This window comes from Prionailurus viverrinus, chromosome A3 (assembly GCF_022837055.1).
Source record: "Prionailurus viverrinus isolate Anna chromosome A3, UM_Priviv_1.0, whole genome shotgun sequence".
NCBI classification, from domain to species: Eukaryota; Metazoa; Chordata; class Mammalia; order Carnivora; family Felidae; genus Prionailurus; species Prionailurus viverrinus.
Genome location: NC_062563.1, coordinates 89,212,549 through 90,300,745, shown reverse-complemented (window position 1 = coordinate 90,300,745; position 1,088,197 = coordinate 89,212,549). Strand labels below are relative to the sequence as shown.

General features: G+C 41.9%; 11 protein-coding genes, 1 long non-coding RNA gene and 2 pseudogenes across 31 annotated transcripts; 8 read left to right on the top strand and 6 right to left on the bottom strand.

Annotated features, from left to right (window-relative positions):
- The first annotated feature begins 57,631 nt into the window (after positions 1-57,631).
- On the top strand, positions 57,632-59,659 carry EGR4 (early growth response 4). Of its 2 annotated transcripts, none has more exons than XM_047853841.1 (2): positions 57,632-57,782; positions 58,187-59,659. In XM_047853841.1, exons 1-2 carry the CDS (start codon positions 57,647-57,649, stop codon positions 59,500-59,502), a joined length of 1,452 nt encoding a protein of 483 aa, XP_047709797.1. In that variant the 5' UTR covers positions 57,632-57,646; the 3' UTR covers positions 59,503-59,659. The 2 variants fall into 2 exon arrangements, with proteins under 2 accessions (XP_047709797.1, XP_047709798.1); XM_047853842.1 differs by having other exon boundaries at positions 58,184-59,659.
- Positions 59,660-80,267: 20,608 nt separating this feature from the next.
- Positions 80,268-89,564, top strand: FBXO41 (F-box protein 41). Its single transcript, XM_047854119.1, has 12 exons — positions 80,268-81,160; positions 82,644-82,869; positions 83,357-83,430; positions 83,701-84,059; positions 84,891-85,132; positions 85,347-85,462; positions 85,585-85,737; positions 85,918-86,013; positions 87,358-87,476; positions 87,655-87,813; positions 89,254-89,369; positions 89,502-89,564. The coding sequence occupies exons 1-12, from the start codon at positions 80,268-80,270 to the stop codon at positions 89,562-89,564; spliced, it is 2,616 nt and encodes an 871-aa protein (XP_047710075.1).
- Positions 89,565-95,287: 5,723 nt separating this feature from the next.
- CCT7 (chaperonin containing TCP1 subunit 7) lies at positions 95,288-113,277 on the bottom strand. The gene is made up of 12 exons (XM_047853897.1): positions 113,151-113,277; positions 107,820-107,973; positions 107,088-107,194; positions 105,003-105,128; positions 104,164-104,216; positions 103,639-103,810; positions 99,538-99,702; positions 98,505-98,693; positions 97,773-97,870; positions 97,259-97,391; positions 96,596-96,802; positions 95,288-95,660 (listed from the first exon to the last, which is right to left on the bottom strand). The coding sequence occupies exons 1-12, from the start codon at positions 113,154-113,156 to the stop codon at positions 95,439-95,441; spliced, it is 1,632 nt and encodes a 543-aa protein (XP_047709853.1). The 5' UTR covers positions 113,157-113,277; the 3' UTR covers positions 95,288-95,438.
- Positions 113,278-113,815: 538 nt separating this feature from the next.
- Positions 113,816-118,349, top strand: PRADC1 (protease associated domain containing 1). Its single transcript, XM_047853858.1, has 5 exons — positions 113,816-114,471; positions 116,386-116,486; positions 117,013-117,122; positions 117,404-117,571; positions 117,822-118,349. Exons 1-5 carry the CDS (start codon positions 114,405-114,407, stop codon positions 117,940-117,942), a joined length of 567 nt encoding a protein of 188 aa, XP_047709814.1. The 5' UTR covers positions 113,816-114,404; the 3' UTR covers positions 117,943-118,349.
- Positions 118,350-119,362: 1,013 nt separating this feature from the next.
- SMYD5 (SMYD family member 5) lies at positions 119,363-130,673 on the bottom strand. Its single transcript, XM_047853856.1, has 13 exons — positions 130,559-130,673; positions 126,649-126,757; positions 125,784-125,923; positions 125,194-125,315; positions 124,736-124,805; positions 124,019-124,123; positions 123,180-123,242; positions 122,892-122,962; positions 122,482-122,588; positions 122,035-122,091; positions 121,099-121,193; positions 120,380-120,450; positions 119,363-120,283 (listed from the first exon to the last, which is right to left on the bottom strand). The coding sequence occupies exons 1-13, from the start codon at positions 130,652-130,654 to the stop codon at positions 120,139-120,141; spliced, it is 1,251 nt and encodes a 416-aa protein (XP_047709812.1). The 5' UTR covers positions 130,655-130,673; the 3' UTR covers positions 119,363-120,138.
- Positions 130,674-132,530: 1,857 nt separating this feature from the next.
- Positions 132,531-137,355, bottom strand: NOTO (notochord homeobox). The gene is made up of 3 exons (XM_047853857.1): positions 137,004-137,355; positions 135,264-135,478; positions 132,531-132,866 (listed from the first exon to the last, which is right to left on the bottom strand). The coding sequence occupies exons 1-3, from the start codon at positions 137,353-137,355 to the stop codon at positions 132,708-132,710; spliced, it is 726 nt and encodes a 241-aa protein (XP_047709813.1). The 3' UTR covers positions 132,531-132,707.
- A 13,460-nt stretch (positions 137,356-150,815) lies between these two features.
- On the top strand, positions 150,816-152,198 carry LOC125162951 (peptidyl-prolyl cis-trans isomerase D-like; annotated as a pseudogene).
- A 57,325-nt stretch (positions 152,199-209,523) lies between these two features.
- On the top strand, positions 209,524-247,509 carry RAB11FIP5 (RAB11 family interacting protein 5). Of its 3 annotated transcripts, none has more exons than XM_047853299.1 (6): positions 209,524-210,264; positions 230,812-231,248; positions 231,380-232,079; positions 239,479-241,461; positions 244,788-244,977; positions 245,255-247,509. In XM_047853299.1, the coding sequence occupies exons 1-6, from the start codon at positions 209,834-209,836 to the stop codon at positions 245,456-245,458; spliced, it is 3,945 nt and encodes a 1,314-aa protein (XP_047709255.1). In that variant the 5' UTR covers positions 209,524-209,833; the 3' UTR covers positions 245,459-247,509. The 3 variants fall into 3 exon arrangements, with proteins under 3 accessions (XP_047709255.1, XP_047709256.1, XP_047709257.1); XM_047853300.1 differs by having other exon boundaries at positions 209,527-210,264; positions 239,791-241,461; XM_047853301.1 differs by lacking the exon at positions 239,479-241,461 and having other exon boundaries at positions 209,535-210,264.
- A 1,625-nt stretch (positions 247,510-249,134) lies between these two features.
- SFXN5 (sideroflexin 5) lies at positions 249,135-366,649 on the top strand. 6 transcript variants are annotated; one of them, XM_047854226.1, is made up of 15 exons: positions 249,145-249,252; positions 258,311-258,421; positions 262,056-262,124; positions 275,775-275,852; positions 288,856-288,882; positions 289,356-289,410; positions 291,388-291,413; positions 310,618-310,671; positions 311,681-311,737; positions 313,106-313,171; positions 324,367-324,457; positions 339,079-339,194; positions 341,193-341,278; positions 347,422-347,539; positions 363,581-366,649. In XM_047854226.1, exons 2-15 carry the CDS (start codon positions 258,374-258,376, stop codon positions 363,656-363,658), a joined length of 969 nt encoding a protein of 322 aa, XP_047710182.1. In that variant the 5' UTR covers positions 249,145-249,252; positions 258,311-258,373; the 3' UTR covers positions 363,659-366,649. The 6 variants fall into 6 exon arrangements, with proteins under 6 accessions (XP_047710181.1, XP_047710186.1, XP_047710187.1 ...); XM_047854228.1 differs by lacking the exon at positions 249,145-249,252 and adding an exon at positions 249,554-250,408; XM_047854225.1 differs by lacking the exon at positions 258,311-258,421 and having other exon boundaries at positions 249,135-249,252.
- An 8,001-nt stretch (positions 366,650-374,650) lies between these two features.
- On the bottom strand, positions 374,651-390,604 carry EMX1 (empty spiracles homeobox 1). 2 transcript variants are annotated; one of them, XM_047854019.1, is made up of 3 exons: positions 390,073-390,604; positions 384,125-384,309; positions 374,651-374,818 (listed from the first exon to the last, which is right to left on the bottom strand). In XM_047854019.1, exons 1-3 carry the CDS (start codon positions 390,602-390,604, stop codon positions 374,651-374,653), a joined length of 885 nt encoding a protein of 294 aa, XP_047709975.1. The 2 variants fall into 2 exon arrangements, with proteins under 2 accessions (XP_047709975.1, XP_047709976.1); XM_047854020.1 differs by having other exon boundaries at positions 384,125-384,305; positions 390,069-390,505.
- Positions 390,605-415,760: 25,156 nt separating this feature from the next.
- Positions 415,761-418,721, bottom strand: SPR (sepiapterin reductase). Its single transcript, XM_047854580.1, has 3 exons — positions 418,268-418,721; positions 417,381-417,671; positions 415,761-416,552 (listed from the first exon to the last, which is right to left on the bottom strand). Exons 1-3 carry the CDS (start codon positions 418,587-418,589, stop codon positions 416,362-416,364), a joined length of 804 nt encoding a protein of 267 aa, XP_047710536.1. The 5' UTR covers positions 418,590-418,721; the 3' UTR covers positions 415,761-416,361.
- A 7-nt stretch (positions 418,722-418,728) lies between these two features.
- Positions 418,729-445,748, top strand: LOC125163037 (uncharacterized). Of its 4 annotated transcripts, none has more exons than XR_007151243.1 (8): positions 418,729-419,057; positions 419,130-419,197; positions 419,794-419,867; positions 421,297-421,427; positions 440,748-440,890; positions 441,563-441,675; positions 444,132-444,235; positions 445,472-445,748. It is a non-coding gene; the product is annotated as an uncharacterized LOC125163037 (long non-coding RNA). The 4 variants fall into 4 exon arrangements; XR_007151244.1 differs by having other exon boundaries at positions 418,731-419,057; positions 444,181-444,235; XR_007151242.1 differs by lacking the exon at positions 444,132-444,235 and having other exon boundaries at positions 418,735-419,057; positions 419,797-419,867.
- Positions 445,749-458,710: 12,962 nt separating this feature from the next.
- EXOC6B (exocyst complex component 6B) lies at positions 458,711-1,074,853 on the top strand. Of its 8 annotated transcripts, none has more exons than XM_047852188.1 (23): positions 458,711-458,914; positions 473,094-473,149; positions 548,477-548,642; positions 556,622-556,669; positions 558,566-558,656; positions 558,768-558,813; positions 571,200-571,404; positions 711,151-711,327; positions 728,356-728,424; positions 771,627-771,710; positions 772,111-772,157; positions 773,423-773,543; positions 783,220-783,291; positions 784,073-784,170; positions 785,631-785,736; positions 786,882-786,991; positions 799,373-799,484; positions 811,171-811,305; positions 819,750-819,929; positions 889,161-889,302; positions 916,078-916,151; positions 1,067,175-1,067,287; positions 1,071,381-1,074,853. In XM_047852188.1, the coding sequence occupies exons 2-23, from the start codon at positions 473,130-473,132 to the stop codon at positions 1,071,505-1,071,507; spliced, it is 2,343 nt and encodes a 780-aa protein (XP_047708144.1). In that variant the 5' UTR covers positions 458,711-458,914; positions 473,094-473,129; the 3' UTR covers positions 1,071,508-1,074,853. The 8 variants fall into 8 exon arrangements, 7 of the variants coding, with proteins under 7 accessions (XP_047708144.1, XP_047708146.1, XP_047708150.1 ...); XM_047852189.1 differs by lacking the exon at positions 458,711-458,914 and adding an exon at positions 464,275-464,375; XM_047852190.1 differs by lacking the exon at positions 473,094-473,149.
- On the bottom strand, positions 962,925-963,062 carry LOC125163188 (uncharacterized; annotated as a pseudogene).
- Positions 1,074,854-1,088,197: the final 13,344 nt, after the last annotated feature.

The following is a 1,088,197-nucleotide window of genomic DNA, read 5'->3' as shown; positions in this document are numbered from 1 at the left end:
GTTTGAATCCTGACATCGCCACTTACATTGGTGTGACTGAGCCTCTATAAAATGATAAGAGGCCTTCACATAGGATGGTTGTGATAATCAAAGCAGATAACCAACGTAAAGGACTTAGTGGTAGGTATTATTCATTGATTATTGTGCGGTAACTCATTAAATGCCTGCAGTTCTGTGAGATTAGTATTAATACCATTTCATATTTGAAGAATCTAAGGCTCAGAAAAATAACGTGCCCAAAGCCTCTTACCTAGTAATTGGCTGGCTGTGCAATCCCAAGTCTTCTGTAAATCCAGTAAATTGCCCTGGCCCAGACCTATAAGCTAATAAAGAATAAAGAGTAAGTATTTGTGCTGATAGTACATACATTTTTAGTCTAGTCAATGACTTTGAAATGCTTTGGAAACAAAGCTTTCCAGATTAATTCAAGAACCCCTATAAAAGAAATAGCAAATTAAAGAATCTTGAGATGCTTTGCTATTACCTAAGGAGACAGCCATAATTAGAATCCAGCAAAAGTTCTTCATGGTACCTATCCACAATAGCAGAGATAAATTGGTAGTGATATCAAACCAACATTGGCAAGGTAATTTTTAGGAGTACTGTCAAGGATGTATGTCCTATCTCTCTATGACCCAATTCTAGCAAAACTATAAAGATAGAACATGGACTGGAGCCCAAAGCCTCAGGGCTCCTGTGAACATCTCTAAATGGACTATGAGTATATTCAAACACCACTCTTCTTATGACAAGTTGAGGCTTTTCCTTGCTAGAGAGCTATGGATATAATGATAGAAAAAGAAAGTTGCTTGATTTTGTATTCCTGACTGGAGAAACCCAGTAACAGGGACACACATTTCATTGATACTGTTATTAAATAATTCTGTAAACCTTTACCATTTACTTAGAAACTCCACTATGCTTATCATCCACAAATTTCAGGAAAAATGAAGGGAACTAATGGAATTCTAAAACTTAAGTATCGAAGTTCTCAGAAACTCTCCAACCTCCAAGGCCCAAAGTACTTCCATTTGCCTTGATAGCAAGGACATCATTCTACTGTAGGATCCACAAGTTATCTCCTTCTGAGTTCATAACAGGCTGCCTCATGTACTTGGGAATTATTTCCAATATAGATTCTACCTTAAAACAAGCTGATATGACTAATTGCTGCAGGGGACCCACACTATAACTCCTGCTTTACCAACAATAGGTGGAAGCTGCATTTCCAAAGCACCTACCTAAGCAGTTTCTGCAGGATCTGAAATCCAGAGATTTCTGAAAAAAGCATCAGAAAAAAAATTTTTTTTCCTTGATCCTCAATGGAAAAATCTCATCAGGCACCGTTAAGGACAACCCAACAGTAAAACTACAAGGCTTTGATCCTTGGATTCATGTTACTCAACAAAAAAATACATGCATCATTTTTTCTGGGATATTGGATGTCTAATCCATTCATTGCAAGACCTCAAACCAAAGATTCTCAGGAATTCTCCAGAGCTGCTGACTACAGAAATGGATAGCGTATGCCCATTACAACAGAACAAGATTGATTTTCTGATTCTTCAGTATCCTTCACCCTACCACTAATCTTGCCTATTATTGTTCTTTGACAACCCTTGTAACTAACAAAATGATGTCTCTATATGATCCCCTTGATCTTCATACTGTTACTTTTGACTCCCTGTGCTCTTCTGCCACTTAACGAAAAAGCAATTTTAAAAAAGAAAGAAAAGAATAGAAAAACAATATGCTCTGACGTGTTTTTCTCAAGCCATAGCCACTGCTCTTAATTTAATGGATGAAATGTTTCAGTCTTTTCAGCAGCTTCCACATTCCAAGTCAGTAGTCTGAAAGATAAGCTGATGTCCCCTGAGTCTGAACCTTCCAGAGAACAAATTGGAGTCCTCCTTCAACTTCATCAGCCTTTAAACAAATGGCTGTACCTTTGAGTTCCACCAATATATCCCTATATCTTTTCACCCATTTTCCTTAGGAACCCAAACACAAGATGATGTGGAGGACGGCACTGGTAGAGAAAAGGAGATCGATAAGGAAGTAATAACAGTACTTCAGATAATGAATGCAGGTGCAGATAGTGGGAGGGAGGGAGGAGAGTACAGATGCAAAAGCTACATGGAGGTGACATCATAGGACCTGGTGACTGGGTATGGGGAGGAGAGGTAGAAGGAAGGAATAAGATCAATCCCACATTTTGGTTTGGGCAGCCCAGATGATGATGGAAATACAGAAGTAGGAACATGCAGGTCTTTAGGGAAAGGTCATGAGTTCGGTTTGGAGCATATTGAGTTTTAGTAGCCTAAGACATATCAAGTTAAGGATGTTCAGTTAGGACTTGTAGATACAAGACTGGGACTCGGGGAAGAGGGAGGGGTGGGTTGCTGACAACAAGCACATAGGTGTTGGAGAAAGTCACAACTCAGTGTAAAACAGAAGTGGGCCACGAATGGAACCCTGAATAACATGCACATTCCAAAAGAGGAAGAGGAGAACACAGACTGAGAAGAAACTACCAGAGATAGGAAGAGAACACAAAAATAGCAGTAATATAAAATATGGGAAATCAAATACAGTTGGCAAACAACACAGGTTTGAACTGCACAGGCACTTCTACATGGACTTTGGGGGGCGGGGGGGTAAATACAGTACAGTACTACAGAAGTAGTTTCTCTTCCTTATGATTTTTTTTGTTAACACTTTCTATTCTCCAGCTTACTTCATTGTAAGAACACAATACATAATACACATAATGTACAAAATATGTGTTGGGGCACCTGGGTGGCTCAGTTGATTGAGTCTCACTTTGGCTCAGGTCATGATTTTGCAGTTCGTGAGTTCAAGCCTTCTGTGTCGGGGGGGGAGGGGAGAAGGGGGGTCAGGGCTGAGAGCATGGAGCCTGTTTGGATCCTTTGTCTCCCTCTTTCTCTACCCCTTCCCCCTTCTTTCTCCTCAAAAAATAAACATTTAAAAATATGTGTGTGTGCATGTTAATTGACTAGGTGATCAGTAAGTCTTCTTCTGATCAATAGTTGGCTATTAGCAGTTAAGTTTTTGAGAAGTCAAGTTACATATGGATTTTCAACTGCATTGGGGGTAGACTCCCCTAACCCCCACATTTTTCAAGGGCCAACTATATTTTCAATATGGGAGAGGTCAAAACCATCAAATGCAACAGAAAGACAAAATAAGAACTGAAAAGCGTCTAATGAATTTGGCCTTATGAAATTATTGGTAACTTGCACAAGAAATTATTTTGATGGAATGGTGGGAGCAGACTACAGATGAAACAGTTGGGAAATGATTGAAGGTGAGGAAGGTGAGATGTTGAATGTAGAAAGGAGGATTTTGGCCATGAAAAGGGGAAAGAAGAATAAGGGGGTAACTAGAACAGGAAAGGAACCATGGGAGTTTGTTGTTGTTTTCAAAATGGAAGACATTTGAGTTTATTAGTATGCGAAGATTGACCCAAAGGAAAGAAAGACATAGAAAGACAAAAAGACAATTGATAAAAGCAGAGAGGATGACAGGGGGTTCAGGTGGAAGGATTATCCTCAGAAGTACATGGATTTCTCACAGAAAAGACGGGTATTGATAAAAATCTTTTATTCAGGTGAGTGGAGCAAGAAGTTGATTGAATTCATGTTTCTTGGGTTTTATCCATGTGGTCTGCAGACCACGTTGATCAGAATCACCTGAGGTATCTATTTTATGAAGAATCCCAGCTGCCATCACCCAGAGAATAAGATTTAGGAAGTCTGGGTTGGCACCCAGGAATCTGATCTTTAAACTAGCACAAGTACCACCCCCAAGTAATGCTGATCCATCATAATGGTTGAGAACCACTCCTTTTTTTTTCTGTGAAATATCAAGGACAATACAGTGTTTCCCCACCCCCTATAGAAAGTCATCCCTCTACCTGCCACCTAGCAGCCAAGGCATGGACATGTGACCTAGATTTACACCTTTGGATGCTCCCATTTGTGACTTCGTTTCTTAAGGGAGTGAAGCAGAAACAATTCAGAACTTACCACACAAAGCATAGTATGGGACTGGTAGCATCACCTGAGAGCTTCTTAGGAATGCAAACTCTCAGGCCCCATCCAAACCTACTAAATCTGCACTTTAACAAGATATCCAGATGGCTCCAAGCCACATTGAAGTTTGAAAAGCACTGGCTTAGAACATATCTGTAGTGGTAGAGTCAAGAGTGCTGCAGCAGCAATGGCCAATGGAACACGTAGCATGACCTCAGCCCTGGGTTCTGTTCCCCAGCCTTCCTTGATTCTTGCCTTTCTTGGTCAGCTACTCTACTTAGTGCAGGTAACAAACAATCACAAAATCTCAGCAATTGATAATAAATAATGCTGTTTCTTGCTCATGCTCCAGCTGGCTGCCTGGGAATATCTGTTTCAGGCTGCAGTGGATGAGTTGGCTGGGGTGACTTTAGTACATATGGCTTTCATTCTTTTGGGACCAGTGGCTTACTCAAAGAATGCTTCTTCCATGAGGGAGTTTGGAAGCTCTCAAAAGTGAGTGGAAATACAAATGCCTCTTAAGGCCGCAGTCACCCTGTCACTTTCCCCACACATCATTGCCCAAAGCACATCACATGCATAAATCCAACATCATATTCCTCCTATGGAGGTTGATGGAAGAGAGGAAATTAATATTTACCGAATGATGAACCTAACATACAATGTCACCCCTTTTCCAAGCCTGGTTTCTAGCTTTCCCGCTGGTTCTAAGGGCCCCACAATAACCTTCTAGTAGATTCCTTTTCTGTTGAAGTTAGCCAGCACTAGCTTCTGCTGCTTGAAACTAAAACCTGCCACTGATCCATGGAAGGAAGTCTAGGCCAAATGCAGGAGAAGGTAAAACCCCAGGATGTGGCTGTCAGACTTGGAGAAAAAGCATGTAGAGACTATATGCACAAGATGATTAGACAAATAAAGGGATGAATGGAAAAATAGGAGGTCTTGGCTGGAAACCAAAATATTGGAGTTTTAAAGGTCCAAGATGTGGCTACAGGAGTTTAAAAGGCCCAAGGTGTGGCCACAGGATTAAGTTCCTGAAACAAGTCTCCCCTTGTAGTTATTAAAAACCCCTGGGATGAAGACATAGCTGAATGTAAAAGAAGGTGAGTCAAGTGCCACATTCTTCCTGCACACTAACCAGATAAGTCACAAAGAGGGCCATGTGGGCATCAAAGGGACAGGAGGGAAGGGAAGACCAAGGCTTTTTGAATGCCAGGGACTACGATGGGTATATTATAATTATTGCCTCTTCTAATCTTCACAACAATTCAGCAAAGCATTTTACAGATGAGGACATGAGGTTCAGATAAGTTAAATCATTTTCCCAATATAATCCAGCCACTAAGAGGGGGTGCAAGGTAGCTTCAAGCCCAGTATGTTTGACTACATGGTCTATGCTTCTTCCTGTTGAACCATACAGTGTAGAAGCCACACAGCAAGCCCTGTTGTAAGAGGAACATAGGGAACTGTCAATCTCCCTTGCAGAAGCTGCAAGGACAGCTGTATCCTCAGGAGCAAGCTGGGTGTCAGTTAAGGATGGGATGATGTGAGAGGCTGTGGGGGAGGGGAAGCTTGTCTACCATTATAGCACAGGTTTGGAGGAAGGAGGTCAGCATAGAGGACAAACCAAAGACTTGCAGAACTATGCATATGAAAGCCCTGTATCAAGGAGAAATCAAAAGAGCTTGCATTCCTGTATGTGGCTGAGGATGAAATTTAAAGGTATGGATCTAGTTTCTGTGATAGACCATTCTCAACGGGGGAACAGGAGTGATCCAATTAAATAATTAATTGGAGGAGCGCCTGGGTGGCTCAGTCGGTTAAGCTGCCAACTTTGGCTCAGGTCATAATACCGCGGTTCATGAGTTTGAGCCCTGCATCAGGCTCTGCGCTGACAGCTCAGAGACTGGAGCTGCTTCAAATTCTGTGTTTCTGTCTCTCTCTCTCTGCCCCTCCCCTGCTCACACTCTGTCTCTCTCTCTCTCTCTCTCTCTCTCTCTCTGTCAAAAATAAGTAAATAAATAAAAACATTAAAAATGCTTTTTAAAAAAATAAAAAATAAATTTAATCGAGCATTTCATGTCTTTATTCAAAGTCCTGCAAGGACTTTCAGTCTAACTCAGAATAAAATCCAAAGTCCTAACCATGGTCTACAAGAGCCTGCATGATCTGGCTCCTACCTACATACCTCCAGATCTAAACTCCTGCCCGTCCCTCCTGCTCACCCACTAGAGTCACACTGGCCTCCTCACTGTTCCTCAATATGCAAGCCAACTCCCACCTCAGAAGCCTTGCATCTGTTGTTCCCATGGCCTGGAACACACTTCCACAGAGTCTGATAACTTTATCAGAGGGCTCTTCTCTGATAACCCAGTACACTCACCAATGCTTTATTTTATTTCTTAGAACTTATCACCACCCAACATGTATGCGTTTGTTTATTGTTTCCCCTGACTAGGAGGGACAAGCTCCATGATGTAATGGATTTTATCTGTTTTGCACACCACTCTGTGCCTAGTGCCTAAAACACTATCTGGCCTATAAGGTGGTGCTTGGTAAACATTGTTGAATGAAATCAATGGAGATTGCGTTGAATTGGCTGGTCAAAAGATTCTAAACAGAATTTCAGAAAAAATTTGGTTTTACTGATGCTGATAAAGATGTCTGCCTACTGGAGAACCTTTAATTTCCTTTCCCAGCTGGCTTCTGGAAGCTGACTATAACCTGTAGTTGACTCCTCATGGCAAGCTCTTCCTTAGGATGAGTCATTTCCACTGATGGGTAAGTTAATCCATTAATAGGCTCATTTTCATGATGTTTTTATAATCAGAAAAAGAAATTACAAAAGTTAATATGTGGCATATGGATACAGAAACTTTGTTTTATATATGCATCTGCTTGTCTGTGTGTGTATCCAAATAAAATAAATTTATATATGATAAACCAGAGAGGACAACATAGAATATGCAATTCGTTTCTATTCCTGTGAGTACAAAATTACTATCTCACCTTACTGATCCCCTAGAGGGTTGCTGCACTGTGACTCTTCTATCTAGGTTTTTCACAAACTGTATATTGCATCTCAATCTGCCACAGAACTTCAAGTACCACTGGATACTTCGGGTTATAAGGGCTAGATGCCAGAGCAGTTTCAACAAGCTGAAGGTTTTTTTCTTATCCTGGACTTGACTCAAATTATGTAACCTTTCCAGATTATTTTGTCAATGGGTTGGAGCACAGGTAACTCAGTAAATGTGGCATATGTTGCCTCAAGAACCCAGAATGATCTGCTATTTATTGTACCTTTTTCTTAAAGGTATTGATGCAAGGTGTTTTGGTTTGGTTTCGTTTGGTTTTGGGGGTTTTTTGGCTACTTATTTTTTATTTTGAAGGTAACATCTCAACATTCCCAGGCCACTATATCCCTGGACACTTCCTTGATGTGACACCTTGGAATCTTTGTGGGATTTACCAGCCACTCTGTAGTACATAATCAGAGAATTGAGGATAACTGCAACCTCCTGCTCTCTAGTCCTGTCAGAAAGAATGTCATCAATTTATCAGGTCAAAGCAATAGCCAGCAGGATGGTGAGTAATCATAATGACCAAATTATGATCCAATGCCACTGAAGTAGTCCTGAAAGAAGAAAATATACAACTGACCTTCCAGGTGAAAGCAATTGCCTCTCCTAGTCTCTACTTACTGGGAGATGGAAAAAAAGATCTATAGCAGCCTACCAGGTACCAGGGCTGGGTTGATTTTTCCTCCAGTAAAGAAATCACATTTGAATCAGCAGCTACAATTGAAGTTACCACTTGTTTAAGCTTATAGTTATCCAATAACATTATCCAAGACCCACTTCAAATAGGTGAGCGAAATGGAGATGTGATAAGAATCACCACTTATAAATATTTCAAGTCTTTGATGGTGCTTAATTACAAAAATGTCCCCAAATCTTTTGCAATATTGTCTTCAGCTTGTAATTTGGGTAGGGAAGGCAATCTCCAGGAACTTCCATTTGGTCTTTTCTACCATAATCGATAGGATCTCATGGGTAAGAGAGCAATGCATATGTATATTTTTATACCGTAACTGAATATTTCTACTCCAATTATACACTCAAGAACTAGGAAAATAAATGCAGGATGAATTTGAAGATCCATTGGGCCCCTATGAGAAGAATGGTAGCCAAAATTTCATCCCCTCGCTCTTATAAGTCCACCCTTACTGGTGGACCACAATGGAATTCAGGTTCCTTAGAGATTAACTCTGACTCAGATCCCAGTAACTATTAACTCCTGAGAGATCTGGATATGTTTCTCTTTCCCCAGGCTAAGTTACCATGGCAAATAGGCATGAGTCTCTTTGGGGGAGTCTAGGAATGAGAGTTTTCACAGGGTCCTTCCTCAAGGGCTCCTGATCTCTCCTTCCTTCCAGGGGCCCTGGGACATTGAACTGACTCAGAAATGGAAAAAGGGAAAGAGGCCATGGCTCTTCATTGTGATGGCTTAAGTCAGGATTCTCTTTAAAGTACACCTAAGGTTGTTGGGGTTTTCCCCCCATTTACACAGTTTAAGGAGAACCCTATTGGGCTGTCTGTTTTGGCCCTGAGTATCCCCTGTTAGCCACCATCAAAATTTCCTACAGGTCAAAATATTCTGATTATCACTCTAGCCCTGCTGCCTTTTATGGTAGCCATACTCACTTTTCTCTGTTGAGTAAGTGCCATTCCATGGCCTCTACCACTCTGGGATATGATTATCACCATTGAAATCAAGGAGTACATTTCAATAGCGAATATCCACCCCTGCCCCCATCCTCAGTATACAGAAGACAGTGTCTTGTTCCTTGTGAAAACACAAGCCTCTTCTCACCATTTTATTTTTCTACGCCATAATGAAGGGGAATGTTCTCTGAGCCTTCTCAACTCAGGAAAGGGGTGAGTGAATGATAAATCCACATTTAATAAATCTACTCAAAGCTTTCAAACTACTAAAGTCTTTGGATTTTTCTATATCCTATCAAAGAGTTTCTGGTATCTCAACTTCATACAGCATATGCCACATCAGGTTTCAATCAGCTGATCGGGCAGTTAGATCTCTAAAACTAAGCAAATTTAGGCCAAAGAAAAATTGTGTCCCTTATCTCTTGAACTCCATGACCACATATATTATCCATGTCTTATTTAAATAAATTAGCAAAATGTTACAATTTTTTTTGCTCAGTACCATCTGACTTTAATTGGTCCCCTGGGACATGGGACAATATGACTCTTCTCATATGTCCGGATGTAATGAGAGGGGGTAGGAGGGGTATGAGAATTGGCTTCTGCTTGCAAGGAAATTATCTCAGGGGAGGTCATTCATTAGACGGGCTTCAAGTAGAGGAAGAATAAGTACAGCAGACAAAGGCAAGGAGAAGGTATTCTTTTGCTATCAAGATAGGTTCAGTGAGGTTCCAGACACCTGGTATCAACCAGATCCCAAATTTCCCCATTCGGATTTTCATGTTGCCACTGTTTCCTAATCTATGCCCTAACTTGTACCTAAAAGATTAGACAAGACTATGGGTTCAATTTATGTTAATCCAGCAACCCAGTTAACCTCAGCCACATGGGACTACAGGAAGAGATTCTTTTAGGGCAGTCACAGGAACTCCCTGGTTCTCTAACCGTGCCTTGAAGCAAGACTTTAAAACCCTAAGACTTTCATTTTCTTTCTTTAAGCACATTTGAAAATAGCCAGACTAAGCCACAGCCTTTGTATTCCGTAGGCCCTTCACATGGCCTATCACAGTAGCCACTTTGATCACTAAGGCATTGTCTTCAATATAGACTTCACTCCAGGTACCACAGATGATATTTAAAGTCATTGCTCACCACTGGGCACCATGCACCATGACAGCAAACCATCTTCTGATAGTAAACAGATTGTCACAGCTTTCAACTACAACCGCGTCAGGTAACCAATCCCACCTTTTCATTTCATTAAGGTAGTATTGCCTGCAGTCACAGCTGGTATTGGTCAGAGTTATTTGTTTTAGCCAACAGAATATATTCTAGCATGTTTCAATGGAGAGAGATCAATTGTAGAATATTATCGATAAGAATAGACAAGGAATTTGGGGTGATAATGCGGCCAGGAGAAACACCCGACCTCATCATGGAAGGTCCCAATGGAAATTCTACAGCTATCGCTACAGCTTTTATAGACATATATGAGGCTACGGACAAGATAGCAGGAAGAATCTCCAATACAGCTTCTCCCAAAAGAAACAAATGCTTCCACCACCTGCTTTGTATGGCTACTTCCCATATAGCTCACTCCTAGCATCTAATTCTGCACAAGTATGTTTACTTGAATGAACTAACCAAAGCCTGGGATTTTGGTTTTTTTTTTTAATTTTCCATCTTCTCCTTTATGGGAAAGCATGCTGGAAGTGGGATGCAATGAATATTGGATGACCCAATCTTCATTCCTGCAACAATCAGGAACACTTTTTGCCCAGTAAATATATTCCTGGAAGTCTCTCTCACAGACACAAAAGCACTCCTATGTAAAGACCTATGTAAGAATGTTTATTACAGATGCATTTATAAGCAACAAAAATCCATAAACAAGGTGAAGGCCCAACACTAAGAACATGGTAGAGTTCATTACAGTCCATATATATCTCTAAGTATTGTCATTATAATAATACTACATATAATTATAATAATTTATAATACTATAAATTATATTATTATATTATAAATATTATATTAATATAACAATATATTATTATAAAGAAGAAAATAGAGTTCTATAAGGTGACTAGGAGGGATTTCCTCAGGATGATGTAGACTGAGAAAAGCAAGATAAAGACAAATGTATATTATGTGATCTTGTTTATGTTTAGAAAATTAAAAGAAAAAAGTATATATAATGCATATGTGTATATTATTATATGAATATAATAAAAACTATAGAAGAAATATACGCTAGGTTTGGAACATGAGTTATCTGAGTAGATATGAAATAATATATGTGTAAGAGAAAGGGAAATGTAGAAGACTACATTTGAAAATTACAGGATGGATTCTGGGAAGGTGGCAACAGCAGCACGAACATGATTATTCAGTCTCTACAAATCTCCAGATAAAATAGAGGAACAACTAGATAGCAAAACCAAAGCACATGGAAAATATTCATAACTAAGGTTGCCAGATTTAGCAAATAAATGCAGAATGCCCAGTTAAATTTGAATTTCAGATACACATTGAATAATTTTTCGGTATAAGTATGTCCCAAATATTGCATAAAAATAGAAAGACGAGACCTAAATGGGGGAGGGTAACCGTGCCAGAAAAAAATCCCAGAAAGCAAGCCACCATATTTTTCAACACTACACAAAAACAACAGAAGAGGGAGCTCTATGAAATCAGAAAAGCTTTCCTGAACTCCATCTTTTTTTTAAGTCCAGGAAAACTAATTTCACACACAAAAAAAGAAAGAGAGGGGTATCAAGGTGAAACCCCACACAAAATTACTATAAGAAAAAAGAGAATAAGGAGGACAATAACATCCCCAAAGACAATGAAAGCATGCCAAAAAGACCTGCCCATAAAACAGGTAAAAATCATAACCTACTACTTCAGAATGGATATCATTAAGAAAATGATAGAAAACACACACACAGAAAGCCTGGTTCAAATCAGAATTAGAAAAACTCAGATATGTTAAGAAAAAAAGAAAAAAAAGGAAAAACTCAGAAATGAGGGTTGCCTGGGTGCTCAGTCGGTTGAGCATCTGACTCTTGATTTCGGCTCAGGTCACGATCCCAGGGTCATGGGATTGAACCCTGCATTGGGCTCCACACTGAGCATGGAGCCTGCTTAAGATTCTCTCTATCGCTCCCTCTGCCCCTCTCCCTTGCTCTCTCTCTCCCTCTGAAAGAAAGAAAGAAAGAAAGAAAGAAAGAGAGAAAGGAAAATCTCAGAAGTGAGGTAACAGAGAGGCACCTGGGTGGTTCAGTCTGTTAAGCATCCGACTTCAGCTCAAGTCATGATCTTGAGGTTTGAGAGTTCAAGCCCCCTAAGCCCCCTATTGGGTTCTGTGCTGACAGCTCAAAGCCTGGAGCCTGCTTCAGATTATGTGTTTCCCTCTCTCTCTGCCTTTCCCCCGGCTCACATTCTGTCTCTCTCTCTCTCAAAAATAAATAAGCTTTAGAAAAAAAAATTTTTAAAGAAATGAGATGACAGAATTCAATAAAGAACATGAATCAAAAGGAAAAATCATTTCAGAAATGAAGGCTGAACTAGAAAGAACACACAAGAAAGTTAATGCTGCTGAAGAAAAATAGCAAATAAAAAAGAAGTAAAAATTTTAAATCAACAACAAATGAGAAATAAAAAGAACAAAAGAAAGGTAAAGGAGATCAAACACACAGGTTGTAGGAATCCTTAAAGGAGAAAACCAAAGCAAAGACAAAGAACAAATGCTACACCCTACAGATTAAAAATGAAACAAAACAAACAGCAACAACAAAAATTTTCAATAAAAAAAGATTTAAAACTTCATATTGAAAGAGCATACCACATAGCTGAGATTACTGACCCAGAACAATAAATATCCAACATATTCTAGTAAAATTATTGGACTTTAAAGAAAAATTAAAATTCTCTGACATCTAGGAAAAAAAAGAATATGTGACTTTTTTAAGGAAAAGAAAATTAGATTTGATTCAGGATTTTTTACAATAATGCTTTAGGCCAGGAAAAAGAGATAAAAGGAATAACATAAGAGACACTCAAGGAAAAACAAGTATGAAAGGATCTTTATATCCAGAAAGGTAACTTTCATATATAAAGGACACTGACAAACTATTAACAACATATAAAAACTGGGGAATATTGTTCTCATGAGCCCTTACTGAAAAATCTATCAGAGATATATCAGTGTCAGGCCACCAAAATAATTAGAGAGGCATTGATACAAGGACAGAAGTTGAGGATTCAATATATAATTATCTGTAAAACTACAAATAAATGAGAGCTAGGAGATAGAACATTAACATATAACAGATGTGTACTCTGGCAATGTAAATGTGATACAACTATCTTCTTTATTTTTATTTTTCAAAAACAGCTTTGTTGAGATATAATTCACAGGCCATATAGTTCACCCATTTAAAGTGTACAATTCAGTGCCTTTTGGTATATTTACAGAGCTGTGCGTCTCTCACTACCCTCAATTTTGGAACATTTTCATTACCCCCAAGGAAAATCCCATACTTTTTAGTTGTCATTTCCAACCTCCCCACCCCCAGCCCTACGTATCCAAGGATCTGCTTTCTGACTCTATAGATTTGCCTATTCTATATTTCACATAAATGGAATTACACAATATGTGATCCCACTAACATATAGGAGGGTTCTGATTTGTCCACTTCCTCTTTGGTAACAGCCATCCTAATGGCACAATCTCACTGTGATTTTCATTTATATTTCTCTGACAGCTAATGATGTTGAACATTTTTCAGGTGCTTATTCTTCATTTATAGATCTTCTATGGAGAAATGTCTATTCATATATTTTGCTTATCTTTAAATTGGATTATTTGTCTTTTTATCATTGAGTTATAATTGCTCTTCATATATTCTAGATACAAGTCCCTTATCAAATATTTGATTTGCATATATTTTCTCCCATCCTGTGGGTTGTCTTTTTACTTTTTTGATGGTATTCTTTGAAACGCAGACATTTTCAATTTTTATGACCTCCAGTTTATATATTTTTTTCTTTTGTTGCTTGTGCTCTCGATGGCATATCTAAGAAATTATTGCCCAATCCAAGGTCACAAAGATTTGTACCTATATTTCCTTCTAAGAGTTTTAGTATTTTAGCTTTTATGCTTTGGTCTTTGATTCATGTTGAGTTCATTTGTATCTATGGTGTCTAGTAAGGGTCCAACTTCATTTTTTTGTATGTGGTATCCAGTTGTCCTGGTACTACAACTCTTGTTTTACATGGTAAGAGAGAACAGAGAAAACATGGGCAAATTTTTACATGTTCTCAGCAATCATATTGGTGGTAGTATTAGAAGAGCTATTCTGACACTCTTGATGTGTAATATGGGATAAAACAAATGAGTCATTTTCATCCCCTGTATCCTTGAGAATCAGAATTCTCAACATAAAATAAAGAAGGCAGTCTTAATAGAAAAGAGGTTAAGTAAATGTGCTATAGTCCTGGATTAGAGTTATAAATATTAGTATGAATTCATGAATTATTTAGCTCTAGCCACTGAGAAAAATCTAAAGACAATGACCAACTACATAGCACTGAGTATCCCTTAACACCCAGAGTGTAGTCTTGAAATATCCTTTCTCGCTGAAAAAAACAAAACAAAACAAAACAAAACAAAACAAAACAAAACAAAACAAAAAAACACAGTACTTTTGAAGAAATGGCTGATCCCAAATCTGGGGCAAAAAATGTACAAGATGGACCCAGAGCATCTCATAATACCAGATTGCAAGGAAGCTAGTGAAGACTGCTAGGATTCTGTCAAAAGGATGCTGGAGCTAACTTGTGGAGGTTCACCACTGGCCATAGGACGATTTGAGCTTCAATAATAATAGTTATTACAAGGATTTGAAACTCGTCAAATATGTCTAAATCTAGGAGTTCATAATGATACTTTAAAAAAAAAAGAGTTGGTTGGGGCACCTGGGTGGCTCAGCCGGTTAAGCGTCTGACTTCGGCTCAGGTCATGATCTCCTGGTTTGTGAGTTCGAGCCCCGAGTCGGGCTCTGTGCTGACAGCTCAGAGCCTGGAGCCTGCTTCAGATTCTGTGTCTCCCTCCCTCTCTCTCTGCCTCTTCCCCACTCACACTCTGTCTCTCTCTCTCTCTCTCAAAAATAAATAAACATTAAAAAAGAATTAAAAAAAAAAGAATTGGTCACCTTCAGAGGATGATAGGGAACCAATTTATTATCTTGAAATTAATAAATAAAAGAAATAAATATAACCTTTATCCTGCTTTTTATAGGAACTTCACTACAGGATAACAAAACAGTGGATGAGGGAAAATGTGTTTTTATAAATGCATTCCCACTAAAAAATGAAAGAGGAATGGTAGAATATCATGGCAGAATATCAACTTTGGTAGCCCCTCCCAGTGAATAATACAGTTGTCAGGCAGCTGTTAAGAACACAAAAAATGACAACCAGACAATGCACACTTCCTGTAGTCTTGCCATGTAATACTTAGAGTTTTGCCAAGGAGATTATACCTGTTATTTATTTTGTTTTGCTTTTTAAGTTTATTTATTTATTTTTTGAGTGAGAGAGACAGAAAGCAAGGGAGGGGCAAGGAGAGGGGGAGAGAGAGAGAGAGAATCCCAGGCAGGCTCTGCACTATGAACACAGAGCCTGACACGGGGCTCAAACTCACAAACTGTGAGAACATGACCTGAGCCGAAACCAAGAGCCAGACACTTAACCTACTGAGCCTCCCAGGCACCCCTGTACCTGTTATTTGATTCATCACCGGGATCAGCTGTCTGTTTGTAAGAACTACAGAAAAGAGAGGAACACACTGAACTGCACCAATAATATTTAAGTAACAAAATCCAAACTCTGGGTCAAAAAACCTGCAAGCAAAAGGAAGGTCGGAGGAGGAGTTCACAGATTGAAAGATACTTACATGATATATGTTTAAATGGGCAAGAGTAAACTACAGTGTCTAGGAAAGCATATTTGGGTAATAAAACTATAAAAAAGAAAAATGCAAGGAAGTGGTCACTATCAAAGTCAGGTCTAACCAGTGGTTACTTATGTTGGTTACTTAGGAGAGGAGGGTTGTGTGCCTGGGATGGGGTACATGGAAAGGGCTTCTAGAATGACTGGAAAAGTTCTATTTTTGTTTATCTGGATGGTGCTTACCTTTAAATAATTCATTAAGTTATGCATCTTATTTGTGTGGTGTTCTGCAATGATGTTTTATTTTACAATAAAAATATATATTTTAAAAGTTTCCTATACCCCAGTCACACCTCAGACCAATTAAATCAAGTTCTCTGGAGGTGAGACCTAGGCATCAGTATTCTTTAAAGCTCCCTGGTGATTCCAGGGGTGCCTGGGTAGCTCAGGTTGTTAAGCGTCCGACTTCGGCTCAGGTCATGATCACACTGTTTGTGGGTTCGAGACCCACATCAGGCTCTGTGCTGACAGCTCAGAGCCTGCAGCCTGCTTCAGATTCTGTATCTCCCTCTCTCTGCCCCTCCCCTGCTAATGCTCTTGCTCTCTCTCTCTCTTTCTCAAAAATAAAATAAACGTTTAAAAAATTTTTTTAAAAATAAAGCTCCTTGGTGATTTTAAAGTGCTCCCAAGTTTGAGAACCAGTATGTAAGAGGAATGGCATTTCGCTGTGCTCAGTACCAGGGACCGGGGTTCCAGTCTTCACATAGTCACACTTCATAGCAGTGGAGCAGGCATTTTAACCTGTAACCACAAGAGCTGACCTATGTGTTATATGGTGAAAACAGTTTACTTACCAGAAATCAGGATTGGACAGGCTGATTTTTTAAGTCCCTCTGAGTTCTAGAGCCTGATAATCTAAATAAAAAGAAACAAATCATATATAAACAATATAATTGTATAAAACTTTTAACAGTTGCATACATGATATGATCTCAGTTGTGCATCTATGTGAAAAATTTGTGTATGTGTATGTTGTTTAGAGTCCCGGCATGGAAAAGAATTCAATACATATGGTTTAATGAAGAGATTTAATGAAGGAGCGATACACAGAGGTGTGGGCAGGATTACTGTATTCACAGATTTGCAACAGTGAAAAGCTGTTACTCCAACGCTCCAAACCTGAAGAACAAGAAGAATAAATGTTTACTGGAGCCCAGTAAGAGCTGGAGCTGTGGAGGAGCCATCTGACAGGAGCTGTAGTTGTCAGAGGATATAGCCATTTACACTGGATCCATTCTCTTGTACAGCTGTGTAGATGACTAGACCACAACGCATGTGTCCATTCTATTGTTATTGGCAAGTTTTTGTTCTCATAAATAATGTTGCTAAGAATATTCTCAGACACGCTTCTTGATGAACATATACACACATTTCTGTTTGATATATACGTATGAGTGAAATTTCTGGGTCATAACATATATCAATCTTCAGCATGGGCTGCCAAACTGTTTTTCAAAGCACATGTACCAATTTAGATTCTTACTAACAGTACATAAGAATTCCTTTTGTTCATGAATATCTGCTGAAGAAGGAAGACAAAATGGGAGTATCTACACAATCAGATATAAACATTTATTATAAAATTGGTAATTGAGACAGTGTGGTCTGGGTGACTAGAGAGATAAATAAACCAATGAGAAGAATAGAAACTCCAGAAACAGTCCCATACATGTATTAAAGACACTGAATTAATGATTAAGATGGCATTGTAGAGCAGTAGAAAAGAGGCCATCTTTTCAGGAGATAATGTTGAACCAGTTGAATATACTTACCCAAGAAAAGAAACTTTACCGTACCTCTCACCATACCCGGAAAGAATCATTTCCGGGTGGATTGCAGATGGAAATGTGAAAGGTGAAACAATAAAGACTGAGAAGACAGCCTGGGAGAATATCTTCATGACCTTGGGCAAATTCTTAAATGGAATACAAAAAGCACTTTAGCTAAGAAGGAAAAGATTAATGAATTGGATTCCATTAAAATTAAGACCATTGTTCATTAAAAGACATCATAAAAATACAATAGTATAAGGCACATATTGGCAACGATATTTGTAACACATTTTCTTAGTTCAGACTTCTAGAACAAAAGTACCATAGACCGGATGGCATAAATAATAAACACTTATTTCTCACAGTTTTGGAGAATGGGTAGTCCAAGATCAAGGTACCTGCAGATTTGCTGTCTGGTGAGACTCTGCTTCCTGCTTAACACACGGTGCTGAGGGAAACAAAGGCAAGAGAAATGAAGCTTAAATTAAATCTCCTTACAGCTAGCAGCCCACTGATAAACACCTGGAACATGCAGACTGTGACTCACGGCTCAAGCAACTCATGGCTGCCTTCGTGTTTTTGTTTTATTGAAGATTAAAAGTAACCTTATCTTAACAGTAGTTAGCCCCTCAAGGTCCTGAAAGCCTTGCTTTAAAATTCCTTAGAGGGGCGCCTGGGTGGCGCAGTCGGTTAAGCGTCCGACTTCAGCCAGGTCACGATCTCGCGGTCCGTGAGTTCGAGCCCCGCGGCGGGCTCTGGGCTGATGGCTCAGAGCCTGGAGCTGTTTCCGATTCTGTGTCTCCCTCTCATTCTGCCCCTCCCCCGTTCATGCTCTGTCTCTCTCTGTCCCAAAAATAAATAAACGTTGAAAAAAAAATTTTAAATTCCTTAGAGACTTATACTATCCCTAACCCCCACTAACTTAAAAGTGTATAATCAGTTACTCCTCACAACCTCAGTCCACTCCTCCGCCCACAGGTCCTGTTCCTGTGCCTTAATAAAATCATCTTTTTTGCACCAAAGACGTCCCAAGAATTCTTTCTTAGCCATTTGCTGAGAATCCCATCACACGGCATGTCTTCTTGCTGTGTCCTCACATGCATGGCAGAAATGTGGAGAGAGCTCCCTGGGGCCTCTTTCATAAGTAGTTTACTCCTATTCATGACAGCTCCCCACTCATGACCTAATCACCTCCAGAGGTCCCACGATCACATTTGCGATCACATGGGCGGTTAGGATTTCAACATACAAAGGACACAAACCTTCAGGCCATAACACACATTAAACTGACAAAGGACACTTATCCAGATTACAGAAAGAACTCTTAGAATGGAAAAGATAGCAACCTAGTGGGACATTGATCAAGAGACTTGAATAAGCACTTCACAAAAGAAAACATCCAAATGTTAAAAAGGGCACAATCTCATGCAAAATATAACAATGAGATATTACCTCACACCCACTAACATGGATCAAATTAAAATGACTGACAATATAGTGTTGGAGAGAATATGGAGCAATGAGAACTCTCATGCATATAAATTGATACAATCCCTTTGGAAGTGAAAATAAATTGGAAATCGAAAATACACCATGACTCAACAATTTTACTCCTATGCCTGTATTCCAGAAATGTATACATATGTGCTCCAAAAGACATGTAGAAGAATGTTCATGAACAATGATATTTTTCTTAATAGACAAGAATGGAAACAGCTATATGACCACTAATAAACTCAATAAATAAGTTATGGTATACTCATACAATGGAATAGTACACTGCAATTAATATGAGCAAACCAATGCTACAACAACATGAATCAATCTCATAATGTTGAATGAAAGAAGTCATACACAAAATAATACATACTGTAGGATTCCATGTATATAAAGTGCAAAAACAGGCAATAATAATCTATGGTGCCAGACATTAGAACAGCTGTTAAGAAAGGGGGAGGGGGGAGGGGCGCCTGGGTGGCTCAGTCAGTTAAGTGTCTGACTTCGGCTCAAGTCATGATCTCGTAGTTCGTGGGTTCGAGCCCCACATCGGGCTCTGTGCTGACAGCTCAGAGCCTGCAGCCTGCTTCAGATTCTGTGTCTCCCTCTCTCTCTGCCCTCCCCTGCTCATGCTCTGTCTATCTCTCTCTCAAAAATGAATAAATATTAATTTTTTTTAAAAAAAGGATGGGGAAGAGGGAAAGGGTAGTGATTGGAGGGACAAAAAGGGCTTCTGGGATGCTAGTTTTGTTCTATTTCTTGAGGTAGGAGGTATTTCCTGGGTATGTCAATTTTTTGATGTTTTATCAAGCTACACATTTATAATTTCTGCATTTTGTATCTATGTTATACCTCAATTACAATTTTATTAATGAAAAATATGTATGTACAACAATGTTAATCATTGCATTGTCAATAATGTTATTGGATTAACCAGTTATGGCATTAGTTAAATACATTGTGGTACATCCATGAAATAAAATACTTTGTTGTCATTTAAAATAATTTCTATGGGCAGGGTGCCTGGGTGGCTCAGTCGGTTGAGCATACGACTTCGCTCAGGTCATGATCTCGTGGTTTGTGAGTTTAAGCCCCGCATTGGGCTCTGTGCTGACAGCTCAAAGCCTGGAGCCTGCTTCAGATTCCCTCCCTCTCTCCGCCCCACCCCTGCTTGTGCTCTGTCTCTCTCTGTCTTTCAAAAATGAATAAACATAAAAAAAAAGAAAGAAATTTAAAAAAATAATAATAATTTCTATGGGCGTGCCTGAATGGCTCAGTCAGTTAAGCATCCAACTCTTGATTTTGGCTCAGGTCATGGTCTCATGGTTCGTGCGTTCAAGCCCCGAGTCCTGCTCTGTGCTAACAGTGTAGAGCCTGCTTGGGATTCTCATTCTCTCCTTCTCTCTGCCCCTCCTGCTCTCTCTCTCCCTCAAAAATAAATAAACTTTTAAAAATCTTTAAAAAATTAATAAAATAATGTCTATGGAAAACTTTCAGAACATTTTGCCAAGTGGAAAAAGCAGGTTACAAAAAAAGTATATTAAGTACATATCTATTTATTTTTTTATTTTTTTTTATTAAAAAAAATTTTTTTTTCAACGTTTTTATTTATTTTTGGGACAGAGAGAGACAGAGCATGAACGGGGGAGGGGCAGAGAGAGAGGGAGACACAGAATCGGAAACAGGCTCCAGGCTCTGAGCCATCAGCCCAGAGCCTGTCGCGGGGCTCGAACTCCCGGACCGCGAGATCGTGACCTGGCTGAAGGACCGCGAGATCGTGACCTGGCTGAAGTCGGACGCTTAACCGACTGCGCCACCCAGGCGCCCCTTTATCTATTTATTTTTTAAGAAAACGTATGTGTATGTGTTTCTGGTGTGTGTGTGTGTGTGTGTGTGTGTGTGTGTGTATGCACTCACATAAACCAGATCCTGGAAGGATTCGCTCCAAAATATTAATAACAGTTGTTTCTGAGTGGTATTATAGGTTGTTTTTTTTTAACTTTCTGAATTCTTTGACTTTTCTACAATAAACATGTTCTACTTATGTTTTAAAAATGCTTTTTTAAAAAAGAAAAAATCTATTCAGAGCTTTGTTTGCATTTCATTAAATATTCTTTTATACATTCCCTGATTCTATCAAAGTAATCTTTTATTCTCCCCATGGTATCTGAATCAGGCAGAATGGCAAAATCAATCTGCTATGTAAAACATTAAACTAAAAATCTGAAACGGCTTTGGTTAGAGCCTTCCTGTTGTGTGGTCCTGTTTCTCCCACCTAATCTTTCTGAACTCGATATTCTCTTCCCCCATGTACTGCCGAAACTTGGATTTAAAATTGTTCTGTTTCTCCATATATTTTCTCGGTGCTTGGATTTTTGCTTTTATTTTTCTGTCTACTAAAGACACAGCCACAAAATCTCCAGACATAAACCAAGGTAGGTGGCCTATTTTTAAAAGGTAACAATAGGGGTACCTGGATGGCTCAGTCAGTTAAGCATCCGACTTCAGCTCAGGTCATGATCTCATGGTTTGTGAGTTCAAGCCCCACCCCAGGCTCTGTGCTGACAGCTCGGAGCCTGGAGCCTGCTTCGGATTCTGTGTCTCCCTCTCTCTCTCTACCCCTCCCCCACTCATGCTCTGTCTCTCTCTCTCTCAAAGATAAATAAACATTAAAAAAATTTTTTTAAGGTAACCATAATCATACTAGACCTCATATATGAAGTACCTACTATTTGTCAGACACAGTGCTGAATGCTTAACATTAATGAATCAATGACTCCTCACAACCCTAAGAAGTGGGTGTCTTTATATCTGTTTTACAGACAAAGAAACTGAAGCTCAAAAACGTTAGGTAACTTGGCCAAGGTCACCTGTTTAGCAAGGGGCAAAGCCAAGATCCAAAAGGGTAAGGGGCCATGGAGAAGGGTTGACCTGTAAAACTATCCAGGATAGAGACTCATATAGTGAGGACCTTGGCTGTACAAATCTTTTGCACCTACCTGATAGTCCCTTCCCATGGAAATCCAACATTGGGACAATGAGGCTAAAAATGTCAGGAATGAATCATGGGGAGAATCTGGAATCTCCAGGAGTCTTTGGTTGTCTTTGACACCAGAGGCCTCACTCCACATCAAAGGCCTCTTTTTTTGTAAGTGTGCCCACCTCTTGGTTGGACAGAATGAGACCTTGAAAACTCTGCCTTGAACTACCAGATCTCCCCCTCCCCCCCGCTCTGTGTTGGTCCAGAGGAAGCATTTAGCAGGCAGTGAGGGCTGCCTGAAATAATACGACTATTGAGATGTCAGTTTAGATGACTGCATTGGGCTATCATCCAGAGTAGCAAGGACATTGAAGATCCTGACCAGTAAGTGCCAGGAACTTTCCAAGACTTTGCTGAAACATTTAGGCACCATGGCAGAGTCATCCAAATATGAGTTGGAAGTACCCTCAGAGATGTAACCACATATTAACTGGTTACTGTAATTGGAAAGCTAGAAGTCAGAGGCCTAAGGTAATGGTTCTCAAACTCAAGCTTGCACCAGAAGCATCTGGAGAACTTGTTAGAACACAGTTTGCTGAACTCCATACCCACAGTTTCTGATTCAGTAGGTCTGAGATGGGACCCAGTGTTGTGCATTTTAAATAAGTTCCCAGCTTATACCAAGGCAGCCAGTCCAGGACCTCGCTCTGAGAACCATTGGCCTAAGGAATTAGTACAATAGTCACAGCTGTATGGATTTCTTAGACTGTACTGGCAGCCCTTTCCTTCATGGCCAGAGTGAAGAGGGAGATTTTAGGAGTGCTAAACTGTTTCAGACAGGGCAGAGAAAAGCCAGGACAGTTCCACCAGGAGGTGGACATCATGGGAGCCACCTTACAGTCTGTCCACCACACAGAGTAGGTGATAGCTATTCCTTTTCATCTTCCTGATGTCCAACAGGTAACTACTGATCAAACACACACACACACACACACACACACACACACACATTTACCAAGGATAAATGCTAATTTCTTAGAAATAGCACAGTCTGAATTTATATTGCAGAAGGAAAAATTTTTCCATACTGCCACATACATTTAATGACAGCCATTTGCTTGAGAGTACCTGAAATTACACAGAACAGTGTGAGTTTCCCTTATTCATCTTACTCCCTCAACCTTTCCTCACTCCCTGCAAAATGCTGGTGTTCTGGGCCCAGGATTAGGGCCCATTATTAAACTATACGCCTCCTCCTAACCACTGATTAGCTACACAAAGAACTGTCTTTGGACTTGCCCTTTCTCTTAACCTTCAACCAAATCAAATTATTAGCCAAAGCCTATCTTCCCTCTCTCTCTGACAGTGCAAGAGGGTGAGAGAGTGCGTTTTCTCTTCACATTACATAACCAATTTCTTCTTGATTGACGTTTTAAATAATTTTTGTTTCCTTTACTAAATCTGTACCCTGTTCTGTGATAAGTGTTTTGCTCTTTCAATCCATCTCAAACTGGTTTTGAAGTAGGTGAACTGTTAGGAAACAATTCAAAATAAATAAACATCTAGATGCATAACTTCCTGTGTCTTATATGCTTATAGACTGGGTAAGAACTACAGTGAGGTCATGAAGGGGATGATCAATAGTAAGAATCACTATATTCAGTCTCAGTGTGGTTAAGAAGTGCTGCAATGGGTTACTAGAGCGGACACACTGAAAGGATAAGAGGCAGTAGTCAAAGAAAGGGGTGCTTGAAATCGAGATATTGGAGGGACACAGAAGCCAACAATAACTGGTATTTAGACATTTGTACTTCAACCTGCCATTGGTTACTGACCTTGATCATTCTTGTAACAAAGGAAGTTTCCCAAGGCCTGCTCAGTTCACGTTTGATTTTACTGATTACCAGTCCTCTTTATGGATACTCTGGTGACTAAAGCAAACCTTGTCTAGGATGGGCGCTTCAAAGGAAAATGTCTTCGAAGAAAGCGTTCCTGGGTGATCTGTAGGTCTCCCCAGCTAACCTTTCCAAGAGGGGAGAATTTGGATGCAAGCCTTATGGTCATGCAGTTACTTTTCTACTATAGCATAATGCAACTCCCAACTTCCCACGCATCGGCTCTGTAGTGGTGCGGGCACTGAAAATGTTTAGAACCATTATCATACTTTCATAGGCACCTCTCCTTGGGTCCATTGGACAATTCAGGAGAAAGTGCCTGGTGGAAAATTAGAGCTCTAATTACGGATTGGCCTGCTGAGATAATGTTTGTAGGCACACTTTTCCATGCTTAAATCAGAGGCACTCCGTGGAAAGGATATATTTCTGTTCTTGCCTCTTTGAAAGTGCCTTTTCTGTCTGCAAATTATCTGTCCCAAGAGATTCTCTGTGAGTTCAGTAAATTGTATCATGAGGAGTTGTTGTGTTTTTTTTATCTGAAAATTACTCAGCTTAAGAGAACATAAAAGTGAAGTCGTGTTAGTAATTGTAATCACGCTAAGGAAGTTTGCATTTCTTCAGCAAGCGTAGGCACAGCAGGTAAGAGCCACTGGAAACAAGATTTTTCCAAAACTGCTCCTCTTACTGCTGAACTTCCATTAGTTTTGAGATCACTACAGTCTGGATTCATTTACCCCATAATTTCTTTGAAAGCAATGATTTATTTTTATAAAAATGAATTAATGTTCCTTATTTCTAAATCCAATATGTAAAAGCAACAAATCACCCTAAATTGCACACATTTGGTGAACACCATTTGATGCATTTCTATGCATATATGCAGGTTTCATATTTAATTCGCAGGCCATACAATTCAATTCACCCTTTCAAAGTGTACACATTGTTATTTTTAGTATTTTGACGGAGTTGTGCACTCATCACCGCTATCTAATTTGAGAACATTTTCATCACCCCAAAAAGAAACCTAATACCCATTAGCAGTCACTGCCCATTTCCTTCTACCTCCACCCCCTGGAAACCATAAATCTACTTTCTGTCTCTATGGATTTGCCTCTTCTGGACATATATACATGGAATCAATTGTTAGATTCTTACACCACCACTTACTAGCTATGAGACCTTGGCCAAATTACTTGGTTTATCTGAACCTTAGTTTCTCTATCTGCAAAATGGGATTATACTGCCTACTTTAAAGACTTGTAAGGATTACTTGAAATAACACATATATATTGAGCACTGGGTGAAGTATAGAATTGTTGAACCCCTATATTGTACACCTGGAACTAATATAACACTGTATGTTAAGTGTACTTAAAAACTTAAAAAAAAAAAAAGGACTTGTATAGGACTTACCTTATGGTATTTGCCCTATAAACATGATATCCCTTCCCTGAGACTGGAATAGCTAGTAAGTTCAACTCTTGAGCCAAACCTATTTTTAAAGAATTCTCAAGAACAATTTTATTTGCTACAAATGGATTTCAAGGTCTTTAATAGGAGCTTATGTATTTTTAGTCATCAAGTACATCAAAAGCAAACAAGTACAATAAGTTTTAAAAGTAGAATTCAAGAGGGGCACCTGGATGGCTTAGTCAGTTAAGTGTCCGACTTCAGCTCAGGTCATGATCTCACACTCCATGAGTTCAAGCCCTGCATCAGGCTCTGTGCTGACAGCTCAGAGCCTGGAGTCTGCTTTGGATTCTGTGTCTCCCTCTCTCTGCCCCTCCCCTGCTCATGCTCTGCCTCAATCTGTCTCAAAAATAAAAATAAAAATAAAGAATTCAAGATTGATGATAAGACTTTATCAAGTCTTTTTTTCAGATTTATTGAGGTATATTTGACAAAATTTTAACATATTTAAAGTGTGAATCCAAGTTTTAAAATTTGAACATTTTTGTGTCATATTGTTCATTGGGTTATGCGTATTTGGGCAAAATTTTCTTGATTGCAATGTAACATGAGAAGCCATTCAATTGGATCAACTGATTATGTAGTTCTACCCAGATACCATTCCTAGACAAAAAACTAGCTATACCAAAAAATTATCAAAAGATAAATCACAATATTAGAAACTATTTAAACTGTGATGATCAAACTATAATTGCTGAATGGGCAGAGAGTGAAACATCAATGTACTCATAAAGACATGAGTTCCTGTATACACTCTACAGGAACTGGTCTGCAACATCCTGGACCTCAGATGCAGAATTAATCGTTTTCATCACTTCATGTCTATTTGCTTGTCCAGACAAGGCTTTTCTCTAGTTTGTTCTTTTTTTTTATCTTCATTCCCCAAAGCCTATCTATCCCCTACACCCCAGACACACACACATAGAGGCAATTATTCTAATGAATTTGTATCATATCCTTTATATATATATAGGAATATACATACATATCATACATATATGTATTATAGCACATGCATAACATGTTTAATATATACATATATAACATATACATGTCTCACAAAACATGTATTTTTTTGCGTGTTTTAAAAATTATTACTATTATGCTTTAGACCTTATCCTATTTCTCATGTTTTATCATATTTCTCAATATTACTCAGCATATTGATAACTAATAATAATAACATTTGTATTGCTTGGGCACATCTAGTTTCTTGCTTCTATATGCTACATAGTCTTCCCTGGCATTTATCCAGTGCATTTTACTATGCAATCCCCAGAGATCAACATGTAGATTGCCCCCCGAATCCCTGCAAAGAGCATTGAAATCTTATTCTTGTCAAGGAATTTATTTCATCAGATAGAAAGATTGCTACTCAACTTTCTTTTTGTTCATATCTTTTTCTATTGTTTAATGTTCAACCTATGATTTTACTTTGCTTTCAGTGTGTCTAATGTACTTACACATTGTTGGATCTTGTTTTATTTTGTTTTTTATCCTAGTTGAGAGCTTCTAGATTTTATTTTTTATTTATTTTATTTATTTGGGGGGGTAAGAGTGGGGGAGAGGGGCTGAGGGAGAGGGAGAGAGAGAGAGAGAGAGAGAGAGAGAGAGAGAATCCCAAGTAGGCTCCACACTCAGCAGACAGCCAGATGCAGGGCTTGATCCCACAACCCTGGGATCATGACCTGAGCTGACATCAAGAGTTGTGTGTTCAAGTGACTGAGCCACCCAGGTGACCCAAGAGCTTCTAGATTTTAATTGATAAATTTTACTCATTTATATTTATTGAACTTTCTGGGACTTTTCTTATATTTTCTTTTTAAACATTTTTTTCTTTATTTTTTATTTAATTACCTTGTATTTTCTTTGTACTACATTTTTATCCTTTGCTCATTTCTAATGGAGGGATAAAATTTAATGCTTTTTTTTGTTATATGATTACCCTTAAGTTTGATATATTTGTTTACCCCTATTTATTTAACTTATTAACATATTATCTTCCAAATAAAACAATGACTTTAGCATACTCCTTTAAAAAAAAAAAGTTTATTTGTTTTTGAGAGAAAGAGAGCACACAAGTCAAGGAGGGGCAGAGAGAGAGGGAGACAGAGGATCCAAAGCAGGCTCTGCATTGACAGCAGACAGCCCAATGTGGGGCTCAAACTCAGAAACTGTGAGATCATGACCTGAGCCAAAGTCAGACACTTTACCAACTGAGCCACAAGGTGCCCTGGCTTTAACATACTTTTATGTCCCTTAGGACCATGACCAATTTGATATTGTCCAGAAAATTTGTTCCAGGTTGTTATAGATATACTTTTTCTCTTTTTTTCCTTTGGTAATTTAGGTTTCAGACAAAGATAACACTTGCTAAGTTATTTAACTGCCCTTGTATGTCCCATACACCTGGTAGCATTCTCTTGGTTTATTTCTCTTATTTTAAAACTTCTCCTAAGAGCATTTCCAGTGCTCTTTATGTGTAACCTCTAAGGCCTTTTGTGCCAGAGAATATCTTATTATAGTCTCACACTTAGATTATAACATGGATCCATAAAAAATTCTGGAATTGAAGTTCTTTTTATTTAATACTCTAAAATTATTATCCCATTGACTTGGATCCACTTTTTCTGTGGGAAAAAATGATGTCAATATTATTCTTCTTCCTTTGTAGCTCATTTACTCTGGAGATTCTTTGTCTTTATTTTTTTATGTTTATTTATTTATGGGGGGGGGCAGGAAGAGAGGGAGAGAGAGAATCCCAACCAGGTTTGGAGCCTGATGCGGGAGGGTTGATCTCACAAACCCTGAGATCATGACCTGAGCTGAAATCATGTGATCATGAACTGAAATCAAGAGTCAGATGCTTAACCGATTGAGCCACCCAGGCACCCCTGGATATCGTTTGTCTTTAATGTTTTGGGGAAGATTTTAGAATTTTGTCTTTTTCTTTGATGTTCTTATATTTCACTATAAAGTGTACAAATGTGATTTTGATTTTCTCACCTACCAGATTGATATATAATAAAACTTTTCAATCCCGGGAACTTTATCATCATTATTATTTCAAACATAACTTAACAATAATTTTATTCTTCTATGGGGCTCCTGGGTGGGTCAGTTGGTTGGGCGTCCGACTTCGGCCCAGGTCATGATCTCATGGTTCGTGGTTTTGAGCCTCATGTTGGGCTCTGTGCTGAACAGCTCAGAGCCTGGAGCCTGCTTTGAATTCTGTGTCTCCCTCTCTCTCTGCCCCTTCCCTACTCATGCTCTGTCTCTCTCTGTCTCTCAAAAATAAATAAACATTGAAAAAATTAAAAAAAAAACAATGATTTTATTCTTCTCTTATTCTGGGACTCCCGCTATCTGGATGTTAACATTTCTACTTCAATGCTTCATATCTTTTTAGCTTGCATTTTATATGTTACATTTTCTGCTACCTCCTGGGAGTCTTTAATGTGATCTTCTGACTCACTAATTTGTTCTTTGGGTGAATCCATCTATTTTAATATATAATATACACATATAAAATCCAACTATAAATTATATACATTGTATCCCATCTGTTATATCAACTATGCTTTTATAGTTTTTTCATTGTATTCTTTTTAATGAATCTTCTTTCTTTATTCATATTATTAAATAATCTCTTCTATTTTTCTTAGTCTTTCTTTCCTCATCTCTTCTCCCTCTCTCCTTGAAAATAATAACTTCATTGCCATCAAAAAATAATTACTTCACTGCAACTTTATAAGTGCTCTAGGATACTGAAGAAAGAATCACAAAAACCTCCAGGAAAATAAATGTGACATTTTATTCCAAGCCAAACTGTCACTCAAATCCATAGCCAACAGATAAGCAGCTTTGAACATAAAATATTTCTGAGAGTTCCTGTGAGTTCAAATGGAGGATTCTATTAGAAGATAAATTTAGGTCTACCTGAAGAATTGGCAAGAGAGTATTGGATGTATGTTACTGTGGACCAGGACGGGACACATGCAGCGACTATGGTGGAAGAACAGATTAGAAATGATCTAGAAATGATATAACTGACAAAACTTCAGAGGGGAAGGGGGCACAAAGATAGGATAAGGTATAAACACATTGTGGCATAAATGTGTTTCTTCATCTTTAATAGCTTGGACTACATAGCTGCCAAATCAAGTGAAAGAAGTATACTTAATAATACCAAGGTTAGGGGCGCCCTAGCGGCTCAGTCGGTTAAAAGTCTGACTCTTGGTTTCAGCTCAGGCCATGATCTCACAGTTTGTGAGTTTGAGCCCCTTGTCGAGCTCTGCGTTGACACTGAGGAACAGGCTTAGGATTCTCTCTCTCCCTCTCTTTCTGCCCTTCCCTCCCTCTCTCTCTCCTAAAGTAAATAAATAAACCGTTTTCAAAAAAAGTACAAAGTTTAACTCTAAGAAAATGAAAGTATCAATTAAAATTAAGTGGGGGTAAAGGAAAGGGGAAAGAAGTAGAAATATTCCAATTTTACCATTGTTCATAGTGGAAAATTAATAGACTCTACCTAAAGAAATAGAAGATTAAGATAGTTACATAAATATAAAAAAAGACAAGAAATAACAAGTGTTAGTCTGGATATGGAGAAAAAGAAACCCTTTTGTGTTGTCGGTGGCAATGTAAACTGATATAATCATTACGGAAAACAGTATGAGAGACAGAGCGTGAGCAGGGGAGGGCAGAGAGAGGGGGAGACACAGAATCTGAAGCAGGCTCCGAGCTCTCAGTTATCAGCACAGAGCCCAATGCAGGGCTCAAACTCATAAACTGTGAACTGTGAGATCATGACCTGAGCCCAAGTCGGAGGCTTAACCGACTGAGCTACCCAGGTCCCCCAGTGCAAAAATATTTTAAAGCTAAAAAACAGTAAAAAAACAAAATATTACAGGGGCGTTCGTGAGTTTGAGCCCCACATTGGGCTCTGTGCTGACAACTCAGAGCCTGGAGCTTGCTTGGGATTCTGTGTCTCCCTCTCTCTCTGCCCCTCCTTCCCGCCCCTCTCTTTCAAAAATAAATAAACATTAAAAAATTATTAAAAAACAAAAACAAAATATTATAAAAACAGAGCTGAAGCCTCCTATTAATTAATGTAAATGAGCCAGATTTCAATTTTAAGACAAAAAGACTTTCAGATTGGCTCACAAAACAAAAGCCAACTGTGTTATAGTCTTGAGACAAACCTAAAACAAATTAGCACTGTTATACTTCCTCCAATTTCCTGACTTTTTAGTAGATGCTATTTTATTTTCCATTGTGAAGGTTTATAACATAGACATTTCATTCTATAACCTGAGTTTCTTTAGTGTTTATTCCTAGCTCTATGTTTAAATTGGTATTGCAAATAACACTTCCAAACATCATTTCTAGTTCTTTATTTTGATTCTCTTCTTGATTCTATTTCTATCATTAAAATATTTTTTTCAAGAAAGGCTTATATAACAACAGCAACAACAACAACAAAAATGACAGCAGTACAAAACATTTTAACATTGGTTCAGCCCTCGCTATGTGCTGAGAACTGTGCCCAGGTACTTTACATTATCTCATTTAGCCCTCAAAACAACCCTGTCTTGAAACTATTATTATCTCTATTTTATGGTTACTCACTCCTTAAACACAGTAATTTTGCTCTCTTCTAGCTTCTGTATCTAAAATTGCTTATCAGTCACCCCTCCCCCCCCCCCCGCATTTAAATTTTACCTTCAAGAATGTAGAAGGTTTGAGACACCTGGGGGGGCTCAGTCAGTTAAGCGTCTGACTTTGGCTCAGGTCATGATCTCCCGGTTTGTGGAGTCGAGCCCCACCTCAGGCTCCGTGCTGACAGCTCAGAGCCTGGAGCCTGCTTCGAATTCTGTATCTCTCTCTCTCTCTCTCTCTCTCTCTGCTCCTCCCCTGCTCATGCTCGGTCTGTCTTTCTCTCAAAAAATAAATAATAAGACATTAAAAAATTTTAAAAAAAGAATGTAGAAGGCTATTATACGACGGGCAATGTCTTCATTTGAACTTAGCCAACAAAAGGTCCCACCATCCTTAGAGGGCAGTGGGAGATTAAAGATAATAGCATTTTTTTTTCATAACAGCAAAATTTTGTTCTAGCACATTTGAGAGTTGCACCAAATAAGCCCTGAAAAATTGACTTTAGAGACCCTCCATTTACTGAAGCATGAAAGAGGGCTGAAAGGAAGGTGTTTTCTTTCATGGGTAGGATATAAGTGTAGCGAAAGGAAGATCATACCAGAACTTTAAAGTACTCGAGTCTGTGTGAGCCATGAACAAGGAATGCTTTATCTGAAGTCACAGTTCTGAAGGCAAATGCTGCAAACATATTGCTTTACAAATTATTGGTAATTGGAATCATCCCCCAATCCTGGAGCTTACATACTTCCTGAGTTGTGGTAGTAAAGAAAAAGGCACAAAATTCATTTGTATGGATTACCATATTCTTAACTGTATCTTTCTCTACTGCTCCCGGGGTATATGAAGAGTGAATCATTACTTCTCCTTTTACTTTTCTTTAAAATACTAGTTACGGCAAAGTTCTTCCTCCTACCCATTCCCGCCTCTCACTATTGTAAGTGGGTGTGGAGGTGGTAGTTAAATTTATCATTCATTCCATAGGTCAAAGAATACTGGAATTATGATAGACTAGATGAGGAATGGCCAATCTCCAAGATTAACGATTCTAAAATGAAAACAGCAGAGAATAAGAACAATGGATTTGGGAGCCACAAGCTCGGGTTCAAATGCCATACAACCTATGTGCCCCTGTGAGGATGAACTGAGTAAATACATCTAAAGTACTTAGAAAAATGCCTGCCACACAGTAGGTGCTAAAGAAAAAACATAATGGTCCCAAGCTTTTATCTCAAGGGGCTGAAGATGACTTTATATTGGTTCCTGGGAAGCATTTCGTGTTTTCCAATTAGTGGCATGGAGCAGACCCTCAAATATAAGCATTATAAGACTGCCTCCAACATTCACAGGTGTCCTTGAAACATTGGTTTTCTTCTTAGTGATGAGGCACCAGGCGAAACAACTTGCCTTTCATTCTGGATGGAGTATCCCAACATACCCCAGATCTTTTCACACTCCATCCATCCAAGAATTTCTGTAAAATGGCAGACTCCTGTATTTCACAGGACAACCTCTTTGCTTTGCTCCCTTCCCATGAAATTTCACAAAATACCCTATGTACTTGTGGCTTTCAGTTCTCCAGAGCCTTTGGTATGATGCCACCATTCTTGCAAAGTAGCATGCTGTCCTTTGGAATGGAGATAGAGTCAGGGACACTGCAGAGTTCCGGAGCCCCATTTGGTGGTGGGGGCTCCCAGGCTCTGTTCCTGATTCATCAGTCACCTGACTTACTAGCCTCTGGTTTAGTTTTTTTCTGTTCGTGAAGTTTGCTCAAGGCTGGTTTGTGGAAGGGGCCAGGAAAAAGGTGGGGAAAAGACCCAGAATGGGATATCCAGTGGTGGCAAAGAATGACAAAAGTCTTGGGTGACAGGTGCAGCACAATCAGGGTCCACGCTGTACATAAAACCCGGCGTTCCCGGAAGATTGGATCTGTTTATATTCAGTTTTAAAAAGTGGCAATGGGGGTGGGGGTGGTAAGGAACAAGCAAACAGACTAGAAACAAAACAATCTTATTCCCTTTTTTATGCAGCTTCTGGAACCCACTTAAGTGGTAAGACATCCTATTCCAAGGAAGAGAAATGCTTTTCATTACTTGGCAATAAGCTGGATTGGCGATTTATTAGCATCTATTTCAACATCGCAGGCATCTCATGTAATGTTGATCAACATTTATGGAAAAACATTTAGGAACTTCCATAAATTTGTGTTTCCTGTACAGAGCACTGACAATCCGGAGATGTAATGACGATTTTGAAATCTGGGTTTAGGAATTCCTTTGAAATCGGTCCAGGCTTGTCAGTGCCTTTGAAAAGCATATGGCTAAAGGCAGCAATGATAATAAAAACCCAAGGAGGCACAGCTCAATCACTCGGTTGCTTTTTCCCCCCCAGCTGCCTTTGCAATCCGTCCATTATATGCTCTCCGGGCCATTGGCAGGAAATCTGTAAATGTCAATGTGAGGAGTTTCTGGTGCATTATTATAGCAGGCAACATTATTGTTTTTTTCTCCTTTAAAAAATATTTTGGCAAGATACCTGAGACTCTGGAATGGGCCGCCAAATCACAGTAGGATTCCAGATGGTTGAGATTCCGGCTCCTGATGCCCTGATGTCTCCCCCTCCCTCCCCTCTTAGATATTTTCATTTGTGTTCTCCTCAGAGATAAATATTTTTATGTCAAGCAGCCTCAATAGTGGTCATTATTGAACATTTCTGGGTTAACCTGGAGGTGAATGAGTTCAATCATGTACACTCGTGAGGTTCAGCCTTCATCTCTCCCCTTTCCAGGCTCCTCTTGCCCCTTTCAGTAGCCTCCCCCACTCTCTCTCCCACTGAGGTGTCCTGTGAGGACCTGACCTACTAATGCTCCCTCTTTCTTCCCCCATTTATCTGGCTGGCCCCTAATATGTGCTCAAGCATTGGCAGAGTGGTGTGTGAGCTTCTTTGTGATCCTGCCCTGACCTCTACAGTGTGGGTGACTGCCCTTCTCGAGGCTTGTGTGGCAAACCATGCTGTACTCCATTGCAGGAATAGAATGTAGTGATCACTCATGGAGGCTTCGGTCAGACTTGGTGCAGCTCCGGGCTCTGCCTCTTGCTCTGTGTGACCTTGGGCCAGGCACTTAACCTCTCTAAGCCTCAGTCCCCTCATCTGAAAACTAATAATACTAAAATTATCTTAGATTGGCTGTTGGAAGGACTAAAGATAAAACTTGTAACATGGTTGGGATAACACCTGTACACAGTAATTGTCCTGTGGACATTTAGCCATTGTCATTGCTATTCTGACAGAACTTTATTTCAACCATTGGGTGGATGTCTGACTCCCATTCTGGATGGTAAGCTCCTTGAAAGCAGGGACTACAGCTTTGACATCTCTGACTCCCAGTTCCTAAGTCAGTAGGTATTAATACATCCTGCTCAAAGGGTATTTGTATGTTTCAGTGAGGCTGTTGGAAGGACTGTGCCCTAAACAAAAGGTATGACTTAAATCAGGGATACCTCAGTTATATGGAAGGCAGGGATATTTCCACTACTTTGCTCCTATGTCCATTTTTGCCCCCAAGGAAGGAAATACCACATTATTAGTCCTTTCTGAGAGTGTACGAGTTGCTCAAAGCCTAGGACATTCCTGAGCCATGTTTCACTGGTGGACAAAACTTGCAACAGGTGAGAGTTTGAGTTCCACTCTTTTACTCCCTGCCTCCAAGCAGTGAGCAGAGCAGGCTTGGCTGTCCTTCTGGTCAACCCCCCTGTCCTATATTCTCTACCCGGACCTGTGGGAGGGAGGGGTGTGTGTAGACTCTGCAGTGTAGACTCTCAGTTATCCTCACTTCAGAAGAGACAGTGTAGGAAGCACCTCCCAGGCTTTCAGAACTAAGCCACACACTCCAGCCCAGAGAAGCCCTGCTTTTGGTAGGTGACTTCTACTTGTGCACTATTAATAATGTGATGCTCTATTAACATAGATGCCCACCTCTATGTATAGCTGAGGGAACCCCAAAATAGATAAGGGACACATGGTATAATCCAGACACCAAAATCCCACCCCAAATTGAAATAGGGGATATGTGGGACAGAACTTGTTACGCTCATGAGAATTTTAAGAGTACATGACCCCTCCCAGGGACTACAGAAAAGATGGCAACACTAATCCAGGCACTTCTGAGACATTCAGAGAAAGTTTTGAGATGGGCCAGAGCAGGGGAGTTTTGCATGTAACTATCCTTCTGTTCCGATTAAATCATTTATGATGAGCCTATGTGGCTTCGACAATAAAAAGGAGGTGATTGAAAGAAAGGAGGCATTTTCTGGATGGGCAGCAGTGAATAGGAGCCGGCACAGGGAAATCACCTCTTCTCTCCTTCTGAGTTGTACTTCAAAAGTCCTTCCTTCCACATTCTGCTTCTTTCTTTGAATCACACTACCTTCTCTCCCAAAACCCTCTCCGTTTGTAAATAAATAGCCCTTGACTGGAAGTCAAGTGCCTGGACTCTTGCCCAGCTCTGCTCCTAATTCACCAGCCAGGGGGCCTTGAATCATTAACTTCTTTCAGAGTCAATTTCTCATCTGGAAATCAGATATAAATACTTAGCTCTCTGGGCGCCTGGGTGGCTCAGTCAGTTAAACAACTGACTTTTGATTTCAGCTCAGGTCATGATCTCACGTTTCTCACATTGGGCTCTGTGCTGACAGCATGGAGCCTGCTCGGGATTCTCTCTCACCCTCTCTCTCTACTGCTCCCCTGCTCACTCGCTCTCTCTCTTAAATTAAATAAACATATTTAAAAAAATACTTAGCTCTTAGGAGACTGTCAGGTCATCAGTGTGAGCCTTAATCCAATTTGACTGTTGTCCTTATAAAAAGGGAAAATTTGGACAGACATGTGTACAGAGGTAAGACAATATGAAGAGACACAGGGAGAATACAGCCACCTACAAGCCAAGGGATGCCTGAGGCTACCAGAAGTGAGGAGAGACACCTGGACAGATTCTTCCCTACTTCCTTCAGAAGGCATTGCCCCGCTGACACCTTGTTTTCAGACTCTGGCTTTTGTTATGGCAGCTCTAGGAAGCTAATACGGCATTAAATGTCCTCAAGATTTGCCACTGTGGCCAGGTGTTCTGTTACTGCCAAACACATTGCTAATTGATACACACGAGATACATATACATTAGTGTAATTTACTACTATATAAGAAAAAAAAAAAACTCCCAAAACATGCAACTTAAAACAACAACAAAAAAATATTTATCTCATACAGTTTCTATGGATCAGGAATTCAGGCTCTGGTGAAAATTTCATGAGGTTAAAGTCAAGATGTTGGCCTGAACGCCTGACTGAGGTTAGAGGATCCACTTCCCTCTAGAACATCATCATTGATTTGACTCCACTCTAGGGACTCCCAGTCCATTGTCTTTTTGTTCCATCTTCTAGATCCTCCTAGAAGACAGGATACAACTGGCCCAACCTGGGCCAGGTCTCCTCCTCTAGACTTAATCAGTCTTAGTTGAAAAGCCCGAAGTCCTTCTTCCTCTGGCCCCCTTCTTCTCATCTTTTCTACTCTTCTGCTCACACTTACCCGCCCCCCCCCCTCATCCATGCCCTCACCCTACCCCAGGCTTCAGACTCTGGGTTCCATTGTGACAGAGGCCCTGGTGGTCATTATCTTAGAGAATATGTTGTCTTGCCGGCCAGTGGAGCCTTCTTATAGCACCTGAAGTGTAAATAACTTTAGGTCTTGCAGATTCTTCAGAGTAAAATACTTACAAGACAAACAGACCTTTGTTCTACCAATTCATATCACCTCCCACAAGTCATTTTGATTCTAAGGACCCACTCCCCAACAAGGGTAAAGATGTAGTAAGGGGTTTCCACAGCACATATCACTCTTTTTATCCCCAAGTCTGGGCGAGTGTCTTATGACTCCGACTTGCTATCTATAACTGGGAAACACAGGTACAAACTCTTCTGGGAGGAGGGACTAATGGCAGCATGTGTCACTCCATGAAGCAATCTCTAAATTGTGAGCCTAGAAGGAGAATGTCACTCAGCAGCCATTCTGCCCCATGGCAAAGGCTGAGGGAAAAACACTAATCAGTATTGGAGAGGAAGTGGGTCGGGAGTGTGGGGTGGGGATCTCTTAGTCAGCTGCCCTGATCCTATCCTAGAAGAAAGAATTTCTGGAATGTGACAAAGGAAGTTATATCCAAATTGGTGGGTGATGGCTTCAAGATGAATAATATCTCAGCTATATTTGAGCTCCTCTCAAACATAGAAAATTATGCTGCAAGAAATAGCATTTAATCTGAGCTTTAGTCCCTGCCAAGTGAGGCCATTTAAGGATTTTTAAAAAAATGTTAAGCCCGCCAGAGCAGATTTGTCCTATCAGTGACAATGAGGGCAGAGGAGAAAGTGAAATAACACGATGGGCTTCTAACGCCAAACCTGATTTGGGTACAGCATGGAAAGTCACCTTGGGTGTGTCAAGATGAGGAGGTGGGGCGGAGGACCACATAATTGGATTTGGGTTATTGCCAAGGGCCTCGTTTTATTTGAGTTCTGAGTTTGTGGGTGTTTATGACACTACTAAAAGCAACTAAATAAAAGTAAGTTATAAATGAGGATGAGGAATGGGATGGAAGAGTCACTAAGCCCTCAGCAACTCCGTGTCCCTATCTTTCAAATGGGATTGTCTTTCATGCCTAGAAAATACTAGACTTACAAAAGAGTAAATATCTCCATAATGCCATCATGTTTTGGGCATGGAGATTATAAATGTCTCCCTGCTATCTCTGCAAATCCAGGAGGTCTCAGTTTGGGACAGGCACTTCCTCAATTATAAAACAGCAATATAACAGGGAAACCTTCAGCTTCCTCAACTCTATTGATCCACTTGGTAAAAATATCCCTTTAAAATCTGTACCCAAAGTGGGGCTCAAACCCTCAACCCTGAGATCAAGAGTTGCACGCTCCACTGACTGAGCCAGCCAGGTGCCCTCCCTTTAAAGTCTTCAAAAATGTTTACACATATGTAGTTGCCATGGTATGAGTTTAAGTGATGATCAAAGTGAGGTGAATCTGGAACTCCCATGAGCTTGCAATTTAGGAATGATTGGGAAAGACTGGACCCCAGTTATCAAATAAATACACAAAGAAGTTCACTTTCATTTGGTTCAAGCAAAAAACAAAACAAAACACAAACAGGTAAAGGACATTTAATGGGTGGTGAGTAAACTGTGGAGCCAGACATAATCTGTACCCCACTGGCAGGTCATCCGGACAGACGGACAGACGTGGATTGTGTCTGATGTGCACCGAACCCCAGACTGGGTGCTGAAATGGCTGCAAAGTGAGTAAGTGTCAGTGCCTGCCCTCAAGGAGATTGAGTCTCATAGGGGAGACAGATGTCTATGCCAATAGCTATTTTATGCAAAAACACAAAACCTGATTTAGACATCAAAAAAGGCAGAGGAAAGGGGTGGGCCAAGAACGTAGATTAGAAACGGAGGATTTGAATAGTGTGAGAATTTGTATCACCTTGTGCTGGGGCCTTGAGGAAGAGCCAGGCAGAGTGTCACTGGAGAAGTCGCTGAGTGACCCGCTTAGAGAAGACACAGGGACCCTGTAGGCTTGAAGGCTTAGGAAGGGTGGGTGAGAAGGAGCAAGGACAAGGGGCATGAGGAAGGGCAGACTCTACATCTGAGTCACACTCCTGGGCTTTCCAGAAAGATGAAGCTCACGTGGCCAAAGTGATAGAAAGACCGGGCATGGACGCTCAGTCAGATGCTCCTAAGGAGAAAAGGAAAGGCTGCAGGAGCCCTGGGACCCGCCACCTGGGGAGGCTGTGTCTGGAGAGGCAGGTCTGGTGTAGGCAGGAGATTCTCTGGTTTGAGAACCAAATCGGGGGCTGGGTCAGGAAACCGTAGGAAGGCGCTGCACGGGATGTGAGAAAGTATAGACAGTAGTGTGCGGTGCTTAGGGACAAAGATCTGGAACCCAACTTTTGCATTCACGTCCCAGATTTCCCACTTCCTATCTCTCTGATCTTGGATGAAAATGCAAACTCTGTTCCTCAGATTGCTCATCTTTAAAGTGTGCAGAGTAAAATCACCCACCGCTTAGAACTGTGATGGGCAGGAAATGAGCTGACAAGTATAAAAGAATAGCACACAGCTGGTAGTCATCGGTGTTAGCTAGGATTATTCCCTAGTCATTTGATGTGAGTGCCCATCCTATCTTCTCTATCCCCACTGATATTTTCAAAAATCCATTCCATTTTTTTAAAGTGTTTTTGTTTGTTTTATTTTGAGAGAGCACATGAGCGGGGAAGGGGCAGAGAGAGGGGGTGGAGAGAGAATCCCAAGCAGGCTCCACGCTGACAGTGTGGAGCCCGATGTGGGGCTAGAACTCACGAAACTGTGAGATCATGACCTGAGCCGGAACCAAGAGTCAGACACTTAACTGATTGAGCCATCTGGGCGCCTCCAAAAATCCATTCCATTTTAATTCAGGGTCAAGTCATTCAATTGGTCAATATGTGGACCCCTGGGATGCCATGGTGGCTCAGTTAAGTGTCTGACTATTGATTTTGGCTCAGGTCATGATCTCACAGTCATGGGATCAAGCTCTGCATTGGGCCCCGTGCTGACAGCGTGAAACTTGCTTGGGATTCTCTCTCTCAACCTCTCTCTCTGCCCCTCCTCCAATTGTGTGTGCATGCGCGCTCTCTCTCTCTCTCAAAATAAATAAATAAACATTAAAAAAAAAAGTGGACTCCTGAGGCCAGTGGACTGGGGCTCAGGCTCTCCATGGATCCATTACTGTTTCCTCTTTCTTCGTCAAAGATGAAGCACACCGCAGGACAGACCCATGGGGGGTGGGGGGGGGCGGTCAGCTATTGGAAAGCAGGTGCCACCCTTGGTCACGAGAGGCCCTGTAGGAAAAGCAGGAGTGGGCAGGGACCTTATCGCCCCATTGAACAATCACTTTGGACCCCACCACTCCCACCATTCTTAAATTCTCTAAAATAGGAAGAGTCATGAAATACGTTCAATCACAGGTTTGAGTCCCTCTTCTTTCCACCCACCTTCCCATCTCCTCCAGCCCCTCCCTCAAAGCTGACACTCCAAAGAAGAGAGTCTTGACACTCCTACTGCTCTGGAGAAGGCTCGGCCTCTGATAACACAAGAGACACGTGGCTCTTCTTGAAGGCAGCAGACCCACCAGGCAGCTCGGGAGCTCCGAGGCGAAGGGGCTGGCAGCAGGCAGCGCACAGCCTATATATGGAGCTGCCAGGGAAGTGACTGTTTCCAGGGTGAACTGACACAGCCGTTCAGGAAACGAGCAACTCAGAACTTAGCAACGTAATTGAAGCCTGCCAGGCTCACCTCTCACACCTCCACCCCCAGCTCCTGCTCTGCGTGGGGCTGCTTTGGAGGATTTGCTGCCGGCACCCAATAGCTGGGTGAATTCTGCTCACATGTGTTTCCCAAACAGCCCTGGGGGAAGCCTGGGTCTTGCACAGGGGTGGGACTTGGGGGCTCAACAAGAGGGCTTCCGTGGTGGAAGTAAAAGCTGCCAAGCGAAGACAGGGACATACGAGCAGAAGGAGACAGCACAAAGGCACCGTCCAGGGAAGGGAATCGGCCCAGATTGTCCCATTTAGAAATGGAAAATGTGTGCTTGGGGTGATGACTGGTTCTTCACTTAATCACTGTCATTAAAACAAAGCAACCATAAGAGAAATGGCAGATTCGACAAGAGAAATGAAGGAAGAGAAATGAACTAACAGCATACATTTATGAAGATACAGTGGACTCCTGGGTCCTCATGAAAACTTGCCCACATCAATTCCCAGAATACTTTCTACCTTAATCTGCCTGATGGCAAAATGGCCCCCACATGAGGTAGCTCAATGGGGCTCTGTTCTCTTCTCTCCAGGATGATGAGCCAGTGGCGATGGCCACAAGAACCAGGAAAGATCTGGATATAGGCAGCCAAGTCGAAAAAGATTTGCTTGGACAGAAGTCTAAAATTAGCATGGAGAAGAAATGGTCAAGAGAGGCCTATCCAGAGAGAAAGAGAGAGAGAGAGAGAGAGAGAGAGAGAGAGAGAGAGAGAGATTGGCCAAAGAGATGGGACCTCCAAAGCCAGGATGTATGGCAGAGTTCCCAGCACCAGCCCTGAAAGCCAATCCCGGCCACTCAGGGCCTTTGAAGAGAGACTCCTTCTGTCTAGGGCCAGAAGCCACATTGAACTGACCTCTAGTCCACCCCTTTCTTCTCTCCTTGTTATAACAAAGATATATTTGATTTAGTAGACTTTTGTGTCAGTGCTATTTAAACATTTCGTTGTCTTGATGTGGCCTATTTTAATTCTTCTTTTTCTATCCTTATCCTTAGTTTATTGTTTCTTTTTCTGATTTTCAGTCTTCTCATTCTACCTTCTATTATTTTCCCTCAACTTCACACCTTAGGTATTAATTTTTTTTAACGTTTATTTATTTTTGAGAGAGAGAGACAGAGCATGAACAGGGGAGGGGCAGAGAGAGAGGGAGACACAGAATCTGAAACAGGCTCCAGGCTCTGAGCGGTCAGCACAGAGCCCGACGCGGGGCTCGAACTCAGGGACTGTGAGATCATGACCTGAGCCGAAGTCGGACGCTTAACCAACCATGCCACCCAGGCGCCCCAAGTATTAAACTTTATTCTTTAGAAAACTATTTGCTTCTATATGGTAGCCTTTCTATTTACACTTTTAAATCTTTTAAAAATCTGACTTTTCTTTAATTTTCCTGTACATTCCTTTAAAAGATTACTTGTTTAGATATTTACAGATTTAATTTCTATTGCATTTAGTTTTAGCTCAATGTTTTATTCTTAAAGGGTTTTTTTTTTACAAAAAGTTATTATTAACTGTATCAATTATGTTTCAGAGCAGGAATGTGGCAGATTGTACTTCCTAAAAAAGGCCACAATATTTTCATCCCACATGCTCTTCCAGAACTTTGCTGCTCCTCCATCAAGAGGAGGCATCTAAGTCCCCTTGCCTTGAACCTGGGTGAGTCTTTGTGACTGTCTCAACTACTACAGTATGGTAGAAGTAATGCTATGGCACTCCTGAAGGTAAATGATAAAGATGATCACACACACACACACACACACACACACACACACACACACTCCACCTTGGATTGCAGCCACTATGCAGTGAGGAGAGGCCCACGTGACTAGGAAGCAAGCAACTCAGCTGACAGCCAGCACCACTTTGCCCTCCTGGAAGTAGATGGTCCAGCCTTCAGGAGAGCCCCTTCAATTTACAAGGTATGGAACAGAGCTGAGCTTTCCCCGACAAGCAAGCCCTGCCCAAGTCACAGGTTTGTGAGCAAAAGAAATAATTGTGGCTGTTAAAAAAATTTTTTTTAATGTTTATTTATTTTTGAGAGACAAAGAGAGATAGAGCACGAGTAGGGAGGGAGACACAGAATCCAAAGCAGGCTCCAGGCTCTGGGATGTCAGCACAGAGCCCAGTGCAGGGCTCAAACTCACAAACCTCGAGATCATGACCTGAGCCAAAGTCTAACGCTTAACCAACTGAGCCACTCAGGGGCCTCACTTGTTGCTGTTTTAAACCACTAAGTGTTGGGTGCTGTATTATGTAGCAATAAAATAACCAAAACAAAGAAATAGAAACTACCTTAGGTATTTTAAAGAGGAAGAGGTTTACTAGAGGAGATTGGGTACTTACAAAATGTTTGGAAGGGCTGGAATGAACCCCAGAATGTAAATCATTGAGCTCAAAAACACTACAGAAGATATAATCTAGGAGTGAACTAGAAAGTTCCTACTGGCCAACACAACCGCCTTTCAATGACTAAGAAGCCAGGGATTGGACACTGGCCACTGTTGTGGGAAAACCTTGTGTCTCCTTGACGTGACTTGGCAGCAGAAAAACAACCCAAAGAGGCACGAAGATGACTTTGGCCCCACGCCCGCCTTCCGAATCTCACAACACTACTTGGCATTACCTAATTTGCATTCTGAATTCTAGCTGCAAAGGAGTCTGAGACCCATCAATTTCGGCTTCCGGGCCTCTGCCATACAGGGAAGCCCTTAAAGGCAGGGTGAAATAGAGATTGAGCGATCAGCCGAAAGTAGCCACAAACATAAAAACTATGCTTTTATTTCATTTTACATCTCCTTTTCTTCTCTTCTCCATCTCTATTACTTTGCTCTTCATGATTTGTTTTTATACGGGGCAGCAGCATTAATGGATGTAATCACGATCGCGCTGAGGAGAGTGAATCCTCCACACAGGGGCGATCAGAGTCTTCTGCACCCAGGGGCACCTGCAGGACCCATCTGGTCTCTCCTAACTAATAACATCAATATTTTTATACTCACAAAAATTTAATAGGCTGGACATCCATATTGTTCTGCAATTTTGTTATGATGTATCAAAACACCTTTCTAACAGTATATATGAGATACGTATTACATGTAACAGTATATATATGAGATATACTATCTCATTTTTAACAGCTACAAGTTTCTCAATGCCAAGAATTACTGTAATTATGTAATCTTCTGGTTGATATATAGCTTGCTTCAAATGTTTTTCTGCTACTATCAATGCTATCAGGAATCTTTATTCACGTCTACATTGCGGGAAGTTTGGTTTGGAATAGATTCTGGAAGTGTAGCTATGTTTTTCTTTATGTTTAAATGCCCTCTTACTGTTTAAAAATTCTAACAAGGAGTTACATAAAGTGAAATACAGAAATCCCTCCATATATACTTCCCCAGAATTATACACTCAACAGTTTAATGTATGTCCTTCAAGATCTTGGTCTGTACAGAGACAAACACACACTCCAGAAACATGTAAATATAATTGTTTGTTTTTCAAAAAATGGGATCATTTTATATTTATTTCTAGGTTGCCTTTAAACCTAACAGTATAATAAAATTAAATGTATAATAATAAACATTATCATAAATAACTTTCTGTTTAGATACACCTCACTCTTTTAATGCCAAATGCTGATTATTATTAACCTTTTCAACTCTTGCTTATCTGGAGGGTAAAAATATTTATCTTGTATATCTTGTTGTTTGATTTGCATTTATTTTATTAGTAATGAGGTTGAACATCATTTTATCTCTTTATTATTTGTATTTTTCCTTCTTTAAGTTGCCTATCATAACTTCTGGCTATCTCTCTATGATTTGCCTTTTTAAGTTATTTGTAAGCACTCTTTCAATATTAAGCCATGTCTACTATATGCAGAGAGATTTTTTTTCCTCCAAAAGTGTACTTGGTTTTAGATTTTATTATGGCTTTTGTCAAAAAACATTAAAAATTTTCACATAGACAAAGTTGCCAATCTTTCTAATGTGGCTTCTGAGTCTTATGCTTGCTAAGACCTTCCTCATGCCAAGATTATAAAAATATTCTCCTATACATGTTTTGCTATTTTATAGCTTTAGGTTCATTATTACATTTTTATTCTTATTTTATTTTTATTTTTTAAAATGTTTATTTTTGTGAGAGACAAAGCGAGAGAGCGTGTGCACACACAAGCTGGAAAGGGGCAGAGAGAGGGACAGAGGATCCGAAGCGGGCTCCGTGCTGACAGCAGAGAGCCCGATGTGGAGCTTGAACTCATGAACCGGGAGATCATGACCTGAACTGAAGTTGGATGCTTAACCAACTGACCCACCCAGGTGCCCTTATTTTTCTTTTTTTAATGTTTATTATTTATTTTTGAGATAGAGAGAGGTGGGGAGGGAGGGGCAGAAAGAGAGGGAGACAGAGAATCTGAAGCAGGCTTGGAGCAGTCAGCACAGAGCCCAACACAGGGCATGAACCCACAAACCATGAGATCATGACTTCAGCCAAAGTCAGACAGTCAACCCACCGAGCCACCCAAGTGCACCTGTTATTACATTTTTAATACATCTTGAATTTACTTTTGAATATCTTACAAAATATGTACTCTACTTTTTCTTACAGGTCTACCCATTCTCTCAATGCCACTCGTTCAGTAATCAAAATGTTGCCATTCATGTGAAATTCTACTTTTATCACACTAAATTCCTTATATATGTGGGTTGGTTTCTTGACTATTCCATTAATCCATCTGAGTATCCCTCGCTCTAGCACTACATTATTTTAATAGATTTTTATGTTTAAAAAGCATTAGTCATAATAATAAAAATTATCTTGGGGCGCCTGGGTGGCTCAGTCGGTTGAGCGGCCGACTTCAGCTCAGGTCACGATCTTGCGGTCCGTGAGTTCGAGCCCCGCATCAGGCTCTGGGCTGATGGCTCAGAGCCTGGAGCCTGTTTCAGATTCTGTGTCTCCCTCTCTCTGACCCTCTCCCGTTCATGCTCTGTCTCTGTCTCAAAAATAAATAAACGTTAAAAAAAAAAAATTTTTTTTAAAAAATAAAAATTATCTTATTATTCGTTCGTGTTCTTCCAAACATACTTCAGAACTAATTTGTCAAATTGCACCCCAATTCCTAAAAAATCCCACACCTTATTGGCTTTTTTCTTACATTCATGGGTACACTTTCAGACTCCCTGTTCTATTTCTCTAATACTTGTGATAATACACTATTTACTCTACATTTATAAGTTGTCTTGATATTTAACAGCATGATTCCCTCCCCAACCTTATTATTTTCAAAAAGCATATTAACTGCTCTTTGTTCTTTGCGCTTTCATAAATATCTCATAATCAACTTGTCAAGAACCACCATTAATTTGTTTACACTATCAATAAATTTGTGTGGGTCAGTTCTCACAATTTCTTAATTTTCAGTACATGAAAATGATAGATCTCTCCATTTAATTAAAGCTTCATATAGTATCTTTCAATAAAATGTTATCAATTTATTTTTTAAAAATATTTTTTTTTATTTGAGAGAGAGAGAGAGAGTGCTAGTAGAGGAGGGGGCGGAAGGAGAAAGAGAGAAATTCTCAAGCAGACTCCATGCTCAGCACGGAGCCCCATAATGGGGCTTCGATCCCACGACCCAGGGATCATGACCTGAGCCAGAATCAAGAGTTGGATACTCAACCGACTGAGCCACCCAGGCGCCCCAGATATCAATTTCTTTATACAGATATTACTTTTTTGTTATGTTATGTGTCAGTATTTCATATTTTTGTTGTTCTTATGATAGAATTTTTAAAATTCTGCTTCATTTTCTTTTCCTTTTACATTTCAATTTCTGGTTCATTGCTGCTGATATATAGAAAGAATAGATCTAAAAAAAAATTTTTTTTTAATGTTTATATTTGAAAGAGAGACAGACAGAGCATGAACCGGGGAGGGGCAGAGAGACAGGGAGACACAGAATCTGAAGCAGGCTCCAGGCTCTGAGCTATCAGCACAGAGCCTGACTTGGGGCTCGAACCCACAAACTGTGAGATCATGACCTGAGCCAAAGTCAGATGCTTCACCTACTGAGCCACCCAGATGCCCCAGAAAGAATAGTCAACATGACTTCGCACCAAGAGACTTACAAACTCTCATATGATTTCTCATAATTCATCTGTTTGTTCCTTTAGATTGTTTGCTGTATATAATCATATCATATGTGTGTTGTTACTGAAGTTGCAGTAAATGTACAGATTACTCTGGAGAGACCTGACTAGCAGCTGTGGAGTCCCCCTTCAGGAAAGGACATGAGACCCAGCTGCAAGGAGCAGAGGTGTAGCTGAGCTCCCAGCTGTTAGCACCTTTCAGGTTCACCTCAGCTTTCAAGCCAAGGCCATGCTTTTTCCAGGAAGGCCCTCCCCACTGACTGAGTACAGAGTGCGAACTACGGGAACAGGCCGATTCTTCTCAGTGCAAGGCTTTACTAACGGGCAAGTTTTGCTCTGAAATTCATCACTGGGTTTCCTGAGACTTTGCCAGATATGCAATGCGGCTAAGGCTCTCCTCCCTGTGTATCACTCCCAAATAAGCCCCTTGTACTCCTGACTCCATCTCATTGTCTGCTTCACAGAGAACCCACTGACTTTGACACATTGACATATTTATAATGAGTCTTTCCATCCAAGAAAATATATCTCCCCACTTATTCTATTCTTAAATGCCCTTCAGGAAGATTTTATAGTTTTCTTCTTATTCATCTTGCACATTCTTCAGTTCATTACTAAATTTTTAAGTTTTTTTTTTTTTGCTTAAGTAAATGCTATCTCTCATTCATACCTTTTATTTACATATTTTACTTTATTTGAAGTTTATTTATTATGAAAGAGCATGCACACATGTGTGAGTGGGGGGAGGAGCAGAGAGAAAGGGAGAGAGAATCCCAAGCAGGCTAGTGTGGGGCTCAACCCCACAAATCATGAGACTATGACCCAAGCCAAAATCAAGAGTCGATTGCTTAACTGACTGAGCCACCCAGGCATCCCTTATTTATATATTTTAAAGCTACATTGTAGGTCGTAAGGGTTTAAAACTGTTATATCTTTTCATTATCATTCATTTCTAAATCATTTTTCTTTTGGTTTCTTCAAACAAACAAACAAACATAAAGGCCAACAACAACAACAAAAACCTGCCTCCATCGGTAGGAGAATGGATAAGCAAACTGTGATATATTCAAACAATAGAATATTAGTCTGTGATTTAAAAACGAAAACAAAAACAAAGCACAAACTACTGATACACGCAAAACATGGAATGGATAAACTCACAGACTTTGTGTTGAGCAAAAGAAGCCAGATGCAATACAACACATACTAAATTATTCCATGTATATGAAGTTCAAAAACAGGCAAAACTAACCAATAGGGATAGCATGGAAAAAAGCAGTTACCTCAGAGAGGGATGTCTGTTAACTTGAAAAGGGCACAAGGGAACTTTCTGGGGTAAGTCACTGTTCTGTATCTTGATTTGGGTAAAAAGTCCTCAAACTGTACACTTAAGATTTGCTCCTTTCGCTGTATGTAAGTTATAATTCCATAAATAAAACCCAGTGCGTTTGGTTGGAGGAGTCTCCTTTTCCTGTTGGTTCTCCACGTAAATAAATGACTACCCCATTGTCAATTCCAGAACCTGAGATTCCCTCCTCTCCCTTCTGCCCCATAGAGTGGCTAATCACCCATGTATGTCCATTATATTCTAGCTCCTAAATGACCATTGACGCTTCTCCTTTCCTGTTACTATCACCATGGCTCAGGCCTCAAGACCTCTGTCACCTGATTTGCTGCAGTGTCCTCCTAAGTGATTTCCCCTCCAGATCACCTTCCATACAGTAGGCACACTGGTCTTTCTAAAATAAAAACTACATGTCCTACACAGCTTAACCCCCTTCAAAGGCATCTTATTGCCCCAAGGATACAGTCTTGATGCATAAATATGCTTTAAAAGATCCTCCGTGACCCTGAGCTTGCCCCTGTCTCCCACCTGGCCCCACTTCTCCTTTCTGGCTTTTTTTTACTCCTTGTGGTCCAGCCATTACAGACTTCCTTCAGTTTCCTGAATCCTCTCTCTCTGTCCTTCAATCCTCTCTCTCTCTCTCTCTCTCTCTCACTCACTCACTTTTTGATCTTTTGCTTGGAACATTCTCCCCACTCAACCTGTCCTTTTCCCATGGCTAACTTTTACTCAACCTTCTGGTCTCAAATGAAATGTTGCTTCCTCAAGGGAAGCCTCCCCTGAAAGTCTTAACTAGATTATTATCTCCTGCCTCATGGTATGATCCCAAACCACCCTGTCACATGCATCACACCTTTCTGTAATAATTTGTTAAAGCAGCTGATACAGTAACTCCTCAATAAGTATTTAGATGAATAAGTGAATGAATGAGAGCAAGGATTGGGTGGGGGGAAGCTAGTCACAAAATCCTGGTCATGGTGACCAATCCCACCCCCATATGAGATGGTACCCAGGAAACCGGAAGCACATTTGGGGTGAGCAGGGTTATCTACTGTTTCTTAACTGGATATATTGCATCTCATCGCCTCTCAATTTTATAGCATGTGCTTGTCCTTCAACTGCCTGATTGGTTGATTCTTGATCGTCAGACTGTAGGTGAGCAAATAACGCATATTCCCATTATGCAGGTGAGAAAAATGCAAGCACAGAAAGCACTGGTAATTTGTTCAAAGCCACAGAACAAGTTAACAGTAGAGCTGGTTTGGAATGAGTTCCCTAGGCTCCCAGGCTGGGGGTCACTTCTCCATAATGGGGTTCTCTGTGACCCTGTATGCCATGTGTCCCTAGACTGGCCTTTATGGGAACTGGTGTTTAGAAATCCTATTGAAGCTCCTTTCATTCCCTACGTACCCTGTACCAGAAACCCGCTGTACATCATTGACAAAGCCAGTTCTGTTCTGGGCCCCTGCTTGCTGCTGCCCGGGCAGGGGACCCCGGCAGCCCTGCCCCTCATACCCTCACTGAGTATAAGCCTCTGCTGGAGTCTTCACATGGCACCCCGCATGAATGTGTGGGACCCACTGGTTGCCAAGCTGAATATGGCTCCAGATTATTCTAGGAAATAAATACATTGTTTTGCTCTGGATTGCAGGAATTGCTAATTAGGGATTTTTATTTTGGGCAGTGTTCCTTGGAGCTGGCAGACAGAGGGAGTAGGCGACTTGCTCCAGGGGCACTGTTAAAGCAAAAGGAACTATCCATTTCTGCCCCTGTTATGAGAACATGCCAGAGCCATTGCTGCCTAGCTCCTGCCTGCAGAGCCCAAGGCAGAGGCCTCTTGGAAGTTTTCCTGGCTCCCAGTGGTTTCCTTTTCTTTGGGAAGGCCCTTGAAACACAAGCACAAGCCCCTTGTGGTCTCATCAGCTGTATATTACCCTCCCCCTAGCCAGATAATTGTCCTCAGGAGGATAGCACAGGTCTTTCTTGGTATTTCCTACCTGGAACTGAGAATGAGAATCCATTTATCACAGCAGGCTGATATGGAGAGCATCAGCCAGGTTTTCAGTCATCAGTGAGAGAAAAGAGGAAGAGCTGAGAGCATTTGAAAAACTCTTAGCCCCTGGTTCCACTAGCTCATGACACGCAGCTGTGTCCCTCCCCTCCCCTGTAGGTTGGTTGGTTGGTTGACACGCCTTTGGATTCTGTGAGCTGATAAATTCCGTTTGGGGTGGTGGGGTGTGGGGGGAGGTGTAATTAATTTGTTTGGCCTAAACTAGTTCAGGCTGCATTTCTGCCACTTTCAACCAGAAGCCTGACCTTCTGATGGTTGTCAGGGTTTGAGGACACACAGAGGACTCAGGCTATGGCTCAGTGGCCCATCTGTGGATAAACTGCCTGGGTATTTTGGAGTTACGCTGTCTGGTTCTAGTACATTGGCCAATCTACTTTAAAGCAGTAGGGCACCTGGATGGCTTGCACTGACTCCTCTGTCTCCCCCTCTCACTGCCCCTCCCCTGCTAGTGCTCTCTCCCTCTCTCAAAAATAAATAAACATTTAAAGCAGTTTAAAGAGAACTATTGTGGGGCGCCTGGGTGGCGCAGTCGGTTAAGCGTCCGACTTCAGCCAGGTCACGATCTCGCGGTCCGTGAGTTCGAGCCCGCGTCAGGCTCTGGGCTGATGGCTCAGAGCCTGGAGCCTGTTTCCGATTCTGTGTCTCCCTCTCTCTCTGCCCCTCCCCCGTTCATGCTCTGTTTCTCTCTGTCCCAAAAATAAATAAAAAACGTTGAAAAGAAAATTTAAAAAAAATAAAATAAAATAAAGAGAACTATTGTGAGACAGGGCGGGGGAGGATAGAGGATAGAAGACAGTGAGATGAAGTCAGGTCAGTGGAAGCAGGAGAGGCCAGGGGGGAGAGGAATACACCGGGGAGGAGAGGCATAGCAGGCTTATTTCTGATTCTAATTCTGTTCCAAAGCTAAAGCCTCTCAGGCCACTCTGTCAGCCTCTTTTTCACCTTCTCAACTCAAGAACTGAAACGCAATGCTCTGAACACCATTACCTAATCAAATAAAAACGTATATCAAGGTTCAAGTCCATTATTACCGACAAAGGAGGAACCAGACTTAGACACAAAGGGGTGGAAGAAGGCTGATTCCAAATCCCAGGGTGGGTAGCAGTGTGGAGAAGTCACTAAGTCCATCCCCCCAACACTGCCTCTGACCCTTCTGGAACCCATCCCAGTCACAGCTCTCCTGTGATCATCTACCTCTCAGTTCTGTCCAGTGTTGACTTTGCCCATGGGAGTTGAATGGAAGACGGGAGAAGGAATAACCTCCCTCTGTCCTGTGACAGAACAACTAGAAGCTGCCTTGGAAGAGTCTAGGAAGCTTTTTCTAAATGGTTCACAGCCACCTTGTTCTCTTCTCTGCCTCCCCCATGACCCGGAACTAAAAATCACAAAAGGAAGAAGGGTACAGAAGCCCCCCACACCCCACAACCCACTCTAGTCAATGCCAGAACAGCCTGATCTCCAGTGTCCCTTGTGGGAATGTGAAGAGCATTAGGAAGGTTCCCCTGGATCACAGAAAAGGAAATACTAAGGCCCTGTGGAGAGATTCCTATAATGTTTACAATGCAAATTAAATTTACAATGCAAATTAAAATATCACCAGGATACCTCTTGGTGCTTACCAGTTGACTCTCACATGCTGCTGTCTGGCTCCAAAATTGAAACAATTTTCTTAGGGGAACATTTGACATTATATATTATAATTCTGAATGTTTGCACCTTTGACCTAGGAATTCCACTCTTTGGAATCTAGCCTATAGTTTTACTGTAGGTTCAGATGCTGGCACCATCGTTTACTAACCCCGTAAGCTTGGGCAAGCTTCTTAACCTCCCCATGCCTCGATTTCCCCTTCTATGAAATAGAGATAATAATAGTACTCAACACATTGTGAGAATTAAATGGTGAGTGTATGTAAAACTCTCAATACCTGGTGAATAGTGCCCATAGTAAGTGGTATACAAATGTTAACTAGCATACTTAGTATTATTACCTCCATCAGTGAACCAAGTACACCAAAAAGACTATGCACAGCCAGATTCATTATATAATACTGAAAAACAGAAAACAATTGAGTTAAAAACTTATGTACATCTACATGATGGAATACGCTGGAGCGGTTGTTAACAGCACTATCGATTAATCTGTATCATGATGGGGAAAAGAAAAACCGTTTAAGGTACAATGTCTTATAACTAACAAGAGTATGTATAGTGTGACACCATTGGTATAAATAATGATGATGATGGTAGTGTTACAGTTGGATAGAGGAATGTTGAATGAATATGCATGAAGAAAAGGCTATAGGAATCAACTTGAAACTATTGAAATGTATTTATCTGGGTATAGAATTGGGGAAAATATTTTCATTTTAACATGTTTATCTTGGGGTGCCTGGGCGGCTCAGTTGGTTAAGAGTCTGACTCTTGGTTTTGGCTCAGGTCACAATCTCATGGTTTGTGAGTTCGAGTCCCACATCGGCTCCGTGCTGACAATGCAGAGCCTGCTTGGGATTCTCTCTCTCCTTCTCTCTTCCCCTCCCCCACTCACTCCCTCTGTCTCTTTCTTTAAAATAAATAAACTTAAACATAAAAAAATATTTAAAAAAACATGTTTATCATTTTCCAATGAGCATTAAAAATGGTAAAGACAGAAATTATAAACCAATGACTGGCCATGGCCAGGGGAGGGGACAGAGAAGGACCCTGGCAGTGGGTCCCTTGCCTCAGGACAGATGATCAGACTGCATCCATCACAGTGGTCAGTGCAGCCTAAGGGGCGCTGCAGGGGTCTCCGGGATGGGACTTGTGTTCTGCAGAGGTGGCAGTTGGAGACATACTTCATCCCTGCTGTAGTCTCACTGGCCTTGTTCCTTGTTAGGCTGATGGCTGGATCCTGCCTCTGTCCCTGCTTTTAACTAAATCTTTTAAGAAGGGAAAAAGAGAGGAAGTGGAGAGGGAAGGTGGGGAGAGAAGAAAGGAGAGGAAGGAGGGAGAGGGGAGGGGCAGAGAGGAAAGAGAAGGGTGAGAGATGCTGTGTCCCTGCATCTCCATGGCCCCAGGAAGTGGGCCGAGAAGCTGCTCCTCAGCTCTGTCAGGAGTCGCCATGGAGACTGAGTGCTGGCCTCTTCATGATTAATACTCTGAGGCAGCTGTCTTCTTGGAGTCTTTTTAAATATATACACTATTATTTGAACACAATGATATTTAGAGCAGAAAGATCAAGGTGGGGGGTGGAGGAGGGGGCAGTAGCATTACCAGAATGATGACAGGGGCTGGGGCCTTCTTAGAAGAGAGAAGAGGGAGGCTCACTCCTCCCCATTCTCCTCCTCCTCCCTCCTCCCACCCTGGATCCAGAGCTTCCAGTCTTATCCACCGCAGCATCAGTAACAGTGTCCCAGGAGCCTGCGCAGTGCCTGGCACAAGGCTGTACTCAATGAACATTTGATGAATGAATTTTTTCATTCATTAATTCATTCAGTAATTGTCTGTTCCATGCTTGTCCAGAAGGTAAACTCTGCTTCCCCAACCTTTTCCCATGGAAATCCCATGGAAATTTCCTCTCACCCTCCCCAAGGCCACACACACACACACACACACACACACACACACACACACTACCACCAATGACAACTTCCACACTGGTTCCCAAGGACCTTGCGCTGCTTCTCCTCAGCACATGTCTGATGTGACCCACAGTGCTCCTATCCATCCTATCCATGGCAGTCACTCCATGGAACCTTTGCAGGGATGGACACCAGCCAGATCAAGTTTGTACATCATACCCTACTTGAAAAGCTAGAGGGATGTCATCCATCTAGGCAATCCTAGAGTGAATCCTTTTGTAAAATGAATAATCTTTTCCTAAATTATCTTGTGGAGTAGGCTAGCTAGTCCATCCTATCACTGAATAGAAGTGTGGTCTTGAGCAAGTTATTTAACCTTATCTAGTCTGTTCCTTTTTTTAAAAAAATGTTTATTTATTTATTTTGAGAGAGAGAGAGAGAGAGAGAAAGAGAAAGCACACCCAGGAGAGAGTGGGGGAGGGGCAGAGAGAAAGAGAGAGGGAGAGAGGGAGAGAGAGAGAGAGAGAGAGAGAGAGAGAGAGAGAGAGAGAGAGAGAATCTCAAGCAGGTTCTGGACTGTCAGTGCAGAGCCCACACAGGGCTCGATCTCATGAACCATGAGATCATGACCTGAGCTGAAATCAAGAGTCAGATGCTTAACCAACTGAGCCATCCAGGCACGCCTAGTCTGTTTCTTCATCTGTGAAATAGGTCTCCAATTCCTTATTCCATAGAGCTTTGGGATGATTAAATGATATGTTTATAAGATGCTCAAAGTGTGTGATTTCCCTTTTTCCCTTCCAGTTTGTGTTTTTATATTTAAAGTGGTGAATTAAAGTAGAACTCATAGGTCTAAGCTCCTCTTTCTTCCCCTCTCAAAGACTTTATTCTATCTAGGCCCAGAATCTCTTTTAGAGCTGTTAAAATTTAGAGGTAAGTGGGGCTGAGCTAGGAAGGGCTATAAAATGCCCATTCTCTTTATAGTCCCCCCTTCTCCTCCTCAAGGAACCAAATGCAGATGCAATTACCCTCCAGAGGTAACCATCCCATATGTGAGAGTGTGTGTATGCGTGTCCACTGAAGGTGAGTGGGTCAGAGATGGGTGTGTGGGCCAGCCCACACCCAGAGTGCAAGCTGTGTTCCTCATTTCCTCTCCTATTCAGTCTTCCCTCCACAGCCCTACTCCCAGGCCTGACCTGTAACAAGAAGTTGGGGTGACTTGGACCCTTATCAACACAGACCTAGCCCAACAGCCCTTGGCAGAGAGCAGCAAAGGTCTGGAAACTTGCCAAAGGAGTAGGGGAATTATCCATGACTAAGAAGGAGGAGGAATGCTGTGGCAGAGGGAAGAACAACAGAAGGGACGGGGAACCTGGGGCTGGCCAATCTGGCCCGACGGGGCAGCCTGGGGAGCCCTGGACACCGGCCTAGCCAAACCCCTCCATTCCTCCTCCCTCCCAGGCAGTAAGATGCCAGAATGGATTTGAGACATGTGTGCCCTGTGTGTCTGGTGTGGGCTCACCTGGCCTTGGCAATGCATTTGGATTACAATCAATCCCCCGGTCTGAAATAGTGTATAATGGAAGTAGTGATCTGTGTGTTTCATCCTTACAGATCTGTGCTGGGTTTCTGCATTTCCGACATGCAAACATGTGTGTAGCTAACATAGAATTATATCTGTGGCGTTTGTTAGGACATGCTGCTCATACATGACTCTTGAAAACCTTTGTATGATTTCCAGACATGGGGAGAAGGTGAGTGCAAGTGTGTCAGCATAGATTTTGCAAGTGATTATGTGATGGCATATTCTGTGACCATACTTGTGGGGTCATAGTAGAGTGGGGTTAGGGCACTTAGGGATGGAGAAGGGTCTCAGGGTCCTGGTGGACTCAAAACCAAAATCTACCTCTGGCCCTTAGTAAGCACTTAAGGAAGGAATACTGTGTGAATGAACATTGAGAAAATGAACGCATGAATGAATGTTTGGATGATGGACATAGGGTGAAAGGCCTGAGAATTTGGTGAGGTTGGGGCATTTTTGGCATTCTCTCAAAAATGAGAATACCAGTGGGCGAGAGAGGCTGGGAGATACACTGCAAACCATTCTGTAGCCCATCACCCCTGAATGGCTTTGTTCCTATTCCTAGGAAAGCAGAGAAAGAAGAGGGAACCCCAGCCCTGCCCTCCCCACTTCCAACTCCTAGAGTCCCAAGAATAGATGCTCTTTGTAAAGAAAAACATGCTATCCTGTGTATTGATTTAATCTCCTAATTTGGTTCCAGAAAGGAGTTAAGTGAACTATACAACAAAATAAAACCACAACTATTTAAAGAAAATAAGACAGAGGGAAAACCCAGCGGAAGATAGAAGAGATCAGGAGAGTAGGCAGGCTTCTTTGCTGGAACTGACTGACCTTCTGCAGCCAAGATTCACAGCCACCTTAAGATAAGGGTTTTTTTTTTTTTTTTTTTTTTTTTTCCCAGAAGAAAAAAATTCTTCTGGAAACAAAATCTTCCAATTAGTCCAGGTGCTGATTTCAGGGAAATATATCCTGTGGATTATCGGTGTGTTGCTGGGAACAGCATCCTTAGAGTAAAAGTCAAGGCAGAAAAAAAGTCTACAAAAGCATTTCATACCCTGTAGGTGAAGGAGGAGGGAGCAGGAATAGGCCCTACTTCTTTGGAGGACAATTTGCCAATTGTCTATCAAAATTCCACATACCCTTGACCCAGAATTACATTCATTGGAATTTATCCCACAGATATCTTCGCATTTATATAGTCAAGAACGTTTAGTACAACAAGGTTGGTAAAAACCAAAGGTTGTAAGCTTCTACGTGCTCATGGATAGGGGACAAACTGATTTCCCTCATAATGGAGTACTAAGCAGCCTTAGAAAAGAATGACAAAGCTCTTTATGTTCAGACATGGAGCAATCTCTCAACTATTATAAATGGAAAAAAATTATATTGCAAGACAGTGAGTATGCCAGCATATGCATATTTTTTTCTGAAAGAATACACAAGACATTTAGATGTTGCTACCTCAGGAGGTATATGGGGAGGGAAGAGACTTTTACTTTTCAATTTAGAATATACCCTTTTGTACTAATTGATTTTTCCTCTCATCGGTAGCAAGCGTTATGGTCCTTTTTAATTGAATTGTTATTTTTCCTGGAACAAACTAAAGGAAAAAAAAACTATTAAGAAAATGAAAAAACACACAGGTGGAAGCAAATAATGAATAATGGCAAACATCTCTGTAGTTTACTGTGTGCCCATGCGTAGCATTTAATATGCTCTAACCCAATTACTGTTTACAGTAAATTTATGAAGTAGGTACACATAGCTCCATTTCACAGGTGAGGAAACTGACATTCAGGTAGATTAAGTGACACAGGTTGTACAGACTGAAATCCCCAACTGTGGAATCCAAAGCCCAGGCAGCTTTTCCTCGCCAACCCCCGGCCTCTGCCTGCAGGCGGGAAGTGCACTAACTGAACGCCGGGCCCCACGTGGCGCAGTGCCCCAGTCAGGCGCACCCGCGGCCCCGGCGCGCACGGGGCTCCACGCTCGGGGAGCGCGCGCGCACACAGCGGCGCGGGCTCGGCGGCGGCGGCGGCGGCGGCGGCGGCGGCGGCGACGTCACAGCCCGAGCTTTCCTTTTCGGGAGTCCCCGGCACACATCCTGTGTCCATGTTTGGGCATTTACGTCACGGCGGCAGGGCCGGGGCCTCCCGAAATGGCAGTGGCCCGGGGAGTCGGAAGCCCGGAGCCAGCGCGGCCGCTGCTATATAAGTGGGGGGGCCGCGGATCGGGGGAGCCCGGCTGCGCTTTGGAGAGGCGAGGAGCCGCCGCCCGAGGCGGGTCCCGGCGAGCAAGGGAGCCTCGACCCCGGGACCTCTTTCCCAGAGGTGAGCGCCTGGAGCCAGGAGCCCGGCCGCCTGGGTCTGTGAGGCGCAGGGCACCCCAACTACTGGCCTCCCCGTCACCCGCGCGCCAAGCCCAGCGGGCGAGGCCCCCGGCGCCCCGCAGCCGCTGCCGCGCCATGCTCCACCTTAGCGAGTTTTCCGGCCCCGACGCGCTCCTGGTCAAGTCCACCGAGGGCTGTTGCGCGGAACCCAGTACCGACGTGTCCCGGTTGCCCGGCAGAGCCGCGCCGGCGGCAGCCGGCTACCCCGGAGGTAAGGAGAACGGCCGAGGGTGCTCAGACGGCGGCGCAGCGCGGGGGCGCATGGTGCCTGAAAACGGGCAGGGACGGAAACGCTAGAGCCGTGGGGGTAGGGGTGATAGGAGGCTCAGGGGTCCTGGGGTGCTCACCCCCATTCCCTGCCCCACTGTGCCTCCAGCGCCTCCGCAGGAACCTGTGGGTGTATCAAGGCGTCCTTTTGCCCGTGCACGTGTGTTTTGCGTGTGCATGTTTGTGTGTGCGTCTTGGGGCGTATGCGGGCTCAGGCTGGATCAGAATGTGGAAAAGGCACCTTTTATGTGTCCGTGCGCCCCAAGGGCCTAGTGGGTGGGGGCTTGCAGACTCCGGAGGCGCACCCTTTGATGTGCCCGAAGCTGATTCCTGCTCCCTCCTCAGCAGGCGACTTCTTGAGCTGGGCTTTGAGCAGCTGCGGCGCCGGGGGGGACTTAGCCGATTCCTGCTTCCTGGAGGGGCCTGCACCCACGCCCCCTCCTGGCCTCAGCTACAGCGGTAGCTTCTTCATCCAAGCAGTACCCGAACACCCGCACGACCCGGAGGCACTCTTCAACCTCATGTCGGGCATCCTAGGTCTGGCACCTTTCCCCGGCCCTGAGGCGGCAGCATCTCGGTCTCCGCTGGACGCCTCTTTTCCCGCAGGCCCCGACGCCTTGCTGCCGGGTCCAGCGGACCTTTACTCCCCGGATCTGGGCGCTGCCACCTTCCCAGAGGCGTTCTGGGAGGTCTCTCCCTCAGCAGGCGCCCCCTCACAGTGCCTGTATGAGCCTCAGCTCTCCCCACCCGACGTCAAGCCAGGCCTTCGGGCGCCTCCGGCCTCTCCAGCGCTGGACACTGCCTCGGCCTTCAAAGGCCCCTATGCTCCCTGGGAGCTACTTTCAGCTGGAGCCCCAGGGAGCTGTGGGTCACAAGGAGGTTACCAGGCGGCCCCCGACGCCCGCTTCCCCTCGATGGGGGCCAAGATTGAAGACCTGCTATCGATCAGCTGCCCGGCGGAGCTGCCAGCCGGCCCCGCCAACAGACTCTACCCCACGGGGGCTTACGACGCTTTCCCGCTGGCCCCGGGTGACTTAGGGGAGGTGGCCGAAGGCCTCCCAGGTCTCCTGACCCCTCCTAGCGGGGAGGGAGGGAGTAGCGGTGACAGTGGAGAGTTTCTGACCGCTACTCAGCCTCAGGTTTCCCCCCTAGGCCTCCGCAGCGCCGTGGCGGACTTCCCGAAACCTCTGGTGGCAGACATCCCTGGGAGCAGTGGGGTGCCTGAGCCTCCTGGGCCACCGCCGTCGGTCCCATTCCCCCCTACCAAGGCGCGGCGTAAGGGGCGCAGGGGCGGCAAGTGCAGCGCGCGCTGCTTCTGCCCGCGGCCGCATGCCAAGGCCTTTGCTTGCCCAGTGGAGAGCTGTGTGCGCAGCTTTGCGCGCTCCGACGAGCTCAACCGCCACCTGCGCATTCACACGGGCCACAAGCCCTTCCAGTGCCGCATCTGCCTACGCAACTTCAGCAGAAGCGACCACCTTACCACACACGTGCGCACTCACACGGGTGAGAAGCCTTTCGCCTGTGACGTGTGCGGCCGCCGCTTCGCGCGCAGTGATGAGAAGAAACGGCACAGCAAGGTGCACCTCAAGCAGAAGGCGCGCGCCGAGGAACGGCTCAAGGGCCTTGGCTTTTACTCTTTGGGCCTCTCTTTCGCCGCCCTGTGAGGGAGAAATGGGTTTGTAGATTGGGGCGCCGCCTCCTGGCACGAAAGAGGCGACCTGGTCTGCCCCCCTCCCCTCTCCTCTTTCCGGCACGTCCCGGGGCCGGCCTCTGGTCCCCCTTCCAGTTCCCTTGAAGCGCCCGTCGTTCACGCCTCGTTCAGCACCAGCTCCGTGGACAGCTCCTGCGGTCCGGGCTCCAACTCCCGCGTTAGCCGCGCTACGAGGGAAGCCCTCTCATGCACTGAGCGGGCACTTCCTTGGGACTTAAGACAGTGTTTTGTAACTGGCTTGGCGCACGCCCCACGCCCCCCATTAGACACCCCCCCCCCAGAGGCAGGCTGGGGCAGCGCCGAGCCGGTCTCGCGCGGGATTTTGTACAGCAATGTCGTTTCCAGCAGCCATTGGATGTAACGTTTTGCTTTGGGGTTATTTCCTTTTGTTGTTGTTAATTTTTGTAAAGCAGACGCTACTCTCGAGCAGTTGACAAAACTGTTTATTTTTGCAATTAAAATTATTGTGCTAAAAGCTTACCGAATCTGCCATCCAAGCTTCTGACCCATTCCCCAACCACTCCCCCAGGAGAATATGTGCCAGAAGAGAAGGGAGATATGACGCCAATGGAATCATTATGCAGCTTCTGTCAGGCACTGTGGAACACAGTAGGCATTCAATAAATATGTATTGAATTAACAGATGCATTTAATCACAACTGACCTAAGGGCTCAAGGTGTTTCTGAAACTTGAGAGTGATTGAGAGGCTTAGGTGTTAAACATTGATCATATATTATCCTTAATCCTCACAATCCTGAAATTCCATTTCAAAGATGAGGCAGGAAAGTAGGTAACTTGCTGGGTAACCCAGCTAGGAACAAACAAGGTCAAACTCAGATCTATCTGGCTCCAGAGCCAGTGCTTTTTTTACCAACCCCAGAATGGTGGCACCTCAGCTTAAGAGCACTGTTTGGAAAGGCTTCCTGCCAAGAAGTGAAATAGGTTCCGCAACTAGAGGGAGCCCCAAGCAGTAGCGACAGCAACAGAAGACTGCAATATGTCAGTGCTGTTTGTGAACACCCAGAGTCTTGGGTATCACAGAGGCTCCAGCCAGTGCCTGTGCATCTGTATGAGAAGCACATGCTGTCATGGCCAAAAGGGATTCAGCGTTCAGCTAGACCATGGATGGGCAGAGCCAAGCCCAGCAAAGAGAGGGTGCTTTCCAGATTCTCACAGGCTAGTTGCTCACAAAGGATCTTTTCCAGGTGGCAGCAGCCCATTTACCATCCAGCCATGCACCTGCCACAGTCCCTTTTCCCTAGCTCTTCTTCCAGGTGAATCCTTCATGGCTTGAGGAGGGGGTTTGGAGCAAGAAGAGAGGAAAACATGATTTTGTGATGGAGAAGATGGGGAATGGATGCAACTTGCTCCCCCTTTACTCCCTGAGCTTACAACTCAAAAGCTTTTATACTCTTTCTGGACACCTTGGGCACAACCTGGAACATTAAAAGCCTGCTCTGCCACCCCATCTCTCCTCCCCAGTAACTCCTCTCTGCTAAGGAAAGGATAGGGCCTGTCTTCAGGCTTTATTCTTTTCTCTTTTGCACTGAGCTATTCCTGAGTTAAGAATGCCTTACAGCCCTCTGATGCCAGATCAAGCCGGCTTCTGATCCTTTGGCTTCTTTGTCTCTTCACTGTCAGACATGCTCACCTTCCACCCCACAGTCAAGTGGACCAGAGACAAAATGATCAAGTCCGAGAATTCCACCCATTTGTTTCCCCAGGTATTAAGTACTTCCACATGGTTGAATATCTTGTATCGAATAGACCAATTTGTGGTAAAGGACTCCACTCCACATTACCTCTTCTAGAAGAGTTAGCATTTTTAAAAGTAGCCTGCAGAGGGCAATGTTTAACCCTGTAGAGAGGCTCAAATGGTGGACCATCAGGTATTGTAATAGGTAAGTGGCAGATTTGCAAAGATGTAAGATGATGATTTTCATTAGCTTACTATTGAAGTGACGATACCTTTCACTTATAGGTATGGACCACCTGACTTCATTTCCCATGCAATGTAAGGAAGAGCACAGAGGCTCAGATTTCAAGTAACTGATTGCAAACCATACAACCTAAGCAAAGAGAGAAGGGCAGACAGACTGTGGGTGGGTAGTGTCTAACCACCCCACCCTTACCCCCTTTATAGCATTCTGTCAGGTACCGTCAGCTCTTTCGTGCCCCTCTCTTGTCCTCACGCACACCTAGGCCTAAATACCACGGATGAGAAAATTGAACCCCCACAGAAGTAGTGGTGCTGGTATCAGAGCCCTGCCTGACTCTAGAACTCCCAGCTGAAAAGCCCCTCCTGTCACTCCCAAGAGAAATTGTTCCATTTACTGGACCTTCCTCTAGGGATTCTGAGGGAAGAGAATATTAGGCCAGGCCCACACAGAACTAGGGACTAACAGAGAGCTCTTTCCTTACTTGAGCCTCTTTTTCATCTGGCCCTCAAAATATGGGTGTTTTTCCAGACTTGGTTCCTAGCTCTCACCTTCCCTATTTCAACAGTGTTTTTGGAAAGCACATTCACTTCAAGGCCTTTAGCTATCACTGCTGCATAAATGACTTCTAAGCCAGCCAGCCCTGGTCTCTACCCCAGCTGTAGCCACTTGGTTGGACTAATGAACACCTCCATATGGGTGTCCCACTGCCATTTCAAATACTATCTGTCTAAAACCAAATCATTCTTCCATATACCCAATTTCTGATAATGGTGACTATCATTTGTTTGGGTCCCTGGTCTCATCCAAATAACTTAACAGTTCTGTGGGATTCACCTTTGATCCCTCCTCCTGTATCCAGGCTGTCACTCAGACCTGTTGGACCTTCCTGGAGTTCTTCAGGGTCTTATCTACTCTCATTTATGGTACATATTTCCTTTTGTCTATTGTAATTTTTAGCTTGTGAGTTCATCTTCAGTGGGGATTTACCTGGGCAAAAATACTCCGTGGCCTGGCTTGAGGGTATGTTTTTCCTGAGAAGTTTTGTGTGTGCTTGTGCCATGCACCCTAAGAGTACCAACTGGTGGACATCAGTCTTTATGTTAATTTTCAGCCCACGGTTCCTATATCACACAGGAGTTGTGAGTTCAAAGTCTAACCCATATTGTTATACATTCTCATAGGCAACTCCCCCAGTCAGAGCCCAGGTCAGAGCACATAAGCAATAAGCCTCCCTCCCCATATCTCCTGGGGTTAGTCATAGCACATCCCTTGCTTACATTTCTTGGTCTCATTTCTCTTCCCAGTTTTGGCCCATATAGATTTTCTTTCCTTTACTGCAATCTTGGTTAAGCGTTTCAGAGGTCTGTTATGTTTTGTGAATCAGTCCACATATTCTGTAGCAGGAGGGTCTTTGGCTTATCCATTCGACAATATTGATTAACACTGAAGCCAGAAATATTGGTTCCTCTATTAAAATGTTTCCCATGTTTATCTTCTCTTTGCCTGTTGCCAGTACCTCAGTCCATGCCACTCCCTGCACATACACAAATACTGTGGCTATGACAAGCACATAGAAGCACATGATAATAACATGTAGTTGGACGGAATTTAGAAGAACAGAATTTCTGACCTCTCAATGTGTAGAGAAAGAAACTGAGGCCCAAGAGATTTAGGGATTTTCTTCAGGGCACACAGATGGTGGGAGACTGAAATGGGCCTTGAACCTGGGCCATCCAGTTCCAAGACCAGTGTATATCCCTGTATCTACTCGTTCCACAAGTATTATTGAGTGCCTACCATAGGCCAGGCCAGTGGCCCCTAACCTGTTTCCTTTCCAGTATACTTGAAGAACTCAACACAGACATTAGTAACAGTGGTCACTCTAATCCCCATTTTCACCATGGAGAGACAGGGAAGAGTAATGAGAATCTTGATGAGGTGGGATATGGGGGAAGAGAGTGACAAAGGAACCTAGAATGCCTGCTATTTCTTCCCTCATCCCCCCACCCCCTGTGCCCTGTTTGAGACAAGCCTGCACTGTACCAAACTACTCCCTGTGGTCTCTCTTCCTCCATTCCACATTGCACATCACTACTGATATAATTTCCCTAAACCATTGTTCATGGTGTTTTATCCCAACTGACCACAACTTCCCCCTTCCTACAAAAAATACACTTCAGTTAAAGCCTTACATGTCTGATCCAAATTCATCTTTACCCTCCTCTGTCATCCCTACTTTTGCTCTTTCCTACCACCCCCCCGACCATGAATTATCCAAATCCTCCCACCCTGAGCTCCTTCAAGAGCAGAGACCATGTCTGATCCACATGTGTGGGCTCCATATCACCATGCCTACTGCCCAGCACATTCAAGGGCCTAACTATTGTGTGGATTGGTTGGCCAAAAAAAGGCCTAAAGTGCTAAAAGGGGAAAGGAAAAGAGAAGGGGGAAAGAGCAAGGAAGGAAGGTGGTTGGAGAGCATGAAGCTGAGAAAAGATCAGGAGGGAGGGAGAGTTGGGCAGAAGCAGGACTGAGGTCCTGATCCAAGTCATGGGGGTCTTATGAGTGGGACCACACTTTTGGCTGCTCTGTGCCTGTCCAGGTCTTGCTAAGCCCGTGATTCTCTACCTTAGCTCTGGGCCCCAGATATGTCTGTCACTCAGCTCTTTCTCTTTTGGTTTTTCTGGCCCACATGGAGTGGGATTCAGTTTAACATTTTTAGAACTGTGGTTCCCATAACAACCAAGCAGGAATTGTTGTCTGTGAAATGTAGCACGAGCACACATGCGCACATGCACACATGCATACACACATATGCGCATGTGCACATACACGTGCACGGCCCCCCCATATATTCAAATGCATGCACACCCACATACATCCACATGAGCATTCACTAATAGACATTCACAACATGCAATGTACACCCACATGTATGCACATGCACACACTCACCTGTGCACGTACACACATGCACACATGTGCATATGCACAGATATATACCTGTATGCATACATATATGCACAAAAGCACATGCATACATACACAAGCATGTCCTGTATTATTTTTGCATATTCATAAGAAACATAGAATGAGGACAAACAAACATTACGAGAACAAAGATAGAACCAGACAATATATGGACATTTTTGGTTCTCTGCAAAAGCAGGTGGATTTAGGGAATCTGTACTTTAGAAGAGGAGGGTTCAGTAAGCCTAATACAGCAAAAGGGTTGCAGGAGGGCACCGTGTTTAAGCACAGACATTGGAGTTTATTGACTTGAGTTCAAATCCTGACTCTGCCATTTGTTGGGCTCTGAATTTTAGCTCCCCTGTCTGTAAAGTAGGAATAATAATATGCACTTGATAGATTTGTTAGGACAATTGAATGATATGCATAAAAATGCTTAGTATGATGCTTGGCACTTGGCCAAGAGGAGCTGTTATCATTTAGGTCTTAGAGGAAGTGATTTCCCACTCCCACTAAGAAGACTTTCCGAAGGAGGAAAAAAATTCAGCCAGGGGAAGGAAGAGAAAAGTGGGGAGGGGTGGGGGGGGTGGTAGTTTGACCTGATTGGCCACTATTCAGCCTGTCTTTCTTAAATTTGCCTATCCCCAAAAGCCACCAGGCAAGTTTACAAATTATCTTTCCTGATACTAAATGCCCAATGCCTTTGCCAGAGCAGGAGTAGGAGGGGGTCAAGGAAAGTCCCCATCAGCCTCTATTGGAGAATCCTGTGGCTATGCTGGATTCCTAGGCTGTTGCAGCCAGACTGCCCCTCTTAGCCCTGGTGCTCAACCCTGCCCAAGCTTGGCTCTGTGCCTTTGCCCAAGTACTGCCCCTAGCCTGAAATTCCATCTGTCCTTCTCCTCTTCTAAAGCCCAGCTCGCCCTGGGCTCGATAGCCCCAACACCATGTCTGATTTCTCAGGCCCCACTGCAGCCCTGTGGACTTCCTCCAAGCCTGGAACAGCCAGATTGTTTCTACTTCGGCTGGATAGGCCTTAAGCCAAGGGCCAGGCCCTCCAGATGCTCCAGGCCTAGGGAGTTAGGCTTCTCTCCTAACCAAGTTCGAAGCGGGGGTGGGAAGTGGGGGGGGGGGGGGGTAGGGAGATGGGGTGGAGTGGGTGGGAAGGAACCAGGGCTACAGACCACCGCCTCTTTTTTCCTCCTCTAGGTCCGGGATGGGATTTGTGATGGGGACAGGTGCTCCTCGATGGCATCCTCAAGGGCAAAATTGGGTCCTGGGAAAGCAGCCACTCGAAGCTTTCCTGGTTCCCTAGGGATGCCCAGAGGAGATTGACTCAAGCAATCGCCGCCGAGACCACGCATCTGGCCGGAGGTCGCCGGGTGCACAACCTAGGGCGCGGCCCACGAGGCTGCTTAGTGACCGTGGCGCATATCCCAGGAGCATTGCAGCGCACCCGCCCTCTTCCTGACCCACAGAACCGCCCCCCTACGCCCGGGATCTGCCCCGGGTGGGAGCAGGCCCAAGCCGGAGTGGTAGAGCTAGGGCGGAGCGGTTTGAATTAAAGGTGGGCAGAAGAGGTGCCTGGGGCAGGGAGAGTGCACTGGGCGGTGCCGGGAGCCTGGAAGACCGGGACCAAGGAAGGGCTCGGCCAAGCGGCCCCTGCACCCCCAGGGCGGCGCCGCGGACCCCTCCCCCATCGAAGCCACCTTCAGCGGAAAACGTGGGGTCCCGGCGCAGCCGCTTCTGGCGGCATCTGCCGCTCCCCATCTAGCAGGAGAGCCCGCCCCGAAGGAGGGGCCGACTCCGCCCCACCTCCTCGCTGCCTCCCTCCCCCTTCTGTTCCTTTCCTCCGGCCGCGAGCCCCCTCCTCCTCCCACCTCCTCCTCCATCCTTCCCCCACCCGGTTTGTGTGCCCCTCCCGCTGCGACTGGCTGGGAGGCTCGGCCGCCCCCGCCCCGGGAGGGAGGCGGGGGCGCAAGCCGCGGCGGCCACCCGAGGCTGCGGAGGGGAACGAGATCCGAGGCCCCAGGGCGGCCCTGCATCTGGACACGGCACGCGGGGGCTGCCTGTGCACCCCCAGCCGAGGGCCGCGGGGCCTGGCCTCGCCGCGGGGTGGAGGAGGTAAGGGCGAGTCATGGGCGCGCTGCGGGACCGCTCCTGGAGAGAGAAGGCAGGGAGGACCCCAGCCCCTGCGTCCTCCTCCTCTTCCTTCTCCCCCACAGCCCTCGGGAGGCCCCCGAGGCTGCCGGACAGGGAGGGATTCTGGGCAGGCCAGGCCAGAGGCAAGGAAGGGGTTAATTTAAGGAATTAAAATCAGAACGTTTTGAGACCAGGCTTCCCATCCCCCCGGCTTCTCTCCAGTTGCTCCCCGCGCCAGGTTGGGGGGCGGGGGCGGGCTCCAGACCCCTCTGGGACTCTGGACCTTGGAGAGCAGGGCCAGAGGGAGGGAGGAAGGGGAGCGCCCTCAAACCCAGCCCTCTTCACCTGCTTCTGAAAAAGGGTGGGGGAGGGGCTTGGTGTTGAGGCCTGGCTGGGCACCTGTGCGGGTGTCTGAGGGTGGGAGGCTTTGGGTGTCTGTGTGCGTGCCGGCGTGCACGTGTGATAGTCAGGATGATCTGGAGGTGTGCATGTGTGTGCATGCATGTTTCTGTCTCCTCATATCCCAGTGCCTCCGCTGGTGACTACCCACAGTGATCTGGATGTGCGCGCCCCACTGCATTGCTTTGCATGTGAGTGTGTGGCACGGCGCCTGTGTGCACTTGCCATGGTGTGCCTGGGAGCGGGAGTGGGGCCTGCTCTCCTTAGGTAGAGTGTGCTGTGAGGGGCCCGATGATTTTCCGGGTGTGGGATCCAGGTGCTGGAGCCATGTGTGTGTGACCTTGGGAGGTGTGTGCATGTTTGCAGGAGCACAAGAGGGAAGGGGAGCTTAGAACAGAAAAGGCAGTGTCAGGGCTGCCAGGAAGCAGGGGACTGGATGCATTGACCCCTGTGGGTCTTCACTAGACTATAGTGATTGCCCTGGGAGGTACACAAGTGGGGACCACAGCCCCAGGTGTGGAGAGCCACAACCCCCTCCTTCTTGGGGATTTGGAGGGCTTTGAAGGGGGGGGCATTCCTTTATTCTCCATCCACAGGGACACTTCCAGCTGCCTCCCCATCCTTAGAACACCTCCTCCACCTGCTGGCAGATGTCTCCTGAAAGCACTGAACTTAGGGCTTCATTTCTTTGGCCTGTAAAGCCATCTATTAACATCCAAATCCTCTTCCCCTCCTCTGCATGTGGATTTTAGATGGAAAGAGGGAGAAAGAGCTCTTGGGCCTAGAGGGCCAAGTGAGAGGGTAGAGGAGGTGCCAGAGACATGTTGGGGATGTCGAGGGCAGGGTGGGTGACCATCAAAAACCAAACTCTGCTAACTTCTCGATTTTGCCTGATCTGAATTTAACAGAAAAAGAGACAGAGAGGAAGTTTGGTGATGACCACACAAATGTTTCTAGATTTAGGGATGACTAGTATATTTTTGATTTTGGAATATTTATAGCTGGAAGGGGGTGGTAGTTGTTGAAAGGTAATTGCTATCCTGCCTTTGAATTCCATGGACTTTCCTGTCTGTATGGAAGTGCCCCACTCCCTTCATTCAATCAACGAATATTTACTGTGAATATTGTAGAGTTGGTGCCACATTCCCCTCCCAATTAGAAGTAACATACGTTGATATACTCTTAGTATGGGTTTTGAAATCAGGTAGTACTTGATCAGGTAGACTTACAAGTCAAATCCTGACTTGTAACTGTTTCAATTATTCAGTGGTGCAACAAACCACCTCAGAATGTAGGGGCTTAAAACAATAATGCTTTATTATTTTTCATGGTCTGTGTGTTGGCCATGACTATGGCCGTGGCTGTGGGTTCACTTGGCACCTCTCAGCAGCATTCAGTTGAGGGACTGGCTGGAAAGGAACATCAAGGTGGTCTTTCATCCTTCAGGGTCTCTCTACATACAATATCTAATCATTCAGTAATTCAGCCGGAGGTTGTTTTTTTTTGTTTTGTTTTTTTGTTTTGTTTTGTTTTGTTTTTTTTTTTTATGGCAGCTGTATCCCTAGAGAAATACTGTAAGAGGTTATAAGCTCTAAGGTACAATTGCTTCTCAAACCTCTGCTACTACATGGCCAACTTTTGAGTCAGTGTGGGAGGGCACAACATAAGGGCAAGAATCCTGGAAGCATGGTTCCAGGGAGGCCATCAGAGCAAAGTCTATTACAGTCACTTCCTGGCCTTGGGCAAGTGATTTGGCCACTCTGAGCCTCATTTTCCTCCTAAAATAGAGATAATACCACCTATGTGGCAGCACTGTCATGAAGACTAAATGAGAAGCATGGTATCTGATCAGAATAATTAGTAGTTAAGTGTTCACTGTTTAGATTATTAGACTGTAAGCATCTTGAGGGCTGTCTTATTCATCCCTGTGTCTCCCAGTGGCTGGCATGGCCCTTGTGTTTGATATCTTTTTGTCGGGCGGATAAAACAGAATGAAGCACAGAAGCCCTAAGCCTTGGAGCTCTGTTAGAGTGACAGAGGCAAGAAGACACAGCAAGTTCTTACTTCCCAGTGGGTGGGACGTAAGCCGAACCAGGGAAGCACTTGTAATTCCAGGTGATTCTTAGATGGACTTAATTATAACCAGATTCATCCAGTTCCATGATCATGAGTGATAGAAATCACTTTGGTTACATGAAATCAATCAGTTCATCCATTATTCAGTGTGATTCCTCCAAGAATGATATACTGATGTCTGCTGTGGGTGAGAAAGGTGTGAGGGTGAATCATTTGCATTGTCCTTGCCTTCCAGTGTACGAATAGGGTGGGATCTGATGTGCAAACAAGTCCATGACCATCCAGCATGTGACACCTGTTACCGTATGTGAAGAGCTGTGGTAAGGAGTGATTCACGCTGTGATGTGATTTGAGCTGAAGGAGGGGGTCAAGGAAGGCTTCACGGAAAGGGTAGCATTTGAGGTGGCCCTGCAGAATTCACCATTTGGTGCAGGGAGTCCCAGGAAGAGGGACCAGCATGAGCCAAGATTTGAGGGTGTGACAGCACATGGCACTTCTCAGTGAAGCTGAGCCCTGCAGGGCTCATTAAGGATGCACATGGGAAGCAGGACACAAAAGCTAGGCTGGCAAGGCTGTCTGGTGGTCTGGTCCTGGCCAGGCTTGAGGGCAGTCAAAGCAGGGTGGACTTTACCTCCCAGAAAATGGCCTTCCCTCAGAGATTTATTTTGGAAGAAGAGTGACATGACTGGATTGGTATTTTCAGAAAAAGCAGGAGGAGTTAGAGACTTCAGTTAGAAACAGTATCAACAGACCAGATAGAAGCGGATAATTATGGTCTGGGAGAGGGACTAGAGGAAATAAGAATCAAATATCTAGAAGGCAGTAGAACAAAAACCGGTGATTGATGAGGTCTGAAGAGGACTTTGAGAATGCAGAGGTGCCTTGGGGGTTGCATCCAGGGTGCTGAGTAGATAATGAAGATGTTGGTCAAGATGGGAAACAGGAGAAAGATGCGGGCTTGAAGGAATCATGTATTATGAGTACACTATTAGCCACATTAAGCTCTGAGCCACCTACATTAAAATACCACCTTTTCATGGTCTCCCTCTCTACAGGCTGCTTCTAAGGAGCACTTAAAAAAAAAAAAAAGATTGCTATAAATGTCAGGTCTAAGGCATGGGTTATGTATGCCTCATGCTAGTGGAAGTGATAGTAGAGATTAGAATTAGGTTATCTCTAAGAAGCATTTAAATATGTTCTGGTGTCTCTCATCTTAAAAATTCCTTCTGGAATCTCCCATGCTGCCTCTTCCCCTTCATAGTTGAGCTTCCTGTATGTACTCACTGTCTCCACCTCACTCTCCCCTCAGCCCCCATCAGCTGGGCTCATCAAAGAGGTCTTCCCTGAAGTCCCCAGTGGACCCTTGCCACCTCTGCTATGACTTGTGTCATCAACTCCTGTTGTTTACACTGTCATTTACACTACTGCCCACTTCTTCCCTCCTTGACATCCTCTCTTCCAAAAGGTTTCCTACCAGAATTCCCATTGCTGCTTCTGGTTCTTAGAAACTTCTTGGTTCTTCTCCCTCCCCTGCTTTTCTGAGGGTCCACCTTTATTACTCTGCTCTCCTCTCTCTGCACCCTCTCCCTGGTCCTACTCATCCACTTTTATGCTTAAGTTGCCAGACCTATATTTTTGGCTCCATATTGCAAACTATGTATCAACGACTATCTCTATTTCCAAGGCCCTCTGGAACCTCAAACTCATGGAATTTACAACCAGGCTCGTCTCTCCCCCAAACCTGCTTTCCTTCACTTTCCCTCCTACCTAACCACAGCCCCATTTATCTACATGCTCAAAACCCAAACCTGAGCTTGATCTTCGACTCTTCCCTTTAGTATGAGCCACAATCATTCTGTCACCAAGCCTTCTTGACTCTCCTTCCTTTTTTTTTTTTTTTTAACGTTTATTTATTATTGAGACAGAGAGAGACAGAGCATGAACGGGGGAGGGTCAGAGAGAGGGAGACACAGAATCGGAAACAGGCTCCAGGCTCTGAGCCATCAGCACAGAGCCTGACGCGGGGCTCGAACTCACGGACCGCGAGATCATGACCTGAGCCGAAGTTGGCTGCTTAACCGACTGAGCCACCCAGGCGCCCCATGACTCTCCTTCCTATGTTGCGCCCGTATCCATCCTTGTCCTCATTGCACTCCTGCTACCTTGGCTAACAATTTCTGCCTCCAACAGCCTTCTGCTTGACCTTGGCCCTCAGTAGTCCATTTTCTAAACTGTATATCTGATTAAGTCCTTGCCCTTCCTTCATTCCACAAACACTTACCAAAGCACCTGCCCCATGCCAGGCAGTGTTGGAAGTGCTGGGGAAGTGGCAGTGGTTGAGACAGAGCTTAGGGTTTAGTTCCCAGAGAGAGATGTTTTTTTTTTTTTTTGCCTTTGCACATCCTGTTTCCACTACTCAGAATGCCTTCCTTCTCCTGCCCCAGTCTCATAATTATACTTTCTCACCTGACTCGACTCTTCCAGTCATTTAGATGCTACTGCCTCTGGGGGTTCCCCAATTCCTCAAGCTAAGTTGAGTGTAGAATCCCATGCTAGCCTCTTGCCCAGCATTTATTTTATTGCTGTATCATCTAATACCTTACTTAGTCTGTCCCAGGGAACCCCAAGCTGTTTGAAGGCAAGATCTCAAGATGTCCTCAGCATACCTAGCACAGCACCTGATAAAATTCATGGCCCAGAGCAGGTATTCAGTAAACATACACTGAATGAATTCATGTTTTAATAGAGCTCAGGAGAGAATGCTAGGCTAGAAATACAGATTTGCGAGATTATTAGGACTTTTGATTACAAGTGACAGAAATCCCACTCAAATTATTTTTTTGCAAAAAGGGATATGTACCAACTCATGTAACTGGAAAGAAGGGGGATGGGTGTGTTTGGGGTATGACTGTACCTGGGTTCTCAAAAATGTGGTGAGGACTCTTTCTAGCTTTTAGCTCAGCTGCGCTCTGAGTGTGGCCATATTTTTCCCCCGCCATGCATGGGCTTTCTCCATGTAGTAGGTGGGGGTTACACAAGGCCATAGATAGCTTTAGCATCCTAATATGTAATTCCAGAGGAATAAGAGACTCCTCAGTCTTTCATTTATATTCCCACTGAATGGCTCTGTTGGCTCAGCTTGAGGAATGTGTCCATTCCTGGGTCGTTCATTGTGGCCAAGGAGATGGGGGCACCATGGTTGACATGATTGGCTAGGCCTGGGTCATGCAGCCCTGTCAGAACCACATGGAATGGGGAGGGCCAGCTTACCAAAGAAAGAATGAGATGTATTACCGGAAGGTGAAGAAGACTTGCTGAGCAGATAAAAATACTAATATCCACTGCAGGAATTCTCAATGATTACATGGTAGTGGAAGCCATGAAAATGCAAGATAATCTGTGTTTCTGTCAGAGTCAGTGAGAACGTGACAGTAGACAGGAGCCAGAGAAGACACACATCTTGAAATGGTTGGTCTTGTTTGAGGAGATGAGATTCACACACCTGAAAGCCTTAAAAAAAAAAAAAAAAAAAAAAAAAGATCCTGTGGTTCATCCTGTAGAATCCTTCTACCTAATGCAAACCTTCAGCTGGATTTGCAAGAAAGTAGACTTGAGATAGGCGTTTCAGAAAGATGGCAGGAGCATAACAGGTCCTGGGGATGGGGGCAAGGGGCAGGGCCAGGCTGAAAAAGGAGGCAGGTCTTAGGAATGCAGAGGTTGCTGATTTGAAGAGACTAGAATGCAAAGGAAAATCTCCAACTGTTCTGTCATGATACTCCTAATACAGGACTGTGATAGAATTTGAACAGGCAATACTTCTATTTTTCTTTTTCTTCCTCTTCTACCTCCCCCTGCCTCCATCACCTTCTTGCCTGCATCCAGGCAAAGCTTATGCTCATGCTGAGGGAGTACATACATCTAGGCAAAAATATTCCTAAGAATGATTCATAGTCCTTCCTCAGCTCCAGCATATGGAGGGAAACTGTGGGGCAGGCTGGCCTCAGGGGAAGAGCCACCTGGACCCAAGAAGTCCCTTCCTACTTCTACCTTGCACGTCCACACATAGGCCTGCACCCCCAGACTTTCCCCTTTGTCAGAGCCTGGCTAGCAGGGTGCTGTGTAGGAAAAGGATGCTTCAAAAGTATATGGGGAGGGGACGGAACAGGTTGGCCAGTTCTGATCCCTGAAAGTGCCCCCACTGGAGGGCTCAGCACTTAGTTGGGATGGGCAGGTACCCACGGGTGCCCTGATACCAAGCTGACCATACATCACAGAATAACCCTGTTCCTGAACAGTTGTGTGTGTGTGTGAACTGAATTCTGTTTATAACATCTCTGGTCACTTTGCCAACTTCTTCAATTTTATCTATACTTATTAATCCATTCAGGTTTTCTACTTCTTCTTGAGTCAATTTTGATAATTTATATTTTCCTAGAAAAATATTCAGTTCATCCAGATTTTCAACAATTTGGGCCAAGAATTGTACCTGGTGGCATTTTAGTAATTAAAAAAAAAATCTCTGTGTCAGTGGTTATATCCCTTTTCTCATTCACAGTGTTATGTATTTGTTTTCTTTCTTTCTTTTTTGCACTTTGAATAGATTTGCCACAAGACTATTTATTTTGTTGGTCTGTTCAGAGAACTCTCTTCTGGATTTCCCTCCCAAGGCTACTTTTTTGGTGTTAATATACCTAATGATAACGGTGATGGATGATAATGATTTTGATGTTAATATACCTAAACGATGGTGATGTTAGAACAGTGACTAAGTATTTAAAAAAAAATTTTTTTTTAATGTTTATTTATTTTTAAGAGAGAGAGAGAGAGACAGAGCATGAGTGGGCGGGGGTGCAGAGAGAGAGAGGGAGACACAGAATCTGAAGCAGGCTCCAGGCTTTGAGCCGTCAGCACAGAGCCTGATGCAGGGCTCGAACCTGTGAACCATAAGATCATGACCTGAGCCGAAGTAGGATGCTTAACTGACTGAGCCACCCAGGCACCTGCTAAGTTTTTTTTTTGTTTTTTTTTTTGTTTGTTTTGTTTTTTTTAATTTAAGTCCTTGGCTTATAGATAACTAAGTTGTTTTTGGGTAAAATAAAACTTGGATTTGCTCAAAATTATCTAGTGGTGGGGGTGGGGGAAGTACAAAGCAGGGGAGCAGGTATACAGATAAAACAAAAGCGTCATGAGTTGGTAACTGTTGAAGTTGGTTGATGGGTATATAACATAGTTTATCCTCATATTGTATTTTTGAATATATGTGAAGATGTCCATAACAAAAAGTTGTGTCTTTTTAAGATTTTTTAATGTTTTATTGAGTTGTTGAGAGAAAGACAGAGTACAAGCTGGGGAGGGGCAGAGAGAGAGGGAGTGTTTTGTTTTGTTTTGTTTTAATCCTTGTCTCACCATGCATACCAAAAATTTTTAGATGGATTTAAAACTCCATTGTATAAAAGGAAACCATACAGCCTGAAGTATGTGTATGCTACCAAGTCATTGTCAGTTTATGGATGATTATTTGTTTAAGGCCCTTAATTAAAAACAATTTTTTTTAAACATTTTTTATTTATTTTTGAGAGAGACAGAGACAGAGTGTGAGCAGGGGAGGGGCAGAGAGTGAGGGAGTCACAGAATCTGAAGCAGGCTCCAGGTTCCAAGCTGTCAGCACAGAGCCCGATGTGGGGCTCGAACTCATGAGCCGTGAGATCGTGACCTGAGCTGAAGTCGGACGCTTAACTGACAGAGCCACCCAGGCGCCCCTAAGGCCCTTAATTTAAAAAAATTGTTCTAGACTTTTAAAAAAAAGGTAATCACACAAAGTATGAAAGGAAAACATATATAACTGTTTATAAAATCTTCGGTAAGGCTGGACTTCCTAAGCATGATAACAAAATCAGAAATGCTAAAGATTTTTACTGAAGCCAACTATAAGCTTTGTTATATCAGTAAAGACTGTAAACGAGCCAATTGACAGACTTGAGTAAAACATTCGTAGTATATAAATGACAAGGGATCAACATTATAAAAAGCCTTTGCAAATCAGTAAGAAAATGTGAACGTTCAGTATAAAAATGAGCAAAGAATAGTACATAAGCAAGTCACCAAAGAAATATAAATGACTGCTCAATATGTGGGAAAAAAAATATCCAGCCATAATAATCAGAGAAATGCAAGCAAAAGAGCCAGGCCACTTTTCGCTCTCAAATTGGCAAGAGTAAAGTGAGGCCAGGGGGCACCTGGGTGGCTCAGTAGGTTAAACCTCTGACTCTTGATTTCTGCTCAGGTCACGATCTCGTGGTTCGTGAGTTCGAACCCCATATCGGGCTCCGCAGTGCGGAGCCTGCTTTGGATTCTCTCTCTCCCCCTCTCTCCCTCAAAATGAATAAATAAACTTAAAAAAGAGAGAGTACAGCGAGGCCAAAGGTGAAGCTGAGTTTGGCTGCAGTTGGTAGATGCTGGGAGCCATTGAAGGAGCATGAGTTCTCGGTAGACAGAGGAATCTGGTGCCTAATATGGGACGAGATAGAGCTCTGAGCTGAAGCCTGGGCCAGCAGTCTGGGTGTGAGGAAGAGCACAGAGCAGAAGAGAACTGATGGAGAAAATGAGCAGGTCTTGATGGTTAGCAGAGAGCAAAGCCAAGATGGCCAGTGGTGTGGTATGACTGGGAGGACAGTGGCACTGTTGAAGAGAACAGGGATGGACGCTGGGGAGTGGGTGAGGGGAAGTCCAAGGTTTGCTTTTTACACTGTGGGTCACTGTGTTAGTCTAGAGCTTCATCACTAGTGACTGGCCACTGACTCAGATGATTTAGGCTACAAAAAGAATTTGTTGCCTCACACAATTGACAAGTCCTGGCTTAAAGTTTTAGGCAGATCTGGATCTGGATGCTCAAGGGAGGTCATCAGGAGCCTTGTTGTTCATCTTGCCCAAGGAGGATAGAAGTGGCCACAAGCAGGGGCACCTGGGTGGCTCAGTCAGTTAAGCATCCAAGTTCGGCTCAGGTCATGATCTCACAGTGTGTGGGTTTGAGCCTCGTGTCAGGCTCTGTGCTGACAGCTCGCACAGCTTTGAATTCTGTGTGTGTCTCTCTCTCTGCCCCTTCCCCCGCTCACACTCTCTCTCTAAAAATAAATAAACATTAAAAAATTAAAAAAAAAAAAAAAAAAAAAAAAAGAAGTGGCCACAAGCAGCTCCAGGCTCACATTCTACCAGCTGAGCACAGGTCCTGGAGTGGCTATATTGGCCTGGAGTTGGCGCTGTGACTGACGAACAGGCTAAGGTCATATGTGCTCCCCCAGAGCCCCACCCAAAGTGGGGGCAATGGTTCTCAAGGGAAAACTGGGGGTCCATCCACAAAGCAGGGCTGGAGCTGAACAGCAAAAACAATAAATGTCCTCTACATTCCATGTCTGAACAAGATCTACACAGACCCCCCCCCCACTTGTACAATTTTTTAAAATGTTTCTGTTTATGATAATGCAACTATCCCTCACAAAACGTCAAACACACTTGTCCCATCTCCAGAAGGAGATGTTCCAAGTTCTCATCCACTTACCACATCTAGACCCAATTCAAGATCTTGGTAATGGGCTGTTTGGCAAGGTACTCAGCTAGCCACTCATGGTCTTTTAATTTACGGCCAGACTATGATGGAGGAAAGATCGGATCGCTGAAAGAACAAAACCCTCCCAGCTCAAGAGGGGAGATGAGGAAAAATGCTCAGTGGTCACAGACCCATAGCATGGTCCACATGCTTAACCAGTTGGCAAGGATGAGGTTCCCTGGCTCATCTATTTGGCTGCTATGGTTCTGCCATCTCGAGGAGCCTTCGTTGTTCTTCATGCTCTGTGCCACACACAAAGAGGGGCATTGCGGCGGGGCGGGGTGGGGGGAGTCACCTCCCACTGACGGCAAGTTTAAGGGGTGAGGAACTTTAGTAGCTGAGTAATCCCTGGCCTTTGTTTTCCAGGTTTGTGGGTTTTTCTGGCAATACAATCCCCTTAATCATTAGGAAGCTTTCAGTCAGTTTGCATTCAGTTGTCCCCAGAGCCATTAACCAAACTAGAGACCTCATTGGAAGTTGTAATTCGTGAATCAAGTCCCTGGTGATAGTGTTGGGGGAGGAGCAGGAGTTGTCTCTTAGCAACAGTTCTTGGTGCTCTGCCCTTCCCAGGAGCCATGGCTCTGTTGCCTCTAGCTAGGCCTCTGCAAAGGGCAATGCAAACCCCTAGTCTAGAGTTCATTTGTCCTCTCTCACTCAAGCTGTATCCCAGTGGAAGGCTCTTTTGATGAAAGCAATGATAACCTCTGTTGAGCTGGGAGGGTACAGCAGGAGGGGTTCTTGGAGAGCCTGAGGAGTCAGGAGCCTGTGAGGGCCCAGGTTTGTCTCTGTCTGTGTTTCCAGCCTCCCTGTCTTTGCTTGAGTTGACTTTAGCTAGAAGCAGAGAACTGGCTCTTAATTATCTGACTCTCAGCCATATTGGATTACTGGCCTCAGGCAGAAAGGGCCTCTCTAGGCAAAGCAGCATTTTCTTCCTGTCTGCTTTCAGATGTGCCCCTTTCAGCCAGAGTGTGTCTCTTTCTTGTCGGACCTTACTGAGGCCATGGGAAAGGCCACACCCCATATGGTGACATTTTTCTACAGGTCCCCTAAAGTTCCAGGTAGGAACATCAGCTGAGCTCGGGAGATAGTGCAAGAGTTTAATTAGCTGCTTTGCTGCTATGTAGTAGGGCTCACCAGCTTCTGAGGAGGGATCTGGTACTATCTTACTTCCCCACTTAATTCAGCTAATTCTTCCTTAGGGCCTATTCCTTTAAAACATTCAATTTCTCACTCTAATTTCTGGCTTCGGACTTCTTTCTAGTGCAAGTGCCACAGACCCAACTCCAAATGGTCAAGAAAAAAGGGGAACTGATTGGCTCACCCAACTGAACAGACCAGAATCTCAAACAGTATCTGTGAGAAATCTGTCCATCTCAGCTCTGCTTCTCTGTATTGGCTTCATTCCCAGGAGGTTCCTCCCGAAAGAGACAAAGATAGCCCTTGCAGCTCTAGCCTTCCCCATCAGCTTAGAAACCTGAATGCAAAGAGGATGCTTTTCCCCAGTAGTTGCAGAAAAGTCCTGGAGGAATGACTCATTGACTCAACTTGGGCGATCTCTGCCCAACCCAGGACTCTTGTTTGGCCAGGTCTATATTACTTTCTTACCCCTGGAGTCGGGGGTGGACCATCAACCCCCACTCAGACCACAGGGACTGAGAAAGTGGGGAAGGAAGGATGGTTCCCCAAGGGCAAAGCAGAATGATTTTACCAGGAGGACTGGGTTCTGGGCTGGTAAAGGGAACAGATGTTCACCCATATATCCATGTGGAAATGCCTGAAGGCAAAGGGAAGTCAAGAGCAAGTCAGGATAGAGAGGCAGAGCTGAGAGTTAGTGGCTTAAAGCTGGGAGTGAATGGGAGCAAACCAGACTGCTGGGGAGAGGGTAGATATGAAGGTGGACTTCCCATCAGGAGACAGGAAGATTCAGAAGGCAGTAAGAAGAGGAGGTCAGAGAACCCAAATGGGGCAGCTTCATGGCAGCCTGTAAAGACAGACTGGTCATTAGTATGAGTGGTGGGACCAGTGGGGGAAGATCCTTGATGACAACTGGATTGATAAGCAGTGGTCTGTGACCCGGAGGAGCACAGGGACAGCAGAGGGTGGTTGAAGGCAGTTAGGAAGAAGAGAGCAGTGACGAATAGGGTAGAGATTCCACAAGGCAGGAGTGGTGTGACCAGAAGCCAGAGATGAGGGAGGATGGGCAGCAGGAGTTGAGAGTGAGCAGGGTTAGGATGCCAGGAAGGGTGGTGTCTTGTGCTAGAAGCCTGAAGAGGACAAATACGGTGGCCCTTGGAGTAAAGGGCAGGGCAGGGGCACTTACTGGAGACCAACCTAGCAAAGAAATTTGAAAAAGGAGCTACGTGCCTAGCAGGGCAGGGATGGGAGTATGTGGTACAGAAACAGGACAGGAACAAACAGGGACACACACACAGGTATCATCAGGTGAGGTGACAATTTGGTCACTGCAACATGGTACCAATAGTTTGTCTTGATGGGTATTTCCATCAAGGTGGAAATAACACCTTCTTTTAAGGATTTCTTAAAGTATATTTATTTATTTGGAGAGACAGAGAGCGAGAGAGCAGTGTGTGTGCGTGAGCAGGGGAGGAACAGAGAGAGAGAGGGAAGGGAGAGAGAGAATCCCAAGCAGGCTGTGTGCTGTCAGCACTGAGCCCGATGTGGGGTTTGATCTCAAGAACCAGGAGATCATGACCTGAGCTGAAATCAAGAGTTGGGATGCTCAACCAACTGAGCCACCCAGACGCCCCAAAGATTTGTTTTCAGAGGTAACATACATACAGCCAAATACACATAGTACACTAACCTTATGTATACAGCTTGATTGTTTACGTATACACGTACTCACATGTAAAACCACCACTCATATCAAGATCTAGAGCATTTTCAGCATCACATGTGGTTCCCTCCAGCCCCTTCTCAGTTTATCATCCCCAGGAGTAACTTCTATTCTGACTTCTGTCATGATCAATTTAGTCTGTTCTTGAATTCCATATGTATGGAATCCTCTAGTATGCACGCCCTCTGGCTCCTTTCATGCAACATAATATTGAATGGATTCATCCACGTTGTTGATGTACCAGTGCTTCCTTTTCTTATCGCTGGATAAAATTCCATTATGAATATATTACAAATTATCCATTCTACCGGTGTTGGGCATTTGGGTTGTTTAAGTTGGAATATAGCTTGGAAGTGTTATACATAATATTAATGCCTTTCTCTCCCCCCTCTCCCCCCTTAAAGAATCCTCATTCTTTCTCACTCTCATACACGTACAGGCCCTCCCACCAGTACCAGAGCAGGCCAGCCTCCTCCAGGAGGTCAAGCCATTGGTATCCCCTCACCCCTCTATTATGGGCATGGGTTTCCTGGGGAAGTACATTTCCTCACGGGTGGGGATACCACCCTCCTAAGTCTTACTCCCTCTCTTCTAGCCTCCTCGCCCCTGGCCGTGAGCGCCCTGGGCCTTCCTGACCCCGCAGGGGGGCTTGCCCGCAGCCCCCCATGAGCGCGCCCGGCTGACCGGCTGGCCGGCCGCGGTGGAGCCCAGGCGCCGCGGGGGCGGCGGGGCCATGGCCTCGCTGGACCTGCCGTACCGCTGCCCCCGCTGCGGGGAGCACAAGCGCTTCCGGAGCCTGTCGTCGCTGCGCGCGCACCTGGAGTACAGCCACACGTACGAGACGCTCTACATCCTCTCCAAGACCAACAGCATCTGCGACGGCGCCGCAGCCGCTGCAGCCGCCGCTGCCGCCGCCTCGGGCTTCCCGCTGACGCCCGAGCCCGCCGCCCTGCTGGCAGTGCCGGGCGCCCGGCGCGAGGTCTTCGAGAGCACGTCCTTCCAGGGCAAGGAGCAGGCGGCCGGGCCGTCGCCCGCTACGCCGCACCTGCTGCACCACCATCACCACCACGCGCCCCTCGCCCACTTTGCCGGCGACCTGGTTCCCGCCAGCCTGCCCTGCGAGGAGCTGGCTGAGCCCGGCCTCGTGCCCGCAGCCGCCGCGCGCTACGCGCTGAGAGAGATCGAAATCCCGCTGGGGGAGCTGTTCGCCCGCAAGTCCGTGGCCTCCTCGGCTTGCTCGACGCCGCCGCCCGGGCCGGGACCCGGGCCCGCCTCCGCCTCCCCCGCGTCCCCGTCACCCGCTGATGTGGCTTACGAGGAGGGCCTGGCGCGCCTCAAGATCCGTGCGCTGGAGAAGCTGGAGGTCGACCGGCGGCTGGAGCGGCTGAGCGAAGAGGTGGAGCAGAAGATCGCAGGCCAGGTGGGTCGGCTGCAAGCCGAGCTGGAACGCAAGGCTGCAGAGCTGGAGACGGCGCGACAGGAGAGTGCGCGGCTGGGGCGCGAGAAGGAGGAGCTGGAGGAGCGTGCTTCCGAGCTCTCGCGCCAGGTGGACGTGAGTGTGGAGCTGCTCGCCTCACTCAAGCAGGACCTGGTGCACAAGGAACAGGAGCTGAGCCGCAAGCAGCAGTGAGTGGCCCGCAGGGCCCTGTGGGCGGGTGTGCCCGTGTGTGTCACTGCCGCTGCCACCACTGTGACTGGGCCTGAGTGTGTCTGTTTGTGTCTGTGTGGCCATGGCTTTGTAATATGGCATCAATAGCCACAAGCCTGTAATGACGGTGTGGGTGGGGCCAAGAGTGTCATGAAGGTATGTGTTTGGGACTGTGAGTACATGCAAGTGTGACCACGGGCCTGCTGTGAAAATTGTTTCTCTCCCTTTCTGTCTCTCTAGCGAAGGCCAGCTCCTACATTGTGGCACCAGACCCTCTTCCTACTTTTGCCTACTCAAAGACATAGCGCAGTTCTGCTCTCCCCCTTTGCCATCACCAGACTTTCCTCGTCAACTGTATCATTCCTAAAAGCATCCAGACATAAGATCATTACTCCCATCTGCCCTAACCCCACTGCCCCCCTTAGGCTACAGCCCCTTTTCTCTCCTTCCAGAACAACTCCTTGAAAGTATTGTTTATATTCCTTGTCTCCAGTTTCCTTCCCCACTTTCCGTCTTCAATGCACTCTGATCAGATGTCCACCTCCACCACTGTCCTCTGTGTCACCAACGACCTTCACGTTGCCAAGGCCACTAGTCATCATCTCAGCGTCTCACATCGTTGACACAGCGATAACCTTGAAACCCCTTTTTCACTTGGCATCCAGGACATTCTCCTGGAATGTCCTTCTTTTTTCCTGTCTGCTCCTCCTCGGTTTTCTTTGCTGGCTTCTCCTTATTTCCCTGGTCTTTAAATGTAGAATTTCGAAGTAGATGGATGTTATTTATCTGTCCCCCTTGTGACGTAAGCTCCACACGGGCAGGGATTTTTCTCAGGCTTGTCCACTGCTGTGTCCCTAATACAGTGCCAGACACCTAGAAGGTGCCCAGTAAATGTTGAGTGGATGCATGACCAACTGTGAATCCTGAAGTCACTCTGAAGCATGCTGTGTGTACATGCACTTCCCGGAGGCTTCTGCGTCTGAGAATGGTTCTGAAAATGTGTGTGTGTGTGTGTGTGTGTGTGTGTGTGTGTGTGTGTTGGAATGTGTCGTTGGGACTGTGCCTGCCTCAGACTGCGTGTGTGCCTGCGGGTGAACTTGACACGAGCATGACACGAACTTGACACGTACATGAGTGTGCGTGGCTGTGTGCCTGTGAGCATTGCTGGAGGGAGGGGGTGGCTCTGAGTGTCACTGAGTATGACTGTTTCGGTGGGGAGGAGGGGTGTCTGGCAGGAGTGTTGGGGCTGGGTCAGCGGGGTGTGAGTGTGTGACTCGGGGTGGATGTTCGCATTTCTGTGTGTGCTGTCCTATGGGGCATTGTGCCTGGGCCTGTTCCGCGTGCACCCACGTGACCACAGGCAGCTGTGCCCGTGTCTCTCCCCACTGCTCGGGGTCCCCTCCGGAGGGTGGGTGGGCGGCCAGGCCAAGGCACGGGGGTAAGAGACTGCTCTGGGCCCAGGGAGGTGGTACAGATCGACCAGTTCCTGAAGGAGACGGCGGCACGGGAGGCCAGCGCCAAGCTGCGGCTGCAGCAGTTCATCGAGGAGCTGCTCGAGCGGGCTGACCGGGCCGAGCGGCAGCTGCAGGTCATCAGCAGCAGCTGTGGCAGCACGCCCAGCGCCAGCCTGGGCCGTGGAGCCGGGGGAAGCGGTGCCGGGCCCGGCCCCCGGGGTCCAGGCAGAATGGTGAGTGCCTGCCTGCCTTCCCCCCTCTGCTTGCGCCCCTGCCCCGTGCAGCCTCACCTCACACACTGCCTGGCATCCCCCCCCCACCCCCGTCATGCTCCGTGCTTCCCTTTGGCTCTTCCCCACGAGCAGACTCGAGGCCTGAAGTAGGGGCCCCTCTGATTGGGCAGACGTGCCGGCCCCTGAGGCTGTGATCCAGTGAGGTGTGATCCAGCTGCTCCGGTTCTCAGGGGCCTGTCTCCACTCAAATGAGAGCCCGGGAGCCACAAGTCGGGGTCTGGGGTGCTGGGTGGGTGTGGGGAGGGGGCCGGGGAGCCTGCCTCTCTGGGCTGTCTGTCTGTCTATTTGTCCATCTTTCCCAACTTTTTTCCTTCTCTCTCCTCTCCCTCCTCTCTTCTCTCCATCTTGTGCCCTGTTTCTCCCGTTCCTTCTCACCCTTTGGCCTCCTCTGCCCCCTGCCTCTCCCTCCCGCTCTGGGGGCCCACAGCGAGAACACCACGCGGGCCCGGCCATGCCTAGCACATACGCCGTGTCAAGGCATGGCTCCTCTCCCAGCACAGGGTAAGCCTCGGGCCTGGCCCGCCCCACAGCCCACCCTCTCCCTGGAAAGATCCACTGGCCCACTGGATGGCTGGCCCATCTGAGGCCTTGGCTCCTTGTCCTTTCCCCATATTCCTTGGGTCACCTATGTCTGCCTTTCCACACTGTTGGAAGGGGGCTCTTGGAAAGTAGGGGGAGTGGGTTGCCCTTGGCCGGTGGTAGGGGTGGCATGGGGAGTTCGGGCAGTCCTGGTGCCCCTCGCTCCTCACCGTCTGGTCCACCCCACCCCAGGGCCTCCAGCCGTGTCCCTGCTGCATCCCAGAGCTCAGGCTGCTATGACAGTGACAGTCTGGAGCTACCCCGGCCAGAAGAGGGGGCCCCCGAGGACAGTGGCCCTGGGGGCTTGAGCACACGGGCCCAGGCTGCCAACGGCGGCTCGGAGCGTACCCAGCCCCCTCGCAGCTCAGGCCTGCGGCGCCAGGCCATCCAGAACTGGCAGCGCAGACCCCGCCGACACAGCACGGAGGGGGAGGAGGGTGATGTCTCGGACGTGGGCTCCCGAACCACGGAGTCAGAGGCTGAGGGCCCCTCAGATGCCCCCCGCTCTGGGCCTGCTATGGCCGGGCCACTGAGCAGCTGCCGGCTCTCAGGTGAGTCCTGGGGAGGGTAGGCCAGAGAGGCCAGTCTTTCCTTGGTGCTGGGCCCTCTCAGGGGACACAGGGCTGAGGCGGTAAATCCCTTGGGCTCCCACACCTGTTTTCCCCCCTGTCCCAGACTCCCCACAGTGAGAATGACAAACTGTCCTACAAGTGCCCTGTGAGCTTGGGCAAGGAACTCACATGACAGAGCAGGGCTGCAGCACAGGGGCGCTCAGGTTGGGTATTGCACAAGGATGCCACATCTCAGGGGTCCATTCACATGGTGGGCTCGTTGACATTTACAGGAGAGTAGTTGAATGTTAACTGCAGGCTGAAGTCCCGGAGCAGCAGGGAGAGCCCCCTTCTGTATACGGACAAGGCCATGTGCATATGTGGGTGGGTCAGGGTCAGGAGGTTAGAGGGCTGAGATCAGGTGCGTGACTGCTGTAGAGTGAGTGCTCTGGGCAGCCTCACCCTGGCCTTCTGTTCACAGAGGCTGGGTTTCTAACCATCTGTACCCTTACCCTCCAAACCCTTCCCACTCTTGACTCAGTTGATTCATCTAAGGGGTGAGTTTGGACTCTGTGATGATATATGATCTTAAAAAGACAGTTTGCTTGAGGAAGGGTCACCTTTTTCTAATTTGTATAGAGATAGAGTGTGGCAGAGGAGGGGGAAGCAGAGGCCCCTTGTCCTTCCTCCCAAGTCACTGGCCCTCCAGCATGAGTCTTTCGTGACTATTCCTTTGGCAGCTCCTAGCCCCCCCCCCCCATCTCCCCACCCGCACCTCCACACTGGCCTTTGACCCTCCACACTGACTTTTGACCCTCTGGTACTGTGCAGCCCGCCCCGAGGGAGGCAGTGGGCGGGGTCGGCGAGCTGAGAGGGGCAGCCCCTCACGCTCCAACGAGGTCATCAGCCCAGAGATCCTCAAGATGCGAGCCGCCCTGTTCTGCATCTTCACCTATCTGGACACACGCACGCTGCTGCACGCTGCCGAGGTCTGCCGGGACTGGCGCTTTGTGGCTCGTCACCCCGCGGTCTGGACACGGGTGCTGCTGGAGAATGCCCGCGTCTGTTCCAAGGTGCTGTCCCTGTCCACTGCCCCTGCTGTGAACCCACCTTTCTCCCAGCAGAATCTGGCCCCTCAAGGTCAGGTCTTTGAAATGCTTACAATACCCCAGCTTCAGCCTGACTCCCCACAATGCTCTCATGGGGCCTCCTGTCTAGGGGCTGGTCTGCCTCTAGGCAGGCAAGCACAGACCCCTTCATCCCCAGGTAACCCTTGTCTCCCTGCAGTTCCTGGCGATGCTGGCTCAGTGGTGCACCCAGGCCCACTCGCTGACGCTGCAGAACCTGAAGCCCCGGCAGCGGGGCAAGAAGGAGAGCAAGGAAGAATATGCCAGGAGCACCCGGTGAGCCCATGGCGGGTGGGCGGGTGGGTGTTGCAGGCTGCAGACCCAGAATTCCATTGGGGGTTGCTTCCCAGAGGGGGAGGTGGCCACAGGCAATGCCCTGACCTCTTGGCCATCCCCAGAGGCTGCCTGGAAGCAGGGCTGGAGTCCCTGTTGAAGGCCGCTGGGGGGAACCTGCTGATCCTGCGCATCTCCCACTGTCCCAACATCCTCACTGACCGCTCACTCTGGCTGGCCAGCTGCTACTGCCGTGCCCTGCAGGCCGTCACCTACAGGTAGGTGCACACCACTAGACTCAAGGTCCACACCCTCTTGGCCTCGGGCCAAAGGGATCCCTCGGGTCTGCATACTCTTTCCCCAGGGGTCTTAGGCAAAGGGACTCAAGAGTTCTATGGTCCAAGGGAAGGGAGCAAAGGCCACTAGGGTGGGTGGTCTCACCTTTGTCTTTTCAACAGGAGTGCCACAGACCCCGTGGGCCACGAGGTCATTTGGGCTCTGGGTGCAGGCTGCAGAGAGATTGTCTCCCTCCAGGTGGCGCCACTTCACCCTTGGTGAGCCCTGGCAGGGGTCAGGTGGGGACAGGGTGGGGCTGGGGCTGGGGCTGAGGACTGAGCAGATCTGAGCCATTCCAAAAGCTGACTGGGGAGACAGATTCGCATTCATTAGTCGGTGTAAGTAAGTGTTGGGAGCAGGGCTTCCAAATCAGACAGGGGGTGATGCCCTGGCTTACTGGCAGTGAGACTTTGGGCAATCCAGTCATGTCTTAGTTTCTCAAGTGCAGAGTGAAGATGGTATTAGAGATCTTTCAGTTTTGGGAGGACTGTAGCTGGCTCCAGTGAGATGTGTACATAAAGCCTGCAGGGGCCACAGTAGGTGTTCAGGCAACGCTAGCTAGAAATAGCCACATTTGTTTGAGCTGGTTTTTAGAGAATCCAGATCATTCACCGCTCTACTTGGAGTTCCTCAGACCAGGCGTTTTTGTCCCTGCGCTTTGTCCCCCAAGCCCTCTCTCCACAGAACAACTCCTCCCAGGGCATCCAGTGTCCTTTGTGAACACCTGGTAGAACTTGGCACTGCTCCCCGCCTCCAGTCCTACTGCACCCTGTCCCAACCCCTGTTGTCATTTGTTTTGCAATAATTTCTCTATGTTTCAGTCCACGGTGTACTCGCAGTTCTCAGAGTAGGGGCTATGAATGCCCATTTCCATATCTCTGCTTCCAAGTGCAAGCAGACGCCAGAGAACCTGCTGCCAGGGTGAATATTGAGGGATGAAGTGTTCAGGGAAATAGAGAGTTTGATGTGGGTGGTGGGCAGAGGAGAGCAATGAGTGTGGAAAGGAAGGTTGGGGCAAGGTTAGGCAGGTCTGGCCTAAGGGGTTTAGATTTTTGCATTTCATCTAGAGAGTGCTTGGGAAGCCACTGGGGTATCTTAGATCTTAAAAACAGGATTATATCAGATTGGTTACCTTCTGTGTCCCTCCCTCCCCCAACTCCTTGAGGGAAGGGACCATGTTTATATTGTCACTGATGTATCCCCAGGGGCTAGTTCAGTTGTTGGCTGGAGTGGACACTTGAGGCCCATTTGTTGAATGACTGAGAGAATGTAGGAATGAATGACTCACTGTCAGCAGTGTGTAGGATTCTTCTAGATGAATCCAGATGAATATGCATGGTGGCCTGAATTGAGAGGTCGAAGAGTTATCCAGGAATCAAAATCTGTAGGTCTTGGCAGGAGGTGAGGGAGGAAGAGTCAGGGATGATTCCAGGTTTCTAACTGGAGCAGCTGGGTGGTTGGCGGGGGCCCCAGCCTAAGGCAGGGCATGAAAGAGGAGCTGGCTTGGGGCGTCATGCAACCAGAAACTTCCTTGACAGCCTTCTCTCCGCCCCATTCTCCAGCCAGCAGCCCACGCGCTTCAGTAACCGCTGCCTGCAGATGATCGGCCGCTGTTGGCCCCACCTTCGGGCCCTGGGGGTTGGGGGCGCTGGCTGTGGGGTGCAGGGCCTGGCATCACTCGGTGAGTCCTTCCTTGGGACTGGGGTGGAGGGTGGTGGGAAGCAGGTGTGGGTGCAACACTGAAATCCCAGGGGGTTTGGGGCTGCAGCCTGGGTGGTGGCAGGAGCACCAAGGCACTGGGCGGGAGGCAGCCTGGGGAGTTTGTCAGCAGGACCTCCCCTCTTCCTCCCCCTTCCTAGCAAGAAACTGCATGCGGCTGCAGGTCCTGGAGCTGGACCATGTGTCGGAGATCACCCAGGAGGTGGCAGCTGAGGTCTGCCGGGAAGGCCTGAAGGGACTGGAGATGTTGGTGCTCACGGCCACCCCCGTCACCCCCAAGGCCCTGCTGCATTTCAACAGTGAGCGATGGGAATGCAGGAGGGGGGCTACCACTGTCACCACTTACTGTGCCACGTCAGCAAGTAGCATAGCCAGCTCCCTGTCTGTCGCTCCTAGTCAGCAAGCCAGCACTGGGGGCAGACCAACGAGACGCTAATCCTGGCTTTGCCACAAGTGTCTTCTGCGGGCAGTGTGGTGTTCAAGTCTTGCCAGCATCTGGTCCAAACGGTTCGGTTCAACATTTATTGCCCTATGCTCTACGTACGTTGGAGACACGAGCTGTACAATGCCATCTGCCCCACATGAGCCTCTGGCCAAGGGCAGAGGCAGAACAGACAGGTTAGGAGCACAGGTTCTGGAGCTGGACTGACCTAGGTCTCAATTTTGGCTCTACTGCTTATTAGCTGTGTGACTGGGCAAGTTACTGTACTTCTCTGGATTCTGTATCCCCTTCTTCTAAGCTGACCCTCTGGAGTGGGTGGGAGGGTGAGGACCATTCTCAGGGTGAAGACTCCTTTCTCCATGGTGTAGACTCCATGCCTCCTCTGAGCCCACCTCCCTCTAGCCACCTACTTCACTCCTGGCCACTCCTCCACCTTCACTGAGGACATGGGTGTCCAGCTCAGGCTGCTCACACTCCTTCAGGGCAATGTCTTGGACAGGAGCTGCCTCCGACCCACCCCCCACCCCCAACTGGAGCAGCCTTCTGGGCACAGCCAGCACAGTTGAGTCACCACCGGCACCCAGTGTCATCGCCCCGAGGATCTGCAGTAACCACCGAGTGGCTCCTCAGCTCCTCAGGCTGCTGGGGCAGGCCTCCCCTTCCTGAGGCCCTGGTCACACCTACATCGTCAGCACTGAAGGCTCCCTGACTTTCTTATTATTTCTAGGATCCTCTTCTTCCTTCCCCATCAGCCTCATGGCCTGGCCCTGGACTGACCACCAGAACTGCTCAACCTCTAAAATTATGACCTCCAGAACCTTCTCAGCCACCTGATTTTCTTCTTCCTCCTCCACTGACTTCATGGCAACATCTAGTCCCTTAAGCCCTCTGCTCCCAACTTGTTTGCTGCCTGTCCCCTCCTCCATGCTCCAGAGAAGAGCCATCAGCCTCACCTCAGCCACTCTGTCCTTTTAATTCATTTCCAGATGCCCAGGCCATGGCACAGCTGTCCTCTCTGCCAGGGAAGTTCCTAGAGCCCCTGCACAATTGGCTGCTTCCCACTCATCCTCCCAGAGTTCACTGCAGCCTCTGCTCTATGACCTTGCCCTCCTCCTCCCCTGCATTCCCATGTGGTTGATCCCCTGGGTGCCACCAGTGTGCTCTCCTCTAGGTGGTTCCCAACGCCTGGCACGTGACCATCTCCGTAGGGTTCTGATTTCATGAATTAGCGATAGAAGAGCAGCCCCATTGTCCAAGCCAAACATGAGCCATCACCTTATTACCCACCTTTTCCCAGGCATTTGCCGGAACCTCAAGTCCATCGTGGTCCAGATTGGGATTGCTGATTATTTCAAAGAGCCCAGCAGTCCTGAGGCCCAGAAGCTGTTTGAGGACATGGTGACAAAACTCCAGGTAAGGAGTTGGCTCTTAGGCCAACCAAAACCCCAGGTGGCATCCCTGGGCTGGGGTTGGTGACCTGGGTGTGTGATGGGAGGGCCCCACTTGCCTTGACCTGAGGGGAACTAACCAGGGTTCGGTCTACAGGCCCTACGACGGAGGCCCGGCTTCTCTAAGATCCTGCACATCAAGGTGGACGGCGGCTGCTAACCCGGGGTGGGGGGCGGCAGGGCCCCTGCCGGCCCCACACCAGGGCACTCTCTTTGGACCTCCAGAGGGACCCTGATTTGGACTAGACCTTCGGAGGCCTTGTGTTATCCCTAGCTTCGAGGGAGGGGTTGACAGTTTCCTGTCCTCCTCTTGGGACAGCGGAGCAACGGGCCTGACGTCGGGCACTGGCTCTTCAGGGCAAGGGCTTGGACAGAAGCTGCCCTCCGACCCCCACTCCACCCCCAACTGGAGCAGCCTTCTGGGCACAGCCAGGAAGGAGCTGAGTCACCACCAGCACCCGGTGTCATCGCCCCGAGGACGTGCCATAATCACTGAGTGGCTCCTCGGCTGCTTGGGTTGCTGGGGCAGGCCTCCCCTTGTCAGGGGCCTCTGCTAGTCCCCAGGCCAGACGGGGCTCCCCAAAGCAGCTCAGACTTGGCAAGAAGGGCTCTTTTCCTCCCCCTGCCCTGTTCCAGCCCTCTGTGGGGCACCCCCATCAGACAGCCTGCCGAGGCTCTGGGTCCACATTCTCCAGGGATAACACAGACAGGCCTTGGGGGTCTGGGAATGTGGTCAGCCAAAAGTGGGGGGTAGGGGGCAGTGAGGTAGTGGAATGGGCTTGGAATGGCAAAACATTCATCTAGAACTTTTCCCCAGGATACTGAAACTACCACTCCCAAAGTGGGGAAATTGCCAAGTAGAGAAAACTTAGTTTTTATTGCTGTAGAAACAAGACCCCTCCTCCCAACAACCACATACCCCCATGGCACACCAGAGCTAAATTCAGAGCTAAAAGGTGCATGTTTCTATACCTTCCACCAATCCTGAGCCTCTGGTGAGGCAAGGAACTAGCTCTGGAAATTTTATCAGCAGTGAGAAGCAGTTCCTGTCCTCAAGAAACAACTTCTATTCCAGGTGCTTGGGCAGCAATGTAATGGCCTCTGGATCTCCAGTGCTGTGGTGGGAGGGAGTCACTGGGCTGCCTTCTGTGCTGGGGTCTGGAGGAGGCCAGGAGGGTGGTTTGGGCTGCTTCCTTGTCTGGCTAGCTTGCTTGAAGATGTAGCCTTGGTAGGGAACCAGACGCATGAGGCCAAGAATGAGGAAGAGCACCCTCATCAGACTTGCCTCCCTCCCCAGTCTCCACTGGCCCTATGGATTGGGGGCTATGCTGGAGTTCTTTAGCCTAGGGGCAGTGCTGGGGCCTGAGCCACAGCCATTTGGCTTAGAAGTCACAGAACGCAAGCAGGTTTTCACAGACTTGCACGGTTCCAGCAAGACCAGGTTCTGGCACTAAGGCTCCAAAGACTCAGGTCTCCCCAGTTCCCACTCTCAGAACCCTCACAGTGGTGTAGAGGCCACGGGTCCTGCCAACATTCATTTGGAAAGTTCTTTCAAACAGCCTCAATCCATCTTAGGGTTTCCTTCTCTCCTATACAGGACCAGCTTTGCCCTAACCATTAGGTTGCTGGTCCTGGCTGGGGCTGGACTCCTCTAGTTTCTCAGCCCTTTGCAGTGACCCAACTTTCTGCCACAGCCTGGCTTAGACATCAAGACCCAGCCTGGGTTACCCTGTAATGAGTCCTCCAGAGCAGGGACCCCACAGGCTCAGCATCCAGCTCCCCTGGCTCCACACCCAGCTCTGTCCCAACTCTTGTTGATGACTTTTCCTCCCGTGGCTTATTCTGGCCTTGCCCTTTGAAGACCCCAAATACCAAGGGTGTCATGTCGGCAATTCCCTGTCCAGTCGTGCACAAAGCCTTGGCTGTGTGGCATCCCCCACTCCAGAGCGGCTGGCTCCACTGGCTCCCACCTCCCCGGCCTTGTCCCCCGGAGTCACAGGAAGAAGCACAACTTTTCTCTGTCCTCCAGGGACCTGGAAAAGATATGAGGGTACCCTGGGTGCATCTGTCCTGCCTTGCCAACTGCACCCTTTACAGCTCCCGCTTGAGACCTTAGGACCGGAGGTGCTGCCCACCCATGCCCCCGTCGCCCCCCCCCCCCCCCCATCTCCTGGACAAAGCACAAAGGGATGCCCTGCTTGGCCTGAGCCTGCCTTACTGAGGGACTCTTTTGCCCCAGGAAGCTTCCATCCCTGAATAGGCGGCTTTGGGTAATTTCTCCCGGGGTGGGCAGCCACTGGAATGTCAGGAAAGGAGGTCAGGGTGCATGGGCAGTGAGCTAGAGTGGGAGAAAGTGCTGAAAGAACTGATTCCAGGAGTAGGTTCATTCACCCACTCCACCCACCCATCCACACATCCTTGCAACAGCCCTGACCACCACCAGCACTGGGGGCAGAAGAGTGAACAGGGCCTCCCCTCTCCTGGCTGGCAGGAAGTTTGGCCAGCAAGTCCCCACCTTGTATTTGCCAGCTTAGTGTGTGTGTAAAGGATGTATGGGAGTACGTATTGCACAGGCTCCTGCCGACAGGAACGATGGGTCACAGCGTGTTCTACCGCACAGCTGCCCCTGGGGCTGACAGACTCCTGCACCCTGGACTTCAGGTGTGCTGAGAACCGGAAAGTTGCAGGCCCCCTGTCCCCCAACTCAAAGCTATTTTTTGACTCTCAGCGGGATGAGCCCTGCTGCTGTGCGGGGAGCTCGTCTGCAGGCCTGTTCCATTTGTTCACTTCTTTGGCAACCACACAGCAGGCTGAGGATGGAAAACAGGGACGGAGGGCCTGGCCATCCCTGAGGCACCTTATCCCTCACTCACTCAAAGGAGAATCCTCCTCCTCCATCTCACACCTAGTAAGATGCAAGGGAGGGGAGTACCTGAGAGACCCAATCAAGGCAGGCCCTGCTCGGGGGTCCCGGGCACATGCAGAGGTCCCATGCGCCCCAGCACTTGGTGTCCCTACCACCTCTCCCTGTTATATAGCCTGCAATGGTAGGCTGACTCATCAGGCTTTGCTTGGGCTGTCTCCCCATGGCACCAGCAGGGAACAAAGGAGATGCTGTGTATGTCTGACCCCCCGGGGAGAGGAAATGTGCTGCCCAGAACCATGGCTTTTCACTGGCTGAGAAACCACCTAAGGAGCAAGGCAGTCCAGGATTTCCTGGTCCTGTGAGTGGTTTGAGCCGGCCTCTCATGGGAAGTCCTTCAACAACGAAAAAGCCACCTCCTTCCCAACGCCTGCTGCTCCAAGGTTTGGCTCCATCCTTTCCCTTTGGGTTCTGCTTGTTCCCCTGGTCCTTTGGGCCATGGATGGGAAGCTGCCCAGTCCCTAAGTCCCTCTAAGGCACTAAGCTGAAGACCTCTCCAGAGTGACTATTGGTGCCAAAGACCCAATTCCTGGTGGACTTGGGTTGAAGACGGGAGATGGTGAGCGGGTGCAGGGCCCACGTGCCCAGAGGAGTTAACTCAAACTGATGGGATCTGTCTAGCCCATCAGTCCTTGAGGAGTAGAATTCCCTCCCCCAGGGGCCTGGAGGCACTTCTCCTTAACCCTGGTGGTCATGCTTTCTCACCCAGCCTTGTTCCAGGCCCGCATTTCTGTATATACTGCTGTGTATCGTGTGTATGTATTTATTCCTGGACAAGTGTATTCATCTGCAGCCTTTGCCTGAGGATAAGGTTTAGGACTGGGTGAAGACCAGAATACCAGGGCCGACTAAGGCAACCAGCTCCTATTTCTTCCCCAACCCCCCGGGACCCTGGCCAGTCCCAAGACTGCCCTGACAATCAGGCAGGCTTCCCCACCATGAGCCCAAGCCTTGTCTGCCATTGCTGGCATGGCTCCAGGAGGCTTGGCCTCGGGCTCCCTGGCCTCAGCCCTGCCCTAGCAGGGTTCCTGCTTTTCGGTGCAGAGGCCTGAGGTGACCTAGGCTTGCCTCATGACTGGCACCAGTAGGCCTGGCTCTAGTGGGCACCGCTAGCGGGGACCTCCACAAGTGGCCCCCGGGCCTGCCTTCCCCGCACAGCCAGGCTCCAATGCGCCTGAGCCGTGAGAGGGTAGCTCCCCCCACCCCCAGCAAATGAGGTGGAGGGGTGGAGAGCATTTTTTGGTTTTGTTTCTGAAGTGGTGCCTGTACCTCCAGCCCCCAGGGGGCCTTCCCTGGCCCCACTTCTCTGCCCCACCCAGGCATCACCATCCCAGCACTTTGCTCCACATTATCCACAGATGCCCTGTGCCGAATGTACCTGAGTGTATGTATTTAAAAGGACTCACATGGGCATCAGAGAATTTATGACTTTGTATCCAATAAAAAGGTGGTGAAACTGGAATATCTGCCAGGGAAGTAAATGGTAGGTGGCCGTATTTGTCCATCTGCGTCACCAAGCCTTTCTGCAGCAAAACTGCACTGAGGCAGGAAGTGGCTGGATGACCTGAATGGCATCAACAGAGTGAATAAAGCATTAAGAAGACCTGTCAGGACTGCAGTCGTCGCTGAAAGCCATGCAGGTCACTATCCCTGTCCCAGTTCACTTTCTCAGCGTCTGCATGCAGACAAAAAACCTTGGGGTGTCGTTTCTGATTCAGCTGGGAGACGCCATCTTTAAGGACAATCCCTGCACAAGGACGAAAGGAGCAGTGGGCACCGTCCAGTCCCTCAATGGCTTGGCCACCTCTGCCGGAAGTTCTAGCCAGCCAATAGGCTTTAGCCTGGGAGAGACCAAACTGCCCGTCACTGGCCTTGACTACCCCAGCTTGCAAAATGAAGTCGCGCCACTGATTATTACTCAGGTCTTGAAAGATTTAAAGCCAGTAAAAAGCCCAGGTGCTTAGGCTTAAATTGTGAGTGGCTCTAGCATCAAACAGGTAGATGAGCATAACTCTGAGCCAGCTACTTTTATGTTCATAACAAAGGTAGAGCAGCTGAGGCTCAGAAAAATTAGTTTACCCAGAGACTATCAAGTTAGAAGGGAGGTCAGACTCCACAGTCGGGACCTGATCACCACCCCATCCCTGCTTTTGAGTCCATCTAACCAAGAGGGGATCAGACTCAAGAGACTTTCTTTCTAATCAACTTCCAGTTGCAGGCAGCAAAAGCTTCCATGGCTCAAAGTGACATAGTTACTCACCTCTACCTTCAACAGTTACTAACTACAGCTAGCTGCAGGCCAGCTCTGAGGACTAGTATAAACGAGAACGCAGTCAAACCCTGCCGGTTTCTAGTTGATCTGTGGTGGCCACTGCAAACCTCCATTGGTCAGAAGAAAGCAAAAGGAACCCCCAAGACCACTGGTGGTCAAACAGAGAAGACCATGTGGGTGCTCCTTCAGCCACCTCTCCTCAATGGACTTTCAAGATAATCACTACAGAATTTAAAGGGAATGTGGCCTCTTTATACATTCCTCCGAGAGATCTCGAGTAAGAGAGACCAGGACACTGAGCCAAAAAGAATATACAAGTGGAAGGAACAAGCAAGGTAATAGAATACATTGATTCAAACCCACAGAAGTCCTCGGAGCACTGCCTGGCAAGGCCAGGGCTAAACAAGATGACGTCAGAAGAAAAGGAAGGGACTCCACATCCCCTAACTACTTCTGGGACTAAGAGAGCGCTCAGAGTGAAACTTCTGGACGGAGGCCCCTCAGGTGGAGCTCTGCTGGCAGAGTGGACCCTCTGCCTTAAAAACCAGATGCTGTTGAGGACTCAGTCTGATAGGAGAGAAGAAAACTTTTCCATCTGTCAGGTGAGTACATACAAAAGTAAAATCCTGAGCTGGAGTCAAGACATTTAGCAGTAAAAGTCCGGTGCCCAAATAATTTGCAAAGTGAATTCTAAGTCTTAAGCTTTATTTAAATAACCTCAGTGAGAACAGAGTGGGCCAATTATGACCCCTTCCTTGTAATACCAACTAACCAAGACGGGGAGAGTAAGCATACCCTGCAGCCAGCCCGCCGGCCACTCATGAGGGACCGGGTGCCTCTCAGTGGGGGCGGCCCCGGCCCCGGCCCCGGCCCGCAGCTGGGGGAGCGTCCACCGTTGAGCGAGGGTTTTTGATGGTTTCATCTACCGACACGATAAGGCAGGCAGCCTCAGAGGCTGCGGTCAGGGCATTGATGCGCACCATAGCTGGCTCCCACACAAAGGCCTCAAAGTTGTCAGCAATGTCCTCGTTGTTGATGTCCACTCCATACCACATGCCCCCCTGAAATAGCAGGAGAGGAGGGGAGGTTAATAAGGAACTACTCTCAAGTTTCTTCTTGCAAATCCTCCCAAAGACAAGGTCGTTAGGAAACCTCATACTCTGAACTTGCCAGCATTTCCCTAAGAAAGACGGCATCTGTCTGGCATCACACAAAGAACCTGAAAGTGCAGGTCTTCTCTTCCCACTCATGCCCCCAACGACCACCCCCTTCAAACCCTAGACATGCTGCTCACACAAGAGCTCTGGGCCCTCCTCTAGGCAACATGCCGTGTTTGGGGGAGGTCCAGTCCTCAGGTCACCCGAGGACCGTGTATATCACACCACAGTTCTCAAGAGGAACACTTTCCAATCCCTTATCTCGCTGCTTCCATCAGTCCCCACTTCGGATGAGGGAATGGAGATGCAAAGAAGTGAAGGGACTCTCTTTTAAAATTCTAACAAAGGCAGAAGCAAGGTCACGGAGCGCTGCTGTCACAGTACTGAGCACTTAACAAATATCTCTAAACAAATGTTTGCTAAATAGCAAACGAACACATTTAAGTTCTCACAGAGATCACAACTTAAGAGATGGTACCGCCGTGGCTGGACTGCCCAGCAGCAGGGCTCTGGCATGCCTCGCCACCACTGGGAAACCCAGTAACGTGCTCAGCGTGTGCTTCCAGGGAGGAGGCTGCAGGGTCCCCCTGGTTCCTCTGATGGCACCACAAGGAGCTATGATTATACTCTTGGTAGAAGCACTGAAGAAACCCTGGAGGCTCCAGTCCTGGCACTGTGGCTTTCCCTCTGCCCTCAGAGGAGACACAGTTGAGTCGGTACTAGGTTTAGTTCCAGCCCTGTCATGGGCCTGAACACTCTATGGAGCTTGAGTAAGCATAGCACACACTCAAAATTTAGCCCCATGCACCCAATCCCTGGACTCAAGGAGAAGGACCCACCTGAGCATGCCGAGCTCGCAGCTTGTTGAGGATGTTTGTGGCATCAAAGCCAGCATTGTCACACAGCTGGCGTGGGATAATTTCCAAGGCCTTGGCATATGCCCCAATTAACAGCTGCTGTTTTCCTGGAACGGTCCTTGAGTAATCCCGCAGGTACTTGGAGAGCTCCATCTCAATGGCCCCGCCACCAGCCACCACTGAATCGTTCTGCAGAGACCAGACCCACCTCTTAATGCTAACAGGCCCCTGGCTCAAGGTCCAGCCACAGCAGAGTTGGACCAGCCAGTCAAAAGGTCCTCCCAGCACAGAAAGGGAGTAGTTCCTCATTCCTCCCTCATCCCAAACCCCAGGAAGCCTAGATGTGGCTCTTGTCTAGCACATTCCAACCTCCATCTGGTGGACCTTATGGTTTCTGACTATCTCCAAGGTCACCTTGGTCCTCAAGGGCATTGGTACAATCACTGAGATGGCTAAGGACAGTAGCTCCACTGTTTGTGCACGAGAACAAGTCTTAGCCTTTAAGGCAGCATGACCTATTTTGAGAGACTGAGGCTGTCTGTCTATGATTTGTGAGGCAATCAGGGCTAACAGGCCACCCAGGGAAGGATAAGTTATATATGGCAGAAATCACCACAAAGATCCAGGAAACCCCCTGTCTACTACCTTGATGGCCCTCCTGACAATCATGATGGCGTCGTGCAGGGACCGCTCCGTCTCCTCCATGAATTGCTCAGCACCACCACGGAGGATGATAGTACAAGTCTTGGCCTTGGGGCAGCCAGTGAAGAAATTATACCTACACCCAGGATCAAATCATACATGTAAACTTCTTTCTGCTGCCAACCTGCTGTGTATGACCTCACCACGTTCGCCCAACACTCAAGAGCTGCTCTTTTATTCCTCACTAGGGTTTCCAATCCTACTCTTGAAGAGTTTTGGGGAAGGTCTGGGGCTGTAACCCTAGGGCAGAAGATACTGTAGAGTCAGACTTTAGACCCAACTTGATCTTCTGCTCTCCTGAAATAGTTTATATCTGAGTTCTTTATGTCCCAAAAGGTGAGACCTTAAAAAAGAGCGGCACATGTTGTATACCACACCCAAAAGATGGCAGAAGGCCAGACCCAGGCAGGTCTCATGAGCTCTGCAAGCAGGCAGCCCAGGCCTATGGCTTGCTTACCTCTCGCCCCCAATCTGGGTCTCTTCAAAGACCTGGCAGCGGCCCAGCACATCTGCTGACAGAGCATTCACACTGGTCTGGATGGAGCCTCCACAGGCCTGAGGAGCACAAGAAGATAAGATCACCTTCACGTGAAGCCAGAAGAGAGCTTCCTGCCACCTAGTCTCAAAAGCCAATTCCCATGCTAGACCCTGCCACAGTGCCCCAGGACTCCCTGCACTGGACAACCTCCCATTTACCTCCCTAAAAGAGGAGAAAACAAAACAGAACAAAGACCTACAAAGGGCAAGCAGGCCTGGTCAAAAGGAGATGGAGACCTTTTACTTCACCCAACACCCACGCCCCCAAACTAGTGTGCCTTGGGCCCAACAACTAAAGTTATGATCAGTGCTTTAGACCTAACATATCTTGTGGAGATGCTCAAAAAGAAAAAGGAGAAATGTGGCCAAAAACATCAGTACTTGAACTGATCTAGCTGATCAGAGCATCACTGCTAGGTTCCCTCACCAATCAGATTTCCTGACTTGCTCTGGTTACAACGAGCACATGCACATGGGATTGGAGTGCTTCACAGCAAAAAAAAGAAAGAAAAGAAAAGAAAAGAAAAGAGAAAAAGGTTTAGACAGGCCTAGTCACAGGCCAACCTGACAGTGCACTCCAGTATACCCGTAGTAAATTAAAACCCCTCCAGGGCCACAAAAGCCAAGAAGCAGCCTGTGAATGTTTAGTTACCATCATTGTCCTCTTCAGATCCTCCTCTGGCACTCGGCCAGCACAGAACATGTCCCTGTCGGCAAAGTACTGGGTGGCCACATCCCCGATGGGGAGTTTGGACAAGACGACTTTGGCTCCAGAGTGATGGATCCTCTCTAACTTGTCATAGAGAATGTTCCACTCAGCATCAACAATTGCCTGATAATCCTGAAGAGAGACCCAGAAAAGGATAAGGATGCTTGGAGAGGGGAGGGGCGTGAAGGGCAGGGGGGAGATTAGCATATATGGTAGGCTAAAATATACTCCCCAAAATAAAACGTGCTGATGTATTTGGGAATTAAAAAGGGTAAACAAAATAGCCTCTCCTCAGTCCAAGTAACAAGAACCCTACATGAGAACTCAGGAATCACCTAAAACTTTCAGACACCAAAGTAGAAAGAAACCCCAGGACTGGGAGTTACTCCACAGCTGGTATGCCAAGGTGTGAGAAATAGTTTAGCTTGGCAGAGTTGTAGATTCCTCTAAGATGCTGTACCCATGGAGTTCCAATAACAAGATCCATTTCCTCCAGAGGCCACTGTGTTTTGGCGACACATTACCCAACAGCACCTAATTATAGCTGGATGACACTGCTACTCGAGATAGCCTTGGTATTATCAGTGATGGGAGCTCACCTAACCCTACAGTGTGGGACCCAGTGTAGGAGGAGAGGGGCCCTCAACTGCCCAGGTAAGAGGAATCAAAACACTGGGCTCAGTGTATGGGTGGAGGGCAGCTGCCAGCCCCTTCCCTGGGGCCAGAGAATATTTCAGCAGGTCTCCCCTATCCAAGTCTCCTCAGGTCCCTATCCAAGTCTCTTCACTCACAGAGAGAAGAGTGAGAAAAGAAGTGGGCCTAGTATTTGGACATCAACATATTCAGGGGGACAGGAGGAGAATGGGGCTCATAAGGAGCCTGAGAAACAGCTGGGCCCAAGAGAGCCACAAAGACCCAAGACTTTGGCCCAGAATGCTGACCAGCTCCATGCCTCTAGCCAGCTGGTGGGACCTACCTCAACTGTGTGGACTCTGATTTCAGCATTATCTTTCTCAGCTTTCAGCTCAAGCTCAACATTTAAAAGGGCAATCATTGGATTATTGTACTTTTTGGGTTGCATTTCAAACCCAGCGTAAGAGAAAGTCTTCTTGAATGCGACGCCAGCTACTAGCTGGGACTCCTGTTTAAAAAAACAAACAGTTAACAGTTCAGTCACTAATGGCATGAAATGAAATCAAGCTAGTGCTATGCTAGACTAACGTGTCCATTTCTGCACACATGAAAGAGTTAACCACGTCTTTATTTCACTGTTACAACAAAGCCTTTCCACTTTCATAAAAGCTAGGAAAAATACAAAACATATTTTGGTTATCCCTTCAGTATAAAGAAAATCAATCATTCAGCTTACAGGGACTAAGCATGGGAAAGGCCTGTTTGGGCTATTTTCTAAGACTGGCCTTCAAAGCAGGAGCCAAGGGCTAACACTGAATGTATTTACCGACAGTGCCAGGCAAGGAACCAGGCATTTATGAATAAGGCACAGGCCTCTTCAATCCCAACTCACCCCCCAGTCTTCTACTGGACACACCTACACACGCTCCTATTGCACGCGCACACACACAGTCCTGTGTGCAGCATCCTAGGTCTTTCCTCTTCCCAGGAGATGAAGCCAAAAGATCTTAAGAGTCAGAAATTCCCTGTACAGTTCCCAAGCCACCACTGTGGCTTCCCGTGGGTTGGATTTAACAGCAGGGCATACATAGTAAGAAAGCATGTTGCACTTGGGACTGACTTTAGGACTATCTAAAGACCTGGGTTCAAATCTCAGATCTCTTTCTTGCTAAATGACCAAGTCATTTCCCACACGATAAAAAAGGGTATTTCCGTTCAATACCTCTATGTTCTCTGCCAGTGCTAATCTAGAATACTGTCGTCTATCAGTGAACACATACGTGCATCATTCAAATTCACAGCCTCCTACAGGGGGTGATGCCTGAGACAAATCTAGAGGAGCAGAAATCAGTCAAATAGAAAATGGAAAGGATGTTCCCAAGAGGCAGAGGCAGTGTGGTGGCATCAAACAGTGCATTTGCCGTTGTGGGAATGTAAGGTAGAAGGCAGAGGCCAGTTTAGGAGAATCTTACAGGCTCTGCTAAGGACTACCTCTTATCCTGTACGCAATGTGGAATCCCAAAAGGCTTTACACAGGACAGAGTAAATTGTGGAGCTTCGCCTTTCAACAGAAAATAGGATTGATTTAGGGGACATAAGACTGGAGGAAGGGTGACCACTGCCAGGACAATGGTCTTGGGAATAAGTAAAAAGACAGCTTGAAGAAATAAAGAGTAAACTGGTAGACAAAATAAGACAATGGTGACTGAAAGGTTGTGGGAGTTGGGAAAGATTTTCAAAGATAATCCTGGATTTCTGGTGAGTGACTGAGTCAATGGTGGCGATACCAACTCGTCAAGAAACACAAAAAACGGTTTCAGGTTTGGAGAATGAAATAATGAGTTCAGTAGCAGATACAAGAGCATGAGGTTCAAGGGAAAGTTAAGGGCTGAAGATACACATCAGGAAGTTCTGTTAATCCTCAGAATAAGTCAATAATCACTACTACCATTTATCGAATTCTGTGTGTCAGGTTTTGTGTTAAAGGTTTTACATGCATTTAAGGAATGGGGAATAGTCTGAGGAAAGTGGGTTGGAGCCCCTGGCCTTCTCACTAGATAAATTAGTTTTATTTGTTTATTTTATGAGAGAAAGGGAGAGGGAAGGGGGTGGGAGAGAGAGACAGCGCACGCGAGCCCAGGTGTGAATGAGAGGGGCAGAGTGCAAGAGAATGTTAAAAAGCCTCCATGCTCAGTGCAGAGCCTGACACGGGATTTGATCCGATGATCCTGGGATCATGACCTGACTGAAATCAAGAGTCAGATGCTCTACTGACTGAGCCACCCAGATGCCCCAAATTATTGTTTTAAAAAAAAAAAAAATTTTTTTAATTCATTTTTGAGAAAGAGAGAGCGCAAGTGGGAGAGGGGCAGAGAGGGGGAGAGAGAGAGAGAGAGAGAGAGAGAGAGAGAGAGAGAGAGAGAGAGAGAGAGAGGGAATCTGAAGCCAGGCTCCAGGCTCTGAGCGGTCAGCACAGAGCCCGATGCAGGGCTTGAACTCATGAACCTCAAGATTATGACCTGAGCCGAAGTCGGATGCTTAACCAACTCAGCCACCCAGGCGCCCCCACCAAATTATTATTTTTGATCCCTAGTTGAGTGAACTGGCCAATCTAATCTCAAGAGTCCAGGGAAATAGGAAGGCCCAGGAGAAGATGGATGACTGTTACCAAAGTAGTGGGTAAAGACAAAGTCAGTAAGCCATGATGGGCCAAGAAAGCACTGGTACCTGGGGCCAAAGACAGGGGAGTAACTCAGATGACCTCCAAACTCCTCACAAGTTTTATTACAGAAAGAGAACCTCAGTCCACTGACATGTGCCATGACAGGAGGAAGGACAACAGAGTGGGAATGCAACTCAGAAGGGTAAAAGTCAAAGAACAGAAAAGTGAAGGGCCAGGCCAGGCTATAATATTTGAAGCAGGTCTTGCCCCATCCAAATCCCTTCAAGCTGGGTCACGAAGATAGAGAAAATTAAGTAGGGCAGGCCAGAGTGGAGAAAGGCCAAAGCAGCATAGAGATACCAACAGAATGCTTCCGGATAGATACTACTGTGTTAAAAAAGAACAAGTTACAGTTAGGTTGTGCAATGCAGTAGCCATGAACCACATGTTGCTATTTAAATTTAAATAAATAAAAATTAAATTAAAAATTTAGTTCTTCAGTTGTACTAACTGCATTTCAAGTGCTTGGTAGCCACACATGGCCAGTGGCTACCATAAAATGGACAGCACAGACATGTAACAGTTCTACCGTGACAGGAAGTTCTATTGGACAGCAATGAATTAAAAGCCCCACATGCTGATATGGATCAAATTCTAAAATAAGTTGTTAATGGCGCCTGGGTGGCTCTGTCAGTTGAGTGTCCAATATTGGCTAAGGTCATGATCTCATGGTTCACGAGTTTGAGCCCCATGTGGGCTCTGTGCTGTCAGCTCAGAGCCTGGAGCCTGTTTCAGATTTTGTGTGTGTCTCTCTCTCTGGCCCTCCACTGCTTATCCTCTGTCTAAAACAAACAAACATTGGGGCGCCTGGGTGGCGCAGTCGGTTAAGCGTCCGACTTCAGCCAGGTCATGATCTCGCGGTCTGCAAGTTCGAGCCCCGCGTCAGGCTCTGGGCTGATGGCTCAGAGCCTGGAGCCTGTTTCCGATTCTGTGTCTCCCTCTCTCTCTGCCCCTCCCCCGTTCATGCTCTGTCTCTCTCTGTCCCAAAAATAAATAAACGTTGAAAAAAAAAAAATTTAAAATAAACAAATATTAAAAAAATTAAGTTGTTACATGGACAAAAGTGAGTTACAGAACACTATGTATTATAAATAAGCACTTGTTTTTAGGAAAGCAGTATTTACATATGTATTTACAGATGCGTAAAACAATTCTGGAAGCACCTACTCATACACACACATACACACACACACACACACACACACACACACACACACACACTCACTTATTAGTGGTTGTATCTGGGGCAGGAGTGGTGAATGGGATGTTTATTTTTTTCCTTTAGGATTCTTTTTACATTTAGAACTATGTATCATCTATCCAAAATAAATGAATAAAAGAAGGGACATGGTCATAACAGCTTGGGCATGTCACTTGGAGAATGGACTGAGAAGTACTTCTCAGGCTTATTAACTGAGAGGGTCATAGATAATTTATCAGATGGAGCTAGTCCCATCCCCTCCCACATTACACTAAGATTCTAACAATCAACTAGTTCAAACTGCTGTTCTGCTGACAAGTAAATATAGGTCCACAGAAATTACAAAATATATCTACAGTCACAGCCTGCAGAGACAGTATGGGGAATACAACTCCAGTCTGACTTCCAGCTCAACACGCATTCTCTCTATTCCTGTAACATGTGTTCATCTCCTGTACCAACCTGTGTGAAGGGTCAATATGAAAGCATAAGGCCTCCTAGGGAGGATGTAGCAGGCTTACCTCTAGGGCACCACCCTGCACCTTTTTGATTCCAATCATTTTAAGCTGCAACAGATCATCGAGCATCATCACTGCATCCACCACCATCTTAGCGAAGAAGGCTTTCTGCTGGGAAATCAGCTTGGAGCTCAGAGCGGTCATGGCACACTTCTCCAGCAGCTTCCTCTGCTCCCTGGGACACAAGGATAGGTGGGACTTGTGTCAGGTCTGGAAAGCCCCTTGTCTGAGTCTATTGCAATGTGTAGGGGGCTTCTGTTCTAGCCTCTAAACTCAGCCCACATCAACTTCATCTTCTACAATCTTTAGGGCAAATTATCATTGACAGATGGTGACTGCAGTCAAAGACCTTGTATGTGACAGCTTTAAAATTACAGTCTACAGCCTCTTTTGTGCTGTGAGCTGGGGCACAGCCAAGGGTCTAGCAAGAGCCAAATAGCCCCAGGCCCATATAGGGTGGCAACACGCTTCTACATCCAATTTGGCCACAAAAAGTCAAGGCTCTGACAAAGCCCACTGCAAACTTACACTTTGTCTTCCTTCTTCACGGTCACAGCAATCTCTTTGATCTTGTTAACTGCCTGCCAAGAACAGAAGCTGAGTGAGTCCCTGGTGCCAAAGGCAAACTGGAGAGGTGGGTCCCAGTCTCTCTTGCCACTCTCTAATCTGTTTACTCCCAAATTGTAAGCATTTCCACTCTGCAGCTGAAACACACTTCTGAGTCTTGTTGCTGCCCGGAAACACACAGCTCTATGGTTTAGAAAACTCCCAGCGACAAATATACAGTAGGTATAGTTCTGAAGAATCATCAGGATATTTCCAGGACTTAATTCTGAATATGCAAGGAACACTAAAACAGATGAGTGGAAACAAGCTAGGACACTCGATTGGGCCAAACCTTCTGGCTTAAGAAAAACACTCATGACAACTGCTAGCACTATATATTATTAGACACGTTATGTATGGCATACATATCTGTATGTTAAACTTAGTATCTTTTCAAAAGCACTTCTCATATGTGATCTCATGTTACCACCCTGAACCAGAGATATTTAAGGGAGAAAGTAAAGCCTAGAGGGACCGACTTGCCTAAGATCACACAATGAAGGTCAAAGGTCAATAAAAGCAGGGTCTCAAGATATGTGTCACGAGGAACTTTAGATAAAACAAAAAACCTCTCACTGAGTCAGGAAACCTGAGGCTTAAAGAGATTAAGGAAATATCTAGTCAAATAGCTACCGAATGGCAGAACAGAGATTCATAGGGAGAATTGAGAAATGTCCAGGGAACCCTGTTACCTCTCTCTATACTCCGCTAAAGGTATTATCCTGAGAAACACAAGGCTAAGGTAGCCAGTATTCCCATACCAACTGGGTGGCAGTGCGGAAAGCTCGGATGATGATCTGTGGGTGCAAACCTTCCTCCACATAGGGTTTCACCTGCTTCAGAAACTCTGCAGCCAGCAGGGTCACTGAGGTGGTGCCGTCACCGACCTGGAAGAGGATGACAGGAAATTCACATTTCTCAGAGTGAGGAATAAGGCCTGAGACCCCATTTTTAGGCAACCTACCCATTTAAACTAGGGACTGTTTAAATGGGTGTGAAATGTTTTTTCTGGAAGCGTAGGTGATTGCGATGAGTACAAGGAAGGTGACAATAGTTAGGTATCTATCCCATCAAATGGCTCTGAGCTACAAAATGAATTCCTCAGCCAGGCCCATTCTCCAAAAAGGGCTGATTTTGACAAAGTTCTTCAGGATATGAAATCATATACACAGACTAACCAACAATTTATTTATTACATACAGGCACTATGATGATTAAGACAATCCCAGTCATGCTTATAATACAATACTTATGTGTCTGGTAACAAGAGGCATGAGACAAATATTCTTCAAGGAGCACAAAGTACTATAGGAGTTTACATAAAGATAATTTACAGCCAAATCCTACTAAAACAAACCTTCCAGGACCAGCCAAAGTCCTTTATATTTTAAATACTGTTTGGAATTGACAGATCACTAGTCTGCTAACCTTTCTAATGTAGTAATATTCCACAATGGGATCTAAACCCTTTATTTATTTATTTAAGCATTTTATTTATTTCTGAGAAAGGGAGACAGAATGCGAACTGGGGAGGGGCAGAGAGAAAGAGGCACAGAATCCAAAGGAGGCTTCAGGCTCCGAGCTGTTAGCATAGAGCCGGATGCGGGGCTTGAACTCACAAACCGTGAGATCAGGACCTGAGCCAGAGTCCGACACTTAACCGACTAAACCAATCAGGCACCCCTCTAAACCCTATTTTTAATGAGGGAGAAGAAGAACTAAAACTAGCTTACCTCTGATTTGGCAGAAATTTATGTTCAGCTCACTTTATGTCCATTGTGTAATGTGAGGGACTCTCAAAGGGGGAGAAAGTGTTACTGTGGTAAAGGGTATAAGCTGCCAAATTCCTGGCCAGAAAGGTTTTAGTCAGTAACAGGTCAAATTCAGACTCTTCCCACTTTAATTTCATATAAGCCATACTGTTTTGTAGGCTACTGGGTCCTAATACACCTTTTTATATAACTTCAGAACCTATCTGTAATACTGTAAAATGCAAATCCGTTTCTGTCAACATTTAGTATCAAGACTCCAGTGTTAGAAATGTTTTAAAAGATAGACTGGTCAATGCCACAGTATTGTACACTTAAAAATGGCTAAAGTGAGGGACGCCTGGGTGGCTCAGAAGGTTAAGCAGCCGACTCTTGATCTCAGCTCAGGTCTTGGTATCAGGGTTGTGAGTTCAAGCCCTGCACTGGGTTCCACACTGGATGTGAAGCCTACTAAAAAAAAAAAACAAACAAAAAAACCCCAAAAAAACCTGAAGTGGTAAATTTTATGTTATCTATATTTTACCAATATTAAAAAAAAAAAAAAAAAAAAAGATAAACTGGAAACCTTAAAGTTTCCAGCCCCATCTTAAAAGGTGACTAACACATGAGAGCTTAAACTATTTACCAGGTAACTGAAAGGAGCCTGGTCCTAAGATCTCAGCTACATGTAGGGAAAGAGTATGAATTAAAAAAAAATTTTTTTTAACATTTATTTATTTTTGAGAGACAGAGTATGAGCAGGGGAGGGGCAGAGAGAGAGGGAGACACAGAATTCAAAGCAGGCTGCAGGCCCTGAGCTGTCAGCACAGAGCCCAACGTGGGGCCCGAACTCACAAACCGCGAGATCGTGACCTGAGCCACAGTCGGATGCTTAACCAACTGAGCCACCCAGGCGCCCCAAGAGTATGAATTTAGGAGATTAACTTCATCTAAATACTTTATAATTTATAAGCACGTACTACTTATGACATCATAACTTTAGATATATAATCAAAAAACTTTTAAGACAGAAGAGCAAAGGAGCAAGCAGACATGTGTTTCAACCTTCACTTAAACACATATGCTTGATCTTCCCACCTCAGCATCTTGGGACTTGGCAATGTCCACTAACGTCTTTGCTGCAGGATGGACAACATCAAGGAGTTTCAGAATTGTGGCCCCATCATTAGAAATCGTTGCTTTGCCTTAAAAGGAACAAACACAAAGTAAAAATTTAAAGACCTTTTCTCCAGTTGGACTTGGAGCCCAAGCACACTTTACTGGGATGGGGTAGAGGAGATCATGGCATAAACTGATCTTTTTATAGATTTAGCTCTGTGCACAAAGGGCCACCTAAAATCACAAACTTCTGAAGACCATGAGCTACCGATTTTCTCTGAACAGCATTTAGCATACATTGAACTGGATGTAGAAAATACTAAATGAGAATGAGAAACCATTTAGATATTCTTGACATAGCTGATACCTACTATTGTCTCACATGTCAGTTAATATACTAAAACATGAGGGGGAATTCTGTCTTGGTAATATGATACAATGGGAATGACCAAAGTTAACTTAGATAGTTCTCTTTCATGTTTCCAGGCTGCATCTCTCTATGAGGCAACATGTTCCTGAGCCCAAGTTCTTCCGTATATCCCTGTAGGGTTCAGCATTCAGGACAATGTATGAAATGGAACCATCTCCTAGCGAGCAATCCCTCAGAGACCTTACAAGCAGTGGAATTTCTGATACCAACTTCTGCTAGCCCCAGCACTCCCCAGGAGTCTCCTCTTCTGCACACTGGCCTGAGGAACCCTGCAGACTTACCTCGGCCATCTACGATCAGCTTGTCCATGCCACGAGGGCCCAGGGTGGTTCTTACAGCTTCTGCAATCACCTGGCAGGCACTGATGTTACTTACAAGCTGGGGGATGCCTTGGGAGCTATCAGTCCCCTCTTTCAACAGGATAACTGGTGTGGGCTACAGAAGAAAGCAATTGACTGCTTTTAATAATCATCTACTACAATGAAATTCAAGGAGGGAAGGGAAAAGAAAAATGTTCTCATCTCTCTCATAACAGAAATACCTGGAGGCCTTTTGTTATTTTTTTATTTGAGAGAGAAAGCACATGCACGCACAAGTGCAGGAGCAGGCTCCACGCTCAGCGCAGAGCCTGACTCAGGATTTGATCCCACAGCCCTGGGACCATGACCTGAGCCGAAATCGAGAGTCGGACGCTCAACCAACTGAGCCACCCAGGCACCCCTCTGGAGGCCTTTAAAACCATATTCCCACTGTCCACCACATAGATTTCTTAACCAGCCTCTACATCCATAGATAATGCCAGGACTACAACATACCCTACAGGCGTGCTAGAAAATGGTCATGAGAAGCATGATTTAGTCTAAAAGAACAAATCAAATACTGTTCTCCAGCGCTCGGCTGGACGAGCATAGCCTTTTCAACTTCTGACACTATTCCCTGTGTTGAAGAATTAGGTCAGAGCACAGGAGGAAGAAGCCCAATGTTCACCCTCTGGCAAAGCAACCACTTATCTGCATTACAGCTTAATCCTAGGGAAGCTGATGGGGCACTGATGCAAAACACGAGGCGCCAGCAGCTTCAGGTGGTGTCCTGGAGATGCCCAGGCAGGCAGCTTTACCACAACGCTCAGCTGGAGAGCAGGGAAGCAGCATGTTGTCCCGCCTCACAAAACAAGTCTAATTCATACAGCAGTGTTTCCATTCCCGTGCTGGTTCCACAGAGCTTCCTTGTGACCAATCTCCAACCAAATGTCCCACAGAAGTTTTTCTCTATTTTGCATGCCAGTCTTTGTTTTGTTTATTTATTTTTGAGACAGAGAGAGACAGAACATGAACGGGGGAGGGTCAGAGAGAGGGAGGGAGACACAGAATCTGAAACAGGCTCCACGCTCTGAGCTGTCAGCACAGAGTCTGACACGGGGCTTGAACTCACGAACTGCAAGATCATGATCTGAGCCGAAGTCGGACGCTTAACTGACTGAGCCACCCAGGCGCCCCTGCATGCCAGTCTTGAGAACAATCACTATCCCCAAAGGGGCTTAATTGGCAGACCTGCAGAAACTCTGGGAAGACAGGGATACCCGCGTAAAGGCCTGCTTAGCTGCCTCTGTTCCAGTGACCATTAGCCTGACAGTAATTCCTCAGCTTAGCAAACTAGAGTCTGTATCAAAACCTGTGCCTTCAGAGATGAGCTCATAAACCAGACTCAGTCTTCCCTGTGTTTGTGACTAATTTTGTATGTGTGAAACAAAACAGTAAAGATAAAAACTGTTTTAAAACTTGTTATGCTATGTGTGTGCTATAGGCTGCAACTTAAAATTTACTTCTTACCACAAATTACCATAACAAGTTTGAAAGCCACTGCCCAGGCCCACCCCTGTGGGTGCTTCAGATGAGCAGGAAAGGAAAGCACAAGGTTGTGTCAACTCAACAATAAGGAGTCAGGGATTCACACACCAGAAAGTCTAGTGACCCATGAGGCTGACTCCATATTCACTGGCCAATTCCTGAAAAAGTTCAACTCCTCTGGCTAGTGTAGCAGGAGGGCAGTGGGTAGACAGAAGACTGGAAAAGGGCTGAAGAGGCAGGTGAGAACCAGATGGCATACTCAATTGTAGATCATGGTAAGGAGTGTAGATTTTATTCCTACAAAACGAAGGCCTGGAAAACCTTTTAGCAGAGGAATGGCATGTTCTTTTTTTAATGTTAATTTTGAGACAGAAGAGAAAGCGGAAGCACATGCGCCTGAGTGAGCAGGGTAGGGGCAGAGAAAGAGAGAGAGAGATTCCCAAGCAGGCTCAGCTCTGTTAGCGAAGAGACCCTGTGCTGATGCGGGGATTCACCTCACATACAGAGAGATCATGACCTGAGCCAAAACCAAGAATTGGACACTTAACCAACCAAGCCACCCAAGGTGCCCCACGAATGGCATGTTCTGATTTACATTTATCTACATAAAATACAAAGAGAGAGAAAGCAGGAGGCAAGATGTAATATGTAAGTGCATAAAAGGGGGCTGGAAAGATGTGCATCGAATGCTAACGAGTAAGAGTGGAGGTAAAGAGGGTTCTGACACTGTATTATATGTTTTAATTTTTTTCTAATGAACAAACTTTTTTTTAAGGAACGCCTGAGACAGGATGCCTAGGTGGCTTGGTTGGTTAAGTGTCCAACTCTAGATTTTGGCTCACTCAGGTCATGATCTCACAGTTTGTGAGATAAAGCCCCACATCAGGCTCCACTCTGACAGCACAGAGCCTGCCTGCTTGGGATTCTCTCTGCCCCTCCCCTGCTAATGGGCGCGTTCTCTCTCTCAAAATACTAAACTTAAAAAAAAAAAAAAAAAAAAAAAAAAGCAACTTTAGTAAGAATGCCTGTCAGATAATCCCCTAAATCTGGGGTCAGGCATGGGCTGGAGGGAAAATTCCTTCCCTTTCACCAGTGTCCCAGGTCTGGAGGCAAGAAATGGCTTCTTTGGCCAAACTTCTTTCAAGCCTCTTCCACCTTTTGTAAGGAAAAAGGTGTCCCCACCTTCTCCTAGTCCTGCTAAATTATTCCTCATGGCAGCCCCCAAGCTTCCTTGCTTCATCCTTGCCCCAGATAGTCTTACATTTCAAAACAAAAACTAACTTGGGTCTCAAGTTCATCTTATTGCCTTCAACAAATTTTCACCTCTCCAGCAGGCTAACATCAATGCATGTAAAGATTTTTTTCTCACCCCCCCTAAACTGTACCCCTATTTATAAGAGCTACCCTGGCACCTTCTGCCAAAACCACTTTCTTGGGGCACCTGGCTGGCTTGGTTGGTAGAGCATGTGACTCTTGATCTCGAGGTAATGAGTTTGAGCCCCATGTTGGCTGTAGAGTTTACTTACTTAAAAAAAAAAAAAATATATATATATATATGTGTATATATATACACACACGTATATATACATATGTGTGTGTACATACACATGCGTGTGTGTATATATATATATATGTATATATATATATATAAAGACATTTTAAAAAACAAAAGTTTCTTATCAACAGGCCAGCGATTCACCAGAGCCCCAATTCTTCTAACATATTTTCTCAACAGCAGCCAATAGGGGCACCCCGAACAGAGGATCCCGTAATTCCCTCTTTGCTTCCTCGTGGCGTAATTTTTATATCACCATCAATCCCAAAGGTAAGGACTATAGGAATCTCAATTTGTGGAGCGCCTAGATTTGGCCACACAGAAAGCAATATACAGCAGCTTATGGTGTTAAAAATTCAACTTTACATATACTTGCACATGTTTCATTCAAACCATGAACTAAGATAGCACCAGCTTCTAATTTTTGGAAAAGCACTGGCAGTGTGGTGACACCAAATCCACAGAGAGTTCTTAAATACAAAGCAAGGAGCAGCTGCCCACAGTCCCTTTGTTCCCTATGCTTTGTAGGCCCTACAGAAGTCTCACATTCCAAAAGGAGAGATATAAACAGCTAATACCACAAGGAAAAAGAGCAGGGGTCAGTTCAGGAAAAACCCAAGTGTGGTGGAGCATCCCAGTAAAGGGTTTTATCACCAGATAGAAGAACCTTGGTCCTGATCCTCAGTTCTTTCAATGCCAACCAAAACTCTTATGGTAGCCTTGTCAGCAGGATAGATTACAGGGAGGAAAGGAAGCAAACCACTACCTAGCAGAATAGCTAACATTTGCCAATTGCTTATTGATGCTGGGCACTTCATATGTATTAGCTCAATGAATCCCTTCTAACACACTGAAGGCCACAAATTTAACATGCTCAAAGTCACACACATAGTAGGTGGCCCACCCTAAGTTACAAAACTAGGCATTCAGTGCGGCTCCAGAGCCCTTACTCTCAAGGGCTCTGCTGACTCTGCACAGAAGATGAAGCCGACTTCAAAAAAAGGTAATGCTGAAGAGGGACTGAAAAAGGGCAGTACTGGAGGTATAAAGGGGAGAAAGTACAGATAAATCCTAGGTTCCTTCTCTGTGGGTGCAACTGGATTCACAGGACATTCCCTAACAGAACGCTTCATATGTATCAGCTTGACATCTACCAGGACAGGAAAAAGCAGCAGAAGCCCAGAAAAGAACAGAGAACTTCCTCTGACTGATAGAAATGAGTTAATTGCCAAGTGCACTACAGGGAGCAGTAAGTATCCCAGTCAGCGTTTTGCCTCAAACACCTTCTTAAACGCTGGCCCTGTTCAACAGCAACTCAAGAGATAGCAGGAGGCTTGGGAATCCAATGGAAGTTATCTACAACTGAGATGGCACAAAAAGATGATGCAGAAGTGGGGCGGGGGGCGGCCCTGCAGGATTCATCAAGACCCCCAATTCAAGAAAACGAAACCCAGAGTTAGATGGCCAACTAAGAAAAGCCTGGCCCGAGGCCAAATCCGGAAGGACAAGACAGGGTTGGAGTCAAAGCCCGGGTCCTTCCATCTCTGATGTGCTGTCCCCATCTGCCCTCTCCATTCTCCCGGCTGAGGAGCTGCACCCGCAACAACCAGCTAGGTACAGTATATTCAGCAGGCGCTCAATACGCGTTTACTTAAGCAATGAACGAGTGTTAAAGTACAAACCAAGTCTGTTTCCATTTATGTGGCAGCAGGCGGGCTGACCGACCGGCAAGCAACCCTAGGTGAGCCCTTCCGCTCAGCCCAACACAAGGTCCCCACGCTGCCTCTGCCCTGTTCTAGGAAGCACACGTTTTTACATCCTACATTTCCCCAGGCACCAGTGCTTCCCAGCCGACCCGCCGACCGCGTATGCACGCTCAAGTCGGGACTCATTTAACACGGGTTACAATTGCGGGGGGCTCCAAAAACCGGGTCCCCTCAGCCGGCTTGCGGCCCCGAAGCAGCTTGGGACTTGTAGTCCCCAGTCGGCCACACCAGAACCTTCCCTCCAGCCCCACGAAGTCCTCGCCCATGCTCCGTGCTCCGGCCGAAACAGGCCGCGGAGAGCCGGGGTCGCCCACAGACAAGGGGTGGGGGCAAAGACAGAGTTAGTAGGCAGTGGAGGGCTCTATGGAACTGACCCCGGCCGGGCGGTGCCACCCAGGGGCTAGATGGCAGCGGATGGCGACAGATAGGCGAAACGCCACTCACCATCATTTTGGAAGTTCGTTTAGTGGCCCGCTACACCTCTCTCTTCTCCGCGTCTGGGCCGCCCAGCAACCCCACAATCCCCCGCGCCAGAGAAATCCCCAGAAGCTTCGCCGAGCCGTTGGCTCGGGAGAGGAAGGGGACGGGCCACTTCCGCTACTCTATGGTTTGCTACCACAGAGTCAGTACGGCTAGAAAGGCCAGAGGCCTGGGCCTCGGAGGGAGAGGCGTTGGTTACCGAGGGGTCGCAGGATTGTGGTTATGCATTTCTCTTTGAGTATGTAGACTCCTTGCTCGGCTCGCATTACCCACTAAACCCTCATTCCTTCGCCCACCTCCGAAAGCCAGACCAAGGAACACAGTAAGCACATTTATTGAACGCTATGGGACAGGCTTATGGTAAATAAGCAAATAAGCACCTGGTGAGAGATCTCATAAGCCCTTCCAATCCTATGACGTTGGTACTGTTATGTCTATTTTGTAGATGAAGGAACTGAAGCTGAGAGGTTATGAAAGGTGTCCACGGTCACAGTTGTACACTAAATGGTAGAGAAGCAGGCGTGGGCACCAGGCACCTGGCCCCAAATCCCGTTTTCTGGCTCTTCACTGACCAGAGCCTCCTCGAGGGTGGGGATCATCAAGCCGCGACCCCAGCGCGCAAGCGCTGGTGGAACTTGTCAGAGGACGAGCGGAGGGGAGGTCGCGGGAGACCACCTGGGCGCTAGACGAATGCCTTCCCAAGGAGGGAGGTGAGGAGGAGGAAAGCATAGCTGGGAGAAGCAAATCGTCATCTTGCGAGGCGGCCGCAGGGAGGATCCAGCCAAGACCGCAAAGCTGACGGCCACGACTTTCCTGGGCTGTAGTGAGTCCAGCGGGGCGCCCACCTCCAGTGCTCTTTCCTCCCCGCCCGCCCGCCAGCCAGCCCACCAGCCCGCGCAATCCTGCAGTGGAATCCAAACTAAGAAACGCTGGGGCGCGGGTTGGGAGGGGTGGCAGTTGCTGTTAAGAGTTTAGGCCAATCGGTCCTAGGCCCCACTTCTCTCGACCAATAGGAAGTGGGCTAAGGCGCAGAGGCGGAAAGTGTAGCTACAGGAACAGGCATCAGAGCCAATCAGCCGTCGGCCCCGTTCCTGTCCGCCAACCAGCGGCAAGAGCGGGTCTGGGGGCGGGAGGCCGGAGCAGCTGTCAGGCTGAAGTCCAGCGAGCTAGCACGGTGGGGCGGCTGGAAGAAGCGCGGCGCCGGGCCGGGCCCTGGAGATGGTCCCCGGCGCCGCGGGCTGGTGTTGTCTCGTGCTCTGGCTCCCCGCATACGTCGCGGCCCACGGTGAGCGGAACGGGCGGGGCTGCGGGGCGGGGCTGGCCGTCTAGCTTGCTCGCGTCTCGGGCCGGGAGTGACGGGTCACCTTGGGACCCCGCGAGTTCGAGGCAGGGCAGATCTAGGGACGGGCGACTGGAGTGGTGGGTGCTGGCCCCCAGGGACGTGAGTAGGGCGCGGCCTGAGGCTGGGCTCTGAGTCCTCAGCTCCCCACGTCGAAGCAAGACTCCTCTCCACGCCCCCAGTAGTGCCGGCCCAGATGGCTGAAGGGGCGACCAGGAGAAGGAACAAGGGACAGTTAGAGGTATTCCAAGCTGGAGATAGTATGTGAGCCCTCACATACATATACAGGAACACACATTCTTACACGTGGGCCCCCACGTACAAGCACACACGTACACACACAACCTGTTTGCACCTAAAGGAGCACATAAGTATATACACCCATACACATACGTGAGCACATACATATACCACACTTGATTTACACAGATCAGCAGATGCAAAGGCCAGGCAAGATGTGTGTGGTAAGGAGGAGGGGTTTAGTGTTAAAGGCGGCTCATTGGAAATATATCTGTATCTCATGGGAAGTCCCCACTCTCAGGATGAAAGGCTGTAAAGCCCAATGCCAAGCCAATGGAACTCTATCTGGTCTCTGTGATTTGGGCAGTAGAGGACAGCTAAAGCCACAATCAGTCCTAACCCCCTGACACACAGTAGTGGCTTCATAGTTTGTTGACTATTTGACCAGCTTCCACACTTCCACATTCCTCTATCTCTCTGGGCTAAGGCAACCAAGGATTCAAGTCCAGGCAAAACATCAAACTTTAGTGCTGTAGAGAGGATCCCACACCCCAGAAAAATCTGGTTGTTCTGGAAATTCTCTCCCTCAGTGCCACTGAGCTGAAAATAGTTGTTCACTCCTTCAACAACCTTTATTGAGCACCCACATATCCTAGCCACTGTTACATAATGTGGATACAGCATTGAACTAAGCTACAAAACTGTGGGTTTTGCCTTAGTGGAAGAGACAGACATTAAACAATTCTGAATAGTGTATAATTACAAATTATGTTGAAAGTGTCAATGGAGAAAAAGTACATTTTGAATGGGCACAGGGAAAGGGCAGTGATAGGGCAGAGGGGTTTCTCTAGAAAGTGACATTTAAGCTATGACCTAACCAAAGAGCAGAAGTGAGCCAGGTGAAGAGGTAGAACTGGGTTGGGGGCAAGGGTAGGAAGGCTCCATATAGAGGGAACAGTTGCGAGAAGATGCAGAGGTGAAGAAATTGAAAGGAGGCCAGAAAGGAGTAGATAAGGTTGTAGTAGTAGCCAAGGGCAGATGGAACAGGACCCTGCAAAGGGTAGTCGTTGAAGGGTACTGAAGCCATAAGAGTGGTGACTTGATCATATTTGCTTTAAGATATTTCAAGAAGACCCCTGGCTGTTGTTTGGGGAATGGATGGTAGAGAGCAAGAATGGAGGCAGATAAACCAATTAAGAAGCTGGACCAGTCAGGACAAGAAATGATAGTGGCTGGACTAAGAGAATGGCAATGGAACCAGAGTCAACTTTTAAGTTTTAGTACAAATTGTTTTATACCTAGGCTACCACATCGCCACCTTGAAACTCTCAGGTCCACTTCAGAACAAAGAGGGATGGATCCTCGGAACACAAGAGCTCTCACTCTTCCTGGCTCATCAGTGCAGCAGCAGCAGCTGTTATCTCTGGGGTTACTAACACTATCTGCATCAGTTCTATCCTCCCCAGGACAGAGATCATCTATCTCACCCACCTGGAGGACTCACTTGGCTGAAGCTGGGTCCCTGAGCCCAGATTATAGCCAGCCCAGTTGTACACAAGTGGTCCATGACCTGAACCAGCTTGTTCCCTGGAAGTTTCTTACCTGTACTCTATCTTTCAGGCTTACGCATCCATGATTATTTGTACTTCCAAGTGCTGAGTCCTGGAGACATTCGATACATCTTCACGGCCACACCTGCCAAGGACTTTGGTGGTATCTTTGTAAGTTCAGGGAGACCCTTTTGTCTCTGCTCCTGTCTCCACCCCACTAAGTCAAGGTGACCGTCTCATCCCTTCAACCAATACCTGACTGCTAGGACAGGGAAGGGTGCACAATCCAGGCCTGCTCTCCAGGGGCTGCTGTGCAGGAGGGAAGGGCTTCCAGCTAGCTATTCCCTGGGGTGTAATACAGACTTGGGCACCAGACAGGGAGAAGCTGTCTTCTCTGGGGACATGAAATCGTAAAAAACCAAGGGCTCTGCTAGCTGTCTCTGCACTATGTGGCTTACGGCAAATTACTTCCCCTTTCTGGATCCTACCAACTCCCCTACATATCTCATGAAAAGGCACCGTGGAGTAGGACAACTAGATAAGCCTTTGTGAGAATTTAGTAACAATACTCTAGTGCCCAGCACACAGAAACCACTCTATGTTTCCTTCAACTTTGTGAGGAACCGGTAGAATGGGATGGTCAGCCTGGTCCTACAACAGGTATGTCTCCTCACGCTCTGACCTAAATGTCTTTCAGCACACAAGGTATGAGCAGATTCATCTTGTCCCTGCGGAACCTTCAGAGGCCTGTGGAGAACTCAGCAACGGTTTCTTCATCCAGGACCAGATCGCTCTGGTGGAGAGAGGGTAAGGAGCGGACAGACACAGGCACAAGAGGAGGGCAGGTGTAGGTTAGATTCTGAGATCAGTGTTGGGAGTGGTGCTTTGAAATAGCGGTTCTTAAATAATTCATGTTTTTAATGGTCTTTAAGAGATGTCTTAAGATTACCCATGCCTTTTGGCCATTTACGTATGAGCCTTTACAAAAAATTCTCCACGGTCCTTCTCTCATCCTTCCGGTGTGACAGTCTGGAGGAGGGGTAGCTAGGACCCTGCCTTTCCTTTGGTCTCATCACCACCTCTTCCAGGGGCTGCTCCTTCCTCTCCAAGACACGGGTGGTGCAGGAGCACGGCGGGCGGGCAGTGATCATCTCTGACAACGCGGTTGATAATGACAGCTTCTACGTGGAGATGATCCAGGACAGTACCCAGCGCACAGCTGACATCCCTGCCCTCTTCCTGCTCGGCCGAGATGGGTGAGGGCTCCTTGTCTCTGGCTGTATCAGCACCAGGCTGGGTGCCATGACTTGGGGAGGTCAAGGGCAATCACCAGTCCCTTCCCACAAGCCTCTGTTGGAGGGCCGAGTCCTTGGGCCAAAAATGTTGGAGGGCCCCAGTTGAAGGGCCAAGTCCTTGGGCTCTGGAACTCCCAGAGTGATGGGGACAATGGGGCATGATGGGGTGCTGAGAAAGTGACCATCGCCACCTTTCTTCATGCCCTCCCAGCTACATGATCCGCCGTTCCCTGGAACAGCATGGGCTGCCATGGGCCATCATTTCCATCCCAGTCAATGTCACCAGCATCCCCACCTTTGAGCTGCTGCAACCGCCCTGGACCTTCTGGTAGAAGAGTTGGTCCCACACACCAGCCATAAACAACTCTGGGCTGGGAAGGGGAAATCCAGGAATTCTGCTATTTGGGATTTGGGGATAGCATTTGAGGACAGGTGGAGCCGGGTAGGGGAAAAAGGCTTTGGCCTTGGCTATGCTAAGAAAAGCTGTGCCACTGGCCTTCCCTTCCTCGGGGTCCCCAAATGTCTCATGCTATGGGAATAGACAAGAGCCAGGCCCCAGAGCTTCTGGACTAGAATCTGGAACACAGGGGCTAAGGGCAGGTGGCCTGAGAGCCATCTGTGACCTGTCACATCCCACCTGGTTCTCGCCTCCCCTTCCCAGGGTCTCTTCAGTGTACTTCATAGCAGCTGCTGGAGTGGTGTTTGAGGAATTAATAAACCCTCACTGACTTTTTAGCAATAAAGCCTCTCATCAGGGTTGCAACTGTGTCCTAGAATAAGAGCATACAGGGGTGGGAGGGGCCTTCACTCTCTCATCTGGTCCCATGCCCCTGCTTTGAAGGGAGGAAACTGAGGCCCACAGAGGGTAAATGACTTGCTCAAGGTCCTTTAGAACCAGTGCTTAGGCTGCTAATCTTGGATCCCAGCACACTCTACCTCCTGCTCAAGAACTCAGGAAGCTGTAGTTCAGTTCCCTGAGAAGACTCCTCTGATAGCCTGGTCCTGGGGATCCACGCTGGACCTCAGAGGAGGTCCTTGCTCTTGGCATTTGCACAGCATTGTAGATATGACCAGGGAGGAGCCTGCTGGGGGGCTGCAGCTCCCATCTCTTGCCATTGCCTGGTCTAAAACTATGTGCCTCTGTGCCACCTATGTGATTGCTGCATGCCTCAGACAGCTTGTCAAGTCATTCTACACAAAGCATTCCTGCAGAGGCCTGTCACCACTCACACTTTATTGAGAACAGTGGGCAGGCGGGGGCATGAGGGGTGCTGGCTGCTGTGAAGAACCCAATAGGCCAGACAGGTGAGCTCCACCTGGCTCATGATCTAGGATAGAGCCTATGGGGTGGGCACCTGCCCTCTCAGAGATCCCTCAGCAGGGGGTTGTGGCAGCCCCTGCCCAGGGAAAGTAGGCAAAGAAATCGCAAGTGATAGGCTATAGTTCCCACAGCATCCAACCCAAGAGTGAGGGGTAGTACTAATCTGGGGGTGGAGCGGCAGGTGACACAGACAGGGCTTATCTCAGAATATCTAGCCTAGCTCCTCTAGGTTTCTGGAAGACTTCAGTGTTCTTCTGTGGAGACCCTAACGATGGAGATTGAGGCCGGGAGAGCTCCTCACTGACCCATGTTAAACTGATCCCAGGGAAGCCTCTTGAGCATCTGAAATTAAGGAGCACAGGCCTGTCATCACTCAGTCTCAGCCATGCTGCTAGAGTCCTCAGTGGGAAAGGAGTGTGAGGAAGGGGTCATCTCCCCACATGCCCCTCTTGAGAGAGGCAGAGGCCTCTTACACACCCCACGTGGCCAGCTACTGTGCCAGGGCCTGAGAGGCAAGGCACAAGGTACAGAGATTCTGGAATCTGGGGAAGGGGTTATACTCTCCACTCCCCTGGATGTCCAAATAGTGGGGGTGGGGAGAGGAAGGTATCCCCCTGGTTCAGTGTCCCCAGCACAGAGCCTTAGGGAAGGTGCTCTGGAGGCCCTGTTGCTCCTTCCTGCCTCTCCTAGCTGTGCCAGCAGGAGGCAGTTGCCTTAGCAGCCACAAAGGTGGGAGTGGGGAAGAAGGTGAAGGCATCTCACCCCTCCCCTTTCTTCTTCAGTGCCGTCAGGCCGATCTCTTGTTACCCCCGTCTGTAGTAGGTAGAAATAGGTGAAGCCTCAGGTGGACAGGGAAGCATGGCCATGGGGCCAAGTGGAAGAAACACTGTTTCTGACCTCTGTTGGAGTTGCTCGCCGACTGGAGTGGATACCTCAGTGTGTGTGTGTTTTGAGGGGGCAGCACTGAGAGGCTCAGTGACCACGCAGAGCCTGAGCCACTCAGCAGCAGTGTCCAGGGCATGAGGTCTAGTGGGGGGTGGCGTGCCTAAGGTCCAGCTTCTGTACTACTCTCTGGCAGAAACAGAGCTGGAATGGAGTGGGGGAAGCAGGCAATGGGAGTGGGGGAGTTCCTTCCAAGCCTCCTCTCTGGGGGAAGTCCCCCTTTTCCTGCAGGGTCTGGGGCAGGCCCCTTCCAGGCAGGGTGACATCACACATCGGTCATCTCATCCCCCAGCTCTGCATCCTCTGGCTCTCCTTCCTCCTCTTCATCCTCCTCCTCCTCCGAGGTCACGTTGGGTTCATCGGCCTCTGCCAGGCATTTGGGGCAGGAACAGACAAACAGATAGTTCTCCCTGCAGGAGATGGGGGGTGGTGGTGAGGGTGAAGTCAGGCAGGAACCAGGATGGAGCCTCCCAGAGCCCAGCCACCCACCACATCCCAGCTGGCACCTGAGGATCTTGTGGCGGCTGTGGCGGCTGCGCTCCCGCTGACAGCAGTCTAAGTAGCTGATACAGATTTCCTGGAGGGCAGAAAAGAGGTAGAATCTGACAGTCTGTGCTGTCTCTTAGATGGGATCAGGGCCTCCCCAACCACTGTCCCATCTCCCAGGAGCTAGGCCCTCATTCATTTCCCTGTGCTCTCAGAAGGCCACCAAGAGGCTCAAACAACCTGTGTCTGAGACAGAGAGGGGACAGTGGTTAGCCTCAGGCCACGACTATAGGCAGCCAATGGCTAAGGTCTGTGGCCATTGTCAGAGGTTATCTTGACATGGTGCTACTAGCTCTGGAAGAAGATTCAACCAGGCTCTGCGCACTGTGCTAACAGCCAGGACTCCAAACTCCAAACCCACACGTGCACCCATAGCCCACGCTACGAAGAGCCATCTCTTGTTTTCTTGGAAGCTGTGGATTTGTTGATCAAAAGGTGGCTGGGGACAAGAACCTGGGCATGCACTTGTCTCTGAATCACTGCTCTGAGGTTTTCTGGTTATTTTTTTGAAGAATTGGGGGTACTGTGGGTTTGAGCATAACCATGGGTAAAAAGACTCCTGCCCTGGGTCATGTGGGGATCAGCTGAACAGCCTGAACTTGGGGCTCTAGCCACTGTTGCTTCCAATCCCTGGAGAGAACTTGCAAGGCCCACCCCCCACAGCTCCTAGCCCTCTCACCTCTCCTGGCTTGATATCCTCCAAGGCCGTGACATGCAAAAGGAAGTTGTTTTCTGGGAAGGAGGTCTCTGCATTGGGGACACAGCTGTGGTTACCTGGGTCACAAGAGGCAAGAAATAAGGACTGCTGACTAATAAAAATAATAGCCTCAACTTGCAAAGAACTGGGTCCCATCCTTCTTTTCTGATCCCTGCTAGGGCTACATAGGTCCTGGAACCCAAATTTCCTGACTCCCTCCGTCCAGTGCTCTTTCCTAAAGACCACAGAGCACAGGCACAAATGCACTTCCTCTTGCCACCCCCTCCCACCTGCCATCACTGCCCTTGCTGTCCTCAGCACTGGGCAACTTGTTCTCAATTGTGTTCCTAGTGTCCCACAAAGGGAAGGACAGGGCCGTGAAAGGGACCCCATGCCAGACACTTAGTTGGCAACTGGATGTCTGGTAACAGCTGAGCCAGTCCCCCTGTGAGCCTAGTTTGGGAGGGGTAGCATGCCCCAGACCTTGGGAGGGCTGACAATGAGGAAACCAGAGGGGGGAGGCTGAGATCTGGAAAAGACAGTTGCGTGATTGGCTCTGCTCCTCCCTGTTAGGTGCTGATGAGACCAGCCTTCTAGCCTAAACTCCCTCTTCCCAGGAGCCTGAGGGCAGTGGTTGTGCAAGGCCAATGCTTCTCTTTGCAAGGAACAGAGCTCTGTGTCCTGCCTTAGCACAGGGCCTGGCCCACTGGAAGGTTTTATATATAAACATATATTAAGGCACAAGCAATCCAATGAATGAATGAATGAATGAATGAATGAATGAATGAAAAACTGATGCAACAAAAAGTCCCAGGAGAATCCCCAAGGAAGCCCAGACCTAATCCTGCTCCCAGACTCCTCCCCACCAGCCTAAAAGGGGCTGTGAGAGATGTACCCCTCCTCAGTGCCGGGACTCACAGCAGCTCTGAAGCACAAAGAGGCCAGATCCTTCACAGTTAAGAAACTCTCCAGTTGCTGTAAGACAGTAACATTGTAGATGTTATTCTATCCATTTTACAGGTGGAAAAAGAAAACTAGACTTACAAGGATAGGCACTGGTTCCACTGTCTTGCCACCCAGTCACTACCATTTCATCTAAACTTGCTTCCAGGAGGCATAAACCTTGCTTTTCTATAAATGACATCACCTTACTTGTCCAGCACCCCCCTCCCCCAGCATCCAGACTCTATATGGACCTCAGGGTCATGTCTTATCTTATTTGTCCTGTGGATAGATGTGAAGCTTCCTATAGGCACATAGGGATTACCTTCCCCAACCATTAGCTCAGAACCCCCTCGGGGAGACTGTGTGTCTGGCTAGGGGGTCATTCAAGGTTGGGTGAGACCAAGGCTCCATCTCACCAACCTGCCTCGATGTCCTTGTACAGCTGGTCAATGAAGGCGTCCAGCTGCTCTCGGTCCTGAGGCTTCAACTCCAGAGCGTCACAGGCATGGACCCACTGGCTCAGGGAGCTGGGGGTCCCAGGCATCCATGGTTGGAGAGAAGGAGGCCCAGCTCCCAGGGCTCTCCACCTCCAGACAGGTTAAGCCCATTTCTTTCTCCAGGGCAGGGGCCCATCTTCCCCAAAAGACCAAGGCTCCCAGGAGCAAACTACCACCTCAGTCTTTCTGACTCCCACCACTACATCCAGTCCAGCTCTCCTGCCACAGAATCAAACCCTAATCTTGAAAGGAAGTGTGGCTACCTTCCTCTGTCAATCTCCCGCCCAAGCCCTGACAGACAAGTGCAATAGCTTTGGAACATTCTCTCCTAACCTGGTCCCAATTCCTTGGCCATTGGTCCCAACAAGAGCAAAGAGAGACCGGAATCCATCTGGTGTGAACCACTGTGGGGAGAAAGAAAAATGGGTGCTCAGATTACAGCCACTCGCTTTTCCTCCTGAAACAACTCTCTGTTCAGGAAGTCTTCTGTGAGTCAATCCCATCCCAACTTCACACCAAGTCAGTCTTGGCTTAACTCTCTGAGTAGGAGATGCTGACCCGGTTGCTCCTGGAGAGCTGGAATGACCAGGAGGCCGCTGGTCCCACCTTCCCCATGCTCACCTGGCTGAGCGCCTCCTCATAAAGGGCCTCTGTGAAGAGTCTCCGCAGAAGTTCCAGCTGGCCCTGGTTTAGGGGAAGCAGGGAGAGACCTGTATCCTGGGGATTTCCCACTAGCACCCAGGCAGGGCCCAGAAGACCAGGTAAGGAAAAGAAAAGGGGCCAGCTCTGTAGAATGAACTTTCCCTGAAGGCAAAGGAAGGCCACAGAGTTCTTACTTCCAAAGAACCTTGGCAGTCTGTTGGCCTGTTCCAAGCCAGAGTGGGGAACCCCAAATTCCTATTTTCCAGGAGGGCTGAGGCAACCTGGCTTCAGATGACTGTCCTCGCGACCACCTTCCAGGCTCCCTGACCTGGCCTCCAGACAAGCTTGACGACCCCCTCCCTCTCCTCAGAATAAATGCAGGAAGGCCCACCCCAGCTGCCCTTGAAACCCTGCCTGCACCTTCAGGCAGCTCCTGCGTGGAAGTCTGCTGTCCTCAGTGAGAATGTGTAATCTTTGGGTGGGAGTGGGCACTCAGCACATTGGCAGCGAAAATGGTATTTCACGCCTGCTCCCTGACCCTCCACTTTCCATTATACTGACTTACCCGCCACTATCCTATCATGAGATTCTGCCTTACCATGTCAGGGCACCCGACCCCTCCTTCCTGTTCACCCCACTTCTCAACTTTCGGTCCCTGTTAGGTCACAAAGTTAAATAGTGGCAAGAAGATAGGTTCTCTGAATAGATTTTTGGCTCCAGGCTCTGTGGCTGGCAAAGGACCAAATGTGGAGCTCCCCTCAGGTAGCCACAGAACATCCAAGGCTATTGGGATGAGGGGATCATGGGGGAAGACTGACCTTGAATTTGTCCCCCAGGAGTTTGTGGACAATCTCCTCCTCCTCATTGGCTGTTTTATTACAGAACTGGGAAAAGAGCCTGATCCAACGATCTTTATCCTTCGCCTGCAGGGAACAAATATACTTCAGGATCACATTCACATATGCCTGGGCGTGCAAGCGTGTGCACGCACGGACTCAGGGACACCCATCTCCTTGCTGTGCCTCATACCCAGGCGGGAGAGTAGCCTGTGATTCTAAAGCCTCTGCCATCAGCGAAACACCATCACACATGAGATTCTAGGTAGACCCTTCCTTGGCCTGGGGACTTCCTTCCCATCCTGCCCACACCCAACCATCTCCCCAACTGGGCCAGGCTGGCCAGTTCAACAACACTTGGAAAAAGAGGAGAATGGGGTTGTGGAGCTCCAATACTAACAGAATGGGTTGGAGTGGCTTCTCTCACTTTACATAAGAGGCAATCCTGAGAAAGTGGCACCTGTAAATTGCATGTGTGAACTGTTGCTGCACAGGAGGTCCTCTCCTAGATCAGAGGCTGCAGGAAAGATGAGTCTCCTGCCAGATTTTTGGTTAGCTGCTCCTGAGTTTACACAGCAAGCAGCTCTCCTTTGGAAAGCGCAGAGGGAACTCTGCATCCAAGCAGAGTGAGGAGGAGACTGAGGCCAAGGGGCACATGAGGCCAGAAGGGGCTTCCGTGGGAGGTCTGGGTGGGCTTACCTGCTTCACTGTGGCCACCATCCGCGCCATCAACATGATGCTTGCAGTCTCGGGGGGGTAGTGAACACTCCTGGGGAGAAAGAAAAAGATTTGGTCTGGAAATCCCCTCCCCAGTAGCTGTGTTCAGGGAAGCCCAGTCTGATCACTACAGAGAATCCTTCCTATCAACTCTATTTATAACCAAAGAGAGATGTCATTGGCAAGGATGAGGGCAGGCCTTTACCGCCCCATGGGCTTAATGGGGCTCTTCCTGGGAGTGTGTAAAATGCTGAGGGTAGTGGGACTGGCGGCTCACACTGAAGGCAGGGGGTTGGGTGATATGACTTCTGTTTAACCCTAAGACTGGAGGAAAGATCTGGGGATGGCAGTTTAAGAAAGATGACTGCATCTGCTGATCTCAGGCGGGCAGGCAGGTCGAGAGGGAGGATAAAGGGAAGAAGAGATGAAATGCTACCCACCTCCAGGCCTCCTGTAGCTTATTGAGAGGATGCAGGGGGTCGTCCTGGGAGGGCCCTGGGCACAGGACCTGATGGTACTGCTCGGCGGCCGCCAGCCGACACTCCGCACTGCAGTACATCACCTGGTGGAGTGGGTGGAGGTCAACACCCTAGGATCTGGCCATGGGGTGAGGCACAGACCTTCCTTAGTGGTACTCACCTCCTCTGACTGCACTCCTTCTACGAACAGCCCCTGAGCAGTAGCTCAGTGACATCGTAAGATGAGAAAGCACATACCGCCCGGGGGCATGTAAGAGGGGCACCCAGGCTTGTCGAACTATGGGAAGGAGAGAGCTTTCAAGTAGAGGGAAGAGCCCCTGCCAGGCTCCTGGGAAGAGGGCAAGTTCCCACTGAACCAATTTTCTAGATAGCGGGACCAGGACAGGGAGAACACAACTGGAATAGTTACAGCCTTTTGAATGTCTTACCCTACATTATGGCTCTCAGGGGCCACGAGCAGGTCTGTTGTCATTCCTGTCTCCCCAAAGAGGACTTCGGCTAAGGCTTCTCCCACCAGCTCCCTTTCAGGTGCACTCCGCAGGGATGCTCACCTGGCAGTGGGGACAGTGCTGGTGGAGGTCCTTGCGCACGGCACACAGCTCAGGGTGAGGCAGAACCTGGCCCGGTTTTCCAGTCAGCCTCTGGGCATTCTCCTCTGCCTTCTCCAGTGCCCGAAGGCAGTGGTCACAGGCTGAGGGAGAGAGCCCCATGTGACAATGTAAGTGTCTTTAGAGCAGGGGCCACATTTTGTCTTTTTCACAGAAGCATCCCTAGGGCTAAAGATAGTGCCTGACACTTGGTAGGTGCTCAACAAATGTTTGGGAAGTAAGTGAATGAACAACTGTGTTAAAGAACAGAATGGGTGCATGATTTCACATGCATTCAAAAGCAGATTGGGATTTAGTCTATAGGGCTCCCCTCCTAACCCCCAGACTGAGCTTTCCCCACATTCTGGAGCCAACTGACCCTCCTTTCATGTTTGTCTCTAGCCTAAGAAAAGTGTGAAAAAAGCACGTGTCTGGAAAAGCTAAGGGCATCCTACTTGTTTCTGACCCCTAACTCAGCCTGTTTTGACCAAGGGGCGAGTGGCCTCCTCTTGGTGGAGAGCTGCCCTTTGGCACAGAGCCCTTCCACATGATATCCAGTCCCTGATACTGCAGGTCACACTGAGTTCTGCCTGCCTGACAGTCCTCCCCCAGGAAGCAGGCTGGAAGAGCCCATCCCTTGCTTACTCCCAGCCCCAAATGGCCTAAGACTAAAGACAAGCATGATTCTCAGGCACAGTTCTCCAAGATGAGCTTTTCTCCCAACACCTGAATTCCCAGAGACATCAGCTAGTGGGAATGTATGTAGCTCTCTTCCATGCATACAGGCAGCTGGCCCAGCAGCCATGAGGAGTGGACGAGATGTGCTCACCTCGGTAGCGATAAAGTGCATTCCAGAGAAACTGTGCAGCCACCAGGGGCTGTTCTACAAAGATGGTCTCCCCTTTCCGGATCAGCTGTGTGGCAAATAGGCCCTTTCCCTAACAGGGAGAGAAGGAATAGGATGGCCATAAGGAGAGAAAGAGGACATAGCTCCCAGAGGGCTTCCCAGCATCACCCCCCGCCATGCCTCCCTCTCAGGAGAGGCCTCTGCCTTGGGAGGGTTCATGGAACATGGTCACCTCCCCTCCCCCCCCTCCCGCCGACCAACTACCTCCTCTGGAAATGTAGCTCTGACCTACTTTCAGTCACACCTCTTTCAGCCTGCTCAGAGCAGAGGGCCTGGGATGGGGAGGGAGCCACACTGTCAGCCAGAGGAGAATTTTTGGAATGGCCAAAGCAGGGCCAAGTCTCACGGCAGGCTGGAGCCTCCTGTACTAGCAGTCGGTAACGACAGGGCAGTTTTCTTCGAGTTACCCATCTGTCCCTCCAGGATCCTGGCAGTGACACCGCTGCTCAGGGTTGCAAAGGACTCCTATGCCACAGGAGAGAGGGAGGCCTCGCCTGGGGAAGAATGTGCCCTATTTCCCTGGTCGATGGGGAACTCACCAAGTTCTCAGCATTATGCTGAAAGGAAGGGTGAATCCTAGCACCAACCCTAACACTACTTGCTGTGAACCTTGGAGCCAACTGCTTCACTTCTTTTTCTTTTTTCTTTTTTTTTAAGTTCATTTATTTAAGTAACCTCTACACCCAACGTGGAGCTCAAACCCATGACCCCGAGACCATGAGCCACACACACTCCACCGACTGAGCCAGCCAGGCACCCCAGTTGCTTCACTTCTTGGCAATGGTTTCATATATGAAAAGCATCATAATGATACCTCCCAGGTAGTTTCCAGGATGCCATGATATAGCACAGGTGAATGTACCTTATGAGCTTTAGCTCCTTATAAGTGAGATGATAAGTGGGCAGCATGGGCATCATTTGGACACCTGTTAGAAATGCAGAATCTCAGGCCATGCCCTAGACCTGCTGCATGAGAATGTGCATTTTAACAAGATGCCCAGGTGATTCAAATGCACGTTAAAGTCTGAGGAACTCTGGTCTAAAGCACTGTAAACATCATGTAAGGCATGAAGGATGAGAAAACAACTGCTGAATTGCTATTTCTCAGATGTGCAAAGGGACTCAGGAGACAGCTTCAGAACCCTGGCAGTTGCTGGCTCTGCCGGGCACTTGTTCCCACTATTCACTTAGAGGAGAGGGGTGGTGCCCCTGCCAGCACTGAACTGTCACAAGAAGAGAAAGAAATTTAAAAAAAGATTTGACATAGCAGTAAAACGTCCTGTCATGTGGCCTCTCAGGTAGCTCCCTGTTTCCTTCTAGCATTGGCACTGTGGCTAGATAGCAGCACCTCCCAAAGTCAGAGAGGCAGGGATGTGTAGACCAGGAGAGCCCTGAGCAGAGGGGGACAGCTGGAACAAAACCTCTGGCCAAAGCCGTTGATGCAGCTTTGGTTGTCTTCTTAGAACCCCACCTCCATGCCTTTTAGCCCTGGACCCAATCTGGCAAAATGAAAACATGGCCTTATTTTATGGGACAAAGGAGTATGAACATGGACCCACATTATCGCTGACAATCTCAAATCTCAACATTGGGCAAATATCAATGTCTTTCCCTCTCTTTCTGGAGGATCAAATGCAGAAAATATTTGGTAATCAAAATAAAGGGAACAGAATCAGAGCTGTTCCTTTATGAAACTACTCATCCCCCAAACATAAGGCAGGGTTCCAAGAAAGCCACTCTCATTAAATATTAATTACCAAGAGGCTTGGAGAAAGCTTATGCCTTGAGTGGAAAGGGCATAAACTTGAAAAGATATTTCCAATTTGAAAAATAAATTTTAGAAAAAAGATTGTGCAAAACTCTAAGACCATGTAGTAAACTTTAAGAGCTTTACTAAATGGATAATTTTCTAGAAAAATACAAATTACCAGAACTGAATTCAAAAGGAAGGAAAGCTAGAGAAAGAAGCAGTGCTGGTATCTGGCTGACCCACACCAGTATGGCATTCTGGTTGGCATCCACTGTCTTTGGTCAGACAGTATCATGTTCTGTCCCTGGCAGAGTAGTTGGTAAATCTTTGAAAGATCATTCCTGCCCATATCGATAGAAGCAATACAGAAAATAGTCAAAAACAACCCCCATGTGAGGCCCCTAGTCCATATGGTTCATGAGCCAGCTCCCTCAAACCAAAGAATAAGTAATTCTCATGCTATTTAAAAACTATTTAGTAACAGAGAAAAAATGGAAAGCTTCTCCATTTTACCAAAAAACAAGCATAACTGTGATGCAGTAACCTGAGGAAGATAGCACAAAGAAAAAAACGTCACAAACCAATCTCTCTTGATGAACATAGATGCAAAAAGCCTGGAGTAAACCACCTTGTCAGCATGTCTGGGTGTGTATGTGATTTTCTCCAGCAGAAGATCGTGTGTGGGAATAGAGAGAGCAGCCAGCTCATTCTTCCAGAGGTGGGGTTTGACAGAAGGCTGGGACAGGACAGCTGGGCAAGCAGAGTGTCTGAAGTGATGAGGTCAGAGGAAGAAATAAAGAAGAGAGGGGCTGAGAGATAGGGGACTTAGTGAAGGGAAAGGTCAGTGTCTCTGCTTGCAAGGAGTGATGGAACTGGGATACCATCAAATTGAGCCAATCAAGAACAGAGGTGGAGACAGAGATGTGAGCAGCTGAAGAGGCCAAGGATATTGGGGAGCTGCTTTACCACAGAAGGAAAGGAATGCTCCAGATGCACTGGAGAGGAAAGAAGGCAATGGAAGGTTGGGGTGGGGAGAGCAGGAGGCAGATGACTAGAAGGCTGACATCTTATATGCACTGCTGGTATACATGATAAATTATTCAACCTCATCAGTACACAGACTTGTAAATTAAAACAAAGTGATACCATTTTGCACGTATCAACTGGCAAAGTTAACTAGTAAAGAAAATACTCCGATGAAGAGAACAAAAGGATGTGTGCACAGAAACTGAGCTCCAGGACCTTTGCCCTCAGGGATGAAAAATAAAATACAACGCAAAAGTGCATAAATAAGTAGGTGGCTGAATGAACTGTGGCAATCCCTTGAAACAGACTATTCCTCAGCTCTTAAAAATATGTATAAATAGGTTTATTGATGTTGATTTACTGCTGCATCAAACAGAGGTTCCTAAAATTGTGACTTTAGTATCCACATATTTGCACAAGTATAGGATTACGAGTGATTTTTATCTTCTCTTTCCTTACATGCATTTAGAGTATTTTTCTACAATTAACTTTTAAAACACGATAATATAACCACAAAACCATATTGCTTTCCTGTTTCAATGCTTCAAATGCTCCCACGGGCTTCGAGCTCTAGTCCAAATTCCTTAGCATCCCAAGGCCTTTGTGAAGCGTCCTGGGCTCTCTCCCCACCCCATTCCTAAATCTCACTCAGAAAGTTCCCCGAGGGCCCACTCTTTTTCATACCTCAGTACCCTCTGCTCAGCCAGTCCCCGCCCACTACCCCCACTGCCCAGCAGCAGAGTACTCCAGCCTGGACCAAAAGGCCCGGCGCCCACCCGGCCCCGCCTGGAGCAGCAGGAGCAGGGCAGCCGGAGGGCGCACCGGGTCCCGTAGGGAGGGGGCGCGCACGGAGACTTCGGAGCCCCCCGATTCACTGCGTGACCGCCCCGGAAGCCTGCGCGCGGGGACAGACGGGGAGCCCCGGGCCGCGAGGAGGGGCTGAGCCGCAGAGTCGGAACGGCTCAGGAGCTTCTAGGCTCAGGGCCTAGGGTCCCGCGGGGCTCTCTCCAAGGCCGGACACGGTAGGTGCCCCTGGCGGGTCTGCCTCGGCCTCACCTTAGCGCTGCTTACGAATCGGACTTCCACGGCGACCGGAGCCCGACCCGACACGCCCACGCAGAAGGAGAACACGTCGCACATGGAGGCCGCCATCTTGGGCGCGCCTCCGCCTTCTGACCCTTGACCTCGCCTCGACCCGGGGGGCCCCGCCCCTCTCTGGCCCCGCCCCCGGCGAGTGTGTCTCCAGGCTGCTAGGGTTTGCGCGCTAGCAAGTACGAATTGGGAAATTGGGATCCTTTAATCTGTGTTTAGGTCGATTGGTTCGATGGCTGGATGTCGCTGGGTCCGCGTTTTTTACATCTGTGCAGTTTTGCGTCTGTGTCTTCGTACGTACCTATGTATCATAGCCGGTGCGTGTGTGTATAGTTTTGATGTATCTGTGTCCAGTTCGTGTTTTGGTGTCTGTTGTCTCTGTCCACCCAGTGTCCCGTCTAGAGTCAGGCACTCTGGATCCAGCCATGGGGTGGGACAGCGGCCGGCCAACTTATACCCTCTCTGACCTTCTACCTGAAAGGAAGGACTAGCTTGCCCTACCTCCCCATCTACAAAGTCGGGCGCAAGAATTCCCTTCTCCTTGGGCCTTCTGGCAGCGGGGCAGACAGCCCTTCGACAGATCAAGCTGGACTTGTGCTTCTCTCAGACCCTTCAGGGGCTTAAGGGACTTTGCAGCCTAGGGGTGGTAGAAGGGGGTAGATGGTGGAGCTCAGGTCTGAGGACCCCTGAAATTGTGTGCAGAAGTGAGTGTACATATACATATTGTCCTGGGAACAGCAGAAGGCCCTGTTCTCATTCAGGACCCCAAAAAGCTGGAACCACTGACTTACAGCATCTGTCCCCACAGCCAAGTCTGACAACCATGCGTCGTTTCCTTGTCCTCCAATTGATTCTGTGCTCCTTGAAAAAGGATGTGTCTGCTTCTGTTATGGTCTCATGGTCATACTGGGGGATTGGGTAGGCCCTAGTAACTGTTGAATAGGTTAACTGTTGATTTTTTTTTTTTAATTATTTTTAAAAGGTGAGTCAATTGAGGAGGCAGGTGCTGGAAGTGGTAGATGCAGGTAGATTCCTTTGATTAACAGAGTGGACTTTGGGTCCAGCATTAGGAAGGATTTCCCTGAAGACAGGGGGAGAGAAGAGTTCTTGAAGCTGGACCCTGGCCTCAAGCCTGTGGCCTAGTGTCTAGGAGAAGATGGTCTACCACCACTTGGAGGCATGTGGTTTTTCACCTCTGCTCCCTGCCCTTCCTGTCTCCCTCAGAACGCTGCAGACAGCAGTGGGGACCGTGCCTTCTGTCACCGGCAGGTGGCAGGGCAGGCCTCCTTTCACCAGCTCCCCTCTACCCAGAAGCCATTGGAGATTCTAAATCAATACTCTGAACAGAGGCCTGCCCAGGAATGTAGAGCACTAGAGAAATGAGCTCTGGAATTGCTGGTGACTGGCCTCACAGGGGTAGGCTATCAGCAGGCTTCTTAGAAACGGAGCAGATTCCTGGGAAGGAAAGGGAACCATGAGTTAGGGGCTTGAAGGGGAAAAATTATAACTGTCTCATGGAAATACAGCAGAGTTTGTGAAAAAATGCCTGCTTTGGCAAAGGCAGAGCCAAATTTCTCTGTACAATGATGGAGAGGGGTCAAAGTGGGTAGCTAGAGGGAAAAAGATGGGGTCAGGGAAGCATGTCTGTACCTAAGCAGACAATTGGGGTTGAACTCCTAAAAGTGGTAGCAGTTCAGACAAAACAAGAAAACTTTGGGAAACTCTGAAGTAGGCTAAATGGTTTACCTTTCCCTCCTCTTTACTCTCATATCCACCATCTCTGGTGGGGAAGAGGCTTCTAGGCCCAAATACTGATTCAAGGAAGCCCCTTCTCCACAGGCAAGCCAGGAAAAGATTAATCCCTGGAGGGGCCAGTTCAGTTGCAAGCACCACACCCCCAGGTGAAGGGAACTTATAAACCTTAACACTTGCTGAACACTTAGCCCTGGGCCTGGCACCCCGTAACAGCTTTACAGACATCCTGTCAGCTCTGGGAAGAGTAAATTGTCAATGCACCCATTATACAGATGAAGAAAAAAGGCTCAGAAGTTCCCGTGGGTGTCCCCAGGAAGAACTAGCCCAGACAGCCTGGGTTGAGCCTTTGTCCCAGTCCTCAGCTGGCCACTCCTGACTCAGTGTCTTCTCTCTGGATGCTGCTGTCAGAGCTGCTGGAGGGCTCATCCTGGGAGGCAGCCATGGCAGACACAGCTGGTAGCTTCAGCCTTTGCTGCTTCTGATACTTGACCCTGCGGTTTTGGAACCAGACCCTCACCTATAATTGGAGGCAATGGTCAGAAATTAGAATGTGACCAGCAGTTCCCACTGCTTCCCCCATTCCCACAGTGGCCCCTGATCTCTGGTCCGCATTTGATCTTCCTTCTAAAGGAAGCATCTCCTTCAAAACACCCTTCCCTATAATTTTAGACACATTCATTCATCCAACAAGTATTTATGGAGCTTCTACTATGTACTAGGCACCATCCTAGGTGATAGTGATACAGTGGTGAGCAAGAGAGGTATGGTCCCTGACCTCATGGAACTCACAGTCCAGAGAGAGAGAGAGAGAGAGAGAGAGAGAAATATGGAAACAAAGAAATCCATAAACACAAATGCGAGTATGAACAGGGGTCTGGCCCTCCCTGAGGAAGCAGCACTTAAACTAAGGTTCACCAGATCAGAGGCCAGTTTAATGGGAACAGAAAAAGCAGGCTGGGGCAGGGGACAACCTGTAGGAAGGCTCTGTGGTAGAACCAAGCTTGGTGTGTTGGAGGACCAAAAAGAAAGAGAGTGTGGCTGAAATAGCTGAGAGTGAGATGGGGAAGTGAAGGAAGGGAAAATGGAGAGGTCAGCAGAGCCCAGATTACCTAGGACTATGGAGGCTATGGATAAGGAGTGTCAGCTTTCAGGCTACTAAATGGGATGTGACATAGTCCTGTTTGGATCTCAAGTGAATTGCACATCTGGCTGCTCTGTGAAGAAAGGATGAAAGGAGATGCAGGGAGACAGCTGGGGGCTATTGCAATGATCCAGAAAGAGCTGGGACTGGTGAGAACTACGGGCAATGAAAAAAAAAATGAAGCGATTCCAGCTATACTTTGGGGGTAGAGGTGACAAAGCTTGCCGATGCAATGGGAGTGGGAGAGAAGGAAGAATGTAGGATGACTTGGTATTTTGAGCAACTGGATGGATGGTGGGACCATGAGTAGGGAAAGGAACAGATCTGGAGAGAAAAAGGTCACAAACTGAAGTTTAGACTTAAGTTGAAATGCATACCCAGGAAACATCCAAGTGGAGACCTCAAGAGGGTAGATAGAGGGATGCCTGGGTGGCTCAGTTGGTTAAGCGTCTGACTCTTGATCTCATCTCGGGTCATGATCTCACAGTTGGTGGGATCAAACCTGCGTATGCTGTATACTGACAGTGTGGAGCCTGCTTGGGAGTCTCTGTCTCCGCCCCTCCCCCACAAACGTGTATGTGTGCTCTCTCAAAATAAACAAACTTAAAAAAAAAAAGAAGGTAGGGGTGCCTGGCTGACTCAGAAGAGCATGCAACTCATGATTTGGGGTTGTGAGTTTGAGCCCCATGTTGGGTGTAGAGATTACTTAAATAAAACAAAATTTAAAAAAAGAAGGTAGATAAATGTACAAGTTAGGAAAAAAAGGAGTGAGCTAAGATACAAATCTGGGAGTCGTTGGCTTATAGATGGTATTTAAAAGCGTGGGAATACATGATGGGGCACCTGGGTGGCTCAGTTGGTTGAGCATCCAACTTCAGCTCAGGTCATGATCTCACCATTCGTGAGTTCAAGCCCCGCGTCCGGCTCAGCCTGGAGTCTGCTTTGGATTCTGTGTCTCCCTCTCTCTGCCCCTCCCCTGCTCATGCTCAGTTTCTCTCTCTCTCTCTCTCTCTCAAAAATGAATAAACATTAAAAAAATAATAAAATAAAATAAAATAAAATAAAATAAAATCATGGGAATAAATGAGATCAGCTACAGAGACAATTTGAGGTCACAAAGGGTACCCTACAAAGTTGACACAGAGGAAGTGGCCAGAGAGCTGGAAAACCAAGAATGTGGTGTCCAAAAGCCAAGAGAAGAATGTGTTTACATAAGAGGTCAACTGTACTGAGTGGGGAGTAAGACAAGGAAAGCATGTGTTGACTTTGGGAACATGGAGGTCATTAAGAGACCTGGAGGAGAAGTTTTGGGAATGGTAGGGAAAGAATTCATATCAGAATGAGTTAAGTAGATGGGAAGTGAGGACATGGAGTGACTGTAACAAATTCATGGGAAGTTTGCCTATGAAAAGAGCAGAAAAGTGGTATAGTAGCTCAAGTGAAGTATAGGGTTCTAGTGAATATTTATTATTATTTTTAATATTTAGTCCCTTGAACACACTTAACTTCATGGTCAGCTCCCTTTTTAACATGGAAACATAAGTTCTAGGTTAATATCTAGATTAACATAGTTGTTCCCATTATGTGATTTCAAACGGGACTACTTTCCTCATTCATGTAGGAAGTGTGCCAGTGATTAGGGCCTGTCTCCCTCAGTGACCTGGCACAGAGGAAGAAGGCCCATGTCTTCCCCTCAACCTCACCCAGGGCCTTCTGGGGAGCAGTGTCTGCCCCCAGGCACAGCCCTGACCCCACAGGGGTCCCTGCTCCCACCTGGTTCTCCGTAAGGTTGAGCTGGGCTGCCAGCTGGGCTCTCTTCTTCCCCACTAGATTGTGCTGTTTTGTAAACACTTTCTCCAACTCTTCCAGCTGCTTCAAGTTAAACATGGTCCGAACCCTCTTTTGAGGTCTCTCAGTGTCCTGAAGTTCCTCGGCTGGAGCCCAGTCTGGAGTGCCCCAGAGGCCTGAGCAGTGAGCCAACTCTAAGCCTAAAAAGCAGATACACACACACACACACACACACACACACACGTATTTAGGTATTAAATATGCATAAAATACCGCTGGAAGAATAAAGAGACTGGTGTCATTGGCTGCTTGTGGGGTGGAGTTAACCAGGTGACTGGGGGACAGGAATATAAGGGGAAACTCTTCTCCATCTGTCTTAGGAAACATTGTGGAGTTTGAACTGTAGGAATGGATTACCTATGCAAAAACTAACTTGAAAATGAGGGGCACCTGGGTGGCTCAGTCAGTTGCGCATCCAACTCTTGGTTTTGGCTCAGGTCACGATCTCATGGTTTGTGGGATTTGTGCTGAGTCAGGCTCTGCGCTGACAGCCTGGAACCTGCTTGGGATTCTCTCCTTCCCTCCTTCCCTCCCTCTCTCTCTGCCCCATACCTGCTCAAGCACACACTCTCAAACAAACAAACAAACAAACAAACATACATTAAAAAAAAAAACTAATTTGAAAATGAGATTAACTGTAATACAAAGCAGTAAGCTGCAATTCAGACCTCAGCTGTGTGAGGCAGTTAGGGAAAGTTGTTTTGGGAACTTGGGCATGTAGCTCAGATGCAGTGGCACGAATCTGGATGGGGTTGAGAGCCTAGGCTTTCTCTGAAGGGAAGGGTGGAGAAATGCTCAGCTGAAAGGGGTGGAAATGCAGAATGGAAAGAACCCAGGGAGTAGGCACCAGGTAAGATTGTGTTACATGGATCTTGGTATGGGTTGACAAGGCTTGCGTTAATCTTGCTCCTGTTTTCCTCAAGGGGAGGTGGGGGACCGTGAATCAGATTGCCAAAAATGGCAAAAGCTCCTGTGGGTGGATGTAAATGCTAGAGGAGAACGTTAGGTACACAGTTAAATTCTCGTTGGGGTTTAAGTGCCTGAGCCCCAGAGCCCGAGGTTCCTCTTTTAAGAGCGCGATACGCAAGCAGGCTCAGAGAGCAGTTAAGTGTGGGGCTTTATGCTCACCCGGACTGGGCGTGAGCGGTGGAGGCGGTACTGGGGTCCCGCCATTTGCCAGCTAACAGCTCCTCGATGAACCTCACCACCGCAGCAGCCGCTTCCCCCAGCTAACTGGGCCGCGCGTTCCAGAAGAGAGCTACTTTGGGGAAGAGTCTAAGCTAACAGTCATTATTCAAAGGGGCTGTGGAAGGAGCGAGAGACTAATTCTCCAGAAGAGACGCTCTGCAGCCCCAGGGCTGGTCTTGTCCCAGTCTTCCGGGGCTCCCTCTGACCTTCCCCGCACCTTCTGCTCTGCACCCGCGCGCTCACACACATCTCCTCCCACCTCAGCAGCGTGCGTGCGGGGGAAGCCTCGTGCAGTGGTCTGTTCTCGGCCAGTCCCTCTCTTGGGCTTCGGGTTCAACGGCAAGGTGAAGGGTCATTGGGCCCCTTCCCACCGTGCGTGGTTCTCAAAACTCAGGGACGTCTCTATCCTGTGCCCGCTGTCGCGGCTGCCACGCTTCGGCCGCCCGCCCGGTTCCCGGGCGCCCGAGCAGCTCGTACCTGTGACGCCGAGGCCCTGGAGGCCGTAGAGGTGAGCCACGCGGAGCCCCGTCCGGGGCAGCTGGGGGCACGGCTGGTAGAGACTCACGCTCAGGTAGGCCGGCAGCCACGTCGCGGGAAACGGGGAGGGAGCCGAGCCGAGGTCCGCGGCGACGCCGGACATTGGGGCGGCGGCGGGGGGCGCGCGGCGGGCAGGCCTGGCCAGGATGGCCTCGACGGAGAAGGAAGACTCGAGGCGCCCGGGAGCGCGGGGCCTGCCTGGACCCGCGGGGCGGCGCTGGAGCTCCGAGGTCTCGTCTCCTGCGCCTGGGGGAGCGGGCGGCCGGCTGCCTCGCGGCACTGGGCTGGGCATGGCGCGGCCCCTGCCCTGTCGGGCACAGGGAGTGAAGCCACGGCCTGTGGGCAGCCGTGCAGGGAGCGCGAGGGACGAGGGGGAGCACCACGCAAAAGGGAGAGAGACTTGTTGGCCGGGAGCATTCCCGGCGGTGGACGAGGGCTCTTAAATTTGGCGAGGCGGGGCGGGGCCGGGGTCGGCCTTTTCTTCCAGCCGCCTAGGCGGGGCCACCAGCGCGCTGCGAAGCCCCCACCCTCCAAAGCCGGTCAAGCCGCCAAGTCAAGGTGGGCACTCCCTCCCTTAACTCCGTATTTAAAAATGCCCTCCTTGGTGCGGTCGGAAAAGGACCCTAGCTCGCTGCAGCTTCACCTGAGGCTAAAAAGACTTTAAATACATACATACATACATAAAATCTAATTTAAATATATTGATAAATACAGTGAAAAGTAAATTTCCTGTCCCCCAGCCACTCAGTTTCCTTGAGTGGAGACACCTCCATGGTCACCACTTTCTTTTGGATTTTTCCAGGAACTTTCCTCTGTCTAAAAAGGTGGAAGGGGAAAAAACTGTAACAGTTCCAGTTTAAGAAATACTCTTTATTACCAGTACATAGGAGTTACTACAAAACTCCTTGAGTTCTGTAGGTGTAGGGCCGGCATTTGTATCCCTGGTTTACAGATGAATAATGAGTACTTCTAGCTGTTGTCCTTGGGCAAATTACAAGTTACTGTTTGTGTTTCCTTACCTGTAACGTGGATGGTAATAGTAGCTATCTCATGGAGTTGCTGTGCGGATTACCTGAGCTAATGCATATAAAGCATTTAGAACTGGCCTGGTGCTTGGTGATCGTCTTGCTGGGATTGTGGAGCTCCCAGGGCTTCTTGCTTCCCAGGCTCCTACTGCATTCTGCCTCCTCAAATTAATGCCTAACATTGAAACTACTCAATCGAAGGCAGTTCCATGTCATTGTCAACAGGCATCAGCTATTTAGGACACAAATATGCCTCTGTCTGCTCTGCCATGTGGGGGACCAGGGGAACCTTGCTGGAGTGAGCAGCTACCTGTCCTCTGTCGTTCCCACTCGGCAAATACCGGCCCCACCTTCTGGACAGTACCCCAAGCAGCCTGGAAGCTGAGATTGTGGGTGAAATCATCAGTGGGTGGTCCAGATAGTCCCAGTGTAGCCTTACTGTGGAGGGTGGCGGGGGGGGGGGGGAGCTAAGTCAGAGATGAGGGAACACAGTGACAGCTCTGGGGAAGGATGGGTGAGATGCAAACTCAGAAGATAGGGTCTCACTTACCTGAGGTCAGACTTACTGGGGCAATCAAGTGTAAGTTCTGGAGGACCCCTTCCCCCCATAACTCCCAAATCCTACACACACCACTCCATTTCTCAACATATTTGCTTTTAAGGAGATTTTTCTCTAAGAGGAAGGGGCTATGTCACCCCCCCAGGACTCCCCCCCGCCACACGCCAATGGCAGTATCAAGGTGCCAACAGCATGCCTATGAGGAGGGACATGGGCACCCACTTCTTCAGACCCATAAAGACAATAACAGCTCATGCTGTTAGGGGTCAGTGGAGCACAGGGATAGAAAATGTGGATTTGGGGCTTCTTTCTCTCCTGTGTGTGCGCACTCTCTCTCTCTTAAATAGATAAACTTTAAAAAAAATGTGGATTTTGGGGTTGGATAAACCTATATTTACATCTCCATCATTTCTATTATTGGCATAGTGGAGACTGGTTTCTAGCAAATCTTTGTTTTGATCCATACTCTCAAGTCACCTCCTAAATTTCCTCACCTGGGAGACTGGAGTGATGATTTAGGGCAGTGCTTCTCATGCATCAGGATCACCTACAACATTCATAACACAGATTACTGGGCACCATCCTGAGAGTTTCTGATTCAGTAATGTAGGTGCTGCTTAAAAATATTAATTTTAGGGGCGCCTGGGTGGCGCAGTCGGTTAAGCGTCCGACTTCAGCCAGGTCACGATCTCACGGTCCGTGTGCTCGAGGGCCGCGTCAGGCTCTGGGCTGATGGCTCAGAACCTGGAGCCTGTTTCCAATTCTGTGTCTCCCTCTCTCTCTGCCCCTCCCCCATTCATGCTGTGTCTCTCTCTGTCCCAAAAATAAATAAACGTTGAAAAAAAAATTAAAAATATTAATTTTAAACAGTTTCTTAGGTGATGCTGATGCTGTTGATCTCGGAACTGTACATTGAGAACCAATGACCAAGGTGATGGTATTTATGAAGTCTTATCTTGGTATCTTTGGTAGCTGGCATAGTGACTAAAAAATAATAAGTGAAAAATTGCGTTTTTTTTAAATATTAAAAAATCTATCTAATGGTCAATAAATCTTAGCTTTTCTCTAGGTCTAGATTACAATTATAAATTCCATTCTTCATCCTAATTAAAAATTTACTGTTGTCTACATCCCCTGATTGTGTATATACTAAAAAATAATGTAACATTAATTTTTTTAAAAATCTGTCATTTCTGTGACTTTGGATAAGTGGATTATTCACTCCAAGCCTCTAATTTCTTGTAAAATGGGAATGATTTATTAAGTGAGAAAATAATACTCACCTGGTGGGATTGGTACATGAATTAAATGAGATGGTGTTTTTAGTTAAATGGTAACTATTATGGGGAGGAGAGAGGCCATTTACATTGGTAGATGTGTTGGGCTAAACTTCTTAAAAGTGTTCAGAGAGAGATAGGATGAGGACAGATTTATAGGGCCAAGGGTCTGGTTTGTGTCACTTTATGCACTGAGACTCTCAATGGGCTAATCTGCAGCAGCAGGCATCCTGGAATTAGGGGGAGTTGACAAAGAACAAGAAAAAACTTGTTGGAAGAAGATGGAAGGCTTAAGAACATTTTAAGTCTATTTGTGCTGATTTTTTGGTAAAGAATGTACTCACTGTGTCTCTAGCTCTGGAGTTAGTACACAATTCACTGTTCAGTACATAGTTATCTGTTTTCTGTTATTTCACTTAGGCTATAAATTCCTCTAAGGACAGGTATTAATATTCTCAATTTAAATATTACTAAAAAGAGCAAGAGAGGTTAACAGACTGTCTACATTTAAATCTCTTAGCTATGTGTCATTTAGCAAAATGTGGTTTTAATTTGCAATTATTTCCCTGAAGACGTTTATGTTCAGCATCTTTTCATAAGTTTATCAACCACTTGGATATCCTTTTTTGTGTGAAGTGCCTGTTAAGTGCTTTGCTTATTTTTACATTGGGTTACTATCTTTTCTTTATTCATTTGTAAGATGGTTTACATATAGATAGATATTTTGGGATCAAGTTCTTTGTTGCACTGTAAAGAGAAGAAAATATCTTCTCCCATTCTGGGGTCTGCCTTTTCATTCTTTTATTGTTGGTCTTTTTATGAACAAAAATTACCAATTTTAATAAAGTTTAATTATCTGCTTTTGTGTCCTTTAAAAGAAACCTTTCCCTGCCCCTAGTCATGAAGATACTCTCCTGTTATTTTTTTTTCCTTGTTATTTTAAAATTTTCTTTTTTTGAACGTTTATTTATTTTTGGGACAGAGAGAGACAGAGCATGAACGGGGGAGGGGCAGAGAGAGAGGGAGACACAGAATCCGAAACAGGCTCCAGGCTCTGAGCCATCAGCCCAGAGCCTGACGCGGGGCTCGAACTCACCGACCGCGAGATCGTGACCTGGCTGAAGCCAGACGCTTAACCGACTGCACCACCCAGGCGCCCCTTCCTTGTTATTTTAGCTTTTACATTTAGGTCTGGAATTGATTTTTGTGTAGCTGTTAGGGAAAAGATTTTTAAAGGATGAGTCAAAGGGTGCCTGGGTGGCTCAGTCAGTTGAGCGTCCAACTCTTGGTTTCGGCTCAGAAACCACATTCGATCTCACATTTTGTGGGTTGGAGCCCTGCATCGGGCTCTACACTGACAGTGCTGAGTCTGCTTGGGATTCTCCTCTCTCTCACTCTGCCCCTCCCCCCCCCCCCCCCCCCCCCCCCCCGTCTCTCTCAAAGTGAATAAATAAACTTAAAAAAAATTAAAGGATGAGTCAAAATCTGAAGCTATAAATGAAAGTATTGATTGATTCAAATACACAAAAATTTAAAAATTAATTGTAATGATGGCTTGTAACTGTACTTTTTGTTTTCTACATGATAAGAGATTAATACATTTAAAGAAAAAACAATTTCTATGTAAAAGCTAGTATTATTCTAACTTTGGTTTGTAACTGCAAATCTTGCTTTCTACATAATTTAAGAAACTAGCACATTTAAAATATTTATTTATGTTTTTTGGCATACAATATATAAAGATGTAATTTTGTGGCAAAAACAACTGAAAAGAGATGGAGACAAAGCTGTAAAGGAGCAGAGTTTTTGTAATATTATTGACGTTAAGCTGGTATAAATTCAAATTAGAGTGTTATAACTTTAGGATGTTTAATGTAATCCTGATGGTAACCATAAAGAAAATAGTTATAGAGTATACAGAAAAGGAAATGAGAAATGAATTTAAACAATTCACTACAAAAAAAAATCAACCAGACACAAAATAAGACAGTAATGCTGGAAATGAGGGACAAAATAGCTATTATAAGGCATATAGAAAATGAATAGCACAATGACAGATGTAAGGCCCTCCTTATTGGTAATTACTTTAAATGTAAATGGATTAAACTTCCCAATCAAAAAACAGAGATTATACCCCATCCAATGAGAAAAGAACTTCTTTGATTTTTCCCAAGGGTCGTCAGACATACTCCACTAAATATGGTCTACCGTGTCCAACTGGACAAAAGCAGTGCTTTTTTTTTTTTTTTTTAAGGGGGTGGGTACTGCATAGGGAGAAAAGCTCTACATGTGCATTTCTTCTTGTTTGAGATTCACAAATTCCCTTTATATAATGGTCTATCAATGTGCTGTACTTCGTGTATGAACATAAAAATATCAAAGGTGAACTTTGGAATTAATCTAGTTATGTCCTCCAGAGAGAACAGAAATAGGTTAAAGAGAGATAATTACATAGAAGTGGTTTAATAAACAGTTTAGTGTCATACCTGATTCACTCTTACTCAGGTCACGGAAGTGACTTTCTGAAGATGGGGCTGAATGAAATATGGCCAATCAATTTATTCACAGACCTTGACCTTGGTTTAGTTGAAGTCATATGCATATGTCCATCCATATTGTATACCAATGGAGTTGAATCTTAGTTTTAACATGACTTAAATGTAAGCCTTGAAACAGTGCAGCCTTGGAAAGGGCAGTACATCAACCAATAGTCAAGACACCTGGGTTCCAGTACCAGCTCTGCCAACAGGTTTTGTGACTTTGGGTAAGATCATAATAATTATTGGGCAGTTGTTAGGCTTTGAGAAACTGAACTAGGTATTTTATCATATTAAATCTTAATAGCCACTTTGTAAATCAAATAATACCTTTACTTTGTACAGGTGAGGAAATTAAAACTCTGAGAAGCTGATTAACAATAGCCAAGATCACTCAGCTGGTAAATGACAAAACTAGGGTTTGACACAAGCTTTTCTCTACACTAAAGTATTTCCATCATTTAATCTTTTGAGTCTTAGTTTATTTCTTTGTAGATGTGAAGCTCTGTATTCTTTGTAAATTTGATGTTTTTTGATTTCAGTGTAAATATTTAAATGTAATATTCTGTTCTTTTTTTTATTAGTAGTATCCATTTTATGACTGTTGGTAGATCTTTTTCTTAGTTTGTATTATCTCTATTGAAAATTTACTTCAGTCAGATTTATCAAATTATGAAATCCTTATTTGGATTGGCTTAACATTCCGTAGCATCATGGTTTAATTTTACATTTGTTATATTTGTAAAAGAAAGTTAAATATTACAGAATTTGGCTCCTGCAGTCAAAAACTACAAGTACCTTTTGCTGAAAGTAGAGATGAAAGCAACTTCTATCCCCTCCAGCAGGAGATACCTAGTTATGTCCTCCAGAGAGGATGTTCCTCAGAAGGATGTTCCTCATATTTGTTCGCCCAAAGGGTAGGGGAATAGAAGCACCTACAATCATTTGCCAAACTCCTCCTCACTTTCGCTATCACTTTGGTCTGGTGCCTAAAGATAAAATTGTTATTGTGTATATGGGGACAAAAAGGGCATATTTATAGATAGATAAAAACAAATGATCCAAATCTATTATATCAACACTATATCTCACTGGAGATCCAAAGACACAAGGAAATTGAAAGTGGGACAATAGAATAAGATATTACATGCAAATAGTAACCAAAAAAGAGCAGGTGTGGATATACTAATATCAGGCAAAATAGATTATAAACCAAAAAAGGTTATAAGAGACAAATAAGGACATTATATGTTACACAAAGTTCAACATAGCAAGAAGTTTAATGCAAATAGTTACGTACTTTGTGACGGACCAAAATATATGAAGCAAAAACTGATAGAACTGAAGGGAGAAATGCACAGTTTTACAGTAAAAGCTGGAGGCTTCTATAACCTACTCACAATAATGTATAGAACAACCAGACAGAAGATAAGTAGGGAAATAGAAGACTTAACACAATAAAACTATTAAATCTAACAGACATATATAGACCACTCTACCTAACAACAGAATTCACATTTTTTTCTCAAGTGCACATGGAACATTTTCTAGGATAGACTATATATTAGGTCACAAATTAAGTCTCAATAGATTTTAAAATATAGATTTTAAAAGTATCTCCTCCAACAGCAATGAGATGAAGTTAGAAGTGAATAAAAAAAGGAAAGCTGGAAAATTCACAAAAAAACTAAGCCACACACTTTTAAACAAACAATAAATAAAAACAAAAATCATGAGGGATATGAGAAAATCTTAGAGATGAACAAAAATGAAACATAACATACCAAAACTCATAGGGTTCAATGGAAGTGCTACCAAGGGGGGAATTTATAATTATAAATGCTTACATTCAAAAGAGAGATCTCAGATCAACAACATAATTTTCAACTTAAGGAAATAGAAAAAGAAGAATAAACTAAAACCAAAGATAACAGAAGGAAGGAAATAATAAAGATTAAAACAGAGATAAATGAAATAGAGGATAGAAAAGCAATAGAGAAGATTAATGAAACCAAAAGTTGGTTCTTCAAAATATCAACAAAATTGCCAAACCTTTAGCTAGATGGACTAAGAAGAAAAGTCAAGACTCAAATTACTAAATGAGAAATGAAGATGGGACATTATTACCAATTTTATAGAAATAAAAGGATTATGAGAAAATACTATGAACAATTGTATGCCAAAGTTGGATAACCTATATGAAATGGACAAGTTCCTAGAAACACACAACCTACCAAGACTAAATCACAAAGAAATAGAAAATTGGAACAGACCTATAACTAGTAAGAAGATTGAATCAGTATTCAGAGATCTTCAAACAAAGAAAACCTCTGGACCTGATGGCTTCACAGGGGAATTCTACCAAGAAGTACTAATACAATCCTTCTCAAACTTTTCTAAAAAACTGAAGAGGAGGGAACACTTCCTCATTTTTGTGATGTCAGCATTACCTGATACAGGATAGCCAAACAAAGACACTACAAGAAAACTACAGTCTAATATCCCTGATGAACATAGGTGCAAAAACCTCAACAAAATATTAGCAAACAGAATTCTGTAGCATATTAAAAGGTTATACACCATGACTAAGTGGGATTTATTACTGGAATGCAAAGATGGTTCAACATATGAAAATTGATGAATATAATTCACTACATCAACATACAGGGGGTAAAACACATTATCATCTCAACTGATGCAGAAAAAGTATTTGATAAAATTTAGCACATTTCACACTTTCATGATAAACACTCAACAAACTAGGGATAGAAGGAAACTATCTCAACCTAGTAAGAATCATAGAATAAAAATGCATAGTAAACATTATATTCAATGATGAAAGACTTTTCCTCTAAAATCAGGATCAAGGCTTTCACCACTTGTATTCAGAACACGACTGGAAGGGGCGCCTGGGTGGCTCTGTCAGTTAAGTGTTGGACTTGGGCTCAGGTTATGATCTCATGGTATATGGGTTCGAGCCCTGTGTCCAGCTCTGTGCTGACAACATGGAGGCCACTTGGGATTCTCTCTCTCTGCTTCTCTCTCTCTGCCGTTCCCCTATTCACGCTCTTTCTCTCTCAAAATAAATAAATAAACTTAAAAATTTTAAAAACAAAAACAGAATACAACTGTTGGGGCACCTGGCTGGTTCAGTTGGAAGAACATATAGCTCTTGATCTCAGAGTCATGAGTTTGAGCCCCCATTGGTGTAGAGATTACTAAAAAATTTCCAACAAGGAATAAGGGGTGCCTGGGTGGCTCAGTTGGTTAAGCATCCAACTCTTAGTTTTGGCTGGGGTCATGATCTCATGGTTCATGTGATCAAGCCCCACATCAGGCTGCTGCATGCTGACAGCACAGAACCTGCTTGGGATTCTCTCCCTCTCTCTTTGCCCTTCCCCTGCTTGTGTTATCTCTCTCTCTCTCAAAAATAAATAAACTTAAAAAAAAAAGAAATAAAAGGCATCCAAAGTGAAAAAGAAGTAAAATATCTCTGTTTGCAGATAATATGACTTTATATGTAGAAAACTCTAAAGATTCCACACAAAAAAAACCTGTTAGAATAAATCATGAATTCAACAAAGTAGCAGAATCAAAGTCAACACATGAAAATAATTTGCATTTCTATACACAAACAATGAACAATCTGAAAACAAATTATAAAAACAATTCCATTTACAGTAGCATCAAAATGAATAAAATACTTAGGAATTAACTTAACCAAGGAGGTGAAAGACTTGTACAATGAAAACTAGAAAGCATTGCTGAAAGAATTGGAGAAGACACAAATGGAAATAAGATTCTATGTTCATGGATTGGAAGGCAATATTGTTAAAATGTCAATGCTACCCAAAGTGATCTGTAGATTCAATGCCTATTAAAATCCCAATGATGTTTTTCACAGAAATAGGAAAACCCATCTTAAAATGTGTATGGAATTTCAAGTGACCCTGTATAGCCAAATCGATACTGAAAAAGAAGAAAAACACTGGAGGACTTCTACTTCCTGATTTCAAAACTTAGTTCAAAGATACAGTAATAAAAACAGAGTGGTATTGGCATAAAGCAGACATATAGACCCATAGAATAGAATAGAGAGCCCAGAATTAAACCCTTATGTATATGGCCAAATGATTCTTGACAAGGACTCCAAGACCATTAAATGGGTAAAAAACAGTCTTTTCAACAAATGGTACTGGGAAAACTGTATATCCACATGCAAAATAATGAAGGTGGACCCTTACCCAACACCACATACAAAAATTAACTAAAAATTGCTCAAAGACCTAAATGTAAGACCTAAAACAATAAAACTCTTAGAAGAAAACATAAGACAACAGCTTCACAACATTGTATTTGGCAATGATTTCCTGACTATAACACAAAAGGAAAAATAGACAAATTGGACTTCGTGAAAATTTTTAGTAATTTGTGCATCAAAACACAACTATCAACATGCCCTTGTTGTGATGAGTACTGGGTGTTGGACGAAAGTGTTGAATCACTATATTGTACACCTGAAACTAATATTACACTGTATGTTAACTGGAATTTAAATAAAAACTTAAAAAAAAGACACTATCAACACAGTAAAAAGACAACCCACAGAATGGGAGAAAATATTGGTAAGTCATATATCTGATAAGACAATTATAGCTAAGATATATAAAGAACTATTACAATTCAATAATAAAAAAGCAATCCAATTAAAAAATAGGCAAAGGATCTGAATAGATGTTTCACCAACGATGTGCAAATGGCCAATGACCATGTGAAAAGATGTTCGACATCGCTAAACATTAGGGAAATGCAAATCAAAACTGCAGTGAGATACCACCTCATACCCAGTAGGATGGCCACTACCCAAAAGACGGGAAACAATAAGTGCTGGTGAGGATGTAGAGACATTGGAAACCTCATGCACTGTTGATGGGAATGTAAAAGGTAAAGCTGCTATGGAAAACAGTATGACAGTTCCTCAAAAAATTAAAAATAGAATTACCATATGGCCCAGCAATTCCACTTCTTGGTTTTTACCCAGAAGAATTGACAGCAGGGTCTGGAAGAGATATTTGTACACCCATGTTCACAGAAGCATTATTCACAATAGCTAAAACATGGAAGCAACCTGTGTCCATCAGTGGTTGAATGGATTAGCAAAATGTGGTATACACACACAATGGAATATTATTGAGCCTTAAAAAGGAAAGAAATTCTGCCATACACTATAACATGGATGAAACTTGAGGACAATATACTCAGTAAAGTAAGCACAGAATGACAAATACTATATGATTCCGTTTATATGAAGTACATGTTCAAAATCATAAAGACAATGTATAATGGTGGTTTCCAGGAGAGGGTGAAGGGGAGTACAGGGAGTTACCATCTAATGGGTAAAGAGTTTCAGTTATACAAGATGAAGAGTCATGGGGATTGATAGGGATGATGGTTCTACAACCATGTGAATGAATTTAATACCTCTGGACTTCACACTTAAACTTAAAGATGGTAATACAACAACAGAAAAAAGTGGGAAAAAAGACAATGGAGACATCTCTTCAATGTATTGAGAGAGATTATCCACCTAGAAGTTTATATCCTATAATTTGGATAACTATAATTATATATCATAATACTAAACATAAATATAAAGTGACAATTTTATGTCATTTAACATATTAAACTATTATTCAAGAGAGAGGTAAAAATGGAAGCATTTTCAGACATACAAAGACCGAGAGAGTTTGCTACCCAAAGACGCTTCTTTATAAGAGACATGTTAAAGAGTAGATTAGCAAGAAAAAACAAAACTCAAAAGGTACACACAAAAAAGCATAGAGGATTTTTAACCTGTCAATAAATTTTCATGAACTATTAATTATTAAGAATAATGTTTTTAAATTACAAAATTAAAATTTCAACAGCAATAATAAAATTGGGCATATTAAACAATGGGCCTGTTAAAAGGTTATTGTCATGATCAGGAGAAGAATTAAAAATATTGACTAATTTTATTTCTTAGTAGCAAAAATAATAGTTAAGATTGTATATTAAAAATTCATGGACAAAGACTAAAAGAACAGAAATACAATACATGCTTTGAAACCAGCAAAGGGTTTATTTTATTTTTTAAAGATTAGAAATTGATTTTTATTTTTTTTAAAGTTCATTTATTTATTTTGAGAGAGAGAGAGAGAAGGGGAGGGGCAGAAAGGGAGGAAGAGAGAATCCCAAACACTGTCAGTGCAGAGCCCCAAGCAGGACTCGAACTCACAAACTGTGAGATCATGACCTGAGCGGAGATCAAGAGTCAGACGTTTAACTGACTGAGCCACCCAGGTGCCCCCAAAACCTTTAAGCAAAAGGTCTTAAAAGGGGAGCAGTGTGGATGTGGAAATTTTTATCATTTTTCTAGAAGGTAATAAAGGAGACACATTTTTTAAAAAAAGAATTGTAAACAGAAAATACAAAGAAATTGGAGAAAAAAGTCCAAATCAAATAGCATTCACACAACATGAAAGAGAACCTTACCCTATGTTTAACTGAGATGAGTGTTTCTAAACCAGAAAGAGATGGTAGGTCAGGATAGCTTTCCTAACTCATGGTTCTTGAATTTGCTCTTTAAGATGTTTTAGTGAAGAGCTATATATATATATGAAAATACTATTCTCACGATCTCTGCCTGAAGAATCTACTGGAAAAAAAACTTCAGACAACCAAAAATGACAGGACAGAAAACAGCATAAAGGATAGTGGCAACGATCATCAGTGGTCCTTATTATCACAAACCTGAATCTGATCAAGTCTTTAGATCTAACTGCCAAGTCACAGGAAATACAGTGACCAGAGCAACATGTTTAAACACCACAGGGATGCAATCACAAAATCCAGAGTACAGAGAGAGAGAGGGAGAGGGAGGGGGCATAGAGGGAGGGAGAGAGAGAATCCCACACCTAACAGTGCAGAGCCTGACGTGTGGCTCGATCCCTCAAACCATGAGATCATGACCTGAGCTGACCCAAGAGTCAGATGCTTAACCGACTGAGCCACCTAGGCGCCCCACTATCTATCTTCATCAATAAATAAATCGTAAGAAAAAAAAAGATGAAGAGAGAACCTATAAGTTAACAGTCATAAGAGACATATTAACCAATTGCAATTATTAGACCTTATTAGGAGTCAAAGAAACTGTATAAATATTTATGAGGTAATTGAGGAAATTTGAATACTGGAAATTGAATGACATGAAAGATTATTGTTTTATTTTTTTAGGGATCGTAATGGTATATTTAAAAAAATTTTTTTAATGTTTATTTAAAGAGACAGAAAGAGACAAAGCATGAGCATGGGAGGGGCAGAGAGAGGGGGAGACACAGAATCTGAAGCAGCTCCAGGCTCTGAGCTGTCAGCACAGAGCTGGACGTGGGGCTGGAACTCATAAACCGCGAGATCGTGACCGGAGCCAAAGTTGGACACTTAACCCACTGAGCCACCCAGGCGCCCCTGGAACGGTATATTTTTAAGGTATGTTAGTGATATTTCTTTAGGTTGTATATAATAAGTCCTTATGTTTTAGAAAAACCTGCTGCACTATTTACACATGAAAATATATGGCATCAGAATTTGCTTCAAAGCAATCTGGGATGGGTGATTGGCCAACACATGGTTGGCAATGAGTTGAAAATTGTTGAAACTGGCTGTTGAGTGTATGGAGTTTCATTATAGTAGTTTTTCTGCTTTTGTTTATATTTAAAAATTTCTGTAACAAAAAGCTACAATAAAAATAAAGACTAGCAATAAATGAATTGTGTTCAACATAAGTATGTAGGAAAAAACCAATAGAGGAAAAAGCTAAAGAAAATAGAGGGAAAATTCAGATAAGAACAAAAAGTAATGAAATAGAAAAAAAAGATACAGTTAATAGAAAAAGATGGTACAGTTGAGAAGACCAACAAAATCCAAAATGGTTCTTTGGAAGAGATAATAAAATAAACAAACCACTATGAAGATTTATCAAGAGTAAAAACAGAAAAGGTATAATAGAAATTATTTGGAATGATGACAGAGTAGGCTGGAAATAAAATAGAGATTATTCCATTCAAGACAAAAATCATAAACCAATTATCCTATGATGCTAAAGTGCTAAGATGTTAAGTCAAATCTTAGCAATTTGAATTTGGTCATTTATATAAAAATAATCATAATCAAGTAGGGTTTGTCCTGAAAAGGTAAGGAATTTCAACATCATAAAATCTCTTAAGGAATATACCATATTAACAGGCTTTCGGGTTGCGCTGCCAGGTGTCCAAGAGGTTCTCTGAGTTCCCACTCAAGTGCATCTGCAATTAAAAATGCCGCACCCATCCCCCCAAACTCAGCCCTCCAACCCTAGTAACTCCCAAGTCTTTTCTGAGGTGGACGTTGGAGGGGAACAAGTTGGTTGAATTGTCTTAGAATTGCTAGCAGATATTGTACCCAAAACTGCAGAAAAATTTTGTGCATGTGTACAGGAGACAAAGGTATTGGACCCACCCTGGGAAACCTCTCCATTTTGAAGGATGCCCTTTCCATCAGATTATTAAGAAATTTATGATTCAGGGTGGAGACTTCTCAAATCAAAATGTGACAGGTTGAGAAAGTATTTACGGTGAAAAATTTGAGGATGAAAATTTTTATTATAAGCATGATCAGGAAGATTTATTGAGCATGGCAAATGCAGGTTGCAAATACAAATGGTTCTCAGTTCTTTATCACAACAGTTTCCCTCTCCTCATTTGGATGGGAAACATGTGATACTTGGCCAAGTAATTAAAGGAATGGGTGTGGCAAGGATACTGGAAAATGTAGAAGTGAAAGGTGTAAAACCTGCCAAATTGTGTGTTATTGCAGAATGCAAATAATTGAAGGAAGGGGATGATTGGAGCATATCTCCAAAAGATGGTTCTAATGACAGTCATCCATGTTTCCCTGAGGATGCAGATATAGATTTAAAAGATATAGATAAAATGTTACTAATAACAGAAGACTTAAAAATATTGGAAATACTTTTCTTCAAATCCAAGAACTGGGAGATGGCCATTAAAAAAATATATGAAAGTTTTAAGATATGTGGAAGGTTCAAAGACTTATTGAGAAAGCAGATAGATTGAAGCTGCACCGACAGCTTTAAGCTGCGAGCTGAATATTGGTGCTTGTAAACTGAAGATGTCAAGTTGGCAGGGAGCAATTGGCAGTTGTTTGGAGGCTCTTGAAATAGACCCATCAAATACCAAATCATGGTACTATAGAGCTCAGGGATGGCAAGGATTAAAAGAATAGATCAAGCATTGGCTGACCTTTTTGTTTTTAATATTTATTTATTTTTGAGAGAGGGAGAGAGACAGACCACGAGCAAGGTAGGGGCAGAGAGAGAGGAAGATACAGAACCCATGTGAAGCAGGCTCCAGGCTCTGAGCTATCAGCACAGTGCCTGATGTGGGGCTTGAACTCATGGACCATGAGATTTTACCTGAGCTGAAGTTGGATGCTTAATCGATTGAGCCACCCAGGTGCCCCAAGCATTGACTGATCTTAAGAAAGCTCAGGAAATAGCACTGGAAAATAAAGCTATCCAGGCAGAACTGTTGAAAGCCAAAGAAAAGATAAAGGCACAGAAAGATAGGGAGAAGGCAGCATATGCAAAAATGCCTAATAAGGAATTCAGCTTACTTAAATATTATGCATTGATTGTATAAAGACAATAAGAAATTTTAAGATTTTTCTCTGTTACAGATGATCCTTGATGTGTTTCCTTTGATACTTCAGTTTCCCAATGTTTACAGCTTAGGAATACTGAAAAGGGTTCAATCTTACTAAAACAGAGTTTCACACACACATACACACAAAAGGAATACACCATATTAACAGATTAAAGAAAAATATATAACATTCTTAATAGATGCAGAAGGAGCATTTGATCAATTTTCTACAATCATTTAAAAATGTAAAGTTTTAGTAAACTTAAGGGTAAAAGGTTGTCATCAAAGTGGTATTGCATATAAACAGGTTGAAGAAAAAACTATAATGATCTTATAGGTCTAGAAAATTTTTTTTATAAAATTCAACATAAATTCATTTAAAAATTATACCTTTTACCAAACTAACGGGTAAAAACCTACTGCAAAGATCATATTTAGAAATGAGACTGCAGAAGCAGTGCCAATTAAAGTCAGGAATAAGACATATATATCCACTACCATAGAGTCTATTTATCATTGTACTGGCAATCTTAGCCAATGCAATAAGACGCAAAAAGAAAGATACAAGAATTAGAAAGGGAGAGACCAAACTACTCTTATTTGTAGACAATATGATTATCTACAGAGAAAGTTGATGCAAATCCACAGAGAAAGTTTTCTGGAAACATGATCAGTATATAAGAATTGGTAAAGGTAAATATTATTAGCGAATGTAGCTGAAAATATATCTCACTTGTAACTGCCTCATAAACTATAAGATAGATAGGAATAAACTTAAGAGATGTGCAAAATGTTTAAAGAGAAAGTTAGTATTGAGGGACATGAAATAAGACTTGAATATATGGAGAGGAAGACTCAAAGTCAAAAGATGACAATTCTTCTCCAAATTATCTTAAAATGAAATGAAATGAGAATTTTTAAAATTTATGGAATTGTACAACTTGACAAATTGATTCAAAAAACTGTATAAGGAAGCACCAAGAATATCTAAGACAGTATGAATAAAATGAACAAGATGAAAGAACTCGCCTTACCCAATAGCAACACTTCTTATAAAGCTGGAGTGATAAACACGGTGTGATATCGGTATAGGGATAGATGAATGGGCCAGTGGAACAGAATGGAGAGCCCTGACCCTATAACAACCTTCCAAGTATAAACATGGCTGCTTCACTTATACTTTTCACATCTCATGCAAATTTCTCCCATGGCCAACTCCAGCCCAGTACCATACAGGAAAGGGAATTCTAGGAAGTAGGATTCCAACTTAGCTAAGTTGGCACAGTACAAAGCCACCGCAGCCCACCCTTTGTCAACTTGGCATCCATAAATACCCGTTTTCACTACACTTAACTTTGAAATGAAGTTTAAAAGCCAATGATAGCCAAATTGTGCCTCTACTTAACATGATGCATCTATCCCTTGCACAATGAAAGCCTATCAGATAATTGGTTAACCATATGGAGAAATAAAAAGTACATTCTTAATGCTCCCCGCCAAAAGAGGATATAAAGTCTCTTTATTCATAGTTCAGTGTTGTTCATTTCTCTTATAGCTGAGTCACATTTCTCCTGTGATATCCTGTAAATTAATTACTGACAAATAATGTTAAAAACTTATTCAGACAGTAGAGGAATGGGGAGGGGAAAGAAATTTTTTTATTAAAACACAAAAATATTTACATTGAAATAAGAAGAAAAGTTTCATCCTCATTTCTGCAGCTGATTGTGTTGTTTTAGCTGGTATTTATAAATCCTCTTCCACTTCCCATTTCATATTCTCTTCTCGGTGAGGTGACCTTTGTTTCTGGTCTGGACTATTAACACTTCTTCCTGTATTGGGTTGTAGCAGTTTTTCCATTGACATTAATCACAGGAAATGGGAATGCCAAGAGGCTCCCCATTCTCCCCTTTGGAAGTCAAGACTAGTCACCCCAGACAATACAATAAACTTCTTTTTTGCCTGTTGATTCACTGGCAAGAGAAGTTCAAAGTAGCCGGGGCCAGACTCAACATCCAGTTTAGTGCAACCACTGCTGTGTTCTCTGTGGGAATATTTCTCTTTTGGGAACTAATACTTTTATTTTTTTTTTAATTTTTTTTAATGTTTATTTTTGAGACAGAGAGAGACAGAGCATGAATGGGGGAGGGTCAGAGAGGGAGACACGGAATCTGAAGCAGGCTCCAGGCTCCGAGCTGTCAGCACAAAGCCCAACGCGGGGCTCGAACTCACAGACCGTGAGATCATGACCTGAGGCGGAGTCGGAAGCTCAACCGACTGAGCCACTCAGGGGCCCCGGGAACTAATACTTTTAGGTCAGCAGAACTCAATGTTTCAGAGACAGAAAACAACATTTTTACTAGAGAAGCACTGTGTGTTTTATTGAGGGAAGCTGTTCTCATTTCTAACCTCTGCTTCTTGATCCACGAACCACTGCTTTGGGAGAAACAGCAGTATACATCAGTTGCTGATTTAGAGAACATCTTGCATCCTGAAGGACATTACCTAAGCCCTGCAAGGTGTTGCCACACAGGTAGTTCCGTAACTGAGTCTTGAAAAGGCCATTCTATTGTTCTCTCAGGCCAGCTGCTTCAGGATACATGGTAAGACCAGTAGATTCCATAAGCTTGAGCCTGTTGCCACTCTTCTTGAATGTAAAAGAAATTCTTCCGTCAGCTGTAGAAAATTTCAGGCCCCTTACATTGACCTTGAGATGGGAATTTAGAGCCCCAACTCATCATATTCTTTCCCCAAGTTCTTCAGGGCATTTTAACAATCCACCAATCTTATTCTAATTATATTCAAGCAACTACTTGGTCAATCAAAGCACTGACTTCTATAGGCACTAAACTACAATTGTCTACAGGTGATCATTTTTCTCCCATTCTGTGACATGGAGTACTAGTGATCCCTATACCCCTGGTAGCCCTTGGTAATCCTTGGCAAGGGTCATCTATGCCTTTAAATCTAATTAGATCACAGAATCAATGGATAATCTGGCAGGCAGTGGGGAAGGAAAGATGGATGTGAAATGGGGGAGCAAGGACAAATTGGAACCCAGGAAGAAGAGCAAGAATGAGCTAGAAACTGCTTCAGTCTCACACCGCCTCTAAGCCTCTAACTTTTTTAATTCAGGTGACCTGCAGAAGAATCTGGTCCTTTGTTTTAGAACTAAATCCACAACTAGCCCAGGAGTTGGGGGAAACTGTAGAGGCTCTGATGGGAAATAAAGGAGCTTTGTGCCCATCTGCTTTCTCCCATTTCCCCCACCAGCAAGGTGAGCCAGCAAATCTGTCATAATGCATGAGCCACCACAGGGCCTGCCTTCCACAGTGTAAACATGACAGCTGCTACTTCACTTCTGTTGCCAATCTGTAGCATGCAGATTTCTCCTGTGGCCAGCCCTAGCCCAGAACCATGCAGGGAAGGAAATTCTGGGAAACGTAGTCCTAGCTTAGCCAAGTTGACACAATATAAAGCCACTACACTATTTATAAAGAGGTTTAAAACATGTATAACTTAAGTCATAAATATGTGGTATGAGTATAAAGACATTCTTGAGCATGAAAAATATGGTAACTAAGGGTGAGCTCTGGGGAGGAGGAAGGGAACAGGAGTAAGGAGGGCACACAGGCCATCAATTTTCTGTAATCTTTTATCTCTTAAAACAAAACAACTGTAGTAAAAATGTTTGATACAGTACGTGGTGGTGGACATAATGATATTCTTTTTTTAAATCTATACTTGCCTATAGGTGTGAAACGTAGAGAGGAGGAAAAGGAGGGGGGGAAATGGTAATAATAATGAATGCTGATAGTTACTGATCACTTAGGCTTTGCACTTGGGTTATGCCACTTAAGTAGAGAATGGGTTTCTTTCTCTGGATTGAGGGAAGAAGCACAGCTGTAGACACGAACATTTTGACCCCTTGTCAGGATCCCAGAGCTCCTGGGGACCTGGAAAGATGGAGATGTGTTATGGGGGAGCCCCTCTCCTGCCCTTACTCCCAACATCCTTGAGAATTCTTGTCCCTTTTCTCCTTTTGCCCTCCCTTGTGCAGGGTCTCTCCATCTCTCTTGCTCTCTCAACTTTCCAAAGTTTTTGCGTCCAGAAGAAAGGTGCTAAGTGGGGGCAAGTGCAGGTCTTGGGAGCTACAATGCAGGGCACACACACATCAGGCCTTAAGTCAAGCCCAGCCCACAGGATGAGAGGGCCCGAGGCTACTGTGGGGAAGCCACACACCTCCTCCCCCCTGCCCGGCTGTCTCAGCTCCAACCCACACCTGTTCCTCCCCTCATCTACTCCTCCCGCCTCCCCTTGCACCTGACAGGCCAAGAGCAAACAAGGTTGTTGTTTGTTCCTCTCTTCGTGCAATGCACAGTCACACAGGGAGGCACCATATATGCTGGCAACACACATTGCACTTCGCAGTTACCTACTGTTTCCTAACTTTTTTGTGTGTGTACGCTGCTTTTAAGACTTTCTCTGAAATCCTATGCTTTTCAATTAGACTGAAGTCAACAAACATCTGTTTGTTTGAGGCCTGTTTTATGTGCGGGGTTAATGAGGGGTACCAAGGAATGAAGAACACAGTTTCTTCCCATTGGGAACTCACAATCTCATGACGGGGGAGATTCTATGGGAGTATGAAGTGCAGAGAGTATAACTTCAGAGAATCAGGAAGGCTCCTTAGAGGAAGCTCTCCTCTGCAGACAACCTTCAAAGAGAGGAAAGCCTATGAAGGGGAGGAGTGGGTGAGATTAGGCAGAAAGAAAATGCTGTGAGAGAAGAGAGAGGGGCTAGTCAGTATGGGCCCCTTGGCGGACTGTCAGCTGTAAGGATGGGCAAGGACAGAGGGAAGAAGGGGGAATGATCAGAGAAGAACAACCCTCGTGCAATGACGGTAGTTTGTGTTCTACCCACTTAGAGTACTTTAGAGCTGATTGGGCCGTTGGCAAACTAGCCAAAGCCCTTTCTTGTACTAAAAAGGAAGGACATTGAGGCCCAACTAAATGGGGAGTGATTTGCACAAAAGGCAAAACTGGGTCCAGGATTCAGCTTCCAGATCACTCTATCAGCTTCCAGATAAAATCAGCACTTTATTTGTCTTTTTATCCATCAGCCGTGCCTGCCACAGTGCCTAGCACGTAGTAGGCACAAACCTAATTTGCTGAAGTGAATTCTGTTTCTCTAGTTTCAGAATTCTGTTTCTCCAGAAACTTATTCCTTCAGTTTCTGAAGAAATGGACAAGAAAGAGGGATGGTCCTCTACCCAACCCTGTTATACCACAGGCACCGTGCAGGGTGCATGTTGATGCTATCTTCTTGATCCCCACAGTCTTGCTGTTATTCCCACTTCACAGACAAGGAAACTGGATCTGGAGAGCTAGGTGGTTTGTTTACAGGTAGTCAAGTATCTGAATTCAAATCCAGGTCCATCTGACTCTAAATTCCATGACGAGGGTGTCAGAGGAAATGGTTGGAATTGAGTTTCATTGAATTGATTTCTACTCCATGCCCACAGCTCTTGGGGCAGGATTTTTTTCCTTTGGGGTAAATGGGGGAATAGCATTGTAGTAGAAGAGTATGTGTGAGAGAGGGTGAACCCTTTTAGGGACTACCTTGCTTTAACTGCTCATAACTGACAACACCAAACAAAGGTGTTGGTTCTTTTTTTAAGGCTGCTGCCCTTCAGTCTTTAGTTCCTCTCTGCATCAGGGGCATTCAAACCCCATCTGAGGATCCAGAAACTCAGAGATATTGACAAAATGGAAAGACATAAAAAGAATTGGATTATGGCATATGTGACCTCTCCAAGTGTCTTATAATCAGATGGAGTTGGAGAGGGGAGAGGATGGGAGAACCATCTAGAAAGAGGTTTCTGTGTTTAGAAGAAAGGAAAATAGAGATAGTGGTGGTGATGGTGTGTGTGTGTGTGTGTGTGTGTTGCAGGTAAGTGTTGGGTGGTGTTGGGCAGGGGGAGAACAGATCTGTCACAGGCTCTGCGTACCAGCCCAGACTTCCCCTCATCCCCCAGGCAGGTTTCTGGGGTTCTCACCAAGCCTTTGGCACTCCCTACTAAAGCTAGGGATGTTGAGTCAAGGGTTGGGGAAAGGTTGGAAGAGAACTGAGTGGGAAGGAGCACTGAAAGTCCCAGGGAAGCTCATTTTCCAGGCCAGGTGCAGAAGCTGGGCCTTGCTGCCAGCTGGAGGTCTAGGAGTGGGGCGGGGGCTCTGGCTGCCTGTTTGTTCAGCACTGAACTGAGATTCCTGTTAGGAAATGCCCTTGTTTGTGCCCAGACTGATTTGTTTGCTGTTCACACTTACATGGAGAGCTGCTCCTTGGAGTCCTGGCTTCAAACATAGAGGTAGGCGTGGGAAGGGGGAACATGGTTGGAACCCAGAGCCTACAGGGTCCAGAGAATAAACCTGGGAAAACAAATGTCTACAGCTTCTGGTGAGGAGAGGGAGGGCTGGACCTCACTGGAAGCTCAGCCCTGACTTCTTTCTTTCCAGAGAAGAGCCATGTGGGGCTTGCCCAAAGAGGAGTCCCGACTCAGGAATCATTTGGAGTTTGGCTTCCTCACTCCCCGTGGGAACTGTCTGGTGGGAAGCAAAACATCATAATGCAAGTTCCACCTTGGGATGCTGATTTAGTTGGTCTGAGGTGTGGCTAGGGCATCAGGACTTATAAAACCTTCCCAGGTGATTCCAACTGTGCAGCCAAGGTGAGAACCACTCTTCCAGAGTCTACATGCTTCTCAAACCTTCACATGCATATGAATCGCCGTGGGATCTTGTTAAATTGTAGATCTGCATCAGTAGGCCTGGGTTGGCTCCTTAGCATCTACGTTTCTAACAGACTCCAGGGTGATGCTAGTGCTGCTGGCCTAGGGACCATACTTTGAATGGCAAGGCTCTCTACCCGCTTTGGACTTCTCATTCCGATTGCCCTCATTGCTCAGAAGGAAGGAGGTAGAACCATGAACCCCAAAGCTTCCTGCACCTGTTCACCTGGCCCACTCTTTTCCCACTACCTTACTTGGTAAGTAAGCAACAGACCTCACAGACACTGGCCAAGGCCAGTCATTCTCAGAGTCTCTGTGGACCAAACAGATCCCTGACCCTACCTGAGACAAACCAATTCAACTAGCTCCAGTTGGGAATATAGCAGAGGGCAGGAGGAAAAGCAACAGGAACAGCCTTCTCTGTCCTCTTGGGAAAGTAGGCCTGATGGGCATACAGGACACAAACATTCTGTGGTAGGGTATGGTTCTAAGGATGGCTGTAATAATATTTTCCTCCCATATAATCTGTTACAAAGAGGCCTTGTCACTTCCCCAGCCACTCTTCTTGGATCTAGGCTAGACCTATGACTTGTTTTAGTCTGTAGAATGTAGAGAAAGTGACACTGTGTAACTTCTAAGGCTGGGCCTAATGATCTGAAGTTTTCCCTTTGCCATTCAGGATGCTCACTCTCAGGATCCAGTTTCCATTTAAGAAGCCCAAGCTAGTCACGTGGAGAGTTTGAGAGAGGTCCCAGCCTTCCAGCCAACCCTTCACCAGAAGATGCTGACCTGGGGGAAGGCAGAGGAGGCAAGGATAGGACCCCGTTTGCTTTCCCTTTTCCCTGGGAAGGCAGTGTGGTGGAGCAAAAGAAGAATGGTCTCAGAAGTCAGACAGACCTAGGCTTACATTAGGCGTGTGCACAGTCACATAGTGAGAGTTTGGGGAGACTCACACCTCCTCATCTGTCCCCATCTAGCTCCCCTTGCAGCTTTTCCCATCCCAGAAAATGGCAACTTCATCCCTTTAGCTGTTAAGGCCAAAAAACTCAGCCTTCCTTGGATCCAGCCTTTCTCTCATCCTCATATCCAGTCCATCAGCATAATTCTTATAAAGCCCTACCTTCCAAATATAGCCAGAATCAGACTTCATCCAGCCACTTCCACTGCTACCATAGGGGGGCTGAGCCTCTTGTCTTTTGTTGGGATCACTACAAGAGCTACCTATCTGTGTCTTTGCTCCCATCCTTGCCCCTTTCCAGTCTCCAGCCCAGCAGCCAGGGTAGTTTTGGGAAATGGGCTTAGAGCAGGTCACTTCTTTGCTAAATATCCTCCAATGACTTCCCAAGTCATCCCAGGTAGAGACTGACAAGGCCCTCGAGAGCTCTTCTCTCTCTAATCTCATCCACTACTATTCAGCACCCCTCACCCCATATGTACGCACACACTCTGCTCTAGCCACACTGGCCTTCTGGCTTTCCCTTGACCAAATCAATACTTCTTTACAAATAAGGAACACAAGACTCAGAAAAGAGGGTAAGCCACCTATCAAGGTGATACAGCTAGTACATGGCTGAAGAGAGGGACACTCCTTCCTGCCTCCAAGCTCCTCTGGCTCTGACCTTACATTGTCCACCCTTCCTCAGGGAACTCATAGCCTCAGCCTGGGGGGTGGGGATGCTTCTGGAGCTTTTCTGGGCTGGTGTTTCTCTGCTGGCTGGGATGACATTTGAACTTGGTGCTGAGGAGGATCCTGTGTGCTCACTGCTTGGGTAGGCTCTGCCCAGAAACAGAACAGGTGGGCTCATGATGCTGGCCACTGGCCTGTGTGTGCAGAACCCAGAATCAGGCCTATACCTGCTCTGGGGCTCAAGGTTCCTGGGAGGCAGGACCCGGTTTTCTCAAGTCTCTGGAAAGCTCCTCGTACAATGCCCTGGAGAATTTAAGCCCTCTGTTTCAGCAGTGGTTTGTAGAGTTCTCGACTTGCTGTCAGGAAACCTAGGCTCTGGTCTGGCCCTGTATCTAACTTGCTGTGTGACAAGATGCAGGAAAGTCACTTAGGCCCCTTGCAAAGTGAGGTGATAGCCTCAAGGGGGTGCTGATTCCATTTATGGAGGCACCATTTTGCTTTTTAAATGCCTATCCCTTCTGGGCACGGTCCCAGCGAGGCCACGAGAATGCTCCTGGACGCGAGAGGTGGAGGGTGCCTAGAACGGGCAGATTGAAGGGCAGGGCCTACGGCAAGTGTCTCTCGCGGCAGGCAGCAGGGGGCGCGCGCAGACCGTGTGATGCGGCAGGCGGCAAGGCCCCTTACGAAGGAGCCTAAGAGGATCAGTTTGGCCTGTAGACCCCTCAGAAGCTCCAGGACATGAAGCCTGAGTCGAGGAGGAGGGGCGCAGCGCTGTGTCCGGAGGGCAGTGGAGCACAGGCGGGAGAAAGGATGCGGTGAGGGCGCCGACCACCGCTGCTCTCACTGCTCTTGGGCTGGTTGTGGTCAACACTTTCTCACTGCGGGGGGAGAAACAAGCACCCCCCACCTCCCAGGCTAGAGAATGTAACTGCAGGAGATACCCAAATGTCAAAACGAAAAATATCTCATTTTTCATCTGATTCCTCTCCGGACCCTGGAGGGGTGAGGAGCAAGGGAAGCGACCCTCCTTCCTACGCAGTCCCAGCTGGGAGGTGGCAGCGTGTACTACATAGGGGACCCATTTTCCTGCTCCCACACCACAATCCTGGCCAGCCTCAAATGTCCAAGGCCCTTCTGTCCTGGCAGTATAGGTTCTTTTCTGATTCCAAAACTAATATATACATGTTGCATAAAAATAAAGAGATACTGAAATTACCATTAAAATGAAAGACTTCCCATAATCCCCTAGCAAAATAACCACCGTGAGCGTCATTTTTCAGGTTTATTTCTATTCTGTACATACACTAACATAAATACTTATTACAATGATTTTTACAAAAATCATTGACTCAAACTGTAACTCAAACTGTTCTTTAACTTGCTTCATTTTTCACTTAGCGTTCACTTATGTCGGTATATATGTAGTTGCACCTCACTTTTAATAAGTGGTTGTGCAGCATGCTTGATATACCTGAGGCAGCCAGCCGCTGATAGGCCTTACTTTGGTTTTCCATGTCCCCTCAGGACAAGCATCCCTACTGGCACTGTGTTCCCTGCAAGTTACTATTTAGGAGAGATGCTTTTTTTTTTTTTAATTAAAATTTTTTTTTAAATTTTTTTTTCAACGTTTATTTATTTTTGGGACAGAGAGAGACAGAGCATGAACGGGGGAGGGGCAGAGAGAGAGGGAGACACAGAATCGGAAACAGGCTCCAGGCTCTGAGCCATCAGCCCAGAGCCTGACGCGGGCCTCGAACTCACGGACCGCGAGATCGTGACCTGGCTGAAGTCGGACACTTAACCGACTGCGCCACCCAGGCGCCCCTTAAAATTTTTTTTTTAAGTTTATTTATTTTGAGAGAGACACAGAGCGAGCAGGGAAGGGGCAGAGAGAGAGAGGAAGAGAGAGAATCTCAAGTGGGTTCCACAGTGTCAGTGCGGAGCCCGATGTGGGGCTTGAACTCACCAACCGTGAGATCATGACCTGAGCCGAAACCACAAGTTGGAGGCTTCACCAACTGAGTCACCCAGGCACCCCCTATTTAGGAGAAATTCTTAAAAGTTCACTTTCTGGGTTAAGAGATCGGCTCATTTGAATATTGGCTGATGTTGCTATGCTGCACTCCACGAGCTGAATGCCTGGCCAGTATGTTCACCCACAGCGAGGGCAAGTTCCTGGTGGGTTTAGCCACAACCTCTCTGTAGGTGAGGCTGGAATCCCTCCACTCGTGGAACTGGTAGTTGCCTGACCTGGTCACTTCTGGAGGTTCCAGCAGCTCACTAAGGAACTTAGGGGAGGGTGAAAAGGAAGGGGGCACACAGGTCAGGGAACTGGATTTGTTTGTTCAATTCAGAAATGTCAATGTATGGGAAAGGATTTCATTACCTACAAAAAGAGCAGTGATAAAGCACTGGTTTTATCTCCCAAGGTGGAGGCTGGGGGGGTGGGTGGGGGGGCGGGGCAGAGGAGCCAGTCCTCTGTGTGAGGCACCAGTGAGGGTCCCTGGGAGGGAAACTGTATCACTCTTGAGGGAAAGGCACAGGTGCCTTAGGGACCAGCCCACTACTTTTTCAAGCTCCAGCATCTGTCTGGAGGTGGAGGGAAAGTCTATCCCTGGCCAAACCTCCCAGCTCCAACAGAACATATAGCCTGTCTTTAAAGAAGACAGATGGCTAAGGTCCCTCCCAGAGGGATCCCAAGACCAAATCAGGTGCTAAACTGGTTCAAAAAGCCTCTGAGCTGCAGAAATCCTGGAGGGCTTTCTGGAGGAAAAGGTTGGCAGCTATTTGTGCCTTCGTGAACAGGCAAGATTTGGAACCGCTGAGAATCCTGAGCAAAGGCGTTTGTAGAAGCGATCAGTCTGTTCAGGGAACAGGAAGGAGCAGGGATTGAGGGTAAGTTGGGTGGGCAGGGCAGAGGAGCTCTAGCTAGGGATGTGGGAGAGGCTGGAGTGGGGCTATCCCACAGAAGCAAGAAGAGGATTTGCTCAGGAGTTTTAGATTGTCCTTCCAACCTCTGGGGCCCTGGAAGATCTGGCTTAAGACTCTGGACATGTCCCCTGGGGCTGCTGGAAGCCTGTCAAAGGCTTGCTTCCCTGAGCAGCCCAGGACTCAGAGCCTGGGCAGCGGTCAACGCCAAGCAGCGCAGTCCCCTGGACACCAGGAGGCGCCATGCCCCGCTGGGCTGGCTCGGGGCTGCTCCGCCCCGGGGACCGCTGGTGCGGCCGAAAATCTGCGGCCTACCACTCTCGTCTTCATATCTCCACCCTTGGCTCTTTTTTCTTCCCCAAACCCAACTAGGGGTTCCTCGCGCCAGCCGGCAGACGGTGAACTAGGGGTGCGGGGAGAGGGGAGGTTTAGAACCAGCCCTGGAAGGCGAGTCAACGACGGTCCGAGGGACTAGAGGAGACCATGCCTGGGTTTCCCCCACTCGCCTTCCCTCTTCCCGTTCCTTCCCCCTTTCCCTGCCTCGTAACCCCTCTCCAGCCCTGCTCTCTCTCCCGCCCCCCCCCTCCTTCTCGCACCTTGACCTTTTGTACCAAGCCAATTTTTATGGGAGTTCGTCCTCCACGTGTAAGCTTATTAAGGAAAGGGTGCAAAATTCTTAACATTGGAAGGGAGAAAAAATTGCTTTGCTCCTCCGCCTGGTGCCTGTCTCCTTGGAGCGGCCCCCACCTGCTGGCGGGCCCGGGCGGCCAAGCCTCCCCAGGGGCGCGCGCAGAGCCCCACCACCCCGGCGGGGGAGGGGGCCCCGGCCTCCCCCGCCACCCAGCCTCTCGCAGCAGAGTCGCGGCCTGGTCGGCACTGCCGCGGGCAGAATCGAGGACGGGGGATTGAGACGGCCGCTGCGTGTTTGCCCAGTGTCCGCCCCCGCCGCCGCCGGCCCTAATCTCCGATACACTTGCGAGTTGGTTTCCTGCCCCCGGGCCCCGGCTTCCCGAGCAAACAGGCCGAGCGCGGCGCTGCATCCGAAATGTGGCATTTGAGCCGCACCGCGGGAGGAAAGCCGGAGCGCGGCCCGTGGGGGTAATTGCCCTTCTCCGCCCCTAATCCTCCCGCCCTGCCCCTCCCGCCGGCTGCGGCCCATTGATTAGCGCGGAAGGCCAGGGCTCAGCCCAGCCCCGGGAGGGGAGACCCGCTCCACATCCTGCGCCTAGAATGCAGTCACGACCCTCTCCCCGTCCCTCACTCCTCTGATCTCCCGGCACCTCTCCAGCCGGACTTGGAGGCGGAGAATGTCCCTGGAAAGGGCATTGAGGTTGCCTGGGGAAAGATGGGTGGAGGGAGGAGGGGAACACTTGTCCAGGCACACCCCAGGCCGAGGGAAGTGAGACCCTCAGACCACGCTGTACTAAGCAAGGTCAGGGAGGGGTTGCAGAGGATCCACAGGGGCCCGGCTGGACTTGACATCCTGAGAGCCCCGGTATGGAGCTGGGGGTTAGGAGGTCCCCCGTGTACTCAAACCACCAGTGCTTCTGCAGTGGCCAGGGCCTGCTTCCTATGGTCTGCCCAGAGGGCCCTAGGCCTCGTGGAGGCCTCATTCAGTCCTTCATTCACTGAGGGAGGTGGAGTGCAGAGCCCCAAGTGCTTCCAGTGGGAAATAGACATGGCCCGTTCTACAAGTCCTTAATGAGAGAGGTCAGTGCCGGGGAAGAGAGAAATAGAGTAATATGAGAGCCTTTGTGGGCAGAGGAACTGAGCGATGGCCTCACAGGGACAAGACTTACCAGCTGGGGTGAGTTTTCTTCCCTCTCACTTCCAGACCTCCAGCATGCACCCTTTCCTCTCCCAGAACAGCCACCCTAGGCCAAGAAAAATGAGGCTTGACCTTCTGAGCGACCTCCCTGGGCCTAAGCTGACAGCTCAAAGCTTGGCTTCTCTGTGTAGGGGCAAGTCTTGTTGCTGCAGTCCTTAAGGGTGCCGGGAGCAGGACCTTGGAGCAGAGGCCTCCTCCAACACCCTGAGGCCCAGGGAAGGAAAGCTAGGGCTGGGGGCAGAGGGGTAGGGTAAGCATAGGGCTGCAGAAATAGAACGTACAAGCAGAGATGTAGGAGAGAAAACAGGCTAAAAGGACTGGACAGAGACCTAGAACCTCATGCCTAGGTGCCTCCCCTCCCCACACCCTTGCACAGGGCCAGGACTAGGGTGAGGTAAGAAGGGCACAAATTTAAGGAGGCACTCCCTCTCAAGGTCATTGCCAATGCAGGGTCAGCACCTGAGAGAGAGTGCCTCCTTGCCTCACCTTGGTCTCATGCCTGCCCTCATTGTCCTAAGTGAGCCCTCCCCTGGCCAAAAGGAGCTCCAGTTACTGCCCATGACCTGCTGATTTGCCTCATAGCCTGAGGCACATCAGGCACATCACCCTGACGTTATCTTCACTATTCACTTGGTTGGTACTGACTGTCTCCCAGCTGGGATGGTGCTGCCCAAGGCAGTGACCACATCCCTCGAAGTCCGTGCCTACGTAGACAGTGAGTGCTAAATGTAGCTGATGAATGAATAAATGCCCCAGAATCTTCCACCCTCCTCACCCCAAGTGTGAATTTTTCCCTCTAGACATGGCCAGCTGTAGCGGCCACCCTGGGGTTGCTTGCTTTACCTTGAACTCCATTTAATCCTCAGGGCTTCTGCCTGAGCGTGAATTTGCACATCTGGTATGTGTTTGTTCTCACATCGTCTGATATTAAGCGCTGCTTCTCTCTCCAGTCAGACACTGACTCCCCAAGGACAGAGCCCAAGTCTGGCCTGGAATTCCTTATCTGGCCTGCAGCACTCAGCCCAGGGTGACACTCAGTATGTGCTATATGCTGAACCCCGGGGCATCTGAAGCCTGGACAAGTCCTAACCCCTTATTTGCGGTTGAGGAGAGGGTGATCCGGGTCACATGTCTCTGCAGTGACAGAGCTGACCTAAAGCCAGAGTCCCGCGTCTCAGAAGCAGTGGAATCTCCTCCTCACGTTTAGTAATTGCATCAGGCAAATTATGAGGGCACAACACCGCCTTATGCATGTGGGCGTGGGCTGGTGGGGGCTTCTCAGCTTTCTCATATCGTACCAGGTGCATGGCCACCAGCTCCAGTGAATGTGACAGAGCACGTGCGAATGGGTGGGCGTGTATGCGATGTCTGCTGGGGGTGTGTGTGTGTGTCTGGTGTCTGCTGTGAATGGATGTGTGTGTGCCTGGGGAGGTGTGTGTATGTGGTGTCAGTGGAGGGTGTGTGTGGATTCCGTTGGGCATGAGTGTAGGTTGGTGGGGGGGGGGGGTGTTGGCTGTGTGTGTCTGCTGAGTGTGGGCGTGTAATGTAGTATCTCTTGGGTTCTGTCTGTGTGTTTGTAGTGTTTGCTGAGGGTGAGGGTGAGTGGTATCTGTGGGGTGTGTGTGCAGTGCTGGCTGGGATGTATGTGTGTAATGTCTGCTCTGTGTGCATGTAGGTGGCTGTCGTGCCTGCAGGCTGTATTATGATGCTGCCTTCCGGAAACTTCTGTGTAAAATGCCTAATGACATCCCCAGATCAGTTACCCTATGCCTGGGCTGGCTAGGGAGACATGCACAGAGGGTCTGGGAGTCCAGTGTCTCAGGAGGTCAGGAAGCTGAAAGACAGCAGTAACTATTGTGACCAGGGTGCATGGAAACCCAGACGGGGACAGGTGCTGGCTGCAGTAAGTGGACAGAGGCAGTGCCAGGAGGCCTCAAATCTGATTGAATACAGATGGCAAGGCCCCACGCAGCACACAGATCCCAGGGCAGGGAAGGGGACTGGACATGTCAAGTCTGGATCTGAATCCAGGCAACACTTTCAGTCTCAGGATGATTTAGAAGGAGAGGAGTGCTGGGGGAAGGCTGAGCTGAGATGGTTGGGGCAGGTGGGTTAGAAAAGTAAGCCAGCTCTTGGGGCGCCTGGGTGGCTCAGTCAGTTAAGCGGCCGACTTTGGCTCAGGTCATGATCTCACGGTTCGTGAGTTTGAGCCCCGCGTCGGGCTCTGTGCTGACAGCTCAGAGCCTGGAGCCTGTTTCAGATTCTGTGTCTCCGTCTCTCTCTCTGACCCTCCCCCATTCGTGCTCTGTCTCTCTCTGTCTCAAAAGTAAATAAACGTTAAAAAAAAATTAAAAAAAAAAAAAAGAAAGAAAAGTAAGCCAGCTCTGGATGGCTAGCCCCATTGGCATCTTTCTGGGTAGAGGCAGCTCCATATTCTACAGGGCACAGGACTCAGTGAAGAAAGAAAGAGTTGGATTTCAGCCCCACTGCCCACCTGGCCCTTGTGCAGTGTACAACCTGGCAGACTGTACACAGTGGCCCTGGGTCTTGGCCTGCGAACCTGCAAGTTCTGCTTCTTCTGAAGCAGAAAAGAGGATGTCCTCCTCAGGCTTTGGAGGAGAGGAAGGCCTGACTGACTGGGGTGGGGGTAGCTTTGGAGCAGAATAGCTGGAGGCCTATTGGCTGGGCATCCTCTCTCCTGGGCTGGCCTTCACAGTGAAGGCAGGGCAGAAGGGACTAGCAGTCTAGAAGCTTATTGTTCCACAGAAGAGCTATGACAGGGAAGAGACTACAAAAAAAAAAATAGAAAGAGGGCGGACCGAAAAGAGCAAGGAGTCTGATGGAGGAGAGGAGAGAAGCCTCCAAACAGTAACCTGAGTCACTAAGATGACCCAGAACTAGATTTATAACCTCCTTTCTGGTCTCAGTTTTGTCATCTGATTCTGGGAATTGGAATAAAATGATTTTAAGGTTCTTTCTCCCATGACTTTAACCACAGACAGAACTGGCCCAGCCTTGGGCTGCCCCAGATGAAGGTCACGCTAGTTCCTGTCCCCATTCACAGGGACATGGCGCAGGGGTGGGGTGGCGGTGGGAGTGGGGAGTAAGGATGGCTCAGTGCAGTCCATCCCCAGGCTGAAAACCCAGCCCAGAGTCCCATCTTGCTGTCTGAAACACCATGTTCATGTGTGAGCAAAGACTTGAAAGGACTGTTACAGACTTTTAGCTCCAAGGAAGGCCGTGTCTTTCTAACTCAATCCTAGAATTAAATTTAGAGGTCACATCTGTAGACTTTCAAGGCTGAGATTCTGGGAAATTCCAGCCAGACTCCAGAGCTGATGTGAGTGGCTTATGACCATTTTTTTGGTTCCTGGGGCCTAGAGGACAGAGAAGGACAAGAGGCAGAGAGTTTGGGCCTTTGGAGGTCATGAGAAGGTGGAGGTGGAGGTGGAGGACCATCCGGCTGCTTCAGTGCTGAGGAGGGAGGAGGGGGTGATGAGCAAGATTTTTCACCCCTTCAGTAAAACAAACAAAAAAATTATTTCTCCTATTTCCTTCTCTGAGATTAATGATAAACTGTCTGTCCCCTAAAAGAAAATGATAAAGACTCTAATTTTACTTGGAGGCTTAGAAATGCCATTTCTACGCAAAACAGGGAGCCCATAATCAGACTTGAGCGGGGCAGAGCTTTGATAGAAAATGTTTTCCTCTCTCCCTCTATTTCTTCCCCTCCTTTCCCTCGCAAAGCAAGATGCCCGACAGCTAAGAACAATGCTCAATAAAGTGAAATAATATTTTAGTCAAAATAGGCCGAGACTGCTCCCAGCCAACTGTAAATTAGCATTTTGAGGGCAAATATGCAGACAATTTGAGATAATGAAGCCTGATTATTCAATCCAATGAATGTTAACTAGGGAGCAGAGGCTCCAGTGCCTTATCTCACTCTCTTCGATTTATTTTTTTTAATCGTTTCACATTTGAACTCTTTATTTGTTTCTGTTTTATGCGCCCCCTCCTTCACACACACACACACATGCGCGTGCACACACACACTCCCTCCCTTCTTCCTCTCCTGCGCTTCTGCCTAGGCTGCTGAAGAGGACCATGGGAAATGGTCAGTCTGTCCACCTAGGTTCCCCGCCTGGCCTTCTGATCAGCTCAGCAAGCCCCACGGAGCACCCATTATATGCATGACCATTTGTGGAGTCAGAGGGGGTGGAGAGGAGGCAGAGGGAGTCAGATGTGCACTAAACAGATGGATGACACAGGCCCTGCTTTTCAGAGCTTACAGCAGGGCTGGGTACAGAATGTGGGGAAGTCACAGAGGTTTATAAAGGAATATTCCTGGTGTGTGTGAGGTGTGGGAATCGAGGAGGCAGGGGGTAGACATGAAATCGGAAACAACAGGAGGAATTCCTTTTAAGGCCTTCAACCCACCTTCCCTGAAAGGTCCCAAGGGAGCTTCGTACACTACCCCCCCCTCCCCCTCCCCAGGAGTTATGTGTGGAAATCTTTCTTAAATTATTCTTCATTCCAGGCAGGACTAAATTCATAGTTTGCAGGGACCAGTGCAAAATGAAAATGCAGGGCCCCTGGTTAAAAAATTATTGAGGGGCACCTGGGTGGCTCAGTCAGTTAAGCATCTGACTTCAGCTCAGGTCATGGTCTCATGATTCATGAGATTGAGTCCTGCATCAGATCCTCTGATGTCTTTGGATCCTCTATCTCCCTCTCTCTTTTCCCCTCCCCTGTGCTCTCTCTCTCTCTCTCTCTCTCTCTCAGAAATAAATCAACATTAAAAAAAAATTATTGAGAATTCCCAGACGGTGATGGCAGAGCACTAAACCAAGCATGGGGGGCTTCTTCTGACCATGGGGCCTGGGCAACCATGCAGGACAGACACCATGCTGCTGGCCCTGGCTCTAGGAGCAATGGGTGGATGTAATCTAAGAAGGCTTTCTGGAGGAGGAATAAGGCAGGACCCCCCCCCCCCCCCCCCGCCAGCTGTCAGCACAGCTATGTTTCCACCTGGCAGTGGCTGTTCTCCAGCCCAGAAGTGATGTTTACTTGGTGGTGGAGAGAACAGCTTCCAACTGGGTGAGGGACCCCCCATGCTCTGGTGCTCACCTGAGCCTCAGCTTCCTCTTTTGGCCTTGGCCCTGCTCTTTGCCTAATCAGTGCCTGCCTCCCATTCCTGCCCCTTTTCCCATGGGCTCTTGCCCCCGTGCCAGGCCTGTAGCTCTCCTTCCCTATGTGCCCATTGAGTACGTATGGTGTATGCAGCAGGAAAGCTCCTTCCAATCATGGCTTCACCCCTTCTCTGCCCTCCTTCTCAGCATGCCCACTCCTCACCACACCCCCAGCTCGCAGCAGGCCATGTTCACCATGCCCAAACCCCTCAGTGTGTCTGCTTGTGCCAGGATCCTCACCTGGAAGCTCTTCCTTCAGCCCCCTCCCACCCACGCCCATCTACTCTGTTCCCATGCCTCTCTTCACACCCAGCCAAAAGGGCTTTGGTGTCAAGCAGCCTGCTTCTGTGCCCCGCTCTGCCCTTTACCTGCATGTGCTCTTGGGCGCATTATTTCTGAGCCTTGGTTCCCTGTGAGTAAGTGGGGACGTACTAAATAAACCCTGTATCCTGAGGTAGGTGGAACAATGGAATGAGCCAGTACAGGGCGCAGCCCTCTTAAACGTACATATGTTAGCTTACCACTCTGGGAAGCCAGAGGGGGAGCTGCCCTCTCAGAACTGCTGTGCTGTTTGGCGTCCCCAACATGTATTGAGTCCCACGGTCTTGCACCGTTTCTTCCACCTGGTGGAGCTTTCCCCAAATGGGGTGGTGGACACTGAGGGCGGGCTCCTTCAACCTCCCTGCCATCTCCTTTTTGCCTGGAGGTGTTGTAAAATGAAAAACTACATTTCCCAGAACCCCTTGCAGCCAGGGTTCTGGAAGTGAATAGGATTCCACCAGTCGGTTATACCTTGAAATCTGGAAGGTAGACATGAGCCTGAGGCTGTTTCCTGCCTCTGGTTGTTTCTGGCCTTTTGTTTGTTTGTTTTCTGCAGATTCATTCTCTAGCTTCTCTGTGTCATGAGGCAATGACAGTGATGACAATGTCAGTAGTCACTCAATTCTGATTTTGTGATCTCTGTATTGCAGACACAATGGTTTTAAACCCATAGTTCAAGGGATGGTTTCAGAGGTGGTGGTGCCGCTGAGGTCAGTTCAGAATTCTTCTGGAAATTATTCCTGGATGTTCAGGTTAGAAACCTCTATACTGGCCCCTCCAACAATTTTGAAAGTACTTGATTCTCTGTATTAAATATCTCCTTGGTTAACATGCCTGAGGGGTTTTCTCTGCAGAGCCTTGCACAGGTGCAAGCAAACCAGGGCTTCTCTTTCTTCTAGACACCTGCAGCACAGCACCTAACATAGGTCTCCTTCTCCTAACGAAAGCTTCTTCATACCAGCAGACCTGGCACCGCGATCGGCCTCTGAGCTGCCCAGCTCATGTGCTGGTCACCGCCTGTTTGCACTGGCATTCATTTCCTGCCCTTCCCCTGCACTGTTCTGCATGCAGGGAGCCACTCCTGCAAATTACATTTCTCGGGCCACTCTGTCCACTGGTTTCCTGTTGCATTCAACTAATGTAAGGCACTGGAAGGCAGAAAGAGGGAACAGGCCAGAATATTTCTTGTCTTCTCTCTCCCTCTGCTAACAGTGGCATCTATTCTGTGCTTCCAACTTCCGTCAGACACTCCCGGCAAAGGCCTCCGGCTCCCAGCTGTTGGCCCCTCCAGAGTTGTAGCTCTGACCTGGCAGTCTCAGCTCTGGGCTCCGGGGGACGCCCTCTCCTCCACTGTCCAGCTCCAGGGGCAGTAGCAGCTTCTTGCAATTATTAATCTTGAAGTTGCCTCACCTTCCCATTTTCAGCTCTTCCAACACTCCTGTTACTGGGTTCTCAAATTAAATTCCCTCCGGAGTGAGCCACCTGGTGTGAGTGGGTTTCCTGACGCCGCATTCCTCAAACTGGCAGGTAGCAGGGCCCTGAGCCACATCTTCCATCTTCACGGACACAGTCCGTCTACGAGGCCTGCCCGGCCAGCCTGCCCTCCCTGGCCCAGCCAGGGGAAATGTCTGGGCAGAGTCCTTCGGGGTCCCGTTCCCCCGCTGAGGAGTGGGGGGCTGGGGAGGAGCCAGGGTGAATGGCAGCTTTCGCCAACACCTCACTCTTCTCTTCTCGACATGTTTACTCACAGGCTGTCTGGAAAGTGAGAATCCTCCCTAATGGATGTTTCACCCAATTAAATAATTAACTCAGAGTGTTGCTAAGCATCCTCAGCAAATGTCTTCCCGTCCTGGAGGCTTCCTCATGCCAGGCCGTGGCTGCTGCCAGCCAGGGCCTGGCCTGTACTGACAAAGAAAAGGCTGGTGGGAGGAGCCAGGAAGCTGGGGGTGGGGGTGCGGTGCCCCCAAAGTTTCCAGGCAGAGATGAGGGAGATGAGTGCCCTGGGGAGAGAAGGCCAGGAGGGGCGCTTAGAATAGGGAGGCTGAGGCTCATAGGAGGGGCAGTAGACCACGGACTAAGGTGCCTACAGGGGAGAGGCTAAGGTTCGTTCATACTGTGGAATATCACTCAGTCCTTAAAAGAAATGAAATAAGTTTACATGGCATGGACATCAAAAGATCTCCAAGATATCATAAATTTAAAAAAAAATGCAGGCACCATGCATTAAATGCAGTTTAATTTAGTATAAGTAACAACTAATGTGCACTTGAATGCATGTACCTGCACATCTATGAAAGAGGGCCAGAAGGAGGCACGCCCAACTGCCCCCGGGGGAGACCCTCGTGCCTGCGAGTGGGGTGAGGAGAGGTGACTGTTCTCCTGTGGCTCTCTGCACGTCTGGAATGCTCGACTCTTACAACTGGAATGTGTTCTATCACTTCTATAATTAAAACAAAAAAATATATAGTGAAGAATACTGTTAGAAATTAAAAAAAAATAGCTGTGTTAAAAAACTGGCACAGAGCAGGATGTAGGAGTTATGATAAATGAAGAAAATAGATTCTTAACCCCAGGGAATCTAGATTCTTGAATCAGTATTTTCCAATCATTTTGGCCTCATGTCATAGCAAGAAGTAGATTTTCGGCAGATCCCAGCACACGTATATATTTGAAACAGAAATTCCACAAAATGATGTTTCTATTTGGTACATATCCTGCACCCTAGTATTTTCTATTCTTTTCTAATTTTCCTTTAAAAATGCTAGTTGTGATCCTCCAAATAGGTTTCATGAGTATTAATGGGTCCCAAGCTACAGTTTGGAAGACACTGCCTAAACTGGGGGGTCTCTTAGGAAAGTCTTGGCCACCAGGCACCTCTTCCCCTCATGGAGAGATTTTCTTACTTGGCATGACCACAGGATGGCAGCGCTGGCTGCATCTGCTACCAGCCCACAGGTCTGTCTTTGAACCATTATGAACCAGAATCAATCCTTTATGAACCAGAACTGAACCATCGCCTACTAATCATGAAAGAAAGAAAGAAAGAAAGAAAGAAAGAGGAAGGAGGGAGGGAAGAAGAGAGAGAGAGAGAGAGAGAACCAAAAACATTCCACAAGAGTGAGACCTCCTCCCCTGAGGTAGGCTACTCTTTTTTTTTTTTTTTTTTTAAAGATTTAACATTTATTTATTTTTGAGAGACAGAGACAGAGCGTGAGCAGGGGAGGGGCAGAGACACAGGGAGACACAGAATCCGAAGCAGGCTCCAGGCTCTGAGCTGTCAGCCCAGAGCCCTACGCAGGGCTCAAACCCATGAACCATGAGGTCATGACCTGAGCTGAAGTCAGACTTAACAAACTGGTGCCCTCAGGTGCCCTGAGGTAGCCCAGTCCTAAAGGTGGAAACCAAATTCTACCCAAATTCAAAACGCAGGTCCTTACCGCTAGCTGTGTGGCCTTGGGCAAGTTTCTTAACCTCTGTGCATCTCAGTGTTTCTTCATCTGTAAAACGGGCATAGATAAAAATACTTCCTTCCCTCAAGGAGTTGTAAAGATCACCACAGTGCCAATGGTCAGTAAGTGTAAGCTATTACTATTATACTGCTTTCCCTCCTGATTGCTCCTGCTGTGAAGGTGGGGCGGGTGGGCCAGGGGGAAGTGCTTTAGAGGTCAATTGACTGCAGAAATGAATGAAATCCGGGAGAGCCCATTTCCACCCTCTCCCCTCGGCCAGCTCTGCGGGCTGAAGCAGTGGGGGTGAGGGGAGATGGAGTGTGGCGGGCTCTGATGGGGCTGATAAGCCATGACTCCCGTTCCCTTGTGACCGCGCCCTGGGGCTTGACCACTGCCCCTGACTCCCCGCTCCCACACCCGCCCAGAACCAAGCCTATCTCGGCGATCACGGGCACCCAAGCCAGGACTCGCCCCTCCCCCTTCCTCCCCCCCCCCCCCCCCCCCCCGCACTCTGACCCCGGGCGGCGGGGGGGGGGGGGGGGGGGGTGGGGGTGAGGGACAGACACCCAAGATCTACCTCTAAACGGCTCACTTCACCCTTTTCCTGGCTGTCCAAACACCCCAGCGAAGGTGGGGCGCCGCCTCTGGCCCCCCTGTGCACCTCGGTTCCTCCCCTCCATCAGGTGCGTGGCTCAGGTCAGCCTCCCTCCTCCCCTCTCCAGCCCAGCGAAAGGCTCCTTAATACCCCGCTCCTGAAAGCCCTTTCCCTGGCCTGGCTCCTGTGCACACCCCCAGCCAGGCCTAGCTCAACCATCACTGGACCCTGAAGCCTTCAACTGGGTTGTCTTCTGAATATTAGGGCATGGTGTTTTCAACTTAGAAACTTGAAAACAGCATCCGAAAGTCTTAAAAGTAACCTTAAGGACGGCTATGTTTCTTCTTTTGGAATTACCTCATATGAGACAAAGAACAAAAGGGTAGAACAAATCCAGTGTAAGGTAAATTGACACTTCTGGGTATGCGGTTTCGAGGTTTGACAAATGCAGAGAGCCTGAAACCACCACCGAAGCCAAGATGTAGAATATTCCCATCACCCTCCAAAATGTCCTCCTTCTGTCTCCTTTTACTCAGCCTCCCCTTTACCCAACCCAACAACCACTCCTTTGTACTTCTTCCCTGTAGTTTTCCCTTTTCCAGAAATGTCTGGAAATAGAATGCTAGAGCATGTAGCCTTTTAAGTCTGTCTTCTTTCACTCAGCACAATGCGTTGGAGGTTCACTCATGTTGTTGCATGTATTAATAGTTTGTTCCTTTTCACTGCTAAGCAGTATTCTCCTGTGTGGGTGTACCACAGTTTGCATATCCCTTACAAGTTAACAGATATTTGGACAGTTTCTGGGTTGGGGCTATGATTTAAAAAGCTGCTATTTGTACATTGGTACAGGTTTTTGCAAGAGCATAAGTTTTCACATGTCCTGGGTAAATACCTAAGAGTGGGATTGCTAGGTCATATGCAAATTATTTAAAAGGAAAGAAAGAGAGCAAATCTCCTTCCCAGGCTTTTGGCTCTCCAGGCAACTGCCATTACCTTTTTCTTTGTATTTTTCCAAAGATGTGTGTGTTTGGGGGGGGGAGAGGGAAAGAGAGAGAGAACATATAATGTTAAAAAAATGGGGTGCCTGGGTGGCTCAGTTGGTTGAGCATCAACTTCAGATCAGGTCATGATCCATAGTTGTGAGTTCGAGTCCCACATTTGGCTCACTGCTGTTGACATGGAGCCTGCTTCGGATCCTCTGTCCCCCCCCCCTCTCTGCACCTCCCAGCCCATGCTCTGTCTCTCAAAAATAAATAAACATTTAAACACACACACACACACACACAACAAAAAAAAAACCCCACAAATATCAGATTATGCACATATTTTGCTTTTGTTGCCTTTTTCATTCAATGGATCTTGAAGGTTATTCCCTCTTAATTCATATACTTCTGTCTCACTCTTTCCCATAGCTCCATGGTAGTCCATATATGGAGGTACCATGCCTTATTTAGCAACCACATATTGATTTCTAATTTTTTTGAACTTGTTGTAATGAACATCCCTGTATATGTTTCATGTGCCAGTGTTGAGCACAACTATGGGATAAGTCACAGGTGGAGTTCCTACGAGAATAATATACACCCTCATCACTGGTTGCTCCCTTCCTTCCCTCCTCCTCTGACCATAGCCCCCACCACACCAGTGAAACTGCCCTCACCAAGGCCACCACTGGCCCTACATCCCTCATCCTCCTGGATTCTCTGAGGCAGGCAATGTTGCAGACCCTGCCCTTCCATTTGAAATATTCCTTTCAGGGGCTTCTGGTCTCTCTTGGTTCCCCACATCCCTCATAGTCTCTTCTCCCTTTCCCCTTCCCCCCAGCCGTTCTGCAGACCCTCAGCAGGATCCACTCAGCTCTCTCCTGTCCTCCACATCTTGCTTTCAGGTAGCTCTCATTTTATGTCCATAGTTCTGACCTTTGTTCTCAGCTATAGTCAACTTCCTGCCCACCCTGTGAGACTGACACCCTAAACCTAACACTGCATCTCTCTACCCTCCAAAGCTTGTCCTCACCTGCTTGCTCTGGCTTTATTTATGGGTCTGCTATGCTGCCAGGAAACTGGGAGACTTTGTGCCCCCCTCTCATGCACAGACATGTACTGTATCCGCTCACTCTCCCATTAATCAGTCACCAAAAGTTGCCTTTCTCATGGTTCTTCCTCTTCTAATCCTAGGATCAATCACTCTGGGGCTCTGCTTCCCATAACAATGTGCCAGGCCCTGTGAAAGAATTACCAATCAAATGTACACCTCACACAGCCTTATAAGAAAGATTCTTGGGGCGCCTAGGTGGCTCAGTTGGTTAAGTATCCAGCTCTTGATTTTGGCTCAGGTCATGATCTCAAGGTCGTGGGATCAAGCCCCACATCAGGCTTTCCTCTGAGCATGGAGCCTGCTTAAGATTCTCTCTCCCTCGCCCTCTGCCCCCTCCCCTGCTCACACACTGTCTCTCAAAATACATAAATAAACTTAAAAAAAAAAAAAGATTGTTTGTCGTTTAAAGCTCAGATTCAGTAACACATCTAGGAAGTGGTGGACCCAGGGTCCCAAGCAGTCCAGAGCCTGTGCTTGTGACTACACTGTTGTACCCCCTTACTCAGTGAGATTGTCTTAGTCTAGATCAGCTGGCCTCCAGACTTACCAAGTCCAACTGACACTTAACTCACAGATCGATCTTCCCAAGATATTGCTCTAATTACACCACAGCTCTGATCAAATGCCTTCCCTGCCTCCAAATAGAGCCCTGATGTCAGGCTTGCCATTCAAGGCCCTCCATGCACTGGGCCCAACCTGTGCGTCTCACCCACCATGTGCACCTGAATCTCCAGCTGTTCTGATGTGTCTTCTCATTCCCACATGTCCTTCTTGGCTCACACATTCCTTGCTGGGGGTGCCATCACCCTCATCTCAACCAGAGCAAATCTATCCCCTCCTTTATGGCTTAGCTAAATGCCACTTCCCCCAAAGTTCCCCACATCACAGAGAAAGTACTGCCTTAGAAAGGGAATACCTCAACTCTTGACCCCAGACTTCTCTCCTCTTCACCATAAATCCAACCTCTGCTCCTGCTCCAACTGGTCCTGTCTTCCCAGAGATCTCATTTTAGAAATTAAGCTGGACTAAAACCAGTTTGGCCCAAATCAAGCTGAACAGCATAGCTATTTGGTCAAAATAATAATATTCTAGAGTCATTTAAAATTCAATTTATTTATTTTTGGATAAAGAATAGACTTACATTGTTAAAAATTTTAAAGATAAAAACGGGGCACCTGGGTGGCTCGTTGGTTGAGCGTCCGACTTCGGCTCAGGTCATGATCTCACAGTCTGTGGGTTCGAGCCCCGCATCGGGCTCTGTGCTGACAGCTCAGAGCCTGGAGCCTGCTTCCAATTCTGTGTCTCCCTCTCTCTCTGGCCCTCCCCTGCTCATGTTCTGTCTCTCTCTGTCACAAAAATAAATAAAAACATTAAAAAAAATTTAAAAAAATTTTAAAGATAAAAGGGATACAAAGTAAAATCTTTCCCCTTTCCGTCTCCCAGCCACCTAGTTCTTTTCCTCACAGGAAACAAGTATTATTAGTATCTTGTGTATTTTCTCAGACATATTGTATGGTGGGCTTTTAAAAATGTCCAAAAATTCTCTGATTATCCCTCCTTTGAGCATGGGCTGGGCTTAGTGAGTTGCTTGTGGTGTTGTAGACTTCTAAGACTAGGGCATCAAAGGCATTGCAGCCTCCCCCTTCCTGTGCTGTCCTACAGGACATTCAAGCAGCCCTCTGGGGAGACAAGGAACTGGGCCCCCCTGCCAACAGCCACGAGAGGAAGCCATCCTGGAAGCAGAGCCTCCAGCCTCAGACAAGCCTTCAGATAATCACAGTGCCCACTGACATTTGACCACAGTCTCGTAAGACACCATGAGCCAAAACCTCCCCGCTGAGCTGCTCCCAAATTTCTGGCCCACAGAAAGTGTGACATAACACAATTGAGTCTTGTTGTTCACAGCAGTTGGTTCTATAAAGTCACCAAGAACACTGACTTCTCGAATACTGAACCGTTGCTCTTAGGGTAAATACGTGGTTAGGTTCCTGTTAGCTTCTGGTCACATTTCCAACTGATCAATATGTAGCCTTGTTTCATGTGTATTTCTGTTTAAGAATACTGTATTTAATATATATTGTTGATTCATTAACATTGAACTCATGGCCAACTGCACCAGAACTCATGTCTGAACAAAGGTTATGTAATGCACGTTTTCTCCGTAAGCTTTCTTGTGCTAAAGAACACTAGACAGCACGGAAGCCCTGCACTGGGGGGCCATTTTAAGCTGTGAAATCACCAACAGAAAGTATAGAAAAACATGGCACTACACAGACATGAGAGCTGAAACAAGAAGGCGGAGCATCACCTTGTTCAGTCTCAGCTGGGAATGTGTGTATAGGGCAACCTAAAATTTTCCTTGCTCTGCGCCTGTCTGCAAATGACCATGAAAGCACTTCAAGTATTGATTTTGGGCTTACAAATTAATTTTAGCGAGTAAGTTCGCAAATACAGAATACATGAATAATGAGGATTCACTGTAAATATCTGTTGTTTTAGACCACTAAGAATTGGGGTAATTTGCTCTGCAGCAGGAGCTATAAAGAACACATATCCTAATATGCATGCTATGATCCCACTTCTTGCAGAATAATGATACATGCACAGGAAAGGATTGGGGACCAAGAGTACCAGTATAAGTGACTTTGGGTGCGTGGAATTATGGGTGTTTTCTAAAGTGCCTTTGTTTGATGGTGTATTCTGATTTTTCCTGAAATAACTGTGTATTGTTTTATGATAAGAAACCATAACAAAACATTTAAATATATATTGTTAGAGGTTGTGTTTGTTCCAATTAGTTGCCTATCATTGGGCAATTATTTTTGCAGTAAATCCCATATTGGGAGACATTTATTTGACCTAACCAATCCCTTTTTGGATATTTAAGTACTATCATCCCTTCTCAAAACGGATTACCTCTGGTCACATTGTTTGGGGCCACACGTTATACTACCTCGTCTTTCACCCCTGTTGTCCTTTATCTTCAACCTCCACCCCTTGATCCCTTTCCAGACCTTGCTTTGGTCTTTTCCATGAAAACAAGCAACCCTCTTATTTCCTCAGTAATGTGTACATTCACAGCTTCTTCCCCTTCCTCATCCCCAAACCCTCGGTCCACTGTAGGACTCCTCTTCCTGGCACCATTCAGCAAAACCGTTCCCCCAGTCTCCTTGTAGCTAAGTCTAACAGACCCTTCTTGGGGCCTTTATTACCCTAGGACTTCCTGCTGCTGGCCCCTGCCTCCTTCTTCTGGGTTTCCACACACTTTCTCCCTTTTTCCCTGTCTGCCTGCTCCTCTGTGGCCCCTTCAGAGCCAATGCTCTTGGGCCTGCTCTCTCCTTGGCCCTCTTCCCTCCTCGTTCTACACCCCCTGTCTGGGGAACACACTCACCCCTTGGCTTCAGTTATGTCTGTATGTGAGGGGCTCCCACCAGGTCCCATCAGCTGTCTGATGTTGGGCCTGAGCTCCGGCCTGTATGTCAGCTGTCCTCTGGGCCTCTCACTTGGAGGTCTCAGCTTCACTACACTGGGCTTGTCCGCACAGGGCCCATCATCTCCCTCCCCTAGTCTCTCCAGTCTCTTCTTCTCTGTCCCCATTTCAGTTTCTCATGTGAGGACTTAGGAGTCACTTCCCCCTCTTCCTCAACCTCCACACAGTGCCTGGCACTCAGGACACTCAATTAGTATTAATGACTTTAATCAACCCCAAGCCTAGTTGATTCCACCTTCTGAATGACGGGAGAAGCTGTTGGCCTCCCTCCACCATCTTCTTTTGTCTGTTGTTTCTCTGTTTCTCCCTGACGCTATGGGACCTATCTCAGAGGCAGCAGAGCTGTGATCCCAGGGCACCTTACTTAACAAGATGCTATGGGAGAATGAAATCCAGCCTGCTCTCAGGGCACCAAGCTGTGGGACCTGGCAAGGGTTTACCCTCACACTTCCCTAGCCCCGCCCTCCTCCATCCAGGGAGAAGGGGTGCCTTTTAAGCTGCATATCCTCAGGGCTGCATCAGAAGGGACACTTCTTTCTACACGCTGAAAAGCGAGATGACATCCGTCCATGCCTAGCGTCTAGTCCAGCAGGCTGCATGCCCACCTTACATTTGCTTGGCACCGGCACCGCTGGCTGAGCCCAGGAGAAAAGGGGCTTCTGCCTTCCGGGAGGTCCCATCGGGCTGCGAGCCAGGACAGGAGGGAGGAACTGCGAGGAAAAGGGGTGGAGGGGGGGTGTGCATGGTGGAAATGTGGGGGCAGTGGGATGGCCAGGGTCTAGAAGAGGAGGGGATGACTAATTTCCTCGCCGCTTGCTGACTTCCTGAAAGGGCAGCCTTGTTGATAGGGGCAAAACGACCTTATTCAGCGGAAACACTGGAGTCCAAGCCCTGTTCAGGCCAGCCACTGTGGGAGCGCGGCCACAGGAAGGAACTGTAGTTCTTCAAATCGCCAGCAGAGGGAGACCTGAGTTCGCCTCTGCTCCGTGCGGGGCGGGGTTTGTGTGGTAGGCTCCGATGGGAAGGTTCGCCTATGGTACAGAATGTGGGGAGCAAGTATGAGGGAGAAATGAGCTGCCTTTCACGCTTCTCTCCTGTATGCCACCCCAAACTCAGGAATACAGGAGGGGAGAGGTGTGGTGGTACTCAGAGAAAGTGAGTGGGGTTTGAATCTGTGGAATGTGAGGTCCTGACGGATATCCGATGAGAGACGCGTACTGGGCAACTAGTATACAGTTCTGGAGCTATGGGGAAGACGGGAGGGGGGGCGGTTAAACATGCAGATTTGGGGTCATGTTGCAATAGTGCAATGTCTGAAGTAGCTGAGATTGCATAGGGAACATGAGCACGAGGCAAGCCAAAGGCAGAGGACTGGGGAGCATCAGTATCTTTTTAAGGGGCTGGGAAGAGAGAGGGTGGGCATATCAGTGAAGTTGTAGAATAACCAAGGGAGAGTGTGGTGGATGACAAGGGATGAGAGAATTTTAAAGTAGATGAGTGTCCCCATTGCCAGCCCTCTAAAGAAGAGACTTTGGGGACCCCTGGGTGGCTCAGTCAGTTGAGCATCCAACTTCGGCTCAGGTCATGATCTCAGAGTTCATGAGTTCGAACCCTGCATTGGGCTCACTATGGTCAGTGCAGAGCCTGCTTTGGATCCTGTCTCCCCTCTCTCTGCCCTTTCCCCACTCATGAGTGCATGTGCGCTCTCTCTCTCTCTCTCTCTCTCTCCCAAAAATAAGTAAAACATTAAAAAAGGGCGGGGGGCACCTGAGTGGCTCAGTCTGTTAAGCGTCTGACTCTGATTTTGGCTCAGGTCATGATCTCACAGTTTGTGGGTTTGAGCCCTGCATCAGGCTCTGTGCTGACAGTGCAGAGCCTGCTTGGGATTCTCTCTCTGCCTCTCTCTCTCTCTCTCTCTCTCTCTCTCTCTCTCTCTCTCTCACACACACACACACACACACAATAAATACACTTAAAAAAATAAAATAAATAAAAGAGACTTTGCCAGCCTGGTCCCAGGATCTGTATAATGTATGGTCCAGAGGGTGGGAAAAGAGAGAGAAAATCAAGAGGCTGGAGAGAAGATGGGGCCCTTAGCTAGAGAGGTAAGTACTTAATAGACACAATACATTAAAAAACAAACACACAAACACAAAAAAACACAAAAAACCTTCCTTAACAAAAGGAAACTCCCAGGAATCAAGAACAAACTTCATGGTAAAATATTGAAGTCATTCCTATAACATGTAAGACCAAAACAAAAATGTGCTTTATTGCTGTCATTATTCAACATTGCAGTGTAGATCCTACTTTGACAAGAAGACACAAAAAAAGTACAATTTTTGGAAAGGAAGAAACCAGAATATCATTATTTGCAGATGTTGTTATGTACCCAGAAAAGAGGGATACCTGAAAAATTATGATAACTAGCAAGAGAATTAAGTGGGCAATACAAGATCAACATACAAGAATCAACAGTTCTTTTACATACCGATAGTAAGTGATTAAAAAACATAAAGGTTGGGGTGCCTGGGTGGCTCAGTCAGTTAAGCATCTGACATGATTTCATGAGTTTGTGAGTTCAAGCCCTGCTTTGGGCTCTCTGCTGTCAGCACAGAGACCACTTTGGATCCTCTGTCCCCTTCTGTCTCTGCCTCTCCCCTGCTTGGACTCTCTCTTTCTCTCTCTCTCTCTCTCTCTCTCTCTCTCAAAAATAAACATTCAAAAACAAAAAACAAACCATGAAGATCAAAACATACCATTTCTAGTAGCGACTAGAAACTATAAAATACTGTACCTATACACTTAACAGTAGTTAAAATGGTAAATTTTATGTTATGTATATTTTGCACAATAAAAACAAAAAAAAATACAATACTTAGGATTTACTTTTTTTAAAAAGTGCACCACCCATATAAAGAAAACTCTAAAGCATTGCTTAAAAGAAAAGAAGAGGGGCGCCTGGGTGGCTCGTCGGTTAAGCATCAGACTTTGGCTCAGGTCATGATCTCACAGTTCATGGGTTTGAGTCCTGCATTGGGCTCTGTGCTAACGGCTCAGAGCCTGGAGCCTGCTTCAGATTCTGTGTCTTCCTCTCTCTGTCCCTCCCCCACTCACACTCTGTCTCTCGCTCTCAAAAATAAACATTAAAAAAAAAGTTTAAAAAAATAAATAAAAAAAGAAAAGAAATGCGAAATAAATGGAGAGACATACCATGTTCCCAGATGCCATTATTGTTTGTTATTTTAATTCTGTTTTTACATGAATTAGACATTACTAGAATCATTTTATACAGGCAACAATACCTGCTTGTTTACCGATTTCTTTGCTCACCATTCCTTCTTGAATCTCCGATTTTCCTTCTAGGATTTTTCCCCTTCTTCCTGAAAGAACATTCTTTAGCAGTCCCTTAATACAGGTTTATTAGTGCTAAACGTCAGTTTTTGTTTATTTAGATACGTCCCTAATTCACATCATTCTTCAAAGACAGTTTTGCTGAATATATAATTCAATCCTGGCAGTTACTTCCTTTTAATCCTTTAGTACATTATTTTGCTATTTTCTGTATTCCATTCTCGCTGTTGAGAAATCTTTGTCAGCTTAATCGTTGTTTACTTGTAGGTGATATGACTTTTCTTTCTGATTGCCTTAGAAAATTTTTTTATGGAAAATTTCAAACATACCCCAAAGTAGAGAGAAGAGTTTAATGAACTTCCACATTCCCAACACCTGGCATCAACAGTTAAGGATATTTTGTCAATAGTGTTTCCTCTATTCTGCCTCCCCTTCCCTGAGGCATTTTGTTTTGTTTTTGCTGGAGTATTTAAAGCAAATTCCATGGGTGCCTGGCTGGCTCAGTCAGTAGAACATGTGACTCTTGATCTCAGGGCCTTGAGTTCAAGCACCTTGTTAGGTGTAGAGCTTACTTAAAAAAAAAAAAAAAAAAAAAGTTAAAAAAGAGCAAATTCCAGATATACATAAGGATTAGATTGTGTTGTTGATAACTCAGGATTTTTTGCTTTATTTTATTTTTGCTAATCTCTTAATATCATCTAATTCCTCATGCATGTTCAAATTTCTCTGATTGTCTCAAAAAGGTCTTTTTACAGTTGGTTGGTTTGACTCAGCATCCAGAGTCCACATCATGCATTTGGTTGATATGGCTATTAAGTCTCTTTTCATCTATCACAGCCCCACTCCACCTCCTTTTTTATGCCATTCATGTCTTGATTAAAAATAGGCCATTTGTCTTGTGGAATATCCACAATCAGGATTTGTCTGATTGCTTCCTCATGGTGTCATCTCACTTGTTGCTCTAGCTCCTGTATTTCCCATAAATTGGTAGTTCACTCTAGAGAGTTGATTAGATTTAGGTTATTTTGGCAAAATGCTGTCGTAGATGGCATTCCAGTTGCATTATGCTAAGAAGCATAATTGTGGTTGGTTATTGCACTTTGATGTTAAATGCATCCATTACTGAATTAGAGGGCACAAAATGGTTATTTCCTCCTAATTCTATCATTCCTTCTCCATTTATTAGTTGGAATTAATCTATTAGAAAATTTTCGTCAACTACTTGATTGAAATGCACTTGATGTCATATCAAGGTAACTAATGAAGGGTATGTGTGTGAGATTATCAAATTATGGAAGTTTGTGTATTTAATGTGCTCAATAAAATACAGTCATTATTATTTTAGATGCTGAGATTATCCCATCTTTAGTCCTTTCAGTTTGGCTCCTGTAATCTTTTGGCATTACTTTGGTAGTCATTGACAACTTTATTACTTTATGAGTCAATGAAATCTCCTAGGTCCGTCTTGTATATTTCCTGCCTCAGATACGGAATCAGCCATTTTTCCAGGGAACGCTGGTTCCTTTTAGTGAGAATGATATTTAGAGAGCAAACTTTGGTTGTTAAGGGTGCTTATTGCTACCAGGTTGTCATTTCTACAGAGGACAGAGCTGGAAAATACCTATTATTTAGAAAGAAAAGGAAATAGTGAGTTCATATCTATGTTTCCAATTCAATTGTAAGATTACAAAGGTTTTCAACTGAACTTTTAAAAACGTTAACCTCTGGCTGCTTTTACAACTCTGTCTTTAGTATTCTTCAGTTTCCTTATAAGCATCTGGGGTGGATTTATTTTTATTTATTCTGCTTACTATCATATGGTGCATCCTGTGTTGTGAGTTCATATATTTAATCAGTTCTGGAATACTCTTCCTTTTCCTCTTCACATATTGCTTCTCCTACATTCTTTCCATAATGCCTTCCTGTGATTACTCTCTTTTTTTAATGCTCATTTATTTAATTTATTTTTGAGAGAGAGAGAGAGAGAGAGAGAGAGAGAGAAAACGTGCAAGCAGGGAAGGGGCAGAGAGAGAGGGAGAATCCAAAGCAGGTTCCAGGCTCCAAGCTGTCAGAGGAGAGCCCAATGACTTGGGGCTCTAACACAAGAACTGTGTGAATATGACCTGAGCTTAAGTCAGACACTTAACTGACTGAGCCACTCAGGTGACCCCGTCTTATGATTTCTTTCTTTTTTTTAATGTTTATTTTTGAGAGAGAGAGACAGAGCATGAGCAGGGGAGGGGCAGAGAGAGAGGAAGACACAGAATCTGAAGCAGGCTCCAGGCTCTGAGCTGTCAGCACAGAGCCCAACATGGGGCTCGAACTCATGAACCATCAGTTCATGACCTGAGCTGAAGTCTGATACTTAACCAACTGAGCTACCCAGGCACGCCCTGCGATTTCAATTAGACAAATGACAGGTCCTTTCATTCTGTACACCATAACTCTTATATCCTCTGTCACAATATTCTTCTCCTGTTTCTCTTTGCTGTGTTTTAAGTAATTCCTTCAACAATTTCTTCATGATTTCTCTTTTCAGCTGTGTCTAATCTGTGTTTTTTAATATTCAGTGTACTCAGTGAGGTGCTTTTTTATTGTGGTATTGTTTATCGAAAAACGGGGGTAAGATTACGTTTCATCATTAGCTGAACACCTAAGTAAATTATTCTATATACATAAAATGAATACTACGAAGTCACTTACATGATATTTATAAAATTTCAAAATGCATAAACAAAAAACAACAAAAGAGGGATTGCTCTAGACTAAGAGAAATTTAAGAAACACAATTACCAAATGCAGTATGTGAGTCCTAATGCAAATAGACCAACTATAAAAAAAGACATTTTGAGACAACTGGGGAAATTTGAATATGACCTACTATTACAGAAATCCAAGGAATTATTGTTAAATGTGATAATGACATTACATCTTTGTAAGAAAACATTGACGTATTTTAGAGATGCATTAAGTGTAGAATTTATTTAAAATACTTCAGTAGCAGCGCGCACACACACGCACGCACACACACACACACACACACACACACACACACACACAAGGAAAAGATGAAGTAAGTTTGACAAAGGTTTGATAATTGTTGAATGTGGGTAATACTCATATGGGAATTCATTAAACTGTTCTCCCCACTCTTTGGGTGTATTTGAAATTGTCCAAGAAAAAGTCCTAGTCAATATATATGGAGGCAAATAAACAGAAACAGGCCTTGAAGAGCTCCAGGCAATCTGTTAATAATAGTTACCTATGGTGCAGGAGAAAGCTAGGTAGGGTGGGGGCTAAGGCGGAGTTTTACTCTTTATATACATCAGTATGGTTTGATTTCTTCTTTTTTTCTGGTACAATGAGAATATACTTACATGTTACTTCCGTAAATTCCCTGTTAAGAAGGAAGTTGTCTGCATTGTCAATTGCCTCGGAGAGGCCAAGGCAGGACTGCAGAGTCCACTCAATCTGGCAACCAGAGGCTATTGATGACTTTAAGAAGAGCTGCTGGTGGGGTGGATGGCAGGCTGCAGGGATGAGGGGACGCCAGCATCGAGGTGGGAAGCTCACCTATGAAAAGCGTCAGAAGGGCAAGGAAGACAGCAGATAGGAGCAGGTGAGTAAAGTTTCCAGTAAGACGGAGTTTGGGAGCCAAGACATCTGCCTGAGCCAGGTGTGAGGGATGAGATATGGTCCTGAACAGGAAAACAGGAAACTAGAAACAGAGTCTGAAGGATCAGAAACAGGTTGAGAAAGGTAGATGGGTCAGGGTGATTTGTTCAGGGAGCATCCTGTGAATATCATTCCAGGGCATTAGTGGCTCATTTCTCTGAGTGTGTGTGATGGCTGGGGTGGGGGCTGAAAGCATTGGGGCCTGACTACGGAGCAGGGTCATTGACATTGAATGGTGACCCTTGTTTAGGACAGGTGCAGGGGAGATTCAGGGGTCAGGTTGAGAGGGCTGTCAGAAATGGGTGAAGTGATGCCTCTTAGAATCCAGTTGAACAAGGAAGGGAATGATGAAGGAAGTCACCTGATACCATACCTGGCACATAGTAGATGCTCAACCAATACTTGCTGACTGTTTTCAAGGGATTAGAAGCCTCAATAAGATTGAAGAGCAAGTGTTGTGAGACTAAGCGTGTAGGGGCTGGAGGAACAGGAGGTTGTGGTCACAAAGTGGTGTATTGAGAGGTTATGGTATCAACACTGGGATGGTTTTGGTCATGACCAAAGCTCGGCTATGGCTTGATGGAGTGGGTTGGGGGACAAGGTCTGTTTAGGAAATCACAGAACAGTGAGGATTTATGAGTGTTAGAAGATCTTAAGAACTGAAGTGCCCTCCCTTTTCTACCAGGTCTCAGCTTTTCTACACTTCTGTCTCTGGCTTTCCTATGTGTTGTCTTTGATCGCATGTTCTCCTTTGTCTGTGCTTTCACTCACCCTTCAGTTAACTTCCTGGCTGAGTCGGAGCCCATCTGAGCTTCTGGGCACCCCTCAGGCAGTTACAACACATCAGTAGTGCTCTTCCATCCGCCTCAGGATCTGCTGTTGCCTGACTCCTAGATCTCGTGCCTGTGCACAGGCTATTCCTCACGTCCTGGAGTTTCCTGTGATCATGTGAACACCTGTTTGCCTGCTCATAGAGAAAGAGGCCATTTACAGTTAGAATGATTCGGTGTTTTATGGTTGTTCACACCCTGTGACTTGCCAAAACATTTTCATAAGCACCATTTTTTCTGCTGCTCACATTATCTCAGGAAGTTAAAATGATAAAGGAAATATTAACAGAGGGAGTCTGGTGGTGGGGCTTGGCACAGAACTATGGAGACCCTGTAGGTCAGAGTCTGAGCTTTAGATTTGCTGGGCCAGACACTTGAATTTTGTGGGGTCCCCAAAGTGAGCAGTCTCACCAGGACCGATTCACACCGGCCAAACTGATAAGAGATTGATATACAAGCCAGATCTAAACTTTTATTTACAGTAAGGGATATATTTTTCTTTTTTAAAAAATGTCTATTTATTTATTTTGAGAGAGAGAGAGAGAGCCCGTGCGTGAGAGAGAGTTGGGAGGGACACAGAGAGAGGGAGACAGAGAATCCCAAGTAGGCTTCATGCTGCAAGCGAAGAGCCCAATGCAAGGCTTGATCCCACAAATTGTGAGATCTTGACCTGTGCTGAAATCAAGAGCCAGATGCTTAAGCGACTGAGCCACCCATGCACCACCAGAGTATATTCTTCAAAAGGTGCCTCCTATATCTATAATCCTTCCCCAAGAGATCTCATCCAGGTTCGTGGCTTGAAAAGCCACATATGCCCTGATGACTCCCAAATATGTATCTCTAGGCCCAGTCTATTCTTTTCCTTACCTATCCAATGGTCTAGTTTACCTCTCCTTTGACTAATAGACATCTCTTGACTTTTCCAATTCTGCCAAGATGAGAATTCACTTGGGCTGCTGGCCTCCTCCCCAAACTAAACATAGGAGGAATTATAGAGAGCAGTATGAAATCCAGGAAATAGCAACAACAAAGAAGAAACGCCTGGGGAGCTAAAAGCCTCTTTAGAACAAAATTGCACGTGCGTGCATGCGTGCGTGCGTGTGTGTGTGTGTGTGTGTGTGTGTGTGTAGAGTAGTTGCAGCCTGAGGCAGAGGTGACAGTAATCATAAGGATAAAAGAAAAGTAATGGACTTTCTGTTCTTGCCTCTCCCACACCTTTGCATCAGACAGACATTGCCTCTCTCTGTAGAACTGCAGAGGCAGTGGCTCAGGCCACTGGTCAGCGTGTCCATGGGAATGAACTCAGAACAGCATGAAAGCCCTGTCAGGGTCAAGAGTAGATAAATTAGGGGAACAACTGTCTTTGAGTGTATCCTCACTCCTTTACTCTTTGCCCTCCAAATCCCCAGGCTGGCCCTTCCAATCGGGAAAAGCAGCTTCCTTCCAGCCCGGGGGGGAGGGGAGGAATAAAACCAAGACCCCAAGGAGTTTGGGGCCAGGTGAAGACAAGCAGACGTGATGCCATGTGATTGTGTGGTGCTTGGGGTGCCCCACTAGAGATCGGAGTCCCTGTTCTCTCCTTGAACTTAATAGGCTAACAGACACTAAGTGGCCTTCTGTCCCTCCCCAAAAGGCTGTATGGAGCAGAGTAGGGAATACCCTCAGGGAATATAGTCCCACAAGCCTAAGTAGTGGTACACTCAAGGCATAAAATTAAACCAAAAGAAAAGCAAAATGCATCACATGTAACATCAGAAGAAACAGGAGGACAGAAGCAGGAGAATTAGTACAGATGGACCAGGGATTTCAAAGCAGCTCTACAAATATACAAAAGTAATATTAGCACTATAAAGCAAAAACCAGAAAAAGTTTAGAAGAGCCAAATGAAAATATTAGGTAAGAAAAAGATAGTAGTTGAAATAAAGAGCACAATAAGTGAGATATATAACCGATGAAAAATAAATTAATTAGAGAATATCATTTTGAGAAACACTCCAAAAAGGACTCATTAAAGAATGAGGAGATAGGGGCACCTGGGTGGCTCAGTCGGTTAAGTGTCCGACTTCAGCTCAGGTCATGATCTCATGGTTCATGGGTTTGAGCCTCGCATTGGGCTCTGTGCTGACAACTCAGAGCCTGGAGCCTGCTTCAGATTCTGTGTCTCCCTCTCTCTGCCCCTCTCCTGCTTATACTCTGTCCCTTTCTAAAATAAATAAAAAATAAAAAATAATTTAAAAAAAAGAATGAGGAAACAAAAAAAAAATAAAATTGGGAGATCAGGATGGTAGAAGTAAATGCCCACATCTATAACAGGAATTCAGAAGGAAAAAATGAAAATGCATAGAAGAATATATTTGAAGAAATAATAGACACACATTTTCCAGGTTTGAAAAGAATGAATGGCTTCAGATTGGAAGGGCTACAGAGTGGAAAATAAAAGAGAGAAGGGAAAACCCACACAAGATACCAGATGGTGAAATCTAAAAATACCAAAGAGAAAACTTGAAAAGTATTAGATCGACATTAGATCTCTCTGTTGCAACACTGGGTGTAAGAAGATAGTGGAATAATATTTCTTAAGTACCAGAAGAAAACAATTTTGAACTTGGAGTTTTATATCCAGCCAGGTTGTCATTCAAACGTGAAAAAAATTCTCAGGCAACAAGGTTTCAAAATGCTTCTCATAAAAAGAGCCACATGAGAAAACATCTCTGGAGTGCCAGAAAGCAAGGCTGCATGAAAAGGTAAATGGAATGATTCCAAATGGTTTATCCTAATATATAAAGCAAGTTGTTTACAAAATGTTAACAATTATTAAATATAGGTGGAGGGATATATTGATGTTTATTGAATTTACTTTTCTAGAAGTTTGGAAATTTTCATAACAAAAAATGTTTAAAACATTTTGGAGGCAATACGCAAATATGAAGAGATACAAATCCAGGAGACTTTGCAAGAAATAGAGTAAGAGTGATTTGATACATTGGTGAAATTTCTGTTGTCTAAACAACAACAGCAAGAACAACAAACTTAAGACTGAAAAAAGGAAAAAGAGGAAGTATACCCATAATAGTCCCAAATTAATATTCTAGACAATACTAAATTGATAGTAGATTGGAAGTAGATAGAAATTTGGGAAATGCCTAAGTACTTGGAAATTAAACAATACATTCTTTAAAAAATTTTTATTTATTTGTTCATTCATTCATTCATTCATTCATTCATTTATTTTACATCCAAGTTAGTTAGCATATAGTGCAACAATTTCAGGAGTAGATTCCTTAATGCCCCTTATTCTTTTAGCCCATCCCCCTCCACAACCCTCTGTTCTGTATATTTAGGAGTGTCTTATAAACAACACATTTTGATATAACCCATGGTTCAAAGAAAAAATCACAAGGAAAATTATTTTTGAACTGAATAAAAAAGAAAACTTGTGGTGCCTAGATGGCTCTGTCGGCTAGGCATCCAACTCTTGATTTCAGCTCAGGTCATGATCTCAGGGTTCATGGGTTCAGGCTCTGTGTTGGGCTCCATGCTGACAGTGCAAAACCTGCTTGGAATTCTCTCTCCTCCTCTCTCTCTGACTCTCCCCTGCTTGCTCTCTCTCTATCTCAAAAATAATAAAAACATTAAAAAAAAAGAAAATTCGACGTATCAAAATTTATGGGATGCAGCAAAAGCAGCGCTTTTAGGGAAAGGTATAGCTTTAAACACCTATATTAGAAAAGAAAAAATGGTCTCATATCAATAACTTAAGCTTCCACATTAATAACCTGGAGAAAAGTAGCCAACTGAGTCCAAAGCAAGCAGAAGGTAGAAAATAATATAGATTAAAGTGTAAACAAATGAAATAGAAAACTGAAAAACAACAGAGACAAAAATCAATAAAAAAAAGTTAGGTTTTTTGGAAAAGATTAACAAAATTGACATATCTTTAGTTAGGCTGACCAAAATTTAAAAAAAAAAGGAAAAAGAAAAAGAAAAAGTAAAAATATGAATTGCAAAATCACGACTGATCCTACAGAAATAAAAAGAATATAAAGGAATACTACAAATTCAATAACCTGGTTGAAATGGACAAGTTCCTAGCAAGATATGGATTATGAAAATTGATTCAAGAATATAAAATCTGAATAGTAAGTAAAAAGTAAAAAAGTAAACAAGTAAAAAAAAAGATATCCACATTGGAAAGGAAGTAAAAGTGTATTCACAGATGACATGGTCCTGTATATACAAATTCCTAAGAAATTCCCAAAAACCTATTCTTAACATGGCAACACTGCCCAAATTGATGTACAAATTTAATGTAATCCCTATCCAAGTCCCAGCTGCCTTCTTTGTAGATATTGACAAACTAATTCTATCATCAAAGTGGAAATGCAAAGGATCCAGAATAGCCAAAAAATTTTTGAAAAAGAATAAAGTTGAAGGACTCAGACTTTCTGATTGCAAAACTTACTACAAAACTATAGTAATCAAAACAATGTGGTACCGATAGTAAGATGGACATATAGACCGATGGCCTAGAATTGAGAGTCAGAAATAAGACTTCACATGTAAGGTCAATTTACTTTTGGCGAAGGTGCCAAGGAAATTCAATGGGAAAAAGATATTCTATACAACTGTTGGCAAGGATGTGGAGAAACTGGATCCCTCATACATTCCCAACAGGAGTGTAAAATGGTACAGCCACTTTGGAGAGCAGTTTGGCAGTTTCTTAAAAAGTTAAAAATAAACCTACCCTTCAACCCAGAAATTCCATTCCTAACTATCTACTGAGAGAAATGAAAACATGTCCACACAAAGATTTGTACATGAATATTCGTAGCAGCATTATGCATAATAGCTAAAACTAGGAAACAATCCAAACGCCTATCAACAGGTTAATGGATAAACCAAATGTGGTGTATTCACACTGGAAGACTGCTCAGCAATTAAAAGGAATAATTACTGATAACTGATACACACATGACATAGATGAACCTCAAAAACATTATAGACACAAAAGACTGTATCTTGTATGATCCCATTTATGTGAACTATACAGAAAAGGCAAATTTATACACATAGAAGTAGGTCAGTGGTTGCCTGGGCTAGATCTGTGAATAGGGACTGACTGCAAATGAGCACTGCAAGGGAACTTTTTGGGGTGATGAAAATGTTCCAAATTTGGATCGTTGCGATAGTTGCACAGCTCTATACATTTACTAAAAATAATTGAATTGTACACTTACAATGGATGAATATGTTATTTTATGGTATTTACATTAAACTTCAATAAAGCTGTTAAAAAAAAGAATCATAGGTTCAGGGACCAAAGTATTGGGGTAATTGAGGGGATATTTTATTCTAGCTGGAGGAAAATCTCTGATAGGCTCAAATCTGAGGGCTATATCCAACTACATACCTGTGATGGGATGAATAATGGCTCCAAAGATATTCAGGTCCTAATCCCTGGAACCTGTGAGTATAATCTCAAATGGCAGAAGGGACTTTGCAGATGTGATTCAGTTAAGGGTCTTGAAATGGGAAGGTTATTCTGGATTATCCAGTTAGTCGGGCCCTGCAGTTAATCACAGATGCCCTTGTAAGTAGGAGACAGCGGGAGATTTGACACAGTGATAAGAGATGAGAATGTGGACTCGAGGAGCGAGGAGCGGAGGAAGGGGTCATGAGCCACAGAATGCAGACTGCCTCCAGAAGCTAGGAAATGAGAAGAAGCAGATTCTCCCCCAGAGCCTCCAAAAGGAATGCGGACCTGGTGACCCCCTGACTTCAGCCCAGTAAAATTGATGTCAGACTTCTGGCCTCCAGAACAGTAAGGGAATACACCTGTGCTGCTTCAGGTCACCAAGTTGGTGGCAATTTGTTACAGTGCCATAGGAAATGAATATAATATCCAACCTCAAACAGATTTGGTATGCATTTTATAAATTTTGAATTAGTTGCAAATACATAAAAACTTGTAAATTTCACATTATAATCTAGATTTATGTGGGCTTTTTTTAAATGGGAAAATTAGGCAGCATAGGTCTTCCCCATCAATATGATAATAATTGGCCAGAACTGAGTCATGCTCCATCAGCTTTGTGGTCTTCCTGTGGCCTGCTTATTCTCTACGTATGCCTGCATCCTGTAGCCAGATGGGAGTTTGTGCCTCCTACTTTACTTTATTTACTTATTTATTTTAGAGAGAAAGGGGGTGTGTGAGCAGGGGAAAGGGGCACAGGGAGACAGAATCTTAATCAGGCTCCATGCCCAGCGCGGAGGGTGACATAGGACTCGATCTCACAACTGTGAGATCATGATCTGAGCCCAAATCAAGAGTCAGAGGCTTAACCCACTGAGCCACCCAGGCTCCCCTGTGTCTCCTACTTTAGAATGGTTACTTGGGCACCTGGGTGGCTCAGTCAGTTAAGTGTCCGACTTCTGCAGAGGTCATGATCTCGAGGTTCGTGAGTTTGAGCCCTGTCTGGGGCTCTGTGCTGACAGCTCAGAGCCTGGAGCCTGCTTCGGATTCTGTGTCTCCTCTTTCTGCCCCTGCCCCACTCGTACTGTCTCTCCTTCCCTCTCTCAAAAATAAAAATGAACATTAAAAAAATTAATATAGAATGGTTGCCATAGCTTTCTGCATCTGAAGACACGGCCCTGAATGTGGCATCTTCCTCACTAGCATGGATTATAACTATTTTCTTTTTGAGAGGGTCAAAGAGGAAAGAGGGGTCACTCATAAAGCTGCCTAATTAGTTCATCCTGTGTCATGTAAGGGTTCTGCTGACTAAAGAGCTCTTGCTCGCGTTATCAGATTTGTCTGTCAAGCTTCTGGCCTTTGTAGAATATTTGGGGGCGGGGAGTCTCTCATGTTCACACTTTGCTTGTTTTTTCCATTTTACCGTGTTCTGATCCATTACCTCCTGGGGTTCCAGGACCACTACCTTCTCTTGAAAGGTGCTGTCAGCATCTTGGAGGCCTCAGAAGAGAGGCAGGAGGGGGCCATTGGGAAAGCCATCCTTGAGTCTGAGGTGTGAACACAGACCGTGCAATGATTTGCATCAGCACAGGTGAAAGGTCCGCAGACTTCGCCAAAATCTGGGGTGAACTATGAGGCACAAAAGAGAAGTCTTAAAAAAGTAGGTATGAGAAAATGCTCCAGCATTCAAGATCAAGTGCCTCCACTTCAGTTCCTGTCTGGGCACTCCCTCTCTCCTATCCCTCAACTCCCTACACCCGGAAGCCTGGGCTCCCGAAGCCCTTTTTCAGGTCAGATGCCACCATGGTTGGTCTTTCCACACTCTGACCAATCCCCTTGTGGAAAGACTCACAGTTTTGTTTTTTTTGCTTTTTATTGATTTTATGTTTTAAATTTACATCCAAATTAGTTAGCATATAGTGCAACAATGATTTCAGGAGTAGATTCCTTAGTGCCCCTTACCCATTTAGCTCATCCACCCTCCCACAACCCCTCCAGCAACCCTCTGTTTGTTCTCTATATTTAAGAGTCTCTTATGTTTTGTGCCCCTCCCCGTTTTTATACTCTTTTTGCTTCCCATCCCTTATGTTCATCTGTTCTGTGTCTTAAAGTCCTCATATGAGTGAAGTCATATGATATTTGTCTTTCTCTGACTGACTAATTTCGTTTAGCATAATACCCTCTAGTTCCATCCACATAGTTGCAAATGGCAAGATTTCTTTCTGATTGTTGAGTAATAGTCCATTGTATATATATACCACATCTTCTTTATCCATTCATCCATAGATGGACATTTGGGCTCTTTCCATATTTTGGCTATTGTTGATAGTGCTGCTATAAACGTGGGGGTGCATGTGTCCCTTCGAAACAACATACCTGTATCCCTTGGATAAATACCTACCTAGTAGTGCAATTGCTGGGTCGTAGGGTAGTTCTATTTTTAATTTTTTGAGGAACCGCCATACTGTTTTCCAGAGTGGCTGCACCAGTTTGCATTCCCACCAGCAGTGCAAAAGAGATCCTCTTTCTCCGCATCCTTGCCAACATCTGTTGTTGCCTGCGTTGTTATGTTAGCCATTCTGACAGGTGTGAGGTGGTATCTCCTTGTGGTTTTGATTTGTATTTCCCTGATGATGAATGATGCTGAGCATTTTTTCATGTGATGGTTGGCCATCTGGATGTCTTCTTTGGAGAAGTGTCTATTCATGTCTTTTGCCCATGTCTTCACTGGATTATTTGTTTTTTGGGTGTTGAGTTTGCTAAGTTCTTTATAGATTTTGGATACTGACCCTTTATCTGATATGTCATTTGCAAATATCTTCTCCTGTTTTGTCGGTTGCCTTTTAGTTTTGCTGATTGTTTCCTTTGCTGTGCAGAAGAAGACACACACACACACACACACACACACACACACAAATATTCCATGCAACTGGATAGGAAGAGCAAATATTGTTAAAATGTTGATACTACCCAAAGCAACCTACATATTCAATTCAGTCCCTATCAAAATAACACCAGCATTCTTCACAGAGCTAGAACAAACAATCCTAAAATTTGTATGGAACCAGAAAAGACCCCGGATAGCCAAAGCAATCTTGAAAAAGAAAACCAAAGCAGGAGGCATCACAATCCCAGACATCAAGCTATTCTACAAAGCTGTAATCATCAAGACAGTATGATACTGGCACAAGAACAGACACTCAGATCAATGGAACAGAATAGAGAACCCAGAAATGGACCCACAAACATATGGCCAACTAACCTTTGACAAAGCAGGAAAGAATATCCAGTGGAATAAAGACAGTCTCTTTAGCAAGTGGTGCTGGGAAAACTGGATGGCGACATGCAGAAGAGTGAACCTGGACCTCTTTCTTACACCATACACAGAAATAAACTCAGAACGGATGAAAGACCAAAATGTGAGATAGGAAGCCATCAAAATCCTCAAGGAGAAAGCAGGCAAAAACCTCTTTTACCTTGGCTGCAGCAACTTCTTACTCAACACGTCTCCAGGGGCCAGGGAAACAAAAGCAAAAATGAACTATTGGTACCTCATCAAAATAGAAAGACTCACAGTTTTCCAGACACCCGCTCACTTGCTGCCCCCGCCCCCGCTGGAGGACACCACCTCTCTGGCCAGTGCACCTCCCAGAGTCTGGATTCTTCAGTCTGGATTGGAGCCTATGCACAGCCTCATGAAACAGTTTCACGGAAGTGCTTCAGCAATGCCTGTGGAGGCCTCTCAGTGGTCTCCATTCTCAAGAGGAAATTCGTCTCAGGTTCTTTTGGCTACTTTTCTGGCCTTCCTCCCAATTTCCTGTGGGTAATGGCTTTGACCAGGGTATACCCACCCCCTTGCCCAAAATAGGACTGTAGGGACTGCCCACTCTGAATATTATTCGTTAAAAAGAAACATTTTCCTCACCCATAAATAGGTTTGCAATGCCCTTAGTAGAAAATTACAGATCTTTAGAGTGGCCCACAGATCCTGAATCGGTAGCTTCTTTCCATCTTGCCATCCCACTCAGTGCTCAGGCCACACCAGCGTTAAAACTCATAATGGCATAAATCTCCCAGCTATTCCCTGTCTTGGACCTTTGTACAAACCCTTCCCTCTTTTTTTTTTTTTTTCAACGTTTATTTATTTCTGGGACAGAGAGAGACAGAGCATGAACGGGGGAGGGGCAGAGAGAGAGGGAGACACAGAATCGGAAACAGGCTCCAGGCTCTGAGCCATCAGCCCAGAGCCGGATGCGGGGCTCGAACTCCCGGACCGCGAGATCGTGACCTGGCTGAAGTCGGACGCTTAACCGACTGCGCCACCCAGGCGCCCCAAACCCTTCCCTCTTTATGCAAACTGTTCTGGGCTCCTTTTCCACTCCTCATCTTTCTGTGGTCTCACCTAAAGTAATTTCCTCAGGGAAACCTTCCCTGACCTCCTAACTGGAAGGAAGTTCCTCTATATTCCCTGTAGAACCCCAAACACAGACACCAGTAATCCTTTGCTCTCCCCTCACAGCACTTACTGTCACTTGAAGTTTTATATTTTTGGGGTTTTGTATTTACTGTCTCCCTCATGAGAGTTCCTCTCATGAGAGGAGCTTCTTGAGAGGCTGTGTCTGTTGGTCCCACATTTGTTGAATCCATAAATGAATGAAAGGGAACCATTTACAAAGACACTCTCAACCTCAGCCATCCCCAACAATTTAAAATATGCAGAGCTTCTCACTCTTTTGAACCTTTGTATTTAAAATAAGATACACCCAATGATGTATCTTGATAGTTTGCCTAACCAAAAGGCCCAAGACTTAAGTGTTTTTCTCAAAATAAATGTGAAATCAGCAAAGATGATGACTAAGAACATAAACTCTCATGCATGGAGACCATAGCTCCTTCTGGATGGGAAGGTCCAAATCCTCTGGGATTCTGAGACCATGGTCCCTGCAGAGGAAAGCTTTCCTCAGTACAAGGCCCAATGTGGGGAGGCTGGCTCTGAGAGGGGAGAAGCCAAGCCCATAGCTCCCCTTTCCTCAGTGGCCCACACAGCTCCTGGCCTTCTCTGATGTGCTATGACCTCTTCATCTCTGTTAATGGAAATTTAGGCTCCACCCCAAGTGGTTTGCTGTTTTAAATCCCCTGGAACTGAACATCCTTCTACAAACTGTGTGAAGATTTCCACAGGGTAAACTTGTAGAAATGGGATTGCCAGATTAAAGGGATGACCCATTTAAAATTGTTGGTATATACTGCTGAATTGATCTTCAAAAAGGCTGTGCCAATTCATATTCACACCAAGGGTGTCCCCTTTGCCCAGCACCCCCCCACCCTGCATACCACTGTTGTGCTAATTTGCAATTTTAAACTAGTAGTGAGGTTAAACATTTTTTCATGTTTAATTGCCCTTTGTATTTGCCGGGAACTGTTTATTCAAATTCTTTGAGCAATTCAGGTAGAGCCCTAATATAAAAAATATACTCCTATATTTTATTCTGTTACTTGAGTGAGGTTTTTATGTCCATATCTGTAATCTATCGGGAATGATTTTTTTATGCGTTGGAACTCTAACTCTGTGTTTAATATTTATTGCTGTTATTATTGTTATTAATTTTAGAGAGAGAGCATGTGCGTGAGTCAGGGAGAAGAGCAGAGGGAGAGAGAATCTTAAGCAGGCTCCACACTCAGTGTGGAACTCCAGGGGGCTTGATCCAACGACCCTGGGATCATGACCTGAGCTGAAATCAAGAGTTGGATGTTCTACCAACTGAGCCATCCAGGTGCCCCACTATTTTTTTTTTAAGTGTTTTGTTTGTTTGTTTATAAGTAACTTCTACACCCAACGTGGGGCTTGAACTCACAACCCTGAGATCAAGAGTTGCATGCTCTCCTGACTGCAACCTGCACTCCAGCCAGGTGCCCCTATTACTGTTCTTTTTTAAAGATGGAGGTTAAAGTTGCCTTTTCCCTACATATTTGAAATACCATCTTTATCATAGGTTAAATTCTTATGCAAGTGAAAGACTGTTTCCAGACTCCACTCTGTTTCTGCTGACTGTTTGCCGAATTCTGGCTTCACCCCACATTGTCTGAATCATTGCAGCTTTGTAACACATGCCTGGTACCCAGTAGGCACTCAACAAATATTTGTCACTCTGTATTCTACTCTTTCGAATATACTTGAGAATCAATGATGTCAAGTTATTTTAAAACCCACTGAGATTTGCCTTTCACAAACTCCTTGAGCAACTTTGTTTTAGGTGTATCTTTTATTGCTATCATATTTTTGCATTTTTAAAGCATATCTGAAAGTATTTTCTTTGAGTTGGCAAGTTTCCACCATTCAGTTATTGTTATACAGATTGATAGATTTACTCTTATCATCTTTTATAATTTCAGATTGTTTTTTAATACTCCCTTGCTGCTTTCCATCATTTGTTTCCTGGTCTATTTTCTTCATTGTTTCTCCCCACTTCCAGCAATTTGAAAAATGTTTAACTTTTAAATATTAATCTTCATCTTTTTACTTTTAAATAAATATCCTACAGCCTGTATTACTGCAAAGTCACTCCTCTCAGAAACCAAGAGAGCAAGCAGACAAAAAACAGAGATAGTGAAGATCTAAAAAAGCAACTAATATGTTTGCTGTATTAGATATAATGGAACTCCACACCCAAGAGAGAATTCGTATTCTTTTTGAGCACAGGAGGAACATTTGCATTGGCTATAAAAGGAGCTATAATAAATTTCACAGAATCAATAACACACAGATCATGTCATCTGCCCACAATGCACTAAAATCATGAATTAATAACAAAGGTAAGGCTTAAAAGCACATGCCTCTTGTAATTTTGCTTGCTCCACAACTCCCTCAGAACTCTTGCACCTGCCCCTCCCTCCTGGATTACTAGATGACTCTGGGAAACGAAATCCTCACTCTATACAGCAATTCAGGTTCAGTTCTCTTTGAAAACTCAGCTCCCAGACCAACGTTCTTCATCTGGAACTCCTCAGGTATCCGACAGAAACAAAAGGGTCATCTTCCGATTTACCAGGCAGGATTTGCCTTCCTAACCGTCTGATTTGGGCTCAGGTCATGATCTCATGGTTCCTGGATTCAAGCCCCATGTCAGGCTCTCTGCTGTCAGCACAGAGCCCTTTTCAGATCCTCTGTCCTCCTCTCTCTCTGCCCTTCCCCTCCCTCTCAAAAATAAATAAACATTTAAAAATAATTATGAAGTCATGGATTTAAGTGTATTTAATATATTTCAATCTATTGATTATTATCCTTGGCCATGCTCTATTTGTTGCACCTTTGGCCCGTGGAAGCCTCTCAAGTTGGCTTCTGAGTCCTTTCTGACAATCCTAGTAGGTCTTTGATGGCTTTCTTCCAATATGGCATCTGGGAAGCAGGCAAGAGGCAGATGCCCTCTGTAGCCTGCAGGTTTGGTGAGAGTACCTCTGCTTAGTCCCATCTTTGAAGAGGAAACACTGTACCCTCTAGGTTTCTGGTTAGAGCCTTGAGGGGTTCAGCAAGAGAGGGACTACAGAAGAGGGAGCCGCTGGAGGTGGGGAAAATGATGAGTACAACTTTTTGTTTTTAAGTTTATTCATTTATCTTGAGATAGAGAGAACCAGTGGGAGTGGGGCCAAGAGAGAGATGGGAACGGAGGATCCAAAACAGGCCCTATGCTGACAGCAAAAAGCCCGATGTGTGCAGGGCTTGAACTCACGAACCGTGAGATCATGACCTGAGCCGAAGTTGAATGCTTAACTGACTGAGCCACCCAGGCACCTCGATGAGCACAGCTTTTAACTTTGTTGTGGGCTGAATTGTGTTCCTCACAAATTCCTATGTTGAAAACCTTATTCCCAGTACCTCAGATTGTATTTGGAGATAGGGCCTTACATAGGTAAGTAAGGTGAAATGCAAGCATATGGATGGGTCCGTCCTCCATAATCCAAAGTGACTGATGTTCTTTATAAGAATAAAAGATTATGGACATCTGAGTGGCTCAGTCGGTTAAGTGTCCCATTTCAGCTCAGGTCATGATCTAATGGCTCCTGCATTCGAGCCCCACATCAAGCCTATACTGTCAGTGCAGAGCTTGCTTGGGATTCTCTCTCTCTCTCTCTCTCTCTCTCTCTCTCTCTCTCTCTCTCTCTCTGCCCCTCTCCCACTTGTGCTCACTGTCTTTCTCTCTCTTTCTCTCAAAATAAATAAACTTAAAAAAAAAAAAGAAGAACAGAAGATTAAGGCACAGACAACACAGAGACCAAGGGACAGTCATGTGAGAATTCAGCAAGAAGACGGCCACCTGCAAGGCAAGAAGAGAGGCCTCAGAAGAAACCAACTTAACAGCACCTTGATCTTGGACTTCTAGCCTCCAGAACTGTGAAAAAATAGATTTGTGTGGTTTGAGCCACCCAGTCAGTGGTATTTTGTTATGGCAGCCTTAGCAAACTCCTAAGAACCTGTTGAGTTTGAAGCATCCACGGATGTTGCTTCGCAGTTGTAAGTGTGGATCTGGGGTTCAGGAAAGAAGACAGCTGGAAGCAGACCTGTGGGAATTGGGAACATATACAGGGTGGATCAAACCACGTATATAAGGGTGAATCTCCAGGGAGAATCTGACGAGTGAAATGAGGAGAGGGCTCAGAAATAAACCAATGTTAAGGGGGCGCCTGGGTGGTGCAGTCGGTTAAGCGTCCGACTTCAGCCAGGTCACGATCTCGCGGTCTGTGAGTTCGAGCCCCGTGTCGGGCTCTGGGCTGATGGCTCAGAGCCTGGAGCCTGTTTCCGATTCTGTGTCTCCCTCTCTCTCTGCCCCTCCCCCGTTCATGCTCTGTCTCTCTCTGTCCCAAAAATAAAAATAAACGTTGAAAAAAAAAAAAAGAAATAAACCAATGTTAAGAAATGGGGGAAGAGAAGCCCTTGAAGGAGACCCAGAGATAGTGGGTCGAGGGATAGGCAGGAGCAAAAGTGTGGAAGAATGGAGTCTGAGGCAGAGAGTGGAGTTGAGGGAGTTTGGAGAAGGCAGTGGTTAACTACTCAATGCCAAAGAGAGGTCAAGTAAGATAAAGACTGAAGAAAGGCCTTGGGGTTTTACAATTATGAGTGGGTGGGGGCATGGAGAGCCCAGGCTGCAGTGGTTTGGGGTGTGACTGGAGAAGGGGATAAGGACTAGGAGGATAAATCATCTTCAGCAAATCTGATGGAAAGCAGGACATGGTGTAGGCTGACAGCGAGAAGCAGCTTGATATTTTCTCTGTTTTTCTTGGGAGGCACTTGAACACATTCATATTATGACAGGAAGGAGCCAGTGGATGAGAAATACCAAAATGAAGGAGGAGATGGAAACCTGGAGTGCCCCAAAGCAAAGAGAGGGAAATTAAGCACATAGGAATACCTCTTCCTCTGAGATGGGAGAAATGTAAGTGGTGATTAGTTTGTAGGTTTTAGGGTGGGAATCTGGGAATCAATATTCATGCACAACTTTTTATGTAGACACATGTTTTCATTTCTTTTGGATATATTTCTGTGTATTTCTATTCCAATGAAATTGCTGGGTCATATGGTAACTGCCATATTTAACAATTTGAGGAACTGCCAAACTGTTTTGAAAAGCGGCTGCACCCTTTAACATTCCCACCAGCAATGTATGAATGAGGGCTTCAATGTTTCCACACCCAGTGGGTTTCAGGTGGTGTCTCATTGTGGTTTTGATTTACATTTCCTAATGACTAATGTTTTTTATTTCTTTTCATGTGCATATTGGCCATTTGTCTATCTTCTTTAGGGAATATCTATTCAAATCATTTGAAAAAATGTTTTTAAAATGATTTTTTTAAATGTTTATTTTTGAGAGAGAGAGAGAGAGAGAGAGAGACAAAACTTGAGTGGGGGAGGGGCAGAAAGAGAGAGAGAGAGAGAGAAAGAGAGAGAGAAAGACAGAATCTGAAGCAGGCTCCAGGCAATCAGGCTCTATATGGGGCTCTAACCCACGGACTGCAAGATCATGACCTGAGCCAAAGTTGGACGCTCAATCGACTGAGCCACCCAGGCCCCTCTCATTTGCCCCTTTTAGAGTTGGATTATCTTTCTATTGTTGAATTGTAAGAGTTCTTTATATATTCTGCATACCAGTCTCTTATCAGATGTATGATTTACAAATATTTTCTCCCATCCTGCAAGTTGTCTTTTCACTTTCTTAAGGGTGTTCTTTGAAGCACAAAAACTTTTAGCTTTGATGAAGTCTAGTTTATCTATTTTTTCTTTGGTTGCTTGTGCTTTTGGTGTTCTAAGAAAGCTTTGCCTAATCCAAGTCATGAAGATTTATTTACTCCCTTTTCATCTGAGAGTTTTATTGTTTTAGCACTTCCATTTAGTCTATGATCTATTTTGAGTTAATTTTTGTGTATGGTGTAAGGAAGGGGTACAATTAATTCTTTTGCATGTGAATATCTAGCTGTTCCAACACATTTGTTGAAAAGGTTCACTGAATGCTCTTGGCACCTCTGTTGAAAAATCAATTGGCCATAAATATATGGGTTTCTTTCTGGATTCTCAATTCTTCCACTGATCTATATGTCTATCCTTATGCCAGTATCATACTGTCCTGATTTGTAGATAAGTTTTGAAGTTGGGAAGTAGGAGTCCCCTAAATTTGTCCTTTTTCAAGATTTATTTGGCTCTTCTGGGTCCCTCCCATTTCCATATGATTTTAAAGACCAGCTTGTCAATTTCTGCAAAAATAACGGGATTTTGTTGGAAAATGTGTTGAGTCTATAGATCAATTTGAGGAGTATTGCCATCTTAACTATCTTCTATCCAAGAACATGGAACATCTTTCCATTTATTTAGGTCTTTGTTAATTTCTTTCAGTGATGTTTTGTAGTTTCCAGTGTACAACTTTTATACTTCATTAAGTTCATTTCTTGGTATTTTGTTTAATTTTTTGAAGGCTTTTCTAAATGACATTGACCATAACAACTTCTTAAAAAAATTTTTTTAGCGTTTATTCATTTTTGAGAGAAAGAAAAATAGAGTGGGAGCAGGGGAGGGACAGAGAGAGAGGGAGACACAGAATCCAAAGCAGGCTCCAGGGTCTGAGCTGTCAGCACAGAGCCCAATGCGGGGCTCAAACCCATGAACCGCGAGATCATGACCTGAGCCAAAGTTGGATGCTCAACCGACTAAGCCACCCAGGCAACCCTATATTTTATTTTTTGATGCTTTTACAAATGGAATTGTTCTTCATTTTCCTTTTTAATTGTTTATTACTAGTGTGCAGAAATACAATTGATTTTAGTATTTTGAACCTGTATCCTGTAACCTTGCTGAACCCATTTGTTAGTTCTAATAGTCTCTTAGTGGATTCCTTTGGATTTTCTATTTATAAGATCACGTCATCTGCAAACAGAGATAATTTTACCCTTCCTTTCCAATCTGGATTACTTTTATTTATTTTTCTTGCCAAGTTGCCCTCGCTCGAACCTCCAGCACAATGTTGAATAGAAGTGGAGAGAGGACATCCTTGTCTTACTCCAAATTTTAGGGAGTATACCATGATTTTAAATAGCTATTGCTTGTAATGATACTAATTTTTCTCATAACAATTTCTCTTACAATTCCAAAAAGAATTAGCGCTTATGTGGATGAATACACAGGTGAGAATAGCAATAAAATCTTTGAAAAAAAGTAATGAGTGAAGATTTGCTCTTCTGTTGTAGTAAGGCTTTAAAAAGGCAACAATAATTAAAATAGAATGGCACTGGCAACAAGATAGAAACCTCAGCAGAATAGAAAACAAAGTTCAGGCTCTGTCTACAGTATATATAAGAATGTATACTAGAAAACCAATGGCAAGGGGATAGTGTTTTGCAATAAGTACTGGGAAGAACGGACGGCTGTTGGGGGAGAGAGAGTTAGATTTCCAAACCTTTCACTAAAATAGTATATAGAATTTAAAGATGATGAAAGAACAAAGAAAAAGCCAAACAACTTAAAAGCTAGAAAAAATATGAGTGGATATTATTGGACCTGTGAGTGTGGAAGAACTTAACCTTGAGACAATGGAAGAAATTCAAGGATTTGACAACATAACCTCTTTGGTCAAACTGATTTGCAAAATATATAAAAGACAAAGTGTTATTCTTAATAAAGTGCTAACACAAATTAATAAGAAATTAAGGCTTCAAAGAAAAATGAGCATGGAAAATAGACAATTCAGAGAATAGACAACTCAGTAAAAGAGGAAATATAAATGACTGATAATGAAAAATAAAGTTCAATCTCATTGGCAATCGAAGAAATGCAAATGAAACAAGGAAATACAAACGTTTGCTTTCAGCAAAGATTTCTAAGATGATAATACTTATCACTGCTTAGTGTGTGTTAAGATGGCTCTCTTATTAACCCTTTGAGGTGACTTCTATTATCAAGCTCATTTAATAGATGTGGAAACTGAGACTCAGTGGGGTTTAGTAACTTTCCCAAGCTTATAATGCCACTGACTGGTGGCACTAGAATTTGAACCTGGGCTGTGTGACTCTACTATGGTGAGGGGCCTGGAAAACAGATGCAGGAAAGGGGAGGTGAAGAACAAGGGGAAATGTAGACTGAAGAGCCAGGCAAAGATATTTGAAGTACCTATGTGGAAGGGCGAATGGGCTTTTATGGTATTGCAGAACGAAGCAACAAGTTGAAATTACACAAAGGACCACTTTTTTATAGCAAGAACTATCCCCTAACGGACTAGAGAGGCCCAGGAAGGCATGAGCACACCCGGCCCCAGGGGAGGTAGGGGAAGCCAGAGGGTCCTTGGTCTAACCCTCATGGCAGGCTGCAGGGGATGGGGATGTTGGTGGCCTCATTTTGTAGAGGAGGACACATATCTCTAGGTGGTGGAGACCTCAGTGTCTTCAGAGTTTCTGCTCTTTTCTCACCCACAGATAGCTAAAAGACCCAGCCCTTTCCTCCTAGGGCCAAGTGACCTGCAGGGGAGCCCTGCCTGGCTTCACTGCCCTCCTATAGCTGCAGTCCCAGGCCAACAGGAAGCCTGAGCTTGCCAAACTGCGTGGGCCAGGGCAGGAGGAAGGAGAGAGGGAGTAGTCCATCTGAGTTCTGTTTTGTCCTTTCCTGCAGCCTTGCTACTCCATGGGGGGGGGGGGGCAGTCTAGTTGTGTTAGAGAACTAGGAAACAGGTTAAACAGAACCATTAAAGAAGGGTGACTAATGTATGTTAGTTGCAGTTTGGTAAAGATGTCTTCATTTGCAAAGCCCTTGGGGAATCCATTCTTAAAGCTGGGGCTTCGTCCTGAGTGCAACCTTGGTTAAGTCTCTTAACGTTTTTATACCTCGATTTCTTCATCTGTAAAATGGGTATGACAACACTTCCTGCTTTATCAACTCCGAATTATGTAGTGCTTATATGACCAACAAGCTAGTGTGAGAGCAGAGTGCCACAGGCAGTAGTCCCTCAGACCTGAGTTCAAGCCCATTCTCTGCAATTTTCCAGTTAGAAACGTGGAGAAAATTACCCAAGCTCTCTCTCCGCTTTGGTTTCTTCATCAGTGAAAATGAAGGTGGCAACAGCACCTGCCTTAAACGGTTGTCTTCAGGGGTAAATGAGATAATACATGTAAAGTAAATGGTAGAACCGGGGCTCCAACGCCCACTCCAAAGCTACACTACAGCTGCCTCACAGGCGTAATGCAAACACAGCAACAACAGAGTGTAGAGAAAAGCTTGGATAGAAACACAACAAATGGTTAACAATGTTTACTTCTGGGTGGGGAGATTATGACCTATTTGTATTTCCTTTATTTTCTTCTGCATTTTCCAAGTTATGTTTATAATCGGAAGAAAAGCTGTATATGATTTTCAGATGCCTTGAGATCATCTGTGATGGTCTCCACTGCATTAAAATCTTTCACAATATTTTCTCACGCAATCTTCTCTGCAACTGCTTGAAGTAGGCATCATTATCCTCATTTTCTAGATGAGTAAATGAGGCTGATAGAGGTTAGAGAGCTGGTTTAATCTTCAGATCTTATTGCTGTGAAGTGGCAGAAAGCCAAGACCCACAGGCAGATCTGGCTGCCTCAAAGATAGGTGCTATCCACAGGGATGTTGGACCATGGGGCTCAGTGCCCAGGACTCCTCCACCCCAGTCTTCAGAATGCAGGGATAAGGTGGCAGGCTGTCAGGATCAGGCCTGTGGTGTGTGTGTTCCCATGGATCCCCAGTGCCTGGTGTACTGGTTCTCTGTATCTATATTGTGGTGGAGAACATGGCCGGCAGAGTTGGGATTTTTGGCATCCTTCTCTCATAGCACAGGATGTCAAGGGGTACTGTGGAGAGTCTTCCCAAGGAGAAATACAGGTTTCCATCATAAAAGTAGCCAGCCAGAGGAACTAAAAATAATAGGTTATCACATAAGATTGAGGGAGGGAAATGGTTGTGAGATACATTATCTGTCACAGCAGGAAGACAATAGATAATGGCCCTGATAAATCCATCTATGTAAGCATTTTATGTAGAGAGATGGAGGTACCCACCAGGCTTGAAAACACAAATGGCTGTAAGTGAGTTTTCTTTGGATCCAGCCGTGGAGAGGGAATCTTTCGCTTTTCATCATAAGCGCTTCTGTCCTATTTGATTTTCTTTAGGTGTATGTGTTACATTTTATTTAAAAATTAGGATTTTAAAAAGTACAGGCTGTGGGGTCATCTGTGTGGATTCAAATTCCACCTTTGCCAGTTATGGATCGTGGGCAGTTTAGCCTCTCTAAGCTGAAATTTTACCTTCTGGAAAATAGGAATAAAACTCATACTCATCCAGAAGGTTGCTCTGAGGATAAAATGAGGTAATGCATATAAAGTACATGGACCGGCACTGGCCAAAATGCAGCATCTATAATTACTAACCATTGTTATCATTATTAATAATAAGCCAAGCATTCAAATCATACCCCTGGGCTTTACACACAGGCACGTAGTAGGCACTTAATGGGTGGAAGTAATTGTTTAAAACTCCCATTAGAGCCTATAATTTCCGCCAACCAGTGACGCAGGAGCTCCAGCTGAAATATTGATGTCGTTACTTATTTATTCATCACGCTGCTCCCCACCGCAGTGTCCGCTAAGGGCGAGCCCAGCTCTCCCGCCTTCCGCGGCGCGGTCTCGTTTCATCAGTAGGTCCCCGAAGCGCGCGGAGGTCCGAAGCCGGGGCAGCTCACCGGCTTCCAGCTCGCTGTCGCGGGACAGTCACGTGCCAGAGCGGGACTCACTTCTGGTTTCACGCAGCATCTTCCCTGGCAGGGACCGGCTGGAGGAGGGTTGGAGCGCGGCTCGAGACGGAGGGGGCAGCGGGGTCCCGCCCCACCCCCACTTGCCCGCGCCAAGAGGATGGCCATTCCAGGAGGGGCGGGCCGGGGCAGTTGCAGGGCAGGGCTTTCGGAGCAGGGACATCTTGAAGAAAGATTTGGGATTGGCCGGGAGACGCGGAGCGGGCTTTTCATACCGGGCAGAGGGTGCCGCGCTCCCGCAAGCGAGGCGGGGTTCCGCGGGTGCCCCCAGGCCGGGGCGGGGCCAATGCCGGAGCCCCGCCCACCCCTCTGCAGTGGCCGCACGCCCCACCCCTTGGTCCTCGTCGGCCCCTCCAGCTCCGGTCGGGTCTGCGGAGGCCAGCGCCGGGGCGCGACAGCCAGTGCCCCCGCTGCACTGCCGCACCGCCGCGCGGGTCTGGGTCGCGGGGCGGGGCAGGGCGAGAGGCGGGGCGCTGACGTCGTGGCGCGGCCGGCGGCCGGGGAGGCGGGGAGGCGGCTGCCGGCTCGGCCCAGCCCAGCCCGCAGCTGCGGCGGCCCGGTGGTGGCGGCGGCGGGGCTCGGAGCCGGCTCCTGACAGCCCTCCGCCCGCTGCCTGGTTCCTCTCACGGTCTCCGTGTCTGCTCCCGCTTTTGCCGGCCCTCGTCCGCTGTCGCCTGCCCCGCCATGGCCCTGGTGCGGGACGCCGAGCCGGCGGCTGGGCCCTCCCGCTGGCTACCCACGCACGTCCAGGTGACTGTGCTGCGGGCCCGCGGGCTGCGGGGCAAGAGCTCGGGAGCGGGCAGTACTAGCGACGCGTACACGGTGATCCAGGTGGGCCGTGAGAAGTACAGCACGTCGGTGGTGGAGAAGACGCCGGGCTGCCCGGAGTGGCGCGAGGAGTGCTCCTTCGAGCTGCCGCCTGGTGCCCTGGACGGCCTGCTGCGGGCGCAGGAGGCCGACGCGGGCCCGGCGCCCTGGGCCGCGGGCTCCGCTGCCGCCTGTGAGCTGGTGCTCACCACCATGCACCGCTCCCTCATCGGCGTCGACAAGTTCCTGGGCCAGGCCACGGTGGCGCTGGACGAGGTCTTCGGCGCAGGCCGCGCCCAGCACACGCAGTGAGTGAGGGGCGCCGAGAGCGCGGAAACGGTTAAAGGCCTCGCTGGGCGGGGCTGGCGGGGGAGCGGGACCCCGAACCTCGGCCAGGGCTGTGCGCCCTTTGCCGCGCGCTCAAGGGCATAAACCGCTTCTTTGCATTTTGGGTCCCCTTCCGATCGATCCCCTTCCTTGCGACGTTCAATGCTTGGCTGCTGGTGTGTCCTTGGGTAGCCTAGGGGGGAGGTATGATTGGTGGCCTAGCCTTAGGAGTAGATTGCCCGGTAAAGTTCGGGGTGGGATCCAGAGGCCCTTGCACCATGGGAACCTCAAGAAGGAAAATCTTGGGGCCATTCTTAGGGCCTCTGGGCCTGTCTCCCTTTCCTGGAAGGGGAGGGGCACTGCAGGCGCTTGCCCCAAGCCAGGCCCGCAGGGTAGTGGAGAGGCCCACGGCCTCGCCCTGTGGGGGAAGGAAAGGTGCAGTGTTCTACTTGACGGCTAGATTGACCCGAGATGCCCCACCAAATCTGGAAAATGCAGAGGGCATCTGCTTCTTGCCTGGTATTTGGATGGCCTCTGGAACCCTGCCCCTCTGTGTCCCTGTTCTGAAAACAGGAGAACCTCTTAATTAAAGGAAGGAAACCCTTCAGGCAGCCTTCAAGTGTCCTGCCTGTCCTGCTTGAGGTGAAGGCAGCGTCACAGTTAGTGCACAGCAGGAGATCATCTCCCAGCCACTTCCACCTAGAAGGGCCTGTGTGTTTTTTAATCATTTATTTTGGCAGTGTTTAACCTTCCCTGTGTTAAGATCAAGGCTTCAGACTTGGAGCCCCATTTCCTGTTTGGACTTGGGCAGGATCTGAAAGCCAGTCCCTAGGGCTGAGCACCTGCTGTGGATCATTCAAGGGGTTAACTGGGGTGACACCTCCCCTGGACCCCAGGGACCCTGGATGAAGAGGGTAAAGGGATGGGGGCAGGGGTGTGCCCTAGGTGGGGACAGGTGCTGAAAAGGTTTGCCCACCTGGAATGGCATCTAACTGAGTAAATCTAGGAAACCTTGTTGGAGCAGGTGCAGACCCATATGAGAGCAGGATTTGGTTAGAAAGGATCTGACCTTGAATGTTTTTCAAAACGTGTGGAGGAAAGGGCCTTCATGGCTCTGTGGCCTGGAATGGGAAGCTGGGTAGCATAGGGCAGGTTCAGGGCAGGGCTGTGACCTGACTCCCCCTCCCCCCTCCCCTGGCCTTCTCCTCTCCTTTTCTCTGAGTTGCTGCTGTTTGGTTGCTGGGTGTGGAATCATGTGGTATAGTTTGGCCCTTGTTTTGTTTTTTTCCTCCGCTTTTCTGTCCTCTCCTTCCTTTCTGGCTGAGGGAGGCCGTGGGGGTGGGGCAGAAAGCTCTCCTCTGGATCTCTTAGCCCTTTTTTTTCCTGAAGAGGCTTCTGTCCCCAAATTCATTCCACCCCTTTCTTTCCTGGTCCTTCAGCCTCCACCACTCAGCTAATCTGACCAGACTAGTACATGATACCCCTGGTATACAGGGGGAGACAGAAAGTCTCTAGGCTTGTGGGGAGAAGCCTCTGTGAAGTCCGTGACTTGGGGTGGGGGCAGCTTTGATCTTTTTCAATTTCTGCTCTTGATTTCTTCTTGGTCTTTGGTTCTTCCTGAGCTGTCTGTGCTTGTAGGCCCAGGTGGGCCTGCCTGTTTGCAGCCAAGGACAGTCCCTCTTGGTGAATTTGACTTGCCACCCCTTGATCTGAAGGGAGCCTTAATTTATTTTATAGAAGTCCTCTTTCTCACCAGGATCTTTCTGCACCTACCAGCTGCTTTTCCTCTGTTGCATTGACCTGGGTTATTTATAGAACCTGGAGGGGGCAGAAAGGAGAGGGGCCCTCCTGGTGGGACGAGGAAAAGTCTGTGAAATCTGCCTGATCTTCCAGAAGCTGGATCTAACAGCATGCCTACTGACAGAGGGTGAGAGCTGCTGCTCCCAACTCTGGTCCCCACCTCCCACCTCTGACTTTAATGGCCACTCCTGGTTGCATATCCTGGGAGCACCCTGGCGTGAGCTGTTAAGACAGTGAGTCTGCACATTTCCCAATGGAGAGAGGGCAAGATGGAGAGGACCAGGGTGTAGCCTCCTCAGCTTTGAATAATGGTGGAGAACACCATCCACTCTAACTCCAGGAGCCAGTCAGTTGTGGTGGTCTCGTGGAAGGTAGATAGCAGCCCTGTGTCACCAAGACAGAACCTGACTGGGGAAGGGCAGCCTCATGGTTATGATGATGGGGCTGTGGAGTTGCAAGAAACAGATTCTAGTCTCAAACTTGCCACCTTGTGGCAAGTCAAATAAACTCTTGGTGCCTCAGTTTTCTCATCCGTCCAATGGGGCTATTACAAGATTGATGTGAGGCATGAAATGAGAGTGCAGGTAAAGCATCTAGATGTGGTTGTTGGTCAGTGAAGAGCAATGATAGTGGAGGGAGGTTGTTGGTAACAGTGTCTGGGTGATGTCCCTGACCTGTAAAAAAACTTTCTCACGTGATGGGGGGAAACAATACAGAACTTAGAAGAGCCTGAGCCTGGGAAAACCCTAGGACCGTGGGTGGCAGAGTGCATCCAGGAGTATGAGAGTGCCTGATGAAATAGGCTGACCCCTTGCAGTCCTTCATTCTCTTTGCTGCTCCAGGTTTGAAAACTAGGGCTGGGGTTGGGAGGCCTCTTGCAGTGCTGTAGCCCGGCTCGGATCAGCTTGTAGCACCCCCCAGCAGCCTGGGCTGGAGCTGCCCCTGCCCTGTCGGGGAGGCTGGACAGCCCAGTGTTTAAGAACCTGGAGACTGGGGTTTCACTCCTAGGTCTGTGACTTCCTAGCAGGCGAGTTTCTTAACCCGTCTCCTCATTTCTGCAAAGGTCAGAAAAATAATTATGGAATCGCAACGTTAAATAAGACAGTGTCTGTAAAAGCTTTGGTATAGTTGCAGACCTAGAGCAAGGCTTCAAAGTATGGGTGTTGTGGTTACGCTGAGGACCCTGCCTTGTGGGATGATGGTGATGATGGTGACTGGTGCGAGGTGCCTTCATGGCTCCTGAAGCTCCTTTGTCAAGGGGTGCTCTTTGAGGTGAGGGATTTCACTGGAGGCTCCAAATAATTGAAGAGGAAGTCCTCAAAACATAATTTAACGTAATACAGGAGGAAACTGATTATAGCTGTCTCCCCCCAGTAAAGCCATATATGCATCATCACAAGTCTGAAAATCCTGAGATGTTTCTCCACTATTTCCTCTCTGGTTTTTATCTCTGTACCCTTCCTGGTACTACTCTCCAGTGGGTGCTGTGTGTGGAGTAAAAGAGTCCCTGCTGTAAAGAACCCCTCCCCACCCATCCTGGGCCTATTAGATTGATGGTTAGAGCCTGGCCCCTTGGGAAGGCTGAGTCTGGGTTTAATTTGGGTCGGGACCAGTTTGGTTTTTTTTATCCCAAAGAATAGAACTGTTGGGACCATGGACAGGCTGCTAACTGTGGCACCCTGATAGGTTCTGCTGCATCTGGTCAGACCCGTGCCACTGATTTTATGGAGGGCCTTGTGGAGGCCTGTGGCCCAGGACAGCTTAGGTTTGAGACTACAGTATTCTGCCTGGCTGGGCATGGAGACCTGAGATCCCCTTGAGAGTGGTGGGGTTGGGGGCACTGCGAGATGCACCTGAGGGAAAATGCAGCCTGCTGGCCTAGGTTGGGCTGGTGTTTGAGGGCTTCCATTCATCTCTTAGCCTCCAGACAGCCTGTGCCCGTGACCCCGCAGCCTTCTCTCCACCAGGTTCCAGATGTGACTGCTCCTCAGGAAGTAGCTGAGGCCATGAGGGTCCTTGGTTTTGGCTCCTGCTCCAACCCCAGACCTGTGGAGCTGCTGGGGAAGTCTGCTTTGGCTGTGGGGGGTGGAGGGGTAGGGTCTGACTCCCACTCCCTGAGTTACGGGTAGTTTTTATTTGGGGTTGCTTGAGCAGCGGTGCTGGGGCAGAGGGGAGGGGTAGGAAGTGACTCCTCCGTCCGACTGGGCGGTTCCTGACTGGCACAGCAGCTTCCCCTTCCCTCTGCATCTGGCCCTGGGTGGGAACCCCGTCTCTGCCCTGTTCTCCTCTCCGAAGCCAGCCGGGGACAGGCATAACTCAGCAGCTCCTCCACTCCAGGCAACCGGAGGGCTCTCCCTTTCCACTGATGGGAGCCGCCGGCTGCACTTGTTACTGTTGGTCCCCTGGTGCCACGACGCTCTTGCCGAAGCTAGATGACTAGCCTGGCCTTGTCCACATTTTCCCTGCCCTTCCTATCCTGTGCCGGGACAGATCATTAACACAATGACAGGAGCTCTCCGGGCTCTCTGCAAGTCAGTTTGCTATGTTTTTCCTTGTACAGGTCCAGTCCTCTTTAAAATTGTGTAGTCATGAAGAAGCGTTGGCTCTTTTCACAGCCAAGTGATAAAAATCAGTCTACAATGTGGGTCCTTTATATAGCTGGCTGTGCTGCCAGTGAAGGGTCTAACGGCTTTGCTTTTGGTGAGCTGCCCGAGGACCCCTTAGGTTATTTCTTCCCTCAGGAAGGATGGCAGCCAGTGAGAAGAGCCGCACTTGGACAGCCCAGTGTTGGTCGGTTGGTGGGGCTGAGGCCTGGGTGTGGGGCTGGGCCCAGGCCTCTCCTTAGTGAAGGGCAAGCCAGCAGGGACTCCGAAGGTCCCATTCCCAGGAGGCAGCACTTCTAGGAGCTGCACAAGGGAAGGGCTTTATCACGGACCACCTCAACCTTCAGCTGACCCAGGGGTTGGGGTGCGGCGGGGAGGGGAAGCACAGCCCTTGATCATGGAGTTGCAATGTCAGAGCTCGAAGAGTGCTTCGATGAGGGGGCTGAGGCTGGGGAGGGGACCGACTCAGCTAGTCAGCCGTCAGTGGAGGGTGGGGCTCTGCTGGTCTCTGTTAGGCCCTGGCAGCCCGTAGGATTTCAGGCCAACGAAGAGAAGGCATTTGGGGCCCTGTGTGCATCCCAGGGGGTTTTAGTGTGAGACGGACATTGCTGCTAGGATAGGGTAGGGGGCCTTGGGGCTTATCTATGGGCCTGGAGGAGCAGTCTCATCCACAGGCTTTTCTGGAGTGTCTGGACACTGGGTGGGGTGGAGGGGCTCAGAGGAGGGGAGGGCATGGATATCCCAGCCTGAATGCCGGGAAGGTAATGGCTTTGTTAGGAGGATGAACCGCATATTTTTGGAGAAAGGGCCATAGGCAAGTGCTGTGTTTTCAGGCCTTGCCAGGGAGAACTGGAGATGTTCAGAGCATACAGAGCTGCTGGGCTCGGCTGTGGTCAGGGACACCTCCTTGAGGAAGAGACGAACACTGAAGACCTGTGAGGTCCACCTTGGCAGCATGTAGCAGTCTGTTTCAGGGGGCTGTTATTGCCTTGTTAGGGAGGCATATCATTTACTAAGCCATTTCTTTGTGCTGCCACTGTCCTATGGGCTTGACTTACTGTAGCTCAGAGGAGCCCCTTGAGGTATAGGTATTGTTACTCTGTTTAACAAATGGAGAAACTGAGGCACAGAGAGGTGAAGTAACTTCTTTTTTTTCGCTTAAAATTTTTTTTAATGTTTATTTTTATTTTTTATTTTCTTTAAAAAAATTTTTAACGTTTTTTATTTATTTTTGAGACAGAGAGAGACAGAGCATGAACGGGGGAGGGGCAGATAGAGAGGGAGACACAGAATCAGAAGCAGGCTCCAGGCTCTGAGCCATCAGCCCAGAGCCTGACGCAGGGCTCGAACTCATGGACCGCGAGATCATGACCTGAGCTGAAGTCGGACACTTAACCGACTGAGCCACCCAGGCACCTCTTTAGTGTTTATTTTTGAGAGAGCTCATGAGCTTGCATGAGCGGGGGAGGGGCAGGGAGAGAGAGAGGGAGATAGAGGATTTGAAGACTTTTGTGCTGACAGCTCAATGCAGGGCTTGAACTGATGAACCGTGAGATCATGACCTGAGCCAACGTTGGACGCTTAGCCAACTAAGCCACCCAGGCACCCTGAAATGACTTTTCTAAAGGCATACATACATGGCAGGGTCAGGATTTGCACCCAGGGACCCTAGCTTCAGATTCTGTGCTCTTCATCACCACTCTATACTGTCCCCCTCAGTTTTCCCCCATTTCTTTCATGATTTGGTTCTGCATAGGACGGGGGTTCTGCTGCTGCCCTCCTGAAGGTTTCTCTCTCCTCCACAGGGCCAGTCTCTGGGGCTCTGTAAGCATGGCCTGCTTCTCTTGTGTGAGGCCTTGGCTGATTGGGGCGTGTGTGATCTGCAGCTCCAAATCCAGTCATGTCTGTCTCAGGGGCTGGAGGTGTTGTGTGGGACTTTGGGAGGGAGGATATCAGTGTCACCAGAGTGTCTCTCAGGAGCTTGGGGGAGCCTGGGAAGCTCTGCCTTGGCCCTGGACACCCCAGCCCTGGAGAGATTTGCTCCCATTGGCTTGTGCAGTAGAGCAGAGCTTGGGAGCATCACCAGATATAAGACTTCCTGACCTTTCTCAAGAATCACGTGCTTGTTTTGCTGTGACAGAACACTCTGAGCCATCCAGTGCCTCACAGTGATGCAGTCGTTTGCTTTTTTTTTTTTTTTCCTTTTGTTCAATATTTAGGAAGCAATTACTAGGCAACCGCTGTGCCTAGGTCAGGGCTTTGGAGAAAACAAGAGAAAGAAATGTATAGCCCTTTCCCTAGAAGGGCAAAAATGTGTTTGAAACAAGACTTACCCAGGAAGGATAATTAACCTACAAAGCAGCATACACACATGTGAGAGAAGGAAGGGGTCAGGAGAAGGGTGAATTCAGCAGGGTTGGAGTGATCAGGGTGGCTTTCTGGGGGAGGCAGGTCCTTGAATGATAGCTGAGGCTGTGATGGAGGCTGGGTGAGTTTTTGGGAGGGAGACTTCCCTTCCTGAAGGGAAAATGAGTGTTCTGGGGCTGGGCCAGGAGAGGGGAGCCAATCTTAGTTTCCTCCGTGCCTCTCTTAGCAAAACAGCTTGACTTTATATTTATTTATTTATTATTATTTTAATATAGTGGTAGTATTTAACATTTTGTTTTATTTTGTGTTTTTTTTTTAAAGTTTATTTATTTTGAGAGAGAGAGACCACACGTGCTCATGTGGGTGGGGGGCAGAGAGAGAGGGTGAGAGAGAATCCCAAGCCGGCTCCATGCTGTGCCTGCCGTGGGGCTCGTCTCACAAATCATGACCTGAACCGAAATCAATTGTCGATGCTTAACTGACTAAGGCACCCAGGTGCCCCATTATTATCATTTCTTTGAGTAGTTTACTTGGTTCAAATTCTGAAGGTACAGAAGGTATGCCATGAAAAAATCTCCTTTGCCCTGACCTTAAATCATCCAGCTCCTGTCTTCAGAGGCATGAGTACTGCCAGTTCTTGGGTAACTTTTCAAAGTTATTCTATGCATTTAATGTTTGTCTGCACAAATACAGCGTTCTCCACACACAGGTTTTACCTATGCTCAGACTGACCATCCCACACAGGATGTTTATTTGTCATCTCCACCTATGGTGCGTCTGAACTGGGACCCTGGCAGAGGGGACAGACACTGCTTAGCTTTGTCCCCTATGACCCAACACTCCTATGTTGGGTGAATATGGGGTTAGGATCAAACTGGAGAGGGGGTGTGGTTACGTAGAATTTCTTCCTAGTCCCCAACCCCCATTTGACCAAGACCGTCTGAGAGAGGTCATCTTGCTGGTTCTCTCCTTCCTCCTGGACAGAGTCATCACTGGGGGGGTCCTGGGCCACCTTGCTCGTAGGGGCTGATGACGGCTTATAAAAGGCCCTTGATAGACAGTGAACCCAAATCTTTATGTGTGGTTTGGCCTACTTTTCAGAGTGCTTTCCTGGCATCATCTCATTTCATTCTTTCCTGTGGGCAGACAAGGTGACCCCCATTTTTACAGATGTGGAGACTGCCGTCTCAGGAGGTGAAATGACTTGTCCAAGGTCACATGACTTGTTAGTGGCAGCCAGATCTCTGACTTGCAAGCCCAGTGCTTTTTCCCCTACCTCGTGCTTTTGGCTGTACACACTTCCTGCTGCTGTGGGGGTGGTTAGACTCGTCTCTGGGCATTTTTATGGCTTTTCCTCTGCCAAGTGAGCATAGTCGCTGGCCAGTCTGAGGCAAGCTGACAGTGACAGGCCTCTGGAGCCTGCAGCAGTAGGGGGCACTAGCTGAGATGTTTGTGTCTAGGAGGGAAGCTGGACCTGGCTGGGCTCTGAGGTGAGTTGAGCAAGCCATGTCCACGGAGGCTGGGGCGGCTCTTGAAGTGACGCTTCTGGGCTCTGAGGACTATTGGTTCTAGAGTGGGTGATAAGAATCATCCTGTGGCCGATAAGAGGCAATATCCTGCCCCAGGACTGCGTCTGGCTTACAGTCTTGCTGTAGATACCAAATCAAAGGGTGGGTTTGATTGTGGGCGTGGGGAGCCAGAAGATGGGCCTGAGGGCCCTGCACACGTCATTGTATCTGTTAGTATGTGAGGAAGAATGCTTGTGTGGGGTTTTGGAGAGGAGGAAGGGCATCCCATGCAGGAGACTGTGGGGAGGAGGTTTTCCAGCTTCCCTCCGGCTCCCTGAGTAATGACAGTCTTAGTTGGCACCCCTCCCGCCCCTAACTGGCTTTTCTTATTGCTCCCTTTTACAGAGGTGAAATGATTGGTTTAAAGCCACTTAGTAGATCCAGAACTAGAACCTGGATCTCCTTCCTGTCTTCCTGCTATGACCTTAAAATAATTTTTTTTCAACTTATTTTTGGGACTAGCTGAGTCCTTGCCAATTCCATCTCATTTATCCAGCAAGTATTAGAAAGTGTTCCAAATATCAGGCCCCATCCCTGGGTTTGGGGGTAAAAGGTAAGTAGCAGTCCCTGCTGTCATTAAGTACTGAGAGTGCAGGGTGGAGGCACCCTACTGCTAGGGGAGGAAAGGAGGCCCTAGAGGGAGGGCACTCCTAGCCCCTCCCATTGCTCCTGTCCTAGTTTAGGAAATTATTATTATTTTTTTTTTACTTCTGTTCTGGACTGTTAGCATAGCTGCTGCTGCCTTTTTATAAACCAGAATGGCAGTTTATTAATTTACGATGAGAAGTAACCGCTGAGGCGTACGGAGTTGCTTGGGTCAGCCCAGCCATGGGACCTGCCTTGGGTTGTGTCAGCTTCCTGCCTGTCGCCCCTGCCTTGTCTCTGTGCTGTCCTTGTCCCTGCTGTCCCACGCTCTTCCTACAGCACAGCATCCATCAGGCTGGGTCCTTGTTTTGTACCCCATAGCGCTCTTCAGGGCCCGGAATAAAGTCACAGCCCTTAAGTGCAGTGTTGGAGGCAGTCTCCTACGTGCCCCAAAGCCCCTTTCTGCCTGTCTTTACCTGTCACCACCCTCCCGAAATGATCGTAGTACTCCCCTTTAACTTTCCTATGCAGCTTGTGCACTTTCGTGGTGTTGACCACGTTCCTGATTTATGTGGCTATCTTATTTCCCCACCAAGATGTGAGCTGCTTGAGGACTCTCCCTTCTTGTTCCTGGCACATACTTGGGAAATGTTGGGAGGTCTAGCTGAGGCCTCCTATGTCTGGGTGAGAGCCCTGTGCCTCTAAGAGGGATGGTGTTGGGGGCACCTGGGTGGCTCAGTCAGTTAAGTGTCCAGCTTCAGCTAAGGTCATGATCTTGCAGTTCATGAGTTCAAGCCCCATACCGGGCTCTGTGCTGACAGTGCAGAGCCTGGAGCCTGCTTTGGATTCTGTGTCTCCCTCTTTCTCTCTGCCCTTCCCCCACTCTCTCTCTCAAAAATAAATAAACATTAAAAAAAATTAAGAGGGACAGTGTTGGCATTGAGTGCCGGGATCCCACATGCCAGGCCCTGTGCTGAGGTTTGGCCATGAGTGGGCAGGGCTGAGCTCATAGGTCCACACAAGGCTCAGAGACCAGGAGCAGGGCTCAGTCATAGCATAAGGAAAAAAAGCCTGTGTCCTGGCCTCTGGGGTTTAATGGAAACGCACTGTTAGTCCCAAGTGGGACCAGAAGGACAGTGTAAATGAATCCGTGCTCCCTAACATAACCACGATGCCCTTATCACACACAAAATCAACAGTTCCTTAATAATCATCTAGTATCAGAGTCCATATTCAAATTTCTCTGATATCAGAACTTTTTCTTCCTAGGTGGTTTGCTGAGTCAGGATCAGATAGGGCTCCCATCCTATGCCTGGTTAGACCTCCCAGTGTGACTGTCCCTCCGCCTCTATCTCAGACCCTTGCCTGATAGAACTGAGTCACTTGTCCTTGAGGCTGACACTGTGGCGCTGGCTGAGGAGCTCCTCATGTTGCCCTTCACCTCGGTTCTCCAGCACCTGAGCACTAGTTGTTGGGTCTGGAAGGCCTGGTCCCCATGCCCTGCCTGCTGAAAGGAGTCCTTCCACGTGGGGTGGCTGAGGCGGGTGCCTGGCCTCGCTGTCAGGGTCTCTCTGTCAGTGAGGCCCAGCTTGAGCAGTGGGTCCTGTTAGTCCGACCCAGCCACCATGGTTCCCCATCACCGTGTCACCCAGTGGGTTTAGGATTCGTGGATGAGCACCACCTCTGTCCCCAGTTTTGCCTTTTCTTCTGCACCTTTCAGGAATCTGGCATAAGGAAGAGCTTTCCCTCTCAACTCTGGGGTCACTCTCCATAGGAATAGCAGGAATGGCAATTCTTTGCCATTATTTTTCAAGTATTGATGGCTTTCAAATTAAAAATCCACCCTGCCCCATGATATTGTGCATGATCCTAGTTATTTACACATCAGGGGGTTCCTGACAAAGCAGAGATGACAGGGCCTCATGAACCTGGGGATGGTGGAGACAAGGCGACTCGTGTCTGGGGCTGCAACTCTCTCTAGGGCAAATGATTTACTCTGTACGACATGGCTCGAAATGGCTGATGGCTGGCTTGGAGTAGGAATACGGGGGCAGATAATGTTAAGGATAGATATTTTTGTGTTTTCTCCTGCAGTTTTCTCCAACATTTACTTTCTGGGTTGCAAATCCTCTCCACTCAGAGCCCGGTAGCCCCCATTTGTACTAACTCTCTACATGGGGAGAGTGAAGTCAGGAAAGGAGAGCTGGCTCAGTATATCTTTCTCTCCTTTGTGCTGGCTCCTCACTTTCCCTTCTGGAAGATTCTCCAGCCAGTACATCAGGCCTTTTCGCTTCATTTGCCTCAGAGGGTGGGGTTCGATTCCTGCCACTGTCAGCTTTGCAAGACCCCTCATTCCCAGCCTGGTGGTAGCTGTTCGGTAGCCTGAAGTGAGGCCTGTCTCTGCTGAGGTGGCATCCATAGTCACAAGAGAGAAACTGCATACCTGGTGGGTTATAGCTGTAGCAAAGAAAGGTCAGGTGAGGAGCAACCCTCCAGGAAGTTAGAGATTGTGGTATTGGGGCATGATCAAAACAAGCTTGCCTGCTCCCTAGCTAGCAGGTGCATTTGGCTGTTTTTGTTTTTCTGGAGTCACCTTCATCGGCATGCAGGGTATTGAGGGTTAGGCTGAGCACTGTAGCGTGACGCTGGAAAGACTCAAGGCCTTGAGCCAGCTTCTGGCCCCTGGCCAGGCCCTCCCATACCCCTGGGTGGGAAATGGGGAGCAGTGCCTGTCCTCTGCTTTGAGATCTCAGCCTGGGTGTTGTGTAGTGGGGCAGGAGGGAAAGACCTGCTTTTTTGCTGCCTTTGCTCCCTCCCTACTCTAGAGCAGATGTTCTGAGTCCTTTTGGTCCCATGGACCCCTTTGGTATCTGGTGAAGCCTGTAGACCCCTTTTCAGAACAACCCCTTCAACTGGATAGAATATAAAGTACACCAATGATATTGAAGTACATTTATCAATATGTGGAAACATTTGTTAAAGTAACATGTCTGTTATCACTATATTAAGTGATGCAGTCCAGTGGTTGTCTAATAGCTTTAAAGTTCAGGGGGCACTTGGGTGGCTCAGTCGGTTAAGCGTCCGACTTTGGCTCAGGTCGTGATCTTGCAGTCCATGGGTTCGAGCCTCGCATCGGGCTCTGTGCTGACAGCTCGGAGTCTGGAGCCTGCTTCGGATTCTGTGTCTCCCTCTCTCTCTGCCCCTCCCCCACTTGCACTGTCTCTCGATCTCTCAAAAAATAAATAAACTTTAAAAAAGTTAAAGTTCAGAGTAGTGATGGATATCAACCATATTTTGTAACATCTGCCACAACTGTCATGGGATGTAAAAATGTCTGGTTTCTCTTGGTAACACTCTTATGGGTACTGACTTCTACTGTATACCATTACTGTTGGCAAAAACTCATCATTGGTGGAAATACTAAATTTCAGTTAGAGGTTAGGGGAAAGAAAGATGTAACTTGTCTTCCATCTAACACATAACCCTGCCCTAGAGAAATAAGGGGGTGACTTTGGATTCCTTGGTTGGGCAGGGACATGGGGACATGGGTCTCTGTGTGTTGGTTGTACTTGCAGACGGGGGCAGTCTAGTGCAGTGATCAAGGTCAGGGTCTCTGGAGTCAGGGAGCTTGAGTTCACGTCCTGGCTCTCCTACTTACTGAAAAGAACCGTGTGACTTAACTCATTGGACTTCTCTGTGCCTCCGTGTCTGCGTCTGCAGAAACACGTGAGCTGACGCTCGTCTGGCATTTCTCCTGTGCCAGGCCCCATTCTCTGAGTGCTCCACAGATAGCCCACTTAATGTTCCTAGTTGTCTTGTGAGGAGAGCAGATTGGATATCCGTTACCCCCACATTATAGGTAGGTATGGAAACTGAGGTGTAGAAAGATTAAGTGACCTGTCCTGGGTGGTGGGGCTGGGGCTTAAACCAGGTAGCCTGGCTCCACAGGCCGTGCTTGTAGCCACCCTCGAGGTCTGCCCCCCACACCCACCTCACAGGGCTGTTAAGAGGATTAGTAAGGTATCATGGGAGGGTTGAGTGCATAGTATGGTGCCCAGCACACAATAAGTGATAAAGGAGAGGTGTAGCTATCAATGGTGATAAGATTAGTGTCCTAATGATGGGCTAGAATGTGGTCAACACCCAACCTCCCTCACCTTCACCCACCTCCATTCACTGGGTTGGGCACTTCCCAGATCTAGCCCAGTGCCTTCTCTCCCAAGGAAGTGAATGAGATTCTTCACTCAGAAATGGGGGGTAAGGCTGTCAGGATTAAAGAAGGCCCCTTTTTGGAACTGTCCCCTTTAAGCCTGGCACCTGTGGCTCCTGCCCTCGGAGGGCTCCTATTGGGGATGGGAGGCAGGGAGCACTCCCTTGCTTTCCAGGAGCTCCTGGTCTTATGGGTAAGACCCATGGGTTTGTGATGAGAGAAACGTTACACAATTATTCAATTGTGAATGGGGACAGATAAGTTCCAAAGTCAAATCCTAGATTAATTTGTTCATTCACTGAACAAATATTTAGATGTCTGCTGTTTTTAAGTGCGGGGGATGCAGAGATGAATGGAATACAGTTGCTGCGTATAGAGCAGGGGAGGACAGACGTCTCATCATTGTACTGTGTAGGACACACACACACACACACACACACACACACACACACCCGCACGTGGGATGTCCAGTAGTACTAAGTACACTGAAGAAACAGAATAAGGCATGTACCCTGGGGGTACTAGGGAAGACTGAGGAGGTGCCGATGAACGGATACCTGATGTGAGTGAGTGAGGGAACCGTGGCCTGACGATCTGGGAGGATCAAGTGCAGTGGCCTTGGGCTCAGGGACATCAAGAAGGTGAGTGTGGGATGAGTGGTGCAGAGCGTCAGAGGAGCCAGGACCCAAAGATGGGACCTTTCTACCATTCTGAGGAGCAGGGTGTTTTGTGCCTATTTGCCGGTGGAGCAGGGATAGTAGGGAGTTGTCCTGTCCAGCGGGGAGATCGTGGTGGACTGGACTGCAGGGTGACAGTGGTGACCCGGGTAGAATTCTGGATATAATTTGCACATAGAACCAGCAGAGTTCAAAGTTCAGATGTGGGGTGCGAGGTGGGGGAGAAGAGACAAAGATGGTCCTGGGTTTGGGGACTGAACAAATGATATGTGGGGCTAACTGGAGCACCATTATTTGGGTCATAAGCTGCATTTGGGGCTGATAAGAACTGACGATGAGTCAGGTGTGCCTGGGCCTGTGTGTCACAGCCCTTACTGCCCCCGGTCTCTGGCAGGACCTGCCCTGACCTGGGCATGTGTGAGTTGGACATCAGCCCTAGGTTGGCTCACTGGGTGCTGGGCATTTCCAGTTATGGTGTGTGGCAGCTGTTAGCCCAGCAGCATTCCCTGATAAATAGGTGGAGAGCTGGGTACCGCGGGCCGGGAAGCCCCACCGACAGGAGTAACTAAGGTCGTAATCTTGGGAACAGGTGAGGCAACTAGCCCCCTACCCCTTCCATCCCACCTTTGTCCTCTGTCCCTGGGGTGTGGGGGGAGGTAGGGCAAGAGGCTGAGCGCCAAGTTCTAAGTCCAAGCTGGCCCTGCTGAACTTTTGTCAGCCTGAGGGAGCTTGTGGGAGGTCTGGCTGATGAGCAAGGGGCCTTGAAGGCTTCTCCATGGTTCTGTCCTCCCAGGAATTCTGGACTCTGATGGCCATTGGGGGAGGCTGGGCTGCCCTCAGATAGGGTTTTAATGGCCTGCAGACAGGACAAAGCCCCAAGGTTCCCTCAGTGACCATTCCAGGGTGTCGGAATCCCGACATCCTCCTGGGATTGTGCCAGCATCTGTGGTATACGTCCAGGAATTTTCCAGCCTCTGTCGCTGGACAAGGTGTCCAGAGGCCTGAGTGTTTGCATTCAGCTTTATGAGAAATGTTATATCTTAAAGGTCAAGGGCATGGGCTGAGAGTTCAGCATCCTCATGTTCAGGTTCCAATCCATTGCTTACCCGCTGTGTGACTCAGGCAAGTGACAAACCTTCTCTGTGGGTTAGTTTCCTCATCTACAGAATGGAGAAAATGGACCCCGCTTCCTGGACTGTGTGGGTAGTAAAGGAGGTACAGAACCTTGGACATGAGCGTGCCGCACGTCTCCCCCTCTCACGTGTGGTCCACAGCAGCATGGGCATCCCCCGGAAGCTGGGTGGAAATGGAACCTCTCATGGGACGTCCATGGCCTCAGATCTGCATTTTAACCAGACCCAGTGATCCTTTTGCACTTTGCAGTTCGGGAAGCGCTGATGTATGTTACTCCTGAAGCGCAGCATCGTAGCTGTGCATCTCTCTTCAGGGACAAGGAGTTTCCTCTTACTCTTCCTTCTTGTTGGTGCCCATCATGGGTTGGCTGCAGACACACCCGGGGACAAGTCCCAGATAATGATCGTCACTGTCAAACCCTCGTCTCCTGCGTGTGTGCTGCCTGGGCCTTGGAGGCTTCAGATGCCCCACCTACCTTGACCCTCACACTGTCTGAGAGTAAATGGGAAGCATTGGCTCCGCACTGACCAGGGGTCCAAGAGGGTGGCTCCCACTGGATGGCTGAGGACACGGAGGTTTAGGGAAGTAACCTGGTAAGTGATGGGGGCCAGGGTGTGCACTCAGGATGCAGAGCCCAGCTCTTAGCCACCATGCTTTGCTGCCATGGGCATCCAGATGAGAGCTCCAAGCAAGGGGTGGGTGGAGCAAGAGGGAAAAGAGAGGGAGTGGAGGCAGGGAATCACTGAGAGCTTGTAACATCTCAGAATTTACTGCCATGCGCTATTTATTTACTTTGTAGCTGTGTACCCGGGGGGTTACTCAGTAAGTATCTGCAGGGAACCCAGTCCTGCTAGGGAGACCTTGAGCACCCAGAATATGACAGGACTAGGTAGCTGTGGAGCAGACTGCAAACAGATCTGGTTGTGGAGTGAGTTTGGTTCAGAGTGCCTGTGCCTGGTCAGAAAGAGGAAGAATTGGGCTGGCCCAGGATGGTGGCAGCTGCGAGATCTTCCTAGAGGAGGTGGGACTGGAGTTGGGCCACAGGACCCTGTAGGCACATTCCCTGTGGGAACCCCGCTTTGTGGGGATGAGATGCCCAGTGGGATCTGCTGCATGTGGGGCTCTGTAAAGAGAGTCTCCACCGTTTCACTGAGGGATCATCAGCCCATGTCGGCAATGTCTGTGGCCTTCTAGCCTCCAGTGGACCGTGTGCCACAGGGCCTGGCAGGTCTGGGATTTTCTAGGGGCCATCTGGATAGGCAGGAGGAGGAAGCAGAAGCAAGGGGTCGAGGAGAGGGATGTGGGCTTTGTCTGGGAGCTGGTGGTTATGTGGCCTTGCCATCCCAGCTGGTGTGGGTCATACTCTTTGGAGAAGGCCTGCTCTGGTTGAGTCCCAGGACACCCAAGGTGCCTGGCAGGGTCCAGTTCAGTCCTGCCCTGGACTGGTAGGGAGGTAGATGGGTGACAGTGGCTGGGGTCCAGAAGCAGCCTCACTCTGCTCTGGATGGGGGAGTCTCAGAAAATGGTAAGGAAAGTCTTTCCCCTTCACTCCTGGCCTTCCTGAAAAGCAGGTCGGAGACAGACAGACACAGACCCAAATTCCCTGGGGAAGAGCAGGAGAAGCAGAGGTGACCTTATGTGGGGGTAGGGAAGGGCAGGGAACAAGGATCCTTTAGGCAGAGGACCTAAGCCTCCCTGTGGTCTAATGATGCAAGCTCCCTTCATCTGAGGGGTGGGAGGGGAGAGGCCAGCAGCCTGTTCTGTGGCTCAAGCAACTGAGGAGATAAGATAGGAACAAGCGTTTTCTTTGGTCTCTTTTTCCTATTGTGACAGTAACATATATATATATATATTCCTTATAAAAAATTCAAACCGGACAAAAATACTCAATGGAGGCGGTCATTGTTCCCTGCAGCCTCACCCCCCACAGATAGCTACTGTTCATCCTGCGATGTATGGAGTGTGACCAGCTGGGACTGAGGGCCCCTGACCTTTATGCCCCAGCAAAGGATGTCTGTACTTGCCGATTCCAGTTACTCAGAGCTAGTGGGTTTGGGGTGGAGTCCACACAGTTCTCTTTTTCTCCACCTCCCAGGATCTTCTGTGCTAGATAGGGCCTGGTCTAGGTTTGGAGAAAGTGACTAGGGCCCGGCCTTTAAAGAGTCGGAGTGTCAGGCCCAGGGTGGGCACTGGCTTGAGAAAGTAGGGGTGTGAGGATGTCGATGCAAGCTGGTTTGTTTTTCTAGTAACCCTCCCCTCTTGCCCCCAGACACATCCTCTCACACATGCCTTTGATCTCTCAGCTCTCTCTCTTCTCCCCACACTTCTCCCTCCTCCTCCTGCCCCTGCATACTGTGAGAGCATGGAGACGTGCACGCACACTTTGAGCAGGGTCCTCTGTCCTGCCTGCCTGTGCCACCGTCTGCCCTGACGCAGCCTGCCCGGTGGATGGTTTAGGAGGGAAAACCAGCGGCCCTGGCTCAGTGCACTCGGGCCATCGCGTGGGTCACCTAGGACAGGACAGGCGTGTAGCTCATAATGGGCACACAAGGGTGCAGTCATGATGGACTCTCCCAAAGGGGTGCAACTGCACGTGGCCTGGGAAGACGTTTTTTCATACAGAAGATGCCCCACTCCCAACCCGTTTCTGTCTGTGAGAAGCTGAGAAGCTCGGGGAGCTGGTGCCGTGGGGTAGGCAGATCTCAGGGTTGGGGGTGACCACCATTGCACTGACTGAGGCATGTGGGGGGGTTGTAGGGTGTGTGGTGTGTGTATGTGTGTGGTGTGGGAGGGGTGTGTGGGGTGCAGTGTTGGGGGTGGTGGTGGTGGTGGTGGGTGGGAGGGTGGGTAGTATGGGGTATATGTGGGTGTAGTATATGTATATACTGCGGGACTTTGAGCCCTTCAGTGACCAATCTGACCATCTCTACCAGGTCTCATTGTACCTTCATGCTTGATTGGCTGGGTCTAGAATCCTAGGCTGGAAAACTTTTCCCTTAGAATTCTGAAGGCATGATTCCATATGTACCCAGTGTTGGCTAGTGAAGATCCAATGTTACTCTGATTCCTGAACATATCAACCTGTCTTCCCTATTTGGAAGCTCCCAGGGTCTCCTTTATTTTATTTTATTTTATTTTATTTTATTTTATTTTATTTTATTTTATTTTTATTTTTATTTATTTTAGAGAGAGAAAACGTGTGTGTGTGCACGAGTAGGGGAGAGGGGCAGAGGGAGAGAGACAGAGAATCTTCAGCAGGCTCCACCCTCAGCACAGAGCCTGACGCAGGGCTTGATCCCACGACCCTGGGATCATGACCTGAGCTGAAATCAAGAGTCAGACTCTCAACCTACTGAGCCACCCAGCCCCTGGGCTCTCCTTTTTATACCTGGTATTCTGAAACCTCACAGTGAGACCTGTTGGCTGGGTCTTTCTTTATTCATCGTGCTACGTGCTTATGGGCCCCTGTGTGCTGATGCTCATGTCCTTCAGGTCAGAACAACTTTCTTGTGTTATTTCTCACACTTTGTGCTCTCTGTTCCCTCCCTCTCCCCCCCTCCTTTTTTAATTTTTTTTTTCAACGTTTATTTATTTTTGGGACAGAGAGAGACAGAGCATGAACGGGGGAGGGGCAGAGAGAGAGGGAGACACAGAATCGGAAACAGGCTCCAGGCTCTGAGCCATCAGCCCAGAGCCTGACGCAGGGCTCGAACTCACGGACCGCGAGATCGTGACCTGGCTGAAGTCGGACGCTTAACCGACTGCGCCACCCAGGCGCCCCTCCCCCCCTCCTTTTTTAAATGTATACAGTTTTTTTTTTTTTTAAAGAACAGTTTTTGATTTACAGAAAAACAAATGGACGGTACAGGCAGTTCACATACACTCCCTAACTCTGATCCCCATCCCGTTCCCCATTTCCTCTGTTATAACATCTCACATTAGTGTGGTACATTTGTTACAACTGATGAACCAGTACCAATATAATATTATTAACTAGAGCCTGTAGTTTACATTAGAGGTCACTCTCTGTATTTTAGATTGTGCGGGTACTGACAAATACATAATGACATGTGTTTACCATTATAGTATCACACAGAATAGTTTCACTGCCCTAAAAATTCCCTGTGAGTTGTTGATTTTCAGCTTGTTCAGCCTTTTTCCTGTCTTGTAGATTGGAGAGAGGCCTCCCAAGCCCTTCACACATGGAAGAAGACTCCCTCATCTTTCTTGACTCTCCAGTTACTTGGTGGTGAAACTCCTTGACTGACCTCCAATCATTGCCTCATCTTTGTTCTACTTTCTGGGAGATTTCCCCCAACTTGTCTGGAACACATCCTCTGAGGGTTGTGTTTAGCTCTTCTACGCTAGGGAGGTTAGACATTCTGGGGGTTGGTGTGAGAAAGGGGGCCGATTTTTAGTCACTCCTGTCTTCAGCCCTGCACCTGAACCCATCTTGGCGTCCCTATGTCCAGAACCTTTCTGGTTCAGTTTCTCTGCAGAATCTCTCTGCTCACATCTGTAGGTGATGGGACGGGGTATGGCCCGCTGAGCAGAATGGGAGAGGGACCTGGGTGGACCTCTGGGCAGACTCCTCGGAGTGCGAGTGGTCGGGAGGAGGATCTGGGCAGCAGAGGAAGAGCTCCGTGCACAGCGCTCCCCTGTAGGGCGGGCTCCACCCACCCTGTGCAGTCCTCATGTGTGGGAGGGGTCTCTCTGGGAGTGTGTGGTGGGCAGAACATGGGCTTTGGAGAGGTGAAAACCTGGCTCTCAGTCTCCTCTGTCCTTCCTGGCTGCTTGTTCTTGGACGAGTTACTTTACTGCTGAGCCTTGACCTCCTGATGTGTAAAATCAGGGTGGCGGCCCCCACCCCCCAGGCGTGTTGTAAGGTGTGAGTGAGCGTCAGACAAAAACCCTTGTACTCCATTGTGACACACACACGATGCTCAGCAGATGCGAGTGTTCCTTCCCTTCCCTGGGTCTCTTGAGGTCTCCTTGAGGCCACTTTATGCCATAGTGTGCCCCCCCCCCCCCCCGCCGTCTTGCAGAGGTATTCCTGGTGGGGCTCGGATGAGTCAGTAAGTGACTGAGGTAGGGGTGCCTGTGTACATGTGTTCCTGGCCCTGGGCCTCTGGATGAGCTGTTTTTTCCTGGGCTCACTAGTGGCTCGGAGCAGAGCTTTGGCTGGGACTAGCCAGAGGAGATGATGTAAACAGGGAAAAATGTGGGTAGGTCTGTCTATACCAGGGGCCTGGAGGGTTAAGAGACCTCTCCACACCCAGTCTCACCCCTCTGGGCCTCAGAGTTGCAGATGTAGGCAGGGAGGGGGAAGAGGGGGGATCTCTGAGCTTCAGGGAAGGGGGATGGGAGGGTGGCATGGAGTGGTAACCACTGCCCTGCCCAGTAACACCCAGGAGATTCCCCTACACAGGATGTGGTTTCCTTCATCATGGAAAAGCTGTAGATAGTTTCACAGCTCTGCCTGTGGCTGGGAAGGCTGGGCCTGGGCGTCACGGCAGGAGCCTGTGGGGGGGGGGGGGGGCTCCTTGTGCTGTGACCACAGCTGCACCCCACCCCCTTCCCGCAGGTGGTACAAGCTGCACTCCAAGGCGGGCAAGAAGGAGAAGGAACGTGGAGAGATCCAGGTCACCATCCAGTTCACTCGCAACAACTTGAGTGCCAGCATGTTTGACCTGTCCATGAAGGACAAGCCACGGTCCCCTTTCAGCAAGATCAAGGACAAGATGAAGGGCAAGAAGAAGTATGAGCTGGAATCTGCCTCTGCCATCCTCCCAAGCAGCGCCCTGGAGGACCCTGAGCTGGGCAGCCTGGGCAAGATGGGCAAAGCCAAAGGCTTCTTCCTGCGCAACAAGCTACGCAAGTCCTCCCTGACGCAGTCTAACACCTCGCTGGGCTCGGACAGCACCCTGTCCTCGGCCAGCGGGAGCCTGGCCTACCAGGGCCCGGGCGCCGAGCTCCTCACACGCTCGCCCAGCCGTAGCAGCTGGCTGTCCACCGAAGGGGGTGAGTGAGGGCTGAGCGCCCCAGGGCGGGGGGGTGGGGAACAGAGGGACAAGGGGGGGGGGGGAAGGCCTCCCGCCAGGAACCAGGGCTTCTCTTCCTGCTGGCAACCCCATGGAGTGCTTCTTTTTCAGGCAGGGACGCTACCCAGTCCCCCAAGTTGCTCACCCACAAAAGGACCTACAGTGATGAGGCCAGCCAGATGCGAGCGGCTCCACCCCGATCCCTTCTGGACCTCCAGGGCCACCTGGAAGCTGCCTCCCGCTCCTCGCTCTGTGTCAATGGGAGCCACATTTACAACGAGGAGCCCCAGGCCCCCCTGCGGCACCGCAGCTCCATCTCGGGCCCCTTCCCACCCTCCAGCTCCCTGCACAGTGTGTCTTCCCGGCCTGCTGAGGAGGGGACTCGGCCCTCAGATGACTCCGGGGGCAGAGGCAGCCGCAGCACCAGCAGCTCAGAGGTGCTGCCCGGACAGGAGGAGCTGAGCTCTCAGGCCAAAGTGTTGGCCACTGGGGCCAACCGCTCTGGAGAGGAAGAGGGGGCCCGGCTCCCAGAGGGAAAGCCAGTACAGGTGGCCACACCCATGGTGGCCTCCTCCGAGGCTGTGGCCGAGAAGGAAGGAGCCCGGAAGGAGGAGCGGAAGCCCCGGATGGGCCTCTTCCACCACCACCACCAGGGGCTGAGTCGGAGCGAGTTGGGGCGCCGTGGCTCTCTGGGGGAGAAGGGGGGTCCCACGCTGGGGGCCTCCCCCCACCACTCATCCAGCGGGGAGGAAAAGGCCAAGAGTAGCTGGTTTGGCTTCAGAGAAGCCAAGGAACCGATTCAGAAACCCAGGTACGTCCTTGGCAAAACCAGCTTTGCTCCTCGGGAAGGATGCTGGGGTATTTGCAGCCTGGACCCTGGGGCAGGGAGAATGGAGCAGATGGGGCCCTTGGGCAGGCTGCAGGGGCTCTGGCTTTGCATGGTTGAGTTGGGGGAGGGTGCTGTTTCCCTAAGCCAGGGCTCGGTGTTGGCACATGGACACAGGTGAGTTGCAAGGGCACAGCGCTTTGGGGGCCCTGTGGATTGAGGAGTCCAGTCTCCTGCTCATGGGTCTTGCTTCTGAGTTGGCACGCCTACCCCCTGAGGGAGGGGGAGAAGGGAAGAAAAGCAGGAAAGGCTATTTGTGTGAATTCTTTGCTTTCCAACTTCTACCTCTTGCCCTTTGGCCTCAAGGCCAGGAAGCCTTGGCAGGTGGAGAGGCAGGACGGGGCCTGTACCTCATACCCTCCACCTCCATCCCAGCTGTTCCCTGTTGGCTCTGTGACCTCTTCCCCCTGAGCGATGGGAGCCAAGTCATTGATGCCCCCCTCCTCTTTTCGTACACTCACCCCGCCCCCCCCCCCCCCCCCCCCCAGTTATGCTCCTGGGCTGGCAAGGGGCTGTGGACAACTCCCTTAAAATCTGTGACCTACCTTCTGTCCATGAAGACTGTTAGGGCTCTGGCCCTCACTGTCATCCTTGGTCTTGGGGTATGGCAAGTGCTGATGGCTGTTCTATTGTGAATGTGCCAAGTCCCACCCATGAGAGCTATGCGAGAGTCCTTGAGCTCAGGCTCTGGCAGAGCTCTCAGAAGGGTTCTGGTACTAATTAGGATTCTGTACCTGGTTCCACTGTGGGGACTGGTTTCCCACACATCCAAGGAATTCTCTGACACCAGCTTGATGTCCTACATTCAATTCAATTCTGACACTATTTACCCAGAGATAGCATCAGACCCCACATAGGCTCAGTCCTACAGGACTGACCTACAGGATTGACACCCCCCCCACCCCACTTCGGATGCCTGTCGCAAGTCCCGGTTATCACCTGTGCTACTGACCAACCAGCTGTAGATCAGAGGTTCCAGTGACCATCTCCCTGCCCCCTTCCTTGGGTTTGGTTATTTTGCTAGAGTGGCTCACAGAACTCGGAAACACTTTGCTTACTAGATCGCTCTTTTATTATAAATGGCTATAACTCAGGAACAGCCTGATGGAAGAGATACATAGGACAAGGTATGAGGAAAGGGCGCAGGGCTTCCATGCCCTCTCCCAGCATGCCACACCCCGAGCATCTCCACATGTTCACTGGCCCCTGAAACTCTCAAACCCCATTCTTTGGAGTTTTTATGGAGACTTCATCACACAAGCGCTTATGATTAAATCATTGGCCGCTGGTGATCAACTCAACTTCCAGCTCCTTTCTCCTCTGCAGAAATGAGGGTGAGACTGAAAGTTCCACCCTTCTGTTCATGGTTGGTTCCGCTGGCAACCAGCCCCCATCCTTAGGGGCTTTTTAAGAGTCACCTCATCCACACAAACCCAGTTATGGTAGAAAGGGACTTGTTACGAATAACAAGATGCCCATTTCACTTTTATGGCTCTGAAGCATTTCAGGAACTGCAGACAAGAGACCAAATATTAAAAGATGCTCTTATCGCTTAGGAAATTTCAAGGGTTTTGGAAGCTATGAGCCAGAAACTGTGGATGAAGACCACATATATATGAGAAATATACGATTGGTCATTCAGATGACCAAATCACCCACCCTGGCCCTTTGACTGCTCCTCACTCTGACCATCGGAGGCTGCTGCATTGTCCAACAGGGTGTAGGGAGGGCCACCAGGCCTAGGTCCTAGGAGATGTCCCCCCCTTCACAAGGGGGCAGGCCCTGGACAGGCAGTGTCTGTGGCAGCTCCAGCCAGTGTGGTCGGGCCGCTGTTTCTGCCCTCAGTGAGCCTGCCCCTCCCCTGTCCACGGGTCTGTGGGCAGGAGGTGGGGTGTGAAGGCTGGGCACAGTGAGGAAGGGTTGAGAGTGGGCCCTACAGCTGTTCCCCAGCAGAAGGGAGAGGACTCCTGCAGTCCTGGTTTTTCTCTTTCCCAGTGGAATTCAAGTCCACGGAGAAGGGCAGGGAGAGGGCTCAGGCCTGGCCGCCTGGCAGCCCCCGGGATGCCTCACACATGGACGGGCGGGGGTTGGAGCAGTCCCTGGGTGATGCTGCCCTCTGCGTTCCCTGCTATAGGTATATCAGCTTCTGTCCCCGCTGCCCAGCCCCTACTCACCAGAGCCCAGGGGAACTGCGGGCCACCTGCAGCGGAGGGAAGATAAGGAAAAAGGGGATGGGCCTGTCTCAGAAGCCCAGGCTGAGCCTATAGCCCTGTGACAACTTAGAGATATTTATGGGCGGTAGTCTGGAAGGTGGTGGCAGGAGACCTGGGCAGGGCGTTTGCTGGGAGGAGCTAGGGTGCCTGGGTCAGATGGAACACAGACCATGGGCTCAGTGCTATTGTCTGTGGGGCATCTCAGGGCCTTTTCCAGGGCAGACAATTGCTCATGAGGTCATTTCTGTTCATGTACCCAGGCTTTGGGCTCAGACCCCTGCAGGCCATGACTTTGATGTTGTCATCACTCCTGCTTATAGCCTATTTTCCTAATCCTGGGTCTCTATGTCTCCCAGTGGCCCTTCAGAGTCCAGAGAAGTTGGCTCACTTATAGACATGAGGAAGCTGAGGTTTGTGCCCTTCTCCTTGAATTCTGAGCTTGTCCTCACCAGGATGGAGGCCATCCAGGCATTTCTGCCCTTTGGAGGCTCATTTGAGGGCATAGGCCACCAGAGCTGGCCCTGTGGCCTTGCATCCAGGCTGGGTGGGGTGGGAGGGCTGTTTTTTGGGTCAAGTGGCCTAATCTGGACAGGTGTGAAACCTGGACAGTGAGTCCGTCGGCATCACCCTGGCCCTGGGCCTTGACAGAGCCAGGAAGGTGGTCTGGAAGAAATGAGTGTTGGCACTTGCCCAGAGGGCTTGCTCTGGGCTTTTGAGGAGAGAATGAGGTCAGATACCCAGAACTGGAGTGACCAAAGGTAGCTTCAGGCCCCCAGTGGGGCTCCAGAGTCTGTCTACAGGCTCAGAGGTTCGGAGCACCTGTGCCCCCTGGGGCTACCATTGCAGACTGCTGGGTGTTCCTCACTGGGAAGGGCAGCAGCGCCCTCTAGTGCTCCCACGTGGCACTGGTGCCCCAGGGAGAGGCCGGAAGCAGTAGGAGTCGGATGTGCAGTCTCCAGAAAAAAAGCTGTTGCTGTTGGAGAAGCCAGTGGCTGGAAGAAAAGGAACAAGGGTATGAAGGGCTGAGAAGATGGTCTTCCTTTTCCTCCTGGTCTGGCCTGGCCCTCGCCTGCTAGGCCCATGGCTGTCACACTAGGCCCCTACCAGTGTGTGTGCCTGGGGGGCGATGGTAGTTGAGACTCAGCCCTGCTCACCAGCCCCGTGGTCGCCGTGTGTCTTGGGCTGCAGCATGAGCTCCTTACTGTGTGTTTGAGGACTGTCGGGAGTGTTCAACACAAGCGTGTTCAACCCATCAGAGCCAAACAGGGTTGTCTTTGTGTCTATCCCTCTCTGATCATTTAGAGTATAAGCTCCCTGTGGGCAGGCCACCCCGGAGCTCGCCTGCCAGGGCCCCTTCACACTAATCGTAGAACCCTGTGTATAATAGGGGATCAAGTGCTGGATGCAGATTTTTTATTTTTATTTTTTTTTCAATATATGAAATTTATTGTCACATTGGTTTCCATACAACACCCAGTGCTCATCCCAAAAGGTGCCCTCCTCAATACCCATCACCCACCCTCCCCTGGATACAGAGTTTTTAAATTGGGGTCAGTGTGGTACAACATGGGAGCAAGTGTATTGTGGTGGCCTTTGGTGGTCTGTGCATCTGTCCCGGCCCCTCACCAGGAGTAGTGACACCGAGGTCCCGATGAGCTTAGAGTGTGCAGTGGCTGCCGAAAGCTGAGCGCCTCAGTGGCAGTCCCGGTGGGGTAAATGAGGGACATGATGTGTGTCCAGTGACCTAGAGTTAGTGTGGCCGTCCATCCTGTTTGTGGCTGTTTTCCTGGTATGGTTAATATTGCCCTTTTACTGTGTTAAAAACATTCTGGTTTGGAAGATAAATTATGTGGTCTCCCCACTTACAGCTTCCTAGGCCCCTCTTTGTCACCCCATTGTGCTCAGGTGATGGGAGAGGATACATACGCCCCATCTATTGGACACCTTTCCTGGGCATCAGGCATCAGTCTCAGGAGGGTGCCAGGAGATCGTGCCTTAGGAGGGATGGCTAAAGGGCTTGTTGGCTGGGCGTGTATGCCTCGAAGGCTGGCTTTGACCTCTTGGGGGACTGCCTGGTGGAGAGCCTTTGCAGATCCGCATGCCACCTCTGGGACCAGTGTGTGGAAATAACAAGGACACACGGCTCATCTCAGACTAAGGAAGGGCTGTCCACCAGTGAAACTGACCTCCAGCTACAGAGGTGGCCTGGTGATGCAGTAAGTTGCCCAGCAACTGTTGGGGCTGTTAGAGAGAAGGGGGATGTCAGCATTAAGGGTCGGGTTCCACCAGTTGTCCTAAGTTTCCTGCAGGCCCTAAAGCTTTATTCCCTCAGATTACTGGGGCAGAGACATTTGGACCTCTGATTTCTTTCCCCAACTTTGTTCCTAGAAGAGAAGACAAGTCAGCATATGTTGAAGTCCCTTCTGCATGGTGCGGGCTGGCACCGTGGGTTCTGGCCTCAGAGCTTAACCTGGGGAGATAACCACATGTGGGGGTGCGTCTGATCTGTGCCAGGTACAGTGGCAGGGAGAGGAAATTCTAAAGTGAGAACCCTCAGAGTGTGCATCTGGGGTGGAGCAAGGGTAAGGGAGAGGCGGGGGGGAAGGGGAGGGGGTGTTACTGGGTGGGAGGGTTGGATGGGATGTTCTCACAGGTGCCGCCAACTCTTGGGAGCCTGCTGGGCCTGGCACTAGGAGTCCCATCCTCTAGGGAGAGCCCTTTGCTGGTTCCATACCAACGGGTTTGTGTGTACCTCTGGGGAGCCAGTGGGGGAGGTGCTAGCCTAGCCTGGGGCTCTGGGCCTCCTGCTCTGCCATCTCCTGCCCTGCGGTTCTGACTGCCAGCCAGACTGCGATGAGACCACAGGGGTGAGTGGGGCCAGGCCAAAGCTGAGGGGACTGCAGAGCTAAGCTAGGTGCTATTTAATGTTGATGGAGCTCTCTTCCTTCAGACCCCTCTGGTCACTTGTCACAAAGGGGACTGGAGAGAGCCACTGAGGTGGCTCAGAGTAGCTCTGTTCCTGGGGGCTGACTCCTGCTGGCACAGTTGGACTGTGTCTGGTATGGGTGCTCCAGCTGGGGGGCAGGCTGAGGGCAGGGCCTTGACCCACGTGGTGGTACATTGCTCTCCGTGGTCCCCTAGGTAGGCACCTGCCTGGGGCCTGCTTGGAATGGAGAAGGGACATTTGTGGGGCTTGGGACTCTGGGCCCAGGATTTGCCCTCTTTTGGTATCTTCACCATGTCAGGACCACAGAGGTAGAGCAGTGCTGGGAAGCCTGGTGGGTTGGGAGTCGATGGGACTCTCTTACCCTCCACCCCACACCCAATCTCTAGGTGATAGTATGAGGCCAAGAAGCCACACTTGCATGGGGAGTTAGTATAGGGCAAAAGAATAAGGAGAGTCTCTGGAAGCTGGATTCTTAAGAGAAACCCAGAGTTTTGGACCTGGCTGTGCCCTGCCAGTGTGGCTGGGATCACAAACTCACAGACTGTCTTGCGAAGCCCACCTTTGCTGCTGGTTGAACTGGATTCTTTCCCGTTGCTTGCTCCCCGTGTTTGTGGACAAGCCGGCCCTGCCTCTGCCCAGCTCTGTCTGGGCCCTGGGTTCCCAGAAGAATCCTGGTGAACTCCAGACTAACCGGCTTCCTTCCATAGGTGCCCCTCCCACCCCAACCTGCATTCCATTCGAGCTGGCCGGTGAAACCTGGCTTCTACTCCCCAACCACACCACCCCCTGCCCCTGTGCCTGCCCCCAGTGTTTCCCTGGGGGAAACAGCAGCTTGAGTGGAAAAGATGGAGACATAGGAGTTCCCAGGATGATCACCTGAGCAGGGGCCAAGGAATGGGGGTCTTGGGGCTTCGACTGGGGGCTGGAAGATGGGACCCAGGCAGTAGGCGAAGCCACCAAGGTCTGGGCCTGTTAGGTGGGCTCAGCTGCCAGTCAGCTGTAAACCACTGTCAGAGTCCTGAAAACTGGGGTGTGGGCCCCCCCTTTTTACCTGCACTGCCTTTCTGGTTTTCTGTCTCCTGGGCTGTCCTGGAGAAGCCATGAACTCAAGTTTCGGAGTCTGCCCCAGCCCACACCCCTACCGTCATCTGTGCACCATAGGTAAGGTGCAGGTGCAGGGGATGCTCCCTCCCGGAGAGGACCCTGGAGCGGACACCCGGAGGCCAGCAAGTGTTCGCCGGTGTCCATGGGAGTGGAGGTTCACTGCCACAGGATGGATTTCCCAGGGGAGCCGGCGATCTCTCTCTGTGTGGGGGACCTCAGAGGGCCCCTGGTGACACTCAAGAGTTGCTGCTACTGCCGCCTTCCAGTCTTTGTCTCCTGAGCAGGGCTGCTCTCAAGGCTGGCCTGTGAGTGCCCTTGGTGATGGGCACCCTCTGCAGGGTGCTGGGCCATGTGGATGCCTGACAGCAGACATCCTCAGTGATGTCTTGCTGTCCATCCGGGCAGGTTATGGACCTCCCTCCCCCACCCCCCCCCCCCCAAGAAACGAGAGGGGTGGGTTCTTTTTTATTGACATCTTATCATGCCTTGATGACTGCTCCATCATTACCTCCTATTTCTGCAAGAGGTCAGCAAAACACATCTGCTTCAGCGGTCTGAATTCCAGGCGCCCTGCTGGGTTCTATTAGCACGGGCTTTACTTTACCCAGCCAGATCGCTAAGCCTGGCCTTTCTCTGGTCTCCTCATCCCCTCCAAGCACCTGGTATTTCTTTCCTCTCTCAGTCCTTAAAGGGATATAGGGTGCTTTCTGATTGGTTCTGTAGGCATAAGTCTGGTGTTGAGTAGAAACTTCAGCATATGGACCAGTGAAGAACACTTGGTTTTGGCTGGAATCCTGTCTGTAAAACGGGATTATTATTGCTCTCTGGGGTTGGCATGAGGTTTAAATGAGCTCTGTCCAGCATCTTCCTCCTTGGGCAGCACCTAATAATGTACCTGTTAGAGTCTTCCCTTTGTCCCCTGGCTCACATACCTGAACCCAGGTACCAGGCATGTGGTACCTTGCCCAAGGCAGGTGGGGGGCAGGCGCGTGGTATTCAGCAGGGGCGTTTCCAGTCTTGGCATTAACCAGGAGGCTCACGGTTTTGTCTCCCTCCACAGCCTGGACGTGTCTCCTCAGGTAGAACCTGACCCAGCTGCTCTTCCTCACCACCTCCCCTGCTCCCCCTGTGCTACGGCCCCCCCCACTCCTGCTCCCACCGCTGCTCCCATGCTAAGCACTAACCTTTTTGCAGCCGCCTCCCCCGCTGCTGCCACTGCTGCTGCCGCCTCCGCCGCCCCTGAAGCCACCCCATCTGGATTCTTGGGTCTCACCAACCCGTTCCTCACCTCCATGCAGAGCAACCCTTTCTTCGAGGAACTCATAGCCGACATAGCACTAAACTCTCCTTCACCTGCTCCCTCTCTCCCCAGTGCCTCGAGGGCCAGCCCCACCCCCCTGGCCTCCCCTGGGAAAGCCCCGCCTGAGTGGGACGACACCTTCAACGTCTTTGCTGCCAGCAGGCTGCGTCCAGAGGCCAGGAGCAAGATCCTGGCCCCTGCAGGAGTGGGGCTGGAGGTGACTGGGCTGCAAGACCAAGGCCGTGGGGCCATGACAATGAAGGCAGCTGAGCCCCGGGGGGACCCTGGGGGAGGAGGAAGAGGTGGGAGCAGCGTGTGGCTGGAGCCCAGGGTTCCTCTGGACTTGGGACTGGACCGCCAGAGCAAGAGCACGGCTGACCTGGGGCCCCTTGGGTCGATAGGGGCCGGCCTGCCCTCTACGTCAGCCCAGCTGCACCTGAGAGCCTCAGACTCTGAAGCAGACAGGGAGCCACCAGCCCCAGGAGGGGAAGCAGGGCAGAGTCCAGCAGACAGTGCAACATCTCTGTTTAGCTCCCCAGAAGTGATCAGTGTGTGGGAAAGACTGCCTGGCCCAGATGACGCCCCTGAGGGCCCGGACGAAGCCTCCCAAGGCGAAGGCCAGCTTTTGCATGAGCTCAATACAGTGGAAGATTCATGGCCTTGGGATGTGGTCACCATTTCTCCTGCAGCTGAAATGTCTTCACCGGTCCTGCGGGGAGAGTCTGATGAGCTGCCTCCTCCCCAGATGCAGCCAGAGTCACCAGAAGCTGTGAGCCCCAAGGGGAGTGAGGGGCCTCCCCCACTGGAGCTGGAGCCAGAGCCTGAGCCAGAGCCCAAACCTGAGCAGGTGTTGGACAAGGAACTGCAGCCCAGCAGGCCACCTCCCAAGCCACCACGCCTCTTCACACCCTCAGATTCTCAGGAGGAGGAGGAGGCGGCCACGGCAGCTGCTGCAGGGGGGCTGAGAAGCAGGGGGTCAGAGACTGGAGGAGAAGACGACCTCCCAAGCATGCTGGTTGCTGGGCCACAGGAGGCCAAGGAGGAGGGCGAGGCCCCTGGGTCGGAGTCTGACAGCCATTCTTCCAGAACCCTGCTGGGTGGGCCAGTCCTGGAAGACGTAGTGGAGGGTGGCAGCCCTCCTGTGTCTGGGCCCTACTTATCCCTGCCCACTAGCTGCCCTGAGGGTCCTGCCCCCATACCCCATTACTCAAAGAGCTTGGCTCCTCAGAGTCAGCAGATCCGGGAGGCTCCAGAGAAAGGAGGGAGCCCTGAGGGTCCTGAGGCCCAGAGCCAAGGACCAGTGGGAGAGGGGCTTGGGCCCTTGCCAGACAGCTCCCAACACACTGACCTCTGGGCGTCAGAGGAGGATGCCTTGAACCCCTTTTTGTCTCAGGGGAACCAAGACCCCCCCAGTCTCCCGTCCACATCCCCTCCAGGGTCCAGGGAATCTTCCATCCTCTCTGGTCCAGAAGAGCTGCCCACGCCCCCAGAGCCTGCTTTTCCACCGCCCCCTCTCCCGTCTTGGGCCGGCCACCGCCATGGGGAGCCCAGCCCTCCATGCTCTCCTCTGCCTGGAGCTCAGCCCCTGACTTCTTCCTCCCCACCCCCTGGGGAGCCAGCCTCCTCCCCTGGGGGCTCCCCTGCCCCACTTGGGGAGGACCACGCTGCAACCACCCCAGCCTCCCCGCTTGTGCTTCTGCCCTTGGAGACACGACCAGCTGAGGAGCCACAGCCCAGTGCCAGGTGAGCGGTGAGCTGCCACCCTGAGAATACACTGCAGGAGGAGATGGGTGGAGGGGGGCAAAGCAGCCCAGGGGCTAGGATGTTCACATTCCAGCCTCAGTCCTTCCAGGGGCAGATGAACAGCTCCTTTACCCTGAAGCAGGATAGGGGAGGCTTTGAAGAAAGGAGCCCTTCTGTGGTACCTGCTCTGAAGCTGTCTCCTCCTTGGATCCTCGGGCAAGCAGAGGTGCAGGGGGTGAAGAATGGAGTGGGGAGAGCCAGTGTGGGCTGGCAGGGGAAGGGGGATGAGAGTTCAGGCATTCAGCTGCAAGGGAAGCTGGGTACTTGTCAAATGGGGGCCACATCCTCTGCAGCAGGCCCAGGGGAACAGGCTGTGGGAGGCAGAGAACCAGAGGAGGGACCGATACAGAGGTCCATCGGAGAGAAAGCCCAAGAGCTATTTAGAGGACAGAAGAAAAACAAAAATACTCCCTCACTCAGAAGAAAGGGTCTGTAGCCCCTTCAGGTGCCTCATTGGTTTGCATCTGTGCCTTTTCAGGGGGTGGTCCTGATGTGCTTAGGACTGTGCTGAGTGGACACTGGATGCCTGTGTGACTGTGGTCACTGTGGCATTGGCCTGTTTGGGGAAGAATGATGAGGCTGTGACCTCACCAGGTTGACTGGTGCAGGGTGACCAGAGCTGAGGTCTGGAGACACAGATCACTTGGGGTCAATGGGGAGCAGTGAAGTCCAAAAGGATGCTAGTGCTCTAGGAGCCCTGAGTGAAGAAGTGGAGGGAGTAGAGGAGGCTGCTTTTTCTGCTGAACAGAGCAGGGTGAGAGTCTTGAGGAGCAGGACGGGCTCCTGGACTAGGGCCCCCAGCCTGCTGGCTCATACATTTAGTCTTCCGAATTCACTGAGCATCCACTGTGTGTCAGACACTAAACAGAGATCAAAGATATGCCTGGAGAGCTCCCAATCCAGTGAGCAAGACAGAAATGCACCCATGAAGAGCTGGCCTGTGGGGCCCATGCTGATGGAGGAGAAGTGGGAGGGAAGGAATCTGGGCTACCCTTGACTGCTGTTCCAGTGGTAGGTGGTGAGGGAGAGGGGGTGGTTACAGCTTCCTTGCTCTGATGACAGTGTCCTTACCTGGCCCTACTGTATTCCAGCCTCACTTCTAATTATACTCACTACCTTTAGGAAGCTTTATTCCCTTCAGGGCTGGCTTCATGTCGAACTCAGCATGTTCCTTCATCATGAAGTAGATGGGCCAAGTAGAGCTATCCCCATTTCTCAGATGAGGAAATGGGAGTCCTTGAGAGCTATGGGGTCCAGGGTCCCTCTTATGTGTGGGGGCAACCAGATTGAGAGCCCAGGACCCATTCAGGGTTTCTTTATGCCACCCCTCCCCAGGCACAGCCCATAGGTAGCATTAGAGCAGCTTTTAAGTTCCCATCCCTAATGCAAACTCTTAGGTGGGAAGAGATAGGTTGTTTACTGCTATCTGCCCCTTGCCTGGCCTCTCTACCACTCTTCCCAGGTTGTGAGACTGAATCCATGGCCCTCTCCTGAGTAGCAGAGTTGACTTCTCTGGGTCTGGGCACTCCTTCCTCCAATGGAGCTCAGGGCCTTGGGCTAAGCCATTTTGCTTCCTCCTTCTGAACAGTCCAAATTCTGGGGGCAGGTTAGTTGATTTGAGGGCCTGCTGCTTGCAGTTTGCATACCTGTCACAGGTACAGGGTGCTGGGGGATCCCAGAGCAGGGTCACTTTAGTCAGCTTGGGGTAATTGGGAAAGTTGCCCAGAGGAAGTGGCCTTGCATAGCTTTGAAACATGAATAGGAGTTAGTAGGCCAGCAGGTGAAGGGCCAGTGTTCTAGACAGAGGGACAGCTTTTATAAGAGCCTGCAGGTGAGAAAGAGCACATTTCCCGGGGTGTCGGCAGTGTGTGGGGAAGTAGAGACCCATCAGGAAAGGGCAGAGCCCATTCGTGTTAGAGATTGTGTTTTCTTATCTGATCTAGAATGGTAAAGGCTATTTAAGCATTGGAGAGGCTGAGCTAGCTCACAGTCCCATAGCAGTACAGGGCATGGTTGGAGGTGGGCAAGACTCCCTTGGAGGACATGAGTTAGCAGTTGTAGCCGGAGGAAGTTTAGCTAGCACTGGCTCGGAGAGGAGGGAATGGGGTGAGAGAAGATGAGAGGGAGCAGGGCTTGATTTTTGTTAGTCCTGGAGCTGAGTGGGGGTGGGGTGGGGGGGGAAGGAATCAGAGGGATTCCCAGGTGTCTGACTGGAGCCACCCACTGCTGGGAAGGACACAGAAAAGGATAGACAGGACAGACATGGAAGGGAGTATGATGCACCTGAACTGGCCCCGGTGTGGAGTGAGCCAGCCTCCAATTGTATGTGAGCCAGAGCTCGGGGGTGAGGTCTGGGCTGGAGCTGGACATTAGGGGTCGTGGGAGCCAAGGTGAGGAGGGGAGAGATCCAAGGGCAGACTAGCAGTTAAGACTGAGGAGGAGACCGTCAGAGGTCAGAAAACCAGATGGAGGTCTTGGAGGGAAATGAGGGAGAGCAAGCCAAAGGAAGGAGTGGTCCAAGTGTGAACTCCACAGAGAGATCAGTGAGTTGAGAACTGAGGGGTTGGTGGACTCAGCAGGAGCACTTGTGATGGGCCGGCGGGGCCAACGGCCCATTCTGATGGGTTGAGGAGTCACGAAAGGTAAGAACTTGCAGAGACAAAATGCAGTGTGCATGCTCTGGGGGGCTGGGGGAGGAGGAAGGGGAGGTGGGGCATGACTCATGCGGAAACAGAGTCAAGGGAGGCCTGTGTAAATGCTGAAGGGAAGCAACCAGTAGAGAGAGGCGGGCAGCCAAGTGTTCTAGTTTGGCCAGGTCTTTCCTGGTTTGAACACCCAAAGTCCCTCACCCTGGGAATCCTTAGTCCTGGGAAAATTGGGAAACTGGGAGAGTTGGTCAGATCCCTAGAGAAAGGTTACAGTATGGAAGAGGCGGGGAGGATGGGGAGGGGGGGGGTGGCCCTGGCAAAGACTGGCTGTAGGTGCAGAGAATGCTGTGGGCTGGCCTCTGCCATCCCTGTGAAGGGGCAGGTCTTCTGAGGGAGTAAAATGGAGAGGGCACAGGCAGTGAGGGAGGAGGAGGGGAGAGTTGCTGAGGAGTACAGGGTGCAGCTGCCCCAAGGCTCTGGCTGTGTAGGGGACAGCCACCACCACGTGGTGGTTTGTGTCCAGCAGACCCGCTGGCCCCCCAGAGAAGGTGGCCCCGTGTTTTTGCTGCACTGCCCATCCCTCCTCATAAGGCATCTATCTCCTTTCTGTGTCTGCAGCCCCCACCCTGTGAAGCCCCTCAGTGCTGCCCCTGTGGAGGGCAGCCCCGACAGGAAGCAGCCTCGCTCCAGTCTGAGCACAGCTCTGAGCAGTGGGCTGGAGAAGCTCAAGACCGTCACATCAGGCAGCGTTCAGCCTGTGGCTCCAGCCCCCCACGTTGGCCAGACTGTGGACGCCAAGCGGCTGAAGGTGAGGCCCGGCAGGATGCCAGGGTGCGTCAGACTCGATGTGTGGTGCCACGGAGAGAGATCTGGTGCCTGGAGGTCAGGAGCAGGGTGCTGGGCAGGGTGGAGCAAAGAGTGGGCCTGGTCCCCCAGGCCAGAGCCCTGAAGCCAGTTAGGCTGTCTCTCGCACTGGAGACAGAGGCCGCTCCAGGGGCCTGTAGGAGTGAAACCCGGGTGTTGGTGGGTGGACAGGCAGGTAGGCCTGAGGCTGCTGCCCTGCTCATTCTCATTCCTGGCCTCAGGACTCAGGTGTGCTGGACCAGTCGGCCAAATACTACCACCTGACCCACGACGAGCTCATCGGCCTGCTCTTGCAGCGGGAGCGGGAGCTGAGCCAGCGGGACGAGCATGTGCAGGAGCTGGAGAGCTACATTGACCGGCTGCTGGTGCGGATCATGGAGACCTCACCCACACTGCTGCAGATCCCCCCTGGCCCCCCAAAGTAGCCTTCCTCACCCCTGCCCCCGGGAGGGTCAGTGTGGACCCACTGCCCAAACAGGGCTTGCGCTGCCCTCCTTCCCGCTGAACTCACTCTCACCTGGGCAGGCTGCTGTCTGCCCTCTGTTGTCACTCCTTGCTCCTCTTCCCTTCTGCCTCCGTGGGGCTGCTGGAAGGGGGACCCTTTGGACTCCCATTGGAGGCATCAGGTTCCATGTACAACTTGTGTGTTTTGGGGAGCCCTCAGTCGTTCCCACCTGCCTATTTCCATATCCCTTAGTTTTAGGGGCTCCAGGGAATTGGAACAAAGAATTTAGTACTCGAGGGGGAGCAGGGGTGAGCTGCAATTTGATGTGGCATCTGGGACATACTTTATTACCCCACAACAATGGTCATTTTGTCCAAGGCTAAACCCTTGTCCTCCTCATCTGTCTTCAGCCCCTGGAGGGCTCCTAGCATTACTGGGGCTGGGGCTGTGGCAGGAACCAAGTTGCCCATTTTGGAGTTATGGGCACCTGGAGTCTCATGTCTGTTCCCTTGAGAGCAAGGAGCCTGTATGGTCTGGTCTCATCTCTGCTGTGTTCTGATTTTCGTGTGTTTCCAGCTGTTTGCAGAACGAGTGCCACGTGGATGGATGGGGATGATGTGTGTTCTCCAGGCCCCCTGCCCTGCCCTCCTCTTCTGATCTTTCCATTGAGTGTCATGTGTGAATGTATGGAGAGCTGGGGCAAGTGTGGGGAGAGCACCTCCTCACCTGCCTCCAAGCTGTGGGCCCCTCCAGGCCTCAGGGCTTTGGGCTGCTTGTGTTTGGGGATCAAGCCTCCATCTTTGTTTTTGTTGCCTGTCCAGATGCCAAAACTCTGTGCTGCGGCAGGGTTTGTACTTTTGGAAACCAATTAAAATGTGCCTTTTGTGGGTGGGGTCAAGAGCCTCTGGATGCAGACCTCTCTCTCTCTGTTTGGTGTCCCCCTCCCTCCCTGTTGAGCACATGGGGCTGGATCTGTCAGAGCCCTGGACATGGGAGAGGAGGATGGTGAGACTCGCTGCACTCTGTGCCCCTCCCCCAGAGTTCAGTTAAGGGTCTGGCGAAGCTGCCACTGCTCCTTTAACTTTCCTGCCACCTTCTCTTCCTCCCTCAACCCCATTTGCGGAGGGTCCTGGGATAAAAACTACATTCTGGAAGTGGGAGGTCCCACTCTGCCCATACTTAGGAAAAAAGCCTTTGTTGCTCTCCTCTCCATCACTGGCTGCTCTCCCAGCCTGTCCCTTCTGCCCCATGGCCTTGCCTGGCTTGGCTGCAGTGCACTTTGAAATGAAGTGTCTGTCTTTTGGCCCAGCCCTGGTTAGCTTGCAGAAAACATGGCCGGCTTCCCATGGCATCTACAGGGAACCTTTAGTGGCTCGTGTGCCCTGATTTAGCAAAAGTTTTGGGGTAAGGAGGTACTGAAGGAGGATACTTTTGGCCCAGGGAGGAGGTGAGAGCTCGTCTGGAATTACCTCTTCTTCCTGAGAGAGCCTATGGGATCTTTCTGACAGCCTTGGAAGGACATGTGCTCTGTGGGTGATGTCTTCTGCCAGGATGAAGCAGAGGAGCCCCGACACATGGGGGAAAACCCCTGTAATGTTATCTACCTTAACGATCACTCATCAAAGCTGAGGATGTGTCCCCAGGTGTCCAGATCTTGGGTCATGGTTTTTTTGGGGGTCAGTGGGGGTTGGGTAGGTATCTCTTCTGGGGGAAGGGGAGCACTCCTCTACTATGTATTCTTCCGGGCTCTATTCATTACCAGCCCTGACCCTGATCTTCCACTCATCCTTGATTGTGGGCCTCCAAAATGCCCAGGGCAAGGATGTCTTCAGAAGAGCTTTGAGTTGAAGCCCAAGGTTCTTGTTGGATGTTTCTGCTCCTGGCCACGACTTGGAGAGTTGCAGGTGGGGTGGGCAGAGAGCAGGCACAGTTCTGCTTTGCTGTTTGTCTTCCTAGTTGTAACTCCTGTTTATAAAGAGCTTGTTCTTCATGTTTTGAGCACTTTATGAAGAATAAAAAGTTCATATACTGCAGGTGGCTCTATTGTGTTCCTGTTTTGACAAACGTATGAAGGAGGCTTGCTGGGGGAAAAGGCGGGTAATGGGGTTTTGGATGTCACTGCCCCCATCTTAACATCAGGGGCAGCAGCACAGCATTGACAGGTGGCATGGACTCGGTCTTTTCTTTGCCGAGATACCCACATTTATTGAGCACTGTGGGGGAATACAGAGGGTAAAAGACTCGATTCTTAATGTGAAACCACGTAGTCTAGTAGCAAATGATACAAATCCAAGATACAAATGGTTCTTCATAGCTAGCTAGAATCTCTCTCTAGCTTTAGGAATCGTCTGTTTCTTGTGGGTTTTGTTGGTGGATGAGGAACTGGCTGCTACAAATCATGCATTGTCCAGAAAGACATGAGCAGGCATGAGCCAATACTGCACCTCACTTTGAGACTAGGGAGACCCAAAGTGGGATTCCCTAGGATCAAAACTATTTCTACTTCCCTCTTGGGTAGCTTCCTTCCCTTCCTGCCAGCCTGACACACTGACCAGATAATTCATCTGGGAATCTTCTACTCCGTTCTGCACAAGTGTGTTTATTATCCTTGCTTGCATCCTGTTCTACGATATGCAGCACTCCTTCTTACCTAACGTCCTTGTAGTGCTTAATAAACATTACTGAACCCCACTCCCCACTCCCACTTCTCTTCCTGCCTGGGAATTAGGCTGAGGAGGATCTTCCTTAGTTGGGCAAAGGAAGTGGAAGCCGCCAGGGCTCTGAAGCTCCCACTGTTTAATTCACACAGTCAATACGTATTTGAGTCCCTGTTGGTAGTCCTCCCAAGCCTGGCACTGAGGACTCAGCAGTGAATCAAAAGGTCATACTTCCTGTCTCATGGACCTAACTAACAGTGGGAACCACATAGGCAAAGCCGTAAATAATGAAAAGTGCGAGGGCTGCAAGGGAGAAGTGCTGGATACTAATAGGAGCATATAGCGGATTTTGTGGAAGTAGGGTGATGGATCGGGAAATGCGATGTTTAGGCTGAGGTAGGAGAGCCAGAGTCAGGCAAAGACAAAAAAGTTAAGAGTTTTCTGGGTACAGAATGTTCAAGGGTCAGAGGTGGGAAGCACCCCAGCATGTTCCTGTACTCAGTGTCAGGATGGCTGGAGAGCACAAGGGGAGGGGCAGGGTGGCGGCAGAAGAAACTGCTTGAAGACTCCGCAGTGCAAGTCTTTGCAGGAAGCCTTTCGAGATTAACCCGGAGCCTTTGCGCATCTGGTCCCGGGTCGGACCCGCGAGTAGGGCTCTTTCGGACTAGAGCTCCGGGAGCGACGCCCTCCGCAGCAAGTGAAACTTCTAGGGGCAGGTAACCAGCGAGGGGGAGCCCTGTGGCCCCCTATCGGGACCTTAGAGTCGTACACGCACGCTTTTCCCATATTGCCTAGCCCTTCAGAACCGGCAGCAGGAACGGAGATCGGGTTTGAGTCAGTTCAACTCTCCGCAGTCTAGGGTTGGCAAGCGCCGTGACTAGAATAACTACACTCCCCACAATCCCTTGCGCCCCCGGCTCGCTGCGGTTGCTTATGGCCAATCGGGAGAAGCAGCTGTGGCGGGGGCCGAGGAGGGACATTTTAAAAGGGCCGGAGATTGCAGGCGTCAGTGGTCATGGCGGATACAGCGACTACAGCATCGGCGGCGGCGGCTAGTGCCGCTAACACCTCGACCGATGCACCTCCTTTCCAGCTGGGCAAACCTCGCTTCCAGCAGGTGAGGACGGAGCTATGGTCTGAAGGTCGGCGGGTGGCACAGGGAGGGCGGCACACTCCTCTCCAAAATCCCCTTTAGTCCTGGGGTCCTCCGACCCGCGGCCACTGGGGAGCCTGCAGCTACTGCCTCGGGGACCTCGACCACAGCCATCCCTTTCCCATTGGCGAGCAGAGTGGGCGAGGACTCCCACTTTGGCTCCCTATTGGCCGCCGTTGCCGTCACTCCTCGGCTGCCCGCGCCCTCCAGCCTTTCCCGCCCGAGGCGCTCTGTGATTGGCCACTGACAGTCGCGGCCAGGAATCCGGGCGCCCCGGGTCCGAGCGGCTTCTGCAGGGTCGCTTTGAGCTGTGCAGTCAGCCACTCGCGGCGGAAAGTTCGAGCCCGGCTCTGGATGACAAGTTGGCGTGGCGGAGATGTCTTCTAACTTTCCCTGGGTGGGGATGACGTTCTTTTCGAGATGCTGGCGGAGCCCCTGGGCAGTGTCTGACCCTGCGGTCATGCTGCCAGTCCTTGACCCCAAGCCAGGTCCGCTGTGCTCGATGGTTTAGGGCCACGGGCCGAGGGGTCCCCGCGACCTGGCGACCCCTTTCCCCTCCAATGGGGGATTCGCTGATGCGAGTCGGCCGGCTGGTGCCCTGCCGGGGATGGAAGGAGGACGTGCGGGGAGAGCCGGGTGCGGAGGAAACGCTGTGTCATCCCCTGGGGCCGCGGACTGTTGGAAGAGTCCGCGTCCCTGGGAGCCCGCTTCAGCTCCTCCCCCGGAGCGACCTCCGAGGAAGGTCTCTGGAACCCGGGCCCTGGCGCCGCCGAGGGCTCGGCTCTTTGGACCCGGTCGGGCTCTTCGGAGCATGGTGACAGTGGCCTTTTTACCCGGGGACTCCCGACAGGGCGTGACTAACTCGTCCTCGGCCACGGAGTTGGGGATCGAACCCATAGCCTGGACGTGCGACCAGTGCTGAAGGCTTGGAGGGGCCGTTCCCACGCTGCGGGCCGCTTCGTACCCTCCTTCCTCCACTGCCTCCAGCCAGCGCGGAGGAAGTGGACTTTATTAGGAAAAGGGCGAAGAGGCTCGGCTGAAGTGAACTGGGTTTGCCTTGGGTGGGGGGCAGCGGAGGCGGACAGAAAGAAGTTTGCAGGAAGAAAGGAAATTGTACAAGGTCGGTGAGGTGGTGGATTTTTTGTGTGTGTTTTGTGGGTTTTTTTTTTGTTTTGTTTTGTTTTTTGGTGGTAGTGGTTGTGTGGGAGAGGGACTGGTTCCCGCAAAGTGGTGCACCGAGCTTCACTGATAAGAAATTAAGCCCCTGAGCCTTCTGAAAACAATGCCCTCACTGTTTTAAAACAGGACTTTAATTCCTTAAAAAAAATTAAGCCATCTCAGCATGTAGGTGTCAGAGCAAGACTGGCATCTTCCTGCCAGTGTAGGGTGCTGTCTAGGAGGAGACTGTCAGGGGTGCCTCTCCCAGAACTTGAATGACCCTTCTTTTGGCTGGCCCCCTTTCCCAGCCCTCCACACACTCATCCTTTAAGGATCAGCTAGGCCTCCTACTCTGGAAACATTTCCTCTCTTCTTCCATATATTACCCCTGGTGGGACCAGGTCACTGACTCTTTCCTGACCCCCCTTTTTGGCCACCCCAAGTGGGATCCTCTTAGGTTAGCCTTTAGTGACAGTCTGTCCGTGTTGCTCTAATACTTGTTCTCCTCACCCCTTGTGTGCATCTTTTGAGAGAAGGGGCTGATCTTGCCCTCCTTTGTCTCTGTCTTACCCCGAGGTGGGGCTAGACACATGGTGATGTGCCGAATAAAGACTTGTGGGTTGTCTTTTTCGGGGACCTGTTCTGGGACATTCAATCACACAACACACAGTTATTGAGAACTTCCCAGTGGCTTTAATGACTGAGCCCTTTGCTGTGATCACCGCTGGAGCCATATATGCACATTTGAGATTACTCCAGTCATTGCTGGTATCTGTTTTTGGCACCGCTCTTGAGGGCAATAAGAGTGTTTGTTGTATTTGCTTTGGCAGCAGCCCTCCTCCAGCGTAGTGACTTGCATAAAGCATAGTGCAAGTGATTGTCCATGTTAAGGAACTTCCCACCGTTGCCCATGCCCCCTCCTGCTCCTTCCACACCACATCCTGCTGTGCAAGCAGCCCAACCTGCCACCCAGTGACTCCCAAGAGACCTGCGAGTCCCCTGCATACTTCCCTTTCCCTCACCCTCTAAACACAACCAGAGGCCCAGTGTTCTCGTCTCTTGAAACAGCTCTCAAATTCACCGGATTCCCTGCTGGAATCCTGGATCAAGCTGCCATTATCTATCTCCTGAGCCACTGTGGAAGCCTAACAGGTCTCCCTGCTTGCACTCTGGCCCCCTTCCAATCCCATCCTTCTTTCACTTGGCAGCCTCAACCACGGCAGGTCTGATCAGGTGACTCCCTCCCCTCCCCCCACCACACACTTAAACACTCTCCAGTGGCTTCCCCTCCTTCTGAAATAAAGACCTCCCTTTTGAAGAGGCCCCCAAAGCCCACATGGCCCACCCATGCTGACTTCTTCTTCCTGAAATCAGACTCCCTCCTTCCCCCTCTCTCCTATCACACTGGCTGCTTTCAGCCACTTGAACTCTGAGTGGTTCATAATCCAGGGCCCAATTCCCAGAGCCCACGCCACGGGCACCACCCTCAGTCCCCAACTAGTCTCATCGCTTTCTTCAAGACTGGGTGCAGGGAGTTCTCTTCTTACTCCCTAGAGTCGCCTCAGGACCCTTCTTTCCATCCTTCAAAGTTCTCTGTGCAGGAGGGCTGGGGGATAAAGGACACTGACCAGTGTCAGAGGGTGAAGAGAGATGGCTTGCCCTGCTGGGCTTTGGTCTGTGACCATCTTTCTTCCCATAAGATGATGATAACAGCCAAGCATCGTTCCAGGCTTTTGGCATATTGGCTAATTTAATTTTCACAACAACTCCGTGAGACAGATAGGTGAGGAAGCTGCCACACACACAGATTAACTCACTTCCCAGGCAGTCTGGCTCCAGAGTCCTTGTTTGTTGGTTTATTGTTAACATTTTTTTTAGTGTTTATTTATTTTTGAAAGAAAGAGAGAGTAAGGGAGGGGCAGAGAGAGAGAGGGAGACAGAGGATCTGAAGCAGGTTCTGGGCTCTGAGCTGTCAGCACAGAGCCCGATGTGAGGCTCAAACCCACTAACTGTGAGATCATGACCTGAACCGAAGTCAGACGCTGAAGCAACTGAGCCACCCAGGTACCTCTTATTGTCAACCTTTTTATTAAGGTTTTCAGACTTTCAAAAGTGGAGACAGTCGTCAAAGAAGAGCCCACCCATCACTGAGCTTCAACAATTGCCACTGTGAGGCTAGCCTTATTTCATGTATATGCCCCCAATCCCAAACAATGAATTATTAAAAAAAAATTTTTTTTTACATTTATTTATTTTTGAGAAACAGAGTGAGACAAAGCATGAGCGGGGGAGGGGCAGAGAGAGAAGGAGACACAGAATCTGAAGCAGGCAGGCTCCAGGCTCTGAGCAAGCGGTCAGCACATAGCCTGATTCAGGGCTCGAACCCACAAACTGTGAGATCGTGACCTGAGCTAAAGTCGGACGCTCAACTGACTGAGCCACCCAGGTTCCCCCAATGAATTATTTTAAAGCAATGCCCAGACAACCCATCATTTCATTGTACCAGCTAGTAGATAGCTATAAAAAAATAAGGACTTAAAAAAATGTTTATTTATTTACTTTTGAGAGAGAGAAAGAGCAGTGAAGAGCCTGATGTGGGGTTTGATCTCATGACCATGAAATGAAGAGTCAAATGCTTAACTGACTGAGCCACCCAGCCATCCCAGGACTTTTTCTAAATAATTTTTTTTTTACTTCAGAATAATTTTTTTTTCCCGTTAAATAAAGCTTTGGGTATTTCATAATCCCAGTTTTATTTATTTTTAATTAATAATTAATTTTTAAATTTATATCCAAGTTAGTTAGCATATAGTGCAACAATGATTTCAGGAGTAGATTCCTTAATGCCCTTTACCCATTTAGCCCTTACCCCAACCCCTCCAGCAGCCCTCTGTTCTCTATATTTAAGAGTCTCTTATGTTTTGTCCCCCTCCCTGTTTTTATATTATTTTTGCTTCCCTTCCCTTATGTCCATCTGTTTTGTATCTTAAAGTCCTCATATGAATGAGGTCATATGATATTTGTCTTTCTCCAACTAATTTTGGTTAGCATAGTACCCTCTAGTTCCATCCACGTAATTGCAAATGGCAAGATTTCATTCTTGATTGCTGAGTAATACTCCATTGTATGTATGTACCACATCTTCTTTATCCATTCATCTGTCAATGGACCTTTGGGCTCTTTCCATACTTTGGCTATTGTTGGTTGATAGTGCTGCTATAAACATTGGGGTGCATGTGCCCCTTCGAAACAACACACCTGTATCCTTTGGATAAATCCCTAGTAGTGCAATTCCTGGGTTGTAGGGTAGTTCTACTTTTAATTTTTTGAGGAACCTCCATACCGTTTTCCAGAGTGGCTGCACCAGTTTCTTCAGAATATTTGTAGATTTATGGAAGTCAAAAAGCACAGAATTCCGGTATAACTCTCACCTGGTTTCCCCTAGTGTTATCATCTCATGGTACAGTTGACAACTGACCATGGTACAATTGTCAAAACTGAGTGTTGGAACATTACTATTAACTATACTCCCAGACTTTATTGGATCTCACTATTTTTTACACTAATATTCCTTTTTCTGTTCCAGGATCCAATCCATGATCCCACATTACATTTAATTTTCATGTCTCCTTAGCCTCCTCTGGTCTATGACAGCTTCTCAGACTTTCCTTGTTTTCGATGACCTTGGCAGCTTTGAGGAGTACTGGTCAGGTATTTTGTAGACTATCTCTCAATTTGCTGTCTCTCATGGCTAGACTGAAGTTATGCATTTTGGGGGAAGAATATCACAGATGTGAAGTGCTTTCTTTCTCACATGGTATCAGAGGGTTTTTTTTTTTTTTTAACATAACCACAATACCATTAACACACCTAAAATTATTGTTTCTTAACATCTTCAAACCAGTTACTATTTGTCTTAGTCTGTTTGGGCTGTTATAACAAAATACCATAGATTGGATAGCATACAAACAATATAAATGTACTTTTCACTGTTCTGGAAGCTGGAAGTTCAAGATCAAGGTGCTGGCAAACTGATGAAAGCCAGTTTTCTGGTTCATAGATAGCAGCACTTTGTAGTTGCAGCACTGCATGACATAAGGGTAGAGAGATCTTTGTGGGGTCTCTTTTATAAGGGCACTAATCTTGTTCATGAGGGTTCTGCCCTCATTACCTCAGTATCTCTCAAAGGCCCCACCACCTAATACCATCACTTAACCTCACACTGGAGGTTAAACTTCAACATATGACTTTTGAGGGGACACAATATTGCACTATTCACATTTCTGTGATTATCACATCATGTTTTAAATAATTGATTTGTCTGAATCAGGAACATACATATATGTTCCATACATTATATTACATTATATTTGGCTGATAAGCCTCTTCTAATCTATTGGTTCTCCTTCTCTCGTTTTTTTTTTTTTTTTTCCATTTGTTGAAGAAACTAGATTGTTTGCCTTGTAGAGTCCCTCATTCTGAATATGGCTGATGGCTGATCTGTGGTATTATTTAACATGTTCTTCTGTCCCCTGTTGTTCCTATAAACTTGAAGTCCGTGCTTTAACCACTGCGCCATATTGCTTGGTGAAGGGGAGAAAGATAATAGCATGGCTCCTGGGGAAGCTCTGTGACCTGACTGTGCTCTTTCCTCCTCCTTTTCTGCTCATTTCCTCTTCTGAAGTTGTTTTTTCTTTTCTTTGGGCCCAGACACCATTTTGGCAAGTCAGGTCCTAGGACAGGGAGCTAACATATGTGCTTCTTCCCATTTGCGTTTCAGTCTATCCAGAAATAAGTTGTGTTTTGTTTTTAAAGTTTCTTTTACTCTTCCTTTGCCTGAGTCATTTACCTAGCTGACTGGGGGTGTGAGTGCGCTGTGTTTGTGCATGGGAAATCCAGAAATCCACTGAGGCAGCAGAGCAGATGGGTTGCACGAGGCTCCCTCGGGGGAGGAGGAGCTGGCTGGACAGGAAAGTGCACTTTTCACTTCTAGGAAGAAAGCTGTGTGTGGGCTGAGAGTTGGAAGGCAGTAGGGAGATTTCTTATGGAGTTTGCCTGAACTCAAGTTCCAGGATGAAAATGCCTTGCAGGTAGTTATGTTTTAATTGTTTACATCCTATAGGCTGGAGAGTGACTGTTTCCGAGGCTGGTCCTGGAGCTGGTTTGTGCTGTGGACAAGGTCAACACCTTCTAGTCCAGCGGCTCTCAATCCCTGCTGCACACTTGAACCACCTGGGCAGGGTTTTAAATGGACACCAATGCCTGGAGCCCACCCCAGCCAATAGAATTTGAATCCCTGAGTGGAAGACCTTGTTTGGGGATACCCAGGTCGTGCAGCCTGGCTGAGGACTACTGAGCTGGCCCAGCCTTTTTGCCTTTGGGCTATAGGTTCAGTGCGTATTTTATTCCTGATCTGGAAGAGCCCTGACTTAGAGGTCTGGGTATAGAAGGACAGTCAGTTTCTTTCAGGCCTTGGCCCTCAGCTGCTGCTCCCTAGCCGCCTCTCCCCAGGGGGTGTAGAGGTGAGACTGTCTGTGCTGCAGGTTCTGCTGAGAACGAGATGACTCACCTCTCTTGGGAAGGGAAAGAGAAGGAATCACTGGGCTGACTCATTCTTCCGGTAAAGAAAAAGGAATTGAAAAGCTTCCACGATTGATTGGGTAAAGATGGGGGCTGAATTTTGGAGGGGAGAGGAAGCCCATACATTTAAAACTTTTGAGAAAATAAAAATTAACTCAGACAGAGAAAGTAAAACCCTTTGTTGCCATTTTTCACTCTGGGGAGGACAGACATATAAGCCCCCTCTCTACAAAGAATCAGTGTTTCTCACAAGGCTATAAAGTTTCCCAATGACTTACTTCTTTGAACACTACTCTTCCATACTCGCTGAGAAATCGCATTCTCCAAGATCATAGATGGCCAGAAACTTTGCTGTTTAAAATAATGTCAGTAGGAATGAAACATCCACCTCTTGATAGGTGGGTCAAAGTCACTTTGACTTAGAGAACTAACCCAAGTGCAATAGTTTCTGGACATAACATTCCATATTTATCTTGATTTTATAGTTTCTAAGGAAACAAGATCCAGTGCCCATTTCTCAGTATAGACCTAGATGGACCCTTTACCTCATAGCTGTGCTTTGCTTTGAGCCTATTAAAGCACCACGTCATTTAAATTTTACTCTACCTTTCTCCAGAATTCTGTACTAACCCTATTTTCCCCTTTGTTTGGTGGCATGCCCCATGGTTCCTCCGCTGTGTGGCCTCTCCCTCGTTGCAGTGAGTCAGTAGATGTGACTTTGTCAGACTATGTGTTTGTCCCTGGGGGGTCTTAGGCTGATTGCATTAGTACATTGTCATCTGTGCTTGCGATTTATAACTCAGAACTCCTTTCCTGAATCTCAGGCCTATCTTTCCAGTGTTTATTGAAATTACATCTGGAAGGCCCTTTAAGTATTTCAAACTCACATGACCAATACAGAACTTTTATCTTCCCCTCCACTAAGTCAGTATGCTTCTTGTTTTCCTTGTCCTGGTTAATAAGCATTAGTATCTAACTAGAAATCAAGGCATTATCCATATTCTGTTCTTCTTCATTCCCCCAGTCAGTCAGCCAGCCCCTTGTTCTACCCCAGGACCCAGCGCAGTGCTGGGCACATAGTAAGTCCTGAGTAGCTATTTGGTGAATGAATGAATAAAACCACAAGTCTGGTAGTTGCTTTTCTTTTAATTTTTAAAAATTTCTACTAGATGATACATTTGCTTAGGTCTTGGGATGGATCTATATCTCTGTTTGCCTTGCACTTCTCAGCTTGGTTATTTGCACATAGTAGGTATTTAATGTATATAGATTGGATAAATACAATAATATAGCTAGTTCCCCAGGTAACTAAAGTGATTATTTTTTCAAATTTAATTTTATTTATTTTGAGAGAGAGAGAGAACAAGAGAGCGCACACAGGGGAAGGGGGGAGCAGAGAGATAGCAAGAGAGAGAATCCCACGCAGTCTCTATATTGCCAGCCCAGTTTGGGGCTTGATCTCACAATCATGAGATCAGACCTGAGCTGAAAGCAAGAGTTGGATGCTCAACTGCCTGAGCCACCCAGGTGCCCCTACAGTGATTATTAAAAAAAAAATTATCAGAACATTCCGGTCAAACCCTATCTGTTCTTGGCCTTGCCCTCTTTTTTCTGAAATGTCTTTTATCACACTTCAGTCCCTCCTTTGGCTGACAGTGGTGCAGTTTCTGACTCTGGCCTTCATGCGTCAGAACTCTTGCTGATACCCTTCTCTGCTTGGTAAACTCGGCTGTCCACCCATTCCAGAGCCTCTGGGAAACCTCCTTGACTCATGTGGGAGAAATCATCTGTGTCCCCACTGTACTTATAATGCTTCATTTAAGCTCTGGTCACAGTATTTTGTATTTATTTGTTTACTTGTGTTTCTTGATGGACTCGGCTTCTTGAATGCTTATCCAAGAAGCGTTCCCTGAGCCCAACTCAGAAGAGGGTGTAGATATCTGTGGAGCAAAATGTTTTTCCTGGGACTCTCTCTTAGTGGCTGGGTGGAGAGTGACACAGGGACCAGCAGGGCTAGGACAGGGTAAAGAAAGTGCCAGACCACAGGGCAGTCAGAAGCTAGACGTCTTCACCCACCATCTTCAAGAGGTTGCTTTACTCAGGCCTATCTTCCAGGCTCTCACCTCTGCCCCTGCTGCTCCTCTTCCTTCCTTGAGCCACCATCTGCCATACATTTGTCCCTTTCAAGTCCTCTCCCTTCAGAGCCCTGCCTGGGCTCCATTCTCTCCAGGCAACCTCCAGGCCATAGACTGCTCACCTGCCCACTCATTCATTCTTGTGACAGGTGTGTTGCTGGAGCCCCTTCTAGGTATGAATCACGAGACCCAGAGCCAAGGAGGATGAGGAGATGGAAAGAACAGCCAACAGCCCACCTCCTTCAGGAGCTTATAATCAAGTAATATATTAGATAGTATTTTAAATTAAATATATTTTTTTATTTTATTATTTTTTAATTTTTTAAGGTTATTTATTTATTTTGAGAGAGACAGAGACAGCATGAATGGGGGAGAGGCAGAGAGAGAGGGAGAGAGAATCTCAAGCAGGCTCTGCACTGCCAGCATGCGCCCAGTACAGGGCTCGAACTCATGAAACCATGAGATCGCGGCCTGAGCCGAAACCGAGAGTCAGACGCTTAACCGACTGAATTAAATATATATTTTAAAAATAGAATATTACTTTTATGTATTATATATAATGCTGATTTTTTTTCATTTTAAAAAGAAATAAAAACCATCCATATTCCTATTACTCAGAGACAATCTCTGTTAACGTTTTAATGTATTTTCATCTAACTTAAAATAATTCTCTACTTTTTATTTTGAAGTAGTTTGTATTACAGAAAAGTCGCAATAAGAATAAAGAACTTTCAGGGGCACCTTGGTGGCTCAGTCGGTTGAGCTTCTGACTTCGGCTCAGGTCATGATCTCATGGTTCGTGGGTTCAACCCTTGCATCGGGGTCTGTCCTGATAGCTCGGAGCCTGGAGGCTGCTTTTGATTCTGTGTGTGTCCCTCTCTCTGCCCCTCTGCCGCACATGCTCTGTCTCTCTCTCTCTCAAAAATAAATAAACATTAAAAACATTAAAAAAAAAAGAATAAAGAACTTTCCTATACTCTTTGCCTAGATCCACCAGTTTTTAACATTTTGCCACACTTCCTTTTTTATTCTTTTTATCTGCGGATGATCATAAAGTCTGGAAACATAGCAAATATGCATGATATCACCAAAGACATTTTCAGTCTGTAAAGAAAATAAAAGTATCTACATTTCCAGATTGTATTGCCACCTTCTCTACTTACACATGCTATTGTTTCTCAGCCGCTTGAGAGTAGCTTATATTCATTTGTCTCCCTACTACTTAGTGTAACATAAGAATGAGGACATTCTCTTACATTTCTGTCTTAGTTCATTCAGTCTGCTGTAACAAAAATACCATAGACTGGGTGGCTTGTAAACAACAGAAATTAATTTCTCACAGTTCTGGAGGCTAGAAGTCTAAGCTCAAGGCACTGGCAGATTCGTCGTCTGGTGACAGCTTGAGCCCTGGTTCATAGACAGCCATCGTCTGTGTTCTTGCATGGCAGAAGGGGCAAGGGGGCCCTCTGAGGTCTCTTCTATAAGAGCACTAGTGTCATTCATGTCAAAAGGCCCCACCTCAAAATTCCATCACATTAGGTGTTAGGTTAAGATAGGAATTAGGGGAGGGACACAAACAGTGTCTAGCAATAACCTCAAGTGTAGTTATTACATTTACAAATTTAAGATGGATATAATACCTTTATTAACCTATGATCCCTGTGCCAATTTTGTCAGTTCTCTCAGTAACGTCCTTGAGGACATTTTTCTGTGATTCAGTCCAGAATCACATACTACATTTAGGTGTCTTGTCTCTTCAGTGTCCTTTCACGTGGACCAGGTCCTCAGTCTTTCTTTGTCTTTATGACATGGACATATTTGATGAACAAGCCTGGTTATTTTATGGCATGCTGCTCAGTTTGGGTTTGTCTGATGTCTCCTTATGATTAGATTCAATCCCTCCAGAATACTATTTGAGTGACACTGTGAACTTCTCAAGGTGTCACATCTAGAGGCACACAATGTCCATCTGCCCCTCATTGGTCCCTTTAACACATCCCCATCATTTTGTGGGCTGGCACTTCATTACTTTCTGACACAACAAGATGTACCAGGTTCATCTTGTGCCTTCCCTTCCCCGGCCCTGGAATCAGCCACTTCTGTAAGGAACCCTGGTTTGTTTTAGTAGATCAGGGTCTGGATGTCATTCTGTCTCTTTGTTATCCACTTACTGTCCATCTAGCTCTATTTATCTCCTTGGCTTTTTTCTTTTTAAAGTTTATTTATTCACTTAGAAAAAGCACGTGAGTGGGAGAGGGGCAGAGAGAGAGAGAGAGAGAGAGAGAGAGAATCCCAAACAAGCTCCATGCTGTCAACGCAGAGCCCGCCGGAGGGCTCAATTGCACGAACCATGAGATCATGACCTGAGCAGAAATCAACAGTCAGATGCTTATCCAATTGAGCCATTGAGATGCCCCGTATCTCCTTATTTTTTTGAGTTGGAATTATCCTGTTTGTATGCATTCCACAAAATCAGAAGCCTATTTTCATGTCATAAATGTCCAAGAACATTTCAAATGGCTGTAGAGTGTTCAATCATGCGATAGGACTGTTATTTGCTCACCATCCACCTTTGCAAATACTGCAGCGGTGAGCACCCTCAGCATTCACATCTTACCGCACCTCTGAACGTCTCTGTTTCCTGAGACTAGATACTTAGAGGGGAAATTTTGCCAGGACAACAGTGTGAGCATTATGTACAAGTGGGGAAAATGGTTGAGACCATTTGAGTTATAAGAGGTCCGAGAAGCAACTGTTTTAGTTAGGAACAGTGCCGAAGCTTGACCTGCTCTGTGAACGGCAGCGCCTCAGTGGGGGTGGATGTAGGAGGTGGAGAGGGTCCTCCATGCAGGGGGCATCACAGTGAGCAGAGAGATGGAGGCAACATGGGGCCTGGTGTGCGCAGGGGACTTTCAGGGGACTATTGCAGGACTTTATTAGGAAGGGTAAGGAGCAGGAGGTGGCTATAGGATCTGGTGTCCTAATGAGCAAAGGGAGGGAGGGAGGGAGTGTGGAGGTATCTGCTTCCTTCACCATGCAGAGGACGGTGCTGGGTGAGCGGTGAGGCTCCAGTGCAGATTTGGGGTAGAGCCTGGAGTGTAGTGAGGCACCAACCCCCCGGTATTTGTGGCTTCCCCTTTGTCTTCCAGCTTGGCATCTTCTCACCTCCCATTGAGCTTGGCTTTTTCCCTAAGGCAGAGGGCCCAGGAGCAGTGGTGCCTGTTGCCTGGTTTCCTTTCATTGTGCGCTAATGCCTGTGGCCTGCTTTGCACAAAGCCCTGCTTTTCTGGGGCCCCTGCTCTGGGGTGAGGCCAGGGCAGGCAGGCCCTGTCCTGAGCCTCACAGCAGCTCCAGGGCTATGGGTATAGGAGGGCGTGAGGGGAGTGAGCTGGGCACTGTCATGCCTGAGCTTTGCCCGTGGAGAGATTTCCTCGGGGACAGAGCCTGAGCTGGACCTTGGAGAGGGACCCTCCTTCACTGGAGACGTCCAAAGCAAGGCAGGGAGGCTGTGGTGGACAGGGAAGGCCAGGAGAGGGCTCGGCCCAGGTCTCACCTTTAGCCTGTGTGCTCATGGGTGCTTGGGAGCAGTGGGAAGCTGGGAGTGGATCTCAGGGAATTCGGGGAAGTGAGAGGAAAATGCGAGGCATTTTTGAAGAGCAGCTGAGACAGTCATTGAGTGTCTTAATGGTCCTTATGGGTTGACTTTAGAAAGACTTCAGACCTGGGAGGCCCTCAGGTCACTGAGAAGCAAGGTCTCATTGGCACTCATCACATGGGGAGTCCTGGGGACTGTGGGACCCCAATAATAAGTGTAGGCTGTGGGGTGTGGTCCATGGGGTTTAGAGGATGATCTCCAGCGGCTGACCTGCTCTCCTCTCCCACCTCCTTCCCCAGACATCCTTCTATGGCCGCTTCAGGCACTTCTTGGATATCATTGATCCTCGCACACTCTTTGTCACTGAGGTAAGTCCTGGATGTCACTCTCAGTAGAGGCCCCTGGCCCCTTTAGAAGATCCATGGGTCACTTGTGTGTATGCTTTATACACATTGTCTCATTCCGTTTGCATCTTACGACATCCCTTCAGGGTAGATATATCGCATCGTTATTATTTCCAACTCTAATAAAGTTATTACCCAGCACATAAATGACATGCTCATTAGAAAAGTTCACATGGCACAGGTGTGTTTAAATGAGAAAGTATCCTTTATGTACTCTCCCTACCCAGCCCCCTCCTGTCGTAGGTAATGTCAGGTTTGTTAAGGTATAGTTTACCTTTTGCATGTGTACCATTCTGCGTTTCAACAAACAGGTTCAGTCATGTATCTACCACCACCATGAAGCTGTAGGACGCTCCCAATCACCCTAAAATGTTCACTCATGCCCGTTTGTAAAGTTGATCTCCCTTGTTCCTGCCAGCCTCTGGCAACCACTCGTCTGTTTTCTGTCTGTATTGTTTTCTTGTTTAAAATGCCATATAAATGGAATACTACAGCACGTAGCCTTGTGTGTCTGGCTTCTTTTCCGAAGTGTAATGTTTTTGAGATTCATCCACGTTGCCGTGTGTGTATCAGTGGTTCATGACTTCTTATTGCTGAGTAGTATTCCACTGAGAGGATGTTCCAGAATGTGTGTATCCATCCACTTGTTGATGAACACCTGGGCTGTTTCCAGCTTGGAGCTATTGTAGATAATATACTATGAGCATTCTTTGTGTGGACGTATGTTTTCATTTCTCTTGAATAAGTAACTAGGAATGGAGCGCTAGTTCATATGGTAAGTGTGGTAAGTGTATGTTTCTCTTCATAGGAAGCTGCCAAACCATTGTTGAGAGTGGCTCTACATTTAACATCCCATCTGCAATGTCCCAGTGGTTCCACATCCTCACCAACATGTGGTATCATCACATTTAAATTTATCGCCAAGTCTATTTTAGCCATCATATGTCTTAATAGCCTTTGTATGTGTGTAGCAATGCATGCACATATAAAAAAGCAAATATTTGTTAAGCCCTTAACTGTGAGCAGGGCAGTGTGTTAAGCAGTTTACATGCGTTAGCTCATCAGATTAACTCAAAGCATCCCTACGAGGTAGATGTTATTCTAAGTTCCATTTTACAGATGAGGAAACAGACAGAAGTTAAATCTCATGCACATGGTGCTGGCCAGTGGTGGAGCCAGTGTATGAACCCAGGTAAGCTTGTCTCTGGAACCCTTATTCTTAGCCAGTTTGTATCCCGTTCAGGTAATAATCCCAAGATTACTCAGCTGGCAGAAGGCTTGAGCTCCCGCACCGGGACCCTACCTATCCCGAGGAAGGTCTTGAGCCTTGAGTTGTGCACTTCTCTGCACGTCTTCTCTGTGTTGAGCATTGGATTGCTTCTGCCCTGGACTTGATCCCTCTGGGAGGTAAAAGCCATGATGAAAAGAAGCACAAGGCCTTCTGGGCACCTGGGCTTAGAACCATCTCCAGTGGGGGATGCGGTCCAGTATCACTAAATGTGAGAATTACCCTGTTGTGTGCTTTCCAACAACATGTCAGTGAGAACAAAGGGCTCCAGTATTTTACTGGCTGACTTTACCTGCCCCTCTGGGTCTACCGCCTCGAAAGCACAGGGCTGCTATACTCTGGGCTCTGTCTGGATTCTCCTGAGGAGTAATCAATATGACTACACAAAAATTTGGGAAATCACCAAGCTAGAGAAACTATTTACCTAGCCTAGGTGATGTGACTTTCTATAAAGCTCCAGAATAGCACAAAACCGGATATAATTGTAACATGAATCCCAACGAAAATGCCACCTGCTTGACGGAGAAGGCTGCAGAGGCCAGTGCTTAACTCAAAGGGTAGGAGTGCTAATGATGGGTTTGAGACACATTGAGAAATGGTGGAGGACGACAGAAGGTCAGGAGGTACTTCGTGCTCCCCAGATTACCATGAGGAGGCGGGGGCTTTGGGGATAGATGGGCAGCTACAGGGCAGCATGCCAGCTGTGCCAGGGGACCCACACCCTCCTTCCTCTCCAGTCCACCCTCTTCTCGTTCCCAGACCATTTCATTTCCCACTCTCCTCCTGGTGCCACATCCTTCTTGCATTTTGAAAGGCCCCAATATTCCCATATATCACTAAACCATTTTTGACCTGTTTCCCCTGTCAGCAATTCACTTGTCAAAGCTACCTATTTACTGACTGGAAAATAACCAGTACAACAGTAATTTTGGAATAGTTTTCAAAATTCACCTGTCCTCCTCCCCTCATCAAAGATTCTGAAAGGCTTCCCAGAAAGACCCACACCTCCCTCCCTGCTACATCCCAGTTGGGGACTGTTTTCCAACACTACATGCTGGCCTTTTGGAAAGTTTTTGCCCACAGAAGATCATCTTCTAAGCCCTAAAAAGTCTGGAAGGGCCATGAGTGGGGTATCCAGGCCTTCACTGGCTCTAGTCCATGCAGGTTGCTTAGCAAGGCCATCTGCATGGAAGCAATGAGAAATTAGAAGCTGAGAGGAGAGTCTCTTACCTGATGCTCTCCCCTAGGAACTGTGGCACTACCAGAAGGGCCACTCTCCCCTCTGCCGAGCTCAGTCCACAGACCATGGTTCATGCCTACAGAGCACTGTTTCTCTCCCAGGGCTTTTTGCTGGTGTTCTGGGAGGGATTGTGGGGTGGTCCCAGCTGGAAGAGACCTAGACAAGTCTCTTTGCCTGTGAGAGTAATAGGTTTGTGGAGACATGAGGAGGTAGTTCTGGAAGCTGGAGGTTCTTGAGGTAGAAAGATCCTGGGCAGCGTGAGCTGTCTGGTGACTTGGTTCTGAGAGGCATTAGCCAGGTCAATGGATAGACTCCTCTTGAGAGAGTTTTGCAGCAATTTGTTTGACATTTATAACTGACCAACCTTTAAAAAGATCCCAATCCTTATATGTGTGATGAGGCAGAGGACATTTTATTCACCGTAGGAAGAAGGCTGTCTTTGTCATAAGAATGTCTTGAGCAAGGCTTCAGAGGAGGAAGACATTTGTCTGCTTGATGCAGGGGGAAGAATTGTCATTTTTGATCATGCCAAGAGAGGGGAGAGAGAAGGAAGAAGAGGGAGAAACAGTGGAAAGGAGAGCAAGCATCCGGGATGAGCTGAGAGGCCAGTGGCTGGGGCCCTCTTGAGACTGCTCATGCCTCCTGGGTTGTGAAATTTGTTGACATGGTGTACTTTTGTCCCTTCTGCCTGTTCCTGGAAAGTTGTCAGTAAAGTCTGCCTGGTTCATGAAATCTCTGCAGGAGTAGATTATTTGGGAAGATCTTGAGGGGCTAGGAGTCTCTTGTCAGGGTGCAGTGTGTCCAGGATCAGACCTGAGGAAACAAACCACCAGGAGTTGGCAGAAGCCCCACTGTTGGCTTTCCACCTAGGTCATGGAATTAGATTTAGACCTCTAAATCTAATAGCTGGCAAGGTTGTACCAGCTGACATCAGACTTACTTTTATTTATTTATTTTTAAGTTTATTTATTTTAAGAGAGACACAGAGAGAGAGAGTGCAGGCAGAGCTGAGGGGGCGGGTAGTGGGGGACAGAGGATCCAAAGTAAGTTCTGTGCTGACAGCAGAGAGCTGGATGCAGGGCTCGAGCCCACGAACCGTGAGATTATGACCTAAGCTGAAATCAGACTGACTGAGCCACCCAGGCGCCCCTGAAGTTACTTTTAATTTTGGACTGAAGATGAAAGGAATTTGCTATTATGAATTAAATAATTTTTTAAGGGAATGAATGGTTGACAGATTATCATCCTGAAAGACAGAGAAAACTAACTGCAATAGTGTTAGTAACACAGACTCAGGACTAGTTTTGGTGTAGTAATCTGAAACCGGGGTATATTGTGGGGTAGAATAGATAAGTAATTATATTGATGTTGGGAACCAGGGTTCTCACTGTGGAAGTAGGAGGATACAAATATGGAGCAGGGGAAAGGACAAAGAACTACGTGATGTTGCACTGAATTGGAGGTATGGATATGAACTCATGACCCCCCTCCCCCACCACACACACACACACATTTGTGTTTATATTTTCCAGTTTCCTGGCTCTTTTCGCTGAAAGGGCCTAGAAGCAATGACACCTGGTAACAGTGAACACATTTAGCACTCAGATCTTGGTTTCTAAATAACCAGTACCCACCAATAGAAATCAGGGATTCTTGGAGAGGTGGCGAAATCCACATTTGGGGCAAGAGGAGCTGCTACAGAATGTGGGAGGGTGCTCAAAGAATGGAGACACAGGAACTGGCTTGAAAGGAAACCCACCAGTCACATTTGGGAGAATTTGAACGTTAAGAAGAATACAATGGGTTATTCACCCTTCAGTTATCCACCCTTCAGTTATAACACACTGAAGAATGATAATAATGGTGATAATAATAAATGCAGGAGTCAATAATAACAACAAGAAGGAGGAGGAGAAACCCATCAGTCCACAGTCCAGTAGAAGTGTGGGAGGGGGAAGCTCATCTTCACAGAAGAATGTCAGCTGATAAATGTAGTAGGAAATAGTCATTGTGTAACCCTCAATGAAATAACTGCCTCTGACCAGGATCATTAATGGATGCTGCTCGCATAGAGTAATGAGTTGTAGGCAAACAGGATATCCGGATGTTTTCAAGTAAGTGTCACCCTGAAGATAGTTAGCAAAGAGGAAAAGTTACCTTTACTGTGAAGAGCTTAGAGGACATTGCTTTAACCAGGTGGCCAAACTTAGCATCATTAGCCATGAAAAACTGACATTATATGCCTTCTGATGTGATATGATTCTGGTAGTAATCTCTAAATACTGGAATATATGAAAGCCTAAAGAAGAAAATAAAAACAGCCCATAATCCTACCTGCCAGAAATAATCACCATTGACATTTTGGTATATGCATATGTGCAAAATTAGGATGATTTATGTAATGTGTGTATATATATATCTATCTCTTTATATAGAATATATATATAGAATCCTATATGATATATATGTTTACATAACATATATGTATACATAATATATACTCTTTTTTCCATGCAGCATATCATGAACATTCTTCCTTGTCATTAAATGTCATTACAAAATATATTTAATACCACATAGTAATCCATCCTGTGGTTATTCTATAATGCACTTGATAATTTTCTCTATTGTTGACCACTTGGGTGGTTTCAAGTCTTTTGCCATTATAAGTAGTATTGCAGTATATATCCATGTACATAAATCTCCCCATATTTCTCTTCATTTTCTTTGGATAAATTCCTACAAGTGGAATTTCTGAATGGAAGACTTTTTTTTTAATGTTTAAAAAAAATCTTTATTTATTTTGAGAGAGAGAGAGAGGGAGAGCGCATGAGCGGGGGAGGGGCAGAGAGAGAGAGAGAGAGACAGAGACAGAGACAGAGACAAAGAGAGAGAGACAGAGAGAAAATCCTAAGCAGGCCCCACACTGCCAGTGCAGAGCAGTGCAGAGCCTGACTTGGGGCTCAATCTCATGAATCGTGAGATCATGACCTGAGCCAAAATTAGGAGTCGGACGCTTAACTGACTGAGCCTCCCAGGCACCCCTCTGAATGAAAGACATTTTAAGGCTTTTCATATATATTGCCAGTTTACCCTGTAGATTATACCAAGCTGTGCCAAGATCATATCAGTTTATAGTCTCAATAATAGTGAGGATATCCATTTATATTTTATTTTTTATCAACTACTTTTTAATCATAATATTTCTCTACACTTAAAAAACTTTCAGTGTAATTAACATACAGCATTATATTAGTTTCAGGTGTACAATATAGTAATTCAACAATTCTGTTACTCAGTGCTCATCATAATAAGTATACCCTTAATCTCTTTGAGGATGCCCATTTGTTTAAATGCCTTCTAGACAGCATCTGATATTCTAATTTTAAAGTCTCTAATTGAAGTTTTAATAGTAAATATCCAAATGTCGCTTTTTTTATTCAATTTTTTATTGATTATTTATAAAAATGTAAGTGTAAACATAAAGCTCGTTTATCCCTCTTCGGGATTTTTACAGAAACTGAAAGAGTGCCAAAGTTTATAACATTATCTTCTACCTAAAACAGCTTTGTAAACACAGTTTTCATCCTGTTTATAAGATCTTTGATAGCTTCCCAGTGACAAGTTACTGTTTTGTTTTGTTTAAATCCAAGTTAGTTAACATGTAGTGTAATAATGATTTCAGGAGTAGAATTTAGTGATTCCTCACTTACATAGAACACCCAGTGCTCATCCCAACAGGTGTCCTCCTTAGTGCCCTTCACCGCTTTAGCCCTTCCCATCCAACACCCCCTCCAGCAACCTTCAGTTTGTTCTCTGTATTTAAGAGTCTCTTATGGTTTGCCTCCCTCTCTGGTTTTATATTATTTTTAGTCAGTCAGACAAAGACAAATATCATATGATTTCACTCATATGTGGAATTTAAGAAACAAAACAGATGAACATAAGGGAAGGGAACCAAACATCAGTACCTTTATACACTTTAAGTTCTTGCCTATCTGCATGCATTTTTGGCATACTATTACACTGAACAGTTTTTATTTGCCTTTTTCATTCATTTCCAAGTCTTTATAATTATTTGTATATTTTTAAATGTTTATTTTTGAGGATGCAAGCAGGGGAAGGGCAGAGAGAGGGGGACGGAGGGTCCAAAGTGGGCTCTGAGATGTCAGTCTGACAGCAGCGAGCCTGATGTGGGCTCAAACACATGAACCGGTGACATCATGACCTGAGCTGAAGTCAGATGCTCAACCAACCAAGTCACCCAAGTGTCTCCACAATTTTTTAAAATCAAGTTTTGAAGTCTAAATAACCGTCCCTGTTAGACCCTTAGATCTAACAGCATAGGCGGTGCTTTTCCAAGAAAAATAGTCTCAAACCTATCACTTTTCACTTCAGCTACATTTATTTTCTAGAATAAATTCCCAAGAGTAGGCTATCTAGGCTGGAGGCCATGATTGTTTCTAAAGCTCTTTGGGGTAGCTGGACGGGTTTCTTTTCTGAAGGGTTATACTTCCTGTCATGCTGCCAGAATTATATGGGTTTACCTCTCAAGGGCCCCTTGAAGGTGATCAGAGGTCAGCCACAGGGAAGGCAGAGCCCCTCCCCATATGTCCCCGGTTTCCCCTTCCCTGGGGCCTCCCTGAGGGTGGCCTGGGGCGGGGGAGCCAAGGACCAATCTCAGCACAGATGTTTAACCCTGGGGGTCCCAGGACTACTGGGAAGGAACAGGAGAGTATAGGAAGGCTGAAGGAAGACAAGAGAAAGGCTTGGGACCCTGTCTACCTATAAATCATTATCTTCTGCAAGTCCCAGCATTTGGGACCACGGTAAGAATGATTCAAGCAGTCTTTTGGGTGAGGGGAGAATGCGTGGCTCTCTGCCCTGGGCAGGTGCAAGACTGACCCAGGTGAGAACAATCAGACACTGAGCAATCAAGGCATGATGCGACATAAGCTGCTGCCCCCACCTCCTCCTGCTTCCCCGCCAGCCATCCCTGCTCCGTTCTCTCATGCACACCCCCCTCTGCCAGTTCATTCTCTCCTGGCATCGGATGCTGTTTTTTTAATTTTAATTTTAATTTTAATTTTAATTTTGTTTGTTTATTTACTTATTTATTTCAGTTCTGCAAACTTTGGGACTTCCAAACTCTCCACTTTGCCTGAAATGCCCATGTTTCAATGCTCCAGTTTCTCTGTGTCGGGCTGGGCATGGCTTTGAGTGAGAGTAAGGAAGGACCTTCCTACCCTTGCCTGAGGTGCCCTGCCCCAGTAGGCGTCAACTTTGGGGAATGCAGGCATTGCTGTGAACTCACTGGGAGACGACTCTTCTTTCAGTTATTGTATGAGGACAGGAGGGTCTTCCATGATGATGTCTTTTCTTTTTAATGTTTTCATTTATTTTTGAGAGAGAGAGAGAGAGCAAGGGAGGGGCAGAGAGAGAGGGTACAGAGGATTTGAAGCAGGCTCTGTGCTGACAGCAGAGAGCCTGTTGTAGGGCTCGAACTCACTAACTGTGAGATCATGACCTGAGCAGATGTCGGACGCTTAACAGACTGAGCCACCCAGGTGCCCCTTCCATGCTGATATCTTGTAGAAGTGGCCCAGAACTGGGATTGAGGGATTTGAGGCTCCTAGGTGCCTCCCACCCCTATGTAACCCTGGACATGGAAATACCCTTCCTTTTCTGGCCCCAGTTATTTCAGAGGAGGGAGGTGGCCTAGATGGTTCTATGATAGATATATGCAAAGGGGTATTCTTATCTACATCCTGTGTAAACAGTGCAGTCTCTTGTAATTCTGGGATTTTGTCAAACCAGCATCACCATCGAGGGACTTTGGTCTGTGGCTTTGGAACCTGGATTCCTAACCCTGACCATACCTTTCACCTCTCCCCCCAGCAACCTCAGTCACTCATTTTTGGTTAAATCCCTCTGATGTGTGGCCCGTGTTAAGATGGACAGGGGTGAGTGGGTCCTGTGGATCCGCAAAGTACCTAAAACCAGCTCCCTGGTCCCTGCTGTGCAATCTCTGACAGACAACAAGGACACATGGATGCTTAAGGGGTCAGGGACCTCAGAGAGGTGCAGATCAAATAAATGCACTGACTATTGAGAGGAGTGGAGAACATTTCTGGAAGATTCATGGAGAAGATGGCTCTGAGCCTGGAAGCATAGTTGGGGATGGTCATAGACTGTTGGGGAGCAAGAGTGTCCTGATAAAGCAAACACTATGGGCAAGGCCAGGAGGTGGGAACATGCAGGCACCACCCAGACAGTGATGGTCCCTTTACCAGATGTGAGGGTGAAATATTTCTGAGTGCTACTCATATCCTGATCAGTTGCTATCACTGCCACCATGTGTTTAATATATTAAATATTCTTATGATAAACATTTATGTCATTTTTGACATCCTCTCTGTTAGCCAAGCAGGGATTACATGCAGTCTGCATTTAGTTTGAGGGTGGGCTATGGTGCCCCCCCCCAAAAAAAAAAAGATTAGGGTTTTTCCCCCAATTTTTTTTTTTTTAATTTTTTTTTTTTTTAATTTTTTTTCAACGTTTATTTATTTTTGGGACAGAGAGAGACAGAGCATGAATGGGGGAGGGGCAAAGAGAGAGGGAGACACAGAATCGGAAACAGGCTCCAGGCTCTGAGCCATCAGCCCAGAGCCTGATGCGGGCTCGAACTCACGGACCGCGAGATCGTGACCCGGCTGAAGTCGGACGCTTAACCGACTGCGCCACCCAGGCGCCCTCCCCCAATTTTTTAAAGTTTATTTATTTTGAGAGAAAGAGAGAGAGCATGAGTGGAGGAGGGGCAGAAAACAAGAGAGAAAGAGAGAGAGAAAGAGAGAGAGAGAGAGAGAGAGAGAGAGAGAGAGAATCCCACACAGTCTCCATATTGTCAGCAAAACCCAATGTGGGGCCAAACTCATGAAGAGTGAAATCATGACCTGAGCCAAAACCAAGAGTCAGATGCCCAACCGACTGAGCCATCCAGGTGCCCCATGTTTTTTTTTTTTCTTTTTTTTAATGTTTATTTATTTTTGAGAGAGAGGGAGAGGACAGAGTAGGAGGGGACAGGGGATCCGAAGTGGGATCTTCGCTGACAGCAGTGAGCCCGATGTGGGTGGGGCTTGAACTTACAAATGGGAAGATCATGGCCTGAGTCAAAGTCGGATGCTCAACCGACTGAGCCACCTAGGCACCCCAAGATTAATTTTGTTTTTGATAGCTTATTCCCCAGCTTTCCTTTTTGTGTCCTTTCCTTCCTGGGTCCCTCGGTCCCCATTACTGTAGTACGGTCTCCTGCCCTCTCTGGCCACCACTCCATGCTTGCCCTCTTGCTTCCTTCTCCTTCCACTTAGGGCCTTGGGGTAGGACCCTTGGAGCCAGGATTCTCCTCTGTTTAAATTCTCTGCCCTGGAGCAGACCTCCCAGGGGCCAGCGTTTCCAGAAGGATCTTCTGGAGACCACACCCCCATCAAATACAAGGAGACAACCTCAAGGTGACACCTTCTGGCAGGTTAGCAAGAGGCAGGAAGCCAATGAGGGAGGTTGGAAAGCAACCTGGCCGTCCCTCCCCCTGGCCCAGGGCTCTAGAGAAGGGCCTGCAGCCTTACATCTGCCACTCGATGCCTTTGCATTCAGGGCCCGACTGCCTGTTCATGGTTGAAAAGACTTCCTGCAAAGTTCACCATGCCTCGGACCTTCAGCTTTCCCCTTCCCTCAAGTGCCTAGGGCTCTCCCGTCAAGCCTCGTGATGCATAGGGGTGAGAGGAGGGTTTAAAGCAGGGAGACACTCCTCCCATCCCTCAAGTCTCCCAGATAATGGCCTCCTTCTCTATAGTGAAGAGCCCAGCCCCCAGAACAGGCAGGCCTCAGGGATCTTGTAAGGTCCTCTTTGGCTGTCCCACAGCAGGGCCTGGAGCCCCAACCCCTCGGCCTCTGACTGAGGGGCCTGTCTGAGGGTTAGTAAGGCCCAGCAACAGAAAAGCATGTTCTAGCTTCCTCCAGTCCTGATTTCTCAGGCTTGTCTTCAGGAACTTGGGATTTAGTTCTCCCTCAACCCATGCCAAGATCAGGGCTCTTTGGAACTTATTCTTGTGGCAGGAGGCCTCCCTTTAATGATGGTGTCAAATGAGATGGAATGTGGCCAGGTTGTTATAGGAACTCAGGAGAATCCCTGGAGTGGGAAAATAATGAGAACACGGGGCCATTCACCATTCAGCGCTGGAAAGTAGAGCATTCATTGTCCCGTGGCAGAGGCTGTGGCGTGGGAGGAAGCCGGCCTGGCCGGGGTGGGGGGGTGGGGTGGGGGGGAGGGGGGGAGGGGGAGAGGGGGGAGAGCTCGCTGCATCACTAGGAGGCTTTCGGGGTGTTGGGGGCACAGAGCAAGGGTTTGACTAAACTCTGGGTACAAAAACTGAACTTCCCACTTTCTAGCTGTGACCTTAGGCCAGTTGAAACAGTCAGCATGATCCCATTTTGTTGAAAAACAAATGCTTTAAATCTAGAAAGAAAATCATCCTCACTTTTTTTTAAACCATCCTCACTTCTTCAGTAGTTACCTCAGTGCTATGTTTACAAGTGATTTAAAGTGATTTTTTGTGCTTATCCATTTTTTCTGACATTTTCTCTAAAAAGCATGGATTGATTGGGGCCCCCTCCAATAAAAACCCTCACAAAGCTATCTCCACTTTGGAAAGAGATTCTGGAAAGGGACTCTGGAATTTTGGTATTGATACCCATACATTTGAAAGGGGAGGGGCTGTACTTTCCAGCAGTCAGGCTGCTCCTAAGTAGTTTCCCTGGCCCCTCAATGCCCTGGGTTAGACCAGTGTTGGCCACAGAAACTTCACACATGCCTGATGGGTCAGGTGGCCTGGCTGGCTTGTCCGGGCTCCCAGTTAGTCCTGCTGGTGGCTGTTCATTTCTCATTCTATGGGACTGCCTGTCAGCTGGCTCAGCAAACACCCCACCTGCCCCACTGGGTGCTCTTCCTGATGCTACATCCTGCCTTTAGACCAAGGTACTTCTGTGGAGGTCACTCTGCATTCCTCTGCTCAGCCAGCCTTATTCATTTATCAACAGGAGAACAGAGGCACCTGGGTGACTCAGGCCCTGAGCCACAGACTCTTCATTTCAGCTCAGGTCATGATCCCAGGGTCGTGAGATCTAGCCCTATGTCAGGCTCTGGGCTGAGCATGGAACCTCCTTAAGATTCTCTCTCCCTCTGCCCCCTCCCATGCTCATACTCCCAATCAATCAATCAAACAAGCAAGCAAGCAAGCAAAATTATAAAAAGGAGAACAGAATAGCTTCACTGGGTTTCTTTGCCCACGCTAGACAACCCTGATGTCTGGGTGCCTCACCTGACCTTGACATAGGCTGCCTTCCATGAATGTTATCTGCTTCTTGTTAATTTTTTGAGGTACAGTATACATATGATAGAATGCACAAATCCTAAATTTATGGCTTAAAGCATTTTGACCTATGTTTATACCTATAGAACCACCACTTAGATGAAGACATTGAACATTTCCATTACCTCAAAGGGGTCCCTCGTGCCTTTTCCAAGTCAACACCCTGCCCCCCCCCAAAAGTAACATGACCTCCACCAGGTTGGTTAGATTAGCGTTGCCTGTTTTTGAACTTTATACATACTGTTTGGCATCTGACTTCTTTTGCTTTTCATTATGTATGTCAGCTTTCACAAATCACCCCAAAATGTAGTGGCTTCAAACAACAACACTCAATTCTTTTGCTCACTGATCTTCCATTTGGGCAGGGCTTGCAGGGGATGGTTCATCACTATTCCATGCAGCATCTGCTAGGGCAGATTGATGGGGCTCTGGAAAGTCCATTTCAAGATGGCTCATTTGCGTGGTGGGTGAGTTGATGCTGACTGTCATCTGATAGCTCAGCTGCAGCCTTGGGCCAGAGCCTCAGTTCCCATCCAGATGCGTCACTCCAGAAGCTGCTTGGGCTTCCTTACAGTACGATGGCTGAGTTCCAAGAGAATGACCATCTCAAGAGAACAAGGTCAAAGTGCAAGGCATTTTCATGACATAGCCTCAGAGGTCACATAGCCTCACCTCAGCCGTACTCTTTTTGTGGCGGCAGTCACGAAGGCCTGCCCAGGATCAGCAAGAGGAAACATGGACTCTACCTCTCAATGGGGATGTGGGAATGTTCTAAAAGAGGGTGGGGAGTGGTAGATATTGGAGTGTTCGTCTTTGGAAAATACGTTTTGAACTTTATTTCTGTGAGATTCATCCATGTTGTAACATGTATTTGTAGTTTGCTTTTTACATTGCTGAGTAATATTCCATTTACCTGTCCAGTCTACTATTGACATTTGGATTGTTTGCAATTTGGAGCTATTTGAATAGTGCTGCTATGAATATTTTTATATAAATATTTTGGTGGGTAAATGCTGCCTTCAATCACTGTTGCTGTCCCTTTAGCTTTTAAGATCTTACAAATGATACAATTCTTCTTTTTCCCCCCTCCCTCTCTCCATCAGTTACTGTAGCCGTATGTTCTTAGTATGTAAATCTCTGCTGGTGTTTTTAGGATGTTGAAAAGAAATTCTATGAGTATTATATAAATACGTTCTCTTTATAAAAACTTTCAATATTGCAATTAAGATTAAATTTCCTTCTGACACCCCTTGCCAAATTTGGACCCTTTCCTCTTACCCCACAGTAACCCCTGTCACTAGTTTGCTAAGTCTCCTTCTAGAGCTTTTTTGATGCATCTACACACATGAGTATTCTCATAGAAAAATATTGTTTTCTGTGTGTGTGTGGGCTTTGTTTGTTTGGTATAATGAATGGCATCATACGGCTCTGCAATTCACTTTCTCACTCAAAAAAATATGTTGGAGATGGAATCACATGCAGATCTACTTTGCTTTTTTTAAACTGCCAAATATTGTTCCATAGTATTATTATACCCCTGTCATTTAGCCACATCCCTTTGGAAGGACATTTAAAGTGTATCCTTTTTATTGTTTGCAAATGAAAGAGTTGCAGAAGCCTTGGATCTATGCCCCTCAATGTCTGTTTTCTTTCCCCTGCAGAGACGTCTCAGAGAGGCTGTGCAGCTGCTGGAGGACTACAAGCATGGGACCCTGCGCCCAGGGGTCACCAATGAGCAGGTAACTCTACTGGAGGTGGGAGGAGAAGGAAGGGGGCAAAGTCACAACCCTTTCTCTGCATCCTGAACCAACTCTCTTCCCTTTATTATCCACTTCCACTGTTACATAGCCATGTGGACTTCTGGTTTTTTGGAGGAGACACTCAGCTGTCTCTCATACCCTGGGTCTGGGGGGAAGCACAGAGGTGATAAGACAAGAGACGCCCAAAGGCAGTAGTTTCCTGGAGCTGATGTGTACATCTCTTCCCAATTCCACGTTCAGTGACATCACAGAAGTAACTTGAAATCACCCATGTGGGAGCATTTACACCATGGAAATTGGCAAATGCTACAAATCAGGACTTTCTTCCCCAAAGAACTAATTTTTAAATATTTACTAGCATACCACTACCCAAAAGTTCAGGTTGAAGATGGGAAAGATGGGGCAGGATAAAGGGGATTAGGCTAGGATGCTATAATTTCATTTTTTATATATCATGTAGGAATTTGAACTAGAGCTAAGTGAAATGTTATTGGTTGTGTTTGGTTTGAGGAAAGGTAGAGGGATGCAGTGCAGGGCTGCTTTAATGATTATAGAGACTGATGGTTAACATTGCCAAAGTTTTTCTTTTTGTTTATAAACTTTATTTCAAAAACTTAAAAAAATTAATTTCACACCTTTTTCCCCCAAAGTAACATGTGTGCATAGTTCAAAAAGTTAAATAGTAATAAAATACCTGGAGGAAAAGTACTATGTTGTCCCATCCCTCTTCTGTTCCCATTCTTTTTCTCCAGAAACAAATACTTTTAACTATTTCTTCACATAGAAATCTGTATGTCAAACCAGTATGCTTATCTATAGTCTTATTTTTCAACTAGTTCTTTGTATTATCTATTTACAGTAGATGAGGATTCAGCTCTCTTGTTATTTACTTTCATAAAAAACACACTTCTCTCCTCCATCCTCATTACTCTCCCAAAATAGTTATTATGGCTTTGGGGGTTTATGGATATTCAGTATTCACACTATTACAATTATACAAATACCATTTACTGTTTTTTGTTTTCTCTCTTTTGAACTTTGTATTTTACCTGGAGTTAATAATTGCCTTAGTTTTTCACATTGGCATAGTTTTCTTTATACCATCTCTACCTCTTACTACATTCTTTAGCAGCCTTTGATATTTTCAGTGCCTCCTTTCAATCTGAAGACTCCTGTCCTTCGGTTCCATTTTTTCCCCTGAAGTTTTCCTTTCTGGTATCCACCTCTTTCAGCTCCAGGCCTTTCTATTGGTGTATACTTTAGTTTTGGTGGAACACCTCTTTCAGTAGCTTCCTAATATAAGAGTAAATGGGAAGAAAATTTTGAGTCCTTTTATGTCTGGAAATTGTAATTCTTCACTCAGCCTTAATTGACAATTTTGCTGAGGAGAAAATTATAGGTTGACAGACATTTTGAAGACCTTACTCTATTGTCTTCTCACTTTCAGGACAGCTGTTGGAAATCTGATACATTTCATCTCTGATTCTTTTCAAGTAACCTGTTTTCCCTTTTTGGAAATGTTTAGGATCTTCTCTTTTAAAATTTGTTATTTTGGGTTCCTAGTGACCCTTTTCAATCTGGAGACTCCTGTCTCTCAGTTCTGGCTAATTTTCTTATGCTGTTTCCTTGATAATTTCTTCTTATTTTGGAACTCCTGTTAGCCAAATACTCGACATCTTAAATTGACACTTAAATTTTCTTATATTTTTTTCTCTTCCATTTCATCACTTTGTCCTGTGTGGCTTTGCAAGAAATTTCCTTGAGTTTATTTTCAACATATCTATTGAAATTTTAACTTCAGCTAGTATAATTTTAATTTCCAAGAGCTCTTTGACTGTTTCTTTTTAAAAATCTTCTTTTTTTTAATGTTTTTATTTATTTTGAGAGAGTACACATGCACACAAGCAGGGGAGGTAAGGAGAGAGAGAGAGACAGAGAGAGAGAGAGAGAGAGAATCCCAAGCAGGCTTCACATTATCAGTGCAGAGCCCAATGCAGGGTTTGATTTCAAGAACTGTGAGATCATGACCTGAACCAAAATAAAGAGTTGGAGGCTTAACCCACTGAACCACCTCAGTACCCCTTAAATTCTTCTTAATAGAATTCTTTTCCTGTGTTGTGAGTACAGTAGCCATCTCACGTCTCTGCATTCTGGAAGACAAATGGGGGAAGGAGGCTGGAGTCCCAATACTCACTTTGCAGACTTTTATTAATTTCCCTGCTTTGAGTCTCACTTACTCCCACCCTCTACTGTGCTGGTGTTCTCAAGTCTGGGATCACTTGGATTTAGTTTCTCCAGAAGGCTGATAAACCTCTAGCATCTGGGAAACATAGGTGAGCGTGGTGAGAGTCACCTTGCTGTATGGTGAAGGCCTTGGGATCTTATTGCTTTGAGGACAGACTTTAGACCAACTCCCTGTGTTTAGTCTTATGATTAGCCCTTTTTTCCTGTGGTACCTGGTACCTTCAAGACCTGAACTTTGCTGGTATTTTGAGAGCAATGGACTGGCTCCCTAAGCATGTCTTCCTCAGGCATTTGGGGGATGGTTTTTTCTTGTCTACTGGATAAGTTACTAAACCTCTAATTATTTTCCATCCAAAAACATGTTGCTGTCCCTCCTCTGCTGTTGTCTCTCCTTCCATTCTTTTGGTGACCCTATGAGGCACTGCCCTTGCCTTCTAACACCTTTAGGTGTAAAGCCCGTGCTGAGGCTCTGGGCTGACATCAGGACACACTAGTACCTGGCTGGATGTTCCTGGGGTGGGTGGCTCAGCCATCAGCTCTCCCCAACCTAATTCATGTAATATGTATTTATGGAGCACCTGCAGGCCAGTTTTGATGCTGGGGCCTAGGGGAGAGAGCAAGGAAGAAAGTAGATGAAGATCTTGCTTCATGGACCCCCTGAATCTAGGCAATGATTATAAAAAACCACCATACTGTGGGACAGCAGAAGAAGGAGTAACCTTCCCAGACTGTCTGGAAGAGATTCCCACCAGAGATTTGAGGGATGAGAAGGGAATGGCCAAGAGGAGTACTAGGTAAGAGCCATCTGGGTGAGGAAACACATCATGAGCGAAGATAGCAAGCCCCCCACAGCGGAAGTCTGGGAGAATGTGCTTGACTGAGGCCCGGCCACTTGAAAGGAGGGCAAATATGTGAGCTGATGCAGCACCTTGGCCAGATGTCCTTGTGCGGGGCCCCAGGGAGTGGTGGGAGATGGGGCAATGCCTGGCTAGACAGGGTCTATCTTCAGGCATCTGTGCTGCTATCAGCAGGAAGCACAGGCTGTGATCAGATCATCCCTGAGCACAGTGCTTCCCTCTGGCATGGGCACTGAGGAGCCTGGGTGGCCTCACCTGACATCTCCTCTCTAGGCCAAAGTAATCCTCAGACCCTTGCAGTTCCTCTTGGACCTGTCAGGGGTGAGTTCAGCCCCCCAACTCTTCACCCTGCATCTGCTCCCAACCCAAGCTCCCTCTGGCTGAGGTTGGCCTCTTGGGACTCCCTCCAGCATCCAGAGGTTGGGGAGTGAGGCCACATTTCTCCTCTTTACTCCCTTCAGTAGCGTAAAGTTGCCTGCCCTATTTGCTGGGCCTCTTTTGTTTTCTGCCCTGAAAGCCCCAGTGTGCCCCCAGAGAGCTGGGAGGAGGGGAGGTGGGGCGGGGGATTCTGGCACTAGCCATGCTTCCCAATTCTGGCTCACGTTAGTGATGCCTGCAGTGTCCATCTGATGGCTGGGTAGCACAGTGCTCTAGGTGTGAGCCTGCTGCTCAGCCCCATTAATAATCATATCTTCCCTCTACTTCCCTTTTCAGTCCTCCTGGCTCTCACAATTCTTCCCTCCCTGGGCCTCATCTACAAAGCCACACCTCCTCTGGCCTCCATGGACAAGAACAGAGTGGGTGGATGATGACATATTAGCCCAGGATTTGGGAAAGCCTCAGAATTCTTCAGTTAAGGATGGTCCCCTATTCCTGGTCTAGGCTGGTCCTGCTCACAAGCCATATCTAGGCCCAGGGTGGCTCTGGATCTCAGTCTGGACAGCTGCCTCATCTGCCCCTAGGCTCTGTGCTTGCTCTGACGTCCTTTTGCAGGCGTGTGGATCAGAAGCCTGTGGCTGCCTCCTAATGCCTGTGGGCCTATCCTGATGTCACAGGCAGCACAGGGTAACCTACTTACCAGCTTGTAAGCCTGGCCTCTTGTTATGACATCTCACCAGTGGGTACATACAAGTGGATTGCTAGTTTGTTCACACCTGATGGCCTTTGTTTGGTCTTCTGTTGGTGGGTGGCTGATAATTCCTGCAGAGACTGTTGTTAAAAGGTTGCTATTCCAGTGAAAAATTAGTCTTTAGGATAAAATAAAAATAAGTATGTATAAATTACCCTTTGGGCTTGATAAGTAGAAACTTGATGTGCTAGGAGCCCTATTAAGGACTGTAGTTATCAGTTAAACAACAAAGCCATAGGGGTGCCGCGGTGGCTCAGTCAGTTACGCATCTGACTTTGGCTCAGGTCATGATCTCATGGTTTGTGAGTTCGAGCCCTGCGATGGGCTGTGTGCTGACAGCTCGGAGCCTGGAGTCTGCTTTGGATTCTGTGTCTCCCCCTCTCTCTCTGCCCCTCCCTCACTTGCTCCTATCTCTCTCTCTCTCTCTCTCAAATGAATAAACATTAAAAAAATTATTTAAAAAAAAAGCCATAGATGAGAGCAAAGCTATAAGCATAGGCAGCTGGACTAGGTTTCTGGATGTTGACTCTGTTGTGGCACTTTATACACTGGGGTGTCGCTGCAGTGGTTTGCTGTGGATGGGGATGGGTGAGGTTAAATATGGAAGATGCCCTCTTGGTAATGAGCCGCCACTCACTTTGGCTTACCAAGTGCCAGGCATTGTGCTAAGTATTAGCACTTTACGCACATTTCAGTTAATGTTCACAGGAACCCTGTTTGGTAGGTACTTGTATTAATCCCATTTTACAGGTAAGAAAACTGAGTCTCAGAGAGGTTACATTACTTACCTAAGGTCACATAGCCAGTATGTGGTGGAACAGGGATCTGACGCTGGGCCTGCTAGATCCAGTGCCCATCTTTCACCCACTTCCTGAAGGTGGATTTGGCAGGGAAGGGTGTACTCTGTGGAGTGGACTGATGTGTGCAAACATGGCAGGCAGAAGAGCTTGGCATTTGTGAAGGTCTGCAGCCCAGTTACACCTGTGCAGTTCGCACACACAGTGCAGGCCCTGGGCATCTGCTGAGCATCCTGTTTGGAGCAGTTGCTCTGGGAGGTGGGCCCGAGGGGGAGATGAGCGCTCCCTAGTTCCTGCCCTCACGCAGCCGGCTCCCAGCACAGGTGAGGTGACCACACAGAAGCAGGCGCTAGAGGCCAGGCTGGAGGCAAGACTGTGGCTGAGGCAGGTAGGAGCTCAGCCAGGAGAGAGTCCTGAGAATGCAGGGAGTGAGGAAAGGCCTCACAGAGGGGACACAGTGGTTAGTGTAGAGTGTAGACAGAGACCCACCGTGTTCACAGACAAGAGGGAGAAGTGAAGTGGAGATTGAGAGAGAGAGAGAGAGAGAGAGAGAGAGAGAGAGATGGGGAGGGAGTGTGGAGGAGAGAAAGGAGTGGGGAGAGAAGATGAGACCAGAGAGAGGAAGCTGGAGAGGCAGTTGGGAAGTTACTTATTGCAAAAGTTTTTGCAACCCAGGTAGAGATGTGAGATGCGTTGTATGGGGCAAGGGGAAGCTACTGGAAGCTCTTGAGCAAAGGAGTAGCCTGAATGTGCACTGTGGTAGCATCAGTCCGAGTGCCAGGGGGAGGGTAAGTGCCCTTAGGGAAACCAGCCTGGAAGCTACTGGAGTGGGCAGGCATAAGGAGAGCAGGTCTCTGGGAGCCCCTGTGGGCTGCTCTTGCCCATCATTCCACATCCCCCAGGGCCTGGGGACCAGCTCACCTTATTAATCGCCTACTCTGCACCCAGTGTAACCTACTGGTTGCCCAGAGGCCCCACGAAAGGGTGGATTCTGCCTGCAACCTGCCAAGGAGAAAGGGCAGCTGGTGTAAGAGATCCTGCAAGTCTCCTCCTCTGGCAGTGTGGAAATGGGGTCAGCTGTGTTTGGGCTTTGCTGAAAATAGCAGAGAAAATATGAGAGAGTTAAAAATACTCGCACCCAAAATCTTCTCTGGGTGTCAGCAGGTTTGCCAGAAGGTGGCTGAAGGGAAGGCTTGGCTGACACCTCCCCTTCCTTACCAGAGCCTTCAGGACCCCTAGCCTCTGACTCCTGGTCAGGAGCCCACCCCTCTAGGCTGACCACGGTTTGTCCCTTACCATTAGCACAGGACAGGCAAGTGGCCAATCCTAGCTGAAGCATTTGCAGGATGTGCTAGGTGTGGTGCTGGGCGCTGTAGGTGCATCTCTGGGCTGGGTCACTGCGGTGGGCTCCTGGGGGGTACCCCTATTCTACCTGGGCCCCTCTGTCCATTCCCATCACAGCACGCAGAGTAATCTGTGAGCACCTACATTATTTCATTTGTTCCTTGGTTCCAGAGTTTCTCAGCCTCAGTGCTATTGGCATCTGGGGCCACATAATTCTTTGTGGTAGGGGCTGTTCTGTGCACCGTAGGATTTTTAGCAGTATCCCTGGCTTCTACCAACTAGATGCCAGTAGCCCCCCTCCCAAGTCATGACAACCAAACATTGCCGAATGTACCCTGGATGCAAAATCACACCCCCCCCTGCCCCCCGGTGAGAACCACTTCTCTACAAACTGTGTTGTGTCCCTGCTTTCCATTCAGAGTAAAAGCCATAGTATTTAGCACAGCCTGCAAAGCCCCCTTCCTTCTGTGATCTTATCTCCCAGTAGTCTCCCCTTATTCAGTCCACTCCAGTCACGCTGGCCTCCTTTGCTGTCCCTCACACGTGCTGGGCAGGCCCACTTCTGCCTCAGGGCCTTCGCTCTGGCTGTTCTGGCTGCCAGAACAATCTCCCACTAGATATCTGCATGACTTACTCCCTCCTTCAAGTATTTCCTCCCATGTCACCTGAATGTAAATGACCCCAGGGCACCTAGGTGGCTCAGTGTGTTGAGCATCCGACTCTGGATCTCAGCTCAGGTCTTGATCTCAGGATCATGAGTTCAAGCTTCACACTGGGCTCCACGCTGGGCGTGGAACCCACTTAAAAAAAAAAAAAAGAAAGAAAATGACCCTGCCCACCTTGTACTGCTGTGCCCTCCATCGCCACTGCATATAAGCTTCATGAAAGCAGAGATTTTCAGTATTTTTTTCATTGATGTGTTCTTAATGCCAGAGCTGTCTGTGGCTGACACATAGTAGGTGCTCAGTAAATATTTGCTGAATACATGAATTTTCTTTAATTTTCACAATAACCTTGAAAGTAACTATTCATATCCCCATATTGCAAAAGAGGACGTGGAAGTGCAAAAAGATTAAGTAAATTGCCTCAAATCACATGGCCAGCAAGCAGGAGATCTGGAGTAGACCAGGGTTTGATTCCAAGGTGTGTCCTCTTTGAGATGCTGCACGTATACAGAAGAAGTTACTGCTGCTAAACTACCAGGGGGATGTTTTTCTCCTTTTATGAATCTGTAGGATTGAGGGGGGGTACCTTTACCCCACATAGACTTGCATATGTACATATTACCTGGGAGTAACCATGGCAACAAAATTAATGGTAAGGAATAATGGGATTGGCCCAAGTGATAAATTAGGAAGTTTTTTTGTTTGTTTTATGGAGGCATCCTTTGCTTTACAGAAGGATCCCCTTCGGGCTCTGTTTAATTACCTTCTGGAGGTTGTTTTAAATAGGCTCTGTCTTTGCTGCCTTTAGAGGTTTGGAGAAGCAGCTTGGAAGGAGGCAGAGGGGAAGGGGAGTGAGCCAGACTGGGGGCGATTGCTCCCTTCATCTGGGTTTTGGGTGCTGGGGTGTGCCCTGCTCCACACCCAAAAGGCAAGGCTTTTCCTTCTGAAGCCCGCCCTCTGCCCCTTCCCTTGGCCTCTACACGGGGTTCTAATAGGTTCGTATGGCAGCTCGGCTGAGACACTGGCCATTTCTGAAATCAGCAAACTTCTGCATTGTTCCAGCAACCTCTTGCCCAGACTGCTTCCCCCACCCCCGCTCTGTCCTCATTGCCCAAGCTGAGAAATCAAGCAAGGTCCAAAGTCTCGCGTCCACATGAGTTCCAAGGGTGCGACTGGGGCCGCACCCTTTTATGTTCCGCCAGAGGCATGGAGTGAGATGGGCTGAGCCCAGAGAAGACAAGTCATATTAAGGATTTTATAGGTTAAAGGTTGAGGAATTCGCAGGTTAAAGTGTAGTTACTTCACAGGCTGATAAGAAGATGCCAGAGGCTCCCCATTTAAAATAAACATTAAAATTTTTTTTTCACATTTATTTTTTTTTTGAGAGACAGAGCAAGACAGAGTATGAACAGGGAAGGGGCAGAGAGAGAGGGGGGACACAGAATCTGAAGCAGGTTCCAGGCTCTGAGCTGTCGGCACAGAGCCCGATGCGGGGCTCAAACTCACGGACCGTGAGATCATGACCTGAGCTGAAGTCGGACGCTTAACCGACTAAGCTACCCAGGTGCCCCTAAAATAAACATTTAAAAAAAAATTTTTTTTTTCAACGTTTATTTATTTTTGGGATAGAGAGAGACAGAGCATGAACGGGGGAGGGGCAGAGAGAGAAGGAGACACAGAATTGGAAACAGGCTCCAGGCTCTGAGCCATCAGCCCAGAGCCTGACGCGGGGCTCGAACTCACGGACTGCGAGATCGTGACCTGGCTGAAGTCGGACGCTTAACCGACTGCGCCACCCAGGTGCCCCTAAAATAAACATTTTTAAAAAAGGATCTACTGGGTACAGAGTTTCAGTTGAGGAGGATGAAAAGGTTCTGGAGGTGGATGGTGGTGATGTCCACATAACAATGTGAATGTGCTTAATGCCACTGACCTGCCACTTAAAAGTGGTTAAAATGGTAAATTTTTAGGTTATGTATATTTTTCCACAATAAAAAAAGATGGAAAATAGCCTAAAAGTCCACTTATAGGGCACGGTTTACAATATATGCATCCAAGGTTTCTGTTAGGAAGAGTGGTGGTGACATGGAAAGATCTCTGAAATATATAGATGCCTAAAGGGAGAGAACAGTGAACGTCAGTGTGCTAACATTTAGAAACAGGTGCATGTGGTGGTTAAGACTGGAGACTTTGGAGCCAGACTGCTTGGGTTCAAATCCCAGTGCTGCTGTAAGACTTTGGGCAAGTCCCATAACCTGTCTGTGCCTCCTCCATTTGCACATCTATAAAGTGGGGAATTTACTAGTCCCTGCCCCAAGGGGCTATTGAGGAGATTACATTGGTTAATATGTACCAAGCCCTCAGAAGGGTGTCAGACTCCTAGCACTTGTTCACTAAATATGAATGAATGAGTGAGAATGAATGGAGGGACAAATCTGAGTCAGAGGTCGTGAGCTCTGCCTCTGAGGCTTTGGAGGTGGCTCTGAGCTTTGGCTTCCTCACCTGGGCTGTGAGCAGGTTTCTGAGTGTGAGAATCAAATAATTAAAGGGAGGGAAGGTGCTCAGCCCAGCGGGGAAGCATGGAATTATGTGTGAGGCTTTGTTATCGCCTCTTATCTGTGGCACTGGCCTGCGTGGTGTGGTGGTGTCATTGCAGGGTGGGGAATATGTCTGTGTGCGCTGGGTCCCTGGCCTTGCCGCTGACGCCCCCGGCTCTTGGGTGGGGCAGAGGAGGCAGTCCTTGCACCTGAGGGACATGGCCGTGGCCGTGGGTTACAAGCACTGGGCTGCGCAGCTGGACTTCTGTGGGAGGGGAGCAACAGGTGCTGGCGAGGGGCATCAGCCACCGGGCTGCAAGGAGGAGGTTCGGAGACCCCAGGATGATGTCAGTTGACTCTCCTCCTCTTCTCGTGCCTCAGGCACGGCAGTCACCCTGGCCACACCAGGCAGCGATCTGCTTCAGAGGCTCTTGGAGAGCAGGAGAACATGAGTCGAGAGGCCGAGTAGGCCCAGGGGCCCATCTCCATCCTGCCACCAACCCGGAGGACCCTGGCTGAGTCACTTATTCTCTCTGAGACGAGTTGCTTTGTCTGAAAATAATCTACCTACCTCACAGGCATGTTGTAGGAATAAAGACAATCGAGATGAAGTTACTTTGAAAAATAATTAAGTCCCTTAAAAATAGATTGCTCATTTGAATGACTTCTCCTCTACTTTAGGCATTCATTGAGCATGTTCCAGGGGCTGAGTATTTTAGATATGTACACCTCATTGAGACCTCTGTTTAGTCAGGGTGAGCCAAGCACCGGAACAAACAACCCCAGATTTCAGGGACTTACGCACAAAGGTCTATTTCTCTCTCATGTCAGAGTCCAGTGCTGCTGGGAAACAGGGCACATGCCATTGTCCAGGGCCTGGCCTCCTCTGCCTCGTGGCTTTGCTGCCACCAGCCTCCACTGGATCCTCTGTGGGAGGTTGCGGGGCCAGGCCTGGTGGAGGCGTGGTGAATGTCACTTCCACCCATAGTTCATTAGCCGGCACCCCATTACATGAGCCCACCTGCCCGTGAGGGAAGCTAGAAACACAGGCTTCGCTGTGTGCCCAAAGGGAAATGCAAACTGCTGGGAGCATCCAGCACGGTTCTGCCCTACTCTTACAACAACCCATTTCACTGATGGAGAAACTGAGGCACATAGGCAGAGTAATCACACATCCAGCAAGTGATTTGAACACAGTTCTAATACCTGTTCTTTGTACTGTCGTTTGATGTCTTAGACCAGTGTTTTCCACCCCAGCTGTTCATCAGAATCGTGGGGAATTTTTTCTTTTCTTTTCTTTTTATAAGAGTTATATAGAGAGATCTTGCACTTTTTTTTTTTTTTAATAAAATTTTGGAGCACCTGGGTGGCTCAGTCAGTTAGGCATCCAGCTTCGGCTTGGGTCATAATCTCCTGGTTCATGGGTTTGAGCCCCATGTAGGGTTCTGTGCTAGCGGTGAGGAGCCTGCTTCAGATCCTTTGTCTCCCTCTCTCAAGCTCATGCTCTCTCTCCAAGAAATAAACATTTAGAATAGGATAGAAAGGGGCGCCTGGGTGGCTCAGTTGGTTGAGCTTCCGACTTCGGCTCAGGTCATGATCTCATGGTCCGTGAGTTCAAGCCCTGCGTCGGGCTCCTTGCTGACAGCTTGGAGCCTGGAGCCTGCTTTGGATTCTGTGTCTTCCTCTCTCTCTGCCCCTCCGCCGTTCATGCTCTGCCTCTCTCTGTCTCAAAAATAAATAAACATTAAAAAAAATTAAAAAAAAAAGAATTTAAAAAAAAAGAAAAAAAGAATAGGATAGAATAGATTAGAATGGAATTTTAATTTAGAATAGCTTTAGGTTTGCTGTGTGCCCAGCACTGTGGGAGATACTGGAGGACAGCAGCAGGCATGCCCCTGCCTCTAAGAAGCTGGACCTAGAAATGGAAGATTCTGATCCTGGGTGGGGAGTATGGGGTGTCAGGAATCTGAGCACAGGGCCTGGGGTTGCACCAGAGCTGGTGCTGGGACTGGAGGCGCACTGTATGAAGGCACTTTCTGAGCAATAGAGGATCTGCCTTTTATCACTTTTTTTTTTTTTACCTCTTTGCTGTTATGCACTGACTCACCTTCTTTGGCCAACAGTGATTTTGCATTTAGTTTTTCTCTCTTCAGTCCCCTTTTTCCCTAATTATTAAAAAAAAATCTACCACTTCTAATCTTTGAGGGTCTGGAATAGCAGACAATCAAATATGTTTGAAATGTATCTAAAATAAGGATAATTAGGCTGTCGATTAAGGCTTGAGGGACTCTGCTGTGAGTAAAATGCATAAACTTTAACATATCAATCTTATGCTTCTGTTTCTGCTACCCAGTAGCCTTCTGCAGCTTAATTTATATTCCAGATGACAATGCTGCTATATAAATGAAGCGTTGTCTTGTAAAACTCAAATCAACTGCTGGCCACCTCCTCCCTCACACCCCATACCTTCTTGCTCCTTTAAAAATGCCCCGCCTTTGGTTTGCCCATAAATTTTGACTATGTTTGCTTGATTTCTTTTTGAAAGGTTTATCTTATCACATTTTAACATCTCTCAAATGGGATGAGTCTGTTAATTGATGGAGGTCTTGGCATTATGTTATACTTTTATTTCTTAGCGGGACATGCTAGTGTATCTTAGGGTCAGTGATGTCTTAGATTCAATGAAATACAGCATTTGTGTCATTTGAAGGAACTGGCAATTGTTCTGTCCCTCCAGCCTGTCTCCTATGCTGTGCTGGAGAGACCTCATTGCTCATCTGAAAGCAACTTCTCTTTATAACCTTGTTATAATAACAGCAACAATAGGAAAATAATGCCCACAGCAGTCGACAGCAATAAAGCCCTTCCTGTGTGTCCAGCACTGCGTCAGTCACTTTTCCTATCCCTCTTTAACAATGTTGGAGGCAGAGCCATTATCCGCATTCTACAGATGAGGAAATGGAGGTTCAGCCGAAGAAGTGGCAAAGCCAGGCATCCAGGCAGTCTGTCCAGCCTTGAAAAATCTGTGTTATGCTGCCTCTAGTGATTCTGGGAGACAGTTAAAGTAACTTCATTGAAATCGGGACTTCATACCTGGCCATACCTTAGAATCAACTAGAGAATTGCTGGAAGAATTTTTCAAGTAATTTTACAGCGCAGCCAGAGCAGAGGACCCTTGGTCGAAATGATCTGCATGAGAGACCCGAGCTCTGCTGTTCTGGGCTCCCTGATGCCACAGCCCCAGGGATGCTGCCAGTCCTGGGGGTGTCAGGACAGCCTGAGCTTCTCAGGCCCTCCGAACTGGATCTCTTGGTTAAAATATGGGGCTTTGAGACTTTAAATTGATATGTGCTTTGAATTTTTGTCCTTTATTTTCTTTTCCTTTTTTCTCTCCCTTCCTTCCTTGCAGCTCTGGAGTGCACAGAAAATCAAGCAGGTAATTCAATTTTGGATTCATTTCCTTCCCTCCTCTCTGCTCTCCTGGACCTTGCCCTGAGCTGTCCTGGGGAATCATGGCTGTGCTGCTCAGCCTTGCCCCTCCCATTTGCCACGTGCTGCCCTGCCGTCCCTTCTTTCCCAACACCCAGGGCCTGAGTTTCTGAATGCCAGAGCTCAGGCCCCTTGCCTTCTCCTGGGCCCCTGAGCTCCTTCCCTGTGGGCTCCTCTACAAAATCCTTCTTACATGCCCACGAAATACTAGGCACAGGGGACAGAGGACCCAGTCCCACTCACCTGCATTCAGCTTTGAGCATTAATCAGGAAAAGTCCTGTTTGCTGCCTGTGTTTTGTTTCTCTTGCCTTGAATGGTGAGAAAGGACTGGCCTTCCAGTCCTCCGGGGGGAACTCTCCTTTCCCTCCCTCCTCCTCCTCCCCACAGTCACCCTGTGCTCTGTTCCCTGCTCTTGCCAGGCTATTCTACACCCAGATACCAATGAGAAGATCTTCATGCCCTTTAGAATGTCAGGTAAGCCCCTGGGACCCTCCTGAATCTGCCCGGCCTCAGGCGCTTACCACGGTTACAGCTGCAGAAGCATCCAGATGCACCAACCTGAGGAGGGGCAGAACCCGTTACACACACGGCCAGTTTGCACCTCCGTATTCACCTTGGCTCGACCATACACGTCTCTGGCCAGGCCTTAGAATCACCTGTGGGGCTTTAAAAAAAAATGTGCCTGTCTGCCTTTTCTTCCTGAGCAGTTGGGGTGCAGTGGAGGCCTCCACAGGTGAATCTGGGGCTTCTTTTCCTGTTATACACCACCCACCTACAGCGGCAGCCTCAGGGATGATACCTGCTTCCGGCAAGCCCTATCTTCTCTCTCACCTCCCTGTGCATACTGTGCTCTTTCCTTGCAAACCACGCTCCCTTAAAGGCACTTAATCCCCAGGCTAACTCCCTGGTGTCCGATCCTGCTATTAACCTGTACTCCAGAATGCATGAACTGCATTAGCACTACTGTGCACACAGGGAGGGTGGATTCCCATTCTGTGGAGACCAGTGGTAGAGGGGCTGGGGTGGGAAAGTGGACATAAGATCCCTGCCCCCAGGAAGTCCCTGCCCCCAGGAAGTCCCTGCCCAGTGGTCACTAGAGGGAAGCTCTTTGTGCATGAGCTTAGTAGCCCAGAAAACACTTGCACGCACGGGGCCTGGCCTAGCGTGTTTGTCCTACCTGTAGTTCCGAGAGGCCACAGGCCCTGTCCAGAGTCACACAGCAGAGGTCAGACTCCCACCAGAGTGTTGATGCCTACTGCGTGGCATTTCTCAGTGCACTGGGGCACTCTTGCAGGGTGGGTGGGAGGGCTGTTGGCTGCTGCCTTGAGAAGTCCTCAGGTGGCTGGAGAAAGAGTCTCTATCAAGAGGTGTTCTCAGCTGAGTCAGTCAGGATCCCCACCCCCAGACAGCCTGACCTCATGTGAGTGAGAGAACAAACAACCACGTGACCTCATCTTGCTGAGGCATTGCGTGCCCACGGACCCTCCTTGCTTGGCCGTGAGGAACTCCCAGGTAGCAAAGGCCTCTGGCCGAGCATCTTGCAGCTACGGCTGTAGGTGCACCGGGCCACAGCACGCTCTCACCTGGGGCCTGGATCCTCTTGTAATTCTCCAGTCAAACCTGGGGCCCATCTCCAGAGGAATGCGGGCAGTAGAGTGACGGTTCATGTGCAAGCACAATTATGCACAGTCAGGATGCGAACCTTTGCTTTAGATAACCCAGATAAGTGTGGTTCTCTGCTGTCCAGCCCGCCAGCTGACTGCCTGCCATAAGCTAGAGGCCAGGGACACAGGGCCGCCCACTGACAGTGGGAGGTGGAGGGCAGCAGACGGGGCCTCCGATAGTCCAGGGAAGTGAGCGGTGAGGAGACAGTGCCTGGGGCCTGCTCTACTGAGGATGTTTAGGCAGGGTAGGAGAGATTTAAAGAGTACCCCTGGCACTTAGAGGTACACATCTCAAGTGTGTGGAGAGTTCCCCTTTCAGAACTGAAGTAAGGCTGTGTGCTAGAAAGGTAAGCTGAGAGAAGAAGGAGGACATTCTGGGGCCTTTGAAGGCAGCGTGCTGTGTGTAGTGGGCATGGGCAGGGGACACGGTGCCTCCTGGAGGAAATCATGGAAGGAACACCAACTGTAGCACGAAGTGCATGGTGTTCCCAGCGGTGGGCAGCCCTGCCCTCAGCAGAGGGCTTCTGAGTTTTGGAGTGAGAAGTATCTGGCCAAAGGGGAACAGAGAGAGGGTGGCTGGGGGACACGGGGGAGCCCTCTATCCTGGGGAGGGCTGAGCCGGGAAAAGGCCTGGGGGCTAGAGGTGCCTTCTGCCTCGCTGACCTGAGCTCCCTCATCAGGACCATTGCCAAGACCAAGTCTAGAGGTCTCTTCTGGTGCCTCTGTTGAGGGGTGGAGTGGGATGGGGTGGGACTGTAAGACCTGACCCTTTCCTCTCCCCTCTCAGGTTACATTCCTTTTGGGACGCCAATTGTAAGTACTGCCTTCAAAGGGTTTTCTTTTCTAAAAAAGTGTTAATGTATAATTCTATATCGTAATAGAGTTATGTGATAGAGTAATATCATAAATATTTGAGATGTTGATTTAAGATTCATTCCTGGAGGGGAATTAGCAGGTAAAGTAGCATGCGTGTCTTTTTAAATCTCTTGGTGTGTATTGTCGAACTTCTTTCCACAAAAGTGTGCCAACGTGCACCTAAGACAGAGCCTCCAAGTGCATTTGTCCCTGCACGTTCCCATGCTGAGTATTGCCACTAGGACATGCTCCTTACAAAAGACTTTTCCCAAAAAGCTTAGGAAGTCAGAGGATAAGCATGCCTGCTGAAACCCAAAGTTTAAAATTAACTCAGAGGGGTGCTTGGGTGGCTCAGTAGGTTAAGTATCTGACTTTGGCTCAGGTCATGATCTCACTGTTCGTGGGTTCGAGCCTCACATTGGGCTCTGTGCCGACACTCAGAGCCTGGAGCCTGCTTCGGATCCTGTGTCTCGCTCTCTCTCGGCCCCTGCCCTGCTCACGCTCTGTATCTCAAAAATAAATAAATGTTAAAAAAAATTAAAATCAACTCATAAAGGATTCAGTATTCTTTTTGTTTAGTTTTGGAATCAAGGTTAAGTTTGCTCTTTAAAAAAAAAAAAAAAATATATATATATATATATATATATAACACATGTATAGAAGGGTGCATTCATCATAAATGTACAGTGTGGTACATTTTCACAAAGCAAGTACATCCAAGTAATCCGCACTTAGATTCAGAGCCTAGCAGCATCTCAGGAACCTCTCGTGTACCCCTCAGTCACTACCCCCACAGGGAATCACTTTTCTGACTTCCTTTACTATATTCCAATTTTGCCTATTACTGAATTTTATATAAAGGATATCACCAGGATGTACTTTTTTTGGTCTGTCTTCTTTCCCTCAAAACTATCTGTGGGACTCATCCATACTGTACAGACGTCCATATTGACTCACCCATATTGGTGTATGTAGTATTAATTTGTTCTTTTTTCATTGCTTTCTGTGTCATATCGCATTGTTAGAACTATATCAAAATTTACTTATCCATCCTCCTTATTTTCTGACTTCCTAAGCTTTTTGGGAAAACTCCCCTGTAAGTAGCATGTCCTGGTGACAATACTGGGGTTTGGAGTGAACAACAAACAGTGCTGCTTTGTACAAGTCTTTTAGAGGGCATTTTCCCTCACTTCTCCTGGATTATACCTACAGTGTTAAAGAGATAGCAATGAAATGCAGCGTGTAATCCTAGAGCTGGGATCGGGACCAGGGCAGGGGTATGTGTGAGATGGTATTGTGGTCTCTTGGAAACTGAACATACATTACATATGATGTGAGTCAGTAACCATACTTGTTGGCGTTTCCTCCAAGAGAAATGAAGACATATGTCCCCACAAATTTCTGTACACAAATGTTTATAGTGGCTTTCTTCGTATTAGCCTAAAACTGAAAAAAGGTAAGAATGACCAACAGATAGTATATCTATGAGTGAAAACCTGACTGGGAACAGAGTCATTGCTTAGTCTGAAAGTTTCCTATATATCTCATAGGTCTCATTCCTTCTCTGTGTATTTGCAGACCCTCCTTCTGTAAAAAAGTGTTTTCCCATCTGCCTTTCCCTTTTAATGTTTTTTAAATTATCAGTAAGTATGGTGGGTGTATTTTTTGTATTTGGTTGATAACAAGTTACTTCTGTCATTATTCATTTTCATATGCAGATTGTCCCAAATGTGACCAGTAGGAAACCTTTAAAGCAGTTTCTCTGTCCATTTGACAAGTCCTCTTTATCCTTTGATACTTTAGTACTTTTTGGCACAATGTATAGATACTCCAGACTTATCTTGTGGTCTCTGCCCCAGTCCTGGAATCATGCATTTCTACAAACAGGTCTGATTCTCTTCAGAGAAGAATGGTATTTAGAAACCAAGATCTGAATGCTTAGGTGTGCTCACTGTTGCTGGAGCCTCATTTTTTCTAGGCCCTCTTAGCATGCATAGCTAAGAAATACCACTTCTTAAAAATGATGAGTTAATGCCAATACCTTGAATCCCAATCCAACATCTCAGAGGTCTTCCTTCCTCCCATTTCATATTTATATCCCCCTCCTCCCTGAATGAGAAGCCAACAAACATATGTGTACTCGCTTACCAAATCTTGCACACAAATGAAAGAATTTCAGAATTACTATATCAGTACTATTCCCCAAAAGTGTATTAAGTGAAGTTCAAGATTTCTTTGAAGTTCTTTTTGTCCTTGGACTCTATCCTCCTGAGGGTGTACAGTCACAGAATTGTGGTCAAAAGTTATTTGAAGTAATGTTTTTCTTCTGTGTGGTTATTTGTTTGATATACAGTGAGGTTTATGTGTTATTGTTGGCATTCAGTTTTAGTTGCTTCTCTGTTCTTATTGATTTTTTTTAGTATCTAAAATATCAACATAAGTCAAAGCTATATAAAAAGGCATGATAAACGTTCCATTCCCTGGGGCACCTGGGTGGCTCAGTTGGTTGAGCATCTATTGATTTGGGCTTAGGTGATGATCACAGGGGCGTGGGATTGAGCCCTGCATTGGGCTCTGCACTGAGCACAGAGCCTGCTTGGGATCCTCTTTCTCTCTCCCTCTGCCCCTCTCCCCTGTGTGTGCTCTCTCTCTCTCTAAAATAAAATTTTTAAAAAGTTCCACTTCCCTTTTCACCTATCCTGTGTAGGTAAACAATTTTATCCGTCCTATTTCTTTTTCTAAATAAGCAGATACAAATATAGGTCCCATTTTTTCTTATACAAAAGGTAGCATTCTATATATACTCTTTTGCATGTTGTTTTTTCCGCTTAATCACATATTCTAGAAATCACGGCCCATCAGTTTATACAGGTCTTCCTTGTTCTGTTTTTTTTCTTTTTAACATTTGTTTATTTTTGAGAGAGTGCAAGGAGGGGAGGGGCAGAGAGAGGGGGACAGAGGATCCAAAGGGGGCTCTGCTGACAGCAGCGACAGCAGTGATGTGGGGCTTGAACTCACAAACTGCATGATCATGACCTGAGCTGAAGTCGGACGCTCAACCAACTGAGCCACCCAGGTGCCCCATCATTCTTTTTTTTAAATGGCTATCTAACTGTCTACTTTGTGGAAGTGGCATAATTTATTCAGCTAATTTCCTTCAAATGGACATTGAGACTACGTCCACTATATTGCTATGATGAATTATGCCAGAATGGGTAATCTTGTGCATATTGTTTTGATATAGTTAGAGATATACCTTGAGGGTAAATTTCTAACTTCTGTGTAAGGACTAATTCAATAGACATTTCTGGAAACACTAAACAAGAAAAAAGAAGATGCAAATAAACAATATTAGGAATAAAAAGTACAATAACTGTATATACAATGGAACTTTAAAAGATCAGAATGCATTAAACGATATGGGGTAATAAATCTGAAGACCTGGAAGAAAAGGGCACATTTCTAGGAAAGCACAGCTTCCCAAAGACCACCAAGCAAGAGGAAATACGGAATATGACTAGACTATGAATAACAAGAAATTAAATCAGTTGTTTAAAATATATGCACCAGGGGCGCCTGGGTGGCTCAGTCAGTTAAGCGTCCAACTTCGGCTCAGGTCATGATCTTGCAGTCCGTGGGTTCGAGCCCCGCGTTGGGCTCTGTGCTGACAGCTCAGAGCCTGGAGCCTGTTTCAGATTCTGTGTCTCCCTCTTTCTCTGACCCTCCCCTGTTCATGCTCTCTCTCTGTCTCAAAAATAAATAAATGTTAAAATAAAAAATAAAATAAAATAAAATATATGCACCAAAGAACGAACAAAACATAACCACTAGACTCCCATGATCTTCCAGATGACTACTCTTTATTTTTATTTTTTTAATGTTTATTTATTTTTGAGAGAGAGAGACAGAGCACAAACAGGGGAGGGGCAGAGAGAGAGGGAGACAGAGAATCTGAAGCAGGCTTCAGGCTCTGAGCTGTCCGCACAGAGCCCGACGCAGGACTTGAACTCACAAACTGTGAGATCATGACCTGAGCCAAAGTTGGACCCTTAACCGACTGAGCCACCCAAGTGCCCCTCTGGATGCCTACTCTTAAAACAATAGCCAAACTCAATTTTCATTATACTCAAGAAAGAGGATAAAAAGAAGAAATGTTCCCAGTTCATTCATGAGGCACTTTGAGACCAATACCAAAGAAGTAAATGGAAGAAAGAAAAATTGTAGGCTAATATCACTTATGAAATTACAAATAGGAGTCCAAATGAAATAACAAATTAAATCCAGCAATGCATTAAGACATGTCATAACCAATTTTTACTAAGAATGATAACATTAGGAATATATTAATAGAATTCATCACATTAACAAATTAAAGGAGAAATGTGATAATCTTAGTACATTTAGAAAAATGATTTGGTAAAATGAAACATAAGTCCATTTATGACTTTTTTTTTTTTAAAGAGCAGATTAGATTCAGAAGGGAACATTGTTAATTTATAGAGGGTCTATCCAAAAAAAAAAAAAAAAATCCCAACCCCAAAGCAAGCAACATTCTTAAAGATGAAACAGATGAAGGTAAATTCTTAATGTCTGGGACAGGGTAAGAGTATCTGATATCCAACATTTTCCTGGAAAACTAGCAAATACAGTAACACATGACAAAATAAATCAGTAGTAATAGGATTGGAAAGGAAGAAACAAGAACATTCATGAGCATAGGCAAACTATTAGAACTACTATTTTTGAAGATGCCTGGATGTAAGATCAGTATATAAAACATTATTATAGGCCTTTGGACCTATAAAAAACGTCTAGAATATAATGTTTAAAAAAAGATAGTATTTACAATAGCACTTAAAACTATAAGGTACCATAGCAACATTTTTTTTTTTTTTTGGATAGGAAACAGTAAAACTGCTTTTATTTGAAGACAACATGATTGTGTACATAGAAAATCCTAAGGAATTTTCCAAAAAATGGCTAGAATTAATAAATAAACTTAACAAGGTAGCAGGCTACAAGGTCAATATACAAAAATCAATTATATCTCTATATACCAGCAGCAAAAAGCCTTATACATCATTTACAATGACATAAAAGATATAAAATCTTCAAGAATAAATGCTTCAGAGGTTATACAAGATTTCTCCGCTGAAAATTACATGCGTTGCTGAGAGAAATGAAGGAAGACCTCAGTAAAGTCAGATATATACCTTGTTTGTGGATTGAGAGTCAATATTGTTAAAATGTTAATTTTCTCCAAATTGAGCCATAGATTCAACACAATCCCATCAAAACCTCAAGATCTTTGCTGTAGAAATTTACTAGTTAGCCTAAAATTCATGTGAGAATTACAAAAGACCTAGAATAAGCAAAACAATTTTTTATTTTTTTAATTTTTTAAAAATATAATTTATTGTCAAATTGGCTGACATACAGTGTGTAAAGTGTGCTCTTGGTTTTTGGGGTTGATTCCCATGGTTTATCGCTTACATACAACACCCAGTGCTCATCCCAACAAGTGCCCTCCTCTATGCCCATTACCCATTTTCCCCTCCCCCACCCCCCTATCAACCCTCAGTTCGTTCTCTGTATTTAAGAACCTCTTATGGTTTGCCTCTCTCCCTCTCTGTTTGTAACTATTTTTTCCCCTTCCCTTTCTCCATGGTCTTCTGCTAAGTTTCTCAAGATCCACATATGAGTGAAAACATATGATATCAGTCTTTCTCTGACTAACTTATTTCACTTAGCATAATACGTTCCAGTTCCAGCTACATTGCTGCAAATGGCATGATTTCATTCTTTCTCACTGCCAAGTAGTATTCCATTGTATATATAAACCACATCTTCTTTAATTTTTTAAAAATGTTTATTTATATTTGAGAGAGAGAGACAGAGTGTGAGCAGGGCAGGGGCAGAGAGAGAGGGAGACACAGAATCCAAAGCGGGCTCCAGGCTCTGAGCTGTCAGCACAGAGCCCGATGCAGAGTTCGAACCCATGACCTGTGAGATCATAACCTGAGCCAAAGTTGGATGCTTAACCGACTGAGCCACCCAGGTGCCCCTGAATGGACATTTTTCTAAAGAAGACATACAGGTAGCTCACAGACACCTGAAAAGATGCTCAACATGATGCATCATCAGGAAAATGCAAATCAAAACCATGAGAGGGGCGTTTGGGTGGCTCAGTCAGTTAAGCATCCAACTTCGGCTCAGGTCATGATCTCACAGCTCGTGGGTTCGAGCCCCGCATTGGGCTCTGTGCTGACAGCTCAGAGCCTGGAGCCTGCTTCAGATTCTGTGTCTCCCTCTCTCTCTGCCCCTCCCCCTCTCAAAAATAAATAAACATTAAAATTTTAAAAAACATAATGAGATATCACCTTACCCCTGTCAGAATGGCTGAAACCAAAAAGATGAAATAATAAATGTTGGTGAAGATGTGGAGAGAAAGGAACCCTCATGCACTATTGTGGGAATGTAAATAGGTGCAGCCACTATAGAAAACAGCATGAAGGTTCTCAAAAAATTAAAAATAGAAATACCATATGATCCAATGATTCCATTACTGTGTATTTACCCAAAGAAAATGAAAACACTAATTCAAAAAGATACATGCACACCTATGTTTATTGCAGCATTATTTACAATAGCCAAGATATAGAAACAATTCAAGTGTCCATCCTGAATGGATAGGGAAGATGTGGTATATCTATATGTGGGACATTACTCATCGATAAAAAGGATGAGATCTTGCCATTTGTGACAACAGGGATAGACCTAGAAAGTATCATGCTAAGTGAAATAAGTTAGACAAAGAAAGACAAATACCATATGATTTCACTTATATGTGGAATCTAAAAAAAAAAAAAACAACAAACAAAACAAAAAAACAAATGAGTAACCAAAAAGCAGAAGCAGACCTATAATTACAGAGAACAAACTGTTGTTAAGCCAGAGGGAAGGGGGTGGGGAGGTGGGCAAAATGGGTAAAGGGGACTGGGAGATCAGGCTTCCAGTTATGGTATGAAAAAGTTACAGGAATAAAAGATTTAGCATAGGGAATATAGTCGATGGTACTGTAATAGCGATGCATGGTGACAGAGCTCTCTATTTCTCTCTCTCTCTCTCACATGCACACACAAAGTATCCCTGTTTCAATGAATATTGTCTTGAATTCTACTTCATCTTATATCAGTGTTTCTATTCCTGTTTTGTTTATTTGCTCTGTAAATCATTGCCCACACCTTTATATGAGTGACATTTTGTTTCTGCATTTTTTGTATTATATGTCTCTTGACAAAATGTAGCTGAGTTTTACTTCTTCACTCAGTTTGAGAAACACTGTCTTTAATTTTAATAATAAATGGAACCCATTCATATTTGTTCTGCTACTGGTTATTGTGACTACTTATCCCAGCCATCAAATAGTTTGTTGTTGGTTTATTAAGCTTTGCTATTGTTTCCACTTCCTTTCCTGATTTGTACTAGAGTGACCTTTTCAATGGTCGTTTGGTTTCTTAAGTAGTTTGGAAGGGAAACATCCTACTTTTCTCTAATTACTATTCATCTGTAATATTTTGTAGAGTGGTTCTATTATATTTACCCTATATTAATAATAAATTATTCAATTAATAATTGAATAATAAATATGACCTCCTTAACCCTCCCCACATAGGAAGAGACTTTTTTTTAATGTTTATTTATTTTTGAGAGAGAGAGAGACAGAGTGCAAGCAGTGGAGGGGAAGGGAGAGAGGAAGACACAGAATCTGAAGCAGACTCTAGGCTCCAAGCTGTGAGCATAGAGCCTGTCGTGGGGCTCGAACCCACGAACTGTGAGATCTTGAGCTGAGCCAAAGTTGGATGCTTAACTGACTGAGCCACCCAGGTGCCCTGGAAGAGACTTTTAACATACCATTTTCCTCTATTCTCTGCTTTACCATTTTACCCATACACACCTGCCAAGATTTTGGAAATAATCTGGAATCTCATCAGATTTTTTAATCTTTGCTTAATTAATACCTGTATGAAACTTCACAATTGTTTAGGCTTTGTGTGTGTGTGTGTGTGTGTGTGTGTGTGTGTGTGTGTGTGTGCATTCTATGTTTGGCTAGAGCACGTCTGTGAATAATATTCAGAGTGTGTGGGCAATATACTTTTTGAGTCCTTGCATATCTGGAAATGTATTTTTTTTCTCTCTCATACATGAACAATAGTTGGCCTGATTCTCTTTTCCTTTGTAGGTAAACCTCCCCCACTCCCCTTAGGATCCTTTGGTATTTTTTCTTTTTATCTTTGGAGTTCAGAAATATCCTCAGGATTAAAAAAAAAATCTTCTCTGTATATTTTATAAAATTATACAAGTAATACATGAATATGTTCTTTGGAATTCAAAAATACCACCAAGACTTTTTAAAGAATATTTTTAAAGTTATACAAGTAATACATGAATATGTTCTCTCAGCTCAGAATTCAAACAACACAAAAAAAGTAGAAATTCCTCTGACAAGTCTCAATCCCAAATCTGCTCCTAGAAGTAACCTCTGTTAGAACTTTGATGTGAATTTTCAGGTTTTTTTCTATGCATTTGCATATATATGAATCATGATTTAAACGTTCTTTTTTGTTTTGTATTTTTTCCATTAAAAATACAACAGTATACTTATTTTTCTACAATTAGCTTATTACATTTAGTAATTTGGCTACATAAAGATCTGCTTCATCATTCATTCATTCGTTTTTTCCTGCTGAGTAATATTCTCTCCCCCAGTGATGGACTTAGGTTGTTTCTGATTATTTGCTATTAGAAATAACAGTGCTGTGAGGCTCCTGGGTAGTTTAGTCAGTTGAATGTCCAACTCTTGATTTCAGCTCAATTCATGATCCCAGGGTTGTGGGATTGAGCCCTGCATTGGGCTCCATGCTGAGCATGGAGCCTGCTTGAGATTCTCTCTCTCTCTCTCTCTCTCTCTCTCTCTCTCTCTCTCTCTCTCCCTCTCCCTCTCCCTCTCCCTCTCCCTCTCCCTCTCCCTCTCCCTCTCCCTCTCTCCCCTCCCCTGCTTACCTGCTCTCTCTCTTTCTAAAACAAATAAACAAACAAAAAAGAAATAACAGCACTGTGAAAAATTCTTGTGAAATTCTTCTCACCCAAGTATGAAGATTTCTCAAAGGCCCATTCTAGAAAGTGAATTTGCTGTGTAAATAGGTATACACATTTACATTTTTGATAGCTATTGCCAAATTTCCCTTCAGGAAGGCTACATTTCACTACACCTTAGTAACATTGGTATTTATATTTTTAGATTTTTTTTTATGACAACCTGATGGGAGAAAGGTAGCATCTCACTATGGTTTTAGTTTTTGTTTCCCTGAATACCAAAAAGCTTGTGCTTCTTTTCATCTATGTACTTACCATTTATATTTCCTCTTCTGTGAATTACCTGTTCACATCCTTTGTCCATTCTTCCACTGGCTGTATTTTCCAAATTAATTTTAAGAGTTCTTTATATATTGGGTACTAATCCTTCGAATTATATACATTGCAGATCTCTTCTTCCAGCTATTTTCTCTTCATTCTTTGGTGTCTTTGTTGTGGAAAGTTTTAAATATTGACATTTTAAAATATAACAATCTTTCCTTGGATGGGTTTTGAGTTCTGTCCCCCCCCCCCCCCCGTCACCTTCATCTCCTTTATTAAAATTACCAGATTTGTGAGGTTCGTGTCTGGGAATCAACTCTTGGATGTATTGATCAATTCTTCTATTTTCATCTTCTAATTTATTCATTTCTGCTTTTGTTTTTATAATATCCTTTTTCCCTCTTTCCCTTGGTTTATTTGTGGTGTTTTGGTTTGGTTTGTTTTTTGTTTTTTGTTTTTTGTTTTTTTTTACTTTTTATCTCAAATACTTTATTTATGCTCACTCTTTCTTTCTAATAAAAATTCTTGGGGCTGTGAATTTGCTTCTGAGTATATCTAATACCTAGCTGTATCTAATATGTGTTTGTATACAGTGATCCATATTTTTATTTTCTAAATAAGTTTGAAATTTCTGTTTTGACTCTTCTTTAATCAGGTAGTCAGAAGAACACATTTTGAATTGCAAGTGGTTTGTTTTTTACAAGTGTGTTCTTTTCTTATTATTTTCTACTGTGTTGTATTTTCAGAGAGAATGATTCTGCCATTGGAGATGTATTGTGGTTTTCTCTGTAGCATACTATACGATTATACCAGTTAGGAATAGGACCATCTGCATATTAAAAATTTCAAAATAACAGTGGCTTAAAGAAAATAATTTATTACTCCCTCATGTCAAAGAAGTTTGGTGGTAAGTGGATCCCCATAATGCTACCAGGAACCCAGACTTCCATATTTCTGCACCATTCTCAGTGCTGGCTTCTGTCATCAGAATCCCTTCATAGCCCAATATGGTTGTCAGAGTTCTAGCCATGCATATTAAAGAGTCAGAGTTCACATCCATATTAAAGGGAAGAGTAAAAGAATGTACTTCCCAACAGAGTCAGTTCCCTTTATGGAGACGTCTTCAATCTCTCATACAACATTTCTGTTTATATTTCATGCAGAATCTCCCAACTATAGGAATTCTGTTAGTAAGCAAGAAGAGAAGAATGGTTGATATGTAGGCAAAGAAGAATCTGCCATAATAATTTTAATAAATATTCCATCAACACTTGAGAAAGAAAGATGCATCATTTAGCAATAGTTTCTTTGCAAACCAGAGAAGTTGAATTTGGGGCTCATTTCCCCATAAGAGGCCAACTGGATCCTCACACAATTAATGGGTGCCATCAACTAGGATGAACTAGATAACCCATGGGATACCAGCACTGTCTCTAGTTGACAAGGTGTTATTGAGGACACCCCATCAATTTCCACTCTCTTCTTCCTGCCCAAGACAAGTCAGTTATCTCAGGGTCCCTACAGTCTTGGAGGCATCCTGGGAACTTGGGTGCCGTCCACTCTTGTGTTATTCAGGGGTTTACTGCTAAAGCAGATGCTGTGAATGTCCTATGAGGACCAATCCTCTCCCAGCCTGGAACAAGCACCCCTGTGAATAAATGTGTAGCGTATGGGAATACGGTGCCCTGGCTCTGAGATCTGTATGAACACTTGATTGAGGTGAATGGGCAGCGAGAGCTGGGACATCTCCCAGCAGGCCTCAGTGGCAGCCAGAGCCAAAATGGCAATGCTCACCCAGTCCCCACTTCCTAGTCCCAAATATTCATATTCCAGGATTCAGAATAGCTGACCCAGAGACCAGGTCCTGAAAAGAGCCACTGGATGAGGCACACCTGTAGCCTTCTATCCTGGCACTTTAACGTGGCTAAGAATTCAGAGGGCTCACTTTCTCATTCCCTCCTGGGCCACTGCCTTGCCTTGTATGGAAGGAGCACCATGGCCGTTCCGGCCTTCTACCAGAGCCTGGCTTCCGCTAGCCACATCAGCTTCCCTAAGGCCCCCACCATCAGCTGGTAGCACTGAACATCTCAGCAAATGCCTGGTCTGAAGGGGAGTGAAGGTTCCAGTCCACACCTTAGGGAAGCCCCTGGTGTGATAGAATGCGTAAGAAATATATACATGCAGAAGCCACTAAAATGCTTACCAAAATAGAAATGGGGTGCTGGCAAATGTGCTAGGAACCGGGTCCCTGAGTTATGAAGGGAAGGGGTGATTAAGGCTGGCAGATGCCTCAACTGAGATGCTTCTGGAAGCAGCATCCACGCTTCCTGCCTAGGTGAGCATCCCCAGCCCTGACCCCCCATGTTGTTCCCGCCTTGCCTGAGAGTAACCCCGCCCCCACCCTGCTAGCTCTCCAGAGCTCAGGAGAAGCGAGCTGGTTTTCTCCCAGAGGCTGGTGCCAGTTTAGTCAGCAGATTTCACAGATCCACTGGCACCCGTGTAGCGTCTTATTTTAAGCTTAACATTTGAAGATGGGAACTTTTCCCCCTTTGGTGTGTGGCAAAGAGATCCCAATTTATACATAAGCATGGTGGCTAAGCCAGGGCACCAAGGCTGTTCCCCAGGCTAGTGCAGTTCATGCTACCTCTTCCTTGGGTACCTTCCCAGAAGAACCCCGCCAACCGTGGTTGCTTAGAAGTGGCAGTTCTGTTCCCAGGTTTCCACTAAGAGGTGTGCAGCACTGTCCTTTCCATGCACGTGCGGCTGGGGAGAGGCAGGGCCAGTGTTCCGAACCCTGTCCTATTCTCTCTGCGTTTTCCCACCTGCCAGCCTGCACCCTGCACCCTTGGCTACCAGAATGTCGCAGATGCCAGCTTTCTCTTGCGGGCCCGAGCTTCTCTCAGGGGCCATTTGTGTCTCCCTCCTCACCTCTGCACTCTCCGTGATGCTGCTGTCCTCCTCTCCCCTCCCCCTGTCATTCTCAAACCCTCAAAACTCAAGGCTCCAATCTCCCATATCCAGGTGGGAGACTGAGGGGGGCAGACCGGGAGCATATGGTCAGTGAGTCCAGTGGCCTTGGGTTACATCCAAACCAGATCTCTGTCTTGGGACATTCAGAGCTTGGATTCTATGCTCTGAACCCTGCACTGCATGTGCGCACGCGGACTTAAAAGCCTCAGAAGGTGCAGGTGTGGGTCACTTCACCTCCAGGGGGAGGAGGGGTAGACCACAGAGGGTTCGTTTCACGTGAGGATTTGGCTGTGTCCCAGAGCCTTCACGGTGTCTCCCAACCCTCCTCATCCCAGACTCTGCTTTTTCACACATTTAAATGCCAATCACAATTTCTCCCTGGCCTACCTCCATTGTAACCCGACAGCAGTCAGTTTGGCCTGGTTCGCACCAGAGGTGTTACTCAGTTAAGCTGGAATTGACCAGTCAGGGACAAACATTCACTGGATAAACGATATTCTCTTTAACTGGTTGGGATCCTTTAAATAGCACCCCTCATGCACTGAAGTGTTACTTTTCAGATCGTTAGCCACATAAATCAGAAGATGGAGACAAAGTAGAAGGAAAAAACAGGCAAATTGTTGAGTACTGGGGCCTGTGGTAGGTCTTTCAAAAATGAAGAGGGACATTTTGGAATTGAGTGAGTCAGTATGGAGGACACAGGTACGATGCCAGAGGACTGTCGCTTTGCCAGTGAGGACTCCCAGGTATGTGAGCAGTGAATGTCGATGGTTTCACCCGTCGGAAGCCTCTGGAAGTTCTCGAGGAAGACAGACTTTAAGCAGACAGATTCTTACCACGGAGAACCAATACTGCCAAGAAGGCAGGCAGGGTGCTGTGGGAGCGAATGACAGGGGACCTGACTCCTCTTGAGGGTCAGGGAAGGCTTCCCGAAGGAAGTGACAACTAGGCTGAAACCTGGAGGATGAGGAGGGATTAGCGAGTAGAGAAGGGGTGGAGATGACAGGGACAGTGCTATACCCTGTACTCATCCCCCGACTTGAGTTTCACCAGCTCATTATTTTGACACACACTGTGCTTCCTCTCTGGATTTTCTGTGCTTTTTTCTTTTAAGTTTATTTATTTATTTTGAGAGAGAGAGAGAGAGAGAGAGAGAGAGAGAGAGAGAGAAAGGTGAGGAGGGACAGAGAGAGAGGGAGAGAGAGAGAATCCCAAGCAGGCTCTGCACTGTCAGCGCAGAGCCTGATACAGGGCTTGAACTCGCGAAGCATGAAATCATGACCTGAGCTGAAACCAAGAGTCGGATGCTTAGCTTCCTGAGCCACCCAGGTGCCCCTGGATTTTCTGTACTTATAAAACATCTTTCTCCTACTGCTCGAGTCTGTTTTGCATGGCAGCAGCCTGAAAGAGTGAGGGCTGCTCAGTTCTCTCTTTCTGAGCATCGTAGGACATTGTGACCAGCGGCCTTGCTCTCCTGTCTTCATCTTCAGCCATTCGCGTCCCACCTCTGGCCAAGCAGATCAGGATATTTGGGAGTGCCCCTCTCCCACATTGAGACCTTATCTCTCTGCAGAGGTTAGAATACTCTGAAGGAGGAACCCTGAAGTAAAGGTGTGAGCCAGTTGCCATATGGGTGCCACTGGCCCCATTCTGGATTCTGTCCTGAGATGAGCCTCAGGCACAAACCCCCCATCTTCCTGGCTGGCCAGGCACCCCAGAGTTGAGCTGTTGGTCACCAGGTGGAGTGATAAGCCGGGCTGCTCAGGAACCAGTCTCACTAGTGAAGGCATAATTCAAGGGCATTAGTAATGGTATGGAATTCTGAATCAGAAAGGACATCATCTGCAGCCGTCCTATGTGGCAATCCCTGTATTTAAACAGCTATTGCTACCTCCATCCTGTGTGGCAAACATCCGCAGAGTTTCTGTGGCGACCATAAGAATTTGTTCTTAGAGGTCCGTGGTTACCTGGGGTCTAGCTGCGTTCGACTGTGCTTGACTGAGGGGATACTACGTGCCATTGCAGGTCTGGGGTCAACTGGGAGTCAGCCAACGCAGACTGTACCTTGCTTCAAACGTCTCTCCTCCTCCTTTGGTGAGGCCTCTGAGGCTTGGGCTCCGAATTGGCACACTGCCACTTCCTCCCACATGCTTTTGGCCACAGCAAGACATATATGTCCAAGCCAAGCAACGCCAAGAGCATGGAAATATATTCTTCCCGTGTCAAGGGCATGGATGCAGGGAGGAGTGAAGAATCGGGACCTAAAACTCTGATCTGCCCCTCTCTCCAAGAGCGTGCCCTCATGCCATGCAGGGTTTTAATGCAAGGAGTAAGGAGGAAATGGGTGATGGTGGTCATGGTCACAGTCCATCATAGATCTTTTGCCTGGCCAAGAATTCATGTTCTTAATAATGAATTAGTAATGTTCTTCCAGTGTGTAGTGTGGACCCAGCTTTGTGCTGAGCGCTTTGGGAGACATCAGAGAGAAAAACCCTGATTCTACCTTCAGGAGCTCACTATTGAGGGATGAGGCTTGTGTTCAAGGACAAGATGGGGGCAAGATGAAGCTCGATGGTGTCATGCAGCCTGTGGAGTTCAGAGAAAGGAGAGACCAGCAAAAACTAGAAAAGGATGAGACAGGAGGAGAGGAATGATACGGACACCTTATACCTAGTGAGCACTTGCTGCCCAGCAAACCCTGGGCCGAATTCTTTCCATGCCTTGCTTCTTCTCATGGCCGTCCAGAGAGGTGCCAGGATGGTGCTCATTTAACAGAAAAAAAAAAATGGAGGCACAAGGGCTCAAGTAACTTGTGTGTGGTCACACAGCTGGTAAATACCAGAGCCAGGATGTGAGTCCAGCTCTTCGTATGACCAGAGCCTGCATGTTAGTCACCGGGGCCTACGGCCGGCCACTTGAGGCGAAGGGGAGCAGCGAAAGTAGACAGATGTGAGAAGAAGACAGCTGCCAGGGGGCGGGAGCTGTGGAGGGGACCCCAGCCGTGTTATGAACTATAAATGGGAGCAAAGACTGGATGTGCGATTTGGCCAAGGTCCTGCAGCAAGATAGGGTGGAGGCTGGGCTGGAAATTCTGGCTGCTGGCTCTTCTTCCACTTTCCCTGGTACCAGCCGCTTTCTGGGCTCTCTCCACCCGTCTGCGCGGCCACGCCTGAAGCGCTTCCCTCTTGGAAGAGGTGCAATCCACTGGCATTGAAGCCGGGTGGACTGGCTCCCTCTCTCTATCCATCTCTTTCCTCCTTTCTCCTGCCATGTTCTGGAAAGGGCAGCGTGGGGGAATGTGGGCAGGTTGCACCAGAGATATACATCTGAGAACTGAAGGAACATTTATTTTTAATTTAGACTTAAAAAGAAAAAAGGAAGTTATAAAATATCTGCTCTTGCTCCTGGGACTGTGCAGATGGTGCTGTGTGTTGCCTAATAGGGAATGGGGCTGGCACCCATGTGCTCCCGGCCCCACCAGCCTGACTGTAGGACCTGGAAAGTGGGATCGCTATTCCCCTTGCCTCAGCCTCAGATGGTTCCCGTGGGTCCGTTTGGCCAATACAGCATGGGTTTCCACTGCCTTCTAACCTCACCCTCCCCAGGTCTGCTGATTTTTCTGCCTCTTCTAATGAGACCAGTCTCTCGGCTGTTCTGCTCCTGTGAGTGTGCACACGTGTCCCCTGCCCCACGCACGCACACACACGCACGGCTCAGCTCCATCCTACCACCTACTTCGGCAGATAGCCACAGCATGCTGACCTCTCCCTTCTTTAGGTCCTGTTCGGATGTTAGAAGTTACCGGCTTGACATGACCAAGTACCTGATTAAACCATCTGGTCATTTTCATGTCCAGATGTTATAAAGGATATTCTCATACATTTTCCTGTTTGGTCTTTGTGCTTACTGTGGTTAGGTGCCATATATTCCTCTCTTCCTGTTTGCTCCATTGGGAGCACCACGGAACATGGTGCATACAAGGTATTTGAAAATGGGCATGGAGTGTGACTCTTCCTTTGTGCTCAGGCGAATGAGCTGGGAAAGGAACCCCTAAAATCAGAGAGTTGGAGCCCTCGAGCCAAGAGTGAGGAGACCTTTCTGACGTTCTCTCTAGTTTGCTGTGAAGCCTTGGGCAAATCACTGAATTTCTCTAAGCCTCAGTTTCCCCATTTGCAAAATATAGAAAGCAATCTCTATTTTGTCTGCGCCCCAGCGTACTAATAAGAATCATGGTAAGTGACATAGGGGAAATTCTTAGCAAAATCAATCAATCATTCAATTTCTTTAAGAAAGCATGAGGGGTCAGAGGTGCCCAGCATGAATATCAGGCCCATGTTACAGCAGGGGGTTGGGACAGGAGGCTGGTCGGGTTTGGCTAATAAGGTTACAAGCTCACAGGTTACAAGCTGTGTGTGTGTGTGTGTGTGTGTGTGTGTGTGTGTGTGTGTGTTACATAGGCCTGGGTACTATTTCAGTTTCGTTTAGGACTGTGGTTTGTTCTGGAAAAGACTTGATGTCACACAAAGACAATGCCTGCCACCAGAAAAGACAAGTGAAGGTGAAAGTGAGACAAAAGTTTAGGAATGGGAAGAAGCCAGGAGTGAAGTTTGGGCACAAAATACATGTGGTGATGGTTTGTACAATTGACAAATATGAGCCGTGGAGATCTGGCCTGAGGTTCTTGACAGTCAGTGCAGAGAGAGACACAGTAAAATGCTCAACGTCTACAAGACAGATGCAGACCAGATGCTTAGAAGTGTATAAATTTCTGACCCCAAGGCCAGAAAAATTTCCCCCAGGAGGATTCATAAAGGAGATTCTGTGATGTAATGAGCAGTGAGTGTCCTGGACAATAGGTGTTTGGTAAATACAGTGAGTCCCAAGGAGCTGTACCTTATGATGCTCCTGATAGCCCAAGCTCAGTTCAGGGAGTGTAAGGGAGACTGAGGAGGGGAAGGCAACGTGGCCCATAACACACACTTGTTATGTAAACCAACAGATTAGGGGGGATGATATGCTGAGTTCTCAACAGTGAATAACAGCTTTTACTTCTTCTGGCTTTGGGAGGCAGTCAGGCATGCACGTGTGTATACACACACACACACACACACACACACACACACACACACACACTCACTAGATCACATTGTTTGTTCCCAATTTCAGGCCTCTCTAGGCTCAGCTTCCTCTCTGTGGAAGCTCTCTGGCTCCTGGCTAGAGGCTGACTAGGTTCCCCAGGGATTTTTCTCAGCCAGGCTGGGGAGGGGTGATTCCCTTTACAGGCAATGGGACTATCTCACTTGACTTCATACCTACTACTTGGAACTCAAGAGTAGAACTTTAAACCAAGGTAGGACCTCCAAGCTCAACCCCTTCACTCTATAGGTAAGAAAGCCAGAGCCCCAAAGGAGCCTGTCTTCTGCTGGAGACACTGTCGGCTGGAGATCACAGAGGCACGGGGCTGAGGTTGAGCTCCAAGCTCTCCTGATTCTCACTCCAGTGCCCTAAGCTGTTGCTGCAGAGAAAAATCAAACTGGGATCTCATTCTGGGGAGAAAAATCTCATAATTCCTCATTGGAGCTATGGAATGGCTTTACATTATATAATTTTATTCAAACTGATATGGGCCAATAAATATAAATGTGTGTGTGTGTGTGTTTGCTGTCTTAAAACATTTTAATGTTTAAAACATGATTTACAAATGCTGCTGAGGATGTCTAGAATTTGATTTACTGCATAGTATTGGATGTTTATACTTGCTCCTTACAGAAATTCTTGCCAAAGAGCCATTTTATCTACAGGAATAATAAATAAGTCAATATGTGGATGGTTGTGCACATTTTTCCCATATGCATTGGTACTTGGTAGATGTTATTTTGCTCACAGGCTCTCAAAAGGTAAACTTGAAAGAGACACATGGATCCCTGAAGTCCAAAGTTTGGCCACTTGTCAAGATGAGACCATTAATGTTGACTTAAACCAAAAAAACAAAGTCAGCAAGCCTAGCTCTTAGGTGACATTTGGGCTTTGGGAATAATGAATCCAGACCCATGTAGCGGTGCTCAGCCATATGTGTGTATTTGTTCATTCATTGATTCACTCATTTGACAAGTATTTATTAGACATCTATGTTTCCTTCAGTAGCTTAAACATGATGTAGATTTTCTTCATGGAGGCTCAGAGATAAAAGATCTAAATTCCCCCCGTTTGTATTTATAAAGTGCTTAAGGCCCTTGAAACGATTTTTCTCATCATATTTTAATCTGCACAAAAATCCTATTGGATGATGAGGGTGTGAAAGAGAGCTGGGTTAGCTGAGTGAAAGGAAAGATGTTCCTTCTGTTTGCTTGTTTTTATTGTCCCCCTGCCGTCAGTTATGGAAATAATACATGCCCAATGCTTAAAAGAATATAGGAATATTCAAGAAGAATGCGAGAAAGTACTGTATAACGTGACCTCCAGAGACATCTACTTGTGGGGCTATAGATTTGTTCACGAAGATACATATATGCTTATGTTTGTGTATATGGTTCTATGTGCGATGTGATGTCTTTTCTTTAACAAGAGTGGGATTGTGCTGTAATATAATTCTGCAACCTGGTCCACTTCCTTCGCGTGCCATCTCACATGGGCAGCGGTTTGTATGTACACATCAGCCACCTCGGTTTGTACAGATCCAGCTTTACTTTTGCTCATGCCTGTGTCATTTTTCCTTGCAAAAGTGTAGGATGGTCCTTTGGCTTTATTCAGTCTTTCCTCTCTTTTTCTCTCATAGGTAGTCGGTCTTCTCTTGCCCAACCAGACACTGGCATCCACGGTCTTCTGGCAGGTAACAGTCCCTGGCAACAGAGGGCCTATGAAAGGGGGCCCCACAAATGCTGGTTATGATTCCCCACCCCAGGGTCTCCCATAGAGGCCCCTGGGGGAAAGCCACCCCATTTCCCCCGCCCTGACCCAGAAGCCACTGGGAGAACCCCGGGACTTCAGATGCTGCTGAGCAGGTCCCAGCGGCCCATGCCTAGGCCATTTTATGTGACTAATTTTTGCACGAGGGGAGGATGGCTTATTTGTGGCCGCCCGCTGCTCCTTGGCTGCTTGTCCAGAGGCCTGTGACCTCGAGGCCCTCAGCAGCATTTTGGTATAAGCCTCACTGAGATCTGTGGGGAAGGTGAACCCACTGTCAACCCCAAGGTAGCAAGGTGGGTGGGAGAATATCATAGACCCTAGTGTCTACTCTTAGAGCCTAGGCTATGGCTCCCTTAAAACAGTTGAAGCTCTGTGTGTGTGTGTCTATGCACAGAGAGCTGGGCAGGAAGAAAGCCTGTCTGTCTTCAGGAAAAAATGTCAGAGTCTTCCCTGAATAAAACTCCTAACGGTGCCCGCATCAGGGCATGGCAGGTGGCGCAAGACACCGGGCTGGGATACTTTTGAAAGAGGTTCACGGCTGTCCGTAATTCCAGGGGTTACACGTCCGCTTTCGGCTCAGTAAGGAATATAATAAGGATTAATGTGTCAGAGGCAGTGAGGCCCTTTTGGGGCAGTGAACGCCACAGTTCCGGGAGAGGTGACAGTCTCTGGATGGGGATGAACTGCCAGCATGGGCAGGACTGGTGTCCTGGTTTGGCAGCAACTGAGGGGTGTCCCAGGTTTTCAGCGCTGATGCTGGCGCCATCCCAAGCAAACTGGAACAGTCGGTCATGCTAACTTGTGGGATGGACAGAACCACCCGTGAGCTGGACACAACATCCCATTGTCTTCTTGGAGGCTGTGGCCCCGCCGGGGTCCAGGCCTGGCCCCCACGCCTTCCCTGACTTCTCCTCTCCCCGCTTGCCTTCCAGTGGCTGAACCAGAGCCACAACGCTTGTGTCAACTATGCAAACCGGAACGCTACCAAGGTGAGCCGCGCAGAACAGGCTCGGGTGACCCTCAACCTCCCTCCAGGGTGGTGTGCCACCATCGGGGGCTGCTTCCTCTGAGTTGAGCATTGTGCTTCTCCAAGCACCTTATTGAAATGGCCAGCCCTTCAGGAAGGGCCCCACTGGGGAGGGGCTGTTCAACATGAAGTGAAGAAGGCCCATGAAATGGGAATGTGCCTGAAGCAGTGAGAGAGATGAGCTCCGTTGGCGGAATCCTCCTTGGGCAACTCTTATCCCCAGATCTTGGATTAGGATGGCAACAGCCACATGGGGACTGAATTCCCCTAAAGCTTCCTCCAAGCTTGCCTGGAAGCTGCCTTGGTGCCCCCAGACTGTGGGCTGTAAAGCTGAAGGGCTGCTCCTGAGGGGTGAGGGGTCTGAGGGGCCTGTCACCTCCTCCCCAAAGTCCCCTGCGCTCCTGGGACAAGCTCAGGGTGGAGGCCTGTCACCCTTCTCTTGTCCAGGAAGGGGCTGGGCCCCAGCTTCACTGGTAATGCTGTATTTCCTGCACTTCTGTCCAAAGGCAGTAAGAGGGGAGGAGGAGTCTAGGTCCCCTTGGGGGGGCCTGTCAGTTTGGGGAGGAGAGGCTGTGGGCATCCTCTAACCTAGGGGGGAGATGGGGGAGGGTTAGTGGCTGGGCCTTGGTGGTAGGAACTTTGGGGGCTGAAACTCTGAGGACGCCCCCCCTCCCCCGTCCAAACCTTCAGTCCACATCTCGCGTGTGTGATCCACACGTGTACATCCCTGCTTGGATGGCTCTCACGTGCCTTGCACCAAACATCTCCAAAATAACAGAGCATAGTTAAAGGCAAGTTCCTCAGCTCTTTCTTAATTTTATATGTTGCAACTTGGGTTACATTTTTCCTTAGAAACATTGAGCACCCCTCGCCTATTGGCATGGAAGCCCGGTGGCCTCAGGCCGGGAGAGCCAGCCAAGCACAGCCAGCCGGGACACTGCCATTTTCACCTAGACAGCCCTCCAGCTGCCGTCAGCCCACTTCCAGCACGCATCCTCCCTCCACTGGATATGCTTGCCCCAGACGTACATGACCCACATTGGCCCTTGCTGTTGTCTACCTCCAGCCAGCAGTGTCTGCCCCTGAGCTCTCTAGAACAGAGCAAAAGTGCAGTGGGCCCCTTTGGCATCTCCCTGGATGTTCCTGCCCTGTATTTCCTGTATGGAGCTGTGCTGAGGGAAGCCTGGCTCCCTTTGGCTTCCAGAGGGATCTTTTCCTTCTCACCTGTTGGTGGGCAGGACTGTCTCTTGCTGGCTGGGGCTGTTTGCAAGGGTGGAGTATGGCAGCTTTGGGCACCCAGGGGGCCTAGAAATCTGTCTCTGCCTTCCAGCCTTCTCCTGCGTCCAAGTTCATCCAGGGCTACCTGGGAGCTGTCATCAGCGCCGTCTCCATTGCTGTGAGTAACTCTCTCCCCACTTCTCTGTCCCACTGCTCTGCAGCTGCCCCTCTCCCCTGCAGCTCTGGCCAGACCTGTCTGAGGTCAGGGCCAGGCAAGGATGTGGGAGACAGAGGTTTGTGTGGGTGGGCCACCAGGGCAGGCTTCCTCGGCAGACAAGAGAGTAGATTCTGGTGACACTTTACTAGAGAGACACAAACTTTAACACAGAGTGCTCGAGATTTTGGAGAGCCGGCGGGGAGGTGAGGCGGTGCCCATGAGTGATGCAAAGGGCTGTACATTCCAGCTGAGGGCAGGATGTCTGTCCCTAGTAGGGCCCCTTGCCCCAGCACCCTTCTCAGAGGAGCTCACTCTCAGTAATGTGGCTGATGCAGGAAGCAAGGGGCTCAGGAACAGCTGTAAGGCTGGCCTAAATGCTGGCTCCCCTTTGCTCTCTGCCCGAGCTCCCAGGGCACTATTGTCCTCTGTGGCCTTGGTCATGTGGTTACATGTCCAGTGCATCCTGGAGGCCCTCCACAAGACAGGAATAGTTTCATTTGAATTCCTCAGGACTTTGAGAATAGAGCAGCTATTAAGTAGGGGAGGTTTGTAAACTGGCTGTGTGAGTGTAAGGCTGGATCCCAGATGAGGGCTGAAGGCAGGTGACATAGCAGGGGCCTGGGCCAGAGCCACAGTGGAAGCTCAAGTTCCCAGGACCTTGGCTACACTGGTCCCACCCTTGAGCCCACCCTTGTGTCCCCATCATACTCTCTAGATCCTGGCTGGGTGGTCTCCTATAGCTGACTCCAGAGGGTGAAAGTCACTTCACAACTTTTGTTATTTTATTCATCACACAATAAATACATGCAATTGGTGAGAAAAAACTTACAAAATGCAAATTCAAAAATTCACGTATAATGAAAGAATTCACATATAATAATCTCTTTGCAAAACCCACTTTCCTTATCTTTCCCATGTCATTAAGTGTAATAATTGTTCACAACTATGTACTCACCCACTGTACCCTACACCGTCATTCATTCCACTGCTCTGGGAAAGTAGGGATTTGGGATTGTTCTGAGATGGCTCCTTTTACTCTGCTCCCGTGTGGACCACGTCCTCTCCAAATGACCTGTTGGGGAGTGATCCCCACTTCATACCAAGATTGAGCTCCCTCCCCGACTCGTTGCCTTACCCCAAGCCAGGAGCCAGACATTGCCTAATCTATTCAGATGGCTCGCCGAGAGACTGCAAACCCCACCCTGGTGGGGTCCCCAACCCAGCAGAGACTTCATTTGGGGTCATACAAACTGGCAGACTCTGATTCTGGGGGGCTCCTGGCAAAGGTGACTGCTCTTGTGAGAGAAGGAAAGGGACTCTGTCACCTCCTCCTTGCTCTTCATGACAAGAGGAGCTGGGCTCTGCCCAGTTTAGCAGCTTGAAAATCCCATCTTCCTTCTTTGAGATTTAAGGGTGGAGTGGGGTGGAGCTGAGGGGAGGAAACCACTGAGCAGCCCTGACTGGGAAGGGCTTGAGCCCTATCCTGGTGGGATGTCCTCCTCCTATAGGCTTGGGGCTCCAGGCTCTCAGCACCCCCAGGCCTCACTGTCCCACCCAAGGGCCCTTTGAGCATTCCATCCCTCCCATTTCCTAGGATCTGAGCTAGCCCAGATTGTGGGGTCAGGCCTCTGACGCCCAAGCTGCTGTTCCTGGGGACTGGGGGCCCTCCAGGCTCTCAGAGCCAGGATCTTACCCTCAGGGACCGGAGGCCTCATACTGGGCTGTCACAGCCCCCAGGGGTTGCGCCTGTGCTTGGGACATCCCAGCTCCCTTCCCGAGCCCTCAAAGAGGCTTTTCCTGACCTTGCCAGCCCAAACTCTTCCCACAGCCCCAAGGCCTAGAAACTTCTGGCCTTCCCACACACTCACTCAGTTACACCCCATGTCCTGTCCTGTCATTGTTCTACTGGCTTATAAGTTAACCAGGGACAGGCCCTGTGTCTTCTCCCCCATGGAGGGGGAGTGAGCACTGCTCCATAAATAATTGTTAATTAGGTTGCTGATTGATTGCCGGCCTCAGGAGGCCCCTCTCCGCCTAGATCCACGAGTCTTAGCCGTGGCGGCGTCCCTCTGCCTGACGTCTTCACACAGTGAGGGTCTAACTCCGGCAGATGGAGCGGAGTTTCTGACTTGGAAAATCTGCAGCTTGCTTGCTTTTCTTTTGTGTGTGTAAATCACAAAACCTCCAAAGAAAGAGGCTTTATTTTATTTTCCTTTCCCTTGTTCTCTGGAACCCTGGGCCCGCGGCCTCATTAACTGATCTCTGCTTCAATTAGTGACAAATCCCCTCCCAGGGAGAACCTGTTAGGAGGAGAAGACCTGCAAACAAGTGTCACGGCCCCAGTGGTTGGCCCAGCTCTGGCATTAATTAAAACGAGTCCCTACAAGCAGGCGGCATGGATGGGGGTGCTGACAGGCTGAGGGCAAATCCCAGGGACTAAGGACAAGCTGGAGTGGAGGCTAGGCCCTGAGAGTCCAGTCTCCTCCCTGGACCTTTCCTCTCCCTCAGAAGAGCCAGAGCCCTGACCTTGGCCAGCACCCCCCTGAATCAAGGACCCCCAGTTTGCACGGCCCCCCGAATGAAGTCTCATGCTGGTTACAGGACCACCAGTGCAGGGGTAGCAGCCTTTTGGTGAACTCTCTAAATAGATTTGGCAATGTCTGGCTTCTTGCTCGAGAATAAAAAAGAAATTTTGTCTTAAGTTATTTTTGAAATCTAACAGTTTGCTGTCTTTTAACAAAGGAAGCCTCTGTCAGTCCTCACTGTATTTGAATTTGGGGGTTCATGTTGAGTATTTCTGTGGTCAGCCCCCCTCGGGCCCTGGCTACACAAGAGTGAGACCTACTCACTCCCTTCAGGGGAGTGTATATGGCAGGCAGTTGGAAGGTGCGAGGGGGTCACTCCGATTGGTATGTTGTCCTTCAAGACGAGGAGAGGGAAAGCTGAGGATATTCTGTGGTAGAACCAGAATTCTGATGAAGGTGACCCTTGGGTGTGGTGGTAAATAGGGAAGGGGCCCCCAAGTCACACGAGGCCGACTCTTCGGGACAGACCGGAGAGAGCCGAAGGCAGGGTTGAGGGTTCCCGGTAGAGGGCACAGCATGTGGAGAGGCATTCAGGAAAAGGAGACTGTGATGGACTCCGGAAGTGATGGGGATGAGGTGGCAATGAACTGAGGAGTAGCAGAGCCGCTTGTGAAATACTGGGAGCGCCTACTCAGGAGTTAGGGGGCCACGCCGGCAGCGCTGGCTGGACTCAGGGACCTGGGGCGTTGCGGGGAGGGCGGGCAGAGTGGGCTGGAAGAGAAGTCATGGCGGGGCAGTAGGCCCAGCAGAGGACCCCCATCATGGACATCAGGCCCTGGTGAGAATGGACCTGTGGCTGGAGAGGAAGGCTCAGGGCTGAAGTCCTCCATGCTGGTCAGGAGCTGTTTGGTACATGAGAGACACTTCACGCCTGGCTCTCAAACCCCTCACCTTCAGCTACGTCTTAGGTGGCTGAGCTCTTTCCCTCTTGGGGAATTGCTGTTCTCCATTCCCAAAGGGTCTGGGCCCTGAGGGGTTCTTTCTGAACAGGATACAGTGGTTGTCTGTTTACCTTTACTAGATATTGGAGTGCAAGGAGGTGTCCCAGGAGGTTCCTGGGCTGAACCCCTACCCCTCCCAGTTCCCATTGCCTACTGGGAGCTCCATGTCCCGGTATCAGAGTGGCAAGTAATCACAATGGTCATAATGCCTAACACTTCTGGAATGTCTTCAGTGTGCCAGGTACTGCTTAGGTGCCCTTCTCAGTTGTATTGATGAGGACACTGAAACACAGGTGAAACCAGTGACAGAACCAGGATTCAAACACAGGCTTAATCATACACTATTCTGCTAATACAAAGACGCCTTTTTCTTCCTGTTCCCAGTTGTGGGAACTGGGTGGAGGGAAGAGCCAAATAATGTTCTTGGCTTCCAGTTTAAAGGAACTGTAACCATGCCCCCTGGCAGATAAGTCTGCCCCCAGGTACCCCGAGAACAGTGGGGACTGGAAGAAAATTTTTAAAAGGCACCTTAGGTGTAATGGGGTTAGACCCACTATCCAACTTCATACTTGGTTCCTGCACCTGTGTTTTCTGGCCAAAGTTGAGCCAGCGGCATATATTTGTCCCTGGTCCAGAGGCTCCTTGTTCCGCCTCCTGCAAGAACCAAGTCTGGCTGGTTCTGTGGTGGAAGGCATACTTCAGAGTGTTCTTTGTGGTTGAGGGTGTACCTCAGGGTGTTCCCTGTGATCCAAGGTGTACCTCAGGGTGTTCTCTTGGTCCAGGGTGTACCTCAGGGTGTTCTTTGTGGTTCAGGGTGTACCTCAGGGTGTTCCCTGTGGTCCAGGGTGTACCTCAGGGTGTTCTCTTGGTCCAGGGTGTACCTCAGAGTTCTGTGGTAAAGGGTATACCTCAGGGTGTTCTCTGTGATCTAAGGTGTACCTCAGAGTGTTCCCTGTGATTCAACCTATACCTCAGAGTGTTCTCTGTGGTCAAGAATGCACCTTGAATGTTCCCTATGATCCAGGGTGTACCTTAGAGTGTTCTCTGTAGTTGAGGGTATACTTCAGGATGTTCTCTGTGATCCAGGATGTACCTCAGGGTGTTCTCTGTGATCCAGGGTGTACTTACAGCCTTGCTGTCTTTCTCTGGGCCTAATGGAGGTAGGGACCATTAGCCTGAGAATCCAAGACCAGAATGTTAACTCACTGCTTTCCTGTGATTGGCTTTCGGGTTGGAGGGCCCATTACATGGACCCTGTAGCAGAATCTGAAGTTTTCCAGAAGCCTGCAGATGGTGATATTGGCAGTGGTGAGTCCAACGTGAATATGGGTTCTGCATCTATTCTATTCTGGGGAGGACAAGTTGTGTCCCTTCCTACGTGTAAGGGGTCTGATGTAACTGGTTTTCTAGCAGGTGGCCAACAGGTCCCTACAGGACACAGTTCAGGGATCAGGATTGGTCTCTGTTGCTGGCAAACAACCCTCTCAGAAGCAGGTGGGGCTGATTGGTCTTTCAGCCTGTGTATGACTCTGTCTCAGCCACCTTGGGCCTTTGCTCCTGAGCCTGTCACCAAGCAAGAGGCTGTCTGGGGTTGCAGGACAGTTGACCTCCACAGAGGGTCATGGGGTCCGCTTGGTTGCCAAGAGTTTATCCTACAACGAGCGCCCTCTGCTGGGCATTTTTGGCACCTCAAAGATTCTTCGACCTGCCCCGGCCCTTGCTCCACCACCTCCTAACCATCTCGTTACATTATCATCCACCACCCAAGAGTAGATCTGATTTCGGAATCTCGTGCCATCTCTCCTTTCAGGCATGCCCTCTTCTCCATTGTTCTCCAGGACCCCTTGGGTCCCCTTACAGGCTCTATTAGAGTCCACAGCTGGCTACAGACAACCCGGTATTTCATGCCCCTGACGCTCTACTGAGCCTCCTCGTTCCTTATCTGGTTGCTTCCTACTTACCCTTCAGGTCTCAGTCAGGCATCCCCTTTCCCAGAAACCTTCACGGCCATGGGGCCACCCCTTCCAGGCCCCTCCTCCTGGCAGAGTGACGAGCCGTCCGCTCAGGTGGACTCGGCCCTGTGTGTGCAACGTTTAGCACTGCAGAGTTGTTTGCTAGCAGTGACTGCACAAGGCAGATCTCCCTTGCGGCTTTTTTTTTCCTGCCTCAGAAATCACTCACATGATGCATTCTAGAATATTTATTAAGCACCTACTCATTTCCCCAGGCAGCAGGAATTCAGTGAGGAGTAAGGGAGACACAGGCCCTGTACCCAGTACTTAGGGCCTACTGGGAGAGATGGATATTTAGTAAAGAGGCTACAGGTAAAAATATTTCTGTGCTATTCAGTTTTAAATAATATACATGTATCACCTTGATTCCCAACCTTTTAAGGAGGAAAATCAATATACACTTTGAGACTGTAATAGGTGCAGGGAAGGAAGAGGTCCGGGTTCTGTGAGAAACTGTAAAAGGGGAGCCCTGAGTGAAGAGGAGGGCTGTCTGACATTTAAGCTGAAAAGGGAGGAGGCCAAGGGAGGGCCGTGCTTGAAGGCCCCGAGGAGAGAGGTGGTGGGGGGAGTGAGGGAGGGAGAGGAGAGAGAGAGTTGGCTCAGGGGAGGAGCAGGGCAAAGGCAGGTGGTTGGAGCCTTGCAAGCGGGGGGCGGGGGGGGTCCTGTGGGTCTCTATCTGCAGTGAGAAGCCACTGAAAGGCTAAAGCGAATTGATACCCATTTTTAGAAGATCGTTCTGGCTGCTGTGTAGGGAGCTGATGGGAGGGAGCAAGAGCAGAAGCAGGGAGCCGAGTTAGGAGGCGGGCAGTTGTCCAAGGAGAAGAGATGGGTGCTTAAGGTAAGCGACAGGAGCAGAGAGAAGTGGTTGCATTCAGGATACCCGGGAGACAGGACAGGGAGCCCTGCATGCTGAGTTGCATGTGGGGAGGGAGAGGCTCCTATCCAGGAAGACTCCTGGGTTTGGGGCAGGAGGAACTGCTAACAGTGGGACAGAACAGGGTGTGGGTGAGGAGGAGCAAGGGAACCTTCATCCTGGGAGTGGGAAAGGGGAGCACCTGAAGCCCCTCCAGATAACGGCATCCTGCAGGGGGTTGTAGGTTTGTGGAGGACACAGCCTGCTTGCACTGCTCAAGCCCCATCCAGCGTCTCCTTGCTGGCCTCACAGAAAGGAAGCTGCTGGTGGCCTGGGGAGGACCTTGGTGCTTAGGAGACAGCTATCAGCCATACAGCTCATGACATAGGAGATCTTGTGTCACAGAGCCCCTTATCCCACCTTGGGAGATTGTCAGGAAGCCAGTCTTCTCTCTTCTGTTCCTGTCAGCTGCCCGTGGCAAATCCACTGGCCTGGGAGCCAGAGCTTGGAGAGAAGTGGCCAGAGACGGTCCGCTGCTTCCTTAGGTCATTGCTGATGTCCCACAGGGTCTCCTGGGCTCTTGCTCCTCCCAGGACCCCTGTCTGCTGACCACAAGGGGAATTCGTGTGCAAAATCCACACCCTGTTTGTTTTCCTCTCTGCCAAAATGGAGCCCCTGTTTGGTTAATTTCTATTTTGTGGCTTATTTTGAGGCTGCTAAAACAGACCCTGGGGGACCCTCAGCAGTGATTGTTCCATATCTCATTATCTTTCCCAAACCTGATTATTAGCTCAGATTTTTCTGATCGCTAGCTGCTGTTCGTGATGAGTTGTGTGCCATTAATGCCAGCTGGTTCCCTTAAACAGGACCCACCATGCCAGGGAAAATGAGCTGGCATTCAGAGCCACCAGCCACTTGGCTTTTTAATTTTAATGGGCTCCACCAAATGTTTCAGGCCAAAGGGCCCCTGAGGAATCAGAACAGACGGGCTCGTAACCCTGGTCTGCAGCCCACCCTGGTTCCTTCCCAGGCTGTGGCCATCCTAGCTGCTGGGACGGTAAGGCCTGAGTTGGGGGCTGTGGCAGGAGCGGGAATAAGTGCCTGCTTGACTCTCCTTTATTTGTACCTTCCTGCTTTCGAGCTCATCATCGGTGGGTGTGCAGGGTGACCTCACCAGCTCCTAGTCTCCCCACTTTGCTGGTCCCCGGCCCCTTCCTTGGCTCAGGCATGCTGGCCATGCTCAGGAATGAGCATGTTGGGAAGACCCCAGTGGGCTTCAGGGAAAGGGCAGGCCAGAAGAGATCTGGAACCCAGGCATTGTTGTTTCTCTTCTTTCCTCCTCCCTACCCTGGACTCCCACCCAGAGTTGGGGGGACATGCTGAAACACTCACTCTGGACTGTGCCAGTCCCAGCCAGAGGGAAAAACAGCCAGCCAGGGAGGCTTGAGGGCAAGTCTGAGTGTTTGTTACAACCAGTGACCACTATTCCTTGTCCTCTCACTGCACTCCAGCCCTGCCTGCCCCCAAGAGGCTGCCAGGGGAATGTCCCAGCTGCCTGCTGGCCTCCTGGAAGACTCCTCCAACACGTCCCACATCTTTCCAAAAGGATGTTGGGGGTGGAGCTGGAGTTTGAACCTAGACCTTCTGTTTGATAGCTGGGATGGGGGTGCAGGCAGGGCTGGATCAAGGGCCCTATCTTTGCTGACAGGAGCTGCCTTCCATTCATCTGGGCCCCGGCCCCAACCGTGGTCTTTTCAGGACAGCTTTTGCTATGCAAACAGCAAGTTTCAAATGGCACACTAGACATTAAAGCATGCCTCATTGAGATGGAAGCTACAGGGAAAGTAAATAGCATAGTTAAGAGCAAAGCTTTGGAATTAGCAGACCCCTGGGTTCAAATCCTAGCTTTACCTGCCCCGTAATAGCTGTGTGTCCCTGGGTAAAGTTACTTAACTACTCGGAACTTGTCTGAACTTTTTTGAATCTATAAAAAGGAGCAACATACCTATGTAATTTATTTTTTTAATGTTTATTTATTTTTGAGGGGGGAGGGGCAGAGAGAGAGGGGGACAGAACATCTGAAGCAGACTCTGTGCGGACAGCAGAGAGCCTGATGCAGGGCTCGAACTCAAGAAGCACAAGATCATGACCTGAGCTGAGCTGAAGTCAGAGCCACCCAGGTGCCCCATACCTATTTAATTTAGGTATTTCATGCGATGTGCTCAGCACACGGCCTGGAACTTCCCCTTTCCTCCTCTTCTCCGTCACCAACACCTGTGTCATCCTGTCTCCCTCCAGACTTTCCCACTCTGCACTCTGTAGGAACATGTTCCCTGGCATTTGGGGGCGTGGGGGCACAGAAATAGACAGTCACTCACTGCTGAGAGCTGGGGAGACCTGGACTTGGTGAGTTCCATCTGCGTGGCAGGGCAGCCTGGAAGCAGGGGAGCAGGGCCCACTGTAGGCTAGCAGCTCCCTGGCCTGCCCTGCCGTACCAGTGAAGTGTGTCCAAGCTGCCGCACATCTCCCTGCCTCCCAGCCTTCCCTTGAGCAAGTGACAGGGAAAGGACAAGGATGAGACTCTGAAGATCAGCTTGAGGCTTCAAATACAGACCAGATGCCCAAGAGCCCAAGCTAGGTTTGCCTGGGAGCATCCTGGCTCCGTGAGGTCCTGGGCTACCCAGGGGCTGACAGGTTGGCACTTCCTGTCTTCCCAGGTCACCGTGCCATTCTTGCTTTGACTGCTGCAGTCACCCTGCAGCCCTGGAGGCCTTCCCAAGGCTTTGCATCTTCTCCAACAACTCAGAAGGCTGAGGCCAGAGCCAGGGCTGTGGGGGCAGGGTGGCCTGCTAGTGACCAGGTGTGCCAGAGCTGAGCGCAGGCTCCCCAGGCCCCCTTTGGCCAGGTGTCCTGCGGCAGCCGCCGCTGCCCCTCCTCCCAGGAAAGACCTCCAGGGCAGAGTCTGGTTCTGGCCTCAGTTTGGGGCAGCAGTGGCCTCTATACATCTGCTTCTGGTCTGGCCACATGTGTCTAGCCTTTTCTCTCTCCACGCCTGTGCTTGTGCTGTTTTCCCCACCAAAATTCTCTTTCCTCTGCCCTGCCTAACCCACCTTTCCTCCCTCCAAGAAACCCCGCTTCCAGCCTTTGCTGATCTCCATCCATTCATTTGTTGGTTCATGCATTTATTCCTCAGTCACCAGTTGACTGAGCAAGAACTACATGCCATCCACTGTCCTGAATGCTGGGTACACAAACATGAAAAAGGTATGGTCCACCTCCCCTGTCCAGCTGGGACATCACATCCATGATCCATGAACGGAGTGGCAGGAAGGAGGGATCGGAGACATGTGAGGGAGCACCTTCCTGGCTGGGAGAGGCAACATTCCTACATGGCTTACATTTTTACATAGCTTCATTTATTTAGATCCCTTTATGCTCTAAGCTCATGCGAAACACTTTGCATACATTCTTTTTTTTTTAATGTATTTATTTATTTTGAGAGAGAGAGAGACAGTGCACATGTGTGTATACACGTGTAGAGGAGGGGGCAGAGAGAGGAGAGAGAGAATCCCAAACAGGCTCCATGGTCATCACAGAGCCTGATGACACAGGGCTTGATCCCACAACCGTGAGATCATGACCTGAGCTGAAATCAAGAGTCGGATGCTCAACCCCCTGAGCCACCCAGGAGGTCCTACATAAATTCTTGTAACAGCCCTGGGATGTTGTAGATATTACGGTCCCTTTTTACAGACAAGGAAACCGAGGCAGAAAAAGGTTCAGTGACTCCCACTGTTAGTGAGTCATTGGAGGTGGAGGTCAGAGGCGAGCCTTAAAGAGCAGGTGTGGACTGAGTAGAGAAGGAAGGCATTCGGGTCTCAGGGACCAGCATGGGCAAAGGCCCCAAGACCAGAAAGCTCCCATAGCATCTGGGGAGCAGTAAACTGGATTCCCGGAAGGCTAATGTGGGGTGTTGAGGGAGTGGGGAAGCTGCGTGAAGGAAATGGCACCTTTTCACACAGGTCACGGGAGGAGCTGGTCATGGTAGACATGGTGGGACCACGTGTTCTAGAAGAACAGAGGATAGCATGGGGGATGGAATAGAATGGGGAGTGCCCAAGGGGAAGGCGAGGCGGGGGCCCAGTGTCCCAGGCTGGGTGAGGGGGCTGGGGTCTACGTGAAGAGGGCAGTGAGCCCAGGATGTCACCCACTGCACCCCCATCCTGCTCTCGGCTGCTCTACTTAGTTCCACAGTCACCTGTGGGCAGGTGTGTGGATCTCCTTCTCCTGAGCTCTCGAGGTTAGGCTTGTGCCTGAGCCCATAGCAGGGCCTCAGAAAAGGGGTTCCTAGAGGCTGAGGTGGGAATGAGGGTTCCCACACTTCATTTACTTGCGGATTATGTGTTCTTCTAACAGCAATCTTTCCTTTTTCCCTCCTGAAAGAGGTTGTGGGGGGGGGGGGTACATGCATGCGTGCACGCGTGTGTGTGTGTGTGTGTGTGTGTGTGTGTGTGTGTGTGTAGCTGAGACTTTCTCCTCACCCTCTTCTTCGTGGGCTGGTTAACTGGAATGACTGGGCAGTGATGCTTTGACTAGTGACCCTGGAGCCCGGCAGCCCCAGATGACATTGAGGATTTGGGGTCTGGGGCACAACTTCAGGGGAAGACAGTGCCGTTCACTCTCTGCTCCTGCCCCAGCCTGCCCCCCCTGCCCTAGTCGGCCAGGACGCTGCAGCATCATGAACTTTCTGTTTTCTCTTTCTAAGGTGGGCCTTAATGTCCTGGTTCAGAAAGCCAACAAGTTCACCCCAGCCACCCGTCTTCTTGTCCAGAGATTTGTGCCATTCCCCGCTGTAGGTAAGACTTGAACCATGCAGAGGTGTGCAGGGGTGTGTGCAGGCGTGTGTGTGTCACACCTGGGTGTGTGGGGCTGCAGGGCTCTTGGGGAACTGGATGCCTTTCCAGACTTCTTCTGACATTGGGGGTCTCCTGGTGAGGGCAACTAGAGCAAAACATGTGTAGACAGAAGTGAGGGTGACAGGGGCGCTGCTGACGAGCTCTGTGACCAGGATTCTGCTTTTAGCTCAGGGATTCTTTAAAATTTTTTTTTCTTTTTTTTAACGTTTATTTATTTTGAGACAGAGAGAGACAGAGCATGAACGGGGGAGGGGCAGAGAGAGAGGGAGACACAGAATCAGAAACAGGCTCCAGGCTCTGAGCCATCAGCCCAGAGCCTGACGCAGGGCTTGAACTCCCGGACCGCGAGATCGTGACCTGGCTGAAGTCGGACACTTAACCGACTGCGCCATCCAGGCGCCCCTAGCTCAGGGATTCTTAACCTGGGGCCCCAGTCCCCCACAGGACCAGTAGATAGAACGCAGGGGATCCTATGAACTTGGCTGGGGAAAATACCTACACTAGCCTCTAGCTGAAATTTAACATTTCCTTCCACTGGGAGTGTAGGCAGCAAACCACAGTAACAAGCAAGAGCTGTGACTTTGTCACCAATAGAAATCACGGATACTTTCACGTCCTGTTACAGTTGTTACAGAGGTTTTAAAATACCGTTTATGTGCCACACTGACTCAAAATTATGATATTGATTCAATCCACTGGTAGGTCTTATTTTTTAATTCGTTAGTTAAAAAGCACACCTATGATTGTATCACAATTGAAAAAATATTTGGTAATGTATTCCAATATAATCCCTTTATTTTTTTTTAATGTTTATTTCTTTTTTGAGAGAGAGAGAAAGAGCATGAGTAGGGGAGGGACAGAGAGAGATGGGGGACAGAGGATCTGAAGCGGGCTCTGCGCCGACAGCAGTGCGTCCCACGTACCCGTATTATTCATATTCAGGTAATTGTGGTGCATGTGTGTGTGTAGAAGGGATTTCGCTGCCTCCAGCTAAGTCTTTGCTGGTCTTGGAGCCGCTGAGCTCACAATAGATGCCCCCGGCCAGCTCATCAAGCCCAGCCTGGCTCTTAAGAAGCCCATGCTTTGTTTGGGGAGAGGGCCCTATAGCAGAATGTTTTTAAAAACTAAAAAGAAACAACACTGAAAGAAGCACGAAGCAGTGTGTGATTAGTCGTCTAAAGAGAAGTATACGCTTGAACCATGATACGAGTTCCCCATTTGATGCCAGAGGACAAAGATAGGGGACAGCCCAGGAGTGGTGTCAGGTCCCGTCACCTCCCAGGTGCCAAGGCTCAGTCTGAACAGCCCGAGTCAGACCCAGGCTCATGGTCCCAATCTCATTATTCACCTCCAGGGTTCAGCTTCCCCATCTGTAAAATGGGGGCACTGATACCTACCTTCCTGCAGCCCAGAGCTGTGGGAGGGCCAAACGAGATTACAGACCGGATTCCATTCGCAGGAAAGTGCTTTGGAGCACCTAAAGAGCCCCGTAAGAAGGTGGAAGATCATTACCTGGCAGCCCCCACCTCCTCGTTGGCCAGAGGCTAATGAACTCCCAGGACCAACTGCCCGTCTGAGCCTCAGCTGACCCAGATAATTGCTTAGCAACTCCACACTTTTAATGAACTCCCAGCTATTTCTGGCATGGGCCACTAATGGAATAACTCTTTAGATCTGACTTTGTTAAGGGGCCTAATTGAGTGAACAAGGCTGCCGATCTTGCGTTCCTCGCTATTCTGGGCTGGAGGGTCAGATGTAGCCTCAGAAGGTGGCAGCTCTTAGCTGCACTGGACTGGATCTGGGACTCGGCCGAGATGCAATCTGTCCTTGAGCCAAGCTTTAGACAAGGACTTTGCCAGGGGCCTGTTCCAGCCTTGCTCTGCCAGTCATCTTGCTGGATGACCTTGGGGGTGGTCTTAACCTCTGGGGCTCCTTCAGGAGGAGGGTCCCTGCTTTCAGGTTTGACCCTATCTGTCATGCCCACCCGAGACTTTAGGACCTGTCCCTCTTTGGGCTCCAGCCTGATTCTCCTCCTGTCTTAATCCAAGAGGAGCCTGTGGGTCCAGCCACTGTCAAATTGTCTTGAGATCCCTCATATCCCTAGTCAGTTGCACAGGTTGCACACAATGCCGTTTGTAGTCCTGATAGTCCTAGTTTGCCAGGATCCAGAGAGCAGCAGATCCTTTCTGGCTGCTTCCTCAGACCTGCTGCCCGAGTCCTAGCTGAGTGCCTGCCTCCCTTCCACCCCGGCCCCTGTCTCTCCTTGTCCGCATTGCAGGCTTCCACTTCCCTGGCCCCGATGCCCTCCCAGGCCCATCTGCAAACGGATACCTGCTAACCCCCCGGGTAGATGTTGACACGGTGGTGTGCAAGATGAACAGGCATGCCCCTCACCTGCTTTTGAACCCCTGGTCCTCTCGGGCCATCATACAGACCCTGCACTTGGCCACCCTTCACCTTGTTCTCAGGCTTAGACATCTTCTGTAAGGCTCACTGCATGCAGGCAGGGCCTAGGTCCCTCCAGGCATTCATCCTGCTTTCCGTGGCGGGCTCGACCAGACTAGGCCAAGCCATCGTTAAGGCCACCAAGAAGCTTGCTCAGGATTTGCTTTACCTTGTAGAGGGTTCTTTGCCCCTTCCGACCCCTGGCCTGATGGGGAGACAGGACTCACAGAGCCATAAGTGCTCACAGGAAGGAGGTTGAGGCAAGTGGAAGTGATCAGATTAAGCCCTGGCTGTTGGGATGTGTGTGGGGGCTTGGGGGTGGTGTGTAGAGCAGAAGGGGGTCTTCATGGTGAGGGAGGGTCCTGAAAGGGCCTGTGTGCCCTGTGCTCAGAGGCCATATCCCTACTCCCTCCCTCAGGGAAGGAGGCTCCCAGGAGCCGGTTGCTTCTTCCCGCTGCCCTGCCCAGTGAGTTCTGCCCTGTTCCAGCCTGCAATCTGGAAGGTTGAGAGGATACCTCTCTTCACTGGGCCCTCCATGCTGCCCAAGAGAGAGGCCTGAGACTCTGGGCACAGGACACCTCATTCCCCCACCTGACTCCACTGATTTTACCCCTCTCTGGCTTTGGACCAGACCTCACTTCAGCCCCTTCCCAGTGGAACATGTGTGACAGACATTTCAGGCCTTCCCTGGGTTTGTAGGGGCTCCACAGCTCTCCACATTTCCCCCAGCATACCTCTGTGGCCTCTCACTCCCCACATTGTCTCTCTGGGAGGACCCAAGGCAGGGCGAGCCATCCCCATTTCCCAGAAGAAAAAAATTCAGACTCTCTGAGCTGGCCACCGCCCAGGCCTTGAAGGCCCAGCCCAGGCTACTTCAAGCCCACTTGGATAACCCCTCACCCAAGCAGCCGCGAAACTGAGGCATGTGGTCCAGAGGCGCCCCCCAGGAGCACCCCACCTCCAGGTTCACCCTGGTTTTTTAGCTAGGGTTGTGCGTGTGTACGTGCACGCACACGTGCTGAGCACGTGGGAAGCCCTGAGGACACTCACTGAGCCCTTCTCTCCCTCACGGTGGTTTCAGAGCCTTGCTGTGCCCCGGTCCACAGCAGCAATCATGTGGGAAATCTCGGTTTCTATTTATACATGGAGATGTTAGGAAAGACGGTGAGCCCAGGAGCATGTGTGCTGGCATCAGAATCGATTGGGGACTGGTAATTAATTTGTTTAGACCTTAATTAATTCTCCAGTTCTTTCTTATTTGTGGACTGTCACGCTTAATTGTGTTCAGGAGCTCGAGCTCGGAGCAGGCCCTCCATTAATTGATGGGTGTTGTGAGGTGGGAGTTAATGGTTTGGGGAGCTGGGCAAACAGTGTAATTAAAGGTCAGTAGAGGAGGCATTGGAAAAACAACCCCCCTCCCCCAGGTCCACCCACCAGTCTCCATGAGCAGAGTCCATTCCAGGGCAGGCAGACCCCACAAACAGCCTTCTCTTGAGGCCTTAGGCTGGGAGCTGGCAGGAGTGGCCAGTGGGAGGCATGCAAGGTCGCGGATGCCGCGAGGGGGCACTGGTGAGAGGAATGGGCACATTTCATCAGGAATGTGTGGGGCAGGGCCTTTAGCCAGGGGCCGAGAGGTGGGGATCCCCAGGTGCCACCTGGCAAGCAAATCTCTGCACCGGGCTCTGCGTATGTGTGTGCAGGAGTCAGGGAAGGAAGCCCTGAAGGTCACCCCACCCCCACCTGCTTGACTGAATCCATACCCAGCAGGGGACAAGACCCCCATGTGGGCTTTGAGCTCCCTCAGGGGAGGCCAGAACCTCAGCACCTGCCAGCTGACTCCTTGCACGGGCGGGGAATAACCTCCGCGTATGGGCCAAAATGCCAGCCTCATCATCCCTTTGCCGGGAAACGCCTTCTTCCTGCACTGTCTACAGCAGTCCCCTGCATTAAATGTCACAGCTGATTTCATCACCAGGAAAAAATCTCTGTGTTCACCGGGGAGTCCGTTCCTCAGGATGTCTGGGCAGTGTCTGGGAGGTCTTCTGTTCACATGTCTGCCCTCACCCCACCTCCTTGCTCCCCTTCATCCCCAGGCCACATGGGTCTTGGTGTCCTTGATTCCTTCTTTACTATTCTTCCCTTGGTGTTCAAGCCTCCCTGCTTGCCTCGTCCGGGAGGTGGCCACGGCAATGTGCCCGAGCCCAGAGTGTTGGTCCTGACCTCCTCAGTTCCTCATCCCCTGAGGTGCACCTGTGTCAGCTGTGGCTGGGCCTCATGACGTTTGTCCCTTCCATCCAGGTCAGTGATAATGTGGTGTCCGCAGCCCTTCAGCTCCTCTGTCCTTTCCTTGACCTAGTCCCTGCCCATACTCCTTTGGAGCTGTGGTGAATCTTCAACCTCCCGTCTGCCTCGCTCACTGGTCCCAGGCCTTTGAACATGGCCCTGTTTGCCTGGAATCTCCACTTCCCATTACCTCAGCCCCCATCCTCTGCCTTCTCTTGCCTTCATTTCTCTGCTCAGACACCACCTCCACCAAGAAGCCCTCCCTGGTAGGCCCAATCAGGGCTAGACCACAGCACCCTGTGTGTGCCTGTGTGTGACCTGGAATTGCATGTTTTTTGTTGCTATTGTTTTTTTTCTGAGTCTGCCTCCTTTATCAGACTGTGAGTTCCCCAAGACTCATTCATCCCCAACCCCCAGGCCCGCGCTATGCCTGGCACACAGTGTTCAGTGTGGGTTTGTTCAGTGATCAAATGAGTGCTTTGATAAAAAGTCTTTGAAATTGGGCACCCATAGTGGAGGCCCACCATAATGACATCGGTGACCACATTCTGTGGCTGCTTGGACATTTATTCTGTTTTGTTTTTTTTTTTCCATTTTTAAAATTGTTTCTTGAATGTTCTTTTTTGTTATATAACGTTTTCACTGTCCTCCACACGTTTAGTTGTCAGGCCTAGGGTGGATGACCAATGGGCCACGTTTCCAGGTCATCCGGGGCACGTTCTCCAACCTTTCTGGGTTGGATCTGGAAGGATAAGTGGGCTGGGCTGGGTGCCATAAGCGCGAGCCGCCCTAGAAATGACATGGGCCCCCAGTGTGTATCAGGTTTCAAGAGGACATGAGTAGTTAGCCCGAGGGAAGTCTCCAGTGGTGTGTCCTGGGGCTCTGTCTTCAGTCTTGTCCCCTTCAGTTATAACTGCTTTGGTCATACGTAACCGTGGGTTGCATTTAAGGAACAGGCACAGCAACTTGGCAGTGACTGTGAATTCATGGGCAAGAGGTGCAGGATCTAAGATTGCTCAAGGTGTGGCCCAGAACAAAGGAGTCTGTTTAGTTCTGGACTCCACACATCAAGAGATGCTCCACACATGATAAGCAGGAGCCCAACGAAAGTAGCAGGATCTTTTGAAAAACTGACAGTCTGTTGTTGCAATGAGCTGCCTGACCCCTCAGTTAGAGAAGTGTCCAAGTAGCAGCCGGGCCCAAAAAGCTGTGAGGGGCTCTCACCTGCGATCAAGTCACCTGTTTCTGGGCAGTTTGCCCAGGACCTGGCATATAGTAGGCACTCAGTGAATGCTTATTGAATGAATGGCTTTCCAGTTCAGAGATTTCATAATTACTGAAATCCAGATAGCAGAGGAATCCAGAGGCAGAGAAGGTGGGAAGCACAAGGCAGGAGAGGGGGGTTATGAATGTGGGAGGAGTAGCGATTGGCTGGGTGGGCCTGGCCTGTTGAGGAAAGGGAAAGGCAGAGGGCCATTGGGACCTTGGATGTTAGCTTAGAGTTGGACTTCATCTTATGGTTAACAGGGAACCAACCGCTGAAGAATTTCAAGCTAGGAAGCAGCTGTGATAAAAGGGAGTTTTCCAGACGAATGTGTTAGCAGGAATCTTTTATTAAGAGATCCTGAACTTGAGAGTCAGCCTACACCTATTTACAGGCTAATTTTTCAATCCCCAAATTCCCAGTCCTGAGTTTGTGACACTTTAGTATGGGTTGTGAACCTCTTCCCAAATTCTCAAGCTATTTAAAAGAAAACTGTGTCATATAGCAATGCTTTTCAGGTGGAATATTGGGGAATATTGTGAAATCAAGCAAATATTAAGGTATCCATCCCTATTTGATAATCATCCCTCCTCTAAAGGCAGGGATGGGGCTGTGTTCTGGTGTGATTCGCATGAGTGTGTGTGTATGTGTGTTTCAGGTCGTGATGTACATACGTGTCCACTAGTAAATACATAGACCGTATCTGGCAGAAACATGAGAACCTGGCTAGAGTGTTGTCTCTGGGGAGGGTCAAGAGGAAGCTAAGAGTCAAGGGTTGGAAGGAGACTGGTTTTGTTATTTACCCTTCTATGAGATTTGAATTGTTCACTGTGTGCACATAATAACCCACAAAAGAGGAAAGAGATAGAGGAAGTAGAGTGGGGAAAGCTTTGTTTGATGTCAGTCTGGACCCAAATGGGAGCTCAAGTCTCCTGGCTACCACAGTCATGCTTTTTTTTTTTTTTTTTTTTTTTTTTTTTTAAATAAAAATGGTTCTATTCTTTTCCTGATAATACATGATTGCTTTATAAAGTTAAACAACCCTACTTCTCTCTCCAAAGTAAGTTGGTGTATATCCCTCCAAATTCGAGTAAGCCTCTAAAAATGCAGGAATCTCTATTTATTCTATCTATAATATAAATATGCATATATAAATATATATTTAATACAAATGAGATCATACCATGTATACTGTTCTGTAAACTGCATTTTAACCTCAGTAAATTTTAGACACCTTTACAGGGCAGTCATAAAATCTCAACTTATCCTTTCTAACAACCATGATAGTACTGCACTGAACAACCTTATACACACATGTGTCTCTGTGCCCGTGACTGGGAGCTTCTCCAGGGCAGAGGTTTTCAAACAGCCACCTGGTGGGGGGGCAGGGGGCAGGGGCTTTTAAAAATGCACAGATCTGGACCCTACTTCAGATTTAGTTTCAGTCGTGCAACCAGTGTTGACAGTCACCAATCTAGAAATAGAATGGCCATGTCAGAGGGCGTGCACATACCTAGCTTTGCTAGATATTGCCAAATGAGCATACCGGCTCTTTTCTCCTACCTGCAAGGCTTACATTTTTGTTTCCCTACATCCTCTTCAACATTTGGTGTTATCAATCTTGAAAATTTTTTGTCCATCTGAAATGGTTCTTTTCTCACTTTAATTTGCATTTTTCCAATTCCCAGGGTGATTGAGAATATTTTCTTGACTGTATTGGGCATTTGGGTTTTCAATGTTTATTTATTTTTGGGACAGAGAGAGACACAGCACGAACGGGGGAGGGGCAGAGAGAGAGGGAGACACAGAATCGGAAACAGGCTCCAGGCTCTGAGCCATCAGCCCAGAGCCTGACGCGGGGCTCGAACTCACGGACCGCGAGATCGTGACCTGGCTGAAGTCGGACGCTTAACCGACTGTGCCACCCAGGCGCGGCATTTGAGTTTTCAAATAGAACAAAGAGAAAAAAAAGGAGATCCCTATTGCATACCATACACAAAAATAAATTCCGGATAGATTAAGACCTAAATGTGAAAAGTAAAATGTTAAGTCTTCTAGAAAAAAATATAAATGAACACTGGGGAAGGATAGAGTTTCTCAATGACACAAAAGTATACACCAGAGGGGAAAGGATTGCTTATTTGAGTACACGTTACAGTATATGCCAGAAGACTCCATCTACAAAGTAAGAAAACAAGCCACACACTATTTGTAAGCCATTTAACCAGTGAGGATTAGTCTCCAAAACATCCAAAGATCTCCTGCCAGATTGATTTTTCTTTAGATAAAAAAAAAATCTATCTTTGACTATTAATAAGATTGAGTTCGTGTTCATTGAATTTTTACTATTTCTTTTATGAACTCCTACTCGAATATTTTTGGGGTGATTTCAATGACTATCTTTCTCTTAATAACTGTTACAGCTCTTTATACATTTTATGAATGGTTTTGCCCCAAAGTACCAGATTCAAACTGGCTGAATTAATAAATGAATGTATTACTGGGGCACCTGGGTGGCTCGGTTAAGCGTCTGACTCTTGATTTCGGCTCAGGTCATGATCTTACAGGTTTCGTGAGTCGAGCCCCACATCGGGCTCTGCACTGACAGTGTGGAGCCTGCTTGGCTCTGTCTCCTTCTCTCCCTGCCCCTCCCCTACTCGTGCTGTCTCTGTGTCTCTCAAAATAAATAAGTAAACTTAAAAAAATTTTTTTTAAATTTTAATGTTTATTTTTGAGAGAGAGACAGAGTGAAAGCAGGGGAGGGGCAGAGAGAGAGGGAGACACAGAATCCGAAGCAGGCTCCAGGCTCTGAGCTGTCAGCACAGAGCCCGACATGGGGCTCGAACTCGTGAACTGTGAGATCAGGACCTGAGCCAAAGTCGGACGCTCAACCGACTGAGCCACCCAGGTGCCCCCCCAAAATTTTTTTAAATAAAAAAAATGAATGTATTACTTCACAAAGGGCGAGTGCTGAGTGAGGCACCCATGGCCCTTCCTTCCACCTCTGTGCTCTGCCAGGGGCTTCATCTGAGGGCTAGCCCCTTTCATGTCCTAAAATGGTAACAGCAACTCCAAGCACCACATTCAGACCCACCACTGCCCAGAGGACAGGAGGCTGTCCCTGCCGCCGCTTCTTGGGTGAGAGGAGACCTTTCCCAGAAGTCCCCTGCAGACATCTGTCATTGGCTAGGGTTGGCCACATGTCCCTTCCTCAATCAATCACTGGCAAGGGAAGGATTATCACAACTAGTTAAGACTAATCCTCTGGGGGTAGAATAGTTATTGGGCGTCAGTCACCATGACCTTCTATTGATGAGTAGTAGCGGCTCTTTGTCACATAGAATACATTTTCTCAGTTTCCCATTTCTTATTATGATTCATAGATATTGACTGCCGTATTTCTCAATGCTCAGATGCCTCAGTTATAGGGGCATTAATGTAATAGCCTTTCCGAAGAGGAGAGGACTGACTGTATTTTCTGTTCGTGTGGAGGAATAAACAAGCCTTCACTACACATTCAATCCAAGTCACTTTCTTCGATGTCACAGAGTTTGAGTCTGAGCCTTCCTCATTTTTTCCACTTCTCTTTTGGACATCGGTTGTTAAACACAGGGTCACGGCCACCACTGCTTTTTGTAACCCTGCTTGTAATCTTGACCCTTTTGGCCACTTTAAAACCGACAGTATGCTTTGAAAGCATGTAAAAGAATTTGCGAATTTTTTGTCTGCATTTCCTAGTTGGTTTTATACTTGTGGTTTCATTTTTTTCCTTTACTTTAAGGAGAAACTATTCCTGAAGTTAATCAGCTTCTTTAGGAAGTTAGTCACATACAGATACCGAAGTGTGGGAACGGTGAGTAGGTCACACCGATCCCTGCTGGCTGTCAAATTTTTATGATCCACTTTAGGAAGTTTGGCAATTTCTTTTCACTTTTTAGACAAGTAAAGCATGATTCTATTCTCATTGTAAAAATTCAAATGGTATTTAGAAAAACAGGGTAAAAAAAAAAGTGGAAGTCTTTCAACAACCCCTAATTCCTAAATTTAGGTCCCTTCCCAAGGAAATCACTGTGTGAGGTGTGAACCTTCTAAAACATTACCTGTGGGTTTATGGGCACACACTACGTGTGTACCAATTATGGAGTTTTACATATAGTAAATCATCCTGTACACAACTCGGTAGCATTTTTTCATAGAAGTTTGTTTTGGAGATCTTCCCATGTGAGTTCCCTAATGGTGGACATTTAGGTTGTTTCTAATTATTTGCTCTTACAAACAGTGCTATAATTAACATCCTTGTAAATGTCTCTTTGTGCATATGGGCAAGCATTTCTTTAGGGTAGCTATCTATGGTTTGGCAATTTCTGCTGCCTTTAATTGCATTGCCTGGTATCTGGCAGACGATCTTCTGCATGTACAATAACTTTTCATGTCCGTGCTCCATTATAGTGTAAGTTCTAAAAAGATGTTTTAGGCAACAATTAGGAATCTAAGTTTAAGTTCAAATTCTGTGCAGACTGCTCTGGGTAGCTGAGGTGACACTTGAACGAACCACCCCACGTGGCAAAGTTCACACACGCACAGGCAGTTGTGGTGGGGAGCAGGTAAGGGTTCCTCTCCCCCACCCCGACGTCCGTTGTAAGGCCCACTGGGATTTTTAAAACATTAAAACATGGGGGAATCCATCTTAGAACCAAGGAGTTAAGATATGTTGTTTTCCCCAAATGAATAGCCCAATAGCCCATTGCTTCACCTTCGTGTTTGAATGGTCCTTTCCTGTGAGTTGATAGAACTGCTTTCCTGCAAACTCATTTCCCCTACAGGTGGGTGTGTTTCTGGACTATTAACCCCATTGATCTATGTGTTTGTTTCTGTGCTAGATCAGAGGCACACTCCCCCGTAGTCGTCTTTTGGAGAACTTTTTTTGCACATTTGCCTTTCTGTCTACTGCTCTTCTTCCCCATGCTGTCCCTTTTACACAGGGTGCTTCATTAGCTGTTCACAATCTGCATGATTTTGCATCACGATGGGTCTGATGTGAGAACATCTGCAGCAGTCAAGCGCATATTTTCCTCGGGACTTGACACTGAGCTTGCCATCAGCGTGAAGCGATCTCTCCCCCTTTCTCTCCCTCTCTCCTCTCTCTCTCTCTCTCTCTCTCTCTCTCTCTCTCTCTCTCTAATCCCATGACATCTCTTAGCATAACTTCTCCAACGTCAGTTATGCCTGAGTCTTGAATGGTGCCAATCTGAGTTGAAAATGTGCCAGCTTTCTTAACATTATCACTAACAGACTGCTTAATTAACCTGCTGATACTGTCAATAATAGATCTTGCTGGTGTGCTAGAAAGAAGACCCATGGCCTACGGTTTGGTCTCTCTTTCTCTCTCTCTCTTTTTCATTTGCTTAGGCTCTCAGTGCTCATGACTTGGGAGCTGGACTTGCCAAGAGTGGGATGGGAGGGACCAGGGAGGCTTGAAAGGAATGCGGCAGAAATGGAAGTTCTGGACGAGATCATGGAAATGAAATCACTGAAACGGCCTGGTGTTCTCATTGCTCAAAGATGAGGATGGCTAGTCACCTGTGTATACAGCGGGTGCTCAATAAATGGACCAACTGAAGATATTACAGGGCGTGTGCCAGTTGAGTAGGCAGTGAGAAGTGTGGGCGTCCTGAGGGAGGAGCCTGGGGGTGCCACCATTTTAGGGTGGCTTTCAGGGTTTTCCCTTTTTTCCCATCCAGGCAGCTTAGATAAGGAGAGAGCTTTATTGTGCCCAAACTGTCCTGGCAGGGCTGTCTGAGGGGAGGGACGCTGGGTTTTCACTTCTTTTCCTGCTTTATGTTTCATGCCAAGTGGTTTTGTGTTTGAACCGAAGTCCTGCTCTATCTGCCGTGGCTTCATTTTACATTTGGAAAGTGCAGCGAGCAAGCAGATGCCACCATGAGCCTGGAGCTGGTTGACCACCGCCTCCAAATACTCTTGTCTTTGTCTCCTCTGCCTGGGCACACACACGGCACGGGGCTAGAGATGTCTCAGCAGTCCCTGGCTTCCCCTAACCTGGTGGGGGAGTGGGTGCAGAAGGTGACATCTATGTGAGCTCAGCCGGTGCCCAGAGATCCCATAGAGAGGCTGAGCGCAGCACCTCTTCTTATATCTGGGGAAGGCTGGTAAGGGCGGCCCCTTCCGGTTGCAGAGTGAGCCGGTGGCTCCTGACTTCAGGCAGATGCTCCTTGCCTGGACCACATTCCTTTGGCCTTGGCTTTACCGCCGTGGTGGTGGTGGTGTAGTGGTGCTGTGGCAGTGGTGTAAGGGGTTCTCAGAGGGCAGAGATAGATTCCTTTCAGGGCAGAAAACCCCAAGATCCTCTCCAGTGGTTTTGTGGGTCTCCTGGGAACTGAGGAGCCAGGTAGCCCCAGAGGTGTGAGGGGTGCAGAGTATTCCTGCCGCCACTAGAGGGCACATCACTAACACACAGGCCAGGTGTCCGCTTCCCGAGGCCACTCTGGGGACCCTTCTGGGACCTGAACCCTGGGAGGGTCCAAGGCTGGCAGGAGCTCACCTCTGGAGGTCAGGAGGGGGAGATTCAGAGCCAGGACTATAACTCAAGCCCAGCTGGCCCCAGAGCCAGGCTCCCAACTTCTCCTTTACCTCAGATTCACCTTCCTACTACTGTCAATCTCTGGACGTGTTTAAGACAAGGGTTTCCTAATGTCAACACTACTGACATTTTTGCCTGGATACTTCTGTGCTGTGGAGGCCGTGCATTGTAGGATGTTTAGCGTACCTCTGGTCAATACCCACTAGATGACAGTAGCACCCCCCAGCCCCAGGTTGCGATAATCAGAAATGTCTCCAAAGCTCGCCAAAGGTCCACAAGATCGCCCCTGGCTGTGTAAGTCAGGTGAGCGTGCCTGCTGTGACGACAGGAGGGACCCAGTGCAGAAGGGGTCTGCCTGTGGTTACCACTGTGCCTGAGAGTCGTGTGGAAACACGAGAGCTCCTCAGAGATGGCATATGTGCTGTAAATACATGTTAAAACTGTATTTGGTCTCCTGCTTTTCTTCTCCAAAGACTGCAGAGCCTCTCGGTCTTTCCCTCTGTTTATTCCACCTCCCCACTTTATTGAAACAAGAGACTGAGGCTCAGAGACCCCCAGGGTCTCAAGCCGCCCCTCACCTGCAGAACCCCGTCCCCCAGCTGCAAGCGCCCTCACCGCCGGCTCCCCAGCCTTGGCTCGGGCACCAGGAGCATCTGTGGTCCTCCTCCCACTGCACCTGCCCACTAGGCCCTGCAGCCCTGCGGCTCCCCAAACCCTAGTGCCCCCCCACTGGAGGGAGTGGGGAAGCAGCAGGTGTTGATGCTAATCAGCGTTCACAGCCCAGAACTGCAGTCGCTCCCAGGCTCACACACTCCCCAAAATTAAACACTCATTATACAAAATTAATTGACATTAATTAGCAAAAATTAAAACTTTAAACACAGCAAGGCGCTTTTGGGGGAGGAGTGAAGCAGGCGGCCTCCACATTTGTCACCCCCCACTCCCCACCCGCCCACCACCCTCAAGTCCCCCCAGTTTTATCCCGGAACAGGGTTGGAGGAGGTCAGGCAAGGTCAGCACCACACCAGCCCTGCCCCAGGCCCGGGTCCAGCTCCACGAGTTCCAGGCCAGAGGAGCAGAGGGACACTCCTAGGGCTAGTCACCAGCTGATGGGTGGCCCCCAAATGCTGGTATCCGGTGTCTAACGGAGGAGCCAGGAACCCTCCCCTCAGCCTAGGTCTGTCATGATCTCCTAGCCAAGGGAGGGAACCCAACCATGTGAAGTGAGAAGGTCGACCTTTAGCTCCCCCTGACCCACCCCTGCCCCCTATCCCCGAACCCGCCCATCTCCGGGACACCCAAAGGATTAGCTCTGTCCCACTTTGCTGTGTGACCTCAGATAAGTCGCCCCCCTCCCCTGAGTCTCACTGTTCCATCCATATGATGAGGGGGCGGCGCTGGGTGAGTGCTGAGGTTCCCGCCTGCTCTGGCACCTGCAGTCAGAGAAGCGGATCTCTGGGAACCCGATTCACTCTGAGGAGCAAAGGGCTGAAGGTGGGGGGCTGCCATTTCGAGAACATGCCCGGAAAGGCAGCCCGAGGGGTTGAGTTGCTGGTGGTGGAACATTAGGCACTGGTGAGGTGTCTTCAAGCCAGGGAGCCCTCCCAGAGGGGCACGCACTTCGCCTGCTTGCCAGGCCTACCCCCGAGGAAAGGAAAGTAGCTATCCCTTGATAGCTCTGCTCTCTAGCTCCTGAGCGCTGCCCCCTTCCTCCTCTCATGTAGGTTATTTTCCACCTTTGCTCACCAGGCCATCAAGGGCTCCCAAATCCCTCAGCAGGCTGATGGGCAGATGGGCAGCAGAACCACACCTTCACTCACCACATTTGAATGCAGACTTGGCCCTTAACTCAGGACTGTTGCTGCTTGGGACGGGGAGGCTTGGGTGCATCCCGGTGGCTTTGCCCCACCAGCTAGAATGGCATCCTCCCCTCTTACTCCTGCCCCCCTGCTCCCCTCTCTCTCTCTCCAGCCAGTGCCAACATCTGCAACGTGGTCCTGATGCGGTACGGGGAGCTGGAGGAAGGGATCGATGTCCTGGATGGTGATGGCAACCTCGTGGGCTCCTCCAAGATTGCAGCCAGACATGTGGGTCATCCGGAGGCTCAGGGGGCCAGTGGAGAGGCCAGCGACAGGGAGAGGGTTTTGTTCCTCAGGGGCTTCTGTGCATAGTGCCTTTGCTTTGTCTTCTTGGTCTGCCTTCCTTGTCCCACCCTGCCTCCCTTCTGCATGAGCCCAGGGCCTCCAGGTCTGGCCCCAGCCATGCCTGTCCCCGAACAGTCCTTCTCTCCATCCCCCCTCTCGTCACCACTGTAAGACATCCCATCTCTTGTCCCAACCCCTCAGGACCTGGCTTCTCTGATCTGTTAATTGGAAAGGGCAGAGGAGAACAACCCCCCCCCCCAGAGCTTTCTTTCCCCCACCCTGGGACCTAGAGCCCTGCTCTCTGGGCTTTCAGAGCCTCCTGGGCAAGAAGAGGAAGTATGGGAGCGGGTAGTCCGTGGTTCTGTGCTAATGGGCACTTCTGCAGGTGGCACCTCCCTGAGGACTGAATGTGGCTGAGGTGGGGCTTTGGGGAAAGAATATCTTGCTGCAAGAAGGCCATCTTTCACCTCTTATTTCATCAGCCTCACCTACTTCAGCAACTGGAATTTTTTAGAAAATTCCAGTCGGCTTGTGTATCTCCCCATGCTTTCCCAGCCTTCATCCTAGTGGTGATTAGTGGCCGGTGTTGCTCTAGCCTGAGTGATGGCATGGCGGGTCTGCTGTGAGTACCTGAGCATTCTCCTCCTCTCCAGCCACTGTCCCTTGTCAGCTTTCCCGATGGGCCCCAAGCCTCACCTCCGTCAGTGAGGCCTTCTCTATAATCCTCTGAGGTGGGAAGAACCCTTTCCTTGTCCCAGCCCTCCCCTCCCCACTGGTCTCAGAGAACATGAGTGCCCATCCAAGGCTTGTGAGGGGCAGAGGGCCTGGGGGTGCCGGTGCCGGCACTGTACCCTCGGGTTCTTGTGCAGGCGCTGGGCCCCCCCATCATTCCCACACCTGTTCAGAAGACTGGAGGAACCTTCTCCCAGGCCTTCCAGAGGCTGATCATGACAGACCTAGTTTCCTGGAAGACATTTTCAGCCCTGAACCTGTCCATCATCGAAGGGGATTTGGCCTCAGTTTCCTACCCAACCCCATCCTCCCATGCAACCCTAGTGTTTCCCCTGATGTGCCGAGAGGGAGGCCGACTACGGTAACTCTCCTCATGACGCAAACAGCAAGGAACCCCTCACCCTTGATGTCTAGGGGAAGGCTCCCAGGGCTTATGAGCTGTGAGCATTCTTCAGCACTTCTCTGAGGGCCAGGAGCCCAAGCCTTGAAGGAACTCCCCACAGTGACCATCAGAGTGCAGAATTGCCTCTGAGCTGTTGCCTTCACCATGCCCTGCCTCCCCAGGAATCCCAGGGAAGCCCTCAGAGCAAGGACCCAGTTAACCCCATATGGAGACACAGCAGACACTCAGCAGAAGCATTTCCCGCTCGCAAAGCTGACCTCTCGTCACTAAGAAAGGCTCTCATCCAGATCCAGGAGAGGCAGAATCTTTGAAATTTTTGTCTTTAGGGGGTGTCAAAAAGAAAAAAGAAGTAAATCCCAGAATTTCTGTCCTCCTTCAGCACCAAGAGCCTCACGCGGCTCAGCAGGCCCCAGCTGTTTGCTCTGGTCCTTCCAGCTCCTGCTTTGTTTTTAGAGCATCTCGAGTCCTCCATATGCTTCCTCCCCAGCCCCTGCTCCTGCCACCGAGGCACCTCCCCGGGCACAGGCCCCTTCCTGGGACCGCTTCTGTGTTGCCACCCCTCCCCCACATGTGGCAGGTGACAGGGATCTGCTCTTTTCAAATGTGTGTGGTGGGAAGATGGGGGTGGCTTTTTTCTGTTGTTTGGAATAAGGCTTTGTGAGCAATTCCATGAATTATTCCAGCCAGCCAGATGTGCTTAGCAGCAGTACACACACCTAGAGGCTCCAGGGGAGGGGTTCACCGCCAGGTGGCTCTCCCCCACCCCCTGGGAGCTCTGCTCACCACAGCCTCTGCTTGCCCCTCAGGCCCTGCTCGAGACGGCGCTGACGCGAGTGGTCCTCCCCATGCCCATCCTGGTGCTCCCCCCGATCGTCATGTCCATGCTGGAGAAGTGAGTTGGGGCAGCCAGGAGAGAGGGGCCACCACTGGGGAGGAGGGTGCGAGAGAGGAGGAACCAGCTGGCCCAGGGCAGGGGACAGAAGTGGCTGGCAGCCCACCCTGCCCGTTTGTTCAGACACTCCCGGGCAGTGTTACTGGAATCATGCCGTGAACATTCGGGGACTTCTATTCTGCAGGACCCTGCACTAGGTGCTAAGAAGGATGTCCAGATGGACAACACTGGCCCTGTCCTGAGGAGCTGACAGTTCTGGGGTGTGCGTGTGTGTGTGTGCACACGTGTGTGCGTACATGTGCTCTGTTGGTGCACAGTGCAGGACCGGTTGTGAAAAGAGTCTGAGGATTGGGTAGGAAGACTAGATTTGGGGGCAGGGCCACCCTATTCAGGCATCCACCCTGAAGCAACTCAATACCTCACTGAGCCTCAGTTTCTCGTTTAAAAAAATTTTTTTTTCAACGTTTATTTATTTTTGGGACAGAGAGAGACAGAGCATGAACGGGGGAGGGGCAGAGAGAGAGGGAGACACAGAATCGGAAACAGGCTCCAGGCTCTGAGCCATCAGCCCAGAGCCTGACGTGGGGCTCGAACTCACGGACCGCGAGATCGTGACCTGGCTGAAGTCGGACGCTTAACCGACTGTGCCACCCAGGCGCCCCAGTTTCTCGTTTTTAAAATACAGATAGTACTAACCTCCCTGCCTTCTGCAGAAGCGTGTTCTGAGAACACATATTTGCCATGACAAATCTTATAAAGACATAAGGGAACCCAGCAATATGAGCAACGATAGAGTGATCCTATAATTAATGAGCAGGACGTTGAATTGTGAAGACAGACATGCCGCCGGAAGGGCAGGCTGAGAGGACAAAGGGAGGAGCCAGAGCTGACCTTCACGCAGGCTTGGGCAGGCTCTGAGGATGAGTGTGAGTCTGGGAGGATGGCAAGGAGCAGGGAAGGGCTCTAAGTGGGGGCAGCAAGGTGAATACGAGTCTGGAGGGGCAGACCCCGAGCTCGCGCAATTACGAGGGAGGCAGTGACCACTCCCACTCTCCTGGTGGCCTAGCCTAGGAGGGGGTGCCTCAGGGCATAAAGACAGGCTTGGGGACACCTGGGGCTGTAGATCAGTTTAGGGACCTTCCTATTCCCACCATTTGAATTGTAATAACAGCTAGCATTTATTAAGCGTGTCCTGCATGCCAGTCCTCTCCCAGCCAGGTCTCTGCCCCGACTCCATCTTCTCAAAGAGTCCCTCCCTGACCACCCCATCGAGGTAACAGCACCAGTACTCCCTTTTCTGTCCATTGCCTTATTTTTATTCATAGCACCTAGAGACATCGCAGACTTTATCTCGTTGTCTATCATCTGTCTGGCCCACTAGAATGCAATCTCCTTGGAGGCGAGTAAACGCGTGTCATTTATTGCCCTGCACAGCATCCAGCACGGTTGCTGGCACGTAGTAGATGCTTAGTGTTTGTTGAATGAATGATCTCATTTAACCATCACAACAGTATGGTGAGGTAAGTGTAACATTTCCTTTTCACAGATGAAGAAAGCAAGGCGAAAAGAGGTTATACCATCTGCCTATAGTTCTCCAATAGGAAACGACAGAGGCAGGAGTGGCCCAGGAGCGCAGCCGCAATGCTGGCTCTTCCTCCCACTCAGGCTGCCTTGGGTCTTCAGATCACATCGCATAATCCGCATGTCTTTGGGCCTTGCCCTGCATGGAGACAGGAGAGAAGCAGATGTGGGGTCCTGGTCTCAGGAAGCCTGTATTTTGATAAAAGAGATGGCCATGACCCGTACACAAGTCAGCTGCAGGTGGGACTGGGCAGTATGTAAATGAGCCCAAGGTGACCTTGAGGGGGGCGGGGGGAGCACTATAGGCCCATCAGCAGGGAAAGCTGATCCATAGGAGAAAGGCTGCAGCTGACTCTGAGAGCAGGGTAGGACTTCTGTGGAAGGCAGGCTTTCTGGACAAGGTGTGGGTCTTTTGTGCGGGAAATTGAGGAGTCTAACCAGACAGAAGCAAAGTGTGCTTGTTGGGGCCATCTGATCAGGGGCCCCGTGTCCAGCCAAGGAGACGATCCCTTCCTCACCATGGAAGAGGGGGAGTCATGGGAGGCAACTGAGCAGGGGTGTGGCGTGTTGAGCACTAGGATTCAAGAAAATCAATCTTGTATGGGAGTTGCAAAAAGAAACAGATCCTGGGAGAACAATGGCTTTGGTGCCCCTGGCCCTTGTGTATGTAGCTGCCTCATGAATGGTGACCGCAAGTGCACACAAGGAGACCACCAGGCAAATGAGGAAGGCAGGGCTTCAGTCTTCAAAGCTACTGAACCCCAGGCCTGGAATTTTCTGGGGAAACATCTGTGATGCCTTTCTAGTTGGAATCTGAGCTGGGTTTGCAGAAAGTGGAGTGGAGTGGAGTGATGGTTAGTGTCCCATTGGTTTGGGGATTTAAATAGCTTTGGGAAGTTGGGTGGGATTGTTCCAGTTCTGAACCTCCCGGCCTAGGATCTGCGCAGAGGCCGTGTGCCTGGCTCAGCTCAGAGTCCAAAGAAGTCTGTCAGGGAGGCGGAGACAGGGAGGCCATTTGGTTCTGGCAGCCTTGTGTTTGGTGGGTCCTTTTCTGAAGTTCCTGAGAGGGTCCCTGGGGAGGAGAAAGAGTCCAGCCCAGGATCCGTCAGCAATATCCAGACCCAGTTTGTGCCCTCAAGGACTTACTAACCTCAGATCTGTCTGGTAACCCCAGGACTGTGTGGTAGGAGGGGCCGAGCCGCACAGCACTGGCAGCCGAGGCTCCTGGTAGGAAAATGGAATCCGGGTTCCTGCTCCAGCACTTTCAGCCTGGCTAGTGGAGAAGAGAGTCTCTCGGCTACGGTCTCCCACCCGGGGAATGCTGGCACTGCCCGCTTCGCCACCTTGTGGGCTAGGAGCCTTTGCAGGGGCTCCAGCGTGCACCCTGCAGCCTTCCACACGCAGGGGTGCTAGCAGCGGGGCCTCTGCCCAGAAGGCTGGTGGGGGAGCCCAGTTGGGTGAGAGAGTCAGGACAGCCAGGGGAAGAAGACAAAAGAACACTTACAAAGCAGCCTACTTGCAAATTAATGGAGTGCAAACTAAGACTGCTCCAAGTGCTGAGGGAGTGTGCGGCGGTGGCGGGGAGGCTGCGGGGAGACAAGCTGTCGCGGGGCGGGTGTGGTGGTGCCATGGCTGGGGCCTGCTGGCTCTGCCTCTGGCCTCAGCCCCACCTGCTTGGGAGGAGCACTCGGGGACAAGGTCCCCAGGTTTTCTGCTGGCATAAGAGAGGTGGGAGCCCAGCTTGTCCGGGTGTCCCTGTCTCTGAGACCAAAAGGGAGAGAGTCTCAAGTCTGAAGCAGAGGAGCCACCACCCCTGACCCAGAGCACGGAGGGTGTGCACCCCTCCCACACACACACCCCTTCCCCTCACTCTCCACTGCCCCCTTCCCTTGGGCTGAGGGCTCACACTCCAGCTCTACCCTCCTGAGGAGGAAGATGGTCTTAGTCCCTGGGCTGGGAGATCCATCCTCCCCATAATCCCACTAACTCAGAGGCAGGTGTAATGGCTCTCTTCCCTCAGCCCTGCATCCCTAGCCCTGGAGTTCGCCTTCCAGCCAGGTGGGGTCCCAGCCGGGTAGGGGTTCAGACTACATCCTCCCCAGTGGTTCCTGAGGCCGCTCCCCAGGCTCCCTCCTTCCCGAGGCTCCGGGTCTTTCCTTTCTCCAGGCATTCGCACACACGCACATCTCTCCATCTGCATATTTCAACTCCCCCAGCTGCCTTTCCGATCCCTCCCTGCCATTTCCCTCTCCTCCACCCCTCCCCAGAACTGCTGTGTTCACTCTCCCTGCTCAGGGCTGGGACTTCAGGGGTTCCTGTTTGGCTGAAGTCTTGGGGCTGCCTGCTTCCTGAGTCAGGAGCACAGGCTTGGGGCCTTCTGGACCCCTTTTCCAGTGCAGATTTCAGCCAGTCACCCCTGAGAGAGGAGCTGAGGTCACAGCCCCATGTGGAAGGAGGCTGTCCAGTATCCCCACCAGGAGTGCCCAGGGATTCAGCCCAGGGCCTGCCCCTCACCTGCCAGGGAGGGAGCCTCACTCTTTCTCCCTGTCACCCTCCAGGCCCTTGGTGACCCTCCAGTCTATGCCTCCAGGGACTGAGGTCCCAGTCACTGCCACAGGACAGGAAGGCAGCCCCACCCTCCACAGCCTCTTCAAGGCAAGGGGCCTCCTGTGTAAGTCTGGAGAGTGAGCCCGGGTACCCCACTTCCTTGTCCTGCTGGAGAAGTTGATCTCAGTTAAAAAGATCTCAGAGCCCATTTCAGCCTTACTCCTGGCCCTTCTCTGACTCCCATGGAAGCCAGGAGGCCTTGGGCTGAGTCCATGGAGGATATGAAGCTCACCTGACCTGCTCTTACTCCTATGAAACTGCCCTCTCTCAATTCAGTCTTAATTCAACAGCTGGACAGGTCTTGGGGTCTGGGCCAGCGGGAAGGGCTAGAGGGTAGCCCTAGGGTCCTCCCTCCTTCCTGCACTTAACAAGAACAGTAACAGCAATAATAACACAAATTCACTGAGCACTTACTGTGTCCAGGCCTTTTATTTGCATAGAATTAACAAATAAGTGGAGCTTAATTTGTGCCTTAGCAGGAACATCCTAGGCCAGGGTTTCTGTTTAGACTCATGGAAGGTTGTTTGAAATACAGATTCCCAGGTATGATACCAACTGAATGGAGATCTTATGGGGGTAAGGGGCCCTTGGGGGTCTGCATTGTTTAGCAGTTCCCGAGACACCAGAGTTTGAAAACTGTGGCTCCCAATTCTGCTGTCTGCTCAGAGCCAGGAGCTCTTGTCCCAGGAGGGGAAGGTTGGAGGCGGGGGGCGGGGGGGGGGGGGAGCAGTTGCCTCCCCCCGCAATGAAGCCTGCCTCCAGGAGAGCCTCTCACCTGCCTGTGGTCATAGCCAGCCCTGTTCCAGTAGGAGAGGGGCAAGACCCGGATTATATCCTTTTCACACCAGGAGCCAGTCAGTCATGAGGACGCTGACACAGTTACTGAAAGCAGATTTAGTGCCCACCCAACATAGTCCAGTCACCCATCCTGCTGGCGCAGGGCCCCAGGCCTCCCCAAGTAGAATGCCTGGTGGTCTCCACTAAAAGGCCTGCTGGATTATACAAAATGTGAGGTTCTGATGGGCAACAAGGTAAAGGTATATTGGCCAGCAGGCATGGCCCCGTCTCCAGACGGAGACCTTGTTTCTATCATGGAGCTGGGGCCCCAGAGCCTGGAGGGAGGGTTTTCGTACACTTCTCCTGCCCCAGAATCCCACCTCCAAAGCTTGTCATGGCAGGGGGCGGTGGGGGAGGGTGCCAGCTGTGACATGCTGCAATGAGGCTGGCAAAGTGTTCTGCGGGCAGGACTTGGGGGCAGCACGGGAGCAATAGCACTCGCAGGAAGTCAAGAGTCCAGGCAGCAGCCCCGTCTGCCTCCTGCAGACTTAGCCATGGCCTTGGGCAAGTCATTGCCCTTCTCTGTGGCTCTTGGATGGACGTGGACCAGGTGGTCGCTGGGGTGTGTTCTGTTCCCATACGCGGAAGAGGATAATCCCCTCCCGGCTGTGTGTATGTGTGTGTGCATGTGCCTGTATCCACATGTGTGTATGTGTATGTGTGCATGTGTGTGTGCGGTTTGTCTCTTTCCCTGGACCTGGCACCTACTCTGGTTTGTTCAGTGCTTCGTTATGTGCCGCCTTTGAGGACCATCTTTCTCTGCTGTGTGTCCCCCCCAGGGGCAGGGGCGGACAGCCTCCTCTATTGTCTCCCCCACATGTGGCCTTCTTTGCACAGAGCTGGACGCATGGTGGGATGGGTGCCCCACAAGTATTCATTTACGATGGATGATTGAGAGTTCCCCCAGCAATGTCCTTCAGAGCAGAGCCTGGGGAAAAGGGTGCCGTTGGGGAAGGCCCCAAAGATAGAATTCCACCATGACTATTTAGCTATGGGTTGGCACTAGCCCAGGACCGTGCTGCCTGGCCCTGGGACGCTGAGTGGGACCCCGCGTGGTGGGTAGCAGCAGCTCACCCTGTCTTCCGGTCTCATGGAGCTCCCTCCTCTCTCCCCCACAGGACGGCTCTCCTGCAGGCGCGCCCCCGGCTGCTCCTCCCTGTACAAAGCCTTGTGTGCCTGGCAGCCTTCGGCCTGGCCCTGCCGCTCGCCATCAGCCTCTTCCCGCAGATGTCAGAGGTCAGTGTGGGGAAGGTCTCGAGGGCAGGACGGGTGCCATTTATTAACAAATACTTATTCAGCACTGATTCCTTAGCCCTGAGCTAGGCACTGGGGTTAGAGCCATAAAGGAGACACATTCAGGCCCTGACCTCTCCCGAGCTGAAGGCCAAGCAGTGAGCATGACAATTAAAAAGGGACTGGCAAATGAAGGGGGAGGACTGTTAGGAGCGAAAAGTCCAGCCGGACATGGGAGGAGACAGTACGGGGCCCCAAACCCAGCCTAAGAGGGAAGTGGCATTTCATGGGGCCTTGAGGATGAGCTGGAGTTGGCCAGGTGCAAGGGGGACTGGGGTCCCTGGGGTGAAGGCTGCGGTCACCTGGGGTGAAGGTTCTGAGAGGAGGCAGCACACAGCGCATTACAGGGGCCGAGGAAAGTCTGCATCACGAGCAGAGGGTGGGCCAGGCAAGGGGGCCCAGGGCAGGTGGAGGTGGGGACTTGGGAGCCAAAGCAGAGAAGGTAGGTGTCATCAGAAGGGCCGTGCAACGCAGGACTGCAGATTCCCAATTGTGAGCCTGGGCTGGAGCTCTGGAGGAGAAGGAGCCATCAGGAGGCAGTGGGCATCCAGCAAGAGATGGTGTCGGCTTGGACCAGGCTGTTGGAAGTGGGCATCGAGAAGTGGGTCCTTTAGGAGGAAGTTAGGTCTATGAAGAACCGCATGTGGTGGGAGGGAAGGGAGCCGACGGGGTGTGCGTCCGGCTTGCTGCTTTTGAACGACCAGGCAGACGTGAGCACTATTTAACAAGATAGAGACACGAAGGGAGGTGGTTTGAGGGAAGAGGGCATGTTGAGTTGGATGGACACGTGAGGTTCCAGGATCCTGTGGAATGTGCTAATGGGGGTGCCCGGTGGGAAGTCGGCTCTGGGCCTGGAATCCAGGAGAGAGGCCTGGGCTAGAGGGACGGACCTAAGGCCACCAGCATAAAAACAATGATGGAAGCCAGGGAGTGTGTGGAGAAAAGAGGCCCTGGGGAGGAGTGGCATCCACAGACCAGCAGCCAGTTTGGTAAGTTCAGAGCTAAGTGCTGGGGGGGGGGGGGGGGGGCTGCCCGCAGGGGCAGGTATTCCTGAGAAGTTGAGCCCCATGAAGTTGAAGTGTCCCTTGGTGTCCCAGATGATGAAGGCAAACCCTCTCCCCAGGAGTGGGCCCAGCTGAGGGGTGAGGAAATAGGGTGGCAGGACTGACGGCTCTGTCGGGGGGCTTGGCACTAAGGGAAAACAGAAATAGACCTGCAGCTGGAATGAGATGTGGGATCGAGGGAGGCTTTGATTTGCTTATTTTTCCCTTTTTTAAATGAAAGAGATGGGAGCTTGTGTAAATACAAAAGGGAAGGTACCAGGAGAGAAGCAGAGGACCGAGGGAGGAGGAAGATGGGGAGAGCAAAGTCCATGGAGTGGGGGCGGGGCAGAGCACAGACCGGGATTCAAGGGATTTGCCTTGGCTGCGGAGAGCCTGCTCCCCACTTTAGGAGTGGGGATGGAGAGAGATGCAGTTGGGGATTGTGTTGGGGGGTAGGGAGGTTAAGGAAGTTGTTCTGATAGCTTCTGTGTCCTCCTGACCGAGCAGAGAGGATGGCGAAGGGTGGAGGAGGGGGAGGCCAGAGGTTTGAGGACTACGGAGACATTCGGAGGGAGAATGGGAAAGACAGCTGACCAAGGAAGTTAGAGAATCTGGGTGGGCAGTGCACCAGGTCTGCTGTGAGGATACAGGTCTGTGGGCGTGGCCAGGGCCTGTCTATCTAAAGAGCCGGGGCTGAGAGGGCCACAGGGTTCACTCCGCAGGTTTCATCTGGCTGGCTGATTCGAGGAGTCGGTAAGCCATCAGGAGGAATGGCAGGCCCCGGAATCTTAGCTGGGTAGGTGAAGATGGGCGAGTAAGCTGACCAGGGAAGGCAAGGTTTGACAGAAAGGCAGACCCAAGGGGGTCATAGAATGAATGTGGTATTTGGAGTCACTGAACTCTTGGGCAGATGGAGGCTGTGGCCCCAGACTGGCACCTACGAGTTTGCGATTACAGGCCTGATCCTGCTCAGTCCTGAGAGAGGTGGGAGTTGGAGGCAGGTGCCTGGAGGGAAGCCAGAAAGGTAAAACTGAGGGGCCTGGACTGTGGGCCCTGAAGACCCAAGGTCCTAAGTAGGAGGTAGTGAGCCAGCCCCAAGCCCTGAGGTCCCAGGAGGGTGAGGACTAGAGTCACTTCCCCACACTGAGCCCCAGAGATTTAGAAGGAAACCAGAACGGGGTGGGGCTCCTGTCCTGGAGGGCCCAAGGCACACTGGGGTGGGAAGCCTGGTGTGTGATATGTGCCAGGAACGCCCTCATGCCCGCAGGGCCCAGCCTTGCTGTGAAGCCGGGGATACCCCTTCCCCCATGAAAGCTGAAAAGCCTTTACCTGATGTTTGGAGATTCTGAATGGAGCCAACGGCTCCAGAAGTTCTGAAGGTGGGAGAGAGGGCACTTCTCGGTGGTCTTGGCATCCCCGTCCTGGAAGGGCTGTGCCCAGCACTCGCCAAAGTGACTGCATCTCTCTGTACAGTCAGGCTAAGTCTGCAGTTCTAGGTGAGGGTCAGAGACACTCGTAGGCACCACTGTGTTCAGAAGCTTCGGGTAGGTCTCCTGTCTCTGCCTGTCGCATGGGGAGTGACCTAGGGCAGAGAAGCCTCACAGGACAGAATCGGGGACTGGCCTGTTGGAAGGATTGCTCAGTTTACCATCCTTCTGGCTCTGCTGGGGAAATGGAGGCCCAGAGCAGCCCAGGGACCAGACCAACGTCACAGAAGCGAGGCGGTGATATGAGAGGAACCCCCAGAGGCCCATTCCCAGGCCATGCTGCATCTACTTGTTCTGTAGGATTTTCTCTCCTCCCTCAGCCACTTTGACTGCACTGAGGTAGTGGAGAGATGGGGGGACCGGGGGCCACCCTACTCTGGGGGTAAGAGCCTAGGAGTGGGCCTTTGGCAGGTGTTCCTCTGGGGCAGATGATGGAGAGATGGCTGCAGTCCACCCACCCAAGCCTCTGGCTCTAGCTGCAGAAGGTGGTCTCAGTGAGCAGGTCTGCCCTCACAGAGGCTCCCTGTCAAGCTTCAGGCTCCTCTCTTCCCTCATGTCTGCCTCAAACAGGCATGGAAATGGACCAAAGTCCCTCTCATTGAAACCCAAGCCTTTTTTTTTTTCTAGACTGGGAAGAATGTAATCATGGCATGAGAAGTCTGTTCTCTCGAGAAAGGAGGGTAGGGATGTGGTTTTCAGTGCCCCTTCCTCACCTGCATCAAGTCCACTAGGATGTAGGCAAGCCTGGGGGCTTTATGAGCTGTTTTGAGGCCAATCTGCGACCTGTGGCAGCAAGGCCATCAGCCAACTGGCTGAGAGGACCTCATTCCCTCCATCCATCCTTCCAATTAATTCTAATGAGGTACAGCTTCTGCCGTATGGGGATCATGTCTGACATCCCAGAAGCCAGTGGGATTTGCCATAATAAGTCTGGACTTGCTTGGGCTGACCCATCCTTGCCAAGAGTCACCAAGGTTGTCAACAGGAGTAATAGCTGGAACACCAATTAATTAATTAGGGGACTTGGAAATAGAGTTTAGGAACTTGTTTCTAGAATGGTTGGCCTGCAGTGATTGGTGTGGAGTTTCCAACCCACTAACCCCAGAGGTTGAGGAAAGAACTTCAATCCTCCCTTCAATCCCTGGGAGAGAGCTTTGCTGCTCATTTCAAATTAGTATTTCTGCCTATTAAAATGGTGCTAATTTTAAAATTAAAATTGCAAACAATAATAACAGCCACCATTTGCTAAGCATCTACTAGGCCTGTCAGCATGTTGGTAACTGTGCATCCCTTGTTGTATCAAGTCCTCCCAATGCCCTTCAAGTCTGAGGTATTATTGACTCTTAAGGGATGTTACCTAGAGCATTAGTGTTAGGTGTGCACATCTCTGACTCTGGGAAGAGATTTTCGCTGGAGATGGAACCTTTGGTGCCTGGGAGGAACTGAAGCCAAGGAAGGGGTGAGGTCATTGTGGGAGGAAGGAAAGGCATCAGGAAAAGGCAGGGGCAGCCAGGAGCAGAGGGAGGACCCTGATGGAGCACCACCATGGACCCTGAGGACAAGGTCATTTCAAGGAGGAGGGGCTCTCTGCAGAGTGAGCTACAGCAAGAGGACCTGTCAGCTGGGTGTGTAGGCAAAGCAATCTAGGAAGTGAATGATAGTCAAGTTTCTCTGTGTTCAGAGAAGCAAGCTCATGAATGGGAAACCATTCAAGAACAGTAAAGAAAGTGGCACTCCCTGGGTGTTCTATTGATGGGGGTGGGAGCCTGGAGAGGGCCAGTAGGGGGAAGGAATGTACAGGAGGGGATGCACGTAGCCCAGGGCAGAAAGGCACGGCCCTGGGTCCAGTAACTAGAGCGGCCTGCTTGGTGGGGGAGGGGAGATGGGAGACTAGGACATGACAGTCCTATGAAATAGGAGTCAATATTATTCTGTGTTTACAAAGGAGGAGACTGAGGCATGCCTTGCCCAAGGTCCAAAGGTGGTAATGGTGGCTCCATATTCACGGAAGGATTTTATGTCCCTCCTCAGCCCACATTTATATCTCTATAAAATGAGAAGGCCCAAGTCTGAGTCCCAGATGGCTCCCTGATAATGTATTATTATGAACATTCCAGCACCCTCAGCCAACCCTCCTACCCTTCATGGGGAGTCCCTGTCCATGTTCACAGGGACCCTCTGGAGTAGGTGTTTGTGCCTTTAAACTTTTTTTTTTTCTTGAGAGAGAGAGAGAGAGAGAGAGAGAGAGAAAGAGAGAGAGAGAGCCTGAGAAAGCCTGTGCTCAAGAGCAGGGGACAGGCAGAGAGAGAAGAGGGAGAGAATCTTAAGTAGGCCCCACACCCAGTGCAGAGCCCTACACGGGGCTGGATCTCAGGACTATGAGATCATGACCTGAGCTGAAATCCAGAGTTGGATGCTTAAGGCTTAACCAACTGAGCCACTCAGGTGCCACCTCTTGTGCCTTTAATCTCTACCCCAGAACTGGGGGCAGGGGGAAGGTTGTTAGTAGGCCAGCAGGTAGGGCAGGGAACCTCCTTAGGAAATTGAGTGTGAGAACAGGGGGGTAAAGTCTGGCCTTTCTTCCAGACCCCAGGCCGGTCACCGTGCAGGGAGTGAGTGACCCTGTGACCTGTAGATTAGGGCTGTGAGGCACTGGACAAGACTGTCTCAGTCAGGCTGTGCCCAGGCATGGACCCATCCACACCTAGATTCTGTTTCCCACCCCATAGATGCTGGGTTGCTTTTCCCTTCCTCTTGTAATTATGAGAATCATGTCATAGCCCCCTGGTATCAGACAGCCTCCATTCTGATGGGATGGGCAGAAACCCAGTGAACAACAAATGTCAGGTGGTGGTGTAGTAACATGAAAATAAAGCAGAGGACTGTGCTGGGGCTTTCCCAGAGGCAACTCAAGGTCACATGGATTGTGGAGGCCACCATGGCATGTGGGGCCTGATTTGTGGTGGCCTGTCTGGCCACCCTACAGTCCTCTCTGTAGATTGGGGCTCTGGGTTCCAGCAAATGTGGTCATCTCTGTCCTCCCCCAGACACACACATGCATAAACACACACACACACACACACACACACACACACACACACACACTCTGTGCCTGCGGCCTGGGTCCCTAGAGGGAGATGTCCAGGGTCCAGTCTTCATGCCCACAGCCTTTGCTGCCACAAGAGGCTGGACCAGGGGATGGTGAATGTCCCTCCAACTCTGACAGCCAGCATTTCCCACCTGGGAGAGTTTCCAATCCCATTTAATGAACCTCATGTCTCCTTGGAGCAAGAAGCAGTACCTTGGCCAAGTCCTCTCCCCGTGTCCCTGCCTATTTCTGTCTTTCTGTCTTTGTGCCTCTTTCTCCCTTCCTCAATTCCTCTCCGGCTTCCGCCACCCCCCCCCCAACCCCATTCCCCTCGCTTTTCCCCACTATTCCCTTGGGAGCTCGGGGGCTGGGGAACAGGGCTGCACATACAAGCCGGAGCCATTGTTTGACAATCTGTTTTTGTCTTCATCTTGTTGGCAGGCGGCAGGAGAGGAGCAAAAGGTTAATGAGGCACTGTGCAGCGGGATTACTGCGTGAACGGGCGGGCGGCGGGCGGGCGAGCCAGCCGTGGTAACAGGGAACTAATTAGGAGCAGTTTAACAGGAGGAAAAAGTGAAATCTCCTCTTCACCAACTGTCAATAATTAGCTGATTTGGTGAGGTTGAAATGTGTCCACAGGAAAAGGTGGGGCTTTTCTGTGGATGAGTGAGGCATTGGGGAATAGAGGCCACTAAGAGCTCTGCCCTGTCCATAGGTGGGATTGGGGCTGGCGGTCACCCCACATCCCCCAGGCCCACGCTCCTCCAGAGGCAGAGGCTGGCATCCCTCAGCCTCAACTATCCATATGACCTTGGTCTTAACCTCAAAGACCTCAGTTTCCCCAGCCATAGGGTGGTGGAACTATGTTTCTTCATGGCTCTGCCCATTAGGATTCTGGAAGCGAAACCATTAGACCAGGCCCTTGTTCTGGAGTTTGAAGAGCCGACAGCAGGCCATGCAATCTTGAGTCAGATGCTGACCCCATCTGACCCTCAGGTGTCTTGTCTGCAGCACGAGTGTGCCCTCTGAGAGCCACCTCTGAGGGCCTGGCGTGGCTCAAGAATGCTGCCAAATGGCTAATGGGCAGAGCCTGGCCTTCCTGGGAACTTGCCTTGTAGCCCCTGGACCCTCACTTGACTCTTCTGGCCTCCCAGCAGCAATAGAGACTAGAGTGGGGGCACAGAAAAGATGGGCTATGTGCCTCTGGCTGGCTGCAGGTGAAGGAGAGAACCCTGAGCTCTTCCATAGGGCTAGGGGGCTCTCTAAATGTGTGTGCATCTCTTTTCCCTGCACCACATGCCAGGTGGGAGGCAAGGAGTCAGGTTCACCAGTAGCGAGCACCTGTTTGCTCTGTTGGCATGCCCTGCAGTTGCTGGTTGGTTGGCCTTTGCTCCTTGGCCTTGCCTGACAGCTCAGCAGAGGACTTCCCACCTTCCCCTGCCCCTCCAGCTTCTGCCAAACACCTTGACTGGAAGAAAAGACATCATCAGAGGCCCTCAAGGCTTCCTGCTCAGAGCCTCCCATGTCAGCCCTGCCAACCCCACCCCCACTCAGCCTACCCTCTCCTTACCTCAGCCTTAGAGGGTCCGGGGCACTAGAAGAAGGCATGTTCTGAAGAAGGCTAAGGCCCTCGTCACATCCTTATACCACTCACAAACCACAAGTCACCCTGGCCCCAGAGGGTGGCTCTTAGAGGCCACATTCATGCTGTAGATGAGGTACCTGAGCGTCAAGTTCAGCCACCCCCTTCTCATTCCCTACCCCCTCCCTGTCTGGGAAGAGAATATGGGTGACCCCCCTGGCAGCAGAACCTCTACCACCTCTCTCCCCATCAGCAGCTCTGAGGAAAATGGTAGTTTTCACGAACCAGCTTGGCTGGAAGCTGTGACTTACCAGAAGCAAATATCTACCCCAGCTTGCCTCTCTTTCCCCTCTCTTTCTCTTTTTCTTGGGAAAGCATTTGAATGCCCAACCAAGAATGGGGAAGAATTGGGAATGAGCTCAGGTCTACACTCAGGCTGTTCTAGAAATGACCGCTCCTCCAGGAAGTCCTCTCTGATGAGCCACACTAGGATCTGTCTCACCTCACATAGGTAGACTTCGGTGACATGTGTTTCCTGTGTCCCATCTACTACCTCGAGACAATAGTCCTTTCTCCCTCTTTCAACACATAAGGATGTTCCTAGGGCTGAGAAATAGAGCTCTTTATCAACACCTAATACAGAGTGTGGCTCATCTGGGCTTACCCCGGTTCCTGCTTCTCCTGCTTTTGCAGTGCTGTTATGAGGCCAGAGGCAACGTCTAGAGGGCATTGTGTCCCTCCTGAGTCCACAGACATTCACCTTCTCCCAGAGCAGGGGCCTCTTCCCTCTAATCTCAAATCCATCTCCCACTTTCCTTGGAGTTGTTTGTTTGGGGTTTTTCTCATTTACTGGTTTAATCAGTCTCTACTGAACTCCAAAGCGGGCTATTTTTGCCGTCAGAAATCTGCCGCCTCCCCGCCCGCTGCTTTCTTGGAGTTTGCCCACAGGACCCCCCAGGAGGGACGGATGGGAATGGCAAAGCCACTCAGAGCCCAGGAACGCCAACGCCACCTGTCACGTTGCCTGTTCCCCACACCCCCAGCCCAAACCTGCATGTGCACACAGGCCCACACACAAGCACACACATGAACATGCACACACATGCCCCAGTGACATCCTCCGGCAGGGCCACCTCTCAGCCTGTCCCTCCTGGTTCTTTCTAGGACCTTCTAGAAAGCCTAGCTGAATTCAGGACAGGGAGGGAGGAAGCTTGGTTGTGCAAAGCTTCCGCTGAGAGGATTAAAAGCATCAATATGTGCGAAGCATAGAACATGCCTGGCCTGTGCACAAGCAAGGGCTCAGCCTTGTGAGCCATGAGGAGTCACCCGTGAACAAGACTGGGCCTGGGCTCTAGGATAGCCATGGAGTCCTTCCTTCCTTATGCAGCATCACATGGATTTTCCAAGTTTCCAAAGAACTCTCTCACCTGTTTCTTGATATTATCCTCATGTCAGTGCCAGGAAGTAGAAAATCTTCCTACCACACATATGGGGAAACTGAGGCCTTGAAGCTGAGAAGATGGAGGACAGAGAAGGATTCTGAGATTGATCCACCAGGGGGCACCCAGGAACAGTACAAAGCCCCAAAATGGGGAGGCGGTCTGAGCCTCCACTGGGTGCACATTGCACAGGGGAGATGGAAGAGTATAGACGGGATCCCTACACTTGGGGACCTTCAGTTCAGTTTGATTCAACTTCTGCCAAGGACCTACCGGCTTGAACTGGGGTGAGGTGGGGGACTGCTGTGTTCATAGATGATTAGTGAACAAATCGCCTGCAACTGGGGATGTGATGGAGATGGAAATAAATGCAAGGGGCAATGGATTTGGTTTGAGAAGATCAGGGGAGGCTTCCTGGAGGAGGCAGCTTTAGAGGATTAAGATATAGCTAGACTTGGGCCTCAAAGGCTAAATATACAGTGTACTAGAAATGGAGAGCAGCCAGTAGGTGAGAAACCTGGAGAAGGTCCCAGAAGGCCTTTAGCATCCAGCCAAGGAATCTGACATTCACTGGGAAAGCAGCGGGAGCCAAAAGCCAGCAAGCATAGGCCTGACCCACAGGGTCTAGGCTCAAGTCTCAGCTGCTCTCCAGCGCTGTCCTAACACCTCTGCCCTCTAGGACACTCGGGACAGCTTCACGAAAGATGGGGCCTGGACTTGTGTGCCTAAGCAGGACCTGAGGCCTGCTCAGCCCTGAAGAGAGAGCGTGGGGTGTGCTGCCCCTTACGTGCTAGACCGGAAAGAGGCGTCAGACACACAGGGTCAGTCAGGTGCCGGCCTGGGCATTGGACCCCATGTCAATGTCAGCACCACCTGCAGATGCTCAGAAGCCCAGAACCCTGGCCAGGAGCAGGAGGCAGCTTTGAGCCATGTCACAGGGTCACACTGAACACCCCACCCCCCCAGCCCCATGCCTTTGAAAAGGAGGCAGAAAAGCCACCAGAAGAAAGGCAAGGAGGAGGAAGTTCTTTGTAGTAGGTAAAAGCCCCTGAGAATGGGGCACAGGCCAGGGATCCAGTTTCCTGTTTGTGTCTGGGCACCTTAGCTCCAGGTTCAAATATGTAAACTATCCGCCGGCCTGGCTGCAGGTGTGTGTGCTCCCAGGCTGCAGAGGCAGCGGTGGCCCCAAATGCATTCCTGACTCGGGCCCCCCACCCATAATGAGCCGGGAGACAGAGGCAGATAGCTCAGGGTTAACCCTTCCTGCACCACCAAGGAAGACCCAGTCAGGCTGCTCTAGGGGACTGTGGGGCCAGCTGGGCCTTGGGGTGCTCAAGGGGGCTGGGGGTTTCTGGACATGATGATTCATGTTTTCTGCCTCCGACTTTCAATGCAACTAAAAGTTAGGGACTATCTGCTGTGAGGGGCAGCAGGGTCTGGCTGGGTGGGGCACCTGGATGAGGCTCTCTGGGAGGCAGGGTGCAGGTTGTACCTCAGGGTCAGGGAACAGTGGCTGGGCAGCACTCTCTTGGGCAGGGCGGGTGTGTGTCCAGCAGGCCCACGGCCTCCTGGCACTGCCAGTTCTGGGGCTTGTGGGGGACTATCAGACAGCTGATAACTTCAGCTCTCTCACTGGTCCCTGCAGCCCCCACCCTCCAGGGCTCTGGCTCCCCATCCCCTGCTAACTGGCTGTCAGGTACCTGGAGAGGTGTCTACCAGATGAAGAGAGGGAGCCAGGGGCTCTTGCCTGCCCCCTGAGGCCAGCCTGGAACTAGGTCACCCCTCCTCCCTATGGCCACTTCTTGCCCAGCCCCCTTTCTCCTCATCCCATTCTCCTTGTAGGAATCCCCTCAGAGCTTGTTGAGGTCAGAACCAAGCCCTGCCCTCGGCCCACTACCCTGGGCCATCAAGCCTTTACTGGGTTGGTACTGGTGACCCCTCTTGCTGCACCCATTCCCCTTACCAGGCCTTGGCAACTCCCTCACTCCACAACCCACCCATGAACCTCTGTGGCCAACACACCATTTGATCTGCTGCCCACATGGCACATAAAGCCAGCTTCTGCTTCTTATCCATCAGCCCCCCCACCCTGAGCAGCAGGGGTGCCCCCAAAACAACAGCACAGCCCTTTGTCTCTGTCTCTGGTTGGGGCAGCAGCGGGGCACTCTGTATCTGAATCACATCCATTTATCAGCAGAACCCTGGATGTGATAGCTGTGGAGGAGACCCAGGACCCCCACACCTCAGAGAGGTGATCTTCAAACGGCACAGGGGTCTTCCCTGTGGGGGCCTCCCGCTGAGCCCAGCGGTAAAGATCCCCAATGGTCCCGATGCCCGTGAGATCCGCCATTGCCCCAGCCCCAGCCAAGGCTAGAGGAGTCTTAATGGACAGCCAGTTGAAGTGGCCCAGGATGGAAGTGAGAGTCTGTGCCTGGGGTCAGCGCTGAGTTGGGGGTAGGAAATCTGGACTCCAGAGGTCACCAAATCCCGTTGTGAAGACTGAAGCCTTTCAGCCTTCATTGGGACCACTCAGAAAGCTGTGCCTGGTATCCATGCTGCCTGGTGCCTTGGCATCCCCTGTCACTGCTTCTGCTCCTTGGGCTGGTCCCTCAAGGCTACCATCATGGGCTTGTTCCCTTCAGCCGCCCCTCAAATTTGCCTGTTCTCCAGGCCTGGCGCCCTCCCCTTCCATCTGTTCTCCTGGGCAAGTTCCCCCACCCTGGGGCCTCCGGCTGTGCTTGCACATCCCAGGTTTGCTCTCCCAGCCAGACCCCTGCCCAGAGCCCCCGAACCCATGCGCTGTCTGCCTCCCTGGCCTCTCTGCCTAGGGAACTCAACATGACCAAGCCTGAGCCTGTCACCCTCCCACCCTGACCCGTCCCCCTCCCGCATTCCCTGCCTCTGAGAACGGCGTCACCAGCCACCCCAGCTCCCGAGCTAGAATTAGGAGTCATCCAACGCACAGTCATCCTCGACACCTCCCTCTCACCCCCACATGGGATTGGTCATCAACTCCTATGGGTTTCTCTTCAGAAAGGATTCAGTGCCACCCTCCTCACAGCCCCGCCGGCAGCATCATAGGGCAGGACCTGGCACCTCTCTCTTATTCCCACAGCTGCCCCCTCACTTACCCTCCGATCCATCCTCCACATCCACCGCCACCAGAGAAACATTTCTAAAATGGAGTCTGGATCATGGCCCACCCCCACTCAGAATCCTCCCGTGGCTCCCCATGGCCCACACCGACACGTTCGTGTGGCCCATAAGGGCCTGCCCGTCCCAGCCCCACCTCCACGTCCTGCCGCATTCCCTACATGCCCAACGTTGCCCGCACCAAACGGGCCGTGCTGGCCCGCCAATGCCTTTCCTGCCCTCTCTTATCAAAATCCTCCATTTTATTCCCAGCCTACCTCCTCTGAGAAGTCTTTCTTCCTTATTCCTTTCATCAATACGTGGTAACCCCCACCCCCTCCCCAGTTACCATGGCACCTTGTCTCCCTGGGATCCATGTGCTTTCATAGATGACTCCTCCCCTAGACTGTGAGCTACTCAAGGGCATGGATGAGATAGACTGTCCATCTCACCTGTCCATCTCTGTGTGCCCAGCCTTGGTGTATGGAGTTGACAGCCATAAACGTCTGACGTGAGGGCTGGTTAATGTGAGATGAGAGAAAAAGCCCCGAAGGCCACTCTGTCCCCGAGCCTCTGCTCCTGAGTACCTCAACCAGCTACCCCTCCCCAGAGCCTTTCCACTGCCCGCATCTCCCCCCTGCATCCCTTCTACCTGCTGCCCTCGGCACAGCGAGGAGCCTGGGGGACCTGAGTCAGGGACAGCCCCCGCGGGGAGGATGAGGCCTTGGTCTGCACCCAGGCCGGCACCCTCCAGGGAGCGGGTCGAGTGGGCCGTGGCCCCGGCCGTGGTCCTCCACCGCGGTGGTGAGCAGCCTCTCCGATTTTAATGCGGGCCTCGGTGCTTCAGTGAAAGCCGGCATGGGAAGTTGCTAATAATGGCACTAAAATAAAATATGCTACATCTGTTATGGGTAGCAGAACAAAATTAGCTGCTCACACCTCTGACATCCAAGATGTCTTAACTTAAAATACTCCTTGGCTTACTTTACATCATTTACTGATTATATTTAAAAGAAATACAATTTTGCAATTACTGTTCTTTCCAGTGTGATATCTGTGCATCATTTTCCTTTTATGTTTATATATTTCTCCTTCATTAGTGCAGTCTGAAGGGTGATTAGGATTCTTCAAACATTTTACAGAGGTTAAACGTTGATTAAGATTTAATTATTACTGTAAATAGCTTGGAATGACATATGGTGCAAAAGCCTGACATATGTGCATTTGAATAAATGAAGTGCTATTTCCCAGGATGCCTCAGTAGCTGTTTAACAGCTTTCCCGAAGGGTTATGTTACACCTCATGGTAAGATTGCTGGGATGTTATATTTTGTTGGTTTTTGCAGCTGAAAGCTAAGAACAGTTTTCCAGTTTTTTAAAAACATTGAATATTTTAAATACCTAAATTGTTTTGCACAAATTTTTGCTAATTTGTCTAACTAGGTTAAACATTTTCAAAAGCATTTAGATTTTTAAGCGTGGGCGCTGTGCATTGTGTCAGTGGCAGCATGGGGACGAGGGGAGCTGGTGAGGTGGAGGGGACACGGAGGCCGGCAGGGGTGGGGAGGGAAGAGGTGGCTTGAGGAGAGGGGGTGGGGAAGAGGCCTGGGCCCTGAGCCTAGCTCTTGTCTCTTTGGCCCTCTTCAGTGGCCAGAGCCTGGGTATGGGGGTACCGTGGACCACAGGGGAAGGGTTCCCCTTCCCCAGAAACTCCACTATGCCCACTGGCTCTAGTCCACACTGAACTCCCTCCTTCTTGGCCTCTGACATGCCCGGTCTGGCCATGACCGAGTTCTTTGAAGGCAGGGCTGGTCTATGGTGCCTTCTGCATACTTCTCAGGGTTGCCCTGTCTTGACATACGGCAGGTACCTGGGACCAGGTTCGGCTGAACTAAGCCACAAAGGCCCGGCACTTCCTTGACTCTGCCTAGGGTGGAGATCATGCCGAGGCCCCCCTCACTGAAGTAGCACCTCCCTTTCAGGTTCCCTCAGGCATCCTTACTGGCTAAGTCCCTGGAGCTGCAGACCAACATCTGGGCTGCTGTAGAGCCTCCAGGGGGACCTTATTTCCCAGTGCCTTCTGCCTCCCTTCTTTCCATTCATTTATTCAACACTTACTGAATACCTCCTGTGCACTGGCAGTGGGCCTTGAGGGTGCAGGGATGAACACGATCGCACATCACGTTTGCTGCCTTGTGGAGCCTGCAGTCTAAAGTGGAGAGGGGGAAGACGAGTGGACGGTCAACCTCAGAAACAAGTGATACAACTGAGATGCAAAAAGTGCCAGAAGCTGTGGGGGGTCCCAGGAAGTGGCCACACCCAGGCTGGGAGGAGGGAAGATGTCTAAAACTGAGATGTGGAAGATAAGCCCAAGGAGGAGCCCGGCAAGGGGGGTGGAGAGACGCGGTGACAGAGGGGCAGTTCAGGCAAAGAACCAGGGTGGGGAAAGCCCGGTATCTGAGGCATGGCAATAAGTAGGCGTGTGCGGTGCCTCCAGCCCCAGGCGCAGGGCGAGGCTAGGCAGGGGCTGAATAGCGCAGGAGTCGAGACTGTTCCCTGAGGACAGTGGGGTTATTGAGCCATTTTATGAGGACGAGAGGGGTGCCCAAACTTGTGGTTGGGAAGGCTCGCACTGTCTGAGGTGGGGGTAGAGGGAGACTTGAGGGGAAGAAAGGAAAGAGGAGGTGAGGTGGTGCCAGAGCATCACTGGATGACGGTGTGGGGAGCCGGGTTGGGACAGGAGCAGATGGTGACTTCAATCCCGATTTCGATTTTAGGGTTGAGTTCAAGTGCCTGTGAGACATCCATGAAAAGGTCTAGTAGACAGCCCCTGCGTGCCCAGGACTCAGGGCAGAAACATGGCTGGAGAACCCGCAGATCTGGGGAGTCCCCGGGAGGGTGGAATCACCCCAGGGCTTGTGCAGGAAAGAGGGCCCAGCCAGACGAAGCCCCCGGTGACCCTGAGAAGTGTCCAGTGGATGTCACAAAGTGCAGGGTGGCAGTGACTTGGGAGAGAAGGATTTTTGTGGATTGTGGTGGGAACAGAAACCAGATTTGCTGTGGGTTGAAAAGTCAGTGGGAGGTGAAGAGGTGGAGAAGGCCACCTGAGACAGTGCCTTAAAGAAATTTGGTTGTGGGGGAGGAGAGAGACCAGGCGGTAGCTGGAGCGTGACGTGGGGTTAACGGGACAGTTTATCAGATGAGAAGTTCTTGTCAGTGTTGAAACGCTGATGGTCGAGAGTCAGTGGACTGTGAAGGTGGGAGACAGCAGGAGAGTCTGGGAGTGGGCTCCCGGAGTGGGCATGGGGGAGATGGACCCCAGGAGGTTCTGCCTTCTGAGGGGAGGGGTGGCAGGAGAGCAGGTGCGGAGCAGCGTGGACAGGTAGTTCATGGGTTTGATGGGGGGATGCCGAGGGGCTTCTTCTGTTGTCTTCTGCTTTTTCTCTGAAGTAGGAAGAAGGCTCTTCTGCTCAGGAAGAGTGGGGGGCTGAGGGCAGAGTGACTAAGGAGGGCGGAGAAGGTTTAAGGTGTCCCCTGTGGAGAATGAGGGAAGGAGCTGACTGGGCAAAGTGGCTGGGAGGAGGCTGGTTGCTGGTCACTGTGGGGGCCCAGCAAAGTCAGGTTCAAGAGCATGGTTGAGTTCCTGTAAACCTGGGCCTCTGCCAGTCAGAGCTGGAAGGACCTTTGGGCTAGAGAGTGGCTGGAGCGACAGCCCCTGGTGTCCGGGTTGGAGTGGGTGGGTGTGAAGACTGAGCTGTAGGGAGTCTGGGGCTTGAGGTCTTCGATGTCTAAAAACAGATAGGGATAGTGAGTGGGGTGCTGGAAGGATAAGGACTGTGGAGTCCAAGAAGGTTGAGTTTGGATTTCAGGAGTGTGGGTGGAGCAGCCCTGGGTGGGGACCAGGTCCAGGGTGGGTGTGGGAGTGGGTGTGGGAGTGGGTGTGTGCCACGAAGCAGACTGGGCCCCGGGAGATGAGGAAGACACAACTCAGAGGTCAGAGTGTGGGACGTTCACCTGCACGGACACACCGTCAGAGGAAGACACAAGACCTAGCCAGGAAGGGATACTGTGGCAGGAGGGCGGTAAAGGAGGATGTGTCAGTAGGCGGCAGAGGGGGAGAACTTTGGGCACCAGGGTAGTCTTAATGCTACTCCCAGCCTCCACACTCACCCGTCCCCCCTCACCTTTCTTCTCTGTTCTCACTCTCTCCTCAGATCGAGACGTCCCAGTTAGAGCCTGAAATTGCCCGGGCCACGAGTAGTCGGACGGTGGTATACAACAAGGGGCTGTGAGTGGTGGCCGGCCGGCCTGGGGATGGAGTGCTATCCAGGCCGGGGAGCCGGGGGCGGGAAGGAATCTCCCGGCTGCACCTGCAGGGAGGGGCAAGCTGATCCCACCGGTCCTGGGCCACCTGGGGGAGCACTGGACCCACAGTGGTAGGGAGACTAATCTATTCACATGTTAACATAAGGGTGAGGAATTCTGACACATTTCCTATAAGAAATAATCAAGTGCATTTCTGGGCCTTACGTGGGGTTGTCAAAACTCTACTCAGCACAATTATCTGTGAAGCTGAAAAATTGTAGAGTGCCCACGGGATAGACTTAGGATCCTTTTATACTTTGGGGTTTTTTTTCTTTTGTTTTTTATCTGAATCAAGTCTGAGCCTTGGCTGCAGTGGCCCAGATGGCAGCAGCGGACCAGTGGTGGCAGTAGGAATAGGCCAGGGGGCTGGTTGGGTTGGCAGAAGGGCTGGTAGATTCAAGACATTATGGTGGCCGGGCCCAATGGCTCCCTGAGCTGGGCTGGGCTGGGCTGGGCTGGGCTGGGCTGGGGGTAGGGGAGGCAGTCTACACCTCACAGGAGGAAGCAGCTATGACTGAGGTCCTCAGGAGGTGGCCCAGGGAGTCAGAAGCACTGGAAGCCTCTGGAAGATTCTGTGGGCAGTTGACTCTGAGTGTGGCTGGCCTTCATCCATGCTACAACCTGCAGAACCAATCCCTCTGCACGAAGCCCAGTGCCTGGGGCTGGAATTGTGGGCCTGCACTTTGACCTCTGCAGGGTGACCCTCCTTCTAGTCACCAGGCTGGAAGCTGGGCTGTGGGGCTGAGGATGGGGCTGGAGCTGGAGCTGGACCGACCTCCATCTGGGGAGCTCTCAGGCCCCAAGGCTTCCTGCCCCATCCCACTGCTTCCCGAGTGGGAGGGTCTTATGCCTGAGTGCAGAGGCAGGTTTCTAGGTACCAATCTGAGAGTCAGCATCAAGACAGGAACTGCAGGCCCTGGCTGTGGCACCAATGGGCTGTGTGACCTTGGACAAGTCTGCTCCCCTCTCTGAGCCTCTACTCCCCATCCGGAACCAGAGGACTGGATCAGGGCGTTCCCACCGACTCTTCCAGCTAACCTCGTCTTTGCCTGTCCTGCTCAGATGCTGGTCATCCCAGGCACATCCCCAGTGTGGACACTGAACTGGGAAAGGGGCAGGCCCCTTTGGGAATGGCCTCAGGAGCTAGACCTTGACTTTCTGTATGTGAACCCACATCCTGGGAACACTTGATCTTTGCCCCTTTTCAGTTCTGAAGGAGGAGATAGTGTGGGTGGCTGGGCCTAAGTGTGGCTCCACACCCACGTGCCACCTCTCACCCTGCACCGGCCTCCGAGGCCACTTGCTGCTGGCTCCTGTCTCTTCCCATTGGCAAGCCAGGAAAAGGAGAGGCCTGCAGGGGCTCTGCAGAAGACAGCAGGACCCGAGGTGAGGGTGAACAGGGCAAACAAAGAGGACGCATGGGCCCCATTGTACCCTTCACCTGCCCCCAGCTGGAATGGAGCCCTCAACATGCAGCCGCATGGCCTCCTCACCTCCCTGGTGACTCCACCTGGGGAGAGACCCGGCTGGAGGTGAACACAGGCATGTGCAGGAAAAGACTAGTGCAGGGCAGCAAGGCTGTGGCCATGGGCGGCTCTCACCATCCTCTGTGCAGGGGTGGTTGTGGGAAGGTGGGTCTTCCACAGGCACTGGCACCATGTACCCCCTCAGAACCCCGTGCTGTCTGTGAGGACCTCCCAGCCTGGCCCTGCTATTTCTGCAGAATGCTGCCCTGAGGGCCCCCCACTCTCCTGAGGAGCAGCACCCCCCTACCAGTCAGGAAGGGGTGAACACAGAGCAGGTAGGGAGAACAGAACAGCAGAGAAAAAGGGGCAAGTATTTTTGAGCCAATCCTGCCATAATGTGACCGTGCCAATGACAGGCTGCGTGTTTCTGGGTCCCCTTTTGAAAAGCTCTCTTCAAACTCACCCTACCCCACCTCTCATTGGACCTTGTTTGTGTGCACTTTACCTTGAGACCAAAACTGCCCACCCCAGCCCCACTCGCACCCTTTCTGGAGATGTGGTAGAGATGGGGTCTCTCCAGCTCCCTCTCTGGACTGGCTGCCCTGGCCCAGCCCCACCCCAGCCCCAGCCCTGTGGCCTTGTCATCTCATAACCTACTTCCTTTGTCTCCTGGATGATTTCTGGTCATGCTCCCAAATGCAACTTCAGGTGAGCTAACGGGACTCCTCCTTGGGAAAGGGTTTGGCAAAAGATCTGTATAATACAGCTCAGGGTGATGGTGACAGAGGGTCAGTGGCCATGCAGATAAGATAAGCCCTGGCTCGGCTGTAGAAAACACCATAAGGGAAACCTTTTGGCCAATATCCATCACCCACTCTGCTGAGGCCAGAGGAAGGGAGGCCTCGTGGGCAGATTGGCTCATGACTGGGGAGGAGGCTGAGCTAGGTCCCACAGCTAGGGTGTGGCTGGTCCGGCTGCGCCAGAATCCAGGCCATACCTACAACTGGTTCTCTAGCCCTGGTGTACTGCCCCACTCCCCACCCCCACCTTCTTCTAGTCACTTCAAACATTCTCTGAGGCTCGGGGATGTCCTTCTCCCATTCCGGAGAATAATCTGATGGTGCAGGGGCCAAAAGCCCAAGATGTCTAGACGGCTGCTGGGTCAAGGTGGCTGATAGCCCCCTTTCTACTTCCTGATTGTGAGCTGGCTTGTTTTCTGTCCTGAGCCCCTGGCCTGGGAGAAGAGTGGGGTCCTGAGAGCAGAAGGGCCAGAGGACAGGGGCAAGTGCTCTTCCAGCCCTGGGCCAGGTGTGAGTGAGGCACGAGCACATATGCCTTGGCCACACCAAGGGGACTTTGCAGTGTCTTTTTAACCTTCTCAGAAAATTTCTCAATCTCTGTGATTTATGTAATACTAATGAGCTGTGGGCAATAAATGATGGATTTAAAGCATCAGGGCTTGGCTTTTTGGGTTGTGGGTGGGAGCAATAGGGGTACAGAAACACAGTGGGGACAGGCCAGGGCTGCCTGAGGATTTTGTGGGAAGCCCCCCGAGGAAGGTGCAGACCCCAGGCTCCAGGAGGCGTCAGGCCATCTGGGAGGCCCAGAGGGAAGGGGAAAGGAAAGGATGGAAGAGCATGTGAGGGCAGGAAGTTGGACAGAGGGCATGGGTTGAACTTTACAGAAGGAACCCCCCCCCCCCCTTTACAGAAAAGTTGCTGAGCACTCACTAAGACCCCACTGCAAGGCACTTGAGTAGATAGGGATGTTGGTAGATCTCATACTGTTGCTATCCGGGGGACACAGAGGGGAGTGCAGGTGGGAGGGTCATTCTGGACTGCCTGGGAGCCCAGAGAGTCTTCATAGGGAGGAAAGATGTGAGCCAAGTACAAAGGTACCAATATCCACAGTGTGTGTGGCACTAGCCCCAGGAATTCTGCCCCTTCCTAACTTCCCCACAGTCCCTCGGGGCCAGGCCTCAGCCACCTCCTAATAGTTCTGGCCCCTCTTCTTCTAGGAAGCCCCCAGAATCCCTGGGGAAGTGAGGCCTGAACTCTTTTCCTGGACCTCTAAGCATCTTCCACCCCTGCAGGGAGAAGCTGATGGCCTCCCATGGCAGGGGGACCATGTTGTAGAGGTGAGGTCCACGGCTGGGGTCACGTCAACCCAGGTGCCAGCCCCAGCTTGGCCCCAGCATGAGTGTTTGACTTCTAGCCAGTCACTTCCTTTATTCACCCATTAATTTGGTCAGGTGTTTATGGAGCATCTTCTCCAACAGAGCCTTGGTGTCTTTAGCTATAAAATGTCAAGAACAAGCATCACTCGCTGGGCTGGTGTAAGGATTGGAGAGACCAGGTGAGGAATGCACCCCGACTCTTCACTTTTGCCTGCCAGGTGTCAAGAGAACGGCTGCCTCCCCTTACCTGTGCACTGGGCCCCTCTAGGAGGCTTGGGGAGGGGGGGCAGGAAAGGGATGGGGGCGGGGTCTGTTCTCAAAGTGATACTTCTAGGTCATGGGGCTTCTGGTCTCTGGGGAATTTCTTTGCTAACAGCCCCACTGGCCACAGCCCCCATCCGGGCGGAAATCCTTGACTCTCAGGACAGACACAAATCCCTCCTGGGAGCTGTTTGTTGTTTTTAGCTGGTTTGGGGGCTCAGCTCCTGCCCAGCCCGGAGATCATTAACACTCCAGGAATGTGGCCTCCCTGGCCCCATCCCCACCCGCTGGCCCCTAGGGCCTCCCTCCTCCCACTCAGGCCATGATTAGAAGGAAAGTCAGAATGCTAGGGGATGAGGACCGTGATGAGTGACTCTTTCTCAAGGCCCTGGGGTACCTGGGATAATTTGAAGAATGGAGCTCCCTCAGTCTTCCAGAGCTGCTGCTGCTCCTGCCATCTCACCATACCCCTGCCGCTGATTAGCTCCTCAAACAGAAAAGTGTCAGACACTCCCAAAAGGCCTAACCCCCATGTGCCCTTGCTTCCCTGCAGTACCAGGAGTCTCCTGGACAGTGGCTGAAAAATGTTCATTCACTTCTCACGTCCCACTCTGAGGTAGCCGCTGGCAACCTGATCTAAGCTCAGAGCCTGACTCCTTCCTGACAAGGACATCTTCTCAACCAGAGCAAGAATCTGGGGCCCCACTTCACCCCAGTTCCCTGGGCCTTGTGGAAGGGTAACGGGAAGGAAGGAGAAAGAGAAGGAAGACAAATGAGTGACAGAGGCACCAGGTGCCCCATGCAAATTCAGCGAGGAAATGAGGGAAGGAGGCTGCCCTCAGCCCCCTGGCCCCCCGAGCCAGTTCTCCTCTCCACACGGAAGCATGGCAGAGTGAAGGGCAGTACAACAGGGCCCTCACTCAGTCCAGGGGTGAACTGCACGAAGCTCAGCGTTAGGGAATGGGGTGGAGCAAGACAAGATGCTGGAAATAGAAGTGGGCCAGCTGCTGCAGGGCAAGGGGCAGCTGGGAGCCACTGGAGGCTTTAAGTGGGGAAGTGGATTCATCTGGCAACAGAATGGAGTGTATCGTAGACACAGGCAAGACTGCTGGCGAGACCAGGGGAGAGTCAAGGTGAGAGAAGACGGAGGCTAGACCAGGGGGTGGGAAGGTGAGGGAGAGAATGAAGAGATTCAGGATTGCTCAGCTCTAGGTGATTGGTGGTGGAGAGGGTGGCCGAGAGAAGTCAGAGATGGCCCCAGGTTCCTGGCTTAGGCAGCCGAGGACATGCATGGCGGTGCCGTTTCTCAGTTAAGGAACAGAAGGAAGAACAAATCTGCAGGCCTTCTGCTTCACAAGTTATTAGAGGTCCCTGTGAGGTACTCAAGTCGAGGTGTCGGGACAACCGGATGTGCTTGTCAGGAGCTCAGGAAGCAGGTGGAGACTAGATACGTAGCTTGGCGTGTTAGCCACTTACTGAGCACCTGGAGCTAAAGGGACCGTGGCAACCACCCAGGGGGAGTATGTGGGGTGGGAACAGGAAGACCTGGGAGAGAACCTCCAGGAACCCCCACCTCTGAGGCCTGGCCCGAGACAGGAGACTGCTAAAAAGCTCAGCCATAAGAAGGGTGTTATGGACTGAACCGTGTGCCCCCAAATTCAAATGTTGAAGCCCCGATCCCCCATACCTCAGAATGCGACTGTATTCAGAGGTAGGGTCTTTAAGGAGGTTATTAAAGTAAAACGAGTTCAGGTGGGTGGGTCCTAATGCAATACGACTGGTGACCCTGTAAGAAGAGGAAGTTTGGACACAGACGAACACAAAGCCAGCCATCTTCAAGCCAAGAACAGAGGCTTCAGAAGAAACCAACCCACTTTGAGCTGGTACTCTGAGCTTAGACATCCAGCCTCCAGAACTGTGAGAAAATGTACTTCTGTTGTGTAAACTGCCTGAGCACACTAATGCCAGGGGTAAGAGGAAGATGAGGAGAGCGTGGCACCCCAGAGATGAGATGAGATGAGATGCTTCCAGTAGGAGAGGCTGTGCACATACTGAATATGTGCTGGGAGGTGAAGGAAGACGAAGACCAAGCACGTCCTTTGGAAGGACCTGGAGAGAATAGTCTCAGTGGAGGGTGGTCAGGTCAAAAGCCAGATCTCCATGGGCTGAGAAGTGAGTATGTCTCCGACTGGCTGCCAATGTACAATTAACTTGTAAAACAAAGGATTTCCAAGAGACTGGGTTGTGAGCTGGGCATTGAGACACGACAGTGGCTGCAGCATAATGTGGGGGCGAAGGGAAGGCTTCAGAAGGCACACTGGGGCTTGCAGACATTAATGGGTGAGAGGGGAGGAGCCTAGGGAGACAGGCAAGAGGAGTGAGGTCTCCGGAGGGGGGCGGGCCGGGAGGAGAGAAGGGTCTCAGGGGTAACAGGAAGCAGGTGGAGAGGATGGGTTGGATGCAGGTAGTGTGGATCTGAGGGAGGGAGGTTGAAGGGTGAGAGACTAGCTTGCCTGGCCCCTCCAGGTATACTTTGCACCATTCTCTATCTGCTCTCTGTCTGGGAGGCCTACTCGTATGGACTTGCCATTGGGCAAGTTTGGGAGTCTCCAGTAGGAAACTGAGGATTCGAGGAGGGTGACACTGGGGGGTCGATTCTGCGGGCCTCCCCTGCATCATTGGGCCTCCCACTCACGAAGGCTGCGGCTCCTATCTGGGGCTATCTCCATCCATCTGTCCTCTTGAGTTCTGGTGACTGCTCCTGCCCCTGCCTCTTCGGGCCCCAGGGCCGTGGGCCATCGTCATTAGCCTTGTGGCGCTACAACATCTCTTGTCAGGTGTCTAAAATTCATGAATTGTTCCTTTATCCAACTCTCCTCAGACTGCCCCATTTGAAGGGACTACCTCTTTCTTCCTGGCCCCTGGTTGATATGAAGGTGTTCCCTTGCAGTGTTTCTCATTTTTTTCTGGAGATGGAAATAAGGTCCTCTGTTGAGGGTAAGCAGAAGAGGTTTGGGCAGAAGGGAGACTGTGTGAGACATCCCCTGTGGAGAATGGGAGTGGATTTATCAACAGGAGTGAGGCCTCAGCTGAGACTGGGACCTTGGACTCCAAGGGGTGCCATCCAGCACACTCGTGGGATGTCCTCACAGACGCGGCTGCAAGGGCAGGTGGGGAAACAGGTTCAGGCAAGTTTGCAGGTGCCAGGCAGGTGCAACAAGGAACAGTGGGACCAGGGGATGTCAGAGAGACAACAGAGGGGCCCGTGGCCAGGAGCGCGTTATGAGGCCAAAGCATGGACATAGGCGACGACTGAACGAGTGAGCGGCAAGAACGTGTGGTTTGATAGGGAAGGACATCTGAAGGTGCGGTTTGAAAGAAGGGGTCACGTGACTGTGGCCTCTCATAAGCCCTGAGAGTGAGTGGTGATGAGGGGAGTAGGAAATGAGGGCCTGGGGTGCCGGGTGGGTTGTTCATGGAGACCCCCAGGTCTCGGGGAGACAGGAAGACCATGAGCTGGTAACCACAGTCTGACAACTGAGGGGGTACGACTGGGACAGGCAGCAACCCCGCCCACGTGCACAGCCGCACGCCCACACACACCCACACAGTCACACTCGCGCACACACGCCCACAGCCCTCCCAGACACTCCCAGACACCCTCACATGCACTCACCCTCACACACACCCCAGACAGCAGATGGGGCGCTCGGGTAATTGGTTAAACCTGTTCCCGATGTCTGGCTCCGCATTGGCAGCGCCTGTCTGACAGGAAAGCTGGCTGGGCCTGCACCACTCAGCCTGCTGGCCTCCCCGCCCCTCCCCCTACGGGGCTGCCCGAGAGCAGGGGCTCCAGGAGAGGCCTGTGGGGGGTGGGGTGGGGGTGCCGCCTGGCTCCCTCCTGAGCAGAACCCAGTTGACGAGGTGAGGGTTCCACGTAGTCCCACGGGAAGCAGTCACAGCACCCATGAGGAGGAGCTGGTGACAACTAAGTGCAGAGATGCTGAGAGCACCAGCCATGCCGCTGCGGAGCCGTGGGGACTAATCTTGGAAAGTTCCGCGGACCGGCGGAGTGTAAAGATCATTCCCCGAAGCTGAGGCGCGTGGCTTGGGCCACAAGAGCGAAGAACCTGCGTTCCCGCTACTTAAGTCACATGCAACATGGGGTTCTTACGGGCGTCATCAGTACCTCAGCCCATCTGACTCTGCAGGGCCTGGGAGGCCAGCCCAGCTGAGGCGATGTGACATAGCCAGGCTCTCTCGCGGAAAGCCTGGCCAAGCAGCCCCTGTCCACCTGTCCTCACCCCTGCAGGGCCCTGATCTCCAAGAGGAAGGAGCAGTCGAGGGAGGGCCGGGAGCATCATTCCTCGGCTTCTTCTCCCCTTCCCGGCTGCATCTGTGTCTCTTCGAGAGAAACTTTGGTTTGTTCCCTGGAGAGGGCCCAAAAACTCCCAAATTAGCAAACCTGGCAAGCCGGCAGCTCAGAAAATAGTTCATCCTGATTCCATGTTTTTCAGGCTCACAGAAGCCTTTATTAATGAAGTCACAACACCAATATTTACCGTCTGCAGGGAGAGGCACAACACGGGGGGGTGGGTGGGAGTGCAGTGGGGACTCCCGGCCCGCCCCTTGCAGGCCTGGCCTAGGAAGATTGGCAGGTTTCCTTGGGTCCTTTCCAGCCCTTTATCTGGATGACAGGGGCTGCTCTGCTGTGATCCTCGTGTACCTCCTCCCCCACCAAGTGACAGAATCTTGAGAGGAACAGCTCGCCCATTCCCCTGCCCCCACTGGTGCCAAAAGAATGCCTCCCCTTCTCACCCTCACCCCACCTGTGTGGACATGCTCCCCAGAGGTTATCCACCTGCTTGGCAGTGAGAGTGTCCACCCCAAGGTGAGGACTTTCAAGATGCCAGGAATGTGTTTCCTGGCTGATGGGGTGCAGAGGGGCACTGAGATGGGAGAAAGCCCTTTGGTTTCTAGCATTGACTGGACCCAAGTGAGATGCTGACAGCCTCAGCAAAAGGACCTTCTGTGCTTGGATCCCTGCATGGGCCCCAGGCAGCAAGTCTTCAACATTGACTTCAACATTAAGCCCCCAACACATTCCAGGAGCCTAGAGAAGCATAAGTAAAGGCACAGCACAGGCAAAACCCATGGCTCACTGGGGGACAGGGGTGACATGGATGAGACTGAAGCCAAGGGCACCAGGAGCGAGGTAGGAGAGGTCAAGCTGGGGAAGGAAGTGGGGCAGGGGAGGGGGCTTAGGAAGGATGTGACACAGTCCTGTCTGGGCTCAAGGAAGAGAACCCTAGCCACAGCATGGAGGTCCTCCTTTGAAGCGGCCTTATCCTTGGCAATCCACATAAACCTCATTATGTCTACCATCCCTTCCCTCTCCTCCCAACCCCCCCAGGATCCATGTACACTGCTTCCCAAGGTAGAAGAAACCTTGGCCGTTTGTCAAGGTGGGCAAGCCTGGAAGAGAACAGGTGGGGGGATGAGTCAGCTGTGAATGTGTTGGGTTCAAGGTGCCAAGGGGGCTGGAGTGCAGCAGACGCGAGCAGCCGGCTAGGTGGCTCTGCAGCTTGGCAGAGGTTGGCTGGAGAGAGTCCAGGGAGCCAGGAGAAGTCCCAGACATGGATGCGAAGCCCCAGGCAGAGGGCACAATCAAGAGGCAGGTGGAGCAAGGAATGACCCTGCAGAGGACAGGGGCGATGAGGCACGGATGAGACTGGGGAGGGCTTGGAGAGGCGGGAGGTAAAAGTGTCAGAGGTACTGGAATAAGGCAGGGAGGGGTACGAGAATCAAGGAGGGAATGGCTAGAAGATCAGGGCGTAGATGAGGCCAGACAGGAGGCAGCTGAGTTTGGCCCCAAGGGGTGGCAGTGATTGGTGACTGGTGATGGCATCAGCATTGGGTTAGAGAGCTCACGGGAGGTGAAGAAGTGGAGACAGGTCTGGATGTTGTAAGAGAAAGGTGTTAGGAATACAGGTCTTGCTTTTAAGGATGAAGGACACATTGATGTGTGACAGTAGGAAAGGCAAGTTGATGAGCGGAAGAGCAGGTGAACTACAGAGCTCTATTGGGTCCTTCCTTGCTGTTTCCTGGCTGGAGGCCCTGTGTCCGTGGGGACAGGTTACAGGCTCAGCCTTATGCCCCATCTCGGAAGTTTTCATCTACACAGAGGAGTTCTCCGGGGACGGGTGCGCATCCTGGTGAAGCTGGGACCCAGGGCTAGCATGGTCAACTTCTGTGAATGGTGCCCCGCCCCTCAGCTCCCAAGTCTCCCTTTTTCCTCAAGTGTCTCCTCAACTGGAGGAGCCACCAGTCTCTCAGCACGCAGAAGTATGCATGTTCTCTCTCTCCAACAACCCACATGGGCCTGTTTCCCACCGCTCAACAAACTTGGAAACTCCCAAGCATAGCCTCCCTTAAGACACAGAGTGGTCCTTCCCTATGTCTGGCCTCCATTTCTCTTGCTGTACAGTTGGGAGCTAGAGACCAGGGTAGAGACCACCAAGGCACTGCACAAGCTTGCTCTGCTGGTCCCCACTGGTCCCCAGAGCCGGAATCCGCCACCCAGGCTCGAAGGCTCTGGGGTTGGAGCTGGATGCCCATGTCATTAAGAGAGAGACTTTTATTATTCCCATAGGGAAGGGAGATACAAGGGGATCACTAAGAACTACAGCGGGTGCCTGGAAAATAAATTAAAACAGAAACGCATCAAAACAAACAGGAGATAAGAGAAATGGAGAATGGCTGGGAGGCTGCAGTGGCTGGCGGCCCACCCAGGCAGGCAGGCTCTCCGAGGAGAAGGTTGAGCAGTCCCAGGCCTCAGCCAGCCCATTTCTTGTCCCTCTGGCAGTGGTAGCCCCAGGCTCCAAGCCCTGTGAGGCCGTGACTCGAGGCCTCCCCGAAGCCTGGCGGGGGAGCGGCCAGAGTCCAGCTGGGCCCACCCGGGGGCCTGGCCAGCAGCGAGCAGACGCTCTGCCCTCATGGATCCGTGGCTGCCCCCCCTAGTCATTGGAGGTGACATCGATGTCCTCCCCGTTGGCCTGCTTCGTGGCGATGCGCCACCGGTTGATGTGGTGGGAGCCCTTCTTCTTCTGCTCAGACTCAGGCCCCTCTTCCTCCAGCTTCTGCCGCTTGTACTTTGTCCTCCGGTTCTGGAACCACACCTTCACCTGGGCCAGGGAGGGAGGGGCAGAGGTAAGAAACACCCAGGAGGCCCCCAGAACAGGTACTGGGGCCTCAGCACCCAGGCTGAGCTGGGAGCCAGTTGGGGAAACCAAGACCAGGGTCCTCTCCTCTGGCCAGGTGCCACCTGCTGGGTCCAGAAGACTACTCTTCCAGATGCGAATGAGGTGGGGCAGGGAGAGGACACAGTGGGCCACGGGGAGCCATTTTCCCATCCCTCTATCACAGAGGGAAGGGAGCAATCATGGAGCTGCCGAGCATCCTGTAGCCACAGCATGGCAGAAGGGAGGAACCCAGGCTCTGGAGCCCAGCAGACCTGGGTCCCTACCCATTTCTAGAGAAGAGAGAATAATTGCTCCTTCACGAGGCAGAGATGAACAGTAAGTGGGAAAATATATGAAAAGCCATCGCATGAGTCCTGATGAGCTCCCTGTGGGCCTGATATGGGCCCCACCTACCAGGGCCACCCTATGCTCTTTGCAGCACAAAGAGGCAGAGCGGACATGGCTACGTGACCAGGAGATGATGTCCACACCAAGAGCAGTGCTCACAACAGCCAGAGCATGCCTGGGGTCACGGACCCCGCCACTCAAAAGGCTCTGCCTCACACACCATCTAGGTCAGTCTGTCTCTCCAGGGGACCCTGTGAGCAACGTCAGGTGGAGTTACCCCCATCCCACATCAGAAGTAGAGCTGGACAGGTGGGAAGTCTGGTCCCTCATGTGGCAACTCCTCAGGGTAGTCTGAAATCCACCAATGAGGCCTCATCCTCCTTAGACATAGCAGTGTCTGCAGCCCCACCTGGGGCAGGGCTCTAAACTTCCTGCCCCCAAAGCCTTGGCCTCTGTAGCCTATCCAAATATGGGAACAGGTCACATGGGAGAAATCACAGGGGACAGAGGCGAGCTCCTCTTTAAACATAGAGGGTTCCCCACTTCTGTGTCAGGCATTGAGAGTCCTGACAAGGGGAGGGTTCAAACAGTGGACAACTATCTTCTGTGATGGGTTGCGGGGTGCTTAGAGGGAGGAGCAGGTCTGCAATGCAAAGCCTCTGCAAAGAGGCTTAGTCCCATCTCTAATCACCCCTCACTTCTCCCACCTCCCCCAGCATGTGATCAGTGTCCAGGATACAGCCTTTAACATCTTCGTGGGCGTGATCTAGGAGGGTTGTCCCAGCTTCCTGACTAGTCTTAGTGCTTGGGGACTGTAGAGAAAGTCTCGCTCAGTCTGTCAGCTCCTCCTGAGCATGCAGTTCTTTACTTGGCCTTACAGAGCCAGGCCAGCACCCCCATCCTCAGAGCTGGTAAAGGTGAGTCTGGGTGCTGATCCTTTGCTAAGTTCCTTCCCTTCTCTGGGCTTAAGTCCCTCATCCATAGGAGAGATGTTTTCGGGGCCCCTGCAGCTCCAGGGCACCTCCTGGGCTTTTGCTCCAGAGGGTCCCTGGGGAGGTGATGCAGAGATGGCAGGGTTACAAGGCATGGATGGTTTCCTGAAAATGACAGCTCATTTAAAAAGCAAGCAGGTGCTCTCACCTGCAGCTGGGTGATCTGTGGTGTCCATGACAGTGGTGACTGGTAAGTCATGTGTGTGGAATGATGGTGAGCACCTTGGTTTTGGCAGCAGCAGTTACTGCTGAGGGGAGATCCTGGAACCCTGGGTGGGGCCAGGAGCAGTCCTCAGAAGACTACCCAGTCCAACCCCTAGTCCCTGAGAATGGCTGAGAAGCACAGGTCTTAGCCATAAAGCCAGGCAGTGGCAGCCAAAAGCAAGCAGGCCTGGCATCTGGGCGTAGGGAGCAGTTTCCTGCCCAGGACATTCTACCTTCATGCTTCCCAGACACTACCCCCTATCCCCTTCGTGGAACTCACCCAGTCCAAGGCTTCCCCTAAGAGCACACCCTTCCCAGGGTCTGCCCTATCCCTTGATTTTAGAGCACTGGTTGGGGGTGGGGGCAGCCAGCCAGAGACAGGAAGAGATGAGGTGCCTGGCCTGGTGGATGGTGTAAGAGAAGGATCTTCTTCCCTCATTTCTAGGGTAAGGTGCAAACCTGTCGCCTGCATGTCTCACCCCAGGTAGACAAGGGAGAATGGTAGATGCTCTGGGTGCAAGACTTCTAGATTCCATAACTACCTTTCTTTGGGTACCAGGCTGGCTAGGCCCTGGGTGGTTCTACGTGGCAGAACTGTGTGGCAGCCAGCCTGGTCCCCACCCCCTATCGTGGAGCCCACTGACACTACACTGAGCTCCTGTGCCAGGCATTTGTGTGTGACTCAGGCCTGGATGCGGGGTTGGGGCAGCATTCCTGAGAGCCCAAGGGTCTGGCCAAGGGTTAAGTGTGCCCAGCCTAGCGATGGGGCAATCCGGGGAAGCCCTGGGCAACACCAGGACCTAGGGCCCTTCCTGCACCTTCTCCCTCCCACACAACTCCCAAGTCTCCTTCCAGGAAGGATGGATGGACCCAGCCTGCTACCCTCGCCTCACAACACTGTCCCAAAGAAGGAAAGTTTCCAGTGGTGGAACCCCAGGTGCAGGATATGTTTTCAGGCAAGGGCCAGCTTCCTGGCACACCCAAATGAAAGGTGATTCGGAATATTTACTCCATGAAAATGACTGGGGTCAAGGAGGCAGATTTTTAGAAACAGGGATGCAAACTCTCTCCCTAGGCAGACTGGCTATCTTCTGAACAGCCTTAGACTGAGTGACCAGATGCTGTTTACAAAGACTGTAATAACAGGGGGATGCTTCTGACTTCATAATATCAGTGAAAATGGCAGGATGCAGTTTGGGCACAGTGTGATCACAACCATGGAAAATAAAATCTATGCATGGGGAAAAAAAGACTAGAAGGAAATGTACCTAAAGTGAGGGTGACATTTCTTTCTTCTTTCCACTTTCTGACTTTCCTTTAATGCATTACTGACAACAGTTAATAGTTATTTTTTACTTAGAAAAAGAAGAAGAACTGGGCTCTGAGTGTAGTATGAGACAAGAGTGACATCCCATCAACCTCTCTAACCCAGCCTCTGGGGTCACCCCGGAGCCCTTTCCCTAGAGGGCAGAGGCCCTAGAAAGGCTACCAGCTCTGGGGGAGCTGTGCCTATTCTGCACCTGCCTCCCCGGAACATCTGCACATGAGCCCTCAAAGACACAGTTGGGATGTTGGCTAAAGGAATCCCTCCCCCATCTCTGAGTCTCCTGGGTTTGCAGAGAGGTTCCCTGTGGTCTCCAAAGTCCCCATCCCATTGAATATCTCTTTTTCAGGTAAGCCGGATCCTTCCAAGATTCTCCACTTTTGCCTGAGTTACCCACCTGGGGTACTCTTCCTTAGCCTTCAAATTCCTGCTCAGATGTTCCTAGGCTGGGCCTGCCCTATTGCCCATCTGTACTTCCTTAGTACTTTTCCCTGTCGCAGCAACAGTGACCCCAGCAGTGGGTTAATTTATTTGCTTGAACCTCTGTCTCCTCATCAGGCTGTGAGAACCCGGAGAATCAAAGCAGTGTATAAGTCTACTCTAGAGTCCCAGTGGGCATGTTCCAGTCTGTTCAGCAAGCTGGGCAGAGGTGAAGTGACCTGCACTCTGCTCTTGGCAAGAGGTGCCTAGGTCAGAAATGGAAAGCTGAAGAAAATCAATGGTGGAGGGAATTGAGATCTAATCAGAAAATGGGTTTGGGAAGTGCAATTGCTGGAAAGATGGGTTTAGTTCAGTGGACACTTCTACAACAGGGTCAACTTTTTTATTTTAATTTTTTTTAAGATTTTTTAAAGTTTTATTTATTTAAGTAATCTCTACACTGAACCCCAAGATCTAGAATTGCATGCTCTACTGACTGAGCCAGCCAGGCTCCCCCAAGAGGGTCAATTCTTAATTCTCCATGTTGTGAATTGGATTAACCACTTCTAGGGAGAATCTGGGGGAGGGAGAAAGACCTATTGTTGGGGGGCACAAGGGTCAGCATGAGTCAAACAGGACGAAGAAAGTGCTGTGGATAAATGAAGGAGTGCATGCATGCATTAATGTATTAAAGGACTGATTGATGTATGTATACATAGATGAATGAAGGTGTGTATGTATTAACGAACAAATGAATGGACAAAGGAACTAATGCACAAGCCAACTACAGCTCCAGCCAATTGTTTCAGATTTTACTTTCGAATGACCTATTTGAATGAACCATATTTGGACCCTTCTTTTCTACTAGTCCCCAACTTTAGTCCCTCCCAAATGGAAGAGTCTGTGGCTCCTGCCTGCATACTTTCAGACAAATACTTGTCCTCAAGGAGTTTGAACACCCAATCGAGATAATAGCCTTTTCCACTGGGGATCCATTTCCTACTATTTGATCATATGAGCTACTCTCACTCACAGGGTCAAGCCCAATGTCATGAAGCTCAGCCCTCACCCCACCAAACTGAAGCCACCTCTGACTCCCCATCAACCATAGCCCTAACTCTTCCTAAGCTTTCCTGTCTCCTCCTCTGTCCGACCATCCTGGATGCTTGCCCTCACTCTCAGAGAGACATCAAGATTCATCCGCCTCCGCAGAACCAGGCCCTGGAGAACCACTCCAGTCTGCCTTACCTCCCCTGCCCTGTCCTGCCTCCCACTGGACTCCTGGAACATGAATGATGCAGAAATTCTTGGAGAAAAGCCAAGACTTGAAGAAGGGATGAGTCCATCTCAGAACCAACAATAAGCTAGCAACAAAGGCCTCTTGACCTTTCCCTAAAATTCAAGTCATTTTGGTATTTCCTTCTCATCTGTCCCCCCCAAAACAGAGCTTTTCAGAGCAGGAAGGGGCCCCAGGAAGTCTCCTTACCATGCTCCGGGGGGAAAAACCCATAGGCGGGTAACTATACACTCCTTCCTTCTAAGACCTCCCTACCTGTTCTTGGGCCCCAAGATGGTGGCCAGACTTGTCAGCTCCCACTCCATCTTAACTCACCCACTTCAAACCCTCCCCTTCCTTCCCACCAACCTAGAATCCTATGCATCCCACTGAGCCTTCTGGGCCTGAGGTCTCCTGGGAGCCTTCCACCCATACAGGTCTCCCCTTATCTTCCTCAGTCATGGTGTGACTTCAAGGGGACTCCGGTCACTCACCCTGTGCATATCCCATAAGTGTGCACACTTTACATTTTGCTCCCACCACCAAATGAGGAATCTCCAAGGCTAAAGACTCCATTTCTACACTCCTTTCCCTCATAGCTCAAGTGAACTCAAAGCCGGAAAAGGTGAAGAAACACCTGCTGAACTGGTCAAAGCCGACAGGGCAGCTGGAAACACGGACCAATTGATCAGCCTGGAGCAAACAAATGCTTTCTCTCATTCCCCATAAAACTAACGTGTCACCCCACACATGCACATAAGCACCCGAGCTGCTGTCCGTGCCATGTGTATATATGATATCACCTGACCTTTGGGCATCATCTCACTGCTCATCTGTGCTCCACACTGTGGCACATACATGTTACACACACACACACACACACACACACACACACACACACACACTCACTTGCCCTCACAGCTCTGATCTGACCCAAATCCGGGTCTGTGCCACCAGACTGAAGCTTAAATGGGCCTCATTCAGTCATCGAGGTCAGACGCTGAGGCTGCACCACAGCAGTGAGGAGCAAGTAATTAGAGCCAGAGGGGAGAACTAGCCCTTTTCCCAGGACCACTCCCTCCACTTCCTGGATTGATCCACCGCCATCCCAGTACAAACACCCTCTCTCAACCAAACACACAAACCTGCCCCCAACAAAGAAGCCCAGGTTTCCCACCTGCCAACACTCCATACTAAAGCTTTGAGTATGCATACACCCCTGAGCTCTGGCTGGGTTAAGACCCACACGTTGATTTCCTTAACTCTCCCAGAAGTTTTATCCGTGAACTGGTGGAGAAAATGAGATCATGTAGATTAAAATGCAAGGGAAAGATAGAAAACAGAGGGACAGAAAGGAGTCAGTGACTGCAGAAAGCAAGGGAAATGACTGATAAAGTTAACACATGGATATGAGTACAATCAAGAGAAATTCGCCTATTCATTTGATACATGTTTATGAAGCCTCTATGCCTTGCTGGTCATTGAGCTGGACCCTACGGTATAGAGAGAAACAAGAAGGCTTGACCTCTGGCTCCCAGAGCTGGCCTGGTATTCATCAGAATCACCCAGAGGGCTGTTTTAAAAACATTTCCTGGATCCCATCCTGGAACTCCTAAGAGAATCTCCTGAATGGGGCCTGGGAATCTGTATTTTAAGATTTCTTGGTGCAATAGATCTAGCCAGTCCACAGAGTGACATTTGGACATGATAGATAATTAAACCACAGCAAAGTCCTATGTGTATTATGATATATGGGAGATGTACTGTGAGCTCTGAGAACTTGCAGGAAGCATTATATAGAAACACAGAGAAGTAGAATATGGATGAGCCAGAAACTCAGGTCTGGAAAGAACCACAGAGTTGGTTTCATCAAATCTTACAGATACAGCAGACTGAGGCCCAGAATGAAGACAAAGGCAGAGCTGATGACATGACAGGTAAGCACTAGCAGATATTTGAACATGCATCTGTCAGTAGCTAACTAGATCTGCAGAGATGGAAGCTTGAGATGGATGGTAGATACACAGAAGATAGAACAGATGATAAGGAAATAATCAACAGTTGAGTAAATGAGAGCTATTATTAGGAAGATTATAATTAATAGAAAATATAAATTAACTAGCTATGGAGAGGCAGTTTAATGAGAGCAGACAGAAGTGCGTGGCTAGATATAAAACAGCTATCTGTGATGGATTGGAGAGCCCTGAGAGACAAATGTAGGTACTGACAGTAGAAATAGATGGCAGGGAACTGATGAGAGAGACTGTCGCTTGACGAACAGCTGATAGCTGGAAATGACAGGTAAGTTTGCCTGATAAATACTGAAAGATGGACAATTAATTAAATATATGGCATAAGTCCAAATAATAAGTACCAGAGGGACAGAAAGCTCTGATGATGAAGGAGACTGGATGGGGCAGAAGAAACACTGGACTAAGTCAGGAAACCCAGGTTTGGGGCTTACTGTAACACTAACCTGATACACTACTTTAAACAAAGGGAAGGGAAGGACTGGGGATGAGAATTAATATTATTTGAGTTCATATTAGGTGACTTTAATCTTTAAACAATCTATCTTCTGGATGAGAACATCACAGCTCAGAGAAGTTGAGTAACTCATCCAGGGTCACACAGATAATGAAATCCAAACTGCCTGCCTAGGGAGCTCTGCCCAGTTGGTGTCTCTTTCCCAGAATCCTCACCTGAATAGATGAGCCTAAGGAGGTTTCTCAGGCTCAAACCTCCCATAGTTCTATTGTGGTTTCTTGTTCCATATGCTAAAACCAGCTCACTTATAGATAGAATATGAGTAGACATAAGAGTTTTGATAGTGATGCTGGATATATTAGTCTATCTGGGTTTTGTTTTAAATGTGTTTGGAACATAATGAAAATGAAAGAAACAATCATTACATTTACTAACTGGCATTGTTAGGAGCAAATAGGCAGCTAGATTTGGTGTGAAAGAAAGTTAATTAAAAATCCTCTCACTGAGCTAAAAAACTGAAAGTTTAAAAGCAATGACATTATTTCAACAAGTGTTAATCTGTGGGTGGGAGGATTATAAACCATTTTGTTTTCTTACACTTATGCAATTAAAATTAAATAACTAATACTTTTTAAATGATGTTAACTATAAACACCATTCTTAAATTGACACCTTGTTTTAGACAATAATTTTAAAACACTCCCAGGAGGGAACGGGGGTATTATTTTTTTAACTTGTTTTTTTAACATCTTTCTTTAAAACATTTTAAAAATTAACTCTATCATAAGCTTTATCTCTGCTGTTAGAACAGCCCAGCTAGCAAATCTGAAAAAGCGTGGGTCCTGCAGTGGAGTCCAGAGTAATGAATTGATTAAATGGGGGCATCAGACAGATGAGACAATAGATGCCAAAATGGGACGCGAGGACCGGCGGGTGATGTCCGCCAGGGGAACTGGGAGGCAGTTAGGGTCTGAGCCCCCTTCCTATCTTCACTGCTCCAAGGAGACCCCAGGCTGCCCCCTCAAGATCCGGGACCAGGGTGGTGTGTCCGGGATGCTGGCGGTGGTGTGGTAGGGGCCAGACCAGCAGGAAAGGGGAGAGGAGATAAAAAGCGGGCAAGCATACCTCTCTCATTTGCAGATCTGGGAGCTGTCAGGGACATAAGGGAGTAAGGTCTCCCGAGGCCCATTCAGACCCTGAAATCCGCCTCCAGGGCACCAGCCAGCCCCTCCAGCAAGTCTTACTCCCAGGGACCAAGAGCTTAGGCGGTGCTTCCAGGCAGCATTTATTTATGGCGAAGTCTTTACACATAACAAACCCAAGTCTGCCTCCCTATAACTCCAATCTAGTTCTTAAAATTTTTCTTTTCTTAATTATCCATTACAAAAACACTCCTGTAATGTCACCCAGTTCAAAACCCCTCCAACACCATGGAGTTTGTTCCTTTCCCCAGCTCAACGGCCCTTCCAGTGTTTGAACACAGTCCCTGACTCCCAGACTCTACTTTCGCACCATCCCCTGTCGGCGCGCCCAAACGTTTACCAGTTTTGAGAGCCCTGTCTGCGCAGAGATCAGTGCCACCCTGGGACCCCAAGCAGGGTCGGGCCCCTTCCAGGCTAATCTCCTCTGCTTCTGATGTTTACAGCCTGAGGACACGTGGGCTTTCTCCACACACCCATCCGCCTTCGCCAGCTCTGCCCATGAAAAGCCCAAGCAGCAAAGCCAGTGTGGGAAAGGTCTGGCCATCCCACAAAACTGCGAGCACCCCCGGAAGAGTGGCGGGAGAAGGGCTGCAGTAACCACAGGACTGAGACGGCTCCAGTGGACTCAGGGGCAGCTCAGGAGTGACTGGGGCGTGGGGCTCCACGCCCTGCCTCCTCCTGATAAACTGGCACCTCCTATGGGCTTGCAGAGCAGACTGGGGAAGTGATTTGATTCCAACCTCCTGGTGGTACTTAGTGCTTGACAGAAGTCCTGCGGCCTCCGCGAGGCTAAGCGCAGCGGGAGGGAAGGGGGTCTAAAGACTGGTTTAGCTGGAGGGCCGCGGGGTAGAGGCCGTGGTGGCTTTTGGAACTGGGTGGGACAGAGCTCCGGAGAGGGCGGGGATGAGAGTCGGGCTCCTCCTGCACCTGCCCGTCCTCCCCCCCCTCCACCTGGGCTGACCGGCCGAGCGCGGAGGCCCGCGGGGTGGTTATTACCTGCGTCTCGGAGAGGCTGAGGCTGCCGGCCAGCTGCTTCCGCTCGGCGCCCACCACGTAGTGGTTCTTCTCGAAGGCGCGCTCCAGCCGCAGGAGCTGCGAGGGCGAGAAGGCCGTGCGGATCCGCTTGGGCTTGCGAGCGAAGGGGCCGTGCAGAAGCAGCCCGTCCTGGGGCACGTCGCTCGCTGCGGCCGCGCCGCCGACGGCAACACAGCAGGTACAGACAGAGAGAAGGGGCGCCGTGAGCCGCAGCCGGGCCGCCGCCGGGCCGCCCGCGGGAGCCGGCCAACCCCGGCCCTCTGGCCCAGCTAGCAAACGCCCTCGGCGCTTCTCTACCCTCTCCAATCCTTGACTCCCCGCCCCCACTTCTCCCTTTCCCTCTCGCCGCCCCTTCCTAAAGTCCAATCCCCTGTCCTCCCCCGACACCTAGGGGGGAGAGTTAGGGTCAGAGTGCTACCCTGTCAGTCGCGGGAGGGGTGGAATAGCAGAGCTGCGGATCACTCCGTTGGGCCAGGAGGAGGGCCCAGGCCTAGTGAGGCGCCAGCCGGCCCAAATCCACAGCGCCTGGAGCAGCGGAAGAGGCCATGGGGTGGGAAAAGTCCCTTAGCTCTCTTTGTCCACTTTGCCCTGTCCTATTTCCCTCAGAAAGGCCAAGAGTAGAGACAGGGCTGGATGTCAGGAAAGTGACACCCTCATGCCAAACACATTTTCAAGAACTAGAAGGTAGGTACCCAAGGCACTCTCTGTTCACACCTGTTTAAACCAGCCTTGCAGCTAAATGATTAGGCTGCTAGCCCTTTGAAAATTCTTGCCAACAGGCTCAGGCTCTACCTTGCAAGTGGTAAAAATAGGCCAGCAGCTAAGTCAACGTCCAAGCAACTCCTGAAGGTCTAAGGTCAGGCTTCTTCCTCCCCCTTCCCCACCTCTTTCCCCCAGGCCTTCTGGTAAAGCCCACTCCCCACAGGAGACTCCTACTGCTCTCCGTGGGAAAAGGCCTTGCTTCATCCCTGAATAGTCCCGTGCTGAAGAAACACGTGTATAAATATCTAGATGTCATCTTTCTCTCTAATATATATAGATATAGATATATTGGTTTCTGCATGGGCGTGTGTAAATATATGCTCCAGCCTCCCTACTGTCTTTTTCTCCCATCTACCATACAGGATTTTCAAAGAGTGTGATTGTCCCTTGGCAAATGTTGGCCATCATGGGAACTCAGCTCCTACCTGCAGGAGGAGGGGCTGACACTGGGTTCAATGAGGCCGGGTGGTTAGGTCAGGAACTACAGAAGCCAAAATAAGCTTCCACCCACAGCTTCAGTCTCAATAAACCCCCCATTAGGCCTTCACACAATCTCTGGCTTGGTTGCACATGCTAACAGGCTTGAAACAGGCCCTTACCTCACCCATGGATCTCATGCAGTGGCACATAACAGTCCCCCTGACCCACTGACAATGCAGAGCCCTAGATGGAATGTTTTCACACAGTTAGCTGTTGAGATTTGACTGATCCAATTAATTTCTTCAGAAATGGCCACTGGTTTTACCCAATTTGACCTGTTGTTTTGTTTAAGATAATTGTTTGGATCTCCGTTGAGATCTCCCATCTCTGGAAACACTTCTGTAAGTGAAGTAAGGTCATATAATTGAGATGTTGTTGCTAAAACTCTCCAGGTAACTGTTCATGTCCCTCTGCTGGCGGATACTGATTGGCATTACTTTCTTTGGAGGACTTGGGTCCTTGGAGTTTGGACACCTACACAGGTGAACTTTATTGCTGAGGTTTTCTGTGGAACAAGATTGCTAGAGGGGAGATAAAGTCCCCTGACAATCACTTATCCATTTCAAGTGGCTGGATCTGTGCAGTTACAAAAGGGAGTGGGATCACATCATAGGGGGGATGGAGGGGGACAGCCTGCCCAGTGGGCCCTTCAAGGTGGCAGCAGGCCGAGGGCTGTTAGGCCTGACTGAAGGCAGTTTAACTGGTAGTGGTGGAGGGGACAGATGATCAGGGGAGATGGTCTGGAAGAGAGGAATAATGAGGAGAGAAAGGAGGAGACTGATCCAAGTAGAAATAAGAATTGAAGTCTTAAGTGGGTACCAGTGTGATTAGGCCAGGGAAAGGTGGGAGAGGTGAGTGGGAAGCAAATACTTCTTGTTGATATTAAGTTGCTTCAAAACACAGCATTGTTCTGAGCCTGGGTGAAGTCCCAACAGTGGTTTTTCCTCTGGACAAGTGATCTGGAGAGGGAAAGGCCTTGATCATCCCAGAGTTCACAGGGTTTGGCCTCAGCAGCTCAACTGACCCAGGCTAGTGAAAAGTGAGGCGGCAGCCTGGAGAGACCCTGTAGGTGGGAGCGAATGGGGTGCAGGGGTGCCTAGGGCAGTCTGTGGCTGAGAAAGCAGAACTACAGTCTGCCTCAGTGTGTGCGACTTGATGGCTGTTTTGTAATTCTGGGAGTGTGTGTGGGTCACTTGTGCGGTGAAGTTCTCTGTCTTTGTCTTTATAAACCCAAAGTTGAAGATGGAAGCAACAAGCTTCTCTCTCCTGACATACGCATGTCCCTTTGCCTCAAGTCTGGCTATTTTAGGAAAAGCTGGGTTGCTCGGTTTATTGTAATGTTCTGTTGGGGGCAGATAGCATATGTATAGTATTCTGTCTGTGCAGAAGCACGGGGGTCCTTCTGACCCAACCTTGAAGAAGCAAGGGGCAGGAAAATTACTCAAGATGCTGAAAAGTGATGACAGATTGGATTTCAAAAGAAGCCAGGCCTTTCCCTATAAGAAAGAGGTGGTTTAGTGCAAAACTAACCATCCTGAGAAACTGATCAATAGCTCTATGTTTCTGTAAGGACAGTGATGCCTTAGGTGCCTATGTGCCTGGTACCCTCTCATTATGGGTAGGGGGCCTCGACAGTCCCAACCACAGCTTCAGTTTCCCCTAACTGGACCACAAGAACAGAACAAGCTTGGGGCTGGGGTGCAGTGTGGCCTGTTTCCATGCAGTAGTTCTGGCCTGTGGGAGTGGGCTGTCAGTTTCAGACAAGGATAGGTGGAAAAGTGGAGAGGGGCTGAGTTAGCCTTCCCTGGAGCCAGGAGGAACTGAACCCCAGCCCATTTTGCTCCGGCCTCTCACTTCAGGCCCCTCCAAGGCAATGACTGGCAATAGAGACTCCCAGGAGTGAGGTGGCTGAAGGTGGGAGCTAGGGATCCGAAGTGCCCAGGCAGACGCTGCACTCTCTTCTGGAGAGGCCCGGGCCGGCCCGGGGTTCTGGGTGGCTGGCTGGGCGGAGGAGCCCGGGGCTACAAGAAGGAGAGGCCGGCCAAACTGCGGAGATAACCTCATTCCCCCTCCTCCTGCCGGAACAAAGGCGCCCTTTGATGCACCGGCCCATTGCAAACGCCGGTCCCAGTGGGTTGGGGCTTCCCAGGCCCCCTCCTGACGCTGTTCTTGGCCTGGAAAGTTCCTGAGTCCGGGTAATAACACCGAAGTGCGGCCAACTCCGCGTCTCCGCCGGCTCCTCCCCTTTAGGCCTCGAAGGCCACCGGCTTCAGGATCCTGACGCCTGATCCAGACATCCCGCGTGGGCTCTGCCTCTTCCACCTCCTGGCTCTGCCGGAAAAGCTGCTTGCCTGCGCGCGGGCCCGTGCTGCCCGAGAGCGCTGCGCACCGAGCGCAGACATGTTCCTTTTCGTTCGTGTAGGGTTTCGTTTCTTGCATTAAAACGGGGCTGAAATGAGCATCGCAGAGACCCGGTTCTCTAGAAAACGCGGCGCCGGAGGGCCTGGGACGGCTCTGCCCGCAGCCCCAAGGCCCCGTTGGGACCGCAAGGCTCACAGCCGCCGGGGCGCGCACCGGGCTGCAGCGATGAAGACCGGGCCCAAAGCCGAAACGTGTCAGCGTCCGAAAAGTCCTTCAGTGTCCAACGGATTTCCGAGTTCAAAAATTCGGCCACGCATGGCTCCATCTCCGCGTCCAGACACGGTTCTTGAGAGAAAAATCCAACCGTTTTTGCAACTCGACAACGTGCCCGCCGGGACTGATGGCTCAGGGAGCGGCGGCAATTTCTGAGAAGGTTTTTCGGAGAATTCATCTGGCCTCGCTTGGCTGGGAATGCTCAGAGCTGGATCTGTCGCGAGGTGCCCCCGGCCCTCAGCGCCCCGCGCCCGCGGGGACGAGGCTAGAGGCGGGAAAGGCAGAGCGGAGGGCGTGGGGCCCCGGGTCCGAAGCCAAGGGCACAGCTGCAGAGACCATCGGAAGAACAGAGACCACAGGGCTTAGGATCGGTTCTGCTCTCTCCTCTGAGTCCCTGTCTCTGCACCATCCTTCTAACCACGGGCCCCTTGTGCCCCGTTCCGACGGTTCAAAAGCAGCCGCGTCTCTCAGATCGGCCCATGGGTGCCAGGTTTTGAGACCCAGGCCAGGCCCCACGGAGTACCGAAGTGGTTTACTCAGTTTTGAATAAAACTTCATTTATAGCAGTAAACAATGATTGTAATTGACAAGTTTCATGCCCAAAGCGGCTGACACCATAGGCTTTTTTTTTTTTTTTTTTTGCCCCCAAGATGATTTGGGCAAATCTTTGAAATCCCAGGGGGACGAGTCTGCCCACAAAAATTCTTGTTCAAGTAATTACATTCTTTTATTTTGTGGGATCTGCTGGGTCAATATCTACTGGTCAGATGGGACTAAGCAAATTGACAAAGCAGGACCGGGAAAGCGGCTCTCGGTGAAACAGTGAAGCACCTATAGTCAAAGCTTCAAAAGATCATTTTTCTTCTGTTACCTAAATAATGGTACCAAGCATCTGGTTTACTTTGTGTAGACCGCGGCTTATCGTCAGATTAGGTTGGTAGCCGAAGCTCTCTCTAGCCATATCCTTTTCATTTGTTTCACTAAAAGCCGGGTTACCTAGCTCTGAGTCATAGAACCTCACAAGGCTGAGGTCCAGTCCCGTCCACACTAACAAAATAAAACTGGAAACTAAAGCAATTACTTCACAAATTAAGGCCATTCTTTAAAAAAAAAAAAGACAAGAAAAGAGAAACAAACTTTAACAAATTCAAGGAAGAAAACGAACTCCAACAAATGCAACTCTATTTCCTTCGGAAAAGTCAGATAATTGAAACGTGTGTGTGCGTGTGTAAGGCCAGTGGGGTATCTTCATTAGCAAACCCACTGCCCAGTGCAGAGATGGGAGAACAGCCTGCCTATGACCTTAAAAGTCCTCTGCCCCCGCCCCCTGCCTGGGAGGACTGCCGTCGGTCCCCCAGCAGCCGGGCGGGCTCCCAGAGTCCGCGCAGGGCGGACGAAGCCGGTTGCTGTTGCAAACCTTCCCGACCCTGCGTCTGAGAGGCACTTGTAACTTGGAGAAGTCGGGTCGAGGTTGCTGAGAAACACCCCAAGACAGTGGAACACTCCACACTGAACATTAACTCTCCAGTTTGCCCTCCCTGCTGCCCCTTCTTTCCACAGACCCGGGACACGCGGGTAGACTTTGCCCTGCTCCGACGCGCCAGCGAGGGCGGATATCTGGGAGTTGGTGGTGGATGTGTAAGCGAAGTATGGTCCCAGGTCCAGCTGGGGCGGAGGGAGAACCGTGAGCGCTGCGCTCACTGGACTGCGACTGGCTCGGCCGGGAGGGATTCTGGCAGGCCGCGGGAAGGATCAGGAGAGGCTCCAAGGATGCGCCCGGGCTTGGCGTCCGGACCCGCATCGTTTCTGGGAAAGCCTGGAGGTCCCAACCTGGGTCTCTGGAAGGGAACCCAACACCGCGGTAGCGCGAATGGATCCGCCGCGGCTCTTCCACATTCGGGGATCGGCCTCTGCCGACCCACAGCCTTCTTTCAACAACTTCTGAGCAGCCCCGCGCGCCCCCGAGCCTCCCCCGCGCAACCGCAGCGTGGGCGCTGGCCGGCCGCCTAAGCGGGCACAGCATGGGCACTCACCCTGGAAGCGGTGGCCGAAGAAGCGGTTCCGCAGGACCCAGGGGTAGAAGTGCAGAGGGTCCCGGTGCTGGGCGCCGAAGAAGGAGTGCGGGGGCTGCAGCGGGGAGGCGCCCAGCTGGTGCGCCGGGTGCACGGTCAGCGCGGGGTGGTTCATGGCCTCGGGGAACACAAGCTCGGGCCCACCGTAGAGCGAGCGGCCGGCGCCCGCGGCGGCGGCGGCGGCGGCGGCAGCGGGGAAGCCGCTCACGAAGGCCGCCTCGGCCGCGCCGGGGTGAGGGTAATTGAGCGCCGTGGGCCGGAGTGGCTCCTCCGAGGCGGCCGCCGCCAGGGGATGGGAGCCGGCGCCCCCGCCGCCAGTGCCCCCGCCGGTGCCGCCGTCCTTGGCTACCAAGGACTCGATGGTAAAGCCGCGTTTGGCTGTGGGCTGGAACATGGTCGCGGTCGCCAGAGCCGAGCGAGGCAGCTGGGCTCTGGGGAGCGCTCCGCGTCCTGGCGCCGCCGCCGTGCGGGGTGTGCACCCAGCCAGGCACATGCACACACACCAGCACCCCTCACCTCCCCCGCCCGCCCGCCCGCGCTCAGACCCGGCCGGCGAGCCAGGCGCGGTGAGGCGAGGGGCGTGCGAGCGAGCGAACGCGGAGTCGGGCCACGGCGCGCAGCTAGGCGCGCCGGCCTCTGGGGCCGAGCGGGCAGCTCCCGGCGCGGGTTCCGTGCGAGGCTACGAGCTGCCTCTACGGCCTGGGGGCTGAGCCCGGCCCCCTCCCTACCGAGTCCAGCCAGGACCGACCCCCGCCCCTGGTCCTCCCAGCACTGCCCAGCTCAGCCTCGGCCGCTGCTCTGCGAGGCGCGAGTTAGCCGGCACCTGCCCCGCGCTCGCCCATTGGCCACCGCTCACCTGCCCCAAGGTGGGGGGCGGGGCGGGGCGGGGCGAGGGACGGCGGGTGGGGAAGGAGCCAGCAGTCGGAGGCAAAAAGCGGACTGGAGCCTTTGCTGGGCGATCTAGGCCTCCCCCCCACCCCTCATCCGCCCCTTGCCACAAGCTTCTCCTCGCGTCTCTGCCCTTTAGCTGAGTCTGGCGACCGCTCCAACCACCTCAGCCCACGCGAGAGCCGAAGAAGGCGTCCGAGGGGCCTTGGGGCTTGGGAAAATCTCCAGCCCCACTTCCCGATGTGTAACTCAGTTGAACCCCCTCCAATTCATCCTGGGATGTCGTTTCAGTTCTCTGGCAACTTGGATCCGAGTGGAGGGTGGGTGGGTTTTGCCCAACAAATAGGTTCTCCGAGAACAAGCTCCCTGGCCTCCAGGACCCTCCCGCTCACCCACCATCTGTCTCTCGGGACGCGGGTCTGAAAGCCGCGCCCTCGTTCGTGAGGTTTCGCGTTTTCTGAGTGTTATGGGAGACGGCTCCAGAAAAGGGACGCCCAGTTCTTTTCACCCAGGGGCCAGGCCGGGGACAGCGCGAGAAGAGCCACCGGAGTGGTCACTTTGCAGACCTCAAGCAGCAAATCCGTGTTCGGAAGCACCTCCTTGGCCCAGCCACAGCCACCGCGGTCTGCTCGCACCGGGACGGCGGGCCTCAGCAGAGGACGATCTGCTTTTCTCGCCTTCGCTGGTCGTGGGGCTCAGGTGCAGGCGGGCCAGGCCAGGGCCTCGAGCCTTAACTTGAAGCTCGCCGAGCAGTCGACCCTGTCTCCAAGAATGCATCCCAGCCATCCCGGGAACGCAGCGGCCGCCTGGCCTCCCCTGACCCTCACCTTCCACCTGCGACCGCGGAGCAGCGGACGACTCTGCTCCGTCAGGTTTCCATTTCTTGCAATAATTCCCTGGGGGTGAGAGGGTGAAGAGAACCAGTACTCAGCAAACTTTTTCACCCGGGCCTTCCAGGCCGCAGGAAACACCGCACGGAGGCCTAGGAGGGCGCTGGGCGGTGGTGGGGAGGCTGGGACCCGGACCCTGCCAGAGCACTGCAAGGAGGGGACCGCAGCGCGTTTCGCTTCCTCGCCGTCGCCGGGGTCTGTCGGGGCGGCCCGGCTGTGGCCGGGTGCGCAGATCCGGCCTAGGCCTTGCCGGCGCCCCGAGGCCAGGGGTTCCGCGTGCCGCGTGACTCTGCAGGGACTCCAGGCCGGGTCTTGGGAGTGGCCCGCCTGAGCGCCGGGAGCCCCGGTCCGGGAGAGCGCTTCGGGCGCCCCTGTCGCCACAAAGCGGGTTAAAGTCTATTTTCCACTCGACTGCGCCGAAAAGCCCCCGCGCGCCGACGCCGTTCCGGCCCCCTTGGGCGAGGTGGGGAGGGGGCGGCGAGAGGGGGGAGGTGAGGCGAGGCGACCGCACCCTGCAGCCCTTCGCGTCCCGGGCAGCCCCGGGCCGAGCGCGGCGGAGCCTCATCAGAAATGCCTGCGGAAGGAATCCTTAACGAATCCGTGGCGAGCGCCAGTGCCTCTTTTGCGACCTCTCCGGATCTTTTTGGCTCTGTACAGGTCTCTCTGTCTCTCTCCCGTTTATGTCTCAGGCTGTCTATCCCCCTCCCTGTCTCGCTGCTCCACCCTCCACCCCGACTTTTCATTTATTTCTTCCCCCTCCTCCTTTGCCCCAGCTTCAGTCCTGGAAAAGGGGAAGCTCAGCCGGGCCGAGCGGCGACCTGAGCAGGCCACACCACTAAGGGGACAAGTGTGCGGAGCTGGGCAAGGGCACGGAACGAAGGGATTTTCGCTTTAGTTAGAAGGAGATGACTGGGTATTTTGTTGGAGCAAGATCCCCGCGGGGACGCGGGCTCAGTTGGATAAGCATTGCCTGGGCCTGTGCTCTGCGGCGACAGGGGGCTGCCACCGAGAAGACAGGAGCCGGAGCAAGTTTAACCCTGCTGCGGGCCTTGCGCCCCTGGCCAGAGACGAACCCCATCTGTCTAACCGCAGGCCCTCGCCTCCTACCCCAACGTGAGGCTGGATATTGGCCGCGAACTCGCTACACTGGGCAGGTAGAGGAGCTTGGAATCTACCGGGCCATTCATTTCTAGACTTGGCATCTACACTGGCCACATCTATTGTCATCTGCATGGTTCTGAGGATACCTGTTGTTATTAACTTGATAGGCCTTATAATAACACCTTCCCTTGTGGATCTGGTGCTTGCGAAGTCCTTTGACATCTAGCTGTCTGTCATGAACCCCATATTTCGGATGAAGAAACAGACTGCACAGGACCAGTGACTTGAGTCTGGTCGCAGTCTCCATTGAGCTGGGACAGGTCAGTGATCTGGCTCGGGTTTCACTCCCATTCCGTCCCCACCCTGCTGCTGCAGCTAACTCCCAAGACAGGCGTTCTCTGGGTTAGGGATGGGTTGCTGGTGTGCTGGGTGTGCTGGATGATGGCAGTTCTACCTTCACCCTCCCTCCCGTTTCCCTGTTCCAAGCCTCCTTTCTCTGGCTTTCCTCTCTGGTAATTCTCTAATTTCCCTCCATCCTTCCCCTCCCTGTGTGGATATTTATCCCTAACCTGGTTTCCTCTATTTCTGCTCCTCTTAGGGCCTCTTCCTCTACTGTCGCTTTTTCTGCAGTAGGTGAAGAGAAGAACTTGTCACCCTCAGGGGGTCTCTAAGCTTGCCTCTGTGTTCTGCCTCTGTGTTCTGGAGTAACAATGCTCTCCACCTGGCCCTGGTCTCTTGCTGTGCCTTCTCACCTGCCCAGTCTCTGCCAAGTTCTCCCACCCGCAGCTGATCATGTACATAAATGCCTCCTCTCTCCACCAGTGGACAGCAGTCCACCTTAAACCAAACCTCCTACCCCCTCTCCCACCTCTGTTCCCCAGCCCTTCCCTTCCACCTGCCTGTCGTCCCTCCCCAGTTGCTGAGTTCTGTCCAAAGACTGATCGGTGCCTTCCTCGGGCCAGAGGGCCCTGCCATCCCATATGTCTGCTTACCTTTCATTCCACACCTGCCTGCCCAGCCCCTTGGACCACCCATCCTACCTCTGGACCCTCATCAACTTGTCTCCTCCTTCCTTCCATCTCTGGAACAACCTGGGCTCCGATTCTGACTTTTCCACTTACTGATGGTGAGAACTGGGGCCAATAATCTTGCTTCGGTTTGCACATCTGCAGAATGGGAAGCACTATATGGGACCCCTGTGAGGATGAATGAGATTAGTATGTGGTGCACAGGACCAATGTGTGACTCCAGACAGCCACTCAGTAGATGTTACTATCTCTGCCCTTGGCCATGCAGGAAGCTTGGGAACTCAGATCCTCACTCTCTCATCTTTCTCGTCCAGTCACCTGGTCTTATAGTCAAGTATTTTTCAAGTCTATATCCCGTCCATTTTTTGCTGCTTTGCTGGGTAACTTTCATTCTTCACCACTCAGTTCAACTCCCCCCAGGGAAGCACCGCCTCCACTCTGTTCTGGCATTCACCTGCAGGAGGGAGTTACCAGGGTCTGCCCCCCCACCTCCCAGGCTACACTCCCACCTCCACCCTCAGCTGGGAAGCGATGGTGTCCATCACAGCCCCCCCAGCACAGGCCAGGCAGTGTTTATCCAACAGAGCCCTCACTCTTGTGGAGTACTTGGTCTAACAACATCCCCAGCCATTTCTCTTTTACCTTTCATCCTCCTCCCTCCTCTTTAGCTTAGTTTGCCTTTGGGTCTCCCTGTCCCACAAAAAGCCTTCCTTCCTCTAGTTTCTGCTAACTTTTCTTCACCACCAAACTTTTTGAGTAAGTTTTAGTCTCTCTGCATCTGCCTCAGTTCCCTTCGACTCAATAAGCCTTTGCAACCTGGCTTCCACCCCCATCCCATTAGGGAAATGGCGTGCAAAGCTCCCAAACTTTTACCACGGTGTTATGACAATAGCAACATATGCTCTCGGAGGCAATAACAATCCTAACAACCTTAAGGAGTTTTTGTGTTGTTGAACGAGTTATAATCCCCACCCAATGGGCTTACATCAGTGTTCCTAGCACATAGTAAGCACTTGATAAACGTTAGCTGTTAATTTTATACAGCTTTGCTATCTAATACGGAAGCCATGTGGCCATCGGGTGCTTAAAATGTGGATGGTCCAAATTGAAATATTCTGTAAATGTAAAATACATACCAGGTTTGGAAGGCTGAGTGTTTTGAAAAATCTAAGATATCATTAATATTTTCTGTGTTGGTTTCATGTTATAATGATGACACTGACACATTGGGGTTAAAGAAAATATATTATTATTTTATCTGTTTCTTTTTACTTTTTAAATGTAGTTACTAGGATGTTTAAAATTACATATGTGGCTCCCATTATATTTCTATTGGACAGAGTTGTTATAGTAGATATAGGTAATCCAAAGGAGGGAGGGAGGGTAAATGGGTGTGCAGAAAGGGAAAACAGAGATCTTATAATTATCATATCCTACCACCTAGAAAAAACCATCATGAAATTCTTGCAGTATATTCTTCCATATTTCTCTATATATTGCCTTCCTTTAAAAGGTGGGGAATGGGGGTGGGAGAAACATACGCAGTGTTGTAACCTGCTTCTTTATAACCAACTACAATCCTCTTTGTACCCATTAAATATCCCCCATTGTTTGTGCTGTTGACAAATTTTCAGGATTTTAAACAAAATAGTGACCAACAGCCTCATAGCTGTATCTTATTGCATCTCTAGGAGTATTCCTTTTCTATATAAATTTCTAGAAGTATAATTTCCAGATATGCGGTATTAACTCTTCTGATCCATATTGCCAATTTGGCCTCTGGTAATGTACCCATTTGTTCCCCCATGTGCAGAGTTTAAGGGTTTCTTAAACTCTGATCATTCTCTGAAATGATCATCAGGATTCCTTATTTCCAAATTCCTGTCTTTTTTAGTTATAATTGGCTGTGGGCTTTTCAGCATTTGACTTTTGGAAACTCTCTCATCTCTTCATTTTCCTAACAAGGTACCTGTCTGGATCTGCCGCCTCTGATCTGTTACTCCATGGGTTCCCCTTTCTTCTCCTAACTGTGGGTGTTCACTAGGCACCATTGTCTCTTCCTTCCTTCCTTCCTTCCTTCCTTCCTTCCTTCATCTATCTATTTATCTATCTATCTAATCATCCATCATCTATCTTTATTCTACCTTTACTCCCACTGTTGCGACTAATACCTTGGTGCAATCCCTTTACGGATTTGTAACACCAACTCTTTATTTTTTCCCAGATCAAATTGCTGATTTTCAGTGCTTGTGAGGTAACCTTCCTGGGGGTCCTTAGACATTCACTGTACCCCAAAACTGAGCTCAACATCCTCTACACCAAATCTGTCTCTCCCTGGCTCAGCCTCATCTAATAACAGACCTCCAGGACATCTAATCTTAGTAGCTAGGAGGCATCTGTGAAATCTTCTTCTCTGCCACCGCCCTGCACATTCACTCAGTATTTGCATCCATTCCTTTCTTCCCATTCCCCCACTACCGTTCTACTTCAGGCTTTTGGTACCTTTCTCTGGGGATTCTCTTACAATAACTATTTGTGGTCTCTCCTCTCTGCAATTCATCTGACTCAAGGCTGCCAGATGTCTAGGACACAACTCCATGTAAAAATGTTTTCACGCAACTGTGGGACCCAGGGAAGTTTCTTTACCTCTGTGACTCAGTTTTTCATCTGTAATCTGGAGATAATAATAGTACCTGGAGAGTTGTTGAGAGAACTAAAATGAGGCAGTTCGTGTATACCGCTTAGCGCATAGGCTAAGAACCCAATAAGCACTAACTGTTAGTGTTACTATGTCTAATAAAGTTCAAGCTTTTATCTTGGCATTCAAAGCCCTCCATGAGCACGTGCCTACCATTCTGACCTCCTGTCCTCTGCTCACCCATGGGTAGCCCCAACTGTAGCAATGTTGCCACCGCTGTGCATCCAGGGACTCCTCGCTCTCTGTGCCTCTTGTGCATGCCCTACACATTTCCCCCTCCAAACCTTGCTCAAAAACATTACAGCATGTGTCAGTCCAACTTCTGAGAGTTAGGAAATTGGCAAAAGTGCCTGAAGTAAGGGGCGCCTGGGTGGCTCAGTCGCTTAAGCGCCTGACTCTTGATTTCGGCTCGGGTCATGACCTCACAGTTCGTGGGTTTGAAGCCCATGTTGGGCTCTGCACTGACAGTACGGAGTCTGCTTGGGAGTCTCTCTCTCCCTCTGTCTGCCTGTCCCCCACTCATGTTCTCTCTCTCTCTCAAATAAACATTTAAAAAGTACATGAAGTCAACTATATAGGGTGCTAACTTTGTGAGAATTTCATTTATTTTCTTTGCTGCTGTGTTCCCAACACCAGCACATTTGCCTGGCAATAGGTGCTCATCAAAGATTTGTTGACTGACATATGAATTTGAAAAACATAATTTAAGATTATATTTATTCTGCAACAGTACAATGATGTAAAATTTCATTACAACAGAGCACAAAAAAGAACCAGTTCATGCCCTGTGAGGTTTTGCCATGAAAGGGGAGTTAGATCTAGGCCTCACCTTGGAAGATTTCTCCTGCAGAGCCTCTGATTAATGGGAAAGGAAACCCAGACACTTTGAAGTTGAAAGCTGTCCAGTAATTGGCTAACGTCTTGAGTGGGGAGAACTATAAATGAAAACCTTCCACTGTCTCTCTATATGGTAAGATGTGTGAACTGGAGCAAATATCTCTTTCCTCTGGATCAATGGATGCCTTGTTCTTGCAAAGATGAACCAAAGACTTAATTCTTAAATGGAGCAATTAAGGAGCCCATGGCTCAGTGTCTCGGTGTTTTGCATAACAATATAAATATCTTCTCTATAATGAGATGTTATCTTTGCAGATTACTATTAATTCAAGGAAATGTTTCTTTTCAACATATGGGTCTAGGCTGCTCTGTCCCTGAAAATTCAGGCTCTTTCTTGACAGTGTGGATGTGTTCTTATTCAAATAGTTCTCCATAGAAGTGGAAAACGAAGGGGGGGGGGGGGGCTCTATCCTCACTTCCCACTGGTCAAAGGGTCTTGACCAGAATTGCCAAAGCCACCCTGAGCTATTTATTCTGCTGGATGCCCACTTACTCCTGTCAGATGGTTATGTAGTAGTGGATTGTCCTAGTGGGGATCCAGGCAAGGCCTGGAAGTTCTGGAATGGACATGGTGACTCACAGGCATCTTGCAAGGCAGCAAAAGGGGCTAGACTGGAGGCACTTAGAGAGCAGGTGAGAGTTGGGCTGGAGCTGGGAGACAGTCCCCCTTCCCCCAAACCAGGGAGGCTGGACTCTGAGAGGAGGAAGCTAGATCCTGCTATTACATGGATGGGGCTACCAACCAGCAAATAACTGAGTCATGCAATGAAAACTAAGCTCAATGACAGGACACTTTGGCAGGCCCATCCCGACTTGACTTGGTGTTCTGCCAGTATGCTCACCTTCCCACTTCCCTAATTGTCCATTCACACAAGTTTGTTCATATCTGGATCTGCACAGCTTTGCAATGTTGTACATACATTTCTTCCTTTTCTTCGGTTGTTCAACAATTTGGCCGGGTCATTGGTGGATTCTTTCTTTGTAAGTTCAATCATTCAATATGATGTCATATTTGTTTCTAATAATATGGTGGACTAGATGTCCAGAGACCCAGTACAGAATGCCTAAGAATCCTTTTATCATACTTTGATTTTGTATTATAAAAATTTCCAAGCATACTTAAAAGTACACAAAATAGTATGATGAATACCCATATGCCCTGTCACCCAGATTTTATAATCATTAACATTTTTCCATTTTGCTTTATCTCTTTCCTTCAGAAGTTGTTATTTTGTTTTTGTTTTGTGGTTTGTTTTTTGTTTTTTTATTTTATTTTATTTTTTTTTAAGAGAGATTGTGAGGGAGTGGGGCAGAGGGGGAAAGAGAGAGAGAATCCCAAGCAGGCTCCATGCTCAGTGTAGAGCCCGATGCAGGACTTAGTCCTACAACCCTGGGATCATAACCTGAGCTGAAATCAAGAGTCAGACGCTCAACTGACTGAGCCACCCAGACACCCTGTCCTTCTAAAGTATTTTAAAGTAAACTACAGCCATCCTAATATTTTACCTCTAAATATCTCACTATGAATCTCTATGGAGAATTCCTTTTTAAAAAAAGGACTTTTTATTATGTGAAATTTCAAACATGCTTCGTAGAGAATGGTATAATGAATCTCCACATGTTTATCACTCAACTTCAATTATCAATCTTTTGCCAGTCTGAAAAACATCTGTTTGAATGATGGCAGAGCTGGCACAAAAATAAGGAAAAATCCTCAAATGCCCAGAAATTATAGAAAGCTTGAATTGAGCCAAGGAAGTGGATTCTGAAGCTGGAGTCTGTGTTGGAACAAACCCCGATTCAGTGGTGGCACAGGGCTTGGGTTTTAAAGGGCCACAAGTGAGAGGGACAGGGCACAAAGTTTGAGACAGGAAGTCAGATCAGAGACCCCTGAAAAGTGACATCTTAACTGAGTGAATGAGAAAACACTCCACCCCCACAAAGGGAGGTGGTGGACACACGTGCCTGGCTTAGCTTTGGCTCTGTGTGGAAAGGAAAAAAAAGAAAACATATTTTCTTGAGAGTTCCTAACCATAGCCTCACTTTACTTGGATTTAGGGCCAGAAATTTTAGGAGGCCCTAAAAGATTCCAAGCTGAGAATTTAGTATCCACTGGCAGAGGCAAATAAGTATATTTATCCTCCTTTTTTAGAGGAATGTACTTGAAAGCCAAACTTCAAATACTCCCCCCCCAGACGAAGTTCCAAGGAAGATGAACTCACAATCAAAAATCACAAAATACACGGGGATATAAACTACCATGAGAATTAGAAGAAACTACAAACTGCAGAATCAGACCTGCAGAGACAGCATATATTAGGATTATCAGGCGTAGACTATGAAATACTTATGTTTAGTGTATTTTAAAACTAAAAAACAGTATTAAAAAGAAACTAAAAAGTACCTAGCATGGGTGTGGAAAATGGTACAACTTTGGAAAATTATTTGGCACTTTTAAATAAAGTTAAAATATACCCATTCAACCATTCTACTCCTGGGTATACACCTAAGAGAAATGAGTGCATATGTTCACACAAAGACTGTATTCATAATCACCAAACCTTGAAAGCCACCCAGGTGCCCCTAAAAAAGAATGGAATTTTGCAATATGTTACAAAATGGATGGACCTTGAGGACACTGTGCTAAACAAACCAATCCCCAAAAGACAAATGCTGTATGATTCCACTTATATGATGTCCTTAGAATAGTCAAAATCCTAAAGACAGAAAACAGAATGGTGGTTGCCAGGGGCTGTGGGGAAGGAGGGAATGGGGACTTACTGGTTAGTGGATATAGAGTTTTAGCTTTGCAAAAAGAAAAGAATTCTAGAGACGGATGGATAATGGTGATGGTTGCTTGACAATACAAATGTACTTAATCCCACTGAAATGTACATTTAAAACCCATTAAAAGGCATCTGGGTGGCTCAGTTAAGCCTCTAACTCTTGATTTTGGCTTTGGGTCCTGATTTCACAGTTGGTGAGATCAAGCCCAGTGACTGGCTCTGCACTGATAGTGCATGGCCTGCTTGGGATTCTCTTTCTCCCTCTGTCTCTCTCTCTGTCCCTCCAACCCACCCCATCTTTCTCTCTCTCAGAAAAAAGTAAAGGGGCACCTGGGTGGCTCAGTCGGTTAAGCATCCGACTTGGGCTCAGGTCATGATCTCATGGCTTGTGGATTCAAGCCCTGCATTGGGCTCTGTGCTGACAGCTCAGAGCCTGGAGGCTGCTTCAGATTCTGTGTCTCCCTCTCTCTCTGCCCCTCCCTGCCCATGCTCTCTAGCGCGCCCGTGCGCACACGCTCACATTCTCTCTCTCTCTCAAAAATAAATAAACATTAAAAGGAGCTTATATTAAAACCTAAAAAAAAAAGTACATAAATACTTAAAAAATCATTAAGATGGTAAATTTTCTGTTACGTGTATTTTACCACAATAAAAAATAAGTTGAAAAGCAAAGACATATATACATAAATAAGTAAACAAAACACTGACGAAAGCAAGTAGTGTGTGTCTCTTAAAATCTATTTGGCAAAATAAAAACAGCAACACCTCCTCTCCCAAATATAAATGTTGACTGTTTATAAAAACACTAAATAAAACACCAAATAAAACACTAAGCTTCCTGTATAATTTGTAGGACTAAATATTGAACAATAGTAGCACATAGATAGGGCAGACTGGTGACCAAGTTAAAGCACATTTGGATTATATAATTTTCCGAAGGAAGGCAAAGATAGTGATTCACTTTAGAGTTTGGAAATCAAGTAGGCCTGATAAGATGTCTAGGATCACCACCAAAGGAATAGAAACAGAGTATCACTTCAGAATTAGTAAAAGAGGAAAAAATAGAATTTTTAAAAATCTAGGATGAAGGGTGATTGAGTAACAATAAAACAGTTTCTTAATAAAAACTGTGGTCAGTGGACAGGTCTTCAACCCGTGGTATGTAGACTCTAACGGCAGCGCATCACTAGGCAGAAAGAGCCCTGCTTTGGGACATTAATCTGGTTAGAAAGTAGCTGAGAAAACATGGAAAGTGTCATAACAAGAAGTGTTAGAGAATCTGTCATTGGCATTCTCCTCCTGGAGATGGAACACAATCACTGAGCAATTCTAAATAAATACTTAAGCCACAGGAATTTAAAAACTGATGTCAAAACAAAAGTTTGAGTTTCTGTTTTTCACAAAAATTTCTGAGAGTGTCCATCAATTACAATGCCAATAGTATTGTGAGGAGGAATCAAGTATTTTCACCATCAAGAGTTAATCAGGGTTGATAGGTTGATACAGAGAGTAACACGTTTCAAAGCCGAGATTCGGTACGTGGTTTGAGATTTATGAAGGAAAGCAATAGGCCTTGTGGATCCAAAACTATCCTCAAAGTACGAAAACTTCAAGGGAATTAAAATATTCTTTTAAAACCTTTACAATCGGATTGTTGATGGATTGAACAGAGCATGATAAAAGATATTCTGTTGCCCATTCCGCTTGTTCCACTAACAAAAAATTCAGGAATGAAAGATCAATTAAAATGTGAAAAAAAAATTACTGGAAAATTTCAGAAAACCAGAAAAAGTGGGAAATGCGTTTGTATTGGTGTAGTTTTGTCATAAATAGCTACTTTTCAGTGTCATTGTCTTTTGTAAACTATTGCCTGATTACCTGAATCCTGATGAGGAAAGTAGAATTATCCAAAGTTGAAAACGTTTTATTTCTGGAAAAACTGTGTCTACCAAGGGTATAGGGAATCTCATTTGTGAGTGAGGGTAAATATTTTGAGTTGGAAATCAAAGAGAAATATAAAGAGAACTTACAACTAACTTAAATTGGTTTCTACAAATAATGCAAACTTTCTGTGAACGTTGGCCAAGTTCCTCAACTTTCAGTGCCAGTTTCCTTTTCTGAAAAATGGGAATAAATCATAGAACCTGCCGTCTAGTCAGTTGAGAGGACTCAATGAGTATATGAACGTAAAGCGCTTTGAATTGTGCCTGGAACATAGTAATCATTTAGAATTATTAATAAAATAATAAAGATGGACATTGTTCTCATAAACTACTCATGAGATACAATAAGGCAACTTATGGTGCGAGGATGCCAACTTCTTAGTCTATACGAGGTTCCTGCAGAAAATGTCCCAAACCGTCTTCATTAAGCAGACATTCATGGGCACCATGGGTATGGTTAAGATCACTGGGAGGCTCCTACACTGAATTATTATGAAAGCTGTTTTGAATAAAATTGCATTGCTATGTCTACACAGGAGCTTGACATAAGTGAAAGATGTAATGTTGTTGCTACAACGTTTACAGAGGATGAGCCAAGAGCTTTATACACACATTGTCATGCACGTCTTGGGGATTTAATGGTGTTGGGATTGTCGGGATATGAAAGAGTTCTGCAGTGATCTCAGTCTGTCAATTCTTTGTATGACACTATTCATGCATCTCTGGAAAGCTGGCAAATTTTCAAAACATTTGTAAACGGAGTGAAGTCATAACCTACAGGAAGCTCCAAGGTTGTTGGAAACACGTTGCCTTGTTTGTTGTGATCGAGAGACTTCTGCAGATTGTTCAAACGTGAGGAGTTGTTTCAAGCTATTCTTGAAATGTGCCGGTGGCTGGTCCAGTGAGGTCTTGGCTGACTTTGGCTTCCAAATTTGAATTCACCTTTTGTTTACAGATTTTAATAAATTTTCATTTTTTTAGTGTTTATTTTTGAGAGAGAGAGAGAGAGAGACAGAGAGACAGAGTGTGGCAGGGTGGGGGAGGGGGACAGAGAGAGAGGGAGACGCAGAATCTGGAGCAAGCTCAGGCTCTGAGCCGTCAGCACAGAGCCCGACGCGGGGCTCGAACTCAAACCTGCGATATTGTGACCTGAGCTGAAGTCAGATGCTTAACCTACTCAGCCACCCAGTCGCCCCAAGTTTACAAATTTTGGCTAATTTTAAACAATGGGCCAAGCATTTTTTTTTCCCCTAAAGAGCTTCTAATTGAAGCTACAGATGTTTTTCTCTTTGCCATCAAAGTTAGAAGCAAAATTTCATGGCTTATCATCTGAGAGAAGCGATAAGTATTTCAAAGCCATTTGGGACAGAACAGAGAAATGATGCCAAAAAGTAAACCCCAAAGGTTTCAAAGTAGAAACAAAATTGTTTGGAGGGGGAAAAAACGTTCACGGTAACTCAGGTAGTATATTTCCCCTACTACGTCAGATAAACAATTTATAATAAATGTTGATCTCCAATAAATTGCAGCCATATTACTAAATTTGTGTTTCCAAAAGCCAATAACAGCAGAATGAAACAAGTTTCAGAAACACTGTTTTGCGGAACAGTACATTCAATGAAGAAACAGCTAAACATGTACAGGAACTTTCGGTGCACTTGCCTGCTGGGCCTGCGTGGCCATCCTACTGACCATAGCTGATAGGACTGAGGAGGTCACCATGAGTTTGCTGATGACCTTGATTTGGGCTGGGCTCAAACAATGAGATTCTCTCTCAGGCATTTGAACTAAGTGACCCAGAGAGAAATGACACTTGGCAGTGGACAGAGGGGCAGAGAGGTGGCAACAATGCCTGGAACTCCGAGCCATCCTGGCGTCCACCCAAAGGTCTATCGTACTTGGAGTGAGGAGCACAGCCTGTATCGTGTCTGTCTCCCCCTGAGCAGCTCTTAAGTCCTTGAGAGCAGTCATTATGTTCCTTGTTTCATGTTTCCCAACAGGGCATGGTCACCGAGTTCCTTGCGAAACGGGTTAATTAGGATAAAAGGACAGTTAGGAAATCCGGCCAGATGAAGGATGTAATGAGTGTGGAAGGTAGTGCAAGAGAAGACCGTCAGCCTCTTACCGGACCCTCAGAAGGTGGCCAGAGTGTAGGTGGTATCAGCTGCTGGGGAGAGGCCTGGAGGAAGACCATGAGAAAGCCCTGAGAAGTCTCAGGAGCTTGATGTTGAGGACAGGGCCTGATAATGTAGACACTCATCCCCAGGAGGGCAGCTCACGTGAGCCCCAAATCCTCAGCCAGAGTGCCTCAAAGACATCTGTCATCTGGCCTCATTCAGTCCTCTCTAATATACCTAGTTAGTTTGTGTCCCCATCCCACACACCGTGCCCATTCTCCCCCTGGTGTTCTTGCTTACGAGACTTCCGCCACCTAGCATGACTTCTTCCTCAAGGCTTGTTCCGGTCTCACTTCTTCCCAGGCAGTCCTCCCCATCTTCCTTCCCCTAAAGATGGCCCTTTGGAGTCTTTGGACCACCACTTGCATTCATGCATTGCATTCTTGCATTCATGCACCACTTGCAGAACACTGGCATTCATGTAACTTGGGAAAGGCATAGAGCAGGAGCCTAGGACTCTCTGGGACTACGGCACGAAAAGAACAAGGCAGCTGTTGCCCTGGGTTCCCACACTAGAAATTCAGGCCCCCCTCACTTCCTTTTTGCCTCATTCCATAGCCCCAAAGAGAAAGGAGAGTCAGAAGAGGTTCCCTTCACCCACTCCTTGTCTGGTTTCCCAGTACTCCTCTGACACTCAGGGAGCCTCTGGTTTCAGCTGTCCTCTCTCCTGCCTCCGCAAAGGCACAGAGACGCTTCTCCCACACAGCAGCGCACCCACTCACCCCCACCTCATCGAGGGAGACCCCCCGTCTCTGCCCCACGCTGCAGCAGCATCCTGGCCCACCAGCCCAGCACCTGGGAGCCAACTCTCCTTTAATGAGCACATTAGTGCTCAGGTGTAGTGAGCCCAGAATTCTCCGTAAGCTGGGGCAAGCCCCTCGTTATCCTAACGAGCCGCCTGGCAGCGCTTCTGGAGATCCTCTTCTTTCTCCAGAGATCAGACTTTGTCCCCTCCGTCACACCAGTGGATTTGCTTTGCCCTTCCCACCCTGATGTCACCTGCAGCTCAGGCCTCAGTCTTGCTGCTCCCATTCCCTGTTTCCTGGGAGCCTGGCTCCAGGCCCTGACCTGATGTCCTCAGTGCCCACACTGCGATTGGCAGTTCAGACGTGAATAACAAAAAAGGCCAGAGCCTCATGCTAAGCCAGGCTTTCTCTTGCTGCGCTGGAAGCCCCATCTCACTTCCTTCAGTGCAATTTGCTTTACTTCCAGAAGGCTTCCCTGACTACTCTAAATCTAAATCACCTGGCTCTGCCAATTCTCTCCAGAGAAGTCTGAAGCTCACAAATGATTCTATAACATGTGTTCACCTTTTGAATCTCTAGAAGACCTTTATAAATATACAGAATGGCGTGATTATACGGCGTACTTTTCCAATATTCAACAGATATTTACCGAGTACTTACTAGGCGTCAAGCATCGTACTTGGTGCTGAGGACAAAGCAGTGAGCGAGACAAACATGGTTGCCCCTGTCATGGAGCTTAGCATGGGGCATGTTGGGTGGAGCAGGACAAGAAAGCAGACATCGATGGTATAGTGTGAACGGTGTTGTGTGGGTGGCAGGAGGTGTTTTGGGAGCCCATGGCAGGAGCACAGTATCAAAGATGCCAACCTTCTCTTGTTCTACGCAAACCCCCATCTTAGGAAACTCTGGCCCAAACAGACATATTTTGTACTGTGTGAACCTTCTGCCCAGTGCCCCACCACTCTACGGTTTATCAGATCAAGGATGGAAATGCAATGCACGGGGGCCAGTCCACGTCCTGGCCGGTGACCTAGAAAGGGGCTCACCCTCAGAAATGTAAATAAGAGAGGCAGAGGGAAGTTGCAATTAAACGTGGGCCTAGGCCCTGGGCACAGGGTGCGTGCACACTGAAGTCACAAGGGTGCAAAGAAGAAGTGTGCCGGGAGACAGAGAGAGGAAGGGAGCTGACCAGCAGAGACATGTGGTGGGCCCTTGAGGGGAAGGCTGGGGGCTCCCTTTCCCACTCACCAGGTACCTCGACAGTGACCCACACAACCCCCAAACAAAGGAGACCTAATGAGGCCCTGGAGCCAGGCTTGAGCAAGGAATAGGACAGGCCGAGAGAGGCTGCCAGGGATGTGAGGATAAGGAAGATTTAGCTACCCAGGAAAGGAGAAGGAGGGTGTTTCCTGCAGGTAAGGACATTTGTCATGGTGTGAGATCTCCAGGGGACATAGGCCATATAACTGCACTCACTACAGCATGAGTAAGACAGTAGAAATTTAATAGGAATTTTAAATTTAATTTTATTTTTAACTTTTTTTTCATTTTATTTATTTTAGAGAGAGAGAGAAAGTGCACAAGCAGGGGAGAGGGGCAGAGGGAGAGACAATCCCAAGCAGGCTCCGCTCTCAGCGAAGAGCCCCATGCAGAGCTTGATTCCATGACTCTGGGATCATGACCTGAGCCGAACGAAATCAAGAGTGGGACACTCAACCGACTGACTACCCAGGTACCCCCAAATTTAATAGAAATTTAAAAGAGTAGAACTACATTTGCTTGGAGCAGACTAAATACATCTATCCTTCCTTCCTTGCTTCCTTCCTTCCTTCCATCCTTCCTTCTCTGTCTTTCTTATTACTTTCTTATTACCAAGGTAATGTGCATTCACTATGGAACAATTTCAAAATACAGAAAAGGAAAAAGAGCAAAAAAAAAAAACCCCTTCTCAAAATCATACTACTCAGATATCATTGTTTAAAAATCATACTGTTATTAATAATAGCTAATATTTGTTGAGCTCTTTCTAGTCACAACACACTGTTCTAAGACTTCCCGTGCATTATTTTATTTAATCCTCTCGACCCTGTGAGATGGGTACTCTTTTTTACTTGACCTAGCAGATGAGGAAACTGAGACACAGTTTAAGCAGGTGGCAGAATTGCAACTTGAATCCAGGCAGGTGATAACTCAAGCAATAACCAGTGTCAAAATTTATGTGTATAATATTTATGATCTTTTTAAGAAGATCATAAAGTAACATGGACTCCTTTTTTCTTCTTTCTACAAATAGATTTTGGGAAAATTTCAAGTCACACATAGTCATAGTTTATACACTTAAAATTGTTCAAGTAATACATTTGTGCTAGAGAAAGTGAAAAGTACAAATTATTTTAAAGAGAAACACAAAAATCATTTGTAATGCTACCACCTAAAAGACCAGTGTTTACATTTAGGAGTCTATCCTCCATTCCTGGAGTGAATTTAGGATTAGGAACATAGCTACAGCTCTTAAATCGGGCAACATCATCCAGGGAGTGTTTTAATGAGCTGGGAAACCATACGAGCATTCGGCAGTTGGGTGCACACTGGAGGATGTGAGTTACGTTTGAAACCTTGAAGAACGCTTCTGTCTGATACGAGCAAGTATGTTCCAGATGGTTGCGTTTAACGTTGCACAGAGTCTTTATAAGCACCCTGGTTGCAGCGGAATGAGAATGGGGCCAGGGGTCAACAGAGCTGGCCTGTCCTCCTGAGTTGCATGGGTTGGGGGTCATTTCCTGTCTAGCCTCAGTTTCCTCATCTGTACAATGAGCTGCTACAATTCTAGGAAAGAGTGATTGCCAGCCGAGCCTCTCTTCTGGGTCATGTGCTGCATTTTAGACGATTCCTGACATAGTTCCCACCCAGCTCTGGCATGAAAGATGGGAGGGCTGGTATTATGAAAGGGGCTGGGGTCAGGGAACACCAAAGGCTTAGGGACGCCCCGACAAGGGTGTGAGCTCTATTTTCCTGGAGGGCTGGGCCAGCCAAGCCGATTAGGGGCCCGGAGCAGCTGTGGGCCGAGGGAGGCCGGGAGGCCGCTGGGAGTGAGGGGATTCAAACAGCTCTTTCCCACCCTCTCCCCCAGCAGCCTGCTCTGTGTAAAACTCCCAGACTCCAATCAAACCCCTTCTCTTTTCTCCTTTCATTCACCTGCCCATCTTCTCTCCTCTTCTCTCCTTTTCTATCCAAACTCATAATTAATCGCTCAAGGCAAAAGTAATGAATGTTAATTGGCCATCTGTAGGAAGACTAATTAAAATCTACCACGCTGGGGTTTCAAACATACCTATAGCAACGGAGTGAATCGGGAATGAGGCGAGGAGGGACTGAGGTAACAGCTGAAAGACTGCAAAACACCACTGGGCTTAGGTGTGAGGGAGCGAAGCCAGCGCAGGGGAGGGGCGCGAAGCCAGCGAGGGAGGGAGAGGGAGAGAGACTTGCAGATTCACCCCTACCACTTGGGGACCTGGCCTCTTGTGGCTCTTCTGTTTTGTATTTAACAAGCACATTTACACATTTTCTTCTCACTGGACGTGGCTTAAGGGGTGGCTGGAGTTTGTCAACACACAATTGTTGTCCCTCAGCCACAGGCCCGAACACACCCTTTTATCCAGGACCGCCTACACCATGTCAGAATCACCCCCAGATACGCGCACGCATCCCCGTGCCAGTGAAATCTCGCTCTCGAGAGGTAAGGTAACGCCCTGTCGTGTGTGTACCCGTGCGCACCCACGGTAAACTGAGAGCAACCCAGGGACACAACGTGTGGTTACCCACAACCACACATAATCACATGTATGCGCGCCATTGTGCGCATACATGCTTTCGACATACAAACCCACCGTTTATTCAGCTATAAATGGGGACGTGCGCTCACGGTAGTTTACAGGTACACTCACATTCATCCCATTCATCACATTCGTCATAGGTATGTGCATTCAGTCACACACACAAACCCATGTTGGCGTGTACACACTGTTATCTGGCAATTTTTACATCAAAACACTTACATAAAGGTACACACACAATTATGCAAACCCCCCTCCATGCATAAGCAAAGCCAAATGCTCCAGCACCTGTATGACTAATATTAACACCAAGGTGGCAAACAGTCACACACACACGTGGCTGGGGCCCAGAGCAGGCCCATGTGTGGTTCATATACATCCATATATGTGCACACAGACTCTGGCCCCAGGAGAGAACACACTCCCCATAATGGCCTCTTGCTTTCCTGAAAAAACAGGGTTGGAGCCACACATACAAGGGTTTAGACCTCATCTCTTCTCTCAGAACCCCCTGCTTGAGCGACATGAACACCCACAGCCTACCTAGAACTTCTGTCCAAACTTTGGGCAGAAAGGATGGTGGATCTGATGCAAGAGGGGAATATGGGCCCGGGGGGTCAGGGTGGGCTTAGATGGGGCAGGTCAACCGTACGTCTGCTAGTCTGTGGGATGAGTGGCAGGGCTGTGTACTCTCTATATATTCAAAGTGTCAGTTCTGTGTGGCTGAGAAGGCCCCCCTGACTGGGCATAGCACTGTGGTAGGCCCAGGGGCTACGCCCTCCGGCCATGGGCCCTGTTTTCTCAGACTCAGAGTAAAAAGGCTGCCCTCCCTTCTGGATCGTTTCTGGGGCCTCTTCCTCAGTGCTGTAAAATGCCTTTGTGATAAGCTTGGATTAAAGCAGGGCAGAGTGCAAATACAAAAAAGAACTTCCTGGCTCATAAGGAGTGGGGGACAAAAACCTGGAAAGTGTCCCCAGAGAGAAAGAGCACATGGTTCTACCCAAGGATCGTCACAAGAAACGGTTAAGTATCCCTGCGTCCTTGGGCTTTGTGCCAACACTCTGCTCCTGGAGGCTCCGGGTCAGAGGGTCTCAGGCCGGAGTCAGTGTTCAAGGCGCATCCTTGGTTCTGGCACGGAAAGCAGCTGGGAAAAGAGCAGGCCAGAGGAGGGCAATGTCCTCGGTGTCCCCAGAGGAACCTGTGTGCTGGGTATATCCCTGGAAGTCAGGAATCAGCCAACAGAAGGAATTCCTGGTTAAAACAAGCAGGCTGAAAAGAATCCCTGAAGTCCCAGGAGTGACTGGTGCACATGAAGCCAGGCACTCATCTCTGCCCCTCTAGGTCCAGAGGGCTCAGCTACTTGACATGCCCACTTGACAAATGAGGAGACCCAGCTTCTTCGATGGCCCAGGACCTCATGGCTGGGAGTGGCCAAGGCCGGCCACAGAAGCCAAGTCCAGTGGGCTATCTCCTAAAGCTGGGCAGCCCCTGGGCCTCTGCCTGTGCAGGATGGGAAGGAAGCACAGCCTGCTTCCTAGGGTATGGACCTTCTGGAGAGCCTCTTGGGGATCTCCCTCTGCCAGGCTAAGGGCTTAGAATTCTGTGGGAGAAACAGGCACGCACATGCTCCCTCTCTCTCTCTCTCTCTCTCTCTCTCTCTCTCTCTCTCTCACACACACACACACACACACACACATGCACACACACCCCTGTGACAGCTTCTACATTTGGAGCTGACAGATGTGCAAGGTAACAGCTCGGCACTGCCTGTGCAGCTGAGGCCCCAGCGTTGAATGTGGGATTATTTCCAGTAAGGCTCAGGGTGGCTTCGTGAGCACACGCCCGAGCGTGTGTGAGTGTGTGTATGCGTGTGTGTGAGTGTGTGACTTCTCTCAAACTCTCTCCCTCCATCTGAATCTGCCTTTACTATATTTTCAAATCTTTCTGTGTTCCTCCCTGTGTTGTTCCCTCTTGCTCTCGCTGTCCTGCTCACCCTACCTCAGTCTCGCTGTGCCTTGTGTCTGTTTTTGTGTCTTGGCCTGGATGCTCCAGTGAGGAGAGGAGACTTGCCTCCTCTCAACGTCTTCACTTTGCTTCCTGTCCTACCCAGGCTGGCCACAAGGATGGACTCTTAAAGCCCATTTTGTCCCAGATGATGTCCCTGCATTGTGCACAGGGCTCCTGCCCAGGGCAACGGGGTGGGCAGATCTGGGGCTATCCTGGGCCCAAGAAAATGGCCTCTCAACCTTGGTCTTCAGGCATGGCCTTCTTTTCCTAATGAGCCAGCTCATCCTGACACTCATCATTTATATGCAAATTAATATTTTAACCACTAATAGTGCAGACCCCTTTTGCCTTCCAAAATACTGCAAAATTTTCTCCCTCTCTGTATTCCCACCCCCCATCACAGACTGAACCTAGCCATTGCTCTGTGCTAACCCTAAATCTGGACTCACAGTGACCCTGACCTTGGCCATATCCTTAATTCTGACTTCAGACTAGCCCCCACCCTAACCCTGACTCTGTCCCCTAAACTTCCCTTTTCTGAGCAGCTGCCTTCTTTGATCTCTGCCAAATACCACCTGGGTTTACAAGGTTTACAGCTCACTTTTTAAATTAATGAATCAATTATTTTTCACAACTCACTTTTCAGTGTTTTAGTGCATGTGGGGACGCACCTAGATCCAGTGAATTGGAATCTGGGGTGAAGGAAGAGTAATGGGAAAGTGATTTTTTTAAATATATATTTTTAAGTTTATTTATCTTGAGAGAGAGCATGCACATGCAAACAGGAGGGGTCAGAAAGACAGGGAGAGAGAGAATCCCAAGCAGGGTCTGTGCTGTCAGACTCAAACTCATGAACTGTGAGATCATGACCTGAGAGCCAAAATCAAGAGTCAGATGCTTAACTGACTGAGCCACCCAGGAACCCAGAAAGTGATTTTTTTTTTTTTAACTGCCCAGGTGATTCTGACACAGGCCAGTCTCACCCACTTCCATAATACACACTTTGGGCTTTCCTTTAGGGGTTCCAGGGAGGAATTCAAGGTGTGTTTGAACCCCCATGTAGGGATACCTGGGCTGATGGGAGTTTGTCGGCAGAGACCTAACTCCCAGGCACCATCATCACACCTGAGCTACTTCAAATGCTTCACTATACACCTGGCAGTGAGCCACTCCAGCATTCACTGGCTCGCTTGCTCGCTCTCTTTACTCATTCGTTCATTCATTCATTCCTCTCTCAACAGGGCTTCAGTGGGTTAGGTCTGAGTAAGGTCTGTGGAATATATACAGCCTTTTGAGCCTTGGGCCTTGGATCCCGGGGGTCAAGCTGGGGTTTAGAAGGGCAGGGTGGGGACAGGAAAAGCCTCTGAAGAAATGGGACCAAGACCTGAACCAGAGTATGGGCCAGATAGACTCCTGCAGCTCCAAGAGGAGGCACCAGGTCTGGGAATGGGAGCCAGGGTCCTCTCTTCCCTTGCCCCTGGGTGGGGGATGGGGGACATGGGCCAGTGGGCTAAGAGACCACTAGGCAGCTTCCAGGTTAATTAGCTGAGGAATCGCGCTGAGCCTCTGGGGTCACCTGGGGGGTGGGCCTGAGAAGTGGATCCCCTCAAAGAAAAAAAGGAACTTCTTTCTCCCCCCTCCTTTCCCCCAACCTCTGCCTGAAAATAAAAGTCCAGGACTCTCCCAGTTCACAGTAAGGGCCATTAGGGCTGAGGGAGAGTACATGATGGATGAAATGGGAGACGAAAAGCAAGGTAAGGGAGTCTTGCTGGGAAGTAACAATAATTCCAGGGTGAGAGTGAGGAGCTGGGTTATACGTTAGAAGTCTGAGGGAACATCCAGCCCTCAACCCTGCCTGTCAGCCTGTAGGCAGAAAAGCTCAGGGCTAGGGTAGAGGAGCAAGGATGGCTCCTCGGCCACCCTTGAACCCTCCCCCAGGCGGCCCCAGAGGCTCAGAGTGCACCCTCAGCTACCTTCCTTGCACACTGCCTAGTGGCCGCTCCTTTAAACACCAGAGGAGAGACGCTGTGGGAGCTGGAGAGGTGTCACCCCATGACGTGTCCACTCCAGGGGCTGGAAGTGCTCTTCACCCACCTCTCTGTCGCCACACAGGACCTCGATGGTGACAGAGCAAGCTGGGCACCCTGGGACACAGGGCTGTGTACATGAGTGAGAATTACTGCAAACACACGTTGGCATAGGAGGCCACGTTCGTGGGGAGATACTGTGGGTGAAGGAGGCCATACGCAGTATCCCAGGGCCATCTCCCTGAAGTGAGACGTGGACAGATGTTAGGATGGAGCATGTCCCCAGGGAGTGGTTCTGAGTGGGGAGGGAGGGAGCAGCCAGGTCCTTCCAGGCTTGGCTGACAATGGACTCGGGCACCAGTTTGCACTGTATTCAGGGGATGAAGAACATGAATTGGGGGCTGGGGAGGATGCTCCTGAACAGCCAGGTCCCAGCTGGTCACATTCATGGACAGAGGTGCTGGATGTCCTTGGGGTGGGCCTGGAATATTCCCCTCCCCTGCCCCTCACAGGCCAGCTGCTGGCCTCCAGCTCAGGGTATTAAACACAAAACCAAAATCTGCCCAGCTCGTTCACACCAGAGACAAAGAGAAATCTTGTTTGGTTTTTGGCTAATCTGAGGCCCTGCTGAACCCTGCAGCTGGACTCTGGGCATGTGCAGACATGTATTGTGTGTGTGCTTGCATGTGCTCGTGCGTGTGGTGGCCAACACCAGGCCATGCACTCTGGGAACACAGATGGCTGCCCCCCCCCTCCGAGGCTGGCAAGACAGTCTCCCTCCCCCAGCGGTGGGAGAACTGGGGAGGCTGAGTCCGGGTCAAGGAGCAAGGTCTGGGAAATCCCTGTAGTCGGAGCCCGTGAGGACTCAAGGAGGACTTAGGCCTGCCAGGGAGAGTGACCCCAGCTCCCTGGGGAGCCCTGAGAGTTCTCAATCCTAGAGTGCAGGGAGAAAGAGAGATGGGGGTTGTTTCCAAGGCTCTTAAATCCCTGGGCTCAAAGAGGACAAGTATCAGGCATGGGAGAGCCTCGCCACCTCGTGGGGACATGTGGTACTCCTCACTAAATCCTGGCCAACCAGCCTGGTGGAAAGAGAGGGAAACAATCTCGATGGGGCAACTACACTAGCGTTGTGCTGGTGCTGACGGGTCTCACAGCCCCACAGGGGCAAGGGGCCAGGTGAGGAGATCACCCAACCCTCACCAGACAGAAGGGGCAGCCCAGGCTGGCCTGGCCCCACCTGCAGGAAGGAATCTTAGAGCTCATCTGTTCTAAGGAAAGAGAAGCTCAGAGGGAGGAGGGCCCTGTGCAGGACCCCACATCTCTGTTACAGTGGGAAGTGAGACCAAGCGTTCCTGACTTCAAGTGTCATGCATTTTCCCATAGGTCTGGTGAGTCCAGAACAAGTGGTCCAGACTGAAGTCCAGCCCCACTGAGGTCCAAAACAGTGAGTTCTTGCTGTAGGTCAGCAAGGGGGATGGCATGTGGGCTGCAAGTGGGGCTCCAGATTGATCCGGACCTTGAGATTAAAAGGCAATACATACTATCCAAATCTATGGGTACCTACTGTGATGCTAGCACTGTGATGACCATTTACAAACATTAGGTCATTCAGTGCTCACAATGACCCTTTGAGGGAGGTACCATTTTTCAGATTAGGAAACCAAAACACAAGAGAAAACAATTTGTCCTGGATTACCAGCTGGTAAATGGCAAAACAGGGATATGAATGCAGTGCTTTTGACTCCAGTGAAGGCAAATGTTCTGCTGGGCAGAGAAAGAGCATGAGTCACTAGATCCCTCCTAGGGAAACTAGCAGGGCATTGCCAGCTCCAGCCCAGAGCCTGGGCTCCAGAGATGAGCTACTCAGGGTTCTCCTGGAGGAACTGCCTCAGTGCGCCCTCTGCTGTGCATGAAAAGGAACAAAGAGAGCTCCCTCCTACACCATCAAGTCGCAGGGCTGAGTCCTGGAGTTGGCTGGCAGGGACCATGGGCTCTCCTCCTAAATATGCGCCAGGGGCGAGGGGCTGGTTGGCTGGCTGTAGACTGCCACCACTGTGGAGCTCCCAGCTGCACATCCTATATCCACCGACTGGCAGAAGGATGGGTTTGGTCACACACCTAATTTCTTAGGGCTTCCCTCTTCAAATATTGCCCACCTCCTCCAAAGGCATGTTGGTCCCAAGCCCACCCCACTGAAGATTGGGACCATGGGCCAGATGGACTCTACCAGGAGGGGCCATGACAGCACCCTGAGGAGATGGGATCCATTCAGAAAACTGTCATGTAGGCAAAGGGTAGAATTGGGAATCCAAGAGGGCCAGGGAAGCTGGGAGTCAGGCCCTGAACCCTAAATATTCTTTGAATAGGTCCAAGATGAGGAAAGGGTAGTAAAGACTAGGTCGATATAGGTAAAAGCATGATAGAGGAACAGGCATCTGGGCATGTCTGTCTCTGAACCGAGCTTGCCACTGGGTTGTGCTCAGTGACAAGAGGCAGATACTCCCAAGACAATGCCCCTGGATATAAGGGCAACTCCCCAAGTTTGGGTTAATTGCTTTAGGGAACACCCCTGAGCCCAGCAAACCAGGAGTCAGTCATGGGCCCTGTGTCAGAGAAGGCAGGCATTAATAAAGGACAATCCACATTTTATCTGTATCTGCTTTTTACACGTACATAAACTCTCAGAAGCCTCTTCCCTCCATCTGGGGGACAGATGGCAGGTTCTGGGGGGAGGAGGCATGAGAATGAAGACATGAAGTTCAACACAAGGTCCTGCTACCATGAGCACAGAGCATCCTTGTGTGCCAAACTTGCACTGTCCTCCCTCCCCTGCAGGCTGGGAATCTAACATGGACCCTCCTATTTGACATTAGCTCAGCCATGGATTGGCCATGAGACCCAACTCTTTCTCTTCAAGGCTTCGGCTTCTTGTGCTGGTTTTCCCACCCCTAAAATTCTATTCCTGGGGAGAGAGAACACCAGTAACCCTAACTTCTCTCCCCCAAGCTTCCCCTAACTCAGGGCAGTCAACACACTCCTGAGAACTAGGACTCTGGCCACCCAAGGCCCTCACGCTGGCTGGCTCTGGGGGCAGGACAGTAGACATAAGTGCTTATCTGGGTAAGGCAGGATTGGCAGTACCACTGTGGCAGGATGTGGGGGAGGCATAGGGCTCCTGGGTGTGCCTGAAAGAGGGGGAAGAAAGCCCCAGGGAGCCAAGGGCATTGGCTTATTTATCGTAGAAGTCAATGTGGGCTCCAGACTTGAATGTGTCCTTTTGCAGCAAGCTTAGCAGTTTCTCGGCTGACACCGTACAATCCACAAGCTCCCCTTTTGTCTTCAGCTCCTGCAGCCTTTTTCGCAAGTCTGGGTCCATCGAGGTCTCCCGGGCCGACTGCTGCATGTCTGTGTCCAGCGGACCTAGGGCATGAAGTGCAGGAGCTGAGGTGACACGGCTGAGGCAGGGGCCCCTGCTGTGTGTATGGAGAGTGGTGGAGTCAGGTCTGGCCACAGGCAATACCTCATCCTGGCTGACAAGGGTGGTTAGTGTCACCAAAGGGGGTCACCAAAAAGGTCAGGGTCATTCTGTCACTATTGAGTTCCAGACTCACAAATTTCAATGCCCAGCGAACATGGTATCTCCAGACCACTATGTCTACCAGTAAGCTTATCACCTCCTGTCCAACCAGCACCTCCTCCTGCCTTTTTCATTTCTATTAATGAAGTACTCTTCTCTCAGGCTCAAAACCTCCATCCCTGTCTCCTCCCTCCCCACTCTGTTCCCACAGCCAACAAGTCAGCAAACGGACCATTCTGCCCCTATATACGCTGATAATCAGGCCCTTTATACTCCCCTGGTTCTCTCCCTGTTCCAACTCCTCTGTAGCCCTCTGCTAAATGCCCTGTGAGACAGGTAGCATCTTCCCTGTTTCACATAAGGAAATGTGGTACAGGCCTGAAATTCAAACCCTAATTGTTCTCAAACTCTAGTCTCTCAGACTTTCTGCCCGCCCCCCGCCCCACTGCCCAGTCCAGGCAACTCCCAACTCTACTCCCTGTTCTGGCTAGCTCTCACCTCTCACTTGCTGGGAGTCTGTATTTCCCTTAAGGAGTGATGGTTAATGATTCAGGGACAATATACTCTGTGGATTCTTTCTTGGAGGGGATGGACTAGGCCCTTTGCCCACCCCTGAGGGGAACCACCCAGCCAGTTCTGGGTGACAGGGATGGTGGTAATGCCCCACCTACCTGGGGCATAGCTCAGCACCCTCACACTAGGCTCCTCTGTGGCTAGGACCCGGAACATCATGTCTCGGGCTGCCTTCCCGGCACAGTATAGTCCCCAGCCCTTGAAGGGCTGCAGAGCACAGAGGGACGAGATGTTAACCACAGTCCTGATGAGGCCAGGACTGTCTGGAAAGGCCTTCAAGATGCTGGAAGTCAGGCAGAGCATGGAGGTCAAGTTCAGAGCCCAGTAGTTGTTCACTTCAGCTGGGTCAGCCAGGTCCACAAGGCCTTTGGATACGTCCCCGAGAGTGCCTGAAAACCAGACCATAGGAATCACTCTGTGCAGATGGGTCTTTCTCTTCCCCCAGCCTTCTCCAAGTTCCTCCAGACACCCCCCTCCCATCCAAACCTAGAGGAATCTCCCTAGTGCTTCTGAAGACTTCTCCCTCTTTCCGGCTCTGCAGACACACCTGGGTTGTTCACTCATCCCAAGCTGGAAACTGAAAGGGTGCATGCCCCGCTCTGGGCCTGGGGGTAGAACTCAGGCGGCCATTTGGAAAAACTGGTAATTTACTTCTGCTGGAAGACCTCATGCCCTGACTCAGGCCTCCGCCAGAGGGCGCGGAACAAGGAAAAGATCAGGAATGTTCTACAGGCATTTTGGAAAATTTGCCCTGAAACGGGAAGGGGTGGGGAGGGTAAGCCTGAACCGCACCGATGGTACCGAGTCTTTCTCCATACCTTGCTGAAACAACCAGGATTTTTAGACATCTTACCTGATTCCTAACAGTCACCTTTAAAGTTCCCTGCGGTTCGGGAAAGTGAGAAGGAGCGAGAAGAGGCAGGGGCATTAAGCACTATTGCTAGGGCTCCCCTGGGGAGTCCGCCCCTGCCGGCGGGCGTCTTACCCGCATTGTTGATGAGCAGCACCCGTTGCAACCCCTCGGGCCTGGGAAGCTCGCGCACGGCGCCGAGCAGCTGCTGCAAACTGTCTTTGACGCCCAGGTCGGCGGACACCCGCACCACGCGCAGGCCCGGCCGCTCGGCAGCCAGCTCGGCCTCCAGCTGCCGCAGGGCCTCGTCGTTGCGGGCGCTCAGGACCATCAGAGAGCCGGGCGACAACAGCCGGGCCAGGAGCGGGGCCAAGGCGCGGCCGAAGCCACGGGAGGCCCCGGTCACCACGCACACGGCGCGTCCCAGGCCGCCCTCCTTGCTTCCGACACCCTCCATGCCTCCGAACTGCGCCAGCTCTCGCCAGACCCGAGACTGGCGGGGGGCGGGGCGGGGCGGGGCGGCCGCGGTAGGAGTAGACGGAGGTCCGGCCGCAGAGGGGCGGGAACCGAAGGCTTCGGCTGCGATTGCTGGGCAACACTTTCCTTGGCCGCCTGCGCGGTCCCAGGGTGTGGGAAGAGGTCAAAACGAAAGGGCCGGGAAGCACGGCCCCCGCGGGGGATCCTAGCCCAGTTCTGGGCGTGGCATCATTCTCCCACCACCACCTAGTTCCCACCCCCTCGCTGCCTCGCGTTCACTTCCCCTCAGGGACGCATCCGCCTTCCAAGTTCACATCGCACCTTTTTGCGCAAGGGACTTCCTCCAGGCCAGGCCATCCTGCTCTGTGCTGGGTGTCCCTGTGAGCGGCCAGCAGAAGCCGAGTGGAGCGCATGCCAGTTTGGACTCTGGGAACTCACCGCTCTCGGGGTAACGGAACCTACCTCTGGGAGCACCACAGTGCTTCTCGGAGTATGGTAAAAACCTCTTCTCCCTTCCTAGACTCAACAACTCTGTGCGCCAGCCAGTTTCCCGTCCTCTGAGATGTCTGACTCCTCCTGGTCTTACAGGTCTGTGTTACACCGATTTCTGCACCCACTCACGTTACACTTTTCCTAGTAGTCAATTGCACCTACTCCCAGCTTCGGAGAGAGGACAGCACTTACCTCCATTTTGACTTCAAACTTTCTAACTGATTAAATTTTTTCTAGTTTATCTTTTAACTCAGGCAGAAGACCTAAAACCTATCCCCCTCAGGCAATAGGGACTGCCCAGCTGCCAGCCACACCCCATGTGATTGACCTCAAGACAATGGTTGGTTTGAAGGTCACAGCCTATCTGCACGCACCCACAGACCTTTGTCCCACGTTTTCCTTATATAAGTCTTGAAGTATTTTTGGTACTTTGGAGACAGTCCTCGAGGGCTTAGTCTGCTGTCTTCCCAAGTGTTGGCCTCACTGAAATAAATTTATTTCTGGTTTGACCACCACCTGTTTCTCTGCCTTTGGATTTTGTCAGCAGCAAATGGCCAAACCTGGTTTGGGACCCCTGCAGCCAGGTGCCCTTGCACCCCTGTGCCTCAGCTACACTTCAAGTTTACACAATCACCTAAATGTGTACTTCGAGACCCATACTTCAGAATACCCGCTTTCTGATTTTTTTCAAGGAGAGAGGGAAGATGAGAAGGTTGGGAGACAGGTACAAATCTCCTTAACAAGACTTCAGAGTTTGGCAAGAGTGGTAAGCAAGCCTTCACAGGGCTGTTCTCTCTCTGATGATAGACAGCAAGGCTCCTGGAAAAACAAATTTTGCTTCCTTGTGTTGTGTGGGCTGTATCATGCCAACACTAAAACAATTTGGGGGGAAGGTTTCTACTGGTCACTATGGGTGCCTTTACTACAACCTTTTTGTAAAACATGCAGTTCAGGGGCGCCTGGGTGGCTCAGTCCATTAAGTGTCTGACTCTTGATTTCAGCTCCTGATCTCATGGCTCCTGAGATCCAGCCCTGAGTTGGGCTCTGTGCTGGCAGCTCGGGGATTCTCTCTGTCTCCCTCACTCTCTGTCCCAAACCCCTCCCTCAAAATGAGTAAATAAACCTGAAAATTTTTTTTTTTAAAAATGTGCAGTTCAGGGGCTCCTGGGTGGCTCAATCGGTTGAGCGTCTGACTTCAGCTCAAGTCATGATCTCATGGTTTGTGGGTTCAAGCTCCAGGTCAGGCTCTATGCTGACAGCTCAGAGCATGGAGCCTGCTTTGGATTCTGTGTCTCCGTCTCTCTCTGCCCTTCCCCACGCTCGTGCTCTGTCTCTCAAAAATAAATAAAACATTTAAAAAAAGTGCAGTTCAGACTGTATGTCACTATGGAACATACTCTAACAACAAATGAAACTTCAAAGAAACTTTAAACATCATTTAGTATATTTCTTGTTAAAATGCACAGTATTATTTTGAAACTGTTTGATGTAAATCAGGACCAAAAAAAAGTAACTATGCTAATGTTGTTAGGAGCCAAGATTTCCAGTGTTAAAGAGACCAGGTATAAATTGAAGGAAGTTAAGGGAAAATCTGTAAACTTCAATTTGAATTAGAATCCAGAAAATTGTAGAATTTATTGCAATTACTTTTACTCTTATACAATAACACTAAAACCATGTTTTTCTCTTCTGGGTATGTTGGTTCTCCAGTACCTATCATTAACCTTTTTAAGAGTTCTTCCTGCAATAATGGCAGAGATTAGAGTATGCTCTGTGAAAAGTAATAAAAGGAAATCTCCTTTAGAATGCAGTTGGGAAGCCCTCAAGGTGAGCTCTCAGGCCCTATGACTTGTCAATTACAGACCCAGGGGAAGAGAAGGACCTTGCACATGGCCACTCCTATCCCAGCAAGAAGGAAGGCCTTTCTCCTCCCCTGGCAACAGCCCAGCCAATGAGAGACTGCAACAATGCAGCCAATGAAAAGCCACTATACTTTGAACTCCCAGTTTTCACCAATGGACTTTCTGTTTATAACAGCCGAGCTTCCCCTTTCCTCTATAAAGGAACATTCCTCTCGTTGAAGGGAGTTACCTATAGTTTCTTGGGAGAGTGTGTGCTGTGGCTTGCGATTCTCCGCTGTCCCCCAATAAATCCATTTTTTGCTGTTAAAATAGCTGGCAGTTTTGTTTTGTAAGGTTAACTTACTTGGTGATCAGAAGTGGGATGCGAAGAAGACCCCCAGCAACTCTGAGGCTGGTGAACAAACCTGACAGCACCCACAGAGCCATTTGGGCTCACTGCTTTCTCGCTGACCCTGGAGTTTGCGGTAAGTTTCCTCCTGGATTTGGGGCTCTGCGCTTTGTGTTTGCACTCTCCGGGCTTTATTAGGATCTGTTTTATGCCCTGGTTGTTTGTTTTGTTTTCACTTTGAAAGTGCTCCTTTGGCCTTTGGTCGGACTTCTTTTGGGGTCTGGATTGTTCCTATTGGAACGGTGACGGTCTTCACTCTGATTCCTTCTGGAACCAAGCTGCTACTGATGAAACTGTGCTGTTTAGGAGTTTTTCCCTTTGCACGAGAGAAAAACCTAGTAATGGGATTGCAGTCATCAAAATGCTCTGAGAGTGCTGCTCCCTTCCTTGCCCTTAGTGGGACTCTGACTGGTTTTGTGTTTAAAAACTATGGTCCTTCTGCATGCACATTTATAAACTAAGTGGATTGACTTAACCAAAAGTAATTTAGAGCACCGGTGCCTGGGTGGCTCAGTTGGTTAAGTGCTGAGCCTGCTTGGGATTCTCTGTCCCTCTCTCTATGCCCCTCCCCTGCTTTCTCTGCTCTTTCTCTAAGATAAATAAACTAAAAAAGAAAAAACAAAAAAACAAAAAAACAAAAAAACAAAAGCAAACACCACCAATGGCCATTATGGGGAACTTTTGATCTCTCCGAACTTAATTTAGTCAAAGTTTTAGAAAGCTATGGGTACTTAATAGAAAAAACAAAAACAAAAACAAAACAAAACTGGGATGCCTGTTTTAAATGGTACTGATAGAGTAGACAGACATGTATTGGAGGCAAGGATGGTGATAAATAGGGTACACATTAGAAGCCTGGGGGCACAACATCCTGACTTTGTGGCTCCCAAGACCCTTCAACATCCTGGCCTTGTGGCCACCAAGACACCAAGTAACAGATCAAGAGCCACAGGTGCAGAACATGCCCTCTCCTCTTCAGCCTCTGCCCCAGAGTAACCTATAGTGTCATTGTCATGTATTTACATTGTGATTTTAACCCTGCCCCTGTGGGAGGAGATGGACAGGACAGTTCCAGCAAGAACCTTGTAGGGCCCAAAACTCGTCCTCCTAATTGGCAGGAGGAGTCCCTTAGATGGTTGGAAACGACCTCAGTTAGAGACTGACCTAGCTATGACCCATAACCTATGCAAACATAAAAAGAAAAGACACCCCTAATCCTGGTGCAGTTGCTACCTCTGGGTCTGCTCTCTGTCCCTTCTTGACAGTGTTCTGTGCTTAGTAAACTGCTTTGTGCTTGCTACCTTCCTTCAGGCTGTCGCTGAGTATGGATCCTCAAATAAATCTTTCGTGGGGAATACAAGCATTTAGGCCTCCATTCACACAATGCAGACTCTCCCACGGGTAATAATACCTTGAGACTTCCAGATATTTTCAGACCTAGCCTCTTCTAAACCTAGCTGCTTCCAGAAGGACCTGTTTGGTAACAGTCCACAGGGACAGAGTGGTTTACCTGGACTGGGAGAGAGCCTGGAAAATTCTTTTCTGAGGAAGATGATTATCTGCCTCCTCCCACTCTCCACCCCCCCTGCTCCGCCAATCTTATTTCAAGCAATATTTCAGCAGTTTGTGAATAATATTTAAATGGGCAGTACCACCCATAGAATTCCCTTAGTAATAGCACAGTGGTCCTGGGTGGCTCAGTCAGTTAAGTCTCTGACTTCGTCTCAGGTCGTGATCTCACAGTTTGTGAGTTCAAGCCCCATAATGGGCTCGGTGCTGACAGCTTAGAGCCTGGAACCTGCTTCAGATTCTATGTATCCCTCTGTCTCTACCCCTCCTGCACTAGTATTCTGTCTCTGTCTCTCTCTCTCAAAAATAAAAACATTAACAAAAAAATTTTTTTTAAATAGTGCAACGGTTCCCAAATTTGTTTGCACATTGGTCACCAGGGAACTACAAAAACACTGATGCCTGTGTCTCATAGGCCTGGACTTAGGAATTTTTTAATAAAATTTTTGTTCAGTTTACTTAAACTAAAAAAAAACCAAAAAAACAAAAAAACAATTCACCCATTTCTCCCACCCTCTATCTCTTATAATCACCATCTGTTCTCTGTATTTACACGTTTGTTTTTGTTTCTAGTTTTTGTTTTTGTTTTTTTAGATTTCACATGTAAGAGAGATCATACTGTGTTTATTTTCTGTCTGACTTATTTCCCTTAGCATAATGTCCTTGAGGTCCATCCATGTTGTTTCACATGGCAAGATTTCATTCTTTTTTAATGGTTGAATATTTATCCATTCATTCATCTATGGATGTTTAGGTTGTTACCATATCTTGGCTATTGTAAATAATGTTGCAGTGAACAGGGGGTACATGTATCTTTTCAAGTTAGTGTTTTTGTTTTCTTTAGATATTTATCTAAAGAAAATACCCAGAAGTTGAATTGTTGGACCATATGGTGGTTCTATTTTTAATTTTTTTAGGAACCCCTGTACTGTTTTCCATAGTGCCTACACCAGTTTACATTCCCATTAACAGTGCACAGGGTTTTCTTTTTTCCACATCCTCTTCTTATTAACACTTGTTATTTCTTGTCTTTTGAGTTTAGCAATTCTAACAGGTGTGAGATGATAACTCATTGTGGTTTTGATTTGCATTTCCCTGATGACTAATGATACAGAGCATCTTTTCTTGTACCTGTTGGCCATCTATATGTCTTCTTTAGAAAAATGTCTATTCAGATTCCCTGCCCATTTTTTAATCAGATTGTTTTGTTGTTGTTTTGTTTTTTGGGTGTTTTTGCTGTTGGGTTATGAGTGCTTCAGATATTTTGGATATTCACCCCTTATCAGATATATGATTTGCAACTATTTTCTCTCATTCAGTAGGTTGAGTTTTCATTTTGTTGATGACATCCTTTGCTGTGTAGAAACTTTCAGTTTGATGTAGTCCTATCTATTTTATTTTTTGTTTTTCATTTGGTTTTTAAAGTTTTTATTTTAATTCCAGTTAGTTAACATACAGTGTCATATTAGTTTCGGTGTACAATATAGTGATTCAACACTTTCATACATCACCAGGTGCTCGTCACAAGTGCACTCCATGATCCCCATCACCTATTTCAGCCAGCCCCCCACTCCCCTCCTCTCTGGTAACCATCAGTTTGTCTTCTATAATTTAGAGTCTGTTTCTTGATTTCTCTCTCTCTCTCTCTCTTTTCTTCTCTTTGCTCATTTGTTTTGTTTCTTAAATTTCACATATGAGTGAAATCATATGTTATTTGTCTTTCTCTGACTTATTTGGCTTAGCATTATACTCTCTAGCTCCATCCATGTTCTTGCAAATGGCAAGATTCATTCCATTGTGTATATATACCACATCTTCTTTATCCATTCATCAATCAATGGACATTTGGGCTGCTTTCATATGTTGGCTCTTGTGATAATGCTGTTATAAACTTAGGGGTGCATATATCCCTTTGAATTAGTGTTTTTGTATCCTTTGGGTAAATACCCAGTAGTGAGATTCCTGGATCACCGGGTAATTCTATTTTTTACTTTTTGAGGAACTTCTGTGCCATTTTCCACAGTGGCTGCACGAGTTTGCATCCCTATGAACAGTGAACGACATCCTTTTTCTTCACATCCTCAACAACACCTGTTGTTTCTTGTGTTGTTGAATTTAGCCATTCTTACTGATGTGAGCTGATAGCTCATTGTGGTTTTGATTTGCATCTCCCTGATGATGAATGATGTTGAGCATCTTTTCATGTGTCTGTTGGCCATCTATATGTCCTCTTTAGAGAAATGTCTGTTCACGTCTTCTGTCCAGTTTTTAATTGGATTATTTGTTTTTTGGGTGGTGAGTTTTAGAAGTTCTTTGTGGATTTTGGACACTAATCCTTTATCAGATATGTCATTTGCAAGTATCTTCTCCCATTCTGTAGGCTGCCTTTTAGTTTTGTTGGTTGTTTCCTTTGCTGTGTAGAAGCTTTTTAGTTTGATGTAATCCTAGTAGTTTATTTTTGCTTTTGTTTTCCCCTTGCCTCAGGAGACATCTAGAAAAAAGTTGCTATGGCCTTTGTCAAAGAGGTTACTACCTGTGTTCTCTTCTAGGATTTTTATGGTTCCAAGTCTCATATTAGGTCTTTCATCCATTTTGAATTTTTTCTCTGTATGGTGTAAGAAAGTGGTCCACTTTTATTCTTTTGCACATTGCTGTCCAGTTTTCCTAACACCATTTGTTGAAGAGACTGTCTTTTTCACATTGGATATTCTTTCCTGCTTTGTCAAAGATTAATTGACCATATAGTTGTGGGTGTAATCCTACTTGGATTGGTTTGTTTGTTTGTTTGTTTGTTTTTGCTTTTGAAAGAGGGACCTGGTTAAATACACTGTGGTACATCTACATCAATGTATAATATGCAGCCATAAAAGTGAATGAAAATTTCTGTACACACTGATGTGAAAAATTGAATGAAAAAGGCAAGGTGAAGAACAGGAAAAGAGTATATACTATGTTACTTTTTTCACAGTAAAAAGGGGGAATAAAATATATGTACTTAGGTTGTACATATTAAGTACTGTAATCCCTGATTAATTATAAAACTAGTTAACTACAGAGGATGGTGAGGGGAAGATAATCTACACATAGTGTACCTTTTGGTACACTATTCAAAATAAATAAATAAAATAGGCTATTCAAAAATAAATAAAATAGGCTCTTAAAGGAATACGTAAATGTACCAGGACAAATAGAGAAAGATTATATCAGAATTTTAATCTTTGTCGACTTGCTTGGCATTTTAACCTTCATAACATTAAACGAACTAATATTTAAGAATTTAAATATTTAAGAATTTAAATTTAAATATTAAATATTTAAGAATTTAAATTTAATTTAATTTTTGCTATTTAATTTTATTTAGATTTGAGTCTTTCAGCAAAAAGTCCCCTTTGGGAATTCTTCACATCTTGCAAGGATGACATGCAAGGAGAACATCAAGTTCGCCACCCTAAAATTTCACAAAGGAAATCTCTAAACTTATGTAAAGAACATCCATGCTGAAATGACTTTGACCCAAATGTAACAAAGAGTACAGACTATGAATAAAACAAGAAAGTTTCAGAGAAATATGAGACCTCCTAAACTCATTCTGTTGTTACTAATCAAATTGCAAAACAATAGTCTTTATAAAAATATTTCAAGAATATAGTTAGTTCCTTCTACTTTTGAGACAAAAAATTTAAACAGAAAGCTTGACAAAATTACTGCTATAGACTGCCAACTATTTTTGGTGGTAGAAGATGAGGGATTTTTGACATTTGATGAAGATATAAATTTCCTTCTATAAAATATGTTACTAGAAACAGTTTTTATAATTAAAGTCTGCTGTGTATATAAAGGTTAATGATATTATTAAATGTGCTACTTCTGTATGCTGTACCTCAGACACTTGAATATGTACAAGCGAGCATACTTTTTTTAAAAATAAGAGCATCGTACATTAAAAAAAGGGGGAGGGTTGCCTGGGTGGCTCAATTGATTAAGCGTCTGACTTCCGCTCAGGTCATTATGATTTCACAATCTGTGAGTTGGAGCCCTGCATCAGGCTCGGTGCTAACAGCTCAGAGGCTGGAGCCCACTTTAGATTCTGTGTCTCCCTCTCTCTGCTCCTCCACCACTCATTCTCTCTTTCTTTGTCTCTCTCTCTCTTTCAATCTCAAAAATAAATAAACATTAAAAAAATAAGCAATCTCTATCAAAATAACACAAGCATTCTTCACAGAGCTAGAACAAACAATCCTAAAATTTGTATGGAACCAGAAAAGACCCTGAATAGCCAAAGCTATCTTGAAAAAGAAAACCAAAGCTGGAGGCATTACAATCCCAGACTTCAAGCAGTATTATGAAGGTGTAATCATCAAGACAGTATGGTACTGGCACAAAAACAGACACTCAGATCAATGGAACAGACTAGAGAACCCAGAAATGGACCCACAAACGTATGGCCAACTAATCTTTGACAAAGCAGGAAAGAATATCCAATGGAATAAAGACAGTCTCTTCAGCAAATGGTGCTGGGAAAACTGGACAGCAACATGCAGCAAAATGAACCTGGACCACTTTCTTACACCATACATGAAAATAAACTCAAAATGCATGAAAGTCCTAAATGTAAATGCCATCAAAATTCTCGAGGAGAAAGCAGGGAAAAATCTCTTTGACCTCGGCTGCAGCAACTTCTTACTCAACGTGTCTCTGGAGGCAAGGGAAACAAAAGCAAAAATGAACTATTGGGGGGTGCCTGGGTGGCTTAGTAGGTTAAGCGTCCGATTTCGGCTCAGGTCAAGATCTCACGGTTTGTGGGTTCGAGCTCCATGTCGGGCTCTGTGCTGACACTTAGAGCCTCGAACCTGCTTCAGATTCTGTGTCTCCCTCTCTGTCTACCCCTGCCCTGCTTGCACTCTGTCTCTCTCTCAAAAATAAATAAACATTAAAAAAAAAGAACTATTGGGACCTCATCAAAATAAAAAGCTTCTGCACGGCAAAGGAAACAATCAGCAAAGCTAAAAGGCAACTGACGAAATGGGAGAAGATACTTGCAAATGACATATCAGATAAAGGGTTAGAATCCAAAACCCATAAAGAACTTATCAAATTCAACACCCAAAACACAAATAATCCAGTGAAGACACGGGCGAAATACATGAATAGACACTTCTCTAAAGAAGACATCCAGATGGCCAACCGACACATGAAAAAATGCTCAACATCACTCATCATCAGGGAGATACAAATCAAAACCATAATGAGACAACCACCTCACCCCTGTCAGAATGGCTAACATTAACAACTCGGGCAACTACAGATGTTGGTAAGGATGCAGAGAGAGGATCTCTTGCACTGCTGGTGGGAATGCAAACTGGTGCAGCCACTCTGGAAAGCAGTACGGAGGTTCCTCAAAAAAGTAAAAATAGAACTGCCCTTCAACTCAGCAACTGCACTATTAGGTATCTCTCCAAGGGATACAGGTGTACTGTTTCAAAGGGACACATGCACCCCAATGTTTATAGCAGCACTACTGACCATAGCCAAAGTATGGAAGGAACCCAAATGTCCATCGACAGATGAATGGATGAAGAAGATGTGGTATATATATATATATACAATGGAGTATTACTTGATAATCAAAAAGAATGAAATCTTGCCATTTGCAATTAAGTGGATGGAACTAGAGGGTATTATGCTAAGCAAAATTAGAGAAAGACAAATATCATATGACTTTACTTGTATGAGGAATTTAAGATACAAAACAGATGAATATAAGGAAAGGGAAGCAAAAATAATATAAAAACAGGGAGGGGGACAAAACGTAAGAAACAAATATACAGAACAGAGGGTTGCTGGAGGGGTTGTGGGAGGGGGGGATGGGCTATAAATGGGTAAGGGGCATTAAGGAGTCTAATCCTGAAATCGTCGCACTATAGGCTAACTAACTTGAATGTAAATTAAAAAATAATTAAAAACAAATAATTAAAATATGAAAAAATAAATATTGAAAAAAAAAAAAAAAAAAAAGAGCATCGAGGATTGTTGGCAATAAACAGAGTAGACCTTTTGCATATTCCAACCAAAGTAAACTATGTGATATACAAGATACTTTGGAATTGCTTTATCCTGTACTTCCACAAGATGTTCAAACAAGGTAAAATAGCAGATTTTAACATTAAGGAAGCTGTTTGACCAAAAGAAAGCCTTGACATTTTACTTTGCAGATAACAATAGCAGCAAAGCAGGACTCTAACAACTCATAGTAGTTTGAAGATAAAGGAGTTTATTTGCTGGAAACTTCTCAAGAGGAGTGCCTGGCTGGCTCAGTTGGTAGAGCATACAACTCTTAATCTTGGGGTTGTGAGTTCAAGCCCCATGTTGCTTAAAAATAAAATCTTAAAAAAAAAAAAATAAAAGAGACTGCTGAATTAGTAATCAACTGAGTCGTCATGTCCATAGGTGATACTTGCTGTTGGAGTGCAAATTTATAGATGAAAAAGTGCAGGGAGGAGGCTAGAATAATAAACCATGTGACGATGGATTAACATTGCCGACATCAGTATGAACTCATTTAGCTAAATACAGATCCAATGGGATAAAGAGACAAATATATATATATATATATATATTTTTTTTTTTTTTTTTTTTTAGTTTAAAGAGTGAGCCTGTGGGAGAGGGGGGCAGAGGGAGAGAGAGAATCTTTTTTTTTTTTTTTAATTCAAGTTAGTTAACCCAGTGATTCATTATTGCATAGTGCTCATCCCAACAAGTACCTTCCTTAATGTCCATCACATTAGTGCATCTCCCACCCACCTCCCCTCCAGCAACCCTCTGTCTGTTCTCTGTATTTAAGAGTCTCTTATGGTTTGCCTCTCTTTCTGTTTTTGTCTTATTTTTCCTTCCCTTACCCTATGTTCATCTGTTTTGGTTCTTAAATTCCACATATGAGTGAAATCATATGATATTTGCCTTTCTCTGACTCACTTATTTTGCTCAGCATAATACACTCTAGTTACATCCATGTTGTTGCAAATGGCAAGATTTCATTCTTTTTCACCACTGAGTAATATTCATTCCATTGTGTATACATACGACGTCATCTTTATCCATTCATCAGTCGGTAGACATTTGGGCTCTTTCCATAATTTGGCTATTGTTGATAGTGCTGCTATAAGTATTGGGGTGCATGTGCGCCTTTGAATGAGCATTTTTGTATCCTTTGGATAAAAACCTAGTAGTGCAATTGCTGAGTTGAAGGGTAGTTCTATTTTTACTTTTTTGAGGAACCTCCATACTGTTTTCCAGAATAGCTGTACCAGTTTGCGTTCCCACCGACAATGTGAAAGTGTTCCCTTTTTTTCTGCATCCTTGCAAACATCTGTTGTTTCCTGAGTTGTTCATTTTAGCCATTCTGACAGGTGTGAGGTGGTATCTTGTGGTTTTGATTTGTGTTTCTCTGATTGATGAGTGATGTTGTGCATCTTTTCATGTCTGTTAGCCATCTGGATGTCTTCGGAAAAGTGTCTATTCATGTTTTCTGCTCATTTCTTCACTGGATTATTTTTTGGGTGTTGAGTTTGATAAGTTCTTTATAGATTTTGAATACTAACCCTTTATCCAGCTGTCATTTGCAAATATCTTCGGCCATCCCATCGGTTGCTTTTTAGTTTTGTTGATTGTTTCTTTTGCTATATAGAAGCTTTTTTATCTTGATGAGGTCCCAACAGTTCATTTTTGCTTTTGTTTCCCTTGCCTACAGAAACATGTCTAGTAAGAAGTTGCTGCAGCTGAGGTCAAAGAGGTTGCTTCCTGTGTTCTCCTCTAGGAATTTGATGGTTTCCTGCCTCACATTTAGGTCTTTCATCCATTTTGAATTTACTTTTGTGTGTGGTGTAAGAAAGTGGTCCAGTTTCATTCTTCTACATGTTGCTGTCCAGTTTTCCCAGCACCATTTGGTGAAGTGATGGTCTTTTTTCCACTGGATCTTCTTTCCTGTTTTGTCAAAGATAGGTGGCCATACATTTGTGCATCCATCTCTGGGTTCTCTATTCTGTTCCATCAATTTATGTGTCTGTCTGTTTTTGTGCCATTATCCTATTGTCTTGATGATTACAGCTATGTACTACAGCTTGAAGTCTGGGATTGTGATGCCTCCAGCTTTGGTTTTCTTTTTCAACATTACTTTGGCTATTTGGGGTCTTTTGTGGTTCCATACATTTTTTAGAATTGTTTGTTCTAGGTCTGTAAAGAATGCTGGTGTTATTTTGATAGGGATTGCATTGAATGTGTAGATTTCTTTGGATATTATAGACATTTTAACAATATTTGTTCTTCCAATCCGTGCTTTTCCATTTCTTTGTGTCTTTAATTTCTTTCATAAGCTTTCTATAGTTTTTAGCAAACAATCCTTTACCTCTTTGATTAGGTTTATTCCTAGGTATCTTATGGTTTTTGGTGCAATTGTAAATGGGATCAATTCCTTGATTTCTCTTTCTGCTGCTTATTATTGGTGTATAGAAATGCAGCTGATTTCTGTATGTTGATTTTATATCCCCTGACTTTGCTAAATTCATGTATCAGTTCTAGAAGTTTTTTGGTGGAGTCATTCATGTTTTCCAGCAGAGCATCATGTCGTCTGTTAAGAGTGAAAGTTTGACTTCTTCCTTGCCAATTTGGATGTCTTTTATTTCTTTGTTGTTTGATTGTGGAGGCTAGGACTTCTAGTACTATGTTGAACAGCAATGGTAAGAGTGGACATCCCTGTTTTATATGTGACCTTAGGGGGAAAGTTCTCAGTTTTTCCCTATTGAGGATGATATTAGCTGTGGGTCTTTCATATATGGCCTTTATGATGTTGAGGTGTGTTGCAGACTTTGAGTCTGGAGTTCTCTCTTGTCCAGCAAGAGAGTGGATGCGGAATTGAATACAAGAGAGGCTAATGTCCAGGAGGAGACAAGACCCCTGAACAGCTTATTGAGCTCTCAAGGTTTAAAAAAAATTGTTTTTGCTTATTTATTTATTTTTGAGAGAGAGAGAGAGAGAGAATGAGCAGAGGAGGGGCAGAGAAAGAGGGAGACACAGAATCTGATGCAGGTTCCAGGCTCTGAGCTGTCAGCACAGAGCCCGATGTGGGGCTCGAACTCACGGACTGCAAGATCATGACCTGAACCGAAGTCGGACACTTAACTGCCTGAGCCACCCAGGTGCCCCTCTCAAGGTTTTACATATGTGGTGAACGTGCAGAAGAAAACAATAAGATAGTGACCATTAATTTGTGTGTGTAAGAAGCAAAGGGTTTGGTGGGCAAGTGGCATTAGAAGTTGAGATTAAAGAAAAATGATATATTGGATCCAGATGTTGGAAGGACAGTGTTTCTCTGTGGGTGATACAGCCAAGTAGCTGTTATCTCCAAAGCTTAAGATTGCTGGAACATGCTGCCTTAAGGTTAACAAGGCACTTTTCATTAACTAACCTTGGGCACTTTCGCCCCATAGTGGCTTTCCACCTCCAACTGTCCTGGGACACTTTCATCCTGTGGAGGCATCTTCCCACCGTAAGCCTTATTTTACTTAGTGACTAACTAACCTTGGGTGCTTTCACCAGATGGTGGCTTTCCGCCTCTATGTTTTGTCTTACTTAGTGACTGGCCTTGAGAGCTTTCACCCTGTGGCAGCTTTCCGCCCTAAGCCTTGTTAACCCATTGGTGTAAGCATACAGAATTCTTAAACTTATTTCCCACAGAGGTGTGTTCCTTCTATGCCTACTTTCTTGAGGGTTTTTATCAAGAAGTGTTGCTACATTTTGTCATATGCTTTTTCTGTATCTATTGAGGGGATCATGTGGTTCTTATCCTTTTACTGATGTGGTGTATCACATTGATTGATTTGCAAATATTGAACCAGCCCTGCAGCCCAGGAATAAATCCCAGTTGATCATAGTGAATAATTATTTTAATATATTGTGAATTCAATTTGCTAGTGTCTTGTTGAGAATTTTTGCATCCAGCTTCATCAGGGATATTGGCCTGTAATTCTCCTCCTTGGTGGGGTTTTTGGTTTTGGAATGAAGGTAATGCTGGCTTCAGAGAATGAGTTTGGAAGCTTTCCTCCCATTTCTATTTTTTGGAACAGTTTGAGAAGAATAAGTATTAACTCTTCCGTAAATGTCTGGTAGAATTCCCCTGGGAAGCTCTCTGGCCCAGGACTCTTGTTTTTGGGGAGATTTTGATAACTGATTCAATTTCTTTGCTGGTTTTGGGTCTGTTCAGATTTTCTGTTTCTTCCTGTTTCAGTTTTGGTTGTGCATGAGTTTCTAGGAATTTGTCAACTTCTCCCAGATTGCCCAGTTTGTTGGCATATAATTTTTCACGGTATCCTCTTTTAATTGTATTTCTATGGTGTTGGTTGTGATCACTCACTCCTCCTTCATTCGTGATTTTACCTATTTGGGTCTTCTCTCTTTTCTTTTTGATAAGTCTGGCTAGGGGGTTATCAATTTTGTTTATTCTTCCAAAGAGCCAGCATTTTTGTTTTAATCTGTTCTACTGTGGGTTTTTTGTTTGTTTGTATATTGCTTTCTTCTGCTCTAATCTTTATTATTTCCCTTCTGCTGGCTTGAGGCTTTATTTGCTGGTTCTATTCTAGCTCCTTTAGGTGTAGGGTTAGGTTGTGTATTTGGGACCTTTCTTGATTCTTGAGATTGGCCTGCATTGCAGTGTATTTTCCTCTTAGGACTGTCTTTGCTGCATCCCAAAGGGTTTGGACTGTTGTGTTTTCATTTTCATTTGCTTCCATGTGTTTTTTTTATTTCTTCTTTAATTTCATGGTTAACCCACTCATTCCTTAGTAGGATGTTCTTTAGCCTCCATGTATTTGAGGGCTTTCCAAAGTTTTTCTTGTGGTTGATTTCAAGTTTCATAGTGTTGTAATCTGAAAATATGCATGGTATGATCTTGATCTTTTTGTATCTGTTGAAGGCTGATTTGTGACCCAATATGTGATCTATTCTGGAGAATGGTCCATGTGTACTTGAGAAGAATGTGTATTCTGCTGCTTTAGGACATAATGTTCTGAATATATCTGTTAAGTCCTTCTGGTCCAGTGTGTCATTCAAAGCCATTGTTTCCATAGGGTGTCTGGGTGGCTCAGTCAGTTAGGCATCAGACTGCAGCTCAGGTCATGATCTCATGGCTCGTGGGTTCGAGCCCCACATTGGGCTCTATGCTGACAGCTTAGAGCTTGGAGCCTGCTTCCGATTCTGTGTCTCCCTCTCTCTCTGTCCCTCCCCTGCTCACACTCTGTCTCTCTAAAAAATAAACATTAAAAAATTAAAAACAACAACAGCAACAAAAACCCAAAGCCATCATTTCCTTGTTGATTTTCTGCTTAGATGATCTGTCCATTGTTGTAAGTAGGGTATTAAAGTCCCCTACTATTATGGTATTATTATCAATTAGTTTCTTTATGTTTATTATTAATTGGTTTATATATTTGGGTGCTTCTAAATTGGGGGCATAAATATTTATAATTGTTAGATCTTGATGGATAGACTCCTTAATTGTGAGATGATACTTTTCTTCATCCCATGTTAGTCTTTATTTATTTATTTTTTTAATGTTTATTTATTTAGAGAGAGCACGTGTGTGAGTGGGGGTGGGGCAGAGACAGCGAGAATCCCAAGCAGGCTCCATGCCATCAGCACAGAGCCTGACGCAGGGCTCGAACTCACGAACTGTGAGATCATGACCTGAGCCAAAACTAAGAGTTGGACGCTTAACTGACTGAGCCACCTAGGAGTCCTAGGCTTTGTTTTCAAATCTAGTTTGTCTGATATAAGCGTGGCTATTCTGGCTTTATTTTGCCATCCATTGGCATGATAGATGGTTCTCCATCCCCTCACTTTCAATCTGCAGGTGTCTTTAGGTCTAAAATGAATCTCTTGTAGGCAGCATGTAGATGGATCTTATTTTTTTTATCCATTCTGATACCTTGTGTCTTTTTCAGAGTGATTTTTGAAAGATATGAATTTAGTGCCATTGTGTTACCTGTTAGAGTTGGTGTTTCTGGTGATGTTCTCTGGTCCTTTCTAGTCGGTTGCTTTGGTCTTCTTTTCTTTTTTTTTTTTTTTTTCTTCCACTCAGTGTCCCCCTTAAAATTTCTTTCAGGGCGAGTTTAGTGATCACCAACTCCTTTCATTCTTGTTTGTCTGGGAAACTCTTTATCTCTCCTATTCTGAATGACAGCCCTGCTGGATAAAGAATGCTTGGCTGCATATTTTGCCCATTCAGCACAGTGAATATTTCCTGCCACTCCTTTCTGGCCTGCTAGGTTTCAGTGGACAGGCCTGCTGCTAACCTTATGTGTCTACCCTTGTAGGTTATGGATCTTTTGTAGGATCTAGCTCCTTTCAGAATTCTCTCTTCATCTTTGCATTTTCCAAGCTCCCCTATGATATGTCATGGTGTTGACCTGTTTTTTCATTTCTCGGGAGTTCTCTGTGCCTCTTGGGCTTGAATGCCTGTTTCCTTCCCCAGATTAAGGAAGTTCTCAGCTATAATTTGTTCAAATAAATCTTCTCCCCCTTTTTCCAGCTCTTCTTCTGGGACTCCTATGATATGAATATTGTTTTGCTTTATGGAATCACTAAGTTCTCTAATTCTCCCCCTTGTGATCTAATAATTTCCTTTTTCTCTTTTTTTCAGCTTCATTATTTTCCATAATTTTATCCTCTGTATCATCTAGTCTCTCCTCTGCTTCTTCAATCCTTATTATGACTGTGTCCACTCAGTTTTGCCTCTCAGTTACAGTATTTTTTATTTCAGTCTGATTAGTTTTTAGGTCTTTGATCTCTGCAGCAAGGGTTTCTCTGGTGTCCTCTATGCTTTTTTCAAACCCGGGTAGTAGTCTTATGACTGTTATTCTAAATTCTTGTTCAGATATGTTGCTTATGTCTGTTTTGAGCAAGTCCCTGGCTGTGATTTCCTCTTGACCTTTCTTTTAGGGACAGTTCCTCCATCTTGTCATTTTGGCTAAGTTTCTGTCTTTTGTGTGTTTAAAAAAAAATTTTTTTACGTTTATTAATTTTTGAGAGGCAGAAAGAAACAGAGTGTGAGTGGGATAGGGGCAGAGAGAGAGGGAGACACAGAACCTAAAGCAGGCTCCAGGCTCTGAGCTGTGAGCACAGAGCCCCATGCAGGTCTTGAACTCCCGAGCCATGAGATCGTGACCTGGGCCGAAGTCAGATGCTTAACTGACTGAGCCACCCAGGCATCCTTCTTTTGTGTGTTTTAAATGCTTGTTATGTTTCCTGAACCTGAGATTAGTGCTGTATTTAAAAGGGGTCATACACTGTCCAGGGCTTGGCACTTCAGAAAGTGTTTCTGGTATATGCTGTGTGCACTCTGCTGTTGCATCTTGGCCACTTTTTGTTGCTAGTTAGTCCTCTGCAGAGCTCCTCCTTGCTTCCAGTGGGGAGTGTTTGGACCTTTAACTAGGTGTGCTTGATTTGTTTGTTGAAGTAAGCCTGGAAAAAATGGGCAGTGGGGGAAAGCCTGATCCCCCAAAAAAGAGAAAAGGAAAAGGAACAACAACAAAAAACAGAGAATCAAAAAATTGTAAGTCTGATTCCAAAGAAAAAGAAAGAAAAAAAAAAAAGAAAAAAGAAAGGAAAAGGATAAAAAAATCTGATCCCCCCCCCAAAAAAAAGAGATAAAAGGAAATAAAAAAAAAAAGAAAGAAAGAAACTATGAGCCTGATTCCAAAAGAAAAACAAAGAAGAAAGAAAAAAAAGAAAAAAAAAGCAGGTCTGGTCCTATTTTCACCAGAACTGCAGGTGACGTTTTGAAGCACTTGATTTTCAGTATGCTTGGTGCATGTGGGGTGCTGTCTGTCCTGGAGGAGAGGCTCTCTGTGTTGGCTCAGAGTCAGTCTTACCCCAGTAAATAAGCATTTTCCAGGTACACAGGGGTGGGGTTTGGTGTAAGCGGGTCCTGCCTCCATTGGGGCCGCTGTGTTGCTCTCTGAAGTCCCCCTGTGTTGGTGTCAGGGGGGGAAATGGCACCATCCCAATCTCCCAACTCTGGACTGGGGATCTCACACCCTTTGCTGTTCAGGAAGCCCTCACAGAATATCGAGGGTAGTCAGTCCACACTGTACCACAACTCTCTCGCATTTTTTTCTTTGGCATGTGGCTGGTATTCAAAACCCAAAGTCTTAAAGCACCGGGCAGGGAAAGAGGGAGAATCTTAAGCAGGCTCCACATTCAGCACAAAGCCCAATGCGGGGCTCGATCCTATGATCCTGGGATCATGACCTGAGCTGAAATCAAGAGTCAGACACTCAACCAACTGAGCCACGCAGGAGCCCCAAGAGGCAAATAATCATACACAGTGTGTATATACAGATATATTTCCAAGCTCTGCCCTCTGAGAGGGTCAAGAAGCAAACACCCCAGTAGCAATGAGCATACGCAGTGCCCAGATCTTGGTTTCTCATACCATTCTCTAATAAAAGAGCCAGGGCTTCTTGGAAAAATGGCTGATTCTAAAATCAGGTGTGAGAAATAGCCTGGAGCGTCCTGTAGTGCCTGAAAGTTAAAAAAAAAAAAAAAAAAAAAAAGTACTTAAAGAATGAAAATACCTAAAATGATAGGAATATGTCAGAAAGACATGGGAGGCAACTGAAGGTGATCCCAGCAGCCAAAGCAGGACAAATTGAGCAATAAAACCAAATAGTATTGGATTATAACCTATAGTATAAAGTAATTATCCATGAGTCCACATGCTATAAATAAATAAAAGAATAAATGGGGAATAGACAAATCTCCCACACAGATTCCAGATAACTTATGTAGATACCTGAAAGGAGTGTTTATGCTCCATTGTATGCTTTACCTCAAGTTGGGGGAGCATAACTCCCCACCGCTTATGTGTGGACTGTGCATAGCGAATTCTTTCAAATTGTATCGTATGTAAAGGCATAAGAAAGTGGAGAAACATGACAAAAACTACCTCAGCCTGGAAATCAAGATCAACATCAACAGTGATGAATCATGTTGATACCATGTACCCTTGATGTGATGTGATAGGAATGTCAGTTTACTCTGTGGTCTTCCTCTCCAAAACCCATAATCCCATTATAATCATGAGAAATCACAATGGAATATTCCTCAGCAATGAAAATCAGGAACAAACTGCTAATCCATGCTACAGCATAGGTGAACTTCATGAAAGTAGCTAGACACAAATAACTATGTTTTGTATGATTTTGTTTGTATAAAATTTCTAGAAAGACCAAAATAATAGAGCAAATCAATTAGGCATAGGCATGAGGGAACTATTTAGGGGTGATAGAAGTGTTCTAAAATGATCATCGTGTTTATGCTCTTAAATTTAAGTTTTTGATCTATTTTAAATTAATTTGTGTATGGTATGAGGTAACAGTCTAACTTGTTTTGTTTTGTTTTTGCCTGTGGATATCCTATTTTCTTAAAAATACTTTGCTGAGCAAATTGGCCTTTTCCTTATTGTCAAAAATTTATTGACCAGAGATGTGGAGATTTATTTCTGGGCTTTTGATTTTATTTCATTGGTCTATATGTCTATCCTAATGCCAGTACTACACTGTTTTAGTGACTGTAGCTTTGTAGTAAGTTTTTGAAACTGGGAATTGTGAGTCCTTTAACTTTGTTCTTTTTTTCTCCAAGATTTTTTTGACTATTCAGGGCCCTTTGAAATTTCATGTGAATTTTAGGATGAGTTTTAACATTTCTGGAAAAAAAAAAAGACCAAAAAATTGCCATTGGGATTTTGATAGGGATTGCATTGAATTTGCATATTTCCAATCCATGAACATGGGATATTTTTACATTTACTTAGGTCTTCTTGAATTTCTTTTAGCAATGTTTTATAGTTTTTAGTATATAAGTCTTGTGTCTCCTTAGATGACTTTATTCCTGAACATTTTTCCTTTTTGATGATATTTTATTTTATCATTTTAAAGTTTATTTATTTTTGAGAGAGAGAGAGACAGAGACAACATGCGTGGGAGAGGGGCAGAGAGAGAGGGAGACACAGAATGCCAAGCAGGCTCTGCACTGCCATCACAGAGCCCAATGTGGGGCCCAAACTCATGAATCGTGAGATCATGACCTGAGCAGAAACCAAAAGCCCCAGGCACCCCATTTTTGATGATATTTCAAATGGAACTGTTTTCTTAACTTTCTTTTTGGACTGTTCGTTGCTAGTAAATTGAAATGCAACTGGTTTTTATGTGTTGATTTTGTATCCTGCAACTTTGCTGAAGTCAGTTATTAGTTATAACATTTGTGGGTGACTGTGTGTGTGTGTGTGTGTGTGTGTGTGTGTGTGGAGAGAGAGAGAGAAAGGATGTTTTGTATCCACAAATAGACAATACCTATTTTTTAATGACCCAAAGAACATTTATAAAAATTCATCATGCACATAATGATCTGTATAAATCTCCAAAATTCTCTTAACATAATGTAACAAAATGAAACATAAAGCAATAAAATAATTTTCTAAAAAACCACAGGAAATTCTTAAACCACATTTTTAAATAGCTCAGTTCAAAGAAGAAATATAAATCCATGCATGAAATAATACCAGTGAGAACATGACTTTAGACACCAATTGAACTCTGCTCAGGAGAAAATTTATATTACTAAATGTTTTTTATAGAAAGCAAAAAATACAAAAATGAACCAAGTGTTCACCTTATATATGGTAGGGAGTCTTTGCAAAAACCAGAAATTCATTCAGACAAAATAAAACAGAAAAAAAATTTTTTTTTATTCGATTCACAGCCCTGATAGAGAAATCCGAAAAACTGGTCCAAAGAGGATAGAAGCCCCAGGTGGCTCTCGGGTTGCTTTCTGAACCAGGTAACAGAAAGAAATGAATCAGCTACAGGATGAATCAGCTACAGCTGTTTTGAGTCTTATCATTTTGCTTAAGATTTAGTTGCCATGGAGAGAGTATAAAATTAGCCTAGGTCAGGTTTCGTGTCTATTTTTTAATCTAGAAAAGTGTAGAACCACCGTATTCACTGATGGCTTCACTAAACCCATAGCCCATAAGGAAGGGTTAGTTCCACAGGAAAAACTGGGGTAGTTTATCAGAAGGGACGATGGATACAGAGTGGTGAAAACAAGCTGTCCATTACATACCTTTAGAAGCTAGATTTTTGCGAGGCTGTTAACTATAGCATTTATCTATAGTACCCAAAATTATGAGTGCTCAATATTAACTGAATGGTTAAGTAAAACATAGCACATTTAAGATGGCCTATGATGCAGCCATTACAAACGTGTTTTGGATCAATATTTAAAGATTGAGAAATTTGCTACAGAAATATTGAATATAAACTGTGTAGAGCCTGTGAATTAAATTTATTTTATTTATTTAAAAAAATTTTTTTTAACGTTTATTTATTTTTGAGACAGGGAGAGACAGAGCATGAACAGGGGAGGGTCAGAGAGAGGGACACACAGAATCTGAAGCAGGCTCCAGGCTTTGAGCTGTCAGCACAGAGCCCAGCGCGGGGCTAGAACTCACAGACCGCGAGATCATGACATGAGCCGAAGTCGGCCGCTTAACCGACTGAGCCACCCAGGTGCCCCTAAATTTAGTTTAAAAAGTTTTATTTATCCATATAACCAACACCTGAAAAGAATGCATAAAGATGTGGTGTGTATGTATGTATATCTACATCCTAATATCTGAATTTGTAATATGACCTTATTTGGAAAGGAGATTTTTGTGGATGTAAAAGTAATTAAATTAATGATCTTGTGATGAGATCATCCTGGATTATCCTCATAGGTCCTAAATCCAACAACCGGTGTCCTTATAAGAGGCAGAAGAGGAGAAGACGCAAACTATAGAGAAGGCCATGGCCATGTGAAAACAGAGATAAAAGAAGCCACAAGCCAAGGAATGTCTAAAGCCATCAGAAGCTGGAAGGGGTAAGAAATGAATCTCTCCTAGAGCCTTTGAAGGGAATATAGTCCTCCCGACACCTTAATTTCAGACTTTTTGCTCACCATAACTACGAGGGAATAAATCTCTGTTGTTTTAAGCCATCCAGTTTGTGGTAATTTGTTACAGCAGCCCTAGGAAACTAGTAATCTCTGTATGCTTAGATAGATGGAAAGATAGAAAAAAAATATAAAATTTATTTTCCCGAAATGTCTATATTTTTCCACAACAATCCGACTTCAGCCAGGTCACGATCTCGCGGTCCGTGAGTTCGAGCCCCGCGTCAGGCTCTGGGCTGATGGCTCAGAGCCTGGAGCCTGTTTCGGATTCTGTGTCTCCCTCTCTCTCTGCCCCTCCCCCATTCATGCTCTGTCTCTCTCTGTCCCAAAAATAAATAAACGTTGAAAAAAAAAAATTTAAAATGTGACTGTAGAGGCACCTGGGTGGCTCAGTCGGTTAAGCTTCCGACTCTGACTCAGGTCACGATCTCATAGTCAGTGGGTTCCAGCCCCATATCAGGCTCTGTGCTGACATAAAAAAAGAAAGAAAGAAAGAAAGAAAAAAAGCATTACAATGTGAATATAAAGAAGGCTAGTACATTTAATGTCAGACAAAACAAAATTTAAGCAAAAAAGTTAAGTGTGCTTATATTCTTATAGGCAATTCTGCAGTTGAATGCTGGTCACCGTGATTCAGGGAACCCCCTCCAACTGTGTCTCCTGTTGGCTACTCTGAATGCCTGGCTCATGTGGGGTCTTTCCACTTCCTTCAGGTACAGGTGTCCCCTTCTCCTCCAATCTGAAAGTTTGCTTTATTTCACTTTTACAAAAGACCCGCATCAGCACCTTTTGCTAGCGGAAGGACTTTTGCTAGTGGAAGGAAATCTGAAGCTGATTTTCACCTTTAGGAACTGGTCATTGTTATTTTGCTTTATGCCGTTTCCGTTTAGGAAAGGGATTATAGGAACATTCTACTTTCAACGTTTATTTATTTTTGGGACAGAGAGAGACAGAGCATGAACGGGGGAGGGGCAGAGAGAGAGGGAGACACAGAATCGGAAACAGGCTCCAGGCTCTGAGCCATCAGCCCAGAGCCTGACGCGGGGCTCGAACTCACGGACCGCGAGATCGTGACCTGGCTGAAGTCGGACGCTTAACCGACTGCGCCACCCAGGCGCCCCAGGAACATTCTACTTTCAGAAAACAGGGAATCTATTCCCGTCTCCCACCTCCTTCCCTTTGCTTTGGTGTCCTGGTTCAGAAGGTGTCAGGAGGGTGGTTTGGGATTGGGTCTCTCTCCCTCCTCTGCTGCCGCCTAGGTTCCTGCCCTGTCTGACCACAGCATTCAGTGTGCTGGGTCCCCCACGTGTCAGGGAAGGGGGCATGAGACATTTACAGAGAGGGGTTATTACCACCTTTCAAGCGCTCATAACCCATGTGGAGGGATAATGAGTAAAACCTGACAGAAACCCACCTGCACCATCCTGTGAATTTCGCTGTCTTCCTGGTGACTATTTTCTATTCTCTAAGGGCTGAGGTGGGAATTAAAGTTATTATTTCTTGTTGGTAGGGTGGGGATAGAGGGACGGCCGGGCAGTGAAAACACAGCCTAACTTATTTTTGGAAACCGCAGAGCAGAAGCTGTTGTCTTGGTATTCTAGTTGCCCAGTATCCCCAGATTACCCAACAAAGCAGGCGCCATCTAACCAGGCGGATTCTGGAAAGAGTAGCTCATTGGGGAGTCACCGCAGCGTGGAGGATCACTAGCAACAGCACCAGGACCCTAGGCAGGGGTAACGCCCGGGCTGTCCAACCACCACCAGGTGGCACCAAAGCGCAGCCGAGACCTGGAGATTCGCGTCCTGCCGCCTCAGATAGGAGAAGTTGGGGATGTGGAGAATCAGATGCTGCGTGGGGTGTCTTGAGAAGGGCCACGGTCCTTTGTCCCCTCCCTTGCCCCCTGGGCCAGAGCTCCCCTGAAAGGATATCCCTCCCCTAGTTAGGGATGTGAGGTCCCAAAGTGGAGATTCTCTGGGAGGACAGGCAGGCACCTGGAGAGGTGTCAAGATGGTATCAGGACCAGAGGACCTGAGGACCTGAGGACCTGAGTATTCGAGGTTTCACAAACGTGGCTGGGAGGGGGCCGGCAGAGTGGAAGTGGCCATGAGGTCTCGGCCAGTAGGGCATGTGCCCAAACCGGGAAGTGAGGGAGACAGGCCACAAATCTATGTTCTGCATAGCTGTGGCAGGTGACAGGCCTGGGAGAAGACGACCATCTATCTCAAGGGATGTCACAGCAGGGGGGAAATGGCCTCAAAACATTCGGATGACCTTCCTGGAAGGCAACAAGGGTTCCCCTTACTTAGATGTGGGAAGGAGAAATCCCTAATTGACGGAAAATCCTGAAAAAACAGGAATGCCGGAGTTTGCCTGGAAGTGGCTAATATTTGTGGGTGGTTGGTGGGTTTTATTTTTTTAATGGCCATTAGGAATAATAAGCCTCAAAAAAGAGGACAAGTTTTGTAACAGAAAAATAAAGTTACATTTTGTTTTACCAAAGCTAGATCATGGCTTGTGAAATGCACATCAGCTACAAATATTCATATAAATTGCACATAAGAAACCTTAATAAATTCCAAAAAGCAGAAATTATACTTAACTATATTCTGTAGCCACATTGTAACCAATAAATATTTAACACACACACACACACACACACACACACACACACACACACACAAGAAAACCCAGCCACTTGGAAATCATAAGAGGGGGAAAAATGATTCTAAACAGCACTAGAGTCATACAGAAATGAAAATTACAATACCAGAATCTTTAGAAAAAGAATAAGCAAGAAAACACAACATATCAACACTAAGGTATATGGACAAAGCTATGTTTTCAGATATAAACTCATAGCTTTAAATACTTCTGTTAGCCAAGACAAAGAGAATTTAATCAACTGAATACATCACTTAGAATTTTAGAGAAGCAATAAATTCTTAAGAAAGGAGTAAAGAAATAACTGTGGAGGTAAATTAATTAGAAAAAAGAGAAGAGAAAAAAAAGTTCTTTTTTAAGAACTAATAGACAAATGAAAATGTACATCTTTTACTTACTTGTTCTTCGGAAAGTACTTAGCCATTTGTCCGAGCAGAGGGCCCTTCCCTCCTTCCAGTTTGACCACTGTGCTCCTCTAAGGAGAGTCACAATACACCCTCCCTCATAGGTCAGAGCCCACTCCCATAAGATCTGACACAACCTTCAAAATCTTGCAGTTCCTACACCTGCATAACTGGGACAAGATTGGGATGTTCTTGAGGATGACTGCAGGTTGGTATGAGTCATTGACCAGTTGGAAAGGGCTTACACTTATGTGTGTGTTTGTGTGTGTGTGTGTGTGTGTGTGTGTGTGTGCGCGCAAGTGTAAGGGCGTACATGGTGTGTGGGTGTGTACAAGTATGATGTACAAGTGTGGGTGTGTGCACACAAGTGTGGTGTGTACATATGTGGGTATGGGTATACAGGTGCAGGAGTATGTTTTCTTTTATTTAAGAAAAAATTAAAAAAAATTTTTTTTAACGTTTTTATTTATTTTTGAGAGGGAGAGACAGAGCATGAACAGAGGAGGGTCAGAGAGAGGGAGACACAGAATCTGAAGCAGGCTCCAGGCTCTGAGCTGTCAGCACAGAGCCCGACGCGGGGCTCGAACTCACGGACCGTGAGATCATGACCTGAGCCGGAGTCGGACGTTTAACCGACTGAGCCACCCAGGTGCCCCAAGAAAATTTTTTTAAATGTTTACTTAACTTTGAGAGAGACAGAGTGTGAGCAGCGGAGGGGCAGAAAGAGAGGGAGAATCTGAAGCAGGCTCGAGGCTCTGAGCTGTCAGCACAGAGCCCGATGTGGGGCCTGATGTCACGAACGGCGAGATCAAGACCTGGGCGAAAGTTGGATGTTTAACTGACTGAGCGACCCAGGCACCCCGGTTGCTTTCTCTCAATCCTAGAATTATTCTGAATTGTTGAAACCAGATGGTGTCCAAGCATCCAATCCCAACACAGAAGTCCATTTTTTATGTGTTCTACAACCACTGGTAGGCATGTATTATGAAACAAGGATTTCAATGGGTTCAAATTATGTACCCAAAACCAAAAAAGGAGCTACCGGAAAGGAACTATTTTGATTTTCTTGTCCACCTATATCAATCATCTCTAATAACAGCACCATATACCAGGGACTCAGTGCCAAACAATCATTATCTCAGTTAACATTTCATTGTGTAGGAAGTGCTATTATTTATTCCCAACAGATAGGGCTCACAGAAGGGTTAAAGTGATTTGCCCTGCATCACACAGCTATCCTAATGCTGACCCTCAGTGAGGTTTGGATGGCTCCCAAGATGCCACTTTTATCATCATTCTATAAAAAGTATTATAAGTATTTTTATCAGTATTTTGAAAGTATTTTAAGGATTTTTTTTCTCCGATGCTTTGAAAATTATTTTTTCTCCATTCTTGTTGTATGCATTTAAAAAATAATATGTATGTCTGCCTTGGTCTTTTTCAGCCCTAGATATGACCCCAACCAGGATTCCCAGTGTAACCAGAGCATGGGACACCATGTTGTGGTATGACCTCTGTGAGATGGCCACAGAATCTGAAGGTATTTCACTTGCATAAAGTCCAGACCCCTTCTTGCCCTGTAAGAATCTGCCCAGGTGGGAAGACCTCCTTGTTCTCATAACCCTTTGGTCTCTAGTCTGGCTTCAGAATCTACTCTTCATCATTCTGCTGTCCTGCTTCTCACAAATGAGCAAATATGGCACCGACTTGCATTAAAACACCGCTGTTGCTGGTACATAGTGAATTTTCTGTACTTGAGTCCTATTCAAGATACAACACATAACACAACTACCTTATGGCGTTAAAGAACTTCAGTTATTTTGAGGGGGCACCTAGATGACTCAGTTGGTTAAGCATCCAACTCTTGAGTTAGGCTGAGGTCATGATCTCCTGGTTGTGAGATCAAGCCCCATATTGGGCTTCTCACAGGGCATGGAGCCTGCTTAAGCCTCTCTCTCTCTCTCTCTCTCTCTCTCTCAAGAAAGAAGGAAAGAAAGAAAGAAATAATGAAAGAAATTTGGTTATTTTTTCACAAAGTGGTTTTTTTGGGGGAGGGCACAAGAGAGCAACAGGCAGAGAGAGGAGAGGGGGAGAGAGAGAAGTGGGGCTCACCCAAAGCAGGACTTGAACTCAGGAACTATGAGATCATGACGTGATCCAAAGCCAGATGTTTAACCAACGGAGTCATCCAGGCACCCAGTGTTTGTTTTAATTTGTTAATACTGTAAGGTGTTCCTGATTTGCCACTTCATCAGTTTTCCCCCCAAATTTTGTCATCTAATCATGTTTTTTTAAGGTAGTCTTCTTCTTTTTAAATGTTTGTTTATTTTTGAGAGAGAGAGAGCACAAGCAGGGGAGGGGCGGGGGGGGGCAGGATTTGAAGCGGGCTCCATGCTGACAGCAGCGAGCCAGATGTGGGACTTGAACTCATGAACCATGAGAGCATGACCTGAGTGGAAGTTAGACGCTTAACTGACTGAGCCACCCAGGTGCCCCTTGGCATCTAATCTTAAGTAAAATCTGTGGCCTCCCTACACCTTACAAAATCTGAGCATTGGGAAAGCATCCCAAACGGGCAAAGACTAAAATTCCTAAAACTGCCTTGGCGTCACTAAGGTTTGGTAGACCTGGCTCTATCTGCCTGCAATTATCATTGGTTTCTCTGAGCTCTGGCATGAGTTTGCAGTGGTTTTTGCCTTTCCTCTTTGTTCTGTGTTTTATGGGTGCTTTCCCGGGTAGTTGGGAGAAGCTGTGTTGAGGACGGTTAGCCAGAATAGCCTTTGAAAACACCATTGGGCTGAATCTCTGACAGTCCTGTGGAACAGCCAGATGCTGAATTTGAAGGTTCCTGGAGTGGCGCTGGGGCCAGTGGAAACCTCCCTTCTCCTTCCGCCCCTCACCTCCAGGCTCCCTTCCACTTCTTTGGGAAGGCTAGTGAAGCCTGGCTAGATACAAGTGTCTGTGGCCCTGGAAAAGACTCTCCTGATGGCCCCAGGAGGATAAAAGCCAGAAGGATTATCTAGACTCATTCAAAAAAAATTCTGCCCTCTTCTCTGAGTTCAGTCATGGCTGAGGGTGAGTCTCCTTGTGGCTCTTCCTCCTCCATGACACTCTTATTGACCAGGGCTCCTTGGGGTCTGTGCTCCTGACCATGGTGTCACCACAGCTGGGTGAAGTCCCCACCTCACAAATGTCTTTGTTGTCACTGCAGCTACTCTCTCATGAGGTCTCAGACAGACATTTGGGAGCATTGGCCCTTGCAGTGTGAGTGAGGCAGAGAGGATGTGACCTGCCTCAGCACCCGGAGACCCCACTCTGAAGGCTGGGGACCACCACTGTGGCGGTTTCTCCCACCACCATCATCTCCCCATCGCCAGGTGTCCCAGCCCCTGACAAGCCTTTAGGGTTTTCTTCCTCTGTATTTCGCAGTTGAGGGAAATGACACCAAAGAGTTGCATTCATTTAACAGACCCCTTATGTCTGAAGGAGGAAGAGGAATGGGAATGAAGAGATGGAGGTTTGGAGGGAGGAGGACGCAGGCCAAGGAGCTAGGGTGAAGGGCAGCATAGGTGGCTGCAGTTTGGGTAGTGAGGGGGGAGTGGCACAAGGTAAGGGAAGGAGTTGAGGGTCTTTATCATGATGGCAATGTAGAGCCATTCAAGGGTTTGAAACAGATTAGTGACATAATGTGATTTGTATTCTAAAAAAAATCTGTACAATGACTTGGAACAGGACAAGCACATCAGGAGGATATGGCTCTGATCTGAGTGAGGCAATGGTAGCATAGGTGTGGAGAGAAGACCTATTGAGAATCTGGGAGCGAGGAATGAAAGATGAGTTTACGACTCAAGGGTAAGGTCACACTCACCCTTCCATGCCCATGCATGCCTACATTCACACTTGTACTTCACCTTCCCCTGTCACTTGGTGCTTTGCAGAATGCATGGATACCAGCAGATGCCTACATCCCTGCGGTTCTTTCTCTGTCAGTATCCTTGGAGGGAAAGTTTTCTCTGTCAGTCATCTTAGAAGGAGGACTTGGACACGGTGGCTTTGGATTAGGAGGTAAACATTGGACAGGAGAGCTGAGAAGAGTGAAATCCCAAGGCGCAGGTCACAGGAGCTCAACAAATCTGTGACTTCATCTCACTAGGCCCTCCCTGAGAAACTCTGGAGAAAGGGTAGCCAGCCACTCCTCTGTAGACCTAACTCCCTGGGTCCTGGTCCCTGGAGAAGCTGCACCAGAGTGCCATGGTGACAGCGGTCACGTGAGAGATGTAGGCCCCCACCTCTGCACCCCGAGGACTCCCTGTACCACAGGTAGAAGGAGGTTTGGGAGCAGGACCCCTGGGCTTTCATGCGGGGCCTCTTAATTGTCTTGGGGACAGACACAGCTGAGGGATGGTGTTTCTGATTTCAGCCCTCCACAAAGGGCTAGTCTAGCCCAGCCTGGGGGGGAAGCTTAGGGGGAGCGGCTACAAGACCAAAGGGGAGGAAACACCAGAAGCCACAGAGGAAGGAACAGGTGCTGAGAGAGAGAAATGCTGCTGGCCTCCAGGCAACAATCAAAATTAAGGAAATGCTCAAATAAATGACAGGATGGGGGCATCTGGAAAGAACACAGGAACCAACCTGGGGGAGCCCTCAGTGGCCAAAGCTGGAACAATCTGACCAATACAATAAATAATGTAGTGTTGGGTTGTTACCCAAAACATAAAAATTGATGTTTGAATAAGTAAGTAAATGGGGGGAGGGGATCCTCCTTTCCCCAAAATTTCATTTATCTTATGTAGATATTCCTCCTGGGGGGTGGAGCTTCTTTGTTCCCTTTCCACACATGAGAATGAACTTAACTTAGTGACTGAACTCCAAAGAACAGAGTTTGGAAAGGCAAAAATAGTAATACTAGGGACGCCTGGGTGGCTCAGTCGGCTAAGTGTCTGACTTGGGCTCAGGTCATGATCTCACAGCTCTCTGCTCTCAGTGTGGAACCTGCTTCAGTTCCGTTTGTCTCCCTCTCTTTCTGTCCTTCCCCAGCTCATGCTTTCTCTCTGTCTCAAAAACAAAAAATACAAAAAATAGTAATATTACCATGGAGAAACTGTGTAACTTAGCCATGTGATCAAGGTAAACATCACCAGTGGTGTGTAGATTTACGTGCCACCTGCTATGACGCAAAGAGAAGCCACTTCACCTCTGTGGTATTCTTTCCAGAGGCTCAGAGCTCTAGTCTAGTCATGAGAAAAATGTCAGTCAAACTGAAATTGAGTGGTATCCTATGAAATACCTGACCAGTATTGCTCAAGGTATTCACACAAGGAAAGCCTGAAAAACTGTCACAGACTGGGGAAGACTCAGGGACAGGATGACTAAATGCAGTGTGATTCCCTGGATTGGATCTTGGAGGAGAAAGAGGACATTAACAGAAAAATCCAGTGAAATCCAGAGTTTATTTAGCAGAAATGTCCCAATATTTGTCTCTCAGTTTTGACAATGTATCATATATTGACCTACATAAAAAGGTAAACTGAGGTGAGCTCAAATTACCAGAAACTGGGTTTATTCGGAACGAGTGGAGGAATTGCCTTTCGGGAAATGCATGCTATAGCAAGCTACAGGCATGTCTTCTGAGAGTTTGGGCAGACTGACTTATGGGTGAGGGGTGCAAAGAGAAGGCAGTCCAGCCAGAGTCCAAGCAGTAAGTTCGTTGGCTTGAGGATGGGGAGATGATCTTTGTGGATGTTCATTGGTCAGGACATAAGTCTCAGTCTTCTGTAAATTGGGCATTTATGCGAAACAGTCTTTCAGTTCCTAAGTTCCATTCTTTTTTTTTTTTTTTAATTTTTAAGGTTTATTCATTTTTCAGAGACAGACAGAGCGTGAGTGGGGGAGGGGCAGAGGGAGAGGGAGACACAGAATCTGAAACAGGCTCCAGGCTCTGAGCTGTCAGCACAGAGCCTGATGGGAGGCCTGAACTCACAGAAGGCTTGGTCATGACCTGAGCGGAAGTTGGACGCTCAACCGACTGAGCCACCCACGCGCCCCCCTAAGTTCCATTCTTCTGAGGGTGCACACATGAGATTCGCCAATTCATATCCTCCAGTTCCATTTTAGATTGGAACCCTTTCACACATGTAATGTAACATGATAACATCAGGGGAGACCGAAACTGGGTGAGGGGTGTACAGGAGCTCTCTATACTATTTTCACAATTTTTCTCGAAATCTGAAATTATTCCAAATAACAAGCTTAATAAAAATATGTATCTAGGAGATTATTGATTCAATAGCAGGCGAGCATTCTCATTTGTTCTTTTTTTTTTTTCAATATATGAAATTTATTGTCAAATTGGTTTCCATACAACACCCAGTGCTCATCCCCAAAGGTGCCCTCCTCAATACCCACCACCCACCCTCCCCTCCCTCCCACCCCCCATCAACCCTCAGTTTGTTCTCAGTTTTTAAGAGTCTCTTATGCTTTGGCTCTCTCCCACTCTAACCTCTTTTTTTTTTTTTTTTTTTTCCTTCCCCTCCCCCATGGGTTTCTGTTAAGTTTCTCAGGATCCACATAAGAGTGAAAACATATGGTATCTGTCTTTCTCTGTATGACTTATTTCACTTACATAACACTCTCCAGTTCCATCTACGTTGCTACAAAAGGCCATATTTCATTCTTTCTCATTGCCACGTAGTACTCCATTGTGTATATAAACTACAATTTCTTTATCCATTCATCAGTTGATGGACATTTAGGCTCTTTCCATAATTTGGCTATTGTTGAAAGTGCTGCTATAAACATTGGGTACAAGTGCCCCTATGCATCAGCACTCCTGTATCCCTTGGGTAAATTCCCAGTAGTGCTATTGCTGGGTCATAGAGTAGATCTATTTTTAATTTTTTGAGGGACCTCTACACTGTTTTCCAGAGCAGCTGCACCAGTTTGCATTCCCACCAACAGTGCAAGAGGGTTCCCGTTTCTCCACATCCTCTCCAGCATCTAGTCTCCTGATGTGTTCATTTTAGCCACTCTGACTGGCGTGAGCTGATATCTGAGTGTGGTTTTGATTTGTATTTCCCTGATGAGGAGCAACGTTGAGCATCTTTTCATGTACCTGTTGGCCATCTGGATGTCTTCTTTAGAGAAGTGTCTATTCATGTTTTCTGCCCATTTCTTCACTGGATTATTTGTTTTTTTGGTGTGGAGTTTGATGAGTTCTTTATGGATTTTGGATACTAGCCCTTTGTCCGATACGCCATTTGCAAATATCTTTTCCCATTCCGTTGGTTGCCTTTTAGTTTTGTTGATTGTTTCCTTTGCAGTGCAGAAGCTTTTTATCTTGATGAGGTCCCAATAGTTCATTTTTGCTTTTAATTCTCTTGCCTTTGGAGATGTGTCAAGTAAGAAATTGCTGCGGCTTAGGTCAGAGAGGCTTTTTCCTGCTTTCTCCTCGGGTTTTGATGGTTTCCTGTCGTGAATGGTATAAGACAGTGGTCGCAATAAAGTATTTTTAAATTAAGATATAAACCTTGTTCTTTTTGACATAATTCTGTTGCACACTAATAGACTACAGTGTAGGTTAAACAACTTTTATGTGTACTGGGAAACAAAAAAAATTCATTTGACTTGCTTTATTGCAATATTTGCTTTATTGCGGTGGTCTGGAACTGAACCTACAATACCTCCAAGGTATTCCTTTAATTTATTAACCATTTCTCTACTGATGGACATTTCCAGTCTTTTTGCTATTACAAATAGTGGTACATGGATGGTACCATTTACACATATGTGGGAATATCTGTAGAATAAACTTCTACTAGTGCATCTGTTGGATTACAAAATACTGGCACTTATTTTGATCAATAGTGCCAAATTGCCTTCCCTCGAGGTTGAACTAATTTATACTTATACCAGCGATGTAGGAAATGACTCTTTCCCCATTACCCTTCCAACTTTGGTTCTAATCAAACCAGTTATAGAGCCAATGCACCCCTCCTTGGGTTTGATTAAATTGTTAGAGAGCTCGCAGAACTAAGGAAACCAGTTTGCTTCTTAGGTTACCAGTTTATACAAAGGGTATCAAAGGTGCAAATGAACAGCCAGATAAAGAGGTATATCAGGGTTTGTCCAGGAGGGATCTGAACCCAGGAGCTTACATCCCTGTGTGTTTCAGGGTGCACCACCCTCCTGGCACAGGTTGCATTCTGGTTCACTAACCTGGAAGCTCTCCAAACCCCAAAGTTCAGGGATTTTTTTGGAGCCTCATTATGTAGGTGTGGCTGATTAAATCATTGACCGCTGGTAATTGAACTCAATCTCTAGCCCCTCTTCTCTCCCTAAAGGTTGAGGGTGGAGTTTAAATTTACAAAGCAGTTTGGTTTCCCTGGCAACCAGCTTCCTTCCTTAGGTTGCCTAAGGGCTTTTCAATAGTAACCTTATTAACATAAACTCCTGTGTGGTTGAAAGAGCTTGTTATGAATAACAAGACACCCATTTCACCTTTCCCACTCAGGTACTGAGGACAAAAGACCAAATATTATAACAAAAGATGATCCCATTGCTCTAATCCCTTAGGAAATTCCAAGGGTTTTGGGAGCTCTGAGCCAGGAACCATGGGTGAAGACAAAAATATATACTTATTATAAATTACAATATCATAGGTTTATAATAGTATGTGGTAGGCAGAATAGTGGCCCCCAAGGAATTCTGTGTTCTGATTCCTAGAATCTATGAACGTGTTACCTTACATGACAAAAGGGACTTTACAGATGTTAAGGATCTTGCATTGGCAGTTTGTCCAGAATGTTCTAGGTGGGCCCAATGTGAGGTGACTTATAAGGGCCTTGATAAGTGAAAGAGGGATGCAGGAAAGTCTGGGTCAGAGAAGGAGTTGTAATGACAAAAGCAGAGGTCAGAGTGACAGGATTGGTGGTTTTGAAAGGAATGCAATTAGCAGATAGAAGCTGTGAAAGGGGAGGAAGTGGATTTTCCCCTAGATCCTTGAGAAGGAACACAGTCCAGCTGGTGTTGATTTTAGCCCAGTGAGACCCATTTCAGACTTCCAACCTATAGAACTATAAGAGGATACATTTGTATTGTTTCAGGGCACTATGTTTGTGGAAATTTGTGACAGGAGCAATAGGGAGCCAATACATGGTAGTGGTGGTATAATTTTTATATTTTAGAAAGATGGCTCCATCACCTCTCCACCACTTCAGAACACTTTCGTCTCTACCCTACTTCCTGTTGCAATGGGTGAATATCCCAGCCTCTGTCAACAGCCAGTGGTAACTCCCCAAAAGACGATCAGTAAAGTTCGTTTATCTCGTTAAGCTTGGTTTGTTAGACTCACTGCAATAAGGGAGAATTCCACTTGCTGGAATCTTAGTGGTGTCTCCAAATAGAGACATGAGGACAGGATATATATAGTTTTAGGGCCAGGGCTGTGTGATTTTAAGGTGGGTCTTGAAAGGAGGAGAGCTGGTTAGGATTGAGCACGTGTATAACCGTTTTGGAATGGTGGGCATGAGGTGAAGTCATTAGGTGAAGGTCTGAAGGAGTCTTGATGAACAAGTCATTTTAGTGGGGTCACAGCCTCATCTCCCAGGAACAGATATCTCCTGGAGCCACCAGCTAAGTTATTGTTGCTGGATTTCAGTATTGTTTAATACAAGGACAGGACAGTATGCCCAGTCCCTGTATTGTTAAATACACGACTGGGACTTAGGCCGGCATCAACTCTCACCACTAGTGGTCTGGATCTCATTCCTTCTCTTTACTCAAGGACTTTGTCCTACAACTTTGTCTCTCTCTTTAGCATGGTCATTTCTCTCTCTGCTAGATCATTCCATCTTGAGAACTAAACTAAACTAAAAATCTCCCCACAGGCCCCTTTAACATCTGTCCCATCTGTTTCCCCTTATAGAAAAAATTCTTGAGAGAGTTGTCCGTGGTTATTGTGATCACCTCTTTACCTTCCATTCCAGCCACTCTCTCTCCTCTGCCCCATACAACCCCACCACATTAGCCTTCCTTAGGTTCCCAGAACATTTCAAACATGTTTCTGGGGTGCCCGGGTGGCTCAGTCAGTTAAGCATCCGACTCTTGATTTTGGCTCGGGTTATGATCTCACAATTCCGTGAAACTGAGTCCGTGTTGGGCTCTGCACGGACAGCTGACAGGGTGGAGCCTGCTTGGGATTCTCTCTCTCTCTCTCTCTCTCTCTCTCTCTCTCTCTCTGCCCCTCTCCTGCTTGCACTGGCCTCCCTCTCAAAATAAATAAATAAACTTTAAAATAATCACCACCACCACCACCACAACAAACTGTGTTCAGAGCTCGGGTTAAATGTCATTTCCTCAGAGACACCTTCTCTGACCATCAATCTACACATTGTGTGTGCAGGCACTATTAGGCCACTCCGCTTTAAAAAAAAAATTTATGTATTTTTATGGTGGCAAGATATACATAACAACATTTACCATCTCAATAATCTTAAGTGTATAATTCAGTGGCATTAAGTACGTTCACATGGTTGGATAACCATCGCCACCAACCGTCTCCAGAACTTCTTCATCTTCCCAAATTTAGACTGCATATCCATGAAACAACAACTCTAACCCCCCCACTGCACCTCCAGCCCCTGCCAACCGTGATTTAATTTCAGACTCTATGAATTGGCCTCTTTTAGGTACCTCATGAAAGTGGAATCACCTGGTATTTGTCATTTTGTATCTAGCTTATTTTAGTTAGCATTACGTCTTCAAGGTTCAACCATGTTGTGGCAGGTGTCAGAATTCCATTCCTGGGGCCCCTGGCTGGCTCAGTCGGTGGAGCATGTGACTCTTAATCTTGGGGTTGTAGATTCGAGCCCCATGTTGGGGATAGAGATTTGGCTATTGTGAATAATGCAATTGTGAATATTAGGGTACAAGCATCTGTTCGAGTCCCTGGTTCCAGTTCTTTTGGATATATACCCAGAAGTGGAATTGCCAGATCATATGGTAATTCTGTGCTTAACTATTTGAGGAACTGCCATGCTTGTTTCTACAGTAGTGACACCATTTTATATTCACACCAATACTCATAAATGTTCCAATTTCTCCACATCCACACCAACCCTTGTTATTTCCTTTTTTTTTTTTTAAATAAATAATCTTCCTAATGGGTGTGAAGTGGTATATCACTCCATTTTAATTCGGTAAATAGCCCCTGTAAGTAGCTGAGATTTTACACACGCATGTCACACACACACACACACACACACACACACACACACATTTTTATTCTTCCCCACCTGTGCTGTAAGCTCTGTAAGAACAAGGATTTTTGTCTCTCTCGTTTACCACTGTGCCTCTAGCATCTGAGAGTACTTCGCAAGCAATAACAACAGTAATGACAAGAGCCGCAACAAATACCAGAGCCAACATTGATGCAGCACTTACTATGTGCCAGGCACTGTTTTATGACAATATAATCATGCTGTAAGAGAGGTGTTCTTATCATCCTGATTTACAGGGAGTTGAGGCACAGGGTATTTTCCCCAGGTTACACAGTTAGTGTCACTGTAGTTGCTCAAAAAATGATTTTGCGGGGCGCCTGGGTGGCGCAGTCGGTTAAGCGTCCGACTTCAGCCAGGTCACGATCTCGCGGTCCGTGAGTTCGAGCCCCGCGTCGGGCTCTGGGCTGATGGCTCAGAGCCTGGAGCCTGTTTCTGATTCTGTGTCTCCCTCTCTCTCTGCCCCTCCCCTGTTCATGCTCTGTCTCTCTCTGTCCCCAAAATAAATAAACGTTGAAAAAAAAAATGATTTTGGAATGGAAGTGCAAAGGGAATGAATGATGGGGAAGGAGGATTTTAGGGAAATGAGTTGGTGAACTATTGCAGGAGTCCTGGCAGAAGATGTTAAACCTTGCCTTCTGATGGTAGCGGTGGTGCTAGACAAAGGGTGGGGGAATCCAAGTCACCGCAGATGTAGAACCATTGATAAGACTGTGGTGTAAATGTGTATTCAGGAACATCTCTAGTGTGCACAGGATGAGCTTGTCTAAGACGGGTTGTGAGAGGGAGGTTAAGACAGACTTGTGGAGATGAAGGAAAAACTAACCACAGACACCCCTGATCACACCATACACATTTGGACTTGGTTTTTTCAGTGTAGCCCTTGATTGTATTCTGTCTTTGTGAAGTTGCCTGTTTGCTGTAGAGAGTAATGTCTTGAGCTTTTACACGGGCTCTTATTCTGCTGATTTCCTTCTCTCATTCCAAGGAGGCAGTTTGGCTTTGGATACCATGGTCTCAGAGCCATCTACATAGCAAGACACAAATGAAAGTAGTCAGAGGAAAGTCTGAGTTCCTCAGTGGCTTCATCCTAGGCTATCGAGAGGGAGCATGCTAGTGTCTGATGGGAGAAGGCTAAAGTGGAGAGGGTAGAAGGGAGGGCAGAGTTTTTTAAGATTTGTGAAGTGACTTAGGGGTTCCCAAGCATGTGGGAACTTCGGCCTGTCCCCTTGGGGTGCCCCGTGGGGTTAGTGAGACAGGACAAAAGGATGGCCATCTAGTGTACCCCAGACACCAGGGTTACTAACCCCACAAGGCTTACTTAGGGGAAGGGTGGTTTGGAGACTGTAGAGCAACTTCATAGGACCCCCGGGGCGGGGACAATGAACATGTCAGTTGAGGAGCCCCTCTGAATGTTCTGTTCCAGACAATACCCTGGGCCTCTGTCCAAGCCTGAATTGAGACTGAATTTCTACCAGCCAGAGAGTTGAGGTAGATTCAGTTTGATTGAAGGGGATTATAGTAATGCACCAATTCTTGCGTGCCCAGTTTATAAAGCAAAATTTAGACTTGCTTTGTGTGTAATAGTTGGCTTCTCTAGATGAGACGAGACACTCTCCAAATGCAGGGATCACTTTTTATCATTCATTTGGTCAATAAAGATTTGTTAAGGACCTACTGTATGCCAGGCACTGATCTAGATACTAGGTATACATTAAGCAGATCAGACATGGTCCTGCAGCCTTGGATTTATAGTGGGGGGGGAAGGAAGGAAGGAAGGACGGAAGGAAGGAAGGAAGGAAGGAAGGAATAAAAACAAGTATATAGTTAGAAGTGGGGATGAGTGCTATGAAGCAAAGGAATGGGGTCTTCATCTTGGCAGCTGAGATTCTAACTTGGGAGCTAGCCCCTAAGCCAGTGGTGTTACCGCAGAGGAACTCAGTGCACTAACTCAGCCCCCACCCGCAGCTCCTCTACAGAAACAACACCTTGACCAAGCCCCGAGATCCCTGGCTTGATTGCTGCTTCTTTAGTGGCCAGACCTGCCAGATCTTTTCAATGCGGACTTTCAGTACTTCAAACACCATGCTCAAGTTGTCAGGCACATCAGTGCCATTGTTTGTTACTGGCTCTGAGGAGGTGACTAACCTAAGTCCTACTAACTCCCACTCATCCTGCGGATCGCAACAGAAATGTAAATTGTGAACAGAGATGTAAATTGTGAAGCCCGAATGGTCCAGATTTGGGTGTGTTTGAGGGGCTGGTGCAGCTGGAGGGCGCAAACACAGGAAGAGCGGTGCAGGATGGAGCTGGGTGGTGGGGGTGGGGAGTCAGGAGGAAGGTGCACAGGACCATGGTTTAAGTTTGGGTTTTGTTCTAAGTGCAGTGGGAACGATGTGAGGATTTGAAGCTGAGGAATATCTGTCTCATTTGTGTTTTCTTTTTTTTTATTCTTTTTTCTTTTTTTTAATATGAATTTATTGTCAACTTGGTTTCCATACACCACCTCATTTGTGTTTTCAACCATATCCCATCATGCCAGGTATTTGGGTTAATGACTATTTGGTTGGTTGATGATTACTTGCCAAAATGAATTAAACTAGGGGTTGGTGGGTGGAGGGGAGAAGCCCTCTGTGGAGATGGCTTCCTTATGGCTAACAAAGACTGACAAGTTAAAAACCCAAAAGTTCAGGGTTGGAAGGCCTTACACGTTTCCAACTACTTAAAAAAATTTTTTTTAGTGTTTCTTTTTGAGAGAGAGAGACAGAGAGAGCATGAGCGGGGAGGGGCAGAGAGAGAGGGAGACACAGAATCCGAAGCAGGCTCCAGGCTCAGAGCTGTCAGCACAGAGCTGGATGCGGGGCTTGAACTCATGACTGTGAGATCATGACCTGAGCCAAAGTTGGACGCTTAACTCACTGAGCCACCCAGGCGCCCCTCCAACTGCTTTAAAGTAGAGCAGCCCCGTGACAGTCAGGTCCGGAAAAGTTGACAAGTTGTCCTAATTTACTCTTGCTTTGCTTCTCCTTTCTCCAGTCTGACAAGACCATTGGGGAAGTTTTTTTTTTTTTTTTAATTCCCTGTGTTTCCTGTGTTATGTTGGTGTGTCAGAGATTCCAGGCAGTGTATGTGTAGAGCAAAGTAGTGAGTGAAACTTACCATTTTCAGGGACAGGCAGATTAGGGTGAGAGGAAGAAAAGCTGCTCACACATGAAATGAAACCTTTGGGCAAAGGAAAGGACCCCCCAAAATCATGATGACAGAAGTTGTCTCAGGCAGGAGCATGTGGACGAGGTCGCAGTTCCTTACTAAGCCCTATGGAAACATGGGTGATGTCAGTATGATTGTGACCTCAAGGGTCTGGCAGAGCAGGAGGGTGACATCACTGCCCAGGGGACCCAGTGAGCTCAGACTCCAGGGAGGCCTCCTCACAGCCCCTAAAGAGGCGGGAGCAGCAAACATGATGATGAAGAGAGCCCTAGGGGCTGAGCTGCTTTCATCAGCTGTTCAATTATTGTTCTTTTCCTTCACCCTCCTGCCGGCATAGAATTGTACCTCAGGACTATGCAGAGAGACAGAAAGAAGGAGCACTGAGGCTCTGTACCCAAGACATGGTAGGTCGTGTGGGGTGAGCTATCAGCTGGGGCAAGCCCCTGTCCCCAAGGAGCTCATGGTACAGGTGGACAGACAGACTTGAAAACCAGTAAAACAGGGGCGCCTGGGTGGCTCAGTCAGTTGGGCGTCCGACTTCGGCTCAGGTCATGATCTCACAGTCTGTGAGTTCGAGCCCCACGTTGGGCTCTGTGCTGACAGCTCAGAGCCTGGAGCCTGTTTCAGATTCTGTGTCTCCCTCTCTCTCTGACCTTCCCCCATTCATGCTCTGTCTCTCTCTGTCTCAAAAATGAATAAACGTTAAAAAAAAATTAAAAAAAAAAACAGTAAAAACAGTAGAAGAAAGTGTATGAGCTTTGAGGTTAGGCCTGACTCCTAACCTCAGTCTGTCACTTAGTTATTTACCATCTGACCTGGGTACGTTATTTAACCACACTGGGCCTCCGTTTCTCATCATTAAAATGGAGATGGCAGGGGCGCCTGGGTGGCTCAGTTGGTTGAGCGTCCGGCTTCGGCTCAGGTCATGATCTCACGGTTCGTGAGTTCGAGCCCCATGTCGGGCTCTGTGCTGATAGCATAGAGCCTGGGCTACTTTGAATTCTGTGTCTCCCTCTGTCTCTGCTCCTGCCCCGCTCGTGCTCTGTCTCTCTCTCTCCTTCAAAAAGAAATAAAAAAACATTAAAATGGAGACGGCAATTTTTGTCTCATAGCAGGATGACTGTGAGAAGTGAATGAGAGAAATCATATCATGTTCCTAGAACCTAGCAAGTGGTTTTTTTTTTTTTTTGAGTTTATTTAGTTATTTTGAGAGAGAGAGAGACAGAGACAGAGACAGAGAGAGGGAGACAGAATTCCAAGCAGGCTCTGTGCTGTCAGCTCAGAGCCCAGTGTGGGGCTCGAACCCACAACCTGTGAGATCATGACCTGAGCCGAGATCAAGAGCCAGATGCTTAACCAACTGAGCCACCCAGGCACCCCCCCCCCCCCCCCCGAATCCGGCAGGTATTTAATGAATGGTAGCTGTTAGTATTGCCACTGCTTCAGATCACACAGTATGACAGAAACAATGTGGGGTCATGTATTCATACAGTTGTCTCGGGAACAACATGAGTTTGAACTGTGCAGGTCCACTTATGTGCGGATGTTTTTCAGTACATTTATTAGAAACAGTTTGCTGATTTGTGACAATCTGAAAAAAACTCTCAGACAAACCGTGTAACGGTTGATTTGCATTTCCCTGAAGGTAGCTCTGTGAAGAGGTCTTCAAGGTGATTTGGAAGGGGGCTGAGATATTATACGATTCATTATACTGATGTGGATGCAGATGCAGAGAGACTTTGAATGATTTGAGTAAGGTCACTCATAAACTCGTGGCAGTGGAGGGTATGGGTGAGATGGCATGGCCAAATGATCAGGAAATGGGCCTTGGAATCAGGTGCACTTAAGTATGAATACCAGTTTCAGCATTTACTAGCTGTGAGACTTGAGGTATTACCTAATCTCTCAGCTTTCTCATCTGTAAAATGGGATACATGATATCTACTGCAAAGGATTACTGTAAGAATTTAATGATGTATGGAAAGTGATTACTTTGTGTGTTGAGACTGGTGCACAGAAAGTGCTGAATACATTTTTAACTACCAGTGCTGGAACTGAATTAAAGGCCCCCCGAGTCTTAGTTGAGTGCTTTTTTGGTCATTCCATGCTGACCTGACATTCTCTCTATTTAGCAGGCATTCAGATTAGGCAGGCTGTCTTCACTGGAGCTTTTGTACACCCCTCACTCCAGACACCCTTGTTGGTAACATATGAGATCTCTGGATTCAGTGGGGCCTCAAAAAAGCTGCTGACAGTAGCAGAAGCTAGTTTAATCACTACTATACATATCCGGTCTGCATACCAGTCTTCTTCCTGTGATGGACAAAAAGTTTTTTGCTGAGCGAGATGCTAAAATGCTGAAGGGACCGTCTGTCATGTATTTTAAGGGATCTTTAGAAATATGAAAGGCTCCATACTTTCCCTGCCCCTCCTACATCTGTCTGGGGTTGTTTAAGCATGAGTAATTAAATAAAATGAGGACAGCCAGAGATTATCTAGAAACAGACAGGTTTGGCAACTTGCTCATTTCTTGGCAAACACCAGGACTTGTAACTCATTCTCCTCACTATTTGTTTATTTTTAAAATGCGTTTTCAGTTAATAACTACCATTTTTACTGAAAAAAAGCAATATATGCACAAAGGAAAGAATTCCAAGAGTGCATACATAATTAAAAATGATCTTTCTCTTACTTCAGCCCCCTTCCTTCCTATCCCTCTCCTGGCTACCACTACTGTTAACAGTTTCTTGGGTATCTTTTCAGGGATATTCTATGTCATATTTCATGTATATATGTAAGCATATATATAAATATTTATTCTTCTCAAAAAATAGCAAACATATTCTATATACTGTTTCATGCTTTGCTTTTTCCCGACATGCTTTGCTCAACCCGACAATTTGGAGATAGTTTTGTATCTATACAGAATACAGAGTGTTTTCTTTTTCTCTCTAATGATTGCATAATAAATAACTCATGGCATATGGCTGGAGCAGAAATGATTTATTTTTATTTATTTTTTATTTTTATTTATTTTTTATGTCATATAATAGTTAAGTTTTCTTTATGTTTTAATAAGTTATTTAAGTTCAACTTAGTTAACATGCAGTGTAGTATTGGTTTCAGTAGAAACCAGTGATTCATCACCTGCATGTAACACCCAGTGCTCATCCCAACAAGTGGCTTCCATAATGCCCATCACCAATTTAACCCATCCCCTCAAACACCTCCCCTCCAGCAACCCTCAGTTTGTTCTCTGTATTTAAGAGGCTCTTATGGTTTACTTCCCTCTCTGTTTTATCTTATTTTAACTTCCCTTCCCCTATGTTCATGTGTTTTGTTTCTTAAATTCCACATATGAGTGAAATCATATGATACTTGTCCTTCTCTAATACACTTAGCTTAGCATAATACACTCTAGCTCCATCCACATCATTGCAAATGGCAAGACTTCATTCTTTTTGATTGCCAAGTAATATTCCATTGTGTGTATGTGTGTGTATCTTCTTTATCCTTCATCAGTCAATGGACATTTGAGCTCTTTCCATAATTTGGCTATTGTTGAAAGCACTGCTATAAACATTGGGTGCATGTGTGGAGCAGAAATGATTTGGCCTCAACTTCCAGTTTGGTTCTTGCATGCCTTTTTTTTTGTTGTTGATGGCAAACAATTCTCCCAGTCACTTTGCTCCGAACTGTGGAGTGATACCCAAGGTCCTCTATCCCCATATCTAGTAAGTCATGCTAGTTCTACTTTTTTCTGTTTATTCTCTTTCATTCTCATTGCCACCTCCCTGGATTAGGCCTTAAAATTCTTATAGCATTCAGCTATCTCCAAATTTTCTTTTCTTTTCTTTTTTAATTTTATTTTTTATTTTTTAAAATTTACATCCAAATTTGTTAGCATATAGTGCAACAATGATTTCAGGAGTAGATTCCTTAGTGGCCCTTACCCATTTAGCCCATCCCCCCTCCCACAACCCTTCCAGCAACCCTGTGTTTGTTCTCCATATTTAAGAGTGTTTTCTGTTTTGTCCCTCTCCCTGTTTTTATATTATTTTTGTTTCCCTTCCCTTGTGTTCATCTGTTTTGTTTCTTAAAGTCCTCATATGAGTGAAGTCATATGATTTTTGTCTTTCTCTGACTAATTTCACTTAGCATAATACCCTCCAGTTCTATCTACGTAGTTGCACATGGCAAGATTTCATTTTTTTTGATTGCAGAGTAATACTCCATTGTATATATGTGCCACATCTTCTTTATCCATTCATCCATCGATGGACATTTGGGCTCTTTCCATATTTTGGCTGTTGTTAATAGTGCTGCTATAAACATTGGGGTGCAAGTGTCCCTTCGAAACAGCACACCTGTATCCCTTGGATAAATGCCTAGTAGTGTAATTGCTGGGTCGTAGGGTAGTTCTATTTTTATTTTTTTTGAGGAACCTCCATACTGTTTTCCAGAGGGGCTGCACCAGCTTGCATTCCCATTTTTTTTAATTTTATTTTTTATTTTTTAAAATTTATCTTTTTTTAAGTTTATTTGATTTGAGAGAAAGAGAAAGAGAGAGAAAGAGAGAGAAGGGGAGGGGGAGAGAATCCCAAGCAGGCTCTGTGCTGTCAGCTCAGAGCCTAACACCGGGCTGGATCCCACCAGCCATGAGATCATGACCTGAGCCCAAATCAGGAGTCCGGCACTTAACTGACTGAGTCGCCCAGGTGCCCCTTCAAGTTTTATCTCTAATCGTGTTGCACAATTGCTCTTGATCACATTTCCTAACGTCAAGGTTCTGATTGTGTCACTCTTCTTTAAAACCTCCGGTGGATTCTCATTCATTGTCTTACGTAAAAACTGAAGCAGTGATCAATAAATATGATTTTAAAATTCTAACCTGGGTAATTTATTGAATGCAAATCCCTGGATCAGGATGTTCAGAGGGTTTACACCTTTAGTCTGTATTAAAAAAAAAAAAAGTTTACAAGTGTACCAGATGCAGTTGGTTGTTTGACCAAGTGTAACCATCAGAGTAAGGTACACAATTTCTCAGCCCAGTATTTCTCTTCAGGGTGCATTTGCAACCCCATCTTTTACTACTACTTCTCTACACGCCAGTGCATATGAAGTTTTTGTTGGCTTTCTGGGCACTCCTAACACCTTCTAGTCACAACTTTTAAACTACCAGACCCAACCTTTCTATGAATCCTTCACAGCCAGAAGTAGCCCTGAACTCGATTTACACGAGTAAGCTTAACTGGCTTACAGCCACATTCTATCTTATCTTAGTTTGGGGATTCTCCAACCCCCCTCCCACCCCCTTTTAAAGCTTGTAAGATCGCTGCCTGCGGAAACCCATTTTGTCTTTTATTATTTGAGTGTCCAGAGCCTTGTGCACTTTGTAGCAAGGGCCTTAAAGAAGCTGTAGAATCAGTGTCATTTCCTAACTTGATCACCATTGCACATGCGGTATCTTTAACTGTTCCTGGCTTATAGTGGGGCTTTCAACACGTATTTGTGGATTCAAAGAATAAATGAGCGGGGCTCAGGCGATCGTTGCCTAGTGAACTACAAGTCCCAGCGGGCATTGCGTGGGACGTCGGCGGACGCGGTGATGCAAGGGGGCGTGCCGAGCCCGAGGGAGGGGTCGTCCTGCGGGTAGCCGGAGGCCGGGGAGGTTCTGGAGCCTAGGGTGAGAGAGGGAACGAAAGGTGAGCTGGGCTGAAGGAGGGGACGCACTGCCTGGCGCCCCCAATCTATGGAGAGGGGTAAGATGGCGGAGGCGGAGAGCCTGGAGACAGCGGCGGAGCACGAGCGGATCCTACGAGAGATCGAGAGCACCGACACGGCCTGCATCGGGCCCACCCTCAGGTACCCCCCGGGGACCGGGGCCACCGACGGGCGGGTACGGGCTGGACGGGGGCCAGGCTCCTTCGGGGCTGTGTGTTTGGCCGGCCGCCCGCAGGGCCAGCGCCAGCCCCCCGTTTCGGGGATCCCGGCGAGCGACCTCCACCCTGGGCAAGGCGGGTCTCCCTCCAGAGCCCGGACATGGGGTCCCTGCTCGACCGCCGACGCCCACAGCCCAGTTACTCCGGAGGCTCCTCTTGCCTTCCTCCAGGCTGGGGCAGCCTTGGTTCTGCCTCCGAGGCCGGCCCCGAGCTGGGCGACTAGAGCGCGCCCGGCAGATGGTGGCTTTTAGCAGATCTTCCCCCTGGGGACATCACCCTTCCTCTCCGACTCAGACCCCATCCTGTCCTAGACATAAGTCCTGCTTTACGGACAAAACAGAAATTCACTTACAGTCTGATGATGGGAAATTACACTCTTGCCTCCATAAAATCACAACCACTTCTCAGAAATGAGTTTCTGAAAATCTTAGGCCTGGAAGGAAGTTTCCCTCAACCCGCGCCCCTCTCTGGGTAGCGGGTACTTGTTGAACCCTGTTAGTAAGACGACCTTTTCCAAAGGTGCAGCCTCAAGGTAGTCTCATCGCTGAGAAAAAGTTGTCACCCCTTCTGCCCCCCCCCCCATACCATTACTTTGCCCTCTCACCCCCATTCTATTTGTAAATGTCAAAACAAACTCAAACCTACCTCAGCTTAGTGTATTTAACAAAACTTAGGTACCACTTACTATGTACAGTGCAAGAAATTGTATTCAGCAATTTACAAGTGAAACTTATTCAAACTGCAGAACAATCCTATTAGGTACTGTTATTATCCTCATTTTACAGATGAGGCACAGAGAGGTTAAGTGACTTGCTCATGGTCACAGAGAAAATAAAGTAGGGGAGTAGTGATTCCCACTCAGGCTCTCTGGATCCAGGGTCTGCATTCTTAATCTTTTTTGTAATGTCTCAATTGGTGATTATCGTATATTATACTTCCTGTTAATTATTCACCAGATCCAATTTGCAACCACCTTTCCCTTTCCCCTCAGTTTACTAGTGCCCTGGAACTTACTCATCTTCATCCTTCCTGTTGTACCTCCTGATCTTCATGCAGTCAGACAGATAATTCTACCCACCTTGCACAGTCTTGGGGCACTACTTCTCCCTTCAAAGCAGTTATTACTCACTGCTTGTTGTTTTTTTGGTTTTGTTTTGTTTTTTTTTTTCATAGGGAGAGTTGTCTCATGAAAGAGTGTTTGAAGGAGGGGCAGGCTGGAGACTCTACTCATCTCCACCTGCACATCTTTCTTCTCCAGGGCACAATGGTAGCCTACTTCTCTCTGTGCCATCTCTGGTCATGACCATCTTTAGTAGTTTGCCTTTGTCCTTCATTGCATTGGGATCATGACCATCATACTGCTTTCTTTTCCCATTTTCTTGAGCTCTTAAGGGTGAATGATCCTTATTTCATTATCTTTACTTTTATAAAAACTGCAGACTGCTTATCAGTATTCTAAGTGTGTTACTATCGATTATTAATATTTGGTTTTTATAACACAAAATGTTACTGGAGTTACTGAGGATGCTGTTTCAGTATTTAACTAAGATATTTGGCTACTGAGCCAAGCAAAGTTCCCACTGGAGCATCTGGGATTGCTAGAGTTTTAAAGAAGGGTTCTTTATCAGAACACCATTAATATTGTCTTGAGTTGGTTGTGGTTTTCAATTGCTGTCCTTGGTTTATATGATAAGTGACTTTAATTTAGTGTTGTCAGTATAGTTTGTTGTGATTTATTATGTTAATTCTCCACTGAATCATAATGCATATTTGTTCAGCCAAATTTTGGCCTGTAACTTTCTAGTGTATTGATTCAGGATATATGCATTAGGATTAAAATACATTACCTTTTCTCCCTAAAATTCGCTTTATTATTATTACTGAATTATTTTTCCACTGGAAAGTGGGGTTTTGTGGGGGTAGGTGGATGAAGGGATCTTTTGCCCAAAGGGGACATGGTTTAAAAAAAAAAAGGGTTTGAGGGGCTCCTGGATGGCTCAGTTGGTTGGGCATCCGACTCCGGCTTAAGTCACGATCTCGTGGTTGGTGGGTTCGAGCCCCGCATCAGGCTCTGTACTGATGGCTCAGAGCCTAGAGACTGCTTCAGAGTCTGTGTCTCCTTCTTTCTCTGCTCCTCCCCTGCTCACGCTCTTTCTCTCTTTCTCTCAAAAATAAATAAAACATTAAAAAAAAAGGGGGGGGGGTTTGAGAGTTAAGGCACTAGCCTACCAGTTTTAGTTGCTTTTCCGGACTCCCTGGATCATTAGTAGGGGCTCTTCATTTTTGGCCTCATCCTGTCTTTGGCAGATAACCCTAAATCTTACTATCATCCGCATTCAATCACTTGACATTCTGTAAATCAAGTACTAATACCCACTGTCTTTGTCTTTAGTCTACATTGTTCCTGTCCATATTCATAGAGGATGATCTCATTTTTTCCCCTTATCCCATTTACAGGCAGCAGCATGCACAGACTTGATGTTTCAGAGCCCATGCCTTACCCTGGATGCACCTCCATCATTATTACCTCCTCTCCTTTTCCATCGCAGTCATTAAATATATTTAAGGCAGTAGGCTCTCTTCCTGAACTCTACCCTCAACTGTTAATCTCATATGCCTCTTCCCCTCATCGTAGTCCTTTCTATTTCTTACATCTTTTGAAGTAGTATTTCTAAAGCACCAGATTCTTAGCTGTTCCTGAATTAGGTTTTGTTACTGAAGAGGAACTAAGGAACAGACAATAACAGTGAATTGGTAGCAGATATAAGATAATAAGGTATAAGATTATAGCCATCCCTACAGTTCCTGCTCTTCACAAAAATCCATTTAGCTACATTGCCTAACCAGACTCTTTCCTTTGCCAACTATTACTTGTGAATCATGACTTACTTCCTTTCCCTTCTGTGATACCAAATTATTCTTCCAATCTTACTCCTTTTGGTTTGCGAAGCTAGAGTAGCTTGACTTTTTCATTTTATATTTATCCTTATTTTAATCTTGAACAGTGAATCCAATGGTAGTCAATTTCCATATACCATAAGGGAGAGTGCCTCTCCTTTTTCATTGTATTCTGAAAGACCCAAGCATATATGCACATATAGAGGCTGTTGCCCAGCAAATTCTTTTGGGAAAGCAGCCATCTCTTTCTTCTCTGTCTTTATCTTAAAAATTATTTCATTAGCTGCAAGTCCTAATTTGCAGATGAGGAAAGAGGCCCATAAGATATTAGGGCCTGTTTTGCTTTTAAAATGATATTGATTCCTGCTCTGTACTGCTAATACTAAAATATTGATCAGAAATCACTCATGAACAGTAGCTCCACATTTTCATATTTCAAATCCCATCTCTATATTTCTAGTCTTCTTTCATATCACTTCATATAATATCACTTTCATATATCATTCAGGAGAAGTCATTTTCTAATTTTGCTCTTTGGATACCAGCAATTAACATTCAGTCTTTTTTTTTTTTTTTTTAAAGTAGGCTTCATGGCCAGCGACCCTGAGATCAAGACTAGAGCTCAGATCAAGTTGATGCTTAACTGACTGAGCCACTCAGGGCCCCAACTTCAGTCTTAACTGCTATTTAAGATTTTGTTTTTAAGCTTTTAAATTTAACAGTGAAACATACTGCCTGTAAAAATACAGCTCTATGGAGATATAATTAATATTCCAAACAGTTCACCCATTTAAAATATACAATTCACTGGTTTTAGTATATTCACAGAACTGTATAAACATTACCACAATTTAGTTTTAGAACATTTTCATCACTTTTTTTCTTTCTTTTTCTTTTCTTTTCTTTCTTTTTTTTTTTTTGTTTTGGTGACATAGCAAGTTTTCAGGGCACATCCATGAAGTAGCTTGTATTGGTACTTCATTTCTGTGAATATATAAAATGGATATACCACATTTTATTTATTCAGTTGATTGTCATTTAGGTTTCCTTTGGGGGCTGTTAGAACAATGCTTCTATGAACATAAGCGTACCAATTTTTGTGTGGACATATGTTTTTATTTCTCAAGGGCATATACCTAGGAGTAGAATTTCTGGGTCATACGATGCTCCATGTTTAACATTTTGAGGAACTGCCAAGCTGTTTTCCAAAATGTCAGCACCATTTTACATTCCCACCAGCAATTCATGAGGGTTCCAGTTTCTCCACATTCTTGTCGGCACTTGTTATGATTTTTTTTTTTTTTTTTTTTTTTTTTATGTTAGGATCCTAGTGGGTTTGAAGCTGCAATTCACTGTAGTTTTGATTTGCATTTCCCTAATGGCTAATCTTTTCATGTGCTTATTAGTCATTTGTTTGTATCTTCTTTGGAGAAAAGTCTATTCAGATCCTTTACTCATACTCAGTTTTTAATTGGTTTGTCTTTCTATTGTGGAATTCTAGGAGTTCGTTTATATTCTAGATATAAATCTCTTACCAGATATATGATTTGCATATATTTTCTTACATTCTGTGAGTTGTCTTTTCATTTTCTTGATGATTTCATTTCTTTTCATTTGCTGCACAGAAGTTAAATTTTTATGTAGTCCAGGGGCACATGGGTAGCTTAGTTGGTTAAGCATCTGACTCTTGATTTTGGCCCCGGTCATGATCTCACGGTTTGGGGTTTGAGCCCTGCGTCAGACTCCATGCTGATAGTGTGGTGCCTGCTTGGGATTCTTTCTCTTTCCCTCTTTTTCTGCCCCTCTCTCCCTCATGCTCTCTCTCTGAAAATAAATAAATAAGCTTAAAAAATTACCTTGTAGTCCAGTGTATCTATTTTTTATTTTTTTCTCGTGCTTTCCTTCTAGACTGTTGCTTTATATACTTTGTTAGAAATCTATACTATTGGTCTAGGAACAGTTTTTTTTTTTTTTTAATCTTGCTTATTTAACTAAGTTGTAAATTCGGTTCTTACAGGAAACAAATTGGGTGATGTTTTCAAAAACTGTTTTGCTTAAAGTCATTTGATAATTAAATATGGGGACCTGTTTTCCTCATTTGCTACTTCTGTGCCTTTGGCCACATGGCTTTGTTTTCCATTGTCTGCCCTCCCCCGTTATCTAAGTTGTACAAAACCCAGCTAATCATAATCTTTGGTTCATGACGTGTTATCATTATTGGCACATGCGTGGACCTCTGTAAGCAGTTAATTATTTTTATAAGCAACTTACCACCCAAGAGGGCACATTTTTCTCTTCTGTTAAAATGGAGATGATACCATGTACATTGCAGGGACAGTATTTAAAAAAAAAATGAGATAAAGCATTTTTCACGGTACCTGCCATGTAGTAGTCACTCACATAATATGAGTCATCTTCTGCCTGTTACCTTTGAGTTGCTATGTGGCCTTAAGTCTATTTTGGGAGTTATGTTAGTTTAGTGGCTCCTGGTCTTTTTTTTTTTTTTTTTTTTTTGCTTGGACTCACCTATTTGAGGGATATAATATTCATCAATAATCAATCAGACCTATCAAAATAATTATTTTGGGATGGAGTGGAGAATGGAGGAAAAGACAGGAAACAAAGTTATAAAAGCCCCTCAGGTGATTCTGATACACTCCCTCCTTGACAGTCAATGAGGAGAAAGAAATGATCTCTCATTGCTGATTGCTTATTTTTTAATAATAGCTCCCTTTTAAAAGTAATATATTTATATTTCAATTATAAATGTAATGTGATTTTTATTTCTTATTTTTTAAAAATGTAATATGATTTTTTTTTTCCAAAGTTTATTTTTGACAGGGAGAGAGAGACAGAGCATGAGTGGGGGAGGGCAGAGAGAGGGAGACAGAATCCGAGGCAGGCTCCAGGCTCTGAGCTGTCAGCACAGAGCCCCATGTGGGTCTTGAACCCACAGACCGCGAGATCATGGCCTGAGCCGAAGTCGGACGCTCAACCGATTGAGCCACCCAGGCGCCCCAAAATGTAATATGATTTTTAAAAATAAGAAACAGACAGTAAAAGCTTAATCCTACCACTCTGTCTAAACTCTTAGATTTGCATATTTCTTTTTGGCTTTTTCCATATATATTTTATTACATTAGGTATTAGAAGAGTACCATCATGTTTTATCTTGGTTTTCCAGTTAATAGGTTATATACAGTTTTGTGCATTGTTATACATTATATAGCTATATTGTTTTAGTGGCTTTATTCATGAATTTACTCATTCAACAAATATTAATTGAGCAACATTTATGCACTGGATATTCTTACCACCTCTGGGGTACAGCAGAGAACAAATCCAATGAGTTCCTGCCCTTATGGACCTTACATTCTAGTGGAGCACTCACAAGAATAAACAAACAAACAGATGCATAAAGTAATGCTATCTAGTGATTAGTGTTTCACATGATGGGGTATTGTTTTCAATTAGGTGTTTAGAAAAAGTTACTGTGGCAAAGCTTTGAATAGAGTGAAGGAGCAAGCCATGTGGCTCTCCAGGAGAAGTCTTTTCCAGATGGAGGGCACTGTTGTGTGAAAGCTCTCAGGAGAAGCGTAATGGAGGGAGGCGATGGTAGGAGGTTAGTCAGGGTCCAGATCATGTAGACTAAGGTATAGGAGAGTTTTGAGCGGCAGGGTGACATGCTCTGAATTAGGTTAAACAAGGAACATTCTGGATGCTGTGTGGAGATGGAGTAAGAGAGGAAACAGAAGTCAGTCAAGGGGTATTTGCAGTAATAACAGGCAGGAGGTGGCTGTGGCATGCAATAAGGTGTTGGGGAGAAGGTGATGAGAAGTAGGTGGATTTAAAATATATCTTGAAAGTAGAGCCAAAATGTTGGATTAATTTTGGGTGTTAAAAAAGAGAAGAATTAAGGATGATTCCAAGGCTCTTGCTTAAGTAACTGGGTGAATGGTGGCTGCCATTTATTGATACAGGGACTAGAAGGAGAGGAACTTTATTTTTCTTCATAGCACTTAAACTACTGCCTGACACATAGGCTTCTCCACTAGAATTTATTTTCCAGGAGGGGAGAGATTTTCTTTCTTTTGTTTGCTGCTGTATCCTGGGAATCTAAAAGGGTGCCTGGCATATAGTTGGTGCTCAATAAATATTTATTGAAAGAATAGGATACAAGAATTGTACCACAAACTGTTAATTATCCGGGGCTGATGAACTGATTTGTGGATTAACTGTCTTAAAAAACGTGTCTAGCCTTTTGAGAGAAAACAAAACTGCTGAAAATCTGGAAAACTTCAATTTATGAGATGTATTTATTTTTTGGAAGTACATATAATTAAAATTTTTAAAAATGTTACTTATTTTTGAGAGAGAGATTAGGATTAGAATTACACATATGGGAGAAAGGGGATGGGTGGCATTAAATAAATTTCATTACCATACAGAATAGGAGAATGAGTTTTTGTGGTTTCATAAAGAGAAGTTAGGTTTTATTTTAATAATGTCATTGAATTGTTAAGCAAATTAGAAAAATGAAAAACTAAAAAAGCCCTCTTGTTGTCTTGATTGTCCTCTTGATAAGACAATAGTGATTTGGTTCAGTTAGCAATGGACTCTGTGTCTGATTTTATTTGGGCTAAATAAACAAAAATTTTCATTGAAGTTCTTCCAGGGGAAGGTTATTCTGATGTGTTATCTGATTAATTAGATTCAAACTACACAACATTAGTAATCAGAGAGAGAATATAAATGGGAGGATAGTCTTTGTCAGCCATTCCTTTGTTGAATATCAAGAGTTTATTAGTTGTCAGATCTCATATATAATGCTGATGAAACTGATCTCCTGGAGATACAACTTTGGAGATAAAATACAAATAGATGAATTATCCTTATTTGTCCGGGTTTGAAATATTTTATTCAAAAAATGGAAAGAAAAGGATAAGAATCATGGACCTAATAAATATATCTTTTCTCCCATTCCCTCTGTTTCCTTATTTTACTAGTTTGTTGTTTATCCTTTTCATGTTTGTTTATTTTTTTTTTTATTTAAAAAAAAATTTTTTTTTTCAACGTTTATTTATTTTTGGGACAGAGAGAGACAGAGCATGAATGGGGGAGGGGCAGAGAGAGAGGGAGACACAGAATCGGAAACAGGCTCCAGGCTCTGAGCCATCAGCCCAGAGCCTGACGCGGGGCTCGAACTCACGGACCGCGAGATCGTGACCTGGCTGAAGCCGGACGCTCAACCGACTGCGCCACCCAGGCGCCCTTCATGTTTGTTTATTTTTGAGAGAGAGAGAGAGAGAGAGAGAGAGACAGACAGACAGACAGTGAGACAGTATCTGAAGCAGTTTCCAGGCTCTGAGCCTAAGTCAAACGCTCAACCGACTGAGCCACCTAGGCGCCCCACTTTCATTGTGTTTTTAATGCAAAACTAAGCATTTATAATTTTATTTTTCCCCCTTTTATGCAATAAGTAGTGTGCTATATATACAGTTCTGCAGCTTGTTTTTTTACTCATCAGATGGTGTATCCATACCCATATGCAGAGATTTTCCTAATTTTTTTTGTTACAGCTACATAGTATTCCATCATGTGAATATACTGTGGTTTATTCAGCCAGTCTCCTATTTCTGTTTAGTTGGGTTATTTCTAGTCTTTTGCTAGACAAAATAATGCAGCAATCATTAACCTTGAACATTGGTCATTTCTTACTGTACTTTTCATACTTTATCTATAGGGTAAATTCCCAGAAGAATGATCGTTGGGTAGACTGATGAGTATGTATGTAATTTGGTAGGTATTATACTTTTTAGAGGTTGGATCATTTTGTTCTCCCTCTAGTATTCTATGATATTACTCATTTCTCCATAGTTTTTCAACAAAGTGTGCATTCGACTTGATTTTTCACCAATGTAATAAATGATAAATGGTATTTCTGTGTAGTTATCATTTGTAGTTTATTGTGAGTGAGGCTGAACATCTCTTCATATGTTTAAAAGGCTTTTTGTATATCTGTGTGTGTGTGTGTGTGTATGTGTGTGTGTGTATTGTCTGTCTCCTTTGCTTATTTTTCTATAAAGTTGGCATTTTTCTTTGACTTAAGAGCATCAGTAAAGAACCTTTCATTGTTATGCTTTGCTTAAATACAGCAGGAGTATACAAAATGCAATGAGTTTTGGTTACTAAAACAAAGAAACCATTGTTTTTTTTTTTTCAACATTTTTTTTTTTTTAATTTTTATTTTTGGGACAGACAGAGACAGAGCATGAACGGGGGAGGGGCAGAGAGAGAGGGAGACACAGAATCGGAAACAGGCTCCAGGCTCCGAGCCATCAGCCCAGAGCCTGACGCGGGGCTCGAACTCACGGACCGCGAGATCGTGACCTGGCTGAAGTCGGACGCTTAACCGACTGCGCCACCCAGGCGCCCCTAGAAACCATTGTTTTTTAAGGAGTGAAAGCTTCAAACTTGCCTTTTCATTATTTTAAGTCATAAAGGTATATGAATAAGCAGACATTTTGAAAGAGTAAGAAAAATCTTCTATCAGGAGACTGATAATTTGAAACCAGAAGATTTTGGGGGAAATGCAGTAACATTATTAGATAAGGCGCTTTATATACAAATAAAATTCTTAGCAAATCAGAAGTTGTCAATGTTTTAATACATTATTTACCTTAAATTATGATGCATCTCTTCACATGTTTACATAATTTCCAGCATCAACACAACTAGTGTATGAATTTATTGCAAAAAGTAATTGATAAGGGCAATTATTTAGTATGGTTTTGGAAGCAGTTTAGAAATTTAATGACATCTATGACATAGTTTTAATTTGGAATATAATATATATGAATATTAATTAGGTCATTGAAGGAAGCAAAGATTTTCTGATTCTTTATGTCATTGAAGTTGGTAATTTGTAGCATTTGCCAATGATACAACAATTGTTTTAATCATGTGCCTTAGTGAAGCTTTCTGATGAAGGCAACTTGAATAAATAAAATCAGTGACTGGCTGATCTATGAAATGTGTGAATCGGGATTGAGATGCTGAGCAATGATGACAATGTAAATTTGCTTGGAGGAAATAGCAGAAAAGGCAGGGGTGGGACAGAAAGACTTAGTAAAAATAAAAACTGAGTTCATGCAGAGCTGAGCTTAAACACTTGAGACCTGAGGTGATTAATAGGTTATTTCTTAGAGATTCGTGCTATGGCTGTGGGAAAGAAGAGTAAAGCCATTTTTGTGATGTAGTAGTATTTGCTGAAGTATTTGGAAAACAAAGATGACAGTTTGCTTGAAGTCTGACCATATTGCATGGACTTTGTTCCAGTCTTCAAGTGAAGGAGGATTCAGTGACAACATTAATGAAATATTTTAATAATTTGGCTATTTAAAAAAAAAAAAGATTTGTGGTGTGTATCTATAAATTTATATTACATTTTACATTTCTAGATGTCTGCAGAATGGTAAATGCTTTCCCTTAAATTGTAGGTAACTTAATACTATTTCTGTGACATCTGACTAGTCATCTTTTATTCTGGTTAATTGACAGTCGACTATTCTTTATCTCTCTTTTTTTCTGATTCTCTCCTTGACTTGTTCTAGAAAGGAATTAAACAGTTTCTAAAAATGTACGTGATTTACAAAGTACATATAATAGATGTGGTGAGGAAATTGGGTAAGACAAAAACAAAGGTAGGAAGAAGACTATGAAGTCAAGAGTGAGAGCAATTAAAAGATTCCTATTTGGGGGCGCCTGGGTGGCCCAGTCGGTTAAGCATCCAACGTCGGCTCAGGACATGATCTCACAGTCCGTGAGTTTGAGCCCCGCATCAGGCTCTGTGCTGACAGCTCAGAGCCTGGAGCCTGCTTCAGATTCTGTGTCTCCCTCTGTCTCTGCCCCTCCCCTGCTCATGCTGTCTCTTTCTGTCTCTGAAAAATAAATAAACATTAAAAAAAAAAAGATTCCTATTTGAAGGCCTATACATTTTGTAAAGGAGGTAGGCCATCAGTTTGGCTCTGGGCTTTCCAGCAACTAGTGCGAAAAAGAGACATGCACTGTTATTTGAGTTATGGTGTTGTAAAATTAAAAAGTAGTTACTTAAGGAGAAGCACAGCTATTCTTGGTTCTGAGTAAGACCAGAGAACTGTTTCTCCCATATGTCCTCACAAAGAAGGCCCTGTATAATGTAACTTTAATATCCATATAGTAAATGCAGCAATATGTGACAGGCTGTTTCTTATATTGTCCTTTAGTGAAAGCATATGGCATAACCAAAATACAATTTAGTAAAGGCAGATCTGCAGGGAGCCAAAAGAATTCAGTTCTCTGCTGGTCTTGGCTTAATAAAGGCACAGAGTTTTAATACCTATAGTGGAAGTTGAAAGTGCATTATCCAGCCCCCCACTTTTTTTTTTTTTTGATCATTGATCACTTTCAGAAAGTTATGAGCTCTATCTCCCTTTCCTTAGTAAGATGCATATGTATCCAGTCTCCATGATTTCTGATATGGAAGAGTATATGCATCGCATGTATGTTGGTTAATTCTTCATAAATACTATTTTTAATAGTCAAGTTTTTTGATAATTAAAGAGTATCAGTAAGTACAAAGCTATGTTTTTTTTTTTTTTGCCCATTTTTCTGAATAATCACTTGCCTATATTAAGTACAGAGCTATATATGCTTTAGAAGTAAATAAACGAGGGGTGCCTGGGTGGCTCAGTCGGTTAAGGATCTGACTCTTGATCTCAGCTCAGGTCTTGAACTCAGGGTCGTGAGTTCAAGCCCTGCATTGGGCTCTGTGTTGGGCATGAAGCCTACTTCAAACAAACAAACAAACAAATAAATAAATGTAAATAAAGCAGCTGGAGGTTGGATCAGTACCTTTTTATAAAAGTTGAAGAGGCTGACGTAAGCCCCCTTATTCCTACAGAAGAAGTAGAGTGAGAGTATCCTATGATAGGGCTAAGATTCTTCCTTAGAAATAATTTAGGATGTTTTCTAGCACTGAAATAAATGCTGTTAAATCCACAATGATTTTTTACATGCTACTTTAAAAAAAATTAATGATTTTAATTAAAAAAATTTTTTTTAATGTTTATTTATTTTTGAGAGAGTGTGAGTGGGTGAGGGGCATAGAGAGAGGAAGACACAGAATTTGAAGCAGGCTCCAGGCTCTGAGCTGTCAGCACATAGCCCGACACAGGGCTTGAATTCACGAGCCTTGAGTTCATGACCTGAGCTGAAGTCAGACACTTAACTGACTGAGCCACCCAGATGCCCCTTAAGTTTATTTATTTTGAGAGAGAGAGAGAGAGAGAGAGAGAGAGAGAGAGAGCGTGCACATGCACGCACAGATGAGAGCGGAGGAAGGGCAGAGAGAGAGGGAGAGAGAGACAATCCCAAGCAGCCTCTGCACTGTCAGTGTGGAGCCTGATGCAGGGCGCAATCCCACGCCTCTGGGATCATGACTGAGCTGAAATCAAGAGTCGGACACTTAACTGACTGAGCCACCCAGGCGCCCTAAGTCCATGATGATTTTATTTAGAACAATCTTAAATTTGATGCTAAAAATAACCAACCTGCCTTGGCTATTTAAAAAATTACCAATGAATAAAGTAACCATAGATGTTTGCCTTAAGCTATATAATTTGGAATATGCTGTCTGGAAAATGTATGCATTATTAAGGAGGCTATTTACCTAGAATGTATGGAACCTACCGTTCTAGATTTATAAATTAAAAAAAATTGAGATATGTAACTCCAAGAGCACAATGATTGATAAAAAGACATTTAAGCATGTAGTATGTATTTGTATAACTGTAATTTAGAACTTTAAAACACGCATTACCCAGCGAAATATCCAAGTTGATAAGAATTCTCACAGTGCAACCAACTAGATTACCTTAATGTGATTTTTGATGATACATGTGGCTTGGAACTCTGTTAAAATACCTGCCTGCTGTTCACAGTCTTGAGGATAATCATGTTAACATATACCTTGCACTGTAGTGAAATTACCTTCAGTCACTACTGTGGTTTGATACTCAGATTGATCAATAGATAAAAACAAAAGTAAAGTAAAAACAATGACAATAATGACAATTTTTTTTAGAGCAGTTCTATCATTTTTTGAGTATTTAGATGCTTCCAGTGTTTAGTATGCTAGATAAATGTTCTATGTTAGATAAATGATAAAGACCATTTGCCAAAAATGATGATTTGGATTAAAATGCAGGCTCTTTTGCTGTATTTGTTTTTGATTAAAAAGCTGCGGAGTAGCACAGGCTTTTAATTTGATTGTGCTTTTATGTACTGGAACATGACAAACTCTGTGATGAAAGCACATCTTTTGGCACCATGATGTTGTCTAGTGGGGCACTGACATCTTGTGTGCGCAAGCCAGGTGTCTTTGCTTCTATTGTTCTCAATCTCTGTTTTCGAAACTTGCTTCCTTATGTTTTTCTCTTTGCTAATTGTACTTTTGTTTCTTTCCTCATATTTGTGCTTGCTTTTTTGTTTTTGTACCGCCCTTCTATTTCCTGTAATTTAGAACTTTGAAAACACACATTATTCAGCGCAACATCTAAGCAGGCAAGAATCGTCACAGTGCAACTAACTTTCATTTACTGGAATAGCTCTAGTGCCAATAAACAATAGAACTCTAAAGGGATTGATATGGAATGTGATCTTATCAAGTAAAATGAACAAATAAAAACAGCAGATACTGCGCTTGACTGAATCTATGTTATGAAACACTTTTAGTATGGAGTTTGATTTTGGGAAGGACATAACATATTAAAACAAAAAAAAAGGAAAGAAAGAAATAGGGAGCTAGCTAAGCAATTTGTTTTTGATGAGGTAAAAGAATTTCTTGACATGTGAAAGGAAGAAGGGTACAATGAAGGTCTTTTGGCATGAGAGTAGCAAAAGTAAGAGGAAAATGAAATGAGAAGAACTCTTGAAATCTAAAGAAAAATAGGTTATTAGAAGCATTTTATTTTATTTATTTTTAGTGTTTATTTATATTTGAGAGAGAGAGAGAGAGACAGAGCCAGAGCGTGAGTGGGGGTGGGTCAGAGAGAGACAGGGAGACACAGAATCCCAAGCAGGCTCCAGGCTGTGAGTGCAGAGCCCAACGTGGGGCTTGAACTGAAGAACTGCAAGATAATGACCTGAGCCAAAGTCAGATGCTTAACTGACTGAGCCACCCAGGTGCCCCTATTAGAAGCATTTTAAATGGTAGATGTGGATGTGACTATATACATTATTAGCTTTTTTTAAAAATTAAACTTTTGGGGCGCCTGGGTGGCGCAGTCGGTTAAGCGTCCGACTTCAGCCAGGTCACGATCTCGCGGTCTGTGAGTTCGAGCCCCGCGTCAGGCTCTGGGCTGATGGCTCAGAGCCTGGAGCCTGTTTCCGATTCTGTGTCTCCCTCTCTCTCTGCCCCTCCCCCGTTCATGCTCTGTCTCTCTCTGTCCCAAAAATGAATAAACATTGAAAAAAAAAAAAAATTTAAAAATTAAACTTTTTATTTTGAGACAATATAGATTCACATGTAGTCATTAGAAATAATACACAGATCCCTTGTACCTTTACCCAGTTTCCTGCAGTGGTAACATCTGGCAAAACTGTAGTACACTAACTATATCATGACCAAGATGTTGATATTGTGTCTTCAAGGTCAAGTTTTAGAATACTTCCATCACTATAGAGCCCTCATATTGCCTTTTTTACAGACACAACCACTTTCTGTCTCCATCCCCTCTTTAGCCCCGGACAATCACTAATCTGTCCTCCATTTTTATAATTTTGTCATTTCAAGAATGCTATATAAATGAAATCATATAGTATATAACTTTTTGGAACTGGTGCTTCTCACTCGGCATTAATTCCCTGGAGATTCATCCAAGCTGGTGTATCTGTAGTGTGTTCTTTTTTATTGCTGAGGGGTATTCCATAGTATAGCTGTCCAACAGGTTGTTTAGTCATTCACCCAGTGAAGAAGATCTGGGTGGTTTCTAGTTTTTGACTATTAAAAGTAAAGCTGTTACAAACAATTGTGTAAAGGTTTTTGTGTGCACATACGTTTTCATTTCTCTTGGGTATATACCTAGCTCTGGAATTGCTGGAGCATATGGTCACTCTATGTTTAACTTTTTGAAGAACTGTGAAACTTATTTTCCAAAGTGCCTGCACCATTTTACATTCCCACTAGCAGTGTGAGGATTTGAGTGTCTTTAGATCCTTGCTTGCATTTGGTGTTGTCACTGCTTTATTTTAGCTATTCTGATAATATGTATAGTAATATCTCATTGTGCTTTTAATTTGCATTTCCCTAATTGCTAATTATGTTGAACATCTTTTCATATGCCTGTTTGCCATGTGTATATCCACTTTGTTGAACTGCCTCTTCATTTCTTTCGCCCATCTTCGAATTAGGTATTTTTTTTTATTTTTTATTTTTTTTATTATTTACAAAACTTTTAAGCGTTTATTCATTGTTGAGAGACAGAGGGAGACAGAGCGTGAGTGGGGGAGGGGCAGAGAGACAGGGAGACACAGAATCTGAAGCAGGCTCCAGGCTTTGAGCTGTCAGCACAGAGCCTGACCGGGGGCCCGAACTCACAGAAGGCTTGATCATGGCCTGAACCCAAAGTTGGACGTTTAACTGCCTGAGCCACCCAGGCGCCCCTAGGTATTTTTTTTAATGTTGAGTTTTGAGAATTCTTGAGATACTAGTCTTTTGTTGGATATGTGGTTTGCAGGCAGTTTATTCCACTCTGTAGCTTGTCTTATCACCCTCTTAATAGGGTCTTTTGCAGATCAGAAGTTTTTAATTTTGATGAAGTCTAATTTATCAGTTTTTCCTTGTATGGATCATGCTTTTGGTGTCAATTATAACCACTCTTTGCATAGCCCTAGATCTGTTTGTTTTTTTCCCCTAAAAGTTTAATAGTTTTACTAAAATGTACAGTCTGTGATCCATTTTGAGTTAATTTTTGTAATTTTGTAATTTTTTGTATAAGGAGTGAGATTTACCTCAAAGATTTTTGTTTTTATTTTTGCCTATGGATGTCCAGTTGCTCTAGTACCATTTATTGAAAGGTTAGAACTATTTGTTGAAAAGGCTGTTTTTCCCCTACCAGGCTGCTTTTGCACCTTTGTCAAAAATTTCTCAGGTATATTGGTATGGGTCTTTTTCTAGGTTCTCTTTTTTTGTGTTGATCTTTGTGTCTTTTCAAAGAACCAGATTTTTTTCATTGATTTTTTTTTTCTATTTTTCTGTTTTTAATTTTATTGATATCTACCTTTGTTTTTATTATTTCTTTCCTGGTGCTTGTCTTTTTTTTTTTTTTTTTTTTTTTTTTTTAATGTTTATGTGTTTATTTTTGAAAGGGAGAGAACACGAAGGGGAGAGGGACACAGAATCCAAAGCAGGCTCCATGCTGTCAGCACAGAGCCCGATGCGGGGCTTGAACTCACCAACCCTGATGTCATGACTCTAGCTGAAATCAAGAGTCAGATGCTTAATTGACTGAGCCATGCAGGCGCCCATCCTTCCTGCTGCTTGTCTTATATTTATTTTTGCTCTTTAGGTTCTTGAGGCATAGGAGCTGTGAATTTCCCTCTCAGCATTACCTGTGTCCTGTAAATTTTGATATATTGTATTTTAATTTTCATTCAGGTTAGCGTATATTTCTTTTTTTTTTTAAGTTTATTTTTTGAGAGAGTGGGGGAGGGGCAGAGAAAGAGGGAGAGAGTGAATCCCAGGCAGGCTCTACACTGTCAGCATGTAGCCCGATGTGGGTCTCGAACCCATGAACCCTGAGATCATGACCTGAGATGAAGTTGGACACTAAACCAACTGAGCTACCCAGGTGCCCCAGTTTAGTGTGTTTTTCAATTACTCTTTAGACTTCCTGTTTGACCTATGAATTATTTAAAAGCGTGTTGTTTTCTTTCCAAGGGTTTGAACATTTCTTGTTATCTCATTATTGATTTCTAGGTTGATTCCATTTTGGTTGGAGAACATACTATGTTTGATTTCAGTTCTTTTGAATTTGTTGAGTTTGTTTTATGGCCCACAGTATGGTTTTTCTTGGTATATATTCTGTGTATACTTTAAGAGAATGTACATTCTGCTGCTGTTAGAGTGTTTTACAAATGTTGATTAGATCCCATTGGTTGGTGGTGGTGTTATGTTGTATATCTTTGGTGATCATCTGTTTCTGTCAGTTGTTGAGAGTGATGTTGAAGTCTCTAAGTATAATTGTGGAATTGTCTATTTCTCCTTTGAAATATGTCATTTTTTCCCTCACATATTTAGCAGCTCTGTTGTATGGTACATACACACTTAGGATTGCTATATCTTCTTAGTGGATTGAGCATTTCGTTATATAATGGTCTTCTCTGTCCCTGGTAATTTTCTTTGCTATGAAGTCTACTTTATCTAATGATAATTTAGTTAAAATTAATGTTTGTTTTTATTTAAATCAGTCTTTTTTTTTTTTTTTTTTAAATTTTTTTTTCAACGTTTATTTATTTTTGGGACAGAGAGAGACAGAGCATGAACGGGGGAGGGGCAGACAGAGAGGGAGACACAGAATCGGAAACAGGCTCCAGGCTCCGAGCCATCAGCCCAGAGCCTGACGCGGGGCTCGAACTCACGGACCGCGAGATCGTGACCTGGCTGAAGTCGGACGCTTAACCGACTGCGCCACCCAGGCGCCCCTTAAATCAGTCTTTTTAAAGAAAATTTTTTTAAGTTTTTATTTATTTTCAAGACAGAGAAAGAGAGAGAGTGCGTGCGTGCATGCTCATGCGCGGCAAGAGGGGGAGGGGCAGGGAGAGAGAGAGAGAGAGAGAGAGAGAGAGAGAGAGAGCGCGCGCGAGAGACACACACACAGAAACTGAAGCAGGCTCTAGGCTCTGAGCTGTCAGCACAGAGCCTGGCGTGGTGCTTGAATCCACAAACCGTGAGATCATGACCTGAGCCGAAAGCAGATGCTTAACTTGACTGAGCCACCCAGGTGCCCCAATATTTGGACGATATATTATTTTTCATCCTTTAACTTTTAACCTACTTCTATCATTATATTTGAAGTGAATTTCTTATTGATAGTGTATAGTTGTGTTATGTTTTTTAATTCACTCTATCAGTCTCTGTCTGGCACATTTAGAACATTTACATTTTATGTATTACTGATATGGTAAGGCTTTAATGTTTTGTTGTTTTCTGTTTATTCTCTCTTTTGTTTCTGTTTTTCGTGTCTTCCTTTGAGTTACTTGAATATTTTTATAGAATTCCATTTTAATTTATCAGTAGTGTTTTTGAGTGTACCTTTTTGTAGTTTTGTAGTTTTTTTTTGGTGGCTTCTCTAGGTGATGACATTATTGATTTGTAACTTATCACAATTTACTAGTGACATTGTGTTACTAGTTTAAGTGAAGTATAGAAATCTTACCTCCCTTTTATGTCCCTTTGTCTTTCTTTATTTATACTTCTCTTAAACATTTCCTCTGTAAACATTTAGACCCATCAGTTTTTAAATTTGCTTCAAGCAGGAAACCTAATTTAGAAAAGTTAACAGAAGTAAAGCCTATTGTTTTTACTCATATTTTTGTTTACTGTTTTATATTTTCTTTACTGATGTTCCAAGATTTTTTTTTTAAAATCATTTCCTTTCTGTTTAGAGCATTTCCTATAGACATTCTTTTGCAGTAGGCCTGCTGGCAACAAATTCTCTTTACATGAGAATGGCTTAGCTTTCCTTCACAAGAGAATGTCTTGATTTCCCCTTTAGAATATCCTGAAGGATATATCTGCTGGGTGTAGGATACTAGTTTGACAGTTCTTTTATTTCAGCAAGTGTTGTGTGTTTTTTCTGGCCTCCATGGTTTCTGATGAGAATGTGCTATCATTTAAGTTGTGTTTCCTCTATAGGAAAGGTATCATTTTTCTATGGTTAATTATAATATTTTTTCTTGGTCTTCAGTTTTCAGGAGTTTAATTATGATGTGTTTAAACTGGCATGGGTTTCTTTGGGTTTATTCTGTTTGGGATTCACTGACCTTCTTGAGTCTGTTGGTTTATGTCCCTTGCCAATTTGGACTGTTCAGTCATTATTTCTTCAAGTACTTTATTGCCCCACTTTCTTTCTATTCTCCTTCTGGGACTCTGGTGACACAGATGTTAGATCTTTTGTTACAGTCCAACAGCCCCTGAGGTTCTGTTCATTTCTTTCAGTTTTTTTTTTATGTTTATTTATTTTTGAGACAGAGAGAGATGGAGCATGAATGGGGGAGGGTCAGAGACAGAGGGAGACACAGAATCTGAAGCAGGCTCCAGGCTCTGAGCTGTCAGCACAGAGCCTGACGCGGGGCTTGAACTCACGGATTGTGAGATCATGACCTGAGCCGAAGTCAGACGCTTAACCGATTGAGCCACCCAGGCGCCCCCCAATTTTTTTTTTAACGTTTATTTATTTTTGAGACAGAGAGAGACAGAGCATGAACGGGGGAGAGGCAGAGAGAGAGGGAGACACAGAATCGGAAGCAGGCTCCAGGCTCTGAGCCATCAGCCCAGAGCCCGACGCGGGGCTCGAACTCACGGACCGTGAGATCGTGACCTGAGCTGAAGTTGGACGCCTAACCGACTGAGCCACCCAGGCTCCCCTTCAGGCTCTCATTTAAACCTACTCTTTCATCTGGCTTTCTTTGACACTACCCTGGCATGAGGGTGTGTGGGTTACTGCTTCACTACTGCTAGGTGGGGGTGGATGTCCATGTTTCCCACTTGGTCTCTGTTGACACCTGAGAGGTGCTGCTAATAATTTGCAGATGGGAGTTCTGGCTCCATACATGGTCTGTGCTGACACCATGGTGTGGGAGAGAGGGTTGTAAACATTTGGTGGTGAAGAAAGCCCCAGCTCCTTTCTTGGCCTTCTCTGACACCCTGACTGGAATGTTGAGTGCTTTCTTAATCACCTTGCAAAGGTGCAAGGCTCGACTGCCTCTCTGCCTGTGTTGGTGTGAGTGTGGCCATAGTTCTTTTCTGTGGTGTTTGTCTGGAATAGAACAGTGACTGTGAACATTTTCTGTCTTTGTAGGCTACCCCTTTTGGCTAGAGAGAGCAGGCTTTTGTTGAGACTTTTTTGTTTGTTTGTTTGCACTTGTTTGTGTTTCTGAATTGCTGCTCTCTTTAGTTTGAAGTCTGGGTTATGAGGCCAAAAAGAAAACGTAGGAAATTTACCCTTGTGTTGTTCCTTTGGTCCTGAAGTTCCAAGCCAATCTGCCTTTTTCTTTCCATCTCTCAGATTTTTTAAAAAATGCATTATTTGTTCTTTTCTTTTCTTTTCTTTTCTTTTCTTTTCTTTTCTTTTCTTTCATTTTATTTTAGAGAGAGAGTGTGAGCAGGGGAGAGGGGCAGAGGGAGAGAGAGAGAATCTTAAGTAGACTCCACGTTTAGTGTGGATCGATGTGGAGCTTGATCCCATAACCCTGGGATCATGACCTGAGTCCAAATCAAGAGTTGGAGGCTCAACTGGGTAAACCACCCTGGCACCCCCATCTTTCAAAAAAAAAATTTTTTTTTTAATGTTTATTTATTTTTGAGAGAGAGAGAAAGAGAGAGAGAGTGAGAGTGAGAGCGAGAGCGAGAGAGAGAGAGAGAGAGAAAGAGTACAAGCTGGGGAGGGGCAGAGAGAGAGGGAGACAGAGAATCTGAAGCAGGCTCCAGGCTCTGAGCTGTCAGCACAGAGCCTGATGCAGGTCTCTAACTCATGAACTTTGAGATCATCACCTGAGCCGAAGTTGGATGCTTAACCGACTGAGCCACCCAGGCGCCCCTTAAATGTTTGTTTTATATATAATGTTTGGAGTTTTTACTTATGCTTAGTAGGAGGAGTAGGAAAAACTACATTTGCTCCATCTTCTAGGAAGTGGAAGTTTCATTATATGTTTATAAATTTTATTTTATTTTTTAATTTTAATTTTAATTATATATATTTTTAAATTTTTTTTTCAACGTTTATTTATTTTTGGGACAGAGAGAGACAGAGCATGAACGGGGGAGGGGCAGAGAGAGAGGGAGACACAGAATCGGAAACAGGCTCCAGGCTCTGAGCCATCAGCCCAGAGCCCGACGCGGGGCTCGAACTCACGGACCGCGAGATCGTGACCTGGCTGAAGTCGGACGCTTAACCGACTGCGCCACCCAGGCGCCTCTATTTTTTAATTTTTAAAGTTTATTTACTTATTTTGAGAGAGAAAGAAAATGCCTGAGAATGTGCAGGAGGGGTGGGGGGGGGGGGACAGAGAATCCCAAGTAGGCCTTGCAGTGCCAACACAGAGCCCGATGAGGGGCTCGAACTACAACCTTGAGATCATGATCTGAGCTGAAATCAAGATAGGGACACTTAACCAATGGAGCCACCCATGTGCCCCTTGTCTTTAAATTTTCAAATTACTTTTCCTTTTATAAGTATCGTGTATATTTATTAGTAAAAATAAAGTCAAGCAGTGTAGAAGAGTGAAGATGTAAAGATGACATAAATACACCAGGAAAAAAATCTGTTTCTGGGAAATAACCATCATTAACTTTAGGTGATCATCATTCCAGATCAACATCATTTCACACAAACATACAAACAGGAGGGGGAGTATAAGAAAATAATTTTCATAAAAAGTGGTTATATTATAATGTTATTTCTAATAAAAAGTATTAAATGTAATCTTAATTGAAGAAGAAACTTATGCAGTTACTGAATTTCAGGTAAATGCTTTTTTTTTCATCACAAATGATGTTCATTTTTAAACATCTTTTCAATGCAAGGTAAAAAGGCAGTTTCTGTATTTGTAATGAAAAAACTCACATTCTAGGGGCACATTTCGGCTCAGGTCGTGATCTCGCAGTTTGTGGGATTGAGCCCCGTGTGGGGCTCTGTGCTGACAGTGTGGAGCCCGCTTGGGATTCTCTCTCCCCTTCTCTCTCTGCCCCTCCCCTGCTCGTGCATGCTCTTTCTCTCTCTCTCTCTCAAATAAATAAATAGACGTTCCATAAAAACCCTCACCTTTGGGGTACCTGGGTGGCTCACCTGGTTAAGCATCTTGATTTTGGCTCAGGTCACGATCCCAGGGTGGTGGGATTGAGGCTCATGTCCAGCTCCACGATGAGCATGAAGCCTTCTTGAGATTCTTTCTCTCCTTCTGCCCCTCTCTCCTGCTTGTGTGTTCTCTCTCTAAAATTAAACAAAACAAAACAATAACACAACTCATGTTCAATTTTAGGCTATATTAATTGATTTCCCACTGTGGAAGCAAAGGAAAATTAGATATAATTCACATAGCATATAATCCACCCACTTGAAGTGTACAATTCTATGGCTTTTAGTATATTCTCAGGCTACATCATTTCTCCAGAGCAAGTTCCTCTGTTACCTTGCCGAGGGTTAAGTATTTGGCTGCTGGAATGAATATCCATTCGTGGGTGCATGTGTAAGGGTTTGACTATTATGTATTTAATCTTCAACTAATCTGTTTGTTTTCAGCGCTTCCGTTATTCTTGGCATTCTGAATCCTAACCTTCTCCGTGGTTATAGCTGGTCCTTGGACTCCCTTTTGGATTTCATTCCTTTGGCAAATACTCTAGGCACTTTTCTGTACTACTCTATTTCATCCTTACTGCTGTTATCAGCTTTCATCTTCCAGAAATTTGTTCCTATTTCTTGTTAGCTGTAGGCTCTTTTATGTTCTTCTTGGAGTAATGCAGTTTATTATGCCTTTTCCTTTTATGGGGTCTCAGGAGGGAGGAAGATAAATGTACATGGTTGTCTCATTACATTGTAATGGAAGTCTGGAAGCCAGACTGCCTTGTTTACACTGTAGGGTGAAGCCAGTATACATGAAATAGTTGATATTCAATAGATTTTTTTTTTTTTAAGTGAAGGAAAAAGTAAAGATTTTTCCGTAGCTACTAACTGCACTGTCCCATCTCCCACGCCCCATTTTTTCAATACGATTCATACAGTGTGAAGTCTTATGTGACTCTAACTTTCTCCTCATTTTCTTCTCACATATTTTTTTCTTGGTCTCTCTCCCCTCCACTTTTTTTTACCCGGCCAGTCATTTCTCACCTGGACTGCTGCAGTTTTCTCTATCCATGACCCTTCTTAGCAGCAGTCTTGTAGACTTATTCATATATGTGTCCCAGTTTGCATTTTTTTCTTTCATATTTTGTAAAAAGTATGTTGATTTACATGATTTGCCTTTAAACTTTATTATTTTCTATTTTATGTGAAATTATTTTATGTCATACTTGTTAATCTGTGACAATCCCTAGCAGATTCATTTAGCATTTCCTTTTGTTAATTAAGTAATCTTTATGTACCAGGTACTTTATTTTTAAACTGTAATGGCTTTTAAATATTTCACAGTTTTTTTGGTTTATTGTAAAAAAAAAAAAAACAATTTCAAAGTATATGAGTAAAATTCCCTCTCTTCCCTGTTTCAAATTTACCTCTTCAAAGCATTATTAGTAGTTTGATGTGTAATTTTCTAGGCTTTTTTCCTGTGCTGATATAAGCATGTTTATATATGTACTCACATACAGTTTTATGGTTTTCTTTTTAAATGGGTATTACCGTATATATATATATATATACACACATAAATATATATAAACAGTCTTACATATATAATAATATATACAGTCTTCTAGTTTTCTTCTTAAATGGGTATTACAATATATATTTTGATACACATTTGTTTTTTCCTACTTAACAATATATAAGTAGTCATATCTTTATAAGTGGAAACTTGTAGCTCTACTTCATTCTTTGTAATGACTGCAGAGTATTCTGTTATATGGAATTACATGCTCCTCTGTTGATGGACATTTAGATGGTCTCCTTTTCCCTACCAACACCGTTCTTACAAACAATTCTGTATTCTGATAAATATTTTTTTACATAATGATCAATACTGGTATTTCTGTAGGGTAGATACTTAAATGTGGGATTCCTGAGAATCTTTGTAAATTTAACATTTCGATAAGTAGAGGGCCGCCAGGGTGGTTCAGTCGGTTGAATGTCCTACTCCTTGTTTAGACTCAGGTCATGATCTCACGGTTTGTGAGTTCGAGCCCAGCGTTGGGCTCTGTGCTGACAGTGTGGAGCTTGCTTGGGATTCTCCGTCTCCCTCTCTCTCTGCCCATACCCTACTCATCCTCTTTTTCTCTTTCTCACAACAAATAAACATCAAAAAACGAAAAACTTGGGGGGGGGGACCAATTAATTCCCATCCCATTCTTTTTTCTCTCCAAGTTAGTTTCCTGTGGAAAATTTAAAGCACGAAAGTTGAGAAAATAGCATACTAAACCCCTATGTTCCCATCTTACAGTCTCTTTTTTTTTTTGAGAGAGAGAGCACAAAAGGGGAGGAGCAGAGAGAGGTGGGGAGAGAGAGAATCCCAAGCAGGCTCCCCACTGTCAGTGCAGAGCGCAACGTGGGGCTTGAACTCACGAACTGTGAAATCATGACCTGAGCCGAAATCAAGAGTTGGATGCTTAACCAACTGAGCCACCTGGGCGCCCCCCTTCTTACAGTCTTAGCGGTTATCAACACATAACAAATCTTATTTCATCTAATTCTCTTACTGCCTACCCATTTCTCCCCTTGCCTACCTTGGCTAATTTTGAAGTAAGTACTAAATATCATATCATTTCATCCATAAACACTTCAGTATTACCCATATTACTTCTGGAAAATTTTGCTTTGACTTATGGATTTTTCCTTCATACATAGGCTCCCAGGAACTTAGTGAGTGAATCAAGGACTGTCTGTAGTTGGTTTGGAATTATTCATTTTGGCAATAATTAGGTAGTAAGAACAGTTTTCTAAGGTCACACCTAAAACCGTGTAATCAGCACATAGGTTATATAGCTTCTCTTTCCATTCTGTGTGGGGATGGTGGGAGGGAGGGAAAGAGGAGGGGAAGAAGGGCATACATTCAGTCAACCAAAATAGTTATCAAATCCTCAGAGTGTAAGGGTGAAAGAACAACAACAAAAATTCTTGTTTGTCTCACTGAAAATGATCATCTGATTTTTCGGAAGACTGCCTACAGTTCCCAACTGTTATGCCAAATTTAAAGAATAGGCTATAAGTATCAGGAAAGGGCTTTTTTTTTCTTTCTTTTTTTTAGGTTATAAAATGTTTACCCAGAGTCTTAAGCTGAATAATGGTCAATAAAAGCCTCATGCAATTGATACTTTTTCTAATGATTTTTTTTTTAATGTTTATTTTTGAGAGAGAGAGAGAGAGAGAGAGAGAGAGAGTGAGGGAGGGGATTAGGAGAGGGAGACACAGAACCTGAAGCAGGCTTCAGACTCTGAGCTGTCAGCACAGAGCCTGATGTGGGGCTTGAACTCAGGAACTGTGAGATCATGACCTGAGCTGAAGTCGGATCCTTAACCGACTGAGTCACCCAGGCGCCCCTCTAATGATTTCTTGTGATCAATGTTAGAATAGCTATGCCTTAAGTTTGCCAGGTCCTTATATAATGCTGACTGGAGAAGCCCAAGACAGCATTTATTGAGGATGCTGGCCTATAATTGTAATGGATTATTTAATAAGGTACTATGTTTTTTATTGAGGACGAGCAAAATGTTGTCCTTTAAGATAATGACTCAGGCTCTTCTCCAATCAGAGAACACCATTCATGTGGAGTATGTAAATTGGCAAAGTGGTTTTTGAATAGCTCTGGAGGAAAAAATCTTTCTAAGGGCTTTATTAACTTGAACTTTTAAGTCGGTTGTGTAGTATGGAAACCTGTGACCAGAACTTAGAAAGTGACCTCTTTTCAATAGACAAAGTTCTGGGAGTATATAAAGCTGGGAAAACAGTCTCCCAAAGGTATACCAGCTTTAAACTGTCATTGTCTCAATTATCAACTTTGGACAGCATGGCCCAGAATTTGCCCTTGTTAACCAGACTTACTAAAAAAAAGAAGCTTATAATAAATAAATTCTAAACACACACACACACACACACACACACACACACACACACACACCCAAAAACTCAGGTGTCCTTTTTGGGTTTTATTTCCCATGTCACTAAACAAAGTTGGTCATGAGTTTTATTTTTGGATCCCGGCAGTCTTTGACAAACTAGGAGGACAAACAAGTCCCACGTAACTTAGAATCAGTTCTAAATTACAATAGTTCATTGATAGAAGCTGAGAGAAATTTCTCAAGTTACTTGAAGCAGAGTTGTAAAGGTTTCATTTCACAACAAGAAGTTACTAGAAAGACTTTGAAATTCCTCGATCCTCCTACTTGTTTCCCTGTTTACTAGTGTACTAGAGCCAATCATACGTGGAGATTGCCTCTAGAATAGCTCTTTTCTTCTTCGTCATCATCGTCATCGTCTTCATCTTCGCCTTCATTTTCTTCTTTTTAGAACAGCTCTTTTAGGAGGTAAATGAAGGAGAAATGATTATCTGTTCCAGAAGTGAAGAGGGGCTGCAAATCTAGGTTGCTGTATACCTGAGCAGATTTATTTCTGGTGCTCCCATTTTGCACCATTAGGTTCTGTTCATCAAATACAAATTAAAAAAAATTTTTTTTTAAACATTTATTCATTTTTGAAAGGCAGAGGGACACAGAGCGTGAACGGGAGAGAGGGAGACACAGAAATAGAAGCAGGCTCCAGACTCTGAGCTATCAGCACAGAACCTGACACGGGGCTCGAACTCACGGACCGTGAGATCATGACCTGAGCCGAAGTTGGCCACTTAACTGACTGAGCCACCCAGGTGCCCCTCAAATACAAATTTTAAAGAATCTTTCATTCAGATCAGTATGTTGTCAGTAAAATGATTATTTACTAGTAATCAAACCACTCATTTCTCCATGGCTGTAGGATGGGCTGCACCAGACCCTGTGTAATGTTCTTGTCCACAGAGTTACAACACACAAAATAGACAGCCAAACCTTTTGAAAACAAGTAAATAAAGATTAAACTGACTTGGAAGCAAATGAAGAGAATGAGTCCAGCAAAATTCTCAAACTAGTTTTGGAAGCAAATGAAGAGAATGAGTCCAGAAAAATTCTCAAGTAGTTTTGTTTTCCTATATACTAGAATTGGTAGTCAAAGCAGCTTCATCCTGTTGATGGAAAGCCAGGGGTCAGAGAACAACCTGCTATTCTTTATCTACTTGAAGTTGGAACCCCAGAGCTAGATAGAGCTTTATCATTAACTACTCGGAAAGAGTAGGTTATAAGTTATGTACGTAGCTGGGAGGTTCCGGTCAGCCTAACCTCTATGAATTTGTATAGTCTGATGTCTTTTTTTTTTTTTTTTCAACGTTTTATTTGTTTTTGGGACAGAGAGAGACAGAGCATGAACAGGGGAGGGGCAGAGAGAGAGGGAGACACAGAATCGGAAACAGGCTCCAGGCTCTGAGCCATCAGCCCAGAGCCCGACGCGGGGCTCGAACTCCCGGACCGCGAGATCGTGACCTGGCTGAAGTCGGACGCTTAACCGACTGCGCCACCCAGGCGCCCCTAGTCTGATGTCTTTTTAAAGACTTCTAATTCACTATGGAGGTTCAGGTATGGTCTAAATTAGGTTTTAATTCTTAAGAATGGTTGCTTTGTACAGTTGTGCCGGTTGTATAGTGCATAGCTGGGCTACATTTAAGGTGCTGCCAGTTACAGCATAGATAGGGTAGATTTACATATTTATTAGGGACAGTTTTCCAGTAGATGGCAGGTAGGTATCTTATAGAAGGGACAGATGCAATGTGGACAAGTGTAGACCCTACAAGACTGTAAATAAGAACTCTTTTTAAAGTTGTATGTATAGATGCAATGATTTTAAGCCCACTATCCATATATTTACCCCATTTCCTCTATGTATTATTTCTCTCACATTTTCCTTACTTTAATAGTGACAGGTTTTTTTCTTTTTATCGAGAAATGAGCTCTTGAGTGGATTTGCTTTGAAAGTGTTTTAGATTTTTATTTTTGGTGTGTTCACAATTTAGCAACTCTGAGGCCTTAGTATGGATGTTCCTACCAAGTTGAGATGACCTAATACTTGGACCCAGTTAATAGCTCCATTGTATGTTGAATAAACCTCACATCTTTGCCAGAGTTTTGGGTATTACTCAGTTGTGATTCTATCAGTATGTGGTCAGCTGGGATTCCAAGTTCATTTGTTATTTCTCAGAGTTTCCAGAAGGTTGCCCTGAGTAGCACCGGGCTTTTGATAGTATTCACATGTGGTGCTTTTGTTTCTAAAGTTGGGTTTGGGAGTCTTGTTATTTGTTCTTTTTGCATCAAGATTAGTCACAGTTGCTGTTTTACTTCTGACATTTCAAATAGTTTTTGAGGTCTGTATCCTCAAAGATTATCAGCAAGCAAACTCTCCTGGTAGGGACATCACCTACATTTGTTTGGATTTATGTGGCACACAATACCAAAAGGAGTTGAAATTAGCCTGTGAGGTCACTAGGTTTTAAGTTCATCTAAAACAGTGGTTCTCAAACTGGAACGTAGATCAGAATCACCTGGATGACTTAATACAGACTTGGGTAGGTCTAAGTTTCTGATTCAGTAGGCCTGGAGTGGGGCCTGAGAATTTGCATTTCTAACTAATTTCAGTTGACATTGATACTGCTGGTTTGGGTACCACTGCCCTAAGATAAACTTGCCTTACTCTTCTCTAAATTTATAGGTTCAGGTCTTTGAGAAAACTGTCAGAGTCTTAGAATTCTTTTTTTCCTAAGATGAGAAGGTATTATTTTTCCTGACTTTAAAAATAATATATGTATAGGGTAAAAAATTCAAAACATAAAGCAAAGCTTAAAGATAAAAGTAAACGTTACTTAAAATCCCATTGTCAATACGGTAAGCCAGTTTTGGTGAACTTCATTCCAGATGTTTTTATATGCATTTATATAAATTTATAATCTCATCCCAAACGATTTCGTTTATACTTGATATTTTGTAATTATACTTGTAATTTTGTAATAATTTGTACTTCTAAAATTCAACAATATACAATAGAGATATATATCAAATTAGTATTCTGTTATATTGCACAATTTATTCAGCCAATGATAATGGTAAATATTTAGATGGTTTCCAATTTTCTAGCAGTCACAAGCTCTTATACTATATCTTTTGTATATATCTCTAATCATTTTATTGTGAATTCCAAGAAATGGTATTGCTAGGTCAAAGGAGACGTACATTTAAAATTTTGATAAATATTGCCAGATTGCCTCCAGAAAGGGAATGTTAAGTAACACTTCCACTAACAGTGCCCAAACTTTGTCTGTAAACTGCAGTGATTTTTAAGATAGCAAATTTCTTTTATCTTCTTATGTTAGAAATGTTAGAAAATGTTTTAGCTAAGATGGACGCATCAAAATTCTCTTAGTTCTGGGATAGAAACTCGTTAGCTTTACCCCCTCAAATTTTGTCAAGGTTCTGATAAGATTGTTTAGATTGGTAAGCCTCAAAACACTTTCTCAGACACATCTTTATATTCATGATGCTGAAAGGACTTCAAAAGACAACTCTGTCATTTGTCCTTCATTTAAGCTTTGTGGAAAGTGTCTGAAAAGGGCCTATCACAGGATAGAAACAGTCAACATGGTGCTTTAGGATTTAGGAATCATCTGGTGACCAGTGAAACAACTACAAATATCCTGAAACTTTAGGGTGTAAAAGGAAACCTTGAAAATAAGAGCCAAACAATCTTTTCAGTCATGTAAGTTTTTTGTTTGATTTTTGCTAGTTGTCTGTTTTTTTTTGACAATGTATTTATATCAGTAAACAGAACACTCATCCTCTTAAAGTGTATTTATTTATAAATTATAAATGCAAGTACTAAAATATTATCAAACACACACAGGAAAATAGAAATTTAAAAGGGTAAGAGTAGGATATTGATAGTAAAGATGCTAATTTTCTTTCTGTACCTCAGAAACTGCCATTCTTGCAAGGTTTCTTTGTTTTTTTTTTTTTTAATATTTTTTTAACATTATTTATTATTGAGAGACAGAGAGACAGAGCATGAGCAGGGGAGGGGCAGAGAGAGGAGACACAGAATCTGAACAGGCTTCAGGCTCCGAGCTGTTAGTACAGAGCCCGACGCGGGGCTCGAACTCAGAAACCACGGGATCATGACTGAGCTGAAGTCGGGCGCTCTACCAACTGAGCCACCCAGGCACCCCTCAAGGTTTATTTCTTAAGCATCATCTTCTATAGAGGCATATACCTGAACTGAACTTTTATACTGTGTGTAGTGTAGACACAGTATATCCCAAACACCATTTTGATAGTTTGTTCCTGAGCCTCATAATGTACGTTATGTGTATCAGCTTCAGAAAAACTAAAGTTTGTTGTAATCACCACAGTGGAGAATAAGAAGGAAGAAGATATTATTCGTTCCTTTAGGTGGTTGGTAAAATTGTACATAATGTCATTGATAGAGCATGTGTTATTTTGACTTTAGATTCAGTTCTGTTTGGAACCATATTGCAGGGGCACCTGCAAAGCTTAAAGATAAAAGTAAACAGTACTTAAAATCCCATTGTCAATACAATAAACCAGTTTTGGTGAACTTCATTCCAGATGTTTTTATATGCATTTATATAAATTCATAATCTCATCCAAAATGGTTTCATTTATACCTGATATTTTGTAACCTACTTCTAAAATCCAACAATATACAATAGACACAGATATATATCAAATTACTATTCCGTTATATAGATTGTGGTTAAGTGTCTGACTTTGGCTCGGGTCATGATCTCATGGTTCATGAGTTTGAGCCCCGTATTGGGCTTTCTGTTGTCAGTACACAGACTGCTTCAGATCCTTCTCTCTCTCTGCCCCTCTCTCTCTGCTCCCACCCTCTCTCTCAAAAATAAACATTAAAAAAAAAAAAAAGGTATAGTGGAAATCATTTTGTCTCGTTTGTCTTTATTACCTAAATTTTAGTAGTGGTTAACAGCCCAATCCCAGACTCTGGGGTTAGACTACTTGGATTCAGTTTCTGGCTCTGTTACCTATTCACTGTGTGATCTTTGGTGAGTTACTTTCCCTTTCTGTGCCTTACTTGCCTCATCTGCAGAATGGGGCTCATAAAAGCATCTGTCTTATGGGGCTCTTGTGAGAAATGATCTATGTTGTAGTCAATGCTTTTACTAAATGTTTGCTATTATTAGTACTGTTCATTATTATGAAGTTAATGTCAAAGTAATATAAAAAGGAAAATTTAAATTAAATTAGAACTTAACAAGTGTAAAATTCTCTTATACATCTACCAACAGATACTTTGATATTTTATGACAAGCAGAATGGCATATCTTTCTGGAGTCCTACTGCTTGGGTTTGAATACTGGCTTTATAGTCACCTCAGTCAAGTCAACTTAGATTTGCCTTGGGTTACTCAGCATTTAAATGAGTGATAATAACAGTACATATCCCATTAAATTGTTATGAAAATTAAATGGATTATTACATGTATAGTGCTTAGAAAAATGCCTGGGTGTTATGAGTGATCAATAAAAACTGTTTATTCTTTACAGATACTCAAAAATAAAATTCTAAATTTTACTTTTCAAATACATTTCATAAATTTTTTTTCATGTTATTTGGCTATATTAATAATTTTTTAAATTTAAGTTTATTTATTTATTTATTTAAAATCTTTATTTATTTTTGAGAGAGAGACACACACAGAGTGTGACTGGGGGAGGAACAGAGAGAGGGAGACACAGAATGCAAAGCAGGCTTCAGGCTCTGAGCTGTCAACACAGAGCCCAATGCGGGGCTCGAACTCACAAACCATGAGATCATGACCTAAGCCAAAGTCGGACGCTTAACCCACTGAGCCACCCAGGTGCCCCTAAGTTTATTTATTTTTGACACAGAGTGCGAGCATGAGCTGGGGAGGTGCAGAGAGAGGGAGACACAGAATCTGAAGCAGGCTCCAGGCTCCAAGCTGTCAGCACAGAGCCTGATGCGGGGCTCGAACTCACGAACCGTGAGATCATGACGTTGTCCGAAGTCGGACGCTTAACCGACTAAGGCACCCAGGGGTCCCAATATATTAATAATTTTTTAATGTCTATGTAATGTTCTATTGTGTTGAGATACTGTAAACCCTAAATTATAATTATCTCACTTCTCTGTTAGAAATAAGATGTTTTAGGGGCACCTGGGTGACTCAGTGGGCTAAGCGTCCAACTTCAGCCCAGGTCATGATCTCATGGTTTGTGAGTTCAAGCCCCGCATCAGGCTCTGTGCTGACAGCTCAGAGCCTGGAGCCTGCTTCAGATTCTGTGTCTCCCTCTCTCTCTGCTCCTCCTTGCTCATGCTCTGTCTCTCTCTCTCTCCTTCAAAAATAAATAAAAACATTAAAAAAAAAAGATGTTTTGCTTGTCCTTTTTTTTTTTTTTTTTTTTTGGTCCCATTTCTTCAAAAAGAAAAGTTTATTCTTTTTGTAAACATTTCAAAAATGCAATTTCTTTTGCATACATTTTGAAATTAAAATACAATTTTAAACTTTAATTTAGAACCCATTTTAAACAATATTTAACTTTAGGCCAAATGACCACATAAATTATACCTGGCAATAAATCTATCACTATTATTATCTCATACAGCTGTCAGCTTTTTCTTTTTCTTGTTTACCCAGTTGCTTTTGTGTTACTGTGCTGTTTGTGAACTTTCTAAGTACCTGTACATGCTATAGACTCGTCATCTACATGTTTTCGTGAGGATCATCATGAATCCTTATGATCATGTTGCTTTGGCCTGTGTTCTCTATTTTTTGTGGCCCAGCATTTGAAACTTAAAAATATATGTGATGGGACCTATTTTATTTGGTTACTATTTGGTGAGATACTGGGATTTGTTGTGGTTTATGGGAACCCTTGAGACCAAATATGTTAAAATGGCAAAGTGAGAAAATCTAAACTCTGCTATCATTGTATATATACTTCTTTAAATGTTAGAACCTGTTTTGGTAGATCATAAATGTGTGGTATTTAGCAGATTGGGGCTCCAGGTAGTGCATTTTGATTAGTGGTTATAAATATCTAGTATGTCACTATTTTAAGTCAACATGTTACAGGTCTTTAAAAAAAATGTATTCAATTTTTTATAGTTTTTCAATTTGAATTTGGGTAAGGTTAATATAAGTTTGTGGTAAAGCTAAAGAATTGTAAAAATCAGATGTAATTATTTTTCTTTTCTCCATAGAGTTACAAAAAATAGATTTTCATCTTTTGTGTTTATCTCATAACAAGTAAATGTTTGGGATAGAAAATGGCTAAATTTACTTTTACTGTCTCTAGAGATGTTCTTTTTCATTTAATTGTTTGGTTTATAAACATTTCTTAAATATCTACTCTGTGAATTACTGTATTAGTCTCAAGGGAATATAAAGATAAAATTAGGAGAATATAGTTCATTGAGAATTTCTTTGGCAATATACTCAGATGCTTAAATTGATAAACCATGCCTGTTTGACTAATTTCTCCATAATATCAGATGTTTTATGGGAAGTGAAATTAGTTGTATCATTCTTTTTTGTGAGTAGTTTTTTTCTCTTAGGGGTGGGGGTAGGGATGAAACAAAATTCTCCATATACTGATATAATTAAAAAAATTTTTTATTTTTTATTTTTTATTTTTGGGACAGAGAGAGACAGAGCATGAACGGGGGAGGGGCAGAGAGAGAGGGAGACACAGAATCGGAAACAGGCTCCAGGCTCTGAGCCATCAGCCCAGAGCCTGACACGGGGCTCGAACTCACGGAGCGCGAGATTGTGACCTGGCTGAAGTCGGACGCTTAACCGACTGCGCCACCCAGGCGCCCCCCAAAAAATTTTTTTTAATGTTTATTTTTGAGAGAGAGAGAGAGGAGGGGCAGAGAGAGAGAGAGGTGCGGAATCTGAGGCAGTCTCCAAGCTCTGAGCTGTCCACATAGAGCCTGACGCAGGGCTTGAACTCATGAACGGTGAGATCATGACCTGAGCCAAAGTCAGACGCTCAACCGACTGAGCCACCCAGGCGCCCTTCCATATACTGATATAATTATTGAAGCTGTATGATAGGTACACAGTAGGAGATTCAGTTTCTCTAGAACTTAAATGAAATACTATTTTGGCAGATATTTTGATCCAGTTTAGTATTTCTAGAAAACATACAGGTCTAATTTGTGGTAATTTCTTTCTTTTTGATTTAGCATTTGATTCAGTTTGTGTTTCAGTAAAATTAATATTTAGTCTAGATTCACTGCATACCAAAGTGGGAAAATCAATTACTAAGAACCGATGTAGAAATAATGTATTTCTTATAATTAAGCATGTTTTCCTTAAAAAATTTTTTTTTTCAATGTTTATTTTTGAGAGAAAGAGATACAGTGTGAGTGGCAGATGGGCAGAGAGAGAGGGAGACACAGAATCCAAAGTAGGCTCCAGGCTCCGAGCTGGCAGCACAGAGTCTGACATGGGGCTCGAACTCACGAGCCATGAGATCATGACCTGAGCTGAAGTCAGGAATTTAACTGACTGAGCCACCAAGGCGCCCCACATATTTTCTTTTTAAGACACAGAATATATTAAGATTTTTCTGCTGTTTTCTAGGTAACCAGTTTTCCATTGTGGAAAATTTTAAACATGCACAAAAGTAGAGAGACTAGTATAATAAATCCCCACCAAGTCTTTACCATCTATTTAGCTAATAAAAGAAGGGTGAAGAGGGTCTGGCTTAATTTTGCTAGACTGCAAATATTCAGGGAGGATTTAATGCAGGCCATCAACTTGATGACCTTATTGATTCATACATAAGTGGTAAGAGGACTGTCTAGAGACATTTTATTTATTTTTTTTTTATTTTTATTTTTTTTATTTTAAAAAAAAATTTTTTTTTTTTTCAACGTTTATTTATTTTTGGGACAGAGAGAGACAGAGCATGAACGGGGGAGGGGCAGAGAGAGAGGGAGACACAGAATCGGAAACAGGCTCCAGGCTCTGAGCCATCAGCCCAGAGCCTGACGCGGGGCTCGAACTCACGGACTGCGAGATCATGACCTGGCTGAAGTCTGACGCTTAACCGACTGTGCCACCCAGGCGCCCCTGTCTAGAGACATTTTAAAACTTAATAAAGGCAAAGGTGGACTGTAGTATCCTTGAAGCTCATTTCAAACTCTGCATTTCATATAAGAGTGTAAATGGAGGCCCAGAGAGGTGAAGTGAATTGCTTGAGATTATAAAATTTAATGGGAAAGTTTGGATTTAAGTTAGATTCTCTAACCCAAATGTGGTGACTTTTCTCCTTTGTTGGTAAAGTATATTGTTTTGGCTGTACTTTGTATGGCTTTGAGTTTATGATAATTTTTCCTATGGTGCTGTATTGGATTGATTCCCTGAGAGAGTCCTTAAATTGTTGTTTTTTTTTACTTAGTCTCTTCCCTCTGATCCACCTTCAGCTTAGTTGCTCCTCCTCTTAGAAAAGATCCAGATACTAGGGGCACCTGGGGGTGGCTCATTTAGTTGAGTGTCCGACTCTTGATTTTGGCTCAGGTCGTGATCCCAGGGTCCTGGGATTGAGCCCTGCATTGGGCTCTGTGCTGAGCATGGAACCTGCTTACCAGTCTCTCTCTCCCTCTGCCCCTCTCCCCCACTTGCATTCTCTGTCTCTCTCTTAAAAAAAAAAAAAAAAAAAAAAGAAAGAAACAAAGAAAGAGAAAAAAAATCCAAATTCTAGGCCATTTCATCCTTATCCTGCTTTTGTATTCTTCTATATAGAGGCTTCTTAGCTTTTTGTTAGCTCCCCCCTCCCCCCCCCCCCCCCCCCCATATTGGACTGAAAAGTAGAAATTCTTCTTTATGTCTAGCTAGAGTATCTTCCATTTCTGAGGAGTCACTGGAAAAAGGGACATTTTTGTCAGGACCAGGCAGAGGTATAACAAGAAACAGAGACATAATTTATAAATAGCTCTTCCCTTGTCCCTTCAGAACACCACCCTTGCTGAGTAAGAGTACCGAACTAATGCTCCTTGGGTAGTGTCAGAAAGGATGGTCCAAAAAAAAGATGGAGAGGTCAGTGGTGCTATTGGCCTCAGGCATCATGATCCCAGTTTTGGGATTTCTGGGGGGAGCTATTCCTTTGACTCTCACTTCACTCCTCCTGTTCCTTCTATCTAAAGTCTCTTCCCTCCATTAGAAGTCTTCCCAGAAATTTAATTTATCTACTCTGTACCTCCCCTCTTGAGAAGTATGGTAGCCTGAGGTGTATTTGCATAGAATTAATTATACTCTTTGGTAAGTTTACTTTGCAAAATAACCTTGTCCCTCTTGGCAAATTATTTCCTCTTTTATGGGTGCTCTCCTCTTGTGGTCTAAATGAAATTGCTTCTGGTTGCAAATTGAGTTAGTTGTCTCCTGTGTCAGTAGAGACCAGTGAGGATGCCTGGGAGATCTCTTCCTTCAAATCTTTTTTTTTTTTTTTTTTAAATTTATTTATTTGGAGGACCTGGGTGGCTCAGTTGGTTGAGTGTCCGACTTTGGCCCAAGTCATGATCTCACCGTTCAGGAGTTCGAGCCCCACATGGGCTCGCTGCTATCAGTGCAGAACCTGCTTTGGATCCTCTGTCCCCCTCTCTCTCTTTCTCCCCTGCTCATGCGCTCTCTCTCTCAAAAATAAACAAAAAACATAAAAAAAAAAAGACTTAAAGTTTATTTTGAGAGAGAGAGAGAGAGAGAGAGACAGCCTGTGCAAGTGAGGGCAGAGAGAGAGAGGGAGACAGAGAATCCCAAACAGGCTCCGCACTGTCAGCACAGAGCCTGATGTGGAGTTCAAGCTCATGAACTCTGAGATCATGACCTGAGCCGAAATCAAGAGTCTGATGTTTAACCGACTGAGGGATGCATGAACCTCTGTCCTTTCCCACTTTCAAAACTCTTGTGATTGCATTGGGTCCATCTAGATAATCCAGATTAATCACCCTATCTCACAGCTGAGTAGCAACTTTAATTCCACCTTTAATTAAAGTACAGCTTTAATTGCACTTTGCCATATAACCTAATATATTAATAAATTCTGGGGATTAGCACATGGGCATCTTTGGTGGGGTCATTGTTCTGCCTACCACAGGAAAGGTAGTTTTTATGCCATTCCACTGTTTAAAAACTTGGTTAGCTTATTGCTTACAAAAAGGGATTCTTATTTTTGGGGGTCGGGGAGTGGGACCAGAATCCAAATGCAATGATATGTATGATTTCTTTCACCACAATAAAGGTCACACAGAAATTCTGTAATAGTTTTGGGAGGGCCTCTTCTTCTCCTTCTTCTCTTTTTTCTTTTCCTCCTTCTTCTTCCTCCTTTTTTTTTTTTTTTTTTTTTAAATTTTATTTAAGTAGTCTCTATACCCAGTATGGGGCTCGAACTCACAACCCTGAGATCAAGAATCTTCTGTTCCTCCAACTGAGTCAGTCAGGTGCCCCTTGGCAGGGCTTCTTTTTTTTTTTTTTAATTTTTTTTCAACGTTTTTATTTATTTTTGGGACAGAGAGAGACAGAGCATGAACGGGGGAGGGGCAGAGAGAGAGGGAGACACAGAATCAGAAACAGGCTCCAGGCTCTGAGCCATCAGCCCAGAGCCCGACGCGGGGCTCGAACTCATGGACCGCGAGATCGTGACCTGGCTGAAGTCGGACGCTTAACCGACTGTGCCACCCAGGCGCCCCCCCTTGGCAGGGCTTCTTAAGGCCTATCTTTTAAGGCCTTTCAGTCTAGCCCTAGCTTAGCCTCTAGCTCTCCTCTTTCCCTGGCCCCGTCTCCCAACCCCAGTAATCTGGTTTTCTAGCTGAATGTTTCTCCAACCCTCAGAAACATCTATGAGATGGTATAAAATTATGTAATTAAGACTGCCCCTTTCCAACCAGGATTGAGAACCTCTGATGTAGCCACACTGGACTGTTATTCCTAGAGATTTTCATCTCTCTTCTCCTCCCCTCCCCTCCACTGTGTAAATTTCTTCAAGGTCCTTGTGAGATGGCATCTCTCCTGTGATGTTTTCCTGACTCAATTCCTATTAGAACTTCTCTGTTACTTCTTTTCTACTTACATCTCACACTTTTTATGTTTCTTTTATAGCAATTAGTTTATAATATATAGTTGTCCACATTTGTTTCCTGAACAGGTTATGAATTCCTTATTTCTAGCACCTACTGCAGTAAATGAGTCATGGTAGGTACTCAGTGTTCATTTTGGTCATTTATCAAATAGCAGTTACTGAAGTTATTCATATACTTATGATTAGATCATAAACTGTCAGCACTTTCTCTAGGGAGTAAACAAAGGAAGTAGAAATTTATAAAGTGGTAGGAATGCATTAAAGTGTTTTTGATTATTAGTGGAGTTTATATGAATAAACTTTCTTTTCTGGTTTTTTGCTCCACATCTCCCTAAAATGTCTGGGTGATAGTCATCAAATTTCAAGATTATCTTTATGATTATATTTAGGACATTGACTTTGGAGCGTTCTGGAGGGAGGGTCACTTCAAAACTAGTTAGTTATCTATCATTCCAGAGCAGTTGATACTGAGTTAGGTTAGGTGGTCCATGTGACTGCATGTTTGGAGAGTCATGTCATATATAAGATGCCATAGACAGAGAAACAGTGGTTTCAAATATGGGCTCCAAATCAAAAGTCAAATGGCAGGTTATCTGTGTTTGATCAAGATTGAGCTGTTTCTAACAAGGACAGCTCTCTGTAGCATGTGATTTGATATGATGGTTACTGAGTTTACTGAGGAACATGGCAGTGGTTCATGGGAGGGCAGTTAGTTCCTCATGATTTGAGTTCACCTCTCATCCCTAATGCCGAGGAAGTCTTTACCAGTGGACACCTCCCTTTTGGAATGGGGTTTCAGGCAGCTCTTGCTGGCTCCAGTGGAGGGATCGAGCCCGAGTTTTAGTTTCCCCAGCACCTTCTTCACTTCTATTTTATCAATATGTCTTATGTACTGTCTATATAAGTAGACAGTATGCCCATGTGATGTTTGTAATTATAGGTACAGATTATTCTGGCATCTTCTTATATACCTTATTCTTTCTAGTTCAAAGTTTAGCTTCTCAGTGCTAAAAGAGGCTCATCTTCCAGTTGAATTATCTTCTTTTAATAGTTTTTTTTTTCTTAAGATCTACCTAGCAGCTTCTTCTTATATCTCATTTTCCTGTTTGCAAAGATTGTCTTTTCAACCATTTTCCACCTGACAGCCATACCCACTCTCCAAGGCTTACATCATTTGTCATCTCTTTTTTCTTGACTCCTACAGGTGGCTAAGTAATTCATTTTCTTCACTTCTGAAGAACATTGTTCATACCTCTATTATAGAACTTATCACGTTGTTCTTACTTGTCAATTTTCCTTCCCCTCAAGACTAAACATTTTGCCTTCCTGTGAGTTTTGTATTTAGAACCAGTGCTTTGTAGTAATAATTTGAGATGGCGAAGGTAGGTCTTTATTTGCAAAAAATTACTGTATTATAAATGCAACCTGTTTTTAGGCAGATTGGTTTTAGGAAAGAGTCTATATCGAGGTCATGGAGCTGAATTCTTTAGATACTATATGCCTCTTTACCATTTGGAAAGGTTTTGTGTACCTTTTGTGTAGGTCTGTGTCTGTCTGACCTAGATCACTGCCCTAAAGAAATTCTTGTGCATTTACATTAGGTTACATATAAAGGAAATGGTCACCGTAACTGATATTCATAATAGCTAAAACATGGACACAATTCAGATGTCCAAAAATAATAGAATTGATAAATAAATCATTGTATGTTCATATGGTAGAATATTATACAATAATGAAAATGGATGTTAACTATACTGGGATTAAAAAACTGAATTAAAAAATGTATTAACCATAGGTAAGATAGAACAACATGGATTCATCTTTTGTTCATATACTATTGAAAGAAACAGGGCAGGTAAGAATACAGTTCTATATTTCCTTTGTATAATATTCAAGAATAGTGAAAACTAAGCAGTATTGTTTATAGATGCATACATATATTGTAAAATATAAAGAAGAGCAAGGAAATGTTATCATAAACTCAGGCTCATGGTGACCTCTGGGGGAAGGAATGAGGTAGTGATGGGGGAGGGATACTATGTAGGGCAAAAGTAATAATGATTGTGGTAACCAAGTGATTTGGGGCCAATTATCTAACCTCTTAGCTTCACTGTCTTTGGCTATCAACTCAAATAATATAATCACCTTATGAAAGTGGTAAGGATTAAATGAAATAAACTATATAAAGTAGTTAGCTCAGTGTAGCTCAGTGTTTGGCTAATAGTAGACAGTAAAAACTAAATGATAATGTTTTCTTATTATATTGTGTCTCTCACTGATTTGAGGTAGATGCTGTTGGCTTCTGGCAGGGAGGATAAAATTCAAAAGAATTGGATAAAATTCAAATAAGAAAATATAGAAATAATGATAAAGACAAGGAAGCTGTATTTGGATGCTATCACTACTTTGTGTATATACCTTGCTCGTTGGGCATACTATTTTGTTTAATCTTCAAAATAACCCTGAGACCAGATTCAATTATAATAGAGTTAACCCATGTGTCATTATTACCATCTTACAATAGGTCAGTTAATTTTTTTCAGTGTTCTATAGCTAATAAATGGTAGAGCTGAGATTTGAATCAAGATTTTTTTTCATTGTGCTGTTACTAATGACTAAATATGACTTGAAAGTTACCATAAAATAGCATTGCACATGTAAATACTCTTAGAAGTATTTAGTCAAGTTACACCCTGGGAAAGTTCTACTGAAGACCATTAGCTCATATTCATTTCCAGGGAGGGACTCCCATTTTCCATGGCTATGCAATGGAAGCTAATTGCTTAAACTAATTTAGTTTATTCCAGGCCTCCAGGATTTAAAAAAAAATATTTTTTTAACGTTTTATTTATTTTTGGGGGGGGGGGAAGGGGCAGAGAGAGAGAGAGAGCGCGCGCGCGCGCGCGTGCGAGAGAGAGAGAGCGGGGGAGGGGCAGAGAGAGAGGGAGACACAGAATCTGAAGCAGGCTCCAGGCTCTGAGCTGTCAGCACAGAGCCTGACGTGGGGCTTGAACCCACAAACAGTGAGATCATGACCTGAGCCAAAGTCAGGCGCTTAACTGACTGAGCCACCCAGGCACCCCTAGGCCTCCCAGATTAATACTAATTTTACAGGGTCTAATCTGAAAGGCTGAAGCTGGGATTTGGGAAATTATTTGGAATCTAAATTTCAGTGAATTTAAGATTGCAAGCAAAAATTTACAGGGTTGTTTGTTGTAATACATTGCATGTTGATTTATTGTGTGCTTACTGCCTTTGACGTTTACTGTGAAGCTTGCTTAGATTTACAGTATACTCCATACTCCAAGGCTTAAAAAGGTGACTTCATGAAGGATTGCTTATCCATATATATCCTTTGGGTATTGGCTCCTTCCCAGCTGTATTTGTTCTCTCATCATTATTATTTAATAAACATTTATGTAGCCCTTGGTTTTAAGTTTATTTTTAATAGGCCTATTTTCGGTTCAGAAAGTAGGGTTAGTGCTGCTTTCAGTTTAAGCGTAAGATAAAATTAAATAGCTTTTAAATATCACCCAGGGAGGTTGTAGTGGTATCGAGATGTATATTCTCAGCTCCAGATTGCTTGTTAGTGCTAATAGTAATCCTCTAGTCTAATTTGCTAGACGCTTATTTTTTCTACTGAGCAATTTTGGAGTAAAATGGACTGCTTTTGTCTTGCCTCCTACATCACTTAAGAAAGGAGCTATGAACAGTTTGTTCACTATATTTAGCTTTAAAATTTTAGGAAGCCAGAGTAAGCTGAAAGCGTAGCTTTTTGTGGGACTGCTTTAGGTCCCAGAAACTATGTGAGTGACCTTTTAATAAGCTAATTACTGAGCCTTTGAAAAGGCCCGTTTTTACATTATTATTATTTTTAAAATTTACTTTATATTATTATATATATTTTAAATGTCCACTTATTTATTTTGAGAGAGAGTGAGCACACATGAACAGGGGAAGGGCAGAGAGAGAGGGAGAGAGAATCCCAAGTACGCTCTGTGCTGTCATCACAAAGCCTGGCATGGAACTCAGTCCCACAAAATGTGAGATCATGACCTAAGCCAGAATCAAGAGTTGGACGCTTAACTGATTGAACCAATCAGGCACCCCATATTATTTTATTTTATTTTATTTTATTTTATTTTATTTTATTTTATTTGTTCTCAGTATTTAATTTTGAGAGAGAGAGAGAGAGAGACTGAGCGTGAATGGGGGAGGGGCAGAGACAGAGGGAGACACAGATTCAGAGGCAGGCTCCAGGGTCTGAGTTGTCAGCACAGAGCCCGGCACGGGGCTCAAACTCACGAACCATGAGATCATGACATGAGCTGAAGTTGGACGTTTAACCAAGTGAGCCACCCAGGCACCCCTATTTTATATCCTATATAATTATTTTCATTTTTTATTTTATTATTTTATACTATTATGTTTATTATTATATATTATGCTTATAAATTATAAGTATTTTATATTACATTTTTACATTATTGTTACATTATTACATATTAAAGACCATATTGTAGGTTAGGCCCCCCCTACAGTTGAAGTACTGATGGGATACTAAATATACAGTTCTTTTCTTATTTCTATTTCGGTGGGGAAAAAAACCCCTTTTTTGCTACTTAGATTGTAGCCTAAACTCCTTTAACTCCATTTTGTTTTTCTTAGATTTATTTGATTGTGCTCAATATTTGCCTTCTTGGGTTTAAAATTTAAAAAAACTATCTCAGTAAAGGTTTCTAATGCTCCCTTGGAATGGAGCTGTTATTCATTGAGAATACACCCATCGGGAATACACTCAACAGACCAATCCATTTCAGTTGACCATGTTAGAGAGCAAGGAGATTATGGCTATAATTTATTTGGCTAATGCCTTTTCCAAATTAGCCCAGTGCCATTCCTCTGAGTGTGGCAGCCCTAAGGGAGTCTGTGAACATCTAGGTAGTTTGGTGTAAGACCTGGTAAAATTTATAAAGAGAGGACAAAACCAGACTTTGCTTTCTATTAATTAGGTGGTGTAAATAGTAATTATTTTTACTGGCCTCTAGGAATGTTAGTATATGAGTGTGTCAAGTTCTGTCACCCAATCCTTTGCTGCCCCAACTTTTTATTAAGCAAAATTCCGGATTTACAGAAAAAGGGAAAGAAGAACCACCTAGGGTCAATAATTAATTATATACATTTGCCATATTTACTTTATATACATTTTCCCATTTAAGTATCAAATTGGCTTTTTAATATTTTTTTAAAATTTATTTTTGAGACAGAGAGAGACAGAGCATGAGCAGGGGAGGGGCAGAGAGAGAGGGAGACACAGAATCCGAAGCAGGCTCCAGGCTCTGAGCTGTCAGCACAGCTCAGAACTCATAGACTGTGAGGTCATGACCTGAGCTGAAGTCGGATGGTTAACTGACTGAGCCACCCAGGCACCCCACAAATTGGCTTTTTATTATATAGTTGAAAGAAAATTAGGTTTGGTGTCATCAGTACTGATTTTCACATTTTGACTTCTGAGTCATCAAATGAAGCTGTTTTCTTTCTGATATTAATGTTAGTTAATCATACAAACATTAAACATGCAGTCACACCCACCTTTTAGGAATTTGGGAGGCATAGCTAAAATGAAGAATTAGGACACTGATACTAATTCCTGTTTAGCTCAGAAGACGCTGAGTTGTTGTCAAGAACCGCAGTGACTCCAAGTTGTTCCCCAACAAGCTAATCACACACCCATCCTAGTCTCTCTTCTAAACTTTTCCATCCTATATTACCTGGCAGTGGAGATGATGTAGGAAGAAAAAGGTTGGAAAGAAACTAGCATTTATTAAATTTTCTTTTAACATTTATTTTTGAGAGAGACACAGCACAAGCAGGGGAGGGGTAGAGAGAGAGTCAGCCCAGAGCCTGATGCTGGGCTTGAACTCACAAAGTGTGATATCATGACCTGAGCTGAAATTGGACACTTAACCGACTGAGCCACCCAGGCGCCCCAGGAAACTAGCATTTATTGATGGGAACTAGATGAATTACATGTTATCTCATATACTACTACTACTACTAATGCTATAGGGCCTCCAGAGTGGCTCAGTTGGTTAAGCACGCGACTGGGGACTCTTGATTTCAACTCAGGTCATGATCTCATGGTTCATGGGATTGAGCCCCTCATCAGGCTCTGTGCTGACAGGTGAAGCCTGCTTTGGATCTTCTGTCCACCTTTCTGCCCTTTCCCCCCCACCCCTCTTTTTCTCTCTCAAAAATAAATAAACGTTAAAAAAATTCTAAAAAACCCAAGTCTGTTATTTTCAGGTCACTGTGAGGACAGTACATTGGGTGCATTTGAATTAGAGATCTCTGGTGAAAAATGGTTCTTTTAACAATTTATGGTTGGGTAAACTAAGTCTCACATGATTGGCAATCTGGGTGCAACTTGTCAATACTGCTTCTTAGAGGAGAGTTGATAAAACACTTAGTTCCTTTGGAATTTCAGGGGGCTTGATAGTGCTAAGTGATAGTTAGGTTTTGTGCTTTTGCTCATCCTGGTAAAGAAACAGTGGAAAATTACAAGGTAAACCAGCCTAAACACAGCTGAATTTCACCACATCAGCATTCTCAGGAGGGATTGGTGCCAAACATGGCACCACACCCAGAATCAGTCAGGCACAGGCCATAAAAGAGCCTAAATAAGGAATTCAGTGGAGAGGTTGTGACTCATCTCAGGATCCTGGAGAAAAAGCTGATATGAAGATCTAAGGAGGAAACTAAGCAAAGAATGGGGTCATCATTTCCTCAGGATTCTGCCAGTAGTAACACTGGGGATATGGGGGATTTTTTTATATTCTTGAAGGATACATGCTGTTAAGAATCTTCAATTCTAGAACATTCCCAGTTGAAATGTTGATGCATGGTAGTTTGCTAGGCACATGCACTGGCTAAATGACTAGAATTCACTTTCAACCCAGTACCTATATTTGTACCAGGTATTATTTTTGATAATATGAGCAGTTAAGATTTACTGAATACCTACTTTGTGCCAGGCCCTATTCTAAGGAGTTTTATGCATATTAACTCATTTTATATTCACAACAACCTTATGAGGTAGATGAGGAAACAAGCACAGAGAGGTTGAATAATGCTGAGGTCATGGTTAGGCAAAGGAACTAGAACTTGAAACTAGGGAGTCTGAATCTAGTGTCTCCACTCTTGACTGCTATGTTGTATCAAAACCATTATGCTATATTAGAAAAATACTGTAAGGTAGGTATTATCTCATCCCTTTTATAATTTTTTTTTTTTTTTAAAGTAGGCTTCACACCCAGTGTAGAGCCCATTGTGGGGCTTGAATTTACGACCCTGAGATTGAGACCTGAGCTGAGATTAAAGAGTTGGATGCTTGGGATGCCTTTGTGGCTCAGTCAGTTAAGTGTCCAGCTTTTGATCTCAGCTCAGGTCTTGATCTCAGGTGGTGAGTTTAAGCCCCACATGTGCTTCACGCTGGGCCTGAAACCTACTTAAAGAAAAAAGAAAAATAGAGTCCGACACTTAACTGATTGAGCCACCCAGGCACCCCTGTAAACTATTTTTTTAACATCGTGCTTCAACATGAAACAGGTGAATATCAAGTATCAGAAAACTCTTTTAGTTACGTCTCTTTTCTCTAGCTCAGATGACTTGATGGGTCTTCTTTTTAGTCTTTTGAATTTGTAGTGCCATGTGACAGAAATTAGACCAGTACTGTCTTTCTGGGTCTTAACTAGAACCTTTTTGAAGTTTGTGTTAGAATTAAAAGTAAATTATAATCTCTAACTTTCCTTAAAACTATCTCTTACAGAGAATATGAAAAAAGAGAAACCTGAAGATTGAGGCATATAGGCTTTTTAAAGATCTTCTGAGATGAATTCACACTGGTTGAAAGTCTCACTTTCTAATAATATGTAATATATTTTAGGTTGTCAGATAGTTCTGATTTAGAGGTCTTTGTGAGGTTTCTTTCTGGACCAAATTCCTTCTCTAGTCTCTATAGCTGTTTTCTCTAGCATTTTAATAAAGACTTAACTCAGTGTTGGTGTTGTCCCTACTTCCACCTGTCATTGGCCTAATTCAGGCCCTTTTGTTTTGCTTGGACAATAGTTTCCTTAATGGTGTCTCCATTTCATTCTTTTCGATTTTTTCAACAACTCTATACTCAACAAGGTCTACTGTGTGTGAGATGCTGTGCTCTGCACTAAGGGTGTCAACAGTAAACAAGACAAACATGGTGTTGCCCTAGCAAAGTGTATAGTCAGCATGTGTGTCTATTTCCCACACCACTGCCATAAACTTTTTATGAAATCCACATCACATCTTTGCCTGCTGTAGACTCTTCATAGTCAAATTACAGCACACCTTACCCATTCAAGGGACTTTTCCAATGAAGCCATCTTCGATTTCTTCTTAGCAGCAGAAGCATTTTTTTAAATACTGGTTCCCCTAATACTTTATAAAATCTTCATCAGAGTATTCATTATATTGTATTATAGTTGATTGTATTAGTCTCCTCTGAGTGTGAGTTTCTTGAAATTAGGGATAATATTTTATTCATGATTATTTTATCTTCAGTCTAATACAGGGTCTGGGATGTAAGTGCTCCATAAATGATTGAATTATGGCATAATCTTAGTACTTGCTGTCCTATCATGTATGTATATTTTGTTTCCCCAACTACCAGGTCTTATAATTTCCTTTGTATTCCTTCTGACGTGCAGGTTGGTGCAAAGGACATAATATATATTTTATTTTTTAGTTTATTGTATTTAATGTTTATTTATTTTTGAAAGAGAGAGATAGTTAGAACAAGAGCAGGGCAGGCGTAGAGAGAGAGGGAGACACAGAATCCGAAGCAGGCTCCATGCTCTGAGCTGTCAGCACAGAGCCCGACACGGGGCTCAAACTCACGAACTGTAAGATCATGACCTGAGCTGAAGTCAGATGCTCAACTGACTGAGCCATCCAGGCACCCCCCATAATATATCTTTAGATAAATATTTACTGATTATTATTGTTCTTTCAGTATCTTCTGCATGCTAGCTCTTTTGTTTAGAAAAGCATTTCTTGGTCTCTTGTTTTGCAAAATGTCTGTCTTTATTTAAAAAAAACAGTATTTTCTTTAAAGGGCCTTATTTAATTTCATGCCTATCCTAAGCAATTATTTATCTTATTGATACGGTGATTGATAAGATGGATCTTGCTTCTGTTTGGCTGCTAGAATACTTAGAGCCAAATTTGTGGCTTACCTTCAAAAAAGATGATTTCTTGATATGCAGCTTATGTAGCCTCTTCACTTTGTAGTGATTGCTCTTCTATACTTATTTAATGTTTCATCATTTGTATCTTTATATGCCGCTCTATTAAAATTTTTTTAAATGTTTTTATTTATTTTTGAGAGAGAGTGATGGGGGAGGGACAGAGAGAGAGGGAAACACAGAATCTGAAGCAGTCTCCAGGCTCTGAGCTGTCAGCACAGAGCCCAGTGCAGGGCTTGAACTTGGGAACCACCAGATCATGATCTGAGCTGAAGTCGGACACTTAACCAACTGAACCACCCAGGCTCCCCTTTGTATGCTACTTTAAATCCTTAAACTAACAAATGACAGAGAAACCAGCAGTACTTTCACTGAACCCCTTCTTAAGGCACAGTACTAAGTTCTATGGGATACACAGAGATAAATAATACAAAATATCTGTCCCAAGACGATTGAATTTGTAGTGTAGAAAACACTAACTTAGACAAGAGGGCTTTGGGAGCTGATGAGAGACATGGGCTTTGGAGACTCAGAGAACGTTTCTGTAGAAGGTGACTTTATCTATACCTACCTGCCTACCTACCTACCTACCTACCTACCTACCTACCTACCTCTCTAGAGAACATTGGAGAGGGGTAGAGAAAGAGGGAGAGAGAGAGAATCCTTAATAGGCTCTGCATTGTCAGCCCAGAGCCCGATGCGGAGCTCTAACTCATGGATCATGAGATCATGATCTGATCTGAAATCAAGAGTATCTCAGGCGTCCCTGAGGAAGGTGACATTTGAACTGAATCTTGAGAGACAGCTAGGATGTGGATTTGTAGAGAAAGGAAGGATTGGGCATTCTAGTACTTGGAAACAGTAAATGACCAACAAGATATACTTTGTGATATTCATTAGGATTATCCATTCAATATTTCTCTCTCTCCTCCCAGGCACTTGTTATGATTACTTGTCCTTGCCCCTTTGAAGTTAGGTATGTCCATGTGAATTGCTTTGATCAATGATATGTGAGCTAAAGTGGCATGAGTCATTTCAAAGCAGAAGTTTTAAAGAGTCCATGCATTCACTATACTTTTTTTCCTCTGCCACAGTGACCTGCGGTGATCTGATTGGCATGTGGGCCAAAGATGATCTGTTGCCTGTATTTGTAAATAAAGTTTTATTGGAACATAGCCTAGTCATTTCTTTCTTTTTTGGAAAGATTTTATTTTATTTTTATTTTATTTTTTAAAGTAAGATTTTATTTTTTAAAGTAATCTCTTTACCCAGCATGGGGCTTGAACTCACAACCCCAAGTTCAAGAGTCACATGCGCTTCCAACTGAGCCAGCCAAGTGCCCCTGCCATAGTCATTTCTTTATGTATTGTTTGTTGCTGCTCTCGCACTATAACGGTTAAGTTGAATAGTTGTGACAGAAACCGTATGTCCCACAAAGCTGAGAATATTTTCTATCTGGCCATTTACAAAAAACTCTTGCCGACAAGTGCTCCAGATGTTGGCTGCTTCTTAGCATCAGGACATTGTAGAGTACAGCCTCCTTTTGACCCACAGTAGATATACACCGTCAGCAAGAAATAAAATTTTGTTGTTGTAAGCCACTATAGTTTGGGGTTGTTTGTTACGGTAGCATAATCCCGTCCATCCTGACAGTCAGGCTGTTTATAGGAAAAGAAGTTTTTTCTTGGAGAGGAAGAAACCTGTTGAAGAGGAGTGGTTTGAAGAAAATATGGATAGGAATGGTCATGTAATATTGTGAAAGTAGTAGACTGTTAGGCTCAGGTGTTTAGATTTTATTTAGAATTCTCAGTATAGAATCAGGATTTGGGATTTTTTTCCAAGGGACAGAAGAAGAGTATGGCAGGAACTTAATGATAAAAAGATTAACCTGCTGAATAGTTATAGAAGGGTCGGGAGCAGTAGTTGAGTCAGGAATTTGATCTCTATAAAATAAAGCAAAAGTCCCTGAAAAACTGACAGGAATTTCACTTGAGGTTTTGTGTGTTCTTTTTAAAGTTTTTAAATGTTTTTATTTATTTTTGAGACAGAGAGAGACAGAGCATGAGCAGGGGAGGGGCAGAGAGACAGGGAGACACAGAATCCAAAGCAGGCTCCAGGCTCTGAGCTGTCAGCACAGAGCCTGATGCGGGGCTCGAACTCAGGGACTGTGAAATTATGACCTGAGCTGAAGTTGGACGCTCAACCGACTGAGCCACCCAGGTACCCCGTGTTTTTTTCTTTAATTGAAAAAGTTGCAGTGACTTAGATTCTTATCCTGTTTAAAGCTTAGTAGCAACCTCAGATTTTTGGCAATTTGAGCAGTTACACAGGTGAGGAAAATCATTGTCAAGGGAGTTGTGATAGCTGAGGGCCAGTATCTTCCTTCTTCTTTCTTTGATTTCCTCTTTAAAAAAAGTTTTTTTTTGGGGCACCTGGGTGGCACAGTCGGTTAAGCGTCCGACTTCAGCCAGGTCAAGATCTCGCGGTCCGTGAGTTTGAGCCCCGCGTCGGGCTCTGGGCTGATGGCTCAGAGCCTGGAGCCTGTTTCCGATTCTGTGTCTCCCTCTCTCTCTGCCCCTCCCCCGTTCATGCTCTGTCTCTCTCTGTCCCAAAAATAAATAAACGTTGAAAAAAAAAAATTAAAAAAAAAAAAAGTTTTTTTTTTTATTTTAAAGTTTATATATTTTAAGAGAGACAGAGACAGCACAAGTTGGGGAGGGGCAGAGAGAGAGGGAGACACAAAAATCTGAAGCAGGCTCCAGGCTCCCAGCTGTTAGCAAAGAGCCTGATGCGGGGCTCAAACCCACGAACCATGAGATTGTGACCTCAGCTGAAACCAAGAGTTGGACGCTTAAAGACTGAGCCACCTAGGCACTCCTCATTTCCTCTTTTTTAAATGAAGCAAAGAACGTCAATTATTCAGTGAAATTTGGTGTCAGATGGCTTAAGGTAGTTTAAACTGAAAAACAGTCAGAATTAGGCTTAACTCCATCCCATTGCTTAATCTGGTATATATATGTGGAAGGAAAATTTTGTCAGTTTGCCAGCTAAGAGTATACAGCTGCTCCTTAAGGTTAAAATATAGTATTTTAGCATACGGAATCCTTCAGGTTTCCTAAAGGAGCTTCATCATACATATGCTGTACTGAAGATATACAGAAGGAAAAAACATAGAATAACAACAACAAAAAATGCTATAGAAAATCCCTGTATAATCAGGTTATTTTGTAATGTGGTGGAAGAACTATGTTCTTTCAATCCTGCTTTGCTCTAGTGAAATAAATGATTTTTTTACTTGTTTTGATTATACTGGAGTAGGGGCATTTGGGAATTTAGGAAATTCAGTATATTGCTGGCATGTTTTTGTTGTTTATTAAGCTATTATTCTTTTTCTCTTAGAGTTTATATTCTAATAATACAACATGTTACATATAGACCACTTAAAAATAAATAGTTTAAAAATATTTTCTGCTTTTCTTCTGATTATGAAAATAATACGTGTTTACATTGATTGGGACTCTGGTTGTAAGTGACAGAAACTCAGCGTGAATTAACTTCGGCAAAACCATGAGCAAGCATTTGAAGACAAGGTGAAGCTGGGGTTAGGTTTAAGACTGTGACACGGGGCTCTTGTGCTGACCTGTTGGCAACGTGTTTTACATTATTAACAGCTTTTTTTCTAGGTAGTTGAAATGCACACACATATATGTAAATATGCAGTAAGATTTTTTGTGTATATGTAACATGTATATTTATAACATTATATAATGTTATGTATGTTTTATGTAGGGACAGCAAACTAAAATATCTACATTATATATTTGTGCATATACACACATACATGCACACATTTTTTATGGGCAGAAAGAAATAGATGAGTGTGGGATTCTGTGTCAGTGTACTTACTTACACCTTTAATTACAGCTCTGTGACTTGGCAAACATCTGTGGCTTAGTTTCTTTGTATGTAAAATGAAGGTAATACTGTTACACTGTATCATGGGATGGTTTCAGGTTAATTAAGGTAATACATAAAAAGTGTTTAGAATAATGTAATAAACATTATTATTTTTATTTTAAAGATCTTATTTTTTTTTAAGTAATCTCTACACCCAACATGGGGCTCCAATTTACAATCCTGAGATCAAGAGTTATGTGCTGTACTGGCTGAGCCAGCCAGGCACCCCTGAATATTTTTATTATAAATACTGTTATGTTTGTATTATACTATTTATGGACATATATACTGTATGTGTTTATATTTCATTAATATCCGTACAGGTGTCATGGATTTTGTATCCTGCTTTTTTCACTAACGTGTTTTTTGTAATATTTTGAACTTCCAACACTTTCTAGAAACCTCACAAACTTAAACTTTGGAGTTTTTTGGTGATCTTAACTTCCTTCTGAAACATGGCATTTTGGGAAAGACATTGAGTGTGATAGCCGTTAACTCAAAGGTGTGATGTGTTCTGAAGGAACATGAGATGACTAAAGGCAAATCTTAGTCATGGTTTACAGTTCTTGGCCTGAATGTTTTGGTTAGTACACTTAGTATATCCCTTTCCTGAACTGAAAAGATGACTGGCATAAACAGGCTAAAGATTAACCAGAGACTCACTATCAATATAAAAAAATGATAGTTTTTTCATTTTTAGTATGTTAATTCCTATTAAGGTACTAAAAGGTTGATTCTGTTTCTACTGTAGACAGTACATTATTGTAAAAGAACGTCTGCAGACTAGTGTTTGGATACTAGTTTTCTGAACCTGTAAAATAGAGACGACAATGCTACCACTATTACGCTGTTTATCTAAAAATTATCACATCATCTTGATGGATTGGCCATTTTACCATTATGTAATGTCTTCTTTCTTTTGCAACTGTTTTTATCTTCAGGTTTATTTTGTCTAAATTTAACTCTTTTGGTTTGTCCTGTGAATCTTTTGGTTACTCTTTGCGTGGAATATCTTTTTCTATCCATTAGTTTTCAACCTATTTGTGTCTTTGGATCTAAGATGAGTCTCTTTCTTTTTAAAAAATGTTTACTTATTTATTTTAAGAAAGAGAGAGTATGTGTGCAAGTGGGGGAGGGGCAGAGAGAGAGAGAGAGAGAGAGAGAGAGAGAGAGAGAATCCCAAGCAGGCTCTGTGCTATTAGCACAGAACCTGATGCAGGGCTCGATCCCACCAACTGTGTAATCAGAACCTGAGCTGAAATCAAGAGTCGGATGATTAACCAACTGAGACACCCTGGTGTCCCTAAAATGAGTCTCTTAAAGACAGTATATACTTGGATCATGTTTATTCTGTTTTGTTTGTTTTTGTTTCGTTTTAAATCCATTTCATCAATCTCTGCCATTTAATTTAAAAGACAAATCTGTTTTCATTTATTGTAATTATTGATATGGAAGGATTTACTTTTGCCATTTTCCTGTTTGTTTTATATATCTTATATTTTTTCTGTTCCTAAATTTCTCCATTATGTATTTTTTATATTCATATCTATTATAAATAAATAAATATTAATATTATATTATCATGTTTATATTTTTATATATTTATATTATTATATTGTATTTATATAAATATATTTCTATAAAATAAATATTTATTATATTAGGTATTTTCTAGTTTTAATACTTTGGTTTCATTCTCTTTTCTTTTACTATATATTTTACGCTTATTTTCTTAGTGGTTGTCCTTGGGGATTACAATTAACATCTTAATTTATGGCATTCTACCAATTTGAATTCAACAGTATACAAAAACTTTGCTCCTACAGAATTCCCTCTTGTTTTTCTGTTGTCATAAATTATATCTTTATACACTGTGTGCCCACCAGAACAGATTAGAGTTATCGTTTTCTACAGTTGTTTAAAAAAATGTTTATTTATTTATTCTGAGGGGGTGAGGGGCAGAAAGAGAAGGAGAGAGAAAATCCCAAGCAGGCTTTGTGCTGTCAGCGCAAAGCCCGAACCGTGAGATTATGACCTCAGCCAAAATCAAGAGTTGGACACTCAACTGACTGAGCCATCCTGGTACCCCTGTACAGTTGTTTTTAAATCAGATAGGAAAAATGAGGAGTTATAGGCCAAGAGTACATTAATACTGACTACTATATTTACCTGTGTAGTTAACCTTTATTGATGTTATTTCCTCATGTGGATTTGAGTTACTGTGTTTTCATTTCAGCCTGAAGAATTCTCTTTAGTTTTCTTATAAGACAATTTATTAATGATGGACTCTTTCCAGTTTTTATTTAGCCAAGAATGTCTTAATTTCTCCTCAATTTTGAAGGATAGTTTTGCCAGATAATTAATTCTTGGTTAACAGTTTTGTCTCTTAGCACTTGAATATGTCATCTCATTACCTTCTGGACTCCATGGTTTCTGATGAAAAATCAGCTGCTAATCTTACTGAGACTTCTCGGTACATGACAAATCATTTTTCTTGCTACTTTCAAGATTCTGTCTTTTAAAGTTTTATTATAATGTGCGTTAGTATGGATCTCTTTTAAATTTTCCATACTTGGAGTTTGTTGATCTTCTTAGATGCGTATATTCATGTCTTTCATCAAGTTTTGGAAATTTTTGTCCATTATTTCTTTCAAATATTCTTTCTGTTCCTTTTTCTCTCTCCTTTCTGCCTAGGACTTTCATAATGTGTATGTTGGTATACATTTAAAATTTTTCTTTTTTCTTTCTGCTCCTCAGAATGTTTTTGCTTTCTGTTCCTCAGACTGGATAATTTCAATTGATCTGTCATCAAGTTAGTTGATTATTTCTTTGTTTACTTAAATCTCCTAGTAAACCCATCTCATAAATTTTTTTTTTTTCCAACATTTATTTATTTTTGGGACAGAGAGAGACAGAGCATGAACGGGGGAGGGGCAGAGAGAGATGGAGACACAGAATCGGAAACAGGCTCCAGGCTCTGAGCCATCAGCCCAGAGCCCGACGCGGGGCTCGAACTCACAGACCGCGAGATCGTGACCTGGTTGAAGTCGGACGCCTAACCGACTGCGCCACCCAGGCGCCCCAAATTTTTTATTTCAGTTATTGCATCTTTCAACTCCAGAATTCCCATTTTATTTTTTTTGTAATTTTTATCTGTTTATTGACATTCTTTATTTGGTGAGACATTATTCTCATAGTTTCCTTTAAGTCTTGTCTTTCCTTTAAGTCTTTTTCCTATTTCCTTTTTTTTTTTCCTGTGTATGGTCCATACTTTATTATTTCCTTGCATGCCTCATAATTTTTTTGTTGAAAACCAGACATTTTGAATATCATAACCCTTTCCAGGGTTTGTTGTTGCTGCTTGTTGTAGTTGTTTGTTTAGTGAATTTTCTGAACTAATTTTGTTGTCTGTATTATTTGTTGGGTATGGCCATGGAAGCATATGTTCCTTTAACTTAGTGGTCAGCTAATCATTTGATGGAGATTTTCTCAAACACTGAGATTCAGCTGTTTTTTTCTTGATTAATCATTCCCTTGGTTTCAGCAAGCTTTTGATTAGTATCAAGAGTTCTGAGAGTTGATTTTGACCATTCTTGCCAATTTATTCATTATTTTTATGGACTTTTGGATGGACTTTTGGTTTCCTACCCTGACATTTTTGCCTCTGACTTTTGAGGAATCATATTAATTTCTTCACTCACTAAATATTTATTGAGTCCCTGCTATGTTCCAGACACTGCTGGACATACTTACATACTTACATGCAGCATTCAGAATACTGAGCTTCCTGGGAAGGACTGAAGGCCAGAGGGGTTGGAAGCTAACATTCACTGGTGCTGGTGAACACTATTGTATAGTATTTGATTTTTGTTTTTATTCACAATTCCTAATGATCAGAGGAGTTGAGCATCTTTTGTGTATATTGACCAGTTTTATTTCTGCTATCAGTTGGAAACTCATAAACTTTGTCCATTTTATTTTCTATTGGGTTGTTTGCTTTTATTTACTGATTTGTAGGACTCTTTATATATCATGTATATTAACCTTTTGTTACATGTTTTATAAATACATTTTCTCATTTTGTTTTTTGACCTAATTTATGTTGCAAGTTTAAAAAAAAATTTTTTTTTTTAATGTTTATTTTTGAGACAGAGAGAGACAGAACATGAGCATGGGAGGGACAGGGAAAGGGGGAGACACAGAATCTGAAGCAGGCTCCAGGCTCTGAGCTGTCAGCACAGAGCCCAACGCGGGGCTTGAACTCACGGACCGCGAGATCATGACCTGAGCCGAAGTTGGACGCTTAGCAGACTGAGCCACCCAGGCGCCCCGTTGCAAGCTTTTAAAAAATTTTTTGTTTTTAATTTATTTTTTTTATTAAAAAATGTTTTTAAACGTTTATTTATTTTTGAGAGACAGAGAGAAACAGAGTGTGAGTGGGAGAGGAGCAGAGAGGGAGACCCAGAATCTGAAGCAGGCTCCAGGCTCGGAGCTGTCAGGATAGACAACCTGACGTGGGGCTTGAACTCACAGACTGCAAGATCATGACCTGAGCTGAAGTCCGACATGTGACTTTTTTTTTTTTAAAGTAATCACTCGCAACCCTGAGATAAAGAGTTGTATGTTCCTCTGATTGAGCTAGCTAGGTGCCCCTATATTGCAAGTTTTTATAGAGAACTTTAACATATTATTGTAGTAAAATCTACCAGTCTTTTCCTTTGTGGCTTCTGAGTTTTATGTTAAATTACAAAAACAATATTCAGATTTTCTTTAGGTATAGTGATTTTTTAATTGATATTTCTGTTGAGATCATTGTAGGTTCACATACAGTTATAAGGCATAACAGAGAAATCCCAGGTACTCTTTATCCAATTTCCTGCCAGTAGTAACATTCTGTAAAATAGTAGTACAACATTAAAATTAAGATACTGACATGATACAGTCTGCAGTGTTAGTCATATTTCTATGTCTAACTTGTAGTCATCTATGTATGTGTATTTAGTTTTGTACAATTTTATTTCATGTAAGCTGGTGTATTTCCCAACACAGTCAATATACTGAACAGTTTCATCACCATAAGGATCCCTTGCATTACCCTTTTATTATCATTTTCACCTCCCTGCTGCCCCACCTCATAACTACTAACTACTGATCTCTCTCCATTTTTGAAATTTTGTAATTTCAAAATTGTTGTATAAATGGGATCATACAGTATGTATTAGTTACCTTTTGGGATTAGACTTTTCTTTTCACTCAGGGTAATTCTCTGGAGATTCATCCAAGTAGTTCTGTGTATTAATAACTTAATCTTTTGTGTTGCTGAATAGTATTCCATGATATGAATGTAGCACAATTTAACCACTTGTTGGAAGTCATCTAGCCTGTTTCCAGTTTCTTAGCTGTGGTATAATATGAAATCTATATTAGGTGTTTTTCTCTGGTTCCTGGCTCACAGCTCCTAAAACTCTTGGCATTGCTTGAGTGATAGGAGCATCTTTTGTTATTCCTAACATACCCCTTTCAACCATACCTCAGTTTATGCTAATGAAGTGACTCTTGGGGGATGCTTAGGTGGCTTTAGAATGGGGGCTAGTCAGCAGAAAGACCTCTTTGATTAGAGGGTTAGAACTTTTAGCCCCCTACCCCAGCCTCTGGGGAGGAGAAAGAGGCTGGAGATGGAATCCAGTCACCGATGACCAGTGATTTAATCAATCATAAAGTTCCCTAAAGAATGGGATTTGGAAAGATTCTAAGGTGATGAACACATCCAAGAGCTTGGGAAGATGATGTGCCTGGAGAGAGCATGGAAGCTACCCATACCCCTTTTTCCCATGTCAGCTTTATAGATCTCTTCCATTGGCTCTTCCTGATTTGTATCCTTTATAATAAACCAGTGTGGTAAGTGCTTTCCTGAGTTATGTGAGTTGTTGTTGTGACTTATTGGACCTGACCTGGAAGAGGGGCATAGGAACCCCTGAATTTGTAGTTGATCAAGCATAAATCTGAGTGGCTTGGGTACCCTGTTTGTGGCTGGTGTCTGAAGTGGGGGCATTCTTATGGAACTAAGCCCTTAACTTGTGGGGTCTGACATTAACTCCAGTAGTAAGTGTCAGAATTGGTGTCAGAGAATCAGACAATTGGTGTTGGTAAAGATGGCACATATTTGATATCAAGAAGAGAAAGAACCTTTCACTTATTATGGATAAAGCTGCTATGAATGTTTGCGTACAAATTTTTGTATTTTTTGGTCAACATAGGTGGTCATTTTTCTGGAATAAATACCCAGGAGTGAGGTTGTTGAATTTTATGATAAGCGTATGTTTAGTTTTTTAAGAAACTGCCAAACTATTTTTCTGAATGGCTGTACTGTTCTATGCCTTCCCACCAATAATGCATGAGAGATCCAGTTTCTCTGCATCCTCACCAGCATTTTGGTGTTGTCGCCACTTTTTATTTCAGCAATTCTGATGTACAGTGATACTGTAATATTGTTTACTGTGATTAAAGTCCATTTTTTGGTTTACTTATTTTTAAGTTTATTTATTTTTGAGAGAGAGAGAGAGTACGTGTGAATGGGGGAAAGGCAGATAGAGAGGAAGAGAGCGAGAATCAGAGAGCCCAATGCAGGACTTGATCTCACAAACCCAATCTCATGAACCCATGAGATCATAACCTGAGGCAAAATCAAGAATCGGGTGCTTAACTGACTGAGCCTCCCAGGTGCCCCAAGTCGATCTTTATTGCTGTGTTGTATAGAATGACCGATTTATTATTTGCACTATTTGTGTGGGATTTACTATTGTTCCAAGTTTATGTTTTCGTAGATGTGGCCTGTTGCCCTTCTAAAGGTTGACAGTACTTAGAAACTTAGGAACTTATGAGACTGGATGGTGATACTGATTAATGTGAGTTTTTGAGGGTGTATAATGAAATATGTCAACATTTGAAAGACTTAACAAAACCAAGTGAACCAGTATTTTTCAGATGACCAATGCCCTATGATACAAAATCATATGGGTAAAAGATTCATTCAAAGTGTAAGACAAATGGATTTTATTCTGAAACTCATAAAGTTTTGAGGTTGTAACATAAATTTGTGTATATGTATATATATAAAAATACATGGAAAAGCTTTAAAAATACATTGTCGTTTTTCCAACTGCATGTGTATGAGGATTTTCCTCCTATCCTTCAGCCAAAACTCTGCACTGCAGTAGATTGAATGTAGGAGTGGTTATGGAATCCAGATGTATTCTGTTAAGCCAGCCATTAAAGAGATTTGCATGACTGTAAAACAAGCTGTTCTATTTTTTGTTTTAGACTGTATAACTATTTTTCATAAAATATATTCTTTAACATTTTTTTAAAAATTTATTTCTGAGAGACAGAGACAAAGCATGAGCAGTGGATGGGCAGATAGAGGGAGACACAGAATCTGAAGCAGGCTTCAGGCTCTGAGTTGTCAGACACAGAACCCGACGCGGGGCTTGAACCCACGAACCATGAGATCTGACGTTTAACCGACTGAGCCACTCAGGCGCCCCAACATAAAACATATTCTTTAACATGTTTAATGGGTTGTTAATTTTAAATGAATTAATTTTTTACTTTCTCAGTTTTAATTTCTAATGATAATATGTATGTATATTCATATGTTCATATGAATTCATATGAAAAGTTCTTTAGAGTCCTCAATTGTTAATAATGTAAAGGTTTTTTGTTTTTTTTTAAATTTTTTTTTTTCAACGTTTATTTATTTTTGGGACAGAGAGAGACAGAGCATGAACGGGGGAGGGGCAGAGAGAGAGGGAGACACAGAATCGGAAACAGGTTCCAGGCTCTGAGCCATCAGCCCAGAGCCTGACGCGGGGCTCGAACTCACAGACCGCAAGATCGTGACCTGGCTGAAGTCGGACGCTTAACCGACTGCGCCACCCAGGCGCCCCTGTAAAGGGCTTTTGTATCTAAAAAGTCTGAGAACTGCTAGTTTAGATGAAAGGAGATTGAAGAGGCACGACAACTGAAGGGAATAGATGATCCTGGATGGGACACCCTCCAGAAAGAAATGAAAATGCTCTAACGAATATTATTGGGACGGCTGACAAAATTGGGATGTGGACTATGACTTAGCTTATGATTGTATCAATGTAAATTTCTTGAATTTGATAACTGTGCTGTCGTTAGGTAAGAGAAGAAATACACACTGCGGTTTTAAGGGCGCAGTATATGCAACATATGCTCAAATGGTTTAGGAAAATAAAAATGTATATATACATACAAGGAATGATAAAACAAATGTGGCAAACTTAGACATTGGTGAATTCTGCATAAAGGCTATTACAGGAGTTCTCAGTATTACTCATGCAGTGTGAAATTATTTAAAAATAAAAACTAAAAAATAATGAAGGAATATAATGAAGTTTTAGAAGCAGATTTTACAGGTTAATTGGTAAGTCTTTTATTGTGTTAGTGAATGAAATGTTTCCAGCAGTTGGTACTCTAGCTATGTAAGTACTTTGCCAGTTTCACCACTTTTCCGGGGACACTCCTTGTGCTCTGCTGCCCCCTAGTGACTTTTATGTTCATCAGCAATTTACTCTGCAAGTACCACCACTTGGAAATTTAGAGCACTGTAGTCCTTTAACAATAACTTAGTATTAAGTAAAAGAGGTGTTTTGGGGGGTGGGGGGGGCATGGAGGAAGTTACTACTGTAAGCCATATCTCATAGTGTCTTTTTTCTTTGAATTAAAAAAAAATTGTATTTTTGATCTTGTGGTTCCTTTGTATTGAATTTGTAGTTCAAAAATCCAAAGACCCTGAAAACATTTGTTGTCCAAGCTTGTCTAAATTCATCCGGCAACAAAACCTGACAAGCATTGACCTGAGGTAGTGATAGCCTTTTTTTTTTGAATGTTTTTTTTTGACGTTTATTTATTATTGAAAGACAGAGAGTCAGAGCGTGAGCAGGTGAGGGGCAGAGGGAGAGGGAGACACAGAATCTGAAGCAGGCTCCAGGCTCTGAGCTGTCAGCACAGAGCCTGATGCGGGCTCCAACTCGCAAACTGTGAGATCATGACCTGAGCTGAAGTTGGATGCTTAATTAACTGACTGAGCCACCCAGGTGCCCTAGTGATAGTCTTTATATTTACTGTTGTATAAATATTCCTACATTTTGCTGCAGAAATACTAATGTGATAGATGAGGGGAATGCTTCTTAAGACCTCACTGGGGATGTTATGAAATGTATGAAATATGCACCCTACTTGCTTTTTAAAATTTGGAAAATTCTGAATTCTGAAACATTTCTGTTTCAGGGATTTTTAGGTTAGGGATTGGAGATGTGTACCTGATTTGCTTAGCTTTGACTCCCAGTTATTAGGTATGAAGCAGTCTACTAGCTTATGCTGCTTTCTATTTTTTCTTTTCTCTTTTTAGTTGTATACTTTTTACATACTATATTTATATACTATATTTTGTGACTTTTAACCTGATCTTGTTTTTTGTCTTAGAGTTGCAGTTAAATATGCTCTGCCCTGTTATGGAAAGACTAGAGCCCTGCCAGTCTTTCTGGTTGAAGTTTCTCCTGTCGTTTAGTTTGGTTGGAGTTCTTTCTCTAGTAGTTGCCTTAAGAAGGACTTAGGTGAACACATTTTTCAGTTAACTGTATATTCATAATGGCTGCTCTGTAGACTTTATACCGAAAAGAGAGCTTCGTTGAACTTAAAAATCTTGGATTTTCTTTTCATGATAGTTGACTTTTTCTTTTCCTGTTCATTGGCTCTTCTTTTAATCTTTAGGAATTACTCTAAGGATTACAACATGCATCTTTGACTCATAGATTGTAGCGTAAATTATTACTTGTGTCACTTCCATGACAGTGCTAGGATCATTGAACACTTGATTTTCATTTATCCTCTCCTACCTCTTAAGCTATTGCTGTCATGAATTTTAATTTTGCATGTCATTTAATGCCCATAAGACATTATCCTTATTATTTTTTAGAGTCAGCATTCATTACTGTTTACCCTTTTGGGTTAATTTTCATTTCCTCCACCATTCTGTGCTTCTTTCTGAGATTGCTTTGCTTTTGCATGACGAACTGTCTGCAGCATTTGTTTGTTTATTTATGATTTATTCATTTATTTAAATGTTTATTCATTAATTTTTTTTAAATGTTTGTCTCTCTCTCTCTCTCTCAAAAAAAGATAGAGCACAAGTGGGGGAGGGGCAGAGAAGGAGGGAGTCAGATTCAAAGCAGGCTCCAGGCTCTGAGCTGTCAGCGCAGAGCCCGATGCGGGGCTCGAATTCATGAAACACAAAATCATGACCTGAGCCAAAGTTGGATGCCTAACCAACTGAGCCATTCCTGTTTATTCATTTTTTTTTTTTTAATTTTTTTTCAACGTTTATTTATTTTTGGGACAGAGAGAGACAGAGCATGAACGGGGGAGGGGCAGAGAGAGAGGGAGACACAGAATCAGAAACAGGCTCCAGGCTCTGAGCCATCAGCCCAGAGCCTGATGCGGAGCTCGAACTCACGGACCGCGAGATCGTGACCTGGCTGAAGTCGGACGCTTAACCGACTGCGCCACCCAGGCGCCCCTGTTTATTCATTTTTGAGAGAGAGAGAGAGAGAGAGAGAGCGAGCATGAGCACGGGAGGGCAGAGAGAGAGGGGGCAGAGGATGACAGCAGCGAACCTGCTGTGGGGAACTGTGAGATTATGACCTGAGCTGAAGTTGGACGCCCAGCCAGCTGAGTCACCCAGGCGCCCCTGCAGCATTTCTTTTAATGCAAGTCTACTACTGACCCGTTCTCTTAACCATTTGCAACTATACAGATTATTGGCATTAAGTATATTCACATTGTTGTACAGCCATGGCCATCATCCATCTCCAGAACCTTCTTAATGTTCCCAAACTGTACCTATTAAACAATGGCTCCCCATTCTCCCCTTTCCCCTGCCCCTGGCAGCCACCATTCTACTTTCTGTGTCTCTGAATCTGACTATTCTAGGTACTTTCATGTAAGTGGAATCATACAGTATTTGTTCTTTTATGACTGGTGTCTTTCACTTAGCGTAATGTCTTCAGGGTTCATTCATGTTGTAATATGTGCCAGAATTTCCTTCATTTTTAAGGCTGAATAAATAATATTTTATCTTAGGTGTACCTCCTTTTGTTTATCCATTCATCTGTCAGTGAACACTTGGGTTGCTTCTTCCTTTTGGCTTTTGTGAATAATGCTGCTATGAACATAGATGTAGAAATATTTCTTTGAGTCCCTGCTTTCAGTTGTTCTGGGTGTATACCTACAGGTGGAATTGCTGGATCACATGGTAACTTTATTTTTAATTTTTTGAGGAACTGCCAAGGTATCATTCAGTTGTTTGATATATCTTTTCTGTTTAATGTTATTGTTGTTCCTTTAATATTTTCTCCTTTCTTTTCGGTTTTCTGTAGTTTTACTCTGATGTATTTAGGTATAGTTTTCTTTGTATTCACCCTGCTCGGGGTTTGCTGGGCTTGTAACTGTGGATTGATGTCTTTTATTAGTTTTGGGTAAGAAATAGTTGACCATGGTGTCTTTAGATGTTGTTTCTGCCCTGTTACGGAAAGACTAAACCCCTTTCATGGGAGTCACAAATTCAAAATGATTTTCGTAATACTGCTAACTTCTTTTACTCACATTTCTGCAGGAGAATATATAGTATAGTATCCTAGAGACTACATGATATATGAAAACATCACTGTTTCAAAAGCTAATGTGATACATGCTTATGTTTTCTTATGCTTAAATTCTTTTGTTAGTTTAATTTTTAATGAGACAAGTGTTGATAAATATAACCATATATACAGAAGCACTTGGGGACCTTAGTATTTTTTAAAAGCATGAAGATATCTTAAGGTGAAAAAGTTCGAGAACTGCTGGGGTGGACTGCCTTTGGACTGTGTGCCATATGCTTCATATTTCGAATAGTCTTCTATATTTTACATCTTTTTGTTTTCCTTTTCATGCTTCAATCTAGACATTTTCTATTGATTTATTATCACTAATCCTCTCTTGCTGATAAACCATCTATGCAGTTCTTAACTTTAAAAATCATATTTTTTGCTTCTGATTTTTTTCTCCTCCATTTTAAAATAATATAGATTAAAAAAATTTTTTTTTAAATATTTATTTTTGAGACAGAGAAAGACAGAGCATGAACGGGGGAGGGTCAGAGAGAGGGAGACACAGAATCTGAAGCAGGCTCCAGGCTCCGAGCTGTCAGCACAGAGCCCGACGCGGGGCTCAAACTCACGGACTGTGAGATCATGACCTGAGCCAAAGTCGGATGCTTAACCAACTGAGCCACCCAGGCTCAGCCCAGCCACCTAGCCCCTAAAATAATATAGATTTTAAGGCTCTGGTGAAATTTTCTGTCTTTTCATCAATATTGTTAATCTTTCCTCCCTTTTTTTCTTGTCTTATTAATCATAACCGTTTTAAAGTCCTTTCACGATGATGTCAACATCTGGATCATCTATGGATCTTGACCTTCAGTCATGTGATCCTCTCCTTTAGCCTGCCTGGTAATTTTGGCCTGAATGGGGATAAAAATTGTGGAGATTCTGGATGACCTTATCTTCTCTAAGAAGAGGTTAACCCCTCCACCCTCTTTTTTGTAAGGCAGATAGAGTGGCAGTGATCTTTGTCCCGTCAGAACTTGCTAGATTCAGGGTTCAGCGCTGGCGAGGCTGTGGCTGTCTGTGGTGCACTACTGCCTTATGGTATCCTATCACAAAGATGTATAGCCTTGGAGTGATGATTAGGGCCCCTTCTTTGAGGTGGACACTGAATTCTAATCTTTATTTCCTCTATATCTCAAAACTTCTTAACACCCTGTTCTGCATCTTAGAGGCGTTTTGCTTGTCTTCTTAGCCTCTTGTCCATTGTAGCTTAAGAATTCAGCAAGTTGTGTTGAGGGAAGGAGAGAGCAGTATTCTGTTTCCTTCCCATTTTTCCTCTCCAGGATCTTTACTTCTTAAGTCTCTAATTTATGTCACTTCAGCTCCACAAAACTGTCAAAAACTGATTTCTCTTCCTCTTAGTCATGGCCTTCTGCTCAGTTTCTTTACTGGAAACTTAGCTTTACTTGTGCACAGATTTAGCAAATGCCTCGAGGGGAAAAAGTGACTAAAGAATGTTGGCTCAGCTCTTCTCATTTTTCCCCTGGCCTCCAGCATCTTGTTCCTTTAATTTCTGATTGCCTTAGTGGTACAAGTATATGGAGAAGAGAGGGTGAGAAGTGATATGGAATGAGGTAAGTCTGATCTAATTATAGCAGGACAGAGATGATATATGAAACTGATAAAAAGAAAGCAGCAATATTATCATATTTCTTACAGATATGGGCTTACCTCCAGAAATTAAAACCAGAAACATTTAAAAACAGTTTAAAGTGATTTTTTTTTTCTGGAAAATTAGAATAGAAATCCAAGAAGCTTAAAGATCTTCAAGCAGGATAAATGTAAGCAACAAAATTACACCAAGGCACTTCACAAAGGAATGACAACAATAGCTCAAAAGATGGGAAGGAGGAAAATGGAGGTATACTCAATTAGTTAAAAAGAAAGCAGGGAAAGGAAACCATTCACAGTAATATCATTACATATTTGATTAAATTTGAACCTATTATCTTGCTATTTAGTTTTCATTTGCCCCATTTTTTTGGGTCCCTTTTTTCTTACTTTCTTTAACTGAGTGAGATTAACTTAATATTTAGCATTCTGGTGTATTCCATTGTAGGCTTTTTAGATATACCTTTTTTTTAAAGTTATTGCTGTAAGGATTGTAATATGCATCTTTAAATTATCACAGTTGCTGTGGCCTCAATGTTTTGTGTCCCTTCAAAACTTGTATGTTAATATCGTAACCCCCAAAGTGAGCCTTTGGAAGGTAGTTAGGACAGGAAGGTGGAGCCCTCATGAATGGGATTTGTACCCTTATAAGAAGAAACATGAGAGCTTGTTCTTTCTCTCTGCTGTTTACAGTGTGAGGATACAATGAGAAGATGGCTGTCTGGTAAACCAGGAAGCGAGCCCTTACTCAACACTGGATTTGCCAGTGTTTTGATCTTGGGCTTCTTAGTTTGCTGAACTGTGAGAAACAAATGTTTGTTGTTTAAGCCATCCAGTCTATGATAATTTGTTATAGTAGCCTAAACTGATTAAGACAACAGTCTATCTTCAAATGATATCATCCCTATTCTTGTGTAACATAAGAGCCTGGGTGATTCAGTCGGTTAAGTGTCTGACTCTTGATTTCACCTCAGGTCATGATCTTGCAGTTTGTGAGTTCGAGCCCCACATCGGGGTTCTGTGCTGATGGCATGGAGCCTGCTTGGGATTCTCTCTTTCCTTTCTTTCTCTGCACCTACCATGCTCACACTCTCTCTCAAAACTAAACTAAAAAAAAAAAAAGATCCTTTCAACAGTATATTTTCATTTCCTCCAATGACCTTAAGTTATTGCTAACATATTTTTATGTCTATATATGTTACAAATTCTACAATTTGTAGCTAATTATTTTTGGTTTAACATTGTTATAGTTTAAGGAAGTTTAAAAAATAATAAAAACTTTTATGTTTACTATTTCCTGTGCTCTTTATTCCTTTGTGTAGATCCCTATTTTGACCTGATTTCACTTTCTTTCTGCCTAAATAACTTCCTCTAATGTTTCTTGTAGTGCAGGTCTGATGGTAACAAATTCTCTAAGATTTTGTTTGAAAAAAAAAAAATCTTTATTTGTCCTTAGGTTTTGAAGAATGTGTTTGCTGCATAGAGAATTCAAGGTCTACAATTTGTCCTTTGGCACTTTAAGGATATCTTTCCATTGTCTTCTTGCTTATGTAATTTGGATGACAAGTCTGTAGTCATTTTATTTTATTTCTTTGCATCTATTGTGTCCTGTTTTCCTCCTCTGCTTTTAAAGCTCCCCTAGCCCCCTTATTCCTGGTCTTCTGCAAATTCAAGAAACTTTTTCTGACTAATCCGATTCCACACCAAACAGTATTTTACATTACTATAATGCAAAGTATACAGAGTTAAAGTATACAGATTTAAGTGTATAGATTTAAACATTATATTAATTTCTGTACAGGTTTATAATTGCCTTTCATTGTCTTTCATTCTGTCTTTCCTTACTAATTACAGTATTAGCTCCCTCAAAGGTAAACATTCTTTTTCCTTTTAGTAAATGCTCAGTAAATATTTGTTAAATGAGCCCATGCTGGAAAAATGTCTAACCCACCTAGAATGGTAAGTTTTCTTAAATTTCTGAGAAAACAGTTTCTATTTAGCCTGCTGTGGTCATTTTATTTTATTATTTAATTTCATTTAATAGATTTCTCCTGCCTTTTAAAACTTTATTTTCTGTAGTTTAGTGTATTGTGAACATTTTAAATAATTGCCCCCATTTTTCCTCGTGAAGTAAATAATCAAGTTACTCTGTAGATTGGAGAACTGGGATGTGATATGAATAGTGATATTCATAGCTTTGGGAGAGTGACCTAAACACAACTCTTTGTTAGTAAGTAGTCTTTGTTTATTTAGTGATGTTTGGGCCTTATTAGATCATTATTTTGTTGACTTCAGAGTTAACTTGTGTAGGGTAGCAGATTTTTAAAGAAATTACAGGACCCAGACCAGATGGATTGACAATAGATGATACATAACTGATAATAGATGCATGGTGAAAATATGCACTAGACCTCAGGGAGATGTCTAACAAATTTTTAATTATAGGGTCATTTCTGATAGGAAGGCAATTTACTTTCCCCACAGTTCCTCATTATAATTCCTAATTCCTTGTATTGAACCAATCATGTAGTTTTAATATTCTCTCTTTTCAGAAACATGTCTCTTAACATGTTAAGCTAGTCTTTATTTTATCATTTGAGTTGTGGTATCATTTGTTCTGTTAAATTTTATTTTTAGGGCCATTTTTCCAAATAAATCTATACAGATCAAGGTTGTTTCAGATTTTTTTTTTTCTTTTGGAGTATTAAAAACAAAATCATTTAAGTATCGTTTATGATAGTTGAACATATATTTGATTTCATGATCTAGGTGTAAAGTAAAATCATTGACCAGAGCGGACAGGACACTAAGATGACTCAGTGTAGAGTTAATGACAGGTGAGATCTTAATCAAAGACCATGACCATCACTCAACTAACACTGTTTTGGAAAACAAAGGGCCATATGGCAAGGCTAATTGTGATATGCCAGGGCATTGTTTTGGGAGTATGCACCAGATCATTGATTCTGGATGCTAACATTTGAAAATGATTTCTTGGTGGAGAATATGTGACTTTGGAATTAAGAATTCTCTTAGAATTTCTTTGCAAGGGAAGACACATATGAGAGAAAGGGTAAACAAAATATTTTGTTTATAATTTGCTGTAAAGATGATTTATTACAGTTTAATATTAAACTGCTCAGAAGGCCTAAAATTTATCTCACTTGGTGTTCTAGTTGGTGTTTCTCTCTGACACATGGTGTGAATCAACTGTCCTTCCAACTTGAAAGAGCAGAGAGCTCTCTGACGCAACTCCTTTGTTCTGGGGAATTGTTTCCACTGTGCCTTCAAAAGGGAGGGACATTAAAAGCTTTGGCTCATGACAGTTCTCTCCAAGTTGGGCGCAGTTGGGGGGCTGAATGTTAGTTAAAGGAAGTGGGGTTGGAGACTTCTTCTATAACCTGGACTTTTTTTTTTTTTTTTTTAAAGACTGAACATTAACTTTTTCAAGCTTTCTATTTGACTTTATGAGATTGATGGTCTCTTCTTTCCCCTTAAAATGGAACCAGAAAATCACACAGTTTTATATGTTGGTGTTTTCCAGGGTTCTCTTGTCTTAGATTGTAGCGTCGCTTAGGTTTTTGCCTTCTCCATAGTAGAGTTTTCTTTTGTGAAAATACTCATGTGCCTACATGACAAAGGGAAACATGGAAATGGAAAGTTGAATGACAAAATTATTGTCTCAAAAGATCTCAGTAGACTGGAAAAATAGATTGTAATTGTGATAGGTAGTAAGTTAGAGATTAGGATATCAACTGAGTGAGTATAGAAGTATATAAAAGCAAATTAAAAGATTTTATGTGAGTTTAAGCTCAATATATGGCATGATATGACGGCCAAAACTGTTAAAGCATTATTGTAAGACTGTTTTAATAGAAGCTGAGTAAAAAAGATAAAGGAGATGTGTCTTTTTTCCCCCCTAGCTTGACCATGCTTGATTTTAAAATTGCTAATATTTATAGCGTGCGTTCTGTGTGTCAGTCATTGTTTTGATGGTTTACGGATATTATGCCGTTTAATCTTCACACAATAACTGTATGAATTGGTTGCTATTATTATCTGCGTATTACAGATGTGGAAACTTAAGTATAGAGAAGTTTAATAATTTGCCCAAGGTCACATAGTTAATAAGTAGCAGAACCAAACTTGAATCCAGGAAGCCTGGCTTTGAAGTCTGTGCTCTTGACCACTGTCCTATACTGCCTGTTTTATTATACTTTAAGAAGAATGTTGACTACTGGAATGTGTCCAGAGGGTAAAAACCTGAATTGAAAGGCTGTTTATATGTGGAATAGTTGAATAATTTGAGATTGTTTAGTCTGGAGAAAGGAAGCGGGGGAGCAAGGACTTGTTCTCAGTGGTCCTTTGAGGGCAAAAATAAGATAGATGGTGAAAATTATAGGAAGGCATATTTTATTTTTGTATAAGAACTTTGCAACAGCCATTGAAATGGGATCAGTTGCTTCATAATGAGCTTTCTTTTACTACAGATGTTTCCACAAAAGCTGGACAAGTATGTGATAGAGATACCTAGAAAAAATTGAACTAGTGTCTGTGAGTTTGGGTTGGATCATGTCTGAAGTTCCTTTTTTCTGTACATTTTTTATATTAAAGAAAAATCTTTAAAATGAGTTAGGCTGTAATATTCTTAAACAAATGCTTCTTTGAAACACACACACACACACACACACACACACACACACACACACACAGTATTGATTCCTAATGGAAGCGTGGCACTTATGGTGGAGAGGAAGGGTGTGTCCTGATGTATTTTTGTCTAAACCATGAAGGTTTTTTTGTAAATAGCCTGATGATATTAGTAGGGAGTTCTTTGTATGTCCTGTTAGTGGAATAGGAAACAACAGAAAATGGCCTACTTTTCCAATTTACAAACCAAATTACTTAGTAGTAGAACAAGGTTCCATAATAACCATTGAGGCTCCTCTGTTCCCCTCCCATTTGAAAGCCCATGAGAGAACATTAATTGGTGCACTTCATAGTTGCAATTAAAGGGCCCTAGGAAACTGTTAACATCAGTTTTCAATGAGAATTTCAGGATATCATATATATTTATGTTTTAAATACATTTTGAGATTATGATCAATAAGAAGAGAAGGTTCGAATGTAGAAAAGATAGTGAATTAAAAAAATTCTTACCAGTGGGTGATTCCTTCTTGGGTTTGTAGGAGATAGATTGTGAGAAGAAATTCTCATTCTATTTTTGACATTTATTCGATTTTTAGATAATTATTAAACATTAGACTCCAAGTAACCCTGACGTGGTTGTTTTTGTGTGGTTTTTATTTCAGTTAACATTTTAGTGAGCATTTATCTATTGTGAACCAGGTACTATTTTAGACTTTTAAAAATGCATTTCCTTTTTTTAATGATAGAACCAATACACGTTTATTTAAAGACAATGTAAAGTTACAGAAAAGTAGAAAGAAAAAAGTCACAATTGCATTATCCAAACATTTGTATTATTTTGGCGTATTTTTCCACTACCTCCCTCTTGCCCTCATCCTGTGTCTCATCTCCTCTTTGTACCCCTTCATCCTTTTCCTTTCATCTTACCCTTTATGTCATTGTAGCAACCTGGGAAAGGTAAATGTTTCTGGGTACTGACAATGTCAGAAAGGTCGCTTCATGTGTGAAATGATAGTGATTACTCCAGTAGGATTGTTTTTGAGCAATAAGTAAGGTAGTGTATATAAAATGTTCAACAGAGACCTTGGTATATATATATTTTTATTTATTTCTTTTTAGTTCATTTTTTAAGTTTATTTATTTTCAGAGAGGGAGAGGGAGAGATAGAATCCCAAGCAGGCTCCATGCTGTCAGCGTAGAGCCTGACGCAGGTCTCAATCCCACAAATCACGAGATCATGACCCGAGCCAAAATCAAGAGTTGGACGCTTAACTGACGAGCCACCCAGCTTACTTTTACTATTATAATTTTGAGCTGGATTTACCCTTTAATGTTGTGGGTGATATTGGCATAGTAAAATTTTCTAGATTCAATTGCTGGGTGGTCAAATGACTGGCCTGTAATTTTCTGTGCTTTTCTTAGGAGTTGGTACTGTAGGTAACTTCCCCCTTCTGTTCTTGAGCCATCATTACAAACTCAGATGTGTACCTCAGACATTTTTCAGAACCATGATCAGGTGTAAATCGACTTAGCTGCCCCCCATGATGCGTGGTAGGATTTCTCTGCATACTCGTATGATAATTGTTTAATAGAACACTTAATCCAGGTTGAAATGATGAAAAATTGCTAAATAACAGGACATTTAACATCGCTCTTTGTTCAGCTCTTCATGACTGTACATTACAGTGTCTAGTCTTTGTATGAGACTGATGGTTATCATTATGATACAGAGTTCTTGACTACTTTTATGTTCTCCCAAATACAAATCTTTAACAGACTGTACCCCCCCTCCCCCTTATAAAAAAGGACTTTGCCAACATATTTTTTCTCTCCTTTGAGAGTTAACTTGGTAATTTCGAGCATATAACCATGATGTTTGGGAGTTATCTAACTGTTTCCATTGTTGTAGCCTGATTGTCCATGGTTTAATCATCAGTAGTTAAGAAGGAAAGCAAGAAATGGCTCCAGGCTGCACAGTACCATAAAAAATTTCCACCTGGAAGCAATTTTTTCTAAAAGCCCTTAGGGACTGCTGTCACCCCCCCCCCCCCCCCCCCCCCGCTTCTGTTGGCAAAAAAAGGGCCAGAAACACCAGTTCTCTTCAGAGTCAGGTCTTGTTGCTGTTTAATCATCTTTCTCCTAGCTTCCAGAGAAGGTTAGAGGAGAGCTGGGGAAATAACAAATTATTCCCAGACACTTCTCTTCTTCTACAATAGATTTCCTTGAACTTTCTAAGTTCTTTTTTTCTTCCTCCGATTCCTTCTTTTTCTATTTTGCATTTTAGCTGAAGTACAAACTATTTGTGCCGCTAGAACTTGAACTTACTTTTTTTAAGTAAGAATGTTTATTATTAACTCTAGGCTTGTCTTTGGAGAAAGTTTAAATGTTGAAACATATTTCAGGCACTGCTTTAGACCCTTTGTCACTCTATAATGCCTTCTCTGTGGGATACAGGCGTTGTTCCAGGAGTAAACCCTCAAGGAACGCAAGGTCCTATAGGGAAGATAGACAGATAAATAAACCATCATGATGTAGAGTGCTCAGTGTAGTACTCTCTCAAAAATATGAACAAATAAACATTTCAGAACAGAAGAGTATTGATTCAGCTTTCCATCAGTAAATGTTATTAGTGGCGGTGCCCATTCATTTCTAGAATAATACTAAGCATTTGTTGAAGAACTTTAAGGCAAAGCAAGATGATAGTACTTCTCAAACCACACATGGTTTCATAGGTTCAAGGCCAGTTTAAATTTACAGTGTCAAAATAAGGGTGTAAATGGGGTGTTAAATGAGGATGCTGTGGCTACTAAGGAGTACTTCTTATCCTGTATCAACTGATTATCAATGATAGGGCTAGGTGCTTCAACAGATTTTGTTTCTTCATAAAAAAAACAAAACAAAACATTTTTTAATGTTTGTTTATTTTTGGGAGGGGGAGGGGCAGAGAGAGAGAGGTAGACACAGAGGCTCCAGGCTCTGAGCTGTCAGCACAGAGCCCGAAACGGGGCTCGAACTCACGGGCTGTGAGATCATGATCTGAGTCAAAGTCAGATGCTTAACTGACTGAGCCACCCAGGTGCCCCATTTCTTCATTTTTATAAATTTATTTATTTATTTATTATTTGATTTATTTTTACAATTTATATCCAAGTTAGTGAGCATATAGTACAATAATGATTTCAGGAGTAGATTCCTCAATGCCCCTTACCCATTTAGCCCATCCCCCCTCTCACAATCCCTCCAGCAACCCTCTGTTTGTTCTCCATATTTAAGAATCTCTTATATTTTGTCCTCCTCCCTGTTTTTATATTAGTTTTTGCTTTCCTTCCCTTCTGGTCATCTGTTTTGTATCTTAAAGTCCTCATATGATGAAGACAATATAAGTAGATTTTTAAATGTATTCCTTAATAAACTGGATTATTACATACTGCAATGGATTTTTATTATAGAAGAAATTGACTTCTTGTGGGAAAAGATGCCTAATGTCAGCATATCAGTAAGTAGGAGAAAAGTAAAACCTTCAGTATGAATCTTCAAAGAATGAACTCACAATTCTGTTTGGTGTAAATGCCTCCTGACAGTGCAGGCTTAAATTTTCTCTGGTTTTATGAAAAGTTAGTTAGGTTCTACCTCGTTGGGAAGGAGGGAATCTTCTATGCCAGGTTATGGTAGTTGTAGTAAGGAAGGAGGTTTTATAGAAGTGAGTTTTGAGCTGAAGCTTGAAGGATGAGTAGGAGCTTGCCAGGTAAAGTGATGATAAGATTCTGGGCAGAGCGACTGCCGAGTACACTCAAGGCACTTCGAGTGGAGTTGTAGAGAGAATGTGGAGAGTGTTCAGAGATAAGTCTACACCTGGAGAGGGCTTATATATTATGTTACGGACTTGGACTTGATTTTGAGGCAGGTCTTAATTCTAAAAGGGAGTGAGTGTGTTTCATGATCACATTTCATTTAAAGAAGATTACTGCAAAAGAAGTATCAAACAAAGATTGTTAGGGAAATAAGGAGGGAGGTCAAACGGTTGTTAAGAGAGATAATGAGGACATGAGCCGGGGCAGTAGCAGGGGGGGATAGGGAGGAAGAAAAGCATGGAAGTGATATTATGGAATCAGAATTAGTCTTGGTGATTGAGTAGTTGGAAGGAGGCGTGAGGTGGGGTGAGGAGTCCAGGTTAACTTACGTATTTCTAGTTTGGGTGGGTGGTGGTATCTTCAATTATAGATGGTGACTGTAGGAGGGAATTGGAGATTTGGGTGGCAAGCTAATGATTCCGACTTTTGACACGTGCGGTTTGAGATGTTTTTGAGGATGAATGGTGGTTGGATATTCGGGTTTACAGGATTTGACAGAGGTATGCCCTGGTGTTATTGCTTTGGGAGTCAAAGGTGTTTAATAGTGAAAACTGAAGTATTTATGATATCTCTGAGTGAGTTTGTGCGAGAGTGAGAGGAGATGAAGCCCAAGCAGGTGTTGAGGTCCAGAAGGAAGAAGAATTAGTGGAGACTGAAAAGGGAAATGTCATGGAAGCCCTGAGAGTAGATCTTTAAGAGAGAGGGAGGGGCATGTGGCTGGCCCAGTCAGTAGAGCATGTGACTGTTGATCTCAGGATTGTAGGTTTGAGCCCTTTGTTGGGTGTAGAGATTACTTAAAAATAAAATCTTCAAAAAAAAAAAAAAAACAAGGGAGAGGGAATGGTTAGCAGTAGCACATACAAAAGAGGAGTCAAGTAAATGATGAACTGAAGAATGAATATTTTATTTGACAGGCTTTTTTTTTTTTTTGATTTTAGCAAGAATCGGTTCATTAGGGTGATGTGGGTAAGAAAGAAGTTACAACTGGGTCAAAGAGCAAGTCCAGTTTGAGGAAATGGAGGCAGTGGGTATAGATTGGTCTTTTAAGAATCTTAGCTATGAGAGGAGAAAGAGTAAGAGAAAGGATGTCAGAAGGCAAATTGTCAGAACAGAAATTTTAATTTAACAGTATTTGTTTAAAAAAGAGTAAAAAGGGGGCTATGCTGTTGTTGTTGTTTTTAAGTAGGCTCCATGCCCAGTGCAGAGCCCAGTGTGGGGCTTGAACTCATGGCCTTGAAATCAAGATCTGAACTGAGACTGAATCCAATGCCTGACCAGCTGAGCCACCCAGGTGCCATGGGGCTATGTTGGTTTAAGAGGAGGGGATGTTTTAGAGAAAGAAGTCCATAGGGATGAAACATTTGAAAGTACAGAAATAAAAAGAAGTATTGATGGAGCATTCCTGGAGTGGAGGAGAAATGAGAGTTTTTAGAACAGAATTAGTCTTAGATTGAGCTGTGATATCTATTCCATTGAGATAGGAAGGTACACGTTTAAGGGTAGATAGAGATATAGATTGTCCTTAACAGTGTGGCTGTCACAGTAGCAGTTATGGCGGTCTCTGTTTCCTTGCTTTCATTAGTTTATTTTCCAATAGGCTGTTGTTGATTTGACAGATGTTTTGTGACGATTTCCCCTTCTCCACTTTGCCATGCTATTTAGCCAATACCAGGTTTTTAGTAAGCTCTTTAGCTAGGTGCTAGTTAACATTTCTCCACCCTGTTTTTATCTCTCTGAAAATACCATCAAAAAAGCCATCATGTGTGGGGTCCCCTTTCTGCCTTGAAGGAGATCTCCATCACAACATTCTTTCGGTTGCATGGACTGTTTTGGTGAAGCCAGTTGTATACCTTGGTATCTGTAGGGTGGAAGAAGGATTTAAATGTGTTTGATCTCCTGTGGCAGAGCAAGGACACTTGGGTATAGTTTTCAGTTAAGACTTCCTTAACTAGTATGTGCTTCCCCTGTCCTTGATGCTAATATACAGTGATCTACTTTCACCTTTATATACTCTGAGCATCCACATTACCACAGTAAAGGTCTGAATTAAAGTGATAGATGAACTGAAGAAGAGGAAGGAACTTTAAACTCCACTTGACCTTCTGCAGTTTCTCTTTCAACATCATGCTCAAATCTGTTTTTCCACTTTATTTTTAACTTTTGGAATAAACAAAAATACTAATGATGCTTTTATGGAGCTTAATGAGAAGAAAATGTTTCAAGACTAAAAACCATGACACAAGTTAAAAAAAAATATATGAAAAAGAAAAGACCAGAATAAATTCTGGATTTTTTTTCTTGGATTAATCAAAACAAAAAGAAAAATGTTCAGTCTTTGTGTCTTAAAGTTCTCCTTGGTTCTGAAAACATTTCAACAGCTAAACTTTGTTTGATGTGATATTATTCAACTGTCTTTGAGATAATCAGAAACCCACATCTTATGGTCAACTAATCTTTGACAAAGCAGGAAATGATATCCAATGGAAAAAAGATGGTCTCTTCAACAAATGGTATTGGGAAGACTGGACAGCAATATGCAGAAGAATGAAACTTGGCCACTTTCTTACACCATACACAAAAATAAGTTCAAAGTGGACGAAAGACCTAAATGTGAGACAGGAAACAATCAAAATCCTGGGAGAACACAGGCAGCAACTTCTTTGACCTCGGCCATAGCAACTTCTTACTAGACACATCTCCAGAAGCAAGGGGAACAAAAGCAAAAATGAACTACTGAGACTTCATCAGGATAAAAACCTTCTGCACAGTGAAGGCAATAACAAAGCTAAAAGACAGCCTTCGAAATGGGAGAAGATATTTGCAAATGGCATATCTGATAAAGGGTTAGTTAGTATCCAAAATCTATAAAGAACTTATCAAACTCAACACCCCAAAATAAACAATTCAGTTTAGAAATGGGAAGAAGACATGAACAGACATTTCTCCAAAGAAGATATCCAAATGGCTAATAGACACATGAAAAGATGCTCAACATTGCTCATCATCAGGGAAATACAAATCAAAACCATGATGAGACACCACCTTACTCACCTGTCAAAATGGCTAAAATTAAAAACGTAGGAAAAAACACATGTTGGTGAGGATGTGGAGAAAGGGGAACCCTCCTACATTTTTGATGGGAGTGCAAATTGGTGTAGCCACTGTGGGAGACAGTATGGAGGTTCCTCAAGAAGTTAAAAATAGAACTAGCCTATGACCCAGCAATTGCACTTCTAGGTATTTATCCAAAGGATACAAAAATACTGATTCAGAGGGGCACATGCACCTGATGTGTGTTGCAGGATTCTCAACAATAGCCAAATTATGGGAAGAGCCCAAATGTCCATTGACTGATAAATGGATAAAGAAGATGTGGTGTGTGTACACACACACACACACACACACACACACACACACACACACACTGAAATATTACTCAGCCATCAAAAAGAATGAAATCTTACCATTTGCAATAACATGGATGGAGCTAGAGTGTATTATGCCAAGCAAAGTAAGTTAACGAGGGAAAGACAAATACCATATGACTTCATTCATATGTGGAATTTAAGAAACAACAGATGAACATAGGGGAACAGGGAAAAAAAGAGAGGGAAGCAAACCATAGGAAACTTTATTTTTATTTATATTTTTCAAGGTTTATTTATTTATTTTTGATGGGGGCAGAGAGAGAGATTGAAAGAGAAAGAGCGAGAGCGAGAGAGAGAGAGAGAGAGAGAGAGAGAGAATCCCAAGCAGGCTCTCCACTGTCAGTGCGAAGCCTGGGGGGGTCCCTGAACCCACAAACTGCGAGATTATGCCCTGAGCCGAAATCAAGAGTCGGACGCTTAAGTGAGCCACCCAGGTGCCCCCAAACTTTTTTTTAGAGAGAACATGAGCAGGGGAGGGGGAGAGAGAGAAAGAGAAAGAGAAAGAGAAAGAGAGAATCTTAAGCAGGCTCCATGCTCAGTGTGGAGCCCAACACAGGTCTCAATTCCATGACCCTGGGATCGTGACCTGAGCTAAAATCAAGAGTCAGATGCTCAATCGACTGAGCCACCAAGGCACCCCAAGAGACTCTTAAATATATAGACCAAACTGAGGGGTGATGGAGGGAGGTGGGCTGGGGAATGGCTAAATGGGTGGTGGGTACTAAGGAGGGCACCATTTTGTAATGAGTACTGGATGTTATGTGTAGGTGATGAATCATCCTGCACGTGAAACCAATTTTACCATTTATGTTAACTAACTAGAATTTAAATAAAAACTTGAAATAATAATAAAAAAAGAAACCTACATCTTAGTCTCCTACCATTCCTTCCATTTCTCCATCTTTAGCATACATGGAGGCTCTCCTCCGGGCCAGGCTCGGTGCTAGAAGCTGGAGATAAAATGGGCAAGACACAATCTCTGCCCACAGGAAATTAATGTTCTAGTAAGAACTAGTAAGAGAAATTGACAAGTGAATGGGCAATCAGAATATAGTTTAATAAATTCTGTGATGGCATTCATAACAAAGGAGGAACACAGAGTCTCTGGAACTAGAGAAAGTTTCCTAGAAAAATTAAGGTGCAAGCTGAGATTTGAGGAGTTAACTCTTAACTGGAAGAAAATGGGGAAAGCAGTCTAGCAGTCCTGGGAACAGGATTCCTTAGCATTGTGTAGACTTTGATTCACTGTTGGCTTTTTCTTTGATTTACCTACTACCTTTGAAGACTGAACAATGTTGTGCATTTAGGATACTTTCCTTTGCAAGTAATAGAATATTGAGGGAAAGTGGAAATAAGCAATTTCCTAAAAATTGGAAATTGCCCTTAAAATAGGAAATTTATTAACTCATGTACTCTGAAGTTGGGAAATAGGACTGTTTCAGCATTGGTTCATCATCAAGGACCCAGGTGTTTTTCATGCTTTCCCCCTTGCCATCCTCAGATTGTTGGGGCTGTCTCCTCTCACCTTGGGATGTTTGCTGCATCCCCACACATTGTATTGGACAGTGTCTGAAGTAGGAAAAGCAGTTTCTTTTCCTGCATCCTTCAGGAAAGAAAACGTCTTCTTGGATCTTCACTTTGAGACTTTTCTTTATTTCTCATTGGTGCGAGTTGTGTCACCTATTAACTGGTCACTGACATGGGGAATGGAATAACCATGATTGGTTTACGGATTAGTTTGTACTTACCTCTTGGAGTAGGATGGGAAGGTGAAACACCAGAACAAATTGGGGCTCTTCCAACAGGAAGAAGAATGGAATAGCTTTTGTGTAGGCACAACTAATAGGCAACGGACTCATCCTGAAGTAGAAGTGGAAGAGAGAGAGACAGAGAGACAGAGAGAGAGAGAGAGAGAGTGCGCGTGCGCATGCATGTGTGTCTTTTTTTTTTTTTTTTAGTGTTGATCCATTTTTGAGAGGGAGAGACAGTGCAAGCAGAGGAGGGGCAGCAGAAGGGGGAGACACAGAATCCGAAGCAGGCTCTGGGCTCTGAGCTGTCAGCACAGAGCCTGTCTCTGGGTTTGAACCCACTAACCGCTAGATCATGACCTGAGCTGAAGTCAGTCGCTTAACTGGCCAAACCACCCACGAGCCCTGTGTCTTTGTTTTTAAACCCCTGAAGCATTGTGTCCAGCATGAGCTTTTCCTAATTGTGTTTTCTTTGGGAGTCAGTTCCAGATGTATCAGTAACAAGCAATGCAATTTTCATTATGGCATTTTTACTTTCCTTAGCCTCAGTTTCCTCCATTGTACAATAGTAGCTTTGTATTCCGTCTCTAAGACCTCTTTCAACTCTGAAATTTTAGAGGTTCATGGAACCATTTTACTTTCTTTACTGGACAGACCAATGTACTACAGAGGACACTTCCTAGCTGTGTGAATTTGGCAAGTTGCTTCATCTCCTTGGGTTCAAGTTCTTCATTTATAAGATGGGAATTATGTCTAATTTATAAGGAGCAAAGGATTTAAATGAGATACAATATGCTCATAACATTATTTTCCTCTTTGGACAAACAGATTAGAGCTGATACAGGCTGTAGCAAATGATATAATCCTGTAATGATTTGTTACAGAGGAATGATAAGTATTTGTTGAATAGAATTCCTGAAGTGCCATTTTAGCAGTTAAAATCTGTCTCTTAAAATGCCCATGAAATCTAGGTAGGATGTTTGAAAGTATGCATCAGGTATAGCCACTAGGATAAAACATGTTACTTTTTGCAAAAACCTGTGTGTGTGTGCACGTGTGTTTGTGTGTATGTGTTTATGTGGTTGTTTTTTGTGTATTGGGTACTTTTTTTGGTGAAATTAGACTCTACAAGGCAGCATTTATGTGGTTGACTCAAAATTTAGGCTATAAAAACTTGTTAATTCCTAAGCATTTCTTGTTTCTCTTTTACTAGGTACTAGAATATTCTTTGGCTTATGACAAATAATGCAGTGGTGCAGTTTGTTTATTTCATAGTCTTACTTAACTGTGGCACACCTGTGGCACCGATACGTTAAAAGCACATAGCTTTTCTGTAAATCCTGCTTTATATTAGAAATGGAAATTTAAATATTAGAGTGCTTTATATAAAGTATCATTTAATAACTAGTTATAAGTCATTGGCCAGGAGGTATTATAGAATACAGGTTTTAGATTTTTAAGCAGTCTCTCTTACTTGGACACAAGTCAAAAGTTTCAAGGAATATTAGAAATGGGTCATCACTAGATGGCAGTCTTTCTCTAGTTTAAGTCATTTATTTGGGGTTGGGGGGGTGGGGAAGCTACTCTTTGTTCAAGTGCACTGTTGACTGCAAATATTAGGTTAACTTTCGTAGGTCTATAATCTTTCCAGAATATAAGACTTGTTTATTTTTGCTTTTAACATTTTATATCTGATAGATAATGTTGGTTAGTACTGAGTAAGGCTCAGATACACTTGAAATGCTGGTAGAAATTGAACTGTTAAGTAGTGATCTATAATTGCCTTTTCCTGTGCTGGGCAGTTTGAAGCAAAACCTTTAAATCAGTGATTTTTAACCTCTTTGTTAACCAGATGGAAGCTATGGATCAGTTTCCCCCAAAATTACATATATGTGCTTCTCCCTATACACACATAAAATCTGGAAAATGTGGATTTCTTGAAACATACCCATTGAACACAAATTTATTAAATATAGTTCAACACCCCTGTTTTAAATATGTGGGTTTTATGTTTATTCTAACTTTTTAAACTCTCAAGATACTCAAGGGATCCACTGTAAACCTTTGATGTTATTCAGCATTATTATAATTAAAGAGAATAGTAGAATCATAAAGGCTGTAAAATAGGAGAAATAGGTAGGGGCTAAGTGATAAGGATGTAGAAAATTCATTAAATTGTTTTGAACCTGTTAACACTATTCTGGAAAATGTATGATCTTTACATTTTATTGACTTAACTTGAAAGTGGAAGTTAATTGTAGAAAGTAGGCTGATACTTAAGAGAATTTGTAATTGATTGTCTTCTGTTTCCTAAATGAGAAAGCTGAGGGTCAGAGAAATTAACTGAGTTGGCTGCTTAGTTGCATTGCTAAAACCAAGGCTACACAGTCAGGCAACGAAAATCTACCTTTCCTTCTTTGATTTATATTATTTTATAGGAAGGTCAGGGAACTAGGGAGGCATTATTGACATGTTATGAATTTCTTAATTTGGGGATTTTCTTCTCCTTGAGTTGTCTTTTGTGATATTAATATAGATACTGGAAAGGAAAAAAAGAAGAGATTGTACATAGTAGAAGGAAGTAGATGTGCTACTTAACAGTATTACTAGGTCAAGCTATAACTGAATTTGAAACCAAAGAGTTGTCTAATGTTGAATACTTTCTGCTCATGTCATTTAGACTGATACATTTTTACTGGTTATTGCTTTTCTATGAGTGGCAAGGAATATTAGTATCTTCACATGGTAACCTTTCTTTTCTTTCCCTTTGGAAGGAGAAATTTATGTTTTTTTGAAGTTAGTTGAAATGTCAATGGTAGATTATGTCTTGTGTTCATATTTCAAATAGCTCCTTCAGGCAAGTGGTTATTCTATATTGTGTCTTTTTTTTTAATGTTTATTTATTTTTGAAGGAGAGAGAGACCGAGTGTGAGTGGGGGAGGGGCAGAGAGAGAGGGAGACACAGAATCCAAAATAGGCTGTCAGCACCGAGCCTGATGCGGGGCTCGAACTCACAGACTGCGAGATCATGAACTGAGCCAAAGTTGGACGCTCAGCCAACTGAGCCACCCAGGTGCCCCTCTATATTGTGTCTTAATTGTCAGCATGGGGATTGTTTATAATTTATTTGAAGATCTCTCCTCTTTATTTCAAAAGAAGGAGAATGAATATAGGTTGCTCTGGGTTTCCTGCAGTAAGTGTTTAGAATTTTTAGTGGAAGCCAAACTTGTATATATATTATCTGTAGTTACTGCTGAGTTTTGGGCAATGGAACTGATCTGCTGAGGAGAGTATGCAAGATGAGGGTCATGATCTGGCACCCACAAATGATTCTAGAATGTGAAAATGTTGGTAATGAACACATGTGTATTTGTTAAACAAATGTCAGATGTCGAAGAGGTTTTAGAGATAGTATTACTCATTCATTTAGTCAACAATGAATGAATGTTTACTCATTGCCTACCACCTATTTGGCACTGTTTGTAGAGGTACAGTGGTGAATATGGCAGACAAAGTTCTTGCCCTGGAGCTTATAATCTAATTGGGATGGGTTTGGGGGGAGAGATAGACAACAAACCATGGATGATGAGAATGAGAGAGTTGTTTGAAGATTCAGAGAATGAGCATTACTAACATGAGAACAGCAAAAACAAAATTCTTCAGGGAAGAAAAGCCTTAAAAACAACAAAAAAGGCCATTGTAGCTAGAACATAGGGGATGGAGGGAAGCTAGGGGTGGGAACTAGAGAGGAATGAGGTTGGAGAGATAATCAGAGTCTAGATTGTGTAGGATCTTATAGGTTGTGGTAAGGATTTAAGATTTTTATTCCTTTGGTAAAGAGAAGCCATTTTCTTTTTCTTTCTACAATTAACTTCCACTTTCAAGTTAAATCAATAAAATGTAAAGACCATACATTTTCCAGACTAGTGTTAACAGGTTCAAAACAATTTAATGAATTTTCCAAATTTTTATTTCTTTGGTAAAGCAGAAGGATAACATATGAATTACTGCTTTATAAAGATCATTTTAACTGCTGTGTGGAGGGTGTCTGAATACAGGCAGGCAGATGGGGAGATGGAGACTTTTGGAAGGCTATTAGTAGTGTGCCAGTGATATAGATTTGGACTAGAGTTTTAGTGGAAATAATGGGATGCAGTCCACTATTAAGATATGTTTTGGAGGTTGGATTGTTAGGACTTCTTGATCAATTGGATAGGGTGCGTGATAGAAAGAGGTGGATTGGGAGTAATTCCTGCGTTTGGATTTTGGACTTGGGTAACTGGAGAGTGCTATTAGTTGTGGTGAGGCGGGTGAATGGTGGGAAGATTTGGGGGAGGAACAGGTTGGAGAGTGGAGATAGTTTGGTGATAGATGATTTTTAAATTTGAGATGGTTTTTAAAAGTCCAGTTGTGATTGTTAAATGGTAGCCGGGTATTTGAGTCTAGTGCTCAGTGCAGTGGTCTGATTACAGGTGTGGATTAGGAAGTCATTATTATGTACAGGGTATTTTAAAGCCATGGCATGGGATGACATTGCTTGGTAAAAGAGCATAGGTAGAAAAGATAAGTTGTTTTAGAATATTTAGAAAAAGAATAGAGAGGAGGAGTCCAAAAAGGAGATTGAGAAGGCATGTTAGTGAAAGGATAAAAAAACCACACTATTGTGGTATCACGGAATTCTAGAGAAAAGATTGTTTCAAGAAGGGTGAGTGTATCACGTTACAGCAAATGCTGCTATTAAGTGGAGCATGATGAATGCTGACTATTGGGAGGTGAGGAAGGGGAAAGGAGTTTTACTGGAAGGGGAGCAGAGAAATAAGATGGAGAGAAATGTATAGGTAAGGACAGTTTCTTAAGGTCCTGTTTATATACCCACGAGAATGGTTTAGTAGAGTGGGGAAATGTATGGTGTAAGGGATGGATAAAAGGAAATAATTAAAGGTATAAAGTTCTTGATCAACAAAGATTGACAGATAAGAGCTGGAAACAGTTTTTCCTTTGTTACGGGAAAGTGGACAGAGTGAGAGGTAAGAAGGTTCGTTCATTTTAGTGGGAAAAAGAGACATATTTCTCTCTTTTTCCTGTGAAGTGTGTGGTCAAGTCAGCAGCTGAGAGTGAGGGGGTGGACATTTGAAGAGAGGGGAAAGTAAGTTTCTTACACATAGTTATTTTGGAGAATACAAAGTGATGTTGTGGTGGTGATGGTGGTAGGGGGGAATAGTTTTAGGAGTATTATCTAGCAGCATGTATTGAGTGCCCAGTTTAGATTTGGGATTATATTGCTAACCTGAGTACCCAGCTCAGCTGTGTTTTTCTCCGGCGGCATCAGCTTCTTGGGTATAGTCGTGGAGTAATTGAATATTTGGCTTTACTCAAAATTGAGTTTTTCGAGGTAAGTTTCAGAAAGGAAAGTGCAAAGGAATTGCAATTCAGTTCTTTCACTTTATGATGATAATTATGTGATGAATACTGTCACATTTAAATATTTTTCAATGAATAGGAAGCAGAATTTCTATTTTCCTTAAAAAACCGCTCATCTAGAATTGGGTCAATATTAATATGATTGGATTACTCTGTGGTTAATGTACCTTCAGTATGAAATTTCCACATAAATTTGCTTCTGGGTTTATAATTCTGTTTCTGTTTCTTAGAAGTAAATCTGGTGTAATCTTCATACAATTTTTTTTTTAAAGGTCTGTCTATGATGGTGAAGAACATGGACGATTCATGGAGAAGCTTGAAACTCGCATCCGTAATCATGACCGAGAAATTGAGAAAATGTGCAACTTTCATTACCAGGGCTTTGTGGACTCTATAACTGAACTGTTGAAAGTGAGAGGAGAAGCCCAGAAACTCAAAGTAAGGAGACTCTAAGAGAGACTAATTTTCTGTCCTGTGCTGGGGTTTTGATTAGCGCTAAAGGAGTAGGGAGTCCATTACAGGGTCCATGTTTGTAGTCAAGATACCAAGAAAAGGAATTTGTACTGAAATGTAGATAATTGGGACTATTTTAGCTAATAAGAATACAGTTAATACAGAATAATAATACAGAATAAAGTTAAACTTTATTTTGGATAACTATATGTGGGTGAGAACCAGCAACAGAATCAGTAACTGTTTCTTTCAAATAGAAACCCAGTTGACTCTTCGTGTCCTCCATCTACTTCCTTGCTAGGTAAAAGCATCACTGTAGGATGAGAGGCTTGTGGAGTGTGGCTGCAGAAGTCTCTGCAGCATGGCAACCAAGGTCACAGGGAAAAAAAAGTCAGTGGTAGCTGTGGTGTATCTTTTACCAAAGTGTGGGAGTTCATTCTTGATATGACAGATTCAAATATAGGAAGGAGATCAGCCATATTGGTCAGGTCCCTTATCTTGGATAACTGATTTTGCTTATTGATCTTAAATCTAACCACTTCACTAAACTCTTCCATTATTTCTAATAATCTGTGTGTGGATTTCTTTTGAATTTTCTGTGTTAACACTCATATGCTCTGTAAGTATAACAGCTTTATTTCATTCTTTCCAGTCCTTATGTTTCTAATTTCCCTTCCTCCTTCCTTCCTTCCTTTCTTTCTCTTTTTTTCTTTTTTCTTTTTTCTTTTCTTTTCTTTTCTTTTCTTTTCTTTTCTTTTCTTTTTTTTCTCTCTTCTCTTCTTTTTTCTTTTCTTTTTTCTTTTCTTTCTGTCTCTTTCTTTCTCTTTCTTTCTTTCTTTCTTTCTTTCTTTCTTCTTTCCTCCCCTCCCCTCCCCTCTCAACTCCTCCCTTCTCTTTCCTTCCTTCCCTTCCCCTTCCCTTTCCCTCTCCTTTTCTTCCCCTCCCCTCTCCTTTTTCTCTTCTCCCCTGTTCTTCCTCTCCCCTCCCCTTCCTTCCCTCATTCCCTTCTTCTTTTTCTTCTTCTTCTTCTCCTCTTCCTCCTCCTCTTTCTCTTATTGGAATTTGGATTAAGATCCCAAAAAGATGAACTTGATAGTGAGTGTGAAATTCCTATAAAACAATACATTGGTAAGAAAAGCAAAGAAGCAACTTTATTGAGGGGAAAAGTGGGCTATTTAAAGCTACAGTGATTTATCAGCTAATTTGACTGTAAAACCTAACCTGCATGAAGCTGTCAAACTTTTAAATGTTTCATTTAATGTAAAATTTTGTATTTTGCTGCAGAATTATTAATGTGTTTGATGGTGGGATCTTGTCCTACTATCCATTGGGTAGAGGTTTTATGTAATGTACAATAGGTCCATATTATCTTTATAAAATCTCCAAATTTCTGGAGTCCAAAACACAGTGGGTCCCAAGGTTTCAAGTAAGAGCTTATGGAGCTGTACAACAGCTATCCAACCTTCTTAAGAAATGTATTATTTCCAACACAATTAAATCTCTTTTGTATCCTTCTCAGTTGCTCTCTTTACTCTCCCCTCCAAAAGTAACAGCTCTTCTGTTCTGTTTTTTGTTGTTGTTGTTACTGTGCTTAATGCGTAACTATTTTAGTTCAAATTAAGTTTGATCTGTTTTTCATTCAATATATCAACATTAATTTCAGATGAACAAAACAGTTAAATAGACAAGACAAAACCATAAAGAAACTAGTAGAAAGTACAGATGAATATTTATGTGATTTGGGGACTGAGGAGTACATTTCTAAACAAAATTCGTAGAGCCAGAAAGAAAATATTTGATAGAAATGACAACATTAAAGTGAAAGAATCTTTTCTACATATAAGTTAAAAATATAAATAATAAATAAAAGCTATTTAAAAATACATTTGCCAAAAAAAGAAAAAAATACATTTGCTAAGTGATTAATATCCTTAACATAGGAAAAGTCTTTATAAGTTAAAAGGAAAAATATGAACAGTCTAATAAACTGAGAAATAGACATTAATATATGGTTCATATAAGAAGAAATATAAAGGAACTCTACAATTTAGAAAATTAAAGGAATGCTGACTTAAACAATAAAATGTCACCTAATTAAATGAAAAGATGAAAAAAAATGCTATTTAAGAGTAGAGATATGATACCAGTCAAACAGGGAATGCCTGGTTGGAGTATAGATTGTTACGCTCTTCAAGGAGAGCAATTTTATTTATGAGTACTTAAAACTCCACATAGTTTTTTGTTTTGTTTTGTTTTTGTTTTTGTTTTTTTTAAGATAGAGAGTGTGAGTGGGAGAGGGGCAGAGAGGGAGAGAGAAAGAGAGAGAGAGAGAGAATATCCCAAGCAGGCTTGTACCATCAGCACAGAGCCTGATGCAGGGCTCGAACTCAGTAACTGTGAGATCATGACCTGAGCCGAAATCAAGAGTCAGACACTTAACTGACTGAGCTACCCAGGAACCCCAGACCCCACATAGTTTTAAAGACTTATTCTAAGGCTATAGGTGTATGTATAAGGATGTTCATATGATTTCTTTTTCATGTGTAAAACTTAATTTAATTTAATGTTTTTTAATGTTTATTTTTGAGAGAGGGAGACAGAGTGTGAAAGGGGAGGGCTGGGGAGTGAAGAAAGAGGGAGACACAGCATCCAAAGGAGGCTCCAGGCTCTGAGCTGTCAGCAGAGAGCCTGTCGCGGTGTTTGAATCCATGAATCACAAGATCATGACCTGAGCTGGAGTTGGACTCTTAACCGACTGAGCGACCTACACCCCCTAAATTTAATTTAACTTAATTATTTTTCCCCTGCCCTGCCCTCTAATGTGTAAAACTTAAAGTCATTAAATGTCCTTAAAGTCATTTAGTAGAAGATTAGTAAAATAAATCTTGGTACATTCATTTAAAAGAATAATAAACTACAGTGTATTTTAGAAAAATATCTTACATGAGAAGGTATTACAAATGTTTACTTAATGTAGTAAGCAATTAAAAAGTATGGACAATTTGACTATATTTGTCTTTTTTAAAGAATTTTTTTAAGTTTATTTATTTATTTTGAGAGAAAGAGAACGAAAATGCACTGGGGAGGGCAGAGACAAAGGGAGACAGAGAATCCCAAGTAGGCTCCATGCTGTCAGCTCAGAGCCTGATGTGGGACTCAAACTCACAAACCACGAGATCATGACCTTAGGAAGTTGGACATTTAACCAACTGAGCCACCTTGGCGCCCCAATTTGATTACATTTAAAATAAAAAGTTACAATGAAGTTTTGAAGGCTGAAATGGACAATTGAGGCTTCAGATGAACAGAAGTATCTGCAATGTCTAAAAACAAAGATATGGGGCTCTTGCCAGGAGCCATGTGTGCTATTTGTCCTCACTCAGGCATCCCAACTTTCCATTCTCACTTCAGGCTGTTCTTTTCTGTGTTTCTTGTATGTGTATATTCCAAACTTCTCCCTCTGCTCTCCCGGCCCCTTGTCTGTGAGGGACAGCATAAAGCTCTGCCTCTGGTCACTGAAGTAGCTATGGGGCAGAATACTTTCCTTGGCAGGACCACTGAATATTGCCCATAATGTTCACCAGTTGCTGGTATCACTGGCCGCTTGGTACTCATCTTCCCTTCCTCTTTCTTCCTCCAAATTGTTCCAGGTTGCAAATTCCTTCAGATTACTCAAGATGCCCCTGAGAGAAAGCATGACTGCCAGTTCAGGGTGTTTGACTGCTTCAGGCTCCACTCATTTCCTCTGAAACCTGAGGCTATTAAAGTCTAGCGGCACACCCGGGAGGTTTTGCTCTCGGAGGGATCCATTCAGCCTGGCTTAAGAACCTATGAAAATTTGAGATTCTTGAACTCTAGAAAAAATATTTAGAAAATGGACAAGGTTAAATGTTAACTATTGTCAGTATTATTTTAACATAACAATGAAGAGAAACTACACTTTCTAGAATACCCACTATTTCTTTTGATTCATAGTATATATATTATCTCTCTCTATGTTTATGTTTTCTACATGGAGTAGCATCCTGGATCAGCAGGATACTTTCTTCTCTCTCTCTCTCTCTCTCTCTTTTTTTTAAATAGACTCCATGCCCGGCATGGAGCCCAACGCAGGGCTCAAACTCAAGACCCTGAGATCAAGAGTTGGACGCCTAACTGACTGAGCCACCCAGGCACCCCATGTCCTTTCATTTTTATGTTATAATAGTATTGAAATAGTAATTATCTTTATTAGAAGCATTGGTTAGGCTCCTCTGAATGTGTTTAAAAATTTTTTTCTAATGTTTTTATTTTATTTTTGAGAGAGAGAGACAGAGTGCAAGTTGGGGGAGAGGCAGAGAGAGAAGGAGATACAGAATCTGAAGCAGGCTCCAGGCTCTGAGCTGTCAGCAGAGAGCCTGATGTGGGGGCTGAAACTCATGGAGTATGAGATCATGCCCTGAGCTGAAGTCGGACATCCAACCGACTGAGCCACCCAGGCACCCCACCTCTGAATGTGTTTTAGAACTATCATTTGCATGAGATCAGTTTAGGGGGCCATAATCAGTATTGTTAATAAAAATTGAAATGAAATAGAACAGAACAGAATAGAAAATAATAGCATGTATTCCATGGAATTTTGCTTCAGGCATGCATGTGTGTGCATGTGTGTGCGTGTGCGTGTGCGTGTGTGTGTGTGTGTGTGTGTGTGTGTGTGTGTGTTGCGTGTTTGCATGTATTCCTTAAACTTGTGTACGGTTTGCAATGTAAAATGTTCTTGCAAAGAGTTTGAGGTTAAAAAAAGTTTTAGAAATTGTGTCTTTATAAGGTAAATAGAGACCATGATTTTGAATTTAGGAGATTCATGGAAGGTGGAATTTCATGAGATATCTAGGATTAAAAAACAAATTACTCTTGAATAACTACTGTGAAAGGGGGGGATAGCAGTACAATTCAAGGCATCCCACCCCATTTTTATTCACATAGCTTGAAAGCTTTTTCTTATATTAAGCTGTTATTTTTCCTATGTTCTAGTAACATCCATTTATTAGTTTGAGTAAAAAGCACTATTTTTAGGGCAGCATCTTTCTTCTGATCGCCCTTCAGATACTTTAGCACCTTTATTGTGATAGCTTTTCAGATATTTGATGGATACCTGTTATTTAGGTATAGTGTATAGTGTCCAGGTATAGTATATAGTATCTCTAAATGAATATTTTACCCATCTTTGGGCTAAAATACCCTTTATTTTTCATGTGTGTAGCTTTGAGTTCTTCTCCAAACATACTCCCATCTAACCGTGTTTCAGTTGTCAGTGGCCTTGCTAAAACATGGCATCTTAATGTAATTCTTATCATGTGGTCTTAGAGTCTTACCATCTTACTGATTCCAGACGAAGGATCAGCAAACTGTGTCTTGCAGGCCAAATCCAGCTTGTCTCCTATTTTTGTAAATAAAGTTTTGTTGGAATGCAGCAATGCTCATTCATCTACGTTTTGTTTATGGCTGCATTTTTGCTATAGTGGCTGAAAGGAATAGTTACAACAGAGATTATCTACCTAGCCCTTTGCAAAAATAGTTTCTTGACCCCCGTAATTTAGACAATTTAGAAGCATTTTAGAACCATTTAGACAATGCTTCTATTAGTGTTGTCTTAGCTCTGCATTTGGGACAGCTACATTCTTAATTCTTAATTCATGTTGAGCTAATAGTCCAGTAAAACCAAGTGTTTCACATGTGGTACTATTAAATAGTAAAGAGGAGGTTTGAGGGTTTCTTCTTTTTCTGTTACTTCATAAAGACTTTCTGGAGAAGGTTGGGTTTTATTTTGTCTGTGAAAAAAGGAGGTGCTTGTGGCAATCTGCTCTGAAAATGATACTCCAGGTGTAGTATATAGTGTAGGGAAAAGTTTTCAGATGTGTATTCCTGAAAAACTAGTTTCTTAAGATGATCCTCAGTAAAAGGGTGTTATGTTAAATAAATGTGGAAAACATTCTGTATGATATCCCCCTTATTGGGCATTCATGGTACATGCAGAATATTAAAGGCTTCAAGAAGTCCTGAATAAAGTAACCTGTTTAGTGGAATTTCCCACTGAATTTTAGTGGGATATTTGGTGTGTGTGTATGTATATGTGTGTGTGTATCTATCTGTGCACTGTGTGCACCTCTGGGTGCATGTGAAGAGTGCCTATTAACATTTCTTGGTGTTCTAAGGGACATAATAGGAAACACTCAGCTAAGGGAATGTCTTAAAAGTGTAAGGAGTGGCAGTTATTGGTGGAAGGGGGTAGAAAGCCTCCATTAAAGAAAGCTTTAGAAGTTAATATTGCTCATGTTTGTTGTTGTTGCTTAGAGAGAGAGAGAGAGAGAGAGAGAGAGAGAGAGAGAGAGAAGGGCAGAGGGAGAGGGAGAGAGAGAATCTCAAACAGGAACAGGCTCCATGCTGGGCATGGAGCTTGATCTCATGACCATGAGATCATGACCTGAGCCAAAATCAAGAATTGGATGCTCAACTGATTGAGCCACCCAGGTGCCCCTGCTCATGTTTTGATAATATCGACATGGTGAGGAAATTACTGTTCTGTATACTTAATTTTTTTTATATCAGTCGAATCTCCAAAAGTGGATGTCAAAAAACTTGGTGCCAGCGCCTTTAAATTATGAACTCTAGATAAATTTTAAGGCCTGTTTACATAGTTTTGACTATCTGATGAAGAGATTGATTAATTTAAAAAAAAAATGAGAATACGGAAGTGTTAGGAACTATTTTGAATTAATGATCCAAAAGAGGCCTCTGGGTGGCTCAGTCGGTTAAGTGTTCAACTTCAGATCTGCCCATGGTCTTGCAGTTCACGAGTTCAAGCCCCACGTCAGGCTTTGTGCTGACAGCACAGAGCCTGGAGCCTGCTTCAGATTCTGTGTCTCCCTCTCTCTCTGCCTCTCCCCCAGTCGTGTTCTGTCTCTCGCTCTCTCTCTGTCAAAAATAACAACTCAGTTAAAAAATTTTCAAAAAGAATTAAGATAAAATGTTTTCTAAAATGAGGATAATAGGGGCATCTGGGTGGCTCAGTTGGTTAAGCATTCAATTCGTAATTTTGGCTCAGGTCATGAGCTTATGGTTTGTGAGACTGAGCCCCGTGTTGGGCTCTGCACTGACAGCACAGAGCCTGCTTGAGATTTTCTCTCTCCCTCTCTCTCTCTGCCCCTCCCCTGCTTGTGCTCTCTCTCTTTCTCAAAATAAATGAACTTAAAAGAAAAAAAAGAATAAAAAAAATAAAATTAGGATAACAAACAGAAAATTTGACCTGAGTTAAAAGTTCAGTTTACACCCAAGTTTTCCAGGAATACATTGGTGAAGTGAGGAATATCTATGGTAAAATTCGTTCTTTGTACATATAGTAGAGATGCGAAGGTTCTCTGGGTAATTTTTTCTATTTTCTGTTTTCTCTCTTTTCTTTCCAAAACTCAGTTGTGATCCTTAGTTGTTATGGTGTCTTAGTTTGGAATATTCTAAGCTGAACATGTCAGTCAGTAAATTTGTTTTCTTTGATTTTTAAAAATACCATGCAGTAGAAAACATTGAGTAGAAAAGTTGATAGAATTTAGACCCAAGAGAATGCCATTAAACCAAAACGTGTTGGGATCCTGAAAGTATCTGAATAACTGTTTTTAGTCTTTTCATTTAAAATGTTGATCTTGGGGTGCTTGGGTGGCTCAGTCTGTTGAGCGTCCGATTTCGGCTCAAGTCATGACCTCACGGTCCATGAGTTCGAGCCCCATGTCGGGCTCTGTGCTGTCAGCTCAGAGCCTGGAGCCTGCTTCTGATTCTGTGTCTCCCCCTCTCTCTGCCCCTCCCCCACTCATACTCTGTCTCTCTATCAAAAAATGAATAAACATTAAAAAGTTAAAAAAAAATGTTGATCTTACCCAACAATTGTCTAAATGTTTGTTTTTTTATGAGTTTAAATTGTCTTCTCTCCACAGAATCAAGTGACGGATACTAATAGAAAACTGCAACATGAGGGAAAGGAAGTAAGGCCGGTTTACCTTTTGAACAAATCTTCTCTGTTTCCTGTCATTCTCTTGTGATGACTGCATTCTTGATGGCTTAGAAGACCAAGAGCAGTGTGTTGGAGGAACTTGGACGTTATCATTGCTTCTCCTAATGTTTTTCTGAATTAAATGAATATAGCCACTAGAAAGTGTAATGAGAAAGGATGTAGCTTTTCTAGTATATGTGCTGCCAAAGTGAGCACAAGGATGTAGCTTTTCGTAGCTGTGGTTTTAAATCACTTGAGTGGCCACTGCTGTTCTCTCTGTCTGGAATGCTTTTTCCCCAATATTCTACTTCAGACTTTGCTCAGATGTTCCCTTCTTAATGATGCCTTTTATTTGAAATTGCAGACTCGTTCTCACTCCTGCATTCTTTTTAGTTTTACTTTTTGTGCTTTATTTTTCTCCACTGCACCTATCGTGCTCTACTATTACATATTTTTAGTGGTATGTTTGTTTTCTGTCTGTCTCCTTCCATTAGAAATTAAGCTCCGTGAAGTCGGGAATTTTTATTTGTTTTATTCATTGCCATATTCCCTCTGCCTGCCTAAACAGTGACTGGCACAAGGTGGGTGCTCCAGAAATATTTGTTAAAAAGTGAATCAGTGATTCTGTTAATTGATATAATTGCCATTTAAGCCATCACAGTTTACAAGATTATTTTACATCCTTTTTCTCACTTGATTCCCATGACAGACCTATGATAAATCAGGACAGGTATTATCGCCATTTTATTGGTGAGGAAACTAAAACAGATGATTTGCTAAAATTTACATAGCAATTATTTTCTGACTTGCAGACCATCACTGTTCTTTGTGTCATGTACTTTTATTACCGACTAGTACTTATTTAGTTTTAATAATTTTTTTTTTAATTTTTTTTTTCAACATTTATTGATTTTTGGGAAAGAGAGAGACAGATCATGAATGGGGGAGGGGCAGAGAGAGAGGGAGACACAGAATCGGAAACAGGCTCCAGGCTCTGAGCCATCAGCCCAGAGCCTGACGTGGGGCTTGAACTCACGGACCGTGAGATCGTGACCTGGCTGAAGTCGGATGCTTAACCGACTGCGCCACCCAGGCGCCCCTAGTTTTAATAATTTTTAAGGCTAGCTTTTGATTGTTTTATCAATGACTTAATCAGGGCTATTTCTCTCTCTCTCTCTCTCTCTCTCTCTCTCTCTCTCTCTCTTTTTTTGTATTACCTAAGCAGATAACGTTTTTTAGGTATAGGTTCGGGATGAGTACCACAAAAAGCTATGTAGATTACTGTTTTTTGAAAGTTTGTCTCACATATTTAAAATTACACAGAGAATGCAGTTTCTTCTAGTTGTAGTGTGGTATGACTTCAAATGGGAAGGAAAAGTGAGTTACTCTTCCCTAAACCGGAACTCTTGGAAAAGCCATAACTTCTAAGCATGTGGTTTATTTGTTAAAATAGAGATTTAGTTGAAGATTATGTTTAAAACCCAACTGAAGCAATATAGGGAGGACTGTTTCCCTCAAGGAGCCTCGCACTGATGAGAGAAACATAGGATCTTCTCAGAAGATTTGATGAAACCAAGCATAATGAAGGGTCTGAGTAAGGCTTGGAGAAAATCCGCAAGTTTCTTCTTTTCTTCTGGATAGCCCCTGGATTTTAGGATTCCACTTTAGCTGGCCTTTTCCAGTATAGTATGTATCTTGGGGAGAAAATGGGAAACCACGCAGGAATGTTTTACTAGTTGAGAAAGGCAGTTTCTTAGTTCACTTGGCAGGTCTTTCTATGAAACTGTCTGGGATTTTCTGATGAATTGAACACAGGGTGGAAAAATGTGACTGAAAGCTTTTTATTTACAGCTACTGGCATAATTCAGTTTTTTTTCCTCTTGCCAAGCTGGTAATAGCAATGGAAGAGCTGAAGCAGTGTCGACTACAACAGAGAAATATTTCAGCCACTGTTGATAAATTAATGCTGTGTCTTCCAGGTGAGGAGCTGGAAATGGACTAGGATTCTTGATGTAATTCCTTTAGCTTTAAGAAGTTTTTCACTTGCTCTGAATAATACTTATATGCTCTTTTCCCCCTTTTCTTTCAAGTCCTAGAGATGTATAGCAAACTGAGGGACCAGATGAAAACTAAAAGGTAAGATTGTTTTATTGAATATTTTTTATTATCTAAAGTTTCTGTTAATTAGGATAGTTTTAAGGTCCATATTTAGCCTAACCTTTCAAGAAATAATTAAGTCCGTATAACATCCTCTCTAGCCTTTTGTATATCTGTTGATTCATCCTGAGACTTACTTATATACACTGCTGGTATGCTGATGTATTTTGCCATATATCATGTTTAATAAGAAAAACACTACTCATAGTTCGGTTTTTAGAAGACCTGGTCTTTCAGGGATAAAACACGTAACTTTTAGTGGTAGTTTATTGGAGAAACATGCTTTGGTTTAGCATTGTAGTAGAAAAATGATTACTGGTTCTGGTGCAGGGGTGACTTAGGGTTCTTCCCTGAAACAGAATCAGTAGAGAGAGGGGGAGAGAGAGAGAGGGAGGAAGTCTATGTGTACAGTGAGGGAGGGAGGGAGGTGTTGACTGATTGATTTTAGGGAGCTGGTTCACATGATTATGGAGGCTGTTTTCTTCTGGTTTTTTTCCAAAGGAATGTCTATAGTGACTCTTCCGCTCTTCTTCCCAAGCTAGAGTAAGCACACTACCCTGGAGTGTGCTGCAGTATGAGGGGGTATGTGAGGCTGTCTGATAAACAGGACACATCTTTCTGGAATGTTGATTTTTACCTAGGTTTCAAGGGAAGAAGTATAGAATTAAAATGTGATATTGAAATAACAATAGAAATATTGTTAATAAAACCATTAAATCCTCAAGAATTTTAAAGCCTAAAAAGCATGAAGCATCAAAGTTTTTTGAATTTCTTAGACACCCATCTTTTTCCCAGGAGGATGTGTTCACATATGAGAATGTAGGTAAGATAATAGGAGAAGTTCTGTTCAGTGAGATATGAAAGTAGTGTTATTTTTCTGATAACCTCTTAGTAACGTTCTAAAATTACAGAAGATTACAGAGAATAAAAAAAACACTGTGTACCAGCTTCTCTGAATTAACAGATATTAATAATTTTCCAGTTTTGATTTATATATATATAAATACACATAGACGTATATAGACATATCTGGACAGAGAGAGGTAAAGATAGACATTTTTTACAATTACAGATAAGATTTATGTCCCTTTCCTCAACCCTATTCCTTTCACTACTCCCCTGAGGAAACCAGTATCATAAATTTGGTGTCTTTCTAGTCCATGTTTTTAACGTCTGCAAATCATATATTGTATTATTTTGTGTTTTTAAAAACATGTACATGAATGGTTCTCAGTCGTTTTTTTTTGAGATTCATTCATTCATTCATTCATTCCACAAAAATGAGTGGAGTACTTACTATATGCTAGGCATTGTTCTTGGGGATACAGCTCTGAAGAAAACAGACAAAAATATCTGCTGTTATGGGGCTTCCACACTAATGGAGAATTTATTTATGTATATAGATCTAGTTCACTTACTTTAATCCTTCATAATAGTCCATTATGTAAATAATTCACATTTCCCCTCTCATTTCCAGTAGTAGTTATAAGTGCTGTGCACCAATACTTCCAGCTCAGTCTTCTTCTGGCGCTATAGTAGGATTATGTTTCCTGGGCTCCATTGGGCTGTGTGACTGATAAGATGTGAGCAGAAGTGGTGAATGTTACTTTTGGGCTTAGCAGTTACTTTCTAGCACAAGGTCCTTCCAGAGGTCTGTTTTCCTTTGGGTGTGACCAATGGTAACTTTCAAGATGTTGGTTGAATCCCTTAGTAACTGCAATGAACAGAACTTCTCTGTCAACCTGGTATGGGTGTATAGTATGAGTAAGTTATAAATCTTTGCTTTAAGACACTGAGATTTTTGGGATTGTTGTTGCTACAAGATAGCTGTCCTCACATACTGTGAAGGACATTTGATGTGTCTCCAGTTGTTTGCTATGCAGACGGTGGTTCAGTAAATATTCTTGTTTGTGTCTCTTTGTTCACACATTCAGGGTTTCTTGAGAACTATGTTCTTCAAATGTTGCTATATATACAAATCACATGGGGATTTGTTAAATGTAGATTCTTAATTCAGTAGGTCTGAGGCCATTCTGGAGATTAGGCATCTTCTACCAAGCTCCCAGGTAGTACCAGTTCTGCTGGTATATGGTTTATACCTAGAAAGAGATCAGCTGGATCAAAAAAAGGATTTTCATGTATTTGTTCTTACTACATATTATTCTTCAAAGTGATTTATCAATTTAGATTCCCACTATCATTTTTTGGGGAGGTCTGTTACTCCACCTTTAGGTAACATCTGTATTGTGAGACTTTGTGTTTTTTGCCAATCTGATGATTATGAAATGATAGATCATTATTCTGCATTTTCATTTTTTTGATTACTAGTGAGATTGGTTTTTGGGCATTTGGATTTTCTTTCATTATTTTGCCCATTTTTCTCTCAGGTTTGTTCTTGTTGTTTTTTCATTTATTAGAATTCATTAATATGCTTTGGATACCTTTTCCTCTTATTAGGAATGTCCTGCAAATATTTTCTTTCAATGCATTGCTTATCTAATAACTTTGTAAAGTTAGTGCTTTTTGTTGTTATAGTGGTTGTAAATTTTGTTATTATCATTTATTTTGTGGTCTTTAAAAAATTTATTTTTAAACATTCTCAAGTACAGTATAAATTAACTGTTTTTTCTTGAATCAGTTTTAACTTGCTAATGTGACACCCTCCCCAAATACTTTAGTGTGATTTCCGAGCAATAAAGACACTCTTCTGTGCAGCCACAATGCAACAGAGAATAGACATTAACATTGATATTTTAGTAGCATCTAATCCTCATACCCAATTCAGATTTTGGTAATTATCTCAATCATGTTCTTTACAGCAAAAGAATCCAGTTTAAAATGTGTGTTGCATTTAATGGTCATGTCTCTTTATTCTTCAGCCTGGAACTGTCCTCAGTCTTTCCTTGACTTCCATGACTTTGCCACTTTTGAATATTACAGGCCAATTTTTATGTAGAATGCTCCTCAGTTTGGAGTTGTCTGATACTTTCTCATGGTTAGATTCATGTTTTATGTCTTTGGCTGGAATATCACAAAGGGGGTGCTGTGTTCTCATTGCATCTTACAGGTGGCACATAGATTTTATTTGTCCTATCAATGATGATGTCCACTTTGATTACTTGATTAAGATGGTGTCTTTCAGGCATTTGCATTGTAAAGTTGCTCTTTTTTACATTTGCAATTAAAAATTTTGTGGGGAGGTATTTTATAGTTATATAAGTTAATCATTTTTCATCAGATTTTCACTTTAATTTTTTTTATGTCAGTATGGACTCACAGTTTCTTATTTTATTTGATGAGCCATGATTTATTAGTATGATTTATCTTGTTCAAATTATCCTGAATGGCACCAGTGGTGCTTCTATGTCTGGCTTCTATGTCCTTTTAATATGTCCTCTTAATTTTTGGAGGACTTTGTTACGAAGGAGGTATTTTTCAGGTTCATCTTATACTCTGCCTGTTGCAGCCCTGGAATCAGGCAACTCTCCGAGTAACTATGGTTCTTTTGGTAGAGAATGTTATGTAGAAGCCGGGATATATGTGCTTGCTGTACTCATTAGTGAGTAACCTGGTTTTCATTGCTGTTAATACATTTACTTACTGAATCATTTCCTTGTATGAAACTAATCACGCATCATTGCTGTCACTGCAACTCTTTACCTTCTCAACACTGCACACTGAGTTGCCCTCCTCTATGGTATCCTCCTTACTCCACTTGGGCCGTAATACTGTAAGTCCTGGCTGAATGCCCTTGTCATCTCTCCTGGGCTCTGACACTCCATGCCAGGCTGCCTTCGTATATGGACATCCTCCACACTCCACTAGGTCCCTTGCACACCATGCTGGTCCATCTCAAAATTGTTCAGGATATTCTCTTATAATTTTAACATGTGTGGGCTCTGTAGTAATGCTTTCTCTTTCATTACTTAGTTGATAATTTGTGTCTTTTCTCTCTCGGTCTCTTTGATTATTCTAGCTAGAAATTTATCAGTTGCACTAATTTTTTTTCTGAAAAGCATCTTTAGGTTTTACTGTTACTTACTGATTTCTGCTATTATTTTTAGTATTTTCTTTCTCCTACTTACTTGAGGTTTAATTCCCTCTTTTCTAGCTTTATAAGGTAGATTTTGGTTCTTTATTTTCTAATGTAGCCATTTAAAGCTGTACATTTTTCTCTTAGCAGCTCTTACCTGTTTTATGATGATGTGTTTTTTCCCCCCTTTTCTCAAATGTTTTAATTCCTTTGTGATTTTAGAAATTTAATCTCATTATTTAGAAATGAATTGGTTAATTTCCAAGTAGTAGATTTTTCAGGTTTAAAAAAATTGATTTGTAATTTTAGTTCACTGTGTTCATGAATGTAAGATGTATGATTTCGACTTTTTAAATGTTTGGTGAAACTTGTTTTAATGGCCTATGGTCCGTTTTGGTGAAAATTTCATGTATACCTCAAAATTATGTATATTCTGTTGTTGAATAGGGCATTCTTTAACTATTATTTAGATACCCTTGATTAACAGTGTTGTTCAGGTTTTCTACATCCTAGTGATTTTGTATTTGTCAATTGCTGACAGTAATGTTGAGATTGTCTGTTATGATTGTGGATTTGCAAATTTCTTTTTTCTGTTCTTTCAGTTCTTGCTGTTGTATTTTGAAGCTTTCTTGTTGGGTGCATATACATTTAGCATTGTTATATCTTCGTTATATCTTCTTGATGAGATGACCAGTTTATTATTATGAAGGTTCCTCTTTATCCCTGGTAATATTCTTTTTTTTTTTTTTTAAATATATGTTGGGGTGCCTGGGTGGCTCTGTCAGGTGAGCAGCCAACTCTTGATTTTGGCTCAGGTCATGATCCCAGAGTTGTGGGATTGAGCCGTGCAGCAGGGCCCGTGCTGAGTGTTGGAGCCTGCTTGAGATTCTTTCTCTCTCCGACTCATGCTCTCTCTCTCTCTCTCTCTCTCTCTCAAATAAATAAAACAAAAAAAAAATTAAAAAATGTTGTTTCGCATTAACATAGCCACTACTGCTTTTTGTTTAGTCTTTACATGGTCTGTTTTTTAATATCCTTTTTGTTTAAAATATTTTAACAGCTTTTTTTGAGATATAGTTTCTACATTATTAATTCATCCATTTAAAATGTATAATTCAGTGGTTTTTATTGTATTCACAGAGTTGTGCAACTATCACTACAATCAATTTTAGAATGCTTTTATTCTTTTCAAAAGAAACTCTGAGTCCCTTAGTTGTTACTACCCTCCCCCCGACCCCAAACACACACACAAAACTTGCCAGCTGCTGGGAACTACTAATTTACTTTCTGTCTCTATAGGTTTGCCTATTCTGGACATTTACTATAAATGGAATTCTACAATATGTGGTTCTTTGTGATTGGCTTCTTTCGTTTAACATAATATTGTCAAAACTCATCCATGTTATGCCATATTTCAGTATTTCGTTTCTTCTTATTGCTGAATAATATTCCATTGTATAGATATAGCACATTTTATTTATCCATTCATCAGTTGATGAACATTTGGGTTGTTTCTGCTCTTTGGCTTTTATGAATAATACTGCTATGAATTTTTGTTTCAAGTTTTTGTGTGGACATATGTGTTCATTTCTCTTGGCTGTATACCTAGGAATGGCATTGCTGGATCCCGTGGTAACTCTATGTTTAACCATTTGAGGAACTGTTTTCCAAATCAGACTGTTTTCCAAATCAGTTATGCCATTTTGCCTTCCACTAGCAGCATATGAAGATTTCAATTTCTGCAAATTCAGTATGTTGGTATTTATTATTGTCTGTCTTTTTGATTATGGCCATCTTGGTGAGTGACATAATATCTTATTGTTACCCTTTGTTTTTGAAAAATTTTTTTGAAGGGCATAGAATTCTAGGTGTAAAGATTCATTAGTTAAGATGGCATTTCTTTGTCTTCTTGTTTATGTGGTTTCTGAAGGAAAGGTGTGTGAGCAGTCTTATCTTTGTCACTCTGTACTTAATGTGTCTTTCCTTAAGCTGTTTTAAAACTTTTATCTGTGTCATTTTTTCTTAGCAATTTGATTTTGATTCACTTTGGTGTCCATATGTGTGTATGCATGCATTTATGTGAATTTATCCTCCTTGTGGTTTGTCTAGCTTTTTGGATTGTAGGTTTATAATTTTCTTAAAATCTGGAAAATGTTCAGATACTGTTTTTCCAAACATTTTTTTCTGTCCTTTTCCCATCCTCATTCTAGGACTTCAGTTACATCTATGTTAGACAACTTTGAATAATCCCGTAGATGACTTGAAGATCTATCTTTTCCCCAGTCTTTTTTCTCTCTGCCTCATATGCGACAGATTTTATTGCTGTGTTCAAGTGCACTGATCTCTCTCTTTTGTATTGTCTAATCTTCTTTTAATCCTATCCAGTGATATTTTCATTTCAGATAATATGTTTTTCATCTTTAGGAGTTCCATTGTTTTTTTTTTTTATGTTTAATTTCTCATTTTTGTGTCTTTCATTAATTACATGTATATGGCTCTGATATCTCTTTTCATGTACTTCTTTGCTAGTTCTGTCACTTCTGGCATTTTGGATCTCTTTCTGCAGACTGATTTTGTTTTTCCTAGTTGGAGATCAGTTTGTTGGTTCTTACCATATCTAATAATTTTTGATTGGATGATGAACATTATATTATGTTGCTGAGTGTCTGGAGTTTTGAGAGCCTTTTTTTCCCTTAGAGAGTGTTGCTCTTTGTTTTGGCAAATAGTTGAGTTGTTTGCAGATCTATTTGATCTCCTCAAACCCATTTTTAAAGTTTATTTTTTTATTTTTGAGAGAGAAAGAGAAAGAGTGCGTGAGCATGCACATGGACAGGGGAGGGGCAGGGAGAGAGGGAGGGAGAGAATCCCAAGCAGACTCTGCGCCAGGAGTGTGGAACCTGATGCGGGGCTTGAACCCATGAACTGTGAGATCATGACCTGAGAGGAGACCAGGAGTCGGATGCTTAAGCCACTGAGCCACCCAGGCATGCCCCCTCTGCCCCCTCTTTTTAATCTTTGGAGCTGCGCCTTCGTTTCAGGGGTAGTTCAGAGTAGTATTCATGTACTCTGAATAACTCAGGAATTTCTAGGGATTCTACACCAAGGTTCCTCTGCATTGTCTGAGCTCTTTGAAGTGTTTATCATACATCTTCCTGGTGTCTTTCTGTCTCTCCCTCCCTCCCCTCTTTCCCTTCCCTGCCTACCTTTCCTTCCTTCCCTTGTTTCTGCCTGTCTGTGTGGAATCCCACTTTTTCTATGACTGACTTAGTACTCGGCAAAGACTTAAGGGAACCCCTGTGTTGATTCTGCAGATTCTGCAGTCTTTTTTTCTGCATTGCTCCCTCTCCCTCTTTTTGTTTGGATTTCTGCTATACAACCTCAAGTTGTGTCAGCTTTTCTGAACTTCTGTCTCTGACTCTAACTCTGCTAAGCTGCTGGGCTCTGTTTAGGTTTTCTTTGTGTCCATGATGTAGAAATCACATTCAAGTAGATAATCTGCATAATTATTAAACGTACCTTTTTTGTCTCCCTTTTATCAGACGCCACTGAATGTCCACTATCTGAAAACAGACTTTATATGTTAGCCAGTATTCTGCTTTTTAAGATTGGGAGTTCGTGACTGTTCCTTGTTACTCCTTCATGGCTGGAAGCCTAGTTGTTGTTTTTGTTTTTGTTTTTGTTTTAAGCTGTAAATACTGATAATACTTCTAGGTTTTATGCTTCCTAAGGAAAGATATCTGACCATCTTTCTACTTGTTAATACGTTGAAAGGATTAAATATTTGTTAATGGTGCTTTTTGATTAGGAAAGGCACTAATATTTCCTGTGGTGAGAGCTTTCATTTCATATTCTTATCATACTCTGAATTTATAAAAATTTCTCACGGATAGTTGTGATCTGCTTTAAAAGATCACTTATTAGAATTTTAAAAATCATTATTGTGAAAGAGTTCTGTACCATGGCAAGAAAGGACCAAAATTTAATTTGCCTAGAATTAACATTCCTCTTCTCACAATAGCATTCAACTATGTCTAAATTATTCTGACCTTAGTTATCCAATTTACCGGATTATTTAAATGTCTTTCCCTTCCTTCTTCTTTTATATTCCCTGCTTCTGTTTCATTTACTTTCTTTCTGCTCACATTTCTATTAGGGAGCCTAATGAGGGGGAGACAGGGAAAACTAGCACACATGCAAGTGAAACTTAGGAATTTGACTTTTGATTCCTTTTTAATAATGTTTAGAGGTTGTCAAAAGTAATGTCAAAATCTGGTTTTAGATTTCCATGGCAGCTGGAAATAGAAATTTTTTCTTTTGGTGTCTGCTATACAGGTGTTTAATTGGCTATCATTCTTTAACCTGTCACAGATATTGAAATGCACTAGAAATTTGAATAATCTTATTGGACTGTTATATTTGGAGCATGAATATGCTAGGGAAAGGACGATGGGGAAATAAGGTGACATTCTTTGTTGCCAGGAATCACTGGGTTTTGTACTAATTAGCCTTGAAAAACGTGGAGTTATTTGACAGACCAGATGTTTTCAGCACGCAGCCATGTGTCTCATCAGTGAATGTGCCTGTGTCCGCAGGCAACACTGTTAGATTTTTCTCATTCTATAAACAATGTTCCAAAATATAACTAAACCCCAAAGTGTGTTTATCTTTTTGGCTTAATTTCTGGCTTTCTATCCTTTCTAAGGTTTCTCTCTAGAGGAATTGCATTTTATTGCACATAGCTCTTCATACCTAATTGTAGTATAAACACCATTCTGTTTACGCTAAACCATGTGAATTTTACTGTTTTTGAGTCTGTAAAATTGTAATAAATAAAAGCAACCATTTCACATTAACTCTATTTGTACTTTTATTTCTAAATGTAGGGGAAATAAATCTTTCTACCCTCTATTTATTTGTACTAAGATTTTGATTTTTGGAACATATGAGGGAAAAACAATAAAAAAATCAGTAAAACGAGTCTCTAGTCCTTAGTGTTTATGGTACTAAGTACATTGGAGTGAGAAGAACTTAAGTATCTACCATGAAATTCATTCTTAAAATCTGAAACAGAGCTATCAGTTCTTTATTTATAAGATCAGAACTGAGTTCTTCCTATACTAAATATATCATGGTAAGTATGGAAATTAGGAAATGAAAAACATGAGGAAAATTGTCACCCATAATGTTGCTATCCAAAGGAAAAAAAAATCACGGCTTAACGTTTTCGTGTATATCTTTCTAGACATTTTCTGTGTACTTATGTATGTGTGTATGCATGTAGTTAGTGATACATAGCTCATACATGCACATATATTCATAATTATACATGTATACATATTTATAATTTTGTAAACATTATGATTATACCTGTAAGTTTTATTTTTGACATAACTTTTACTCAACAATACTGTAAACATCTTGCTTTTAGTCTTTGACTACATTGATATATCATGATGTGTTTAACCAACTCATTGTTATTAGACACCTAGATTAGCTTTTTATTGGCTAATATAAATGGCTACAATTCAAGAGGCTTATATATTTTTGTAAACCTAATATTTCTTTTTGGAAATGCAACTGGTTAGAATGCTTGTTATGGTAAAATTCTTCCCTGAAAACTTGTATCATTAATACAAATTTGTTTACCAGCAGGTAGTAAATTCTCATTTATTGAAATCTCTGATAATAATACCCATATCTTTTGAGAAATCTTTGGGAGTTTGCATGACAAAACTGTTTTTGATTTGTATTTTTTTACGTATCTGTTCAATTCTACAACACCCCCCCCCCCCCCCCCCCCGCCAATATATTGGCCTTTTCAATGTTTGTGACTTTTCTTTGCTCATTGCTTTTTGTTCATTGCTTTTAAAAAAAACCTTAAGTTTTTCTGTTGTCAATAATCTTTACCAAGTTTTTGTTTCTTCGTTATTCTTATTTTTTTAATGTATGACTTATTTTGATTTTACTTTGTCAACCTTATTAATTTTAGTTTTATTTGTTCTCTTATGCTTATGGAAGCTTTCCTACCTATCAGATAAATATTACTTTCTTTACTATTACATTACCAGCAATATTTACTTCTACCTAACCAGCAATATTTCTTTTCTTAAAATCTATTGTATCTGATATAAATATAGCCACTTCAGCACTTTTATGATTACTTTTCCCATGGTATATTTTATTCCATCTTTTACTTTAATAACCTACTTTTATCTCTGAATCTAAACTGTGTTTCTTGTACAGGACATATAGTTGGATCATTCTTTTTAAATCCTGTCTGACAATTTGCCTTTTATTAAAAAGTTTATTTATTTATTATTTAAGAGAGACAGAGATAGCATGAGTTGGGAAGGGGCAGAGAGAGAGAGGGTGAGAGAGGGAATCCCAAGCAAGCTTCACTCTGCCAGCACGGAGAGTCCGACACGGAGCTCAAATCCATGAAACCCCAAGATCATGACCTGAGCCGAAACCGAGTTGGATGCTCAGCTGACTGAGCCACCCAGGCGCCTCCTGTCTGACAATGTACCTTTTGACTGAAGTGTTTATTAGTCCATTTAGATTTAATGTAGTTATTGATGCGGTTGAGTTTTACTTTTTGTTTTCAGTTTTTCATGTCTTTTTGTTCTTATCCTTTTCTCTCTTTTTCTTGTATGAAATATTTTATAGTATACTATTTTAATTCCTCTGTTGATTTTTTAATGATACATTTTTTGCGTTATTTTCTTAGAGGTTGCTCTGTGGATTATAATCTGTATCTTAATGTATCATAGCCTACTTTGACTTTAGGTCAATGCTGATGTAGTTTTGCTAGAATATATAGTAGTGGTTTTGCTTCAACTTAGCTCCATTTCTTTCCTCCTTTTTTGTGCTATTATTGTCATATATATATTATGTCTCTATATTTTATAAACCCAATGATACAGTATTATAATCATTGCTTTTAAATTTTTTCTCTTAATGAAATTAAAATGAGAAAAGAAAAAATATATTATTTACTCTTTTGTATTTCACATATATTTACTATTTCCTATGCTCTTCATTTATTTCTGTGACTTAAAGTTAATTTCTGTTGTCATTTCTTTTCTGGCTTCCGTTAGTATTTTTTGTAAGGCAGATCAAGGAATTCTCTGTCTTTATTTTGGAATGTACTTCATTTTTATTGTTAAAAGATAGTCATCAACTAAGGATTAGTCCAAGGTTTTCACTCAAACAAACTTGAGCCAATAAGGTTTTCACCCTTTGTCAGTGGATTTGTGTGTAAGCAACAGAATACATCAAAATTTCAGGCAGTTTTCAAATCAGCCTGAGCTTTTAGTTTCTGCCAAGCTTTCTACATGTGTGCCTGCTGCCTCCTTGTCAGCCAGGGTTGTGTGGAGTGCTTAGGCTCTTTTGGGTGTCTTTCTGCATGTGTGCACAGCCTCAATCAGCTAGGATATACTAAGAGCTACCAGGCCCTTTCATGGGTCTCTTATTTACATACTTCTGTTAAATTTCTGGTTAGTCCTCCAATCTGCCCTTTATCCCAACCCAGACTAACTTCAGGCCAGGAGAGCGGGACCCATCCATCCTTCCTCCCTCCCTCCCTCCCTCCCTCCTGTCCGTCCTTCCTTCCTTCCTTCCTTCCTTCCTTCCTTCCTTCTATCCTCCCTTCCATTTATCCATCCATCCATCTGGAGTTTGCTACTTTTCCTAATAATGCCACTCCTTATAAAGGCAGGGAAGCTGCTGGTTTTCATGACAAGCCAATATAACCAATGGGAGGGAGGGGGAATGGGGAGTGGGTAGAGTTGGAGGGTTGATGGAGGAAGCCCCAGGAGAGAGCACCACAAAGTTCCATTGTTTTCATGAAACACTTCCAACAGTTTTCATGAAAAAACACTTTTCAATTTGTTCTCCTTTGTCAATTTCCAGAGCCCTGAAAAGGTTTGATGGTATTTGTTTTTTTGGGTAGAAGATTTTCTGAGTTCTTCCCTGTGCCATAGTTGGAAGTTTAAACTTAGGTACTTTATTTTATAGGATGATTGTTTTGGCATTGATATGATCATCTTGTATTTTCATTTATTTTTTGTATAATTTCATTGGTAGATTTTCTAAGTTTTCTATTTTCTTGGGGTAAAATCTTTTTTGATTGGAATTTATTGAGTCCTTTAGTGCATATATTAATTTTTAATCATTTGACACTTTCCCATTGATGTTTTTATTGAAACTTAATACTGTATTTGTCTTAATGTACAATCAAAACTAATTGAGGCCAGAAATTTTACCTGAGGAATATATCTGTGGCCCTAAAGAAGACTGAGTTGAGCTAAAGGTGATACAATTCCTTTTATAGGCATTATCCTGCACTGAAAACTCTGGAACATCTAGAGCATACCTATCTGCCTCAAGTAAGCCACTATCGATTCTGCAAGGTGATGGTGGACAACATCCCCAAGCTTCGAGAAGAAATTAAGGATGTTTCTATGTCTGATCTCAAAGACTTTTTGGAGAGTATCCGCAAACATTCAGACAAAATCGGAGAGACTGCCATGAAGCAAGTAGGTCTTGTGTTTATGATAGGTTGGCCAATGACTTTGCTAGTGTTCAGTTAAATACAGGTTTCTCTTTGTAAGTGTCTTAACTGTTTCTCGTCATTTTAGGGAAGTCCTTCCTCTTTATGGGGACACATGATTAAAAATGTGTTTTATTTTTTTAACAGAGCAGTGAATTATTTGCTAGTTTATTGTTTCGCTCTGTGGATGTTCAGTAAATATGGATTGATTGTGATGGTTTATATTGGGACTTTGAAGAGGTCTTTCTATTTTTTGAATATTTTCCTTCACTTTGGATATGATTTGAAGCCCAAGATTTTTAAAAGGTCTCTTTCTCGGTAATGAGCTAAATTGTGCTGCAGGTATCTTTGGTTGATTACTTACTATGTAAACAAGGTATTGTGTTGTTTATAAATATTTCTGTAATTGTTATTTCTGATATCAGTGGGTATCAATGAAACAAGGCCTTTTGGGAAATGCTGTGAATTATGATCACAGAAAGAGATTTCTTTATAGCTTATAAATTAACAAACATATTAGAATTTTCAGGTTTTTTCTTTCTTTATTTTTTTTTATTGCAGTATCTTCATCTCCAAGTCATGAAAGCCACCAAGAAACATCTTTTCTTTTGTCATTTCTCTTTTCTTTTCTTTTGTCATTGTGAATAAAAGAGCAGTAATGATTTTCAGTGTTACTTGCTCTTCTGAAATTTAAATCACATGGGTTTTATTGAAATATCTCAGTATACCTTATGATGTAGCTTACAACGATAAACAGAAGATTTGATTGTTTATGCAAAGTGTTGTTTGGTTCTACAAACAACTATGTTCTTGAATAAGTCATATATAGTTCTTATCATTCTGGGAGGAAAGAGGGAGCAGGTTATATTTTTGATCTCAACAAGTCTTGGTAATTTTTCAGATGTCTGATTTTGCAAAAGAGGTTTGCCTGTTGGAAATTCCTAAGGCAACGCTGATATTCTTTACCCCTTCTTTTAAATTTTTCAGTGCTACACTTTCTAATGTGGAAAGTTTAAAACTAGTTGATGATGATAAGCCTGATGGGAATAATACATCATGTCATTTTTTTAGTGGTGAAGAAACAGAATTAATCATTGAAAATATATCTGTGTTGCTGGGTGTATTTTTTGAGTACGGGAATGAAGGTATTCTGCAAAACAAGTCTCTGTTGTGTTTGACAGATTTTTTTCTAAACTTTCAAAATATAGGAGAGTATAGTACAAAGTCTCTGTGGAAGCATTCTTTAAAAAAATATTTTTTTAATGTTTATTTATTTTTGAGACAGAGACACACAGAGTGCGAGCAGCAGAGGGGCAGAGAGAGAGGGAGACACAGAATCTGAAGCAGGCTCCGGGCTCTGAGCTGTCAGCATAGAGCCCGATGCAGGGCTCAAACTCATGAACTGTGAGATCATGACCTGAGCTGAAGTCAGACACTTAACTGACTGAGCCACCCAGGCACCCCAGAAGCATTCTTTTTTAAACTTGCCTTTTCTTTTAGCCCTCTGCTTGAGAAATTAACTTCAATTCCTTTTTGGTGAAAGACACAATGTTATTATTTCATTTAATATAGATTATCTTGTCTCACCTCTTAATTATCTAAAGAAATTAAGGCCCAGGGCAGGGAAGTGTCTTGCTAAAGTTCATACAGCTTGTAAAGGTCAGATCCTGTAGTAGAATTTAGGTTACACTGAGGCAAAATTTGTCTGCTGTGGCACTCAGTCTGTGTAAACTATTAGCTATTTGGTATATCTGTGCCGTATAAAGAAATGGTGAAGAAAACTGTTGTAGATTCAGGACTTTTAATTAACTGATGACCCTTCATACTTCCTATAAAATTTATATCAAATATAGCTCTTACTGCATGCATGGCTATCCTATGCTATGTTAGTTAAGATCTTTGAATAAAAATATCTTAACACATTTTAAAATCTGTAGTACCTAAAAAGTAAGGAAAGTAGGAAAGAGAGAAATTACCACATACTTTGTACATAGTAGTTGTTCAATAAATATTTATTTGAATTCGTGGATGTTGGAAAAGAGGGATAGAGTGTGGTTTATTTTTCATTTATGTCAAGCCCCAAATGGTGTTTCTGACTTGTGATGGTTTTCTTCGCGTTGGTTATTTGGGGCATCTTTTCATCATGTGGCTCTGCTATTTTTAATGTGGGTTTGAAGATTGGTACAGAAGGGCCAGGGAATTTTGCACGTAGGATAATTTTTAAGGGCTAGTCATGGATGCAACATATTATTATTTCTACTCACATTTCATTGGCCAGAACCTAATTACTTGGCTTTACCGACCTGCAAAGGAGGCTGAGAAAATATAATCTCACTCTATCATTAAGAGGAGAAAGATACGTGTTTGGTGAATAGTAGCTAGTTTCTGACACAGTCTACCCTTTGGTCATCAAATAACTCTTCAGTCTTCCTCTTGTCCATAGAATACACTTAACCCTTCCCAAGGAGGGTACTCTAGTATCCCATCTAATTAGTACATCCATTTCAAAGTCTAGTATATTTCAGGGATGCTCACAACTCTTCATCAGATCCGGATATGTCTCCAGATCCAGATGGGCTGCTGACCAGGAAATCAGATGACAAGCTATCTACACCTGTGTTCTCTCCCACCTCCAATGAAGAGGCTAGAATAGAATAACTACAACAAAAACTTACATATAGAAAAGGGAATAATGGGAGACACACAGTATTCCCTGCTTCTTATGCAAATCATGTAATCTTTTTGGGCCATCATTGGGAAATCTTTCTCGCTTGGTAATAGTGGATCTTTTTTTGCTAAGACATTAACACTCTGAGAGGAATTCCTTTGCCTGTTCTTCCTGGCTCCTAGTTGCACTCTGTTTTTTCTTTGTCTGTTTTTTTCTTTTTCAAAAAGAAGCAAGTGCTGTGGAATATACCTTTCTTAGACTATCTCTCTGTCTCCTTCTCTCTTCTCTCTCTATTTCTAGATATATCCACATTAATATCTGTAAGTGTGTATATATTTAGCATATACCCCCTATATAGTTATAGGTATAAGTGTGTGTGTGTGTGTGTGTGTGTGTGTGTGTGTGTGTTTATCTTTGACTGCCTGCTTTCTGCTTCTTCAGGTGTAGGGGCCCCAAGGGTTGTTTTAAGGCTCTAAACAGTTAAAAGTTTATTTAGTCCAGATTTGTGGGCATTATAGTTACCTCAAAACTTAGTAAGCCTCTGATCTGTTTCTTTCCTAGAGGTTCTCTGTGGACACCAGACCCGGTGCTCTTTTCTAACTATAATTTTGAGGAATGATTTTTTTCTTTGCCCCTATTGGGAAGGTAGTGGAGTTGGGGGAGCATAGGCTTTGCCTTATGCCTTTCTTGCTTTAATGTCCCTACTTTGAGGCTATATGAAATAATGAGTAAGAGAACCATACCTGAATCTGATTTTGCTTTGGAATTGGGTCACTTTGTTCAACTAGAAGTATTCTTTGGATGTTATTACTCAGCCCTTTACCATTCTTTTTCTGTTGGGATTCTATATGTGTTCAGCTTTCTAACTCTCTGAGGCCCAAGTGTCTGGACTTCTTCTGTTTCCTATAATTTTATTTGCAAACCAGCAGATTCTTTTTGTGCTCATCTCTTTTATGTAATACCTTGCTAAAAGCAGAAAGTAAATGCCGATGTATGTTATAACTCTGACTCTCCGTTGACTTATCAGGCTGCAGGCCTAATAGGCATGTGGTGTGCCTTCTCATTTATTTTTAGGTTCCAGTTTTACTGGTTGTTTTGCCACAGTATTACAGGCTTCTCCAGGCTTTCAACTTGTTAAAGAGATATTTTTGCTGCCTGTTGCCTGACCTCTAAATCAATGCCATTTATTTTAGTTTTGTTGTTGTTGTCGTTGTTAAGGCAAAACCGTTCTTTCAATACTAGTTTCTGTTTTCCTTAAAAAATTCTGCTTGTTGTAATAGCTAAGCTCTAAAATCTCACCATAGAAGTTTCATTTTTTGCTCACTGGAAGTCTGAAGTGGATCCTCCTTGTAGCATAGCTCTTCTTCAGGTGACCATCAAGGGATCCAGGACTTTTCTTAACTTGTGGCTCTATCACTTCAACACATGTCTTCTAACATTGTTTCAGAAGGAAAAAGAGTAAATAAGGCCTGGGGGATTTTTATGGACCAGGCTTATAAGTGATACAAATCATGCTGCCAATATTACATTGGCTATAGCTTGCACACTGCACGTGAGGCTTGGAAATCTAGTCTATCTGTGTGACCAGGCAGAACAAGAAATAGGTTTGTTGAATAGCTAGCTAGCCTCTGATACAATCTGCTACCATATAGGTTTGAAAAAAAACGTATCTTCCATTCTCTTGCCTTTTTTCTTTGCTATTTCATCTCTTTGACATTCCCCCCTGCCCTGCATATGTGTGCCTTCTGATTTACTAATTCAGTTTTTAGTAAATTCATTTTCATCATTGTCAATGATGCTATTTAGAACTTTGTCATCATCATTATTATTTTCAGTTTAGCAACCACAGGTTTGGCTATAGAAATTTGTTCTTTTCCTTTAAAATTTTTTTTTCTAAGTAGGTTTCTTTGGAACCATATGACAAAATAGGTTTGAAAGTCTTACTTAATACTGGTTGCTGGTTTGAGCTCTTCTAGAAATTAGGTAGATGATTGTGCTTTTTCATGGTCGACATCTCCCTTTGCCTTCTACCCACCATATCCTGAGTTGCTGCATTGATCTATGGGTGAACTCTGTCCTTGGTACTGTGAAATGATGGAGGCAGCTGGTAGATTGGTTTCTTTTCGGGATATACCAGCAAAAGCAAAAGTACCTGAAGGCTCCACCCTGATTAAACTTTAATGACCAAATTAGGCTCAAAACTTTTATCTGTTATTATAATCTCAAACTGTTGTCCAATTTTATCAAAAGATACATTGCAAAAAATACTTTTTGAGGCTGATCTGAAGGATATGTGGTTTATCCATTCCTCTGTATTCAAAGTGTTATATTGTCTCTAGATAAAGCTTTATCATTAGGAAGCTTTTTGCTTTGATTGCATGTGGTAGGCAGAATTCCAAGATGGCCCCTAGATTCCTGCTCCCTTGGTACATGCGTCCTGTAAAATCCTCCTCCTTGATTATGTGGCCTGATCTAACCAGGCAAACTCCTTTAAAAGAGGGAGTGGAGATCAGATATAGAAGTTAGAGAGATTTGAAGCTGCAGCAGATGTGCTACTGTTGGTCTTGAAGAAGTAAATTGCTGTGTTTTGGAGGGGCCAGGTGGCATGGAACTGTAGGCAGCTTGAGGTGCTGAGAGCTGTTGCTAACAGCTGGCAAGGAAATGGGGTCCAGAATCCTACAACCACACGGAACTGAATTCTGCCTATAATATAAATGAGTTTAGAAGAGGACCCTGAGTTCCAGATGAGACCATAGCTCTGACTGACGCCATGATTTCAGCCTGGTGAGATCCTGAGCAGAAGACCCAGCAAATGCTGAACTTCTAACCCATGGAGACTGAGATAACTGTGTGGTTTTAAGCTGCTAAGTTTATAGGAATTTATTACAGGAGTCGAAAATTAATATACTCCATTATTTTGGTCTTGAGTAGAATTACTTTTTTACTAACCTGTATGTTTTTATTTTGCTTTGGAGCTAGGAAAGAGTGGTATAATCTAGTTTAAAATGGTGTCTAGCTAAAAGTCTCTGAGTTTTTCATCTGTCTTCCCACGTACCTAAAAAGCTGCAGAAAAGTAAGAAAATGTGAAAGTATGAAAATTAGAAGTTCAACCATTTAGTAGAATCTGAGGAGGAATTTAAAAATTGTCCATTCTGCTATTTATTCCCTTGTTGAATTTTAAGTTAAGTAGTCATGTTTTTATTTTCAAAAAATCTTCAATATTCATTCATTTCCTGTATATATGTGTGTGTGTGTGTGTGTGTGTGTGTGTGTGTGTGTGTGTATATGTGTGTATATATATATATATATATTTAACATGGTATTGGATTGATAGCATTTAGTGGACCCACCTGTGGCTTCTGCCATGGGAAATAGAGCCATCTGTAAAGTATGTAGAAAAACCCTACCTTTTATCCTGTCTTATTTTTTAAGTTGATTTTCTTCCTGTATGCTTCCAAAACACTATACATATCTTATTTTAGAACTTCATTTTGGCTTGAAGTGATTTTTTAAAAAATGTCTAAAGACTTCTTTTTTGTTAATTGTCTGCTGTCTTCTAGTTTTCCTCTTGAAATTGATTTCTGTAATTCACTTGTTATGGAACTGATTTGTACAGGAGGGAAGTTCTGTATTTCTTATTTTGATTAGTTTGCCTTAGGCGTTGTGAGGCGAAGTAACATTTGTAATATAAACATTCTTGGCTAGGTTGATTTCTATGTGAAGCTGTTTAACAAAGGGAGGGATTTATTTACTTTTAAAATTCTAACTTGGCTTTGCCAAATTATATGGGTTGTATAACTGCTGCTTAGAAGAGGAACTGGTTGCCCATAAAAGAAATTGAAGGCTCCTAAGCAGTCTTCCTTTAGTAACTGGTTTTAAAGAAACTGCTCCTTGGGTGAGGTTAGTTGTCTCCATGGTTCTTTCAACCCTTGACTTTCTTTTTTTTTTTTTTTTTTAAATTTTTTTTTTTCAACGTTTATTTATTTTTGGGACAGAGAGAGACAGAGCATGAACGGGGGAGGGGCAGAGAGAGAGGGAGACACAGAATCGGAAACAGGCTCCAGGCTCTGAGCCATCAGCCCAGAGCCTGACGCGGGGCTCGAACTCACAGACCGCGAGATCGTGACCTGGCTGAAGTCGGACGCTTAACCGACTGTGCCACCCAGGCGCCCTCAACCCTTGACTTTCTTTGGTTAAGTCTCGACTAGAGCAAAATGTGCTCTTTTATTTATTGTGTAGAACATCCTTTGACTTAGATCTGGCTCCATACTATGAACTGAGCTAACACAGGCCGTGTGATGACTGCCAAGGAAAAGCAGTAGTGCCCTTGAAACCTCTTTTGTGCTGGATTCTATGCAAAACTCCAACAGCATGTGACTTTTAGAGTCAGAGAATCTGGTGCTCAGTTGGTCTGGTATTCTTGGATTCACTTTATATTCTCTTTTCTTCTTGATTTCAGTATTTATATATTTGTACTGGTTTTTACTCCTTGGTCTTTAATGGTGTGGAAGGCCTGGGGGTGGGGTAGGGGAATATGAGAGCTGTTTTATAGGGATTATTGAAATAAGCAGCAATCAGAATGGCAATCAGAGTATGGTAGATAGTCTGATAGCAGGGATTGAGTTTACTATTATGATAGTTAACGGAATAGACTTTGGAGTTTGGGTTAGACTCCTAGATTTGCCATTTGGTAGCTATATTACAATGAGTAGGTTGCTAAGCATCCCTGTCAGTCTGCACAATTCTATAAAGTTGGAATTTTTAATTCTCTTTTAAAGATGTGAAAAATTTTGGGAAATCAGGTATCTTAGTTCAGTCCCAGGGATATAATAAATGCTAAATTAAAAAAAAAAAGAGAACTATTCTAGGTGAATAGTGACTACGAATAGACTCTTAACAGTGTGGAGGTGAAGATAATTAGAGGTTAAACTTGATGTGTTGAAATACTTTTTTTTCCTTCCTAAAATTAAATTTCTAGTGGCAGTTTTCGGCCTTGAATTAGATCTTGTTTTTAGACAGCTTTTTTCTCCTTGCCTTAAAAAAAATTATTTGTTATATATACTTCTGAAACATTTTGGACCTGATTTCAGTTAAAAATCATGTATATATTAGACGACTATGAAGTATAGAAGATCAATATCCTTGTACTGGTGTTGAGTTGGGATGAGAGAGGAAAGATTATTTTTTTTTTTATTTATTTTTTATTTTTAAGAAAAAAAAATTTTTTTCAACGTTTATTTATTTTTGGGACAGAGAGAGACAGAGCATGAACGGGGGAGGGGCAGAGAGAGAGGGAGACACAGAATCGGAAACAGGCTCCAGGCTCTGAGCCATCAGCCCAGAGCCTGACGCGGGGCTCGAACTCACGGACCGTGAGATCGTGACCTGGCTGAAGTCGGACACTTAACCGACTGCGCCACCCAGGCGCCCCGGAAAGATTATTTTTCAAATCTGATTTGAAGACAGTATCACAGTTTGGTTTTGAACTTTCTGTTTTAACAGAAAGTTAACAGAAAAAGGGAAACTATGGCATATATATATGTGTGCATTTATAATAAATATAGTATTTATTTGCTTTGGCCAAGCAAAGCATATCAGCTTATTAGGAGAAATTTTTCTTTTATTAAACTTAAGAGAAAATTACCATATGGATTCTCAGTACAGCTTATGGTTTTCTGGTGTGCTCATCCTAAAATAAAACAGTGCTTAGAGAATCTAGAGGAGGAGCAGTTATTATGATACTTATATCATTGCTCACAAATATATATACCTATAGATTGTGTGTGTGTGTGTGTGTGTGTGTATGGAATGCACACACACACACACACATATTTCACTAATTTTAAGATTAATTTTTTTTGAGAATATTTCTTTTACTGAACCTTGGCTTTTGAGCAATAATAAAACATAGTATCATAAAAATAAACTAACAAGTAGAATGGAATACAAGTATAGAAATTGACCCAAATATAAGAATTTCATAAGTGACAAAGGTGGTCTCATGCAAGAAGCATAAACACACACCAATGGGCATCACACTATACGGGTGTAAAGTAAGTATTCCCTCAGTAAACCTTATAGGCAGAAAAGTCAGCACAGTGCGTGGGAACATCATTCTACTGTCATTTTCTGGAGGGGGCTGATGGGTTCAGCTTTGCTATACAAACAGCAGGATGTGCCTCAGGAGAGGTACCCTGCCCTAGATCAGTTATAGGGAAGCTGGGAGGAAGCAGAAGACAGTCAATACATATTAGGTGGATCCTTGCTGGTCAGAGGAATGTCTTGGTAAGGGGAATTGTCATATCAATGCCACTTATATCAGCTAAAGAGACCTAGTATTCTTCAGAAGAGCTAAGTCAGTTTTACTGAACTAGCTTGTTGCTAAGCTAGGAGAATGGTGAAGGTGGAGAGCCACAAGGGCCCTCCAAGGTGACATCTCATAGCAGTGGGGAACTCCATTAATGTGATTGCTGCTTTACTTATCTGTCTTCCCAACCAGTCTGTGGTCTGTATAAGGACAGAGGTACGGTTTTATTTTTATAGCTCCAGTACCTTACTAGCATAGTACTTAGGGATTGTAGATAGTTAATAAATAGTTAATCAATTAATGTCTATTGTGTTATTTAATTAAATTTAATATACCTACACCTTAACATTTTTCAGGAAAAGACATATTTAAAAACAATGTTCTAAGGTATATGCTCTTAGTCTCCAATTACATTCTTAAGTACGTGAAAATATCTGTAATTGCTTTTTGAATGGGTTTTGACCTTTTCTGTAAGTACTATGGAGGTACTAAGAGGTTATCAAATTGACTTCTTGTTAAAAATGGTGAATTCAACATATACACTTATATTTTCTACCTCTTCAAACTTGTAAAAACAATAGCCAAGGTTTTTTTGTTTTTGTTTTTTTTTTGTTTTGTTTTTACAGCATGAGCTCTCAAACATAAAGAATATAGGAGGGTTAGATGATAACAACATAATTTGGAAGGTGGAATGTAGGAAGGTGTGTTGTGTGTGATAATTGTCCTAGCATATCCAAGAAAATTCAGTCCTAAGCCAGTAGTAGAAAAAGCTTGGGACAATCCAACTTTTAGTGTTTTGCAGAACCCCCATGTCTAAGAAATTGCTAGCATTAGGTTCCTTTGGGAAAAGAGGGGTAAACTGATGTTCAGACAGAGGGATTGGTTGACTGTCTATTTCAAAAGCAGTTAGACAACCTGATTCCTTCCCCAGCTTTTTCCACCAGGTGACTGCCCTATCCCAGCTCTAGCAGAAGACCAGAGGACAATAGACACAAGTTGGGGGTATAAAAATAGTGAAAGTTTGTATACTGAGTATTGAGATTCAACTTGCATTTTATAGCCCTCTTCTCTGATTTGGTCTCTAGGGCTCTGATAGCCAGGTTTATACCCTTCAGGTATGAGACTGGAAAGTACTGTGAATAATATGATTAGTGCAAAAGAACTGTCCTAAAGGTATGTCCACTTGGTAGTCCTCAACCAAATGGACCAGTCAGATCATTTTGAAATCCACAGTTGACTAGACTCATGCACATGCATAGACATTAGCTTTTAGTTTCCCAACTTGAAATATGAGCAGATCACTAAGGATCAGCAGACATTTGAGAAAATCCTCTAATATAACAGTTAGAGGTCAGAACAAGCACATATAAAGAAGCAACTTGGAGAAGATATTATGCAAGAACAGCAAAACGTAAAAGGCAAAACAATCAATAGAGCTAGAAGGATAAGAGAAAAAATTTTATATGTAAAAACAAGAAAGCTACACAAAAGGAGAAATTCAGAGAACAAAAAGAATGTTTGGCAATTAAAAATATGATAGCAAAAAAAACCTGAAAGGAGGGTGTGAAAATAAAGTGGAAAAAATCCCCCAAAGAGAAGAGTAAAGGGAAAAAGAGATGGAACATGGGAAATAGAAAAGATCTAAGAATATTAGGGGGTCAGTCTAGGATATCTGGCATTTGAGTACTAGGTGTTCTAGAAAAAGAAAGCAGAGAAAATGAAGGGAAGGAATTCATGGAAATAATAATGGGAAAATTTCCCAAAATTCTAAGACATGAACTTCCAGGATTAAAAGATCAATCAAATGCCTAACAAAAGGGATCAAAATAGTCTTAGATCCAGGCATGTTGTGTGATATCAGAGGTCAGAGGTCAAATAGAAAATCCTAAATGTTTCTAGAGATAAAAAACAAGATTCAGTGTCAAAATGATTTTGGTTTATAGCAATACTGGAACGTAGACTGAAACAGAGCAATATCTTTAAAGTTCTAAGGGAAAATGATTACCCATCCATATTTCCCTATCTAGCTACAATATCAAGCAAGTGTAAGGATAGGATAAAGATGTTTGCAGTAATGAAAGTCCTCAAAAATTTGCTTCCTATGACCACTCCTCCCTCCCACCCCCAAAAAGGAAAGATATAGGATGTTGAGGGCATAGATAACCCAAGAGAGGAGAGGGACAAATGGAGTTTCTAACATGATGATTAAAAGGGAGGGAGTTGGTTGACAGTGGGGAAGCAGGCAGAAAGTACAACCAGCACAGTCTGGAGTGTTTTAGAAAGTTTATTTATTTATTTATTAAAAAAAATTTTTTTTTTCAACGTTTTTTATTTATTTTTGGGACAGAGAGAGACAGAGCATGAACGGGGGAGGGGCAGAGAGAGAGGGAGACACAGAATCGGAAACAGGCTCCAGGCTCTGAGCCATCAGCCCAGAGCCCGACGCGGGGCTCGAACTCACGGACCGCGAGATCGTGACCTGGCTGAAGTCGGACACTTAACCGACTGCGCCACCCAGGCACCCCTAGAAAGTTTAAAAGAGGTATTCTGAGAAGGTGAAAGTGGCAGAATATTGGATGTATTTGTACACACTGAGAGGAAATTCAGATAGTTGGGGAGAATTTGGGAATAAAGTAATGCTAAGTACTTAAAGAACTTAAGCAAACTTAAAAACAAGAAAACTTAACTCCAGAAAACCAAAATTGTGTAAGAAAGGAAAAGTGATCATAGTATCTGACATGGCTTGGCTGTGGATTGCATTTATATAATTTGTCTAATGAATCTAATAGATTCATTTAGCACTTATAACTATATAAATATAGTTATCTATATCTATAGTTATCTATATCTATAAATTATATAAATTAGAGGATTTGTCCTGTTTTGGAGGAGTAGGTGAATGGACACTGCAGGCAGATATGTGGTGCTGGTGTGTTATGTATGTGAAAGAGACCTAAATCCTCATCTTCCATGATGGAATGTCAATAGATAATGCTTAAAACTAACACATAGCGAAAGGTAGAAGCAGCTGAAGGGTTCATTGACAGATGAATGGATAAACAAAATGTGGTACATACATATAATGGAATATTATTCAGTCTTAAAAAACAAGAGAATTTTGACACATGCTACAACATGGATGAACTTTGAAGACATTATGCTAAGTGAAATAAGCCAGGCTCAAAAGGACAAATAACGTGTGGTTCCACCTTTTTTTTTTCAAAGTAGGCTTCCCGTGCAGTGTGGAGCCCAATGTAGGGCTTGCACTCCTGACCCTGAGATCAAGACCTTAGCTGAGATCAAGAGTTGGACGCTTAACGGACTGAACCACTCAGGGGCCCCTGTATGGTTCCATTTTTATGAGGTTCCTGAAGTAGTCAAATTTATAAAGACAAATAATAGAATGATGGTTTCCAGGGGCTGAGGTAGAGGAGATGACGGATTAGTCTTGAATGGCTACACAGTTTCAGTTGGGGAAGATGAAGAAGTTCTGAAGATGGATGGTGGTGATGGTTGTACACTAGGAATGTACCTAATGTCACAGGACTTTACACTTAAAAATGGTTAACATATGAACTGCAAGCTGTATTACAAAGCTGTGATCATCAAGACAATATGGTACTGGCACGAAAACAGACACTCAGATCAATGGAACAGAATAGAGAACCCAGAAATGAACCCACAAACATATGGTCAACTAATCTTTGACAAAGCAGGAAATATCCAATGGAATAAAGACAGTCTCTTCAGCAAATAGTGCTGGGAAAACTGGACAGTGATATGCAGCAAAATGAACCTGGACCATTTTCTGACACCTTACACAAAAATAAACTCAAAACGGATGAAAGACAGGAAGCCATCAAAATCCTCGAGGAGAAAGCAGGCAAAAACCTCTTTGACCTTGGAAACAGCAACTTCTTATTCAACACGTCTCCAGAGACAAGGGAAATAAAAGCAAAAATGAACTATTGGGACCTCATCAAAGTAAAAAGCTTCTACACAGTGAAGGAAACAATCAGCAAAACTAAAAGGCAACTGACAGAATGGGAGAAGATATTTGCAAATGACCTATCAGATAAAGGGTTAGTATCCAAAATCTATAAAGAACTTCTCAAACTCAACACCCAAAAAACAAATAATCCAGTGAAGAAATGGGCAAAAGACATGAATAGACACTTCTCCAAAGAAGACATCCAGATGGCCAACCGACACATGAAAAAATGCTCAACATCAGTCATCATCAGGGAAATGCAAATCAAAACCACGATGAGACAACCACCTCACCCCTGTCAGAATGGCTAACATTAACAACTCAGGCAATGACAGATGTTGGTGAAGATAGAAAGAGGGTCTCTTTTGCACTTCTGGTAGGAATGCAAACTGGTGCGGCCAGTTTGGAAAACTGGAAAACCGTATGGGGGTTCCTCAAAAAATTAAAAATAGAACTACCCTACGACCTAGAAATTGCACTACTAGGTATTTATCCAAGGGATACAGGTATGTTGTTTCGAAGGGACACATGCACCCCAATGTTTATAGCAGCACTATCAACAATAGCCAAAGTATGGAAAGAGCCCAAATGTCCATCGATGGACGAATGGATAAAAGAAGATGTGGTATATATATACAATGGAGTATTACTCGACGATCAGAAAGAACGAAATCTTGCCATTTGCAACTATGTGGATAGAACTAGAGGGTATTATGCTAAGCAAAATTAGTCAGAGAAAGACAAATATCATATGATTTCACTCATATGAGGACTTTAAGGTACAAAACAGATGAACATAAGGGAAGGGAAGCAAAATAATATAAAAACAGGGAGGGTGACAAAACATAAGAGACTCTTAAATATGAAGAACAAACAGAGGGTTGCTGGAGGGGTTATGGGAGGGGGGATGGGCCAAATGGGTAAGGGGCACTAAGGAATCTACTGAAATAATTGTGTCACTATATGCTAACTAACTTGGATGTAAATTAAAAAACTAAACTAAAAAAAAAAAGTGACAAGTGGGAGATCAAATAAAAATAAAAATGGTTAATATGGAAAATTGTATGTTATGTAAATTTTACCACAATTTAAACAGTCAGAAAAAAAACAGGCTGTAGCACACATAAGCATGCTATGTAAAGGTAAAGAGGGTAAAATAAATAAACAGCAAAAGAGTAGTTGAGTCTGGGGAGCAGATTTAGGAGGAAAGAGGAAAGGAGGAAACTTGCTTTTCATAACAAACCCTATAGAATGATTTGACTGTGTACAACTTAATTATGTGTAGCCTTGTGTGTATAACTTAGATAAAATATATTGAAAAAAAAAGAAATATAAGTCATCACATTTGGAATACATGTAGACAGGATTTGTTGGTGGACTGGATATGAGGTGGGAAAGTTTCAACTTTCAGGGTAGAGAGAAAGAGTTCCCCTTATTTAAGGGATTATTTACCTTTATGATTATTGATTTTCTTTTCTGCTTTATGTGGGGTAATTGAGGAGTCTTTGTTTTTCAGATTTCTTGTTAGCTGTGGCAAGATGGGATCATAATTATGTGTTAGATGTAAGTTAAATTAAGGTCCATTTGGTTCTCTGTTATATTGTGTGCCTTACTAAAGAAGAGAGCAGATTAAATAATATAATGGGCAACAAAGCAAATGTTTTTTATAAATATAAAAATCTTGAAGGTGATGATAAAGATTGAAAATTTGTGATGATCAGAATGATCTCTTTCCCTTGCCTTGAATTCTTTTTTTTTTTAATTTTTTTTTTTTAACGTTCATTTTTGAGACAGAGAGAGACAGAGCATGAATGGGGGAGGGTCAGAGAGAGGGAGACACAGAATCTGAAACAGGCTCCAGGCTCTGAGCTGTCAGCACAGAGCCCGACGCGGGGCTCAAACTCATGGACCGCGAGATCATGACCTGAGCCGAAGTCGGCCGCTTAACCGACTGAGCACCCAGGTGCTCCTGCCTTGAATTCTTAAGATAAATATTTATCCCTGTTGAGAAGAGAATGTGTGTTCTTCAACACTTTCTTTTGGTTGAAAAATATCACACTCGCCACCCCTGCCACTACTGCAGCCCACAAACTCATTTCGTTTGTCCTTGGGCATGTGTTCTGATGAGTGAGTGGTGCCTGTGTAACCTCAGGAGAAGATGAGGAAGAGTGAATTAGAAGACCAGTGAAGGAAAATAGTGCTGATAGGCTGGCCTTCATATAATTAATTGGCTTGGCCTCAGAATCTTGTGGGAGAGAGCCAGTGGCCTCATTATTACTTCATTGGGAAACTAAACTTTCTGTTGAATTTAAAATAAAGGAACATGACCCACACTGTGAAGTTTTTCTTGGGTGGTTTGTACAATAACTGAACTTCATTCTATTGTCACACTCCTGGGATTTCCTACTCCCCCCAGTATCATGAATAAATGTACCACACTAATGTGGAAGTGCAGTTCAGTTCATTGAACTAACTTTTGACTTGAACTTGAGATCAGTACTGTAGATCTGTGTTATGGGGTAGAAATGAATTGAAATTATTAACAAGTAAGGTGCTATCTGGGTATGTTTTTATAATGTAATTTACCTTCTGACATATGCGGGAATATGAAAGAGGTTATTTAAAATGTAAATACAATATATAAATATACAGCCTAATTGCTATTCAACATTACTACAGAGGAGCCTGAGAACAACCACCTTATTATCAGATAAAGTTTAGACCTGGTCAGGGACAGCCTCTGTTTGCCTTTCTAAGAGATGACTGGAAGCAAGATGTATTTCTCTTGTCATCATTGGAATGGACTATTAAAGCTTATGTTTAAAGGTAGTGGTCTCACATTACAGGTCTGAATGAGCTAGTATTCTTGTGCTATATCTGTTTATGAAGTTACTATCTTACTTTGCTTGTGTATGAATGGTGTTTTTTCAAGTCAGATATAAAAACACCATGATTGAAATCTAGAATAATGGGGTGCCTGCGTGGCTCAGTCGGTTAAGTGTCTCTTAGTGTCAACTCAGATTGTGATCTCATGGTTTGTGATATGGTTCTTGGGTTCGAGCTCCATGTCAGGCTCTTCTCTGACAGCGTGGATGGAGCCCGCTTTGGATTCTCTCTCCCTCTCTCTGTGCCCCTCCCTTGCTCTCTCTCTTGCGTGCACTCTCTCTCTCTCTCAAATAAACTTAAAAAAAAAAAAAGAAATACAGAATAAATACTTAAAATATAGAATAAATATTTAACCTTACCTGGTTAGGTGCCCTGTCTCCTTTTTTTCCTGTTCTTTTCTCCCTTCTCCTTCCTCACTTCCCTTTCTTTTTCCTCTCTAGTTCTAGAAATCCTGCTTGCAGGACCTGACTATTTAGGTTCTTCCTGTGCAGGCCTACATGCTGACAACCCCAACAGAGAATCTTTTATGTTTTAAAAATCAACCATGATATAAGATTTAAAACCATATATATTTAGCTGTGTAGATAATGCTTCTTGGTCTAAAGAAGAATTCCAAGTATAATGTTTTTAGAGTGTTTAAAGTCAAGGATAAGGACTAATTAGTTCTGGTTATTCCCAGATCCCAGATTTTCCTGATATTCTGATATATGTTCACTACTAATTCTGATTAGATTAGATACATTCTAATATCTGATGCCAATACAGTGAAAAGTATACAAAGCAAACAAGGACAGCAAAGATATGTTTTAAAATGGTTGTAAATCTTGGGGCGCCTGGGTGGCTCAGTTGGTTGAGCATCTGACTTCGATTCAGGTCATGATTTCACGGCTCGTGTGTGAAAGCCCCTGTTGTTGGGCTCTGCACTGACAGCTCAGAGCCTGGAGCCTGCTTCGGATTCTACATCTCCCTCTCTCTCTGCACCTCCCCCACTCACCCTCTGTGTGTCTCTTTCTCTCAAAAATAAATAAACGTTAAAAAAATTTTTCAAAAAATGGTTGTAAATCTTGGCCATTTTTTACTTAAATGTGATTAAATTCTTGGACCCTGCTGGCAGATAGTAATTTATTCTATCTTAATTCCATGTTAAACTTGGTGAGTACTTTCTCACATTTAGTTTTTCTCTACCCTATGTTTAGATCTGTTTAATATAATTCTATAAAATAGATTTCATAGAGCATGATAGATATATTTTGTCATTTCATTTATCTTTCCTTAATACTTTCATTGGACTAGCAGGGATCATTATACCTAAGAAAATAGGTTTCTTATGTAAGTGACTATAGAAATCACTGTAACATTATATAAATAGAAGAATTATGCATTATAAAATATAATGAAGGGAATTAACACCAACCAAAGCTACTCTTACTTTAAGAAGATTGCATTTGAGGGGCACCTGGGTGGCTCAGTTGGTTAAGCAGCCGACTTCAGCTCAGGTCATGATCTCACTCTTTGTGGGTTCAAGCCCTGCATCAGGCTCTGTGCTGACAGCTCAGAGCCTGGAGCCTGCTTGGGATTCTGTGTCTCCCTCTCTCTCTCTGCCATTCCCTTGCTCATGCTCTCTCTCTCTTTCTCTCTCTCAAAAATAAATGAAACATTAAAAAAATGTAAAAAAATATTGTGTTTGGTTACAGTGGTTATAAAAACACTTTGAGGGGCGCCTGGGTGGCTCAGTTGGTTGAGCATCCGACTTCAGCTCAGGTCACGATCTCGTGGTCCGTGAGTTTGAGCCCCGCGTCAGGCTCTGGGCTGATGGCTCGGAGCCTGGAGCCTGCTTCCGATTCTGTGTCTCCCTCTCTCTCTGTCCCTTCCCCATTCATGCTCTGTCTCTCTCTGTCTCAAAAATAAATAAATGTTAAAAAAAAAAATAAAAGAAAAAAACACTTTGAGATAATGGTCTGAGAATGTAGACCCTTTAGTAGATTTAGGTTTAGGAGAAAGGAGACGGGTTCCATTGCTGACACTCTCAAGGGCAATAGGCATTTACTTTTATGAATTTGACTAGCACTATTGAAGACCAGGAGAGGTGATGCCCTTATCTTCGGCATGCAGTTTTACCGATAATACAGCCTACAGAATATCAATCAACCGTCTTTATAATAGTTTTTAGAGAAAGTAAGCTCATATCTATTCCTGATCAAGTCTTTCTTGTAGAAAAACTTTTGTAGTATCTTCAGTATTAAAGGCATAGGTTTGGAGTCGGAAAAGCTGGGTTAAAACTTGGATCTATCACTTGGAACATGACTGAGCAAAAAGTCTTAGATTCTTCTTTTATTAATAAGGGTCAAGTAAGATGATGTATATAAAGTACTTAGCACTGTTTCCAACACCCAGCACGTTCTTAATAAACATGGCATTTTGGGATGTTTGTGTTTTGAGAGCTATGTGATTTTATCAGATAATTGAAGTCTTCACTTGGGTGTAGCTTGGGTATTGATAGCCTGATACCAACTGGGTCTCCACCTCTCCATCTTCTCATTCAATGATTGCAACACCTTTTTTTCTATGTGTGTTTTTACTTTTTTATTTTATTCTTATTGTTAAAAAAATGTTTATTTATTTTGAGAGAGAGAAAGAAAGAGAAAGAGAGAATCCCAAGCAAGCTCCGTGCTATCAGTGCAGAGCCCAAATCAGGGGGGCTGGTTTCCATGAACTGTGAGATCATGATGTGAGCTGAAATCAAGAGTTGGACGCTTTACTGATTGAGCCACCCACTCATTGCGCTTCCATGAGTGTCTTTAAACAAACTGATGTAGGAAAGCATGAGCCACTACTTTTGGAGGGGAAATTTTCTTTTAACCTTAAGAGGTTTTCCTTATTATTTTCAGGCTTCAGTATTAATAAATGCAGGGTTTTATTTGCTTTTGTTTTTTACTATATTTGTAATGATCACTTTAATTTGAGAAACCAAATGCTACTCTGTTTAAATAAGCAATTCAGGCCACTAAAATTAGTGAGGCTTAAATGGATCTTTATTTTGTTGTTGGCAGTTGTCTTAGATTTTCTACAGTCTCCTCAAATAACTTCATTATGCATCTGGTGATTATATTTCTTAGTTACTAGATTGACCTGTATACTGAGCTCAAAATATTTTATCTCCTTCTGTGTTGACATTCTTGGTATGAATAGGTCAGTTTACTGGTGCGCTATACTTTCTTTTCAGTATCCCTAGATACTGTGCAGAGCACTGTGCAGAGTGCAGTGGAGCCAAGTCTGAGGTTTGGATCTAGAGCCTTTCCTAAATCCCCATGGTGTGCCCTTTGACCTGGCCCTGGAGAAACCCAGTTGAGAATTCCTGGGATTGTTGTGTTCTCAGCAAATGCTTTATTCTTGTCCTCTGCCAGATGTTTTCTTTACTGAGCACAAAAACTCCATCAAAATAATGCTAAGGGAACTGATACGTGAGGGAAAAAAAAGAAAGGAAGAAAAAGAAATATTCAAACAGCCGGTCCAGATGAATAGACCTAAGGATGTTCTAGAACAAGAGGAATCTAGCTTAGTTATATAATCTTACATCCTTCTAGATCTCCCTAAAACTCCAAAAAGTTTTAGCAGGTATGCTAAAGTAGTTTAAAAAGTTTTAAAATTTATATACAGTAATTTTTTGTGTGTACATGAATTTTTAAAACATGCATAGATTCATGTAACTCCATCACAGACAGGGTACAGAACATTTCTATCACCTCCAGATTCTCCTGGGCTGCCCCTTTGTAGTTAAACCTTCTCTACCTGTAACCTCTGGCCATTGATCATGAAATGTATCAAAAGTGTAAGATAGGAAGCACATTGAACAAGTAATGAGGACTATCAGAAACTATAATTAATTATTGCTGTGCTCCTCACTGACCGGAAATGTGGCATTTCACTTATTGCCTTTTGTTTCAGATCTCAGTAGCGCAATAAACCTCAAACCAAAACAGAGAAAAGTTAATTTTCTCAATTAAATAGTGACAGATGATCACCTAAGTTATTGCTTTTTCTAGGCATGTGCAATTGTAAACATTAGAGGCTCTGTGACCTTTGAACCTGATTTTATAGGGATGGATTCTTTCTGTCTTCATTGGAAGGTGAATAGATAAACAACAGCACCAAGATGGCCAGGGAAAGTAACACCTGGACTAGGAAGTATGAGAAGTGGTCAGATCATTAGAGTTGAATTTTTCACTCCTAGACTCTTCCTTCTTTGTGAGACACTAGTGAACAACACAATGAGCAAGAGTTTAACCCTGTGAGTTGAAAGTTTTCCATTGGCTACCTTTTGTTTTGAAAGCTTGCAAAAAAAAAAAAAAAAGTTGTTGACAAATCCAGGCTACTTTACCTTCCTGACATACTTTTCTAATTGCACATCTATAGCAAATTTAGAACAGCTTTCAATTATTAGTTGGCGTGTGTGCATGTGGAGGAGAAAATTCTCTGCAGATTAGGACATTTGTCTGGCAGGGTGGCGGGGGAAAGAAAAGACTTTGCCAGGTTGTGGTGCCTCCTTGCACGTGTGTGTGTTTGCTTAAAACTCAGAAGTCAGCCAACATTTGAGGCCTCTGAGTGTGGTTAACCATTAAAAGCGAACAGTGATAATGGATGTTTATATAAATTTGTAAGTATTTAGAAATTTCTAAAAATTGAAAAAATATTGTTTTAGAAATCAGAGTAGCCTTCCAGGGGAGATGATTTGCACTGTTTACCAATGAGATGTTAATGAGATTGGGAGAGAAGCAGGGAATTTAAGAGCCTTTATTTCTACAGCCTTGCACTGCCAGTGCCGAAGGCGTGTTCTGTCCTGAGCACACCACCTTGGGGAGAGTGGGCTGTAAACCACAGGGGGCCCACCTGCAGAATACTAGGCAATAAAAGGGATCTGAGGCCGGTGTTTGGAGGAGGGGGGACCTGGACCTATGACAGAGTTCCGGAAGTGGAACTGAGAGGAGAGTCATTTACTGGCATTTTTCGAGGGCGTATGTCTGATCTGGTTTCATCTTTTTGTCCCCAAAGAACCTAGCACACTGCTTTGTACATACCAGGCATTCGGCAAATTCTTCTTATATCATACCTACATATACTTTCCTTTCCCCTTGGCAGAGCACTTTTGCAGTTAAGGACAGGGAATTTACATGGATATTATAATAAAAGTTTTAATATTTTCCTGTCTTCTTAGGCTATTAATTTCGTGACAACACCTATGAGTATTCTATTCAGCATTGATATCTCAAGGTACAATTTCTCTTTGAAATCCTAAGTGAAGTGTTTTCGCTTAGATACCATTTTATCTGGACTCTCCTCCAGTGAGTCTTTTTCCCTTCTATATACCAGTGAAATTTTTTTTATTGTAGTAAAATATGCTTAACATAAAATTTACCTTTTTCATCATTTTAAAATGTACAGTTTAAAAATTTTTTTTTTTTCAACATTTATTTATTTTTGGGACAGAGAGAGACAGAGCATGAACGGGGGAGGGGCAGAGAGAGAGGGAGACACAGAATCGGAAGCAGGCTCCAGGCTCCGAGCCATCAGCCCAGAGCCTGACGCGGGGCTCGAACTCACGGACCGCGAGATCGTGACCTGGCTGAAGTCGGACGCTTAACCGACTGCGCCACCCAGGCGCCCCTAAAATGTACAGTTTAAATACTAAATACATCACACTGTCGTGCAATTGTCACCACCATCCATCTCCAGAACTTTTTCATCTTTCAAAAATGAAACCCTGTAACCAGTGAATTTTAAGCTTGTAATTTGTGCTCCAGTACTGATTGAGCAAATACAGTCTTTAAAAAAAATTTGTTTGAAATGTTTATTTATTTATTTTGAGAGAAAGAGATCAGGGAAGGGGCAGAGAGAGGGAGGGAGAGAGAGAATCCCAGGCAGGCTCCACACTCAGTGTGGAGCCCAATGCAAGGCTCGATCTCATGACCATGAATGAGATCATGACCTGAGCCGAAATCAAGAGTCTGATGCTTAAACCTACTGAGCCATCCAGGCGCCCTGCAAATACTCTTTCGTATATATGTTGAGGAACTCATGATTGCTTTATAGAGAAGAAAAAGAGGCAAAGAACAAAACTGGAAATCACACAACAGCCTTTTAAAAAGGTTGTAATTCTCAAATTTTATAGATAGGTTTTTCTGTTCTTCAGTTTCCTTAAAGAATTTGTTCAGAAGCAACAATTGGGAGTAGCCCTTTCTCTCTTAAAGTCTTTCCAGTCTGCGCGTGTGTATATTTCCATGGTCTTTGAATCTCACAAGATAAATAAAAATATATCTACCTTAGGTTTTATGCTTAGTGCCGTTACTGGATAGCTTGACCCATGGTGGTCTTAATCTACTTTTGAGGGCTATACTGTCCTTGAATATGGTAATTTTATCCTGGTGTCAGACAATTTAAGGATAAGGAAAGGAGCTGCTGCTGCTTCTTTTTTTTTTTTTTTCAGTACTATCATCTTATTTTTTTATTTAGGTTGAAGTCTGTTATTAATTTGTACCTTTCTTTTATTTCTAAACAAACCATTTAAGAAAACAAGCAAATGCCAAAAAATAGTATAGCCTACTTCTCAACAGAATTACTTTAGCTCATCTTAGTCAGCTAAACATATGGTCTTCCTGCTGCCCTGATGAAGAGGCCATGGCCTAACTGGGCGTGTGTTCTATTTGCCTTTTTTGGGAGGTCTTTAAGCAGAGTTGGTCTTTTAACATTGGAGAAGAGAGATATCAATAGTGATAGTTCATACATATTTTAGGGACATAAACTGTTTGAGAAACTAATGAAAGTCATGAATGCTGTTTTTAGAAAAATTGTCATGCGAATACGAATTTTTAAATAAAATTTCAAGGGATTTAGGCACTCTCTGACATGTATTCAATTATATATCCCTTGTGGGAGCCATCTGTATTATTAAGGTACAGTATCAGTGTCAGATTCAGTAATACATTCAACAATGCTTCTTTTCTAGTTTAATTATGATTTGTGAAGATTACATAGTGTAAAGGGTTGACTAGAGTTTTGGCTGTCCCAGAATTTAATTTTATATCATTAGTAAAAATGGATGCCATATTCACTAACACATTGACAAGTAGGTTCAAGGTATTGGTAAACTTTTCTGAGTAGCCCAGTTTACATAGTAGATAGCTGTCAGAGAATAAGTTGACCTATATTGTATCTTGCTGCATAAGATGGATAAGATTTTATTTCCAGATTGTGGTTTGGCTATGGCTTCTCATGTGCTTTTGTCTCTCTCTCTGTACTCTCTCTTTTTTTCCCCCATCCTTATTTCTATTGTGCAGGTAGTACAGAAGAAATAGAGAAGGGCAAAATAACAATGAAAGAATGTTCTAGTTTTGACTTGAAATAGCTAGAGATAGCATAAGATAGTAAACTTAAAATTGGTATTCATTTATTTTTTATTATTTATTTTTTTTATTTGAGAGAGAGAGAGAGTGTGCCTGTGTGTGCCGGAGGGTCAGAGGGAGAGAGAGAATCTTAAGTAGACTCCACATTGAATGCTCAGTCCAGTGTGGGACTCGATCCTATGACACTGGGATCATGACCTGAGCCGAAATTAAGAGTCAGACACTCGCATGACTGAGCCACCCAGGTCCCCCGAAATTGGTATTCATTTAAATATTTGGTATGACACAAGAAGGTGAAGACTTCATCTTTTTCTTCACAGAGTCGATAACTCTTTTCTTTGTGGGTGACCTTGCCTTTTAACCAACATCACAGAGAAACTGAAGACTGTCAGGCAAAAACTCCCTTGGCTTTCAGCACTCTTTTTCCTGAACTGTCTGTGTGTCCATCATTCTTTATTGCTTCAGCTCCAGTCTCAGAAAACAGGCTGTGCCTCTTGTTTAAGGCTATTTCTTCCATTTCTACTCAGTCTCCTTTCTTTGTTTTGTCTTTGTTCTGTCTTTTGTTCTGTTATTCCCTCTTCTCCTCTTGTTTTCAGGCTTTCGTTTTCAGTGACTGTTTCCACTTTGCACTTGACATGCTCAAGGCTCCCTTTCATTGGCCATATCACCATAGATCCTCTTCCCATCACCAAACTATCCAGTGCTTTTCATCCACATTTCCTCTGTCATTGAATGATGTCACTGTGCATCCATGCGAGGAAACTTGGAGCTTGTGTTGTGATCTCAATGTAGTGAATAGTATAACAAATAAAATATTGCGGGATGGGGAGGAATGTAGGTACTGTAAGGTATAGGCATTGTATTAGTAAAAACAAAATATTAGAACTATGGAGATCCTTACTTCCTGGGATATTTGGAATTTGTAATGTCTGGAAATAGAGGTGGACTAGGTAGTCTGATGAGGCTGTTATATCAACTTTACTAAATGAACTAGTGTACTGCAGCTCACTAGAGATTGTCAAAAAATTTTGGCACCTTTGCTTCAAAAGAAACTGAACTTGGGGCGCCTGGGTGGCTCAGTGGGTTAAGCATCCAGCTTCAGCTCAGGTCATGATCTCGTGGCTGGTGGGCTCATGTCCTGTGTGTCAGGCTCTGTGCTGACAACTCAGAGCCTGCAGCCTGCTTCGGATTCTGTGTCTTCCTCTCTCCTGACCCCTCCCCTGCTTGTGCTCTGTCTCTCTCTGTCTCTCTCTCTCTCTCTCTCTCTCTCTCTCTCTCTCTTTCTCTCTAAGATAAATAAACATTAAAAAAATTAAAATAAAAAAGAAAATGAACTTTTATACCTATATCTGTCTATTTGTATTTATAAATTATATATGTGTACTTCTTTCGTTAACTCAGTGGTTCTAAACTTTTGGGATTATGGACTGCCTTTAGAAAGCCATTTTTGTGTATAAATCTTCCAGTATGTTTATATTATTTATTTAAAATGATAGACATATGTACTACTCTCACTAGCTACTATCTTAGAGCAGGAGATATGTTTGAGGAAAGGTCCATTGTTAATAATGCATTTATATCTTATTTTCGAACAGTCTTCTAGATAATTTCAATTTGGGGGGACTTTTTTTCTTTCAGATATACTTTGATCATCCTTATATTTACCACATGATGTATTTGACACAGGGCTTTTAACAGGCTTATCAATTATCTATTGCAGTTTAACAAATCACCCAAAACTTAATGGCTTAGAATAATGCTGCCATGATTTCTTATGTTTCCATGGGTCAGCATTTGAGGCTAGGCATAGCTAGAGAGTTTGTCTGCTGGCCTCACCTGGCATCACTCATGTGGCTGGCAGTTGGTGCCAGCTGTTGTCTCGGTTCTCTGCATGGACTCTTATCCTCTAGTAGGCTGAACTGTGCTTCCTTATAGCATGGTGGTCTTAGGGTTTACACAGAGAGAGAGCTGAAGCTGCTAGGCCTCTTAGGACCCAGACTCCAGAGTTTGACAATGTTTGTTGCATTCTTTTAGCCAGAGAAAGTCACAGAGCCAGTCCAGATTCAAGAAGGTGGAGAAATGGTCCCCATCTCTTGATAGGAGAAGCAACAGGGCCACATTGCTAAGGGGCATGCCCACAAGGAGGCATGATTCATTGGAGACCAATATTGTACTGGTCTTACCACAGTAGGATGAAGACACGTATTAATTAATAATTAACCCTGCTATTTTCTTGTCATTTGCATGTACGGCATTATTTTTTTTTTTAAGTTTATTTATTTATTTTGAGAGAGAAAGAGCACGCATACAGGAAGGGCAGGGAGAGAGAGAGAGAAACTCTCCTTAACTGCCACCGTGGAGACCCATGCTGGGCTCGAACTCATAAACCATGGGATTGTGACCTGGGCTGAAATCAAGAGTTGGACACTTAACTGTCTCAGCCATCTAGGCACCACTGTACTAGCATTATTATTGTTATTATTATTATTATTTTTAAACTACAGTTTCTTTCCGGGAATATGTTAAGACCATTTGTCCATTTTCTACAAGTTTAATGAAAACTAGAGATAGAATCTAATTTTAATTAAGCACATGTAATCCACAACATATCACAAAAAACTGAAAGAGAATCAACAAATGAGAGCATTACTATCAACCACTCTGCATTGTCTTTCTTCACTACAGTGTGTTCTGAATTCCATATATGATATGTGACCGTCTGACGTATAGAGAGTGAGGATGTCGGTGTCATTTCTTAAATCAAATGCTAGTGAAGCTTAGTTATTTTCCTGTTTTGTTTTTTTTTTTTAAAGATGAAAAGAAGTGTAAGTACTGATGGATTGTGATGCATAGCCTTGGGGGTAGACCTCCTCTACTTTGGAGACCATCGTGTGGAACAGTTATGTGCCACACCTCTGTGGCACTGGTATGCCCATTAGTGTCAACGCTGACAGAAGTCAGTGATTCAGCATGGTGCTCTTATCCCTGTACTAGCTAAGCCTTAGAGTCCTTCTCAAGTGACCTAGGCCAGCCTTCACAAATAGATCATAGATGGCACAGGAGATAAAATGTGTTTGTTATTCTGGTTTTAAGACATTAAGTGTACCTGTGGAAGAGGTAGAATGTTCATATGTTTCACAGTTGGCATTTTTGGAAAGATCTCATCAGCGGTGTGTGTGTGGGTATTTAGGGTTTGTATGAGGGAGCTGTAGGGAGTTGGGGAGATCATGGCCTTCCATCTCGGCTTTAGTAGTTTTTTTAAATCATCAATGACAACTTTCTTTTGGTTTACATGATCAAAGGAAAGCTTAACAATATTTTCATATAGTTTTAACTTGTGTTTAGGTGGGAGATGAAAACAAGTGTTTTTTTTTATTTTAATTTTTTTAGAGAGAGAGGGCACAAGTGAGCGAGGGGCAGAGAGAGGGAGAGAGAGAGACAGACAGACAGAAGCGGGGCTCACCTGAAGTGGGGCACAAGCTCACCCGATGTGGGACTCGAACTTACAAACCATGAAATCATGACCTGAGCTGAAGTCACATGCTTAATGACTGAGCCACTCAGGTGCCCGGAAAACAGGTGTTTCTTTGCAGTGTATAAGGTTTTTTGTAATCCTCTTGTCTACAAAAGTCAGTTCATGATTGCAGTTTCCTGATGTATATGTGTTTACTTATATGAGTCCTTTCTTTAGTTTTTGATATATGCTTGTCTTGTTGTACTGTTGGAACATTGGGCTTTTACTAAGGGGTTTACTACTTGAAAAGCCTTGGTAAAATTCTAGTGTGCTCACTACTACTACTTCTCTGACAGCTGTGTTCTTCTGTGCCCTGAAGAATGCTTCTTCCATGCAGCCAGCAGGATTAGCACATAGCCGAGCCGAACCCCAAAGCATTCAGCCTTTTTTCCTGCTCTGACCCTATAACCTCTCCTTTGGTTGGCAGTGTGCTGGTGTTGACAGTTCTCCTGGTTCAGCCAAAGGTGAAAGATAATTGCTTGTGGAGTAGCGGCTGGGATTGTATGTGTTTTTGTAGCGAGCACCCCCACCCCCATCCTCAGGCAAAGCTTTGGATCTGGTGCACATTTCAAAGCATGTGTTAAACTTTATGTGATGCTGATTAAAATGGAGGGCTCCGGGGTGAATTGGCAGAGCCCCACAACTGCATCTGCCAAATGACATACAGAGAAATGTCTTGCTACAAATGGAAGGGCTGAATTCTATCTCAGCAATATGCAAGCCTGCAAAAGGAAAGGTGACTCTGGGCATCTGTACGTACACAGCCTGTGGAGCATCCAGGATTCTTTAGCAACTCCTTTGTTCCTCTGGCATTTTAACGGGAAAGAAAGCCTGTTCATTTTCCTTCTCCTTTAAACAACAACAACAGCAAAACCCATATGGAAATAATAGTTTGCATCCCACTGTCCTTCAGTGTGCCATTCCCGTTGAACATTTATTAAAAACCTAACTTGGACTGAAGACACAGAGATGGAAGACTTACCTACCTTCTGAACCTAGATTTATGGGTCATTGGGATGAGATCTGTGAAGCTCATTCTTGAAGGAAATGTGCTTTTACAAAGCGGATACGTTTGTGTCCAGAGCTTTTTAGGTTCAAGGTTTCTTGATTTCTAGATTTCTCTCTAAAAAGATGTATGTTTATCATAAGCATAGATCACCTCTTCCTCAAAGACAGCATAGACCACATTAGTATCTCAGGTCACATTTCCTTAGACATCTTGCCCTGCTTTTACGATAGGGTTAGGATAGATCATCTGTCAGTTCTCTAAAGGAATTCAGACATTTTAAAAGGCAATGTAAGGAATGTAGAGAAGTAGGAAGTATAAGTGGTTCGCATGTTATGGCAGGGGGAAGCAGGAGAAAGGTTGAAGAAGTTGGTGGAAAGAGGAGGGTGAGCAGAGAAAGATGAGCTAGCTTTTTAATCATGGGTAAACCAGAGGGAACAGATAAAAGTAATTACAAAATGTACAGTGGATATGAAATATTAATAAAAAGCGGCCACTATTATATTGATTTATGGATTTAAATAACCTCACCATACATTGATGTATTTCATCACACTCATTCCGTGTTGAAGAGAATGAAGAATTGTTTGATCTTTTACAGTATTCTTTTGTTTTTCAAAATGGCCCAAAGGGCCGCTTTGGGGACTCACTACAGGACTTTGTTATTACCTAGATTATACTTCCCCACTTGAGGTGGGGAAGGCATAGAAACTTCACAGGCAAAGAAAAGCACTATGTATAGCAGATCCTGGATTGGGAAAAACAAATACATTTTACTGTTCAGAACTTGCTTTTATTAACTCTATGTTTAAAAAAAAAAAAGCAAACTTTAGACATATGGATATATTCAGTTTTCCAGGTGAGACCATCAGATCTGTTCTGCTTTCAAGTGTTCTCTATGATTTTATCATATTTCTTTGTTAAGTCAGATTTCTTCCTCTCCTCCCCCTACTTCTCCATCTTTACCCTTTTGAAATGAGGGTGGAGAATGTGCAGGGAACAGAAAGAGAAAATGCTTCCTGTTTGCCTACCGTTTTGGAGTTTTTATTAAATTTCGCGGGGTTCCTCCTTGCCTTCTGGTATTAAAGCTCCAGTGTTCCAGTCATGAAGATTCTTATTTCTAAAGAGTATTTTTGACTATAAATTTCTGTTAAGAGTGGTTTGGGATGAGAGGTTGATCATCTGTTTTTCTTTCTTCTAGAGTCCTGGTTGGGTCAAAATAGGATTTGCCCTGAGGATATTAGTATTGACTTCATGCAAAAGAAGTTTGAAACCTAAGATTCCACTTAGTTTCCTCTCCTGGGCTTTTGTAGAATAGTTTGCACAGAGAGGAAAATGCAACTGGAAGGTTGTCAGCCCCTGAATCTTAGTGAATGCCACTTACTTCCCAGGACCATCTTAGAGTTTCAAATGGGTCATTTACTGAATGGAAGCTTCACCTTAATGCAAAGCAATCTTAATTGGTAAAGAATACTCTGACAAAAGAAGAGGATGATTCTCCCCCCTTCTTTGTGTAGTGAAAGTTGTAAAAGAGAGGGAAGAATAATGGAAAAGGACTTTGGAAGTGGGCAGTGAGCATGTAGCATTCTCCCTATATAACACTTCACCTTACTAATTTATTTAGCGTGTGAAAGATTATCCTTGTTGAGTAATATCTCAAAATTTGAATACAGGGTTTTAAAAATGTCAAGATTAATGTCTTGATGTTTTATACTTCATTTATTATTTCAGTCAGCAAATGCCTGTTGAGTGTGTTAAACCTAAGTCAGTATATGTCAGTGCTATTTGCTATGGAGAGAAATCAAGCAGGGGGTGGGGAGTTTTAGCTGTTTATTTGAGGTTGGGTAAGGTGTCTAATCCTTGGGTGTTCTATGGCTAGATACTTACAAATTAATTATATTTTCAAGATTTGTTGTCTTCTCACATCAGCTGAGTCTCATCATTTTGTTAGACCTTAGGGTATCTTTGGGTGGCAGCGCTTCATGCTTCTGCCTCCTCAGTAGCCCGGATTCTGACTATAAACAACTATTTATTAGGTAAATGGGCATAGAATTTTGTATCTGTCCCTGTTTTGTTTTTTTAAAGATTTTGTTTATTTTTGAGAGAGAGAGAGAGAGTGAGCAAGCAAGCACAAGCTGGAGAGGGACAGAGAGAGAGAAGGGGACAGAGGATCCGAAGCAGGCTCTGCGCTGACAGCCTGACGTGGGGTGCGAACTCACGAACTGTGAGATCATGACCTGAGCCGAAGTCAGATGCTTAAACCTCTGAGCCACCCAGGCACCCCTTGTCCCCATTTTTTATAGTAGTTCTAGTGCAGAGCCAAGTACAATAGCAGATCCCCAGATAATAGTGTCTGATTTTTTCTTTTAAAGAAGCATTTGAAACTTCAAGATTAAAGAAGGTTTTATGCATTATAAATTTATATATTAAATCAAAAACAGATTTGGATGCTTTTCCTGTTTTTGTTCCAGTCGACAGCTTTGATGAGCTAACTTTAGCCAACCTGTCAGCCAGGTTGGTAGCACATTTGTGTTCTACTATTTCAGGGCTGGAAGGGTTCAGATTCTTCAGTCTTTTAGTTGACACTTGTAATTTTACTTATTTTACTCTATAATAGGGTTTTTGAGATGGATTTGTTGAATCCCTTGAAGTGTTTTCACATTTTGTCCCTGTGTATATGTGTGTGCACTTTGTCTTGGCTCACGGCTTTCATGGCCTCTCATGGTAGTTTCTGTGTCAGTCTGGGTTCAGTCAGGGGAGCAGAACCCCTAGCAGAGTGCTTACCCACTTCCCATAGTAGCGTTTGGCCACTCTCTTAAGCAGGGCTGTCGTCTTGGTGTCTGATGCTGGAGTTTGAAGTTGAATCGGAAGGTAGTCAGGAAGGGAAAGTGGATCTAGAATAAGGGAGAGCAAAGATGAGCCGGAACCCAGGAGGATGGACTGAAGCTTTTGGTACTTCTTACTGCCTCTGATGGTAATGACGTGAGTAAGCTGCAGGAGAAACTGGCGCCCTGTATCTTGGAGCTGAATACACTCCTGGCCCAGGAGCAGCTGAAGGAGGTTCAAGGGGAAACTGGAATAACTGCAGGGCCGGCCACCGCCCCATGCCAACAAGCTTCACTAGAAGATACGTGCCACAAGTGTGAGCTGCAAGACAGCTGATGCTTCCTTGCCACTCTGTAAATCTTGCACGGGAATGTCTTTTCTGCCTCCCCCTAACTGTGCGGGGATGGTGGGATGGTGGGAAATGTAGTTTGACCTAGGCAAGCTGACATATTACAACTATGTGTCTATGATTCCAGGATGATTAAGAACCATTACTCCATAGCAGGGGTTGGAACTGTAACCTGTGGGTAGACCACCTGTTTTTGTAAGTAATGTTTAATTGGAACACAGCCATACTAGTTTGTTTTCCTGTTGTCTACTTCTGTGCTGCGAAGGCAAAGTTCACTAGTTGTAATAGGCACTATACGGCCTACAAAGCCTGAACGATTTACTGTTTGGCCCTTTTAGAGCAAGTTTACTGACCCTTAATCTGCAGGAGCTAAGAGAGTCTTTGGATCCCCAAAGATTCCTATCTAGAAACACTTTTCAGAAGCTCTAGAACATTGTGTTTATCCTTAGGAAGCCTTGCTAGTTTATGTTTTCTTCAAGCATTCCTGTTAAATTTTTGTTTTTCTTTTCCTATGTATTTTATTAAAAAGTTTTTTGTAATGTTTAGTTTTGAGAGAGAAAGAGAGAGTGCGTGCACGCGCACGAGTTGGGAAGGGCAGAGTGAGAGAGAGACACAGAATCCGAAGCAGGCTCCAGGCTCTGAGCTGTTAGCATATAGCCCGACACAGGGCTCGAACCCATGAACTGTGAGATTATGAGCCATCCAGGCTTTTCCTATATATTTTAAAGTTTTCTGAAATATTAACCTAAAATAGAGTAAAAGTTATTTATAATATATTATAGATTGACCTTTTTAGAACTCCATAAATTTCATTGCCCATTTAGCTTGGCTTTTCCTATAAGCTTTATAGCTAAGGATGTTGTGGGTTAATTTTTTTCTTTTAAATTTGGTTCCTCAGTTTATTGTTGTTTTTTTTTTTTAAGTTTATTTATTTATTTTGAGAGAGGGAGGGACAGAGCGAGAGAGGGAAAGAATCCTAAGCAGGTTCCGCACTGTCAGTACAGCGCCCGATGCTGGGCTCTAACCCACGAACTGTGAGATTATGACCTGAGCCGAAATCAAGGGTCAGATGCTCAAACGACTGAGCCACCCAGGCGCTCCCCCCCTCAGTTTATTGTTAAACTTAAAGTGGATGTATTAGCTTCCTAGGACTGCTGTACATAGTACCACAAATAAGGTAGCTTAAAAAAACAATATTCATTCTTTCGTGGTTCTGGAGGCTAGAAGTCTGAAATCAAGGTGTAGGCAGGATTGATAGCTTCTGGGGGCCCAGAGAAAGAATCTATTTCACGCCTTTCTCCTAGCTTCTAGTAGTTGCCAACAGTCCTTGGTGTTCCTGGCCTGTGGCAGCATAACTCCAATTTCTGCCTCCTTCATCACATGATATTCTCCCTGTGTATCTGTGTCCCCTCTCCTTTTCTTATAAGGACACCAGTCATATTGGATTAAAGCTCACACTGGTGATCTCATCCTAAGTTGATAATGTCTGCAAAGACACGATTTCCAAATAAGATTACATTTACAGGTTCTGGAAGTCAGAACTTTCAGGTATCTTTTTCTGATTATGGGGGGACACAATTTAACTTACTACAGTAGAATTTAAATTTAAGTTGACTGAGTGCCTGGCATGCCCTTCTTATCAACTTTCTATATTGTCATACCACAAGGAAAATGAGAAATGAGCTCTAAATGCCCCAGAAATCTTTAGCATAAAAAAACCTGTACGTTATAAAAAACGAATTAAAACTAAGTAGGTAAAATAGTCTCTATATTCAGAAACTCAGACTAATACTGTATGCACAGAGTTGCCAGCCTGATTAGGAAGACTGATCTGTGGTTGGTTATTAGTGTTTGTCAACAGGTTGTGCCTAACTGCAGTCAACAAGTCAATAGTAGTGACATTTTTTTTTTAATGTGACCATTAAGTACAAGAAATTATATTAGATACTGCTAAAGGATTCAAAAGAAAAAATTCCTTGAGAACATTTTCAGGAAAGGTGAATTGACATGTTGTCATCTGATACTATAACTATTGAAGCAACTTGGGGATAAAGGAATAATTAGGTTAGTTTAATTTAGAAAATAAGACTGTCCTCTTTATTTCTTGTTCCATGGAAATGAGATAATTGGAATATGCCTACCCATGGGGATATGAAGAAAACCATCAGTCACTTGTTAATTATAATATTGCTCTCCTTGGTTATCCTGTACTCAGGTGGTGCTTAAATGATGAAACGATGATTGATTACATGAAGCATCTGTTTAGAGGTTTTGGAGTTATTGTTGACATTTTTTTGTGACATTTTTATAGGCTAGAAAAGTAAGTGCTGTGAGAAACAACAACTTCTTTGGGCTGGCTGGGCATGGAAACTTGATGATAAACTTGTTGAAATTGAAGGTTTAATTCCTGGACTTAATACCTCTGCTCTTCTGCTGTGAAGAATTCAAACTCATGTTGCAGAATGTCTTGGTAGAGTCAAGGCTGGAATGAGAAGTTCAGTGATACTCCAGTGGATGTGTCTTACAGATGTTTTGGGCAGTCTCCTTAATTGTCCCAGGAATCTCAGGGACACTTAAGCAGCACCTAGCCGTGTCCTTCATTTGTCTGCTACATCATGGACACAGGGGAAAGAAGGTAAACACTGTGCACATTTATAAATACCTAAAAGCTGAGGTGAGGTGATCTGATTTCAAGGGCAGGCAGTGGAACCTCTAGGGGAAATTAACATGCAAGTAAGGATCCTTTGCTACAGGACCAGACTACTAGGAAGGAACATTGATCCATCCATTCTCACCTGGTCTTTTCCTCTAACCTCACTTGAGTGCCAAGCAATTGAATGCTTTAGGATAGGAAACTTTAAGATGGTATTAAGATCATTAGGAATTCTAATCCTTCTACTGTGGAGTACCCACCTTTAAACAGAGTAGGTATTAAAAAAGCAGGCATTTCTCTAAAGAAGAGAAAAACTCATACAAAGTGGACTGTAAGTGAGACTACGATGAATGGAAAATGAAGTCCAGTCATTTTGATAAATGAAGTTTTTGAGCCAATGTGTTTGGAGACATAGACTAGCCTAACTGGGTATTCAGATTGATGGGCCTAGGGGACATTCAGGATGCATTTACCTTTCAGAGATTGAATGTCGCAGCCAGGTATAACTTTTAGTTTTGGTAACTTAATCATGAAATAAAGCAATGTACCTTTCTGGCCAGCTGCTCTGGACTAAAATTCTTAGAGCTGGGAATTGGCATAATTAATATGAATGTGAATGTGAGCAGGCAGTGTATTTTGAAAGTTGAAAATGGGAACCATGAGTTTAGCTTTTTTTTTTTTTTTTTTTTACCTCAATTTACGTTTGGGCCTAATGCATCACTTCAATGCTTTGGAGTCATTTTCTCATTGGTGAAATAGGGTGGTTAGAGTTTATCTCCAATAGAGAGTGATGAGGTTAGTGCCATTAACCAAAATGATGTACAGCTTTGGCTAGTAAAAGATAGGAAAGCAAAGGATTCAAGAGTGAACCTATGAAACTGTTTTCTTACATTGGATAGGATAGTGATAAATGAGCTCAGTTATCATGATGGACATTAGTAGATGCTGTTGGTACGCTGTTTATATCCCTTCAGCTCTTAATCACTTCAGTGTATGCTGACCAAACCTCCAGTTGCCAGCATCTGCATTTTTTTGCCTAAGGGCTTTCTTTGGATGCCAGAAATGGGGAATTAATGCCGCTTTTCTGCCCATCCTCCTGTCCTAGTGGCTCTCAATCAATAACTGATGGAAGCTGGTTCGTAAATATCAGCTCCTTTGCCCATCAGGTGGGTGGGTGGTGGAGAATACTTCTGAGGTAAGCGTTCTATACTATTTCCGAGATCCCCCATGGAATTTTTAGTTGACCTAACTTACTTGATAACTTGCTTGATGCTCCTTAATGACTTCATTCTTTTTATTGTTTCACTTCCTCATGTCCCTACAAGTCCTTCTTGGGGTCCTCTCCCACATAAATTCCTCAGACTCACATCCTTTTCTCAGGTTCTCCTTCTAGGGGAACCGAAAATAAGAAAGTAGTCAATAGCAATGAAAAGTCTGGGTGGCTCAGTTGGTTGAACATCTCTGACTCTTGATTTCGGCTCAGGTCATGATCCCAGTGTCATGGGATTGAGTTCCACGTGGGCATGGAGGCTGTTTAAGATTCTTCCTCCTTCTCTCTCTCTCAATCTCTCTCTCTCCCCCTCCCCCTCCCTCACTCCCTCTGCCCCTCTCCTCTGCTTATGCTGTCTCTAAGATGAAAGAAAGAAAGAAAAAAAGAAAGAGAAAGAAAAGTCTGGACTCTATTTCTATACATACTCAGCAATAAATGTGAGTTTTTAGTGGATCCAAGATGAAGCACACATACATAGCCACTCAACTCCAGCTTCTGTTAAACTTATTCCCCATCCCCTTCTCTCACCTGTAGGATGATTTGGATGGATGATTTCCTTGGGGAGAAATGTCCTTTGTCAGTGTCTTTTGGTGATTTTTTTTTTTTTTCTGGGATGATCAAATTACTTACTCCAAGTCGGAACTTTGGGAATCCTTCTTGCCTGTCCTCATCTTAAGGAGTCTAAGTGGGAAAAAGAGATTGGTGATCTCATTGGTACACTCTCATTACTTAATTCCTCATTTGCAGGATGATTCTTATCTTCTCACTAGTGACACTTCTCCTCAAGTTGAGACCTTCTGTTTTATGTTTTCTGTAAAATAAATTCGTAGCCTTTTGCTGTGGTGAGGGAAGGATAGTGCTTATTAGAAAGGAGAATCCGAGGTCTGATTGCTTTGTAAGCAGACTCTCAGCTAAGCCCCTTCAGTCTGCATTTTCTACCTTCCCTTCCAGTTGCCTCGTTCTGCCAGTGTGATGCAGGTGAGGCTGCCACTTGGCTTTTCCTACTCCTTGCTTTGTCTGGTTACCAACTGGGCCCTCTGCTTTCCCGTTTCCATCATTTTGTTGCTGTTGGTTCTTCTGTAGTCTTTAATTTTGTGGGTTTATGCCTTTTTTAAAAAGGCCGTTTGGTTTTTATTTAAGTGGAGCTTTAAGGAGGGAGTTCAGCTCAGTGCACATGCTCAGTCTGCCATCTTTAACTTGAAATCATGTGAGTTAGTTTTCACCAAAGAAAACATAATAATAAAAGAAGCTTGGCTATCGTGTTCTGACTTCCCATCTCTCTTCCCTGGTCTAACTGGCATTTAACCAGTTTCCCACCTTCCCGTTTCCACCTGGCATTTGTCTGCTCACATTGTTCCGTGGCACAGCATTATCATCAGAACAAAATCTAAACGTCCCAGGTGGTCATTTGAATCTTGCTAGTTTGGCTCAAACCTACTTTTCCAGTGTGATCTCCAAAGCAGTCTTCTCCAAGACCCTTGTCAGATTAGTCTACCCAGTCATCCAGACACACCCTGTATGGTCTTTTTTTTCACATTAAAAAAAAAAAAAAATGGCGGCTGTACAGCCAAAGGTATTGAATAAAATGGTAGGTTGTGCATAGTGTCCTAATAAGTTAACAATTTATGTATTTTTGAGCATCGGAGAAAAAACATTTCAAACAATTATTTCTTTTCAGAGTATTCATAAAATACTGTTGAGTAAGAGAAACATAAAAGTGAAAGTTGAACTTAACGGTCAAAGAAGATCTTAACGATTTTAGTGTGCAGGGGTATGTATTCTCAATTTGTGTCGGATATTTGTGCTGAATGTCATCATGTGGGAGTATAAGTACTATTTATGTGTCTTGTGCAGGACCTCTTCTTTTATAGTGGGAAGAAATAAGAACATAGCTTATTTATTATTGCTTATTTGAGAAGTTCGAAGTCTTTGAACATAAATAATTAAGGAAGTTTGGTTAATTTTATTGATGGGTAAATGAAGAATTCACATTCTTGCCTATGGTGACACCAAAGTTTCAAAGCAGAACACTAATCCTTCATTTCTGAAGCCTGGACTTTTCCAGACACTACTCCTTGACAAAAAAATCTGTGTCTTCTATATAACTTGTTTTGCTTTAAGGAAATAAGTATTGAAAATAGTAATTTTTCTCTAACAGATTATCTTTCACCTACCACCCACAGCATTGACTGGTTTATTCTGTCTTAAACTGTATTAACTCAGTGAATTTTGTGTACGGCATCTTTGTTAAATTACAGAATTCTGTGGGTGGTTTTCTATCATGACTCTTTTGCCTCTTAAACTTAGAAGGACTGCACCTACCTAAGGAAATGCACTTTCCAAAACCCCAGACTTCATGTGTGATGGAACTTAAAAGAAAAACCCTTGGCTGAGCTTGAATGCTGAGAACCAGCTAAGTGGTTTTCTCTGTCTGGAGAAAATTGGAAAAAGGGAATTATTAAGCCCAGCAAATGTAGTTGTTGATGGAAATGCTGACAGACTGGTTCTGCTTGGTGCCACTGTTGTGAAAAGTCAATCAATATTAAATATATTATAAGAGCTGCTGCTTATGTACAAGTTGTGTCTGGTAGACCTTGTCACAGATAAATAAACCCCTTCAAAAAATGTTAAGTGATTTCCATAAAAAACATTTATTTTGTTCTCCTTCTTAAGCCAAATTCTTGTTGTTTATGGCTTCCTGTGCCCAACAGTTCCTGATTTTCTGAAAAAGCAAAACATGTCCTGTGTGGATTAAGCTGCTGAAATGCCTTTCAGGCATTGTTTATGAGTCTGCGCTCTTTATTTTCAGAGAGAAAGCGAATACTTTAATGTCTTCCATATTCCATAAATCTGTCCCATGCTACGATTCAAAGCTGTGTGTGTTTTTGTTAGAAGGTACTTCTGGTTGTACTTAGGGAAGAAAAGCTGCCTAAGAATGTTAGTGAGCATTTGGGTGGTGGTGGCAGACTCCCCTAAAGGGGATTTGTCCTGGTTGAAAATGCTGTTGGTGTTTTAGCTCAAGAAAGTAGTCACCAAAGGTGCTGTTTGTTATAGTTAGGAGTAGTCTAGTTGCTCTTCGATCGCTTTGTACCAGTGAGTTTCCTGTTTGGCTCATCCTTTGGGACCAGTTTTCCCTCCAGGCAAGCTTGTTGATTTACCACTTCTGACTCCCCTGCTAAGTAGCACACCGAGTGTGCCTGCCTAGTGGTCTCAGTAGAGGGAAATTGGACTTTGCTTGACACAAAATGAGGTTGTCTATCTCTGGAGACTGAGCAAAAAATAACTTCAGTTGGAGATCAGAGATTACTTTTTTTCTATTTGATGTTTTATTTTGAAAAATTGCACACGTTACAGAAAAGTTAACACCAGTGTTTACCCGCCACCTAGATTCTACAGTTAACATTCCATGATACTTGCTTTATTGTATTTCTCTCCATCTGTCATCCATCAACCCATCACATCCTTTTTATGCTTTTCAAAGTAAGTTTGAAACATCAGTACACTTCATCTCTAAATACTTTAGCATGCATGACATTAGTTAGAGTTTAATATTGGATTATTTTTTCTTTTGAGGAAAAGTTCAAATATGATGATATGTACAAATCCAAGTGAGTTTTTATCAAACGTATACACCTGTTTGACTTAAACACGTGTCAAGACGTAGAACACTACCGTCACCGCAGAAATTCTGTCTTGCTCCTTTCCACTCAGTCTGGTGCCTTCCCTCCCCAGAGGCAACCATTTTTTTCTACTGTAAATTAGTTTTGCCTGTTATAGAACTTCATATAAATTGAATCATATGGTAAGGCTTCTTTTACTCAGCACAGTGATTTTGGGATGCATCTATATTGTTACATGTTTCAGTAGCTCATTCCTTTTCATTGCTGAATTTTGTTCTCTTACATGAATTTACAGAGTTTGTTTATTCATTCTTCTATTGATGGACACTTGAGACATTTCACTTTTCATCTACTATGAATAAAACCACTGTAAACATCCTTGTATAAGTCTTTTTATGGATGTCTGTTTCATTTCTCTTAGGTAAATATACCTGGAGTAGAATTCAGGGTCAGAATTTTATGAAATACTGCCCAACCTTTTTGCAAAGTGGTCATACCATTTGATATTCCTGCTATTAATATATGAAAGTTGCAATTGCTCTACCTCCTTGCCAACATTAGTTGTTCTCAGTCTTTTTAATTTTAGTCATTTTGGTGGGTATGTAACGGTGTCTCATTATGGTCAACGTTAATTTTTGGCTTAGTGTGGGAAATGAAGAGTAAGAGATGGAAGGGACATCAAAGCAAATAGTAGTAGCCCAGATAGTGAATTTTCTGTCTTGTTGGATGTAGGTGAAGTGAGTGAAGAAAACACAAAGAAAAATAAGACAGAGAGGTGGAGTGAGAAGACAAGCGATGAGGGGGCTATGCCCTGAGGGATTCCAGGGCTGAAGTCACATCAGATATTTGGCAAGGAGAAGAATAGTAGTTGGCATAGAGAGTTAAATTTAGTTGACTTTTTTCCAGCATGAAAACATTTTTATTATTGTGGTATCTATGGGAGGCATTAATAGTCATTATTTAAACATTTCATGTACTATATAAAGGTGTATATAAATAGGAATGTGAGTGTTATTTAAAGATCCCAAAGCTCACAGATAATCTTTCGATGAAAAGTTTTTAGATTTTTATCTGTGGATAAATGAAAGTCATTTATGTATATATGCATGTGAGCATTACATATTTGCAAAAATGGTCTTGAGCCATACATATAAACCATAGCCTTTTCGTTCATATCTAAGACATAGTTAATGTCCCAGAGTATAAATATACCAAATCATTTTTAGTAGTGTATTATATAAATAACATATTTTAGCCATTCCTCTATCTCTGGATATTAGGTTGTTTGTAATATTTTTTCAGTCCTTTTTGTGTGTAAAGCTCTATGCTAGGCACTGGGGTCATTCAAAGATGAAAAAGATGGAGTTCTGCCTTGTAGGGACTCATAATCCAGTGAAACTGAATCAGATGCTGAAAGCTTTCAAAGTTAAGTATTTTTCTTTGCAGAATGTGCAGAGTGTGTGGTGGTTTGTGCAAAAACTCTGTCAGACTTCTAGGACTCTTTTGCTGGTCCCTCCTTTGTCAGTATACCCGGGCAGCGAGATTTGCCAAATTTTGATAGAGTTTGGTATTCTAAGAAGTATGGTAAACTAGTTGCACTTGGGAATAGAAACCTGTTCCTGCGGTTTTCAGTTGCCGTTCCACAGAACCCTAGAACTGCATGAGAACTTTATGGGGGGCTCATTGGAAGAATCATTTTCATAGGGCTGTGTCTCTTCCAGTGTTTACAATGGGATTTGAAGATCTACTTTATAAAACAATGCCATGGAATAGATTCATGGTCTTTCTATTTCATATGGAATCAAGATAGATTTCTTCCTTATAGTTTCCCCCTTAGTTACATTTGGAAAATCAGAGGCAAATCATTTCATATATTAATAGATGGTTACTTTTTCACCAATGACTTGAATCTTTTTAGATTATCAAATGAGTGAATGGTTGGTGTTCTCCTGTGCTTTCTCCTCATCTCTTATGGTTACCCAGTGGTTTGTTTGCATTCTAGCTCCTCGTCTCTCCGTTTGAGAGTTACTCTAGAACATACTCTAGAATTACTTCCAAGAAGCTTCTTACTGAGTTTTCTTACTTACCGACAGGATAGTAAATGAGGTGGAGAATATAATATAAAGAGGAACACAGTAAAATATGTCTGGGAGTTTGTACACTTTTTATCTTACAACTGTCTGAATTTTGTCTGACTTAAATTGTGATCTTCAACCCTGGGGATCTTGTTTCTTGGATGGAATAAATAATAAGTCAGTCTATCCATTTGTGGAAAGAGCTGAAGGTTGGAGCCATTGTGTTTCTTACCCAGCTGGGAAGGATACTGTTTTCAAGTGTTATTTCCATTGTGTTTAATACGGCTCAGGGGCCTGTTTCCAGCACCTTTTTTATTTGGCCATGTGTTTTGCCCAGCTCATGGTGTGAAAGGGAACTCTGGTCAGGACTTTAGCTACAGGAATTAACCAGGCACTGTGACTAGCAAGATTAAAAGCCTTCTCAGACAGATTGCATTAGTTCTTTTTTTCAGCTGCTCTGGTTAGAAATAACTTTATGAACTGAAATTAGGCCGTTCTATTTCATGGGTAGTGGAGAAAAGGACTAGAAGAGTTTTTATTTTATATGGAATGTATGGCTGCTCTGGCAGCGAAAATATTTTCAGTTATTAATATTGTGTTTAACAACTTAATGCCACAATATTGTCGTGACTGGTGTCTGTTAGGAAATCCATGAACATGTGTTCAGGGGAATCCCCTTTCTTACCAAACTGTACTGCCATCTATTTTTTCTAAACTCTGGAGGCATGGAGCTAGTTTTTCATGATTGGAACTTGCATGGCAGACATCTTACACACTTAGTTAAATCTATAGATTTGACTTATGCATAACCCCTCTGCCTTTGACAAATGCTTTTATTTGCTACTGAATAGATTATTCTCTGTGTACACATGTATTGGAACTTCTTGTCAAGAGATTCTTGTTGAGATTCATTCACTCAACAGTAGTTGAAAGCCTATGTTATGTCACGTTTTGTCCTTGGAATTCAAAGAATGATAAGATCTAGTACTTGCCTTGAAGAGGCTCAGAACCTAATAAGCACTATAGCCTAATCAGTAATTACAGTATGATCCTGTGGTAGAAGGGTGCATATAGGGTTTTATGTGGTCAAAGAGGCATCTACATCATACTAAAATAAGTTTTGAGGGTGAACATGAGTTGGCTAGATGAATGAGGGTGAAACCCTGTTCTAGGCAGAGAGAATATTCTGTTTTGGGGGTTGAAGGTTTGTATTCAGAGAACTAGGCCTGAGTGAAGGAATATTTCTAGAAATGCATTGACAGATGAGAACAAAGAGGAATGCTAAAAGCAAATCATGATGGATTTTATATAGTAAATTAAAGGAATTGGAATTTTAATTCTATAGCTAATATTAAGGTGTTAAGGAAGGCATTGACTTTTCAGAGTTGTATATGTAAAAAACCCCCTTGATCGGGGCACCTAGTTGGTTCAGTAGGTAGAGCATGTGACTCTTGATCTAGGAATTGTAGTTCAAGTCCCACGTTGGGCATGGAGACTACTAAAAAAATGAAATAAAAAATAACCCCCCACTGACAACAAACAGAATATGTTAAAGGATGACCAGCCTGGAAACAGGGTGCTGACACAGAAAATCGATAAACTCAAAGCTAAAGATGAAAAACCATGGCTTTTTTCATTGTTCATTTCTCTCCTTTTTTCTCTGTAATGGCTTGGTCTAAGACTGTTGGGATGAAAGGGAGAGGGAATAAGGATGGTATTTGGAAAGGATCAACAGTAATGACTAAGATTTGAGTGCTTATTTGTCAGCTGCTGGTCTAATAAACCCTTTACATGAATTATCATTTTTTTTTTCTTTATAACATCTTGGGGCTGTACTGTATTATTCCTATTCACAAATGAGGAGACAGAGGCAGAGAGACATCACAGAACTTACTTGCCCAAGGCCAAATGGCTAAATAGTGCCAGAGCCAGGGTTTGAACCTAGGCAGCCATGCTGCAGAGCACATGATCAAAAAAATTTTTTGAAGTCATTTCAGATTTAAGAAAAAGTTGCAGAGGTGGTACAAACCAGTCCACATACATACACTTTATCCAGATTGCCCAAGTGTTAATATTGTACCATATTGGCTTCATCCTTCTTTCTGTACATCTAATTGCTTATACCTATTATTAATTTTTTCAATTGATTTTAGGGTTAGCTGCAGATATAATGCCCCCTTTAAAAAAATGCATTCTCTTGTATAATCACATTATCAAACTCAGGAAATTAATGTTCGTATTATCCAATTTATAAACCTTGTTCATATTTTCTAAAAAAAAAAAAAAAAAAAAAATTGTTCTGGTCCAGGATCCAATCCCAGATCACTGGATTTTGTGCTCTTAATATCCATTCTGTGCAGGCTTCCTGTGGGCTGGTCCTATGGCAGGCTACCAGAATCATTGTCTTCAGCTAAACATTGGTTATATTTTATTTTAGTTTTTTGAAATCTGTTGCTATGTCTGTCAGTTTCAATGATTTAATAATTTCAAAGTTTCTTTTTTCTCTCTTTTTCAGGAATTTTTATCCAGTTATAATTGTACACTTTTTTCTGTTACTTCCTCCCAATTCATTTTATAATACCATCAGTGGAGTCCCAGAAAATCACCAGTTTTTAATATTAGAAAAGTGTTACCCTTTCTCCCAAACTTCTTTCTTCTCTCATTGAAAATACACTTCCAAAAACATAATCTGGTCAGATTGCAACTAAGAGACCCACATTTCCTTTGTTTACCTTAAAGGAATTTTTAAAAATGTTTATTTATTTTTGAGAGAGAAAGAGAGAGGCAGAGAGAAAGGGAGACAGAATCTGAAGCAGGCTCCAGGCTCTGAGCTGTCAGCATAGAGCCCGATGGACAAGGGGCTTGAACTCAGGAACCTGGAGATCATGACCTGCGGCGAAGTTGGATGCTTAACTGACTGAGCCACCCAGGGGCCCCAAGGAATTTTTTTTTTTAAACTGGAGTTCTTAATTGTGGCCCATGTTCTCTATATAGGTCCAAGAGGTCCATTAACTCTCTGAAATTAAATGCAATATGATGTGTATTTACATATATTTCTGGAGGGAGAGTCCATACCTTTTGTTAGGGTTTCAAGATTGATAGCACAGAATAATTTTAGGAATTACGCTGTTAGTTTGTTAACTTCTAGAGGAGAGAGAATGTATCTTGAAACATTTTTTTGTGTGCCTTCGGAAATCCTTGTAGGCAATAAAACAGTAAGTCCAAGCAAATTTTAATCAAATGCACTTATTGAAAATTTCCATTGCACACCAATCTGTTGTAGGCACATGTTAAGTATACCCATGTTCCTAATTTAAATAGACTCCTATCGTGTATGTTTTAGCTATTAGTCTGCTTCAGTTCCTTAATAAGCACCCCTTTCTCCTCCCCACTGCCATCTCCTTCAGGGAACCAGTGCCAGTCCAACCATGCTGTTTCACTACTGGGCAGTGAAATCAGATCATACACCAGTGGTAGCAGCACATATAGCCATTGAAACAGAAATTGGTAGTCATGTTACAAATGTTCAGCAAGCCACACATTTCATGACCAGCTTTGCAAAAAAAGTTGAAAGTGTGAACAGCTGTTGGTGCATTGCATTTGCATTTCTGAAATTTCAAGTGAAGATAAAACATTAGCAGCTGTGATAGATTCCTGCATTTGACCTAGTGCCTTAGGGTATGCAATACATCGATGTTGTCAGGCTGTCAGGGTCCTGGTGAGAACTGTCGGGAGTGGAAGAATCTGAGATGAAAATAAGTTTGTTATTCTTGTAGGTTTTGTTCTTTTTTTTTTTTTTTTAAATCTAGATAGTTTCTACTGGAATCCATTAATTCCTGTAGTCACTAAAAGAGCTTTTGATATAGGAATTCCAGTGGTTGATTGTGCTCAGACTATGCATGCTTTAAAAAATATTAAAGTGGTTATCTCTGTCATGGATTGCCCATCTTTTTATTTTGTCTATTCTGAATTGTATGCCTTTATGAGATTTTAATTCTGCCTTTGAATGTGTTTGGGTTTCCTCCTCTGTCTTCACTTAAGGCACTGTTGAACTCTTTTATGAAATCCAAATGCTTGAGGGCAGAATTAAACTTTGTTGATGAAATTATTTTAAGCCCACTTCTCATAATGTTTATTAATAAATTATATTTTCTCTCTCCTCTAGGAGTTAAGAAGTAAACTGTCAAGGAATATCTCTGTTTGACTTTTGGGCCCACTGAAGCTCAGCTATAATGCTTTGGAGAGGGTCCAGATAAAAGTATTAAATAGGATTAAAAGTGTGAAGAGTAGACTTGGAGGTGTTGAGTGCCTGAAGCTGTAGAAGAAAGCACTGGGGAGGGGCTGGAAAGGATCAGACTGTGGCATTTTGAGCAACTATTTCTTTTAAGTTTGAAGGTACTTAGTTATTCTTTATTACTGTGCACTCACTCCCCCCACACTATCCAACCGCAGGAAGAAAGGTGTAGGATTTACGTCTGACAGCTGAGAATCAGGATAGAGATTAGGGTTTGAATAGATTCTGAAACACGGAAAAATATTCCAAGAGTTAGCTGATAGATTTTTGGTCTGCTGATCTTAATAAGAAAGGTAAATTAATGTTTTGTCTGGAATGCTTTTATTTTGGAAGACCCTTGAAGACCTTTTAGTCCAAGGTTCTATATATTTCAACATTCTGGTATTAAGCCTTAGTGGAACTTATTATAAGAGTAATAAGTCATTTGAACTTTTTTGTTCATGGCTTAGTGAGGTGCGGAGTATCACTGTGCTGTGTCATAAGGTGGGTTAACCCAGAACTTCTTGTTTTGGGGGTTGTTTTTGTTTTTTGTATCACTTCCTTCCTTGTTTGAGAACCAAAATAGTTATGAGTCAGTTGTGGTATCTTGTTTAATTGCCTAGGGGGCAAGAAGATATTGTGGTCTGAGTCATTTCTCAAGAATACAATTGACATCTGATTAGATAGGCACTAATTTTTCTTGCCTTCTTTTAGTTACGGGTATTGCCTCAATTTTGGAAATAGCGTTTGGTGGTTCCCCCTCCACTCTCAACTGGTAGACCCGTTAATCTTATTGAAGACTTTGGATTTTATATGCAGTCTGTGCAGGTAGCCAGATGCCATATGCTGTTAATTTCTGATTCCATGAAGGCCAGATCATACAGCTGGAAATGATTGAAAGGAAAAGCATGTTCTTTTGTTTAACAAGACAAAGCCTATTGTGTACTCTGCTTCTGATGCTTAAAAGATGTATTTTTTTTTCTTACTGCATAGTATGTAGGGCTAAAAGTTTTGAACTCTTCACTTCAGAAATTACTTTTCCAGACAAAAGAGCAAAACAATGTTTGTTTAAATTGTTCTCTGGAACATGACTGATAGTGTTTACAACATTTCTATGACATTTTGATCCAGTGGGGAGTACTTGGAGAGGTATTTAAAGTGCTTTTCACTAAATCAGATGCTCTGTAGTGTTTGAACCTTTTAAAAAAATCATTTGAAAGGTTGAGTTGAGAGACAGAAAATGGCCAGGGCATTCTCTAAAGACTAAGAATGACTTATCGTCAGCGAACCTGACTTTTTTCTCCCTCAAAAATTGAAAAACTACTTTCTAACCAAAATAAGATGCATACACATTGGTTCAGAGCTTTGTCTATTCATGTCAGCTCTTTCATAAGGGCTGTTCTCCAGAGTCTACCTTCTATTCAATGAAGGTAGTCATTGAGGGGCTGTGTATGTGTATTTTATTTGTGCATGTTCTTTTTTTTTTTTAATTCTGTGGAGGAAGCTATGGCTTGATTTGGGTACAGTGGACACATTAATAGAACATAGAGGAAAACATAGAGGAGAACATAGAGGATTACACCCATAGTGTAATCATCGAAGAATTTGTGTTTTGTGCATTGTTTTTCTAATCCTGATGTTAGGCATGTGAATTTAAGGCATTTAGCTGCATGAAACTGCCTGAGGGAATCTTATGAGCCATAAAGATTCCTCAGTATAAGTATTTAAGTAATTGGTCCAGTTTGCAGGGTCAGTTACTTGCAGAGAATCCCATCTTTTAATGGTAGATTTTTAAAGGAGATTCTGTTTAATGACATCAGACTAATAGAATATTTTAAATGTTATGTTTAAACTGAGAGATCTTGTTCACCTTTTATGTCTGTTTTGAAAATAAGCTATGGAAAAGTTGCATTATAGAATTCCAGATATGAAAGTCAGTACAAAGTTAAAAGAACCAGTTAGTGATATGCCCTGATCACGTAGCATGTATCAATGCCTCTCCTCTCCTCTAGATTGTACTCTGTTGGGTGCAGACCTTTATAATGGTGGAGCAAGATAATTTTAGTTGTGCTTGTGTTGAGTGGTATGTAAAATACATGTCATCCTGATTTTGTAGAAGGGATATGCAACTGAGGTTGATGTTAACCTAAAGATAGGAAAACAGTATATTTAAGAAGTATTCAAGCATCATTATTAAACAAATTTATGTTGTGCACTGAGCAACTTAACACTGTTAATTGATACCATCTCTTCTCTAGGCCTTTGTAAGCTAAAATAGCTAAACATTGTTTATTGTTTTCCAGTCAGTTGCTCCACCTTTTAAAAGTATATGAATTGGGGCACCTGATTGGCTCAATCAGTTGAACATATGACTCTTGATTTTGGCTCAGATCATGCTCCCAGGGTCATGGGATTGAGCTTCAGGCTTCGCACTGAGTATGGAGCCTGGTTAAGATTCTCTCTCTCTGTCCCTTTGCCCCTCTCCCTACCTTGCGTGATCTGTTTTTCTCTAAAGTAAAAAAACAAACAAACAAAAAAAGTAAAATAAAAAAATAAAGGGTATATGAATCATTATATTGGATAGATATAAGTAGTTGAAATGGATGTATCTTGTATTATGTGTACAAAAGTGTGAAAAGTAAGTGAAGAACATTGAAAGTTGAGATAGCACTGGTTCCAAGACCATTAATTAAAAAAATACTTGTTATGAGAGATGGAACTCTGGATTTGAAAGAATACTGAAAAGTAGGGAGCTTGGTCATCTGTAAAAGATGGGACTTTCTTTAAAATTTTTTTTAAGTGTTTATTTTTGACAGAGAGAGAGAGAGAGAGAGAGAGAGAGAGAGAGAGAGAGAGAATGAGTAGGGGAGGGGCAGGGAGAAAGGGAGACACAGAATCCAATGCAGGCTCCAGGCTCTGAGCTGCCAGCACAGAACCCAACGCGGAGCTCGAACTCACAGACTGTGAGATCATGACCTGAGCTGGAGTTGGATGCTCAACCAGCTGAGCCACCCAGGCACCCCGAGATGGGACTTTCTTAATCATACAGTGAGACCTGAGAGAAATCTCAGAAGGGTGGTGTCATTGAAGGGAGGTTGAGAGTATGCTTGATTGGCAGGGGCAAAAAGGATCAAACTGAGGACATAGGGAAGTGGGATATCTAGGACTTCCTAGTATATGTCACCAAAATAAAGAAATCATAGATTCATACAATTAAAATGTTAAAGGAAATATTTAAAGTCATATAATCTAACCTTTCTGCCAATGCAAAATCCTTCTTCAGTAGTACCTATAACTGAAGGGAGGTTTTAAATGTTAAAAAAACCCTTTTGGTCTCAGTCAGTAAATATTTATTGAGTTCCTACTATGCACCAGACAGTGTACTATTAACGCTGTGGATACAGGTATGAAGGAAATAGTCTTTCTGCTCATGGGTTTTACTGTCTAGTTGGGGGTTGATGGTAGAGAAAGAATAATCTTAAGAGATTTAAAAACTGAATACATACTTACAATTGTGGTAAGAATTCTTTTCTTTTCAGTGACAGAAATCCAAGTCTAATTACCTTCTCCAAAAAAGGAGGGAATTTACTGGTGCTCATAAATGAAAGTTCCAAGAATGGATTCACAGACACATCTAATGTGCTAATTATTCTGCTTTTCTTTGTGATGATTTCAGTCTTTTTTTTAAATGTTTATTTATTTTTGAGAGAGAGGGAGAGAGAGAGAGAGAGAGGCAGAGAGAGAGGGAGACACAGAATCCGAAGCAGGCTCCAGGTTCCAAGCTGTCAGACCTGATGCGGGGCTCAAACCCATGAACTGTGAGATCATGACCTGAATCAAAGCCGGATGCTTGACTGACTGAGCCACCCAGGCGCCCCTGTGATGATTTCATTCTAAAGGAGACTTTTTCTACAGGGTGGAAAAATGGCCACTAGTGACTCTAGGCTTACATAATATTAAACATTAGCCATATATTTCTCCAGATAACATCAACAAAAGCTCAGGAAATGATTCAATTTGGGTCTTATGCTCAACCCTGAACTAAAACCAGAAGAATGGGGTACTTTGGCTAACCCGGCTTGTATGGTCATTCCCAAGGCAGAGCATGTTACTGACAGTCACTGTCATTCGTTCCGTAGATACCAATACCCTGCACTCCAGACCAGTTGAATGTGAATCACTGAGGATGAGGCTCGAGTGTTGGTAGATTTTAAAAGCTTCCCAAATGATTCCAGTATATATCCAGACTTGATGAATATTGATGTAGGCCTTGAGAGTTAGTATAGAGACTTATTTTTGAGTGAAAGGGAAGCCATTGGAGCATTTTGAATAGATCAAAAGAATAGATCACTTTTTTGACCCTATGGATACATTACTCTTATTGTTGTGTGAAATATGGACCAGAAGGGTGAAAGTGGAGTAAGAAGATCAGGTAGGAGGCAATTTTAGTGATAGAGGTATGAGAGGACTGAGTATAGCTTAGACCAGACTGTAGTGGTGGTGATGTTGACAAGGATTAGACACTGAAGTTAATAAATGTTGAGTATGGAACCAATAGGTGGATTAGTGGGTTGTAGGATAGGAGAGATCAAGAATGTCTCTGAAGGCTTTTGGTTCAAATAGCTCAAAGAATTGAATTGCTTTTCACCAAGATGGAGAAGAATGTGGGTGGAGTAGGTTTTGGTGAGGGAGAAGGGGCTACGAGAGGGAATCAAGCCAAGAAACAGACTTTTAACTATAGAGAACAAACTGATGGTTGCCAGAGGGGAGGTGGGTGGGGATGGGTTAAATAAGTGATGGAGATTAAGGAGGTCACTTGTGATGAGCACAGGCTGTTGTATGTAAGTGAAGAATCCCCAAGTTTTACACCTGAAACTAGTATTACACCGTATGTTAGCTAATTGAAATTTAAATACAAACTTGAAAAAAATAAACATATATGTAGAAGCATAAAAAAAGAAATACATAATTATTTTATATATGGAATTTTTGTGTTTATTCACGGAGAGATCTATAAACAACATGTTTTACAAATCTTGAGCAATTCTTTTACAAACATGCCCAAGATTCATAATATTTTACAAAAACAAAATACAACAGACATAAACATATTAAGAATAGCATTCAGTAACCAAGTAGGGGAAACAGAAGAGAGAGGTGTTCTCAGTTCTTCCATAGAGAGGAAAGTTTTCAGTATGACCAGAAAATAAAGATTGTTGGGCAAGTAGTAGGATCTTATTACAGAGGGCCTTGAGTGCCATTTTCCTGTCAACCCTAATAAATGCTTATGGACAGCAGAAGGGCAAGACCAGGTTTGTGTTTTAGAAAGGCTTACCGGTAAGCAGTGTGATGACCAGATTAAACAAAAAGAGATCTGACTGAGAGACTATTGCAGAATTTCAGGGAAAAGATGAAATACTTTAATGTAGTGGTGCAACCCAGTCTGACCCAACACTGCCATTTTATAAGGAATGTTTTGTAATGCCCCCCTTATAGTCCTGAAATAAAATTCATGGATAATATAATCTATGTATATGTAAAATTCAGAAGCTAATATAATACCCTAATTGTAGTAACAAGAGAAGTAAAATAAATTTATAATAAAATATTATCATGACATAAAACTTATAAGATGTTGACTTCTATAGTATTGTTATTACAACCCATTCAGGTGTGCATGAGTGAATCAGAAGCAGACACTGTTTAAGACCAGTGCTGTATAACATAATGCCTGTAAATGTGGGCCCAGAAAATACAATTGAGCCTATATCTTTTTAAAAAGTTTGTTAAGCAGCTTTCCCCAGTGGGGCTTCTACCAGACATCTCCTGATTTGGTCTCTTCTGACACTCCAGCCTTGAGGAAACAATGAGTAATTGGGAACTGAGTATACAGTGGGGGGTAGAAGGTATTATTGTGGTAGATACTGGCCATTCCTCTGTGAGGAAGTCTTTGCTTCAGGGTTAGGAGTCTTATTTTATCCCTGCAGTCTGAAGCTGCTTCTTTTTCTTAGGTCTGTAGATGCACATATGCCCCCCCACTGCCCACCTCCCCTTCAGCAACCCTTAGTTTGTTCTCTATTAAGAGTCTGTTTCTTGGTTTGCCCTTCCCCCCAACCCCCACCATGTTCATTTGTTTTGTTTCTTAAATTCCACATACGAGTGAAATCATACGATATTTGTCCTTCTCTGACTGACTTATTTCACTTAGCATAATACCCTCCAGTTCTATTCGGGTCATTGCAAGATTTCCTTCTTTTTTTATGGCTGAATAATATTCCATTGTGTGATATATATACATATATCACATCTTTATCCATTCATCAGTTGATGGGCAAAATAGAAATCACAACTACAATGAGATATCACCTCACACCAGTAAGAATGGCTAAAATTAACAACATGGGAACAACAGGAGTTGGGGAGAGACAGGAACCCTCTTACACTGTTGGTGGGAATGCAAACTGGTACAGCCACTCTGGAAAACAGTATAGAGGTTCCTCAAAAAGTTAAAAATAGCAGTACCCTACCATTCAGCAATCGCACTACTAGGTATTTACCCAAAGGATACAAAAATGCTGACTTGAAGGGATACATTCACCATGATGTTTATAGCAAAATTATCAATAATAGCCAAATAGTTATGTATTCTATTTAAAAATACTTGAAGACATAATGGAATATATCAAAGGCATAATGAAAGAGTCAGGAATTTGTTAACTTTCTATATTAGAGATGTAATACAGACTCATACCAGCATGTTGTATTTGCAATTTAAATACCATAAGCAGCATTACCATTGGTGCTTGATTTTCTGAGTTAGAGAACAGCTCTTTGTAAAGTTCTGAACAAACCGCAGAATGCAATTTCCCCTCAATTAACATAGTCATTGCATTTCTGAAAGTTCAGTGTATATTAACGCTGTGCAGACAGAAGCTTTAAGTTATGGGTTCAGAGGTTTTTGGATTACGTGAATGTGCACTGGCGTATCAGATGGTTGAGAGTGATGTGGGACATTTCTTCCTTTTGTAGGACTATCCCACACATGGCAGGATTTCTAATATCCCTAGCATTGCCCACTAACTGCCCGTAGTGCCTCACTACCTACCAGTTAATGTGATAACCAGACCTCCACAATTTCTTAATTATCTCCTTTCTGACACAGAGTACAGATCCCTAGTTTAAGGCATAATAGCACATTGATCTCTTTGTTTTTGGTGCTTCTTCTTTTAAAGAATTTTGAGGAGAAACCTATGGTGGATTATAGTGTCATGTTGGAACTTTTTATGAATCATCAGGAAATGATACTGTTTGGTGTCTCTGTAATTGGATAGGTGTGCATTCAAACAGTTTGTGGTCCTAGCCATAGTATGTTTATCTTTGTGTTAATTTCTCATATATATGTGTGTGTGTGTGTGTATATATATATATATATATATATATGTATATATATATATATATTTTTTTTTTTTTGCTCTGAAGCATATAAATGCAATTTGATGAAAATAGTACCCGCTTCCTTATAAATCAGACTCACTTTTTTGACTTTGTTTTTCCCTTCTATTTTATAAAAAATTTATAAAAAGGCTACTGGTCTTTATTAGCTTAGATTACAGTTATGTTTTGGGTGAGGGAAGCTTGTAGTGAACCTCTCACTTGTTTCTTGGGAATTGTGAAAATTTCTTGGTCGCTGGTAGTGGCTGCTGCATTGTTCCTGGCGACTAATGTTCCCAAGATTAATAGCTACTTTTCCAGATTTGAATAATGAGTGTTTTTTTTTGTCTTTTTAAAAAAATTAACAGATTTTTTAAAGAGCAGTTTCAAGTTTACTAAATTGAGAGGAAACTACAGAGAATTTCCATATACCACTTCATTCTATCTTTACATTAGTGTGGTTCATTTTTTATAATTGATGAGCCAAAATTGATATCTTATTATTAATATTACTAACAGTTTACATTACATAGGCTCACTCTTTGTGTTGTATATTCTATGGATTTTATAAGAATATAAATATCAAATATATATGATAATAAATATGTAGTGACATGTGTCTATTATTCAGTATCATACAGAATAGTTCACTGCTCTAACAATCTCTTGTGCTCCACATGTCCATTCCTCCTCCACTCCCTTGTCTGCTCCCTGGCAACCACTGATCTTTTTACTATCTCCATAATTTTGCTTTTTCCATAATGTCAGATACTTGGAATCATGTTGCTTTAAATTTCCCTGTACACACTGCTTTTTGTTCATCACACAAATTTTGATAAGTTGTACTTTCATTTAGTACCAAATATCCTTAGGGCTCCGGGGTGGCTCAGTGGTATGAGCATTGCACTCTTGATCTCGGCTCAGGTCATGATCTCTCGGTGGTGGGGTTGACCTCCGCATAGGAATTCTCTCTCTTCCTCTCTCTCTAGCCCCCCCCCCCCACTCCCACCCCTCGCTCATGCACATGCCTGCATGCTCATCTGTACACTTTCTCTCTCTCTCTCTCAAAATAAGTAAATAAACATTAAACCCCCTCCCAACCAGAATATCTTTACGTTTCTCTTGAGTTTTCTTTGATCCGTGTGTTACTTAGGTAGGTGTGTGTGTGTGTGTGTGTGTGTGTGTGTGTGTGTGTGTGTTATTCTCAAAGCATTTTGGGATTAGTAGCTATATTTATGCTATTCATTTCTAAAATTCCTTTGTGCTCTTCCCTTATAGTCCTGTCCTTATCCCTAACCCCTGACAACCACTGATATATTCTCCATCACTATAGTTTTGTCTCTTTGAGAATGTCACATAGATGGTATAAATGGTGTACATATGTACACTTTTGAGACTGGTGTATTTCATTCAGCGTAATGTCTTTGATATTCATCCAAATCATTGTATTAGTAATTCATTCCTATTTTTTGTTGAGTATTCGTCTGTTGTACGGATGTATCACAAGTTGTTTATCCAACCAACTGTCAAAGGGACTTGGGTTGTTTCAGTTTTTAATAGAGCTACTATAAACAGTTGTGTACAGGATTTTGTGTGAACCTAAGTTTTCTTTTATGTAGGATAAATATAATGGAGTGAGATTGCTGGATTATAGGGTAGGTATATGTTTAACATTTAAGGAAGTGACTAGACTGTTCTCAGCATGCTCCACTAGCCGTGCTTGCGAGTTCCAGTTGCTCTATATCCTTACCAGCACTTGGTAGTTTTTTCCCTCTGACTCTTAGATGTGTAGTGATGTTATCATGGTTTGAATTGATCCGTCTACACTGACTAATGATCTTGAGCATCTTTTTGTGCCATCCAGGTGTTCTTATTGGCGAAGTGTCTGCTTGAATATTTTGCCCATTTTTAAATTGGGCTTTTTGTTTTCTTATTTTGAATTTTGGGAGTTTTTTATATAGTCTGGATACAAGTTGTCTATCAGATATGTGATTTGCAGATATCTTTTCCTAGTCTGTAGCTTGTTAAAATTTTTTTATACAGTATCTTTTACACAGCAAAAGCATTTAATATGGATGAAGCGCAGTATATCAGATTATTAAAAAATGGATCATGGTTTTGGTGTCATGTCTGAGGACTTCATTGTCATGTCTAAGAATTCTTTGTTTCTCGGACATGTGGATGTCTGGTTGTTTGAACACCGTATGATGAAAAGACTGTCTTTTCTCATTGAATAATTTTTGCACCTTTGTCAAAGATCAAATGGCCACGTTTGTGTTGAGTCTGTTTCTGTCATTTCTGTTCTTTTGGTGTATGTGTCTATCCTTTCACCAATCGTATACTGTTTTGGCTACTGTCACATTAAAGTAAGTCTTAAAAGTATGTAGTATGTTTCTTCCCACTTTATTCTTCTTTTTCCAAATTAAAAAAAATATTCTTGTCCCATTGCTTTTCCATATAAATTTTAGAAACAGCTTGTCTATATCTACAAAAAATTGTGCTGGGATTTTACTTATAATTTCATTGAATCTATGATTCAATTTGGGGAGAATTGACATCTTTATTAGGCTTAGTCTTCTAATCCACAGTTACGGTATGTCTCTCCATTCATTTAGGTCTCCTTTGATATCTTTCATTAGCATTTTGTAATTTTCATCCTATATGTCCTGTGTATGTATGTTAGATTTCTACCAATTATTTCATATTTCGTTTGCTATTGTAAATGATACTAAATTTTTTTAGTTTTCAATTGTTATTGATAGTTTATAGAAGTACAGTTGATATTTGTATGTTGACTTTATATCTTGCAAGCTTGCCAAACTCAACTTTTCTACCGTAGGAGGATTTTTTTTATAAAAAAGATTCTTTGGTATTTTTTTAGGTAGATAATCACATTGTGGGTGAATAGTGACAATTTTATTTTTTTTTCTTTCTAATCTGTATGCCTTTACTTTTTCATTCTTGTCTTACTGCATTGACCAGGTACTTTTCAGTTCCCTAGCTTTTTTTTTTTTTTTTAAATCTTCTGACTAGAAAACTGGGGCATTTGTTACTTTGCTTTGCTTTAGACTTTTCTACCTGCCCCCTCGTCCTGAGCCACAGAGTGAGTGAGAAGATAGAAAGAAAAAAGCATGCTGTTTGGCCCCACCCTGTTAGGACCACAGCTCCATTATATAGAGGGAAAGGTTCCTGCTTTCCCTTAGAGTTTTAGCTCCTGTGGATTCCCATTAGTGACCAGTGCCACTATTGCTTAGAGATTGCTTATAGGTTGTGGTGGGATGGAGAAGAAAAAGAGAAGAAACGTGGGATATTCTTGTTCTCACTGAGCATTAGGTAGTACCTTTTCTGTTCCTTGGGCTAAAACTGAGGGATGGTCCTGAAGCTTCAAGGCCCACTTCCGGGTTTCTGGTACATTGAGTCCAAGCTTGGAGATAACAGAAGTTAAAAAAAAAAAAAAAAAGATAATTGGTTAATTTACTGTTAGCTTGGTGGTACTTCAAATCCTGGTCTTCTTCCCTAGTCAGCCTGCTACTATTTACTTTTCAAAGTCCTTAAAATAGCTGCTCTCTGCCTTCTGCCCAGATTTTATAGCTATATTCAGTGGGAGTCATAGGTTTGAGTATGCTTACTCAGTTTTACTTGAAACTGGACTCCATCAATGGAATTTTATGGAGATTGAGCTGAACCATCTCTCTTATGCATAGTCTAAGTAATCAAGAGTGAATGAGCTCATGATGTTCCATATTTATAATTGAAAATATTTTGTGATACAGCACTTAACAGGCAAGTGCACTAATGAAGACAAAGTTGTTGTTAGGGGGCACTGAATCAAGATAGTGTTTGTGCACTACTCCTGAAGGAAATTCCAAGGTACCATAGGTTAGTTCTTTGTGCCATTAGAAAGAGCTTCATGTCTATAATATAAGGTCATTACAGTTGACCTTGAAAACAGGGGTTTGGACTCATGAGTCCACTTATAAATGGATTTTTTGATAGATACAGTGCAGTAAATGTTTTTTTTTTATTTTCTCTTCCTTATGATTTTCTTAATAACATTTTCTTTTCTCTAGTTTCCTTCCTTGGAAGAATACAGTGTATAATACATATAACATATGCAATGTGTTAATCAACTGTTTATGTTATTGGTAAGGCTTCTGGCCAACAGTAGGCTATTGTAGTTAGGTTTTTGGGGATTCAAGTTATATGTGGAGTTTTGACTATAGGGGATCGGCTCCCCCTCATCCTTGCATATTTAAAGGCTCAACTGTTGGGGCGCCTGGGTGGCGCAGTCGGTTAGGCGCCCGACTTCAGCCAGGTCACGATCTCGCGGTCCGTGAGTTCGAGCCCCGCGTCGGGCTCTGGGCTGATGGCTCAGAGCCTGGAGCCTGTTTCCGATTCTGTGTCTCCCTCTCTCTCTGCCCCTCCCCCGTTCATGCTCTGTCTCTCTCTGTCCCAAAAATAAATAAACGTTGAAAAAAAAAAATTTAAAGGCTCAACTGTAACTTATTATAGGCTTTATTTCTTTCAACTTTTTGGTTAGGTGAATCATAGTTTTAAGACTTAGGGTAGAGCTGCCTATCTACAAATGGAGTTTTAATAGCCAACTCTTCACTCCTCACTAATAAAAGTTTACTAAAGCAGAGAGTGAGATAGAGTAGTAAAGGAGAATACTGTATCACTTTATGATTTGATTCCTTATTTTGGGTTTTGTCCAGATTGATCTATATGGGATAGATCTTTTGCTGTTTTCAGATTGCTTGACTCTTTTGTTAGCTAAGGCCTTTAAGAGCTTAACATTACAAATACCTTAGGTTCATTGGCATATGCAGAACAAATGTGAATCAAACACAAAATGATTCTTTCAAGAATTTTATTTATTGATGTGGTAGCGAAATACTACACTGTTTACAATAGAGACCTAAGTGGGATTTGGGGTATGCTGAGAAGTTGACAGTTTGTGGGTCCTGAAGAAAATGCTGTCTTTTGTGGGATAAAAGAAGAAAAGATGTGTTCTTGAAATGATTATTTATAAATCTTGTTCTGCTTCCAGCTCAGGAGGCATTTGCCAGCATTGTGGTCACTGCAATAGTGAAATTTTGGATGCAAACAAAACAAAACAAAACAAAAACCTCACAGGAGTCTGTTAGCATTTGACTAACAAGATAAAGAACACTTAAGTAGGCTTGAGGAAATAAAATATGGATGTGCAGACAATTCTTTCACTTCCTTTCTCAGTACTAAATAAGAAGAATTGTAGGAATTCCGTGTAACATGAAGCACAGGTAGGTGGGAAGGATTTTGCTTGTTAATACAGTTGGTAAAAGATCAGCAGTCACTTGAAGGATAGAGATCCTGTGGAGAGATTTGCTTTTGTGTGATTTTTATCTTCTTCAGTTGAGAGGATAATATCTCATTTTAGATCGTTTTTTAGGAATTTGGGCTGTGGCCAAAAGATTGCATTATTTTCATATTGTATATATTCCAATTTGTGTATTAATTTATTATATGCTTCTACCTACTTCCTAAGATAATTTGAGGTACTCCTGGGAAAAGACAGAGACCTACAAATAGTGGGGTTAAATGAACAGTAATATCATAATGAAAATGATAGTGGATAGGACGCATAACTAAAAGGAAGAGGAAATAATTATACCAGGAAATTGATCTACTGAAAGTTACTACATTTCTGTTTGTAACCTTACCCTGAATTTTCTATCACCCAAGGTTAAAAAAAGACAACATGGGTAATTTTCATCTTTGTGTGATTAAAAGAAGTGTGATTTATCCCCCCTGGCAGTTTCTAAGAGAATGTAGAGTTTTGTTTTGTTTGTTAAATTAAAGATAACTCCTGATTTTTGGGGTGGGGTGGTACAACAGTAACCACGGCTAAAAACAAAGTATATTTGCAAAAGAAGAAAAAAAAAAAGAAAATTACTATCTCTATAAAGATATATACACTTATTAGAAAATGTTTTTGTATTAGTCTGTTTTTCTCTCTTTCTTGTCAGTCAGACTTGTAACAATCAAATGGCCAGTCACTTAGGAAAAGCAAGCAAAAGCCCTTTGTTGGCTCCAGTACCACAATGTCAGGAATATGAAAGGGGCAGAATTCCATGGGGGGGGGGGGGGGAGGCAGTGGAGGGAGGGAGCATTGCTGTTGAAACTTCATGCTCTTCCCCAGGTCCATTATAATATTTGAAAAAACAATGGGGCTCAGCCACGAAACTAACAATAATTACAAATTATTTTAACAGACAGATATCTGTGGTTCACTTGTTGCCATTAAGTGGTATTTGGCCCAAGTTATTGAACTTTTATTGGTTTTGGATTTTTAAGTTAATTTTGTATTTTTTTAAAAAATATTTATTTTGAGAAAGAACGAGAGAGCTTGAGAGAGCGCATGTGTGCTAGCAGGGCAGGGGCAAAGAGAGAGAGAATGAGAGAGAGAGAGGGAGAGAGGAAGAGAGAGCATTCCAAGCAGACTTCACTCTCAGCATTGAGCCCGATGCAGGTCTTGATCTCAGGAACTGTGAGGTCATGGCCTGAGCTGAAATTGAGTCAGATGTTTAATCGACTGAGCCACTCAGGTGCCCTGATTTTGTCTTTTTTTTAAACTAGTTTTTTTCCCCACTATTTTATAAATTGCTTTTGATTTCTTCCATCTCTGTTGTTTCTCTTTGACTGTCTCAGAATACATTGATCCTTTAAAGGACCAATGTCTATATTGGTTCCTTGAGGATGTTTTTGTGTGACCTTCAGTATAGTTATAGAGAAAGTTAGAACTAAAGAGCAGGACTGGATAGTTAACCTATTCTTTGGACTTTATTTTCCAATGTCTATTGCCTTATTTCAATTATCCATATAATTTTTCAAATTTCAAAAGTAGTGCTTGCTTAGTGCAGGACAGCTGGGAAATAAATAACACGAAAATTGTGTTTTATAATTAGTACTTAGAGGTGACCACTGATAATATTTTGGTGAATGTTCTTATGATTCTAGTTTTTAAAATCTAGTACTGTAGTGAATTGTGAACAATTTTTATGTGGGAATATATTCTTCAATAATGATTATAGCTAATATTAAATGGGTACTCTATTTTTCTTTTATGTAAAAACCTAAGGTAGCCTCTCCAAGACTGATTCACTGACTATTCCACAAAATCATGAGAGACCCAGACTTTTTCTAACTTGTTGCTTTGCCATCTGTCAGTACTACCCAGGTCCAAGATGACTGAGTTCTATTTGTCCTATCCATATTTCAGCCAGGAGAATTTGGAGACAGAAAAAAAGAAGACCTAATATTGAAGAGTCATGGTTAAATAGTTAATAAAATAGATATTGATGATGTATTGTTAATTAAAAAAACCAAGTAACAGGTTATAAGATAATATGTATATATGTTTGTATATGTATATATGCAAATATGTTTGTACATGTATACATATACCCACATACACGTTAAAAATGTCCGGAAGGACATATAACAAAATGGTAGTAGTCATCTCTGAACAGTTTTACGGGTTTTTTTAAATTGTTTGAAAATAGTTCTGTGATAAACATCCTGAAACAAAGATTTTTAGTTTCACCAGTACTGAATGAGTTTGGCTTTTTATTTATAGCTGGCAGATTGATTGATTGATTGATTGATCGATTATTTTGATAGAGATATAGAGAGCAAGCAGGAGGGGCAGAAAGAGAGGGATATCGAATACCAAGTAGGCTCTGCACTGTCAACGCAGAGCTTGATGTGGGTCTTGAACTTAAGAACTGTGAGATTATGACCTGAGCCGAAATCAAGAGTTGATCGCTTAACTGACTGAGCCATGCAGGCACCCCTTGGTTTTTTAAAAATAAACATTTTCTAGTATAAAAAGCAAAAATTGATATCTTGCTGTTTTGATTTGCAATTAAAATTTTTTATTTCTTCTTTGGTGAATTGCCCTTTTTTTGGTCCTTTGTATTTATGTGTAGGAATTTTAGTTTTATGTATTCATATCTAATGAGGTTTTCCTTTGTTTTCTGTTATGAAGTGTTTGTCCATTTCAAGAATAAGTAGTTTTTAAAAAAACTTTTTAAATGTTTATTTATTTTTGAGAGAGAGAGAGAGAGAGAATGAATAGGGGAGGGATAGAGAGGGAGACACAGAATCTGAAGCAGGCTCCATGCTCTGAGCTGTCAGCACAGTGCCTGGTGCAGGGCTCGAACCCATGAACTGTGAGATCCTGACCTGAGCTGAAGTCGGACGCTTAACCGACAGCTACCCAGGCGCCCCTCCTTTATTTTCTTATAGTATAGTTGTTTAGTATGAGATAGAAACCTGGCATTTCATATTTTCACCAAAGGTTATTTATTTATCCCATTTATTAAATAATTAATCTTTTCCTCACCAATTTGAAATGCTACCTTTACAAACTTAAGCAGTTTTTGGATTTTTCCATTCTATTCATTTTCTTCTATTGCATACTACTATTTCAGCTATCATCACTTTATACTATACTCTGATCTTTAGCTTCCCTTTCACTATTCTTTAGCTGAAAATGATTTGAGATGTTTTCATTTATTCCATCATTTCTAACATTTCCTTTGAAAATATAGTTATATTTCATAAGAATTTGTTAAATTTTGGAAAAAAATTACATTATATTTCTAACTTTTGGATGAATAGACATATTTATAATAGAGGCATCATGGCTATGAGCATGGTGTGTATATTCATTTATTCTGGTCTTCTTTATGTCTGTTAAGTTTCATAGACCAAGATATGCTCAGAAAATATGTACGTTTAAACTGGGAGCCTTTCCAAAATGTCTCATCTTAGGGAAGGTTAACTAGTTTAATATTGCCAAATTAGAAAGGCACTTTCTACACATAAATGGAATTTTAAATTTTGGTCATCTTGCTTTCAACAATTATTTGAATCTGTTGTTTTGTTAAATATTTCAGTGCTCATTTCTAGGCACTGGACACTGGAGTTTCTCCATGTTTTGGTTTTTCTTTGATTCATTTTGTGTTTGACGTGCATCTTTGAATACTTTTTCGCTAAGTTTACATGCATTGGAATTTACATGAATGAAAATCTTGTGGAACTATCGTATAACTAAATAATTTTCTCCCCTCATTTTTTCTCCCACAAATAACCATTTTTTGGAATATAGAATTCTTGTGTCGTGTGCTTTCCCCCTCAGAATTATTTTCCTCCATTGTCTTCTGACATTTATGGTAGAAGTCTGATGTCTGCTTGATTTTTCTGTTTAGTTTATCTTTAAAAAAATCTACAAGTTTGGGGAATTAAAAAATATTGATCATTTTGAATAAGTTAGTATACAGTTATTTATAATGCATGCTTGTAGTTTTTTTAATTGACCTTCATATTCCCCAGCTATTGAGGTGAGTGATCATAGTTACAATTGTTTCTACATAAACTTCGCTGCTCCGAACAGACATTTGTGTGGAGTGGTTACTCAGATCTTTTACTTAATTGTTTGAATCATTCAGTAATTCTGGATACTGAGTATGTGGCCCATGTTAGTAAGAAAATCATATTTGTTCTCCTAAGGAAAATTGTTGGCAGAAGTATGGTTAACAATTGTAGAGTAGGATTTAGATTTAGACTTGGTTCTACATGGGCTAACAATTTTGAAAAGACAAGTATATGTGAATGAAAAGAATGAATTAATTCTATATTACTATTTATATATGGTATTATTTGTTTCCACTCAGTATCCTTGTGTCTTTCTTGGAACGTATTTAAGACAGTTCGTGTAGAGTAAAACCCAAGAAAACATGTTCAGCCTCTTTTCTGCTTAATTAACCTATAAAATCATACAGCCTGCTAACTTGCTGAGATATTTTTGTAGCTGGAGCATTTGTGGCAGTCTTGATGTGTGGGTGATAACAGCTGTTGAGCATTATATTTGGGGGCTTTGAATTTAAGATAACTCGGCTAGAAAGTTGTGTGGTCAAGAAATGCAAAAAAAAAAAAAAAAAAAAAAAAAGAAGAAGAAGAAGAAGAGAGAACGAGAGAAAAAGAAATTACTTACCTGCAATGTCCCGTATGTAAGCAATTCATATATTCAGAAAATATGAAAAGGCACTTTGTTTAATTTACATCTCTAGAGAAGCCAAAAATAACAAGACAAAACCAGAGTTAAACTCTATATGTCAATTTTAAAATCTAGTGTCCCCCTCAACCCAAGTGACTGTTATTAATTTCCTTCGAGTTTTTCTTAGTTAACCCAGGTAATCATAAATGTGAAAGAAATAGGAGACTTACCTCAGGATTCAATATATACACCTTTTGGGGATAAGATAAGACTTCCTACAAGACAGTTGTTAAAGACTTCTATGTAGGTTGAAAGCTGGAAGAAAATTTAATGTCTAAAAGTATGTTTTTAAAAAATTAAATGCAGGATGTTATGCAATGGTATGTTATCAAAGATTTATTGTAAACTAGTGTACTTTCACTAGCCCTATAGCCCTTTGATATTATTAATACTTAGTATCTTTAGATACTATAGATTTAGATTCTTTTCTAGCTATGCTACAATCATTACTTGTGGAAGCTTGGTATATCCCATTGAGGCATATATATGGGAATATTTATATTCGATAAAGCCTCTGCTAAATGTTACTCGTAAATGTTAGGTATTAAGTCTATAACTTTGTCCAGTCAGTTGATATTATTCCTTCTTTAGAGTATATTTCTGTATTCAGGGTTAGTGGTAAAACTAGATGATTTTTTGTTTGTTTTTTATCTTTTTGGTGCACTATTTTTTTTTTTTAAGTTTTAATTTTTAACTACAGTTAGCATACAGTGTTATATTACTTTCGGGTATACAGTGTAGTGGTTCAGTACTTCTGTACTTCAGCTGGTCCTTATCACGATAAAAAAACTAGATGATTTTTCAAAGTCTCTTTCAACTCAGTATCAATTGAAAGATATTGCTGTAATATATTGCTTTCTAGAAAAAGGCATAATGATTATAAAAGTATTTTTTTCTTTTTTCTGTGGAATTATATATATGAAATATTTTATAATTATATATGAGGTATGCATAATATATGTGCATGTATATACATATATAAAAATTTAAAATATATAAAAATATATATATAAAAATTTATATCTATTATATAGATAAGGTGTGTGTGTGTGTGTGTGTGTGTGTGTGTGTGTGTGTGTGTATGGGGGGGGTGTGTATGGCTTATTTTCATGGAAATTTTTTTTTTGCTCCAACAGGTAAGCAATAGAGACTGTAATTAGATCATTTTTAGCAACAAAGAAGAAAATCTCTGTCATTTGGTCATTGCTGATAGTTGCAAAGTTTCACTTGATTAATCACAAAAAATGATGGGAAGAATATTTTTTCTTTAGAAACGTTTACTCTGTTATTGGCTGAAAAAAGCAACATTATTTTGGTGAGTGATACGAATTATTTTTGAAGTCACTATGACATATTTTTAAGTTTATTTATATTTTGAAAGAGAGAGAAAGAGAAAGAGGGAGTGTATAGGGGAGGGGCAGAGAGAGAGTGAGAGAGAGAGATTGAGAGAGAGAGAGAGAGAGAGAGAGAATTCCAAGGAAGCTCTGAACTTTTAGCACAGAGGCCAACATGGGCTCATTCCCATGAACCATAAGATCATGAACTGAGTCAAAATTAAGAGTTGGACGCTTAACTGACTGAGCCACCCAGGAGCCCCACTATGACAGATTTTTGATGTGGTTTGTACTATGGCAGTAAAATCTGTTGAAAAGTAGTATTTCTGTGTCTTCTCAGCTCAAAAGTTAATCAGCTTTTCCTATTCATAAAGTGGTTATCACATTTAATTTCCCTTCATTTTCTGACTTTAATATTTTGCAGAACAGGCTTTACCAAAGACTTGGTAATGGTTCTGTGGTTGTTGGGTAGTTTTGTTACTGACCTGAATAAATGTAAAGAAGATGTCACATTGAAGAAGTTGGGAGATCATCACAGGATGATAGGATTTGGATTTACTATAAAGTCAGAGGAAACTAGAAAGACATGTAGATGCAAACTTAGTAAGAGTAGAGAGAAAAGAATGTGTATAAGCTAGGTATAAGCTATAAGGGAGATGGAGATTCAGTGGTTTATTAAAATACGATTTCATTATAACTAGGGCTTATTATGGAATACAAATTTTTAATATTATGAAATAAGACAGTGTACTCTTTACCATTATCACTGTTCAACATTTTGTTGTTAAAGTTTATTTTTGAGAGACATGTGCATATGTACACATGTGAGTGGGGGAGGGAGGGAGAGAGAGAGAGAGAGAGAGAGAGCGTGAATCTCAAGCAGGCTCCCACTTTCATGGTGGAACCCAACTCAGGGCTTCATCCCATGAACTGTCAGATCATGCCTGAGCTGAAATTAAGAGTTGGCCATTTGACTGACTGAGCCACCCAGGTGCCCCACTGTTCAATACTTGATAGAACTTCAATCATTGCAATGAAAGAAGAATATGAAATGAATTGTGCAAAAAATAAAGAGGAGAAGAATTATTTATTTTAACTTGCAATACACTGCCATTTATTGGATAAGCCCAAGAAAATCACTTGGAAAATGATTTGAACTAATGAGAGATTAGTGACTAGTCAATGTATATAAAAGTCAGTGCTTTACCATATGTAAGAAATTACAAGTAGAAAAAATGGGAAAAAAAACACACTATGTACAAAAGCATTGACAACAACTACACATACTCAAATATATGTATACTTCCTAGGAAAAAATAAGACAATTAAAGAACTTAATGAAACTAACAAGGAAGATGTAGGATCTGTGTGAAAAAACGAGCAATCAACATTATTAAGGGACATGAAGTAAGACTTTAATAAATGAAGAGACTATGTTGATGAATGGGAAATCATAAATTTAACATAGTTCTAATGAAGGTCACAATGAAATGAAATTCTTTTGGGTAAAATGAAAAAGTGATTCCAGAATTCACTTGGTGGAGTAGCTATAATCATAGTACCATGAATAATGGTGTGTGGCTTTTGTGGTATGTATTATTGATTTCCTGCTAACATATGAAAATATATAAAGTTACAGCATACAGTAATGATAGAACAATAGACTGGAATAGAAAGTACATAAACAAACCCTAGTACACTTAAGAAACTGATATATGATAGAGGCAGCATTTTAAATTACTAGTAAGAAGACTAACGGGTTCACTGTGGCACATAAACAGTACAGGTGGATTAAAGAATTAATGTGAGAAATCATCAAAGTACTGGACAATATGACTGACTATTATTCTTGAAGTCAAGGAGGATTTCTAAATGTGATTATTGGAAGAAGTATAATGGTGTCTGGAACAAATTTGGCAGATTTCATTTCAAATTTAAAAACCTATGTCTTATTATCAAAAGTGAAAGGTCAGTTGCAGACTGGGAGAGAATATTTCATCTGATAAAGGACCTGTATCCAAAATATACAAAGAATTTTTATAATTCAACAATAAGTTAAACAGCCCAATTATTAAAAATAGATCTACCCTATGACCCAGCAATAGCACTGCTAGGAATTTACCCAAGGGATACAGGAGTGCTGATGCATAGGGGCACTTGTACCCCAATGTTTATAGCAACACTTTCAACAATAGGCAAATTGTGGAAAGAGCCTAAATGTCCATCAACTGATGAATGGATAAAGAAATTGTGGTTTATATACACAACGGAATACTATGTGGCAATGAGAAAGAATGAAATATGACCTTTTGTAGCAACTTGTATGGAACTGGAGAGTGTATGCTAAGTGAAATAAGTCAGGCAGAGAAAGACAGATACCATATGTTTTCACTGTTATGTGGATCCTGAGAAACTTACCAGAAGACCATGGGGGAGGGGAAGGAAAAAAAAAAGGTTAGAGAGGGAGGGAGCCAAAACATAAGAGACTCTTAAAAACTGAGAACAAACTGAGGGTTGATGGGGGGTGGGAGGGAGGGGAGGGTGGGTGATGGGTATTGAGGAGGGCACCTGTTGGGATGACACTGGGTGTTGTATGGAAACCAATTTGACAATAAATTTCATATTTAAAAAAATAAAAAATTGGCAAAAGCGCTGAACACTTTGTCAGAGAAGATACTAACATTTGAAAATTAGCATATGAAAAGATGGCTGTGTGTCATATGTCAGTTGGGAATTGCAAAAGACGATGAGATACCACACTACACACCTGGTAGAATGGCTAAAAAAAATTAAAAAAAATTTTTTTTTTTTTAACGTTTATTTATTTCTGAGACAGAGAGACAGAGCATGAATGCGGGAGGGTCAGAGAGAGAGAGGGAGACACAGAATCTGAAACAGGCTCCAGGCTCTGCCCTGACAGCACAGAGCCCGCCGCGGGGCTAGAACTCATGGACGTGAGATCATGACCGAAATCGGACGCTTAACCGACTGAGCCACCCAGGTGCCCCAGAATGGCTGAAATTTAAAACACTGACAGTACCAAATGCCATTGATGATATGAAGCAACAGGAACTTTCATTCATTGCTGGTGGGAATACAGAATGGTCCAGCCACTTTGGAAGCCAGTTTGGCAGTTTCTTAAAAAGCTAAATACACTCTTACCATATGGTCCAGCAGTCATGCTTCGAGGTTTTTACCCAGAATATGCGTTTGCACACAAAAACCCGCACCTGAATGTTTATAGCAACTTTATTCATCATTGACAAAATTTGGAAACAACCAAGGTGTCCTTCAGTAGGTGAATGTATAAACTGTGTTTTCTCCCCCCAGACAATGGGATACTGTTCAGCACCAAAAAAAAAAAAAAAAAAATGGTAAGCCATGAAAAGACATGGAAGAACCTTAAGTACATATTGCTAAGGGAATGAAGCCAGTCTGAAAAGACTACATACATGTGGTATGATTCCAACTATATGACATTCTGGAAAAGGCAAAACTATGGGAGAACAGTAAAAAGATCAGTGCTAGTGTGGGGGGGGATAAGTAGGTAGATCATAGGGGATTTTTAGAAGAATGAATTATTCTGTATGATACTATGATGGTAGATATACGACATTATACATTTGTCAAAACCCACAGAACTGTAGTATTAACTGTATTAGTTAAAAATAATTTGTCATTATTGGGTCATCAGTTGTAACACATGTACCACACCAATGCAAAATGTTAGTTTAAAAAAATCATGTCTGAAAAAATCCAGATAGGCAAAACAACTGGAAAGCATTTGTATTCTGGAACATAAATAAATAGTTAACATGTTTAGTTTTAGAGAACTCTAAAGACAAGAGCCCCATAAAAAATGGGCAAAAAGTATGAACAGATTGCTTACAAAAGAAGGCAACTTCCATAAAATATACTTTAAAACTCTCATATGATGTCATTTGTCACCTATGAAACTGGCAGGGATTTTCAAAAAGTGGTAATATACTGTGACCAAGAATGTAGAGAGACAGCGATTCTCACATACTTCTGATTGGAGGAAATATTAGTCAGTGAGAGAAAATTTGAGCACACACATTAAAAGCTTTTACCTAGAATTTCAAGGTTGAGGAATTAGCCCACTTAAAATCAAGGATGTGTCCAATGATCTAGATATAAGGATGTATACTGCACTATGTCAGTAAAAATTGGAAACTACCTAAATGTCCACCATTAAATAAATTATTTCATGTTTAAACAGTGGGAGAATGTGCTGAATGGTGTTCTAGAACTGAGGCACATTCAGGTTTGAATGTTACTAGGTTGAAGGTTACTTGGTTACTAGGACCCTATTTTCAGAAATTCTGATTTGCCAGGTCTGAGGTGCCATGAAGTTGCTCTTGATCAGCACCTGGTGATGTTGATGTTGCTCGTCTAGGGACTGACCATATTTTGAGAACCACTTTTTTAGATAAATATTTAGGGAAAGAATGAAGATTATAAAACTGTTTATAATATGATTCTACTTTATAAGTGAGATGAATAAAATGGATTTAAAAAAAAAGTCGAAATAGTATTACACCAACATGTTTACTGTGGTTATTTTGTATAATGGAAATGTGGGTGATTTAAATGCTTTTTGTTAATCTGTGTTTTTAAAAACTTTCCATAATGAAAAGAGTTTTAAATGAAGGAACAAATTGAAACAACTTAAAAAACCAAATGATAAGGTAGAAGAAGTCTTAATTCTTTTCAGGTTTGGTGTGAGAACTAAAAATCTCAAGTATACATGATTCCTTTCTCCCCTATTACCTTTCACATGCAATCAGTTATAAAGATCAATTTTACTTTCTAAATATTTCTTTATCTTTCCTCAGCTTGCCATTCCTTCTGCCTTTCCTTCAACCTAGTCTGTTATAATTTCATTGTTGAGTTCCTGGAATAGACTCTTTGTCTTGTTCCCTTACCTCCAGTCTTGTTCCTTTCCAATCCATTCTTTACACAGCAGCCAGAGTAATCTTTGTAAAAATCAAATTTGAAGCATTAAGCACTTAATGTGTCTTTAGCTGTCAGGATAAAATCCAGACTCTTTCCTCTCTTGCTTGTCTTTTATAATTCGCCCCTTCTACTTTACAGACATTCTAAGCTCCTTTTGTCTTAGTTCTTGTAAAATACATTTTAGTTTCCTCATTCAGGTCTGAACACTCCCCCCCCCCCCCCCCCCCCCCCCACTGTTTGTGGGACTTACCCTGCTATTTCACCCCTGGCCTGGCTAACTCCTGGTGACTTCAACATAATATTGTTTCCTCTGGGGAAGTTTTTCCAAGATTCTTCCCTGTACTACTTTCTAATTCTGTGTTAAGTACCCTTCCTGTGTATTTCCATGGCATTCTTTACTTTTCTTAACATCGGACCTTCCACATTGCTTTTTATTTGCCTCTTTCCTTGTCTATATTAACCCATTTGACTACATCCTCATAGGGATCAGTACCTAGTATAGAGTGGGAGCTTCAGAAATAATTGTTGATGACTGAGTGAATGAATGGATGAAAAATAAAACATGAAGATGAGATGTAGAGATGTACTGATGGATGGGTCCTAAGTATAATTCATGTAATGTGTTCTGATTAGACTGGAATTCTGTTTACTCTCTGTTCTACCAGAAGACAAACTTAGAAAAGATTTGGAAGAGAATTACCCTGATGATTAAAGAGCTAGAAAGTAGAACCAGTGAGGCAAAATTAAAGGAATTGAGAGGATTATAAGTAGCCTGAAAATTAGGATGATCTAATAACTATCTTTAAGTATATGCATGCACAGTTAATTTTCTAAGAATATCGATGAGCTGTCCACCATTTAAAGAGGAAAAATAATTTGGTTGATTCTATAGCAGAATTTAAATTCAATATCTGGGGGGAAATTTTAACAACTGCCAAGAAATTCTGGAATTACTTATTGTATGAGACCATGGGAAGGGCCAATTTTTTTTTGGTTTTAATTTGCAAAAAAATCTTATAAGTAAGAAATATTGTAAAGAAATGGTGTTAATTTTGTTAGTGGATAAAATACAGATAATTGTAGTGCCTCAGATACTAAGGGGATTTGAAACTAAATTTTCTCTTCTGAAAGCGCTGTTTAGAATTGAATATTGTTGATAAGTGAATAGTTTTCTGACTAATCTCTAGGTAGCCTCACCAGTTTCCTCTCAAGATTTAAGAAACTGTAGCCTTAATTTATGGAGAAAATACTGTCAAAATCTGAGATGTTAATAATCAATATACAGAGAGCTATTTTGGGGGTAACATGAGCCTAGTAATGTTGACTTGAATGAATGATGTGTATCCTATATAATCAGCAGAATGTAAGGTTTAGCTTTCTCTGCAGCTGCAGGAGACATATTTAATTAATACTGAAGCAATTATCTTGACAAGTAAATCAAACTCAATTAGATCTCAGTTAGAACACTAACATTTTCTCAAATATTGTATGGTTGCCAGATGGTTACACTTTTTTTTTTAACCCACTGTCTTGCACACCCCCGTACCCCCTCCCCCCGCTTGTTTTTTTAAAGATTGACTTTCCAACTGCTGTGTTTATTAGGTATAATCACTCAGTTTTGTTTTCTTATTTTGGGGAGGAAATTTGAAATTTAATATGATGTATATTAGAATTCTGTTACCTGGCAATGTATGGTTTTGTTTTATAGAAATTTGGAAAAGTAACATATGGTGACTCATTTATAAAATGCATAAATTACAAAGTAGAAATTGTGGATCATTTAGAAGAGACTTTTAGAAGTTATTTAATTCATATCCTTGCCAGAGGCAGACCATATTATACCTGGATCTATATATTATTGTGTCATACTTATATTTTGTTTTCAAGTAGAATGAAAGCATTGATTTTTTTTTTAGGCTTAATAAGTGCAGGTATTCCAATTATAAACTTTAATGCTCACTAAATAAATTGTTGTAACATCTTCTAATCAATTAGTTATACTTAGAATAATTGTGTCTTCAGAGGTTTTCCTTTCAAGTGCCTTTTCAAAGGTCAATTAAATTTATATCCGTTTAGGTCTAGCTACTTCATTTTGGTATTAAATTTAATTTCCTACATCTTATTTGGTTGTTCACTCACAGATGAAGGTAGAGGATAGTGTCATAATGGCAGTGTTGCATCATGGATTAGGATTGAAGGTGGGGTGCCTGGGTGGCTCAGTGGGTTATGTATTTGGCTTTTAATTTCAGCTCAGTTCATGATCCCAGGGTTGTGAGATTGAGCCCTGTATGGTGGGGCTCAGTGTAGAGCCTGCTTAGGATTCTCTCTCTCTCTCTCTCTCTCTCTCTCTCTCTCTCTCTCTCTCTCCCCCTCTCCCCTCTCCCCTCTCCCTCTGCCTCAGCCCCTCTCCTCCTCCTCCTCTCTCTCTCAAATTAAAAAGACAAAGAACTGAAGGCTTTGTGGGTCAGACTACTTGAATTTTGAATTCCTGTTCTACACTTTCTAATAGGCTTTGGGTGAGGAATTTAACTTTTGTAATTTACAGTTTAAGGTAATAAACCTAACTCAAATGGTAGTTGAAGGTTTAAAGCAGATTAAGTATTAGATAGTCCTTAGTGTAATTCCTCGTACACAGTAGCATTCAGTAAAAATTGGCAGTTGTTTTTGTCGTTACTCATTTGCTTAGTCATTCACTGATTTTATTCAATTCACTTTTTCAGTGAATACTTGGATAATACTTATCTTTAGATGGCCATTATTCTTAAAGTTAAGGATTCAGAATTTTATTGCTTAGCATATGTATAGTATTTTCAGGAGAGATGAAATAGTCTCCGAGATTATTTTCTTGTTCCCATTTTTTTGTCAGTTTTCTCTCCAGTCCCAAATACTCTGCATCCGGTAGTGGCAAACATTTTGTATAAAGGTCAAGAGAGTAACTACAGATAGTAGATACTTTAGGCATTGGGGCTACATACAGTGTCTGTCATATGTTCTTTTTACAAAATGTTTTATTTTGAAATAATTATAGATTCACATTAAGTTGCAAAGATAATAGGTCTGATATACCCTTTATACACTTTCCCGAGTGGTTACGGCTTACATAATTATAGTACAGTATTAAGACCAGGAAATTGAAGTGTGTGTGTTTGTGTGTTTCTATGTTATTTTATCACATATGTAGATTTCTGTAACTACCACCTCAATCTACAGTCAAGGTATGCAACTATTCCATTAAGTACAAAGAGTTCCTTCATGCTACCCATTCCTAGTCACACCCACCTCCTCCTCTCACCCATCTTACCCATCCCCAGCCCCTGGAAACCATTAATCTGTTTCTGTTTATTTATTTATTTTGAGAATGTTATGTGAATAGAATCATCCAGTGTATGACTTTTTGGGATTGGTTTTTTTTCAGTCCTTGAGATACATTGCTTCATGTCATGAATGTGCTACAGTTTGATGTTTGTGTGTAGTTTTCAAGGAGTCGATCCATTTCATCTATGTTGTCAAATTTATATGAAATTTATATGTGTGGAGTTATTTGTAATGTTCCCTTATTAGTCTTTTCATGTTAGCACAGTTTGTGGTGATATCCCCTGGTTCATTCCTGACTTAATGTCTTTTTTTTTTTTTTTCATTTTATTCTTAGAAGTCTGTGGATTGATATTTTCATCAAAGAAGCACCTTTTTGTTTCACTGGTTTTTTTTTCTCTGTTATTTTCCTGTTCTCAAGTTAATTGATTTTCGCTTTTGTCCTTATTATTTTCGTTCTTCTGCTTTTTTGGGTTTATTTTGTTCTTCTTTTTGTTTCTTGAGGTGGGATTTTAGATTATCGATCTGAGATTTTTTTCTTCTTTCCTGATGTGTACAGTTAGTGCTATGAATTTCTCTACTGCTTTAGCTGTGTCCCACACATTTTGATGTACTTTATTTACATTTTCATTCAGGTCAGTGTATTTTTAAATTCCTTTGATACTTTCTCTTGATTCATGTGTTGTTTTGAAGTGTTTTGCTTAGTTTCTAAGTATGTGGGAGATACATTGTTTTCAGAGCTCACACTATATAATTTCAGTTCTTTTAAATTTGTTGACATGTGTTTTATGGCTCAGAATATGGTCTGTCTTAGTTCTGTGGATACTTGAAAGGAATGGATATTTTGCTCTTAATGAGGAATGTTCTGTAAATGTGCTCTTGTTGGTTGATGGCATGGTTGAGTTCTATATCCTTGATGATTTCCTGTTCACTTGTTCTACCAGTTGTTGAGATAAGGGTGTGGAATCTCCAGCTATAACTGTGAATTTGTCTGTCTCTTTTCCATTCTATCACATGGACATCATGCAGAGGTTCCCCGTTACTGCCTGATAGGCATTAAAGGTCTGGCTCCCTACTCTCCCTTTCCTGACAGCATCTCTTAAAGGGGAGAGGAATTAGAGCACGTGATTGTAATCTGGAGGGGGTATAAATATCGACCCCTCATTAGGCCTTTGATGAGGTGGTGGTGGATGGGGCTGCAGTCTTTTTCTGTGGTGTGTGGCTGGAGCAGAGTCAAAGTTTTCTGACTTGAGGACTGCCCCTTTCCTGGTCCTTTGGCTAGATACAGGGAAATTTTTGGTCCTTTTTTGGTCTGTTTTCGTTGACTTTTCCATGTTGCTGGCTTCCCTAGTATCCAGTGTGGTATATATGAGTCAAATAAAACTCAGGGAACTCACTTCATGTTGTTTGTTGGGTCCCAAGATCCCTGGATGATTTGCTGCCTTTTCTCCTACTCTCAGAATGTTTATGTAATGTCTAGGGTTCTTAGCTATATTTAGGAAGAGTAGGAAAAAAATACATCTATTTTTCTGGACATTGAAGTTTGCTTTTTGTTTTGTTTTTTATTGGTTTGTTTTTCTAGAACTTTTTTTTAGAGCTGTTTTAGTTTACAGCAAAATTGAGAGCAAAGTACATCCCCCACACATACATTGCCACCCCCATTATCAGCATTCCCCATGAGAGTGGTACCTTTGGTACAACTGATGAATGTATATTAACACATCATAATCACCTAACGTCCATAGTTTACAGTGTGGTTCATTCTTGGTGGTGTATAGTTTGTGGGTTTGGGCAAATGTATAATGGCATGTATCTACCGTTACAACGTATCATACAGAGTATTTTCATTGTCCTAGAAATCCTCTGTTCTCTGTTTATTTACCCCCACCCCACCCAACCCTTGGCAACCACTGATCTTTTTATTATCTCCATAGTCTACCTTTTCCAGAATGTCCTGAGGCTGTAGTCCTAGTAAAGTATGTAGTCTTTTCAGATTAGCTGCTTTAACTTAGTAATGTGCATTTAAGGTTCCTTCATGTTTTTTCATGGCTCAATAGCTCATTTCTTTTTAGTGCTGAATAATATTCCATTATCTAGAAGTACCACAGTTTGTTTACCTACTGAAGGACATCCTGGTTGCTTTCAAATCTTGGCAATGACGAATAAAGCTGCTGTAAACACTTATATGCAGGTTTTTGTGCAGACATAAATTTTCAGCTCCATTGAGTAGATACCAAGGAGCACAGTTCTGGATTGTATGGTAAAATTATGTTTCATTTATAAGAAAAGGCCAAACTGTCTTGCAAAGTGGCTGTGCCATCTTGTATTCCCATTGGTAATGAATGAAAGTTCCTGTTGCTTTACATCCTTGTAAGTATTTGGTATTGTCAGTGTTTGGGATTTTGGCCATCCTGATAGGTGCGTAGTGGTATCTTGTTTTGTAGCGGGTTTTTTTGTTTGTTTGTTTGTTTTGTTTTTGTTTTTGTACAGTCCTTACAAATGTTAAAAACCATTCTTAGCTCAAAGACTGTGCCAGAACAGGCTGTGGAGTAGATATGGGTATATCTATAGTAGATAGATATATCCTGTATATTTATAGTAGATATATACTATCTATAGTATAGTCTGCTATAGTAGACTGTAGTTTTCCAATGTGATAGCTGCCTTCATCTTTTTAATCTCATCTTGAGTCCCTTGGTTGCTCAGTGTGCTACAGCCACTGGCTTTTTTTTTTTTTTTTTTTTAAACCATCCAACTCTTTTCTGTCTTTGGAACTTCACACATGCACTTTCTTTCATTTGTATCATTCTTCTCTCTATTGTCTCCCTAGATATGCTGTTTATCCTTCAGGTTTCAGCTTATGTATTATATCTTTTCAAAGGGAACCTCCTTGGCCCTTAGCAGTCTTAGTGAGATTCTCAATGCTGCTTAATAGCACTGTCAACTTTCCTTTTATCATACTTTTAACAATGTTATTCTAAATTTATAAGTGTGATATTGGTTTAAAGTTTATTTTTATTCTCACAAAAATGACAAGTTCTTTAATGGAACAAATTCTGTTTTATTTACTAGCTTCCAAAGCCCTAGAACAACATTTCAGTGTTTAACACAGTAGTTGACATTTCGGCAGTTTTATTAAGGGGAACTTGAAACTTTAATTTGAATGAGTTCCAAGAGATTGTCTTAGGAGTTTTAACTATGTTTGCTAATTAAATATGAACATAAATCTTTAAGATGGATATTGTTCCTCCTTTTTATAGGTGAGGATGCTGAAGGTCTAAGGGCTAAAGTAATTTGTTTAAGGTTGGAGGGGTAGAAAGGACCAGACTTAGGTGACAGTCTGAATCTAAACTCATTTTGTTTTAATTATACCAGTGGTTCTCACTGAGGCCCCAGAATCTTGTTGACAGTAGGGGATTGGGAAGTGATATTAAAGTAACAACAACAACCACACATCAACACAAACACAAACACTATATGATCCTGCCTAGTTCCTTCCCCAGTTCAGGGTCGTGAAGATGAAGACAGGCAGATAGGAATATGCTCCTATGTTTAGAATCCCTGCACCTCCACCTGCTGGCAGATAGAGTACTTTTGTTAAGGGCCTTAATATTTGGTGTGAGAGGCAAATTTTGTGTTTGGCCATTTGCTATTGAGCTAATAAACTAATAAGGCAAACTAAATACATGGTGTAATATAAAATACAAAAAAGATATATCAATGGATATACTCAGGAGGGTACAGTTTATTCCAGCTGGACAGTTTAAAGAAGTTAGCTCATATCTCATTTTCATCACTGTGAAACCAATGTGTAAATTAAGAAGTTGGTATATGGGACTTAATCCTTGGGGGACAGTTATTGTAGTTTCTTATCAGATGTAATATTGGGTACTTAGAAGTTGAGGGTAAACTAAGTAGAATGTATGAGATTACCATTATTTAATTTTTGCTTATTTTTCTATAGAATTTTTCTATATTTTTTAAATATCCAAACAAAAAACAACATAGATATTCTAAAAAATTATCAATGGTGATACCTTGAAAAACATTCTTAATTGTTCTGTCTGTGCAATTGTGTATCTTATTTTATACATTTACTTATAAATATTTTCATGTTATATATTCTGTGTAAATTTCTCTTTTTAATTAATCTGTTCTTCTAGAGAGTCATTATTCTATATGTTAATCAATTATTTTTACTAAATAATGGATATTTAGATTATTTCCAGGTTTAAAAAAATATTAAAACACCAACTATGTACTCATAGTCTTGTCCATGTTAAGACAATTTAAGATAGAGTCTCTGAGAAAAGGAATTATTGAGTTAAAGGGTATAAATATGTTTAAGGCTCTTGCTACATATTAAACAATTGTTTTCCAAATTAACTTTTCACATTTTCCTGATACTTTCGGAGAATTTCTGTTTCATTGTACTCTTGCCAGTAGATCCTATTATTATTTTCTTCAGTCTCTTAAAATTTAATAGGCACTGTTTTACTTTACATTTCTCTAATCACTGGTGATACTAAAAACTTTTAACATGTGTTTATCCACTATTTACATTTTTCTTCTGTGAATTGTGTGCTCATTTCCCTTGTTCATTCTTGTATTCTTTTGGGAGGTAATGCCTAGCTTTTTTCTTTCTTGTTTTCTTGCTGTCTTGCTTTCTTGCTTTCTTGTTATCAATTTGTATCCACTCCCATAAAGTATATCTTCTGATCTTTTTTGTTTGTGATTTATTGTTGTTTTTTCTTTGGATATTTATATTTGATCTTGGTTTTTTGTTTGTTTTTATTCTTATTTTTGTTTTTCATGGCTTGAGTGTTTTTTCCCCCATAATTTAACTCTTTAATCAATCTGGAATTCATTTTGGCATATGGTGTGTTATAAAAACCTATATTGCTTTCCAAGTTGGCATCAACATGTATTGGCTAATCTGTGTATTCTGTTATGAATTTGACTCCTGTACATACTCTTGTGCTTGTACGTTATCTTTTACAGATTTGATGTCGTACTTAAACATTATGATTGGATGTAGTGATGGAATAGAATAGTCGGGGTCCTATATAGTAGTGATGTGGGATTATGGATAATTTATCTTTGACTCATTTAAGTTACATTGTTTTACACACACACACACGTGTATATACATTTATAAATACACACAAGTACAATTCTTTGCTCTAGAACTATGAAGAAGTATTAACTATGCCATGTTGCCTGTTCACACTATGATGTGTTTTCCTTTGTAAGTAAAAGTTAATTTTTGCAGGATGTTCTGATTAGTGATGGTAATGCAAAGTCATGATGAATGTGCTATTATGTAGTTTGCTATGTTAGAACATCACTTTGGGATTATTTAGTTTGGTGATTTGATACAGTGCCAGTGATTCTCCATTAGGGTTGACTACTGTAATGTTATTATTCATATTGCTACTTCCTCCTGAGATTTGCACTGGAGCGTTAGAATTTTTTTTTCCAGGGCAAAATACAGTTAATATTCTTCAGGATTGCTATTTCTCCTATTGTAATTATTTAATTAGCTAGCTTGGGAGTTCTTTTCTCTTATTTAACTTGAAAAATAATCCTATGTTTCCTAACTTCTGGTAGCATTCTTGCTTTCAAAAATATTAAAAGTTTTTTTTTTTTTCTGTTTGGAAAAATCTATACACATTTATTGTACAATATAGAAAGGTATGTAGAAGTTTGATCTCAGAATCAGATTCCAGAGGTCACCGTGGAAGGATTGGTGGAAGAGGTCATGAATATGGATAGGACTAGGTTACATTTGGACAGATGTTGCCTATTCAGTTAACTCCAGGAATTCAGGTGGTATGTAAATGAGCATAGTAAAGACTATGCAGGTCTAAGGGGATTAGCTACTATTCAACTTTAGCTGATTATTTTTATATTTTTCATTATTTCCATTATTATCAGACCTTAATTTTTTCCCTTAAGAGGTGTTGGCAACCTGGATTTTGGTATGAATTCTCCTAATTTCTTAATATTGGCAGGTCACACATTTGTGATTGCTTACTTAGGAGATCTAAAGAGTATGTGGGGATGAGTCTGGAAGGTGATGGATGATTAAAGAACGTTAGGCCCCAATCACTGATGGGAGGTATGATAGAATTAGTCCCTGAAGCTTATGAAAGGATGGTGAGTAAACAGATCTCTTGCTCTGGTTCTTGATATTTCTTTTCTGCATTTATTGTCTATTTGAGGCTTGGCGTGATGTAATGATGACCATGACTAATGATGTCTCCAAAGGCTTGCAATCTTTTGAGTATTAAAGAGAAGTAAAGAAGAAAGTATAATAAAGTACAGTGAATGCTATAATAGAGGAAGTACAGGGTTATTTTGAATCCTAGGAGAAGGTTATCTAACTCAGATTTGGGTGATTAAGGGAGGCGTCCCGTAAAAGTGGTATATCAGCTGAGTTTGAAGATGGGGTGGTAGTTGGGTTGTGTTGTGGGTAGAGAACAAAGTTTGCAAAGGTCTGAAGGCTAGAGAGGATGGTACATTTAGGAATTGGAAAATAATTTACTTCTTATAACTGTTTCTTATTTTTAACACTGTTTTATATCATTGACATCTTAGTCACTGTTTATATGTGGTGAAGGATGATGAATTGAGTAAAAAAGATGGATAAATAGATAACTGATCGAACATAAAGTGCAGTGATAAATGCATCTGTGAGAAGAGACGATTGCTGCCCTTGTGGTCTTATGTAGTAGGGTCCTTTGTGTTGAGTCTTGGCTTTTTTATCAGAATAAAGATGATTACTAGCTGGTGAATAGAATGAATGAATCAAGATTCCGAAGGGTCTCTACAGGGTAATGAATTGGCTTTATCCAATACAATTTTATCTTGAGTATATTGCACTGCTCTTAAATCTAAAATAATTGTTAAGTACAAGATGGGAAAAGTTTATAAATAGTGGTGTGTGTGTGTGTGTGTGTGTGTGTGTGTGTGTGTGTAGAAAGGCACTGCAATATGGTCACTCTGAAAAACCAAGGATGTATGAATTTAGTTTAGTACTGGATGAAGGAGTTGATCATTCCATTCCTGTTTGGAACACACCTGGAATGCTATTTTCAGCTTTTGGAGCCACAGTTTAATAGGCTATAAGTGAAGCAGAACATCTTCAGTGGAAAGGAAATAGAGTAGCTGTACAACAAAACATGACTGCTATGACGAGAGTTGAAGGACTAAAATATGTTTTTAATCTGGAAAACAGAGAACTTCTGGGGCTGTTGATATGGCTTTATAATTTAAGAGGGTTAACATGGAAAATTGGTTAGAATTGTAATGTTTTAGCCCGAGAGTAGCATTATATCAGGTGGGTAGAAGAAGCTTTGGGATTGGGTAAAGATTAGGGTGCAGGAAGAAGGAAACAAAGGGATGGGGAGCAACATTCCATATTCTACATGTGACTTTTTTTTTTTAAAAATTTTTTTTTTTCAACGTTTATTTATTTTTGGGACAGAGAGAGACAGAGCATGAACAGGGGAGGGGCAGAGAGAGAGGGAGACAAGAATCGGAAACAGGCTCCAGGCTCTGAGCCATCAGCCCAGAGCCCGACGCGGGGCTCGAACCACGGACCGCGAGATCGTGACCTGGCTGAAGTCGGACGCTTAACCGACTGCGCCACCCAGGCGCCCCTCTACATGTGACTTTATATGTATTACATCATATAATCCTATAGCATCCAATACAGTAAATATTATTTTAATAATAATTTAATTTTCTATAAAAACATGGGTTTAAAAGTAGTAATATCTAAAAAAATTTGCTAATTCCATGTTTGCTTGAAACCACATTTAAAAGCTAATCCAAGGGGCACCTGGGTGGCTCAGTTGGCTAAGTGCCTGACTTTGGCTGAGGTCATGATCGCATGGTTTGTGAGTTTGAGTCCTGCCTTGGGCTCTGTGCTGACAGCTAGGAGTCTGGAGCCTGCTTTGGATTCTGTGTCTCCCTCTTTCTCTGCCCCTTCCCCGCTCATGCTCTGTCTCTCTCAAAAATAAATAAGCATCAAAAAAAAAATTAAAAAAAATTTTTTTTAACGTTTATTTATTTTTGAGACAGAGAGAGACAGAGCATGAACGGGGGAGGGGCAGAGAGAGAGGGAGACACAGAATCGGAAGCAGGCTCCAGGCTCCGAGCCATCAGCCCAGAGCCCGACGCGGGGCTCGAACTCACGGACCGCGAGATCGTGACCTGAGTCGAAGTCGGACGCTTAACCAACTGAGCCACCCAGGCGCCCCCCCCCAAAAAATTTTTTTAAGCTAATCTGATTATCTACTTTAAATGGCTCTGCATCCTGCATGTACAAAACCAGCAAAGACTAACAAATGCATCTACAAGAATTCATATATCATAAAAATATCACAACAAAAAATGAGAAAAAAGGAACCTCAACCTTCTATATACTACTTTGTGTTTCTTGTGAGTGCATTTTCCAACCATGTTGGTTTCTGAATACAAGACCTCAAACATCAAGGATACACTATATCATCTTCTCTCCAGAGAGAGAGAGTGAGAGGGAAAGAGAAAGAAAGATTGCACGAGAAAGACAGGCTTATGCCAGGTCTCTGCAGAGTACTTGCTTCTAAGGTAGCCAAATTATGGATGACAATTGGTTAACATAAGCACAACCATACTTCATTAATTCACGTAAGAGCTTTTATTAGTAATTTTGATTATTTTCCTTGAATATAAAAATATGTTATTTTCTACTTGAAGATAACTCCGAAAACCTTTTCTGCTCAGGAACGATTTCTGTGGATGGAACGCTGGTTGCATAAGAAAGAGTGTACAGCATAGTTTGTTGAATTACAGAGGTTCTGCTCTGTGAGCAGCAAGTTATTATACAATTGGGCAGGGATCTCTGATGTGGCACCAGTAAAGGGAGCACTGCTGAAATGGAGAGTGTTTTTAATATGTACATTTGCAGGGTCTTAGACTCAATTAGAGAAGGAATTTGGTTTGCAGTTTGCCCTGACTTTCAGTAACCTGAGAAGCAGAGATGAAGAAAGGAACAATTTGCATGTAGAACAGCATTCAGACAGCTAAAGAAAAACAGTAAGACACTGATTTTCCATTTTGCTTACTAAAAGCCTGTGCATGAATTCTGCTTTCATTCCCTGTCTTCATGATAGCTCAGAGGGCAATCTTTCCTGACTTAACTTACTCAGATATTCATTTGAACCTGCTCTCCTTAAGTCTTCAACTAGTCTGCCCTCTGCAAAGGAATTCTCAGTCAGTCTTAGGAAATAGAAATTAAAATTGCTTCTGAATACTAATATCTATCCAATATGACATAGATCAGATTAATCTTTTTTTTTTTAATTTTAGAGAGAGAGCGCACACATGCACATAGCGTGAGGGGGATAAGAGGGGAGGGAGAGGAGCAGAGAGAGAGAGAGAGAGAGAGAGAGAGAGTAAATCCCAGGCAGTCTCCACGCTCAGCATGGAGCCCAATGCTGGGCAAGATCCCATGACCCTGGGATCATGACCCAAGCCGAATTCAAGAGTCAGACACTCAACTGACTGAGCCATCCAGGTGCCCCGATCAGAGTAATCTTAATTAAGATCATGCCCAGTAGGGATCAAACTTTAGCTCACAGCATAAGATTAGTACACCTTAGATTACTAATAAGCATATTTAGAAATAATATAAAAACCAAAAGGGATTTTCTCTCCCTTATGTAGATTATGGGATACTGGGGAGGGAAACTGCTTTCCTCTCTCATACTCAACAATATTTAGTAGTATATATAAAGTATTGTGCCAGTTAGATGCCAAAAATTCATCTAAAAAGTCATGATGTTGTCTTTAATATTGTTATAATCTACATGGGAAGACAAAACTATTATACATAGAAACAGTGGTTATATAAACAGCAAATATTATAGGTATTGTATAGTAAAGGTTATCAGAACAGGGAGAAATCATTGTTGGTAGGATGGTCAAGGCCAGCTAAATAAGAGAATTCACAGAGTCTCGCAGTTTGAAAGGATCTCGAAATCATCTTGTCATAACCCATTTAGGGATTGACTAGTCGGCAGTCAGTTACCTCTAAAAATTGCACATTTAACATTTTTGGATGAGACTAAATCATAAAATATTTATTAATTTAGACTTGGGAGCTTTTTTGCTAGCTATTTATTGCCTTAAGAGGAACTCTAAATACTATTAGGAATCCTTGGTATTCTTCTTTTGATAACCATTTAGTGTGTATTCTCTTCTTGATAGCTCCAGCTGGATGAATGCTGAAGGAACCATTCATTTTTATTGTTGAATGTGAGTTGTCTACAAGAATAAATATAGGATAGTTTTTTATTTCATCATTTCTTATTCAAGTAAAAAAATGTGTGTTTTGGAATTTTTTAATTATTTTTTCTGGATTCAATGAGGTATTCTGGGAGATGGGAAAGTGTAACTTTAAATTCCTTTGATTTATGCAGTAGTCCTGAAAAAGGAAAGGAAAAGCTACTGTTAAATTCTGATGGAGGGTGAATTCAGAAGGGAGGGACAGATGAGTAGAAATTTTGAAGGATAGCCAGAACATATAAGTTTAGTCTCTTTGAAACCACAGAAAAGTTATAGTTTTGTAAAAGCCACAGTAAATTCAGTTGAAAACCATTGTTTAGTGTAAATGATGACCAAATGTGAATTGGAGGTGAAGTTCCTGAAGTTAGATTTGTAACGGACCTACTGTGGTGGCCTTGTAGCAGTGGAAGGAGAATAGAAATATCCTCAGATATTTATACAATTCTGTAAAAGACCAACAATCCCCAGAGAATGCATGACATTTGGGATCTTGAAGAATAGTGCAGGAATTTGGAGGTAATTGGTATGGCCTGGAGCCTTTCTTGGCGTATGCTAGCAAATTTTGGAAAAAAAGTTCTCTTTCCAGATGTGTTACATGGGAGAATTTCTCATGAGTTGCTGGAATGAGGACAATAAGGAAAACTAGAAACTGATGTATCCTCACCATCATTATGGACAGGCAAGAGGGCCAGTTCTTCAGAGACTGGCAGTAAATTGTGTGAGAGAGAACTGAAAGCAGGGGTCCTAGCAGAGCTGTCTTGAGGGCTCTAGATGTGTGTTTGACTATATAATTACAGACAAATATGAAAAGACTGTTTCAGTCGCACTTGGAATTTTATAATTGAACAAATATTATGCAGTATCAAAAGTCTTTTTTATGTCTCTTTAAAAAATTTTTTTTTAACGTTGATTTACTTTTGAGAGAGAGAGAGAGAGAGAGAGACAGAGTTTGAGCGGGCAAGGGGCAGAGAGAGAGGGAGACACAGAATCGGAAGCAGGCTCCAGGCTCTGAGCTGTCAGCGGGGCTCAAACTCGTGAACCACGAGATCACAACCTGAGCCAAAATCAAACGCCAAACCAACTGAGCCACCCAGGTGCCCCTATGTCTCTTCTTATATAAAATAAAAAATGTATGTTCTTGAGCATGGAAAAAAGTATGGAAAGACAGACCACCAGGCTGTTACCGTTGATTAGTAGAGGAAGAGTCTAGACTGGTTCATTCCATGTGGACTCTGCAGCCAGACAGTCTGTTTCACTTATAATATGTGTGACTTTGGGGAGCTACCTAACCTCTTTGTGTCCATTTTTTCTTTCATAGAGTTGATAGGAAAATTAAATGAGGTAGTATGTGTAAAGTACATAGAATGGTGCCTGGCAAATGGCAGGTACTATATAAATGCCTTTTAGAATAAAATACAGTAAAATAAGATCCTCTAATCTTGAACTAGTGGAGAAAATATAGAAAGTTACTCTTTAAATCTTCCTTCTTCATTTCTACTGAGGACTAAAAACAGCATAGAGATTAAACTTCTCTATTAGCATTATATTTGGTTTTTGACTATAGAAGTGAAACTGGAAAGTAGTTCCTTATATATTCAGAAATAGAACAATAAAATATGAGCAATATTCCAATCAAAAATTACAATCATTCACAGTTCATTTAGTCCTGTGTAGTTAGTTAATTCTTGTTCTGCTTCATCTTGGGTTACTTGTCTCATGAACTCATCTGCTTTCAACTGGTATTCTAGAAATCCTCACTTTACTAGTTTTGCCTCAAAGTGATGTATCAGAATCCTGTGCCCAAAAGGACCTGCCAAAGTCCTTATCCAAAGTTGGGTTCCAAGATTTCTTTTTGTAGATGAAGCATTCTCGCCTGTAGCTGATTGCACGTACTTTCAGGGAAACATCAGAAAAATATATGTAAATGACAAAAGATTTAAATTTGCTATGTTTGATTTACTTTAAAAGTGGAAGATCTGGGGCTCCTGGTTGGCTCAGTCGGTTAAGCGTCCAACTTTGGCTCAGGTCATGATCTCATGGTTCATGGGTTCGAGCCCCACATCAGGCTCTCTGTGCTGTCAGCTGGAGCCTGGAGCCTGCTTCAGATTCTGTGTCTCCCTCTCTCTTTGTCCCTCTCCTGCTTGTGCTCTGTCTCTCTCCCTCTCCAAAATAAACATTAAAAACAATTTTAAAAGTGGAAGATCTAAGGAGAGTTTATTATGATAATAATATAAGTGAAATTTGGTTGTTTCTGTGGCATGGAAAATATAAAATTCAATTAAAAATTTTTAAATAAATATTTAGTCTAAAAACATAGATTAACCTTATTTCCAAAGAAGAGTATATATTACTTCTAATTCATAAAAATGGACACCATCTTTACTGATAAAAATATCTTCAGCTATAACACAATAATCCTGACATATCACAAAATATATCAAGTATATCAAGTAAAGAGATTCTATATGTCTGGAGTAGGTTCTAAACATCTGTATATGAATAAAACTTAGTGGATAAGTGATGTGGATCCCTAGTTGAAAACCACTGTTCTGGAAGATTTAACTTAAGTAAAGTTGTGGTTAACACTTTAAACACTAACAAATTATGATGACACTCTACTATTATCTAATATCAGGCAAAGCAGCACCAAGACTCTGGTGTCCATATCATTGACAGTGAGGATATTACAGTTTTCTAGGATCTTCTCATGCAGCAAACGATTTCTGAAACACCACATTTCACAAATTTAATCTAGGGAAGGCTAAGCATCTCTTCCGATTTGCTAACTCAGTAATAGTAACCTATCAACTAAACTTAAATATTTCTAGCACTTCTCTTTTTACACGGTGAAAGAACAAGTCCTTTGTGATTGTCCAGGGTCTCTCTCAGAAATCTCAAGGACAGTTTGATGTGCAAAAGATATCATTTAGGCTTTAATTTTAGGAAGGCAAAATATTGAAGATTGTTAAGAGATTTGAATATGTGGTTGAGATGGGTTCATGGTTATAGGGAAATAATACTTGGTTATCTATTTTTTTTCATGTTTATTTTGTTTATTTTTGATATGTAGAGAGAAGGTAGGAGAGGCAGAGAGGGGGAGACAGAGAGTCTGAAGCAGGCTCCCACCCTATCAGCACAGAGCCCAATGCGAGGCTTGAACTCCTGAACCATGAGGTCATGACCCGAGCTGAAGTCGGATGCTTAACCGACTGAGCCACCCAGGCACCCAATACTTGGCTATCTATTTAACCAAAGCAACAATAAACATGATTCTAAAGAAACCTCTTTCCTAGTGAGAGATTTTTTTTTAATAATCAAGGAGATAATAAAGTCAACATAAATCATAGAAGGTTTTTTGATTAAGACACAGAATCCTTACTATCTGGGCAGATAAGAGGGTACAAGAGGGTAAAGAATAATATTTTACAACCTCTTATTAAAAGCAGGCCAATATCCCCCCAAAATTTGCCATTAAAAAAATTTTTAATGCTTATTTATTTTTGAGACATAGAGTGTGAGCAGGGGAGGGGCAGAGAGAGAGGGAGACACAGAATCTGAAGCAGGCTCCAGGCTCTGAGTTGTCAGCACAAAGCCTGGTGTGGGGCTTGAACCCACAAACCCATGAGATCATGACCTGAGCTGAAGTCGGACGCTGAACCGACTAAGCCACCTAGGTGACCCAAAAAATTTGCAATTTTTAACAGAGAAAATAAATTATACTTTTGTATCAATATAATATTGTTACTAAAGTTCTTTATGAAAATCTTATAAATAAGCCCATCAAACCTTAGCTTTGACCACGACAAATACAATTTTTTTTCAAAACTTTGCCTAACATTTTTTGTCCATACATATTTCAAAGTGGCAAAACTGAATTCATTCATTAACAGATTTAAGTGTATGTGGCTTCTCTGTAGCATATTAAAATAAGCAAAAAGTGTACAAATTTAAGTTATGTTTAGTAATTAGTTGTTTCCGTATACCATCTTAGAAATGGTCCAGGTATCTAATGACTGCCCACTAACTAACTAACTTTAGTATTGGTGCAAGATTTTAAGTTACCTAAAGATGTTGGAAACTGTCTTTAAACATTTTTTTTTAAATGTTTATTTATTTTTGAGAGACAGAGCATGCATGAGATGGGAAATGGCAGAGAGAGAGAGAGAGAGAGAGAGAGAGAGAGGAGAGAGAGACAGGGGATTCAAAATGGACTTCATTCTGGCAGCAGAAAGCCCGATGTAGGGCTCAAACTCCCGGAATTGAGAGATCATGACCTGAGTGGAAATCGGACGCTTAACTGACTGAGCCACCCAAGCACCCCTGGAAGTTGTCTTGAAGCTGACATAATTACTGTTGAAATAAAATGTGTCAGAATAAGTTTTCAATTTGGATAAATACAGATTTACATTTTTCACAATTTTAAAAAGTAGATACAGCACTAGTTTATTTGATCAGTAAGGTAAAAGTTTAGGAAGAACATAGTAGAATTAAAAAATCTCTGCATATGTTATACTTAATAATGGTATTAGAGAATAAATAGCTGTTTTTAATGAACCAAAATAAATAGTCTTATTTGCCAAAGATTTACCAATATTGTGTGAACTTGAATTCATGGAATATTTTGGAGTTCCCATAAGAATACCTTTTTTTTTTTTCCACACTGAAAGCATTAGATATTTAATTTCCTTAATTGCTAGGAGTTCAAGGACTGTTCTCTTTGTAGAAGTGCTTGTTTATCTCTGAGCCAATCAGAATAGAGCTACTTTAAGAGATTTATAATCTAATTTGGTTTTACCATCTGGAGATAGGCAAATATACAGTCACACAATGAGAAGTACATTTCTAAATTACAGACATGTAAACACAGACACTTAAAGAGAGGAAGCTGGTTTAATGATGTACCTGAACAACTTATATTCAGAAGTTTTGAAGAGTTGGATGGCAAGCCTAGAATTTTATGGTAACAGCATTTGAACTGGAGTTGGTGTCCTGTGATGCTTTGTTACCGTTCTTTCTACCCTACCCTACCTGGAAGGAATTCTGTTCAGTGAGTTCTGGAACAGGACTTAAGTCAGTGGTTTCCAAATCTTTTGATAGTACATCCCTGATAGTAAAAAATATATAAATTTATTGATTTAGGTATTAACTTATATATAATATAGTAATATGTTAATATATAATTATATATTTACTATACTATAATGTAAATATTATAATATAATAAATATTTATTTAGAAATGAATGCTACTATACTAATATACTATGACATTATAAAACATGCAGACAAAGTAGAAGTTAAAAAGTTATCATATAATGAAATGAATTTTTAAAATAATTTTCATTTACTAACTGGAAAGAATTTCTTATAATTCTCATTAAGTCACTTTTTATTAGTATTTTTAAGGGAAAGCAATGGTAGAGAAAGGTGAACATTCTTTACTTTGGAAAATCTTGGTTTAACATTTTGTAATATAGCAAAGATCATATAATAGGTTTTCCTTCTGATACTTGGTTTTTATGATTTTCATAGCTGAAAAAGATAACCTCACAAATATATGCAGATGCAAATGGGAAAAGTGTGTGACTGGTTGTGCTTTTAAAATAATGACTTCCATTTTCCACCTACCAGTTATGCAGATTGTTGTTGTTTTATTCATCCTGTATCTTTTGTGCCTAGGTAAGTGCCCTGGCACACAGAATAATATCTGTTAAATGATTGTTGTTTTTTCAAACCTAGTAAAATCTTAATTCTTAGGTTGGCTCTGTCTTCCTGCCTTCTCCCCACCTTCCCTATTTGGAAAGAGCTTCCTATGGATTCATTTTTTGCATAATCAGGTATGCTTTTAAGTACTAATATAGATTGCTTACATTTTTTTATTGTAAGGAGAATACATGCTCATTTTAGAAAATATAGAAAATAACATGTAATTTCATCACATGGAATTTTGTAACCCACAGATAGCTTTGGCAATGTATATATTTTCAACATTTATTTATCTTGAGAGAGCGAGAGAGAGAGTGTGTGTGCAGAGGAGAGACAGAGAGAGGGAGAGAGAATCCCAAGCAGGCTCCTTGCTGTCAGTGCAGAGCCTGATTGTGGGGCTTGAACTCATGAATTGTGAGATCATGACCCAAACAAAATCAGGAGTCAGATGCTTAACTGACCAAGCCACCCAGGTGCCCCCAATATTGTTTTTTTTAAACAATAATTTTTAAATAAATATGGGTCATACAATGTGTATACTGTTTTGTATGTAGGTTTTTATCTTTCAAATATGTTAGAGGGGCGCCTGGGTGGCGCAGTCGGTTAAGCGTCCGACTTCAGCCAGGTCACGATCTCGCGGTCCGTGAGTTCGAGCCCTGCGTCGGGCTCTGGGCTGATGGCTCAGAGCCTGGAGCCTGTTTCTGATTCTGTGTCTCCCTCTCTCTCTGCCCCTCCCCCGTTCATGCTCTGTCTCTCTCTGTCCCAAAAATAAATAAACGTTGAAAAAAAAATTAAAAAAAAAATATGTTAGAAGTATTTCTTCACTTGACTAAATATTTTTTTGAAACCATTTTTAAGTGACTGTGTCATCATTATCTATGTGCCACAGTTTATTGAGCCATTTCTCTACTACTGGATATTTAAATTATCACCAATCCAAATATTAGGGCCAAATGGCAGCTCTTTCAAAGATCTTGTATATATTGCCTTGTTGTAAAAAACAGAATCTTAATCTCACTCTAAAGCTACGATTTTGATTTAAAATATCTCTGATGGCTCTAATTAAGATGGACTAAATAAAATCACTTTTTAAACCTTGAGACTATCTGCTTTTACTTTATTTTTATTAAAGTTTTTAAAGTTTATTTATTTATTTATTTTTTTTTTAAATTTTTTTTTCAACGTTTATTTATTTTTGGGACAGAGAGAGACAGAGCATGAACGGGGGAGGGGCAGAGAGAGAGGGAGACACAGAATCGGAAACAGGCTCCAGGCTCTGAGCCATCAGCCCAGAGCCTGACGCGGGGCTCGAACTCACGGACCGCAAGATCGTGACCTGGCTGAAGTCGGACGCTTAACCGACTGCGCCACCCAGGCGCCCCTAAAGTTTATTTTTGAGAGAGAGAGAGCGAGAGAGCGCGAGCATTGAGTTGGGGAGGGGCAGAGAGAGGGGGACAGAAGATCCTAAGCGGGCTCCATGCTGACAGCAATGAGAATGATGTGGGACTCGAACTCACAAACTGTGAGATCATGACCTGAGCCAAAGTCTGACCCTTAACCAACTGAACCACCCATGGGTCTTTGGTTTTACTTTATTATATTCTATTGAATTTATTCATAACCCAGAAATAAATCATGGGTTTTGAGAGAGCCAGTGAATTACAAACTTTGAAAAAATGGCAGTTACCTCCTGTTGAAATTTTATTTACCTTTTTCTGATTCGAACACTAATAAAGAAGATATATATGAAAATGTAATGTTGTGCCTCCTTTCTGGACTGTATCCAAATATTTAAGCAGGTCATACTTAAATAGCAAATTATCGGGCACCTGAGTGGCTCAGCTAAGGTAAGTGTCTGACTCTTGATTTCAGCTCAGTTCAAGATCCCAGGGTTTCAGTTCGTGGGATTAAAGCCCTGCAGAGGGCTCTGGGCTGACACAGTCTGCTCAGGATTTTCTCTTTCCTTCTCTCTCTCCCCCACTTGTGCGCTCTCTCTCTTTCTCAAAATAAATAAACATTTAAATAGCAAATTATTATCACTATTTACATTCCTATAATATGAGATAATAAGGTTAGAGCTTTTTCTAAAATTTTTGTTTTTCATTTATGAGCTAGAGGCAAATGAAAGGTAATTTAGCACATTAAACTCAACTCAAAGAACCTTGGTTACCCTGAATAATGCTTACTTTTTTATATTAATAAACATTTATTAAATATTGACAGGTAATGTAGTCTTTAATGATCTCTAACTTAGACCTCCTTGGACTTTTGGCTTTTTAGAAAATTTTAAAATCACTCTAATTTTCTTTGGTTAACAAAGAGCTTTCACACTTGCTTTATTTCTTTTATCCCTTAAAAAATTTATGTGGTTAATATTTATATGATATGTGATCTAATATTTATTAGTTTTTTAAACAACTAAGATATAATATATGCAGATGAAAAATATTACAAGCCACTATTTCGTTCCTTTAACTGCTCTATACACATATCATTTAACTTTTACAGTAACCTTGTGAGGTTGGTATCAACTCATTTATGTAAAGGTAAAAACTGATGCAGTGAAAGTTAAATTACTTAATCTAAGTCACATACGTAGTAAGTGGTACAGCTAGAATTCAGACCCATGTTTAACTGATTTCCTGTACTTCTTTTACTATGTACTAAGTTCTCCAAATATCTAGTATTTATTACTATTTAAAAACCTATATTGTTTGCTGATATTTCTTCTCTGTGATTCTTGTTATTTGGACACTTACGGAGACATAAGGAGAAGACACATAGGGAAAAGATTGAGGCTATCTGCTTTCCAGGGATATTACTGCTTTAATAGTTAAACAGGCACTGCTTTATCCGATTATGAACGTTTCTTATGTTTTCTCAGTGTGGAGTTTATGCTTCTGTCAATCTTTAGTGCTTTTGGAGTGTGCCTAAAATATGTGATGTTTTGTTTTCTAGCCACATTAGTTATATTTCTTAAATTTAGGGTTATTTTGCTTTACTTAATCTAAGTCTTTATACTGTTAATGAAACTTTACTCATTCAAGTTTGGACTTATTTCTGAGATTTCCATTGACTGCAGAATAGTTACAAGTTACAGAGACCTGCCATCAAGGCTTTCCCCAGCCTATTCCAGCCTATCATCTCATTTTTATAAAGGTAAAATGAGCCTATCACTCTAATCTCGCCCTCTGCTCCTTTACTCAAATACTCTCTTCCTACCAAGGTTGTCCTGTGAGCATATCAGGACCTTAGTTTACCTATATTTTTTCCTTGTACTTACAACCCAGCACTACATTTAAATCCCAGATCAACTGCCACCTTCTTTGTATAGGTTTTTGGTGTCTTCAGTTAGCTTTCTTTACAAGCTTTATTTTGAGGGGTGCCTGGGTGGCTCAGTTGGTTAAGCATCCGACTTTGGCTCAGGTCATGATCTCACAGTTTGCGGGTTTGAGCCCCACATTGGTTTCTGTGCTGACAGTTCTGAAGCCTGGAGCCTGCTTCGGATTCTGTGTCTCCCTCTCTCCACCCCTCCCCTGCTCATGTACTGTCTCTCTCAAAAATAAATATTAAAAAAAGTTTTTTTAGCTTTATTTTGAAATAATTATAGAATTAACAGAAAATTGCAAAGATAGTTTAAAGAGTCCTGTGCACCCTTCATCCCAGTTTTCCCCAGAGGCCATATCTTACACAATTATGGTAAAATATCAAAACAAGGAAACTGACATTGATACAGTGTATTTGTATGTGTATGTGTTATTTTAGCATTTGTGTAGTAGATTTCTATTAAGTATTGTCACAGTCAATATATAGAATTATTCCATCACTGCAAAGATCTATTGGTATCACAGTTTACCAATTAAAGTGTAGAAATCTTACCTCTGTTGTCTCTTTACCCTTTTCTGTTGATAATATAATTGTCTTAATTTTTCCTATGTATATTGAAATCTATGCCACACAATATTATACTTTTGCTTTAATCATATAATTTAGAAACCTCAGGAGGAGTAAGAAAGCCTATTGTATTGGCTCATACTTTTTTTCCTCTTTTTATTATTTCTTATTCCTTGCTGATGTTCTAAGATTCATTCATTTGTCATTTCCTTTCTATTTGGAGAACATCTTTTAGCCATTCTTTAGGGTAGGTCTGTGGGTGACAAATTCTTTTAGTTTTCCTTCATTTTGGATGTCTTGAGACATTCTAATGAAAATATCTAAGATATGTCTTATTTCCCCTTTAGTCCTGAAGGATAATTTTGCTGGATATAAAATTTGGGGTTGACAGTTCTTTTCTTCTAGCACTTGAAAGATATTGTATCATTTCCTTTGGTTTTCCATTGTCTCTGATGAAATAGCTACTATCACTTGAATTTATTCCCCCCTATAAGTAAGATACCATTTTCCTCTGGGTGCTTTGAACACTGTTTTCATTGTCTTTAGTTTTCAGAAGTTTAATTATGATGTGTTTTGCTGTAGATTTCTTTGGGTTTATCTTGTTTGGAGTTGACTCAGCTTCTTGAATCTGACTTCCTACTGGGCCTTCTCTGACACTACCGTGGTCTCACTGCTACTTTATGGGGGTTGGAAGCCAGGATCCCCACATGACCTCCACTGACACCCTATTGAGGGGCCTTATTAGCTTCCTGATGAGGGTGGAAATCCAGGCTTCCCACCCAGCCTTTTCTGATGGGGTAGGGGTGGGGTTTACATTTTTTCCATATGATGTTTGGCTGGAGTGGGATGGTTACTATCTAAAAGTTTGCTGTATTACTAGGTTGCCCCTTTTCAGTCTTTTGGCTGGAGAGAAGATACTTTTCTTTGACCTTGTCTGCTTTTGTTGGCTGTACCTGGGGGTTAGTCTTATACCTACTCTGGGATATAGAAAACCAAAAAGGAAAAACAAAACAAAACAAAACAACAACAACCCATCAGGCAACTCATCACCTGATGTTCCTTGGTTTCTGAGGTCCCTCTCCTCCCTTAGTAGGCTGGTGTGGTGCCCTGTCCATATCTCCATCACTGCACTTAGTCTGCAGTGCAGTGATTTGTTTTTGTTGGTCTTGCCCACCCAGTTGAGATCTTTGAGGGTAGAAACCATGTAACATTGATATTTATACAGAGCATTAATAAAGTGCCTGACACACAGTGGGTGTTTGTAGGATTGAGCTAATTGTTACCTATTCATCTTTTTATTTCTAATATTAACCAATGTATGTGTAATATACTTGTTGCTGTCTAAGTACATGTTAAATGAATTCATTTGTTAGTATGAAGCTGTGCAGTGTTTTTCATTGCATAATGAACAGAAGGACGTGGGAAAGTTCATTGCTAAACAGCCTATCTTTGAAATATTTTATTTATTCATCTAAATATCTGGAATCAGTAATTAGAAGGTAAGTAAAATGCTTTTTATAAAGTATTTCACTGGAAGCATGGTATGTTGGATGTGATGGTTCACATCTTGCTTCTGCTTTGCTGAGTGATACTGGACCAGTAATACACACACACACACACACACACACACACACAACTTTGAATTTTGGTTTTCTCACCTGAAAATACTGGCAGTTAATGCTGATAGTCTCTGTGGGCCATTGTGAATACATTGGAAATCACTGGGCTATCATCAGTACTTTTATAAATGTTTACCTTTTGTCCTGATCCATTCTTGATATATTTTCCCAAACTCTGCTTTTTCTTATTTTTATTAAAAAATTTTTTTATAATCTTTATTCATTTTTGAGAAACAGAGAGACAGAGCACAAGCAGGGGTGGGACAGAGAGAGAGGAGACACAGAATCCAAAGCAGGCTCCAGGCTCTGACCTGTCAGCACAGAGCATGACATGGAGCCTGAACTCATGAACTGTGAGATCATGACCTGAACTGAAGTTGAACGCCCAACTGACTCAGCCACCCAAGTACCCCTAAAACTGCTTGTTTTCTTTTTTTTTTAATATGAAATTTATTGTCCAGATGGTTTCCATACAACACCCAGTGCTCATCCCAGTAGGTGCCCTCCTCAATACCCCGCACCCACCCTCCACTCCCTCCCACCCCCCCATCAACCCTCAGTTTGTTCTCAATTTTTAAGAGTCTCATGTTTTGTCTCCCTCCCTCTCTAACCCTTTTTTTTTTTTCCCTTCCCCTCCCCCATGGTCTTCTGTTAAGTTTCTCAGGATCCACATAGGAGCTGCTTTTTCTTATGGTGACTGGTTCATGTTACTGGGTTTATTTACGGTCTCTTGGGAATCACTTAGCCTAGGTTTTTTGGTGATTCTTTCTGTTTTGTAAGTAGGCTAATTCTTGCCTCTGACCTTGTATTGGTTTTTGGTTTTTGGATTTGAGGTGTGTGTGTGTGTGTGTGTGTGTGTGTGTGTGTGTGTGTGTGAGAGAGAGAGAGAGAGAGAGAGAGAGAGAGAGACTTTTCTCCCTCTGGCTTTGATGATGTCAGGACTTCTTATTCTTGTAGTCTTAATAGCACCCTTGCCATCATAATAGTCCTGCCAGATTGTGCTTTCTCACTCTTTAAATCTGGTAAAAAATGTGTACTTCGTTGTTGCACCCCCTGTATTTTTGAATACTTGGCGTGAAAAACCCTGAAAAAAAATCCTTACACATTTGTTACACAGCTGTAATCTACTAGTGTTATAAGTGCTTTGCACTGACTGTTTAATCTCTGTCACATCTTTATGATTTCCATTGGGTAGGATGAAAAAATGAGAGGATTAGCTTTGCACTCCCCAAATTTCTCAGTAAGAAGGAAGAAAATGTGCTTAACTTTCCATTCTGTGCTTACTTTGTATTCTTTGCAAGTGACATTATCTAAGAGTGAATTTTTTTACCATAGTAGTTCTGTTTTTGTTGACTGTCATTTCCATTTTTATTTATACTAAAATACATATGAATCAGTTTATAATAGAGATTATGGGTAGATTCAAGCAGCTTGTTCTAGCTCTAGCACATGAAGAAGAATGTTGTGGCTGTATTTGGTTCTAGTTTTGCTCCTGATTGGTCTATGACTTTAGTGAAGTCATTTAAACTTCGTGAATGTATTTTTCCAACCATCATCTGAGATGGTTACCTCCTAGAATAAATTGAAATTAGGAGAATGACTAGCAGGATCCACAATTCTGTGAATACTTGCTAAATACTTGGTGAGGAGTTAACTGATTTTTTAGATCTTTGATGGTAGGTTCTGGTTATAAACCTTTAGGCTCAGTCTTCTACAGTTGACTTTGTATTCTATTTGCATTTTAACCTTATTCTTTACACTTGCCTGCTTTTCCTTTAGCTTTATCTCAGCCCCACTCTTCTTCCATGACACCAAAATGATTGCTTCTGTGATTTTCTCCCCTTTCACAATTGTGAGAGTATAAAAATCCAAGGGATAGAGAGAAAGAAGACAGGATGGCAACCTCTGCCTCACCTTTTATCTTTTGAGAATACTTTAGCTGACTTAAGTTGCCTGCCTGTTTGTTGACCTTTGTGGGTCTTGTATGGACATGATCAGTCTGTAGGCAGCTAATTATCAATTCACACAATATGTTTTTTGGGATCATATGTTTTTTTGTTTATCAGAAACAGAAGTAAAAGTTGAGAACATAGTTTTCTAAGTCCAATTTCAGTTGTCGGTATTTGGAATAGTTTGTTACCCACATCTTTGCTTTTGATGGTGCTCTTGGCCTGAGAACACTGTGGCCATTTCAGTATTCCACTGTTTTTTAAAGTTTCCCAAGGGCTACATTATTGGGGACTTTCCTTATGTGAAACATAAAAGTGTTGTTGTTGTTGTTTAAATTGCGACCATATTTTTTTATTAAAATCTGTTGCAATTCCAGTGAACACTAAGGCAGAGATTTTTCCAAACATTTGCCTTGAGCTGTTGTTTCTATTTTTAATTTTATGGAAACTAACTTTTTTTTTCTGATTATAAAAATAATATATGTTCATTCTAGAGAACTTAGAAAATGCTAAGAGGTACAATGAAGAAATATATATCATTAGTGATGTATCATCTAGGAAGAAGTTGTTAACATTTTAATACATATTATTTTTTAAGGATATACAAGCACATATATTTATTTATTAACAACATTTGCATCATATTTATAAATGGATTATTGGACATAGTTTAGTATTTATATTTTCATTTGTTATTAAATACTTAATGCAGTCAAATATATAATGTATGTAAATTATAAAGCATGAAAATAAGATAAACATCTTTGTACTGCTTTCCAGGTTAAGGTAGATGTCATCAACAACTTTGAAACCCTTTGAGTTGCTCTGCTTCATTATATTTCTATTTCCTCCTTCATCAGAGATAACCAGTAATGCTACATTTTGTATACATCATTTACTTCTGTTTTTTGTAGTTCTGTGTGTAACCACAGGTAATATATTATTTAGTTTTCCTTGTTATTTGGTCTTGATAAAAAAGGTAACAGATCTTGGGTTTGCATTTTACACTGAACACTATGTTACTACAAATCATCCATTTCTTGGTGGCTCTTTTATTTTCATTGCTCTAGAAAAGTAGTAGGATGTACTTCACCATTCAACTAAAGGTGGATACTGGAAGATGGCAAGTTTGGTGACCTTGAAAGTAGTATAGTATGGTTTGGTATGTAAGATTATATATATAATGGTTATGCATGTGCATATTATATTGTACATATTATCACTGTTTTACTTAAATTGAAGCTGTGTTATATTAGGTGTTTCATTCTAATTATAAGATTGTTTTTATCTCTAGTAATCTTTTGCTTGATATTTCGTGTAATATTTAAAAAAATTGTACTGGCTTTTCTTGTTGTCAGTAGTATTTTCATGGTGCAATATTTATTTTTACTTTTTTTGAAAATAAGTTTTTAGATTTGTCTCTTTAAATAGCATATCCTTTATCAGCATTTACTAATGGGCATTCAATCTACATTTCATCTGCTACTGATGGTATTTGAAATTTCATCTTCTCAACTTGAGTTTTTAAAAATTATTCCACCCCCTATCTCTCAAACCCCCTTTCCTCTTTTGAGAGTTAAATACACTTTCTGTTCTTTGTGTAGTTAGCCTAGAAACACCCTTAACTTAGACAAGTCTGAAGTTAATCAAAAACCTTTCTCTCTACCTGGATAGGGACCTTACATTATCTAAATTCCATTCATCTCCCACCTGATCTGTGATGTCATTATTTTATACTTAATTAAGAAAAATTTTTTTTTAATGTTTATTCAGTTGAGAGAGACAGAGCACTAGCGGGGGAGGGGCAGAGAGAGGGTGACACAGAATCCAAAGCAGGCTACAGGCTCTGAGCTGCCAGCACAGACCCGACTTGGGGCTTGAACCCACCAACCATGAGATCATGACCTGAGCCACAGTCAGCCTCTCAACCGACTGAGCTACCCAGACACCCCAATACTTCATTCTCTTTTTAGTTGTACCAGACATTATTATTACATACAATCAATGCTAGTTTATATTTGCCACATTTTAGCTCTTTATTCTTTCTTTCCCTTGATCTCAGACCTTCCATTTGAGATTACTTCCCTTCTGCCTGAAGTATGTCCTTTATAATTTCCATTGATAGAAGTCTGTCTTTAACATTTTCAGTTTTTCCCCTTATTTAGTTTGAAAATTTTTTTTATTTCAGTCAGTCTGGGTGCCATTTTGAATTTAATTTATCCCTTCTCCCACCATGTGATTTTAAAATTTTCTTCAAGTCTTTGGTTTTCAGCAGCTTCATTACGATTATATTTGTAAGTAGATTTTTTTTTTTACAAATTTATACTATTGGTTTGTTGTATATCTTAAATCTATGGATTGACGTCTTTAATCAATTCCAGAAAATTCTCAGTTATTCGTTCTTTAAATATTGCCTTTGCCTCAATCTCTCTGCATTCTCTTTATGGAACTTTAAACGTATATTAGATTCATTTCATACTAAACTGCTTGTTATTTTCTGCTCTATATTTTTCACCCATTTCTCTCTGGCTTCATTCTGTATAATTTCTGATCTATTTTCCACTTAACATTCTTATTTCTGTTGTGTTCCATCTATCAATTGTATTCATAAAATTTTGAATTTCAGTTTTTTTCTTTTCTAGTTTCCATTGTTTCCCTAAATCTGGAATCTCTCCCCCATCTCTCTCTCTCTCTCTCTCTCTCTCTCTCTCTCTCTCTCTCTCTTTCTCTCTCCCTCTCTGTCCATCTCTGGCTCTCTCTGTCACTTGTTTCTTATTTCTGGGAGGTATTTTCAATAATTTTATTTTTTCAAACAGTGTAAGAAGAGTTGTAATATCTGTGCTTGTTCATTATAAGACCTGAAGTCTTTATGGGTGTTTTTCTTTTTGTCCACACTCATGGATCTTGATTTTCTTTTGTGCCTGCCTTTCTTTGACTCTGACTTGGCTAGTGTCCCTTGAGGCTGGGATGAAAGTTCCTTTCTCCCAAGATATTTTGTTTATTTCTGTCAGGTACCTTAGAGCACTGCTAATAAGGGACTGTCTTAAACCAAACTCATGTGGTCCATCCAGGCCTGGGTTCCAAAGCCTTGTGAGCCTGAGACTTCTGCCCTCCTCACTCTTTCAGGTTTCCAAAATGAACCCAAGTTTGAAGTTTCTGGAATTGTAACTGGCAAATGCCCTCAGTTCACCTTTAGCTTTGGTGCTGTACGTGTTCTTACTTGTTTGGGTGTAGGTTTTCTCCAGGAATTTGTCTCCATGGTTTCACAGTAGCTTATTAGCATTTCAGTGCTTTTGACTTGACTTGATGTTTTTAATATTTTATCTAACATTTTTGTTTGTTTTAAGCAGAAATGTTGGTTTGAGTAACCTAGCTCTCCATTATTAGAATTTCTGTTGTGATTTGATGTTGTTAGTGCTGACTCAGTTTCTTTGGAACTTTATTTATGGGTTCTGTAGTCTTTCTGAGAAAAGTTGTAGTGGCTTCAGTCAGGTGCTTATAGGGTGGGGGACACTGATCACATGAGTCCAGTTTTAACTAAATTTTCAACTTGGTATTTTTTGAGTCCCAGACCCATATGCAAGCTGTTCAGTGGCCACAAATGCTCAGGGTAACTCGTCTTCTTACCCCTGTCCCCTGCCCTGCTCCCCTCTTTATGAAGAGTCATTGTGGAAGCAGGCTTGTGTCTATGCCATGTGATTTTGTGGGATATGTATTTCTCTAGTTCAGTTTTTATTATGTGTCTAGCCCTTTGTTGTTACTGCTTTTTTACTGCGTCTCTACTTTGATTCCTTGCCCTGCATGAGCCAGAGGCTTTATTTCTTGTCCCCCTTGTGTATTCATTAAAAATGAAGTTGTAGGCCAAGTATTGGCAAACTTTTTCTGTAAAGGGCCAGATAGAAAATGTTTTAGATTTTGCAGGTCATACAGTGTTCTTTGCAACTACTCAGCTCTGCTGTTGTGATATGAAAGCAGTTGTAGATAGTTCTTAAATGACGAGCATGGCTGTTCAAAAAACTTTATTGACACTACAATTTGAATTTCATATAATTCCATTTGTTAAGGTTTTTCTTTTTTCTTTTCAACCACTAAAATTTTAAAAAATGTTCTTGCTTATGACTATAAGCTGGATTTGGCGTGTGGACCAAGTTTTTCCGACTCATGTTTTAGGTTATTAAGATATCTTTCCTCCTTGCTGCTGTCATTCTTGGCCCTTTTAGAATTTTTCTCACTTCCATGCAAGCTTAAGCTTAATATTCATTTTAATACAAGATTGAAAGAATATTTTTTGTTTTATCTAGGATTTTTAGGTGTTTTGCAATGTTAGGATTTCAGGATATAATATATATATATCTCCAGACTCATATTTACTTCATCATTTCATATTAAGTAATATATAGTAAAATATAAAAGAAATGACAGAACATTTCCTTTTTCAGATTTTATGATCCTTCCTGATCCATATTATATTCTTTGTTTTTACATAACTGTAAGAGTTTATGCATGCTGTTTTGTTCTATATTCTCATTTAACGTTCCTTGGATTTTTATGCATCCCTGCAATCTCCCTATTTATTACTTAATAAATATGTAATATTCTTTGTTTTACTATTATAATTCTAGGTTAGTTTTTTCTTCACCACTTAAACATGTCATTCCATTGTTTTCTGCTTCCATTGTTTCTGATAAGAGAGATCCATTGTATTCTAATTGTTCTTTGTCTGAATGTCATGCATATCATTTTTCTAGCTGTTCTCAATATTTTTCTTTACTGTTGAGTTGTACAGTTTACAGGTGAGGGTTTGTGGGGTACTTGTGTATCAGTTTTTAGCCTTCTTGGAGTTTACTGAGCTTCTTGGTCTCTGGTTTGAAATCTTTCATTAGTTTGGGGGAATTCTTATTCATATCTCTTAAATTTTTCCCCCCTATATTGTGTCTCTTTTCCTTCTAAGAATCCAGTTATACATCTGTCGTACTGTGAGAAATGGACTCATTAATCTCTGATCCTTTTTCTGTACTTTCACAGTTTGATTTCATTAATGCTTTCCTCTGGTTTATTCAGTCTGCTTCTAAGAACATCCAATAAATCCTCATTTCAGATACTGTATTTTTCAGTACTAGAATTTCTGTTTGGTTATTTTTTGAATTTTTATTTCTCTGCTGAAATTGTCTACATGTTCTCTCTCATTTCTTCCAGTTTTATAAATTCTTTACATATTTATAGTAAGTATTTTAAAATTTTTGTCTGCTAATTTGGACAACTAGGTCATCTATGGGTCTACTTCTATTGCTGTTAAGTTCTCCTGATTCTGAGTTACATTGTTATGCTTCTTTCCATGTCTCAATTTTTGATTCCTTTGCTCTTCCAACAGAGTTTTGAGAACTAAGCACTTAAGGCTGTAGATTTCCCTTTGTTTTCCAATACCCTTTCTGTCTTCCCATATGTTGCTTACTTGGTTATGGACCTGTGAACAGAGGTGGACTATGAGGGGGTGATCGGAAAGTAGGAATAACTAGGTTTGTGTTTGGACATCTCTAGATTTCAGTCTCCCATACCAGCCCAAGGGTTGGTATTAAATATTTGACTGGTTTCTCCTTGTTCCAACATTTTTTTTTTAATTTTTTTTTCAACGTTTATTTATTTTTGGGACAGAGAGAGACAGAGCATGAACGGGGGAGGGGCAGAGAGAGAGGGAGACACAGAATCGGAAGCAGGCTCCAGGCTCTGACCCGTCAGCCCAGAGCCTGACGCGGGGCTCGAACTCACGGACCGCGAGATCGTGACCTGGCTGAAGTCGGACGCTTAACCGACTGCGCCACCCAGGCGCCCCTTTTTTTAAATCTATGGTAGGATTATTCCTTTCTCACCTGTGACCCAGACTTGACATCTGTCTCCCGTGAAGATAATGGATGTCATTTTCTGTTAACATCGAGAAGGGCTTGTTTCCTTCTGGTACTTTGTTCATTTAGATTTTTGTTCCATTCATACCTCATGTATAATAAGAAATATATTTACTTTTTGATATGTATTTTCATTGTTGTTATTGGTGTGGTGACAGCAATGGTCTACGGTGATTTTCTACAGCATAATTAGAACCAAATATCCTTTTTCTTTGAATTTAGGGTTTTTAAAATTTAAAGTTTAGTTTTTAAAAATTTCTTTCAGCTTTTACATTCATTGCTGAAATATTAGCGTGGAGGGAAAGTAGGTTGAAATCTCATGGCTACTGTGTGTGTATGGGTAGGCAATAAAAGAAATGATAAAGAATCTTTGTTTCAGTAATGCTTGTGTGCATATATGACTATTTTGGGGCAGAGGGATGGGGTTGGATATAGGAAGAATAATTAGGCTACTGATGACCATTAAGACATACATAGGTCTTTTAGTTAGTTTAATAAACTACTCACTGATTTCTTTTTTTAAATTTTTTTTTTTCAACGTTTATTTATTTTTGGGATAGAGAGAGACAGAGCATGAACGGGGGAGGGGCAGAGAGAGAGAGGGAGACACAGAATTGGAAACAGGCTCCAGGCTCCAAGCCATCAGCCCAGAGCCTGACGCGGGGCTCGAACTCCCAGACCGCGAGATCATGACCTGGCTGAAGTCGGACGCTTAACCGACTGCGCCACCCAGGCGCCCCTACTCACTGATTTCTAAGATCAGGGATTTTTCACCCCTCACAAGAAAGACTTTCTGGAATTTAATTATCTTTAGTATCTGGAAGTCTTGCTAAACTTTATTGTTTGTCCCTTAATCTCTCCTTTTTACACCTACATCCTTTTAATATCTTCTTTGTGATGGTACTGAGTACCTTATTAAGTTCTCAACGGGTTTTAAAGTTCCTTAAAGCTTTGAATCTTTATGTACTGAATATTAATACTCCATTCTGAGACCCGTAAAGCTAAGAGTTCAGGGTAGAATTGTTAGAATCTTGTATATTGTTTTCTGTTTTCATTTATTTAGCACTGTGCATTCTGGTCTAAACAGCATTGTTTAGTTCATTTAAACTTATTTTTGAAGATGACCTTTCATATTTGCTGAATTTATATGGAATGACCATTCCTTCAAACATTCCATTCATTGTGACTCATTTCCTTAATGTCTTTTTTTTTTTTCCACTTTAAAATGGGATCATGTGCTGGCTTCTTGGTTTTTTAACATATGTATCCCTCTTTTCTTTATAATGGGCACTTTTTCAGCCTTACTGAGGTATAATTGATAAATAAAACTATAAACCATTTGAGTGTACAGTGTGATGATTTGATATACGTATACTTTGCGAAATGATTTCCCCCATCGAGTTAATGAACACATCTGTCACCTCACAGATTTACCCTTTTGTTGTTGTTGGGAACATTTAAATTCTGTTTTTTGCTTAAAAGCAAATTTCAATTATACAATACACTGTATATAATCACCCTGTTATACATTAGATCCTCAAACTTTATCTTATAAATGAAGGTTTGTACCTTTTTAACAACCTCTCCCTATTTCCCTCATCCCCTACCCACCATCCTCTGGCAGCTTCTTTTCTACTCTGTTTCTTGAGTTTGACTTTCTTTGTTTTTAGATTATGCATATAAGTAATACTAACATGTGGGCATTTAATTGACTTAATGTGTTTCCCAACATCTTAGAAAAGTTATTTATATAAAAAGTTTTCTGAACTTAGAAGAAGATTTATCATGTTATTAATTGTCCAGTTACCATGTAAACCTCATAAAAAAGGGGGACTGATTTTTCCTATTTATAGATCAGGAAGTGTCTAACCGTCTGGATGCTAGAGTGTAACATTTTTCCAAACATTGACCCAAAGATTTGGGTTGAGCATTATACAGTATTTGTAAAAATGTTACTTCTTGAGAAGGAGAGAGTTTGTGAAACTTAGCTGTGTTTTAAAAATTGGGTACATACAGTTATATCTTCAATAAGTTATGAGAGGCAAGATTGTCCTAATTATTTGGGGAAAGAGCTTGAGATTTAGAGTTAGGTTTAGTTCATATCTAACCATATCTGGGAAATAGCTTTTTAAAAAAATATGACAGTCTCTGTTCACTGTCTTCCCTTAATGCTGTTTTAAGAATGGCAATATTTTTTAAATGCCCATGAAAAAATGATTTCACTGAAATAATTTTCTTGTTTGTTGTGTTATATGCATTAGCCATGAAGGTGTTTTTGTTAAGTTTGATACTTAGAATATGTGTTAGATTAAATCTTGGTAACATTAGGTTAGAAAGATTGTGAATGGACTGTATTTTATATTTCTGGGAAGTACTTATCTTCTAAAACTTATATTATAGAATCCTCATTAATATATGGTTTCTTATGGAAAGGGGATGGATAGAAAGTTTTGCTAATATGGAATAGTTTTTTAATGTTTACTTCATAGGCCTGTCCAGTAGTGTGTGTGTTTATTTATTTATGGCATATGTATATAGTAGTAGATAAATAGATCCTTTTATCTTTATAGGAAATTGAATTTAAATAAGCTTGATAAATGATCTCATTGGACCTGAGAAAGATTTTGCTTAAAGAGTTGGAAGCATGTAGAATATTTTGTCCGAAGTTTACTTGGTTGAAAATGAAAGCAATTTCTATTGACCTATCTAGAAAATAAAATTTTATTAGTGCATAATAACTGAATCTTTTGGAGAACTCTTTCTTTAGTTCTCTTTCTGATTCATTCCACTGATGGCCTGCAGAGGGCATTACATGTATGGTAAATACAGATAGCTTTGTGTTTTCAGTTTTCATCTAAAGTCCTTGTACGTGGTGAATAGTTTCTGAGTTATTATTCACATATTCTATGATATATCATAAATATGAGGATTATTATCTTTAGTGATATTGGGTTGAGGGAAAAGATAGTTACAAAACTATAAAATTAATTCAATTATAGTGAATTTTTTGTTACAATAATATTTTATTTTACTGTCGTTTCATTTTTTCTGAGGACTAAATGAAGGAACTAGGCTTAAAGGGATTTTAATAAATATAAATATAAATAAAACTTCCTAAGAATTGTTTGCCTGGGATGCATTAGTTTATGAATCATCAGGCTTTAATGTGTGTGTGCTAGTCTGATCTTACATGAAATGCCATGGAAGTGATCCTTGCCGTTGAACAACAACAACAAAAAGAATAAAGGTTTCTTCTTAATTGCAGGCATTTTGGGACCTTAAAATGCAAAGAAAGCAGCTTAGTTCTTTTTATCTTTGAGACAAGTTAACATGATATAGTGAGAACTGTAGTAAAAACTTACAAAAGGCTTTTCCTTTGGGCTAAGAGGACAGTTATATAATCAAGACAAGAATGGGAAAAGCTGGACTGGGCCTTGCGAAACCCTCAGTGATGTCTCTTCACAGTATAAACTGATGGACATGCCTTCTCATGCGGGGTTTTAGTGTTTCTGTCCCTAAGTTAGAGATTGTTAATTGTGACCTTTATAGGTACTGTTTTGCCTTCAGATTTTATGAGTTGCTTAAGTGAATGAGAGGTGCTTGTATTTTTGTGCATGCACCATTGAATTCAAGTACATCGGGCTTTCACTGTTTTTTGGGGGGGTTGTTTAGTTGTGAGTAGTCAGGAAATTGAGTAAATGAATGAGAAATAACTCTGAAGAATTAATTTGTATAAAATTTGAAAACTTTATTGATGAGAAAGCCCTTTTTTGTTTTTTTTTTTTTTGGCCAGGAATGTTTTATTTTATTTTATTTTAGTTTTTTTAAAGTTTATCTATTTATTTTGAGAGAGAGAGAGAGAGAGAGAGAGAGCGAGCGCCAGAGCACCAGCAGGTGAGGGGCAGAGAGGAGAGACAGAATCCCAAGCAGGTTCCATCCCATCAGCTCAGAGCCTGATGCAGGGCTTGAACTCATGAACTGTGAGATCATTACCCGAGCCAAGATCAAGAGTTGGACGCTTAACCCATTGAACCACCCAGGCACCCCTGGCCAGGAATGTTTTAATGCTGTCTCTCACTTTTTGGTATCACATAGACCAGACTTGGAAGTAAATAATTCAAATATAATCGGTGGTATGATATGATCAGTAAGAGAGTGTAATTATCATGCACATGAGAATACACTTGCAGTGATGGAGGGTATCGCCACTGTTGTTATTTTGGCCTTCACATCTTGGTTCTACCGCTCTCTGAGGTTTGTGACCTGTGGTCACTTAAAGCCACCCCTCTAAACTTTAGGTTCCTCTTGCCTAGAGTGGGAATAACAAAAGTAACTACTTTATAGTTGTTTGTAATGTAAATTAAAAAATTCAGATTATGTGCTTAGGATGGTACTTGGTGCATAAAGAACACACAAAAACATTTTTATTGTTATTACAGGATTCCTTTTTGTAATTGTTTTTTAGACTCAAAAAATTATATGGTTTTCCTCATTTGAAGAGCAAAGGAAAAATTTTAAAAATATTTTTGAAGGACCTGAAACCAGATTTTGTTCACACATTTTTTTTTCTATTTGGTTTAAGACTGTGAATAACACTAACTCTCAGGAGGAAATCTCCATGCATCTGTGAGATTTATTTCAATAACACTTACTTTGGGTTTGTATTCTTCTTCCTTAGGTGGTTAGAGCCACTAAATCATTTGGGGACTCCAGAAGATCAGTGTGACAGAAACTTCCATCAGCATCAAGTGACCAGGGACTAATAAATCTAAGATTTTTTGTTCCCCCTGGCATAGTTCATGATTATTCAGAAACTACTTTGCTGGAACATATAAATGAAAAAACATTCTAACAGTTGGAGATCTAGTCTTGATATTAAGAAAACAACAACAACAACAACAACAACAACAACAAACTCCAGGACCATAAAGGAAGAATGTGGTGGGTGGGGGAAGTCCTTGAAAAGTTGTTAACTTGGGTAAGGGAAATACCAGTATCTCTGTGGTCTTTCAGGAACAAAAAACATTTTTTTTTGCAGAGGGCTAGTGTTTGAGCCAAGATACAAAGTGACCTTCATGGCTGGCTGGCTCAACCTCAAGTTTTCCTAGGGAGAGTCCGTCCGCATTGCTCCAGGGCTTGACAGTGGGGAGCAAGGAAGTGATGGTTGAAGCAAGGAATGACTGTGATTTCTCACCAGCAGATAGGTACACATTACTTGCTGAAATGATTCAGCAGTTTAAAGTAGAGAGCCGTGAGACTCCGCGAGTTACACATAGGGAACAGAAGACCCAGGAGGGGCAGCTAGCTCCCTTGGAATACTTCTGGGATTGCTCTGTTCCCTTCTGCTTTGAATCACAGGCTGAGGTGTGCTTGCGCTTGTAGGCTTTTTCTTCTTTTTCTCCTCACTCCTAACCCTGCCCCCAAGGTTCCTTGATTGTTTATAATAGAGTGTTCTAGACAGCAGCAGGGAAAAATTTTCAGGGGGTGGGGGTGGTGGGCCAGGGAAGGATAGGAGGGGAAGGAAGGTGTTTCATCTATCTCATCAGTGTTTAAGGTACTACCATTTTTTAAAAAAATGACATTATTCTGTTCCACCCTCACTCCCTGGAAAAAAACAGGCCTCTTGTCTGGATCTTTTCGTTTTAATGATTTCCATGAAAAGGCTTTTACCCAGGCTCTGACATGACTGTCAGAACACACATTTAAATGCGAGACTGCTTAAAAGGCTATTGATATTCCCTGGTGGAAAAGAAAGTGCTTTAAAAAAATCCATCTGTCTGTACACAAGTTAACCCTGACTATTTTCTTTCTTCCTCCTCCTCTTCCTCCTCCTCCTCTTTTTTTTTTTTTTTTTTTCCTGGTGGAAGACTCAGGTTAAAGCCAGATCTTTGGTCTCACAAAAATTTGTGTGTCACCATCTTCCAGAAGCTGTCATTTTCATACAGTGATGGCTCTGATTAATTTAATCCAGATCCAAGGATATTGAGTGAGGAGGAAGAATGCTTAATTTTGATGTGAGGCTGCTGTTCAGTCTCAGACTGCTTCTTTTGAATCTGGGGCTCATTTCTGTTTGTATGTCTTGGATATGTTAGCAGAAGTCAATGGTCTGTGTAGGAATTACGTATGGTATTTATAATCGAAGACACATTTGGCATGAAGTTACTAAGTGTTAGGAATTAAAGTTTGTATCAGTTGCTGTACTATAGAAGCAGTCTGTTACGGCAAATGGGTTCTGAAGTAACAACCAGGTATTTGATAAGATTTTAATTAATTGTTGGGCATGTGAGTTGTCAGCATGGTTGGTCTGCTCTCATGTTGCTGAGAGAATATTCTGTTAACTGTTAGCCACTATGTTTTGTTCTCTTTCTCACATGAAGTGTGATGGTTTTACTGAACAAGCCAGAGATAGAGGCAGTAAAATCCATTAACAGGAAAAAAAAAAAAAAAATTGCTGCTATTGAGAATTCATTCCTGGAAAAAGTAATATGATTATCCACATTTTATCCATTGTAATCATGCTACCTGAACTCACCTAAGCATTCAGGGCTACCTAATTATCTCATAAGTCCTGGTTTCTATTCTCAACTCTTCTCATGTTGCTCAGTCCCACAACTTCTATTCTACATTTGAGCAGATGATTTTTTTACATAGAAAAGAAGGTCATTAGGTAGAAATCTAGGCCATTAGGATAATTTTCTCAAATTTCTTTTTTTCTATTTCAAATTTCCCCTAGGTCATCATCCTCCTTTGCCTATTTCAGAGAAAAAAAAAGGACCTGGCACCCTTAATATAAGCTTTTTTTTGATGCTGTTTCTTCCTAATTGCTTTAAAATGTTTCAAGTAATCTCTTTTTACTTACATGTTCAGTCCCTTGTTTGGTTTTCTTCTGCCCACAAACTTGGTCTTGTACTTTATAATAATAAATAATACTAATACTAATACTAATAGACTAAAAAAGAAAAAAGTATTCTTTTAGTCATACTCCCCTCTCGAATGGAACTTTAGCTTTATAGTTCTTTTTAATGCTGTAGCAGTCATACTTTTGAAGTTTTTCAGTTCAGTATTTACTGAGACCTTCTATGTGCCCAGCACAAAAATCAACCAGTTTACAGCCTCTGTCTTCTAAGAGTTTATGTGTATTTCAGTCTAGTAAAGAAGATTAGATCTAGTTATAATATTAAATGATAAATGCTCTTTTTTTTAGAGTTTATTTATTTTGAGAGAGAGAGGGAGAGAGAACAAATAGAGGAGGGTCAGAGAGAGAAGGGGAGAGAGGATATGAAGTGGGCTCTGTGCTGACAGCAGAGAGCTTGATGCAGGTCTTGAACCCATGAACCGTGAGATCATGACCTGAGCCAAAGTTGGATTCTTAACCGACTGAGCCACCCAGGCACCTCATGATAGATGCTCCAATAGAGATATGTACTCAGTGCTATGGGAGTTTACCCTGGCATTCACAGTGTGCCTTCAATTTGTCTTTTGATTCTTCATCTCTTTTTGAATGTCTGATGAGTCTCCTAATGGAGGATAAAGAAATTAATGCTTTTATATTCCTTTTCTTTTCATCTCTTTTATTCTTATCTTTTGTTGGGAGGGGTGAGATCTGGTTATAATTGTAAATGAGTTGTTCTTTTTATATAAAATGAAGTTTTTTATATGTCATAATTTTTATGTAATACCAAGCTTCTGCTAATTATAGAAGGTTCATGTTGTCTTATCAATATGTGGTAAGTTATTTAGCGCTAATTAAACTTTAAAATAATTGGTGTTCTTCCATTCATTGCCAACTTTCCCAGTCATGAGTAATTTATTTTGAATCAAGCTTAGCTGCATTTCTAACTCCTGAGTTTTCAAGAAGGTTCATAAGATGCAGTTTTACTTAGGGATTTTTTAAATATATGAATATGTCTCCCTAATATTTGTTATTTTATTTATTTATTTATTTATTTATTATTTATTTATTTATTTTAACGTTTATTTATTTTTGAGATAAGGAGAGACAGAGCATGAACTGGGGAGGGTCAGAGAGAGGGAGACACAGAGTCTGAAACAGGCTCCAGGCTCTGAGCTGTCAGCACAGAGCCCGACGCGGGGCTCGAACTCACGGACCGCGAGATCATGACCTGAGCCGAAGTCGGCTGCCCAACTGACTGAGCCACCCAGGCGCCCCGTAATATTTGTTATTTTAGAAGTTCTTCTTGGCTTTTTCTTAAATTAATAGGCTGGTTTTTTTTTTAAGGAAAGTTTTAGGTTAAAGAAAAATTGAGCAGACAGTTCCCATATGCCTTTTTTATTCCTAGCAATTTTCTTTATATTATCTTGCATTAGTGGATTATATTTGTTAGAACTGATGAACCAATACTGATATTAGTTTTAAAAATTGAGATATAATAGGGGCTTCTGGGTGGCTCAGTCAGTTGAGCATCCGACTTCGCCTCAGGTCACAATCTCACAGTTGACGAGTTCAAGCCCCGCGTCGGGCTCTGTGCTGACTGCCCAGAGCCTGGAGCCTGCTTCCGATTCTGTGTCTCCCTCTCTCTCTCTGCCTCTCCCCCGCTCATGCTCTGTCTCTCTCTCAAAAGTAAAGATAAACATTATAAAAATTAAAAAAAATTGAGATATAATTGACATATAACATCGTATAAATTTGTGCTGTACATTTAAGCTGTGTTGATTGATATATTTACATGTAGCAGTATGATTACCACCATAACATCTCTATCATGTCACATAATTATCATTTCTTTTTTCTGGTGAAAACATTTAAGATGTAGTCTCCCAGCAGCTGTGAAGTTTATAATACAGTATTTTGGGCCCTAATCACTATGCTGTGCTCGAGCACTTCTTTCTCGACTGGTGGCAAATTTGTGCTCTTAAACAACATCTCCACAATTATTCTACTGCCCAGCCCCCGCTAGCCACCATTCTACCCTCTGTTTTTATGAATTTGGTTTTTTTTAGATTCCACATATGGCATATCATACTGTATTTGTCTTTCTCTGCCCAACTTAACTTGCTTAGCATAATGCCCTCAAAGTCCATCCATGTTGTCACAAGTGGGAGGATTTATGAAAGGAAATGAAAACAGGATATCAAAAAGATATTTGCACTGTTATGGTTATTGCAGCATTATTTACAGTAGCCAAGATAGGAAAACAACCTAAGTGTCTGTCAGTGAATGACTACATAAAGAAGATCTGGGAGGTGTGTGTGTGTGTATTAGTAGCTTTATATCTGTATGTGTAGAATGAAATATTATTCAGCTATGAGAAAGAAGGAAATCCTGCTATTTGTGACAATATATTATTATTATTCTTGTCATTTTGTGACAACATAATATATCGTTAACCAAAGTTAATCATTTACACTAGGGTTTATTCTTTATGTTGTAAAGTTCTGTAAGTTTTGAGAAATGCATGATGTCATGTATTCATCATTGAAGTATCATACAGAATAATTTCACCAGGCTGAAAATCCCCTGTTCTTCACAACTGTTTACGCCTTCCCCCACCCTCAAATCTCTGACAGCCAGTGATCTTTTTATTTCCTCATTAGTCTTGCTTTTTTCAAAATGTCATGTGGTTAGAATCATACAGTGTGTAGCCTTTCAGATTGGGGTTTTTTCACTTAGCAGTATGTATTTAAGGTTCCTCTCTTTTTTATGGCATGGTAGCTCATTTTTCTTAATTTTAGAACAATATTCCATTGTATGTATGTATGTACCACAGTTTGTTCTCCATTCTGCTATCTCGGTTGCTTCCAGCTTTTGGGAATTCGGAATATAACTGCTATAATACATTTGTGTGCACATAGATTTTAAACTCATTTGGGTAAATACCTAGGAATGCACATGATGGTTCATGTGGTAAGGCTATATTTAGTTTTGTAGGAAACCACCAAACTGTCTTCCCAAGTAGCTGTGCCATTTTGCATTCCCACCATCAATAAATGAGAGTTCCTGTTGCTCCACATCCTCACCAGCATTTGGTATCGGCAGTTGTTTTATTTGTTTTTAATTTTAGCCATAATAGATCTATACTGGTATCTAGTTGTTGTTTTAATTTGCAGCTCTCTAATAAGAGATGGTGTTGAGCATCTTTTCATATGCTCATTTGCCACCTGTACATCTCCTTTGGGGAGGTGTCTATTCAGAATTTTTGCTAATTTTTAAATTGGGTTTTGTTTTTTGTTATGTTTGTTATTTTCCCAAGTATATTTTGGATACCAATTCTTTTATCAGATAAGCGTTCTGCAAAGATTTTACCACAGTCTGTGGGCTCTCTTTTTATCTTCGTAATAGTGTCTTTCACAGAACAGATGTTTTTTCATTTCAGTGAATGAACTTCAACTTAAAAATTTTTCTTTCATGGATCATACATTTGGTATGGTTGCCTAAGATGTCTTCACCAAACCCAGAGTCACCTAGGTGTTCTCTAATGTTCTCCTCTGGTAGTTTACATTTTTGCATTCTACATTTAGGTCTATGATCCATTTTTAATTACTTTTTTGTTTTGTGAGTGGTGTTAACATTTATGTCTAGCTTTATTTTATTGTATGTGATGTCCAGTTCTAGCACCATTCGTTGAAATGACTATCTTTTTTCCACTGAATTGCATTTGTTTTATTGTCAAAGATCAGCTGACTATATTGGTGTGAGTCTGTTTATGTACTCTGTGTTCTGTTCCCATTGATCTATTTGTTCTTTTGCCAATACCACACTGTCTTAATGACTGTAGCTTTATACTAAGTCATGAAGTTGGATGCTATTAGTTCTCTGATACTTTTTGCCATCAGTATTATGTTGACTATTCTGTGTCTTTTGTTTTTCCATACAAACTTTAGAATTAGCTTATCAATATCTACAAAGTAACTTGCTGGGATTTTATTGGTATTGTGTTGAATGTATAGATCAAATTGGGAAGAACTGATATCTTAATATTGAGTCTTGTTATCAATCAACATGAGATTTTTCTCCATTTATTTAGATCTTCTTTGATTTTCATTGTAAGTTTGCAGTTATCTTCCTATAGATTTTGTACATATTTTGATAGATTTATACCTATGTATTTTATTTTACTTTTTAATTTTGATTTATTATTTATTTACAGAGCCCACAAGTGGGGGAGGGGCACTTGGGGGGGGGCAGGAGGAGAGAGAGAGCGAGAGATAATCTTAAGCAGGCTCCATGCTGAGCTCCATGGAGCATGGAGCCTGACTTGCGGCTCATTCTCATGACCATGAGATCTTGACCTGAGCTGAAGTCAAGAGTGGGATGCTTAACTGACTGAGCCACCTGGGCACCCCCTAAGTATTTCTTTTGGGTGCTAATGCAATTAGTGTTATGTTATACGTTTCTAATTCTGATTGTTCATTGCAGGAATTTAGTGAAATATTTGACTTTTGTGTATTCACCTCCATCCTGTAATCTTTTCTGTAATCACTTACTAGTTCTAGGAGCTTTTTTTGTTGATTCTTTGGAAATTTCTATATAGATAATCATGTCATCTTTAAACAAAGACAGTTTTATTTCTTCATTCCCAATGTATACATGTAATTTCCTCTTTTTTGCCATATTACTTTAGCTAGGGCTTCTGATGTGATGTTGAATTGCAGTGGTGGAGCGCACATGTTACCCCCTTCCTGATCTTAGGAGGAAAGCATGTAGTTTTGCACCATTAAGGATGATTTGCTTAAGATTTTGTTATAGGTGTTCTTCATCAAGTTTAAGAAATACATAATTAAGTAACACCCTTTTTTATTCCTGATAATTTTCTTTGTTCTGAAGTCTGCTTTGTGTGAAAAGGATGTATAGTTAAGTTCATCTTTCTTTGGATTAGTGTTAGCATGGGGTAGCTTTCTTCATCCCTTTACTTTTTCAAATCTATCTGTGACTTTATATTTGAAATAGGTTTCTTGTGGGAACAGATAATTGGGTCTTGTTTTTTTTTTTTTTTTATCAACTTTCAGTTGCTTCTAATTGTTGTATTTAGACCATTCACATTTAAAGTGATTATTGCTATAGATGGATTAATATATATCATATTTGTAATTTTCTTATTCATTGCATTTATTTGTGTTTTATCTTCTCTTTTTCTGCCTTGTCTGGTTTTAATTGAGTGTTTTATGATTTCATTTTCTTTCCTCTCAACAACTGATTATGCTTTATTGAAGTTTTCTTATACTGGTTGCTTTAGCATTTGCAACATACTTTTATAATTAATCTAAGTCCACTTTTAAATAATGCTGTACCACCTCACAGGTAGAATAGATATAGCAGAGAATTCCCAGTTCCTCCTTCTGGTCCCTTATGTCATTGCTGTTATATATTTCCCTTATCCATGAACTGTTACAACTGAATGCATTTAGCTTATTATTATTAAAATTTGTAAAATTTTTTTATTGAACTGAAATTCAGATAACATAAAATTGACTATTTTAAAGTGAACATTTTAGTGGCATTTAGTACGTTTTTGTTGTTGATTTAAAAAAAATGTTTGAAGATAATTTGGTAATTACATAAGAGTTGTAAAAATAGTGTAGAGATTTCCCATATACCTTTACCAGTCTTCCTCTTAGTATCTTTCATAACTGTAGAACACTAACATTTACTAAAATTAAGAAATTAACTTGATACAGATCTATTAACTACTGTACTGAACTTATTTGAATTTCACTAGTTTTGCCACTAATATCCTTTCTTTGTTCCAGGATCCAATCTAGGATCCCTTGTTGCGTTAAGTTTCTCTGTCTCATTATTATTATTTAATCTGTGACTGTTCCTCAGTCTTTTCTTTCTTTTATGACCTTCATATTGATCAGTTATGTTGTAGACTACCCCTAAGTTTGGGTTTGTCTGATTTTTTTTTTTTTTTAAGATTAGATTGATGTTGTACATTATTAGGATGAATACCAAAGAGGTAATATGTCTTCAGTGCATCATTTTGGGAGTTACATGATACTGATATTTATTACTAACTTTGATTGGTTTGTTAATAGGATGTTTGCCAAGGTTCTCCACTGTAAAGTTACTTATTTTCCCTTTGTAATTACTAAGTGTGAGTTGGCCATAAATGTCTATTCTGTTGTATTTATCTACATAGTCTATTTTTATACCAATATATACCATTCTGTCTTACCATTGTAGTTTTATAAGACATTCTGAAATCAGGTTGTGTAGACTATGTACACTTATTTTTCTTCTGCAAAATTATTTTGGTTATTTTATATCCTTTGCATCTCTATAAATTTTCAAATCAGCCTGTCAGTGATTGGGAGTTTATTGCATTTATAGATCAACTTGGGGAGAAGTAACATCTTAACGATAATAAGTCTTATCCAGGGGAATGATGTACCTCTCCATTTATTTTAGTCTTTGTTGGTTTCTCTCAGCAATACTTGCCATTTTTTACTGTACAGGTATTATACACTATTGGTTGTTCAGTTGTTTACCATTAAGACTGATGTTATACACTTAATCCAAGTAGAAATCCTTTAATTTGAGGAGGTTTCCTTCTATTTGTAGGTTGCTGAAAGTTTTTGCTTGAAAGGGTATTACAAGTTTTCACTTTTTTTTTTAATGTTTATTTTTGAGAGAGAGAGACACACACAGAGTGTGAGTAGGGGAGGGGCAGAGAGAGAGAGAGAGAAGGAAGAGAGGGACAGAGAGAGGGGAAGACACTGAATCTGAAATGGTCTCTAGGCTCTGAGCTGTCAGCACAGAACCTGACATGGGCTCAAACTCTGGAACGGTGAGATCATGACCTAGGCCGAAGTTGGACACTTAACCGACTAAGCCACCCAGGCGCCCCAGGTATTACAAGTTTTCAGTTGTTCTTTTGTGCATCTCTTGAGGTGATCGTTGGTTTTTCATTTTATATATTTTATTTATGTATAGTGAATTACATGGTTAATTTTTTATTTTTTAAGTTTATTTATTTTTGAGAGAGAGAGAGAGGGAGACAGAGGATCTGAAGCCAGCTCTGCTCTGACAGCAGAGAGCCCGATGCAGGGCTTGAACCCATGAACTCTGAGATCATGACCTGAGCCAAAGTCGGATGTTTAACTGACTGAGCTACTCAGGTACCCATTTGTGGTTGATTTTTTAATGTGAACCGGTGTTGTACTGCAGTATAATAAAATGTACACATTTGATCTTCATCCTTGGTTCCTGGCAAAGAGCTGCTAAAATCCTTGGAATTTTTTGAGTTACAGGAGTGAGAGGAGCATCTTTTGTTATTCATAACTACCTTCTTTCAATCATAACTGAGTTTATGCTAATGAGATTACTCTATGTGGGTCCTTGTTTAGCTCCTAGATGGATGCTGGTCACCAGGGAAGCCAACCTTGTGATTAAAGGGCTGCAACTTTTTTTCTTTCTTTTTTCTTTACATTTTTTTTTTAACATTTATTCATTTTTGAGAGACAGAGACAAGAGTGTGGGTGGAGGAGGGTCAGAGAGAGAGTGAGACACAGAATCCAAAGCAAGCTCCAGGCTCCATGCTATCAGCACAGAGCCCAATGCAGGGCTCAAACTCGCGAACCATGAGATCCTGACCTGAGCCAAAGTTGAATGCTTAACCGATTGAGCACCCAGGCCCCCCAGGAGCCCCAAGAGTTGCAACTTTCGACCCTACTCCTTTACGTTTGGGAAGGGGAAAGGAGGGAGGGACTAGAGATCACGTAAATCATCAGTGTCCAATGATTTAATCAACTGCGCCTATAAAAGTGTGAGCCATGGGATTTGGAAAGCTTCCAAGTTGGTGAACACATCAAGGTGCTGGGAAGGTGCTGTACCAGGACAAGGCATGGAATCTCTGGACACCATTTCTCCTTCTGACTCCACTCCCTTATTTTACCTTATACATCTCTTTCATTTGGCTGTTCCTGAGTTTTATCCTTTATTATAAACTGGTATTAGTAAGTAAAGCACCTTCTTGAGTTCTATGAGCCACTCTAGCAAAATTTTGAACTTTTGAAAAGGGCATAGGAACTTTTCTAATTTCTGGCCAAATTGGACAGAGGGGTGGGTACCTTGGCACCCAATATTTGTGGCTGGTGTCTGAAGTGATGGCAAAATTTTGGGGCTGAGACCATACACCTGTGGAGTCTAACACTAACTCTGGGTAATGTCAGAATTGAATTGAATGGTAGGACACTCAGTTGGTTTGGGCGGAAAAAACCTGCACATTTGTGCATACAACAGATGTGTTGTATGTAAAAAAGATCTTAGCCCCAGATTGCATTCCTAACATGAACCCCATCTTGTCATGAAGTATTAGCAACACACATACCCACACATACATTTCTACAGTTTGATTAGTTTAGTTTTTAGTTTGCTAAAAGTATTACATACGTTTATGTGTCTATTTTTACAAGGGATATAAGTAGTTTCCTTGTATAGTTTTTTTTTTTTTTTAATATCAGAGTGATCCTGGCCTCTTTTTTAAAAATTAATTAATTATTTTAAAATTTACATCCAAGTCAGTTAGCATATAGTGCATCAATGATTTCAGGAGTAGATTCCTTAATGCCCCTTACCCATTTAGCCCATCCCCCCCCCCCCCCCCACAACCCCTCTAGCAACCCTCTGTTTGTTCTCTATATTTAAGAGTATCTTGTGTTTTGTCCCACTCCCTGTTTTTATATTATTTTTGCCTCCCTTCCCTTATGTTCCTCTGTTTTATATCTTAAAGTCCTCATATGAGTGAAGTCATATGATATTTGTCTTTCTCTGACTAATGTCACTTAGCATAATACCTCTAACTCCATCCACGTAGTTGAAAATGGCAAGATTTCATTCTTTTTGATTGCCGAGCAATACTCCATTGTGTATTTATATACCACATCTTCTTTATCTACTCATCTGTTGATGGACATTTGGGCTCTTTCCATACTTTGGCTATTGTTGATAGCATTGCTATAAACATTGGGGTGCACATACCCCTTTGAAACAGCACACCTGTATCCCTTGGATAGATACCTAGTAGTACAATTGCTGGGTCATAGGATAGTTCTATTTTTAACTTTTTGAGGAATCTCCATACTGTTTTCCACAGTGGCTGCACCAGTTTGGATACTGACCTCTTAAAATGAGTTTGGATATGTTCTTTTCTCTTCTATTTTCTGGAAGCATTGTGTGGAATAATTTTTATATATTTTAAAAATATGTATTTATTCCTTAAGTGTTTGATTGAATTTACTAGTGAATCATCTATGCTATTCAGATTATCTATTTATTCTTGACCTTTAGTAGTTTATGTACTTCAAGGAATTTGTCTCTTTCACCTAAATTGTTGAATATGCAGATATACAGTTGTTAACAATATTCCCTAATCTTTTGAATGTATGTTGGGTCTGTAGTGATGTCCTAATTTTGAATCTTTAAAGTCCATATCTAATAATTATGAATTTTAGATCTCTGATGTATTTCCTTCACCTCCTCTTTCCCCCACTGGTTTCTGTGCATGTTGTCTTATCTCCTTTTGTGTTTGGTTACTTTTGGTTGTTGCTGGGTACTGTGGTTTCAAAATTGTAGAAACAGTTTAACTCTAGAATGATGGTATTCTTCCTTGGAAAAGAATTGTGCTTGCTATTATGAGATACTAGTAGACAGGATTATTCTAGGGGACTTTGGGATCACTTTGATCCAATTTAATGCATACTATGAATCTCTATAAGGGCCTGTATGATTCCTGGTTTACATGTGTCACAGGGTGCAACTATTCAGCGTTCCAACCCACAACGAATGGTTCACCAAAGTCTTTCCTTCCTGATGGAACTCAACTCTTATTCTGTTTTCTAATCCTTTGGCATTGAAAAAGGTGCTATTTAGTCAGTCTGTTACCCTTTTAGTATTGGCAAATGCCCTCAAAGGAAGAATAGCTTCAAATGTTGCTATTTCTTACCCATGTCACTTCCCTTTCCTGCATTCTGGCCTAATAAGTTTCTACAATCTTGTTAGCTCTCTTGAAGCCTTTGAGCAGATGGCTTTTATATTTTATTCTGCTTTTCTTGTCTAAATTATTTAGTTCAATGTTGCCTGAAGAGAATATTCCTTTATAGTTATTTATATCCACATCTGTTTTATAAAATTTTGATCAAATTGTATATGTAAATTATATCTTAACTTTTTTTTTTTTTTTTAATTTTTTTTTTTCAACGTTTATTTATTTTTGGGACAGAGAGAGACAGAGCATGAACGGGGGAGGGGCAGAGAGAGAGGGAGACACAGAATGGGAAACAGGCTCCAGGCTCTGAGCCATCAGCCCAGAGCCCGACGCGGGGCTCGAACTCACGGACCGCGAGATCGTGACCTGGCTGAAGTCGGACGCTTAACCGACTGCGCCACCCAGGCGCCCCTATATCTTAACTTTTTTAACTTAACATAATATTAATAGCTACTTCTTAGTGTAAATAAATATTCTTGAAAGTCATCGTTATTAATAAATTGAATAATATTTCTTCACATTATGTTGTATAATTTTCTATTCTTTTTTCTGGTTTAATTCCATATTACTAGACATTTACATTTCTTCTTTGTATTTCCTACATAATGATATTTCTAGATTCAAAATTATTTGCAGACCCTCTACTTTACACATTTTATAAATGTAAACTTGATCATTTTTACTGAACTAGATGCCTGCTGTGATAACAAAATTGAATTTTATTATGAGGATGCATAGAAACCTTTAATATCTTGAGAAACACCTGGCTTTTAAGTTAAAACTGGAAACAGAAGCTTGTGTTAGTGTATAGTTTTACACCTAGCAATAAGAGAACACATGTCCATCTGATCTTAGGAAGATTTTATAAGTTTCAAATGGGTCTTTGGCCCTGAGCCATTTTTGCTGTCATTTTTTATTAACTTTGTTCTCTTTTTCTTCTTATAGAAAGCCTGCTTTTTATAATATTGTTTAAAAAAATATGATTCCATTCAAAAGGATATTGTAAAATGGTGTCTTAAAATCGTGTGTCTCAGTCCATTAAATAGACTCATAAAACATCATAACACAAAATATCCAGTAACTAGTCTGAACCACAGAGTTAGCCTTAACTCACTTTTAGTTCTGTGTCATAGTAAATCAGCTTGTAATGATCATCACAAGACAACAAATTAATTTTTCTTTTTGAAACGATCATCCCTAGCTTCTTTTGTGGATAAGAGTGAGGCATTTAAAATCACATTGTAAATAGATATTCCTGATTGGAACTGAGATTATATCTTATAGCTTAGTACTCAGTTTTTGTGTAACATTTATTATAGCCTTTTAATTTGTTTTTGTACACTAGTTCATATTTGTAATGATGGTCTTTCATAGATTGGTTAAATTGTAATTATTGGCTTTTTTTTCCCTGTGGCATTTTTGAAGGAAGTAAAGACATGCTCTTTCTATTCTATAACACTCTTCTGTCTACTATGGTTCATCAAAGGTCAGTTTTGTGGAAATTTGGTTCAGTTTTTTATTATGAACTGGATAGTGGTTGTTATGTTGTCTTTTATAGGTTGATTAAACTGCAATTATGTTGTTCCTATGGCACTTCTTTTTTCTTTTTCTTTTTTCTTTTTTTTAAAAGTTTATTTATTTTTTGAGAGAGAGAGAGGAGGAGCAGAGGGAGAGAGAGAATCCCAAGCAGGCTCTGTACTGCCAGTGCAGAGCCCGAAGTAGGGCTCGAACTCACAAACCCTGAGATCATGACCTGAACTGAAACCGAGTCAGATGCTTAACCAGTTGAGCCACCCAGGCATCCTCCTATGGCACTTCTCATAGGAGTGGGTAGTTAGAGATATGCTTTCCCTGTTCTGATACTCTTCTTATCCCTCTGGTGTGGTTCATGAAAAACATATCTTCTGTGTTGATAGGAAGCTAATGATAAAGCAAGAAAACATTAGATTATGGAAGGAAAAAAGAAACTGTCATTTTTCAAAAATTTATCCTGGGCCAATTATAGTGCTAGGCACTCTCACATAAAAGAGGAGAATGATTTGCTTAGAACTTTAATGCTTCTCAAGGTGAAAATTTCTCAAGGTGGTTGAAGTTAAGCTTTGGAAATCTTAAATATTTTAATTTTTTCTTTGTTATTTTTGCTATTTCCAGAGGATGTGAATCAAGCACAGCATAGTAACACATGCTTTTAATGTAAATACTCATATTTTTAATAGATTGGGTGTTCTGATAGCTTTTCTTCAGGCACTCTGTGTTAGGATGTGGACATAAGCTTAGTGTTTTCATAACTTTTCCATTTATATTTATAAACAACAATGTTATCCATATTATCTTTCCAGATATGCTTTGTTGTCAATAGTTTATACATTGTATGAATTTTACTAGGACCATAACCAAGTTTTTCCTTGTATGGAGATTTTCTTTGTGGGAAATTGTCTTCTATACATTTGGATTCCCCATTCTTGGTCTCATTAGCACTCTCCATAGTCAATGACTTACATCCAGTAACTTTACTGCAGTCCTAAGATCATGCCCCAAAGTCAAGGTAATTTACAGGATAGGAAAAGCATACCCTGGCTTTCCTAGTTAAACCACACTAAAGGTACTGGTTTCTCCTGCTAAAAATTGGCTTCCTTCATCAGTCTCCCCTCTTTAGAGGGCAGTTTGGAGTATTGCCCTTCACTTTGATGTGGTCTTTAAATTTCTTCTCTCTTCATTGGACTTCTTACAGAAGCCTTTATTTGAAACAGAATGTTTAAATTCAGCTGTGGCTTTCTAACACATCATTTTTTTTTTTTCATTCACTACCATGTCAAGTAAGTTATGTTGGAACTGTTATATTATTTCTTCGGTACAAAAACATAAGGAAAAGATAGTAAGATAGACATGGGGGAGTAATTGTAGTGACTCAGTGTACATATAGTAACTTGTTTTTAGATTTCTCTTAATTCTGCTAGGGGAAAATCAAATTTTAGGCAGTTAATATGTCTCAGTGATCACTTGGGTACAAAGAAATTACAAATATACATTTGATATCCTGCTCCTTTGCAAAATTTAAAACTTATTCTATTGACAAAAAATTACTTTTCTTTTTCTGGACCATATGCTTAGTGTTTTTTCAACATTCAATATACTACTGAATATTTTCCATCTTGATAACATTTAAGAAACTCAGAGCACTTTGTAACACTTTATTGAAGAAGATGGAAGAAGGAAAAGCAATTTGCTGTTTACATAGCACTAAAGTTATTATTTCCAGTCAAATTGTATGGATTTTAATTATTACAGGAATTGTAACTTTGTATCATCTGTCTAGTCAGAGTTATGGTACTTAAAAAATCAATTTTTTTTAAAATTTTCAACATCTGATGAAAATTTATCCTATATTTTAAAACTGAGTTTATGTTGTTTCATGTGTTTAAATAATACATGTATAAATTTTAATGCTCGAATTGTCTTTAGCAATTCAAAATATTTGTTTTCAGCAAACAAACTATAATTATACAAGGTTGTACAACTTACTAGTAGCAATTAGAACTACAAGTTTCATCTCATGATTCAGTGTCCAGTGTTTTTTCTTCTTAGCTCACACTGCTTTGTTGTTTTGTCACAGCCATTGCTTTAATATTAACTTCCTTGGGAAGAAGTCTGTCAGGAAAAAAGTCTTTCTGACAGACAGTTCCAAACTGAGCCCAATTGGATTCTTTTTCTTATGGTAGGTATTACAGAGAGAAAGCCTAACAGTACATTTGAGAAGAATTATACTGGATTGAAATCTTCAATACAATGTTGTTATTTTCGGAAGCATTTGCCCTTTGGGATCTATTAGTAGTGATACCTGGTTGTCATCTTCCTTGTCATCGTTTTCTCCTCCCCGTTCCTCTCTGCCTCCTCCTCTGTCCCCTTGTCCTCTTCTTTTCCTCCTTCTCTTTCTCCCCCCCCACCTCCTCCTCCTCCTCCCCGTCCTCTCAAACCAATATAATCATCAGAGTTTGGAAGGAATGAGGAAATACATTAATAATGTAATAATATTTGCCTTGGGTAAAGTAACTTGTTTCTGAGATTTTGGAAAGACGGGAATCTCCTCTGCATCTGAGATTCTTGAGACCCTGGCTTTTATTAGGAATGCACTACAGAATTTAAAGGTCTGGGCAAAAGGCAAGCCTTACCTGGTTTCCTAGAAGGAAGATAATGGATAAATAAAGATCGATATGTTAGAATTTTTATTTTGCTGAAAGGGTAAAATCAATAATTTATGTGATTATGGAATAATTCTTGTTGTTCAGAAATAGACCCCAAGATGCTATTGATTTTACTTTCTATTACTCCAGTTCTTTGTTGTGTCTTTCTGGTTTTGTTGTTGTTGTTGCTGTTATTTGTTTTTTGTTTTTTTTTTCTCAACTGCTTTTGATTGTAAATCTTGTAAATGGAATAGAAAAAAGAAGTTATTTCTCTTTGAGTTTGTTTTGTAAAGCAGAAATGGAAGGGACCCAAAGAATAATAGCTCATTATCTAGTTTGGTGATTGATACACCATGACTGTGCTGTCCAGTAATACTTTTATTATAGATTTACTTTTGAGGTGCCATTTGGGTTCTGTTGACTGAGGGAAATGACTTAAAACCTTTGTGAATTATTCAGCTGACCACAGAGTGTGTGTAGTTGGTGGATATATGCCTACTCTCTTTCTTCCCCCTAATTTTATCAGTTGTCTTCTGAAAAAGAATATGGCTTGGATAGTAGTTTAGTAAGATGTTCTGATGTTCTTTATGTAATTTTATTGTTCATTACAATGAAAACTTAGCTAAATTAGGATATTAAATTGGGATCTTTGTTGATACTGTAGTTATAGTTGAAACTATTGGTTTGAGTGAAAAATTGACTGAACTGTTTTAATTATAACTTTTTCTGGCTCTTTTTGGGTGGGATTGGGTGGTCCTTGAGTGAAGCCTTGCTTATATAGGCCTTATCTTTTCTGGGAGAGTAGGTTAAAACATAAAGTATTAAGCACTTGGGGGAATACTACTCTGAGAGTAGTAATCAATAACCCTTGATTATTTTTCCTCCCAGTTTTACCTTTCCTTTGGGTATTTTGGGGTCATTTTCACCACCACCTAAAGATGACAATGATAAAAAATGTAAAACTCAAACTAATCTGTGGTAAAAAATTGTAGACAAGAGTTGATGCTATTGTCAGAAATAATAAAGATTATATTGAAATTTAGTTCATTCATGAACCAGCCTATCTTAGAACCATGCATAAATGATTCTATGCATGAATGATCTATTAATGTGTTAGACATTAAGCATAAGCTACCATAATGCTCCTGTCTTTAGTAGTTGGCATTCATTTTGTATTTTAAAATGACTAAGAAGTTCTTGAAATGTGATCAACATGGCTGACATTGTCCTTCTAGATATTAGAATGTAATGTTTATAATAGTTTAAATTCTGTGAGAGCTCAGGATTAAAGGGTTGACCCTATGTAGTTGTCTGTCTTTTCTTAGCCTGTACCAACACTAAATAAATAAGCTGTAAGGTCTGAAACACAAATGATACTTATAAAGGAGACTCTTCTTGATTACTCTGTATTTAAAAAGCAACCTTTCTTCCCTTCTTTTCTATTTGCTCAACAATTTGCCATTTCTGATGCCATTAATTAATTAATTCATTCCTGAGGATTTGAGTTTCCATCTGGAATCATTTCCCTTCAGCTAAAGAACTTCTTTTAACATTTTTTTTTTTAATTTTTTTTTTTCCAACGTTTATTTATTTTTGGGACAGAGAGAGACAGAGCATGAACGGGGGAGGGGCAGAGAGAGAGGGAGTCACAGAATGGGAAACAGGCTCCAGGCTCTGAGCCATCAGCCCAGAGCCCGACGCGGGGCTCGAACTCACGGACCGCGAGATCGTGACCTGGCTGAAGTCGGACTCTTAACCGACTGTGCCACCCAGGCGCCCCTAACATTTTTTATAGTGCAGATGTGCTGGTCTTAAATTCCCTTAGTTTTCTTTTATCTGAAATGTTTTTCTTTTACTTTCATTACTGTATTAGTTTCCTAGGACTGCCATAACAAAGTACCACAAATTGAGTGGCTTAAAATAAATTTACCATGTCACAGTTCTGGAGGCTAGAAGTTCAAAATCCAAGTGTCATCTAGGCCATGCTTCCTCCGATACCACTAGGGGAGAATCCTCCTTTGCCTTTTCCTGCTGATTTGCCAGCACTCTTGGCTTTCCTTAACACTTGCAGTTGTAACACTTCAATCTCTGGCTTCCTCATCACCTAATATTGTTTTCTATGTCTTCTGTCTCTGTCTTGTCCTCTTCTTAGGAGGACACTAGTCATATTGCCTTAAAGGCCCACCTTGATGCAGTATGACTTCATCTTCAATACATCTGCATTGACCCTATTTCAAATAAGGTCACATTATGAGATGCCAGGGTTTCGGACTTCAATATATCTGTCTAGAAGGTGCAATTCATCACGTAATTCCTGAAGGATATTTGTTACATGTAGAATTTGGGTTGATTACATTTTTTCATTTCATTTTCTTTTCTTTGACTTGCTGGCCCTTGTAGTTCTCATGAGAGATAATAGTCATTTATCATGTATTGTTTCTCCACCATATATAATGTAGAGTTTTTTCTTAAGGCTTTCAGATTTTTCTCTTGATCTCTGATTTTCAGTGTTTTGACTCTAATGTGCATAGGCATGGTTTCTTTGCATTTATCTATGTTAGGATTCACTGAATTTCTTAACTCTGTTACTTTATGTTGTTTGTCAAATGTAGGAAATTTTCATCTATTATTTTTTCCAATATTTTTTACGAAATATTTTATTTCTCCTCTTTTTCAGGACTCTAGTTCTACTTATATTAGACCTTTTGCAGTATTATTCCCCATGTTCCTCTGGCTCTGGTTTGGTGTTTGTTTAATTTTTCATTTCTTTCCTTTATTTTCTGCTTGGATAATTTTTTTTGATCTGTCTTCAAGTTCATTGACTTTTTCTTTTGTTATCTCTATTTGGTTTATAAGCCCATTAAATGATAAATTATTTCAGACATTGTATTTTTTAGTTCTAGAATTTCCCTTTGGCTCTTTTACATAGTTTCTATTTCTTGGCTGAGATTTACTATATTTTCTTTTTTTTTTTTAATATTTGTTTTGATATATATAGAGAGAGTGTGAGTGTGCATGTGTGAGCAAGTGGGGGAGGGAAAGAGAGAGAGAAAGAGAGAGAATCCCAAGCAGGCTCAGTGCTGTCAGCACAGAGTCTGACAGGGGGCTCGATCCCACCAACTGTGAGATCATGACCTGAGCCAAAATCAAGAGTTGGTGGCTTAACCAACTGAGCCACCCAGGTGCCCCAAGATTCACTGTATTTTATTCATTGTGAGCATATTTTTCTTTATCTCCTTAAGTGTAGTTATAATAACTGTTTAAAAATTCATCCAGTGAATGAATTGAATGAAAATGATAAAAAGGGCATAATACATCTTTGGAAGAATGAAAGTAAGGAGGTATACCCAACATTGGAGTACCTAAATATATTAAGCAAATACTAACAGATCTGAAGGGAGAAATAGACAACAGTACAATAATAGTAGGGGGACTTCTGTAACTCATTTTCAACAACAGATAGGGCAGTGGGACAGAAAATCAATAAGGAAGCATTGCACTTACACTATATCTTAGACCAAATAAATTTAACAAACATATACAAATTATTCCAACCAACAGCAGCAGAATACACATTCTTCTCAAGCATACATGGAACATTCTCCCGGATAGATTATATATTAGGTCACAAAACAAGCCTTAGCAAATGTAAGAAGATCGAAGTCATACCAAGTATGTTTTCCAACCACAAAGGTAAAAAACTAGAAGTCAATAATAGGATGAAAACTAGAATATTAATAAATGTGTGGAAATTAACCAACAGACTCCTGAACAACCAGTGGGTCAAAGAAGAAATCAAAAGGGAAATCAAAAAATATCTTTAAAGAAACAAAAATGGGAATACAATATACCAAAACTCGTGGGATGTACCAAAAGCAGTTCTTTGAGGGAAGTTTATGGCAGTTAATATAAAGATGACAAACAAACAGCCTGACTTTACACCTTAAGGAACTAGGGGGAAAAAAAGGCCAAACTAAACCTAAAGTTAAGAGAAGGAAAGAAATAACAAATATCAAAGCAGAAATAAATGAAAGACCAGAAAATCAATATAAAATATCAATGAAAGTAAGACAGCTTTTTTTTTTTTTTAAGATGAACAAAATTGATACACCTTAAGCTAGACTCTAAGAAAACAATACAGGAGTCAACATCAGAAATGAAGGAGGGGACATTACAACTGACACCACAGAAATACTAAGGATCATAAGAAATCAGTAATTGCAAACAAATTGGATAACCTAGAAGAAACAGATAAATTTATAGGAACATACAACTTACCATGGCTGAATCGGGAAGAAATAAAAAATTTGAATAGACCAGTAATAAATGAGATTGAAGTAGTAATCAAAAACCTCCCAACAAAGAAAAGTCTAAGATCAGATGGTTTCACTGGTGAATTCCACCAAACATCTAAAGAAGAATTAATGCTACTCCTTCTTAAAGTCTTCCAAAAATTTGAAGAGGAGGGAACACTCCCAAACTCATTTTTGGGGCCAGCATTACCCAGGTAAGGGCACTAGAAGAAAAGGGAACTACAGATGAATATACATATAGATGCAAAAACTGTCAAGAAATACTAGCAAACAAATTCATCAGCACATTAAAGGGATCATACCATGATCAAGTATGATTTGTCCCTAGGATGCATGGATGGTTCGCATATTCAGATCAATAAGGGCGATACATCACATTAATAGAATGAAAGGTAAAAATCATATGATCATCTAAATAGATGCAGAAAAAAAGCACTTGACAAAATGAAACATCATTTCATCATAAAACTCTCCACAAATCGGATATAGAAGAAATGTACCTCGGTATAATAAAGGCCACATATGACAAACCCATAGCTAACAGCATACTCAACAGTGAAGGTTGAAAACTGTCTTGCTAAGATCAAGAAGAAGACAAGGGTGTTCACTGTCAATACTTCTGTTCAATATAGTACTGGAAATCCTAGCCAGAGAAGTTAGTCAAGAAAAGTAAATAACAGTCGTCCAAATTAAAAAGCAGTAAAATTGTCTCTGTTTACAGGTGATATGCTCTTATATGTAGAAAATCTTTATATGTTCCACCAAAAAACCGTCAAAACTAATAAATTCAGTACAGTTTTAGGATACAATATCAATACTCCAAAATCAGTTTCATTTCTGTACACTAACCATAAACTATCTTTGAAATAAATAAAGCAATTTTATTTATGGCAGCATCAAGCATCATAAAATACTTAGGAATAAATGTAACCATGGAGATGAAAGAGGTGAAATATCTATACCGGAAATTACAAGACATTGATGAAAGAAATTGAAGAAGACACAAATAAAGACACATCCCATGTTTACTGATTGGAGGAATTAATATTGTTAAAAAGACTTTAGTACCCAAAGTGATCTACAGATTCAGTGCAGTTCCTATCAAAAGTCCAATGACATTTTCCAAAGAAATAGTTTAAAAAAATAAAAAAAAAAACAGTCCTAAAATTTGTATGGAACTACAAAAGACCTTGAATAGCCAAAGCTATCCTGAGAAATAACAAAGCTGGAGACATTATTCATAATAGCCCAAACATGGAAACAACCTAAGTGTCTATCAGTGGATGAACGGATAAAGAAAATGTGGTGTATATATACTAGAGAGTATTGTTCAGCCATAAAAAGAAGGAAATCCTGCCTCTTGTGACAACATGGAATGACCTTGAGGACATTATTCTACTTTAGAAGTCAGATAGGGAAAGACCAGAACTGTATGGTGTCACTTATATGTGAAATGTAAAAAGCCAAATTTATAAAAACAGAGGATAAAATGGTGGTTTTCAGGGCCTGGGAGGTGAGTAGAATGAGGAGCTGTTGGTCAAAGGGCACAAATTTCCAACTGTAAGATGAGTATGTTCTGGGGATCTAATGTACAGCATGATCACTATAATTAACAATATTATATACTTGAAAGTTGTTAGGAGAGCAGGTCATATATGTTATTGCCATGCACAAAAACGATAATTATGTGAGTGGATGGAGATGTTAGGTAACCTGTTGTAATCATTTTGCAATATATATGCGTATCAAAACAGCACATTGTCCACCTTGAACTTATGTAAATTATATATCAATAATATCTCAGGAAAGCTGGAAGAAAAAAAAAGAAAGCAGTAGGAAGAGTGATAACTAATATAGCAGGGTGTATGAATCCACAAGTGAAAGTATAAACAGAGGTACGCGTGGAATGGAGAAGACAGTTCAGGACATATTGGTGCCTCCAGTGAAGCTGAGACTTTGGAGGTATGAGTTAATAATAGATGATGGGGTAAGATGAGGGACTTAAACATAGTGTGATTTGTTGAATGTTAGTGTGCAAAACAGTGAATTCCTTTTCTTTCTTCTGCCTCATGCATGGAATATTTGCACTTAGATTCTTAGATGGAAGACTAGAAGATTCTTTTCTAGAGAAATTCATAAAAGACTGCCATGAAGTGTCATTTGGATTTCACCAGTAAAGAGGTTATCTCCCTCCTAGAACTCCCTAAAGTGAAGCCTGCTGGTTGACAAGTCTTTTCATCCTTACAGATCTTTCTGTCAACGCTTGAGTGACTTATTGTTAAATATAAATGGCCCCCAAGGATTAACAGACATTTCAGGGAAAAAATTTCCAACTGGGAAGAGAGAGACCCAAATTTACCAGTATGAGAAAACAAGTAATAACAATAAAAATTATCAGGAGGGAGCAGATAATGCAGAAACAGAGTAATATGTTAAAAAATTAATTTGTATTCTCAAAAATTAAAACAATTTTTTCAATATAAAAGTGGTACAAAGATAATCAGGAGGTTTTATAGGAGAATTCACTGTCCATTAGGAATTCCAGACAAAGGAAGAAAATGATCAGGGCAGTAATATGAGAAAATCCCCTTTATTCTGTGGGATTCAAATATCCAGGTTCATGGATAAATTACTTACCTAGCATAATGAACAAATGACACAATGACTAACACCAAGGTATGCCATTGTGAAATTTACAACAGATAGGGTAATAAAGAGGTTTGAAAGCTTCTAGAGAGGAAATGTAATGTCTTATACAAAAGAATGAAGACCAAAATGACATTGTCTTTCTGGTTAGCAATAATGGGTACTAGAAGACAATGGAACAATGCTTTCAATAATCTGAGGAACCTTGAATTCTATACTCAGTTAAATGTTTTATCAGTTTATGTGAAGATGAGTCATTTTTTGATTGCAAGGACTCAGGAAATTTAACTCTCATATTTCATTTCTTAGGAATTACTTGAAGGTGTGCTCCAACAAAATGTGGGACTAAATTAATTGCAAGGTAGATATAGAGTTTATGAAACTATGTCTCTAACCCCAGTGAGATGTGAAAGTAAGTCCCCTCTAGAATGATACTTATGAAGCAGGGCCTATAGAACAATCAGCTCAGGTTACTTAAACCTGTAGGAAAAATAGGGTCTGGATAGGGTGCCTATTAAGATAAGCTTTTTGAAGAAATAAAGATTATTATAGTTAGAATATTAGAGAATTTTAAAAAATTAGAGAATTTGAAACTCAAGGAACAACAAAAGCTATAATCAAAACAAAAACGTATAATCAAATATATATAGTCATCGTATAGATACATCCTGTGAGACAGGATGCTTACATGACATAATTATTAACACTGATTATTGCTTTAACTTAAAATACTATGCTGGGAAGAAAATTGATGAAGCAGAAAGGTAAAAAGGTAAGGAGTCTAGATTTTTTAAAAATTCATTTTGAGAGAGAGAGAGAGAGTGAGAGAGAGCAAGCTTGCGAGCAGGGGAAGGGCAGAGAGAGAGAGAGAGAGAGAGAGAGAGAGAGAGAGAGAGAGAGACAGGAGAATCCCAAGCAGGCTCGCAGCCCAGAGCCCGAGGTGGGGCATGAACTCACTAACTGTGAGATCACAACCTGAGCTGAAACCAAGAGCTGGATGCTTAACCAACTGTCACCCAGGCACCCCTAAGTGAGCTAAGTTTTTATTCTAAAGTATAAGGGTATTATTTAGAAATGTGGGTATAAAATGTTAACTCTACAGAACAGAATTGGGGTGTAGTAAAAAGCATAAAGAGGTTCTACTTATTATCATAAAATAATATTAGTATTAATTGGATTTAAAAAAAAATCATGAACTTATATTCATTTGGCAGACATTTAAAGTGAAATAAATTAATTGGGAAAAGATGAAGTTTTTTAAAAAATGGAGTTGGTGCAAAATAACCATTTGAATGAGTGGTTTTCTGTCTCTATGTAACATTCAAGGTAAGTTGTAGGAGGATTAAGCATATTCATGTAAAATAAATGATAAAAGTACTAGAGGAAAATAAATACTGATAAAATTGTAGAGTGGACATTAAATCTTTTTACATAGCCAAATCTAATTTATTTATTTTCAACATTTATCTTTTCATCTAGATTTTCTACTTCTAGAAATTCCCCTAATAAAATAATTAACTATACACACAAACTTTTAGCTCTGGAGATAGTCTGTGCAGCATTATTAAACAGCAAAATATTGGAAGCAATATAAATCTCTTATAGTAGGTTATGTTTAAATAAATGTGTTCTTTTAGTCATTCATTCATTCATTCATTCATTCATTAAAATTTATTTATTTTGAGAGAGAGAGAGCAGAAGAGCGAGGGTGGAGCAGAGAGAGACAAGGAGAGAGAATCCCAAGCAGGCTCTGCGCTGTCAGTGCAAAGCCCGACATGGGGCTTGAACTCATGAACAGTGAGATAGTGATCTGAGCCCATATCAAATTGGACGCTTAACCAACTGAGCCACCCAGGCACCCCTAAATAAATGTGTTCTTTTAAATGCAATACAGTGCAGATATTGTAATAGATGGTTTTATTTGTAGAGAAGTAGATTTGTGATATATTTTTGAGCAAAAAGAAAATTAAAAGAACTTTATTTGGTATGGTTCTTTTTTTGGCCTACCAGTATACATGGTAATTGCTCATAAATAGAAAATGCGGATAAGCAAGAACAGTCTTTTACATGCACAGAAATCTTTATATGTGAGGTTGTCATTCATCAAAATAACTGATATTACTGAGTGGAGATTTTGATAGATTGTTTTTTCCCTTTACTTTTTTGTAATTTATTTTATAATTAATTGTAATTAACATGTTTGTGTGTTGACAAAGGAAAATGATACTGTTTAAAAAGAGCAGAGAATTCTAATTTACAAGAGAATTCTGTAATTTTACTATTGTGCCATACAAAACGTAACACCCTACATGTAGTACATCTTATTGCAGTGAATTTTGTTAATGCAAAAACATCCCCCTTGCCATTGAAATATAAAATATAGGTTTAAAAATTGTTTTTTAATGTTTATTTGTTATTGAGAGTCAGAGAGAGACAGAGAGTGAGCAGGGGAGGAGCAGAGAGAGAGGGAGACACAGAATCTATAGCAGGTTCCAGGCTCTGAGCTGTCAGTGTAGAGCCCAATGCAAGGTTTGAACTCGTGAACCGTGAGATCATGACCTGAGCTGAAGTTGGAGGCTTAACTGACTGAGCCACCCAGGCGCCCCATATAAAATATAGATTTAAATATGGACTGGAGACTTTCAAAGGGCTAAGGATCCCAGTTATAATTTAATTAATTAGAGAGAGTAAGAGACAGAGGAAGGGAAGAGAGAGAGAGTGGGAGCAAGACAGAGAGAGAGAGAGACAGAGAGAGAGAGAGACAGAGAGAGAGAGAGAATCTTAAGCAAGCTCCATTCCCAGCATGGAGCTTGATGCAGGGCTTGATCTCACAACTGTGAGATCATGACCTAAACTGAAATCAAGAGTAGGGTGCTTAACCGACTAAGCCACCCAGGCACCCCAGGATCCCGGTTATAATTTCAAAGGGAATGTAGTGAACACCTTCCTCAATTAAAAAACAAAAAGTTCCAATGGTATCATAACCCTAGATTTCTCATTTTACTGATGGAAATTTTTGGGGATCTGATTAAGTTACATGCAAAACTGTTTATCCCTCATTTATTTATGTATTTATTTATAAAAATTTTTGGAGGGCTCCTGGGTGGCTCAGTCGGTTAAGCGTCTGACCTCTGCTGGGGTCATGATCTTGTGGTACGTGGGTTCGAGCCCCACGTGGGGCTCTGTGCTGACAGTTCAGAGCATGGATCCCGCTTCGGATTCTGTGTCTCCCTCTCTCTCTGTACCTCCCCCACTCGCTCTCTGTCTCTCTGTCTCTCTCTCAACAATAAATAAAGAATAAAAAATTTTTAAAAAAAAGAGTAAAAAAATTTTTTTAATGTTTATTTATTGTTGAGAGAGAGAGAGAGAGAAAGAACATGAGCAGGGGAGGGGCAGACAGCAAAGGAGACACAGAATCTGAAGCAGGCTCCTGGCTCTGAGCTGTCAGCACAGAGCTGGATGCGGGACTCGAACCGCCAGATCACAACCCGAGCCGAACTCGATCCCTTAACAGACTGAGGCACCCAGGTGCTCGTTTATCCCTCGTTAAAAGTATTATACAAAGTACACATACATGTATACATATATACACTCCTATGGACACTAATATGCAACAATAACTTTTTAAATATGATCTTTCATATGTTGCTTTTCCTTAATTTTGAATCACTATCTTGTTTTGTTTTCTGTTTGTTTCTTTGAATTGGATATTGGAGCTGGTTGCCAGAGCTAGTGCTGGTAAATGTGCAGAAACTCTGTTCTGATATTGCAGCTTTTTTGTACTTCTCTTGTTTGGTGAGATTCAAAGAGGCAACTTTAGATTTTTTATATCTTGATCTTGACAGTTATTTTCATGGTTATTATTTGGGCCTCAGACTTAAAACAGAGGTCATAGTCCTACTTCACTTTATTATCGTATGGGATATTATTTTTGCTTTGGTTTCCCTGAGGGAACCTGGGAGGTTGTATTTGAGTGGTTTATTCAAGCACATGATCTGTCAGAGTAGGGGTCAGGAGGAGTGAGAAGAGAAGTTGGTGGAGTCCATACAATGTTACATTTGTAGGGCAGTCTGGTTCTTTAATCCATGGGGCTTTCTGAGAAGCCATATGGAACTGATGGCAGTGGGAGAGACAGAATGGGGAAGCATTTATCTGTCAGCTCTTTGGTCAAGGCTGTCTCCCTTCTGGGTTAAGACTCACGAATGCTAAGTAGTTCTGATGGTGCTCAAAGCCCCAGGGCAGGAAGGAAGCTAGAGGTATGTTATAAATGTGAGAGCTGGTTTCAGGTTCTACTGTGAGACACTGTCCAAGGCTGCCCACAACAGGTTGCTGATGCTCTACCTGGAATAAGCTGAGGCTGAGAGGATCTGAAGTGGAGCACAAGAGGTGTTTGGTACAGATATCTAGGCCTTAAAATGTAGTACGAATGCAAAATTGAGTGGCAGTGTGTAGCAATATTAGATGCCATTAATGATAATGCATCTAAATATTGCTAGCTCAAGTGCTTCCATAGCAGGTGGTAAAACAAGGCTCCTATCTCATTTTCAGAAGGATGACAGGTGGAACTTAAAATTCTCAGTGTTGTTTTTGTTTTTGTTTTTGTTCTTTGTAGATAGGGATGTTACACAGAGAAGGAAAGAACTTACCCCAAGTTGTAGAATTACTGAGTTTAAGAGCTTAGATTTAAAGATGTGCCTTGCTCCAAGAAGCCTATACACAAGCAGATACACACACACACACACACACACACACACACACACACACACACCCTATAATTGAAGTTTATATATTTATGTCAGGTCTCCAAGCCTATAAGCCTAGACCTCTCTTCTGATTCTAAAGGTCATTTGTATGTGTTTCTTTAGTCCACTAGAGGTCAGTATTGGGTTGATAAAGACTGGAGACTGCTTTATTCACAGAATTTTAATTGAGTCTTACTGCTAGGTACCATTGGAAGTGGTATTTCACAATAAAACTTAACTTCTTAGGATAGGTAGGGTACCTCACAGACACGTTTTGACAGTTTTAAAAGTGTCAAAAGATACATTTTTAGGTTAATAGTCCAGATTAAGTAATTTGTATAGGTGTTTCCTCCCTCCACCCTTCTGTCTCTTTTTTGTTCCCTCTTTCATAGGTAGGAAAACATCCAAATCATCTCTTTTATTGAACTAGATTTCATTCTTACATATATTTCTTTTGTTGTCTATTGCCTTTATATAGTAAACATTTATATAAATTTACTCTGTATATATCACTGTGTCTGGGTTTGGAGGATTCTAAGAATGGTAAGATGTGTTTCCTATCCTCAAAGAGAGAAGAGTTACATGCTCAAGGGCTGTACTGGCCTGTTTGTTTGTTTTTTTTAACCTGTCTACCTGGCACGTTTACCAAGCTCATCTTCTGTGTCTTCTTTCAACTTATTATTTTCGTGGTTTTTATGATTTGCCACCATCTAGTCGTCAAGACCAGGATCCTGGAGTTATTCTTATTTCCTTCACCTCTTCCGTGTACTTCCATGTACAACAGAAATCAGTAAGTTCTGTTACTTCTCCTAGTTATCTGTCTGCTGCCTACCTTTAATTCAAGTCCTCATCATTGTTGTTTGGACTGTTACGGTGATCTATATTAGTTTTTCTGTTTCTAGTCTTTACCTTCTCCCACTTGACCACTCTTCTGCTCCTGGAGAATTTGCCTGAATTAGAAAGCTGATGTTGTTCTTCCCTGCTTATGTTCTTTCATTGTTTCTCCATACCTACTAGTGAACCTTGAAACTGCTTTGTATGGTTTCTTTATCTCTTGGTAGTTCATTATCACTTACGCTTTTATACAAAATTACTTATTCCTTGGGTGAATAATGTTATTTCACATGCGGTGATCTTTTCTCATGCTGTTTCCTTCCTTCTGGAATGCTTATCCTTTTTACCTATCTCCCTTTGTAAAAATCATATTTATTTTTTAAAACCACAGTTTGCTACCCCTTCCTCTGTGGAGTCCATTTTTAATCCCCTCCACACATATATGGCTACTTTCTCCTATGTCCAATTATTGTACCTGTGTATCTGTTTTTCTGCTTATTACACTGAATTTCGGTCACTTATTTGACTATCTATGCTTCCTGTAACAGTATGACATGAGGTTTGTGAGTCAGGGACTCCATCTTACTCTTTGTAGACCCAGTATGTAGCACAATGCCTGGTACCAATAGATATTCAGGACCTGTTTGACTGAAAGTAGGGATGCAGAGAGGATGCTCTGGGAATTAGCACAGTGAGAGGAGGCTTCCTAAAGAAAGAAGAATTCTAGTTGGGATTCAGAGTACAGGTTGGATTCAGGTGGGGAGAGGTCATCCGCTAGAGAAATGGCATAATATTCGTAGTATATTAAGTGGTAGAGTTTGATCCAAGTGGAAGACTCATGTTGGAGAGTACTGGGTAAGTACATTGGAAAATTAGGTTCAGCTTCCATTATGGTGGAGTCGAAGGGAAGTTGGGATCGAATTGGGATTTGTACTTTTTGAAATTTTTCCTCCCACCTTCCCTTACACTCAATTTGTGTGATGAATAATGTGGTTTAAGAAGAGCCTGGCTGTAGTATGCAGGGGAATTCTAATGAGAAGGTGATGACTTCCATTTTAGGCATGTTGGAAGTGAGGTGGAGAAACTCACAAGCAATATAGGCAATGTGCTACTGGAGATGTGCTGCTGGGTCATGGGAGACTGGTAAGAGAAGAGGGCTTGAGAGAGAAATCTTGCTTAATTTGTCTATATTAGGAAATCAAAGAATATATATGAGGGAATCTTGAGGAAGAGGTAATTAATGTGTAAAAATTGGTCATGAAGAGAATGAACAATTAAGAAAAAGAAAATACCTCAATACTTTCTAATGTCTGCTTGTCTGCTTGGCACCTTCTCCCCCAACTCTAACATAGGAGGCAGAAATTGGTCAGCTGCTTCTTTGGCTCATGGTTATAAGGGTTGTCTTTGGAGGGACAGAATAAATGGTCCTGGTGAGATAGTTTAGCATGGTAGAAAAGAGCTCTGAAGGGCTTTTGTTGTTGTTTTTTTTTTTTTTTATGGACTTAGGATCCCATTTTAATTTTAGCATATATTACATGTATTTATATACTTACATCTGTATTTACTCTTTCCCACTTCATTCCAACCCCATAACATATGGTTTGGATAGATGGTAATTTTCATTTGCATTCATAATGAGTAATATCTTAGTATTTCATTGTTCTACTTGCGATTCTTTGTTTCTGACTTGGCCACTTCTGCTTAGCAGATCTGCTCTGACTGCTCTTTTATGGACTGAAGCCTTGATAATTTTGACAGGACCCCAAGTTCTGATAAAGCCTTAGAATACAACTTGCAGTGCTTTGATTTCTAGCAGAGGGTTTGCTGTCTTAATTTGCCTATTTGGCCAAAACTGCATTCCTTCAAATTGATGGGAACACCAGACACCACCTGAAAAGAACAAATCATAGAAGACCTAAAATTACTTCCATAGGATACTTTCAGATTTGTATCATTTCAAGTTTAAATGACAGTACTGAAGTGTGGCTTCTCTTGATTGCTTTTGATATGCTGATAGTATTTTATTGATTTTGAGGAAAAATAAATGACTTGGGATTGAATGGAATAAGACCACCTTATGAAAGCTTTTGGTTTTGTTGTACTGAAGAAGATAGGCTTAAAGGACAAGTGATCACTGTAGTCCAGGGCTTGCTTTTTTAACTATGAAAACTCTAGGAAGTTCTTCCTTCCTTTGTGCCTTCCCAGAGACCTGGATCCCTTTTTGTGTGGTTTGCTTGAAAGTAGAAAAGAACTTATTACTTTTGAGAGAGATAGAAAGACTATGCTATCTCATTTAGGTGTCAAATGCTTGGAGGACAGGTATGTTTTATGTACATATGTAAATTAAATGTTTTTGGATACCCTCTGTATCTCAGTTTGTTACTGAAGCCATGTATATTTTATGTAAGTCAAATCAAAATATCAGTGAGTATTATGCATAGAAACAAGCTTGTCCATTGATTCAAATCTCTGGAATGTAGATTCTTTTCATTTTCTTGGCAGAAACTAGCTCACATAGTTCAAGTTTTTCTCTGTCCTATTATAATTGCCTCATTTAACCAGTGCCTGGACTAACATCTTATACTTAATATTTATCTTGAATTTTTAAAAAGTATTTATTTATTTAGAGAGAAAACAAGCAGGGGAGAGGCAGAGAGAGAGAGAGAGGGAGAGAGAGAGAGAGAGAGGAGGACAGAGGATCTGAAGTGGGCTCCGCACTGATAGCAGAGAGCCCGATGTGGGGCTTGAACCCATGAAATATGAGTTCATGACCTGAGCTGAAGTCGGGCACTTAACTGACTGAGACACCCCAATGCCCCTTATCTTGAATTTCTTAATGTCATTCAGAATATTTGGAGACTTTTATTTTCTCCAGAACTAATTTCTACCTGTCACTGTGGAAAAATGTCATATATTGATTCAGAAATGTATATTTTAAGAGGCCATTCTTCTTCTTCTTCTTCTTCTTCTTCTTCTTCTCCTTCTCCTTCTCCTTCTTCTTCTTTCTTCTTCTTTTTGGCATTGGAATGTGAAATTTCTTTATTTTTAAAAAATTTTTTAATGTTTATTTATTTATTTTTATTTTTCCAGTTTTATTGAGGTATAAGTGACCTATAAGTTCTTAAGCTTTGTATCTTGGGATGATACCAAGTATTATGAAAAAAACTGGAAATTCCATTATGAACTTTTGGAACATGCTCAGTTAAACCAAATTAAAGAAGTTTTCTTAAAAAGGATTTCTCTTACTTTTTATTCTGTTAATGTGCATTGTGGCTCCAAGAAGGCTCCAAGACAGCAGTATTTCCCATTTATTTGACAACAGAACCTTTTGTGGGGGAAATATTTTGTCATGCTTTGAGGGACTGTGGGTAGAGTAGGAAGATCTCTGACCCGGAATTTGGGAAATCACACGTTGAACTTCTGATTTACCACCAACTAGCCTTGTGACCTCAAACGGATCCTTTGCCTTCTAGACTCAGTTTCCTGAGTAGTGACTAAGGTCATACAGCTCTAATACTGTGTGGATTACTACTTATGTTGTTGACTGCATCGTGACACTTTCCACCTCTTTGTATGTATTAAAACCACACCATCTGAATCTATTTTGTTAAGTTGAGGGGATTACGTTTCCTTTTTATGAAAGTTCAGAAGAAGAAACCCTTTAGAACTTTGTTTTCCACAGATAAAGGCCATGCAATCCTGAAGGATTAGTTAGTTCAAATTATTAAGATGTTTCATTCCCCTGATTACATTCTATTGGTCTCTTAATACCACAAAGATTATAACCACTGTTCTTAAGAGTCTGCTAAGCTGAAAAGTTCTTGTCTTTCTTCCCTCAACCACAATGATTCCAGTATGACATTTATCTCATAAGAGATACATATTTAGTCATTTGCACTAATCTCTTGGCTACTTATGTGAAAAAGGGTAGATTGTATTTTTGTGATTATTTACTGGGTATATTTGGAAAGTCTAATGATAATATTATCTTTTTTCTTTCTGGGGAAAATGAATCAAGATGGGTAACGTCAGGGTTAAAAATGTATACATTGAGGGACACCTGAGTGGCTCAGGTCTCTTTGTTTCGACTCAGGTCATGATCTCACGATTCATCAGTTCAAGCCCTTCATTGGGCTTTGCACTGCCAGCATGGGGTCTGCTTGGGATTCTCTCTCTCTGTCTCTCTCTGTCCCTACCCCATTTGCACTCCCTCTCTTTCTCTCTCAAAATAAATAAACTTAAAAAAAATTTTTTTTGATGTTTTTATTTATTTTTGAGACACAGAGAGACAGAGCATGAGCAGGGGAGGGGCAGAGAGAGAGGGAGACAGAGAATCTGAAGCAGGCTCCAGGCTCTGAATTGTTGGCACAGAGCCCAACGCGGGGCTTGAACTCATGAGCTGTGAGATCGTGACCCAAGCTGAAGTCGGATGCCCAACCGACTGAGCCACCCAGGTGCCCCAATAAATAAACTTTTAAAAAACATTTTTAAAAATATATGTTAATATGTTTGATTTTATTTCTGGGACTAAAACTATGAATTAAGACATTTTGTTGTATTTTTCTTTAAGATACCAGTTTGTTCAATATTAGAAGTTCTTTGAATGCTTAATCAAATTTTGTTTCTTTTCTCTCTTTCTTTCTTTTTGTAATGTGTGCATATGTGTTTCTATCCTAGGCTCAGCAACAGAGAAACCTGGATAACATCGTCTTGCAACAACCCAGAATAGGTAGCAAGAGAAAATCTAAGAAAGATGCATACACAATTTTTGATACAGAGATAGAAAGCACTAGCCCCAAGTCTGAACAGGACTCAGGAATTCTGGATGTTGAAGATGAGGAAGACGATGAAGAGGTAACCAACATTTGAGCTGGGGAAAGGGGACTAATTACTAGGTTTAAATGTAGTATATTTGAGACGTGATGAAGAATTTATCTATGTAATATAGCTTGTGTGATCTTCTGCATCACAATTATCCACAATTAAATTTAACCCACAATCAAATTATCATTTTAAATCCAGATGAGCCTCAATTTAAGGAAACTGAAGATGCACCATGATATCTTAGAATCTAATTTTTTAGATTTTGAATACAATCATCTACCTTTTTTTTTTTTTTTTAAGTTTCAAGGTTTTTGATTGTATACTGACTGGGCACTACATTAAGGAAAGAGTAGAGTTTATCTGACCTAGAGAAAGATCTAGATGACCTCCACTGAAACTGGAACATAGCTACTTGAGATAAAAGATATTATTTTATTTATTTTTTTAATAGTTTATTTAATTTTGAGAGAGAAAGCATAAGCACGGGAGGGGAAGGGAGAGAGGGGGACAGATGATCCGAAGCAGACTGACAGCAGAGACCCTGATGTGGAAGCTTGAACCCACAAACCATGAAATCATGACCTGAGCCAAAGTCGGATGCTCAACTGAGTCACCCAGGTGCCCCAAAAGATAGTATTTTAAACAGTGTGTGCAAATAAAGGGATCTTAGACTGAAAATATAAAGAGGCTTGAGAAAGTTGACAATACTTTTCTGGAGGAAATAAATAGGAGTGCTTATAGAGAATTTGGGAATTTTGTGACATATCTGTAACCTCTTAAATTAGTTCTGTATCACTTTCAGGTAAAGAATAAGATTGAGTGGCTTCAGTAGTACATATATTTATGTCCTGATTTGTTGTTAGAAGTACATTCAGTGGGTTTTTAAAAATAAAACTACTGGGGCGCCTGGGTGGCGCAGTCGGTTAAGCGTCCGACTTCAGCCAGGTCACGATCTCGCGGTCCGTGAGTTCGAGCCCCGCGTCGGGCTCTGGGCTGATGGCTCGGAGCCTGGAGCCTGTTTCCGATTCTGTGTCTCCCTCTCTCTCTGCCCCTCCCCTGTTCATGCTCTGTCTCTCTCTGTCCCAAAAATAAATAAAAAACGTTGAAAAAAAAATTAAAAAAAAATAAAATAAAACTACTGTGACGCTTGAGAAATCTTGTTAACCTGTTTTTCTAAATACCATTTGCATAAACTGGATCAGTTTCTTTGTGAATGTAGTGGTTAGGAGCATGAACTTTGGAGTCATACAGATTTTATTCAGATTCTGGCTTTGCCTTTTAATTCAATTTTATTTTTTAAAATTCTCATTAAAACTCGTATCATTTACTTTTTAAATGTCCACTGACATGTGTGAGGAACCATTTATGCCTGCACTCTGTAACCTGTTTGCCTTCAAGTGCTTGTCTGCTTTTCATTGTTTCATGTCTTCTGATGAAATTGGGTTCACTGTCTTCCCCACCCGTGTTCTTTGTTCTGTCCTCCTGCCCTTCTTATTCTTTATTTTCCTCTCCTCCCCAAAACTATACCCCCAAACTTGTCACTGTCTAATTTTGTAATCTTAGATAATTGTTTAACCTGTTGGAACTTTAGTCTTCATCCATCAAGTAAAGACAGTAGTCTCTGCCCCGTAGAATTGCACAAGTGTCTGCTCCGTAAAAGGTAGTCAGCAAATGTTAGTTCCTGTCCTGTTGTTACTCTTCTTTGCCGACTTCTGTTATGTTTCACTACCTCCATATTCTTCGTTGGGATATGTTTATTATGTAAATGAGGGACATTAGTAGGTAATAATGCGTGAAAGTTCCATCAAAATCCCTATTGTACGTGGATAAGAAATAGAGCGAAGAAAAGAATCAGGCGTTTGCCTATACCTGTAGAAATAAAACGGGGCAGACAAACTTGATCCCCTGAGTGTTCGGCATTGTCTCTTCTTGCCTGGAATGACTGATATGGTAGGATATGGGTCCATCCTGGAGAGCAGATTGTCAAGTATTAGGCCCATCACTGATGACAAGTTATTGTAGTACCACAATCAAGCATCAGAAGCAACAAAGACCAGCTAATGCCTTTTATTTACATTTTGGGTGCCTGTTAAGGAAATTACATTCTATCAGGCACTATGACCTAAGGAAATAGAAGTTAGACATAGTCTGTGCCTCTGCATAATACACGCCTCAAAGAGATGACTAGATGATAATATGAAAGAATAAAATATATGCATAGTGCTGACATATAGTGAGAACCTTATGGATGTAAGCCATTCTTTATTATAAACTCACTGAAGATCCTGGGCAAATCCTTTTTAATTTTTGTGCTCTATTTCTTTGTTTTGTCTTCTGAGGTCCAGAGAAGATAAAGAAAGTGGGACTAGTGAAATGTGTTGAGGGTTCCTCAGAAATGAAATATTATAAGAATGTACTTGGAAGTTAACATTTTAAAATGGTCATGTATCCCAAATCAAACAGAATCCTGTTAGACTTGCTGATTGAGCTCTTACAACAAGAATTCAGCACTTCGCTGTCATCTAATGGCATCCTATCTTAAAAAAAATCCTACCTTCTATTTATTTACTTCTCAGTTTGAATCTTCTTCAAGTGCACATTCTTAATCTCAAACCTCATGTAGAGAATTATTTATTTAGATGTCTCCAAACTGGTTTCTTGGCATAGTTCTTGCATGGTGTGAATAAATTCTTCAGATAAGGTCTTTCGTGACCCACTGTGACGTTCTGACCTTCATTCTTGTCATTCTTCAACAGACCTCATTGAGAGCAGCGTAAATAGTTTTTGAAATATTTTGACTTCTAAACTGTGGCATACAATCCTGTAGGGCAGTGATTCTTAATCTATTTGGGGTCATATATTCCTTTGAGAGATTGATAAAAAAATATATGGAGTATTTTCCCAGTGAAATATGCATATATTCACTCATGAAAGGTTCTGCATGAAATTTCAGGGGATTCGTGAAACTCATGTTGCTCTTCAGGACCCCTGTTAGAACCCGTGTTATAGGTTAAGTGCTTCTTAAATTTTAACATGCGTAGGAATCACTTTGGAGTCATATTAAAATGCAGGTTTAGATTCTGCAGGTTGGGGGTGAAATCTGAGAATCTGCATTTTTCACAAGCTCCCAGGTAAGGATGATGCTTCTCTCTGCAGAGCACATTTTGAGTTGCAAGGCTATAGAGGACCTTGAGGAAGCATTTTTAGTGCCTAAAGAAAACAAAACCTTGGGGCGCCTGGGTGGCGCAGTCGGTTAAGCGTCCGACTTCAGCCAGGTCACGATCTCGCGGTCCGTGAGTTCGAGCCCCGCGTCGGGCTCTGGGCTGATGGCTCAGAGCCTGGAGCCTGTTTCCCATTCTGTGTCTCCCTCTCTCTCTGCCCCTCCCCCATTCATGCTCTGTCTCTCTCTGTCCCAAAAATAAATAAACGTTGGAAAAAAAAAATTAAAAAAAAAAAAAAAAAAAAACAAAACCCCTGAATGTTTAGATGTCTTACTGAGTTTTCATTAAAATGTCTTAAATTTTTTCTAATAATGAATGCAGTACTTAAGAGAAAGTTATATTTTGCTTTCTAAAATCTGTTGCTTACAGATTACCAGCATTATTTTTCGTGAAATTTTATGATTCTCATTTAATGTATTTAGGTCTAGGTATTATCCTCTGAAAGTCTAGGTATTTTTCTCCTTCTTGTACTTTGAACAAAAGTGTATTTAGTGCACTTTTAGTATTCTTTGAGTCAAGTGACATTTGTAGGCTATTAACTATGTCTTTAGTGTGGTGATACTTAATGGGAGACTACAGAATGAGATGGGTAGAAAAACCCGAACACCTAGAAAGTGCTTTGAACTTAGGAAACAGATATTTAATTTATTGTTGAACTGAAGTAAAGTTTGTGCCAGAGGTAGAAAAACTGAATAGCCTGGGAAATGAAGATGAAGTCACAGCAGTAAATTGTCATGTTGGATGAAAGACCAGCTCACATGGAGAACCAACTGACAGAGTCAGTCTCTCTCTCTTTTTTTTTAATCAATTGTTTTAAACATTTATTTTATTTATTTTTGATAGAGCTTGAGCTGGGAGGGGCAGAGAGAGGGAGACAGAGAATCAGGCTCCATGCTGTCAGCACAGAGCCTGATGTGGGGCTCAAACCCACAAAGCGTGAGATCATGACGTGAGCTGAAATCCAGTTGGATGCTTAACTGACTGAGCCACCGGCGCGCCCTGACAGAGTCAGTCTCTTGATTGCTGAGAAGATGTTGTAGGAAAAGTATTCCTCTCTAAAATTCTCTATTTGTATCTAAGCTAATGAAAGAGTCACCTTAATTAATGTAAGTTTTTTTAAACTTGTCGTATATTAAAGTTGAACTATGTACACTACTGATACTTGATCATTTTTGACCTACAACTTAATTAAATTGATTTTCAGTGGAAATATGTATGATTTGGCACATACATACATATCATATGATACATAATGTATCTCATCACAGTGCTTGGCACATACAATGCTACCATTATATATTAGTTAAGATGATGGCATTATGACTGTGTCTTTTTTGGGAAATAAAGGTGAAACACAAGTTGATACAGTTCTTGATAATGTATATTTGCGTGGACTGATGGAACACTATCTACTGTAAACAAAACAATCTGCTTGAAGTAAAGCAGTATTGGGTAAGAAATAATTTGGAGAAGCAGGGCCTATGATTCTTTTTTTTGTTTCTGGGTTACTTCAGAACTTCTGCATTTTTTTTTTTTTTTTTGGTATATTTATTTTGAGAGAGAGAGAGAGAGAGAGAGAGAGAGAGAGAGAGAGAGAGCAAGTTAGGGAGGGGCAAAGAGAGAAGGAGAGAGAGAATCCCAAGCAGGCTCTACACTCAATGTGAAGCCCAACATGGGGCTAAATCCCATGAACTGTGAGATCATGACCTGAGCTGAAACCAAGAGCTAGGTGGACGGTCAACTGACTGAGCCACCCAGGCTCCCCAAAGACCTTTTGCATTTTTCCTTCTTTTTTCTTTTCTTTTCTTTTTTTTGAGAGAGAGAGAGCAAGCCAGAACATGAGCAGAGGAGGGGAAGAGAGAGAGGGAGACACAGAATCTGAAGCAGGCTCCAGGCTCTGAGCTGTCAGCAAAGAGCCTGATGTGGGGCTCAAACCCACAAACTGCGAGATCATGACCTGAAGTCAGACGCTTAACCGACTGAGCCACCCAGGCGCCCCAGAGCTTCTGCATTCTTAAAGCATTTCCTGGTACCATACATCTGGCACATCTCATATTCTAGTTTGTATCTCTCTTAGTTATTTTTGTTGTTAGAGAACAGTAGTCATTACTTTATCCATACAACTGTTCATAGAGTATGGGTCAGATAAATGTTTGTTGACCAAATCCATGTCAGGTTTTCTCTCTCAAGATTTTGGTGTCTGTTTTGAAATATGAAGTTAACAGAATGGGATTGCTAATTTAAATACAAGTATCATGTAAAATATAAATAATTTCTGCTGAGATGTCTTTATGATTGTGGTACTGTACTAATTTTGAGGTAACAAGATTATTTGTTTGCTAGGGATGCCATAACAAAATACCATAGATTGCCTGGCTTAAACAACAGAGATTTATTTTCTCACAGTTCTGGAGGCTGGAAGTCCTAAGGTCAAGGTACCATCAGGGTTGATTTCTCCTTAGGATTCTTTCCTTTGCTTGCAGACAATTACCTTCTTGCTGTGTCTTTACATGGCTTTTTCTCTGTGATTGTATGCCCCTGATGTGTCTTCCTCTTCTTATAAGGACATCAGTCCTGTTAGAGTCCCTACTTTATGACTTTACCTTAATTACCTCCTTAAGGGCCCTATTTCCAAATACAGTCACATTGGGGTTCAGGGGTTCAACATATGAACTTTGGGGTAGACACAATTCACAGAGTGATGGGAAAGAATGCAAGATTTGTATTTAAAAAATACAAGTTTTGTCAGCCTTGTGTTATTGGAGCAAATCGTGTAATTTCTCGAGCATCTCTTTGTCACCTATAAAATAGTGACAGTGATTACTTAATGCTGAATTGCTTGTGAAAAATGGTGGTTATTATGATATTTTCCCAAATTTCAAAGTGCTTATTGCAATACTTTCTATTGATAGGAAGGTAACAAAATGAGTTGTTACTTATTTCTCAGTAAGTTAAATAAAGGATGCCATTAGAACTTTGGAGTTAAAATCAGATGTTGCATATTGGCAGCCCATGGGCCAGAAATAGATTGCAAAATGGCTATTGGCTTGCACGGCACTTAAAAGTTTTTAAGTTATTTGCCAACTTTTAAGTAGCGAATTCATGTAGTAGGCTTTTTCCAAGTATGGTAGTAGTAGAATTACTGTGAGCAGCAAGATTGCCACCAGGGATATATTTTTTTCACTAATCTACAATCCCTGTTGTGTCTGCACATTGGATATTGCCATTTATTATCACATTTGTGCTGTTATTGAGGGAAATCCATTATTACTTATACCATGTCTGTATTTACAAATGGCAAACTGGAAGGTACACTGACGGGGCCACGTGTTTGGGAAAAAAATGATGAGAACAGAGTTCTTTGTAAAAATGAGTGATAGTTTTAGATATTTCACATACAAAGTATGCCTGTTAAAAGAATACAATATGAAAAGCTGGCCTGATTCACTTATTCCCAGTAGCTACCCACCACTGTAGACTTTGTTTTTCACTTCTGTTCTTAATGACAACTGTTCTATTAAGAATATAAGCAGTCAGATGAAGAATAAGTACCCATACTTAAAATCAAATAGCAATAAAAGCAATTTAGAAAGTTGAATGAAAACTAAACATGCATCAAATATTCTGTTTTGGTTTTCTTATTCGTTTGTCTTTTAGGTCTGTCTGTTCATAAAGATATATTATGCTTCACATTGATTTGAGGTCTTTAAAATCTTTTCATTGTACTGATAGTATAAAGGTCTTGTCATTTGGGAATTATTTACCTCAATTATAAACATCTACCTGCCTTTTCAGGGCTTTTAGAATTTTTCCTTTATATGCTCATTGCTTATTCAGTCACTCCCTTCACTCTGTACTTAATTGCTCGTAACCCTAATTAGGGAATATACTCCTTTTCCCCTCATCCTTGTCTAAAATACTAACTTCTACTTTTCCCTGAGGACTGGCTCAATGTGACCTCTTCTGAACACCCATCATCCACCTGTCCATCTGTCTATCTATCTATCTATCATCTTTCTATTTATCTACCTATCTATTCATACATCTATTCTTTATTTCATTTATTTTTTATTTCTGATTTTTAAAATGTTTATTTATTTTTGAGAGAGAGAGAGAAAGAGTGAGCAAGAGCCTGTGCACGCAAGTGAGGAGGGGCAGACAGAGAGGGAGACAGAGGATCTGAAACAGGCTCTGCCCTGAGAGTGGAGAGCCCCAATGTGGGGCTCGAATTGATGAGCTGAGAGATCATGACCTGAGCCGAAGTCAATGCTTAACCGACTGAGCCACCCAGGTGTCCCATCATTCTTTATTTTAAATTGAGGTATAATTGATATATAACATTATATTAATTTCAGGAGTACAGCATAATGATTCAATATTTGTATGTATTGCAAAATGGTCACCACAATAGTCTAGTTAACATCCATCAGAAAACATAGTTACAGGATTTTGTTTTCTTGTGATGAGAACTTTTAGATCTCTTAGAAACGTCCAAATATACACTGCAGTATTACTAACTGTAGTTACCATACTGTACATTACATCTCCATGACTTATTTCTATTATTACTGGAGATTTGTACCTTTTGACCCCTTTCACCTATCTCACCAACCCCCCCAAACTCCACCCTTGGAGTAGCACCTTCTTTATAAAAATTTATTAGTTTTTTGAAAAATTTTAAATCTTCAGAAAAGTTACAAGAGTAGTAAAATGAACATCCATGTACCTTCACTTAAGTACTCTGCTTATTAAAATTTGGCACTTTCTTTCTTAAAAATTTGACTTTGAAAGAATCTGTTTCATCAGTCCTCCCCTTCCCCTGCCAAAGCTGAGCCATTTAAAAGAAAGTGGTGTATTTCATGCATTGTATTTGAAATCCCAATACCACAATCTGTGGTTTCCCAGGAATGACATTCTTCTACATAACTACAATGCAATGATCACACTCAGGAATTTTAACACTGATACAACACTACCACTTAACATACAACCAATGTGTGAATTTCCCCAGTTGTCTTAATAATGTCCTTTATAGCAAATTCTTTTATCATTTTTCCTGCAGCCCCTTCTTGTCAAGTATCACACGTTGCATTTAATTCTTGTGTCTCTTTATTCTCTTTTAATATCTCTCTATTTAGGTGTATCTGATAATCCTCATGATTAAGTTCAGATTAATCATTTTTGACAGGAAAATCACAAAAGTAATACTAGGTCCTTTTTAGTGCATCATATCAGGAGGTACACCAGTAGTGAAGGTGGAGTCTACCAGATTTCTGTGCTGTAAAGGTACCCTTCTTCTTTTGTAATTAATAAGTGATCTGTGGAATGATACTTTAGATCCTGGGACTATCCTGTTCCCTGACAGTTTTTCTGATTTAGTGATTTAGAATTCATTGATGTTTTGTTCCTGAATCATGCAATTTATGGTGATTATAAAAGAGTGATTTTTCTATTTTTATCATTTCTTTCACATTGATTAGATGGCATTCTTCTATAAAGAAAAACTTCCTTTTTGTCCCATTCCCCCCTTTTTTTAGTGTCAGTATTGGCACATGAATTCTTACTTCATATACAATGGGTTATATTCTGTTCCTGTCTTTCATTTGGATTCTCTAATTGTTCCAAATTTGGCCAGTGGGAGTCTTACCCATTATCTTTCGACATGTTTCCATCAATTTTTGAGCACTTCCTTTTTTTCTGGCGCAGGATGTTCTTGGTTCACTCCAAGTTCTGCCCTATCCCCAGAATCAGCTAGTTTGTCAAAGAGCTTTCCCTTTTACTGGAGAATGATATATAGAACTGAGATATGGGCATTAGGTATGCTCCTTCTGTGGAGAGAGCTAAGAAATACACACACTACACAAACACATAGACAGTTTTATAAATCCTGAGTTAAAGGTGATGCTTCTAATTTCACCTGAATATCATAGGTCTTCCTCTTCTCCTATTCTATATTTGTATCTCTAAGAATTCTGGTTCCCAGAGTATGAATATATTTACTCATCTGTCTACTCATATAACACAAAAAAGTTTCAGAGTTGCTATGCACATGTCACTAAAAGGAGTAAACTTAACTAGGTTCAAGATTCTTTTTGCAATTCTTTTTATCCTGCAATATATCCCACTGGGGCTATAGTTCAGACTATTTTGTTCATTTTTTTTTTTTTTTTTTTTTTTTTTTTTGCTTTTTCTTCTATGTGGTTGTTACCAAGCTGATATATAATTAGGTTCGTTTGTTTCTTTTTGTATATTTTTTAGGGTTCCTCATCCTTATTAATTTAATTTTTTTGAATATGTAAAATGTAAACATGTTTCAAAAAGCAAAATTAGGGGTACTTGGGTAGCTGAGTCGGTTAAGCAACCAACTTCAGCTCAGGTCATGATCTCACAGTTTGTGATTTCAAGCCCCACATCAGGCTCTGCGCTGACAGCTCAGAGCCTGGGGCCCGTTTCGGATTCTGTGTCTCCTTCTCTCTCTGCCCCTCCCCTGCTCATGCTCTGTCTCTCTTTCCTTCAAAAATAAATAAATGTTAAAAAAAAATTAAAAAAAGAAAGCAAAATTATATAAGAAGATTTTTTTCAGTGATATCCCATTCTCCTCTTTATCCCTTCCACCCTGGTCCTATGCACTCTTCCTAAGTAATCAGTATCATGAGTATGTGTGTATGTGTGTGTTTTCACATACCCTTCCCCATACCTTATACGACATGGCTGTTAATAACGTAATACATATATATTTTTGTACCTTATTCTTCCACATGGAAATATGTCCTATAAATTATTCCATATAAATTCATAGACATGTTTCTCATTCTATTTTTACTGCTAACTAGTACTCCATTATTTGAATGTATCAGTTTATTCAGCCAATCTCCTATATGTAGGCATTTAATGATTTCCAAAATTTTCTTATTAAAATGTAGTGTTTCAGCTACACAGCTATTATAATTAGTGTTAAAAAAACCTGACCATACCAAGTACTGGCAGGGTGCCTAGCAACTGTATATATTGCTCTTAGATATTGCTGCAAAAATGCAAAATAGTTTAGTCATCTTGGAAAACACTTTGGTGTAGTAGTGTATTATACAGTTGAACACACACCATCTGACTCAGCAATTTCACTCATAGGTGTTTCCCCATCTGTTCACACAGAGACTTGCACCCGAATGTTTATAGCAACTTTATTCAGACATTGCCAGAAAGTAGAAACAACCCAACTGTCCTTCAGGGGAAGGGATAAATGACTGTGGTATATCCATAATTGGAGTTTCATTCTGAAATAAAAAGAAATGAACTACAGATACATGAAACAATACAGATGAACCGCAAATGTAGTATGCTAAATGAAAGAAGTCAGACTCAAAGGCTGCATACCGTTGGGGCTGAATAAATAATACTCCTGAAAAGGCAAAATTAGGGGCATAAACTGGGTCAGTGTTTGCCAAAGGCTGGGTGTCAGGGAATAATGGACTCCAGGGAGGCATGAGGGAATTTTGGGGGTGGTAAAGCTGTTGTGTATCTAGATTGTGATAATGATTACAGGCTTATATGGTTTTGTCCAAACTTAATGGATTGTTCACTGGAAGGGTGAATTTTACCTTATATAAAAAATCTTAAAATTTAAAAAACAGTTTAAAAATCAACCCCGAAACCTGAGAGTTATTCTTCTTATAGTCAGATATATATCTTCAGGGTAAGTTCCTAGAAGGATTGTTGATTCAAGGAGTAAATTAATGCATGTGTAGTTTTGCTAGATAATATCAAATTCTGCTTCATTGAAGTCGTACCATTTTCTATACATCCCCCCTCTAGGTGTGTGTGATGTGTCTATTTCCTTACAGTTTCTTTAAGAGGGTGTTTTGTTAAGCCCTTGAATATTTACAAGTTGCATAGATGAGAAATGGTCTCTCTGTATAGTTTTAATTTGTATTCCTATGGCTGTGGGTGAAATGTAGTATCTTGTAAGTTTGAGAGCTGTTTGTATATTTTTTTAAAGTAAACTGCTCGTGTCCCTATTTTTCTAACGATTTTGGTTTTTTTCCCCCCCTCAGTCTTAGTGAGTTGTTTCTGTATTAGGAAAATTAATTCTTCATCTGTAACATTTTTTTCTACCTACTTTGATCAGCTTAATTTTTCTTCCTCTCAAAACCTTTATATTTAATACCATATTTATGGCTAAAGGTCCTTTTTTTATGTAACAGTTTAGCATTTCTTAGCCTATAGTAGACCATTGTTAAATAAAGACCAGTTGAATTTTTACTGCCTTAGTGTTCAGCTTTAAGCAGAGAATTCTTGAGAGAGTAGCTTTTGATTTTGGCCACAAAGTTTTTTTTGTGGCGTCTCAGTATAGGGAGAATGGTGTTTTTTCTTGATTTTCTTCTGCTTAGTGAAAACACTTGAGTAAATTATGTAGTAATTTGTTTAGGGATTTCTCAGGAAGAATCCTAGTCATTCGCGAGAAGCTCTTAGTAATATTATGCAGTTTTTAGGCTAGGGCTCTCTTCAGGGTATTCTTACAGGTTCAAAGGTTTAGAAAATTCTTTTATCCTTTTGCTAATTCGAGTCACTTAGAGTCCTAGGCGTTCGAGTTTGTTGGTGCCTCCATGGTGTTCAGTCCAGCTCTGTGGAAGATTATGTCCAAATGAATTCTACCTTTCTTTTCTCTGAAGCTTTGGAAGCAGAGTAGTATAGAAAAGCACACTGGTGAAGAATGTTTGCCAGGTATTTCCTGGCTTCCAGACATAATATGGGCCGTCGAAATTGATCCTTTGAGTGCAAAGGTAGTGCTCTTTTCAGCTAATCATTTCTTGTTTTCTCCCTTCAGAAAGATGCCTGGTACATTTTAATGACTTGAGATCCAACTAATGCTCAGAAATGGGCAAGTCCCTGCATTCATTTACTAATCCCAACGAACTGTTTTGTGAAAAGTGGTAATCAAAAGTATTTTCAAGAAGGAGAATGACTCAGGTGTTCGTGAGAAGAAACATCTCTAAATTCTTTGCAAATTTTTATCATACCCTTTTTGGGTGTTTTACCGACTTTGAAAGGTTTCATAAGAGAAAAACAAGTGGCCTGTGTGGTATAGTGTATGTGTGTGTGTGTATCTCCTGGGACAGCTGTGAACAAGGCTAGAACACTAATGCATTTCTTTTTTTCAGGTACTGTCTTTATCAGCAGCATAGGTAAATATTCTTGAGTGGAAGGAGGCAAGCAGTTGTGTACTCTATTCCCTTTTCTTAATGATAATGCTTACCCGTTAGTAAAGCAGGTAGATCTATGATACTGTTACCTGCAGATTTTTTTCTTTCTTGCTTCCCTTCACTAGAAGTAGCTACTAACTTCCAACTCCCTTGTTGGGGGGAAAAGGTGGTATAAAAATGTTAAATAAATGTATCTGTTAAAGCTTGATGTCACTTATTTTAAAATAAAAATCTCCTTTTTCTTTAAGAAATACAATCATTTTTCCTTATTCTTTATGGAAAGAACTTAACCAGTAACCTTTCAATTTTCAATTCTCAGATCAAAGATGTATTAGAGAAGAAAAACATCATAAAAGTCAGATCCTGCTGTTTTGCAAGAACTTTTATAATCAGAAATGTTTATTCTTCTTTTCTTTATGACCATCTAATATGTCCATTTCTACTCTGAATCTTTACATCATCTTCTCCAATACATGGTCTGCAGAGTCTCATAAGACTTTTTTTCAGGGTGCCTTTCATTGATTCTAAGTCAGGGCGCCTTTCATTGATCCTATTCATGAATTTACTTTTCTTATTTTACAGCATCCTCTGCCTCCAGACTCTTTTTTGTCACCTATATAGTGGCACTGTGTGATAGCTAATGTATCGATAGGATATGATGCTATTTAACAAAATCTACAGACAATAAGTAACAAAAACTACAGCTTGATGGAAGCTATTAATATGTGTCCTACAAATGTAAGAAGCATACTGAAACAGACTAGCCATGTATATTGGTATCTGGTGATACATGACCTCTAATGGGTGTGTGAATGCATAATTGTAGCGTATAACAGTTGTCTTCATGATATCTACCCCTGAATGTTCTAGTCCAGTCACTCCTAAATTCTCTTGATAGCTTATTTATTTATGTTATTTTAATATCTTAACTTATATAATATTATAACACGTCCTGAGGCACAGATTTCTTAGTTACAGAATCTAAAATCTAACCTAGTATTTGCTTCTCTGATAATGAAGAGGTTTGAGTTGACAGAAGGCACTAATGCCCTCCATTCAGGAACTATATAGGGAATGAGGCAGCTGCTGTCCTTGGTGATGAAATTATTTCATGTGAATTCATAAGGAAAACAACTAGTTAAAAAGGCAGGATAATCTTGAGTATACTGTTTGTGGCTGCTGTTGGTATCTTCATAGATCTATTTGAACTAGAAAAATACAGACTCCAGTATCTTAATGTCTTGAGTTCCTGACTGCCAGGCAGAGGAAATGTTTAACTATTTTAATCATGTTTCTGTATCTCAGAAAGAAAGCCCTTATGAGAGGAAATGACAACGTCCTACCACAAAGTTATCTCTTATCAGTTATAGTCCCAGTCGATAATGATTTGTCAAACTTGGACATGTGTAAAATGCAAGGGCTGTGTTATTTACTTTGGAAAGGAAAAATTAGATGAAGCTGATAAAGACGGAGTCATGGCTTTTGTTAGGAGACAGAAACCATTAGGGACAGTCATTGTTAGCTTAGGAAAGTGTCCTTGGACTCCTCCCTCTGCCCCAGCTGAAATCTAAACCTGCTTGAATCATTCTTTGCACTTGAGGGGAGAGAAGGGCAAACAGGAGGGGAAGAAGAATGAAGACAACCTTGACAGAGATTTTGCATTTTAAATGGGGAGCAAAATGTGGACCTTAAAACAGACCCGTTTATGTGAGTCAGGAGAAACTGCCTTTTGTTCTCTTTCCCACTCCCATTTATTTAGTTTTGAAAGTTCATTTCTTATCCTTCCAAACGTATGGCATTCCTTCACGTACAGCGTATGTTGCCCTCTTCCTTTTGCCTTTCAGTAGATGTGATTCTTTTTCATTAGTGGAAGCAGAGAAAACACATCTAGCTCAAAGCAACATGAGTCAGTGCATGCTTTACATACCTTTCTCCTCACAGCACTCTTCTTGGTTCCTTGCAGTGTTCCTAGTGTTCTTCACAGAAGGGAGCATGGAGGAAAAATGATTTCTAAATAGTAGGCTATTTTGGGGGTGGAGGTAAAGTTTGTGAACCGAAGCCCCATTTTGCTCCTTTTCTTGTCTAGATTTGTGTACTGCTTTCAAAGCAGGCAGTCCTTGGCTGGGGAGGACTTAACTGGATTATGGTTGCAGGGGCTAAGAAATAGCAAAGCCAATACTTCCGGGTCAGGTCACTTCAAACTGTTTGAAGCTGAGGATGAAGATGTCAAGACAGCCTCACAGAAGATAGGTTTGGTTGTAAATATTTGCTGGAGCTGACAGGAAAATCTTTCTGTCCTCTCTAAATATATGTATTTTTTGGTTGGCCCAGATAAACCATTCTTTTTAGCCCATTAGAAAGGGGCACCATTAGCTTACTCATCACAGATTTTTAGGGGAAACTGTCCCCTAATGTGGATGTTCATTCTATAAGGATGAGCCTGACATGTGAAGGGGCCAGGCCTCTGTCTGAGGAATGGCTTGGGAGCAGTTTCCTTTTGAATGAAACTAATGGTCCTGAGTCAAAGAAAACAAAATAAATAAACTATGTAAAGATGAACCTATGAACAAAGTTGTGATTGAAATTTATTTAAATTTCCTTAAGCTTTTTGTAAGTATATAATTTATTGTAAATAATTTTATAATCATTCATTCTAAATAAAAGTTTCATTTCTTATACAGATCAAAATTATTTTACATGTGTTCTTATCTCTTTTCATATGTATGTGTAATTTTTATGTAGTTTAAATATTAATATAATTTTATTTTTCATCTTTTGAGCTTGTGTTTTGCTTAGTTGTAGTTTTCATTAGTAGGCTCTGTTTTTCTGGCAAGATAAATTTCCTTCACATCTTTACTTTGCAATTCAAGAGAGGAGACTATAAAGATATTTTGATGTTGTGGCCATTTAAAATAAGACTGCCTAAAATGATCAACTGTTGCCTCTTTTTGTTTTATTAAGATGAAAACGAGTGTCCTTAATTTTTACATGCTTTTTAATCTTTTTGTTTTTAAATACATGGTGCTTATCTGTCCATAAAATGTTTTTCTCAGTGATTTTTTAATGCTGACATTTCTAATTGCTTTTTTTTTTTTTAATAAATATATGCTTGGACCATGACGTAGATCTTATGATCAAACTTAGGATTCACAGGAGATTGTTTTGAGTGATTTCAGAGTATATAGCCCTGAGAGATTCTTAAACATAGAGATTTAGTGTGCTATCATGGGTGCAAAGCAAATGAACAAAATAGTCAATAAATCTGAACCAATAAACGTAGAGAGATGATGATTTTGGAGAGACAAGAAAGTATTGGGCTGCTGAGTTGTAGAATGAGTAGATTTCTTTGGAAAAGCATCTTGGTGAAGAAAGCTATGCCACCAAAGAAGAAATGACCCTGCTTGATGAAATGAGGAAACAGACTTTGTATTCACAAGTCCGCTCAACCCAATTTAGTGCCTGCTGCTTATATTCTGATGAATCCTACAATTAGCAGTGTTACAGTAAAACCTGCAGCTAGGTCTTTATTTTGATTATTTTTAATGCACTTTTGTCTGTTTTGTTTTTGCTTTATTTTGTTTTGCTCAGTATTTACTTTGTGTCCTTTTATTCTTATTTAATTCCCATAGGTCAACAATATAGGCAATAGTTTCCTTGTTCAGTTGAGAAATTGAGGCCAAAGTAAATTGTGAGTTACTCATTGTCAGGTCACATAACCAAACAGTTTTAGCACTGTGACTATCTCCAGTTCTTACCTAATGTTGTTTGTTTTACTTTGCCTTTTGATGTCTAGATTTAATCTGTCTACATTGTTCGTACTATAATTTTCTGATATTTTGATTGCATGCTGACGTAAATATTCACTAATTCTTATGTCCTTCAGAAGTTGGCTGGCAGGCCGTTTAATTCATCCTGTGCAGCAAGTTTTGGTTTTGACCACTGAAACTTAGTCTTTTTCTTTTTTTTTCTTTTTCTTTTTTTAATGTTTGTTTATTTTTGGGAGAGAGAGAAAGAGAGAGAGAAAGAGAGATTGAGAGAGAGCATGTGTGCGTGGGTAAGGGTATGGGCGGGAAAGGGGCAGAGAGAGATGGAGAGAGAGAATCCCAAGCAGGATCTGTGCCGTCAGCACAAAGCCCGACACGGGTCTCTAACTCACCAACCATGAGATCATGACCTGAGCCAAAATCGAGAGTCAGACGTGTAACTGACTGAGCCACTCAGGCACTCCTGAAACTTAGTCTTTCATGTAGCCTACCATGTGTCCAAGAAGATACAGTCAAGTTGTCAAAGTCATGTTACCATCTTCTCATCCCTTTTTGAGGCCCATAGCCTGAAATATATCTCTAAAAGCAGATGCAGGGCCAGTGACATCTTCTGTTACTCTTCTCTGTTTTCATCCTTCTGTTCTGTGTCCCAGCCTTGCTGCTATCTTCGGTTATTAATCTCATGGTTAAAATACCCAAACTGGGTTTATGAGAGCATGGTTTGTTTGTTTGTTTGTTTGTTTTATGTTTTTCTCCTAGAAACTAGAGCTGACTTCTATTTTTTTTACACTTGAGTAATAAAAACATAAATGCAGTTTAATGTTCCTAATAGCTTTGTTTGAATATTTTGTGACAATCTTGTTTGTTTTGCAGGTACCTGGAGCCCAAGATTTGGTGGATTTCTCTCCTGTTTATCGATGTCTACACATATATTCTGTCCTGGTGAGTCTTTATCTAGCTCTGCCTAATAAAGAGGTATATTGAGTTCAAAACTCTTCTTTCTCATTTTTTATAGTTTTTCTGTTTATTATTAAGAGTAAGAAAAAAGAAACTATTATTTAAGGAGTATTAATTACAAAAAAGAATCCTTTCTTTTCTTCTTGAATCTTTTGTTTGCCATGTAATTGAGCTAAGCAAATAACATTAATTTCTATCAGTCATCAACAAATAATAAGATTATACCTAGAAATAGTCACACACTCAGATTTCTATTCTTAATTTAATGATGTAGTTATTTAAATAACAATAACCTACTTTATATATTAAAATAATATTTGTAAAAACTGTTTATCTTTTTATTCCTGATGACACTTACTCCTATGCAAAGAGAAACCTCTCTGGGGGGGAAATTATTATGGGTGTTAATGGTATTATAAGAAATAGCCCTTTCTCTATCTTGGTAGTCACCTACGTGTAGATACACAGATATAAAGGCAATCAAAAAATTAAACTAGGAAGCCAAAGTATCATTAAAGACCAATTGATGAGAGAAGTCAATTATTGGTATTTTTTAATAACAAAGTTCTATAAAGATTCTATCAGGTTGTTTTATAATATGATGGAGTAAGTCTTACTTAAGTATGTTACACATTTTCTTTCTTCATATATCTAATATAGTGTCACTTAGTTGTTACTCCAGACAGTTTGGGACACTGGTCTATGGACTTCATGGCTGGAGTATTTTGGGGTGATTTCCATTAGTTTGGGAAGACTTGGTAATTTTTTCTCCTCTCCTTCATCCTCCCACTTCTTGCGAATTTCCTTTTCCCCTCCTCCCTTCTTTTCCCTCTCCACCCCTTGTCTCCATCTGTCATTCCTTGTTCTATAAAGATGGAGGAGGTCATAGATTGAGTTGTCTCAAGTCACCTAAAATAAGTATTTTTTTTTCAATCTCATGTACCAATAATTAAATAAATCATATTCATCTTAGTTTGTGACATAACATGCTATTATCGTTATTTCCTATCAGTCCCCCTCTTGTATTTTTTTATCTTGTTTGTTTCCATTCATCCCCTATCCATAAGCCCACAACTCTTATCTCCAAATATACAAACTCTAATATGTTTAATGTCTGGTAATGGTTGTGTTTGTATCCTTGAAAAATATAGAGTAATTTTGTATATGTAGGTGTTTTTAATTTACTCAAATGGTGTTATCTTATGGATCTAGTTTTTTCTTATATTTTTTTATTCAGCCTATTTTTAATATCTAACCTTGTTATAGTCTATATATCTTACTCATTGCGTCCCACTTCTACATGATTATTAACAAATGGTTTGCATTTGCTGTGTTTTGTCTATTACTTCAGTGATCAACTCTTAAATTGCTTCTAACATTCTGCTGTAATAAGTAGGACCCCTGTATGGACTTGGGTGTAAGTTTCCAAGATTTCTATACCTAGGTTGGAATTGCTGGGTCAGAAGGTATATATATAATTTTAATTTTAATTTTTGATAACCTGATGGATATCAAATGATGTCTCTTTGTTTTAATTTGCATCTCTTTGATTACTGATAACATTCTGCTTTTTATAGACTCCCCAATCATTTAAGATCTTTTTTCTCTGAAATGCCTATTTTTGACCTTTGTTCAGTTTTGTTTTGCCTTCCTTGTTTTGTTTTTTTCTCTTTTCTGGAAAGAGAAATTTCAGAAATTCCTTTTATGTTGTACATATTGACAATGGAGGATGTTACAAATGTCTTTTTTTTCAGTTTGCCCATAGACTTTACACTATGGCCATATTATCTTTCATTAACAGGAGTCCTTGATTTTGATATAATTAAGTCCATCAATTTAAACCTTGTACTTTGTACTTTTTAAGTCTTGTTTAAAAAAAAAAAGCCCCTCTCTATTCCAATGTCATAGGGCATTCCCTTTATGTTAACTTTAACTTTTACCCATTACATTTTGATATTGATTCATCTTGGGTTCACTGTAGTTATAGTATGAGGTGTAGGAATCCAACTTAATTTTTTTTTATTTGATGAACTCAGTTTTGCCGGTCCTATCTACTACATAATCTGTATATGGCCCACTGATTCCTGGAATACCTTGGGCATATACTAAGTATCTCTATATATATTTTGGGAAGAATTGACAACTTTCTACTGCTAATTCTTGGTATTCATGGAAGAAAAAAGTCTACTTTTAAATTATTTAGTTAAGCTTTGTATGTTAATGGTCTTGGGCATTTTTTAAGTAGTAGCAAAATATAGTGTTTTTTTGTTTTTTTGTTTTTTTGTTTTTTTTTTACAAATTTCTACCTTACTTTTTAATTAGTAATTGCTGATATTGAGGAATGCTCTCGATTTTTGTAAGTTAACTTATATCTGGCAACCTTGCTCAACTCTTTTATTAGTTACTATGGTTTGTTTTTTGGTTTTCGGTAGATTTTCTGTGTGGTTGTTCATAATGTCTACAGATACTGACTTGCTTCTTTTCTTCCTATCCATATATCACATTGTTTTTTTATTTTTGTTGTATTGACCAGGATCATCATTACTTACTCTGTTGTTCAGGAAGGTGATAATAGGCATCCTTGTCTCATTTTTGATCTCTAATAGCATGTATTTAATGTTTCTCAATTAACTGATGTTTGCAATAAGTTTTTGGTAAATATTCTTTATCTAGTTATTCCTAGGCTCCTGTAAATTTTTTATAAGAATATAAATAAATGTTGAATATTATTGGATTTTTTTCAAATATATTGCTACAGTTCTGTGGTTTTTATACTTTAGCTCATGAATGTACTAATTAAGTTTCATTGATAGATTTTTGTGATCTTAAATGATTCCTGTATTCTTTAGATAAATCCAACTTAATGAGGACATATTACTGCTTTTTTAAAAAATACTCTGTGAAATTTAACTCCTTTTATTTTTTTTATTTTAAATCTGTTTTGTATTTATATATGGTTTTTGTTAAGTCTCAGAATTGCAATGTCAAGTGTACTTTTCCTCTCAAATAGTGTAAAAGTATGAAAATCAATTTGTTTAGTTTAATGTTATATCTTCAGTACCAACAACAGTACTTGGCATATAGTAGGCACTCAATAAATATTAGTGGAATGAATAAGTGGTAGCTAAAAGAATGCAGTACATTTGTTTGAGCATATGCTAGCTCAAACTTTATTACTCATTTATTCACTAAACACTTACTGAATTTTTGTCCTGCATGAAATGGATATGGAGAGCAACGATGTATAAATAAATCAAGGACTTATGCTTTTAAAAAAATTACGATCTACCAGGAGCGAAGTTATAATCTTTGAATGACTAGAATATAACAGCACTGTATCTCATCACTGTGTATCTGTTAGTTTTTTAAACTTTGTTAAGATTTTATGGTATAGAAAATGTGACAAGTTTTCTTCAAATGAGAACTCTAATAGTGGTTAATAAGAGTACTGAAGTAATTTATTTGCACACTCACTAGCTGTGTGGTGTTAGGCAAGTTACCTAAACCGTAGCTTTCTCATATATGAGCTGTGGTAATAATGATCTGCTTAGTGCACGTAAAGGTATGTTCCAATGGTGCCTCGCTCCGTCTTTGGTACATGATTGGAATTTAATACATGGCCGTTAATCTGGCAGGAGTTATGTGTCTCTGATGCTGATTATTAGGCCCATTATTGGTATTTTTTAAAGTATATGATGTAAAGTATAGACATATAGATAGAGGTTCTAGTCTCTGCCATCAACAGAGTTTATCAATTATTCTAAATGTACACGTTCTTAAATATACAAAGTCGATGTCATCCTAAATTAGAAGTTTAAAAATTTTTAAATAAATTCCACATGCTAATATTCTGTAGTGTTGCAATATTTGGTATTCATAAAGGTTTTATAATAATTTGATAAGACATTGTTTATATGGCAGAAACAGGTTTCTTCCCTCTTTCATAGTGTTTCCTAATTTTGAAAAAGTACAACCAGTGGTAAGAGCTCAGCTCTGTTTCTGGAATACATGTTTATTTTTTGGACATTGCTGTTCCAGAGCTAGATGGACTTTAAGCACTAAAATGTCTCTTTTGTTAAAGGAAGGGCTAGACACATATGACTTCTAGAGTTGACCCTTTTCATAGCTTTTTGGGGCCGTAATTTGTTACTTCTCTATATTTGTTTCTCATTCTCACAGCACTAATATGTATTACTATATAGTGAAGGACATCTCTTCATAATAATGATGACAAAGATATTTAAAAATGAATTGCTTAATATAAAGATTTGTAACATAAATATTTTTTTCAAATTTCCGGATGTAGTTAATATTAACATTTTGGCATATTCCACAGGCAGCACAAACTCTGTATGTTTCAAAATGAACTCATTATCTCACCCCTTCCCTAAAATCTACTGTTTTGGATTTACCATGATCTCAGGAAATAACAGCATTCTATCAGTTCTCCAGGCAGAAACCCAAACCTTTTCGTTTTTCTCAGTACCATATCTAAATCGCCATACCTTGCAAATGTTACCTCCTAAATACAGTTTTACTCTCTTTCTCATCCTCCCCTATCCTAAAATGATTGTCCTAGACATCGGGATTATTGAAAACATTCTCCTAGCTGCTCTCCCTTCCTTATAGTATAAATCCCTGACTCCCTTCTCACTGTGATGATAGTGATCTGTGCATCATGCAAATCTGGGATATATGTTATCTGCTTAAGATTCTCTAATTGGTCATCTATTGAGTAAAATATAGAAGTATAGAAGAAAATATGGCATATCAAAAGACAGAAGGTTTTCCATGTCCTGTCTGCCATATTGTCTGCTGCTTACCACTTTGCTTTAATGAAACTGAAATGCTTCTAGTTCTTTGAATGTACCGTGTTGTTTCCTGCTTCTCATTCTTTCCTCATTCTGGTCCTTCTGCCTGAATGAGTATTCATTCCCACTTCTTTTTATTTTACGGACTCCTACTTATTTCATACTCGTGTCCTCCAGCAAATTTTCCTAATGTTTCACGTTGAGCTCAGTGGACCCCCTTCCCCTTTGCATTGTTATAGAACCCAGTACTGTTTCTGTTAGTGCTGACTGTATTCTATTATCTTATCCTAAATATGTGTTCTTTTTCCTCAATAGACTGTAAGCTCTTTTAGGGCAGGTATCGTGTTTTATTCATCTTTTTTAGCCTTAGCACTTAGCACTTAGTATTAACAGTATATAATACTCAATAAATGTTTGTTTTTGATTTTGAGAGATAACTGCCCTCCTTTTGACCTGCAAATGAATCCAGTTTTCTAGCCTCAGGCAGTGTTATACAATATCAGGGCTGGGACTTATACGAGGGAAAACAGTTCTATTGGTGTCCAACGGAAGGATCATAACAGAAGTAACAAAAAGTTCTAATATTTTGTCATTTACAATAGTGTTTATCTGAACTTTTGGCCTGGAGGATAACAAGGCACACTTTGAATAAACATGGCAATATTTATTATTTTTAGTGAAACCGACCTTCCATTCACCCCCCTTTTATGGCTGTGCTGCTTATAAATTCCCAAAGGATTATTTGAAAAATCCTACTTATATCTGCCAGCCTTATCAGTAGGGCAGGAGTTCACGTATTGTAACAGGAGGTCAGATTTCGGTCATGGTCTTATAGATGGGGCCAAGCACCTGTAAATTCTTCCTTTGGTGACTAAAGTGAAGTACAATATCAAACAGGCAGTGAGACTTTTCTAGGAAGTGCTGAACTTTGGCAGGAAGGGCAAACTTTGGCAGGAGGAGGGGAGGGAAGAAAGTGAACAAGGGTCAGATAGTGGTTAATTGAGACTTGGTTCTTGGTATAGTAATGCAGTAGAAGTGTGCAGGGCAAATGTAGGTGTATTTTATAGAATTGCTTTAAACAATTTATATTGTTTAAATCTTCATACACAGTTTAGAGATGGGCAGGCAAGGGGCAGGTATAAAACATCATTTTATAGTCATCAAGGCTGATGTTTTTGGAAGGGAGAAAGTAACAAACTAAAAATTTTACCGGAAGAGAAATGAATAATAATAATTTGAGATTTTTGTACATAAGTGTAGTAGTAGTTAAAAAGATGCATGGACTATCTGTCTAATGAGGACAGAAGCCAGGCTGTCTTACAGAGTTTTTGAAAACTCTACCAACCCAGCGATGTCTGCCATGTTTATGGACCCCAAGCCTTGAACCCAACTCAGTGTGGACAAAGATTTATATATACTTTTAGCTCCTCTGTGCCCTGGAACGTCTTTCTGACTCTTCTCCAAATTTTCTGCTCGCTCATCCTTCTATCACTGAAGGACTGTATATATGTCCCATATCAAGGAACTTGGATGTCATTAAGAGACTGGGGGGAGCAAACCTGTAAATACAACCATACTCCTAGTGTGGGGGTCTCGTTTATGATCTTATCTTCCTGTGGTTTCTTGTTTTCCAGTGATCTGCATTATCTGCTCATTAACAATTTAAAAAAATCCTAGGTGAAAGAATGTTGCCCAGTGTATACCTTTAATTTATGTACTTTTTCACATTTGTGTTATACTATAGTAAAAGTGCCCTTTCTAAAGATTTCTGACATCTTGGATCCAGGGATAGCGTATATAGCAATATGTGGATTTTTTAAGTAAGCAGCAACCTCTCAGTATTACATGAATCATAAGAACCTCATTTTTATTTCATTCTCTTTCAATTACTAAAGGAGACTATAAAACAGCCTGGGGTATAAGGGAATGCAGAATGTCGTTGGGCGGTGAATTCATATTACAAAGGCTCTAGCAAGTGCAGTATTTCTTTTAAACTTCCTTGGGCAAGGGGCCTCTGAGAATTTGATGAAAGCTGTGAGCCCTTTCCCCAGACAAAATGCACATATGTACAGGCGTGTGGTATTTTGCTTAGAATTTCAGAGGCTTCTTCAACTCCTGAATCTTATTAGACCTAGAAAGAATCCTTCATGTCAAGGGAACTAGAGGCTGAGTTAGGCTTCAGACATCTACTGATTACAGACCTATGTCCCAGAATGGCTTACCCCAATTCCACTTGAGTATCCCCTTTTATAAGCCTCCTAAGGACTCTCTACCACTTGTCTTTCTCTTAGAGTTGGAAGCCTTGCCAAAATCTCAATTTAAAAGCATATTTCAAAGTGAACTTACTTCTGTGCCGTAAATCTTCATTCCCTGGGCAGTCATTAGGCATGGCAAGCTGGTGACCTGTTTTTCTATTAAGAAGTTAGCCTCAGCACCTAAACTAATAGCTTTGTCCCTTGAATTCTTTTACTAAGAAGATTCAAACAGAAGTTTAAAAGTAATTATGAGGACTATAGATGATAATTTATCTCCCTGAACATAAGTAATTTTGTTAAGTTTCAGGATATTTTACCTCTTGCTTGCTTTAATAATCCTTTTTGGCTATAATTCGGAGAGATAGTCAGTAGCAGGGCGAGAATTTCCCCACAATCTCTTTACAGTTCTTTGTGATCATTGCTAGTGCCAGAAATGGCATGGGGTGGGATGGGGTAAGCAGGAATCTTACTGGAATGTATCTCTCCCTTTCTAATCTGAGGATATCTACTTGTATGGTCTGCACTGGCACCGGAGGAAACTCCAAAATCCACGGTCCTGTGACTACTGATAACAGCAAGGGAAGTATTTGGAGAGTGGAAAAAGGAATGGATATGAGCAGTTTTAAGGGACATATTTTTTGAGATGTTAAAGGAATTACTTAATGAAATTACTTAGCTGTGGTAGCAACTGGCTGTTATGTTAAAGCACTTGGGAAATACATAACATGAAGAGCCTAAGACATTACTGAGATTTTCAACTAAAAAAAAAAATGATTCGTTTTGGCATTCTAAAGTTAGACTTCAAGATACTTTCAAATAGTGGTAGTGGAAGGGTTGTTGTTTATATGTGTATTTATGATAGTATTGTCTTGGTTTTTATATAACACTTTGCGCAACAGTCTCATAGTACTTCACAAATTTGACTACATTAAATAAGTGACTTATTCACATGGCGAATATGAGAACACCTCACTTGGTAGAGACTGGCTTCACTCTGAATATGCCATTAAATGGTTCTTTTGTTGGCACCTGAGGTAAGATATTATAGTTCTTACTCCTGTACCTTTATCAGAAGGCACTGTTGCTATTTAATAATCAAGTAAATTTAACAGCAAGAATTGGAACACAGACTTGAGGCAGATCTGTCTGCAGGACTGGGTGTATTTTTGATGGCCAGATTCTTTTAATTGTTATTGACTTAAAAAAATAAGACTGCCTTAAAAAAATAGAAAAACTTTTCTGTTCCATTTAGGTATCAGGACAGTTGATTGGCAAATAAAAAGCGGATATTCAGACATCAACCTCATGTAGTTTTCCTAGTGTTTCTCGTAGACCATTGACCTAACAGCAAATGCTGACTGGTTTTTTAATTTTCATTAAAATTGATTGTACTTTGCTATAGGCTATTTTTTGAAGACCTATCCTGATTCTACTTTAAACATGGAAACTATTGACTTGTATTTATTTTATGTAAGTGTGATAAAAATCCATTATTTAAACTCTTTCAATTTTTTACACAGACACTTGAATGAACATTTAAATTTCTGGTTTGGGTGGAAGCAGAAGCAAGGTCATTTACAACTCCTGTGGTAGAAATGAAGACAAGTGAGAAAGGCCTATATGTAAAATTCTAGGGGCTTAGAGTTTGTAAGTTTTTATTCTCATTTGACATTTCCAAAGATGGTGTTACAGAGAGAGGGAAATATCACATTATTTCACTAGTCACATGAAACTGGAAATTGTGGATGTAGAATTCCAGCATTGCCAGAGACACATAGCTTAATGATCTAGATTCTCCTAAAGTTGTTTCTGGAGCTATATTTCTAGGGAACACCAGGCTCATCAGATGATCTGTTAAAAGGAGGAGGAGGAGGAGGGCTCCTGTTTCAGATGTCATCAGAACTTTGTATACTGTATTTCTCTGTCTTGGGTTTTTTACAGATCACAGTAGTATATTCAAATATGTTCTAAGAAGATCTACCAAAAAAATAAATAAATAAACATGTTAAATTTTATTTAAGCCAGTATTTCTTAATAGAATGAAAGAGGTAAGGAGGACCAGGATACTTTCTGCTCTTGAAAGTTCATAATTTAATGGGTCTAGGGAAAAGCCACTTTGTAGGAGACTCTGAAGATACCTATTTTTGTTTGTTTGTTTTTTAATCCATCATATTTATTTGGAATATATACATTGTCTTTGGGAAATAAGAAAAGAATATTGAACTTTTAATAGAAAAGCCTTCCTGAGAAGAGTAATATGAAATGAGTGGGCACCATTTTCAAATCTTTGGGATAGCAATGATATTAGCAAGGAATTCTGATGTTTCTGTACTTGACATTTATTTTTTAAGAACTTGAAGTGGCCAGCATTTCAGGCTCTGGTTTTTAGACATTATTCCTCGTGACCCTTTTGGTAAGTGTTGTTTTATTTTCACTTTAAATGGACTCTCTTTCCCATCTCAGAACTATTCATTTGCTTCCCCCCTCCTCTCTAAGACAAATGCAAGTTGTACTGTTTGAGGGGCCAACTTAACACTGTTAGAACAGAGCTGGGAGCTTTCTGGTTTGCTTCCATGGTGATCTTGAGTACTTCCAAGCAATAAGAGCACAGTTGGAGTATTTTCTTTAGAGATATTTTTTTAATGTGGAAAGTTTTGCTCTGAAATATGTGGTGACTCCTAGTCCATCTCTGACACTTCGCAGATGGTCTCGTCACTCTCCTGCCATATCTCCCCGCCCCGTAGTTGCACTGACCCACCAGTGCCTGGGGAGGTTAGATAGGCATAAACACTGCATAGATCATAGAGAAAAGCTGAGGGTGAGATTCTTTGTGTGCCGCATTGATAAGGACACAGGAAAAGCCATTTATAGCGATAACTTTCCTGTAGTATGGGCTAATGGGCCCTGGTTTGTAGTCGCTGTAATCTAACTGTTTATAATTGTCATATTGCTCTTTTCACCTGGTGACCTTATTACCCCCGAGCATATCATTTGGCTTTGAATAAAAACAAGAGGCAAAAAAAGTGATTAAAAAATTTTTTTTTCTACATATGCTCACATTTATATTTTATAATGTTTGTGTTGGGAAAGATTAAACTCAAGGTGCTTTTTTTTTTTTTAACACTAATGTCTCACTTACACAGCTTTTGATACCACAATAACATAATTAGTTTTTAAGCTTTGACAAAATGAACAAGAAATAAATCATTCTCTGTATCACACCCAGTAACACCCCTTCAAAACAGTTTAAATCATATAAAAACTGTGTTTCAAACACTTTAGTTTCTCATTGTTCTCAGAATGAAGTAAACTTCTTAACTTGGTCTAAATAGTCTTCCATGTTCTATCCTGGGCTTGACTGTCTTACCTCCTTTCTGGTCACTCTCTTTCTCCTGCTCACAATCTATGCTCCAGATGTACTGACCCCATGTTCTCTCATAATGATGCCTTCGGACCGGCAGTTCTGTTTCCTGAAATAGAGTCCATATTTCCTGTCTTCCTTTTGATATTTTTTTCTATTCCATTATGCCAAATTTCTCCCATTTCTGAGATCTCTGGATTTGGCATTTATAATCTTCTCTCCCTCGTCTCATATATCCAGCCAGATCTCTTACACCTTTTTCTTCCTTTTCCTGTTTTGGTTGTGACTGCCAGGCTTTTGTTTGTTTATTTTCAGTTTTTAAATTTAAAAATTTTGGGTTCTTTTGCTTCCCTGAAATGCCTTCTTTACTGGATGCTTAGTTTAATACATTGTCCCAATAGTTTTGGATATTATGAGGTGTGTGTGTGGGGGGGGGGCATGAATAATTGTGGCCAGAACCTCATGATTTGAACAAGAGGACATGGAGGGGAAGGGTTTCCTTTTGTTTTATAGAGGAAATTTGGTCATTCAGACAGTTATGTAAGTTGCATATACCAAAATGATCTAACCAGAAGCAAATGCCATAATTGGAGCTATGTTTTAAATATGGCTGGTTGTAGCAGGTGTAATGAAGAGTTTGTTTTTAACCTATGAATAGAACTGATTTATTTTAAATTGTGAGAGATTTGGAAAAGCCGAGGTTGGGGCTATAGTGGATTCTCTACTTTTTCAGATTTTTATAACTCAAACCACAATCTACAGGGGAAGTAATTTAGGACCTCAACATTGGAGTAGAAACTCAGACTCTTTGCCTGTAGCACTCGAGATTTCCTCAGGGAATGTTGGCAGAATTCTTCTTATTTCCTTAACTGAATGTCTTTAACTAGAGCTTCTGGAAATCTCAGACTACTGTGTTTCTCTCATGACACAGAAGGAACTTAACAAACAATTGTGAAACAAATGAATGAATGAATGTTCAGAATCCCTCCAGAAAGTGCAATGTGAAAAATCGATGGAGACCTATAAAAGGGATATTATGCCATGGTCAAAGAAGATTTTGTTGTTTCAGCTGAGGTCAATAAAGTTCATCGATCTATTATATGGGATATTGGTTTAGGTTTGGGATTTCCTTTTGCCCTGAAACAAAGCGTAAGATTTATTAACATATTTTTTAGATATGAAAATGAGGTCATTTATTATATTTAATGATGATATCTGTAGCAGTGTAGGTTGTGTTTGAGTACAGGTACCTCAGACCCAACTTTGACAGTTTAAACAAATACAGGGTTTTGGGGCACCTGGGTGGCTCAGTTGGTTAAGTGTCTGACTGTTGATTTCGGCTCAGGTCATGATCTCACGGGTCATGAGATAGAGCCCCACGTCGGGCTGGAGCCTGCTTGGAATTTCTCTCTCTATTTCTCTTTCTCTCTCTCTGTCCCTCCCCCACTTGTGTGCCCTCTCTCTCTCTCTCTCTCAAAATAAATAAACATTTAAAAATAAAACAAAAACAAATACAGAGTGTATTTTTTTTTTTTTTTATAATATGACAAGTAGTCCAGGTGTCGGCACTTCAGTGTGGTATGGTGGCGCTACACTGTCCCCAGACACCTATGTTCTTTTAGCGGTTCCAGTTGTCCATCTTTAGTATGTAGTTTTTGCCTTTGTACTTGCAACATGGATGCCAGAACTTTAGGCATCTTTCTTGTATCTCAGAAAGAAAGCAGGTGGGAAGGCCACAGTGCAAGGGCTGCATTCCATCTGAGTCTGTTTCTGTTCATCAGGAAAGCAGTAGCTTCAAAGAATACAATATTTTGTAAAAATGCTGAATCCTGTTGTAATTTTAAAAACAATTAAGATTAGAAACCAAGTGATTTCTAGTCAACATGGTGTTTACAAGAAAAATTACGGACAAACCAGATAAGCTTGAATCTATTCTAAATCTTAGGACATGTTACTTAATGTATCACAGCCTCAATTTTTTCCATTTAAAAAATTCTCACAGTGTTTCTGTGAGAATGGAATGAAAGAATGGATGTAAAAGTACCTGGCATGTTACCTTTAAATCTTAAAGAAATATTTCGCTTTCTCGCTTTTACATAGTCCTGCTCACTCCTACCCCATCCTTAAATTGTAAAAAGGACTCTTTAAGAATGCAGCGAGGAAGGAATAAGGGACTAGACTAATGCATGTGTAGATATAAATGCGCAGATACAGAAATAGTACAAGAACACCTGTGCTCTTCCTCCTACAACCCTCCCCCACTTAAGGTTACTTTTATAAAATAACTAATCTAGAAATTAAGAACTGTGAAATATCCGAGCAAGAAGGACTTTTGCCTACCCTTTCTTTTATTTACCTCTTTTCACAGAAGGGGAAACCTTGGCCTCAAGCAGTTAAATTACTCACCTAAAGTCATATAATCGGTAGGTAACCAAATTAGAACTAAAAGCTAGATATAGGGGCACCTGGGTGGCTCAGTCAGTTAAACGTCCATCTCTTGGTTTCAGCTCAGGTCATGATCTCCTGGTTCATGAATTACAGCCCGGCATCCGACTCTGTGCTGTCAGTACAGAGCCTGCTGGAGGAGCAGAAGAGAGAGAGAGAATCCCAAGTCCCCAACCCCCCTGGCCACTTGCTCTTGGTCTCTCTCTCTCTCTCTCTCTCTCAAAATAAATAAATAAATGTACAAGAAAAAAGCTACATATAAATTCTCTGCCTTGTGTTCTTTCCTCCGTCAGTTGTCAACATCATTAAAGTGGCTTATGTGTGGAGAGCTATTCTAAGCACGTTTATAAGCATTAAATTACTCATTATATTGTATTGCACCCTCATATGGTACATAATCGGTACATTAACTTTGTACACCTTATCAGCACATGGTTTTCTTTGTTCTACTATCAGTAAGAGACTGGACCTGGTTTCTTGTCCATAATGATTGGAAGTAGGGATGGAGGTGGGAAGGCCGTCTACATCTTTTTAGTCTACCTTTTCAAAACATCTTTTCTCCTTCAGCTTTGCCTTTGGTACATACTTTAACAATTCTGTGACCACGTGAGTATAACAATTTTATGTGACTGTGTTTATCAAAAAAGTTTTGGTCTGGTTTTCTAGAACTGCCTTATAGGGAGGCCTGATTTATCATAGTCATACTTGGGAAAAGAATAGGATTTTCCTTTCTTAAACAGTAAGGTCAGTTACTTTCTATGAAAATGGTCTGTCTGCCTATTTTTTTTTTTCTTGTAACATAAAAAGATGCCATTGAAACTAGTATCATTGAGATAGTGAATAGTCCAGTCCAGACCACACTTGGCTTACAACTAGTTGTGGGCTTAAATGGTCAACAGTGACTATTTGTTAAGTTTGTTTAAGCTGTTATTCAATTTTTTGGGAGGGCTTTTAGGACACTTTCTCTAGGCTTTATTTGCAATTGACTTGTTGTCTTTCTAAATTTTCCCACATTATTGAGAAATTCAGAAGAATAATTTCTTCCTCTAGATTTTTCTCCATTATTCAGAAATTCAGATGTGTAATTCCTTCCACCAAATAATGTAATAAAAAGCGGCTAGGCTTTAAAATCTTAATGGAAAACACAAAAGTGGGAAAATTTCTGAGTAAGGGTATTTTCTTTGGGGAAAAAATAGGAAACCGTAAGTTGATATTAACAATAAACAGATAGGGGTTCTTGGGTGGCTCAGTTGGTTAAACGTCCAACTTCAGTTCAGGTCATCCGATCTCACAGTTCGTGGGTTTGAGCCCCATGTCGGGCTCTGTGCTGACAGCTCAGAGCCTGGAGCCTGTTTTGGATTCAGTGTCTCCCTCTCTCTCTGCCTCTCCCCTGCTCATGCTGTCTCTCTCTCTCTCTCTCTCAAAAATAAATAATAAACATTAAAAAATTTTTAAAAAGAAAAAACAATACACAGATATATGAATGAATGAATGAATGAATGAATGAACATGTAAAAATCTAAATACATCCCTATGTTAATAGGGAAGAAGGCTGTGGTCTTATTTCTTATAGTAGAATGTTGAGTGTTGACACTTATGGGTCTCTTGCATCCCTGTACGTCTTGTGAGCAGAGGCATTGTCTGTGTTTGTTCCAGATTATCTTTTCAGGGATGTTTGTGCAGCCAACAGCTTTGTAAGGTAGGGATAATGTCTCCTGCCAGAGAAAGAAGCAGGCATGTTTCCAGCTTTGGAAGATCAAGATCGTGTTTTTCTATGGAAAAAGATACTTGGGTCCCTATGCTCAGGGTTCCTTTCCTTTAAAGCAAACCGCTATATGTGCAGGTGTCTCCTGGACTTCTTCACATTGTCCTGTAGACATTGGGATTCTGGGAACTGATGCAAGCATAAATGCTGATACCCGAGCTGCTGCTATTGATACTAGTAATAAAGTCCTTTGTCTCTGATCCAGTTTCGTACCTGCCGCTAGCATTCGTGAAAATGTGGCACACGCTGATTTGTTGGTGTGCAAGGTGATAAAATCTCAGACTCTTCGTGGTTTTTCAATTTGTAGTCATTAAAATAGAGATTTATTCAGGCACAAATCATTCATACTTACTAACTCTAGTGAAGAAATTTTGGTAAGTGGTAGTATATTTGTGTGGTCTTAAAGTGTCTCCCTAGGATTACTTATTAATAATGAGGCAAAAATATAATTGGGCACCCTCATCATTAGGTGATCAAAATTTACATCAAAACTTACATAAACATTGTGTGCCTCTGAGTGAGATTCCCTGAGAGTGATACCACATTACTTTATGTAGTGTTCTGACCTGGAGTATATAACTTGAATCTAATTCATGAGGAAAAATTACAGACTCCAGATGAGAAGCATTCTGTTTGAAAGGAAGGAAGGAAACAAATATATACAAATATACATATTTACAAATACATATTTTATACAAATATAAAAATGTCAATCATAAGAAATAAAGAAAAGCTGAGGAACTGTTTCGAATTAAAGGAAGCTAACGAAGCATGACGGCTAAGTGCAATGCATTGTCCTAGGCCAGGATTGGGAAACATTTTCTCTGAAGGGCCTGACAGTTGTATTTTAGGCTTTGTGGACCAAAGGGTCTCTGTTACAACCACTCAAGTTTACGGTTGGTTATACCTCAGAAGCATCCAGACACCATATGTACATGAATGAATGTGGTTGTATTCCAATAAAACTTTATTTACATAATAAGTAACAGGATGGATTTGACCCCGGGGGCTGTGGTTTGCTGATCCCTGTCCTAGATTGAATCTTGAGCTTGCAAGAAAATATGCTCTAAAGCACATTTTTTGGATTCATTGACAAAACTGGAATATGGACGGTAGATTAGGAAAATGTTAAATTTTCTGAAATTGGAAACTATTCTCTGGTTAAAGAAATTATTCTTATTTTCAGAAAATGCACAATGAGCTACTTAGGAGTAAAGAGATCTGATGTATGTAACAAAGTTTCAAATGGCTAAGGAAAAAATAAATATTTAGGAAGAGAGCAAATGATAAAGGATGTGGGGCAAAGTATGGATAGTAGGTGAATCTGAGTAAATAATACGTGGGTGTTTCCTCATTCTATTCGTATAGTTTTTCTGTAAATTAGAATTCTCTTGAAATAAAAGCTTAAGAGCATATGTATGTTGATATATGTGAATTTATACATATGTACCTAGCCCATAGGGAAAAATATAAAAAATTTTGTAGATCTTCTCTCTGCACTCTCTTGATAGATACCTACAAAAAAAGAGAGATTAACCAAAACGTGAATTGGAAATGAAAATCTGTGATTGATGTAACAAGGGAAGCCAGCAGACATCATCCTTGGCCTAATCTGAATGCACTTAGTTACCACGCGGCTGTAGTCCAGGGGCCAGAGGTTTTAGCGCGGTCTGAAAATGACGGTGGGAGCCACATTTTCCAGACTGCGAAACACAGGGTACCTTGTTTAGTCAGCAGAGTTTAGGTCAAATGTGGTTATGAAAAACAGATGAATTCTGGTGATCAAGTTGTACTTTGACAAATATTCCATTGTTTGAACATGCAGTAATTTCTGAAAAATGTGAAGCAGCCTGGACTGCAGAGATTGAGTTCTCTCTTCTCAACTCCCTTGCCTACTCACAAAGGTCTCCTCGTCGTGGGGAGTAGAAATAACAGGGCAGAAGAAGTATGTTAGGTCCTCCCCTCCCCCTTCTTCATCCTCTTTTTTTCCCCCCTTTGCTCTACTGACAAATCAAGCCGTTCTGGGCAGGCTGTTTTGTCAGCTGGAGGTCTTGCACTACTCTGGGCTTTAGGGAGAGTTTTTGTGTTTCAGTGTTGTGGATAGTGGTGTGTTCCAGTGAATTAGATTCTTTGAGTTTATCCTGGTAATAGAAAAATGGTACTTGAGGTTTAGTGAGACATTGTTATATTCCACTGACTCCTCTGGCTGTGACCTGGGAGTCACAGTGTCTACTCCCACCGCAAGAGGCTCATCCATAGAACTCTCTTCCTGGAATTTAAGAACTATAGTAATGGCACGGCAGGCCAGAGATGCTTGATACCAGGACTCCATAAAGAGTCAGATCCTCTCTAATGACTTATTTTTCCACTTATATACTTGCGTTGTCCTTTGTGGTGTTGCTTTAGGGTTTTGTCTCACTTTGTTCATTCATCCTTTCAGTAAATATTTATTGCATGCTTGTTGTATACAGAGGACACGGTCCATCCTTCTGCCTTTGGGTAGAATTTCTGTTCTGGATGATATAGGCGTGTGCCATTCAGTGTGATCAACACTAGCTACATGTGGCTTTTGAGCACTGGAAACATGGAGAGTCTTAAATGAGATACGCTGTAGGTATAAAATACACACCAGATTTCAAAGGCTTTGTACAAAAAAAGGAATGTAAGATATTTTACATCACCTCTTTCTTTACTTTTCTACTGTGGTTTCTGGAAAATGTTTAAATTGGGTATGTGACTCACATTTGTGGCTTGCATTATATTTCTGTAGAACATTGCTTCTTATCAAAATATGAAATAATACTTACAAACCCTGAGTATTTTCTCTCTGTCTCTTATCATGAAGCGATGGTGGTAATTTCTAGTATTACTATGTTTAATATTTTTCTGTGAATATCAGCCGTGATTATTACACTTTTTTTTTCCAGTTTTGATGGCAGTCAGTACATCTCAAAAATACCAATTCTTGTCCAATTGTTAAATTCTTGGTATACCATTGCTGAATAAATTTGGAACCTTGGTGAATGTCTCTGGGCAACCAGATTCGTTTACAAGCTGACATTTGCAAAAGTGATTAGTGTGACCCATCTTGATGGTAGTATTTTCATGGTTTTGGTACAACTTTTGTATAAGCTGCCAAAATGTTAAGGACAGGCTCTCTTGCTGCTTCTGCTTCTCCTTCTTCTTCCTCTTCCTCTTCCTCTTCCTCTTCTTCCTCTTCCTCTTCTTCTTCTTCCTCTTCCTCTTCTTCTTCTTCTTCCTCTTCCTCTTCTTCTTCCTCTTCCTCTTCCTCTTCTTCCTCTTCCTCTTCCTCTTCCTCTTCTTCCTCTTCCTCTTCTTCTTCCTCTTCCTCTTCCTCTTCCTCTTCCTCTTCCTCTTCTTCCTCTTCTTAACTATTATAGCTACAAGGAGGTAAGGTCATGATAATTGCATGCTATAATGGGTTCTTAAATATGAAGGAAAAAATTCACCTCTAATTTTAAACATTTAGTCATTTATAAAATTACAGATCAGTGATGATAATATCAGTGATGACAAAATGATATAAAAACTGTTTAATACTTATTTGTGAAGGTTCCCCTTTGTTGCTGCAGTCTACAGTGCACTCTGCTCTGAGGAGATTGGACTGTGAAAAAAGTTTTGATGGCTGCCTGGCTGTGTCTTTTGGAAATGTTGGTTCTTTCATGCCCTGGGAAGGCTGCCAAGACATAAGTATTGCAGTGCCCCTACAGATGGCTTTATTTTTTAGAAGCTTGAAGCTAAATCTTCATTGTATACATTGCAATGTGTATACACTCTGCAAATGATTGTGGCAATCTTAACATCTTTTGTATCATAGTTGCATGGTTTTGATTTAGTTTGTCTTTCATTAGGTAGGTCATATTTGGTATTAGTGGCATGTATGAATTTGGGACAGTTTTTATTCTAAGTCTCAACCATGATATAGATAATTTTCAGGGCTATAGGAGCTTCTGTGACTTGAGGCCCCAGCAGGGAGCAGTGCTGATGAGGAACAAAGCTGTAGGCAACTTTCAGGGAGGGGAACAACAGACTTCCTGCTGTAGGGCTGCTTAAGCAGGAGGTAGAAGCATGGTTTTTAGCCAAGAAGAATCTTAGGCATGTAGACAAGCCCAGCTCCATAATGGGAAATATCATCCTGTTGTCTTCTCTTTCTTCTTTACCTCCTCCTCCTCCCCGTCCTCCCCTACTCCTCCTCCTCTTCCTCCTCCTCCTCCTTTTGTTACGTAGTGTTGACTCCTTCTTCTTCTGTCGTTACTTACTGTTGACATATGTTTGCGTTGGGCTTGTTAGAGTAAAGACCAGTCAGTCTGAGAGTATTGTTTTTACTGTGTCTTATATATTGAGGAGAGACAAAGAAGTATGAGACATACTATTATATTCAAGAAAAATTGATATACCTATGAGATAACTACCAATATATATGGAAGTTTCATAATTTGGCAAAGGGCATCTATGAAAAGTCCCTAGCAAAGCTCATACATCATGAGTAAACTTTAGAAAGATTCCTAACAAATTAGGAAGAACTCAAAGACAAATACTCAAAGATGTCTACCACCACCCATTGTGTTCATTATTCCTAAGGTCCTAGGCCAAGGGAAAAAAAATGAAAAGGAGGGAAGATAGAATTTCAGAATTGTACAATAAAGCCTCTATTGTAAAAATTTCGAAATTCTATTAAAAAACATTTAGGAAGTAGTAGATAAATGAAGAGAGAGACACTCTTTGAATAGGATGTCTACACATTGTAAAACTGTCACTTTCTCCCTGACTTAATTTGTAAAATGAATGAAATTAAAATAAATCCAATAGGAAGTTTGTGGTAACCCTTTTCCGAATTTGTTCAAAAGTGCTGTAATGTAGAGGCTAGTGGCTTGCTCTGAAGACTTGAAGCCATGTTGTGATGGTGCATGCCCCACAAGAAGCTCCACTGTATTTCCACAAGAATACATGTATGAGGGTGTTAATTTTGACATTGTTTCTTGTTGAAAATAGTGGAAGCAATCTAGGTATTCATCACTGGGGGACTGATAAGTAACATTGGTGTTTACGTATGATTGATTGTAATATATGCAACATGTGCCAAGCTATTTAAAAATTTTTTTTAACATTTATTTATTTTTGAGAGAGAGAGAGGGAGAGAGAGAGAATGAGCAGGTGGGGCAGAGAGAGAGGGAGACAGAATCTGAAGCAGGCTCCAGGCTCTGAGCTGTCAGCACAGAGTCCGACGCCAGGCTCAAACTCACAAACTCCACGATTGTGACCTGAGCCGAAGTCGGATGCTCAACCTACTGAGCCACCCAGGCGCCCCTATGCCAACCTATTTTAAATGATGAACAACCTTTATATGTAATAATATATAAAGGTTTCAGAAATATAGTGCTGGGGGATCAAAGTAAGGAGCAATACAATTGATAGCTCAATATCATTTATATAAATTAACCCATGAAATAATACTATACATACTTATTTCAAAGGCACACTTATACATATATATGTATATGTGTATATATATGTGCATATGTATATATGTATGTATATAAAGAAAGAAAGAAAAATTTCATTTGAATGACATGTCTTTTTCTATATACTAGAGTGGGTGCCTGTGTTGATAAGGGGAATGGGACTGGGAATGAGGCATAAAAGAAAAAAATAAAAATGCATAATATTACATACTTCAACAGTGTTTCTTGAACTAGGGTAGTATTATAAAATCAACTCTTTGCAAGTGATGCCTTAATAAAATGCTCTGAACTGTTGCTACTTGAATGTCATGGTATCAGAGAAATCCCATTAACATTTGTCAAAGAGGCTTCTGGGAATTTTCTTTAGTACCACCTCTACCCTTAAAATCTAGGTAGAATAGTCACAAAACACAGGTGGAAGGTTTTATGTATTTCTTCTTTTTCTTCTGTGCTACTTGAAAACCTGTATTTCTTTTTAAGATCATTGATATACATGGTCGGGCCACCAACTAGTTTTCTTTATCTATTTTGGGGAACCAAAATAGAAAAGAATTTGATGTTTATGGCAAGGAGTATGTACACATCTAATATTCATAAAGTGAATTTTAGTCACCATACATTCTTTAAAATTCACTCTTTCAAAGAAAAACAGCTGTATCAAGCAACTAAATAATACTCTATTCACTTAACAAGTATTTATTGCAGATATGTTTTATCCTATATGGGTAGGTATCAAACCAGTTAGCATTCTAGACTCTGAAGAGGTGCATCAGGGATTCCTTGCTTGAAAAAAAAAAAAAAAAAGAGTTCCTTACTGCAAGTCTCAGCACCTTTGTAAACATGAAAGAAAGACATTGAGATGGTTCTTGGTGTTAAAGAGGGAAAGAAATGTAAATGATATGATTAGCAAGTGTTCTGTTTTCATTTTAAGCTTTTCATCTGTGGTCAATGAGTGAAACACATTTCCTCATTAAAGCAATTTGGATGTAAGTTTCCTGAAACCACATTAGGCTGTCCACCTCCCCTGAAGTTTAGTATGACTTAGTCTTGATTTGAGGGAGGGGAGAGATTCAGAAGGAAACCTTCACCCATTCTTGGAGAGGGGAGGGGGGGAAAGCTACTTTTGTCAGGTTGCTGGAAGGAGGCTCTTTGGAACTAGGCAGAAAAACCTGCCTAGGAAAAGGAGCGGGTAATAAAAATAACATGAGCTGGTATCAGACACATTTTTCTTGCTTTCAGTAAACTTGGTAACTTTGGCTTTCAGTTTGCTTACAGGGATAGGAAAATGTATTTTAAAAAGCTGTTGAGAAGAATACGTGAGATAATAAGAGTGTTATTATAAAGCAGATAATTAAAATATATTATTTTATAAAGCAGATAATTAAAAATATTTGTTTCCTTGTGGCTTCTGTGAAATATCCTCTATGAAAATGGCAAGCACAGAGGATCTTGTTTAATGTCTGGTGCTATATGTATCTCCTCTTCAACAGGTCTTCAAAGTATGAAAATAGAAAAGGATCAAACTATAATCCTCATTAGAAGGAAGGAGAGTTTTGTCTTTTTTCTCCACTCAGTAGTAGGTGTAGCCTGAAGCTGTGCTGTAGTCAGCATACCACATTGCTGAGTCCGTTCAAGTTTAGGGGTTTTGTGTTTCTTCCATGGCATTTTCACACACACTTCATCTTACTTGAGCCTCGAGATACCAGTCTGACATAGGCAGGTTTTGTAGTGAACATCTTATACGGACCTGGTGGTTGAGGGAATTTGAGGTTCAGTGAGATTAATTGATCTGCCTGACGGATCATAGAGCTAGTGATTGGCCAGACTGGGAGCCAAGTCTGATTTTATGAGTTGTATTTGAAAACGTCTTTTTACTTTCCTGTATTAATGTTTCTGTTGCGGAGGCAAGTGCTATAAAGTAAGTAAAGGGACTTTTTCCATGACGATACATTCTGAAAGTATCACTAAAAAGTAAACACGTTGGCATTGTTTTGCCTTAATATCTGGTCTTTGAAGTTTGAGAAGGAAGAACTGTTTATAAAATTTTTAATTAAGAAAGCAATGCTCTTGGTGGTTTCTGGAAAAAAAAGAAAGTATTTAAAAATAAGAGTCATGCCCTACCTTCTAATACTGGCAAAGACTTGGAAATCAGATATAAGGACCTGGAGAAAGACAGTCGCATAAACCACATTGGTTTTGGCTTAGAAAAATGACTGCAGTGGAGAGAGATGGGCAAACTGTATTTCATAGTTTGCTCCTTAGATTGGGAATGTTGCCTTCTGGGGAACTCTAATAATGTGTTAGTGTCGTCACACCAGGTCTCTTTGGTCCTGTCAGTGTTCTGTGACTGCTATGTAAAATTTCAGGCTTGCTGAGATAGCTCTCTATAGTTCATGCTAAAGATTTATTTTTAATTAAAACTTAGCCTGCACTCCCTCCCTGCTCTTCATTCTAGACCTGGCTTGGGAAAATCAGGAGGGGAGGGGTAGGTGCTAATAGTGCTGTTTTAAAAGGATCCCTGCCAGTGCTAAGTTAGGCAGAGCCAAACTTATTCTGGACTCGTCTTCGGGTAGATCATCCTTCCTTGGCTTGCCAAATAGCCCTTCATAATGCCAGGTTATTGTGCAGTTTGTTCCAGCATCAGGCTTCATTTGGGCCCTCCCATTCAGAAAAGAGCAAAACTTTCCCCTCTTTCCAGGCATAGCATTATTACTCTCTTAAGGGAGACTTTCAGATACTGGTCTGTTCCAAAGACCTTCTGTTAAAACTTTTCTGCTGTGCAGGGTGTCTTCTGTTGCCTGAAATCATCTCATACAATTATTGTAGAGTTGCATACTTGGCATTCATAGGGAGGAGTCCTCAGGCAGCCAGCTAGCTACCTTGTCTGTAGTCAGAAGTGGTAGATGACAGGGTCACCAAAGTAGTAGTTTTATGGTCATCTTACTGCTACCAGGAGGGTGAGTCCCCTTCTAGGGGCCAGCACTGTTACTTCTAGCCACTTCTATTCTCCCCTGTCCACTTCAGAGAGAGCACTTTTTTTTTTTTCCCTTTCCTTGTGTCCTTTATTTTGGCATCTGGTAGTTTCTATACTAATTCCACCATTGTCTGCTCTAGGCTCTTTCTGCAACTGAGCTGGTAAGATCAGTTAATGGACACTGTAATGCCTTTGATAAAAGGGAACCAAGGAAATATCTTAATTTTTTTTTCTAAATGTCATTCCCTATTTTAAAAAAATAGAAAAATATGAAGAAACCAAATTACAGTTCTACCATAGTTTTGGTCTGCTTCTTTGTAAAATATTTGATATACTTTAATAAAAATTTAATTGTACTATGTGCATTTCTTTATGATTTAGATTTGCTCCTCTCCCTATTACATATACCATATCACAAATATCTGTTCATGTCAAATGCAGACCCAACATTATTGTTTTTATTTCCCTTGTATACATTTACTTAATCCAGTATAGTTAGAATTAATCATGTAATGATGATGATGATGGCAACTATTTATTGAGTACTTACTACATACATACTAGGCATCATATTGTATGATTTACGTACGTTGTTTTATTTAAGTCTCATAGCAACCCTGAGAAGTATATATATTAATATCCTGATTTTGCAGGCAAGGCAATTGAGACTTAGTGTGTGTAAGTTGCTTAAGATCACAAAGTTAGAGGTAAACTAGGGTTCTAACCCATACTTTTCAAATCTGAATACAAGTTCTTTCATCGGTGCATATTTTAGACATTTTTTTCATCACTTATCTGATTATCACTTTAGGTAAAATTGTTAAAGTGAATTAAAGGGCATATGCATTTTAAGCTTCCTGATACCTAAACTTTGAGAAAAGTCATGCCAATTTGCATTTCTTAACATAACAGTATAGAAGTGCAATTTTACCATATTTTCAGCAATATTGGGTGCTGTCTTATTTCTTTTGCTAATTTTGTAGGTGAAAAATGGTACATTGTGAATTACATTTGCATTTTAAAAATGACTCTTGATTGTGGACATTTTTCTAATGTTTAGAAGCCACTCATTCAGTCTGACTTCAGCCAGGTCACGATCTCGCAGTCCGTGAGTTCGAGCCCCGCGTCGGGCTCTGGGCTGATGGCTCGCAGCCTGGAGCCTGTTTCCGATTCTGTGTCTCCCTCTCTCTCTGCCCCTCCCCGGTTCATGCTCTGTCTCTCTCTGTCCCAAAAATAAAATAAAATGTTGAAAAAAATTAAAAAAAAAAAAAAAGAAGCCACTCATTCCTTTTTGTGTGTGCACGGAATGTTTATATTTTATTTATTCAGATAGGTAGTTTTTTTTTCTGATGTGTATTTCTGATATTTTCTTAGTATGCTATTTACTTTTTAATTGTTTCTTTTATTTTGATTTGTAGAAAAAAATTTTTTTAATGTTTATTTAAGTTTAGGAGAAAGAGAGCAGGGGAGAAGCAGAGGGAGAGGGAGACCAAGGATCTGAAGTGAGCTCTCTGCTGACAGAAGAGAGCACAATGAAGGGCTCGAACTCACAAACTGTGAGATCATGCCTTGAGCTAAAGTTGGTCGCTTAACTGACTGAGCCACTCAGGCGCCCTTGATTTGTAGAAATTTTAAAATTTGTGAATCAATCTGTCACTGTTCCCTACATGTGTATGTGTTTTTATAAGTTTATTTATTTCTTTTGAGAGAGAGAGAGAAAGAGAGAGAGACAGCATGAGAGAGGGGTAGGGGCAGAGAAACAGAGGGTAAGAAAGTCCCAAGCAGGCTCTACACTGTCAGTGCAGAACCTGATGCAGGGCTCTAACTCATGAACTGCAAGATCATGACTTGAGCTGAAACCAAGAGTCGGATGCTCAACCAACTGAGCCACCCAGACGCCCCATTCCCTTTGTGTTTTTTTAAAGTATAAGTTGCGTACATTAAAATGTGTGCAAATTTTGAGTGTGTAACTTAATGGATTTTAACACATGTATACACTTTTGTGTCACCCAGATCTGGAAATAGAACATTTCCACCTCTCAAGGAAGTTTCCTCTTACCTCTTTTTAGTTTTGGCTGCTCTTGAACTTCATACATAGGTAATCATATAACATATGCTCTTTTGTGTCTAGCTTCTTTTCCTCAACATAATGTTATTGAGATTCATGCATGTTGTTGCATGTATTGGTAGTTTATTCATTTTTATTGTGAGGTAGTTTTTCACTTTATGGATAGTGAAGGACACTTGGGTTGTTTCTAGTTTGGGGCTTATAATGAATCAAGCTACTGTGACATTCTTATACAAGTATTTTTTTAATGGACCTAGATGCTCTTTTCTCTCGAGAAATACCTAGAACTGGAATATTATAGTTATCTTTTTGTTATCAACTTCTACTTTTCCATTGGTGTTAGGTAATATATGCTGTAGGCTTCAGCACTTTGAAATTTATGGACATTTTCCTAATGGCCCAGTATATAATGTAATTTGGTAAATGTTCAAAGTGCACTTGAAAAGGATGTATATTCTGCACTTGTTAGAGTATCTTTAAACGATAATTTGATTTGCCAATACTTGCTGACTTTGTTCTAACAGTATATAGAGAAAATATTTAAAATATTACAGGGTTGCCTGGGTTGCTCAGTTGGTTAAGTGTCCGACTTTGGCTCGGGTCATGATCTCACGGTTCGTGAGTTTGAGTCCCACATCAGGTTCTGTGCTGACAGCTCAGAGCCTGGAGCCTGCTTTGGATTCTGTATCTCCCTCTCTCTCTGCCCCTCCCTCACTCATGCTCTGTCTCTCTATCTCTCAAAAATAAATAAACATGAAAAAAATAAAAAAAAAATAACTATATTATAAATGGAGAAGGGTAAAGACATAAAGGGAAATATGGTTTCTGTAGTTCCCTGGGACTGGTAAAATGACAATGTCAGTAGCCAATGATAAGTTATGAATATATAATGTAATTCTTGGAGTAACCATTAAAAATGTCATACAAAGGGGGTGGCACCTAGATGGCTCAGTCGGTTGGGCATCCTGACTTCAGCTTGGTCATGATGTCATATGTGTATGTCTGTGTGTGTGTGTATATATATGTATATATGTATATATATATACAGACACACAGACATACACATATATATGTGTATATATATACACATATATGTGTCATATATATATGACACAAAAATGAGAGACATAGGCCATAACATATAAATAATTACATTGAATGTAAATTATCCAAATATATGAACAAAAGGCAGATATTGGCATAGTGGGTTAAGAAACATGACCCAAACATCTGCTGTCTATAAGAAAGTCACTTCAAATATAATGATATAGGCAAGATGAAATTAAAAAGGATGAGCAAAAAAGGACATCATGGAAGCATTGATCAAAGAATGGTGGAATTGGCAATATTAATATTAATGAAGTAGGGGCTCCTGGATAGCTCAGTCAGTTAAGCATCCGACTTCAGCTCAGGTCATGATCTCGCAGTTCATGAGTTTGAGCCCCATGTTGGGCTCTGTGCTGACAGCTCGGAGCCTGGAGCCTGCTTCGGATTCTGTGTTTCCCTCTCTCTGCTCCTCCCCAGCTAGCACTCCACACTCTGTCTGTCTGTCTGTCTGTCCGTCTCTCTCTCTCTCTCAAAAAATAAAATAAACATTAAAAAAAAAAATCAATGAAGTAGACATTAGAACAAAAGAAATTACCAGAGACAAAGGTACTTTATATGATAAAAGGATTGATCCATCAAGAAGACCTATAATTCTAGATGAGTATATCCTAAACAACAGAGCCATTAAATTGTGAAGCATAAACTACTAGAACTGAGAGGAGAAACTGACAGATTCACAATGGAAGTTGGGGACTTCTAACCCCTTTCACAACTATTGAGAGAACAACTAGACTGAGAATCATCAAAGATAATAGAACTCAGCAACACCATCAACCAATAAAATGATAAATGGACATTCATAGAACACAACAGTGGCAGAATACACATTCTTTTCAAGTGTCCACAAAACATGTATTAAGTTAGACTGTATCCTGGGCCATAAAATAAACCTCAACAAAATTTGGAATCATGTACAGACTTCAGTGATATCAGACTAGAAGTCACTAACAAAAATATAACAGGAAAATCTCCAAACACTTTGAAACTAAACAATATACTTCTATATAATGCTGGGTCAAAGAAGAAGTCTCAAAGTAAATAAAAATGTATATTGAGTTGAATGAAAATGAAAATTTGTGGATGCAGCTATAGCAGTGTTGAGAGGGAAATTTATAGCACTAATTTGCATACATTAGAAAAGAGGAGGGGCGCCTGGGTGGCGCAGTCGGTTAAGCGTCCGACTTCAACCAGGTCACGATCTCGCGGTCCGTGAGTTCGAGCCCCGCGTCGGGCTCTGGGCTGATGGCTCAGAGCCTGGAGCCTGTTTCCGATTCTGTGTCTCCCTCTCTCTCTGCCCCTCCCCCGTTCATGCTCTGTCTCTCTCTGTCCCAAAAATAAATAAAAAACGTTGAAAAAAAAATTTAAATAAAAAAAAGAAAAGAGGAAAAGTCTCAAACTGGTAGTATAAGCTTTCTACCTCAAAAACCTAGAAAAAAACAAAGACAAAATAAACCCAAAGCAAGCAGAATAAAGGAAATAATAATAATAATAATAATAATAATAGTAATAATAGTAGTAATGAAACCTTGAAAAGAAAAAAAAACAATTGAGAAAATCAATGAAAGTGCTGGCTTTTTTTTAAAGGACTGATAAAATGGAAAATCTCTAATAAGACTGATAAAGAAAAAAAGAAAGAAACAGATTACCAATATCAGGAATAAAACAGGGGATATCAAGAATATATTGTTATTGATACTACAGATATTGAAAGGATAATTGAGCAGCTCTACACACATAAATTTGAGAACTTATAAAACTGACCAGTTTTTTGAAAAATGCGAACTGCCACAGTTCACATAAAATGAAACCTATAATTGGAATAGCCCTGTGACTATGAAGGAAACTGAATTTGTAATTTTAAAACTCCTGTGTTAAATCTCTAGGCTCAGGCGATTTCATTGGAGAATTCATACAAATAGTTATAGAAGGATTAATACCAAGTCCACATAGTGTCTTCATTAATATGGAAATAGAAGGAGCACTTTACAGTTCATTTGATGAAGCTAGTAGGACTCTGATGCCAAAACAAGACAAAGATAACACAAAAACTGGGCTGCCTGTGTGGCTCAGTCAGTTGAGCATCTGGCTTTGGCTCAGGTCATGATCTCTCAGCTCATGGGTTTGAGTTCCACGCCAATGCAGAGCCTGCTTCTGATTCTCTGTCTTCTTCTTTCTCTGCCCCTCCCCAGCTTACGCACGCTCTCTCTCTCAAAAATATTTAAAAAATGGTATTAAAAAGATAATACAAAAACTAAAAATATAGACTGATATCCCTCAAATATAGGCATAAAATTTATTAGCAAAGTATTATTAAGCAGAATTTACTAATATATGGGGAGAATATGTGGCCAAGTAAGATTTATTTGAAGGTATGTAAGGCTGATTTAATATTTAAAAATCAGTCAATGTAATTTACCACATTAACAGTCCAAAGAAGATCACATAATTGTATCAATTGATGCAGAAGGAACATTTGACAAAATTCAAGCCCATTCATGCTTTATTTAAAAAAAAAATCCAAAAAATCAAAAAAAACAAAACCTTTCTCAAATGGATACAAAACATACGCAAAAGCCTATAGCTAAGGCTTGGGATGCCTGGGCGGCTCAGTCAGTTGAGCATCCAATTTCGGCTCAGGTCTGATCTCACTGTTCATGAGTTTGAGCCCCGCATTGGGCTCTGTGCTGATAGCTTAGAGCCTGGAGCCTGCTTCAGATTCTGTGTCTCCCTCTCTGTCTCTACCCCTCTCCCATTCACACTCTGTGTCTCTCTCAGAAATAAACATTAAAGAAAAATTTTTTTAAAAAAGGCTAAACTAAAGCTTATAGCTAAATACTTAAGGGTGAAAGACTGTTTTCCCCTTAAGATCAGGAACAAAGCAAGGATGTCTGCTCTCACCATTTATATTCAACATAGAGTTAAATGTTGAGTAGACATTCTAGTCAGTGCAGTAAGACTGGGAAAGGCAATAAAGGGCATACAGATTGGAAAAGAAGAAATGTAGCTGACGCTTTTTGTAAGTAACATGATTGTTTCTGATGAAAACCCAGAAAATCAAGGTAAGACCACATAGTACCAATAACTGAATGTAGCAAGGTGGCAGGATACAAGATCTACAAAAAACAATTGCATTCCTATACATTAGAAATGAATATATAGATACCAAAATTAAAAATACAGTACTATTTATGATCATTTAAGAAAAGATACACTTACATGTAAATTTTTTTAAAGTGTGCAGGACTTGTGTGCTGAAAACTACAAAATGCTGATGGATGAAATCAACAAAGATGTAACAAATAGAAAGACATAGTATGTATATGGATTAGAAGACAACACCATAAAAATATCAATTTTTCCCCAAGTTGATACATAGATTTAGTGAAATTCCTTTCAAAATCCCAATAAGATTTTTGTTGCTATGGACAAGATTATTCTAAAATTTAGATGGAAAGACAAAGGAACTAGAACAACTAAAACAATTTTGAAAAAAATAATAAAGCGGGAGGAACCAATATACTCCGTTTTAAGACTTATTATATGGTTACAGTAATCAAGCCTGTGCGGTATTGGCAGAAGCATAGACAGATTAGATCAGTGGGATAGAGTAGAGAATCCAGAGATAGACCCACAAAAGTATTTGAAAAAATTGCAAAAGCAATTCAACAAATGGTGCTGGAACAATTGGACATCCATAGGAAAAAAAAAAAGTGAGCCTTGAGCTATTTCTTACATTTTATACAAAAACTAACTCAAAACGGATCATTAGTTAAAGGTGAAGTGCAAAACTAAAACTTTTAGGAAAAAAACAGGAGAAAAATCCTTAGAATCTAGGAGTGGGCAGAGAGTTCTTAAACTGTACTCCAAAAGTGCTCACCATAGAAGAAAAAAGGTTGATAAAATTGGGCCATATGTAAATAGAACACTTTTGCCCTGCAAAATACCCTGTTTGGAGGATGAAAAGACAAGGGACAGAGTGGGAGAAAATATCTGTAAACCACATATCCAACAAAGGAGTAGTATCTAGAAGATACAAAGGCTTTTTAAAAACTCAACAGTTTAAAACCAAACAAGCCAGTTAGAATATGGGCAAAAGACATGAAGACACAATTCACCGAGGCAGATATACAGATGGCAAATAAACATGCGAAAAGGTGTTCAACATCGGTAGTCATTAGAGGAATTCAAATTAAAGCCACAGTGAGCGATTGCTGTATTCCCATCAGAATAGTGGTGATACCAAATGGCAGTGAGGATGCTGGTGGGAATGTAAAATAGTGCAGTCCCTCTGGAAAACAGTTTGGCAGTTTCTTAAAAAATTAAACCTGTAATTATCATGGGACCCAGCAATTGCACTCCTGGGCATTTATCTCAGAGAAATGCAAATTTAGTTCAGGTATTTGCTGTACATGAATGTCAGTAGCTTTATTCGTAGCAGCCCCAAACTGGAAGCAACCCTGATGTCCTTCAGTAGGTGAATGGTTAAACAAATGTGGTACATTTATACCTTCCCATGGAATATTACTCAGTAATATAAAGGAAAGAATTACTGATAGAGGCAACAAGCTGCAGGAATCTCTATATAGAGATTTATACTGAATGCAATAAGCTGATCTCAAAAGGTTACATACTATAAAATTCCATTTATGTAACATTCTTAAAGTGACAAAATTAAAGAAATGGAGAATAGATTAGTGTTCATGAAAAGTTAAGTAGAGGGTAGGGATGGAGGCAAGTGGAGAAAGGAAGTTTTGAGGTATCTTTGTAGTTTTGGAAATGTGTACCTTGACTGTGTCAATGTCACTATCCTGGTGGTGATAGAGTACTATACTTTCCTAAGATGTTTACCATTGGAGAAATTGGGTAAAAGCACAAGGGATCTGTCTCTATTATTTCTTGTAACTGTGTATGAATCTATAATTCTCTAATAATAAAAAGTGTAATTTGAAAAAATGGTATTGAAGCATATTTTATTCAACTCTTAGGTTCCTTTTTTCTCTTAACCTGTTTTCTTCTTGTTATTCTTTCTTTCTTTCTTTCTTTCTTTCTTTCTTTCTTTCTTTCTTTCTTTCTCTTTTTACCAGGTATCAGCTTAATATTTGTCCACTTTGTTTATAGATATTCTGCCTGTTTTCCTGAACATCTGAAGTTCAATATGATAGATTTCTGTATTCTTAGATTTTAAATTTGTCTGTTTCTTTACAGCATCTGTTAATGGGGAGGAAAGCATAGATTTATTTATACAAAATTTCCCCAGTCTTCACTTAACTATATAAAGGGCTGTTTTTTTCTGGGTGTGTGGCAAATTTGATTTTGAAATGCAGAGAGCAGCCATGTGTCTTTAATAAAACAGCCATTACATACATTTATATATCATAAAAATAATGTGTATAGCTCTTTCAATTTATAAAGTACTTCAACTGAACCTCAGAATATTTTGCTTTTCCTGGTGTTGGCTTCCTTTATGTACATGAGAAGTCACTTCAAAGCTGTACGCCTAGTTCTTTTTATGTAAAATCTTACACCATACCTTCTTTTAGGCCAGTACTTCCATCATGAGGACAATTAACAGTGTCTCATGCGTAACCACTGTGACACGATGGTACTATTTTCATTTACGGTTTTAGACACCACATTTTCTTATTAGCACTTTAGTAATCGTTCATGTGGCAGCATGACACAGATTAAGAGATTTGTCTGGAGGTTTTAAACTTCCAAATTTTGGAGCACCTTAGCAGTTTAAAAGATTGACAGGTGTGAGTTAGAAAAGACTTTCGTTAAAAATTGGCAAGTGTGAAATTGGGCAGTTGAACAGTATGTTTGGAACACTACCAACTCTGGGGATTGTTCTTGGGAGAAAATGCAGACAACCTCATTACTTCACTCTAATTAAAGGAATGGCTCTCCTTGCTAGTCGTGTGTAGGTAACCAATTCTCCAAGAATTTTTGGAGTCTCATTGTTGAGTAGTTAATTTGGTTTATGTCTTTGCTCACATATTCTTAATGGTTCCTGGTATGAAGGTACTACTCAACAAAATGATGGAACTTGGGGGGGGGGATATAGTTTAAATTACAGTGTTTTGTTACAAAAAATAGTAAAATAAGTTGCATTTCAATTATTTTATATTAGAAGCTATGTCATGTATTAAAATTTACTTGCTAATTGCCTACAATTGATTAAATCATATTATAATCTACAATAAGCACATTATGGTACAGAGTGATAGCAGGTAATTTTAGTTTGGGTTTCCCTAACAAAAAGACACTTATCTTAAAAGTGAAATCCAAATCTTTTCCTGATCAATTACCTTAATCATGGAGGAAGTCTGGGTTTTTGTTCTAACCAGGTAGGTAGGTTGTAATTTTAAGCAGTTTGGTTTACGAAGCATGATTAAGACACCGTTCCCTTTGAGGTTTACCCTTTCGCTTCTGAGGTACAACTGTTTATCATCTTGGGTCAAAGGTTATAAAAAGTAGTCATCAATTAAAGCTTTATTGGTTGTAATTGGTAATGCTATGAAAGGAGCCAGCCAAACTGAATCTGATAATAAAAGACTCTTTGTTAAAATATTTAATAAATTAACACTCTCTCTTGGAAGGGGGAAGCTAATTACAAAGCCCAAGATTGTTAATCATAATGTTTACTTTCTTCAAAAGCACAGACTCAACTACTCCATAATCATTAGACATCAGATTTCTTTCTTTTTCTTTTTTTAAATCCAGCAGACTCTGTCATTCCCGGAGGGGATGTTCTTTTCTATGGCTCAGGCTTGGGATATGGCAGAAGGAGGAAATGCCAAGACAAACATAAGTTATAAGGGCCATCTTAAAAATAAACAGGACTCTGTTATAACGTCAGACTGCCTTTGCTCTCTTCAAAAAGGGTCAAAAGTTTATGTAGATTTATTTTGTAGGCTAATGAATGATATCAAGAATTGGGGCATTTGGAAAGTAATGTTTTTGTTTTGTTTTGTGTAATAATAAATTATCTACCAGAGCTATTATCCTATCTCTGTACATGTGTTGTTGGTGTTTTTTTTTTTTTTTGAGGTGTTTTGACAGTTTTGTGGCTTTTGAATTTTAGACATTTCCAAAGCCCTAACGTAGGTAAATGGAACTGTGACACATACCACCTCTCCGACTCTTGAATGACCTTGCCGTGGGAACTCTCTGAATGGGCCTTTACATCTGGGAATCGAATGTTTCTAGATTTAAGCAATAGGGGGCATCTTGGGTTTGTTCTTTACACATGTTGCTGTAGTCTGATCTTTAGGGCAGTTCTAATGAAAGAAAATCCTGCTTTGGGCCTGCTGTGCAAATTAGCCATATGGCGAAGTGTAATATCCCGCTGAACGTCATTATGGGGCCCTATGAAAAGTGCTCCCCTTTTCACATGGAAGCAAATTAAAATGGCCCTTTCAGGTTTTTGGTTTTTTTTAAACTCTGAATAAACCTGTCTTCACTTGGATGCCGGGACAGTTGAAAGGGAGTTCTCCAGCTGCAGTCAGGGTGGTGAAATTACAGGCTTTGCCCAAGACCAAATGGAAATATTGCTTCCTGTAGGCAAAGCCGGAAGAACAATGGTGTGTGCTTCCATCCTTCCATTTCCCTCCCTTGTTCTTTGTGTACTTGCCCTTAGCTGCTTCTCAATCCAAGAGTGAGTTTTCTGTTATTGTGATGGACGAGAAGGGCTCAGCCCACTCTCCAGTAGACCCTGTATCAGTCTCTACGAGGAAAGGCCCACAGATGAAGAGCTGTTTACCCAAATAATGGCACAGTAAATATTTAATGAAGAAGATGGGCCCGTCCCATGTTGTCTGTTGTTTGGACATACTGCCCATATAAAATAATATCGTCCCAGCATAAGTTTTTATTTTTTTTCTGCAACACTAGACATGTAGGTCCCACTAATGTTTGGAGGCATGGGGTTCAGTAACTATATGAAATGTTCAGGGTGTCTGTGTGCGTGGTATACGTTGGCACCTTTTACGAAGAAAAAGAAATCCACGGAAAGGTCTTTCATCCCGTCTTCCCTTTCCCCCCTGCTCGAGGGAAAGGATCATACAGTCGTGACTTAGTTGATTACTAGTGTACATTTGTAAACTGACAGCAGCTAAAGTTTGACTTTGAGCTTTGTTAGCAATAAATTTCACCACTCTTACAGACAAAAACAAAAAAACCTCCCTCATTTGCCCACACAGAGTGGTAGTGCTGTGTGCCTCCTATGTTTATATCCAGGCAAGTGCCTAGACACATGGGGAATTCAAAGTTATCATTTGTGTATCTATTTTTGTTTTTAAGCATTTATTGAAAGCTCATGTTAGTTCCAGCATTTGTGTGATGACAATTTACAGCATGTGTTTGAAGAAAGAAAGTTGGCACAATGTTGTGCAATAAGAGTAGATCATACTAAATTACGATGTTTGAGAAAAGATTTTTGCATGCAAAATGAAAGGAATGAAAAGGGTATGTATCATATTGTCCTGTTTGTGTGTGTATGTGTACATATGTGAGTATGTGAAATACCTGTTAAGAATAGAGGAATGTTGGTAAGGGAGTACACCAAAAAGTAAACAGTAGTTATCTCCAGGTGATGGGATTATGAATGACTTTTATTTTCTCTCTTTGCCTTATCTGTATTGTCTGATTTTTCTAAAAGTCACAAATTTTACTTTTGTAGTTAGTAATTGCAAAGAGACAGTATTAAGAACACAGCTAAAAGCAAAAGATTGAAACAAAAGAAAATGAAACCAACCAAACAAACAACCTTTTTCAGCATAGCCTGAAGAGAAGTGGGTTATTTCCTGGTTAATTCTGGTGCTAGGATTAATGATTAGACTTGAGAAATTGACAATGGCTTTGGGGACATTTGACCATTAGCACCCTTCTCCACTTTTATCATAGGATGTGATGTAATATTTAAATTAAATATGAATTTAGAAGATAAAGCACCTAGTGAATTGAAGAGGTTGATAGAACCCGGAGGATATTTCTTTGTTTTAGCATTAAGTAAAAATAGAGTATGTTCTGTGATCCTTTAGCTCTTATGTAGTTGCCCTATAAGTGAATGATGAGAAATTTATTGTGAGGAATACTTTATAATAGTATAAGCTCCTGTCTTTAGGTTAAATTTCAGATGGAATATATATACTTAACAGAAAAAATTAAGCAAAGTCTTGTTTGGCTTCTAAGCCTTTCTTCCACTAAAATTCTTTAAATGCATAAGCGTCTGAAAATTTGTAACACCATTGTTAAAGAAGACTTATAATTAACATTACATTGCCTGAATTTGAATAACATTTTCTCCAACTTTAAGGCTGATTGAACGGATTGAGAAATCTAGTTGTTGAGTGATGTGTGTTTTATTGCCATAAACAGAACAAACCTTAGAAGTCAGAAGGTACTTTATGCCTTTTCTACTCTGTGCCATCTGGCTTGAGAATACAGTACTGAATTGATGAATATATTGGTTTTCTATCCCCATTCTGTTTAGATTCTCCTTTATAAGGCTGTCAGCATGTGGGGTGGGTGGGGGGGGGACAGTGGGACTTCTGGTGGCAGCACAGTTTATCTTGTGCTGGAGAGTACTTAATAGTGCTGTACAAGAACACAAATAGGAAGACCCTGTATTGTGGTTTTCATTCACTTAAGAAGTTCAGGGAGTTAAACACTGGGAACTGTATGGTAGGAGAATGTTTGACTGTATTTATGTGAACTTGGTAGGCCAGTTGTTTGCTAGACACTGGAATCAGTTTGTGGATTTACTTTGAAACAACTTTGGACCTGGGCACATCAACCTGCTGTGAATTGCAGCTTCCCTAAAGATATTAGATCTATAGCCAGATGATGGTGAGTGGGCCAAGGCAAACCACAAAACAAGCCTAGAAGCAAGCACTTGTCCAGAAAGAGCTCCTATTGTTCAAAACAGAGCAATTGGGAAAATGAAACAATACAAAACAAAATATGAGATCTGCAAAAACAGCCTGAATAAAATGGGACAAGGAACACCATCGTAAAAATTCAGAGGAAACATGATTCTAAGAATGATTTTCTGCAGGAACCAAAGGAAATTTTAGAAAATTGTTTGGCATGAAGAAGGCATAACTTCTATGAAACAGAAACAAAAATCTTCAAAAGAACAAATGGAGATAGAAAAACAGCAGGATGAGATAAGTAGGAATAATTACAAAGAAATGATTACTGCAATAGCAGATAAAGCGTAACTAGAAAAATGGAGCCTTGAAAGAAAATATTGATTAATATTCTATTTATACTTTTAATCATTTATTCAAGCCAATGTATATTGAGTGCCATTTATACCAGGCATTGTTCTAGGGGCTGGGAACATGACAGTAAATAAGACAAACAAGAACTTGTTCTTGTGGAGCTTACATTTCGAATGAGAAGAGCCAGACGATAAACAAACAGCGTAATATCAGATGGAGATATGTGCCATGCAAAGAATTAAAAGCAGGTTATGTATTTGTCAAAACTTTCCATTTTAAATTGAGTAATAGAAAAGTCTTTTCTTAGTAGGTGACATTTAAATTTATATTTTAATTATTAGAAAGAGCCAGATATTTCCTAATTTTTGGTATCAAAAATTAGGTGCTAGGTCCTTTTGTACTTTCATTCTACAGATATTCCTTACATTATCTTATTTTCTCCTAGGTTTAGATTACCATCTCTCTGCTAGTGATTCTTGATTCCAAAAACTATTGTCTTTAGCTCAGCCCTTTCTCCTGAGCTGCAGGCCCAAATACACCTGCTCCTGAACACTTAGCACTTGGAAGTCACTAATTAAACATGTTTGGTACAGAGGTCATTATCATCAGTTTCCTCAAATACAAACAACTCTAGTTACTCGTGTTAGTTATATTTTATAAAGTCACTGTAAATACTGAGTTCATGAATACTGAACCATTGCTCCTAGAGGAAATACAGGGTTAGGTTCCTGTGAGCTTCTGGTCACAACATTTCATCAGTCAGTTCACAGCCATGTTTTATGTGTGTTTCTCTTTAAAGATGTTTTATTTAATGTATTTTGTTGGCTTATTAACATTGAATTCATGGGCAACAGCATTATAACTCATGCCCAAACAAAGCTTATCTAAATGTGCTTTCTCTCAAAGGCACATTTTGTCTTCTTGAGCTTAGGTATACTAGACAGCACTTTGGCACTGTGTTTGGGGGTGTTTTTAAATAGCAAAATCACCAGGGGCACCTGGGTGGCTCAGTCAGTTAAACATCTGACTGTTGATTTCAGCTCGGGTCATGATCTCATGGTTTGTGAGATCGAGACTCTTCACTGACAGTGTGGAACCTGCCTGGGATCCTCTCACTCTCTCACTCTGCCCCTCTCCCACTTGTGTGCTCTCTCTCTCTCTCTCTCTCTCAAAATAAATAAAAAATCACCAACACGAAGCACAAAAATGCAAGACATACAGATGGCCAACAGGTACATGAAAAGGTGCTCAACATCAATGATCATCAAGGAACTGCAAATCAAAACCACAATGAGGTATCACCTACATCTGTCAGAATGACTGTTATCAAAAAGACAAGGAATAACAAGGGTTGGTGAGGATGTTGAGAAAGTAGAACCCTTGTTACTTGTTGGTGGGAATGTAAGTTGATGTAGCCACTATGGAAAACAGTGTGGAGGTTTCTCAAAAAATTAAAAAAAGAACTGCTGTATGTTCCAGCAATTTCATTTCTGGGTTTTTATCTGAAGGAAATGAAAACACTAACTGAAAAAGATATGTGCACCCCTATGTTCATTGCAGCATAATTTACAATAGCCAAGACATGGAAACAACCTAAGTGTTCATTGGTAGATGAAGAATAAAGAAGATGTAGAATCTATATATACAAAGGAGTATTATTCAGCTATAAAAAAGAATGAAATCTTGCCATTTGCGACAACATTGTTGGACCTTGAGGGAACTGCTAAGTGAAATAGATGCAGAAAGACAAATAATGTATGATCTCACTTATATGTGGCATTTACACAGACAAAAAACCCAACTGAATGCATTGACTTGTGGTTGCCAAAAGTGGGGGATGGGGAAATTCGGTGAAGGTGGTGAAAAGGAATAAACTTCCAGTTATAAAGTAAGTAAGTCCTGGGGCGCTTGGGTGGCTCAGTCGGTTAAGCATTTGACTTCGGCTCAGTGAACTTGTGGTTTGTGAGTTTGAGTCCCATGTTGGGCTCTGTGCTGCCAGATCAGAGCATGGAGCCTCTTTCAGATTCTGTGTCTCCCTTTCTCTGTCTTCCTCCCTCGCTCGGACTGTCTGTCTCTCTCTCTCAAAGATAAATAAAGATGAAAAAGAATTTAAAATAAGTCCTGGGGATGTAACGTACAGCGTGGTGACTATAACAAATAATACTTTATTGGATAATTGAAATTTTTTGAGAGAGTAGATCTTAAAAGTTCTCCTCACAAAGAAAAAACAATGCATGTGGTGATAGGTGTTACTGGACTTGTGGTGGTGGTCATTTTGCAATATGTATCGATATTGAGCCATTATGTTGTACGCCTGAACATAATATGTTTTATGTCAATTATATCTCAATTTAAAAAAATCACAAAAATGCAAAAAATGGGGCACTGGTTGACTGTGAAGAGCATAATTGTTTGTAGTATGAGAACTGAAATAAGGAAGTAGAGTTTTGCCTTGTTTGACCTCAGCCGGGAACATGTGCGTTGGGCGCAGCTCAAATTTTTCAACACTTTGTGCTCATCTGTGAATGACTATGAAAGCAGCATGAGTATTGATTTTGAGGCTACAAGTAAATTTTGGCAAGTAGGCACATTTGCAAATACAGAATTCATGAATAAGAATCGAGTATATATCCCTGCTCTTATGTTTCCTCTCTCATTAAACGACACCACCATCAGACCAGTTACCCAGGTTAGAAACCTCATGTTAGCTTTCTTTCTTTTCTATCCTTTACCACCAACATCCAATCAACCATCGGCTTTTACCTCCTAAATATAAGTCAGGTTCAGACTGATCTTTTTGTATCTGACTTTCTCTGTTTTCATTCTACTTAGTACATGACAACGTACAAATATCTGAAGTTCTTACTGTCTCTGGAGTTCAAGTCCAAATATCTTAACATAATTTACAAAGCCCTCTAACCTTATTTCTTGTCATCCCTCTCTCTTACACTGTGAAGGTACTGCCATGAAGAACTTTTTTCAATTCATGGGATGTGTAATGCCATTTTTTTCCCTTGAACCTCTGTGTCTCTATGAGGAATATTTTTTCCTTTATATTTACCTGTCTTATTCTCACTCATTTGTCAATTATGAATATAAATGGCATTTTTTTTTTCTGGGAAGCTTTCTCTGACATTCCTCCCATCCACACCGCGCACGCGCACACACGCGCACACACACACACACACACACACACACACACACACACACACATCAATCTAACCAGAGGATTCTATGGTGTTTTTTTGTTTTTTTAATTGCTAGTTTTCCACCATAGACTATAAATTCAGTGATGATGGGGACCATTCTTTATTGCATGTCAAGCACTTTATATACATTAAGTGACTTGATTTTCTGTGATGTTATATGTATTAATTAATTAATTATTACAAAGCCTTTGGGCCACTGTAATACTAATGACATAAAATGAAAACAAACTAAAGCAACTTTTCACTTGGATACTATTTTATATCTATTTGCTCTATACCTTCACTAGCTTTTGAGGTTTTTTTTTAATAAATATTAATGATTAGATGAGTTTGAAGCTGAAGTGGCTAACTTGATCTATTTGTGGAAAGACAGGCAGTCAGCTGGACTGGTCAGACATCTACTTCTGAAATTCCACCTGTAAGGATTGAGTTGACAAAATTGGCAGAGGAAATAGAATAATCAGAGGTGAATTTATTTAGCTGCCACCAGGGAAAATCTAATTTTTGTAAAGGGAGAAGCCAGAATTATTAGATAAATTGGTCTTTCCTTATGTTTTTATTTTATTGAATGAATATTTGAAAGGCAAAACTGTATCTAGTTAAGAATTAAGTATAGGTCTATGATAGGTTTTCATCTTGCTTATTTTCTACCATTTACAACAAATAATTAAATTATTATACAATGGTCTAATTTGAGAGAAGACTTTCCCTAAATTCTCAGCTAAGTGTACCTTGGCTCCAAAGCATGTTGAATGTGTAACGTCACGCAAGAATAATAAAGGGCCTTTAGGGCTGTTAACTTTAAAATGAAAAGCCCTTCAGTGTGTACAGAATGTAATTGACATTTAGTAATACCACTATGCTGTGAAATGGTGGCAAGTGGGGAATAACTTTAACAAACCAATGTGCAGTTTCCACTTCTTATTTCTTAAATAGAATCATTTGCTACCTCATTAACTTATGGATTTAGAAATAAGAAAGCCTTGAAATAGCTGCCTTAGTGTTTGATTTCATTTTATGGCAGGAAAAACGCAGGTGTGTATGGTTATAATCACTTTAGCATTTAAAAACTTTTGTTTTTAAGCTACACCAGGGGTCAACAAACTGTGGGCCAGATCCACCCTGCTGCTTGTTTCTGTGTGACCTGTGACCGAAAAACAGCTTTTACACTTTTAGATGGTTGGTAAAAAGTAAAAAGAATATTTCATGGCAGATGAAAATTTTATGAAATTCTTATTTCTGTTTCCACAAATAACGTTTTATTGGAATTTGGCCACACGCATTTATGTACCGTCTATGGCTGCTTTTGCATTTCAAACAGCATTTCAACTAGTCTCTTGACTAGTCGCAAGAGAGACTGTATGTCTCATCAAGCCTAAAATGTTTACTATCCTGCCCTTTAGAGGACATGTTTGCCAACCCCTGAGCTTACACTGTTGAATTAGTATGATTTAACACCTTAAATCAACTTCTCCTATTTAAGGACCTAGCAAAGAAGTCATGTCCAATAAAATTCTTCAGACTTTTGGGAAGGTGAAGGAAACTGAACTTAGGGATTGCATAGAGTTTATACTTTCTCCCATGGGCAAGGCTTTCATCTTCATCATTGATTTCATTGTTCTTTTTCAAAACATAAGCACTTGCATAGTGGTGATTATTTGTCAGATGCTGTTCTAAAAGCTTTCTGATTCATCTGGATCCTCGTGACTATGATGAGGGTGACCTCTCTACAAGTGAGAACACCATAGCACATCTATGAGTGAAAGTTGAATAGCTAAATGGTGGAAGTTAAATTAGTGAAAGTTCTGCAGTTGGTTGTACAGCTAGAAAGGGGCAGACTCATGATTTGAAAGAAGTCCTCTGGTTCTCAAATCAGTGCTCTTAACCACTGTGCGTGCCGTCTCTCCATTTCTACTCTTATTTATTTAGAAAAGTCTTGGATTAAGAGTAGAATTTAGTAATGGGGGGGCATGATGCTTTAAAAGCTTTGAGTTATATTGGTTTCCTAGGCTGCTGTAACAAAGTACCACACATTGGGTAGCCTACACAATAGACATTTATTCCGACCCAGTTTTGGAGACTAGAAGTCCAAAATCAAGTGTCAGAAGGCCGTCCTCCCTCTGAGACAGTTAGTGGGAGACTTGTCTCTCCCTAGCTTCTGCTGGTGGCCATCCATCCATCCATCCATCCTTGGCTTGCAGCTGCATTGCTCCAGTCTCTACCTGTGTCACGACATGATGTTCTCACTGTGTGTCTGTGTCTTTTCTGCCCCCCCCCCCTTTTTTTTCGTTTATTTATTGTGAGAGAGAGAGAGCACACATGAACCAGGGAGGGGCAGAGAGAGAGAGAGACAATCCCAAGCAGGTTCTGTGCTGTAAACACTGTGACATGGGGTTTGATCTACTGTGATACCATGACCTGAGCCAAAACTAACAGTTGGATGCTTAACCCAGTGAGCTACCCAGGAGCCCTTTTCTTTTAAGGACACCAGTTATATCAGATTAAGGGTCACCCTACTCTAGTACAACTGCATCTCAATTAAAACAATTTTTTTTGATGTTTATTCATTTTTGAGAGAGAGAGAGAGAGACTGAATGTGAGTAGAGGAGGGGCAGAGAGAGAGAGGGAGATACAGAATCTGAAGCAGGCTCCAGGCTCTGAGCTGTCAGCACAAAGCCCGACGTGGGGCTTGAACCCATAAGCTGTGAGATCATGAACTGAGCCGAAGTCAGACACTCACCGACTCAACCGACTGAGCCACCCAGGCTTCCCTAAATGCATCTTAATTTAAATACATCTGCAGTGACCCTATTTCTAAATAAAGTCCTATTGTGACATCCCAGGAAGGACATGAATTTTGAAAGGATGCTGTTCAACCCAGTTATGGAGCTCATGAACCAGCTCTTGCTCTCTAGAGCACCTTTCATTTTAAGAAACTGTGTATCAAGAATTTCTAGGGGTTTGTTTCTTCTGTTTTGCTGTTAATCCTGTACTTGATTCTATTCTAGCTGGGAAGACTGATTTACTATTCTTTGCTCCTGCCTTTTTCCTGCCTTGCTCTGGCCCTTTGCTCATGATTCATTTGAGACTGGTTTTCATTCTGAACATTTTTCTTCTGGAATGTTCTGTGAGGTTTTTAAGGCCCATTTTCTCAACTGCTTTTAGGAGAATGTTGGTTTGTCTTCATGCTTGTGAATTTATGGTAGTTGATTCAGCAACCAGCTTTGGTGTGTTGGTGGTTGAGTTCTGGTAGTGTCCTCTTAAGAATCTTTTGTATCCATTCTTATGGGATTTGTAAATAAGGTTCAATAAATGGTAATCATTCTTTTTATTTTTTCTATGATTATTATCACTGTTAAAATAGCAGATTTTGAGAAATGTGGGGTTGCCTCAATTCCAAACCTGAGAGTTTCTCTTTTCCCACGAAATACTAGAATAATTGGTCAAATCGTGTCAACCCATTTCCTTTTGTTTATTTTACAGGGTGCCCGTGAAACATTTGAGAACTACTACCGAAAACAGAGGCGAAAACAGGCCCGTTTGGTGCTCCAGCCTCCATCTAACATGGTAGGATCTCCAACTTAACTTTTCTCTCTTCTTCACTTTTCTTCTCTGGCATCTTGTCATTATTTTGCATATATGCTGGGTTTTTTTTTTGTTTTTGTTTTTTGTTTTTGTTTTTTTTTAAACTGTCACTCTGAGACCATTTTTGGTGGATGTGACTTACAGTAAGAAAATAGCAACTAACATCTATTGATTGCTATGTGTCAGGCATCGTTTTAAGTACTGGGTATAAATTATCTAATTTCATCCTCCTTATAACTCTATAATGTAGGGAGAGTACTATTGTTATATTTACCTTAGAGTCTTGGGAACTGAGCCCTAAGAAAAGAAGTAACTGATTTTAACTTTGTCTTAAGGTATCAAAAGAGAAACAATAACTTTTTTCTTCTTTGCTTTGTTGCAGCATGAAACTTTAGATGGCTACAGGAAGTATTTTAATCAAATTGTAGGGTAGGTATATGTATGTGTGTGTATTTAAATGTATACACTTTCAATACCTAGACTCGTGAGACTTGGAAAGATAATTTTTCCTTGGGAAATTATTTTTCTTTTTTTCTTTTAAATTTTTGAGATTTATTTTTGACTTTCTGATAATTTCAAAGGAATGTCTAATTGGTTTCAGCATTATATTGTTGAAGAGTAGTTTTTAAGGATGAAAGAAGAAAACTTTTGAATTGTAATTTTATTATATTTGATGTTTTGTTTCTCCATTCTCCGTACGGGGGAACCAAATAATCAGCAAAAGTTGGCAGACTTTTTCTAAAAGGGCCAGATAGTAAAGTATTTTAGGCTTCGCAGGCCATACGGTTTCCGTCACAACTATTCAGCTCTGTTGTTGCAGTGGGAAAGCAGCTATAGACAGTATATAAATGAGTGAGCGTGGCTGTGTTCCAATAAAACAATATTTATAAAAATAGGCAGTGGGCCAGATTCGTCCCACGGGCTATATAGTTTGCCACCATCATCTAGAGTATACATACTAGGATGGAATTGCATTTCCCAAATAAACACCATATAGACAGCTTATTCTAATTATGAAAGAATGACTTTGCAGTTAAAAGAAAGGGAAATGACTTAAATTGTTCTATGACATTTCTTTTTATTTCAAATTGAGATTTCTTTAAATGTAATTGATAGTTTTGATTAAAATATATCATAAAAATTCCTTATGTAAGAATTATTTTATTTAGTAGGAACATTTAGCCAAGGTAACTGAACATACATTTTAAATGTATAACAATAAAGCTACAGCAGAGTGTTAAAAAATAAGTTTGCATTTTTTTTTTTTTACCTTAAGGAGGAAGTCCACATAAAGGGAATTATTTTGGTATTTTGTATGTTGAGCTCTTAAAAAATGTGTATTGCAGCTTTCACTGTCCGTTTAAAATTGGTTAGCTTTTTAAAAAATGTCTTAATGGCCTGGTATTTTTAATATAGTGAAATTAGCTTCCCTTACCTGTAAACATTTTCTTCCCTTTTACATGGCTGACTAATATGGTTAACATTTAATAGAAATGTACCTCCGATTTCTATAAGGTGGCTGGACAAAATTCCATGTCCAAGAAATATGATTTTGTTCATGACACCAGGTAGCTTTCTTTAAGAAAAAAATGACTATTAACTTCAGATTTGATGGCAGCTCTTGTTTGCCAGACCCTGGAGATAGTCAAACTGTAATTTCTGACAGTTGTACTTTCTTTTTCCCTCAATCTTAGCTTTTTTGTGGTTGAAGATCACATTTTACATACAACCCAGGGCTTAGTAAACCGAGCCTACATTGATGAACTCTGGGAAATGGCACTTTCAAAAACCATCGCGGCACTCCGTACCCACTCGGTATGTAAGAAGCCCGTGAGAAGTTCTCACTTATTGCTGATTATCTGTATACTAGTCAGTGTTGTACTGCTTTAAAATCATTTATGTATTGCGTGGAATCACCTACCCAGAGCTATCTCTTTCAAAGACACGTGGAAGTAGCCACTTCAAATTGCCACATTCTCTAACACGGAGCCCACTTTTGTGGATGCTCTGTGCAGGAAGAAAAAACAAAAAACAGCTGACATGTATTGGAATCCTCTCTCTGTGTCAGGCATTGTTATGTGTACTTTATATGTAGTTCATAAGGTAGTTATCATTATTATGTTTACCTTATAGTCTGGGAACTGACCCTCAGAGAGGTTAAGTAACCAGCCTAGTGTTATGCAGTAAGTGGTAGAGCTTGGATTCAAATCCAGACAAGTGACTATATTCTCAGCCACTACTCAGTGTTGCCTGCTATAAGGCCATTAATATTGATGTGGCGTTCACAGTTTTATTCTTATTTTTTGAAAAAAACGTTTATAACATATCAATGTTAGTAAATACGAGTTCCCACGATTTTGATATATTTTATCAAAGCATGAATTTTTAAATATTTTTTTTAAGTTTATTTATTTATTTTGAGAAAGAGAGAACATGAGCAGGGGAAGAGCAGAGAGAGAGGGAGACAGAGGATCTGAAGTGGGCTTTGTACTGACAGCAGAGAGCCTGATGCAGGGCTCAAACCCACGAACTGTGAGATCATAACCTGAGCTGAAGTCAGATGCTTAACCAACAGAGCCACCCAGGTGCCTCTCAGGAAGTTATATTTTAATTGGGAGGGGGTCCCAATAAATAAATAAGACTATCAGATCGTCATAATACAGTTAAATTACAGTTAAATACAGTTGAGTACAATTGAAACAGTGATAGATTAGGACAACACGGTGCCTGCTTTTGGTTAGTTGATCAGAAGTGGCATTCTTTATGCAAAGGAGTCACTATGTATGCAAAGATCAATTAAAGAGAATTCTAGGTATAAGGAATGGTAGCACAAGGGCTTTGGGTGTACTTTTCTATCTGAACCGTTCGAGGAATGATAGTGAGAACTTAATAATAGAAGATAATTTAGCATTTAGAATATTTCAGTAAGTGGCTTTGATATCCATGTAGTGCCAGCTAGAAACAAGATATCCACGACCCGCCAGCTTTCTTATCTCTTCATCAGCAAGTGTTCCAGAGTAAATACCATGTGTAAAATCTGTCATCGAAGGGATTGTAGCTGTTTTTGGGAACTGAAAAATGTTCAGAGTGGGTAGAACATAGAATGTAGAACGTTAGCCAAGTGTGGTATGAAGTATAAAGAAAGAAGTAGATAGGTGTCATATTATCTAAGACCTATTTGATGCTTAAAGCCCTGGGTTGAATGGAGTGTATGTGTTCATTGTGGGGGTAGGATAAATTGGAATGAGATGGTCAATTTGGCTAAATTATGGACGAGGGATGAGAATAACGTGGGTAGAACAATTAGTAGGCTAGTCCAGTATTCAGGAAAGAGGTGATGATAGCTGAAACAAGGGGTAAGAGTATATGGAGAGATGTGGATTAATTGGAGAGATTTTTAGGAAGTAAGATTAACTGTATTTTTTGGTGGATTAGATATAAAAGGTAAGTTAAAAGCATATCAAGGTAATGCTTAGGTTTATGGTTTCTTTCCCTATGATGGTTTGAACATTTGGATATGATTACTTTGCCTTTGTGGCATCCAAGTAATAAGGTATAGGGGTTTGTTTAGTATATGTTTAGTATAGGAGTTTAGAATTTGAGGGGCATCTGGGTGGCTCAGTTGGTTAAGCGCCCAACTCTTTGATTTCAGCTCAGGTCATCATCTCATGGTTTGTGAGCCTGAGCCCCGCGTTAGGCTCTGTGCTGGCAGCCTGGAGCCTCCTTGGGATTCTCTCTCTCACTCTGTCTCTGACACCCCCCTGCTTGCTCTCTCTGTCTCTCTCAAAATAAATAAATAAATATGAATTTGAAGTCAAAGAAGGTATGTCACTGAAAGCATTGTAAAGATTTTCTCCTTTTATTTTTATTTACGGTTTCTTTTTTGGTATTTAGAAATGTTAAATGTTTGCCTGTTTATATATCTATCTTATTTTAAAATTTCCCTCATTGTTCATAAGTGGCATAGGACTTTATCTGACATTTTTACCATTTTATCTTTTTGTCATAATAAAGTTTGGCAAATTTAAACATACTTTTTAAAAGTTTCTGCCTATTCTGAGACTTAAAAAAGTCTCATAACTATGTTATGGCTTGAGTTTTACACATTTTTGTATATACTACCACTTGTTATTTACTTTTATTTAAATAATGGTTATGGGGGCGCCTGGGTGGCGCAGTCGGTTAAGCGTCTGACTTCAGCCAGGTCACGATCTCGCGGTCCGTGAGTTCGAGCCCCGCGTCAGGCTCTGGGCTGATGGCTCGGAGCCTGGAGCCTGTTTCTGATTCTGTGTCTCCCCCTCTCTCTGCCCCTCCCCTGTTCATGCTCTGTCTCTCTCTGTCCCAAAAATAAATAAAAACGTTGAAAAAAAAATTAAAAAAAATAAATAATGGTTATGGATTTCATTTTATTGTTTTGCAACAGTGTATCTGTTGTCCTAAGATAATTTTTTAAATGTCTTATCTTCTCCCTTAGCATGGTGTGTCATTATATGTAAATGTTAACTTACAAAGTAATGTTTATTCTAAGAAAATATGATTATCGATAGTAACAAATTTTGGTCATGATCCTTGGCATGATTATTATTAGCTTTCTAATATGTAAATTTAAAGATTCTTTTTCTGGGTGCTTGAGTGGCTTAGTCAGTTAAGCATCTGCTCAGGTCATGATCTCATGGTTTGTGGATTCGAGCCCTACATTGGACTCTGCACTGATAATGTGGAGCCTGCTTGGGATTCTCTCTCTCCCTCTCTCTCTCTAAAAAATAAATAAATAAATAAATAAACATTAAAAAATGAGTATCTTAAAAAAATAAAGATTCTTGTGTATGAAAATATACAATATATATTTTAAACAAAAACAAGGTGTATTTTTCACTTAATGTCTCATCAATCTATATTAATTTTAACATATACTTGCGTAATATTCCATTGTACATATGTATCTTTTTTACCTCTTATAAACATTACAGTGAATATTTTTATAAAAATATTGATTTTTTTTAATGTTTATTTATGTATTTTGAGAGACAGAGAGATAGAGAGCGAGCAGGGGAGGGGCAGAGAGAGAGGGAGACAAAGAATCCCAAGCAGGCTCTGCACTGTCAGTGCAAAGCCCAATGCGGGGCTGAGACCCACAAACCATGAGATCGTGACCTGAGCTGAAACTGAGTTGGACACTTAACCAACTTCTATAAAAACATTTTTTATATTTCTTATATTTTTATATTTCTTATATAATATATAAAATATATTATAATATATTAAAATATATTATAAAATATAAAAATATAAAATATATTTCTTATATTTTTTATATTTTAATAAATTCTTAGATGTGAAATTAGTGAGTTAAAGGATCTGTACATTTCTTAACCTCTGGATACATATTGCTAATTTGCTTTGCTAAAATATTGTACCATTTAGCACTACTCTGAGTATCATCTTTTAGAATGCCAACTTTCCTATTCTGTTTACTTCACAGAAAGTTATATTTAAAAACAAAAAATCATTCCTAATCTACTATGTCAGAAATTATATCTTTTTTTTTTTTTTTTTTTTTTTAACATTTATTTATTTTTGGGACAGAGAGAGACAGAGCATGAACGGGTGAGAGGCAGAGAGAGAGGGAGACACAGAATCGGAAACAGGCTCCAGGCTCTGAGCCATCAGCCCAGAGCCCGACACGGGGCTCGAACTCAGGGACCGCGAGATCGTGACCTGGCTGAAGTCGGACGCTTAACCGACTGCGCCACCCAGGCGCCCCCAGAAATTATATCTTAATTTAACATGTTTTTCTTTGATTAATACCGGTATTGAAAAATTTTTCAGATATTTTCTCTCTCAAAAATAATAAACATTAAAAAAAAAGGGGGGTGGGGGCGCCTGGGTGGCTCAGTAGGTTGAATCAGTTGAGTGTCCAACTTCGGCTCAGGTCATGATCTCATAGCTCATGGGTTTGAGCCTTGCATTAGGCTCTGTGCTGGCAACTCTGAGCCTGAAGCCTGCTTTGGATTCTGTGTCTCCCTCTCACTCTGACCCTCCCCTGCTTGCTCTCTGTCTCTCTGTCAAAAATAATAAACATTAAAAAAATTTTTTTTAAACTCTCTTCAGATGTTTTTAGTTATTTATATATCTTCTTAAAAATTTCCTGTTCATATGCATTGCATTTATATTTTAATAGCTTTATAATATTTTATTATGTATTATTTCTTTAAAATATGGATGCTAACCTTTAATCTGAATGTTAATCTCTAGTCTGATATATAGGTCGCAAATTTTTTTTTTTTTTTAGTTTTATGTGTCTCTAACTTTGCTTTTCTTTTCCAAGGCATTATAGAAATTTAAATTTTTGTGTAAATATATTGATTTTTAACTTTATAATTTGTCTTCCTTATTCGAAAGAATATTTAATTATTTGTTTATATTTGATCTTGGTATTTCTGTAGTTACTTTTTAAATATACGTATCATAAACAAATAAAAGTTTATTTTAATATAGAGTGTGAAGTTGGATTTTATCTTTAATTATTTTTTAAAACTACACATCACTTCCAGTAACATTACAATAACATTATCATGTTAATCTTTTACTTTATTCAGCACAGATTGCCATAATCAAATGCCATAGACTGGTACCTTACACAACAGACATGTATTTTTTCACAGTTCTGGAGGCTGGAAGTCTGAGATCAGGATGCCAGCATGCTTCTGGTTGGGTTCTGGTGAGAACTCTTGCTGATTTGCAGATGGCTGTGTTCTCATCACGTCCTCACATGGCCTTTCCTCACATGGCATCCTACTGTCGCCTACTTCTTTTCTAAGGACACTGATCCCATCAGATCAGGACCTTTCCTCATTTAACCTTAATTATCTAAGTTTTATTTCCAGATATAGCTACACTGGGCGTTACGGCCTTAACATATGAATTTTGTGGGGACATAATTGTTCCTTAATATCCTTCTTTTCCCAACATATTTCGGAGGCTACTTTTATCATATAATAATATATTTTATAGGGGTGCCTGGGTGGCTCAGTCAGTTAAGCATTCAACTCTTGATTTCAGCTCAGGTCATGATCTCATGGTTCAGGAGATGGAATCCTGAGTCAGGCTCTGTGCTGACAGCAGGGAGCCTGCTTGGGATTGTCTTCCTCCCTCTCTCTCTCTGCCCCTCCCCTGCTCCTGTTCTCTCCCTGCCCCCCCCCCCCCCAACCCATGTCAAAATAAATAAATAAACTTAAAAAATAATAGATTTTATAAATACTAAGATCTTTTGCTAGGCTCTATGATTCCCCACCCCCCTTTCCTCTCTGTCTTGAACCAATGTAACATTTTTTTGATTATTATATTTGACATAGTATGGTTTAATTTCATATAGGACATGTACATTCTCTAAAATCCTCTTTTTAGGACCTGCTAACTATTTATGTTCTCATTCTTCCAGATTAATTTGATAATCAGTTTGTCACATCCCTTTTACCACTTACAATATCCTCCCTCCCCCAAATTGAACTATAGTGTTGTTATGCAGTGAATCTGTAAATTAAAATGGAATTATTTTTTTTCAGTATTTGGTGTTTTTCACCAGGAATATATATATTTTTCTTAATTATTTGCCTTCATGTATTTTGGGAAGGTATTTTATATGCTTTCTGTAAGTCCTATTTTTGGTGTTTTATGTTTTTTTTCAAGGTAATGTTTTTAGGAAAGTTTTTTGCCCCCAATCATATTTATTAACTAATATTACTGTATTCTAGGGAGAAGAGTCCTTGATTTTGTTTGTTTATTTTGTATTTGTCCATGTCAATGATTTTACCAATTCGGTTATTTTCCTGGGAAAAGCTTTTTCTTTTAGAAAACTTAGATTCCTTGCAAGCAATTTCTTCTTTGTAAAGCAGGGGTTCCTAACTTTTTCTCTGTGACTGATACATTTGAGATGTGACGGATCTACACCACTCAGCAGGGAACTGCCCTCTCTTCTTCATGCAGTCGTATTTGGTATCATTAAGAGGAGGACACTTTCCAAGCATACTGTTTGAAATGTGTATCTCTGGAGAACATTAATCTTAATGGAGTCTTTCTTTGTAGATATGCTGTATATTCTTTTGAATGGAAGAACAAATAACAAAATACCTGTTTTCTTTCCAGTAGATCAGCATCAATCTGTAGAGGCAGAAAGTAGATTAGTGGTTGCTTTGGGCTGGGAGTAGCTAGGAGGATAATTTAAATGACATAGGTTTTCTTTTTGAGATGAAAAAATGTTTTAAAATTGACTGTGATTATGTTTGCACATGTCTGTGAATATACAAAAACTAAAAACCATTAAATTATATACTTCAAATAGGTGAGTTGTGTGGTATAGGGATTAGATCTCAACAAGGCTATTAAAACATATAAAACATTGATTAAAACATAGTACCTCTGCATCACATACATTTACAATCATTTTAATTATATATAGTTATATATCTATATATATCTTTCTAACTTTCTGTGTCATATTTCAAACTACTCTTTTTCTGATTCAATTATTAGTCAATACATAAATTGGAAACGTTTTGAAAGATACGATATTTCAGGTATTAATATGTGTAGTATTCTCAATGCTGATTTCAAAACATGATAGAGATCTGACCTGATCCATCTCACTTGGAATTCAAATTTAGCAATATATTAGAAAATTATATGCTAATACAACGGAGAGTTTGTATCAGGAATGGTTCCACATCAGATGATCTGCTAATATAGTTGTTAATAATATAAACAGATCATCTGATAATACCGAAAAGGTATTTTTTAAGATTCAAAATTATGGAACAATGTAATTAATTCCATGTGGCAAAAACCTCATGTTTCATAGATATTATATATAGTGAACATTTCAGTTTGTTATGGTAGGTTGACAAGGGTTGTACTGGGATAGTGTTTTTTTGTTTTTTGTTTTTTAGTTTATTCATTTTGAGAGAGAGGGAGAGACAGAGAATCCCAACCAGTCTCCATGCTGTCAGCCCAGGGCCTGATTTTTAAAAAGTGTAGTAAGGAGGAAAAGGAAGCACACAAGCCAGAGATAAACGTTGCTTTCTTAGGAATCTCTGATTATCTGAATACAGAAATTTAATTCATAGATTAAACAGGTAAAACTATCATTTTGTGATCAAGAAGACAAAGTCAAATGTATATCCCCAAATATGGAGCAAATAAAGAGATGGAAGATATGAAAGGAAAGTTAAGAAACATGATGGATAGCTGATGCTCATTTTTTTTTTAAATTTTTTTTAACGTTTATTTATTTTTGAGATAGAGACAGAGCATGAACGGGGGAGGAGCAGAGAGAGAGGGAGACACAGAATCGGAACCAGGCTCCAGGCTCTGGGCCATCAGCCCAGAGCCCGATGCAGGGCTCGAACTCACGGACCATGAGATCGTGACCTGAGCTGAAGTCAGACGCTTAACCGACTGAGCCACCCAGGCGCCCCTGATGCTCATTTTTTTATTGTATCTAACTGAGATTTAGAAAGGAAGGATAGACACAAAGGAGAGGACTTTAGTAATTAAATAATTAAAAGAAGGAAATTTCCAGATTCCCATAGTTTAAAGGCTGTATTGAGTATCAAGCAGGGTAAATGAAGGCAGACACTTCTTTCACATCAGAAATGCTGTATTTTAGTTTGAGGCCAAACGAAAGGCATTTTCAAACATGAGGATTCAGAGTTTATGCTTTACCTCTCATGTTTTATTGGTATTGTACAAAAAATGAAAAATCCAAAATACAAGATGGGATAGGATTAAAATAAAATGTGTGCAAAAAAATGAGTAAAACTCATAGATAAATCTAAATAGCTATTTGATTATTTGTAAAGTTTAATGCTATTAAGAATCCATATGGAAGGAGACAGACTTAATGTTTAAAAAGTTTTTTAATGAAAACTCTAGATTATTTCATATAAACAGCGGGAAGAAAGTATATAACTTATTAATAACCACTGTAAGAAAATTAAAAAGAACTAGGATCCAATGAAAAACATGGAATAAAAAAGAAGCAATCATTGTAAATGGGAAACTTAAGATGGAATAGGTTTATGGGGAACCTGGGTGGCTCAGTCAGTTAAGTGTCCGACTTAGGCTTAGGTAGTGATCTTGCGGTTCGTGAGTTCAAGCCCCGCGTCGGGCTCTGTGCTGACAGGTGAGCCTGGAGCCTGCTTCGGATTTTGTGTCTCCCTCTGTCTCTACTCCTTGTCCACTCCACTCTGTTTGTCTCTCTCAAAAATAAATAAACATTAAATTTATTTTTTTAAAAAGATGGAGTAGGTTCAGATACGTCAGCAATCACAGGAAATGTCAAAGAATTAGGAAGTTTTATAGTCTGGTTACTGAGACATACTCATACATTATGGTGAGTATGAAAAAAGTGAAAATAAGGTAAGAGGAGCAGAAATGGCAATATTCTCGAAGGCAAATAGAATTGAATTTGAAGACCACTAAATGGGAAAGGAAAGGAATATTTTGTACTATTCTAGTTTTAACCCACCAAAAAGAGAATAGCCTTTTTATAGAGGACAAGCAAGCATCAATATGTATAGAACAAAAACTGTTAGTAATAAGAGAAATTGATGAACTGTACCGTTATGGGTGAATTCAGTATGCCTCTTTCAGGAATTGAGAGTTCAGACAGGAAGTAACCAAATTGTAATTAAGAGAATTTGAATATCAAAATTACTGAACTTTCACATAGTAACATGTATACATCTTTGAATCGTGTGCACATAACCTACCTTCCATGTCATTTCAGTTTTCAGTTTTACTGATAAGAGCTTATGTATGGACTTTATTTGTAACTTTTATTTTCCTCTTTATTTAGGTTTGTTTTCTCTTTGTATTCCTTGTGTTGTTGCTTAATTTCATTTTTTTACTGTTTAATCAGACTTAACTAAGATTTGTCTGTTTTATTGATATTTTTAACGAGCTTTTGTTTTCATGGATCAAATTTTTCATGTCTCTATGTTATTTCTGCTTTTAATTTGATCAATTTTTATCTCTCTTGTACTTATGATTTATTTTGGCTTTTTGAGTTAGCTTTGTGGATTGAGTGCTTAGTTTATTTTCAGTCTTGTGTGTTTTCTGCTTGCATTTAAAAATATAAATTTTATTTTGAAATTGCTTTAACCACATTGCATAGGCTTTGATATCAAGTATTATTACATTTTGTTCATTTAAAAATAATATGCAATATCAATTTTGATTTCTGTTTTGACTGAAGAATTATTTAGAAGTATGTTTTCAAATTTCCAACTGTTAAAAATATACATCATGGCTTACTGGAGTCTCTACTCAGCTCTTTCCTGCCTAAATCTGGTGTTACCTTGAGCCAGGAAAGGGTTAGACCCTTTCTGGAGAGCCTTTACCAGGCGAATCATCAAACAATTAAATAAATTAAAAATTTAGTTTTATTTTTAATAATTACAGTGTTTTTCCTCATTGTCTTTTTTTCCTTTAGTCTTACTGCTCTGATCCAAACCTTGTGTTAGATTTGAAGAACCTCATTGTGCTTTTTGCTGACACACTTCAGGTTTGTGATTTTTGTTTACATAAACTTTTCTAGATTAGTATTCATCAGGTGTAAATCTTTTCATTGTCTACGTAAGCTAATAAATGCCTTTTAGTTTTTAGTTGTGTTTCTTCTTTTCCTAGAGCTAGATCTTTTAATCTTTTTATAGCATTTCATTGTTATCACTTTGACCAATTTATATTCTCATAAATAGTTCCAATCCCCCCCTTTTTTTGCTCAGAGCAAGTCAATTAATTGAACCACTCACTACCTTAGTTTTTTTAAAATATCCTTAATTCAGATATAGTGCCTGAGTGGTTTTGGAGTTTTTTGGTGTTTTTGTTTTTTTTTTTTAAGTTTATTTATTTATTTTTGTGTGAGAGAGAGGCAGTGTGAGCAGGGGACGGGCAGAAAGAGAGGGAGACAGAGAATCCCAGGCAGGCTCTGTGCTGTCAGCCCAGAGCCAGATGTGGGGAGATCTATCACATTTCCCTCCCTACTCCTGAAATTTGCTAAGGGTAGAGGATGAGTTGCAGGGAGGACTTAGCTGACATTGTACCAGTATATATTGATTTTAATTATCATCTGTTTATTTTTTTCTGACTAGCTTAAATATTTTGGTATGTATCTTTTGATTCTTGAGATAAACACTAGACATGAAGTGGGAATGAAACATGCTGCTGTCATGCTTTCATTTAAATCTTTGACCAGAATATGATAATATCTTTCAGTGCCTGATCTCCTTCATGTTGAAAAAAAAAATCACCTTATAAAATGAAGCTGTTTTCTTATTTTGTTTCAGGTGTATGGTTTTCCTGTGAATCAGCTTTTTGACATGCTGTTAGAAATCAGAGATCAGTATAGTGAAACTCTGCTAAAGAAGTGGGCAGGTATTTTCAGGTGAGAAATTATCTTTCTCGTGTGTGTGCACGTGCGTGTGCTAGTGTATGTACACACATGTTTATACATAAGGCTTCTCAATATTATAAGCAACAAGTATGTGTGGCTTATTTTATTATAGCTGTGATGCAGGTTATGATTCAGAATTCAAGCATATTGAAGAGATGTCCCAAATAAAGTTCCCAAGATAACTGATCTCAGTGTATCATGTCTATTATGTGGAGACTCCCCAGATCCCATTTTGGCTTCCCCCCCCCCCCCCCTTGAATACCATCCAGATCATCTTGAGTCTTCTTAATATATTTGTTGGTTTCCTCTTTGAGGATCATGCCTACTATATAGCTCATTTGTAGGGTGGTAGCTATTGAACCCCTTTGAGTAATATAGGCTTTTTTGGAACCTTTTTTGAAGACTTACTTATGTGGTTCCTCAAATTCTTCCTTCTCTACATATAGAGATGAGGTGTATTACAATCCAGTGTTTGAAACATGTTATTTAAATCGTTATTATATCATGTATACACCAATAAGACAGTTATTGCCCTGTTACACCTTGCATTCACAAATATCTCCTTAGACTATTTTCTTGGCACACAACTCATGTCATATCACTTGAGTTTCTTCTTCTTTTGAACTTTTATTCCCTTATTTAATGTGATCATCCAGCTTATTGCAATAGCCTGTCCCCAGATAAGCTTACCCCGTTTTTAAATTTTTCTAGCTATAAGATACTACATTTTTCCTTTAATATTACTAATGGTACAATTGTATTTAGGGGAGGATTATGTCTCTACGAACCTTGAAAATTCATAACATGATATATCCATGGTCTTAAAAGTGTCTGATCTGATCCCTTTAGTAAATTTGGTTTTGATTTTCGTAGTTTGGTCTATGCTTTTAGAGAAACTCCAGTCTAGTTAAGGAGTCAGTTCCTCTGGATGAAGTTCAAGTTCATCTTTAATACAGAATAAGAGATGAAGTAAATGAACATAATTTGGGTTTATCATAGACGTTACTTTTCTTCATCTGCCAGTTTTGAAAGTTAGAACAGAACTAATACAGGATTAAATAACATAATCAAATGTATTTTTTTTTTAAACAAAACAAAACAAATGAAACCTCTTTGCTTTTTTCTGGAGCACACACATCCTTTTGTTTTTACTACCCATTTGCCTTACAGCTTCTACATGTTGCTGTAAAATTTTGTCTCCTCTGTAAATCTCAAATACTGTGAGATCATGTTCATAATTGTGTTCCCTCTGTTTCAGAGTAGTTTTCTTTCTGTCTTCTGTCAAAGGTATTTTTACCTGCAATGAATAGTTTCATTGTAGAGGAATAGAATAGGAAGTAGAAAACATTCGTTTTGGTGGTTTGTATACACAACTGTTTGAGTTTACCTGAAAATTACTTGTAATCACTACAGTGATTAACCAGCCCACCCTTCCTTCATTTTATTTCTAGAAACATACTTGATTCTGACAACTACAGCCCTATACCAGTAACAAGTGAAGAGATGTATAAAAAGGTGGTAGGACAGTTCCCATTCCAAGACATAGAGCTGGAAAAGGTGAGGAATACTGTAAAATAAAATTCTCTGTTTGATTTGGCATACTCTCAAAGCTTTCATTTTATCAGCTTCATTGAAGGCATTACCTCCAACTCAGTGCATTAGAGCTCTAGAACACCCCCAGAGAACGATTTTGGGGCTTAAAAGAACAGAAGTTCCTGTTTGAAAATCAGTATATGATTTCGGGGTCGAAGTGTTAAGGGTATTGCTGGGCATGTTCCAATTTGGTTTATACTTTGAAATACTTACTGTTATCATACTCTTAGGACATTTTCTCCCCCACACATACAGTAAAAATTACCCTGTGCTATATAATATATAATTCTATTGGTATATAATTCAACAGTGCATTGAGTCATATATGTACTGCCATAATAATGATACCAAAATAGTTCCATCATCCCCCCAAATTCCCTCATGCTGCTCCTTTTTATTTTTTTATTAGATGTTTTTTTCTTAATGTTTATTTTTTGAGAGAGAGAGAGAGAAAGAAGAAAGAAAGAGGGACTGAACGCCAGCTGGGTAGGAGCAGAAAGAGGGGAGACACAGAATCTGAAGCAGGCTCTGGGCTCTGAGTTGTCAGCACAGAGGCCCATGCAGGGTTCAAACCCATGGATCGTGAGATCATGACCTGAGCCAAAGTCAGACACTTAACCCACTGAGCTACCCAGGTGTCTCGTGCTGCTCCTTTTTAAATCAGTTTCTCCCAACCCTAACCCCCAGACTTTGGCAACCAATCTGGTTGCTGTCTATCTACTTTTGCCTTTTCCAGATTGTCATATAAATGGAATCGTACAGTAGGTAACCTTTTGAGGCTGGCTTCTTTCACTCAGCGTGATGCTTTTGAGATGTGTCTAAGTTGGTATGTGTAGCAATAATTCATTCCTTTTTATTGTTGGGTATTTACCACAGTTTTTTTTTTATCCCTTCATGTGTGGAAAGACATTTGAATTATTATTTAGTTAAATTTATAGCTTATTTTTTTCGTGTCAAGAAACTTTTGGAAACACTTTCTTAAATTTGAGGTTGTTAAATAGACACTTTGCAATGTGGAAGAAAATTCCTTTTGCATTTTAATTAATTTCTAAGTATCTTCAGCATATGTTAGTTTGTGACTTACTTTCACTAATTCTTTGCATTTACAGCAGCCATTTCCAAAAAAGTTTCCTTTCTCTGAATTTGTGCCAAAAGTTTACAACCAAATTAAGGAATTTATCTATGCCTGCCTGAAGTTTTCAGAAGATCTTCACCTAAGGTATGTCTGAAACAGTGGAAATGCTGCAGATACTGAGACTGGGAGTCTTATGTGCAGAAATATTCTGAAAACCTTTGGATACTCTTTTCAGCTGATTATGAAAGTCGTAATATTAGCCCTTCACAGCACAGTACTGCTCTATTGATAAAATCATGGTAAAAGTGAAAGTTGGAAACTTGTGAATAATGTTTTGCTTATATTACTTAGCTTATTTTCTATTTTCATTATAAATTTGCATTTCAACATTTTTTATTAGTAAGAATTTACTGGAAAATAGTATATTAATTTTTACATTCTACTTGATGAAATTTTAAGGCCACTAGGGGAGTAGCAAATAAAATCCTTTGGAAATATCCTTCTTTCCAAATATCCTCTGGACTTGTTAAAGGTATCCATATCTCCTTTAAATTATTTGACTAACATGTTCTGAGCCTATTTATGTAGCAGATACATCCTGTTTACTGAGACTGCAGAAGTAAAAGACACAGTTCTTTGCCCCCAGATATTGTCAGTATCTACTGAGGATATTAGGCATGAAAATATACGATGGCGAGTGTAGAAATATGTTTAATTTACTTGCAGAACACCTAGAAGACCGCTTAATTCATCTTAAAGAATTTGAGGGAGAATAATCATCATGATTGGCTTTCAAAGGAGTCCTCTCCCCTCAGTGAATGATACCACCATTCACCCAAGCCAGAAATCTAAGAATCATTCCAACTCCTTATTTTCTATTAATAACTTTTTATTAAAAACAAAGTTTTAAGCATTGGTCTAATTTTTGTAAACACTTTACAAATGTATTAAAAATGTCTGTAATATTCAAAATAGTACTAATCTATGAGGTCCTAGAAAGTGTAACCCATTTTTCAGAGGAAGAAAGTGAGGCCGAGAGAGGTTAAATAACTTTATCAAGGTCACACAAGATTAAGTGTTTAAGCCAGGATTCAAATCTGATCAGCATCAGCCTCAACAAAACAATTACTGCAGTGTTTAGAATTCTTACACTTTGGCCTCACTGTGTTAGTATTTTACATGCATAATCTCAGATAATTGTCATAATGTTTCTTGCAGGTAAGTGTTAATTATTCCCATTTAACAAATGGCTCATTTGTAAATGAGCCTCTGGAAATCCAGTTGGTGACAAAATTATATTGATTGGTGTTTGTTTGTTTTCAGTTCTTTTTTCTTTAAAGTTCTCTCTTCCCAGTGTGGCTGCTTTCATTCACATTGTAGTTATAATTGACTTGGGCCATTTTAATAGTCTCCTAATTGTTCTTATTTGTCTGACTTTGCTTTCCCAACCATCTACCCTTTCTCCTCATTCTATTCTGTATGTTCCCTAGAGTAATTTTTCTACAATCAAATCTTATCATTTAACTTTACATGCTCACCTTTCCAAGGATTCTTCATGGCCTACAGCATAAAGTTCAAACTCTAACCTGATGTACTTCTCTATCTGCCTGCTCCCTCACCCCTTGACCTAGTCTCCCTTGTAGCCTTCCTGGCTCATATCCCATGCTAATTTCCGTGTCAGTCCGTGCTTCAGTCCTAACAACCTATTTGGTATTTTCTGATCATAAGATGCTATTTTAGACTTGACTTTTCTCCTGACTCTATCTCTACTTAAAATCACTTTTTCCGTGTTTTTGCTCCTGTCTTCTACCATCCTTCAAGGCTCATTATAAGCCTTTAATGAATGGAGGCTTTCTGACCACCTCCATCCCTAATGGAGTTGATCTACTGACTCCTTTGTGCTCTTTCTGTACCTTATGAATACTGTTGATCAAAGCTGCTCATAGATTTGATTGCTCTCCTTGTATCTGTGGTGTTTCTGTAGGCTCCTTTTATCTATGTGTTAGCCTGTAGGCTCCTTTGTTTATTTGCTGGTTTATTCACCTCACGTTATAGGTAATCTGTCATTTGTCGGATTGTACTTGGTAGTGAGGACATTAAGATGCTGAAAATACAGTTCCTGTCTTCAAGGAGTGTGTAATCTGAGGAACTGAACGATTGGTGATAAGCGCTATCACGGAGAGACAGAGCATCAACATAGGAGCCAAATGTTGAGACAAATTAAGGATGTTAGAAAAGGCCTCTTGAAGGGTAGAAACATTTAATGTTTTGTTCAGCACAACATCTCCTGCACCAGCTCAGTCAATTAAGAAACAACAACAACAAAAAAGAATGAGTGGATGGAATGTATGGCATGCCAGGGAATTCTGAAAGTAAATATAATTGGAAAATAGTTTGAGTAACTTGTTTGATAATCATTCTTACTAATTAAAAAATGAAGCGGGGCGCCTGGGTGGCGCAGTCGGTTAAGCGTCCGACTTCAGCCAGGTCACGATCTCGCGGTCCGTGAGTTCGAGCCCCGCGTCAGGCTCTGGGCTGATGGCTCAGAGCCTGGAGCCTGCTTCCGATTCTGTGTCTCCCTCTCTCTCTGCCCCTCCCCCGTTCATGCTCTGTCTCTCTCTGTCCCAAAAATAAATAAAAAAACGTTGAAAAAAAAAAAAAAAAAATTTAAAAAAAAAAAAAAAAAAAAGATAAAAAAAAATAAAAAAAAAAAAAAAAAAATGAAGCATGGTTTGTAGAGTTCATTTGTTCTTTTCTCTGAAAATGAGGTTGATTTCATGGAAATGAGATTATCTTTGGAAGTTATAAACCAAAAGTTGTTTACCCCTTAGGGCCCACCCTCTCTACCACTACCACCAAATGACTTAATAACTGAGAGTGATCTCTAGGGTACTGATACGTATGTTACCATATAAAAAATATTACAAGTTCATTGCATCATGACTCTTTCTATCCTGTTTTGGAGGAAAGGCAATATGATAAAGGGATAATGTTGAGTAAATTGTTCAAAAGTCTTTTTTCTTGCTTGAATATATCAAGTTTTTGCCTGAAAACTACCTTTGTTATGTTTAACATTGACAATTAAAAATAAATATTCAGGGGTGCCTGGGTGGTGCGGTCAGTTGAGCATTCCACTCTTGATTTTGGCTCAGGTCATGATCCCTGGGTCATGGGATTGAACCCCATGTCAGGCTCAGTGCTGAGCATGGAGCCTGTTTGGGATTCTCTCTTTCTCTCCCTCTGCCCCTCTACCCCACTTGCATTCTCTCTACCTCTAAAATAATTTAAAAAAAATTCAATTTGGGAAGATTTTACAGGTGCCTTTATTCTTTGGTTTACATTTACCTTATTTTCTAGGCTATATTTACCTTCTAACTTGGAGTGACAGAGACCACTTTGACAATCATAGCTGTCTAATATGGGATATAAGATAACATATAGGGGCACCTGGGTGGCACAGTTGGTTAAGCATCTGACTCTTGATTTCGGCTCAGGTCATGATCTCAAGGTTCATGGGGTTGAGCCCTGTGTTAGGCTCTGTGCTGACAGTGCAGAGCTACTTGGGATTCTCCCTCTCTTTCTCTGGCCCTCCCCCACTCATGCATGTGCATGCATGCTCTCTCTTTCTTTCTCTCTAAAAATAAATAAATAAATATTAAAAAAATAATATGTATAAAAACAATTAGTTCTCTTAAACACAAGACTCTTAAAATAAGAAAAACTGCTGTACTGACATTTTTATGAAGGCTTAAGGATAATTATTCTCTTACGTCAAACTCTTTTTCTTATAAGAATTTTCCCTTTTACATTGGACAGAGGATGCTGAATAACACGAGAAATATTGAATTATATGAATTCTGAGGACTCAAAACTCTGTTTGAAAGAAAATTCTTTTAAAAGTAAGCAAATAAATGGCATTTCTTTGGTAAAATAATGTTCTAGCACTTGCGCTGGACTTAAAAAGTAGAACACACACACACACACACACACACACACACACACACACAGATTCTTTTAAGTTATAAAATTAGATCTATGTAAAGAATTTAGGAGATAGAGAATAGTCCAAAGAAGAAAAAATTTGAAAGACTCAAAATTTTAACACATAGTGATAACCACTCTTTATATATGGGAAATCTTTTTCTTTTAGTCGTTCTTGCATGTGAATACATGCACATGCATAGGACTTTTTTTTTTTTAAAGCAAATTACTGTGCGATACTTCTGTTTACAATATAGAAAGCTGGAAAGAGTATTGCTTCCTCCTTAACAATGAACAAAACAAACAAAACAATTTAAACTACAAAATGAAAACTTTTTTTGGAACCCATCAGACAGCTGAAGTTTCAGGGTGACCAACTGCCCTGAAATCTAAGATGAGGCTGGCCCCTCTAAGGAGAGTAACATGATGCACAGATTCCCGTACCTATGGCAGATCAAGAAAGAAAGGTATAGATACTATACAAGTGAGAAGGAGGAAATCAATCAAAGCCTTAGGATTGCTAAAACCTTAGTTGGAACTGGCATGTTAGTAAGGAACCTCTAGTTGTGAGTCCGAGATCCAGAACATTCCATTATATGTTCTTTTCCATGGACCTCTACTGGGTGCCCTTGAGAAAGATTGGGGGTTGAATAAGAGAGCAGAAAGAACCCTCCATGATATTGCAGGTGTGTAGAAAGGGGATCAGCCATTGCTGTGAGAAAGGCATGAAGCCCCACCCCCATGGTTTGGACCCTTCACTTACACAGATCAAGAACTGCATCACGGGAGTAAGGACAGCAAACTCTGTCTCTCTGCAGGGTACAGGAAAAGACCCATTCTTTGTACAGGAAGCACTGAAGGAAAAACATCCTTTTACCCCTGGAACAAAGGCAGAAAACAGTCTGTGCCTAGGATCATACCGATACTATTAAAGGTCTTCTAACACTGGGGGAGGGCAGAAAACTGTGGTAGACCCACTGGAGATATAAAGCGGAGTTGGCTGCCACTAAAAGGATGGCAGGGATGTTGAGCAAGCTCTGCTTCTGAGAACTGGGCACACAGGGCCTACCCAAGACTGAAGCTGGCCAGGACAACAGAGAAAGTCCATTGGTCTCCATTAATAGTTTCGCAGCAACTAAATAACAAGTGGCTGCAATCTAGCACTGATTGATGGGCAAGAATGTAGAGAAAGATCCATTCTGTATCGTAGGCACACAGGTATAACTGAGAGCTGTGGGTGGTACAGAAACTTTATGAAAAACCCTTTGGGATTCCAGCACCCACACCAGTCCCATGCAATTATTAGGAGAATTTGAAATCTGTGACGCACTGAAGATAACCATGTGAACAACAAAACCCAAACCCAGCTCAACTCCTGCTTATGCAAATGGCCCAACAGGAGGAGAACATGGTCATTTCCAAGTATAAATACTGTTACCTCAGATTCTAATGTCTTACATATGAAATCCAATCTTCAATAAAAAATGTGAGACATGCAAACAAGCAATTAAAAACAAACTCTATTGTCAAGGGACAATGAAGTCAACAAACCAGACTCTGATGACCCAGATGATAGAACTTTTAAAGTTAGAGACTTTAAAATACCACATACATGACTAGATAGGGACTTTCGGTAGAGAAACAGACATTTTTAGAAAGAGTCAAATGAAAATACTTGAAATAAGAAACTGTTTTTAAGAGATGAAGACTTCCTTTGAGAGGCTCATCAGTAGACTTGCCACAGCTGAAGTAAGAAGTCAGGGAACTTGAAGATAGGTCAATGAAAGTTTCCCAAACTGACACACAAAGAGAAAAAAAGGTGAAAGAAATAAAGTGCCCAAGATCTGTGGGGCAGTTACAAACAGTATAATTGAGGGGCCAAGAAGAAGATAAAGAGAACAGGGGGAAAATATTTTAAGAGATAATAGCTAAGAGTATTCCAAAAATAATAAAAGACATCAAACCAGAGACTCCAGATTTTGAGAACCTCATTAAGATAAACAGCAAAGCAATAGCAACAAAGCAAGCAAAGAAAAATACTTAAGCACATCATTTTCAAATAAGTGAACATAAAAATTAACATAATGCCTTAAAGACATTTAGAAAAAAAAAAAGATGCTATATGTAGGTGTAATGAAAAGCATTACAGGAGACTTGTCCAAAACTATGCAAGCCAGAGACAGTGGAGCCACATGCTTGAAGTAATCAGAAAAACAAATCAAGCAAGATTTCTATAGACAACAGAACAACTTTCAGAAATAAAGTGAATTTTTTTTAGCCAAACAAAAGCTGAGATAATTAATTGCCAACAGACGTGTGTAGTCTTTCTGCAGACATAAAATAAAAGGAAATTCTTTACATAGAAGGAGTATACAGGGTAGAAACTTATACACATGAAGAGATAAATGATGAAATAAAGGGCTTTGGGAATGGTTAAAACTAATTTTTTTTCCTTTGTTTTTAGTTGCTCGTTTTTTTTTTGTTTTTTTTTTTTTTTTTAGGTTGTACAACATGATTTTTTTAAGGCAAAGAAGTGTGGTGATTTAATATACACATACATTAAGAAACAATACAATTACTTTTAATTAACATATTTACCACTTTACGTAGTAAAGTACCATTTTTTGTGTGTTTGCTTTGTTACTCCTTCTCTCCCCCCATCTGTCTCTCTCTTTCTCCCTCCTTCCCTCCCTAGTTGTTTCTCCCTCTATATGTATCTGTGTGTGTGTGTGTATAATATTATAAGTCCTATGGTTTATATTAATTTTGATTACTTGGTTAACATATTGTGTGTTCTCCCTCTATAATTATCATTTTCTTTTTATAATAAGTTATGTTTGTATTTTTGTTGAAATACTTTGAGACTATGTATTCTGTTAGTTGTCAGATGTTCTTCACCTTTCTCCCTCTTACCGTATCCATTCTTGCCTGGAGGCGTGCCTGGGTGGCTCAGTCAGCTGGGCATCTGACTTCAGTTTAGGTCACGATCTCACTGCTCCTGAGTGCAAGCCCCGCATCTGGCTCTGTGCTGACAGCTCAGAGTCTGGAGCCTGCTTCCAATTCTGTGTCTCCCTCTCTCTCTGCCCCTCTGCTACTCCCACTCTGTCTCTTTCTCTCAAAAATCAATGCTAAAAAAATTTGTTTTAATAAAAAAAATAATTCTTGTCTGAATCAGTTTTTACTCTGATAATTACTGGTTTATGATTTTTAATTAATTTTGATTTTTTCAATTCCTTGTATAAATATTACTTGGCATTCTATTTTAAGGGGTTCTTCCTTGCTATCGATCTTCTATCTGTCTGTTTGTCTGTCTGTCTACCTGTTTATCATCTATCATGAGCTAAAACACACGGATTCTTAATTCAATTGGTTCATTCCTTTACTATCTTCATTCCTTTTGATGCCAGACTGTCCCAGATGTAGGGAGTGTTAACCTTTCAGACTAGCTCCTATGCCTTGTTGGTGCATTCCTGTCACATTTTGGGACAGTTCCTTACTTAACCATGGTATCATTGATTTCTCCAAGGGCCCACTTCCCTTTAGTGTTGAGTGGTATCTTGAAAATAAGATCTGGGCATGTGTCTTTATTTTAAAATGTGTCATTTTGAATCAACAAATAGGTGCTTCTTGGCTCTTGATACAATCTGTGTAATTGGAGTGTACCTTAATGAATTTAGTGATGTGGTTGAATTTAAGCCTGCATGCTGGCTATTGTTTTTCTGTTTGTCTCCTTCATTTTTTGCTCATCTTTTCATGTTTTCCTTCCTTCTTCTTGACCGAATTTTTTTAGTATTGTGATTTATTTCCCTACTGGCTTTACTTGAGTATAGCTTTTTCCCCCCAATTGTTTGTTTGTGTGGTTGCTGTGGGGACTACAGTGTACATTGTTGATGTATCACAGTTTACCCAGAATAATATATCATTTTGTATGTAATATAAGAATCTTACCACAGCGTAAAATAGTTTATCTTCTCTCCTTTTTTTTTTTTTGATGTTGTTGCCACATATTTCACTTATACACCTGTTTTAACCCTAAAATAGTTTATTGTGTGTTTGAACATTTAATAATATTTTAAAGTTCAAGAAAAAAAATTGTATTATTTTTACCCACTACATAGTTAACCATTTTCAGGCCTTCTCATTCTTTTCTACATATCGAGGTTGCCCTTTGGCATCATCTTCCTTCAGCATGAAAAATTTTCTTTCAGCATTTCCTTAGGGTATATCTGCTGGTGTGGCATTTTCTTGGCTTTTAAAAATATTTCTAAAATACTTTAAAATAATTTTAAAATTATCCTAAAAGTATTTTTATCACCTGTGTTTTCTTTTTTTTTTTTTTTTTTATATTTTTTTCAACGTTTATTTATTTTTGGGACAGAGAGAGACAGAGCATGAACGGGGGAGGGGCAGAGAGAGAGGGAGACACAGAATCGGAAACAGGCTCCAGGCTCTGAGCCATCAGCCCAGAGCCCGACGCGGGGCTCGAACTCCCGGACCGCGAGATCGTGACCTGGCTGAAGTCGGACGCTTAACCGACTGCGCCACCCAGGCGCCCCGTATCACCTGTGTTTTCAAAATATATTTTCTAAGACATGGACTTCTAGGTTGATAGTCTAAAGATGTCATACCACTGTCTGCCTCCATTGTTTTCTGAAGAGAAATAAGCCATTATTATTCTTGTTCCTCTGAATGTATTGTCTTCTTTCCATGGTTGTTTTTAAGATGTTCTTTTTATCTTTGGACTGTACAATTTGATCTAATATTCTTTTTTTTAAACCTTATTCCTTATTATTTCTGAGAGAGAGAGAGACAGAGTCTAAGCGGGGGAGGGACAGAGAGAGAGGGAGACACAGAATATGAAGCAGACTTTAGGCTCTGAGCTGTCAGCACAGAGCCTGATGCGGGGGCCGAACTCACCAACTGTGAGAGCATGACATGAGCCAAAGTTGGACGCTTGACTGACTCAATCACCCAGGCACCCCATGACTCTGATGTTGTTAAATGTGTGTGTTCATTTTGTGTGGGAGGTACTAAAGCTCTTGGATATGTGGGTTGAAATATTTTGTCACGTTTGGAGATGATTTTGCCAGTATGTCTTTCAATATGCCTCCTTTCTCATTCTTTTTCTTCTTCTGCAACTCCTAGTTGCTTGATAGATCATTCAGATTTCTTGCGTGAGCTGAATGTGAGTCTCAGTTTTAATTAGTTTCAAATTACTTCTGATTTCAAATGATACTGCAGAATCTCTTTGTCCAGAAGACCAACTCTAAAATTCCAGAACTTTTATCCAGGAGCTTATCTCTGATCTTAACAGGATTCGAGCTGGGCTGGTTTCATCATTAGTTTCTTCTCCTTTTTGGATTGAGTTTCTGTAGCCCTGAAAACAAAACCCCTTGCAGAATTTGCAAGATCTGTCTCTGTTTTCTAGCATTGTCTTCACCGTTTCTTTCTTTCTTTCTTTCTTTCTTCCTTCCTTTCTTTCTTTCTTTCTTTCTTTCTTTTCTTTTCTTTTTATAACTGCTTATTTATTTTTTGGGGGAGGGGTGGAGATTGAGTGCAGGAGGGGCGGAGACAGAGAAGGAGAGAGAGAATCCCAAGCAGGATCCATGCTCAGTGTGAAGCCGATAGGGGCCTGGATCTCACAATTATGAGATAATGACCTGAGCTGAAATCAAGAGTCAGAAGCGCAACTGACCAAGCCACTCAGGCACCCCCCTCACCATTTCTTATGGAGCAGAATTCTTGTAGGGGAGAATTATTGCATCAGTTCATTTATTTTTGCTTCGGGGTTCTGCAGGATTCCAAACTGTCATAGCAGCCCATACTGTCAATGGTTTGGCTAATTTCTCTCCATCTCACCAAAGCCTTTCAGCCTCTGACTATTTCAGTCTTGTATCCATCTGTACCCAGAGTAGCAAATGGCCTCAGGTATGAAAGTGACTGCTACCCTTTGGTCACCTTTCAAAGGCTTGTCATGGTGTGCAATTCAGGTATACATTTATGTATGTGTGCTAATTATACTTTGTGGACATTGAAGGAAAATATAGCTTTTAGATTAGACCTGACTTTTTTGTTGTGATGAAGATAGCGGTGGTCTTTCTTAATCTTCTATATCACATCCGAATGTGGAACTTCTGCTAGATCTTCTTTTTTTTTGTAATGTTTATTTATCAGAGAGAATGACAGAGAGAGAGAGAGAGAGAGAGAGAGAGAGAGAACACAAGTGGGGGAGGGGCAGAGAGAGAGGGAGATACAGAATCTGAAGCATGCTTCAGGCTCTAAGCTGTCAGTGCAGAGCCCAACGCAAGGCTTGAACTCACTAACTATGAGATCATGACCTGAGCCGAAGTCAGGTGCTGATCTGACTGAGCCACCCAGGCGCCCCAGTCTTCTTAAACCATAATAGAGATATGTAATAAGTACAGGATATCATGAGAGTGATTAATATCAGGGGCACCAGATTCTTTAGATACCTGTGTTAATAATTTTTATAGCAACCTATACTTATTTGTAGCTCATATTACAATTGACCTGGTATAATTATTAGTTTAATATATGAAAGCAGGAGCCATGACTGTTTTGTTCATTCACCATTTTGATCTCATTATTCTACCCACATAATGCCCAGCACCTCATATATTTGTGGAATGAAGTATTTCAGTTCAGTAATAATTTTGGAAAGGTTAGCAGTGGGCCAGAGGGTATTGGTCAATTAAATGTATCCTTACGTGGACGTTGTGAAAATATTTTGATGTATCATTTCTTCCTGATTATGTCCTTGCATTCTGTAGTCATATTTAGTTTTGATATTTTTCTGTTTTCCACATAGCCTGATAATATACCTTGCCTATATATTTAGAATTGTAAGATTTTTAATCTGACTATACTAAGCCTCTGATTTTCTTCTCTAGAAAGAGAAATGGATGAGATTAAATTTGTGACCATCATCCACAAGCAATAAATTTACAAAGAACTCACAAATCTCTATTTACAGTTATTTCTTGATGTTTATAAACTAGAATTTCTATAACATTAACCTTATCATTGAAGAAATATTTGTCTTAAAAGCATATCTTTTGGGGCGCCTGGGTGGCTCAGTCGGTTAAATGGCCGACTTCGGCTCAGGTCATGATCTCTCAGTCCGTGAGTTCGAGCCCCGCGTCGGGCTCTGTGCTGACAGCCCAGAACCTGGAGCCTGTTTCAGATTCTGTGTCTCCCTCTCTCTGACCCTCCCCCGTTCATGCTCTGTCTCTCTCTTTCTCAAAAAGAAATAAACGTTAAAAAAAAAATAAAAAATAAAATAAAAAAAATAAAAGCATATCTTTTATAGAAAGTCATCTTGGGTTATACTTTCAGGGGCTCATGGAGGATGTATAGGTCTAGAATTTAGTTTATTGGTTGCAGGACTGTTTTTCTTTTTCAAACTTTGCATATAAATATAGATAGGTATTGAATCATTTTCTTTATGTTTAGTTTCCTTTACTGTATAGAAAATGCCATTATTGGGGTGCCTCGTGGCTCAATTGTTAGAGCATGCAACTCTTGATTTCGGGGTTGTGAGTTTACCTGAAAAAAAAAAAACAACACCACACAATAAGGGCTTAATAATGTTCACTGGATTAAAAATGAGGGAATAAATTCAAAAAAGGAAAATGTCTTCATTCGTCATTTTTGGGATAGTAAGGATTACAAGACATTTATGCATTATTAAACTACCAGCCTAAAACACTTATTTTGGAATCAGAGCTAAACAGACATTCTATGAAAGAAGACAATACAGAGGTAACTTTTCTTAGGGGTCGTTATCAGCAGTTAGCTGTACACAATTAGCGGTAGGAAGCCGACGGAGAGACCAGGTTGGAAAATTATTAATATTAACAATCTGTGAAGGGACTCGGAAGTATGGGAGAAATAATGGTTTCAGGATGAGGAATCATGCTGGGTAACTGTTTATGTGCTCTGAGAGACAGTTTATCATAGTGTTTAAATGCTATGGGCTTTAGCGCTGGATGGCCTTGTTCAAAGCCTTTTTTTGCTGTTTACTTACTGTATGACCTTGAAGAAGTTACTTAACTTCTCTGTGCCTTCATTTCCTCATCTGTAAAGTAGAAATAATAATAAAAGTACTTTGTATCATTGGTGTGAAGTTTAAATGAATTTTTTTTATTTTAAATGTTTGTTTATTTTTGAGAGAGAGAGAGAGAGGGAGAGAACATGAATGGGGGAGGGGCAGAGAGAGAGAATCTCAAGCAGACTCCATGCTGTCAACACAAAGCCCGACGAGGAGCTCAGTCTCATGAACTGTGAGATCATGACCTGAGCTGAAATCAAGGGTCGGATGCTTAACCGACTACGCCACCCAGGACCACTAAATGAATTTTAGTATATTAAAGTACTTAGAATAATTTCTGGCACAAAATAAATGTTATTCGCTGCTGCCATTATCATTATTATTAACATCATCAGAAGTACCACTGGTGCCTTGTTTGTTTCAAGAGTAATCCTGCTCCCTGGTATGACTCACTCTTGATAATTCTTTTTCAGCTCAACCGAAGTCGATGACATGATTCGTAAATCTACAAACCTGTTGCTAACCAGGACTCTGAGCAACTCTCTGCAGAATGTCATTAAAAGGAAGAATATTGGACTTACTGAGGTAAAGCTGCTCTTAATGGAGGCAGCCAAGGCAATATGTGAACAGATGCCCTAAGCTCTGGGGCCTGTTTGTAAGTTAATTATAACTTTCTATATGGTCCGTCATGTTCTTACTGATGGATTCCTAATGGTGAAAGTGTAAAACAAATCATTTGTTTTTTTCTTTTGTCCTCTTGGAGACATTTATTACATTTTGAAAAGTCACTTTCTTTCTCTCTCTCTCTCTCTCTCTCTCTCTCTCTCTCTCTCTCTCATTATTTTCAGTACCTAACTGGTTTTCCTTTCTGAGGTTGTTGGGATACATTTGTATTATTTGCCATCAATTATATAAAAACAAAACTGTTGGTTGGAGAATATAGTCAACATCAGGTTCCTATCCAAACGAATGACAGTTCAAATACAACATACAACATGAAACCACATGTGTGTGCGTAAATCATGGATGCCAAGGATATTGGCACTTGTAGTCCTTGGTTTGTGTTAGACTCAGCTTTTGGTTTTGAGATACCTCTTGTATGTGAATGGTGAATTACTCTTTATCAGCATGTGAGTCTGGGGATCTGGGATTGAGGAAATGTGGGAGAAAGGCGATCGTCACATTTCTGTGGAAGCTTACAGAATCTCACAAAGCAAGAAGGGATATTACACACGTGTTGCGAACAGTATCTTGGCAAACTGAAGATTTGTCACGTTGGCGTGGAGTCCTAAAATTTAGAAAGATGTGAAGTTTCCTTTCTCTTGGAAACCCAGGATTGCATGGGAGAGTCGACCTGCCATTTTATGGAAATTATATTGCCAAAAGTGAGAGCTTGGAGGAATTTTTTTTCACAGGGAAAGGGAAAGGCTGTTGGCCATATGTTTTACTTGTAGAGGTGGTGTAGTTTGGAAGTCCGTTGCTCTAGGAAAAATTGACGTTTTCAGATATACACTGTCAGAGATCATGGTGAAATTCAGCAAATGGTTAATGAATCTGACTCATAGGTAAAGACAGCTGGAAGCCAGGTGAACATCTCCTTCTGATTTTGGAGTGCTAGCTTCTTTCCCTGGGTGAAGATTTTAAACTATTATAATGTGGAACTTTGGCAGTGTTTGAGTTCTGTGTATAACAAACTTTTTTTATGATAGAAAGTTACATTTGACATTATTTAGGACAGTTCCCTCATTTTGCAGAGCTTCCTTTCTGTTGCTGGGTATAGAAATATTAGGTATTATCTTTATGTCTGAGAATAGGTTAAGTTCTTTTCATCGTCAGGAAGGCTGAGCAAAAGAAAAGTGGAATGAAGTGGGGTGAAAAGTAGGAAGTCCTCCTCCTTCTGTTACAGTGCACTGTTCTCCTTCTGTGGATCCCAGGTAGGACAGGAAGTCTGTTATTTAGTTTTTGAACTATCTCTGTATTATAACTTTTGATACAGGTTTTCTTATGCCATTTAACAGTCTCTTAAAACATTTTAAAGAGGTAGCTTAGAAGGAACATGGTGTGATAGAAACAGCTTTGGCCTCAGAAGTCTCTTGAGTTTAGTTGTGACTGTGCATGTCATTGATTTACTGTGACATCTTAAGAGAAAGACCTAACTTCTCAGTTCTTCAGTTTTCCTGACACCATTGACCTTTGCAAGGGCCCTGCACATATCAGGTCAGGACAGAAGAAGCGGTAGAAGCTTATCAAAAGAACTATATTTTAGTTCTTGGCACTATTTCAGTGAATGCTAAATATTATTCCTAAGTCATTGGATCTTTCTAGGTAATAATGTACTTTCAGTATCAATATCCTTGCATATGAATGAAGGAACATCTACACACATTTATTTATTTTGGCTTTTATGGTGGTTTGTACACATACAGACAAATACATACCCGGTGATTTTTATCGCCAACCAGTAAATCTTAGAATAATTATATTGCTCGCCTTTGGAAAGACATTATATCCTCCTTTACAGGTAACTAGCGTCAGTTCACATCTGCACGCATCATCGTACTAGGTAACATTTGTCGAACAGTTTGTATTCTTCATAGTCTATTCACAAATACCATCTCATTTAGTACAATGACATTTGAAGCTGGCTACGCATGTGTTATTATTCCTATTTTATAGAAAGCGTAATTAAAGTTCAGCGAGATGCCTGAGGTCATATAGTTAACAAAATGACAGAAACGAGACCTAAGTCTGTGTTGTTTTTTTCCCAAACTTAATTCACTTTTACTATAATGTACTGATTTCCATATTGATTTAATTATTTGATCATAACAAAGGGGCTTTTACAAGAAGTCCATAGTACTATGGAAATTGTTTAGGTAGAGATGATTTTGTGTCAGCGAGCACATATCCATTCAAGCAGTAGAAGTATTATAAAACCACAAAACTAATTGAACCCTATTTCAGGTTGTCAGACAGTTCCTTCACGTCTTAAGAGTTCCTGTAAGCTAATGTCTGTCTGCCTGTCTTGTTCGAATTTATGTTACCACATTTCTTCTTTTTTCTGTCTATATGCTCTATCCTTTTATCTTTTCCTCTCCCTACACTGGTTTTCTTGCTTTTGTCCTTGCTTCTTGGCTTCCCCACATTGACTCCGCTCAACATTACTTTTTAGTTCTTGCTTACTGTAACTTGAATGCTTCGCACTCTCAGACCTTACGTGACTGTCCCGGTTCAGTCAGCAGGTCTAGCTGGTTTCCTCAGGTTGCTTCTTCCAGGTCTGTGGGAAGAAAGTCAGCGGAGCAGTGGTTAAGAGTGTGTGTCCTTAAGCAGACTGCCTGGGTTCCAATTCTGCCTAGGTTCTCTTCCCTTAATAAATGTGTTCTTGGGAGCGTGTAGTTCATAGGGTTGTTGTGGGGATTGAATGAACATAGGAAGTACTTAGAACAGTACCCAGTATGTAGTAAATACTCCATGTATGTTACCTGGTGTTGTTGAAAAAGAGGTCTGGGTAGGTAAACAGTGACTGTCAAGTTTAGTACGGGGTGAAGTTTTTTCAACCAAGAAAAGTTAGAAGATTACAACAAATGTCCTGTTAAGATAAATAACTTGCTTGTTGACTTTATAATATTTATTGCATACCTACTGTGTTTAACAGGCACTGATCTAAGCTGTTTGGATAAATAAGTGAACAACAACAAGAATAACAACAACAGAGATCCTTGCCTACATTCTAGTGGCAGAAAACGTGATAAATAACAGCAAAATAAATAGTAAATCCTCTAGTATGATAGAAGGAAGTGAATTTGATGAAGACAAAGGAAGGAACCCACGTTAAGGAAATCAGGAGTCTGGTGGAGGTTCAAAGTTGGTCTTATTAAAAAGAGTAGCATCTTCTCAACATCGCTCCTCGTCAGGGAAATACAAATCAAAGCCACACTCAGATATCACCTCACGCCAGTCAGAGTGGCCAAAATGAACAAATCAGGAGACTATAGATGCTGGCGAGGATGTGGAGAAACGGGAACCCTCTTGCACTGTTGGTGGGAATGCAAACTGGTGCAGCCACTCTGGAAAACAGTGTGGAGGTTCCTCAAAAAATTAAAAATAGACCTACCCTATGACCCAGCTAGGAATTTACCCAAGGGATACAGGAGTACTGATGCATAGGGGCTCTTGTACCCCAATGTTTGTAGCAGCACTCTCAACAATAGCCAAATTATGGAAAGAGCCTAAATGTCCCTCAACTGATGAATGGATAAAGAAATTGTGGTTTATATACACAATGGAGTACTACGTGGCAATGAGAAAGAATGAAATATGGCCCTTTGTAGCAACATGGATGGAACTGGAGAGTGTGATGCTAAGTGAAATAAGCCATACAGAGAAAGACAGGTACCATATGTTTTCACTCTTATGTGGATCCTGAGAAACTTAACAGAAACCCATGGGGGAGGGGAAGGAAAAAAAAAAAAGAGGTTAGAGTGGGAGAGAGCCAAAGCATAAGAGACTCTTAAAAACTGAGAACAAACTCAGGGTTGATGGGGGGGTGGGAGGGAGGGGAGGGGAGGTGATGGGCATTAAAGAGGGCATCTTTTGGGATGAGCAGTGGGTGTTGTATGGAAACCAATTTGACAATAAATTTCATATATTAAAAAAAAAGAGTAGCATCTTGATGTTGAGTTATTGTTTTAAGGGCAAAGAGCATTTCTTGGCAGAGGTTAGAGCAAAGGTCTAAAGATATTTAAGTTCCTGGTTAGTTCAGGGAACAATAAGGAAGCTAGGAAGGCTAGAGTGGAGTGAGAAAGGGGGAGAGAAGCAGGAGATTAGATTACAAAAGTGCCAGGGGCTTGTGGTAGGGCCACTGTAAAGTGTTTGGTTTTTATTTTGAGTGAACAGGGAAGTCATCATTGCAGGAATTTGATTAGTGGTACTATGTGCCATATTTCAAAGGAATCACATTGTTGTATTGGGTATCCCCAATACTGCAGGGTGTAAACAGGGAGACTGGTTAGGGAGCTAGGACAGTAATGCAGCGAGATTTGATGGCCACATGGGTGGTAGCCATGGAAGTAGTAACAGGTGACCAGATTTGGAGTTTAGAGTCAGCATGTTTTTCTGATGATTGGATCTGAAGGGAGAGAGAAAGCGAGGAAGGAGTTGAAGATAACTCCATGATGTTTTGATTTGAGCAGATAGAAGGTTGTATATACTATGCACTATGATGGCAAAAACTTTAGGTAGAGCTGGTGTTGGGGTAGAGGATATTGGGAATTTGGTTTTGGAGAAATTTAATATGTAGTGTTTATTACATATACAGTTTGTGATATTGAATAAGCGGTTGTATATATGAGTTTGGCATTTGAAAAAGAGGTTTGACCTGGAGATGAAAAATTGGGAGAATATAGATAATGTTTGTAACCCCTTGATTGGATAATATTACTAAAGGAATTTGTAAAGATGGAGAAGAGAAGATGAAGGACTGAACCCTTGGGCACTCCATTATTAAGGAGTCAGGAGAAAGAGAAACTCACAGAGGAGAGTGAGAAGGAGTCACTAGAGAATTAGAGGGAAAACAAAACAATAACAGTAACAGGAGTATGGTGTCTTGGAAGCCAAATGAAAAAAGTGTATCAAGAAGGAGGGAGTGGTCAGTTATGACAAATACTGATAATAGATCAGGGTAGATGAAAATTAAGAATTACTATGGGACTTAGCAACTTGGAGTATGTCGGTGACCTCAATAAGATCATTTTTAATAGAATGATTATAGAAGGCTTCTGATGGAGCAGGTTGAAAAGAGAATGGGTCCTGTGCAGAAGAGTTTCAAATAACGTATATAGATATTACCCCTTCGAGAAGGTGAGACTTAGCTCCCACCCCTTGCATGTATGTAGGTTGTACTTATGACTTCATGTAAAAAGTAGGGTATGGAAGGAGGGAAAACGTTACTTTACAGTGAAGGAACCTGGCAGATACTACCTCAGTCAGGTGGTCAAGGTTAAAATCATCATTGATAAGTGATATTGATAGCATGTACCTTTGATAGGATGTGATGAGAAGGCACCTGTGATCTTTCTTCCAAAACCCATGACCCCAGTCTAACTGTGAAAAAAAGATTAAACAAACCCAAGCTGAAGGACATTCTACAAAATACCTGACCAGTACTTCTCAAAACTTGTAGGGTCGTCAAAAACAAGTAAAGTCTTAAGAAACTGTCACAGACCAGAAGAGGCTAAGGAGATATGACAGCTAAATGTAATGTGGTATCTTAGACGAGATCCTGAAAAAGATAAAACATTAGGGAGAAACTAGTGAAATCTGAATAAATGTGTTGCTCAGATAACAGTAATATACCAATGTTGGTTGCTTAGTTGTGGCATATATACCATAGTAATGGAAGATGTTAACAATAGGAAGAACTGGGTGTGGCACACTTGGGAACTTTTTGAAACTATTTTGTAAATATAAAACCATTTTAAAATAAGGTGTTGACTTGAATTACACAATTTAATGTATGAGAAGAGTGAGAATGACAAGAGTGACTTTGGAGACAGCAAGGAGAAGACAACTCTTTCAGGGAATTTTATTAGAAAGGTAAGCCAATGAGGTGGTAATTGGCAGATAATTGCTAATTAATTCACTTAATTAAGTGAATTAAGCAAAAGGTTTTTTTTTTAATGTTTATTTATTTTTGAGACAGAAAGAGAGAGCACGAGTGGGCGAAGGGCAGAGAGAGAGGGAGACACAGAATCGAAAGCAGGCTCCAGGCTCCAAGCTCTCAGCACAGACTCTGATGCGGGGCTTGAACCCACAAACTGTGAGATCATGACCTGAGCTGGAGTCGGACGCTTAACTGACTGAGCCACCCAGGCGCCCCTTGTTTTGTTTTTTAACAGGAGATGTAATAGCCTGTTATTTCTGATGAGAATGTTGCAATGGAAAGCAGAAAGTTGACGATGTAGGAGAAAGGGGGAATCTTTGGAGTAATGCCCTCGAGTAGGAGAGAGGATGTAGACTGCAATGCACAAACAGAGGGATTGGCTTTAGATGGTGTAAAGTTCATCTCTGGTAACAGATGAGACTCAGTGTATGTGGACGCAGATGGTGGTGGCTGGGCATATTTTGTGGTGGAATACTCCAAATGCTCTGTTTTCTCAGTGAAAGATAGATCTTCAGCTGAAAGTAGAGATCCAGAGCAAATGTTGGGGTTGAAGCAGAGAGAAAGTACATCTGGGGGTATGGAAAAGAGATTGGTTGGTGCTGGATAATGTGGTTATTTTGTAGCATTAAGTGCCCACTCTGGCTAATGGATAGGAATTAAAGTGAGACTAGTCAGAATGGTTGTAGATTTTCTTAAGCCATATTTAACGGGAGATATGTTAAGTAAGTCCAAATCAATAATAGCTTTCACGAATTTGGTATATATTACATTCAGTACTTTATCATTTATATAATATTTATATGTGATAATTTGTAATATATTGATTATTTCTTTGGTATGACATTGATGCTGTTATCTCAATTTTAAGATGATGAGAGATCTTAACTTTGCCTAAGGCCACACAACCAGTAAGTAGTTTGGAAATAAGATTTAAGACAAGTTTTGAAATACAAAATTTTCTTTTAAAAATAAGATTTGAAATAACGTTTAAAATAAGATTTCCTTTGTTCTGAACCTTTACTGTTGCACTACATTAATTTAAAAGCATCAGTACCATGGAGAGGAAGGAAATAAACCACCAGTTAATATTAATCTCAGAATATCAGAGAATTAGTTACGTTTGAAAGAAAATTTTAAGATGAATCAAAACACATCTTACTTCTTTATGAAGAATGAGTTGATAGAAAGGTTTAATGTATAAATTGGATTAAATTGTATTTATTGTAGATAATAGAAATAATATAACTTCACTTTATTTAAGTTTCCACTCAAATGTCATTTCCTTAAGGAGCCGTTCCTCGACCACCTATCTGAGCGCTACCATCAGCGTGCTTATTACTACTTGATATTATGCTGTATGTTTATATGAGTTTGTGGTTACTCTCATCTCCACAAGGCCAGGGGCCTTGTCTGTCGTGTGTGTAATTATGTACAGCTGTATTCTCATTCCTTGGCACAGAGGAGTTCTTAATTGATGAAGAGAAGAAAGAAAAAAGAAAGATAGGTAGGTGGGTTCCTATGGTTAAGTTAAAGAAATTAAGATTTCCTATTGGTGAAACCACATTGAATATTTATATATATATTTAAATTATATTTATAACAGTGCCCCAGGAGACCCAAATAAATGACCAATGCTTTGCATTCCACCTTTTATTTATTTATTTATTTATTTATTTACTTTTTTAACATTTATTTATTATTGAGAGGCAGAGAGAGACAGAGCATGAGCATGGGAGGGGCAGAGAGGTGGAGACACAGAACTGGAAGCAGGATCCAAGCTCTGAGCTGTCAGCAGAGAGCCCGACATGTGGCTCGAACTCCCAAACCTTGAGATTATGACCTGAGCCGAAGTCCGACGCTTAACCGACTGAGCCACCCAGGCGCCCCTCCACCTTTCTTTTTAATATCATTTAAATTGATGACCATGTAGCTCTATCCTGTTGTATATCTCCCACATATCACTCTTTGCCATCCCCTGTTGTTAACAGCACTGATATCGCTAATATCACTTATTTTGTAAGTAAGTCTTGTCAAATATAAGCTTTGTACTAGATTTTGAATTTGGAACCACTAGCTCCAAGTACTTCAGTATTTTAGGTATTTGCTTTGGAGATGGTAAAAAACTGGTAGTCGAACCAGCTTTTTTTATCTTTGCTGGGTGAAATGGAGAAAAAATTCCTTGAAATCTTAGGTCGAGTTTATTTTTGCGAATGAGAACCAAGGCCGCTATTTAGTTCTTCATCTTCTTGCCAATCCAACAGTTGGCAGTGTGGAGGGTGGGGTGACTTCTCATTTTCTTGCTTTGGGTCAGTCCTTGTGGAGCTTCAGTGTCCTGAATTCTCTGCTTTGGGAAACAGAGGATGTGAGAAGGTAACAGGTGACTTCCACAGTCTGCTCTGTGCTTTCCTCATCATTGTCTCTGCTACGGGAATGAGAGACAGAAATATTTTCTGCTTCTTAATGGTTTTTAACCTAAGTGACTCATGTCATTCATGTGTGAGAGGTGGTTGTTTGCTTTATAGTGTTTTCTTTCTTTTTTTTCCAGGCAATCCTCAGAGAACTCTGCTTTATATAAGCTATAACCAATACTTAATCTATTGCTAATACCATGTCCTTGAAACAATATTAAGGACAGTTTGGATTGCTAGTTACAGTGATATATTTATGGAAGAGAGTGGGAAGTGGGGGTTAAAAATATCAAAGGAGCTCAAACTCTGATGGAAGTTGATATCTGAAATTGCTTCATTTCATCCTTAAGTTCAGAATTACCCCTAAAGTATCTGGCTTCACATTTGTAAATGCCCTTGTAAAGATTTTGGTTAGCTGTCATTCAGAAGTAGAGATCATTTAGGCCTCATGAACAGACAATATTCCTTTTGAAAATGACATGGTATCTAATGTAATCGTAGAGTGTTTTAATAGTCTATTCTGTGCTAGGCAATGAAACATTTCAAAAGTGACTGACAGCCAGTTGATGTAATTCATGGTGATCTTTTGTGTTGACAGATCTTTAAAAAGTCAAGGGAAATTACTACTGTACCCAGTGAAGCCGCCTCCTTTTTTTTTTTTTAACTGCCAATATCCTGCAAAACAGGACAATTTTCTCTTTGACTGCCACTATTTTTTATTTCGATAACATGACATGATTCCTCCTTATTATTAGGATTTCTTTTGATAGATGGAATATGTTCCCTCTAGGTAATGCCGACTTTAAAATAGAAATTCTTCAGTTCTCCAAATTAGCTCTCTGACTTTCTAACTTATACATCAAGACAACCTTGCCGGTAGCCACCCTCCCACTCAGGAAGAAGAGTGATTTAATTTAGACAATTAAAAATTTTTAAACGATTTTAGCCTTTCTTTGAGGGAGAAACGTGTTGAAAGGAAGAGGGTGATGAACTGCTTATTTTGGTAGGTTTTCTTTCCTAGAGCACTCTACGCTTAAAAGTCTAATGTTTTTGGTAATTTTGTAGGAGATCATATCTGTGTCCAAGGCTCAGAGTCTCCAAATTCAAACTGTAGAATGAAGGGAAGGGTGATGAATATGAACTTGTCTGATAGGCTGTGGGGAATAATACAGAGATCAAGTCCCAATGTTGCCCTAGCATTTCATTTGTTTGGAATTGCATCTCTGGGTCTCTGCCCTTTGTCTTCATGTTTCAAAAGTAGATATTTCCCTCACATTTTCCAGCTGATCCTTGGGGAATAGATCCTTGAGTACCTTTTTCCTTAGTCCAATCCATTACGAAAGCATTGTCATTATGATTTGACATGGATTCTTTGAGAATGAACTGTGCTTTAGCCCTGTGCTGGTTGCTGTTGGGGAGATAAGAGTGTACTTTCTGATTATAATCCTATTAATATTTTTGTGTCATATTCCACAGTATAATACAATGGCTTCTACTGAGGTGTAATTCAACTTTTAAACATTGTTTTGAAGTACCATTTGATTGTAAAATGTATGTTACCCCCCCACCTTCATCTTCAGTTCTGATTTCCCTTTGTGTCATCTACCCACTCTGCCCCGGCTCACTCTCTCACTGGACTAAAAGGTACACCTAAGTTCATCCATAACCTTATACACCCAAACTTCCCCTACCTTCCACAGCCCTGCCACCACACACAGTCTTGTGGAAACAAAAAGTTAAACATGTAGAAAAGAGAGACAAAAAAAGATTCTATTCCATTTGCTTTTCAAATTTCTTTTAGACTGCGAAATGTCAATACTTTTCATAGTTAGAATAAGTGATAGGCACCTCTCCGTTTTTCAGTTTAAACTTATTTTTTACAAGAGTGGAATCAAAGCATTTCAAGGTCTAGTTGGTGACAGACCCAGAAACTATTATTTTAGCCTAATGTATGGTAAATGTGCACCTCCCCCCGCCATCTTATGCTTATGCTAAAAGGCAACATCAGAAGTCATTTCGATGAATCCATAATTTGAAGGTAGAGGACTTGGATTTGAGTCCTAATTCCATTTAGGTTATGTGAGCTGGAGAAAATCATTTCATTCTGTTTCTGTTTAGTAAAATCGAAGCAATAATTATGCCCACTTAACTTACTTTTCCAGGTCGCTGGGAATACAGTGTAAGAAAATGAATTGTGAAGTAACTTTACAAACTTTAATTCTATACAGACAGTAAGAGCCATTCTTTCTCATCCTCCTCTCAAAGTTATTTATAAATGACTTTTTATCTTACCAATACTGTCGTTTTTAAGGATCTCTCCTGCTGGAAAAGGAAAATAGTATTAACAAAAGGATACTTAATCCTCAAAGTAACTATGTGAGTTAGAAATTATTTTTGGCAGTTTACAGATAAAAAAGCAGCCATTAGAGAAGTTAAAAAACTTTCTCCAGATTATTAATTTGAAAGAAGTTAATCCACTTGTTTCTCTGACTGTAATGTCCATGTTATTTCTTCTAGAAACTAATGTAGTTTGTTAATATACTGCAGTCTATTCCAACATCTCTGTGTTCATTATGATTCATTTTGAAACTTCTTGCCATTTCAGTTATTCTTGTTCTTTCAGTGGGAGTTCATTTATTTAATTCATTTAGCAGTCATTTATTGCCAGACACTGTGCTAAACACTAGCAGTTTTTGTTCTTAGTCTAATCTCTTAAACAGAAGATATACATTTAAAATAGAATGACAAGTGCTTTTTTTAATTTTTTTTTCAACGTTTTTTTATTTATTTTTGGGACAGAGAGAGACAGAGCATGAACGGGGGAGGGGCAGAGAGAGAGGGAGACACAGAATCGGAAACAGGCTCCAGGCTCTGAGCCATCAGCCCAGAGCCCGACGCGGGGCTCGAACTCCCGGACCGCGAGATCGTGACCTGGCTGAAGTCGGACGCTTAACCGACTGAGCCACCCAGGCGCCCCTGACAAGTGCTTTTATAGTAGGGGAAATACAAGATGCTTTGGGAAGTCAAGGAAGGCTTCATAGAGGAAGTACAACCTAAGACCGTGCTCTTACAAGCCCTTTGTAGAATATAGATGGCCGCTGCCATTGTGACTTTTGTTTTTCTTCTATCAGTAGATTCCTCTTGAGTATTCATTGTGGGGTGAATAGTCAAATGACTCTTACATGTGCTTGTTATTTTCTAGCTTGTCCAGATTATTATCAATACGACACACTTGGAGAAGTCCTGTAAGTACTTGGAAGAATTCATTACCAACATCACTAATGTGCTTCCAGAGACAGTCCACACCACCAAGCTCTATGGCACCACAACTTTTAAGGTGAGAAGGCTCTATAGTACGGTAAAACTGCCTGCGAGATACAGAGTCTGGGCCATTCTACCCAAGATGGCTTTGTTTCTCCCAGGATGCCTAGTAACATGATTCATAATATGGTTTTGAGAATAAGTACTTATAATTTCCTTAGAAAAACAAATACCAATGCTAATTTCTGGATTTTTCGACTTAAAAATGTCTACATCTCTGTCCACTAAATCTTCCTTGTATTTTGTACTTGAAAATGTTTCCTCAATTGGCCCTCGTTTTAGTCAAGAATTCTTAAGGATGGTCTAGCTAATAGTCGTTGTAACTAAAATCAACATCAATTAATTTTATTTTAATAAGCTGTCCTTGCTTCTTTGTGTTCTGTGTCCAGATTTTTTTTCACTTTTTTAGTGAGGAATTTCTGCCCCTTACTATTGTAGTTAACAATTTTATAATCATTTCACAAGGCCACAGCACTAGCTTTGATCCTGAGTTTGATCAAATGAGAAGAATGACACTCTTGTAGAGCAGAAAATAGATTGATGGAGAATTTCTGGAGAGTGAATGACTTAATTTAAAAAGGCCTTAAGAAATTCCTTTATATTGCCTTGTGACCTTTAAATAAATATTAAGCAGAAAAAGTAGTCTAACATCTTAAACACTACAATGGTAGACTCTGACATAAAACCCAACCTGTTGTTTTGGGTTTTTGTTATTATTGTTATTATTTGATTATTTTAGTTTGGAATCAAATCTGTTTCATCCTTTTGAGGTTGGTATTAATTAGATACAAAGTTGTAGATTGAAATCATGATATATGTCCACTGGTGTCAACTTTTTCCTATCCTTTTATCCTCTTTCCCTATTTATTGGCACCTTCCCTTGAGAATAGATTTAAGACAAAAAAATCAAATTTGATTCATAACTGCTTATTATATTTTATGAGATGAAATTGTTAGTAAGATCTCTTTTTGTGCTATAAGAAAAGGAATGAGAAAGAACCTGAATAGCCAAAGCAATCTTGAGAAAGAAGAACAAAGCTGGAAGCATCACATGTCCTGATTTTGAATAATATTACAAAGTTTTAGTAATCAAAATAGTATGGTATTAGCATAAACACATATGCATAGATCAATGGAACAGAACAGACAGACCAGAAATAAACTCATGTATATATATGGTCAAATAATTTACAACCAAGTTGTAAACACAGGAACACACAGTGAGGAAAGAATAGTCTCTTCAATAAATGGACAGCCACATGCAAAAGAGTGAAACTGGACCCCCATGTTTACACTGTATAGAAAAATCAACTCAAACTAAGGATTTGAATGTAAGATCTGAATTTACAAAACATCTAGAAGAAAACAATGGGTTAGCTTCTTGACACTGGTCTTAGCACTGATTTTTTAAATTTAATACCAAAGCAAAGGCGACAAAAGCAAAAATAAATAAGTGGGACTACATTAATCTAAAAGGCTTCTGAGCAGCAAAGGACAGAACACAAAGGCAAAACACAAAAACACCTGATGGATTGAGAGAAAATACTTCCACATCATTAGCTGATAAGGCATTAAATATCCAAAATATGTAAATTACACCCCAATAGCAAAACCCCAAATAATCCAATTAAAAGGGGGCGGAGGAACTGAATAGACATTTTTCTAAAGAAGATATACAAATGGCTAATAATATGTACATGAAAAGATTACTGTTGGTGAGATACTACCTCATGCCTGTTAATATAGCTAGCATCAAAAAGACAAGAGAGAACAAATGCCTGCAAGGAGGTAGAGAAAAGGGAACCCTTGTGTGCTGTAGTCAGGCATGTAAACCAGTATATCCGCAATGGATAAAAGTAAGGAGATTACTCAAGAAATTAAAAATAGAACTACCATGTGATTTGGCAGTCCCACTTCTGAGTATATATCCAAAGAAATAAAAATGATTATCTTGAAGAGATATCTATACCTCCTTGTTTATTGCAGCATTATTCACAACAGTCAAGCTATGCAAACAACCTAAGTGTTTATCATTGGATGAATGAATAGGTAAAGGAAATGTGGTACATACGTATGATAGAACATTATTCAACCAAGAAAAATGAGGAAATTCTGCCATCTGTCCAACATGGATGGACCTTACGGGCATTATGCTAAATGGAATAAACCAGACAGAGAAGGACAAATGCTGCATGCTATCACTTTTATGTGGAATCTTAAAAACAAACAAACAAACAAACAAATCAAACTCACAGAAACAGAGAGGAGAAAAGTGGTTGCCAGGGCATGGGGAGGCGGGTAGAGGAAATAGAAATTGGTAAAGGGGTATAAATTTTTAGCTGTAAGATGAAAAAGATTTGAGGATCTAATGTAAAACATGGTAACTATAGTTGATAATACTGTATTGTATAATTGAAATTTTCTAAGAGAATATAGCTTAAATGTTCTCACCAAAAATAAATAAATAAATAAATAAATATTTAAGATAATGAGTGTGTTAATAACTAAATGATGGGAATCCTTTCACAGTATATACACATATTAAATCATCATAATGAACATGTTAAATATAATTTTATTTTCTGAGGCACCTGGGTGGCTCAATTGGTTAAGCATCTAACTTTGGTCCTGATCTTATGGTTCACGAATTCAAGCCCTGTGTCAGGCTGATGCTGACAGCCAGAGCATAGAGCCTTCTTCAGATTCTGTGTCTCCCTCTGTCTCTGCCCCTCCCCCGTTCATACTCTTGTCTCTGTCTCTCTCAAAAAACATTTTTTTTTTAAATTTTCAATGATACTCCAGTAAATCTGAAAAAAAAAAGAGATGTTCACAAAATATTCTTTATGTATGTATGTGACCATGGGTCATTCATTTCAAATTACCTAAAAAAAAATTCTGTTATACATTGTCTTATATTGGTATCATTACTTGCAAACTTTCAATAATGTTTCATTATATTATTGTTGAAACTCTTAAAGCGAAGAAAAGATTTATCTGATAAAGAGGACCCAAAAATGAGTATGGTAAGAGCTTTAAGAACCTTAGGATCACCTTAGACAGTGTAATAAAAATTATGATTACTGTTAAATATTAGCATTATTAAGGAGGATGGGCAATACTTTCATCAAAAATATTTCCACTTAATTTACTGTGGAAGCCAAGACTTCTTGGGAAAGAAAATGTGGGAGGGACTGTAGTTGAATGTTCACCAGAGAAGAGGGAGTTAGAGAGTTAGAGTGTGAGGTTCATTTATACTCGTCTCTCATATGGGGAATATGTAGAATGTACTGCTATTCTTCCCTTAATCCACCTCAATTTTCTTATTTCAAGGGCTTTTCAAATTATGGTCAGAAATCCTCCCAAAGGATGGCTTGTGTAGTTTGTTGTTGTTCCAGCATTAAAATTGCTGAGGGAAAATTAAGGGCAGACAGGAAGCCATAGGAGTTGAGTAGCCAGTTAAATACTTAGTAAAGGAGAAGTTCTGGAGACCACTAAAGGTCATGTTGACAAGTGCTTATTGGAAACACTGATTGCTTAAAACACATTGAAAGTTTATTTTTACCAGGACTGTTTCAGACCAACTAACCCAGAACTCAGTATAAACACAGCAATTATAGCAGCTACATGTTGTGTATTTTCCTAAGCTACTGTTTCCAGAAAACTTTCCCTTGCAGATGGAAACCTTTATGCTGAAAAAGGGGCAAAAATAATCAGAAGGTCTTCAAGGTATTTTCCTGCAGAATTGCCCCTTGTTCCTGCCATGTGTGACATAATTAAGCTGGCATTCTTAGCTTTCCTTGTTCATAAGAATTTCCTTACTCTCTTACAAAATAGAATGAGGCTATTTATTAATTTACCCCACCACAAATATTGTTCGTGTACCTACTATGTGACAATCTGGTATGCTCTTGGGTAGAAAGAGAAATAATACTTAATCCTTGGATTTAGAGTTTGTAATCTACAGGGAGCACAGACACTGTAACTTCTGTAAAGAACTATGTGAGAACTACCAGAATAATACAATAAATACATTGTCTCTTGTCAATTCTACAAGTTTTTATGAAGCATCTACTACGTACCAGGCAATTTACGGGTGTAAACATAATCGACAGGTCTCCTGACTTTAGAGAGTTTATATTGTGGTGGGGATGATAATGATAAACAAACAAACAAAAATCTCATTTGATCTCAGTTGATGACAAGAACTAAGAAGAAAAATAAATGACTTGATTGAAATGAGAAATAGAATCCTTTAGATTTCTGATAGATAAATATTGCACTCAGAGGGAACAGTACAATCGTAGATATTCAAGTAGGTGTGTTCAAGGAATAACAAGGAATTCAGTCTGGCAGTGATACATCTATCATTAGAGGTAGAGGTGGTAAGAAATGAGATGGTCGGGAGTTAGATGTTTTCTGGCCTTGTAGTAAATACCTTGGGTTTTATTCTGAAACGAAACGTGAGGCCATTAGAAAGTGGGAGTGGTGGTGATAATCTGACTTATATATTAATGGGTAACACTGGTTGCCATGTGGAAAATAAATGTGTTGTAGGTTAGGAAGAGTGGAAGAAGAAAATTCAATTTGGAAGTCCTTGCAGTGGTCTAAGTAAGAGATAATGGTGTTTTTTTGGACAATAGTGGTAGGATGAAAGTGGTAAGAAATATTTTTAAAGGTTGAGATGGCAAGTTTTACTGCTAGACTAGGTATGGGGTTATAAGAGAGAGTGGAGTCCGGATAATTCCAAGATTTTTGAATGAAGCAAACTGTATGAATAGTGGTGGTATTCACTGAGATGGGGAACAGTGAAGAATAACAGGCCAGGGGAGAGGCAGTAGAATCAAGACTTCCATTTTTGACACATTAAGCTTCAGATATCTAGTAGTCATCTGCCTAGAGATATTAAATTGACAGGGCAAAGTCAGAGCTGGGCATAAAAATTCAGAATCCTTCTGTATAAAGATGGTATTTAATGCTGTGGGGCTGGCTTTCTTCTGGGAATTGAATATAGATAGAGAAAAGGTGAGAGGATTGGGCTTCAAGGGAAATTAATAGTTACAGGTCTAGAAGAATAGGATGAGGATACTTATCTTAGGTTTGAGACCTTCAAGGAAGACTTCCCAGAAAGGGCACAAGATGGAATGGGTCTTGGGACCAGCAGGAGGTATCCAGATGGACAAAAGATGAGGAGGGAATAAGGGACATTTTTAGGAGAGGGAACTTCATGTACAAAGATGAAAGAATAAATAAAATCAGACATGTTCAGTGTAGAGTAAGGGCAGCACTGAGATAGAGAAGTAGTTAAATGCCAACTTGTGAAGCACTTTGTTTTGTATTGATACATCATTTGGATTTTATCTTACTGAGGTCTTTGAGACACTTCAAGCAAGGATATGTTGCACTTTGAAAATAATCATTTTACCTTGCCTAATTAAAAAGAAGGATGGATGGATTGAAAGGAGGGTGGGAGGAAGGAAGGGAAGGAGAAAAGAAAGAAGGAAGGAAGGAAAAAATAAATCACAATTACTTGAAATTCACAATCAGAGGAAATTAAATACCTAGACTATTTTGTGTAACTGTGCTAATAAATTTGGGGATCTATAGGAAAACATAGAATAAAAAGTGATTCAAGGTAATAACTATGAAAGAAGTGAAAAAGTTATTAAAGACTTCTTAAATTTGGGCAAGATCCATATGATTTTGTCTGTGAATTCATTTGGGTCTTCATGAAACAGATAATGAAACAGATAATTTCTGTATAATTTAAACTATTCCAGATTGGTAGAGAAAAAAGGGAAACTATCTCAATTCATTTTCACAAAGTCACCATAATAATGATTCAAAAACCAGAGAGGGGCACCTGGGTGGCTCAGTCAGTTAAGTGTCCGACTTCAACTCAGGTCATGATCTCACAGTCCGTGAGTTTGAGCCCTACGTCCGGCTCTGTGCTGACAGCTCAGAGCGTGGAGCCCGCTTCCGATTCTGTGTCTCCCTCGCTCTCTGCCCCTCCCCTGTTCATGCTCTGTCTCTCTCTGTCTCAAAAATAAATAAAAACATTTAAAAAAAATAAAATCTTCAAAAAACAAAAACAAAACCCAGAGAAACCCCAAAAATAATCTGAACAATTGAATTTCCATTTTGATGTAAAAATCATAAATAATAGACTATCAAATATCATCTAGGACATAGAAAGTAGAAATAAAAGTAACATTAAGAATCCAAGAATGATTAGTATTAGAAAATTGTTTAAAATTATCCACTTCTTTAATCAAATGAGAAAAAAATACATAAGCATTTAAAAGATACTGAAAAGGTATTTTATGTAAGTCATTCTCTTCCTGCTTACATGTCCTAGTAAACCCATCTATCAGCAATTGACAAATCCAGGGGCCAGAAATTGATAGCTTGAGGAGGAGAATATCCAAATATAGTCTAACAGAATGGTACTGTCAATCAACTGGATTAAATTGACAATTGTAGAATAGTTCATCCAACAGCAGTAGAATACACATACTTCTCAAACTCATAAGAGTATTCACCAAAACAGACCATGTTCTGGCTGGTAAACACATCTTAGCAAATTTTAAAGAACAGAGATCATACAAAACTTGCTCTCAGGCCACATAGAATTCATCTATGGAAATAAGTTAATAGAAAGATAGCTTAAAAATCCCCAAATATTTGCAGATTAACCAGCAAACTTCAAAATAACACATGGGTCAAAGAAAGAGTCTCATGAGAAATTAAAAAGTAGTTCAAATGAAATGAAAATAAAATACACCTTTTCAAAATTTGTGCCATCTAAGCAGAGCTTAGAAGGAAATTTATAGTATTAATTGTATGTGTTAGAAAATAAGAAATTTCTTAAAATAAGTAATCTAAGCTTCTATCTTAAGCTAGAAAAAGAACAGCAAATTAAATCCAAAGTAATCAGAAGAAGAGAATAAAAATTAGAGCAGAAATGAATGGTTTTGATGTAGAAAATCAAAAGAGAAAAATCAATGAAACCAAAGGCTGGTTCTTAGAAAGATCAATAAAATTATAAACTTTGAGCCAGGCTAACCAAGACCAAAAGAGGGAACACTCAAGTTGTTAATATCATAAATGAAAAAGGGTTAATTGCTGGAGGGATGGCAGTGGGGGGATGGGCTCAATGGGTGATGGGCCTTAAGGAGCGCATTTGTTGGAATGAGCACTGGGTGTTATATGTAAGTGAGGAATCAGTAAATTCTACTCCTGAAACCAATACTACACTATATGTTAACTAACTTGAATTTAAGTTTAAAAAAAAAATGAAAGAGGGATTATCACTACTGATTCCATGGACATTAAAAAAATAATAGAGGAATATTATGAACAACTCTGTACCCAGAGTTTGATAACCTACTTGAAATGGATCAATTCTTTGAAAGACATAGTTTACCAAAACTCAAACAAGGAGAAATAGATCATCTGAATAACCTTATATCCATTGAAGAAATTAAATCAGTAATTAATAGCCTTCTAAATCAGGGACAGATTTGGTGTGAGCTCTAGGAATTGATGAAATCACCCAGTGAAATTGAGAGGATTAGAGACCAGAAAAGTAAAAATAAAACCAGGAGAAAACCATTCATGAAAGCCAAAGGAGAACAGAGTTCTAGAAGAGAATGTTTGACAGAGCAAGTAAGATCAGACTGAAAAGTGAATATTGCATGTTGTGGGATGGAGGTCTTGGGTTACCGTGGACCAATCCATATTGATGGATTGTTAGCATTGGAATCCTGATTGCCCTAATGCAAGTACATCCTTTTGTCCTGAAAATATTTTTCTTGGAACATTAGTCCCATATATTTCTTAGAGCCTTTTATATGCTAGTGTACATCATGAGTCTCTTAAACATGGTTTCTCAAACTTATTTGATCTAGGAGCTCTTCTGCTGTTGTGTTAGCATTTTTCAGATCTGTCGTTCCTTAGAACACATTTCAAGAAACATTGGCGTATACCAATCTTTGAAGGAGCCTGATGACAAAGACACCAGAGAGGTAGGGTAGTAGCTACTGGGAATTTTTATAGCATGAAGCTGAAACTTATAATAAGCAATGTGAGGAGACTAGGAGATCTAGAGAGGTTGGTATTACAGGAAAGGAGGTTCTTGGAGTCCTAGAAGAGATAAATGGGAATAAGACCTGAGAGTGAGTATAGGTTTGAAGAAATGTAAGAAAGTAAAAAAAGGACGCAGATAGTTGAGGGAAGTAAAGACAGATTCTCTATCTGGTGACGCAAAACAATAGCTTGTCTTGCAGATACAGAATAAAGAGACTCTACTATACTTTTGAAAAGGAAAAATTAATGGAGACTGTGATAGTCTTGATATTCCCAATTCCGTTACTTAGTGGATATAAGTATGAGATGTCTCCAAGTAGAAATTTCTGATTATACTGGAAGTCTGAATGAGTTTTAAAATTCCATATTTCACAGGATGCCAGACATGCAGCTGAAGAAGAAATTTATACCAATTTAAACCAGAAGATTGACCAGTTTCTACAGCTGGCTGACTATGACTGGATGACTGGAGATTTGGGCAACAAAGCTAGTGATTACCTAGTAGACCTCATTGCCTTTCTACGAAGCACTTTTGCTGTATTCACACACCTTCCTGTAAGTGACAATTGCTCTTACTTTGCTCATCATATAGAAGAAAATTTTCTTAAAATCTATCTTGGTGAAAGATGTCTGTTTCTGTTTTAACTAGCCAGGAGGCTCTTCAGGATATAAAAACTCACACTATAATTATTGCCCCTTGATGAGATTTAGAGATCTCTTCCATCATTTTCTCACTGAGTTTTGCAGTTTTTTTTATTTTGTTGAAAATGGTCCCTAATATCATGTGTATTTCTGTTCCTCCCAACTTCACCTGAAGTAATTAGTGCAAACACATAGTGAATGCTATGGTAGAAATAGAAGAAAAACTTAGGAGTTAGAATTTCAGGCATGTATCTTTAATCCTAGAATATCCACTTAATTTTTTTTTATAACCTTAAATATCTGGTGAAATTCTCCATCTTTTAATCTAATTTATCTATCATTTCTCTATTTAGCATATTAATTAGTAATTTTAAAGTTATTTTTTTATGTTTATTAATGGTAATATGTAGTTTATCTACATATGGGTAGAATTATTTTTGATCCTTTTTTTGGTTCTCGGTCATATGGTCCTGTCTCTTTCTGTTAATTTTTGGTTGATGTTAGACATTGCATTTATTTAAAACATGTAGAGGTGCCAGGTGAGGACATTTCCAACTAAAATCTGTTTATCCCTTTTTTTACTAAGTAGGTAGTATGAGCAGATGGGTTATGGTTTGAGCCTCCTCACCTACTCCCTTCATGCGCAGATCTGGGTCAAGCTTGGATTGTAGATGCAGCATACCTTTCGTTTGCCCCTGTTATTAGTATGTGGTTCTTTAGAGCTTTTAATGAGAGCCTGACACATCACTGTCTCTTCAGGACCAAGAGGACTATGGATATTTCCATTTTTCAGAGGAACCTTATCTCTTTCAGCCTCTTGCCTTTTTTAATTTTAGAATTTGGCAAATGTCTTAAGAAGGAGGATTACCCAGATCAACAGTTGCCAACAGGAAAAAAGTGGTTGGAGATTGTCAGTGTCAATTTACCACTCCCTCAAGATTTTTCAGCTCCCAACTGAAATTCTCATGAATCCTCCAACTAGTGAATCTTTTTCTGTGAAACACTGTAAGACTGGGGGAAGATCTTACTTTGCTTTTCAAAAGTTTTGCCTTAGACCCTTATTTTCCTCTGCTGTGTAGCTTTAGAATTCAGAAAATGTCTTGAGGAGAAAGCTGGCCCTCAAATCTCCAATTTTGGCACTTCAGCCCCGTGGAAACAACAAAAATTCAGTGATTTTTTTTTCACCCCAGTAGTTACTCCCTGCCTGCACCTAACCCAAATTCTTGGTCTGTTCCTATGCCTACGTTTGGCAGATGCCTCCAGGGATGGCTGCAGAGCCTCAGCTCACCTTTAAAAGGTCTGCCCTCTTTGCAGCGTTATTCCCTTTAGTCCTCATTGCTTCATAGTCTTCTCGTGTGTCCATTTTTTACTGCCTTTTATACTGCTCGGTGGGAGCACTGGCCTGCAGAAAACTAGGTCATTTCATCTAGCTTCATCTTGATACTGAAGCCAGGCATAAGTAGCACAAAGGAGAACATGATGAACCAATCTCACAATTATGAATAAGAAAATAGACTGAATCAAATTTTAGCAAAGCAGTTCCACGGTGTTTGAAGAAAGTAATTTCCCACTGCTATATAGGACTTATTCTGGAAATGCAAGGATGGTTTGATATTTAAAAATCTGTGAATATAATTATCACATTACTAGGTAAAAGAGACAAAGATCATAATTGTGTATTCTAAAAAGGCATTGTACAACATCCAGCCTGCACTCCTGATTACAAAAAATACTTAGTAAAATTCAACCAATATAATATTTCAGTAACATGATAGGGAGCACCTATGTGAAATTCAGCAACCACCATGGATTTAACAGTGGAACACTAAAAACATTTATTTGCATTTATATCAGAAGTATGGTGGGGCTTCTGGGTAGCTCAGTTGGTTAAGCAACTGACTTCAGCTCAGGTCATGATCTCACAGTTCATGAGTTCCAGCCCCTCATTGGGCTTACTACTGCTTTTATTCTATCAAATAAGGTTAAAAAAAAAAGAAATAAATAATACATATTCTCATTGTTCATAGATTATTACTGTGTGGTTGGATAACCCCCTCTCCCCGCAAATAAATTAAAAAAATAATTAGGACCAGTAAGACTTTAGTTGGTTAGATGGTTCACTTAGAAAACAAATAAAAAAAAAATGCTGTATTCATTACTGGATTACAAGATCCCTGTAAATATACTTAACAAGTTATATGTAGGACCAATGTGAAGAACATTTCACAGAGTAATTTAAGAGGGACTTTATTATGTACAAATATATGCAGTATTTTAGATGGGAATATTTCATATTGCAGAGAATTTTTCCAAAATTAATCTAATTGCAGTGATATGAATTTGGTGGTGGGGGTTCATCTTAACAAAATGATTCTAGAATTTATTTGGAGACAAAAATGGACAGTATTTGCCAGAAGATATGAACAAGTAAATTGAGTGTGGTCTTTTCCTAGAAATGTTCATTATACACTGAAAATTCAATTAAATACCCTTCTCCCGTTGGAATAAACTGATAGATTAAAGAAAGAGAACATAAAATCTGGAAGTAGTTCAAAGTACATGTAAGAATTTAGTATATGGGAAAGGTGGCGTTCAGCAATGGCTGTTGCCACTACTGTCTGCTAATGTGGATAAAAAGATGTTAAGTCCAAACTTCACTTATCAAAATAAGTTCTAGATCCAATGCCTGTTTACATTTTTAAAAAGAAAGAAATTAGGGGAGAATCAATAAAAATATTAGCAAGTATTTATTTGTCTAAAATATTAGCAAATATTTCTGTAATCTGTGAGTCACCATCCTAAGGGTGACACCAGGGACACCTGGGTCTGTTACGGGCTTAGTCTGTTATGCTTCCAACTCTTGATTTCAGCTCAGGTCATGATCTTCCAGTTTGTGAGATGGAGCCTCGTGTCTGGCTCTGTGCTGAGCATGGAGCCTGCTTAGGATTCTCTCCCCCCGCCCCATCTCGCTCTTTCTGTCTCTCTCTCTCTCTCTCTGACCCTCCCCCTCCACTTGCATGTACATACTCTCTCTCTCAATAAATAAAATAAAATAAAATAAGGATGACACCAAAGAGTGAAATCATTAAGGAAAAGGTTAATAATTTGGCTGCATAGAATGTTTTGTAAGAAAACAGATGAACATAAGGGAAGGGAAACAAAAATAATACAAAACAGGGAGGGAGATGAAACATAAGAGACTCTTAAATATAGAGAAAAACTGAGGGTTCCTGGAGGGGTTCTGGGTGGAGCAGATGAGCTAAATGGGCAAGGGGCATTAAGGAGGACACTTGTTGGGATGAGCACTGGTTGTTACATGTAGGGGATGAATCACTGGATTCTACTCCTAAAATCGTTAGTGGTCTATATGATAACTAACTTGGATGTAAATGAAAAATAAAAATAAAAATAACTGTTTTGTAAGATACCTAAAAAGAATTAATAAAGAAAATAGAATGTAAACATATCAAAAAAAGCACTTAACAAGTATTCCAAAAGGTTAAAATCTGTACTATATAACAATATAACAACATTGTTTCAAATTTAGTAAGAAAATAACACACAACTTGGGAAAATTTGTAAATGTTGTATTTTAGGCAGTCAGAAAAGAAGAAAAATATAAGATAACATGAACAAAATATGCAACTCTGGTAATAAGACAAACGTATTAATGTTGTAGGATATTTTTGCCCATAAACTTGCCAAAAGTAAATAAGAAAATGATGATGTTCAATATTTATGAGAAACATTTCCAAAAATCGGTATTCTGATACATTGCTGGAAGGTGTGTAAATTGGTATATCCTTCTTGGTGGTCAGTTTTTCAATATGCCTCAAAAAACTCATAAAATTTGCTTACCTTTGACCCTGCAATCCAATCCCACTTTTAGCATTCTAACTTAATGAAATAATCATGGGTATATTATACAATTCAGATGTGAGTATGTTCAACATAGTATTTATTGTCTTTTGCATAGTGGAGTAGAGAATAAGTTAAAAGCCAGTAATAGATGTGTTAGCTCAATAAATTATTATATATTCACATAATGTGATGTCAGTTAGTCATTAAATTAATGGAGATAGATATTTATTGGTTTAAGATATGTTAATTGTTTCTTGATTAGAAAAGTGGATTGCAAAATCATTTTATATAATATGATCTCACTTTTATTAATATAGATATAGACACATTAACCATTTATACTATATACAATAAAAAATCTAGAATTATGCACTCCCTGGTTTAACTATACTAATCTCTATATAGCTTTTAATTTTTTTCTTTTTGTTTATCTGTGTTTAAAAATATTTTTTCTGTCATGAAACATTTGCTACTTTATAATTGTGGAGTGGGGGGAGGTGATTTTAGAATTTTTATTCTCTGTTTCAAGATTATTCTGTCTTTGATAATTAATTTATATTAAAAACACTTTTATTGAAGAAAGATGTTTACAAATGTGTTTCATTTTTTGAAAGGAAAATGGCTAATAGTATTTTGGCCGTAATATCTCCTCCAGCATTGTACAGGTGCTTGAATGAGAAAGATTTTGGAATGTGATGAAAAGTAAAATGTAGTAGTTCACAAAGCCATTCTAAACAGGTGTTCCCTATATTCATCTTCCTTGCTTTTTTTCTGTTCTTAAAAAAATAAAATGACACCCTCATGAGCATGACTGTTTTACACGTCATATAATACAGAGTTCCTATGTATTCAGTAGTTATCATAGGTCAGCTCCATACTTACTTGAATGTCCAAGCCATTTAGAAATAGCACTGTTAATCAGACTCATGTTTGTCTAACACAAAGTACATGCTTTTTCTATCAGTAGAGTTGTGACCTTTCTTGCAGGTCTATACTGTAAATAATTCATTGAGGAGTTTTCCTTTTATTTTGTTTATTCTGAGCTGTCATTGCTATCTAAATACTATAACCTCTCAGTGTGGATCAAGATGATCGTGCTGTTCAGAATCAAAGTGGGTGGTGACTCAGCCCTAAATCCTCAATATTCTGCAAATACCATGTTTCTGTGTAGTCTAGTATAGAGATCTTCTTTCTGAAGCCACTGTTAAAAAAAAGTATTTGCATTCACCAACCATTGTATTCTCTAGAATCAAATTAGTATGGGTTCTAAAACGATCCCTTCTTCTGGGTTTACACAGAGCAGAATAGACCACCCAGCACTTGTGTTTATGTTCACCAACGTGCTGGGTAACTTCTGCATGGAACCTTGTATTTATAAACTGTATTAGCCAAACAGAACTGTGTCTGAGATTTGCTCTTGTGCACTAATAGTGGAAGATGAGAGAGGAAAGAGCTATTTCTGAGGAAAAAACAATCATTTGTCTTTTAATTAATATGAATATTTCTTTTCATATTTTCAACTCCCTAGCAAGAGTGGCTCTCTTCTCAAAGAGTGACTGAATAATAGGAAATATGTATATGGAAAGAACTGTAAAGAAAAAGCCAAAGACTGTATTGTTCTATTACATTTTGAAATCTCCAGGTTTTCTTAGTTCTCAGGGATGTTTTGTCACTACATAAGCAACATAACCCAGAGTATAGGGCGGTGTGCAGGTTTGTGTGTGTGAGAGAAAGACAGGGAGGGAGGCAGAATGGAGAGGGAAAGAGAGTGTTTGGGTGGAAGTGGATGTCTTAGAATTTACTTCATCGAACACTGAATGGTTGGGGGCGGGTAATTGTTGAGATTTGCAACTATTTCCCTCTTGAAGTTTTCATGCCCAAGATGGCCTACCTATTTTCACGAGGCACCCAGAAATGATTGTAATAATAACGTTTTCCACGGTTAGAATTCAAAATTGTTGCCACGTCCTTAAAGAGATGAGGTAAGTACACAAGCATGTTGGCAGACTCCAGTTGTGTGATTTAGAATTTCAGGCACAGCTACCCAGTTTGCATGCTCAGCATAAGAGCATACTTTTGAGAATTTATCCTGGTTATCCTAATGATTATCTCTCAGAAATGCATGAGAGAAAGGAAATGCTGTCTCAAGTAACGGACCCAGAGGAGGGAATCCTGACTTTGTTTTCTCTGTCTGCTCTTAATGTTAATTTATATGACCCGGGTCAAGATCTCTCTTAACCCATTTTGGTTTGCCTTAGTTTCTTGGTTTCTTAGTTTTCACAGTGTTACCTCTTCTTGGCCTTTCTTCCTGGGCAGTTATTTGATGGGCCATCTTTAAGGGAAGGTCATTTTCTATATAAAGGTTCCTGACATTTTTCCTGCCTAAAGCCCTTTTAAAATGACATTTCTCTTAGTACCGCATTTAATTCTGTGAACTGCTGCCATCTGAGGACCAACCAAATGATACTGCGAGTTAGGAAACTGTCAGTGCCTCCCATTAAGTACAAAATCTCTGTGACCATCAAGACTGTCCATAATATGACCTCCAAACTACCGTTTTGTCCTTGTCTCTCTCCATTTTCTATTTGCCCAAGATACCCCCCCTTCCAAACTGAAGTAATGCTCTTTGTCAAACACATCAAACTATTTTCCATCCTTGTTGTTCATACCTTTTTGTGTACTTTAACCATGTGTATTGAAATTGAAATCTTTCCCATCCTTTAAGGCTCCTTTCAAATCCCACAGCTTCCATGAAGCCTTCTCCTGTTCTCCTAACCAGGTATGACATCTTTCTTTTTCGTTTGGCACTTATTATATGGCACTAACCTAATTCGGTCCTGGGTGGGATGTGTGTCATTGACCTATGTGCTTATTTCAGGAAAGGGGAGCGTGGTAAGTTAGAAGTACCTACTATCTTCCAGACGCTTTACGTGTGTTACATGTCATCCCAATTAATGAAGATGCAAAATGCCTTAGGCAGATGAGTATGATCCCAGTTTCAATGATGACAGTGTGAACTCAGGGAAGTTACATACTTTGTAAGAGATACCAGAAATAGGCGGCAGTGTCAGGATTTAAACAGCTGTATTTGACGTTATAACTTTTCCTCTGTACCATTGAGCCTATTAAATTGATTGCCAGCCATAGGACTGTAAACTGTGGCCACACAGAGACCTTGTTTGATTCATGTCTGTCTGTGTGTACTGTGCAGTTCCTTGCATGAAGTGGTGCACAATAAGTTTTTGTGGAGTTTTCTTATTTTGTGTAATAAATTAAGTGAATTTGTACCTAAGGATCGAAAACCATTTTGGGATCATGTGTATCATTAAAAGTACTCATTTAATTATTAAAAAGAAAAGTCACAAAGTGTTATTCTGAGACAAGGACCAAAAGTTTGGGTTAGAATTCTTTGTTTTTAAATTTTATTTTATAGAGGGAGAGAGAGCGTGTGCTGCAGTGGGCAGAGAGGCAGAGGTGGAGGAGGGGGGAAGGGGGAGAGAGAATGATAATCTCAAGCAGGCTCTATGCTCAGCCCCGAGCCTGACGAAGAGCTCCATCCCATGACCCTGGGATCATGACCAGAGCTGAAATCAAGAGTTGGATGCTGAAGGGACTGAGCCACCCAGGCACCCCTCTTTGGCTTAAAATTCTAAATTGGTCTTTCTCCTTCCATATCCCCTTAAATGTACCCAAATAAAAAAAGATCATTGTGTTTCAAGTGACAGAGTCATAATTTAAACATAACTTGCATTTATGTTTCACTTTATGATATTCAAACTTCTTTTTTTTTTCTTTTATATATTCTCATTATTTCATTTGGATTTTTAAACAAACTTTATGATATATAAACAGTTATTATTTTCCCCATTTGACAAATGTGAAAACTGAGGCCTAAAGTGGTCTTGCTCAGGGTCAGAAAATGAATCAATAGTGGGGCAGATCCTAGGTGGGTTTTTTTTGGTTTTTTTTTTGTTTGTTTTTTTTTTTTACTCTGGGTCATGCTTTCTCCACTGTATAAAACCATCTCTTCATATTTAATAATACTGTGTTTGGCTCTTTTTCTTTCTCTGCCTATCTCTGTCTCTGTCTTTGTCTCTGTCTCTGTGTGTGTGTGTGTGTGTGTGTGTGTGTGTGTGAGAGAGTGAGTGAATTTTGTTGCAAGGAATAAATGAGGAATATATATGTTAAAATTATATTCTCATATATATGTTCTCATTTATTCCTTGCAAGAAATTGGCAAAAAGGTGTTATTATCTCATTTTGCAGATAAGAAAAGTAAATCATGGAGAGGCTTACGTATCAAAAATTAATGATCTAAGAGCAGTGGAGCTGGGCTGTGAACTGCCTCCAAAGCCCATGTTCTCTTCTCTCTTGGCTCTGCTATTTCTAAACTCTGCAGGGGGTACACGAGGCTTGGTTTCATGGAGCCATCATTTAAATGTCTATCCTCTGTGAGATTCTTATTCAGTATTTTTATTAGTGTATAAAATTGTATTCATTATGAACAGAACAGTTCCCAGCAGGAGAGGTAAATTGTGATAATATGTACAGAAAGTGGAAACTCTGGTAATGGGAAGGATACTAGTTAAGTGGGTTGCCTGTTTCTAACCTAACCTAGTTCCCTTAGCTGACATCTCATGTGGAAATTCTCCTGTCTAATGGTAATAATGATTCTCTAAATCAGCTCAGTCTCTGTGGTTTTCACTTGAACAAAACGTAGGCGTGGCTTGGAGATATTGTGGGTTTGGTTCCAGACCACAGCAATAAATTGAATTTTGCAATAAAGCAAGTCAAGTGAATGTTTTTGGTTTTTCCATTCATGTAAATTATGTTTACACTATACTGTAGTCTATTAAGTATTCAGTAGCATTATGTTTAACAATCCAATATATATACCTTAGTTGAAAAATGCTTTATTGCTAAAAAATGCTAACCATCATCTCTGAGCTTTTAATGTGTTGTAGTTTTTTTTTGTGATGGAGGGTCTTTCCTTGATGTTGATGGCTGCTGACTGATCAGGGTGATGGTTACTGAAGGTTGGGGTGGCCGTGGCAATTTTCTTGAAAATAAGACAGTGAAGGGGCACCTGGGTGGCTCAGTTGGTTAAGTATCTGACTGTGGCTCAGGTCATGATCTTACAGCTCATGAGTTCGAGCCCTGCGTTGGGCTCTGTGCTGACAACTCAGAGCCTGGAGTCTGCTTCAGATTCTGTCTCCCTCTCTCTCAGCCCCTCCCCCACTTGCACTCTGCCTCTGTCTCTCTGTGTCTTTCTCTCAAATATAAATAAACTTTTAAAATATTACAAAAAAAAAAAAAAAAGACAGCAAAGTTTGTTCTATCGATCGGCTTTTCTTTCCAGGAATGATTTCTCTGTAGCATGTGATGCCATTCGATCACATTTTACTGGCAACAGAACTTCTTTCAAGATTGGAATCAATCCTCTCCAGCCGTGCCACTGTTTGTCAACTGAGTTTACGTGGTGTTCTACTAAGTCACTTGGTATCATTCCAACCGTCCTCACAGCATCTTCACCAAGAGTAGATGCCATCTCAAGAAACCCCTTTCTTTATGCATCCATAAGAAACGATTCCTCATTGGTTCAAGTTGTATCCTGAGATTGCAGCAATTCAGTCTTATCTTCAGGCTCTGCTTCTACTTCTGGTTCTCTTGCTCTTTCCACTACATCTGCAGTCATTCCCTCCGCTGCCCAGCATCTTCTATTTATAAGAAACAAAATATCTACGAAGCGAAATAGAGTGAAGTGCAATAAAATGAGGTATGCCTGTAAGGAAGTTCCAGGTGTTCTTTTTTTTTTTTTTTAATTTTTTTTTTCAACGTTTATTTATTTTTGGGACAGAGAGAGACAGAGCATGAACAGGGGAGGGGCAGAGAGAGAGGGAGACACAGAATCGGAAACAGGCTCCAGGCTCTGAGCCATCAGCCCAGAGCCTGACGCGGGGCTCGAACTCCCGGACCGGGAGATCGTGACCTGGCTGAAGTCGGACGCTTAACCGACTGCGCCACCCAGGCGCCCCTAAAGTTCCAGGTGTTCTTAAGGAACCAGAGGAATCAAAGCCTTCAGGATATCTATCAAATTCTTGTTCAGATTAATTATATAGGTAGAGACAGTGTCCAAGGAATTTTTTTCTTTTTTTGTGTTTTTCCGCCCTGTGATACAACAGATTACAGATTTGCTGATAATTTCTCTGTCTACTGAGAAATCAGTATTCCCTGATGATATGCTGTTAAGATTTTGATTATTTGAGTTACATAGAGTACATAGAAATCAGCCGGTTAGCTCCTTATTAGTGTGGTACTGAGGTTGTGAGTTTAGTTTGGGACTTACATCCTTCAGGAGTTTTGTATTTCTTTAGAGACATCTTTGTGTGTTGAGCTATTACTTGGCGCTTTTCCTCCAGAAAACTGTTACCAACGGCCATGGCCATTCTTTGGTAGTTATCAGCTGGTAGTCCTTTGCCTCTTTAATGATATCGGTCTTTACATTGTCTCCTGCTCTTATAATTGTTAAATAAAAGATTAAGAAAGTTTAAATGCTAAGAAACATTTACTTCTAATCTTGTTTTTGGTGCTGAGATAAGGTAGAAAGTAAGGAGAATCTAGTGCTTAAAGGAGCACAAAATCTACAACTCTTCATATCTAATACACTGCTTAGAGTCAGAGATACCAGTGAGAACATCTTGGACACTGCTCTGTCTGGTCACTTTAATATCTCACATACCTTTATAAAATGGGAAGGAGGCAGCTCTGAGTCTTTCTCATTGTTGCTGAGGTAGTGAGAAACTTGAAATTCTCTGAGGACAAAACAATTATTTCAACATTGCTTATGAGGAGATCAAAGAATTAAATATCCCTAACTGTGTAATAATAGGTAAATGGCTATATAAACGATAATACTATTGATCAAGGAACTATTATGCGTTTGTTAAAACTAATATTATGAATATCAAATAATAACATTGCACTGCAAAGTGTTTATAATATAATATTAGATGAAAAAAGCAGAGTGAAAATTTTACAAACATGATTACAAGTATGTGAAAACTGTAAAAGCATGTTAGTGGGAAAAATGTTCAGTGAGGAAATACGTGAATTATAAGTAATTGTGTTTGTGGTGTGGCTTCGTAATCTTATTCAAAATTGCCACTTTATAATTTCTTTGTTATTGGCATTTTTAAAATATAATTTATTGTCAAATTGGTTTCCATACAACACCCAGTGCTCATCCCAACAGGTGCACTCCTCAGTGCCCATCACCCACTTTCCCCTCTCCCCACCCCCATCAACTCTCAGTTTGTTCTCAGTATTTAAGAGTCTCTTGTGGTTTGCCTCCTCCATCTCTGTAACTTTTTTTCCCCCCGTTCCCTCCCCCATGGTCTTCTGTTAAGTTTCTCAAGATCCACATAAGAGTGAAAACGTATGGTATCTGTCTTTCTCTGCCTGACTTATTTCACTCAGCATAATACTCTTCAGTTCCATCCACGTTGCTACAAATGGCCAGATTTCATTCTTTCTCATTGCCAAGTAGTATTCCATTGTATATATAAACCACAACTTCTTTATCCATTTGTCAGTTAATGGACATTTAGGCTCTTTCCATAATTTGGCTATTGTTGAAAGTGCTGCTATAAACACTGGGGTACAAGTGCCCCTATGTATCAGCACTCCTGTATCCCTTGGGTATTGGCATTTTAAAACTATTTAAGCAGGGGTGCCTGGTGGCTCAGTTGGTTAAGCATCCAACTTCTATTCAGGTCATGATCTCGTGGTTTGTGAGTTCAAGCCCCCCTCGGGCTCTCTGCTATCAGCACAGAGCCTGTTTTGGATCCTCTGTCCCCCTCTCTCTGTCCCACCACTGCTCTCTCTCTCTCTCTCTCTCTCTCTCTCTCTCTCTCTCTCTCAAAAATAATAAATAAACATTAAAAAAAACTAAAAGTATTTAAGCATTTGCTTTATTAAAACATTTTTAGATCTTTGTGGCTTTTTCCAGGTCAGACTTGCCTTTGCTCATAAATTACAATAGTGAAAGATTTCAGTCTTCTTCATTTAGCTCATTCCATTCTTCAGAGTAACACATTTTACAGATTAAATTTAGGCAAAGGTAGGTAAATTATTGTCCAAGATCATACAAGTCAGTATATGGTAGAATAGAGATTTAGATTGAGGCATTCCATGCTGAAGCCCAAGATCTTTTTGCTATAGTAAACAAGTTGCTTTTTTCCCTAAAATTTTGAAGACTAAAGGAATAAGTTTGGTTTGGAATTTGTGGAGGTTCTGTCGAATTGAGGTGTCTAGCAAAGTTCTAGGGAAGGGGACTGAGAAACATTATCAGGATTAGATCAGGAATAATAGGTCACCATTGAGGGCAACTAAGGGTGTGTGGTCATTACAGGAAGACCATAATGCACTTTATCTTTATGCCACTTTATTTTCAGATGTGTATTTCAAAAACACCTGTGTGTCTGTCATGCCCTCTGCTTAGAAATTTTTAATGATTTGTACTTTTTCTAGTATAACTCTTAGTCACATTACCTATATTCCCTGTAATTCCTCTACATAAACCCTTGACTTCAGTCAAGTAGATCTGTTCACTGTTATCAAACATACTATGCTTATTTCTGGTTGTAAACTTTTGTGCATGGTTTTCTTTCTCCTTGGAAGGACTTATCATCTCACTTTCAAATCTTTCCTTCCTTTAAAATACAACTCAAAGCCTGTTTTCCCAGTGAAGTCTTTCTGGACTGTGCACCCCGCCCCCTGCCCCCCAGCTGAAGTCATATCCCAAGGGCTTGACTTTCTTATAAACTTATGTAGATCTTAATGATTTCATTCTCTATTTAAAACGTAAGGTATGTTATCTTAAATTACTGCTTTTTTAAAAAATATAGTCCCTTTATCATCTCTCAGGTTACAAGTTCTTTGAAGGAAAATGTCTTACACTTTTTAATATATCCTCCAACGCTAAGTAGGTATCCAGTGAATGTCATGATGAGATTGGATGTGTCTGATAGCAACCTTATGCATGGAGCAGTGACTTCTGACTCACATGACTGTTTGCTATCACATGACATCTTTTCTATTACAACTCTCTAATATAAACTTATTTTGCTTTACAATTCCATCTCTTCGAGAATGAAGTTGGGAAAACACTGCAAAGGTAATTTATCCAAGTTCCCAAGAAAGAAAATAATTGCTGCTTGGGAATATTGCAGTTAGGTCATTCTAAAGTACATTTTTACTTCTTTGACACGATGGCAAATTTGAGCCTGACATTGGTGCCAAGATACTGTAGCACGTTTAGTGCACATGTTGTGGGGTGAGGAGTTCACAGTTAAATGAACAGGAATCTGGTACATGCCACTGTTCTGCAATACTTTCATGGTGGTTTATAGCCACAGTTTTAATATGGCTTAGTAAGTGCTTGAACTTCTCTAAACAAATAACACACATTACTGGGAATCAGACACAGTGCATACTTGCCCCTGGGGACTCCTCCTACTTTGAATTAGCAACTACAGGCTTGTTGCTCTTTAGCTCCCTGGCTGTAGATGAGGTCCAGACCCTGATTAAGGAAAAACTACTTTCTTAAAAAGTGATTAGAGTCTCTCTCTCTCTCTCTCTCTCTCTCTCTCTCACACACACACACACGCAGCCAAAAAATGAATTTTCTACCTTGAAATGCTTCCCTGATATTTTTAAAAAGAGTTTGTGTTTACAACATACACTTGTTATTTTTATTTCATTTAGGGTAATTTGCCTTTACAGTGTTCCTGCAAATGAATGATTTACTCTCTTTAACTGTTCCAGGATGGAGACTTTCGTCAGTACTTACAGTGATTGTCACACTAAAGAAGCAAAGCAGCTTTAAGTTCTGTGTTTGTATATGTGTGTTTTGTTCTGTTTGGGTAGATTGCTATTTTTTGTTTTTCTTGGAAGTTTCCTTTAATCATTGTGTATCTTGGTAATTCCTTTGGGAGATAGTGTTAGGATCAAGAAAGAGGTGACAAGGACCTGAAAATGGGAGGCCGTCTTTCAGTAGACAAATGGGTCCTAACTCTGCGGTTTCAAGAAGTCTGACATGAACCCCTTGAGTTTTCTTTAGAACTCTATTTTTGGTGCCATGTTGACCATATCTGTATTTCTGCTGTTGTAAAACAGATATGGTGACCCCTATGGCTCCTTGTTTTAGTTAAGAGTCCCCTGGAAAAATGTGTTTTTTAAAAAATAGTCCATCTTTTAGAGAAGGGAATAACTTCATTTGCTATTTGTTTTTTAAACTGAAGAATAACGAACATAGAAAAGTGAACAAATCATATAGTTTGAAGAATGTTCACAAAGTAGGTCGTCCTGTGTTTTCAGCATGAAGATCAGGAAACAGAACATTACCAACTTCCCCATCAGATCTCTACCTTTCTTCCTGAGGGTAATCACTATCCATACTTTTAGTACCTGTAGCTTGGTTTTGCTTGGTTGGTAGAATGATGCAGCATGTACTCTTTTGTGTCATTTCTTAGGCTCAGCCTTACAATCATGAGGTATATCCATTGCATGTAGAAGCAATATAGGTTACTCAATGTCATCTCAAGGGTCCTTATAAAAGGGAGGTAGGAGTGTCACAGAAAAGGAGATGTAATGATGGAAACAAAGGTCAGATTGATGTAGACAGGAGCCAAGGAAGGTGGGAAGCCTCTAGAAGCTGAAAAAAAGCAAGGAACAGATTTTTGCCTTAAGCTTTTATAAGGAATGTTGCCTTAGTTTTATAAGACCTATTTTGGACTCCTAACCACCAGAACTGTAAGATAATACATCTGCATTGTTTTAAGTCACTAAATTTAGGGTAATTTGTTACAGGAGCAATAGGAAGCTCATATAACTGTACTATAACATGTTGGTCTTCAGACTCTTTACACTATTAAAAGTTATTAAGGGATTCAAAGATCTTTTGTTTATGCTATTTATAGCTGTTAATATTTAACATATTTGAAGTTGAGACTGAGAAATTTAAAAATATTTATTATTTTTTAAGTTTTTAATGTTTAGTTTTGAGAGAGAGACAGCGTGAATGGGGTAGGGCAGAGACAGAGGGAAACACAGAATCTGAAGCAGACTCCAGGCTCTGAGCTGTCTGCACAGAGCCTGACGTAGGGCTCAAACCCACGAACTGTGAGATCATGACCTGAGCCGAAGTTGGACACTTAACTGACTGAGCCACCCAGGCGCCCCATAAAAATATTTACTTATTTTAAATAATAACAATAATATACTTATTATTTGTTAACCTGAATAATATATTTTTCAAGAAAAACAACCATATTTTCCAAAACAAAAGAAATGTAGTGAAAAGAATGGCATTATTTTATGGTTTATACAGCTTTAATGTCTGGCTTAATAGAAGAAAGTCAGATATCTCAAATCTGCTTTTGTAACAGTCTGTTGTAATCAATTGTTTTGTTTAAAGTACATGATAAAATCTGGTCTCACAGGTATGTTGCATAAAGGAGGAGTACTTTAATAGTCTGTTCAGATTATTGTTGATATTCTTTGACATTACAGCAAAACTTGACGTGATAGTTTCGTAAAGGTTAGTTGTAATGTGGAATCTGAAATCTTATCAATGAATGTTTCATATTCTGTTACCTTAATGTTCATTGGTCTGTTTTGTGTTTTGAATAGATCTTTTACCCATGTGTGATTTTGTAGCATTATGCATATATCATTTAGAAAATGTTGGTTTACTCAGTTACGCAGATCTTCACAATGTTGGCATATTTTATTATATAATACCAGAAAAACACAATCCACATTCAGTAATATTACCACCAGTCCCATTCAAAAAGTCTTTTAAGGGGCGCCTGGGTGGCGCAGTCGGCTAAGCGTCCGACTTCAGCCAGGTCACGATCTCGCGGTCCGTGAGTTCGAGCCCCGCGTCGGGCTCTGGGCTGATGGCTCGGAGCCTGGAGCCTGTTTCCGATTCTGTGTCTCCCTCTCTCTCTGCCCCTCCCCCGTTCATGCTTTGTCTCTCTCTGTCCCAAAAAATAAATAAACACGTTGAAGAAAAAAAAAAAAAAAAATTAAAAAAAAAAAAAAAAAAAGTCTTTTAAGAGGGGGCCTGGGTGGTTCAGTTGGGTAAATGTCCAACTCTTGATTTCAGCTCAGGTCATGATCTCACAGTTGTAGGATTGAGCCCCACATCTGGCTCCTCACTGAGCATGAGCCTGCTTGGGATTCTCTCTCCCTCTCTCACTGCCCCTCTCCCCCTCAAGCATTCTTTCTCTATCAAAATAAATAGACATAAAAAAAAAAAAGGTCTTTTAAGTATCGGGAAACTATATCATGGTGGCAGATACTAGTTTTCCAAAATTCATATTTTTGCTTCTAGGCTTGACTTGTGTCATTGGCAACTAATACTGTCAGATGTTTTCTTTAAAGTGGCAGGATCATTTCAATCATTTTTGAGAAAATGCCTACCAAAACCCCAAGTCTGAATAACCATAATTTGTCTGTCAGCTGTTCTTTCAGGTGAAAAGGGTGTTCCATGAAAAAGAGGCTAGTTCAGCTTGCACCCAAACAATTACACAAATGTTTTCCTTGAGACGGTTATCATACTTTGCTATGCAACATAAATGTTTTATGCATATGTCCCGATTTGTCACACAGAGCCAACCCAGGGCTTGAATCCATGGAGTGCGAGATCATGACCTGAGCTGAAGTTGGACACTTAACCAACTGAGCCACCCAGGCGCCCCTGCAACATAAATGTTTTATGCATACTTCCCAATTTGTGACACAGAATATAAAAAAGTCAAACTGAAGAGTTGGGATTTAATCAAATGAATAATTTTTACTGCTTCAACAAAGACATTCTTAAATGAAACTGGCGTTTTGTTTTATTGTGAGTACATGGTGTTGAAGAATACAAAGGTTACTAGTACAGTTGGGTACCATAGGGTTAAGTCATGCTAAGGTACCAGTGGTTTTGCCAGTCATTGCTTTTGCAAATATCAGCACAAGTGAAATGTCATCAGTGTGAATGTCAACACAGTGAAAAAAGACAACGTCTTAGTGTTGTTATGAAAGTTGTTTTGACTTTGTGGACACCTTGAGGGGTGTCCAGAATACTCTTTGGCATCTGCAGACTACACTTTGAGAACTAATCTGCTGATTATGAGTTCATTATAGGATATACGTATCACGAACAATTGTTCCCTAGAAAATGGCTTGCCTTTTCACTCTCTTAATGGTGTCTTTGGTGCGTATTGCCCTTTGAGAAGTATAAATTTATTTTGTGGTACAATTTTTCAAAATTAAACCTTCCCCCCCCCCCCAAGGAATTGACATATTGGTCATGACAAGTTGGTCACATTACCATTTTTCTATTCTACTTCTCTGTGCTGCACTTCTGATTTCCAGTCCTTCTATTTTCTTCCTTAGGAGGTTGGAATTGTCCATTCTCTAGTGTTGGTGTATGTGATCTCTGCTCCTTACAAGCCTGCATTCTTTAATTACATAGCTTCAATATACTTTGTTTTATGGTTCAAACATTGCAGGTAACTTGAAGCATTCATGATATTAACTGTTAGGTTGGAGAGGAAAAGGGAAAGATTATAAAAGTGAATCTCAATTACACGAAGGTAGAATTTTCTAGATCACAGATATTTTTTCATGAACAGTTTTAAGTCTAGACGATTTTTATTTCAGGAAGTGAGTTATTCAATATTATCTTAAAATCATGAACCTTTAAATGTAATAAATAACAATATAGTCTACCATGTAGTAAGCATTTAATAAATATCAGCTACAAAATTTATAGCAGATAATATTAAATCTTATAGGTATAGTTATTATTAAAACTTGAAAATCCTTCTGTAATATATACAAGAGACATCAGTTATTTCATTATTAAAGGAAAAGTATTGATTTGTTGCCTTGTAGGTGGTAAAGGAAATATGAGATGTCAGTTCCCAAGGGGACATTTAATTGTTCTCTTTCTTTAGGGTTTCCCTTTCCTTTAACAGTGGCCCATAGGGATCCTTCCAGTGTTTTTTGTTTATCTCTTTACCTTCCTGGTGGAACCTGGCTCCCAAGTGTAGGGCACGGACTGAGTCTAATGAGCATGAGCTTTATAGCATGTTGAGTTTCAATAATAATGCTTAAAACTTCAGTCCTAGTTCAGCTCTGAAGTTAGTGCAAGGCACCAGACTACTGCAAATAATATGGCTATGATTAGACCTGATGATACCTATTTTATGGTATTGAGAGAAGCTTGCTTGCTAGACCTGGCACAATTGTATTACTGATGCTAACTGTAGAAAATCATGAGGACTGCCTGGGGACAGTTGTCTTATTCAGTGAATTCCTCTAATTATGTTATATAGCATTTGATCTGCTTTTGATGAACAGCTACTACTACCCAAGACTACCAAACTGTAATGTCTTTATGGATAACTTGTCTGTGACTCACCTTGATTCTGTTTTGCCATGAGTTAACAAGTAACCTCTTTCATTGTTTAAATCTTCTGCTATTTTTAATCATGTGGAAATCATGTGATTAATTTTTAATGGACCTATAACCTATGCAATATATGGCCTTTGCCTTTCAGGGCCCTCTGGTAAATTTGCCAGTCTGTCTCTGATGTCTCTTTGGAGATTGAGCAGATATTTGGCTTATTAAGTGCTTCTAGTCCAAAAACCTGGAAGACACTGTGAGAATGTGATCTTATCCAAATACGAGAGTTTAGCTATTTTTCCTCTTTCCTTCTTATCTTGTCTACATTAACAGGGTATGTCTGCATTAACAGGAATGCTGAGGACCCTGGCACAGTTTTCTGGAGACCTCATTTGTGTCTATTTATTTATTATTTTTCTAAAGGATAGACATCCCATCATGGAAAGGAAGCAATTTATAACTGGCTGCTCTTACCATTAATTTGCTACCTTTTATTTAGAGTAAAATCTGGATACCCAATAGCCCTCTGTCTCTTATTCTAGAAATGGGAAAGCCAAATGCTGGAAAACTTGGTTGCATAGAATATGGATTTGATCTGTTTTGAATGGATCTAACAAGTAGAAGTTAGAGAGAGGAAAATTAAATAGAGCATGAACTAGTTAATTTATGGTCAACATTAGAAGAGAGAATAGATGATTTTTAATGGAATGTTATAAAGGTTATACACACATAGATTAGACTGTTACAAAGGTAATACATACATAATGTTAGACCAGCACTGTGTCTCCAACCCTGAGATTCCTGTGCTTCTTCCTCTGTGTGCTGGAATCACATATGAAGAATAACTTGGTGTCTAATTTGATATGATTTGATACAGTATGTGTGTAATGTTTATAGGTCATCCAGCACAGTAACTATGAAAACATATTAAAAATTATACTAATAGTTAAGATAATTTTAAATCAAGGCCTTAATTTGAGGTAATTTTCACCTTATATTTCTTATTTTGCTCTTATGTAGTTATTAAATACTTGTGTTTGACCCAATATAGTTAGTTGTAGAACTTAATTGGGAGGCATCTGTTCTAAAAGTTTATCACTCTGTCTCCAATAACTGCAGTGGGGGGAAAAAAAGATAATGCTGTAAGACAGCTTAGAAAGTGGAATTAGGAACATAAATAGCAAAGGTAAAGGATTTATTTCATTTTATTTTTTATTTTAATTCCAATATAGTTAAATCCAGTATTATATTGGTTTCAGGTGTACAATACAGTGATGTAATGATTCTACACATTACTCAGTGCTTATGGTGATAAGTGTCCTCTTTAATCCCCTTCACCTATTTCACCCATCCCCCCACCCACCTTTCCTCTGGTATCTGTCAGTTTGTTCCCTATAGTTAAGAATCTGTGTTTTGATTTGTCTCCTTTTTTCTTTGTTCGTTTGTTTTGTTTCTTAAATCCCACATATGAGTGAAATCTTATCATATTTGCCTTTCTCTGACTGACTGACTTCATTTAGCATTAAACTCTCTAGACCCATCCATTTTGTTGCAGATGGCAAGATTTCATTCTTTTTTATGGCTGAGTAATATTACAGTGTGTGTGTGTGTGTGTGTGTGTGTGTGTATACACGCCACATTTATCCATTCATCTATGGATGGACACTTGGGTTGCTTCCATAATTTGTTTGTTGTAAATAATACTGCAGTAAACAAAGGGGTGCATATATCTTTTTGAATTAGTGCTTTTTGTATTCTTTGGGTAGTACTGCAAAACCCAGTAGCACAATTACTGGATTATATGGTAATTCTATTTTGAATTTTTTGAGGAACCTCCATTCTGTTTTTTGCAGTAGCTGCACCAGTTTTCATCTCTACCAATAGTGCAGGAGGGTTCCTTTTTCTCCACATCCTCGCCAACCTTCATTGTTTCTTGTATTTTTTATTTTAGCCATTCTGACAGGTGTGAGGTAGTGTCTCATTGTGGTTTTGATTTGCGTTTCCCTGATGATGAGTGATGTTGAACACCTTTTCGTGTATCTGTTGGCCATCTCTATGTCTTCTTTGGAGAAATGTCTGTTCATGTCTTCTGCCCATTTTTTAATTGGATTATTTGGTTTTTGGGGTGTTGAATTTATCAGTTCTTTACAGAGTTTGGAAACTAGCCCTTTATCAAATATGTCATTTAGAAATATCTTCTTCCATTCAGTAGGTGCCTTTTAGTTTTCTTGGTTTCCTTTGCTGTACAGAAGCTTTTTATTTTGATATAGTCTCAGTAGTTTATTTTTGCTGTTGTTTCCCTTGCCTCAGGAGACATACCTAGGAAAATGTTGCTGTGGCCGATGTCAGAGAAATTACTGCCTGTGCTCTCTTCTAGGATTTTTATAGTTTCAGGTTTCACATTTAGGTCTTTAATCCGTTTTGAGTTTATTTTTGTGTATGGCCTGAGAAAGTGGTCCAGTTTAATTCTTTTGCATGTAGCTGTCCAGTTTGCCCAGCAATCACTTGTTGAAGAGACTATCTTTTTCCTATTGCATATTCTTTCTTGCTGTGTCAAAGATTAATTGATCATATAAGCATGGGTTTATTTCTGGGCTCTCTATTCTGTTCCATTGATCTTTGGTCTGTTTTTGTGCCAGTACCATACTGTTTTGGTTACTACAGCTTTTTAGTATGTCTTGAAATCAGGGATTGTGATACCTCCAATTTTGTTCTTTTTTTTTTTTTTTTTAAGTTTGCTTTGGCTATTCTGGATCTTTTGTGGTTCCATACAAATTTTAGGATTATTTGTTCTAGTTCTATGAAATATGCTATTGGTATTTTGAGAAGGATTGCATTAAATCTGTAGGTTCCTTTGGTAGTATGGACATTTAACAATATTTGTTCTTCCAATCCATGAAATGGAATATCTTTCCATATGTTTGTGTTGTCTTCAATTTCTTTCATCATTGTTTTATACTTTTCAGAGTACCAGTCTTTCACCTTGCAAAGGTAAAGGATTAGAACATAATTTCTAGCTTAGTGCTCTGGCGTAAGACTTCCAAAGTCTACATAATATGAGCTGTGGATTATTTTCCTTATAGGCTTAAATATAAGTGAAACAACAGATTGGCAATTATGTACTTTTATTTTGCTTTCTGGCACAATGGAATCTCATATGACTGTTTTTAATTTGTGAATATATAAAAGAATGCTAGTGACACTGTATCTCTCCTCAGAGTCCTTAGCCATCTTCCCAGATGGAAACTGTGACAATTATAGTGTCCTCTCCATGACTGGACAGAGTTTCTATTGAAGTGACCTGATCCATGGCGAATCTCCTGTCCAGATGTTCTAAGACAACATTGTACTCCCTATTTATAAAGAACTCTGTCTTGAAAGTTGAATATATTATTGATTTAAGCAGATGCTCCAAACCAAGGGAGTTTTTTTTAATAGCACAACATATGGTCATTTTTGCTAATTTTTATAGTTTACTTTCATGTTCTATGTAGCCACTATTTTAGTTGTCTAGGTGGTATGTTTGGTTTATCATTTAGTTCATCTATTCAATGTTCCCGTGATAAAATCGTTTTGTTAATTGAGAGACAATGATAATGGATATCTGGACTTTCCTCCCACCTTGGATTATTATTTCAGGTACACCTTAGGTGAGAATGCATGAAGAAAAATATCAAAAAAAACCCCTTATTTTCCTCTATGTAAGCTGTTACTTAGATTATCGTTAAGTTGATTTTGTGAACAGTTGCCTAATCACGTATATCAGTCACTTAAATTAATAGAGGATGGAGTGTATTCTTTTGAGATAGACTCCTATCTAGAGTTAGATAACATAACTATGTTTTTCAAAAAGATGAGAATTCAAAAAATTATCTAACAGTTTGGTATACTACATAATCTGGTAGAAGAGAAAAGAAAAGACAACTTTAGTTTTATGCTGAGCATGGAGAATGCAGCAAACCAGTAATGTTTTCTGCTAATATGGCAGCCTGTGTCTTTTCATATTACCATATAGTGTCTACCCTGATGCCTAATATACTTCAGCCCACACAGGTTAGGGAAATGAATTTCAAAGGCCTTTAGTGACTTATCTAAGCTTATTACAACTACTTAATAGAAAAACAAAATAAAATAAAATAAAACCCAGATCCCTCGATTCCTTGTCCAACACTCTTTTCAGATACCATAGTACTTTCCAGATTCTTTCCTGCTGTACTATGTGTATGTATGTTTGTGTATGTGTGTGTGTATACATACAGATAATATATATGTAGTATATGTATATATGTATATGTATGTATATATGCATATATACACATGCATGATAGATTGATTGATTGACAGGTAGATAGTCTAGGTGGAAGAAAAATAGAGTATGGTATATGGTAATTCCCCCTGCCAGGAAACTCAGTGTGATCTTGGAGTGGTAGCTTCAAAACCTTTTATCTCCATTTCCTCATACAAAAATAGTTTTTATGTTCAGCAGTCATTCAAATGAGTTCATTGAACCCATACTATGTGAAAAGCACTAGACAGGTATTTGAATGATGACCGGTCAGTGTAAAATATGGTCAGTGCTCTGAAAGTGATACAGATAAAGCACAGTGGATGTTCAAGCAGGAGTTCTGAGAGAGAGGAAGTTTGGAATGATTTTATGAAGAAAGTAAGAAAGTTACTTTGAAGAATTTTTAGGAAAGATCTTTTAAGACAGAAGTAACCCTATTTAAGAAAAAAAAAGGCAGTAAAGCTCGAAAGCTTGGTGGGGCAGGGGTGGGGTGTGGGAAATAATGAGTAGTGTGATATTTCCTGAGCTTAAGATATTTAAAGAAAAATAGCAGGGCAAAGTAAATCGGAAAAGGCAATAGTTGGGGCCAGACTGTGGGAATCCCAACTAGCAAGTTAAGGGAAAATGGAGAATCACTGATAGATTTTGAACAAGGAAGTGTGAATGAAAATCATAGCTTTCTTTCTGGAAAATTAATTTGATTGCAGGAAATTGGATCGGGGATGGAACAAATTATAGATAGGAAAACAAATTAGCAACTGCAAAATTTGTTCTAGTACATCTAGTTCAGATTAAAAAATGTTTGAATTGACAGAATAGAGATGAAGAGAGAATTACTAAGCGAGATATTATGGAGGTAGAATCAATATAAGTGGATAATGAATGGATGTTTGGAGCAAGCGGAGAGTTACAGATGACTGAGAGCTTTGAGCCAGGAGTTGAGAGGGTGAAAATATCAAGAAGATAGATAGCCTGTAAAGCAGAGATGTTTTAGGAAGGCATGATGAATTTAAATTTGAACATGACTTTGGGGTCATTTAATGTGTACTTATTCTTAGGATTGGAGTGTTATGCATATGACATTGTATAAAATACTTGGTATAAATGGACCTCAATGGTTCCTTTTATTGATGTGATTCTGTCTTTTGACTTTGTCCTTTTATAGAAATTTTAATGGAGAAGTTATTGTCCTGTATTTAATGAAAGCATATTTCTGATATTGAAATTTCTTAAATGTGTTAACTCAGTGCATGTAGCTTCTATATTGTATGTATTGTTAGTGGTAAGTTATATAGCAAGAAATACTTAACTCTGTTATTATGATTCTGGGGATTTATTCTTTTTCACTACAAGAGATAGAAAAGGATGTTAGCTCAGAATAACACTCAAGGCTTCATTTTTACCTTAGGAAAAAAGAAATGTCTTAAAAATTTTTTTATGTTTATTTAAGTTTGAGAGAGAGAGAGAGAGAGAGAGAGAACCACAGGAGAGGGACAGAGAGAGAGGGAGATAGAATCTGAAGCAGGCACCAGGCTCCAAGTTGTCAGCACAGAGCCTGACACAGGGCTTGAACCCATGAACTGTGAGATCATGACCTGAGCTGAAGTCGGACGCTTAACCTACTGAGCCAACCCAGGCACCCTGAAAAAAGAAATGTCTTAAATATGGCCAAATGTAAAAACATAAAGAATTATGTTTAAATGTTTTAATTTATGGCTTTTACAATAATCTTTATATTTCTGTATCTGCAAAATAAGCCTGCTGAAGTTGTTTCTACCAAAATAGATCTTATTTGTTTAACAAAAACTATACACTATTAGTATACACAAACTGTTCTAAGTTACTTTACAAATATTAATTATTTAAGAATCCTGTGAGATTGGTAGTATTTTGCTCATTTAACAGGTGAGGAAACTCAAGGACCGAGAACTTAATTAAGTTGCCCAGGATCACACAGCTCATAAGTGGCAGATTTTATTGTCTCTAGATCCTGAGTAAAAGCAACATCAGCCTTTTACAGAATCAGTGTGGTGGTTTTTTGACACCTGATGTTTCTCTGGACAACGTGCCGGGAAGTAAATTAAATTAGGCTTTAGGAAAAGTTTCAAAAGGAAATTCTGGTCCAGTGCCTCAGCACGTGAGTATCTTGCTTTAGACATCCATGTAGCAAGACTCTAAACTGGGTTCTGAAGTGTTAATGAAAAGAGAATGCATTAAATGTGAGTTGAAGATGATTTCTGAAAGGGTTGGGAAAAACTGTATGCACTGGGCTGTAAGAGTGCTTCTTTATAAGATTGAGAATTATAGGCCCAAGTTTCAGAATCACTGGATTTTCTCTGTGATGTGTTCCTGATCAAGTGTCAACGTGACTTCATAGTCTAATGCCTTAGATAAATTGGTGGTGATGCACTTGTAATTCAATGACATTTCCTTCTCATTGTTCAATTTATTTTATTTTTATTTCCGTAACTTTAGAATAACTTGAGCTCCTAGAATTTGAGGTTCACTGCTTTCAATTTAATTAAGACTTATTTATTGAGTGCCTACTATGTGCTCAATGATGCATTGTGCTGCTTGGTAAGGTTATAAGGATGAAATATCCTCTCCATGAAAGAATATAGTTTAATGATTTAGTGTTGCTGATTTAACTGCGTGGGATGTGTTTGGAATCCAGCTGTCCTGAAGATGCCTTTTAAGAATAATTCATCACTGAAATAATAGATAGAGATTTACTCCAGATTTAATTCTTCATTCTCACTAAAGATCTAGATAAGAGCACATCCTGGTTCTTCTGTTCTTAATTCAGGGTCCAGTATTGGTGGAGGTAATGTGCAGTAAAATTTAAATAAATAAGCTCATCAAAATAATTGTTTAAAATTCATTATGAAGTTGTTGGTGAATTTTATTTGAAGCTATGATACCAATTCTGAAAAAGTATGTGTAGAGTGAGGTTTTCTATACTACGTAAGTATTTTCTATACTAGATATTCTATACTGCAGTACTTAAAAATGATTCTGTGGTCTTTTTAATGCTTTTAAGAAATTAAATCAGGTAGGCTGAATTATGTGATCTTTTGGTCTCTATAAATATAATAATTTATGATAGTAATAGCATACCTTTGAGAAGATAAATTTTAGTATCCACATTTTACAATGGAGGAACTCAGGATCTATATGGTTAAGCATCTTGTCTGTGTTCCCATAGCCATGAATTTTTTGGCCCCCAAATGTATGTCAAAGGTCCAGCTCCAAAGTTTGTTCTTTTTAATGTACAGAGTGTTACAGTTCTCACTGGCAGGATTGACAGTTCGGTTTCTTTGAATAGTTTCACCGAAATAGAGAAATTCAGGACTTTTTTTTCTGCCTTTTTATTTCCCTTTAATTAATTTTATCTGCTACTTTCAATGGAACTTGGTTGTGAAATGATATATTGAGTTATAAAGTTAAAATTTCCGTCTGGTATAACTTTTCAAGCTACTAGAGTTTTTATAGGTTCTGTTTTCCTTTATATCTTTTTTTCCTCAGACTATCATGATGAGTTTTTAAGACTTATAGGGAGAAACATGTATTCCATCCATATTCTTGGAAGCAAAGACCAATTTTAGAAATGAGCAGAAGATGCTGGCTACATCAGTAGTTTGTTTTTGCTTTCTTATGAAACTCTGCGGGTAATAAGATGAGGAAATGTAACTTTCTCAGTTATGTTAGGTCTTTAGTTGTATGAGTGTGTGTGTGGTTTTTAAAACAGTCCTAACACATTTCTAGATAAATTTGTCCTTTGATATTGTCTTGTTGGAAAGCAATACAGTTTTCCCCAAAGCAATGTATTTTGAGCCATTTTATGGATCTTAATTGTTTTATAATTATTATTTATTATCCCAAAGAGTGTCATTCAATTTAATTATTTCTTCGTCCAAGAAATATTTGTTAAATGCTTATAGAATGCAAGAAACCATACTTAAGCAATCTACCCTTTTATTCCTTAGTCTTGGCTATTAAGCAAGGATTCGCGGTCATGGCACTATCGACATTTGGGGCTGGATCATTCTTTGTTGTGGGGGCTGTGTACTGTAGGATGTTTAGCAACATCCCTGGCCTGTACCCATTAAATGTCAGGGAACCACTCTGCCTTCTCCCTGAATTGTGAAAACCAAAATGTTTCCAAGACATTGTCAAATGTCCCCTGGAAAACAAAATCATCACTGCTCCAATGTCTGAATTAAAAATCTAAAAAAATATTACTCAGGTGATGAGTAATTGCTTCCACTGAAAACAATATAGTAATGGTCATGAAAGCTGTTCTAAAAAAGAAGTTTCAAAAATATTCAGAGTGTGATTAGCACTACTGTATAGCCTCCCGTGGTTATCTGAGTTAGGAAATGTCTGTTTAAAAAATTAAACCACTCTATGCTTATATCTTATATCATTACTTGCCCTTGGTACTTTATTCATTTCTCCTAATATGGTCTGCTTGCTTTTAATTAGACTTTTTTAATCATATCAAATAATCATCAATTTAAAAAATGTTTCCATTAGGGGCACCTGGGTGGCTCAGTCGGTTAAACCTCCATCTTCAGCTCGGGTCATGATCTCATGGTTCGTGAGTTGAAGCCCTGCATCTGGTCTCTGCTGTCAGCACAGAGCCTGCTTGAGATACTCTGTCCCCCCTTTTTCTGCCCCTCCCCCACTCATGCACGCCCTCTCTCTGAAAAATAAATTTAAAAAATTGTTTCCATTATCTTCTAACATCTTCATCTTTTTATCTGCCTTTTCCATTTTGGGAATGTGCAAGAATAGTCTTTTGGAAACAGTTGGGTGCTCACTTGACAGAAAGTGCCAGAATATTCGTAGAGGTCAAATGCAAATATCAAGATATATGACTCCCACAGTGATTTTCAGAAAAGTTATTGGAATAGTGACCGTGTCATTGGAACCAGACAAAAGCTAACAGTAACTTTTTATTTTGTCCACTTATCTCTTAAAGGGACTAAATTAGTGAAAGTATCTTAGAATACTAAGTTCAAGGTAAAAATCAAATATAATTATTGTTAATGACAAAGGCCTATTATTTGATATCCCTAAATTTAATTTCATCAACTCTTATGTGAAATTATCTGAAATTTATGTGAAATTTTCTGGGAAAGACGGCTAATTGAGCAGATTGCCTACCTGAAATACTATCCAAAAATGGACAAAATGAAGCAAAAATAGAGTTGTAAGCTTCAGCCCTAAGTAAAACCATAGGAGTGACCCTAGCCCCATTCCAATTATCAAAGACAATTTTCTTGATATTAATAACATTTGAACCAAATCAAAGTTGAGTGTCAAAGGCTGATACATAGGTCCCCAATTTCAAGCAGGTTCTAGGTTCTGCAAAGTAAGTGAGAAAGTTCGGAAATATCTTATTGATAACGCTTAACTTAGAAGCACGGGGGATACAAATGGGGCTAATTTTCAGACTACAGAATAGAGGATGACAGAAGAGGTAGGGTTGAGAGAGGGGTGGCTTATACTCTTTATTTTTCGCAACCTGACTTCCTATTGTGGAAAAATCTTTCCAGTTGTGTTGTTGGTTCTGAAGTGGATAATTGCTAAAATCTAAAAGAATTACCCTCATGAATCTTAACATTAACTCAGGACAAGAGAATCCTCCGGTTTGATAGGAGTGTTTGCAGACAATGTATTTGAGTTTAGGTCATCTCTGCTACATTCACTATTCTCTATCATCCTCTCCCCACTTCCCAAAGCATCTGAAATAATGAACAGATGTTATATCCAGCCAATTTCTACACTTCCAGCTTAGATTATAAAGTGTGTTTTTAAAGCATACTTTGGTTAGAGGTAACCAAATTGTTCTTCTTAGCTAAATGATGGAGAAAGAACCTGTATATGAGGGCTACTAAAAAATAAGTGAAATAAATAGGAACATAAAAGGCAATGGACGAATATATTTTGAAAGAAGAATTACTTCAGGAAACTGAAGAACACGTTAAGAAAAAATAATTCTCAACACTCTCATGGAGATAAAAGTGACCACAGACTGTATGATAAGAGATCAAAGAAGAGTTTAAGAGATTAAGATATAGAGAAAAGAACTATAGTACTTTTATAGAACTAAAGTACAATTAAAAAAGAGTTGGCAGGGGTGGGGGGGGGGGGCGCATGAGTAAAACTATTAAAATAATTAAAACCACATTAGATACAGGGAGATGTGGAGTGAATGATGCCACAGATGGGACTTATGACTTAGGCGCAATTCTTTTTCAACGTTTTTTTTTTTAATTTATTTTTGGGACAGAGAGAGACAAAGCATGAACGGGGGAGGGGCAGAGAGAGAGAGAGGGAGACACAGAATCGGAAACAGGCTCCAGGCTCCGAGCCATCAGCCCAGAGCCTGACGCGGGGCTCGAACCCACGGACCGCGAGATCGTGACCTGGCTGAAGTCGGACGCTTAACCGACTGCGCCACCCAGGCGCCCCTGCTTAGGCGCAATTCTTGAGAAAAATCACATAAAATGCAGTTAAGAGAGATGAAAAACTGTTAGTGGAAATTTGTTGCTACAGAAGGAAAACACTCATCCCTGGAATAAAAGACTTTAATCTGCAGATTGAAGAGAGTTTACTAAATACTAGGAAAAAGTAATGAAGACTTAGAATTCTGGTAACTTTTAAGATTAAAAAATTTCCATAAGTATTACTAGAGTAAGAAAAAAGTCACCTACAAAGTTAAACAAAATTAAGTTGGCCCCATATTTTTTTCTCAGACCCCAGATGACACTGTAATAATGTCTATAGAATGTTGAAGGAAAACAAAATAGGTTACTTAGGTTAAAAAGTATAAAATTATTTTAAAAATTAAAAAATACTTTTTAAAAGTAAGAAATTATAGCCTCTATGAACCCTGTGTAAAAAAATGCTTAGAAAGAAGAGGAGTCAAAAGAAATCCATAAATGGTAAAATTACCATGTGAAAACATTGGTGATGAGCAGATTAAACACAGAATAAAGCAGACTAGGGAAAAAGTATGTAATCAAATTTTCAAATAGAAAATATATCATTTAGAAATAGTAATTTGATGCTAGGTAGCTAGGATAAAAAGTTAAAGAGCCAGCAAAATGTAGTGTTCTGGCGGGGGTGGGGGGGTGCGTGGGCGCGAATTTCATATTAACATGCTAATTGCTTCATCCTTCTTAAAGGAGTTTATTTTTGAAGTATATAAATGGAAAAATATGGCTTCAGCATACTAGTGTATTTCATCAGTTGCAAACGTTTCTTTTCACATTTTAACATCTCTGGACTTGGAATTTGTCTTGTAATCAACTGTGGCTTACTGATATAATTGGCACCATGTTTTCTTTCCTGATCATTTAAAAATAACAACGCATCTTATAGTTATTGGCATTTTAAAGTGCATTAAATATAGATTTTAAACATATAAGGTCATAAAATACAAGCCATAAAGCAAAAGATTGAAAACAAAAAAATGCTGAGAGAGGAGGCAATAGGAAATAGCAGTTGAGACCTCAGACTGTGGCGTCGGACTGACTTGGGTTCACATGGCAATGCCAGCAAATGTGGAGGCACAGTCAACTTATTTGTGTAACAGTAACACTGACAATTAGAAAATTTTCTATTGAACAATTCTGTGATCATAGAAGTAAAAACTCTAACTTCCGGAAAATTTTAGAATAATGGTAATAAAAGCAAAACATGTCATAACCTATAAGGTACAATTAAGAAGGATACCTAAGGAAAATTCATAACTTGGATGTTTCTAGTTTAAATCTATCAAGAATGAGAAAACAATTATATGCATTTTTTAAAAAATCAGCAACTAAAGGATAGCAACAGGAACTAAATAATAATGGCAAAGCCATTAATCAATGAATTCAGTATCAGTTGAACTGATAGATTTAAGAGCTTTTTCTTTGATAATGTAAAAGTCATTAGTCTTAAGTTGGGAAAAGGACGAAAGCCAGAAATATCCAAAATTAAAGATTTTGGAATATTAAAGGTTAAAGAATTGGGAGATGATTTAAGATACAGACAAAATTGAATGCTACAGCTTTGCACAAATCTATACTATACATTTGAAATTTTAGATGAAATATATGGTTTTCTAGGAAATTTTAAGCAGATTTTAAAGGGGTTAGAAAAATCAAAAGTTAGAATAATAGAAGAATAAAACTCTTACAAAGAGCTTATCTACCCTTACCTCTTAATTAAAATGCCTTCTGGATGGCTTCATGGATGAATTCTGCTTAACTGTTAAGGAACAAGTAATATTAATGCCATTAAAAAGGTTCTTGACATTGGAGATAGAAGGCATAATTAACAATTACATTCATGAGACAACAAAATATTGGTATGAAACCTGACATCAAAAAGTAAAAGGGGCACCTAGGTGGCTCAGTTGGTTTAGTGTCCGACTCTTGATTTCAGCTCATGACATGATCCCAGGATCGAGCCCCCAAGTTGGGTTCTGCACTGAACATGGAACCTGCTTAAGATTCTCTCTCTCTCTCTCTCTCTCTCTCTCTCTCTCTCTCTCTCTTCCCCCTCCCTTCCCCCCCCCTTCTGCCCCTCTCCTTCACTTGTGCACTCTCTCTCCCTCTCTCAAAATGAAATAACTCTTTAAAAAAAAGTTGAAAAAAATCAACAAGTCAGTCTTGTACAATATTGATGAAAATCATCTTTAAAAATTCAGCAAACACAATAGACCAATGTATTAAAAGAACATAAGCCATGATCAAATGAAATTCATCTAGGAACGCAGGGTTAGTTCAATGTAATTCTGAGATTATACTGAAATGCAAAAGATTAAATTTTGAATACCTAAAAACATTTGGTGTATAATTGAACATTCCTATAGAAAATCTTTATAAACATTAATGTATAAACATTTTCTTAAAATAAACGTGTGTGTGTGTGTGTGTGTGTCTGAGTGTATGTATTTAAAAGGTTTTCTAGCATCATTACTTAATGATTTTTCTCTGGAGGTGCTTGCTAAGGCAATTATGGAAGAGCAACAAATAATAAATGCAAACAAATAAAAGGGCAACAAATACATACATAAATAAGGTAAAAGTATTACTACTTGTCAATTATGTGGTCTAACAAATACCATCAAACCTAACTAAGGAACAATTGATTAGAAACAAAAAATATGTAATTTAATAATTACATTAATTTGTAGTTTTCCCATGTATAAACCAAAACCTGAAAAATGTAATGGATATAAAAATCCCACTCATAATAGCTAAAAAAACATTAGAACATTTAGGAATAAACATGAAATATGTGAATACTGTATTGGGAAATTTATAAAACTCTACCAAGTATCATAAAATGACCTGTTCATATGGTAAAATGTTTGTAAGATAACCTGTTCATATGGTAAAATGTTTGTCGATTATCCATTAATACAAAGCAACACAATAAAAATCCCAGTGGGATTTGCATTGGATTTATTACAATTATGTACAGTTTATCTAGAAGAAAGAATGTGAGAAAAGGAATGATCAGTAAAATTCTAAAGAAAATTAGGGAGAACTTTTTTTTTTTTAACCTAGTTTGGAAGGTTACACTCCATGGAGTAGCCAAGACTATTTGGGAATTTAATATATAATAAGTATATATCAGATCACTGGGAACCAGGATGGATTATGGGATAAATGTAACAACAGAGTTAAGATGGGGGAAAAAATAGATTCCTTTCACTGTCCTTACACTAAGATTTAAATATATGTGTTTAAAAAGTCACAAAGGTATTAGAAGAAAATGTAGCGGAGGTTTTCTTATCATGGTACAAAACACAGGGGCCATAAAGGAGTAGTCTTAAATTTGATTGTGAAAACTCTTTATTTTTTTTATTATTAAAACTCTTAATACTTCCCTCTCAAAATCACTGTAAAGGGTCCAAAATCTAGTAAGAACAGACAGGGCTAATTTCATAATAAATATTAAAAGCATATAGCATGCTCTTAGATATTGAGTTAAAATACTACCAATTAAAAATGTACATGGTCAAGGTAGACGAGGTACACATGTTCAAATATTCTTTAACTCTCCAATCCCATAAAATAATAGTGCAGATATATCTTTTAAGTGGAAATAACTTACTAGCAGTGAAAGGAAAGAGAGTGTAACTGGTGCCCTCTCTGTCTTCTCTGCACGGGAGCCACTCTCAGCCACAGCCCCTCATCCTTTGAAGCTTTATGCCTGTGCAAAGTTCCTTCCATCCCCTGCTTGATGAGGAGCACCTGTCAGCTGTTGAGCCAATCATTGTCTGCAGTGGTGCCAAAACAGTAGCTGCCCCATGTACCCTGACCTCACTTATTCCTAGCTGCTGCTTCCAAACTGGTGCCATTTAAAGTGACATCCACACAGCAGCCAAGTTCTTAGGTCTGGGGCAGCCGTTATACGGGTGGCCAGCTCTGGGGCTGGAATTGGGACTGTGTTTGGGAATTTCATCATTGGTTATGCCAGGAACCCTTCTCTGAAGCAACAGCTCTTCTCCTATGCCATTTTGGGCTATGTACTTTTGGAGACCATGGGTCTCTTTCGCCTGATGGTGGCCCTTCTTCTTCACCATGGGAAGGAGCCGTCTTCACCTCCTTTGTCTTGTCTGCCCTGTATGGTCCTTTTCTTATACCTCCCCAGACAGGCTGGGGAAAATGGTTGGGTCAGGGGGTTGACAAAGAGAAGACAAATAGGGGCACCTGGGTGGCTCCGTCGGTTGGGCGTCCGACTTCGGCTCAGGTCACAATCTCGCGGTCCGTGAGTTCGAGCCCCGCGTCGGGCTCTGGGCTGATGGCTCAGAGCCTGGAGCCTGTTTCCGATTCTGTGTCTCCCTCTCTCTTTGCCCCTCCCCAGTTCATGCTCTGTCTCTCTCTGTCCCCAAAATAAATAAACGTTAAAAAAAATTTTTTTAATAAAAAAAAAAAAGAGAAGACAAATAAATACTGTATTAATAAGGAAAAGAAAAAGAATGCCATTGGCATACAAGATAAGGGAATTTTGAAATATAAACACACGTGTGCACGCACGTGTGTGTGTGTGTGTGTGTGTGTGTGTGTGTGTGTGTGTGTGATTATTTGGGGAAAAATACCAGAGTAAACCATTCTCTAAAGGTCAAGTATGAAATCGCTCTTGTTCAAGTGTACCAAGCTGAGAGCCAGCATATTGGCTCCTCATTCTTTTATTTCCCTGCTGACTCGCTTAATTCTAGGATGATTAGGATAAGAGTACTAAGCAAAATGTAAGCAGAAGGGCTCTTGGATTTCTCCAGACTCTAGCCTACTTATATTGTACCCCAGGAGAGAAAGTCCATGATTCCTTCCCTGCAGTGAGGTCAGTGAATAGAATTGGCAAGATAACACGGTATGTAACTCCATGGTAGCACTTCCCAGAAGCTATCTTGAGTTATCAGCATAAGCTTAACTCTTTTACAGATAAGTTATATTCTTCATGCCTTATTTTTTTCAGTGGCATAACTCCCTCTCAAACTCTTCACCAATACCCAAGGTGTAGTTAACAAGAGTATATTTGGCCCAGTTTTTACTTATTATTCATTTCAGGTTTTTTTCTTATGGTCATGGTGTGGGGTCCTATTACCAAGGCAACCGAGAGTGGATTATGTGCTATGCATCTTTTACTAACACTTTTAACTCCTTTTTGTATGATTATTTCTGTTTCTTTAGCTACCCTCATGCATAATAAAAAGGTTTCAAATCATTCTAAGGTTCTGATTGTCTTTACTAGTAGCTATACTCTTGTCTTTTTCCAGGTCTGACTCTTTTCCTACAATGTTTGTCTTACTTCCATAGAGTTCTTCCAAATTTAGCAATGTTTTCTTAATGTCTTTCCCTTTTCCTATAATAAATATCTGTTCTGGTAATTCTTATTCAACACTATTGACACTAATAGAGAATTGACTCTGGGACAATTGTCAGTGTGATTTTTTTTGGAAAGAAGTTGACCCATTGACTCTCTAACCCTCTCCTACTTCTTTTCAGTGGACAACTGAGAAGTGGCTCATGTGTCTAACAAAGTGTTTGGATATCACAGCTGACTTGATAAGGCAATCTCTATGTAGATAATGCCCTTTTAAGGAGAGATGGGAGTCACTCACAGCCTGAATATAAACTGTCAGTCCACTCTCCCCAGAAACATGTCCCATCCTGTACCACAGTCACTGAGGACATACTACTGTAGATATAACCAGCATTAATAGAAAGATAAATGGATTCCTAAATACAAAGATGAATAGACAAATCAAGCCAGTAATTGAGGAAACCAACAACATGAAGGGTAGGCACTCAACGACAAAGAGAAGAACTAACATCTGACTTAAAAGAACTTTCAAAAGTAAGTTTAATTAATATCCTCAGAGAAATTCAAAAGAATGGAAATGTAAAAATTAAAAATATGCTAAATGAATTTTTTAAAACTCAATATATTAGCTAAATAGAATAGAAACAGCTGAAGGATGCTCTAGTAAGCTTGGATAAATGAGTATTAGCAGCATTGGATACTAGAAGAAAATGAGTATTGTTAAGTTTCTGAAGGGAAATCATTTTGGAATTAGACTTCTATCATGCCTGAACTGGTATTTAAAGCGGCATAGCAAAAGAAAGACATGGTAGGATGTAGAACTCAAAAACTTTCCATCATTCTGTGAAATCACTAAGGAATGTATGTTGGCAAAGTTTAACATAAATCCAGGCAAGAACAATGAGCATAGAAACTAGTAAATTCATAGTTAAAACTAAATGATATTCATGTATATTGTAAATGACAAATCTCAGATAATGTCAACATGCAGTAGATACTAGTTTGGAGAAAAGTAAGAGAAAACATCCAAGATTTTTGTCTTATCCCACTGGAGACTCTCAGTGTTGATTATCTTTAGATAATAACTGAAATACACCTTTTAAATGTTTTAAAATTTCAGGGTAGCGACTAAAAATATTAAAACAGGGGCGCGTGGGTGGCTCAGTCATTTGAGTGACTGACCTTGGCTCTGGTCAGGGTTGTGTGGTTCCTGGGTTCGAGCCCCGCGTCAGGCTCTGTGCTGACAGCTCAGAGCCTGGAGCCTGCTTCGGATTCTGTGTCTCCCTGTCTTTCTGCCCCTCCCCTGCTTGCACTCTGTCTCTCTCAAAAATGAGTAAACATTAAACAAAATTAAAATATTAAAACAAAAACGTATAGCAGCAGAGGGAGAAACATAAACAGGAAAATTTAACTGATCCAGATTAGGAGAAGTTAAAAACAAAGTGTGATTAGAGAGAAAATATGAAATAAGATGATGGTAGTAAGCCCAAATGTGTCAAAAACGACATTAATGTAAAAATAGTAAAATTGTCTTTTAAACATAGAGACTATGAGATTTGCCTTAAATAAAAATTTGACTTTGTGTTGTTTACAAGAAATACCACTCAAATAAAACAGGATAGAAGGATATAAAAGAAATGTGTGAGCAAATATTCCAGCCAGATTTAAGAAAAAGAAAGCAATATTAACATTATATAAAATAGAACTTAAGGCAAACAACCTCAAAATTAGATAAGAAAGGTATATATCACATTGTTAAAAAAAAATACACAGTACACAGGAAGATTAAAAGGGAAAAACTGTATGATCATCTCTCAAATATTGAAAACAATTTAATACCTTAACATGAAATCAACAGTTTAACATTTGATGTACTTTAACAGACATTCGTAATAGAAACTGAACAAGCTAATAATGAACAGAAACTTCATTAATTTGATAGATGCTGTTTACCAGGGATATGGAACAAACATCATGTTTAATGGTGAAACATTAGAAACATCCTATTATGCCAGAGGTAGAACAAACAAGCCCATTGTCACCACGGTCATTCAGTACTTTTCAGGAGGTCTGAGCCAGTGCAGTAAGACAGGAAAAATAATAAGCAGTGGGACTGTTGGAAAGGATGTGAGAAAGTTGTTTGTAGACCACGTGATTGTCCATTTGAAACAAGCCAAGACAACCAATTGCAAACATATTAGAATTAGTGAGAGTTTAGTAATAGTCCCCAATACAATGTTACATATCATGTTCTTCAGCTTTGTCTCTACCTTATACTATATAACAAAATGTGATGAAAATGGATTGCATTCACGACCGTAAGAAAAATGATAAAATACGTAGAAATAAATATGACAAGAAGTATGTACAACATATAAGAGGAAACACTGAAATTTTATGAGGGACCTAGAAGAAAACCAAATTATTAGCAGGAAGAAAAAACAATAATCCTGGATAGAAAGATTCAGGGTATGAAATAATCAGTTTAAAACAATAACATCTAAAATAGTGAAGTGTGGCAATTGAAAAAGATAACAATGAGGTAAAATAGACCAAAATTACACTTTTAAAGTGCTTGACCACATAAAAGTTGAAATTCATATATGATGCAAGATACTACAATTGAGAATTAAAGATAACTCTAGATAATTAAAGACAAACCAAGAGAATATTTATACATAACAAAGATTAAGATCTAGATCTTGTAAATTATTAAGAAGAAGCTCAATAGAAAAATGGGGAAAGAATATACGTGAATGTTTTACAAAAGAAGAACTAGAAATGACTGGTGAGTAGATGAAAAGATTTTCAGCCCTCATTAGTAATCAGAGAAATGAAGTTTAAAATCACAATAATATTTTTCTATCCTATGAGCATAACTGATAAAGACTGATAAAAGACAGGAAAATCAGTTCTCTCCTACATTTTCATGATGAAAAGCCCTTTTGGAACACACCCTACCAGGATCTAGTAAAACTTAAAAGTGCACGTTCATATAGTCCACAGTTTCATCTTGTACCCATTGAAAATCAATATACATAAATATTAATTGCAACATTGTTACATAAAAAATTGAAAACAATTCAGATGCCCATGAATAGGGGGCTTATAAGGTAAATTATAGTATATAGCATAGTAAGTACTTGGAATAATATTTAACCTTTTAAAAGAACACAGTGATGTGGTAAGTTCCTATTTGATAAGATTGAGTTATACAACAGGAGATTTATTATGATTTCATGTTTTAAGAAGAAATATATGCACTTGCGCATGTATGAAAATGCATACAAGCCAGACTGGAAGAATGTATTCCGTGCTGATAGGTAACCTCTGGAAGGGAGTTTGTCTGCTGAGTAAATGTGAAGAATTTTCACACTTTGCTCTATTAAATTCTTCATTATTTTGAATCTTTTATAATGACAGTGTAGTTAAAAATTAGAAGAAAAATGTGCATATCGCAAAAAGAAATACAAAGGCCAATAAGTAAGTATCCTTGTGCTCATGATTATAGAAATGCAAATGAAAGTATCAGTGAGATTTTTCATATGTCATACGAGTAATGATCGAAAATACCCAGTCTTCGCAACGTTGTGACCAAAGAAAGCACTGTTTGTTAGAATATGAATTTTTGTTAGGCAGTTGACTTCATTTATTAAAATTCTGTATCTCCACCCTTTTACTTAAAATTTCATTCTCATATATTATTTTCAAGGCATCATCACAAATAGGCAACAATATATCTGTAAGGATGTTAAGATAGCATTTTTTAAAGCGGTGATATTGAAGCAGTCAGCACTTAAATAAATATTGATACATCCAAGTAATGAAATATATAGATCAGTACAAATGCACATTAAAATTTATTTAAGATACACATTAAATTTTTTTTAAAATTTTTTTTTCAACGTTTTTTATTTATTTTTGGGACAGAGAGAGACAGAGCATGAACGGGGGAGGGTCAGAGAGAGAGGGAGACACAGAACTGGAAACAGGCTCCAGGCTCTGAGCCATCAGCCCAGAGCCTGACGCGGGGCTCGAACTCACGGACCGCGAGAGCGTGACCTGGCTGAAGTCGGACGCTTAACCGACTGCGCCACCCAGGCGCCCCACATTAAATTTTTTTAAAGTATGTCACAAGTAAGTTTATCTAGTGTGACCTCATTTTTCCAGAATCTTTGTGTGTATGTGTGTTTGTGTATCTGCATGGTATATTGGTTAGAAAAAAAATTCCAGAGGTAAATGCAAGGTTTGAAATCCATTATCTCTTCCATGTAGGATTATAAGGGACTTTGTTTTTCTTTGTTCAGTATTTCTATAATGTTTGAGGAGTTTTTTTTTTTTTACCACAGTGATGCATTGCTTTTGTCATCAATGAGCCACTAATATAACAGTTGATTTATACATTCCTTAGGAATTTTCCTTTTGTTAAAATAAAAAAATTGTTCTTTTGTGATTTAAGAGTTGAATATTGTATTTATGAAAGAATCTTCTCTTATTTTCATTGACTTTTCATCCCTTTAGTTGTTATCATTAGTAACAATAATATTTAATATTTAGTAAATGTGTACTCTGTGCCAGGCCCTGTGATTTTCAAACTGCATCTATTAAAAATGTTTTTTTAGTGTTTATTTATATTTGAGAGAGAGAGAGAGCGTACAAGCAGGGAGGGGCAGAGAGACAGGGAGACACAGAATCTGAAGCAGGCTCCAGGCTCTGAGCTGTCATCACAGAGCCCAACGCAGGTCTCCAACTCATGAGTTGTGAGACCATGATCTGAGCTGAAGTTGGACGCTTAACTGACTGAGCCATCCAGGTGCCCCATCAAACTGCATCTATTTTAATCCAACCAGTCCTTGGATTATTACTGTTGTTTGTCCTACAGAGCAGCAGTTCTTAAACTTTCTGGCTTGGGGAACTATTCATACTCCCCCATGTTACTGAGGACACTAAAGGACTTTTGTTTATTTGCATTACATCTATCGATATATGCTATATTAGGAATTGTCTTAGAAGTCTTTTAAGTATTTATTATTTTATTTTAAAGAGCAATAATAAATCCAATATGATAATGCGAAAAACATTTTAATGAAAAATGACTATTTTCTAAACAAAGTACTTTTTCAGAGCAGCATTGTTTTACATTTTTGCCAATCTCTTTCTTGTCTGGTTTAATAGAAGACAGCTGAATTCTTAAACGTGCTTCCTCATTCAATCTGTTATGATAAATTATTTTAGTAGATTGTGTCATTCACAGTTATTCAGTTCCCTGCCCTGTGTTAGGTTCAGCCATATGACTTGCTCTGGCTAGTGAATGGAAGTTTTTCATATGCTACATCTAAGAGGAAGCTTTAAGAGCCATTCTGTGCTTCTTCCAGCCTTCCCCTCTGCCATGTGCACTGAATGTCCCCAACGGTAGCTGCCCCATTTCCAACTTGGTTCTAGAATAAAAATGATAGTAAGCACAGCAGCTGATCCCTAGCCAACAATAATTTGGGTGAGGAATAAGCCTTGCTTGTAAATCACTGAGATTTAGGGGTTGTTAATGTATCGTAACAGAGTGTAAGCTGACTGACACAGAAGTTGCTAAGTAAATGGGATACTGCTATAATAAACAGACGTAGAGAAACACCTAAAATATATGACATTGACTGTGGAGCTAGGCAGAAGGTGGCTTCCATGATAGAACTTTTGGTGAAATTGTCACCTGAGGTAACTGGAAATCAGATAATATACCAGATTTAATATGTGGTATTAGGCATTAGGAGACTTTGGGAGAAAAAATGGACCAATGTTCTTTGGTTGCCACTGGCTTCATTTGTTTACAAATAGAGATAAACTCAGGAAAGAATTGGCCTGTTTATAAGCAGGGTATAAAGGGAATAGGGAGAATCTAGAAATTCCAGGAATTGAAGAGTCAACATATTTAACTCTTCCTCATTTTCAACTGATAAAATATATAACTGAAAATTATTTGGATCCGCAGAAGCCCATTATATTTCAGGTGTCTCCTAAAGACCACATCAGAGCTAACACTCGCATAGTTTTGTTAAAACTTCAGATTCAATGAAAGTGAGTAGGCAGTGAGGATCAAGAAAAACGAATGACTTCCCAGAGGGCAGAGCCAGCAGCCTCAGAGTACAGTGAGTGAGGAAGCAGCTACAGGAAAGCAGATTAAGAAATGATTAAGGAATGTTCTCCACCCTGGGGGCAAGCGGCTCTTGCATCTTCGGCCCAGCAGAGTTTCAGAATTCTCACGGATAAGAGACGGCTGTATGTTTCCTGTCTTCCCCTTTCTGAATTGAAGGTTTATTCTAGTTGTAGTATTCCCATCTACAATTATATGCTGGATGTTTGAGGGGCAGCTAACTTGTCATTTTAGTTTGTTGGTCTCCAGAGTGAAAGGTGCCAGATCTGGACTTTAAATAGAGTCTGTTACAGGATTATGGACTTTTTTGTGACTCTTTTGGCATGATTGGATAGGATTTTCAGGTTATCACCTCTGGGGAGTAGGGTGTAAGAAATCTAATTCTCCACCCAGTGATCTCAAGCTTGGCCGTGTGACTTGCTGTGTCCAATGAAATGTGAACAGAGGGATGGCTATCACCTCCAAGCAGAATCCCTAACAAACATTACATTGTTCTGCCGTGGCTGTCTTCCCTCTGCCAGGAAGCATGTGCTGCTTCCTCAGCCTGCCCTGGCTGACATGTAACGTGACATAAATCTTTGTAGTTGTAAGCCACGAAGATTTGGGAATTATTTGTTACTGCAGCATAACCTAGTGTAAGTTGTCTGATAAATCAATATTGCTCAGAGTTTTTGATTTCACCTCTAGAATCCTGAAAACGCTAAGACTCCAAAATCTCCTGGAAAAAAAAAAATCACTTTTTCTCTGCACTTTGCTGATGAAAGATACAGAGTAAAAACGATTGTTGCTGTTTGGCAGTATTGCGTATGTACCATATATAGTGTTACTGTTTTTCACATTCCGGGATCCTAATTGCTTTGTTGTAAGGTCAGCGCCAGTAGTCAGAATTTCACTTTGTGCTACCTAGTGCTCCTCATTAGTGTAATGAAGCAGTGTTCTGCAACAGTTTTATTCAATTGGTTTTTACCTTGGCATGGTTAATTCTAGAAGCTGGGATCTAAACTTGTTGGTCACACTTTGGACAGTGAGCTGTACCATCTGTCTGTGATTGAATACAGTCAAAAAATACATGGAAAGTCTTCCAGACATTTCAAACTATAGTGTCAGTACATTTTCAAGAGTTTTCAAGACACTTCAGACATAGTTTTTTGTTTTAACCTGAGAAAACTTTGCTTCTTTCCCCTACTGCCTTTTTTGTTGGTGGTGGTGGTGTTTTTTGTTTTTTTGGTTTTTTTGCAACAAGCGCAGTGATTTGGGTTTTGATCACTGTATTCTTTGCAGGACCCCAGGCTCAGCATCTTTTCCTTTGTTTGTTCTTTGATTTGTAAACTTTCAGAACTCCATAGCTAAATTTAGAAGATTGGGCAAAAGCGATAGTCTGAAGACTTGCCTTCTTTAATTGAATAGAGAGCCTTAGGGCCCATTATCTTTCCTGACTTGATAATATGAGCTAGTACCGGAAACTTAAGGATCCCTCAGGGTTGCTATAGCAGTTGATTATGTTTCAGAAAAGAAAGATACATAAAAACACAGCATGTTCATATCAATTCCAAAAAGATTTTCACCAGTTCAGTGACAGGAGAGTACTTATTACCAGTTTAATTCAGTCAAGGCCGCGGACATAGAGTCTTACATTAGGGAAAAAAAGAACTATCCTAAACGTTATATTGTAATCTAGTAATTGTCTTGACTGTTGATCCTCTGCGAAGCAAAGCATCTTGAATTGTGGTAAATGTGAGCAGAGCTGGGCAATTTCAGCAAACTGGTAAATTTTTATAGACTTGGAGATTGTATTCTTAGGATTTGTCTTAGGTCTGTCTAACTGACTTGAATTGAACTGTGGTACTGAAGAAGTTGGCACAAAAAATCCTAAGCAAAGCTAGTGAAGGTCATTAATTTCTAAAGTTTAACCGATTGACACTGAGCGCATCTGTTCTCTGATAGGCTGTTCTCTCAGCATATTAATATATCCCTACATAGAGGGCCTCTGTCCATGTCATGTGGAAATGGCAGGGTTCTTTGTCTTCTTGTCTCATTAGCTAACTGGAGTCAAGCACTCAAACTTGAAAGTGATTTTTTTTTTTCAGTTTCAGATGAGTATTTATAAAACTTTTTTTGGACAACTAGTAATTGGACAGTTAGATAAACTATTCATATAGTTGAGGAGCCAACAGTTATTTTTCAAAAGTTTTTGGAAAGCATTATGTAGTTGATTCATTGTGTTTTTGTTTTTTGTTTTATTTTTTTTACATTCTTTGCAATTCTGTTGTTATGGGATTAAAAAAAATAATTTGAAGAATACTCTGTGCGGACAGAGTCTTTGAGTTCTCTTAATGTCAGAGAAAGGACACCAAGAGATCTCAGAAACTGGCTCACTTATAAATTAGAGAAGACCACGGTCTGCAACTCTCTTTAGCTTGATGAGCTGAAGCTAAAATACGAAGAATAATATGCTGTCTTTCATAGATGAATATGTTATTAACGATCTACCATGTAGAACATGCTTTTTGTAGATGTTTTCAACACAGATAGAAAACAAGGAGTGGGAGTGTTTAGTAAGTTATTCAAATCAACAGTGCCTATAAAGACTTGAGGATTTGAGTGGACTGTGAGTTCAGGTTAAATAAGTAAGACGATAGGTCTACCAAAAAGCTCAATTGGTCTAAGGTATTGTAGAAGAATATTTCTTAACAGTTTTCAAAATGTGGTCCCTGGAAGACTGGTGGCAACATCATCATAGAACTTGTTGAAAAAATCCAAAATCTTGGGCCCCATCCCAGACATTACTGAATCAGAAACTCAAGCTTTTGCCCTAGCAATCTGTTTTAATAAGTCCTCCAGGGAATTCTGATGTATGCTGAAATTTAAGAATGTTACTGATCTAGAACTATATCCTCTTCTACTCAACTCTGGTCGGAGCAATCCTAGATCAATTATTTTGCTTTTGTGTACTTTAAATTTTTAAAAATAATTTTATTTTAAAAATACTTACTAATAATGAAAAATAATTTATTATTTTGCTTCTGGTTGTTACCTTGATCACTGTTCTCAGACTTAAGTGATGGATGAGCCCCTCTTATCTGAAAGTGTTCTTAGTCTACCTCACTTCATCTCTAGCTAGGGTTAGAACTCTGATTTAAACCTTATTTTCCTTCTGCTTTTTTTTTTTTTTTTAATGTCTATTTATTTTGAAAGAGAGAGAGAAAGTGGGGGAAGAGCAGAGAGAGGGAAAGAGAGAGAATCCCAGACAGGTTGCACGCTGTCAGCACAAAGTCTGATGTGGGGCTCAAACTCACAAACCATAAGATCATGGACTGAGCCGAAATCAAGAATCGGATGCTTAACTGACAGCCATCCAGATGAGCCTTCCTTCTGCCTTTTGAAGATATTATTCCGTTATCTTCTAGCTTCTTCTTGTTGCTGTCAGCCTTATTTATTGTTCCTTTATAGGAAACTTGTCTTTTCTTTCTTACAACTTTGAAGATTTTTGTCTTTTTATATCTCTGTCTTATATTTTAGGTAATTCATCAGATCTGTCTTGTAGTCGAATCTGTTGTTTATATAATACATTGAATTTTAAATTTCAGTGTGTATTTTTCTAGAGGTCCTATTTGGTTTTTTTCCTATATCTGTCTGTTCATAGTGTTCTATTATTTTGTGATTATTTAAATTCCTTTTCTCTTGTCATCTTAAATATATCTTTTATTTTAACTTTCAAAAAGTTCTTTTATCTCAGGTCTCTGCCTATGCTTTTTCCTCATTTTGTTGATCTTTAGACTCTACCTCATGAAAAATCATTTTTTTATGTAGTTTTAAATTTTTGATTATGAGTTTATTTTTGACAAGAATTGTTTTTCCATGGGAATGTATATTTCCTATATTAATAAAAATGCCCCCGTAGAGCTCTTTTACATTTGTTTTTCCTGATGGTCTCAGGAGTTTCACTGATCCAGGATCAGTTTTTGTTCATATTTCAGCTTAGGGATTCTTTGTAGTATGTGAGGATTATAAATTCTGACAGCACACCAATATTTGGATTTTAACTTCTTGTGGAAGAATATTTTTTCCCCAACACCAAGTGGATAACTTTATATGCACTTAAAACAAAGCTTCCATGTCACTTTAACATGATCTCTTCTCCCTGAAAAGGTAGCCTTTTGAGGTCTCAGAAGTAGGCAGGTGTTACGGACTTAATATTTGTGTCCCCCTAAAATTCACATATTGAAATCTAAATCTTAGTGCCTTTATAAGAAGAGGCTAGAGAGCTAGCTTGTTTTCTTCCCACCATGGGAGGATACTGTGTGAGGTTGTCAGTCTGCAACTCAGAAGAGTTTGCAACTCAGCAAAACCCAGTCATGCTGGCATCCTGATCTTGGGTTTCTAGTCTCCAGAAGTATGAGAAATAAATTTCTAATATTTATAAGCCACCCAGCCTATTGTACTTCGTTGTAACAGCCTGAGCTAAGACAGTGGGACAGTGTCTAGTTTATATCTCCATTCTTCTGTGGAAGCTGAGGTCTATCCCCATATTGATATTAAAGCCCAATATGTAGCTGTTAGGTAATTCTGGCCTCATGTCCTCCTGAGATCTGAGCAAAATTTAGTTAGGTTTTGGGTTTGTTGTTGTTGTTGTTTTTCCTAGTACATGGATATTTCCTTTTCTTTCAAACTCAGTTTTTTAACTAAAACATGCTATGATATGGAATCCATAATTTCTATGTTTTGTGTCAGCTCAGTCTGCCATATTGCCAGAGTTAAAATTTCTTGGTCTCTTAAATTCTTCCCATTTTTTGGATAGTGCTACCTATATGTATGTAAACAGAAAGTAGAGATAAATACCTTATCCATACAATCCTTATATAATTATCACCTAAAACAGATTTACAACTTAAATATAAAAATTTATGATGAATAAAATTAAAATTAACAATATTACCTTAATAACGTCAAGTTTATGGTTTTGCTAAAGCTAAGTCGCTACATACACCATGAATAGTACTGTCAATGCAGGATTTTCAGAGTCACGTGCAGTGTATGACTTTTCAGTTTTCTGCCAATTTTGTCTGGTTAACCTATTGTGAAACTTTTTTATACTGTGTGATAACCTAGTTTGCCTTGATACAGTTGCATAAAGGTCCATGTCTGCCCTTTTGCTCATGGAAAAAATGACCCGTTACTTGATACCAAGGTAATTGTAAATACAAATGCAAGGCCAAACACTGAAATCATATAATGGTTTTCAGTTATAAAAACAAGCATTCAGGGGCGCCTGGGTGGCGCAGTCGGTTAAGCGTCCGACTTCAGCCAGGTCACGATCTCGCGGTCCACGAGTTCGAGCCCCGCGTCAGGCTCTGGGCTGATGGCTCGGAGCCTGGAGCCTGTTTCCGATTCTGTGTCTCCCTCTCTCTCTGCCCCTCCCCTGTTCATGCTCTGTCTCTCTCTGTCCCAAAAATAAATAAACGTTGAAAAAAAAAATTAAAAAAAAAAAAAAAACAAGCATTCAGATAAAACAAACCACAATTAACTTATGTTTTTAGACAGTCACAAAAGTGTGGAAAATGTCCCATCAAGAACCATGGAACCTGTCTCTGTAAACCAGTTTGGGGAACTCTCATCTGTGACATACAGTTGTGACATGGCTGCTTGAATTAAGAAGAGTCACCTCTGGGAGGGATATCAGGAAAATGGTGGAGTAGGCAGCTCCAAACTCTCATCCCACCACAAAAACATTGACCACATGAATGCTGAGTTAAGAAAAAGGCAGTCTGATAACAGGAAATCTGTGTGGTGTTTTTACTTGCCCTTTCCCCGCTTTCCCACCAAGCAAGTTGGTTGTCTTGAAGCAGCTGCAGCCCATTTCCCGAACGTGGGTCCCTGTTTACTGACTGCAGAGGGGTCAAAGCACATCTCCTACACAAAGTATTGTGTATGTTTCTTCTAACCTGTCTAAGGGCTACCTCATGCTCAAATTATCCCAGTTTTCTCAGCGGAAACTTTGGAGAACAGAAAGCAGTAGGTTTATATATTCAAAGAGCTGAAAGAAAAAAAAGAAAAGAAAGAAAACCTTATTAACCAAGAATTCTGTATTTGACAAACTGTCCTTCAAAAATGAAGTTGAAAACATATCTAAATAAACTGACATATCTAGATAAAAGCTGAAGGAGTTCATCCCCTTTAAGAACAAGAAATGCTAAAGGGGTTCCTTTAGGTTTAAATGAAAGGGCACTAGCCAGTAACTTGAAGCTGTATAAAGAAGTGAAGATTTCCAGTAAAGGTAAATACATATAAGAGTCAGTATTATTGTATTTTTGATTTGTACCTCTACTTTGTATTACTACTTGATTTAAAACACAAATGCATAACAAGAATTACAAATCTATCTTACTGAGTACATAGTATGTATAAGTGTGTAAAAAATGTAATTTATGACAACATAAAGGTGACCTAGATGAAAAGAGCAAAATTATAGAAACACACTTTACTTAAACTGGTTCCAGAAGAAAGAAAATTATAATAGACCTATAATAAGTAAAGAGATTGAATTAGTAATCAAAAACCTCCCAAAAAAGTCCAGGACCAGGTGGTTTCACTGGTGAATTCTACCAAACATTTAAAACGAATTAATACCAATTCTTCTTAAACTCTTCCAAAAAATATAAGAGCAGGGAACACTTCCTCACTCATTCTAGGACAGCAGCATTACCCTGATACCAAAGCCAAATAAAGACATCACTAGAAAAGAAAATTACAGGCCAGTATTCTACATCAATATATAACCACAAACCCTCAACAAATTACTAGTGAAGTGAATCCAACAATATTGAAAGTATTATGCACCCTGACCAACTGGGATCTTACCTAGGAATATGATACTCGCCCACTATCACAGAAGCAGTCAGGTAATACACTACATTAATGAGTGAAGGAAGAATACCATGTTATTACAATTTTGCAGATAAATGATTTAAAAAAAATCCAACACTCTTGTGGCAAAAACACTCAGACAACTAGGAATAGAAAGGAATGTTTTCTTTTTTCCTTTAATTTTCTTTATTTGTGTTAAAATGTTTCTAGATGTGGGACTCTTCTTGTTTATTTTATTTGACGTTCATAGAGCTTCTTGGATTTGGGGCTTAATGTCCTTCATTTGTTTTGAAAAATTCCCAGCCAGTATCTCATCAACTATTTCTTCTGTCCAGTTCTCTCTTCTTTTACTTTCTTCCTAGGACTTCAGTTACACTTTATTAGCTCTTTTACTTTGTTTCATATGTTTCTTAAAACACCTTGTTTTATACATCTAGTTTTCTTTCTTTGCCCGAGTCTGAATATTTTGTTGGACCTATCTTCTAGTATATAAATCCTTTCTTCTGCCATGTCTTATAGGTCATTAAAAACATATTTTGGATTCTCAGCTTCAGAAATTGTGTTTTTCAGTTTAGAATTCTTATCAATTTTCTATTGATAGATCTCAGATCTCTAGTAAAATTCTCTTATTACCAATTTTATAAACATTATTTCATACGGTAATTACAATATCTGAATTATCCAAGGGTTTGTTTTTGTTTTCTATTTTTTATCTTGTTTTGCCCCACCGCCTCTCTTGATATATTTCTGTCTTTTGATACTTCTGATAATTTTTTTTTTAAGTTCTGAACCATGTATTCTCACTGCAAACTAGGCTATCCTTAAGGCTTTGTAAAGATTAGTCTGTTTCTGGTTTGCATGTAATCATAAGGTATGGTCCTGTTGGAATTTCAATCTGGATCTTGGCGTGTTTGCCAGTGCCCTTATTCCTTGGTGGATCTTGATCTCCAAACCTCTGTCTAGCCCCACGAGACTGCTTAAATTCTACTTAGCTTTCTCACCTCTTAGCTGATTCTTCCTGATTGTTGTGTTTCATGCCCCCTTACAGTTTAGGATCAAGTAAAAGGAAACAATAGAAGGAATGTCAATCTCTGCAGTACGCTTTCCTCCAACATCATCTTATTCCCTAATTTTGTCTGTCTTTGTGTCTGAGGACCTGAAGTAAGAGTGCTAAATCCATTATTATTTGACTCCACATCATTGAGCAACTCCGCTTTCCTTCTCAGCCTCTGAATTCTGTGTTGGGAATAAGCAAATGCCCCAAAGGGAAGAAACATGAGAGAAATTCCACCGTTTAACTTTTCTCTTTTGTTTCCTTAAATCTTTGCGTCCTTCATTGCTCTTTGATGCCTTCAAACAGCTGTTTTTATTTTGTTTTGTGTTATTTTATCAAGTTTTACAGTGGGTCTTGGTGGGAAGATTTGTTTTACATCAGCTGCGTTGTAATTGGAAGACTCCTAAGTCTCTTTTTATCTGTACACACTCTACATTTTTTAAATTCTTTGTCCATTATTTGTTAAAGAAAACCACCTACTTATTTTGCAGGATGTCCCATGGTACATCGCTGTGATGTCACTTAACATGGTCCCCTGAGCTCCGTATTTTCTTTAAACCGGTGGTTAAATATAGATGTAACTTTGTCAAAAATACTTGATAAATACATACGTATGTTTCTAATTGTGTTAAGTTGGGAAGCTCATAGTGTCTAATTTTCTCTATTTTTTTGATGTTAAGAATGAATCCATGTGTTCAGTTTTATTTTAATTTGTAATTGGTGTCAAATGGTAAATAAATGTATGGTTTTAACGTTGTTAAGAAACTGCCAAGTGGTCTTTGATGGTAACCAGACCATTTTACGTCTCTAATACCATAGTATGAGAGTTATGGTTACTCTAAATTCTTGCCAACATTTGGTATTGTCACTGGCATTTTTTGGTCTTTTATTGATCATTTCCCCATTACCTACCACTAGTGAGCCCCTTGAATTTGAATTTATCTGTTATCAATATATTACTGCCTCTTCATTTACATTTGCTTTTTCCTTATGTATATTTACCCATTATTTTTTTCAAATTGTTATTTAAATTCTAGTTAGTTAACATATAGTGTAATGCCAGTTTCAAGAGTAGATTTAGTGATTCATCACTTACATATAATGCCCAGTGCTCTATATTATAGCAAGTGCGCTCCTTAATACCCATCACCCATTTAACCCACTTCCCTCCATCAACCCTCAGTTTGTTCTCTATCACTAAGAGTCTTATGGTTTGCTGGGGCGCCTGGGTGGCTCAGTTGGTTAAGTGTCCAACTTTGGCTCAGGTCATGATCTTGCAGTTCGTGGGTTTGAGCCCCATGTCAGGCTCTGTGCTGACATCTCAGAGCCTGGAGCCTGCTTCAGATTCTGTTTCTCCCCCTCTCTCTGCCCCTTCCCTGCTAGCACTCTGTCTCTCTTTCTCTCAAAAATAAATAAACATAAAAAAAGATTAAAAAAAAAAGAGTCTCTTATGAGACTTATGCTTCCCTCTGTCTCTTTACCCATTATTTTATCTGTCAGTTTCATCAATTTTTTGGTCTTGCCTTTGTCTTTTAATAAGATAATTTAAACAATATACAATTATTGTGCTATTTATTTGGTTATGAGTGTGTTGTTTTGTTCTTTCTTTCTCTTTTTAAATTTTCTTTTGTTTGTTTTGGTACCTATGCCATATTTTATAGCTTTTGCACATCCCCAGAGCTTTGAAAAACATAAGTCCTTTCATTTTTTCCAAAATACTCTTAAATTTGTAATTCTCCAAGTGTTAGAATTAGTGTGAAAATTTTCATATGTGACATAATATAAGCGGTTTATCACACATTTGCGTTATCTCCCTCTTCCTCTGCTATAGTTTTAATATGTTGCAGTGTTTTAGATCAAGATTAGTATTATTATTCCAGCATTTAAAAATGTTTATTTATTTATTTTGACAGAGAGAGGGGGAGAGAGAACACACGTGCATGAATGCACAAATGGGGGAGGGGCAGAGAGAGAGGGAGAGAGAAAATCCCAACCAGGCTCCACACTGTCAACATGGAGCCAGACACAGGGCTCACTCCTACAAACTGCGAGATTGTGACCTGAGCCAAAATCAAGAGTCTGGTGCTTAAGTGACTGAGCCACCCTGGTGCCCCTTGATTATTCTTGATGTTTCATATTTTTTCTTGGCTCCCCGTTACAAACATCAGTTGACCTGAAGTTAACTTTATCTTCTTTGTTCAAACTGATCATCTTCTCTCTTATAATTTTTAGCTTTAGACCAGTTGTCCAAGTTCTGGGAGAGAAGGTCTCATGTTTGTTTTCCATATAACTTGGTTAATTTTCCTTAGTGCAAATCCTGCACTTATTCCCTCTCGTATGGAATTTAATTTAGTTACTGTGCTTTTGGTGTCCTTTTATCTTATCCATCTCTCTTTGTAATTCCTGCTGACTCTTGGATTTGTCATGTTATTTCACCTCACACTATTTTCTCCTTATTGCTTTATGCTCCTCTTTTATTGAAAATGATTTATTCCACCTTTTAGATGATGATATCAAAGAGTTTCTTGAAAGTTTTCTTTGTATCCTCTAATACATACTTTTCTGAGGCTTGAGAATTCTAGAAGTCTTTTGGATCCTGTATTAGTCAGGATTCTTCAGAGAAACAGAACCAATAGTGTGTGTGTGTGTGTGTGTGTGTGTGTGTATGAAAGGTTTATTGTAGGAATTGGCCCATATGATTATGGAGTCTGAAGAGTCCTGAGATCTGCAGTTGTTAAGCTGGAGACTCAGGAAGTTTGTGTAAATTCTGGATTGAAAGTCTGCAGGCTCAAGACCCAGTAAGAGCTGTTTTTTAGTTCAAGTCTGAAGTCTGGAAAAGACTGATGTCCCAGTTCAAGGCAGTTAGGCAGGAGTTCCTTCTTCCTCACAGGAGGATATGCCTTTTTGTTCTATTCAGGCCTTCTACTGATTGGATGAGGCCCATCCACATTAGGGAGAGGATTTGCTTTACTCAGTCTATTGACTTAAATGTTAATCTCATCTGAAAATACTGTCACAAATGCACCCAGTGTAATGTTTGACCATATATCTGAGCACCCCGTGGCCCAGTCAAGTTGACACATGAAATATAATTAACACGTAAAATAACCACAGATGCTATGCCCCTTTTTTTTTTTTCTCTTCATTTTGTGGCATTCTTACTTGGGCCATGTGCTGGTATTTTATTCTCCTACTTGACCCCAGATGTAGTTCTTTACACATTGAATCCTTGTCAGAAAACAAGGGTAGTAGACAGCCTTTCATCCTTTTTTCTTCCCCATTTAATGGCAGTCTCATCCCTTCCCTAAACTATTTATGTATGTAATGATATGCACATCTCTCCTCTGATTTCCTGGTTCTCCTGGCTTTTAAGTTACCAGTTATTACAGCTAATCAACTTCAATGGTTTTCATACCTAAGATTGTATTTCCTTACATAATAACAGTTCCAGAAATTATAATCACACAGAGGCTCAGGAATGTCAGGGCTAAGGTATTTGTCATTTCTTAACCTTTTTCTCAAAGTTCTAAGGTAGAATTTTAGCCATCACATATTTAGATAGCAGAAAAAAGGAAGGATCGGGCAAAAGGGCTTCTGAAGACATTTCTGCTTTCAAATCATTTGCCTCCCATATCTGACAAGAGGCTGAGAAACGTCATATTCTGTTTATGTTGCCAAGGATTATTTTGTTAATGAAGAAGGGAGCAGGGATGATGAACAGGCAACTGACATAGTCTACACATATATTCTGTTTTGAGTGGAGGTGGTGTCTTACTGTCACCATTGTCTGCATCTCTAAAAAGTTTCTAAACTTGTGGGATACAGTGCAAATGGTCAGTTTCTAGCATGTCCTGTCACAGAGATTCTTCCGTTCTTGTTCTTCCTTCACTCAAGGACTACGCCTCTGAGATTACATTATATTTCAACAGTTTGCCTTCAACTATAAGTTTAGGTCATCTCTTCAAGATGCACAGCTTCTACTTTGATTTAAGAAAGAAGCTAGGTGGCAGGAAGTAGTTGAGGGATGTACTAGGAATAGGGGAAGCCACATTCTAACTTAATGGCTCAGAGTAACAAGTATAGAGAGGAACAGCTGCCTAGTTCTGTATTATGTAATTCTCAGTGTCTCTGAGATCAAGGGATAGATTGTAGAAGACTTTTACAGAGTGTTTGATGTATTCTGAATGTAGAAAATGTAGGAACATTTTTCTTAATTCAGCTTCTGCCTTCTACTTTAAGATAACTTCATCTCTGTTTTTTCAGTCTTGGTTGTAGCATTATTGTGGCTTTTCATCTTTTTCTGGCTCTTTACTATTGAGAGTGTTTGTGAAAAACTATACTGAAGGGCTGTTAGCCAGGCAATCTTTATTCAGTGGGTATTTATTTTAATAGCCATTTGGTTTCATTACCTTTTAATGAGTTCTTTGATAGCGAGTTCCTTAATTAACAAGGCAGTCTTTCAGGTTTCCTCTTTTCTAATTGTTAACATATTTTGTTGCTTTCACACAGATACGCTGTGATGAAAAGTTTCCTCTTTACGGCTCCTGTAGGACCATTCAGAAGGGGAAAGATGGGGATGGGGAGAATATGCAGCATGTTTCCTTAGACATAAATGGTTTAAGAGTATTTGCTCTCCCAAACTGAGACCGAGTGAAATATTCCTATTTCATGCTCAATTTCCTACAACATGATGAACTCAGAGTGGATTTCTACGTGTATGAAAGTTGATTGAATCCAGCTCACGTTAGAATTTGCATGTTATAGAATTTTTCTATAACCACTTTTCAGGAAATGTGGAATATTTAATTCGGCTTGGGACCCAAACAAGTTTTCATTTAAAAGTTTCCTCGATCCATATGCAGTACTCCTCACAAAGATAAGAATATTTTATAATACACTGCCTGCCACTCATTGAGGCCCTAATATGTGCCAGATACTGTATAGGTCTCTACAGTCTGTTATCCCATTTATTGCATAAATTTCTGCAAGGTCGGTGTCATTATCTTCATTATACTGATGAACAAGCTAAGTCTAACCAAGATTAGACAACTTTCCTTAAAGGGCACAGAAGTGACAGGGCCAGGATTTGAACCTAATTTAGTATGAACCAAAGTCCTGGCTCTTTCTCTGTGTCTCACATCCCCTCTAGTCCTGTCTTGCTTTCACTACGACTTGCCATAAAATGGACATGGTGGCTCATGCACTGTTCTCCCATAGTAAGATTAAGTACAGAGCTAATTAAATTGTTGTAAAGAAGATCTTAAATGATTTCCCTCAGAGAAAACCTAAGGGTTTAAATATTCTGAAATGAAGTATTTGTATTGGCAGAAAATAATGAACCAAAGCACCTACAGGATACGTTAGCTCAAAAAAGCAAAAAAGAAACTCAGGCTAATGAGGTGTTTGGGAGGAGAAATGCTCTTATTTAGGGTATTGACCAGTTAGGAACTGAGTAATAAGTTGTATGTGGAAGTTAAAAGCGACTGGCTGGCAGACAGTCAGGCGTCTGTACCATTGTGTTTTGTAAACTTTCTCCTATGGCTGTGGTGTGTTTTTTCCAAGCCCACTTAATTTTTTATGAGGTTTGTAAAGGTCTTGAATAAACAATTGAGATTATAGAGGTTTTCCTGGAAGCTTTGGTTAATATTTTAATACACTCTGCTTTGTCACATTATTAAATAGCTTATTGGAAAGTTTGAGAGTGTTTCTTTTTTCTTCTTCCTATTTTTCTTCCTTTTTTTTTTTTTTTTTTTTTTTTTGGTTCTGGTAGTTAAATATCAAAATTGAGTATAGTTTTTAGTTGATTCTCTCTCTTCTTTTTATTTTAACTCGATACCTCTATAGATCACCCTTGGATTAGAAATCAGCATCTGGGAGGCCTCCACTTAAAATGCACTTCAAGTGAAATTACAGTTTAGAGGGTATATCTTGAAATGAAGCCAGTGATTGTAAATGTATGTAGTAAGCGAGGACTGGAGAAGGAGAGGGGGATCGGACAGGGTCAGAAAACAGGAACTAATAGAACTTTGGAGATTACCTCATCGTGACCTTTTCCTCATTAATATTTGAATCTGATTCTTTGGCATCTTGGTTGCAGTCTGGTGAAATGTCAAGCATGGCAAGGACTGAATCCCTTCAAAGACATTTCTGTGTTAATGAGATGACTTGATGAAGTTGACCTTTAACCTGAACAGGAATTGAGGAAAGAGAAAGGAAGAGTTTTTATTTCTCATTTGAGGACTTCTTATTCTATGGAGGTTTGTGTAGTAATAATTGTTATTTGTAGAGTCCTTTATATGACCTCATTTCAAATTGGAAGCCACTTGAAAACATTTCCATGTTGTTGTTATTGGGATGTAACGAAGGTCACCCCGTAAGCCTTACCACTTTTGTGAAGCTTTCTCTGACTGTTTTGGCCTCATAACCGTTTCTTCTAAAATCATATAGCACTTAGAGTTTATTCTGCTCAATTTAGCACTTAATTGCATGTTCTCCTTGATTTGCTTCAGAACGGGAAGTACACTTTCCACTTTTTGCGTGAACAGGATTTTTTGGTTAAAAAGAGGAAAATCATCTGACTCTATAAAAGGCGTAAATGGTTAGTAAAATATTATGAGCTCAAAAAATACTTACATTTTAAGCAGATATACCCAGTGTCTTTTCAGCTGTCTTCCATGCTCTGGATCAGAGGAATAAATATTATAATAATCAGAAGACATTTACTGAGTACTTACCAGTACCAGGTAGTGTGGTAAATCATAGGAATTGTTTCTATTTAACCATCATAACAATCCTACTTTACAGATGACAAAATTGAGGCAAAGGTTAAATTCAGTGTTCCATGGCACTGTATTTAATGTTTGTTTTCATTAAATCACATATTTAATATTTAATATTTACCCTGGCAATTTAATATTTAACCCTGTTGTCGTCTGTGTCAGTAGAACATACAAGTCAAGGTGTATTTGCTGGTATTTTTGTTGTTTTGTAATGGGAATGTACTGACTAACTGGCTATATATACTCTTAATCCTTTATTGTGAATTTGAGTTTATATGAATATATGAATGCCATATATGAATGCATTTTCATTATAAAGCAAAAATGTTTGCCAAACTGATAATGAAAATCAAGACAAGGGCACATAAAATTATTGGCCAGGGAAAATTCTTTAAATGGCTATTATCGTTTTTTTTCTGGTTGGTATATATTGGTAAATTAAAAAGGTTCTTTGGGTCCTGGGTATGATCTCATAGCTCAAATGAGGGAGTGAGACTTATTCTTTAGTCATAAATATTTTTTATATTTATATTTTTATATCTGTATACTTATATACAAAATATAGAAACAGAATTGTCCAAAAAAGGAAGGGATCAATTCTTGGGATGTAAATTACAACAGGTTTTGGAGGAACAGGGTACCAAAGAAAAAAGAAACACAGAGAAAGAGCCCCCCCCCCCCCAATGTCTTTATAAAATTCTCCTTCAGTCCCTGGCTAATTTCTAAGTTTCATAAATTAGGGCCTACTCTGGAGCTGTAGAAGACATCAGCTGCTGAAATATTGATAGCTGAGCAAATATTCAAAAAGTGCACAGCAGAGACATTGAGGATTGGACCCACACAGAGACCTGATGAACACATGGCCTTTGTGTTTAAACATTTGCATTTCTGTTTAAACATTCAGTAAGGCCATTTGCAGGGATTAGGGAGAAGGTCCTAAGATAAAGGATGAAATTAAAATAGATCCACTGTAACTTTAAAAACAAGCATGACAGAATGAGAGAGGATCCACTACCTGCCTGAACAAAACTCAAAACTCTGCTGAGGAAGATAACATAATCTAACCCCTCTGTAGCATCTTATCTGCAATGTGTGGTATGTGAAACAAAGTTTCTTAACATGATAATAAGCAGAAAAACTGACCTGCAATCAAAAGTTAAAACAGTCAATAGAAGCAGATCGTTAGATAATCCAGATATGCTAGTAGAGATTTCAAAATAACTGATACATATGTTAAAGAAAACAGAGGAAATAATGAACAAAACACAAAAAAGATTATTTGAACAGATATTAGGAATCAAATGTGTTTTTTTTTAATTTTTTTTTACATTTATTTATTTTTGAGAGACAGAGAGAGACAGATCATGAGCAGGGGAGGGGCAGAGAGAGAGGGAGACACAGAATCCAAAGCAGGCTCCAGGCTCTGAGCTGTCAGCACAGAGCCTGATGTGGGGCTCGAACCCACGAACCGTGAGATCATGACCTGAGCCGAAGTCGGACGCTTAACTGACTGAACCACCCAGGTGCCACTCAAATGTGTGTTTTAGAATAGCAAAATATAGGATTTGTAATGAAGAGCTCATTATGTGAGCTCTTAAAAATGGATTAAATGGGTTTAATAAGAGATTCAATGAAGCAGAAGTCAAGATAATTTAACTCAATGGTCTATAGACACCACCAAAATGTAAATGCATAGAAAAAAGAAAAAAAAATGTACTTTTAATTTAAAAAAATGAAATAGGGCTTAAAAGAGAGATGGAACACAGTTGAAAGGCATAACAAATGGGGTGCCTGGGTGGCTCAGTCGGTTGAGTGTCCAACTCTGATTTCAGCTCAGGTCATGATCTCACAGTTTTATGAGTTCCAACCCCACATCTGGCTCTGGTGGGCAGCACAGAGACTAGTTGAGATTCTCTCTCTTCTCTCTGTGCCCCTTCCCCACTCATGCTGTCTCTGTCTCTCTCAAAATAAATACATACATACACACATACATACATAAATGTATAACACTTATGTTCTTGGAGACCCAGAAGGAAAGGAGAGAATGAGCATGGTACAGAACCTTTAAAGTGTCTGCACTCAGTAACAGATCTTCAAACTGCATGAATAAAAACTGACAGAACTGGAAGGATAAATAGACAGATTCACAGGTACAGCTGATTATTTTAACACTCCTTCCATAACCAATAAAACAAGTAGACACAATGTCAATAAGGGTATAGAAGACTTGAACCACAGTAAAACAACTTGACTTAATTGGCCTTCTACCACGACCAGCTGTTTTTTAGTGTACATGGAACATTCACTAAGCTAGAGCATATTCTGGACTGTAAAACGTTGTCTCAATAAATTTAAAAGGAGTAAAATCTAACTGACTATGTTTGCCATCTGCCACAGAAATAAATTAGAAATCATAAGACATGTTTATGTAATTACCCACTTAGACATAATATATCATTGATTTGCTAACGTGTTGAAATTGTGTATGAGTGTTTATGCAGGATGTTGGTATATAGTTTTCTGTTCTTGTATTGTCTTTGCCTTTGATTTTGCCACCAGGGTAATGCTGGTCTCATAAAATGAGTTTAGAAATGTTTTCTCCCCATCTCTCTTTTGCAATAGGTTTTGTCTAGAATTGGTTTAATTTCTTCGATTAATACTTGATAGAATTCACTGGCAAAATAATCCGAGTTTGGAGTCTCTTCATTGGAAGTTTATAAAATATAAATTTAATGTCTTTATTAGAAATAAGCTTATTTGGGGCACCTGGGTGGCTCAGTCAGTTAAACGTCTGACTCTTAATTTCAACTGAGGTCATGATCTCGTGGTTCATGAGCTTGAGCCTGTGCTGGGCTCTGCACGCTGACAGCATGGAGCCTACTTCGAATTCTCTCACCTTGTGTCTCTGCCCCTCCCCTGCTCATGCTCACTCTCTCTCTTAAAAAAAAAAAAAAAAGAAACTTATTTAGTGTGTGTGTGTGTGTGTGTGTGTGTGTGTGAGTGAGAGAGAGAGAAAGAGAGAATCTCAGGAGATGTAGAGAAAGCATTTACCAAAAATGGACACCCTGTCAAAAAAAAAAAAAAAAAAACTTCTTAGCAGACCAATCTAGTCTTATTTAATCTAATAAAAGGGTATCTATGAAAACCTACAGCTAACATTTTACTTAATGGTAAAAGACTGAATGTTTGACCTCTAAGATCAGGAACAAGACAGGTATGTCTGCTCTCACCATTCCAATTCAACACGCTATTGGAGCTAGTTAATGCAAAGTGACAAGTAAAAGAAATAAAAAGAGTGCTAATTGAAAGGGGGAGTGAATGAAACGTTTTTCTTTTTATTTATTTTCTTTTTATTTTTTTTTTAACGTTTATTTATTTTTGAGACAGAGAGAGCCAGAGCATGAACAGGGGAGGGTCAGAGAGAGAGGGAGACACAGAATCGGAAGCAGGCTCCAGGCCATCATCAGCCCAGAGCCCGATGCGGGGCTCGAACCCACGGACCGTGAGATCGTGACCTGAGCTGAAGTCGGACGCTTAACCGACTGAGCCACCCAGGTGCCCCACGTTTTTCTTTTTAAAAAGATAACACAATTGCTGATCTAGAAAATCCTAAAGGATTTTTTATTTATTTTTTTTACTTTCTTCAGCACCGTATTTTCTTCTTAAATTTAAATTCAAGTTAGTTAACATATGGTTTAGTATTGATTTCAGTAGTAGAATTTAGTGATTCGTCACTTACATACAACACCCAGTGCTAATGCCAATGAGTGTCCTCCTTAATGCCCATTTAGCCCATACCCACCAACTTCCCCTCCAGCAACCCTGTTTGTTCTCTGTATTTAAGAATCATTTATAGTTTGCCTCCCTCTCTGTTTTGATCTTATTTTATTTTTCATTCCTTTCCCTATGTTCATCTGTTTTGTTTCTTAAATTACACATATGAATGAAATCAAATGATACTTGACTTTCTCTGACTGACTTATTTGTCTTAGTGTAATACACACTAGTTCCATCCACATTGTTGCAAATGGCAAGATTTGATTCTTTTTGGTCACCGAGTAATATTCCATTGTATATATATACCACATCTTCTTTATCCCTTCATCAGTCGATGGACATTTGGGCTCTTTCCATACTTTGGCTATTGTTGATAGTGCTGCTATAAACATTGGGGTGTATGTGCCCCTTCAAATCAGCATTTTTGTATCCTTTGGATAAATACCTAGTAGTGCAATTGCTGGGTGGTAGGGTAGTTCTATTTTTAACTTTTTGAGGAACTTCTGTACTGTTTTCCAGAGTGGCTGCACCAGCTTTTTATCTTGATGAGGCTCCAATAGTTCATTTTTGCTTTTGTTTCCCTTGCCTCCTATGAGATCCTTAAAAAATGGTAGTGGAACTAAGTTTGCCATATCACAAGATACAAGGTCACTATGCAAAAAATATGTCTGTTTCTTTGTGCTAATAAAGAGGGATTAGAATCTGAAATGAAAAACCAGTGTAGTATACAACATCGAAAAGCAGGAAATACTCTGTAACAAACAAAATATGTGCTAAAGTTGTGCACTCAAAACATTACCAAACAAAATTAAAGATCTAGTTAAATAGAAAAGTTTACTGTATTTATGGACTCAGTATTATTAAAATATCAATTCTCCCAAAGTTACTCTTTAGCAGCTCTTCTCTACCAGACTTCTGGGTGAGAATTAAACCTCAGTGCCCTAAGGCATCCATGATATATAATGAATTAACATTTCTTCTATGTATGTGGAATTGTAGTAGTCATACCAATCTTGAAGGAAATGAGTATCGATGTTAATAAGCTATTTTTAAAATTTATATAAAAATTCAAAAACCTAAAATAAAGCTATTTTGAAAAAGAAGAATGTTAAGAGAACTTTATACTGCCTAATTTCCATATTTACTATAAAGCTTTATTTAGTAAGGAAGAGAGTGAAGTATTGGCATAAAGTTTGACTGAAAGATCAATGGAACAGAATAGAGAGTCCCAAAATAGACTCCCACACATGTGGTCCCTTGGTTTTCAACAAAGGTGCTTATCCTGAATCACTATATTGTATACGTGTAACTAATATTACACCGTATGTTAGCTAACTGGAATTTAAATAAAAACTTTTTAAAAAAATAAATAAAAATCTATTAGCTCTTCCCCACCTGCACCCACTACCAACATGGACAATAAACTTGAACAGGTACTTTTTAGAAGAGGGTATTCATTTCACCAATATGCATATGAAAATGTTTTAATAGAATTACTCATGAAAGAATACAAATTGAAACTACAATGGTTACCTCTATAGACTGGCAAAATAGTATGAATTAAAAAGACTTACAGTACCAAGTATTGGAGAGGCTGTGGAACAACTCCCATACATTGCTCCTGAGAGTGTGAAATGGCACAATCATTCTGGAAAACTGGCAGGTTTTTTTGGGGGGGGGGGGAGGGTTGTTTTGTTTTTTGAGAGAGAGAGAGAGAAAGAGAGTGCAAACAAGCAGGGGAGAGGGGCAGAGGGAAAAAGCGAATCTTAAGCAGGCTCCACGCTCAGTTCAGAGCCCCTGAGGAGGCTTGATACCATGACCCCGGGATCATGACCTGAGCTGAAATCAAGAGTCAGACGATCAACCGACTGAGCCACCCAGGCGCCCCAAAAGTTTGGCAATTTCTAATAAAATTAAACATACAGCTACTCTGTAATCTAACAGTCTCACTCCTGAATATCTTTCCAAGGAAAATGAATTTCCACTGAAAGACTTCATTCAGAATAGCTCCCAAATAGAAACAACCCCAAATATATACTAGTAGAAAAAATTAATAAACAACTTGTGATTTATTCATACTCCTCAGCAATAAAAAAGAACAAACTATAGTTACATGCAGTCACATGAATGAATCTCAAAAACATGCTGAATTTAAAAAGCTAGGCACAAAAGAAGGCTATAGGGTTCTTTTTATATGAAGTTCAAGAACAGGCAAAACTGATCTATGTGGCTATAATCTATGTGGGTTTACTGATTTGAAAGGGCCGTGAGGAACTTTCCAGTGTATGGAAGGGTTCTCTTATCTTGATCTTGATGGCAGCTTTATAGGTTTTTATATACGTAAAGATCATCAAGCTATGTTCTTAAGATTTGCACATGTACTGTTTGTAATTATACCTCAATAAAAGCACGCATAGCAAACAGTGTTGTTGTTCTTTTTAAAGGGTTCTTATGTTTCTTGAAAGGTGACTGAGGATAAGAAAGTGAAGCAAGTGGCTAGGTCTCAGAACCAGTAAATCCCTCCTCTCCTTCCATCCACATCCTGAGTAGTATATACTCCAAGTTCTGTTTGGACTATGCTTTTTTCTTTGGACTTCTTAATTGTTTCGTGACAAGTAAGGTAGAGATTGTTTACCCTTATTTTTTTTATGTTTTTCTTATTTTTGATTACTAGGGGTAGGTAATCTTATTTTTGATTACTTATTTTTGATTACTAGGGGCTCACCATCTCATTGTAGGCTCTACTGATGGCTCAAATGACACTATATATGTTGTCCAGGATACTTTGACTACCATCCTTGGGCTTCACTTCTTTTCTTTGTTTGTTTGTTTGTTTTAGCTGTTAGGAAACTTTTGTTTGTCTAGAATGGGGATTTGTGCATGATTTTAGTGAGTGGGTATTTATACAGATTTTCTGACTTGAAGAATGTTCTTTGGGCAGGATTGTAAAGACATGAATTCAGTTGTGGGAAAATCTACTTGGAGAGGATGTGTGATTTTTTTTTAAGTCTATTTATTTTGAGAGAGAGAGAGAAAGCATGAGTCGGGGGATCAGCAGAGAGAGAGAGAGAAAGAGAGAGAGAATCCCAAGCAGGCTCCATGCTGTCAGTGCAGAGCCTGACGGGGAGCTTGATTTCAGGAACCGTGAGATCATGACCTGAGCCAAAATCAAGAGTCAGTTGCTTGACTAACTGGGCCACCCAGGCACCCAGATGTGTGACTTTTTTAGATGGTTTAAGTATAATGGTGAAGTAAAAATTTGTTCATGGAATTTCTGCAGCACATGGGAAACCAAGTTCCAGGCATGTGTCCCAGATGACAAAAACTTATGCGAAGACCCAGAGTTCTATTCCTCCAAATATAACTTAATGAATGTCCACCCTAAATAAATAGGAGACCCAGTGCTCTGGAATGAACTGGTCTTATCCATAGCTATGGGCTATTGAGGAAAAAGGAACAAGGTAGCTTTCTTATTCAATAAAGGAAAGCAAGTTAGCAATCAAAAATCAAGTTCCCTGGGGCAGGCAGAAATAAGACAAGGGTCCATATTAAAGGGGATGCCTACAGTAAAGGTCAGAATAGAAGGTTAAGGGAGCAGAGGCACCAGGTAAACAGAAAGGGAGCGCTTTATAGCGTGGCTTTACATTCTCTCTGCAGAGCTCTTACTTGCCTTGCTAGATCAGTTTCTGCATCTGAACTTTTCTCTGTTTCACAGTGAAATAACTCATTACATGACTTGAGAAAGAAAAATTTGACAAAACCAAAATGTAAGCAAGGGGGTGTTATTCAGGAAGCAAAAGCAAAAGAGAAAGTTGGTGTGAAAAAGACAGCTCTCTTTCACAGAACAGTTCCTGGCACTTTGCATTTGTCTTACTTTGAAACTTGCTAAGATTATCCAAAGAAAGAGAAATTTGGCTTTGGCCATTTGCAGTGACTAAGCCAAGATCCTTGGTGATCTTGGAGTCAGGGTCTGATCCCAGTAAGCTGACAGAGAGCTGTGGTTGGAGTCCATTCTCAGTACCTACTGTGAACTGAGCTTTCTTTTGATGCTTCCTTAATGGAGAAGGGAGAAAAAAACCTCTCGCTCAGTATCCTGGCCTTTTAGACTTGTGTGATTTTTCTTGTCCTCTCCATTCCCTTATCCCAAGTCATGGAGCAACAGAAACCCATGGCAATTACCAAAGTCCCTGTACTGGGAAGCAGAATCAAATGATTATTAAGTCTTTGGTGTCTGACAGGGCTGGGTTCACATCCCAGCTTCACCACTTGCAAGATACACTCTATAGTTTAACTCCCCTGTACTCACATGTATAAATCAAGGGTTAAATACTTCATGGGGTTCTTGCAAGAATTATGTGAGAACATGTTCAAAACATTTGGACATAGTCAATGCTTAATAAATGAAGGCAGCCAGTCTGGCGATGGTAGAGATAGTGGTGGGATTGATGATGGCGATGCTTTCTCTAAGCTCCTCACCTCTATTCATTTGTGTTCTGTGACATAGAACTTAGTATCGTGTAATTGAAGTACATGGAAATTGAAAGTAATGAATACTGGGGTGCCTGGGTGGCTCAGTTGGTTAAGCGTCTGACTTCGGCTCACGTCATGATCTCACCCTTCGTGGGTTCGAGCCCCACGATGGGCCCTATGCTGACAGCTCAGAGCCTGGAGCCTGCTTCAAATTCTGTGTCTCCCTCTCTCTCTGCCCCTCCTCCACTCACACTCTGTCTCTCTCTGAAAAATAAATAAACATTAAAATTAAAAAAAGAGAAAGTAATGAATATTAAGCTTTCTGTATGTCTTTTAAGGAGTCTGAGATTTCTAAACATTTGTCTTAATTGTGTTTGTGTCTTTGTGTAAGAAACAATAGATATCTCCCTTTTTGTAAAGAGAATTAGATACCTCCAAGACATACAGTTACGTATCAGTGTGTACCTGCTTTGCAGTTTTGATGCCATAGTTTCTTTCCTTTCAGACCATATGCTTTTCGAGAAAATGTACATGCATTATATGACAGTGCAGTATATCACTCTGTGTAAAGTATTGTGATACAAGGAAGACAGACAGTAAGTAGAGGCGGAGGTAGAGAGGATAATTTGAATTACAGAACATGAATCTGAGTATATTTTTTTAAAATTTTTTTAACGTTTACTTATTTTTGAGACAGAGCATGAACAGGGGAGGGTCAGAGAGAGAGGGAGACACAGAATCCGAAACAGGCTCCAGGCTCTGAGCTGTCAACACAGAGCCCGACGCGGGGCTCAAACCCACAGACCGCGAGATCATGACCTGAGCCGAAGTCGGACGCTTAACTGAGCCACCCAGGCACCCCAAGTCTGAGTATATTTTTGCAGTAAGTGAGTGAGTTGATTTGGTTATCAAAGAGCTACATGGTGAAAACCAAAAAAGTATTTTCTTGGGTCTTGACTCACACCCAGTGGTGATGGTTCTCTCTATGGCCATAAGCCTGATTTTGAATTAACATTATGAACTTGTCACCAGTTTACTCCTCTTCCCTTCTTAAAACTTAAAAAAAAAAATTGTAACTAGATTGAAAAATACTATGAACTAAAATGCTTTGGTAGTGGGTGGTAGTGGACTTTTAATTCATTTAGGTGATGTTTGTTGACTGTCTTGGAGTATGTAAATATTGTAGATGCATCGAGAGGCAGCATGATGTTGCCTATTGAACTAGTTCTAAGACCCTGTGACTCAAACCCGCCCTGCACCCCAGGTGTCTTGTGTGTTCAAAATATGGCAATTCTGAGCTCATTTTTCATCTTGTCTGGCATTCTACGTTTATTCTTGCAGGTTCTCCATACACGGACACTATTACAGCTTCATGAGATACAGCCTAGGTGTCATTAGGCTGATTTGAAAGTCTTCCTAGAGGTATCCAAAAGGCATTTTTATGGGCCATTTCGTCAGTTTAGGTTTTCCTAGGTCCCAAATTCTTACCCTGTCCTAGAGACGTTGGCTGTATGTTCTTGGAAAGAATCTGCTTCGTAATAAGATTACTTAATGAAGAGGGTGAAAAAATTGGTGAAACCACCAATTTTTATTGCATAGCGCGTTGCTTGTCATTGCCTGAGTCTGTGTTTATCCTTTCTTTGAACACCTATGGACAGTGTGGTGGTAATGGAAACTAGAAGTGAAAGAGAGAATGGATAGTGGACTGTGAATTAGAAAAGTCCCAAAGTGCTTTCTAGAGTTAGAAAAATATTTGACAATGAAAACATGATTTTCTGCAATTATCATTTTGTTTGGAAATAATTAGCTTGAGGGGAAGTCGGGTGAAAAGTGATTGGAGGGCAGTTAAATAACTTTGTGTGTTAGAGTAGAATAAGGCATGATCATGTATAAGTGCATTTAGCGTCATTGATTGATATATGTTGATATGGACATGAAAGCCAAATTGTGTTTCTTGGGACTATGTTAAGATTAATAAGCTATTTACTATTTTGAGTTGAATAAGGAATCAGAAGTATCAACTAATTTACCCCAAATTACACAGCTAGGGGACTTTCTGACTCAGATCTATCTTATTTTCATGTTGCCAGTCTAGTTGCGCTTCTCCCTGGCAATCTGTTTTGGCCACTGAAAGAAGCCTTTCCAATGCTATCTTCTTCAGCCTCTGGCTTAATGAGGCTTGTAGCTGTTTGATTTTCACATCTCCATGTTCAGCTTGTCGAGTCCTTTAAATATCTTGGCCTTGATAATCATGTTGGGCTACAAGTTACAAAGTATGTCCCTGCTGCTACTCAGTATTTGAAGAGTTGGCTCCTGAGCTACCACTGTCTTACCTGTTTGGGCCTAGTCTATGCCTTGGATAACCCATTAACCTTGTTAACATCTGGACCAGTTTTTGCTCAGTATTTCGGTGTAAGACAGTATAAGATTTACTACTGCTTTTTAGGTGATAGTTTAGTGGAAAGATACAGATTTAGGACTGTGTGGAAATACCCATAACTCTATGAATTTGTCTACATTTCTGAACTTCACAGAGAGCCTTAGTTTATTTATCTGAAAGAAAAAAATAATCCCAACTTCTTGCAGTAATTCTGAGAATTAGGTGAAATAGCACAAGATGCCAACTGTTTAGGCTGTAGCAAATCTTGGGCATAGAGTAATGGGCATAGAGTAATGCCCAAGAGATGACAGTTTCTTACCCTTTTTTCTGGCTTCTGATCTGCACTGCTGTCTCTGGGCATCTGCTGTAGTCTCATCTTCCTTCCTTCACTCCATTCCCGCTCTCATTGTTGAAAACCCACAGGGCTCCTCACAGCATTGATCCACCCCCTCTGATTGTTCACCCAGGGCCTGTAAGTGTGTTGAACTCCATGGCTGTCCTTGGTGTGGTGTCTGTTCCAGGTCTCCAGTGGGTTTAACTGAAAGCAAGCCTCTTATTGGGGATTTCATTCACAATATAACTCTTCTCTTTAGGATTCTGTGTACTTCCATTGCCTCTTTCTCACTCGGTCTGTGCAGTACTCCCTAACGTAGGTATTTCCATTTGTTGTCTTAAGTCATCCAGAGTGTGGATCTTCAGAACATACAAGCAGAAGCATATGCATGAGGAACACTTCTAGTATGTATACAAAATAGGGCATTGCTTATCACCCTGTTATTTTTATGCCATAAAATAATACTGTAGTCAAATAAATAAAAATTTGGAAAACATTCAATCTCACAGAGTAATCAAAAGACATAGAATCATAAAATATCTATTTAATTAGGAGAGAAAAATTTATATAGTACTCAGTGCTAGTGACTATGCAATTAGTGATACTCTCATAAATATGTGGGGACATTATAAATCAGCACATACCTTAAGCAAAGCAGTTTATAGTGAGATATTTAGGGATCTAGTTTCCACCTATGTTTTTCTTCTCATATATGTAGTACTGATACCCTAATATGGTCCAAGGAAATAATCTTAAAGGAATTATCCAAAGTATATAAAAAGGTACACAAATTTCAAAATTCATTGTGGTATTGTTTATTATATTTTTTTTTATTTAAAGCCTGCTACTTTTGAGGAAGGCCCTGGCCCAGTGAAACATAGGAGAAAAACGTTAAAGACATTGTAGTCAGAATCTGGCATTTTCATGACTTCTTACTAGACTTACATTACTCCATGACCTACTGCATTTATAATAGAATATACATATATATGTGTATATATATAGGTATACATATATACCTATATATATACACATATATATCACATTAGCAGATAAGCATATATATATATATATATATATATATATATATATATGTAAACATCCTAGATCTCTAACAACAGAAGGGTAGACATAGGCAAGTAAATTGTGGTATACTCCTAAAATGAAATACCGTGGGATAATTAAAAGAATAAATTGCAGCCACATGTATTACATTTAAAATATTTCACATTTATAATATTGAACCAAAAAAGCAAGTTGCAGAGAGACATATTGTATGATATGATAGAAAGTTTCAAAATACATAAAATTTTTTTATTATATACTTATATGTAACTTTATAATAGTATTTTAAAAATTTAGCTGGTGTACCTAGCAACAATAATGGTTGTCTCTAGGGAGAGGAAAGAAAGTGATTAAGGAGGTCATACAAGGGCTGAAACTATATTTATAATGTTTAATAGATACATAAGTATTCATCATATAATTCTGTATACCTTTCTGTATGATTGAAATATTTCATAATTTCAAAATAGAAGGATCCATTGACTAACTTGAGATCTCAGACTTTTTGAAACATTATCATCCTGTTTTTTAGAATAGATGATAAATAACAAATAAAATGGATAAGTATCTGGAAAAAAGTGGATTTCTCTTCTCTGGTTTATAGCTTAGATCTGGGACTAAGATGCAAAGTGTTTGAATCCTTTAAAGAAGATAGTAAATATTAATTTTAATATCAATATTTTAAAAATTAGCTTAGGGACTCCTGGATGGCTCAGTGGGTTAAGCATCCGACTTCAGCTCAGGTCATGATCTCATGGTTTATGGGTTCGAGCCCCACGTTGGCCTCTGTGCTGACAGTTCAGAGCCTAGAGCCTGCTTCAGATTCTGTGTCTCCCTCTCTCTCTGCCTTTTCCTTGCTTGCTCTGTTTCTGTCTCTCTCTCTCTCTCTCTCTCTCAAAAATAAACATTAAAAAATTAAAATAAAATAAAATTAGCTTACAGTTTATGTTTATAAACCTCAGTGTTCATTTTTTTTTAAAGATTTTATTTTATTTTTTTGAGTAATCTCAAAACCCAACATGGGCCTTGAACTTAGAACCCCAAGATGAAAAGTCACATGCTCCATCCAACTGAGCCAGCCAGGCACCCTTTCGTGTTCATTTTTTAAGAAAACAAAATTCATCCTCTTCATTTTTTTTTCAGGAAACCTTAATTGTTCTTTTCCTTTTTGTGTGTGTTAAATCATAAAGCAGTAAACACTTTGGTTTCTAGATAAATTAGGGCATGTTGTTTACATTTGTCTTTTAAGAATTATAGTAATTTTGAATTTTTTTTAACGTTTATTTACTTTTGAGACAGAGAGAGACAGAGCATGAACGGGGGACGGTCAGAGAGAGAGGGAGACACAGACTCTGAAACAGGCTCCAGGCTCTGAGCCGTCAGCCCAGAGCCCGACACGGGGCTCGAACTCACGGACCGCGAGCTCGTGACCTGAGCCGAATTCGGACGCTTAGCCAACTGAGCCACCCAGGCGCCCCAAGAATTATAGTAATTTTGGAAGGGACTTTTTAAAATTTATTTCTGTGGAAAAAATCCTTCTCTGTTTAATTAAAATTTTGAATATTGTTTATCTGTTGTTTAGGTAAAAGCGCTTGGATGTTAAACATCTGGGCTTTGTGAATTTTAGTTTAATGTTACAGCTGTATAACTCAGGGTGACGAAGCTAATATTTAAGATGTTGCCACCAGGTGCTATTAATCCAAGATTATTGAATGCCGAGGCTATCACGATGGAGAAAACCTTAAAGAAATCTCTAACTGAAAAATGGCTTGTCATTTTTGTTGGAATTCCATTGTAATCCATTAACATGATTTACACTCTTGTATTTCAGGGAAAAGTGGCCCAGACAGCATGTATGTCAGCTTGCAAGCATTTGGCCACATCCTTGATGCAGCTGTTGCTGGAAGCCGAAGTAAGACAGCTCACCTTGGGAGCATTGCAGCAGTTCAACTTGGATGTCAGAGAATGTGAACGTAAGATAGTGAACCACCCTTCACTTGTTTGTTTCACCTGTGTACTCACGTCTGTGAAAACCAAGAAGTTTAAGTCTGTGGGGTCTTTGTTCCCGATGGAGTCGACAAATACGGGAGACAACTTGAAGGATGTGTAGAAATGGCCTATCATCAAGCTGATTTGAGCACCCAGAGTGCCTAGGCCCACATGTAGAACAGAGATCTCTGGCCACAAACGAATTTGCAATCTAGAGTGGGAGATAAGGCAGACGTGCGTTTTATAGGCACCAAAGAAAACCTGATTAGTCTGAAGACTTCAGAAGAATGCAGTTCCCAGTCACTTTTTTTTATGTTATATTTTAAGGCTATTTTTACATCTTATCTGCAAACTCTTCTTAGTCTAAAGAACAAATGTGTGTGCATTTGTGAATCAGAAATGCTTTCTATTGCAGGTAAAAATAGAAAATGTTAGAGTGGTTTAAAAACATAGGTTTTATTTTTCTCGAGGCAGTGAGTTGCTGTGTTGATTTAGTTGCTCAGTGATGTCATCAAGGACTCAAGTTTTATTTATTTATTTGTTTGTTTGTTTGTTTGTTTGTTTTTGAGTATAGTTGACACACAATGTTATATTCGCTTTAGGTGTATATAGTGATTCAGCTTCTATATACCTTGGGCTGTTTTCACCACAAGTGCAGCTGCCATCTGTCTCCATTGAAGGCTATTACAATATTATTGACTGTGTTCCCTATGCTGTGCCTTTTATTCCCATGACTTATTCATTCCTTAACTGGAAGCCTGCATTTCTCACTCTCCTTTACCCATTTTGCCCATCCCTCCACCCCTCCTCCCTCTGGCAACCAGCCGTTTGTTCTCTGTGTTTATAGGTCTGATTCTACTGTTTGTGTGTTTATTCATTTGTTTTGGTTTTTAGATTCCACGTGTGAGTGAAATCATGTGGTATTTAGGGGACCCAAGATCTTTTGTTCCCTCTCCTCTGCCACACTTAGAGTGTGGAATTTTCCTCCTCATGCATATTATTCCTTCTCATATATGTATTGTATTATAGTCAGGAGAGATTCACATTCCCTCAAAAAAAACCCCAAATGCCATATGACCCTGTGAGTCCACTTCTGAGTATTTACCCAAAGAAAACAAAAACACTAATTTGAAAAGATACACACAGCCCTATGTTTATTGCAGCATTACTTACAATAGTCAAAATATGGAAGCACCCTAAGTATCCATAGATAGATGAGTGGATAAAGAAGATGTGGTATATATCTACAATGGAATTATACTGAATTCAGCCATAAAAAAGAATGAAATCTTTCCATTCATGACAACACAGATAGACATAGAGAGTATTATGCTAAGAGAAAAAGACAGATACCGTATGTTCACTTAAATGTGGAATCTAAACAATAAAACAAATTTAAAAAAAAGAAATAGACTCATAAATACAGAAAACAAACTGGTGGTTGCCAGAGGGAGAGTGGGAGATGGATAAATAGGTGATAGGGATTAAGAGGTACAAAATTCTAGTTATGAAATAGGGAAAGTCACAGAGGTGAAAATTAGAGCTTAGGGAGGATAGTCAATAATATTGTAATACCTTTGTATGGTGGCATGGTAACTACACTTGTGGTGAGCATTTTGCATTGCATGTAACTATTAAACCACTATGCCGTGCCATCGAGACTAATATAATATTGTATGTCAGCTATAGTTCAATAAAAAAAAGAAGAGGAGATTCACGTTCAAGACAGGAAAAAGAGCCCAGTGTCACTTATTCCTTTTATTAAGATAATTGAAACCTTTTCAGGAGATTCCTAACAGACTACTTTGTTGTATCTCATTGGTCATCATACAGTTGTACGGTCACCTCCGGCTCTAAGGGAGGCCAGAGACTGAGTATCTGGAAAAGTGATAGAGGACCATTGTAATTGGGACAGTTGGTTCATCATGAATCATGCCCTTGGAGTTGAACACAAAATTAGTTCTGGTTAGGAAGAAGAAGGAAGAAATAAAGAGCGTTCTGGTGTTCATTGTGCTGTCAGCAAGAAATGAAAATGAACAAAAATGATATGATGACTTGAAATTTTTTTTTGATTCTAAGAAAATTAAAATAGTGGAAAATACTAAAAATCTGCTAATACTTCTTCCCCACCTTTTTATTTTTACTGCCTGTTGGTTTCCCTCACTTGACTCTTGGTGGCTAGAAATTAAGGTTTTATTGGCTATGCTGTTTTTAATTACTTACTTAGTAGAGACTTCCAGTTTCAGTCACCACAGAGGAACAGGTTTCAAAGCTACCTTTCTGCTATCAATAACTGTAAAACTGGATAAACTGTATAAAGCAGTTTATTTCACGCATTGGATAGCAGACAGCACAAAGCTGTGATCTTTCAGAAAGGGGAAATGCACAAGGTAAACTTGACATTCACTCTCGTTTTCTATCAGAGGGTACTATCCAAACAGCAGCACAGGAAAGTAGAGCCAAAATAAAAAGCAGTGTTTTACATCGAAAAAAACAAAACAAAACAAAATAAAAAAGAGATCGGCATATAGGGCTGGTGAGGCAGCTGGGATTTGTGGGGCAAGATACAAGAGAGCAAGGAGCTGTTTAGAGAAGTAACTCTAGAAGTTTGCATCGGAGAGCCCTTGAGCCCTTGGTCAAAAACTAAATTGCCATGTGCAGGTTAAAATTCTGTGATTGGCAGATGAACAGCCTCTGAGGATCTGTGGGCTTAGTAGGAATGCTAGAGGTCCCACAGTGCTATGAGACATTGGAATTCTGATCAGTCAGAGTTGAGAGACCAGCTAATTATCTTGTACATTCAGTAAGACCCCCAAAAGTTAGACCTTAAGAGTGCTCAGGTTCTAGAGTAAGAGCCAATCTTGATCCACCCTAACAAAGCCTAATTAAAAGAGGCCTGACAAGATAAAGGTAATCTACCAATAAAATAATTGCCTGCCAAAACACAACTCATCTGTCTTTGAAGGAAGAGGAACACACAAAAAAATTCAGACTCTTAACCATATAGCATTGACAATTGCACAGCAAAAAGCTAAGATTGGACATGTAAAAAAACAGGAAAAAATGTGACCCATAAGAAGAAAAGACAGGCAATAGAAATAGACCCACTGATAACAGAAATGTTGAAAATAGCAGACAGAGCCTTTAAAAAACTGAATATAAACATATTCAATACTTTAATTTACAAAATTTTATATTTTGCAGAAAGAAAAACTTTTTTTTGAGGAATTTTTTAGGGAAAAAGAAAAGTAGAAAAAGAAAATAAAAGTCACCATGATCTCTCATTCAGATATAAGTACAATTCTAGGGATTATATTCAGAAATGATAATATCCAGCAGCCACAGAACTTTTTCTAGAAATAGTCCGCCAGATTCCATGCATCTACTTAGCCAAAATTGTTTTACATGCCTCTGTTTTAACCAATTAGTTACTTGGAGGATGAAAACATAATGATTGGCTAGACGAATCAAGATTGGTTTTTGCTATTTAGCATGAAGTCATCCATTTCTTAGTTTTGAGAAAAGAGTAGAACTTCACTCTCTCTATATAGAGTAGGAGTAGGCAACCAGCCAATGTCATTGGTTCAGCAACTAAGTCTGATGAATGACGGGGAAGGACTACATGACTGCATTTTGTCAGAACTAAAAGATAAAGAGGAATGGAGGTGATAAAGCTAAAATATAGGAGCCTTGAGGAAGAGGAGTGATGGTCTAGGAGAAGCACAGGGGAGGAAGGAAGATGCCTATGTTATGGCCTGATTCTGAAGTACGTTGTATGTCAAAGAAGGAGCATCTTCTACCTGAGGGAAGTAGAGGCAAATTGGTTTCCTTGGCAGAGAGCTAGCTTTCCATTAAGACTAAGAGGTGGAGAGATCACTTTATATACAGTATAATATTGTATTTATGAATGAAAGGGTGGAAACAGAGTTTGTTATCCATGCAAAAGCGGTTCCAGAGAGCCAGTACGGTATCTGAATAGCCATTTGATATATTGGTAATAGCCTTTCAGACTCAGGAATCAGCTTGAAGCCAGCATTTGTAGGGCATGACAGTACCTCCAATAACCATATTACCACTGAAATTTTTTTTGTCCATATATTGTGGAACCACTAAGTTTCATTGATTTAAGAAGTTTTAATGTTTCATTTCTGGTTGTCAGTAATTTGTCTGTCAAGAAACTTTCCACGGACATTTATTTTACTTTAAAAGAAAGAATTCTATTCTATGTCTTTTGCTATACCATCCCCCTAATTCTTTTTTTCTTTAGATGCTCAGTGGTCTATAAAAAATCTTAAAGAAATGATACATAAAATTCAAGTAACTATACAGAGGCGTATAAAAGCAGCCCCAAATGACAAGATAATTAACACTTACATCTTTCTACCCAGTGGTGTGTGCATGCGGTATTTTCTCTATTGTCTGTGAGTCCTTGGAAGAACTGTATAGGTCCTGAAAGAAATCAAACTCTGGACAAGGCAGAAAGTGAATGTACCTTGAGTGTCTGACTCTGAGGCCTGGGCTGCCATTTTCTTAGGTCCCAAGTAAAAAGAGGAATTGTATGCATTGCATGAGCCTGAGATATTCAGCTAGTGCTGTGTAGTCATTAAGAACATAGATTTCAGAGTCAGCTCAACCAAATGGATTCAAGACACCACTTATATTTAGTGTGACCGTGTGTAAATTATTTAACCTCTCACAGCCCCATTTATGAAATAGGAGTAATAATAGTAACTAATATTACAGGAATGGGATCAGATTTAAATAAGAGAATGCATGAAAGGGTTTATTTCATGGCTGGCAAAACACTATGCATTAAGTAGTGGCTTCTCCTGTTATCATTAGCAGTAGCAGCAGCCGCAGCCGCAGCAGTTAATAAATATCCAGAACTCTCAGAAGGACTTTTGCAGGTCACTCAAACCTTTGTCTATAGTGTATGAATTAGGTAGGTTTGAAGATGGCCTTTTATTTGGGTTAAGAAATTCATTTTTGTTTTTGGTAGTTGTCTGTGAAACTTCTGTGGTTGTCCTGAAATGTCTGATTCAGAACTGATCATTTTCTGATTCTCAGGTTGATGCTCTTGTGAGATATCAGTCAGTCAGCTCAGCTGTTTACTAGAAATAGTAACTATGCTTAGGGCACCATTATCTAATAGGAATGTTGTTACATAATTCTTCCTGACAGGACACTAAACCAAATACGTTTATTTTAATTAATTTATTTTTTAATGTTTTATTTATTCTTGAGAGGGAGAGAGAGACAGAGCATGAGCAAGGGAGGGGCAGAGAGAGAGTGGGACAGAGAATCTGAAGCAGGCTCCAGACTGTGAGCTGTCAGCACAGAGCCTGACGCGGGGCTCGAACTCCCAAGTGGTGAGATCATGACCTGAGCTGAAGTCCGATGCCCAACCGACTGAGCCACCCAGGCGCCCCTAAACCAAATACGTTTAAAGTGGAGGCTATTAGGAATTCAGGAGGTATGAAGAAAATATTCCTTTCCCTTTCAAAACTGGCAGTGGATATTTCTACTTTGTCTGGATTTCATCTTATACCTCCATATGTTTGTATGTCTTCTATTTGGTTTTAGATGTTGAAGCACTGGATCCTGGCAGAGAAACTGGATTTGAAATACTAGCAAGTCTTAAGAGCCTACTACTTTACCTCCTTAACCAAACTTGGGCTCTATATCATACATGTACTTCTTAGTCAGTCTGGGTCTGGATTTGGAATTTCCTAAGCTTTCTCTTTGTGCCTTCTAAATAAAGAGGTCTAGGTTCATGGCCAAGCTCAACTACTTATTTACAGCATTAATTTAGTAATATGTTCACTTATTCAACAAATACATATGGAGCCCCTTCTTTGTGCAGAGTACCATGCTGGAGACTGGAGATAAAATGGGAAACAGTGGATTTTAAATAGGACAGTGACTGATTAGATTTGTATTTGTATTATTTTTTATTTTACTTTACTTTATTTCATTTTCTTTTATTCTATTTTATTTTACTTCTATTCTATTCTATTCTATTCTATTCTATTCTATTCTATTCTACTCTATTCTTTGGGTTAGATTTATGTTTTTAAAAGGGATTCTGCAGTTTATCAGGAGCCTTCAAGACCAGTAATAGGTCTACGTCAGGATAGAGATGAGTCGAGAGCCTCAGCCTATTTCTGCACAATAATTCAAGCTATGGAAATAAATGGATCAACTCATTTAACCTCCCTGAGTCCATCAATAAACTAGAAATACTAATCCCTGCCCTATTTGTCTCACAGTATTGTTAGGAAGTGAAATGAGATAATATATATAAAATCATTTACAAACATCCATGGAAATTTTACATATTACGGAATCATTTCTTTACCCCTATACTTTTATGTGTGTTTTTTCCTTTTCTTTCTCACTTCCACTGTTATATGGTTTATGGTGTTAAATATTTTCAGTTTTTAGTTATCTACTCAGGTCCCTAAATTATTCAAAAGACTGGTATATTAAAAGTATGATATAATTAACCTAAATCTGGGGCACATTTGTTTGCAAAGAGATACAGCAGGAATTGAATCTTTTAAAATTTAGAAGAGTCCATTTCCCAGGGTCCATCAGTCTTTTGCACAGAATAAACTGGGCCTTAGAATAAGAAGGTAAGAGAGGATGCACCTTGTTGTACTCTCAGTTCTTTGGTGGTTGAGTAAATCTGTCCTTGGTTAACTGTTTGGGGAAGGGCTCCAGAGTCTTCCACTTTGCCATTCTTACCATAATAACCCTCACCACTTTACAAGTCAGGAATCCAATGTGGATCTGCCTAAACTTGGGATTTTGGAAAACAACTTCAGAGTAAATTCATGACCTCACTGAGCCTACTGTGATAGAACATAATGGCAGAACACCACTTGTCACTTACCCTCCATAAGTCCCTACTCTAACTGAAAGATCAGATAGCTTTCTGCATCCCTTAAAGAATTAGCTTTAGCTCAGAGGCGCCTGGGTGACTCAGCTTCAACTCAGGTCATGATCTCACAGTTTGTGAGTTTGAGCCCCGCATCAGGCTCTGTACTGACAGCTCAGAGCCTGGAGCCTGCTTCAGATTCTGTGTCTTCATCTCTCTTTGCCCATCCTGCCACCCCCTCTCTCAGAAATAAATAAACATTAAAAAGAATTAATTTTAGTAGTTCCTAAAAAGTTTTAACATTTTAGTGTCTTTGTATATATTCACTAAAATGAATGGCTTCGAGTCCCCTTGTGGTATAGACTCAGGTGTGTTTTAGCTAAAGGTAATCAGGCAAACCTTTATAGGCTTGCTTAGGATTTTGCCACTGGGGCTTCAGAACTAAAGAATCTTCATAAAGTGGTCTCTGTGAACCTTAAATGCAAGGCCCAAACAACTGCCAGTTGGGATAAATGTACTCACTTGTTTTGATTCTCTGTACTACGTGAGTCCACCTATCCTTGACTTCCAATTCCATATAGTTCATTATCTACCTTCGGTCACTCACATATGAGTCTCTCTTAGGGCATTAGGCATTCCTTTACCTACCCCTTCTCGATGTGAGGGAGAGAGAACAGAGTCCTCAGGACCCTGGTGAGAAACATAAGGAAAGCATATGTGACAGATCCACACTGTATCATTCTTCCTTTGCGGCCTTTGAAGTTTATATTATGCAAATGCAGTCCTGGCCCTTAAATAACATCTAAGCCAGTGTTAAACCCAAATCTGCATCAGCCGACCAACCAAACTGTTAAAATAACTGCTAGCCAGTACATTCAAGCAAGCCTCTCCAGCGAGATGCCCCATAGTAATTAGTCAGTCAAGATTATGTTTAGTTGTCCTTGAATAAGTAATGCAGAATGCATATCCATACAGTTTTCCCTGTTTTTGCAGGGATTCCCTAGAACACTCTTACATTTCCATCTGGATATAATTTTTTTCTTCTTTACCTTTATTTTGCATATCACCCTTTGAGCCCGTGTTTATTTAGATCTGAGTCACAGGACAAGATTCAATAAGGAGTGGGACATAGAGCAGGCTGCTATCTTCTCTGGCAAAGAGGATGCAATGGAAAGCCTTCTGGAGAAGGGGAGGGATCAAGGTTCCCCAATTTATTGCAGTACTCTTGCATTTACCAAAGAAATATGGTGAGATTATGAAGACAGCTGGAATATCAGTACATAACTTGAAAGATCAATTTATGCACTTCATTTTCAACTCACTCAGCTATTCTGCTGCAGATAGAGGGGTACTGCAATAGAGCCTCACGATGGCTGTTTTCTTGGATGTTTGAGCTCCACGTTCTACCAGGGATCAGAGTTTGCCCCATTTTCTTGTTTGCCCAGTGTCGTTAAAAGATTTCACATGACTCATATTCTTCAATTTCTTTAACTTGATCGGTGACAGCACAGCTTTGTCCTCCAAAGCTTCACCCGAAGTGAGAACTTGTTCCCTGATGACTTAAGATAATACCTTAATTATGAGCTTGGCTGCCACATTCCTCAGACTGTTGACTTCCTGGGAAACCATGGGAGGTCTCAGTGCCCTTTTCCCTGCCATAACCTGCTAACCAATTTCCAACAGTCTACTTTTTCTCCAAAGTCTTTGTTTGCCAGCTCGATCCCTAATAATCTGTCTTAATTAAGAGTATGTTTATTTGCAAGGAACAGAAATCTCTTCAAACCAGTTCAAGAATAAAGGAAAGCTTATTTTAAATATATGCATTTCATAGAATCCAAGAAAAAGGTAAACAGTAAATCAGTTAAGTTAGGGATCCTGTTTACCCTGATTGTTCCTGTCTCCTTAGCACCTAGCACAGTGCCTGACATATGGTGCTTGCTTAATATTTATTGAATGAATAAAAATGATTCAGTTAGCAACTGCTTCCATTTCTGGAGCTCTTCGTCAGCTCTGAGGATGGGAGGGAGTATAAGTAGGAAGTCGCTCGGATGGATGGCATAGCAAGACAGCCTGGGATATAGTTGGAATCCTAAGGAATATTCTTTTAGGAGGATGTACAACTGGCAAGGCAAAGATTAGCAACTTTAGTACACATATCCTACCACCAATTTCTATGGATTATAAAGCCATCTTGCCATCAACAATCAGTCATCAATATATAAGCTGCGTAATACGTAGTGATTAAAATTGTAGGTGATAGATTGGTCTTTGAAACCTGGATCTTCATTTTAGTGGTCTGGGTATGCTTAACTCCCTTAGTTTCTTTATTTGTAAAATGAAATTACAATTGGTGTAAATCATAGACTTGTTATGATGATTAAGTTATTACTCATAGTAAATGCTCAATAACTGTCCTCATTGTCACTGTTATCATTATCATTAGAAAGACTAGTAGGCTGGAAGTCAGGAAACTTGTATTATAACCTCACTGCTGCCACCAACTAGTTGTACGGTCTTGAAAATTCTTTAAACCTGTTTGGGCTTGAGGCTTCTCATTTATAAAATGAGAACGTTGGGCTGCATGATTTCTAAATTTCTGTTTAGTTTAAAGATAACATTATTTATTGTGGGAGGAAAGATCGTGTGGATATTTTTATGTCTGTAGAGAGTTGTTGTAAGGATTAAATGAAATAATGCGCATGAAATGATTTACAGATCCTATATACATGAATGTTTGTAAGCATTAGTAAGTATTACATGTTTATTAGAGCTTTCATTATTAGTTATGTACAATGCCATGGTCCCCAGGGGACTTATCCTCAGAGTATATGGAAGCAGAAAGCAGGCTTTGAGTGATTTCTGTCAGGGGCTCTTATAAATTCATTGACCCTTGGAATAGATCAATAATTGTTTCCTCAAAGACACTTTCTATATAATTCTTTAAGGCAGGATTGCTTCAGAGTCTGTTTTATACTATTTACCTTTGGATAACATTGGCTTAGGAAGAAGTCAAGCTGTATAGTCCAGACCTGAAGCACTACAGTCACCTGTGAAGATATTAGTGTGGTCTTGGGTCAAATCGCAATTGCAACAATGAAACATATTAGTTAAGCAGTCCTGAATTTCAGAAGACACTAAAGAGTATGAACACATCTCTTGGAGACTCGGTTATCGGGACAGGAATACTGGTAGAAATAGATTTAAAGAAGAGAAGTTGGCTCTCTACAACATTAAATGAATCTTGGAAATGTTAAATCATTGTAACAAATGGCACCATTTCATAAGGGATTCTTGTGAAAAGTTTAGAATTTTCTTCCTTTCCAATTCAAATATATTTTTTATACTTTATCGAAAGGACACTTTTCAGATTGTATCTTAAGCATTTGGTACCTCTTCAAATCTTAAAAAGAGAGCCATCCTAAGAATATAAGGTTTGAGGAGTGACAAAAGGAGGAAATTTGAGCTTAGTTAAGTTTTAAATCTGATCTCTCTGGGTTATATTAAAATAACAGATGCTTCTTTTCATATGGCCTGTATAGTGCTTGAAGATGCAAATGTCCTATGGGTAGGCTATTGAAGGACATTTTGTGTGTTTCAGTATCATTAATTTCAGATCCCTTAGCTTCTATCTTGAGCCTCATCTTTATGAATTATAATTTTAAAACAAGCTTTTGCTTTCTGCTCTCTTTCATCTGAGAAACATTAAGGTAAGAAGATTAATGATAGACTTTGGGTTCATATGCAGAAAAATAAACTTGTTTTTTTATAATTTGCAGTGCTGTGCACATGTGAAAATCTAAGGGTAATTAGTCATTAATGCTTTTAATATGATGGAGACAATAACTCATTCCATGAAGCAAACTCCGTGGCTAATGAATTTTGTCTTTTGGTTGATTGACTGGTTAATGGAATCAGAAAAATATTTTCTATCTCTTCTTTACAGTAATGCTTTCATTCTCTACTGGAAGTATATAGGAATTTGCGTAGCCAGTCTTAACAGAGTGTATTTTTGTTTATTCATTTTATCGTTTGTTTTCCCCTTTTCTCAGTTTCATTTTCTATTCCTATTTCTAATTCTCATTTTGATTCAGTATCTTCAGTGAAACTTACAGATTTGCAGGGGAAGATTCATTAAGTTGGCAATCGTGTATATATACATACACACACACGCGCGCGCGCGCGCGCACACACACACACACACACACACACACACACATACACACACACACACAGTAATCAAGAGTTCATTCTCTACATTCTTTGTTTTCTCTGCAAGACCTGGAACACTGTATATAGTTTATACAAGGAGTCAGATGTAAAACTCAAGTATTTGGGCTGAAAATAGAGGCCATAGTCTGGAATCATTTTGTCAGGTACACAGCTCCCAATCAACGTATTGTGCAAAAGTTTCTTTGGGAACTTACGGATTACATGGCTTTGTCCCTCCCCCACTCCCAGATCCCTACCAGTTCTTCTTAATGCAGGACTGAGCTTGGATTTTCAGATCTAAAATAATGTGGGAAGAGCACACACTGCAACTATCTTCCTTCTATCCAAAATAGGCAGTACAAAAGCCATGCTTTGTTTGCTGTTGTTTTCCCATGACTATAATGCTTGTCATGCTAGGTGCTATGCTATTATGATGTGCCTTTCTGCTATGGAGTACCCAAACAGAAGTCTTCCCTGCCATGAAAATGGCAATATCACTTCTCTTTGACTGTGGATGATGGGCCCTGTACCTTCTGAGAGGACTCTTGTCAGACATGGGTCAGTGAGTAGTGCCCACTCAGCAGTTATTCTGGCTTATGGGCTGAAGTTCCTTGAATTCCAGAAGAGAAGGAAGTCATTGTCTCTCTGAGCCCATTGCCAGACACCTGGTCATTTGATAGTAGGTGCTGCCAACCTGAGCAGCGAGGGCAGGCGACCTGCTCTTCCTCACCATGGCCTCAGAGACCATCCTTGTCAAGCAAATGGAGATGGATCCTTCTGCTGTAACCTTGTTATACATCACTGTCAAGCTCTGCTATTGGCTTCCAGAGATTGGCCAACACAGACAAAGTACTTTTTCTGGTAGCAAATGTTACCTTGGGTTGTTTGTGGGGCATAACAGTGATGAGGGAATACAAAAGACCTGCCACATGAGGGATCATAATTTTGAATTAAGGTTCTCTTTCTGTGGCAAACTCTCCCATACCCTAAGTTCTGTCTGACTGTTTGGAAAATGTGGTTCTTATCCCATCTCTAAATAAGGACGGTGACTGATTCCTCTTTGAAATTGGTTTGAGTTTTCTTCCTGATTTTATTTTAAGGGATATTTTGGGGGGTGTGGGGATGGTGGCCAAGAGATTTACCTTGAATAGCTGGTAGTTTCCAAAAGGCTCTTTTCCTGCTGCATGGCTTTGGAAAGGAGAATACCAGATTTTTTTGTTGAAGTGATATTCCAAACTTAGTGCTCCTCCCCTCTTTCTCTGCATTTTCCGTTTTAGCTGTTTCAGGTTTTAGCCCTTATTTTTTTCTCAACTTTAAGACCTTCTACACTTTGGAAGTTTCAGGGACCAGAAAGATTAAGAAATGCCATTTCAAAGAAGGAAAATAATAAAATTATATTGTGGTTATTACTCTTTTCCTGTCACTTGACCCTGGTTCTGGACTTGGTAAAACAGGTTTTCTTACAATAAAACGAGTATATCGTAGCAATTTCTTACTCTCCAAAGCCTTTTTACTGTTTCCTCATTAGAAAGTTAGACAATTATTTAAAATGTTCATGAATCCCCGTGATTTGCTTCAAAACACCCAGAAGCATTTCTAGGCAGAAATGAGCCAGTAGAAATAGTAGCTCATCTTAATTATTGCAAAACCAAGACCTCACCATTAGCCCCAGACCAGCGTATGGCCATCTCTTTCTGTTATATCAGCTAGCTCCAAAGAGCACCTCAGCTAAAAGCTGTTTTATTTCTTTAGCATTGCTGCCTCCTTCCCTTAAGCCGTTTGTGCATCCCTTTTACTCACATGGGCCCAAATCTTAATGCTTGCAGTAAGCCGGAATCTGTCGAGAATATCTGATGCATTCACTGCTCCTGCTTGTCACCAAGTGTTTACACTGGGGCATTTTATACATTACATATTTTCTTTGGCCCTCACTTCATGTCTTTGGGGCTGAGGCCAGTAAACTGTTGGTTTTAATTGGGCCGTTTTATAGGGTGTAAACCAGGAAGGCATATTAAATGCCATGTTTATTTAAAAATTATTTTAATTGTTGAAAGTTGACAGACTTCTACTCAGGTGTACAGGGAGTTCCCATAACATTCTAACCCATCTACTGTCTTTAGGTGGAACACACCTTATACATCTCAAAAAATTGATGAAAGTTCTAGATTTTATAAGACATTTTATAAATTTTTTTTTCAACGTTTATTTATTTTTGGGACAGAGAGAGACAGAGCATGAACGGTGGAGGGGCAGAGAGAGAGGGAGACACAGAATCGGAAACAGGCTCCAGGCTCTGAGCCATCAGACCAGAGCCCGACGCGGGGCTCGAACTTACGGACCGCGAGATCGTGACCTGGCTGAAGTCGGACTCTTAACCGACTGCGCCACCCAGGCGCCCCTATAAGACATTTTAAAAGAAAAAATCCCATGTCTTTTCAATCATTACATACTCTATCTAGCATTTCAGCATTTAAGAAATTCTGGTTTGAGTTTATCTAGTCTACTTTTAGTATTACAAATTGTAAAAATTTACCTTCTTTCTCTCTTCCTTTAGTTTATCTATTTGTTGGGGGGATGTTTGTGTGTGTGTGTGTGTGTGTGTGTGTGTGTGTGTGAATGAGAGAGAAAGGGGGAAAGAGAGGAGTTGAGGAGACCTACTACAATTTCTCCAAAAGATCACCTTAGCATTTCCAATTTTTATATTTCTAAGATTGGAATTTAGAAAATAGGAGGAAAATATCACTGCCAACACTTTCATTTAGAAAAGCGAAAAGTTTCCGGTGAGTCAATGTATGGAATTCGTAAGTTTTGCCTATAAATTTCTGTTGATCTATATTTTACTTCTATTTTCCACCCCTTTCCTGGGAAGAGAAGCTTGTATGGTAGGGTCACTGGTGGGATAACACACACCTGAATGGGTGAATCGAGACCTGTGTCTTTGTGCTTGATCACTAAGTATCTGTGAATAATACACTAATGTCTTTTAAAATCTTTTTACTCATTTGTTATATGGGAATTGTTTGGACTAGGATATCCAATTGAACTACATGGGTAGGAATTAGCCACTCAAGTGAGATGAGGTAGGTTTGGAAGGATATTCTAACTAGTAAGGCAGGTATTCGTATAAATTCTGGGCGGAAATTTAAAAAGTGTGGCATATTAGAGAACTAAAACTAGTTCATTATGACTGGAGGATAAGGTGAAACAAAGTGGGGTAACCAAGAGGCAATGGTGAAAATATAATCCTTGTTAGGTGCTGGAAGACTTATTGAGAAGTATATACTTGATTATAGGTACGTAGGGAGCTGGTCATATGTTTTATGTATGAGAATGACATGGTCATTTTCTGCTTTAGGAAAATCACTGTGGCAAAATTGTGGAAAATGCAAGCCTAAATACAGAATCTTCAGTTAGGAGTAGGGTTGCCAGATAAAAAACAGGACGCTCAGTTAAATGCGAATTTCAGATAAACAATGAATAATTTTATATAATGCTGCATGGTACATGCAAATGTCAGGTAAGAGAAGGCCTGAATAAGTGTTGCTTTAATAAGAAGGAATCCAAAGTAAATTTTAGAGAAAGTACTTTTAGGGGAAGTAGGGGTGGTAGAAACCAGATTGCAGAGAATTCAGGAATGAGTGGAAGATAAAGAAGTTGAATCCGTGCTTGTAAATAGCTCTTTCAGAAATGGAGTTTGAAAGAGAAGAAAGCAGAAGTTGTTTATTTTATTGCATCTGAGAACTTCAGTGGAGTGGTTATTTTTACGTTGCCACTGTTCAGCCTAATGATTTGGGACAGTTTAATAGCAAGTGACACCAAACATTTTCTATAATGTGACCAACAATAAAAGAAAAATAATTCTTCCTTTATTTTCTTCGTAGGTATCAGTAAAATTTGCCTCGTCATCTTTCTCTTCTTTTTGTCATTCTGAATCATGTACCTTTCTTCTGAATGATATGCCTTGCTGGAGAAATACCAAGTCTCCTCCGTTTTTCACCAAGTCCCAGCAGTCAGCCTGTTTAAGGCCTGCCCTTCCCCTCTGAGTCACTGGAATCTTTTTGTCAGCTGTCTGCCTGTCAGTGGATGGAAACAAGGTGTAGCCTAAGCCCCTGCCCAGACAGTTAACCAGGGAAAAGAGTGAGGTTCGCTATTCTTCCCTAGAAAAGCATTTCTGAGGGCTTTTCAACAAGGATCATTTTAAAGACAGGAGTGCTTTTAATACTTGAAATGTTCATTTATCTCCTATACCTTCTAGCACTTAAGATATTCCTTTAAAAGCACCAGTCTATCATGGAAAGAAGTGGCTCATGTGCCTTAAGAAACAACGATTTTCATTTCCTTTTCTTCCAGCCAACCTAAATTCTTTTTAAACACTAATCTCCCTCTCAGCAGTACCTAGGAGTTAAAATCCTTAATGCTTCCTCTAGAGCTCCTGAGTTGTGTCCGAAGTCCTTTCCTTGACCCTTTAACCAGTAAGTATCAGCCAAAGGGCTAGCGTTGCACTAACAAAGATTCTCTTCTCCTTTTGTCTTTGTTTGTTTGTTTGCTTTAGGGGAAAAGGAGAACAGGGAAAACACATCCTAAACTGAGTTCTCAGTGGCACAGTTTATATTCTCTAAGTAAGATAGATCCTAAGTTTAGGTCTTGACTTCTTAGGTCTAGCCTATGTAACCAGAATGGGAGAATGGAATTTATGTCGATATCCATCTAATGCAAACATTTAACATGGCTGTTGGATCATTGTTTTAATATTTTACAATAAATTTCCATTTTAGGGGAAAAAGTTCCCAGCTGATAACTAGAACAATTTCATGAAACAAAGAATCAAAGCTAGTAAATATAGAAAATGTTCATTTTCTCTGGGCAAGATATACAGAACTTTTACTTTGTCATGTCAAAAATGATCTCTAATATCAAAGACTTATTTTAATTCGATATCTTTAATCTTTTGATTCATTGAAGAAGTGGCCATGTCAAAGGGAAAAGCATATTATTTTATATCCAAATCCAGTAATGTTCCCATTAATTATGCTGGGACATGTATGGCTCTAGCCTAGATATTAAAATGGACCCAATATCCCGTTTTATTGCACTTGATCTGTATTGGACTTTGTGTTCCAACAACAATTCTCTGACACCAGTTGGGTGTCCTACAGTTCAATCCAATTCTACAACTAAGTTATTAGTCATAGACTAATTGCAGACTCCACAAGTTAAGGGGTCAGTCCTGTAAGACTTCCCCTCTTCAGACATCAGCTGCAAGTCTGAGGTGTCCAAGCCACTCACTCCTCTTGCTAGCTGACTACAGATTCAGAACTCCCCAAACTCCCTTGCATTAAAGAATTCGCTAGGAAACTCATAGAAATCACTGAAAGTTCTATACTTCTGATTACAGTTTTATTATAAAGGCTGTAACAGGAAGAGCCAAATGGAAGATATGTATAGGTTAAGGTCCTGGGGAAGAAGGGGACAGCACAGTTTTCATCTTGTCTCTTGGTTGTAGTCTAAGCATGTCACCATCCCAGCACATCAGAGTGTTCACTAATCTGATACTGAGTTTCAGTATCCAGAGTTTTTATATGGGCTTTCATTACATGGGCATGATTGAGTAAATAATTGGCCACATGAGTGAAATCAGCCCCCAGCCCCTTTACCCTCCCTGTAGACTGGGGGTGTGGCTGAAAATCATGAGCTTGGTCTTTCTGGCTTATCCAGCCCCTCCCTTAAAACTCTCTAAGGTCCCACTTGAGCAACCTTGTTAGCATAAACCTAGGTATGGTCAAAAGAAGCTCATTGTGAATAGCAATTCCTATTGCTCAGGAACTTTCAAGGGTATTTGAAACTATTCTAGGAGCGGGGGCAAAGACCAGACATGTTCTTTATTGTATCATAGACATCAAGAATATATTTGATTTATTCCTGTAGCTTTAATTAAGTGAAATATTATTACCTTCATTTCACAGCAGAGACATTTAGTACTAAGAACTTATCTGATTGGCCAAAGGTCACATAAGTAAATTCTAGAAAGAACTAGAATCTCAGTTACCTTATCTAATGAGATATCTATCTTTGTGGACATCAGCTTACATTATGAGACTTAGTTTTCCTAGAAAATTGTAAGAACATCATAAAATATATATGCCAAAGAAATATTAACTACTCTCAGTTTGAAAAGAATGATATTGGTGCACTTTGCTGGCTCAGTTGGTAGAGCATGTGACTCTTGATCTCGGGGTCATGAGCTTGAGCCCCACATTGGGCATGAAGCCTACTTTTAAAAAGTTGTAAAAGAAAAAAAAAAGAAAGAAAGAAAGAAAGAAAAGAATTATACTGATTTTTCTTAAAAAGTCTGTCTCCTTTAACTTAGGAAACTTCCCATGTGGAACGTACCTTAGTCATTTCACTGACTTTCAGCATTTTTCATAGTGTGGTACAATATACCTCCACCCTGTTCCAGAGTCTTGATACTTTTCCCTTTAATGAGTCAGTATTTATTTTATGTTGCACCTTAAAAAACATTTTGCAGTTATAGATCAGGATGGTTATTGTCATCACTGGCTAGGGAAACTGAGGCATAGCTCACTATGTCCCCAAATTTATATACGTATCAACTGTCATCATTTAAAAACAATTATACCCTACTGCTTTTTCCAAAAATGATTTGAGGCCACTTTCAACAGGATAAATTGAAAAAATAAATAAGTTAGGTACCAAAGCCTCCAATTTTCTGCAGTTTCACTTTCTGTGGTTCCAGTTACCCAAGATCAACTGTGATCGGGAAGCAGGTGATGCTCCTTCTGATGTATCATCAGTAGAAGACTAACACTTCATCACAATGCCTATGTAACAGGTCTCCTTTATCTTAGCACGCAGGTGTTTTATCTTCTCTCATCATCACAAGAAGGATGAGTACAGTCCAATAAATTATTTGAGAGAGAGAGACCACATTGACATTAACTTTCATTATAGTATATTGTTATAATTGTTCTATTTTATTCTTAGTTGTTGATTTCTTAGTGTGTCTAATTTATAAATTAACATAGATATGCATGTATAGGAAAAACCATGGTATGTTTGGGGTTCAGTACCCTCTGTGGCTTTAGGCATCCACTGGTGTCTTGGTACATATCTCCCTGCAGATAGATAACAGGGGACACCTGCATAAGAAAGAGAAAATGGGTTGAAGAGAAGAAGGTAAGCATACAAATATAAGGATTAATAGAGAGGTAGTATAAAAATGTATTGACGGGCATGATGAAAAATATACAAAGTATATATATAGCTCTCTGAAGGTAACATACATTTCTAATACAAGTTGAATCAAAGCCATTGTGTAGTATCATGGACATTTGCTTCAATCCTAATTTCATAGCCGATGTAAAAATAGAATTCATAATGCTGTGAATTTTAGGAATGCTCTTTCTTGGTCATTTCAAAATCTAAGATCATTCTTGGCACATTTAATTTTAACTTAAGTTCATTACAGTCAACATCATCTAAAGCTTTGCTGTCCAGTGCTATAGCTATCAGCCTCAAGTGGCCATTTGAGCATTTGAGATATAGCTAGTCAGAAATGAGAAGTGCTGTAAATGTAAAATATATACTAAACTTTGGGGAAAAAAGGCATGAATCATTTTTTTTAAAGTAGACTCCATGCCCAACATGGGGCTTGAACTCATGACCCTGAGGTCAAGAGTCACATGCTCCTGACCTGGGTGGCTCAGTCAGTTGAGTGTCTGACTCTTGATGTTGGCTCAGGTCATGATTGAGCCCCATGTTGGGCTCCATGCTGGGCATGGAACCTGCTTAAAATATTCTCTCTGTCTCTCTCTCTCTCTCTCTCCCCCTCTTTAGCCCCTCCTTTCCCACCCTCTACTCCTCCACTCCTCTCCCCACTCACGCTTGCTCTCTCTCTCTCTCAAAAAAAAATACACACACACACACACACACACACACACATATATTTTTTAAAAAAAAGAGCCACGTGTTTTACTGATGAGTCACCCATGTGCCCCCCAAATGAATAATTTTTAAAATATTAGTTTCATGTTGAAATTGAAATATTTTATGCATATTGAGTCAAACAAGATATGTTATTAATTTCAATATTAATTATTTTGTCTGTTTTTAGTGTATCTATTAGAAATTCTAAAATTACACATGGGGCTGGCATTTCTATTTGGACAGTGCTTTTCTAGAAAATTGATTTTCACTGTTATGTTAAATGACCTACAGAATCCTTCTCAAAATCCTTCTGTAAAATGTCAGATAGCCGCAACTTTGTGTATATGTTCATACAGCAGGATAATCAGTGCTGAACAAACACATGGACAAAATTAAGTCCTTAAAAGCACAGTGAAAATTTCAAGGATATAAAGTCACTGCTTCTGAGCACTAGTTTTTCTCATCTCTCAGGAAGCTCACCCCTCTCATGGTGGACCCTCAGTTTTCCTAGAGATTGTACACAGAAGTACTGATTGGGAGAAGCTTCTTTTCACCATGATTTTAAAAGATATATTATGAAACTGGCACTTACTTTGCAAAATTGTGAAGCATTTGGGAACTTCCGAGGAAAATTATGACTTTGCACAGATCTGTGTATTTTTAGGATTTTATGATTCCTAACTAAATGTAAAGGAATACTTAATATGCCTATAAAGGAACATGCAAAGTGAATATTTGTTTTTAGACATTTGAGGTGGGGGGTGCCTGTTGAAATATTAGAAGGACAGACTTAGAGGGATCAGATTCTAACTAGGTCACTGACTTCACCTTTTGGGCCTTAGTTTGCTCATCGGTAGAAGTCCTCAGTAGTTCCAAATGCTCCTTTCAGCTTTAGCAGCGTAAGTTATAGACTCAAGTCCGAGGTCATCTTTTGCTCTGTTTTTGCCTGTTATTTTTCTGTGGAATATTAAGGTAAAGTCCGCTGCCGTGCGGCATGACGTTGTTCTGCCACTCGTTATTGTCTTGACTTCCTCAACCCTTCTTCCTCTGCAAAGAATCACACAATGCAAAAGTCACTCTCTTTAGTTTAGTGAATACGGCTAAGTATTCTTACCCATCATTTAAAATATTATTTCTTCAGACAAAGATGAGCACTTTATTTCAATAAAGGCACCCACTGCCCCTTGGATTCCATGAAATGGTGGGAACTTATATTATCTGTCTTCTAAACTTAAACAGAATTGTTTCTCTAGTTTGCTTTGCTAGATTCCGCTGACTAATTTCATTAAGCTGTTTACTGATTCTTCTTATATGTTAAATAAGATGTAGAAATCGACCTCTCTGATCTGCTAGGTTTATTCCTCATAAAACAGCTTTTCTGTCCGGGAGAATGTGTGCTGTCACTGACACCAGCCACTGAATGTGCCAGGACCCTCCTTTCCTCCCGGTGGTACAGTTAGAGGGGCAACCAGGTGGAGATTGATTGTCTTGTTTACTGAGCAGCAGCATGGAACTTCCTTCATGCTGGTGTCCATTTTCTCACTTATGGGAGATTAATTCCTTATTAATTAAAATGCCGTGTCTGTCTGTCCTAGCTCTCAATGGTCTTTCAGAGCAAAAGGAGCTTGGAGAATTGAACTTAGAAAATCAAACTTTAAAAGTACTTTGCAAATCTGTGTGCAGTCCTGGCTTGGCATTTGCAATCAGATTTCAGTGTCGTCAGTTTCCATCAGATTTCAGTGTCGTCAGTTTCCATCAGCTTTCTCTCACAGAACTTTGAGAATGTGTTTGAGTTAGCCTGTGCTTCCCTCTGCCCTTTTTGGGATGGGAAATGTAGTGAGTTACATATTTAAGGTATGTAAAAACAGAGCGTGATGTGCGACAGGGAGTCATACCCTGGCTAAATAAAGGTGCCTGTTTTTTATGGTCACATGTCCATGCAAGCACACTTACACAAGTATGGTCAGTTTCATCTCCAAGGTGTTTTTTTTCTCCCTCCCCACACCCCACCGTTTTCCTGTCTCCTTGGTATCTGTCTCCTTTACTTACTCCTTATGTTCTGGCCAACCTTTCTCTGACCAGCAGAGCCCCAAGTGGATTCCCTGTGGAGTCCATCAACTCCTGTCTGTAATGAGCTTAGTGGAGCCACTGCGAAGTGATGCAAGAAGAGGCTAGCTTCCCCAGAGCCACACTTGGTAGTCTGGCACACTCCTTGTCTGTTGCTCCAGGGAGCTAGATACCAGGAAACCATTATGTTAATACAGCAACAGCAGTTCTTATTTTTTCAATCCCACAAGCACCACATGTGACCTGACATGATCTTAAGATGTAAACAAGAAGCCAACATACTTTGGGCCCCCCGGGTACTGCGTTTTCTTTCTCACCTGGCACTTTCGCCCTAGCCAAACCTCTGGTCCCTTCAGTGAGGGCTGGTGATGCTATCTTGTCCATTTTCTGACCTGGAAGTTCAGTGAGAGCAGTAGTGAATGATGGTATCTAGGGACCTCTGGTCAAAATTTTATCCACTGTCTTTTCAACTTCCTCTTATTTAAACAAATTATGGTTTTCTCCGACAATTGCTATTTTACCTATTTTCCAGAGAAGGTACTAGTTTTGCTTTTCTGAAATAAATTTTATCTTGTTGCTCATCTGCTTTTGAAAATTATTCTTGTTCCATGAACAATTTGCATAAAATAGATCTGTAATTTTGTGACTCGGTATACCCTTACAAACATGATTGTTCTCCTAGAGTCATTTCAGAAGAACTAGTTTTATTTTCTGTTTCTCACAACTTGCTTTTGATAAACTCTCAGAGGTCCTATCCAGATACACAGATTATAGACTAAGGCAGTCATTTTGATTTCTCAAAGCCCTTTCTAATCTGACTCTACCATTTTACTCTAATTAGCATTCTATGGTGTTTATAAAAATGGTTTTTTTCTTCAGCCAAATGTGAATGTACCTGATAATTTTAAAGTTTATTTAAATTTTTTTTTCCTTCCCCCTCTAAGTGATAGTGTTAGTTAATTAGAAGATCAGCCTTCAAGAAGTGTAGAAAGCATTTTGAAATTAGTGGAATCCCTTCTTTTTCTCTTTTGGTAATTTTATATCATTATAAATAAACCTACAGGTTATTTTTGAGAAATTAATATTGTTTTTAGAAATGATTGCCCAACCACATAGATTTAAGTGTATAGGAGAATATGAAAGAACGTTGGATATTCGGTAAGTAAAATACTTTTTTTGTGTGATTTTATTTCCCCGTTTATGCCTTCACTTAATAATATGCCTTGTTTTCTGTAACTTTTATACCTCCTTTTTATTTTCTTAAATGAAAATATTTCCTTCGTAAACTTTGATGAGTTGGCAGTTTCCTCATTAAAAGATTTTTCACATTTGCAAATTGGGTCTTGGAGTGAAGCCCTGATACCAGCTTCAACTCTGAAGTCCCTACAGGACTTCAAGGGCAGGAAAGGTACAAGGGCAGGAAAGAGCTGCTGGGGAGAGCCAGAGCTCTCTGGAAAATGCATCACTGGTAGGCTCTACTAATCTGAACACATTTTTGAAGAGGAAGCTTTCTTGCCAGCCTCACTGGAACCTTGACTCAGTCCCTAAGTAACACATGCTGGTCAAATGTTGGGTTTGGGTCTTTGTGAAATAGAGCAAGCACCTTATATAGTCTTGCGATGCCGTCTACACTACAGAACCCAGGCTTTGGAAACACTTGGTGTTGGAAACACTTAGAGACTGAAAACCTACTACAGATCTTGGACTCAGAGACAAGTCCAGAAAGGGTCTTGTCCATTGTGCCCCATATGTACATTGGTTCCACTCAGTCATAATTGCATACTTTTACCTCTTTTGATGATTTCCAAAGAAGGAAGGTTTCCATTTGTGATGTTAAAGAGAGGCTTCTTGTGTGTGCATCTAATGAATTTGTGTATGCATCGGCCTGTTACACAGACTGGAGCTTTTTGTAGTTTTCTTCTTCTCTTTCTGTCAAGCAACATCTGGGAATTTGGGTGTGCAGACCAATCCCGGCTGCCTGTAATGCTAAATCTTGAATAAGTCCTATCCCTTGTCACTAGAGAAAGTACTACTAAATCAGCACCACTAGGTAATTTTGGTGCACATGTGCCCATGTGTTCTATTTCCTATTTTTGATTATGAAAGTGGTCTCTACTCATTTTAAAAGTTTATAAAATATAAAAAAGAAGAAAATCCTTTTGTAATCTTTCCATCTGCAACAGCCTCAGTTAACATTATGAAATGAGTGTTTACTATGCATATTATATTTTATAGAGTTGAAATCAGACTGCTTACAAGTGTTCATTTATTTAAAATATTCACACTTTCTTATGCTGTTAACATTTTTTGTATACCTGAACAATTGACTCTAAGAGAACAACCGTGTTTTTAAGCATATATTGAATCCAAACATTGCAAGAGATCTGTTTTATGCATTTTTTGAAATTCATAAATAACACCAATAAAAATTGCTGTGGCTAACATTCTGTTAATTAGTCATCTCAGTTTCATTTAAGTGAAAGACTTAAATATTTGCCTGTAAACAAATTTGCAGTGCCAGCTCACTAACTCATCACTGAATGGTAGCTGAATAAATTCTCCTGTTTTGTCCTGGGTATGTAACAGTGTTTCTTAACTTTTGTTTGGTCACCAGCCCTCTGAGATTTCAGTGAAAGCTAGGAAGCTTCTTCCCAGAGAACTGTATATTCACACAGAAAACTAATTGTAATGATAATCAATTATGATATGCCAGGCCCTCTGCCAACTGCTCTATGTGTGTTATTTCATTTAATCCTCATGGTAGCACTATAAAGAATGCACTGTTTTCTTCATTTTTGAGAAAAAGACATTGAAGCTTTAAGGAGATTAAGTAATTTGCCTATGCCCGTAGACCTAGTATCCGAGCTCAAATTCTGATATGTATGACCTCAAAACCCATCTCTTCAATCATTGTGCACAAATTTTAGGGAGCCCATACATTCCTAAAACCTGCTTATTGGTACTCATATTAGTAAGGCCACGTTACCTATTGCAATCTAAAGGTTTTCATTGGCAGTGAAGAGGATGTATGATTAATGAATCTCGCTGTTTTTGTAACTTATTTAATTAATATATGAGTATTTGTTGAATATCTAGTATTTTAAATACTTGTTAGGTTCAGTGATATGGTTCTTATCCCTAAGGAGTTTACTATCTACACGAGAAGACAAGGATTATATATGTAAAACAATGAGAAAAAAACACAAACATGAAGTTGAATATACAGTAATGAGACATTTCCATAAACTATATGTGAAAACGAATCTCTTTACTCTGTCATACTTTGAAGCAATTATCACTCTTTGATTCCCTGATTTATAAAAGGAAAAGCAAATCTAAAAGGCCACCATGTCCTCTGGGAACCTGGAAGATTCAGTGTGTCATAAAAATGAGGTCTATAAAGTGAGACTCTCGGTTTCCTGAGTGGTTTTGTCTGTGTCATCTGTCAGCCCCAGGGAGCATGCTCAACAAGGAGAGGTGAGAATGTGTAGGCAGCTCTCAAGCATTTCAACCTTGTGTCACGGGGTAATTCTATTGAGTTGGACATGTGTAGGTAAGCAGAACACCTTGACAGTTGCTATATTTTGACTCAAGAAAGGTTCCTACTGACAGAGAGGACTTTAGTACGTCAAGTGATGAAACATAGCCTTGAGTCATGCAGGAGCAGTGGGGGGAAACTAGCAACTTTGGATGAAACCATCAGGCATGGGAAGCCTATTGAAGCCGACCACTGACAATCAAGGCAGTCAAAAAGAATGGCTGTGGCTATAATTCAAAGAACTGCTTTCTGTAGGAACACAGTATGGGCGAGTTGTACATCTGACTTGAGCAGCTGCTGTGTATACAAGGTTAGCACAGATAATGGCTGTTGTAAGATATGAAGGATGGAGTATGTCAGGCTTTCCATTAACATGGCCCTCTTCAAGTATTTGTACACTTGTAGGATTCTACTCTTTTGAAACTTGAATCATTTGGGCTATAATATGATGGAATTAATTTGCAAATAGCATTTGAGTTTTCTTTTCCTCGCAAATAGAAACCCAGTGCTGCTAATCATCCTATCTATAGTTTATCTCCTTTCACTTACAGTAGTTATTTTTTTAAATATCTAAAATAATATTTTGTGTACAGTTGTAGAATATACGTGTGCTATATTTTGTTTAACACATTTTGTTAAATTTCATTTCATGTGATGTTTCCATAATCCCTTTCAATTTTGTTTAGCATTATTGTTTTAAGTGGGGCAAGGATGTTATGAAAACCTATTCTGTCTAAGAAGCCCCAGATGGAAAATATTTTTTAAAAACAGGGATTCCCATAGTTGTTCACAAATCATCATTTAAATCTGTCCAGCTACTGGATGTTGGAAGTAATTTTCCAGGCATTTATGCAGGTATCTTGATGGATTTTATTTAATTTCAAAAAAAAGTATGATACTAAGTCTGTATAATTTCTTAAATTCGTTCCTGGAATAAAACGTAATTGAAAACATTCCTTTTCATATTTGCTTTGAGCCAATACTGGAGTTGTTTTTGAGGTAAATGGTAGATTGATGTTAAATGTCCATCACACTTTGGCTTTATAGAGAGAATTCAAGACATAGTAACTGTCCAACTCTTGAATTTTCTCATTCTCTGTGTGTGGTGTGTGTGGTGTGGGTGTGTGTGTAGGGAGCTTAAACAAGACCTTTTGATTTCATAATAAGCAGGGCTTAGGGACGATAAAACTTGACATTCTTAACTGTTACTAGTGTCTGTCCCTATAGCCCGTGCAGTTATCTTCTTGTTAACGATGTAGAAGCCAGAGTCATAAACTGAGCATGGACCCAAGGCGCTACTGTAAATTGCAAATAGCATTCATGTGGTGTCTTTGACCTAAGACTAAATTGGGGTAGAGGGAAGAGAAAAAAAAGAGTTTTCGAGAGTGGAATAGAAGTAGAAGTCAAGGACAAAGAGTACACTAGTAGGATGGATATGTGCAAATGTTCCGTAAGCTTTTGCCATGAGATTTGTTTAGGTAGGCTTTTCATATCTGCAAGTACTCCTTTGCTCAGGAGCCAAGCAGTGGGTTGGGACAGCTTCTGCTTGTGTGTGTGTGTGTGTGTGTGTGTGTGTGTGTGTGTGTGTGTTGGCAATAATGCAGTCATGAGATAATACAAATAATCAGTGAGGGAATAATTAATGATGTGGCAGGGAATATTTTTTGATAAATGCTTGGGGAATGAGGTGACAGGCGTGAAATTAGAAAATTCCTTCAGCGATCTAAAATATAAATAGCTTTCGGAACTGAAAAGAGTTTCACAGCTGAAGATTTTATTGTGTTGAGAGGAAAAACTTTTTTCTCTCCCCCACTCCCTCCTCCTTTGCAAGTTGTTTGTCCATTCACAAAACAAATACTCTGAAGCCCAGCGCGGCTCATGGGAATAAATTTCAGGTCGAATTAGTACAGTTTCCTTGCTGTCAGGATGCTGGAATTAATGGTGTTTTGATGACACGAATTTTGAAGGGCAAACAAAGAAGCTGAAGGGAGAGAGACATGACTCCTTAGAAGCTTGGTCCTCCTCTCCCCCAGCCTCTCTTGTCTTCCCTGTCATCCGTCTGCCAATCTCCCTGTCCATGGTTAGTTAAAGGCGCTTTTTATCCTCTTTTCTTTCCCACAGAGTTTGCCAGATCCGGCCCGGTGCCTGGGTTCCAGGAGGACACGCTGCAGTTGGCCTTCATCGACTTGAGACAAGTAAGTCTTTGTGTTTTTGTTTTTTGTTTTTCTTTTAAGATGTGTGACTGAAGACCATCAGGTCTTAAGGAAAAGGGGAGGGGAGGGGGATTGGCGTTGGCGATTCACACTGGAGACCTAAGGGTTTTTCCCTGTGTTTGAGGCCACCTCTTTTATTTAGCTATCTGGGATCCTTAGCTATGGTGGAGTTAAAGGTTTTGTGGGTAGAAGGGAAGGCAGGAGGTGGGAGGAGGGACCCAGAGCGTAGAGGGACTCAAGTGACCCTCAAGTGATGTGACCCATTGTGCTATAGTTGGCTTCTGCAGACACAGCAGAAAGATAACTCCGCAGACCAATGCTAAGCAGGTGCACTGATGCAGAGACAGCCTGCCTGGGGACTTTTGTTTGTAGATAATGCGGGCAGCAGCATTTAAGAAAAATGAAATATTTTACATTCTGGATGGTTGGTTTGGCTTGTTGACTTTTTCCCTGCTGCCTTCAGTCTTCCCATCCCCTCCTTTGTAGAATGTGGTCAGCCAAGAGTGACTAAGTGGTGGTTTTAGAAGATGATTAGCAAAGGCCCTGACCAGTCATGCTAACCTGACAGGCAACCCTGTTAAAGTAGTGTTGATGAAAGCCAGTCGTCAGGCATACCTGAGCTTTGCGAGCCCATCAGTTAGAAAGAGTCATTCTCTAGGGCTGTTGCTTGCAGATCAAAATGGGCAGGTTGGTAGGCCTCGGTGGTTTGGGTAGAGAGGAACAGGATGGGCGGGGGCCGAAAGAGGGAGAGAGTTAACCGGGCTCTGTCATCTCTTCACTCTGAAGATGGATGGCGTTGGATAGAAAGTGTGAATGAAGTAAGAATCAATGACTGATGCTTCTCTCCTATTAAAACAATCTTTTTTTTTTTTGTCTGTTTTAAAAAGGGGGCTGGCTTTGTTTCTCCTGCCATAATGATGCAGTGCCTCTTGTTTTCAGAGCTGACATAGTTTGCATTCTGAAAACTTTTAGATGCCCAGAGTATTTCTTAAAGCTATAGGACCCCTTGTATTGGTAGTCTCCTTACCACTGTGACTCGATTCATGCTGGAACAGCTTTTAACCCATAATGGATGGCCTGAGCTACCCCTGAATCCTTGTGGATGGGTGGTGTAATCTGTCATCTGATGACAATTCTGGAAAGCCCTGTTAAGCAGAAAACAGAAAATTGTGTCTCTATAGACCCGCCAAAGTTTGAGGATTCAAGCCGCGTCCCAGAAACGTGTGTCAACTTAATATTTGGGGGCCGAGGTGGGGGTTCTCGTACACATAAAGGCTTTCCCAGCATGGTCACAAATGGAGCTGAGTATCTCTTTCCACACTTATGACCTTCCACCTGTGGATTCAGCAACTCAACTGAGACATTCAGGTTTTAACCCCTTGGCTGATGTGAGACTGGGAGATTGGGATTTTGCCTTAGGGTTTTGTGGAGTGCTATCTGTTGGAATTTTCTCCCTTGTTTCTTCTCAGAAACTTCTGAGCCAATTGGCTTTTCTTGGAAAGCAGAAACTGAATTTCATTGGAGAGCCACATCCAAGGAAAAAATTTTTCCTTTCTCACTATTCATGAGAAGGAAGTGTGGTCATTCTCTCTAGTTTGTGGTTTTTGGTCCCTATGGAAAGCAACTGGTGTTCACAGAAAATGTTAACTAAGGGAGTAAGTTAGAAAACACAGCCAAAATAAGGTGGATCTGAGCCGGGGACGAATGCTCAAGTATTTGTGGGCTCTCAGTGAGCACTGGTGTTTATGCTTAAGTTCCTACTTGCTGTTACATTTCTGTTCTCAGACTTCCTTTTATGATATTTTAGCAGGAGAAACCAAAACTCCTAAATTTTACTAAGAAGAAGAGTATGTCTCTTCCTATTGAATCAATCACCTAATTTCTAGTTGTGTCTGTCTCTGTTAAAACAATAACTTTCCTAACCTAGACCATTTGAAAAACTTCCCCAGCTCTCAGGCTGTAGCTCTTTATTAGCAGCCCCCAGGTAGGTGGAATCATTGTGAGAAAAATTATCCCTCCCTGTTCTCTTCTGAAAATATTGATCTCTTTGCAGTCCATCTTCATTGTTCTCACAACTTGTTTAAAATGAGCATCTTTTTAAAAGGGGACTTCTTCTGAACTATGGAGATGTTCAAACTATCAGGAGAAAACCTGGGAGTATGTTTCCAAAGGAGATATCTGGACCTCAAACGAAGCATGATTAAGTGCCTTTGAGTATGTTGTCCTTCTGCATGTTTCCTTCGGAATCCCATAATAGAATTATGGAATTTGGGGGTTGGGGCTCATTTGAAAAATCATGCAGGATAACCTTTGACTTGATACTTGAAACCATGTGTAACACCCAGACTGTGCCTGTGTATCCTCCTTGAAGAAAACTCGCCACCCCAAGACAGCAAGGGCCTCCTTATGACAACCTGATTATTAGAAAGGTATTTCTTTTTTTTTTTAATTTTTTTTAATGTTTTATTTATTTTTGAGACAGTGAGAAACAGAGCATGAACAGGGGAAGGTCAGAGAGAGGGAGACACAGAATCTGAAACAGGCTCCAGGCTCTGAGCTGTCAGCACAGAGCCCGATGCGGGGCTCGAACTCACGGACCGAGAGATCATGACCTGAGCCGACGTCGGCCGCTCAACCGACTGAGCCACCCAGGCGCCCCTAGAAAGATATTTCTTAAGTTGGCTAAAATCTGTCTCGCTGAACTCTGACCCTCTGGTTCTTTATGTTTTTATTAATGCATCACAACTTCGGGGACAGGCTTCCTCTCCTGATTTATTGAGCATCCTCTCTGCTAGCAATTGAGTCTTTATCACATGTATAGCATTGAGACCCACTCCTCAAGGAGTCCTCACACATTCGATTTTATGGAACAGATTGGAGACTCTACTCTCTTCGGTCTATGTGTTTCTTTCACATTGTTAACAACACAGATTTTTATCATTCTAACCGGTCTAAACCTCATTAGATCCTGATTCAGTTTTCTAGCTTAGTGACTGACTTAATCATCATGTTCTTTCTGAGTCTGACGTAACAATATTAAGCAGGCATGGCAGAAGTTAAAGGAAGAAGTTAAAGTTAGGGCAAGTTCTGGGGTGTGCACCCATGCAAAGCACCACGGTTACAGTGCAGCAAGGGTGTTCTTTTACTGTCATTGACTGTATCTGCCTCACTGCTTTATGAGCATGTTCATTCTGATCGTACTTTTGTGTTGCCTTGCTTTAGAGTGTTTCAGACACTGTCAAGTGAATAATTTTAAAATAATCAAAACACAGAATATTTGACGAGATCATCTCTGCATAGAGTGTAATAGCACAGTGTCATTTAAAAGCTATAGAAATTCAATTAGGACTCAATTTAGATACGGATAGCAAAACGATTCATCCTTTCCCACCTGTCCTGTCTATTCTCAGTCTCCTACTTCTTAAGGAAAAGAGTGAAATGACATCTTGACTACACAAGCTTTCATGATATTTTATATGCGTACAGCACTTCATAGTTAATGTACATTTATGTGCAAATCTCATTTGTCAGACTGCTAGGCTTAGAAAACCTGCTGTTAATGATAATGTGAATTAGACAGTGCAGATCAAAATCTCCTTTGCCACTAAATGTCCCAAGTCCATAAAAGGAGGATTGCAGTATGACTTCACATTCATGTGTTCAAATATGTGTGTGAATCGCTATCAAAATCCAACTTCGGGTTAATGTTAGATCTTGACAAGGACAACTTAAAGGGCCCACTTATTAGCTATCCTGAGGTGGCATATACACTCCAAGTACTAGTAGCTGCCAGCCCTTAATGTTTCATCATTGGGAATTACCATACAAGGTCCATAGCAGATTCTCAGTAGTGACTGGATTCTCTACCAGTACTCTGGTTTGTGTTTTTCTTCTTTTGTTAAGCATTCAGTAGATAATACTAATGTATATTAGAATTTGAGCTTCCGTTGATTTTCATTTCAGCTTATTTTGTCAAACTCTGAGTGCCTACCGTGAACAGAGCACAACCCCGGTGCTGTGGGAATACAGAAGTGAATATCATACAGTCTCTGACCTCCAGGAGCAAAGAAGTGATCAGCAAATACTTAATTTTAATATAAGTCAGTCTGTAGTGAGCATTACATTGGAAGGATGAAGCTATTACATATGTTTAAATTATTTCGTTGTGTTTTGCTGCATAACAAAGCACCCAAATGCCTTGTCTTAAAAGAAGAATCATTTATTTAACTCAAGTTTCTACAGATGAGCAATTAGGATAGGTTCTGTGGGCTCACTCACACCTTGAGGTCAGGTACTAGATTCACTAGGAACTGCCTGGTCTAGGGCGTCTTAGCTAGACTGACTCTTCTCTGCTCCATGTGGTCTCTCATCCACCAGCAGCCTAACCCAGGCGTAATCACGTGGCGTATTGGTAGGTTTCAAGAGAGCAAGGGGAAATATGCAAACCCCTTAAGGTCTACACTTGGAACTGGCAAGCCATCGTTCCCACCACATCTTATGGGCTAGAGCTGGTCACAGGGCCAGCCCAAAATCAAAGAGCGGGGAAATCAACTTCAGTTTATCCTCCGGTTGGGATATAAGACCTTTATACAAACTATGCATCTATAATTGCAGAAAGAGGCCATGGAGTGGAGAGGTCTTCGGGAGCCTAAGTAGTTATAAAATATTGCATTAAAATTGTGGAAAGTTCAACTGATAGAAACCAGGCATTGGTGAGGGAGGAAAGTGTTTTAAGCATAGAGAATAGCCAGTTTTAAATTTTGTTTAAAAACATATATGGAGTTGTTTTAACTAGGATCTAGACTATCTTTCCTTTTTTTTAAGTCTTAGACTAATCTTTTTAAAACCCCATTTCTTACTTTCTCTTCTACGTTTCTTACTTTTACTATTCAGCTTCCTCATGGACCTGTTTTTTGGTTTGTTTGGTTGGTTGGTTTTGTTTATGTCTTCTCCTTCTCAGCAAACACTGCGTATTGTAGGCTACCCTGAAACATTTCACATTTCTGTTACATTCACTGTGAGGGAATCGTAACTTCCCTAGATAATTAATTATTTATATTACTCATTTAATTTCTGGCTGTTCACCATACATATTTGACCAACAGGAAAAGGTTTGAGTGGATTCTTTTCTTTAGTAGCATCACATTATTTTCTGTTCCTTGGCCCCAACTGTTGCTTACTTCTGATATACTAAGTTTTTATAGAGCTGAATGAACTAGGTTGTGACATTGCATCAGATCTCCTGAATGGAGCTTGTTGGCAACGACTCTCAAACAGCAAAGCCATCCCAAGATATCTGCGGCTTTTTTTAGATGGAGCTGGTGACATTCCCTCTAGGCCAGTTATTCCCCAATTTCTAAACGTTCTGACTAAAGTAAACACGGTGCATTTCCATTGCAGGCACTTAACTTGCCTTAACAACAACTCTAGGACCTAAGAGAAATAGTTGTATGTTTCTTTGGAGACGTTGAAAGAATTCTGATGTTCGTGTTAGAGGCGTAAAAGTGAAATCAGGACCGTCCGCTCCGTCAGGTATGAAACCTGAGAACAGCTCAGAAACTATGCAGAACTGCCCTTCCTGTTTCCCAGCCTGTCTTCATTCTGTTCAGTAAAGTTTTGGTTTTTGAATCAAATTGCCTACTTTTCTTCTTTATTCTGCCCCCAAGTCTAATGAACAACCACTCCCACTAAGAGGAACATCCCCCCTTTGCTCTACTGATCTAGGCTCATGTGGAAAAATCTTAACTTTGCTTAATAACCACTTACGTGTTAGCCTCAGTAGAATACCAATTGATAGAAAAACTGAATTTGTCTGATACCGCACCTAACAAGATGATATATAGTCAATAGAACTTCTTTTCTTAATGTTTCTCCCTAGCCAGTCTAAACAACCCCTAACTTTTAGGAAACTACAGAGGAGGCCTGCATCAGGGTAAGGCGGGCCCACATCTTAAAAAGGCCTCAGGTGGCAATCTTCTACATTTCGTCACAACGGTTAAGCCCTATTTAACAGGAAGAAAGTCATTTCCCACATGTACTTCTTAATACTGGTTTTTAACTTGCTGGGATGTAACCTGGAGGTTTTGGTGGGGGGCGGGGGATGGCCTATAGTTTTCCTAAATGTTTACTGAGCAGTTGCCAAGGAGTCATGGTGGAGAAAATGAGAGGTGTGGGGAGAGTTGGTAGGGGGATGTTTTTGTGAAAGGATGTTCTAGGTGGAGGAAAATAATCCTCAAATCCTCTGGTAGTGAAGTATATGGGCCAGTAACGCTGGAGGTAGAACTACTCTCCCAAGTGCTCACCTGAAATATTCTGTTGACCTTCGGATTGTGTATGATCTTGAATAAATAGTGGCCTGTAAAACTGGGAGTCATCTGCACCAGGGTTCAGAAATCAAATAGCTCGATAACTCATGGAATTGGAAGATGCCATTGCTATGACTAATGTGGATAGAGGGGTCAGAAGGAATGGTTTAAGCCATTAAGCACGTTATCTTAGAAAAGATCATCTGCACTACTGGTGTGGTAGCATGTATATGTGGTTAAATGTCATTTCAGAAATGAAATCCAGAGTCATCCCATCCCAAAGGCATTGGTGGTTGGAAGAAGATAAAGTAATAATAACAGACTATCTGCACAAATCTCTTTGCTGAGACAGAGGTACTAAAAGTTCCTACAGACCCTAGTCCATGTTTTAACATAGATAAAGCAAGCAAACTTTATAGACCTCCCTAAATCAGAAGTATTCATTCATTCATTAGACACTGTCCCTAGCACTATTATAGTGACTCTAGTGGTGTAGTTGGGAATAAAACAACTGCATCCAAGGGGTTGCCAGTTGGTCTCGATTTTGATTCTTTTTTATATTGATGCTGTATTGGTCAGTTTTAGGGACAGCCGCAGAGCTTTCTGCAAATCCCCAGGGCCAGCCCAAGTCTGTTGTACACCGATACACAGGCTTTCAGAAAAGAACCTGTAGCTGTGATTTGGCAGCCCGGCATACATAAGATGGCCATCTTGAAACGCTTCAGAGGGTGGTCCTTTGGTTTTTGAAAGTAGGGTTTTCTGGTTGTTTTGACAAAATTGTTGTGCCCATGTTATTTTGACAGCACCAGGGTGATACCTTTAACCTCAAAGGAATCTCTGACCGCAAATGATTCCTGTTCCCAAGCTGGGGAAAGCTTACGCCTTTGGTCTGGTTCTGTAAAAAACAGAGATAGGAACGTTTCTGAGAATAGACTCCACCGAGCTAGACTTATGACCTCATGTAAGCCAAGGCTAGATCAGCACACACAGGATGGGGCACAGGTAGATAAGGTCTTCAGCCATTGAGATAGATGCTCCTGCTGCCACTGAAAATCAGGTATCTTTCCTTATGTAACTGGGCTGCCATGGAAATTTTATAGAAGGAATTGCCAGTAATATGTAACACATTCTGAGATTTACCCAGTGCCCTTGGTTGATTGGAGGAAAGTCTATTCTAGAACTGCTGAAACTTTGTCTCACTTCATACTAACCTCTCAACTAGGGAAGGAGATGCACTCAGAAATTCTGTCTGAGGTTTTTTTGTTTGTATGTTTGTTTGTTTGTTTTGATTTAACATAGAATCCATTTTTTTTTTCCAGACCAGGATCTCATGAAATAATATCTGAGCAGGTGCGACTCTTTGGTATAGGAAATCATGTACGATGTTATTTAAATGCTAGGGAAAAAAAACCAGACATTTTAACGGTCCAAATGACATCATAGCATGTGGGGATGGCCATTTTCTATTCATTGTCCTCTCACTATGGAAATCATTTTAGCAGTTCAGAAGTCTAATTTCTTAAAGTCTCATGGAGTTGTTTCAAGAGGTTGGGAATCAGAGAAAAGGGAGCATGTATTAGTAGTGGATGCTAGCCACATTGAGATCATGATAGTTTATAAGAGGTAGATTCCTCATTGATTTTTCACAGTGGAGAATAGTTGGGGTCCATGAAAGGAAGGTGAAAAGGTCTGATGAACACCGCTTTGTATTTTCCAGGGGCTTTGCTTTTCCTCAGAGAGGAAGCTTAGCCATTTAGCATGAATGTAGGTGGGAGACACTCGGTTCTTTGCCCATTTGTACTTGGTAAAGTGGTAGCTTCTGAGCCTCTTTGAAGGCCCTCCCTCTTATAGACAGTTTGTGTGTCTGGAAATGCTGACTCGTGAATGACAGGCGCTGTGGGCCCTGTCAGGGTCCTTAAGCTGTATTAATAGCAGTTATGTGGAAAGAAGTTATGTGGAAGGAACTTTAGCTAGCTAGGAGCAGTTGTGGATAATCTTTTGGGTAGTAGGAGACAAAACACCAGACATTGGATGTGTTTTCCCATGAACAATACATTGGGTTTGGCCTTTGACTCATGGATTGTCCCAACCCCAGGTTAACATTATCCATTGTTGCCGTCAACCCGTATTGGCACAGTCTCAGGTTAGATAGGAAGTCTAATCTAAAGCTTGCTCAACAGAGCTGTCTAGCACTTCCTACTTGGCAAAGCTGGGCCACTTAGGGGTTCCACCAGAGCATACAACAGCCTTTCCAGTGTATGCTAGACATACTTTTTCCAGAAGTGTGCATCTAGTCTGCAACTATCTTTTACCCCTTTGCTCCAATAGCATGATGGCCGCTTTTAAAGTGGGTGCAATGCAAGTGTCACTCTGGATAGCCTTATAGCCAAGTCTGTCAGTTCAGAGGCTAGAGTTTTGTTCCATTTCAAGCTCTTGTGGGAGGAGCTAATAAGCATAGCGTAGTAAAAGCCACCTGGTAGTTTCTCCCTTTGCTCACGGACAGCGTTGGTGATCCTCTGACCGAGGTAACCTGTGAGGCATGCTGCCTGGGCTAGCATGAAGTTCTGCACCGCTGTCTGCATCTCCCAACACGCCAAGCCTCAGGAACTTGGGAGGCTTCTCCCGTATCTCAACACACAGCCTGACTATGCAAACCCACACACGTGGAATTGTGGATTTTCTGAGATAATCACATCTTCGGGAGAAAGGTCAAGTGAGTCATTACCAATGAATTTCCCTGGAAGTAGCAGTGGTATCAAAGTCTGTCGCAGGAGTACTGGCAGCATTAAATAAAACCTGATGGATTCTGAACACACATCTCATCTTCATTAACTGCACTGCCTTAGTGTCCTACTAGAGAACACTTACAAGCCTGGAAAGGGCAAAGAGCCAGGCCTCAATCTAACTACTGCATCTATTGACAGCCGCTGGAGGGCAGCAGAGAGTGACAACAAAGGTCCAGATTTAGGGAATTGAGGCATATTTCAATTTGCCAAGGAAGAAGCCCCCTTAACTGTAAAAGAACTCACTACCTAGGAGCCACAGTTGCAAGCCTGGGCTCCTGAAGAACAAGGACCAAAAAGAGCATCTAGCATCTACAACCCTGATCTGAAAATTAAAACCCTCCTTCTAGGCAGGTTCCTAGGAATGCATAAAGAAATGAGATAAGACTGACTGGGAAAGGGCAACCAGACAACGTCAGTAAAGTAGGAAACCAAAAGGATAGTCTAAAATGTTAAGTCTCAAGAGGGAAGCAAAGATGGAATAGGAACCAAATGAAAGAAAGCTACAGTGGAAGGCAATCCAGACTGAGCAAGTCGCAGAGGCAAAGATAGAGTCAGGAAAGACTGACTCCCTGAGACAGGTATACCTAGGAAGGAGCCTTGTGTAGGGCACATATCATGAGGCAGGGAGCTGCAAAGGGACCAATTTCAGACACAACAGTCAGATCTGTGAGAGTCTCATTTTTAAAGTAGCTCCTTCTTGATTAACCAGGATCATTTCTTTCTTAGTCTTTCTTGATTTCAAGAACAAAATGACTCATTGAGAATATGGCCAGAGAGAAGGATGATATGACTAAGGGATTCTTATGTGTGAAATGAAGTTGAACTTGGTCATGAAGCCCTTCTGGTAGCACTGGTGTAGAAGGACAGTTCACTTTCCTTGATTAGCTTCTGGTGTTCCCTTCTCACATTTTATTCTGTAATATTTGCTAAGAATATCCAGTGGAAAAGAAAAACTGGCTCTGGCAAACTAGTTACGTAGGCAAGATCCTAGTCAATCCGGGGGCTTCAGATCTGTTCCCAGTAGGTTAGCAGAGAGCTGGTTAGTCTCTTCTAAATGCTGAACACTTAGCAATTTTCCAAATCCTGTAAGTGTGGAGAAACAAAACTCTCGGTTGGCCTCTTAAACTTCTAGTGTCTCCCTTCTATGTCTCAACCCCTTAAACATTGGGAAAATTAGGACTCTCCCATATCCACAAATTCCAGGAACCCTGTACTGGGCGTTAGGACAGCGTGAAGTTTGGAATTGGACAGACCTGGGTTACTAGCTGTGACATTTGGCAAATTATTTGACCTAAGATGCAGTTTCCCGCTATCTTTGATTATATGCTTATTAAATATTAAGTAACATGATTATGTTATCTTATTTAATGCTTACTCCAGCATTTTAAGCCTTATAAATTATTATAAAGTCTTCTTTTTTTATAGCACAGGGTCTGTTTTCAGTATGTTAGTTCATAAATATAATGAATGACTAAATAAATTATGATATACCTAAGTGTCACTCATCAATAAAAAGGAACTATTTGATAATCCAATTCTAAAATTTATATAATGTTCTAGAAAATGCAAACTAATCTATAGGGACAGAGAGTAGATCAGTGCTTGGGAACAAGGGGACAGGTCTGATGAGAAAGAAAGACAAGGGAGCTCCTTGGGATGATAGAAATGTTCTTGGTGGTGGTGGTAGTTACATAGATGTATTTATCAAAACCCATGGAACTGTATGCTTAAAATAGGTTTATTTTTATTGTATATAAATTATATCATAATAAAATTGATTTTAAAAAGTAAGTCTAAAAAAATGTAAAATAACATTGTATCTATAAAATTCTAGAATTTATATTCTTATTTTCATTCCGTGTAGTATTTTGAGCTTCCTCCATGGTATTGAATGTATCAGTAGCTCATTTTTTAATTGATGAGTGAGATTTCTCTATATGGATATATAATAATTTAGTTAGTCATTCACCTGTTGTATTTATTAATATTTTGTTGTTTCTAGTCTTGGAATACTATGAACACGGCTGCTATGAGCATTCATGTACGAGTGCTTTTGTGGATAAATGTTTTTATTTCTCTTGGGTAGTACATGCAGTGGAATTGCTGAGTCCATGGTAAGTGTATGTTTAACTTTATTTTTAAAAATGTCAAACTCTTCCAAAGTGGTTGTGCCATATTCCACACCCACCAGCAGTGACCGAGAGCTCAGATGTTTACATATTCTTCAACGCTTGGTGTGACGGTCTTTTGTCTGTTGGTTTATTGAGGCCTAATTTACGTCTAGTAAAATTAATCCTTCTTAGATATACAGCTCTGTAAATTTTTACAAACTTATGCAATTATATAACCGCCACAAAAACCAAGAATATTTCCATCCTCAGAAAATTCTTTACGCCTCTGCAATGAGTCTCCTCTTCCAATTCCCAGCTCCTGGCAATGACTGCCCTGATCTCTGACACTATAGTTTTGTCATATAAATGGAGTCATACTTTTAATTTTGGCCTCTCACACTTAGCATAATGCTTTTGAGATTCATCCATATTGTTGCATTTATTAGTAGTCCATTCATTTTTATGGCAGAATGGTATTCCATTTTAGGGATTGTTTACTCATTCATCAGTTGATGAATATTTGAATTATTCCCAGTTGGAGCTTTCATGAATAAAGCCATTTGTGTAAAGGTTTTTGTGTGGACATGTGTTTTTATTTTTCTAGAGTAAATACTTAGGAGCGAGATAATTGGGTCATAGAGAAAGTATATGTTTAACTTGCAAGAAGCTATCAAGCTCTTTTCCAAAGTGCCTTTACCGTTTTCCGTTTCCATCAGGAATATATGAGAGTTGCAGTTGCTCTTTACCCTGACTAGTATTTGATATTGTCGATTTTTTTTATTTGCACCATCCTATTAGGTATGTAGTAGGATCTTGGGGTGGTTTTAATGCATATTCCCATAGTGACTATTGATGCTGAATTTCATTTTGTATACTTATTTGGCATCCATCTCTCTCCTTTTGTGAAGTGTTTGTTTGAGTCTTTTGTCCAGTTTTTAAAATAATTCTTATCATCGGGGTTCCTGGATGGCTCAGTCGGTTGAGTGTCCAACTTCGGCTCAGGTCATGATCTCACGGTTCGTGAATTCGGGCCCCGCATTGGGCTCTTTGCTGACAGCTCAGAGCCTGGAGCCTGCTTCCGATTCTGTGTCTCCCCTGTCTCTGCTCCTCCCCCACATGCACTCTGTCTCTCTCTGTCTCTCAAAAATAAAGAAAACTAATAAAAAAAATTTTTTTTTAATCTTATTATTGAGCTGTAAAAGAATTTTCTATATTCTGGTTAATGGTCCATTATCAGTTATGTGTTTGGCAGCTTTTTTCTCCCAGTCTGGCTTTTTGTTTTCTTAACAGTATCTTCTGAAAAGTTTGCATTTTTTATTTTAATAATACATAATAATGATATCATTTTTTTTTCATTGCTTAGGACACATAGACTTATGTGTCCTATCTTAAGAAATGTTTACTTAACCCAAAGTTACAAAGATATCTCCTATCTTTTCTCCAAAGATTATAGTGTTAAGTTTTACATTTAGGTCTCTGATGATAATATTTTGAATTAATTTTTCAGTATAATATAAGATATGGTTATGTTTTGAATTTTTATGTAGAACCTATGGTTGTTCCAGCCCTGCTCATTCCAAAAGACTATGCTTTCACTGGTGATTTGCCCTGACACATTTAATAAAAAGTCAATTGACCATGTATGTATTGTGCTATTTCTGGACTTTATGTTCTGTGCCATTGATCTGTGTCTGTCCTTTTACTGTGTCTTGATCTTACTTTTCTGTTAATCTTGAAATCAGATAGTATGTTATGAACTCCATCTTTTTTTTCAAAATTCTTCTGTTTATCCTAAGTCCTTTACACAGATATTTTAGAATCGACTTGTCGATTCCTACAAAAAAGCTTGCTAGAATTTTGACTAGGATTTTGCTGGATTCTTATATCAGTTTGAGAATGGACATTCTGGCACTATTGAATCTTCTAATCCACATATATAGTCTATCTCTCCATTTACTTATGTCTTTGGTTTCTCTCATCGGTGCTTTGTATTTTTCAGCAAACTTTGCGTGTGTTTTGTAAGATTTATCTCAAAGTATTTCATGTTCGTTGTAAATGGTGTTGTTCTTTTAATGCCAGTTTTTAATTGTTCATTGCTAGTGTATTGAAACAATTGGGATTGGGATTTGTATGTTGACCTTGAATTTCAAACTTGTTAAACTCACTTATTAGATCTAGTGGTATTTTATACATTTGGGGGCATTCTCTAGGTAGACATTTATGACATCTTTGAATACAGTTTTACTTCTCCCTGTCCAAACTAGATGCCTTTTATTTCTTGCCTGATTGCACTGGGACCCCCACCACAATGTCAAATAGAAGTACTGAGAACAGATATCCTTGCCTTGTTCCTGATCTTACTGGGGAAGTATTCAGTTTTCACCATTAAATATAATGATAAGTGTAAGTTTTTAATGTCCTTCATCAGTTGAGCAAGTGTCTTTTAATTCTTAATTTGCTTAGAGTCTTTCTTATGAAGGGGTCATCAGTTTTATATTCTATCATTAGCCATTATTATTTTTGAACTTAGAAGTTATGTCTAATGTTTTGTTTTTACACTGAAGTCGTAAGATATATACTCATACTTTGAGGATTTTTTTATCTGAATTACTTCTAAAAGTAATTTATTTATACAAGAGTTATAAAAACATTTGTATGGCTTTTCAATGTATTGCTGGTTCCTACAACAAAGGGTTATACCAACTTACAGACCCTAGCTGTGTGTTCGTGCACAAATTTTACATTAGCCTCACCAACATTGAGTCTATAATATGTAAATTTTAAGTGTTTTGGTTAACTTAATAGGTACTAGAGGGTACCTTATTCTTTTCTTCCACACTGTTTTCTTTTTTTGTACCCGTGAAAAATACTGAGTGGCTCATGAACATCAGTGAGGGTATGACTTTACCAGCGTCCAATTTTCAGTTCTCACTGCCATGTCCTGTGGTATGTTTTTTGCAATCTAATTTGATGTATCCATCATTTAAATTTATCTTATTACAATCTAATAAGAAAGGTGAGACTGATACTTCTAAAAAGTTAACTATCCGGAAGAAGCAGCATATGATTTAAGTGCCAAATTCAATAGCATGTAAGCATGCTATTGCATGACTTCGGAGGAGAGAGGTATGGCTGTGCCATTAGAAGTGATGATTCTTGCCTTTTTGATTATTGTTGTTATAATAAGTCAGTAGGAGCTGATTTTCTTTCTTTTATTTGGGGTATTTATTTTTTCTAAAAGCATTCTATGACAAAAGATTTGAGATTTGCTATTCATGGTGTCTATGAAAATTGTGGTCATCTGGAGAAATTTAATCCCATGCTAAGAATAAAAAGTACTCAAACTATTATTTCATCTCAGTGTTACTACAGAAAAAAGAGCAAATTAGCCTTCTGTTGGCTGGCAAAGTCAAGGTGTAACTTCTCTATTTTCTGGACAGTGCTAAAAAATACACTCTAGAGACTTAATCTGTAGATTGAAATGTTCGTCTAAGCCAAACATCAATCATAGAGAGGCCTCCCAAATTCTCCCCAGATCTCTATGCTTTGGGCCTGGTCGAGGTGAGCAGCAGGTTTTCTATGCAATGGTATGACCTCTTTATGAGCTACTACTTGTATAGTCTGTAGTGTTCAGTGATGTCAGATCACAGGAGACTTGGAGAGACTGTGAGGACAAAGTGGTTCTCGGAAGCTACTGGTACACCAAGACTATATTAAAAAGAGCTACCTCAGACCATAGTAAGTTGATGATGTCATTAAAAGTGAATACGTGTTATGAGGTAAGGGGATATGTAATGATTCACTTCAGGGCATATACTGCTTATCATTTGTCACCACAGCATTTGTGCATGTGGTGCAGTGTGGTGGTGGTCATGCTGGTGTGTGTGTCTGTGTGTATTTTTCCATGCGTGCTTGTCTGCTCTAAATCCAAGTATGGTTAGAGTTCCATATGATGCTGTTAATTTTACCTTCCCTTCTCACGTCTGATAGAAATCATTAAAAGAGAGAAGGTGGTTTTCCATGTGATTTCTCTGGGATACCAACGTCCCATATCTATCTTTCTATCTTTGTGGAGAAGCACTGCCCCCTTGATGAAGTGATAGTGAAAGGAGACAGTTAATTTCATTGGTGGGAGGTAGTGATAGGTTTGGGGGAAGCAGCACAGGAGTGGATATGTTCATGGTTCTTTCTGTTAAGTATGAAACTCTATTTTATTCTTCCTCCTTCTCTTGCTCTGTTTTATGTCTCTGCCATGGAGGATCTTTTATTTCTTTTCTTCGTTCTGCCACCTGCTATTTCTTTAAAACACAATTATGATCCTGTCATTTGCCTGCTTACAAAGCCTGAAAGCTCCCTGTTGCCTGAAGAACAAAGGACAGACCCCTAGCAAAGCAATTCTGATGCCTGCTTGTCTTTCTGGTCTCCTTTTCCTGTCACTCTTCCCCATGTGGAAACTCTTCCCCAGTTTCCACACCTCCCCGGTTCCAAAACTGGGTAAGCTTTAGGCCCCTTCTGCCTATCATACAGTGTGCTCTCTTGGTAGAGTGACAAACTCCTTCCCTTCCCTCACAGCTTGGCTCAAATGTCATCTCCTTTATAAATTCTTCCCAACCTCCTCAGACAGATTTAATTGTTCCCCCTTTGGGTCTCTGACATTTTGTATGTCCCTTCATTACTAATTCTCTTATAATTACTTGTTTAATCATCTCCCTTCTCCATTAGATTCTGTGTTCACCAAGGGCAGGAACCCTGTTTTATTTATCCTTGATTTCCCCCTCCCCCAGGGGGTAACATAGTCCTATTACATGTAATGCTTTCGTAACTGCTTGCTGAATGCGTTGACCTAATATTGTTTGTGGCATTTCAGAAGTAAATGGAATTAGATGGAGTTTCTGCATAATATTTATCCTCAAACTCCCTTAAATAAATAGTACTCATCATTTTTCTCCCACCATGTGCTCTTAATTTTAACTTTAATCTCATTAAATGAAGTGCAGGAGTCACAGCCCTGGGGAAGGCAGGACTCAATACAGGGAAAGGATAGACTCACTGGTAGTCTCCCGTACCTAGTGCGTGAGGTCTTCTCTGGTGAGAACCATGAGGAAAGGCTACCTAGGAAGAGCGTTGTGCAGCTAGATACTTCGTGCCGGGAAGGAAAATAGCTCCTCACCTGATAAATTATTCTTACTGCTTCAACAGGAGATGACTTCTCAGATGAAACACTTGATCATATTCTTCCAACGCGGGTGAGCACCCGTGTCAGGTGTCAGGTGTTGCCTTTCTATTTCTATTCCCAAATGGGGGCCATTTTCTCAATGAAAATCCATCCTTGGAGTTCATCCAGAATTTCAGTCTTGTTGTATCCCTCTGAGACATATGTGGCCTACTAGTGGAGCTCCAAAATTAGGCCAGAATGTCAATTCAAACTCTGAAACCATTTCAAGGTATTGAAATCTTTCTAGAGTTGACATCCAGAGCAGTTTACAAGTAACTTCTGGTGAGAAAGTGAGGAAGGTTGAATGAAAGTGATTAAAGTGTTCAACATGTAACATGGCCTCATTCTTCATGCCAGAAATACGCTTATCTTCATCATGGATGATAATAAAAAACTCTTAATGTGTTGTATTTTATTATAGCTTAAAATGTTCTAATTTCAAATTTATTACGATGCTATGCTAATAAAAACAGGATTGCACTGGTATCAAAACAGGCACATAGATCAATGGAACAGAATAGAGAACCCAGAAATAAGCCCCTGCATATATGGCCAATTAATTTACAACAAAGGAGCCAAGAATATACAATGGGGAAAGTATCTTTAATTAATAGTGTTGGGAAAGCTGGACAGCTACATGCACAAGAGTAAAACTGGACCACTGTCTTAACACCATACACAAAAATTAACTCAAAATGGATTAAAGACTTGAACATAAGACCTGAAACCGTAAAACACCTAGAAGAAAACATAGTTGAGTGAACTTTGACATCAGTTTTTGCAATGATTTTTTTAATTCATCGCCAAAAGCAAAGGCAATTAAAACAAAAATAAACAAGTAGGAATACCTCAAGCTACAGAGCTTCTCCACAGCAGAGGAAACCATCAACCAAGTGATAAGGCAACCTACTGAATGGGAGAAAGTATTTGCAAATTATATACCCAGTAAGGGGTTAATATCCAAAATTTATAAAGAATGTATACAACTCTATAGCAATAAAATCCCCAAACCAATTTAAAAATGGGCAGAGGAAGGGTGCCTACGTGGCTCAGTTGGTTGAGTGTCCAACTCTTGATTTTGGCTCAGGTCATGATCCCAGGGTCATGGGATCAAAGCCTGCATCAGGCTCTGCACTGAGTGTGGAGCCTGCTTAAGATTCTATCTCTCTCTCTCCTTCTGCCACTCGTGCTCTCTCTCTCTCTCTCTCTCTCTCTCTCTCTCTCTCTAAAATAGAAAAATAAAAAAAATAAAAGAAATACTTTTTAAAAAATAGGCAAAGGATCTGGATGGACATTTTTCCAAAGAAGACATACAGATGGCCAACGGATACACAAAAAGATACTCAACATCACTAATCAGGGAAATGGAAATCAAAACCACAGTGAGATATCACCTCATACGTTTTAGAATGGCTATTATCAAAAAGACAAGAAATACCAAGTGTTGTCAAGGATGTAGAAAAAAGGGAACCCTCATTTCCTGTTGGAATATAAATTGATGCAGCCACTATGGAAAGCAGTATGGAAGTTCCTCAAAAAGAATTTAAAACATAACTACCATAGGATTCAGCAGTTCTACTTCTGGGTGTTTGTCCAAAGAAAACAAAAACACTAACTCAAAAAGATATCTGCACCCCCATGTTCACTGCAGCATTATTTACAATAACCAAGATATGGAAACAATCTAAATATCTACTGACGGATGGAATGAGTAAAGAAGAACATTTTTCAGCCATTAGAAAGAATGAAATCTTACTATTTGTAACAACATGGATGGACCTTGAAAGCATTATGCTATGTAAAATAAGTCAGACAAAGACAAACACTGTATGATCTCCCTTATATGTGGAATCTAAAACAAGCAAATAACAATAAACCACAAGCTCATAGAAAGAGAGAACAGATTGGTGATTGCCAGAGGCTGAGGGTGGAGGGAGTGGGTGAAATGCATGAAGAGGAGTCAAAAGGTACAAAATTCCAGTTATAAAATAAATAAATCATAGGGATGTAGTGTACGTAATAAGAAAAAAATTCTGTAACTATGTATGGTGATGATGTTACCTAGACTTATTGTGGTGACCATTTTGTAATATATACAAATATTTTATCATTATGTTGTACACCTGAAACTAATATAATGTACATCAATGATACCTTAATTTAAGCCTTCTAAAACTAAGTCCCTGATGTCCTCATCCCCCTCCCCTCCATGAACATCTGTTCTTTCTTCAGTCCTCCATATCTCAATGAAGAGCAATTCTGATCTTCTAGAAATAGAAACCTGGGAGTCATCCTTTACTCCTTTCTTTCTCTCATATCCCACACCCAGTCTAAGCAAGCTGTGTTTTCTCTCCCTTCAAAATATATCCAGAAACCAACCATTTATAACTATCATTTCACCCTTCCGGACTCAAGTAACAGCTATTTCTCACTGTCTTCTTGCAATAGTTTCTTCATTGTTCTCCACGATTGTGCCTTTGCTCCTCTACAGACCATTCTCAATATGGCAGCAGCATGAAACAGTTAAAGCAAAAGTCAGATCATGTCACTTCTCTGTCTAAAACCTCACAGTGGTTTCCCATTTCATTCTAAGTAAAAGCCAAAGTGCTTTCAGTGACCTACAAGGTCCTATAGAATCTTTGCTCACACGTATCCCTTAACTCTCTAACCTCCTCTCGTACTGCTTTTCTTCTCACTCTGCTAGCATCTATATTCTTTCTCAAACGTGGTACACTCCCATATCAAGGCCTGTGTACCTGATGTTGTCTCTTCCTAGAAGGCTCTTTTGCAGATATTTATATTGCTTACTCCTTTATCTTCCTCAGGTCTTTATTCAAGTCATCTCAAGTTCACCTTCTCATGGAGACCTTTGCTATTTAAGATTGTTGCTTTTCTCTCCCACTGCCTCTGCAACCCCACCACCCAGTCAAAAACCAGAGTAAAACTCTCTATTCCCTGCCTTATTTTTCTCTAACAAATTTATCATCTGGTATATTTTATACCTTACATATCTTGTTTAGTTTGTTTTCTGTCCACTAGAAAATGATTCACGCAATCGTGGATTTTGCCTGTTTTGTGAGTGGTTTTTTGTTTAATTTTTTAAAACGTATTTATTTATTTATTTATTTAGAGAGAGAGAGAGAGCAGGGGGAGGGGCAGAGAGAGGGAGAGAGAATCCCAAGAAGCCTCCACACTGTCAGTGAAGAGCCTGATGTGTGGCTTGAACTCACGAACCACGAGATCGTGACACAAGCCAAAACCAAGAGTCGGACCTTAACCGACTGAGTCACCCAGGCACCCCTGTTTTGTGAATGGTTTTATTTTTAGTGTTAGAACAATTCCTAGCACATGGTAGCCTTTCATTAAAGGGAAAAAGTTTAATCTCTGTATGTTTGCCTTAGTTTTAAGTACCCAGAGGTTAATAGCCTTTTAGATATGAATTGTTCTGCAGAGTAACTGATGTACCATTAAAAGTAGAGATTTCAGAGAGTTTTTGATCCGTGGCTTAAAAATTGTGTTGTACATATTGGATATAAAGTGTATACCTTTTAACAAGATAGAGAAAGGATGTTTCCTAAAAATATTCTTGGGTGTAGGTATCTTTATAACATAGATTGATGGAGACTTGCTGATAAATGTCCCTTCCTAAAAACATGTCATCCAGGATGATGATGTTGATGGTAGTGGTGTTGATGGGATTAAGTATGGAGACGAAAACTGTGAGCCAGTTGGGAAAGTCTGATCACAAGTTGCAGTAAAACTTAAGGCAACCCAACTTACCAAGAAATGCAGAAGTCACTTGAAAATGGTCAAAGTAACCCAACAGAGCAGTTGGGGAGGAATGTTTTGGTAAACTGAAAATTGACTCCTGATTGGAAAAGTGTGTTGTGACTTTTACAGAAGATTTTTAATGTTATATATGAATGGACTCACCTCTTTTCTTCCAGGAGAGTCAGTAGGGTATGATGATATACAGAAAGTTGGGGAAATCAAGGGATACCAGGTGATATGATAATGTGATAACCTGGGATGCTGAGTTCAGTAAACAAGAAGAGAGAGGCAGGAGAAGTCTTCCCTGCAACTGTGAGAGTTTAAGTACGGTATCTTGGATTAAAAAAACAAAGATACTAAAATTGTATAACCTAAAATTAGAGTCTACAAATTCAGTAGCCCATCCTGAGAAGTGGCAGAGAAATCTGAACTAAGATATCCAGGGCTAATTAGGCACCTTTTGTTGCTTTCCTTATGCCCTTCTCCTTCATCCCCTTTCTTGGTGTGGGCATCAGGCCCACAGAAACCCAGAGAACGGAGAATGATCTGTGGAGTACACAGCCTGCTGAAATCTCCCTCTGCTTTTACAGAGGGCAGCTGGCAACTGTGCACTATCCTTAAGTAGCAAATTGTCTGGAGAGGGATCATAGGACTTAATCTCTAAATCTGCAACTGGCTAATTGCATAGATGCTAGGGTTGGAAGGCTTAGATGGGCCAAACTGACTCCTTGAAATGTGGATTTTCTTTTCTTTTTTAACTTCCCAGTCTGGAACAGCATAAACTAGTTGTGGTTTTACGTTAGTCGTATCCTGTAATGTGCTGAGTGGCATAGGCTTCAGAGATTTCTTTATTGTGGCTCCTGCTTTTTATGAGTTTATGGTAATAGAACTAAAAACGTCTTGGCAAAAAGTCAGATGTGGCAGAGGTGAAGCCATTAACCTTTTTTTCCTACTTCATCTTTCCCATTTCCTGCCCCTCCCCCCCCCAGAATCCAGTAGTAATTATAAATATGCACATACTTCTAATCTCTTATGCACATACTGCATCTTGAGTTGTGTACTGTCTTAACCATCTTTTAGGTGCACGGCCTTTGGGAGAGAAGTAGAGCTCATTGCTTTTCAGGAGCCAACCCCTATTAGTATTGAAGAGATCTTCTTTGGGCTCAGAGATGATAGAACAGAGTTTCTGGTAGAGCTGAGCCTAAAATTGCTTACAGTGGCAAAGATTGGCATTGTTTCACCCACACTTTTGTCCTCCTCTTGAGGCCCCAGAATAGAGTGCCTGACAGATTAGAATCCAATTTGGGGACTAATAGTAGAGCCACCTCCTGTTCACTACCCCAAGATGGAGAACGTTGAGGGGAAGTCAGAATATATGTGATGATGCCAGAAACTAGGTTATCCTGGGAAAGTCTCTTCCTTACATTTTAATTTCTCCAGTGTAAAATGAAAAAATTAGGTTAGATAATATTCATGTTCCCTTTGATGTCTTATGTTCTGTGATTGTGGATCATCTTTACTGGCTTTAGACTGGCCCTTTTTCAAGATGGTTTCTTCCTTAATTTCTTATAGATACTTGCTTAGAATCCCTTTATTTCAGTTTTAGAAGATAACATGTATTTAATAGGAAGAGTTTTAGCTTTCCTATCACTGATGATCCTCAGTTTATAACACAGGATCTACCCAATTCCTTTAGTTAAATTAATATTTATCAATCCACATGTCTATGTCTCATAGAATTTATTTGACTCTGTTGGAAAAAAAAAAAACAATATTGATGTCAGGAGTCTCCCTGCTTGCTTTCTTTTCTTGAAAACCTGAGGTAAGGATCTTGCTTATCCCCGTGGAACTGCCATCTAGCTGTTACAGCTTTCCACAGCTACCTTGCTTTAGGGAGTTCTAGCAATGATCTATTATTCTATTGCCTAGAGCAAGATGTTCCTGGAAAAGAAGCCTCTGAATGTTCAGCCAATTTAGCAATTCATTGGCTGAGTGTTCTGAGGTACTTCAGGATATTATGTGCAAAATTGACATTTGTGTGGTCACTGCCCAAGTAGAAGCACCATGAAAGATGACTGGATTAGGAGGATGTAAAAGACTAGGCAAAAGAGTTTTGAGAAAATTATTTCCAGGTTAAAAAGAGGAAATCAGTAAGTCATGAACAGGCAAAACTTCACATAAGCATCTTCAAGATCAGTGTCCCTTTGGATCTACCTCTTTGATTGCTTCTTCTCAGGCTCTTTTCTTCCAGGGGAAGATGGGGAGGTGAGGAGAGGTTCTTTTTTTCTATCCATTTCTTAATATCGTACTTCAAGGTTCCCTCAGTTCTGTGAGTCCTCTGTTCTTCCTACCCTCCATATTCTGCCCAGCTCAGGAAAGAAAAATGTGTGTGTGTGTGAGAGAGAGAATAATGCCCTGCTCTCCCAGAGATGGCCACATCTTAATCCCTGGCACCTGTGACTAATGTTACCTGTAGGACAAAAGAGACTTCACAAATAGGATGTTGAGGACTTTGAGAGGAGAAGATAATCCTGGATTATCTGGGTAAATGCAGTCTAATCTCATGCGTCCTTAAAAGCAGAAGGAGGCAGAAGAGTGGATCAGAGAGATGAGATGGAAGAAAAAGTGTGAGATGAGAGATGAGATTCAAAGTGTGAGAGGGGTTTGACCTACCTCGCTGGTTTTGAAGGTAGAAGGAAGCCATGAGCCAAAGAGTATGGTGGCCTCTAGAGGCTAGGAATGACCCTCAGCTGACAGCCAGCAAACAAATGGGGATCTCAGTCCTGTGCCCACAAGAAACTGAATTGTCAACAACCTACATGAACACAGAAACGAATCCTCCCCTAGAGCCTCCAGAAAGGAATGCAACCTTCCCAACACCTTGATTTTAGCCGGGTAGGGGGAGACCATGGTGTACTTCTGCTTTACAGAACTGTGAGATGATAAATGTGTGTTGCTTAAGTCACTAAATTTGTGGTGATTTGTAATGGACGCAATAGAAAACTAACACAACGTACATTACGTGTTTTGTTGCCAAAGTCAAAAACTTTGCATATGCTATTCAATAATACATTGCAGTAGAGGGAAAAAAAGCGTGTGATCTGTATGTTTAGACAAAGCTGAGTTTGAATCTTGCCTCTATCATATCCTACTGAATGACTTTGAGAAAATAATCTTCTTGAACTTTTTTTTCTTTTGGAAAATAGCTATAATACCGGCTAGCTTGGAGTAGGGGGCAGAATGAGATAGCACATGTAAAGTGCCTGGCTTACTATACAATTCAATATATGATAGTGATTACTATTGTAAAAATTAAAGCCAACACTGATATATTTTAGCTGTCAAAAGAAACACCATACTTAGCTACAACATCAAAGAAACAAGCAACAACAGAAAAAAATAGATAAATTGGACTTCCATCACAATTAAGACTTTTTTGTTTCTAAAGACTATCACGAAAGTGAAAGACAGCGGATACAATAGGAGGTATTACCTTGGACATAATACAAGGGACTAGTATTCAGAAGAATACTATAAATTTATGTCTCAAAAATAAAAAGACAAATTACCCAGTTTAAAAGTGGGCAACAGATTTAAATAGACATTTCCCCCAAAAGTGTATACAACATCTTCAGAAATGTAAATTAAAACCATAGTGCAATACCACTCTACATCCACTAGGATGGCTGTAATCAATAAAATGAAAAGAGAACAAACATTGGTGCAGATGTAGAAAAATTAAAACCTTGCACCTTGCTGGCGGAAATGTAAAGTGGTGCTGCCTCTGTGGAAAACAGTCTGGTGATTCTTCAAAAAGTTAAACAGACTATCATATGACCCAGCTTCTGGTACGTACTCAAACGAATTGAAAATAGGGATTCAAACAAAAACCTGTCCTTGAGTAGTCAAAGAATAACACTATTTACCATAGTCAAAAGGGGAAACGACCCAGATTCCATCAACTAATGAATGGATACACAAAAGGTGGTGTATACGTACAATGGAATATTGTTTGGCCCTAAAAAGGAATGGAGTAATAATACCGGGTACAACATGGATGAACTTTGACACGAAAGTAATCAGATGCAGTAGGCCACAGAGTCTGTAATTCCATTTATCTGAAATACCCAAAGTAAGTGAATTTATAGAGACAGAAAGCAGATTAGTGGTTGTCAGGGACAGGGGAATGAGGAGGGACTGCTTAATGGATGTGGGTTTTCCTTTGAGGTGACGAAAAAGTTCTATGACTAGATAGTAGTAGTTATTGTACAACATTGTGGAGGTACTTGGTACCATTAAATTGTATGCTTTAAAATAGTTGAAATGGTAAATTAAGTTTCGCTTTTGATGATCCAGAAATGCTAAGGAGTAGTCAGTGCGTGTGTGTGCGTGGAGGAGGCGGGGTGCACACACACCTACATGTGCACATGCAGATGCAGAACTAGGATCAAGGAGTGGAAGAATTTTGGAAGTCTTAGAATAAGTGATATTGTTAAAGATATTGGAATATACATGGGTGCAGATTTTATAGCATGTAGGGAAATACTCCAAGAATGGGATTTAACTTGGGTACTATCATGACATAGCATCTAGCTGCTTTTATTTAGAAGGTCGGATTAGGGAGTAAACTAGGCAGGAACCAAAAATATTTGTTAGGATGTGTGTTTAGACTAATTTTCCGTAAGTCCGCTTTAGTGAGGAGCATGTAAACAGAGATTAACTGGAAGACAAAGTGTCAGAAGAAATGAGAAGCATTTATCGTTAACTTGGCACCAAATGGTGGGAACCGAATGAATCCCCTGTAGTAGCCGGATCATTCTCTCCTCCATCCAAGTTCCCTTTCCTATCTGTTTCTTCTGTGTCTCTTTCCTTCTATAGAAAATTTTGTTGTGTGGCCGTTTGCATCAGTCACAGAAATAGAGAAAAATGAAAGCAGGAAAGCTTCAGGGCAGTTTTGTGTTGCTGTAGAATGTAAACATCACCCCTTGGTCAGAGGGAGTCTTAGTCTGTTAGGGCTGCTATCACAAAAATACCACAGACTGGATGGCTTAACCAACAAACATTTATTTCTCACAGTTCTGAAGGCTGGGAAGTTCAAGATCAAGACACTGGAAGATTTGGTGTCTAGTGAGGGCCCACTTCCTGCTCATTGATGGTCATCTTGCTGTGTCCTCACTTAGCGAAAGGGGTGAGAGAGCTCTCCCGAGTCTGCTTTATAAGGGCATTAATCCCATTCATTAGAGCTCCACCCTCATGACCCAATCACTCCCAACGGCTCCGCTTCCTAGTACTATCACATTGAGGATCAGGATTTCAACATGTGAATCTGGGAGGGACGCAATTATTCAGTTCAGAGCATAAGGCTTTCCTTTAATTTTTCATAATTCTGCTTGAGAGGACTTATTTCCTAAGGTTTTTAATTACTCTCTTTTCCATCAGATTTACCATCTTTTAATGTTAGTAGAAATTATTTTTTGCTTATGATAATAAAAAATTGTTTTCAGTAATTTCCTAATGCATTTATAGTCATCATCTTCATTTATAGAAAACACCTTTCTTTTCCCGCTAATAAAAAGAAGAACTAGATATAAAAATCTATCTGAAGTAGTTTAGATATTGTGAAGAACTGCCTGCCTAGTACAATAGAGGAAAGTAATAATGTTGGGATATTAGGAACCTCCCTAGAAATGTACATATATGGAAACTGTTATCAGCCGTGAATAAACTAGGTCTCCTCTTGGCCCAGAATACCGACCGATTGTTTTCATTTACTTAAAAACCCTTAAGTTCCAGCAGCCTAATGAGAGATAGGAAAAAGAAAGCAATAATAGTTACATGCCCTAAGAGCTTTATGTGAATTAACTCACTTAATCCTTCCAACACCTCAGTGAGGTAGACACTACTTTTATTCTCTTTTATAGATGTCCTATTAGAAGCAGACTCCGTTAGCAAGGTCATTGTACTTTAACGTGTTCCTTCTTACTTACCACTTCTGCCGCCACTCCATCACTTATTTATTGCATAGTTGTCCCTCTTCCACCTTTCTTAGGACTCTTGGCTTAGGCTCTCGGTATATCTACAGTAAACGAGTGTTGATTTTGAAAATTACTAATGCCATAAAACATGAGAAGCTAAGCCTGAGATGGCTCCAGAAGTGATCCATTATTGTAGAAAGGAGGTAGCGTTTGGGGTTGCTAGTTCTGGTTGGGCATATACAGGAGACACATGCGCATTTCCTTGAGGAAGTAAAAGGTAAAAGCAGAAGATATTTAGGTGTTGTGGTGTTTGTTGAATTTCCCTTCTTTGAGGTCTCTGCACAGGAGACTTTTTCACTTCAGAGTATTTTAAGGACTTTATGCATTCCGGTGTATAAAGCTCTCAAATGAGTCGACTATTTTAACTCAGCAGTTTTGATGAATTTCAACAATGGACTCTGGGAGTCAGGATGACTATGTCTTTATGGTGGAAGATCTTCTCCTGTAGTTTATATTCTATTTTGTAAGCATATATGTTATGTTTTATATAATGTTTTATGTTAAAACATTAAGGAGTATTTGCCAGACACAAACTTTATGAAGTGTCATTAACTTTGTATTACTCCTCTAGTGTACATGTTGATATAAATACATTGAACTTAAAAAACGAATTTTTTTTAATGTTTGTTTATTGTTGAGAGAGAGAGAGAGAGAGAGAGAGAGAGAGAGAGAGAGAGACAAAGCATGAGCAGGGTGGGGGATTTCAGAGAGAGAGGAAGACACAGTATCTGAAGAAGACTCCGGGCTCTGAGCTGTCAGCACAGAGCCCGACGCAGGGCTTGAACTCATGAACTGTGAGATCATGTCCTGAGCTGAAGTTGGACACTTAACTGAGCCACCCAGGCACCCCTAAATCCACTGAACTTTTAATTAAGCCCAAGGCACTGTGCCAAACTTTGGGTGGAAACATATAAAAGAACTGATCCTTATCCTTGGCATGTATTCTAATAGGAGAACAGTATATACAGCATCAGGCTCTTGAATTCCTAAGGTAAAGAATGCCTACTTACGTCTGGCCTGAAGAAAAAAACGGGGGTTGGGGGTTGCTCTTGCAGAGTTTTCTACACTTTGCCAGAGAGATCAGACATTGAATGAGTAATTTTGAATAAAGTGAGCCGGATAATGAGGGAGCTTTAACCTAGATGTTAGTGACATTTAAGAGTAGCTCAGTAAAATTTAGCTGGGGGAGGGAGTGGAAGTCCCATGGTGAATGCATGATGACTCCAAAGCAGAAGAGGGTGAGGCATGCATGGCCAGATGTTCCAGAACCATATAGACCAAGTTAGGGTTTTAGACTATATCGTAAAAGTAATGGGAAGCCATTAAAGATTTTAAGAAAAGGATATGATGAGACTTGAGTTTTTAAAAGGTTATTCTAATTGTAATGTGGAGGGATTGAAGGAGGGCTATCACAGACTTGGGAACATAAACTAAGAGGCTCCTTTGTTTATTATGAGAGATAACTTCAATATGGTCCTGATCCTAAAATGTGCACTAAAGTGAGCACCTAAAACATGAAGTGATAATAATCTCATTTATAAACACAGATGCAAATATCTTAAATAGAATTCAACTTTAATAGAATTATATTGAAATTCCTAGCTAGTAATTAGGAAATGTTAACATGTTTTCCCAGAATTGTAGAGATTGAGAGCAAATGGCAACTCACTACCAATTATAAGAGATAGAATTTTTGAACATGCAGGCTTAGATGTAACTGAACAAATTGCTAGTCTTTCTGGAGAAGAGTTTAGCAGTATACAACAAAGATCATAAAGCTAACCACTAAGTTTTTACCTAAAAATACTTTTTTATCTTTATAAAATTACCCAAAGGGGCTAAAGGGGAGAAGAGGGGTTAAAACTTAAAGTATTTGTAGCTACTACTTTTGATTAAAAACAAAAACAAAACAAAAAACAGTACAAATATCTAACAGTTGAGAAGAGTTAAACTGTTTGTTGGATGTTAATCATAATGTTCTAATTAAAATCACGTATTTGTGGACCACGTTCATGCATGTAAGGAGCACAATACATACAAAAAGTACAACAAAGTAATGGTAAAAAATAGAAGATCAGAGGAACTCCTGGTGGGCTCCGTCAGTAGAGCATGTGACTCTTGATCTCAGGGTCATTAGTTCAAGCCCCACGTTGGTCATGGAGCCTACTTAAAAAAAAAAAATAAAAATAAATAGAAGAGCAGAAAAATGGCTTATCCATAATGATATCATTATATACAAATGTATTCTTGAGGGTTTTTTTTTTAATCTTTATTTATTTTTGAGAGAGAAACAGAGTGTGAACAGCGGAGGGGAAAGGAGAGAGGGAGACACAGAATCTGAAGCAGGCTCCAGGCTCTGAGCTATCAGCGCAGAGCCTGATGCGGGACTCGAACTCATGAACCACAAGAACATGACCTGAGCCGAAGTCAGACACCCAACCGGCTGAGCCACCCAGGCGCCCCTATAAATGTATTTTTGTAATGGTGAAGATAACGATGCAGATGTTATGAAGCACGTGTAGAGTTTGGGGAGTTATTTCAGGTGAAGTCACGTATGACTCAGTTTTATCAACTGTGTAATGAGGATATTGGATTATAAAGGTATATATTTTCATGATACATGAATTAGTTTAAATGGGTAATATATATGAATATATCTTGGGAGCTACCTTAATCTGGATCAGCCTATTAAGGGTGAAAGAGGTTCCTCCTTTCTTTCATCTCTCCCCAGGGAGAAAAATGTGTTCAGGAGTTTTAGGACTCTGGGACCATGCTGCTTGCTCCCCCTTTTGGAACAGGAGAACAAGACAGGACAGAGGCCCTAGTCATGTGCTATCTAAACTAGAACAGAAGTTCTGAGCCCTGGAATTCTGATCCTTTTATTTCACTGGCTTCTTGGGATCGTTTGAATCAGCTAGTGTTCAGCTATTGAAAAGGCACCTATTTAATTTGGTCTATGGAAATAGTGGCACAGCTGTCCAAGGGCGTATGTACCATGGACTTTGTTACAGTGCTGTTTATAATGACGAGACTTTGGAGCAATTTGCTTAAATTTTTAATTAAATCAAATCTGAATTTGATATGTTTAATCTGATTAAGTAAATCATGATACACGGACGCCATATGGTATGCTGTGGTACGCACCCCAGATGTAATGAGGATTAAGTGAACTGGTATTTATAAAGCACCTAGAATAGTGCCTAGTACATAGTAATCACTGTGCTTTTAAAAAATGATGTATTCAAACCACAGAATATGATGAACTTGTTAAAAAATGACGATACACATTTGCGTTTATTTACAGTTCAGTTGGTCACAATGTATTGTTGACCGAAAGTAGGTCATAACACATCATCTGTGATATTACTAAAAGAAAGGTCAGGAAGGATATATTAAAAATTATTTTTTAATTAAATTTTCTTAAGAACACAGAGCCAGAAATACAGCCTAATTTTTCTAACATCTGACTTCCCTGACAGTAAGTCAGAATTGGGTTGTGTATGACCTTGAGAGATTTCTTTAATGCTAAGGATTTTCAAGGATTTGCTCAGAGCAACTCTTGGTCCACGTGGCTGTGAAAGTCAAAGTAGATTCTTATGGGCCTTGTTTTTATTTTGATTAAGAGTGAGGTTTTCGGGCTCAAACTGATTGGTCCCGCTTACTTGGAAATGAAGGAGCTTTGGGGTTAAAGGACAAGTGGCACCCTGCTGAACTTGCCATGGGTGGGGGTGTTTAGATATAACTAATAGATCACAAAGTTCCTTTGAGGGAAATCTGTCAGAATCTCTTTCCAACCAGAGTCCTATCTGGGGAGATTAATTCCAGTTATCCCTTATGAGGTTGTGAGGATTGAATAAGTCAACATATGTGTGTATATATATGTTATTTATATATATATATTATATATATATATATATATATATAATATAATTTATTGTCAAATTGGTTTCCATACAACACCCAGTGCTCATCCCAACAGGTGCCCTCTTCAATGCCCATCACCGACATTCCCCTCTCCCCCACCCCCCCATCAACCCTCAGTCTGTTCTCAGTATTTAAGAGTCTCTTATGGGGGCGCCTGGGTGGCGCAGTTGGTTAAGCGTCCGGCTTCAGCCAGGTCACGATCTCGCGGTCCGGGAGTTCAAGCCCCGCATCGGGCTCTGGGCTGATGGCTCAGAGCCTGGAGCCTGTTTCCGATTCTGTGTCTCCCTCTCTCCCTGCCCCTCCCCCGTTCATGCTCTGTCTCTCTCTGTCCCAAAAATAAATAAACGTTGAAAAAAAAAATTAAAAAAAAAAAAAAAAGAGTCTCTTATGGTTTGTCTCCCTCCCTCTCTGTAACTTTTTTTCCCCCTTCCCCTCCCCCATGGTCTTCTGTTAAGTTTCTCAGGATCCACATATGAGTGAAAACATATGAATAAGTCAATATATTTAAAGCACTTAGAAGAGTACGTAGCTGAGGTGCCTGGGTGGCTCAATCTAGGTTAAGTGTCTGACTCTTGGTTTCAGCTCAGCTCATGATCTCCACAGTGTGGAGCCTGCTTGGGATTCTCTTCCATCCCTCTCTCTCTCTGCCCCTTCCCAACACACATTCTCTCTCTCCCTTTCTCTCTCTCTCTCTCTCTCTCTCTCTCTCCCCCCTTCTCTAAACAAACAAACATAAAAAAAAGAACACCTAGCATATAGTAAGCACTATGTATGTTTCTTATTGTTGTTTTTGTGTTTTTGTCTGAGCCATGAAGTATTAAATGGAGCAGAATTCTAGTGAAGTATCCATCACCCTGTGACTATTGCCACTCAACCAAAAGACAGGGAGAAATGACATTTTTTCCTCAGTGTTTTTGACTAATACCAAAAAATATTGGAAAGGAAGAAACACAGCTGTCTTTATTAACAGATTGTATCGTCTTCAGCCTAAAAACTTCAAGTAAATTGTCCGAAAAACAATATAGGCATACATTGGAGATACTGCAGGGTCAGTTCTGGACCTCCACATAAAAGTAAATTTCTCAATAAAGCGAGTCAAATGAATTTTTTTGTTTCCCAGCACATATAAAGGTTATGTTCAGACTGTATCATAGTCTATTAAGTATGCAATAGCCTTGTCTAAAAAAAAGTATGTTAAAAGTATTTGTTAACCTTATTTAAAGAATACTTAATTGCTAAAAAAATGCTAACCATCATCTGAGCATTTAACCAGTCATAACCACTGATCACAGATCACCATAACAAATATAATAATGATGAAAAAGTTTGAAATAGTGCGAGAACTACCAAGATGAGACCTAGAGACATACAGTGAGTAAATGCTTTGGAAAATGGTGCCTGTAGACTTGCTTGACACCAGGGTTGCCAAAAACGTTCAATTTGTAGGAAACACAATGTCTCTGAAGTGCAAGAAAGTGAAGCACAATAAAACAAGATATGCCTATGTACTAATAAAACGTGGTCAGCAAGATGGCCAGACATAAAATTAATGTACTAAAACACATAGTTTTCCTACATAACAGCAAATATCAATAGAGGAAAAAATCTCATTTATAATAAGAACAAAATCAGTAGAATTCCTGGGAATAAACCTAACTAGAAATGTACAGCGTCTATAGGAAAAAATTATGAAACTTTGTGAAAGGGTATAAAAGAAGTATAAATGGAGAGCTACACCATGTTCCTGGATTGGAAGATGAAGGACTTTTGGCAATATTTTCTCCTCGAAACTAATCCATGCAGTCAGTGGGATACCAGTCAAAGACCCTGTGGAACTGTTTTTATGAAAATTAATAGGCTGATTCTCAAACTTCTGTGGAAGATATAATATGTGAGAATAAAGAAGAAGATTTTTAAGAATAGCTATCATATTAGAATCCTTACTATGTGTCGGGTAGTGGTTGAAGTACCTTACATGTGTTTACTCATCTAATACTCCAAATAGTAAAATGTAGGAACGGGTAGTATCATCATTTTTCAGATCATGTCTACTAGAACAATACAGAGCGATTAAGTAACCTGCCCAAGGTTAGTAAATAACAAGGTTAGTAACACCCAACTAGTAAATAACGCAGCTGGGATCTTACCATAGTCTGATTTCAGCCCCCGTTCTTAACCACTGCAGTCCTGCCTGTATACCAAGGGGATATTTTCACCACTCAATATCAAACATCATATAAAGCTATAAATTAAAAATTATGATTTGGGTGCAAGAATAAAGTAGCACACTAGGAAAAAATAGACCCATGGGAATTTTGCTTATTTATGATAAAGGGGCAATTTCAAATCAGTCAGGAAAATATTAGTAAGTTGTGCAGAGGCAATTTACTATCTCTTTGGGGAAAAACTTAAATTAGATCCCTGCTTTATACCGTGCCCATAAATAAATTTCAAATGTATTAAAAACCTAAACATTAAAAGTATTAAAAGAAAAATAGGAGAATATTTTTATGCTCTCAGAGTAGGAAAAGACTTACTAACTAAAATACAAAATCTAAGGCCATAAAATAAGATTGACAAGATTTAAGACTTTAATATGATAGAAGACAGCATAAACAAAGTTAAGTCACAGTCCGAGAGAATAATGGCAGTATCTGTAATGGAATAATGATTAATATCCAGAATATATAAAAAACTCTAAGGACTCAATAAGAAAAAAACTAACAACCAGCAGAAAAATGATCAAAGCGTATCATATCAACAGATAGTTGGGAAAATAAAAACTAAAATTGCCCTTCCCCAAATAAAAAGATACTTACCTTCACTATTAAGGGAAATTAAAATAATAATGAGGTATCATTTTTCAACTATCAAATTAATAAAAAAATTTTGAATGTATAATATCTAGTGTTGAAAAAAGAAGAGAAGAAACTGATACTATTTGAAGCTATCAAATGGGGTACAAATTGGTGCAGCGTGTTTGAGGACAGTTTGGCAATAACTATCAATATTTTAAAATACACCTTCCATTTTATCTCTAATAATTTTACCTCTCACCTGTGTACAAGAATACAAATATAAAATATTCATTATAGGAGTGCCTGGGTGGCTCAGTTGGTTAAGCGACCGACTTCAGCTCAGGTCATGATCTCACGGTTTGTGGGTTTGGGCCCTGCGTTGGGCTCTGTGCTGACAGCTCAGAGCCTGGAGCCTGCTTCAGATTCTGTGTCTCCCTCTCTCTGCCCTTCCCCTGCTTGTGCGCTCACTCTCTCCCTCCCTCTCTATCTCTCAAAAACAAATAAACATTGGGGTGACTGGGTGGCTCAGTCAGTTAAGCGTTCAACTTTGGCTCACATGATCTCACGGTTTGTGAGTTAGAGCCCCATGTCAGGCTCTGTGCTGACAGCTCAGAACCTGGAGCCTGCTTTGAATACTGTGTCTCCCTCTCTCTCTGCCCCTCCCCAACCTGTGTGCTCTCTCGCTCTCTCTCTCTCTCTCTGTCTCTCTCTCACACACACACACACACACAAATAGACATCAAAACAAATTTTAAAAAATTCATTATACTACTATGTGTAACAGGGAGAAAGTAGAACAAACCTAAATATCCATTGGTAGGAGAATGACTAAATTATGGGCCATTCACAGTTGGTATATTACACATCCCTTAAAAAGGGGGAGGGAGGGGTGCCTGGGTGGCTCAGTCCGTTAAGTGTCTGACTCTTGATTTTTGGCTCAGGTCTTGATCTCGCAGGTTGTGGGTTCGAGCCCCATGTTGGGCTCTGCACTCACAGTGTGGAGCCTGCTTGGGATCCTTTCTCTCTGTCCTCTCTCACTTGTGCTGTCCCTCTCTCAAAATAAATAAATAAACTTAAAAAAAGAAAAAAGGTGGAGACAGTATATATACCAGCATGTAAAGATCTCCAAGACATAGGAAGTTTAAAAAGATAAGTCACCAAACAATACTTAAAGTAAAACTTCCTATCTATATGCAGATATCTATCGATATTGTGCATGTTAACAATGAGATCACCCCTCCATCTTGAAGAAGAAAGAGTTTTCAGAAGGGAGAAACTTTTATTTGATTGCCTTCTTTCACTGAGAATGTGTTTTCGTATTATTTGCATACTTCTTCAAACTACAGTTAATTTTAGAGGATAAATTTAGAGGTAAAAAATCCCTCTTAGATAATTTGGTTCATCTCTTGTCTTTCTTTCTGCAGGTTTATCCTCTGTAGAATAGCACAAAAAGAACAGTCTCTTCACCTAACTGCAAACAGTCTTCCTGGGGGAATTTAGTTCACAAGTAGAAACTTAGGAAAAATCAGAAAAACATTCGGTTTATAGTGAATTTTCCTTTGCCTAATTTCATCCCTTTACACCTAGTTAGTTTAAGTCTCTTGAGATGTTTACCTTGCTCTCCTCCTGGAAGTCACGTTCTTTAAATATCTAGAGAATAGTCATACGATTGTATTGTGTCTTTTCTATTTCTATATAGAAAACATTATTATACACATATCCTCTATCATGAAACCCCCAAAACACTTTTCGGGAGCAGGCAAAATAGAGAGGAAATGAATCTAATGAATGATGATATATCTATCCGCTTCTCTTATCTATACTATTGAAATGTATGTTATACCTATAAGAGGCCCTTAGTAGATACTGCATGAATTATCTTCATCTAAATATTTAGGGGCTTCTTTAGAATTCCCTTTTTTCCCCCCTCTGTGTGTGCTGTGAAAAGAACAGTGGCATTGTCATTAGAAAAGCCAGGGAAATTTGACCCTCTGGATTTTGGCAACTCAGAAGACTTTTCCACTTGAAGAATCTGAAAGACTCGTGTTTTCTTCTCTCCCAAGCATGTCAGGGTATCATTTCAGCTGGCTCAAACTGTATTACATTGGAAACTTCCTGTTTTATATTAGAAACTGCCAGGGTGGATATAATCTTATATTCAGGACTTCAGGAGTACATACTAATTTCTTCAGAAGCCAATCTATTGTTTTTAATATATTATTATTTAATATCATGTAAAATATATTATTTAATATATTATTATTTAATATCATGTAAAATTGAGACATACATGTTCAGGATTCTGTTCAAATTCTCTGTGCACCCTTAGACAAATCCATAACCACTCTTAACCTTCAGTTCTTCATCTTTAAGGGGATATCTTCATATTTATTTTACAGACAATTACAAAGTATGATTATTATTTGAAAGCCTCCTTCTAAGTATTTAACTTTCACCTCTTTTGTACAGTCTCTTTCACTATATTCTGAAAAAAACAAATATAAAAGTTTTCTTTCTCTCTTCTTAACTTATTCTATGTGCAATCATCTAATCTGTTTAAAATAAATACATTAGAAGAGACTTCAAAATGTCATCTGGTCCAATAATCAGCCTCAGGGGAGCGGAAGCTTCAAGAACTTTAGGAGAGAATCAGCTTTCCTCTTCTTGAAAAATCTAGGAAAATACAAACTTCACATCTTCCTTTTTTAGTCATTCAGCATGAGACCCCTGATATTCAGGCAGTAGCGTTCCAGCTCTTACTGTGTTATTAAACACCAACTGTGGTGATCCTTGAGCACAGAGAACAGTATCTACTCGTATGAACACTCCTTAGACTTAATGAAGAATTTTCACTTGCCCATTAATCATTTGTGTTAGTTATCTGCTATTGCATAACAAAGTACTTCAAAACTTGGTATAAAATGACACATATTTATGATCTTACAGTCTCTGTGGGTCAAGAATGAGTGTGGCTTAGCTGTGTTCTCTGGCTCTGGGTCTCCCACAAAGCTGCTGTCACTTCAAGAAGGATTCATTTCCTTACTTACTCAGTGACTGTTGGAGGACCCAGTTCCTTACAGGTTGTACCCCAAGGCCTCCCTCAATTGTTCAAGAGCTACTGGCCACAGACAGACCTGTAGTTCCTTGCCTTCTGTGCCCCTCCATAGAGCGTCGCACAGCATGGTACCTTGTTTCATCAGAGCAAGCGAGTGGGAAACAGAGAGTATGATAGTAAGATGGAAGTCACAGTCTTCTGGAACTTCGTCACAGAAGTGACGTACCATCACTTTTGTCATGTTCTATTCTTTCCTTCTAGTCTGGGCTTAAGGAAGTGCTAATCCTTTCCCTGCTGACATGTTCAGACACATGCTAGCAAATATCTAATTGCTTTTATTTTTCTTTTTTTTTTTTCAATGTTTATTTATTTTTGGGACAGAGAGAGACAGAGCATGAACGGGGGAGGGGCAGAGAGAGAGGGAGACACAGAATCGGAAACAGGCTCCAGGCTCTGAGCCATCAGCCCAGAGCCCGATGCGGGGCTCGAACTCACGGACTGCGAGATCGTGACCTGGCTGAAGTCGGACGCTTAACCGACTGCGCCACCCAGGCGCCCCTAATTGTTTTTTATCAAAATAAATTTCTCCTACAGGTAGCTGTAGAGAGTGAGGATCTACACCAATTTGTGGTCAGCAGAATTTACACCAGGACCAGGATTCAAACTAGGGATTGATTCAGCAAATCACTGAATCAGAATCTTGAAACCAAATATTCTCCATGTGATGAACTTCTCTCTGAATGCCTCTAAGGTTGGAATAAAAGATAACTTGAGGCATATGTGTCTGACAAGTTCTGGCTTATATGGATGATGAAACATCTTCACTGTAAACTACATGTATACATATTTGAAGCTAGACTGACTTCTCTCCTGCAGAAGTTACGGCCTATAATGATGAATAAGGCAGTGACCATTGGAACACTACTTCCACTGGAAGATGTGCATATGAAACAAGGCAGTGATCAGTTCTGGTAAGGAAGGGGCTCTGTGAAGTAACCAAGCAAGGGAATCTCTTTCTCTCTAGGTCGTACTGAAGCTTACCCAGCTTAGGAAATTAGGGTGGCAGTTTGTTAGGTGGGCGAATGGTCATCACCGTCTTTGAGGAAAGAGGTTCTATAGTCTCCTGATAACCTCCTTCCAAAGTTTTTAACCCTTTAAACCTGTTGTTTGAAGTTATCCTGGCCTTGGTTAAACCCACAAACCATTCAAAACCATTACTGCATTAATTTTCGATCACAATAGGAAATGGACACATACCACACTGGATGTAGGCAAATAGGTATGTACAATAAGAAAATTTCCCTCTCATCCTTTCTTCTCAAAGTTCAAATCTCCCCAGTTTTGTTAACCTCTTCCAGAGCCTGTATTCCATCTCTTAAACCTTGTGGCTTATGGAATTCTTTGAAATTTTAGTAGATTTCTTTCTATCTCCATAGTTCTAATAATGTTACTTTCAAATGGTTTTTTTTAATTTTTTTATTTCATTTTGTTTTCTTTTTTAATTTTTATGAAATTTATTGTATTGGTTTCCATACAACACCCAGTGCTCCTCCCAACAGGTGCCCTCCTCAGTGCCCATCACCCACTTTCCCCTCCCTCCCACCCCCCATCAACCCTCAGTTTATTCTCAGTTTTTAAGAGTCTCTTATGGTTTGCCTCCTTCCCTCTCTGTAACTTTTTTTTCCCCCTTCTCCTCCCCCATGGTCTTCTGTTAAGTTTCTCAGGATCCACATGAGAGTGAAAACATATGGTATCTGTCTTTCTCTGTATGACTTATTTCACTTAGCATAACACTCTCCAGTTCCATCCATGTTGCTGCAAATGGCATGATTTCATTCTTTCTCATTGCCAAGTAGTATTCCATTGTATATATAAACCACATCTTCTTTATCCATTTGTCAGTTGATGGACATTTAGGCTCTTTCCATAATTTGGCTATTGTTGAAAGTCTGCTATAAACATTTGGGTACAAGTGCCCCTATGCATCAGCACTCCTGTATCCTTTGGGTAAATTCCTAGCAGTGCTATTGCTGGGTCATAGGGTAGATCTATTTTTAATTTTTTGAGGAACCTCCACGCTGGTTTCCAGAGCGGCTGCACCAGTTTGCATTCCCGCCAACAGTGCAAGAGGGTTCCCGTTTCTCCACATCCTCTCCAGCATCTATAGTCTCCTGATTTGTTCATTTTAGCCACTCTGACTGGCATGAGGTGATATCTCAGTATGGTTTTGATTTGTATTTCCCTGATGAGGAGTGATGTTGAGCATCTTTTGATGTGTCTGTTGGCCATCTGGATGTCTTCTTTAGAGAAGTGTCTATTCATGTCTTCTGCCCATTTCTTCACTGGATTATTTGTTTTTCAGGCGTGGAGTTTGGTTAGTTCTTTATAGATTTTGGATACTAGCCCTTTGTCCAATATGTCATTTGCACATATCTTTTCCCATTCCGTCGGTTGCCTTTTTTAAATGATAAATTGAAGCTCAGAGGTTTGTGAATTTGTTTTGGCTGTGCCTATAGTCGCAGTGAACACTGGTCCCACTAGATTACGCTGCATCTTTGTCTGGATTTATTAGAAGTCCCCTAGCTCTCCTTTGCTGGTAACTGACTCTTTCTCTCTCCGCCTTTCTGCTTCTACCACCTGGAAGACACACATCTGCCAATACATCTCTTACGATTGGTAAAAATGAGAGCCCTGCCCATTAGAATCATTGAAGGCTCCATCCAAATCATTATACTATGAGATGCTCACACATCTTTCAATAGTCTTCCCCAGCCAAGTTCAGGAAGTAGACAAGATTGAAGTTATTACTCTTCAATCTGTATACCAGTCTGGATTTGTCGTACTTACAAAGAGTCACAGAACCTTTAGGGTTAACGCTAAAGTGAGGTTCTGTTGATGCATTTATCAAAGCTCCATGGGACATGGAGCTTGCTTTTATATTACAGAAAAATCAGCTTTTTAATTGATAGAATGAGCGTGTCAAAAGAAATTAAGTGGATTCTCGGATTATGCTTCTTAATGAGTGTATATTTGGGTCATTCTGGTTTTCAAGTACTCATCAAAGCTCTAGTTTTACTTTTTAAGAAAACAAATTTTGTTAATGTTTATTTATTTTTGAGAGAGTCAGAGACAGAATGTGAGTGGATTGGGGGCAGAGAGAGAGGGAGACACAGAGTCCCAAACAGGCTCCAGGCTCTGAGCTGTCAGCACAGAGCCCAACGCGGGGCTCAAACTCACGAGCTGTGAGATCATGACCTGAGCCGAAGTCGGATGCTCAACCAACTGAGCCACCCAGGCACCCCTCTAGTTTCACTTTTAAAAAATCATAATAAATAATGATTGACTATCTATTAGATTTATGCCCCAATCTCTTGTAAGAGGAATATAGATAAGAGAATAGAGAGCTGTGCTTCTCATTTCATATAGTATCATCTAATATTAGAGAAGGATTTAACTCAGTTAGGCTAGCCCCAGACCTTTTCTTCACGGCAAAAGTCTGCAAACTAAGGCCTACTGTGTATGTTTATACATAAAGTTTTACGGGGACATAACCATGCCTACTCATTTGCCTGTTGTCTATGGCTGTGTTTGCACCAAAATGTCCGACCTTAGTATTTGATACGGAGAATAAATACATGGCCTACAAAGCCTAAACATTTACTACCTGCCCCTTTAGAGAAAAAGTTTGCCACCCCCTTCTCTATAGTATTAAATGCAAGAAAGTGAAAGCACTTACATACTTTGAAGAATAAAAAGCCTCTAATGTAATCCAAATGTCCATATTTTTAATCAATAGAAATGTGGGGATTTTTTTCATAAAAGGATGTGTCTGTACAAAAGGACTGGCAGATAACATTAACATTTTAAAAAATATTTTGAAGTCTGTATAGGTTTTGAGAGACATGTTTAAATACTTAAAATATTTTATTAAGATAATATTAAGATATATAAATACTTAAAAATAAAGAATTAGGGACACCTGGGTAGCTCAGTTGGTTGAGCTTCTGACTCTTGATCTGGGCTCAGGTCATGATCTTATGGTTTGTCAGTTTAGGTCCTGTGCATGGGACTCTGGGCTGGCAACATGGAACCTGCTTGGGATTCTCTCTCTCCATCTCTCTCTCTCTCTCTCTCTCTCTCTCTCTCTCTCTCTCTGCTCCTCCCCCACTCATGTGCAAGCATGCACACGCTCTCTGTCTCTCTCTTGCTCTCTCTCTCAAAATAATTAAATAAACATTTTGTTTAAAAATGAAGAATGGGGGGCGCCTGGGTGGCGCAGTCAGTTAAGCGTCCGACTTCAGCCAGGTCATGATCTCGCGGTCCGGGAGTTCGAGCCCCGCGTCAGGCTCTGGGCTGATGGCTCAGAGCCTGGAGCCTGTTTCCGATTCTGTGTCTCCCTCTCTCTCTGCCCCTCCCCCATTCATGCTCTCTCTCTCTCTGTCCCAAAAATAAATAAACGTTGAAAAAAAAAATTTTTTTTAATAAATAAATAAATAAAAATGAAGAATGAAACTAGACCACATTCTTATACCATACACAAAAATAAACTCAAAATAGATGAAAGACCTAAATGTGAGACCGGAAACCATCAAAACCCTAGAAGAGAAAGCAGGCAATAACCTCTTTGACCTCAGCCGCAGCAATTTCTTGCTTGACACGTCTCCAAAGGTAAGGGAATTAAAAACAAAAATGAACTATTGGGACCTCATCAAGATAAAAAGCCTCTGCCCTTCAAAGGAAATAATCAACAATGGCGGAATGGGAAAAGATATGTGCAAATGACATATCAGATAAAGGGTTAGTATCCAAAATCTATACAGAACTTACCAAACTCAACACCCAAAAAACAAATAATCCAGTGAAGAAATGGGCAGAAGACATGAATAGACACTTCTCTAAAGAAGACATCCAGATGGCCAACAGACACATCAAAAGATGCTCAACGTCGTTCCTCATCAGGGAAATACAAGTCAAAACCACAATGAGATACCACCTTACAGCAGTCAGAGTAGCTAAAATTAACAACTCAGGAGACTATAGATGCTGGCGAGGATGTGGAGAAACAGGAACCCTCTTGCACTGCTGGTGGGAATGCAAACTGGTGCAGCCGCTCTGGAAACCAGTGTGGAGGTTCCTCCAAAAATTAAAAATAGAACTACCCTATGACCCAGCAATCCTAGGGATTTATCCAAAGGATATAGGAGTGCTGATTCATACAGGCATATATACCCCAATGTTTATAGCAGCCCTTTCAACAATAGTCAAATTATGGAAAGAGCCTAAATGTCCATCAATTGATGAATGGATAAAGAAGATGTAGTTTATATATAAAATGGAATATTACTTGACAATGAGAAAGAATGAAATCATGCCATTTCCACCAATGTGGATGGAACTGGAAGGTATTATGTTAAGTGAAATAAGTCAGTCAGAGAAAGACAGATATCATATGTTTTCACTCATAGTTGGAACTTGAGAAACTTAACAGAAGACCATGGGAGAAGGGAAGGGGGAAAAATAGTTACAAACAGAGAGGGAGGGAGGCAAACCATAAGAGATTGTTAAATACAGAGAACAAACTGAGGGTTGGTGGGGGAAGGGGGGGAGGGGAAAATGGGTGCTGGGCATTGAGGAGGGCACTTGTTGGGATGAGCACTGGGTGTTGTATGTAAGTAATGAATCACGGGAATCTACCCCAAAAACCAAGAGCACATCTTACACACTGTATGTTAGCCAATTTGACAATAAATTATATTTTAAAAAAATGAAAAATTGGGTATGAAATCCCTAATGTCAATCACATCAGGGGATTAAAAAATGTATAGAATACATTGATGTTCTTTTATTCTTGCCACTGGTAATTATAGAAGTCCGTATTTTAAAAAATTTTTTTTCAACGTTTATTTATTTTTGCGACAGAGAGAAACAGAGCATGAACGGGGGAGGGGCAGAGAGAGAGGGAGACACAGAATCGGAAACAGGCTCCAGGCTCTGAGCCATCAGCCCAGAGCCCGACGCGGGGCTCGAACTCCCAGACCGCAAGATCGTGACCTGGCTGAAGCCGGACGCTTAACCGACTGCGCCACCCAGGCGCCCCTAGAAGTCCGTATTTTAAAAATTGAATCAAGACTGTATACATTGTAAATCATTAGCAAAAACAAAACCGAAGAAAATTCCTGCATAGTTGGGGAAACAACAAAGAAAACAAAGCAGAATTACAATAATAAATGTAAATAGATTGCGTTCCTACCAAAAAGCTCGGATTGGCTTTAAAAAAAAATCCAGACATCAAAAAGTGACTCTAGAGTGTTAAAAGATACATAAAAGACAAATGTGCAAGCAAATATAATTTAAGGGAAAGTAGAGGATATAGTATTAAAATCGGTGAGCATGGTAGGAGTTAATATACCAAATTTTAGTTGAAAAAAATTGAAGTACAACTGCATTTAATTTCACTGAACATTATTGGTAGTTGGTTAATGAGAAACAAGATCACTCAGGCCTGTCGTTACAGAAAACATGTAAATACGTGTTCTAGCCTTAGCCTGGAGGTCCTAGCCTTTAGGTGCGTGCATACATGTGTGAAAGAAGAAAATCTGGTGAAGAGCAACTGAAGAAGCCCAAGTGTCTGAGGAAAGAAAGACAGACAGAAGTGATGGTTGCCTGTCTTCAACACATGCCTTCCTGATTCTGGATGCCTTGAATTAGAACCATGTTGGTCAGAATTCTAGAGCTTGAGTGATTGTATCAGCTCGTCAATGCTTTGTTTCTGTTGTAAAGAGTCAAACTGAGGAAAGGAGAATAGAATGACTGTAATAAACGTTAACTTTGGAGAGTGAATAATAATTGTTGATTCAATTCCTAGGTTTTGTCTCCCCATACAAATCATCTTCTTTTTCTATTTGTTTTTTGTTTTAGATGTTTTTAATGTTTTATTTATTTATTTTTTTTTTTTTGGAGGTGGGGAGCGGCAGAGAGAGAGGGAGACACAGAATCTGAAGCAGGCTTCCCACTCTGAGCTGTCAGCACAGAGACAGATGCTGGGCGGGAACCCACGAGGCTGAGCCAAAGTTGGACGTTTAACCGACTGAGCCACCTGGGCGCCCCTCTATTTATCTGTTTGGTTTTCACCTCTGCACTCTTATCAAAGTCTGGCTCGTCCTTTATATCTATTATTTAATTTCCTGGCATCCTGATCATTACTACCTTTAACACATTTGTTGGAATTCTGTTGTGCTATAGGGTTTCTTTTTGCATTGTTTATGCTGTCTCCCTTATCATGACTATTCTGCTTTCTTGTATCATACTGGAAAGGCAAATCAGTTTTTAGTTTTTAATTTCCCTCTGGATTCTCTATTAAATCTTTTCCAAAAATATGTTTTCCTCTTGAACCTTAAGGATGATGGTCCCTTGCGATGATCTTAGAATATTTTACCATAGCTTTTTTCCCTCCAATTACATATCCTAGAAGGAATATTTAGATGCATTACGTATCTAAATATTAGACAGGAACTGTGGTGCACTTTGGTCCCGTTTGCCTGGGTCTGCTGTATAGTGTCCCCAGAAACATCAAAACAGAAAGCTCATGCTCTTGCATCCGTGTTAGGAGTCGGCCCAGCAGCATGTGTTATATACCTAGAGCAAGAATGTTGGCTCATAGGCTACATCACAGTATATATTTATTTCTAGGCCACAAGTTTAAATACCAGACTTTCAGTTTTAAAAAAACAGACACCTGTTAACCCTGTTCTTGAGTGTGGTTAGCCCCATCCCAGATCAATAGCCGGGGAGTACATTGATATGCACAATTCCTGACTGAGTATCCCACCTTCAACAATTATTCATCCAATGCAACATTAATGGTTTCCTGTTTATCACAAGCCTGTCCCCACTGTCTCTCTCTCTCTGACATTAACCGGTAGAATGAATGGATATTCTATTGCCCTGACATGTTCTCCTCCTGGGATCTTCTAATCTGTGCCTGCATTGTGACTCCATAATGCTTTGCATCACTCAAGCCCTCTTGCCTTCAGCCATATCATAAAAGTGTAAGTACTAGGTAGAGGCTGAGAAAAAAGGATATCCAGCTTTGTGCACCTCAGAAAGCAGCAACTGATAAACCACCTGCTGGTAAGAATGAATTTCTTGTGTATATGTTGGTGGGATTATAAAATGATACTATCACTGGAAAACAGCTTAACAGTTTCTTATGAAATTAAATATATACCTACCATGTAAACTAACAGTTACACTCCTGGGCATTTATCCTAGAGAAATGAAAACTTAGGTTTACACAAAAACCTCTACATGAACATTCATAGCAGCTTTATTTGTAGTAACCGAAATTGGAAATTTGAAGATACGTGCAATCTGTGACAGATCTATACGGTAGAATACTAACTACTTGATAATAAAAAGGATTGAGCTATTGATAATATACAAAAATGTGAATGGGGCGCCTGGGTGGCTCAATCAGTTAAGCGTCCGACTTGGGCTCAGGTCATGATCTTGCGATTTGTGAGTTTGAGCCCCGCTTCGGGCTCTATGCTGACAGCTCGGAGCCTGGAGCCTGCTTCGGATTCTGTGTCTCTCCATCTCTCGGCCCCTCCCCTGCTCATGCTCTGTGTCTCTCTGTCTCTCAGTAATAAACGTTAAAAAAAAAAAAATGTGAATGGCTCTCAAGGGCATTCTGCTGAGTGAAAAATAAAAGCCAATCTCAGATGGTTACATATTGTATGATTCCATTTATATAACATTCTCTAAGTGACAAATTATAGTGATAAAGAACAAATCAGTGGTTCCCAGAGGTTAGGGTTGGGGCTGGGGAAGGTGTGATTAGTATAAAGTAAAACAAAGGAGTTCCTTTATGGTGGTGGAACAGTTCTGCATTCTGATTGCAGAGATGATTACACAGATCTACATGTGATAAAATTTTGTACATTTTATACAACACACGCAAGTACGTATAAAACACATATAAACAAGAATGCATGTAAAAACTGGTAAAAATCCAAATAAGGTCTACACCTGAATTCGTAGTATTGTTACCAATGTCAGTTTGCTGGTTTTGACTGTGTACTCTGGTTACAAAATGTATTATTGTGGGAATCTGGCTGAATGGTTTATGGAAACTCTTTGTACAATTTTTGCAACTTCTTAGGAGTCCGTTTCAAACTACTAGGTTTCAAAAAAAAAAAAGCAGCAACTATGCAACTGAGGAACGGCCACCCAGTTTTTCTGACTGATAGAGGCCAGTAGTTTTCAAACCTGGGAGATCATCAGAGTAAGTTAATGAGCTTTATAAAAAAACAAAAACAAAAAACATAATCACTTCTCGACAGCACCTCCCACCTCCACCTCGGCCCGTTGAACCAGGATCTCTGGAAATGAATCCAAGGAGTCTGTATTTGCAGAAAACTGTCCAGTGTTGGGAAACATTGTCATAGAGCCTGGATTTTGAGCCAGGGGTGGGAGTAGGGAAGACTGTTGTGTGCGTTCTGCATGAGCCCTGGATCGTGATTCGCAATCCTTCTGAGTTCTGGCAGAAGCTTAAGTGTCCGTTTTAGATTTTAGCATTGTTGAGAGTTTTTACTTTTTTTAGAGACTGTATAGCTGTTTCCATGGGGAGTTTCTTGAGGCTGTGTCATTAGCTACTAATCAGCTGGCCACTTAAACCAGAAGCAGAGTAGTAGTACTTTAATAGACGGACCGTGTCTTTGCCTTATCCTCATGTGAATGGTGACTTGCCTCCAGCTTTCCCCAGCGAGGCTTCCGAGTTCTACTTTAGTTGATCCGATTTTCACATTGATGTGGCGTCAACATAAATCACGTTTCCCCCAAGATTGGCTAGTGAGTGGAAGACAGCCAAGGCACGCCACAGTGAAGACATCAGTTAGGAAAATTACATTCAAAACCTGAAAGCAGCTGTCACTGAAGTTTTTGTTTATGAAAATTGGAAAAGTTCTCCCCTCTCAGCCCACTGACATCCCTGATTTATTGTTTCTCTGCTGAAAATTATCCAAAGATGTTTTCAGGCATCAGTTGGTGAAAGCCAAATTTATTGAAGGTGGACGAGAATGTAAAGAGCCATTATATTTGCGAATTTCTCAGTACGACATGGCCGCCTTTTCATAGCTAGAGTTGACCAGATTCTTTCTGTGTTTGTAAAAAAATCAGTTGAGGAGCTAGTATGTGCCATCGTGCTAGAAGGGGCAGATGGTTTGTTATGCTGTGCTACAGAAAACTCTAGGCAATAATCAGGACACTTGAGTGTTTCCCCTCGCTCTGCTAACTGAAAATGTGTCGTTGGTCAAATTGTGTAACTGCTCAGAGTCTTATTTTCCTTCTCCATAAAAGTTGGAGGTAGACATTAGAGTAAATGAGCATTTTCAAACATTCATGAGTTGTAGAATTTAGACGTGATCTACATTTAAGTCATGTCTAAATTCTACATCTAGATCGCCTCCCTTTTGGAACTTAAAAGAAAAATAATATTGTCATTTGTTTCATGGCATGTGATAAAGAAGCAAATTAAAAATTCATATTTTGCATATTATTATAGACTCTGAGGTTAATTTAAATGTAATATCTGGAAATATTAATTAAATACTTGTCACCATTCCCCTTATAAAAATTATGCATAGTATTTAATTAAGCCAATTATGTAAAAGAAAGCAGAATTTATTGAGTAATCCAATTATAATATTTTATTGAATTGTTTAGAGATAAAATGTAAGAAGCTCCAGTTATTAAAATACAGATCCAAAGAGCCAAATCTATTTATAAGACTTATTCTTTGATATTTTTAATTTTGAACAGTAAAGACTAATTTGTATATATAATTTTCAAGTTGTGTTTCTACACTTGATCTTAGCCAAAAGGCCGAGAAGCGATCAAGTTGTGTTTCTAAATAAAATAAGAAAAGGTATTTTATGCTAGAAAGTGCAACTATTTATCAAAAAATAAGTGTAATCCTAAATCCTAATGAATACGAAGTCAAATTGAATACAAATATATTTCCTCTTTTTATTTTTTTTAAATGTTTATTTTTTTTATTTTTGAGAGAGAGAGAAAGAGACAAATAGAGTGAGTGGACAGGGGACTGAGAGAGAGGGAGACAGAATCCCCAGTAAGCTCCATGGCGTCAGCACAGAGTCCAATGCGGGTCTCAAACTCACGAACTGTGAGATCATGACCTGAGCCAAAATCAAGAGTCAGATGCTTAACTGAGTGAGTCACCACCCAAATGCCCCTCCTCTTTTTAAATATAAGTTTTTATGGAGTCTGATCAATGAATGTAATTACCAGTTTGTTTAAGGTCATCTTTGAACATATTTGCAAAATTATAATCATTTTTATGGTCTTCATTTCTTTTATTTTCATTAACATTCAACATTATTTTCCATTTTTGGATTTTCTAGCTATCTTTTGCTATTGATATCTAGTTTGATTTTACTGTGATCAGAGAATATATAATAAAATTATTTCTAGTCCTTTGAAATTTGTTGAGACCTGTCATCTGTCTCAGCATGTGGTCAATTTTGGTAAATATTCTAATGCCTTTCAAAAAGTGTTTTTTCTGCAGTTACTGTCTGCAGTGTTCTGTAGACACCAGTCAGATCAAGTTTGTTCGTCACAATGGGTAAATCTATATCTCTACTAACTGTTTGGTTGTTATCCTAATTGTTATATCAGTAATTAGGAGGCATGTAACTGTCCAGTTATGATTGTAGATTTGCTACTTCTCTTTTTATTCCTGTATATTTTTTTTCTCTACTTATATTGAAGCATAAATTACTAGGTGTATTTAAATTTAGGAATGTTGCATCTTCTTGGTAGATTGACTCTTTGAACATTATAATAGATCCCCTTGTATCTCTAATAATGCTTCTTCCCTTAAAGTCTACTTTGTCCAGTATTATTAGTATAGCCACATCAGCTTTCTTTTTGACCAGTATTTGCATGGTACATATTTTTTCATTTTAATTTCAAGTTTTTAAGATTGTTGTATTTAAGGTATTTTATCAGGACTTGTAGGGTGTTTGTTAGTCTTTGTTCTAACAAATTCTGCTTTTTAATGGGGGGGGTATTTAGTTAATTAGAACTTAAATTAATTACTGATATGTTGGGATATATATATATATATATATATATATATATATATATATATATCTCATTATACTTCTTCTTTTATATTTTTTCCCTGTCTTTGGTTTTGGGTTTTTGTTTGGTTTTTTTTTGGATTTTTTTTTCCATTTTTCTTCCCTCTTAAAAATTAATTGTTTTAATTTTAACTTTTTAATGTTTAACTTTTTAATCTATTAGTTTGTTTTTTAGACTGTATAACAAACATATCTTTTATTGGCTAGTATATCTTTTAGTGGTTGCCCTAAACACTGCAATAAGTTAAGCATCCTTAACTTATTAGAGTGTAGTATAACTTAACAAGTTCCATAAAAATTCTAGAACCTTATTATTATTGCCATTGTGCATTTTAACTTCACAAATATTCTAAATCCAAAGGAACACTACGATGATGATGATGATGATGATATTTATATGTATCTACATATTTACCCTTTTGTTTCTTTCCACATTCTTTTTAATATTTCTTTTGGTGTAGGTCTGCTGATAACAAATTACTGAGCTTTTGTTTGTTTTAAACTGTCTTTTTATTTTTTGCCTTCATTCCGGAAGGACATTTTCACTGAGTATTGAATTCTAAGTTTCAGTTACTTTTGTTTAGCATGTCAGTGTTTCAGTTCTATTGTTTTCTGATTTTCATCATTTTTCTTGGTGAAGTCAGGCGTCAGTCTTATTGCTGGTCCTTTGAAGGTTTGTCTTTGGTTTTGGCAGTTTTCCTCTACTGTGCCTTGTTGTGGGTTTTTCCTCCATGGAATTTAAAATTCCTTTTGAATCTGTGACTTGATATCATTCATTAGTTTTAAAAAATTGCAGCTATTACATCTTTCCTTTTCATTTCCTTCATTCTCTAGCTCTTCCTTTTTGGGACATGAACCCTAAATATTTGGCTCTTTTCACTATATCCCATATGTTTTATCTTTTTGTTCAGTCTAGGTTATTTGCCTCAGTCTAGATATTTTGTACTTACCAGTGTTCCAATTTACTAATGCTCTCTTCAGCAGTGAGCCCACCCACTGTATTCCTTTTTTTTTTTTTTTTTTTTTTTTTTTTTTTAGGTTATTTTTGAGAGGTGGTGGTGGGGCGTGCATGAGCAGGAAGGGGGCAGAGAGAGAAACAGAGAGGGAGAGAATCCCAAGCAGGCTCCTCATTAGGGCACAGGGCCCAACACGGGGCTCAAACTCACAAACCAAGAGACTGTGACCTGAGCCAAAACCAAGAGTTGGACACTTAATCAACTGGGCCACCCAGATGCCCCTATGTTCTTAAGTTTAGCTATTGTATTTTACATTGCTGGAATTTGCTGGGTTTTTCCTTTTTTTTCATTTTTCAGTTGTGTGGTGAAATTCTTCATTGTGTCCTCTGTTTTATTATACACATGAGTCACAGTTATTTTAAAGTTTATTTCTGATTTTGTTCAACTGTTGGACTGTTTTCTGTTGTCTCTTTTTTTACTCCTATTCTAATCAAGTTTGTATTTTTATTGAATCCCAGCCATTGTGCATGAAAATTTTAGCGGCCCTAGGTAATGTTCTCCCCCAGAGATTCATCTTGTCTTTTAGGTGGTATTTAGAGGGAGGAAGGACACCAGTCCCATCCTTTGAGGAATTGTGCAGACTTGTGCATGAGCTGCAGTTTGTATAAGTTTCCGTGTATGCTTTGTTTGTATCCACTGTTACCAGTATTCCTCAGTGTGTCCCAAGTAGGGGCCCAGGGTTTGTTAGTAAGCCCCCATGCTGGGAGTTGAACTCTTAATTTTTGTTTTCTCAGCACCAAGAGTCTATAGGAAACTCTGCTCTACTTCTTAGGCCCCTGCCTGTTCTGGTTTAGCATCAGCACGTGCCAGTAAGCTTGCATTTCTGTCCCTTCTTTCTCTATGCAACCTTGATTATTTAAATTCTTTGTCCCTTGGTAACACCAAACCCCGATATTTTCTCTCCAGCCCCGTGAGTTTGCCAGAAGTTCTCCTGGCTTCCTTGCCTCTCTCCTAACACCAAGAATCCAGTATGCAGAATTTTGGGTTTATCCCAAAGAACTTCTCTTTTCTCCAAGATCTTGTCTTCTCCAATCCTGGATGTCTCAGCAGCTCTCTGATGCCTTCAGGCAGCTTTTTTTTTTTTTTTTTTTTTTTAATTTTGTTTCTGGCTTTTCTAATTGTTCTTGGCAGAAGTGTTGGTCTGCTTCAAGTTACTCATCCTACCCAAAACCTGTTTGTTGATTTAAAATAGAAATTCTCACTGAGGCCATCACCACCTTTAACACTTTGAAGCCTCATAGGCTCCCAACCATGTCTGGATGAATGATCTCTAAAGATATGTTTAATTTTTAATTTCCAAGGATTCTTTCAGGTTAATATCATGGGCTTTTATACTCATATTGGTGCATGGGAAATGGTCATTTGTTTTTGCTTAATTCTAACATCTGTTTTATCTCAGGACATTTCACTAGAAACAGGGTTATGAGCACGAGGAATGTGAAAAGGAGAAAAGGGTAGTGAGTTACCATAGTTGAAACATATCTGAATTAATTTGTGAAGTAGTCAGAGGTGATACAGGCAAAGGAGAGAATCCCCAAAAAGATTATGAGGATGAAACAGGGAAAGAAAAGTACAGAAAGGAATGACAGAATATATTATTTGAATCTATCTCATAAATAAAATGCTTTGTTATAGTGCCATTTATTTAAAGTACAAAAAGGAAAAAATGGCAAAATAGAACCAGAATGATAGGAAGAGATTAATAAAGGCCAGAGGTGGTAATGACTAAGACCCTACATAGATTAAGTACTAGTACATGCTTGCTGTAAGACAGATGAAAGATGTATTTTTAGGAAGCATTACTTGATTCCATTAAGCAAGTCATTGTTGATGATAATGTTAGTCAGTCATCTGTTTCTAAATGACTCAATAGCTTTAGGAAAATTATCTGTACTTATTTTGCTAGTTCACCAATGTAGATTCAAAAGGGAGGAGCAAATTTAGCAGAAGTTCCTCTGTCGTCATAATTTACCACATACAAAAAGCAATTCTTTAACATTTGGACCCTTGATACAATTTTTGTGTGGACCAAGGTCCAAATTTCCTAAGCCACCTGATCCCTTACCGGACGTATTTTGATTCTAATCATAAAGATTGGTCAGATTATCCCTGAGGGGAATCTAAAATGTAACTATGTAACTCCAGAAAGTTTGGCAGAGGAATAATTACCTAAAGGAACAGATCTTAACACCGGTAAATAGGTTTGTGACTGTAGGATTCTACACTTCTGAGAATATCCAGTCTCTGTTCTAGTTCCAGTTCAACCCTGATTCGGGTATAAAAGAGGGAAAGAGAAAGAAAGTGATGGTAAAGATGTGGTGATTGAAATGAAAATCCTTTTCATGTCACAGAGCAACCATTAGTATGATTGTTCTACAAACGGAATATGGCTCTGGTTCTGCCTTTAATCTTAGTAGGGTTCTGAATCTAGGTCAATTTGATATATCCTGAGGCTTACTTAGGAACAAACCCAGAGCCCTGAGTTCCTCCCTTACCACCCCACAACTTTAATCCCACATAGCTAAGCTGGTACCCCAGAGCCCTATGAACATTAAAATACAAACTGCCTGGGTATTCACCTTATGGCAATTGATTTACAAAGTCACAGTACATTTCTTTTGTATCTCACCTTTAACCCTCTGTGTTCTCGGGATCTCACACAGGATCCTGAATCAAATATCCACCAGAAACTAGATAGTTTCGTAATTATCTTTTTTATCTTACAAATAATCTTGTAAGATAATTCCACTTATAATAATGAAGAAACAGGTACTCAGGGTGCTCTTGAGCAATATCTTACTGCCGTGCAGTAGCAATTGTACATTTGGGCTCCCGTGTTCTGACTTCAAGTTCATTGCTCTCTTTGGACCCCAGAGGATGTCAATGAATACTTGGTTGCTTGTTGACTGAGAAGGAACAATCCCCCTAAAATGAAAAACAGACTTCAAATGACTTCTTTGCCTCGGTTTAACACTCACCACCTCCTTTGGAATGCCAGACAAGGGAAATGATCAGTTCAATTGTTGCCGTTTATAAGTGGGGAAGTTGAGACCAAAGACGCTTTATTCAAGGCCTCAACTTCCAACTGCCATTCAACATTTCTCACTAAGGAAGTTGAGATGCATATATGTTGTCATCTTGTTTGAAGGTCAGGTGGAATGTTTCTATGATGACTCTATTCATCATGGAGTCTGATGTGATAACTGGTCTCTCACAATCCCTGTGATGACTAGGGATTTCTGGATGAATGCAGGGTAAGGGAGGAGGGCAATATCTTCCCTGCCCCCTGTAACATGACATGTTTTGCACAGAAAGTAATTTTTTCTTTCAATCTGAGGCAAGTGTAACATAACACTTACTGAACATTTAGGATGAGCTGGGTATTGTGTGGAAAGTGTATAATATGAACAAACCAAAGCTCCTGCCTCCAAGAGATGATAATTTAATGGGGGAAAAAAAGATGTTCTAACATGTTCATATAGTTCTGAGTTAATTAAGTTTGGGGAAATGATTTGCCACTTACAAATACCTACTTTCTAATTACTACCAACATCCATGTTTAAGTAGCTTTTAAGCTGTGTTGCATGGCCGCCAGTGATTCCATTGAGCTCCCGTGGGTGTGATTCTATGCTGTGGTGGTAGAAGCTGGTCGAATGGGGGAGGCAGAAGGGCTGAGCTGATAGGTCCCTGAGTGATTTATCCCAAATCTGCCTGAACAGCTTTGATATTCTATGTTTTATAAATTCGACTTCTTCATAAGATTATGTGGGGGGAGAAAGCAGCCTCTGCAACTAAGAAATTTAAGTCACTGGATGATGCAACAATAATGAAACATTCAGTCTTTATGGTGGGCACTCGACTAAATGCTCTGTGGTCCTGCAGTAACCAGAAATTACCTCCCTCATTTGAAAATCAATATTGCAATGGACCGCGGTCACATTTTGAGAGGGAAATGGTTGTTACGCCACCCGGTTGTTTGCCAAGACAAGGAACCTCTCTCTGTACAGGGAATGAGTGAACGTTATAGAAATTGTCATTTCATTTTATCATTCCAAGAGTCTCAACAAGGCAGGTCAGGCTGTAAGAAAGTAGACGCAGCCCAAGCCAGGTGGTGATCCAAGTTTTAGGGAAGAGTTCTCTTAAGCAACTTGAGGCAAAGTCCCATGCAACTCATAATTGTATCAAGGGGAATAAATTGCCAAGAATGAAATACGTTAGTGAGACTTCTTTTTGGTCCCTTCAAGTTGCTTGCAACATGAACAATACAATGAGCAGTTGAGTCATGTACATAGTTTGGAAAGAATAAAAGAATTAAAACAAACAAACAAAAAACAGCTAAGCTCTGTGATGGAAAATGAGATGTTCATACAGGATGAGTGACAAGTTATGCAGAAAGCCTTCCTGAGCAAAAACTTTGGGGCCACTTGTTTGGGTTTGGTTTTTAAGTGGGAAAATGGGTCAGTTGGTCCTACAGAACATTCCCACAAAACTTGTCATTCTGGCATGTGATACAACATGGGCAACAGGGGATTAAAAAAAAAATCACATCTGAATTGACTCCTCTCTTTGATATTACCTGGGCTCTTCCACCCTAATTGGTAAGAGAAGGAACCCTTTGCAGAAAGCATTTACCCCTCAGAGAACTTCTTTTCTGTTCCCGCTCACTGAGAAAGCAGAAGGAGATCAGCATTTTCCCCGTTGCCTTCAATGCAGCCTCAAGCTTCACCTATTATGATCACTTCAGAATGGAACACAAGACTGCTCTTGAACTAGTTCTGCTTCTGACAGTGATGCAGTCATTAAGTAAGTATCTAGAAACTCCTGTAAGGCTCCACCCCAGAAGTGCGAGGCCTTCCCCCAGGAGCCAGAGTCGGCTCACTGAGATCGCCGTTGGCACTAATCCTCTCAAAACTCCAGAAGTCAGGAGCCAGGGCTCTCCTTCCCTTTCCTATCCTCTCCCATCCCCATCCCCCATGCCCCATTTTCTTCACAGCTACTAAGTGCTCTCTCTGGAATGTTTGAAGGTGAGGATTTAGGTCTGGGCAACCTGTTAAAAATATGAATTGTTACCATGAACTCTGAGTGGCCTTTCAGCTTTGCTGACAGAAATTTACTCCATGTAGACCTCCCCCCCCCAAAAAAAAAATTAAGCAGGTAAGGTCATTTGGAGTTGAAACAAGCATGCAGTCGGTGTGTTTGAAAATGAAATTATAATTAACCTGCTGATGGCTGTGAGGTGTTACCTTGAACTCTGTGTGGCCTCTTGGCACAGCGGCTGAACTTGCTTTATTGAATACCCAGAGACCTGAACAGGTGAAATCAGGATGTGTCCGGGGCCAAGTGTACTTGTAGAAAGAAGATTATGTCTCTTTTAGTGCCGATTCTAAGAGAGTTGAGGATTAATTGAGCAGCACTAATCAGAAAATAAAAATGGGTTTTGACCATCCATGTCTACGTGAAGCATAAAATTTGTTAAAACTGCTGAGGAAAGTGACTTGCCCACTTTGTGAATCGATTCCTGAAGTGCTGAGAGGTCACCAGGCCTAATAGTGACCCAGGAAGATTATTGTAATTTGGAAATCATATATCATCTACATATTTAGGAAAACATTGTAATTACCAGCTGAGAGCTGTGGAGTGTTGCTTGAACTCCAAGTGGTCTGTTGACACATGGGCTGGACAACTTTCTGGAACTATTCAGAATGAGGTAGGTAAAATCATACAGCAGTAACTTAGCATTGTTAATGACAAGGAGGGGTGATGGGGTCATTTATGGTGTAGAGTGAATGGGTCTGAGATAAAATTTAACTCTTTGTTGTCCGGGAAATGTTATCTTAAAGTTAGTGTGTGGCTTACTGCCTTCGATCATCAACTGAATCAAATAATGGTGCTGCAGTTATTAAGTGTGTGCTATGTTAAGGGAATACCATAAACAATTGATTTATTGCCAGAATCAGTCATGAGCTACACCTCGTCACACTTGGTGCTTTAAATTGGCAAGAAATCCATTTCATCTCTTGTCACACTGAATAAAAAGAAGTGCATCGTTCTGTTGCTGCCATCTTTTTGTCCCCTCCCTGTAATTATGTAATATCATTCCATGGTAAAGTCACATTTTATTTTGGGATCCTCCTTATTTGGCAGAGAGCATCTATCGTTAGACTAAACAAACCATTTAGTTCACTTTGTGCCTTTGACAGGCTGGCTAGAATGAGTGCTCTTGTTGGTTTAATAAACAAAGAATAATAATCCAAAATGGGTTTATTACTGGGTGGAAATATTCCATTCATGGGATTGGAATGATCTAATTGTTCACATCTCTGTTTACTGTAAGTGTTAAATGTGTAAGTAACACTGAGGTCTTCCTATTTCAAAAGAGGTTTCAGCTAAGACCCAAATACACTCTTGGCCTCCTCAACTCCTCTTGTAGTGGCAGCCTGCATTATACACTCTTGCAATTCTTGTACCACACTTAAATGAAGAGGGAACTTCACAAGGCATGTTTATCTTAATTTAATGTCATTTCACTTGGCTGGTGATTTAAGTCCAACATCGCCAATAGACTAGAGGAATCCATGTCTTTTGAAAGAGAATGCCTTGTATTTGTCCAGTGTGCTCATCTCAGTCAAATGCACAAACTTAGAAATTAACTAAACCCTACTACATGCATGATCATGGCGCTCATTGTACACAGAAATTACCTCCTGTCACTTTGGGACACCATTTAGATATTGGTGGACTTTTATGTAACTTGGTCTATCTGCCTTAATGTGTAGGGCCTCAGATAATTTTATGTCTTTTGTTTCCCCGTCAGTCTGGTAGGTGTTGTCCATTTCTTGGATACATCATGTTTCTAGCCTGCGGCCAGAAGCATCACACTTCATTTGTGCTGTATCTGCAATCTGGGATGCTCCCTCTATCTTAGCCTTGGTTTCTTAGTTCCTTCCTGCTTTCTCCATGATGCCTCCCTCACCATCACATCCCAGTCTCTGAACTCTTACGGATTTTCTACAGCACTCATAATGGTGGTGGCAGCTATATGACAAAACTTATACAAGTACCCACATTAATCTCAGCACTTATCATAAACTTTGTCATAGTTATTGTGCACATTGTCTCAATATCTCTTCTGTTTCTGCATGGTAAGCCCCTTTCCCCCTGCAATTGCTGCCAAACTTTTTAAACTAAAAATCTGATCATTCTTCTGCAAAAACAAAACAAAACAAAACAAAAAAAAAAAACACACAACTCTTCAGGATCTGTCCATCACCTCCAGAGAAGGAAGAAAAAAAAAAAACAAAAGCCCTTGTATATAAAGTGCCTTCTCAGGCTAGCCCATACCTGCCTTGCCAGCTGCCTCTTCTACCATCCCCTAGGTATACCCATACAAACTTTGTTGCTATTCAACAAACATGGCATAGCAAAGTTTCCTCCTTTTAGCTAGGCACTCACTCCCCTGGCAAACATTTACTCAACTTTTAAGACTCAGGTCAGACGTTTCCTCATCTGGGAAACTTTCTCTGACTTTCTCAGGCAGGAACTGGCCAGCCCTGTGTCCTTAACACCTTACACAAAACTCTATTATAGTATATCATACCGTACTATATTTATTTTCCTATATGTCTCCTCTACTAGCTGTGAACCGTTTAAGATAGAGACTGTTGTCTCACTTATTTTTATATCCTTATCTCAGTTCCTGGCACACAGCCCCTGTTCAAAAATGTTTGTTGAATGAATGAGTGAACAAATAAACTTTTTAAAAAATGGAATTAAAAGAAAGCCAAAGGATTTCCACTGAGAAGTTAGTTCATGTCTATAGATGTCCTGCTTTCATGTTGATAAATGAGCTACTTGGCTAAGGGGGCTTGAGTGCATACCTTCTTTTTATGTCAGCAGAGAATCCAGTCCCTTGAAGTATGTCTTGACCACAGGTACCTTGATTTGGGAATGTCTTCTAGTTTGAGTGGAAGTGATTTTGCTATTGTTGTTGATCACACCTGGATTCCAAAGTAGGTCAGATGGGTGTAAATACAATTTGTAACTAGAAAAGTAGAGTCTTTGGTCTCATCTCTTACCTTCGCTTTAAAGCAATATCCGTTTCAGAAAATGAACACCTTTTCTTGGCATTTTGCAGTATTTTCAGCCAGGATTTTAATCAGAGGGAATTAGTATTCCCACCTGCTTTGTAATTACTCTTTAGTAGGACCCACGCAATGGCCAGTTCTATCCAAAATTAGCATAAAAGAACAGTGCCACTAACATTCTATTAAGGACCAGCCATAGGGCCCCCCTGTCAGCCTCAAAGTCCTGGAGCACAAACTCTTGAAATTTGATCCTGTGTTTCTTTTTCTGTCACTGAGACTTAGTTGTTCTACTCTCTGGGGCTCTCTAAACAGGTCATAGAAGTAGCTTAGACATAAATAGTGAGGACCACCATTTTATTGGAGAGTAAAACAAGGCACACCAAGGTTACGTGGTTTGTGAAATGACATGGGGTAGGTTCAGGTACAGGTCAATGCAGTGGTGAGGAAAGCACCCAGGGATCCTTGACAGTCCCCTGGCTAAACACCCAACTCCTCCACCCTGGGCAGTTTAACTTGTACCAGTGATCCCGAGAATTTTCTGAATGAATTACCATAATTGGACTTAATTCAGGAAAGGGATGTTTCCTGTACACGCCAAACAAGCTGCATACTGGATTCTTTTGCCTAGATGACAGGGAGGAAGAAACCAAACAGGAAATACATCTTTGCAAATTAGAAAAGTTGATGAGCTAAGTTCTGCAAACATTGGGCGCCGATCCAAAGTGAACTCCTAGTGACCCCCTGGCACCTTGGCTCACCTCCCTGCACTTCACAGCCAGAGCATACCAGGTGGATTCACTTTCTTACCTCCCTGATAAGGCAGCAGGACCTTGCCACACCCAGACTCACATCCAATCTCCTTTCCTGCTTCCCCTGACCCCAGGTCTGATAAAAATCCAGGGTGATAATGCTATTGAGGTACAGGCTATAAACCGTATCAGTATGTACGTAAGTAGAGGGAAGGGAAAGGGGGAGGAAAAGACCAAAAAAAAGGCCGAATGGAGAGTTCAGCCTCACCTCTAGGTGACCTTGGCAGCATGTGGAGTGGAAGGGAAATTGCCAGGAACTTGCAGCCTTTTTCTGAGCATTGTTTTGACTTGGCTTTGCTACAGAGCAACTTTGGGGGACTGGGGCAAAAAATAGGTCATTGTGAACTGCAGGTGCAGTTTTGATCTTGAACTATAATCAGTTGTGGTACATGTGCAAACCCAGAAGTATTTATCAAGATGAAAATTGAAACTTTTCCTCATAGGTACACACCCCTTTACATCATATTAGCACCAACATCACAAGGGTTTTTTCTCCCCCCCAAAAATGGAAGGATAGAGTGGAGTTCTTAACCACTCTCCCCAGCAATCCCCTTCCTCCTTCTATTCTTCCCTCCCTTCGTATCTTCCCACCTCCCTTCCTCCCTTAATCCCTCCTCTCCCGTTCTCCCATCTCCCTCTCTCTCTCCTCCCACACCTCCCACACACTCTCTCCTTCCTTCACCCCCTCCTTCAGTCTCTGTTGTGAAAAACCTCATTTGACTAACCCTGACTCTCCAGGCACCCCCTCAAGAGATACCGATTAAGGAAGGCAGACTCACTTGAGGATTCAATGACAGACAAGACATCCAAGAGGCTGGGATTTTAACTCTTACTCCCAAGCAGATGGAGCATTCACCATGATCTTCACCTACCTAATTTAAACTTGGAGAGAATGCAGACCAGAATGCAGAAAGAATATCTCACACCAAATGAAGTGGGAGGGCTTTTAAACCCTTATTCTTGGCCTCAATCATGTCACTTAATGCCTCCCACCATCTGTTTCCTCATTTTCTGAACGTAATAAGAAACACATCAAAGCACCTGGCTGCTAAAATGATAGGCACTGTCTCTGGACCGAGAGGAAAATCAGGAGCAGTTTTGTACTTGGGGCCTGCTAGAGAACCTTGTTCAAGTTGCTGATTCCTTCCTTCCAAACTATTCCATGCACATAGAGAAGATTAAGACAGCAGAGGTTTAAATTTCAGCAAGAAACATTTAAATGAGGCTAGAACTGCCCTGCCGCCTGTTTTTCTAGGGAAGGAACCATTTAGGTGAGGCTTAATACAAAGGCAAGTTAGTTTTATTCATTTTCTGATTATTGTGATTTTTGAAGATTAATAACTATAGGAAAATAGGTATCTGCGACTGATACTTTTTTGGCTGAAGTTGGCTTAGTTGACTGAAACTGTTGTTGGGAAACATAAATAGTTAAGAAAACCATTTGTATGTTTTCAGCAGCAACTTAGGATGTGTTCAGGATAGTGTGGGAAAGAAGGTGGGGAAGGGAGGGTGGGAGGGCAGGAGGCCTCCACTTGAGGGTTCTTTAGAATTTGTGATTTAATATGTCTGAGGAGTTCTTTTTTTTTTTTTAGTCTTTTATTTTGTACCTTACTGTTTTTTGGAACAAAGATACATATAGCATTGTCTCTCTTTTGGAGAGAAGTGAGACTTGGGGCAGACAGATATCTTAGGACAACCTGTTGGCCTTCATTTGGGATTCCTGGAGCCTCTTATTCAGGGTGGGATCCCTGAGACCACTTGCAGGCTGCTTAGACAAAGCAGCAGCCCTCCATGGCTTCTGGTGCCCCAGAATTTTGTCTAACCGGGGGTTTCAGCTGCCACCAGCAGGAAGCCTCACATCTCTGTGATCTCTGTATCCCAGGTTTCCAGAGTTGCTACCAGCCACACCTCTGCAATTCTAGGAGCCTAAAATACCCAGGCCTCTGTTGGTTCTGCTAAGCTAGAACAGCCATTCTCAGTGATGATGGAGGTGGTTTGGGGTACATCTAGAAGGCTTCTTGTTCCCCGTCATCACCTCACATCCTGTACTTGTTCACCTGTTCATGTCCACCCCATCTCCTATAATGAGGAGAACGTCCCATCCTCATCACATATATAGAATTAACAAAAGATTGGTTAACTTTTAAAAGCCCTCAATAAATGCTTCCTCATCCCTTTCATTTTCTTTGCCCATCTGAGTATCTCCTATGTGCTAGGCAAAAACTAAGCAGCATACTCCTACATTATCTCAAGTAATTTTCCAAAGACTATGGGAGATAAGAATTATTTCTGTTTTATAGATGAGGAAACTGGTATTCAAAGAGGGTAAGCACTTAGCCAAAGTCTCACTAAGAGGCTAAATCAGGAATTGAACTCAGGTCTGTCTGATGCCAAAGCCAGTCAACGGTGATGCTCTTCCCCCTCCTCTCTCCGTTGACCTCGTCTAGAACCAGCATAGTGGAGCAGCAGACGTTCACGCAGATAGCCATGAATTCCCCACCTTAAGTTTTAGAGGAAACACTAAACAATGCTAAGTCTTTACTTATTTTAGAATTCCGAATTTCCAATAGATATATCTTTCCATACCTCTAAGCAAATATAGTCAAGAGATTGGCCCCTTTGAGACCTAATGTTTTTCGAGAAATTTAAACATAACAAACATTATATTTCTGCTATCCAGACTTGAAAGTTCAACATTTTTGTCTGTTTCATCTTTTATTTTAGAATCTATAAATTGGCAAGAAGAAATATGAGAAGAAAGGAAAAAATTAAATGGGAATAAAAAATGCAAAACATTTGAGTATATTTTATCCCCAGGCCTAGGCAGTCCCATTCTTTTCCTTAAAAAGAAAAAAAAAAAAAACTTTTATTGTTTTTTATTTTAATTCCAGGACAGTTAACATACAGTGTTATGTTAGTTTCAGGTGTACAATATAATGATTCGGCACTTCCATACCTCACCCGGTGCTTGATCCCCTTCACCCGTTTAACCCACCCCCCTTCCACCTCCCCTCTCGGATATCTATCAGTTTGTTCTCAATAGTTATGAGTCTGTTTCTTGGTTTGCCTCTCTTCGTCTCTTTTTTTCCTTTGCTCATTGTTCCTTAAATTCCACATTTGAGTAAAATCATATGGTATTTGTCTTTCTCTGGTTTATTTCACTTAGCATTATACTGTCTAGCTTCATCCATGTTGCTGCAAGTGGCAAGATGTCATTCTTTTCTATGGCTGAATAATATTTCATTTTATATATATAAATACACACTTCTTCTTTATCCATTCGTCTATCAATGGGCACTTGGGCGGCTTTCCATAATTTGTCTATTGTAAATAGTGCTTCAATAAACATAGGGCTGCCTCTATCCCTTTGAATTAGTGTTTTTGTATTTTGGGGGTAAATACCCAGTAGTGTGATTATTGGATTTAGGGTAGTTTTATTTTTGACTTTTTGAGTAATCTCCATACTGTTTTCCACAGTGGCTCTAGGCAGGCCTATTTTTTTTTTTTTTTTTAAATTTACATCCAAGTTAGTTAGCATATAGTGCAACAATGATTTCAGGAGTAGATTCAGGAGTAGATTCCTCATTGTTGCATATAGTGCAACAATGATTTCAGGAGTAGATTCCTCAATTAGATTCCTAATTACCCATGTAGCCCATCCCCCCTCCCACAACCCCTCCAGCAACCCTCTGTTTGTTCTCCATATTTAAGAGTCTCTTATGTTTTTGTCCCCCTCTAGGCAGGCCTATTCTTGACATGAATTTGGTTAAGTATCCTTTCAAGTTTATTTTTTTTTTATGCTTTTAAGCCATATATGAGTACCTGTGAACAATATGGAATGTTACCTTGTGTGTCTTCTAACTTTATCTATGTAGATCATGCTATTCATTGTTCATTTTTCTCATCCAATAGTATTTTTAAGAATTCTCTGTGCCAATAACGAGGTCTAATCTGTTCCCTTTATCTGTTGTATAGTATTCTATTAATATGTCACATTTTATAATCCTTTATCCTACTGAAGAACATTTAAATTGTTTCCATTTTTGTTGGTATTGTTACAAGTAGCATTTCATGGAACATTCTTATGCTTCTTTCATTGTGCATGTATATGACTGTTTCTTGAGACTTTTTACCTAAAAGTATACTTAAATGTAAAATGACTGGCTCATTGAGTCTTGTCTTGATGCACATGAGATTTAAAAAAAAATTTTTTTTTTAATTTATTTAGGTGTGAGAGAGAGAGAGAAACAGAGTGCAGGTGGGAGAGGGACAGAGAGAGAGGGAGACAGAATCCGAAGCAGGCTCCAGGCTCTGAGCTGTCAGCACAGAACCCCACGCAGGGCTCAAACTCACGGACCATGAGATCATGACCTGAGCCGAAGTCGGATGCCTAACTGACTGAGCCACCCAGGCGCCCCTCATGAGATTTTTATTTGTTGAGCTGATCCCAAGTGAACCCATAGGTGTATGTTTACAGTGAGAGAAGGAAAGTGTCAATATAGAATACAGAAATGAGAGACTCTGGGTCCCCTGACTGTCTGTCTATAACATTGTTCCCATTCAACAGACAGAATGGCAGTCTTCAGCTCTATACTTGGGAGAGATTAACATGGTTTAGTTGATTATATACAGCATCTCCTCTTTAGTGGTACCTTATCCTTTTTTATTTTTATACTGAGAGATAGGCCCATTAATTCAGTAAAAGGAAATAAAAGATCTTATGCCCAGAATTCAAACATCAGCCAGCTCTGTGGTGTTCTAAGCAAACTGCTTTCATGATCTTCCTAACATTCTGACTGTCTGTCAGAATGCTTTCTTATGATTCCTGCAGCAGAGCCCAAAAGGGAGAAATTTTGCTTTGCAGGAGTGGCTGAGAACAGCGAGACTATGCATTGTTTGGGCATTCTGCTGTATGTATAAAGTATTTATTTACTTTATTTAGTGGCTATGGCTGTGACTTTATCTTCTTCTAGCTCATTTTCCAGCGTAACAGGATAAGACCACTCCTGCCATTATGATTTACCATGCAGTAAACAATGAGGGCTTTTGGATTGCATTTTATAGAACTGCTTTATTCACCCTTTCCTTCCAACTCCTTTGGGAAGGAATTGACAATTGATATTTCTCTTTTGGATTTCTCAGTGAATTCAGCATTCCTAGATTTGGTTTCTGTTTGTTATTTGGCTTGTAAAATCCATTGCTTTGGGGATAAGAATGGCTTGTGTCCAGCATAATAGTTTTTTGCTTACTAGCGTACCCAGTGACAGGAGGGGAAGGACAACGTGGCTGACCAGGGCCTTATCTCAGTTCTTTTTATATTCCACTCTGAACATAGCAGTGCTCCCCCACTCCCAAACAAACGATTGAGTATCATTTCTGACCATGGAGCAGTCTCTTCCCAGCAGCCCATCTTCAGTCATGGAAAGTTCAGATATATCGGAATCAAAGTACTGCACAGAGATGTGCAGGCCAAGTGTGGCGCCGGCGGCCATCCTGCTGTTAACCTGTTCTGGCGGTTACCCAGACCTGCTTGTGCGAGGGGCCAGTTAATTTCATTGGGCAAGTTTTATTCCATCAGCAGAAGGAGAGTTTCTGGGTCTTTTATATGGGACTTTCATTCTGGAATTTCTGTGAGGATTTCACGGAATTTTCAATCTGATGTCAAAAGTAAATTAGTCCCAATTCTAAATTTTCCCCCAACTTTGGAATTTACTTTCAGAGGAAAAGCTTCAGTCTAGGTATGTTTATATTGTGCGCATCCATTTTCTCTCATATCGGCATCTCTTGTCTGCATGCTTGTCTTTTTAACGTTAGTTGCTGAGCAACTTTAAGGCAAGCCTTGTTCTTTTTGTGTGTGAATTTCACTTTTCAGTGCCTTTTTGTCTTGTTGATTTGCAGTAAGTATATATTGAATTAATTCCATATGTATTTTGAGGGCTGAATTCAGAACTTGAGGGAGGTGGGAAAGCTACAAAGAAAGCACGTAAGCCAAATCACCAGCCACTATGCACCAGGATGCTATTTTACCCAATGCTCTGAAACAATTTTAACCACTGCTCCAGAGGTAATATACATCACTTCATTTTACACCTTTGCTACATGTATTGTGATTTCAAAATTCTGATTAAGGGGGGTGCCTCCGTGGCTCAGTCAGTTGAGAGTCCAACTTTTGATTTCAGCTCAGATCATGATCTCGTGGTTTGTGAGACCGAGCCCCATGTCAGGCTCTGCACTGACAGTGCTGAGTCTGCTTGGGATTCTTTCTCTCCCTCTCTCTCCTCCCCTTCCCCTGTTCTCTCTCTCTCTCTGTCTCAAAGTAAGTGAATAAACAATTTTTAAAAGTTTTTTTTTTTTTAAAAAAAGGCGAGGATAGCTTCTATGTCCCTACCTTCCCCACCCCACTGCCACCAGCCTGGCCAATATTTAATACTCTTGACTTTCTTTTTGATTTATTTGTAATCTGCATTTAATATCAGGGGAGACTTATTGCCTAAACAAGTAAGTGTTGGGATTTGAGTTGGAAAGGGAACCTGTCTGGACCTCTTAAACAGAGACCAGAGGTTACCCGTATGCTTTGCTCCTCTGATACTAGATACATTTACCCAAAAGGCTGCCTAAGAGTACATCTCATTTTTCTTTGCGGACAGTAGTGGAGATCCCAGTAAGGGAATTAACCTGGCCAAGGAGAAGGAAGTTCTTAATCCTAAGACTCACTGGTTTCCATTCATTCCCTTTATTAGCACAAAAACTCTGTTATCTACGTTGAAGGAGCATATTTTTCCTATCCAACAGGTTATTTTCAGTGTGATACAGGGAAAGAACACTGACCTGAGAATCAGGAGATTTATTTTCTACTTCTGTCTCTACTACTACCTGCTTGAGTAAATGTGAGCAAATAATCTAACCTTTCCTATCAACTGTAATTGGAGGCGGTGTGCAATAAAGATAAGCCCATACCTGAAGCATAGCATTTGATCTAGAGCACAGTTTAAGCAAGACACTGATAAAGTGCATTTAGAAGACAAAGTTAAGCAGGTTATCAAGAGATCACCGTTTAAAGAACTGTGAATATTTCAGCCTGGAAAAGAGAAGACTTAGGAGATTCACAATATCCAGCTTCACATTTATGAAGACTTAACTTATAGAGAACCATGAATAGATTTACTTCTCTTTTGCTAACTAGGACCCATTATTACAAGTTAAAGGGAAGCAGATTGCCTCAGTATAAGAGAAAAACTTGTCAACAACTGGAGTTCCCCCAAGTTGGAGCTGACTACATTTCCTATAACTAGGGGAATGCAAGCAGAAAACAGATTCCCATTTATACGGGATGTTTCTTATTGGGTAGCAAATTATACTAAATGATTCCCAAGGTCCCTTCCAAAGCTACAGGTCTATGATTTTGTACATAGACAAACCCAAACGCCTCCCAGCCTTCAGTTCTATGACCCTACAAGATCTTTAAGTTTTAATAAGCTTTTCTTAAAATCACAAGTATGAGAATAGATAAGGCATGTTGTTTTATTGCTTTCCAATCTGGCAGAGCTTCTCGGGCTCTGATATGATCACCAGTTCCCTGGAGGGGGTGCTCCAAGCATGTTCTTCCTCTGCTTGTTTTCCCTCCCTCCAAGCACATCTGCCACTTTTTTTCTCCTTCTCCTTAGTGATTTTTGTATTTCTTTGAATCTTTACAGGTGGTAGCAATTTTGGTTCATCTGACTTGATGGTATGAAATTCTAAATAGTTGGGGGTCATTTGGAGTGATTACTTTTTTCTTTGTGTTCTGGGAGCCTGGGGGAGTGTGTTTGGAGCTGCTTAGTTCATAGTCCTTGTCAACATAAACTCTTTATTCATCTTCCCATCGCTCTGAAGAACAGACAGAGGAGGTTCGGGATATCACAGATGTCACGCAGACACATACAGACTCAAGCAGAATTATAGGAGTCTCTAAACTGGATAAATTTAGTAACTTTTATATTTCCAAGTCTGGTTTAGGGAAAAGAAATTCCGTAGATTATCACCAGATAGAAAATAAGACCAATTTTGGTGGACAGTGTCTCTAATTGGAAATCTGTTGAAATATGCTCTTGCATGTGGGAATATCTTCACCTTACCATCCCCCCAAGGATTAAGTTACCAAGAATTGCAGCTATTACGAGGAAATTGCCAAGATCTTCTCTGTTCTCTTATCAAATTATCTAGATGGCTGGGGGTTTTTGGTTTTGTTTTTGGGTCTTCTGTTTTTTGTTTTTTTACTTCCCCCGCTCCCCTTTCTGAAATCTGCTGGAGCCCATATTTTGTATGAGATTATTTTCTATTACACTTTCAAGGTATTTGAAATCCTGTCTAGATCACTGGCCATGGGGCAGGGAAAGGGAATCTTTGAAATTGATCTGTGTGGTGACATATTTTAAAACCATGTCTTCCAACTTCACAGAAGTTGTGCTAGTGACCCCCTGTTCATAATTGTTGCCTCGCATAATCAAAACTGGTTATGACTTCTGTTATCCTATAAGCTAGTTCCTAAGCTTGAATTTTCAGAAGTAAATTGCCATTCTTTCTTAATGTTCCAATCAGCCTCATCTCAATCAGGCTCACCTTACCCGATGATATTGGTGAAAGCCCAACAGTCTCCATGGGCCACAGCATTCCCCTTAGATATGCACACAGAGTTCAGTTTCCCTTCATATATCTATATTTCTATACTGTGTAATCTAAAATACTATTTTATCATTATATATAAACTTCATTATACATAAACTTGAAGAGAGAGTTCAGCTACTGATACTCGTTCAAGGCAAAGGAACCCAGAACGACATGCTAGGGGTGACACTAGCCGGAACTAAATTACTCAGTCAAAAATGGGCTTCTTAGAGCAACCAGAACTCTCATACATTGTTGATGGGAGTGTAAAATGGTACAGCCACTTTGGAAAATGGCTTGGTGGTTTCTTTTTTTTTTTTAATTTTTTAAAATGTTTTTAATTTATTTTTGAGACAGAGAGAAACAGAGCATGAGCAGGGGAGGGGCAGAGAGAGAGGGAGACACAGAATCCGAAGCAGGCTCCTGGTTCTGAGCTGCCAGCACAGAGCCTGACGCAGGGCTCGAACTCATGAGCTGTGAGATCATGACCTGAGCTGAAGTCAGGTGCTTAGCAGACTGAGCCACCCAGGCACACCATGGTGGTTTCTTGTGAAAGTAAACAAGTTACTTACCTTGTAACCCAGCACTTTCACTCCTAGGTATTTATCCCAGATGAAAATATGTCCACAAAAAGACTTTTAAAAGGATGTTCATGGCAACTGTGTTCATAATTGTAAAAAAACTGAAATTTCCAAGTGCCCATCAGTGAGAGAATGGATAAACTGTTGTATACCTATAGAATGGAATATTATTCTTTAATGCAAAGGAAACCTGCTAACACATAGAACAGCATGGACGCATCTCCAAGACATCATACTGACTGAAAGAAATCTTATGCAAAAGAGAACAGATTTTATGCTGTTGTTTATGTAAAATTTAAGAATAGGTGACTATCTACTGTACAAGATTCATGGACCAAGCAAAACTAATATAAGGTAGAAAAAAATCAAAACAGTGGTTGCCTCCGAGGGTTAGGGACTGAATGATGGAAGTAATTTCTCTAATTGGGTTTAGGTTACATGAGTTTATACATTTGTCAAAACTGATCTAAAATGTATACTTCAGATTTGTGCATTTCATTATATGTAGATATTACCTCAAAAGAAAAAGTTGATCTGTAAACATATCAAATGCTAATTAATGACACACATGATGAATTGGTTTACTACTTACTTTGAAATGCATCAAAGAAAGAGTAATTGATGAATATATGTGTGATAAACAACTATAGTAAAATGTAAATTGTGAAATAAAATCTAAGAGGTGGTTATATGGGTGTTTACTGTTAAATTTTTTTAGCTTTCCTGTGTGTCTGAAATTTTTCATAAAATGTTGATGGGGAGTAGTTGGGAGGCAGTAACAGCTGCAGTGACAAGAAAGCCAAGCTTAAAATTTTCAGTGGGATAATTATTGTCTCAGTCTATATATATTAGGGCCTTCTAGCACTATTTCTTCTTCTTCTTCTTCTTCTTCTTCTTCTTATTATTATTATTATTAAACTCATTCATTTATTCAACAAGCATTTCTAGAGTACCTATTCTGCATCAAGCCCTAGTCTAATTGCTGGGTTGCCAGGATGAAAGAAACAAACCCTGCCCTGGGGGAGCTCACAGTCTAATGGGGTAGATAAGAGATGCTTCCATGCTGTTCACACTTGACATTCCATAAAGAAAGACAGCACTGTTTCCTTGTTGTCTGTGTCTTACTAGTCTGAGAATTTGAAAAGAAACAATTAAGAGAATGCTAGGCCATTTCGGTTTAAAGAACATTAAGAATCTAACCACATGGGCTTTTCGCTTTAAACTACTTAAAGACTCCAAATGTGAAATTTAGTGAATGAGCCAACCACCTCCTGAAAATCTCAGGAAGGAAGTTCCCAGAGGGTGTCCCTTTTACAGGACCTAACACAGAACCGTGGGAAGAGACTCAGCTGTGTGATTGAGATATTTCTGTGCCCATTTAACTTCAACTCTTCAAAGAGTCTTCAGAGGAACTGGAGTTGTAGGAATCAGAATACTGTCTGGGACCATGTGATCCCTCCCTATCAGCCTCATATCCTCCTGTGACTGCATAGGTCGTGGTGACTAGCCCAGCCCTGAGAAATGGGGTGGTTTGGAGGGAACAGCAGAAATAACTCCTGCTTTGATCTTCCTCAAGATAAAGAGGCATCAGTGTTTCACTGATCTTTGTAGGTCTTCCTAATTCAGCAGAATTCACAAATCCCGTCTTCATAAGGATCTTCTGGCAACTGACAGACATGTAATTCAGGCTCCGTGTGTTAACAGGCCTTGTTAACACTCTGTATTCTACTAATGGTAAACATCAGAATAATACATTTCCTTCAGTATTGACTTCATGACCAAAGATCGATCGTGATTTTTCATTCTGCTAACATTTGGTGTACTCAGGATCAACTAATTTTAATGATCAAATGTAGACTATAATACAAACGTGATTTTTCCAACCCTGATGCTACAATTAGAGATTAAATTCAGGAGGAAAGAAAAAAACAAAACAAAACTAGAGAGCCAAGAAGATAACCCCAGTTGGCTTTAAAAACAAACAAACAAAAACCACATTTAGTCAAACTGGGCCCTGTCTAAGAAGGAAGATATGTTTTATTTTATTTCTTTAAAGCTCTGTGACTTCTGAAAGATGGAAAAGATTTTGTGAATATTATTCTCAGATGTGATGGATCCATGTTGGCAAGACTGGCTCATATGCAGACACTTTGAACAATACCTGTTTAAGTTGGCCTGTGTCGTGTCACATATGTGCTTTCCCTTTGTGGGGAAAAAACACTTACACAGTCATTTCTGTTCCCAGAACATGATGAGATGGGACAGGAGGGAGTCAGCCTAGGGACAGTGACTGGTTATACAGAACAAAGAATATTAAGGGTGACTTTAGGCCCAGATTCCATGCCCCTGGAACCTGGAATAAATAGGTTCCAGATACTTGATTTTACATTCAGCCTCTCCATGTTCACAAATACACACAGTCAAGGCTATAACAAATACTTAAGTGCTGAAACTATGGGAATAGGCCTCTAATACAATATAAATTTTGGCACTAGAAGGGATTTATTTAAGAATCATCTAACCCTTTGATCCCCAAACTTGGTTGATCCTAAATTAGCTGGGAACTCAGTGATTCTAAGTTAGCATATGGGACTGGGGTGGTGTGGTGAGGGCTGGAAATCTATAGTTTTAAGTAAGCTTTTCATGTGATTCAACTGGTCAGCTAGTTTTGCACTATCCTCACCAGTACTTATCATCCCCACTCTCAGTCTTACAAGTGAGGCAACTCAATGCCCAGAGAAGTTGTGACTTGCCCCGAGTCACACAGCTAAAGCCAGAGCTAGAACTCCAGTCTCCCAATTTGCATTCCAGTGCCTTTTCATTTTACCTTGAAACAACGGTTGCAAAGACCATCTGTTTCATACTTTTCCTCTGAACAGAAATCACATAAATTCTTTAAACTTTAGTTACCTTAACTGCAGAAGGGTTTGGGAATATCTCAGTCACTGTATTTATTATTTTCCTATGGCTGCCGTAACAAATTGCCACTAACTTGGTGGCTTAAAACAACAATTATTTCCTAACATTTTTGGAGCCCAGAATTCCAAAATCAAAATGTCAGAAGGGTTGTGCTCCCTCCAAAGCCTAAAGGAGAGAATCCTTCCTTGCATCTTCTAGCTTCTGGAAGCTCCAGAGATTCCTTAGTTTGTGGCTGCATAGCTCCAATCTTTGCCTGTATATTAACATGGACTTCTCCTCTCTTCATGCTTTTGGATTTAAGGCTCACCTGTTTTATCTCAGAATGGTCTCATCGTAAGATCCTTAACTAAGTTACCGCTGCAAAGATTGTTTTGTTTTGTTTTGTTTTGTTTTGTTTTGTTTTAAATACAGTTACATTGGGGCGCCTGGGTGGCGCAGTCGGTTGGGCGTCCGACTTCAGCCAGGTCACGATCTCGAGGTCCGTGAGTTCGAGCCCCGCGTCAGGCTCTGGGCTGATGGCTCAGAGCCTGGAGCCTGTTTCCGATTCTGTGTCTCCCTCTCTCTCTGCCCCTCCCCCGTTCATGCTCTGTCTCTCTCTGTCTCAAAAATAAGTAAACGTTGAAAAAAAAAAAAATACAGTTACATTAACAGATACTAGAGGTTAAGACCTGGACATATCTTTTTGGTGATCATCATTCAACCCACTATATTTCACCTTTTGGCCCTCAAAAATTCACATCTTTTACCTGTGCAAAACACACAGACCTTGTCCCAACATTTTCAGATATTCAGTCCATTACATCATTTACTCTAAGTTGAAAGACTTCTCTAAGTACCATGAGCCCATAAGTCCCAAATTTAATCATCTAAATCATTTATATCAAATATGGGTAAGACTCTGGGTATGATGCATCCTAGGATAGAATTGCTCTCTTATCTATGAATCTATGAACCAAGAAAACAAGTTATCTGTTTCTAAAATACTATGGTGAGACAGGCATGGGATAGACAGTCCAAAAAGGATAAATTGAGGGAATAAAGATGTTACCAATCCTAAGCAACTCTGAAATCCAGCAAGACAAATTCCATTAGGTTTCAAGGCCTCGGCCCAATCTATGGCTCTCCAGGCCCATGGCTCTGCTCTCCAGGGCTGTGGCATCTCTAACAGCCTCTGCTTTCTGCACCAGAGTCTATGTCTTAGAAGTCATTCTTTCTTCCCCTTCAATGGTAGCACATTTGCAACTGGGTAGCTCTGTCTGCACATTTCCTGCTTGTAGAATTATGGTCCAATAGACTTCCTTCACTCCATCCTGTCTCCATCCCCTTCAGTTTGGCTGGCAGTGTCTCTCCTGATACAACATTCCTAAAAGAGTACACAGCAGCCCCTGTGTATATCACAGGGATCCATACCATTAAATAGGAGAGCCCTCCATAGAGCTTCCCTGGATAACCTCTGTTTCTGGCTTCTGCTGAGATGGTTCAGTAGATCAGTGAGTCTCACACTGAATCTCTTTCGCAAAAGGTTGTCCAGGCACACCCTTGGCTTTCTCTCCAAAGCACACTTTCCGAACAGTAAATTTCCTAATTTTGGTATCCTTTGCAATCTGATTTGGACAAGAACCTTCCAAATCATCAGGTACTGGTTCCTTTATAGTTAACAGTTCTTTCTTCCTTTTAATTTTTAATAATTTTTCTTTCTTTATTTATTGTATTTATTTATTTTTCATCATGATGGTAAGTGGACTCTTTAATCCCCATCACCTATTTCCCCCATTCCCACCTCCCTCTGGTAACCATCTACAGTTAAGAATCTGTTTCTTGGTTTATCTGTACATTTTAATAACTTTTCTTTATCTCTTTTCTCTTACCTTTTACCATAAACAGCAAGGAGAAATCAGGCTACACCTTCAACACTTTGTAAATCTCCTCAGCCAGATACCCAAATTAATGGCTTGTAAATGAGTTCTACTTTCCACCCAACTGTAGAAGACAATTCAAACAAGTTTTCTCCCACTGTATATAACAAGGATCATCTTTGCTCCAGTTTTCAAAACTGTGTTCCTTATTTTCTTCTGAAACCTCACCAAAAGCACCTGTAATGTTTGTCTTTCTACCACACACTCTTTTCATGACAATATATACATCCTCTACCACAGTAGCTTTCTATGCCATGTTCCTCCCTTCTTTCTGAGCCCTCTCCAGAATCATCTTTAATATTAATATTTCTACCACTAGTTTATTCAAGGCAATCTTAGCTTTTTCTGTTGTTTCCCTCAAAATCTTTCCAGCCCCTACCCATTACCTGGTTCCAGAGTCACTTCTACATTTTTAGATATTTTTTATAATGACACTTCTCTTCTAGGTACAAAAATCTGTACGAGTTTCCTAGGACTGTTGTAACAAAATAACCATCAATTTGGTGGCTTAAATTCTCTCACTACTCTGGAGTCCAGAAATCTGAGAACAAGGTGTTAGCATTGCTGTGCTCCCACTGAAGGTTCTATGGAAGAATTCTTCTTTGCCTCTTCCAACTTCTAGCGGATCCAGACATTCTTGGCTTGTGGCTTGTATAACTCTAGTCTCTGCTTCTGTCTTTTCCTCTTCCATCTTATAGGGGTATTTATCATAGGTTTTAGGGTTTAGCCAGTTAATTTTGGATGACCTCATCTTGAGGTCCTTAACTTAATAACATCTACAAAGACTCTTTTTCCAAATAAGGTCATATTCATAGGTATTGGAGGATAGGACCCTCTTTTTAAGGGTCACCATTCAACCCACTACAGTTACCAAATGTTAGGGGAACATATTGTTTCTAAAGCTCCCTTCTAGAACTATGATCTGTGATTTTTAAGTATTTTCATAAATGAGACTATTAATAGTATTTTTAATTGTGTCAGTATGCTTTATGTGTATTATTTAATTCTCACAATAACTTATAAAGCAAGTAATATTATTGCCATTGTACAGTTAGGAAACTTAGGCTCAGAGGTGTGAACTGATGGGGCACCTGGGTGGCTCAGTTGGTTAAGCGTCACACTCCTGGTTTTTGACTCAGGTCACGATCTCATGGTTTGTGGGTTCAAGCCCCACATCAGGCTCTGTGCTGACACTGCAGAGTCTACTTGGGATTCTCTCTCCATCTCTCTGCCCCTCCCCCACTCATGCACGTGCATGTGCTCTCTCTCAAAATGAATAAATACACTTAAAAAATGTGATTTTGCTTACAAAAACTTAAAAAAAAAAGAAGTGTGAGCTGACTTGGGCAGGGTTCCAAAGTATATCACAGAACCTAGATTTGAATCTAAATCTGTCAGATGACAAAGCTGAAGTTTTTACTCTTTATATTGCCTCCCAGTATTTTTTTCAGAATATAGCTAAGGAGCAGTATATCACTCATATGATGATTGAAGGCAGTATATATATATATATATATATATATATATATATATATATATATTTATTCATATATAAATATTCCATCAGCCCTCCAACCAGCCAACACACATACACACACACACAAAGCAAGAAGAAAGAATGTCTACATACAGGAATAATGGCAGGTTTTTGCCCTTATTTATATAAATTGGATTAAAACTGTATACTTTCCAAAAATACCTATAACCCTTTCTGTAGCTCCAATGCCCTTCTTCCTTTTCCTATTCCCTAATATCTGTCAGAAGTTATCAGATTGGGAAATAATACAACATGTTTATGGGGTAATGGGATCAATAAAGAGAGAAAAGTTGATTCTAGAGAAAAGAGGGTTAATTACAGGAACAGAGCCCTAGAGTAGACAAAAAGGAGTAGGATTAGAGTCTAAGTGAAGGATAGTTCATTCACTGTAACAGAAGAAGTAGAAGTTATGGGTACAGATGCAAGGGTGCAGATAGATTTCATGGTGATAAAGTAGTGTAAACAAGAATAGTTATCTAATGTTGGTGTTGATCAGGTATGAAGTTATTTAAACTTTACATTTGCTAAATGTTAAATGAAAAGTCTCTTAAATTTTATTTCAGCTACGTCTATGCTATACATGATTATGCTTAGTGGATTAAGTTACAAAAGAGTAGAACTGAGGAAATGCTAAATCAAATGTTGTTACACCCCGTGACCAATGTATTTGTGCATTTCTCTGTAGGAAGTATCACAATATGAGTAAATGCATATTTGCATGAGACATAGTTGTCTCAAGTACTGTTGAAGTTAGGGTTCAAACCTCATCCATGTCATTTTTCCTACTTAAAAAAATGAAAATTAAAATGTTATCCTCAAACTTACACATGTATTTCATTAACTAATTTCCTTTTAACCATCTTGCGAATGCATACCTTTAGTTTCCTTTTTTTTAAAATATAATTTATTGTCAAATTGGCTAACATACAATGTGTAAAGTGTGCTGTTGGTTTGGGGGTAGATTCCTGTGATTCATCACTTACATACAACACCCAGTGCTCATCCCAACAAGTGCCCTCCTCATTGCCCAGCACCCATTTTCCCCCTCTCACCCACTCCCTTATCAACTCTCAGTTTGTTCTCTGTATTTAAGAGTCTCTTATGATTTGGCTCCCTCCTTCTCTGTTCATAACTATTTTTTCCCCTTCCCTTCCCCCATGGCCTTCTGTTAAGTTTCTCAAGTTCCACATATGAGTGAAAACGTATGATATCTATCTTTCTCTGACTGACTTATTTCACTCAGCATAATACCCTCCAGTTCCATCCATGTTGCTGCAAATGGCATGATTTCATTCTTTCCCATTGCCAAGTAGTATTCCATTGTTATGTATAAACCACATCTTCTTTATCCATTCGTCAGTTGATGGACATTTAGGCTCTTTCCATAATTTGGCTATTGTTGAAAGCTCTACTATAAACATTGGGGTACATGTGCCCCTATGAATCAGCACCTCTGTATCCTTTGGATAAATTCCTAGTAGTGCTATTGCTGGGTTGTAGGGTAGTTCTGTTTTTAATTTTTTGAGGAACCTCCATGCTGTTTTCCAGAGCGGCTGCACCAATTTGCATTCCACCAACAGTGCAAGAGGGTTCCTATTTCTCCACATCCTCGCCAGCATCTATAGTCTCCTGATTTATTCATTGTAGTTACTCTGACGGGCATGAGGTGGTATCTCAGTGTGGTTTTGATTTGTATTTCCCTGATGATGAGTGACATTGAGCATCTTTTGATGTGTCTGTTGGCCATCTGGATGTCTTCTCTGGAAAAGTGTCTATTCATGTCTTCTGCCCATTTCTTCACTGGATTATTTGTTTTTTGGGTGTTGAGTTTGGTAAGTTCTTTATAGATTTTAGATACTAACCCTTTATTTGATATTTGCAAATATCTTCTCCCATTCCATTGGTTGCCTTTTAGTTTTGTTGAGTATTTCCTTTGCAGTGCAAAAGCTCTTTATCTTGATGAGGTCCCAACAGTTCATTTTTGCTTTTAATTTCCTTGCCTTTGGAGACGTGTCAAACAAGAAATTGCTGCAGCTGAGGTCAAAGTGGTTGCTGCTGGTTTTCTCCTCTAAGGTTTTGATGGTTTCCTGTCTCACATTTAGGTCTTTCATCCATTTTGAGTTTATTTTTGTGTATGGTGTAAAAAAGTGGTCTAGTTTCATTCTTCTACATGTTGCTGTCCAGTTCTCCCAGCACCATTTGCTAAAGAGACTGTTGTCCCTGCCCCCCTCCCCACTGGATACTCTTTCTTGTTTTGTCAAAGATGAGTTGGCCATACATTTGTGGATCCAATTCTGGGTTCTCTATTCTATTTCATTGGTCTATGTGTCTGGTTTTGTGCCAATACCATACTGTCTTGATGATTACAGCTTTGTAGTAGAGGCTAAAGTCTGCAATTGTGATGCCTCCTGCTTTGGTTTTCTTTTTCAACATTACTTTGGCTATTTGGGGTCTTTTGTGGTTCTATACAAATTTTAGGATTGTATGTTCTAGCTTTGAGAAGAATGGCAGTACAATTTTGATTGGGATTGCATTTGAATATGTAGATTGCTTTGGGTAGTATTGACATTTTTAACAATATTTATTCTTCCAATCCATAGGCATGGAATGTTTTTCCATTTCTTTGTGCCTTCTTAAATTTCCTTTATAAGTTTTCTATAGTTTTCAGCCTACAGATCTTTTACATTTTTGCATACTTTTAGTTTCAAATGAATAACAATAGGACTGGATTTGGTTCATATCTATTCCTATTCCTACACGGGAGAAATAATCCAGTTGACAATCCAGGTGTGTTGTTATTATACCCATTTTCTCCATATAAGCCATTTAAATTAATTAATTCTTTAGATTAGTAGACTCTGATAAAAAATGAATTGTTACATAAATGTAAATTCCTGTGTACAATTTGAGCCATTTTATGTGCCTAGAGAACCTATTCTAAGAGATTAGTTTCTAATCTTGGAATCCAAATAGGAAAAGTTCACCAAAGAATAAGATCAGGAACAAGCATGCTAAGGAATAAAGTAGATGGCAGGGGAAAAGCAACTATGGAGACACTGCCAATATCAAATAGAAAGTAAGCAAATGAAGTAATGAAGACCCATGCCTCTTTCATTAGCCTACAAAAATCTGACTTTTGCAGAGTATGCTAGTGTCGACACAGTGTTATCAGGATCAGAAAGATACTGATCAGTTTGGTTCAACAGAATAGAGACCATATAGGAAGAACACATTGTGACTTTGATTGCCATGCTTATATAAGAATTTGAATATTGTTTTTATCCCCAACATTATATAAAATGATTGACACCTGATCATGGATCTGCCTGCTATGTCACTCAGGCTTCATGTTCCTTTCTGGATGAAGGAGTTTCTTGAAATAGCTCAAGAAGTAAAACATCCATTAATTCAACAAAGCATTATTGAACACCCATGTGCCAGACATTAAAGATTCAGCAGTAAAAAAGCAAGGCCAAATCACTATTTTCAGGAAGTTTACATTTTAATGGACAGTTCTAAACAATATCAATCAAAATTGATCTTACCTACCCTTAATATTAAACCTAAATAACTTGATAAACCTATCATATTAGGTTGAACCATATAAAACTACCAATACTCAATAAAAACAGCAATTTCATGCCATTCAACCAGCTGTTAATTGGATGAATGCCTACCATACCAAAGAAGAGATACATTTTTTCTATGTCATTGACATAGCTTTATTTATTTAAACTTATTTAACTTTATTAATTTTTTAAAAATAGTTTTATTTCTATAAATCAGAAATAGTTATTAGAAACAAGCCTGTTGAAATTGTACAGGCTAGGTCCCCAGTCTAGTTACAAGCTGATGGAGACAGACAATAAACAAATGACCACACAAATAAATAATAATGATAAGTTTTAAGGTGAAAATAAACCATATACATTTGACTATGTGGCTGTTCATGTAAGAAATATTCATTTGGAAGAAATTTTATAAATCTTTTATAAAATTAAAAATAAAAGCCCTCTCAGAACACCTGGGTGGCTCAGTCAGTTAAGTGTCTGACTTCAGCTCAGGTCATGATCTCACAGTTCATGGGTTCCAGCCCCACATTGGGCTCTGTGCTGACAGCTTCAGAGCCTGGAGCCTGCTTCAGATTCTGTGTCTCCCTCTTTCTCTGGTCCTCCTCCATTTACTCTCTCTTTCTCTCTCTCTCTCTCTCAAAAATAAATAAACATTAAAAAAATTATAAAATAAAATAAAAGCCCTCTATATATTTTTGTTCACCATCCATTGTATAAGGATTCATGCAAAAAAAAAAAAAAAATCTCTCCTAGAATTCAGTGCCAAGAAAATGTTTGCCTTTTCAAATGAACTCTATTGAAACTAGAAATTTAGTGTGTTTCTCTTTTTGTTTGGTGGCCAGGAAGCCAAGAACTGTTTAGTGCTCTATTACAGTGATAAATTTGTCCAGATTCCGAGTTCATCTTTCTTTCTTTCTCTCCTATTTGGTGGGGGGAGGAGGGGGTGTTAATCTAATATTTTTCTATTTACCTTATATCTATTTTAAATTTTACTATGTTTTTCTATTTATATATTTTCTATATGTTTCTATTATTCTATTCTAATACATTTATTACATTAATATATATTTATAATATCTTTATCATTTCTATTTTTCTTACATATTGTTTGTTTTCTTCTATTTTTTCTAATCTTCTATTTTTTCACCTAACTTTCTTTCTAATTACCTTATTTTGTCTATGTTTTAATATTATAGGCAATTTTATGTCCTTTTTGGTAGTAGATAGGGTATAAGTAATAATTAAGTTAATAATTTAATAACACTGTTTCATTTGTTCTGCAAATATTTGTTGAAGATTTACTATGCTGGGCATAGAGAGATAGCAGTGAACGAGATAGACAGGGTCCATAGAAGGAAATTACACGTGAAAATGGACTTTTGATGTACCCAAAGAAATGAACAGTTAGAGCTGGATGTTTTCATGGAAGGCTATGGACATTTGGGAAACTGAGTCACCATTAACTTTGAATGAACCTACACTGCATATAGCACATGGTGAAATGGTGAAAATTGAGCCAAATTTAAGCTAAAATGCCTCTCCGTACAAAGAGTTTAGAGCTGAACAAATCTAGATTATAATTATTATTTCTTAAGTGTCTCTAAGTGCTATTTATGATAATATGATGATTTATCAAACCTAGTTCCTGCCTCCAAAGACTATCAGTCTGGTTGCTAAAGAAGAATAGAAATCTGGGGTGCCTGGATGGCTCAATGGTTAAGAGTCCAGCTCTTGATTTTGGCTCAAGTAAATGATCTCAGAGTCATGAGATGGAGCCCTGCACTGGGCTCCACACTGAGCATGGAGCCTGCTTAAAATTATCTCTCTTCCTTCCTCTCTGCCCCTCCCCCCTTTTAAAAAAACAATTAAGAGCAAAAGAACAGAAATCCAAGATTAAAGGAAAGAAAATATAGTACCCATACCTGGCATGGGACATGGAATTATAATAATGAAAGACTTCTAACCCATTTTTAGTTGTTATCATTGTTTTTGTGTTATCTGAGTAGTTCAGATTCTGGGAGAGGGAGTTCGGTAATGTGGAGAATTGCTTCCAAGAGACTCGAGAATAGTCGAATAGTCCAGGACCGCTGGCAAGCATAGTCATCAACAGAATCAGATGATTAGAGAATCTTTGGTGAGAGGCTTTTCAGGGACAGCTAGTTTATCTCCCATTCTTCAGACATCTCCAGACATCTTCTACCTACACCATAAAAAGATAGATGACAGCCTTTCTCACTCCCCAAGATTCTCAAGGAAGAGATCCAGGTTCAGATTCAGAGCATCTTAATATGCCTCCCAAACTTACTCATAAGATGAGTCAAAACAAATCATTAAATGACCAAAAGTATCAACTTTGAAAAAAACTACCAAATGTCCTTCCTCTCTCCCCCCAAAAAGAATCTCATCTATGAGCCAATCATCATGTTCTGATAAATTTGCAAATTTCCCATGTTTGCCTTCCAAGGCAGCTGTGGAGAAGTTGCTGGGAGTTTACATGAGTAGTTACAGTCACAAACTTCAGCCTGCCAAAAAGTGTCTTAATTCCATAGCAGATCTAAGAGGGAGGACTTCTGACATCTGGTTGGAGCTGGAAAGTCCAGAGGTACACCATCAGGTCAGCATAGTAGATTATCCTTGGGAAACCCTGGAAGATGAGCTAGAGGAAGATTAGAAGCTTTTAAAAGGCACTAAAGCAAACAACAGCATCTGTGTGATAATGACAGCATCCCCAAGTGTCCTTTTTCTCTCAGGCAGTAGAGTCTGCTGGATTTTTTCCCCTACCATTTTCGGCATCCTATTGCTGTACCTTCAGACTTCTGGCTTCTCATAGGAGGGGTCATAATTCCTGGTCTTGTACACCAAGCAGCATCAGCAGTCTAATTCTTGATTCTGTCTGTGTCTTGCCTTTCCATGTCTTCTTTTCTGAGGCAGGCATAAGATTTGACCAAATAACCACCCCCACACAACAGAACCTGCATGTCATTAAATAAAAAAAACATTTATCAGAACAATTCTCTTCACCTTCTTGATGATATCTTCTTGTTGTTTGCCTTACAGCAGAGTCCTACCTTCTGCATTTCTAAGTAGCAGATTTTATTACCCTCTTCGAGAAATGTGTGTGTGGTGCCACATGGGCCACTTTCCTCTGTAGGCAAATAACTGTTGTTAAATTTGGATCACACCACAGGGGACTTTACTGTGGAAACTCAAAAACCTCAACAAAACAGGTTCTTAGAAAGGTCATCTCTTTCAGCGTCCTGCCTTTATAGATTTACAACAGAAAATGATCTCAGAGAAACGTCATCAAACCTCTTAATCAGTATTCTGGATCTGTTTAGCTTTGTTTCCAGGAATAGGGTAATAACTGCTTCCTAAGTTAACCTATTCCAGAATGTCAATCATTCAGCCAGTCAGTCAACTAATTCTGAGTGCCTTCCATATGCCAGGCACTGCAGATACAACAATGAAAGCTATAGGCGCTCCCTTCCCAGAGCTTACATTCTAGAAAACAAAGCAGGCAGTATGTGATAAAGATGACACACACTGTGAAAAGCTAGTATAAAATATGGAAGCCTGATTTAGAGGGACTGAGCCAAATCTGGAGGAGTTAGGGATGGCCTTTGTGAAAAAGTGACATCTAAACTGAGACTTGATGATGAAGGGTGGCAAAGACTGGTGCATTTGAGACATGAAAGAGTGCAGTATCTTTAGAGCTTAGTGAGGTGGATAGATGATGGGGTTGTAGACAGGCTAGGCCATAGCTCTGTAGACCATATTACATTTTTAATATTGAAAATATTTTATTCAAAAAATAAGCCATTCATCAGTTTTAGGCAAGGCGTTAATATAACCAGGTTTTGGGTTTGTTTTTTTAATCACTCTGACTACAGATTGGGGAAGTCGAGAATCAATGGAAGAGACCAATCTGGAGATTTTTGCAATAGTTGAGGTGTTTAAAAAAAAAAAAAAAGGAGGAAGGAGGATACCTTGAACTGCTTATCATAGCAAAAGAGGAAGAAAAGTGGGTGGATTAGAAAGAAGTAGAATTGCCAATACTTGACCAAAGATTGAGATGCAAGGAAGAAAGAATCAATGATATATAGTGTGTAAACCATGAGTTCTGAGAAGGCTCTGTTTTGTTAAGATGTGTTTAGTTTTTGTTGTATCCTTAGTATATAGCATATATGAGCTATTAAAATAAGTTTTTAATGAATCAATGAATACGTGATCATACATCCACATTTCTAGCTTGAGCAATTGGATTAAGAGTGGTGCTGTTTACTTAGATATGGAACAGAAAAGGAGGAAAATATTTAAGAGGAATTGGAGTTCGGTTCCTTGATTATTCATGTCTAATTATTAAAAGAGCTATGGTAGATCTAAAGCATACATACTTCACCTTTTAAAAAATTAAGATTATTTTTTAAGAGAAGTTTTAGGTTTATAGAAAAATCCATCAGAAAATGTGGAGAGTTCCCACGTACCTCCTTCTCTCCCCTCCCTGCCATCACTTCCCCTATTACTTACATCTTGTGTTAGTACGGTACATTTGTGAAATTAAACAAATAATGATACATCATTATTAATTAAGGTTCATAGTTTAGAGTAGTGTTCTCTCTGTATTGTACGTTTTATGGGTTTTGACAATATATAGTGACATGTATGCATCATTATGTATCATACAGAATAGTTTCACTTCCTTAAAAATCCCACATGCTCCGCCTATTTTTCCTTTCCTCCCTCCACCCAAACCCCTGGCAATCACTGATCTATTAACTGTCTCCATAGTTTCGCTTTTTCTAGAATGTCAACTAGTTGGATTCATACAGCATGTGGACTTTTCAGATTGGCTTTCTTCACTAAGCAATATGCTTTCAAGGGTGCTTCATGCCTTTTTGCAGGTTGATGGTTCACTTATGTTTATCACTGAATAATATTCCACTGTATTGATATACCACCTTCTGTTTTCCATTCACCTACTGAAGGACCTCTAGGTTGCATCCAAGTTTTGGCAATTATGAATAAAGCTGTTACATATATTCATGTGCAGGTTTTTGTGTGACTATAAGTTTTCATGTTATTTGAGTAAAGCCTAAGTAGCATATTTTTGGAATCATATGTTGAGAACATGTTTAGTTTTATAAGAAAGTGACAGTCTTCTTTTCTTTTCTTAAATTTTTATTTAAATCCTAGTTAGTTAACATACAGTGCAATATTGGTTTCAGGAGTAGAATTCAGTGATTCATCACTTACATACAATACCCAGTGCTCAGCATAACAAGTGCCCTCCTTAGTACCCATCACCCATCTAGCCCATCCCCCACCCACTTCCCTCCATCAACCCTGTTTGTTCTTTATCATTTAGAGTTTCTTATGGTTTGTTTCCCTCTCTCTTTTCACCCCCCTTCCTCATGTGTTCATCTGTTTTGTTTTTTAAATTCCACATATGAATGAAGTCCTATGGTATTTGTCTTTCTCTGACTGACTTATTCTCTTAGCATAATACACTCTAGCTCCATCTACGTCATTGCAAATGGCAAAATCTTATTCTTTTTGATGGCCGAGTAAGATTCCATTGTATATATGTACCACATCTTCCTTATCCATTCACCAGTTGATAGACATTTGGGCTCTTTCCATAGTTTGGCTATTGTTGATAATGCTTCTGTAAACATTGAGGTGCATGTGCCCTTTGAATCTGTATTTGTATCCTTTGGGTGAATACCTAGTAGTGTGATTGCTGGATCATAGGGTAGTTCTATATTTAACTTTTAGAGAAACCTCCATACTATTTTCCAGAGTTGCTGCACCAATCTGCATGTCTTCTTTGGAAAAGTGTCTATTCATGTCTTCTGCCCATTCCTCACTGGGTTATTTGTTTTTTGAATGTTGAATTTGATAAGAAGATATTTGCAAATATCTTCTCTCATTCCACAGGCTGCCTTTTAGTTTTGTTGATTATTTCCTTTGCTGTGCAGAAGCTTTTTATCTTGATGAAGTCTCAGTAGTTCATTTTTGCCTTTGTTTCCCTTGCCTCCAGTGACATGTCTAGTAAGAAGTTGCTACAGCTGAGGTCAAAGAGGTTGCTGCCTGTGTTCTCCTCAAGGATTTTGATGGTTTCCTGTCTCACATTTAGGTCTTTCATCCATTTTGAGTTTATTTTTGTGGATGATGTAAGAAAGTGGTGCAGCTTTATTCTTCTGCATGTTGCTATCGAGTTTTCCCAACACCATTTGTTCAAAAGACTGTCTTTTTTCCATTGGATATTCTTTCTTGCTTTGTCAAAGATTAGTTGACCATGTAATTGTGGGTCCATTTCTGGGCTTTTCTATTCTTCTCCATTGATCTATGTGTCTTTTTGTTCCAGTACAATACTGTCTTGATAACTACAGCTTTGTAATATACCTTGAAGTCCTAAATTGTGATGCCTCCACTTTGTTTTCTTTTTCAAGATTGCTTTGGCTATTCAGGGTCTTTTGTGCTTCCATACAAATTTTAGGATTGTTTGGTCTAGCTCTGTGAAAAATGCTGGTGGCATTTTGATAGGGATTACATTAAATGTGTAGATTGCTTTGGGTAGTATAGACATTTTAACAATGTTCTTCCAGTCCATGAGCGTGGAATGTTTTTCCATTTCTTTGTGTCCTCTTCACTTTTTTTCATAAGTGTTCTATAGTTTTCAGAGTACAGTTTTTTTAGATTTTTGGTTAGGTTTATTCCTAGGTATCTAATGGGTTTTGGTGTAATTGTAAATGGGATCGATTCCTTGATTTCTTTTCCTGCTGCTTCATTATTGATGTATAGAGATGCACCAGATTTTTGCATGTTGATTTTTTATCCTACAACTTTACTGAACTCATCTATTAATTCTAGCAATTTTTTGTTGGAGTCTTTTGGGTTTTCTACATAGAGTGTCATCTGCAAATAGTGAAAGTTTGACTTCTCCTTGCTGATTTGGATGCCTTTTATTTCTTTTTGTTGCCGGATCATTGAGGCTAAGACTTCCAGTACTGTTAAATAGTAATGGTGAGAGTGGACATCCTTGTCTTATTCCTGACCGTAGAGGAAACGCTCTGTTTCTCCCCCCAACTGATGATGGTATTAGCTGTGGGTCTTTCTTATGTGACCTTTATGATGTTGCGGTATATTCCATCTAAACCTACTTTGTTGAGCATTTTTTTTTTTTTGTCAAGAATGGATGCTGTATTTGAAACTGACAGTCTTCTAAAGTGTCTGTATGATTACATTCCCACTAACCAGGAATGAGAGTTTTTGTTGCTGCATATCCTTGCCAGCATTTGATGTTGTCAGAGTTTTGGATTTAGTAATTGCAATAGGTGTATATTGATATCTCATTCTAGTTTTAATTTGCAATTCTTTGATAATAGCACCTTTGTAAGCAAATGTGATACACAGAATTTTTTTATATGTTAATTTGCTATTTATCTTCTTTGGTCAGGTGTCTGTTCATATCTTTTGCCCATTTTTAAATTAGGTTGGTTATTTTCTTATTGATGAGTTTTAATTCTTCATATATTTTCAATACAAGTCCTTTATCAGATAAGTGTTTTGTAAATATTTTCTCACAGTCTGTGGTTTATCTTTTCATTCTCTTCACAGTGTCTTTTGTGGAGCTGAAACTTTTAATTTTAATGAGGTGCAACTTACCAATCATGTTTTTGGTATTGTATCTAAAAACCCATTACAAAATCCAAGGTCACTTAGATTGTCTCCTATGTTATCTTCTAGGAGTTTTATAATTTTTTGTTTTCCACTTAGGTCTATGATCTATTCAAATTAATTTTTATACAGGGTATATAATTTTATAGAGGGTCTGGATTAATTTCTTTGCATGTGGATGTTCACTTGTTCTGGAAACATTTGTTAAAAAGGCTATCCTTTCAGAGCGCCCAGATGGCTCAGTCAGGTAAGTATCTGACTCTTGATTTCACCTCAGGTCATGATCTCACAGTTTGTGACTTTAAGCCTCACGATGGGTTCCAGGCTGACAGTGCTGAGCCTGCTTGGGATTCTCTCTCTCTCTCTCTCTCTCTCTCTCTCTCTCTCTCTCTCTCTTTCTCTCTTCCCCTCCTCTGCTCTTGCTGTCTCTCTCAAAATAAATAAAGAAACTTAAAAAAAAAAATCTACTCTTTAAGTATAAAATACAATATTAGGCACTGAGCCATACAGTAGATCCCAGAAGACATTCACATTATAACTGGAAACTTGTATCCATGACCAATTCTTCCCATTTCCCTCACTCCCCAGCATCTGGAAACCAAAATTTATTCTGTTTCTATGTGTTAGGCTTTTTAAGATTCTACATATGAGTAAGATCATACATTACTTGTCTTTCTTTGTCTTTCTCATTTCACTTAGCATAATGCCCTCAGAGTTCACCCATATTGTCACAAATGGTAAGATTTTCTTCTTTTTTATGGCTGAGTAATAATCTATTATATGTCCGACAGATTAAAAATATTTTTCTTTTTGGGGCGCTTGGGGCGTTGGCTGAGCATCCAACTTTGGCTCAGGTCATGATCTCACAGTTCGTGAATTCGAGTCCCACATCAGGCTCTGTGCTTACGGTTCAGAGCCTGGAGTCTGCTTCGGATTCTGTGTCTCCCTCTCTCTCTGCCCCTCCCCTGCTCATGCTCTGTCTCTCCCTCTCTCTCAAAAATAAATAAAAATTAAAAAATTAAAAAAATATATTTTTCTTCTTTGTCCTTTCATCCACCAACAGGCACTTGTTATTTCTGTGTCTTGGCTATAGCAAATAATGTTGCAGTGAACAGTGGAGTGCACATATCTCTTCAAGACAGTGATTTCATTTCCTTCAGATATATACCCAAAATGAAATTACTAGATTGTATGGTAGTTATATTTTTAATTTTCTAAGAAACCTCCGTACTGTTTTCCCTAAAGGCTGTACCAATTTCCATGTCTATTAGCAGTATCCACCCATTTCTCCACATCTTTGCCAGCACTTGTTATCTCTTTTTGATAATAGCCATTGTAACAGGTGTGAGATGATACCTTATTGTGGTCTTGATTTACATTTCTTTGATGATTAATGATGTTGAGCATCTTTTTATATACCTGTTGGCCATTTGTACGTCTTCTTCTTTTTTTTTAATATGAAATTTACTGTCAAATTGGTTTCCATACAACACCCAGTGCTCATCACAAAAGGTGCCCTCCTCAATACCCATCACCCACCTTCCCCTCCCTCTCACCCCCCATCAACCCTCAGTTTGTTCTCAGTTTTTAAGAGTCTCTTATGCTTTGGCTCCCTCCTGCTCTAACCTCTTTTTTTTTTTTTTCTATCCCTCCCCCATGGACTTCTGTTAAGTTTCTCAGGATCCACAGAAGAGTGAAAACATATGGTATCTGTCTTTCTCTGTATGGCTTATTTCACTTAGCATCACACTCTCCACTTCCATCCACGTTGCTACAAAAGGCCATATTTCATTCTTTCTCATTGCCACGTAGTATTCCATTGTGTAGAAAGAAGATCTATTTAGGTCTCTTGCCCATTTTTTAATGATATTGTTTGTTTTTTAGCTATTGAGTTGTATAAGTGTGTTGTATACTTTGAATATTAACCCCCGTCAGATAGATGGTATGCAGATATTTTCTCCTGTTCCATAGATTGCCTTTTCATTTTATTGATTGTTTCTTGTGCTACAGTTAGATGTTGTCTCACTTGTTTATTTAGCTTTTATTGCTTGTTGGGTTTGGTCATATCCAAAACATCATTGCCAAGATCCATTTCAAGGAGCTTTTTCCCTAGGTCCTTACTAGGAGTTTTAATGTTTCAGGTCTTACATTTAGTTCTAATCAATCACAAGTTATTTTTTGTACGAAATATAAAATAGGAGTCCAATTTCATTCTTCTGCATGTGAGTATCTAGTTTACTTAGTACCATTTATTGAAGAGATTTTCCTTCCCTAATTGAGTATTCTTGGCTCACTTTGTCAAATATTAATTGACCATATGAGTATGGGATTATTTCTAAGCTCTTAATTTTGTTCCATTAGGCTATGTATCTGTTTTAATGTCAATACCTTCCTGTTTTGATTACCATAACTTTGCAGTATAGTCTGAAATCAGGAAGTAAGAAATGCCTCCAGCTTTATTCTTCTTTCTCAAGATTGCTTTGGCCATTCAGGCCTTTTATGGTTTCCAACAAATTTTAGGATTTTTCCTTTTTCTGTGAATTGGAATTGGAATTTTGATAGGAATTTCATTGAATCTATAGATGGCTTTGGGTAGTATGGATGTTTTTGCAGTTCTTTCAATCCAGAAATACAGGGTATCTTTCCATTTATTTATATCTTCTTCAGTTTCTGTCATCAATGCTTCATAGTTTTTAGTGTATAGGTCTTTCACTTCATTGGTTATATTTATATCTAACTATGTTATTCTTTTGGATGCTATTGTAAATAGGGTTGTTTTCTTTCTTTCTTTTTCGGATACTTTGTTGGTGGTGTATGGAAACACTATTGATTTTTTATGTTGATTTTGTATCCTGCAATTTTACTGAAGTTATTTAATTGTTCTCACAATTTTTTGGTGGACTGTAGGATTTTCTTTTTTTTTTTTAACAATTTTTCTTAATGTTTATTTATCTTTGAGAGAGAGAGAAAGAGAAAGAGAAAGAGAAAAAGACAAAGAGAATGAACAGGGGAGGGGCAGAGAGACAGGGAGACACAGAATCTGAAGCAGGCTCCAGGCTCTGAGCTGTCAGCAGAGAGCCCAACGCGGGGCTCAAACTCATGAACCTCGAGATCAACTGACTGAGCCACCCAGGCACCCCATGGACTGTAGGATTTTCTATATTTAATATCACATCAACTGGAAACTGATAATTTTACTTCTTCCTTTCCAATTTGGATTGCTTTCATTTCTTTTTCCTTCCTAACTGGTCTGGCCAAGACTTCCAGTTTTATGTTGAGTAGGAGTGATGTGAGTGGGCACCTTTGACTTGTTCCTGATCTAAACAGGAAAATTTCATCCTTTCACTGTTGATACAATGTGAGCCATAGGTTTGTCACATATGGCCTTTATTCTGTTGAGCTATTTTCTTTCTAGGCCAAATTTATTGAGAGTTTTTATCATGAAAAGGTGTTAAATTTTGTCATGTTTTTCTGAATCTAATGAGATGATCATAAGATTTTTATCTTTCAGTCTATTAATGTGGTTTCTCACTCATATTGATTTACCTATGTTGAACTATCCTTGCAATCCAGGGATAAATCCCACTTGATCTTGATGTATGATGCTTTTACTATATTGCTGAATTCAATTTGCTAGTATTTTGTTTAGATTTTTTTATATTTATAATCATCAAAGATGTTGGCCTGGAGTTTTCTTTCTTTTTTTTTTTCTTTTTTTTTTTCTTTTTTTTTTTTTGTAGTGTCCTTATTTGGTTTTGGTACCAGGGTAATGCTGGCCTCATCAAATGAATTTAGGAGTATACCCTCTTCTTTAATTTTTTTGCAAGCATATGAGAAATATTAGCATTAATTCTTCTTTAAATGTTTGGTAGAATTCACCAGTGAAACCATCTGATCTTAGGCTTTCCCTTTCTAGGAGCTTTTTTTTGTTTGTTTGTTTTTTAATGTTTATGTTCTTTTTTAACAGAGAGAGAGACAGGATGAGAGAAGAGGAGGGGCAGAGAGAGAAAGAGGGAGACACAGAATCCAAAGCTGGCTCCAGGCTCTGAGCTGTTAGCACAGAGCCCGAAATGGGGCTCGAACTCATGAACTGTGAGGTCATGACCTGAGCCGAAGTCAGATGCTTAACCGACTGAGCTACCCAGGTGCCCCTCTAGGAGCTTTTGATTACTGATTCAGTCTTTTTGGTTGTCACTGGTCTGTTCAGATTTTTATTTCTTCATGATTCAGTCTTTTTAAAGTTTGTTTATTTATATATTTTGAAAGAGAGAGAGCAAGCAAGCACACATGTGCTAGCAGGGGAGGGTCAGAGAGAGAGGTAGAGAGAATCCCAAGCAGGCTCCTCTCAGCATGGGAACCCAGCACAGGGCTCAATCTCACGACCACGAGATCATGACCTGAGCCAGTGTTAAGAGTCGGATCCTTAACTGACTAGAGCACCCCTGTGTATGTGACAAGTCACTCTTCTCTTGCTACTTTCAGAACTCTTTGTCCTGTAGCATATGTTATGCTTCGAGTGTAGCATAACATATGAAGTTGTTGAATCACTGTCAGGTATGCTTGAAATTAACGTAACATTGTGTGTTAACTGTATTTCAACTAAAAAAACCAAACTCTTTGTTTTGAGTTTTGACAGTTAAATTATGTCTTATTGAAACCTTTTTCTGGTTTAACCTATTTGAGGACCTTTGGGCCTCATACATCTAGGTGTCCATTTCTTTCCCTAAGTTTGGGGGAGTTATAGCCATTGTTTCTTTAAATAGACTCTCTCTCTCTTTTTTTCTCCCCATGCTCCACTCCTGGGATTCCCATAATGCATATATTGTTTCTGTCAATGGTATTGTACAAGTCTGGTATAGCTTCGTCACTCTTTCTTATTCTTTTTTTTTTTCCCCTGACTATACAATTTCAAGTGATCTGGCTTCAAAATCACTGATTCTTTCTTTTGCTTGTTCTAGTAGTCTAATGATTGAATTCTTCAGTTATTGTATTCTTCAGTTCTAAGATTTCCATTTTGTTTCTTTTTATGGTTTTGATTTCTTTGTTGAACTTCTTATTTTGTCCTTGCGTTATTTTTCTAATTTTGTTTGTCTATCTGAATGTTCCTACGGTTAACTGAATTTCTTTAAGATTATTCTGGATTTTTTACTAGACAGGTCATAAATTTATTTAGGGTCTATTATTGGAGCTTTATTTAGTTTTTCTTTGATGGTGTCACATGTACCTTATTCTTGGTGGTCCTTGTATCTTTGTGTTGATATCTGCACATTTGAGAAAGCAGTCTCCTCTTCTAGACTTTACTGGTTTGCTTTTGCATGGAAAGACATTTTAACCAGTCAACTCAGCATAGTATTCTGGACAGATCAATGTATAGCACCCACAAGCAGACTAGTTGTTGGGGTCTCTAACTGGGTGAGGCTGCTGCCCAGACTCTCTGGTTTCAGGGAAGGGGAGCCACTGGCTGGGCTCTATGATTCAGTGGACCTGCTAGCTGTGTTCCATGTTCAGTTAGAGCCCCTATTTATGCTCGCTGTCATGTGAAGCTGTGCTCTCTGGTCAGATAGGACCAGTAGCCAGAGTCTGCAGTTACCTGTGTTTGGACAGTGAAGCATGCTGTGCTTCCGGGCAGGGCTGCAGGCTGTGCTCTTCAGTCACTCCTGGTCAGGGGTCTCAGGCTGTGCCCCATATCCAAATAGTGCCACTGGCTAGATTCTATTCAGGCAGGGCCACAGGCCGGGTTTCACATTAAAGTGCTTCAGGCTATGCTCCATGTTCAGATGGGGCTGCAGGCTGGATTCCACCATTGGATAGGCCATTGGCTGTGCTCTACTGCTGGATGAGGTTGCAGGCCTCTGTCAGGTAGGGCCTCCAGCTGTACTATGGCAGCTGGGGGTGGGGGGCAGATGGACAATGTTCTCTACAATTAGGTGGTGTCACTGTCCAGACTCTATGGTCAGGTAGGACCTATCGCAGGTTATTCACAGTTGGGTAGGGTCACTGGCTAGTCTCCCTGCCTGGGTATGGCTGCAGGCTGTGGTCATCAATTAGGTGTGTCTGTAAACTAGTCTCTAAGACTTCCCAGGGTCAGTGTTCTGGCTACCTGGTCAAGCAGGGCTGGAAGGTTTACTCAGCAGTTGGGCAGAGCTGCTGGCTTGGCTCTTTCCTCAAGAGGGGCTATAGGATTTGCTCTGTGACTTCCTGGGGTCTCTGGCCACGCTTCCTGGTCATGCAAGGCTAAGACTATGCTCAGAAGTTGATCACGCTATTGACTTGCTTCCCCGTCTGGGTAGTGCTGTCAAAAGTGCTCCACAGCTGGTATGATCTATTTACTGGGGAACCAAACCAGGCAGAACTGTTGATAGAGATCCCTGGCCACACAGGCCCACCAGAACAGCTAGGCAAATGTGCAGTGCTACTAGGTAGAATCTGTTGAGTGCTGCCACTGCCAGCAGGAACAGTTTTCCAAGATCCATCCACTAGTTGCTTAAACTCTGCCCCTTGCTTTGTCTCTAATCCCCCATGGTCCACACCCCACTTATCCTCCAAGTGATTCCTATGAGGCAAGACCCAGGTGGGCCTCCTGAGAATCATCCATCAATGTTTGGGAAAGTAGATGCCCAACTTGGACTCTCTTTTTTCCACTGAAGAAGTTGAAACCAAATGCCCAGGTGGGCCTTCTCAGTGTGGCACTGTGCCGGCCTGGGGGAGGGGCAGTACAGTCAAAGTGAAACGGCTCCTCTTTCTCTTCTAACACAATCCTTCCTGGTCTCTATGTCCAAGGAGGTGCTTCAGCCTTACCTCAGATTCCATAATTTCCACAAAGGTATCTTGTCTATGGACGGTTGCCACTTGGTCTTTATGTGATGGTGGGTGAAGTCAGGAACCACCTATTCTGCCATTTTCCTGATCTTTTATTATTCTTTTAATTTCAATGGTATCAATGATGATAGTCCTGCTTTCCTTTCTAATGTCTCCAGTCTTGTCTCGTAGCTTGGCTAGAGGTTTATCAATTTTACTGATCTTCGTAAAGAACCAAATTTTCATTGATTTCCTCTGTTGACTTCCTGTCTTCAATATTATTGGGTTTTTTTCTAATTTTTATTGTATATTTTTCTGCTTGTTTAGATTTAATCCGCTTATATTTTTCAAGATTTCTTTGCTGGAAGTTTTGGTTATTGATCTTGGGTCTTTTTTTCCCCCTAATATATTCATTCAGTGCTATAAATTTCCCTCTGAGAACTGCTTTTACTGTATCCCATAAATTTTTAGAAGTTATATTTTACTTTAGTTCAAAATACTTTTTCTCTCTTGAGACTTACTTGACTTGTGTGTTATTTACAAGTGTTTTGTTTAATCTTCAGGTATTTGAGGAGTTTTTAAGCCATCTTTCTGTTTTTAGTATCTAGTTTTTCATATTTAATGTGGTCTTAGAGCACTCCTTGTATGATTTCTATTCTTTTAAATTTGTTAAGATATGTTTTATGGCTCAGAATATGGTCAGTATTAGGGAATATTCTGTATATACGATCTCAAGAATATGTGTATTCTGCTCTTCTTGGATGAATTTTTCTATAAATGTCAATTAGATCCACTTAATGGTGCTATCCAGTTCAACTGTTTCCTTAGTGATTTTCTGGCTACTGGATCTGTCAATTACTGATAGTGTTGTGTTGAAGTCTCTGACTATAATAGTGAGTTTGTCTATTTCTCCTTGTGGTTTTAACAGTTTTTGCCAAACGTATTTTTATGCTATGTTGTTAGATGCAAGGTGTTAAAGAATTGTTATGTCTTTTTGAGAATTGACCCTTTTGTCATTGCATAATTACCTTCTTTATTCCTGTTAATTTTCCTTGCTCTGAAATCTGCTTTGTCTGAAATTAATGTATTTACTCTAGCTTTCTTTTGGCTAGTGTTGGCATATTATATCTTTCTCCATCCCTTTACTTTTAATTTATCTTTCTTTATATTTGAAGTGACTTTCTTGTAGACAACATATAATTGAGTCTTTTTAATTGATCCACATTGATAGTCTCTGTTCTTTTTATTGGTATTTAGACCATTTATGTTTGAAGTAATTATTGATATAGTTGGATTAATATCTAGCATATTTATTGGTGTTTTCTGGTCATTATTTGTTTTGTAGAGTTTTCTTTTTGTCTTCCACTCTCTTCTGTTTATAGTTTTAATTGAACTTTTTAAAGATTCTATTTTTAGCATATCAATTATATCAATTATAGTACTTTTTCTTAGTAGTTGCCCTAGAGTTTGGAATGTAAGCTTACAAGAAATCTAAGTCCATTTTCAAATAACACTGTACTATTTCATGGGTAGTGCAAGTACATCATAACATCTCAATTCTTTCCTCCTGTCCTTTATACATTGTTGTCATTCAATTCACTTACCCATAAGCTATATATACTTACCAAATACATTGTTGCTTTGAACAAACTGATCTATTAGTTCAATTAAGAATAAGAAAATACAGGGGTGCCTGGGTGGCTCAGTCAGTTGAGCGTCCGACTTTGGCTCAGGTCATGACCTCACAGCTCGTGAGTTCGAGGCCTGTGTCGGGCTCTGTGCTAACAGCTCAGAGCCTGGAGCCTGCTTTGGATTCTGTGTCTCCCTCTGTCTGTGCCCCTAACCCACTCACATTCTGTCTCTGTCTCTCTCAAAAATAAATAAACATTAAAAAAAATTAAAAAAAATTTATTACTTTTCTAACACTTATTCTTTATTTAGAACTGATTTTTTAATGTATATATTTTCTTCCTTTCTGAAGAACGTCTTTTAAAATTTCTTGCAAAGCAGGTTTATTGGCAACAAACATCCTCACTTTTTATCTTTCTGGAAAAGTATTTTGTCTTCACTTTGGGAGGTTAATTGAACTGGATGTAAGATTCTATGTTGGTGGAGTTTTTTTTCTTTCAACACTAAATATTTCATTCCACTCTCTTCTTGCTTGCATGATTTTTAAAGAGAAGTCTGAAATAGTTCTTCTCCATATTTATAGGTAAGTTGTTTTTTCTCCTCTGTCTTCTTTCAAGATTTTCTCTTATCTTTGATTTCATAAAATTTGAATATGATATGTGTAGGTGTAACTTTTTTGGTAATTACCCTGCTGGTGTTGTCTGTGCTTCCTGAATCCATGGTTTGATGTCTGCATTTAATTTTGGAAAATTCTCAGCCACTATTACTTCAAATATTTTCCTTTATTTCTCCTCCTTCTGATATTCCCAGTTACAGATATATTATACCTTTTGTAATTGTCCCACAGTTCTTGGATATTCAGTTCTGCCTTTTTCAATTTTTTCTTATTGAATTTCAGTTTTGGAAGTTTCTATTGACATTTCTTCAAGCTTACTGATTCTTTCTTTAGCCATCTCCAGTCTAATGATGAGCCCATCCAAGGCATTTATGATTTCTGGTACAGTGTGTTTTTTATTTCTACCATTTCCTTTTGATTCTTTCTTAGAGTTTTTGTATCTCTGCTTACTTTACCCATCTAGTCTTACATGTTGTCCACTTTTTCCATTAGAGCCCTTAAGGATACTAACCATAGTAGTTTTATTACTATTCTAATCATTCCAACATCCCTGTCATATATGAGTCTGGTTCTGATGCTTGTTTTGTCACTTAAAACTTTGTGTTTTCCCTGTCAGTATGCCTTGTAATTTTTTCTTGAAAGCCAGATGTAATGTATTGGGTAAAAGATACTGAGATAAATATATCTTTACTGTGAGGTTTTATGATTATCTTGATAGGAGTTAGGTTGTGTTTACCATTTGCCTTAGGTGTGTCAGAGGCTAAAATTTCCTCTGGTATCTTTGGTTTTGTGTCCCTTATTATCTTTGGATTTCCCTAAACAGTTAAGAAAAAAAAGGCCTGAGATATGCTGTTCTTTCAGTTGTATTCCCCTTGTATCATGCAGGGGCTCTGTTGATATGTCATAAGGTATGGAGAGAGGGCAAGTGTTGTATATTTTATTCTTTTGTCCTTTAGTGAGCTTTTGTCCCTGGGATATTACCTTCACAAGTACATCTCAGTCCCCACCCACTTTGTTGAGATAGGAAGGCTGGAGAGGGCTGGAGTCCAGTATTTTCCTTCCCCCAAATGGAAGTCTGGAGCTGAGTATTTCCCTTTCCCTAGTTTGTTAGGTTCTGTTAAAACCCCAGGTAGGCTCCTGTAAAATAGTTTTTGTTGAGAGCAAGTCTTGCTAAGAATAGAATGTTTTGGGGGGGGCCTGGGTGACTCAGTCGGTTGGGCGTCTGACTTCGGTTCAGGTCATGATCACTCAGTTTGTGGGTTTGAGCCCCGCGTTGGGCTCTGTGCTGACAGCTCAGAGCCTGGAGCCTGCTTCGGATTCTGTGTCTCCCTCTCTTTCTGCCCCTCCCCTGCTCTGTCTCTGTCTCTCTCTCCCAAAAATAAATAAACGTTTAAAAAATTAAAAAAATAAAAGAAAAGAACAGAATGCTCTGGGAGTATTTCAAGATGACTGCCAAAAATAGGTACAGGATTTCTTTATAAAGTGATGAAAATGTTGTAAAAGTGATTATGGTGCTGGTTGCACAATTCTGTGAACATCCTAAAGACCATTAAGTTGTACACTTTACATGGGTGAATTACATGGTATGTGAATTGTATCTTAGCTAAAACGTTAAGAGAAAAAAATACAAGTTCTTCCCCAAATCCAAAAGTGAGAGAAATTTTTGTTTCCTTCCTTCTTTGGCCTTGGCTCTTCCCTGCCTCCTCTCCACCCACACTTCAAGTCAGTAGCCTCCAAGGAGCACTCAGTTTACAGCCCCTGCTGCCACAATGTCAAATTCTGTAGAAATATGTTATACAGAGCAGAAATCAAAAAGTCATAGTATGTGAAGTTCCACACAAACTGGCAATTACACAGAGATTGAGAGGTCAGGCAGAGGGCGAGGGTAAGAAGAAGGACAAAGTTGACTCTGGAACATGTTTAAATTCTCTTTGCCATGTAGCTTGCTTTATATTGTCAGCTAGAAGCTATACTTCATTTATAGTCAGTTTTCCAGTTTTCTGTGTGTTTTGTTCATAATCTTTGTGCTGAGTTTTTTTCATGTTTTTATTAGGCACATCTCTTGATTCTTTGTTCTCTAGTAGTTCTTGCCCTTTTTTTCTACAAAAATGTATCTGATTTGAAATTTGCATGTGCACATTTTCAACTTCCTGATTATATTCTAAGAGAGAATAGCCTTTTTGGCCAGTGATAAAAATCATTGATCAGAAGTAAAGGAGATATTATCCCGATTACTAGGTAACCTGTCATACAGCACACATAACTTTCCTAGCTTAATCACATACCCACTTAGTGATGTATTAAACTTGAAGAGTTTAACTGTTTACATTCCTACTGCCTAACATACTGTCTGACCCCTCATCTGTGCTCCATAAGTATTTATGAATGAATGAATCAACAAATGGACTACCTCAATAACTTCTGCCTAGCACTGGCAGGTGCTCTTCAATTCTCTGCGGACCACTATGCCTTTTTCTTTTCCAAGTCTACCTTCCTGTCTTGAAATCTCAGGAAATATTTACTCTGAGTTTACAGCCATGTCATCTTTCTCTCCAGCAAGTAGAAGAAAAGAAAAGCATTACTACTACCCTTCTATGTTTAAATACAGGACTAGTAATGTGTTGATAGTGACCAGAGGCAGCATTAACGTTGCCAAAGAGCAGTGGAATCCCTGGAAATTGTGTAGGAGAAATTGATACTGCCCATAGTCCCCCTGAATTCTGAAGTTCCTCTTTGTTGGCATTTCCACTAATTATCTGTTTGCACTAGATCTAGCTAAATGACAATTAAGTCAAAAGTTGCCAAGAAAATAACCACATCTTTCAAGACTCTTCTGCTGAGTCACAGAAATCCCAGCCACTTTGCCTGTGGAATAGCATTGCTAATTGATTGAGTCATTATGGGCCAAACATGTCAAAACAATTCAGATACCAGGACAATGCTGGCATGAAGTTTCCAGGGAATTCTGCAGAACTTATGAATATTTTAATTTATTGGTACCTATCTTGCAGGAAGACATGTTGAAAGTTATGTTATATTTGATAACCAAATATTGAGTGATTTTGAAAGTCTGAATTCAAGGCAGTACTAACAAGTCAGTGCCAAGATGTGATTAACTTCCTTTTGCCCTTAGAATAGTGTACCCGGAAGGTTATTTTCCGAGCTCAAAGTAAACCAAGATTCTAAATATTTCAAACCATTTAATCTCTTGTGTATGCAGTGGCCTAATATTACAGCCCTATTCTCCAACTGCCATGGGCCTATAAGCACAAATCAATGCCAACTATGCTGGTAAGCCAGCCGTGTTACTGAGGGGATTATGTACTTTGATTTGCCAAGAAGCTGTCTGGTCTGGTCAGGAGAAGAACATTCTCAGTCCATTTTGGTTCAACTCAAGAATCTAAGGGAAGTACATTAACTCTTCTAGATGTCAGTTTCCATAAGATGGGGGTAGGAATCCTTTTTTCTCAGGGATGGTCAGAATGATTAACACAGCATTTATTAGATGCTTTAAGCTCTTTTATCAACTGACATCCCTTAAACACTTTTGTACAGCTGGGTTAGCCTTGAAGAGGAGGCAAAATATACCTACAAAAACATAAGCCACAATACAAGATGTTGTATGATAAATGCCAAATAAATGGTACCGTAGTGGGAAGAAAAGGTGATGGCAGACGTATGGAAAGGCAGCTGAAGAGACCAAGAGCCTTCACCATGCAGCAAGGAGGAGGGCAGGACTGTACCCCAGAAGGAGCACAGCATATCCAAAGAGCATGCTGGGAAAGAAGGCTAAAGTAAAGGCAGTTATAAACTGAAAGCCCTGTACACCTGCTAAGTGGGATTATTCTTGTATTTCACTCAATTTCTAGCCAGCACCATTTAGAAGCTATATTTATCAATTCTGCCTGAATGTCCTCATTCATGTTGCTTTAATAAAGAAAATATGGGGTTCCACAGTCGTGTGATCTTTTGAAATTCTTTGTCCTGTTGTCACTTTTTAAAAGATATCATATGTAGTAGAGTTTCTTTCCCTGATTATAAAAGTAACATATGTACATTAGAGAAAACTTTAAAAATATAGAAAATTATAAATTTTAAATAATATTGATATTTACATAGATTTGTGTCTTACAGTTTTCACTTAATAGTATCTTATAAGCATCTTCTCATGTTGTTATAAACTTCACGAACATCATTTTTCATATTCCACCATAGAGAATAGAATTTTTAACTTTTTTCCCTGTGGCTAGACATTTAGATTGTTTATGGTTTTAGCCTAGTATAGATAACACTATGATGAACATCCTGTACATATATCTTTGTTTTTTTTTTATTTAGTTCCTTAGGATCAATTCCCAGAAGTAGAATTATGAGCTTAAACGCTGTGAATGTTATGGCTCCTGATTTATATTAACAAACTGCCTTCAGGAGTAGTTTTACCAGTTTACTCCCATGTATATTACATAAGGGAGCCATTTTTAATCTCACTATGACCTGTCAGTTTTTAAAAACCTTTGCTTATTTGATAAGCAAAAGGTGTCTCATTGTTTTCATATGTATTTCTTTGATTGCTCTTAAGGCTAAATATTCTTTACTGTTTAATACCCATTTATGGTTCTTTAGAACATTATATGTTTTGTAAGAGCATTACATTCTTATCAATTATAGGTCTTCATAGTAGAGTTATTACTTCTTTATCATGTTTACTGAACATATTTTTCCTGGTTTATTTGCCTTTTATTATTGTCATGTTTATTAGCTACTGAAGCTTTAAATTTGTATGTAGTCAAATCTGTAACTTTCCTTTGTAATTTCTCTGTTATTATTCTTTAGAAGTCCTTCCACAATCAGAAAGAAGGTTAATACCTTCATTTCTTCTTTATTATTTCATTTTTAAAATTAGATTAAAATGCATCTAGGATTTATTTTGGATAAAGATCTGAAATGAGGATTTAGTTTATTTTTGTTTCATGCAGATCATTTTCCCAGCAGTGTTGTCCATTCATTTCCCCAGATTTGGCAACCAGATCTTACAAATTTACAGTGCCTTTAGTATTTAAAGAGTGTGTGTGTGTGTGTGTGTGTGTGTGTGTGTGTGTGCGCCCGCGCGCGTGGTGTGTGTGGTATGTTTTCATGGGAAATAGGAAGTTGGGAAAATCCTCCACCATGTTAAACCTGAACTAGATTCTATTTTCAGTGGGAACTTTTAAATCAAACATTCTCAGTGAGTTTGATTTTATCAAATCAATGTTAGCTACTTTGTCTTTATCTCCAGCTATACTCAAGGATGGGAAAAGCACTTTAACCATTTCTTTATTGACTCTTTTTTTTTTTAACTGCTATTTTCTGACACATGCCTCTAAGGCCTGTTTCTTCACTCTTAGGAATATGTCACTTTTATTCTTGCTTTCATCTACACTGTGGACGAAATAAATGCCCTTTTTCTAGCCATCTTTCAGCAGTACTTCAAGACCCAGATCAAATCCTAATTCTTCCAGCCAGCCTTATTTAGTCCTCTACATTCCAGTAGGACTGATAATCTATACATAACAATTGAACACTTAAATTCATTTTATCCCATGTGTAAATCCTATTTCACCAGATACTGTAAGCTTCTTGCAGAGACTGGTTCTTCTCTTCCTTGGTACCTAGCACTAAGAATTTTCAAAATCTCATGTAAGTATGCAGGTCAGGTCATTAGCTAAAATGTTAGAATGCTAAGATCCAGTGTTAGGTATTTACCACCCTCTGTGCCAGCATCTCAAGCAACTAGTATCAGGGTCTCTGTAAGACAAAGGTGAAATAAATTATTCCCATTTGACACAAGAAGGAATTGTAATACAAAAAGATAAAATGATGTGCCTTCAGTTAGTGAAAGACATCAATCAGAAGTTGGATCTCCCAAACTCAGTCTTTTTGTCTTTCTACTAGTTCTTCCCTTTTTAATTTATTTATTAATTTATATTTCTCAAAGTGTGTTTGTTCAACAGAACTGTAGTGCCATACCGTATTAATAAGTGTCTTGCAGTGAAAAGAGTTCCGTAGTTAAAAAAAAAAATGGGGACATGCTGAGTTAAATGAATTCCAATGGGTTTCTTTACAGTAGAACTTCTCAGAACCCTGACTACAGTACTTACGTTGGTGAATCAAACTTACTGCCTGGAGAACTCCTTTCCCCCCACGGATAATCTGTATATATGCTTTATTTCTTAATGTTTATTTATTTATGAGAGAGAGCACAAGTGGGAAAGGGGCAGAGAGAGAGGAAGGGAGACAGAGAATCCAAAGCAGGCTCTGTCAGCGCAAAGCCCGGACGTGGGGTTCAAACCCACGAACTGTGAGATCATGACTTGAGCCGAAGTCGGATGCTCAACCAACTGAGCCACCCAGGAGCCTCCTGTGCATATACTTTAGGAAATAGTCCTGTTCTATTCCTTTCCTTCTGCACTCATCCCTTTCTTTCCTGCTTTTATATTCTGTTTTTGGTTTTCTGTCTAGGGTACATTGTACAGGAAGGTGATCCTGCCTTTGTAAGATGCTCTGTCCTCCTCTCCTACCTGCTTTTCTTTCTTTTCCATTCCTATTCCCCATTAATAGCATCGCTACCCAATCAGGCACTGCAACTAAGAAATCTTCGACTTATTCTTGATTCCTCTCACTTGCTCATTCTCCTGGATTTCAGGTAAATTATCAAGTGATGTCAGCTCTGTGGCCTTCCCAAATCTCAAACCACTTTGTCACTCTGTATCTCCATTGCTTCCACCCTAGTTTGTGCACTGTTTCTTCAGGGCAGCATGTCCTCCGCATTTATCAATTTTGCACTTAGACACCTTTGATCATTTCCCTTTGCCTAAATGATAAATTCCAAATGTTCTTCTCATGTTCTTCTCCTGAATGAAATGTAGATTTGCTGACTCCAGTCTACCAAAACAGCCTTTATTTTCTTTTATTAAGCTTTTCATTTTAACTCCAGTATAGTCAATATACACTGTTACATTAGTTTCACGTGTGCAATGTAGTGATTCAGCAGTTCCATACATCACCTGGTGCCCATCACAGGCGCCCCCCTTAGTACTCATCACCTATTTCACCCATCGCCCCCACCCACCTCCCCTCTGGTAACCATCAGTTTGTTCTCTGTAGTTAGAGTCTTTTCTTGGTTTGTCTCTCTCCCTCACTTTTTTCCTTTGCCCTTTTGTTTTGTTTCTTAAATTCCACATGTGAGTGAAATCATATGGTATTTGTCTTTCTCTGACTGATTTATTTCACTTAGCATAATACTGTCTAGCTCCATCCATGTTGTTGCAAGTGGCAAGATTCCATTCTTTTTTATGGCTGAATAATATTCCTCTGTGTGTGTGTGTGTGTGTGTGTGTGTGTGTGTGTGTGCGCACGCGCGCATGCACATGTGTGTGTATCACATCTTTATCCATTCATCTATCTGGGTGCTTCCATAATTTGGCTGTTGTAAATAGTGCTACAATAAACATAGGGGTACATGCATTCCTTTGAAGTAGATTTTATATTTTGAGGTGTAAACACTCAGTAATACAATTACTGGATCTTAGGGTAGTTCTATTTTTAACTTTTTGAGGAACCTCCATAGCGTTTTCTACATGGCTGCACCACTTTGCATTTCTGCCAACAGTGCACAAGCGTTCCTTTTTCTCCACATTCTCTCCAACACTTGTTGTTTCTTGTGTTTGTTTTAGCCATTCTGACAGGTGTGAGGTGATATTGTGGTTTTGATTTGCATTTCCCTGGTGATGAGTGATTTGAGCATCTTTTCATTTGTCTATTGACCATCTGTATGTCTTCGTCAGATAAATATTTGTTCATCTCTTTTGCCCATTTTGATTGGATTATTTGTTTGGGGGTAGTAAGTTGTATCAGTTCTTCATATATTTTGGAAAGTAACCCTTATTGGATATGTCATTGCAAATATCTTCTCTACTTCAGTAGCTTGTCTTTTAGTTTTGTTGATTGTTTCCTTTGCTGTGCAGAACCTTTTTATTTTGATGTAGTCCCAATATTTTGCTTTTGCTTTTGTTTCCCTTGCCTCAGGAGACATATATAGAAAAATGTTGCTACAGCCGATGTCAGAAAAATTAACTGCCTGTGCTCTCTTCTAGGGTTTTTATGGTTTCAGGCCTCACATATAGGTTTTTAATCCATTTTGAGTTTACTTTTGTGTATGGTATAAGAAAATGGTCCAGTTTCATTCTTTTGTATGTAACTGTCCAGTTTTCCCAACAGTTTATTGAAGAAACTGTCATTTTCCCATTGGATATTCTTTCCTCCTTTGTTGAAGATTAATTGACCATACATTTGTGGGTTTCTTTCTGGTATTTCTATTCTGTTCCATTGATCTATATGTCTATTTTGATGCCAGTACCATACTGTTTTGATTACTACAGCTTTGTAATATGATTTGAAGTCTGGAATTGTGATACCCCAGTTCTGTTTTCTTTTTCAAGATTGCTTTGGCTATTCAAGGTCTTTTGTGGTTCCATATAAATTTTAAGATTGTTTGTGCTAGTTCTGTGAAAAACACCATTGGTATTTTGATAGGGATCACATTAAATGTGTAGATTGCTTTGGGTAGTATAGACATTTTAACAATATCTGTTCTCCCAATCCATTAGCATGAAATGTCTTAACATTTGTTGTGTTGTCTTCAATTTCTTTCATCAGTGTTTTATAGTTTTCAGAATATAGGTCTTTCACTTCATTAGTTGAGTTTATTCCTAGATATTTTATTATTCTTGGTGCAGTTGTAAATGGGATTATTTTCTTAATTTCACTTTCTGCCGCTTCATTATTAGCATATAGGAATGCAACAGATTTCTGTACATTGATTTTGTATCCTGTGACTTTACTGAATTAATTTATCAGTTCTGGGAGTTTTTTGGAGGAATCTTTAGGATTTTCTATATATAGTACCATGTTATCTGTGAATAGTGAGAGTTTGACTTCTTCCTTACCTGTTTAGATGCCTTTTATTTATTTTTGTTGTATAATCATTGTGGCAGGACTTCCAGGACTATGTTGAGTAAAAGTGGTGAGAGTGGACGTCCTTGTCTTGTTCCTGACCTTAGGGGGAAAGATCTCAATTTTCCCCTGTTGACAATGTCTTTTCTGCATTTCCTTTTCGTCCAACACTTCAATTGTACTTTCCTCCTGAAGGTCTTACTCTTTTCACACCTTTTTACCCTTACAAATGCTATTCCTCTACCAGCAAGCCTCCTCTTGTCCTGATGAATAATAGGAGTGAGCAACAGTAGTTATGTAAGGCTGAAATGAAGGTATCTCCTCCTTAGCTTTTTGCCCCACCAGGTTGCTTTTTCTAAGTTGAGTAAAATTATAAGCTTCCTGGTGAAAGACTGTCTAGTTAGAAGAAGAAGAAGAAGAAGAAGAAGAAGAAGAAGACGACACACAGATTAACTTATTTATAACTTTATTGCATTGATTCAAAGAATATGGTATTTTTCAGGTTTGCTATATAGCATATTTTTTATCAGTTTTGTGTATTTTCTAGTAAATGAATGCAATATGACATATCCAGTGAATCAAACTTAATATTGGTGCTATTTTTTAATTTATTTATTTTTGTTTGTTTTTTTAATATTGGTGCTATTTAAATCTTCTGCATTTCCTAAGGTTTTATTTTTTATTTTTTATTTTTTTATGAAATTTATTGACAAATTGGTTTCCATACAACACCCAGTGCTCATCCCAAAAGGTGCCCTCCTCAATACCCATCACCCACCGTCTCCTCCCTCCCACCCCCCATCAACCCTCAGTTTGTTCTCAGTTTTTAACAGTCTCTTATGCTTTGGCTCTCTCCCATTCTAACCTCTTTTTTTTTTTTTTCCTTCCCCTCCCCCATGGGTTCCTGATAAGTTTCTCAGGATCCACATAAGAGTGAAACCATATGGTATCTGTCCTTCTCTGTATGGCTTATTTCACTTAGCATCACACTCTCCAGTTCCATCCACGTTGCTACAAAGGGCCATATTTCATTTTTTCTCATTGCCACGTAATATTCCATTGTGTATATAAACCACAATTTCTTTATCCATTCATCAGTTGATGGACATTTAGGCTCTTTCCATAATTTGGCTATTGTTGAGAGTGCTGCTATGAACATTGGGGTACAAGTGGCCCTATGCATCAGTACTCCTGTATCCCTTGGATAAATTCCTAGCAGTGCTATTGCTGGGTCATAGGGTAGGTCTATTTTTAATTTTCTGAGGAACCTCCACACTGCTTTCCAGAGCGGCTGCACCAATTTGCATTCCCACCAACAGTGCAAGAGGGTTCCCGTTTCTCCACATCCTCTCCAGCATCTATAGTCTCCTGATTTGTTCATTTTGGCCACTCTGACTGGCGTGAGGTGATACCTGAGTGTGGTTTTGATTTGTATTTCCCTGATAAGGAGCGACGCTGAACATCTTTTCATGTGCCTGTTGGCCATCCGGATGTCTTCTTTAGAGAAGTGTCTATTCATGTTTTCTGCCCATTTCTTCACTGGGTTATTTGTTTTTCGGGTGTGGAGTTTGGTGAGCTCTTTATAGATTTTGGATACTAGTCCTTTGTCCGATATGTCATTTGCGAATCTCTTTTCCCATTCCGTTGGTTGCCTTTTAGTTTTGTTGGTTGTTTCCTTGGCTGTGCAGAAGCTTTTTATCTTCATAAGGTCCCAGTAATTCACTTTTGCTTTTAATTCCCTTGCCTTTGGGGATGTGTCGAGTAAGAGATTGCTACGGCTGAGGTCAGAGAGGTCTTTTCCTGCTTTCTCCTCTAAGGTTTTGATGGTTTCCTGTCTCACATTTAGGTCCTTTATCCATTTTGAGTTTATTTTTGTGAATGGTGTGAGAAAGTGGTCTAGTTTCAACCTTCTGCATGTTGCTGTCCAGTTCTCCCAGCACCATTTGTTAAAGAGGCTGTCTTTTTTCCATTGGATGTTCTTTCCTGCTTTGTCAAAGATGAGTTGGCCATACGTTTGTGGGTCTAGTTCTGGGGTTTCTATTCTATTCCATTGGTCTATGTGTCTGTTTTTGTGCCACTAAGGTTTTATTTTAATCTGCTTTATTAATCACTGAAAGAAGAGTGATAAAATCTCCCTCTACTTTTGTGGTGTATTAATTTATCCTTATAACAGTGTCAGTTTTTGCTTTGTATAGTTTTGTGTCTTGAGACTATGCTGTTGGGTATATAGCATTTCTATATATAGAAATTTTATGGCTTGGTGAATTATCCTTTTACCAGTATATAGTGCCCTTCTATTCCTAATGTTGTTTTGTCTTGGAGTCTATACGGCATCTACTTTCTTTATCCTTGTGTGTGTGTGTATGTGTGTGTGTGTGTGTGTGTGTGTGTGTGTGTGTTTGCTCAGTTTGTCTTTTTCCATTGCTTCACTTTAAATTTTCTGTGTTCTCAAAGTTATATTTTCAATTTATCACTCATATCTCTCTTACAGTTGGATTTGCTTATTAATAAAATTCCAGAACCTTAGTCTTTTAACTAATTAGTTTAGACCATTGCTATCATATTTTTATTTCTAACATCTTATTTGTGCTATTTACCTGCCTTTGCTTCTTTTTGTTTCTAACTTTCCCCACCTTTTATTTTTTTATTTTGGCTTTAAAATATTAGTGTTACAGATATGAAAGTAAAGAATGCAGATATTTTCTAAAAGTATCTAATACGTTAAATTACTTTTTAAAACTTTTTTTAACGTTTATTTATCATTGAGAGACAGAGCATGAGCAAAGGAGGGACAGAGAGAGGGGGAAACACAGAATCCAAAGCAGGCTCCAGGCTCTGAGTTGTCAGCACAGAACCCGACACAGGGTTCGAACTCACAAACCGTGAGATCATGACCTGAGCCGAAGCCAGACGCCCAACCAACTAAGCCACCCAGGTGCCCCAACCTTAAATTACTTTTAGTCTTTGACACACATACCAAGGATTATATCTTTTTTTTGGTTTTGGTTTTGGTTTTATAGTGGTTGTCAATTCCCCTCCTTCCTATTTACCTGACCAATATATAGACAATTTGTTGTTAAAAGGGCGCGTGGGAGAGGAAAATTGGGAACAGTGTATTTCATTTGTTATGACAAATCGATTGCCTTATTCCTGCTATACCGGAAGATAGATTTGTTTTTGGTTTGTCCTTTCACTGAAGTTCAGCCCACAAAGACTCTTGCCTTTATGCAGCAACTTCCAATTCTAACCCTGCTCCATAGACAGGTCCAAGTCATTGTCTCCAGTCCCCACGTGGGCTTGAAAATCCAAGCTTCAAACACCTCCTTGCCCTTTGGGACAACTAAGGAATGTTTCCTTTACTACCCGGTTCTGATAATGATTTTGTACCTGCCACTCTATCACCTAGGGATATGAAAATTAAAGAAAGAATAATGCAAGAACTTACCTCAATGGCTGACACATAAAGTACTCAATAAATATTAACTATTGTTGTTAGGTTGCTTTTCCTAATTTTCTGCTTGTTAGACTTGCTATTGAAATTTATCAGACTTTCTTTACTTATACCTCTTTTTAATGAACATAAACACAGCATATCCTGTTTAATATTTAAAATTATAAGATAAAGCAACTTTGTGTCTAAAAGAAAATAAAAACAATGGTAATTCTCAGTATGCTTTTATTTTAGTTTTTTAAATAAATGTTTATTTGCTTTTGAGAGAGAGAACGTGAGCAGGGAAGGACAGAGAGAAAGGGGGACGGAGGACCCAAAGCAGGCTCTGCACTGACAGCAGTGATCCCGATGTGGGGCTCCAACTCACGAACTGTGAGATCATGAAGTCAGATGCTCAACCAACTGAGCCACCCAGACGCCCCCTTGGTATGCTTTTAAAACTACACATACATTCGTTTCTTTCCTCTTTTCCCCTGGGGAGATTCTGCAATACCTCCCTCCCCTACAAAACAGTGTTTGCATCCTAGTTGAGAGCCATTCATTTAGCTGGTTTATAATTTTATGTATGTTGTCTTTCCCCCTACCCCCCTGAAAACTCTGTAATATACATCTTCATATATATAACATTTTTAGTTTAGTAAATTATTCCCTTCAGGTCAATTTCTAGGAGTGGAATCATTGTGCCAGAGGGTAGGAATAGTTTTGTGATTCTCAAAACATAAGGTAATACATCTTTCTAAACAACTCGCTGTGTTATAGTGCTATTTGCAGCTCATGATTATACTGATTTTACCAAAACCTGGGAAACATCAGGAGTTCTTACTTTTAATATATGTGCTACTTCTTAGGTATAAAATGGCAACTTCTTATTGCTTTCATGTCCCTGTCCTTGATCACTAGTGAATGTAAACTAGATGTTTATGCAGCATACATTTCAGGAGCTTTTATTATTTTAATGCATATCGCCAGGTATTAATCTCAAAAATCCTTATTTAAGCTTTTGCACTCTGAAAAGGTTTTGGAGCTTCAGCAAACTGAAAAAGGAGAGAAATTAAGCCAGAAAGTGGCTGTGTTTATAAACAAGCAGTCTTGAAACATAAGACCATTGTGGTAATTGGAATGGTCTGTATCCCAGAATGTCCTGCTTAATAGATGCCAAGCTCACCAACTAGCTGGGAAAAGGCAGAGCAGTGTGTTTACCCCCAAGGTGATCAGAGGAGGCAAATCTGAATTCCTAAGCTCCACGGTCACTCTCTGCTCCAAATCCTATCATGACCCACACCATCTGAGCGCTTATGCTAAGGATTGTATTTTCCTGAAGTGTTGTAAGATTGTTTAAAAAAAAACAACAGGCATCTACTAGGTTTGAGAACATTTTCTCTCTTTATAAATGTATTTAATAATAAAACAAAAACACATGTTCTTTTTCCAAATACCATGTTAATTCAAAAAAGGCCTTTTCATTAGATGATATATACACAAGGGGCTAAAGATTACAAAGGCAAAAAATTAAATTGTAAAGTATACAAGGATGCTTAGGACAAAACCTTAACGGGGGTCGTAATCAGAAATGCTTCCCTTCTGCTTGCCCTGTTTGCAACCTAACATTCATGGGGAACACTGCCTAGGGAGAGCCCGAAGTGGTTTCATAACCTGTAACCACAAAGGGATGACTCAGATCTTTATCTTTTGTAAACTGCGCTCATAACTTGGTGCCTTATTCACTTTCCCAAAGTCGAAATGTGTTTGGTCCAATGATTTAAAACACGTTGAAGGAGTGTGTGTGTGTGTGTGTGTGTGTGTGTGTGTGTGTTTCCCCACTCCATTTTCTGAATAGTGGTCTATCAGTGGCTATTAGCTAATGAAATCAGTTAACCCTTATAACTTTATCTGCATTTGGGGATCCTTCTACCTTCTTGCCAAATAGAGGGGGCTTGGTGACCAAGGAAAAGACAGCAATATTCTTTGGGTGGGATTGAGGGTAGGTTCAGGGCAGAGCAGATGGACCTCAGACATACTATACACAGGTGCTGTCACTGCCACACGTTTTCAGTGCTGGTGACTCACATATAAAGTTTTAGTCTCTGAAGAGAAAATGAATGAGTGCACTGTAAGCCCTCACATGAAAACAAGTGTCTCCTCTCTTTCTCTTGGTGTCTTAGCCATCAGCCTCCCCTGACTGGTTCAGTTACTGAGGAATGTTAAATACATGAGGGGACCCCTAGTGTGAACATTTCCTCTGCCCAGTTAGAGTTCAGCATAGTCTGTGATGAGTTACTTGGAGGGTTGGGGATATGTTAAGTGAGAAACATAGCTCATTGTGTAATAATATTTTCCGGGAGAATTACTCATGTAGGCCAGCCAGCCGCGTTACCTGTCTTCAGTAGAAGCCAGGATGAATATTAGATATTTCTTGAGAAAGATACCAGTGTCCACATAAGGACCCAACTCTGAAACACTGTCTCATGAGGAGAAAGACTATGCGTTCTCCCCGCTGATAAACAGCTTAGTCTCTAGTCCGGGGCTGTTTGTTTGTTTGTTTGTTTGTTTTCGAGATTCCATAACTAGGCTCAGTGACATTCAAATATACAGTAAAATTTTCTTATAAAAAATGATTCTGGAAATAATAAAAGTTAAAGTGAATTGGGGCGCCTGGGTGGCTCAGTTAGTAAAGAGTCTGACTCTTGATTTCAGCTCAAGTCCTGATCTCACGGTTCGTGAGATTGAGCCCTACGTCGGGCTCTGCACTGACAACATGGAGCCTGCTGGGGATTCTCTCTCTCCCTCTCTCTCTGCCCCTCCTGTGCACACATGCACACACACTCTCTCTCAAAGTAAATAAACCTAAAAAAAATAATAAGTTAAACTGAATTATGGTAAAACAAAATTATGTTTCTTGTTGCGAAAAAATGATTAAGAAGCTTCTTGAATGAATCGTCCAATGCCTTCAGCTCTACCTATAAAAATATAACTATTACATACTTGTTCTTATGACTACATAAAAATATTTCCTTTCATGCTTTAAGGTCTACTTTTCCTATAGAAAGTTTTCTGTGATAAATTCTGGACACATAGGTGGCCTTGTGAACCTTCCTCATACACAACATTTCCCTGCTACAGTGAGTCAGTGTTCATCATGTGGTGTGTCACCGGCTTCTTTTTTTTAGATCTGATTTGGTTTTTCAGTGGCAATCATAGTATTTGCTATATTTTATAGGGTTCATTATTCCAGGGCCTAGAATAGGCCAAGTAGTGGGGTCTAGCCAACAGAAGGATGGAGGTTGTAAATGTTTTTAAAAGTCCCCGTCTTCTCTGGCTGTTCAATTAGTGAATCTCCCAGGTTCTGTGAAGCTCTTAATGACTGATCACTATGAGTATTCTGGATCTCTGCTCAGTCTTTCTTTCGTATCCCTTGATTTTACCCAGCTTCACCTCCCTTGCTTGACCCTCTTACCTGGCTGGTTAATCATTAGGGTTTCCCCAAACCAAGGAGAAAACAGATAAAAGAAGGCAGTGACAAAGTATTGATGGTTTTCAGGTACATCCAGTCAACTGGAATGTGTTTTTAAATACCTTCTGGGCCCAGGCCCTCAGTTGTGTATAATAACTGTTCAAAAAAAAGTTCACCTCTTACCTTCAGTTATTTAAAAGTAAATTATTCTTAGAGGGTCATTCATTCATTTAATAAATATTTGCCGAGCCTCTGCTATGTACCAAGCACTTGATACACATTATTTAGGGTGGAGGAGTGAGAAAATAGATAAATAATAAGAATAATCAATAAGCTATACGGTTGTAGGTAGGTACCAAGTACTGTGAAAGAATAAGGGAGTAAAACAAGGAAAGAGGGATGAGAGTGTGGGCACGGGCGGGGGGACAGGTTACAGTATTAAATGAGTCAGGGAAGACCTCACTAAGGTGAGATTGGAACAATGCCTTGAGGGAAATGACATAGTTATTCAAGCAGACATTTGAGAGAAGAGCAGCCTTCAGGTGATGGAGGGCCACGATTTATCATTTAAAATTTGTGGGGTAGATTGTTGTATCCTTCCTTTTCAAATGAAGAAACTGGATATACCAGCTGGATATCTGTTCTGGCTTAAAGAGACTTTCAGTTGAGGCAGCTTTTAGGCAGAGGCCATTGTCTTTGTTTTAACAGATTGGGACAAGTAAGACCCAGAGAGGGAAGGGGAGCTAACTTCAGTAGAGCCATGAAACTAAGCAACGTGGGGCAGGCAGGCCACAGTTTTTCAGCCGAGCTCTGTGATAGCACATCATCACACAGCCCATCTTCCTTGGGCCTTGGAGGTTTCTTGTCTTGTAAATTGACTTCAGATATTTTCTTTGATATGATGTTAAGTTGTCACTAGTTTGCCCATGCAACATAACAAAGTTGTTATAATGCACGTTAAACGGGTTTCAGTGAAGAGAGGGAGACCATAGCATGAAGACCCTAGATATGTCCGTGTCATTTCTTAGTGGCCATGGCTACACTATACATGCTTTGAATGCCCTGGAAATTGTTTGGGATGTTTTCCCGGAGGTCAGAGTGCCCATCTGGAAGGACTGTAAGGAGTCTGCTTGTGATTATCTCGCCTGCCCCAGGGGGCATGGGGAGGGAGCCCTCCTCCAATGTTTTCTCATTGCTTTGGCCAGATAGAGAGCAACCATCTGCTTGGGTTCAAGTAGAGGAGGGCAGGCAGAGACAGGACTTGCAAGTAGCAGGGCCAGCACCTAGGAGCAGTTTAGAAAGAGCTGGGCGCATTCTCTAAACCAGCTTAATCTAGTTTATATACTTTGCAGACCCTGGAAAATAGAATAAATTCACCTCATTTCCACCCATGGGTACCTAATGCAGCCTTCACATTAAAAGCTTATTAAAACATTTATGTAACATTTGGAATCTCCAAATCCCTTGACAATTGTTTAATTGGCTAATTAATCTCTGCAGTTTCCCTGGGAAGCAAGTTGGTACTTTCATCCCCATATTAGAGATTAGACACAAATGGGGTAAGTGCCTCACCTGAGGCTGTGACATGAGTCAGGTCCCGAGTACCTTAACAGTACGTGAACCAGTATTCAACCGTGGCTCCACCTGTAGAAATCCCTTAACTTTGCTGAGCCTTAGTTTTTTTGTATATGTGTGAAACACTAGTGATCTTTGTCCTACCGATCCCAAAGAATGATTGTGACAATAAAATGAGACAAACTGGATGTGCAATAATACTAGTTGTAACTAGGCAGTAGATCGAGGCAGAAGGAATCAGCAACCTATTGAATATTTAGGGAGTGCTACTTGTTTTGGGGCCTGAGCGGAAAACGTGAGGAGAAACACCTTTGGCTGACCCTCTAGCAAAAACTAAGTCCTCTCCCTCGTTTGACTCAACTTAGAGTAGGGAAGAGAAGGAACACAAAAGTAGTAAACTAACAATTAAAAGACTGAGTAATGCTAGGAGGAGAAAAATGAAAGAGGTAAAATTGTATATAACAATTGTATATAACTGCTGATCATGGCATGAGAATCATTGTCTGAACTCCAGCAATATGGTGGCAGGCACAGAGAAACTGAAGATGCGAGGGCAGAGGATGCTTCCATAGCTGGATTCTGCCGTCCAAACCATTGGTGTGTGTTTCAGCTCTGGTAATGACCTTTGAAGATCATGTCCTATACTCTTCCCTCCACGCCACCACCCACTCCCTCCTGCCACTGCTACACCATGCTTTGGAAAATGAGACCAGTGAATTGGTTGTCAGGATGATGGTCACCATTATCACTGGTGAATGCCAGTGTCTCTTGTTGCCTACAGAAAGCAAGCCCCCCCACATACAAGCAACTGTAGGTGCAATTAAAATTGCTGTTAAAACATTGGTTCCTTTATTTTCATTCTCTTCAGTGTTTTTCTTCATTCTTTTTTTTTTTAATTGGATATGTAAGAGTAGAATGGAAATCTAAAAACTGGAGTAAGGAGTGAGGGATAAATGCAAAAGACGAGGTCCTGAGAACAAATAAAAACTCAGGAAGGTGAGGAACAGTGTTGGAAGACAGTGGACAAATAAATCATTACTAATCAGGTTAATTTGGTTAATTAACCTGATTAGTAATTATTCTAGGTATGAACACATATGAGCACATACACGTAGATACACACATGGGCACACACTTATACACACATACCGTGTTCTAAGACCTTTGCTGGGTGGCCTCCTTATTCTTGGTTGAGTCCCTAGAAATTAAGGCAGGATGAAAGAATTCATGCATATACATAAATGCTAAACTGTAAAATGCCTTTATGCTTAGGATTAAAGCTCTGTAGCTATTAGAGCAGGAAGCAACCTGAAAAATTCACATTGCTGATGTGCTGAACAGTAGGTAGCCATCACAGGCCTTGCTGTACACATTTATGAGGTATTCTCTTGGTTGACAGAAGGCAAGTGATATTTGTCCTCTGACACATTGACTTGTAAACTGGCAAAATTTCCTTTTTTTCATTGTTCCTAATACCAAACATTTTCTTTTCCCAAAGAGTCCATCAGTGATTTAGAACAAGTTGCTTAACCTCTCTAGCCTCATTCTCTTCATCTGTAAAGTGGGCTTATTATATAGTAAACCCTGCCTCATAGGGTTATTTTGAGGTAATTAAAATGATATAAAAAAGTGCTTAGCACCACATCTGGCACACAATACCCATATTAGCACTTACTGAATGCCTATTGTGTGCTAAGTCCTATTGAAGCCAGTTGAGGCACAGAGAAAATAAAGCATAATCAAGAAGTCTTCAAGGTACTCATCTCTTCAATTCCTGGAAATGTCCAACTAAAAATGCCAGATATCAGTCCCTTAAAGCAGACCCATATGTGCCTAGGCATTCAGGCAGCCATATTCTCACTGTCATTGTTTTATATCTTTTTTCCTGACCTGCACTCTTCTGCGTGACCCCTTGAAGGCAAGGTCCCTCTCTCCTACTTTGAACAAGGACTGCCCCCATAGTAAAAGACTGTGTCTTGCCCACTAGACCTGAAGCTTCCCCGTTGGGAGACTTTTACTTCCTCTGCTGGCAGGTATTTGGTGCATAATGAGTTTTATGCACAGTGAGTACTCTGAATGCACCAGCTCCTTTTTGTAGCTAAGGGACCATATGTAGCAGAGGTGGTCAGTGCCCTCATTCTGTACCACTGAGTCTAAGTCCAACTTGAGTGTCCATGCTGTGTCAACTTAGGAAATCCTACTGCTTGACCCTCCTCTGTGTTTGCTGTGTGTTCTTTCCTTACCTTAATTTGAGTAAAAGGGAAAGAAGTTAAGAGGGAAGGATAGTAAGGTTCAAGTGCCAGAAATGCATAATGGTTTTTAATCCTCAGCTTCTTCTGACCTGCAAATATTGTTATTATCCAGGGCGGGTCTCGAATGGGAAAATAAGGCATAATAGTGGGAGTCCATGGCAAGCACACAGTGTAAACCTTTAATCCACAAAACTGGCCTCTGCTGAGAGACACCTTAGCTCAGGCCACCTGTTTATCTTACCTTGATTACTACAGCTTTTCATAATTGGTCTCCCTGCTGCCAGTCTCATTGTCTGCTGGATTATTCTCCATGTTGCTGTGAGATGGAAGTCATCTCTCCCCTCTCGAAGAATCCATAACCATTGCTGTCCTTTATGGCAGGTACTGCTTTCTACCTTATATCTGGAATCACGCAAGCATGTTCTCTCTTGCCAGATTGGAAGAATACAAGGTTTCTGTCCTGCAGTACCTTCACCCTTCTGATTAGTAGACTTCATTCTTTTAGTCCAGTCAGTACTAGTCTATTAAATCAGTTGCCTATATTCAAATCCTGGCTCTACTGCTTGCTGACTGACTGTTATGGTTGTACTGTGCTCGTACGAGGGCATCGGACTGGCAATTTACTCTCAAAGGGCTTAAGAAAAAAATGTTTAAGTTCTTTGTACCGCACTTTCAACTGTTCTGTAAGTTTGTGATTATTTCAAAATCGAAAATTTGTAATTAAATCAAGAAGGGAAACAGTAAAGCAGAACCAGTAATCTCATGAAAACAAATAAATTAACCTAATTATATATTAAATTGATGACATCACCGTGAAGAACAAATAATAATATCAAGTTATTTTTGAAAACAGTTATGTTTTCTTTCCACAAAATAATTGCAAAAAAATTTTAAATTTTACTTGTAGGTTTATTATAGGTTGGTAATATTGATGCTACACTTTGAATCAATCTTATGTATATTATAGGTAAGCAACTGTATATACTAATATCATTAGGAATAAAGATTTTTACTAAAAGAGAGAAACTAAAATAAAAGAGGATTGAGGGCTGAACAGTGCTCTGGGGAGTGTTTTTTTCCCCCACATATTTAGTGAATAATTCTATTTAATTTGTTTCTGTACTCCTATTCACATTCTATCAGAACTTAAGGAAAGATAGAACATTTTCCTAGTTCACTTTATAAAGTTAGCCTAATTCTGAAAGTTGCATTTCCAAAAACACAAAAAAGCAAACGAGACATCATTTTGAATTAGGACATAGAGTTTTAAATCTCAAACAAAATATTAGTTGAATGAATTCAACAGCATATTAAAAAAACAATCTCTTTTGACCAAACAGGACTCATCTGAGAAACGCCAGGCTATCTTACATTATCAGCAGATGAAAATAGAAAAAAATCACTAAAGTAAGAAAATTAAATAAGAATACCACTGTCATCAGTATTATGATCCTATATATTCTGGTTAATGAATAAGACAAGCAGAAATAAGAAGTAAGGAAAAGAAGAAAAGTTGTTACTGATTACAAATAATTGTCTGCTAAGAAAACATATAAGAATAAATTGAACACTTACTGATATTTGATGAGAACTTATTAAACACAGGTAATTTATTAAGCACAGTTGAAATAGAAGTGACAGACTGGAAGAAAATATGTTCAATATCTATAACTGACAGAAGATTAATATCTGGAATATATATAACCTCACACTAATCAATAATCAATAGGAAAAAGCCCATAGAAAAGTGAATGACAGATGTGAACAGGAAATTCACAAAATACACACAAAAAGACAATAAATATATGGATTCCTTCATAGCTGAGAAAATGAAAATAATATTTCTATCAAATTAACAAATTTTTTTAAAGACAAATAATATGCAGTACTGGAACAAGTACAGAGATTGGCTTTCACATACCCTGCTACTTGGAACTTTTGTTGTTGATGTTGGTTTGTTGTTGCTAGTGGTTTATTATTGAGATATAATTTAAGTATTCACATACATCAAAATTTACTCTTTCTATTGTACAGTTCTAACAAGTACATGCAGTCATATAGCCATCATCATCACCAAGATATAGAACAGTTCCATCATGCTGAGGAATTCCTTCATCCCTTTGTAGTCAAACCTTCCTTCACCCCCAGCCTCTGAAAGTCACTGTTCCCATAGTGCACCGTTTCCAGAATGTTATTTATATAAATGGAATCATACAATATGGAGCTTTTTCAGTTTGGCTTCTTCCACTTTGCATTTGAGATTCATCCATGTTGTAAGCATGATTTTGCTTTTGATTACTGTGTAGTATTCCCCTGTATGGATGACGCACTCTTTGTTTACTCAGCAGTTAAAAGACATCTGGGTTGTTTACAGTTTTTTGCAATTATGAATAAAGCCATTGTAAGCATTTATGTGTATAGGTTTTGCTGTGGACATGAGTTTTCATTTAGTGTTTATAAATACCTAAGAGTGGAGTTGCTGAGTTCTATGTTAAGCCTTAATGAGAAACAGCCAAACTGTTTTCCGAAATGGATGTGCAATTCTGTTTTTAAATTTGAGCAATTCTTTGACCGCTCAGAGCCTGGAGCCTACTTCGGATTCTGTGTCTCCCTCTCTCTCTGCCCCTCCCCACTCATGCTCTGTCTCTCTCTGTCTCAGAAATGAATAAATATTAAAAAAATTTAAATTTGAGCAATTTTGATAGGTGTGTAGTGATCATAAGATCCCTGGCTTTGATTTGTATTTCCCAAATGACTGATGATCCTGAGCTGCTTTTTAGGTGCCTGTTTATCATCTATGTATCTTCTTAGGTGAAGTGTCTATCTAAATCTCTTTGCCATTTTTTTAAAATTTTTTTTTTTAACGTTTATTTATTTTTGAGACAGAGAGAGACAGAGCATGAACGGGGGAGGGGCAGAGAGACAGGGAGACACAGAATCGGAAGCAGGCTCCAGGCTCTGGGCCATCAGCCCAGAGCCCGACGCGGGGCTGGAACTCATGGACCGTGAGATCGTGACCTGAGCTGAAGTCGGCCGCTTAACCGACTGAGTCACCCAGGCGCCCCTCTTTGCCATTTTTAAAGTGAGGTTCTTTTTCATATTCCTGAGTTATAAAAGCTCTTTTTATATTCTGGGTTCAAGTTCGTTATCATACAGGTGGTTTGAAAATACTTCCTCACAGTCAGTGGCGGTTTTTCATTCTCTTTTAAAAAGCAGAAGTTCTTAATTTCAATGAGGTCTAATTTTATCAATTTTTTAATTTTATGTATTGTGCACTTTGTGATATAGCTAAAAAATCTTTGCCTAAGCCAAGATCACAAAAATTTTCTTCCATGCTTTCCTCTAGAAATTTTATAGTTTCAGGTTTCACATTTAGGTATATGATCTACTTTGAGTTAGTTTTTATATATGGTGTAATGTGTAGTTTGGAATTCTTTTTTTTTTTTTTTTGTATGTGGCTGTAGTGGGCCGAGTGGTGCCCCCCCACAAAGATATGTCCATGCCCTAATCTGCAGAACCTATACATATTACTTTATGAGGCAAAAAATGTGATTAAGAGTCTTGAGATGAAGCATGTATCCTGTATTATTCAGGTGGGCCCTAAATGCAATCCCATGTTTCCTTATAAGAAAGAGGTGGAGGGATTTTTTAAACACACAGAAGAAGAGACAGTGTGACCACAGCAGCAGAGACTGGAGTGATGTGCCCACAAGCCAGTGAATACCTGGTGCCATGAGAAGCTTGAAGAGGCAAGGAATAGTTTCTCCCCTAGAGCCTTCAGAGGGAATACAGCCCTGCCATCACCTTTATTTTTATCTTCTGGTCTATAGAACCGAGAGGGAATATATTTCCATTGTTTTAAGCCAGCCAGTTTATTTATTATTATTCATTATTTATTATTATTTTTATATTTTTATAATATTTTATAATATTTTTATAATTATTATTATTTATTATTTATTATTATTTATACTGTTACTTTGTTACGGTAGTCACAAGACACTAATATAATGGCTATCCAATTATTCTAGCACCCATTTGTTGAGAAAGCTGTCTTTTCTCTATTGAATTTCTCTCTCACCTTTGTCAAAAAACCATGATCATACATGTGTGTTATGTCTATTTCTGGACTCTCTTTCTGATTCATTGATCTATGTGACTGTAATTTCACTAACACTACTTTGTCATGATTATTGTAGCTTTTGACATAAGTTTTGAAAATAAGTAGTGTGAATTCTTCAACTTTGCTCCTCTTTTAAAATTTTTTAGTTTTTCTGGTTTCCTCGATTTTTCCATATAAACTTTAGAATCAGATCTTCAATTTATACTGAAAATATTCTGCTAGTGCTTTAATTGGGATTGTGTTTAATCTATAAATCAGTTTGGGAAACTTTGACATCTTATCAACTTAGAGTTCTCCAATCCATGAACATAGTATATCTTTCCATTTGTTCAGGTTGTTTTTGATTTCTTTCATCATTTTGTAGTTTTCATCATACAAATCTGGCACCTATGTATTTCACGAGTTTTGGTGGTGCTGTAGATGGTGTATTTTTTTTTATCTACTTCAATTTCCAATTGTTTATTGCTAGTATATTGCATTAGGATAGATTGTTTTTCATATACTGGCCCTGTATCCTATAATCTTTCTAAAATCACTTATTAGTACTAGTGGCTTTTTTGGACATTTGAGGTAGACCTTCTCTATAGACAATTTTACCATATGTGAATAGTGCTGTTTCTCTCTTTCCAATCTGTGAGCCTTTTTTTTTTTTCTGGCCTTATTGCACTGCCTGAAATCTTCACTACAATATTGAAGAGCATAAGAGTAATAATCTTCCTTGTTTTAGGTATTCATTTGGTGCTTCATGTCAGAGTGTCCCTCCTCCAGAAGTTTACTGTTGACACTGGTTATTTGTTGTTTGCTAGCTTGGTGATGAGAAGTGGAGATATTCACATTTTCTACTCTCAGTGATGATCCTGTCCCTCCTTCAGCAGTAAGGGATCTTTAATGATATGGACCCAATCATTTTTCTGTTTCTCCCTCATAGATACACTGTTGGGTTTTTTTTTTTTCTGTACCCTTTCCCCAGCTTCACTAGATTTTCCCATGTGCCCTGAGTGCTGCGCTTTTTCTGTGTGTGTAATGGAGAAAGGGTAGAAACATCTGGGGCAGGGCTTTGTTCGTTTTCTAAAGTAGCAACTATACATCTCCTCAGTCCTCCACCACGAAGGAAGCCTTTTCTCATCTCTTGTTCTTCTCCCAGTCTCTCTTGAACAGTGAGGTCTGTGAGAAAGAGTCTCCTAATGGGTACAAATTCTTCTTTTGTGTATTGCTCCCAAAAGTTCAATATTCTCATGCTGGTCCACACTCAGCCTTTAGCAATTTGTTAACATTTTAACTGACCGCTTGCCTGGTACCCAGCATCTGCCCCAGGTAAGCAAGCACTCATGTCTCATGTCTGCTTGAAAATATTTGTCTGTCTTTGAGTTTTAGGCTAGTTGGTTTTGCAACCTCAGCTGTCTGATAAGTTCATGAGCTGTTCCTTCCTGCAAAGCTTTTAGGCTGCTTTGATTTCCTTGGTCTGTGTGTGTGTGTGTGTGTGTGTGTGTGTGTGTGTAGGATAATGGTTTCTTTCCTGGAAGTTAAGTTTAGGTAATAAGCATTGTGTTAGGTAGGAGAGTGAGACATGTTGGAGAGGTCATGTGAGGCAGATGCTTCTGCTTTGGCCTTCCTTCTTGGTTACCAGGTGACAGTAGGGTGGTAAATCAAAGAGACATGCTGGAACTTGTGCCTAGCCCAGGGCAGTCCTGGAATGAAGTCAGATTTTTTTTCTCCCTAACATCTTACCTCCGAGGACACACGTAAAACAATAAGACTTATTAATTTAAATGTCCATCCCTTTTTTCTGTGGCTAGCCTGCTCAGAGAGGTGTTCTTTAGTAGCAAGTAGGCAGAAGATGAGATTACTTGGCCCTCTCTCACTATTCAGCAAGAAGAGCCATATGATGGCCTTATGAGTAGCTCTTGCTCCCCATGGGCAGTGGAAGCCAGAGTCTTATGATTAATGAGATGGGGCATTCACTAGTGCTTTTGAAAGATGGATCATCGTGAAAAGGCCCAACCCTGTTTGCTGCATTTCCTCCCTAAAAGCAGTCTTGACAGAAGCTATGCGAGTCACCCTGTCTCCCATTAACAATGACCTCAACTGTTTGCTTTAAAGAGTTCACAACCCCAAAGGAAAAGTTTCACATACAAAAGCATAGCATCAACTAAACCTTTTGAGGGAGCTTCTCCTGAGCCCTCAGCCTGTACCTCTGTTTGTTAAATCAAACTACCTACCTTTATGGCATCCCATCAATGGCATTGGTATGGTCTTAAAGGAAGAAGCCTGCAACTGGCCACCTCTCCACAAACCTGATGCGTTCTAACTGCAGATCACCAAAGAGGGGAAAGTACGACTAGCAGGAAGGAAATAGAAGACATGATTCCATGGAAGTGGGGTTGAATGGCTAGGGAACCATAGCCAGAATCAGACGCTGAAAAGGGGCTTGAGTTACCACAGCAGTGTGTGGTAACAGTCAGCAGGGAGGATACTTTTCAGCACATCCTGTGCCCCAGACACCAGTGATAATTCTTAGCAATACCAAATGATGATTGAACAGAAATGACTTTCGTTGTCCACAGAAGTAAGGGACTCTAGGGAGGTAGTGGGCAAAAGAGCATCACTGAAGCCCCTTCTTGAGCGCAAAATGAAGACTGTCTTGTTACCAGCCTACAGAGAAACACCAGTTTCCTCTTGAAGGCTTCCTATTGCCAAGTCCCATCCAGAAGTGCTAACAAGACTCACTATAGAGACTCTAAGAGAATTCATTCCTCCTCTTTCCCCGTGTTCAGTGGATTGTTAAAACCAGAAAGGTGGGTTTAAGGCCTCAAACTGTCTTTGCCTGAGTTCTCAAAACAAGTGACTGTCTAACCTGTTCCCAGAATGGAGATTTCCACCTGTTTTGATGATCTTTTGCTATATTAACAAGCTACCCCCAAGTTCAGTGCCTTTCATCAAGACCCATTTTATTTGTTCACAATTCTGTAGGTCAGGAATTTGACCAGGGCTCAGCTGGGCACTTCTTCTGCTGGCATCTTTCATGAGGTTGAGATTGGACAGCGGCTGGGGGGGTGGGGGCGGAGTACCAGCATGGCTTCACTCACACATGTGGTACCTTGGCAGGGTTGGCTAAGAGGCTTGGACCTGTCTGCTTCTCCATTTGGCTTCTTTACATGGCAGCTGGATTCCAGGAATGAGTATTCCAAGTGGTGAAGCAGAAGCTGTGATCTCTTAAGGCCCAGCCTCAGAAGGTACACACCACCACTTGTCATACTGTTTTGATGAAAACAAGTCCTGGAGCTAACGCAGATTTGAAGGGAGGGGGAAGAGACCCCACCTCTTGATGGGACAGTAGAAAGGTTCTTCACAAATGAGCACAAAGGATGGGAGATACTGTTGCAGCCATCTTTTGAAACACAATCTCCTCCACCACCTAGGGCTCCCCTTCCAGTGCCTCACATCCTGCTCCGCTATGAGCTGTGTTATATTTAGCCCAAGCATTATGCACTGCAGTTAGCACTCGTGCTTTTTTTTGTTGTTCATTTTATTGTGGAGATGGAGAATATGGGAGTTCTGACCCCCAATACATCCCTGAAAGGCTGATTGTCCAATAGGCTTGAACTTTGCTTCTCTTAAGTAAGACAGAATTTGTGAGGAAAAACCTGGAAGGAGACAAGATGCAAATTCTTGGTTCATCTCCCCCATTATTATCTAAGTCAGATGTGTTTTTATTATTATTAAGTTGAAGATGCTTTATTATCCTCACGGGGATTTTCATTTCCACTAATATGCTTGATACTTGACATTTAATTTTTTTTTATTACTCTGCTTTTTTATCCCGTCTCAGTTTCAGCAACTCCAAGTCTTCTTTTATAGGGCTATTATTTTCTAGGGCTGTTCTATTCCTGTGTGTGTTGGAAACTTGGGTTTATCTCTATGATAGGTTAGTAATTAAAGCAAATCTCTACAGCAAGCCATAAAACAGCTTGCCCTGCCCCAAGAAACTGGGACTGTCTAGAGGACTGAGAGCTGAACCAGGCAGATGCAAAAAGCTGTGTTGGTGGCTGAAAGCCACTATTACACCCTTGGAAGCACTGTTTTTGCTCCCCACCTCTAGATATGCTTCAGGTCCCCTGAGGACAAAGATGTCACCCTTCTACAAAGAGAGGCACCATCCTAAGCCAGACAGCCACCTTTGGGGCAGCACTCCTTTTGACACAGCATTCTTGAGCCAAAGGGAGAAGTGCCCTCAGCATATTCCATATTCCAAAGCAGTGGAGCCTCTTTTTTTTTTTTTTTTCCACCTCAACACACCTAAGGGATTCCACACACTCCTATCAGTGTAGAGGCTCATTAGGGCAGTGAAGGCTCTGTGGTTTGGGAAAAGTCCACCACTGAGAATCACTCGGATAAAACTTTAAACAGCTTAAGGTGACACAGGGTAGCAGAGAAAGCCAAATCAAAGGAACAAGTAAACCAGACCGATATATAACCTCCTGAATCCCTTACACAGCCTCTGGGGTTAACAAAACAAAACATACTTTTATCCAAAATCACACTGGCTTCATAATAAGCCCAGACAATGCTACCTGACCACATACTAAATTTACAGTGAGCAGTAGGGAGTTGTGTGATTAAAAATCATTCTTAAGTCTGCCCATCACCTTCTAGTAACCTCACCATTCATGGTGCCTCATTAAAGTCTCCAATAAACCTAGCCTGTGGTGGGTGTGGTGTAATGTCCCATCTTAAGCAGGGACAAAGCTTTTGTTTCTGTTATGGCTTTGGACTCTTTGGGGCACGTGGTAGGCATTCATTGTAGGCTTTCATTAATGAGCAGGTGAGAATGCATGTGGGAAAATAACTGTGCCAGCCTCAGTCCTACCCTTGCACCAGACTTCTCTGAAAGCTGGCCTTTCCTTGATAGTACAGCTCCAGCAGAAAAGGAGGGCTCCTTTGTCCACCCCAGCTTCTCACGGGAGAACAAGGCCCATTTAAAAATTAAATTTTGAGCTAGAAAAGAGCCCTGAGAAATTAATTAGCCCCCAAACTTCATTTTATAGATGGGGAAATTGAGTCCAGAAGTATGACTTTTTCCAGCCTCACCTGTCAGTGCATCTGTAACTGAATCTCTGCCAGTGGGGCAAGTAAACTGGTCCACTGAGGCATGAGTCTTAGAGGTTGCAGGTGCCCAGGTATTGGGAGGACTAAAGGCATTGCAGGTGGAGGGAGGAGCATAAAACTGCTAACCCTTTCCTGCATGGCCCTAGCAGGAGAAAGCTTTGCCACCCTGAGAGGGTGAGAGGTGGCGGGGGCGGCGGGCGGGGGGGGGGGGGGGGTTGCCTTCTACCATTTGGCTCAGCTTATGGTTCTCTGTCCTAATCGGCACCCTTCAAATCAGTGCTAAGTGGACGCTTTGAGGAGACGCATTTGTAAATAAGTGTTGCTCTCTTGGATCCCGCCTGTAATATTTCAAGGCAAATGCCCTTTCCCAGCCACAGGGGATGTGTGCACGTTATGTTGAGGAAACAGACCTCACTGCTGCAGACCTGTAGCAGCACCTTGCTGCTCCCCACCACCCACCAAAACCCCCCCAGTCTCATTAGAAGTATAAACCAAGCTCCCATGGGCACTGTCCCCAGGGAAGGAGCACACACCGATTTGTTAGATGAGGCATGACCCCCTCTGGGATGGCTGCCAGAAAACTGCACAACTTTATGGAAATTGTAACGACTCAGGGGCCCTTTGGGGAAGGTACACGTCCTGGAAAACACCTAGTCCCTTAGCTTTAAAATAGATGGCAAGTCAGGAGAGGAGAGAATTCATTCTATAAATATTTATTGGGTGTCGTGTCCATGTCAGGCACTATTCTAGGAAATGGGTCTACAGTGTGAACAAAATATTATCCAATGCTCACTCTTGTAAACCTCCTGTAGCAATCCATACCTTACTGCATATCGATACGCTCATTTTATTTAGCATTGATGGAAAGATAATATGTCATCAGTAAAAATGACAGCAGATTTATTGACTTAAATACATTAGCCTGGATCCCCAACTAAATTGTAGACTCCTTGAAGGTAGAGGTAGTATCTGTTCCTTTCTTTGTAGTCCTGATAGTGTTTCACATGATGGCAAATGCAGAGAAAATACTCAATAAAGGGTGTTTAATTAGATGCCTAAAAAATAAAATCTGGAGACAAAGTAGAGAGAATTAAGGAAGAGACAGATAGCAAGCAAAGATTTAGGACCTAAAACAACAGCACACCCTAGAGATGGCAGCTACAGATACTCATCAAAAGAAAGCCTTACAATTTACAGTAGGTTTTTTTTTTCAATTTATGCCTGCGTAATCTGTGCACAGCAGCATCGTTAGTTGTATCGTAGCTGAATACAAAGAGCAACAATATAAAAATGTCATCACTGAAGACCAAAATTAAACTCCATGTATTTTAAGGAAGAGGGACTGCCTTGATTATAGGCATTGGTAATTAGGTAAGAGCATTATTCTAATGCCCACAATTGTATTTTCAGTGCGTCCTTCTTTAAACTTTTTTTTTTTCAACGTTTATTTATTTTTGGGACAGAAAGAGACAAAGCATGAATGGGCGAGGGGCAGAGAGAGAGGGAGACACAGATTCGGAAACAGGCTCCAGGCTCTGAGCCATCTGCCCAGAGCCCGACGCGGGGCTCGAACTCACGGACCGCGAGATCGTGACCTGGCTGAAGTCGGACGCTTAACCGACTGCACCACCCAGGCGCCCCTCAGTGCGTCCTTCTTGATTTTAACATTCAAGGCAAAGGTTATAGAGACACTCTCTAATGGAGACGTAGCCCTAACTTCAGCAAATGCTGCAATGATCAGAAATGGAACTAGAGCCTAGTTTTTTAAACAAGCCATTAGTTCTTTTCTGCCACGAACATGTGTCTGCATAGGGTCTTTGGCTAAAACACATTTAATTTCCAGTAGAGTGCAATAGTCACACTTTCTATTAGGAGGGGAGGGTGCTAAAATGGAGAATTTGGGGAAGGTTCTGAACACACCAGGCCCAGCTTTGATTTCTTTAAGAAAGGTTTTTTAGGGGATTGGGGAACAGCAGGAGAGAAACAGCCAAGGAACTTGTACTTGTAAATTTCTAGTCGGTGCTCACCATTGATGAAGTGAGAAACAAGGAGTCAACTAAAATAGTTCAAGCTACTTCAGGTAACAAGATTGTATCTTTAACTCCTTGCCTATGGTTCATTTGACACAAAAGTTACCAGAAAGTAAAGAGAAATAGCTGTGGTTGCAAGGTTAAAATCCAGAGACAAGAAGCTTGTAAATGAATGCTTGGATAGTGACAATGGAAGAGAAGAGAAGAGTATGAACTTTCCATCTGGGGGTGGTGAAGTGAAGGGTGCAGGCTCCCTGGACTTATTTCATTCTGAGGTGCAGGGTCTTAGGATCTAGAAAGGGGTTAAGGTGGGAACTGGCATCCCTTTGGTTATTTTGTAACCGAATCATTAGTCAATTGTTCCAGTTGGAAAATACAAGATTTCATAGCCAGTAAGTTAGGTGGTATTTGTACCACAAAATGAGAATTTATTTGAAAACATTTTGTAAATTGTAAAGCGCCATCTAAATACAAGTTATCACTCTCCTTCCAAAGGGTTCCAGGTATTTTCAACATGTTCCCCTGATTTTTATTACATTTATAGGATTTAAGAAGAGAGCAAGAAGCATGGGATTTTATGGTGGAAAGGGATCATCGAGATCGTAAGCGTAAAGATTTTTGCTCAGTGAGATAGCCCCACTAGTATTTCTAGAAAATGTTCATCTCTGCTCTGTTCAGGTATTTCCATTCAAAAACAGTCTGATACCTGCTAATGGGAGAATAAATTGATATTCATTTCTGGAGAGCAGTTTACCAAAGAATGGTGAAAGCTGTGACCTGGAATTCTGCCTCCAGGAGTTTCCCTTCAGCCATCATCAGCATCATCATGGCTAACATTTGTCGTGCATTTACTGTGTGAAAGGCACTGTTCTAAGGGCTTTGAATGAATTAACTCATTCAAGCCACACAGCAACCCTACGTACTATTATTATCCCCATTATATAGATAATGAAACAAAATAATAGAGAAGTTAGAAAACTTCCCGTAGGTCACACAGTTAGTAAGTGGAAGAGCTAGGAATGTAACTTCATCTGTCTAGATCCAGAGTCAACACTTTGAGCCACTGTACTACATTGTATTGTTTCCCAAGGAAACAAGTGAAGAAATGCCCAAAGAGCATTTCGCCAAGGCATCTGGTAATATTGGGAAGTATTGGGAGTGACAGGAACCAAAATATCTACCCGTAAGGGATTCGTTCATCTTGGTATGATGGCATATAGCCACTAAAAGTAGACACTGTTGAGTCTTTTAAAATGATTGGGTTTATCTATAGGTGTTTACATGTAAAAGATGTCTGGGCTGTATTAGTGGAGAAGAACCAGTTTTTGCAAAGATGTCCAATATGCTCTATTTTTGGTGGAAAAAAAATAAAGTCTCGAAGGCTAGATACCAAACCATTGACAATTATTATCTCTAGGAGATGAGATTATAGATGATAGTTTGCCCATTATACTTTTTTGAGTTAAGGAAGTTTTTCCTGATTTTTTTTCCAAAAACATATATAGTTTTTATGAAGAAATTACACAATAATGCTGCATCATTTTGAAAAAACAGTATACACAAAAGAAGTAGAGGTCATTCTATTCTCACATACATATTCCTTACACCCTTTACTCCAGCACATTCCTCAGCTCTCTTCTTTAGAAAATGTTTCCTCGTTTTGTACACTGAGAGCTTGTGTCGGCTTCTGGGGGCTTAGTCGCAAGGGTGTTGCAATCCTACTGTGTGTGCCTCTCAATGGATTAAGCATTGTGAATTTCATACCTCAAAGAATTGAACTTTCCATTCGGGGATATATAAACATAAAACACTTAGGTTGCTCTCTATGTCAACATCTGGCTTACTGACATAGTCAGCTATTCAGTTGTGAGGGACAAACAGTTGCAAGAATAGAAAAACATGTGCTACAGGGCTTCCTGTGCACCATAAACAGTGAGTACAAATGGAATTCGGAGAAAGGGTAAATCTCAGAAGCCCATGGTGGTATTCAGGGTCTCCTAGAGAGGATGAAGGCTAATGCAAGACCTTGAAGGATGGTAGGAAAAGGAGGAGGATGTTCCATTCAATCTGACCCACATGAGCTTTTATAGATTTCCTTAATTCTGTGGTTCTAATATTCTACTCTCATATTTGAAGATCACTGAATCAGGTAGGCCTAGATTCAAATTCTGACTTCCTGCTTATTAGAAGTGTGCTTCTGAACAGTTGGCTTGGCTGCCCTGTGCCTCAGTTTCCTTACCTGTAAAGTGGGCACAATAGTATGTTCCTCTTAGAAGAACATTAAATGAGACGATGCCAATAAAGCATTTAATATTGTGTCTGGCTGACTTTCAGCTCTCAACAGATGTAACTTATTATGCTCCTCCCCACCACCTCTGCCCTAAATTTCCACCCCATAGTCTAATCTCATATTTTCTAGCTTTTGGCACAGATTTGCCTTTCTTCCTCTTGTGTATGCCTTCCTGGTTCCTATCTGCCCTGTTGAGTCTGTCTCACTGCTCGTGGCTGCTACCTATGTGTTAGGTGGTTATTTGCCTGCCTTCGGACTGTCAGCTTCAGTACGGCCCCTGTTTGCTCTCAGCTTTCCCCCTGAATGTCACATCCCAGCCCCATATGTTCAGCCTCCTGGACTCACTACCAAACACAGAATGTGCTCTGGGAGGCAGGAGCCCATTCTCTCTCTTCTCTAAGTCCTGATCAGAGTTTTGAACGCAGGTTCAAAACTGGGACCAGAGGCGGACTTCAGAACTCCCTTGTCAGACTTAAATACGCCCAATACTGTCCTGGCTCCCTGGCCTTTTCACTTCCCGGCTCAGTTCTGTGTGTCAGAGGCAATGCCTGAGTAGTCCCAAAGGCCGTTTTCTGATTCCTGGCTGATTCTTACAAGCAGCGAGAGATCTTGCCGAGAGCAGAAGCGGAGCTAAGCCATCAGCTGCTTTCCTCGTTTGATGGACCCTGCCTGCACTTGGCTGCTTTTATGGACAAGGCCTTGCCAACTGTAGAAACAATGAGCCTCTTTAGGACCCCTGTCACTGCCATAGGGTAACCAGAGACAGAACGAGTCCTTTCCAAAGGTGACTTTGCTGGCCAGGGCCTATCACCTCAGTCTGGGCTTCCTGACCACTTTTTACAAATCTTTTGGATCAAACAGAGCACTCCGTGGCCTTTTCTGGTCATAGAGGTCTCATTGTTTAAGGGTCAGCACAGGGCTTTTGCAGGCGTATCTTGGCTTTGGGATCCTAGAGGGTTTAGCAAACATTACTTCAGCGGAACATCCATTTTTTCTCATACTTTTGGCATAAAACAGTGAATCATAGAAAGAAATATTCTTAGGTCATCTGGTCAGTCTCCTGGGTACAGCTACAGGGTGTTTCCTTAGAATATGGGCTAGTCTCTGTCCAGTCTCCATTTCAATATCCCAGATGTTAGGGTGTCCTCATCTCTCAGAGCAGCTCAGAGAACAAAACGAACTATGTTTTCCTGCAACCTTCCCCTGCCTGCCGCCCTATCAGCCTGCTGCACACCGTGGAGCCACCCCAGGGGAGGGCACCTCTCTCGCACAGGCAGAAGTATCACTTCAAGGATACCCTTCAAGACAAGCCAGGAACGAGGGCAGAACAGGTTCGTGCTTCGCCTGCAAACTTCGAAATTGCCTGGAGATGGGCCCGGGAGCATCTCAGCCGCTCTGTTGAGTTTGGGGCTTTCGAGGTCTTCTGGAGCCTTAATTTCTCTCCCATGGCCAAATTTCTTTGCCCTTCTTTCTGGGACACCTATGCAATGTTTTCTCTTTTGTTCAGAGCTGTGAAAAGGAACTGTTTGTTTGACTACGAGTTTCCCCTTTTTGAGCTCCCCCCACCCTAAACTCATTGCTCTCTTCCTCTCCCAAAGAAGAAAGAGGAAAGCAAGCCACAATAATACTTCTGTAAATTTATGGCCACTCTGTAATGTTTAATCACAGCTACGTGACTGGGGGCTTCAGAGCAGGCGTACAAGTTCAACGCAAGGTGAATCTTGTCTGAGATAATCTGAAAGTTCATTCAGAGGTGAGGGCAGCAGCCTCTTGCAGACGAGTGAGGTTAACAGGAGGTCACCTGCTTTTTTTTTTTTTTTCCCCCTTCTGGTCTTCTCCCCTTTAATGTGTAAACAAAGGGAAAATGTAACTTCCAATGAACTTGGCATATGTTGTGCTCACGCTAATCTTGGCCTGGCCAACTGTAAACAGTCCAATATCCTGTGGCTGAGCCTTTCCACCCATTCTCTGCCTTTTGGAGAGCATGAAGAAACACCAACAGAAAGCAGAGACCAGTACCTTGTGGAGGCAGCCCTGGCACCCAGGGAGCTGCAGGGAACCCAGGGGAGGCCCGAAGGAAGACCTCAGGCAAAGGCGCTTGCTCCGATGCACTCGGGGCCCCAGGACACGGCCTCCTGTGACACTTTCTCACGAGTGTCAGTCAGCACACATTTACTGATGAACTTCTGTTGTGCTCCACTCACAGTGCTAAACACTAAGGGAGGAAACATGGACGAGCCCTTAAGGTGCTCACGGGCTGAAAGGTGGGAATACCTTTGATCTGGCCATGGAGGTAAGAGGACGAAGGAGAGGGACTCTGTTGGCATCCAGAGAAAGCTGAAGACCGCTTTGGGACGGAACTCTGTCACACGTTCCCCTCAGTTGTAGGGCTGTGCTTTGGTGCACACCCCATTTACAGAGATGCTTCCAGGCCACAGAATCCCAGAAAGTTACAGAGGCAGCATGTATGGGCAGTACCGGGAACCATAGCCTGAAGATCAACAGGTTATAGATGAGCAGTGGCCACCTGATGATTTTGACCAACTCTGACTTGCCATAAACCCACTTCCTTGGCAGTCTATAGCCTCTGGGCCAGTACAGATTCTGTCTCTAGTTCCCCTGGGAACATAACCTGTGCTGTACCTCAGCATCCCTCTTGGGAATGTGGGATATACTTAGCATTCCAGTATCCAGAGCAAGAATGATTGCTTAGTGAATTTTCTGTGGCAAGTGTTGAATCTCAAACCAGCTGCTAGCACCCCTTACTCATTTGAGGAGTATTTAGAGAATGTGGGCTTTACCCCCGTCAACCCAACACAGGGCCATTTTAATAGTGTGGGGTGGTAAAGAAAGTCCGGGGGTATTTGCAGCCAGGAAGACACAGCCTTCAGCTGTGAAATTGCCTTTATGCTGTGCTTGGTACCACTCTGGGACCAGGAAATGGAAGCCTCTGTGACTGTACTCAATACTAAGCATCTCATAGTTAACATTGGACCAGACCTGTGCTAGGTAGAAGCAGAGAAAACGATAGATCCTGCCCTGAAGGAGCTTACAGCCTCCCTGAGGAGGCAAGACAAAAGGAACGATTAGGGGCTTAAGATAAGCTATGATGCCACCAAATGAGAGACTGTGCCTGGCATGATCGGAGAAGGCTTCTTCTTAAGGGTCTCTTTAGAAAGGGAAGGGTCTGGATGGGACAAAGAGAAAAGGGGAGGTATTCCAAATCAGAGAACAGCACGAGTGGAGTTGTGAAGGCAGAAATAAGTGAGTTGGTTTGTCACTTCCTCCTCCTCCTCCTCCTCTTCCTCATCGCTGTCATCATCATCATCATCATCGTCATCACCACCACTAATGGTTCCTGAGCATTTACTTCATGCCAGGCACTATGCTGAGCACTTTCCCAGGGTAGGTATTATTATTTCCACTTTGAAGAGAGGTTGGTATGCTGCCCAGTGGCACAGAAGTAAGACAATAGAAATCCTGAACTCACTACAGCTCCCGGGCAGAACAGCTTGGAGCTGCCTCAATACCACTTATTTCTGTAACTGAAGATTTCCTAACTCACCTTCTACCCCAAGCCCAGTGTTGTTCAATGTTTGCTTTTGAGATCCACAGAGGGGACAGGGGAATGCATTGGGAATATTTAGCTGCCAAAGATAAAGCCTTCAAGTCAGGGATGGGGCTGGTCACCAGATGGAGAGGACTAGTCAAAGGGTGAGAAGACGATGGTGATTTGCCAGTACACCATGATATCTACTTTGGGGTGATTTTCTTGTAGACATGGGAGAGACCTCAGGTAAAAGAATAAATTGTTTTTCCCACAGCTCAGCCATGGTATTTAAACTGTGGGTGGTCCCCCGCAAAAAAAACCACAGCTGATAATCTGGCCCTTGTTAAGGTCCTTGAAGGAACTCTGCTCCGGGGAACAAGCCACATGGACAAATGCTAAGCTGGAGAATGTCCATGTGTCCCGGCTCACAGAGAATATGGACACGATAGCTCTGGGGTCAGGACACGGGAGCTGTAGCTTGGAGGAGAGCCAGAGGCTCCAGTCGACAACATTGAAGCAAAAGGCAGACAAGTTTTATTGCTTTAAAGTTCATGAAGGGTAATGTTTAGTTGCTTTTTAAAAATCTCTTTGAATAATAATGATACCCTGTGGTAATAGTGTTATTAACTATAATAACAATGTGAAATTTTCAAGTGCTTTCACTTACTATATCTTTTTTCGTACCCTTATATAATAAATTGGAGCAGAGTTTTAGCAAATTCACCTAACTGAGAAACTGAGTCAGAAAACTACACCGATTTGAGATCTCATGACAAGCCTTACTCTAACCCAGAGATAATAAAAACAAGGGCCTAGTGTGGGTTAAAGGCTCCCATGCCACCGCAGACGAAAGACCTTATTGCTGTGGCCAGACGAGAAATCAGAAGACTCAGCTTGTCTGTGCAGAATAAGAAAAAAAATCTTTCCATCCCAGGACCCCTGAGAAATGATACCAAGCTCCCAAAAGGAGGCTCCTTTCTTCTCATTTCTCCTTCCCACCCAACTCAAACACTAGCTAACGGGCACTTAGATGCTTCTTGTAAAATTTCAGAGGCCGTCTCTTCAAGTTCAAGGAAATAGGGGACATAGCTATGGAAGCGGAGCTGGCACTTCTCTGCCACCCCAGGTCAGCCCCAAATACCCTGGGAAATCCTGCAGAGACTCCCTGACCCATTCCCAAAGGCTCGGAAATGGGGATAGAACTTTCTGACCTTCCGATTCAGACAAGAAATATTTTGTGTTTATCTTAATTCTGGTCAGAGTGGGCTTAATGACCTCAGCTTTACTGTGCTTCTTTCTTTATTCCTGTACGTGTTCTTTCCCAAGAAGGGATAGATTTCCTTTGCTTATCTTGTTGAGAATCTTGGCCTGGACTGGTCATCTGAGTTCTCTCTGTACCGCTTGCTGTGGTATCAAATTCAGGGGTAATTTAAGTGGGCCCAGGAAGTGGCCTGACATTTTTACATCATTTCAGATACGTATGGTGGTCAAGATTGAGTGATACCCTTTCCCACTGTGCTTGCCCAGTGCGCTGCAAGCAAACCGCTCCAAAGACTCCCTTGTCTTTGGACAAGGACATACAACCGTACAAATTCCCATCAGCGACTGAGTTGACAAAATACATGGTAGTATAGCTAAGAATGCTGTTTGGCAGTTAAAGCCAACGAACTAGGCTTCCGTGGATCAACACCGACAGATCTTGAAAACGTAATACTGAACGAGAAAAAGCAACTTGCAAACATTGTGTACAATATTGTATATGTAAACTAAAAGACAAAACCTTTCCATATGTTGTTTCTCTACCAACAGCATAGGGGAACCTGGGTGGCTCAGTCAGTTGAGCATCTGTCTCTTGATTTCAGCTCAGGTCATGATCTCACGGTTCGTGGGTTCAAGCCCCACATTGGGCTCTGCACTGACTGTGCAGAGCCTGCTTGGGATTCTCTCTTTTCCTCTCTCTCTGCCCCTCCCTTGCTGGTACATGCTCTTGATCTCTCTCTCTCTCTCTCTGTCTCTCAAAATAAATACATAAACATTAAAAAAAAAACCACATAGGGGATACATAACAAAATCGGGCAGGCAAAAGGAAGGGAGGAAGGGAAGGGGGCTTTCACCTCATTTTATTCCTTTAAAACAAAAGGAAGATTGAAAGTAAATTAGACAAATCAGTAACGTCTGTTCACCAGAGGTAAAATAACTTTTATATGCTTTTTTACCTTTTTTTTTAATAGAAAAAAAGAATCTCTTTTTCCTTCTCCTTCGTCTCTTTTTGCATCTGACCTGTATTCTGGTCTCAGGAACTTTGGTTCGCCCCCCGCTAATTAAATCGCTGCCTGTAGTAGAAAGAGAAGTGAACCACAAGTCACATGCTTCTGTTCTAACCCCAGCCCCATTCATGGTAGCCTCACACATTACCATGAATCTTTCTGGACCTCAATTTCCTCCTCTGTAAGACGAAGGAATGGTGGTGCTATTTACTTCCTAATAAAGAATTCTCTAGGTTGAGAATCTTAGAACCGGAAGGGATGTTAATGTCACAGGCCGTCGGCAAAAGTTATTCTGAGAGGAGCCCTACTCAGTAAGACTGGCTGCTGGTGACAGACCCAGGGCTACAATGCTGTCTTCTGTCTTCTGTTCTGGAAATCTGAAAACCCCTCAGAAGCCAAAGGAGTACATTTAAAGCTAGCAAAGGAAAGCAGAATGAAGAAAGGTATGTTTACCAACCCAAAGACACATATATGAATATATGGGGTCCAGAGTGTTTTTAAAGATGCCAGGCAGAATTCAAGCAAAACTGTTCCTCCCTCAAACAAGAATTCTGAGAAGTAATATGGTGACAGTTTCTGACATGAGGACAATTTTAGAAGGAGATTCTGATAAAGGCAGGGTATTTGTGGTGATGGAGGTGAGGGGAATGGAGATGGAGGAGAGAGGCCCCAAGGAGTTAGATAATGTTAAGGTTTCACTCTTTCTGTGAGCCTTAACTGACTTTGGTCACATTGAACCTACCCCTGGCCCCTGGCCAGCCTTCCTCTCTGTCTACAAAATTCACAGTGAGCAAAGACAAAGGAAAAAGCAGGACACATCTCTTCACCTCCTCCAGAGCTTAAGCAAAAGGCGGTGAGAACCCAGAGACATACTGATCCATGCTTTTCTGGGGAATGAGAACAGTCATGGGGAGCACCTGCCCAATTCATTCATTTGTATTGCTTGCCTGGTCCCTGGAGGAAACGGATTTTGAAAACTCTGCCCTGCAATCATTGCTCAGTCTTCCCTGTCCCTCTGCAACACTCAGTCAGCCTCCTGTCCTTCAGTTGGACCTTAGTCCAGGTCCTCATTACCTCAGATCTTCCTACCTGAAAATTTTCTCCTCAAGTCTGTTGATCTAATAAATTGTGACCGAAATGTTACCACTCTCCGTGGTATGTAAGTTTTTTTTTTTAAATCCTTAGACTGGCAGTCAGTACTCTCCGTAGTCCAGTTCCATTACTACCTCTTCAGTCTTCCCACTGCTGCTCCTTTATACGGCACCTCTGCTCGTCCGCGTTGTATACCAATGGGCCATTGAGAGGGGCCCAGAAGGGAGTAAAGGGAAGAGCCCAGTCTTAGGAATCACACTAAGATTCCTGGGTCCAAGTCCTGACTCTATCACGTTCTGAATACGTTCCTTTCCATCCATTCTTTTAACCTTTGGCGGGGGTGGGGGGGAGGAGCCTTCATTTCTTCATCTGTGAAATGAGATACTACCTCATAGGCTGTTGATTTGCCTGAGGATTCAATGAAATAGGTGAGTAAGATGCCTAGCCCAGTGTATGTCACATAGTAAGTGTTCAAGAAATATCCAGTTTCTTCTTCCTTTAAACATGTCTTAGCTACTCCTATTTGTGCACCTTGGCGTCCACTGGTGTCTTTGTTCGAAATTCCCTTTTCTCTTTTCTCTGTTTAAATCGTGCCCATCTTTCCTTGCTGTGAACATGTAACGTTTACTTAATACAGTCTTCTGGAGGCAGAAGAACCCTTTTGAAATTTGGAGTTTCTAGAGAGGAAACAAACAGAAAGGATCCCTTGGTGGCTGAGAGTCACTTATCTAATACTTCTTTAATTGATCTATTGATTAGTTGTGTAATTTGGCAATGGAATCTGAGTAGTAATTTTATTCAGTCTCCTGTCCCTCAAACCCAGAGCAAAATAGATTTTAAAGGCATATATGACTGAGCTAAGGTCTTCAGCAGTTAGCTCTCTAGGCTGAGCCTTATGTCCAAACCCAAGCACCTTTCCCAGGCCATTGAGATTCTTGCTTATTCTAAATTTATCCAGGGTCTAAAGACATTCCCTGTTAGATGTATTTTTTATGCCCACCATAAAGTTCCTAAGTGGTCATTTGTAATGACTATAAGGCAAGAAGTAATTTTTTACAACTAGTGTTTCTTAATTTATCCATTTATAAACGAGAACCCAGACCATTTTCATTATGAATTTTGGATAGTCGATAATCTTTCCTGCAGGTGATCTAACCAGCATTTGCAAACTTTTTTGATTGGCCACCACTGTTGTCACTCCTTATATTTTTTGTATATAACAGTTTATTAACAAATTGTGATTGGATGCTGAATAGCTACGAAAGGATAGTCCCGCACATATTGGCCCCCCTCCCCCCCCCCCCCGCAACCGCACTACAGTTTAAGAGATAGCACATTATCATTACCTTTAAAAGTTGGCTTGTGTCTTTGCCCATGTGAGTCTACACACACATTGCTGTCATTAATATTTCAAGGCACAATATGTGCTTAGGCTGAGTAAAGTTCATTGTTCACAATAGTGGATACAAATCATATTCTAGATAGCCTTTTTAATAATTTCAAATTTGGACAGCTGCTTTATGAAACCTGACTAGCTCATCATTGTGTTTACTTTATCACATGGATGAGAAAGGGCTTGCACATGATACAGAGACTTGTGAGCTTTGTCATTTCCTGGATGTTTGCTTATACTTACATTGTTAATACTATCTTCAATCCATAGTATCCTTGCAAGGGGCTGGGGTTTAAACCACTTACTCATTTTGGCCAGAGGGGAAGCATATTTACTTAAAAACCCAATAGTATGGTCCCTAATCCACTTACCTAAGAACCTTGAACGAATCACGGTGTGCTGAAGGAGAATGAACACTGGCCCATGGCTCCTACCTCCTTCTCTCACATCTGCGGCACTAACCTCCATCCAAAACCCACACCTGCCTGCCTTCCCCATCCCAGCAAGGGGTCACCCTTGGGTGACACCCACGGATGTCAGCCCACGGAAGAGGCTTTCCATCCTCCCCTTGAACATGTACGTACAGTATGGCTATTCTCACCCAGCATGAAAATAGGTTTTCCCTCTGCCCCTGCAGCAGGATAGATGCTGTCATCAATGAGAAATAGCCTCACAGTCTCTGACAAAGGAATACTTGGCTGTTGGCATTTTTGTTTGGGAGTCTCCCTGCCCCAGGCACCAGCTGATGACAATGGGAAAGCCTGAAGCCTCCCTGTCTTTTTCTCTTTACCAAGGTAGTCTCAGAGGTGAAAAGTTTAGATAGCAAACCTATAAACCCACATTTATGAGGCAAATAAATATTTCTCAGAGTGACGTTCCGTTTCAGGGGAAGCTGCTGACGTGCAGTTGGTCTCTGATAAAGAGCTTAATGAAGCCTCCATCCGCCTGGCGGCTGGGCCGGAGGCAGGGCAGGGAGCTGCGCGGCCACCACTTGCCCCTTCTCCTGCCCGCACTCAACCAGGGAAAAAAGAGCAGGAGGTCAGCCCTTCCTTTCTGGAAAACCCAGGAGCCAGCCTATTGAGTGGCCGTTGCTGCAAAAGTCAAGTATAAGCCAGGTTCCTGTAACCTCTAGAGATCCAGAGAAACTTGCCACCTCTGTCCACCCCAGTTCCACAGCCTGTGGAAAATCCCATGGCCTTCCTCAGATTTCTGTGAATCCCTAGATAGATACCTCCAGTCTTCTTTCCCAGGCTCCCATTTCCACAGTGCCGATGTACAGCTTTCTAGGTGCGAAATTCAGCCTCTTTGAGTTCACCAAAAAATAAATAACTAATTCACCCAAGCAATTGAGAGCAGAGTAGATTTGTCTAAAGATTAGAATTGAGCCGCATGGATTGTTAGGGGAGATTTATACCCCGCAGTACACAGCAAACAGCTTTAGAATAGTCACTTATCAGACATCCCAGCTCATCAGAGACCTTTGGGGCCATTATACCAATAGGGATTTCCTCCTTAACCCTTGACACACATACTAGTTAAGTCTCCTCTCTTTAGATTAGCTCACTGCCTCTCAAGAAACAAAGTAACAAATTTCTTCCCTCTTCTCTACCACATGTCTTGGCACCTTGGAGATCTTACAAAGCAAGATACAGACATGTTTCTCTGCCCTAAAAGAATTCTGATGCCAGATGTTAAGATAATGAAGTTTTTGCCACCTTTTTACAATCAGAAGGATCTCCATGATCCTTCTGTCTTTAATTTAGTAGATATTAGACATCTCACATCTGAGAGAATTTCAGAGCACACTGCCCTCCCTGGCCTGGATGGATCTAAAGGCCACTTTTTCTGTAAAAGACCGGATAGAGAATATTTTAGGTTTTTCAGGCCATGTGGTCTGTCACAACTATTTAACTCAGCTATTAAAGCACTAAGCAGTCATAGATAATGTTAGCTAGTGAACAAGGCTGTGTTCCAATAAAACTTTATTTACATAAACAAATGGTGACTGTAGTTTTCCATCCCTTGATCTAGAAGAAAGCATATAGCAGCTTTGATGAAAACGAGGAGAGAAACCTCTAGGCTAAACTTCAATCTCCTTAGTTTAGCATATGAGGTCATTTATCACTTGCTCATTTGTCCTACTTGTCCTAAGGTGATCCCCACCTACCTGGCTCAGGCATAGATGCTCTTCTTCTGAACTTTCTTTGCACTCTGTTAGAGTAGCTGTGAGCATGCTCACATCATTCTGTATCTGTTACTTACCAGCGTGAGTTCCTTGAGACTCGAGATAACTTCTTCACCCTTTCAGAAGAATGCCTAATACATTGTTGATACTCAATTTATGTTTGTTAAAATAATTCCTGCTTTCTACTGCATTTGCTCAGATTTTAGTGTCATGAAGTGCTCCTGAGGATACATGGAAGGCAGGCAGACACTCTCTGAATGAGTGTGGCCCAGCCCCAGGAATAGGGAGTTGTGGGAGATCTTGGGCAGTGAACACAAATGGGTCAGTAGTCAATGCCAAGCTCTTTAGTGGACGTTTCACAGTCGTTCTCTTGATCTGCCCTTGGCTGTTGACAGCAGGTGTTATGATTCCGTATTGGAAGGAGAAAACAGATTTATTGGTTTAACTGGGGTCACATCGTCAGTCAGGGAACCCTTCCCCACCCCGCCTGAGGCTCTTTTGTGCTGTGCTAACCTTCCTCCTAAAAGGCACCTGTGCATCGGTGATTATGAAAAATACTTTATAATGATGCAACTGGTTTCATCCTGTCCAAGGCAGGGAGTAGACAAAAGAAACTTGGCCTGGTTTAGTGTCCTGTATGTTACAATTCTCTTGACTAAATGTACTGTACTTTATGTAGCAGCCATGTTCTGAAGAGGTAGCATATTTAGAATGTTGTCAGTTAGATTATATGTTAAATTTCCCAGAGGAGCATGTTATTTGGAGTCATTCGGTAGTCTCTCCTCTCATGAAGAATTCTTCCGGAATATATGTAAAGTGCAAATTCAGGGTTTTGTACATCGAGTTTACTTCAAGGACACACCTGCTTTGGGAGCACAACTCTCTAGAAGACTCAGTGCGCCTGTTTGAGAGAAAACATGTAGAGTAAAGCACCCCCAGGGGAAAGAGGTGTGGCTCTTGTCAGTGTGTTTTTGTATCTGTGTCCGTGTGTACCTTAGCTCCTATGATCCTTTACTCCCATGGAATCTTTGCAGATATTCTAGGAAGAGGAGGCTCTCTCTAATGTGAGGTAGAGCCCATGCTGCCCACTAGGAGGGACCTAGATGTCACCTTGGAGCCAAACATCTGCTGAGTTCCCATTCAGTACTCACAGGTATCTTCCTCTGGAACCTTAGAACCACATACCCACAGCTGGGTTCCCACTCACCTGTCATAGGCATCATCTCTCCTGTTTGATATTTCCTTCTTCCTCACTCAACCGCCCTTCCAAGTGCTGGTCAAGAGAACCTTAGGGTTGGTCCATTTGGAATGTTGGTTGTGAAAAACACACATCATAAGTCTGTTCCACCATCTAGCCAATATCGTTCCCATAAAATGTTAATTCACCTATTTTAATTCCATGTAACATGTCTTTGCTGACCATCTGCTGTTGATCTAACCATATGCTCGTCCACACTGTGGAGTACTGAGAAGGAGAAAACATGATCGCCATCGTTAGCAAGCTCCCCATCTACATGGGAGATGAGGCTCAGATCACAGAATTAGCAACAAAGGCAAAAGTATATAAAACACTTCTCTTCAAGAGTAGGCATGATATGAATTGGTTTGGTTGACAAGCACCAGTCCAGTAGTGAGAACAAGCAGGGCATTCTTCACCAGCCTCTTCTTTCTTTACGTTCTGAGTTCTTTGGGTAATCCTTTCTGCCTATGAGAACACAAAGGCACCATCAGAATTGTTTGCTTAAATATTAATCTATAATTCTTACTTGAAGATTTCCTTCTACCCCTTTACCACGTACAACTCATCCATTCGAATTACTTGTACATCTTCTGCTGGAGAAGCATGTATGCTCGTATGCGCTAACCAAGAAAGTGCTACTTTCTCTTAATCTCATTCCAAAAGTCTTTTGTGGAAGTTAGCATTTGTTCTGCTATTATAATGCTATCTGTTCTCTGTTGAGTTAACTTACTCTGTGGCCTTAGACTAGTTTTCACTTTGAATCATTTGGATTGTTCTAGACTTTCTCAGCTACCACTGCAAAAAAAAAAGTGTTCAGAAGTTTGACGTAGCCTCCGGCAAATACCCAACCCAGAGCCTGGATCAAAGAGGATTTTAAAAAATAAACAGCTGTGGCATCTTGGGGAGTATAAGCCATCAAGGCATCTCTACCACTTGTCTACTTCATGATTTTCAGCAACTTGCCTCTCCTTTCTGGGTCTTGGTCCTCCCTGAGTCCTATTAAACATGAGAGTGTTCTGAAATAACTAAGAAATACAGTAGAGACAGCTTTAGAACTGCTAAAGCCTTAGTTAAAAGTCACATTGAGGGACACCTGGATGGCTCAGTCGGTTAAGCGTCTGATTTTGGCTCAGGTCATGATCTCACAGTTCGTGGGTTCGAGCCCCACATCGGGCTCTGTGCTGACAGCTCAGAGCCTGGAGCCTGCTTCGGATCCTGTGTTTCCCTCTCTCTCTGCCCCTCCCCGGCTCGCACTCTCTCTCTCTCTCAAAAATAAATAAACATTAAAAAAAAATTTGTTTTTAAGTCACATTGAAAAAAAATAATAAAAGCCATACAGGAAGCAAAAAAAAAAAAAAAGAGTATACCATGATTCAAATATCTTTCCTTGTCCTGTCCTTTCCCACTTATGTATAATTTTTGTATAATAACCAGTAATGATACAATTTACAATTTTTGTTCATCTATGTAGCTTATAAAATGTCACATCAACTACTACACTACTTTAGTTGTTCTCTTCTGATAAATACCATGAACAAATAACTGTGTTTGCAGTCAAAGCATCATTAACGATTGGTCGAGTTTGCTTTTGATCTAAGTAGCCCTAACATTTATTGGTATGTCCTACTCTGTAAATATCACACGCTCTCCTGTGCCAGCAATTTAATGATAAAGTAGCCCCAAAACATAATGCCTGGCCTTTCCCTTGAAAAATGACTTACCCGGTTTACAAAAACAACATTTGTTTGACTAAATCAAGAATATGATCATTAATGAGGAATTATCATCTAGGGAAGGAGTTCTAGGACATAACAGTAAGTGAAAAAAGGAGGGCACAAAAGAGTATCCATGGTATGTTACCCTTCAAGTGAGAAAGAAAAGGCTATAGGAAAATGCTTATGTATATTCTCATTTGTACAAAAGTAATACAAGAAGGATAAACCAGAAACGAAATTGGTTGCATGCAATGCGTAGATAGGAAAGATGCAGAAAGAAGTGGAGAGACTAGGGGCGCCTGGGTGGCGCAGTCGGTTAAGCGTCCGACTTCAGCCAGGTCACGATCTCGCGGTCCGTGAGTTCGAGCCCCGCGTCGGGCTCTGGGCTGATGGCTCAGAGCCTGGAGCCTGTTTCCAATTCTGTGTCTCCCTCTCTCTCTGCCCCTCCCCCGTTCATGCTCTGTCTCGCTCTGTCCCAGAAATAAATAAAAAACGTTGAAAAAAAAATTAAAAAAAAAAAAAAAGAAGTGGAGAGACTAGAACAGGTTAGTTGGGATGAGGAGGGAGCGATACTTCTGAGTATAATTTTTATATAGCTCTGACTCATTCCCCCAAATAAATAAATAATAAAAATCAACCAGAATGTGGGAGGAATACAAAGTGGAACACAGTGGTGAAAAATAAGTCTAACTGAGTTATGAAAGAGTAATATAACCACACTGAATTGTGAAAGAGCAATATAACCACACTGAAGTTGGGGGTGGGGAGAAAAGAACTAAGCCAAGTAATTTAAAAGCCAGTATTGTGAATGGAAATTATAAGCCTGAAGACAAAAAGAACTATATACAAATACTACACTCTAGTTAGTAAATTTGTTTCTCACAGCAATTCTGAAATACTTTATAATAGAATTAAACAAATAAATAAAATGTAGATAACTAGAACCAGGCTTCTCACTGTCAGAGAAAGAAGTGATAAGGAAAAAGGGAAGGCTAGCACAAACCCCATGGTGTTGAACTGCAACCAGAGACATCAGATAGGAACTTGTGATTTTAGTATATATACATAAATAGATAAAGAAATATAGATATGTTTGTATGTGCAAGTTAGTAAACACATATATTTCTTAGCTCTGTCCATTGTGGATGACCAAGAAGCCATAACACCCCATAGAAATGAGCAGGCTAATTGCCCAGATTGTGGCTTCTAAACACCATTCTCCAGTAAAAGGAACCGTAGCTTCTTGGAAAAGTGACATTTCAGAGCAGGGGCAGGGAAGGTACAAGATGAGCTTGGAACAAACATCTTAGTGCCAGAAAGTAAGCAAGTGTTCAAAAAAGAGTAGGGCTGGTTGAAAATACACTGGAGAGCCATTCTGAAGGAGTTCCTAATGACCAAAGCTGGAATAATTTGAACAACAAAGTAAATAATGATCATATTTGATTATAACCCGTGAAATAAAATAAATATTCATGAAGTACTACTAATATAAATAATTGGACAAATAAATAAATGGAGGAGAAGGGACAGTACTTTTCCTCACAGAAGAATTCCAATTAATAATTTACATAAGGAGTGAGAGAAATAGCCAACCACCACAGTAAATATTGTTGCAGGCAAGATCCATCAATGGATATTAAAGTTGGTGGACAAAAGTTTGAGGGAAAACAGGATATTGCATAGTCTTTGTATTAATTACAAAGGTAAAAATAGTAACTTTACGGTGGAGAAGTCATCAGCCATCGCCTTAACTAAGTGATTGAGCAAGGTTAATATCGGAAATAATGAGATGTGGCCATCATGTACACCTGATATCGATGCACTGAAAAGGGTACATTATCACTTCTGTTGTATTTATGCAAAACAAAAAAATGCATAATCTTGACCCAGAGTTTCTTAACCTCAACACTAATGACATTTTGCGTTGTGTAATTCTTTATTGTGGGGGCTGTCCTGAGCATAGTAGGTTTTTTAACAGCATCCCTGACTTCTATCCTCTAGAAGCAGCATCACCACTACCCCCACCCCACCACCACCACCCCCAGATTACACCCCCTTATTACAACCAAAAATGTCTCCAAACATTACCAGATGTCCCCTGGGAGGTAAGATTCCCCTCTGGCTGAGAACTATTGCCTTAGTCTCACCATAAGAAAATATTGGGCAGACCCAAATTGAGGGATGTTCTGTAAAACAAATGACCAAAGAAACTATTCGTAAGTATCAAGATCTTTAAAGATAAGAATGAGGAACTGTAACAGATTGGAAGAGAGAAAGGAGACATGGAAAGTAAATTCAGTGTGGGATTCTGGAGTGGATCATAAAGAGGACATTAGTGGAAAATCTGCTGAAAGTAGAATAAAGTCATAGTTTAGTTAATAGTATTGTACGAATGCTAATTTCTTGGTTCTGATCATTATATTATGGCAATGTAATTAATATGTGAACATTGGAGAAGCTGGGTGAATGGTACAGAGGAACTGTCTATACTGTTTTTGCAACGTTTACATAAGCCTAAGATTATTTAAAAATAATTTTTTTAATATGCCACTGATGTTAGTAAAATGCAGACAGATTTCCATATTGAACTCTATGACATGGATATAAGCGTAGCTGGTATTTAGTATTGCTGAGATGATTCCCAACACCTCTAAGGTATTGTGTGTGTGTGTGTGTGTGTGTGTGTGTGTGTGTGTGCGTGGTTTGCACCACAATTTATATTTGCTATTTAAATTTTGTTATAAGTGAAAATTTTGTAAAATGTTCAGTTGTTAGTTCAAAAAGGAGGAATAGTCAGTATGTCATTTTATAGCATTTCACTCATTTGGCTTGGATTACAGTTATTCATGCTTTTCTTTTATTCTCCTACATGAGGGTAAACCATTTATTTTAATGACACTTGAAAGGCCCAGCCCTGTTCTTTGCACATAGAGGATGCTTTAAAAACATTTGCTGAATCCAAGGGGTTTACCTCTTCATTAAGAAAATCTGAGATAAGCTCATATGTTCTATTATTATTGTTTCAAATCTTATGAGTAACTATTAGAACAGGTTACTTCATTTGAACTTTTTAAACTTTAGAAGGTTAGTAAGTTTTATACAACACTTAAGAAACATAGAGGCTCCTGGCTAGCTCGGTCGGTAGAGCATGCAACTCTTGATCCCGGGTTTGTACATTTAAACCCAATGCTGGATGTAGAGATCACTTAAAAATAAAATCTTTAAAACATAAGGGTGCCTGGGTGGCTCAGTTGGTTAAGCATCCAACTTTGGCTCAGGTCATGATCTCACAATTCATGAGTTCAAACCCTGCGTCAGGCCCTATGCTGACAGCTCAGAGCCTGAGCCTTCTTCGGATTCTGTGTCTCCCTCTCTCTCTGCCCCTCCCCCTCCCCCCACTCACATTCTCTCTTTCTCTCAAAAGTAAATAAAACTTTAAAAAATTCCTTCTAAAAAATCTTTAAAAAATAGAAATTAAGAAAAAAGAAAAAAAAAACAAGTCTTAAGAAACATAAATAGAATGAACACAGTGCAGGCCCAAATTGTGGTTCTATAAATTCTATCAGAAGTCATCCCATACAAAATCAGGAATTTTAACAATGTTCTGATGCAGAAGAACTCATCAAAAGCCAACTACAGGAAAACACACTAACTAAGGAAGATACCTGGTTATAAGAAAAATGAACTATCCTTGTGGTTGTGTTAGCAAGTTTTCCAGCCCATCCAGGTTTGCTAGGCCTCCCCAGCCAAAGCAGACCCTTGTCTATGGACCCTCTTGACCAGCCCCAGACACAGAAGCCATGCATAAAAAAAACACCGGTCTTGGGGTGCCTGAGTGACTCAGTCGGTTGAGCACCAACTTTAGCTCCAGTCATGATCTCGCTGTTTGTGAGTTCGAGCCCTGCGTCGGGCTCTGTGCTGACAGCTCAGAGCCTAGAGCTTGCTTTGGATTCTGTGTCTCCCTCTCTCTCTGCTCCTTCCCCCCTCGTGCTCTGTCTCTCTCTGTCTCTCAAAAATAAACAAACATTTAAAAAAAATTTTTTTAAAAGAAAACACTGATCTTCCTTCATAATAAGACTGATACTTGACTGAAACTTTTGTTATAAGTGTTTCCTTGTACACACAGACCACTTCATTCTGTTCCAGGCACACAGGCATCACTGAACTCTTCGCTGAAGTCACAAACTAAACCCTAGTATGAATAGAATGCTGGAGGTACAGAAGACATCACAGTACTCAAGATACAGGTTTAGGTAGTACCCAGATGCACCATTAAAGACTAAATCATGTTGTAAGGAAACACTAAATCATGTCCCCTTTTAGTTTTTGTGATGACAAACAGAACATCTCATTGTGACACTAATATTTGAGTCATCTTCTATTTATGGCAAGAATGATTTCCCATTTATGATAGTGATGTAAAATGTTCTTTTACATTTTTCTTATGATAAAACAGGAATCAATACAAAGAAAAAATGTTAAGTAAATAATAACATATGTAGCATGAGGCTATGATAAAAATTGCAAGGTAATGTTCAAACTATAAAGACTGTGGAACACTGATCTTCCGTTCAGTCTTCCACCTCTGACCCTCCTCTTTCTTCTTCTCCATCCACCATCTACTTACAAATATCAAGAAATAAGAGTTCTTAGAATGCATTTTTAATATGCTACTTCCTGTGAAAGAGAGAAAGAAAAATTAGAAAGCGTCCATGCCTCTGCCTATCTTTACAAATAGAGGCGTAGGGAGGACAGGCCCAAAAACAATGGAGTTGGTTACCAGTGAGGCATGGGAAAAATTGGGGTAAAAGAAATACAGCAAGGGAAGGAACAATACTTCTCCGAGTTAGCTTTTTTGTAGTTTTGACTTTTGGAAGCATGTTAATGTCCTACATATTTAAAAACTAAATTATCAAGGATGGGAGAAAGGAACCTAGAACTAAAAGCAAGTGGAAACAAAAGAACCCGGTTGCATTTAGATGAATACCATAACTAGACCCAAGGGAAAATTGAGAACTAACCCAAGTGACTTAGGAACACAGTGTTTGTTTGATTGTACACCCAGTCTTGAGTTGGGATGGCAAATTGCAAATTTTTTTGGTAGTGGTATGTACAAATAATTCTGAACCTATTTTAGATATACGATAGGATGGAGCAAGTTCACAAAAGAGATGATGTTCTTGAGAGCCAAGATTCTTTTTTTTTTTTCAACGTTTATTTATTTTTGGGACAGAGAGAGACAGAGCATGAATGGGGGAGGGGCAGAGAGAGAGGGAGACACAGAATCGGAAACAGGCTCCAGGCTCTGAGCCATCAGCCCAAAGCCCGACGCGGGGCTCGAACTCACGGACCGCGAGATCGTGACCTGGCTGAAGTCGGACGCTTAACCGACTGCGCCACCCAGGCGCCCCGAGAGCCAAGATTCTTATTGTGGAAGAAAGCGCTCACGAGTACGGAATAGAGGAAGGCGAGAAAGAACTCTGCGAGAATGATTAGAACTGGAGGTATTAGTGTAAACTCGTGATTTCTACAGTATATATGTGTACATGCTTATAGAAGCACACATATGTATGTATATGTATATTTACGTGCAAGTATTTCCCGTAATAATATGTATATTACGTGCAAGTTAAACCCTCTGCTGAAAGGGTTTAACTGCCCACAGATTGCCCCCCAGCAGCAATGAACAAAGCTGCTACAGTAGCAGTAGGCATACTTAGCACCCAAATCTTGGTCTCTATAACATTCCCACTAAAAGAAACCAGGGCCTCTCAGAGAAATGGCTGATGGCTGGGGCACGGTAGATATAAGACAAGCCTGCAACAAACACCTTATTATGCCAGAAGGTAAGGAAGTATCACAGGGACACAGGCTCTAGCTCAAAGCGCTCCCACTTGCCAAATCTGGGACAGTTTGAGCACTGAAATAATGAATTAGGTATAGTGATGAATATAAGCCATTGAAAAAAATGGGAACTCATGAATCCATGCCATAAATAAATGCGTAAGTTAGTGAGGGAGAAATGCTGAGTGACAACTGATAAATGTGGAGGGAAGCATGGAGTTGGAATGCCATCATTTTGCAACCATCATAGTAAAGCTGAATCAGACAAGAATCTTCAATGGATGCTAAATCTGAGGGGAAATTTTAATCAGGAGCTGTATATCTGCATGATCTTAGATTGTCTCCTCCATTGCTGACTAGTTGGCAAAGGAAAACATAATACCTAGGCAGGGAGAAATCAGACAGCGTCTTGATAGGGTGATCAAAATTGATATCACCAATGAGAGACAGATGAACAGTGTATACCTCAAGGTGTGATCCCCTGAGGAGTAGTACACAGCATCACTTCGGTTGTATTCTGGCCAAAAATTCATGTCTTAAATCTTATTATAAGAAAGCACCAGAAAAAACCAAGTAGGGATTTGTTTTTGAGAGAGAGACAGAGAGACAGAGAGAGAGACAGAGAGAGCGCACATGCACGTGCCAGTAGGGGAGGGGTAGACACAGAATCCAAAGCAGGCTCCAGGCTCTGAGGTGTCAGCACAGAGCCCAACACTGAGCTCAAACCCATGAACCGCAAGATCGTGACCTGAGCCAAAGTCAGACGCTTAACCAACTGAGCCACCCAGGTGCCCCTCTTGATCTCTTATTCTAACACTTCCATGGGATCCAGCCAAACTGTGCCCCATGCAGCTAACTTGGTTAAGTACTCCCCAGACTCCCCAGTCTCCAGCTCTCCCAGAGGAGGCCATAAGACTGGGCACCAGCCCCCTGAAGGACTGTGGAAAGCAACACAGACCCAGAGTGTGATCAACAGCTCATACTGGTTGAGCTTAATAAAGTTGTGTAGCTTTCATGCCCAGAGTGGGATAAATTAAGTAGCTTGTCATCCCAGAGCTTTTAGGCTCAGTACTGGCATTGAGAGACTTTGGCAGGAGGATACAAATAGAAAACTGTAGAGCTAAATCATGAACCACCCTCCCCACCCCATTGGTGATTTGCCCAGGCATCATCAGCCAGAAAGACATGGCATTCTGTGCCATAAATCAGAAAATACTGATAGCGTTAATTCCATCACAGAAATTAGGAATTCATTAATAGAGAAGGTAGTTTTGTTAAATGCACATATGTATACACATCTGAAAATACCAAAAATACTTTTAAGAAATCAGGTTTTCAAATGTTTCCAGTTCAACTTGTTATTCATTCACTTTTTTTATTAGTTTATTGTATTAGTTCCCTAGGGTGCAAACAATAACAGGCTCCCCAAGGTCTTTTACATTTTTCCGAGAACAAATTTTAATTAAGAGAATGCTGTCTTTTTTCATAACTTTTTTTCCTGGTATTTAGGGGGAAAACACAATTATATTTGTAAAACACAGTACTGGGAGGACTAGAACGAGTGTCTATTGCACTCCTAGGAGCAGGTAAAGAGGAACTATCTTGCATGGTGTTTGGGTACTATAGGACAGAAATACCACAGTTAGAGTAGGAAGTCAGGGAAAATTCTCTCTAAAGCAGAGCTCTGTGAGGCCTTGGGGCAGTGAAAGGAAGTGGTAGAAGCCCTTTTACTTGCCAACTAAAATAGGCCTGACCTGAAAGAGGCCTGAGAGGGCCCTTTGGGGCCAGGCCAGCCTAGACTGACTGACTTGTCTGCTCATCTCTGTCCCCGTCTCCTCTCCTCTTTAGTATCCCTTTCTTGGCTAAGGGTGTAGGGGCTTTCCTCAGTTTTAGGCTTGGGACTTCAGCCAATTCCTGTTCTGCCTAAGGAAGTTTATAACAACTATTCTAAAAGAATGGATGGGAGAGGAGGCCTGGCCAAGCAGGGCAAGGCCCACAAGCGCCTGTTTGCCCAGTTGCATGGTGAAGACAGACAGGGGAGGAAGGTGTGCCTAGAGCCCAGGCCCTGGCATTGGATTTGACTCTAGGCCTCTCTTGGCTTTGTTCTGCACAGAGAGACAGCCATCCACTTGTCTCCATCATCAGTTACCTCTCAGAAAGGAAGACCCAGGAACATGTCTTGAGTTCAAAGGCCTTTACATGAATCCCATTGCTAGAGACTGCTTAGAAGGCCCTCCTGCTGTGCAGCAGCATGAGAACAGGACTTTGCCCCCTCTAGAAGCTTAGAGAGGGGAGGCAACAGTTTCCCTTTCGTCACTCCTACCTTTGAAATGCAATGATTTCTTTTTTGGCTTTACCTAGTTACAGCTTTTAAATATTTGTTAGGGTGATAACCTGAGGCTAAATCTGGCTGGGAAGGAAAGCCTTTGACAAAATTCATTTAAGTTTCTCTAAGTCAGAATCTCTCCCAGACTCAGAACTCCATTTACCCTCAGAGTGCTTTCATTATCTTCTTCTAGGCATCCAGTTCTTGGCACTCATGACTCTTGGTGCTCTGCCTGAACCCTCCTGACCCCAGTGCCAGATTCTGTGCCCTCAATCTTGGACTAAGCCCACTTTTCAGTCCTGACCTATCATGGCTCTGGGTTCCATCCGTCCGGCCAGTATCCACGTAGGTGCGACATGGATTGCTCCCATAATGCTACAGGATCCATTTATACCTTGGTCCAGTGTTTCCGTGTTGTCTCTGTGCCCTGTTTACACACTATAGGTATGTGTATATGTCTGTGTCTGTAAAGGAAAAACTCAGTGTTTTGCTCTCTATGTAGGGAAAAAGTCAGTTTTTTCCTACTGTGTTTCTCCTCTGAGTCTCCTTTACCACTTACACAAAACGCTTCATTTCTGACACTTCTGGTCACCAAATGCTTGGACGTTTTTCTCCACATCAAGCAATTCCCTGCAACACCAGCTACAATTTTAGTCAATTCTGACACTGTCTACCCACAGACAGCATCAGATCCCACAAGTTAAAGGCTCAGTTCCCCCAAGACCCTCCCCGCAATTCAAACAGCAACCACCTGGTTGTCAACCTGGGCTTCTGACTGACTGTTGTAGATGGCAGCTTCCCTTGACCCCCTCCTTAGGTTGAATTTGCTGGAGTGGCTCCCAGAACTTACTAGATCACAGGTATCTTAGAAAAGGCTATAACTTAGGAACATTCAGGTGGAAGAGGTGTGCTATGCTATGGTGTAGGTATAGGGAAAAGGGTGTGAAGGAACTTCCATGGTCTCTCCAGGTGTACCACTCTCCCCAAATCTCCACATGTTCACCACCTGGAAGCTCTCCAAACCCTGTACTTTTGGGATTTTATGGAAACCTCATCACATGACATGATAGCTCATTAACTCTGTTTTCAGCCTTTCTCCCTTCTCAAGAGAATGAGTGGTGGGGCTGAAAATTCCAAGCTTCTAATCATTGTTTGATCTTTCCAGTAGTGACCAGCCCTTATCCAGGAAGCCCCCCAGGGTTGCCTCATTAGAACAAAAGACACTCCTATCACCTAGGAAATTACATGGGTTTCAAGAGATCTGTGTTAAGAACAGAGGTCAAAGGCCAATATCAGGACAAGAGATGCCGGTAGTGTTCTTATCATTTAGGAAATTACACGGGTTTTAGGAGCTCTATAACAGTAACCAGGGCCAGAGACCAATGTGTATTTCCTGTTATCTCACAGTATCAGCTGAGTAACTTGGGCAAAGTCAGTTCAGGAAGTCATGCAACTGGTTCTTGAACTCATACCTTTTTAACCTCAAAGCTTATACAGTTACATATGTGGCCCTCTAAGCAGTCTCTCTAGCGATAAGATTCATGTGGAATGCCACTTGACACATGGAAAGCATTCGTTAAGTATTTATTAAATTAATGAATCGTTATTATGATAGTCTTGTGGTGTTTTTTGTTTTGTTTTGTTTTGTTTTGTTTTGTTTTTTTTGCTAAGTTTATTTATTTTGAAAGAGAGAGAAGAGAGGGAGTACACGAGTGGGTGAGGGGCACAGAGAGAGGGAGAGAGAGAATCCCAAGCAGATTCCACACTGTCAGCAGAAATCCTGTTGCAAGGCTCAGTTTCACAGACCATGAGATCATGACCTGAGCTGAAATCGAGAGCCAGATGCTTAACCGACTGAGCCACCCAGGCGCCCCTACAGTCTTGTGTTTTGATTCAGTCTCAGCCTGCCTCTGAGAGCTAAGTGCAGGCAATGTAGTCTTAGCAACATTACAGCACTTATAGTAGAGGTGACTCTGCTTTCCAATGATTACTCATTTATTTTCCTAGTTGCATTACAGTCTTTAGCCATGCTTTCTCTTATTACATTTTTATTTTTATTTTCCAGATCTACTGTTAGCTGGTAGTGAAGGATGGTAGGGGTTTCTGAGATCCTGGTTGGTCTTGTCTGATTAATCCCTGGGGTGGGGTTTGAATATTTTACAGCTTTTGGATCTCTTCATCCAGTGGGACTGGTCAACCTACCTTGCTGACTATGGTCAGCCCAACTGCAAGTACCTCCGGGTAAACCCAGTGACAGCACTGACCCTGCTTGAGAAGTGAGTACCTAGTCCAGCGGTCTCTGCTGGGAAGTGGGGGTTGGTATCGGGGATAATTTTCTCTTCGCCAGTACCTTCAAAAGACAGCAGAGAGGTCCTGTTCTCGAAGTTGCCATAAGTGCTACCAGCAGTCTCCATCATTGGATTTGGCAGGCTGGCCTTCTTGTAGCCTCTTAATTCCTGAACCCCCAATAAGCTAGGCCAAGTATGGGTCACGTGGACTCTGGCAGTACTTTGGAGCTTAAAGGGGCAACATCTCTTTAACTAGAGATGGAAAGAGAAGAAAGAACCATGCCTTAAGCTTGGTCAGAGGCCACCTGGTGAATAGAATGAGACTGGCCCCAGTCGTCTCGGGATGATGGGCAGAACAGCCCCATCGAAGAAACCCCATCCGGTTTCTAGCAGAGAAGTTCTTGGAATTACTGAAACCTTCACCAGCAACCCCTCCCACTCCCTGCCAGAGTTGAGCCTTACTGTGCTGACTGTCCCAAGAAAGCTGTGTTGGAGCAGGTGTCTCCTTCTTGCTCTGGGCAGTCACTGGCCAACAGAGGCGCTACCACTGGGATTGGGTCAGCCATCTCCAGAACATCCCATGGCTAACCAGTGTATCAACCAGATGCCGGGATCTGCTGTGCAGCCTAGTTCTGGCTTTTGCTAACCTAGTTGAGAGCTGGCAAGCCAGAGACCAAGATCCAAGGAAAGGGGAAGCTTTTTCCTGTCATCACAGTTGTTAACTCCCAGCTTCCTCGAAGCTTCTTAGAAGAGTACCCTGCATCTAAGTAGTACAGCAAGTACCTATGTGGCCGTATGTGAACTTGGATACACGGACCAGCATCTAGGAGGTCAGAATGGAGCCTTAAGCAGAAGAAAAGGTTAAGGTGTATTCTCCCTACTACGCGGTGTGGTGGGAGAGAAGGGGGGGAGTTGGAAAATAAGCAAGAGCAGGATGTAGAGGGATGTGTTTGCAGCCAAGAAACTAAGAGCCCAGAGTGCAGCTTTCTCCAGGCCAAGACAGACTGATGTTTCCATTTTAACTTTGTTTCCCATGATTCTCTCTCCCAATGACCTTCCTCCCTAGGATATCTAGAGAGTAAGTATATTATTCACTTGGGCCTTTTCCATCACTTTGAGGCAAGTCCTTCTGGTTTCCTCATTGACACTAATGACTACACTAAAATCCCTACCCTGTGAGTTGTCCCCACCCTGACACACTAATCTACTAAACTAGCCCGGTGCCAATTGGCTGGCTGCCTCCTCGATCCTTGGTCCTCAGAGTGACCCTTGGCATACCAATTCCTATGGGGCTGGAGGTCACAGCAGGGATTTTCCCCCACTGGCGCCAGGTAAAGGGCTGTTCCCACTCAGCTTCCTGGCCCACTCAATACTCTTGCTAGTGCAGGGCTTGAAACTCAGCCCTGACAGAAGCGAGCTCCTCGGCAGTCTTCCCCGCCTCCTGGTGGTTGAAGCCCATGGCGTTAAGATCTGGAGCCTATGCCTCCTGCGGAAAATTTTTTATTAGAGGCAAGGCCTAATCCCAGCTGAACTGGGGACATGTTGGCTTTTCAGTTGGTGTTTAGATGTCGTATTCACTATGTGTCCAAATGGGCTGTGGGATTCCCTTTCAGTTCCTTCTCTCAGTAGTCCTTTACTTGTCTGCTCCTGAGAATTCCTAGATCTAAGAGGTATTGCCCCATCCACTTTCTGTGGATCAATTATAGGCTAAAATCATCAGCCTGTCTGTAGCATTCTGGAGGCCTAACAGGAACAAAGCCTCGTGCTTAGCCCTAGGAGTCAGCAGGGTTTAAAAGCTTCCTTCCAAACCCAGTAGGGCCATAGGCCACGCTGATCACTAAAATCCCTATTTCCCAGCCTCATAGGAACCAGTCCCTTTCCCTGACCCTTTCCTGCTTTCTGCACAGCCAGATGTACCACCAGAGCTTGACAGTCTCCGCTTTTTAACCTGGCGCTTCTTGGCAGGGTGAGATATGAAAAGAACCAAAGACCTGCTGAGGACATTCAGGAAAGAGAAGAGGCTCCTGTGTCATTGAGAGGTGGCCGTAGCCAGAGTAGATCAGGTTCCCGAGGAGGGTTCCCCTTTGGCTTTGGAGCATTCCAGGGCATAAACCAGCATGCCACCGTCAGCCTTCAGGACACCTGAGTTTATCTTTTGAGTAATCCCAACTCCAGGCCTTAACGGCCAAGAACTCCAAGACTCTGAGGCCCAGGGTTCTTCTTCCTCCCTTCCTCCTACCTTATTGCAAGAGCTTCCTATGGGAGCTGAAAGCCAACTCTGGTTCCCCATCTCTGGGCGGCTTGGAGGAGTCCTGAAATTAATGATCACATAGGATGTTAAATTAAATATCCCATACATATAGGGAGCGTTTTTTTCTTCCTCCTTTTTTTCTTTTTTGTTTTGTGTTGTTTTTACTTAGATTTATAGCATATTCCCTGGGATATATAATCTAAAGCCAGGTCAGTTCCATAAATGTAATGGTATAATTAATGTGTAAGGGACCAAATACAGTAATCATCATAGCCTTGAGACCCGCGTGCTTTCTTTTCAACCAACCTCCATCACCTCTGCTTCTTCCTCACCTCCAAGCACAGACCTGCCCATGTGGGTGGGTGTATCTTATACTCAGTGTTCTGAGTTCGCTTGAGTAGTTCCAGCCTTAAGGCCCTTAAGCTTAGATCTGCGAGAGAAGTCTCCATTCATTTGTGGCCGTCAGTGTCAGCCAGAACCACACAGCTTTGGTGCTCGTCACAACCTCCTGACCTCACTTATATGCCCTTGTGGGATCTCTGGCCTTTTAACTCACTGGCCCCAAAGCTGCCCCTCTGCACAAGAGCCACCCCACAGGAAAAGATGGGCCAGGATTGGCGATGGGCCAAAGGCCCTTGGATGTATACCTGGGGGTTGATTACTAGGGTTGCCAGGTTCCTTCCCCCCCACTTCTTCTGACCTGTGTCCCTGCAGCCCAGGGAGCTGTGAAGTCAGAGAGCTGGTGTAGCTCCTGGGGGATGGTCATGAAGACCCAGGAGAAATTGGTCTGGGCAGTGTTCTTAATTCTCTAACACCAGAACTAGGGGTGGGCTGAAGGCCCAGTGTGCAGAGACTGAGGCCAGAGTTAACAGTCAGATGTCAGAGGTTGTGGACTCTCTGCAGGGAATAGCAGATTCCCACATTCTATCACAATGGCTTATTCAGACCTGGGCATTTCTGTGAAACCACAGCTTGGCCTTGACTTTATCCATGCTTCCCTGTTAGGTCTCTCCGTCTGACCACAACTGTTGCCCAGAGCTGCCCATGGTTTGTACTCTAAGACTATGCCACCTCTGGAGCTTTAACAGGACCCAGGAATAGAAAGCCCTGCAAAGACCAAAGGTCTGAGGATATAGACAGACATCGAGTCCTCAGGGGCTTCTCTTGCCTAAAGTTCCGGTTCATCAAGTGAAAGGATGGCCCACCTGCTCTCCTCAGCACCACACACTCAGCCACCTCACTGCCTCTGGGTCCTTAGTCTGAGACAAAAGAAAAAAGATCATTCAAGCCCTTAGTGTTGTTAAGGATGGGATAGAGTAAACAGCCTGTGAAGTTTAGAAATACATGGTGGCTTTTCATTATTCATATCCTCTTGGAATTACTAGTTGAGAGTATGTTTTTTCCCTATCTTTCAAATACCAGCTTTAAGGTCCCAGCAAGATTTCATAAGCTCATGAGATGGTAAGTGGATCCGAGATATCCTGTAAGAGTCTGTTGAGCACCAGGACTTTAGCATGCCCCAGAGACCTGTAACAGGTGCGCAGCTGGAGATAGAAGGGAAGGAAATAGGTAGGGCGGGTATGGATGATCAGGGGGTTGGCTCTCCCATATCTGGCTTTTGACTTTTGATTCCAAAGGTGACCGAAGTTGGGAGGGCTATGGACAGCTTCCTGAATAAGTAGGTAAGTATGGGCCTGACAGTGGAAACATTCTGCACTCTCTCAACTCTGGGTGGAGGGTAAGATACGCTGTGCGATCCTGCCTCCTGCCAGTTCTTTCTACCATTGTCTCCTCAAACACTTTGCTCTCTTTCTTTCCTTCTGTGTTTAGGATGAAGGACACTAGCCGCAAGAACAACATGTTTGCACAGTTTCGGAAAAATGAGCGAGACAAGCAGAAATTGATTGACACTGTGGCCAAGCAGCTCCGGGGACTCATCAGCAGCCACCATTCGTGAAGGCTGGCCTCAGGCCCACAGAGGCTGCTCACTATAGCGCCATAGCCTGGGACCCAGCCCTGGCTGGCCCTGCATTTGTGCATTCTTCTTCAAAGAGAGCAAATGTATTTTTTTAATAACCTATGTACAGTATTCGCATAACCTTTCCCTATAGTAAAAGAGGCACAAGATAAAGCAAGTACGTGAGATGTTGCTAGGCTGGGGCTCAGGAGAAGTTACACTATACTGTCTGTATCATCCTAGAGATGGTGATATCACCAATCCCAGTATGATGAACCACCTTTCATCCATGGCTCTCGAGCCTAGGTCTGGGGCTCAGGAATGACACTAACAAAATGGGTACATGGCACTGGGAGGTAAGGTGAGTAGGCGAAAAGGTAATAAAGTATATCCTGTTTACTCCCGGGTGCCCCATTCACCACATAGGTGAGGTTGATTCTTCATGATGCAAGGAGAGGACCAGGAAAACGTTACTGTTTAGCGTATGGAAACCAGCACACTGTTCCGGAGGTTCATATCTCCTCCATCCACCAACTTTCACTGGCTGGGAAACAAGCATGGCATGTGGCCAGATGACAGCTTCACTCCAGTTCCCCAAGGATGGCAGTGTCTTTAGCCCATATCTGACCCAGTCTTTTATTGCTGATTTCTCTAGGGCAAGACAGAGTTGAGTATACAGTGGTACTAATTGGACCCCATGACTAACTGCAGGTTGCTCCACACCAAAAGGAGTTTTATTGGCTCTTGAAAACCAGTGTGAATAGAATCAGAGCCTCGGTCCTTTCCCCATTCTTCTCATTTTCTTCTTTCAGGGTCAGGGAACTTGGTTCAGAACATAGATCAACAGTTATTTCCATAGATCTTCACAGAGACTTGGCCTCCTTCAGTAGTGTCATTGAGACAAGTCGGATTCCAGAAGCCTGAAAATGGCCCTTACTCTACCCTTAGGTAAAACCTGAAGATGACCTGGGAGTGTTCCTTGTGTTGTAAAACCAGCTCCCTGGCCACCAACTTTCAAAGAAATATTATCAGCTCTGCACACTGGGGGCAGCCGTAGCTGGACAGGATGCCTCTAGGGATGGAGACGTCACCATGAAGTAGACAGGGCCAAGTATGGCTAGTAGTTTGTTACCTCTGGCCCAGCTGTCCCTTACTAAGTCATACCCTAGATCTGAAGCTCTTCTTACTCAAGCCTAAGCCTTCCATCCTCTCCTGAGATCCCCCGAACCATCTTTTGGCCTCATCTGAGAAAGATTGTCTGTAATCCTATCCCACAAATTCTGGAGTTTGCAAAGCGAGCCTGGACTAGCTAGCTCGGAAGCTGTGTCCGCTGTCCCAGACAGGCTTCTGACACAAGGGCTTTGCTGTGAGGTCTGTCAGAGGAACCTGGACTTGAAGACTCTTCAGGAAGATGCTACTGTGGCTACTGGCAAGAGTATAATTATGCATCACCAAACAATGACAAATAAGCCACACAGGCCTTTCCAGCTTGGATTAGTGGGTGGAGAGACGCATCAAGCAAAATTCTTCACTACCTTTGTCAGCTACTGAGTTGCTTCTGGGGAGGGCAGTGCTTCCTTTTTCATTCCCCACCCCAGCCCCCCAACCCCCCGTATCCCATCACAACTTGAAAACCAAGGGGAAGAGATTATGCCCACAGACATGCAGGCTTCCTCAAAGCTGGAGAGACGAGTCTGCGTGTAAGCTCTGGAGAATCTTTCTGAAGCTCACCTTGAGACCTAGGTTGTTAGCCTAGGGTCTTAGGATGAGGGTCCGGGTGAATGCTGCCACCCAGAACTTCAAAAGGCAAGGGATGGCAGGGGGCCATGGGAATGAGACCCAAGATGCCATCTCCCAAGCCCTGAACTTGACTGAAAAGGAGCAAGAAATGATTACACGAATCTAAAATCCTATTGCTTAAGAAGGGCCCCAAATATACGCCTTTTATTAGTCCCCAGTTTGCAGCAAGATTCCTTCAGCTTTGTGTACTGAGACTTGGATGTGGAATGGACAGAACCTTAAGCACGTCATACTTTTTGTCTTTTTTTGAGTCATCATTGCTGGTCCGGTCTCAAACATGTACCCTGGAAAGACTGCTGTAGAGGAAAGGCGAACAAGGTGGAGCAATGGGGGTTCCTCTGCACCTTGTACACAGAAGTCCCTTTAAAGAAAACACTTACTCAAGCTCAAGACTTATTAGGGAGGACCCTTTGGTAGATCTCCTCTTCCCTCTCAGTCTGCCTTTAGTCTTCTCTAACGAAACCAACATGCCGCTACTGAGTTGTCTGTAGAGACACTCTCTTGGGGGGGCAAGAGAAGGTCAAAAAACAGGGACCCGCAGCGTCCAAGTTGTTTGAATTGGTGAAGTAGGAATTTTCAGTTTTGCCTTTTCAGTCTAGCTGGACCAGCCTTTGAGAGGACTCACGCACATGTGCCCATGCCCATCAGATTCCTAAGATCTGGCCTCAAGTGCCCAGAGATAGATAGGTAGGTGCCCCAGTGGGCCTCAGTAAGGGGGGCAAGAACACAGGTAGCTAGAAGCCTCCCGGCCTTCTAGTTAATATGACTCTTGACCAAGTTCTTGGAAAAACCTGGTCCATGCTTCTAGAGGGATGTTCTTGTTTGGGACCCTAGTGGGTTTCAGAAGTAGTAGAGGTGGCTTGTATAGTTTCAACATTCATAGGAAATCTCTTTGCGTGAACTGTAAATGAAGCTGTTGGCAGGGGGAGGGGGAGAACAGGACCCAGAGATTGGAACCAGCAGAGTCCCTGTTGACAGAAGAAATGTCCAACGGCCAGGAAGTGCTCCCCAGTGTTTCCATTGCATACCAGGCCTAACAGCCTCTCAGGCCTCAAAGCCAGCCTAGCTTCACTGCACACTTGTCAAGCGCTTGCTCAGCAAGCCCCAGACCCAGAGCCCTTTATCCCCAAGATTGGCAGTGGCCATGACCTTCCTCATAAAGCCTCTCGACACTCCCTGGGGCCTGCTAACAGAAATCCCCCCCTACCTTGGCCTCCTTTCTCCCAGGACTCTCCTCCTGGCTGCTTCGACTGCCTCTTTTTTTCTCTTCGCCTGCATCCGCAATTACTTTTCACCAACGTGTTGGAAATGGCCTTTTTATTTTGCACAAATAGTTGTACATTTATGGAGGAAATTTAGGAGAGTCCATTTTTAACTCTAAAGGGAATTTTTTTCTTTAAAACTCACTAGTAAAGCTACTGATGCAGATGGGCCTCGTGGTTAGTGGGAACCTCCCGTGTGGAAAGAGCATGTTTATTCCTCCTGTACATTTTCCTCTCTTAACTGCTATTAAACAAGAGAGCCTATGTACCTGTTTCAAAAGCCACGGTGTTGTCTCATGGTTTTTTTTTTGTTCTTCCGCCCCTTTCGCACAGTGCAGCTATGGTTGGTGATCTGGATGACAGCCAATGCACCCCCTCAACTGGACTGAGGACCAGAGCAGGCAATAGCCTGCTGGGGGGAGAAAGCCTGCCTGCCAGACAAGGGCGAGGAGCCTTTGAAACGTCCCAAACTACTGAGTTAGATCTTCCTGTCTGTGTAGTTAACGTTGGCATCATCGCCATCAAGACGAGTAACTTTTGAAATGCCTGATTTACATGGAGCACCAGGCTAGGCAACTTGAGGCCTGATGTGTCGAACACCAGCCCGGCAACAGAAAGGCTCCCAGTCAGAACGGGAAGATGGCGGATTATCCAGAACAAAGCCAGGCTGGGAAAAGGGGCGAAATGAGGCGATTTTAGAGCTCAGTGTGGGAGAGGGGCCGGCACCACGGCCTGCTATAGGAATGGGTCTGGTCAGGGAAGAGAGCAGAGAGAAAGCAGGACGTTAAGTAGCTGGGCCTTGAAGGACTCAAATTCAAATTGTATTAAGCTGTAGGAGTATCTTAGGCACAGACCACATTAGAGTAAAAAGTTGGCCTGAGCCTGGCATATGCTGGGAGTTTCCCCACGGAAGCATGGGGAATAAGGCCAGAAATGGTGTAACAGCACCAGTCTGCCTGCCCCCTCAGAAGCCATGAGAATAGGATGGGAAAAATTCCTTCAGTAAAAAGTCTGACTACTGTAGCCAGGTTTCAGTCCCTGCTGTGCCACTTACTAGCCAGCTGGCCTTGACCAGTTACCTCCCTCAGTCTCATAATCCTCATCAGTGAAACAGAAAAGAAGTCCTAATTTACAGTGTGGTTGTCAAGTGTGAAGGAGTCCTGGATGGTCAGGATGCTTCGCCAGTTCCTAGCCATAGCACGTGCACTGTTTAAGGCCTTCCCCTCCTTCCTCTCCAATTCCACAACATTCCTCATGGCTGAGCACTGGACAGAAGTGTCCAGAGCCTCTCTGCCTCCTGGCTTCTCCTCTCCAAGCCCAGCGCAGGGTGGATGGTAATGAGGCCTCCGGAGCTCCTGTACACAAAATGGGTGCAAGCCCTTCGAATCAGCCAACTGTGACTCAGGGTACAGCCAGTTCTTCAGCTAGAATCTGCCCCCTCACCACCACTTAGAACATTCTCCGCTCTCTCTTTGGTGCCAAAGTTTACACTGGTACTAGAATTCAGGAGTTCTTAACCAGGGGTTCATGAACCCGTGGAATATGTGTATGTGTGTGAGTATACACGTATGTGCACGTGTGTGGGTACCAGCTTGCGTTCACCCATTTTTTTCTGGATAGAAAGCGCGTGGTTCTCATCACTGTCAAAGAAAGATTCGGGACTAAAATACTGAATGATAACCAAATCTCCTGAGGGAAAGCCAGACGACCTGAGCCTCCTCTCCCTGCCTCATAGAATTCTGGAAGATTTTTCAAGACCTTCAGTTCTGCCTCCTACCTTTTCCAGGAGCCCCCATGTGAACCTCAGGTCATACCTAAAAACCGGTACAGCCACTCCTGGCTTTTTCTACTCAGCCAGGTTATGGTAACTGAGGTCAGCATGAGGACCTTGCACTTCTGAGAATACGGAGCCTCCCAGCTGGTTGGGGAGAGTCCAGTATAGATACATGGATCCTCAAAGCCAAACTGAACCTGACTCACCTCAGAACATTTCCTATAGCTTCCGAGCACTGACTGATGCATGGTTCCACCGCCCCAGACCTTATCCAGAGAGGGAGCAGCCCTGGTGGGGTGTCCAGGGTGGGGTGCGAGGTGGGGACCCTGGGACAGATGTGAAGCAGGCACCAGCATGCCCCTTTTCTCACAGCTAGGCTTATCTGCGGACCAGGCAGGTGAGGGTGGGGAACAGCTAGCGGGAGATAAGGGGAGGGAGAGAAAGTGCCAGACCCTTTCCCCGGAGGCCTCAGTTTTGAATTTAATGGGCAGTGTGTGCCGGGAATGAGAGAGCCTCACAGCCCAGGGGACCAGAAGACAAAAGCTCTTGAGGAAGTGCAAGGAGGAGGAGGAGAGGAGTGGGGGCCTGGGCATTGTGCGGGAGAGCCACCCCTCTATCTGTTTCAATCACTGCTGGGGTTAGGGTTACCCTGCACTTGGGGCCCCAGCTGCTTTGTGGGGTCTGTGACATCAGCCGTTGTGATGGTAATGGAGGGGCCTCTCTCACGGGGGGCTCCCCTTCACCAGCCAGCCCACATCAACTCCCAGAGAGGATTGAAGCTCCTGTTCCCTCAGGGTGGGGGCAGGATGTGGGCCCAGAACTAGACCCAAGAGAACAGGCCCCCTCCCAGTCTGAACCCACTGCTTAGTGTTATCTTCCAGGCCCAAGCTATGACCTTCCTCTCTCCAAAGCTCCAGAAAAGGAATGGAATCTGAACATTGAGACGCTTTTCTGGCCCTAAACAATCCTTCCATTCTCTAGGCTCAATGATGGGTCTATTTCCTCCTGTAAATGGGTCTCGTAATCTTCAACTTTTACCTTTGCTTCTAAGGGTAATTAATTAGATCTCCCTCTTGTTCTCCCTACACACTCCCCTCTCTGTTACAAGGCTCAGGTTAAGCCGGGTGGATGGCTTTTCTTTCTTTCTATTCCATGGAGTGCTCATTTTTAAAGCTGATGGAGTAAGTCCTTGCCCTCTCCAGTGAACCTCTTCTCCAGAGAAGCCTGCTAGGGAAACACCACTTCCTCGGGCCCAGGAAAGCGGCCTCTGCCCAGCTCAAGGCTTTTCAGGTAGCCAGTTCTGAGCAACCATTTCACTCTTTCTTCCCAGATATGTCTCCAAGGTTTTAGGGAAGGGGCTTTCGGGCTGTCAATCTCAGGAGCAAAGTGAAGGATTAAGTGATGATCTGGACCTTGGAGGTGAAGGGAGGCAAAGATGGGCACGGGAGAAGGAAGATCAAAAACTCAGATTCCTTTTTTTCCGAAGTCTGAGGAGAAACAGGCATCAGGTGCAGGGCAGCATGAAGGCATCAGGTGGGGCGGAGTGAGGATAGACCCCCATTTGAGCAGCAGGAGGAGAGGCTGCTATGGGAAGGCAGGTCATGGGGGCAGGAAGTTGAGCCCTAGGGACACCGATGATTTCTAGGAACCGTGAGCTTGTCTGATGCTCCGACTCGACAATGAGCTCTTCGGAGGCAGAAATGACTTGGCATGCCTGTCTGAATCCTCTGCAGCACCTTGCCCAGCAAATGGCACCTGGGCACTCCTGACCAAATGAGTCACACCCGCAGTGGGGACAGTTACTACGGAGGGGGGTGCGGCTGGGAAAGCAGCACTCCCTGCTGGGAGGAATATCTTGTGGCCCACACTGGTTTGGAAGGGGATTGAGAATAAAAAGCAAACTAGCTTTTGGTCAGTTTTGTTATGGTTTTAAAATTCTCTACAGCCATGTACTACCCCACTCTTGGTATGCTGTGGAGTAAGGAACAGGTTGAAAACAGACCTTGTCAGGTGAGAAACCAAAACGGCAGTTTAATTCCTGACAGGCAGGGTGTGCTCCTGGTGGTGGTGGTGGTGGTGGTGAAGGAGTGTGTCCGTGCATGTGTGGATGTGGATGTGGGTGTCTAAATACTGAGCCCTAATCCCATTTCCCACATAGAATCACTGTTAACAGTATGGTGATGTTCTCTCAGATCATCTGAATATGTAGATACTTTTTTCACCAAAAAAATTGAATCCTGGTATTTTATATTGCGGGTTTCTTTCCCACTTAACGTATCTTAAACATCTTTCATGGCAATATAATGGGATTTCTTCCTTTGTGAAGCCCATGGATACTTCCATTGCATGGATGTACCTGGGGTTTATTTAATTCTGAGTTGGTGAATATCTGGGATGTTTCCAGTGTTTCACTATTGTGAGTAATATCGCAAGACTCTTGTATACATCCTTGCCTTCTTGCATAGTATAAAATTTCAGGAGTGGAATTGATTGGTTAAAGGTCGTTAGTATTACAAATCTTAATAGAAATTGTGTATTACTCTTGAAAATCCCCAATTTACACTCCCTCCAATAGGAGAATGTGGCAGTGACCCAGCTTTCCTCCCCCCACCCCCCCAACCCCCCCCCCCAAATGGCTGACTGGCTGACCACTTGTCCCACAGAATCACTGATTAATTTGTCAATATCATCTTTATCATATATTAAATTCCCATTTATTCTTGGGCCTATTTCTGGACTTTATTTACTGTTCCATGATCATTTTTATTTCTGAGCCATTACCATATTGTTTTAGTTACCATATCTTTTTAGTCTGTTTTAATACCTACTAATCCCTTCCTACGTCATGCTTTTCTCTTTCAGATTGTTCCTGAATATTTGGATAATTATTCTTCCAGGGTAATTTTATAATTCTCTTTCTCAAGTTTTAAAAGTTCTATTGTGATTTTGATTGGAATTGCATTGAATTTATAGAATAATTTGCAGATAAATAGCATCTGTATAACATTGTCGATGCATTTGTGAAAAATATCTGTCCGTTTACTCATCACATCTAGATTCCTCTAACAGTTTTAACATTTTCTGCATTTGGAATCTTCACATTTCTTATTTAGTACAACCACGGATGTTTAGTGTTTTCATTACTGTTGTAAGTGAGATCTCTCCTTCCATATTCTACATTTTCTGGTTTGTTTTACTTAAAGAAGTAAGGTGTAAACATCTATCAGATTGCCAAAGTCCTGCAGTCTGATATTAACCAATGTTGATGAGGAGAGGGAGAAACGGTGGTGGAAAGATATATTCTTAATACAACTACTTTCTAAAGCAGTTTTGTGCTGCAGATTCAAATCCCTTATCTGCAATTCAGAAATCAAAAAACAAAAAACAAAAAACCCCTGAAAACTGGAAGCTCTTTCTTAACATATTTGGTGGCAAAACCTAACTTGATGGGAGGCTATTTATGGTCTTTATCACACTTAATGTGGATATTTTTACTTTTCAGCACAGAAAAAGTAATACATTTGCTTATGGAATACTTCTCCCAAGCCCTGCTAGGGTCTGATACACGGCACATGTACCATACTGCCCTTCTAAGATCCAAACAGTTCTTATTATGAACCACATTTGGCTCCAACAGTTTTGAACAAGGTATTGTGGGTGTGTGTGTGGTAAAGTTAAAGATGTGCATATCCTAAGACTCAGAAACTCTGCTTCTGAGAACATTCCCTAGAGAAACCTAGCCACCAGAAGACATGTTTAAGACTGTACCGTCTAGTATTGTTTATAATGATGAAAGATTAGAAATAACCGAAATGTGGGGCGCCTGGGTGGCTCAGTTGATTGAGCATCTGACTTCAGCTCAGGTCATGATCTCGCGGTTTGTGAGTTTGAGCCCTATTTCCGGTTCTGCTGTCAGCACAGAGCCTGCTTAGGATCCTTTGTTCCCCTTCTCTCTGCCCCTCTCCGCTTGCTTCCTGTCTCTCAAAATACATAAACATAAAAAAAGAAATAAGTAAGTAAAAGAAATAACCTAGATGTCCACCAATGGGAGAATACATTCATTGTGATATATTCATCTAATAGAGACCGTATAGCAGTTAAAATGAACTACAACTACATTCGCCAACACAAACTTTTTAAATTTTCTTTTTAAAAAAAATTTTTTTTTAATGTTTATTTATTTTTGAGACAAAGAGAGACAGAGCATGAACAGGGGAGGGGCAGAGAGAGAGGGAGACACAGAATCAGAAACAGGCTGCAGGTTTTGAGCAGTCAGCACAGAGCCCCACGCGGGGCTCAAACTCATGGACCCGTGAGATCATGACCTGAGTCGAAGTGGGACGCTTAACCGACCAAGCCACCCAGGCGCCCCTAATTTTCTTGAATAAAAATGCAAGTGGCGAATGGTAACAGCATGATAGAACTTCAAGTTTGAAAACATGCATGAGAATGACAGACACCAAATTCAGCGTGGTAGCCATCTCTGCAGAGTGAGCGGGGGCGGGGGGGGGGGGGGATGAGGCTCCCCCAGGATACACAGTAGCCTTTTGATTCATCTATAAAGTCTAATCTCTCTTTTTTTAAATGTTTATTTATCTGTGAGAGAACACAAGCGGGGGAGGGGCAGTGAGAGGGGGACAGAAGATCCTAAGCGGGCTCTGCTCTGACAGCAGCAAACCGGATGTGGGTCTCCAACTCACTAACCGCGAAATCATGACCTGAGCTAAAGTCAGACACTCAACCGAGCCACCCAGGTGCGCCAAAGTCTAATCTCTTTTTCTCAATCTGAAATGAATGTCTCAAAACGTTGAGATGTTTTTACAAATACATAGATTTGTACTCTACATAATATTCCCAATCCTAAGAATTCTGGATGGTGAAGCATAAGCGTACAGGACTAGAGCAGCCGAACAGCAGAGACCCAGGCATTTTTTGTCTTTCTATTCTGTCGTGCTTAGCATGCTGAGCATTTCACAGGCACAGGACAGCTGCGTCACCTGCAGGCATTACATCCACCTTCAGGCGGGAGGAAAGGAACAGGAGGAAGAAGGAAAGGCAAAGAGATAAAGGCCTGTGTGGGCCAAATCTGTTCTGTTCCTTCCTTAGGAGACCCTGATTTCTTTCCACCTTTCTGTAGATTTAGAGTTGCTTCTCTAAAATTATGTAAAATGTTCTCAAAATTATTTGAACTTGAATTACTATTTTAAATGATCTCCTTACATTACAACCTCTTACATCTTATTGGGCAGAACTGAACCACATGACCACCCCCCAAAACAATCACAGCCAAAGGGAGGAAAATGATCACATTTGGTTTAGATCAGCTATGGTTTTTTCCCTGTAAGCTCCATGAAAACAGTGTTTTGTTCGCAGTTTTATCCTGAGTGCCTAAAAGAGTTTCTCTTGCATAAAATATGCTTATTAAATTGTATGGAAAGAACCAATGGTACGTATGAATGAGAAGATAAATGGAGCTGGGTTAGGGGCAGGAGACAAGGGATCTGAGCCAATCCGAGTCCTGTCAGCTGTGAATCAGAGGGAAATGAATGTTGTCAGGGTAGTGGGTCTGTCACAATATCCCTGACCCACTGAGCCACGCGATGCAAATTATGTATTTGTTACAGATGAACAAATATTTTCTCCTAGTCTTTCACTTAATTTTTTAAATAAGCTTTTTATTTTGAAATAATGTTAGGTTTATGGAGAAGTTGCAAATTGATCCAGAGTTCTACAGCCCTCACCCAGTTTCCTCTGCTGTTAACATCTTATATCACCACATACATTTGTGAAAATGTTAAAAACCAACATCGGTACATTAGTATGAACTAAACTCAGATTTCAGTGGGATATCACCAACTTTTCTGTTCTGGGATTCAATCTAGGATACCATGGTGCACTTAGTTGCTATAGCTCCTTAGTTTCCTTTGGTCTTTGACAGTTTTTCTGTCTTTCTTTACTTTTCATGACCTTAACAGTTTTGAGGAGTCTTGGTTAGGCATTTTACGGAATGTCCTCCAATTTGCATTTATCTGATATTTTTCTCTTGAATAGACAGGGATTCTAGGTTTTTTGAAAGAATGCCACAGAGGTGAAACATCCTCATTATATATCAGAAGTTACATGACATCACTAGTGACGTGAACTTTGAATACTTGGGTGTAACAGCATCTGCCAGGTTTCTCCACTGTAAAGTGACTATCCCTTTCCCTACTCTAGCTAGTAGAAGCAAGTCACTGGGGCGCCTGGGTGGCTCTGTCAGTTAAGCGTCAGACTCTGGATTAGGTCATGATCTCATGGTTCGAGTTCGAGCCCCGCGTCAGGCTCTGTGCTGACAGCTGAGAGCCTGGAGCCTGCTTCGGATTCTGTGTCTCCCTCTCTCTCTGCCCTTCCACTGCTCGCGCTCTGTCTGCCTCTCAAAAATGAATAAAACCATTTAAAAAAAAAGAAGAAGCAAGTCACTAATTGCAGCCCACTGAGATGTGACAGGGAGGGGCGGGAGTTAAGATTTACTTCCTAGAAAATGTATCTACATAAATTATTTGGAATTCTTGTATAGGAAAGCTTTGGCTCCTCAATTTACTTAAATCATTTATTTATCTCGGTATGGACTCATGCACATGTTTTTGCACCTATTTTAGGCTATTTTCTTATTTTTTAAATGCTTTTCTTTCTTTCTTTCTTTCTTCTTTCTTTCTTCTATCTCTCTTTCTTTCTTTTTGAGAGAGAGAGCATGCAAGCAGAGGAGGTAGACAGAAAGGGAGACAGAGGATCTGGAGTAGGCTCTGTGCTGGCTCAGCACAGACAGAACTCAGGAACATGAAGTCATGACCTGAGCCGAAGTCTGACGCTTAACCGACTGAGCCACCCAGGCGCCTCTGAACTCTCAGTTTTTTATCCCACTCTCAAATCTATATGTCTATCCTTGGGACTTTTGTATTTATTTTATACTTTGGGTTATAATTCAACACCATGTTATCTATTTCTTTGCTCAGTTTTGGCCATTGTAATGCTCTTTCAGGTTGGTTCCTGGCTACCTTTGAAAAACCTCCATCGTCTCATTTATTTGAACATTTCCTTGATTTATGGAACTACAAGATGCTCCAGGCTTATCTTGTACTTTTCCTGTTCCAGTTCTAGAATTAACTAATTCTTCATGGAGCTCTAGCTCCTTTTATGGTAAAATGATATTTAGAAACCAAGATCTCGGTGCTTAGTGTGCTCATTGCTACTAGGGTGTTGTTTATGGGCTCTCAGCAGACAGAGCTAGATACTTTATTATATAATAACCCGTGTGCACACACATATCTATATTTGTTTCTGTATCTATACATCTCTCTCTGTGTGTATGGTGTGTGTGTTTGTGTGTATAATATATGATGTATGTACATTTTATATATATATATATATATATGTGAGTTTATACAGATGTTTCAAACTCTAATCCAGTACCACAGGGACAATTCTAACCTTTCCTTCTCTCCAATGATAAGAACCTGGCTCCCACCATCTACCAGCCATTTACGTATTCATTCAGGCCCACTATACAGTTTCAGAATTGCTAACCCGTAACTTCCCATTCACCTATTGTTAATTGGTTGTACTAGCTTTGATCATACAGAATTTTGAAATGTAATGCAGTTGAATTGTCAGTCCTTTCCTTTAAGCATCTGAGTTTTGTTTCTTGGTTAGAAAGGCTTTCCCAGCCATCATCAACCCCCAGATTATAAAAATATTTTAGTTTTGTTTTACATTTAGGTATTTAATCTATCTGGATTTTATTTAGGGATTATATGAGATGCAGCTTTAAACTTTTTTTCTCTCAAATGGCCATCTGAAAGTCCTAAACACCTATTATTAGTAGTCAGTCCTTTCCTCACTGATTTGCAATGCATGAGTCTCTTTCTAGACTCCATATCCTACTTGTGTATTTGTCTGTTTCTGTGCTAATAGGAGACTATTTTAATTTTTGATATCTTAAAATATGTTCTGATATCTAGTATGGAAAGTCTCCCATCATTGATCATTTTCAAAAATGTCTTGGCTATTCTTGTATGTTTATTATCACAGATGAGCTTTAGAATTAATTTGTGAAATTTCATTTATAAAATCCCATGGGATTTTGATTGTGATTACATTGAATTTATCCAATTTTGGAGAAACTGACATCCCAACATGGTAAGTCTCTATTTAGGTCTTCTTTTATGTCTCTCATAAAGTTTTATGCTTTCTTCCCAGAAATCTTACATTATTCATGAATTCACAGTATTCGCATTATTCATGTAAATTCACATGAATATTCACATTATTCATTATATATTTTAAATTATATTTTCAAATTTATTAATGCTAACATATAAGAAAGCTGTTGATTATATGTTTGTCATGTATCTGAGCAAGTTATTACATGCTTTTTATAGATCTAATAGGTTTTTAGTTGATTCCCTGAGATATTGTATTGTAGGCAGTCCTAATAGCTGTAATAATGACAATGTCTTATTCCTTTCTAAATCAAAAAGCTATTTATTGGCGGGGGGATGAAATAGGTAAATCACTAAGCAAACCTAATCAAGGAAAAAGAATGTAAGAAATTATAAATACTTTCCTGATTCCTGGACAAAATTAAGAATCAGAAAATGGAAATAACCACAGACTTGAGGACATTTTAAGAGCAGTTTTAAAAAATAACTGAAATATAAGTAAATTTTATGGAAATAAATCCATAAACCTAAGGATGGCTGATGGTTCCAGAAAAGTATATATTGCTAAAGTTGACCCAGAAAGGAAGAGAAAGCCCCCAAACTTTAATAATTGTGAAAGAAATCAAGGAAGTTGTTCAAGAGCTATCTCATATTTATATTTATATTTATATTTATACTATTACTGGTTTATTTTTTGATTCAAGTAACACACAGTGTTACATTAGTTTCAGGTGTACAATATAGTCATTTAACACTATATTGTCTCCAATATACATGTCTCCATGTATACATGTCTCCATGCTCTTCACAAAAAGGTACTCTTAATCTCCTTTATCTATTTTACCCATCCTTCCCATATCCCTTCTGTCAGCCACCAGTTCGTTCTCTGTATTTGCTTTTTGCCTCTTTTTTCTTTGTTCATTTGTTTTGTTGAGATCCATACTTTTGATTTTTCCCTTGCATTTCTGACTTTTTAAAAAAATTTAATTAGCTAAGACAGTCACACAGTGTGGAATAACAGAGGTCATGGTTAGGATTGGTCCCTTTCCTTGCTTGAATTGAAGTGCTTCTAATGTTTAGTTGTGAACCATGAGGTTAAAGTTTCTTCTATTCTTAGCTTATTGCAAGCTTTTATAAGAAATTAGTGTTGAATTTTATTAAATGCTTTTGTTCCAGCATAGACTAAAGTGATCAGTCTTTCCTTTATCTATTAATATAGCAAGTTCTAATGTTGAAATATCTTTTGATTCATTGAGTCCAACCCCACCTGGTTATGATGTCTTATTATTTTGATGAACTTCTGAATTTTATTTAGTAGCATTTGATCAGGATTTTTGTATAAATATAAGTAAGACTTGTCTGTGCCAACACTGCTTTTGTACTGCCTTCAAAAGGTTCTGTGTCGGTACACAGAAAGAATTTTTTTGAGAAATCTTATCTTTATTCTCTGCTCTGGTGTATCAAGGGTTATCTGTTCTTTGACATAACTTATAAAATTATCTTCATCTGGGGCAGGGGTAGGTACCTAGAGTGCTCGTCATTGATAGTTTGCGGTTCCTATAAGTGAGTGTAGGTGAGAGAGAAACAGTAAGGGTGGGAAGTAACTTGGGAAAATAAGTTATAACCACAGATCATCTCTAAACAAACTCTTCCCATCCTGAAGATTCCCCTACTCTGAGGAAGATGGCAGCGGGGATGGAGATGAGGGGTGGATTCAAGAATCAACACGGAAGGTAAATCAATTGACTTTTGGTTAACTAACATCCAGGGACATGGGAGATGTCAAGCTAATGACATCTAGTTTACTAGCAAAACTGACAGAGTTGCCAGAAATAAAGTTGCTAGTTTCCAGGGGAGGGTAGGTTTGAAAGAAGGTGAAGAATTCTGTTTTAGACACTTGAAGAAGGTATCTTTTAGAAGCTTGATGAAGGAAAGAGATTAGGCACAGTGTGCCGCCAAATGGTAAATGTAACCTCACAACTGGCCTATCTCCAATCTACAGATCAGTGACTAGAGGCCCAGAAAGTCTGAGTTCTTCAGTCTTTTGATTCTAACAGTCATGTTTATTTATTTATGTATTTATGTATTTAGAGCATGGGAGGGGCAGAGGAAGAGGAAGAGAGAATCCCAAGCAAGCTTCATGCCCAGTGTGGAGTCCGACTGTGGGCTTGACATGGGGCTTGATCTTACAACTGTGAGATCATGACCTGAGCCGTAATCAAAAGTCAGGCACTTAACTGACTGAGCCACCCAGGCGCCCCAGTCACGCTCTTTAATTTCATCCTTTATGAGGTGTCAGCCTAGAGTTCAGTGGCATTAAGGGAAAGCCTTTTCAAGCTAAGAGAGATATTGGTTTGGTTCTGGGCAGAAGGGAAGAAACATTTAGAAATGGCCAGAATAAATTTGCTTGCGATGGAAGGGACTGAGGTCTTGGAATACATGAGGGGATTCGTTCAGAAAAACACTTACTGCGAATGTAGACACGGGGGCTATGAAGAGGAAGAATGCCCAGTTTCTGTACCTGATGTCATTTTAATCCATCAATAAAATTCCTGACGTCCCAGTTCACACCAATACAACCCACCTCACTCTTTGTCTCTCCTCCTACCTCCTCCTCCCCCACAGTTCCAAGAGGTAGGGACCATATCTGCCTTAATAAGAAAGAGAGAAAGGATTACAAGGATACAATCAGTGCTCAGATGGGATGTACAGAATGTTCTGGAGCACCAGGGAAGGGGTGACAAACTAGAAAACTCCACAAAGAATATGATATTTGAATTGGGTTTTAAAAGATAAGTGGGAGTTTACCAGCCAATGAAAAGAAAATATGTGAAGCAGAAGCACATTGAAGGGAATATAGAAAAGGAAGGATATTCAAAGTAGTGGTAACTGGCATATGTAAAGACTTAGATCACTTCGCATCTATTAGACTGGCAGAATTAGGAAGTGGAGTAAGGCCAGGGCTGTTGACGATGAGGGCAACCAGGCGTCTTTGCGAACTGCCAACGAGCGTGGACTAGTGCAGTCTCTCTCGGACCTCGCAAGCTCATTCTTGGTCAAACACCCAGACAAAATGGCATCCAGTGAACAACGTTTGTGGTAATAAAGCATTGGGGGAAGTCTAGATGTCTGTTACTAGAGTAAAATGCAGTAAATATGGTAAATACGTATTTTACACATGCATTGCCACAGTCAGAAGTCACAAGATAGAAATAACGCAACATAAATCGACCTCAAAAGTTGCATTCACTTTTTTAAAAATCCCAAACCAGACTTATAGTGCAAGATCGTTTATGTAAGTTAAAATTACATACTTACACAAGATAGCATTATTTTCAAAGATAACGGATAGTTCGCCAAGGGTGTATACCAATACGGGAGTGTGAGTCTGGGGGTGAAATGGGGGATCCAAAGTAGGGCTGGGGAGAGGAAATAGGAGTGAAGCCTGTACTGACGGAAAAACCCAAGAACTGAAGCGTATGACTTGTTTCCCGCCCGTGAGGTCCAAATAAAGGACCTGGAAGCATGAATGCCTATGGAATGGCAGGGGCTGGCTGAGTGGAGGGAGCCCAGGGCTGAGGCTGGGAGGGAGGCTGGAGTCAGAGAGGCAGCCTGGGCCCCATCATGAGGGCAACAGGGAGCTGCTGACAGCAAGG

Bases quoted from the DNA above. Each gene is read 5' to 3' on its own strand.
- NOTO (XM_047853857.1), bottom strand. From the start codon at position 137,355: ATGCCCAGCCCAGTGCCGCGAGGCAGCCGGCCGCCCGCTCCCCCAGGC. The intron at 135,479-137,003 runs GTACGAGCTGCT...TCTGCTTTTTAG, and splicing joins CCAGGGCCTCGGCGTCACAG to GCTTAGAGTTGGCTCACTGC. The intron at 132,867-135,263 runs GTGGGAGCAGGG...CTCCAATTATAG, and splicing joins TCAACCTTACGGAGAACCAG to GTGAGGGTCTGGTTCCAAAA.
- SPR (XM_047854580.1), bottom strand. From the start codon at position 418,589: ATGGAGGGTGTCGGAAGCAAGGAGGGCGGCCTGGGACGCGCCGTGTGC. The intron at 417,672-418,267 runs GTAAGACGCCCG...TCTGGTTTTCAG, and splicing joins GCTGCTCATCAACAATGCGG to GCACTCTCGGGGACGTATCC. The intron at 416,553-417,380 runs GTAGGTGGGGCA...TTCATGCCCTAG, and splicing joins GGTGCTGAGCTATGCCCCAG to GTCCGCTGGACACAGACATG.
- SMYD5 (XM_047853856.1), bottom strand. From the start codon at position 130,654: ATGGCGGCCTCCATGTGCGACGTGTTCTCCTTCTGCGTGGGCGTGTCG. The intron at 123,243-124,018 runs GTCAGTCTTCCC...CCCCTAAACCAG, and splicing joins TCCTGGGGGACAAATTCAAG to GGCCAGCTGGAACTTCTGCG. The intron at 120,284-120,379 runs GTGCCAGCTGGG...CATCTCCTGCAG, and splicing joins AGCCGCCACAAGATCCTCAG to GGAGAACTATCTGTTTGTCT.
- CCT7 (XM_047853897.1), bottom strand. The intron at 105,129-107,087 runs GTGGGAAGATCA...ATCCTCTTCCAG, and splicing joins CCAAGTCCCAAGATGCTGAG to GTCGGTGACGGCACCACCTC. The intron at 99,703-103,638 runs GTAAGCCTGCTA...TTTTTTAAACAG, and splicing joins TGCAGGGTGGTGCCCTAGAG to GAGTCCCAGCTAGTAGCTGG.
- EGR4 (XM_047853842.1), top strand. From the start codon at position 57,647: ATGCTCCACCTTAGCGAGTTTTCCGGCCCCGACGCGCTCCTGGTCAAG. The intron at 57,783-58,183 runs GTAAGGAGAACG...CTCCCTCCTCAG, and splicing joins GGCAGCCGGCTACCCCGGAG to CAGGCGACTTCTTGAGCTGG.
- RAB11FIP5 (XM_047853299.1), top strand. From the start codon at position 209,834: ATGGCCCTGGTGCGGGACGCCGAGCCGGCGGCTGGGCCCTCCCGCTGG. The intron at 231,249-231,379 runs GTGAGTGAGGGC...CTTCTTTTTCAG, and splicing joins CTGGCTGTCCACCGAAGGGG to GCAGGGACGCTACCCAGTCC. The intron at 244,978-245,254 runs GTGAGGCCCGGC...TCCTGGCCTCAG, and splicing joins TGGACGCCAAGCGGCTGAAG to GACTCAGGTGTGCTGGACCA.
- EMX1 (XM_047854019.1), bottom strand. From the start codon at position 390,604: ATGTGCCTGGCTGGGTGCACACCCCGCACGGCGGCGGCGCCAGGACGC. The intron at 384,310-390,072 runs GTGAGTGCCCAT...GCGCGGCCGCAG, and splicing joins CTTCGGCCACCGCTTCCAGG to CGAGCGACGTGCCCCAGGAC. The intron at 374,819-384,124 runs GTAATAACCACC...TCCCTGGCCCAG, and splicing joins TCAGCCTCTCCGAGACGCAG to GTGAAGGTGTGGTTCCAGAA.
- SFXN5 (XM_047854225.1), top strand. From the start codon at position 249,151: ATGGCGGATACAGCGACTACAGCATCGGCGGCGGCGGCTAGTGCCGCT. The intron at 289,411-291,387 runs GTAAGCCCCTGG...CTCCCCTCTCAG, and splicing joins CATGCCCTTTAGAATGTCAG to GTTACATTCCTTTTGGGACG. The intron at 341,279-347,421 runs GTGAGTTGGGGC...TCTCCCCCACAG, and splicing joins GTCATGTCCATGCTGGAGAA to GACGGCTCTCCTGCAGGCGC.
- EXOC6B (XM_047852187.1), top strand. From the start codon at position 464,263: ATGGAGAGGGGTAAGATGGCGGAGGCGGAGAGCCTGGAGACAGCGGCG. The intron at 548,643-556,621 runs GTAAGGAGACTC...TTCTCTCCACAG, and splicing joins GAGAAGCCCAGAAACTCAAA to AATCAAGTGACGGATACTAA. The intron at 783,292-784,072 runs GTTTGTGATTTT...ATTTTGTTTCAG, and splicing joins TTTTTGCTGACACACTTCAG to GTGTATGGTTTTCCTGTGAA.
- FBXO41 (XM_047854119.1), top strand. From the start codon at position 80,268: ATGGCCTCGCTGGACCTGCCGTACCGCTGCCCCCGCTGCGGGGAGCAC. The intron at 83,431-83,700 runs GTAAGCCTCGGG...ACCCCACCCCAG, and splicing joins GGCTCCTCTCCCAGCACAGG to GGCCTCCAGCCGTGTCCCTG. The intron at 85,463-85,584 runs GTGAGCCCATGG...GGCCATCCCCAG, and splicing joins GAATATGCCAGGAGCACCCG to AGGCTGCCTGGAAGCAGGGC.
- PRADC1 (XM_047853858.1), top strand. From the start codon at position 114,405: ATGGTCCCCGGCGCCGCGGGCTGGTGTTGTCTCGTGCTCTGGCTCCCC. The intron at 114,472-116,385 runs GTGAGCGGAACG...TCTATCTTTCAG, and splicing joins CGCATACGTCGCGGCCCACG to GCTTACGCATCCATGATTAT. The intron at 116,487-117,012 runs GTAAGTTCAGGG...AATGTCTTTCAG, and splicing joins AGGACTTTGGTGGTATCTTT to CACACAAGGTATGAGCAGAT.